General features: G+C 43.5%; 1 protein-coding gene across 1 annotated transcript; it reads right to left on the bottom strand.

Moving 5' to 3' along the window:
• Positions 1-245,877: 245,877 nt before the first annotated feature.
• C5_1H10orf90 (chromosome 5_1 C10orf90 homolog) lies at positions 245,878-1,068,045 on the bottom strand. Its single transcript, XM_078641149.1, has 9 exons — positions 1,067,853-1,068,045; positions 602,529-602,629; positions 558,590-559,706; positions 435,519-435,743; positions 348,311-348,474; positions 282,473-282,662; positions 256,194-256,257; positions 249,731-249,830; positions 245,878-246,537 (listed from the first exon to the last, which is right to left on the bottom strand). The coding sequence occupies exons 1-9, from the start codon at positions 1,068,016-1,068,018 to the stop codon at positions 246,499-246,501; spliced, it is 2,166 nt and encodes a 721-aa protein (XP_078497275.1). The 5' UTR covers positions 1,068,019-1,068,045; the 3' UTR covers positions 245,878-246,498.
• Positions 1,068,046-1,153,433: the final 85,388 nt, after the last annotated feature.

Raw genomic sequence — 1,153,433 nt, 5'->3', positions numbered from 1 at the left:
CTTTAAGCGAAGGCTCCCACCGAAGCCATGCAGCTAACGGTTCCAAGGAAAGTGCAAAAAGCAACGGAGACAAGGGGCAACCCTGACGGGTTCCCCTGCCAAGGGTGAAAGGGGTCGAAACTCTACCGTTTACCACTACTTGTGCTAGGGGTTCAGCATACAATAACTTGACCCAACCAATAAACTCAGGCCCGAAACCAAATTTCTCAAGAGCCGCCCAAAGATAAGGCCATTCCACAGTGTCAAAAGCCATCGAGGCATCCAACGACGCCAAAATGGGCGGCTCCGTCAGAAGCCCCGCCCTCGCAATCGCACCGTGGAGACGACGTAGGTTAAGAGCCGTGTTGCGATGCGGGATAAATCCGGATTGATCTGGATGGACCAAGTCACTAATGACCGTCAGAAGGCGGGTCGCCAGGAGTTTCGCCAATACCTTGGGCTCAACATTCAGCAGGGATATGGGTCTATAGGATGAACAAAGGTCCCGCGGTTTACCATCCTTGGGGATGACAACTATCGTGGCCAGACGCTGATCATATGGGAGAATACCCCGTTTCCGGGACTCCAGAAACATGGCGCGAAGATATGGCGCCACTCTGTCGGGACGTAGCTTGTACAGTTCAATTGGCAACCCGTTCGGGCCCAATGCTTTGCCCGAACGGAGTGAACGGATGGCAGTAGCTATCTCATCAACAGTAAAGGGGGAATCCAACGCTACACGATCCAAATCGGAAACACTGGGCAGAGCTATATCACGCAACAGAAGGCGAGAGTCAGCCACATCCCTCACAGACACAGGGGTATAAACCACGCGAAAATACTCAGCAAAACAGTCAACTATTCCAACCGGGTCCGTTACACTCTCACCACTCGATGACTGAATCACGGGCACCACACGATTAGCTCTCTCCTTCTTATCCAACCATGCCAGCAATTTACCCGCTTTGTCCCCCACATCATACAAACGACCCTGTTGCTCCCGAAACATCAATTTAGCAGCATCCGTGACCATAGATTTATAGGCAAATTGTTTCAGACCCAGGGCGTGGAGTTTCGCAGACGTGACCCCCGATTCCAAAGCAGCCTCCAATGCAGAAACCTCCCCCTCAAGGTCCACCACCTCCCGATTCCTCGCCTTCTTAGCTTCCACAATAAGGGAGAGGGCCTGCCCACGAATCACCGTCTTAAAAGCCTCCCACAGGGACACCGCAGAGGAAACCGACCCCTCGTTATCCAGAAAATATGCGTCCAAAGACTTAAGCAAAAGGCTGCGGGTCTCGGGGGAGGTAAGGTACCACGGGTTGATAGGAGCCACCCGGCCCACCGCCTCCACTCCAACCTCAAAACGCAGCCAGAGTGGAGAGTGGTCAGAAATGCCCCTGGGTAGGTGTACAATCTCACGCACCGCTGGCGACTGAGCCGCAGGCATCAGGAAATAATCCAGTCTAGACAGACTCCCATGGGCCCCAGAGTGAAAGGTGTATTGAAGCTGAGTAGGATGCAAAAGCCTCCAGCAATCCACCAAGCCAAATGTATCCAAAAACCCACCCAACCACTGTTGGGCCGCAGGAGTATCTCTAGGGGGGTGGCGATCGTGTAGACCGGAGAACACCGAATTAAAATCACCAGCCATAAATAGAGTACTATTAGGGAGGTCCAACAACACACGGCCCAAATCGGAAAAGGTAGAAGTCTGCAGGCCGGGGGGCACGTAAACCGTAAATAAGGAGAGGGTACGACCCTCATAGCGACCCACAAGGACAGCATATCGCCCCCGATCATCCAGAATCACATCATCAATAGCTAGGGGGAGGGAAGCCCGAACAAGGATACCCACACCCCTAGAACCCGAGGTAAACCCCGAATGTGCTACGAGGCGATAGCCCCACCTATTCATCGCATGACAGATATTGCCCACCAAATGAGTCTCCTGCAGGAAAACAATATCTGGAGATAAACGTCGTATGCATTTCAACACCACACTCCGTTTGATACGGTCCCCCAGACCGTTAACGTTCCACGAAACAAATCTCAACCCGCTACCCCCATCCCACCCAACAACGCCAAGACCCCCCACCAATGAGCATGACACAAGAAACATCATCAAATACAGGATAAAGTCGCCTTGAGAACAGAACACACAAACAACGAACTTCCCAACCGCCCACCCCCCAACTAACAAGAGAACACCCCCCACCCTGCACCCCTGCAAAAAGCTAAAAAGCCACCCCAACCTGCAGTGTGCCTGTCGCCCAAGAACACCCATTCTACACAAAGACCCCGGAGGAGGAAAGGCTCCGTCCCACCCGCCACCCCGATCAAGACCAATAACGAGAAAAAACATACATCAAATCACATAAGCAGTAGAGGAACGTAGGCATACACTCCTGGAAAAAGTTATTCAAGACAAGGCACCAGGCGAAGACGAAATGTTCAGCTCTCTACACCACCTTCAGCACCGCCCGGGTGGGCATCGGACTCAGTTTCAGGAGGTCGGTCAGGCAAGGAGTCCAGCCAGTCATTCACAGCATCTGGCCGATCAAAGAAAAGAGTTCGGTCATTGTATTCAACCCGCAGCCTGGTCGGAAAAAGCATAGCGTAGCGCATCCCCATGTCCCTAAGACGCTTCTTGGCACCACGAAATCCCATTCGCTGCTTCTGGACCTGTTGGGAAAAGTCCGGATAAAAGTTCACCGTGGCATTCTCAAAGGCCACCGGGCCCTTCACACGTGATGCTTGCAGGATAGCGTCCCGATCCCTATGGTGGAAAAGTTTTGCAACAATAGGTCTCGGCGGGGCACCTGGCTTACCCTGGCCCCCCGGAACACGATGTGCACGCTCCACTGTGAAAAATTTACTCAGTCCAGATGGAGAGAGGTGGTTTTGGATCAGGTCTTCAACCAGGAGATCAACTGAGTGGGGTTCTGGATTCTCCGGAACACCAACCACGCGAACATTACAGCGACGTGCCCTGTTCTCAAAGTCTTCCAAGCGCCGGGTCATGAAATCGTTCACCCTACGGAGATTGCCAATCTCCGTCTGTATCTCAGAGACGTCTGCCGTGAGGCTGGAGGATTTGATGTCCAATGGTTTCACGTTTTCATTGGTTTTTGATAGATCGGCTCGAATTAAGTTCACATCAATGGCCACGGTGTCAATTTTGTGGGCCAAGGTTTCATATTGTTGGCCTATCGACTCCCTCATGCCAGAAATGGCGCCCATGATGTCCTGCAAGGAAGGCTCCGTCGACGCATCCACGATGTGGTCAGACGCGCTGGAACCGGGCAGGGCAGCTCCGGGGGACCCCTTAGAGTGGGTATAACGGTCCATGACGTTAGATTGGACCGGACCCCCGCGCAGAGGTGTCTTCGTCTTCCGAGTCTCCCGTTCCCCTCTGCCGGCCATTTTGGAGATGCGTCACAAGGAGATTCACCAGGGTCAACGGATCGGGCACCAGAAAGGGAGGCCTCGGGACCAAAGGACCGCCACAAGGGTACCGCTAGGATAGGGACAGCCAAATAGGAGAATAGTCCAGCCAAAGGCCCAACAGCCGACTCGTGCCCTGGACCCAGCTCTGGCCCGACTCTCTAGCCGATGTCTCAGCCTGAGGCAGAATCGAAACCGAAACTTAAGAGGGGGACCCACAAGTCCAATCCCCCTGCCGTTGTTGTTCAACTCCAAGACGGCCACTGAACCTCACCCAGTCCCGGGCGCACCTCAAGGGCGGAGCCCAAAAGTTCGAATCACCGTAACTCCGGCACCCGGTGTCAAAATAAATTTCTGAAAGGTCCAGGTAGATCAGCCCAACGTCCTCTATACAAATCCTCGTGGAAAATCAGGATTTGTTCAGGATATTATGCCGGGAGTGGCGGGGGTCCGGGGAGCGCTGTGCTCACGCGGCCATCTTGGATGCCCGCCAAGCTCCTCCCGCTAAAAACATTCTTTATGTGGCTCAATAACCTGGATCAGTGTCTTAAATTCACTTGGCATTACAGCAGGGATGAAGCAGTGTACCTAGACCTTGACATTGTGGCGCAAAACCATCGGCTCACCACACACGTCCATAAAAAACCTACGGACAAGAACTCCTTGCTCCACTATTAATCGTTCCATCCACGAGCACTCTGGGATACTTTGCCGGTAGGACAATTCCTCCGGAATCGGAGGAATTGCAGCACGAAAGAGAAATATGTGGAACAAGCAAGTGACCTGGTTGAGAAATTGGGGAACAGTGCCTACCCCAAGAGGGTTGTTAAGTCAGCTTGGAAGAAAGCACTCAACACTCTGAAAAAAGCTCTACTGGAAAGAACCAATAAGAACAGTAGGGAATGTCTCCCTGTGGTCACCACCTTTGACCCACTATCGACCAGAATTCGCCAGATTATCAGAAAATACTGGCACCTGCTGAGTACCAGCAATTTCAAGATGCCCCCCCCCACGGTTCGCATTCAAGAGGTCACAAAATTTGAAAGACAGACTGGTGCATTCACGCACCAGGCAAGAGGCTCAATCTCTAGACACACTAGCAAGACATTACCCATATGGTGGGTGCTCTGCATGTGTGTTAACAGAAAGAACTAAGAGTGTACAGTTGGTGAATGGAAAAACATGGCATCTGAATAGTTTCACCAATTGTAACACGGCCAATGTGATTTACCGTCTGACATGTCCATGTGGCTTGTATTACATTGGCCTAACAACAAGAAAGGTAAAAATCCGCATACAGGAATACCTGAGCACGATTAAAGCAAGCAGACTGACGACAAGATTGGTTGAGCACTATAAAGAATTCAAACATCAACCCAGAGAAATTCGGTGGGTAGCCCTAGAGAAAATCCGGGGAGATCCAACCAACATTGAGACCAGATTGATAAGCAAGGAAGCCCGTTGGATCTATCAGGAGCAGGCAGATAAGAGAGGCCTGAACGATGTGATTGAATGGAACAAGGTAATCACACGGTAACGATGCCACAATAGGAAGGGCTCTCCCGAATAAATTGTATGGACATGCTGTTGGTCATGGTGGCCCCCCTCAGTAGTACACACAGCAAATAGGCCTAGTACATCCTTACTGTAAGTTCTGATTAGAGACCTGAATGGATGAGGGACATGTATAAACGTTTAATGGATATTAGAGAGGGGCTGGAAATAACAATAAAAGCTGCCCTTGACCTAATAATAAAAACTACCCTAGACTGAATAATAGCGGGAACCAGCTTGCTGCATTATTCTCAGCCAGACAGAATATTGTAATGATTATTCTGTATATCATGTATAAAATGATGTTTATTTGTGACATGGTATTAAGAAGGACATGATCAGTATATATAAAGGTAATAGCGACTGATATTCCACCCGGCCGTGGAGAAGGGTGTCAGCATCAACAATATATGACATATGCTCCAACAGTACCCATCTGCGCCCGTCAGCTGCTGGAGGAGGCTGGGCTGGGCCCCCTATCTTGGATTCATCACATCATGAGTGGTGGTGCTATTTGGGATATTATTTAAACTATATGTTTTTATTACTAATAATAGCTAGTGGACACTGATTCTTGCGGTTATTAAGCAAGTTACTAGTGGAAGGCCACATGCAGTTTGGATATTGAAAATGGCGAAAAGAAAATTACCCAGTACTAAATCAGAGAAACAGCGTAACAAACCAAAAGACGTGAAAATGACCCTGTTAAACTCTCTTACGGGCGCAGTGGGTGCCATTGAAAAACAGATCTCCACAGTAGAAGAATCATTTAGTATAGAATTGCAGAGGTTAACAGGGAATAGTCAAGTAAAAATATACCTGGTTAGGGGACTGTGGAGGGATGCCCATTAGAAAACCTGAGTCCAGGGCAAAGTAGAAATGGTTGCATTCAAGTTGTTTTTGATGATATTGACGATGTCTCTACCAGTGATCAAGATATTGATATCCTTCCCCCCCTAAAAGACCCTGTAACCCAACGTTGTCAAAGAACCCCAAAACTATCCAGACAGAAACACATCAAGATCCCCCCTGTGAATGGTCCGTCTAAGACTAATCTGACTAAACAACAGGGGGAAAAGGGTAGCTTGCAGAACCAAAAGGGGAAAGACACTGTCCCTCTTTTAAAAAACAAATACAACGCACAATCCACAACTAATAGTAATAAAACGCAAAATGTACTTGCAGAGCTAACAAAATATGTTAAACACTCTATAGGCATCCTGGAATCTAGATTAGATCGAATTGAAATGGGACTAGAGAAGGTTATTGAAAACCAGAATACTATACTACATAATGAGAGCTCATGTGAACTGGGCACTATTAATAGCACAGTTCCCATAACTAGATGCCAAAGCCCAAATTCAATTATTAACTCTTTTAAAATGGTCAGAAAACCAGCTGAAAGGGGTGAGGCACAAAAGAATCCTGCTGTAGGCACTTATAGTAGTACTACAAGAGGGGTTGGAGAGGCATGTATGATAGGGAATAGAACTCCAGAGAGACAGCAGAGGGGAAGTGTACCATGCGAAACGCAAACAAGAAAACTTTCAATACACCTAGCTCCCATGAAAGTCTCCGACATGTACATAATTTAGACATTCCCTCGGCTGAAACCCCCTTTACAGTGATCTTGGCAAATGTCCTTGCTCCCCAGTCAGGAGAAGCTGAAACATGGATCACATTGAGGAACAAGACCATTCACTGCCTGGGGAGCAGAGTAGGCCTGACTACGGAAATGTCTAGGGCTTTTAAGATGGTAAGACGTGTACCTTGGGTAGGAAAAAGTAGAAACACTTTTAGAGGGGATTGTGTCGTTCCCTCCTTCGGTTTACCATCCCTGGTTAGGGAAGTGTTGAACAGAGTAGGAGATAAAAACTTCACTGAAACAGGCATAAATGTCCTTCCTTCAGGCTACTTTTATCGACCCAATTGGATTAACAGGCAGAATGAGAGTCATCCTAGAGCACAGCCTACGGTCCAAATGTATTATAATTTGGAGGTTTCAAATAGATTCGGGCCCCTCCAATCACTAAATGAGAAGGGTTGACTACCTGTATACAGTAAACAGATGTTGAGGGATCAAGATATCCTAGTGGATTACGAGGCATGCAGGACCAATCATTAAAAAAAATGAAAATAGGTAGGAGGGAGTACATGGACATAAAGGAAGGGGACACAAGGTCGGGCCTAGAACAAGCGGTCCCCTAAAGTTAAGTCTGGCCAGTGTACCAAATTGGGACGAGAGTACGGGGCCTGAGCTGGCTTGTCAGACTGAACCTCCCCCTGAAATATTCATCCCGAATAAACTGATTGTAAAGAAAGTAATCTAGCGTGGCTTGACTTTATTGATAAATTTGAAATCTTGTGTTTGCAGGAGACCTGGTTGCTAGAGGAAGTCCACATTGATGGATACAAGACATATCACACACCAGCAATACACCCAAATCTGGTAGACACAAGGGCAAATATGGTAGACACAAGGGAGGGCTTTGCCATTACATTTCAAACCTGCTGTAGGTAAAAAAAATACCCGTCAGAAGAGGAAGATCCACTAACACACTTTGATCATTCGGAAAGGGGGGAAACGTTTAATGAATTTCTGTTTTCTCACGACTATGGTTTTGCAAACCGGTTGTGCTCCCCTAGAGTGGACTTTGATTACCTTTATAGGCAGAGGCTTCCAATCTATAATAGATTTTATAATTGTACCAAATTATTACGCAAACTGGGTAGGAAATGATAAAATCCAAACAAATGTTATGAGTGATCACTTGCCCCTAAGTATCGATATAGTACTGCCAGACATCATCGACCGGCAAATAAATAATAAACTGGTTGGGCACAGGGTGTATCCCTTTCCCCCCAAAATGGATACTCCTTGTGTTGGGACAGTCATGATTCGGTCAAGCTGAATAAGCATATCATATCTAAGGCTTATGAATCATCTCAGTATGCTTGCAGGAAGGTACCTTCCATAAAATTACCTTGAATGCCTTTTCACAGATCACCTCGACTATTCAAAATCTGTTGAAAATAAGGGCCCACGAGATTTGAAAAATGGGTGGTTTGACTCAAATTGCTCAAAAGCATATTCTTGATTAAAGGAGGCCCTTCATAGGACAGAGAGAGACCAAGGTGAGATTAGAGAATGTAGGAAGTCTTATAATCTGACACGGCAAACCCGAAAGAAAGAGCTAAAAAATCAAGCATGGGTTGCAATCCACGAAGCATCACTGAGTAAAGATTGCTCTTTATTTTGGTGAGCAGTGAAAACACCGTGCTTTAAAACCAAGGATTTTGCGACAAAAGCGGTCGCAATAGACGAAAAAACATGGGTAGACTTTTTTTCAAAGGTCTATCGCACTCAGGGGAATGAGGAAATCATTCCAGACTCTCTAAAGTTACAGGTGGAAAATCCTATTACTTTCTCACCCATTGACCTCCAAATCACCCATGATGAGGTAATTGGGGCATTAAATGCAAGCAAGGGTGGTAAGGCTCCAGGGCCCGATGGGCTCCCAATCAATCTATTTAAATCTATCCCACTATTGTGGTCACCATTGATAACAAAGGTCCTTCAAGCTAGTTGTGCGAAGGGCTTTATGATGACCTGCTCAGAGTCAATAATAATACCGATTTTTTACAAAAGGGGAACGAGAAAACCCGGCTTGTTATTGCCCGATATCCCTACTTGATTCTTTAATGAAGGTAATGGGAAGGGTCGTCCTGAACAAATTACAAACCTGGGCAGACGAGAATAATATAATAAATGGCGTACAATATGGTTTTAGACAGGGGCTAGGGACTAATGAGCAGGTTTTAAATCTCGAGGGAGAAATAATTATAACAGCCTCCCCCTGGGGGATAAAAGGGTAGACTCCACAAATATCTTCACCTACCTGGGCGTCTTATTTGCAAATACACACTCTTGTGGCCAAGCGGTGAAGAGTAGAAGCCTACTATTTATGAAGTCGACTGCAGCTGTCGTTAACTGCTTCAAAAAAATTGAAAAAGGCCTCCTGGCATACTCCTTAAGATTTACCAGGCAAAGTGTATAAGTATTGTGATCTTTGGGGCGGGAATGTGGGTCTTTTATAATGTATTCTCGATCCAACGGGTGGAAAATGCCCTTTAAGGGTTTATTTTAGCAGTACCAGCAAGTTCCCCAGTTTTTAAATGTCATAGCGAGTTGGGTATCAATTCAATTCAAAAACTTTATTCGATCATTTTTTTAAAATAATCATAAAAGTGCATACAGTACATCACATAACTACATTTGACAAATTAGATTTTTACAGACATTAAGTTACAAAAGACATACTTTTCCTGACAGATACTGATTTTAAAATATATACAGCAGTAAAAAAACACACATCAGGTTCATCAAGTGCAAATAAAAGGCTCATGGCTGATTTCATAGAAAATACCTTATATTTCTTAAAAAGTTGTTTCAAATAGATAATACGAAATTGTAGGTAATAAGGGCAAATCAATAGAAAGTGCTCAGTGCTCTGCTTTGAGGTCCCATCACACGGGCAAGGGGCTACAGTATGTAACTTGATATGCGGGTAAGCAACAAGCAAATAAACAGTCCCCATTCGTAGTCTAGTAAGGACATACTGGTGTGAGCGTAAAGGTACCATTTTTAAATATTCTGCAAAACCAGATTCAGCCAGGTTATATTTGTTGTAAAAACTGTGTGTAGAATACTGGCTGGTGGCAGGACAACGCTTTTGTGCCTTGGCCCTCATATACACATGCTTTAGCTCTTTTTTTGGGATGTCCGATGCACTGAAGGGATTTTTCCGGATATCCAGCTTAAAAACATCTTTAAAAGAAGAAAGAATGTAATTGAGCCAGGGAATCAGGTTACACTTGTCCAAGTGGAGGCAGTCATTAATAATTTTCCTCGTAAAACTGGTTTGTTCTTTGAGCCAGATAGACCTCCATACCAGTAGGGGTCTAAGGCCGATAGGATCTGATAGATGCTCCAGACCAACCTCCTGATGGATCAAACTGGTAGAGGTTGAGGATGGTAGGCAGAGGAGTTTCTTAATGAATTTATTTTCTTCAACTTGGAGCAGGTTATGGTTACAGTGTCCCCATACCCCTGACCCATAAAGGGCCAGAGCTACACATCTGTGACGATAAATATACATCATATCAAATATGCGCCTTGAGCCCAGTTTAGAAGCAAATTTAAAAATACCAAATGCACATTTACCCATTTTTGCCCTAACGTTGGTCATCTCATGAGACCATATACCCCCACTGTTAAAAGTGATACCTAGATAACAGAATTTGTCAACCACTTGAATCGTTTGATCCTTGAATGAAAATGGTCTTAATTTTTTAACTTTTTTTCCACAAGCCAAAATAAAAGTTTTTGAATTGTTAATCTTAAGTTTTCTCCCATTAATAAAATCCAGAAATTTATCCATGAGTCTCTGCTGCCCGACAGGGGTTCTGGATAAGAGAACCGTGTCGTCCGCGTAGAGTAATACCGGGATTGATACACCATCAGCAGACGGGGCATCGGCACTAACTAAATGCAATTCCGACTCTATGGCATTAATAAAAAGGGAGAAAAGAAGGGGGGCGAGAACACATCCTTGCCTAATACCAGACCCTACTCGGACACTAGAAGTACATTCACCCATTTGCCCAAAACGGATCTTAGCAGACAGATTGCTATACAGACGCGCCAAGAAATTAATAATTTCGGGTGGGGCCCCCATATTCAATAAGGTTGTCCATAGTAGGCCATGGTTAACCAGGTCAAATGCGCTTGAAAGATCTGCAAAACAGAGGAACAGCGAACCCTGTTTGGCACGCGTATACTTGCCTATAATAAGGTCTAGGTTGTTGCACTGTTCTATAGTGCCCAGCCCCTTGCGGAATCCAAACTGGGAGTCCGCAAGGATGCCATTGTCTTCGACCCATTCCTCCAAGCGAATCAATAACACCCTACTCATTATTTTCATAGAAGAGTCGAGGAGAGAAATAGGGCGGTAGTTCTTGGCCTCGCCTCTATCTCCCTTTTTATAAATAGGGATTATAATCGACTCTCCCCATGTCTCTGGTGCAGAGACCATTGCAACAGCGTTAAAGACCTTGGTCAGCAAGGGGCTCCAAAGCAATACATCTGCTTTGTATAGATCGATAGGGACCCCATCCGGGCCGGGTGCCTTCCCTCCCTTGCTACACCGGATGGCATTATCTACCTCAACGATTGTAATGTTAAGCGGTGTAGGGGGACCAGAGTCAGCAACCGTATCTCTCTCTGGGGATGTCCCTCCTGGATTAAATATACTAGAAAAGAGGGATACCCAATTTTCCTCGCTTACTTGGGCAGAGAGTACGGGGTGTACCTCGTTATGTAAGAATGGGCTATTTACAGTATTCCAAAATAATTTGGTGTCCCGGAGTTCCACGGCCTTGGACATGTTGTCCCACGCTTCCTCCCTTAATTCCTGCTTCTTTAAATTCAGGTGTATTTTGTATGTGCGCCTTAGGGAACTAACCGCTTCCCTATCCCTGGGTTTATTAGCAAGGGTATTTTTTAAATTTTTTAAAAATTTTGTACATGCCCTGTTGAACCACCCACTAAGAGCTCCAGGTCCCTTTACCTTATTGGAAGTCAGAATCTTTTTCGTGATCCCATTAATTGTGTCAAACCCAGCTAATAAACCTGTCAGGCCTGTGTTGGGATCAAGGCAACATTCCACCTCCAGGAGGCATGCAGACACGATTTCGACCAACTGCTTTTCCTCATTATGCCTCCCCCACTTAATCCTGGGACCGTTCGGTCTATGCGGGATTAAATCCGCCACTGTTCCATGAGACACACCAGCATTTCCCCCCCACATAAAGAAATGTGTTGTAAGGCAATTATGATCGCTAAGAGCCAGGTCTAGTACTTCCGGGGTGTTGCACAAGGTGATTATACTTGAAGAAGCTAAGAGATAATCTATGATAGTGGCGGAATTCCTTCCCACAAAGGTTGGTACCAAATTGCCTTCATTATCTTTCTTGGGCGACAATATCAACAAATCCAGTTTAAGCAGAAGAGTGTTAAGTGAATCACCATAGGTTGTATGTAGGAAATGAGCCTGGTCCTCCCCATCCTCCCAACCAAACCCACACACCCTCAAAAAAGAGTAAGGGCACATATGAATATTAAAATCTCCTCCCCATAAGATGTCAAAGGGTACACAGGTTTGCCCACACAAATTGTCGACTGCCTCCTCAAGTTCATCGACCACTTAAGAGCTGGAATTATTAAACATATTATTATAATGGTTGATTATTAAAACATTCCGGCCACCGTTATGCAGCAACCATAGTACCTGTGACTGTGAACCGACTGTCATGTGGGTTTTAACTCGCACCGGGAGACTCACTGACAACAGAATCACCAGTCCACCTTTAGCTCTGCCCATATTGGAGCTCAGGGCCGGACAATTATAGGCAACAAAACCATCCAGGATGATATCTTCAGTACACCACATCTCCTGGAGGCAAAGAATCTCAAACTTAGTAACAAAATCTGACCAACCAAGGCGGTCCGCCTTATTACACCACCCTGCGATATTCCAACTCATTAACTTATATCCTTTTCCTGGGATACCTCCTTCCTCAACAGTATGTATTCCAATATGGGGAGGGTGCAGGGACCTATTCAGTGGTACAGTTAAAGGCAGGGGGTTGGTAGGTGCCATCCAGGGTACCATGGGGGGTGGATTATCGTATATAGCAGTGACTGACTCCGGGTACACCCCTAAACCCCCCTCTCCATTTACTGGGCAACCTAAGATAAGTCCAGTAGCATGATCACGACAATAACCCGAGGATCCCTGCTCCCCAGAGTAATTAAGCGGTTCCATTTGGGCCTGATTATGTTGGGAGTCGACTTCCTCATGAATAGTAATAGAACCCAAGGGATCAGTGTGCCCCATGGACCTCTGAATATTGACAATCAATCTCGAGGCTTCCGCCTCAGTTATACCCACCAGGCTACTTGGACGTGTTACAATGGTTAGAGTATTGACTCTAGAAATCCCCTTCACATCAACTCCATTACCAGTGCCCTCCATGCTAAGGGTATGTATTCCACTTCCCTCAACCCCTGGACTAAAAAAACTTCAATCGCAGTGATCTAACCCATTAAATATCTCGAACCTATTTGTGGTCTCCAATGGTGTAAATGGTTTTAAATGGTCCATTCTCCTATTGGCGGTTGTATTGAACATGGGAGGTACAAAATTCCACCTGTAGGGATCAGGGACCAATGCAGGATAAGGCATATATGGAGGGTTCCTGACATTCTGTGTGATTGGGGGAAAGAATTAGGGTAAGCTTGTATTTGCGTGTGTTGATGGAGTTGGTGCTGAGGTGGAAATACCACAGATCTTGGGTAAAAATACGTCAATGGTCTAGGAATGATACGGTTGTTAGCATTCCCTATGGGCCAATTTAATATATAATGAACAACGTTTTGGTCTCTAAAATTCACTACCACCACATCACCCTCAATATCCTTGGGTCTACCGACCAACCACTGAAGGCGGCGGACATGTACAATATCGCCGCTGATGTTACTTGCAATTGGTCTGTATAAACTCAGCCAATGCATGATTTTATTCTTCAGCTGGGCGAATCCCTCCCGCTTATTCTCTTCCAGCTCAGGCACCCCTGTAAGGACCACCACGAAAGGCACTGCTTCCGGTGGAAGTTCTGGAAGGGGGGCCCTGTTTTGTATCCCCTGAGTATGCCTGATACTTCCCTCCTCCCTTGTTGGTATCCCCAGGGATACATTACCCGGGCCAATGATGGTCTGCTAACAAAAGTAGCAGGAATCGGGTCAGGTTTGTTTGTCGGCAATCTTGAAGATGGATTAAATTGCTTATTATTTTTATTATGGGGTGGTTTCGGGGTAGCCGGAGTTGTGTTCAATATAGAGTTGGGGACTGATGTAATAGTTTGGGTAGGCAGTGTAATAGTTTGCGCAGCGTTGTTTGCTGAAGCCTTTATGGGGACTTCCTTTCTTCCCAGTTCCCGCTTTATTTTCCCTAGTCTTTCTTCCACCTTGTTTAGTCTCTCTATAATTACTATGGAATAGCTCCTAATTATAGACTCAATGCTATCCAATGTAACATTATTATGTACTACTTGCGGCACAGTGTCAGCAAGGGGAATATCAATATTAACCTCTCTATCCATATGTGTGGGGGGTGAAGATGCTGACATTGGAGCTATTACATCGGGAGCAGCTGTTGGGGCCTTATCACTCCCTGTGGGGGCCTTTATCTTTATAGCAAAGTCGGAATGACTCAACTTTTGCTTATGTGATTCCCCCCTTTTCCTCCTTTTTTTGGTAGGGGGTGGGCCAAAATTTCTTTGCGGCGTAATTTTCTTGGCCCTATTTCGTATAATTTTACATGGTATAGGTGTTGGAGTAATCAGTGCCTTAGTTACAATGAAAGTGCTGGTAGGATTAGAAGGCAACAAATCATTCACAGTTATCTTAGGGCAGGTACTGGGAGTCGGCGTACAATCTCTAAGTACAGGAGGCCCGCTGTCCAATAGGACTACGCTATCATTGCCGTTGTGACTCAGCTCAATAGTGGGAGCAACTGGTAAGGGTGACTCGATCAAGGACCTATTCTTCATACTTTCTACGGAACGACGGTGTTCCGCTCGCCGCTCTGCTAGAGTAATTTCCTTGGGAACATCAGCGGCAGTCTTTGTGAAATAATTGTCCAGAGTTCCATTAAGCAAACCCCCAGACCTGTCCGACATTTCAGTGTCTGAGCTTAATGCTGGCAATGACATTTGTAAGTGAATTGGGGCGCCAGCAAATGATGGTCCAGAGTAGACTTACCCAGAGAGTGTTCAACGGAGTGATGAACAGACAGGGGGTCGGGCCCAGTCCAGTCTCCTTGGGCCTCTGAGGGCCACAGAGGGCCCGCCCTTTGCCCGGGCTTAGCCCCGGGCGCTCCCGCTCGCTCCCGCGCAGCGTAGTTCTCTGTTACCTATATACGTAGTAGTAAGGTTGGGGCGGGGCGGTCAGGGAGAGCGGGCCAGGTGTGTCAGCCTCGGGGTAGCCGGGGCTCCTGGGAGATCGAGTCCTGGTTCCCTGCGCTCGCAGCCCTGCAGCCCTAGCAGTCAGCCAACGCTGGATCCCAGGTCCGCTGCAGACAGCTCCGACGATGTGGGACCCGCGAAGCGGGTTCTGCGAGGCGTGGATGAAATCCCGGTTTTGGCAGCAGCAGAAAGACTCAAAAAGCGTTCCACACGCCAAACAGCAGGCAAAGGTATTTATGTAGTAAGGTTGGGGCGGGGCGGTCAGGGAGAGCGGGCCAGGTGTGTCGGCCTCGGGGTAGCCGGGGCTCCTGGGAGATCGAGTCCCGGTTCCCTGCGCTCGCAGCCCTGCAGCCCTAGCAGTCACCCAACGCTGGATCCCAGGTCCGTTGCAGACAGCTCCGACGATGCGGGACCCGCGAAGCGGGTTCTGCGAGGCGTGGATGAAATCCCGGTTTTGGCAGCAGCAGAAAGACTCAAAAAAGTTGGGTATCTCTTACGTCTCTGATATTATCAAAATGAAACCTGTACTGCATTGGCATCGAATATGGACCTCTAGTGGTACAGGACTAAACAGAGAGATAACGAAGGACTCAATAAATCTGGACCACACTAGCTCGATCGCGTGGTTGAATTATGTTTAAAAATTCATGGTTGATATAGGGTATCCAGCTTTTTACTCTTCCCCAGAGAAATTGAATTCTATTTCCAGGAAGGAGATAAAATTAATCTGCTTGACCCACTTTGAGTCACTTAGAACTGCCCTGGAGATAAACAAAGGGATGGTAGTCCAGAATCAATTGACTTTGATTACGTATGATATCCAACCGTATCTCTTATGCTGTACTGAGGGATACAACAGATACCTTTTAACTCGATCTAGGTTCAATAGTTTCCATCAACTGGTTAGCTATCCAGGGATTAATGATTGGTCCAGAGAAGTTTCTCCATGCCCTTGCGACAATGTGTCACTACAATCTACTATACATGTTACGCTGTTTTGTAAACTTTATGCAAAGGAAAGAGCTAGATGGATCCTACCATTGTTAAAGCAGTCAGGTTGGAGGCAATGTAGACCAGCCTTCTTATATTTACAATTTTTAGATAGTACTTTATCTGTTTGTGCTATGTCTGGATTTTTGAAAAATATATTGAGAGTTAGGAAAAGCATAAACGGATAAATCTACTTTGAACAAAGTCTGGATTGTACTAACCTCATCAGTTAAATGACTTTTCTCGAATGCACTAAACACACTTTGTGAAATTTAATGTATTTTTAAAGTAATTTATATATCAAATGTTTTTATTTGTTTTTATGAATTTGTATGCGTTTGTGATTTTAAATGACTAAAATCGAATAAAGCTTATTTTGACTTTGACTTTTGACAGAAAGTTGGTGAAATCAGTGACAAATTTGGTGATAGACTGAATACGCTCTTTGAACACTGTAAGTTCAATTATTTAAATGATGAGAAAGCTATATGTCTTAAAGTCATTGATGGATGCCTGTCAGATTCATTCAGACAACGAATGCTGAGAGAAACTCTTAGGGGCCCATTAGGATGGCGGGCGGACTTTGCCCGCCCGCCATCCTGACGGTACTAGGGACCACCCGCCATAAGAGCGGGGGTCTCGTGTCTGGAATTAGGATGTACCCGCCACAGTGGCGAGCGCACCCAGCATTCCTGACATTGTGGCGGGCGGTGCACTCAGCACCGCCCACCACAATGGCAGGAAGGCATGCAGTGCACTTCCATGCACAGCATGGCAGGCACTGCGCGGGCCTACCATGCTGTGCATGGAACTGCTGGGGGGTACCATAGGTATTCCCCATGTGCACCCCCCACCCCCCGAAGTCCATGGGGGCAAGCATAGGGCCCCCAATGCAGACTCAGTATGCCTTTCCGTGGCTGCATTGCAGCATCTGAAAAAGGCAATCCTAATATGGCTGGTGGTGTCTGATAGACACCGCCACCATAGAAACCACACAAGGCAACCGGGGCTGAAAAGCGGCGGACGGTCTTTCCGTCCGCCGCACACCCCCCAGCCATACTAATATGGCAGGGGGTCATTCCGGGACGGATGGCGGGCGGTTTGCCCCCGCCAGGCCGGCGGTGGCTACCGCCTGCCTGGGGTGGAGAACCGCCCACCATCCTAATGGGCCCCTATGTCTGGAGTGAGTTCTCATAGCTGCCAGAGCTGGAGAGTGTACCGATCGACTCGCTGTTGAAATGGAGGCAAGAGGTGCCCAGAATGATTCAGTCATGAACATGAAAAGTAAGACAAAGCACAAAGCAGAGAGATGCAGAGTGATGTCTCCACTGAAAAAGAAGTTGTGTTTCAGGAGTGGATTTTCATTTCCTCATGAAGGTAAATGTCTTGCCATTGTACAGGTGTGCAAAGACTGTGGGAAAGAAAACCATTTTGCAACGGGTTGCAAGGTAAAGAACAATAAAGCTGGTCACAGCACGAAGACAAAATGACCACCCGAACATACCAGAACACAATCCCACAAGGCCAAGTGATCGCACTACTTGAGGCAAGTAGCCAACAAATGAAGTAAATCATCATCTAAATCATCATCAAAAAGTTCTTCAGTATCAACGTCAAGTGAAAGTGAAGAAGATGGTTGTGCAATGTTTACCTGAAAAAAACCTGTGCATGTTGGGCTGGCCACACGTGAAGAGACATGCAGGTCAAAGAAAAGTCTACATGAAAAAGTACCAAAGTCATGCAAATATTGTCCGAAGATTACATTAAAAGTAAACGTTTGCTCAGTACCTTTCATTATCGACAATGGTGCACCGATAAACATTATGCCCAAGGAGAAATACAGTGAACTATCTCAATTGCCATGACTTACACCAACCAAAACCAAAGTGTATATATGGGCTGCATCCACGCCATTAAAAAGTCAAGGTTCATTTGTAGCAATGAAGAAATACAAGAAAATAAAGTTCAAGCGGCCATTCATGTATTTCAAGTTATGCATAAAGTACCTATTTGCTTCAGCACAGCTGCTGATATGGGACTGATCTCAGTGAACTATAACATGAATGCTCGCAAAGAAATAGTGTGTCAGTTCCTTTAATTATTTCCTGGGTTAGGAAAATTCAAGCCTAGTACAATTACACATTAATAAGGATGAATCCTTACTCAAACGTGACATCTTTGAGAATTTCACTGGTCCAACCCCATGGGTTTCTCCAATAGTGGTGGCATCCAAGAAGGACAATGAAGGAGCTGTATGCATCTGCATGGATATGCTCAAGAGAACCAATGGTGGCTCCTCCACTATGATGGAGGAGTGTCGCCCCACTGCTTTTAAGCAGTGCAAAGTAACGAAACATAAAATGAAAATAATTTTGAGTTATTATCATTTTATTCTTTGTGCTGCTTTGCAGGAGGACGGCGGACGGGGGGCAGGGATGCTCTGATTGGTCACTGGGGCCTGGCTGTGCTTCCTGTTCCAGGAAGAGGTGAGCAGGACCAGAGACGTGGGACCGGACTGCAAGGTAAGTTTATTTTTTTTATATTGTGCACCTAAAAGCCACCCCCTGTGCAACTCCCCCTCATGTGACTTACTCCCTTGACCTCCCCCACCACCCACAAGCCATGCTGGCTGCCACTCAAGGGAACAAGGCAATTGAAAGAGAACATCATCCAGGCCCACACATTGCCGACATGGAAAGACAATTCAATGGTGCGAAGGTCTTCTCTCACGCAGGTACATTACAACCTTCACCACACATATTGCTTTGTTCCATTATAAAAGACTAGGGGCCATATGTAGGTAATTTAATTTTACCGATTCCTAAATACCGAATCTTACCGATTCGGTATTTAGGAATCGGTAAATTGAATGTAGGTAAAAATTGGGTACATTTTACCAATTCAGTAATATTTGTTATTACCGATTCGGTATTTACCGATTCGGTAATTCCCATTCATTCCTATGGGCCTGGAGGCCCACCGAAATGAATGGGAAGCCATTCACTATTACCGATTCGGTATAGTAAATACCGAATCGGTAATAGGGTGGCAGGGTGTCACATTGACACCCTGTTGCACCCCTGAATCGTGCATGAGTGCACATGTGGCGCACATACATGCCCTAAGGGCATGTATGTCTGCGACATGGCACCTTGAAAAAAGCAAAATACTGCTCTTACAAAGGTATTCGGTATTTATCACCAACTTGTAGTAGGTGGTAAATAACGAATACTGAATGCAAAAATGCACTTGAGTGCCTCCTACATTGATTTTAGGCATTCGGTAATTTACCGATTGCTTAAAATAAGGAAAAGGTAAATTACCGAATCCTTAAAACCTGCGTCCTACATCAGAAAATGCTAAATACCGGTCGTTAATGGGATAATTACCGATTTTCGGCTGTTACCGGCCGGTATTCAGCTACCTACATATGAACTAGGTTTTAATGTGTCATCAGCTGCAGAGCTTTTTCAAGATGTCATTCGAGTATCATGTAACCTGAAATGAACACTTGCAATTGTAGTGATGACATAATGGTTTTCAGAGCTACACATAAGGAGCACCAGAAAGCTCTCACGGAAGTGTGTTGTTTGCTCGCTGATGCAGGTTTAACGTTGAATATTGAGAATTGGATGTTCTATACGACAAAGCAAAAATTCTCCAGTTAAATCTTTTTAGATGGGGGTATTACAGCTGATCCAGCTAAAGTGCAAACAGTCCCCCACAAGATGTTTCCATGTTACATTCATTTCTTGGCATGGCCAGCTACTGTTCTAGATATATACAAGACTTTGCCAAAGTAAGTGCGCTGTTAAGAGACTTGACAAAAAAGTAAGTTTCATCTCATTGGGGTCACATGGATGTGAACAAAGCTTCAAGAAAATCAAACATGCTATTGAGAATTCTACTGAAATGGCATACTTTGATCCAAAGCTTCATACTGAGGTTGTTGTTAAGGCTAGCCCCATTGGGTGAGGTGCAATCCTTACACAGCACCACGGACGCCCAAGTGCTCAAAAACATATTGTGGCATATGCAAGAAGAAATTTGCCCCAAACTGAACGTGCTTATTCACAACTTGAGAAAGAAAGTTTAGCAGTTATTTGGGCGTGTGAACCTTTCCACATATTTTTATATGGAAAGCCTTTCACGCTTGTGACAGATCATCAAGCATTGTTAACCATCTTTGGCAATCGAAAGGCAAAGATGCCTCCTCGCTTTGAATGTTGGGGTCTGCGATTACAAGAATACTACACAATTGTGAGGCGAAAAACCTGCATACTACTTCTCACAAGTGCCTCTACAGTGCCATGGACCGCTTCCAAGACTTCTGAAGCCTGCATAGAATTTCATTGTGAAATCAAGCACACAAGCTTCCGTTTCGCTGGGACAGATTGTCACTGCAGCAAGTCAAGATAGTGACATGTTAAAACTAAGACACTATTATGCATCAGTCTTGGAACCAGCACACTCGACCTCTTACCAGTGACAGTGAGTACCAAATATTTAAAAATGTCAAAGATGAACTGTCTGTTACTCAAAAAGGCATTATCCTTAGAGGGTCCAGAGAGATTGTGAGAACAGATAATTGAAGTGGCCCATGAAGGATATTGTGGAATCATTGCCTCAAAACGATCTCCCTGACACTGAGTCTGGTTTCCTCATCTCGATGAGAGAGTTGAAAGAGAATTGAAGGTTTGTCCTCTCTGCAACTACCTTTCATTGAAAGCCACTCAACATACCTTAAAACATGTCAGAGTTGCCAAAGCAAGTACGGGAAAGAAATGCCATTGACTTCTTCAGTCTTCTTGACAATGAATATCACCTGATGGTGATTGCTCATGAATACTCCTGTTTTTCATTGAGAGAAGATCTCTCATCTGTCACTCAAGAAAGAGTCATTGAGAGATTAGATGGCATCTTCGTTACATGGGATGTTCGTGTGATCTTCAAATCTGACAACGGCTCACATTTCAACGGTTCAGAATTCAGAGACTTTCTCAGTCATCTTAATGTGCGCATTAGAAGAGCACCCATTTTTTGCCATAGGTCAATGGCCTTGTTGAATGTTTCACGAGTACTCTTTAGAAAGCTGTTCTGCTTGCTGTATTGGAAAAACTCAACCTTAAAACTGTCTTTAATTCTACAGTTTAAGATTACTGTTTGACCCCTCACTTGACCACAGGTGAAAGCCCTGCAACCTTGATGTTCCGGAGAGCCATGACCAACAGAAGATTAAGTACAGAGGATGAAGCCTGTATAAAATACTTGGATTGCAAAAGGAAAATGAAGGACTATGCAGACAAATTCAAAGATGCAAAAGATATTACTTTCACTAGAGGAGATCGAAGGCTAGTTTGTTCGTCTAGAAGAGAAAAACTCTGATGCTCCCTTCGATGTTGCGCCATTTCATGTTGTGACCAGCTTAGGACACATGGTGACTGCCGATGTCCTGGGAAGTCCATTATGCTAGATGCCTCACATTTCCAACATGTGGCTCATCACTTGACAGGTACTTCTGTCAATGAAGAGTGGGTCTGATAGGACAATTGAAAACTCCCTGACTTCTGTTGCTCCCACATCACCAATGTAGGTCACGGATACTTCTACTGCCTGTCCCCAGTTTCCGATGACACGATCAGGACGTGTGATCAGAACTCCAAGAAAACTTATGGAAGAGCTATAATTGAATATGTATTTGTAAGAAATTCATTTGTTTTATTTAACAGAGGGGGAGCTGCAATGTTGTGTGAGTTAGCAATGGCGGAACCCATTTGGCTCCTGATGGACTCCATAGAACTGTGACGTAAGCGTATGCCGGTTTAGAATGTTGAGTGTGCGGTTATACGCAGACAAAGATGTGTTCTACTAACCTCCTTGTGTGGTGTAGTCATTAGCAGATACCCAGTCTGGGGAGAACACTACAAATAGTACAGATTTATTTACTAAATTAAGCATAACGAAGCCCTCATTTTACAAAAAAGGTTACTGCAATAAAATCCATCTGGCATAGATTGTGCTACATATCCTTGTACATCCATTGTTATAATGCACAGTTATCATAGCTTTAACCATATTCACCCCACCAAGTGTGAGATCTGGTTGATGGTTAAAATTAAGAGCACAACGGATAGACAAACACAGTATTCATCAAGTCAATGAGCAGCATATGTCACATCAGTTGTGGAAGGAAGATGACAATTCAATTACCAAATTCAGTCCACAGACTCACAGGTTAATTATTCATTACAAATATGACAAAATGCAAATAGGGAGGCCTGCACAGTTAAAAAAATAGTTTGAATAAATTAATAATGATACACTATACAATGGACAGTGTTTGTGCCTTATTCTGCGATTGTCCGTCATGGGTACTGGGCGAGTTAAAATCACTGAGCAGCCTTGGGGGTTCCTTGCATTAGAGAAGGCTTATGAAATGCAAAAATAAAATTACAAAATTGGAGAATCAAGGTAAGCATGCTTCTTGAGAAGTCACAGTCCATCGAGAACACAAGGCTGGTGTAGTTGTGTACCATTAAGTAAGATCCAATCTCATATTGATCCCAGTGGCCAAACAACCAGACAGACAACTAGCTGCATGTACCCGGATGATCCGTGATTACACAAACAATGGAAAAAATGTCTGTGCACAACCACTTAATTAGTATGTCTCTAGAGCAACAAGTCTTCCTTTTCTTAATCAATGCACCTCTTTCTCTAGTCCACTTGGATAGCCATCATTGGGTCCTTTTATTTTCCATGGAACTAGATAGGCATTGATCCTTCTGGTTGTTGTCAATGGTACCTTAAGGTTTCATCCAAAATGAGATTGACAATTGATCAAGAAAATTAAAAGAAATTGAGTATTATTTTATACTAGGTAAACTGGGTGGTCTCAGAAGTACCTAAAGATTATGATCTTAAGTTAACAAATGGACAATCTAGTAAAGTAGCTATCCTGGTGGCTCGTGGAAGGCAACCATTGCTCAAGAATGATCACCAAACATTACATATCAAGTTTAGTTCATGTGTAAGGACCCTCCCAGCCATCACACGAATCATCAACCTTTGGTGTACATTGGTGCAAGTTACCTATTCCAAGTGTGGTGTCCATTGACCTATGTGTCTCTCCTTCCCATGGAAGGCATACACACTACGGTACAGTCTTTTATATCTTCACTGGCAGCCCAGTATGAGTATGAAACAAAGGATAGGGAAAAGAAGCATTTTGTTGTTTTTAGGAAATGGAGTCTTTTATTGCAGACTGATACTATTGCTTATTTCAAAGTCTATTGTTGAATTAGTCTTTCTCACTTCTCAGTAAGCCTCTGCTAAACAATTGTTTTTTGTACAATGGATCCAGTATGGTGGGACAAAGCACACAATCTCTTTTAGCAGCCTTAGATTAGTGTTCAAGCGAAGGATTAAGTTATTCACCAAAACATTTGCTTTTACACTGTTCTCTTATGTGTACTTGTGTACTTGTAAAGCACACTATCACCCTTGAGGTGCACTGGTGTTGAGCTGGCATGGGTGCCTTTCCCTACATATGGTAGGTTGGTTAATTGAAAAGACTGGGCTTCAAGTTTTTGGGGAATTCAAGAGCGTTGGAGGCTCTAATGTGGAGTGAAGTGGGAGGCTCTGCCACTCTTTAGGAGTGATGTAAGAGAATGCCCATCCTCCTGATCAAGTTTTGTGTATGCGTGAGATGTGCGCGAGCAGGAGTCCTGCAGAGCATAGGTGGCTGGTGAAAGGAGATGTCATTCTTCAGGAAAGTGGGGCCTGAGTTATGTAGTGCCTTGAATGTGTGTGTCAGAAGCCAGTGTAGTTCCTTGAGGTGTGGTGTGATGTGAGTTATGTGTGAGAGGTTTAGAATTAGTCTGGCTTCCGAGTTCTGGATGGTTTGTAGCCTTTTAGTTAGTTGCTTGGTGATGCCCCATAACAGGTGTTCCTCTAGTCCAACTTGCTAATGACTAGGGCATGAGTGAGAGTTTGTCTAGTGTTGCTTGGAAGCCATTTGAAGATATTCTTCAGAATCTTCAGTGTGTGGAAGCAGGATGGAGGTATGGCATTGACTTGTGTGGTCGTTGCCAGTATGCTGTTGATGATTATTCTGAGGTTCCTGGGCTGAGTTCTGGGTGTTGGCCCCAGTTCGAATGGCCCCCAGCTGTTTTGTTATGTTATGCAGATTTGTAGAGCATCCTGTCACCTGAGAGGGTATCCTTGTGCTCTGCAGGTGTGAGGCTAGATACTCCAAGTGTCTAGTGGGACTTCTCAAAAACCCATATCTTTACCTTATTGCAGAATTCAAGCAGTGAGGAGGAGGTTCTTATGTCTAGTGGCAGGTCGTTCCTCACTTTAGGAGCGAAGTAGGAGAAGGCTTGACTGCTGGATCTGGTTTTCCATATGCATGGGATTTGTTCGAGTAGTAGTCTGGACAATCAGAGTTGTCTAGAAAGTTTGTGAAATCAGATGCGATTGCTGTGGTATTTTAGCCCAATGTTATGTAGTGTTTTCAAAATGTCGATGAGGAGTTTGAATTGTTCTCTTTTGTGAATGGGGAGTCAGTAAAGCTCCTTCAGGTGTTGTGTGATATGAGTGGAGCGAGGGAGATTGAGAGTGATTTTGCCCGCTGAGTTCCCTATTGTCCACAGTCTTCTGGTGAGTTTTTAGAGAGTTTTTCCATAGTCTAGCTTGCTTGTGACGAGGGCGTGTGTGACAGTTTTCTGGGTGTTGATCTTCTTCAGCATCTTTATGGTATGGAAGCATGAGAGGGTGATGGCATTGACTTGGGTGGTCAAGTCAAATTTGCTGTTGATAGTGATCCAGAGGTTCTTGGGGTAGGTGGTGGGGTGGGTCTCGATTTTAACTCTGTAGGCCACGAGGTGGAGTCCCACAGTGACGTGCTGTTCCCAAAGATCCTGATTTCGGTCTTGTCAATGATCAGGTTTAGACAGTTGGTCTTCATCCAGTGTGTGATTTCAGTCATGCAGCAGTGAACTTGATTGTAGTACTGGGCGTCTTGTCCATGTGGGAGAGTTGGAGTCCATGGTGATGTGTTCTTGCCAAAGATCACTACTTCTGTCTTGTCAGTGTTGAGATAGAGACAGTTGGCATTCATTCAATTAGTGACTTTGGTCATGCAGGTCGTAAACTTGTTTCTTGTGTTGGGGGTCTTGTCCGAGAGGAAGAATGTGAGTTTTTTTTTTTTTTTATAATTTATTTATTAAAGTTTCAATAGCGAAAGTGCCAAGGAACTTGGCCGGACAGTAGTACAGTCACACTTAACCAACATGTCATCAGGTCAGAATTAATATCACAGTGTAACATTACAAAGACAACACCCCCCCACCCTCACGAGCCTGTGGTTCTGCAATTATCTAAATAAATACAAGAAAGCACCGTAATACATAAATGATCAGTATAGGCTATCAGGCACCCGTAATTGCTCCACTGCAGATGTTCGCCTTTCCATTTAGAATTCAACCTCAGTAGTCAGTGTGAGAATGCTCAGTGTCCTCAGTGTGCTCACTGCGAGCCAAAAGATATTCTCTCAGCGGTCCCCAGATGTCCTTAGGTCGGGACAGTCTCGGCAGTTCTTCTTCATAAAGGGTCAGCTGATCCAAACAATACACCATGTCCGTTAGCCACAGCACCACCTTCGGGCAGCGTTTCCCATACCATGTGAAAAGCACTCTCCGTTTAGCCAACAGTAAAGCAATTTTTACAAAACGACCCATAGCCCCTCGTATTCCTGGTACATATCCCAGCAGACAAACCAATGGGTAGCAATCAACCTGGTGTCCAGTCATAGTATAGAGCAGCCCCAACAATTCGTCCCAGTATTTGTGTACCCCACTGCACCGCCATGCCAAATGAATGAAATCGGCTCCTTTTTGGCCACATCTTTTACAACAGCTATCGTCTCTAAGCCCTATTCTCTGGAGCCGTGAGGGAGTGTGGTATGTCTGGTGTATGAACTTGAGGTGTATGATACGTAAATTACTGTTAGCCGACAGTCTCCCGTTCAGGCCGCAAATCTGTTCCCACATGTCTAAAGTTATCTGCGACTCCAGCACTTCATTCCACCTCTCCAAGCCCCTATCCGCCAGTACTGCCGATTCCTCCTGAACTGTTCTATATAATTTGGTGAGTAGATGTTTCCTCGAGGGCGCTGTGATAACCAATTGTAGTGCCTTGGAAGTTACCGGCTCATCAGGGAACATTGGATAATGTTCCCTGATAGCTCTGCGTAAGCGATAGCAAGTATATGTGAACAGCATTGTGGGGTTAGAAATATAGCGCAAGTCCTCAACAGTGACGTATGTCCCGTCTCTGTACAGGTCACCTAACACCGAGATGCCCGCCTCTTTGAGTGCCCGCATCGACCCACGCTCCTGTGCAACCGATAGAGCACTATGCCCTTCAATAGGCATGTTTGGGGCATATAGCGGGAGTCTACAAGTTCTCCTGCCAATACCTTGCCAGGCAGTAACCGTGGCGTCTATAGTGTTGATCTCCGACCTGGGCGTCGATCTATGGACATGTGTAATGATTCCCTGTAGTGGAGTCCCATCCGCGTCTCCTTCTTCAACCGCTACGTGCGGGATGAACTCATGCGGTCGGAACCAGAAAAAAGCATACTGGACCAGTCCGCACAATTAATAGACATAGAATTCTGGGGCACAGACCCGGCCTCTCTCGAAGGGAAGTGTGAGTGTATCCCAACTGATTCTCGGTGGCTTCGCTCCCCAAACCAGACGAAGTAACTGCGACTGCAGGGTTTTGAAAAATTGCACATTCAGGCGGTTCGGAATGTTGGGGAATAAGTAAAGAAATTTGGGCAGCACCATCATTTTGATGACTGCAACGCGATCTGCCAGGGACAGTGGTAAACCTACCCATTTATCCACCAACTGAGTCAGTTCTGTGTATGCCCTACCGTAGTTTTCCCGAATTACTAGTGCAGGATCTCAATGGATCCAGATCCCCAAATATTTCACTGGGTCTACAGATCATAATAGGGGATATTCCAAATGAAACTCTCTGGTTGCCGGGGTGAGAGGGACAATAACAGACTTCTCCCAATTAATAGTCAGGCCGGAAAACAGACCATACTGAATATACTCTCGGATGACCTGCGAGAGGTATTCTTGAGGCTCACGAACATACAACACCATGTCGTCCGCGTACGCCAAGATGCCAACCGGTCTATTATTAAAGTGGAGAGCAGCCTCCTTGTGAGATTGGCGTATTCTACACATGAGAGGTTCCAACACAATAGCGAACAAGAAAGGGGGTGGGGGCACCCCTGCCTAGTACCTCGCTGTATAGTGAACTGCTCAGACGTCAGACCACCCACTCTCACCCGCGCCGACGTATCCGTGTATAGAATCTGAACCCATCGGATAAATACAGGGGGGAATCCCATCCTCTGCAATATGGCTAGTATGTATTTCCACTCAAAAGAATCGAACGCCTTGGCTGCGTCCAACAGCACTGCGGCCACAGGCAATTCAGGGTACAACATGTGGAACATAGCGAAAATTGTCCGTAGGTTCCACGAAGTGGAACGGTCCGGAATGAAGCCAGATTGGTCAGGTAAAACCAATAACGGCATCAAAGGGTGTAGTTTGGTAGATAGTTTTTTGCGAGGACCTTGGCATCGATGTTAATCAGTGACAGGGGGCGATACGATTCACAGCGAGACGGGTCTTTATCCTTTTTCAACAGCGTGATTATGAGAGCCTTTCGTAAGGTCGGCGGCAGGTAGCCAACATCATGTGCCTCAGCGTACATCGCCAGAATGTGAGGAATGAGCAAGTCTGCGTACTGCTTATAGAATTCCACTGTCAGCCTGTCAGGCCCTGGAGCCTTCTTGTTGGGCAGTGAAAGGATCGCATCCCTAACATCCTTCTCGTCAATGGGCAGGCTAAGAAAGTTCCTGTGAACATCAGACAACCAGGCACACGCTGTATCTGAGAGGTAGTCATTCAGAGCGTCCTCTGAAAGATCGCTCCATGACGCATATAGATCTTCATAAAAGGCACAGAATTGATTCAGGATATCTTCAGGAGCAAAATGGTCCCCCCCAGCACTATCCACCACGTGGTCTATCAGGGGAGTGTCTGCACGTTCGTGGAGACGACTTGCCAGGACTCTACCGGGTCTCCCACCCTCCCTGTATGCCCTGGCAACGAATCTCTTAGAGAGATATTTCACCTCGGATGCCGCTAGCGCATTATGTTCCTCAATGCACTCCCTGATGAGGGATAGTGTCTCAGGTGTAGGTTGAGCATTATAGGAGGTCTCTAATTCATGCAGTTTATCCTCAGTGCGCCACAACTGGCCCCGAATATCCCGCAAAATGCCTGCAGATGTCCCAATGCACACACCCCTTATAGTGACTTTAAAAGCCTTCCACACGATGGCTGCACTATCAACTGATCCCACATTGACGTCAAAGTATTGTACTATGGCTTTCCTGTTTGTGTCTTCATAAATGGGGTCAAGCAAAGAGTCTGCTCGAATGCGCCAGGGGAAGGGGCGGCGCATGTTGAGTGGAAGCGAGAGCTGCAGCAGAACCAGGTTGTGGTCCGATAGTGTCCTGGGTATATGTCTTACCCCCGTAACCCAGCTAGTGACCTCACAATCAGTTAGCCAGTAGTCCAGTCTGGACCACGTGTTGTGAGCTGGTGTAATATATGTGCCTTCCCTAACTCCCACATGTCGTGCACGCCAAATGTCAGACAGCCCCATCTCGTCCATGAAATCTCGCACATATTGCGCAACCTCCACCATGCGATGAGCTGCAGATGAGGACCTATCCCACCGTGGGTCCAAGCAAGCATTCAAATCACCTCCCAGCAGTAAAGCCGATTCCGGTCAAGTACGCAGTACCTGAAACAGAGATAGAAAAGATGCTGGTTCATCGACCAACGGTTCGTAGACATTGGCTATAGTTATCATTGTCCTCCCCAGTTTACCCCTCACCGCTGCCCATCGTCCCCCTCCATCTGTCTTAGTGTCAAGCGGTTGGAACGGGGTACCCATCTTCACCAAAATTAGGACCCCTCGGGCATAATTAGAGTACGAGGAGGCCAGACAAAAGGTCGCCCATTTCCTCGCTATCGATCCCTCAGTGTGTCTGGTCAGATGGGTTTCTTGTAGCAGGGCGGTGTGTATATTGTGCCTGTGTAAGTGTGCAAGTACTTGTCTGTTTTTTTTGGGTGTATTTAGGCCTTGCACAGTCCAGGTCATGCAATTATATCCCTCACCGACCACTATCTGTCTTACGGGACCATCGAGTGCCAGCATCCTTCCACAAAGGGGACATCATGTACAGCAACAACAATTCCGGTGCAAAAGGTGTCTCGGTGTATGCAATAGTCCACATCAGAAACCACAAGCAACGTAAAGGCTCAGGCCCCTTTCCCCCCACCCACTTGGGCAACCCCAACCCGCCAAAGACGAGATTCACCCCCCAACATCCAAACTGAACACAAGCACTCCAGAAACTTGTTGGGTCTTTCCCATTGAGGGTCGTGGCGGCTTCTGCCACTCCCGGCACTAGGCGAAAGTGGGCCACCGCGATCAGTATATCTCCCCCTCCTCCCCCCCATCACCACCAACCTATAAACCAAAAAAGGGCAAGAAGGAACAGCATTCAGGAGCGGTCACCCGGTACTCAGACCGACCAAAGGTAAATTCAAAGCATAATGTCACCAAGGGCCCTCCCAACCCCAAGCACCACCATCTGCATAACGCTTCAAGCAACCCCTTTTTTGAAAACATGGCATTAAGGGCAAACATTCCTCCAGCCATTCTTTCAGAACGGGTATACCCACAACAACTACGACAGCATGCACACCAACAAGGGGGAAATCCCACTATGCCACCCAAAATACAGAGTAACATTAGTATGTCACCAAAGCATCAATATACTCAGTCTTCAACGTCGGGCATGTGACCAGGTGATCTGCGCCGTTGCTGCAGAGTCTTAGCATATGCCATTGCCTGCTTCGGTGTCGTAAATATTTTCCCACCGTCTAACTCCCCAATACGTAGCCTGGCGGGATATAGCATAGCGTAGGGAATGTTTTCTGGCTGCAACAGTTTTTTCACATTGTGGAATTCCTTCCTTGCCGTTTGTACCTGCGCCGTGAAGTCCGGGTAAAATGATAATGGGGTATTCTGTTAGATCACTTTACCCTTTTTCCGGGTAATACGTAGCACGGTGTCCCGGTTCCTGTAATTAAGTAGGTGAACAATGATGGGCCTCGGCAGGGTGCCCGGGGGTGGACGTGCCGCCAGCGACCTGTGGGCTCTCTCCGCCGCAAACTTAGGAGACAGTTCATCCGGTCTGCACACTTCATGCAGCATGGTCTCGATAAAGTCCTCTAACCGGCCCACATTTGTCGATTCCGGCAGACCTAGGACGCAAATATTGTTGCGTCGTGACCGGGCTTCAATGTCCTCATTTTTGGCCAGAATGACAGCCAAAAGCTTGGTGATGTCTGACGTTTTTTCGGCTACCTGCTGAAGACCGTCTTCTGCGTCGGCAATCCTCTGCACCGCCTCCCCCAGGCGCGTGGCTTGTTTGTCTAGTTTATTGGAGAAGTGGTCCATACGGCAGTTGAGGGCCTCAATCTTGCCGTCTATGGCTTGTAAGCTAGTTTGGATGGCCGCCAGCGCCTTCTCCAAATTGGTTGACCTCTGAGGCGCAGAGTCGTTGTCAGGGTTCGAGGTCTCCAGTTGGGATGGTTTACCACTCTTGCGGAGTTCAAATGTGAGCTTCGGTTGGGCCCTATCTGGCTTGCCCATGATGATCTCCACAGCTTAGACCCCGCTCTATTGACTATAGTTCTCCCAATCCGGCTCCAGCGAATGACAGGGACGCACCCCTTAGTCATGTATGCCACGTGGCGTTTCTCCTCACCACTCACCGACTCAGAGACCCTCAACAGCCCCGGTCCAGCATCAGGCCATGGCAGCCGCCCTGGTCCCGCAGTAGTGGTGCACCGAGCACGCCGTATCCTTCCTCCGCCTGCGGGGGCACCTCACCGCCTCTCCCCCAGACTTCAGCAATGTTCACACTATCTCAGCACACTCAAGAGTGTGGGTGCGGCGGCGCAGAGCACCAGGGGCTACCGGTCAGCAGGGAGACACCCAGCCCAGGCACCCCGCTCCAGTCAAGTCCTCTCAGCAATTGGGGCCAGTAGTATAGTGGCGTCTGGGGCCTACACAAGGCCTGTGTCACCGCCCAAAGCTGGCCGCTCGCGTGTCACGTTCGTCCCAGCACGGCTACACGAAACTCGAGGACCGCCCCTGGGGCCTCCTGATCCTCGCCGTTGTCTGGTGGGTCAGGCTCCAATATATGTGCAGCGGGGGCACGCGCCTCTTGTCCACCGCGTCACACAGCATTCAGGAGGGGGGGTCGGGATGAAGAGCAGGCACGATACCACCACCCGGGCCCAGGCCAGCCTGCGGGCAGCGGCAACAAGATCCAGCCCCCAGGCGCCTCACCTTTTCAGCGGCGCGAAACTTGAGCTGTGTTCTCAGTCGCCTCCCCGTCGAGCAGCTGGTGACCGTCGTCAGGCTCGCTCCCTTCTGTCAGTCGTGCCCGAGCACCCGTCCACCCCCGCCTGTGTCCTGCGCCCCGGCGATGCTCCAGCCGCTCGCCGCTCGGTCTCGAGTCTGCAGGGCCCCGGGGTCCGGGCGCCACCACTGCCGTCCCAAGGCTCCCCGATTTAGCTCAGCTCCATGCGACACATCAAACAGGAGCCCCTGTTGTCCGCTGACTACTCCGCTTAGTCGTACAGGTAGCGGACACGGGTTGGAGGAGGATATTGAAGGATTGGTCACGGTGGCCAGCGGAGCAGTACTACAACGCTGCCATCTTGCCACGCGCCAAGCCACGCCCCAGGAAGAGTGTGAGTTGCATTTCGTCTGAGTAGGAGAGGATGTTGATGTTATGTGTATGAATGAGATTGGCGTTGAAGAGGGTGGGGCTAAGTGATGAACCTTAAGCACTCCACAGATGTCTTTGAGGGCATGTCAGGTGCAAGGTGCTAGGCTGACAGCTTGTGTTCTATCCATTAAGAAGGAGTAAATTCAGCCCAGAGCAGTTCCTGAAAGTGCCTCATGAGGATAAGGTGCGAGGCCTTGTCAAATGCTGCATAGAGGTCCAGGACAATGAGGGCTGCCATGCTCCTCTGTCAAGGATTGTGTAGATTTAGTCTATAACAGTGTTGAATGCTGTTTCTGTACCTTGGTTGGACCTGAATCTGATCTGCATGGCGTCGAGTACCTAGTGGTTGCTGAGGTGGTCGGTGAGGCATTGATTGATTAGTTTTGCTAAGACCTTTGCTAGATATGGATGGTATGGGTCTGTAGTTGGAAAGAGTGCCTGGGTCAGCAGATGGTTTCTTGAGCAGGGGCATGCTGGTGGCATGTTTTGCAGGTATCCAGGAATGTGGTTGAGCCAATGGAGGCATTGAAGATGGGTGTTAAGTTTTCGCTGATCGATAGGACTACTGTGGTGATAGTGTGGTGGGGGCAAAAGTCAGATGGAGCCCCCGACTGGAAGATTTTCATGGTAGCAGCAATTTCAACAGTGGTGATGGAAGGCCTCGAGGTCAGGGGCCGTTAATCAGCTGTGAAGGGAAGTTGGGTTACGATGGTGATGGAGTCTTTGATGATGGTAAAGATTTACTTGCTGCTGTTAGTGATGATGTCAATGTGACCTACAAAGCTGTGCACTTGGTGTATGTCTCTGCTGGTGGTAGCATCTTAGAGCTGATTTGAAGATGTCTGTATCTACAGTGTCTTGACTTATTCTCCATTTGCGATCAAGTTTCTTTCTTTGGCATTTTATCAACCTGAGCTCCTCTGTGTACCATCTGGCTTGTGGTCACGTTATTGCCATTGGGTTGCACTTGATGGGAGTCTGGGTTTTAGCGCAAATGGCGATGCACCTGTTAAGGTTTTTCTTCTAAGATGCTGTTTCAGCTGTGGCGGGTAGTACCGGTGGTGGTCTGTGATGGTGCCTCATGGGTATGTTGAAACTGACAAGGATGTGATCTGTCCAGTCATAGATGCTGGCATGCCAACTGTGATGTTGCTGATTGAGGAGAAAATCTGATTAAATAACTGTCTGCATTGTCAGTGGGTTGGTAATGTGCTGGGTGAGGCCAATATTTCTGAGGTTTTCTAGAAGGGCCATAGAGATTGGGTTTGTTTAGTCTTCGGGGTGAAAGTTAAAGACTCCATGGAGGATGAAAGTGCTTATGCAACAAAGTTTGTGATGTCACCAGCAAAATTGGGGACATCCTCGTGACCTGTATGTAAGTTCTCCACCCAGGGCAAAGTTGGCTGTGATGCAAATCGTAAACATGAGGTGTTCTTTGTAGTTGACAATTCCATATAGGTGGGGCAGCTGATGGTATCTTTGAATATGATAGCAAGTCCACCTCTAGGCTCATGATAACGGTCTTACCTATTGATCTTGTAGCCAGCAGGGATGGTTGTAACAATATCTCGGGCCAAATTTGAGTGTAATCATAATTCCATGAGAAAGAGCAGGTTCTGTGCGTGGTTGTGCAGAAGGTCTCATAACTTTATGGAATGTTTGGTGAGCAAGTGGGTGTTGAGGAGCATGCATGGCAGTTTGGCATGTTGTTTGGGTGATGTCTGGTCTGTTTGAGCAGGATCGGGTGGCTGGACTGTGTGAGTGTGAGTTGGTTGTTGGGTGTTGTGTGCTGTTAGTGCAGGAATGGTAAGTGTACGGTATGGGAGAGTGCATGACATATTACAAGACGGGCATGTGAAAATCAATAAATTTACATTGCTAAATGTTTGTTCCACCTTTTACAAATGTTCCTACAGGAGGTGCAACATTGTACTTTCCTAATTGTTTGCTTTTGAAGTCATAATCTCAAAAGAACGTGCAATGTGAAGCTGGCACTCAACTAGCCACCTTTTTTACACCTCCATTGTCATAGATTTAGCAGTAGCATCCTCTATCTTTTGAATTGTGCAATCATGAATAGGTCTATAGTGCTCAAACAAGCATTGCAGCATTTAGTAGGGTGAGTTCCCAACATGTTCACACCTCCTGTATGAGAGTTTTTACTGGTACTTTATTCGCACCTGGAATGATCCTCATCTATTTCCTGGGTTTGAACGAATGTCTAAAATGTGCGCACATTCTTTGACTGGTGACCAGTATGTTTTTGACCACATCTTCTTTTGATAAATATCTGCACACTTAGGATTACGCAAAACACTAAACTCAGGACTCTGAAGTATCCTCTGGGATGAATTCACCAATATTATTGGCATTGTCATTGCTAATTAATTCAAAGCGGAGACCTCGGGGTTGGCGCGATTCATAGCTTTTAGTATTAAGTTCGTCAAAATGTTAGTAGCTGTATGCAATTTCTCTATGGCAAACATTGTAATTGTTGCATGCCCCTAAATGCCCTGAAAAGAATCATCAACGGTGAAACCAGCAGTTAGTTGTTGATTCACTCCCTTGTAGGAGATCCTCTGTGAAGTGATGCACATATAATCTGTTGCTTGAAAACTGGTCCACATGCCCATTGTGAGATTGGTATACTGAACAGCGCTCTCCTTCATAGCACCCCCAACCAATTGCAGCACTTGATGGACATTAACAGTGGAAATATATGCCAGGCATTGAGCCTTCTATTTTGGGCACAGGGTCGCACAAATTCTATGTCCTTCCCTTCAGCAAAATAAAAAGGGAGGAGGGTAAGGTCCAAAATTTTTGTGAGCTTACCATTGAATAAATTGACTTTCTTATGGGTTTGATGGTGCGGCGACTCCTTGGTAAACATAGCCTTGATAACCTTATTAGCCTTGATAATTGGGGCTGTTTTCTTTGTGATACTATTATTACCTACGGGGAGCAGATAGCTGCTTCAGTGCTTTCGGGGACCTATATCCCTGTGTTCGTTATGCTATTCAGAGGTTTCTGCAAGGATTAACTGCACACTATGGGCCATATGTAGATAATTTAATTTTACAGATTCCTAAATACCGAATTTTACCAATTCGGTATTTAGGAATCGGTAAATTGAATGTAGGTAAAAATTCTGTAAATTTTACCGATTCGGTAATATTAGTTATTACCGATTCGGTATTCACCGATTCGGTAATTCCCATTCATTGAATGGGAAGCCATTCACTATTACCGATTCGGTAAATACTGAATCGGTAATAGGGGAACATTTTCAAGGGTGGCAGGGTGTCACATTGACACCCTATTGCACCCCTGTATCGTGCATGAGTGCACATGTGGCACACATACATTCCCTAAGGGCATGTATGTCTGCCACATGGCACCTTGAAAAAAGCAAATTATTGCTTTTTCAAAGGTATTCGGTATTTATCACCAACTTGTAGTTGGTGGTAAATAACAAATCCTGAATGCAAAAATGCACTCACTTGAGTGCCTCCTACATAGCTTTTAGGGATTCGGTAATTTACCGATTCCTTAAACTAAGGAATAGGTAAATTACCGAATCCTTAAAACCTGCCTCCTACATCAGAAAATGCTAAATACCGGTCGGTAACGGGATAATTACCAATTTTTGGCCGTTACCGACCGGTATTTAGCTACCTACATATGGCCCTATTGTGTGGCAGTTACAGGGCAACTTCGAAAGAGGCTGACATCCTCTTCTTGTTCCCCACTACAATCTCTTTCTATCAGTTGAACTCCTTCTTCTCTCTCACCATAATCAGCTTTTTTTTTTAGGTGCTCTGCCTATATGATTGTGTGTTGATTTTTTTGATGGGATATTTGGACCTGGTACCATAATGCCCACCTGGTTTAGCACAACAATATTGTTTTTGCAAATTGAGCAGTCTGTGATATGATCCTCATGTGACCTTAGCGTAAAGAAGGCCCAAACTACAGTGGGGAGATTTCCTATGGTGCCAGAACTTGAAGAACTTGTTGAGGTGGAGTTAAATGGTTTTGGCAGTGCATAATCTAGGGTCTGCCTCAACCACAACCACAAACACACCTGCCTCTCGGTCAGGCAGAGTGAAAATCTGCACATTTCTGCCCCCATGCGCTAAAACAAGCTCAGCTAGGGGTTTACCCTATGGGAAAGCTCATGAGACACTGACCTCAACACGTTGGTGGCTGGGCTGTCATTATGGGTCCCTAGAAGGGCACTGATTATATATCTGTGGTGCACTTATGGGGACATACTTTAATAATGACCTACTGTGCCATTATGATGCTCCTTTGTTTATTTGCAGACCACTTTAGTTGCTTTGGACACATTTCCCAGCAACCCTGGAGGACTGCCATCTTGGGTGTGATGGGTGTATAGGAGCAGCCCAGGCCTGGGGTATGCGCTCACTACTTTTTGTATGCTGGCATAGAAAGAGCTTCTGTGTTTTGTTGATTCCATTCAGGGTCCTCCGGCGTGGCAATCGCAGATTCTGTTGTCCGGCAGGCACCGAACTGTCCCCGCTTGGTGTTCACTCATGCAAGTAAGAATGGCCGGGACTTTACAGAAAGATTAACTGATTATTCTTGGGTGAAGCCTTGTAGCTGATTATCTCATATTTCCCCACCAGTTAACCATGCTCTGTGACAACAGGTCTATGAGATTAATAGAGTTTATAATTGAAACATCATCAGTGAGTCGAATGTCATGACTTGGATATTTGGTGATTTCATTGTGGCACAGCTAAGATTACAGCGTCTTGACCTCAGAGTGAGTACAGCATCACAGCAGCAATATTATTATTGAAATATGACCAGCGCAGGATTCGGACAACTGGTTAAAGGGTCTACACATTCAGCTGGGCACTGTCTTGACGGGATATTTTTGGACCATCCCAATTTAGAATGGACCAGATCACTTCCTTTATTGTGGTCTGATCACAGGTCAATTCTGTTTGAAATCACTTTGCCACCTAAACTGCCTGTAAAATCCTTAAAAAAGGCCACTACTTCTCGACCCTGGAACAAGATAGAGGCTGAGCAACTTAACAATGTGCTCACCCATTCTTTACAAATTACTCCCTCTGATCTAGATCATTACCATTCTTGGAAGGAATCCGCAGGTCAGCAGCCGGCCCCACCAGCCTTTCGCCGCCCCTCTAGGCAATCGCCATCGAAACCTTGGTTTAACAACTCATTGAGAGTGCAAAAACAAATCTGTCATAGGCTGGAAAGATGGCAGGGGGAGCTCAGCCCTGATCCTACTAGATCTGGCAGCTGCTTTTGATATGGTCAACCACGATGTTTCTACAGACAACATAACTCTGGTAATCAAGAGTGGTATATCATGCAAAAGATATTATATGATGATTTTACAAGTCCTTATATGATTATTTGAGAGAGTGTGGTGCAGTGTAATTTGCATGGGATTTGTTCTGAAGTATCAAGGGCACAAAATACTTCCTGCAATGTTGCAAGGGACTTAGGGCTGGGTCTGAACTGCGGTGGCGAAGTGAGCTAAAGAACGATGATAGATTCAGCCGGGATCTTGGTTGAGGGGTGAGTGCCTAGAAAGTTTCAGTGCTCCGTCCATCATCTCCTTGTGTTTGCTTTGTTCACCTTAACCTCATCACTGCGGCACGAATTCCACCGCAGTGCTGAACATTCTGACCACAGGCGTGGTCATGACGGCTCCCGGCCGTCATCAGCACACGCCCACTGTGACTCATGACGGCCGGGAGCCGTCATGAGCATGGAAGAGCTTAAGTTGGCAGGGTATGCCCAGATGTGAGTGCCTTGCTCACTTTGCCACTGGATTAAAGCTAGCTTAACTGATGAAGGGCATTACCTCAGAAACCGGTCCCAGGATGCTTGTTTCCGGTCCAGGGAAGACCTGGCATGGCAGTTCGGGCTGGACGGTTCCCATGAGGAACAGGGTCAAGACTGATATGCATATGACTGGGTCTGAACTGGGTTGGCAAAGTGAGCTAAAGAACGATGATGGATTCAACCCAGATCTGTGACTGAGGATGAGTGTCTGGAAAGTTTCAGTGCTCTGTCCATCATCTCCTTGTGTTTGCTTTTTTGCCTTAAGTTTGTAGGGTATGCCCAGATGTGGGTCCATTGCTCACTTTGCCACCGGATTCAAGCTAGCCTGGCTGATGAGGGCTGTTAGCCCGAAACCGGTCCCAGGATGCTTGTTTCCAGACCAGGGAAGACATGGCTTGGCAGTTTGGGCTGGACTGTTCCCATGAAGCACAGGGTCAAGACTGATTTGCATTTAGCTGTGTCTGAACTGGGGTGGCGAAGTAAGTTAAAGAACGATGATGGATTCAGCCCAAATCTGTAACTGGGGGTGAGTGTCTGAAAAGTTTCAGCGCTCTGTCCATCATCTCCTTGTGTTTGATTTGTTGGGTTTAACCATTTTCTTTGCATGTGTCTATCCCCACGTTTACCTTCCCAAACCCTTCCTGCCTGGCCACTCTAATCCTCAATATTATAATAGCATTTCGAGTTGGAGGTGCTTGGTGGTGGATATACATGAAAGGTCATTGTGCTGATTCCGAGGAAAAGGCCACATCTGACAGTTTTGTTGGTCTTTCTCCATGATGGGCTTTGACAGCCATAGGCATGGTGGTTACTATAGATTTTTGGGATTCTTGAAAAGATGACAGCAGGCGGTGTTGGTGTATCTATATGACTAAGAGCATGTTTAATAGAGGTAAGCTGTACTTCCTTGGTGCCACTATCCATACTAAAAATCACTGGCTCATCATCACTTTCCTCGCAGCCTGGTCTTCCTAGAATCTTCCTTTTCCCTACTCTCTCATGGTGGGTGTCAGTTGGGTGCCAATGCATATCCAGAAAATGAGGAGTGCTCTTGTTTTCTATTACTGGGGATCGTCAAGTTAATGTATCCAGTGGAAGGGCATTCTCAACAACATCCTCCTCTTCAGCAAGCTCAATTTCCTGCCCATTTTCTATTTCTGGAAGATCAAGTATTGCAGTCTGTGGTCCTTGTTGTTTTCTTTCCTGTGAAGGTTTGGTTTGCTGTTGCGACAATTTGATTTCAGACTCACTGCTCTAAATGACTGCAGTCACTGTAGCGCTGAGAGGCATGAGCTTAGGTTTTGGTGGTGGTGCCATTGTTCGAGGAGTGATCCTCACCAAGCCTCTTCCTGCCTAGAGGAGGGTGCAGAAGGTACATCACGTTTCCAGGAAAACGAGGAAGGCTTGATGTCATTTGTGACATGGCAACAGACTTCTTATTTTCTTCATTTGCCACTTTCATGGCCTGAATCTCCTTCTTTGGGGACTTTTTCTTCAATGGGTTAGCACTCAAGCAGAGGCACTTAGCAGAGGACTCTGGTGTTGCTGTCAGATAATTTGCAAACTTTTCTCTGTCTCAGTATTGTATGTGACATGAAGTTTTGTGCAACTGCAGGAGATAAAAATGTGAGCAGGATGTCAGTGAAACTTGGGTAATTTAGCCAATGTAATAAATTCATCATCATAATAAGAAATTCTTAAAAGTAGTGCATTCATGCGAAAACAACATTTTTTTGTCTAGACATTATTCAGGAATGGCTAACTTCGTGATACTGACAGGCAAATGAATAACTTATGGGTGACAGAGGGACTGGCAAAAATTGCATAAATGAAATAAATAATTGCTAGTGCTTCTTCAGATTTCAAGAGAATGGTAGGAGGTGGGGGAGGAGGTAAAAATCGAATAAATGAATTAAATAATTGCCGGTTTCCCTCCAGGCATCACAGGGATCTTATAGGTTTTCATATAAGAAACACATCTTTAGAGAAAAGCCACCTTATTTTGCAACCAACTTGACCATGCTAAGAACAGACTTAGGGAGCTCTTCAACTTCATTGAATGACAAACTAACTTTACCTCCCCTCACAAAACAACAGCTACCAACGAACGCTGTGAAGAAATTGCCAACTTCTTCACTGATAAAGTAGCAGAAATTAAGCAATCCATCAGCCAAGTCGAAAATCCGTCTTCCATACCAACCCACCCCACTGACTCACATCCCTCCAAGGTTTCCCCCACTCCAGATTTAAATAATGACCGAATGGCCCCAAGAAAAACTAATGTCAATGTACCCTGGGCGGAGCTGGCGAAGCGGCACTACACTGAGGTCCACGGAGTTGGGGACCAACTCCATGGAAACTCCGCTCTGCTCCGCCACCCGCCCCCACCCCCTTAGGAGAATTACATTAAATATACTAAACAAAGAAACACTTACCTTAACTGCGGTGTACCCGAGCTCCCATCCTCCTCTTCCTCGGTTTCACGATGATCTGCGCATGAACGCGCGCTAGCGCATGCACATTTCTCTCAGGAAATGCTCATGTGGGAGCGCGCGTGCATGCGCAGATCGTCATGAAACTAAGGAAGAGGAGGACGGCAGCCCGGGGACGCCGCAGTTAAGGTAAGTGTTTCTTTTTTTTAACCTTTAGAGTATATTTAATGTAATTCTCCTGGGGAGGTGGAGGCGGGGGCTGGGCAACTCAGCTCCGCTCCACCGCAGAGTGTGCGGAGTTGTGCCTACTCCGCGTTCTCCACGGACCGCGGAGATGGCACAACTCCGCAAACTCCGCAGGCAGAGCCGAGCTCTCCGCTCACGGTTAATGTCAACTATGATCCTCTTCAACTGAAAAATGATGCTAATTAGTCTGACCTCAAACCCATGAGAGAAAGTGAAGTCTTCAGTATAATTGCAAACTTGAAGCACACATCCCACACCAATAATTCCCCTCCCATCCACATTACTACAAAATCTCAACCATATAATCTCTCCATTCTTGACAAAAATAATTAACACATCTCTCTCGTCAGGACATGTACCTGTCTCCCTCCAACTAGACCAAATCACACACATACTAAAAAAAACAGGGGTAGGCCCTAATGATATCAATAACCTCAGACCTCTCACCAGCCTCCCATTCCGATACAAAACAATGGAGAAATGCGTCCTTCTACCTCCATGACACCTTCCAGTCAAGATTCAGGAAAGGCTGTAGCACAGAAACTGCTATGCTCAATATCTCGGATGACATTAGCAGATCCTTGGATGAAGGTGACTCATGCCTCCTAATCTTACCTGACTTACCAGCAGCTTTTTATACTGTAACTCACCCATCATTAATCAAGACACTCAAGAATTGCAGTGGTATCTATGGCATAGTCCTGAGTTGGTTCACAGCGTACTTGCAACATCGCTCATAACAAATAAAAATCAACAACTGTCTCTCAAAACCAAGCTAGCTTAGTTCCTCCTGGTGTACACCAAGGCTCAATTCTCTCCTCATCCCTTTTCAATCTATTCATGGAACCCCGTACTGTTATTCTGAACCAAGCAGGGGTCAAATATGACTTATATGCCGATGACACCCAACTTTACTACAATATTAAATCACCTAGTCGCATCATACATCTGAAAGAAACACTAATTAAGATACAAACTTGGCTCAAAACCAACCACTTAAAGATGAACCCCAACATAACTGAACTACTACTTTTCTCCCTGAAAAACAACCCTCTACCAATCTAAGATTGGCTCACGAACCTGGATGCCCTGAATTGTTCTCTTGTACTATTCAAATCTATAAAGTCCTTGGGCATCACTCTGGACAAAAACGTGTCACTGGAGGACCACATCAACAACTCAGCCTCAAAGAGCTCAAGAAAATCAAACCTTTTATTCCGCCTGATGATTTTAAGATGGTAGTGCAGTCTCTAGTCCTCTCAAAACTGGCCCTCAAGAACCTCAATTGGCTTCCCATTGAATGAAGATGTATCTACAAGATGACTTGCATCACCCACCAAGCCCTTCACACTCACAACCCAAACTACCTAGGTTCAAAACTTTCCAAAGCAGGAAGAGCCATATGTTTGAGAAGCTCCCACTCACTTCTTCTCATACCTCTCAAATTGAAAAAGCAATCCTCACAGACTCGCTCATTCTTTGTATATGCTCCTAGGATCGGGAACTCACTCCCTAGAGATCTCCGCCGTAACCCATCCTTTTCATGCTTCAAACGGGACCTTAAATACCTACCGCTCACCAAATACTTTAATACTCATACAAACTGAGTTATGTTCCCAAAGATCGCACCCAAACCTACTAGACTCTTTAAGGCGGTCATTTGATTGTTTAAGCTTCTGCTATGTCATTCACGCCATTATCATGTGCTATTCTACTGTCCTCATATTTTAACTACCTTGACTGCAAACGCCTTTTTTGGTCTGTATATATGTATGTTCTTCTATTGAATGATCCTGTATTATATGTAAAACGATCTGATACCTTCTGGTCTAGCTATATGAAACCTACAAATAAATAAATAAATAAGATGCGGGGCAGGCAAAAATACAAATCAATGACATAATTGATGGTGTCTCCCCAGGCTGCATAGGGTCCCCATGGGAGATGGTGGGAAAGGCTAAAAAGAGTCACATGGTGCTATGGTACCGCCGGAGACAGGGACTGAACCGTGAGCCCCTCTGGCCACTGCACCACACCTCTCCCACAGAGCCAACACTCCTCATACCTACCTCCATTGCCAGGTTTATCCCATTTGATTTCCTGAGCCTCAGAATTCGTTCATGTCTCCCCTTCTTCTCACACCCTCCATTGCCCTGTTGAGTAGACCGGTGGCACTTTCTCCTAGCTGAGTATGCATCCTCTGCACAGGTGGCTGCCAATGCTTGTTTTGAATAACTGCATCCAACCCTGATCAGCCCAGCCATTTGACTATGGTTACCAATTTTTACTGTATGCAATGATAATTAATTTAAACTTAAGAAATGTAAACAATGTGTTGTCCATCAACCCTTTATTGTCTATCCTTCTTCAGGCAGTTGATGGCAACAAGCTTGTAAAAGGTCAGTCCTAGTTAGACTGAATTCCTATCTACTACTTTGGACTCCTTATAGCAGGAATCTAAGTTTGGCCAAAAACCTTAATGACCTGTACACAACTACCGCTGCAGTTAGAAATCTAAAACTCATCACAGAAACCAAACTTACACTGGGGTCACCTCAGCCATTTGAAACTACATTGCTTCATGCTTGCAACATGCAACGAGGGTACATGCACGACGCATACCTCTACGATAGATTTATAAAGCCTCGCCACGCCAAGCCACTTCTCATTGCTCTGAGTGGCTTCATAAATCTGAAGTAAGGCAACAAAGCACACATTGCTGTGTTGCCTTACTCTGCCCTGGGTAGGCATTCCATGGGATTTGCAGTGGGTGTACCCACGCAACTCCCATGGATATTGATGCATTCGCAGACTTACAAGGATTTGTAAACCTGGGAAACCGCCAAATCTTACATTATCCCAGGGGAAGCAAAATGAGGCGCTATCTCTGTATTTCTGCTCGTTTTTTTTCCTTTTTTCTATGTGTGCTGCATTTTGTAGCACACAGAAAGATGATAAAAGCCTCTCAGTATTATTTATGTGCAGGAAGGTGTCTTTTTCTTTAAAAAACAATGCTGCCTACAAAACAGGCACCCTTGCACCATGGTGCAAGGGTGCCTGTCCTGGCGCTAGGATGCAAAAACACCGTCAGTGCAAGGGAAGAGGACAGGAATGCGCCATATTGGTTAAATGTTCTTACAAAACGGAGTTAGGTCCTGGGGCGTGAAGTTGGCTGGACCATCAATACTTGTAGAAAAAAGATTGCCAACCTCACATTTCTTTTATCCTCACATTTCCGTGTGCCGCAGGGCAGTGTAGCAAGATGGCTTACTGCCCTGCGCCGTAATTTTCATAAATATGTCCGATGTATCACAGCAATTAATACATTTTTAGCCCAGCCTAAGTGACAGGAATGGCATATATCATGGATCATCACTGATAGCTTTTTAATACTGGCATTGAGTCAAAAATGCAACTGAATTGTTTTTATGTAGATTCAGGAAATAGACAAAGATCTTTCCTCACAACAATGGCTGATTTTCATTAAGTTAGACCCATTTGAAGGCCATTTGCTTCATGCAGAAGACAGTCTTCCCTGGATTTTAACATTTTCTTGTCTCAAAATTTCCGTATATCTTTGTTGCAAAACTGCTGGCACCGAAAATAAGCAATCCAGAAGTAACCAAAGGATGTTTTTTGTGTACTGGCTGGAAAGCAGTGGCTGAATGGTCTTGAGCCACAGGTGCTAATGGCTGAAGGAGGCAGTATGCCAAAGCCCAAATTATGCATTATGTATTTACTGTTTTTTGGGGAGGTAGTCTTGGCTCAAACCATGCCCAAAAAATTACACTTCTCTTTAATCCAATACTGACAGCGTTTACTCTAGTTTAACGTGCTTTTAGGTGCTTGAAACAGCCAAGTGTTTTGATGCTATATTACACACTCTGGGTGGTTTGTGAATGTCAGCAGAATCTCAAGCTTGTTTTTCTCTATAATGCACAAAGTGGAATTATGTGTAGATGTTTATCTTGATACAGCCTACGTGAAAAAAAAAATTCACATAGAAAAAATATCTAACAAAGATTCTGATAAATACTGGCCTGCTCTGTTAATCTGTATTTAGAAGAAGAAACACATAATATTACGTTGTTCAGAAGGTGAGGTTTCGATAAAGACATGTTTAGTGCGTTAAGAAGTACATTCGGACTGGAGTGTAGGTTTTAAATTGTTTGACCGCATAGATTTGAAAAAATATTGCCTTGATTGCAATTAAGTTTCTCACATTTAGTTAAACGATAGAGGTGCATGTTAAAGCATGTTCAGAAATTAGATTAGGAACAGTACTTCTCTGTATATAATGATACATTTTTCTTTATAGTCCCATTTGGAAAATTATATGAGTTTTATATAAATCGAATCAATCCCGTTTACTGTTCTCTGGTGGTCATACTTCGTTAATGGTTCCTTATTGTATTTCTTTATGCAGCTACGCCATGCATAATTCCCTTTATTTTTTAAATTTGATGTATGGTAACATCACCAGTTCTTTTAATTGTTTGAACATTTCCATGGTGAGAATAAGCGGGGCATTTAGCAGGCTATGGATAAATAGTAATTCTGCTTATCATTCCATGCGGATTCATCCTGGTGTGACACGGAGGAAACTTGGGGGAATATTATCAAGGGATTTAGCTCTGTTTTTTGGCTTAAAAAGCCAAGAAAGCGGAGATAAAATTAGCTCCCTATCTGCAACAGGGTGCTAACACGCAAATTCGCATGTTAGCACCCTTTTTCTCTACGCTTCCCCTTGCATCTCTAAGAGACAAATAATAGGAGAAATGTTGTTAAGCAATATTTCTCCTATTATCAAGGATATCGCTAACCCTGTTAGTGATATAAAAAGCAGCGCTAACCGCGGTTAGCGCTGCTTTTTTACACCTGGTATTTTCCTGACTTAGCCATGATATCCTATGGAAGGTGGATATCATGGCTAAGTTTGTGAGCCCCTATCATCAAGCTAACGACAAACTTTGAGAGATTATCGTTGGTTTTCCAGCGATAATCTCTCATTTGGCAGTTAGCGCGAGGATTTGTATCGCTTTTGAGATAAAACTTGCTAATAGCAAGTTATCTCAGCGATAATTTCGGGCGATGCTTAGCGTTAAAAAATTAGTTGCTAAGCCTCGTTAGCGATAAATATCGCTAATCGTTGGTAATATGCCCCTTGGTTTTCAGTTTGATAGTGTTTCTGAATTCCAGTTGTTTCAGACTTCTGGCACGATCTAATTTTTCATTTTTAGGGGCATACATTTTATTTGTTCTTTTTCAACATTACAACAATCTTATTGAGAAAATAGAATATTTGAAATCATATTTTTATCACAATACCTTATACATTTCTACGTTGCCTAATGCATTAGTAAGAACCCCCTTCTATACTACCAACTTTGTAAGAGTGCAACATACATTTGCTGGTTCCATCATCAATAAACCCTTGTCCCCGTCCGCACCTTCACATACACAGCCTAGTGGTATACTAGTTCTTCTATTGAATCAGTGGTGGGAATGTTTTCTACTTTTCTATATTGTGCTCAGCCCGATTTACCGCAGATTTTCACATCCCGGTCCCTTGTAGACACCGTTCTCTTCTACCATGCACGGGCACATGTTTCATTCCCACTTGACACAAGGTCATTCAGTTCCTCCCAACTTTTCCTATGTCTTCTCTTGCAACTGCCATTCGTTGATTCACTAATAGCTTTAGACACCTCATTAGCCAGTTGTTTTTTTATCTTCCTAGTAATAGTCTTGGTGCATCCATCTGTACTGGCATCCATACTGTTACATCTAGTCACTCATTTACCTTGTGCGAATCTTGGAGCATTGCTGTGAATTATGGGCACGTCTACATTTATCATCTGTTGTTTTTTCAACTTTATGAGCTTCATTCTTGTATAATATATCCTGTGATGAATCTTTAGGCATTAGTGCAACGCTTGAGTTTATTTTGGCCTCTCTCAGAAGCCTGAGGGCTTCTTCCCAAGAGTCATCTACCAGTCCCATTTCCATTTTCCCATAGGACCCTTGCTTCCTTGGTCCATGTTCCTAATACTGTGGTTGTTGCTGGTGTAGCATTATATGGTAACGTCCGTCATATAAAATATGCATGTTTCCTCCATGGCCCAATATTTGCATATGCAGTTTGAAGTCAAGTTCCTCTGAGGGGGTGCATACCCATTCCTTTACTATACTGAGCTTGGCTGCTTTATAATATTTTTTAATACACTGAAGGGTTTTGCCCTCTGAAATGGGAGCTTTACCCAAGTTGGTGCATCATGTTCGTAATTTGAGTTTCATCGTAGACGAACATCTGTTGATGAAACAACAAGTCGCCAAGGTGTCCTCTACCTGTTTCACTGTTCTAAAATGGCTAGATGATTCCCCTCTCAGCACAAGGAACAGTAGTCCACCCCCTAGTTACTTCTAGACTGGACTACGGCAATGTTCTTTATCTAGACTGATTTGCATATGGCCATGTCTGAACTGGGGTGGCTTGGTGAGCAAAATAACGATGGATTAAACCCAGATCTGTGACTGGGGGTGAATGTTTTGCCATTGTGCCACATTCCGTCTATCATCTTGTGTGTTTTGCTGTTCATCCTGGGAAGTGTATGCCCAGACATGGGTCCCATGCTCACTAAGCCACTGGAGTCAAGCTATCCTGGCTGAAGACGGCTGATAGCCAGAAACCGGTCCTAGGGTGCTTGATTCCGGTCCAGGGAAGACATGGCTTGGCAGTTTGTTCTGGACTGTTCCCATGAGGCACAGGGCCAAGACTGATTTGCATATGGCCATGTCTGAAGTGGGGTGGCTTGGTGAGCAAAATAACGATGGATTAAACCCAGATCTGTGACTGGGGGTGAATGTTTTGCCATTGTGCAACATTCCGCCCATCATCTTGTGTTTTTTGCTTTATCTAGGTTCCAACAAAGCGACGATCCAGAGACTTCAATTGGTGCAAAATGTGCTGCTAGACTGCTTTGTCGTGTGCCTAAGTTTTCCTCTGTCTCTCGCTTTCTTCGTGACCTATACTGCCTGACGGTGGAGAAATGGGTCAAATTTAAAGCTTTGTGCTATATGCTTAAAATTAAAACAGGAGTAGCCCCGTAATATCCTCAAGACCTGGTTCAGCGTTATCGGCCCTTGCATCCCCTGCACTCCACCCAGCAGACTAAGCTTGTTGTCCCAAAAGTCAGACGTATTCGTATGCATGGTTGGTCCCGTATGCATGGTCGGTCCTTCTCCTATTTAGGACCAATACTATGGAATTCTCTACCTGCTTCCCTACGAGAGGAAACCGTGTTTGGTGCTTTCCGCAAAGGTTAAAAGACTTGCTTTTCTAACCTAAAATACTTTTCCTTTCACTCTCTACCTTTCCTTCCATATCAGCATGGCTCCGGAAACCCTCCAGGGTAGCTGTGCAACATACAAATTCAATTTAATAATAATATTAAGGGTGAGCTCCCTAGTTGAGCTCTGTAATGTTATTAATCCTATACATCTGGATCGCCCATACATAGCATTGTCTACTCATTTGGTCTAGTATTTAATTCAAAACATTCAAGATTGGGTACCATTTTTCATCACTTTAGATTGTGGTTCATTATACAATAACCTAGTCCATGAGAGAAAGTATGTCAAAAATACTCCCCAGGAGAGAAACTATTCCATTCTAGAAAAATAACCTCTTGCTATTAATTCAGCTTTCATAGGGTGGAAACATTTTTCACCTGGAGCTCAATTTTTTGTAACTGTCCGTAGCGACCTCTGAAGTCTTTAAGTTCTCCAGCAGGCTGCATGTCAGAGTAATAGGAAAGCCTGCTGGGCATTGTTTTTCAACAATTTGATTTTGTCTTACCTACATTCTCGGCTCAGAAAACGTGATAGTTGATTCTTTGTCCAGAGAATATCTTGGATCAGAGAATTCAAGGACCAAAGAAAAGATCATTGTACTACAAAACTTTATTTCCTCAATTACTTACACATTTATAAGAGTCCAAAGGCATTAATCTCCATGACCTAGCAATTGTTTTCTCTCATTTTCTGACAACGAATAACAATGGTCTGATTTATGATGGGAACGAACTGTGTATTCCTTCAAAACATTCAAAAAATGTAATTCTGCAACTGTGTTATGATTTCTTAATCGCTGGACATAGATGAAGAAGAGTCACAGAAGATCTAAACAATACGAGGTTATGGTGGCCTTCTCTTCACCACAAAAATATACCTGAAACACAAAGACAAAATAGGATTAATATTAACACTGGAAATTCCCTCCAAACTCTCTACAGACTTCTTAGTGGATTTGCCTCATCTCAGAATTGCCCCACAATAATGGTAACTGTGGATTTGTATACTAAAATGGCTCACTTTTCAGCCCTTTTGAAAAATTGCCCCCTGCATCAGAAATGGTTGAAATCTTCTACTCTGACATATTCAGACTTCATGGATTACTTTTAGAAATAATCTCTGGCTGTGGCCCTCGGAACATGTCTACATTTTAGAAATCCTTGCGTCATAGACATGCCATTATAAGGATGTTACCTTCACCCTCAAGCTAATAGGCGAACTGAAATAACTCTTGAAGAATTCCAAAGGTGTTACATTTCTGATGAGCAAGACAACTTGAAGACTCTCCTACCTGCAGCAGAGTTTTCATACAACTCTATTCACACTTCCCCTGGTTTCTCTCCATTTTTTGCCTTAACTTGATTTCAATCCTAACCTTTCCAAATCCATTAGAAAGAGATCACCCTGTACCTGCAGTTCAAATTTCACTCAAAAAGCCAAAGAAGGTCAGAGAAAAATGAATTTAAAAGGTACAGACCACTAATTCAAAACTGAGAATACAAGCCAATCGTCATAGGCGACAAGCTTCTACTTGCAAAATATGAGATAGAGTTTGCTGATCTCTATCAATTTACTTTACTTTATTTGCAGTGTAAGTTTTCTCCTAGATATTATGTCCCTTTTGAACCTTTCAGGATCATAAATCCTATCTCTGTATGACTCAACTTCCCCTTTCTTGGAGGGTTCATCCTGCTGTTCATGTTTCCCATTTAAAACCTTATCTCCAATGTTGAGGTCATCCAGTTGATAAGAAACCAGCTCCCATACTAAGTATGAGGTTCGGGAGATTTGTGATTCTGGGGGGCATATTATCAAGAACGGGCATTACATTATCACCGCTTTTATCGGCAGGAAACTGCAGATAAAGCGAAGACATCTAACATGGGCTTCGATTGGAATTCATAGAGCATATTATCAAGCACATTATCGCCGCTTTTATCCGCTTTATCGGCAGTTTCCTGCCGATAAAAGCGGCGATAATGTAACGCCCGTTCTTGATAATATGCCCCTGGATTCTTTAAGGGGAAGATTCCATTCCTTTATTTATTGAAAAAGGAATAATACTTGTGATCGTTTTGTGAACCAGCAGAACAGGTTCATGCACCCCTTCTGATAAAACAATTCTATTCAAAATTCCCCTATAAATCAGGAGCTTTTAAAGGGAGACACAGTCATATCGTAAAGATGGTCTTTTTTATGGTTACAGTTAACGAGACGTCTTTCCTGGTCACCGGGTCACCGTCATATAGTAGTCTTTCAATATTTATTCTGTTGATTTAGGATGTATTCTTTGTGCAGTTATTTTGGCCGTGTCTGATATATTACCTCAGGGGGGATATCTACAGAAATTATAGCTATTTACATCATATCGAATTGAAGCATATGCCTCAATTATATCTTGACAGCCTTCATTACCACGCAGGAGCTGAATAAAGCGCATTATTTTTGTTGATTCTTAATTATCCTTGGATATATTACTTCGCAAGGTGAGACAGCTTACAGCACATGAGTTGTCTCCTACAGCGTCGGGTCACCGTCTATGTAGTTACTGTCTAATATGAAATATGTCTTGTCATTATTTCTGTAGGGGCTGATTAAATACGCATCTTTATATATATTCTACACGTTACTGGATCTAATTTGTGGCAAGGTGAGAGTAACTTAATCTGACTACATTTATGGGTGAAGGGGCTGGGCATAGCTATCTGGCACTCTTCTGATCTTTTAACTCTTCGGCCTTATATTACACACGGCCTATTGGAATTGGAATTTGTTTGAATTCTTGTGCTGTTTGTTTTTATTAGGATGCTCTCAAATGTTTTTACATATGTGGATAGGATTTTCCCACCTGGCCATTTCTCATGCAATTGGATTGTCCGTCCAACGTTGACTGTTATATTTTACATAGATAGGATTTTTCGATCTGCCCACGTGTATGCAATTGAGAAGTGGAGAAGGGTGGCTCAATGGTTAGAGCGGCAGACCCTGATGCAGAGGTTTAGCCTGGGACCAGGGTTCAATTCCCTGCCTTGGCGGGTCTTGGGCACAAAAAATTCCACAGACCTGATAATTCTCGCCTCAGTGCCTATTCCAATCATGGAGTCCCACTCTGCAACTCTGAGCAAAAGCTTGCTTAATCTCCACAAGGGCCCCCACAACACTAAGGATGCCTGGCCTCCACCTTGGGGGTTCCCGGGAGTGGACACCTCACAGGGAAAGCCAGGATGGGTTCCACAGCGGTATTTGTACAAGTGCCTTGAGACCCTTGCGGGTGAGTAGTGTGCTATACAAGTATCAATTTACATTTACATTGGATTGCCTGTCCATCATTGACAATTGACTGTCATTTTTTAGGGACTCTCACTGAGGTTGTTTCTAATATATGCCTTTTGAATCTTGATTGCAGTTCATTTTCATTTTTCATCGTAAATCGTAGCAGGTGACATCTACCCGTGACTTTCAATTTATTCATTGCTTTACTGGTTCATTGGACGCAGTTGTGTTCATGGTGAGTGGACAATTTATATTCTTTTAGCTAAACCAGCATGACTTATGACTGAGAGTCTTGTCCATTCGGGGTGTCCTTCCTTGTCCAACTTACAATTGACTTTGATATTTGAGGACTGCTAATGTGCTTAGTCATGTATAGTTGGATTTTTGGATTTGTGCAATTTCACTCTGCAGAATACTCTGATTCTGTTCCATTCGTCCTGGCACTTGGGGACTGCTAATGTGTTAAGTTATGTATAGTTAGGTTTTGAATTTGTTCGAATCTCACTCTGCAGAACATTCTGATTTTACTTTATTCGCTCTTCTTCCCTTCCTTTTCTTTTCTTATGTTCTATATTATCAGATTAACTTTTTCTCTCTTCACGTAGGAATTGGCATTTGTCACATCTATTCAGATTTTAATCACAATTATGTATTTTTTTAATGAATACAAGCAAACCACTAGGAAACATGTTGGACTTAATTACATGTATTTTTTGGTTGCCACGTGTTGTTGGAGTACATTTTGCATGTTCTGTTTATTTCCTTAAAATTGTAATGTGTGAGAATTGTACATATAGATGTGTTTTTTGTTTATATATGTTTCTTTATGTATATGAGGTAATAAATGTATATAGATAATAAGTTTTAATATTTCTGCTTCATCTCGATGAGGTCGTGTTTTAAACCCATCCTATGTTGTATATATTGGTCTTTGTTTATGTATGTCTTGTGGAATTGCAGTGTGTAGTTTAAGTATTTTTTTATGGTCATTTCAGCCCTGACGAAGTTCCGTCAAGGAACGAAATGCGTTGGCTGTGTCATTTGCTTGGTATAATTACCGAAAAAAAGAAGTTACTGTTTGGACTAAGAAGATTGTTTTTGTTATATTTCAATGAGTGCGCCTTCCGCCTTGTGTTAAAAAAAAAAAAATATATATATATATATCCAGCTCCAAGTTCCTGCCGTTTCTGAGAAATCCACAAAAACTGCATTAATCCCCCTGGCAGACCTATTATTTCATCTCAAAACAGTCTAACTGAACACTTATCTAATTTTGTTGATCACTTCCTTAATCCGTTGGTTCAACAGTTGAATTCCCACATAAAGGACACAAAAGACTTCTTGTCCAAAATTGAACAAACGAAATGGGATTCGAGTTATACAATGCTAGTATTAGATATAACTAGCTTGTATACTTGTATCAACCACACTAAAGGCATCAAGGCAGTGGAACACTACCTAAAGAAAAGACAACTGCGATTTTTGGAACACAATCAGATGATAGTAAGTTTTGTGGAATTTTGTCTGGAACACAATATTTTTTTGTTTGAGGACGTCTATTATAGACAAACATCTGGTACGGCGATGGGTACCTGCTTTGCCCCCAGCTATGCGAATTTATTCGTAGGCTGGTGGGAGGAGCAGGTGCCCAGGTCGCTGGAGGTGGATGGTGAACAAGGCAGGGTAATCAAGTGGTGTCGCTATATAGACGACTTGTTCATAATTTGGCAGGGATCAGAACACACAGCCAAGGCCTACATTGACGTCCTCAATATGAATGAGCTGAACCTGCATTTTAGTGGAACAATAAGCAATGTCAGTGTGGAATATCTGGACTTGAAGGTATTTATAGTTAACAATGAGATAGAAACAGCTCTTTTCCGCAAAAGTACAGCGGGAAACTCGGTACTATATGCCACAAGTAACCATCCAACAGCACTGATCCAGAGTATTCCCTATGGAGAGCTACTAAGGCTCAAACGGAATAGTTCAAGGGACTCAGATTTTCAACTTGCAGCTTCAGCCTGTATTAGTCGTTTCCAGAAAAGAGGCTACGCGATGTCCACATTACAAAATGCACTGCATAAGGTGAATGCCTTACAGAGGTCTAACTTACTAACTGACAAGAGTTGTAGTTCCACCAAGGCTGACAATGAAGAGGGGAAATTCCGGCTGGTAACTCCCTATTCGGCGGAAGCTAACCATTTGAAAAAGATGCTAAAAAAGAATTGGCACATATTGAAAACCGACAGTTGCATCAAGGATGATATTCCAGATCATCCATTAGTAACATTTAAGAAATCAAGGTCTCTTAGCGACATGTTGGTCCAAAGCCATTTGAAGAGAATTGAGAAAAAGTCTAACACACTGGCAGACCTAAAAGGCTTCCATCCGTGCCATCATTGCAAAGCTTGTGCATACAGCAGAAGAGTGAAAACCTATGAGATCCCTAACACAGGCATAGTGAAAACTATCAATAAGTATCTTTCCTGTGGAACCCCCTACGCGGTGTATTGCCTCAAGTGTCCGTGTGGACTGATGTATATTGGGAGTACGATCAAACCCCTAAAATTACGGATCCTCGAACACATGAGGGCGATTGATAAAAATGATCAATCCTATCCTGTTGCGAGACATTTTCAGGAAAAACACTCCAGCAGCAGGCATCATTTACAATACTTTGGCATTGATTACATACCGGAGAATCCGAGAGGAGGAGACAGGCTACATGGACTTAGAAGGCTTGAGTCTCGATACATCATCGACTTAATGACTAAACAACCGAATGGGCTGAATGCGGGGGAAGAATTGGCTTCTCATATAGGTTTCTGAATTTAGTTTATGAAATGCCCCTAGTGTGTATGTGTATTCTATTGCATGAGATTGTAGGGTAATGTAATTATAATTGCCAATGACTTCTTGATTCTTTATTAATTAATCCTTATGAGAATGTCGCTTATTAGGAGACTTTGAAATTTAATTTCTACTGAAAGGTCACATATGAAGAATGGTGAATATTTGTGCAATGTTAACTCATGTATTCCTTCCTTAGTGTTATAATTTGAATTTTTAACTTAATTTAGTAATTGAAACTAGCATTTAGTGTTCGGGCATAGCAAGTGAAAATCAAGGGAGAATTGCCGATCCACGGCGGTATTAGTCTTTTATTCATCGCGAGGTTTTTGAATTAACACTTTTACCTATGAAAAAGTGGTTGTGATTCTAAAGCCGATACACGGCTAGATTTGGCATTCACATATAGGTTTAGTTACATGAATAGGCGAGAGGAAGAGATAAAAGAGGCATTAATAACTCTTCTTTTTCTGCAAGTAATGAAATTGCATTATTTCTTTTCATGTATTTTTGTAAATATTGCAATGCGCGCGTAAGATCTGTGGGGAATTATACACCCTGGCGCTATGTGATTGTTCAAAAGCCGCGATGATACCTATGAACAACATCCAATATGGAGTTAAAAAATCTTTGGTCCCTTGTTTGTGTTGCCCAGGATCACGTGTACGCTGTTTTAAAACATGGCTCCAACCATCAATGTTTGTAACATTGATAAAGGCGGAGCGCCGAAACGCGTCTGTTGCGAGATTAAAATTTAACGAGCTACCCCGGAGTGCGTGGTTTCTTTGACTTAGACTGTCTCCTTTTTTGGAAACTGCGAGCTGAATATATATATATATATATATATATATATATATATATATATCTATAGTTAGTTGAGCTGACTATAACTCATGCCCCAGCAATGCACTGATGATGACATCACATATTACATCATTCATGACATGGTCAGTGACATCACTGATGACGTCACTGATGACATCTCAAATGACATCACTGATGACATCATCCAGTGACTGTGTGTTTCTGTAAAGTTTGAATATGTTTTATATATATATTGGTCAAGGTATATTGAATAATGAGTGGATGTATAAGCGTCTTGGTTGGAGGATTTACTAGGCGCGTGACTGACTGTATAAGTGAGTGATTAAATGTGTCTTACTGAACGCCTGGGTTAGTGACTAAACTGTGTGAATGTCTGTATCAGTCTGTCTATTGCTGTGTAAGCTGCTGCATTGGTTGGTGAGTAACTACATGAGTGTCTATATGGGTTATTGATTGGTTGCATGAGTATTTGTATGGGTGCCTGAGTGTGTGTGTGTGTGGAGGTGGGTGGGAGGTGTGTGACTCTGTGCATGGATGTGTGAGTGCTTCTTTCAGTGGGTGTATGGGTTAAAGAGTGCATGTGTAAACAGCTGTATGGGTGGGTGAGAGTGGGTATGGGTGTGTTGGTGAGTGAATGGATATCTCAGTGCTACATGTCCAAGAAACTACATATGTAAAATGCAGTGCTTGTGAGAGTTGGAGTATATAAATGACTATACTTGAGAGTCAGTGATTGTGAGAGTGGCTGTATGGATGAGTGTGTACTTGTATCAGTGATTTTATAGGAGAGTAAGTATATGTTAGTATCTGTATGAGTAAGTGAAGTTGTGTGTGTATAACTGTATAGGTGAGTAAATAGAAGTGTTTTTAATTCTTTGCATGACTGACTAGATGTGTGAGTAACTTTGGATGAGTGGCGGTGTGTGTGTGTTTGTATAGGTGTATGAGTGCGTATAATAGTATTGTATTGATGAGTCACTGCATGTATGAGTGACTGTATGGGTGAATGAGTGGATGTATGTGCAGACCTAGGATTCAGTGAATGCGTCCGTAGTAACTGGTATTTGTGTCTCTATTGTTTCGAAAAATGGTAGTCTGTATTTTAGAGTGGGTGTATCAAAGATTTTATTAAGGTGTTAGGAGGTGCATCCGATTTTCACGTGGATGATGTCATCAGTGATGTCATTTGAGATGTCATCATTGATGTCATCAGTGATGTCACTGACCATGTCATGAATGATGTAATATGTGATGTCATCAGCAGTGAATTGAGGGGGCGCGAGTTATATTTAGCTCAACTAACTATGACGGCAGAATTTCTATGGTTTTGTAAGAGTAAAATGTCCAACTAACTATAACGTCCCTGAAATCTATGGTTGTTTCTGTGAATTTCAAAGGTTTTTTGAATGCTAATTTGTAACAATAACGTCCCTGAAATCTATGGTTTTTTCAGTGAATTTCAAAGGTTTTTTTAAATGCTAATTTGTAACTATAACGTCCCTGAAACCTATGTTTTTTTCTGTGAATTTCAAAGGTTTTTAAAATACTAACTACTATTTATAATCTTCATTAAACCTATGGATTTTTCAGTGATTTTCAATAATCATTCCATTCTCAACCTAATGAAAACAGCTGATATCCCCAGTTTTCCAGAAATAGCTTACGCAAAAAAAGAATTGCCACAAATGAGAGCAACAACTAACGGTAATAATATGCCCAGTAAGCTTTCCTGTGCAAAAATAACACAAAAACACTACTTCCCGATATTTTCAATGAGCAGCCAAATATGGGGTGCAATCCAAAAACAGGCAATAAGCTGTGTTAGCAGTAGGAATCTAACATTTGCCTTTTACTGGTGTAAACCAGGACGACTACCTACAGTGTGAAAGGGAGCCAAGCACAGAATCACATCTGAAGACCAACACGTCATAAAGTTACTGATCATGCAGCTCTGATACCCAAGAAGGCCACAACACCCTCTGCCACCAGCCTCAGGACGTCCCCCCGGACCACCCCCCTCCCTACCACCACTGAGGCAGCACAGAACAGGAGAGCGGACCTTCCAAAAACGGTATGGTCCCTCAGCCACACAATACTTGAATGTTGGCAGATGTGGCAACCAAGTATATGTGAAGGACGCAAGTCACCCATCAATAATAATGCACACAATACCAAGTGTAGCAGTGATGTGCTGGACAGACCTCAATATGCAGAGCACAAACCTCTCTATGTGTACATATACTGCTGGTGCTTGTACTGTTGTGGACAATAGACACAATCATGTTACCTCAGGCAGTGGGGAAGATCTTGGTCATGTAGCTGTGTTTTCCCCTCCTGGAAGCGGAAGCGGAGTGGGCTGGTCCAACATATGCCACTCCAATGTAGGAGTAGGAATAAATAGGCTGGAGCTCTGGGTGTGGTTCACTTGTGGGAAAGCCAAAGCGTTTCCAGAGTGGCGGCCCTCACCCTGCCACATGGCTGCTGCCATCACCACGGGCCTCCTCGACACAGACCCCTGCGAACCCAGCGGCACTGCACTGCAGACTTATGTGTGTACAGACTACTTCCTTCGATGTACACTGCAGACAGCAGGGCTCACAATTCATTTCGAGTCTCGATTGCAGATGACGCAGTCCAGTACGCAAGACACATTGCTCCCAGTGCGGTCCCACCGGACCATGCATCATCGCAGGGTGCGCACACGCGGAGCGCCAAAGGTACCACTAACTCAGTGCACCAGAAGTCAATGCCACGTGGCCTTAATAAGGCAGAATGAATTAGACAAAAGACATTGCTCCCACCCGAACCACGCATCATCGCAGGGTACGCACACGCTGAGTGCTTCAGGTGCCACTAACATACTGCACCATAAGTCATAGCCACGTGGCCTTATTAAGGCAGAATTCATTAGACAAAAGACATTGCTGCCAGTACGGCCCGCCCGGACCACACATCATCGCAGGGTACGCACATGCTGAGTGCTTCAGGTGCCACTAACTGAGTGCACCACTGAATTGCCAATAACTGTGCAGCTCAACTCAACGCCACGTGGCTGTGGGCCCTTGCTGACCACTGCCTCTTGCCCACACAGCGATCATCAGGGCTCACAATTAAAATTGAGTCTTCATTCATTAATTACAAAGTGCAGTAGGTAACTAACTACAACGTCACTAAAACCTGCATACTGTCCTTTTAGTATCCTTGCCTCAAGCCCTTTTTTGATATCAATGATAGCATAATCGCAGGGTGCGCACACGCTGAGGCTTCAGGAGCCACTAACTCAGTGCAGCACAACTCATGGACCCTTTATGATACAATATTTTGTTATTTTCAGCAAACTAGAGTACTGCATGCAGTTGATACCTGTGGTCGTTGTTATGAAGTAAAAAATTGCTCTCCAATTGAAAAAGAAAAGATCGTTCCTAGAAATGTTGAACAAGTAATAGCTGAGGAAATCAAGGGAGATGTACCCAGGTTCCAGTGTTTACATGGGATTGTAATAGTATTTGTAGTATACGTCAGCTATTTATTGATATTTTACTAAATTTCTTAAGAGAATGTAGAAGAAAAACTGTGAAACAGAAGTTTAAGATATTACAAGGAGGGATATCGCCAGGGGGAGGGATTCGCCACTTAAGGCACATGTGCTCCCGAACGCGCAGTGGACACGCTGCTGGCGAACCAAAGGCGCGCCCGTCTGTGCCCGTCCGCACCCCGAGAGCAACCAGCGCAAGCCATGGTGGCCGTTCCTCGTTAGCAGACAGGGGTGGAAGGAGGTCCTTCAATCGGGAGGAACTTCTGGCACTTGACAGTACTAATTGCGATGGAGGTAATCAGTGGGCAGTCCTTCATAGCTTTTCTAGGACTTGCCCCTCCTACCAATTCGATTTTCAAATAAGGCTGCCTGCCCCTGCCCCTCGAGCAGATAGGGAGACCAGGATTCAGGCAGCACTTATCAATTCCCGCTCAATGGTCAAACATGCCCTTGACATCCACGAGCTGCTTTCGGACGAACAGCTAGATGTCTTATTTATAACTGAGACCTGGCTAAGTGAGTCCTGTGCGTCGGTGTTTGAGCTGGCGATCCCTTGGGGTTATAAAATTGTCAGAGCTGACCGTGAGACTGAGAGAGGGGGAGGCATTGCAGTGGTGTTCAGGGATACCTGGTCATTTACCAGCGAAGTATCCGAAGAGCTAGAGGATGGAGAGGCCTTGGACTTTACTTTCATCCTGTCACCCCATTATATGCTGGGGGGCACTTTGGTCTACCGCCCTCCTGGCCCGCCAGGAGCTTTTCTGAAAACTCTAGATGACGCCATTGCTCCTCGGGCTCTCCGCTTCTATAAGTTTTTACTTCTGGGCTATTTTAACATCCACCTGGATATCCCTGAGGCTTCAGATCCCAGGGCTCTCAAGGATCTGTTCAATCTGACCCAGCTGACCCAGTGGATCAAGGGGCCTATGCATAAAGGTGACCATCTGATTGACATGGTCTGCTCTAACTTTGATCTATCCGACACGGAGCCCATACCAGTTACTTGGTCAGACCATTATCTGATCAGGTTCTCATGGATCATAGGGAAGCCTCCCTCCTCCCCAACCTTGCTACATGGCTTGCCATTCCAGAATATCAATATCCCGGCTCAGTCCGAGGTCCTGTAACTCGCAAGCCGGGCGTCCGCCCAAGATCTCGACGGGGCTGCAGATAGCTTTGCCTCCTGGATTAGCCGGGGGGTCGGCTCTATCTCAAAACTCCTCACTAGCAGACAATTGTGCCTTACTCTTTCTAAACCTTGGTTCACGGACACCCTTAAAGAGCTTAAACTGGGGTGTAAGAAACTGGTATGTTGTTGGCATCATGGGTACTGTCCCTCGGCTAAGGTGGCTCTTTGCTCAGCTCAGAGGGATTATAATGCAGCCATTAGGAAAGCTAAGAGTGACTCCTATGCAGAGCGGATTGCGAAGGCTAACAATAACAGTAAAGACATTTTCTCCGTTGTTCGTAGTTTTCTGTCCCCCTGTGCCAAACAAACGATCCTTCCAGTCTCATCAAAATGGTGTGAGGAGTTATCTTATTTTTTTATTTATAAGATTCAAAGGATCCAGGACAGCCTAGGGACTTATTCTCGGGTGCAGAGGAATTTTTCTCTGCTCCCTCTTCTTAGCCCCAGTACGTCAACCCCCTTATTCGCACAGTTTCTGCCCGCAGTCGGGCCTGATATATTGGCCATCCTTAAGTCGCTGAAATCAGGTTCTCCCACTGACCCTTGTCCAACCAGAGCCATGGTGGGGGTGGCCGAGGCGGTCTATTTAGAGACAGCATCTATTATCAACCTTTCTCTTCAGACCGCCACCGTCCCTAGGCAATGGAAACAGGCCAAACTTCTACCCCTCCTTAAAAAACCTACTGCAGACCCTTCTTTGCCCACCAACTACCGCCCTATTTCCCTCTTACCGACTTTGGCTAAGGTCTGCGAAAAGGTGGTTTTTCGGCAACTTGAGGCCTTTGTTGAAGCCTCTGGTTATCTTCATCCTGCACAATCCGGGTTTAGGGCCTCCTACAGCACAGAGACAGCGCTGGTCAGGCAATCAGAGAGTGCTTGGATGCAGGTGGCTAGGCGGCCCTGATTTTATTGAACCTTTCTGCCGCCTTTGATACGGTGCCCCACCAGCAACTTCTCGCCCGGCTGTCACCCATTGGCATTGCTAGCCCAGACTGGGATTGGATAAAACCTTTTCTGGAAGACCACACCCAGCAGGTCTGGATGCCTCCTTTCATGTCATCAATCAGGAAATTATCTACTGGGATTCCACAGGGTTCCACGCTGAGCCCTCTGCTCTTCAATATGTATCTGCCCCCCTGATTTTCTAAGCTGGGAGCCAAAATAATAGCCTATGCTGATGACACCCAGCTCCTATTCACCTGGAAGGACTCCGACCTGAGTACTGACACCACCCAAAAATGTCTTTTGGCTGTATTTCACGCGCTTGCACATGCACAATTCAAGTGCAATGAAGACAAGCCAGAGGTACTCCTGTATGGTCAGTTTTCTCCTGCCTCCTGCTTTCAGAGAAACTTTATGGCCCCCTGACTTCCCGGGCCCTAATTAAGAGAGAGGCCTAGCAAAGAACTTAGGGGTCTGGTTTGGGGAAGATCTCTAGTTTCCAGATCAAATCAAGAAACTTACCGGAGTTTGCTTCAGTACCCTCAAACCTCTAAGGATATGTTTTTCCCCTGTTACAGAGGCCAGCCAAGGAAATGGTCGCCCTGCCACTTATTCTCTCTTACGCGCAAAACACTAATCATGAGAAAGGGTCAAAGGGGAACCTTTTATAGACCTGCCAGCATCCTATCCCCCAATTAACTAATCACAAAAGACAAAGAATGCCAGGGTCTCAAAACACTCTAACTATTTTAACACTCATCAAGTAGTGTAAAAAGAGAGATATATAAATGTGTATATGTGTTACAGAGAGAAGAGAAAATAGACCCATCAGCCCACCCATTGGTGGAATCTCGTCATCTGTTTTTTTTTTTGTATAGACTGGTACCATCCAGATGTCCCACTCGGTGGTATTGTGGGTTTACTGGTATGGAGTCAACTAGTGAGAGTAAAAAGAAGATGTCACAGCTGGTGGGTCAGAAGTTACAGTGCATAAGGAGTGTAATAACATAAAGAAAATAGTGATTAAAATTGCCTGTTGTGATGCCAGAAACAACATTTTAATAGGGTGGTCATCATAACGACAAGGTTAAAAACAAACAAAGTGGTGATAGTATAACAACAAATATTACTATCAGAAAGATGTCTATGTGGTCAACATGTTTCAGCCATGATGGCTTTCGTCAGGACCTAAGTTTATATACCACTACTGCAACAGTGAAAAAATAATAATGTGAAATTTTGCACTAACCACACGACAGAACCTACCGAGAGCAGTATACTTAACGGAGGTATGAAGTCATGGTTTTGTGAGGAATCTCTCTCCTGAAACACAAAAAAGATTTGCATCGAGACAAAAATAAACATTTATACTACCAGCAGTGTATAACTGTCTGGTGACATACCAAGCAGCAATGTTAAACTATCAGCCAGATATGAACTCACCCATCAAATGTATGGAGGACACCTCACCTCGCCTGGCGCTCGCTCAGGTAAGTAGAGGCCACGCACTAAGTACATGAAGAAAAGAAATAAAAATACAACTGATAATGTAATATAACATAAATATGTGTTAAGATTCTTATTATATTTTGCCCAGTTATTGGTAATCACTCTGTTGTCAAGGGAAAAAGGGGTAGCAAAAGAATCACCAGCCCATAGCTAGCGATGAAAATTAAAGTATTTAAATACAATCAAAAACTAGGCTAAGCATGGAAAAAGCCTGCACTCATTAAGCAGGATAACAGAGGTAAGGTCAAAATAAATGAATTCTGACCAGACTATGCCTTACTTAGATGACGCTTGGTACACTAGTTTAAAGCCAAAAGAGCCTCCTCACCCACCTGTCCGTCGTTGCCTCGAGCTTCCCACTGAGTCGAGGGGAAGGTAACGAGTCATACGACCTACCCAGGTAAATACGGAGGTGGCGGACCGAAAGGGAAACAGGTCCTTCTTGTCTGTAGATTGGTTGAACTCAACATGTCTATTGATTGGTGCACCAAAACCGAAGGGGAAACCATGTCTGTTAATTGGTTGCGTTTTACATAAACTGAATCGGCCGAAAACCGGAAAGGACGGCAGACCAGTGAGGAAATAGCAATCCCTCCTCCCATTCGTCACCTGATTGGTTGGATAGGTCTAAGCCTAGTTTGCCGGAAACCGGAACCCAAACTACTAAGTGTCACCGCTGTTGCAATTTGGAGCGGCGGACCAAAGAGAAAACAGGAGTTTCTTAAGAGATGATTGGGTTATATGACAACCGGAACCGGAAACCATAGCAAGCGTACACTTTTTAGAAACCTTAATTCTCTTCCTGTGGATCTTCAGCATATCCAGGATTCCAGAATTTTTTTTAAAAAACTCAAAAAACGTCCTTTTTAATCAGTTGCCCTAAACATCTTTGTCCCTCCCTGCCATGGTCCATTTGCACGCCAGGACACTCTAGAGTATTTGTGCGCGATATAAATCCTATATAACATATAACATAACAAGGACTGGATCCTTGCAAAATGAGAAAAAATACAGGGTTGCAAGGTCATTATCTGACTTGTCTTTCTAGTGTTCATCATACATCATTCCGAAATGCGAAAGTTAGTTAGATTATACTACGTGAAAAGTCCTGCGATATGTCTAAATGAAATTAATACAGCTCTTTTGCATGGTTTAGTGTTGGATGTAAAAAGATATTGTGATGATATAGAGTTACGTTTCTTTGCTGGTCAAGAGGAGTGTAGAGAAAGTGAGAGTTTGATAAGTGTAGGTGTTGAAGAAGAGATGGAAGATTATACTGATGTGAAGTTTGAAAAAGAAATAACAACGTTTAAAGTAGTTTCTGGTGAAAATCTCCAACTATGTTTGTATTTGTTGCCGACGGCCTCATGATAAAATTCAAACTAGGAATGTAGATGTGTTTTTAAAAAGTGAAAAGCAAAACAATGATAAATGGTAGGAATTTGCTGCTTATCTGTTGGTGGAAGGTCGTTTTGAGTTAGGTACTGTACAATGTATTTGTAATATTATTACAATAAAGCAGAAGAAAACAAAATGCCAGCTAGAGCTGTCCATAAGGACTTAGAATTAGTAACTATACCTCCTGAACTTAAAGAGTTATATACATATGAGGCATCATTATACAATCTGTGCACCCTTTTCAGGCTAAAATTCACAGAGAGCCTAAAACAAGTAAGCTACCTCCAACAGATCTACAAAGAGGCTTAAAAGGAATAGTTGTGTATTTACATTTAGATTTTAAGAAAAATGTTGAAACTGTTGGTGTAGAAAGAGAGGATACTGAACCTGTAGTCATTCTTGTTAATGGTGTACCCACAAAGAGTCAGAAAATATGGCAAGTTAACAGATGTCACGAAAGTCCAAAAGGCTACATTATATTTGGTGCAAAACAATTTTTACTGTAAGACTGTAAATGTAGAAGAAGAAGAAATGACTTTAAAAGATGAAACACATATTTCAAGTGGACAAATAGAAAAAGTGGAGAACTCAAGAAAAGAAGGCATTTATGAACATTATACTATACACCCCCAACATTCAAAAGAACTGCTAGCAGATACTATTGAATTGTTCCAGATGAAAAAAGCAAAAAACAACTCCTTTGAGTGTGTGGGAAAAAAGTTTGGAAGCTCGTTGTTTTCCACAGCTGTTCCTTACTGGAAAAGGTGGACGATATGATGAACGACCAATTCAGCTTCAGAATATCGTACTTTAAGACTGTACTCAGAAGAACCAAGATTTCGTCAGTGTATTCCAGAAATGTTTCATGTTTTGTTCCATACACCGACACTGCGGTCAGCAGAGTTAACACTTTAAATTGAGATATGATTTATTTATTGCAGAGAGAATTGTACTCTATGTCCTCGAATTACGTCAAGAGGAAGTGACTAAAAGCAATCCTCGATGTCTGTGCTGACTACTGCCGTCGAGGTACACTGTGGCTAGCAGGGCTCACAATTTACATTGAGTCGTGATTGCTGATGACGCAGTCCAGTAGGCAACAGACATTGCTCCCAAGGCGGCTCGCCCGCACCACGCATCATCGCTAGCTGCGCACACGCTAAATGCTTCTGATGCCCCTATTTCAGTGCAGAACAACTCATGGACCCTTTATGATACAATATTTTGTGTATAATTTCACATCTGGTGTCCCTACCTCAGTGTACCACAGGTCATGGACCCTTTACGATAGAACCTTTTGTGTATTATTTCACATCTGGTGCCCCTATCTTAATGCAGCACAAATCATTGATCCTTTATGATTGAATCTCTGTGTCTGATGCAATGATTACTGTTATACTTGTTGCCAGCACCAACCATTCCCGGAGGGCTGGCTTACACTCACCCCACACGCATCCAGCACAGATGCCACTGGACATGTGACCCTGGTAATAAAAAGGAGTTGAGTACACGTGCCCGTACCCAGTTCCACTATCTATCTGTGTCTGTGTGTTCATTATGTATGCAACATGCTGCCCCTGGGCCCTACCACATTACATTGTGCTCTGGACAGTGTATGCACCAACTTACCTTTGACAGTGGCGAAAAACTTTGGTTATGTAACTTTGTCTCGGTCATTGTACAAGTACGTACGTAGAGACTGGATCATTAGAGTACTGCAAGGAGAATGTATAGTGAATTTATAAGTGCGTGGGGATTAGTGGAATGATTGTATAAGTATATATTGTGGCACAGCCTAATTCCGACAACGAGCTTCTTTCAAATTGGCTGCCCTCCAAGTGCCAAAAACTGAAATTTGGGCTTTGCATGGCCCTATATTGCTACAGCTGCAACACTCCACTGACTGTGCAATAAATATTCATATCCACATAGCTGTGTCATGTCCACCATCTTTCTTGTGTGGAACTATGGCTGAATGTAGGGTCAGTGATTCCCCGTACCTTCCATGGTGGCCATGTTGTGGGACTTGGCTCACAGAGTGACACATTGGCGCTTGAGACCCGGGTGAAGGCAGCACTACAACACAGACACCCGCATCCAGTGTTGCCAGATTTTCTAAGCACACTCTAGCCCAAAGCCAACCAAGCAGTAGCCCAAAGTAGCCCAATATTGCTACTTTAAGGAATGAGGGGCAGGGACAGTGTCAAGCAGGCAGTGAATGCTTTGGAATTGATGTTGCAGCAGGCTGCCAAGTAAATATTTGTCTAATAAAGTGCTTTAGCATACTACTTTGCTGGAGCGCTGTATATATATTTATAATCTGCCATATACCACAAACCAAAATTTTACCGCACAACTGGGAAAAATATAAAATATAGCCCAATTGTGCATGATCTAGCTCAATCTGGCAACACTGCCCGCATCAGTTGATTCCTCATACAGCTCACGACGGAGCCACGCCCATAGCTCCAGAATCATTCTTCATAGCTTCATGCAGGACTGGCATACGACAGGCCAGCCCACTCCGCTTTCGCTTACAGAGAAGTACAACAACGCTACATGGCCCAGATTTTCATTGTAGTGATCTTCTGGTCACAGGTCTAGTTGTCAGTATGCCACAGCCACTCCCTCACGGCTGGTATACACCCACACCACACCCATCCAGCACAGGCATTACAGGAAACCTGACCCAACCAATAAAAAAGACCGGGCGCACGTGCTCTATGCCATTTTAGAGTTGCTCGGACCGGATACACTGCGGCCAGCATAGTTACACCGCCAAGGTTATGGCCCGTCCCGTTGGTCCGGACACCTCATGTTTTGTGTGCTCTGCTGAACCGCAGTGTAGGCCTGAGCAATGGAACAGCTGGGTCCTAACGCCATGTGCGTGGCCTCACTGATCACTGAGTTAGTGGCGCTGCAAGGACTGAGCGGGTGTGCAACCCGCGATGATGATGGGTGCACTAGTATGTCCTCTGCCATAGCAAAATCAAGATGCAGCACCAAATGTTAGACTTGTTGGCTTGCAGAGCAGGGCTGCATGATTTGGAGGGTGCCCTGTCTGCGAAAAGGTGAACAGTGAGGCCTGGGTGTGCAGCAGCCTGGATGCACAAAGGCGGTACAGCGACTTAGGCGTACGCAGTCGTATATACTCTGCCATTACTAATTCTGTACTATGTTTCAGATGTGGGAGCTTCAGAGTTCCACTAGGTCCCGGCACGTGGTTGGAGACACAGCAGTGGTGTAAAGGTGAGCTGTGCAGGATTTGTCCACAGTGTGGGCACTCAGTGTCCCTCCTCATCTCTTCCTTTATCTCCCTCACACTCTTTCTCTCTCTCTTTGTCTCACACTGTTTCTCTCTGTGTCTCTTCTTCTCTCTCTTTTTCTCTCTCTCGCTCTTCCTCTGTTTCTCTCTTCCTCTTTCTCACACTCTTTCCCTCTTTCTCTCTCTCACTGTTTCTCTCTCTCTCTTCGTCTTTCTCACTCTTTCTCTCTTTCTCTCTGTCTTCCTCTCACTTTCTTTCTTTTTCTCACTCTCTTCCTGTGACTCTCACTGGTTCTCTCTTTCTCTCTGTCTTCTTCTCAATCTTCCTTTCTTTTTCTTTCTCTCTTCCTCTCTCTCACACTGTTTCTCTTTCTTTCTCTCTTCCTCTCTCTCTCACTCTTTCTCTCTCTCTTACGCTCTTCCTCAGTTTATCTCTTTCTCACACTCTTTCTCTCTTCTTCTCTCTCACTGTTTCTCTCTCTCTTCGTCTCTCCCACTCTTTCTCTCTTTCCCTCTGTCTTCCTCTCACTCTTTCTTTCTTATTCTCTCTTCCTCTCACTCTCACTGTTTCTCTCTTTCTCTCTGTCTTCCTCTCTCTCTCTTTCTTTCTTTTTCTCTCTGTCTTCCTCTCACTCTTTTTTTTTCTCTCTCTCTCTTCCTCTCTCCTTTGATGGATGCATGACGCACAATCTTATCTTGCCTTGGATCTAACAGGCTGTGATTCATGAATCGACGTCCCCCCCAACACCACCAGAGCTGTACACGTGTAGAACCTGCGATAATGCGTGGCCATCCTGACAACGCCTACGAAGTTTGCTTCGGCACATGGTAGACCCTTTTACACACATGCCGTGGCGGAAGGTGAGCAGAAAGGCTTCTTTCCGCAGCAGCGGTCAGTCCCCTCTGGGCAGTGGGAGTGGATAGTGTGCAGCAGCCTGGGCGCACAAGATCGCAGAGGCACTTCCGAGCAGTGGGAGTGGATGGGGCGCAGCAGCGAAACAGAGAATTATGCGTATGCAGTTGTATGTACTCTGCAATTACTAATTTTATACTATCTTTCAGATGACTAAACTTGAGGGTGCACTAGGTCCCGGCACGTGGTTAGATATACACCGGTAGCAGAAAGGTGAGCTGCGAAGATTTTCTCCAGTGTCAACACTCCCTCTCCCTCTCTTCCTTTCTCTCTCTAACACTTTCTCTGTCTCTTCCTCTCTCTCTCATTCTTTCTTTCTCTCTCTCTCTCTTTCACTCTTTCTCTATCTTCCGCTCTCTCACTCTTTCTCTCTCTCTCTCTTCCTCTCTCTCACACTGTTTCTCTCTTTCTCTCTTCCTTGTATCTCATTCTTTCTCTCTTTCTCTCTCTCACTTTTTCTCTCTTTCTCTGTCTTCCTCTCTCACTTTCTCTCTTTCTGTCTTCCTCTCTCACCCTTTCTCTCTCTCCCTTCATCTCTCTCACACTATTTCTCTCTTTCTCTCTTCCTTGTATCTCACTCTTTCTCTCTTTCACTCTTTCTCTTTTTCTCTGGGTTCCTCTCTCTCACTCTTTCTTTCTTTCTCCCTCTCTTCCTATCTCTCACTCTTTCTATCTTTCTCTTTCTCCTTTGCTGGAGGCATGACACACCATCTTATTTTTCTTTTTGTCTTGCAGGTTGTGATTCACAAATGCTCCAGCGATGACACGCCACAGCTGTACATAGTTTTATTTGTTGTTGTTTTCTTTTAATAATTTTTTTATATGTAAATCCATACATGACTAAGATTTGTATTTGTCCAACCTCACAAGCATCTTCTTATTAATAATTGTACAACATTACCCAATTTTTTACGTTCCAGTTTCCCTAACGTGACTGTCACATTTGTTTGTGGGGGGTGGGGGTGAGTGGGGATGGCGGACAAGGAGCTCCTGCTGGGGGATGTCGGAGCAGTGTTGGGTGTCCGACCTGCATTATTGTTGTCTCCATTGCATCTGTTCTCAGAGACTTACGAGCCGGCGGGCTGGCTTGTAGATGAAGAGCTGCGAGCCGACTGGCTGGCTCATAGAGGGAGAACCGCGGCCCATCAGTTTGCAGAGGGAGAGCTGCAGGCCAGCTTGCAGAGGAACTCCACAGGCTGACTGGTATAGCCATCGGCTTTCAAAGGGATAGCTGCGGAACAGTGATGTGGGGAGAGGTAGCGTGAAGAGGGTGTCTCGCAGAGAGAGACCTGCGGTATATTTCCAGTCTTGGCTTCACAGATACAACTGCGAGCCCAAGAATCGCACCCGAAGAGCTGTGAGCCGACAGGTGGTTCGCAGAAGGAGACTTGCGGGCCAATCAGAGGCAAGCTTGTGCTTGAGAGTTAGGCACCGTCCAGATATATATATATTTTTTTACTTTATTATCTCAAAAATTACTGAACAGTTTTACACCATTTCAACTAACCCTGGGCAAAGCAATACGCTACGCTTGCATAGTTTGCAAAGTTTGTGCAACTTCGCACTATGCGAACTGCACGTAGCACAGTGCAAACACGCAAAGCGTAGCATAGCGCAGCAGTAATTTTTTGCTTGCTCGCGGTCCTCAACGTCAAGTTGGTGACCACGAGCAAGCAAAATGACATCCCGGCAAGACTTTTTCCTCGTTCGCGATCAGCAACATCAAGTTGCCAATTGCGAGCGTGGAAAATAAACCTCCCGGCAAGATTCTCAACACGGGAAGGTCAGGTTTCTCATTGCGAGTGGTCGCGTATGCTCGCGACCGCTCGTGGTGAGAAACTACCAGTGCGCGTTGAGAAAGCTGCCGCTCGAGTACAAATCTACTCGAGCGGCAGAAAACTACAGCTTGCACTGTGCCGTTTTCAATGATTGCACAGTGTCGGATGCTTGTCCACACTGTGCAATCATTGAAAATGGCATCTTGCAGAGTGCGAACAGGGTACTACACAGTTCGCGTAGGTCGCGTAGTGCGAAGTGCACTTTGCGTAGCTTCATGTAGCGCTACTTCCCAAACTACACCCAGCCCTAATTTCAACAAAAAGCGCTTTCTGGACCAATACCTTTCTCCCTGCCAAATTTGGAGTAATTCCGATCAGCAGTTTGACCTGTAGCCTTGTCTAAAGTTTCCTATGGAAAATGCATTGAGAAAACACGTTTTCGGACACCCCTTTTTTCTCACCCTCCCCCCCCCCTTGACCAATAACCCCTAACTTTCAAGATAGGAGCTGATCAAAAAAGAGAAAGTTTTTGGGAAATTTCATAAAGTTTGTCAAACAACGCCAAAGTTATAAGCACATGGAGGGCTCCAGGAGGGGGGCCATACAACCCCCTCCCAACATGAGTGAAGCCCCGAGACTGTGGGGACCCCAACACGCACCCGCAGCCACAGCGAGCCCCTGCTATTATTTTTTAAGAAATGCCCCCAGGACCTAGGCCCACCCCGAGGTCTCATTAAAATAAAACGCTGGAAGCAGTGACCCCAGCGCGAATTGCACCAATTTATTTATAAAAATGAATACTTTCTTTGGCTTTGGGGGTCAGAGTGTTTCTACCCTGCCTCCTTCTCTTGTTTTATACCTTTGTTTCTCTATTTTCTGGTGACTCGCTTGTACAGAGTCACAAGATGGCTGCCAACCCTTCCTGGTTTGGAGTGTTGGCAGCCAATCACAGTGAAGCTCGTGCTCTGGACTTAGGCTCCGCCCAGTTATCGAAACTTTTATTTTTCTAATTTCTCAGCAACTACTGAACAGATTTACAACATTTCAAAAAAAGGTCGCTTTCTGATCCAAGCACTGCCTTTTTGCCAAATTTGGGGTAATTCCGTTCAGTAGTTTCGGCTATAGCCTTGCACAAAGTTTCCCATGGGAAATTGATTTTTTGACTCTTATTTTTTTAATTTCTCAAGAACTACTGAACAGATTTACATCATTTAAAAAAAGGGGTCGCTCTCTGAACCAATCTCTACCTTTCGGCTAAATTTGGGGTAATTCCGTTCAGCAGTTCGGGCTGTAGATCATCACAAAACGTCCCATGGAAATTAACATTGGGAAAACGGGTTTCGGGACCCCCTTTTTCCCCAGCTCCCGCTTGACGAATCACCCTCAAACTTTCAGGATAGGAGTTGACCTGGATAGACTTTTTTTGGGAGAATTTCACTAAGATTCATCAAACAAGGCCAAAGTTATTAGCAAATCAAAAAATGCTTTTCCTATGGAAACTAGATTGTAACTATAACTACCTACTGGTGACCGCCAGCAGGTAATATATATATATATATATATATATATAAAAAGAAGAAAGAGTTGCCCCTAGGTGGGATGCTCTATATATATATATATATATATACATATATATATATCTCACATACACACATATTGCACACATATATGTATATTCATATTATATATTCACTGAAAAAAACAGATTTCCGGGACATTATAGTTAGAAATTAGCATTTAAAAACCCTTAGAAATTCACTGAAAAAAACATAGGTGTCAGGGACATTATAGTTAGTTGGACATTTCACTCTTACAAAACTATAGAAATTCCACCGTTATAGTTAGTTCAGCTAACTATAACATGCGCCCCCGCAATGCACTGCTGATGACATCATTCATGACATGGTCAGTGACATCACTGATGCCATCACTAATGACATCTCAAATGACCCTCAGGATTCAAGGGGACTTAATCCCCCAATTTACAATATGCCTTTCCTTTTTTTTTCTTTTGACAGGGCAAGGGGCCCCTGCTCTGGCCACTTCCGGCACCAGGGACCCCATCCCCCGGGGCCTGGTCGCTCTGTTGGGGACCGTGGGGGGAGCCCCAATGCCCCCACAGTCCCTGCCGACTCACCGCCTCCTGCCGGAAATGGCATTGCTTTTCCACAAGGGGAGCTGCTGACATGCACCTCCAGCTCCCCTTGTGGAAAAGCAATTCTGCTTTGCTTCATTAAAGCGATAGCAGTTTTCACTGCTCTCGCTTCAATGAAGCAAAGCAGAGTTTGCTATGCCAGAGTGGGAGACTAACCAACGGGTCTACACCATAGCTGGCTTCCTGAACCATGTTGGGGGCAATTGACTGCACACATGTCCTACTTGTGCCCCCTGCAAACACTGCACACAATAACCCCAACAGAAAGCACACGTATTCCATCAATGTGCAGGCAACAGTGGACTACCGGGGAATCTCCACCAACATCGACGCCAACCACCCAGGCAGTGATTCCTACATCTAACGACAGTCCATCATCAACCAGCGCTACCGGGAAGTCACCTACGGTAATGCACTGCTCATTGGCAAGTACCAAATGAACACACGAAACACCTCAACTCCACAACCATGCAACTCACAACACTGGGAATGCACACGTTACAAAGTCACATACAACATGCCAAACAACATGCCCACCCACCAGACACAAAATCAAAAGAACAGGACACTTGTAACTACGTTACACAAGGTTTGTAACAGACTCCCCTCATAAACGCTATGTTATTATTCGTTGCGGTTTATGTTGTTCTTCCGCCCCACATAGTCGTTGTGGCATTTATCATCGGGTTGTCTGAATGTGCTGTATGCCAGCCTCAAACCTGAGGCAATCTCTGGTGTTGCGTAGTAGTGTCCAGAGAAATGCACTAATACCCCCGTTGGTGAAGGTAGAGGTAAAACACCCATCTACATCCTTAAAAACAATTTAATTGGTGTAGGATGTGATTAGTGATTAAAAGAAAAAATGGATATGCACTATGAACAAGTTACTGGTTCTTTGCATATTACTTTATCGTCAACATGTTTCTGCTCCTTTTTGCCCAGCCGGGTCTATGGAGCATTCGTCAGGACAAGACAATAACACAAAAACAGTACAAAATGCAGTTTTAAAAAATACTCACACAACTTGTGCAGTATGCACTGAGTAATCTTAATTTTCCTCAGTTTTGATAAGGTGGTTTTACCTAGAACATAGAAGACAAAAATCATGCTACTATTTCATAGTATTCAACATTGGGGGCAAGGGACTAGCTAATTGGTGCTAGGGATAAGACAAAACTAACTCTTGTGTTAAGTTGCTATTGTCTATCTGAGGCACTAATGGAAGTAAGGAAGGAGTGGCGAATCTTACTGGAAGAATAGAGTAAGGAGAAAACGACGTCTTAATATGTATTATGATGTGCTAAACACATACCTACATCGTACTGTGTGGTGTTAAGAACACGTCTTCAAATGTTAATTAAAAAATGGCATGGTTATTTTGTGGAGCATGCACATAGAAAGTAATATTCTAATGCTTCTCGAGTTGGTAGCATAATATCGTTTTTAGAAAGGTACCCTCTTCTCAATATTCAGATCGCATATGTTAATCGAAAAAGAGGCAGTCTTAAATATACACGCAAACATTATTTTCACACTGTTTCTTTTTTACCTTATAATTGTAGGTTGCTTTCCTCGTCAGGGGAAATTGGACCATCGGTCCCAGGCTGCAAGCGGAGGAAAGTGAGAGGCATGATATTACCGTTCTCGGCGTAAAAATGCCACGCTTACCCTTCGTTGTCTGCTGAAACTCACCCTCATCGGAAGCGACTTCCGCGTACAGTGCTGGCTCTGCCCCTGGACGCGGAGTCGTAATTTCCGTGCGACTTTGAATGTTCGTCAGGCGGCCATAGACAAAGAGAGGGGACTATTTTCAAACATACAATTCGGTTTCTCCAGTCTTTTGTGTTCTTAATAGAGGACGGACCATTTATAGTTCAATTTCTTCAAAACTATTTTTATCTTGTTTACACCTCTGGTTGGAATTTTTTTTTTTTATTACATCTATAGATCCGAATCCGGCACAAATCCAGTTTTTTTAGAAGTCAGGAAAGTGTCTCTTAACCACAGATGGTGAGGTAATTTCAAATAAACGTTTTAAATTGGGGGTGCCTGAACTTGATCTTGAAAAGAAGCAGTCTTGCGGGCAATCGATATTCCCATTTGGATGTCGCTGATTTCTATAGCTATCATGGTCTGTGTGTTCAAACCACTTACAAGAGTCAGGATGCATATTTCTTAAGAGTGGTTTTGCTGGATGACATCATTGAGCCCCACTTGATTCATTAGTCTCAAAATGCGTAACGACTGCATGCATATTTATGAAAAATGATGCCATTGGATGGCATCATTCAACCCCACTTGATTTGTTTTAAGCCTGTCGACCCACCTTTGTTCTTTTTCATACAGGATTTTTTCAGCATTGGTGGTTTTGTCTGTTAGCATCTCTAGTACTGTCCATGTAAGTTCATCAGCACTATGGCCCTCATCCACAAAATGTGTGCACAATTTGGTGGTGGTCTTTTTTAGCCTTATGTTGCTCCTGTGTTCTCCAACTCTTATTTTAACTCTCCTACATGTCATGCCAATATATCGTTTCTGACATGGGCACGTTATCATGTATACCACATGCGTGGAATTGCAGTTTGTATGTGCTCTTTGCGTCCAATTTAGAGTTTCTGTAAGTTGGATGTTCTTTGTTACTGTGGTGAATTTGCACACATGGCAAGTTCCACATGGGTAATGTCCAGTCACTGGGTTCATACCGATGTCTCTTTGGAGTCCTAGTTGTGGGAGTCTTCTGGGGCGGGTATTTACAAGCATGTCTTTAAGATTTCTTGTTCGTCGGTTCGCAAACCTGGGTTTCGGCCAGTCTAGATTTCCTGTTGATAAGATGCGCCAGTTTTTGTTTATCAGCTTTTTTATTTGATAGGTTGCAGGGCTGAATGTCATGACGCATGTCACCAGGTCTGAGATGGGTTCTTTTGTTATTGTTTTCAAAAGGCACTCTCGTGGTTGGTTATTCGCTCTCTTACGACATTTGGATATAACCGATTTCTTGTAATCTCTTTCTTCAAGTTTGATGGAAAGTTCTTGTGCTAGTTTTTTATAATCGCATTCCAGACTGCAATTTCGTTTTAGCCTCAAGAACTGGCTATAGGGCAAATTGTCTCTCAGTGGTTGTGGATGAAAACTTTTGTAGGATAGTAAACTGTTCTTTGACGTGGGTTTATAAAAAGTTCTAGTTTCCAACTGCCCATTACTGATGAAAATTGTCAAATCTAGGAAATCAATACTCATGTTGTCCTTTGTGAAGGTGAACTTCAGCCACTGGTCCCGTGTATTCAGCCAGTCAATGAACAATTGCACGTCAATTTCATTCTTCCATATCATGAGTATATCATCAATATAACGTTTCCAGTATAATATACTGGAAACGTAAGGGTTGACATCAGTGAGTACATGATTAGTTTCAAAATTACTCACATAAAGGCCTGCTACCGACGGGGCAAATGCACTGCCCATAGAGGTCCCATGGTTCTGTAAGAAGAGGTTGCCTTCAAATTCGAAGAAATTTTCGGTTAGTGCTAACCGGCAGCATTCTAGAATGAAGTGGCGTGGTGTCCTATAGTTCCATTCCTCCTTAAACAGAACATCTTCCAACATTTGAAGTGTCTCTTTTTGCGGTAGGCTAGTGTAGAGAGACTCCACATCTAAACCTACAAGTAGCATTGTGTTTTGATCAAATGACATCCCTGATATTTGGTTAAGAAGATCACGTGTATCCTTGAGGTAAGTTGGTGTCTTTTGTACCAAGGGTTTTAAAAATTGGTCTGCAAATTGAGACAAGGGTTCCAAAAGTGACCCTATTCCAGAGACTATGGGGCGTCCCGGGGGTGGATCCCTGTTCTTATGTGTTTTTGGTAACGAGTAGAAACCAGGTATTTTCGGGTCTTTTGTGATCAGATAATCTGCTTCTTTCTTTGTAATCCAGGCATTAGCCTCGGCTTCAAAAACCATCATAGCTATGGAGTTTTGTAATCTGGGAGTGGGGTCACGGAGAATCCTATTGTAGAACTTGGTATCCGCCAGGAGGTCTAGGCACTGTTGTTGGTAACCTTCCTTACTGAGAATGACAACTCCCCCACCCTTATCTGCGGGTTTTATGATGATCTTGTCATTTCGTCTTACTTCTTCAAGGGCTGTTCGTTCTTTGTTTGTTAGATTCTGAAACGGGGGCTTCACTTCATTTCGTATGCCATCTATGCCTTTCATCAAGGCCTGTTCGAAGGTCTGTATCTCAATTGGAACCAGATTGGTGGAGGATTGTAGTTGGATTTCCTTCTGAGGTTTGTATCTCCTTTATTTTGATTGGATTCTTTCCCAGTGAAAAACGCTTTCAATTTTAATGTCCGGCAAAATTCGGCTATTTCACTCTTCAGTTTGAAAGTATCTAGTGAAGGAGTTGGCACAAAGCCTAGGCCTTTATTCAGGACTTTCGTTTGATCTGGGGATAGTGTGATACCAGTCAAATTCACTATCAGTGATTGTTCTTGCTCGTTCCTGGCTTTTCTGAAGTCATGCTGCGTGTTAGCATGTTTCTTTGTTGGTCCTGCCATGTCAAGGTTTTTCTTCGTCCCCTTTGTTGCTGGCCCCTGGCTAAAAAAGGCTGTTGGTTTTGGTTTTCTGCTCCCAATGGTGGTTGGCCCATCATTTGTGATATTTGTGGTAAACTTTGGTTATAAGGGTTCATCCATCCTCCAAAAGGTTGCATGAATGGTTGAAAAAACGGTACTTGATGTCCCATAAAGTTTTGTCTGGGCCATCTATTCCCCCTTCTTGGTCGTTGAGAGCGGAAGTTGTTTCTACCTCTTCTTGGGGCTGTTCCTTCTGAACCACTTTCAGAAACATCAGAGGAATTCCAACCTCCAGACTCATTATCCGTACCTGGGTCTTGGATTGTAAAATCTTCTTTTGAATATGGGTGCATTTTCTCTTGGCTGAATCTTTTTAAGTCTTTTGCCAGTTTTTGCAATTTGTTCTGCATGAGATTTTCTTGGGTATCTTCCATTTCTTTGTTTAGTTCCTCTAGTCGTTTTTTGTATATTCGAAAATCTATACCTTTTTTCAGTTCTACTTCACATTCTAGAATCTGAACAAGTAATGCTTCTGATAGCCTTTTCGCTGTCTTAATTATCAGTACCAGGTAGTCTAAGGTGCATTTCCAGGAAATGGATGACCAATCTCGTCTAAAGGCCAGATCGTGTAAAAAGATTCTTGGAGCGTTGTTAACCCAGAGTCCTCTCGGAGCTGATTTGGTCCTTAAATACTCAGTCATAATTATACCATGTATTGCAGTTCTTATTTGTTCTCGTTTCTTTTCTGATAAATTTTCCCATTCATCAGTTTGTTCTAGTGCTTGTGTCAAATCTGCATTTTTTTAGAAGTGGTTGTGCTGCCAAGATCTCACTAATGTCATTCTCCGTAAAACTCAAGCCACAGTTACCTTCCATAGTGCAGAGTTAGAGCTGTATGTCACAACAGCTTCAAGTACTCCCGCAGCTGTGCGCTGCTTAAATCATTCACAATCAAAAAGAGGGAGGAGGAATGTAGTGTCCAGTTAATTCCCCTTGTCAGACCACAAAATCAAAAGAACAGGACACTTGTAACTACGTTACACAAGGTTTGTAACAGACTCCCCTCATAAACGCTATGTTATTATTCGTTGCGGTTTATGTTGTTCTTCCGCCCCACATAGTCGTTGTGGCATTTATCATCGGGTTGTCTGAATGTGCTGTATGCCAGCCTCAAACCTGAGGCAACCTCTGGTGTTGCGTAGTAGTGTCCAGAGAAATTCACTAATACCCCCGTTGGTGAAGGTAGAGGTAAAACACCCATCTACATCCTTAAAAACATTTTAATTGGTGTAGGATGTGATTAGTGATTAAAAGAAAAAATGGATATGCACTATGAACAAGTTACTGGTTCTTTGCATATTACTTTATCGTCAACATGTTTCTGCTCCTTTTTGCCCAGCCGGGTCTATGGAGCATTCGTCAGGACAAGACAATAACACAAAAACATTACAAAATGCAGTTTTAAAAAATACTCACACAACTTGTGCAGTATGCACTGAGTAATCTTAATTTTCCTCAGTTTTGATAAGGTGGTTTTACCTAGAACATAGAAGACAAAAATCATGCTACTATTTCATAGTATTCAACCCACCAGACACGACAGCACAACTTACTGTGGGAACCTGGCCCAGCCATGTACATAAGCCATCAATGGCATCCCACCTCAGCAGATTGTGTGAAGAGTTGGGGTGCAGGCATGTGCGAAGGAGGCAAGTGACCGATGAATGAGAATGTACACAATGTCAAGTGTGGCGTGGATGTGATGGCCAGACTGCAGTATGCAAAACACACACATATCCATGTCGACAGACACCGCTGGTGTTTGGAGTGTAGTGGACAGTGAACGCAACCATGTCACCCCAACCAGTGGTGAAGCATGCGGAAATATAGCTTGTTACGTCCCCCTGTAAGTATGAGCGGAGTGGGCTGACCTGGTGTACGTCAGGCCAGTGTAGGGGTGTGAATAAAAAGCACATCACTCTGGGCATGGTTCTCTTTCGGAATACCCAACGTCTCTGCCAGAGCGGTGCCTCTCACCCGCAATGAGGCCAATGCTGTGAGCAGTGTTGCCTGCAATCCTGAGCGCCTGCTGCACCCATGGCCACTGCTCCCCGAACCAGTCTTGCCAGCCCCTGCGCACCCAGGCCTCAATGCTCACCTGCCGACACTGGCGTGTGTAAAAGAGGGCCCACCATGTGCCAGTGCAAGCACCTGGCCTGAGGGCCCGACCCTGGCAGCCTCCTCAGACCATCACGGCCTCTGCGACACAGGCCCGCAGTACTCCTTCCTCATTGACGTACTCCACCGGCATACACAGCAAACTAGTAGGTCACTTATTTGGAACTGAGTCTTGATTACAATATGACAAAGAATATTATTTATGGCAGAGTTTAGTTCACTATACTCCCTTCGATGTAGTGCCACCGAGTCTGTGTATAGCATTCCAACCACACGTGTCTGTAGGCCCACGCGGACTACGGCCCTCTGGCCATACTGTGCTCAAGTAGGTCACACATTTGGAATTGAGTTTTGATTTTTCAATGTCAGAGTACATATTGCACGCAAGGAGAGGTGTCATAGGATGACACATTCCAGTCAGGAGGAAAAAAGGATCATCGTTACGGAGGTGATCGAACACTACCCGGACATCACTTGCCAATAAAGGGGCCGGGCGCCCTTGCCTGTAGCCAGTTGAACAAATTATCTGTGTGTGTCCGTGTGGTCATAATGTATGCATGAGTGCCCCGGGCCCTACAATATTACATTTTGCTGTGGATAGCGGACGCAAACATGACCCGCAGGCAGCGGGTATAACCTTGGACTTGTAGCTTTGTCGTCACCCAGTCATACATAAGAGGAGTGGACTGGGCCGTCGTCCACAGGCCACGCAGGTCCAGCGTGGGTGTGTAAATGCTAATTGTGTGCCTCTGGGCGTGGTTCAGTACAGGAAATGTGCAGATGTATGTGTCTCTGTAGCAGTGTGGGTCTCCTTTGTGGGGTGTAGGTAGTCCCTGATGGGACTTAGACAGACCCTCCAGGATATCGCGATTTCGCGATTTCGCGATTTGCCGCGAAATCGGCAATTTTGAAAAAATGCCGCGATTTTGACAAAAATGCCCGCGAAATCGGCATTTTTCTAAAAATCGCGGCATTTTTACAAAAGCCGCTATATCCTGGTATCCTGGGGGGTCTGCTTTAAGTGATCGCCTGGCCGTCACCACCGCCTGCTGGTTAGCCGTTACCACCGCCTGCTGATTAGCCGTCACCACCGCCTGCTGGTTTGCATATTGGTCAAAGCTAAGGCCGCCTGCTGTTTCTGCACTGATGGCTCCAGCTAAGGCCGCCTGCTGTTTCTGCACTGATGGCTCGAGCTAAGGGCGCCTGCTCTTATCTCCCTGCACTGATGGCCAGGTGCTGGCTCTTTCGACAGGCCTTCCTTCCTTTCTTCGTGATGTTCACAAAGGGTGAGAGGTGCTGATCTCCGAGGCACATATAATACCCGCTAACTCCCTGATGGTTTTAGGAGAAATATATACAGGGCTGTTATGTTTCTCGTTACAAGGTTTCAGAGAGATTAATCAAACATCAAACGGCATTCTTATCACAAGGTTATAAATCAGTGGAGGGGGAGATCTCGAGGGGGCGGGGGCGTTGTGTAAACTACTCAATAAACAAACCCTTTTAGCGCCTCTTGAGCCTTGAGTAGTGATGTACTGTCTGTTATGCCACAGTGCCTCTCTTTGCAGGTGCCCAATTAAAAGCCTCTCTGTTAAACAATTAATTGTGCGGTGCATTTAATGTTAAAACCAAGCATTGAATGGTAAAGAATAACGATCTCATCTTTACGCTTTTGTTGAGGAGCAGCTATTTCTTTTGGGATTCACTTGTTTTTGTTGAATTTTCTCAAACAAAAATATTTAAAACTTTCTCGAGTGGTTTTCCACCGTTCCCTTCGTGACAACACTCTGCGATCTGCTGCACCACCAACAAGCAGTGTCCTCTGGAACAAAAAGTACGCGCTGGAGCCAAAATAATAGTGGCCTCTATTCGCAAATAAAACAGCATAACTGTCAAGGCTTCAGATTGCTATGTGTCACATTTTCATACCTTCAGTGTGACTATGAGTTACATTTCAACGATTATGATTGACACTTTCTCACAAGCAAATCAAGCAATGAAGACGAGGGAAACATAAATATCAGAAATTACACCCATCTAAGCAATGAGAAACTTATGGGCCGATTCCCAAAGGTAATCTTAGACAAAAGGTCTAACTTTATGACTTTTAGTATTTACAAAGATCGTTTGCGAGTCGTATCTTTACATCCGCAGGTGGGCCGGAATCTGCGCACATGGGCCGTACTTTCCGCACCCTGGCCGTACTCTCCGGCGTCACGTTGTAAATACCCCGCACCATGGTGCATCTTTTGCGCCGCCGCTGCGTCACAAAAGTGACGCAACGGCGGCGTAAAAGCAGCGCAAGGGGCTTGTAAATCTGCCCCAAAGTGTCTACATTGTAAAGAAACCAAATATACATAGCTTCATGTTGTTAAATAACTAAAAATACTAAGATATCTGTGTTTGTTGTAGGAAAAATGGCCACATAAAATGCCGCAAAATTGCCGCTAAATTTCCATATTTGTGCCGCTAAATTTCCATTTTTGTGCCGCTAAATTTGCTAATCCATGCCGCTATATCCTGGGGGGTCTGCTTAGACACCTACGTATGTGATGTCGTTCGGCTTCCATAAAATTTGATCCCACCCGCACCTGTTCGGCCACCTCCTTTTGGCATTCTAACACATGGCTTTGGAATGCGATGTGTGCCTCCATGAAATGTTGGGAACCAGCCGTGGTGGCGGGTGCTTCCTGCTGTGTGGTTTGTGCTGGGGGTAGGGTCTCCTCTATGTAGCTTGGCTGACCTGCTCCTGGGGATGGGTTGCCCAAGATGTCCATGAGCTGCTGTCAGACGTGGGTGTCGAAGGTGTGGTGGTCCTCTCCAGCATCACCGATGAGTTGTCTGGTCTGCTCTGCTGGAGGTGTTTTTTGTCCCTCTGCAATGTGAAGGGGAGATGCATGTTGACATTGTGTTGACATGTATGTTGGTGCATTGTTCTTGTTTACATGCAGACTGTATGATAATGTACATTGTGACTGTTTGGGAGGTGCAACATATTTGATGCGGGGCAGTGTACTTTTGGACTACATGATGGATGTGAGATTGTGCACATACATTTCCATCTCACAGTTTTCTTCTATGTTAGATGTGATTGGCCTGTTTCTGCGCATGAGCGGACCCATTTGTGAAACTCTGTTCTGCATTGTCGTTGTTGCACTTTGTAACACACTGTCGTCGGATGTGCTGTTGTTGATATGTGTGTGCTGCAGTGTACCACGGGGATCAGGGACATGTTCCTGGGTAATTGTGGGTGTGTAGTGTGCTACACGTCGGTGTGCATGTGTGCCATTGTGTCCATCTCCCCCGTCCCCCCAGTACCTAGGCTTTACTCACCCAGTTGATGTTGTGTCAGGTCCTATCGAGCTGTGTCCATACTCCCAACTCCTTGCACCATCTCCACACTGATGACTATGGCCTTCATTCCCTCCAACTCCTCCTCTTGCGCAGGACTCCCACCTCCTGTTGCCGTTGCTGTCTTCCTGTTGGCAGCAGGTTTGTGCTTGGTTTGGCTTTTCACTTCATGCCACCTCCTCTTGGCCTCCTACATTGCCCTCCTCGACACTCCAACTGTATTCACGTTTGTTTAATTGACGTTTAGTTGATGGTGGAGTTCTGTCTCCTCCGTGATGCTGATCTTGTTTTTCGGCGGACTGCACCCCGTCTTCCTCTTCTTCTTGGTCTTCCCCGACCCCGAGGTTCCTTGCTGGCGGTCTGCGGGGCTTGTGGGGTTTTCGTTGACCTCTGCACTTGGTGTTACGCAGTTTGATTTGGTTTTGGTATGTTATTTTTTGTTGTTTTTATAGTGCATTTGCCTGCATGACGCATGGGAAATGCAGGCCTGCGGGTGATTTTTGCTGATTTTTGTATCGCGATTGGCCTCATTGCAACTTTTTTGGCGTTCGTGTTTTGCATCTTTGCGGCATCATGTTGACTTTATCGCGGACATTTGACACCTTCTCGTGAGCCTATCGCATGGTACCACAGTGTTGAGAATACAACGTTAACGCAGCGTTATTTTCCAGCCATAGACTGCGATGTGAAGAGTTGCATTAAGCTAATTTTGCGGTACTTATCACACGTTCTTGAGAATATCCCCCTTAGAGTGTTGTTCAGAGTGTTGTCCACAGTTAATATATCAACTTTAATGATATTTTAGCTTAATAATAAAGAGCTTCATTTTAGTATAGGGAATTGGAAACAGAGTATGTCAGCAAATATATCATATACTATGTCAGAAATTAGGTCCAAAAGTCAATACTATAGCCGTACTTTGAGCCTTCGTTTCTCTATAGATATCAACTTTCCTGCAGGGCACTTTAGGGTTCAATGGTTACACAACTCCAAAGGCCGGACAGAGTAAGGGCCAGCAGAGGCTGACTACAATATCCACCTGACTAATTTAGATAGGTGAACATACAGGTCGGTTGTAAGTGTCCATCACCGCCAGGAAAACCATTGCAGTAAGAGGCAGTGAAAAATGTATAATGGCCACTTGCCATGAAAGCTTACTCACATGGTGAGGGAAGGGATCTGTTTTATATTAAAAAAAAAATCTAGTCTCAGAATTTTCATTTTGAAAATGAAAATAAGTTTGACACACATCAACATGACGGAGCATTGAGTCAAACTTAAAAAAGCATTGACAGGGACCGCCATGATAGCAGTTCCTATCAATGCTTTTGAAAAGACTGCCAGCTTGGCGGTCTAATCTAAATTTGGTGGGCAGAGTGGTCTTGACCTGGCGAACATTAAATCATCTGCCAGGCCGGCAAAGAATAATCTGTCTGCAAACATTTAAAACTTGCCCTAAGTCTATCTATACAACCAGGAAGTGTAGTGTTATCCAGTGTCTCTCTCTTTCCTTGGATCGACTTCTAACCTGCTCATTATTAGTGTAAGGATTTCAGTGGGTTTGGAGAAGTGCAAAAGCTCTAAAAACACCATTTGGATATGAACTGCAATGTCAGTGATCATCTTGGCAGTCTCTTGAGTTCACTTTTTTATCATAGGGAGGAAAAGCAAAAATACTCCCGTACCCAAGACTCTATTGAAATTTCTCCCTCTTTTCGTGAAAGTCTTTCATTGCTTTAACTGCATCAGAAATTGTTTCTGTGCTGTTTCTGCTGGTGGCCTGATTCCTCTCTGTAGATATTCTACTGTTGTGCCAGAAACTTCTCAACTAATGCTTTAGACATTGTGATGTTCCCTCAGTATGCACATTATATTCTCTTCCAGAAAGCAAAATGGTATCAATGCTTAAAGATATGTTCTAAGTTGACTAATATCACTGTAATATCCACATAGATCTCTTCTGTTCTGAAATCTACAAAGTTTGCTAGCTCAAAAAGCAAATCTGCAAGGTTATGTGACATTTTGAGATAGGATTGCCTGTGTTATGCTTGCTGGCTTCTGCTTCCAAGCCCACCAGCTTGTAATATTGCAAAGACACCTCAGTTTATAATAATTGCATAATGAAATCAACATTCTTACCCCAGAAATATCCTACACATTTACTGTAATTAATAATGCTTATATTTTCACATGTTATGCATATTTTCTATGACACAATCTCAGTGGCTAAGAAGTGAAAGCTCACAGGCTTAGAACAGGAGACCTGCCTAAGTCAATGATGGTTCGAGGTGGGGCTTCCTGTCTTTAGGTCTCGTGTAAACCAAGACCTCTTGATTTAAAAAAAAAAAAAAAATATATATATATATATATATATATATATATATATATATATATATATATATATATATATATTACCTACTGGCGATAGCCAGTAGGTATATATAGTTAGGATTTTTTCTCTATGGGATTTCTGAAAATTCTATGTCTAATAACTTTGGCGTTTGTGGGCGGAATTGGCTGCAATTTTCAGGAAAATGGCACATTTTGTTTCTGAGCAGCCCCTAAAAATTTGGGGGGGTTTCGTCAAGGGGGGGCCAAGAAAAAAGGGGGTCCCAAAACGCATTTTTCCCATTCATTTTTCCATAGGGCGGTTGGACTCACTTTTAGCTCGAACGGCTGAATGGATTTACATGAAACTTGGCAAAATTGTAGATATGGTTTGCCCGACGTGCCTTTGCTATGTCTCAATATATGTGCTCCAGTGGATTTTGAGAAATTAACGTTTAAAAAAATATGTATATCTGTAACAGCGCTCCGGTTAGCGCCCCGGTTCGCGTACCTGACGCGTAACGGAACTTCGCGAAGCGAAGCTGATTGGCTCTCCGGTGGCTGTCAACATTCTAAACAGTCCGGAGCGGCCGCCATCTTGTTGCTCGGTAGGTTCGAGAGACAAGATGTGGTGAAAAACGAAGGGGGAAATGAAGGAAAGGGGGCAAGGTAAACCCCTCCTGACCCCCTAGGATTGATGAGGGGGATATTAAAGTCCCCCGCGGGGCAAACAAAAAAAAATTGCGATTTTTCGCGGTAGAGGCGCTTCCCGGTACGCGAACCGGGCAGCTAACCGGCAGCGTAACGGGAGTCCGCCATCTTGTGTTTTGGACCGTCCGGTTCGCGTACTGGGTAGCGTCCCGGTAAGCGTAACAAGGGGAAAACCAAGAGAAACAGTAAAAAAAACTTAAGGGAATAGATTTCCAGCAAACTTTGAAAAATTGTAGGGACTGTTTGTTTGATGTGCCTTTGCAAGGCCTCAAGATATGTGCACGTGTGGATTTTGTCTAATTAAGGTTAAAAAAAATATATATATCTGTAAGCGTGCTCCGGCGCGCTTACGTTACGGGTTTTGTTTGCGCTGCAGAGCCGATACGTCACGGTTATGCGACGCGTCATGAGGCGTCTCACGTGGCTACGTGATACGTCACGTAATAAAGAATATATTTTACAGATATAGATATTAGCTTTTAAAAAACCAATGAAATTCACTGAAAAAACCATAGGTTATAGACCATATATAGTTAGGAATTTGCATTTACAAAACCTTGAAAATTCACTGAAAAAACCATAGGTTAGAGACCATATATAGTTAGCTGGACATTTTATTGACATAAAACCAATGAAATTCCATATATAGTTAGTTGCACTAACTATATATCGCGCGCCCGCAATCCACTGCTGATGATGTCACATATTACATCATTCATGACATGGTCAGTGACATCACTGATGACATCACTGATGACATCTCAAATGACATCACTGATGACATCACTGATGACATCTCAAATGACATCACTGATGACATCATGACACACCAATACCAGTTACTACATACGCACTCACTGATTCCTACGTCTACACACACATTCACTCATTCACCCATACAATCACTCATACATACAGTCACTCATTATTACAACACTATCATATGCACTCATACACCTATGCAGACACTCACACACTGCCACTCATCCATGGAGTTACTCACACACCTAGTCAGTCCTGTAAAGAATCAATCACACTTCGATTTCCTCATCTATACAGTTAAACACAGAACACCATACTGTTTCACACATATACTAACACATACTTACTCTCTTATACAATCACTGATACAAGTACACATTGATATGCACAGAGTCACACACCTCCCAGCCAGCCACACACACACTCAGTCTTCCATACATCCACTCATTCTTCAATATGTAAAACATATTTAAACTTTACAAAAACACACAGACACTAGATGATGTCATCAGTGATGTCATCAGTGATGTCATTTGAGATGTCATCAGTGATGTCATCAGTGATGTCACTGACCATGTCATGAATGATGTATTATGTGACATCATCAGCAGTGGATTGCGGGTGCGCGATATATAGTTAGTGCAACTAACTATATATGGAATTTCATTGGTTTTATGTCAATAAAATGTCCAGCTAACTATATATGGTCTCTAACCTATGGTTTTTTCAGTGAATATATATATATATATATATATATATATATATATATATATATATATATATATATATATATTCACTGAAAAAACCATAGGTTATAAACCATATATAGTTAGGAATTAGCATTTAAAAAACCTTACTTTACTCACACAAAACCATTGAAATTCCATATATAGTTAGTTGTACTAACTATATATCGCGCACCCGCAATCCACTGCTGATCATGTCACATATTACATCATTCATGACATGGTCAGTGACATCACTGATGACATCACTGATGACATCACTGATGACATCTCAAATGACATCACTGATGACATCACTGATGACATCTCATTTGGCATTACTGATCACATCACTGATGACATCATTCATGTGATAATACGATGAACCTCTTCAGACTCTAATATAACCTTAGATACACTCAGTTTAAACACAGACTCACAGATTGTCACTCATCCATGAAGTTACACACACACCTAGTCAGTCATGCAAACAATCAATCACACCTCCATTTCCTTAACTATACAGTTAAACACACCTTACTTATTCAAACATATACTAAAACATATTTACTCACTTATACAATCCTGGATACAAGTTCACAATGATCCATACAGCCACTCACACATTCACTGGCTCTTATGCACAGTTATTTATATATGTCAACTCTCACATGTACTGTATTTTACATATGTACTTACTTTGACATGTAGCACTGAGATATCTATTCACTCACCAATACAGTCATGCACACAGTCAACCACCCATACAGCTGTTTCCACATGCACTTTTGAACCCATACATCTATGCAGAGAGTCATACACCTCCCAGCCACCCATACACACTCTCAGTCTCCCATACAAATACTTGGGCAACCAATCAATAACCCATATAGTTAATCATATAGCTACTGATCAACACATGCAGCAGTTTACAGAACAACAGACATAATGATGCACAAATTAAGACAGTTTAGTCACTAACCCATGCACTCAGTGAGACACATTTAATCACTCACTCATACAGTCAGTCATGCACCTACTAAATCCTTTGTTCAGACACTTCTACATCCACTCATTCTTCAATATGTAAGACATATTTTAACTTTACAGAAACATACAGTCACTGGATGTTGTCATCAGTGATGTCATCAGTGATGTCATTTGAGATGTCATCAGTGATGTCATCAGTGATGTCATTTGAGATGTCATCAGTGATGTCATCAGTGATGTCACTGACCATGTCATGAATGATGTAATATGTGACATGATCAGCAGTGGATTGCGGGTGCGCGATATATAGTTAGTACAACTAACTATATATGGAATTTCAATGGTTTTGTGTGAGTAAAGTAAGGTTTTTTAAATGCTAATTCCTAACTATATATGGTTTATAACCTATGGTTTTTTCAGTGAATTTTCAAGGTTTTGTAAATGCTAATTCCTAACTATATATGGTCTATAACCTATGGTTTTTTCAGTGAATATATATATATATATATATATATATATATATATATATATTTATATATATATATATATATATAACATTTCTATGGCAAAATGAAACCCCTTATTTTGTTCCTTTTCAAATTAAATGTATTAAGTGTTACCACTTTATTCCAATCAAGATGACTTCAGGTGTGCCATACTTTTGTCATAAGTAAGACTGTTAGCGTTCTAGTTGTTCTTTAAAACACTCTGGGACATTCTGTCACTGGGCTATAGTTGGGCTACATCTGGCTGATATTTGGGCTACATTTGTTTTTTTTTGTCTCTGGCGGCCATCTTTGGGCTACATTGGGCTTCATTGGGCTTCATTGGGCTACATTGGGCTACATTTGGGCTCCAACATATATATAGCCCAATGTAGCCCAATATATATTTTTCAAAGTTAATTTTCGTAAAAACCACTGGAGCATATATCTTGAGACATAGCAAAGGCACATCGGGCTACCAGTCCCTACAATTTTGCCAAGTTTCGTGGAAATCCATTCAGCCGTTCGAGCTAAAAGTGAGTCCAACCGCCCTATGGAAAACTCAATGTTAAAAACACGTTTTGGGACCCCCTTTTTTTCTCGGCCCCCGCTTGACGAAACCCCCCCAAATTTTCAGGGGCTGCTCAGAAACAAAATGTTCCATTTTCCAGAAAATTTCAGCCAATTCCGTCCTCAAACGCCAAAGTTATTTAACATAGAATTTTCAAAAATCCCACAGGAAAAAAATCCTAACTATATATACCTACTGGCGACCGCCAGTAGGTAATATATATATATTATATATATATATATATATATATATATATATATATAACATTTCTATGGCAAAATGAAACCCCTTACTTTGTTCCTTTTCAAATTAAATGTATTAAGTGTTACCACTTTATTCCAATCAAGATGACTTCAGGTGTGCCATACTTTTGTCATAAGTAAGACTGTTAGCGTTCTAGTTGTTCTTTAAAACACTCTGGGACATTCTGTCACTGGGCTATAGTTGGGCTACATCTGGCTGATATTTGGGCTACATTTGTTTTTTTTTGTCTCTGGCGGCCATCTTTGGGCTACATTGGGCTTCATTGGGCTTCATTGGGCTACATTGGGCTACATTTGGGCTCCAACATATATATAGCCCAATGTAGCCCAATATATATTTTTCAAAGTTAATTTTCGTAAAAACCACTGGAGCATATATCTTGAGACATAGCAAAGGCACATCGGGCTACCAGTCCCTACAATTTTGCCAAGTTTCGTGGAAATCCATTCAGCCGATCGAGCTAAAAGTGAGTCCAACCGCCCTATGGAAAACTCAATGTTAAAAACACGTTTTGGGACCCCCCTTTTTTCTCGGCCCCCGCTTGACGAAACCCCCCCAAATTTTCAGGGGCTGCTCAGAAACAAAATGTTCCATTTTCCAGAAAATTTCAGCCAATTCCGTCCTCAAACGCCAAAGTTATTCAACATAGAATTTTCAAAAATCCCATAGGAAAAAAATCCTAACTATATATACCTACTGGCGACCGCCAGTAGGTAATATATATAAGTACAATTTACTTATTTAAATGCCCTTTCTGCCATCGTTCTTCCTCCTTTGGCATATTGGTGTGTCATTCACATTTTGCTGCCGCCCACTACAGCATACTTCATGGGGTGGGGGACAGCTCACTTCAGGCAATGGATAACTTCACTTTGAGTGAATGCCTTGTGTTCTTTCACAAGAAGCAAGAAGCACGTTCGCACACAAGCTAGTTCCATTCTGTGCCAGTGTTTTAAAAAATAATAATTTATTCATTTGATGTTGCTTTTGCGTTTACAGTCTGATGTGACCGCAGGACAGTACCCAAGCAACAATCCAAGCTTTATAGGTTCCTGTCTCCTGCCAATACTGTTGTAAATTCCTTCTGGAGGGTCTTTTGTTTACTGTTTGACTGCTGGTATTTCACAGCAGAACAGATTGTGTACACTTGAAACAGTTCTGTATTAATATATCGAAAGCTTCAATATTATACATGTGGATTTATAAGTGGGCAATTCTTCAGAACACATTTATGCTGCACTCAATTTCACCAATGGTTGTTTAATAAACATTGCCTAGGAAGAAAACCAGCCTTTCTTGCGTTTAATTACAGAACTTCAAACATACTTTTTATTGTCTTTTTCCCTTTCTTCTTTCCTTCTTCCTCTTTCTTCCTTTCTTTCCTTCTAGTTTACTTTCTTTTTTAATTCTTTCATTCCTCTGTTCTTCTTTCTTCCCTTTTATTTAATTATTCCATATTTCCTTATTTTTTTCATAACTTCTTCCTTTCTTTCCTTTTTTCTTCATTTTTTCTTTTTTGCTTTTCTATTATTTTCACTTCTTGTTTCCTTCTGTTTTGCTTCACCTTTGCATTGTATTCTTTCATTACTTCTCTCTTGCTTTTATTTTTTCTTGCATCCCTGTTTACTTTTCCTTAATTTTGTTATTGTTTCGTCCTTCTTTCCTTCTTTCTTTCTCTCATGGCTTCTCTCTTTCCTTAGTAAAAAACACAAATGGGGTACTCCTGGTCTGAGTGGATAAGAGAGTGTCTGCTTTCTCCTAAAGAGTGTGTGACTGAAGAGTAGTGAGAGCAGATAAGAAAACCCATCAGCCCACCCATTAGCGGAACTTCGTCAGCTGGGATTTTTGAGCAGATAAGCTGGTATCCACTAGTAGGCTCACTAGTTGATTGTGAGTAAATTCTAGTAATGGATCCACCAGCGATAAAGAAAGATGGTATAAAGAGCTGTGGGCAGAGATGTTGCAGTGCTCAAAAGGTATGCGCTAGTGAAAAGGTGAAGTGTTAAAATTGACTAACATGGTGCCTAAGGGTAACTTTTATTCTGGTGGTCACCACGATGACAAGGTTAAAATACAGAGTGTGGATAGAATCTCAGCAAATACTGCTATCCAGGTGGTAAGTTAACTGGTCGACATGTTTCAGCCAAACATGGCTTTCTTCAGGACCTGTGATAACAACACTACTGCAACGATTACGAACTAATTGTAGTGAAAGTTTACGTACCATACGTGGATGACCTACCAACTGCCAAATTAATGAGTGGTAGCTCCAAGAGTCACGGGTATAAAATCACCTCTCCTGGAAAAAACAAACAAACAGTGTATACAGACACACAATATGGCAGATGAAAGTAGCAAAATTAAGACAGACATATAACATCCAACGAGACATTGCTCATGTATTATTTCAATTAATCACTCACCCAGAAATTTACTTGGGAGTGGCCTCACCTCGCCTGGCACTCGCTCAGGTAATGAGGCCCCGCTCTGAAGGAAATGGAAACAAGAGAAATACCAAGAAAGTCACTTGTCTGGTATTAGTTCCACTTCGTGACGGATCCCCTATTGTAGAACAATTGGCATAGACAAGACAACGGTACTCAGCTAGCCTAGTCAGCTGATAATGGATGATGGTAAAATAAATATGTGTATGGTTGTCAAATGGCCAAATAGCCACTGCACATATGCGAAAATCTACGAATTATTACCTTCAATGAAATACTGCACTCGTTTAGCATCATAAAGTACCAGTTATAGTATATCAGTTGGTGGAATCAAGAGGAATACTGAATTGAGAAAACGAGTCTGCAGTTCAAATCCGATTCCCCAGTGAAGATTGAGTACCCAATTGGAGAGACTCTCAAGTCTAAGAAGTATGCGCACAAAGCACTAATTAAACCTATTTGCGACGTGTCTATAACAATGGATAAATGTTAAATACAAAGCAAAACATTGTCACAAAAAAAGCAAGGCAAAATCACTATACATGAGCAAGTAACCAGAGCACCTCGCTAGAAGACACACAATTCCCAGCACTCACCTGTCCGTCGGTACCTCCAAGCCCAACTGAGCTGAGGGGAAGGTGAAGTGACGGACAGGGAGAGCAGCTTACATACGTAATGTGCGGACCGCGGAAGAAGCACACCGGCTGACACTTCCGTTTTCTCTCCGTGTACTAAAGAGGTCTTAGATGTGCGTATGTGGAAATGGGGCGGACCAGCAGGGAAGCTGTGAGAGCCCGTACTGGTGTAAAAGCTGAGGGACGAAACATGCATCACGAGGTGCCATTATAGGTGTTTCCGGTAGAGACAGGAAAAAAGAGAAACTCGCTCTTGTGATTGGGTATGAAATGAACCAATCAGGGCCTAACTGAAAGGCTCGTATCTGTTATAGGATCGGACCAGAATGGACGCTCTGAAAGTTCATTGTGATGTAAAAATTAAAGGACGGCAAATACGTCCAAGTAAAGCCATATTGGTTTTTACGGCGAAAGGTGACCTCGCTCATATGATTGGATATGAAGTCAGCCAATGAGGGCCACGCTTATGCCGATGCGAAGCAGCGGCCAAGTCTTTAGTAAAGGTGTATTAACATTAAGATGATTGGGTCACGAAGTACCCAATCGTAGCCAACCTATTGCCCGTAAAATAACAACAGAAGGGCTGCTGAAAAAGTGGCAGCCGTCTCGCTCTATGTCATACGGGTAAGGCTCGGCAGATGGTGTCAATACAGAGTTTATAAAATAATATAATAAACTAGTACTGGCTTGCAAGATAATGTATGAGGGAAAATGTGTAAATATTTTTACATATTCATCTTGCTGGTGTCACAAAATGAGATGGTACGCCGAGTATTTAGAAAAGGCGGACCAGGCAGAACTCCAGCAAGAGAAAAGTACCCAATAGATCGCAAGTTAATCACGGGGATACATGGCACAAATATATATCAGAAGGTGGCGGAACATGTAGAGGCATGTCATGAAGCGCCTGAAGGGCTGCCTTATCAAGCGGATAAAAATGATCGCGCTAAAAGACAAATTGGAAAGTAGATGGTAGATGGTAATACTAATTACTAATCAGCAGAAACAGACGTCCATGTAAGCACCTGCCCAAGGGTTGAACAGGAAAGGTGCAGGGTAATCAGAGTGAACGAAGGATTTTATTAGTAGTACTCTGATAGAATGAAACAAAGGGTCAAGAGGACCCGAATCATGCTGGGCCAGAAGATCATCAAATTTGAACCCAGGGAATGGCGTCATTCAGCCCCATAGTGTCACACTTCATTCTGAAAATCCATTTTTGTTCTCTGACAAACAAAAAATGGGAAATGTCACTGACATGTTGGGGGATATAAGGTTGTTCGAGTACTATCCACTTCAACTCGTCGGGAGTATGTTTCATGGTCAGGAAATGATTTGTCAGGCGTGTTGCTTGTCGATTACGCCTGATGGTGCTTTTATGCTCATTAATCCTGAGTTTGACCTTTCTAGTAGTCATCCCGATGTAGCGAAGGGAACAAGGGCATGTTATAAGATAAATCACCTTTTCGTTGTTACAGTTGGTATGGTGTTTTAAAATCCATGGGCGCTCTGTGCCAATATCCACAGTGAGAGTTTTTTCAGTCTGAGGGCACACAGAGCAACCACCACATGGATAATGACCCTGGACCGGTGGGAGGTTCCATAGTGTGTTAGGAAGATTTTCAGGAGAAGAGCGAGGTCTAGTATGTACTAGATCATAGCGGAGATTATGGCTCCTCTTGAAGGCAAACAATGGAAATGGAATGTTCATTCCAGCCGTATTCAGAATTCGCCAGTTTTTGCGGACTATCTTTTGGACCTGTGTGGAAGCAGTGCTATATTTGGTGACAAAAGTCAGGTTTTCCAAAGGTGGTTTTGCAACTGGAGGAGCAAGTAAGGCCTCTCAATGGTTATTAGAGGCCCTCTTACGTGCTTTACGTATCAGGGCGTTAGGGTAATCTCGTTCTTTCAGTTTAGTGCTCAAGTCACGGGATAGGTCCTCATAGTCACTGATCTCAGAGCAGTTTCTACGGACCCTCAGGAATTGCCCGAAGGGCAAATTTTCACGAAGGGATCGTGGATGGTGACTATGGAATTGAAGTAATGAATTCCTAGACATAGGCTTGCGATAAAGTTTACTCGCCAAATGGCCGTCCTTAGGAAAGATCAATAAATCTAAGAACAGGAGTTCAGTCTTACTATGCTCAACCGTGAACTTTAAAAATTGGTTTTGAGCGTTAAGCCAATTTTGAAAGGCAAGTATGGATGTAGTATCACCGCGCCAGACAACCAAGACGTCGTCAATGTATCTCTTCCACAGTATCGTCTGATGGAAGAACGGATTACTGCGGTCGAGTACAGATTTAGTCTCAAACAGGTGGACATAGAGGTTCGCCAAACTAGGGGCGAAAACACTCCCCATTGAGGTACCAGATGTCTGTAGGTATAGTGAATCCTCAAATTGAAAAAAGTTTTCCATCATGGCTATTCTGGCGAGTTCCATAATGAAACTGATGGGTGTGATGCTGTCATGTTCTTGAGCTTCTAATAGGCTCCTGACTGCCAGTAAAGTCTCTCCTTGAGGAATACAGGTGTAAAGAGATTCAACATCAAGGCTGACAAGAATGTCAGTCTCAATGTTGAATTCAACCTCAGGTAATAAGCGGAGGACATCCTTTGTATCTTGCAGGTAAGTTGGCATTTGTCGTACCAAAGGCCTTAGAAAAACATCCACGAAGGTGGAGAGAGGCTCTAGAAGTGATACAATACCAGAAATTATAGGTCGACCAGGAGGTGGTCTGACTGGTTTATGGATTTTCGGCAGGGCATAGAAATAAGGGGTCACTGGATGGTTGGTTACCAGAAACCGGGCCTCTTGAGGTGTTATCCAGCCCTCTGCACTAGCTTCTTCTACCAAGGTTTTAATTTCCAAAGACAGTCTTACAGTTGGATCTACTGTAAGTTAAGTGTAAGATTTAGAATCACTCAACTGTCTAAGACATTCTGCTCGGTAAGAGGTGGTGTCAAGATTCACTACGGCACCACCCTTATCGGCAGGTTTTATAGTAATATTGGTATCCTTGGAGAGTGCATCCACCGCCATTCTTTCAGCTCTTGACAAATTTTGGAAGTGGTCTTGATTAGATAAAGACAGAGAGCCAATCTCATGAATAACTGCCTTCTCAAAAGCACCCACCATAGGAGGTACTTGTTGGAGTAGAGGAGTAAAGGTCGATTTATGTTTTAGACCAGTGTTGTCATCTTTTTCAATAGGTTCTTGATCGTTTTTATGATCAGAGAAGAAAAAGTGAAGGCGGACCTTTCTGAAAAACTTTTCAATTTCACTGCGCAATTGAAAAGCATTGCCACCGAAGGTTGGAACAAATCCAAGTCCTTTGTTGAGGACTTGGTGCTCAATAGGGGTCAAACTCCGTGAACTGAGATTGACCACTAGGTCCTCTCTGTTTCCTGGGGCGGTTATTGTTGGCCCCGTCGGCTGCGGGTGTTGGGGGGTTCTTGTTCGTCCTCCCAATGTACTACGGGCTGCCCCCTCCGTCGGCCCCTGCTCCGGCCACGGCCTTGCCCTAAAAAAGCCTGTCCATCAAAGAATTGAGGCTGCGGATGGAATTGTGGCATTGCGTGTGGAAAGTGAGGATATCCCCATGGTGTAGGGGGCCACCAAGGACCTTGTTGGAAATAGTTGCCTTGTCCACCCCTCCTGCGGTTGGACCTGTTGTATTGTCCTCGGCCTCACCATTGGGAGGTGCCACTCGAGCTCGGATCTGATTCAGTAGAGTCAGTATCAGAGGACGATGTAGAATAATTGGAGCCATATCTCTTTCCTTTCTTAGTGAAATCAGGTGGTACATAATTTTCACTAATGTACGGATAGATTTTCTCCATTGCGAATTTTCCTAGATCTTTTTTGAATTTCTCAATCTTCGTAAAGAAGATCGAGTCTCTGTACTCCTTATTTGTTTTATTGGCCTCGTCCTGTTGTTTCTTAAATTGTCTGTCAGTAAGAGTGGTTTGATCTGGCCCTCTAGGACCTGTATTTCAATAAGGATCATATCAGCCACTCTTTTGGCAGTTGTAATGATAAGGATGAGCCAATCGCGGGTACATCGCCACGCAATTAAAGACCAATCCCTGAGGAAGGTCTTGTCTGTAAGAAATAACCTTGGAGTGTTGGTGACTATAAGGCCTGTCGGGGCACATTTCCCATGTAGGTACTCTGCCATGATTTGGCCATGAATGATAGTACGAGTATGGCTTTTTTTCAAGTTAAGACAGGTGTCCCAGTCGCCTAGGGGTACTTGTCCAGTCGTGGGTATTGAATCCAAAATGCTAGGATTGTCATTAAGAATCGTTTGTAAAGTGTCCTCATCAAAGGCCAGGCCTGCGAATTCCGCCATCCTGAAAACCCACTTAGAAATCAATAGGGGAGAGCTTGTGGCAAATATGATGAAAGTAGCCTATAAAAAGAGACCCGCAGCCGTGGCTGCACTATTGTAACAAAAACACAAGGATAAGCGAGGGTCTGAGGGGGAAAAAAGTTTAACGACCAAAGTGCACCCTATCCCCAAAATCTACCTAGTAAAAAGCACAAATGGGGTACTCCTGGTCTGAGTGGATAAGAGAGTGTCTGCTTTCTCCTAAAGAGTGTGTGTAAAGACTGAAGAGTAGTGAGAGCAGATAAGAAAACCCATCAGCCCACCCATTGGCGGAACTTCGTCATCTAGGATTTTTGAGCAGATAAGCTGGTATCCACTAGAAGGCTCACTAGTTGATTGTGAGTAAATTCTAGTGATGGATCCACCAGCGATAAAGAAAGATGGTATAGAGAGCTGTGGGCAGAGATGTTGCAGTGCTCAAAAGGTATGTGCTAGTGAAAAGGTGAAGTGTTAAAATTGACTAACATGGTGCCTAAGGGTAACTTTTATTCTGGTGGTCACCATGATGACAAGGTTAAAATACAGAGTGTGGATAGAATCTCAGCAAATACTGCTATCCAGGTGGTAAATTAACTGGTCGACATGTTTCAGCCAAACATGGCTTTCTTCAGGACCTATGATAACAACACTACTGCAACTATTACGAACTAAGTGTAGTGAAAGTTTACGTACTATACGTGGATGACCTACCAACTGCCAAATTAATAAGTGGTAGCTCCAAGAGTCATGGGTATAAAATCACCTCTCCTGGAAAAAACAAACAAACAGTGTATACAGACACACAATATGGCAGATGAAAGTAGCAAAATTAAGACAGACATATAACATCCAACGAGACATTGCTCAAGTATTATTTCAGTTAATCACTCACCCAGAAATTTACTTGGGAGTGGCCTCACCTCGCCTGGCACTCACTCAGGTAATGAGGCCCCGCTCTGAAGGAAATGGGGATAGATAGATACTTTATTGTGCATGGTTATTTAAAATCTTTACAATATAGAGGAAAGAAGATTCAATTTCTAAATCATAAGTCAAATTTAAACATATTATAACAAAAGATCCGTCCATAAAACAAAAAGCAGAATACTTGGAGTAATATCAAAAACACAGTTAAAAGAAGCTTGAGATCTAGTTAAACAGTCAGTTTGTCATAAAAAAGAAAAATTTAAAAACCAAGAAATGTTCTCATCAATGCCGGCCAAAGGGAGAGAAAAAAGTGCCGATGTTAAGTTATAATAACAGTACAGAGTGTCCCAGTTTATTGTTAATGTTGGTCGATATGTGGGAAAGTCAGGGTGACACTCTGGTGGTTTATCATCAGGGGATCCATGGGGTTCAACCTTTAGACTTTTTACAATGCTAGTGAATTTGTTCGGTTTCCTTGAAAGTTTTAAAGCAGGCCTCAGCTTTTTCAAGAAATTTTACCATTCTGCAGCTCAGCTGGATGTCGTCTCCTTTAAAGCAGGCAAGAACTGCTTGCCTGCAGGTTCGTATATTGCGAATATTAAAAAGTGGTCGCAGGAAGACGCGTCGATCTTGCGCGAGCTTGGTACAAGTAGTGATCAAGTGAACAATATTTTCCTTGCCCTTCCCGCAGAGACGGCATGTTGTTGGTAAGTGTGGCCATACTCATGGAGGTAGGTGGGCCGCTGACGGCATCAGCCTTAGGCGAAATTTCAGGAACTTCTCTTTTATTTTCTTAGTGAAACCGATCTGAAGATAGGTTTGGGGCAAGGACGTAGTATACGATTGGAGCGTGAGCCAGCCGTGAGCCCGCTCTGATAGGGAGGCTTTGTCCTGCGACAGAGATTCCGTCCGAACTGTCTTGTTGACCACCTTATTGAAGACTGCTGTAGAGCATGGAAGATCCCAAATTTGCTGTAGGCCAAGGTCCTCGATAGCAGCCTCCAGGTACCGCCTTGCCAAGCATGTTTCTTTGTTTTGAAGTTCCTTCCACAGAAGAGCGTTTAGAGTATTCGAGTCTCCCCTGCTTATTTTGCGCCAGGTTTTTATGTAAGCTCCCTTGCGTGCCAGCTCTTCTTTTTGTAGCCCGAGCTCTAATCTCATTTGGGCAGGGGATGAATACCTTTGGAGGCCAAAGATCATACGTAGTGCTTTTGCCACTGTTCTGTCTATTAGAGGAGCATCCCTCCCTCTCATAGATTCACTGCCATAAGTTATGGATGGAATTAACTTAGCTTGTATCACCTGAATAAGCGGATGTAAACTTGGGCCAGAGACCATATTTTTTAAATTTCTAAGACTTGCTGCAATGGTTAGTCCTCTCCTTTTTATGGCTTCGCACTGTGGCACGAAATTTCCCTTGTGGTCAATGATAACTCCCAGGTATCGATATTCACGGACCATTTCTAGCTTTCGAGATGACAAAAGCCAGTTTCGTGTTGATTTCTTTTTGGAAAGGTTAATGCACATTACTTTTGATTTTTCGCGGTTGATGGAAAGCATGTTCGCCGCGGAGTATCTTGAGGTGATGTCCAGCAAGCGCTGGAGGCCAACAGGGGTCCTGCTGATGAGTAGTAAGTCATCGGCGTAGAATAAATTAGAGATCTGTGAGCCCCCTAACTTTGGGGCATGCGAGTTGCATTCATTCAGCAATGTAGATAGCTCTCCCATAAAAAGATTAAAGAGTGTTGGGGCCAGTACACAGCCCTGTTTTACTCCTGTGTATGTAGGGATCTTTTTTGTAAGAAAGTCGCCAGTGCCCAGCCTAACTTGCACCCGTGTCTCGCTATGCAGAAGAATTAGTAGGTTTAAAAGCTGCGGAGAAATGTTCAGCTTCTGTAACTTTTCCCACAGTAGGTTCCTATTGACGTGGTCAAAAGCAGAGCTATAGTCGATATAACACAAGAAGAGTGGGTGGTTCGCTTCTAGGGCTGCATCAATTAATAAAGAAAGTGCTAAAATATTACTAGAGGTGCCCATACCTTTGCAGAAACCTGTTTGGTTGTATGGGATTGCTGATACGTCGGCTGCCCAAGATGATAATTCTTCTAGAAGCAGACCCGCAAAATATTTTGCCTCATTGTCGAGCAGGGCTATTAGCCGATAGTTTTTTGGGTCGCTTTTGTCTCCCTTTTTAAAAATAGGAGAGATAATTGCTCCCCTCCACGATGAAGGAATTAGCGATGTCTGTAGAATCTTAACGAACATTGGTTTAAGGGCGGCTGCCCAATAGTCCGGATCTTCCTTGAACAGAATGGGGGGTATCCCGTTTAGTCCCGGTGCCCCTCGCGTCTTCCCTTTGAGATTCTGTTACAGATCAGTGCGCACTTAATTTCAATTGACTGGTCTAGTTGCAAAAGGTCAAGGCATTCATGACGTGGTATTAAACGATCCTCTGAGTCGCTTATAGGTTTAGGCATTACTTGGATGTTGGTGTAAGTGCAATTGAAGTGCGAGCTAAGAAAGGTTACCCAGACATCTTCTAGAATGTGGGAATTGATACCTTGACTCCGCACTGAAGCCAGGTTATTGATCTTTCTCCAGAATTGAGCACTGTTGTTAGATTTGGCGTCATGTAAGAGTTTGGCCCACCGAGCCTCTTCTGCTTCACGCTTGAGTCGCCAGATCAGCCTCCTGCGGTCACGTTTTAGCAACCTCAGTTCATCCTTGGCAGCTGGGTCTATCCTTGCCCTTCGTAACTTTTGACCAATAAGAGTTTTTAGATTTTTTAGATGAACGTTGTTTGTAAAGGTATAATTCTGATATCGCGTTTGATTTGCGGCTGATTTTTCCTCTGTCTTTTTCCCATATTATTGCGTAGTGCTTCTGCAAATATCTCCCAGCTGGCGATTGGGTCGATGGTTTCTTTTTGGGCTTCGGCAAATACTAGCTTGGCATGAAGGAGGAGGCCCGGAGGATCATCTGTTCTGCACTTTAACCGCCTATCGTTTCCTGTGTAAGCTAGTTCGTGCCCAATAGCCCGTTCTGGACTTAATATTGTGAGGGCCTCTAGGGTCACTTCTTGTGGTAAGTGATCACTATAGTCAAGTAATCCGATATGGAAATCAGTTGTTGATTGAAATAAATTACCGGAGAGGAAGGTGAAATCAATTGTTGAACTGGTCGTTGTACTATGAAATGTTGCCGCTTGGGGTCAATCCCCAGGGAATCTCCCATTAAGCACGCGAAGACCTAGTTCTTCAAGCATAGCTAAGAGTCGCTGTGCAGCTTTTGTGCTTCTTCCTCCTGAGGAATTGTCCTGAGAATATTGTTCCAATGCAAATGGGTCTTCGTCGGTACTGACTTCTGTGGCCGTTTTATTGAGCATGTTCTGATTAAAGTCGCCACTGACAATCAAATTATTTGAATTCTCTGCGGTTAATAACTTTATGAGCTCTTTTTTCAATTGCTGGGAACCTTGCTTCTTGCCATGAGGATGTAGATAAAGATTTATTAAAATTATTTCCTCTATCTTTCCCTGTTCTCGAGTGGAGATTCGTAAGGCTTGCATTGCATTTGGGGGATCTAAGTTGTATGGTAGCGGAGTTACTGAGCGGGTGCTTCTTAAGGAACTATAAGTAACCAGGCCTCCTTTTTTGTGCCCATATCTTGCGGACTGGGTCGGTGGAATAAAGTGTTGGGTAAAGCCTGGAAGTGATGGTGGGGAGTTTGACCAAGTTTCTTGCAGTGATATGAGATCAAAGCTTTGCGTATAAAGTTTTAGTTTCGGGTCCCTAAGCTTATTCCCTAGGCCGTTGATGTTCCAGGAGCAGAATTTAAAATATTTTTGTGGTTTCCCAGTTGCGGTTTTGTCATGTCAATGTTTTTCCGGTTTATTGTTTATGGTCCTGGACACCCATGTCCAGTCTAGATTAGATGCCTCTTTCGGAGCGTATTGTTTTCTAACCCCTTGTGTTTTTAATTCTAGACTGTCCGGAGTTTTACTGCGAACCCCTCGCAGTACGGAGAGCGGTTGATGGTCTTGGTTAGCCTGAATTTGAGCATTCCGTTGTAAGAGGTCCAATGCCAAGGGATCTGGGTATCTAGGTTTTATAAATGGGCGAAGTCTTATGCCCCAGTTAGTAAGTTTCGCTTGTTCGTTAAACACGCTCTCCGCCAACTCAATTGAGGCCCATACTGTTTTGGTAACTTCCACCCCTGGATGTTCCGGTGAGACTGTGAGTTCCACTGACTCCAGATCCTTAGTGGATATGTTTGTTAAACTGTCAATGGATTTTAGCCAGCGTAGAATGTTGCCCCTGTTTAAGATATCAAAAGCGCCTCTAGAAGTGTATTCCGGGATCAATAGAATTATGGGATTACCTAAATGCGCCGTATTCCCCTTAGGGGTACTCTGTAAGGTTGTAGGGGTGAGCTCGACCCTAATGGGTTCTTCTACTGGCTTTCTCTGGTCAGGGGCCTTTGGTTCATCTGCTCCTATTAAGGCCTGGTTTAATGAGCTTTCTGTTAGTGTAGGTTCTAGTGGATGATCCAATTGGGTCCCGTTGCCTGTATTGGGAGGAAGTTTTTTATTTCTTGTGTCGCTCGAGTTGGTAGTAACTTCATCCCCATTGTCATTCCGATCCTCGCTGGTGGAAGATATTGTAACTTTTGCAACTTTAGCAACTTTTGCACCACTCTTCGGGCGGGGCCGTCAGCTTTTTTTAGAGTTGTCATGTAGGAAATATTTCATTTTCGATTCTTTTTTCCTCGGATCGTGTGCCACTGATCCTGGTTGGAGAGGGGGCATGGGTCCAAATCCGTGTCTTTTTTAGGGCTCGTTAGAACCAATTTATCAAACATTGGGTTTGGTAACAGAATGGGTATTTGATTGTTTTTGACTTTACTTTCACCTCGGGTGTTTAGTGTTTGCTTACGGCCCTTCCTCCTTTGTTTTCTACCCCGCTTTGGGGAATAGCCATGTTCTGGCAGGACATCCTTTTGATTGGATTCCCGGATGACTCCTAAATCAATATTTGTTGATATTAGGAGATCTCCTTCCCTGGAGTGTCCTTGTGCTCTTGGAAGCTTTGTATTTTCCTTCTCCCTTGCCCACTTTTCTTTTTGTACTTGGGGGAAGAGCACCTCAGTTGGGGACAGAATTCCCTTATCGTTTATTTTCCCTGGGCTGTTATTCTTATCAAGTTTGCCCGTTGGAGGACTGTTTTCTTTTATAGCCTCCCTGATGCCTATAAGGAGGTTATCCATTGTTGCGGGGAGTGTAGCCAACTTATCCACAATTTCTATGCCGGGACAGTTTGATTGTATGAGTGCTGTCTCCTCTTGGGCCCTTTTGACCAGACTATTCAGTTCAGCTAACTTCTTATCAATGTTGGAGACAAAGGTTGATAATGAGTGTAGAACTGTTAGCTGGAGGTCCATTTTGTCCGATTGATATTGGATAGCATTCACGGACAGTTGCATTGTGTGCAGGAGAGATTCCCATATGTCTTCCTTAGCTTGCGGTGATGTAGTCGTGGTGCTAGGATGTGAGGCGTTGTGATTTGGGCCTGTTGCTACTTATTTTGGAACCGTATGAGGCGGTGAAGTATAAAAGGCAACCAATTCCTCCCATTCTTCTTGCGTCGGATACGAGATCTCTGGGTCCCTGGCTTTTCGTGTGATGGGGGCCGAGGTGGCCGGTGCTGGAAGGTGTCCTCGCGGGGGAGTTAGAGGTTGTGCTGAGTAATGAGCTTGAGCTGGAGGCACGTGCGGCTCCAGTGCCACAGAGAGTTCCCCGGCAGTAGACAGCCCCTTTATTTTTTCATCTTCGTTGGACATCGTGCGAATGCGCTTGCTAAGTTTTGATTGCTCTTTCCTAAGATCTTGTAATGGGGATGTTTTTTCCTCAATCTTAGGATCCTGTGGTAGGCCTGGGGTGCCATGTCCTGTAGTTGTTCCTGGACCCAAGATCCATGAATTCAGGTTACTTGGTTTTCTAGGTACTGATACCGGTGTTACAAGGGCATCTGGTACGTCAAGAGTCATGGGTATAAAATCACCTCTCCTGGAAAAAACAAACAAACAGTGTATACAGACACACAATATGGCAGATGAAAGTAGCAAAATTAAGACAGACATATAACATCCAACGAGACATTGCTCATGTATTATTTCAATTAATCACTCACCTAGAAATTTACTTGGGAGTGGCCTCACCTTGCCTGGCACTCGCTCAGGTAATGAGGCCCCGCTCTGAAGGAAATGGAAACAAGAGAAATACCAAGAAAGTCACTTGTCTGGTATTAGTTCCACTTCGTGACGGATCCCCTATTGTAGAACAATGGGCATAGACAGGACAACGGTACTCAGCTAGCCTAGTCAGCTGATAATGGATGATGGTAAAATAAATATGTGTATGGTTGTCAAATGGCCAAATAGCCACTGCACATATGCGAAAATCTACGAATTATTACCTTCAATGAAATACTGCACTCGTTTAGCATCATAAAGTACCAGTTATAGTATATCAGTTGGTGGAATCAAGAGGAATACTGAATTGAGAAAACGAGTCTGCAGTTCAAATCCGATTCCCCAGTGAAGGTCGAGTACCCAATTGGAGAGACTCTCAAGTCCCGCACCCGCCAAGCCAAACACCAGCAGCAACCACCTGAAGTGCATCCTGCTCAACACCCGCTCCATCCACAGACACGCCGTGGAACTCTGGGACCTCCTCGACGCAACATCACCCGACATCGCCTTCCTCACGGAAACCTGGATGAACGTCTCCTCAGCCCCCGACATCGCCATCGCCATCCCGAATGGGTACAAGATCATCAGGAGGGACCGCATCAACCAGACCGGAGGAGGCATCGCCATCGTCCACAAGAACACCATCCGCATCATGACCGACTCCGACGACACCTTCGCCACCGCGGAACACCTCCCCTTCCAGATGCACACCGACCCCAAGACCACCCTCAGAGGCACCCTCATCTACAGACCCCCGGGACCACGCACACAATTCAGCGAAGACATCGCCGACCTCATCAGCCTGCACGCCCTCCCCTCCGCCGACTACATCCTCCTAGGAGACCTCAACTTCCACCTGGAGAACAACAAGGACCGCAACACCGCCGCCCTGCTGGAAAACCTCGCCAACCTCGGACTCAAGCAACTGGTGAACACCCCCACCCACTACGCCGGCCACACGCTTGATCCCGTCTTCTCTTCCAGCAAGTACATCACCTTCAGCCACGCCACCTGACTCCACTGGACCGACCACAGCTGCGTCCACTTCAGCTTCAAAAGAACCACGACCCACCACCACCCGCAACAGGTACCTCACAGGAGCTGGAGCAAGATCACCGCCGACCAGCTCACCACCTCCCTCAGCCAGAGCCCACCCGCCAGCACAACGGACCCCAACGAAGCAGCCCGCAACTTCACACAGTGGCTGACCGCCTGCGCCGACGACCTCGCACCACTGAAGAACCCTCCCAGCAGACCGAGAAGCAAGAAGGCCTCCTGGTTCACCGACGAACTCGAGGACTCCAAGAAGAACTGCCGCACCCTCGAGAAAGCCTGGCTCCTCGACCAGACCACAGACAGCATGACCGCCCTCAAACAAGCCACCCGCAAGCACCACCAGCTCATCCGCACCACCAAGAAGAAATCACTAAAGGATCGACTGGACAACAACGCCCACGACAGCAAGGAACTCTTCAGCATCGTCAAGGAGTTCTCCAACCCCAGCACCGGCAACAACGACATCACTCCCTCACAAGATCTCTGCGACTCTCTCGCCTCGTTCTTCCACTGCAAGATCGCCGACATCCACAACAGTTTCGGCGCACCACCCACGCACCCTACCGTCAAACCAACGCCCCCCACCACCACCCTCCGCACCTGGACCACAGTGACCACCGAAGACACAGCCCGCATGATGAACACCATCCACTCCGGATCACCCACCGACCCGTGCCCCCACCACGTCTTCAACAAGGCCGACTCCACCATCGCACCCCAACTCCGGAACATCATCAACTCCTCCTTCAACACCGCCACCTTCCCGGAGTGCTGGAAGCATGCCGAGCTCAGCGCCCTACTGAAGAAACCAACAGCGGACCCCACCGACCTCAAGAACTTCCGCCCCATCTCGCTCCTCCCTTTTCCTGCTAAAGTCATCGAGAAGATCGTCAACAGACAGCTGACCTCCTTCCTCGAGACGAACGGATCCCTCGACCCCTCGCAGTCTGGTTTCAGAGCCAACCACAGCACCGAAACCGCCCTGATCGCACCCACTGACGACATCCGAGCCCTGCTCGACAACGGGGAGACAGCGGCACTCATCCTCCTGGACCTCTCTGCAGCGTTCGACACTGTCTGCCACCGCACCCTAGTTCAACACCTCAGCAACATCGGCATCCAGTAGAAGGCACTGGAGTGGATCGTCTCGTTCCTCGCCGGAAGAACACAGAGAGTTCGCCTCACCCCGTTTCGATCCGAGGCCACTGAAGTCATCTGCGGCGTACCACAAGGATCATCACTCAGCCCCACCCTCTTCAACGTCTACATGAGACCTCTTGCAGCCATCGCTCGCCAACACAACCTCAACATCATCTCCTACGCCGACGACACCAAGCTGATCGTCTCCCTCACCAGGGACCCCGACACCGCCAGAACCAGCCTACACGAAGGGATGAAAGACGTCGCCAAATGGATGAAGACCAGCCGCCTGAAACTGAACTCAGACAAGACGGAAGTCCTCATCCTGGGACCATCACCCTCCGCCTGGGATGACTCCTGGTGGCCCCCCGCCCTGGGCACCGCTCCCAAACCAACAGACCACGCACGCAACCTGGGCTTCATCCTGGACTCCTCCCTCTCGATGACCAGACAAGTCAACGCCGTCTCATCATCTTGCTTCCACACCCTACGCATGCTCCGCAAGATCTTCCGATGGATCCCGACCGAAACCAGGAAGACGGTCACCCAGGCACTCGTCACCAGCCGACTGGACTACGGAAACACCCTCTACGCCGGAACCACAGCCAAGCTACAGAGAAGACTCCAACGCATCCAGAACGCATCCGCCCGACTCATCCTGCACATCCCCCGACGCTGCCACATCTCCAGCCACCTGAGGGACCTGCACTGGCTCCCCGTCAACAAGAGGATCACGTTCCGACTCCTCACCCACGCACACAAGTCTCTCCACGACCTGGGCCCCAAGTACCTCAACGACCGCCTGACCTTCTACACACCCACCCGCCAGCTACGATCGACCAGCCACGCCCTCACCGCCGTTCCACGCATCCGAAGAGCCACCGCCGGAGGAAGATCCTTCTCCTACCTGGCGGCCAAAACATGGAACTCCCTCCCCATCCACCTTCGACTGACCCAAGACCATCTCACCTTCAGAAGACAACTCAAGACCTGGCTGTTCGAACAGTAGCGGACCCCTTCCCCCAAGCGCCTTGAGACCCTCCCGGGTGAGTAGCGCGCTATACAAGTGTTATGATTGATTGACTGATTATGCGCACAAAGCACTAATTAAACCTATTTGCGACGTGTCTATAACAATGGATAAATGTTAAATACAAAGCGAGACATTGTAAAAAAAAAAGCAAGGCAAAATCACTATACGTGAGCAAGTACCCAGAGCACCTCGCTAGAAGACACACAATCCGCAGCATTCTCTCTTGTATTTCTTTTCCTTCTTTTTTGCTTTCATTCACTCTTTCTTTCCTTTCTTTCTCCATCTTGTCTTTCTTTCTTTCTTGTTCTTTCTCTTTCGTTCCTGCTTTCATTCTTTCTTTCCTTCTTTCTATTCCTTCTTTATCACTTTTTGTCTGTCTATCCCTCTTTTTTCTTTTCTTTCTTTCTTTCTTTACTTACTTCCTTCTTTCTTTCTTTTTTTACCTTCTTTCTTTCCTCTTTTCTCACCTTCCTTATTTCTTGTCTTCTTTTATGCCTTTTTTAGTGTTAATGGATTGCCAATAGTAATTTAGATTGTAAGGGTGCTTCACCTGCCTTCACCGCCATCAGACAATATATTTTATTGTGGCTTGATTAGAAAAGCAATATGTATTGCAAATTATTGTATTGTGTGAGAAATAATTATGCACCGTTTTATTTTGTAATGTTTGTTACGGAGACACTTAATTTAAAAAAAAAAAAATTTTTTTTGAAGACCACGTGGATCTTTGTAGGTGACTATTGCCAAATTTAAAAATAATAATTCCCCCTACTTTTCTCTACATTACTCAAATGGCAAATGGTATAATTTTTATCAACATCCTTAACATTGTGCATACAGTTGTCATAGCAAACATTGACATTTTTCTTACTGGTATTGACAAGTTTATGTTTGCTTAGCTCATAACGTACATTAGCATTGTTCTTACTAGTAACAGTATCGTCATTTGTGCATGGATTATGACATACATTGATATTGTCATTGCTGTATCGGTACTACTGTGCGGGTACAGGTTATGACATACATTGAAATTGTACTGATGGGTATTGGCAAGGCTATGTGGGCATAGGTTATGGCATACACTCGTATTGCATTTATTGGTATTGCCAGTGTCTGGCCTGCACATATCATGGCATTCATTTACATTGTATTCACCCATTCCAACATTCGTACTCCAAATAACAAATAGCATGTATGTGTTTCATATAAAATATCTGTTCTCTTCCTATTGCAGATTTACACAAGGTATGTTCAAGTCACAATTTTGCAAGTGTTGTGAATGTTTCATTGAAATAACTACAACTACCTTGTTTCAGTTTTGTGATAATAATATTGCCATTTAAATTTTATTGTCCTTTTGATGTCGTTAATATCACAAATCAACGTTTGTTGACCTTAAAAATTTCAGGTATGTAAAATTGAATGCTGAAAGTGGCATATGTGAAAACTGAACTCTGCACTTTTTATATGATGACTAATGCTAAACATCTTTCAGGACATCTTCTTACCTGTTTACTTGAAGTATTTGAAGTATTTGAAGTCGTCATGTATGAAACATAAACAGTTTGTGTAATTAATTAATTACATTTTCACTGAAAGTTCTAATCATGATATTCAATTCCTTTTCCGTTTTACTTTGCTACATTATTTTTGCTTAAAACTCTTTGGATGTGTAATACAAACTTAAACTAAATATTATTTTTGTTCCATTCATTATAGGTCCAACAGCCAGAGCATGTGACTAAACATCTGTGTCTCTGGATACTGCCACTCCAGCCCCTGATCAAGCCTCCAGGGAGAACTCCACTCCTAAAAGTCCAGATGAAGAGGAGTGGCCTGGTCCATCTTGTCTGCCTGGGCAGATGGCTCCAGTGAGTCTCCCTCGGTCCACACCTACACCTCCCACCTGAGCTTTTACAATACCTCAGCAGACAGATACCTCCACTTCCTGCGTTCAAAACAACATAACACACCTCTTGTGTCCCCCAGTCCTAACTGGTGGTGAGACACCATCACCACCTGCAGTTCAGTCGGGATATAGTTGGATGGGGCACAGTGGCTCAAGGCCACAGGTTAGTGGGAATATTGAGTCATGGGAGGGATCCTGTGGGCCAGCATAGTGAGGACACTGGGGTCACTGTCACGTAGGCCACCATGGGATCCCCCCACTAGTTCCATGACATGATGGACCAGATATTTACAGAGCTCCAGGATATGAGGCAGTTGCAGAGGGAGAACAATGTTCAGATGGAGAATCTGAACTCCAATTTGGCCTCCATGACTGGGGTGCTGCAGGACATTTACACCCATATGTGCAGGGCTTTTCCTGCTCCATCTTCCCCTTTCTGTGGTCCAACTACATCTGGCCCTACTACATCTGCCTCAGTTACAGAAAGGGAGGCCCTGCCACAAGAAGTAACACTGGCTCAGGCCCTACAACTGTGGATCCACTAGCCCCCCACAGGAGCACATGTTCATTCGGACCACCAGGAGAGGATGGCAAGACCCTCACCACCACAAGCGATGCGTAACCTAAATTCCTCCAGTGTGTGACTACCATTCACTCTGTGGTCTATTTTCTGGTCACAGTTCCCTTTCTGAGGCTAGTTGTATTTTGGACATTGGACTTCAAACAATTTTGACTCAACAATTATGGTTTCATTCACCATGACTAACTTTTTCTTATTTTTCTTTTTTTGTTTAAATCCACTTTTACTTTATTCGCTTTTGTTTAATAAAAGCAACAAAAAAAGTCAAAGACCAGTGTTGTAGTTATTTTCTGTATTAATTCCATTGTTTTTCTTTCTATCATACATTTAAAATGTAAAACAACCAATGGATTGTTTATTCATAAATGAATTGCAATTAGGTAATGTTCATCACTAATTTCTACCATAGCAACAAAATATAAATATCAAAAACTCATCAGCAAGCATTTCATTCAATTTGAAACAGTATTCCGTTAAATTCTATTAAACATAATAAACCGTACATAACACAAATACTCAGTGCCATTTTTACATTTATAGTTCCACACCTTACCACCATGGAAGAAGGGATATGATCAAAATAATACGGTTCAATAGGCAAAATATTATTGGTGGATACAGGGGGCCTTGGCTAAGAGGCCAGGTCAAAAATGGTAACTATACCCCAAGTAAGACAGAGAATCTGTCTGCGACGGTATATCTTGACAGGGTCCCTAAATTGGCTTCTGAGTTTAGGAGACACAAGGACTCCCTATATAATAAGGTAATCTATTGGTTTCGTGAGACAAGACAATGCTATGTAATTATTAGGAGTGACATTATAGGGGTGATAAGGCTTGAAACCTCTGATTGCTTCCATGAGAAAGTACTGGTCTAATCAGCAAACAAAGATTTGGATGAAGGCCTTATGGCAGTTGAAGCCTGCACTATCTCCAGTGCAAATACTAGTACATAGCTAAACTTCATGACCCCATCCTGCTTCAGGAGTCACAGTGTGTAGGGATCAAAAATGGGTTGGATAAAACCAATAGGACAAATGGTGTCCCTCACTGACTGGTGTCCAAGATACCCTTCTGCAGTATTAGGTTTGCCAAAGCCTCTGAGAAGGGTGTTCAGTCAAATTCTACCTCAGCTCAAGTGTTGGCTAGCTCATCCCCTTTGAGTAGGTGGAAAAATCAAGAAGCTACAGGAGATGGGCTTTTGGGCCAGACATTGTGTCTGGCATTAGGCCCCCGTCACCAGCAAAGGAGCAAGAACCATTGCTGAGTGGGCCCTCCCTGTCCATAATGTTGTCAAGCTGCCCCATGAGGCCTGTATTAAAATTCCGTCATGGAATGTAGCAGGATGCTATTGTCTGAGGTTGAGTGGGGTCAATTTATTGAAACGTTCGACATTTGTCTCTTTCAGGAGATGTGGTACTTATCCCCTTTTCATAGGTGTAGTTACACATCTTTCTGAATGTGATAAAATCTGCAAGGGGCAGGCCTTCAGGAGGGCTGAGTACATGGGTTAAAACAACACTCCAGTGTAGAATATCTCCAGTGCCCATTGCCTCTCCTGATATATTAGCTGCTAGGCTGGTGTTTCCATCTGGTTTGTCATTAAAAATTTATAACCTCTAAAATAGAGTGGAGATCTGCAGTGAGGAGACTGAGGAAATTAATATATTAGAGAAAGTACTTTTAGAGAATGTGGGCCAGCATAGGCTCTTGGTAGCTGGAGATTTCAATTCTACCTTTGAAACATTGGTGTCAAATACACTTGATTTACCCAGGAATTGGATAACCAATGGGGCGTACCACAGATCGATATCCCCTTAGCAAAATGGGCAGCTAAAGCTGGCCAAATGTTGGCTCTTACATTAAATTGTGACCTTAGAGCCACAAATGGTAGATGTTCCTCAGACATCCAGGGCAACATGATATACAATAGGCCAAGACATTGTAGTAGAATAGACTAGCTTTTGGCAGATATAAACCTATGGCCGGCCATTTTGGATATGGAAGTTGTTGATTTCACAGATAGTAATCATAATGCCCTTAGATTGTCACTACGTGATGAAGTAGCGCCAGACCATGTGTCTTATGACAATGGAGATAGAGGTACCCTTTCATATACTAATAATCTTAGAACCTTTAGGTGGGATTGGGTGATGAGAAATCCAAAAGTACTTGATGTGATATTGTAATCGCGGATTATGAGTATTTGTCAAAACTCTCTTCCGGGTCTAGGTTTGAGGAATTTGCTACCAGTCACAACAAGCTATTTGCCCATATTAGGGAGGTATTGAGAAATAAAAGGTGTAATGGAGAATCTGTGTCAAGTCCTGACAATTGGTATAATGGGAAATGTAGACTAGCCTGGAGAGAGCTCATTGTGGCAATAAAGTGAAAAAATCACAGCCAGAAATAACTATAAGTATGACTTGCTATCGGCAAGTACTAAACAAAGCAAAAAGGGAATGGGAGAGTTCACTTTGGCTAAACCTGAATAAATCACTCTCTAATGAGAATAAGTATTTTTGGAAGACAGTTGTGTTTTGATTAAATGGTCGTAAATCCACACTTAATTTCTGTATCCTGTCCCATGAATGGATGGCACATTTTGGCCAGCTTTATTCTACCACGTGTGACACTGTCAGGGGTGATGTTTTGGCTCCTGAAACTAGCTCCTTCTCTAACCCTAATAGCTTGACATTTTCATTAAATAAAACTCCTAAATCGATCAATTTGTGTATTCCTGGTTAAGCCACTGGCCCAGACAGATGCCTAATGATCTATATAGGGGAGATCCAGAAACTTGGGGACCATATATCAACCTGCTTTCTAACACTATTCTAGCTGGTATGGAGATTCCTCCTACTTGGAAACTAACTTAAATCATTACTATGTACAAGAAGTGAGATCGGGCAAATTCAGCCCTATAAGCCTGATTGATTCTTTACAAAAAAACTAAAAAAAATTGTAAACAGGTTTTGGCCCACATCAAAGACTGGATAAACAATGGGAGTATGCTCTCAGATTGGCAGGTGGGTGTCAGATCAAATGAGAGCACTGTAGATCAGATGTTTTGCTTGCATTTATTGGGCGGAGGTGATTATCAGCAAAGGCAGATCAGCTTTTGATCTGGTTCCCCAAGCCATGCTACGGAGGGTGCTTAGGAGACTGGGTACCCCCTTATTGGATATCTTAGTGAGGTTGCATGCTGACACCCTTGCACCATGTGAGGTGGGGAGAGGATGGGTCCCTGACTGACCCCATTCATATTGATTGGGGGGGTGAGGCAAGGGTGCATATTGGCGCCTACTCTGTTCATGTCATACATTAATGGTGTAATTGACTTTTTAAACAGGGATGGCTGTGATGCACCCAAGATAGGAGGGTGGAGGGTCCCTGCACTTCTCTTTGCAAACAATAGTGTGGTAATATCTATATCACTACAGGGACTCTTACAGCTCCAAACTCCTTTCAAATGTTTTGTGTTGAGTGGGCCTTGGAGCGTAACAGCTCAAAGGCTAAATGCATGGTTTTAAACAGACAAGAATTCAACACTCTGTAAGAGGAGGATGCTAGTCAGTGAAACTCCCCTAGATGTGGTGTCACATTTTGAGTACTTGGGTATTAAACTCACAAACAATCAATGTTGGGGACCACATGTGTCCCTGGTCCAACACACTGCAAACATAGGGAAAATACACAGGAAAACCACATCTAGAGGGGTGGCTCTGGCATTAGAAATGTATAATGTGAAGGCCCTAGGAGCAGTTTTATATGGAGCAGAGCTCTGTGGTTGTTCACAAACACAAAGCATAGGCTCTTAAGAACTTTATTGAATCTTCTGGCAAGTACACCACTGACTCCACTATATTTAGATTTGGCTCAAAAGAAAATTGGACACAAGATTGAGTGTAGACTCCTCATTTATTGGTATAGGCTATGGACAACACCCGCCCTAGAGTCTTAGCGGGAGGGCATTAAACACCATCTCATTCCACTGTGTGCAAGGAAAATTCTGTGGCTTTGTAATATCAAGGCACTATTTCAAAGGTCGAACCTGGAAAATACTATGTCTCCCGGAGACCATGTGTTCAATTGGCTAAGCCAACATTAAAGCAATCTTTTGGGAGAGTGTTGCAATTGATAATGTTATGTAGTGTAAGGACTTCATATCCTTGGCCTGTACTGACCATAAACCAGTGGCTCTTTATGAAAGTACCATTGATGAAATTGTTTCCCCCTTAACTAGGAAACTCTACTTGCAGTTTAGGTATGAAACTCTATCTGTAAAATCATATACCAGCAAATGGCAACAGGATAGTCGTACAAACGATGATGTGTGTGCAGGTTGCGAAGGATGTCCTGAATCACTTTCACATGTTTATTTTTCTGCCCTCTCTGCAAACAACTGCATGCAAAATGGATTGTTCCCCTTTGCAAAAACCTGGGCATTAAGGAATACCAGAAAACATTTAGATTACTGCAGTCTGACACTAGCTGAGTCGTGTTTTTTTGCCTGGCAAAATTTTTAATGGCAATTTGGATAAAGCACTTGATACATATACAGTCAGTTTTTAATTTATGAAATAGATTATCCGATGCATATGATGTACTGTGGTTGGATGTTCAATATCGCTGTCACCCTTCTATGCACTATAGTTAGTTGTCCTGTGTTAATCAGATGTGTGGTTTTATATTGTTTTTAACTTATATTTTAAAGGAGCTTTTTGCACTTTTTAATAATTATATTTATTGCTATTTATAATTTTATTTCTATGCTTATGTGGGTTGATTGTCTTGTTTGTCTATACTTTTATGATCCAAAGTGATCGAAATAAAGTTCCTTGATGATAATGATGATTAATGGATTATGTCAACAGTTGGAGCCAGATCTTTTGCCTCACAATAGGAATTGCACAACAATAACACCAATAGTCATAAATCCTGGCAGTACTCAAATGCTACAGGCAAATTCTTTCTACTATGATGAGATACCTTTGTTATGCACCTTCACCATGTCATCTTGAATTGGACATTTCAAAGTTGTGACATTTGCAGTTGAATGGTGCTTTTTCAAATTACAAAGAGACCATGGTTTGTTCCTGTGGAAGGCACACACAGACTTTGTGGGTACATATCTTGTACCGAGACAATTTGCACAGGGATTGAATGGAAGTTTTTAGGCTTGCATTTGCCTTGCTTTCTGTCAATGGTGACACCAAGCCAATATGTGATGACTTGCATAGTCATCCCCCTCACATTGGCCAAATGCACCTCTTATGTTAAGTGGATGTTGCTGTGTCTCATCATTGATGATAGAATGTCTTGAAGCATACCACCAAATGTTGGTAGGGACATTCCACCAGAAAGTGCCACAGTGTATTGGAATGATCCTGTGCCACACGTTTGACAATTGGTGTAATAGATATGGGATTTCTGTTTTGAGGCATAAGATCTGGCTCCAACTGATGACATAAATCTAGTATAGTTTGCCCATTCCATGTGACCTTGGTTCTCCCCCACCCTCAAAGAGTCCAGGCACTCCTGCAGATAGCTAAAGATAAGATGGAGGAACAGCAAGATCAGGACAAACCACGCAGCCTTCAAATCCGTCATGACTGTACACCATCACCTCATCAGAACAAATAAAGCAGCCATCCAAGAAAGCATCAATGCCAACATACACAAAAGCAAAGAACTCTTCACAGTGGTCAACGAATTTGCCAAAGCCAGCCAGAGACAGCAGACATTCCCACCCTCTCAAAACCTCTGCGACAACCTTGCCACCTTCTTCACCTGCAAGATCATGGAGATCTATGAAAGCTTTGCAACCCAAGACCCACCTACCCACCTCACCCATAACCACCGTACCCAATGGCTCCAGAACCCAGCAGACCTTGCCCAGCTGGACCACCCTCACCTCTGACAACACCCTCAGGATCATGAAGAGTATCCACTCCATAGCCCCCTCAGATCCCTGCCCTTAACACATCTTCAAGAGAGCCGGCACCTCCATCACACCTGAACTCTGCCGCACCATCAACTGCTGCAACGAGGCCAACACCTTCCCAGAAGACTGGAAGCACGCAGAGATCAACTCTCTGCTGAAGAACCCCCCCCCACTGACCCAACGGACCTTAAGAACTACAGACTCATCTCTCTGCTTCCCCTCCCTGCCATAAGCGGTACAAAAGGGGGTGGTGATGGACGGGGCATCTGAATCAATCAAACACTCACACCCAGTCAAAAGATCTGGGTTTAATCCATCACCGTTCTTTAGCCCACTCTGCCACCCCAGTTCAGACATGGCTATATGCAAATCAGTCTGACCCTGTGCCTCATGGGAACAGTCCAGCCCGAACTGCCAAGCCATGTCTTCACTGGACCGGAGACAAGCTTCCGAGGACCGGTTTCTGGCATTCCAGCCGTCTTCAGCCCGGCTTGCTTGAATCCAGTGACAAAATGAGCAAGGGACTCACGTCTGAGCATACCCTGCCACATTTATGGCGGCCATAAGCGGTACAAAAGGGGGTGGTGATGGGCGGGGCATCTGAATCAATCAAACACACACCCAGTCAAAAGATCTGGGTTTAATCCATCACCGTTCTTTAGCCCACTCTGCCACCCCAGTTCAGACATGGCTATATGCAAATCAGTCTGACCCTGTGCCTCATGGGAACAGTCCAGCCCGAACTGCCAAACCATGTCTTCACTGGACCGGAAACAAGCTTCCGAGGACCGGTTTCTGGCATTCCAGCCGTCTTCAGCCCGGCTTGCTTGAATCCAGTGACAAAATGAGCAAGGCACTCACGTCTGAGCATACCCTGACACACTTATGGCGGACAAAAGGGGGTGGTGGTGGACGGGGCATCTGAATCAATCAAACACTCACACCCAGTCAAAAGATCTGGGTTTAATCCATCACCGTTCTTTAGCCCACTCTGCCACCCCAGTTCAGACATGGCTATATGCAAATCAGTCTGACCCTGTGCCTCATGGGAACAGTCCAGCCCGAACTGCCAAGCCATGTCTTCACTGGACTGGAAACAAGCTTCCGAGGACCGGTTTCTGGAATTCCAGCCGTCTTCAGCCCGGCTTGCTTGAATCCAGTGACAAAATGAGCAAGGAACTCACGTCTGAGCATACCCTGCCACATTTATGGCGGCCAAAAGTGGTACAAAGGGGGGTGGTGATGGACGGGGCATCTGAATCAATCAAACACTCACACCCAGTCAAAAGATCTGGGTTTAATCCATCACCGTTCTTTAGCCCACTCTGCCACCCCACTTCAGACATGGCTATATGCAAATCAGTCTGACCCTGTGCCTCATGGGAACAGTCCAGCCCGAACTGCCAAGCCATGTCTTCACTGGACCGGAAACAAGCTTCCGAGGACCGGTTTCTGGCATTCCAGCCGTCTTCAGCCCGGCTTGCTTGAATGCAGTGACAAAATGAGCAAGGGACTCACGTCTGAGCATACCCTGCCACACTTATGGCGGCCAAAAGCGGTACAAAAGGGGGTGGTGATGGACGGGGCATCTGAATCAATCAAACACTCACACCCAGTCAAAAGATCTGGGTTTAATCCATCACCGTTCTTTAGCCCACTCTGCCACCCCAGTTCAGACATGGCTATATGCAAATCAGTCTGACCGTGTGCCTCATGGGAACAGTCCAGCCCGAACTGCCAAGCCATGTCTTCACTGGACTGGAAACAAGCTTCCCAGGACCGGTTTCTGGCATTCCAGCCGTCTTCAGCCCGGCTTGCTTGAATCCAGTGGCAAAATGAGCAAGGGATTCACGTCTGAGCATACCCTGCCACACTTATGGCGGCCAAAAGCGGTACAAAAGGGGGTGGTGATGGACGGGGCATCTGAATCAATCAAACACACACCCAGTCAAAAGATCTGGGTTTAATCCATCACCGTTCTTTAGCCCACTCTGCCACCCCAGTTCAGACATGGCTATATGCAAATCAGTCTGACCCTGTGCCTCATGGGAACAGTCCAGCCCGAACTGCCAAACCATGTCTTCACTGGACCGGAAACAAGCTTCCGAGGACCGGTTTCTGGCATTCCAGCCGTCTTCAGCCCGGCTTGCTTGAATCCAGTGACAAAATGAGCAAGGCACTCACGTCTGAGCATACCCTGCCACACTTATGGCGGACAAAAGGGGGTGGTGGTGGACGGGGCATCTGAATCAATCAAACACTCACACCCAGTCAAAAGATCTGGGTTTAATCCATCACCGTTCTTTAGCCCACTCTTCCACCCCAGTTCAGACATGGCTATATGCAAATCAGTCTGACCCTGTGCCTCATGGGAACAGTCCAGCCCGAACTGCCAAGCCATGTCTTCACTGGACCGGAAACAAGCTTCCGAGGACCGGTTTCTGGCATTCCAGCCTCCCTACCATAGTCATTGAGAAAGCCTTCATCGCCCAACTCTCAGAGTTCATCGAAACTAACCACATCCTGGACCTCTCCCAATCACCAATTCAGAAGCAACCATAGCACCGAAACCGCTCTCCTCGAGGCTACAGACGACATCCACACTGTCCTCGACTGAGGCGAAACTGCTGCCATCATCCTCCTAGATCTCTCAGCCGCCTTAGACACCATCTCCTACCACATCATCTGTGCAAGACTCCACAACACCGGCATCGGCGACAAAGCCCTAGAATGGATCCGTTCCTTCCTCACCGGCCGAACACAGAGAGTCAGACTTCCGCCGTTCAACTCAAAATCCATAAAAATCATCTGCAAGTGCACCAGGCATCCTCTCTCAGCCCCAACCTCTTCAACATCTACATGGTCCCTCTTGCAGCCATCGTCAGAAAACACAGATTCAACATCGTCTTCTACACCAACGACACCCAACGGATTCTCTCCCTCACAGATGAACTCACAGCCACCAAGAGCAACTTCCACAATGGGATGAAGGCAGTTGCCTCCTGGATGAAGGACAGCTACCTCAAGCTTAACTCAGACAAGACCGAAGTCCTCATCCTGTGGTCCACGCCCTCTGCCTGAATGGCTCCTGGTGGCCCACAGTGCTCGGAAACCCCTACACCCATGAACCACGCATGAAACCTCAACATCGTCCTGAACTCCTCGCTTTCAATGAACCGCCAAATCCATGCTAATTCATCCTCCTGCTTCCACACACTCTGCCTGCTTCATAAGATCTTCAAGTGGATCCCCACTGAGTCCAGGAAAACAGTCACCCTTGCACTCCTCAGCAGCAGACTAGACTATGGCAAACACACTCAATGCCGACTCCACCCAGAAACTCCAAAAGAAACTGCAGAACATCCAGAACACCTCTGCTAGACTCATCCTGACCATGCCACGCCGTTGCCACATCAACGGCCACCTGAGAACCCTTTACTGGCTACCTATCTACAAAAGAATTACCTTCAAGCTCCTCACATATGCACACTAACCCCTCCACAACGCCAGACCTGCATACCTCAACCACCGCCTCTCCTTCTACACTCCCACCAGACATCTCTGCCCAATTGGCCCTGACCACCACCCATGGATTCGCAAGACCACGGCTGGGGAAGATTCTTTTCCTACCTTGCTGCAAAGACCTGGACCTCCCTGCCTCTGCTCCTCAGGCAATCACCATTGCTGCCTCAATTCAGGAAGGACCTCAAGACCTTGCTCTTTGACTGAACCGCAGATCCACCCCCCCATCTCAATGCCTTGAGAACCTCATGGGTGAGTAGTCGTGCATTATAAGAAAACTAATTGATGAAACTTTTTTGATAATATCCCATTCTTCCATGGCGGCCAGCCCTGAAAATTGGCGGTATGCTTGAGGTTGTTGTCTCCTCACTCTCCCAGGTTTCAAATGTCTGCACTGGCAGAATTGTGAACATTTTAAAACATTTTCCACATACATTATTTTTGATTATTAACACCAATGTAATGTTGTGCTACCAATATATATGGTTTCACAACATATTGTAATCTAACTTTTGTTTTGTCATTTTTACTTCACAAATGTAATTTTGTAGCTGTCAATACTTTAAATATGAAAGAATATGCAATAATACATTTCTAATGCATTATTTACACATTCTTTTTTTGTAAAATAAAAATTCAACCAAAATACCCTCAGCGGAGGTGTAAACAACATGAGTGTCCTCCGAAGTTTGAATATGTAAAAGAAATAGCCACCATTTTGAGTGGTGGTGACGCACTTAACATTCGGAAACACCCTATTTGACATTCTAAAATTGAGGCTACCTGACCACGCCATCAGGACATTTGCAATCAGATGTCCACAGCAGAAGTTGACTGCGTAGTGGGTGTTCAACTCTGCGACTGACACAGCCATAGGCTAACGTGGGTGAAAGGAAGGTATAAAAGCCAATGGCTGTGTCAGTTTCCGCTAACGATTACGTATGTCACGTACATGTATGCCACGATTTGATAAAAGTTCACTTGCCTCCTAACACTGCAGCCATCAAGACCTCCTCCACTTTTGGTGCTGTTTGTGACATCTGGGACCAACAATGCTAGGTCGAGCAGCTGAGAAAACCCATGCCTTCTCACCAGAGGAGCTGGAGTTCCTGGCAAAGGAGGCCTTGTCCCTGTATGGCCAGCTCTATCGCTCACCAGAGGAACAGGTACATGTTTGAAATGTATATGTGAATCTGTTTTTTCCATTACCACAAGCTACAATGTTCCTTTGAGTTCCTGAGTGAAGTGTAGTGATTGATGTGAAGTGTCATATATTTTGTTCCTTACATAAGACCAAGATGTTAGTGGTTTGTAAGCACTTTACAACATTAATATATGTTGTGTGTTTAAAGCCCTAGATACTATTTGGTGTGTATGCAACGATATTTCTATGTATATGTTTGAATTACATGTGAAATGTAGAAATCCCAAATCACGTACATCAGAAAACACATTATATATTCTTTACAACTGTACATATATATGTTTTCTGTACAACCAAATGAAAATTATGTTTGCTATGTGTTTTGTCCCACATATTACGCAGCCTAGGTCAGGGGTCTCCAAACAGTTGATTGGGAGCTACCAGTAACTCCCAGACCCCTTCAGAGCAGCACACAGCCTTGAGGCCAGTTTTTAGATGGGCACAAGGTAGTTTTGAAATATGAAAGTTAAGGTAAGGTTGTGTTCATTTGACATCATGATCATCAGGCTGCAGATAGCAGGGCCTGACAATTAGCAGTGCTCAGTCAGAATCATGTACCAGGTTGGTGCTGAGCCAAAGTGGCAAACAACTGAACCACTGAGGTATATCTATCATAAAAATATTTCCTTGTCAACTCAAATTTGGAGGTGTGTGCAAAAATCTACAATTGAAAGGGAAAGTTATCTAACTTCTTGAGCTAACACTTCATTTCATTTTACTCCCATTTCAAAGTGCTTTATTTCCAAACTGAAGGCCTCTCACTCCCAGTGGCCAGTATTCCCAGTGCCATAAATATTTACGCAATATACAGCCCAATTGTACATGTGATGAGATATGTTCCATGATATGAAGTGTTTGGTAGAATATTTCTCTGTATGATTAAATTCCCCCAAATCAATAGGACATACAATTGTATGTTTGTGTCATCCATGTAAGAGTGCCACATAAGGCAAAAGATGTGTCCTGTGCTGCAAGTACATACCACACAGACCTTGTCACACGTACAATTAGATCCCATTCATACATACGCACTTTCATACATCCCCAAGCACGCTCTCACTGACATATATTGCAGCCCTTTCATAGTGCCCTTAGTCATAGTATGTATTTCAAAGTAGGCCTGGGTGGAGTTCTGCTATGCCGAACTCCACAAAGTGCCGGAAAATCTCTGCTGCGCTCTGTGGAGTTCTGCAAGCGGCAGAGTGTGGTAAGACACGCTGCTTGCACTGATTTTTAGCATAGGGAGTTTGTCCCCACGTGCAGCGCAAGAGAGTAATTCTTCTTTCTGCCTCTTAAGTAGATGTTCTACTCAAGCAGCAGCTTCCTCAACACAAGCTGCAGGTTTCTCAACGTGAGCGGTAGCGACCTGCCGCGACCGCCTTCATTGAAAAATCTCACTGGGAGGTGGTCTAGCATCAGATTTTCCTGGCTCACGCTCATCAACTTAACATTGAAGAGCCGCTCAAGAGGAAAAACTCTACACCACTTCGCAGAGTTTTTGGAACTGGCAAAACTCAGCAAATTCTGCCGACGGAGCGGAATTAGTCTCCCACTCCTAATTCACACCTGGCTCTATGGACTTTAGGCATCAGGTCAATGTAGCTGGCGGTCAGGGTGTCTGGTAACAATGTACAAGTTATTTAGCCTTCCATAGTTCACAATGTTTTACACTGATCAAAAGTAGCTCACATCACAGAAAATGTAGGAGCCCCTTGGGCTAGATGATGTCATTGTCCTGGATTAGCGAGTTGAGGACATGACAAGGAATGAGGGTAGTCAACAGGTCACTATAGAAGTGTGTATTCATATATTTGTTTTGGCCAGCATGTGAAAATAAACATGTTGTACGGTAACTTACGAGTCATGCTTGTGATGAATGTGACTGTGTTACATCAATACAGACATACAAAAAGTTACAAACCCATTCTTTTTTTCTTTAATTTCATGTATCAATACAGGTCAACGCCCATCAGAAAAGGGATATCTGGAGGGCCATTGCCAAGAAAGTGGGAATCCTGTGAGTCTACAAGTGGCGGAGCCTCCATTGCAGGAAGAGGTGGGAGAACCCACGACGCTGAACCAGAAAGTCATCTGAAGTCCAGCTCTGGCATCCCTCCCAAGATGGGAAGGGCATGTGACATGCCCTGACCCCCCAATGGCCTGCATTCTTGCGGTGGCCTATCCCCAAGTTGATCGCCAGTTGAGATCCCAACAGCAGCAACAAGGGGGTAAGTTCTTATCTGAGTTTCACATGTTCGTTGACTAACTCTTTGTTACAGCCAGGATTTTTCCCATCAATATTAAGGGTGACCCATGTCCTACGCATAAGAAGAGTTTTAAAGGTATAGGTTTATGCACGATGTTCACTACCAAAGGACTGTTTTGAGCAATCACATGGCTGCCTAAACTACACATATACATCAGGTTATTTGTTGTCATAAGGGACAGTTTCGCCAGTAAGGCCTAGTCTTTATTGTGTCAGGTGTGATGCTCCTTCACTATCGTGTATGATGTAATGCTAGCCCTATTACATGTGACATAGCATAATATGCACTTATGATATAGTGGATGTACCAAACGTCACATTGCTAAGTTGAGATTCTGCACAAACAAGAGTGAGTAAGTGAGCCAAAATGACTAGATACATCAGAATTAATGGCTACATTTTGGATTCAAAACATATCCCTACAGTGGTTTGCATTTGGAATAATGTTTCATATATGTTAAAAGTGACAGATCCCCCGTTGCAGAGGCTCAGGAGTGATATTGCTAACTGGAGGCAGCTCCCTCTTTCGTTGTTGGGTCGGGCAGCCCTCTTCAAAATGACTGCCAAGCAATGTCTTCCCTGGACCGGAATCAAGCTTCCCAGGACCGGTTTCTGGCATTACAGCCGTCTTCAGCCGGGCTTGCCTAACTCAAGTGGCAAAGTGAGCAAGGGACTCACGTCTGAGCATACCCTGCCAACTTAGGGCGAACAAAGAAAAACCAAAGGTGGTGATGGACGGTGCATTGAAAATACAAACACTCACCCCCAGTCAACTGATCTGGGTTTAATCCATCACTGTTCTTTAGCTCACTCCGCCACCCCAGTTCAGACATGGCCATATGCAAATCAGTCTGACTCTGTGTCTCATGGGAACAGTCCAGCCCGAACTGCCAAGCCATGTCTTCCCTGGACCGGAATCAAACTTCCCAGGACCAGTTTCTGGCATTACATCCGTCTTCAGCCGGGCTTGCTTGACTCCAGTGGCAAAGTGAGCAAGGGACTCACGTCTGAGCATACCCTGCCAACTTAGGGCGAACAAAGAAAAACCAAAGGTGGTGATGGACGGTGCGGTGACAATACAAACACTCACCCCCAGTCAACTGATCTGGGTTTAATCCATCACCGTTCTTTAGCTCACTCCGCCACCCCAGTTCAGACATGGCCATATGCAAATCAGTCTGACCCTGTGCCTCATGGGAACAGTCCAGGGCGAACTGCCAAGCCATGTCTTCCCTGGACCGGAATCAAGCTTCCGAGGACCGGTTTCTGGCATTACAGCGGTCTTCAGCCGGGCTTGCTTGACTCCAGTGGCAAAGTGAGCAAGGGACTCACGTCTGAGCATACCCTGCCAACTTAGGGCGAACAAAGAAAAACCAAAGGTGGTGATGGGTGGAGCGTTGACAATACAAACACTCACCCCCAGTCAACTGATCTGGGTTTAATCCATCACCGTTCTTTAGCTCACTCCGCCACCCCAGTTCAGACTTGGCCATATGCAAATAAGTCTGACCATGTGCCTCATGGGAACAGTCCAGCCCGAACTGCCAAGCCATGTCTTCCCTGGACCGGAATCAAGCTTCCCAGGACCGGTTTCTGGCATTACAGCCGTCTTCAGCCGGGCTTGCTTGACTCCAGTGGCAAAGTGAGCAAGTAACTCACGTCTGCGCATACCCTGCCAAATTAGAGCGCACAAAGAAAAACCAAAGGTGGTGATGTACGGAGCGTTGACAATACAAACACTCACCCCCAGTCTACTGATCTGGGTTTAATCCATCACCGTTCTTTAGCTCACTCAGGCACCCCAGTTCAGACATGGCCATATGCAAATCAGTCTGACCCTGTGCCTCATGGGAACAGTCCAGCCCGAACTGCCAAGCCATGTCTTCCCTGGAGCGGAATCAAGCTTCCCAGGAAAAAAAAAAACGTTGGATTCAGGCCCAGATCTCTGTACTGGGGTGAATGTATGACATTGATCTGCATTCTGTCCATCACCTGTTGTTTTTGCATTTGTCACCCCGAGTGGGACGGGTATGCTCAGACGTGAGTCCCGTGCTCTTCATGCCACTGGAATCAAGCTATCCAGGCTGATGAGGGCTGAAAGCCCGAAACCGGTCCTTGGATGCTTGTTTCCAGTCCAGGGAGGACCTGGCTTGGCAGAGTGGGGCTGGACTGTTCCCATGGGGCACAGGGCCAAGACTGATTTGCATATGGCTGGGTTCAAACTGAAATGGCATGGTGAGCAAAAAAACGACGGATTCAGGCCCAGATCTCTGTACTGGGGTGAATGTATGACATTGATCTGCATTCTGTGCATCACCTGTTGTTTTTGCATTTGTCACCCCGAGTGGGACGGGTATGCTCAGACGTGAGTCCCGTGCTCTCCATGCCACTGGAATCAAGCTATCCAGGCTGATGAGGGCTGAAAGCCCGAAACCGGTCCTTGGATTGCTTGTTTCCAGTCCAGGGAGGACCTGGTTTGGCAGTTCGGGCTGGACTGGTCCCATGGGGCACAGGGCCAAGACTGATTTGCATATGGCTGGGTTCAAACTGGAATGGCATGGTGAGCAAAAAAACGATGGATTCAGGCCCAGATCTCTGTACTGGGGTGAATGTATGACATTGATCTGCATTCTGTCCATCACCTGTTGTTTTTACAAATGTATCAAGGCCAATGTATTTACCTATGCTTCATATGTCATTTGTCAATCGACCCAAATATATATATTTTAACGTCTTCAACAGAACAGATATCTACACATTGTGTAATACTATGACAAGCTACTTCAGTCCAGAATCCATTTAATATTTTTTTCATTTGACATATACTTTTGTCACTTGAAGGAAGTTTTACCATTGTAAAATGTCCAAACAAAGGAAACATACTTTCAGTTTATACAAATATTGGTAAAACATTGCAGTACTTGTGGACACACATTGATTCAGATTTTTGGACCTTGTGCACATGCTGTAGAATGGTATTTTTGGTTTATATCCTTTTTGGTGACATAAGTTCACTATTCTAAACAACAAAGCCCAACCATTCAGAGGTGTAAAACAGTTCCTGGAGAGACATAAAAATGGATAAAAGACAAGATCAAGAATGATATAGAAACTATCATGGGGAATGACAAAACTGTGTCCAAACGGTTTCTGAAAATATTGCGTAAATGCATTAGCTTATGCTTATGTAGAACCTAAGTTTGTGAACTTTAAAGCAGGTGAAACATGAAAACTTTGCAAATTGTTTTGTGATCAAAGTTCATGATCAGTTCTGTTTACACAGATTCAATGAATCTATTTTGTATGTCATTTCAGCATCAATCATCAGGAGCAGGCAGAGGAGACATTGGCAATGGAGGTGGGGAGGCAGCAGGCCACAGTGGTTCGGGTGCTTAGACCAATAGACACCAGGAGACCCAGTGGCACTGAGGCTGAGACGAGTGCAACGGAGGCAGCCAGCTTCAGAACATCCTCTTCAGAGGCCTCCACGAACAAACACTCCCTAGTGGTGGTGGACACGGTAGGAACTCCAACAACTGCATCCTTGTCCACCAGCCAGAGTACCATCTCCACTGTCCTCTTGCGTCCCTACCAGTTGGCAAACGCCTGCCCCACAAATTGGATGGCATTTCTTTCATTGCAAGCACCTCACCTCCGCTCCTGTCTGCTCTGGGTGAGGAGGCTATTGACCTCCTCTGGAACATCTCTATAGGCAACACTGCACTACTGAATGCCATCCAGGGGATTAGCTTCCATATGCAACACATGGTAGCATACATGAAAGGCATTCACATTGCTATGTCTAGCCTAAGAGGTCTTCTTAAGGTCTAGCCTCCTCACTAACTGCAGCCTCACAACCATCCCAACCTTGTGCCCCTTCTGCCGACCCTTCGCATCCCAATGCCCTATTCCCAGACCTGTTCCAAGCACACTCACAAATTTGCATGCATCCACTCCAAAAGACACAAGCAGCCAACCCACACAGAAACACAAACACCACAAAAAACACGGGCACACACCAAAACATACAGACACCAAACCCACTTGCACATCCACCAGCACACCCACCGACACTGTACCTACCACCATACCCACATGTACCACCAACAGCAAACCACACCCAACAACACACACCCATGCACAACCCCCACCACCAGCACACCCACAGACACTGCACCCATCAGCATACCCACATGCACCACCACTGTCAGAACAGCCACCACACCAACATGCACCACCACATGCACCACTACCACACCCAGCACCTCCACTGCAAACTCATTCAGACACACACATACATTAGAATACACACCCACAAACACCCATATCCATCCAATTAGACATCTAGCAAGCAAGACACCCAAAACATACACAAGACCCACAGGCATCTGCACCCTCAACACACACATGCACATTAGCCACTCCCACTCCCTCCACCTCCCAAACCCAACTCCCTGACGAACATCCTACCCATTTTCCCCATGAGAGTTTGTTAATTGCCCTTGCCTTAACCCCTCCCAAAGTCCAAACCACCCTTCCCAAATGCAAAGCCACCTCTTCCACACCCCAACCCACCCCTCTCTATACAGGACCAACCCCTATTAAAACCAAAAGTGCCCCTCCCAAACGCAAACCCCCCACTCTCAAACCCAAGAGCACCCTTTCCATACCCAATCCCCCCTCCCAAGTAAGATATTTGAGGTGCCTGCTCTGCCCACTAGATGCCACTAGATTCCTGAGGAGATTCCCCTTGGCAGTGAATTAGGAGACAAGCTTTGTGCTAGTGCACCACAGTGCACAGGACATTGTTGGAACTCTATGGACTGCCATTATCTCATTGTTTGGAATAAATCAATAGTTTAGATTTTACCAAATTAGACCTACCTGACATCAATTTTCCTTCGCAATTTTTTCTTTCATAGCAGTGTTTTTGACTACAATATGAAGTACTTATTTTTCAATGGATAGAGTTGGATGTAGGGGTGGGGGACTGAGAATATTGCATAGGGACTCCTTAAAATGCCGCACTGAGTTTCTTTCCTCTTCCTCGGATTCCTTTCAGGCCATGCTGTTTTCCCTTAAGTCCTCCCCTACTGTTTCCTTTTCTGGCCTTCTGATTTATAGGCCTCCGGGCCCAAGGTCCGCCTTTAGCCTTGATTTACTGAAGATTCTGGAACCTTTTATCGATAGACCTAACCTGACTATACTAGGAGATTTTAATTTTCACCATAATACAAACTCTAGTGATACCTCTCTACTGGTAGACTCCCTGGCTTCTTGTGGGCTTCTGCAATTGGTGGGGAGCCCCACCCATACTGCCGGGCATATACTGGACGGAGTTTTCACAAATGACCAGAGGCTAAAAACAGGCTCCCCTTTCCCTCTCTCATGGTCAGATCATATGGCCGTCCCACTTGAACTCACACTGCATCACTTCTCTGCACCCCCCTTTGATACTAGGAAGTGGGATTTGAAAAGGAACTATAGAGGGATTAAAAATGAGACTCTTGCTCCTTTCATGTCCAGCCTTAGGCCCTCTACGCTGAGGGATACCAACTCATCTGCCCTCGCTCTTTCAAACACCATTGCGAGTGCAGTGGATATTCTGGCTCCTGCTAAACAACACTACTCTGCCAGAAAGAGACCCTCAGCTCCCTGGTTTTCCGACATGCTCAGACTGCTTAGGCAGGGCTGTAGGAAACAAGAGAGACTCTGGCGTTCTCATCTCGATCTGAAGGAGAAGGAAAAACATAAAAGTCTCCTTAAGGAGTACAAAGCAGCAGTGATTGAGGAAAAGAAGGCCCACTTTGAGAAGTTGACGGCCTCCCTCAATTCCCCTAGGGAGCTACTCAGGATTATAGATTCTCTGGCTACCCTCCAGTTACCAGATCCCATAGTGGGGACTCAGGAACTGTGAGACTAGATCTCCACTTTTTTTCACACTAAGATAGTGGATATCTATACTGCACTGGAGTCACTTAATCGAGACCTAGATGCCTCGGCTCCCCCTGTGGCCCCCTTTGCCGAAGGCCAGGCTATGGGATCCTGTAGCAGCCTCTCCAATTTTCCTCCCCTTACTTCTGAACAGCTTAATCTGCTCCTGGACAAAATAAAATCTGGATCCCCTCTGGACCCCTGTCCGCTTAAGATTCTCAAGGAGTGCAGGGAGGTAATGCTGCCCCCGCTGCTGGAGGTAATGAATCTAGCAATATCTGAAGGTACTTTCCCCGCCTCCTGGAAAATGGCGGTGGTTAAGCCCCTGCTAAAAAAGGCCACTCTGGATCCTTGGATCCTCAAGAACTTTCGCCCTATATCCTTGCTCCCCGCCCCTGTCAAGATGTTAGAGGCTCACCTCAACTACCACCTGAGTGCTTTCCTGGATAATTTCTGCCTGCTGGACCCCTCTCAACATGGCTTCCGGAGGGCACACAGTACTGAGTCCGCTCTTACTGTGGTTATCAATAACATCCGCGCCAAGGTCGACCGAGGCCAGACTACTATTCTGGTCCTGCTCGACCTGACAGCTGCTTTTGATACTCTGTCCACCTCCATCTTGGCTATTCGCCTCAGGGAAATGTGAGTGGATGGCCCAGCTTTGCGCCTTTTGACCTCCTTTCTTAACTAACGTGAACAGATGGTCAAGCTGGGTGATTTTCTTTCCCCCGTTAAACCTGTACAGTGTGGGGTTCCTCAAGGCTCATCCTTGAGCCCCACACTTTTTAACATCTATGTGGTCCCCCTTGCCTGGTTAGTAAGATCTTTCGGGTTGGAAGTGCTGTCATACGCTGGCGACACCCAGATTATGGTCTCCTTCTCCCAATCGGGGAGTATCACCGCTCTTAATTTCAGGAACTTGTCGCGTCAAGACTAGACTACTGCAATGCACTTTATCTAGGCATAAACAAAAAGCTGGTTCAGCGCCTTCAGATAATGCAAAAGGTAGTGGCCAGGTTTGTCGCGGATGTCCCTAGATTTGTCTCAGCCACCCTAACCAGGAATAATCTGCATTGGCTTCCTATGCAGTCCAGGACCAACTTTAAGATCATGTGTCTCACCTGCGGCGCCCTACATGGACTGGGCGCAAAAGACATTAGGTCCCTTCTATCTCTGTAAGCTCCTAGCAGAGCCCTAAGCTCCTCTAATAAAAAACTGTTGATCGTCCCCCGAGTTGTTAAAGCTCGATGGGGTGGGAGGGCATTTTCCTCCCTTGCTCCAAGATCGTGGAACACGCTTCCTGTTTAGCTAAGAGGGCAAACTTCGCTCTCGCTTTTTCGTAAGGCACTAAAAACCTGGCTCTTTGTAGAAGCTTACTCGTAGTCTGGCACTATCTCATTTCATAAGCATCTGTACCATCTTTCCTGGCGCCTTGATGCCCTTGGGCTAAGTTGCGCTCGACAAATTCCCCTTCATTCATTCATTCATGAAGGCAGATAATACAACAGAGGCGGTATCACAAATACAGCGTGTTTTCCTTGTTTGTGGCAGGCACGCCTTTTAAAAAGTATGCCCGGCGCTAACAAGGAAAATGCACTGTATTAAGATGAACGCGCTACCCCCTAGGCAGCTGCAAGCTTGTGCTGCCCTGGGGACAGAGCGGCAACTTTGAAGCCACTCCATGCTTCACAGAGCAGATGGGAACCCGTATGCACTTAGAAGAGAGATTAGAGATCCCCTTGCAGGATGGTAAAGTGACTTACTGCACCCGCCTGCTAAGGGATGTCTGGGGGGTCCTTGGGATTCTCCCACTCTCTCCTAAAAGGCTACTATCAGGGTTGCACTGACAGTGAGGCAACCTTTAGGTGGCACACTGTAAATGCACCTCCTGACAGCTTTGTTGCCTCTGCTCCCGCATCAATAATAGGGGCAAATGGATTCCCTCATTTGCATGGGGCCACGCCCCCATGCACAAGAGGGAACGCCCTCTGATGATAGCGCTAGTGCTTTATGTGCACCAGCGCTATCGGTAATACAGAAGGGGATGCACAAGCGCCGGTGGCCCTTTCTGTAATGCCAAAGTGACCCGGAGGTGCACAAAGCAGACAAAAACGCCCGTCACACCTACAGGGCACTTCCGTAATATGGTCCATGTGGTTTCAATATCTAATTTGTTAAGTGTATACATTAGTTAATATAGTTTGTGAGAATTATTTGAATTTAGCTGTAGGCAGGCCTCATAGTAAGGGATACTTGCACCAACTAATTGATGTTAAAAAAAATTGGAATGTGTTACTACAGATGTGTTTGTTACCCCATGATTACTGACCATATGAGCCCATGTGCATTACACTGTATAAAATATTGTGACTATAGAAAATTGATATAGTACAGGACTTGCACTAGACAAGGGGACATGTTACATGGATATATATGTTGAATATATAAAATTTGGGACTGATATTGATTTTACTGGTAATGTATAAGAAAAAGGTTACACCTTGTCTAATGTATTTCTACATCATGTTACATTGCACTTATCCCCATGATGTGTATTGCATATGTTTTTAATGTGACAATTTTCAACATTTATTTAAACACACCTGTTTGTTGACTTTTTGATGTTTGATTTGATGTGCAAGTGTCCATTTCTTTAAAGACAGCTTGCACCAAATGTATACATTAATGTATATATATGTTGAATATATAAAATTTGGGACTGATATTGATTTTACTGGTAATGTATAAGAAAAAGGTTACACCTTGTCTAATGTATTTCTACATCATGTTACATTGCACTTATCCCCATGATGTGTATTGCATATGTTTTTAATGTGACAATTTTCAACATTTATTTAAACACACCTGTTTGTTGACTTTTTGATGTTTGATTTGATGTGCAAGTGTCCATTTCTTTAAAGGCAGCTTGCACCAAATGTATACATTAATGTGATTATACAGTTGTGTTTCTTTAAATGTCTTAATAGTCAACATTACAGGTATATGTTTTGCACATTGGTATGCTATTGCTTGTAAGAGAGATTTAAAAATACAACAGTCCAGTGCAAATGTTAACAGAGAAGTCAAAAGATAACCGTTAAAAGTGGAGTTTACTGTCAATCCTGTCCACAACGGTGTTGATTTTGTTTGTTATCACGCAGCAGGATTTGGACAATCGGGTCCATGGTGGAAAAGGAAGTGTGAAAGTAAGATAAGGTGAGTTTCTGCCTTATATCCCTTCCAATCTGCCAACTCAGGTGTGTAGGTTTTACCACCATAGTCACGTTGGAAGGAAGGCACATCATGATTGGCCCAGCAAAGCCACTGGTGGTCCTCCCTCTGACAGCCGCTTTTGTCTATTGCACCATTGACTCGGTGTACATATCTGGAGGAGTCGTTGGCACTTTGGTGGTCTTTCATCTGTAGAAATGCCAGTATCTAAACAGAGCGGGTGGTCTATCTAGTAGGCAGGCAGGAAGATCATTAAAAAAGCAGCGGCGGGACCGGGTCCACCAAGATCTAAATCTGGACCCAAATTTCAATTACATTGGAGTCAAAGGAGTTCCAGGGATTTTTTTTTACTAAATGAGTAAATCACCAGTGTTCACTATCATTACTAGTAAACCTGTGAACTGCACACAAGTGGATATTCATCAACATTATTGAAGATTCACCAGCACCGTTTGACAAGATGCTTGTAAAATGCTATTCTAAATTTCAAGGATATACAAAAAAAATCCATTCATCGATTCAACTCATAAAATCTGGGATTAGCTTGACATACTAATGAGTGGAAAACAGAAAAAAACTTTCCCCTAATTTTTATAGAAATATCAGCTGCTGTGCCATATCCATAACAATTACAGTTTGATTATCCTATTATATTATATTGTAGACTCTTTATTTAGATTGGTAAATTCATTACTTTTATTATACTCATAATAAACAGTTCAAACCCACCTTTCTAATGTACAGTTGGTGTTGGCCATAACAAGGTCGGGCAAAGCACTGATTGGCTGCTGGGCCTGACCTGACCTTTGTCAGTGCATAGTGTGTGTTAGCTTCATAAACAGGCCTTAGGCTTGGCTCTCTGGCCAATCATCCAAAGGCAAACTACCCATGCTGTGCACAGCTTAGGTTGAGACGCAAATAAACTACCCAATGTCCCTTGTAATCTGGCTATATAAAGTAAATGAACATAACAGCTGTCCCTCTGGGGTCATATATATTGCATTAATATTTGGCAGAACATAAACAAATTGTACCTAGGCAATTGGACATAAATTAAAAAAAAATAACTTTAAGAGTCCCAATCTGAGGAATCAGCATATGTTTGATGTGTGCTTTCAAGTAACAAAAGTCGTACATCAAAATGCTACACATAGGAAAACGTCAATGAAGACACAGTGCTCAAGTGAATCAAATGTTATGGGGGAAGTTCAAGGACAGCATGAAAAGGAAGAAAAGTCAAATGACTGCCACAAATACTGTATTTTAGGAGACCATTGGTGAATTTGAAATTTGAATACTAGGAATGTCCCTAAACTGTTATTGACAGGCAATTCATTTGCGAGTACCTGTCCAAGTTTTGACCTAGGGAGTCATTTATAAAAAGTAATCATTGGGACAGTTTTCACAGACAGTTTGAAAGTAGGAACCGTAGAATAAAAATAGAACTTGATGGATATTCAGAGAAAAAATGATTTATTAGCATGATAGCCCTATGAAGGATGTCATTTTAGTAAAATCGGGTTGTAGAAGAAAATTGGAGAGCCACTAACAATATAATGAATATACGGTGTGGAACCGAGTAACCAAGAGAGACAATAGAATCATCTCCCAAGTGAACTGTGAGGCTTATGTCATAAAGAATAAATTACCTTCAATCTAAGCATTAAAAATAAAAAATAAGCAAACTCTCAATTAGTATAAAATTAATGAGGAATTGGCTTACCACACTAAGGGCCAGATGTAGGTAATCAATATTTACTGATTCTAAAATACCGAATTTTACCGATTTGGTATTTTAGAATCGGTAAATGGGATGTAGGTATTCATTAGGTAAATTTTACCGAATCGGTAAGATTCGGTAAATACCGAATCGGTATTTCCCATTCATCCCTATGGGATTGAATGGGAATTTCCGAATCGGTAAATACTGATTCGGTAAAATGGGGAACACATTCAAGGGTGGCAGGGTGTCACTTTTACACCCTGTTGCACCCCTGAATAGTGCATGGGTGCACATGTGGCACACATACATGCCCTAAGGGCATGTATGTCTGCCACATGGCACTGTTATAATTTGCAAGAATTTGCTTTTTTTAGGGTTTTCGATATTTACCACCAACTTGTAGTTGGTGGTAAATATTGAATCCTGAAATGGGAAAAGCACTCATGCGATGCGATTTCAGGGCTGCAGGGGTGTCCAAAGGACACCCTGTTGCACCCCTGAAATGACATTGGACGCAGGTGTTACGCACACACATGTCCCAAGGACATGTGTGCGTGTAACATACAACTTAGAAAAATGCATTTAAGTGCATTTTTCTAAGTTTCCGCTATTTACGACGAGGTTTGACTTCGCGGTAAATAGCGGCCGAAAATTGCGATTTCGCTATTTTTAAATGTTTCATGAATTGCATTTAAGGAATCTCAAATAGAGATTCCTTAAATGCAATTCATTGCAATTTTGCGATTTTGCTATTACCGATTTTTGCATTTGGGATGATGAATCCCAAATGCAAATATTGCGCTCGCAAAGGGCCAGATTCTTAGAATCTGGCCCTTTGCGAGCGTAATTTTCAATGATGAATCTATCTGCAAATCTGTATTTTAAGGAATCAGTAATTTACCGATTCCTTAAAATACAGATTCTGTAAATTACCGAATCAGTAAAGTGGCCACCTACATCTCAAAAGCCTAATACCGGTCGGTAACGGCCGAAATTCGGTAATTTCGGCAGTTAGCGACCGGTATTGGGCGACCTACATCTGTCCCTAAGTAACACAGGAAAAATAAAAGGTGGGGAGGTCTCTTGGTATCTGAGGATAAAAAGAATCACAGATGTGTAACAGAGTAAACTAGGTAGCCTGAGGAAATCTTAGAAGACACTTGCCTGCTGACAAACATGCAGCAGCTCAAAACTGTCACTGTCTGCTGGAGTGGGATGGTGTGAGGACTGTACCATGCGCATATGGGTTGACCCATCCGAGATTGCATCGCTCAGGGTAGAGCCCACCAAAACCTGAAAAAAGCATTGTTATTTGCTACAAAAATGTACGGCAATAAGCATGGTCATTAAGGACTTAAAACAGCCTTATGATTTATGGTTACAAATACAATTACCACAGAAGGCAGAAATTGTTGCATTGATGAAGAAAGACTATGGGCCTGATTCAGAAAGGTAAAATTACACGTTTGTGTAAGTTTAGATTTGTTTTGGAATTCTCAAAACTGCATTTTAATAGCTTAGAGTGAGGAGACTCCGCAGTTGGGGCAGAATCCTCCACACATAAAAAGATACAACTTGCCTATCTTTTTGCGTGCAGAGGTCTCGCCTGATTGCGGAGTTTCCTCACAATTAAACTTACTTATTAAAATGCACTTTAGTGAATTCCAAAACGAACTGAATGTTACACAAAAGTGTAAGTTTACCTCTGTGAATAAGGCCCTATGTTTAAAAGAAGATTATCTTTACAGAAAATACTGCTGGGGATCAAGCCACAAGGGAGCATGGGTTGAAGGTGGTCTGTGAATGGGGGTGCATGGGGGAGTATTGAATGAATCTATGTAATATAAGCAATATACAGGAAATTATTAGCAATGTTTTGGCTTAATGCAGAACATAAAGTGATGGTTGTAGCTACATAGTCAAGTTAACACCAAGCAAAAAATATTAACGTTACAAATGTAATAAATGATTGAACAGAGAGTAATATAATCTTGAGACACAATGCTTAATAGATTAGCCGAAAGTGTGATCAATGCAAGTGCATTGGACAGTAGTGGTGCAGCATAATTTTCGATACACCTTTATACGTCACAAAGGCATGACATGAATGTGCACTTAGCACAAGTTTCTTGTGTGGTCTCATGATATTAAAATATGTGTTGCACTTGACAATATTACTAAAGTGCATTTATTGTAGGATTAGTGAATGTACTCCTAGTATGTGCCTCAACTGTATTAAATGTTATAATCTTTGAACACTTAGGGAATAAACCATTCTTACTAAGTAAACATGTACTCATTATAAAAACGAAATCTATTTGAAGATTGTGTACTTTAATACATTAAATAAAAAGAAACACATATTATGGACAGAATGCAGAGCAAATCAAACATTCACCCCAGTCAAGAGATCTGGGTTAAATCCATCAATCTTTTGCTCACCATGCCATCACAGTTTAGACCCAGCCATATGCAAATCAGTCTTGACCCTGTTCCTTATGGGAACAGTCCAGCCCGAACTGCCAAGTTAGGTCATCCCTTGACTGGAAACAAGGATCCTGGGACCAGTTTCGGGGCATCACTCCTCATCAGCCAGGCTAGCTTGAATCCAGTGGCAAAGTGGGCAGGGGACCAATGTCTGGGCATGAACTGGGTGTGGCGAAGTGAAGTAAAGAACGATGATGGATTCAACACAGATCTGTGACTGGCTGTGAATGTCTGAAATGTTTCAGCGCTCCATCCATTATCTCCTTGTGTTTGCTTATACATTAAATTACATTTACTGTTTAGATAATTGAATAGAAACCATCCTCACATATGTAGAATGTGAAAACTCTAGAAACGACAACATTTTATGCAATGTATGCAGTAATGTTATGTGTGTATTTCATTTAAATGTAGTTCTTAGCCATACTTACAGCTGATGATCAAACGATTTACTGTGTACCTCATGTAATATGAATCCAATGTACTGACCTTTTGCATTTACTTGTGTTTAAACGTGCACACACATATTAATTGTGCCCCATTGAGTTAATGATTAAATTGACATTAGTAGGCCTGTTCTCCTTGATGCATAAAATATTGTTTTCCATTTTCTGCTAACATTACTTTTCTTGCAGGTATTCACACGCATTGTTAGTTTGAGAATAGATACATTAATGTACTAGTAATAGAAGCCCTTGACGAAAGAACAAGGAGAGCCCGAGCATTAACTGAAGGGTCTATTCAGCAATGTTACTACTTAGCCTGAGTGAGAAATAACAATGTTGTTCCCATGTCCAGTGTGGGATACTTTGAAAAATTTGCAGTTTGCAACGAGAGAATGGTAAAGACAATTGACCCCTGATGATGTATATGGAGGGGTGATACCTGGACAATTTTAGTGTGCATATTTGGAGTCTACACTGTCAGAGGTTACATCACTTTTCCCTGGACTTTGAGAGATTTAGACCTCTGTGCTTCCCTTTGATTTCTCCTTTAAGTGTGATTTAGTCGATTTCAATTTCAATTTATCTTTATTCGGTACTTACAAAGATACCATTAAAGAGCATAAAAATACATACATACAAAACAGTAAAAAAGCAGTTTAAAAGAATTTTTAGAAAATTTTCAATTAAAAAAAAGGTACATCATTCATTCAGTCAGTCAATGGGGGTCTTAAACTGAGTTCGGCTCAGAGTATGCAGTTATTTCCCTGGTGTTCCTTAGTCTTATAGAAACTTTGATGAAGCTTATGACACATAACAAAGTGTGTGGGTCTGATGCTTTTTGCAAAAAAAGGAGGGCTGCTTTGGCATGCTTCAGTTTTTGATTTTTCAGGATCCTAACTAAAAACTTCTTTCTTGGCTCTGAATAAAAAGGGCATAATAAAACAAAGTGAAGGGTATCCTGCGGAGACCTAGTGTCGCAGCCGCAGGAACCCTTCGCCTCTACAGTAGATGTAAAACCTGCAGGAACTGCCAATATATGGTGAAGTAAATTCAAACGGAACCTAGTCATATAAAATCTTTCCTGCGCATTATACATTACCGCTAGGTATGGTTCCATTTTAAGATTTGTAGAGACTACTGACCCATATGCCACCACCGAGGGTTTTGCGTTTTCAATGAGAGCCCTCTTTGCTGATGACCATGCACTGAATGAGTTTTTGACCAGTGCTTTATTCTGTGCGGTCATCGACTCTGGGTCGGTAAACAAATCTTTGCAGTCAATACAGTTCAAGGTATCCCTTACATATTTGAGCCATGTGATTTGCTCCCATTTATCCCGACTCAAACAATCCATAATTATCTGTCTGCTAAAGCAAGCCTCTGGGTTTGTCCATATCCTGATCCAGGCCATAATAGGTCGAATCTTAATTTTATCCGCGATATAGGGCTCGCCCAACTCCAAATGAGTTATATGTGCGGGGGTGCTCTGTGGAACCTTAAGAAGCCTTTTGAAGAATTTGTTTTCCTCAGCCTGTATCTGCTGTACATGGTTGGTTTTGCAGCCCCACACTTCCGCTCCATATACCACCTTAGCACAGGATACAGCTTTATATAAGTTTAGTATCTGTTCCGGGGACCACCTGCCTAACCTCCTTCCGAATGCCATTATAGCACCCGTTGAGGCCACCAGTTTAGATGCATGTTTTTCCACCAAATTCTTAAATTCTAATTTCTCGTCAAAGAGAACGCCAAGGTAGGAGAATGACTTGACTATTCCCAACTTGTGTTTGCCTATGCTATACGAGAAAGTATTTTTTTGGTTCCGGCCTGTAGTCATAACAAAAGACTTTTCCAGGTTTGCTGAAAGGTCCAAAGAGTTCATGAAATTTACAAACCCATCAATTAGCTTTTGTAGTCCCAGTGAGGTGCGGGCTAACAGCACCGCGTCGTCCGCATAAAGGAGGACGGGTACCGAACGCTGGCCGATCTTAGGGCAATCCACGCCCAATTTCATAAGTTCTTTGTCCAGGTTATTTATGTACAAAGAAAACAGAAAAGGTGCTACAATGCAGCCCTGCCGCACTCCGCTTGTGCAGGGAAATGGTTCTGTCTTCATCCCTTCGTTGTTATAGCGAACTGTGGCCGTGGTCTCCCAGTGTAGTGCCTTCAGAATGTCTACTAGTTCTTGATCCACCCCCATGGAGATCATCAAGGCCCATAATTTTTGTCTATTAACACGATCAAAGGCCGCTGAGAGATCCATGAAACCCATATGAATTGTCCCCTTAGCTGCGATGGTATATTTGGCTGTGAGGAGATATAGGTTTAAACATTGATCTGTTGTGGATCTCCCTTCTCTGAATCCATACTGTACATCAGTTAAAATATGGTGTTCCTCTGCCCAGGCTTGTAGGCGATTTAAGATTACACGTCCTAAAACTTTGGCCGTAACGTCTATCAGAGAAATTGGACGATAACATTGGGGATCATCCCGGCTACCCTTCTTGTAGATCGGAACAATGGTTGCAGAGGACCAAGAGCGAGGCAGCCCTGCCACGACTGCCTCGTTCAAGACCCTGGTGAGGACAGGTGCCCATAAATCAATATTACTCAAGTAGAGATCGGGAGGGATACCGTCGGGACCAGGCGCTTTGTTTTTTGACAGCCCTTGAATAGCTGATTCTGTTTCTTTTAGCGAAAACATTAAGCCTACAGGTGTTGGTGGTTTAGACCCATTTTCTTGTGGTATGGCCCCCGTGTAATTGTAAAGACCACAATAATGATTTCGCCAGTGCTCAGGAAGACTGGTGTGTACTATGTCCGGTCCTCTTGGGTCTTTTAAACATGGGTCATTTATGATTTTCCAGAAGGCCGACATATCCCTCCGCTCAGCTGCTTCCCTTAAGTCCTCCCATGCTTGGTTTTGCAGGGATTTTTTACGTGTTTTCAGAGCTTTTTTATACGTGGCTCTCTTTCCTGCAATCTTAACTTTATCTTTCGGTTGATCAGTGAGGCTTTTTTTTAGGTCTTTCAATGCCTTGGTACAATCGTGGTCAAACCAACGTGGGGTCAAGGGCTGTTTGGGTCCTGTTCTTGGTGTTGATTTCAACAAACTATCTACAAGTTTGGCAATTTCCTCAAATGCCCTAACCACAGTAAGACCGCCCATGGTTTCATCCAGGCATATTTGCAATTGTTTTTCACCCCTCGTCACTAGGTCAAGATAAAATTTGTCCCCATTTATCTTGGCCCATTTCAGCCTTCTCCCTTGTGATGTTACCTGTTCTAAGGCCTCAGGTACACCCGCTCCCACTCTGAGATTCATGCGTGTAAAGTCCAACTTCAGTGGGTTATGATCACTGAAGGGGCTTAAAATGATATCAAAGTTTGTGATCCATTTTTTGAGTGTTGGGGATACCATTATAAAGTCTATATAGGAGTGGCAACCTCTTCCTTTGTACGTTGGATTGGGTTCCTTCTTATTGTCTATCTTTATGAGGTCCATTATGGGCAATAAATTATGCCTCTTGATGAAATTCTCCATCTCCTTTCCTTCGATGGTATGGGCAAAATGGGGCCCCTTTCCCTCCGTACACCGAGACCAATCTTTATTTATGGGTCTTAATTTTTCGCACAGGTGACAATTGAAATCCCCTGCTAAGATGGTGTATGGTAAACCCTTAGTATGGTTTACTGAGGATAGGTTTTTAAAATAATTATCCAGTTCTTTTAAGGTTTTATTTCTAGCCCGTGTACCCACCGAGTTGTACCAGTTTATCAGGGTAATTTTAAGACCTTTATGCGAGAAGCCAATTGCTTGCATATTTATAGAGTCGCACTTTAGGTTTGACCACTGTCCCTGGATGCGAAGGTCCACGTATATGATTAGTCCACCCATAGCTCTGCCAGATGGTGTTTTTACTGCAGGGACCCCAAAACTTTTAAACCCCTCTAATGGGAATTGATTGGGGTCGACAGACCAAGTCTCCTGGAGACAGATAATATGGAAATTGGTTACAAACTCTCTCCACTCCTTCACATTATGTTTGGCTGCTATCCCTGCAATGTTCCATGATAAAATTCTAATGCCTTGCTCGGCCTCCGTTTTTTGTTGACCAGCAGCCATGAGGTAATTGACTGGTGCCTCTTCCGATGCCACTGGTGAGCCCATTGTATTGGGTAAAGAACCTTCCCAGGACACAGTGTTCTGCCCAGACTTTGAATTGACATTAGTGTGCACTACTAGAGATTCATTAGTAAATACACTAGGAGCCCTTCTTTGCTCTGCTAAGGTGGTAAAAGGCGAATGACCTAATTTTCGCCTTCTTTTCATGGCGCTCTCCTCCATCAGACTTGGGTTGCATTCCCTGTTTTGTTGAAGTCAATCAACATTGTCCAAAGTGCAGAACCTATTCCAGTGTGCGTGTATTGCGGCTATTGGCTCATAGAAAGGGGGTGCCTGCCAGGGGGTCTGCCAATTTCCTTCTCTATGGAACTGCATGGGTTGTGGTGCCATGTTTACACGTGGTCTATTTATGTATGGCAGTCCATATTTTGGAAGTAAGGGATAGAAATATGATAACGGTAAAGGGTGTATATTTGTCTGTAGTCCCATCGAAGGGGAATTACATATGTGGGTAACTACCGAGGTGTCCCTGAAATTAATTGTGATTACGTCCCCTGCCACCGTTTTTGGTCCATTTCCTATCCATTGCCCCCTTCTTACAGATAATATCTCCCCCGACATGTGTAAAGGCAATGGTTTATTGGTCCTAAGCCATTGAGCACATTTGTTCCTTAGCTCCCCTTCATGTTCTCTTTTACCTTCTTTTAGGGGAGGTACTCCTGTTAGCACCACTACATATGGTAGTGCTTCTGGTGGTAAATTAATGGAGTGAAACCGCACTCCAGGTTTTTCTCTAGGGGTGCCTGTGGGGGCGTTAGTTTTAGATTGGGTGGAATTTCTTGTTGTGACTTTGCTTTCACCGGCCTTAGCTAATGACTTAGGACTTTTCCCATGGTTTTTATTTTCCTGTAATTCTACACTCTTTGTGTTAGTCGTTGGATGTGTATTGGTTTTCGCCGGCATGTTGTCTTGTGGATTATTTGTTAAACTGCCAGTATTAGAGGGAGAGATTGTCTTGCCCTTATTTGTATGCACTTCAGCCCCAGATCCAGAGTTATTATTTGGGTTATTTGAGGCTGTAGTTGATACTTGGGGCGCCTGTCTAGATGGTCCTATCACTCTGTTATTAATGACAGATGTTAATCTGTCCAATTTGGCCATTAAGGGCTTAAGCTGTACCCTGATGGTCTCCTCTAGTTCTGCTTTTAGGTCTGACACCATATTGGCCACCCAACAGGGTATGCCAGATAGGGTGTTAGCCATCGGGGTTATCAGATTATGGTTGGCCTTTAAGTTCTCTTTGCCCCCTTTTTTATTAATCGTCTTGCATGCACTCTTTTTCCTTTTGGGTGGGCTTGCCTGGGTTACTAATTTGTGCGGTTGCCCGAGGGGACTGCTCTAAATTTATAAGATCTGTGACTCCAGCCGTGTTATTTGAAGTATTTAGAATAGGCTGTGCACAGGGAAGCTCTACATACGAGGAGGTTAAAGAGAAACTAGCGTCTGGGTTATCTAATAATGATATCACCTGGCCTCCTCTGTGTAATGGATAGCTACTGTGGGTGCTAACGAGAGTCGCCTTTCTGTATTCTCAATAGCTGTTGCCACTACCCCAATTGTCTGTTGCAGCATTTTATCTATCGCTGTTAAAGTGGGAAGAGGCTGTGATTGTGGGTTGTCGCCTTTCTGTCTGGTGTTTGATCTTAAGGTAGGCATTTTACTTATTTTGGATCCCTTCTTCATATTTTAATCGTGGCGTCCTCTTTATAATGTGAGTCAGGTGTTGGATTGTAAAAATAGGGCAAGAAAGTCCTATACCCCCTAGTGTGCCCAACATACCTTATATGCAGTGGGGCGATGCGGGCCGACGGATGTTAATAATGGTGCCCAGCCCAGCCTTATCTGGCCTTGGAGGGCCGTAGAGGGCCCGCCCTTTGCCCGGGCTTTGCCCGGCGCTCCCGCGACGCGGGTGGGGCGCGTCTGTTTTATGCGCCAGTAGCGCGCTCGCAGGTCCCGCCTTCTCTTCCTGGTCACGTCACGGGGCAGCTGGGAAGGGTAGTTCGTCAACCCTCTCGGTCCCCCCCTCTCAGCGGCTGCAACAGGGACAGCGGCGGAGGGAGACCGGCGCGGTACACCCGCAGGGGCTCCGCCTCCAGCAGCAACACTCCTGGCAACCTGGTCAGTGATTCTGAATACCTCTGGTAAGACCCCCGCTCTGCCGGTGGGGCGCGTCTGTTTTATGCGCCAATAGCGCGCTCGCAGGTCCCGCCTTCTCTTCCTGGTCACGTCACGGGGCAGCTGGGAAGGGTAGTTCGTCAACCCTCTCGGTCCCCCCCTCTCAGCGGCTGCAACAGGGACAGCGGCGGAGGGAGACCGGCGCGGTACACCCGCAGGGGCTCCGCCTCCAGCAGCAACACTCCTGGCAACCTGGTCAGTGATTCTGAATACCTCTGGTAAGACCCCCGCTCTGCCGGTGGGGCGCGTCTGTTTTATGCGCCAATAGCGCGCTCGCAGGTCCCGCCTTCTCTTCCTGGTCACGTCACGGGGCAGCTGGGAAGGGTAGTTCATCAACCCTCTCGGTCCCCCCCTCTCAGCGGCTGCAACAGGGACAGCGGCGGAGGGAGACCGGCGCGGTACACCCGCAGGGGCTCCGCCTCCAGCAGCAACACTCCTGGCAACCTGGTCAGTGATTCTGAATACCTCTGGTAAGACCCCCGCTCTGCCGGTGGGGCGCGTCTGTTTTATGCGCCAGTAGCGCGCTCGCAGGTCCCGCCTTCTCTTCCTGGTCACGTCACGGGGCAGCTGGGAAGGGTAGTTCGTCAACCCTCTCGGTCCCCCCCTCTCAGCGGCTGCAACAGGGACAGCGGCGGAGGGAGACCGGCGCGGTACACCCGCAGGGGCTCCGCCTCCAGCAGCAACACTCCTGGCAACCTGGTCAGTGATTCTGAATAACTCTGGTAAGACCCCCCATTTAGTCTAACACTTACTTCACTGACCCAAGAAGACTCTTGACCGAGCTTCTGCAATGCTGACACTTTCCTATTCAATTTTTCTTGCCCCATTCTTTTTCTCTTTTATGGAATTTCCCAGTTTTTTTTAGATTCTTTAGGCTTTAAAACCATCCTCATAGCTTGGACTCTTATTTAGGTAATTCAGATGTATTCATGTATAGACGAGAAAATCAGAGACTCTTCTCGAAGCATCAGATACCTTTGTTAATCTTTTGTATTTCTGTGACTCAACTTCTTGTTCATTTGATACTGGTATGCCTAAACTTATTTAGAAGTTTGGGATTGCCAGTTTGTATTCTGTATATAGCATGGTGCCAAAACTTGTGTACCTTGATTTGAGTGCTAATTTGTAGTAAATCTTTTTAACCATAGTCACTGATTCCTGTTCCTTATTGTGAAGCCAAATGGGTTACACTGTTAATTAAAATTGATTGATGTAATGTTCACTCCCATCACCTTTAAGTGGGAAAATAAAAGTCCATCTGAGAACGCATGCCAACAAAGTGGGCCAGAGCACTATATAAGTAGTATAACAGTGCCAAATGCAAAATGGTGTGAAGGGACAGAAATGTTTCTGCCCGTGAAGCCAAAATAGTGCAACCATTCGAATCATTAAGTCTAGTGTCCACTGAGTTTATTTGGTCTATCCATCTGTATTCTTTACGGAATAGTTCCTCAAGCAATTGTCACTCCTGTCTGTGTTCTTGAGTTGGTTGATGACGTGTCACCATGTATCTTTTAGTTGATGGTTGGGCTCACAGAGGTGATTTACCAGAGGTCCATTCGCAGTGGCGCTCTGACCTTGGCTGTTATGTTGTAAAAGAGACTTGGGGCCAGATGTACGACTGTTTCTTGCTGTCGCAAATGGAAAATTGCCCAACTTACAAACCCTATTTTGCGAGTCGGTAACCTATTACACAACTTGCAAAATAGGGCTTGCAACTCGCTTTGAGGAAGGCATCCCCTTCCTAATAGCGACTCGCACTTCAATGTAAGATTGTTTTGCAAAATCACTTGCAGTTTACCACCCATTTGAAATGGGTGGTAAGCCATTCGCAAATGGGAAGTGTTCTACAGGGGACCCCTGCTCCTTTGTGACTGGCATTGAACATATTTTTTAAGAGCAGGTAGTGGTCCCACGGACCACTGCCTACTCTTAAAAAATGAAAAGGTAATGTTTCATTTTTCTTTTTTCAAGAAAACGGGCTGCATAAAAAAAATGCTTTAATTGAAAAAGCAGTCACAGACATGGTGGTCTGCTGGCCCCAGTAGACCACCATCCCTGGGAGTGCTATCCATTCCCACTAGGGAAGTAAATTACACTTGTCTCATAAATATAAAAGAGGCAGGCAATTTGCGACCCCATAAGGAAACGCAGACAGTGTCTGTGACACTGTTGTAAATTCCAATTTGTGAGTCACAAATTGCAATTCGCAAAATGAAGCAATTTGCGACTCACAAAATGGAAGGGTTGTACATCTGGCCCTTGATCTTTTGAGAGGTTCTACCGGCATATACCTTTGTACCATTGCTTAAATTGTAAAACAACATAAGTGCCAGGGCCCTCATCAGGAGGCCACTTAAGCTTGCACCACCCAATACCCCCATCAGTGCCAGTAAGTACACAACTATTAATCACCAAGCTCTTACATGTGTGACAAATTAGGCTATTCGAGGCCTCCACAGCTATAAGAACTGCTTGGGCGGCATGTATTAGAGGTTTCTTGATATGTATTAAACTGATAAACTACTACTGTTCTTTTCTCAAAATTGCACAAACAGAGCCACCATATTTCAGATTGTCATAACTGCAGGTGATGACAATGAAGTACTGGTGCTGAACACCAGAAACCGCCAGCTCAAATTAAGCACTACTTTGAACACACATGCCGGATGGCATAAATCACATTAGTGGAATAACAATTAATGTGAGTTGAAAGTGATGTTAAATGTGCCATGTTGAAAGTGTGCACACAGGCTGTGTGAGCAGCATTTGAGATGCCAAATAACAGGTGGTAGACACATTGGGCGAGATTTAAGGTTTTGGCAAACAGAGTATTCTCAGTTGGCATAGCAGAGGACTTAGGGCCAGATGTAGGAGCCCTAATACCGGTCAGAAACGGCCGAATTCGGCTGTTTCCGACCGGTATTAGGGTTTTCAGATGTAGGGGGCTGAAAATTACAGAATCGGCATATTTGCCGATTCGGTAAAATTACCAATTCGGTAAATTACCGAATTGGTATACATACCGATTCTGTAATTCCAAATGTAGGTGGCACAGTTTACAGTGCCACAGGCCCTTAAGTGTCGGTGTTTTACCACACAATCCTATTGTGTGGTAAAATACCGATTTCTGTGCATGCACACCTGTGCAATGTGACACACAGACATGCCCTTAGGGCATGTATGTGTGCCACATGTCACACAAGCCTGTACTTGGGGTGCTAGAGGGTGTCAAAGTGCACCCCCTGCACCCTTGCAGAATTCTGTATTTACCGATTCGGTAAATACCGAATCGGTATTGCCCATTGATTTCTATGGGCTTCAAGGTCCATAGGAATCAATGGACAATACCGATGATGGCTGGGGGGTCCGTGGTGGATGGAAAGACCATCCTCGACCGGCAGAAAACAAGGTTAATATGGTGACGGTGTCTGCAAGACACCGCCATCCATATTACAATGCAGGCAGTCAATTGCATATCCTTGGCGGCATTGCCGCCATGTAATGGCTCACAGTTCTGGATGTTGGGGGCCTGTAGCGGGCACCCAGGGTGTTGGGGGTGCACATGGTGATACCTATGGAACCCCCCTAAATTGGCATGCACAAAGTGGCAGGCGCCGCGCAGTGCCTGTTACCTTTTGCATGCCATTGCACATCGTGCATTTCCAGCATTGTGGCGGGAGGTGCTGTGAGTACCGCCCGCCACAATGCTGGGAATAGGGGATGCCACCGCCACAGTGGCGGTGACATCCTGATTGCAGGTGCGGGACCGCCGCACCCCTTGCGGACGGTCCCGCATACTGCTACGGTGGCGGGCGGACTGTTGCTGCCAGCCATCGTAATCGGCCCCTTAATTATTGTGGTAAAATACAATTGTGGATGGATAGATGGATAGCCGGATGAATGGATGTTTAATGTTTTCATTTGTGGCAATTATCAGGCTTGTTTGGAAGCATCTCAGAGGTAATTCATCCTGATGTGGGCCAGAATAATAATATTTTAATACTAGTCCCATAGTTGCTTCTTGATGTCTGTTTGTTGCATTGTCTTATTTCGTGCTTCCAGCAAGTTATTGTCTGATCTGGTGGCTGTGATCCTAAGAGTATGTTTCCTTGACAGTCATCTGAGTAGTATGTTATTAAATTTAAAAGTTAGTTATTAGATAAAACCGCTGCATCGTTAACAAATATTAAACACCATTCTATAGAGTTGAGATTCCCTTGTACCTTTACCATTTACCAGTATCATGATTCATGAACACAGGTAGCTGTATATTCGATTAGGAAATTATTTCATACTGTCAGAAAATGCTTTGTCAGAGCATTCTGGCTGGACCGAAGATCAATGAGCGCCCCTATAGAACCATACACCGAGACATCTGGTGACCCACCATAGCTGTGTGGGTTTTCTCTCTCCAACTCCTAATGTCCTTTTCACCACCTGCGAGTCCAAACTAACACATTTCTAGTGTGGTGAATGTGCAGGTGGAGAGGGCAGGAAGATCGTACACCACTTGCCATCAACGCAACTCCGGAAGGACAGAGTGTAGAAGATGAACAGTATTAGTCCTCAAAATGTGACAAAAGAGCATTAAAGAAACAAATCAGGTCCATGAAAAACCTTGTAACCTGCAAGTTCCGGCTTTACTCTAGAGAAAATACCATATGCTATGAAAACCAACACAGAAATGCCCTCAAAATATTTAGTTATGAGGCAAACATTTAAAAAACGTAGAAATTCAATTGGTGAACAATGCAACCACATTTACCCGTTGACCTTTCACCCTTTTGTTATAGTCCTCTTCACTTTATTCCTGAGGCAGAAGGAAATTTGAAGAGACAAAATGTCAGTGGATCTGTGCTAGGCCACAGTAGTCAGCATCCATTTTTATTCCCCAACATCAGTTACCGTTTTTCACATAGGAAACCTGAAGTTGAAGTAACTAACCAGGGCCTCCCAGGTTGAGCTACTGGCAGGATTCATTCAGCAGGCAAGACAACAGACCCGCCTAAACTGGAGGAGCTGGAGAATGAGCTGATGGAGTTTGAGAAAGGAACGCTGATCATTAGCTGTTAGATTCTCTCCTGCACACACTTCCTGGTCTGGGGTTATTTCCAGGTCATGGAGGTGGGGGAGTCCTGTTTAGTTATCATAGGAACTGAGTCCTGTGCCTGGCAACAGATTGCATGTTTGCATTGGCTTTCCAATTCTCATTTTAATATGCACATATTTTGCTGCCCCTATACCGGTTGTTATTTTCCTTACAGTTTCCTTGGGTCCCTTATTCACACCCCTGCCTAGTATTGTTGCTTGTGCTGTCTCTTATCCCTTTTCTCATAGAATCTTACCTATGTGTGGTAAGCAGCATCCAGGGCCTCGGACCGGATTCAAGGACAGCTTGTCATAGCACCATCTGCTGCTGAAACCGGAAAATCCTTGTTTCAGTTGTTATTTGTTCTTGTCGTCCAGCTGGTATATTATACTTACTTATGCCCTCCTTCTTCCAGCTGGTCAGATCTACTACCTAGTGTGACATCCAGGCAGTGTGGTGCTGTCCCTTGAAACAGATGAAACCGCAGAGAGTGGGCGCCACTCCGTATATTCTCACTCTCACTCTGATCCCTGTTTCTCTTCAGTTTCTGTGTTCTCATCAGCACAGATATCAAGGGTAAGCAGGTCCACACTATCAAAACCTGATAGCTACCTCTTTTTGTCCTCACAGAGGTATCACAGGAAAGGAAAATATGAATACCATATTACTTGCAAAGTATAAGGAAATCCTCAATTCTTGGTCACATTTCCTTATGACACACTCTTATAAGGTGTATCAAGCCTGGGCCACATTTTACAAGGACTCGTTTAGTGATACAGAGCTTTTCAAGTTTGCATAAAGAAGGAAGATCTCTGGATAGTAGATGATGGCACATATATGGTCACCTTACAATTTCTCTAGATCGGAATACCGTTCCTGAATCCTTACTAGGACTACCTCACGTCTAGAGAATTGGGCCAACTTTCTTTAACAAGCCTGCCCGCTTTGTCCGGGTCACAGACCACATGGTGTGTCTCATTACTGTAATTTGCAGATGTTGTAAAGAGGAAACTTAGGAAACAGCAAGATCTCTATCGCTTTTTTCTGGGCCTTGGGCTGGTTGGCGACAAACAACTGCTGGGGATCCTTGAAGTAACAAACTCTGGGGCATATTAGCAACGGCCAGCGATAATTATCGCTGGCCGTGCTTAGTGATAATTAGATTATCGCAGGCTATCTCTGATTTTTATCGCACGTAATTAACAACGCGTTACTCCAGGGCGATAAAAATTCCAGAGATAGCGAGGTTATCTCCCTTTTGCAGGGAACATCGCAGGTTTTCCAGCGATGTTCCCTGCAAAAGGGCGATAACCTTGCTGATACGACCCACAGGATCGTATCAGCACAATCCACCCCCTATCTTAGGGGTGGCTAAGTCAAGAATTTAGCAGACGTTAGTTTTTAGAGAAAACAGCAGTTTTCTCCAAAAACTAACATCTACTAAAATGCTTAGGGCATCCTTTCTGATAGCGCTATTGATGTCCTGACATGTAGTGTATGTCAGGAATGCCCACTTTGCATCTCATTAGAGATGAAAAGGTAGGTGTAGTGCAAAAGCGTGCTAACATGCGATTATGCATGTTGGCACCCTCTTGTAAATAGGGCGATATTGTTATCTCCGCTTTTTGGGCTTTTTAAGCCAAAAAAGCGGAGATAAAGCCCTTGTAAATATGCCCCAAAGATGGTTAACCTCTGTTTTTAGCATTGCTGCATTCACACGGCCAGCCAGCGGCATGTTTCTCATTTAGTATAAAGTAAACTGCGATCACTGCTCTCCGTGTTACTTGGCTGCTTGCTTCCTACACAGTCTCTAAGGAAACATGATGCAGTAGAAATTCTAATTGCTTGCTAGTGGTTATTGCTGAAAATGAGTCATGGCTTTGGAGTGGGCGCTTAAAAAAACGTTAGCTTTGTGTATTCCCCAATTCATTTTTCTTTAATCTAGAGTTACTGAAAGGTCCATGTTTTGTGAAATACTCTCTAGTTCTGTGATTTACTGCTGGTGCATCCTGTTTCTGATGACTGTTACTAGAATAAATATACTTATGTCTCACAGGTTTGGCAGCCACGTACCTTATCCTAACGCACACTTTAAACTCCTTTGAACCTTTTCCTCTGCATGACTATATTTCTCTCACTGCCTGCCTGCTTGCTACCTTCTGTAGGGTGCTGTTTTTTCTGAGTCTTCTATGTGTTTCTTTTTTTGGATTTCTTTCTTTCTTGCAGCTTACTGGAAGTCACCGTTTGTTATCCTCCTATATAAATTGTAACTTTCATTCTGTCTCAACTTTTTTGATGATTTTTCTGTTTTTCTGTCAACTTTATGACTATGACCTTTGAACTATATCCTTTCTACAAAGTAAACTGTATTCTTTTTCTATAGTGGGCCTTTGATGATCCTTTCCTCTGCCTGCCGTGTGCTATCTTTCCCTTTTTAAGTTTCTCTTCGATGTCCTTGTAGTAGCCCTGTTCTTGAATTTTCCCTAATGATATATGGGTTTCTCAAGTTTGTTTATCCATATAATCAGCCAGTCAGTTTTTCCAGTCAATGTCAGACTTGCCACCAGTTCCATATGAATATTGCCCGGACACTCACAGAGGTAATTTCAGAGATTCCATTCTGCTAATCACTTCTGCCGCTGCAATATGCTGCACTCCATCCATAGCATTTTCTCAAACCATATAGCAAATATTGGGTTGTTCCAGCAGAGTACACTCTTTTTCTAGTAGAATCACCATTTAAAAGTGCCTCCTTTTCCTCTGTCCTCAAGATACATACAGCAAACATAGGCACCTACCTTTACTTTGATTTCCCAATCTTTCACGTTCAACCTAGCACTTTGGGGCATATTATCAAGTCTGTGCGATAAAATTATCGCCGCTTTATCGGCCGAAAACGGCCGATAAAGCGGCGATAATGGGCTTGATAATATGCTCTATGGAATTCCAATCGAAGCCCATGTTAGATGTGAAGACATCTAACATGGGCTTCGATTGGAATTCCATAGAGCATATTATCAAGCCCATTATCGCCGCTTTATCGGCCGTTTTCGGCCGATAAAGCGGCGATAATTTTATCGCACAGGCTTGATAATATGCCCCTTTGTTTCCAAGAGACCACTGTTGTGTCATTCTTTAACCATCCCTATCTCTTAGAATAGGCTGGTAATTTATTTTAATTCAGAAATATGTGGTATTAAATGCATGTTATGTCTTCTGACTACTTTAAAATAGTGGAATAATGGTCATGGTCTTCCAGATAATCAACATTTAGTAAAGTGAGGGTCTTAGAAATATGTTATTTCTTAGAAGGAGATAGGACGTGTTGAAATCTTGAGGGGACATTTAGGAAATGATTGTAGCAAGGAAGAAATTTCCTCGGTGACAATCTTCAGCATCAGTAGTTTATATGTGGTCAGGATTTTTTTCACTTGGGAATGAGGACTTTACGACTTTCCATATTCACAAAGGGCCTTAACGAGTAGTAAATGCCATTTGGGAATACCAAAAGTCTTAAAGTTAGAGTTTCGTCTCACTTTATCTTTATGAATCAGGCCCATGGTACATTCAAAGGAGGGGTGCTCAGTGATCTTTTACAAAAGTTAGAGGAATCACTGTAATTTTATTTAGAATATCAGATGGATGAGTTAGATTGTTGAGAGTGTTTCTATAGCTTGTAGTAGAACCCCACCCCCTTCCATTGATATTGTACTTTCACAGACTGCCTATTTATATGGGGCTGTACTGTGGGTAGCTCAGTAAGATAAGTTAGGAAGAGCCTTGATTTCTTGGTCAATGCTTTGGTCAGAATTGCAAATACTTTGCATTACTTTAGGACTTTGGTCCATTAGAGTTCGGTGGAAAAGGTACTCTGCCATTAATGTTAGACCTGGAATTGTTAAGGTGGTCTTTCCCCAGACCTTTTAGCCACTTATTTCAGCTGATTCTTTTTGCTGGCCTCAGGGCTCTGCTAATGTGCATTTGCTTCCCTCCTAAAACATGATGACATAGGTGTATACCTGATTGGCATATTTGTTGTACTGGTAATACCCAGGGCCTGTACTTCAAATGCTACGCCGCAGCACTGATTGTGCCACCCACAGAAGTAGCCTTTCAAACCTGTCTTAGGCCTGCGACTGCATTGCCTATGTGTGCAGTTTACTGACACTTCAACTTGGCACTTAAAACTACTTGCCAGGTGTGAAACTTACCTTTTATTATATATAAGTCATACTAAGGTGGGACCTAAGTACCCCTAAGGGCAGGTAGCCATGTAAGCAAAAGGTAGGACGGGCACATTTATGTTTTACATGTTCTGGTAGTGACAAAACAGCCTATTTAGTTTCCCATACTGTGAGGCCTACTCCTCTCATAGGCCAGCATTAGGAATTCCTTAATACAGTAAGCTGTAATTCCTGATCGGAGAGGAGTTGCTTTTTCATGTTTCATATCTTTGGAATGCTAATGATAAATCCTCCTTTCTGGTGAAGGTGGATTTACCATTACTGTTTTGGAAATGACACTTTTAGTAAGTGGACATTTCTCTGCGCTTAGTGCTCTGTATGCCTGACAGCTTGTCTCCAATACATGTCTGGAGTGGGTGACAGCTACACTTTGTGCATTCCTCTAGACAGCCACAACCACAGAAAGGTGAGGCTCATCTGAATACTGAGCACTCATCTGCATCCGTCTGCATTTCTGATGGGTCTTCCATGGCAGGGAGAAATCGGAGGGGCTGACACTTGCACTTCAATAGCTTATGTCCTGTCCACATACAAAACACTGATTTACCTCCCACAGATAGCCTGGCAGACAGCACTGGGTTGAAAGATATCACTGTGTACTTCATAGAGCTGCTTTAAACTCCCCCTATATTTAAGGCACTTTTGGGTAAAAGTATTGTGCCTAGGACCCCCTACAGTAGACACTTCTGTATATTGAACTGAATCTCTGTCAGAACGACCTCTGAGATGCTTAAAGGACTCAACTGGACTCCTTTTCTGGAAGCACTGCTTTTCTGCTTGTTTTCTTTTCCGACTGCTGCTCAATGACTCTGCTGAAGGAAAGCTAGACTCTGCCTTCCCTCAAAGGGATCTCTAAGGGCTTGCTGGCTTGTCTCCTGTTTTTTGAAGTATCAAGGGCACAAATGACTTCCTGCAATCCTGCAAGGGACCCACGTCTGGGCATACCCTGCCAACTTAGAGCTGGGTCTGAACAGGGGTGGCAAATTGAGCTAAAGAACGATGATGGATCCAACCCAGATCTTGGTTGTGGGGTGACTGTCTGGAAAGTTTCAGTGCTCAGTCCATCATCTCTTTGTGTTTACTTTGTTTACCTTAAGTTGTCAGAGTAAGCCCAGACGTGGGTCCCTTGCTCACTTTGCCACTGTATTAAAGCTTGTCTGACTGATGAGGGGTGTTACCCCGAAACCGGTCCCAGGATGTTTGTTTCCAGTCCAGAAAAGACCTGGCTTTTCAGTTCGGGCTGGACTGTTCCCATGAGGAACGGGGCCAAGACTGATTTGCATATGACTGGGTCTGAACTGAGATGGCGAAGTGAGCTAAAGAACAATAATGGATTCAACCCTGTGACTGGGAGTGAGTGTCTGGAAAGTTTCAAAACTCTGTCCATCACCTCCTTGTGTTTGCTTTGTTAGCCCTAAGTTGGCAAGGTATGCCCAGACGTGGGTCCCTTGCTCAGTTTGCCACTTGATTCAAGCTAGTCTGGCTGTGAGGTCCCAGAGACAGTTACCACTAACCTGCTGAGGTGTCCAGCGGGGATGATGGAAAGCTGCCAGGTCCTCTATTCCCCTAAACACTACCACCAAGGGGAGTATAAGTAATCATCTTCCTATGCGGGAGCACCACAGGAAAAAGGGGAATAGGGGAAAACAATAAAAGCAGCAAGGGTATAGCAGCACTTATCTGGAAACCCTCGGGGACAGCTTGATTCACAAGAGTACATCGAGGAACTTCAGTAACTTGGGAATGTCCCTGTGTGTAAGAAAAAAGCAAGAGGTGTCATTTCATTCACACATACACACTTTGACTCATCTCCCATCCCCACAATCCTCGCTCTCTCTTATGTCTGTACAACATAACATAAATGAGCTTACCGCCGAGTCCCAAAGGCATGAATGATGTCCAGAACAGGATTCAGGACACCTAGTTGAAATCCACTAGGTCCAGATTCTATATTCTCCTCCTGGAGAACAATAACAACAACTCCAAGAATACAGGGCCAGCAGAAAGTCTCGTAGACAAAACAACAACCAGCAAGGCAACTGGTCCCTGTTCCGTCACAGATGCTAAATTGTGGTAAGGGAGGATAGATCAGTCCTTAGTTCAATCACAGAAAACAGACAAATGTCGCCCCCGTCACCCTGGCAGGCGGGGAACAGGAATCACAACAGAATCTGGGAGCCAGGTAAGAGCCACTCGCAAGGAATAGAGGATGTGACTATAAGGTGCCACTGAAGAAAAGAAATGCATGCAGTACAGTCCGCAGTGGCTGGAGAAATAACGAAACAGGAGAAAGAACGCTGAACACACTCCCCGTGTGCCATGTACTACTCCAACTCCAGTGAGTGCAACAGTAGGGAAAGTGTTGGACATCGGCGAGTTAAAAATTAATATTCCAACTCCAGTGAGTGCAGCAGTAGGAAAGTGTTGGATAACGAAGGGGCAAACATTATTATTCACACTCCTTAGAGTGCAACAGTAGGGAAAGTGTTGGAAAGCGAAGGAGTAAGAAATATTATTCCGACTCCAGTCAGTGCAAAAGTAGGGTAAGTGTTGGATAGCGGAGGAATTAAATTTACTATTCCAACTCTAGTGAATGCAACAGTAGGGAAAATGTTGGATAGCGGAGAGGTAAAAATTACTATTCCCACTCCAGTGAGTGCAAAAGTAGGATAAGTGATGGATAGAGGAGGAATTAAATGTACTATTCCAACTCCAGTGAGTGCAACAGTAGCGAAAGTGCTGGATAGCGGAGGGGTCAAAATTACTATCACCACTCCAGTGAGTGCAACAGTAGGGAAAGTATTGGCTAGAGGAGAGGTACAATTTACTATTCCCACTCCAGTGAGTGAAACAGTAGGGAAAGTATTGGATAGTGGAGGGGTAACAATTACTATTCCTATTAAAATGAGTGTAACAGTAGAGAAAGTGCTGAATAGCGGGGGGGGCAAAAATTACTATTCCCACTCCAGTTAGTGCAACAGTAGGGCAAGTGCTGGATAGCGGAGAGGTAAAAATTACTATTCCCACTACAGTGAGTGCAACAGTCGGGAAAGCATTGGATAGCATTGGGTAAAAATTACCATTCCCACTCCAGTGAGTGCAACAGTAGGGAAAGTGCTGGAAAGCGGAGGGGTAGAAATTACTATTCCCACTCCAGTGAGTGCAACAGTAGGGAGAGTGTTGGATAGCAGAGAAACAAAAATTGCTAATAACATTTAAAAAATCATAAAATGAATAAACAATATTATAAAAATAGCCAATCAAATATATTAAACATATAAAAAGAACACGTATTATAATATAAATTACATATAACAAGCTACAAATATTATATCAAATAAATTAATAAATACATGTATAAACAATAATTATTTAAAATGAGCAAATATTAACAAACAAAAAAATTATTAAAACCTTAAATGTATTTATTTTATTTCCTAACCTATAACACCACACCAATAAAAAAAAGTCAGATGTTTTATTTACATTTATTCTCATAAATTACATAATTAATAACCAATTTAAAAATTATTATTAATAAAAAGACTTTCATTAAATACACATGCTTTAACACTATAATATCCACAACACACACCTAAAATTAATTACACAATTGTCATAATTAATTTCTAAATAATTCATTTAAATTAATTAACAACGAATTATTAATGCATCAATTAAAAGTACATTACTTCGCACCATTTACACCTATAAACACCGCAAAACACACCTAAAACGAATTACACAATGACCATAATTAATTACTAATTAATTATTTTAAATTAATTAACAACTAATTATTAATTCATCAATTAAAAATAAATTACTACCTACCCTTTCCACCCTTTCCACCTATAAACACCACAACACACACCTAAAACTAATTACACAATTACCATCATTAATTGCCAATTAATTAGCATTAACAACACATTATTAATTAATTAATAATAAAATACTTTACACATTTAACACTATAACATCTCAATTAAACATATATATATATATATCAAATTACTTCCCACCCTATTCCCCTATAAACCCACAACCCCACAATGGAACTAAAAACACAAAATTCAAATAAAAAATATTAATAACAACTAAAAATAATCTATACATTTCATATAATTAAATTACAAAACACCCTATTCCTCTATAAACCCACAACCCGCTACGGAACTAAAAACACCAAATTCAAATAAAAAAATTAATAACTACTTTTACACATATAATACAAATACAAACAATTCTTATGCAAAAAAATACATCACATACATATTAAATATATACTAAAATACATAACATTAATAAAAAAACAATATTTTTAACAACTATATGTTTGCAAATGATATTAAACACTGATATTTTAAACATCGATAATACTTACCTAATATCGATATTCTTAACCATGATATTTTGTCTCGATATTTCTCACCCAAGATATTTTTACCTCGATATTTGTGCAAGTCGATATTTTTGCATTGATATTCTGTCTCTGCACCCACCAAAACAGTCTGATTGACAAGCACTGGGTCAAGTCCAAGGAGGGGCTTATATCCTGCACTCCATCAGCAGACACTCACGGATTGGTGTCACTACAACGCGGTTTATAACAACGCATTCCGTTACATCGGAATTTTTACAACGCAGGATCCATTACATCGGATGCCATTACAACGCATGGCATTACATAGCAGATGCTATTACAACGCATGGCATTACATCGTAAGTATAGGTAAGTATACCTTTTTAAAAAAAAGTGTAATTAAGTTAATTTAATTAATTTAATTTAATAAATTTAATTAAAATACATTTTAAAATAGTAATTAATTTTATTTAATAAATTTAAATCTATTTATTTAAATTAATTTTAATAAAAATTGTAATTAATTTTATTTAATTAATATAATTAAATTAATTTAATTTAAATATTTTTTTGATTGTAATTAAATTAAATTATTTAAAATAATGTATTTAATTTAATTATTTTAATTAAGAAATGTAATTAATATAATATAATTAATTTAATTTAACCTAAAAACACCCCTGTACCCCAAAACCCAAACCCTGCCCTGAAACCTAAAAACACCCCTGTACCCCAAAACCCAAACCCTACCCTGAAACCTAAAAACACCCCTGTACCCCAAAACCCAAACCCTACCCTGAAACCTAAAAACACCCCTGTACCCCAAAACCCAAACCCTACCCTGAAACCTAAAAACACCCCTGTACCCCAAAACCCAAACCCTAAAAACACCCCTGTACCCCAAAACCCAAACCCTGCCCTAAAACCTAAAAATAACCAAACACCCCAAAACATATACCTCAGTACCCCAAAACATATACTCCTATAATCATACTTATTTAAAAAATTACTTAAATTAATAAATTTAATTTATAATATTTAAAAACATAAATAAATATTTTTATTTCTTTATATTTATAATTAATAATAATTAAATCAATTATATAATATTAAATAAAATAAATAAAAATTATATACTTACCAATACTTACGATGTAATGGTATGCGTTGTAATACCATCTGCTATGTAATGCCATGCGTTGTAATGGCATCCGATGTAATGGATCCTGCGTTGTAATAGCTGCGTTGTAACAGCATTACGACGTAAAAGTTGCGTTGTAAGTGATACACACCACACTCACGGGATCCACTTCCTGTGTAGCCCCTGAGACTGCTGGGAGATGTGGTTCAACTAGCATACCCGTCTTCCAGTCATTTGGCAATAGCTTAGGGGTGAATACATATGATTATGTGTGTCAATTACTTGTATGACCCGCCCACCTGACACAACCGTACCAAGTACCCCCCGCAAAGACCGTCGTCTCGGCGGTCTGCCAAGTTTAGAAGAAAATCGGTCATGAAAACTTTTAAGCAAGAGAGGGCAATGGAGGTTTTGAGCAGATTCCCAGGATACCTCCTCCGGCCCATATCCCTTCCACTCAATTAAGTAGTGAACCCGACCCCTGACAATGTTGGAATCCAAAATACCCTGTACCTCATACTCTGCTTCACCTTCTAGATCCACGGGGGAGGGAGGTCAGGCAACTGCAATTTAGCCGGCCAAGGACGGAGTAAGGATACATGAAAGACAGGGTGGATTCCCCAAGCAGAAGTCAGAGCCAGCTTCATAGTCACTGGGTTTATGACTTTTGCAATGGAATAGGGGTCCTCATATTTTGGTTTCAGTTTCTTGACCCCTTTTAAATGCAAGTTCTTTGCTGCCAACCACACCTTGTCCCCCACTTGATACTCTGGTTCTTTCGCATGTTTCTTGTCAGCAAAACGTTGGTTACTATTCTGTGCCTTGGACAGTTGTTCGTTGGCATCTTGGGAGGATGGCGCGTAACTGAGCATGATGTTCTTGCACGGATGGATGTGCTGTTGAAATTGGCCATTCAAAGGGAAGGATATTGGGATGACATCCATTTTGGCAAAAGGAGGGAGAACACCCCAACGATGAGTGCTCTGCATTATTGTACGCAGACTCTGCCATCCAGAGTAAGGAGCTCCACTCTTCTCAATTCTGTAGAGTGAAGCAATGCAGATATTGTTAAAGGGTTTGATTTAAGCGTTCTGTTTTCCCATCGGTTTGAAGATGGTAGCTGGTGGACAATCTAGCATCAATCTTCATGGCTGTGCACAAAGCCTTCCAAAATCTAGAGGTGAACTGAGATCCCCTGTCTGTGATTATGACTGCAGGTATTACGTGGAGTCGTACAATGTTTTGTAGGAAGGTCTGTGCTACTTCAGACGATGTGAGTACCTTTGTCATGGGGATGAAATTTCCCATTTTAGTCAAACAGTCCACAACCATGAGGATCTCAGTAAAGCCTTCACTAATAGGTATTTCAAGAATCCATTGAGACAGTATGCCAAGGAGAAGGAAGAATGGGGATATAGCGTAGTAGACCCACTGGTTTGCCATGGTTTGATTTTTCTTGAATGTAGACAGCTCAGTTTTATACATACTGCCCGATGTCATGACGTAGGGTTGGCCACTAAAAATGAAGTGCAGTTAGGGCAATGGTCTTCTGTATTCCCATATGCCCACCGATTGTTGAGTCATGGGTCCAAGACAAGGCCTGGGTTTGTAGAAGTTTATTAGGTAGAAAAAGAGCCTTGGAACAATACAGCAGGTCCTGTTTCTGGGTACGGAGGGCTGGTTCTTCCATAATCCAAGCCTGTTGATCCATCAAGTCCAGATGAGTCAAACTTTACAGGGCAAAGTAGTATAAATAGGTACATTGTGATAATACAGTAGATGTGTTGAAACCATAAAAGTGCAAGTGCTTACAGTAGAGAACGTCTGGTTTGGTTACATAACAATGTTCCTTGAATGAATTGCTATAGATTCTTGATCAGAAAAAGAAGCAAGCATAATAAAAATGGTTAAAATAGTCAATTAAAATTTTAAAAAGTTAAAAAGTATGGTTAGCCAAGGCGTAGGCCATGTTAAAGTGCATTAAGGATTCCACTATAAAATCACAATAAAAAGATCGGACCTAATGTTGCTGGCGTGTTCTCGACTAGTAATTTTAAGAAGGTGGAAAAGAGGAGCGCTAAGACAGCCATTATCACTTCTTGAGAGTGCGCCTTCTAATTATCCACATTTTCCCAAGAAACTTAGCTAGTGCACAAGCAACAAGTATTCTTAAATGTGATTTTAAAATACACAGTGCTTCCTGCTGACATTGTGTTCCCAGCAGCTAACAAATGGGTGCCAACCATTTGCGTCTTGTGGAAATATACAATAGGGAGGCCTCTTGACCACCACAAAGAATCAAAGTGATCTAGAAGCAGCTGGAGGCCACTGGGGGTCTTTGAGACCAACAAAGTGTCATCCGCAAATAGCAGAGTTGTTACTCTGACCTTCCCCAACAAGGGGGCATCAGCTGGGACTTCTGCTAAATAGCGGATCACCCCATTAATGAAGAGCGAGAACAAGGTTGGTGCCAACATGCAACCTTACCTGACCCCTCTATCGACTCTGATCGGATCTGTCAACTGCCCTTGCTCTCCCCAGCCAACCCATGTGAAGCTATCCTCATGTAGGCGGATAACCATCGCAAGGAGTGGTGGTGGCAAGCCCATCTAATGCAGGACTTGCCATAACTTACGTCAGGGGATGAGATCAAAGGCCGACTTCAAGTCAATAAATGCTGTGTAAAGATTACCCCTCTCTATGGTGAATGTCTTCCAGGCCAATAAGGAAAAACGAAAAACCTGATCGATTGTGCTTACTTTCTTTCTGTAACCTGCTTGAAAGGGAGATAAGATGTTGATCCATCAAGGTCAGATGAGTCTTCACCTCATCCAGAAAGGAGTCTGTGGTAATAATCGCCAGCTCCAAGCTTGGGAATACTGTCTTTTAGAGTATTATAGGTGGTGCTTGTTCCTCTTCTCTATCAGGCTCTTGAGCAATCCTTGAGAGGGTATCAGCTTTACCGTTTTGTGGACCAGGCCTGCATTTAGTAACAAAATCGTAGTCTGAAAAGAAGGGGGATGATCTCAACTGCCTCTGTGTAAGGGCTTGAGCTGTTTTTAAGAATAACAAGTTCCTATGATCCGTATCTCTTTCAATTGTGTGGGAGGCTCCTAGTAAGTAATGTCTCCATTCCTCACACACTCTCCTTATGACCATCAGTTCTTTATCAGTGACACTGTAGTTGACCTCACTGGGATTTAGCTTTCTGGAATATTATGCTAATGGGTGTAATTGTCCTGTGTCTGGCTGTCTTTGTGGTAACACTCCCCCCAAGGCATATTGAGAGGCGTCGGTTTCCATGACGAAGGGTAGATGGATGTCCGGATGACGCAGAATAGGGGACTGCGTGAATCCTTCCTTCATTTCATGAAAGGCTTGTTCGGCAATGTCTCCCCAGGCATATGGAGTGCCCTTCTTCAACAGACGAGTGATGGGTTGAACGATGTGAGAGAATTCCTGAATAAACCTCCTATAAAAAAATAGCAAACACAAGGAAGCTCTGCAGCCCTTTCACATTGGTAGGGGTGGTCCACTGAGTGATAGCCAACACCTTCCTGCTATCCATGCGTAACCCTTTCTCATTTATGACGTATCCTAAAAACTCAATTTCGTGTACATGAAACAGACACTTCTCGAGTTTGGCGTATAGAGACTTTTTATGTAAACATTCTAGTACTGCCCTCACATGTCCTGTGTGTTCTTCCACGGTAGCGGAATAAATGAGACTATCATCGATATATACGATACAAAATATAATATCGAGATACTCTCTAAGGACCTCATCCATGACGTATTGGAAGGGCATCACTTCATATTCAGAGAAACCAAACTTTGTCCGAATGCCCGTCTTCCACTCGTCTCCCTGCTTCACTCGCACCAGATGGTAAGCTCCTTGCAGATCAAACTTAGTGAAAACCTGAGCCCCCTTTAGCTGAACCAACAAAACATGTACAAGAGGCAAGGAATATCGGTTCTTATCAGTGATTTGGTTGATTGCTCTATAATCAATGCAGATTCTAAAATTCCCTTCCTTCTTAGAGATGAAGAAGAGGGGGGAAGAGACAGTTAATGTCGAAGGTCGGATGAATCCTGTCTGAAGGTGTTCCTCAATGTATTCTTTCAGATGCTGCGTTTCAGGTTCAGTTAAGGCGTACATTCTGCTACACAGTATGGAGGCCCCAGGATCCAGATCTATTCTGCAGTTGTATTCACGATGAGGAGGCAGTTGGCTAGCCTGTTGTTTACTGAACATTGAGTGGTACTGGTCATAGTCTGGAGGTAAAGAAACAATGGAACAGATCACTGCGGTTTCATAACCTGATGCCAGAAGACTGGACTGGGTCTCTGCCCTCCTAGGCGGAAAGACTTCTTCTTTACGGCAGTGCTCTTTACAAAAGGTTGAATCCATGGCAACTGAACGAGCAGCCCATCGCATCGTTGGGGCGTGTAGAGTCAACCAGTGCCTACCAAGTATAAGGCGGAAATGAGGGGCGTCGATTAAGTCAAACTGGATGTATTTATAATGTTCGTCCCCGAACTGCATTAACAGGGGACATGTGTGATATTTCACAGGTCTTGAGGTCAATGCAATCCCAACCACAGTGTTAACAGGTTCAGAAATCCCTTTTTTAACACAGGGTATGCCTAACTGCTGATCGTAGCTTTGATCTATGAACTTCCCAGTGGCATCAGAATCCAATAATGCTGGTATCCTCTGAAATCGATCAGTGTCAAACCATAGAGAAACCACCACGTTGATATGGACTTCTGACGTTTGCAAAGTGTTGCCAACTACTGGGGAGATCTCGAGTTGCTTTTTCCCCAAAGAAGGGATCTCAGTCGTGTCCGGGTTACTCAGTTTCCTGAGTTCTCACTCAGGCTCCATTCTTGTTGCAGAACTGCTTGCGGTCTTGTCCAGGTGTTTTCTCCACCGCCCTCATCCTGCCTTTGCATTCTTTGAGGAAATGGCCTCCCATGCCACAATACAAACAGAGGCTTAGTTTGCTTCTCTTTTCCTTCTCTTCCAACATCAGTGGTCCACAAACGCCATTAATCTGCATTGGTTCCACGCATCACCATTCCGGGATACCTCTTCCTGCACTGGTTTGGTTCGGGGTAGGCAATACCGTGGTTCTGACTTTGCCTTATCCCCCTTTTTCTCTTGAAGACGGTGGTCCAACTGTACAGTCAGGTTGATTAGCTCATCACAAGACTGAGGCATGTGTATGACTTGTGCTAGCACATCCAGCACCTCTCCTCTTAATCCCTGATAGAATAATGAGGTCCGCTTTTCTACATGCCAATCTGTTTCAATAATTAGTCGGTTAAAGATTGTAATGTAAGTCAGGAGGTCCTGTGTACCTTGGTTCAGTGTAATTAGTTCTCTGTCCATTGAAAGATGATGGGACCTCCTGTCAAACTGTTCTTACAATTCGTTGCAGAATGCCGGATAATTGTACAAGATGGGCTCATCTTTTTCGATTAGTGGAACTGACCAGCTTGCAGGGTTCCCTCCCAAATAGGACATGATGAAGGCTGTCTTTGCTTGATCCTCCCAGAAGATGGCGGGTTTACAGAGAAAATATAACCGGCACTGATTTTGGAATATGCCGAACTTCTTTGAATCCCCAAAGAAACATTGAGGTGGGGCCAGAGGTATTTGTGGTTGCTGTATGAAGTTGATCGGGATAGTGCTTCCTTCACTGTGAGAGGTGGTATTATTAGCAGCAAAAAAAACGTGATAGGTGGGTGGACCTCAGCGACTGACTGGGGACTCTGAGCAGGAGACAACCCTGATGCTTGCAAGGGAGGAGGCAATGTCCATTTCTTAATATAAGGCCCTCTACTACTCTCAGGCTTCTCTTTCCTTGATAGCCCTGCCACCTTTCTACGGACAGTCCCTAGCTCTTTCCTTAATTCCTGGTTCTCAGCCCCTAAGGCCTGTACCTCGATATGCCAGGTAGTCATGGCTTCCAGTACTGATGCCAGCATTTCATGAGTTTCCATCACCCAAGCCGACTAACAACATGGGCTTGTCAATCTGTTAGGTCCCAGAGACAGATATCACTAAGCAGCTGAGGTGCCCGGTGGGGATGATGGAAAGCGGCCAGGTACTATATTCCCCTAAACGGTACCACCATTAGAAGTATAAGCAATCATCCTCCTATGCAGTAGTGCCACGGGAAAAAGGGAAATAGGGGAAAATAAAAAAAGCTGTGAAGGGTAGAGCAGCACTTGTCTGGAAACCCTCGGGACAGCTTGATTCACAAGAGTGCATCAGGAAACTTCGGTAACTTTGGAATGTCCCTGTGTGTAAGAAAAAAGGCAAGAGGTGTCATTTCATTCACACATACACACTCCGACTCATCTCCCTTCTCCCCAACCATCGCTCTCTCATATGTATGTACAATGTAACATAAATGGGCTTACCACCGAGTCCCAAAGGCATGAATGATGCCCAGAACATGATTCAGGCCACCTAGTTGAAATCCATTAGTTTCAGAATCTATATTCTCCTCAAGGAGAACAATAACAGCAACTGCAAGAATAACAGACAAGCAGGAAGTCTTGTAGACAAAAGAACTACCCGCAAAGCAACTGCTCCGTGTTCCGTCACAGGAGCTAAATTGCGGGAAGCGAGGATAGATCGGTCCTTAGGTCAATCACAGAGAACTTACAAATGTCGCTCTCGCCACCCAGGCAAGCAGTGAACAGGAATCACAACGGAATCCAGGAGCCGGATAAGAGCCCCCAGCAAGGAAGAGAGGATGCAGCTAAAAGGCACCGGTAATGAGAAGAAAAGCACGAGGTACAGTGAACCATGGCTGGCAAAATAACGAAACAGGAGAACTAACGCTGAACACACTCCCCATGTGCCAGCGCGTCGCAGGGTTCAATAATGGCAAGATGCTATCTGGAAATCCTCCGCCCAGGCCAGGAACATCAAAACAGTCCTATTGACAAGCACAGAATCAAGGACAAGGAGGGACTTATATCCTGCCCTCTGTCAAAAGCTACTCACGGCTAGATCTGGTGACATAGAAAATAACCCTTCTAGCCTTAACCGTGGAATATGGGAGTGTTTACTCCACACTATGGATTCAATCACAAATGCCCATAATTTCCACTCGGATAAGTTAAATATCCAGGTAAATACTTTAAACACATTGGCTTCCCACGTAGTATGGATAGACGCAAAACTTATCCGATTTACCAAATTGGTAACCAAAGTCTAATCGAATAAAGAGAATCAATTAATAACCTGTACTTGTGGACAACTGATTGACAAAATTTCAGATCTCCCGTCAATCGTTAGCTCTATGGTACTGGAAGTAAAACTGATGTCGGGTAGAACAGCCTAAGGTAAATTAATTATCAATGAAGATAAAATTAATTTAACTGTGGCAAAAAATAATTCAAATTATCCAGTTTAATCGGGATTGACCACCATAGAAAAATCTGTGAATTCACAAGAAAATGTGAATAGCGGAAATAGTAAGATTACCGATACAAATGAACAATCTGCCAATGATGCCATCAATTTGAAAATGTCTAAGCTATCTCAAGATAGTCCTAAAAGTACTGAATCTAAGGATCATTTGATAGAGGATGAGACGAATACGATCTGTCCTGAAGCAAATCAAGCATTATGTGCTACTACAAACTCAGAGATCTGTCCAAACGGGCAAGAAAAAGGTTAAGGAAAACCCACAATAAAATATCACAGGGAAAAAAAACTCACAAGGCGGTTGTAATCAAAGAACTTAATGAGCCTAAAGAGTCCGATATGAATGTCCGATTTTTCGATCTGGGGAAGCTCCTCTGGTCAATTCAAAGGTTAAACAAAATGGACAAACCATCAATATTTCCACCCCCTACGTGTCCAATGTCAGTATATGGTCTAAAATTTCTGTTCCATCGAAGTCAGGGGTCATTAGGCAAGAACAGTTTCCTAAAGAATTGGTTGATCAATGTGGAGAACAAAATACCTTCACTCAGAAAATTGTGAGTAATGTTAACCATCAAAGTCATAATGATATTCATATTGAACAACCATGTATTCATGACCGAAAGACATTAGAAGCCCATGTATCAAGACAGTCGATAGTCCATGTTTTGGCTCCTATCATTGGGAAGAGGGATCCAATTGGTTCAATAAAAAAGGAGGAAACAGAGGCTATAGATTACTTGTATGAACTGAAGAAAGTAGTCTTTTGCCCTCAGTATACTACAAGAGGCCCTTATGGTATCTTGAACCGTGGAAACATTCTGAAATTATTGAATGCAATTGCAGATTTGAAGGATGTAACATTAGATGATTTGGAATCAGTGGAGTTTAAGAAGGATTGTAATAACTTTTATAATGAAATAACTGTTAAAACTTGGCAAAGTGAGGAAATTGGCAGTAAAATAATCACTAACAATAATCAATTTGAGAAATGGGGCATCAAAGTTTGGGGAATTTATGGGTCTCAATATCCGACTCTGTTGATTCCGAGTAGGTCAGCTTGTAGCCCAGACTTAAAGATCTGTAAACAAAAAATAGGTCCGGAACCTCATGTTAGAGTTCTGAAAGGTGCCTCTGATCCATCAACAAAGTTGAATTTGTCATTCGGTATTAAGATCAAGAGTTGTCAACCAGGTCTTCGAATATGTGAAGAGTCAAAGAAAGAAACCAATCCGGTTGAAGATTGGAGTTGGCTTCCGTCGACACTGGCAAATGGAAACCCTGTGAAGAACGATTGAGGCCCGAACTCTCTTGAAAAAGTATTAAAACCTTTTAAAATCTATTCTTGGAACACAAATGCTCTTAAATCACTTCTTGAAGATCTAGATGTAATAAGTTTTCTTAAAACCTTTTTACATATTAATGCTCCAGGGAACTTGGAATATGTTTAGTGAACCCCTTATTTGTTATTTTGAATATTCGAATGTGGCTATTCGTAAGGCCTCTACTGGTCGTCCTAGTGGTGGCCTCTCCATTTATGTTTCTGTGAACTTGGATGTTAAACATTTTGAGATTGACCTTCAGGCAAAATGGATATAGTGTATTACATTAATTTCAAAGCAATCTACTATTTTTTTAAATGTCAATATAAGTTAAAAAAATAAGGTTAAGTCCACTCAACTTTCGTGCTTATGGGAAATAATAAAAGTGTCATATTATGACCATTTAGATTTGATGATAATCATTTCTGGTGATTTCAACATGCACCTTTTTACTTATAAAAAGCTGAATATACATTGAAAAATGTTATCCCAATGGATTAATTCACAATTTATAAAATGTAATTTTAAGATTATGCAAGACGTAGATAATACACCAACATTTAATGAAATGTGTAGTCCCTCTATTATTGATTACTCCATAATTTCTGAGAAACTTTTTAATTCACTACAAAGTTATCATGTATTACCAAGGATTGAGAGTGATCATAATCCACAAGTTATTTCTCTTGCTTTTTCTTTTGATTATTTACCGGAAACAAGAATAATCAAAACTGCTCTATTCCATTTAACCTTAAAAGTGTAATATGGAATGAGAGAACTGAAAAGGATATATTGGAATTCCTTTCCTGTTTAATTTTAAATGTCCAGGATGCTATTGCTGAAGGAAAATCTATTGTTGCTCTTTGGCCTTGTTTGTGTTCCGCTCTTTTGGCTAATTTTCCTAATTCTAAACCATCACAAGGTGTAACTTTGACCTCAAATAATCCAGGGCAGTTTTCTAATCGTTTACTATACCTTAAAAGAAGTCTTAATAAACCAATAAGAGCATTGTATAGGAAAGCGAAAGGAACATCTAATTTTGTTGTATCCCAACAAATTAGACAATTGAAAAAGGGATAAAAGAACTAAATATGGAAGGCTAAACAAGCGTACTATGAAGGAATTTGGTCTAAATTAAATTTTTCATGTAACACTAAAGATTCAAGGTTATTCTGGGGTATTATTAATAATCTTGAACTTGGTAATCATAGAGGCAATAGTACCAATATTGAAGAATTAAGCTGGGTAAACTTTTTTAATAACCTTAAATTCTTTACTCCGGGCCCACAGTATGATTCTAGTAAAATTAATTTTGCCGATCATGGCCAGCAAGAGAACATAAAAAATGGTGGGTCAGACTTAAGTGTCTATGATCCATTAAGTTCCTTTGATAAAGAGTCGTGGTCGGTAGAGAAAGTTAAAAAAGTAATAAATAATATTAGATCAAATGGAGCTCCTGGTCCGAATGGAATCCTGAACATAGTTTTTAAAGCAAATTTAAAACATTGGCCAGAGGTATTAACACTTTTATTTAATGATGTGCTTAAAACAGGTTTTATTCCCGAATCATGGCAGGGGGGTATCATCCAACCAATATACAAAAGTGGTCCTCAAGACAATCCCGCAAATTATCATTTAATTGCCTTAACCCCTTCCATGCTGGTGACGGAACCGCTCCGTCACCAGCCTCGGTCGCGCTGTGCTGGTGACGGAGCGGTTCCGTCACGGCCCGCTCGGCGCGCCGCTGATTTCGTGCCTGCGCGGCGCGTTCTATTGAGCGGGCGGGGCCGTGACAGAACCACTCCGTCACAAGCACAGTGCGCCTGAGGCTCGTGATGGAGCGGTTCTGTCACGAGCATGGGAGCGCCGCGCAGCCCCCCTCCCCCGTAGAGCTGCGGCAGAATTGCCACTGCTGCGAAGGTGTTAACAGATGTGGAAGCAAAAATATTTGTTAGTTGTCTTTTGGAAGAACTGGAAGCATGGGCCCTGAGAGAGGATCTGATTCCAAATTTACAAACTGGTTTTAGAAAGGGAGAATCGACTAAAACGAATTTGATTTTATTGACATTATTGGGCGATAGAGCCAAATATAGGAAACAAAAGTTGTATATGTGTTTCATTGATTTAAAAGCCACCTTTGATTCTGTGCCACAACATGTATTATGGTCGAAGTTAATTAATTGGGGCATATCTAACACTTTATTAAAGATGATCAAATCATTATACTCCAATACATGGGTACAGATCAAAGTCGGTGACAAAAGACACACAACTCGTCGCCTTCAGACCAATATTGGCTTGTAATAAGGTTGTGTCTTGGCACCTTGCCTTTTTAATCTTTTTATGTCTGATCTCCCAGCTCATTTTAAACATGTTAATGCCCGCTCTCCTGCTATTTTGGGCAAGGAGATTAAATATCTACAATATGCCGATGACACCATTTTATTAAGCAAAACTGTTATAGGATTAAAAAGATTAATAGATTCTTTTAACCAATATGTTACTCAAAATGGTCTAAAAATAAATACAAAAAAGACAAAAATAATGACCATGGGAAAAAGTAAACTAGGATTAAAAGAATGGAATATCAATGGTTTGGTCATTGAATGTGTAAAATCGTACAAATATTTATTAATCACATTTGATGATAGTATGTCATTTAGGCAGCACTTTAATAACCGTAAAGCTAAGGGAACATCACTATCATTTGCTTTTAGAAAATTGAGCGATAAGCTATTATGCCCAAATTATGACCACTTGTTAAAGGTTGTGAAAGCAAAGTTAATTCCATCCTTGGATTACGGTTCCATTATTTTTCGCGGCAAAGACATGAAAATTCTTGATGACTTTGAATTAAGGACATATAAATCAGTTTTTAAGATTCCTAGATATATTAGCCGTGCCAATATAAAACTAGAATTTGGTCTAAAAAACAAATATTGGCCAGACAATCCACATTTTTAAAGACCTTATTGTCATTGTCTCATGCTGAAGAGGGTACTCTTGCAAACCAGTGTTGGCATGAGATGATGAGAAGTGAATATGCGAGTAGTTGACAAACATACTTAAATGAGTGTCTACGTAATTTTGATTGTCCAAATTTAGAAGATGAAGTCAGGAGTAAAGTGGTTCGTAAAAAATCAATCAACCAATCAGCTATCTTATTGTCAACTATAAAAGATGAAGATGAACTAAGGAAAAAAAACACATATGGTCAATTGCTAACTCTTTTGGTAAACTGGTTCCCCAACCTTATTTGTTGTTTCATTTAATACCCTTAATTAAGAATATATTTATGTTATTACGGTTCAGGAGATATCCAACTAAAGATGGAATACCAAAATGGGAAAACAAGTGGCCCTTCAGCCTATGTAGGTTATGTGGTTCCTGTGAGGAAACCTTAGTGCATATAGTAACTTTATGCTCAAAATTGTTAGAAGAGCGGAAGACCATCTTAAAGTCTATTTTTAATGAATTGGGAGTAAGATCTTGTAGAAAAGCCATCAATTTATGTTTAAGTGGAGCCAGCACCCGTCTTATTTCCCAATTTGTTAAGTTTATTTTTATAGCTGAAAAGAAACTTTGTAATATAGACAATTTAAGTGAAGATATTTATGCTGCCTAAATATTTTAAAAGCTACAATGATTTTCTTGGGTTATGCATGGTCTTTAAACCATAGTTGTTAGGGTTTGATAGACCAGGTGCGGTTTTTTTATATCGCTATCAAATGTTTTTAGGGATAGTGTGAGCATTCTGAAGTCTGGCTTTAGTCTATTACTATAAATGCACTTTCTAACGCTATTTACTATGGTTGATTGTTTTTCATGTACCATTTATTCTAAAGTTTATTTGGTATATTGACAACTTTAGCTGCTAGCACAAGGAACCTTAGTTTCGTCTGCTAAAAGTGTATTACCTTAATTGTACTTTATTGTCAAATTTGTCTTAAATGTTATTCCTTGTGCCTTTTTTATTTCTATATGTCTTATTGTTTTAAAGTATTGTATATTGTGAATTATAGCTGCTGGCACAATAGATTTTAATTGATTATTTGCAGTCAAACAAACTATGTTAGTGCTTATCTGTAGATTTTGGCTTGGATATAAATGTACACCGTATCTGCATATTTTTAATCTAATTTTGTTTTGGGCATGTACTTTGCTGATTGTAATGATTTTAAGTAATCAACAAATAAATATATATATATACTTACTCACTTACTCATGGTATCCACTTCCTGTGTAGCCCCTGAGACTGCTGGGAGATGTGGTTCAACTAGCATCCTCGCCTCCCAGTCATTCGGCAATAGCTTAGGGGTGGATATATACGATTATCTGTGTCCATTACTTGTATGACCTGCCACAGAACACCACCGTGGCACTGGCTGATGAGGGGTGTTACCCTGAAACCAGTCCCAGGATGCTTGTTCCGGTCCAGGGAAGACCTGGCTTGACAGTTCGGGCTGGACTGTTCCCATGAGGAACAGGGTCAAGGCCTATTTGCATATAACTGGGTATGAACCAGGGTGGCAAAGTGAGCTAAAGAACCAATGTGGATTCAACCCAGATCTGTGACTGGGGGTGAGTGTTTGGAAAGTTTCAGCACTCTGTCAATCAGCTACTTGTGTTTGTCTTACAACTGTAAGCCAGCATGGTATGTTGTTAAGAAGAGAAGACTCATATGAAGATAAGGTCAGCTGCTCTCTTGAGGAAGTGAGCTTTGATTGAGTCAGTAGAGCTCCTAGTGGCTCTCAAAGCCCTAGTAACAACAGAAACGGGCTCTGTCCTACCAATGGAGATGGGAACCTGGGGTAACATGGTATTGTAGCACGATAGTGAATGGTAAAATGCTTGGAGAAGCTGCAGCCAGTGGCATTCGCTCTGGCCACATTCTGGCCATCATTTTGTGCCACTATGTCACTTCAGAATTGGATCAGCTGTATGCAAGACACGCTTGGCCTTGCTCAGATAGAATTAATCCAGCCCAAATTGTCAGGCCAGATCACTTCTGAACGGGAACATAAGCAACCCCAATGCTTGTTGGTCCTCATCATTGAGCTTAGCCATTTCACTTTGGGTGTCACAGCAAACGATAAAGTTGATGGCAGAAATGCTTGCAAAAGTCTCAGCAACTGGCAACTGCTCGTTCCACGTTCTAGTTCATCTTTCTTTGCCCACTATTCCATTACAATTGTAAGTAGTGTTATGTAAATAAAACTCGTTCCTTCTTCAGTAGAAAAGTACGGGCAAACCTGCTATGCCCGGTCTGTTCAAAATAGGACCACAAGTAAAACTCAGACTGGTTTTAGACTTGGGCCTTATCTGTCAATATATTTGCCTCTTTATGATAGCCAAAGTTAAGCATGTATGTCCAGATCTAACAGAATGGGGGAAATAGGAGGATGATAAATTCAGTCAGCCACTATAGTCAGTCCTCTCAGTACATTTTAATGAAACATATCCCAAATACATACCGTTGTATTTCAACAGTCAATGGGGAAACCTTCCTGGATCATTAGCACCTCATGCCCCTGTAGAGACGCCAAGTAGTGAACCCGATAGGTATTGTCGCAGCGGAAGCTCATTTATTTTTGTTCACTGGACCCATAACATACAATTAAACTAGTTCTGTTTATATCAATATATATATATTTTAAACGTCTACTCACACCCACGAGGCGTTGGTCCTCTGATGGACTTTGCTCATTGCATTGAAGGGTGAGGAACCAGGGTGTCTCTAGTTGGCTACCCAATAACGACCAACTGATTGGTAACCAACTCACAAATTGGAAATCAAATTCAAATATATTACTTTCAAGATCGTGCTGTAGATATATAGGAAGTTCAGTTAGGTTAGAATCATAAAAACCAATAGTTCTGTCATAGCAATGCAGAATAATGACAATAAAATCTCGTGTTCTGAGAATAATCTATTGCTATCCCTGTTATGCATTAGAATCTGATATATAGTATGCATGATCTCTGTGGAAAAAAAAATTTGAATTATAATTTAAAGAAGACTCAGACATTGAGGGTCAAATTTAATTGTTGTTTTACACAATTTAGAATTCAAAGCAATAATCACTATCTATGCAATAAGCCATGGGTCTCAATAAGCAATTACAAAAGGGAGTCTAAAACCACACAGTAGAGATTTATCAAAAAGCAATCCTACAAGGAAATTTGCAATCTAGTATTGTCGCCACAGAGTCCGTGAAGTTCGCTAAGCAAAGGGAGGCAGGAGCATGGTTTGGGAAAGTTCTTTAGCATAGGCATATAATTTGGTCAGAGTTAGAATTGGTAAGTCAATAATGTCAGCAAGTCTCATTGACATGAGTTGAAAAGGTTGCTATGAAAAGGAAAGGTTGCTAGGGAAAGGAAAGTCAGCATCAGCAGCTTACGCAGTGGGAGAATGAGGACTGCCAATGGAAAGGCATCTCTGTTCGAGAATCTGAGAGCATATCTCTGAGTGCCAGCATCTGCAAGTGTTTGACAACATTGGAAGAAAGAGTGTCTGAGAAGCTCTGCTCACCCCAAAAAGCTTGTTGCTAAAGGGTCCTTTCAAATGACATATTACTTGCTGCACCTGGAGGTGACATCAGCCATCACCCCACAATGGTCTGTCATCCATGTGACCATCTTCCGTTCACAAGATGCAAACGAAAATACTTTAGGGAATTTTCCCATACCATCCATGGGAAACGATTGTCTTTTCGGGCATACAGGTCAATCCACAAAGAACAATTCAATGTTGCTTTCCATGTACTAGTGTCAATAGTTAAGGTTCCAACACAAGAAACTATTTTGAGGTGTTAAAAGAGTATCCTTTAGGCATCAGGAATGTCGTGTGAAAGGACAGAAAAAGTTACATGGATAGGCAAGCAGCATCCTTTCAAATCAGTCCATGAAGCAGAATGCAGTCCTAAAGGGAAAATCATTTAATGCTATAAAGTAATGCAATCCTTTTTAATAAACAAATGTGCAATTAGAGCCAAGCAAAACAAATTCAATTAAATATTCAAGTCTAAATAAGCAAATATTAAAAGTCATCAACAGTGCTTGTATAGAAATGTTCAATCCTAAGTATGGATTATTACTATGAGACACAAAGTGCCTATATGTAAAATAATTCTATAAATCATATAATCATTGGTGTTTCAATAAATCTAGATTCTTATAAGTGTAAAGCAGCTACATTGAAAGTTTTGTTAATGTAAATTGTATTATGACACTTTTGCCCCAGCTTTTTGATCTCTATGGTGCATTACAATGGAACCAGTAAAAAATGGCTTTTACTTTTTGTTATACACATTGCACAATGGTATTGATACTCATGTAAGCATACATATATGACTTATCAAGTTAAGTTTACATTAGTTTGCATATTATCAGCACATAATTTTATGAATTTTCATTACGGCATTGTTAAGCCATCATGAAAGATGAATATTAGTCATGCTAAACACACAATATATGAATTATTTCTATTTCTACAGCTCAAAGCACTCTTTTACGGTGCTTGTATTCTCGTCTTCACTCAGTATCATTGAAATTCACCTAACATGTGCAAGGTGCACATTTGTTTTCATATGTTGTTTTGTTGTGGAATTCAGTATTAATTGTCATAACCTAGTTACCAGTGTTCGTGCTGCATCAGTATCCTCACACTCCCAAAGTCTCCAACCTGTCAGGAGTCTGAATTGCTACCAGATGAAGTAACCAGTCTTCTCTGGTACTGGCACAGTCACAGGTATGTCTCTTCTGCAGTGAAGGAATTCAGTTCAGTGGAATTCCGGTTTACCTTTTGTGCCACAGCTCTCAAAAGTACCCTGTAAGTGTATCATCCAACCTAGACATTGAGTCTACTATGTGAAGGTAAGCAGTGTAGATTCATATACATTTGGTGAGCTTGTATCTCCCTATTTTAACAACCTTCAGTTCCCCCGCCATAGGTGTATTGACACCTATTTGTAATGTTATGTGAGATGGCTCGAGCATGTGAGTATTTAGTACCAGAGTCTTTGACCCAATTTCTCATAGTGCTTTGCTTTAGGAAGCCTTTTGAGTGCTATGTGCAGGCAAGCTGGTTGCAAAAACACAAACATTTTGACATTGAGTGAGCTATCTTGATATTTTTACAGCATATTAAGTATATGGCAAAACGACAAATATAGTGCGAAAGGCATGATACATCCCACAAAAGGAAAAATGGGGCTAAATGACGCTCACTGTTCTACGTGTATTTTTATGTTTGATCATTGTTGATCTATGTCTTGAGGTAAAGTGGGACTTTCAAATTTTCACCTTCCTACTCTTGGGTCAGCTGGTGGCTAGCTATCTGTCTCATGTCTCATGGAGTAACTCTGTTATATTCAAGACAGAAACTATGACACAGTTTCTCCACCGTCCACTCTCATATAGGAATTCCCACAACAGCAAGCAGGTACGTTACTATGTCTTCTTAAGGTCCAGTCAATTTTTTCTGAGAATGAGAAAATGTCTGTGATTTATGAAGATCAATATGCAAAATAAATTAAAATTTCCATACACTATATCAATTTTCTTTAGGAAAGTGACTCAGTTCCTATTTGAGGTATATGTTTCCATACATAGAGGTCTTAGAGGCTCTTTAGTCATAGAAAAAAGGGCAGCATCCTGGCTTCCTTCTTCTCATCTCTCCATTTCCATAAGCCACTGTCCAGTGCTGGGCAACTTTCTCCTGCCTATTATCAAAAAAGATACCCACCTCCTAGGCTAATCTGTCCTTTTTTTCTCTGCTATATTTAGATACAATATTCTGAGGAAGGGCTTCACCAAGAAACTTGATGATTTTGAGTATCATTCACAGTAGGGATTAGTTGACCTAGATATGTTGGAGTAAGTTTGCCTCATCCCAAATCTTTTTTTGTGTGCTTCCCTTTCAATCCATATTATATGAAACACTAGTCCTGTGTTTTCAGGGATGCTGTTATGTATATATCATCGGTAACCTAAACCATTTAAAGCTTTTATATACCATTAATGTGAATTTCACCCAAAAAATCATAATTAATACTACAAGGGCTACTTCATAGAAAATTGATTGTATGTATTCTCTTTTTTACCATCATTTCTGAAGTGAAGTAAGTGCATAACACAATCAATGACTTCGTGACAATAGTGCAGTAGAAACAATGTGTGATCAAGGCACAAAAAGTGATCATAGGCAGAAAAAAACAACAACTCTTTTTTACTCAGTTCCCTGGTCTTTGGAACAATTCCTTCTAGGACAGGAATCCCATATTAAATAATATATTTTTTGTAATTGATAAGTGAAAAATTAATCATAATCTAATGTTGCTATACATTAAGGGGCCCATTAGCATTGCGGGCAGATCGCCACCGCCTGACCGGCGGTAGTAACCCGCCGCCAAAACCCCCTGCCTGACGGCCATTTACCCCCTGACACGTTAGCATGGCGGGGGTACCGCGGTGGACGGAAAGACCGTCTGCCACTTTTACACCAGTAGGCAATCGTCATGATTGCCTGCCGGGTGGAAAAAGCCCATAATATGATGACGTTGCCTTGGAGACACCGCCATCCATATTGTGATGTGTGCAGAAAAATGCCTTTCCATGGCTGAGATTCCCCCATGGAAAGGCATGCAGTGTTTACTTTGGGGGCCCATTGCGGGCACCTGAGGGGGTGGGGGGCTGCACCTGGGGGGTAACCATGGTACCCCCATACATTGGCATCGGTGGCAAGCATCGCGCGATGCCTGTCACATTGTGCATGCCAATGCACAACATGCATTTTCAACATTGTGGCGGGTGCTGCTTACAGCACTGCCCACCACAATGTTGAAATTGCGGGATGCGACTACCAGGGTAGCGGTCGCATCCTAATTGGCAGTGCGGGACCGCCGCACCAATGGCGGCCGGTCCCAGCACCGCTAGTCACACTTATGTTTCACTTTTTAGTTTAGTGGGAAAATATATTTTCACTCTTCACCCCATAATGGAACTTTGTGCAATGGTTCCACTAAAATATCAATAATGCCTGCTTCATTTCGAAACATTTTTTTCTTTCAAGGAAAAGCCCCTCTAGAGGGAGTATGCCCAACAACCCTCAGGTATTTCAGAGGTTAAACAACAGAAGTACAATGTGAAAGAAAACTGGAGGGCATGTCTAAAAGATGAATAGTCCCAAATTATCCAATGATTGCTAAAAATGAAATGGGCAAAGCTAGATTAATGTTGATTTGTAATTGTGGCTTGTATTTTTATACCACTTGGACCGAGTAGTACGCTATTTTGAACCCATGATTAGAGTTTAGAGTTTCCTTTTGCATCACTTGTGTTAAAGTTGTACTGTTGATGTCTAGTGTGTTTAGAAGAGTTTAGAGTGGGGTTAGAATGATGAGAGTGGATTTGAAAAGAGGAAGTATTACGTTGCTTTGTAAGTAGGGGTTATATGTGCGTATTAGTTGGATGAATTGGCTAAAAAGGAGGGAGACGTTTTAGGAGAATGTTTGGGAGCTCATAAAGATTTTAAATAATTTTTATTAGTTTCAATAAATATACCTTAGTGCAATAGTGACAGGTATATATTATACTGATCATAAATGATGCACACTACATTTACAGTAATTTGCTTTAAAAAGTTATACAGATCATTATAATAAATAGATTAAAATACAGGTTAAAAAGGAGAAATACCCAGATAACTATATTTTACAGAATAGAAGTGATATCAATATATCTCATAGAACATGCATCCACAAGGATTCAACCATACTCCAACTACTGTATATTTCATACATATTTAGGGTCTACTAAAATTAGTACAACAAAACTATAACTTCAATCTCCCCATCCACAGTTACCCCTAATCAAGGAAATCAGTAAATAAATAGTGTCAAAAAATTCCACACGTATATCACACCAATACCCATTATCACCCAATATATCAGTCTTAAATTAGATATCCCTTCCCTTACCAGCAAGAACTCAGTAAGATGTTCGATGAATCTCTGTCTGCTTTGGGACAAACAAACTATCCACCCGGTATTCCCATGCTTTAACCCTTTCAATTTTCCCTCATCCTCTGTTTATCTCATGAAAAAACACAGCACTCTCCAAACTTGCCCATTTAACCATTCCTGTATGCCATTTAGTAATTAGAGGACCATGCACTGATTTCAAGTGCATAGGCAATTCTCATTTTGCCAAAATCCAACTTAAGTCAGTAAATCTAGTAGTAGTTTTCTTATTTTTAGGACGAGGCTATCCCCTAGGAGGCAGACTAAGGGTGTACAAGGGATATCCTGCAAGGCTATTCCATTAATATATTCTATTACTTCCTCCCAGGACCTTACCATGTGGAACATTTCTGCCCCCAACTCCCCACATCTAGAGCATTTCTCAGCAGCAGTTGCATAGAACTTGTTAATCCTGCCAGGTGTAAGGTAAGCTCTAAGCAGAATATAGAAATGAATTAATTTGAACCTAGCATTTCTAGAAACAGCTGGTATATCCGTTAGAGTCCTATCCCAGTCCAAATCATTAATTTGGAACTCTAAATCTCTCTAACTCAGTAAGATTAGAAAGAATATTTGCACGAATCGCATGATATAGATATGAGACTCCTCTTACACACCCTGTTGTTGAACGGAGCTGGTGACATAACTGATGTGTGGCAGGTTCAGCATCTCCATTTAACCAATAACTCCTTGCTTTTGCAAATAATGCCCTGCGTGCTAAAAATTGTCCTCTAGGTATATTAAATTCTTCAGCCAAGTCTTCAACTACGCAATACTCCATCCCCATACAGGTCTCCAACATGGTTAACCCCAAAGGTAGCCCACCTTTCAATCCCTGCTAATGCTCCTACCTGAGCCACTATCTTCATCCATTGTAATGGCATATCAGGCGGATAGGGTACTTGAACTCAGGTTTACTGCAAGCAACTTCGCCAGCACTGCTGTATTACTAGCAGCTCTTGAGAAATTGCAGGCAGTCACCGTCAAGGAAGCAAGAAGACTTTCAAAAAGTCCTGCAAATCAGGCAGTGAGCCATTAACACCAACCCCAGAGTTCATTTGACAGTAACCCCCCCTATTTAACCATTGCAGGTGAGCCGCCAAATAATAGTATTCAAGATCAGGAGCAGTCAACCCTCCCTCCGTTACAGGGCACTGTAGTTTTGTTAGTGCTACTCTACGCCTACCTGATCCTCAAAACAATTTTAGGAGTAATTCTGAATCCCTAAATATTTGGCGGAGCACCACCAATGGCAACGTGTTGTAGAAATAAAGCAAAATTGGTAGCACCACCATCTTAGCTACCGCTATTCTGACAGCCACAGATAATGGCAAGCTCATTTAAAAATTGAACCCAAAAGATTTCTAAAATAATTGAAAAAAAGTGGATCTGTCAATACTATGAGCCAACTAGATATGTCTTCGAAATGGGTGCTTATTACCTGAGAGCTCTTGGGCTCATTCACTTTCCATATCGAAGACTAACCGTCTGACTGTTTACAACTTGTTTGGTGATATCAGTATATTTATTACTTGGTTTTTCATTTAGAATGGAGCTTACTGTGGACTCCCTATTAGCTTAACCAGATACAGTTTTTCACAGACTCTGCCTTTTTATGTAGTCCTTCTAAATCATTTTTCTAGTCTGTAATTTAGTGACACAAATGTTACAGAACATCTTGTTAATACATTACTTTGTATAGTGGAATAATTTACCTGTGGGATCCTTTCTTACAGATCTGAACCAGCAGGGATCCCCTCCAGCTCTCTGGAATGGAGTTAGCCCAGAAGCAATGGTTATAAAGTGGAGACAGCATAATTGCCCTCATGGGTTGGGCTTTCTTAAAAACTGAGACCAGGATTTCATTTGGACCTGGGGTGCCATTACTGCATATTGATTTAAGAACACATTTGACTTCATGACTGTTTGTAAACTGACCTGCAACACACACTTGGTCTTGTTGAGGTCTTGTTATTACCTTACCAGAGAGTGTTGAATTAATAGCGATGTCCACAAAGAACAGTCTAAGCTGGGTCTGGCGGCTCAGTGGACTAATGCAGCCACTGCAGGGGCCTGTGTTTGACCTTAAGGTCACAGGTTGAAATCCCCGCGGGTCCACTCAGCCTTTCATCCATTTGAGGTCGATAAAATGAGTACGATTGAGTTGGGTAACAATAAACATCTGTTATTCAGCGCCGGGACACCTTCGGGTAATCGTGCGCTCTACAAATACACCTGTTATGTTAAAATATGACAACCAGGTTGCGGGTCAATATTTGGTGCGCAGGGCAGTTTATATTGAGGAAAGGACAAAGGGCCATATGTAGGTTAAAATGAATTTGCAATTCTGAAGTAGCGATTTTCCACGAATCGCATTTTGAGAATCGCAAATTCCGATGTAGGTAAAATATTGCAAAATAAATAGCAATTTATAAAAATTCACAGAATTACATAGTGATTACTCAAATTGCAATTCCTTAATTGCGAGAGCGTAATTAAGGAATCATAAAACTGGGAATCTGCAATTCAGGTGCAGAATGATGACATCACAACCAGGAAGTGTGACTGCCCATGCTGCACCTGATTGCCAGAAGCTGAGTGAGAGCCAAAGTTGGGTGAGAGCCTGTGAGGAGGGTTGGAGATTTGTGCTCAGCAACTGAAAGCAGGATAAATGGAGTCCCAGGGGACAGAAAAGTAGCAAGAAGAAAATCCCAGAAAGAGGAAACAAAAATTTAGCGAAAGGGAGCCCAGGAAATAGTCAGCAGCTATGACCTCCGGTTTGGAAAAAGTTCACTACACGTGCCAGAGGCAAGAAAAAGAAAAATATGGACTGACATCCAAGAGAAAGTGAATGCAATTGGCGTTACACACCGCTCAGTCGAAGACCTCAGAAAAAGTGGTACGACATGCAGCAAAGGTCAAAGGAGAGGTTGGCTACAAGATTGGCCGAGGCCAAACAGATCAGAGGTGGAATATCCACAGCACCAGACCCAAAGCCACTGGAGGAGCTGGTGGAGGGCACCCTTCAGCCTGAAAGTGTGAGTGGCATGGCTGATCTGTTCAGATCCCAACACAAAGACACCAGACAAGGTAAGATGCATGCCAAAACCCCCTAATACATACCCAACCCACTCACACCCCTAGACACCCAACCTGAGTGCAACTATAGTACATGTCCACAAGCACACCCAGACATGCATTATGGGAGATGTAGTCACATGCACTGATACCTGGACCAGTGATACATAGCAAGGTGGAATAGGGATGAGTCATTCAGGAAATGAAGAAAACAGACAGATTGTACTCATGGGAATTGAAAATTGTAAACTGTAATGCATTGTAAATGTGAGACAGGACACCAAATTATTGTGTGAATTTAAATTCACAGCACCACCAACAACACAGGAAACCGTGGCAGAAGGGGTGGACACACCAGAAAATGACGATGAGGCAGGGCAGGAGGAGCAGGGCGAAGCGAGACCAGCAAACCCTGCACCATGCAGACGGCGCAACATAGTGCCACCACTACCACTGCTGGAGGCAGAGGCAACAGACACAGCAGGAGAGGCACAGCCAGTCCAGAGGCAGCGTTCAGGACAGCAGACAACACAGTCCCCTGTACAATCCAGAGAAGGGTGTGGGTCTAGACGCTGGGCACGACCCTCCACCAGCACTGCTCTTGTCAACGAAGATACGGTGCTCTCGGGCCTTGAAGGCAGCACGCTGAAAGCACAGCGACTGCAAGTGAAAGGAATAAGATCAATACAGCGCCAATTGGCTGCACACAATCATAACAAGACAGAGTTGCGGCTTGGTGTAATGGCCATGACAAATGCATTGGAAGGACTGTGCAGGGAAATAAGGAGAGACAGGGCAGCCAGACGCAGGGAGAGACATCGTCATCACACCCGGCTGGACTTTTACACAAGAGCTGTCAACCGCCAGTCAACTGCCACATCCCTGCTGGACCAAAGATGTGTCAGTATGCAGCATGAGATGGCCCACTGCTTCCAGGTTGTGGGCAGGGGCCAGGTGCAGGTTACACATGCCATGGACCAGATGCGCGCAGATGCCACAGGTGGCTTAGGGCCACTTAGCACAATGGATACGGATGAACAGTCCTGCAAGAGCAGCATCACTCCACCACTTCCACTAGACAGACCCCGGAGTGCGCGCCAGGGGAGAGTAGATGGTGACTCTAGGGTGGTCAGTGGGCAGCCTGAGCGAGGGGCAACAGGGCGTGCACGTAGAAGGTGAAGAAACATCAGGGACTCATGGCTATGTGTGAAGCAACACATTCCATATGGACTTATTGACTGATGGAAATACTTGCACTGTGACACAAACATGTGCAAGCAACTACAATAATGTCACGCTGTTTGACAGATGTATTCCTGCAGCAAAGTAAATAAACATCACAGTTAAGCACCATTCTGTGGCATTGTGTCCTCATTACTCACTTAGAAGTTGTTCTGTGTGATCTTATCTTGTCTCAGGCACCTGGCAGCCGCCCCGGCACCACCTGCTGGTCTGCGACGTGGAGCCGGTCCCCTCATCTGATGTGTCTGAATCTGTCAGATCCACTGGGGTGCGTTTCTTGGTAGCGATGTTATGCAGCATTGCACAGGCAACCACTATTTTGCAACATGTCTCAGGGCTGTACTGTAGCGCACCTCCACTCTTATGGAGGCAGCGGAAATGGCTCCTAAGGACTCTGAAGGTCCTGTCAATGGCACAGTGTGTGGCTCTGTGGGTGCTGTTGTACCTCCGCTCAGCTGCTGTGGCTGGATTCAGGTATGGTGTGAGGATGTAGTCACGTAAAGCATATGCACTGTCACCTGCAGGGTAGAAGTAGATTTATGTTCAATACTGTCCTGCCAGTTCAAACCTTTACTGGTTGTGTGTTACTGAGCCATGCATTTACCTAGCAGGTAGCCCTCTCCAAACTCGCCATTTGTGAGTCTGCGATTTGATCCACAGTGGCAAACAAGAATGAGTCATGTGTGCTTCCTGGGTATTTTGCCACAATATCAGTAATTATATGTTTGGCGATGCACACTACCTGGATGTTCAGGGAATGATATGACTTTCTGTTCCTAAACACATACTCATTCTGTGATGGGAGTGAGAGTGCGACATGGGTCCCATCTACGCAGCCAATGACGTGGGGAAATTGGGCTATTTGGTAGAATTCCTGCTTGGTCTGATCTAGTGCTTGTTGTGTGCTGGGAAATTGGATGTGGTGATTAAGGAAAGCGTGGAAGAAGCTTTTCTAAACACCCTATTCTGTACAAGCTAGACAAATTCCGAAATTTCCCTCAAAATGTATTTTGTTATTAAAGAGAGGCCTTGAAATATTTCTGTAGCTCTTTTCTAGGCAGAGATAACATTTATTAAACTTAATACTGAATCATAACGCTTTCCTGTAGAACAGTCAACCCTTTTAAAATGAAAATAACTTTGAGATGCTAGTCCCTCTAAGAAAATGTTTAACATTAACCTTTTTGTCCTACTTTTAAATATCATGCATCCTGATGTAATGGATAGCAAGGCTTACTTAGGGATGACATAAAAACAGGGCCACTGGAATTATGCGATTGTGCAGTGATGTTCACATAATTGTAGATTTGCCACATAATTCACCATCTGCCGCATAACATGCTGATTTTAACAGCAACAAACAAAATTGCTCCAGGCTCAAACAGTTCAAAAGGTTATTAAAATGCAGGGACACATGCTGCCGAGCAGTAGAAGGCCTTTTGCAAAAGTTGGCTGGTCACCTTTCGGTAGATTATTGCTATATTTGTGTGTAAACTGGTACTAATGATGTACAACCAATGCTCAGACCGTGTTAAGGTTAAAAATGACAAAATAATGAAGTAAAATTATCACACAATGTGCTGCATAATTTGCGTTTTCTTGTTGCATGATTTACTCAACCCAGCTGCATAAGTTCAATAGCCATGCATGTAAACCCTGTGTTGGGTCTTAGTTATCTGGCGAGCAAGGTTTTTGCCCCCATACTCTTTCTTCCAGCTCTGTTTTCTGCTATTGTGTCTCTCTAAAAATGGCTTCCTGTGCCTTGTTCTCCCTCACTGTCCTCCAACTTCTAGAATGTTTCTGAAGGGAGTTCTGTAATATATCCTCTACCTCCACTCTGATTAATCTCAAACCTCTTTGTATTACTCTCTCTAGTGCTGTCCCAAACAAGCCTTTCTAAACCCTTTAATCCGACTGTTCCCCCTCCACTTCCCCGTTACTCATCTTAAACCCCATCCTACTGCTATAAACTTCCCATAAAGAACTTGGTAGATCCTTCCCTCCTCTATCCCCCCGCTAGTCCTTTTGAATCCAAATAACAGACTAACATGTCTACCGATCAAATTAATTTCATATTTCCCTGTACTAATCCTGTTTGGTTCCAGAGTAGCGTACGAAAAGTGCTTCAACACCTCATCAGGGGTAGCAAGCGCTATATGAATCCAAACTCTTCCCTCTTCCATCCCTCCAGTATCCTTGTCAATCCAAATAACAGACTAACATATCCACTGCTCAAATTGATGTCATATTTCTCTATACGAATTCACCACTAATCCTTTTGGGTTCCGGAGTAGCGTGCTACTTGCCGAAAAAGCACTTTGACGCCTCATCAGGGGTAGTAAGCGCTATACAAAATACATTTACAACACAATACTAACCCTGGGAGAATACTAAAATGCAGTTCCTGCCTCTTTCTACGTTCATTATGTCTTACTTTCTCTGGTAGATGTGACAACCTGTGGTTGATGTACCACATGTTATAGCTTTTCTACCTTTCCATTTGATTTAGAACCTGCCAAAAATGTGTGACCAAGACGGGTTTGACCTTGCTGAGTCTAATATTTATTTGTGATTATAGCAAATGTGGTTCTACTATTCATCACTGTATACCATCACTTAGGGCATTATTAGGATGGCGGGCGGACTTTGCCCGTCCGCCATCCTTTTGTGGAATGGGACCGCCTGCCATTGGTACGGGGTCCCGTTGGTGATATTAGGATGCACCCGCCACACTGGTGGGCGCATCCTGCATTCTTGACATTGTGGTGGGCGGTGCTCTCAGCACCGCCCGCCGCAATGCCAAGAAGGCATGTTGTGCACTTCCATGGACAATGTGGCAGGCACCACGTGGTGCCTGCTATATTGTGCATGGAACTGCAGGGGGTACTATAGGTACCCTCCATGTGCACCCCCCACACCCGAGAATCTCTGGGGGGCCGTTACAGGCCCCCAATTGCATCTGCCATGCAAAGGCATGTCCCCGCAGACATCCTAATATGCATGGCGGATCCTCCCAGACACCGCCACCATGTTAGCAGCTTTTCTGCCCGGTCGACTCTTTGACCGGGCGGAAAATCGGCGGATGATCTTTCTGTCCGCTGGGGCCCCCCCGCCATGTTAATGTGGCGGGGGAAATTTGAGAGCAGACGGTGGTTTTTAGGGGGCAGATCGCCACCGTTATACTGGGCGGTGGCGATCCGCCCGCTATCTTAATGGGGCCCTTAGAATCTTATAAGTAAGGATTGGTGTTTTTTTAACACATCCTTCATATTTAATGAAAGCTATGTTCTTTCCTTTTCCTGACCCTATCCATTTTTGATTATTGGACTATTCTAGCTAGACACAGCTCTTTGGCCTCCAAAACAATTTTCTAACAAGAACTATTAATGTAGCTTGCTGTTGACGACTAATTGAATCCTGTTATATTCTGTATACTCTCTTTTCTTGAGGTGGGTTATTGACTTACACCTTGAGCTTATGTCCACTTATATTATCGAGACTCTTCCGTATGGGTCCACACCATTTTAATCCCTTTTCCACTCATGGTTTTTTGACATGTCAGGGTGAAGGTTCCTTACTGAGTGTCTTGCGTATAATAGTAGAGAACACTTAGGTATCTGATTCGCTTTTGAGGTTTCTCAACTTCTCACAGAACAGTACTTTGTGGGCTTTTCTCTTTTTCAATTTTTTTTAGAAATCTTTTGGGTTCCAGCACCTAACATGGTTTCCTATTCACAAAATCTTGGGCCATCTGTCAATATTTCTTTCCATATACCTACTGTGTCTGTCTATTACATCCATTACTTATGTTTTGTTTAATTATTCTTCTGTAAATAATCTACAGCCTTGAAAAAGTCACGAGGTGACAAAACACGTATTGGCTGTGCTTCATCTGAAGTTTACAAGTTCACTAACCATATGTCATAATTACATGTATTCATTAACCACACCTTTACATATGTGTCAAAATAAATAAGAAACTGTTGTTAAGAAGTCCATATTGTCTTGACATTACTTTTCCTATTCAAATATGCTTGAGAGTGCTTTGGTTTTATGTATGACTTATTGTCAAACACGTATGGGCAGTCCTTGCGCAAGACACACACTCTGGCAAAGCACTACTTCTCTATAGCCGCCCACTTCTGTTTCCTGGGCAATAATCACCTACTAATAAGGGCTTCCAGGAACTCTCTACCTTTGTCATCAAGTTGAGCTAACTCCACTCTAACTCCTTGCCAGTGGCTTTTGACAACCACGGAACATGACAACCCTGTTCCCTCAGGGCGTGTAGTAACAGATCTAGAAACCTTTTGCTCAGTCACTCGTGCACCGTTGTTCTCAGAGAAATGTACAGAAGATACACAATGGAACATTTTCAATATATTTATTGAACCAATATTATTCTTGTATAATATACATATTCTGTGATAATCAGTAGACAGAAGGATATGAAAGTGATTTCAAGCACCAAAATAGTGAATAGAAGGTACAGTTCCACCATGGTGCTAAAACAGTGCATATTTCCAGGCATATAAGACAAGGTGGTAATCGGGCCTACTCCTACTATACAATCCCTACTCTATGCTTGTCTGGAACGAGTGTAGGTGTGTGTATCTAGAGCCACAAATCCCCTCACAGGATGATCTAACCCCATTACCTGGTGGGAAAGAATGTAGGGCTCCGTCTTCGTAATGAACAGGAAACCCCTCAAGGAGATGTTAGGCAGCTGCTTGGCAAAGCCTCAGCATGCAAGGACCCCTCGATGTCAGCTGAAGTGTCTCCTCTGCAAACCCCCGGAAATGCTTCTTTACTTATAATAAAAAGCAACCTTGCAATGTATATGCAGATTAGTGTTGTTATGGGTATGAATAGAGAGCCATGTCGTCCTATGGATAAAGATAGAATGACATTTGCACAACATGCACAAAGGCCTTGTATTCAGCGTTTGAGGCATCCTGACAGTGTTGCATGAATCCAGATGTGTAAGCAAAGCAGTTTCAGAGAACCTTATCCAACATTGTCACGCATGCAAATATGCGAGAAAGGTCACAGTAAAATATTATTGTGCCGAAAGAGGACAATGTAAGAAAATGTGCAGCGTTGCTACATGGGCCTAACCCGGGCACATAACATCATCAGTAAAATGAAAGGCTGATTGTAGTCAGGTGCTTTCAGTACCGGTGCAGTGCTAGGTGCCCTCTTCAGTTCCTCAAATACCTTTTGACACTCTGGAGTCCATATCACCTTCCTGGGCTGCTTCCTAGAGGCCAAAGAAGTCAATAGGAAACTATGCTTCCATTGTTCGGCAACATTTCCTGCAATACCCGGTGAGTCCTTAAAGGCCCTCACTTTAATCTGAGTAGTAGGTACCTCCCACTCCATCACTGACTGAATCTTGACATCCAATGGGCGTATGTTCGGGTTTCCTTCCTCATGCTGAAGGTAGGCTATGGAGTACTGCCCCATCTGGCACTTAGTTGCCTTGATGGTCAGTTTTGCCTTATGTATCCTTGCCAACGCCGTTCCAGGTGCCTTAGGTGTTCCTTCCATGAATTGCTGAACACTGCAATATCATCCAAGCAGGCCACACCGAAATCTTCCAACCATGCATGAATATGGTTTACTAGGTGCTGAAAAGTGGCAGGAGTATTCTTCAGCCCAAAGGGCATCACTTTAAACTGATATAGCCCCTCTGGTGTAGAAAATGTAGTCTTCTCCTTAGCATTTGATGCCAAAGCGATCTGGTCAGATTCAAGGTGTTCAAATACTTTGCAGCAACTAACCGATCCACAAGCTCATCCACTTTGGGAATTGGATGAGCATTTGATCTTGGTTACCTCATTGAAGGCTTGATTGTCCACACAGAACTGTGAGTCAGTACACCCTTGCTTTGGTACTAGAACCATAGGACTAGAACAAGGACTATGAGATCTCTCAATACCTCCAACCTCTTGTCAATTTCCACCTTAAAGCATCCCTGAACCCAGTCAGATATTCTGTACATTCTGCACTTCACTGGCAGGATATCACCGTATCTAAGTCATGCACACAGACAGATTTCAACCCTGGAGTCAGAGAGAAGAAGTTAGAAAACAGTTCCACATCCCATCTGCTGCTCAGGCATTAACTCAGGAGCTAACTGAACCCCTTCTACAGAGCCATCCTTTATGTCACTGAGCAGTAAGTCAGGAAGAGGCTACTGCCTTCCTCACTTCCTGTGCTACAGCCATGACATTCATTGTTTCTCCAGAAGTAAAGTGTCAGCATGATTACATGGAACATCCTCTTGGGTTCACTTCTGGCACCTGTGTCCATCAAGGAGTTTATCTCTGACACTTTCTGAACTATGTTCAATAGCCCACACCGTTTGTCCTCCAAAGCCCTGGGACAAACAGGCTATGGCACCAACTCCTCCTGTCTTTCCTGATACCCCCTCAGTGTAGCTTTCTGGTCATAACATTCCTTTATCAGCACTTGGCTAGGCTGAAGATTGTTCTTTGAATGACTCATGTATTGCGCCATTGACTTTCTGATTCCAATCACATAGTCTACCACATCCTTCTGTGGAGACTCTGAGGTTCCTTTCCACCCTTCTCCTACCAAGGCGAGTGAACCCCACACCAGGTGTCCATACAGAAGTTCAAATGCACCAAACCCTACTTCCTTTTATGCAATCTCTCTGTAGGCAAACACTAGACATAGCAGCAGAAGATCACACTTCCTCCTGAGGTTCTCTAACAGAGTTCCAATCATGTTCTATAGTGTTGTGTTAAGCCGTTTCACTAAACCATTGGTTTGTGGGTGGTATTCTGTGAAGAAATAGTATGTCATACCAGCTTGTTCCCACATTACTATTACAACTCCATTGAGTGCAACAGTAGGGTAAGTGTTGGATTGCGGAGGAATTAAATTTACTAATCCAACTGCAGTGTGTGCAACAGTAGAGAAAGTGTTGGATAGCAGAGGGGTACAAATTACTGTTCCCAATCCAGTGAGAGCAACCGTAGGGAAAATGTTAGCTGGATAGCGGAGGGGTAAAAATGACTATTTCCACTCCACTGAATGCAACAGTAGGATAAGTGTTGGATAGCGGAGGGGTAAAATTAACTATTCCCAGTCCAGTGAGTGCAACATTAGGGAAAGTTTTGGATAGCGGAGAGTCAAAAATTCCTATTCTCTCTCAAATAGTTAAAAAATATATATATATTTTAAATAAAAAACTATAAAAAAAGTATATTGAAAAAATCAAATATATTAAATATATAAAAAGAAAACATATAATATTGATTACATATAACAAAAACCTACAAATATCATATAAAAATAAATAAATAAATAAAAATCAACTATAGAACATTGAAAAAGAAAAAAATTATTGAATACATAAATGTATTTATTTTATTTCCTACCCTATAAAATGACACAAAAAACACTCCTATGTTTTAATTAAATTTACTTCCATAATTAACCTAATTAATAATAAATTAAAAATATTATTAATTAAAAAAACAAATAAATATTAATTGACTACACACACTTCAACACTATAATATCCACAACACACACCTAAATAAAAAAATAAGAAAACACAATTCAAACGTATCTTTAAATTAAAAATTAGTACTATTAACAACTAATAATAGAGTAATTAAAAATTATTTAATACCCAGCCTTTACCCATTTAAACGTAATAACAAACACAAAAATAAACAAATACCCAAAATAAATATCAAATAATTAACATTATTTAACAACTATATATTAATGAATTAAACACAAATTACTTCCCACCCTTTACTTCTATAAACACCACAACACACACCTAAAATAATTACACAATTACCATAATAACATTTTAATTAATGGAATTAATATCAATTAACAAATAATTAATAATAAAAAATAAATAAACTACTTAACACCCTTTACCCCTATAAACCCCTAAACACACACCTAAAATTAATTACACAAATACCATAATGAATTACCAATTAATAATTAAAATTAATGAACAGCCAATTCTTAATTCAACAATTCAAAATAAATTACTTCTCACCCTTTACACCTATAACCATCACACATAAATGTAATTATGCAATTACCATCATAAAGTACCAATTAATTATTCAAAATTAATTAACAATCAATTAATATTTAATTAATAATAAATTACTTAACGCATTTAAAACATCTCAATTAAACAAATATTAATAAATAAAAAATAATCAATTAATGTAATATAATTAAATTACTTCGCACCCTATTCCCGTATAAACCCACAACCTGATACAGAACTAAAAACGCAGAATTCAAATAAAAATGTTTTAATAACTACTAAAAATTAAACACATATATTAAAAATACAAACAATTCTTCTACAAAAAACATACATCACATACATATAAAATATATACTAAAATACATAACATTAATTAAAAAAACAATATTTTTAACAACTATATTTTTGCAAACGATATTAAACACTAATATTTTTAAAATCAATATTACTTACCTTAAGTCAATATTCTTGACCACGATATTCTTGCTGTTGATATATTTCTGAACCACAGCATTATTTACTCGATATTTTTGCAACTCGATATTTTTCAGTCTTAGCTTTCTGAAGTGCCAACTGCAAGCTCAGGCTTTTTGCTGGACCCTCCCAAGGGAGTTTCTTCTGGAATTGGTGATAGTGACACCCTAGATATGCGAGATGATGTGCATACGTGATATATTTTAGAAACTACAGATGGACAGTGTTTTGGTGAAACTCTGGAAAAAGCATTAGGAGATACAATTGCATGTGTCTGGGATATATCTGTGCTAGGTGATTGTTAGAGCCTGAAATCACAGCGCTCTCTTCCTGAGTTCCTGCCATGGATCCCTCCCCGGAGTCAGCTACAGCCACATCCCGTCCCTAATGAAATTACCAAGGACCTCTCTGACCCTACTACTAGGAATCCTCCACACTCTGTCACTACATAAATCCTTCGTCTGATATATGGACATGGTGCTAAGATCAATTCCTAAACCTTTGTTCTTGACTACCTATGCCTGTTGCCTTTGTGCATAGTAGAAACCTAAACTGGACCTATTGCAGTACTAGTTTAGATTGGAAGTGGCCAATGTCACCTCTGTATATTTGGCTACTAAACTTTAGGTGCTCCACCTCTTGCCACCTCTTTCCTACTATGGATCATAAGAAACTGGGCCAAGTGTTCCCTCTGCACTTGTCTCTCAGTGGCAGCTGTGGTCGAGCAGTCAAGGCTCCCTCAGGGGGATAAAGATACAGATCAGTGAACAAGACTCATAACTCAAAGGTTACACAGTACGAACAATGAATCAATGTCCGGTCAAAGAAGTATTTTATTTCTAACTCTACGCATGCAGAGGTATATGGCATTCAGAAGCCACAACACAATCCTCCTTGAGGTTGGGGTTCTAGTAGTTGTCAGGCTAATCCCTGTCCCACCCTCCTTCATGTTCCATGTTCCGGGTTATTCTCCAGTCATAGGTGCTGCATCCAGGGAATGCACACTATTAGGCTGTACTCAAGAATTCTAATTGATTATTCAGGAGTTTAGTCAAAAGTGTTTATGGTGCCCCAACACCAATAGCAGCAAGTTCCTTACGGCCCAATTGGCCCAGTTCACAGGAGTTTGGCGGAGCAGCAAGTGCCCTCGGAGCAAGCACCCCCAAGTCCGGCTTAATTTGGAGAAGATGACCCACGTGGCAGCACCCAGCTGCACAGGCTTTCCCTCCTGAGTAGTACTGCCGGAGTCCTTCTCAGTTGTCGGAGCAGCTCCTAGTTTGTGAAGATGGGGTAAGTTGGCTTTACTAAAAAATCAGTATTAGGGATCTAGACACAGAACTTGTCTGTCACAACAGCTGCTATTTTGAGTGATGTATTCAATGTTGGCACTATTGGAATACAGCAATGGAACACCTCATACCACAGGCATACCCCCAACACAAATACTCACTAGCTTAGTTTGCCACAAACATTATGTAAGTTAAGGATAGGAACTCTGGGTAGTTCTCACTATTTTCATAAGTTGGAGAGCTGATCCTGTTGGAGCGCGTCTACAACACAGCAGTAATCTAAATCTGCCCATTTTAAATGTCTGTTTTTGTAGCAGAATTGTTAAGCATAGGAGTGCCACCGTGCTATCCATGCCACACTGAAAAATGACAAAAAGTAAGGGAGGAGCTTCGCGCGTAACCAAGATGGCCGCGTGAGCACAGGGCTCCCGGGACCCTCGCAACCTCCCGCATCTATCCTGTATATTATCCTGATCACATTGACGGGTTATTGAAGACGAGCCATAGCTGAGGCGGATACCATTGTTCAAATTTGAATCGGATTTCAGGAACCGGAATAATATTGAATTCATTATTGCGGCCTGCCCCTCGGAGTTGCCCGGAGCTCGAGTTGGTGAGATGTCCGGGCAGTAGTGGAACAACAGCAGCCTGAGGAGACAATGATCTGACTTTCGTTTTCGTTTTCGGGGCATCAGTCTGATCCTACTTGAGAGCCAACCTACTACTAGCGGAAGCTATTTGACTGCTAAGGATTGTAGGCGCTGCTCTGGTTGTGTATTCTGTGCCCAGACGAACCGTGCCTCCTGGTCGCGGCTGCCGGTTGGATTGCAGTACCCTGTGCAGTCATTTCTTTCGTCGCCCACTACTTTGGAGAGTCTCCTTGTCCAAGATGGCGACTAAGCCTGATGGCGACAAGCAAAAGCCCAAGAACACTCAGCGAGGCGGCTACACCCAGACGAACAATATGGATCGGAATGCTCAAACTAAAGGATCCCCTGGTGGACCGATTAGATCCGTGGATGGCACTAAGGAGGGTCTGGCCTCGTCGACAGAATTGACCCTGCAAGATGTCATGGGTGCCATTGACGGGATGAAGGCTTCCATCGGCCAAAATTTAAGACTCTCGCCCACAAGCTGGACACTGTAGCGATCGATGTTAATTTGATCCATACAGATCTATCAAAAACCAACGAAAAGGTCAAATCATTGGATTTGAAAACTTCCAGCCTCACATGTGATGTGTCTGATTTGCAGACAGAGGTCCGTAATCTGAGGTCCTCTAATGACTCTTTTGCCCGCCGGTTGGAGGACTTTGAAAGTAGGGCCCGGCGTAACAACGTACGCATCATAGGGGTCCTGGAAAAATCGGAGGACCCGCCAGCTTATCTATTCGTGGAAGATCTTATCACCTAGCACCTGGCTCCTAAAGGGTTGAGCAATTTCTTTGCGGTAGAGCGAGCCCACAGAGTACCGGGTGGTAAACCAAAGGTGGGCGCACTGCCGCGACCTCTCATCGCCAGAATCTTTAATTTCAGGGATAGAGACGCTATCCTGCAGGCATCGCGGATAAATGGACCCACAAAATATGAAAATACCACTGTAAGTTTCTATCCGGACTTTACGCAGACTGTTCAAAAGCAGAGACTTGGGTTTCTGGGCGTCAATTGCCGACTGAGAGACATGGAACTGAGGTACGCAATGCTGTTTCCAGCCAGGCTGCGCGTTGAATTCGAGGAACGAACATACTTTTTCGATCGTCCGGAGGTGGTGGGGGATTGGCTTGACAATTTGCACCACCGGCGTAGCGAGGAGGAACATTCTGGAGGAGCGGAGGGTGGCCCGATGGAGCAGGAATAGGAGTGTGATTTCCGGTCTCTGAACTTTATTAAACACCCTGACTATGGTTCGATAACTTTTATGGTCTGATTTGATATTCATACCTGGGAGTAGCGGGGGACTGGATGGAGCTCTTTCCTCCTCTGGGTTTCTATTTGTAGATTAGTTTGATGTTAGGGCGACAGGCACTCTGCAAGTTGGGGTGGCTATTTAGTCTTACGCAGGGGTGCAGGGTGGGGGGGTTTGTACCGGGGTTTCTGTCGGTGGGTGGGGGGTTGTTTGCATGGGTGTTTTTTGGTTTATTGCAAGGCAACATATGGTTCTGTCTATCGATTTGGATGTTGAGCTCCGAGGGGGGTTGGATCCGCTTTCACTTCTGGGATGGGGGTACGGGATTGAGACTAATGAGTTGTAATGTAAATGGGTTGGGGGACAGGATAAAGCTAGGGGTTGTGTTGCAACTGTTGAAGCGACTTTCTCCTGATGTGGTGTTGTTACAGGAAACGCATTTGATTGGTAACATGTGTCATGCCATGAACCGGAGAGGGTACTGCCTAGTCGCCCATGCGGGGTTCTCCTCCGGATCTAGGGGGGTGGGTATTCTGATTAGGAATTCTCTTCCCTTAGCAATCGATGCCACACTTTTAGATGACAGGGGTCGCTATGTAGCCATTACTGGACGTTTGGAGGGAAGAATTATCTCCTTACTCTCAGTTTATGTCCCCCCGGGTCTACAGTCGACAACCTTTGCGGACCTGGGACGGGTGTTATTGGGGCTTCCTGAAGGGATTCTGATTGTGGGCGGAGATTTTAATTCATTCGTTTCTGGTAGGGATGATCGACATCCACCCAGAGACCTCGCTGGGTCACAGAATTGGCTTAATGGCTTCCTAGACACTCTGGGGTTGATGGACTGCTGGAGATTGCAACACCCGGCACAGAACCAATACACTTTCCACTCAGGTGCACACGGTAGCCTTTCCAGAATCGATTACATTTTAATGCCAGCAGCGCATGCCCCCTCTGTTACTGAGGTTCGACATCTAGCTCGGAGAATATCCGACCACTCCCCTTTGTGGCTTCGGATGGAGTTGCGTATAGGGGCAGCTGGGCGGGTGGCCCCAATTAATCCGTGGTATCTCAGTACTCCTAAGACCCGCGGGGCATTGATTAAATTCCTCAATCACTATTTTGTCGAAAATCAGGGATCGTGGCTTCTGCAGTGTCTGTTTGGTCGCAATTGGTGGTATTGGTTCTAGAATAATATTGACAAAAATACAACCAACTAAAACAAACTATAATATACGAATGACTAAATTATAAATGGCCGCAATAGGTAGTTAAGCACATTATTAAACTCGGGATAATTACAAAAATATACATAGACGACAGGATAAGATGGCCGCCACCGATTTCAATACAAACCTGGTAAAACTTCATCTACTTGCTAACCCGGTAAACCGGAAGTGCACCTGATCACGTGGTACGGCACCAAAACCCTATGTTACTTATAGTACATTACTACTGATGGCAGGGACTGCTTCATACATACAGCAGAGGGGACGGAGTTAAATAAACAGGAATAACAGCGAAAGGTAAGAAAGCGCGCAATTTGATATAAGCACGAAATAAGACTTGAAACGCGGGCAATGTAACGCGCAATTTTGTATAGGCACGAAAAAAGACTCCAAACTCTGCTAATGCAACGCGCCACCGCCGCCAACAATCCCCCTTCTTTTCTCCGACAAGATTATGTAATTTACTTCTAAGACGGTAGATAAACATGAGGCAAATCACGAAAATATAATGTCCCACTATATGGCTGTAACGTGTTTTGCCACATAGAATTAAGCGAGACAACGTGGCGAAGCTATCTTAATAGATATGAACAACGTGAATGTACAGTCTGGAGGCTATTAACTCCCTGAAAGTTGACAATTAGACTAATGCACATACGTTTTTAATAAATATAAAAACAGAATATTTACTAAACATATACATCCCCAATTACGAACAATAAATATGATTAAATACGGATAAGAAAAACTTTGACGGATTTATAATTGGATGTATTAATTGAATTACAGCTGCACATTTGAAAACCACAATACTGAGTACTTCAATAAGAATCACGAGATACGAATAAGGTCCCCAAACAGAACCCCTTGAGGGTTGGAATTATCACCTCAACTACTGTGAGTATATTGGATGCAGATCAAACGAAAGAACTAAAACTGTAAAGACGCCTATTTTTAATTTAGGTCGGCGTCTAATTTCTTTCCCCTTTCTTTTAATACAGAAACAACAATATAAGGAGGACTAGGTACCCTTAGCATTTCTTATACTATGCATGGCATCACAAGTAGAATTAAGACTTAGGAGCACTATCCTTTTGAAACTGACCATTCTGCATGTTGATACCCGTACTGCACGGTGACAGATAAAAACACTGGTTTCTCCATATTTTCGAAATGGGCCATAGACCTTCTGTATTTACAGGAGAACACCATGTTAATCACGAGTTGAACATTATCTAAAAATGCATCGGTATTAACAACAGTCAATGTACCTAATATTGAAACTGCACAATTTTGAACACCACCTTATCACATCAACATAGTTAATACGTCAATTGTATCTAAATGTATGTTAATGTTCATAATATCATATGATTATCAGAATTATAAGTTACAATGCTCGTTTTCTTTACCTAACAGCCTTGAGAAAGTCGTGGGTTACATTCCCCTAACGACGAAACACGTGTTGGCTGTGACATCTCCTGAAATTAAACAACACCAAAGAATACCTTGACTAATAAGGATCTAATTATTTAAGAATGCATTTTTGTTGTATGGTGAAACACATGTATATCATTTGAATTATCAAACGTGTGCTAAGGAGTTTATAACTATGGCTTCTGCAGTGTCGCTCTGGGAGGCCTTTAAGACGGTCATCCAAGGTCAGGCGTTGTCCTTGATAGCTGGTGCGAAGAAAAGTAGGAATGAGGAGGTGGTGAGGCTAGAGACAGAGATCACCGAATTGGAGCATACTCTGGAACAGGGACTCACCCATGAGAAGATGCATATCTTGCGTTTTAAACAACTTGACTACCGGGCATTGGTCACAGATGCCGCGAAAGTCATGGGCAGGGAGCAGCAGGGTCGCCTGTATGATGTCGGGAATAAAGCTGGCAAGTTGATAGCATGGTTGGATAAAAAAGAGAGGGCTAGTCGCGTGGTTCCTGTGATTGAGAGAGTGAATGGTATGCGTGTGACTGATCCCGATGTGAATGTCCAGAGTTTTGCGGAGCATTACCAGGAAGTGTACTCCCCCGTATCTGATAGACCGGAGGAAGACTCCCATTTCTTCTTGCGGGATATGGCACTACCCAGTTTATCTGACTCCGACAAAGAGTCGCTGGATTCTGTAATAACCGCGGATGAAGTAGGTCTGGCTATTAGCTCCGTTAGTTCCGGAAAAGCAATGGGCCCTAATGGTCTCCCCATTGAACTCTATAAGTTGCGCCCTGATAAAGTAGCGCCGTATCTTCTTGATATGTTTTTGGAATCGCGAGATATGGGCTCCCTTCCTCGTGATCAGCATCTTGCGACCATAGTGGTGATTCACAAGGAAGGAAAGCCAAGGGACCGTTGTGCCTCTTATAGGCCGATATCACTCCTTAATGCAGAACCTAAGATTCTTGCTAAATTGTTAGCTAACCGTATAATAAAGGTGATCGGTGACTTGGTTCATCCGGACCAATCCGGTTTCATCCCTCATCGGAATACGGCTTTGAATCTGCGGCGGTTACACCGCGTTCTCCCGAAGGCTTCGTCGCTGCGTGAGCCGGCCATCTTGGCCTCCTTGGATGCCACGATGGTTTTTGATACTGTTGAGTGGCCATATTTGTGGGCCGTACTGACCAAGTTCGGTTTCGGTCCTGGCTTTATTAGCTGGGTCATGCTCCTTTATGAAGATCCCTTGGCGCAAGTTGTGGTGAATGGTCGGGTCTCTAAGCCTTTTGTTCTTGAAAGAGGTACAAGACAGGGTTGTCCACTGTCTTCACTTTTATTTGCCCTTGCCCATGACCCCCTAGCTGCATGGATTAGATGGGAACCGTCGATGAGGGGTATTCGGTGAGCCCCAGACTTTGAGGACCGCATCTCGCTATATGCAGACGATATACTGTTGTACCTTACGTCGCCCCGGAAGTCTTTAATAGTTTTGTTTTATGTCCTTACCTCCTTTGGTAAAAATTCTGGCTTAGTTATTAATTGGACTAAATCTTACTTATATGTCCTTTCGGGTGAAGTCCTTCTGTTGCCGCGCGATTGCCCCATCCAGGTTGCACACGCGGGTTTTAAGTATCTTGGGATATACGTGTCATTGGACCCGAATGTCCGTTACGAACAGAATTTGCTCTCTCCTCTGAACCGGTTGAAGCTGGATGTGGTGCGCTGGCGCTCGTGCGGCGCTTTTTAAGATGATGACATTGCCACGCTTTCTATATGCTCTTCATAACACCTTTGATGTGGTCCCTGCGAGTTATTTTCGGGCTATTGAGGGTCTCCAGAGGAAGCTGATTTGGAACGGACGTTCGTGTATCGCCCTTGCTAAGCTGACGCTACCTTGGTACGATGGCGGTATTGCTCTCCCCGACATCAAGCGGTATTACTGGGCGGCCCAATTAGGGGCCATTAATCATAGTATGTACGGCCCGATCTTAACCCCGCTTTTGCAATGGATAGGTGGCTGTTGCCGGGGGTGATTATTATAGAGCGCTTTATTCTAGACTGGACAGCGGGAGGCTCTCGGGGCCCACACAGATTGCAGTGTGGATATGGAATTGCGCAAACAGTGCGATGGGTTGGAAAGATCGACTGACCCGGGCGACCCTGCTTTTTGCTTCCGAGAAGCTGGTTAGCTTGTGGAACACGAAAGGATTTGAGAAATGGGATATGATAGGGATCAGTAAGGTGAGCGACCTCTGGGTTAAAGGCAAGTTTAAAACTTTTGAGGAATTGCAAGTCGAGTTCCAACTTAGTCAGAGGGAATATTTTTGATATGCCCAGGTCCATCATGCTTTGCGGTCGGTTTTTCCCAAGAGTGCGAATATTCCGGAATCCTCTCCGCTCGAGGATAGAGTACTGGACGGTCATGTGCCAGATAGCACTATCTCCTTAATATACAAAAAACTAATCAACGGTAGAACTGACCTGTTGGTGCTCCTCCGGGACACATGGACCCGCGATGGTCTCGAATTAGACGACGAGGACTGGCAGTCCGCGATCTCCTCTCCTAAGGAGGTAGCGATTCCAGCCCGTCTGCGGTTGGTGCAACTTAAAATCCTACACAGAGTCTACGTGACTGGTCCCTGCTTGATTAGAATGGGTTATTCGGAATATGGTCTTTGTAAGCGTGGTTGTGGGATGCTCTGGACTTTTTTACATTTAATTTGGGAGTGTCCCGTTGTTGTTGCCTTCTGGACTGGGGTGCACAATAAGATGAAAGAGGCTACTGGTGTTGCTCCACTACCCGAGGCTAGACGTTGTCTCTTGAATGTCTGGGGACTAACTGATTATAATGTCTCACAAACGCAATGGGCAACTCTGGGGAATATGGTGGCTAGGAGAGACATAGCACAGTTGTGGGGTTCCCAGAGGCCACCCACGGTCGAGGCTTGGATGGAAAACATGGATTGGTGCATGTTTAGGGAAAAGACTGTTTATGTGGCACGGGGGCGACCCAGAAAGTGGGGGAAGGTCTGGGGTCACTGGAATACTTATCGTGGGGATATCTGCACTCCCCCTCTTCTGGATATCCCTGAAGTTCAACTTTCCCCCTGACCCACCGTTCCCGTATTGTAGAACAAATAATTGCTCTGGAACTTGTCTCTCCCCTGTGTCCGTTCCCTGATATAACGTATAAACTTTACTGTGTTATTTTTTGCCCCCTTCCTCGCTTGGACTATATCCTAATGTACTGTGTTTCTTGCCTTGTATGTTATTTATTTTCAATAAAAAGATTTACAAAAAAAACCAAAAAAATATAACAAAAAGTGTTTTAAGTTTGGATAAGTAAAATACCTTTCAAGCCAGCCTGAAATAAATAATGGCAGCTTGAGACAAAGTGATACTTTCTTATTAGAGATCGTCGGAGAACCCTGGTTTTGTCTCGACACAAGGTGGCACCCTGTATAGGTCAAACACAAATACTCACAAGCTCAGAGTGCTGCATAAATTATGGGAAAGAAAGATAAGAACACCAAATATTTCCCAAGTTTAGGTGGAGATCTCCTCCATTTTGGAGCACACATACAATGTCAGCAAAACTCTATCCTTGTTTTACATACTCCCTTAACATGCAGCAATACAGCCTCAGGCAACGGAAAACTGTCACAGTACTACATAGAAAGCACTCTCCTCTAGTGCCTCACACTTTTACACTGTCTATTCCACACGTCAACAAAGTTCAAGGTAACACTATCCCATTACTTAATCCTCAAAAGCATCTCTTGCTACTGCCTTCTGGGTCATGTCAACAGTTTTTTAACCATTTCTCCAACCTCATGGCAGATTTGCTCCTCATCTCCAACTACAGCCCTAATGGGCAGTGGCTCCAATTTCTGACTTGAAGATAGCACAGTATCCCCAAAGGAATTCAGTCAGTGAAAGTGTACAATACTCTCCATACTTCTCCTACATTACAAGGACCAGTGCTTGGCTAATGTACATCAACTTGACATACAACGTACTACTAATCAATTCCCCAACCTACTTCATGATCTGATCATTTCATTATCCCATTCAACATCCCCTTCCCAACTGCCTGCCCCACAAACATACCCACTAACACCTTGCACATTTTCCCACAAACAAAAATAGTTCTCCAACACCTATCAAGCCACCCTGGAGGGAATCCTACGAGGTATCACAAAGAGCTCCCCAACAACATCCAAACTGCATTCAAATGGAGCATCACCCAATCCACAGAGACAAACACCCTTCTACAAAATGGACAACAGACTCCACATCATGCTATAATTTACAGACAAATTAAAGACCTCTAAATCAATTACTGCAAATGTGGAACAACAAGGCACAAACAGAAATGACAGATTCACTTCTTTTTTATCTTCTTTATCAAAGAAGCTTTTGCACTGTTTTAATTCTGGGCAATAATGTATCAAACTGCTAGAATATGGAGTATTGGTTGAGGATGTGACAATCCACCTTGAATAATAATAATAATTCTTATCGTAGTGAATCACTAAAGTCACTAAATAAACCTGAGCTCAGCCCCCTTGTAGCTAAGGCACAGAGCAGACAGGATAAACATAGGTATATGCAACCCTAAAAAATTAATAATGTGAAAACACATCACAAGAAATATTAAAACCAATTTAGTAAAATAAGAATATTTTATTTAATAAAATGACACAAAAACCAAAAAAATCAAATAAGTAGAACCAGACATATAAATGTTTATAGTTTGAATTAAAAATAGCGCCAACAATTAGAAAGCGACAACCTTGGGTATCACGTCACGCTATACCCGGTGATAAAGCATGGGTTGGATACAGGGACTGGGTTCAGTCTGGTGCAGTGTTTACCATCTGACTTTGAAACTTTTGTGGAGAAAGTGTTCATTGATGAGTTTGTGGTGAGGCAAATTTCAAGCGAAATTCAAGGCGAGCTGGATGACGGCAGGTTTCTGAAGACAAGGTTCCTGGTGTTGTCATTGCCAAAGGCGGGAAAGCTCTAAGCAGGGGAAGTCTGGGCTTAGGAAAGTCTAAATGTGGATTAGATGCTGATTGGCATCATTCCCAGTGAAGCCCTCTATGTTTGGACTTAGAAACTTGTCTGGAAGTCAGATCTCGTTCAGTGAAGCTGACTAGCAAGTTGAGGCCAATGGGTGATTTGACGTTTGTAAGAAATTGGGTGATTGGTTGAACGGGATGTGAGCCCTGGTCAAGCTGCAACCACAATCACGGTCAGGGTGAGGCACCAGTCAACACTCACAACCTGTGCTCAAGCCTCTGGTAGCTTGGCACAGAGCCGTTAGGCGTAACTTAGAAGCAATGTACCAACTGTGAATATGTGGTCATGCTGGACTAGGAGAAAGTCACAACTCCAGGGTACCGTGATGGAGCATGGGCCGGCTACAGGGAACCAGTTAGGCCTGCTGAACAAAGTACATCAATACTGATTTGTGGAGCTGTGCTGAGGATGCATCTCGCAGCAGCAGTTCCAAAGAAGCTGTGGGGCGATGCGGTCTTTGTGCTGGGCCCATTAAACACAGCAGTGGCAATGCGTCAGATCTGCTCGGAGTTGCGCTGTGCAGCAGAGGAGATGCGTCGGTTCCACTGGAGCCACAGAAGCTAGCAGAGTACCTTAGGCCCACTTCCTAGGGTCCAGGAATAGGGCAGTACCACTTGCCAGGGTAGAGTCACAAATGGTACCATTTAGGGGCTGGGGTAGAGGTTGTTTGAGCCTTCTGTTTCTAAGGCTTACGTCAGGAGGCCAGCCAACTAGCCCTTGCAGTCCCTCTGGCAGTGCTGGGATCAGATGCAGGCCCTGTCCTTCTCACCATTCAAGAACCAGCAGGGCAGCTGTCCAGCAGAATGGCAGTCGTTTCAGCATCACAGCAGTTCTCCTTCCTGGCAGAGTAACCACAGGTCCAGAAGTGTACTGAAGAGTTGCTGTCTGAGATCCAGTATTTACATGCAGTTGTGCATTTCAAGTGGAGTGTAACTTCTAGAGGCAGGCCTTTGAAGTGCACCGGTGCCCTGCCATCCTGGCCCTGGCTCCAGGCAAACTACACAGCATATGCAGCCCTTTGTGTGGCGGCAGGCCACAGCCTATTCAGGTGGAAGTGGGGTTGTGCCCAGCTTCTCCCACACATCCTGCTAGTGATTGCCCATCCAGGAACACCTATGTGTCTGTCTGGGAGGATTACACAAATCCCACTGTCAAATACACTCAGTCATGTGACCCAGAGACAGGCTGCAGGCACCAAATGGCTGATGCAGGAAAATGGCAACTTTCTAAAAGTGGTATTTTCAAAATTGGAATTGATAAACCAACTTCACCATCAGTTAGGATTTCTCATTACAATTCCAAACACACCAAACATGATCTGGGTACTTGTTCCCATTTATACTTTACAGCTTATTAAATGTAATAAGGTAACCCCAATGCTATCCTATGGGAGAGGTAGGCCTTGCAGTAGTGAATAATTAATTGAAGAGATTTTTCATTACCAGGAAAGGTAAAACTTAAAAGCAAATGTCCAACTTTTTAAATACACTGCACCCTCCCAACAGGGCTGTCCAGGTCCTACCCAAGGGGTGATATATATATATATATATATATATATATATATATTAACAAGCATTTGCAATGCAATAGGTCTCGGATTTATCAGAGTTTAAGCTATTGGCATTTTAAATGACAATGCCTTTTATTTATGTTTTTTTTTAATTAACACATAAATAAAAAGCATTTTCATTTACAATGCCGATAGGCCAAACTCTTGTAAATGCGAGACCTATTTCCTTTCAATGAAGTGGCCACCATTTACCCAGGCTGATTGGAAAGTAAAAGCATGCATGGCACATTGAATGTTGTGGGAAAGCATGTCATGCAACGTGTTGACAACGGAGTTTTAATATAAGGAGTGAAATGTGAAAAGGTTCCTGCCCAAGGGTTATCATGTGTTTTGTGCCAGCGTCGCCTTTAGGGCCTTATAAGTGTTTAGCCAGAGCTTTAGCTCTGCGAATGCACAATTGTGGTCATTGAAAGGTTCTGTTCCAACAACAGAGATCTATTCCATTTGGAGAACCTGCATCACATAGATCACATCATGACCTTATAAATGGCAAAATAATTGGATAATACTATGCTATTCAAAATATGTATAGCATAATGTAGCTAAACTCTAAAGACCTAGGAAGCTGACCATTTTTTTTATAAAAACGAATATTGAAAGATTTGCTTCCTTTAACACAAAAAAAGGAATTTAAATTTTTTTTAAATTAAAGAAATAATGTAGCACAAACTAAGGGGTAGAGAGATATCTAGCGTGTCTGAAAAATCTAATAATCTAAAATGCCTAGATGTACAAAATTGAATCTTGCACTAGCCTTCTCCACCAATTCGCAGGTTACACCTTAAGGCGAGAAACTCACATTGTTTTGCATCTTATGCAAAGCACAATTTGAATTCCTAACTGGAAGCACTGTGTAGAACTGTAGCGTCACTAAAATTCAAACAGGATTAGATTCATTATCAAAAACTTTTCAAGACGACTAGTGCATATCTTATTTACCCACCTGTACATTAATATATGCACAAACTAGCAAATTACAGTTAAACCTTACTATGAATAGTTTTATAAACGTGTTTTCTCTCCGTAAAGAAGCTGACTTGAGCACTCCCCTGCTTCTTGAGGCACAGCTACTCAGTGACGTCACCTTTAATGACTAACACATCGCCATGCTTCTCCTTAATCACAGAATAGAAAGTTCAAAGTGCCAAGTGTTTGGCTCTGCATTCCATTATAATAATAACTTCTCCACTGATCAAAGATGGCAATGTCTACATATTGATCATTCTACTGATAGGGGAACAACAGGTCATAAAAAACTATCTGAGTAAATGACCAAGGAAATAAACTTTCACCAGGCAGTTAGATTGATCCTCTCCCCACTGTAGAAACTTGATAATTTTTTTGGCACTATACTGGTTCTGCTCAGAGCGTTGGGTATCAACATGCCATCCAATAATTACCTAAAAACCATGAAATATGTTTTACTAGTTTTTGGGTAGATCAATGTGTATAAAGAGACATTTGAACGGAACAGCCCTAATTTGAATTTCATCTGTCTAAGATGGGCTTTCTAATATCTATAGTCGGCCAATGTATTATAATCGAGATTATAAACAGTAATGCCTACTATGTACAGAACATTTAATTAATACAAATCTTCCCAAATGTATGGCACATTATAATATGAAGGTAAAGTTGCATGGAAATAAAACATAGACCTGCTGTGGCCCTTTATCATAGAATTTAAGGCAATTGTGAAAGCATGAATGCATCATCACTGACCAAAATAATCTCACAGCACTACTTCTACTGTTTTGTTTGTTAATGTTTTTATTGGCTACACAGTTTTCACGTTACAGCAAACGTCAGTGGAGCTCCCAGCCTATGAAGCAAGTGCACAATTTGGCTACAGGGTAAACTATTGGCATTAGCATGTTATGCATCATTGCACAGTTCGTAAGGATAGTTACAGGATTTACTGTGCAGCCTTCAACTACGTGAAGAAATTATGGAGGGGAAAGAGATGGGAGAAAAAGGAAAAAAAAGATTTGCAATCTAATAAGAAGCATTTTGAGTCCACAATTTGAGAGCTCTTAGTCCATGAGAGACAGATAGTAGGATATGGAGTCAGAACGTGTTCTCCTCACATTCACAGAAGGAACCGGTGCAGCATACAAGCAAGTGTGTGTGCAACTACGTAGGGGTGCCGAGTTTGCAGGCCTGGTATTTGCCGTGCATGCTGCGGGAATGAGAGGGGAAGGGGGACAGGGTCAATGGAGACGACCCCTTTGGGAGGACGGCTCTACACAGGGTGGGCTGAGTCAGAAGATGTGTGAAAGGGCCACAAGGATGAGGGGTAACTGTGGAGCACTCACTATGCCATCTATTGATGTGCCTTGGGTGGGTGTGAGTGATATGTCATGTGTTCATGGTGGACGTTTATCTGTTTTGGCTCCCACTTGAATCAGAAAAGTCTCCGAGCATTCACACTGGGCGGGATACGCCCCTCATGAGGAGTGGTCTGAGGGTGTGTGTCTCTGCCAAAGTCCATGGCAGCAAAATGCGAACCCAGCCTCCTAGCGTTGAACTTCCAATCCATGGCTATGTTACATTTGAACAAGACAAAGGCCAGGTCTATGAAGCGGCGCAGGTGTTTATCTCCCTTTGCCCAGGGTCGTAGTCCCAGTAAGCAACATTCCAGAGTGGGAGTGAACGGGTGTGCTGTCAGTTCAGTCACTTTTGTTTTGATTTTTGTCCATGTCAGTGGAAGTGGTGTGCATGCCCACACCATGTGGACAAACTCTGCAGTCCGCAGTTTGCATCTCAGGCATTCCGGGGAACCATCGGATGCATCTTGGAGAGAGGTAGGTATGGTGAATGTAATTAAACTGTGAAATCGAACTTGCGGTTTGAGACACACTTTACCATCTGTAGGGAGGGAGCCAAGGCCACATTAGAGAGTAGCTGTTCGTTCCATCTGATGCGCGCCCTCGTTGCGTGATCAGGAGTGGGTGTATAAAGGGCCGTGTATAAGGATTTGATGGCATGCCGCCTGCTAGTAGCTGTCAGCAGTATGTTTAAGGTCTGTGATACAGGTGGCTCAACCTCCCTGATGCCCCATGTCTCAAGAACCACACGTTGAAGAGTACTATATGTTAAGAACTGACCGGCGCTCAGTCCATACGTCTCAACCAATCCCTGGAATGACAAACGTGCCCTTCTTGTAAAGATCACCTATTTGTGTGACGGCCTCATCCTTCCACTGTGTCAGGTCAATGCGCTGTGGTGCCCGATGTAGCAGCAGAAGATCCCAGATAGAAACTGATGGAGAGTATGGGAGTTTTGGGCCTTTGGGTTGCCCTCATTTGTCTAAATTGAAGCGCTGGGCAGACAGTGGGATCAGACAGCCAGGTGTAAATGTTAGTTCCCTGTAGCTCAGCGTGCACAAGCAATGTTTTGAGGTGGTGTGGCATACTCAGACAGGGCTGGGGATGTGGTGGCTGATGTACATCATCATGGTTTGGGCTGGTTTGTTTCCTCACATGATACGCTGTTTGCAGAGTATTCACAACCGATTTGCGTCTGCCTTGAGAGGCAATCCGCTGCTCTATTCTGTCATTTGTCACTTTCACCCCTCCACCCCCACCTCGCTTACCAGCACGGGTCCCCAGAGCCTGTGTTTAATAACAAGGGCACTAACAGAGGCTCTCCCCTCCATGGTTTCTGCAGCGGTCTTCGCCCTACAGCCCTAGTCAGCAGTGGTTGTACCCAGCCCTTCTAGCCCGATGTACATTGGGCACAGGTGTTAATTAAGTTGATCCTTCAACTTAGTCACCTTCCGCCTGCTCAGTCAGTCCTCCTTCCCTTCCCCGACACCTCTGAGATGCTTAAACCGGACGTTGACCAAACAGCAACTTCTTCAGCGCCCGTGACGTCGAGAGTTGCCTCTGTTTGTGTAAGGCAGGCTTGGCCCCTTGTGACGTCACTAGTCTGTCCCTGAGGTGTAGACTGGTGCTCAGCTAGGGATTCTTCTCAAAGTTGTAGATTTTAAGCAAGTATTACAGATAATGTTTGAGAGAACATTGCACTCGCTAAGTTGCTCAGAACCCAATATTAAACGTAGTGCTTCAAATCCTTATCAATGCACAGGAGGGTCTGTTTAGCATCTGCTGGACGATGCATGCACAATCTAGCCGGCTGGACAGGTCAGGCAAAATAAAGTGCGCGACTCAGCCAGCCAATCAGACAAGAATAAAATCATTTCTAAATGCAATAGGACTCGTATTACGCGAGCCCTATTGCATTTGCATTATAAACAAAAGTGTGCGACTCCAAGACAGCATGATCGGAAGTGGGGAGGTGGGATGGGGTTGGCTAGAGAAGTTACAGACTGCGGGAGGGAAAGGGGGGGTCAGAGGAACAAAAGAGTTTGCAAAGTAAAGGGGCTGATAGCCATGTAAGGATTACAATGACGACATGTCCATCAGGAGGAGGGACAAACAAGCCAGAAACAAATCAGAATGCAGCATTTCTGATTAAAGCCAATGGCAAACATGGACGGAAAGTGGGCAGAGCTTCCCCCACTATACTTAATACAGTATCTCTCTGACGAGACAGCGCATGCGCTGTGTGGTAAGTAATAAATCTCTCCAACCACATTCTCGTATAAGCAGTGAATTACTTTATTCATAGAGCTAAGACAAATGATACATCTCGCCAGCTGACCAGACTCGAACTGGCATGTCTGGAATGCTAGTTGGTTGATGTCAGGCATTGGAACAATATAACATTCTGAAAGGACAGGAAAGGGGCAACATAAAGAAAGGGCTAAATAGAATTGTCACTAATACAAGATTATATTTACAACACATATCCTTCCCTTGGAGTGAAAGAAAACATAGTACAGTTATAATATTAATTAGCATATATAATCATTCAAATAAACAGGTGGTCGACGAGATCTTGAACTTCTAATATTATCAGAAGCTGAAGCATCTCGTGCATGCATGTTATGAGTAGGTGAAACATTGCTATTAAGATGATGAAAAGCATCACCATCACCTTCCTCCCTCCTACACCTATTTGAAGTAGGTGATCTAATATCTTCTTGAGTGGAAAGCATATAACCACTATTGTATGAAGAATTCTCAGACTTCTCTGCACATTTTTGAGTTAATGATTTTCCTGTGATTCAATTTCTCTCCATTTTCCAAAACCACATAAAGTGGATAGACATGTTCAACTAAAAAAGGACCTCTATATTTAGAGAGTCCTTTAGTAACCCTTCCTGGTTTGACCTTTACCAGGTCACAACCAGATATGGAACCAGAGAAAACACTTTGAGCACTCTTACTAGAATTGTCAGTGTTACAATTTTTTAACCACGAGGGAACTCGTTTTGTACCAGGGCTTCTACCTCGCATGAGTTCAAAGGGAGATTTTACATCTAGTTTGTGCGTGGTGGTGCGATAAGCCCAAACTATCTCCTGAACAGCCTCATTTGAGAAACAACCAGAAGAACTAGTCATTTGTATAATACCCTTTATCACACTATTGTCCCTCTCTCAAAGACCATTTCCTTGAGTATAGTAGAGAGTCGTGCGATGGTGTGTTATTCCACAACTAGTCAAAAATACTTGCATTTTTTTGGATGTAAGTTGTGTTCTATTGTCTGTTATTAGTACAGAAGGAACCCCTTCATCATGAAAAACATTTTTTTTAAAACCTTTTGTACACTCAGTGGTATTTTGTTTTACAATATTTACTGTTAGCCACTTTGAAAACACATCAACTATGACAATAGCAAAACGATGACTAGATGGTAATTCATCCATAGGTCCAATAAAATCTAAAGACACACTGTGCCAAGGCTGATTTACTGAGACGATATGACCCATGCTTTGGCCAGAACCTATTTTGAGCCTTTTTTCACCTTCCTTGCAACACACACAATTTTCTACCCATATTGTTGTTTGTGCATCTATGGAGGGCCACCAGAAATTTGCTTTTAATCTACGTTGAGTGAGGGTCTGCCCTAAATGTCCCTCATGGGCAAGTTTCAATAACTTTCGTCTTAAAGAATATGGTGGAATAAATCTGTCACCTCTCATCAAAATCACCTTTTTAAAAACGGTCAACTCATCTAAGATTTTGATAAATGGTCGAACAGATGGTATGACACAACTTACACGTCTAGTGCCCAATTTAACAAGATGTATGACTTTTGAAAGCACCAAATCCTCTTCCATCGCAGAACACCATTTCTCTTTAGAAAAAGTACCTTCACCTAAAGTTAAAACATCCTGAATGTATGCCACAGCAGCTTCTTCCTGATCTTCATTAAATCACACCCTGAAATTAAGCAACTTACTGGGAGTCTGGAAAGGCAATCCGCCTGCACGTTACGCCAACCCTGAATATAAATCAACTCAAATTGGTACTCATGTAGTCTTGACGCTAGTCTTGCCAATCTAGGTGAACTTTTCCCAACAACCCCAGGAGCCAATACACTAACCAGGGGCTTGTGATCAGTATTTATTTTAAACTTGGTACCCCACAAATATGCTCTGAAATAGTGTACGCCCCAAGCAGCAGCTAAAGCTTCTTTTTCTATAACTGAATAGTCACGCTCTGAGAGTGACAAAGGTCAAGAAGCAAAAACAACTGTTTTCTCTCCATCTGAATGTTTTTGTAATAAAACAGCACTTAGACCAATGTTACTAGCATCCACCATCAAGATTGAAGGCCGTTTAATGTCAAAGGGAGTTAATAGTTTTGCCTCACACAATTCTTTTTTAATGGCTTTAAAGCAAGTGGTATGTCCTTCGTTCCATGTAAATTTTACTCCTTTTTTTAATAGACTTCTTAGAATAGATGTCTTGTCTGAAACATTTCTTACAAATTTCGCGTAAAAGTCTATTAGACCCATGAAGGATCATAATTGATCCTTGTCAGAGGGGCAGGGAGCTGATTCTATGGCTTCTAAAAGATTTCTCTTTGGCTTAATACTCTCAGCTGATATTTCATATCCTAGATATTCTATCTCTTGAACCAAAAATGTAAAATTTTCCTTGCGCAAAGTTAGACCTGCCTCCTCAGTTCTATTTAAAACACCCTTCAATATCTCATTGTGTTCAGAAATAGTGTCTCCAAAAACAAGTATGTCATCTTGGAAAAATATTGCTTATTAATGCCCTTGAAGATTTCCGTTACCATCCGCTGAAATACACTAGCAGCAGATATAAGCCCAAAAGGTAGCATAGTAAACTGAAAAGTACCTTCACTTGTAATGAATGCTGTAAGGTGTTTTGACTCACCATGAAGGCGTATCAGATGGTATGCGCTCTTCAGATCCAGTTTAGTGAAATATTTTGCGCCCTGTAAAGTTGAAACTAACTCTCCAATGTTTGGAAGCGGAAAAACATCTGCTACTACATTTTTGTTCAAGGATCTGAGATCCACATAGAATCTTATTTTTTTATCCGCTTTCTGCGCGATCACAACCGGAGACACCCAATTTGAGGCTTCTACTGTCTCAATTATACCTCCTTGCAACATTTCATCTATAACGTTTTTAACTTCTTCCCTGATCACAAATGGTACTCTTCTCACTTTATGTTGTACAAGAATGACATTTTTTTAACAAAATCTTGTGCATATAACCTTTTAACTTACCTAATTCATCTTTAAAACACGCTTTGCATCATCTAGAATGTCATTAATTGTATAATCATCCACCACCATGACTTGAACATTTGCTCTTGGATTGACCCTAATGTTCAAGTCATACTGATGCATCCATCCTAAAATAGGTGGTCCATCGACTGAAACATAAACCTTTCCAATTGTGTATCGATGCATAAAACATATTTCAGTATCGAAATACCCTATTATTTCTATGGTTTCTTCTTGGTAACTGGACTTATGTCACTATTTGAGAGTGGCTTGTTACCCCATATTCCTCTAAACATATATTCAGGGGGCCTTATTTATGAAGGACTTGCGCCACCGGTGCGTCACTTTTTCCCATGTTAAAAGTGATGCATCGGCGACGCAAGTCCTTCATAAATAAGGCCCAGGGTTTATAGTCCACCTTGATCCAGTATCAACCATGAGAGTTACTATCTGACCATCAACTTTAAACTCTGCTTTTGGTCTTTTCTCTCTCTTTTCATTACACATACTGATATCTGGATCATACACAACTAAAATTTTGTTTAAGTCTCTCTTAATTTCAATGTTTCCATCTTCAACAAAAGCCTCTTTTCCTCTTGCTTTGCTTCTACACATCTTTGAGAAATGCCCTTGTTGTTGACATTATTGACATTATTTGTTATTAGCAAAACAAAATTCTGCATCAGACATATGTGTATTGCTCCCGCTTCTTGTACAAAACTTATTTTGTCCTTTACTGACATATGACTTTCTCTGGAAACTATTTCCTTTTTGTTTAACAAAACCTCTTGCACCATCCTCACTAGCGCCACCCTCATAGATGTTTTTTTCGGAAATTTCTGAAATCTCTTGTTGTGGACTGCATCTTTGTAATTCCTTCATGCATTTTTCTGACTCTTCTACAACTTTTACTAAGTCTATTGCTAGTTTAAGAGGTGGATTTTTGCACAGTCTCTCTTGTATTTTCCTGTTGTTGCATTGCACTATAAGCTGATCGCGGATTACCTCATCTGCCATTTGCCCAAAATTAAATTTTACTGAAAGTTCATGTAAACGTGCTACAAAATCATCTATAAGTGTACAACAAGGGGGTGATTCAATTTAGGAAGTTCAGAGGCTGGAATCAAATACTACTACGTACATAAACATGGGAACCTCTGAGCACCATCAATCACACTATTCTTTTTAGCCTCAAACAGTCCTTTTTATTGACCTTGGGCAACAAAATATTTTTGGTTTTTTACTTCAAAACCTTTTTTTGTTTGACATTTCATACATTTACTATTTTTTTCTCTTTTCAAAACATAGAAAACAATTATGTACAATTACACTTATATACACATGTACTTATATATACAACATATACATCATTGTCACATTTAAACCTACACCACAATTAATTGGACAAAAAATATTTTTCCACAAATTTTTAACACAGCTGACTCAACATTTACATTTCGCTACCAATCTTTTTGACACAGAGTAAATATATATATATTTTTTTAGAGTCCTATGTTTTTCAATATTGTTTTGCTGGGACCGAGGCTGAAAAGGTCCTCAGGGTATCCTAATCATAAGGTCCTGTATAGGGTCGGAGATTTAATTATACCAGTTGTTAAGAAGGGACATAGAAGTTTCCACTCTGCTGCCCTCGTGGGGTCAGTGTTTCTTTACCTTGGTTTCCTCCAAGACTCTATTTATTCTATGCCGACGCGTTTCGACCTTATCTGTGTGGGACCAAACACGCTGCTTGAAATGGTGACCGCAGATGATTACATTAGTTGCTATGGTAGCAACACTACGCTGCAAATTCAATTTTAAAATGGCCGCTTGCGTAATTCAGAGTTACATCATCACGCAGTGCATGAGTAGTGTCCAGTCACTTTGTCGAAGATGATTTCCATGGAAGCACGTCTGCGCTTAGCAACGCGGTTGCTAAATAACTGGTGACACAACGAAGGATAAATCTGAAGATGGCTCACCGTTGAAGCAATGACGTCACGGCTTCACTGCGGCTCGTCTCTCAATCTCCACAACTGCATTCCAGCAATTCAGATTGATAACGCTTGCTTCCTGAAACAATCACGTTACGCTTTGTGGGTTCTTTTTATGGGAGATGTCATCTGTCTTTCCGTTTCTTCACTCTTTGTACGAAGAAGCTTTATTCCATATCTTCCTGCTCAGCCTGGTCAGCGCTCTGCTCAATCGTCGCCAAATTGTGGTAGGTAATAAATCTCTCCAACCACCTTCTCGTATAAGCAGTGAATTACTTTATTCATAGAGATAAGACAAATAATACATCTCGCCAGCTGACCAGACTCCAACTGGCAAGTCTGGAATGCTAGTTGGCTGATGTCAGGCAGTGGAACAATATAACATTCTGAAAGGACAGGAAAGGGGCAACATAAAGAAAGAGATAAATAGAATTGTCACTAATACAAGATTATATTTACATCACGCTGCCTAGTCCGAGACCTAAAAAGGAAGGTGTGGGCCTGGCATAAGGTTTATTTTGCCAGGTTGAAATGAAAGTTTAAAACTGCACCCACAGGCTGCAATGGCAGGCCTGAGACTTGTTTAATGTGCTACTTAAGTGGATTGCACAATCAGTGGTGCAGGCCCACTAACAACATTTTATTCATAGGCCCTGGGCACAGGTAGTGCTGCCTTACTAGGGACCTATAAATACATTTAATACGACAATTGGGTATAGGTCAATCTTGCAATGTTTTAAAGAGAAACAAAAGCCCTTTAGCATTGGTTAGCAGTGGTAAATGTGAGCAGAGTCCTAAAGCCAGCAAAAACAAAATCAGCAAAGCAGGAGGTCTGAAGGCAAAATGTTCAGGGAAAGACCATGCCCAGGATACCAGGTCTAACAATGTTGCTAGGTGCGTCTCCAATGGTGACCTGGTCTCCCGTAGTTCTTCAGGCAAAAAGTTGGCAAAACTAATTCTAAGTCCTACCTCTTGCAGTTTGAGGAAAGGAGGATTACCCTCTAACACTAGCTAAGGATCCAAGAACTGGGGTGGGGGACCACTTGGGGTGGGAGCTCATTCCAAAATAGGAAATAAGCATGCTCCAGGGCAGATCAAGATAGAACTGGTCAGCTGAGCAGTTGCAGGGAGAGATGTCTCTGGAAGCTTGTTGAGTCTCTGTAGCTCTAACAGAAGGTCAGTCAACTGACCCGTGGAGACATTTCTGGAATCTTGAGTTCAAGACAAGCAGGTCCAGTCTCTCTTTTGATTCCTCAGACAGCAGGGCAGTTAATCTAATTCTGCATAGACCAGAGTGTTCTGAAGAGAGGTTTGTGGGGTCCACATGTATGCCCAGTGCCAGCCTGTGGGTGGAGGGCAATCCTTCATCCACCCTCAAAAACACTTCTGTACAGTACCTCCCCTTCCACTGGGTTTGGGGCCAGTCTGGAAAGATAGACAAAAGATTTAGGTATGAGCACAATTTGCCAGTGATAAGGGAGGCATTCTTAGAAGCTATGGCTGGCCATCCTGCCCCAATCCAGAACCCTTTGTCCACTGGGAGCAATACACATCTCACCACAAGGGAGCACCATCAGTGGACAGGTAACAGCTGGACACTGGCAGGAAAGCCTTTTGGTTTTAGGTAGGAAAATGACAACTTTTTAAAAGTGCCATTAACAAAATAGGAATATAAAATCCGAATTTCCCATTTAGTTGGATTTTAAACCACTAATAAAATGAGTCCTTGAAACATTTTTCTAGCTGTTCCCAAACTGAAACAGCACTTTTAAAAAGTAATAGTGTAAATCAGTGTTAAACTATGGGAGAGCCAGATTTTCCACAGTGAAAAACAACTTTGGAGGATTTTCACTGCCAGGTCATGCAAACATTAAATATACATGTCCTACTTTTAAATGCCACATAACCTACCCTATGGGATTTTGGGGCCTGCTTATGGATGGCTTGTAAAATTCAAAATGCAAGTTTAGGCGTGGCAAACGGTTTCTTTTTCCTGGTCGAAATATCAATTTAAACTGGATGCCAAGGCTACGATGGCCAGCCTGGAGACATTTTATAGTGCTGCTTTAGTGGGCGGCACAAACCGTTCTGCAGCCCACTAGTGCATTTATTGTGCAGGTACAGGTAGTACCATATACCAGAGAATTACAAGCGAATGAATGGTGCCAATCAGGTGTATACTAATTTTAACATGTTTGAAAGAGATGTCACAAGCACTTTACGTCTGGTTAGTAGGAGCAGAGTGCATATAGCCCTGTGGCTAACAAAAATGGGTTCAGCAAAAGAAGGTAAATAATTGGGATGATCCTGCAGAAAGGACGTATTTCCAATACAGATGAAATCTGACAAAATGTGCACATTTTCGGGCACCTATTTCATGTAATGTTCAGCAGCAGGAGTCTCATTTGAGCTGGAAAATGTCTTGTAGAAACATTAAAACCTTGGCTAAGAAATGTTTTCACCTTGAACAAGTCTCCTGTAAGCTTCTTGTGTGCGTTTTGAATGTAGGCATGCACTTCTTTCAATTATGACAAAAGATACCAGCCACGCGCATTTCACATTTTATGCATCCTTTAAAGTGTTTCACAGAATACTCACCCCATCAAATATGACGAAGTTAGATTCAAAGCAAAAAATCCTTAATGCTAGAACTAAATATTAGAGAATGTAAACACTCCACTGCAACTTCTCAAGATTGTGTAAAAATAAATCACTCCATCATGCACAACCTCATCTATTACACTGCTCAAGGAATTATGCTAATCAGATATATGCTTCCTTGAAAAATTTCAAATGATCAAGGCTACTAATAATGCTAAAACATTTCCTAGTTCCCACTCATCCAACCACTACACAACACCAAGGAATTCTACTTCAACTCACTTACAACTAACAAAATGTTCTCTCCTAACTTAGACTATCCCTGCCCCACAGGTATTGCTGTGGGCCACAAAGACACTCTTGCTACATATAGCACCAATTGTATTAGTAGCAGTCTCACTGAAGATCCGTATCTCCTTATGCACTCCCAAATCATGCCCTTCCTCATAAAAGACAGCCCTAGATGCCATAAATCTACCCTATTGCTGGTCTTCAATGGATCTAAAAAATACTCCAAACATAGTTAGCAAACAACTCCAAGATCCCATTGAATCAAAGAACATTCTCAACATCAGTCTGATTTCAAACTCAAAAACAGGAGGCTGAGATCATAGTAGTAAATGTGTGGGATGGTATACTTCGGTTTACAGGCAAGGTGTCACTCACCATGATTCGTTTACTAGACCTCTCAGCCGGATTCAAAACAGTAAATCACAGAATCATCATCCATAAACTCCAACAGTATTTAGCACCTCAAACAAGAATGCCTGTTGTTTAAATCCTTTCAGTGGAAATGCTCAAAGCAAGAGAATGGTGCTATTTCCACAGAGATCCTTCTTTGTGCTTCCCTATTCAACTAATATATAATATATACATAAATCCTCTACTATAATAGACCTGATCCAATTATTGAAGTCATAGGGCTTTCTAAATAATTTGAATCCCTAAGAAAAGTCCTGAGGATTGGGGACACGGGTGATATGGCCTACCAAATCAGAAGACTTTAGAAGGCAACAGATGATGCTGAGAGATCGATTCTTGTTCTGGAGAAATATGAGCTAATAAAAGTTCATTTGAAATGCGTACTTTGAAGCCAAATATAGAATCATCTTCAATAAGTTCTGTCATTTCTTAGTAACAGCTCCTAAGCACCTACAAGAACAATGCATACCATATCCCACAACATACATTCTTTGCTCAGCAGCTGAATGACTCCTATTCAGCCCCACAACCAGATGCAAACACAGTGATGACCCATGATTCTAAAGACAGGACCCCATATCTGGAACAACAAACCAACTGAATCTGCCAATCCCAATGTCTGATGAAGATCTCCTTCTAATATAACACCTAGCATTCAATCTTTCCACCTCTTTCCTCCCTAACTTTGTCATTAGAATTTGGAAGTTTAATGTACACCTTCCCTGTCTACCTAGGCATCACTGTTATGGTGCTTGTTAAGTCTGATAAATGCATCAATAATGCCCAGATTCAGTTTAACATACCCAGAACTATGCACCTACTATGCAACCTAATCAAATATTCAAGCCATATATGTATTCTATACCTCTGTGTAACAAGTTACATGAATATTGCCTTTAAAATACGTTTCTTCTGTAAGATCCACCAATTTTTCTAGAGAAACTAATATGAACTCCTAATTACAGTCACTATAGAGCTATGCATTCCATTCCTTTTGGCTCCTCTCCGATAAGCAATTGTGTTTTACAATGTATACAACATGAACAACACAATCAGTCATATGCTCTTTTCCCATACTCGTCTGTTTATTTAGCAAGGCTCTTTTTTGGTAATAAAACTAAGCTAATACCAATAAAAATCTAGAAAAACATACGCCTTTCCTATTTCTTTTTTGTTTGCTTTCATCAAGCAAACACATTTTTATAAATCATTTTATCGTAATGTTTTTCATCACCTTTGTTAGAAATGGGGGTCTCTAGTTGGTAAGGGCTTGCACCTTTGTCCAAGTAGGCACCCTTCTTCCTAGTCAGGATAAGGGAGTTACACTCCTAAAATAACCCCTGCTCACCCCCTTGGTAGCTTGGCACGAGCAGTGAGGCTTATCTTAGAGGCAGTGTGTAAAGCATTTGCACATTACCAACAGTAATACAGAGAAAGCACTACAAAAGGACACTACAAAAGGACACCACACCAGTTTAGAACAATAGCCAATATTTTCATATAGAAGACCAAAAACGATAAGAATCCACAATATAGTACTTAAAAATCTACAGTTATCAAAATAAGCTTTAAAAACAGTTCCTTGATTTCGATAGCTCTGTCCCAGTCTATCACGACGTTATGAGCAAACAAATCCAAACAGTTCAGGCTGGTTGCAGGTCAGCTATGGTGTCGGGAAGACCCGCAAACAGTATCTGTTAGAGATGCAGGGTGCCGAGGCCTTTGGTATCACTCGAATTGCAGGTAGAGCTCCTTTATGTTTGGATCAGGAGCGCTGGGGTCGGCAGGCGTCATGTGCTGTGGTGCGAAGTGCAGCGGTGCGGCTTTGGTGCCATGAGGTCGCGGTGTGAGCAGCGGCTCGCTGGGGGCATCAGATGGCGGCGTCCGTGAGACCAGGGTTGCGGTGCGAGGTGAAGGCGGTGCTCGTCACAGTGCTGGCAGGTCACGGTGCAAGCAGCGTCATTGCTGAAGTGCTGTCGTCAGCTAACGGGAGTCGATGGTGCCAGCGTCGGTAGGCCAAGCCTGTGGTGTGGAACGAGGACAGTGCGTTGTGTAACTTTACGAGCGGCGAACCACGGTGCAAGCAGCGTCGTAGATTTCTGCATGGAGCAGCGTCGTCGGGGAGGACAAGGCATCTTCGTGAAGCGGGGCGGTGCGGAGTGCTGTGCCCATAGGTCATGGTGCGAGCAACGGCTCAGTGGCGGTGTCAGCAGGCATTGTCGGTGAGACCAGGGTCGTGGTGTGGCAGTGCTCTCTGCGGTGCCCAAGCTTCAGCTGGAAGTGAGGTGGTGCGGAGTGCGGTACCCACAGGTCGCGGTGCGAGCAGCAGCTCGGTGGCGGCGTTAGCAGGTGTCGTCGGTGACATCAGGGTTGCATCGTTGTGGCAGTACCCTCTGCGGTGCCATCAGGACACGGAGTAGGCAGCGGCATCATAGATGTCGCCGAGTTACTTTTCCTCGGTTGTAGCACAAAACACACAGTCTCCAGGGTTGCGGGCAGAAGAGCTTGAAGTCTTTGTGGTTCCTGAGACTTCGTTAACAGTGGGAAAGCTCTACCTCAAGCCCTTAGAGAGACTGACTAATTAGGTTACAGAAAGTCCGGTCCAAGACTTTCACTACCCAAGACAGAAGCAGCCACTGCAGGTCAGCCCAGCAAAGCACTCAGCAAAGTGGTTGTTCCTCCTTACAGCTTTTCCGGCTCTTCTTCATGGCAGTCGTCTTGATCCAGATGAGTTCTAAAGTTTAGGGGTCGGGCCCCAGTATTTGTATCCAAAATCCTTTGATCCTCTAGGCAGAGGGTGTCTGTGCCCAGCCAGAACCTGCTCTGCCTTCTCTGGTGTGATTTCCTGGCAGGGGGTAGAGACGGCATTGTCAGAGGCAGACCAGGCCCTTTGGGGTGCAAGGAAATCTCCTCCCTCTTCCCCCATCGCAGCCCAGATCTATTCAGCCCTTTCCTGACCTACCTAGACTATTGGGAGCCACCCTTGCTTCCTAGCCACCTGTCGTTCAAAACCCAGACAGGCAGTCCACATTCCCGCAGAGGCACATAGAATGACTGAGCAGGAAAATACCTACTTCCTAAAAGTGGTATATTCAAACACAGAATGTAAAAATCACCTTTAATAAAGGATGCATCGTTGTTTCTGAGTTCAGGCATACTACATTTTATTTTCCCACCTAGTTCCCCTGGCCAGTTATGTTTATAATATGTTATGAACAAACAACCCATTCTGTCCTATGGGGAACAGTTAGCCTTGCAATAGTGAATAACGAAATGGGCAGTGATTCACTATCAGGACATGCCACACACACCAGGGCATGTCCAACTTTTCACATACACTGCACCCAGCCCACAGGGGTACTTTGGGTCTACCTTAGGGGTGCGTGACATGTAAGAAAAGGGAAGGTTAGGAACTGGCCAGTGTGTGAATGGGCCAAGTCGACATGACAGTTACAAATTGCGCGCAGGTCTGAGGTACCTTTTCCGGGCTACTCACGTGGGTGACACAATCTGTGCTGCAGACCCACGCGCAGCATTTGATTCCCAGGCCATGGCACACACTTAGTGCACTTTACTAGGGTCTGACAAGAAACTCAAACAGGCAATCAGGGACACACCAATCCATAACATACTTCACCACAGGAGCACTTGCACTTTACCACTGATCAGCAGTGCAAACAGAGCGCAGAAACACTACGCCAGCAAAAACAGAGTCAAAACTAGGAGGGCAGAAAGCAAAAACTCTGGGCAAACACGCCAAAAGATGCGAAGTCTAACAACCTTCATATAATTACAATTGATGGTCTAACACACAAAGATAAAAGTTTACAATGCTATTTTGTCTCTTTCATGTAGCATTCCAACTTCATTAGAAAAATATAAATACAATTGTATCTAATATATTTATTTCTAAAGTTAATCTACAAATATAGGATGGGCTCTGCCTAGGGGCAGGCCCCCTAATAATTTAGGCTTCATCCCACGTGGTAGCTATTAAACAGTCTGCTTTGTGAGAACATTTCATTGCCACGCATCTCACCTGATGCTCCCATATACACACAATAGCTGTCCTACATGACCCGATATTTGATGATTAGGTTTTCAGCTGCTGTAATAATCTGAGTGAGAATTCACTTGTTCTTACTTCACCCCACGAACACCAATAAATGTATGTAATTTGAATAAAGATGTTTTCAGTGGCAGTTGTCTGATTAACACCTTAATAAAAAATTCAAAATATTTATCTCGAATCTCGAATCTCCTATTTGGGGTCTTTACAGAGTATGTGTTAGATTAGAGGTTTTCAAACTTGTTGATGCCGAGATCCCCCTATCAATATTTTTCACGTTTAAGGAACCCCTCCTGAAAAAACTTTCTAGAACCTGGTCCTCCTCATCATCGACAACCATCAACAACCATAAACACCCCCAATTCCCACCACAAATCACTTTTATGGTAGGGAAATAATATTAATCAGTGTTTAGCAAACCAAAGGTTTGTGGGTAACTGTGGTGTGGCATGAGAGGCTTACCACACAGTGCAAACAAAAAGTATCCAAAAAGAATTACCCCCAAATGCACAATGGTACTTGATTTTTCACACAAAAAACATAATTGTCAAAACTTAGGGTGATGACACCTTTCTGAACTAATGTGTTGGGTGTGCCTGCTTTTCTCCAAAGAACCGGTCAACCTATGGTTGCACCTCATTAGTACTAGTTTAATAACCAAATATAGCAATAGGCAAAAAAAAGATGATCAGTCTATCTTTGCAAAGGACCTTTTACTGTGCGGTAACCTTTGAACCGTTTGAGTAATAAAAAATTTTGGGGTTGAAATCAGCAGATTATGCGGCAGATGATGGATTATATGGCAAATACAAAAATGTAGAATCATGCTAAAATCGCTGTGGCCTCACAATCACATAATTCCAATGGCCCTGGGTATAATGGCTGTAAGGCATGGGCTGCAACTTTAGTGTATGGCATCAGAGGAGAACCGTACAATACTTCACTGGATGCTGATTGCTTGACTTTTACAGCTGCATGGAACTAGAGGTTGCTGAGCATCATTCATCCTAATTAAAACATACAATTTACAATCATTAATGATGAACTGCAAGCTCCAAGGAGGATGCTGTATTTAATTCCAGAGGAAGAAGCGGTCCCTTAATCTTTTTTCATATTGTTTTTCTAAAAAGTTTTTATTTTTAACATTATGAAAACAGACACTTCAATTTTAGTAAAAACTGATCCTAGTTATATTAGTGTTCTGCTGTTGTTGACTTCAGTCATGTTTGAGATGGGCTGAACGGCTTTGAGAGTGTGTATATGGGGGGGGGGGTTAAAGATGTGGCTAAAAACTAAATATTCTGTAAGTTTTTTAAGTCTTTCACCATCAAGTAGATTCTTATAAAATAATGGGTAGCTTAACCCCTTGCATGCGGCGCGAATTTTCGCGCTGTGCGGCCGTTTTAAAGAGTAGGCGGGATCATGACAGCCCTCAGCCGTCATCAGCACACGCCCACCGTGATACATGACGGCCGGGGGCCGTCATCAGCATGGAAGGGGTTAAATGAAACATAAACAAATAAACACAGTTGTTACTCAGGGGGAAATGCACTATAGTCCCTTATGAAGCCTCTATTAGTTAATGTACTGCAAAGGTCAGTGTGTAACCAGAAGCTACAGCAATTAAATCTTGGTTGGTGCAGTAGAGAATAGTGGCTTGTGTATTTTTAGTGCTAAGAGGTGACAGCCTGTGACAGAAAGCACTGTGAATATGTATGCTTGTATTACACACAGTATAAGATAGCCTGCTACAAAATGTACAAACCTTTTTATGATAAAATGTTGCTTCCAAAAGAAAGATTTTAGTAATACCCAGACAGTATGTAATGCAATTTTTTTACATAACTGTCCCTTCTACACCTCCTCAGGGAAAGTAAGCGCTATGTAAATGCAATGACAATTATAAGCATGTGCTTCACATCTCATTTGTTAACTCTTTGCATTACCACTAAAAAAGAATACATCTTTGTCATCACAAAGCTTCCAGTGATTCATCAATTAATGTCAGTATGTGTTTCCAAGCATCCTTTACATTTGCAGATTACCCTTTACATTTGCAGATGAACTTGTTGCAAACATTTGCATTTCTTTCAGGCAAGTAGCACACTGTCAGAAAGGCATGTTTAGCTTTCTGGCCGGCTATGGTTTTTCAGCACAGGAGAGTCCCTGAATGGCACTCCATCTGAAGCACTTTAACTATCGGAATTAACCATCTGGGGACAGTTGTCCTTTTCCAAAACGAAGATCAAACATTTTGGATTTCAGGCAGAAGTGAGGCTGAGGAATGTGTGCCCCCTTCCCATGACTCCACGGCCCCTCTGGGGGTTGAGCCTCACAGATTGAAGACCTCTGTGTTAGATGTACAGAATAACACAAATGTGTGATAGAATGTAATGAGTAATGATAAATGCCTGCCGGGGAGGATGACCTGGAAGAATCACAGATTGCAGTGCATGAACAATTTACAGATGTTTGACTACTAAAGGTATGATGCCAATGCTCACACTACCCTCTTGCCTCCCATTCCCTTCCCTTCTCTCCTGCTCCGTACCCTCTAACCTTCTCTGCCTTCTTTCCATTCAGGACCTTTTTTCATCCCCTCCCCCCCCTCCTTGTGCACCCTTCCCTGAGGATCTCAGACCTGACAAACACCAGTTCCAAGAACATCAGCTGACTGTATTGTAACAGCAAATGGGTTACTTGTTCAGTTTGGGGGGTGGTATGGGTGGGATACCTTGGGTGGGAGTTTAAAGGAGTACTGTGACCAGACGTTCATAATTGGGTCATTATTCGGTATGCAAGTATACAGTCCGTATTAATATACTGCGATTATTGTTGTACATTATGCTGAGTGGGTTCACTCAATATATGCTTGGCTTTAGAACACATGTAAGATTAATTTTAACTTAATCTTGAAAATGTAACCAAAAGCATGCTATCGACTGTGCACATATTCATAATGTGCATTACTCAATAATATATATTTTTTTAAATTAGTAATAATATATGGGATAATGCACCCCTAGCGTATATTACAAGGTTATTGCTAGTCACCGAGGAATTTGTGACCATATAGAGGAATGATACATAGAGAGAGGGGTCCCAGTACGCAATATCAAAATCACAAAAAAACTTACTATATACAGTGAAATAAAATTGCATGAGAGAAACAAGTTAGCACACTGTTATTTAATCACAATGTGTTTTTTAGGCTGCATATGTTATTTGCGACAATACAATTGCATTAGTGCCCCAGGAATTGGAAGGGTGGGTGGGGGTGTTAAGTGAGAGAAGAAGGATGTGCAGAATCGGTCATAGTGCAGGAAATATAATCAAAACATGAAAATGCATAAGCACAACATCATTCTGGCTTCAACAAAGAGCCAGTGTAAGAAATAAAGCAATCAATGCTCTGCAAATTGTCAGGCAACCATGCTGTCAGCGCATATATTAATAGTCTGAATGCTGGTTGTATCTGTCGACGTTTCGACCCCAAAGCAAAGGGTTAGGTACACATGGGACCTTAGAACGGGGTCTTCATCAGGACAAAGGGAATGAAACGGGGCAGGTGATTCTGTAAAAATGGAGTGCAATGAGTCTACAGCAGTGAGAAAACTAAAAAAATTCAATTAAAACCGCGCTTGAGGCGCTATATTACAAAATACTAATTACCATGGAAGTTGGGCCTGCCGGCTCCAAAATCGAAAAGGAGAATAAGGAAAGACCTGTGGACAACAGGGTAAGATTATAGTTAACTCACGAAGGCCAAGGAAGTGCAATTCATGGCAACCTAAACTAGGTACAGGGCGAACAATGACTCACTTGGAAATGTGCTCAATATATCGTCAAAGACGTTGAGATTGCTTCGTGTCAAATGCCTTTACGGTCATCACATTACTGAAAGGGATACAGAATAACGAGTAATTCAGTGATAAGGGAATGATTAAAAAGGGATTTTAAAAAAAAAGAGAGAATGGAGGGAATGCAACATCTGTAAATGTGCATAGAAGTGAACTCACATGCACGAGCGGTTCAATCTAAGTCGTGCCTCAGAGAAACGAGCCGCCGCCGCGGTCTCCGTGTTCTACAAAGCAAAAGGAAAAAGGAAATAGAATGAAATCTACTGCCACCCGCGTGTGTTGCCTCATTAACACACTGCTGAGCGCACGCAGATGTGGGTTGCCAAAGTGCCTACCTCTTGAGAAAGGGGAAACGGTTCCACCGGAGTCCTCCGTGGAAGCCTGTCTTTGCAGCAGACCACAAGCGCCACTTTACAGAATTCCTCCTGAGGCGGAAGCCGGGAGTGGTGATAGCGAACCTTTAATACTTTTTAAGAATCTTTTTAAAACATTTGAATTGAATTGTGATACTTGTGTGTAGACCTACCTTTCTTTGGGCACATAACGCTGCAACCTAAGCACCCTCGCACAGCCGAATAAGCGCTGCAGCGGGTGAGTGTTTGTTTGTTTCTGCCGCCATTCCCTGACCCACCAGACACGCCCACTCACGCTGGCCACACCCCTCCCAACACCCTTTCCGCTCCCATATAACATGTGTCCCCATCGGAAGCGCAGCGGACGCAACGATTGCGCGCCGAAGGCGCGCTTAAGGCAAGCTTGTCTGCGTTCGTCCGCGCCGAGGCCGGGCCAAGGGCCCCCCCTCTTGATCTTGGTGTGTCTCACACCTCTCATAAATCAAGCACATTCATATATACTTCCGAACAACTCCGAAAACTGAACACCTTAGCAGACTCGCCACATCCCTTACCACATCTGCTATACACGAATCCTATCATAGGCCCTTACAAATGCCCTGCTTGCACTCCCCCCAGCCCCCAGTTTTTAGCAGCACTTATCAATGTACGCTCTCTCCCTAAGCACAAAACGGAAATTTCAGACTTCATTGAGTCGCACAATCTAGACCTACTATTCATTACCGAAACCTGGGGCGATGACTCCTCAGGTCCAGATTTCAAAGCAGCTACCCCTGAAAATTACTGTGTAAGCAGGCTAGACAGAACCAAAAGAAAGGGTGGGGGAATAGCTATCATATATAAGAACCATATTAAAATCAAGGTTACAGACTCTAAATATAGTGAGTGTGAGGCTTTCTCCTATACCATCAGCCTCTCTGGCAATCAATCATTTATAGGTATTCTACTCTACCGCCCCCAAGGATCCAGGCACAAATTTCTCAATAACCTCAATAACCTAATAGAGGTCTCAGCAGGAGTTCCTCATTTTACCATACTGGGGGATTTCAATTTCCACCTCGAAGCCTCATGTGACCCTGATACTGCGGCGTTAATCAACGATCTAGCAGCAGTCGGCCTACAGCAAATTGTCAATCAGCATACTCACAAAGCTGGACATACCCTAGATGGGTTATTCACCAGCAACCCCCATATTTCGGTCACTAAGGTGATCCCCCTTATTTGGACTGATCACTCAGCAGTTTGCTTTTCCATAAAACCTAATTCCCTTCCATTCGCCTCCTCATCCTCGTCTTCCATCACTTTTAGAGACTGGAAAAATATTAACCCTCCCCACCTAGCTGCTTTGCTGCTCGACAGCATTACCACTACTCATCAGGACCCTTCACTAGCTTCCATTAACTATCTTCATATAGCCTAAATACGGCTTGCCACAACCTAGCTCCCCTCAAAATCTCCCACCGTACCAGAAAACTCCCCCCGGCCTCTTGGTTTACGGAATCCCTTCGACTGCAGAGACAACACTGCAGAAATTTGGAAAGACACTGGCGCCGCTACTACAACCCTACGGACAAAGTTGTGTACAGAAGCGCCCTTTCCAAATATAAAGATCTTATTACTGCAGAAAAGACATCCTATTACACTTGCCAGATCAACCAGGCAAAAAATTCATCTAAAGAACTGTTTCAGGTGGTCACTCACCTCTCTAACCCCCCTGCTCCTCGCTTTGACGGAACACAATCCCTCTGCGACTCTCTAGCCAATTTTTTCAAAGACAAAGTCACGGCTATTTTCTCAGCCTTCACCCCCGCCCCCCCTACTACCAGAATGAATCCCTCACCCCACAACAATACTCCTAGCTTCGCGGCCTTCGAAGCTGTCACGGAGGAACAAGTCTATCGACTTGTCTTGGGCACTAAATCAGGATCACCTTCAGACCCTTGCCCTCCTGCCATTCTCAATCTTATCCCTGAAGCCATTTCCCCTGCTTTGACGAGCATCTGTAACGCTATGTTCTCAACGGGCACCTACCCCTCAGTCTGGAAGGAGGCCATCATTAAGCCTCTTCTAAAAAAACTAATCTAGATCCCCTTCTGCCTGCCAGTTACCGTCCCATTGCATGTCTTCCTTTCCCAGCAAAAATTTTCGAGAAAACAATGAACATACAACTATCGAAATTCATTGACAATAACAACCTGCTGGATGATACCCAATTTGGGTTTAGACAGGGTCACGGAACAGAGACTGCGTTACTAAAATCAGCCGATGAAATAAGGATGACTCTGGACAAAGGAGGAGCAGCTGTATTAATACTACTAGATCTCTCCGCAGCCTTCGACACGGTCTATCATGTCATCTTGATCGACCGTGTCTCAGCCTTAGGAATTCAAAATAAAGCAAAAGACCTTCTCGCATCCTTTTTAGCCGACCGTCCACAAACAGTAAAAATGGGCCATTTCACCTCCCACACCTTCTCTCTCCCCTGCGGCGTCCCACAGGGCTCCTCGCTAAGTACGACACTGTTTAACATTTATGTTTCGGACTTAGCGAGGGTAATAAAATCCTACGGAATTGCCCTAACAACTTACGCTGACGACACACAACTGGTGCTATCTGTACACACTGATCGTACATCAGTTGCGGCAAACTTCACAGAGGGAATGCGGGCTATCAGTTCCTGGATGTCATCAAATTGTCTTAAATTAAACTCTGACAAAACAGAGGTGATGACATTTGTTAAACTGGAGCCTACTTGGTCCCCTCAATGGTGGCCACCTGAGATGGGAGCTCCACCTCAACCAGTTACTAAGGTTCGTAACCTTGGAGTTGTATTTGATGATAAAATGACTTTTCATCATCATGTCAACTCAGTGGTCTCCTCATCCTTTTTTGTCCTAAAAAGGATCAAGAAATTGCTGCCATACCTCCCCTCGTCAGCTGGCAAAACTCTAATCAGCACTTTGGTCTTTTCCAAAACTGATTATTGCAATGCCCTTCTTTTGAATGCCCAGGAAAAAGTCATCAACAGACTGCAGCTAGTCTAGAACGCCTCGGCCAGAATCCTTCTGGGCGTTCCTAAGTTCACATCCATCTCCCCATATATCCGGCAACTGCACTGGCTCCCAGTCAGGAGCCGGACAAAATTCAAGGCACTATGCATTGCCTATAAAGCAGTCAACAACATGGGCCCACAGTTCCTTAGAATGGCTCTTTGCCCGCTTGAGCATTCAAGAACACTTCGCTCCTCCTCTGCTCATTTGCTCAAAGTCCCGCGAACAAAAAGGGCTAACTGGGGTGATAGGTGTTTCACAATCTATACAGCCAAACTTTGGAACACACTGCCCCTACACATCAAAACTGCCCCCACTCTCATCAGTTTTAGAAAAAAACTAAAAACATGGTTCTTTTCATCATAATTCTAGCCGCTGTCTATGGGTCTGTATTCTGAGCGCCGAGACACCCCCAGGTATTTGCGCGCTATAAAAATTGCATAAACATAAACATAAACAGCAGTAACCCGAGCCACCGTGTACTAGCGTTTATAAACTAGCGCGCACTAACGTAATCTGGTGCCAGATGCGTGAGGGGCCATAGAGGAAAGACTAAGTGTTTCTCAAGGGATATAGCATAAAGTTAAAAGGTGTATCCCACTCTAAAGAGGATACCAGATAGCCCAAATTCAAATGTAAACCGTTTATATATTCATTCCATAATTATAAGAAATGAGAAACGCGCACCTCTCTTGCATGAGGGTGAAGGCGTTCTCAGTGTAAGTACGTATAGGTTGAGCCACCTGTTGGCATGATGGTCATGACTGCATACAAATATGAAAACAGACCTAGTACATGAGCATATCAGTAAACATATCGAGCACCTCTCAGACAAGAGGGTGCAGGCGAAGAATCGCTAGTAAGAGCACATATTGGGTAAAGCCATTATTGAAAACAAGAAAGTCTCACAAAAGGCTGTTGTTGTAATGAGAAGTGCCTCAGATCTGCTAATGGAGCTAATGCTAGTGGGGATGATTTATAATTAGGTTGGGCCCCCTGTTGGCATGATGATCATGGCTATATTAACACAAACCTAAAGTGATGAGTGAAGTATATCGCGCACCTCTCAAACAGGAGGGTGAAGGTGACAAATCGTAAGTGGAGCAAACAATGGATAAAGCCATTATGGAAAAAGTACATGAAAGGCACAAAGAAGGTTATTGTTGTGATTGGGATTCCCTCAAAACTAGGAGCCTATGCTGGTGGGGAAGGCTATAATCAGGTGGTCTTAATGCCCCAAAGAAACCTCCCTCATTCGGATGTATCGAAAGGTAGTTCTCATGTTTGAATTAGTGTCCCAATACTCCCAATTGTACGTGACTGCTGTCTAACTCATTAAGGCCATTGTTGATCGTGTCCAAAATTGCCATCCATTTGGACTCACGAGTGTTCAGAATCGAGGTTGTCACCACCCCTAGGGCCGAGTACAACCTTTTCAAGGACGATCCATTTCAGAACATCAGGAGTGTGACCAAGTCTTTTACAGTAATCCACCAGCGGTGCACCAGGTACCTCACAGCGGATCCTGATCCCATGTTGCAAAATCCTGGCTTTTACTTTTTGTTGCGTCTGTCCAACGTACAACTGGTCACATGGACAACGGATCACATAAATCACATTAGTCGTATTACAGTTCGTGTACGATTTCAATGTGTAGGTTCGTTCATTATGGGTGAATAACTTTGTTTGTATTGTCGTTGCGCATGCTGCACAAGACCCGCATCTGTGATGCCCCAGGATAGGGGGAAGATTCCACATGGATAAGATAGTCGGTGGTTTGGCTGAATCAAGAAAAGATTGAACTACCATGGGGTCCATTACGATGTCAGGTGGCGGTGGCGATCCGCCCGACATTAATGGCCGCCCGCCCGCCACCCATTTCCCCCCACCAGGACTGCAGTGGACGTAAATACCGTCCGCCGCTTTTCCGCCCCGGTCGCCTTGCGGCCGGGGCGGAAAATGTTTAATATGGTGGTGGTGCCTAATAGACACCGCCAGCCATATTAGGATGGGCCTGCAGACATGCCTTTCTGTGGCGGCATTGCATGCGGAGACTCCCTGCGGGGGTCTGCTGCGGGCCCCCTGGGACTCCGGATGCGCAGAACTGCCCTATAGGTAAATTGTCTCTCAACCCCCTGGGGTGGTGGCTGTCATACTGTACGTTCAGCTGGCTTTCTGTATAGTGTAGTTTGAAGCGAGTTGTTGTCTGCAAAGATCGTATAGAGGAATGAGGCAAAAGACCGAGTTTCTTCATAAGTTCATGAAATCCAAGGTGACTTGCTATATCCCTATTATGTATGGTTCAGGGTACTTTTTTCCCTTATAATACATGGTCACACCATCACCATACTCACAAACCACTTAAATCTTTGGTGCATTGCTCATCAAAATGAAAGAGATAGCATGCTTGCAAACTAGAATAATTATAATAAAAAAAGTCCTACTGCAAATTAAACACGCCAAAAAAGAAATTAGATATTTGTTGCAAAAAGATATCAGAATTAATCTAATACAAGTCAGGTGTTTCTTTTTTTAAAAAGAGCTGTCGCTGGGTATCTGAAGTAACATGCAGGGATCGTCTGAATTTTCTATCATTACCTTGTGTGCAAAATATAAACACGTTACCATATATAATCTTCTTTTTGCATATCACTGTTCATCTAAATAAAACAAAGCTGAAAAAGGGAAAGCCATCTTTGTTTTTGTTTTTAAAGTGCAGCTTTAAATATGCTTCTGGTCCCGCTTTTCACTTTGGTTGCTGGCTTTGGCATCAGGCATTGTGAAATAAAAACTCATCTGCAATAAGTTATTACAGTCGAGCAGTGTTAGAAATTGGGTTGTGTTAGACCTGGCACCTTGGCGTGGGTCTCCCTTCTATTTTTTGCTGTTGCCTCATGTGCTTTTGCTGGTGTTAGATCCTTTGGGCACTGTGCCACTGCTATCCAGTGCCACAGTGCAAGTGCTCCCTATTGTAAATTGATGTATGGATTAGTGATTCCATGATTGGCTGATTTGGTTTACTTGTCAGACCCTAGGACAGTGCACTGAGTGTGCCCAGGGCTTGTAAACCAAATGCTGGTGGTGGACTTGCAGCACTGGTTGTACAACCCACAAAAGCAGCCTGTAAAAGTGTGTCTCAAGTCTGCCATTGCAGAGCCTGTGTGCAGTCTGGTACTGCCATGCTGACTGGGAAAGTGCACCCACTTGCCAGTCCCTAAACCTTCCCTTTTCTTCATATCAGACACCCCTATGGTAGGCCCAAGGGCAGGGTGCATTGCAAGTATAAGGTAGGACAAGCCCTGATGTATGTGGCATGTCCCAATAGTGAATTACAGCCATTTTCGTTTTTCACTATTGGAAGGCTACCTATTCCCCATAGTCCAGAATGGGCAGTTTGATTATTACATCTTATAATCCTAACTGACTCAGGAAACTAGGTAGAAATTCAAGTTTAGTATGCCTGAACTCAGAATGATACAATACATATTTTAGTGAAGTTGGTTTTAACATTCTGTGTTTTAAAATACCACTTTTAAAAGTAGGTATTTTCTTGTCTAACTATCTAAGCCTGCTTCTGCTAGGTTGTGTATTCATTGTCTGGAGTTTGAGTGACAGGGTTGGGGGATTCCAGGAGACAGAGTGAGTCAGCCCAGTGGTGAATCGAGAGATCTGCATCTAGATGGGAAGGAGGAGTTGCACCTGGCACCTGAATAGAACTGTGCCTTCCCTCCACAATGCTGACTCCACCTCCTGTGGTGTGTCTGATGTCTCTGTCCTGCACTGTGAAAGGAAAGAAGGAGTCATGTAAACAGAGTGCTCCAGGACTGCCCAGAACTGGTTTGGACTAGCCAAAGGCCTCTCTGCCTTCAGAGAACAAAGAGAAACTGTGTATAAAAGAAGGGACCCAGACCCCAGAGAATTAGATCCCTTTGGACAACAAGCAGAAACCTTTGCTGAGGAGTGGAACCAGAGAGACTGAGGACAGACTATCCCTAAGCTGAAGTGCTGCTTGGGGGATTGGCCTGCAGTGGTTGCCTGACTGCCAAAGAAAGGAGAGAGGAACTTTGTGTACTTTCATCAACTTGTAAGGATCTCCAAGGGCTTGAGAAAAGAGCTTGCCTCCTGCTGAAGTCTCAGGGACAACAAACTTCACCCACCAGCTCCCCAAGTGTTCTTTGGAAGTGCCTGCAGCTGTGCCAGAGCTGGAAGTGCGACTCACAAGCAAGAAGCGTGACGCCAAACTACTGCTGCAACTTCACAACACGATAGCGCCTTGCATCGCTGGAGAAGAGGATCGATGTCGCAGCAGATGCCAACGCATCACCGGAAAGCGTGTCGCAGGGCCTGTCGCGCCCCCCAAGTACCGGTGAGTCATCGCAGGGCCCCCAAAGCGCCTCGCCAGAGAAGAGGATCGACGGCGCAGCAGACACCCCTGCATCACCGGGAAGCGTGTCGCAGGGCCTGTCGCGATTCGCTTCATTGTCATGGCAACGCGCATCGCCGGAGAAGTGGATTGACGTTGCAGCAGATGCGCCGCATCACCGGAAAGCATGTTGCAGGGCCTGTCACGGCCCGCATCAAGAAGAAGACGGCATCTTTATTTCTTTGCACCAAAACTTCATCGCATCACGGCGTTGCTCGCCGCTTCACCACAGAAGCGCAGTAAGAAACCGATGCATCACCGTCCCCTATGCAGCAGTAGGGAGCCGACGCATCACCTTCCCTGCAACACATTCGTTGTATCGCATTACGCATTTTCAGGTGCATTGACTCAAAGTGTCGCAATTTAAGATCTAAAGAGAACTAAGCTAATTCTACCATTTTAAGTACAGTATTGTGGATTGTTGTTTGTGGTCTTGTGTTAAAGCTATATAACAGATACTTATTTTTAATATACAACTTGTGTGGTGTCCATCTGTAGTGTTGTCACTTGATTACTGTATGTGTTCACAAATGCTTTACACACTGCCTCTGAGATATGCCTATCTGCTCGTGCCAAGCTACCAAGGTGGTGAGCAGGGGTTATTTTAGGAGTGTACCCCCTTACCCCGACAAGAGGCAAGGGTCCCTATTTGTCACAACCACCGACATGTGCCAACTAGAGACCCCCAAATCTAACAGGTTGCTCATTGAGGGGGATGAAGGTCTACTCAAGCAACAACCACAATCTCTGTCAGGGTGAAACAGAAGCAAACCCCAAATCAGCATCTGCTTAACCCTCTGGAAGCTTGGCACAAAAGCAGTTAGGCCTAATTTAGAGGCAATGTGTGAAGTATTTATTCAGCACTTCAAACAGTAATACAGTGAAACACAACACAAGAAACAAAGCCCATACCAAATTTAGAAAAATGTAGTAAAATGTAATTGTGGTTCTGAAAATTCTGGACTTGTGTAATTATTCTGGACTCGAGAATAAAAACTTTATCATAACATGACGAATTTAGTATCAAAAGACCGAGAATGACGAGTACACTGTGTACAAGCATTTTCAGCATATTCGAGTGACGATTTCACCTCGAATTCGTCATTTTCGTTCAGAACCCTCAACTTGCATTTTGTGTATGGAAGCCATTTTGTGAGTTGCCCTTTACATAGGCTTATAATCCAGCTGAATTCGATTCCACAAGGACACGTACACCTTAATCGACTTTCCTATGACCTGTGCAAGTTGGAACCATTGCCCCAGGCCGAACTCGTTAGGTCAGTTCCCCTCCCAGTGGCCGAACAAGATTGCATCAAGGCTCAACAAGCCATAAACCCATTTTCAGCGCACACACCTGCCGTATCTTGCCCGTATCTGCCTCTGCTCTCTTTGCTTCACTTGCTTTATGGTGGGGAGGTGCCCGTTTTATTAGGGGTCCACCGATATCTGATGAAATGTTGGGCCTTGCCGGGTGATTTGTTGTAGGCAGCACAAAGTGAAATATGGACATGTCATCATGACTCTGCTTTTTCTTTGTATTAAAATATGTCAATGATCTACTGTAAAACCAAGAATGTTTGCCTGAAGCTTAAAATTCTGTATAAGAAGAGAAGCCTGTCTTTGTAAATTCGAGCAGTCTCCTGAGAATATACTTCCCGTGTGTTGTACTTCTAGGACACTTGTTACCTTGGTTGCAGCCAATAAAATCGATCCTTGACTTCACCTAGAAGACTCTGAGTTTCTGTGGTCTGAATCAGGAAGGACTCAAGGTCTCTGGGTGTACCCTGACACCGCTGGGTTGCCGGTTCTGTGCCGGTTCTTAAAAACCCAGTACCTCAGCTGGCGCCCAACATTTGGGGCGATTCCAGTGGTACCAGCCCAGCCAGAGGTTCGTGAGGAGCTTCGTGTGAAAATTCCGGAGGACGGCCAACCACTTCATCGACCCCTGCATGTTGACGTGGTCCGAAGGTCTTTGCTGCGAGGTTCCCCGCTTCCCAACGGCTACAGAGGACTGCTGCCCTGGCTATCGCCCTGATTTGGACCCTTGAAGTTTGGTAGAGCGAAACACTAAGACGAGTCTTCTGGTGACGTCATCGATATCTCAGTTAAGTATAAGTGGAGCGTCTCCCAGTCCTTAGTTGGCTTTGATTTGGAGCTTGCAAGCGCCAAAGCCGAAGGACTTGTGTATTCACGAGAAATATCGTAATCGATAATCCTTTGAAGTTTGGAGCTAGACTAGAGAGCGAAGATGCCTGGTCTTAGACTTGGAAATTTGTTTTGTCTTGGTTGTAATAATAGGGACTCCCGATTGGAGGACTCATGTCCGGTTCCTCCGGTTGGAACTCCAACTTACGAGTTATATGTGAAACATGGGGTAGGCCCCATCACATACAATGAAGTGTGGATCAAATACACAAGAAAAGATGGTGTTTTAAAATGGCCCCAATATGGTAGCTTTGATACCAAAATCTTAGATAACCTTGAAGTTAAACTGTTCAAAAAGAAAGCCCAGCCGGCGATGTTTGACTCTTTTCGCCTATGGCGTAAGGAGACCAAACAAAAAGAAATTAAATTAGCTAAGAAAAATAAGAGAGAAGGGGGAATTTCAGTAATGCAAGCTGCTATGCAGTTTAAAGACAATGAAGAAGAGCAGATGAGTGAGCAGTTGCACAGGCAACGTAAAATGGCAATGGATAAATGCTATCCAGTTTTGCCGTCTCTTCAGCAAGAGGCAGCAAAAGAGCGTGAAAAAGATCCATTAATGTCACATTTATTAAGTTCGCCACCCCCCTATGCGCAAAATGCCACAGCACCCCCGCAACCTTTAGTTGTGCAACATGTGCCTCCTGTTCCTCCGCAGCACCCACCAGCTGTTCTTCAGCTGGCTCCTGTCCCTATGGTGCAGTCTCCTCAAGGCCCACCGATCACATATGTTTCACCTGTGCTTTCTACGATTTTGCCTAGTGTACTTTCTACTTCTCCTAATGCTCCCTCTACGATTTTGCCTAGTGCTCCTTCTATTTCTCCTGATGCCTCCTCTGCTATTGTCTCTGCCCCTGCCCTATCTCACCCTGTTTTTTCACCCGTTCTTCCTTCAGTTTCACCTTCCATTCGGCAGAAAATGGCCAGCACTGTTACTAACCTTTTTTCACCTCTTTTCGGGTCGCCTACTACGACCCCTAACATGGGACGCAGACAGTTGCGAAGTCGATTGCCTGACTATCAAGAGAGAGATTCACTGAATCGTTTAGCGCGTAAATGGGTTATGGATACTGTAAAGTATGAAGTAGAGTCTGTCATGGAAGTCGTCCATCAATGGGAAGCACCGACGCAGAGATATGTTTTTGAACAGATGTGTGTTTTCCTTTGTGAGGATTTGGAAGACAACGATCTGGAATGCAACCCGCAAGAGTTGTTTCGTGTGCGGGTCAAGTTTGGAGAGGGCATGATCGTAGGTCCCGATGTCGAGAGAGCGGTTGAAATATTGTTATCATATCGGAGTAAGGGGAGCAGTTCTGGGTCACAATCTGATCCTGGTGCATCTAGTAGGAAAAAGGCGCGACAATACCCCATGAGGGAAGTTCCCCCACAATGGAGAGAGGGCGACACAACTGTTGACCCACCTATTCTGCCCCACTTTCAGCGTGTATGGGTACATGTCCCATGGAAGCGAGCTGAAGTTTTAGCACTTAAACAGACATTACCTGACCCGCGTAAAAATCCTGCAGGGTATTACAAAGAGTTGTCACAGACTGCTGGATCATGTATAATGAATTTAGCCGATATCGATATGTTGTTTGGGAATGTTGTTCCACAGCCTTTATGGGGTAAAATTTGTCATACAGATCATGATCAGGAGTTAGGTGACTCATGGGCTAATATTGCTGCTGCCAATGCCCGACAAGTTGGTGGTGCTAAACCTGAGCCTTTAATAGCAGAACTCCCTGGTAAAATAGTTGATTACATGAAAACGATAATGCCTGCAATACGCGTAAATTGGGATAAGTTGTCTGCATGCAAGCAGAAGAAAGAAGAAATGGTCTCAGATTTCTTCACCAGGTTTGAAGAAACATTTGTCGACCACAGCGGTCAAGATATGACCACAGAAGGTGGTCAGAGATTGTTTATTGATAAATTCGTGCACAATCTGCCTCCAGAATTGTGTAAAAAATTAAAGGATTCAGAAAGTTCTTGGGCTGTGTCATCTTCAGCCCAGATATTGGCTACTGCACAATATTACGAAAATAGAGACAAGGACGAGAAAGATAGAGCAGAAAAGAAAACTAAGGAGTTGAAAACGAAGGTTTTGTTACAGCAAGCATATCCGCCACGTGTTGGTGGTGGTCAAAACAATAGTGGTCAGAATAACTATCAGAATAATTTTCAGCAGCCTCAACAGTATCAGAGGAACTCGCAAAGAGTCGAGTACCCTCAGCCACGTGTCCCTGTAGGCGCCAACCAGTGTTCATATTGCAAGGAAGAGGGTCATTTCAAGTACAGTTGTCCTATTTTGTTACAGCGTGCAAATGGTGGTTCTAGTGCAAGAGGTCGTGGTGTTCAGCAAGCGCCTAGAGGTAGAGGACGTGGAAACGTCCCCAGAACGCACGTCCCCTTCCACCCCAAAATTCTATGAATAGGTTCGATCAGCAGAACAACGCATCTGACAGGACAGCTCAATACTATGTTGACAATTACTATACAGAAGATGAGTATTTGGAGGGTAATGATTGCTAGGACAGCCATAGACATAGAGAGGGAGTTGTTTCAGTTCCAGTAGATCAGAGTGGACCTTACGTTGAGGTGATTACATCAGGTGTGTCAGAGCCTTTTCTGTTGGATACTGGTGCTACAAAGAGTTCTATTATGCACTCCAAACTCCCTGGCGCACCTTTGTCTGGCGAAATGAACGTTTCTGTAGGTTTTTCTGGCGCCCCAGTTAGAAATCCGATTTCTGACCCTTTGTCTCTTTCTGTTGGTCCTTGCGAATTCGAAGCACCCCTTATTCTGACAACAGGTAGTGGCGAAAACTTGCTAGGATTGGATTTGTTGAAAAGATTGTATGCGACTTTGTACTGTTCTCCTTCAGGAGTACAGCTTACGTTAGGTAAAAAAGTGGTTTCTCCAATGTATCTGTCAAGGGATAAACTTCCAGCAGAATTGTCGCTTCTTCCAGATATTCTTTGGGCTGCTGGTCCTAATGATGTGGGTCTTTTAGAAATACCACCATATGTTGTAACATTGAAAGCCAATGTTGAAATGCCACGAATTCCCCAATATAGGATATCTAGTGAAGGTGAAAAAGCTTTGCTAGCGAACGTTTACGAATTGATTGAAAAGGATGTGATTGAAGAAACACGAGGCAACGTTTGCAATAGTCCTGTTCTGCCTGTTTTAAAACGAACTGATCCCTCTCAGCCACCTGTGTACAGATTCGTGATTGATCTTAGAGAGGTGAATAAAATAGTTGTGCCACAATTCCCAGTTGTCCCTGACATTACGACATTATTGACTATGATTCCAGCTTCTGCCACTTGGTTTTCGGTGATTGACCTGAAGAATGCTTTCTTCAGCATTCCAATTGCTGAAGAAAGCAGGGATATTTTTTCCTTCAGTTTAGGAGGTCGCAGCTTCCGCTTTAAACGCGCTCCTCAGGGCTACTGTGAAAGTCCATCAATATACAGTCAAGCTCTAAAAACACAGCTTGATACAATTGTTTTACCTGAAGGTGCTGCCCTTATTCAGTATGTGGATGATTTGCTCATTGCTGCAGACACCGAGGAAATTTGTAAAAAGGCCACGCTGTCATTGTTGCGTCATCTGTGTGATTTTCATCACAAGGTGTCACTTTCCAAACTGCAATATTGCCGACAAGAAGTGACCTACTTAGGTCACCTCTTATCGAAGGAGGGAAGGAAACTGACCCCAGAAAGAATTCAGGCAATAGCGAAATTGAGTGTGCCAAAAACACAGAGAGAAGTGCGTGCTTTCTTGGGCATTACATCGTACTGTAGACAGTGGATTCCGAATTTTTCGTTACTAGCCAAATCCTTGGTGGCATTAACGTGTAAAAATACACCCAATCCCATTCCTTGGTCTGAAGAGTGTCAGAAAAGTTTTCTCGAATTGCGCACAGCATTATGTTCGGCTCCTGTGTTAGGTACCCACAACTACAGTAAGCCTTTCACATTGTATGTCCACGAGAAAGAGAGCTGTGCATTGTCAGTGTTGACTCAGTTGTTTGGAGGTAGGCAGTGTCCTTGTGCCTATTTTTCGTCGACTTTGGATCTGGTAGCTAGAGCATTGCCAAGTTGTTTAAGAGCCACAGCAGCAGCAGCTGTTTCTATTTGACAGTCTGCTGGTTTAGTAATGAATAATACACTAGTCGTGATGGTCCCACATACAGTAGACACGTTGTTAAATAGAACCAAGACACAGCACTTAACTAGTGCTCGATTGTCAGGTTACGAATTAACATTGTTAGCGAGTCATGTGCACATAAAAAGGTGCAATACTTTAAACCTAGCCACATTGTTGCCAATTGTAGAAGAATCAGGTGTTTCAGAACAGCACGATTGTTTTCTTAGAACAGAGGAAGAGACGAAAGGGAGAGTAGATCTATCCGATACTCCTCTTGCTGAATGTGATGGTACGTTGTGGGTGGATGGTTCATGCTTCAAGCTCCCGAATGGTGACACGACTGCAGCATATGCTGTCACGACTTTGCATACAATTGTTGAGGCTGCACGTGTCCCGCATAACTCAGCTCAAGCAGCAGAATTAATTGCACTCACGAGAGAATGCGTGTTGTCTAAAGGGATGAAAGTGACTATCTACACTGATAGTCAGTATGCATTTGGAGTGGCTCACAGTTTTGGACGATTGTGGAGAGAACGTGGGTTCCTGACTTCGCATGGAGCTAAGATTCAGCATGGTCAGTTGGTGAATGAGCTTCTTGAATCACTGACCTTGCCTCTGCAAATGGCGATTGTGAAATGTAGTGCTCACAAGAAGGTGACTGATGATGTTGGTCATGGAAATGCATTTGCTGATGAGATCGCGAAAGAAACGGCAAGGAATGTAATGAGCCGAATGTATGTTGCAGGCCCTGCAAGATGGACTGGTGATGTTGGAATGTGTGAAGACACGATAGAGAGTGTGAAGTCCATCCAAGCTGAGGCCACAGAGAAAGAGTTGAGCACGTGGAGAGAAAGTACTGGTAGAATGGATGCAAATGGTTGCTGGATTGAATTGTCAGAGCATCAGAGATGGTTGTTACCCGATGCATATGTACTGGCAGTGGTTACAATGGCTCATGGAATGGCTCACATCAGCGCGAAAGGAATTTGCAAATTGTTGGCTCCAGTATGGCAGAATCCAGGGATTCCCAAGTGTGCAGAGAATGTCGTCAAGAACTGCATGGTGTGTCTGAAACACAATCCTGGGAGGGGAACCCCAACTCCAGCTGGTCATTTTGCACCTCCTACGTATCCGTTCGAGGTTTTGCAGCTAGATTTCATTCACATGGAGAGGTGCAACAATTTAAAATACGTACTCGTTGTTGTTTGTGCCTTCTCAAGATGGGTAGAGGCCTATCCCTTAAAAGACAACACTGCCTTGTCCACAGCAAAAGCCCTTGTGAAAGAGTACTTCCCCAGGTTTGGAATGCCTAGAATGGTCTGGTCTGATAATGGAAGTGAATTTGTGGGTCGTGTGATGAAGAGAGTGTGTGAAGGGCTAGGTATTCGGTGAAGTTCCACGCTGCAAATCACCCCCAATCAGCTGGATTAGTAGAATGCTACAACGGCACTTTAAAACTTAAATTGGCCAAAATCCAAGCGAGCACAGGTCTTAAATGGCCTGATGCTTTACCCCTAGCAGTCCTGTCCACTAGAATGACTGTGCATTCACGAGTGAAACTTAGCCCTTATGAGATCGTTTTTGGCCGGCCAGCCAACATATGGGGAGTGCCTAGACCCACTAAGTTCAGCGAGCTTGAACACCCTGTTTTGCTTGATTATCTTTATGAATTGACGGCTAAATTGCGTGTTTTGCATCAACAGGTTCACGACACCCTGCCTCCGGTCTCTGAGACTCCAGGTCACTCCATCGACCCTGGCTCCTGGATTCTTGTTAAAAACTTCCGGAGAACTAAGAACGACCAGCCCAGGTGGACCGGACCGCACCTCTTCCTTCTTTCCACAAGATCGGCTGTTCGAGTGGAGGGGAAGGCCAACTGGATCCACGGGGTCCACTGCAAAAGAATCCCTTCACCTCTGCCATATGACCAGTGGGTTCAGAAGGGTGTCGCTGACCCAGAACCTAAGACCGTGCCACGTGTCATACCTTTCAGTGATGCACGTGTAAAAGGAACTAACTCTGAACGTGAAAGCGAGAACATTTTGCACAAGGCTGTGCCACCATCCAAGCGATTGAACACTACAGAGCCTGAACTCTTGTTCCAGGATCAAACAGTACCCGGAAGAGAACGTTACAATTTGAGGCCAAGACCCATGGACAAATAAAATAATTCTTTTTTCCTTCCAAGTACTACTTTTTTAAGTGCAGCTCTCCTATCTTAAGAAAACTTGCTTATTTTTGTTTTTCGAACCGCCATCCGGGTTCCGCTGCTAGGGCCGCGATTGCCTAAAGTCTTTTGAGTGCAGCTGACGACGTTAGGTCGGCAGTTCTGGTTGGTCTAAGGGAGTTGCCCTGGACTGACAGAAGCATTCCTTAGCAGAATCAACCTGCCGTCGCGGGCAGCACTTTAGAGAGGATGGAGTTTTCCGAGATGGAGAGACCTGCCAGACCAACGAACTTTAAACGCAAATTATGTAAAGTGATGACAAAGAAAAGCTTTTTAATATTGTGCATTTGTATGTTATTCAGTATGATGATATTTTTAATAAGTTACGTTTTATTCTCTTTTCGTGTAACATTTGCACCCACTGCATCACCCATACCTCCTCCTACTGTTTCCTCTCACTCTTTCCACCCTCTTCCTGACCATGAATCCAATAGGAGATTGGAGTTCATTAATAACTCCTTTGTTCAGCTCTTGCACCAACACCAACTCGTAATGATCACAACTAACTGTTGGGTGTGCGGTCTTATGCCTCACACAATGAATAAAGGTATCCCTTATCTGGTCCTGCCTTTCAGCCACAATGGTTCTGTATGGGCATATAGGACAATGTTCATATATGCACACAAAATCAACCCCTACGTTCTGTAACAGACAATCCTAGGAAAAGTGCTCTAGTCAAGGGTATAGTAGACATGATTAAGGAAGGTGTTTCTTATGAGACTATCCCGAGCAATGAGACACTGGTATACATTGGATGGAACATGACTGGATATGGAGCTGCTCTAAGTGAGAAACAACAAGCTAAGAGATCTTCCCCGATTTGGATTGTACCCCATCAGGGTCATCTGTGTCTGCAAGGTAATGGCACGAATCCCAGAGCTCAGTTAGGGAGGAGTATCTGCACTAAAACGTATGTTTTTGCAGCCCAGACTTCCCCCGCGTTTTTAGCAGCTAAGGGCACTTATTTCATCTGCCATGATAGAGCCTATACATGGTTGCCCCCTGACTTTTCGGGCTCATGTTTTGTTTAATTTCTGTTGCCTCCCACCTACACAGCAGCGGCAGATTACCACAGGACAAGGATAGTTAGAGGTGTCTTGAGTACAGAAGACACTGCAGGTCAAGAATTTGGGGACTTTGCAATGGGTTTTCTGCCGTTCTGGGGATCCATGGCTAACAGCAGGAACATAAGGCAATTGACAAGGGTAGTTGAGTCCACCGTGATTGAAACTGCTGGTGCCCTTAGTAACTTGACTGCTGAACTCCAGTCGGATCGACTTATGACCCTTCAGAACAGGGTCGCGTTAGATGTCATACTTGCAGACCGAGATGGGTATGCAGATTGATCCAATCGAGTTGCTGTGTTTTCATCCCAGATAACGCTCCAACAGTGTACCAGGCCATCTCCAAACTACATAAGATTTCCAAATCTATTCATGTGGATAAAGGAGATTGGTCGTTAATGGGATGGTTCTGGGAACTGATATCCGCCTGGGGATGGAAAATTCTGATGGTCATTGGGATGGTCTTAGCCATTCTTTTCCTGTTCTGCCTATGCGTACAGTGTGCTCCTGCAATATGTGGCCTCTGTGTTACATCATGTGTAAGGAAGCCTGTATCAAGAGATGAACTAAGTACTAGAATGATGTTACAGCAACATCTCAATGACTTTAGGAATATAGATCTGGACTCAGATTAGCATGAGGATAGATTAATTGCCTATGTAAGGGCAAAAGGAGGGTTTGTGGTTCTGAAAATTCTGGTCTCGTGTAATTATTCTGGACTCGAGAATAAAAACTTTATCGTAACATGACGAATTTAGTATCAAAAGACCGAGAATGACGAGTACACTGTGTACAAGCATTTTCAGCATATTCGAGTGACGATTTCACCTCGAATTCGTCATTTTCGTTCAGAACCCTCAACTTCCATTTTGTGTATGGAAGCCATTTTGTGAGTTGCCCTTTACATAGGCTTATAATCCAGCTGAATTCGATTCCACAAGGACACGTACACCTTAATCGACTTTCCTATGACCAGTGCAAGTTGGAACCATTGCCCCAGGCCGAACTCGTTAGGTCAGTTCCCCTCCCAGTGGCCGAACAAGATAGCATCAAGGCTCAACAAGCCATAAACCCATTTTCAGCGCACACACCTGCCGTATCTTGCCCGCATCTGCCTCTGCTCTCTTTGCTTCACTTGCTTTATGGTGGGGAGGTGCCCGTTTTATTAGGGGTCCACCGATATCTGATGAAATGTTGGGACTTGCCGGGTGTTTTGTTGTAGGCAGCACGAAGTGAAATATGGACATGTCATTATGACTCTGCTTTTTCTTTGTATTAAAATATGTCAATGATCTACTGTAAAACCAAGAATGTTTGCCTGAAGCTTAAAATTCTGTATAAGAAGAGAAGCCTGTCTTTGTAAATTCGAGCAGTCTCCTGAGAATATACTTCCCGTGTGTTGTACTTCTAGGACACTTGTTACCTTGGTTGCAGCCAATAAAATCGATCCTTGACTTCACCTAGAAGACTCTGAGTTTCTGTGGTCTGAATCAGGAAGGACTCGAGGTCTCTGGGTGTACCCTGACACCGATGGGTTGCCGGTTCTGTGCCGGTTCTTAAAAACCCAGTACCTCATAATGAGTAATTTGACCCCCACAACCAGCCGCGGCCCGTGGAGGGAGTTCCGTGGGGTAGCAACATCAGCAACATCAAGTTGCCGATAGCGAGCGTGGAAAATAAACCTCCCGGCGAGTAAAAATGTACTCGAGCGGCAGAAAACTACAGCTCGCACTGTGCAAGATGCCGTTTTCAATGATTGCACAGTGCCGGATGCTTGTCCGCACTGTGCAATCATTGAAAACGGCATCTTGCACAGTGCAAACAGGCTACCTCGCAGTTCGTGTAGTGATACGCGTAGCTCGCGTAGTGCAAAGTGCACTTCACGTAGCTACGCGTAGCGCTACTTCGCGAACTACGCCCAGGGTTAATAAAAGGCACAAGTTCAGGCTGACCGCGCTAGAGCAACCATGTTAGTCCAGCTGAAAGAGTTACCAAAGTCTAGTGCAAAGAGTTCTGTTCTTAGTGAAAGGGGCGGTGAGGAGTAGGGAGAGCACTGTGGATGGTCGTTGACATAACACGAAGGCCAAGCAGGGCATCGCAGACAGTCATCGTTGAAGTGCGAAGTTCCTCTTGGCATTGCTGATGGTCATTACTGCAGGTTCGCAATGGTGGTCACCTTGAACTATCTATGCTGCAGCACAAAGGGAAGATCTAGAGCTGCCAGGCATCGTTGGTTGTCGCTGTATGAAGAAGATTTGGGCTTGCTGGGACTTTGAGTTGGCTGGCTGTATGGATAGTAAGATCTTAGTGTGAAGTGGGTCAGCTGGTCAGTTGCAGGGGACCTCTGGAGCTTGTTGTAGCCCTCTAGCTTAGAACAGGAGCTCAGCGGACAGACCTTTGAGTCACATTAGCCTGAGATGAAGGATCCAGGTCCAATCTTCCTTCTCAGCATGCAGGGCATCAGAGCAGCAGTGCAGCAGAGTGCAAGTCCTTCTGGCAGCAAAGCAGCACAGCAGTCCTTCTTCTGTAGTATTTAGAGTCCTTTTGTGTACTTTTGGACTTGGGATCCAAGGTCCCAAATGTATACCTGGTGAAAACTGAAAAGCCAGGTCCTCTGTGGACTTGAAACAAGCATCCAGATACTGGTTTCGGGGATTACCCCTCATCAGCCAGAATAGCTTAAATCCAGGGGCACAGCGAGCAAGAGACCCTCGTCTGGGCATACCCATCCAACTTAGGGTGGAAAATGCTGCACAAATGATGGACGGAATGCTGAACTAATCAAATATTCACCCCCAGTCAAGAGATCTGGGTTAAATCCATCATTCTTTTGCTCACCATGCCACCCAGGTTTGGACCAAGTCGTATGCAAATCAGTCCTGACTCTGCAACTCATGGGAACAGTCCAGGATGTACTGCCAAACCAGGTCCTTCCTTCACCGGTTTTGGGGTAGCAACCCTCAAGGCCAGGATAGCTTGAATCCAGTGGCACAGGGAGCAAGGGACCTATGTCTGGGCATACCCATTCCACTTAGGGTGAAAAATGCTAGGCAAAGAAATGGTGGACGGAATGCTGAATCAAGCATTCCGTCCATCATCTACTCTTTTTACTTTTGTCGCCCTAAGTTGGAAGGGTATGCCCAGACATGGGTCCTGTGCTCACTGTGCCACTGGATTCAAGCTGTAGGGGTACCCTGAAACAAGTCCCAGGATGCTTGTTTCCAATTCAAACTGATTTGCATATGGGTGGGTCCAAACTGGGGTGGCGTATTAAGCTAAAAAACAATGGATTAAACCCAGCTCTGTGACTGGGGTGAATATTTGAATTGTTCGGCATTCCGTCCATCATCTGTTCTCTTTGCCTGAGACATGTTTAAAGGGCTACTTAACAGGGTGCCACAATCAGCACTGCAGGCCCACTAGTAGCACTTAATTTACAGGCCCTGGGCACAGGTAGTACCACCTTATGAGGGACTTACAAGTAAATTACATTTGTCCAATTGGGTGTAAGCCAATTCTACCATGTTTAGAGGAGAAAGCACAGCACTTTAGCAATCATTTGGCAGCAGTAAAGTGCACAGAACCCTAAGGCCAGCTAAAACCAGATCAGCAAAAATGGAAGAGGAAGACTAAAGGTTTGGGGGGAAGACTAGCCTTAGGCTAAGGTCTAACAAGCAGCTATGACATTTCTTTATTATAAGGAACTAGGGACTGGAAGTATGAACAATACAAACAGCGATTACCAAATAGCGATTTTTTGAGAATCACTATTTGGTAATCGCTCTCCCTAATCTACAAAGGGGTTATTTATCCCCTATTATTCAAATAGTAATTTGTAGTGAGTCGCAATTTTCACAAATAAGGCTACCTCATGAATATTGATTCGGTAGGTCGCAATTTGTGACCCACAATGACTCGCTGCCATCACAGGGACCACCATGTCTGTGATCGCTTTTAAATAAGCAAAGATTTTTTTTAAATGCAGCCCATTTTCCTCAAAGGAAAAAAAAATGAAAAGTTTCATTTTTTAAGAGCAGGCAGTGTGGTGTGTGTGTGTGTGTGTGTAAAGGAGATAGTGTTAATTCGGGTATATTTCCTTTGCTAGATGAGAACATACTGTTACAAGACTAGAGTAGTTTTTCTGTGAAAGTGCAGAAATCGGAGCACTTGCCTGCTCAGCAAGGCGTTTTATTCCGTTTAATTGTAGAAAAAGAAACTGGAGCCGCTGGAAAATATAGTTACATTTTTAATTCCCTAACAACTATTTACTCTAAGCAACAGTGCATCTAATTCTTAAGCAAATGCACAATTTTAAGCATTATTATGCTACAAAACATTGTCTAAAGTCATTATATTGGACAGTAAATGGAACACAGCCTTTGCATTACTTCCAAATCTCACGTTGCTTCCTAAATTAGTGGATTTTTGAGAATGAAAATTGGGACTTTTATGTTTTACATCTGCTTTGGTGAGGTCTTTCTTCAGCTGTTTATAATTAAAATACGTTTTCTCAAGGAAACCCTCTGCACCCCACCGCAAATTATCTTCTGTAATAGCTGGGCGTGCTTATTGAGAGGAACTCAAATTACTATTTTCTCTTAGAAGTGCAATAAATTACAGAAAGAAACGCGAATGCCAGGGTTTTATTTGGTATCCTTGTGCTTTAGCTTTTAGATCTAAGAGTTGTCAAAATCAATTTTTAAGAGACTTTTCCATTATGGGAGCGTGTTCCTAATATCCTTCATACTTAAACAGATCCAACTTTAATTCCAGTTATTTATACTATTCAGGTTAAATAAGCAATAGAATTGATAGCACACAGTACACGTTTATACATTGGTAGACGCGGTCCTGGTATTGCTTTAAGTGGTCTGACATAGTTTAATATTGGGTGCACATATTTGCTATGGAGTGCTATAGCTGCCTTGGGAGGCACCGGGTAGCAAGTAGCCTAATCATGTTTATGACAACTGAAAATTGCAATAAAAAATGTTCAACATTTTCCACATTTTTCTGGCGAAGAAAGAAGCCCTCCTGCATATATGAATTAGTCATGAACCTCTGGTATTTTCTGTATATGAAAGAAAAGGATTTCTTGGCAGAATTGTAGCAGAGGCAAGTGTTGGCACAGTAAGGGATCATTAGGAAGAGCTTGAATATAAAGCCGCAGACCATGATGCTACATCTATACAGTAAGAAGATACATGATGGGCGGTGGCAGCCGACACAGGTAAACGTAGTGGGAGGGAGTGGATTGGTGGAAGGGGGGGGGGGTAGTCGACAGACGATGTAAAAGGTATAAATAAAAAAATAATACCTGTTGGGTTCCCTCCTTGCCGTGCCCATCTCCGCCCACCGAACTTACCTAAGCTGGCCGCCGCTGATGATGGGAGAACTATATAAAATGGTTGTATGCTGTCTTTGAGGGGTTCTGGTACCATAAACCACTACGTCTGGTTTGTAAATTTCAAAAGAACTCCAAGATGAAGAATATAGGAATATATTACACATTTGCATGTTTATTTTCATGCAGTTACAATGAAACACTGTTATTATCAAATAGAGACATGTTTTTTGAAAACAGGAAGTGTAATATTGGACACAACTCTTTGTCTTTAATAAAAAGAGAAATTATTTATTTAAAATGCAGTTGAAACAAAAGAAAGATAACCTACTTTGTTAAAAAGCGCATTCTATCTGTAGAAGTCTGAAACTTTTGAAGATGCTTCCCCCAGAAAGGTACAGCTAACAATGTGCCCTGATTGCAGTTAGAGTGTTCGGATTTTTTCATGATTTTGTGAATATGGCTTTGATTAAACGGTGGGCGATCGAGACTTTTGAAACATATCCTACAATGTTCAGCTATCAATGGGTTATAACTGCAATTACAATATTCATGTTTTGCTTAGGGTGAATGAATAGACAATGGCCAATGGTGAAGCTACGTAGAGTGATTTGGGGGTGTCATTATTATCCACAGACAATTTAGACGGAAGGAGAGAAACTAAGACTTAATATAGGCTGGCCTTTGATTTAAGTCAGTATTTCAGAGGATTTTTAACATTTGAAAAATAACATCTTAGGTACTTACAAACACTTCTTTTGTGAAATAAATATTGTACGAAGATCATGATTGAAAAGTATTCCAATAATAATGATAGCAATTAACTACATTACAGATCAAACTATGCATTACAAATGCCAAACAGCAATTTGAAAAACATTTCCGCTCTGTGTCAGTCTACGTTGCGGTGAAGAATTCGGTTCAGGAGTTTCTAGGAACAAAAAAATGAGTGTTAGAAACTTACTTAACAAATAGATTAATTCACGGTTTAAACAGATGCTCATATAATATAAAGCACAGATTAATGCACCTCAATGTTCAGTATGTAAGCAGCAATCAAAAAGATATCACAGTGTGTCCTATCAAATACTTTCATACATCATGAATTACAGAATATTAACATATTAATCATGTTTACAATGCATTTACTTATATTACAAAGGTTAAGCATTGGAATTACAAAAACGTCTTTAGTCGCATATTTCATGAGGGAATGTATCACATCCTCTGTTAAAGGTATACTAGAATGGTTAAAGTGGGGGTAAACATTGTTATAACAAGTGGCGGCTGGTAATTTTGGCAGGGAGGGGTTTGGGTGAAGCCACATATGCCCACATATTCACACTCTCACCCACACCCATGGATTCACACAGGCACACACACATTCACAACACTCACAACAAATTCATACTTTTATTCATACACACACGCACCAAACATTCAAAAACATAACACCTGTCCTGCAAGCTCCTAGAGCTGAAAGCCTTGGAGGTCCCAGGAAGGTTGGGATTGCTGCCTTCACTCACTGCCAGACATTATGTCACCCAATGCTGGAAGGCAGAAGTCCCTCACTTGTCACACAGTGGGATGTGGTCAGTGAGACTTCTGATCCCACAGCACTCTGTGACAAGGTGTCACTAATTGACACTCTGCCCTGAACACTTCAGGGTTTAAAACTGAAGCACCCAGGTCCAAGGCAATCAGTGACGCTCCCCCTCTTCATGACGGGGAGCCTCTATGCAATTTTGCCAGACTGAGGAGGTCATGCCCACAGGGTTTTAAAATCCTCAGCATCGCAAAGTTCAGCTCAGGCAGTCTGAAGGCTGCACAGTTAATGTGTGTCTAGCTCCTGGCTGCCTGACTTGAACAAGAAGAGTGTCTGTCAGGGTAACCTTTGCTCATCCTGACAGACACTATTTTTCTCAGAAAAAGTTGAGGGGGTCTAGACTCTTCACCCATATGAAAGGGCCGTGGCTCGTTCTAACTAATTTTATATTCCTATACGTACGTACCGGTAGACAACTGCCTACAATGCCTTCACAGTATGTGGGCCACAATCTCGAATTCACACTTACCCAAGCTACATCTCAACATACTCAACGTCTCCATCCAATGCAAACGCATTTATTGTAATAATTGCAGAAAAAATCTCCATCACTTTGCCAGCCACCTCACCTTTTTATTAGGTTTGCTTAGTGGGTGTGCATAAATCAAAAATATGTGCAGACTGAGAACAATAGCATTGCAAGTGTCTGCAGGAAACTCTATATTATGGCTGAATTCCCTCCATATTATTATCATTTTGATGGAAGAAATCTGGCCATTGGATCCTACTCTCTATTTAAATTACCTCCAGAATTTGGGCCCTTATTTACAAGAAAGTGTCACAGCGCAGCACCGCAAGCCCTTTGGCTGCGCCACGCTGCAGCACCTTCAAAGCACAGGGATGCATCATATCTACAAGGATATGACAGATTCCTTTGCTCTCTCCTGCACTGGTGCACAATTAGCTGCCATGCGCTGTCTCAGGCAACCTTACATCATGGTGCAAGGATGCCTGCGTCATGGGTTGATTGTTTATGTGCAGGAAGGTGTCCCTTTCTGTACATAAACAATCATTAGAGGTGGTTTCCACATTCTATGTGTGCTGCAGATTGCAGAATACATGGAAAGAGGGGAAAAAACGAGGAGAAAGGAACACATTTCTCCTTGCTTTGCCTCCCTAAGCCTCCCCTGGGTCGGCACATCATTCAGATACATTTCCAGGTTTACGATCTCTCGTAAATCTGGAAATGTGTCTGGTGCCTTGGGTGTTGCACGGGAGCACCCACAGCAACACCCATGGAACGCCCCTTTCACGCAAAGTGCTGCGTGTAAAGGGGCTGTATATACAGGGTGGCTTTTCTTGACCTTGTAAATATGGGGCAGACAAATGCGCTGCCGGTGCATCACAAAATGTGACGCAGTGGCGGCGCAAGAGGCTTGTGAATACGCCCCACAATAGTGTGTATGTTTACAATTCACAAAGTGTGGAGTCTCTGTACATACCAAATCCGAATGTCCTATTGTTTTATGTGCAGAGGCTCTGCAGTTGCAAAGATGCTGCTCGTAAATCCTTTTGTGAGTAGCAAACAATTGTAAACATACAAAAAGGTGTATGATTACCTTTGTGAATCAGGCCATAAATGAGGCCTTCAGATATTAAGGGCCTCATTTGGGTTTACTTGGTCAGTGAAGGCAATGGCCTCCGCTCTCCTGGTGGAGGACCGACTGTCATATTTAGGGATCTCTATCAGGCAGGTGGGGATCAGATGCCTTCAACTGCTCCGCTGAAGGCACTGAAGCTTTTCTAAGCAGGTAACATGTTTGATGCATCCACTCTGCTAAGTTTTTATTGTTTTCTGAAAAGAAACACCCAAGATTTTTCTTTAGAAAACAAAAACATGGCACTCATGCAAATTGACTTTCTTTTTGAGCATGTAGATCATTGTGTGTTTTCCCTACCATGGATCTCTGTACCTTACCTGGTAGTCCAAATGTGGATAATGAGTGATACTTGCCATGCCCTAAATGGGGTGGAACAACTGTCTTTGTGACCTACCATCCATGTGCCGTGACCTACCATCCAGGCCATCAAATTTTTTGAAGGTGCAACCAGTGGAGAGCCACCGTCCGATACCCAGAATTGTCCCTGTTTACCCAGTTTTATGGAGTGAGACTCTAAATGATCCGCAAATTGTTGAGGAGCTCAAGAGCACATAAGAGAAGCCACATTTTATTGTGAATGGAAGGTGGTAGAAATGCTAGGTAATCGCATGTCTGAGCACTTAACAACAAACGTTTCAAATCATCAGATTTGAAACCATCTGTGTACAAAGTTGTGGAACACACTTAAATGGGGAACATATTTGGAAAGTACATTAGGTGCTGCCTATGTGATCAAAACAGGAGCACACTACTTCCATTTTCAATATGATGGGCCACTATCGGTAGGAAGTAACCGCACAGCTAGAAATTCTTAGTTCTGCAATGTCTTACAAAAACTGCATTAACAGAAAATATTTGTATCCTAGTATTATGAACTTAGCTACATAGATTGGAGTGAAAGTAGCTTGTCTTTTTACCTTTTTGAAGAGATCAACTCGCTGCCTGTTACTCTGTAAGAGCACCTTTTTCTGTTTATCTTCTTGTTTTTTTTTCACCTCAGGCAAACTGTTGTAAATTCTGAAACAGAGTTATGAATTCACATTAGACAGCTGTTAAAACAAGAGGGGCGTCGCTTAGGTACAGGGTCTGACTCATTTATGGCAATTGTCCCTTTCTCGTCAGTTGCATCCTCACAAATTCACCAATTTGGACGCAATGAAGTGTCTAGGTTCAACACACCTGTACAAGTTCAAAATGTCTGAAAAAGTTATGAATTGGCATACAAATGGGTTTCCAAGAAATAAAAGTTAAACTGGATGAACTAAGTAAGTTAGACTGTGATTAAAAAGAATTGTAAACCTTTATATATTATACCATTAATTTTAAATGTAGTTTCATTTTCTGATTTTTTTCACAGTATAATAAATGTATATGCACAGTAAGAAAAATCATGTACAAAGGCAACTGTTCTGGCTTAATGTGCTAACATATGCTTACTTAAGCGTGCACATGGGCTATTTGGATTTCTTAGCACGTTAAGGCCATACTTATTGGCTTTGTTGGTGTTCGTCATCCCATTAATGACAAGGTTTTTCAGTCTCCCATGTTAAATTATATTTTAACATTTGGTCACTGCTTTTCCTCTAGCAACAAGGTTTTTTAAGGGATTTCTTTCAATGTGGTACCATTTTGGTGGTACCGGTAGACAACTGCCTACAATGCCTTCAAGATAGCACTTGTCCAGGCTTGCTTTGTGAAGCAGTGAAGTGCAGATGCTTCTCTCTTTAAAGTCTACTCCACATGCATCAACATGTACAATTATTGGTGACCATAACAGCCTACTCCCAGGCTCACCCCAAGCTCACCCACACTCTGGGGTGCCTAAGCATTCAGAGGCGGCCTTCATGAGCTGAAAGCTAACTGCCTAAACAGTAACACACATACCAGGTTGCTGACTATTTGGTCCGCCTTTACAACATTATACTATTGTGGTGGAAGCTTCCATTTCTTTTTTTTGCTGTACTCGTGGTGTGTCTGTGTGTGGGTTTGCATTTGTGTGTATATATAAAGTATGGACTGATGTGGAATGTGCTGACTGATTCGGTGAAAACAATAATTGCTTCTGCTTACAATGAATATATGAGATAAAGAATGTAATGGGTGATGCTTTTGAGATGTAAAATAGCCCTTGATGCATTGCAAAGCATGCACTCCATGGGAAGCAGAATACACAGCCGAGAGTATGAGATGGGAGAAAAATAGGTCTCTGAGCCAAAGACCATTCTGGGTAACATTAAATATTGCAAACAGCTGTGCATTCGAGCCAAAGATAAAGGTATGATAATCAGTTATTAATATTGACATTTTGAAGATTAAACCAGATGCATCTTGGTTCTATAATATGGATCTTTGGGCCGCCCTTGAAAATATATCTTGCAGACTTAAAGTTAAGCAAGAAAGCATTGGTGCAATTTTCTCTCTGGAAATCTGTGAACATGGCTGAAGGGGAAGGTAACATTTCTAGGTCAATATTTATGGTTCTGTGCAGTCTGCGTAGTGAGAGACAGAGGGCTGTTGGCGGAATACACCAAAAATCATCTTAAATGTACACATTCCTCTTATCTGTTTTATGTAATGTTCTCCTTGTTATTGTAAACTAAAACTAAACACGACAAATGAAGAACAAGCTGAAAAGATTAGCTGCATTTAGGTGTTAGTTGATAGTGGAGTGTGTGCAACAATGGCACAGGTGCTTGAGGGAAGGTATTATCATACAATAAATATTTAGGGCCCAATTTATGAAAGAAAATGTGAACGAAACTGGTGGAGAGGTATTCATTTGCCTGGGTGTGTTTTTAATTGGTTCCTATTTACCAACAGGTAATATGTCTGCACTAGGTACAGCTTTTCAGCTTTACTACTGGAGTCCTATTGATATTGTGTTGAGTTCCTACTAGCAGACAAGTCAACAGGGGGCAAGCAGCTCTTCTGCATTTTTTTCTCCATAAGGACAAATGTTTTCCCTTTGAATAACATGCTCCTCTATACTACCACCAAACCTGGGGTTGAGCTATTTCCTTTCCCATGCTGAAAGTTGAGTCACTCCGGACTTTAGCTGGGGTATATCTCCAACCATGTTTAGGGTAGAAAGAGGGTGGACAGTAGTTCGAGGAAGGCCACAAAAATAGGTTTATGATGTTCACAAACTTCCAAGGTAGCCCGCACTTGCAAATGCCCATTTCCCATCCTTCGAGTGAGATCTACTACTGTGAATTTCTCCACATTTGGGGAAAGTAATCTGCAGTGTCTACTAATAATAATTATTAATAATAAATATTAATAATAATAATTATATTGAACAGTTAACAGAAAATATTTCAATAGTAAAAACCACAGATTAACTAGCAAATACATTTGTTTTAAATGCAAAACCATTTTTATTGCAGAATAAGCAATTTAGAAATTTAGATAACCACTGAGAGAACATCAACTATTATCTCCAACACTAAAAAAACATATTATTTTAAATGGTGTTTCTCACTGCTTGAACTCATTGGAAACATTGGCCTCACTATTTGCTTACAGCTTTCGTAATGTTTTTTTCATTTCATCAGCTTATTAAGGCACCACTGCCTAGTAATGGACTAAGAAAAATTTGTAAATATTAACCCCTTCGAGGCTGATGACGAGCTTAGCTCGTCATGAGTTTTACCTGCCGTGCGCTCATGACGAGCTGAGCTCGTCATGTACCGCGGGGTATTTAAAACTTCAGCGCGCAGCGGGAAAAACCGCCGCGCGCATGAGGTTAAGAAATCTAACATCTTAAAAAAATCTTCCTTTGAACATATTAAGCTAAGCAATATCTGTACACAGGTTTGATGAATAAACAGTGATATCAATAGAAATGAATTAAAACAGGAATTTGAGCCACCCATAATCACACTAAAAAATAAAATAAGAACAATTGATCTCTTATGCGTAAAATGTAAGTTAATCAAATTTGGCAAATCTCACTGTCAGGCACATTAACCTTATCTAATTGGTTGAGTACAGAATTCATGAAGGGCACCCACATCCCTAATTATTATCTCTACTTCTCATGACTACTTCACATCCATTATCCCTACTTCTCATCAATTATCCATACTTCTCATTCCTATTTCTTATCCATCATCCCTACTTCTCATATATTTCCCTACTTCTCATCCCCATTTCTCACCCATCATCCAAACTTCTCATCTATAGTTTATCATCCCTTTTTCTCATCCATCATCCCTACTTCTCATCCCGTGTCTCATCCATCATTGCTACTCTTCATCCATCATCCCTACTTCTCATCCATCATCCCATTTCTCATCTATCATTCCTACTTCTCATTCATTATTCCTACTTCTCATCCCAATTTCTGATCTGTCATCCTTACTTCTGATCCATAATCCTTACATTTCTTCCCTAATTGTCATTCATCATCCCTACTTTTCAAATGTCATCCATTATCCCTGCTTCCCATCCCCTATTCTCATCCGTGAGCCATCATTCCTACCTCTCCTTTTTAATCCCTCAGTCATACCAACACTTTTGAAAAGAATAGGTTTGAGTCAGCAGTATTTCATATTGTTGGTAGTAAGTGCTGTTTTAGTATTTTCAAAAGTTCTTTATTGAAACACTATTGGTAACACTTCACAAGTGTGAGAAAATTCCTCTTTTTACATGCTCACATCCATTTTGTGTTGACTGGTATTGCTGGTCTTTGGACTCTGCACTCTCGAGCAGTGCTGTCCAGTCCCCAGTCTATGTGGCCTGACCCCTAAACAGGGTATCATTGGCTAATCCCGAATTGGCATATTTAAGTTTCCAGTAAGGCTAAAGCACATGGTGCAAGGAAATACCCCAATGACATGGGAAGTCATATGTCATTTGTGGACTGAAGCAACTATTGTGCCATCCATTAGACTGACAGAGAAACCAAAGCTTCAGAACTACCTGTATAGCCTGACTGGTGCGAACGAACATGTGCTTCATGTTTTATATAACCTGACTGGTGCAGCATTGAAACCTGTAGGTGAACTTATCAAAATAACAGTTCTTAACAGGAAATTACCTTACTTTAAAACATTAAATAACACACCTTAAATAGTCCTTGTAGCCATTTCCATTTTGGTGCCCTTCAGCTTCTGTGAGCCCTGAGCAACTCGGTGAGCTAGCCACAGCAAAGTTGGTAAGAGTAGGAAGCTATTGCTGTGCAATTTCACATTTGAATCTGCTGTTTGTATTTGCACACCTCCTTATGGGTTTCCTTTTAATAACTGTACTAAAGTGCCAAAAGGTCAAACTAACCACCTACAAAATTAAACAGAATAAAAACAAAATTGATTCATCGACTGCGATGAAGCGTCAATCAGATAAAAAAATGAATTGTGCCCAGTTGGTGCTTACCTTTGGACTTAGAAGAAATTTAGAAGAAAGTGTTCTCAGAAGGCGGTGTCCAAGGAGCGAGCGTCATCAATGGGGAGACGCTAGATGATGTTGCAGTAAAGATTTCTATGTTTGGACTTAGCCACCTTTTTGGAAGTCGAAAATCTCCAGCGGGATGAGGCAGGAGGCTGTCGCCTACAAGAGTTCCACTAGGGCAGATACCCCTTTGGGGAAGGACTGCTGAACAGGATTGGCTGCTGCGGAGAACATAGTGGGAGGTGCCATGTAGTCAGGCCACTGGCGAAGCACCTTGGTAAGATGAGCAGGATGGCCCGGATCTTCCCTCAGTTCTCAGAGCAGTTTATAGCCAAATATTTGCCCCAAGTTTGGGATTTTGTATATCTGGGCCCCTTTAGCACTACCACCAAGGGCCAAGGAATGGAGGGACACCACTTGGGTCGGACTCACTCAGGCTGGGTCCAGGTGGGAGCTTATGATGAAGTGAGCCTTTTCTGTCCCTGAGCTTGGAACAGAAGAGGCCAATAAACTAGCCCTTGGAGTCACTTTGGCAGTTGTGGGTGCAGGTGATGAAGTAGGGCTCAAGCAGCAGGGCAGGCCTTTGTGGATTCAAGGTAGGCTCCAGGTAGCAAAGCAGTAATTCCAGATTCAGCAAAGCAGTATTGTGATCTACACAGCAGGCCACAGAAGCAGGCAGTCCTCTGCGAGTCCTTCCGCAGGCCCACAAAGTAAACTGAAGAGTGTGTCTGATGGTCCCTTTTATATACATGGTACCTTCTTTGAAGTAGGAGGCGTTTCTAGAGAATTCCCTTTGAAGTGCTTGATGTTTCCTGGCTCCCATGCCCTGACTGCAATCTGGATGCATGGACAATGTAGAGATGACATGTCCTTTGTGTGAAGGTAGAGAACAGCTTGTTCAGTTGCAAGTGGAACTGCAGCGAGTTCCGCACCCCTAGCCTTACAGTTGATGGCTCATCCAGGCACACCTAAACCCTCTATTGTGTGGCTATCTGGGAGGAATAAACAAAGTCCAACTTATATCTGTAACCAGTCATGTGACCCAGGGGAGGCTATAGATACCAAATTGTTTAAGGCAGGAAATTGCCATCTTTCTAAATGTGACATTTTTGAAATTGTAACTTAAAATCTGGCTTTACCATTAAAAAGGATTTTCAATTACAATTTCTCAGACACCAAACAGGAAAGGCATCGCAGAAATGAAAAATGAATTTTGACGTGTTTCACTTCTAGGACTGGTAAACCTTAAAAATACATGTTCAACTCTTTAATTACAATGCGCACAGCCTTATGGACCACTTACAGTCTACTTCATGGGTGACTTATATACAACAAAAGGGGAGCTTGCGGCTTGGCAATGGGTTATAATGCCAGGTCGAATTGCATTCAGGCTGCAATTAAAGACCTGGGACATGTTTTAAGGGGCTACGTAAGAGGGTGGCCCACTAGTAGCATTTAGTTTACAGGCGCTGGGTATATGGTATACCACTCTACAAGGGTCTTTAAGTAAATTAAATATGCCAATCAGGTGTAAGCCAATTTTGCCATGTTGAAAGGAAAGAGCACAAGCATTTTAGCACTGGTTAGCAGTGGTAACGTGCACAGGGTCTTAGAGCCACCAAAAACGAATTTCAGCAAAGAGTGGAGTGTAAAAGCAAAACGTTTGGGGTGACCTTGCTGAGAGGACCAATTCCAACAAATCCCATATCAGCCAAAAGGGGCACCTAGATGAAGAAGGCCAACAATACTATAATAATGATGGTAAACACTGTAGAAATGTCAATAACATAACAAATCAAATGAGCACATACAAAGCCAATATATGTTAAGCAGGAACTTTGTGACACAGAGTCAGGTTTCTGCATGAAAACTTTCTCCTTATCAATTGACACACTACTTTTACTATTGGACTAAAAGTGCAATTAATATATAAATAAGTAACTGATGGCAAGTGACTGAAAATGCAAATAATGACCGCTATTCCATTACCTTTTAGACCGTAGCTGCATCTCTTTCTCTGAAATGGTCCTTTCCTTTGGTTTAAAGAGGTTGTCTAAAAAACAGAAATAATATGTTTTAGGCACGCTGTTCTGTATATTTAACAATGTATTCCTAGAAATGTTTACACAGGGTTAGAGAAAAGACAATACTTTAAACCTGTGATAGAAGCCAGTGGTGACTGGTGGAATTTGAAATTGGAGGGGCATAAGACTAGTTAGCCATGCAAGCAAGTGTAATTAACAATGTTGGCATTTCCCAGAGAGTTCGAGGGAGTGGGTTCTCCCCCTGAGAAAAGTTTTAAAAGTTGGTGGACAATGGTGCATTTTTGAGTATACTTTCTTCAATCAATTGACCAAAAACACAAGAGTGTGTATTACATAATAAGGGGACCCCTTTCAATAGAACCTGGGGCCTCAGATAGTTTTTATAATAAACAATGGTCCATACAAGGCCGATTGGTCGATGTGAAGATAAATATTTTCAAAGACGGGAGATGAATCAATCAGTATTCTTTTGACACAAGTCAGTTTTGGAGAAACCATGTATAGGAAGGCACCCAGATGAACATTGTAAAACAGTTAATTAATTAACAATATTCACTATATCAATAGATGCAGAATGTAGATACAGTGCTCACAGTTTAGTGAAAAAGAACATGATGAGGTGAGAGAAGAAGGACTTTAAAAACATACATCGCATTGACAACAAGAGCAAAACTCTTTATAAAATTAATTCAAGAAATTAAGGAGTTTGGTTGTGGCAGGGTCAACGGCGTTTCGATCTGAAAAATTTGAGATCTTCATCAGGACAGAATTGTGAGCATGTGGTAACTACAGGGTAAAAACAATACATGTTTCAAAATCATGAAAACCTCCCGAAATATGTCAATAATTTGCATTTAACATTTGTGTAAACTATTTAGCAAATTCAGCTCTAATGGACACTTATACCAAAAAGGACAGAGAAAGATGTTTTTGAATTGTGAATGAAGGAATCGTTAGAGGCAAAAAGGATATGAGATTGAGGAATTATAAAATAATAGAAAGGAGGGTTTGAGTAGCATGATTAAGTGCCAAATAAAAATGACGTCAATCAAATAAACATAACATGTGTATTTGTAAAGCGCACGTATCACCCAAGGATCTCAAGGCGCTGAATAACAGATGTATATTGTTACCCAACTCAATGGTACTCATTTTATCGACCTCAGATGGATGAAAGGCTGAGTGGGCCCGCCAGGATTAGAACCTGTGACCATGAGGTCGAACACAGGCCCCAACAGTGGATGCATTAGTCCACTGCGCAACCAGACCAGGCTAAATGAGAACAAGGAAAGGGGTCTCATCGGCGGGATCAGAGTATCGCTTAATCAAGTTGCGGTAACCTAATGAACACAAGAATTCAGCATGAATCATGCAAGGGTAGAAGTGTAAAAGAGCCAAAGTAACAAAGGAGGATGAGGTAGAGCAGGAGATGGGATCTAGCAAGCTGTTGATAAGGACATTTTAGGGTCAGGTTATCCTAATGTGTAAACACAAAACAGAAAGTAGGTTCACACTCCAGTCCTGAGATAGCAGTGACAACATTTCTTCGATTCATCTCTTCTGTGAAAAATATGACTAGTCTTTAGAATCCCTGGTGTGGTGTTGTGGGCCCTAGGCCCATGTATATACAACAGAACGACATGGACACTAGTGTATGGTGCACATAACTGGCCCAGGGCACGTGCACCCGGACCCTTTTATTGTCAGGCCAAAGTCACTCGTGGGGCCTATGTTGCATGGGTGTGGGGTGTGGGTCAAAGGCAGCCCTCAAGGGAGTGGCTGGTACATGCTGGGACACTAAAACGAGTACAGCAGGACTCTACACATGACTGACATAAAGGACTGAGTGCAAGAGAAAGTGTTTAGTTTTGTGGTTTAAAATAGTTCCTCAGACACTGCAATAAAACACTCAATAACAGTGGGGATAATACACAAAACAACCAATAGCATATGGAAGGTGAGTAACATGCCTCTGATATATATACTGTTTATATTTCTTTAAAAGAGTTGTCACAGAATCTCTGACAGACAGCTGCACTCAGAAACCAGACCTTAGATTAGCACGTAACAAGACACACACAATTAGCACGCGGAATGACACATTAAATAACCAATAGCATATGGTGAAAGAGTCATTATGCTTCTGAAGCCTACTCTGTGTATAATTTATTAGAACAGTATTTACACATGCTCCTGACAGACAGCTGCACTGTAAAGCCAGACCTTAAAAGAACACACAGCAAGACTTCCTTATAACATGGTCTGTAGTTTGAGATCACTGGACTAAACGAGGAATTAATCAGCATAACTGTGAAATACACAATGGTGTGAACTAGTCAATATAACCAATAAGAAAATAAATGCAAGGGCAGTCAACAAAAAATGCAGCATATTGCAGTTTAAAGGTGATGACCTTTTGAGTGCCCTGCAGGCAGAAATCTGTTAATGTCAATTGTGATTAATGCATTGCTTTCCCTTCTGATCCAAGGCACAGCTTCCTATTAAATTCTCCCTTACTTTGCTAATTATGAACGAAATGCAGGAGTTCTAACGTACTCTAAAAGTAAGAGACTACTCAGCAGACCTGCTTTATTCAGTGGTACAAGGAAAAGGTACTATTATTTCTCTTTTATCTATTACATTCTCCCACATACTCTTTATTTATTAAATTGCTGAAATTCCATAAATATATGCTTTCTAGACATCCTTGGACGCTGACAGGGCTGTATTTTGTATTGATGAGACAATTTAATTTAAAAGAGGCAAAATGTAGCTCTTTGGGTGCGTGTTTTAGTGGGAACGGGAGTTTGAGTGAGTTATTTACATGGGGCAGTGAGTGTTCCAGTGAGCCACGTGAAGGTCATGGAGTATCCCACTGGGGGCCATGATGCACCCTGTGACATCAGTTTACGGCCACAGGCCACAAAATGGCTAGTGACGAAATAGGCCCTCCCTTTTGCTTCCTGGTGCTTGGCCAGGAAAACCATCTCACCATCTACTTGAGCAATTCAGCAGCAGTGGCTAACTAAGGGAACAGTCGCAATTGCTGAGAGGATCTGCGGTGGTCTAGTCTTGGTAATAGCCGAACACCTGGTAGCATTAACTATTCCACAATCATACGTTCAACCACATTATATCCTGACCAAAGTTTAGATGTGACCACAGGGGGTGTTTGGGTAACTTACTGTCAGATTGAAGGTGTGTGTGAGGGTGTGGGAGTGCATGTTTGAGAAGAGTGGCTTGACAAGTCCCAAGCAGAGAAGTGCGGCATGCATCTTGTCCCAAATGAAGGAAACTTCACAAACAAAATAGCACACATGCTCTCTTGTGATGAGGTTCCCTACCAGATAAATAATAGGAATGATGGGAGAAGGCATGTAAAATTCATCCTCAGTTGTAACTGCACTACCTGAGGTGTTTAATGGATTTGGTAAAGCATTTTTCCGCTTAGCAAGGTGACCTCTTTCCTTTTTAAAAAAAAAAATTTTTATTGCAGGAAAAAGAAAAAAGCATCGCATTGCGTACAAATTTCAGAGGCAAAAATATCCAAACAAACAAAGAATTTAACCATTAAATAGATTGTTGAATAAATACAGAGGATAGCAAAGTACATTCCCAGAGAAAAAATAAAATAAAAAAATAGATCATTTTAGTTGCTGCCGGTACATATAGATCAAATAAAAGTATCCCAAATTTTTTGCCTGGCTTTCAATGACTTAATACCCCTTAGTTTGGCCAACGAAAGTTCCATCGTGTGAATTTCATTGATAAGATTCCACCAGTCCATGATTTTAGGTGGTTCCTTAAAGATCCAAGTCCGTGCAATAACCAACCTAGCACATGCAATAGCAATAGTAATCAAGTCTTTATGTTTGTAATTTGTATCTTGTATATCTAGCAATACTAAATGTGCCGAAAGTGTTGGAAATACAATTTGTCTACTGTTTAAAGCCACGGTTAGTTCTTTCCAAAAGGATATGAGTGCCGGGCACTGATAAAGCATGTGTTCTATACCAGCAGCTTCTAGGTTGCATTTGGGACATTTAGTTCGCTCGCTAAGAACATTTCCAGAGGTCCAACTAGCAATTCTTTGTGGAGTATAATATATTTGAGTCGCTGTTCTATATAGTTGAAGCCTCAGGCTGGACGATTGAACAACTAAGTTTATTTGTTTAAGCGAGCGTGCAATCTGACTAGGGTTGATGTTCAGACGCAGCTAGCAAGGTGACCTCTTTCCATCACCTTAATTTTTAGTTTTGATGCAGTTTTGTGCATTTAACCCAGCAGCAACAACAAAACCTGCCAAAATACTAGGGCTACAACATCGTTTCCCACAATTATCATGGAGGTAGATACACCTAGGTAAATGCAGGTTCACTATTATTACTTCCACCTCTACCCAACTTGATCTTTTTATAATTCTTCAAGGTACATAGATGTGGTGTTAGGAATAGCATATCTCTTGATACCTACTTCAAATGCTCATCTTCACAATATAGTGACAGCCAACAATATTTTGACAGATATTTTTGACCCCGATACTCTGACATACAACCATTTCACGTCCTTTAATCTACCACAGCAATTGTAAATTAATTTCAGCATAGTAGGATTGCAAAAACTATGGATGCTTGGGAAACCCTTATATTCCAAAAGGCTACTTGAGTTATTAAAATGCGTCCTTGTTGACCGAAGAGAGTATGTCAAAGGAAAATGACTTAAAGGGCCAGTAAATAGGCACTAACCCTCCAACTGCAGCCATGCTACAACAAGAAGAGCTGCAGAAATTCCGAACTCTGAGGAAGAACGAACACGAAAATAGGGAATGGGTTGGAAGGCATTTAACACTTGTGGGAGCTGCAAGGTGGATAGAAAGATAATGGAGGGGGTTTGTGGGAGTGCCCACCTCAACGTTCTGCATCATATATTGCATTTCAAATCACTGCCAGCATGGTGCCCAGAAAAAAGCTTGGACACATATGTCCTCTACAGCAGAAGAGCGGAAGGGCTGTAAATGGAGGTACTGAGGCTACGACAGATGCACCCTTGTCACACCAAAGTGATGCAGTCTGTGAAACAGTCCCACAAAAAACAGAGCTTCTAAATAAAGCGATGCCATGTGCCACCAAAGAAATCACATAACGTTTCCTCAATTTGAACAATCTCAGAAGGGTCTTAAAGAAGCTCTTGATCTTCGGTGTTTGACCTGTATTATCCAGGCCGCATTCCAGTCCATCGTTATTTTGCTCACCATGCCACCTCAGTTGGGACCCAATCATATGCAAATCAGCCTTGACCCTACTCCAACAGGAACAGTCCTGCCCAAACTGTCAGGCCAGGTCCTCCCTGGTTTGCATATGTCTGGGTCCAAACTGACTGTGTTCAAACTGGGTGCAAAAAACAATGACTGGGTGCAGCCCGATTAATTACCAGTGGCTGAGAATAATTCAAGCATTCCATCCATCACTTTTCTGTATACTTTGGTGCCACATCAACCGTGTCATGTCCATGACCATGGTTGACAATTAGCCCTGTAAAAGATCATTATAGAAAATGGAAAACCATATAAATTAGAGATTTTGTAAAACTGGATTTTATTGATATTTTTCAAGCTTTAACACCGCAAAAAAATCCCTTCAATACTTTATTACCATCAGCTGGCAATGATATCACATCTTTAGGAACATGTCTGTGATCAACATCCCTTCCTGTCCAGCTAGGGCTTTACGTTTGTTGGAAGGAAACAAAAAAACTCCTGCTTGCTACCCGAGGATCTATATGTAGTTCATAGTGTCGTGTTGTAAGGTATTCATGTATTCACTGCCCTCAGATTCCGAGATCCTGTATCAGGTACTGGGGAACCAGGCAGGCCTGTCTGTAAGGGCCAATGAACTTCCCCTGTGCTCGTCATGCCTTAGTCTGTCACATTCCAGCTCCTTCTTCAGTGCCCATGCTCAGGAAGGCCGTCAGCTCTGTCTGCCAGAGGTGTGCTGTTGTTGTGTTCCTGAGTACCTGCTGCTCTTCCCTTCTCAGGGCTGCCCCTTCAGCTACAGCCCACGTTTTCCACTGCTTTTTTCTACCTGCAATGAGTTGGACTGTTAGTCAATCTCCAATGGAGGGCTATGTCTCTTCAGGCCACAGCAAGAGCCAGAACCAAGAATTTACAACCAACTTTCTTCTCTGGCCTGTGCGGGTATAAGCCCAGTAAACATATTTCTCTTTTGAAGCACATTTTGTCTCTCAATTGTGTGCTTCATGTCCTCCACCACTCTCGTCCAAAACTCTCTATAACGCAGAAATTCTATATCATGTATGAAGTCTGCATCCAGATCTGCACTGCAGGACGTCGCATAGTGTCAGTGTGTTTTTTTATGATGTTCAGTCTTTGGGGGATGAGGTATGTCATAAGTAAATTATTGAACTGTGTTTCTGTATCTAGGGCTTCGGGAAACTTTGTGTACTTGCTCCAGTGTTTGTTCCCACTCCTTGCCTCCGAATCTCCTGCCAAGCTGTATCTCCCACCTATCACAAAGGGGAACATCCTTGTCAACGCAACTTTTACCATGCAGTGCTTTTACATCGCAGGCTTTACCACGAAAACCATTACAATGCATTGCACTGGGGGGCGCTCTAGGATAAGTAATAGTTTAGTAAATTAAACTCTTCACTATCCAGCACCCCCCAAAGCAATGCGTTGTAATGGCTTGCGTGGTAAAACTTGCGTTGTAACAGCATGCGTGGTAAAAGTATGCGTTGTAACAACGTACATCCATCACAAAGCTTGGTCAACTTGGGCAGGGCCATGGATAGGATCATTTTGGAAAGCTAGGATATCAGTTTATTTCTCAACCAGACGTAAGAAGTGTCTGTAATAGATGGTGTGTCTGCGGTTCAGAGGGAGATCCTCCCCAGAGCTGAGTCATTGTTCTGTGCCAGTAGCATAGGTCAGAAATTGCAAATGGGGTAAGCTGTCGTCCTCTATCATGGCATCCATACTATGGAACCACCCCTCTGCATAACAATCTCCCACTGTTCCAAGCCCCACCCCTTCCATTCCTGCATCTGTCGTTCGGTGAGGAAGCACCTTCCAAGCACGGAAAGGCCTACCTATGGGAGAGCAGCACGGAAAGGCCTACCAGTGGGAGAGCAAGTGCATAAAGCTTACGCCCCCTTTTTTTCAAACATCTGCTTTCCAGGAGCGATAATCTATTGTGAGCAATGTGGACCACCATGTCTGTGTCCTCTTTTCACCCAATAACAGCTCAACAATGGCTCCCTGGTGTTGGAGACCCACTGTGTTTCCCAGCACCTCCCTGTTAAGGCCTGCAAGCCAGTATGTCAGCCACTACATCTGGGGTGTAAAGATAATAGATAGTGAAGGCTGGGGCTCCCAAGTCCCCCAACTAGATTTTGCCATTGCAGTGTCTCTTGGGAGACCCTGTGTCACTCACCATTCCATAGTAGCTCTCACAGCAGTATGTTTAATTCCTTAAATCACGCCCTGGGAACCTAGATCGGCAGGTTCACAAAACAATCGCAACATTATCATTTTTGTTAGGACCACACATGCCAGAATTGTACATTTTTGTGATTGCCAACATTGGATATTTCCTTTCAGGGGTCTTAGTGCAGTACCTAAGTTCTCTTCACGCATATCCGTTACATTGTAATATACTTAAACATGCATGTACCAGAGAACTCTGGGTTCCCAGCACATGCCAGAGTGGGCAATTGCGAATGGTGAGACCTGATTCTCTGAAGAGATTAGGAATGCAAACGTCTTGCACCAGTTTGTGTGCAAGTTGGAGGCTTGCCCTAGGTTTGCAACAGTTTCGCTCTCCAGGAGATCCCTGTCTCTGCTTCCTTTAAGTATTAAAGCATATCCTCTGCATATAATGAGATGATGTGTTCCCTGTCTCCCAAGGGACTACCCTCACCCACCCCTTCTCTCCTAGCCACACTGGCAAATGGTTCTGCTGCTAAAGCGAAGAACATGGGGGACTGGGGACATCCCCGTCTTGTGTCCTTGTGGACCTCAAAAGCTTCCGATATGCATTTCCCAGTGTGGACTCTGGCCTAAGCTCCTGTATACAGCAATGTAACCCATTTGTCTCATCCTCGCCTCAGGTTCATTCATAGCATATCCTCTCAGAAGAATTCAGAACTTATGTTGTCAAACCCTCCATGTATGTCAATCAAGATCACTATTGCTATATCACGGTACTGTGGTGGGGTTTCCCCCATCATTTTAAACATTTGTCAAATGTTGTGGGATGTGTTGCACTGAGGTATGAATCGGCATTGATCTGGATGAATTAGTGTCATTGAAGGAGGTTGTAGGATTTTGGCCAGTATTTTAGTCAAGATCTTATAATCTAAGTTGAACATGGAAAGGGTCCTGTAAGCAGTTACGTCAAGAGTGTCGTCCGTGGGCTTAGGGATGGATTCTATCAGTGCCTCCCTGGTGGTTTTATGTTGCATTCCACTGTCTAGTGCTCCTGCAAACAGGTCCACAAGTTGCAGAGGCCAAGTGGTATGAGTATGTCTGGTAAAATTCTGCTGGCAAGTAGTCCATTTCCGGAATCTTTACACATGTGTAAATGTAAATGTATTGCGATTTATATAGCGCACGTATCACCCGAAGGCATCAAGGCGCTTGCCTTGGGAACCCATCCTGGTATTCCCCTGTGAGATAACCCCAGCAGGGTATCCACAAGGTGAAAGCCAGGCATCCCGCCGCGAGGGGCCGTAGTGGAGATTAAGCAAGCTATTGCCCAGAGTCGCAGAGTGTGAACCCGTAAGTCGAGTAGGCACCGGAACGAGAATTATCGAGTCCGTGGAATTTTTGAGCCCAAGACCCGGCGAGGCGGGGAATTGAACCCTGGTCCAGGACCGATCTCAGCTTCCGGGTCTGCCGCCTCTAACCCCTGAGCCACACTTCTCCTGCTAACTCTTTAATGGCCCCCTTGCTCTCCTCTTCAGAGATCCGCCCACCCAGCTCCTCTGCTGCCTTAGGGTCCAATCTGGGAAGCCTTGCCCAATTCAAGAATGTCTCGCTAGTACGGCTAGAGATTTGTGGTTGCTTTGGGTATCATGTACTAGCATCTCACCCACTTCATTATGAATGTCTTCTGGCATTATCAATCACACTGACAGTCTGCCTACTCTACCGACCCTTGGCACAGCTAGTGGCCAGTTAGTCTCGATATGTCACAGCTCTCAATTTCTCCTGCGTCACTGCATGTGTTTTTGCGATTCAAACACCCATTTGTGCTGTAGGAAGTGGTCAGTCAGGAGGCCAATTTCCAACCCAAGGTTGTTTACCAGGTTCAATATTTCTGCTTCTAATGTCTTCTTAACTCCTACCATTTTACCCATACAATACTCTTGCATTACAACTTTGAACGTCTCTCATTCCCTGGAAACATGTTGAGATCTTCCACAATGATGCTGTAAATATTCAGCTATCACTGCGCCCAATGGGATTCGGAAGGAGTACTCTTGATTGCTGCCATTTTGCAATTGCCACACATTGGTTAGGTCTGTTGGAACTCCCACACAGTAGAACCAGCTCTACGGCACTCCCTTGTTAGGGCAACTCATGCATGTAGTCAGCCAGGTCTTTCCACTCACCGCTCAATGGAGACGCAGCCGGGACTAGGCCAGCCTGCACCCCAATTTCTAGCAGCTGTGGACTGTAGTGTGTAGCTTGTTGGTATTGGCCCAGAAAAGGGCATTTTCTACACAATGAGGGTGGGGGGCAGGATTGCCTGTGCTGCACCAGCAGCGCTGTGTCCCAATTAAGGCCCTGGTCTCCGCTGCAGCTCTGCCGCACTAGTTAATCCCAGGTGACTATTTTTGCACAGGACCAGCCGGGAGCCTAGGCTCTCTCCTATCCCGAGTGCCTTGCCATTGCTTGATTGGCACCATGTGATAGATAGGAGTCCCTTCAAGTGGGGCACTTGTCATGCGACCCCAACAGTGCTCAAAGTCCGGCGCAGCCAGTGGCTATCTATGTCTTACAGCAGTCACTCCTCCTCTTCTGTCTTCGTAGCGAGCACTTCTCTGCTCGATGCCAGTCACGGGTCCCCGCTGCCACTCGGCATCCACACATTCAAGCCACTGATAGTGGCGGCAAGCCTCAGGTATTAGGGAGGACCTCCTTGGGTGGGCATTGTGTGCCTGTTCCTTCCAGCAGTGTTTACGGTATGCAACCTTTACCACGCATTTTTTACCACACACTACCATTACAACGCGGTTTTTACCACGCATACCATTACAACGCATTGCGCTGGGGGGCGCTCTAGGATAGGGAATAGGTTAATTTACTATCCAATAACCTTCCCTAGTGTCCACGGGGACTGGAGTTGGAATAGTAAATTAAACTATTCACTATCCAGCACCCCAAAGCGCTATGCGTTGTAATGGTATGCGTGGTAAAAACCGCGTTGTAATGGTATGCGTGGTAAAAGTATGCGTTGTAACGTCATACATCCGTGTTTACAGTTGGGGTGGGCAGCGGTCACAGTCTGCTTTTCTCAACAGCCGTTCCCTGCCCCCTAGTCCACAATGAGCACCACACAACCCCGCTCCAACCTCAGTGCTGTCTGTGGGTCACCTCCTCATTTGGTCCTGGGCCCATTCGGTAGGCATGTCAGGTCAATCCCAGTGTGCTTTAGAGCAGCAGCCGCTTGTGGGTTTCAGTCCACAGAGGGCACTGGTTTCATCCTCTTCATTACTTGGGCGTCTTGGGGATAAATACATGTTTCTGGTGGGTTAATTAGCCACTGTTGTCTCAGGTTTCAATATGACAAGGTGAGGAAGATGGCATTCTAGTGCTTCACGTCTGTCAGCCATCTTGGCCAGATCAAAATTATGAAATCAATGAGAAAACGGTTATTAACTCCAGAGTTTGAATACAAGAACATATGATATTACTTAGAACTTTGCAGAGTGGGAGTAGCTCTGAGGTGCTCCTGCCTCACCAAACTTAGGGTTCCCTATGTCATTTAGAGGTGGAAAAGCTGTGGGGTTTCTGACAATGGAGCTTCAGTTTGCTGCACTGTGGTAAACCTTCAAACTAGCTTTACCCCTAACCAATGGGCTGGCGGATCATTGTGATGTTCACCCTGCCATGAGGCCCTCACAAAGAAGCAGATGAGTGCAGCATCTTATAGGCATTTTTACTTTGCAATTGTTGCACAGTAACCCTGACCAGCACTTTCCTTTGTACAGAGAGATGCCTGGAGGACTACGCAGTTTCGCTCTCAGACTTTGAATATACAGTCCTCTGATGCCTGGTACTCAGGAACAGAGTAATGTTTGGAACAGGCAGGCAGACATATTAACTAAGCAACACCCCTTGTTTTTTCATGCATTAAAAAAATCTTTCGCTGTTTCGTAGTAGCAGCATATTGACAGTGCTAAGTAGCCCTAAGTGCATCCTCTATTTGACTTTTTGGTCGGTGGCTGACTATAGAGAGCAAGAAACACATGCAATGATCTAAACAAGAAAAGAAATTTAAATCCAGCAGTTAGTTTGGCCAAATAATGTTTTACACAGGTCAATAATTCTGAAATATTTTGTCACAGTAACTACTAAGGTTGCCCCAATGGCTAACAATAGCCCCCGCAGCCCCAGCGGTGCAGGGGGATGAGCTCCAGGGGGCCCCTCTAGCACTGTGTACAGGCAGCAGGCCCCTAGCCTAAGAGGACCTGACTGGGTCTTTCGTGTGGGAGACCCTCAATGTACTTTGGATCCCTCAAGTTTTTTTCTGCCACTGGGCTGCCCAAACTATCTCAACCATGATCTTCTAGGAGCCTTTCGTTCAAAGACATAGTTGAGGAAATTGGGGATAATATGAATTGCACTGAAGTTTGGTGAACAGCCAATAGTACACGGAGGAGCCATTTGACGACTAGGTGCATTATGAAGTTTTGTGCACTCACAGGTTTGAGTTAAGACTATTACAGATGAAGTAGGAGTTGAAGACTCTTTTTTTAACTACCACCACCCATGATGTTTCCAGAATTTGGAGTTCTCCTTTACCCGCATTGTTCTATGCTGATGATGCTGTGTTAATGGCCCATACCCCAAATGCCCTCTCTCTTCTTGTGAGTGTCTTTGTTTAATTCATGGCATCACTAGATCTCAAAACTATTTTTAACAAGTCTTTTATTATGACCTGTGGTCCCAAGAAATATAAACACATCATCCTTGAAAGTAGGTGATTTTAGCCTACTCAGCATGAGCACTTTCTCCTATTTGGAATGACCTTCAGTGATAGCGGCTCTTGGAAAGTGCACAGAGCAAATTGTGGGAACAGGCTCCACAGAGCAATAGGCTCAGTAATTAGTTTACCCTGTCCTAGGACAGGGGGTGCCTTAGTCCCCCTAATTCCGATCTATAGAACACAGCGCCTTCAGGCTGCTACCTAAAGGGGCTGAAGTTTAGTTAATAGAGAACTGTCACCAAATTCAAGTTGAAGAACATAGATTCTTCAGGAAAATCCTGGGAGCGCTGCTTTCTAGCTCCGGTAAGAAAAAGTGGGGAACCCAATTAACCCTTGGAGGCTCGGGTAATGTATGAACTGATAGGTAAATGTGCCTACAAGGGATTCATTTAGGCGCACTCAGTTAAACAATTTAAACATACACATACATGACAGAGGTTTACCAAAGATTTCAATATTACTGATACCTCAGGGTCATTAATGCGAACATATATTCCAAACAAAAATACAGGTTGACAACCTCATCTATTTCCTCACTGATTGATTTTCCTTTAGGACGTTATTTCTGTTTTGATCAGACTAACTGTTCTATTTATGTATTTTTGTTTGTAGTAGATGTTCGCATTAATGACCCTGAGGTTTCAGTAATATTGAAATCTTTTGTAAACCTCAGTCATTTATGTGTTGCTTCTAACTTTTGTACTCTTTTTATCTCACACTATATAAATTTGATTTCTGAAGAATTCACACCCATTTCATGAGTATCTTTTATAGATCTCTTGGGAAGAAAATAACAAATTGTACTGTTGATTATTTAACTGTAGATTACCGGAAGGAACCTCTGTACATTGCTGTATGTTTAAATTGTTTAACTGAGTGCGCCTAAATGAATCCCTTGTAGGCACATTTACCTGTCAGATTTCTAGCTCCAGCTTCATTTGTCATAGTGAATTAGTCAGCCCCTATGTCGAGGGCTATCTCAGTGTCCGCCCATTGCTTTTCTGGTACACAACCTAGCAAAACACAGAGGGAGCTCTCACAAAAGATGTTATAAAAGACTGTCTTGCATTTGATAAAGGCAGAAAAATCCCCTGGTTAAAGTATATTGAATCCAGCTTGCACAAGATGGGTTATAACCAGTTATTTGAAAATCCAGTGGGCCGGTTTACCATTAATAAAAAACAATTGCACACATGCTAGTCTATACTTGTGCAGGCAGAGAGATTGAGGAGGGAATCCGAAAAACCCAGAGTTACAGCCTCCGTTAGTAGAAACCAGGTATGGAATGTTCTACTCCAAACATATCTGACCAGCCCCATGAATTATTGGGAACATAGCCTGCTGTTCTGCTTCAGGAAAGGCTCAATAAAATATCTGTTAAATGTCCCATTAGGCTTTCAAGCTAATCTAGATTCTTGCCCTCGCCCATGTAATGGGAAGACTGGTCAATCCATGCTACACTTTTTATTCTTCTGTGATTTTTATTCAATATACACCAAAAGTATCCTGCTACCCTTAATTAAGAAGCTACACATCAGCGACTTTAGAGAAGCATATAAGGCACTATTTCTACTGAATAATGAGGATATTTTTAACTGTGTCAGGCTGTTTCTAAAAGTCACAGTGCGATCACAGACGTCTATGTTTTAGAATTTTAGCATTTTTTTTAAGGTTTTTAATAGTTGCGTTTTTAGCTGTTGGTTCATATCTATGATGAACTATTCACTTCTATTTATTGCATTGCACACTGCGTTGTTTTTATCATGTACTTTTATGGTTTAAATGTACAAACCGAAGAAAGAAAGAAAGTAAGAAAGAAAGAAAGAAAGAAAGATGAGTTGAAGACTATTGCAAAACTCTTTGTAATAAGTCATGTCTTAATAAGTAAATCACAAAATTGAACATGCAAGTTACCAGGCTTCATCCATTAGTACTCTATGAGCTGTTTTCTCCACATACCTCGCAAGTTGCAGGATGATGTTTTTGTAATTGTGGGCAATTCATCGATAATAACTAATACAGGTAATAATAGCTAATATATAATTAATCCATTTGATGATGTAAAGGGGAATCCGTCAGTGCCTAATTTGTAAAATAAAAAATGCGGATGCCCAAAAATCTCCTCTACAGTGCTATTAAAAATCTGTATGCCGACTACAAGGTTGCGCTGTGTTGAATTCACCTCAGGCCACTTTAATCCACTACCAGACACAGTTGCCCTTTTTAGGTCGAGCCTAGCGCAGTGCGCATGCGCTGCTCTGTGGGATGCTTCTTGTGAGCACTCCAAACTTCTCCGTGTGGGTCTGACTACCCCCATGCATTAGGTTGGTTGTTGCCTGTGTCATTTACTTTTCGTAGGCTGCAAATGGCTAAAGGCGGACGCATGTCCCACCTCTTTAGCAAAGGTTCACTCCCACAGTGTTTTGCTTGTGAGAGCGAGCAGCGGCGCGCAGGGTGGCAGCTGCATTCCTTGCAGGGCGCATGCACCACTCGTGGGCTAGCAGATTACCCTTTCCTGAAATGAAGTCTCTTGCATGGCTTTGTTGTTGCTTTCGGTATCACTCCCCTGTAACAAATAACCATATTTTTTTCAAGTTTTAATCTGCATGCCTCCCCCGCCTCCTCCACCCCTGGGGCCCCGTGTAATCAATGTGATAACACTTGTTGTCACTGGTGTATGGTATCTTCGCTTTTGTGTCTTCTCGCATGCTTTCTCGCTACACTCCTGACACGTCCCGGCAAAACCACATTGAGTTGTGCATGGTGTTTTCTCAGACCCTCGCTGAAGATGTGTGTGGCCAGGGTCGGCATCTACACTAACTTTCTGTGACCGGTAATTTTTTTGGGCAAACCGACCTAAGTACTAATAAGTCAGTTCACAAAATATGGAAACCGGGGGGGTCACAGAATGACCTGCATAATATGAAAATTAAGTTGGAATTATGTTCTTGGTGTGGATCAACAGCCCCACCAATTCAGAAAACCACTGATTGTTTATGTCGATCATTTCTTCACTGAGGGTGTTGGTAGGCGTCACCACTTAGGCCATTACTACATGGTTCCTTTATTTTGGTGCAGGCCTATTGCAGCTAGGAATCATAAGTTCCAACATAATCTCCTCTCCATGGTTCAGGGGCTGCAAGTTATTTTCATCAGAATAGGGAATGCGCACCTGGGGCTATCAGAAATCATTCTATGTGGTTTCCCCATTTCAATGGAACAACATGGGCCTAATATTATCTAGGGCTCGTTGTATTTCACAGATTAGTTATATGACCAGGAAAATAATTTTCTCTGTGGAGGAACCTCTTCCTAAATTAAGCATGAAGAAGGTCTGCTGTCATCCCTACCCTGGAAAAAAAACTAATTTGACAAAAATATATTTGTCTTAGTTACCTTGCTGAGGAGCTAACAGCAAGGGTTCTGGGAATATTTACAAGTTCACGAGTTTGTGGGCCTGCCGCTACTTTTGCATGGGGTTGAACTCAGAACTGCACATAAACATGCTTTTCACCCTACGTTTACAAATGTAGAAATTCTGACATAACATACTGGTAGAATTTTCACTTCCAAGAGAAGTGCACAGAAATTTCTGGGAAACAGGCTGCTTGCACTTGACTTCCTTGCACCCAGGGCGATGATGTTACGTACCGCAACAGGAGGCTGACACCACTTCAGACCAGCAGGACAAACATGTAGGGACCTGGAAAAGGTATGCCGCAGTATACCGGGCGCTGAGAGCCTGGTGGGCGGGAAGACGAGGCGACCAAAACCCAGAAACGAAGGGCAGGAACTACAGTCCCCAGAATCCTGTGCGGCGCGAACGCGCACACAGAAAATTACGTCAACCCACAATGACAAGAGCTATGAAAGGTGGGCCTTGGGAAGACACCGGCGCAGATTATTGTTGCTGGAGACGCTGAGGACATGTGATTTGGTGTTGCTGATTGTCTAGTGCGGTAAGGGTGTCACTGACACCACCTCCCCTGTTCCTTCCTGTGTGGCCGATAGATGGGGCAAAACCTCTTTTTTCCACGATGCAACAAACCTAACCTGTGTTTAAAAGGAGAGCGCTCATATTCCTTCAAATCTTGACTTGAGGCTAAGCCATGAGGAGACATTCATTCTAGTATCTGCAAGTAGAATAACAACAATTGATGCGGAGAACTTTGAATATACCAGGTGGTATATTAGCTGCTTGCTCCTTAACGTATACCAAAATACTTATCATTGAAGTAATTGCTGTGACTAATGTTTCGGTGCATTATGATCCAAATAATTCTCACAAGACTATCCTCAGACTAAACAATTATTGACAATATTTTATGTTACATGTTGTGTGTTTTTGTTCGTCCTATTTAGAAGGGGGTCAGTGAGAGGATGAAATGAGAAACCATCCTTCCTCCCTTGTGACGTGACGTCGGGCTTTACACCAACATTCGTGGGTTATCACAGAATGATAAAAGTGTCCATCGTGTATTGTTTATGGTTTATGGTTTACTGTATTTGGCCTAATCCTCTGGTTTATGTTCACAGTACTGTCTGACATAAAAGGCTTTAGCCACTAGGAAGAGTTTTGATGTCTTTCAATCATCCTTCTTGAAGCTACTACCAGAAGCGTGTTTATTTTCCTTTACAGGTATACAGGGAGATTGCATACTGAATTAATGTACAAACTGTTCTTCTTTATGTGTCACAAAAAGTGTTACAATAAGGTGGTCTTCTTTCCTCAGATCTCCCTCCCCGCTTTTCCCTTCCTTTCCTTCCCCGACTGACCACCTTAAACTTCTGTGCTATAATAGCAGTTCGGAATTGAGGGTGTCAATAGGTGGACCCGTTTGAGCAACGAACCGATCCTGAGAGGCCTCGAAGGGACACGTGACAGATGACACAGATGGTTGCCTGTCTCGTAAGGCTTTGACCTTGTCTTCTCACATGGACTGTAGGTCGATGTTTACTCATAAACAGGTCTTTTTCTACTGTTCTAAATGTACATGAAATTTCTTGCCAATGTGTCTTCCACAAATAACATATCAGTAGTAGTAGACTATATACACTGTGTCCAGAGGTTGACTTTATTTGGAGACGATCGTTCCACTAATTCCATATAAAAATACATCCATCTGCTAGGCCATCTAAAGGGCTTATACTGCGATCCCCACCACAATGGCAGCAGCCATGTCTGAATGAATTGACCTAACTTGCAGAATGCGCGCATTGTACCAATACCTCGTCTTCTAAACTTTGTGGGAAGTAAACTGTGCTTTTAAAAAGCGCTGCTCTTCCCTTCCAGCCTTCTCTCTGAAGTGTGCGCGCTAACTAATTCAGGATGTTAGCAACACATCTGTATTTGTGTGGTTAACGCTGTGTCAGCAGGAACTGGGAGGAAAGTGCTTATTGTGTACTTGCTTAATGAGGCCTAAAATGTGATTTTCTTCAGGGTGAAATTATCTAACCTAATAAATAAACCAGAAAATGAAAAATTGAACAGAATCATGGCTAATATAAAAATTATACAGCATGCACTAATGTGATTGCAGCTCCTAAGTCATGTAAACGGAAATCTGCAGCTCTAATGTTGCTATTATCTGTCTTTCTATTTATGTATCCCTATGTGGGCTAATTGCAGCGTTCCCATTAATCTCGCTGCTTAAGTATGTCACTTCCTTCCTAACACTCAATTCCTTTTTAGAGGCTCGTATAATCCCCGTCATATACCTCATATTAGGAAGTCTTCACCGCGGTGCATCCGTTCTTCGCTAAAGCACCCTGTGGATTCCTGGACCAGTGGCTCGGTGAGTGGACACAGATTTCCGGAAGCTGCTATCTCATCACTGATGCCTACAGCAATGACCACACGTCCTTTTTAGGCTGCGTATACACCCCTCTCTGCATGAACCTTAAAGCATTACAACGCCAGAGATAATAGCAATTATATTACACATGTTTTGATGTCACAGCATTGACTACTTGCCTCGTTCTTATCTCCAGCACCTTCCCATTTCCTGCAGAGGGGCCGGTGGAATGGCGTAGAGTGGGAAGTAAAGAGGGCCACCATGCCTGCAAGAGCCTCATTGAGACCTGGGGGTGGCACAGGTGTATACATACCAAACCCAGCCAGCTACCCCTGCTTCATGCCCACCAGTCAACAGTGCCCTTGATTACACTGGCACCTGGTCTTGGCTGAAGGATGCAGGGCAGTGGCAGACATCAATATAGTGCTTCCAACACCACCATGCTGATGTGCCTGTGTCCACCGGTGGGGCGGCAGGACCAGCTCTTGAGAATGGCATCTTTAAAAGAAACCTGGGCCTTCAAGAGTCCTTGGGGGATCCCTTACTGGAGCCACACATGTATAGAGCATGTGCAAGAGCAACTTTGGGGGTTTTAGGGTCAAAGGGTCCGAAGGCACTGGTAACCACTAAGTTTACCTTCCCTAGGGTGCATGTGCACCCCCTGACAAAAGGGGCATCCATGGAATTCCTCTACGCCAGCACAATTGCCTGACACTCCATGCCATGTCAGATTCGGGGTGTGAATGCTGTCACCCCATCCTGACATTGCAGGGGTTTGATGGGCTCCTTGGGAGGGCAGAGCTCAGTATACTGAAACTGACAGCTAGCAGGTGGACCTTAACAGAGGCAGTCTACAGCCCCCTTCAAGGAATAATGCCTTAGACACGTGCTCACCTTCTCGTCCTGCCACACTCGCATTAGCCTGGAGACCATGGTTAGCAAAAGCAATGTCCAGGGTTACACAAGACAAAACAGGAGTAGCATCACTTACTCCTTGCTACCCTGAATTGTCGTCCAAGCACCCACTGATTCAAGAAATATTGTGATTGGCCCATTGCACTGCTGCACTGCTAGTCCTCGATAGCAAGCAGCTCTAAACCACATTAACCAGAAAGGTGTGCAAAATAACGACTGATTCTGGAGCAACTTTCCCCAACGCAACCAAAATGAACGAACATAAACAATTCCACTAGGGAATTTGTTGTGCTTATTACAAGTAACAAGTTTAATGCTATTATGCGTAAAGAAGTGAGGAAAGCACATAAACTCTACTCTATACCCACACAACATGTCTGGACCCTCCCAGTCACATTCGTAGGGTCGTAAAAAGTTTCTAGCCCGAATCAATGCTACGTAACACGTTTTTTTAGATATATATTTAACAAGCGTGCGTAATTTAGTTATTGACCCCTAAGGAGGTGCTCACCCCCGCCCCCTCCCCCACGCCTTGAGCCGCAGGGGAGGGGGCTCTTATTGATTGATTGATTGCTGTTTACTATAATTCCGTCATATCACTGCTGCGCTTCTTCACAGCTCTATATTATACTATACATGAAGGACAAATAAAATACTGTGTTAACGAAGTGGTCGAGAGATATGCAAATATGGGCTGATTAGTTTATCTGCCCTCTCAAGGGGGATGTAACAGGCTTCCAGGTTCTCACGCTCTGCGCCCGGCGCCATGTTTTTACCGCTTCTGGTCGATGATGTGCAAATGGTGGATGGTGGTTAATAATGTACACAGGAGTCGTTACTTTCGTAGTGGCCAGCTCTCAACTGACACGCCCAGGGCCTCTGGGCTATTTATTCATTTTACACACATCGTGCTTGCATATGCTCATCCGACACATTCTGTTAGGTTGGCGGTGGGAGGTGGTCAACAGGACCACCCCCAACACTAAAGGAGACGTGGACTCTTCCAGTCTCCACAACATTACATTCCTCCTTTACCAGGAGAGACATGTCAAGCGAACACAAACATAGGTCCAGATGCAAGATAGCAAATTAAGGGAAACAGTTCCGAAAAAAAAAAACATCACCTCTTAGGCGAGGTGCCAACAGAACAGTCTTACTTGGTATTCTTTTCTTAACTGCCCCAGCCGGCTGCGTCTCGGTCTATTGTCACCGACTAGCCACAGGATACGTAGTCTTTCTATTTCTGGGATTGCTTCGGACACGACCTCAGGTGGTATCTGCTTTGGCTGTTCCGCCACTGAGGTGTCAGTGACTCTTCCAGTGGGTTGCTGCAGGCTGATGGACTCTCGTCATAGCTGGGATCTTGGTCTTGTGCCGTTGCGGTTTTTGGACCGGGGCTCCGTTCTTCTGTGGCTGGTTGGTCGGGTTCGGGCCCTTCATTGCTAGAGCTGGGTAGCCCGCTGGGAGAGGTCTCATGGGGCTTATCGGGCACTAGGAAGTCACAGTCATCATCAAGAGGGACCCATTTGAAGAAGGACACATTGCATGTTACTTTCTCGTGCGCTCTTTGGGCTGTCACCATAGTGCCCTTTACTGCCGTGACAATCCAGGGGTGAAGTTCAAAGGGTAGACGGAACTTTTCACCAGGGTGGCGATCCCGCACCAGCACTCGGTCGCCTACAGCAATCAGGCTCTCTTTAGCATTTCTCTTCAAGGACGCTGCTTTATTGTTCTTCTCACGTTGGTTCGTGGGGTTGGGTGTTTCTGCCCACATCGGGTGATGCGTATGGAGTCAGTCATTACCCGGCCAAAGCACAGCCGACTCAGGGAGATACCTGTGGTGCAGTGGGGCGTGAGCCGGTATTCACGGAGGAACTGCTACACTGCTTGCTCAAGGTTGATCCCATCGGCTAGGGCAATTTGTATTGTCTTGTTCAGAGTCCGCATCAGCCGTTCCACTTCACCATTGGCCTGTGGCCATCTTGGTGTGATGTTGCGGTGCTTCTCTTTCTGAGATGATTATTCCTAACAATAGTTCAGGAAGCACAAAACAAATTACAAATTTAGAAAGAGCCAGTGCCTTTCTTCTTCTAAATAATAAAAGATAAAGAAAAGAAGAAAAAATAAAAAAATTCCCCCCCCCCCTCCTTTTCACCTCTCCCTCCCTCCCCCTCCCCCTTTCTCTTTCTTTTAAGGGAGTCCAAATACTAAAAGATTTTGTATTTTATTCATTTACAGACTTTTTAACGCTCATTCCAATTGTTTCTGTCCTGATGATGACCGCAACTTCTGACAGCGGTTGAAACGCCGTCGACGCTTATGTGGCTGATGAACTTTAGGGGGCACATAATCACTGTATATGTTGTATCCCTTCTTTTTAGAACACAAACTCTGTTTGCCACCTGTCTGGTTTTTTGTATATATGGTTTGCATTTCTATGAACCAGCAAATATTTATTGAGCGTACTATTTTATAATAAATTTTGTGATATCTTTTCAAATTTGATGAATGATAGTTTCTTTGATTTTCATATCTTTCTAAACAAATTCTTGCACTCCTTCCCCACAACTCTCCCTTTCCCCCCACTTTTTCTTTTTTCTTCTTTTCTTTATCTTTTATTATTTAGAAGAAGAAAGGCACTGGCTCTTTCTAAATTTGTGATTTGTTTTGTGCTTCCTGAACTATTGTTAGGAATAATCATTTACTACCCCTGGTTCAGGTTGGTGGGTTGCCTCTGTTGATATCAAGTGTCACTTTCTGAGATGTGAGGTATTCGGTTAGTTCTGCGCTGGTGAATGGTGAACCGTTGTCTGTGCAGATTTCACCAAAGAGTCCATGGGTTGCGATTAGTTTCTCAAGCTTAGGGATTACTTCCACAGTGGACGTTGATGTGACAAACTCAACTTCATGGTATCGGGAGAAATCATCTACCACCACAAACATATACTTTCCTCCTGGTAGACTGCCAAAATCAGTACTCACTCTCTCCCACGGGGAGCTTGGAGCGGGTTCAGTGATGACGGGCGCTGGTTTGTTCGGCAGGCTCGTTGCGAGGCACACTGGACAGTGCTGAACTACCGCTTCTATCTGTTGATCCAGGCCCGGGAACCAGACTTTGCTGCAAAGTCTGTTCTTCAACTTCACAATCCCTTGGTGAGCACCATGTGCTAGAAACACTGCTAATCTAGTCAGGCTCTACGGTAGGACAAGGCGCGGGCCTCGTAGCAGGCAGCCGTCGGCGGATACAGACAGTTTGTGCCAGACTTGGTGGAGGGCTTTCAGTGTTGCTTGAGCTGACACTGTTCTTCGAGGTGAAGGGATATGCAGGAGCCTCCAGTCGCCGGAGTTGAATGCTTGGATGGCAATTTGGAGGCACTCATCGTCCTTTGTGGCTAAGATAACCTCTTGTAGGGACATCGGGAGAGGTCAGGACGGTTCTACCACTAGTCACACATAGTCCTCCGTGGCGGCCGCAAGTGTGGCTGGCCGGGAATGCCGCGACAGAAACTCGTCTGGATTCCGGGTGCCTGGTCTGTACTCCATGTGAGTTGGAATTCTTGCAGCTGCAGGATCCATTTCTCGATTCGCGGGGGAGGACGAGATGATGAGCCTTGTAACAGCAGGATCAGTTGTTTGTGATCTGTGATGACGGTGAATGGGTGGCCATACAAGTATATGTGGAAGTGGCGGCACCCCAACAGTATCGCAATGGCTTCCTTCTCGATTTGAGAATACCGCTGCTCGGTAAGTGTGAGGGTCCGGCTTGCATAAGCGACAGGTGCCCATTCGCCACAGTCTTGTTGTTGCACTAGAACAGCACCCAGGCCTGTGGGGATGGCGTCGACCACTAGCTGTGAGTCGTGCTGCGGGTCAAAGTAGATGAGCGTGGTGTCAGAGGACAGTCCTGCCTTCGTTTGCTGAAATGCTGTCTCTTGCTCCGGGCCCCATGTCCAGGGGGCAGTAGCCTTGGTGACGTCACGCAGAGGGCCAGTCAGATCTGAGAGGTTCCTGATGAAGCGTCCACAGTACGTGACCATGCCCAAGAAGCTGCAGACGCCAGACACCGATGTGGGGGCTGGCGCATCCTGGACATCTTTCACTTTGGCTGGGTCGGGGCCGATGCCTTGGTCCGAGAAACGGTACCCAAAGACACTGATGTCTCGTCGCAGAAACTCCCACTTATCTCTGTGCAGGGTCAGCCCACAGTCGCAAAGGCGGGTGAATGCTGCTGTCAGGCGGAGGATATGTTCTTCCAAAGATGGAGCTTGTACCAAGATATCATCGCTCACGTTGAGCACTACCTCTAGCCCTTGCAGGACGGTCTTGATGATGTTTTGGAACACCTCGGCTGCGCTCGAGATTTCGAAGTTGAGGTGTGTATAACGCCAGAGACCAGCGTGGGTAGAGAAGGTGGTGATTGGGCGAGACTCCGGGTGCAGGGGGATCTGGTGGCACCCTGAGCAGAGGTCCATCTTTGAGAACCACTTGGACCCTGCGAGTTCGCCAATGATGTCGTCTACTGTGGGTGTCAGGTGGCGCTCCCACTTGATGGCGAGTTTCGGGATTCGCATGTCCACACAGATGCGGACTGCGTCAGGCTGCTTCGGCTTTCTCGCGACTACGATGGGGGACACCGACGGGGTGGAGCCGTGCACTCACTTGATGATTCCAGCCGCTTCCAGCAGACGGAGTTCAGCCTCGACCTTAGGGCGGAGATGGAAGGCGATCCTCCTATGCCTGAGGGCAATCGGGGCTACAGAATTGTCTACATGCAGCTTGATGGCTGGGCCTTTGAGGCATCCAATCCCATGGAAGAGGGGTGTGAACTCGGTCAGCAGGTGTTCCAGACCGTGGGCCATCATGGTAAATGCAAAGTGGATGAGACGAAGGTCTTGTACTGTACGGCAGCTGAGTAAGAATCCGGATCCCTCCTGGGAGACGTAGACCTTGGACCGTTGGTGAATCTGGTCGTGAGTTAGATCGGCTTGAAAAACACCACATATCCTGAGCGGGGTGTGTGTCCCGAAGGCGTACACTTGGACGTTAGTGTTGCGGAGGGCTGGCAGGTTGGGCAAGAGTCTGCAGACGCTGGCAGCCATGAGGTTGATGGTTGCACCAGTCGATGAGCGCTGCTACTGGGTGGTCCTGCACCTTGATAGTGCACATGGGCGCTGCCTGTGGGGAGCTCGAGGGGGCATGTAGCATGTGTACCACATGCACAGTGGCAGCCTCGTCTTTGTCCGTGTCGCCGCTTGAGGAGTCATCTGGGATTGGTTTGAGCGCACGCATGTGACGAGGTGGGCCTTGAGGTTTCCGTTGTGGCTTTGAGCGGAAAACTTTGGAAAAATGGTTGAGTTTTCCGCATGCACTGCAGGGATTTCCTTGGGCTGGGCAGGTGCCGTCGTGTGGCAGAGGGCCGCCACACCATCCACAGAGGCGAGTCTTTGGGCTCTGTCTGGAGTTTTGGGTTGAGGGCCTCCTGGGTCTTTGTCGGGAGTCACGGATGTCAGTGTGGACGGAGCAGACTGGTTCCTCTTTGACGGTCGCTTTGAGGACCATGTGGGCTGCTCTGGCCTTAGATAGTTCCTTGGAGCGTCCTAGAGTAGGATATCCCTCATTGGCATGTTGTGTTCTTGTAGGACGCGCATACGTAACTTAGTGGAACCGCAGACCTGAATGAATTACAACCGGATCTGGTCATCCTCATCAGGAAGGGTGCAGGTGCTAGCTAGGTCTTTGATGCGGGCGTAGAATACATCTACGGATTCGTCCGGGAGTTGTTTTGCTTGGCGAAGGGGGAAGCGTTCGTAATCCGGGCTGGCGTAGGGCTTACAATGTGCAGTGATGGCGTCGCGCATCAAGGCATAATTCCTAGGGGGCCCAGCTTTGCGGAGTCTTCGCAATTTTGTGGATCTCCGCACCACGCAGATGGAGGAGCAAGGGTCTTTGCCGCGGGGCAGGGATGTCAGCAGCGTCAAAGAAAGTCTCCAACCGCTCCTCCCATGCCTTTCATCGCACGGCTTGGGATGGTGGCGGTCCGGTAAAGGGCTCCAATGGCGGGATAGACGACATGCCTGCCAGCAGGGGGGTGGTGCCGAGGAGCCACTGGCATGTGTGACAGACAGGTGTAGGATGGCGCAGTAACCAGCGGCGGCTCCCTCGTGAGGGAAGTGCTGGTGGAGTGGGCCAGGTCAGGCAGCAATGGGCTGGTGGCTGGGCCCCAGCGCCGGAGAGATCGTGCAGGCAGTGGAAGTAGGGTGCCTGGGTGGGGGGAAAGCACCACAGCAGGCGTAGAGAGGCTCCAGGAGTAGTGAGCCACGTGGGCAGCGAGCAACATCAGTGCCACCGGTGGAGCGCGAATGCACAACGCTCTGACTGGGGCACCGGAACTGAGGCAGACAGCCCGTGGGCCGGGAGGTAGCAGGGCCAAGGTGCGCACCTTACCAGAGGTCCGCGGTGGTGACATCGGGCCCACGCTGTTGGGGTGAGCACTGCAGGCACACGCGGGCAGGATACCGGGACTCATGTTGTGCCAGCGAGGGGCTCAAGGCATCAAGCAGGCTCACGTTGCAGAGGTCCGGGCTGGAAGCAAGGCCATTAGCAGGCCGCCAGGACATCAACTCTCTGGTCGGGCCGACCACACGGCAGGGGGGGCGTGCCGGGCCACAGGCGTGTGAGTCGCAGCAGGGACGCTCACACCAGGTGATAGAGCTGTGCACGGTGAGTGAGAGGGGAGGCAGGGCAGCAGGCAGACACACCACCTCGTCGCCAGTGTAGAGTCCTGGCTGGGGGCCTAAAAGGAGCCGTTCATAATGCACACAGGAGTCGTTACTGTCGTAGTCGCCAGCTCTCAACTGCCACGCCCAGGGCCTCTGGGCTATTTATTCATTTTACACACGTCGTGCTGGCGTACGCTCAGCCGACACATTCTGTTATGTTGGCAGGGGGGAGGTGGTCAACAGGACCACCCCCAACACTAAAGGAGACGTGGACTCTTCCAGTCTCCGCAACATTACATGCACCTGCTGATAGCTAGGTCCTTCCTAGTCTAACATGTGAGACTTGTGTACTTGTTCAAGAATGCTTTCTGCAAAGAGTGACATTTACTAGGAGTAAAAGAGTGCTTTTAAGGCTTTAATACTGTGCTTACTCTCAATAGCATTTCTATATTTGGAGTATGTCGTTTAATGACGGAATCTAATAGCTATTGACTTGACCTGAGAGCTACACTTCCGGTATCTTGGCTTCACGAGAAGCAGGTAAAATCGCTGCCAACTTACCACTGAGAGGGTCGGGCACTGTGTAGAGCTTCTTCTTGTTGAAGGCCGATGAAAGGAGGCTGCTTTGCCTGCCGTCTGAAGCCAGGCTTTCGTTGGATTGTGCTTTCCTTAGCTGCACCTTCCGCTCCAGTTTTCGAATGCGTTTTCTTGAATGAGAAATAAAGCCAGGTCGGTGGCGTTCTAGCGCTTCCTGTTTTAAAAACAAACAGTGCAGTTAATTTCTCAGTTGCAAAAAGACCGTTTCTGTGATCGTTCTTTTGTCCTATGCATGAATAAGTTAATCTAGTTCTTTTACTAATACACAGCTTTCTGTACTTTCTACATCATACCACATCCAAGCCCGCTGCTATGCGGTGCATTAAAGACAAAGCTAAATATGCATCAGAATATTTTGTTCTTCTATTCTCCCACTAAACTGTGCAGAGGGGCTACCTTTTGCAATGGAAAGTTAATGATGGCATGTAAAAATGCCCTTATGGGATCTCTCCGAAGAGCCTTCTTTTGACAAGACAAGGGGATATCACTCATCAATGAGATTCAAGGAAGAAGAGAGTCCTGAGTGTTAACACATGCGCATCAAGCTGAGCCTCTAACGTACTTTGGAGTTTCGATGTGATGTGATGTAAGAAGAATGGACTTTATTACACAATTCTTTCCCTGCATATTGTTGAAATATTTTGTTACTGGATGTTGGTTCCTCGCACGGTTTCTTCCTTTTGGGTCCTGCCTCCGTTGTTTGCTTTCGCTTCCCATTTTTTGTATTGGTGTGGAATCAACATACAGTAACATGATGGGTGAGAAGCAGGTCCAAACGCTTGATGATCAACCATCAACTAGTGTAGACATGAACCATCCTCCCTGGGCACTTAATCTCCTGACTGATCTGAGGTCCCAATTTAGTGCCATTGTAAGAGAAGAACATACCCCCCTACTTAACTGGCTAGACAAATTGGTATCTCTTGGGGAAAGAAGACAATCAAATCCTGACATAATCCTAACCCAGTCAAAAGCTAGCTGGATCGATTTAGGCTGCCAGGTGGATTTTCCAAAGCCATCATCTCCGGACCCGTGGGGTGCAGTGACCACTGATGGTCCCACCACAACTCATGAGATGAGGGAACTGAATAATGAAAACCACCAGGCACACACGAATCCTAATCAAGCACATCCATTTTAAAGGGGTAGGGACGAGAAAAGCTTTCCCCCACATGAACCTAGTGGGAATGTGAGCAAACATATAAGGCCAGTTCGTACTGTGGAGGGGCTGGATCCAGTAACCCTCCATACCATAGGTTTACCCCCTGCCTGCTCCCCGTATGTAATTATATTTTTTGGAGTCCCTGGTCTTAGAACAAAGCAAAGGGAATAGCAACATGATCTTAGAAATAAATGCCTGTACTGGCTAGCAACGCATAAGCAGTTCTATTGTGGTAGGGCAGGCAAAATCCTTATTGTTCGCAGAGTGGGCTGGGTGGAAAAACATGAAAATACAGGGCCAGGGGACTGTATAATTATAAACTTTAAAAACTCAGCATCTGTGAGAGATTTACTTGAACAGAACCTATCCCACCAGAACCCTTCAACTGAAATTAGGCTCTAGCCATTGGATTTTTTTATACTCATCATCAAACACTGACCAGGGACCATATTACTCCTAACATCCACAGACGGCTAGAAAATCCCCCACTTAATGTTAGATGGGATGCCCCTGAGGCCCCTATTGCCCTATACATCAGCAAACAACAGATCTGAGGGTAGATGGGACGCTCCACCTAGGCCTTTACTGTATAACATACCAGTAAATAACAGATTTACAACTCTTGAGGAAATAGATTGACAAGAGGGGAGTTTGATGCCTGATGGGGATACTGGAGGGCACGGGAAGGATAACAAGCTGGATGAGTGCAGGGGAGTTGGGCTAATGGGCAAATACCTCATACCAGAGGCACCACAAAACACAAGTCTGGAAATTGCGGGACGAAAACAAGGGGACCCCCTGACATCACACTACTGGCACCTCTGAGTATAGCCTACAGTAAAGGGGGGGACACGAGGGTAACAGACAACAATCCCACACTGCCATCAAGGGACGTGCAATGCACTGGTGTGAATATAGCGCAAGGCCATCCGCTCAGGGTGCTGTCCTGGAATCTTGCTGGGCTCAAAAGCAAACTTGCTTGCACAGATTGGGGGCTATTCATGGATAGGCAGGACATCTGTATGTTCCAGGAAACCTAGGCTAGGGAAGACCATCAAAGGGTAGGCTTTGCAACATTTAACATTCCAGCTAGCTCAGGTGGGAGGGGTAGACCAAATGGGGGCCTGTCTATCTGGGTAGCCACTCATTTGGGTTGTAGAGCTGAACCATTGTCCACTGCCCTGACTGATATCCAGTGTGTTGTAATTACCTTTCCCCCAAATAGAAAAATCGCCCTTGTCAATATCTACTCGCGACTAACCCTGGGCGAAGAACTACGCTCCGTTCGCGGAGCTTGCGGAGTTTTGGCAACTCCGCGTTCTACGGAGAACGCGAAGCTGTCGATTACTCCGCGATCCGGTGCGTAGCGTAGTTCTCGCGCGCTGAATAACATTATCGCGTGCGCCGGGGGTAAGTTCGCGCGATATTTGACGCGATCACGCACTTTGGAAATAAGGGAACGCAAGCGGGCGGGACAAACCTCTTGAGTAACTTAGCGCGCTAGCTATCTCGAGCATGCAGGCAGCGCCCCGAACACGCGCACCGCGCTCCCGAAGACGAAAAACGGCGCGCGAACGGGTCTAGCAAGCTACTACGCATGTCCGCGGAGCTACGCGAAGGTCGCGGAGTGCAACTGCGTCTTCGCGTAGCTCCGCGGAGTGCGGCTCCGCGAACTACGCCCAGGGTTACTCGCGACCTGTACCCAACAGCCAAGAATCTACCACTGTAGACCAATTGGCTCATTTTATTCCCACAATTGGTCCAGCTACATGGTTGATTATAGGGGTTGACTTCAACTGTCAGTTTGGACCCCTTATTGAATCATGCAATACCACTCCCTCTGAAGAAGATATGCAATAGCTAATTCCAGACACGCATATCCAACCTATTAAAGAATGGAACCCACTGGCACTTCAGATAAACTCATTCACACTAGGGTACTCATTAGGAGCTTGTAATGGTCGGACAAAATCAGACACCCAGGGTCAACTGACATTTAATATATCTGGCCAGGAATCTCTGCTGGACTATATTCTAGTGGAAACCAGACTCTGGCAAAGGGTACACGACTTCTCTGTGATAGCGAGGCAGGATAGCGACCATAACGCCCTAATCTTAGAATTGAGCCTGTCGAATTGGGGTATTCCCAACCCCAAACATACGTCTACAACCAAGAATAGTGGCCTAATTCTCACAAACAACAGAATGAAAATTAGGTGGGGGCAATTTCAAAAGTCACCTAAAAAAATGGCTGCACTCTATCAGACCTTAATCCTAATACTTATAAAAATGCAGGGATTCGCATCTGCCGAGGATTCCCCTCTTGATCCTAAAATGGTAGCAGAAATACATTCGGAGCTAACCTCAAAACTTACAGATCTATTTTACCCAGCTATGGTTCACAAGTCAAAGGCAGGGGCTGAAAGCACATGGTTGAACAAAAAATGCCGCAAGGCGAAGCAGGCCCTTCTGGATGCCGTTAAAACTAAGGACAAGCAACAGATTAGACAAAACAGGGTAGAGTACAAGCAGACCATCCAAGTTGCAAAAAAAGACTGGGAACTGGATAGATGGGAAACCCTCACAACTGCATCTAGCCAATAAAGATCTGAAGACCTTCTGGACAATAGTTGCCTCTGGCGATAAGGATGGGAAACCAGCCATTGAGGCAAATATAGCATCCGAAGTCTGGGAGAACCATTTCCAGTCCTTTTACTCAGACAAGGAAGCTCCTATTCCAAATCTCAAAACCCCATCAATAGACCCCGACCTCCCCCAGGTACTGGCCACAGGGCTCACCTTGCCCGAGGTGCTAAATGCCATCAAGAAGCTCCCCTCTAACAAAGTGCCAGGCCTAAATAAACTACCAGGAGATCTCTTTAGGGAGGAGCCAAACATCTGGGGACCATATTTGTGGGCTTTATTCAATGCCATCTTTGGTGGTATGAACCCTCCTGACACTTGGCTCGGGGCAGAATTTGTCCCAGTCTTTAAAAAAGGATGTCCCCTCCTGCCTATGAACTATAGGGAGATTAGTTTAATTGATGTGAGCCAGAAACTTTACCCGGGTTCTTCTTGACCGCCTCCAAAAATGGATCGATGAGGAAGAGATCCTGAGTCCCTACCAGGCCGGCTTCAGAAAAAACACCTCTACCGTTGACCAGATATTTAGACTCCAACTTCTTTTCTGGAAAACAGTTACAATAGAGGGAGGCAGCCTCTAGTTAATATTCGCAGATCTGAAGTCGGCCTTCGATCTTGTACCAAGGGACAAACTCTGGGATGTACTTAGAGAGCTGGAACCCCCACCCTATCTCCTTAATATTCTAGAGATTCTACATGTAAACAACTTTGCCCAAGTGAGATATGGGAAATATGGTGAACTAACCCCCCGACTTCCTGTCAAGAAAGGGGTATGGCAGGGCTGCGTTCTTGCACCCACTTTATTTTGCTTATTCATAAATGGACTCATAGAACAACTCAGAAAGGTACAGGACAGCGATGCCCCTAGGCTTGCCTCTGGTTGGGTTCCCTCGATGATGTTCGCAGATGACACCCTTTAACTCTCAAAGACACCAATGGGAATTCAACGCATTCTCAACAGTTCTGAACTCTTTTCTAAGAATCGGGGCCTGGAGATCAATTGCCCAAATCCATCTTTGAATGGCATCCAGCTCAAAAGAGTGTCGGTCTTTGACTACCTGGGTGTCACCTTGTCAGAACATCTTGAATGGGGTCCGCAGATCACCAAGGCAAGTCTTAAGTTAGTCCAGACAGTGGGAGGCCTCATACAACTATATAGATTGTCCACTTTTAAACCAGCAGGCCCAATAAATGAAATTTACAAAATCCAAGCAAGGGGTGCTACACTATATGGGGCAGAATTGTGGGGGCACTGCCCGACCGCTAGTCGGAGTAAAATTGAGAACAAATTTATGAGGCAACCCATATCACTCCCCCCTAGTACCCCTCTCACCCCATTATGCCTGGATCTGGGCATGAGGACAATTAGCAAGGAGACCGCCCTCAGACCTGTAACCTTCTGGTGGCGGATATGGGCAACCCCGGAGCTGATCCCTATCGATCTGAACTCAGAGATCTCCTGAACATACCGGGCATTGCAAACATACCTTCGCTTAAGCATATGAGGGATCCTTGTATTAAGTTGGGTAAAACTGAGCTGTGGACCTCCCCTGAAGTCTCGTGTCCCCTGATCCCGCAGGTGGAATTGGTGAGATCCTACAGATCACACAAACTTTCTGGCACCCAGGAAAGCATGACCTGCGGTCGTTTGACAGCTGACTTTTTGGATGTCCTGCTTGTAACTGCAAAGAAGAAACGGAATTACATGTCCTCTTCTTTTGCCCCACATATAAAATACCCAGGCAGCGCTGGCTTATCCAGCTATGCAGGAAACTAGGCTTTGTCCATTGCACAGAGGCATTAAGAATATTAAAGTATGATACTCATCTTCCTATTGTTTTCGCCGTATCCCGTTTTTTACATTCAATGTGGCATGCACGGCGTACCTATTCAAAATAACACTCATGATCGCATTATCTTTTGATTCTGTTTTATTCTCTTATTTGTTTTTTTTTAATACATTATGTATACTGCTCTGTAGAGTGGATCCTGACCATTTACACACAAATGCATTGTATCGTATTTCTGGATCAGGATAAGCCCTGAGTAGACCAAGTAATTCACTTTATTTCATTCTGATGATTTTTGTACAGTTTTGTGCCGATACTTACAGATGAACTAGTACAAGATTATGTATCAGTCTGTAATGAATTTTATATATCTCTTGTGTTGTTTATGATAATGCACTTTTTATGGTCCCCTTGATCGAAATAAAGTTTTTTAATGGAAATGGAATTTTTTTGTATTTTTATGTGCCCTTAATGAATGGAAGCTTGTCAAGGCCAGGTTAGGTAAGACTTTTGTGTGGCTGTTTGCAGCATTCTACTTCGGCACTCTTGTTTTCTTAATCCACCTGGTTTGTCATTTTACAACATATTGGCATTTGACGGAGTATTATCTAGAACAAGCCTGTGTTTTTAATTCCAAGCTGAAACCGGGGCGGGTGGTTGAACACTTAGCGCTGGTCACACATACGCCTCCCCGCCCCACCTCTGAGGGGAGAAACAATTTAACATTAAAAATCGTGGAACTCTAACGGCCCGGGCGTCGTGATAGGAACCTAAAAGTTGTTTGCTTTATTCAAAATCGACCTATGCAGTGCGTTAGTAGGTTTACCATTTTTAAATGTTTTTGTACTTTACTCAAAACTGTGTTTCCTTAACTCAAAGATGAACAAGTATGTATAGCGCTGCTGTGATATCAGTTCTCTTGCACTTGCACTTTTCTAATTTATTTGCAACTAGATGATTGACACATATGTATAACTCCATCAGTTCGAATTTGTGTCGCAATAGATACAATTTATAAAAAAGACTCATATTGTAAGCTATTGATATTTTATACGAAACTTTAATCAATTTTAACCTAATAGTTTTAATTGCAATGCTTCCAGTAGTTCACCTGAGGAATTTCAACCGTAAGAGGCATTAACACTGACTGCAACACAGGGCCTGATTTAGATATCTGCAGATGGGTTACTCTGTCACAATGGGGATGGATATCCCATCCGCCAAAATCTAAATCCGACAATATCCTATCGGATTTAGATTATGGCAGAGGGATACTGGTCCCTGTTTTGATGGAGGGACCTGTCCACCAATATGAAAATCAGTCCCTTAGTTTTAATTCTAAGAGGAGGCCAGGAGTACTCCAGAGGAGAAGGTACCCTACTGACAGCAAATCCTTTATCAGTTAGACCAAGGAAGAAGGGGGTGAGGACACTGGAATAGGAATCTTGCAACAATGGGATAGTGAGACATGGATACTAAGTTAGAGAAAGGCTGAACGTGGGACCACAAGAAATGGATGCTGGTTTTATCAGCAAACTGCCCCTTTTTTGGAAATGTCCTTGTGCCTTCCCCTCACTACACATCTCCATCCCTGTGGAACCTAGCCACCCCCTTCAGCTCCAGTCAGATTGTATCCAAACCCCGTTACCTGGTCCACTGGATATGATGTAGTGATTATTTCAGTGATTTACTGAGAACTTATTGGTATTGTGCAATCATGTCATATCTGTGAACTGATATATACAAACAGTCTCCATGATTGGCAGCAACACTCAGGCGATTGTAAGTGTAAAAAGATACACATTACTTGCTAGAAATACTATTTTGAGACTTCCAATTTATAATTAGCTGTGCTATGTGATTTAGAAAAATAATTCTACATTTAGAATGAGAGATTTTGGGAGAAAAGAAGAAGGTTTGCAAAGCAGATCATGTGTTGCAAATGCATATTATATCCTTTCAACCAGAGCTGCATGGTGTAATTACTTCTGTGCTATCATACAATCAGCTTGTAAGGTGAATATAACATCCATTCATCCACCACTTAACAGTCACTATGGATGATCCATGTAGTTAGAGAGCTGCTGCAAGGCCACATAGGGACCAACAATCTATTTTTTACAGGCCCTTTAGTGCCATTTGGGCACTTCCCCACCCCCCTCCTAATGTCGGGACTCAGGGAGAAGTCCCCCAACCGAGGCGCACTACGCGCGTCACTTCCGGCGTGCCGTGGAGGTGGGGAGGTTATTTAGGCCTCCCCCCCTCACTCTTGGGTCCTCTTTGACGCCAGACATGCTGTCTCCTACCCTACCGCTTACCCGGCGTGGGGCTGACAGGCGAAGTACAGAGGACGTTGTAATGTTTTCTTTGTCGTTGCAGGAGGAGTTACAGGGCGATCTGGAAGCATATGGGTACAGAAGGGTACCTCTGCAAGAGCACAATAGGGGTGCCAGAGCTAACTCCCAGGAGTCTCATGGAAGGGTCCTGGAACAATTACGTTGGTGCCCCGTTAGTCCTTTGGGTGGTTGTGGGCCTGAACAACCGGGGCTTGCCTTGCTACGCTACGCCCTGAAAGGGGTGTGAGTAATAATGGACCAATATGTCACGTGATCCAGTAAGGGGATCACCCCCATAAGGGTAGCGCTGATTGGGTTCTCCACAGTGCATGGCCCATCAGATGGGCAAGGCGGCATAGGTTGGTTACAGCTGCCGGCCCTTGGATCGCCCATAAGATAACCCACCATATTGCATACTTGTGTATGGAATAAACCTGCAGCAATATTTTTCTCAAAAAAAAGTTGTGTTGTGTATATTTATGCATGCATACTCTGTTGTGGTGTGGGTGGGGTTTGTTGCCAATGGGACTATGAGCGGGTGACTGCAGCATTAGCCCCGAGAGCCCCTGAGTAGGGCTCTGGGCAACCCATGTAGCTACCAGCTTTGGCAGAGAGGTAGCTTCAGTCGGCCATTAGTTAGCTCGGAAACGCCGAACGCCGCCTCTCATCTTAGCGACCATTATGGTGGAGGAGATGGCATTCCTTCCAGCCTCCCTGCTCCTCTTTTCTGCTGGATTGTTGGTGGCAAGACAGCGGCAGGAGAGTTTTACAGAGGGGGAGGGGGTAACTTGCCCAGAGCTCCTAGCTCTGCTTTTCTGATGGATTGCTTCACTGTTGCCGTTTCGTTCTTCACACTGTACGGCAGGAGGCAGGAGACACTAGAACAGTAACATAAGGTAACCATAGTCGGACAGCTGGGGCCTGTGATTTTGTGTTTCAGAAGACAACGGTGTGCAGGAAGAGGCTTAGGTTGTAGACTCCTTCGGGGGCTCAGAGGCAGCCAGCATTAGGCCGGGGTGGCTCCCGGAGGAGCTCCTGCTCTCTGCACATACATTTATTTACTGTTCACATATACTGTTCACCTACACACTTGTCATTTGTATGTTTGAATTTAACTTCTGGCTGATGCCTGCTGCTTTGCCGCATGTTAACACTGCTTGCTGTTTCTTACTTCATCTGAAGGCAAGCTCAGATCCACAGAAAGCAACCCAGCAAGGATGTGCAGTGCATTTTGCAGTGGTATAGCTGATGCAGGTTTTTTTCTGAGTTTATTGGTGTTTCCTGAATGTTCTCTGAGTTTCTGACCAGTACCTGTCAGCAAATGTTTTGGCCTGTTCAGCTGCCTATAAGATTGTGGGAGGTTCTACTAGAAAATGAGGAGATGGAAGAAACTGGGTTCTGGGTGAGTAATTTCTTCCTCCCTGAGTCAAAAGCCAATAGGAAAGAAATTCATCCATGGGAATAGAAGCTGCCAACAACTTTTTTCAAATTTCATCCAGCTATTACTGTTTTTTTCTGGAAAATGCCTTGTGTTACCTCCGAGGCAGTGATGGAAGTCTCCATTTCTTGTCCTTCCATGCCTCCACTTTTAGCCATGTCTTCTTCTCTGGCCTATGGATGTCCGAAGAGGGTCAGTGATGAGAGTGGGTCGTTGATGGTGGCGGTGTAAAGGAGGGTCGGGTGCATCTGCCTCTGACTTTGTCTTCCGAAGACCCATCTGCAGCTGTCCAGCTAATGTTTGGTAACACCTCTGATAACTTTATAAAAGACTATTGTTCTTTAAGTTTATCACTGGAGGGAGGCAATCCTGGGGGCTATGCGCAGCCTCTGGAGTATCTCAGAGAAGTGAATTTTGTGATGAAGCTACTATAGTTGATAGCAAAGAGGTGGGGCTTGGTAAAGAGTTTACTCTCCCTATTATTAACATTGGCTTACATGTGGGGGGTCACTCCGACTGTGGTCCCTCCCTGAAAATGCTGGATGAAGGGGTCTATTTAATCTAATTCCCCCTTCTTGCTGTCTGTGTCCATCACTGCCTACACTGTATTCTAGTTATTCTCCTTTGGGAGGGTCCCTTTGAGAATTAGGCCATCTCGTCTTCCTCCTGAGTACCCAACTGAACACTGAAAGTGGAAGAGAGGGTGCTTTACCCGATATTTTATTTTGTATCGAAAATATCTTATTTCCAATTGTGTCTTTATTGGATAAAATTGTGCTAAGTGCCAGGCTCAACCCTGCGATACTGTGCTAGGGGCCAGGAGCCCTCTCTCCAGTGATTGGACCAGGTTAGAAGAGCACCCTGTGATTACCCGAACAGCAGGCACCAAAAGGAACTTCAGTGATGTATACTTGATGATATGAAGAATATGAAGAATACACATAGTGTTAGAGGGGCACCAGACTTACCCTGAGGATGTCTGCTGCTACAACTACATTGTAAGATGAAAAATGTGTTGGCAAGGGCAGGATTATTGAGAGACATTGTGAACATAAAGACTGTTGATACCACAAACTCAACGTTGACTCATTTTGGAGTGCTCAAAGACTTCATTCTAAGCTCTGACATTGTATTGGAATTTTTTTTCGCAATTTTGTTTGAAGTACAGAATGAAAACAAGTGTGGGTCTTCCAAGTCAAAGTCAGTTGTATTTAAATCCTTTTAAGTATAACACTGTGAAACAAAAGCCTAAAATGTTTGCACCCATTGGAGGGTTAAAACATGCTACTGCTCAGGCCAGTACACCACTGCGTTATGTGGTGCGTCCCCCCCAAAAAATGATTGAATTCTTGATAATGAAGAGCTATGTTTAACCCCTTCCACGCTCATGACGAGCTGGGCTCGTCATGCAGTAGCCTCTTCGCACGCTCATGACGAGCCCAGCTCGTCATAAACCAATGAGGATCACGAAATCCCAGCACAGCAGGGGAATTCCCATAGCATCCAAGAGGTTAAGTATGTTGCTTGTGGACCCGTATTAGTGCTTCTCTTTGCGCACAGCTAAGGTAAAAGTATTTCCAAAATTTAAAAAGGGTTAAAAAAGGCATAAAAAAGCCTGGAAGGTAAACGAATCAGCATCACAGTAAGGTGTTGGGCAAGAAGATGAGTTGGCAACTGCCAGTACATCGACTGCATTGCATCATATCGAGCCAGAGTCAAGTGGTATGCTAAGCAGGGTTCCAATGAAAGGTAAGGTGAAGTCTTCTGTAAGGAGTCAGACGGGTATGACAAAGACACGGAACAATTAAAAACAGGAAGAACTCTTAAATGGAAAACAAAAAAATTGCATTTTCTTAAGGATTTTGTTGTGAAGAATATGAGGGTGGGTTGAGGGGTTGACGAAATTCCTTCTTGAAGGCAGTGCCTTGACTGCGTCTATTACGCAGAATATTCCATATGATGATCCTATTGGGATAGAGGTGAGAACTGGAGCACAGCTGGCTGGTTCCATGTGCCCTCTGTCTGACATCAGGGGGCCACGATTCCTATTTTGAAGCTCCGCTTGAGCCTCCAGGAGTGGGAGGGAAATGGGAAGTGGGGTCTCTTTTCCCTTGTCAGAGACAGGTTCTAGTGATGTTAGCCATCTGGGTGGGTGGTCTCGAATATTAAGTTCCCACTTAGGAGGGTCAAATAATGGGTACCATGTGTCTCACTCATCAAGTATGAGAAATGTAGATCATGGCACTACAGTAGCCTCTGTCTCGTACACCCATCCTACGCTCAACTATGGGCATGATGGGGGGCCTTTTGTCCGTGGGGTGGGGAATCTCTATGGATGCCCCCGATAGGCCTGTCACAAAGGACTTGTGTGGAGCAGAGTGCTATGTCGTCTGTTCTGGATTTTATCCTGTTAATTGGTAATGAGTCTCTCCCAGTAAACAGAAGCTCATTCCTAATTTCCTTCATGGTGATTGACACCTTGAAGTTGGTGAAAAGTGACAACATTACAAATAAGACTATTCATTTGTTTTGCTTGTCCCCTTATTCTAGAGTCACCTTTGGTTCCCTGGTTATAACAAATTTGGTTGATCTGAATTGTGAATATTTTCTAAAGCGAGGGATTGATGTTTTCCATGTTGTTGAGTATTTGGAATCTCCTACTCAACAATCAAATGGTCCAAAAGTATTCAAGTCACTGGTGATGGATGCGGTGGGGACTTGCTCTGATTTGTGACATGGGAATTCCAAAGAGATAGGAATTTCACTAGGGGATGGGGGTCGTGTAATTAATGTGATGGAAGGGCCCGCAATCCATCCTCGGGTTACTGACTCAAAATACAATGGGCCCGATTCACATAACTAACTTAAGACAAAATCCTAAACTTACTACCATTTTGGTATTCACAGAAGGCACTTACTCATTTCGGTATTCACAGAAGTTAGGAGTCCTAACTTTAGGACTCCTAAATGCCTTCTGTGAATACAGAAAGTCTTAACGTTAGGATTTTTATCAGTTTAGGAGTGGTAAAGTTAGGACTCCTAACTTTAGGACTCCTAAATGCCCTCTGTGAATACCGAAAGTCTTAAAGTTAGAATTTTTACTCAGTTTAATAGTAGCAAAGTTAGGACTCCTAACTCTAGGATTCCTAAATGCCCTCTGTGAATACCGACAGTCTTAAAGTTAGGATTTAGCAGTAAAAGTAGGACTCCTAACTTTACTACACCTAAACTGAGAAAAATCCTAACTTTAAGACTTTTGGTATTCACAGAAGGCTTTTAGGAGTCCTAAAGTTAGGACTCCTAACTTTACTACTCCTAAACTGAGAAAAATCCTAACTTTAAGACTTTCAGTATTCAAAGAAGGCATTTAGGATTTTTTCTCAGTTTAAGAGTAGTAAAAGTAGGACTCCTAACTTTACTACACCTAAACTGAGAAAAATCCTAACTTTAAGACTTTCGGTATTCACAGAAGGCATTTAGGAATCCTAAAGTTAGGACTCCTAACTTCTGTGGATACCGAAATGAGTAAGTGCCTTCTGTGAATACCAAAGTGAGTAAGTGCCTTCTGTGAATACCAAAATGGTAGTAAGTTTAGGATGTTGTCTTAAGTTAGTACTGTGAATCGGGCCCAATCTCTCTCAGTGGAGTTGGGTGATGGGTCCTTTGTATAACACTCTCCCTTTATCTAGCAACAATGAGACTTTGAGGTAGCCTGGGTGGGTTATTTATGTGCAAGGAATATGTCTGGACTAGGTCAAGAAGAGGAAAAATTAAATCTATTGAAATCTTTTAATCCCCTAATCATGTGTTTACAAGAAACCTGGTCATGTACAGAGTTTGATTGAAATGATTATTTTGTATTTTCCTATAAAGAAAGGAGTTCAGAAAGGGGTCATGCCAGTGGGGGTAGGGGGGGGCAATATTACTGAAGAACACAGTTAACTGAAATCATGTAGTTCATATACACCCTTCGAATTTGTGTCTATGCTTGAAGTTGTCCTCCCAGGTTGATAATGGCTGTCCATCCTGCTCTCAGGCATTGAGAAATGTCGTGTGTGCACTGTGTGGGTAACTCAAGGATTCTTCCTTAGTAAAGAAGAGCTGTAGCCTGTATAAACAAAAACTGAAGAGACGCAAGACCATCTTAAAGGAAGAAGCCTGGTCAGATATGATCAAGGCTAGTTCATTGAGAAGTAGTTCTACATTTTGGAGTATCATTAATAGTTCCTTTCTCTCAGCTGATGCTGCTTCCCCCCTTAGAGGCGCAGATCTCTGAAGACTGTTGGGAGGACCACTTCGAGAAAATCTACAACCCCCTATCACCCGCATCCTGTACAGGTTTCGGTGTGGTAGAAGAGAAACCCACTCTCACATTTTCTGTTGCGGATATTAGGAAGAGTATTCCGGAACTGTCTAAGAATAAAGCCCTTGGCCCAGATGGGATACCACCCGACCTCTTTGTGCAAGATATGGACAGCTTTCCCTGGAAGCCCAGGTTACAAAAACAACAGTCTCCTGTTTTGCGATCATTAAGTCCCTTCGCAAAACGTTTCCGCTATTACCTTCTTAGGCGCGCCCCCTAGTGGCAAGGTGTACCATCCTCAGTAGGCTTGACTACTGTAACGCCCTCCTGCTGGACTCCCCCAACTTCCTGCTGGACAGATTACAAAGGATCCAGTCAGCAACAGCCAGACTAGTTTTAGGGCTGCCTAGAAGGTCGTCAGCTTCTGCAGCTTTGGCAAAACTTCACTGGCTCCCATTGAGAGAGAGGGTGCATTTTAAATCTCTCTGCCTGGTTTTTAAAGCCCTTCATGGGGTAGGACCCGTGTCCTGCACCAAAAATTTGACTGGTAGACCCCTTCAAGACTGCTCCGTTCGTCTTCGGCCAGACTGGTGAAGGTACCAAGATTTAGGAAAGTCAGGTCAGGGGGTAGATCCTTCGAAGTGGCAGCAGCAAGACTGTGGACCAAACTTCCCTGGGCGATCAGGCAAATCAGGGAACTTCTCCCCTTCAGGAGATGTGTAAAAACCTGGCTGTTCCCCAAGAAGTAGCCGGCCGATTTCTGTCTCTGACTCACTTCTGCTTTTGAGCTGCTTAGCGCCAGGATGCCGGCAAGGTGATAGTGAGCTCTATAAATTGAATAAATAAATACATGGAAGTTTGGGCTCCAAACTTGACCACCCTCAGCAATGCAGCAGTGATGGTTGTCGCCCCGCCTCTTGGGCAACATCCAATTGGTCCAGTGTTTAAGAAGGGGACTAGGCACTACACCCACTGTTACAATCCCATCTCATTGCTTGTTTCGGTGGTCAAGGTGGTGGGGCATAGTCTCTTGGAAAGGCTTCCTAATTGGGTAGATTTAAAAAAATGTTTATCTGAATTCCAGTATGGATTTCATTCTGGGCGGTCAACAGTAGATCTATGCCTGAACCTATAAGCAGTCCTTAGTAAATACACTATTGCCCATACTGGTTTCACTCACTTGGCATTTATGGACCTTTCATCAGCATGTGATTGTGTCAATAGATCTAAGCTCTGGCAGATAATGCAATCTGTGGGGGTGGATCGGGATTTTGTTTTATTTTTGAGAGATCTTTATTGAGGTACTGTGGCTAGGGTGCGTTATTCCAGAGACTTAAAGGTCACACAAGGTTTCAAAATTAAAAGAGGAGTGCGGCAGGGGTGTATTCTAGACCCCTTTCTTTTTAACCTACATATTAACAAACAGGGGCAGGTTTTAGCAAATCTTAAGCTAGATTCCCACAGGAGGTAAGTATTGTCTACCAGGCAGACGATGCGGTTCTGATGGCGACAACTGCTAGGGGTCTGCAGTCTTTGTTGAACTCCTTTATCCACTTCAGGGAGGAGTTAGATATTTCATGAATAATAAAAAATCGTATGTGATGGTTTTTGGCCTACTATCTACTACTTGATCTACATTTAAAGGTGGGCCTTCTCCTGTTCAAAAGACTAGTGTGTTCTCTTATCTGGGATTGTTGTTCGATTCTGCCTTAAGTTGGCGCCCTTTGGTTAACAGGAAGAGGGAGGATTTTGTTAGGCAAAGTGCTGCTGTTTTTAACGTTGCATCATAGCTGGGCAGCACTGGGCTCTTTTACAGATGTATAGGGCTAAATGTATCTCTAATGCAGTATAGGGGAGTGAGATCTGGTAATTCATTAACGTGGATGAACTGCAAACGGTTGAGAACACCTTTTTGAGATTCTTTTTGTGTGTTCCACAAAGTGTCCTTACATTCTCTGTAAATGAAGAAATGGAAGGGCCCTATTTATCTGACATCATGCCCTTTTGTCCTCTTTACCATTGGATGATTATTTGGTCCTGGCCTGGAATACAATTGAGTAAGGACAATATAAAAGATTGCCTGTCTCTTAACTATTTCCTTCATATCACCTGGTTTAAAAATATTCAAGACTCCTCCCTGAATCTAAGAATTGTGAAACTATTTAGTAATCCAGACGGGATCGATAAGAAGGACCATAATCTTTAAACAGAGATTATTGCTTAGGGAAGAGGGCGCTTTATTGAAGCATAGTGTTCATCGATATATCATGTTGAAAACTTTGCCCGCCACTGAGGCCTACCTTTTGTGTGTTAAATGTAAGTATGACCGTTTTTTTATTAATGAGGTTTCGGCTGGACCTATTGCCTTTTTTATTAGCTTACCCTTGCTGTGGAAATTGGGGCCAAGCGTTTTTGTCCTGCAGCTGCGACAATAGATCTTCGCAGGACATTTCAAATTTTCCCATGTTTTGTAGTTTTTATGCCATTACCAGGAAATTATATCTTCTCCCCGTATTGAAAAGGGCAAATTGTACCCAGGATCAGCATGCCCTGATTTATTTGGAGATGCTTACAGGAGTCATCATTCTTGAAGTTCTTAGTTTTTTATAAGTCACTGAGGGTTGAGGAAAAGCGGTGATTACATTTTTTGTACAGGTCTGTTTTTAATGATTGTGGCTTTTATAAGTATTTATCTATTTATTATGTCTTTAGGCTGGATTTTATTTGATGTGCTATTTTATGTCTGTACTGCTTTTGTGGTTTCTGTTCTTATCACCGAATAAAACTTATATTAATTGATTGATTTATTAATTTCCTTGAGAGTTCACTCTGCTTTTGTTTATGACATTTGTATTACTGAAGATTGCCCCTGTCTTATAATCATGGGAGGCTTAAATGCAAAGGTGTCTAACTCTGCCTCTACAACCTTTGCCAATGTTGATAAAGAAGATATTTGTTCTATTCCGGATATTCTGTTCCCTGACAAAATTAGAACAAACAAGCGTGGATTTCTACTGTTTGAGACTCAGAAATATTGACCTGATTATATTAAACAGGAGAGCTTTGTATACCTTTCATGCTTCCTCCACTCCACCTGATATGAGTAATCGTTACTTAGTTGGTACATCTGTGGCCTTTAGTCTCCAGCATTTAGATTCTGGGAACCCTTAGTTGGGTGTGATTGGTTTTAACAGGTCAAATGGTTGTTCTTTTTGGACAGTTAAGAATACGGCTGCCGTAAGTGCTAAGATCAAGGGAGTTTTTGCCGACCTTGTGGGATCGACTTATGGTGAGCCTATTCATATTTTTTTTACCTCATATGGAAGAGTTTCATAAATTAAGCACTAGGGCTGATGGTCCTCGGTTATCGAAAAAGAGCAAATCCCCACTTAAGGTAATAAATCAGGAAATACATTTCCTAATAAGAAATCAGCATTTGCTGTTTTCTTTGGCCCAACTGCATGAAATTGACTGCCTCAAATGGTTAGGAACCTGACGCAAACTCCAAGAAAGTAGGAGGAAACATGATCTAGAACGGATTAATTTAAGAGAGGCTGCAGATGCTAAAGAGTCTAGGAAGTACTTACATTTAATTGCCGAATATAGTGACTCTAGGGTGAAGGGGCAGACAATCCCAATTCCTGAAAATGCTTGGGTGGAATATATTTCCCAGTTGTACTCGAGTAACACCGAGTTAGATAGTCCCGTTCCTCTCCCTGGGGATGAGGTGTCATATTTGAAGTATAGTGCTCCAGCTGTTGATGAGATCTTTGGAGTTATAAAGAACGCCAGAACCTCTGGCGCTTTGGGGCCTGACGAGGTTTCCACTGTGGTCATTAAAAAAGAGGCTGTAGCTTGGGGAATCTTCCTTACCCCGTTATTTAATCATTGTTATCGTTTTGGGGGAAATCCCCCAATTATGGAAGGGTAGTGTCATTGTACCGCTGTATAAGAAGGGCCTTAAATCCTCCACAGCTAATTTTAGACCGATAGCATTGCTGGATGCTTTTGGCAAACATTTTGCCAAGAGTGTACTTTGTCATTTACAGCAGCGGGCTCAAGATCAGAATATTATCCCCTGAAACAAGCTGGTTTTAGGAGGAATCGTAGTACATTGGATATTATAGCAGTCCTTTAAATGGTGGTGGAAAATTATGTAATTTCCCCGGGTATGCCTGTATACACAGCATTTATTGATTTCTCCACAGTATTTGATAGAGATGATCACCAAATGCTGTGGGAAAAGCTTTTTTTGGGGATGTTCCGCCTCATCTTTTGGGTCTTATTGTTGAGCTACACACGGATATGGGGTGTCAAATTTTGATGGGTGGGACGCAAGGTTTATTCAGTAAGGTTAAAATCCAAAAAGGTCTTAAGCAAAGCTGCCTGTTGGCTCACCTTTAGTTCTCTCTATATATTTATGATCTTCCAGGCACCTTAAATCAAGCGAGGGGTGATCCTTCCAGAATCAGAGCCATGTCCATTGGCTCTGTATTATTTGCCGATGATGTAGCTATTATGGACCTAACGCCTATTGGCCTGTAGCGTCGTCTTGTAGCGGTGTCGAAGTATGCAGAAGTCAACTTTTTTGAAGATTAATATTTCCAAAAGCAAAGTCTTGATCTTTCGTAGGAATGAATCAAGACCAAAGAGGAACTTTAATGACTACCTGGGTACTGATAAATTAGAAATAGTGGACTCATATCTTGGGAGGGATATTGATCACATGAAGCTCTGTTCGTACAGGGCTTTTTCTCAGGCCAAAACCCTGTACAGATTTGACAAAACTTGTGGGAGACGTCATTTCATTTTATAAGGTTAAACTCCCCCTCTCCTTGTTCTATGCGCGAGAAGTGTTATATATGAGTTATGGGCACTCTTTTGAGTGGATTGAAGGTTGAATCTTTTGTCAGATGTGGAATTTAATATATTTGCAACCACGCATGCTGTGCGCTGGGAGTTTGGTTTATTATTCTCTTATTCCTTTTCCCTGGCTGCTGTGTTGAGGTGGGGAGATGCACTCCGATGTGGAGAGGAGGGAACACTGTGGGCAGTCTTGAAGTCTGAGATTTTCTCCCTTCAGAAAGAACGGACCTCAATTTTTAGGTCTTTTGAGAGGGCTAATGAAATTGTTAGGCTTGACTTAAGTATTGATTCCTTTATGCCCAAGTTCACTCTGAAGAGTTTAATAAAGGGCTCTGGGTTTAAAATAGGTTTGGCCAGAGATATTGCCCGTAGCCAGTCAAATCTGCATAATTTGATGGTTCAGGAGAGCAATTTGGGCAACAAACCTCAGTTTAATTTAATATGAAATCTGCCCCATAGGATCGGAAAGCTGACCCTATTGCTGAGACTGGATCTGCTCCCTTTACATATGATTACTGGCATCTGGGATAAAATCCCAAAAAAGGATAGAATATGTGAGTTGTGTTAGCTACATATTCAAGATCTGAACCTCGTATTATTTGTGTGTGCTGTGTTACAAAATGTCAGTCGTGATTTTTAAAGGCCTTTGCGTATTAATTACAGCATCCATTCTGCTCTGGAGGCTCGTAAATTCATATTGTTTCCTATGAATGAAATGATATGTAATAAGATTTATCAATTTTAGATCCTTTTTGAACATCTATTAGGGCCTTGGTGTATGACTGGTGGGCGTTTAAAAAAACTCCAGATCCTTTTAGCACATCTATTAGGGCCTTGGTGTATTACTGGTGGATGTTCAAAATGAATACATCATATATATTCCTTAAGATTGCATTCACAAGAATGTATAACGCAATATTTGCACTTCCCAAGTTGCACTATGCACGTCACACTTGAATTTATTGATCACATTTTTATGATGTATATTCTTTCCTATTTATTATGGTGCACAATAGCCCTGTCTGGAGGTTGGGAACTCATGATTTGTTTAAAGTTGGCTGGTACAGTAGACATTATAAATAGTTTTTAGGTTCTCATATATTGTTAGCTGATGTTTACACATTTTTTATTGTGCCGTGCATAATGCTGTGTTAAAAGATTGGTTGCACCTATAAAACTGCAGTCATATAATATAATATATTGCTTGTGATGCCATGCACGTTGTCACTTTATAAAGGACAGCAATTGATACTTCTATATGATGTATGTAAAAGACTGGAGATTTTATATTTTCCAATTGTTGATTTTAATATGTATTATGTATCATTGTATTATTGTTATGCCACGCTATGTGGACCTCGGTAGGAGTGCTGTATCATAATAAATTAATCTGAGAATGAAGCTGAACCAGTACCTTGAGTACAGGATTCTCTTAGTAGCCATCTTTGTGTTGGAGGCAACAAGCAAGCCACTCTATACCACACCTTGCGCCTTATTTAGGACCCGATTAGGATGGCGTCCGTCCGTCACCCCAAAGGTGGAGGGACCGTCCGCAGGGGCAGCGGTGGTCCCTCCATGCAAATTAGGATGTGACCGCCACCCTGGCGGTCACATCCTGTATGTTTAACATTGCGGCTTGAAGCAGCACCCGCCGCAATGTTAAAAATGCAAGTGTAACATTTACATGCACAAAGCGGCAGGCTTCGCGCGGTGCCTGCCGCTTTATGCATGTAAATGCTGGGGGTTACCATAGGTACCCCCCATGTGCACCCCCCACCCCCAACACCCTGGGGGCCCGCAACGGGCCCCCAAATGCCAAAGTCCACATGCTTTTCTACTGATGGACACCGCTGTCATATTAGAGCTTTTCCGCCGCGGTCGCCTTCCGAAAAGCGGCGGACGGAAACATGAGCCCCCAGCCATCCTAATCTGGCGGGGGGTCATTTATGTGTCCGCAGTGGTGAATCCGCATCCTCCGCCGGCCCGGAGGATGCGCAGGGCCGGACTGGGAAATGAAACCGGCCCTGGCAAACTGCTGGGGTAAAGGGGAGTGCAGCTGAGCAGTTTGTTAGGGCCGGGTTGGGACGATTTTGTTACAGGGGGCCGACATTGCCGACCCCGGTAACAAAATCAGCCCCCCAGGGTCCCAAAACTGGCCCCCACCCTAGCGGCCCACCGGGGAAACGCCCGGTGCCCGCTACGGCTAGTCCGGCCCTGTGGATGCGGATTCACCGCGATCCTAATCGGACCCTTAGTTTGGTAGAAGGAGAGACTGAGGAAAAGAACAAAATATTGATGTGTTGCTGACACCTATTGCAGCTCAAATGAGCTATTGCTTTTTGAATTTTGAGACGGAGAATATAGAAGGGATTCACTATCAAAACAGATTGATGAACAGACAAATATTGGCACGTATTTATAGTAAGAAGAAATGCTTCTAGGTCATTGTATATTTAGGCAAAGTAAAGTGACACACCAGTAAATGCGGCAGCAAAATGGGATGATTTAATGATATATTGATTTCTTCCTCAACAGAGAAAATGAGAAAATGTGTTTAGGCGTTGTTAAGACATTCCGCATGAATAAACCATTGATGTGGGTCGGATGTACAGCACAATGTTTATTTGCAAGTAAAGTAGGAGGCATTATTCTATCCGTTAAATGATTGCACTGTGGTGAATTCATATTTGTAAATGTTGACTTTTTGCTTCTTATAAAATATCGACCACATGCTTTACTTTGTTCTTGCATTACAATGTCACGAGGAGACAAAAATATTAAAGCTGGAGTTCACAATCATTGCTGAGTTTTACAAAATGTGTTAGAATAAGGTTCTGAACGTTTTCCCTGAAATTAAGAAAAGTGTCAGTGTACTCTCATCAGATAGTTCTCTCCAGATTTGCACTTTAACTGCATATCAAACAATTCGTAATCTATAGTAGTGGCAGGCTTTGCTGTCAATATTTAGGCACTGACAGTGAGTCCTCACGGTGTGACAACAGGTTAAAGCCAGGGCTCACCTCTTCTTGTGAGCTTAAGAGTACTAATGGCTGACACTGTCCCTAGCTGGGTTAGCTTGACGATTTGTGAAAAATTGAAGAGGAGCGCTATGCTCATGGTGGTTTGTCCTTCAATAATTTTACATTGTGACTGATTAATAATTTATGATTTGCAGATTTCACATTTGTTCCACCCACAGGAACTGGCATCAGTCTGCAACCCAGAATTGAAAAAGAGGTGCCAGACAGTAACTGCTGTTTTTAAGTGTTTTTAAGTGTTGGTACTTTCCCTGCACTGATCTGGAATAACATCAGGTGACTTTGCCATGAAATCAGTTATTGAAGGCTGTTATCTAATTATTAGACGCTTGTGATGATGCACTTCTGTGGTTGAAGTAAATGTGTGGCTAGTTCCCATTTCACCTTGATTTCCTATGACTTGAAGGTCCAGCACGTCATCAGTGCTCGAGTCTATGACTCTAAGCCAAGTAAAACAATACTGGCATACACAAATATCACCAAACAAATATTGAAACCATAATATCACAACCCTATACTTAAACAGGAAAGACACTAATATTGATGGCAAAATAATGTGGAAAAAATATCTAAAATGTAAAAACATCATAACAAAAATAAAGAGATAACATATATCACCTACTCATTAAAAAAGGAAAAAGTAGAAATCATGAAAACAAGAATCTTGAACTCCGGAAAATTGACCTAATTCTAAATAAAACAAACAATATTATACTACATTTGTATAACTATATAGAATAAGTCAAACTTAATTTTTTACATAAAATGCTAATAGTGTTTAGCATAAACGGTGCAAAAAAACAAATTCAAACTGGTCACCAACAAATCTGTCAAATTAAACTGAAAAACTGTTAAAAATTGAAAAGCTTTTCCATAAAAAAAAACCAGTATAAAATGGGCACAGGCAGGATTGCAAACTTATATAACAAGACTTCAAAGCTTCAACGAAACACTAAATACTACAGACAAAGTAAATTAATAACGGTTAAAACTTTTTAGATTGTTTTCATGCAGTATCATGCATTCTGCAATGTTCTTCTTACCTAGATTTATTGTGCAATTCTTTGTACATGAAGTATAAAACAGTTATATTCTTTGAGTTAAAAAGGATGATTCACTTCCTTAATGTCTTTGACATTAATATAGATGCTACAGTTGTTATCTGCTTCTCCACAAGTTATTATGCCATTTGTGAGTAGTTCTTCACATCATTAACTGTGGTAATAGATTATATAAAAACATTGCAACATTGCCAGTTATAAATATGGAGCATGGTGTTAGAAAATCGTGGTCTAAATACTGTCTGACAGAAATATTGTGTCCTAAATACTGTATACAAAAATATCACGCCTTTGGGGGTAATCATTTAAAATCGACTATCAATGGAAAAATATTTTTTGTAAACAAATTTCCGGCCATTATATATTTGTCAGATAATAATATAGTTACTGCTATTCTGACATACAATGAAATATGGGCCCTCATTACAATGGGGGGCAGACCACCCTTGTCATGTCGTTGGTGGTGGTCTGCAGCCATTCAGGGCATATGTCCGACCGCTGCATTACAATACAGCCGGATGGACCGCAGAGGTCTGGGTTTAGGACTTTGGAAGCTCAAGCAGGGCACCCGGTCCCTGTGGGCATTGATTAGGGACCTTGGGGGTATATGTAGTGCCCACCCCACACATCTATGCATCGTGTGCCAGGCACCACAAGGTGCCTGGCACAATTTGCATGGATGTGCACAATGTGCCTTTTTCTACTGCGACTTGAGATGCTGCCCTTTTCCTGGGCCGCAGCACAAACCGCAGTATAAAAAACATTTTATGACCACGTATAAAGCAGCCCTATCCGAATCAGGCAGGTGGGACCGCAAACACATTGTTGGACAATCCGAAACGATGGCACTGGTGGTACAGCTGAACGCCATCGTACTAAGGGCAATGGTTGTTTCAAGTTAAAGGAACTCGTGTTTAGTTGGATTCTTGTTATTATGAAAGTAGGAATATTCATTCATGCAGTAATTGAGTTGTAGATTATGTTTAGTATGAATGGCTAGCAGGCATCATGTAGATTAGGCATGCAATGATAATGTGAATTGTACAGTCATGCAATACGGATTCACAGTTTATTCAGTTGGCTACAGAACAATATATTGTAGTAGGTAGTTAATTGTATGCTCTGGCCCCTTAAAGGAACTTCTATTTCCTGTTGTTTAATTGTTCCTAAATTGACAGCCCGAGCTATTGCATTTTTGCACTGTTGTTGAACTGGGGTTGAGATATGTATTCTTGTCACCTCTTCTGCTGTGTGCAGTGGATGTTAATGGGTAGACAATTCTGTTTAGTCATATGTATTGGATATTTCTCACCATCACTTTTTCAGGAGTTTTGTTGTACATGCTCCCTGTCCAAGCAGTAAGTGTATCCATTCTCTCCCTGAAGTAATTGCTAATTTGGCTAACACTAGAACCAGTTTCACCCTTATAGCAGATTTCAACCTTCATCTGGCGGAGCAGGCGGGAATGCAAGCCGCTGGTCTTGTAGAGAATCTTTTGGCCATTCAGTTTTCCCAAAGGGTCTCAGGACTCACACATGAGAAAGGCTATTTACTTGACATTGTCTTCTCCAATGATAAACGTTTAAAGGCTCAAGACCCCTTACTGATAATCTGGAAAGATCATTTTATGATTCCGCTAAACATTGACACCCACCATCTATCTTTAAATTGTAAACTAGCCACCTGGAAAGAACGTGCCTGATCTAAACTACCTATTAATTCTTGGAAACAAGCTCTCTATGATTCAGTTTTATGCCCAGACACTATGAAAAAGAGAAAATGGACGACATAGGGTGTAATTATTGGTGCACTCTGAGGGACAATTTCACCAATTTATTCCCTTGTTTCGCACATCTACCAGCTACTAGGGCACCGTCCAACCCTAAACTGACTAATAAATACTAGAAAAATGAGCTGGGAGTGCTAAATTTTAGAAAGTACAATTATTTAATTGCATTTGGCACAACAAAATTATATCCGAACCAACAATCATGAAACACCAGTTCTCCAAATAAAAAGTATTATTATTCTTTGGTTCTCGATGTATTTCTTATACTGCCAACAGCCGACGCGTTTCGTCCCGGAGATGGGACGTCAACAGGGCTGTAAATGTAAGAACAAAATGTATACATACATGAGTACACATTTTACATCCAAATGTATTTTTACAAACAATTTTTCCTTTCCCCAAAACATAAATATTCTGTGTTATTGTCACACAGTGCAACCTGGTACCATATGGTAATTGAAGTATTCATTAACATTGCTATAACGTCTGCTAGAAACCAAAGAGAAAATTTGCGGGATTCTTTTCGTACAAAATTACCTGTGCAATCAGTACCAATTCTTGCATACAAATTATTTTTTCTATATATTAACAAACTGGGATAAAATACGGGCAACCTGGTCACTGTTGGCAAAAGTTCTGCCTTATATATTTTATGTTATTAACTCATGTAGGTAGGCTCACCTTAAGTCACACTAATAGTTCGATACTTCCACATCTGCGATATTGCGATTCCTTACAAGTAGGAGGCTCCCAAGGACAACTGTAGACCTTCATAAATCTAAAAGCATAATACCGTATTCTATTAGTAATGGATATTAGTCATCCATTAGAAGTCTTCCTTCTCCCTGACTTCTTACTACTGAGTACCATAGCCTTTCATTAGAGGGTTCTCCTCAGTGGAATCCCATTTACTTATTAAGTTACCCAATTTCTTATTGCCTTAATATATTCATTCTAGTCACTCCCATTAAATTACTACGGCCTTCTTATTAGTTTGTTCAGTCCCAATGTAAGTAGATATACCTGTAGTCAAACCATCCGATTTTCTCAACACCCAATATATCCTTTCATGATATGTTTCAATTCTTCGGGAATGCTTCTCCAAACGTCACGCCTATTGTAATCAAACAAATCTTCCTTTAGACTCCCCATTCACTTGTCAGTTTAGAACCAAAGCCCTGGCACTACTTGCTATAAGAAACTTGTGTCACCAAAAGTAACTCACCCAAACATCCAAAGAAATGATTCTCCCTTTTCCTCAACAATCCACGTTCCAAACCTTATTTCTTCACTACCAAATCCGTGTTCTAATTGGGGCACAAGAAACAAATATATCCAACTATTAGTATTGCTCTAAATTATCTCAAGGCTGTTTCTCCATAAACCCCTCGTGTTCTAAGCACTCACCGTTAGACTAGACTAGGAGCCTTGTTTCTTCCCGTGGTTTGTTGACACATGTGTTTCACTTTCGAATTTTCCCGGGAATTTAGCAGTTTCTGATTGTATATTCGGCTCTTTATATTGTGAGGGGTTTTCACAGGGAGGTTGCTCACGGGATTTATCGAACCCGGGCGGAGACGAATAAACAAGGCTCCTAGTCTAGTCTAACGGTGAGTGCTTAGAACACGAGGGGTTTATGGAGAAACAGTCTTGAGATAATTTAGAGCAATACTAATAGTTGGATATATTTGTTTCTTGTGCCCCAATTAGAACACAGATTTTGTAGTGAAGAAATAAGGTTTGGAACGTGGATTGTTGAGGAAAAGAGAGAATTATTTCTTTGGATGTTTGGATGAGTTACTTTTGGTGACACAAGTTTCGTATAGCAAGTGGTGCCAGGGCTTTGGTTCTAAACTGACAAGTGAATGGGGAGTCTAAAGGAAGATTTGTTTGATTACAATAGGTGTGACGTTTGGAGAAGCATTCCCGAAGAATTGAAACATATCATGAAAGGATATATTGGGTGTTGAGAAAATCGGATGGTTTGACTACAGGTATATCTACTTACATTGGGACTGAACAAACTAATAAGAAGGCCATAGTAATTTAATGGGAGTGACTAGAATGAATATATTAAGGCAATAAGAAATTGGGTAACTTAATAAGTAAATGGGATTCCACTGAGGAGAACCCTCTAATGAAAGGCTATGGTACTCAGTAGTAAGAAGTCAGGGAGAAGGAATACTTCTAATGGATGACTAATATCCATTACTAATAGAATACGGTATTATGCTTTTAGATTTATGAAGGTCTACAGTTGTCCTTGGGAGCCTCCTACTTTTAAGGAATCGCAATATCGCAGATGTGGAAGTATCGAACTATTAGTGTGACTTAAGGTGAGCCTACCTACATGAGTTGATAACATAAAATATATAAGGCAGAACTTTTGCCAACAGTGACCAGGTTGCCCGTATTTTATCCCAGTTTGTCAATATATAGAAAAAATAATTTGTATGCAAGAATTGGTACTGATTGTACAGGTAATTTTGTACGAAAAGAATCCCGCAAATTTTCTCTTTGGTTTCTAGCAGACGCTATAGCAATGTTAATGAATACTTCAATTACCATATGGTACCAGGTTGCACTGTGTGACAATAACACAGAATATTTATGTTTGGGAAAAGGAAAAATTGTTTGTAAAAATACATTTGGATGTAAAATGTGTACTCATGTATGTATACATTTTGTTCTTACATTTACAGCCCTGATGACGTCCCATCTCCGGGACGAAACGCGTCGGCTGTTGGCAGTATAAGAAATACATCGAGAACCAAAGAATAATAATACTTCTTTATTTGGAGAACTGGTGTTTCATGATTGTTGGTTCGGATATAATTTTGTTGTGCCAAATGCAATTAAATAATTGTACTTTCTAAAATTTAGCACTCCCAGCTCATTTTTCTAGTATTTATATGCCCAGACACTACCCTGGCAAACAACTACATCTCACAGTGGATTACATCCACTCTTGACCAAGTTATCCATCCATAAAACATATGCTGGAAGAGCGAAAAATAAATCCTTACCCTGCTATACACTGAAACTCCATAAACTCAAACAAGAATGTAATGTAGTGTAGTTCCTATCATCCCAATAGGCTCTGCGCATTGGAATAATACCTTCAATAGTATAGGCCTAGACCAGACGTTAACTAGGTCTACTACTGTCGATATTAGACTTAAAGTTTTGGGTTTGCCAGCTTAGCTCAGAGTTCACTAGAAACTTTCTCGAATGTTCAGGAAGGAATTAACTTCCCTGATTAGACAAGAAGGGATTTAGTTTCTGACAACCATAGAACATGACAACTTTGCTCTCCCCTAATCAAAAGTGTATCTCGAGAGTCGTGTGAACAAAAGGCAATTTATTTTACTCAGTCAGTACGTGCATTCTTAGTCTCATCAGATTGTAGAGAAAAGGAAGAGACGGGCGTGTTCAATAAAAGATGTTATTTATTGATCAGTCTCTTTTCTCATACAAGAGAAATGGATCGATATTATTGCAATACTTATAGTTAAGTAAAGTGCATACATTAAAAGCAGAAGTATAAAATAATACTGTAAAAACATTGATATGGTTTCTAAGCCATATGAAGGTTTAAAATGAATAAAATAGATACATACATATATACATTTGACTAATCGTACTCAACTGGTGTTTCTAGCTACGCCTACCCCGTGTACCTGACCTAAGCCTAATACGTGGGCAGGAATAGAAAGTTACAGTTTAAGTTAAGTTTGTTTTGCCAAGTGACTGACTAAAGAATTCTCTGTGAGGGGTTATTCAGTTCTGTACCTGGAAGTTAGGATGAATGAGGGATGGTATCTCTCTTCTCTGGTCTCGATATTCCAGGCTGCCTGCGAGGGCTACCCGGAAGCGCCGGTGCTGGATCTCTCGGCAGGAGAAAAGGCAGCGTGTTGTTCTCAGCGCGTCAGGAAGGCGGGGCTGCGCCAGCGGGTCTGCTCTGCTCTGGGCTTCGGCAAGTCTGGCTGCTCCGATCTCGTCACCACCGCGTGTGTTTGCATAGGGCAATATCGGTAATATTTATACCTTTAAGGTGCCGAGATTGACGTAAGGATGGACATAGATACGTCAATAAGGATGTCATACGACTTGGTCGTTAGCACATTCTTTTGCTGAAGTTCTCGATGAAATCAAAACAATGGCCGCAGGGTTTTTCCAGGTTGACATAGGTTTGATTTGTTTTGAGAACTCCGTATGCCTTATCAGGGGCTGGAGGATTATCGCTTGTCTAATTAGATGGCAAGCGTTATGACCTAATCAGATACCACGTTCCTGTGCCGTAGTGTGGCTTTATCAGATAACGGTTTCTGCATCATGGGGGTTTTCTGCCTCATGGGCTGACTGCTAGTTAACTTGTTAACCAGAATAGGGTCAGGAATAGGGGGATCGATCCAGAACCTATAGGAATACATCACACCCACTCCACGCTAACTATGGACATATTTACTAATCTATGCATAGTAAAACATACTGTAGAGTATCGTGTATACCTTACCACCCCAAAATACATAAATGCATTTTGAAATTATCAAATATACGGAAAAATGCAGTCATATGTATAGTATGCACTCAAACTGTAGAATAATGCTAAAGTAAGCACGCATTTGTATACATTATTGCTATTTGGTATATGAAAATTTACACATGAAATGGCTCTTAATACAGAAAAAAAGGTTCGAAACCATTTCATCACATAATATAATAATAATGACAATACCAGCGGGCAGCTAATGTCTATAAAGTATCTAAAATAGAAATTTTAGTTCTCTAAGAATAGTTCTTACTTTAAGCAGAAGATAAGTGTCCCGAAAAATATGCAAAAATATTTTGGGGCTGCTGAAAAAGATTGCTGTCCGTGAACTGGAGGGAAACTTGTTCATGTGACTCTATTATTAAAGTTGAAGGCCAAATTCAGGGAACGCCGTGTGCGAGCTTGCTCAAAAGTCTCTATTTCTGCTCTGGTGAGAACATCATATCATTTAGACTCTCGAAAAAGTTGTCAACAGCTTCCTGGGAGAGTTCCACTAACTCGGAAATAGGTGTAACCATGCATTCGTGCGCATGATTGTCTCCATTGACATTCTGAATAGGATTGCTGACAGAAGGTCGTACCTGATCGATGCTGCTTTCATCTTGAACTTCACTACCCCTTAATCGTAGTGGTGAAGCTTCCACGAATGCCGTCATCAGGATTGGTAGCCGCTGAGGGCAGCACAAAGCATGAGCCTTTGTTGGACTCAACAATGTTTCTGCATCCATTGGCGCATCCGATTGTAGCGTCAGACAGGTGTCTAACACGCATTCTTCTCCGCATAGCAGGCACCTTAATACAGGTAAAACACATCGTTGCCACATTGGTCGAAATGATAGAAACCAAGTCATGTTCAGGTCTCTAAGCCGGGATAGTCCCAGGATTTTTGATATCCGGTCCCGGTATCCAATGGCTAGGATTGTTTCTTCCCTTGTCGCAGGTGTTCTGTCTGTGACATGGTTTGCCATAACGAAATATAAGGACTAGGAATAGGATTCCTGCAATCAGTCCTAAAATGAGGGGAAGTCCGCCAAAAATCGAGTGGACGAAATCTGGAAAAATACCCAGTATGGCTTTGAATGGTGTTAATGCCATCGAAAATACTGTCTTAAATACTTTTGAGACTCCACTGGTATCAGAAATATTTAAGATTTCATTCAGGATTTCTGCGAAATGTATGGGGGAATTAGTTGATAACAATGAATGTATCTCTGCAGTCGTCCTTGCGACTTGGAGATCATACGTTTCTTTTGATGACGTGAGCCTGGTCGGCATCTGAAGAAGCACTGTTTTCATTCTGCTTAAAGTATCTATTCGAATAGAAGTAATTTTCAAGTTGGGCCATGCCCTTGCCTCCCTGTCTGGAAAGGAGCTGGGGAACAATGAGTGTCCACAGCACTTGACCTTCGCAGTCGTAGTTACGAGATAAGGAGTCCCGGGCATAAGACTACAACATCTGCGATCTACAATTAGAATGTAACTCCCATTATAGAGTCTTTGAAAGAATGGTTCAATCTCTGTTGCAGGTGCGCCTTGCTGGTGACATGAAAGGTTATTTGAGTTCCCTTCACAGGCTCCATGCAAACTAATTCCGTTACACAGAAGTGTACCGCTTAGTGACATTGCACAATTATTGCCACTAAGAAACACTTTCTGTCCTTTATTACTGACACATGCATGTGAATAGGGCAAGTTCCATGTTGTTTTAATGTACCCTTTTCCCAATTTTTCGTACATGCCAGCCTGTATATATTTTTGGCAGTATTGAAACCTGAAGGTTGATATAGGAATATTTATTATCCCATGTATTATCCATTCACTGACAGGTCGTTCTGACATTGTCACTGGTATTCTCTCGAGTTTCTCAATGCTCAGGATTGTATAATCAGCACCCTTTTGTGCCATACTGATTTGTCTATCAGTAAGGTTAAAGATATGGAATAGAGACGTTGTGTTGATTAAACGCCAAGGCACATAGCCTGAACGCAGATTTTGTAACGTCCAGCCAAGCTGTACAATAGAACGCAATTGAGACTGACCGTGTTGTAACAACAGTAAGTCCTGCGATAATATGTCGATTGCTGAAGACACAATGCTGTCCAGAGAAAAAATTCTGGAGGACAGAGTCATTAACCCATTGTCCACTACAGAAAGTGATTTTTCCAAATTAATACGGTCAATTTCCCGTATTCTTTCTGCTGTTTCAATTTGAGTAACCTTCCAGGCCTCATTGTATGCTGCATATACAGAGGCTGCTATGAAACGCTTTTGACGCTGTTTGCGCGGTCCCATAATGAAATCACGCAAGTCAGCACCATCAGTAAGTAAAGTAAGGTGTTGCTTAATTTCTGCCAGTGTGGAAGTTTGTAGCCATTGAAGGCATAATTTGCCCACACTGTAGGTGGTTATTATACCTGGGTGTTGTCTTTGAGGTCATCTAGGGTCTGGCCTGGTCATTTTGAACCCCTGTGTTTTGTTCAGGAATCTGTCTTGACAGTTATTAGTATCTGTGGGCCAGATCAACCACTGTTTCCAATCAGGATGTGTTCTGTTTTGGTTTAATACATAATTTACGTCTATCTCCTCATCTGTAGAGGTATTGCTGTACATTGTTGGCTTTGGAATAGACGGTTTATTTAAGTCTTTGATTTTGGCTTAGCCAAGACAGGTAGTTTGTTGAACAGTGTCATTTAAAAATATAATTTGTTCTGGGATCATGCAGGCTCTAAAAAAGATTCTATACCCTGTACTTGCCATTCTTTTGTGCCCCAAACACTTTTCAATTCAACATTTTTGTCCCAATAATCAAAACCAAAAGTATTCATTTGTTCAAAGAATGAGTCTGAATATATCAATTTTGTGTTGGTTATCATGGTCTTTGTCCCTGTCTTATTTGACAATTTGAAATAAAATGTTTCAGCATTACTTGTGTTAAAACCTGAAAAGTATGAGTATTTGTCGTAAACGGTTCTTGAGCTTCCTTTTGGAGGGGTTGCACAATGTTCCCATTGATTATAATTTAAAACATTTCTAGGTTGTGCAGATTTATGTAAAAAATGGTTACCATAGTGGTTGTAGCAATACATACTATCATAATTTGTAGAACCCTGCAAATAATCATGTTTGGTAAATTTAGCAGACATTACTAAGTCAGACATCATATTATTAATGCTTTCGAAGTCCCAATCATCAGCAAATGTGCTTGTTTTTACAAAGTCACTCAATGAGATCTTAATTTGGTGTGGATATTTCAGGATTTCAACCGGACCATAGATTTCCTAGTCTGTGTTGTCCCATGCTACCCCACCCGGTATAGGATTGGCTGTGAAGTTGACTGAAGAAAGTTCTCTTTTCTCGACGTGTGAAGATGTGTGTGGTTTGAGGATCAAGTTGATTTTCTGACTTGCTGTGTCCATTTTAGCATATTTTCCCTCAATGAAGCGTCCCAAAGTAAGTACCATGATGAGCCAAAGTATGAGGATAAATGCACCAAAACCCACCCAAAATTCGATCCATGGAGAAATCAGATATGTTTCTTTCAGTTGTTTCAAAAGTTCTTTAGTTTTATCTTTAAAGGTTTTTGATGATGGCTGTGTCTTTGATTCACTGAAGCCTTCAGAGGAATCATCGAAGTTTATGAAGTAGCCGGATGCAGTTCTGTCAATTGTTCCAATTGGTTCACGATTACTGTTTCTTGCATTTGCACTTGGTACTTCATTATAGATTGGTGTGTCTCTGCTAAATGTTTTTATTTGGGTTTTCAGAGGTCTAAGTTCCATTGCATTGTTGCATAGTCCTTGTTGTTCTTCTGTAGGCGTTTCGAATGTGATGAGCCTCTTAGTTAGGACCTCTGTACTGGTAGCAAACCTTGGTGTTCTGCTACTTATTGGGAGTCCACTTGGCCTACTATTTGTTATCGGCCACATGATTGTGGTTTTACCAGGTCGATTGATACAACTCGGTTCTCCTTTTTACCAGCAAGCGGCGGTAGTACAACTGATCTTGTCCCGTTGACAGACAAGAGAGGAACTGCTTTTCTGTAAGAAGGCCCAAATTCCTTCTTTACCGCGATCTTTTCTCTGACTAGATCCCCGACTTTTGGAATCCAGACAGGTCTTGCTGGGACAGGTGGTGGTTCTTCAGTGGTTGTTGGCTGTTGTTTCAACTTTATGTTGCTCAGGTCTTTTCTTGTTTCATTTAAGTCCTGCAAAATAGCCAAACGGTCTTTGATATCAAAGCTTTTTTCCTTCACCACTGAAGTCTGACTGTCAAGGTCAGAGATTAACATCCTAGTTCCAAATAATAGTTCGTACGGACTGAATCCCTTCAGAGAATTTCTTGGCAAGTTATTTAGACTACGTTGGACACTTATTAGATGTTTGACCCACCCAGCTCCCGAACCTAATATCCTTTGCCGTTATAGATTGCTTTATGTCACGGTTTTTTCTTTCAACAATTCCGTTCCCCTCAGGGTGAAATGGACAAGAGTACCGCAATGCCACGCCCATGCTGACCATGGCCTCCTTATAAGCCCGAGAGCTAAAAGCAGGACCGTGGTCTGAATGCAGCATGCCAATTGCGTATGTGCCGATAAAGACTCGCAAATCTTTTATAACAGTTCTGGCGTCAGCCGTTCGCTGGGGCCACATCCATATGAATCTCGTACATGAGTCCACTGCAACCAAGATATATTTATAGTTACCATCCCTTTGTAAGGGACCACAGTGGTCTAGGTAAACACAGGCTAATGGTTTATCCGAGATTAGAAGGGGCGTCTGCGCTGGACGTCTCACCGTTGATACTTTCATTTTTTGACATTTCTCACATTCTAAAACATAATTCCTTGTTTGTCTTCTCATTTGTGGCCACCAGTATCTCTGTTTTAATAATGATACTGTGGCTGAGACGCCAGCATGTATAGAAGCAAGCCCTTCGTGTGCCGCTATTATCAGTCCTAACCTATGTTCCATGTTTGGAATTGCCCTATCCCCCACTCCAGGGATTCGAGCAAAAGGAACATTGTTTGCATCAGTTATGTATGAGTATTTTATAGGAAAGCCTTTCGGGAGTGTTTCTATCGATTCCTTTTCTGTAGCGCTGACAGCCTGTAATATTTCGCTGTCTATTTTTGTTTTTGACCGTGTGATGGCAGCTACGGAAGCCGTTTGCACAGCTGCCTTCGCGGCCTCATCAGCCAATGAATTCCCTGCAACGTGAACGCCATCACGTTGATGACTCAGTGTATGTATCACGTGAGTCTTTGGTAGTTCTTTTTGTAAAAGAACTACTTGTTCCCAGAGCATTTTATGCTTGATTGTGCCTCCTTTTGCATCTTTAAAACCATTCTGAAGCCAGATCTGCAAGTATTCATTGTAAGACTGAACGCAATAATACGAATCGCACACTATGAGTGTGGGGAATTCTCGATCGGTATTTTCAAGCGCCATCTTGAATGCCAGTAGTTCAGCTCGCTGAGCTGTACAATCTCCTAGAGATTGTGTTTTAGTGACTGCTGGTTTAAATTTCCCTTCGTGCCAGCGACCTTTAACAATCGCGCACGCAGCACTGTAAGCTTGTTTACCCCCCACTGCGGGTTGTGCTGATCCGTCTGTATATATTATACAGCCGTAATGTTCTAGAGGCAGAATTTCGGTCGGCGGAGGACATTCAAATTCATATTGGAGAAATTCTTGTGTTTTTAGGTTAGGATCAAATTCGTATGCCACGTCTGTTGCAGCAAGAGAGTTAGCCCATTGTATCCATCTCGGATGGAGCGCTTTAGCATTTGGAATGCTTGCTTTTGTTACAGCCTCTAGGGCTGGTATCGGTGTCACGATTATTATTTGTTTACCTTGTGCCAGGGCTCGTTCTTTTGCTATAGCTGTCTGTGTTGCAGTTAGAATTTTTTCCGTTGGGCTAAATTTCATTTCAGCCTTAGTGTACAAGTGTGATTTGAATGCAATTGGTACCTTTTCTCCCTCATTAGAGGTCAGGTATGTGAATCCGCATCTTCCTGGGATGACTCGAATCACAAGATTGCGTGTGTTATCACGTGTTTCTAATTTTGCTTTAATTAGCATGTCTGTTTGTAAGGATCTCAGAATTTCTGTGTGTATTTGAGTCCAATTGGTTCTTTTAAAATCTGGTTTAATTAGATCATAAAGGTGTTTGACCCTTTCTGCGTAATTTGCAATGTATGTTCTTCCGAAATGTAGGAAGCCTAGAATTGACTGTAGGTTTTTTAGTGTTCTAGGTGCTTGGAGTACGGCACATTTCTCTAGGAAATTGTCAGCCAGGCTTTTGCCTTCACTTGATAATTCATATCCTAAGAACAGGACTGTCAGATGGGCAATTCTGGATTTTTTGAAGTTGAATTTGTAACCCTCTGCTGCGAACCCAAGTATTATGGTGTTCACTCTTTTCAAGTGAGTCTCCAAGTCATCATCTGTTAAGTATATGTCGTCGACATAAGATAATGCTTCGTCATCATATGTTTGTAGTAATTCTGTTACTCTCGCTGAGAATACCCCCGGGCTGTTCTTGTACCCCTGGGCTAACCGACAGAATTGTTTTTGAGTGCCATTTATTGAGAACGCAGAAAAATATCTGCTCTCTGGTGATATGTTTTGACAAAAGAATCCATTAGAGATGTCTAATGTTGTTTTGTATTTTTTGCGCACTATGTTATTCATTAGTGCAGCACTATGCGAATTTTGCACTGCAAAAGTTTTGCAACATGAGTTGAGGTGTCGGTAATCCAAAACTAGACGGTATGAATTGTCTGGTTTGGAGACCGGAAACAAAGGGTTGTTCATTTGTGAGGTGCAAGTTTCAATCACCCCCTGGTATTCTAGCGGATCTAGTATTTCTTTTACCTGTTTTTTAGCTTCTTGCTTAATTGGGTACTGTCTTTGTGCAGTAGGTTGTGATTTTAACTGGATTTTGTGAGGAGGAGAGTCCTCATCCCATCCTACATGATTTTTATATAAAGCAGGAGCTTGAGCCACTGCCCACTTTCTAGCAAGTGTGTATTTTTTATGAATTGGGATATGATTTGAGAAGGCAGGCATAATTATTTCTTCGCCATGAGGTCAGTCCCTGACAAACTCTGTTGGCCAGTCTTTTTCAGCTAGAAGGATGTCATAGCCCTTGGAGAGATTATACCAAAATAGTCCCCTTATTTTTCTAGTCTTATCTCCCTCTATACGTAATGTTATTTCATATATTTTGTGAGGTTTGCTAACTCTGGTGTCTGCAGTTTCCAATTGAAGATATTCATTCGTGTCCACTGTCTCCAGATGATTCATAAGGACTTTGCGAGCTATGCTCACTTCTGCTGCGCTGTCTAGCATTGTCTGAGCCCATTCCCCGTTTTTCAGTTGTGTCCTCAGTATTCTCGGCATTGTTAACTACCTTGATACTGGCTACCTTCTTTTTGGAAATTGTAATTTCTTTTTTAGATGAGCAGGTTCCTTGTCTTTGGACTTGGCATGCTCTTCTCTTTGTTCTGATCGTCCTCTTCTTTCCGATTTCTGCGAGGAAGTCTGAAAAGATTGAGAGGGACGTGTATCAATGTCTTGATATCTATCAGGCTTTTTTATATTATCCCTATTTCTAAGGTTATATCTTTTCCCTGAGGGGTCACTCTGGGGTGACCTGTGTCTTTGGTTCGGAGATTTCTCTCTTCGCCTAGGAGACCTTCCTCTGGACTGGAATTTCTTTTCTTTAGGATTGGATTGTTTGTTTCCATCCCAGCTCTTTTTCTGTGATGTTGAATTATTATTAAAAAATATTTTTTCAGGACTTTCAATCAGTTGTGGTTTTACTGGTATTCCACCTAAACTATCTCTACCTAGTTCCTCATAGGATTTTTCTATGATTCTGGCAATTTCAGCTGGTTGGTCTGCTATATCTGTCTCCTTTAACCTCTGGCGGATCGCCACGTTTGCTGCTTCTCCCTTGATGTTGGCTAATAATATAGCCGAGACCTGCTTGAAGTCTTTTAGTAATTTCATACCAAGAGTTAAAGCGGGTTCTGGACCATATTCGTCTTGAATTTGTTTTAGCACATCTGGTATTACCGAGATGGACGGAACACCGTGCGTTTTTGTGTAAATGGAAGCAAAGACTGTACCCCAAGTGTCACAGTCCTCAATGTGTGGTGCGATTCCCATTGGAAGACAGATAGTCAGAATCCTGTGTTTTTCTAGCGGGGTGGTGTCTGGAAACACCGCCTCTATTTGGGTGATTTTCTGTGCCGACCAGAATGGTATTTGTTCCCGTTTAGCCGGTACTTTGCCTAGGCAGGACTGTATGTTCTGTGGTGTAATTTTATTTGTGTTCCCCTGGTGAGGGGTCAGCTGTGGAATTTTAATTGCTGGTTGAATTGTTGAAGTCCGCATCACATACTGGACTAATTGTCTGTGTATTTTTATTAGTTGTTTTAGCTGTGTTAAAAGGTTTGCTGCAGACATCCCGTCGATGTCTGGATGTGGTGTGTATCCGGCTAGGACCGGCCACGTTGCTCCTGGTCTACCTAAAGGACCGAGCCTGGTGATGTGATTATTATGTTTTAGGGCGCCATCAAATAAGAGCAGGTGCTCTTGAAATTTGAGTGGTACTTCCACCTCCTCGAAAGGAGTGTACGTTTCAGGAGGTTCCTCTATTTTGTAATAGTGGAAGTACTTTGTTACAGCATTTGCTGCTGGAAAATGTATCCATGAATAGTATACCTCTGTCTGCCGATATTCGTGTGCCTCAATTACGAATATGACTGTACCACCTCTAGGTGTCAGTCCATTTTCTATAAGTTTTAAGGTTATAGATTTCCTTTTGATGACCGGGATGAGTATTATATCCTGGTCTGCATCTTGTATAGCAGCATCAGCTGCTGCGAGTTCAGTTGCTAATCTAACTGCCTCTCTTTCATCATCACTGTCTACCATTTTACCGACAGGATGGTTATTTTGTTTGTTTGCAGATCAGATTTCTTATGGAAACAAAGATTAGATGCACAATATTTTGGAACAGTGTATCCTTCAACGTTGACTATACCAAGTACCATACATAGGAGTTTCCTCCTGCGAGGTTTTGGAGGATATTACCTTTCACCCACTCCAGACGTCTTTGGAGTATTTTGGGAAAAGGGGGTCTGAGTGAGAAAGCACGACTGAGTTACTCTAAATGTCTTACGTTAGTTTTATCGCCCTTTCCAAACGCGTTGGGCGCCATGTAGTGTAGTTCCTATCATCCCAATAGGCTCTGCGCATTGGAATAATACCTTCAATAGTATAGGCCTAGACCAGACATTAACTAGGTCTACTACTGTCGATATTAGACTTAAAGTTTTGGGTTTGCCAGCTTAGCTCAGAGTTCACTAGAAACGTTATCGAATGTTCAGGAAGGAATTAACTTCCCTGATTAGACAAGAAGGGATTTAGTTTCTGACAACCATAGAACATGACAACTTTGCTCTCCCCTAATCAAGAGTGTATCTCGAGAGTCGTGTGAACAAAAGGCAATTTATTTTACTCAGTCAGTACGTGCATTCTTAGTCTCATCAGATTGTAGAGAAAAGGAAGAGACGGGCGTGTTCAATAAAAGATGTTATTTATTGATCAGTCTCTTTTCTCATACAAGAGAAATGGATCGATATTATTGCAATACTTATAGTTAAGTAAAGTGCATACATTAAAAGCAGAAGTATAAAATAATACTGTAAAAACATTGATATGGTTTCTAAGCCATATTAAGGTTTAAAATGAATAAAATAGATACATACATATATACATTTGACTAATCGTACTCAACTGGTGTTTCTAGCTACGCCTACCCCGTGTACCTGACCTAAGCCTAATACGTGGGCGGGAATAGAAAGTTACAGTTTAAGTTAAGTTTGTTTTGCCAAGTGACTGACTAAAGAATTCTCTGTGAGGGGTTATTCAGTTCTGTACCTGGAAGTTAGGATGAATGAGGGATGGTATCTCTCTTCTCTGGTCTCGATATTCCAGGCTGCCTGCGAGGGCTACCCGGAAGCGCCGGTGCTGGATCTCTCGGCAGGAGAAAAGGCAGCGTGTTGTTCTCAGCGCGTCAGGAAGGCGGGGCTGCACCAGCGGGGTCTGCTCTGCTCTGGGCTTCGGCAAGTCTGGCTGCTCCGATCTCGTCACCACCGCGTGTGTTTGCATAGGGCAATATCGGTAATATTTATACCTTTAAGGTGCCGAGATTGACGTAAGGATGGATATAGATACGTCAATAAGGATGTCATACGACTTGGTCGTTAGCACATTCTTTTGCTGAAGTTCTCGATGAAATCAAAACAATGGCCGCAGGGTTTTTCCAGGTTGACATAGGTTTGATTTGTTTTGAGAACTCCGTATGCCTTGTCAGGGGCTGGAGGATTATCGCTTGTCTAATTAGATGGCAAGCGTTATGACCTAATCAGATACCACGTTCCTGTGCCGTAGTGTGGCTTTATCAGATAACGGTTTCTGCATCATGGGGGTTTTCTGCCTCATGGGCTGACTGCTAGTTAACTTGTTAACCAGAATAGGGTCAGGAATAGGGGGATCGATCCAGAACCTATAGGAATACATCACTAAGCATGGGCGTAAAATCCGCTCTGCTCGCGGATTTTTCGGATTTTCGGCAAATCCGCAATCCGCGAACGCTCGCGAATTTGTCGAAAATCCGTGAATCCGCTCGCGGCGGATTTTTTGCTTGGTTGCGGCGCGCGGCGTGGTGCACGGCGTTCACTTTCCGTCATTTTAGCGTTTGCCGAGTTGTTTTTCTTTGCGAGTGACGCGCCATTTTAGATCTTGCTGCGTGTTCCCGCGGGAGTTTGTCGCCCGCGAATACGTACTCGCGGCTTGCCACCTTGCACAGCACACCTCGCGAGAGTTCGCAATTGCGAACACGTAGTTGCGGCGGAAAGGAACAATCTCGCACTTGCGAAATAGAGATTTTGCAATTTCGCACAAGAAAATCACCAGCAAACAGGATAAACCTTCAGAAAATTATGATTTTTATCAGAATCACTCCTCAGGTTGACATTTGCATGGCCTTTTTTTTTTTGCAAGGAGTCCATTTTGGGGGGGGGGGGAGGAAGGAAGTGCCCCACAGTCTCCAACTTCCTGTTCCTGTCCAGCAGGCTCCTCCCAGTGCTTTGTCCATCTCCTGGTCACTTTCATTTGGATCTGGAGCTGGAAGGATTACTTTTTGTGGGTGCTGCTGGATATTTGGATTTGAGGCCTTTTTGACTGTCTTTGGATCACTTTTGGATTAGAAATCAACTTTCACAAGTAAGTTTGTTTGGGGCATTACAGTTGCTGCAAGTAAAATTTTGGAACTTTTTCAGAACATTAAATAAATTATATTGTGGGTAGCCACAGTATCCAGTAGGACCAGGGTTGGTTAGGGGTGCATGATACAACTGTTTTGTTGAATTTAAACACCATTTAGGCCATGGATGGGCTGGGATTGTGCTGATTTTTGTCCTTTTTTTGGGACTGCTGGTGGGGCCCTTTGCCCAGGGGTGGTGAGTGTTGCATGGGCCTAGTCTTTCTGTGGGGTGTCTTCTTGAATTTAAACATAATTCATGTCATGGATTGGCTGGGATTGTGCTTATTTTATTGTTTTTTGTCGTTTTTGGGGGGCTGCTGGTGTGGCCTTTTGCCCAGGGGTGGTGGGTGGTGCATGGACTGAGTGTGCCTGTGGTGTGGTCTCACTCTCTTTAATGTAAACATCATGGATGGCATTGGATTGTGGTGATTTCTGGCTGTTTTTCTGTTTTTTGGGGGTGTACTGTTGATGTGGACTGGTCATGTGGGTGGTGGTGGTGGCCATCTTGAGTGCTGGCTGCTACAGGCAACATGTGCTTGGGGTGTAAGAAGGGGCCATTTTGAGGAGAGGCAGTGTCTGAGGCCTGCACTTATTTTGCCTACTTTTCATCCATTATGCCCAGGGGTAGAGAGTGTTGCATGGGCCTAGTGTTTCTGAGGGGTGTCTTCTTGAATTTAAACACCATTGAGGCCATGGATGGGCTGGGATTGTGCTGATTTTATTGTTTTTTGTCGTTTTTTTGGGCCTGCTGGTGGGGCCCTTTGCCCAGGGGTGGTGAGTGTTGCATGGGCCTAGTCTTTCTGTGGGGTGTCTTCTTGAATTTAAACATAATAGAGGCCATGGATGGGCTGGGATTGTGCTTATTTTATTGTTTTTTGTCGTTTTTGGGGGGCTGCTGGTGTGGCCTTTTGCCCAGGGGTGGTGGTGCATGGACTGAGTGTGCCTGTGGTGTGGTCTCACTCTCTTTAATGTAAACATCATGGATGGCATTGGATTGTGGTGATTTCTGGCTGTTTTTCTGTTTTTTGGGGGTGTACTGTTGATGTGGACTGGTCATGTGGGGGGTGGTGGTGGCCATCTTGAGTGCTGGCTGCTACAGGCAACATGTGCTTGGGGTGTAAGAAGGGGCCATTTTGAGGAGAGGCAGTGTCTGAGGCCTGCACTTATTTTGCCTACTTTTCATCCATTATGCCCAGGGGTAGTGAGTGTTGCATGGGCCTAGTGTTTCTGAGGGGTGTCTTCTTGAATTTAAACACCATTGAGGCCATGGATGGGCTGGGATTGTGCTGATTTTATTGTTTTTTGTCGTTTTTTTGGGCCTGCTGGTGGGGCCCTTTGCCCAGGGGTGGTGAGTGTTGCATGGGCCTAGTCTTTCTGTGGGGTGTCTTCTTGAATTTAAACATAATTGAGGCCATGGATGGGCTGGGATTGGGCTTATTTTATTGTTTGTTGTCGTTTTTGGGGGGCTGCTGGTGTGGCCTTTTGCCCAGGGGTGGTGGGTGGTGCATGGACTGAGTGTGCCTGTGGTGTGGTCTCACTCTCTTTAATGTAAACATCATGGATGGCGTTGGATTGTGGTGATTTCTGGCTGTTTTTCTGTTTTTTGGGGGTGTACTGTTGATGTGGACTGGCCATGTGGGTGGTGGTGGTGGCCATCTTGAGTGCTGGCTGGTACAGGCAACATGTGCCTGGGGTGTAAGGGGCCATTTTGAGGAGAGGCAGTGTCTGAGGCCTGCACTTATTTTGCCTACTTTTCATCCATTATGCCCAGGGGTAGTGAGTGTTGCATGGGCCTAGTGTTTCTGAGGGGTGTCTTCTTGAATTTAAACACCATTGAGGCCATGGATGGGCTGGGATTGTGCTGATTTTATTGTTTTTTGTCGTTTTTTTGGGCCTGCTGGTGGGGCCCTTTGCCCAGGGGTGGTGAGTGTTGCATGGGCCTAGTCTTTCTGTGGGGTGTCTTCTTGAATTTAAACATAATTGAGGCCATGGATGGGCTGGGATTGGGCTTATTTTATTGTTTTTTGTCGTTTTTGGGGGGCTGCTGGTGTGGCCTTTTGCCCAGGGGTGGTGGGTGGTGCATGGACTGAGTGTGCCTGTGGTGTGGTCTCACTCTCTTTAATGTAAACATCATGGATGGCGTTGGATTGTGGTGATTTCTGGCTGTTTTTCTGTTTTTTGGGGGTGTACTGTTGATGTGGACTGGCCATGTGGGTGGTGGTGGTGGCCATCTTGAGTGCTGGCTGGTACAGGCAACATGTGCCTGGGGTGTAAGGGGCCATTTTGAGGAGAGGCAGTGTCTGAGGCCTGCACTTATTTTGCCTACTTTTCATCCATTATGCCCAGGGGTAGTGAGTGTTGCATGGGCCTAGTGTTTCTGAGGGGTGTCTTCTTGAATTTAAACACCATTGAGGCCATGGATGGGCTGGGATTGTGCTGATTTTATTGTTTTTTGTCGTTTTTTTGGGCCTGCTGGTGGGGCCCTTTGCCCAGGGGTGGTGAGTGTTGCATGGGCCTAGTCTTTCTGTGGGGTGTCTTCTTGAATTTAAACATAATTGAGGCCATGGATGGGCTGGGATTGGGCTTATTTTATTGTTTTTTGTCGTTTTTGGGGGGCTGCTGGTGTGGCCTTTTGCCCAGGGGTGGTGGGTGGTGCATGGACTGAGTGTGCCTGTGGTGTGGTCTCACTCTCTTTAATGTAAACATCATGGATGGCGTTGGATTGTGGTGATTTCTGGCTGTTTTTCTGTTTTTTGGGGGTGTACTGTTGATGTGGACTGGCCATGTGGGTGGTGGTGGTGGCCATCTTGAGTGCTGGCTGGTACAGGCAACATGTGCCTGGGGTGTAAGGGGCCATTTTGAGGAGAGGCAGTGTCTGAGGCCTGCACTTATTTTGCCTACTTTTCATCCATTATGCCCAGGGGTAGTGAGTGTTGCATACTTGCATGTCCGTAGTCTTTCTGTGGGGTGTCTTCAATGTAAACATCAAGGATGGCATGGGATTGTGCTCATTTTTCTGTGTTTTGTCGAATTTTTGGGGTGTATAACTGAACTGATGTTCCTCTGTCTTCCATTGCTTTTAGGTGCACAAGAAGACTCGAGAACCACCAGTGCCAGGAAGAAGTCCTGCAGCGGTGTGTGCAGCATAACGTCACGCGACGTCACGTCTGGACACAGAACCCTCTGCAACTCGTGCAACTGCTGCCTGCTGACCTGCTCTGAAGAGGATGGCCCCAAAAAAAGTAACCCGTAGCTCCTCTAGCAAGAAAGGTGCCAGTAAGGAGCAGAAGAAGCAAGTTACCAAGGAGACTGGTGTGCCGCCCGCCCCTTTTTTTGGGAGTAAAAAAAAAAGTATGCCTGCAGCAGCAGCAGCGGGATCTGCTGGGGACCAAGCTGGCAGCACCCCCCCCGCTCCATTGGGCTCAGTGCCACCACCACCACCACGCCAACTTAAGTCCAAGCCCTTGAGTGCTGCAGAGGCAGCCAGTATAGTTCTTCAATCACCATCGACCAGTGATGTTGGCTCATCGCAAGAAAGCAGCAGCAATGTCCCTCAATCAACACAGGTTGTTGTAGCTCATCTGACGAGTGTTGAACAACCACAGCCGCAACAACAATCACATGTGCAAGTACAAGCCCAAGTACATGTGGAAGGAGAGGCAGCGCAAGGAGATGCGCAAGCAGAGGTGCATGGAGGGTCACAAGTGCCCACAATAGTTGTTCCTCCCGAAGTAGGGGCACATCAGGAAATCGACAATCAAGGCGAGGTATCATTTGAGGAAGCCACTCCTCCTGCTGATCCTTCATTGTCTTCCACAACCCTAGCAAGGAAGAGATCAAGGGTGGTGTCTACATCCTCTTCAAGCACACCTCCTTCTGATGATACGGATCAAACTTGGGAACCAGCACCACAGCCGTCTGAGAGTGAGGCACACCATGATCCAACAAAGGTACTTAAGCGTAAAAGGAAGCTCGTCCAAAGTCTCAGACTTATGGAGTGTGATGAGGCTCAACAAGAAGTGGCGGATACTGCTGCTGATGAAGACTCTGCCAACGACGACCCAGTCATCATAAAGGTCACTGCAGCCCCAGCGGGCATGCAGCAAACAGACATTTTGACCCTAGCCCGAAGAGCTGCTGCACGTGATGATGATGATGATGATGTTGTCGATGAGGAGGCAGTGGAAACACCACAATCATTGGAGTTAAGTAGTACACCAACTCGTCCCGCTTCCATATTTCTTTCTGGCAAGAAGAGACCTTCGTCAACCTCGACCTTAATTAGTGGCGGTGAAAGTGGAAAACGTACAAAAGTTGGGCAATCCAGATCCTCCACTTCATCTGGCATTAGCTTCATGACCACCACCACCAGTATCGCCGCCTCCTCCAGGTCCCACAGACACTTCAAGTCCCCAGTTTGGGACTTCTTTACTGTTTGTCCCAAAAATCAAAAGTTTGCCATTTGTACCCTTTGTAAGCTTGCAGTTAGTCGTGGTAAGTCAGGTACCAACTATGGTACCGGCGGCCAGAGTGGTCATCTTGAGAGAAAGCACGCTGTCAAATGGTTTGCGCACCTAGCTGCGATCAAGAAAGGCCAAAATCAAGGAAACGTTGATGTTTCATCTGATGTTGACGAGCAGGAAGAAGACGTGTCAAACACTTCCCTTACACCCAGTACCCCTGTCAGCAGCACACCCAATGTGAGGCACACTAAGAGTGTTGGAGCGAGTGAGACACCAACGCACAAAAGTTCACCAGCGAGCAAAATTGGGTCAACGAAGTCATTATCAGCCCGTAAATGCTTGGTCCAGGGCAACATTAGAACAATGCTTACTTCAGACGTGCCATATGAACGCAACCACCCACTGACGCGTCTGTATAACACTAAGCTGGCTAAAATGCTAGCTGTGGACCTTCTACCTTTTTCTTTTGTAGAAGCGGTAGGTTTTCTTGAATTAGTTGCAACGCTCTGCCCTAAATGGAAGGTTCCGAGCCGGTTCTATTTTGCCAGAGTTGCGGTTTCAGCACTACATGAAGATGTGCTGCAGGCGATTGGGGCAGCTTTGCAGAAGAGTGCTGTTCACACAATACATCTGACAACAGACATGTGGACCAGTGGCCCAGGCGATGATTACATGTGCATCACTGCACACTGGGTCTCTTTTTCAGGTGTTAAAGCAAAGCTAAACGCAGGTGTTGACCCGGACCAAGTTTTCAAAGCTGCTCGGAAACATGCAACACTAGCCATGTTTGGCTTGGAGAAAAGTCACACAGCAGAAAACCTTTTGGAAGAGTTTGACAAAAAGGTCTTGACAATGCTATCCCCCCTAAAACGCAAGATTGGTTATGTTTCCACGGATAATGGCGCCAATGTAGTTAAGGCCATGTTCCTTGGTGACCATGTTAGAGTGCCGTGTTTGGCGCACTGTATCAACCTGGTAGTTCAAAAATTCTTGAGTGATAAAGAGAGTCCAGCGTTCGAGGTAATGGCCACCTGCCGCAAAATGTGCAACCATTTCAGCCATTCTTTTAAGGCCCGGAAGCATCTGCGGAGACTGCTACTTCAACGTGGAATGCCAGTGAAAGCACTCATCCAGGAGGTGGCAACACGTTGGAACTCAACCTTCTACATGCTTGAGCGTCTGCATGAGCAGTATACGGTACTCGATCACTATTTCTTGACAGAGGCTACATCTCAGAAGGAGGACCTGCGGATGAGTAAGGCGCAATGGGACATAGTTAAAAGCCTGACAGACATGCTTCGTCCTTTTGAGTTCTTCACGCGTGCAGTCAGCCAGGAGGACTGTAATTTGGGAAAAGCTATCCCATTGTTGTGCATACTGGAGCACCAACTGATGGCGGTTTCTTCTGAGTTTGAAAAAGATGAAAAAAACCATTTCATTTTGTCTGAGAAATTATTACATCGCCTACGTGGTGATGAACGTCTTCAAAACATCAACTCAGATCAGCATTACATTTGTGCTACTATTCTGGATCCACGCTACAAAAAGGCGCTGGCAGACAACGCATTCTTTCCTTTCGCTGATGCAGATGTTCAAAAGTACAAACATTGGTTAGCCTGGTCAGCCAAGAGGTTTGAAAAAGAACGGCAGGTTATTGAAGGAGAAGCCAGTACATCAGCATCAGCATCAGCAGGCCATCCGCAGTCACAAGAATCCACTTCTGCACCTGTGGCTGGGGCACAAGTGACCTCTCAGCCGTTAAAGACACCGGCAACTGGATCATCTGCACCACACACAATGACAACACTAACAGTGGCTGGGGAGGAGGATTGGCTAAGTTTGATGGGGTATGGTTCTCGAAAAAATGTCACAGGCACAGCAAAAAGTAAGCAAAGTGGAGGAACAGTTGATGACCTTGAGTCGATGGTGCAGGACTATCTGAATGACTCAACAGAGGTCTTCCTTAATGATGAGCCATTGCAGTATTGGCATGGCAAAAAACAATTGTGGCCACAGCTCTTCAACCTGGCTATAAACTATTTGTCTTGCCCACTCGCAAGTGTGTCTTCTGAACGTGTTTTCAGTGCTGCTGGTGGCATTGTAACTCCCAAACGGAGCCGCCTCTCGCCCAAAAATGTGGAGCGGCTGACAATGATCAAGATGAATCAGCACCTCATACCACCAGATTACAAAGTACGAGAAAGCACGCCGCATGAAGACGAGGAGGACAGCAACGTAGATGATGGGATTTTTTCTCTGTTCGGTGCCACTGACCTCATCCAGCCTGAATTCGCAGAGTATGATGACGAAATCTTGTTCTTATTCCCTGACACCGAGCCCTGAAAATGAGACAATCAATCAAGAACTTTCTTTTTCGTCCTTATTCACTTTTATTCCTGTGTGCTTTGTGTCTCTCTTTCTTTGTTTTGCACAGTTAATTTAATTCAAACTTTAATCACCTAATCCCAAAAACAAGACCATCATCAGAACTGTCTTCACTTGTTTGCTTATTGATTTGAAGGTGCCGCAGTCTACATTCCTCAGGTTCACAAGTTCTGAAGAACATGCTCCTCTATCCTCCTCCTCCAGACTGCGATTTCCCTCCAAGCAGAGTGCTGGATTACGCACAATGAAGAAAGACTCAGCACTTGTGGGGGTGTTGTACTTCTTTGCGGGTGAGTTGACGGTTTTGGGCCCATTGCTGTGAAGCTCTAATAATGGACAAAAGTGTTTTGGACCAAATATGAGGTGGAAATTTCTTGCCGTTTTTGCTGACTTGCTTGCCTTTGAGGTGCTCTTTGGCGGGGTTCCGGGGGTTTGTGTGTAATTTTTGGTGTCTGTCGAAGCACTGCTGCGACAGTCTAATCTTGATTGCATTTGCTTTTCAGGAAATCCGTGGTGGAAAACAGGAGTTATGATGATTGATGATGACGACCTAGCTGCACAGCGCCGCGTTTGGACCGAAGGCCGAGAGACATTGTAAGTATGAGATTTAGCTTTTTCGCTGTTTGGGGGTGTTGTTTCGGGTGTTTTTTTGCGGGTGGGTTGGCGGGTCTTGCCTGGGGCATTCCTGGGAAGGTCTAATACCGGATACAAGTGTTTTGGACAAAATCCATAAGGAACAGCCTTTTTTTTGCCATTTCTTCAGACATCTTGCTCAATGTAGCGTTTTGGGGGGCTTCCTGCTGTTCGTGGGTGGGTTGCGGCCGGGGTCTCTGTCGAAGCACTGCTGCGACAGTCTAATCTTGATTGCATTTGCTTTTCAGGAAATCCGTGGTGGAAAACAGGAGTTATGATGATTGATGATGATGACCTAGCTGAACAGCGCCGCATTTGGAACGAAGGCCGAGAGATATTGTAAGTATGAGATTTAGCTTTTTCGCTGTTTGGGGGTGTTGTCGGGTGTTTTTTTGCGGGTGGGTTGGCGCCGGCGGGTCTTGCCTGGGGCATTCCTGGGAAGGTCTAATACCGGATAGAAGTGTTTTGGACAAAATCCATAAGGAACAGCCTTTTTTTTGCCATTTCTTCAGACATCTTGCTCAATGTAGCGTTTTGGGGGGCTTCCTGCTGTTCGTGGGTGGGTTGCGGCCGGGGTCTCTGTCGAAGCACTGCTGCGACAGTCTAATCTTGATTGCATTTGCTTTTCAGGAAATCCGTGGTGGAAAACAGGAGTTATGATGATTGATGATGACGACCTAGCTGCACAGCGCCGCGTTTGGACCGAAGGCCGAGAGACATTGTAAGTATGAGATTTAGCTTTTTCGCTGTTTGGGGGTGTTGTGTCGGGTGTTTTTTTGCGGGTGGGTTGGCGGGTCTTGTCTGGGGCATTCCTGGGAAGGTCTAATACCGGATACAAGTGTTTTGGACAAAATCCATAAGGAACAGCCTTTTTTTTGCCATTTCTTCAGACATCTTGCTCAATGTAGCGTTTTGGGGGGCTTCCTGCTGTTCGTGGGTGGGTTGCGGCCGGGGTCTCTGTCGAAGCACTGCTGCGACAGTCTAATCTTGATTGCATTTGCTTTTCAGGAAATCCGTGGTGGAAAACAGGAGTTATGATGATTGATGATGATGACGACCTAGCTGCACAGCGCCGCGTTTGGACCGAAGGCCGAGAGACATTGTAAGTATGAGATTTAGCTTTTTCGCTGTTTGGGGGTGTTGTGTCGGGTGTTTTTTTGCGGGTGGGTTGGCGGGTCTTGCCTGGGGCATTCCTGGGAAGGTCTAATACCGGATACAAGTGTTTTGGACAAAATCCATAAGGAACAGCCTTTTTTTTGCCATTTCTTCAGACATCTTGCTCAATGTAGCGTTTTGGGGGGCTTCCTGCTGTTCGTGGGTGGGTTGCGGCCGGGGTCTCTGTCGAAGCACTGCTGCGACAGTCTAATCTTGATTGCATTTGCTTTTCAGGAAATCCGTGGTGGAAAACAGGAGTTATGATGATTGATGATGATGACGACCTAGCTGCACAGCGCCGCGTTTGGACCGAAGGCCGAGAGACATTGTAAGTATGAGATTTAGCTTTTTCGCTGTTTGGTGGTGTTGTGTCGGGTGTTTTTTTGCGGGTGGGTTGGCGGGTCTTGCCTGGGGCATTCCTGGGAAGGTCTAATACCGGCTAGAAGTTTGTTGGACAAAATCCATAAGGAAACACCAGTTTTGGCACTTTTTGTAAGTTAGGGTTCGTTAGGGTTAGCCCTAGCAGCAGGATTGCATGTGTTTAGGGGGGTTCTATTGCAACGCGGTTCTGTTGTTGTAGAGCACTGTTGGAGCGATGCTGGCTATGGATACTTTTGCTTGCAGGCAAGTGGTTTGAATACAATCCACGGTCTGTATTTGGGCCTACTGTTACTTTCAAAGTACGTTTTGTAACCATTTTTCTGCTAGGCATCGTTTTTGGAGATATGATTGGGTTCTTCTACATTTTTGCGACTGGCTTTAGTAAGGGTCTTGGTGGGAGCATTGCTGGGAAGGTCAAATTTTGTTCTAAAACACAGTAGTACACCCACCTTGAGGGGAAAGATCCGCTATAATATTTTGGCCATACTTATTGATCCTTAAAAAGGTGACTCAGACAGAGCACGCAATTTCAAAAATATTGTACTGTCTATTAGGGAAATCAAAGTGTCACTTTTTGAACCACACAGCGTACATACCTTTTATTTATTTATCAGTGGTATTGTAATAGCACTTCCTGTTTTCCGTTCAATAATTACAGGCCGGGTTTCAGTCAACATCCGCCAGGCAGGCAGTGGACAGGGTGTCTCTTCTGTCAGTGGTCACCACCACATTGATGGACGAAGCGTCAGCTGGAATGGAGGAGTGCCGCCAATAAGAGGAATTGTTTGCTGCATGCAACTTACTTACCAATTTCAACAGGACAACTCCAACAACATACGCAATACAGATACAGTATCCATTGTTGTCTTTTATTCTATGAGTGTGACTGCATGTGCTTACCTTTAGTTTGTAACCAAAGATTGTCTGTAAACTCTGTATCTTCAATTATTGTTTGTCCATGCTCTGCTTTTTTTTTCTTCTCTCAACAAAACCTACCCAAAAAGAAACCCCCATTCCCATCCATTTTACAAACCCTAACCCTCTTCCCCCGGGCTGTGTTGTTTTGCTTGATGTCTGACTAAAATGACATCAATAATTCCACACACTTGCTGGGGAGGATAAGGTGATAGCAGCAACAGGCTGGTGAAGGAATACGAGGATATCTTCTAGACTTACTCAGCTTCAGTACTATATCTTCTAGTAGTAGTAGCCAATGTCAAATAAATTCAACGCAAGTACTAGTTATACTTGCAAGCAAATACTTTACCATTTGTTAGGCTACATTATGGCACTGTTCTAGTGTACTGTCACCTGCTATTTTCTCGATCGTACCGTAACCGTTGTAATGCTACAGTAAGGAGGACAAACAAGGTTTCGTTTTCTTTTTTTCCATAGGCATGCAACTGCCACTGTGTCACACCACTAGTACCACCGCAATGAGGAAATGTCACCCGCCCAGGATTGACAACGTTAATCCCCATTTCACCTGGAGCCAGCCCTGGGCCTAGCCCTAATTTCTAACACAAATTACAGGTAAGATAAGCGTTTGGTGGGAGGTAGTATAATGGAGTATTATTTCGGAGTAGACAAGAGATTGACGGTTGTACTACTAAAGTCCTACGACTGTTCAGGAAAACAAAGTTACTGTTACACCCCCGCCCCCCACCCACCAGACTGAAAAGCAGTAAAAAACAGGTATGGTCAGATAAAGTTGAAAAATATATTTATTTAGCCCTAACAAAATAATCTCCCTCACCCACCCTAACCCCAACGATTGTCTCTGAAACGTCCCAAAACGATCCCAACTCCCAAATCCCACCCCCCAAAAGTCTATAAAAAAAGGGCAAGGGACACTCCACTACTGGAGGGTGCTGGTGCTGGTGCATGATGCGGCATGGGCATCATACTCCTTGCGGAGGGTGGCAAGCTCGGAGCGGAGGCCCTTAACCAAGTTCTTATACCTCAGGACCTCCTGCTCCAGGTTGGACATGCGGACTCGTAGGCGGCGTTGGCGTTCCTTGCAGCTCCTGTGGGGGGCAGCTGGTATTTCGGTTGCTTGGCGGTGGCGGTCGGCTTTCTTAGCCCGGCTCGGTCCCGCTGGCTTAGTCACGGAGGAGGATGCAGTGGTCACAGTCGAGGATGTTGCCCCGCTCGACTGCGTGTCCTCCTCCTCCTCCAGGGCCACCAGCCGCCGATACTCGGCGACTGTGGCCTCCAGCCTCCATTGCCGGGCCAATCTAGCCTGCTCCCTCCTTGTTGTTGATTTGGAAGGAGCAACTATATGAAGAAAGAAAGACATAGTCTGTAACCAATGCTCCTTATTAATAACACAAAGTGATTGAGCCGAAAGTTGGGTCACAGAGTACAAGTAGCAAATTGAAAGCACAGTACATAACTATTGAGGACAGTATCTATGTAACCTCCCACTTCTGCATCCTTGCTCTAACAGTAGTGGTAGTTTAATGAACTAATTCTACGACCACTATGGACTTCCATTACAGTCGACTATGACAGTACACCAGTCTTATTCTTCTTCTTCTCTCTTGTTTAGGGAAATGGGTACGTTATCTTATGCAAGCCGGCAGAATGACATGGACACAGCACAGTGAAGTTGCACCCGAGAAAAAAAGTTGCACACCATGATGATTGAGACAGACTTGCGTTACTGTACCGGTCCAGTACATGCAGGTGGTGAAGCTATTACTTTTCTATTACGGGTGGCACTGAGAATACTCTGTTACAAGGGCTACTGCTTAATTAATTTACCTTTCACCCTACAGTGCAAATGAGTACTAGAAAAGGAAACTGAAGAAGCTAACTAATTTGATTATCTATCACTTCACATGGGACGTATTTAATGACAGATGAGATGACTTTAGGTGCTTTGCTTAATATTGAGTGAACAGTGATACACCCACACATGAATGACGTACTACAAGTAAACTAAAGTTATTAAGAGAGGTACGGAGTGTCCACCGTAATAACCAGATATATGCTGTGAATGCAAACGCAATACAAAGTACTGCTACTATTCATGGTAGTATTGGACACATTTACAATTTCTTTTCCTTGCCTTCCCTGCACTGGGACGGACGTGCGGGTGCGGTGGTACATGCTCTTCAAGGTAACACTTACTTCACCTGGCGACCATCTACTCTCTCTAGATACACATGTGCTATGTAAGAGTCAGAGAATACCATGCTCCAGGCATCCATTCAGTCAAAGTATACGCACACATACAGTTTCTGTTTCACCCACCCAGGCTGCTGTCCTTCCACCCATCCTTGCTTCATCATTGACCCAGCCATGCACCATACCATATTCTTTCCTTCCCAGCCACCTCGGGGGCCAAGCAAACACATATCGTTCTTCTTTGCCAGCCATCATACAAGTTCGCGTCCCACTTACTTACACCCTTCTTTCGCTTTTCGTTCATCCCATCCATCACGTTCGTCTAAGAACTTATTGGGATTCTTCTCACCAAAAACTTCACAGCTAAGTCGAAGTACATTTCGAGGAGGCTACTACCTGGTTGATTTGTAATTGTAATACACCCGTGCAGAAAGCACACTATGCAGTCTTCAATCTCAATAAGTAAGGAATATATAGCTTACCTGTTTCCGCCACCACCGTTTGATCCCCCACAGGAACGGCCACCAGCTCTTCTACCGCCGCCTCCTCCCCAGAGGCCTCCGAGTCCAAGTCCAACACAGCCACCTCCGCGCTGGCCCCGTCACCAGATGTTACACCTACAAAGTACATTTAAGAATGTTAATACACCACTCACTACTATATAATATTTGGTCTAGGAGAAATGTTAAAAAAACAGAATACAATGTAATAATTTGTGACTGTCTACTCCATAGTAAAAATGTCCCATTTTCCAGGGAAGGCTGTTGTCTTGCTGCACTTTTATGCACAACTGATGAATGCTTGCTTTTGATTTTTAACACGCACCACTTTTTCTCCTAACAGACAGAAGCTTGACTCCTGAGTCCTAAGAACACGACCAGGATCAAGTTCAAACTAGGTGAGAGTTCGGCTCGACCACAAGAAATGTGTCCAATTAATCGTCAGCACTAACCACTTTTCCGTTTACAGTTAAATAGTTTTATGACAAAGTAGATTTTAATAAATGTGTTTACTTTTAATAAAGCTTTTACACTTAAATAGACTCTGTGGTTTTTGTTCCTCTAGACTAGAGTGGATGAGCTAAAGGTTTTGGAATTTTTGCAAGCATGAGTGCCTCTGACACTTCTTGACTGTGCTGTGACTCCGTACTACTCTCTTGTCCTGCGTACGATAATCTAGAGATCATTGGGGATCTATAATCGGTGACTTCGGGAGCTGAATGACTCTGCCACACTATCTAGTCAGTAAGGAGACAGTGCATAGAGGTATTGCTGAATATAATGGGAGTCCAATGGAATTGCCAAATGTCCAATCTTAGTTAGCTACACAGACAGACTAATAAGAATAGTCTAGTAATACCACAGGGAGTCATATTCGAGGCAGGATAAGAATTTATATCCAGTCTACAAGAAGATCAAAGACGATTTAGAAAAAATCGAATGAGGAACGCTAGGAAAAAATAGGTACTGTTTATTAAAATGTAAACTTACTGGGGCCAGCAAAGGAGCCCTCGCCTGCCCGATCCTGGCCTGCATCCTCAGCACCCTCCTCCTGTGTCCTCTTGCCCTTGGGGGGAGCTGATGTACAACATGAAAGAAAGAAAAACCAGAAAACATGGATGAGATTTTTCAACCAAATCAAACATTTCAAAAGAACAATAACAACATATTTTGGAAAAATAGCAAATAGATAGACAACTATTCCACGGGATCTATCTCATGTGGTATACTACGTTATTCGTATTGCCTGATTTGCGGAACGTTGACTTAGAAAGTTCCTATGTAACTCAATAAACAGACTACTAAAGAGGTTTGCCTAGGCCTGGCACTGCAGGCAGCAGTGCGCAACACGTGACAGACAAAGTCCATCCTGCTTGCAGATCAGTGAATACTCAAACTATCAATCCACCCGCCACCACCGCCACTATTTCTTCTGATAGCCATGTGACTGTCTAAAGGAAGGACTGGACTTCAGTCTGTTGGGGCTGATTTATAAGTCCCTTGCGGAAGTTGCGGCTGATTTTCCTCCATTGTTGCGTGCCTTTTCTGACGCAGCGGCAGAACAAAAGACTCGCCATGGTGTTGGTGCGGCGTATATATTAAAAAAAAAAACACATATGGGCATATGGGCGATGCATCACGTTGTAAAGCCCTGCGCCATCAGGGGGCGTTCCGGCGCAAGGGAGGGCGTACCTGCGCAGGAACGAATCCTAAAAGTGGCTGAGGGAAATCTACAAGATGTCAATCAGTCACTTTTAGGACAATGATGCATGACTCAAACCCTGCGCGCTTGAAGCCGACGTACGGCTTGATGCAGCATTGGGGAGATAGGGTACCCCAGAGCATTGCTGGAGCTGCGCCATCGTTGGCACGCAACTCCAGCAATGCGCTGCCTTTACGGCACAGATGCGTAAGGCTTCTGTGACGTTTTGGGCCAATGGGTGGTGGTGGCATGGCACACAATTACTGCCGCATCCCTGCTACTTTGCAGGGATGCGCCGGTAATTGAAAATATGACCCTTACTGTCTAGCATTACGCAGTTCTTTTCTTTACAGTACACTCATACATAATTTCTCAGGCCAATGAAATGCTTCTGAACACAACATACAAAACAAAGAAGCATAGTAGCAAGCAAGGCTACTGAGAAGGAGAGCAGTGCACCTGAAATGCATAGAAGATTTTGAAATATAATTTACCTCAATGTAATCGGCAGCATTATTGCTCTTGGTAAAGAACAAAGATTTGCAAATAACAGAGCAGGATAAAACAGAGTAGTAAATGTACTACTACTACTACTCACCAAGCCCGGGGACCTCTACGCCGAGCGCGTCCAGCAAGTCCCGCTCCCGGTCCATGACATCGGTCCAGCGGTGGGTGGCCTGGTTATATGTGCGCCGGACCCCAGAGATCTTGTACATGGCCCGGCACACCTTCTCCCACCGCTTGCGACGCTCCCGGATGCCATAGCCGGTCGCGATCTTGCCGCCTCCCAGGATCGTCTTGGGGAGGCGGCGCTGGACGTGGAAGATCAGTGCCGCCACTTCCTCCGCGCTGAAGATCTCCCTCGGGACCACTTGCTCCCCCCTTAAACGCCCGCACGGGAGCCGGGCACGGGGAGCGGGACCCTTCCCCTTCTCAGGGTGCTTCCCGGCTCCCTTTACCATGGTCTGGGCAGAAATAAACTTAAATGATAAAGAAGAAATAGAATAGTGAAGAAGAAAAGAAAAGAGTTTAAAAAAGTAGTTTAAAAGTAACTAAAAGCTGCAGAAAACACAAAAATATAGAGCTAGAAAAATAGAGGGTTAGATAATAAGTAAAATTAGATCAAAAAAACTTCAAACAAGCAAAGGATGGCAGAGATTGAGAGAGGATAGAGAAAGCATGCCCAGAACCATAGCAATGAATGAGAAACAAGATGGCCGCGCCCGTTCACGACCGCGTGGGTAAGTTCGCGCGAGATTTTCCTTGCGAGTACGCGCGAAATTGTACTAGCGAGCAGCACACTTTGCGAGATTACACATAGCGGGCGGAAACGGAATTACGTCACGCCAACAAGATGGCCGCGCCCGTGTACGACCGATAGGGTAACTTGGCAAACGTATAGCTAGAAGCGCCTCGCGAACACGCGCAAGATCACGCGAACATACACGTCGCAACAAAAACAATTTTGTATTCGCACGTATTCGCGGCTTCCGAAATCGATCTCGCACGGATTCGCGCCCCAAAAAACGCGCGAAATTGCAGAAAAAACGATTTTAGCTAAACTGAAAGCAATGAGCAGGTGCAAAAGTTCAAACTTAACATTAGTAACATTCAAGGTAGTGCTTCCTGATGGGCCCCTCCAGAGTTTGCAACTATTCTATGACCCTGCTATGACCCAAACAGCAGGCTCATAGAATAGCACCATAAAGGTCCTGTGAAAAAAAAATTTCACTGCAACAAAAAGCAAATTACAGATAAGGAAGGAAGCAGGTGCCAGCCAGACTGGAACTTTCAAAATTACTGACACATTAATGAAACACAAATTAATTGATGGCAGTTGAAGAAGGGCAGGTGTGCTTGCTTTTTTCAACCACCATAATCTACAGTGATAAATAAACCTAATAGGTGCCAGTGAGGATGTACTAGAGGGTGGTATGGGTGTCCCAGAGGGTGGCAGTGGTGAAACAGAGGGTGCTGTGAACCTGTGATGATAAACCAGACGTAGAAACAACATAGTCGCGGCCGTTGCATGCCGAAAAGTAAGTTCGCAATTGCGAACTTGTCCCAAAATCGGCGCGAACACGCGCCAACACAAAAAACGGAAAAATCCGCAAATCCGCTAGAGTTCGCGGATCTTCGCGGATTGCGAATCCGTAAATACGCAAGTTCGCGGATTGCCAATCCGCAAAATCCGCCCATGCTTATACATCACAGTAACATAGCTAAAAAGGCTTGGAGAAGAGACTATGGGGAGATAAGCAAACAAAAATACAAAGAAACAATCAGAGTTTACCATGGGAAATAAAAAAAGACCAAGCCTCCCTTTGTGGAAAAAATCAATTGTGCTGCAAATTCCTCATGCGAAATCTTCTGCATAGTCAAAACTCTATCAGAACCTTCCTCTGCTGGCCCTCCCCTGAACCCTCGTCATCTCGATGTAATGTTTTTACAAGATTCTTTCAGGATAAAATTCTTAAAATTTACAGGGATTTCCAACCATCCATGGATTCCAGCAATATGAGTCATAAAGAAGCCATGCTGGGCCCACACCAGCCTAGGCTCAGTGCATTCCCCCTCTTAATCCTGATAGTCTCATAGACATACTTAGTAGAGTCAATTCTGGTTCCCCTAGAGACCCAGCCCCTCCATTGACCCTAGCTAAAGTAGCTGACCAGATACGCCCTACCTTGTTAGAAATGGCTAACTTATCCCTGGCGGTGGGAACAGTCCTGTTAGCAGGGAAACTTGCCATGATCAAAGCATTATTTGGACCCCCTTGACCTAGGCAAATATTGACCGATTTTCTTGCTTCCTGGGATAAGTAAAACTCTAGAAAAACATGTTAATCTTGCGCCATCAAAATATTTAGAAAACAACAATATTTTGCACCCCACACAGCCCGGTTTTCGACCATACCATGACAAAGAGACTGCTCTTCCAGCAGTGGTAGAAGCCAAAAAAATGTTTGATCGAGGAGGCTCAGCAGCCATAATCCTTCTAGATCTCAGGTAAGCATTCGATTCGGTGGACCACAACATCCTTGCTGAAAGATTGCAGAATGCGGGTTTCTCGGGACTAGGGTTTTCTTGGCTGAAGTCCTTCTTTGAAAGCAGGTCTTTCCAGGTCTTTGACAGAGCTTGTTCATCAGATATTTTCCCCTTAGAATGCGGAGGACCTCAGGACTCGACTCTGATCCCTCCTCTATTTAATGCTTATATGAGACCACTTGCAGAGATCGTTCATCCCTTTGAGATATCGATAGTGTCTTATGCTGATGAGACTCAACTGGTATTTTCTCTCACACAAAGCCAGAACTCTCCCTCCTTCGCAGTAGGAAATTGGCTAGAGAAATTTGCAGGCTGGATAAACAACGCCTGCCTTACATTGAATGGAGGAAAGACAGAGCTCATGATGCTAGGAAACAACTTATCACCCTCATGTAATCTGAATTGGCCAAGTTGTCTAGGCCTCCCTCCTGACTCAAAACTGCTATAAAGTGTCTTGGAATGTGGCTGGACAAATCTCTGAACTTTAATACCGAAGCAGTAAAGCTCTCAGCCATCTGTTTTTGTTTACTAAGGATGCTTTGAAATGTTCTCCTCCTCCTTCCTCCGAATGCGAAGAGGATATTGGTTCAGGCTATTAGTCTTTCTCACCTGGACTACAGTAACTCTTTATTCTTGGGTACCCCAAAGACGACAATAGGAAAACAGCAGGTGATCCAGAACTCTCCTGCCTGGCTTTGTGCACTCTGCTGCCTGGATTCTGTGCAATCTACCTATTTATTTATTTTATTTATAAGTTTTATATAGCACTAGCTAGACCTGAGGCTATCAGAGCGCTTTACTTAAAAGAAATAGCATAGTGTAGCATAATATAGGATGCATAAAATAACAAGCATAACTTTCAAGACAGCTCACATTAAAGGAGTGAATGATATGTTAGATAATTGAAACAATAAAATAACCAGCTATCACAGATGGCCAATTCATGAGGAGAGTGGGCTATTGAAGCCTAGTTCAATTGGCTTGAGAGGTAAAATATTTGTTGAGGAGAAGACATTTCAGGCCCCTTTTTAAACAGGAGAAGGAGGAGTTACTTCAAAGGTCTCTAGGGGGTGCGTTCAAAATCCTGGCTACATTACCAGAAAAAGATCGAGTTTGGGTGATTTTCCCTTTCAGTTGAGGAAGAAAGAGAAGAAGTGAGTTGGAGCTTCTCAGAGTTCTGGATTTTCCTGCTTTCATATTGTTGTTTAGATAGATGTGGGAATGTATGTAAAGGGCTTTGTGTTGAGTCAGGCAGTCTTTTAAATACATCGTCCTTCAATGGGTAGCTAGTTGAGGGACTTGAGGGCTGGTGTGATGTGTTCAAAACATTTAACACCTGTTATGAGCCTGGCTGCCATGTTTAGGACTGACATTGGGGGGGCTAGGTGAATCTTTGGCATCCCTGTGAACATGGCATTCCCATTGTCGTTTAGAGAGGACTAGGGATTGTACTACTGTCTTGAACTCATCAGGGGGGACGAAAGGTTTAATTTTCTTGAGGTATTTTAGTGAGTAAAGTGCTCCTTTGGCAGAGTTTTTCATGTGATCTTTCATAGACATCAAGCCGCCCGACAAGCCCTGGATTCCCTTTTTTGGCTGCTAGGTGTGGACAGGATTATGTTCAAATCACTGTGTATCGCCCATAGGGCACTCCTCAATAAAGGGCCCATGATCTCCCATACTTTAGTAGCACCCTATCTTCCCAGTGTAATCCTCCGCTCATCCATGGCCCGTCTAGCCATAGATCCTAGGATCAGATTTGCAAAAGTTGGAGGTCGCTCTTTTGCCTACAATGCAACTAAACTATAGAATGGTTCTCTTAGATTAGCCAAAATGGAACATCCCATCCGAAAACTTCTTAAGACTTGGCTCTTCCAGACCAGATCCCTTTAACCCTCTCTAACCCAGTTGTGACGCACTACCAGCACTGGGAAGCCTAAGATAAGCCATGCGCTCTATAAGTGCAGTACAGAATAGAATTTCTACTCCTACCAACTAGGAAAGAATAGATGTTAGTTTGCCAGAGTGGTAGTAAAGTAAGACTGGTCTGTTGATTTCCAGCAGATTCAGGTAGGAAAATGGCAAGTGTTCACCATTCTCCTGAAAGTCAAGTGATTTTTAGTAGCTCGTAGCCTCGCTGGAAGTGAGTTTAGTAGCTTGGACCGAGAAGGAGGTGTGACTCATGGTTTTCTTCTTGTAAGGAATGCAGAGTACTTTACTGAGAATACCCTTTATGTTTTACTAGCAGGAATATTGGGGCTGTGCTGTCGAAAATGTACTTCTATTTAACTTCTATTGTGTAGTGCACCACCATATTTTTGCTTTGACTGTTTTTGCTGACTGTAGAACTCCGTGCCCTTTCCCCCAGCAACCAGGTTGTGAAATGCCTATGCTTTCCCTTCAGCATGATAAAATTCATACCCCTGATTGGCATATATAACTTACCTATAAATTACTAGTACACAGTACAGATGTTACACAGGGTCTATAATGTAAATATAACCAGGGGGCTGCAGCCATTGTGCAACCCACTACAGTGACGGTACAAACATGATTGCACACCTACCATTTGTTATGTGCAAAAATCGTTTAGGAAATGAATAGCCAAGTGGACATAGATAGACATACAGAAAGACCAAATATAAGAAAGAATATTTTAGAAAAATATATATTTTTATTGTTTTGTTTTATAAAGGATGCATTGAAAAAAAGAGAAAGATGTACACAATTTGGCATCATCTAGTTGCTTATTGATTGCCTATGTATCATGCGGCTAATGATAATGCAGCTGTTTTCAAGGGCTAATCATGCCCCCATGTTCATTCACACATGGCCTATGTTCTTTTTAATAAGTCAAAACATGATATTGTTCGATATAGAACTTAGATATGTGTGCCAGCAATAGATGGCCTATAGCAATCAAATTAAACCTAAAGAAATGAAAAAGACATAATAATGGCTATCATAATTCATGTCTATGCACATTTCGGCTTAACGCCTTCATCATGACCTAATAAATACAGACTGCAGTGCGACCGCACAGAGTAGGCACCTAGGCACCCAGTGAGCCTTAGCTTACATGTTCCTCTGCCTGGAATAGTTCCTGGGCCAGCTTTGTCTACGTCTGCCTGGTTCCAGCTGCTACCTGCTTGCTGCCTGCACTACCGATTCCCAGCTCCTGCCATTCCAGTTCCCGCCAATTCCTAGGCCAGCCCACCCAGGACATACTTAATGCAGGCTGCAGCGCAACGGCAATGAGCGACAGCTTCCCTCTGCTTGGACTAATTCCTGGGCTAGCTTCGACTAGTTCTGCCTGGTTCTAGCTGTTACCTGCTTGTTGCTTGCTTCCTGCACTGCTGCTGTTCCAACCCTCCCCGTTTCTGCAGATTCCTAGCCTGCCGACCCCAGGACTTACTTAATGCATGTCACAGCACAACTGCGCAGTGGACGTGCTGCTGGTGTGCCAAAGGCAAGCCCGCCTGCACCCATGCTCACCTGGACCACGCCCAACGCTAGAAAACTTGGTCCACCGGCTGCCCACAGATATGCCCCAAGGAACTCCTTCGTCTCAACCACAGACACCAAAAAGACCACTGCTGCCTCCCTGCAGCCCACTTTGCGGTTAGTTCTTTCACATGCTTACACTGTCGCTTCAACTGCCAATCAGCCACATCCACTAACACAGCATCACTCCTGACTCCACCACACTGACCCACACTTCGCACAATTCCTCGCCTGCTCACCAACGTCACCTGCATGCATGGTCCTCAAAATCCGCTCTCTCAACAGGCATGCAACTGTGGTCTGGGACTTCATCCACTGGCTAATCCCTCCAACTGCCTCTGACATCCCCAACACCATCCCACCAGGATACAAGATCCTACACCAGGAACAAACCACAAAACCTCATCATCCACAGAGACACCATTACATGCCCGCCACCCATGACCCAGAAAATACATTCTTAGAACACCTAAATTTCAAGCTCCAGATGAACAGTAAAACCGCCATCAGGGGAATCCTCTCATACCAGCCACCTCAGCACCACATTAGCAATAAACTTCAAAGACATCTTACTCTAAGGCAACCTCAACTTTCACCTCAACTACCCCACTGATTCCAAAACCACTGATCTACTAGACAGCCTACAAAACATTGGTCTCCCTCAGCTCGTGAAAGGGTCTACGCATACCCTGGACCCCATCTTTACCTCCAGTGACAAAATCATGGTCAGTTACATCTCCCCACTCACAGGGACAGACCACTTCATCATTAACTTCAACATCTTGACCCCACACTCCGCAACTGGAAGAAGGTGACAGATTTTGCATTGCTCAACACCTTCCAACTCCACTTCCCATCTTCTCCAACAACACCAACAGAAATACAGACTGTTTCAATAACTAGATCTCCATTAGCGCCAACATCTTTGCACCCCCTCATATACGCCAATCCAAAGAGGACAAAAAACATGCAAGCTGGTACACCGATGCACTCAGAGATTCTAAGAGGAGATGAACACAGTTAGAAAGAAAGTGGAGAACCTCAACTTCCAGGAGGGCCCTCAAGACCTCACTCAGGAGCTACCACCATGAACTGAAAGAGGCCAAGAAGAAAGCGCTGACCTAGAAGATTGAAGTCAGCAACAATAACTACAAAGAACTCTTCCCCTTCGTGAAGTAATTCACCAATCCGGCAGCCACCTGCAACCCCATTACCCCATCACAAGGATTCTGCAACCAATTCTCTGACTTCTTTCAATTCAAGATAGCTAAAATCTTCAAGAAGTTCAACCCTCATCCACACTCTACCTCATTTCTGGCCTCCACCACTAAGTCCATCCCATTCATAGAGTGTATCCCTATGACTAACAAAGACACAGCAGCTATAAAGGCATCCATCCACTCTTCAACCTAGGGAGTCCCATGATAAGCAATGCACTGACAACTGCTATCAACACCTCCTTCATTACAGCCACTGTCCCGGTTGCCTTAAAACATGCAGAGTTTACCCCGCTCCTCAAGAAACAATCTACGGGCCCTAAAGTCCTCATTAACTACCGACCTATCTCCTTGCTGTCATTCCCAGGCAAAGTCATAGAAAAGGCCATCAACCATTAGCTCTCCCACTACTGTGAACACCACAAACTTTTGGACAACTCACAAACAGGTTTCCACAGCAACCACAGCACTGAGATGGCTTTCATGGTATCTTCAGGCAACATTCGTACCATGCTAGATTGAGGTCACACTGCTGCACTCATCCTCCTGGACTTCTCCTCTACCTCCGACACAGTCTCCCACAACACACTTATCTCCAGACTCCAAGAAACCAGAATCCAAGACCCTGCTCTCAAGTTAATAGCCTCCTTTCTGACCGGAAGAACACAGCAGGTCAAGCTTCCGCCATTCAAGGACCTCATCTGCGGAGTTCAACAAGGCTGTTCACTCAGTCCAACTCTTTTCAAGGTATTCACGAATCCTCTATGAAGTATCATTCAGACCCATAGACTCAACATCCTCCTTTACGCTGACGACACCCAACTCCTCCTCTCCTTTTCAGAAGACACCAACACCACCAAAAGTAATTTCAAAATGTGCATGGCCAACATGGCCAACTGGATGAAAGACAACTACCTCAAACACAATGCGGACAAGCCAGAAGTACAGGTATTTAGCAACAATAACTCACCTGGGATTACAACTTGTAGCTCACAGAAGTAGGCCCCACCCCCTCACCATCCGACCACGGCAGAAACCTGTGCATCATTATGGTCACCACCCTCATCATGAAACATCAAACCAAAGCGCCACCTCCGCCTATTTTCCATGGCAATGCCCTCCACTACAGGATCTCTGCACACCTGCTAGACAAGCTGCAAACCATCCAAAATGTCACCATCAGACTAAAGCTCAATATTCTTTGCCAATAGCACAACACACCTCACCTCCGTAAACTATACTGGCTCCCCATGCAGAATCACTGCAAGTTCAAGATGCTCACCCACGCCTACAGGGCACTTCACAACCAGGGTACCACCTACCTGAACCACCGTCTACACATCCACCAACCGACCAGGAACGCCCACTCTGCATCGCTCCTGCTTTCCCCCTCCACTCGTATCCACAGAAGCAAGACTGGAGATAGGGCCTTCTCTTACCTGGCAGCCAAATCCTGGAACAACCTCCCCCAGCACATCAGGAAAGCCTTATCACTTATGGATTTCCACAAGAAACCGTAAACCTGGCTCTTCAACTAATCCTTCTTGCAGAATCTGCATTTACTCAGTGCCTGGATAACCTCACAGGTCACGAGTTGTGTGCTCTACAAACCTGTGTTACATTACATACATTACCTCCAGTTCCAGCTAAAGGACACAACAAGCTACAAGGGGCTTTTCCTGTGACTGCCCACTTAACCAATTACAACTTGACCTAGCCTGGGCCCTGCTGCTGGAGTGAGTCTTGACATCCAGGTGCTGGGCCCAATCTCCTCGACCCTTGGCTGGAGTAAACGTGTACTACTGCTAACATATCCTGAAAGCTGGGATTTAGAAACTTTTTGACTCCAAGAACCTCCAGCGGCCCCAGACGGATCAACGAAGGTTCATTGCTGCTGGGCCAAAGACATACAGGTTGCTCCCACTCTGAGCTTTTCTGTAGCGCAAATCCGATTCAGCAGGACCTTGTGAAGCAGGTATCTGGCCTTGTGGAGCCTATCTTGCTACAGCCTGCGGCCTTGCCCCAATGAAATAATCCAAGCTCCAAAAAAGTTACTGAGAATGAAGCTAGAAATCTTTACCCAGTGAAGATGACAAAAATATATGGCCGGATAGTGACCTTACATGGGCGCGAAATTCAAACTTCTCCAGCTCTGAACTTTCTGGCCAAAAGTCAATGGCTTCACTGAGATATTGTCCAGTGCCTATCCATAACGTGGAGCCCACAACCTGCTGCCTTGCCCCACTCTGAGGATTCTTGACATTCATTCCAGAGACTAATGGGCCTATTACGATTGCAGAAGGCCCGTCACCACCAGCGGTCCTTCTGCAATCAGACCGCGATATTTCCCCGCCACATTACAATGGCAGAGGGAATCACACTCGGATTGTGGTCGATGCAAAAACCATCCGCCACTGGACCACCATAAGCAATCATACAGATTGCCTGGGGGATGGTCCAGATAGCCTAAAATGGTGGCGGTGCCTAGCAGGCACCATCCACCAAATTAGGATGCTGGCTACAGTCGGCCTTTCAAAGGCTGGTGGGGATTTGTTACGGGGGCCTGTTGCGGGCCCCCCTTTTGTTGGGAGGAGGTGTGGGTGCACTGGGGGGTACCCATGGTAGCCCCTACATTTCACAGCACTACGTGGCAGGCACTGTGTGGTGTCTGCCACGTAGTGCAATTAAATGCACATCCTGCCTTTTTGGCAATGCGTCAGGTGCTGCAGTCAGCAGCACCCGCCGCAATGTTAAATGGCAAGATTCTAATTTGGTGTGCAGGACCACCAGGATGGCGGACGGACTCTAGTCCATCCACCATCCTAATGACCCCCTTAGTTCAGAGGGGGGTGCACTAAGGGTGTGTCTTGGCCCCTTTTCTTTTACATTTGTATAGGAACAATCTGGAGCACGTTCTCTTGAACCTAAATACTTATTGCCCCCAGGTGGGTAACCAAAGTTTGACGGTCGTCTTGTACGCTGAAGACGCTGTCCTCATGGCGAGGACAGCAAGAGGTTTACCACTTTTGTTGAATTCCTTTGTACAATTTATGGGGGGCCGGAACTTGTTGGTCAGTCACAGAAAATCATTAAAAACATCTTATTTGTATACCCACCTGGCCATAGCTATCTTAGTATTGTTCTCCTAAGCATTTGAATTACGGTGTGAATGACTTGAAATTATAGCACATGCCTTAGTACAACTACCTAATACAATGGTAATTTTCACAAGTCTGAAATCATGTTCAATAGCAGAAGCACTACTCCCGAGGGAGAAAGTGAAGAAGGGATGTCCATGGTGAAGTACAATTAATGATATACACAAGCTCACACATTTCTTCAATGAAATACTAGTTTTATTTTACCCTTAGAGTCAGTTGCCTCGACTTCAGGATTACCGGGCCCAATGATGTGTGAAATGGTTTGCATTCTCTTTGCCTCTCCAAGGTAATAGCTGGAAGATGTTTGGCTGATTTGTTTTGCTGGTCATCGTCTTTATCTTTATTGTAATGCCATAGGGAGATGTTTCCTATAGATATTAAAAGTACACATTTTGCTTTTGGTTAACAGATTAATAGAGTGGCTAACTGGCACATATCAAATATGGCTGTGATGTTAAACTCCTACATGTGTTTGCAATAAAAATACTCAGAGTTTATACTGTTGAAAACACACAGAGTAGGGAGAAAAATATAACAAAAGTTTTTATCATAATTACCAAACAAAAACCACCTCAAGTGAAATAAGCGCTGACAAATACAATAGGTTAGCTTTTAAACGGGCTAACAGTATATGAGTGCACACACATTCTTTAAGAATGTACACAAGCCGCAAAACAACACACCAACCAACACCTGCTTTCAGAAAGTCTTCCAATCATTCCGACACCCAGGGAAACCCAACAACAAAAATATAAGAATCAATGCACACTGAACAACAGTCACATAGAGCTGTGGAATCACGGTGATGTACATGATCAGCAAAGCACAGGATGGTGTGAAACAAAGGACACATAGTGATATGCATCAAAGCAACAAGAGGTAATACTCACCAAAGAACACTAATAATGCATGTCACAAGAGTATTAAAAGATGTGCTACAGGGAAGCTTTGGATGGTGTGCCTTTTGAAGCAAAGGTTGGTGTGCATGTTGTGCATTCTGGTCGCAGAGCCCATTTAGGCTCATAGAAGTATTTTTGTATCATGCAGAGGCATTTTAAATGAATTCTCAAGGGTGCTATTTGGTTTTAAATCGATTGTGTATGCCATCTAGGAAGGATGCAAATCCATCTAGGGCCATGCCACCAACACAAACTTCCCTCCGACATTTAAACAAGAAACAGTGTTTCACAATACCAAAAGCAGCAGTGTATAAAGGGATCACTCCTGCAGTATTTAGTTCAGCTATAATAAACTTCAGCTCATCTGCGCCTAGCAGGAAAGTCATTTGAGTCCTTTTCCTGGGAGGTTTTGTGAGTTCCCTATAGGGCCCACTGTAGTTCTCCCCAACTGTTGTTTGTAGGCCGCTTCTGCTTTGCACATGTTACAAAGTTACACGTTTATTTTTGTGTCACATTATAATTCTAGAAATAGGCTGAATGTTTTTTTTTGCTAGTTTGCTTTTCTGCTGGGACTCGAACATTGGGAACAAGGTTGAATAACAATGTGTCCTGTTTTTCAGTGCGGTTGGTCAATAACACACCTAACACATAGACATAACAAAGAGACCCAGCTGCTGTTTTCTAGAACAGCAGTTCTTATAAGCAGATACTTGCCATTTTGAAACTAGAGAGATGAATTTCTTGCGGATGAAGGACCCTGGAACGAGCTTGTTAACCTTGCACAATCTGAGATGCAGATCAGCTGACTGCAAATGCCAGGTATGGGGCCCGGCAATAATCCCAGAGATCCATGATGTATCATTTGTGCTCAAGTAGTGAGGTTAGGCTTTGGAAAATATATCATTTGCCATGGTAGGGCTTTTCATTGTGTACAGTCTACTGATAATGCTAATCATGTTACTAACAGCCTGATTCATCATTCTCCCGTTTTGCGAGCCCCTAATAGCGATTCATAACGAATCGCTATTAAGGACTTGCAAAACGGGATTCATGTAGGAATTGCAATAAATATTGCGATTCCTACATGTTGCTTATTTGCGATTAGCTAATTGCTAATCGCTAATAAGGAATAACTCCCCATGCATTCCTATGGGCCTACAGGCCCATAGGAATGCATGGGGAGTTATTCCTTATTTGCGATTAGCAATTAGCAATTAGCTAATCGTAAATAAGGATGCGATTTCAAGGGTGCAGGGGTGTCCAAAGGACACCCTGTCGCACCCCTGAAATGTAATCTACATTGGTGTTGCGCACACACATGTCCAAAGGACATGTGTGTGTGTAACATGCAACTTAGAAAAATGCATTTAAATGCATTTTTCTAAGTTTTTGCTATTTACCGAGAGGTCTGACCTCTCGGTAAATAGCGGCCCAAAATTGCAATTTCGCAATTTTAAAATGCTTCATGAATTGCATTTAAGGAATCTCAAATAGAGATTCCTTAAATTCAATTCTTCGCAAATGTGCGAGTTCTTAAATAGCGAATTTTGCATTTGGGATGATTAATCCCAAATGCAAAAATTGCACTCGCAAAAGGCCAGATTCTGAGAATCTTGCCCTTTGCGAGTGCAATTTAGCTTGATGAATCAGGCGGTTAGTTGCCTATGTTTCCTAATTGCAGCACAGTTGCTTCATGATAGAGCACAATAGTTTCAATAAATATTGCTTAAGATTTGGGCTTATCAGTACTGATGTGGTATGGTGACTCAACCGTACATACTGAAATTCTGTGATCTCAGTCATTGATCTGTTTCTAAACCAATTCCCCCAACTCCACCCGTTGGTGGAGTTGGGGGAAGTGAGCCATTGGGACAAAGAGTTTCCCAATTGCTGCCAGACAGGGGTCATCAGTACAACTCCACACTTCCACCCTAGTTTCTAAATAAAACAAAAAAGACACACAAGCAGGGCTCTTGCCTACCGTATGGGACAACATAAAGGAGAGGTTCAGTGAAAACCTGGGCAGACGTGATGTCAATATAAGTGCTCTCAATCTTAGTATGAAAACACCAATATATTTTCAAAAGGCCTGGAATGGTTACCCTCGATTAAAAAGACAGTTGTAATTATGAACAGATGTTAATAGAGTAAACTGTGACAGGGGGACATTTTGTGCTTTTGCAGTGCAGGTACTAAGGCACCTAGACTTCTCCTTGACAACTACATACCCATAGACATTTAGGTGAGTTTTATACCTGTTTGGGTCCTCATCTGGATAACTCTTACTACACTGATATTTTAACTGCCTTGCTAGGGCATACAATTCCTCATCACCAGATGCCTTTATGGGTCTTGTTGAATGAAGCCCTACTGATGTAATGGGGATAGGTTTGTAAGAAAAAATGACAAATATTTTGTAACATCCTATGGTCAAATACAATAAACCAATGTAAAGACGTGAAAAATAACAAATGGCCACACTGTCCTAGTCAAAATGTTTCAGAGGCAATGCTTTGCTTTTCCGCCAACTCCAAGCCAATAGATACAGCAACTGCTTTTAAAAGAGTATAGTGAAGAAGAATACCATTCCTGAACCACAGCAATTACAGCTCAACCAATGGCAAAGCCAGCATTTACAATTCTCCCACTGCAGCCCACATATGATATTACATGTATTACGTTTTGAATCATTTGAAATGCCAGGCCCACACCCGGCTCATTAAAACACTCCAAAAATGCTTTTATTTAAATGACAAAGTGTTACATCTAAAGAAACACTAAGGACCTCATTCAGAGCATGGAGTCTTAGGAATGATTACAATGTAGGGCGGATTGCCACCGCCCGCATGGCGGTGGCAATCCGCCCTACATTTCCCTCCGCCCGCCATACATTGTCTCCCGCCATATTAGTATGTCGGGGGGATCCCGGTGGATGGAGAGACCGTCCGCCATCCATATTAGCATGGGTGTGGGAAGCAGCCGTTCCGTGGGTGCGATGCCGCCACAGAACGGCATGCAGATTTTGCTGTTGGGGTCCGTTGCGGGCCCCCAGGCTATTGGGGGGTGGGGGGTGCACATGGGTACCTCCCTACATTGTCATGGAAAAGGTGGCAGGCACCTCGCAGTGCCTGTCACCTTGTGCATGACAATGCACACAGTGCATTCCCAGCATTGTGGTGGGCAGGGCTGTGAGCATCGCCCGTCACAATGGTGGGAATGGAGGATGCCACTGCCACGGTGGCGGTGGCATCCTAATTGCAGGTGCAGGACCGCCACACCACTGGTGGCCAGTCCCAGCACTGCTAGGGTGGCTATACGAATCGAGCCCTTAGTATTGTGTACACAGTAATACTGCTTGTGTGAAAGATTACATCATAGTAAAAAAGCTACATAAATAAGTACACCAACTGCACACAAGAGCAGGCACTCTTAGTAGTAATTTCAGCAACAGTGTCACAGAAAGTGTTAAACCAGTTCAAACTAAAAATATTTCCATAAACAAATCATGATAAAGATGATGGATGCTACCACTGCACAACACAGGAGGGCAACGACAACCCAATGGCTATGCTGGATGAAAACGTACTCAACATCTATGAAGTGGATATGACTGCAAACATGAGTGTAGTGATGGTGGTGGAACCCTCAGAGAACTACATGTAAGCACCTCAACTGCTTCGCCCCACTATGAAGTGTTGATAGTCTTGCAATTTAGTGCCCCTAGCTTCTCCCACACCACTGACAACAAGGCCAGTTGAAGATAGCAGACACGTCCAGTATGCTATTACAGTAAGTTAGTGTTCAAAGTAATGATTCAGAGCAGGCACATGTGCATGTGATTTTTGTGTCAAAACCACAGTCAAATTGAGGGTCAATTGAGATTCTATGCAATAACTGAGTTTCCAAATATACTAGGTGCAATTTATTGAAGCCATGTCCAAAGATACAGCACTGAATGAAAGTGCAGGTCATGCAGATCAAGCATTGCTCTAAGTGTGGTGGACAGTCCGCTGCCACGGAAGAGGCCAATGCTGACGTGGTGAAGTCTAATGATCCATTAAAACAATGAGGGTATACATTACTGTATCGTTTCAAATATGCTCAGTTCCAATCAAATACATAAGTGCAATAAATAACGTTCAGTTAAGAAACAAGCATTGGCAATATCAATATGTCTGATTAAACATTCAAACAGATGCTGAAACATACACAAATGCATACAAACTATTTGTGGTGTCAACGTGCACCTAGTCATTTCTGTGCTTCGTAAACCTGTGGCCTCTTTTTAATTCCCTAAGTATTTGGGGCTGATGCTCATTCCAAAGCACAATGTTCACAGCTAACCCAGTCCCATGTTACTACAAGTAAAGAAGTAGAAAATTATAGGGCAAGATGTACAACATCATTTTGTAGTCACAAGCCCTCCAATTTGCTAAATCAAAGGGTTTGTGACCACAAAATAGTATTCGGTCATGTATTAAACCAATTTGTGATTTGTTAAAGATTTCCCAAAATGTAAAATCGTTTTAATGACATTCCAAACCGCAAATAAGCAGGGTGTGAAAGCGGCACTACATCCTATTTGTGAGCCGCAGTGAGATGTACCAACGACTTGCGACTGCATTTGCAGTTGCGTACCATTGAAATTTTACAGCTTCCTCAAAGAGGGTGGTAACAGATTCACAAAGGGGGAGTTGTCTACCTTGAACAGTTTACCCTTTATTTAATCGTGTTAGGCGGCCTTGGGGGCAGCAAGCTGTGGTTGAGGGGACCACTGTCTGCTCCTTCCAATGTCTTCCCAAAAGGGATTTTTTTAAAGTACCATATGTTTCGTTTAAATAACAAAGTTTGTTTAAAAAACAAAAAGTTTACTTTTTGGGAATGCAAGCACAGGGATTGTGGTCTGCTCTTCTGTGCAGGCCACCATCTATGTGCGTGTAACCAATCGCATAGGGTCACAAATAGAAATCTGCCATACTAATATTTCTTAGGCAGGTAGCTCAGGGTTCCCCTGAAACTGGAGATTTAATGATGCAACTTATTAGTACTTAGATCGCATCTATAAATTAAATACTTATGGTTAAAAGTTGGTGCTATGATGATCCATGAATGAAACAGCCTTTACAACGCGGGCTGAGCCATGCATGCCGTTTCCCCGCAAGCTGAACCACAATTGCCATAACCACGCATATGCCTTAACCACAGGCGGTGCACCACCTAGATGCGCAGATAGGCAGGCACAGGAAGAGGAAGGATTGGGAGAGGACACAGTCTGGTAAATGGGTCTTGGGGGTAGTTTTTAGGGCACAGGGGGAGTCAGTTTGTTTATATGGCACGGGGCCGGGATTTAGGGCTCAGTGTGGGGGGGTAGGGTAGTTTTCAGGGGTGTGGGTCAGCTTTTAGGGCTCATGGAGAGGGGGCTGGGGTCGGGGTCGTTTTTAGGACGTGGGGTAAGTTTTTAGGGATCACATTGAGGCAGGGTAAAGGGTCAATTTGCAGGGCTGGGTCAGTTTTAGGGTGGGGGCCTCGTCAGGGAAGTTTTTAAGATTTGGAGGTGAGTTTTAGGGTTTAGGAAGTGGGGGACGGGACAGTTTTCAGGGCTGGGGCAGTTTTGGGTTCAAGGGCGGGTCTGTGGTCGGGTAGTTTTTAGTACCTGGGGCTGGGTTTTGGAGCTCTGGGCGGGGGCTGGGGTGTGATCTTTACCACGCATAGCCCTTTACCAATCATGCCTTTAAAGCAAAATTGCATGGTAAAGTAATGTGTTAAGACGCATTCGTTCTTGGGGCAGCGTGGTAGAGACACAAATGGTCTAGCCACACGTGCTTCTGTCATACAACTGATCCATGATGGTGTGCTGCACACTTTTCTATTCAGAGACACACTTAAATGAATTAGAAGATGAGGGCTTTGCATAGCCCTTCTGAAGCAAGTAGGAGCAGACCGTGTCCTGCACAGCGCTACTTAGCACGGTCACACGAGTACTCTTTGTAGATGCTGGACAGAAAAGCCATATTTTAGTACAGAAATTCCATATTTCATTGCTGTGCACCTACGAATACTTTAATTGTCGCTATCTTGGACAAAAGGGAATATGCCTAGACTCTTTGAAAAAAAAAAGGTGGCCATTGTGCTCTTATACAAATTTGTTATTGCGGTTAGAATGAGCCTAGACATTTACTTCAGTTGATATGAACAAGAACGGCAACTCCCAGAAGCCATCTGTTTGTAGACAAAGGCTGGAACATATTGTGGACACTTACACATATTTAAGGCTTGATATTTTGTTAGCAATGTTGCATAGAAAACGCGCTTATACGGATTCATTCTCTCACAATTGAACAAGGTGTCTGTTGTATATTCTCATCTCTGGTAGATTCTGATGGTGGCAATGAGCCGTTCAAACTAAATTCAGAGCATTATAAATAATAAAACTCTCGATGCAATGTGATGTAAGTAGAAAGAATTGGTTTTAGTTCGTTTTCTCACATAGCTTCAAATCCACCGTCTTATTGCATGTGACAACTTCTCAAGCCACTTGTAGTTCACTGTGTGTCACAAAATTAAACATGAAACCGGATCCCGTGCTCGGGGCGCGGGTTGGATATGGCATACAAAAGACACCACCTGCAGATTCTGCTTAAGTCTGCAGTGATACAAAGCACAGTTTCGTTTTTTAAAACATTCTTTCTACAGTATTCTTGCTTATAAATCAACCCTCCTATCAAAGGTTGATGGCTGCCTGATGATAACATTCTGACAAGTCATCTATCCCTAGGTCAATGCCTCATTTGCAGAATAATGACTTTTTCACAAAAAACAGGTACGTTATTTAATGTGTAATTTAGGTGAATAGCTGCTTTGGCTTTGAGATATGCTATCAAGGATGTGAAAAATAGTGTACCAATTTTATAGTTTTCTAAAAAAAAGAAAGTTGAATTCATCACATATTACTGAAAGAGCCATTACTAAAGAGGCGAACAAAAAAGACGCAAACCTATTGGACCACAGAGGCTGCAGGTGCTGCAAATAATCAAACGTGTCGTGCCATTGGGTAGGCGACTAGAAATAAACATTGTTTTGCCTGTTAAAAGACAAACATTTCAAATTTGAATACAGAAGCAGATTTTTGTTAGATACTTCTCATACACGCCCTGTTTTGAATACACATTCTTTCACCCTTTGCCCGTGTCACATATTCTTGACTGTAGTACATATACACCATCCTTAGCAGTGACAGCTCCTCCACTAAGGCGTCGCCCCACTGTTTTCTGCATATGAAATAAAGGAAAACTAAAATGATAGTAACTGGTTGTTATTATCGTTTTATCTTTTCCTGCTGCGGCTTGGTGGGCGGGGCGAGTCTGCTAAGTTCTTGGAGCAGGGGAGGAGTAGAGGCACCCTCCTAAGGGCACAATGACTGTTTGGCTGGCCCTCTCAGCCGACCAAACAGTCATGCACAATTTGCATATTCTCCATTCCGACTGTATTACATTCTGTATGGAGAGCATGCCCAACTCCCTATTCCCTGGCTGAGGGCCAAACCACGGCGCTCAGACCAATCACAACGCTGCATTGCAGCATTGAGTTTGGTCAGGGGAGCCTGGGTGCTTACCAATCACAACACTTCATTGCAGCATTGTGATTGGTTAGGGGCTGGGTGCTTACCAATCACAACACTGCATTGCAGCGTCGTGTCACGATTGCTGGTCCCAGGGGGACCAGCGGTTTACAAATGCGTCCAGCACACGCAAGTACACATGCGCGGTGGTAGCCCCAACAGTCTAAAAGGGAGCTGCCCCCGTGCAACAACGCTTCGTGTTCCTGCTTCGGGAGAGTGTTGTTTATCTTCCAGGTCACATTCCTTCACTTCCGGGTCGTCGGGCTCCGCGTCAGCGTCCTGCTTCATAGCGGCGTTGCTCCTGCCCGGATCTCATTGTTTCAGTGTTCCAGCTCCCTACTGCATTTTCTGAGTCGTAGACCCCATTTCTCCTGCCTCCTGCAACCTAAAAAGAGATAACAAAGCTGCATTACTGAAAACTTTGGTAACAGTGCTTTTGCGCTGACACTATTCTTATTTCTTTGTCCCTGTATATACTTATCTGATTCAGTGTTTCTGACGTCATGGACATCAGCTCAAAGTTTCTTAGAAAATAGTATCCTAATACAAAAATGAAAAAAGGACGTTGATTAGTTCTGCCTGAATATTAAGGTGAAACCTCATTTAGTTTTTTGAGAATTATGTTACGAACACAGAATACATCTTTCTAGGTGGGTTCCTTGGCTTAAGACCTCCTCTACTGTTTCACTTCTTTTACTTAGACTCCCCCCAACTAAGCAGTGTTTTGTTTTCCCTATAGACCCAAACACATACCTTACAACCCCAGTTACATGCATAACTTGGAAGAAGAGAAACCCTAAGGTACGGCATAGCATCATGAGAGAGAATAAGATGTAGAAGGTGACCTTTCCATATACTTACCAGTTCTCTGTTCTCCTCATTTTGTCTACAGTTCTGCTGTGCCTTGTTATTGACTGGTCCTGTTGCAGCCTGGGGTTATACGTGGCACTTCCAATCTCTCTTCTTGTTTTGTTTCCCTTCTTCCGCGGGTTACCAATGTCAGTTTGACCTGGTTGGGTGCAATAGGTGATTTAGGGAAGTTGCAGACCTTGCTTCATGTTTATGACGTTCCTGCGGAAATATTGTTGAAACTTGACACGTTGTGATTGGTCAGGGGAGGATGGGTGTGCTTCCTGGTTCCTGCGGAGGGATGACGACGAGGGATGACGAGGAGCGGTGAGGAGGTAAGGTAAGTTATTTTTTCTTAACTTTACCCCCTTCCCCCTTCTCGCCCCGTCCTCCACCCTGCCACCCCAATCAGTGCCAGCATCACTGCTAATTAGAAACGTGCCATATGTAAGTTGCCGTCCACCTACTGTTCTGAATAATCTTTTGCCACCGAAGAAAAGACAGGGGACAGGAGATGCCACCGTAGTCTGTTGTTTATATAAAAGTCGGGCTGTTTATGAGTTGCCATAGTTTTAATATTTCTTGCTCAGGAGTGCCCTCCAACTGGCTTGCAATGTTGCAGGCCCTAGACCCACATGCTAATAAATAAATGACACAGACCCGATTAGTGAGGTACTGCAAACTGCCCCCGAGCATGTGCACTAGGTCCTTTTATTGCCAGGGTCACCTGACCATTGACACCTGTGTTGGTTGGGTGGGGGGTAGGTATAAAGGCCAGCCCTCAGGGATTGTCTGGTAAACTAGTGCCTGCCTGAATTCTAGAACGTGTCCAGCAGGGCACTACATTCCTCCAAAACTTTATTGAAAACAATAACAAGCCCAACCTGTGGACATAAACAAAAGACACAAACATCGTCTCTCAGGTTTTGGAGGCAGTCTGAAGGACAGCAGTGGGCAAGTGCCACTGGGAGCACCCTAGCATCTCTGCACACATCCATGGTTTAACCAGCTACCACTAAGCATGAACACTGTGTAGATGGAGTTCGAATTCTTTGACAGCATGTCAGTTGGGTCAATGTCCACTAACACACTGTTGGTCAGTCATGCTTGTTCTTGTGGCGATGCAGTAGGTGTCATACAGTTCAAAACCAGGTGGTGAGTTGTTCCTTTGTTGGATTGGATGATGCACGTGGCAATATGGTGTGGTTGCCTTTAGATGACCTGGATTACAAGTGGTAATGATTTGCTTGGAGTGAGGGTAACTGGAGGGGCTTCGCAGCTACCCAGCACAGTATCTTTGCTGGTGCTGTTCCTCTCCCTTGGCATGTGTGGTTGCAAGCAGGGATGCATTCTGTCTCAAGCAACTGATGCTTGGGAGCTGACAGTTGCACTGGGAAGCATGGGGGTAGAGATGAGGTTTGCACTTCCTGGTGGCTTATGATTGGTGCTCCCATTGAGTTGTCACCAGGGAGGTCGCTCCACCTCAGTGGCAGGTTACTGTCTGGGGCGCACTTTCGGGTAGTGGCATGAGTCTCTTCACCCTGTGATCTTGTGCTCTTGCTCATCTGTGGTCATCCAGTCCTGCAGTGTGACAAGCCAGGTCACTTGCTTTTCTTCTTCCTCGGTTCTTGCTTGCAGTGTGGCATTCTGCCACAAGTTGTTAGTTCTCCTCACTGGTGCCTCCTGCAAGCTCCGTCACGTTCATTGGACTGCGCATCCTCTCCCATCTCGGACAACTCGCTGGTCTGGTCATGTCTGCAGGACTGGGCATCTTCTTGCATGTGCGTCAGCCATTTTGTGGATGCCAGTGGAGGTAGGTGTGCTTTGATGGATCCGGTCTGCAGCCTCTTTCATACCTTTCATCTCCTCAAGGTAACCTGGCTGCAACTACGGATGGCTGTGGGAGGTGAGGGTCTCCTTTCTTTTGCAGTGGTGGCAGCCTGCCACTTGGGAATGTGTGACTCTCCTCATGCCTGTAATGGGCCGATGTGAGACGCAGTGTTAAGGCAGTGTTGGGGAGAACACTCCCTGTTCATTCTCTGGCCCTGGCTGCAGTGCTGTTGCAGTTGAGGTGTGTAGATGCTCTCTTCCTGTATTTGGGCAATGCTAGGCCTTTACTCCCCTCTTTTCTCTAGAAAGTGTTAGTGGCACTGGGGTTGCATTATTGGTGTCCCTCTTATACCACTGTAATGCAGTGCCCTGATTCTCTGCTTTCGAACACTTGTTGTTCCTCCATGAATGTGTGCTGTAAGTTCATACTTCCGCCTCTGATGTGGACTGAGGTTGGAGGCAACTCTTGTTCCCTAGACTAATCAACTGTATTCTTTATGGAGAACATGATACATGCTAAAAATAGAAAAATACTTATGTGGAAAAAAGAATCCTACAATTTTTACTGTTCGTGCATTTTTCAAAACAGGAGGCAACCAAAATAAGCATGCTGAATTTTACCGATAAAATATTGTCCAGTGGAATAGCTTAGATCAATTGCCTCTAAGACAGTTTCGATGACACAACATTTTTTTTATTGTGTGCAAGAGCACCAATCAAAACAGTGTAATACCAAAAATACAATGGACATTATTGTAAATTACATCATAGCATTGACATATCACGTATGACATTGGTATGTTACAAACAAAGAAACATTGAACGAAGATGCTGTGGCTACTTAGCAATGAGCGTAATCCGAAAGAGAAACAGTAATAAATGATAAACAGAGTTGGTAATACTTATTGCTAACTAAGGAACGACAACAGCAGAAAAGATGGTTAAACTGTAAAAAATGACCAATGAATGGCATTCATATTATTGTTTTAAGTCCTCAGTATGTGTCTTTGTTAATTTAAGTCTTTAATTGTCTTCAGTTTAAATCTGATGCACAACAGGGTAGTTTTGGTGCCTCATCTCTCAGGACAAATGCAAAAAGAATAATTGATGGCCAGATGCAGAATAATGTCATACATTCACCCTGGTACAGAGATCTGGGCCTAAATCCATCATTTTTCTGCTCCCCATGAAATTCCAGTTTGAACCGAGCCATATGCAAATCATTCTTGACCCTGCGCCCAATGGGATCAGTCCAGCCTGAACTGCCAGGCCAGGTCCTCCCTGGACTGGAAAGAAGCATCCTAGGACCAGTTTCAGGGTTTCACCCCTCATCAGCCAGGATAGCTTGACTCCAGTACCATGGAGAGCACGGGTCCCACGTCTGGGCATACCCGTCTCAATCGGGTGAAAAATGCAAAAAGAACAATTGACGGACAAAATGCAGAACAATGTCATGCATTCACCCCAGTACAGAGATCTGGGCCTAAATCCATAGTGTTTTGCTCCCCATGAAATTCCAGTTTGAACTCAGCCATATGCAAATCAGTCTTGACCCTGCGCCCAATGGACACAGTCCAGCCCGAACTGCTAAGCGGGTCCTCCCTGGACTGAAAACAAGCATCCAAGAATTGGTTTTGGGGTTTCACCTCTTAGGACCTGCATGTTCTTGACCGCCAAGCCATATCTTCTAGCTTGTGCTTTATTGTCGAAAACGAACAACTTATGGAGTATTTTCAGTTTGCCTTCTCACTTAGCTCTTGTGTTTGGTAATCTGTACCTTAAGGTTCTGTGAGCTTTGCAAGACGTGCAATACTATACATTGACATTTCATTGCATGTGCAGTGTTGGTGCTGTTACAGACGGTAAATACGGAGAGTTTTAGAAAAAGTGCAACACCTTTGACATGCCATACAACTGCTGCAACTATTTTGTTCTCTCACTGCAGGTAATAAACAGGCCTACAGTGATACTGAAAGAAATTTCAGAATGGATGCCAAATGTTATGGACCAGTCAATGACAAAAAACACAAAACACGAGAGTCTCACTTAGGCAAGGTCAGTGTTTACTTTCTGTTAAGGTTCATGTGCATTTGTACAACTCACCACAGTTTGGGTGCCCCAAATATATTACTCGTCTGCAGCTCCAAAAATAAATGTGAACTCTCTCAGCTTTCAGGAATAATGTGTTATGGTTAAAAATACCACAAACATTGAGGTTCCAGATAAAATGACAGGCATAGCCTGCCACAGAACAATGCTCCACAGAAGTGTGGGCTCAAATCTTGCCCATAGATGACTTGGATGGAATATCATTTAGTACATTAACTCTTCATCACAGTTATCTGTTGGGCATTTAACAACAGCCCTCGTCACATTAATATCAAACAGATTGCACAATAATAGTTAACCCTTAATTTTTGTGGTATGGTGTTTATCATTGGCAATTTATGTTATGTTATGTTACGTTATGTTATGTCTCTTATGCTATGTTATGTATATTTGTATACCAAACAACTCACCCTGAGGGAATCCTGGTGCTGAAGCAGGAGCTTTATGGTCCATGCCAAGATAGGGGCAAGGTAAAGAGCCAAGTCTTCAGTTTTTTGCAGAATTCAAGCACTGAGAAGGAGGCTCTGATGAGCTGGTGATGGTCATTCCAGTCTCTAGGAGCGAGCTAGGAAAATACACAATAACTGGATCTGGTTCTGCATATGTGGGGGTGTCTGCAAGAAGAAGGCCGGCTTAGCAGTGTGTCTGGTAGGTTTGTGGATGTTTATGCATTTGTTGAAGTACGTGGGGCCAATGTTGTTTAAAACTTTGTATTTGTGCGTGAGCTGTTCGAAGAGTGTTTGTTTGTGGAGTGGGAGCCAGCGGAGCACTTTGAGGTGTGGAATGATGTGAGTGTGTGGAGTGGAAGATTTAGAGTGCCACTTGCCACATAGTTTTGCATGATCTGGAGTCTATTGGTCAGCTGAGCATTGATTTCAGCATAGAGTGTGTTGCCGTAGTTCGACTTGCTGATGACGAGGACTTGGGTAGTGGTTCTGTGAGTTTTGGTGGGGAGCCATTTGAAGAACGTCTTATACAACTTGAGTGTGTGGAATAAGGAGACAGAGACTGCATTCACTTAGTCAATCATGGTGAGTTGGTTGTCGATTACTATTCTGAAGTTCTTTGCATGGGTTGATGGGAGGGGTGTGGGTCCGAGTTTAAAAGGCCACCAGGTGGAGTCCCAGTGCAAGATGTCTTTGCCGAAGATTACTACTTCTGTCTTGGCTCATTTTGCCTGAACTTCAGGTCCCCATTTACAAAGTGATTATTTTCCATTTTCTGTTTAAAGTGGAAGTTAAAAAGTGGTATTGTGGCATTGTAGCTGCTTGCCATTTAAGAGCTTGGTAAGGTGGTGAATAAATCCTCGCTCCTTCACAAATAATAATAAAATATGTGCAGTCTATGCTCCAAACACAGATGACCCCGAGATTTTGAATTACTTAAGTTTAGAATTAGCGGATTGGCCATCCTCTGTTGTTTTCTGTGGAGATCTGAACATGCATCTTGAAGGGGGAATAGATATATCCAGTGACACTATATATTCAGGTTTAAAAAAGAAGACATACAATGCAGTTAAAGGTTTAGTAACTGAATATGGTTTAAGAGATGTGGGGTATGCAAAAAACCCTCTCTCACCCGGTTTTACTTTTTTTTCAAATCCCCATCAAAAATTTGTACGACTAGATTATTTTTATGTGAATTCCGGATTAATTAACAGTATTGTATTTGAAATCTTCCCCCGTATAATTTCTGATCATAATCCAATAGTAATAGAGGTAGCGACAGAAAACGGCTTTGCCCCATTGCGTAGGTCCTGGTCATTTGATCAGAAACTACTAGCAGATCCTCTGTATATAGAAATCATGACGAAATGGATCAAAGAGTTTTTTCTCTTTAATAGAAGGACTACCTCCATTCAAAATGTATGGGATGCTTTTAAAACTGGGATCCGGGGGGAAACACTTTCCTACTCAATTAAGAAACAAAAAAATATTAAAGAGAAAACAGATCACAATTTTAACTTAGTACGAGAATGGGAGGAAAATTAGCTACAGCTATCTCTAAACATCAAGATACTGAACAAATTAAGACTACATTGGATATCTACAAGGCTAAGCTTTATGAGACATTTGCAGCTAAACAAGGGGAACAACTTGCGATATTTAGATCTTAGCTTCATGAAATGGGAGAAAACTCAGGAAAGATATTAGCAAAAAGAACTAGAGAGAAAGAAACTCTAAACTCTATAAATGAGATACAAGATGAGGCAGGTCAGGTCCACAATCACCCAAACCAAATTTTGGAGGTATTTCGGCAATTCTATTCCCAGCTTTACAAAAACGATAATGGCGCTTATTTCTCGGATTTGATGTTAAACTTCATTGGAGAAAACAATATTACAAAACTGAATGATTTCCAATCACAATTCCTGGAAGCTGATATTACTTGGGAGGAGATTGAATCAGCTTTGCTCACACTGGCTACGGGGAAAGCCATGGGTCCTGATGGCATCCCTCTCGAGTTTTTCAGGATTTTTAGAAATTTTATGAAAGAAGACTTACTAATTACATTCCAGGAAGCTCAGAGAGGGTTCCCGCCAGTATCATGGAGTCAATCTATACTGATGGCGTTTCTTAAAAAGGATAAGCCCCCTCTAAATCCGGCGTCATTTAGACCAATATCCTTGATAAATGCTGATAGCAAGGTTTTTTCAAAAATACTTGCTACCCGCATGTCAACAGTAATATCCTCTATCGTTTCACGATGGCAATACAGGGGAAACATCCTTTACAACGAAACTTTTACAACGCAGTGCTATTACAACGCAGGTTTTACAACGAAAACCATTACAACGCATTGCACTGGGGGGCGCTCTAGGATAGGGAATAGATTTAATTTACTATCCAACACCTTCCCTACTATCCACGGGGACTGGAGTTGGAATAGTAAATTAAACTATTCACTATCCAGCACCCCAAAGCGCTATGCGTTGTAACAGCATGCGTTGTAAAAACTGCGTTGTAACAGCATGCGTGGTAAAAGCATGCGTTGTAGTGTCATACATCCGCAATACAGGCTTATACCTAACAGGGATACTGCGGATCATGTCCGAAGAGTTATTGCTATGATGGATTGGGCGCAGGCTACTAATACATCCATTGGAATCACCCTGTTGGATGCCGAGAAGGCATTCGACAGGGTGGCATGGCCTTATCTTTGGGATGTTTTGGCTTTGAAAGGCTTTGGACCAAAAATGGTTGTTGCACTGAAAGCCTTATATCAATCACCAACGTCATGTGTCAAACTTGGATCCTGCAACTCTAGCCCGTTTTCTATCTTTCGGGGTCAAGGGTGCCCGTCATCTCCACTGCTCTTCTCTATTTATATAGATATTTATCTAAATCAACTAAATCCAGAAGAGGAAATCAACCCGGTGGAACTTGCGGGGGTTTCATATAGGGCATTGGCGTATGCTGATGATGTGGTGGTTGTTACCACAGATATTACAAGGGCAATGCCAAAGATTGAAAGCGTAGCGGAGGAGTTTGGTGCTTTCTCAGGTTATAAATTAAATTCTTCAAAAACCTAAATTCTCTTGGTAGGTCAAAACCCACCTACACATCTAAATATAGTCTCAACGGCAACATATTTGGGAATCAAGATTACAATCCCGATCTCTGATATTCCCATACTTAATTTTATCCCCATACTTAAGAAAGCAAACTCTACTTTGGAACGCATTAATCATTTACATTTGTCTTTATATGGTAGAAATAATGTTTTAAAAATGCTTATAGTTCCGCGATTTTTGTATCTTTTTCGTACCATACCACTTGAATTCCCAATAGAATTTTTTAAACAACTTGAGAGAATGGCCGGAAGCTTCCTATGGGGATACAAACGCCACCGTAGAGCTTTCGAAAAGCTGACTCTCCCAAAAGATAGAGGAGGATGGAGTACACCACATTTTTTGCTTTATTACTTAGCATCAATACTGCAGTTTATCAATCCGTTAATTATTGGTATCAAAGCCCCAATTTATGAAGCACATTCCCCCTCCATTTATGAATTTTCTTTAGGGGTAGAGGCTCGTGGATGTTTTCTAAAAAATATAGAACCGAGCTATTACAAGAAATTTAAATTTAAGATTGTATTAGCAGCATATCGAGCATGGAAGACTATCAAACGACATATGAGGATTCCAAAAATGTTGAGATATACCCCCCTGTCATCTAAGTACATTCTCCCTGCTATTTGTAGGTATTATACTATGATAAAAATGGAGTAAACAAGGAATTAACTGTATTGGTGATTTATGGAGTAATGATGACATGATCTCCTTTCAGTCTCTTCAGACTAAGTTCAATATCTCAACTTTGGATTATTTTAAATATTTCCAATTACATAGTTATTTTAATACTATATCATCTGATCAACGTTTAGGGCTCTTGAAAGTTCCTTTGATTGAATCTTTATACACTAAAAGAAGGATTGGTTTTCTCTATAATTTATTGATTTCATCTTACTCAGATGATCTATCATTAGTACAAGAGCGATGGGCAATGAAGTTGGGGAAGGCAAATGTATTGATAGAAGATTCTATTTTGATGGCTAACTCCATTTTATTAACGGGTAGATCTCGTACTCAGCACTATATGGTCCTTTTTGATCTATATGATACTCCGGAAAAAAATTCGAAATGGGGATCATTTTCAGGCACCACTTGTAAGAGATGTTTGCTGGAAGCCGCGGATGCAATCCACGTGTTTTTTTATGCCCGCAGTTATCAATAGTACTTACCAAAATACAGACTTTTTTACATCAATGCTTGCTGCACTGTTACCTTAACAGCAGAGATGGTTCTGTTAGGTACAACCTCTGATAACATTCCTGAGGATAAGAAAAAGTTAATATTTATATGTATGTCTGTTTTTCGAGCTTGTGTTACTCAGGAATGGATAAGCCCAGATCCGCCATTATTTCATTCTTGGAGGGCTCGGCTGTTAGCTAAGTACAATTTAGAACATGCTATCTATGCTGTAAAAGGTAGTGCTAGAAGATTAGCGGGGGGAAAAATATGGGCTCCAATCCAGCAATAGATCCAGGGAGAAGTGGGAGGTTAGATGAGGATATATATCAAACGTCTACTAATAAGATTTTGTGTTATCCTATGAGCACCTATAATGATTCGTTCTTCTTTTTTCTCTGTTTTCTTTTCTGTGTATTTTCTATTATGAAGGAATTTTGTATCTGACTTGCTTGCAATAAAAAATAAAATCTTTAAAATAAACAACAACAAAAAACAAATAATAATAAAATGAATGGTGCAATTAAAGGCTTGTTATGTTTAAAAAAAAACAGCACCGATAAAATAGCCACATCAGTGAATATTTTTTTAATCTAAAATTTGTCTTACAAGCATATGGCTAATTGCTAATTGGGCGATAATTTACAGGTTCAATGGGGACCCTTTTTTATAAATAGGGATTATCTCTGCACCAGCCCAAGTCCGAGGGGCTGGTGCGCTGTTAAGAATTGCATTAAATAGTGTTAAAAGGTATGGAGCTCACACTGCTTGTTCACTTCGTACAAATCCCCAGGGATTCGATCTAGCCCTGGTGCTTTTTTTTGGGCAGTAACTTGGCTGTGGCAGATAATACCTCAGCCATAGTACATGGGGGTATGTCTCATAGGGGGTCAGTGGATAAACAACACAGTGTGGTGTCACTCGCATTCGGTCCATTGAATGGGCTTGAATATAAATCCCTAAAATGAAGGTGCCAGGCTTCCTCTCCAATGTTAGGCTCTACGGTAGTCCTACCCTCAGCTTTTCCTGTGTGGACTAAATTCCAAAAGCCTCTAATATCTTTTAGGTCCAGGGCCTTCTTATTAGCCTGCCATCTATCAAATTCCCATTCTGATTTTGGTTGTAAAATATTTTTTTTTAAAGAAACCCTAGCTTCCCTTATGCGCGTGCTATTACCCGCCTTAAGACAAGACAGCAGGGCTCTCTTAGCATCCCTGCACTTCCTATTGTACCAGGGGTTGTTGTTGCTGTGGTGATTACTCTTAACAGTCTTACTACTATAGAAAAAATCCCCCAGTATTGTTACCATGTCATGGTGGATTTTCCCTATGTCATTACCAGGTTCTGGATTAGCATTGGTTCCGGTAACAAAACTTGCCTTTTCTAGGAGGGGAATAATACTATCAGGAACCAAACCTCCATTCCAGTGATAGACAGCATGGCGGCGTCCAAATCCCAAAGTGATGACTTTGCCAGCTTTTTCAACAAAAAGATTTCCAAAATTGATCGATCATTCAGCGCTATGCCCTCCTCCCACACAGAGTCCCACCCCACTGCAACTACCCACATCAGGCCAGCAACCACAGCTATTCGCTGGTCTTCTTTCCAGCCTATCCAGGTTGAAGTGATAAGCAATCTCATAGCCACTGCAAAACCCTCGTCACACTTCCTTGACCAGCTTCCCACGAGACTGACCAAAGACTTGAAGCTCACTCTAGCCCCTATTTGGACCAAGATCATCAACAGCTCTTTGAGCGAGGGCTCCATCCCTGACTGCCTTAAACTAGGTCAAGTCACGCCACTCCTAAAAAAAACAGCCTTGACCCCAAGGACATGAATAACTTCAGACCAGTTTCGAACCTTCCGCGCTTATCAAAAATTCTGGAAAGATGAGTGCTATCTCAGCTAACCTATCACCTAGAGAACACGAATCTTCTCGACCCACACCAATCAGGGTTCAGAAAAGGCTGCAGCACAGAAACCGCAATCCTAAATGTCCTGGATGATCTACACATGTCGCTCGACTCTAACCAATGTAGCCTTCTCATCCTCTTAGACCTCTCGGCTGCGTTTGACACAGTTGATCATACCCTGCTACTCAATGTCCTCCAAGAGAGAGTGGGTTTGGAAAAGACGGTTCTAAAAGGGTTCTCCTCCTTTCTCAACAACCGCACACAAAGAATCAAAATTAAAAGCTTCGAATCGGACCCCCTCCCCATTAGTAGAGGAGTCCCACAGGGGTCAGTACTCTCGCCACAACTTTTCAACATCTACATGGAGCCCCTCACATCAATTCTAAGGAAGTCCAACATCCCCTTCCACCTCTATGTGGATGACACACAACTCTATCTGGAAACCACTTCGATCGCAGACATCCACAGACTGAACGGCACACTCACTGAGGTTCAACATTTGCTCTCATCCGACCACCTCAAACTCAATGAAGAAAAACCAGAAGTTCTCCTCATCTCGAATAAAGATGAAAACCCCCTAATACTAGAATGGCTCAAAGCCTTAAACGCCCTTAATGTTCCTCTTGTTCCTACAAACTCTGTAAAATCCCTAGGGATCACTCTTAACCCCAAACTGGACATGAAAGAACACATCTCAAAAACTGCCAAAAGTGCTTTCATTAACCTGAAACTTCTCTACAAACTGAAACCCTTCCTCCCCACGAAAGACCTGAAACAGGCCACTGAGGCTCTGGTACTCTCCAGAATTGACTATGGCATTGCTACTCTGACTGGAACAGCCAAATCACACCTGGGACCTCTGACCTCTACCCTCAACGCTGCTGCAAGAATGGTCACGGGAACAAAGAAATATGAGCACATCTCCCCGGGTCTCAAGAATCTGAAGTGGCTCCATATTGACCAACGAGCCAGCTTCCATACAGCTTGCCTCACTCACAAAGCCCTGCATACAGGCAAACCAGAATATCTGGCCAACAAACTCAAAAGGGCCGGTCAGTCTAGGAACCGCAGAAGCTCCAACACGCTCCTACTCATTCCTCTCAAATCACAGAAACACAAAACATCTAGCAAGTCCTTTGCGGGTAATGCTCCCAAGATATGGAAATCCATCCCCCCATCTCAGAATGACCGCCTCCTTCCCGAAATTCAAGATGCTACTCAAAGCCCTCTTCCTTGAGCGTTCTGGATCATAACGAGAACTCCACGTTTGACTTTGAAAGACCATGATCTCTATGAACCCAGAGCCGGATGACTCGCTCTCGATCTCCGCCCTGGAGTGCGCTCATGTTGTTATTGTACAGACTTTTACTTCCCCCCTGTGCTCCCTGCCCTGTTTTCCACCCTCACTGTCTTTTTGATGCTTATTTGTATTTGTTGTGAAGCGCTCTGATACCCTAGGGTCCAGCTAGCGCTATACAAAACTTCAATAAATAAATAAATAAAAATATTGTATAGATCTGACATTATTTCCGGAGATTGGCTTATAGTGCCCCAGCGGATACAACTCCCACCTTCAGCCACAACTAAGTTATCTAATTCACAGTTAGCAGGGCCTTGTTCTATTTCTGCTAGGTGGAAATCCAGCAATACGATCAGGGGATTGTGGTCACTTTCTTCTTGCAAATTAACGTGAAACTTCGCGACATTATGCCAAGTTTCAACACTTAGTAGAATATAATCAATAATAGATGCCTGGCAAAATCTCTCAAAGGTGGAGTGCCCAGGGTTATCACCGGGGAACCGACCATTGCAAGCCCTTAAAGAATAAGTGAGGTTAAAAGAGGTCAATTGCAAAACAAGTGGGGTCCACCCCTTTATAGGATAGGCATTGGACGCGGGGATTAGCCAAGCTGAATCCTCGTCACTACTGATAGGTGTTGTTAGACCATTGATGGGTTCAAAATGGCAGTCTTATACAACTTGAGTGTGTGGAATCAGGAGATAGAGACTGCATTCACTTAGTCAATCATGGTGAGTTGGTTGTCGATTACAATTCTGGAGTTCTTTGCGTGGGTTGACGGGAGGGGTGTGGGTCCGAGTTTAAAAGGCCACCAGGTGGAGTCCCAGTGCAAGATGTCTTTGCTGAAGATTACTACTTCTGTCTTGGCTCATTTTGCTTGAACTTCAGGTCCCCATTTACAAAGTGACTATTTTCCTTTTTTTTTTTTAAGCGGAAGATAAAAAGTGGTATTGTGGCATTGTAGCTGCTTGCCATTTAAGAGCTTGGTAAGGTGGTGAATAATTCCTCGCTCCTTCACAAATAATAATAAAATACATGGTGCAATTAAAGGCTTGTTATGTTTTAAAAAAACAGCACCGATAAAATAGCCACATCAGTGAATATTTTTCAAATCTAAAATTTATATTACAAGCATATGACAGCCACATTTAGTTGGCTGCATATTATTTTTTGGTGGCTAATAATTGCAATAAAAAATAAAAGTATTAGCAATTAACCCATGCACCAGATGAAAAGGCCAGAAATATTGATTTAGCCAATGTTTGTTTTAGATGGGCATGTTTATTATTTGTTTGCTGAGATAAAATGCTCAGTCTGAAGGGTATTCACTGTGAAACTATGCTGTACAACTGTTATCTTTTCTGTTATACTTTACAATTTTTCTAAGTCATGACAATACCTAGATACACTTATAGTTCTGTTCATGATCCTATTGAGGCACACGCAAAGCTTTCCCCACATGTAGAGATGCATTGACAACCCTTCAGACCTAATAAGTGTCAATAGTAACTTTATTGCTTCTCGACGTAGTAACAACTCTTTATAACAACTAGACTGGGGTGCAATTAAGTGTTGAAAGACAACATGGTATCGTTGATGACTGTGTGACTACAGGGGCATGTACCACTCTTCTTATGTTTTACGACAGTTTAACAGAAAAGGAAACATTCAATTATGCAAGAAATTGAGGGAGAGTGGATCCATTGTATGTTATAGATTGTATGTTGTTCACACAGAGACAAAAGGAAAAGGAAGATAGACTATTTATTCCTAAAAAAGCAATACTATTCCCAGGCAGTTTTTCTATTCCTGATGAAAGCCTGGGACCCTTAGTGGCCTATAAAAAGGGCTGAAACATAACAACAATAGAAATGGTGTAGAGTCATCATATACTTGTTGGCATACCGCATCTGTTTTTTCCTATACAGTGGACACCCATTATTAGAGGGATACCTGGGTGCTCATAAGGTATTTTTATTTCCGAGTAGACCCCAGCTGTAATAATATCATAAGGGTTCTGTGAAACATGGTTAAGTCCATCCTCGTTTGTAGCAAATGAGATCCAATGATGAAGCATGCTTCTAATAGAGTGGGTGAGGGTGTTATACAAAACCTAAACAGGTTTCCCTTCCATTGTTTTTACTCTCAATTCCAATTAGAAATCTTCTTGAATGTAGGTTGCCGGTTACTTTGTGGTGATAAGCATTTGTAGATTTCAACACTAATATTCATAATTCAAATGGGTCAGGACTTGCAAAATATGAACTAAATGTGATACCACGCAGTAGCAGACGTGTTGTAAAGACTAACTAGTTTGCAGCCATCTAAATTGTGCACATGTAATCAGACCCCACAGGATTCTGTAGGTATCAACATCTGAAATAAGGCTTGTAAGAAATTGGGTTTTTGATTGAGGGGATGAAAACCCTTTACAAATAACAACCGTAATCCTTGCCAGGGCAAACCACAAAAGACACTAAATTAACCTGTGTTTAACCCTCTGGTAGCTTGGCACAAAGGCTGTCAGGCTTAACCTAGAGGTACTCGGCTCAGAATGTATGCAACACACAAACAATAATTAAGTGAAAACACAACACACGATATATCCCACACCAATTTAGACACATAGTATAACATGTAATAAATAAAATAAGAGTAAAAATACAAAACTCTAATCATTAGAACCTGAGATATGCAATTTTAAAAGTTTAAGGAAAAATAGCGCTCAAAAGCAGAAATCACTAACTGTGGTTATCTGGTTGCACTAGACCGGGATAAAGTCACACGTTCAGGCTGGCTGCTATAACATGTAGTCTGGATACAGGGACCAGGATAGTCTTGATGAAAAAGTTACTTTCTCATTGTCTGGCGTGAAGAGTTTAAAATGTCAGAATTTCACAAGAGGAACTCTAACAATGCCAGCCTAGGGTTCAGGACCTGGGGAGACACCGATTGGGGATCAGGAACTCACTCTAGCAGAGGCCAGTAAGGCACAGTAAGGTCTGGTTTCACGTCCAGGCAGCCCCAGTTGCCACGGGTCAGCTGGGCAGTTGCATTGAGGCCTCTGGAGCTTGTTGTATTCCTGTATCTCAAAACAGAAGGTCAGCCAACTGAACCTTGGAGACACACAGGTTAGGTGGGGATGAAGGAAGCCAGACCAGTCCTAATTCTCAGAGAACAGGGCAGACCTCATGCAGCAGGGTAGTACTCTTAAGTGCAAGGCAGGCCTCAAGCGGCAAGGCAGTCCCCTGGTAGCAGCCGGGCAGTCCTCTAAAGAACAAGGCAGGCCTCAATCAGCAGGGCACTGCTTTGGAGAACAAATCATGCCTTCTTCTGCAATATCCAGAGGTCCATAAGTGTACTGATGAGTGGCTAAGGAGGCCCAAAATGTATACCTTGTCCCTCTCTTTAAAGTTTACCCTCACATCTGGATCTGGACAGTACCCTCCTTCACCTTTCATCCCTTGCCCTGACGTCAGTAGGTGTAGGGTGACAAAAGTCTGGCATCAAATTCATTTGTGAGTGTGCCGGAGGCACCCCCTATGATATGCAAATAGGCCTTGGAACAACTCCACCCCTCCCATCCTGGAAGCATGGCCCTCTCCCAGCTACACTCAGGTCCCATTGTTCACTGTCTGGGCCCAATACACATTCTTCATGGGGGAGCATTTAAAGGACCCAGTCAGCTGGAAACCTCTAGAAGCCATCAGAAAGCTTAGTGCATGAAAATACCAACTCCCTAAAACTGGCATTTTCAAAATTGTCGTCTAAAAGCCTATCTTACCATTAAAAAAGTTAAATTAAAATTCACATTCCTACCTGTTCCCAATCAACGGGAGAGGTAGGCCTCACAGTAATGAGAAACAAATATGGGAGTTTTTCACTACCAGGACATATAAAAATTAAAAGTCTAACTTTTTAAATAGACTTCACACTGCCCTATGTGCTGCATAGGCCTGCCTGGGTGGTATCTTATATGTGTTAAAAGTTTAGGGCTGGCAAAAAGGTTTATTTTCCCAGGTCAAATTCATAGGTTTAAACTCCACACAGGCTGCAGCGTCTGGTCTGAGACAGGTTTAAAAGGGCTACTTATGTAGATGGTACAATAAGTGCTGCAGGCCCGAGTAGCATTCACAGGCCCTGGGTATAAGTAGTACCTCTTTCCCAGAGACTTATAAGTAAATTAAATGTGTCAATTGGGTGTAAGCCAATTTTGCAAAGTTTCAAAGAGAGTTATGCAAAAGAAATAATTGATGGATGGAATGCTGGACAAAGCAAACATTTACTCCCAGTCACAAGGATCTGGGTTTAATCCATCATACATTTGCTCACCACACCACCCCAGTTTGGACCCATCTATATGCAAATCAGTCTTGACCCTGTTCATTGAGGGAACAGTCCAGCCCGAACTGCCAAGCCAGGTCCTCCCTGGACTGGAAGCAAGCATCCTGGGACCGGTTTCAGGGCATCACCCTTCATCAGCCAGCTTGAATACCCTTCCCACTTAGGGCGACATATGCAAAAGATGCTGGTTGAAAGCCCGAAACCGGTCAGGAGGACCTTTCCTGGCAGTTCGGGCTGGACTGTTCCCATTGGGCACAGCGTCAAGACTGATTTGCCTATGGCTGGGTCCAAACTAGAATGGCATGGTGAGCAAACAAACGATGGTTTAGGCCCAGATCTCTGTACTGGGGGGAATGTATGACATTGTTTTGCATTCTGTCCATCAATTGTTCTTTTTGCATGTTCAAAGAGAGAGCACAAGCACCTTAGCACTAATTAGCAGTGGTAAAGTGCACAGAGGCCTACTTCTAGCAACCAGGAGGGGAGAAAGCAAAATGTTTGGGGTAGACTACACAAAGGCACTCAGGACTTACAAGGCTCACCATCGGTTGCAACTGCGCAATTCCACAATTCCTTGGTTTGATGAACCTCATCTAGGTTATAGGCTCTCATGTGAAAATCATCTGGAGATTGGCAAATCATATTTTACGTTTTTTGTGAGGTCTGAGCCTGTTATAATCATGTATGCATTGGGAAATATGTTTTGTTTGAATTACTTTTAAGAGCTACACGCCTATTGGTCTCATAGACAAGGTTGGAAACTCGGGCTTCATTATCTACTGACACAGTTCTCTAGGAGCTCATGTTTATGGGTCTTAACCAGTCCTGCACTCAATTTGGCCTTTCATAGAAAAGACCAATGGCAACTCTTATCAAGGCTATGATGGGTAAAGTAATGCTTTACTCACAGACTCACAAAGGACTTCCTTCAAGTAAGTTTGTCCATGTCCTCGTGGACCCCGCATGAGATTTTTCTTATTCACTCACCCATTCAGTCTTGCCAACAGTGAAAGTAGTTACAAAGAAAGATGAGATAACAAGACCAGAAGCAAACGTCTAACCTGTAGTCAAGTGTAATTTAATCCTGTAGTGGTTTGGCAAAACTTACATGGAAGATGAAAAACCTAACATAACACCTAGATATGCCTATGATGTCCCAAGTACACTTATCTGTTGATCTGCTCCATGTCAATAGCAACAGACACGTTAGGTATTTAAAAAAGAGAAATATTAAATCAGATTGGTTTTAGACACTTGTGTACAGTACACAGTGTAAAATCTATATATAATACATTACTACTGCTGCAATGTGACAGTGGGGGCACCCCAGTGTTCATCTTTTTTGGGACTCGATGCTGGTAATTCTGAACTCTAACAGCGGGACGCTGCTGTCAAATGCCCAGTGCATGTGCTCTGACCCTTAAAATTCAGGAGAAATTACCTCAAACACACATTAGCATAATTAATTGTACTATAAGACATTTGTAAATGGTGTAAAAACTACCCCATGTCATGTAAAATTGAATGTCACAAATATTCTCAAGCAGTATATTGTGCTATTCACTTTGTGAACCTGAAAACATTGCACAGTCCTCCATTGTGGCCTGGTTCCCTGATGTCTGCAAGCTCTTATAGTTGCAAACAGACAAACCATAAAAACCTACCTCTTCTGCTAAATGTTGTTATGTTAATTGCAAGTTCCATCTGCAGTGGTCCTCTCTCCGTCTCTGGTAGAAAGCGCCAGGACGCCGCTTTGCTGGGGCAGCCGTGCGCTATAGAAAAATATATAACATAACATAACATAACGTAACAAAACAAACTATTTTGCCAGACTAAAATCTCGCTTTTAAGTGCTAATAAGTCTCCCCTAAAATGACCTTGCTGCCCATAAGGCAGGATGCATAGTGCTTAGAAGTGGTTAATACCTCATCTGAAATGTAAGAATACTGTTACTCAAATGACACCGCTTTGGTCGTCACGTCGACTGGGCAAACTCTGTAATACCAAGCGCTTTAAGGCGTGGGGCCTGATTGGAATTTCCACGGTGGGAGACCTATGGAAACGGGGAACCGTCCTTCCATTTGAGCAGCTCAGGACTCAGTATGACTTGGCGCCTAGAAAGTGGTTCAGATACTTACAGGTGCAACACGCACTAAGGTTGCTTATTCGGCCTGGGGAGGACATACCTGAATCCACTCCGCTAGAGGACAGGCTCTTAACAGAGCATATGTCCAGGAAGGCGACCTCGTTCGTGTATCGTAAACTCATTAAATAATCTCCCTGATCCCACCTTGAAATTGAAAGACGCTTGGACCAAGGACGAAGGAGAGTTTGATGAATCAGACTGGCAGACTGCGCTCTCATCTCCTCGAGAGGTGGCTATATCATCAAGGCTTAGACTTATTCAGTTGAAAATACTACATAGAGTGTATTACACTAGGACCACACTATACAGGATCGGGAGAGCCGGGCACAAATATTGTCTGCGAGGGTGTGGGGCAGAAGGTACGTCCTTTCACACCATTTGGGAATGTCCCCAATTGGCCGCCTATTGGGCTAAGGTGATGAGGACTATGTCGCAGGTGGTGAAGGACTCCGTGGCCCTGGAGCCACGTCGCTGCATACTGAATGTCTGGAAACCAAATGATCTGTCACACTCGGCACAGGATTGGATAACATTAGGTATAATGTATGCTAAAAGAAATATAGCCAGATTTTGGGGATCTCGAGAGGTGCAGGTGCTTAAGGATTGGTGTAGCGATCTAGACTTTGCGATGTTGGCAGAGAGGACAGTGTACTTAAACCGAAAATGTCCTCGCAAATGGGACAGACTCTGGGGTGCCTGGAATGAATATAGGGGATATCTGTGCGAACCACCGATGCTAGATAGTGAAGAGGACTCTGTGTGAGGGGGAGGGGGGCAGGGGAACCATTTGGGCTGTAATGTGTACTTTCACTGAAAAGATTGTATTCTCTCCAATCATGTGTATTGTCGCTTGATTATTTGACTAGCCACTCTCAATGTTTGCACCCTTTATTTGACTAATGCCCTGTGTTTGCTGTATAAAATAATAAAAACTTTTCACAAAAAAAAGAAGTGGTTCATACCTAAATTTATGTTAGTGTATACCTACAGAGAATAAAACACCAAAAGCTATTTTCATTGTATTGTATTGTTGTTAGCTAGACTCTCACGCAGCCTTGCTCAGAACACTGACGGACTTGGGAAAAGGATATTAAGTAAGCTGAACCTGCTGCACTTGCCATATGTGACCTGCAAGAATGCCGTGAGGAGGCTAGATCTTCTTCTACATGAAAATCAAAGAAAGAAAGAGCTCCAAGAATCATAAGGATAATCCCCCGGGTGGCTCCAGGAACATAAAAAAGCTGAAGAGGACATTCTTGTGAAGGATCCCAATGGAACAGTGGAAACAGGACTTGATGTTGCTATTGGCCTCTGCCTGACAGCCTGAGAGTCTCTAAGTGTATTCCCCTGAGATCCGGGGGGAGTGTACTCCTGTAGTTTTGGAAGCTTTGGAAAACCTTTCCTCCAGAGCTTCAGCAGCATTTGTCAGAAAAAGTATCCATCCAGCAGTTCCACATGGATGTACTGGATTTCAGCTTCAGCATGCTCAGATAACTCCTCACCTTTAAAAAAAACAAATGACATTCTAAGTTGTGACTAGGAAGATTTTCAGCAAGAAATCTAAAAACCTCCAGAGCACTAGCGGGACCATCCTGCTCCTGGTATCTGACCTATTGTTCCATGGCTGCAGCTACAGTTTTAGCAGTGTTCCATAAGGGAAGGAGTTTTCAGCTCAAAAAATGAAAAGGTCCCATTCTGCATTGGAATTAGAAGAAATGTTTACTTTTTTCTTCAAGAAAGTGACAAAGTTTATTCTGAAGTGGGACTTAGAATCTTTCACAAATACTTTTTGTACTTATGTACCATGGTTGGCCTGTAATTGCACCTTGGTCTAATGTAATTTTTGACTTACAATAACCACTTTATTGCTCTTGGCACTTTTTCATTTGAATTCTTTAAAATTTCATATTATATCTCTGGGTCTTCCTATTGTATTTTTGTATTAGTGGTCTTATTTTACTCTCTATTTTAAATCTGCTTGTAGGGTCATATTGTGTATGATGTGACTGTTTCTTCTGTTTATGCACTACTTAATCCTTTGGTCATTGCCTTTGATTTAAGCCTAACTGGTTTCTGTCATGTTACCAGGGATTGAGCACAAGTTTATTTTATTTAAATTGTTTGACATCTAGTAGATGGTGGGCTTAGCCTCAGAGAACGTCACTTGCCCACCCTAAATAATTATTCACTTTTCTACATTTGTATTTAGTTGTGGGATAAGCACTTGAGTGTTCACTGTACAGCAACAATTCCTATATTGATTTTAGAGCAACAATTGCATTCTTAGGCTTTAAATTGGCATTTAGGTTTTGATTTTATTGCAGAAGGATCTCAAGTATTTCTATCCATAATATTTAAAAATTGATAGCATGGGATTTTGTCATATTGTACATAACCATATCACTTGTAATTGACCCCGAACTCTAAATAATACACTCTTTAATGTTCTAATCACTGTAAGCAACAGTTGATATCAATTAGAGTCAAATATGCCTACAATGTAGATGGTGGCAGGAGTTATGGTGAACAGGGAACGTAAGCAGAAAGCTAAGAAGCATATACAACTTGGGGCCAGATGTAGGACCCATTTTTGCATGAGCAAACGGGTTTGCGCTCCTTTTGAGCATCAAAAAATACCAATGGGCAATGTACAAACCATATTTAGCGAGTCACAATTTATTTTCGCCTCTCTAAATAGCATTTGCGACTTGTTATTAGGAAGGGACTTTCCAAGGGTGTCCATTCCTAATAGCAAATCGCTACCCTATGTAAGAATGTTTTGCAACCTCAATTGCGGTCGCAAAACATTCACAATTTACCGCCCTCTTCAAGAGGGTGGTAAAGCACTCAATTCAATTCAATTCAAGAGTACTTTATTCGGTTTACTTATAAGAAACCATAAAAGTGCAGTTTACAAAATACAATTCTGACATTAAGTTAAAAATACACAGAATACAGGTTACCCAGATTAAAACAGATGATGATGATTTTTGCTTCAGCGGGTACACAATAAGAAGGGCATCAAAAGGAATTCCATAAAAATACTAAAACAAGTTAAAAATCCAAGCTTTTTTTGTACTTCATTGAACATTTCAGAAAACCGTCCCCAAACGGAATACAATCAGTTTTTAACAGTTGCAAGTAATGTAAAGCGGGACGTACTTGCACAAAGTTTAGCTTTTTTAAAATAGGTTTTAAATAAAAAGCCCTTGGGAATTCATAATATTTACAAAAAAACATAAAGTGCAGCGAATCCTGAGGAGACATGTTGTCGCAGCCACAGGGTGCTAACACCTTCCCTTTGTGACAACCCCTAGGGACTGCTAATAAAAGATGTAGAAGATTAAGCCTAAACCTGATTAATAAGAATCGCTCATAAGCTGATAACGACCAGAGTAAATATGGTTCCAGTTCAGACGATGTTATAAGCATCATATGTAAGCGCACACTGGGCTTCAGCAGTTTTTTTTTCTCCCTTTCCATTGTTTTTCGCAGGGTGAAGGAATGTTTTATGAGCGCCAATCTTTTCTAGTGATACCTTCTGGTTTTAGAAACAAGTACAAGCGGCCCTCCTTGCTAAAGTTAGATTCTAAATATTTTATCCAAGGGATGATGGTCATGTTATCTAGACTCAAAATCTCTCTTAAAAGGCTATGTGTGAGGCCAAGATGTTTATTAAGCCAACATTGTAGCCAAAATGTGAGGGGGTGCAAGGACAAGGTATCACTGATAAAAGGCATGCCGGTTTCTTCATGCACGGACAAGTTCGGGGTCCCCTTTGGGACACTCAGTAACTGCTTTAAAAAGTCCTTTTCAGTCACCTGAAGACCCTCAAGGCCAGAGTATCCCCATAAATCACTCCCGTAGCTGGCTATCAATATGCTCTTTGCTCGATAGATCTTTAACAAGGCCGCCACGGGTCGGTTGCCCATTTTAGAGGCAAAACCGAATAGCGCTGCATTGGCCCTGGTGACCTCACCGCTTTTCTTATTTAAAAGTGCGGCGCAATTGAGCCGATGATCTAATAGGACGCCAAGATACGAAAAGGATGTGTATGTGGGCACCCTAACTCCGTTAACTTTGAAAGCATACTGTCTTTTTGAGCACTGCCCTACCTGCATCACATAAGATTTCGAATAGTTTTTGGATAGGTCTCGCCTGGCCATAAACCCATGGAAAACATCAAGTAGGGTTTGTAGCCCTTTCGGGACTGCAGGCCAAGAGGACAGCATCGTCTGCATAGAGCAAGACGGGCAGTCCTCGTCGTTCCACATAAGGGTAGTCAGCCCCTGTTTCTAACAGTAGTCCTTCCAAATCGTTTATGTAAAGATTAAAAAGGAAGGGAGCCAATATGCACCCCTGTCGGACCCCCCTTCCGGTGCTAAAGTTCCTAGGTAAAGCACTCACCAAAAGGGAAGGAGTCACCAGGGGACAATATACTTTTTAGGGGGAGGTAGTGGTCCCAGGGACCACTAGCTGCCCTTAAAAAATGGAACAAAAGCTTTTAATTTTTCTATTTTTTAATGCATCATGTTTTCCTTTAAGAAAAACGGGCTGCATAAAAAAAACTGCTTTATCTAAAAGCAGTCCCAGACATGGAGGTCTGCTGAGTCCAGCAGGCCACCATACATGGGAGGGCCAGCCATTCCCAATGGGGTCACAAATTGCGAGTGTCTCATGAATATTGATGAGGCATGCAATTTGCAACCCCATTGGGAATCCTAAACATTGTCTTTGTCACTGTTGTACATTGACATTAGAGACTCACAAATTGCGACTCACAATTTTTTGCAATTTGCGAGTTGCTAATGCCAATGGTCGTACATCTGGCCCTTGGACTCTTAAAGCTTTGGCATCTACATTTATCTCTCAAAAATGAATCTGGAACTAATATTAGCCTACCCTGGTCTTCTACCACCAATACAAAGAGAAGAGAATCAAGAGAAGGGTGTTCGATCCAGGATTTAGGTCTGCTACTTGAGCTCTTTCAGAATTCCGACCTTAAACTGAATTGCTTCCATAAATATGATGCTCCTTCAGCAGTACTGTATTATGCTACAGTTGGTTATAGGTGTTATGTGAATAGGGTTAGTGATCTTGTTATGGTGATATTAATCTTTCATATATAGATTCTTGTTCATTATTTTGGCATTGGCATTGTGGCATTGTAAAATACTGCTGCAAAACCTGTTTCCATATTAAAATCTGGATCTGAAAGTTCAGCCATTATGTTAAATATTTACAATGATTGGCATGGTGATTCAAGCAGTGCTAGTTTTCAGTTATGACATATAGATTATAGGATTTGATTTGGGGGGATACACTCATAAAACACTCTTACTATTCATACTGTAATGAGAAATATTGCCCATAATATCTTGTCATTGATTTAGACGTTGGTATATACAAGAATAACGTTTCATAATCATTTTTATGAGTAATGATACTTTGAAGAACCTAATGATGCACTCATTCTAATTTTATTATGTGAAATATTTTTTCAAAGGACTGTATTTACTAGTGATACATCATTTTTAATTTGCTGCAGCCTTGACAAAAATGTTCACTTAAAATGAAACACATGCTGAATGTCTCTTTTCATATTTACAACAAGGGGTGGTGAGGGACAGAGTCTCTGAATTAAGCAGAATACTCTCACCCAGTCAAGAGATCAGGGCTAGATCCAACACCGTTTTTTAGCTCATTGCACCATCCCAGTTTCAGAACCTGGCTGTATGCAAATTAGTCTGTCCCTTGCCCAGTGCATCATGGGAACAGGGCAGACCAGACTACAAAAGCCAATTCTTACACTGGGAAGGAAACAAGCTTCCGGGGACCGGTTTCTGGCATTACAGCCGTCTTCGGCCCGGCTTGCTTGAATCCTGATGGTGCAATGAGCAAGGGACTCATGTCTGAGTATGCCCTTCCACGCTTAGGGTGGACAAAAATATTTACAACAAGGGGTGGTGAGGGACAGAGTCTCTGAATTAAGCAGAATACTCTCACCCAGTCAAGAGATCAGGGCTAGATCCAACACCGTTTTTTAGCTCATTGCACCATCCCAGTTTCAGAACCTGGCTGTATGCAAATTAGTCTGTCCCTTGCCCAGTGCATCATGGGAACAGGGCAGACCAGACTACAAAAGCCAATTCTTACACTGGGAAGGAAACAAGCTTCCGGGGACCGGTTTCTGGCATTACAGCCGTCTTCGGCCCGGCTTGCTTGAATCCTGATGGTGCAATGAGCAAGGGACTCATGTCTGAGTATGCCCTTCCACGCTTAGGGTGGACAAAAATATTTACAACAAGGGGTGGTGAGGGACAGAGTCTCTGAATTAAGCAGAATACTCTCACCCAGTCAAGAGATCAGGGCTAGATCCAACACCGTTTTTTAGCTCATTGCACCATCCCAGTTTCAGAACCTGGCTGTATGCAAATTAGTCTGTCCCTTGCCCAGTGCATCATGGGAACAGGACAGACCAGACTACAAAAGCCAATTCTTACACTGGGAAGGAAACAAGCTTCTGGGGACTGGTTTCTGGCATTACAGCCGTCTTCGGCCCGGCTTGCTTGAATCCTGATGGTGCAATGAGCAAGGGACTCATGTCTGAGTATGCCCTTCCACGCTTAGGGTGGACAAAAATATTTACAACAAGGGGTGGTGAGGGACAGAGTCTCTGAATTAAGCAGAATACTCTCACCCAGTCAAGAGATCAGGGCTAGATCCAACACCGTTTTTTAGCTCATTGCACCATCCCAGTTTCAGAACCTGGCTGTATGCAAATTAGTCTGTCCCTTGCCCAGTGCATCATGGGAACAGGGCAGACCAGACTACAAAAGCCAATTCTTACACTGGGAAGGAAACAAGCTTCCAGGGACCGGTTTCTGGCATTACAGCCGTCTTCGGCCCGGCTTGCTTGAATCTTGATGGTGCAATGAGCAAGGGACTCATGTCTGAGTATGCCCTTCCACGCTTAGGGTGGACAAAAATATTTACAACAAGGGGTGGTGAGGGACAGAGTCTCTGAATTAAGCAGAATACTCTCACCCAGTCAAGAGATCAGGGCTAGATCCAACACCGTTTTTTAGCTCATTGCACCATCCCAGTTTCAGAACCTGGCTGTATGCAAATTAGTCTGTCCCTTGCCCAGTGCATCATGGGAACAGGGCAGACCAGACTACAAAAGCCAATTCTTACACTGGGAAGGAAACAAGCTTCCGGGGACCGGTTTCTGGCATTACAGCCGTCTTCGGCCCGGCTTGCTTGAATCCTGATGGTGCAATGAGCAAGGGACTCATGTCTGAGTATGCCCTTCCACGCTTAGGGTGGACAAAAATATTTACAACAAGGGGTGGTGAGGGACAGAGTCTCTGAATTAAGCAGAATACTCTCACCCAGTCAAGAGATCAGGGCTAGATCCAACACCGTTTTTTAGCTCATTGTACCATCCCAGTTTCAGAACCTGGCTGTATGCAAATTAGTCTGTCCCTTGCCCAGTGCATCATGGGAACAGGGCAGACCAGACTACAAAAGCCAATTCTTACACTGGGAAGGAAACAAGCTTCCGGGGACCGGTTTCTGGCATTACAGCCGTCTTCGGCCCGGCTTGCTTGAATCCTGATGGTGCAATGAGCAAGGGACTCATGTCTGAGTATGCCCTTCCACGCTTAGGGTGGACAAAAATATTTACAACAAGGGGTGGTGAGGGACAGAGTCTCTGAATTAAGCAGTGCAGTGAGCTAAAAAACGGTGATGGATCCAGCCCTGATCTTTTGACTGGGTAGGAGTGTTCTGCTTAATTAAGATACTCTGTCCATCACCACCCCCTCTTGAATCGTTTTGGCCACCACAAGTGTGGAAGGGAATGCTCAGATGTGAGTCCCTTGCTCACTGCACCATCAGGATTCAAGCAAGCCGGGCCGAAGACGGCTGTAATGCCAGAAACCGGTCCCCGGAAGCTTGTTTCCTTTCCAGTAAAGAATTGGCTTGGTAGTTTGGTCTGCCCTGTTCCCATGATGCACTGGGCCAGGGTCAGACTAATTTGCATGTAGCCAGGTTCTGAACTGGGATGGTGCAGTGAGCTAAAAAACGGTGATGGATCAAGCCCTGATCTTTTGACTGGGTAGGAGTGTTCTGCTTAATTCAGATACTCTGTCCATCACCACCCCCTCTTGAATCGTTTTGGCCACCACAAGTGTGGAAGGGTATGCTCAGATGTGAGTCCCTTGCTCACTGCACCATCAGGATTCAAGCAAGCCGGGCCGAAGACGGCTGTAATGCCAGAAACCGGTCCCCGGAAGCTTGTTTCCTTTCCAGTAAAGAATTGGCTTGGTAGTTTGGTCTGCCCTGTTCCCATGATGCACTGGGCCAGGGTCAGACTAATTTGCATGTAGCCAGGTTCTGAACTGGTATGGTGCAGTGAGCTAAAAAACGGTGATGGATCAAGCCCTGATCTTTTGACTGGGTAGGAGTGTTCTGCTTAATTCAGATACTCTGTCCATCACCACCCCCTCTTGAATCGTTTTGGCCACCACAAGTGTGGAAGGGTATGCTCAGATGTGAGTCCCTTGCTCACTGCACCATCAGGATTCAAGCAAGCCGGGCCGAAGACGGCTGTAATGCCAGAAACCGGTCCCCGGAAGCTTGTTTCCTTTCCAGTAAAGAATTGGCTTGGTAGTTTGGTCTGCCCTGTTCCCATGACGCACTGGGCCAGGGTCAGACTAATTTGCATGTAGCCAGGTTCTGAACTGGGATGGTGCAGTGAGCTAAAAAACGGTGATGGATCAAGCCCTGATCTTTTGACTGGGTAGGAGTGTTCTGCTTAATTCAGATACTCTGTCCATCACCACCCCCTCTTGAATCGAATGTCTCTTTTCATGCACAAAGATTTGATGCTTTACCAAGAAAATAAAAAAAATGTAAATGCCACTCAAAGTAAATGTCTTGCAAAAGAAAGGTTGTTCTAGGGTTACAATGAATAAAGTTGAGATAGCTGTGTAGTACCCAACCCCAGAATCTTCTATTGGTGGGAACCCCTGATTCTCCAGGAGCCCACAGATTTTCTACAGATAGTTGATGGACTACTGTCACATTCCCCATCTCCTGTATTTGCCAATAATTAGTAGATCATCACTCTACTCCGACTGAGTGTATGCTATACAGTGCCGTTTAAAAATAATAAATTGCAATAATGTGTAGGTGAAAAAGTTGTAGTTAACAGCTATATCATTTGGAAATACAAAAATGAGGAGGTAAAACTCCATTTTTTATTACTGCATTTGTGAATTCTATGTATACATTAACTGTTACTTCCTCCTTAACCATAGCCTTTCACCCCATTTGCTCTGTTGTCTTTGCCATTAAAGGGAATCACACAAGCAACTATACCACTGATTGTGACACCCTTCACACAGCTTAACCGTAAATCTAACCCTCACTCAACCCATTGCCCTAATCTACCCTTACCCCGAGTCTTTACCCAGATGCTAATCAATACCAAAATCGGAAACTAATTCCTACCTCAAGACTAACCATAACCTTACCCCTTGCCTGTCCCCTAATCCCAAACGACTTTACACAATTTCCTACATTATACCCCGTACATAATTTGAAATGCTGGTTGCCGGTGAACACCACTGGCACTTATTTTTAGGGACCACAACAGTTTATATTTGTTCAAAGGCCCCACTGGCACTTATTTTAAGAAACTGGGATAATTCATAATAAATCCACACCCCTGCTGTCAAACAGTATAACTAAACAGAACTGGAAGATATGGTTCTGGTAGTCAGTGGCACCACCTCGTGCTGAATTTACAATTTGTAGCCAGAGGAAGAATTGACCATTCAGCTTTCATAAGAAATTTCAAGAACTGTGGCAGAATTTGTATTGTGGCTGATTGTAATAGTTCCCTGAAGTCAGCCACAAACAAAGTACTGCTTCAGTCTCTATATATGAATGTTTCTATGAATAAACAACTCGTACCAGTAATGGTGGTGGCAAAAGACACACAGTTGATGGACGGAATGCAGAACAAATCAAAACATCCACCCCAGTCAAGAGATCTGGGTTAAATCCATCATTCTTTTTCTCATAATACCACCCCAGTTTAGAACTGTCCATATGCAAATCAGTGTTAACCCTGTGCCTCATGGGAGGAGTTCAGCCCGAGCTGCCAAGCCAGTCCCTCCCTGGACCAGAAACAAGCATCCTAAGACTGGTTTCGAGGTCTCAGCCCTCACCAGCCAGGACAGATAGAATTGAGTGGCACAGTAAGCCCGAGACCCACGTCTCGGCATACCCGGTGCACTTAGAGAGAGAAAGCAAACGACACAGTTGATGGACAGAATGCAGAACACATCAAATCATTCACCCCCAGTGAAGAGATCTAGGTTAAATCCATCATTTTTTTGCTCACCTTGCCACCCCACTTTAAACATTGCCATTTGCAAATCAGTCTTGACCCTGTGCCTCGAGGTGGTGGGACATGCCAGTATAGGAGTATTCCTATTTTGTTTTTCAGAAATCAATCACTAATACAAGTTGAACCTTAATGCTGACCACTATACATAACTTAACTCTACATAACCCTAGCCCGTGTATGTTTTCATTATTTTTTCAATTTAATGTATATTCTACTTTTTTAAATTACTTTTTTTACTTTTCTACATTTTTGTTGCTCTACTAATAAATATTTCTACATTTTCACAACAGACTGCCTGGTCCCTTCATCTTGAAAGAACGTCTCATGCCGACACAAGCACAACAGATTGAAGTATGGTGCACCACCTGGGTGGATCATGTACTCCTCAAGCCCAAGGTGTTCAAATGCTCCTTAAATCTACTGCAAAAGGTGATTTACACCTCTTGTTGTATCTTAAATCATTTGTAAGTTCCATAATTTATTCCCCTTCTAGGGGGTTTAAAAATATATATTGCCTTGACATTTCCTTGAAACTCCCCTTTCCTATGAGTAAACCTCAATTTACCCCGATGTATTTTACATCCAGGAGCCCTTACATTTTGCTCATATGTGAGATGATTAACTGTATGTAAAGTGCACAGGTGCACAGGGCTGGCATTAGATCTTGTTGTGCCTGGCGCAACAATCATTTTTGGTGCCCCCATGACCTGATTCCTTCACTACCACCCTCCAACAGTGCCCCTCATCTCTCCATAGCACCTCTCTCACGTGCATTTACTTTGTTTTATAGTGCTACTCATGCCAGTGCAGGTTGTCAGGGCCCTTTACATCACACATACATTATACAGAGACAATGATTCATACTTGTGTAAATCAGGCTATAGGGAATGGTACATAAAACAAAGAGGATTGTAATTTATAATCCTCTTTTATAAGGTTTAGGAATTATGTCATCCATAATAGAAAGCGGTATATTTTAGGGGTATTTAGTCTGGAGAAGTACAAATTCTGGATTTAAAACGTAACACATTGTTTGGTGTTGGTTATACTAATAAGTATCTATTTCTACACAAACTACACATTTTAGCAACATTAGGATAATGAAAGACTGGGGAAAAACATAAGTTTGCAAACCTATGCCTTGTAGTTTGCGTGCAACTCTTTGATGACAGTTCATATGTCAATGTGCTATATTAGGGTTCTAGAAGGATCTCAGTGACAAACGAAGTAACCCACTGAGCTATCCATATAAACTACAGTTCTGTGATCTCTATAGTAGTACACGTTCTTTCCAGCAGGCAAACTAACAGTCTGCACTAATTTATAATGCGTCAAAACTGCCACCAGATAAAACTCGATCTCTCTCCAGCATTAATCACTAGAGCCATCTTAAAATTTTTACCAATGCCTGAAAATTGTCCGACACACAAGCAACTCTGCAGCGGATGTCTAGAATATATGCCCCCAAGGTCACGTCAGGGATGGTTGCACCACCCTAGAGCCGTCCTGCAAGTGCAGCAATCTTTTTTTTTTTTACTTTAGCATGCATAACTGTGATAAGCATGCAAGCTGTTTTGAGTGCTGAGATCATGCATACATCCTACCTGTAAAAAAAAACTTTCTGCAGGTCAAGCTGGTCTCTTGCCCATCAGAATCCCATAAAGACTGCCACTGCCTTCATCTCCTTTATCTCCTTACTCAGTTCATCACATAACCTTGCAAGCCTCATCTTGGGCTACAATAAATATACTTTCCACAACAAAGTGACAATGGAGCCAATAGTGAACACACAAGAACCTTCATAACTACCATTACACTGGCCATAATAAATGGCTTCCAACTCAGATGCATATTGAAAAATATGTGGAATCTGGAACTCAAGCTTAGTACCAGCTCTCGCATATAAGATCAACCAAATCTGTAAGGCCCAGATATGCAATACTTTCGTAACGCATTTTCTGCACAAAATGTTGTGTTGGGATTTACTATCCAACACCAATCAGAATTGGTGTTGGATAGTTTCTCAAATTAATGCAAAGTCATGCAATCTTCTGCCTTGCATGAAAATGCACCAAGGGGGCATTCCGTGGGTGGTGCATGGGGTTTGATACAAATCCTTATGTACAAACAATTGTAGACAGGGATTTGCACCCAAATCCTACACCTCTTCAAGCCAGTGGCAACAAGAGAAATATTTAAATTTCTCCATGTGTTTCCTAGCTTGTATGCATGCTGCATTGTGCAGGACATGTAGAAATCAGGAAAAGTGTCAAAGGGTCGTTTTTGTACTGGATGAGTTCCCCTCCCAGTACAATTACTATTCTTTGCAGAACTCTCACACCCTTGCACTATAGCAGAACCATGAATGCTTTGGTGCATGGCAGCCATAAGTGTGCCAGCACGGGGAGAGGAAAACAGTCCCTTATCATAGTAAATATGACGCTAGTCTGCACTCTCCCTTTCATGCAGTACAGCACAGTAATGTTAATTGCTACACAGCATTGAGTTACTTTTTTGTAACTCTGGGCCTAAATAGGCATTGTTTCACTAATTTCTTACACAATGGAATATTTATTTTACATTTCCTACCACTTACCACTAGTCCTATTCTTATGAAGGACTTCCACTTAAGATGATGATTAAAACTACAAAAGATTTATAAGCATAAGCCCCACTTGATCCTTGGCTTGCCATAATGGACAACTGATACAGACCATACAGCACTGGCTTCCAACCAATAAAAAGGTACATTTCAAGGTGACTAACATACAATTAAGTATCTGTTTAGATGGTTTCCCCACCACCTTAATAAGGTGCAGTTACCCAGCTAGCTAGACTCTTAAGGTGTCCTACCAAACATGGATTTGCCACCATTGTGACCCAATCCTTGAATGACAGAAAAACACAGCCCACACACTCCTCTTTTTGAAACCTCAATGAATGACTTAATATGCTCACATTCCAGAAGAGGTAGCATCAGAATCCCAAAAAAAGAGCTCTGTCTTTCAGGGCTAACCGCCACAGATGTCACTATCATCAGTTGCTCCTGTTAGTGTTCCACCTTCTCTATTATCCCTCCCACAGCAATCTGTAGCAACCGCGAGGCAGCCAAAACGCTATATTAAAGCAACAGAAAAAATAAAATACAATAAATAAAATACATTATGCCAAGTCCAACATTATTTGACCATGGAAATTCTTACGTGTCCAGGTCACAACTTGCAGAATATAGTACAGCCTCCACTCCCTACATAAAGCATCATTGGAACCTCTAAAGCATGATAAGGCATATTATAGCCTCATATTCACGGACACAGCATCTGCTCTTTCTGTACAACCTCTGATGCCAATGCTGAGCCTCACTGAGCCAGGTACAGTCTAATCTATCAAAGTGCTGCCACTACTACTCATACAGAGACCTACATCTATAATTTGCCCAGATCCAGCCAATGAGTCCGCCGCTAACTCACAATGTATGAAAGAGGAACCTAGAGCAAAATTGCAAAAAGTGTGCCTGCTGGTAGTAAATACTATTTGAAGTCACCAATGTTCCTTTGTGGTGTTTTATCTAGGGCTGGCCAAACGTTTGTGTATATTAGCTGTAGGAAAATACCTATTTTTGAGTGGTCACCCCCACTTTCTGCTAGACTTTTCTGCTCATAAGTTGACTGTGCACACAACTCTTGGATGACCAAATGAGAAAATTGATCATTACAATACTTTGATGGAAATCCATTGACTATGCTTATGAGTCTCACCAACAATCACTTGTATCTTTGTTTTTGTCTACTGTTGTTTCTCTGTTTGTAGGCTGAATAGGAATTCGAGTCCTGACTTACTTAGTAAGGAGTCCTGGTCTTTGAGCCCACTGATTTGGCTTCTTCTTTTTTAGACCCCCGGTTTTTAGTGTTATAAGTATTGAATGGTAGGGTATGCAAACCTGGGCAGGTCTTTAAATATCCCTTAGACCCCTTTTTTTCTCTGTGGTGTTTTTTGGTTATCTTCAAAAATGCCTACCATGTCACTGGCAGAGCTGCTTATTTCTGTGGCCACAATTCTATGGTGAGCACATGAGCTCTGAACAGGGAAAGAATGGTTCTGCTGTGTTGGATTTAGGTTAGTGGGGCACTCTGGGATTGTTTACAGTAGAGCACACAGGAACTGCTACATAAGTGTGTAAGATTACCCCTCAGTACTTTTTCCTTAGTGTTTAGGCAGGAAACATGAGTCACCTCCACCCGTATGCTAGTGCCAGTCATAAATGTGGCACCCCGAGCACCTTCTTCAGATCACTAGTGGATCTGTGGAAGGTAAAAAAAGGACTGCATCTGTTGTTGAGACCTGTGAGGACAACCCTGATCACTGGAACTGCTCTCACTTGTGTTCATGACAAAAAGTGTACTCCAAGGGTCAGTTGGCTGACCTGTTAAGCTTAAGCTACAGGGACTCAAAAGCTGTAAGAAGTTTACTTTCCTTAAAACTGCCCAGCTAACTAGTTTCAACTTGACCTGCACTGGATCCTGCTGGTGGCTTCCGTTGGAGTGAGTCCTGAGCAGGAAGTGCTATGCCTGAGAACCCGAACCCCTGGCTGGTATCAGAGTGTACTTATCCTGCCTAACACTAAAATCTTGAAATTAGAAACCTTTTGTTGAATTTCTGCCTGGAGGACCATTGTGGGACTAGGATCAATATGCCAGCCAAATCACAAGGGGTGCATCGCTGGTCAGCCTGACTTCATTGCAGCTCCACTACGTTCTTCTCAACAGCAGCAAATCTGATTCAACAGGCTTGATGCCGACTGTCATCCGACGAAATCAAACCCTCTTTGGTTACAGCCTGAAGCCTTGCCCAGCTGAGGATATCCAACTTACAAAAAAGAGTCTGAAGGTAGAAATCTTTACCTGGCACCAAGCAGCATCCGATTGGTGTCAGAGATCCCCTGAGTGCTGGGCTTTTCCAGCTTGGAGTTTTTGCTGCCTTCATCGACGGCTTCTCCGAGACTTTATCCTTTGTTAACCCATTGTCAACGAGCCACCTTAGGATTTAGATTGCAGCCTTGCCCCGCTGAGGGTAACTCTTTGGTGAGGACCAACCTGGTCCTCATATACACCTGAACTCCATTGAATCAGATTCAACCATTACCCCTGTCCAAATCAAGTGCAACCAGTTGCCTGCAGTTGGTGATTTGCAACTGTTGGCTCTATTTTTAATTAAAAAACTAAATTCATATTTCCAATTCTCCTTATTGGATTTTTGATGTTTTTATATCATTATGTTCATCAAACTTTTAACTATTTTCATAAAATGGATTGGCATTTTTATTGTGCTGTGCTTTTACTTTTTTAATAGTTTTGGTACTTCTAAATGTTTTGTACATTTTCTTAACTTTAAGCCTGTCTGCTCTGTTCCATAGCTACCAGGGGTTGAGCTCAGGTTTAAATTACTAAAAGCTTTACTGATCTAATAGGACTTGTGCAATTATTACTTGTGGTGGACTAATATCCACACCAACTAATAATTTACTTTCACACACCTGCTTAATCTCACATCATTTTCAAGATTTCACATCACGCTTGTTATGCAAAATGCCCAAGATTACATACACCATGTCCCCTAATTGACATTTAATTTAGGCAAAAATGCTATCTGGGATCACTGAACCAACAAGTGTGTGTTTGCACCGAATGCAGTTTGCACTATATTTTTAATATGAATGCGTCCTGATGTCCAAAATGGAATCGTGGATGAATTTTGCGCCACAAAAATAACGGAAAATGCTGGACCGAAATTTTGCATAATAGCACTTTGGTGTCATTGTTGATGCATTTCACTTAATTTCTGTATAGGAAGTTATGCAGATTTCACCCCGGCCTTGTTTTATCCTCTTTCTGTAGTTTCTTTAAAAAATAATCTAATTTACCAGTTTTAATGAGCAGTATATTTGGCGTATTTAACACTTTTTAGAAGGAAAAAGAGTTGCAGCAGTAACAAAATGTGCAATTCCAGCATGCTGAGTTTTGTATGAACTAAAACCCCAATGCCTTTCACATCTGCCCAGTCGGCCCTTTAATTGGGTTATAAACTTTGTTTTTCCCGACCATTATCACACTCCACTGCTCTCTCATGATCAATGTTTGCTGAATAATTTCGTCTGGAGATGAGTCTCACTTCGGTGAATCCTGATAGAGGAGAGTGTTTGGAAAACAGAGAGCTCACATTCTCAATGCATAGCTGACCCTGATCAGTCATTTTTTTATCGGTCTTTCCTCAAGCCTCAACAGAAAAAAAATGCTCTCAACTGGCACAAACCATGAAATAGGATTTATATATGAATTCGTAGGACACATTAGCGAATATAATTATTTTCTATTTATTCCAGTTAATCGTTTGGTGTTAATTGCGAATGTGTTTCTGGGCATAATACTGCAGTTTACTTTTTCTAAATAATTATCTCGTTTGGTAGGAAACATAATTGTCATGATTAAATGAAATGAGATGCAGGTAACAATTGTATCTAATGCTAAGTGCTTCTCTAAAACGTCACAGTGCACCTGTGGAATGCTAAACAAACAGAGTTAAAATAAACAAGCAGCTATTTTATTCGTTATGCCTTTTTTAGACACTGAGTACTAATAAAATGTTTACTCGATTTGTGTAAATGCTACCAAATATTAAATACCATATTCAATGTTGTGTAATGTTTGTATAGCAACATGTTCTACCAGTGTTGTCTCTTGAGGCTTTAGGTTCTGATGGGTAAATTAATGTCTGTGATATGGATGTATGACGTTACAACGCATGCTTTTACAACACATGCCATTACGACGCAGGTTTTACAACGCAAGTCGTTACAACGACTTGCGTTGGGGGGCGCTGGATAGTGAATAGTTTAATTTACTATTCCAACTCCAGTCTCCGTGGATAGTAGGGAAGGTGTTGGATAGTAATTAAACTATTTCCTATCCTAGAGCGCCCTCCAGCGCAATTCGTTGTAATGACTTGCGTTGTAAAAGTTGCGTCGTAATGGTAGTGCGTTGTAAAAGTTGCGTTGTAAAGGATGTTTCCCCTGTGATAATAGGTTTATCTGATAGAAGGTTTAATGGGGGTGCAATTCTCAAGAACATCCAGTCTAGTTTCTGTGAGAGTTATGTCTGGAGGTATCCCTGTGTGTTTTTTGCAGTAGGGAAGTTTGGTTTTATGGCCCTCCCGACAAAGACGTTTCCAGGCATGGACTCCCACCTTCCCAGTGGCCCTGTGGGCAAGTGAACGTTCTTACCGCCTAGCTCACTCCATCTATTTCCGTATTTCAACCTCTCTCCTTTCTGCCTACCTCTACCACTGAGTCTGTTTCTCCTTGCCCCGTGACATCTTAAGGCTCTTTTGCGCCCTCTAAAGACATATTGCACCTTTGCTTTGCAAATCCTGTTTCTGAAAGTTTGTTTAGTATCATGCAGGCTTCAATTAGCAGAAAATGGGTAATCAAATATAAAGTTGTTATGGACAGGGGGCCCCAAAATATGCCTTGCTCGAATTCCCCAAAAATTCTTAAGACAACACTGCATTCAGCTAAACTGTGGCAACTATGTCAATGTTGTTGGGAAAGAGGAAAGATATTTTGCTCTTCCAAATGACGTAAGGAGTTGTTTGTCACAGTCTTTGTAGTTTACTGTTTTAGACTCTTCTGCTTTATTTCAGGGATATATTTCCTCTGATTTAGGTTCCACTGATCTGATATGTTTTAATGTATGGCCTGGCGCTGCAATTTATTCACATTTGTCCATATCAAATTTGCAAAAGGTGAACTGTGGGCATGTGTTAAAACCTCTGAGTTGCCATTTCCACAAATTGCAATTATTGATGGATGCAGTAATTTGTATTCTGAGGAACACATAAGTAATTTGATATAGGGCATCACATGAATGTAATTGATGCGTTTTCTACACATTATTGTCTGAGAAAGCGAATCTGTGCGGAGTATTCACCAATGTTTATTGAATGTACCTCTGACATGATGGTGAGCTTCCAAACAAATGGTCTTGAAGTCAATATGTTCATGTGTTACTACTATCAGTTTGGGTTTATTCAGCAGGGGTTTTTGTAAACTTTGTTGGCAAATGTTAAGCGTAGTTGCTAATTTGATAGCTTAATAGACACTTTAAAAAAAAACTTTCCATTGACTCATTTGCTTTTTGATGGAAGACGCTATAATCTGTACCATTTCCTGAATTGCAAGAATTTCTACCCTAGTAATGTTGTAGATTTGATGAGAAAGATGATTGCTAATAAAGTGTATATGTGCATTGCATGCCGTTACTTTTAAAAGAGGTATGAACATAATGTCCCACTTATTATATAAAAGCTGAGGTGCTGATATTGGTTGTCAGAGTGTGCCATGATCATTACCATTCCAAAGGGCCAACCAATTGTTCAATGTTATATTATTGCTAGATTATCATGATATCATTCATGTTCCCACTCTAAAATATTATGCAGGCCTAGTACTTGGTATATTCCTTATGCCTGTGACAGAATACTTTGGAGTAGGTCCATTAGATTTTCATACATCAACACAGATTTCACTCCCATGGGCACCACTCTAAGATGCGTAAAGTGGTTTTCATGAGAGGTACAGAACTTATAATAGAATCAGGGGCATTAGCTGAATGAGTCACTAAGAAATAGTCAATAGCTTGTAATCTATTATTGTACCTGATAGAAGTATGTAGGCGGACAACATTGAATGACAGACATGCAAGACAGACAACCATTAAGGGCTTTCTTGAACGTGCTGTGGGGGTAATAGCAAAAGCAATTGAATTTGCAGAACGGCAGCTTTCTCTTACAAACAAGGCTCCAGTATTTTCCCTTGGCTTGCCCCATAGCTCTATATCACAAGGTATAACCATGGTAGAGGCTCAAGTCCACCCAAGTGGTGAGTCTGGTATGTCACTGGACTCCACGGGGATTACATTTTCGCCAGCACACCTTTGTCTTACATGGGGCCAGTGGCAAAGGGATTGATAGGATAACCCAAATCCCATTATAAACAGGCCCAGGAGAAAAGTCTATTACAACAAGTTTCTCTCAAACTGCAAGCAATTCTTGATAGGAGTGAGATCATGTGCCATAATTAAATCTCCTGTGGACCTTAGACAGAAATATGATACTTACAGACTCTGAACTTAAATTAATTAGCTGGAGTCTAGCAAGAGTTGAACCGAAATTAAACCCGGAGAACTGGATACAATAGATTATTCAATTGATGTAGTCATGCTGCAAGAAACTTGGGCACCAAAGAATATATTTTCTGATGGCTTTATTTGCTTTAGTAAACCCACAATCCATTCACGACATGGGTTAAGATGAGATCAGAAACGGTCAAACACAACTTATGGACTGGCAATATGCTCCCTTCTGTTATAGCAGTCATCCCAAACTGATATGAGTTCGAGACTATACTTCAATAAAATAGAAGGGCCCCATTAGTTCAATATATTTAAGATAGTGTATTCTTCTTCTTATAATTCATGAAATAATTGGTTAACAAGTGTTTTGCAAATTTGTTCACTTCCTCAGGGCCTCTTTCTTCAAATCATTTGCCCTACAGATGTGAATATATACATTTATAATTACAAACCTTATACAGACGAAAATATACTCACTCACTAAATTTCAGCAATCGATAAAAATCCAACTTCCTCAATACATCTCGCTTAAAAATTATACCCCTTTGACAAATTTGAAAGTCTAAAAAGTATATTCACTGCCAGTATATTTGAAATCAAAAAGGTCTTTTCACAAACAATATAACTGTCATATTCTAGCTCCTAACATCCATTTGCTTATTGAATGCAAACAACTTTCATTAAACTCATTACAACCACATTACCTTGAATGTTCTCTCATTATAATCTTATACTTCTGTAACATTTTAGCATCTAGTATAGAAAGCATTTTTTTTAAACGAAGCCATATCAGCAAAGCCTCTGTTGTATACATTACTACGAAGGTTCAGAAACAATCACTATAATTCCTACCCATCATACTATCTGTTATTTAAGTAAGACTTCTAATTCCAATTTTCCTTGTCATTTCTGTAACTCTTAACTTACATTATCCATACTTTTATATCAACATCCTAGGGTAGCCCCCGTTTATGAATTTCTTCAGCAGTTCAATTTGGAGCAGTATCCCATAAAATTTGAAAATACACAGCATCACTCTATTTTATAGTATGTGCAGTGCAACTATCTCTTACAATCCCTAATTGCTTAATATCAACATGCCTCATAAAGCGTTCTTCCTCAGGCTTAGTGGTGTCTACAAAATGCGTACGTAAAAACTGCCATTCAGGATGACCATTCCATTTATGCTGGCATTCAAAAACGGCTGCTCTCACCTGTATGCTCTTGTGGACTGTTCCAGAAATCTATCGCATTTCTCACCCTCATATTTCTCTGCTTGAAAAAAGTGTAGTTTCCCCAGTATGATTGCTCTACTCTGCTTAAAGTATTAACATTCTAAATACCCCACTAATATCAGAGCTATTTATCCTAAAACTCATCCCATAAGTTAGATAATTTAACTAAAGTTGAAAGAAAATCATTGAAAACACTTCAGGATGATAAACCTATAATTGTGGGAAAAGCTGATAGAGGTGGGAATGTAGTTACTTTCAACTTTACAGATTACCACAAGGATGTTTTAAAGCAATTGCAAGATACACTTTGGTAGGAGGAAGTCAAGAGGGATCTATATGAAAGTGTAATGGAAAATATGGTACTACTTCACAAAAAGCGGTTCGATGAAGGAATGATTACTGATGATGAAAATACATTTATGAGAGTATACTCATCAACCCTAACGGGTCTTTACTTTTTATCCTATCATTTCACAAATGGGTTCATTGGGAGAACATCTTTTAGAATACGTGGATATATTTTTTGAGCCTTTAGTAAGCTCACTTCTTTCTCACATTTAGGATTATCAATGATTTCCTTACGATAATTTATGATATTCCTTTGGAACCGTGTGTTATTATGGTTACAATAGATAAAAAAATCCTTATATACTAGTATTGATTATTAGGTAGGCTTAATAGCAAGACCATCTTTTCTTGGGTTACGCAACCAGCTAATTGTTTACTCCTCATTGAGATGCTACTGGAATTTGCAGATTTTATCTTGAATAATATTTTTTCTTACATCAAGACAGCCTGCATAAACAAAAGAGGGGGGCCGTAGCGCATTTCGCATGACACAACCGTCATATGTATATCTATTTATGGGTATGTTTAAAAGAGAGTCTATGTTGAAATCTGAAATGTTGGGGTTTGAGTAAAACATTACTTTATGCTGACCGAGCTTCCTCTTGTCAATTTGGAAAGGATCAGAGGAGGATTTTAAAACATTTTTCTTTTGAATCATAATGCTGATAATGAGGTGTTGAGTTTAGACTACAGCAGGCATATGATAACATTCTTGGATTTGGGACTATTTGTGAAGGATGATGTGATATGTATATGACTGTTAAAGAAAGAGACTGCAACAAACAGCTTTTTACATGCCTCCTCCTCATATCTAAGGTACCATATTAGTAATATACCCTACAGGGAATCATTGAGAGCAAGGAGACTTTGTAGTAGGGAGGATGCTTTTGTAAAGAAGATTCAATAAAAGAGAATTGAGGCAAGATGTTATAATAGGACTACAATTCAGAAAGCTGTGAGTGCAGAATTTAAAAAGGGATGACTTTTTGATAAATAACAGAAAACTAGGAGGTAAAGATAAATTTAGAGAGGATGAGATTTGTATGATTATGCAATATACTAATGTGAATTTGAAAGTCTATAACAGCTTGAAAAAAACATTGACGTTACTGAATTGAGACATGCATACTAATAAATATGTATCTAGCAAACTGCAGATTAAAACAAGTCACTAGAAGAAATGTTATGTCGGACTGACTATTGATTACAAAAGAAACAAAAGAAACAATCAGTGGATACTGATGGAAAAGGGCTTCTATAAATATGGACACTGGATGTGCTGTGAGAGTGAGCCTTTGAAGATAATATCAATAAGAAAGCGTATGAGAGACTTGTATTTATTAATTGCAACTGGATGTTTTGTATTTACATTTGTGTGTAAAAACCTGCATGTGGGCTCTACCATAAGAAAATAAATTAAAAGTAAGATGATAGGAACACTTGAGAGCAATAAAAAAGGATTCCAAGTATCCCTTAGCTGTGCCCTTTGCAAATGAACATGAGGTATCTGAAATATCAAATATCCAGTTCACTGGATTATTAACAGTAAGACCACATAGGACATGGGAGGAGATATAATTTTGAAACTTCGAAAGTAAGAGACATTTTGGATATATAAGTTGAAATCTGTAGAGAAAGGTCTTAATAATGAAGAAGAATGTCAAGTGTATCTTTAATAGTTTGTATCTTGAATGATGTGAAGGGATCCGTGTAATAGGTTCAAATAAATGAGAAAGGGAGGTTGATAAGTATAGTATCAAATACATTGGTTAATATGTATGCTTAAGACAGAGGACAATAGCCCAAAATGAGTCCAGAGATAGTAGGGTGGTATTATCCACCATAACTTTGATAACATTTCATGGAGTTTCGACTCCTAGTGGCGTACTGATTAATAATTGTGTGAGAACTTTGGTAAATCCCCAGTATTGTTGTTTGGGATTTTGCTGTTCTGTATGTAAATATGGGATTCAGTGTTAAATACTTTGTGAGAGATTACATATACGAGACAATTGTAATAAATCAAGATTGTGAAACTGTGGAGTATTAATAGTAATCAGTGCTATGACCTTGGGAAATAGTTGAGTGCCACTGTGGACTAGTGTATGGAAGGCAATGTTCAGGGTTCGATCTGTTGAATGCCTTAACACAAAGTGCCCTATTAAGAGTCTGGCGGTCTGATGACTGCCAGACTTGTGGTGGTGCGGTGGTGGTGGATCCAGCCACCGCTGCACCGGCGGTCCTACCACCCCATTAGGAGCTGGCCGCTCAGACCGTCCTGGGACTATGGGCTCTGCCAGGGAACTGCTGTTTCTTGGAGTCGGAGCGGCACTCAGAAGCCGCAACATGCTTTGCGGGACCGCCGTGGTCCCATGAAGCATATTACGAGTTTCCTCTCCTCATGGATTTACATGGAAGTTCGTCATCCATGTAACTCTTGGTTGAGATCAAACAACCCTGTGCCTCACCTGCATGTGGATGCACATAGGGGTCATAACATGTGCCACCCTGACTTTTGAGTCAATGCCGTGCAGGAACATTGTATTGCGGTCCCATTTCGGTGCCCCTTTCAAAGGCACTGCGGCCTTTAAAAGAGGCACTAACACGGGACCGGCTGGCCGCCCGACTGCCAGACTACTGAAAAGTCGTAATCTGATCGGGCGGGTGGCGGTGACCTTTGGCGAGCGGCGACATGGCGGTTTGCACCGCTGCACCATTGCTCCTCCAAAAGTTGTAATCGGACCCTAAGTGATCTTTTCACTAAGAGATACGGATTGAGTTTTTAGATAAATTGCTCTTATTTTAGGTGGATATTTAGAATGTTAATACTATATATTTTTTGCAGCATACAGGTATGAGGTTGAGAAATACCATAGTGTTCTTAAACTTTACACTAGAGCGTACACTTGGTATGCAGCCATTTTTAGAGGCCAGCATAAATACAACAGCCATCTTGAATTGCATTTTTCAGCAATGGATACTGCATACGGCACAAAGCCGAAGGAAGAAAACTTTTTGAAGTATGTTGCTAGTAAGCAATAGGGGATTTCAGAGACACTTGTGTTTCATATATTATAAAAGTGCAGTAATGAGATGTATTTTCAAACTTTATAGGAGACTGCTCCAAATTCAACTGGTGAAGAATTTCAGAAATGAGGGTATTGACAGAAAGGAATGAATAATGTATGTTAAAAGTTACAGAAATGCCTTAGAAAAGTTGAATTAGAAGTCTTACTTAAATAAGAGGTAGTATGATGAGTAGGAAGTATAGAAAGTATAGTGATTGTCTTTGTACATCAGTAGTTATTCATAGAAAATAAGTTTTGCTGATATGGCTCTGGTTTCAAAAAATAGTTTACATCCTAGGTGGTAGAATCTCACAGGAGAATGTAATTGTGGGGTACAGGAACATAACGAAAGAACATTCAAGGTAATATGGTTTTAATGAGATTTAATGAGATTAAAAACAATTGCTTACATTCAAGGACCACATGGAAGTTAGCACACAGAATACAATAGGTATATTGTATGTGGAAATAATTTTTGTCTTAGAATACACTGGCAATGAGCACAATTTTAAGACTTTTGTAGTGGTCAATAGGATGTCATTTTTAAACCTGATGGATTGAGTAATTTAGATTTTTGGGGGATTGGTGCATATATGTTCATTTGTATAAGGTTTCTAATTGTAAGTATAAATGTCCACATTGTAGCACAAATGATTTGAAACAAGAGTCCCTGAGGAGGCTTAAAAATGCTGCAAAACAAGTGTTGATCAATTAGTTCATGAATAATGATAATAATAATAACATTTGATCTTGAAAATATTGGATGATTATTGCCTTTTGATATTGTTTGATATGGTTTAAAGTCACCCTACAATGTACTATCTCACCAATAACTGCTAATAGCGGATTGGTTTAGGTTTTCAATCTTCAGTGGTTATATCATTTTAATGTTGTATTAATTGATGATTTTACTACCAGAGATGATCAAAATATTAGCGTATTATTTGAGGTTAACGGTGAACTGAGTAATAACTATCTCACTGCATGCAGGTCATTCAGTGTGTTGCTGGGAAATGATTTCAACACAAAGTTGCGGATTTGAAAAATCATAAATACAACTAATTCCTTTAACCTGAAGGACCACGTAGATGATGTACATGATAAGGATCCAAGCGGTAACCTTTTGTACAATTTCTTGCTAGCTCATGATTTATGTAATCTCATTGACTATGCAAGATCCTCCACCTATGATCTACCAACCTTTACTGGAAGGGTTTGCAGCACAACTATTGATTATTTTTTCCCCACAAGGAAGCTGGTTAATAGTGTTTTAGAGGCTTCCATCAATCCAAGCTTGTTTAGCGATCATAATCCTCTGGAGATCATGCTAGCAATTGCCAAAGGTATTAGAAGATTCAGATGGGGAGATTTACAAAGATTTCCACCAAAGACAAAGGGTATAGGCTAGTGTCGGAAAATGTAGATCTTGGGAAAATGTTGGGCAGCCTCATTAAAGGTTATATGGGTCTGTTTTTATCTGGGAACAACACCCCGTCAGAAATCATTGAGATGTATGTAACCCCGTGGATTAACTTGAGGAACTTATTGATGAAACCCATTAGGAAGTTAACTAGGAACTCTCCAGGACAGTTTGACAGAGGATAAAGATCTGCTAAGGATAATACTCACACTGCACTAAAATGAGTACCAAGAAAAAGGAATGGGATAGCATGTTGTAGAAGTGAATAGAAAAAGGCACTGGAAAAGGAAAATGTAATTTCAAAAGGAGGTATGGGAAGAGTTGGTTGTTTCTTGTAAGCGTAAATTCCCCCAAGCCTTCTGGAAGGCAGCCAACACCAATAAGTGTTCTTAGACCCCGGTTCAGGATCTGGACCTGATGTATGGGTAGCTTATTTTGAAATGATCTACCATCTCTTACCAACCAATATTAATGCCCACAGAAAGGATTTGCTAACATATCCTTTAAATATAGTTTTTGAACTGCAGGAGTTGGTAGTTGCGATTAATAAGAGACCAAGCAACAAAGAACCTGCCCCAATGAGGCCCTTATGTCTAAATTGAAATTGAATTGAAATTGAAATGGTATTTATATAGCGCATGGCTACCCGAAGGCATCCCAGCGCTTGTTGACCCCTAGGCAGATGATAAAAGAGAGATTTCCGGGAATAGTCACGTCTTGAGGGATCTGCGGAAGGAAAGATGGTTGGGTTCGGCCCGAAGGGGAAGCGGAAGAGAATTCCACAGTTTTGCGGCATTTAGAGTAAATAGTCGACCTCCACTTCTGGTTTTCTTGATTTTCGGAACGGAAGCCAGGAGTAACGATTTAGAGCGGAGGGTTCTATTAGGCTAAAGACAATATAGAGTTATGTCTTCCACTATTGACAAACGTTATGAATACAGCATGCAATACAGAACTTTCCTGATCTTGGTGTACTGCAATAATCTTCTGTTCTTAAAAGGGGATGCTATAGGGATCTGCACTGCTTTCGACCAATATTTATATTGGACTCAACAGTAAAAATCATTGGTAGAGTATTCCTGGAGAGGCTTTTGTCATTGACCTCAGAGTGCAACATAATCACAGGAGTCCAGTATGATTTTAACACCAGCTTAGGGAAGCAGTGGTTAAATCTCCTGATAATCAAATATACAGTTGCTAAATGTAGCTCACTAGATTTGGCTTTATGGACCTCTCCTATGCATTTGATAGTGGCAAAAGGTTCACATTAGTTTTATTACTGTTTTTTATTACTGTTTTTCACTTATTGATTAACGCCATGCTTGTGATTTTGGATTGATTTATATGACATTTGTATCTAGTATTTTTTGAAGGGCCAGGTTGGCTGATTTTAATTGCTTGTGACTCCCTTAGGTTATTAATCATAAGTGTTAGGCACTTGATTTTGGCCGACATTTAAGACAACTAGGGCCAGATGTAGGAAGCGTAATTCCGGTCGGTAACGTCCGAAATTACCGAATTTCGGCCATTACCGACCGGAATTAGGCTTTTCATATGTAGGTGGCTTCATTTCAGATTTGGTAATTTACCGAAGCGGTATGTAAGAATTCGGTAAATGACCGATTCTTAAAAAGACAGAATTGGTAAATTACCGAATCTGAAATGTAGGGAGCACTCAAATGAGTGCTTTTCCCATATTAGGATTCGTTATTTACCACCAACTAAAAGTTGACGGTAAATAATGAAAACCTTAGAAAACCTTTTTTTTTGCTTTTCCAACAGTGCAATGTTGCAGACATACATGCCCTTAGGGCATGTATGTCTTCAATATGTGCACCAATACACATTTGAGGGGTGCAACAGGGTGTCAAAGTGACACCCTGCCACCTTTTAATGTTTCAATGTTTTAATGTTTCCCCCATTCGGTAATTACCGAATCGGTAAATACCGATTCGGTAATTACCGAAACTTACCGATTCGGTAATTATTTAAGAAAAATTACCTACATCCCATTTGCCTATTCTTAAATACAGAATCGGTATGATTCGGTATTTAAGAATCTGTAATCTGGGATTACCTACATCGGGCCCTTAGTTTGGGATTTTTGTTATGAGTTGTATGATTGTCCCTCCTAATGCTGAGAACTGTTTGGCCTTTTTTGTGTTTTCTTTTTCCCTTTTTCTACATTATTGTACGAGGAAATGACTTTGTGCCACTTTAGGCTATCGAAATTGTCAGAGATGCCCCATTTGTCTCAAGTCTAGGATTTTATGTAATGAGGTGTTTTGACTGTTGTTGAGAGCTTCTTGGCACTGTTGTGTTCTTTTATTTTTTGCTTTCTCTTGTCTCTCCATTTATAAATGTATGATGAAATGATTTAAATATTTGTGTTAAGGTTATTAATTTCTAAATGTTGTTGTTTATGTATATTTTCGTGGCTGTTATTTTTTTGAATTTTTTTTTGTTGTTATGTATTTTCTAATGCATATGTTTCAAGTTTTTGGGTTGCCTCAGTGTTCCCCTTTCCCTATGTTCAAATTTCAAATGTAATTTTTTGTCTGACCATCCCTTTCGTGAATATTTATGTCTTTATTCTATTTGTTTCCAGCCCTGACAATTTCTCTTGGAGAAATCTTTTTTTCTGTGAACCTCATATAAAATTTGATCAATAAAGGATTTTGAAAAATGTCACTGCTCATTCTCGGACATTTCTTTCATTCCTGCGCACACCATTCAAGTATCGGTTAAAGGATCTGGAACACAGTGGCATCATAGGATGGTTGATGTCTGGGCTTGTAGCGCGGGATCAACACAGAAGATGAAACTGGTATAAAGGTGCAGGAAGGACAGTCCACCTTCTTTTGTCTTGTTGTTTGTATATTGGACTTTTCTGCACTTTTAATCCTTTCACTATTCATTTTATTGGTATCTTATTATGGCCCGCTTTAACAATAGAAGGGAGTATTGGCACATGACCTTTTTGTTATGTTAATGTTAATGTTAAAGGAAATTTATTGAGCGCACTGTCACCATGAGTTTCCTGGCGCTGATAGGACACTGGGCCAAGCGAGAGGAGTTAGTGGGGGTGTGAGAAAAGCAGAGTTTTTAAAGATTTCCTAAAGGATAAGAGAGAGCATGAGGTCTTAAGTGAGAGTGGAAGAGAATTCCATAGCTTAGGAGCCAGGTGAGAGAAACTGCGGCTGCCTAGTTTAGTGAGTTTGAAACGGGGGATAACTAGAAGCTGAAGATGGGTGGACCTCAGGGTACGGGAAGGACAGTAGGGGATGATAAGAGACTGCAGGAAGGCAGGGGAGGGGCTAGTCAAGGCTTTGAAGACCAGACAGCAGACCTTGAAGGCTGTTCTTTCGCTGACTGGTAGCCAGTGTAATTGATGTAATAAAGGTTTGGCCGACTGCCATCTAGGGATTTTGAATGCCAGTCTGGCAGCCTGGTTTTGGATGATCTGTAGCCTAGACAGCAGGGATTTGGAGAGGCCATGGTACAAGGAATTGGAGAAGTCCAGACGGGACATCACCAATGCTATTAGGACTTGTAGCAAAGCTTCAGGAGTCAGGAGGTGGGCAACTTTCCGTATCCTGTGTAGCTGGAACATACAGGAAGATGTTACGGCACTCACCTGGGCCTTGAGAGTAAGCTCAGAGTCGATAATGACCCTGAGGCTCTTTACACAGCCAGCAGGAGAAGGTGGTGAACCAAGCTCAATTGGCCAATACTGAGGGCCCCAGTGGGAAGCACTTCTCCCAGGAAGGAGATGCTCAGTTTTCCCAGGGTTGAGCTTTAATTGATTTTGATTCATCCAGTGCTGGATGTGTATCATGACCGCCTGAAAGTTGGTAACGGCGTCAGGGGAGGTGAGGGGGAAAATAATTTGTAAATCGTCAGCATAGTTAAACACGGTGACGTCCCACCTACCCAGGGAGTAAATAAGAGGTTGAAGATACAAATTAAAAAGAAGAGGGGACAGAGATGATCCCTGAGGGACCCCGCAGGATGAAGGAGCACTGGTGGCACTAAAGGGGCCCAAGCTGACTGCTTGAGATCTACCCTCTAGAAAGGACTTGACCCAGGATAGGGCAAGCCCACGGACTCCGGCGGACTCGACACTATGGAGTAAGATGTTGTGATCCACCGTGTCGAATGCCGCCGACAGATCCAGTAGGACCAATGCCTGGGAGAGTCCTCTGTCGGCGTTGCTTCTGAGGTTGTCCAACACGGCGAGGATCACAGCCTCGGTAGAATGGGCTGGTCTGAAGCCGGCCTGGTTTATTTCCAGGAAGTTGGACTCCTCAATGAATTGCGAGAGGCAAGTAGTAACATGTGCCTCCAGGATTTTAGACAGGTAAGGCAAGAGGGAGATGGGCCGGTAATTGGCGAGGACAGCTGGGTCCGCGCCAGGTTTTTTTAACAAAGGCACCAGTACGGCCTCCTTAAACGACCTAGGGACTGTGCCGGAGTTGAGGGAGGTATTAAGTAAGGGTAAAATGCAATGCGGAAAAGTATGGCAGATGTCACGAAGCACTGAAGGAGGACAGCAGTCCTTGGGGGAGCCAGATTTCACTCGGGTAGCCAGCTTGGCTAGGGACTCGGGATCAAGTGTGGGGAAACAGGTCAAAGTAGAGGTGTTAATAGGGGAGGCTGCAGCTATAGGCGATAAAGGGGAATGAGGGATGGAATTTTTAATAACCACGATCTTATCAATAAAGAAGGTGTTTAAGGCATTGCATGACTCAGCGGAGGGGGGCAGAATCGGAAGTGTCCTGGTGTCCGATGTTAATTAGCCCAGGACCTTAAAAATCTCTTTAGATTTGTTAGGGGCGATTAGTATTCTCTCAGAGACAAAAGCGGACTTAGTAGTAGTAATAGCTTTTTTTATATTCTTTACGTGCAAGCACGTACGCCTCCCTGTCGGTACTAAGATAATTACGCCTCCACCTGCGCTCCAGTTGGCGCAGTTCGAGATGTTGTAATTTCAGAGCTGAATTGAACCATTTGTGGGATTTACTATGGCGTGAACGAGGGAAACGGGACAGGGGGGCAAATTGGTCACTAGCCGTCGTGAGCCAGTGAGCGATATTAGCGTCCAATGTATTGACGCCTGGAGTGTTACTGGGTAAGGGCTGAGTCTCCGCGAGAAAAGAGAGGAAGGCAGAGGAATCAAGTGCATTCCATTTATGAGCAATCCCACCCTCCAAAGGGGGGAGCCTAACCAGGCCCTTTACAGAGATGGAGGACTCAATCAGCGAGTGATCAGACCAGACGCAGGGGGAGATGGTCGGGCAGGAGAGCGATACCCCCTGCGTCCAGATGTGATCAAGGATGTGACCTCCGATGTGAGTAGGGGTGGTGACATGCTGGGTCAGATTTAAACTGAGGAGTGCCTCAAACAGTTCGGTGGCGTGAGGACCGGCATCGGCATGATTAAACCAGTAATTAAAGTCGCCGAACATGGCAATACGGGCCGAAGAGGTCATCAGAGCGGCGAGCTGTTCGCTAAGGGCAGCAGGGAACAGGGGCATAGGGGTGGGGGGGCGATATAAGACAATGAGGGTCAAGGCACCAGCTTCCGTTGCCAGGCTGATGACAAGATTCTCAGCCTCAGGGAGGCATAGCGAAGAGGACGCGATAAATGTCAGATCTTTACGTATGATTGCCGCCACCCCACCGCCACGACGAGCAGTAGGCCGGTTGGCATTCAACATGTAGTAATTAGGGGGTAAGGCAGCCAGGATATCAAGGAGGGAGAGATCAGACAGCCAGGTCTCGGTAAGCAACAGGATATCGGGGTTCTCAGCTGTCAGTAAAAGAAAAATATCGACGTGGTGTTGGGGAAGGGAGCGTGTATTGAGATAGAGTATACGAATACAGGTCTCGGGCGGGGTGGGGGCCGACGGGGGTTTATGGGTAAGTCTGGGAGAGAGCAGATCAGCCGAGATGCCAAGGGACACAATCCGATCCCAGGTTGTAGACAGAAGGGCGCAAGGAGGGTGCTGCAAACCTCTAAGTGTAGCAGGAGAGTAAGTGATGGAGGGAGCAGCATCCCAAGGCCCTGGGCCCGTCTGGCCGCGGACGGGCGCAGACGGGCTGGACTTTGGCGCGACTTCGGCGCACTGACGGCGTGCCCGCTGCGCTCCCTGTGAAGGAGCGCCATTTTATAGGGCTGAGGGCGTGAGGGGCCGAGCGCTAGACCGCTCACCTAGTCACCCTCCTCACCCAAGATGGCGGCCAGCTACGAGTCCCGGCAGGACTTTAATCTCCTGCAAGGGACGAGTAGTGGTAAAAGGAGAGCAGATGCGGCGCTATTAATGCCCAGCGCGCATCGAGGGGAGTACCTGCACAACAAAAAAGTTATTAAGAATCACAAGAAGTAAAACATTAATAAAATGCACGGAAAGCGCAGAACAAGTCAGGCGAGTGGCTAAAATCCCACTGAGCAGCTCGGGTGAGCCACGAGCGTCCAATCAATTGGGGGACTGAATTACAATGGTTTTTATAGGGCTGATGGCGTGAGGGGCCGAGCGCTAGACCGCTCACCTAGTCACCCTCCTCACCCAAGATGGCGGCCAGCTACGAGTCCCGGCAGGACTTTAATCTCCTGCAAGGGACGAGTAGTGGTAAAAGGAGAGCAGATGCGGCGCTATTATTGCCCAGCGCGCATCGAGGGGAGTACCTGCACAACAAAAAAGTTATTAAAAACACAAGAAGTAAAACATTAATAAAATGCGCGGATAGCGCAGAACAAGTCAGGCGAGTGGCTAAAATCCCACTGAGCAGCTCGGGTGAGCCACGAGCGTCCAATCTTTGGTAGCAATGCATCTATACAACCACCAGGTAAAAACATTGAGAGCAATTTGAGCCTCCGGGCTCTCTTTCTTAAGTTAGAATAACTAAAAAAACAAGAACTAGCCCGCTGGTGGGATGGGGTCACACTCCAGCAATATATAGAACACAAGAAGACCCCACGAGGCCTTCGCATCCTCATCTTCCCCACTTTTGAGGATCTCAATGATAACCTCCTCAAGGAATGGGAGAGCAACCTTGAGGGGACATCACTGGTAATGATGCAAATTCTTATTCGCCTTGCTATTGAGAAAGTGACTAAACTTTTGACCGAGATTAGAAGAGGTCGAACGTGAAATTGAAGCAGTTGATAACAAGGATCTCATAGAAAAACACTATGAAATACTTAAGAAAGTGATTGAAGAGCACCAGAGTTATTTGAAAGAAAAGAAAATGCGCAAAATAAGGCACGACGACCGTGATTATAGAGACGGTCGAATTTATACTTTCGCAAAAAAAATTTACTGCATTGTGGTTCCAGAGGATAGAAAGAGACTGAGAGAAGAGAGTAAAGAGGTCAGGACAGCGAGCAGTGTTTCTATTTCATCAACTAGTAGCACAGCTTCTAGTAACGTTACCAATGACCACCCTTTAGAAGAAGGAACCTCTTTTCAAAGGGAACTAGCGAAGTTAAGAATCAGCGGGAGACAAAAGAAAAAAGACCCAAAAAAACAAGGAGAGGAGGGCGGAGACAAAACAGGAGGCGCAGGGGGGACGACAAAAGAGGATCTCAGAATGTTAATCTGCTTGAAGAAGGGCCAGAGATAGGAAATGATGAAAGTAATGATCAAAATGTATTGCCTGTTGATGATTTAAAGATTGTTAATCTCTCCAGCGGACCTCTTGATGCTGAAGAGAATAGATTATTATGTAAGGGTCTGACCTTTTGCCCGACCCAGGGCGGCGATATAACTAACATATTTGTTGATTTGTTCAAATGTATTAGATTTGTGAAATTAAAGGACTTCTTTCATGAAAAACCTCTAGAAATGTCTATGCATAGGAACACCACTAGATTATCACCATACTCTATAGCGGACATTAGCGGTATCCAATGTCTATCGTCCCTGGAGAGGGAGGAGGAGGTGGGACTTCAAACGATTCTTGAAGAACTTAACATTACCGAGAATTTGAATATATTGATAGTGGCCTGAAGCCTAAATCAAACTTCACCCCTTCCACTTCTTACCACCCTAACATTGATCTATTTTATGAAAAAGTGACTCAGGGGCTGTACAGAATGGAAACAACAAATAAGTTCAGAACAAGACCATCTGTGAATCTTACTTACAGAGAAAGAAAAGCGCTCATAAGACTACAGAATGACACTGGTATAGTAATCAGAGAGCCGGATAAGGGTGGCAACGTTGTAGTTATGAATACACAGGACTATATGGGTGAGATCATACGACAATTGAGTGACAACCATTGCTATCAACGTGTTGGGACAAATCCTATGACCAAGTTCACTAGAGATATCAATCTAAGACTCACAAATGGAAAGACACTTGTCTGTTATCTGAAAATGAATATCGATACTTGAGAGTGGAGAATCCCCCAAGCCCCTGTATCTATATTCTCCCGAAGATACACAAAGAGGGGGGGCGTTCCCCCCCAAGGAGGGCAATCATTTCGGGCATGGGTGCCCCCACGGAGGGGATCTCCGAATATGTTGACTTGAAGTTATAACCTTTAGTACAAAATTTACCATCTTACATCCACGATAGCAAGGACGTTTTGACCAAACTTAAAGATTTCATCTGGTCAAATGATTTACTTGTTGTAACATTCGATGTTGTGAGCCTCTATATATGTATTGATTCGGTATAACAGCCATCATATCTTTTCTTGACCAGGGTGGTGCTGACCATCTGGAACATCATCAAATGATCATTGAAATGATTGAATTGATCCTTACTAGGAACTATTTTCTACATGACGGGGTTTGGTACAATCAGAAACGTGGAACGTCGATGGGGTCCAGGTTTGCTCCCTCTTATGCCTGCCATTTCATGGGTTAATTTGAGATGGAGCATGCCTGGGGTAGATGTGCCTCCCCCTGGATTGAACATATTGTGTTCTGGGGGAGGTACATCGATGACATCATTTGTTTGTGGTCAGGTTCAGAAACCTCCCTACAGAATTACTTTGAATATCTCAACACTAATCCTTTTAATGTGAGCTTCACTATGCAGTATAACCATGACACTATCAACTTTCTTGATTTACATTTTTACCTTAAGGAACGGGTCATACAAAGCACTTTGCATCGTAAAAGCACTGCATGCAACAGTGTCTTGCACGCGAGTAGTGCGCATGCGTGTTCTGTTATCCAGAACATACCTTTTGGTGAACTGGTAAGAATTAGGTTCAATTGTAGCAAATAAGAGACCTTCACTAGAAACATCAAGGAGGCCAAAAAACGATTCGAAACCAGGGGCTATGCGCATAAAGATTTAGAGAAAGCAGAACAGAGAGTGCTCACCCTTGAAAGAGATATGACACTATCTGAAAATACCCAAAAAGGAAAGGATAGCAAAGAAAAGGGGAGGGTGTGCTTTATTACACAGTACAACACAAACAGTAGCGAGATTTTCAGACTATTTAAGTGTAATTGGCACGTGTTACAGGCAATACCTAGTCTACAGGGATCCATAAGCAATAATCCCTCTATTACTTCTAGATGAGGCACCACTCAAATTAGATCTGAGACGTGGTTACAGGAAAAGCCAAATGGATTTTACACTTGCAGTTCTTGTAATATCTGTAAATTTGGGGTTAATAAGACCAAAAGCTTCTGTCATAATGGAGCACCATCATACATAATTAGGCAATTTATCAACTGTAATACAACCCATGTCTTGTACATCATTGGATGCCCTTGTGATATGATATATGTTGGAAGCACAAAGAGGAAGCTTAACTCCGAATACAAGAACATAGTGAAGAACATAGAAACCTTCTCAGGGGTCTCACTGATACTTGGTTCTTTTAAACCAACAAAGAAGAAATTGGCACAGAAGCTGTAATATAAAAGTAACATCTTTAATAACCTCAAATGAGGGAGACTACGTCACACAGAAGCCTTAGCAAATAAATGAGGCAGTCTAAGGAGTACAGAAAACAGAGGCCTTATATATGCTTAGGGTTACATAGTCAGCATAAGACCAAGGGGAGGTCCTGGCACATGTAAGCGTGCAAAATGCTTAATATGGGCATGCAACATCTGCTTGCTCAACAAAGTGGGAGGAGAGTTACTACCCCATACAGCAGCAAAAATAGCCTGACAGTTGTATGAGAGAAGCAGGGGCATTCTACTAGCTCGGCCCTTCTGAGCATGTGCAAGGCTCTGAAGAGGGAAACAGCACATGGCGAGCACATGGCTACCTAAAATGGCTGCCAAAATACAAAATGGCTTTCAGCTCATGCTAACAAATCCCTCCAATCTTTAACTGATAGTCCTTTTAGCATGAGCTAAAGACATTCCTATGATCCAGTAGGACCACAGAAAATATTTGCACATTAATTTTCATAAATTTATCAATATCCTAATTCATTGCTAGGTGGGCATTTTCCATTCTAAACATTTCATTAAGCGCGTATATATGAGGTATAAGCACGAATACAAAGGGAACAAAGCATCGGGTCATAATTAACATTCAGATTGCAGGAGAGAGTAATGACCACTATTACAAACAGAATTATCATTTTTCACAACCCTAAGCAAATCCTAAAACCGTCTAGTAAAAACATTTTCAGAGCTCCTATGCATTTCAGTGACCATCCATTTCAGTTTCAGAATAGCTAACAGGACATATCTAATAAAAACATTTTTAGTAAACGTTTCTATTGTTCCCTTTATGAGGGCTAGAACATCAATCATATTTGGGACCAGGAGTACCATGCCAGGACCCTTACACCTCAAGTGTCCACTGTGACGCACACGAGGTCGTGGAAGAAGAGAATAACGCCAGCGCAGGTTTCCTGGTCAAGGCTGATGCAAATTCGGCACTCTAAGATGGCGGCCTGCTGCGCATTCAGCCCAGTGGTCTAGTCTTCCACCTAGTTGCTGCTGTAGTTCAGGTGAAGCGCGCGCTGATTGTCATCTGTGCACTTCACCGAGTCGGTGAGTCGGAGCAGACATGGAGTTCGAGTGAGGAGAGATTTGTAGCGCAAAAGTATTTAAAAATCTAAGTTTCTAGTCAGAAGACTAGTTTGTTGAAGCTTACTATCTTCGGTGAGCATTTTCGTCCGATTTCAAGCAGTTCTAGAAGATGCCGTTGGAGTCAGTAATTCTGCAGCGAGTTATAGACTTAGTCAGCCTTGTCGTGTACCTGAGGAGAAGAAACACGAACCAACAGAGATAAGTGACATTAAGAAATTCGTACAGAGCATTTGCAAATAACTAAAGACTTGTACAAAATATAAGGTGTTGTTAATTCGTACTTACCCCAAGACCATCTTGACTTCACTGCAATCTACAAAGAAAGAAAAAGAATAGGAAGTTAGTCTAAAGAATAAAGGAAGAGGAAACACGCATACACAGATAGTATAAGTAAGTATAGAGTTATCGGTCATTAAGAATAGTGAGTTAGAATAGAGAAGTGGACAACTAATAATCTTTCTATGATTAAATACACAGGAGACGCACACCAAGAAGAGAGAGCATTTGGGAAGATAACAGACTACAGAGTTCCTGAAGAAAATAGAGGAACAGAATAGTTATCATACTCCTAACAAGCAGCACAGAAGAGAGGCACTATCTTGGAAGCAGACTGGTAGGTGTAGTGATAAGAAATCGAGCATTTAGTAAGGTAGAGTAGGAACACAACAGGTATTAATGTTTCCTTTCCCTACAGGTTTCACCATAACTAAAGGTCTGCGGGTCGCACAGGTTAAAAGGAGCCAGCCAGGACAGTCTCTTCTTCTCTCTCTCAGTTTGTTATTTTATCAAATATCCCCCTTCCCCCTAGGGTAACAATTGAGAGACTCGTGCCAATTGAGCTCTGGGTTGTTGTTCGTGGTGGTTTGAGGAATAGGCATCTCTGTTCCTGTGCAGCCAAAATAGAAAAAGTTTTCTCGGATCCTGATAGACCACACAGGGCCATAGGAATTAGGACAAAGAGCTGCAAAGGGCTGCTCCTCCTTAAAAACGGGAAATCGAAAGGGGTACATTATTGACAAAAGAAGAAGTCCTTGGGGAAATTGAAGCCGCTGTACAACCAACCAGAGGAGAGTCTTCTCCCTGTGTCTGTTTGAGCCTCATAGGCAGGCTCTTGATCTTTCCACGGTGGAGCTGCACAACTCGCAACTCAAGAATCACATCCCAGTTTCAAGGAAAAAGTCTCTTTTTTCAGGATAGGGCAGTCACCCACCAGGGCAAATGCTCTCAACGATCCTGTCCAGTGTCTCAGGCAGTGCACCAGTTTTCTTCACTTCAATCTAACAGGTACCAGACACACAGCACCTGTACCCTGAACTCAAGTCCTTCCCGAAATCCTGTATTGCTCTGCTGGCGCACTACTCATTCGTTGGGGCCACACATTGCATCCAGTGTACCGAGGTATCTCTTGACCAACAAACAAAGGAGGAAACTTGCATTCACTTTGGGACCAGGATTCAGAGGCCTGATGCTATGATCTCTGAAGCAACACTTGTTTCAAAAGGGGTCACCTCAAGCAAAGCCTCCTCGCCATTCTGGTTGTTCTGTGATGCTCAGCTGGGCCTCAAATACTTGATCCACAATTTCTCCTTTCTGGTTTGTGACCCCGTCTTTTGCCCAAGACAGTGGCAGTGGTACCCACTTTATCACAAGGCTTCCGCCTTCACTGAGGTCCTAGTTGCCAGCAATGCCTGTGCTGGTTACCTTCTCCTTGGCTTCAAGCTGGACTGGTGCTAACGCTGACTCCCCGAGCTGAATCTGATGTCCGGGCCCCTCTGGCAATGGTTGTAAGGCAGCAAATATCTATTGTGAACAGAACAAATGGTCTTTAGACAAGGCACACAAACAACCTATCAATAGAGAGGATAGTCTCAGAATATTTCCTAGTCTTGGGACGCCCCATATATTAGCAAGGCACCCAAGAACCACTTCATGTATCTATGTGCAAGAAAAAAAAAAACAACAGCCTGGACCTATTGGCAAGTATAAAAGGAACTCTTGGTGAACTGACAAGAGTAATACATCACCCAATCCCAAGCAGCCAAAGAAGTCTGTGTTCCTTTATTAAAATGTGAGGAAAAGAGAAAAACAACACAGACATACCCTAAATCCTTACATTGGTGTATTCCTGTTTACTAATCTGAAAACCTCAAGGTAAAAAAAAAGGAAATGTTCTACACTTTTACTTATAGATTTTAAACTACTTGTACAGGACTGCAGACACTTCTAAAATGATTCTTCTTAATAAAAGCACCTACATTGTACGCTTAGGACCATGCTCTCATGTTATAGGAGCAACATGAAAATCTAAAACTGCTAATTTAACAGGGTTTCTTATCTAAAAAACAACATTTCCTTCAAAACATTTTTTTGTTAAGGATCACATGGGCACCTTCCCTGCGTTCTACTTTTCATGATCCAAACTATGCAACATCAGCTCTAATAAGGACTGTCAGTTTATTTACACGGACTAGCTTATAAAAGACTAGCAATGCCCTTGCAAAACTATGTGGCATGAGAATACCATACAATAATGGTGTTATCACCTAAGACTTGTAGAACAAAAACTACCAACAATCTGGATTACTGATCCTGTCATAATTTCATCAAACAGGATGAGCAGTAACATAACATATACATTTATTCATTTTCTTAATGCTAACAATGTTTAAAACAGCATTACTGAATAGACAATTAAATGTCTCATTGCTATTTCACAGACAACTTAGACAGGCTAAAACAAAATTGAGAAAAAGAGAGAAAAATACATTTTACCTCCCCTTAATTTGTAGAGGAGCCAGCCTCCTTCCCCCATTTTGACAGGAGGAAACCTGAAACAGGTTTCACTTCTGTCAACACTATCAACCCCTATGTGTAGCAACTGGGCATAAACAAAGTTATAGAAGGTACATAACACTTTTGAGAGGGCTTAAAAACATGAATACCCAAACCCCAAATCTCTTTAGTAAGTATACTAGTTGTAATTTAAGGGCAAATGAAGTCAAACTAAATCCCATTGGCTCAGCCCTAGTAAGCGCCAAACTAAAAGCATTAGTGCTGTATATATGGACAAGCTCACATATACAATTGTATTGTGGTATATTCATATGAGTGCATAAAAACTTGCTTTTGCCAACAAAAAATAAGCACAACCCCTCCTTCTTTCCCTGCGCTGCCATCTTGTCTTTCAAAAAGTTTCAGATGTCAAAATGGCAAAGCAGACCTTGCTCTGGGAGACCTGCCAGGCTTCTAAATATAGAATTGACTTTTAAGTCTTCCCAGCTGTCCTATTCTGTGTGCAAATTTTCCATGTGGCTTGCCCAATTCAAAGTCACCCTAGAGACAGAAAGCTGGAAAACACTTATCCCCCTGTTTGTCAGTTTAGAGTTAAAAGAATAACTTTTGCTTTTTTTTATATTTATTTTCAATTTTAAGCAGTGTGCAGTATACTTGTCTAACAATATAGAGGTCAGCTATTGGTTTTATACCTCAATGTATGCATTTAGTGAAGCCTAAGGCACTTTAAAAGCTGCTCAGAATGGCAGAATTTGTTTTAAAATTAGTGAATTTTGCCCAATTTTGACTTTGATATTTGGGGCACTTAAAAATGAATATCCTATAATGTATTTGCATAATAGTCATCCTCAGAATGTTCTCTACAAATTCCAGAGATTGGACATTAGAAATATATCATTTATACCCTTATAAAAATGAGTTTTTTTATGCCTGCGCAGAGTGATATTTCATATGCAAATGTCCTCATTACGCGGTACAACACTCCTTAAATGTAACAGTATGAGTATTAAGCTTTATAAATATTAAAAAACGAATTTAAAAACACTTATTTTTTAAATATTTTTGTCATAATTATTATTATTATGTTTTTTTAATAAAACCAATCATTTTGATAATTTCACATAGGAAAAGCAAGCTTCATTCCTTGCCTATCATATTTAGACGCATTAATTCATAAGCCTAAGCACAGAAGCCTAACTTGAAACATGAAAAGTTTTGCGCTACTTTTTAAAAGGACAATCATTATTTCACATCAGAACCAAGAATGTGCTTATGTAAAAAGGCCTTAAGAAAGGAAATCCCTACTTTAAATGTGTTCCTGTTATCCAAAATAATGAACCTGACTTTTGTAACTTTTTAAAACAGCAGTCTGAAATGCAGGATTTTACCCCGTGTTTAACTGACAAAATACTAGCTGAGTCAACATTCCTGTCTCTCCATGGCCTACAATCAAACCAACAGCTGCTGCTCAGCTGCAGTTAAAACACAGCTGTTGGAAAGCTTTTTTAGTGTTGAAATGTAAGAATGGTGGCAGTCTATTTAAAACTGAGGCACTTCAATGCATGTTCTATAATATGTGTTTAGTTCAGTAACATCCAATTTACTCAGATGATGTGTTTGCCTGTTTATATCTGATACAATGTATCTAAGAAAAATGTTGTAACATTTTATATTTGTTTATTTATTGGCCTATTTTATTCCTATTCAATGTGAATTCTAATTTTATCTATCTATTTTATCTTTTAAGCATTGGCAGTTTGTACATGTGCATAGTTGCTTGCTCTATAAATTTATTAGTAACATGCAGTTATTTAGCATAACATATGGTTCATTTCTGGATTTTTATTATTTTTATTTAATATTAATTAAATGACATTTTGCATAACAGACTGATGACAGCAAAAAAACACAAACAACCACATTGAGCTCATTCCATACATATACAGAAGGGGGGTTATACACTCAGACACATAATACAGCACGCTTAGGGCTAGCCATTATTTCACAAAGAGCACAATCGCTATTTACTCACAGAAGTACCACTAATGGGAAAACCACGAACCACATAGACATTTAAACACACGATTAACCCACAGGTCAACACTTAGGACAGAATCAAAGGACAGCCCACAGATTACTTAAACCAAACCATTTGTAAATACTAGTTGTAAGTCATATTTACAAGAAGAGCTTCTCAATAGTATTTCAAAAGACTGCAAAAAAAACTGCCCAACAGACTGTTTCATTTTCAAGTACCCAAAATATTCTCAATTCACTATCTTTGGCTGGCAGAACACCAAAAAATCACTCTGCATAACTCCATTTATAAAAGTGCGCAGAAAAGGATCCTTGTTTGTATTATTGTCATATTTTAATTCCATGGGATACAGAGTCACCAAGGAAGAAATATGTTTTTATACCTAAACCTATTTAGGTATTCCCTCTAGGGGAGCCAGCTAATTCACTTCACATCTCACTATGGTACCTCCAAAAAGCAACACATTCTTCGATGTGTGCTTGAAACAGGTATGTCAAAAATATTGCAATATATGCAAATATTATAACCAAAGTAGCACTTAAGGTACTCGTGTACTGTGTGCCGTTCAAATCAATTCAAAACAGAGAAAATTCTCCTCATTACCTGCCTATACAAATTGAAATTTATATATTACAAATTCCAAATACAAATATTGGCCAATCATCCAAAGCCAAAGGCTTACTGTTGGTGAGAGCGGCTGCTGAGGCCACGCGCTCCCCAGGCTTCTAGTTTTAATAACTTTTAAATTTTGATATATTGCGCTATGTGCTAATATTTATGTGTATTTGCATTGCTGGGTGAATTGTTGAGTCGATAACAATCCTCCTACCTGCCTCAGATCGCCGCTCCTCGGCGCAACGCGTTCCTTTGTTTTTCTTTGCTCTTTGGCTCCAGGCACCGATCCGCCACGGCTTGTGCCGATTGCAGCGGCGGTGGCCACACGAGCACGAAACCCCTCCTCCGCCCCCTCATCCTCACTTCCGCCCTGCTGGCCGATTGGCAGGTCAGCGGGCTAGTGGTTGGAATAGGCATTTAAAGCACTGCGCAGCCGGCACTCGGTGCTTACTGTTGGTGAGAGCGGCTGCTGAGGCCACGCGCTCCCCAGGCTTCTAATTTTAATAACTTTTAAATTTTGATATATTGCGCTATGTGCTAATATTTATGTGTATTTGCATTGCTGGGTGAATTGTTGAGTCGATAACAATCCTCCTACCTGCCTCAGATCGCCGCTCCTCGGCGCAACGCGTTCCTTTGTTTTTCTTTGCTCTTTGGCTCCAGGCACCGATCCGCCACGGCTTGTGCCGATTGCAGCGGCGGTGGCCACACGAGCACGAAACCCCTCCTCCGCCCCCTCATCCTCACTTCCGCCCTGCTGGCCGATTGGCAGGTCAGCGGGCTAGTGGTTGGAATAGGCATTTAAAGCACTGCGCAGCCGGCACTCGGTGCTTACTGTTGGTGAGAGCGGCTGCTGAGGCCACGCGCTCCCCAGGCTTCTAATTTTAATAACTTTTCAATTTTGATATATTGCGCTATGTGCTAATATTTATGTGTATTTGCATTGCTGGGTGAATTGTTGAGTCGATAACAATCCTCCTACCTGCCTCAGATCGCCGCTCCTCGGCGCAACGCGTTCCTTTGTTTTTCTTTGCTCTTTGGCTCCAGGCACCGATCCGCCACGGCTTGTGCCGATTGCAGCGGCGGTGGCCACACGAGCACGAAACCCCTCCTCCGCCCCCTCATCCTCACTTCCGCCCTGCTGGCCGATTGGCAGGTCAGCGGGCTAGTGGCTTTCTTTTCTGCACTTAATGACGCAATGGCGGAAGCGCAGCGGACGAGCGCAGCGGGAGCGCCGACTTCGCGCCGAAGTCGTGCCAAAGTCCTGCCCATCTGCGCCCGTCCGCGCCAGGCCGGGACCAGGGCCATACCATCATGCCCATGCCTGTACTTACTCTTCGCAGGTACTACATTCTTTAAATGCTGGCTATGTACTTGACCCTGCCATACTTGCATGTATTACAGCACACGGCATTGCTCGCCCTGGTGCTTGCCTGCCTGGGCTCAGGCCTGATCCCTCGCTCACCATACTACCCACCCCCAGCCCATGTGTCCCTGTCCCTATCCCCAGTATTTCCGCTGTCATGCTGAACACTAGATCTGCAGTGCGACATCAAACTGAAATTTTCCACTTGTTGGAAACGGAGAGCCCTGATTTGCTCTTCCTAACGGAAACCTGGTACCGCCAGGACTCTCTCCCTGACGTCCTGGCGGCCCTCCCCCCCTCGTACTCCGCCCTCCGTGCCGACCGATCAAACGGAAAGATGGGTGGTGGGGTTGCTCTAATATCGCGCGAGGGGCTACACTTTCAGACACTGGCTTCCTCTCCCCTGCCAACATCTGACTGTCTAGTAGTACGGTCCACTTCTTTTAAAACTCCTCTTACCTGTGTATTGGTTTATCGCCCTCCCCAACCCTCGCCCGGTTTTATTACTGCACTGCAGGAACTCCTTGGCACTCTGTCCATTAATAACGCTTCAGTGATGGTTCTCGGAGATTTTAATTTTTGGCCCGGTGATCCTGCTGAGGATGCATTATCTAAGGAATTTACTGCCCTACTCCTCAGCCTGAACTTCTCACAACACGTCTACACTCCTACACATAGGCAGGGGCACATACTCGACCAGATATGGTCCCTTAACATCCCCATTTCGGCGCCCTCGGTATTACCATGCGCTTGGTCGGACCATCACCTCCTGTCCTTTTCGCTGGCCCTTAACATCCCAGCCCCTTTACGTAAACCTAAAAACATTTGGACCCGGAACTGGAGTCGAGTTGACATCTCCATCTTGTGCAGCTCACTCCGTGCTTCCCTTCCGACCTTTGAGGGTCTGACCCTACATTCTCATGCTACCACACTAGATGATTGGCTTGTTACAACTTGTGATCATATAGCCCCCCTCAAACGGGTAACCATTAACCGTGTTCACAACGCTAATAAGTGGTTTGGCCCAGCTTTAAAAGCCAAGAAACTCACAGTGCGACAAGCCGAACGCACCTGGCGCCGTGCCTACTGTCCACTAGCCAGGCAGCGCTATGTTTTAGTCCTGTCTGAATACAAACGAGACATTGTAGCCGCAAAAAAAGACTATTACACTGGACGCATCCTGGCGGCAGAGAATCAGCCTCGAGAGATTTTCGCGATGGTCCACGAGCTAGCGGCTTCCGACAGGACTCAGTCAAAAATCCCTCCCTCACAGATTTTATGCAACTCTCTTAACGAGTTTTTTGTAGAAAAAGTGGCCATCATTAAGGCAAATATTCCCCCCCCTTCACCTTCTTTCTGCGAGGGCTCTATTTCCATCAATAGCCAGTCCCTGGCCTATATTCCCCCCCTGACTTTGGACTCACTTCCCCCTCTTCTCAGACGGGTGAAATCTGGTTCCCCTGCTGATGTTTGCCCAGTTCACATATTAAGCCAGATCTTTTTAGACTGTCCCTCCCCTGCCCTTACCCTGCTAAACAAATCATTTGAACAGGGCACTGTTCCGCCTTCCTTCAAGGCCGCCACAATCATCCCGATACTGAAGAAACCCGGGGCGGATCCCGGCGTCCCGGCTAACTACCGACCAATCTCCCTCCTCCCTTTTTTGGGGAAGATTGCCGAGTCCCATCTTACGCAGGTCTTAAGCTCCTTTATCGAGGATAGCAATTATCTCGCCCCCTGCCAAGCGGGCTTCCGCCCCCGTCATTCCACAGAGAAGGTGGTCATTTCAGTTCTGGACCGACTCAGGGAGGGATTGGACTCCAACGTACCCCAGGCCCTCGTTTTATTAGATCTGTCCGCCGCCTTTGACACGGTGGACCACTCCATCCTCTTACGCCGTGTCAGGTTGGCGGGCATCGAGGGCCCCCCTTTGGCCTGGTTGGAGTCCTTTCTGTCTGATCGTTCCCAGGCTGTCCATCTGGCAGAATTTGCTGCCCCTTCTCGTGAAATCACGTGCGGGGTCCCTCAGGGCTCTTCCCTCTCCCCTTTACTTTTTAATTTATACATTTTCCCTCTCATTTTTGCTTTACAGCATATGGAGGTCGCGGTGTACAATTATGCCGACAACCTCCAACTTATTTTTGATTTATCCCCGGCCTCGCCAGGTCAAACCAGCTTCCAGTCCGTGATGTTATTTATCCGTGATTGGATGAACACAAACCATCTCAAATTAAATCCGGACAAAACGGAGCTGGTTTTGACGGGCGGGGTCGCAAATCCATGGTCCCCTCTTTTTTGGCCCCCATCTTTAGGTACCCCCCCTACTCCTTCCCCTTCAGTCAAAACGCTGGGCATTACTCTTAATCACCAACTCACTCTCCACTCACATATTAGTTCAGTTGTTTCTTCTTGTTTTTTTTCCCTACGGACTACTAGGAAAATTTCCCGTTTTTTTTCTGTTTCCGCCCTCAAACTGATTGTCTTGGCCATGGTATTGTCAAAAATTGACTATGGGAACATCGTTTTCAATGGTGCCCCCGCATATGCCCTTCATCGTCTTCAGCTGGTCCAGAACCAGGCGGCCCGCCTGGTTTATGGCCTGGCTAAGTCGCACCATTCCTCCCCCCTTTTAAAAAACCTTCACTGGCTCCCTATTAAGCAACGGGCACTGTTTAAATTAGGATGTCTCACATTTCAAGCCCGAGCGGGCACTGCCCCGGCATTTATCAACTCTGCCGTTACAAACTATTGCCCGCCGAGAGCCCTTCGTTCCTCTTCTCTGGGCTTGCTAGTAGTACCACGCTTTAAGAAGAAAAGAGTTGGTGGTCAGAAATTTTCAGTTCTGGCCCCCACCTTTTGGAACGCCCTTCCCCCTTCAATAAGACTCCTATCGTCCTATATGGAATACCGTAGGGCCTTAAAAACCCTCTTGTTCCAGCAAGCGTTTACTGGTTAGCCGTGTCCCCCTGTTTGCTTGTTTTTACCACTGTAGCTCCCAGCGCCAAGAAACTGTTTTAGTATATGAGCGCTTTATAAATGTTTTTAAATTCAAATTCAAATTCAAAGTAAGCGTTACTAAACTACCTTACCAATCCCAGGCATCAAAAACCAACAGCAAGTGTTGCATCAAAACAACCCTTACCAATCACTTGGTGACCAAATTCTAACTGCCAAGTTCTGAATGACCAAACAGTCGTTTTTAGAATACTCACGCCAAAAAGGTTCTCAGTCAGGAGTGGTAAACGTGGAAGATCAAAATCAGGAAGACCAGAAATATACTGGGCTGCAGAGACAGAGAATCCCCAGAACCTCCGTGAACAGAGGACCTCCTTAGTAGAGTCCTGTCCTGTCCTTCCCAGTAGATTTCTGTATCCTGACAAGATCACTCCCTTAGAGGGCCACTTCTCTGATGAGGTCCTCGTTGGAGCGCCATTTGAAGAACATAGAAACCTTCTTAGGGGTCTCACTGATACTTAGTCCTTTTAAACCAACAAAGAAGAAATTAGCACAGAAGCTGTAATATAAAAGTAACATCTTTAATAACCTCAAATGAGGGAGACTACGTCACACAGAAGCCTTAGCAAATGAATGAGGCAGTCTAAGGAGTACAGAAAACAGAGGCCTTATATATGCTTAGGGTTACATAGTCAGCATAAGACCAAGGGGACATGTAAGCATTCAAAATGCTTAATATGGGCATGCAAGATCTGCTTGCCCAACAAAGTGGGAGGAGAGTTATTTCTCCATACAGCAGCAAAAATAGCCTGACAGTTGTATGAGAGAAGCTGGTGCATTCTACTAGCTAGGCCCTTGTGAGCATGTGCCAGGCTCTGAAGAGGGAATCAGCACATGGCGAGCACATGGCTACCTAAAATGGCTGCCAAAATACAAAATGGCTTTCAACTCATGCTAACAAATCCCTCCAATCTTTAACAAAAGGAGGGCCTAATTGAGTGGGGATAGTAAATACCTCTTGGCCGAACATTATGTGAAATTCCACCAAGATAACAGCAACTTCTGGTTTTATGGCATTGACCATGTGGTACTAAACAAGAGGGGTGGCAAAACAGAACTTAGCCTTAGACAGAATGAGGCAACATGGATTTACAGGTTAATGGCAACGCACATGGCCACAATACTGAAGATGAGATGCACTTTTTTCTAAAGAACTGATTTATCCCGCTTTTAGTTTTGTGTATTTGGATTTCCTTTGAACTGATGGGATCTAGAGAAGACGATGCACATCTTGCTTACATGTTCTTTAAACTCTTGTTTAGTGTTCTTATCTTTCCCTGAGGGTCGTGATAGCCAAGCTGTATTCTGTTGATAGGCTGTTGTTAACTACAATCCCATTGGGCTGAGGATGCCCAGAGATAATTATTTACATCTTTTTATTAGGTCCTCTTAGACTGTGTTTTTTTAATTATTATCCATCTATGAGGACTTGATTAGTTGAGTTTTATTCCATTTTAGGCTGCCTTATGGATCACACGCAATTGCTTTTACTTATGTGTGTTTAAACTCGATTTATAGTATGCTTTGTTACCCTGAAACATAATTGGCTTTAACCATCTCGCCTTTTAATCCTTGATTAGGTCTATTTGTGTTATATATTCCTATATATTCATTCATTTATTCTTGACTCCTTACAATACTTTTCCACTCTAAGATTTCTTATTGCTATATCATTTCCCTTTGTTTCTTTTTTAATAACTTGGCTTTAGATATACCCTCTATCCTGTGGGATGCAATATATTTATTTGTATCTCTCGGATACGATTGAGCAAGGACTTCGTTTTGACATAACCTTCCCTTGGCTCTATTTTTCTTTTACTGATTTGACATTGGAAATACTCCTTCTCTGGTACGTTGCATTCTAATTATTCGCAGCTTTTGGGGTGTTTTATGAGCACTGATTTCGCTTTGACATTTCCCCTCTTAGAAACATGTACACTCTTATTTTGAGCTAATCTTGCACCAGTCTTTCACTTATGATATATTCATCTGCCTTTGACTTAACTCAAATCTTTTTTCATGGCCATGGCTACGCTTCCACAGCCAGGCCCATACAGGATACAAACACCTTTGGGTTTTGCAGACTCACTCTAGACTTTTTCTCGACATGAACGTGGCCACGTTTCTATGGCCATGCCCATGCCGGAAGCTGGTACGCTATTTGAAGGTCAACACTGGAGATCTGTCCCTTCGGCATTATTGACGCTGGCTTGCGGTTCCTCAGGTAAGCGCGGGGAGGTTTTCCCGTTCACATTTCTTTCTTAATGATTTAGAAAGTTTTTGGTAGGTTGCCTGAACCTTGGACTTTGATTGCAGCACAGATGGAATGTACTCCCTATCTTTAACTCACCGGTTTTCTCTTTTATGGATGCCAGAGATGTGGCATGATATTTCATCTCCCTTCTAACTTTAACTTGCTGTGTTTTTGTTTTATGAATGAGTGGCGTGATATTTCATCTCCTTTCTTGATTCCTGGTGCCTTATCTTTAACCACTTTAGCACACTAAGCAGTGCTTCCTGATTTGGTGTTTGTTCTGATTCTTCCGTCCCGAACATGCGAAATGACTATCATGACTTATTAGTTGCACTTTTTAACATATTTCTAAACTAGAAGCAGTGGAGAAGACTACATTAACTTTTGTCTTTTTTCCCGATTTAGGCCCAATCTTGGCCATGGGTTAGTTCCCCCTTTTCACTCCAGAGTTATTGCCTGGAGTCTCCACGACGGAATTTGGTTCTACTAATTGACCTTTCAGTAAAATCTTGTGACTTTGGGGTCTATTACTAATATATATATTTTTGTGCATGCCCTTTGATACTGTGACAACCTTGTCTCTTTGATTTAGATTTATTGCACACCCACAAAGAGCCTCATTTGGATGCCTTTTATTAAGAAGGTGTGTCTGTTACAGTAGGACACAGGTATATTTCATGACTTTTTAATATTTTTGGCTATTACCTCTTCGATTTAATTTTTTAAGTAATCTTGCATGACACTATGACATTCCTTATTATAGCCTGTTTTTAAACTAATGATCCTTTTACCTTTCCTTAAGAGCTTCATGTCTTTTTAATGAAAATGGGACCGTGACTGCTATATAAAATTCTTCACATTAAGGTCAGACATATACTTTTCAAATTTGTTTTTCTCATGCTGCTTCATTGATATTATGATAACTCTGACTTTGATTCACCCAGACTCATTAGACCACTCCCCTTCGGAGGAGCCCTTTTTGGATTCCCTTTTTGGATTCCCTGTGGAGCGTTACCACCCTTTGAATCCTATTATTTTAAGATCAGATGCTCTCTTTTTCGTGAAATTTTGGCTGATCTTGACTGGCTTTTAGAATTACCATCGGTTACTCAGTTCCCTCTGGACATATACTATACGCTTTCACTTACAGCGCATGCAAATTTATGCTTTCTCGCCTTCAAGAGGGGTGGTACCCTGAGAAGGTGAGCCTATTTTTATATTTTTATATATATTAACGCAGATATATATATATATATATATATATATATATATGAAGTTTCTATATACAAATTCTTGTTTAGTTATATTTTTCATGATTTTTCAATTTTTGTGCTTTTATTAGTGCATCAACTAGTATACATATTTCACATTCGGTTTATTTGTGTTTTTCACTTATTGATTAACGCCATGCTTGTGTTTTTGGATTGATTTATATGACATTTGTATCTAGTAATTTTTGGAGGGCCAGGTTGCCCAATATTAATTGCTTGTGACTCCCTTAGGATATTAATCATAAGTGTTAGGCACTTGATTTTGGCAGTCATTTAAGACAATTAGTTTGGGATTTGTGTAATGAGTTGTATGATTGTCCTTCCTAATGCTGAGAACTGTTTGGCCTTTTTCATGTTTTCTTTTTTCCTTTTTCTCCATTATTGTACGAGGAAATGACTTTGTGCCACTTTAGGCTATCAACATTTTCAGAGATGTCCCATTTGTCTCAAGTCTAGGATTTTATGTAATGAGATGTTTTGACTGTTTCTTTTGTTGTTGAGACCTTCTTGGCATTGTTGTGCTCTTTTATTTTTTGTTTTTTGCTTTCTCTTGTCTCTCCATATATAAATGTATGATGAAATGATTTAAATATGTGTGTTATGGTTATTAGTTTCTAAATGTTGTATTTTTGTGGTTGTTATGTATTTTCATATTTTTTGTGGTTGTTATGTATTTCCATATGTATATTTTCCAAGTTTTTGTGTTACCTCAGTGTTCCCCTTTCCCTATGTTCAAATTTCAAATGTATTTTCTTGTCTCACCTTCCCTTTTGTGAATATTTATGTCTTTATTCTATTTGTTGATATACTGTAAATGGGCTAGGTCAACTTCAATCAAATAAACAGCTCAACAGTAGAAGAACAATACATACATAAAAAAATGAAAAATAGTGACACTAATATATAGAAAAATACAAAAATAATTTTATTTGTTATACATGGTAGTACATTTTAAAAAGAGGTAATCTAATGATTATACATCTATAGGCGGAAATTGACTTGAGCAATGTATTGAACTTCAGTCATTTATCAGGCCTTTCAAAAATGATTATTCATAACATATTATTCTTCAGATAAAAATCTAATTCATAGATCAGCAATTTATTTTATTGTAAACAATGTCCATTTAACAACCATTTATCGGGTGGTTTCCAAGTTGTGTCTCAAACACATATTCTATTTGCTTCCAGCCCTGGCAAAGTTCTCTTGGAGAACGAAATGCGTTGGCTGAACTTTTTTATTCTATGAACCTCATATACAATTTGATCAATAAAGGATTTTGAAAAATGTACGGCTAATTTCCGGACATTTCTTTCATTCCTACGCACTCCATACAAATGTATCAACTTGTGGGAAAGTTTGCTTAAATTCTGAAGAGAGGGAGGGCTATTGAACAACATGTGTGCCTTGAATTATGCTAGCTTTAGTGCACTTTGGGGATTGAGGGGAACACATTAACTCTTTTGGGCAAGCACATGGGATCGGACAGGGCTGTATTTTAGCCCCACTTGTGTTTTTATTATATATCAATGGTCCTGCAGCTGCCATGTTGGAAACGGGTTAGAGAAAAACACAATCAGTAGAAAGAAGCCTGTTCTTGTCCTGCTATATACTGATGAAGCAGTTATTATTTCAAGAGCCCCTAATGGTCTAAAGAAGCTACTTGAAACCTTTGAGCTGTTCATGAAGCAACTGTGTTTAAAAATTTACCCACCAAAACATCTGTGATGGCAGGAGGTCCAAGGAATCTAAAGTCTCATTGTTATGCAATCAAAGGCAAACTCATTGTGAGGATTTTTTATTTCCCATGCGTGGTGATGACCATTTTATTCCTATTGTTCATGGGAAGTGGTTTCCTCTCCTCTAATACATTTTGCACAATCTGTAGTTTTGTTTATAAAACTTGGCTACAAACATATAAAAAATATATTGCCCTGCTCTTGTAAAGTTATAAACGGAAATGTATCAGAATTTTGATGTTTGGGGCAGAAATCTGGAGTATAGCAACATAAGCATTTTAGAGGTGGAAGAAAACTTAGAGGCCCATTAGGATGGCGGGCGGATCGCCCCCACCGGGCCGGCGGAAACCACCGCTGGCCCGGCGGGGCCGATCCACCCGCCACCCTACCATGAATGACCCCGCCACTTTTCCGCCGGTCGACTCATCGACCGGGCGGAAAACCTGTATAATATGGTGGCAGTGTTTGCAAGACACCGCCATCCATATTATGATGCGGGCGGTGAGCAGCCTTTCCATGGCGGCGTTACCGCCATGGAAAGGCTTGCGGTCTTTGCTGTTGGGGGCCCATAGCGGGCCGGTAGCGGTCCCCCAGGGTGTTGGGGGGGCGGTTGGGCCAGTGCACAAGGGGGTACCTATGGTACCCCCCTGCCTTTGCATGCACAAGGTGGCAGGCACCGCGGGATGCCAGTCACAATGTGCATGCAAATGCACGACATGCATTTTTAACATTGCGGCGGGTGCTGCTTACAGCACCGTCCTCCTGCCATCGTAATAGGCCCCTTAATATGGTGCCTTATTCTGGCCCTTCCCATGAGCAGCTCCTATTATGCAATTCATGGCTAGTTACGACTAGACTTTGTAGAGGAACAAATCAATATTGCACATTAGCTCTAGTGGATCTCTATTTTCCATAATGAGCATGCCATACTCAATGAAGAAATGACAGAGGACTGTCTCTCCGGTGATAACGAGCATACATCCCTGGCTTCATTACATATTTTATTTATTTATTTATTTATTTTATGTTCTTGTATAGCGCAAGAATCGACCCCTTGCGAGGTATCTCCGCGCTTTGCTCGCAGGATGGAGTAGTTGCTATAGAACAAAGAATGTGGATGAACACTGATGTTTAGAAGTATTTAGTCTTCCTGGAATAATACAGTTTTTAATTTCTTCCTGAAAGAGAAGTGATTGTCGGTTTGTCTGAGGTCAGCTGGGAGGTTGTTCCAGAGCTTGGGCCCTACCAAAGAGAATGCTCTGCCCCCTTGTCTGGTTTTTTTAACAAGGGGGGTTTTGAGTAGCAGTTGATTGCTTGACCGCAAGGCTCTTTCAGGTTTATAGACAGGTAGCTTTTGGGCCAGGTAGTCAGGACCTTTCCCGAACAAGCACTTGTGGACAAGGCAGCAGATCTTGAATTTGGTGCGTTGTCTTATTGGCAGCCAGTGCAGTTCACGCAGCAGGGGTTTGGAGGGAGTTCTGGGGGGGGCATTCAGAACCAGTCTAGCTGCAGTGTTTTGGACTACTTGGAGGCGATTTATGGCACTCTCATTTGCTTGAATAAGGAGTCCGTTACAGTAATCAATTTTACTGATCACCATGGTCTGCACTAGGGTCTTTCTGTAGCTGTCAGAAAGGTAGGGGAAGACTCTTCTTAATAGGCCGATGGTGTGAAAGCAAGACCCAGCAACTGCATTCACGTGTTCCTTCATGGTAAGGCCCCACATAAAGCCCCACATGCAAGAAGGGGTAATGGTCCTGGGACTGCGCTAACCTAAATCGCCTAATATGTGATTCTAACTGTTTACCCTAGTTAGAGGGCAGAACACCTAGGCCCACAAGTGCAAATTTAGATTATATAGGCTAGAGTAAGCAGTAAGTAATGTTTTATATACAGTTTCAATGAAGTATGTTCCTTACATTTATAAAAACAATTAAAGTGACAATTTTACATTGTAATCACAGTGATTGATTTTGAAACAAGTGAGAGATTGGTCCAGTCAATACATGTTTCATCCCCTCCGCAGCATACCAGGCGAAACATTTCTCCATTATGAAACAATTGATTTAAATAATGTTTCCATTCACTTTAATGTATAAAAAGTTTTTTATTTCCATTTTGCTGCCATTTGTTTTTTAATGTTTACTGTATTATTTAGCAAATTTTTATTCTCAGCCTACAACTGCACTCAATGAGGATGACAGGTCTGGGGATGCACCTCTGTATTTCAGATAAGGCTGTCTTTTTTTATTGTTAGGTTGTGGTACTACATTGGGTGAGCCTACAGGAAGGTCGGTGAAAGGCTAGTGTGGTTAGTTATAGTGGTTTGGGTAGTCATGTAAATATTTTTTTTTATTAAGTCTTGTAAGTAGTTGTTTAAAATAGGTTGCTGGTTGAAGTCATTGTGGTGACCCCAATTCAAGCAACAGCCACAATCCCAATCAGGGTGAACCACAAAAAGTCCTAATTTAACCTGTGATTAACCCTCTGGTATCCTGGCACAAAAGTAGTCAGGTGTAGCTTGGAGGCAATGTGTAAAGTATTTATGCAGCACACTAACACTAATAAAGTAAAAATACAACACAAGAAAAATCCCACATCAATTTAGAAAAAAGTGTGAAAAATGTTAATAAATTTTACAACAAAACAGCGAACAACGATGGTTATGAATTTTAAAGTTTAAGGAAAAATCTAGCGCCTAAAAGATCAAAGCTTCAACTGCGGACAGCTAGTTCAGCGTAAATGTTCAAAGTCGAACAATAAGGCCAATCGCGATGGAGCATGAGTCGGATACCGATTGGGCCTGGTTGGTGATTGATTGGCCTGGTTGTTGTTTACCTTTAGACTTAGAAGAAATGTTATAAAAAATTATCTCATAAGGAAGGAAGATCGATGTCGGGGACCTACTGGATGAAGTCGAGGGGAAGATGTCTATGTTCAGACTTAGTAACTTTTTTTTATTTGAATATCTCAAGTGGGATGAGGCAGGAGGCTGGATCTGACAGGAGGTTAATGAGGGCAGATACCCCTTTGGTGATGGACTGCTAAACAAGATTTGCTGCTGAGAAGAACCTAGCTGGAGCTTTTGCAAATTCAGCCTGACAGGCGATGCACTTTGGCAGATAGGCAAACAGTTTGGTCCTGATCTTCCCTCGGTTCTCAAATCAGTTTTTTTCAAAACTTTGCAATGTCCCAAGAGTTAGAGTTTGGCTATCTTGGCACATTTGGCCCTTCCACTAAGGATCTAGGACTGAAGGGCACCACTTATGGTGGGGTGGGGGGGGGGGTAAGACTCACTCAGGCTGGGTCCAGGTGCGGTTCAAGATGGAGGGAGCTTTTTTGTCCCAGAGGCTCTGAACAGGAGGTCAGGAAACTAGCCCGTCGAGGCACTCTGGAAGACCTGGGTGCACGTGATGAAAAAGGGCTTAAGCTGCAGAGCAAGGTAGGGTCAAGGCAGTAAAGCAGGCATTCTGGGTGCACAAATCAGTCTTGTGGAGTACACAGCAGGCTACAGCAGCAGGCAGTCATCTGAGACTCCTTCCACAGATCCAGAAGGAAAACTGAAGAGTGGGTCTGAAGATCCTCTTTTTATACACAGTCCTTTCTTTGAAGTAGGAAACGTTTCTAGAGAATTCCCTATGAAGTGCTTTAAGTTCTTTTACTCCCCTGCCCTAGCCCCAAGCTGGCCACATAAACAAGTCCTTTGTATGCAAGTGGGGCTGTGCCCAGCTTCACCTGCATCCAGCCAGTTGATGGCCCATCCATGCATAGCTAATCCCTCTACTGTGGGGCTTTCTGTGAGCAAGAAACAAAGTCCAACTGCCAATTACCCAGGATAGTCTGCATGCACCAAAGCAGGAAAATGCCAACTCTCTAATAGTGGCATTTCCAAATTTAAACTCAAGATCCTAATTTACCAATAAAGAGAATTTGTAATTACAATTTCTCAGACAGCAAACATGAAATGCTTAACTGTTCCCAATCAAAGTTAGCTCTTATTGAATGTAACAAGGGAACCTAATCTCACCCCATGGGAGAGGTAGGCCTCACAGTAGTGAAAAAGGAATTTAAGTATTTTTCACTACCAGGACATGTAATACTTAAAAATGCATGTCCAGGCTTTTAATTAGAATGCACCCGGGCCTATGGGCAACTTGCACCTACCCTAAGGGTGACTTAAATGGAATAAGAGGGGAATTTAAGGCTTGGCTAGGGCGCTATATTGGCAAGTGGAATTGGCAGTTTAAAACTGCAATCAGGCTGCAATGGCAAGCATGGGGCATGCTTTAAGGGGCTACTTAAGTGGGTGTGTGAATTAAATGCTACAGCAGGCTCATTATTAGCATTTCATTTTGAGTCCCGGGGTACATGCTCTTCCACTCTACAAGGGATGTTGAAGTAAATTAAATATGCCATTCAGGTGCAAGCCAATTGTATCATGTTTAAAGGAGAGAGCACAAGCACTTTAGCACTGTTCAGAAGTGGTAAAGCACTCATTTTCCTAAGACTAACAAAAACAAATTTAGCAAAAATAGGAGGGGTGAAGGCAAAATGTGTGGGGAAGACCACCATAAGGCTGACAGGTCTAAAATCCAGTGTATAGTGTAGTTTTTTTTAGGTATAGTTTTGTATTTAGATTATATTGGTTATGTAGGATGTACATGCAGCTGTATTTCTAAATTTCAGTTTTTTTTGTTTTGTGATTAGAATATTTATTTTTTGTTTTGTGAATATTTTTCTTAGATTTCTGAGCTCAAAGGTATTTGTAGGATAATCTCTTGACTGGCACTGGAGGAACACACATCTTGTGTAACGGCACTCATAGAACCCAGGCTTGATTAGGTGATGCGTCTACTTGGGCCTCTCCAAGCATATAACACAGTGGATGCAACACATCCACAGTGTATGCAGCTAGGAAGGCATTCCTTTTACTTTTGTTGCAACACTTGCTCCCTGGCATAAAGAGAGTTCTGTTTAGGTCGTGGCACTGGTAGTGGAGGAAAAGTGGTGGGGCAGCACAGGGATAAATACATTGAAATGAAAACGTACCTGCTGTCTTGCCACCTGCTGCCTTGGTGCTCTTCTTCCGATCACAGTCTCCCAGACTCCCCTCCCCAATCCAGATGCTGCCCTCATGCTGGTAATACCATTACCCAGCACAAGAGCAGCACTGGGATTAGGCGGAGCGGGCTGGTTTTACGCTCCCAGAAGGATTGGGTGTCTCTGCCTGCTGTTCTCCAGCAATAGCCTGAGACATCTAAGTGCTACTGCTGGAGACATCTAAGTGTGCATGATGGTTTGGCCCTCCTAAGACAGCCGGACAAACTGCCATGTGACCTTGCAGTGTCCACGATTGCAAGTGCCCTTCATTCTTGCCTCGGCCCGCCCCCAAGACTCGACTTAGATCTGACCATGAAAAATAAAATTATAATATAACTGCTTTATTATCAGTTTATTTTACATGCTTGTATGCTGCTGAGGCAGTAGGGCGATGCTCATCCGCCATAACAGAGGAGCTGCCACTCACTATGGGTCAGGTCTGGAGGTTTTCTTGCTTTTTTACCCATAAATGTAACCTTTATTTTCCGTAAAATGTTCTTTGGCTTCACTATAATTCTCCTTTTCATCCCTAATTTTCACATACAAGTGATCAGTGGTGCAGGTTTTTTGATTTTGTTCCATTCTGCTTTGAACAGATGTCCTTTGTACTTGCATACCTTTACAACATATTAACAATTTTGTAAGAAGTCTAAACCTGTTTTTTCACAAAGCTGGTCGTTTAATTCTTTTTCATGTGTAGGCTGTATATTTATACATTTTTTGTTACAGGAATACCTTTCTGCTGTCACAGCAATATAGACGATAGTACATAACAAAGTCCCAACTTTAGAGCTAGGATGTCCAATTGCAAGATAGAAGTTGCATACCAATAGATCTTTGAGGCAAGATATTGGAGAAAATTAAGTTATGAATAAGGGAAGTAGTACTATTTTATGTTCGTTTGAATATCTCTGTGACTCGGGCCAAAATGTCCAACTTCCTGTTACTAAAGTGCAAAGAGGGCACAGTACTTTCTGTTTGAACGACCTAAATAATATTATTCCCTGAATGCACCCATTTTATTCCCATTTTAGATAATTTGAGGCCAATTCACAAACACATAAGATGATGTAACAATTTACTAGAGGACAATCCTTTTATGCACTCTTAAATGCCTTTGTGAATCGGCCACAATGTGGTCATTTCCTGAGGAGGTAATAAAATGCCATTAGCTTTGTCTCATCTGGGGTTCACATGGCTCATCTTTCACCATATGGTAATAACTTTAAAGTATTGCACAGGTCATACAGGTTCTGTGCTTCAACCCTAGCCCTCCCTCCCCCGCAAGATCCCTCATTCAGTTTCTGGAAATGATTTCACCATTTGATGAAAAAAATATGATTGTCCCTTCCCGCACTTCTCACATTCTTCTCACTTCAGATTCAGGCAGTGCTTCTGACACCGGCAGAAACATTCTTGTATGGTCACACTCCGAGCAGCACTATGTCAGAGACGCTTCCTGGTTCATATTGTTGCTCCCACAATATCACCTTACTCTCTGCCCTCCGCCCCTGCACTGAGGTCCAGCCCAACCCTAGAGGCTCCTACTATATTCTGAGCGTTACTTTTTGGATTCTGGTACCAATAACTTGGTGCTCCCCTGCTGTTAGGGGCATGATGGTCATGGTTCGATGTATGACATTACAACGCATGCTTTTACCACGCATGCCTTTACAACGCGGTATTTACAATGAATACCTTTACAATGCATAGTGCTTTGGGGCGCTGGATAGTGAATAGTTTAATTTACTATTCCAACTCCAGTCCCCGTGGATAGTAGGGAAGGTGTTGGATAGTAAATTAAATCTATTCCCTATCCTAGAGGTCCCCCCAGCGCAATGCGTTGTAATGGTTTGCGTTGTGAAAGTTGCATCGTAAAGGCACTGCGTGGTAAAAGTTGCGTTGTAAAGGATGTTTCCTGTCATGGTTTAATAAAGCCCATTTATAGACTCCCATTTGGACCACACAGATCACTTTTAAATTACTTCACCACTTACTACAGTGAGATCTAATCACATCCGTCAGTCATCAGAAAATAACAAGTGTCCCGAATGGCAGGATGCCTATGGGCACAGAAGCAGAACCAGTGAATACTGGACCTGGCTTCTAAATGTGAAGTCAGATAAGGATCATTCTATCATTGTATGTGATCCCAGATCATGATGCCTTGGTGTCCTGAAGAGGAATGACTCCTTGTCTCTTGAGAGAGCAGTAACTTAAAGTGTGGTCTAACTAAGGAGTGAATATATCAACCTCAGTGCATCTGGCACGTATGATAAATTCATTTGGCTGAGGCAGAACCGCAAACATTGTTAAATATGCACACTCTGAAAATGAGGGAAATCACAACATATATAAAGCATCTCACCCATTTCACATAGGTAAACTAAATCTGGACAGCTGCATAAGAGTTTTTTTTCTTTTACTTTCAATGTACATTGCTTAAACTCAACACTGCAGTATCACAATACAAACCACAGACTTCAAAAGCATTTCTGGATAGTATAATAGTGGGAAGGATCAAGGAAGCGCCTACAGAGATTTCGTAATACACGTGATTTTAAAGAAGACCAACTTATTAGTATGCAACTACACTGGTATGGTAAACTGAGATGCAGAAACTGAAGTAGCTGTGTGTCTCACAGCTATTATAAGAGAAAACATCCTGCAAAGTTTAGAGTTTGAATTTCAGGGGAGCAGACCAATATTGCATTCCTAGTTATGTTAGGCTCTCATTTGATTATCAAGCAGTAATGGTTACCTGATGTGGTGAGGATGCCTACTTGTGCATGATTTTCAGCAAGGGCGTCGCATTCTTCTGTTTCTTCTTTTAGTGGAGGAAAATAAGACTCCAAAGACTGATGAAGGACTGTTGAGGAACGGTTCCTGCAAGGAAAGCTTTCTTCCACTGAGGCACCAGATGCTACCAAAGTCAATGGATTATATGTGTCCTGCTTTTTTGATGAACCAAAGAGAGACCACAGTCCTGTCGAAAAGAAAAGTGCATTTTTGAAGCAAGAAGGCACATTTTAAAAAAAAATTACACCTAAAATATTATTTGGAAATATTTTTTTCACGATTCTGCTCATCAGATAATTGCAACATTTTTTATTTGAAAAAAATGCTATAAATCATAGTGGTTATGGAGGCTTTATAGTTTCAATTGTAAGCAAATACCTTAGAGAGGTTAGTTTCACAATTTAGAGGAAAATTTGCCAGGACGTGGTTAGCAAAGGAGAACATAGTAACAAGGATTGGTCATAGAGCCTAATTAGTTTCACCTACCAAGCACCCTTCCAAGACAGCAGATTTAAACTGAAGCAGAGAGGACGGGGGCTGAAGGAGATGGGGAGTAGAGGAAGCAGGTAGGGTGAACACCCGAAATATCGATTCCAAAATATAGACTGTCCAAAATATCGAAATAAAAATAAAGACTGCCCGGAATATCGAATTACCAAAATATAGTAAGTCAGAATATCGAATTTGGGGTATGAAATATCGAATTCCATAATATCGAATTTAAAATATCGATTTCCATAATATCCATTTTTTTTAGTGTTATGTATGGTAGTATATGTATTAAAATTAAATATTAATTTTATTATGTCTGTTTAATTTAAAGTAATGAATGTTATGTTATTCAATTTTTGTGTAATTTAATTCCGTTATGGGTTGTGGGTTTATAGGGGAATAGGGTGGGAAGTAATTTAATTATAGTAAATTAAATATAATTTTTATTTATATGTATTGATAATTAATTGATATTTCAATATTATCTGGTAATGACTTTTATTTAATTGGTCATTATTTTTAAATTTGTAATTAATTTTCATCAATTTGTAATCATTTTTTTAATTGATAATTCATTTTTATTATTTGGTAAATAATTTTTATTACTTGATTAACTGATATTTATGTTAATTATATTATTTATTTAGAGCGGGTTGTGGGTTTATACGGGAATAGGGTGGGAAGTAATGTACTTGCAATAAAGGTATTATTTATTTTTATTTATATGTATTGATAATTAATTGCTTGATAAATAATTATTATTGGTAATTACATTTATGAATTCGTAAATATTGTTTATGAATTGGTAATTAATTTTTATTAATTGATCATAATGTTAATCGTATTATTTATTATTTGGAGCGGGTTGTGGGTTTATAGGGGAATAGGGTGGGAAGTAATTTAATTGTAATAAAGTAAATACTTATTTTTATTTATATATATTGATAGTTAATTGATAATTAATTATTCATTGGCAACTATCTTTTATTAATTTATAATTAATTTTTTGAATGGTAATTAGTTTTTATTAATTGGTAATTACTTGAATTAATTTTTTATTGGTATTGATAATCAATTTAATTTAATTTTAATATTAAATCATTACTTTCCCTACTGTTGCACTCTCTGGAGTGTGAATAGTAATTTTTACCCCTACGCTATCCAACGCTTTCCCTACTGTTGCACTCTCTGGAGTGTGAATAGTAATTTTTACCCCAACGCTATCCAACGCTTTCCTACTGTTGTACTCACTGGAGTGGGAATAGTAATTTTTACGCCTACGCTATCCAACGCTTTCCCTACTGTTGCACTCACTGGAGTGGGAATAGTAATTTTTACCCTGCCTCTATCCAATGCTTTCCCTACTGTTGCACTCTCTGGAGTTGGAATAGTAATTTTTACACCTATGCTATCCAACGCTTTCCCTAGTGTTGCACTCTTTGTAGTGGGAATAGTAATTTTTACCCTCCCGCTATCCAACGCTTTCCCTACTGTTGCACTCTCTGGAGTGGGAATAGTACATTTTAGCCATACACTATCCAACGCTTTCCCTACTGTTGCACTCACTGGAGTGGGAATAGTCATTTTTAGCCTCCCGCTATCCAACGCTTTCCCTACTATTGCACTCTCTGGAGTGGGAATAGTCATTTGTACACCCACTATCCAACGCTTTCCCCACTGTTGCACTCTTTGGAGTGGGAATTGTAATTTTTACCCCTACGCTATCCAACGCTTTCCCTACTGTTGCACTCACTGGAGTGGGAATAGTAATTTTTACCCTCCCTCTATCTAATGCTTTCCCTACTGTTGCAATCTCTGGAGTTGGAATAGTAATTTTTACCCCTACACTATCCAACGCTTTCCCTACTGTTGCACTCTTTGGAGTAGGAATAGTAATTTTTACCCTCCCGCTATCCAAAGCTTTCCCTACTGTTGCACTCTCTGGAGTGGGAATAGTACATTTTAGCCCTTCGCTATCCAACGCTTTCCCTACTGTTGCACTCACTGGAGTGGAAATAGTAATTTTCAGCCTCCCGCTATCCAACGCTTTCCCTACTGTTTCACTCTCTGGAGTGAGAATAATAATTTTTACCCCCCGCTATCCAACGCTTTCCCTATTGTTGCACTCTTTGGAGTGGGAATAGTAATTTTTACCCCTACGCTATCCAACGCTTTCCCTACTGTTGCACTCACTGGAGTGGGAATAGTAATTATTACCCCTACACTATCCAACGCTTTCCCTACTGTTACACTCACTGGTGTGGCAGTAACTTTTTCTCTCTCACTATCCAACAAGTTCTCTACTTTGTTTTACATTACATTTATTCTTTTTACATATTAAGATTTTTTTACATTATTTTAAGTATGTTTTGCTAAATTGATTTTAATATTTAATTAATTTTATATTATTTTTAAAACTTTTAAAAAAATTCGATATTTTAGTTAACTATATTTTTAACATTCTATATTTTGGATTCAATATTTTGGTACTTACCTGTTTGTAGATAGGGATTCGATATTCTGTACTTCGATATTTTGGAGTCGATATTTTGGGCATTCTATATTATGTCCCTCAATTTTATGTCACTGAACCACAGGGAGAACACATTCCCTCCCTCCCATGCACTGCACATCAACATCTAACATAAGCAGTGGAAGGACACATCATCTACCCATTGGGAGGCAAGATGGCGTCCATGGCGTGGGCTGTGTGAACAGCTCAGTCCTCGCTCCCAGTGGCGGATGGTATACAGCATTTTTGACCCTGGGCAGACACGGAAAATATTTGTAAAAAGCAGAGTGTGGAGAATTAGTGTGGGTACGAAGTGAGTACTCGGCGAGAAGTGGAGTAATTAAAAAACGCCTCAAGTAGCAGCAGGCTGTAAGAAGCAGAAGCGCTTACCTGATTACCCGTTTATCCTGCTATTCCGCGTTTGCTGTGCTACCTCATACACACCGGTCGACGGCATCCAGATACCGGTGGGACTCCTTCTTTGTCGGCAGAGGTTATCGGCATGGCGCCTACCATTTTTTGGGGCTTCCAGCTTGGTGTGGTGCGCGGGCGTGGAGGTCCCCGAAAGGCAAAGAAAGCTATGCTGCCGCAAGTTGTGACCAGCAGCGAAAAAGGTAAAGAGCAGCCCGCTACCGAGGACGCTTTCGCAGATGAGCTGTCAGTGGGTGAGTCCCGTAAACAACAGCAGCAGGGAGCTATACCAAAAGTTAAAAAGGGGGGTGACCCTGTGGACAAGCCGGTTATGCGAGCTGCGAAAAAAGGGGCAAATACAATACGCTGTTTGAACGGCAAATTGTGAAGGGGGCAGCACAGTTGTCTGTGGAGGGCTCTGCAGAGGGGGTCACAAGTGAAATACCTGATGGAATACCTAATGTTGAAAATACCCTTCCCAGAATACATGGAGAAGTGGGGGAAGAATATGCAGCTGAAGGTGGCGCTAATCCAGGTCATTCTTCACCTTTGCAGAGATCAATAGTGGCGGAGTCTTTAAGACTTGAGAAAGGCATTATGGATGATGTAGTTCCTAGCTCTAAGCAAGCAGTATCCGGCAGTCTGGACAATCTTGTGTCTGAAATAGATTATTTGGCACTAAGTGGTGGTAACTCTGAACAAGATCTTAGGGGATCACAGGAAGCGATTGATAATTTTTATTCACTTTCTGACCCCTCCTCGGACGAGAGTACAAATATTAGTAAGGATTGGCAGGACTATAGGGAGGGGAGTAGCTCGGAGATTGAAATAACATCAAATACTGCTTCCCCAAATGCGAGTGATGTCACAGTAAAAAGAGTAAGGAAGAGGGGGAGCCAACGCAAAAAATCCCATATTGAGCAGACAAATTCAGGGAATAATGAAAGCCCCCCAGAAGTTGTATTACCCGAAATATCACAATCTCAACAGGAGGAGACATTGAATCCACCTCAGGAGATTACCCTTGCTACAATTTATGAAACGATGATGAAACATAGAGCGGAGATAAAAGCTGAAAATACTAGGACTCAAGCGACATGTAGTAAAGTGAAAAATGCAGTGCGCCGGGTGATCAAAATTTGTTCAGACACCACGGTTAGAGTCACGGAAGCCAAAGCCAGAATTGCGGTTATTAGAGGATGAGGCAGTAGTCCGGAAAACTGAACTTGAGGCCATTAAAGCTCACCGGGACGATATTAGTAACAAGTTGTCTGAGCTTGAGAATAAAGCATGCCGGAACAATCTGCGTTTTTTAGGCATTCCGGAGAAAAAAGAAGGGACTGACGTGCGGAAATTTATTGCGGACCTTTTGACAGAGGCTTTTCCTGAGCTGACCTCATGGGACTGGTTAAGAGAAATACAAAGGGCTCATAGGTTTCCATTCTCAGTGAAGAAACCGAGGCAAGGAGAAGAAGAACGTCCGAGAGCGATTTTAGTCTGCTTCAACAACTTTCTAGCCAGAGAGGATATATTCTCACTTGCCAGGCCTGACAAGAAGGGTGTAGCTAAAGAGTGTAATTTTTTTGTGAGACCAGATTTTTGTCAGGCTACAGTATCTAAACGCTGGCATCTTCGGCAGCTTATCCCTGGCTTTCAGAGCAAAGGGGCTATTGTTTTTCTGCAGAATCCAGCTAAACTTAAAGTAATTGTAAAGGGTCAGACTAGATTCTTTTTTTCAGAAATTGAGGCTAAGGAATATTTGGGTTCATTGTAGAAATAAGCTGAGCTTAGCTGGTGGATATGGTAATAATTGGCCGCCGCTAAAACCTGTAGAAAGGAATAGTTAACGCTGCCCTATATATAGTATTCTGGGGTCCTCAATATAGAGATTAGGCGATTGTTTTTGTTTTCTATTTTCCATCTGCCCTGGGGGGGAGCACGGTACTCCATGTAATGCAGGGACTGAGAGCCCCATGGCCTCATGTGGTGGGAAGGGCGGGTGGGGAGGGAGGGGTGGGAACTGGGATGGTGGTGGGGGGAAGGAGGATTGAGGTGGTGGGGGCATGGTGGAGGTGTGTAGGGGGTGTAAATTCGGCAACAGTTAAGGCACAGGCTAAAAGGCTCAAGAGTATACAAGAGATCTTATATAAGAGAGGAGTATGTTTAAAGTCATGTGTTAAAGGTTTTTTGAGTATATTCCAGTTTTACCTGTGTTATACTTATGTTTTGATCTGTATTTTTTGTACCAATGAAAATGAATAAGAAACTAAAGATTTGTACTCTGAATGTATGTGGTCTTAACGATCCTAAGAGGAGGCGGGTATTGGCTAGGATTGTACAGTTGCTACATATTGATCTGCTATGCTTACAGGAAATGCATATCTCATGGATCAATAGGGGGTATCTAAAAACTTTGGGGCTGGAATTAATAGTGTGTTCTAAACAAACAGGGGTCAAAAGGGGGGTAGCGATTTTCTTGAAACGTGGTCTGGGTGTTTGTATTAAATCAGCATCAGATAAATGGGGACGTTGGGCAACCAGCGAATTCAGAATTAATCAAAGTAGGTTCACTGTGTGTAATGTATATAGTCCCAATTTGGACGATGTCGAATTGATTTATTTGAATGTAGAATTGGCCCAATGGACTCAGCCAGTCGTCATGTGTGGCGATTTTAATATTCATATTGATGCTCAGATGGATATGAGGTCAAGCAATGTATATAAAGGTAGAAAGAAACAAGTTTTTAAGTCATTGAGGGGGTTGATTTTAGAACGTGGGCTACATGACGTCTGGAATATTTTACACCCCGGTGACCCTGGATTCACTTTTTTTTCTGCCCCTCATTTAAAATTTGTTAGGTTAGACTATTTTTTTGTATCCTCTATATTGTTAGGGAGAGCTAGTATTGAGATTCATCCTAAGCTGGTTTCAGATCACAATCCTGTGAGTGTGCAGATCACTCTGGGATCTGACCTGAAAGAAGGCAATCAAACATGGTCTTTAGAGAGGAAGTTATTAATGGATGAAGAGTATCGCCAATTTATGATTAAGGAAATTCGTGAGTTCTGGGAATTTAATAAAGGAACAGCTGACGTGAGAATAGTATGAGATACTTTAAAATCTGTTGTCAGAGGGGAAACATTGAGTTTTGCCAATGCTAAACGTAAAAAGGCATGGCCTAAACATAAAAAGGACTTTGACTCTCAGTTATATTGGCAGGAAGAGAATTGGCTGCTGCTATTGGCTCCGGTTTAGATCCGATCAGGGCTCAGAGGGATCTTACTAAGAAAAGGACAGCTACATATGCCAACATAGCGGACCATATTGCGGAAGTGTATGCACAGCACAAGAAGGAGGCATACGAATTTAGTGAGAAAACTGGCCGAACCCTGGCTAAACGGTTCAGGGAAAAAGCTGCCTATAACGAGATTACTAAGATTATAGACCTAGATGGAACACTGCAGGAAACGAAGGAGGGTGTTCTTGTAGCATTTCAAGGGTTTTATCAATCTTTATATAGCAAAGAAGCAACAGACTTACAACTAAATGATGAGGGAGAATATTCGAAAGATCTGCTCCCTTGGTATGGGCAGAAGTTGAGTCTGCTTTATTAGGATTAGCGCAGGGGAAGGCGATGGGCCCTGATAAAATTTCATTGGAGTTTTACCAAACTTTCAGGAATTAATTGAAGAACGAACTACAAGAGGTTTGTCAGCAAGCATTTTTTGGTATTGCTCCGGACTCTTGGTCTAAAGCGACGATAGTGGTTTTTAGGAAAAAAGGGGAAAAGGATACCGATTTGGGGTCCTATAGACCAATTTCACTGCTCAATTCAGAAGGCAACATATACTCAAAGGTAATTGCAAATAGGCTGAATGAGCTGATGCCAGGGTTGGTGTCTCTTAGACAACATGGCTTCATTCAACGCAGAGACACTACGCATCATGTTAAGAGGATCGTCTCCATGCTGGACTGGTCAAAGGGTACTAATGCCCCGTTTGGAGTGGCCCTGTTGGATGCTGAAAAAGCATTCGACAGGGTCTCGTGGAGGTTCCTGTGGTCAGTCTTAGCATGAAAGGGGTTCCCCGCTGAGATTATTACAGCCATAAAAACGCTATATCTTAATCCGTCAGCTACTATCCGTATCTCGGGTATGCTGTCAGGGGACATAGCGATAGGGAGGGGGACAAGACAGGGTTGTCCTTGTTCCCCCCTGTTATTCGCTTTATATATTGAGCCTTTTATACTTACCATGGAGAGTAATGAAATAATTAAACCGGTCGTGATAAATAATGAGGCATATCAAATATTTGCATACGCAGATGACATTGCAGTCGCAACATCAGATATTAGTAATGCTTTACCGGAGATCATCGAAGCAGCCAAGGTCTTTGGACGGGCTTCGGGTTATAAACTAAATGTGTCCAAAACACAATTGATTCATTCAGTGGCCGGTCGCCCAGTAGATATTAATTTTGAACCCGTGGTAACCTATCTAGGGATTAAAATATCTCCAACAGTGGAGGATATTCTCTCTTTGAATTTGGATCCAATCATTGCTTCCTCTTGTGGAAAAGTAAATTTTGCCATGTTATATGTGCCTACGTGTTCCCCATCTTATGTTATATGTGCATGATCAATATGCATGTATTCCCCTCTGATCGATTAAAGACGCAATTACAGTTGTGTCCATCTCTAGTATGCCAGTTTCCAGTCTTCGTGAAAGCAACGAATATCAGGCCTATGTAAACCTACGTTGTCACATTTTCACAGTGTGCACGTTAATTCATTGAATTGTCCCCGTTTCTAGGCCTCAAAAGGGCCTGGACTCAGATTCAGCTCCTGTCTCCTGAACCCTCTCCGAGGAGCGATACAGCCCCCACCTGCATCCCTGACCCTTCGCTTACTTCATGCCTCGCAGTGCCCGGCCCGGCCTGGCTCTGCCTCCCAGTCTGCCAAGAATATGTTATGTTTCTAGTTATCAGTTCAGCCCTCCTTCTCTGCATTCCTAAGCTACTGAATCGCATCAATAGTTTCCATCACGGTCTAGCCTCTATGTCTCCATGTAAGAGAAATACTGTATTAATATTCATAGAATATTCCCCGCACACGCACTACATGTAGAATAATGCATGCACCAGTCTTAGTGTCTGTTAGCCTTTACCCTGATAACTTTTGGATTCTATCAACATGTACTCTAAACACCAGATACTAGATATGCCTGGGTACATGTCGCTCTGACACTCCAGACTTTAGTCTCCTCTTCTAGCGCAGAAGTCATAGCCCCAGTTTTCCCTGGTAACACGTCATTGCCAGTTTGCGCGCACCACTAGGTTAGAGGTCCCAGCTGCTCAGGTAGCCCCCTCCATGTTTCCGCCCCGTTTATGACATATTCTGTTACGTTTACATCACATGTCTATGTATACGCCCTGTACACGCCTTCTTGTTACATCATTTTGCCTTTATCTTTCGCGACTGCCACGAAGTCACGCCCACTGCTACGCCTACTGTATTGAATGTAATGTATTTGTTTAAGTATATATACTGTACTCCCATTATTAAAAGTGTGCCTATTCCTTTTGTCCAGATCCTGCCCCCGACAGCTGTCTTCATTCCCTTCCCATACAGGCTGTCCTGTTCCTGTCCTTTATGCCTATTAAAGCCTGTAGACTCCAGCTACCTCGAATCCTGACTCTTATTTATTGAGCTACCTGTTTATTGAGTATCCTGAAAAATAGAACCGGTAATTAATTATTTATTTACCACATAATGGCGCCCGAATAGGGACTTGCCCTTTCCCCACGCGCCGGAGAAGCCACGCAGGCCCCCTGATCCTCTGCAGCCGTGACGGAACCATACCGTGCACGTGCAGATATTTCTGCTTCAAGTATCCCTCAGGCCCACGGAGGAGACGGAGGTTGCGGTCCAGCGTCCAGACGAGGCGGTGAGGAACGCGGCGAGTCCCGACCAGAGCCCAAGCCGAGAGTCCAAGGTCCGAGGTATCCAGAGGCCCACCTGTAACTGAAGTCCGAAGTTCGTCCGTCCGTCGTCGTAGCAGTCCAGTCCAGTCCGAGGCCTTCCGTTCTTGCTGCCCGGTGAGTACCGTTGCTGGGGTAGTATCTAGACAGGGTCAATTAATTTGTCTCTGGTCCGTGGGTTTGGGTACGCAGATCCAACACGAAGTGTTCACCTAGGTGGACGCGGGTCCTGACGTGTCTCTTTATGGGACCGGTAAGTTTCGTGCTGTTTTAGCAGTGCATCTAGTCAGTCCAGTAAGTTCTGTTCTCAAGAAATTCATGTGTTCTGTCCAAACTGTTATTATAAATGTTATTTCATGTGTTTTCAATGTCGTGGTATGAGTGATTTGTTTTCTTAGTTATTATTGTGTTTATCGTGTATTGTATTGTGTCCAGACTCCAACCCAAATTATGCCTCTGTTCTCGAAATTACGTCAGTTAAAAACTAGAAAAGGTCTGCTAGAGGAAGCAGTTCCTGTCCCGCCTAGGGACAGTCCAGGTCATTTTATGTATCATAAGCATGGCATAAGTGCCATATTATATCTAGACTTATGGGTGGAGTACACCAAGGAATTAGAAGAGAAATATAGATGGCCCGTATCAGGTACGTGGGATGCCGAGTGCATCATGCGAGTAGAAGAAGCTTTATGGAAAAAGAAAGCCAGACAGTCCCAGAAAGATGCCATCGAGTTATGGCGCAAAGAATCTCATAAAAGAACCGAAAAAGAAATCAGAAAAACAGAATTAAGTAGGGAATCCTCAGAAAGAGCCCAAGAAAGGGAATTAATCGAAGTAGGTGAACGAGTTAAAGCCGAACAGTCAGACAGACAGAGAAATGCCCTTATTAAGGGTATGTATCCTCTTCTTGCCGAGGGCTTGCCGAAAGCAACCTCGGAAGCACCATGTAATGAAGTGCAGTTCTGAAACACAACATAGCTACTGGTAAGACTAAAGAAAGACCACGTCCGCCTAGACAAGAACAAGTTTCACAGACTTCACAGTCACCACAGAATGCACAACAGACAGTTCCAGCACCGCAGCCTATCGCTGCAACACAGCATGTTACACAGCAGATGTACCAGTATGCCCAGACAGAATATCCAGAGTATCAACAGTATTCATGAAACAGCCTAGAGAGGGAGGTAGGCTTGCCTCTCATCGAGATACCTGTAGATCAAGAGGGTCCCTATGTACACAGTCAAGTATTAGGGAAAGACAGAAAGTTTTTGATTGATACAGGGGCAAGTAGGACTACTATCAGTCATGACGAGGTTCCAGGGGCTCCGCTCTCAGGCTCTAAAAATGTTTCCCTTGGATTTTCAGGAAAGCCTATTGTGAACGAAATTTCAAAACCAGTTTCTCTAGAAGTTGGTCCATTGTCCCGAACTACTGATTTGTTACTTACGAAATCATGTCCAGAAAATTTGTTAGGCATTAAAACATTAAAAGAATTAGGTGCAGTAATTTGTTGTTCTCCAGAAGGAGTCCGATTGTTTTTACGTGACTTTAAAGGTCACTATGTATTACGTGATTTTGATCCAAGACTATTGAATGTACCGCAGCATTTATGGGCGCAAGGTCCAACTGATGTAGGATGTATGGATATCACACCCCATCGTGTATCCCTCAAACAAGGTATAGTTTTGCCACGAATCAGACAGTACAGATTGCCACCTGAGGCTGTAGCAGCCTTGTCCAAAATTATTGACGAGCTCATTGCTCAGGGAGTGGTTGTAGAAACTGACTCCAATGTATGTAATTCTCCTATCATTCCAGTCTTGAAACGTACAGATCCAAATGCACCTCCAGTATATCGATTAGTGATTGACCTTCGAGAGCTTAATAAATGTATCATACCCCAGTATCCAGTAGTCCCAGATATTTCTTCCCTATTGACAGCCATTGATTCTGAAGCCACATTTTTCACTGTTATCGACCTCAAGAACGCATTTTTCAGTGTCCCCATTCATCCAGACAGCCAGTACCTTTTCGGTTTTTGTTTAAATGGAAGGAGCTATAAATTTACACGAGCTCCTCAAGGTTTCACAGAAAGTCCTAGTATTTACAGTCAAGCACTTAAGAGACAACTAGACAATATTCACATGCCAACTGACACTGCCCTGCTCCAGTATGTCGATGATCTACTGATCACAGCCCGTTCTGAGCGTGATTGCGAGCGTGCGTCACTTACAGTTCTGTATTTTCTGGCCGAGCAGGGGCACAAGGTGTCCCCTTCCAAATTACAATTCTGTGTCCAGCAAGTGATCTACTTAGGCCACTTACTGTCCAAGTGGGGTAGGCAGTTGACACCAGACCGTATCCAGTTAATAGCGAGTCTTCCACAGCCCAAGACACAGAAGGAGGTGCGAGCTTTTATTGGCCTCACTTCTTATTGCAGACAATGGATTCCTCAGTATGCATTTCTAGCCAAACCACTGATACAGTTAACGACACAGGAGGCAGCCGTATCGACTGTCCTCCCTTGGACCCAGGAACATACACTTGTTTTCAATGAATTAAAGAAAGCCTTATGCCAAGCACCTGTTCTAGCTACACCGAACTACAGTAAGCCTTTTACACTTTTTGTCACAGAACGTGATGGTACTGCATTATCTGTTCTCACACAAGATCAAGCAGGACAGTACAAGCCCTGTGCTTATTTTTCGAGCACATTAGATCCAGTAGCTCAGGCTCTGCCTGCGTGCCTCAAGTCAGTTGCAGCCACAGCTCTAGCTATCAGACAACGTGATTCCATAGTGTTAGGACACTCCTTGACAGTACAAGTTCCACATTCCGTGGAGGTTCTTTTAAACCGAACACAGACTCAGCACTTGACAATTGCACGTTTAACAGGTTATGAACTGACACTGTTCCAGCCACACATAGAAATCAGACGCTGCAACATTCTAAATCCTGCTACACTGTTACCGTCAGTTACATCAAATCCTGCCACACATGACTGTGTGGAAGTTGTTAACACCATGACAAAGCCAAGACAAGACTTGACAGACATTGCGTTACCTGATCCCGACCTGACACTTTATGTGGATGGTTCATGTATGAGAACTAGTACAGGAGATCTAGTAGCCGCGTATGCAGTGACTACTGAAACCGAAGTTATAGAAACACATCGTATTGACACCCTGTCTGCTCAAGCAGCAGAGCTAGTGGCTCTGACCCAAGCCTGCATACGTGCTAAGGACCTGAAAGTAAACATATACACAGATTCACGTTACGCATTCGGAGTTGTACACGACTTTGGAGTGCTCTGGCAGGAGAGAGGTTTCATGACTTCTCATGGAACCAAGATTCAGCATGGTCTCCTCATTCAAGCTCTGTTAGATGCAATACATTTACCGACAGCTGTTGCTATCATGAAGTGCAAGGCACATACGAAAGTTACTGACATCATTTCCCAAGGTAACAATCTAGCAGATCGAACAGCCAAGCTTACAGCTCAGACTCCAGACATTCCAGTTAACACAACACAGACATTCACTCTAGATCAGACTACTTGTATGACAGTTAAGGACCCTACACAAGATGTCATAGACATACAGTTACATGCTACTCCCGAAGAAATCAAGAAATGGTCTGAACAAGGAGGGGTCCAGACAGGTCAGGGATGGTTGACGAAGGGAAAAGCCACATGGTTTCTCCCCGACTCTATGGTTCAAGTCATTATTAATACCGCACATAGTCCAGCACATCTGGGAGAAAAAGCTATGTTCGACAGTATTCAGAACCTTTGGTTCAACAAGCATTTACGAGCTGCAGCCAAGCAGAAAGTCCGTACCTGTATGATATGTTGTCAATTCAATCCAGGTAAAAGTGTCCCGGTGGAACAAGGTGGATTCCAACCTCCTGACCACCCTTTTGAAGTCCTCCAGATGGATTATATTCAGTTGGAGCGATGTCGAGGTTTCAAGTATGTCCTCGTAGTTGTATGCGCTTTGTCCAGGTGGACAGAAGCATATCCAGTTCCAGATTACACAGCCGCGACCACTGCCAGGCAGTTGGTTCGTGAATTCTTTCCCCGCTATGGACTCCCTAGGGTCGTGTATTCTGATAACGGCCAGCCATTCTCATCTGAGCTTATGAAACATGTTTCCCTTCTGTTAGGGTACCAGTGGAAGTTCCATTGTGTGCGCCATCCTGAAGCAGCCGGTCTCGTAGAGAGACATAATCAGACCCTGAAAATCCGTATTGCCAAGACATGTAAAGAAAAAGGTGTAGACTGGCTAGTTGCCTTGCCAGTTGCTCTATTCTACATGAGGATGGTTGCACATTCCAGATCAGGTCTGTCCCCGTATGAGGTCGTGTTCGGCCGCCCCCCAAGCATGTGGGGTACACCTAGACCCCGCAGTATTACAGATGTTTCCAGTAATATGCTGACAGATTACCTAGCTTCCTTGATGTCTGCCCTACACTCTTGTCGTTCACAGGTTGCCGCCGCATTTCCAGACAATACCGAGGTAAAACCGCATGAAGTCATTCCAGGGGACCTTGTGTTGGTGCGGAATTTTGATCGTTCAAGTCCGCTGGAGCCCCGTTGGAAGGAGCCTTGTCTTGTCTTGTTAACAACAAGGACAGCAGTCAAGCTCGAGGGCCGGAAAGGATGGGTCCATCTGTCCCACATCAAGAAGTTCCATGGATTACCAGTAAAGACTTTTGCTAATGACTGCCTCATTCCTACAGACTGCCTAAAAACAGACTCTGAACTTAAAGTTCCTCTGTTAGAGAAAACTCCGCAACAGGAGTATAAACTGAAACTCAGGTCTAGTAAAATAAGTCAGCCAGTTTAATTGTCTAAGTCCCTCTCGGGTGAAACGGTTAGACAGGTCCCTGACATGTATGAGATAGACCCCCATAGTGAGAGAGTTAGTCAAAACTCTATACGATGTATCATTATTCTAAGCTTTTTATTATATTTGAGTCTTATGGTTACCTGCACAAGTTATGCTTTACATTTATGTTTTCCAAGTTCACATGTAAATAAGTTTTCTAATGCTACAGTAGAGCACACATTTAGTGATCTGCCTCCTCACGAGCTATCCTATCGTCTTGCTATGCGAAATAATACATTTATCAGAATGTTACACTATTCACACCAGACCAGCAATGCCACTAATTGTTGGGTGTGTGGTCGACTCCCCCCTTTTCAGACACCGAAGGGAGTTCTACCACTCTTTCCTTATCCATTTTCACATAATGGTTCGTGTGGAGCATGGTCCACTTTAACGTCCTCCTCCAATGATATGTCCCTTCTGAATAGAACATGTTTTCCAGACAAGCAAGGTCTCTCCCATAGAACAGGGTTAGATCTAGAAAATGAAGTATATGATTTGGGTAATTATTCTTCGAATTTTATGGTCCTGAATGTTCAGTCCGATACTACTCCAGATTTGCCTGCTATTTCAGTACTACCAGTCAAAGGCGAATTATGTGTCAGAAAGAATGGTTCCGCACATGTAGGACATAGTGATTGTACTACTATTGTCGAGTATAGTGACAGTGGGAAATCTATTTTCAAAGCCTCACGTCATTCTTATTTTGTTTGTGGTCAGACCGCATATGTTCGTCTGCCCCTCGATTGGGATGGAACATGTTACATTGCCTTCCTACTGCCACCAGTTTTTCTAGCCCCATCTGATTATCACAGAAACACACATCTAGTACACGTCAGACCTAGAAGGGAGATCGAGTCCCCAATTGTCGATCAAACTGAAACTACTCTAGAACAGTATCAAGACTTCAATAAAGGTTTCTTCTTCTTTATAGGACCTGTCCAGAATAGTAAGTTAATACGTAGACTAACCAGAACCCTCGAAGCAGTAGTGAATGAGACTACTTCTGCTCTAGGTAACTTAACTGAAGAGCAATCTGCTATGAGATTTGTTGTGCTCCAAAATCGTCTCGTTCTTGACGTCATACTGGCCGATAGAGGAGGAGCATGTAGAGTCATCGGATCTAGTTGCTGCATTTTCATTCCTAATAACGCGCCGTCTGTTTATTCAGCTATAACCAGACTTCATAAAATTGCCCATCAGTTACACCAGAATCCAGGCACACATGGTCCGGTTGGCTCTGGAGTATTATATCAGCCTGGGGATGGAAAGTATTGTCATTCCTAGGTATTGCAGTAATGATCATATTCAGTTGCTGCCTTTGTATACAATGTGGCCCTGCGATTTGCGGCATTTGTGCTACCTCTTGTATTCCTAGTCCTAAATCCCGTTCCAAGACAATTCGAGACGAGCAAATGATGCTATATGAAATGATAGATGGTATCATGAATATTGATGTTTCCTGATGGAAACGTAGGGCACAAGGAGGGAATGTGGAAAAGTAAATTTTGCCATGTTATATGTGCCTACGTGTTCCCCATCTTATGTTATATGTGCATGATCAATATGCATGTATTCCCCTCTGATCGATTAAAGACGCAATTACAGTTGTGTCCATCTCTAGTATGCCAGTTTCCAGTCTTCGTGAAAGCAACGAATATCAGGCCTATGTAAACCTACGTTGTCACATTTTCACAGTGTGCACGTTAATTCATTGAATTGTCCCCGTTTCTAGGCCTCAAAAGGGCCCGGACTCAGATTCAGCTCCTGTCTCCTGAACCCTCTCCGAGGAGCGATACAGCCCCCACCTGCATCCCTGACCCTTCGCTTACTTCATGCCTCGCAGTGCCCGGCCCGGCCTGGCTCTGCCTCCCAGTCTGCCAAGAATATGTTATGTTTCTAGTTATCAGTTCAGCCCTCCTTCTCTGCATTCCTAAGCTACGGAATCGCATCAATAGTTTCCGTCACGGTCTAGCCTCTATGTCTCCATGTAAGAGAAATACTGTATTAATATTCATAGAATATTCCCCGCACACGCACTACATGTAGAATAATGCATGCACCAGTCTTAGTGTCTGTTAGCCTTTACCCTGATAACTTTTGGATTCTATCAACATGTACTCTAAACACCAGATACTAGATATGCCTGGGTACATGTCGCTCTGACACTCCAGACTTTAGTCTCCTCTTCTAGCGCAGAAGTCATAGCCCCAGTTTTCCCTGGTAACACGTCATTGCCAGTTTGCGCGCACCACTAGGTTAGAGGTCCCAGCTGCTCAGGTAGCCCCCTCCATGTTTCCGCCCCGTTTATGACATATTCTGTTACGTTTACATCACATGTCTATGTATACGCCCTGTACACGCCTTCTTGTTACATCATTTTGCCTTTATCTTTCGCGACTGCCACGAAGTCACGCCCACTGCTACGCCTACTGTATTGAATGTAATGTATTTGTTTAAGTATATATACTGTACTCCCATTATTAAAAGTGTGCCTATTCCTTTTGTCCAGATCCTGCCCCCGACAGCTGTCTTCATTCCCTTCCCATACAGGCTGTCCTGTTCCTGTCCTTTATGCCTATTAAAGCCTGTAGACTCCAGCTACCTCGAATCCTGACTCTTATTTATTGAGCTACCTGTTTATTGAGTATCCTGAAAAATAGAACCGGTAATTAATTATTTATTTACCACACTCTAACAAGACGTTGGAACGGATTAACAATTTACATCTATCTTTGTATGGGCGTAGTAATGTCCTGAAAATGTTAATCTTTCCTAAATTTTTGTATATCTTTCGGACCATCCCTCTACTTATTTCTTCTACGTTTTTTTCCTGTATTGAGAGAATGTGTGCGAGGTTTTTGTGGGGCTATCGGCGCTCTAGGAGAGCTTTGAAGTGGTGTATGCTGTCAAGAGCCCAAGGAGGTTGGGGAGTGCCTAACTTTCGATTATATCATTGGATCGCTATACTACAACATATGGGGGTGCTAATATTACAGGAAGATCCAACGGAAGACTTTGCTGCCCCGTCTATCTATGAGATATTATTAGGGGGGGAGGCCAGGCAATGTCTTAATCGTATAATAGAACCTAGCTACTACAAGAAAACTAAATTTAAGGTAGTATGGTCCGCATTTGTAATTTCGAGGAATGTGAAGAATAAATTGGGTATCGGGGTTAACCTAAATTTAGGTACACCACTTCATAATTGCCCGCTTCTGCCCGAAATATTTAATGACCATGTAATGAATAGATGGCATAATGCTGGGATTTCTATCTTGGGAGATTTTTTTCAGGGGGATCAACTTGTTTCTTTTGAGTTTTTACAGAGGAATTACAAACTAGCCCGAAACTATTTTTTTAAATATCTTCAACTACGTAGTTTTTTTGAAGTGATAATTAAGCAAAAACTATTTTTTTTAATAAGGTAGAGATTATAGAAGCAATTAGATCACGAGTAAGAATGGGACCACTTTATCAGATATTTATGAAAGGGGCGGAGGATGATATTGAGGGCTGGGAAATAAAATGGCAAAATAGACTTGGGGTGGAGCGAATTAACTTAGAAAAGATACTTGACTTAGCCATGATAGTTTTATTTAACGGCCCCCTGAACAGTCAAAATGATATGTCAATTTATGATCTATACTATACACCAAAGAAATTGGCTAAATGGAAATCTAGTCGGGAGATAGCTGCAGTCGTTGCGGGTTGTATGCTGCAGATGCACTCCATATGTTTTTTTATTGTCCTAAGTTTACTCAGTTTGTTAAAGATGTTGAGCAATTTTTTCAGGCTTTAGGTATCTCTCAACAGCTTTCTGCTGAGTTGGTGATTATGGGCTGGTTAGACGGGGGAGTCAATTTTCGACCGGTAATGGAGGAAGGATTTATATTTTTATGTATGTCTATTTTTTGTTTATGTATCACATCCCAGTGGCTTGATCCTGAGCCACCAACCTTCACTAGTTGGCAATCTAGATTATTAACAACATATTATCTTGAGATTGCGGCCTATAAAACAAAGGGTATGAGGAGGAAAGCTCAGGGGTTACAATTGTGGTCCCCGATTATTGACTGGCTATGAATTTAAGACTTGATTGTATAATGATATAATGTCTCAACCTTGTTTTGATATGTTGAAATATTTATTTTGCCCTTTATGTGCGTACTGTGTCTTACCTGGTTGCTGATACAAAATTCAATAAAAAAATAAAAAGGAAGGACACATCATCTTATAATAACATTGTGAGAAGAAATGCCCCGGCAAGGGACAAACATAAGAACAGTGAATTAGGAGCAGGGTAGTGAGAAATGCAACAAAGTCATCCTGGCATGAGCAAGGGACTGACCCAAAGCCCATTCTAGGTATGTAGTGTATTGGAAACAATAGAAATTGTCAACAACTGAGACCTAAAAATGAGTCTACACTCAACATAAGAGGCAGAGGCTCTTTGGTTGAGTTATGTGCAGGCATTAACACATAGCAAAGCAATATAGGAAATATATAAATTATATAAAAACTGTTATTTAACCCTGGAGGACGTGACCGTGAGAACTTCTCACAGGACCGTGTGTCCTTCTATGCCATTGTTTGAAGTACCCTGCGGCTCAAGATAACGTGGTGAATAAAATATAGCGAGACGTTGTACATAATAGAAAGAACCTCATTAGCATCATTTAGAAACTCAGTGAGAGGTTTTGTCATATGATTTGGGGGCATCTTAAATAGGAGGTTTAATCTGTGCTGGCGCAGTTCTCATGTCTGCTCACTCGCCGATGCACATTTGACGTGTACATCATTGAATCACAGGAGAGAATCTACAGAGTGCATCACATTCTAATGGAATATGTCTATTACTCTGGTCACGGCTGCTAAGAACACTGATGTTCCTATTAACCAAATGCTGACTTTTCTGCTCACACCACCTTAGCAAAATGGAAAGATGTTTTCCTATTAAATAAACCAGGCCAAGATAACTCTGTAGAGACTCACCTTTGCCTCCGGCAAAAATAACAGAATGCATTAAATGTTCAGCCAAGCTTTTTATCACGGTGGCTGCACTTTCAGTCCACAAAGCATTGCAGTTACCTTTCATTGAATTTTAACATGAGCTCACCACAATCTTTTTTCATTGAATTCTAACATGAACTAACCATCATCTTTTATTATTTCTCTCTGCTCTCTTTGTGGCACCTGGTATACAGACAACACTTAGGGCTCGATTACGAGTTCGGTAGTATGACAGAGGGACCGCCCCGCCAAACCCGCGTAAAACTGCATGCCGTATTATGACTTTTTTAGTCACTGACGTGCGGTTCCTTTGGCGTTCCCACTGCGGTGCCTATAAAATAGACGCCACAATGGGAACATCAAAGGAAGTTCCAGCATGGCATGGACTGTGAAGTCCATGCTGTGCTAGAACTGAGGGTGCATGCACACAGTGGAGTACATGTTGTGCCCCCTGTGGGCATCTACATGGACACAGAGGGGCCTATAGGGCCAACTTTCTCTCCTCACCACCACAGTTTTCATGGAGGAAAGACCTCCATGAAATCAGTGGTGGTGAGGAAAGTCATAATATGCGTGGCGCGACCATGGTGGTCCTGCCAATTATATTATTACCTCAAGACCACTGCACCACCGCCAGGGAATCGCGGTTCCCTGGCAGAGTTGGTGGTCTCAGGGAAGCTTGACCGCCAAGTTCGTAATGTGGCAGTCAGAAGACCACCACTGCCGCCCCACCTCAAGTCTGGCGCTCAAAGGACCACCAGACTCATGATTAGGCCTTTAATGGTATTGAAGATTGTCCCTTTATTACGTCTGTATTATTATTCAAAACAAGGATACAGACTTATGCTTTCTATGTGTCATGTATGCTACTCATCATGACAATTTATGTTAGTCGTCATGACCCACATATGTCATGCATGTTAGTTGTCATGATGGCTTGGAAATATTAGATATACATTTGGTCCAAAGTAACATCCGCAAAGTTATGACAATCATGTACAAATCCCTGGACCTGCACATGCACAGCCCTTAGAATCATTTCTCTTCTTTCCTACCCAAGGATTACAAAACATGCCAATTACATTGTTTAGAGATTACTTAGATACTGGTGTCAAATCAGTATTAAAAACAAAACGACAGCACCAACGTTTTTCACCTTATTTATGTATTTTGGTAAATCATGGAAAATGCCGGACACAAACGTTTTTATGTTTGTTGTGGATTATTTGCACACATTTAGCACTGGCAAATGCCACCAGGTAAAATGTAAGGGTTAGTATGTAGCCTACAGCTGGAGTTAGTGCAATTCAAACTTAACTTCTACTAGCACAACTGCTTAAAAGTGGTTGCTTGCATTTGCACCTGCTTTAGCTCCACCATCAGGGCTGGATAGGGACAGAATATAGGCCTGGCACCAAAATAAAAGCGATAGCTGAAAAATTGGCCAGTCTTTGCAAGCAGGGGCAGGTTTGAACTTGCAAAGACATGTCGTATATGTATTTTGCAAGGTATGGAAGACAGCATGGATTTGAGTTTGCTGCAAGAAATGTCTGTTTTAATATCAGGGAAATTAACAGTAAACCCCCCCCCAAAAAAACGACCGTTGGGCAATGCCAGATTGCCCTATAGCCTAGGCCGGTTGTAAATGCCATACAGCTCTAAATGAACCCTAAAATGTCATATCAAGAGAGTCCCTTGTTAAATATGTAAATGTCATGTGCACTGAATTCCAATGTGCAAACATGGTAGGTGCTTTCATTCTAGCAAAGTCCACTGTCTGACCTTCTAAAGTGGTTGAGTCAAATGAGCTCCAGTTTGCAACAACAAGACTTTCTTCATGCCACCAACTAAAGAATAACTGTTGGACCTGGCCCTTTTTGGCAGGTTCACCCCGAAACTTTTTGCTTTTTCCTAGCCTGTTTCTGTGACCTGGTGTTGGTGATTTTAGGCCTCTGCGCACTTTTTCACTGTGGTACAGTGTAAAGTGCGTGAGTTCTCTGTGTATGTGTGGTGAGTGACCTGCCCTCCCATAGGAATGCATGGGGAATCTGTGTGACCATGGTAGTTCCTGATGTGTGGGGAGTGCAGGGTCGAGTTTGTTATGTGCGAGCTCGTGAGATTAAATGCTGCGTAATGATGTATCTGGCATGAAAGTGTCTAGTGCGGAAGTGCCACTTCTAGACATGGGTGTGCGTGTGTAGTGAGTCTGTTGGCACGTGATTGGCTGGCGCCTGGCTATAGGAGTGCCTGGGCCTGCTTGTGGATTGACTGTCTGGTTTGAGGGTGACAGGGGCTGGGGAGCCCCCAGGAGGTTGTCTGAGTCAGCCCTTGGTTGTATGACTGCATCTGCAACTAGAGTGGTGGGAGGAGAGAGCACCTGGGAGTGAATAGGGCTGTGCCTGCCTGCCACAATGCTGGCTCCACCTCCTGCTGGGTGGCTGTCGCCTCTGCCCCTCACAATGAAAGGAGTTCCCTATAACCAGTTGGAGCTGGTTCTCACACTGCATCCACCCTGCTAGACAAAGGATTTTATAGTATAAAAAGGGGCTGTGTCCCCTTACAAAATGTTCTTGTTTCTGACTTGAATCCTGCCAGGGGTGTGCTGCTGCTTGGGCCCTGGGGAAGGTTTGCCTCCCTGGGCCCTGCCCAGCCCCTGGATACTTGATGAACTTGTCCTGGACCCCTGAAGGACTTTTTACTGGGACCCCTTTGCTATGGGAGTCTTTGCCTTGGGGGCTTGATGGACTCTGCCCCCTTAGCGCCTGGGAGCGCTTTATGTTTACTTGGACCTTCTTTTTGCCTGCTAGCTCTTGGGAGCGCTTGATTTGTATTTATAGGGCCTGGAAGCGCTGTATTTCCCCCCTGAGCGCCTGGGAGCACTCTATCTGTTTTCTAGCGCTAGGAGTGCTGTGGATTGTCCTTTAGCGCTTGGGAGCGCATCATGTGCTATAGCCGGTGCCCACCCGGCATTTTTGCCCGCTTTTAATGCCCAGTTAAACCCCTGGCAGGTGCCCTCCCTGCCGGGGGCCTTGCTGCTATATTTTTACTTTCACGAGGGAGCCAACCCCTCGAAATCGCCGCCGCCAGCTGGGACTTTGCCTCAAGGGAGCTGGGCCCGCCTCCCGACCGAGGGCCGCGCTGCCATTGGCGGCCCCCAGTCACAGGAAGCCAGGCAAGCAGTGGCGCGACATGGGCGGGGCCTTGAGGCGGTCACTTCCGCTTCCCCCTGCCCGGGGGAAGCCTGCCTTTTCTTCGTTGCCGGTCTCCCGTGTGGAGAGGGAGACCGGAAATGCTGGCCGCGAGAGGGAGGATGTCGGCGTCTTCCATTGTGGAGCGCTGCCGGTCCCGCAGCCCAGGAGGAAGAGACCGGCGCCAGAGACGGCAGCGCAATGCTGCTGCCCCTCTGAGCGGAGACTGCTCCCTGCACCTGGAGAGCCCGGTAAGTGTGGGGCTCTCCGTGGTAGTGGTGCCGGGGGTAGATGAAATCAGAGCGGCCCAGTGTGCTCAGAGGGCCGCTCCAACGTGGTGAGTAAGTGCAAAGGCCCCCCTGCGTGGTGGGGGGACGCGAGAACGAGGCTCTCGGGCACCATTCTTCTTAGAGCCTGCGAGGCTCACAGGGGCCGTTGGTTCATTAGAGCCTGCGAAGCCCAAAGTGTCATTGGGTGTTGATGCTTTCATCCGGCACCGCTGCCTTGGCCTACCGATCCGGTGCAATCGACTCCAGTTTGTCAGCCGACGACAGAGCTTCAGCAACGACGACGCTGCTGCTTAACGAATGCTATTCGGGGCCTGCCCTCCCACAGAAGCTGCCTCTGAAGTGACTCAATCTGCCTGAAATAGGAGGCCTGTACCGGGTCTATCGAATTCTGCAGGGCATAGAGGAATCGGGGCAGAGCCATAATTTTAAAAAGGGCGGTGTCCATCGCAAGCCTTGTATCGATCTATCCCATCTGACCCAGGCCGCCAACGGCTCCATGACAAGGGCAAAGAGCAACGGGGACAGCGGGCATCCCTGTCTTGTGCCCCTCTCCAACGTAAAATCATTCCACCTACAATTAGTGACGACCACCCAGGCCAGGGGGTTCGCATACAATAATCGCACCCAGCCAATAAACTCACAGCCGAAACCCAATTTTGCTAATACTGTGAACAGATAATTCAATTCAACCCTGTCAAACGCCATTGAGGCGTCCAAGGACACCAAGACTGTTGGCTCATGTATTTTCGAGGAGCCCCCAAGGATACCATGCAGCCTCCGCAAATTCAGCGCCGTGTTCCGACGCGGCATAAAACCAGATTGATCCGGGTGTATCAAGTTCGTGATTACTTTTACCAGCCGAGTAGCAAGCAGCTTCGCCAGAATTTTGGGCTCAGCATTAAGGAGCGAAATAGGCCTATAAGAGGTGCATTGTGTCTTAGGCTTACCCGCTTTATGTATGACAATTATATGTGCCAGTCGTTGATCATATGGGAGATGGCCCTTTTCTTTGCTGTCCAGAAACATGGCTCGTACATGCGGGGCGATCCTACGGCCATTTAATTTATACAGCTCAATCAGTATCCCATTAGGGCCAGTCGCCTTACCGGACTTTATTTGTGTAATAGCCTGCGCCACTTCATCATTAGAGAATAGAGAGTCAAAATAGGACCTATCGTCCTCCCACAACCCAGGCATAGCAATATCCCTAATCATTGCGCTGTTTTCAGCCTCGGTAAACTCACTGTCAGCGGTATAGACCTTCTTATAATACTCAGAGAATGCGTCTGCCACAGCTTGTGGTTCAGTAACTTTATCTGACTCTGGTCCCTCCAACTCTGGTACCAGCCTCGATGCCCACTCCCCATGCTCGAGCCACGCAATCAACTTACCGGATTTATCGCCATGCTCATATATGCGGCTCTGTACGGCATTATTTTAAGCAATCGCTCTGTCTCTCGCTAGCGCTTTGTACTCTTCCTGCCGGAGTCTCAATAAGTGGAGGTCCGCCGTCGGGTACGACCTAGCTACTCCCTCCTCTAAAGCTATGACTTCGGCCTCCTTCTGAGTTAACTTCGCCTGTCTTTTCTTCTTTTTCCCCGCTACCAGAGACAAGACCTCCCCTCTTGCGACCGTTTTGTAAGCTTCCCAGAGGTACTGCGCTGAATCAAAAGTCCCCTCATTTTCCAGCAAGTAGCGTTCCGACATTTGGAGCACCCCTTTCTTAATGGCCGGATCTCTCAATTGCCAAGTACTAATGGGAGCTACCCTATCAGCCGTCTGCCGTCCGAGAGTGAGCTGCAACCATAACGGAGAATGATCAGAGATACCCCTGCCCAGGTATCGTGCGTCTTGAATCATGGTGGCCATCGCTGCCGGCAACAGTATGTAGTCCAGCCTTGACAAACTATTGTGTGCTGCCGATATGTGAGTGAAATGTGTCTGCGTTGGATTACTGACTCGCCAGATATCAACCAACCCCAGCATCTCCAGGAAGTCTGAGAGCCATCTCTAAAATAAAAATAAAATTGTAAATTGATACTTGTATAGCGCACTACTCACCCGCAAGGGTCTCAAGGCGCTTGTACGAATACCGCTGTGGAACCCATCCTGGCTTTCCCTGTGAGGTGTCCACTCCTGGGCACCCCCAAGGTGAAGCCAGGCATCCTTAGCGTTGTGGGGGCCGTTGTGGAGATTAAGCAAGCTATTGCCCAGAGTTGCAGAGTGGGACCCATGATTAGAATAGGCACCGAGGTGAGAATTATCAGGTCCGTGGAATTTTTGAGCTCAAGACCCGCCGAGGTGGGGAATTGAACCCTGGTCCCGGGCTAGACCTCTGCATCAGGGTCAGCCGCTCTAACCATTGAGCCACACTTCTCCACTCCACACTTCTGCGACTGTCTAAGCACTCATGGCGGGCTACGGTCAACCTCCCCATCCAGTACGGCATTAAAGTCGCCTCCCAAAACTAGACTACCAAGAGGCAGTGTAAGGAAGACTGGCGGCATGTACATAGATAAAAAGGTGACCGTCTTACCCCCCGTTGCCCCGACGCCCCGGCATATCTGCCCCTCTGGTCAATCCACGTGGCCTGCACTGACATTGGAAAGGAATTTTTAACCAAAGTCCCCACCCCCCTAGATCCAGTATTGAATCCCGCGTGCGCCACCAATTTAAACCCCCCTTTATGGCGGGCCATTCACCTATTTCCCACAAGGTGAGTCTCCTGCAGCGATACAACGTCTGGGTAGTGTCTCCTGATAAGCTGACTAACCATCCCTCTCTTGATTTTATCACCCAAACCATTCACATTCCAACTCAGCACTTTCATCCCCGATCCGTGACTATATTGAGCCATTTAACCCATGTGAAGAGCACAGAGCTACATTCTCATCACCTGACGTAAAAAAATGTGAAAAGAAAAAAACACAATCATTCAACAACAAATCAAAAAATCAACATACTCCCAGCCCCTCTCCCCCCACCCTGCACCCCTGCACTCGGCTTCCGCCTGTCCCCAACTTGCAGTGTGCCTGTCGCCTCATAATCTAACTAACCAACTATCTAAAGGAAGAAATGAGGAGAAAGGCAGCTCCAATAGACCCCCCCTCACCCCGTAGCATCGATTGCTGCACCTAGCCAGTCCAAGGCAATGTCCGGATTGTCGAAAAAACAGGTTTTACCGTTGGCCTCAATCCTCAGCCGGGCCGGGAACAACATGGCATATTTCAGGCCCCTTTCTCTGAGTTTTTTCTTGATCCCTAGGAATCCCTGGTGCTGTTTCTGTACCGCCTGCGTGAAATCCGGGAAAAAGGAGAGGCTAGTATTCTCAAATCTCAAAGGGCCTCCCAACCTGGAGGCCTGCAGGATAGCGTCTCGATCTCGGAAATTAAGCACCTTCGCAATCATTGGACGGGGAGCCCCGGGTCTTGGCCTACCACCCGGGACTCTGTGTGCCCGTTCGATAGTAAAGAAATTACTCAAGCCTTTGGGCTTAAGGTGCTTGAGAACCAGGCCCTCCACAAACAGGTCTGGAGCTGGGCCCTCCGCCTTCTCCGGTACACCAACAATTCGGACATTATATCTCCCGGCCCTTCCCTCGTAGTCGTCCAGCTTCTGGCTTGTGAGATCCCCAACCAGCTGAAGTTTCCACACCTCCTGCTGCAGCAACACCACATCATCTATTAAGCTAGCAGTTTTAATGTCTAGGGATTTGACCTTTTCACTTGTTTTGGTAAGATCCGCATGGATAAGGTTGACCTCAATGGTCACCGCATCCAGTTTATGATCAAGCGATTCCATTTTCTGTCCCAAAGACGTTTTCACCCCCTCTATGGCCGCCATCACATCCAGTCGAATCACTTCCTGGGTCTTGTGTCTTCTTTGATTCAGGCGGGGAACCTCTGGGCAGTGTGTACCAGTCCAGTTTATTGGCTTGAACAACCTTTAGTAGACCGAGACTGCAACTTCTCGCTTTTGGGCTTAGCCGCCATCTTTGACCCACACCAGGGCTTCCCCCTGCCAGCAACCCCGGCTTCACTGATCCGAACCACGAAGAAGTCCAATTCCCAAAAGGGAGATTACTCCGAGACCGTCTGTTGCACTACTGCTGGGCCCGCAGTCTGATTGACCCTGTCCTCATCAGCCGATGCCCCACTTCTCACTCCAGGGCAGCAAGCAAAGGTGACCCAACTCCTTCACCGCGGGCCACTCACCTCCACTCGGGTCCAACCACGGGCGCAATACATTTTGGAACGGGGTAGCCGCCACTGATGCGCCTCGATTCTCCCACAGCAGGAGGTCTCATCCAGTCATTCACCGCTCCAGTCCCTGAATACAACTTGCCACCAAAGACCTGTCCGAGGGGCTCTGATGTCCACAGGCCCATGGGCCCACTCGCCCGCACTCAAGGCCGTCTCGCCCCTGCCTCCAGCGGATTTCGGCAGCTCACCGGCTCCACGGCACTCTTGAATCCCTCCGCCATCTCTCCACATGTGGGCACCGTCGGGTAGGCCGTCAGGTCCTCCGCCGCGGGCTCCACTCCTTTGTTTCCGGGCCCATCTCCCACTAGTAGCATTTAATTGTCACGTCACAACCTGGGCACATATTGTGCCCATTACTAGGGACTTGAAAGTAAATAAATATAAGCACTTTAGCACTGATTAGTAGTGGTAGAGTCCAACAAAAAAAAATAAGATAAAAAATAGGAGGACTAATCAAATAAAGTAAAAAATATAATCTACTGTGTTTATTTATTTCGGATTGCAATCTTAGAAAAGAGTATTAAAAACAGCCTATGATTTTCTGTGTTTGAGTTTGTGATGTAGTCTTTAATTCTACTATAAAAGCCAAATACTTTTTGTTATGAAGATTCTTGGAGAGGCATGAGCTTTAGATTTTTGATGAAAATCAGGTGGCAAAATCAACGAAAAGCAAATCTATTACCACAGCACAGATCTTAAGGCAATACCTTTCCTTCATTTCTTATTGAAAAGCACAATATACTTTACACAGATAATACTGATCAATATCCAGGGATGAATTTTCTATGTAGGCAAATCATGGAATGCCTTCAAATATACATGGGATGCTAAATCAAATAAGATAAAAATCAAATTAAAAGATATACAAATTTATAAAATTGGGTGGCTCAGATTTCATGGTTTTCCTACAGTATAGTTGCTAGTAGCTAGCCTAAGGCACACATGCAGAAGATTAGATTCTTATCTCTAGCAGTCCAATCGTGGAACTTGTGCTCTCCATAATGTGGCAGTCGGGAGCATCTCATTATTGCACTTCCTGGTGACAGTTCAATGTCTACGGGAAGCATGTGCATGATGTACAGAGTTGACAGAGTTTGAGCTCTGTAGTGCTCTCAGGGCCAAAGTGGGAACCCAAAGCAGCCCTGGCAATTTTGTTGGACCAGCACCCCGCACAGCGGGAAGCAGGTGGGGTGCAATTGTGAAGCACTTCAGCTTTTGTTACTGGGGGCAGATATTGCAGCACTGCTGCAAAACAGGCCCCCATTACCAAAACCGGCGCCCACTCTTCCAGCCTCCTGGGGAATCGCCCTATGCCCACTATGGTCTGTCCTGCTCTGGGTGCTCTTATAGTAATATATGCATATGATGCTGGGCTCCTGATCTGTCCTCTCTAAATTGATTTGATGCAGAGGCTTCTTGTTTCTCAGAGCTGTATATCATATGGCAATCATCAGGGTTGATGCACCTGAAGCAGTGCAGGGCCGGACTGGGAACCAAAACCGGCCCTGGCAAAGTGCTCGGCTGGCCCCCCCCTCCCCACTAGGGGGGGTTGGAGGTGCCGCCGAGCGCTTTGCTAGGGCCGGTTTTCAGCCGATTTTGTTGCAGGGCCGATTTTGCAGCTATGCTGCAAAAACGGCCCTCTAACAAAATCGGCCCCCAGGGGCTCAAAACCGGCCCCCACCCTTGCGGCGCACAGGGGGATTGCCCGGTGCCCGCTATGGCCAGTCCGGGCCTGAAGCAGTGATGTGGCAAAGGTGCTTAGGCCCGAATGTAACTGAGGAGGGCAGGCCTTCTTGTTTACCACCAAGTTGGATATAAAGTCACCCATACATCTGGTGCACTGGATCCCTTACTCTCCTGCAGTCCAGTGGCATAAAAATATCCCCTGCACTCTCCGTGGTGTGGGGGGGCCGAGCTCCAGGGGTCCCTTCCTGGCACTGTGAATGGGCAACAGCCCCCTGGCACGAGAGCTCCTAACTGGGCCCAAAGCATGGGGGCCCCCCCTCCATGTACTTTGCAGGGGGGTCCCCCTCAAGTTTCGTTACATCACAGCCAGTGCCTGGTGCCTGATTCATTGGTGATAGATAGTCTCCTCCTGATTGTAGGCCACATTCAAAGGCACCCACAGAGTATCACTATTGATGGTGACTGCCCTCTCACAAAATGATAGTACTAGTTATAATGTCTCCGGGGGGAATCTTACAGACATTACCATTACACAATTTTCAGTAGCTGCTGCAAGACTGGCATATATGACAGTTTCTTGAGCATGACAAGAGAAAGCAGATATAAGTGATTTTCAGCTTAGTGAAATAATCGCATTTAGTATGTCTTTTGCAATAACACTGCCTAAGATTAATTTATTTTGCATTTTACTCTTAGCATTGGAGATTAACCTGTAAACAGCACCCTGCTGCAGAAAACAATTTTTTTTCCATCAGGATCTGCATCCCAGTCACTGATCTGCCAACATTTAGATAAATCTCAGTGGGGCTATTGAGAGCGCAGACCCTGGATAAGAGGGCGGGAGGTAGGGTCCATCAATGCTTAGCAGCATGGTAGTAGGTCAAAATAGTGAGAGGAGTACAGGGCTCTGCCCCGGGCACAGTATCGGCCAGGACCAGCCTTTAGCATGGGGAGCAATGTCCAGACTCAGGGCGCCAATTTTCTGAGGGGGGCATGGAGCTGTGTGCATTAAGGTTATGCCAGCAGCACCATCCTTCTCATCTTGCTCCATGCTTGTGCTTGCCCCTGCCTGTTTGTTTCTGTCTGGTTTGCCAGTTTAAAGTGGTTTTTGTCCTTCATGATCATACAGACGGCAATTTTTTTAACGCCTTCCTTGTCCACCGTTCACCCTCTGACCCCTGCTGGCACACATCAACAACCCGTCATCTGCGTGCGGTAGCTAAGCTATAAAGGGTGGCCGGCATGGCAAGCGGGTTGGGGGGGGCAGGGGTGCGGGGTGGGGGTGTTGGTCGCAGGTTGCATTAAAAAAATAACTCTTACCTTGCGGCCGCCAGGTCCCCCATCTTCTCTCCTGCTCACCTGTGTCCAACTCTATGTCAGGACAGAAAGCAGGCAGCCAGACTCCCACCCCTAAGCCATTCACAACGCTATAATGCAGCGTTGTGAATGGTCCGAGCACTGTGACAGAATATATGACCATACAACGCATACAATTACAACGTATGCTTTTACAGCACAGTCTTTACATTGCAACTACATTACATTGCATGATTTTACAACGCATGCCAGTACAACGCATTTTTAAATACTACCATAACAGCGTATTCCATTACAACGCATATCATTACAAAGCATACCATTACAATGCATAATCCTTTAAGGGCAACAGTAAGGTAAGTGTTGGATATTTTAGGGGTAAAGATTATTATTCCCACTCCAGTGAGTGCAACAGTAGGGTAAATGTTGGATAATGTAGGGGTAAAAATTACTATTCCCATGTACCCCAAAACCCATACCAGCCCTAATAACAAAGAATATCTCAATTACTTACATTAAAATGTGTTGTCATGGCATGCATTGAAATGGTATGCATTGTAATGGCATGCATTGTAGTGACATGCGATGTAATGGCATGCATTGTAATGGCATGTGATGTAAAGGCAGTTGCGTTGTAACAGCTACATTGTAAAGGTAGGTTGTTGTAATCACTGCATTTTAATGGATGTTTCCCGCCGTGACACGGCGCTCAGCCAGGGGCTGGAGGGGTGGGCATGTTCTCCGTGCAGGCTGCAATGCAGTGCAATGCAGCCTGCATGGAGAAAGGGAACGTGCGCAAGACTGGTTTGGGCAGCCCGAGAGGGCCGACCAAACAGTCATTGCCCACTCAGGAGTAGGCAAACCACTCCTCCCCTGCTATGATCCGTAAGAGGAGCAGCCCCGCCTATCTGCCCGTCTGCAAAAAAAATAAACATAAAATGCTAGCAACTAAAAGTTATTACCATTTTATATTTTTGCTTCACGCACTGCGAGAAAGCAGTGGTGGCGACGCTCCTCCGCCATAGCAGAGGGGCCTCCACTGTAAGCTATCGGTGATTTGGGGGAGTTCCTGGGATGTATCTGTTGAGGGCCCAGTCCCTGCTCATCCAGGTACTGACCAGTGAACACAAAAAAGGGACCCCATGCTGCCTCCTTAAATTCACTGCCATCAGGAAAGGTGCAAATCTCTCTCCGCCCACGCCCAGTGTGCTATCTTAGCAAAGACCGGCTCTGGTATCAGGTACCTTGGCACCATGTGAACTGGAAGGTCTGCAGACAGGGTATTTGGCACGCAAAGTGTAAGCTTCAAATCTTGTTAAATACAAACTAACGCCACAGGTTCTTGTGAGTCACCTGGCACTTGCCAACTGCCAATGTGAAATGAGCCGCAATAAAATGTGCAGTCCGTCTGAAAGCCCTTTGATGTCCCTCGCTCATGGAAAGCGCCAGAACTGCACCGAGTTATTAATTTGGAGTTTGCCAGTAGTGCCTTTCTTGTGGCCAAGTCAGCATTTTTACTCTAAGGCATATTATGTGCTATTTTTAATATCCTGTTCATTATAAATCAAATGTCATAAAAGTTATTATGGAAATTGTCATCAAGGCTGCATATAATTCTTTGGCTCGGCTTCAGTTATTGAGTGCCGGCATCTCACTTCTTCCCAGTGACAGACATTCTTCAGACAATCTGAGGCCAGCTTGAGATCTTTAAAAGAACTTCGAGGCAGAGATATCTCTTCCAATGAAGTGTTTAGAAGAAATGCTGAGACATTTCCATTGTAATAAGAGATTACACTTGCAAAATGGTCTCGAAGCAAGCCTACCGAGACCCCTTGACAATACCATTTAACAGCGAGATTAAATTGCAGTGTGATTTATGTTCACGTTGATGGATATTTTGCAAGGATGTCATTATGATAAGAGATGAGGATGATAAAAATTCTTTCATGCCTCATCCATTGTGACCCTGGTATCCTGTAAAAGAAATTATTCCGATCAAGTTATTTTACTTTTAAAATATCAAGACAAAATTAAAACTAAATGCATCCGCTAAGGAAATAACTAAGCCCAACATGAAAATGTTTTTTTTTCAAGCAGGAATTTCAATGTGTAATACACTCCAGTGCATTGTTCCAGGAATCAAAAAGCGCTGATGGACCAAAATTGTATTTGTAAAACGTGCAAGTGCTTGGTTTAAGAGTTTAGAAAAATGCCTATATTGTATATACTTTTTCTTGACTTTCTTTAAAGGAACGCTTAAGTCAGGCTGTCAAAAAGCTATATGTGGCAGTGCTGGTTAAGACATGCCTACCCAAGAATGACATGCCCTGACATTTCCATCCTTCATATAAAACAAGCATTTGCAATGCAATAGGTATCGCATTAATTAAGTTTGCGCTATTGGCATTGCTAAGTATTGCAACACCAATTACAACAAAAGTCTATAAATTGTAGGCCAAAAAAAGTGTATTTATTTTTGTAGCAATGGTGGCATGCTGCGCTTTAGATGAATATGTTTAAAAGTAAAATGTGCCATACTGGGATTGCTACAATAGTTAATTGTGGATGCATTAACAATTGATTTGTGCACTGATGGCTGGTGGTGTGTGTGCCTGTAGAAAATGTGCACTGATGGCTGGTGGTGTGTGTGCCTGGTGGAAGTGTGCACTGTCGGCTAGTGGTGTGTGTGCCTGGTGGAAGTGTGCACTGACGGCTGGTGGTGTGTGCCTGGTGAAAGCGTGCACTGACGGCTGGTGATGTGTGTGTGCCTGGTGAAAGCATGCAGTGACGGCTGGTAGTGTGTGTGTGCCTGGGGAAAGCATGCACTGACGACTGGTGGTGTGTGCCTGGTGAAAGTGTACACTGACGTCTGGTGGTGTGCGCCTGGTGGTAGCATGCATTGACAGTTGGTAGAGTGTGCCTGGTGAAAGCGTGCACTGATGGCTGGTGGTGTGTGTGTGCCAGGTGAAAGCATGCACTGACGGCTGGTAGTGTGTGTGTGCTTGGTGAAAGAATGCACTGATGGCTGGTGGTGTGTGTGTGCCTGGTGAAAGTGTGCACTGACACCTGGTGGTGTGTGTGTGCCTGGTGAAAGCGTGCAATGATGGCTGGTGGTGTTTGTGCCCGGTGAAAGCGTGCACTTACGGCTGGTGGTGTTTGTGCCCGGTGAAAGGGTGCACTGACGACTGATGGTGTCTGTGTCTGGTGAAAGTGTGCACTGACGGTGTGGTTGTGTGTGTGGTTGTGTGTGTGGTTGTATGTGTGGTTGTATGTGTGGTTGTATGTGTGGTTGTGTGTGTGGTTGTGTGTGTGTGGTTGTGTGTGTGTGGTTGTGTGTGTGTGTGGTTGTATGTATGTGGTTGTGTGTGTGTGTGTGTGTGGTATTGTGTGTGTGGTTGTGTGTGGTTGAGTGTGGTTGTGTGTGTGGTTGTGTGTGTGGTTGTGTGTGTGGTAGTGTGTGTGTGTGGTTGTGTGTGTGTGGTTGTGTGTGTGTTTGTGGTTGATTGTGTGTGTGTGTGTGTGGTTGTATGTGTGTGTGTCCATCCCTTACATAAGTATATAATTGCCCCCGGTGGTATTCACTGGAGTGGATACCCCTCAGTGCTCCTAAATAATTATGTACGGGCACCGAGGGGTATGCACTGCACATTGTGGTGTCCAGTCCGCTCCATGATGGAATTCAGTGGAATTAACTCCGCCAGTTCCGCCCATCCCTAGTACTGACCTGTTATCCTCACAGCTAGCACACAGGAATATTGAATGTCTGGCCTATGAGATGTGAGATTAGCAACCAACACTTGCTGGAAACTGCACAAGCCTTGCCACAGCAATGTAAACACTCAGACCCTTCAAGAGATGCTCTTGTAAAACCATAACTTTTTGTCCACCAGGGTAGTAATGACAGGGGACTAAAAACACTGAAGAAAAACAGGAAATGCTTCCATTACATCGAGGTCATAGAAACAGTTACATAATTTGTTCTGAACTTGAATAATATGCATATTATTAATAAAAAACAAATACATTCATGACACCCATTCAAGTCTAAGGAATACAAGGTTGAGTGAGTGGAGTCGGAAGGAGTGACCAGACATGATTTGCAGACTGTGTTGGTGGGCTTGACGACCATTTACCGGTATCCCATTCAGTCCATCTTTCCAAAGTAGGCCTGGCCGATAAATGTAATCCTAACAGGCATCTTTTTCCTTAAAGCTTTTTAAAAATAGGTTGACAGCCCTCAACTATGCGCTGTTTTTAGCTCTTTTTTACTTTAACCTAAATTGACAATATACACAATCATTGATTTTTTGCCCAAGGAATGCTGAAGTGTCACCACAGATAATAACACATGCTCTAAAAAAACGAACACATGTATGAAATACAAATAAATATTTTAAAAACTGCGAGCAAAAGGGAAAAAATCACACGAAGTCTATTAAAGTAATGAAAACAAAAAACAACACCTGATAAGGTCTCATTTTCAGGGGGCGCTCAAGTGTGAGGTATTCTGGCACATTGTTGCCGGGGGTAGACGGGCTCGAGGCAGCTGCTTTGCTCGGAGCAGGGTTCCGAGCAGGTCTTGTGCAGACAGCTGCCGGGACTCGGGTACCTGAGCCAGCTAATTGGCTCAGGTTTCATGGTTCACACAAAAGGCCCACTGTTCTGCACCCCGCAATTACAAAGTTCCCGTGGGCGCCTGGAGCGGGTGAGCGCTGCCTTGACGAAGCCTTTCTAAGGCGTGTTAACTTGCCCGTCACTGTCACTTGCCTTGGAAAGACAGCTTGCCAAACGATACCTTAATTACACCTCAAAAGGAGACAAGCGGCATTTCCAAGCCAGCCTTCACAGATTATTACAGTCTGAAGGAACGGCCGGCACTCATGGAGGGAATGCCAGGGTCTCGGGGTCAGTCATGCGTCAATGCCGGCCCATCTGTCCGGGCGGACAGGTGCTTTTAGAGCCCTCTCCTGCTTAATATCCAACATGAAAGATATGAACGGTCCGGTTGGTTCAGTAGATAAAGTGCTCCCAGTTCCCCCTTCAACTATGACAGGGTTTGAAATTCTTAAACGAAGGGGCTATGACAGGCACTGCTCGGCTTTTGTAGTCTGGTCTGCCCTGTTCCCATGATGCACTGGGCCAGGGACAGACTAATTTGCATACAGCCAGGTTCTGAAACTGGGATGGTGCAATGAGCTAAAAAACGGTGTTGGATCTAGCCCTGATCTCTTGACTGGGTGAGAGTACTCTGCTTAATTCAGAGACTCTGTCCATCACCACCCCTTGTTGTAAATATTTTTGTCCACCCTAAGCGTGGAAGGGTATACTCAGATGTGAGTCCCTTGCTCATTGCACCATCAGGATTCAAGCAAGCCGGGCCGAAGACGGCTGTAATGCCAGAAACCGGTCCCCGGAAGCTTGTTTCCTTCTCAGTGTAAGAATTGGCTTTTGTAGTCTGGTCTGCCCTGTTCCCATGATGCACTGGGCCAGGGACAGACTAATTTGCATACAGCCAGGTTCTGAAACTGGGATGGTGCAATGAGCTAAAAAACGGTGTTGGATCTAGCCCTGATCTCTTGACTGGGTGAGAGTACTCTGCTTAATTCAGAGACTCTGTCCTTCACCACCCCTTGTTGTAAATATTTTTGTCCAACCTAAGCGTGGAAGGGTATACTCAGATGTGAGTCCCTTGCTCATTGCACCATCAGGATTCAAGCAAGCCGGGCCGAAGACGGCTGTAATGCCAGAAACCGGTCCCCGGAAGCTTGTTTCCTTCTCAGTGTAAGAATTGGCTTTTGTAGTCTGGTCTGCCCTGTTCCCATGATGCACTGGGCCAGGGACAGACTAATTTGCATACAGCCAGGTTCTGAAACTGGGATGGTGCAATGAGCTAAAAAACGGTGTTGGATCTAGCCCTGATCTCTTGACTGGGTGAGAGTACTCTGCTTAATTCAGAGACTCTGTCCATCACCACCCCTTGTTGTAAATATTTTTGTCCACCCTAAGCGTGGAAGGGTATACTCAGATGTGAGTCCCTTGCTCATTGCACCATCAGGATTCAAGCAAGCCGGGCCGAAGACGGCTGTAATGCCAGAAACCGGTCCCCGGAAGCTTGTTTCCTTCTCAGTGTAAGAATTGGCTTTTGTAGTCTGGTCTGCCCTGTTCCCATGATGCACTGGGCCAGGGACAGACTAATTTGCATACAGCCAGGTTCTGAAACTGGGATGGTGCAATGAGCTAAAAAACGGTGTTGGATCTAGCCCTGATCTCTTGACTGGGTGAGAGTACTCTGCTTAATTCAGAGACTCTGTCCATCACCACCCCTTGTTGTAAATATTTTTGTCCACCCTAAGCGTGGAAGGGTATACTCAGATGTGAGTCCCTTGCTCATTGCACCATCAGGATTCAAGCAAGCCGGGCCGAAGACGGCTGTAATGCCAGAAACCGGTCCCCGGAAGCTTGTTTCCTTCTCAGTGTAAGAATTGGCTTTTGTAGTCTGGTCTGCCCTGTTCCCATGATGCACTGGGCCAGGGACAGACTAATTTGCATACAGCCAGGTTCTGAAACTGGGATGGTGCAATGAGCTAAAAAACGGTGTTGGATCTAGCCCTGATCACTTGACTGGGTGAGAGTACTCTGCTTAATTCAGAGACTCTGTCCATCACCACCCCTTGTTGTAAATACGGCCTCCACTGAGGGCAGACGAGATCTTGTCACAAATTAAATCAGACATTTGTAAGAAATGGTCACCTGCGACGGGACCTGCAATATGGCGACCACTGAGGAAGTTATCCATGCAGAGTTCGAGCTCCCCTACCACCTAAAAGCATTAGGCCATGTTGAATAAAACACCTCTCCTTTCTTTCCCACAGAGAGCCCAGATCTTCCTTTTATTGTGACTGCACAGGTTAGCTCCAGTTTTCTTGATTTATAAGCATATTGGAATGTCGTGACACGCCTGACAAGTAGATTAGGGATCATTTTTAATTATGCTGGCAAAAATTCGTGAAATTGGGGAAATGTGTCCACAGGTTTTGAATCACGTCCCCGCATAAAAAAATGAAAAAACAAGCAGCACTGAAAGCGATCGCGAAAGCTATTGTAAAAAGAAAAAGAAACACGCCCGAGTGGTGCGTGCGCCACTGCGAAACATATGTTTTCAATTATCGCGCCAGTGTCTGGGCACGATAATTGAAAACATATGGGCTTTGGTGTGCGTAACAGACACCAATAGGCCATGGGCGGAGCTACGCGACCGCCTATGGCCTATTACGTGTTCTGTTAAAAAACAACACGCACTAAAAGTCCAATCAAAATGGACCTTAGGAAATGAAGATGCACAAGCGTGTGCATTTCCTAGGTCCATTTTGGAAACCCGGACAAAAGGACTCTCGCTGCGCGAACACTGCTGGGCAGTGTATCGGTAGGCGCGAGACCTAAAAATGTGGTCTTAATTTTAGCACAACTACAAAAATCGTGTTCTTTATTGTACCCAATCAACTTCTGTGATATTCTCCTTCAAGATCTGTATGTGACCCACACATTGGCAGGAATGACCATCATGCATTGCAGGCAGTAATCTCAAATCCAATACCATGATGTGCTTCTATTTTGATTGCATGAATGCATTCGAGAGAGGGCACAGGAATTCACCCTGCTTTGTTATATCTGTGACCACGTGTTACTCAACGGGCAACGTCTATAAAGCAAAAGTATCTGGAATTTTATCCTAGGTTCAAACCTTGCTTACAATGTTGCTGTTCCATCTCAATGTATAGCTTGAGCACCAATTCTCAAAAACAGTAGTGGTAGATCAAGCGGTATCACACTCTTTGGCCCCCGGTGACATCTCATAGTTGTCCACTCTATCCCCTCATAACCTGTCAATAGCTTTCTATTTGCTGCTGAGGAGATGATGAAAGGCAAAGAGGCAACCCTAAAGAAAGTACAGCCCCATTTACTCTTCCTGCCACAGCGTCAAGACCATTGAGACCAAAGTAGCAAAGGCAGTGCCAATTGTACCAAGGCAAACTACTGCTCCAGGATACCGCTAATTGATGCCCATGATGTGAAGGCTCCTGCCTTGCCCCTTTCACTCTATCCTGGGATTCAGGAGTTACAATAAAGTCAAAGCTTTCTGTCAAATCTAGTATTATTGAGTCACAACTGCATCTATAACTCCGATATTTGAGCTACATAATAGATAATTAGACAAGACCTCGGATAGGTCCAGAATATATCTGTGCAACTTATCAAAGTTTGATTTGCCAGTTAAATGTACTTTCTTGCTATTATAATCACGCTAGCCAGGATTTCGATTAGCATCAACCACAGAAAACATACAGACCCTAGAATGCTGCCATTGACACTCATTGTCAGTGTACATGTATGCTTATTGCTGCTTGGCTTGGTTATAGAATATTATCTGATGCAAGCCTTCCTATCACACTGTCTGGAAGCTAACAGTGGTAAGTGAATTAAAATGATCTCCTATCCTGTAATTAAATTCACTCCCCCGTCTTTGTCAGAGCACACTTTGCTTGAGGTGAAACATGGTTACAGGCACCGTCTTTTGGCTAATAACTCAAGCAGGATTTTAGAGCAGAGGTTTTAGCTTGGCTTAGAACCGTCATTCGCAGTGCTACTGCATGTCTTTCTCCAGCCAGATATTTGAGAGAGACATGCAGCAGCACTGCGAAGGAAGGTTCTAAGCCTAGCTAAAACCTATGTCCTAAACATCCTCCATGCCATGAAGCATTTGAAATACCCCCTAGAGTTCTAGGCCAAAAGAGGGTGCCTATAACCACGTTCTGTCTTGAGCAAAGTACGCTCTGAGAAAGACCGATGATTGACTCCACCCATCAATACAACTCCAGAAAGCCCTAAAGTGTAAGACCTACATATTTTTAGTCCTAACCAAGTCCATAGACTCAGAATGGCTGTTCCAGGCTGAAACATGTCGACCCAATCATTAGGTGTCGTGTATCAGTGACTCATTCACTATGCATTGTTTTGTTTTTAGTCTTTCTTCGCTCAATAAACACTTACCCACAGGATAGGAGATCATTTTAATTCACTTACACCTGTTGGCATCCAGACAGTCTTGTCACCTTTCTGATGAGGGGTGTTAACCCGAACCCGGTTCTAGGATGCTTGTTTCTGGACCAGGGAAGACCTGGCTTTGCAGTTTGGTCTGGACTGTTCCCGTAAGACACAGGGTCAAGACTGATTTGCATATGGCTGGGTCTGAACTGGGGTGGCGAAGTGAGCTAAAGAACGATGATGGATTCAACCCAGTTCTGTGACTGGGGGTGAGTGTCTGAAAAGTTTCAGTGCTCCGTCCATTATCTCCTTGTAATTGCTCAATTGAGATGCTGGGCAGTTTTAAGATGGTGCCACTTCATCAATAATTATTGACATGCCACTGCATTTACAGGTCTCGATTCAATTCTAATTTCAGGGCTAACATTGGAAAAGAATTTCATGACTCTAGAATTTCTTTTCAGTTGGAATCTACATTGAACTTGTCAAAACCACCCAATGGAATGCTCTTATGTAATAAGGGGAACACGTTGCACACAATATGCACGTTTTAAATAACAAAGAGAAAGTCCCCATACCTTCTAATAAAATACTATTAAATCATCAAAACGGCTCTTCATTTCGAGGCTAATATCAATATTGACACCTTGGTATTCATAAAGGTGGACTAGTTCTAAGAATCTTCCATGAAAGTAGCTAACACAATAATTCCTCCTGGTCATAAAATACATAACTATTGTTTTACAGGAGTTAGCAAACATTCATTGGATCTAGAAAATGTTGATATCATATATAAAATCCACAAATTCTACCTGCATACCACGAGGAGGATGATTAATAATAATGTGACTTTGAATGTTGAGGTTTGACTAATAAAGTCATTGTATCCTTGATTTATTCCACCAATTAGAGGACATTATTCGGCCTAAACCTCCTATTAGTCAGTGTCTATATTTTCACCCAGATGTTCGATTACAATGGCTGAAAACCATCTACATGGACAGCTTACTTTTAAGGAGCATTTATTGGCTTCAAAATAAATGTCTAATACGAAAAACAACTGACACTCTGATTTCAAAGGGCATGTTAAGCTCTATGACTAAAATCATTATTACTTCTATAACCTGAGATCAACGGGAAATGAATGTATTGTGTCAAACCAATTCACAAATACATTTGAAGACAATTATGCCAATAAACCTCGACCTGTCACCCTCGATTGACCTGTGAGGTTTATTTAAGACAATGGAATTGTCAGAACCATCAGGAACCGAGGGTTCATGAGTATTCAATTATTAGGTATTGAATGCATGGAGTTTCTTAGTTGGACCTGTATGCAAAACAGGCTTATTCTCTGAGGCCACTTCCAACATCTGGAAGAATTCTACCTTTATCCCTGCCTGTAAGTGAAAACTATAAGAAGATCTGTTAAATTAAAATTACTCCTGAAGCTATCATCAAGAGCAAATTCTAATCCAAAGCTTTGAGTGCACAATGAGTGTCCTGGTTTAAGAATTTGCTTCCACTGACCCAATCAAAATCAGGCTGAACCATTCAATTACTTACACTTTAATGGTCATTGATTAGGAGATTGCAGCATTCTGTACTATATATTCAAGACTCCAACAAGCGAGAGTCTGAGTATTCAGCACAGCACTTTCCGAGGTGGCATAAACTGTGATATGAAGCACTAACAAATTGTAATATGTTGATTAATTTCCATGTATTTCTCTGTTGTATAAAATAGGACTATGGTCACATTTGACAAGAAGAAACCTATCCTGAAATTCAGGAACTCCTACACAAACAAACATATGAATCTTTCCCCTGAGTATTTGAACTCTGAGTTATTTCTGGAGGAAGATATCTATCTTTGTTAATATTCATTAATTTCCTCTAAGATGTGAAATATATTAATTCTGGAGTAAATACAAACTCAGTCTCCAAAGATACAAGTCAGGAATTATTATATATTGTTAATGAGGTGCTACCTTTACCTTTACCTTCAAGTGGAAAATATATGAAAGCACATAGTTCACAAATGTGTTGGAGACCATAAAATGGTGGACTCACTTAAATGTGCTTTACAGCTGATATTTAAAAAAAAAAGCTTTATTTAGGCCCTCTAATTGACATCTTTTTCCACTGTTCATTTATGATTCTCCCTTGTGGACTTAGTGAAGGGTTTAAATCATACATGTCATGAAAAGAAAAAAATGGAGAAAGAATGTCATTATTTTCCCCAGATCTAAAGCCCCATTCATTGCCAAGCCCTGTAATGATCCTATTTCCTGTTCCGGCTCCTCCTAGTTCTTTGCTGCTCAATCACATTTGAGTCATGTTCTCTTTTACAGTCCATACTGAGAATCCCTGAGGAACTAGAGCATCCCTTAGAGGTTTGAAGTACATGCTAGTTGTCCTCATGAGCAGGATTATCAGTATTGTGTGTTGATAGCGATCATGACTGGCTGGTTGCAGAATTATGATTGAGCTTGTGGTCCACCCTAACACTGTCTGTGCCATCAATTCCAAAAGGATCGCTGGTGTGTTAGTGGATGGCACTGGACCTAAGGCAGTTTCAAAGGGTCTTGCTTTTACCAAAGTTAACCAAGGCTGATTGTGAAAATACGCCCAAGATTGCATCTCATCAGGAGACAGTTGAATCTGGAGTTGCCAGGCACAGAAGTATCCACAACGGGTACTAGACAAATAACTCATATGATGATGTGCTCTCAATTCATGCAAGGGTGGAAAGTGTATCTCCCAGCCTATAACTCACTGCTTAAGGATCCTTTTGAAAAACTCAGATAAGCTTTTTTTAAGACTGACCAGCTCCAATGAGAGCGCTCTTCAGCTAGGTCGTAAAACAATATGGTGACAGATATTGCTCTGGTATAGCATCCAACAGTGACATTGAATGCACGAGTTTACACCTCAATTGACCTAGACTTGTACAGCAACATTCAGAGTCATGAGGGCAGTTTTAAAGGAGTGTAAACTGGAGACCTTTTATTTTCCTTCAGGCAATCACACCTCAGGAAATGATGGGAGGGCACTATTTTTTATTTCTACTAATTAAGTTGAACCTCACCTGGTAAGATGTCAGGTTACATACAGGAAGAACTCAACAATTCTTTGGATATGGATATTTTCATTCGCCCAACTCCAAGTCCTATGATTTTCCTTCAGTCTGTCACACCTCTGGAAATAATGATGGGAGGGCACTATTTCCTCCCAGTGAGATTTTACATTTCTACTCACCAAACCTTTTCTGGCAAGGAGTCTTACTACATCCAGAAAGGACTCAACATATTTTTGGATAAGGAAATATTCACCCAACAGCAAATTCAGTACAATTCACAAGAAGATGCCTAGGGCCCCTAACGCCAGTATAACAAAAAACAGTGATAACATTAGGGATGTTCGAAGGACCAAACTTTGCCTGTAAGTAAGACTCTGGAGTGCTTGAGAATATAGCCAAATATCCACAGGGAATACCCCAGAATAGAGTCACTGCACATACAGAACAAACTGCCAGTAGAGTAAATAAGGCCACAACGAACGACCGACTCACATTAATGAATCCCGCCTGTATGCTTCACCCACCTGAGCCGCCAAACTTACGCAGGAGTAGAAGGGATACTTGAGAGGGCCCTCCATACGAATCTCCTTTAGGAATGGAAGGGAAATACTATTAGGCCTGGGCGGTAAATTCCGTTCCGCTCGCGGAATTTGGGTAATTTCGCATTCTACGGAGAACGCGAACATTCCCAAAATTCTGCGTTCCGTGACTTCACGAAATGTTTGCTTGTTCACGTTCTCAAAATGCATGTTCGCGAGATATTTACCCCCGAGCACGCAATCAGCAATTGCGAATAGTAAAAAAGCTTCGCGAACAAGCAAATCAGCATGTTTGTGGAATTTCTGCTTGTTTGCGGAGATTTTTTACAGTTTTGCGGAGATTTGCGTAACGCAAATACGCCAATTCTGCCCACCCCTATATGCCAACAAAGGAATGACAGGGCAGGGTCCTGGGCACCTGTCACAGACACCCTACATTTGCCTTCCAATGCCACCCCCTATGTCATCGTCCTGAAGGGTGTTCCTAAACTGGACCACGTGCTAAAGAGAATTGGTCCAACCTGAAAAACAAAGTTTCTCACTGGATGTTGGACCACAGTTGTAACATCAACTTCCTATATCAAGAAATAATCACAGTCAGAAGGGTAAACTGGGATGGGTATGTGCGAAAAACAAGTTATGTTGACTGTGTTAATCGCAAACTTTTGACATCCAGCTGTGGTAAAGTCTCTCGTATTTAATCTTTATCACAGACAGCAGAATTAGAACTGCTTGAGGAGAAAATTGTTGCTGTACCCTTGCGATTCTTTTATAAACCCCCAATAGCCATTACCATACTACAGAGTCCCCCGACAACACTTCATTGTGGCATTGGAAGGACTGTGGGGCAATGAAGGAAACTAGAGGGCTGGGGAATGCAGGAACTGAAAATGTGGATTGGGGACAAAAAGCAAGAGAGATACACCCCAATAGCACATTAATAATCAGATCCTGGAACATTGTGGGAATCTAAAATAAAATGGACAACAAAGACTGGCAAAGTCACATAAACACAACACAGTTGCTATGTTTCCAGGAAACATGGCACCCACAAACATTCACTATTGATGCCTTTGGTATTATTGTCACACCTGCAACTCCATCGGGCGTAGGGAGGCCTGGCGACTTTCATATCAACTACAGCACCAGCTGGTTCTCTTACAGACTGATATGAAGCAATCCTTTGTACTGATAATTCTTTATGATAATGCCTTTAGTAGTACAAGTTATAAAGTAGTGGAGGACCTTGATAAAGAACTGGAAGAATCTGTAAAGGAATCAGAGGCAGTGTGTGTATACATTTGGGTGGGGGACTTTATTATCCACAAGTACCAGTACACAATTCTAGATGTATGTGGATACACCAATGCCTTAGGGAGCAACCAGACTCACTTTCCCCACAACAGATAAGGAGACTCTATAAATGAAGTGCTCTGTAAAGACAGCTTAGAACTATTGGAACAAGGCAGTGATAAGGATAAGGAAAATGTCCCCCTGGCCACCTTTCAAGGGAATAGGAGATGTTTGTGCATCCATGACATAATGTTTTCAATGTATGGTGCCGAGCTATTTTACTCCCTTACCCTACAATCCAACAGTTTTAGCGAACACCTACCACTTAGTTTAACCCTGAAAATAAAATCTAATCATTGCATAGCTTCTCAGCTAGAAGCTATGCAATGATTAGATTTTATTTAGAATATCTACCTAGCAAGAAAAAATGGGATCAGCCTTAAGTGGATGGAGATTAACAAAATAGCTTTCCTGAAAAAGTTTGTTGAAGACAAAAAGGAGAACTTTATAGTTTGTACTGAAATGGAGGCACCTCAGACAAGATCGTGGCAGCCTTTATCAAGATTACATCTGTAATAGCAACTAACTTAAAAGTAGCCAATAAGGTCTCCAAGCAACAGAATATTGGATGGTTTGACCATCAATGCACACTTGCCAATCGGAACCTAAAAAAGCTATGCAACAATTAGATTTTATTTAGAATATCTACGTAGCAAGAAAAAATGGGATCAGCCTTAAGTGAATGGAGATAAACAAAATAGCCTTCCTGAAAAAGTTTGTTAAAGACAAAAAGGAGAACTTTATAGTTTGTACTGAAATGGAGGCCCCTCAGACAAGATCGTGGCAGCCTTTATCAAGATTACATTTGCGATAGCAACTAACTTAAAAGTAGCCAATAAGGTCTCCAAGAAACAATATATTGGCTGGTTTGACCATCAATGCACACTTGCCAATCGGAACCTAAAAAAGGCCCTAAAGCTAACTCACAGCAATAGAGAGGAAGTTAAATCTCTTAGATACATTTACAAACAAGCTATAGGCCAGAGGAAGTGAGAACTACCTGGACCTGTTTAGAACAGGTAGCGGGAAACAGAGACTCCATATTGTTTTGGATAATAATAAGTTCTCTGTTTCTTAGATGGTCATGTTGCAGAAAAGGGAAAGAGGGGTTAGAGGAAAGAATAAGCAAGCTGCACAGGGGCATGTTATCGGCCCAGCCCCTGCGTGCAGTGGATTTTAGGGAAGTATACCAGCAGTGGGAAAACAAGGGTGCCGAGATAGAGATGGGGGAGCAGCAGACAGGTGGCCAGGTTTTATTAGAAGGAGATCTCCAGGATATTTATTGGGGTAAGGACTCATGGCTGTCCAGGGCCCCTGCTGGGGCCAGGGCCATTCCGAGCACGGAAGTGATGGAGGGGTCAGCAGGGTCCCCTGGGAATCCCACTGGGGAGCAAAAGAGGGCACGGGAACGTGCAGGTGGCAAACCCTACTGGATAGCTGCATTGTGGAGCTTAGTATGGAGTGCCGGGGAAGTGGAGAAGCAGTGGGAGGGGGACAGTAGAAGGGAAACCCAGATTGGGGAGTGCAGTCAGCGTTTGGACTGTGAAGCCACCAGGCAAGCTTTATTAGATGTCAGGTCATACGGGGCTAGAGAGGGGGTACCTAGAAGTGCCTCAGCAGAGAGCGGGGCCAGGTTGGTAGGCTGGGATATGTCTCAGGGCCATAGAGCCCCATCAAGTAGCAGGTCAAGGGAAGGGTTAGAGGAGTCCACAGTTGAGCGGGTTCCATTTACCAGCACACCGGATCACGGTTCTATTTTCCAGGTTGGTGCATGGGCTGGGGGTCAGACTTGGGCGAGCTATGTGAGGCTCAGCGGCCCGAGGGTAAGAGACAGGGCAACCTCGTGCAGCTATCTGGAATTCAGCACTAAACATTAAGATCACGGCCACAGGAGGGTTCAGCACGACTTCGGTGGTACAACCAGTGGACAGATTCAGGGCATACTCCGCTAGGCTGAATTACAGCACTAAGAGTCCTGCATCAGTAGGAAGATGGGGAGGGTAAGGTACTTCCCCCCAAAGAGGCTCGCAGGTGAGCAGTAGGGGTTAACAACAAAAGCCAGAGTAACCAGGGCAGGCCTGCTGGGACTACAACAAAGACCTGTGCACAAGGGAACTTTGCGGATTTCAACATAAGTGCTTGAAGTGCTCTGGCCAGCATCCATTGATCACCTGCTTAAGCACAGATGGAACTAATTTTGCAAGGGGCACCAGGTGGATTTTAAGGAGCAAATCAAGGGCAGTGCTACAGTCAAGCTGCGGGCTTCAGGTCAGGTAGGGGGGCACAGGGATCTGAAGGGAAGGGCTTGCACGCCCATTAAATTGGACAGACTCGCTTTTTGGCTTTCCCGTTATGAAAAGATTGAGGATGCTGGGTTACTATTAGGAGGCTTTTCTGATGGGTTTACACTTGGTTACAATGGCCCGAGTGTGCACCACTGGCCTTCTAACTTCAAATCTGTGACTGAACATACACAGGTGGTCAAGGAGAAATTACGCAAGGAGGTATGGGAGGGTAGGATGGTGGGTCCCTTTGATGACTGGCGAAAGTAGCGTCTCATTGTGGACCCGACCCTATTGGAGTGGTACCTAAGAAGGAACCGGGGCACTACTGGCTGACAAACCTCTCATGGCCGGAGAGTCAGACTGTGAATTACTTCATTTCGACAGAGCAAGTATCAGTGACATATTCATCTGTGGGCCTGGCATTAGCTTTAGTGGAGAAGGCTGGACGGGGGCACTGATGACTGAGCGCAAAATTATGTCTGTCTTCGGTTTGTTACTGGTACTCCCTAATGACTTTCAGTTGTTGGGTATCAAATTTGAGGGTCAATGGTTTACGGACAAGGCACTCTCAATGGGATGTTCCATTTCGTGTGCTTTGTTTGAGTGTTTTAGAACATTTCTTCAGTTGCTAGTCATCTGGCACACAGAACATGAATACCCTATGTGGATGACCTTTTCTTTGTCACCCCGAGTTCTGAAGGCTGCCAGCTCATGCTGGATAGCTTTCCGAATTTCATGATTGACTTAAGTGTCCCCAGAGAAGACAGTGGGTCCCAATACTGTACTGTCCTTTCTGGGTATTGAGATTGATTCCATAGCAATGGAGGTCTAGGTGCCTGAGGACAAAAAGATTAACAGGCTGACCCTGTTGAACGCAATGCTGAGTAAACAGAAGGTGACGGTTAAAGAAGTACAGGTATTGCTGGGCCATCTGGACTTCACCTGCAAAGTAGTGAGAGCGGGGAGGACGTTTTGTAGATGGCTAGGTTTGTCTCTCTTGGGTTTGCCATTACCTCACCATTATGTCAGGCTGTCGGCGGGTGTAAAAGAGGATTTGAGAATGTGGAGAGCCTTCTTACAGTCATTTAACAGGATTCCATTGGCATCCTTAGCAGACATTGAGGGGATGCACAAATATTTTCAGATGCAGCTGGAGGTTGCGGCTTCAGTCTGTATTGGCTAGGACAGTGGTGCACCAAGGAATTGACAAAACAAGGAAGGAGGGGAAGCATAGCATTGCTTTCTTGGAATTTGTTTCCCTGGTCATAGCAGTTACGGTCGGGGGGGAACAGCTGGCTTACAAGAGAGTTCTTTTTCACGTTGGCAATATGTTGTGGGATAAGTGGTCAACAGACAGTCCGCCAGGGAGCCTCAGTTGTGGCAGCTGCTACATGTATTTTCAGTGTACTGTTTGAGACTTGATATAACTTTTAGAGCCCGACAAGTCCCAGGTGTGGACAATAACATTGCCGATGCCATGTCTCGTTCACAGTGAAAGAGGTTTCATGGGCTGGTCATGGAGGCGGACCGGACGAAGACACAAATTCTGCAGGAACTGTGGTCAGTAAGAGAGAGAGGATGCTACACTTGGTAGCTGATTCTTTAGCCATTTCTAGTAGGCAGGCTCCAAGCCTGGGAAGATTTTTTAGCAGGGGAGCAATGAAGAGATTTCGGGAATGGGATAGGGTGGAGGATGTCGGAAGGTGGATACCTGACTATGGTTACCCCAGATTCTTTGCCTTGTGTTTAGCTGGTTTTCGACTTAGTTGGCCTGGGATCCTGCTAATCAGGGCCACAGGCTATCTGCTCTCTCTGTAAAATGGACTCCATGTACTTTAGGTACATACCTAATTGGATGTTGGGTCACTCTTATGAGTCCCTGTACAGTGTACCATAGGTACCCAGGGCATAGGTGCACCCAAGGCCTACCAGGGGCTGCAGCAATCCTTTTGCCACCCGTGGCTGGCCATCAAAACTGACACAACTGGCTGATCACTCAGCTGGGGCAAGGTCGTGTAATCACCCCTTGCTTAGGTATAGTATTCCTATACCTACCATTATATATAGACACATATGTACCTATAAGTCACTCCTATGGCAGGCCTTAACAATCCTGAAGGCAGAGTGTTTGGTTTTATGTGAGATGAGGCTCTAGCATGAGCTGAGCCTGTCTGCAGCTTTTGGAACCATGTCCTTATAGCTGTTCTATGATATAGCCATACCATATACTCTTAAGTGCATTATAATCCTCGCGGTTGAATGCTAACTTTGGTTTGGCTTCATCAAAACATGTCGTGTAAGGTGTCATACGCTTTGGAATACTACCCCCTCGCCAGTTCTGGCGACAGGGGTAGCATTTCACGCTTCTAGAGGGAGAAGACATGGTGTTCCTACTAATCCCGGTTAAAGTTAACCAGAGCCTCAGCATCACAAAATGGATGCTGCTGCCACAGACACAAGTCTGACCTCCTGCTGCTGGGAGTCCTTCCAGCGAGGGAGGCTTGGACAATAGGTTTCCTGTATTGGGAGGTGCCAGCACCACCCCAGACAGGCCATAGTGTATTGGGGCAGGGAGGGCTGAATGAAATGAGAAACTGCCTGGGGCACACAAGGTGTCCCATGCATAGTCCGGTTCAAACCAGTGCTGGGGCACTCCAGCCCCAGCTCTGGCGCAAAACTGGACAAAGGGAAAGGGGTGTAACCACCCCCTTCCCTGGTCCCACCCATAGGAGGGACCTAGCAGGTAATCCAGCCCCTCAGATTGGTATAAAGGTAGGAGCTGAGTCAAGAGAATTTAGATTCATCCTGAACTGAAACTTGAAACGAAACTCTGGACTTTCGCCGATCTACTTCACAGAAGACGACTGAAGAATCTCCCTTGTGGTCATGGAGTGACCACCCTGTACGTACAGGCACCATCCAGCAATCTGCGGTTTACTTTGTCGACGCTCCCGCCGGAGCCCGAGCACAGAGTCCGACAAGAGCCAGACTTCCAGACTTCTCTGACCCCGATCCACAGTCCGTGCAAAGCTGAGACCCTGTGGAGGCGACGAGAGACGTGGGACCGGCCATCTTGAAAAGCCTGCTCCTTGCTATTTGTGCAGCTTCTGAGGCACCCTCGAAGTTGTGCATTGGGGTTTGAGAAGCCCCAGCCCCGAGCATCAACTGCACCGAAGATCAGCCCTCCACGAGTTCTGCGTGGGGCCCTTCTGCATTTTCCTGCTCGACGCGTCTGTCCGTTTACTTGCCCGTTGGCTAGTGGCCTCTGGGACGACAAACCTTTGAATCTACACCACCTGCCTGGTTGCTCCAGGTGGGCCCCTGCTTCCCTGCAAAGGAGAAGCCCCATAGACCTTGCTGGTCTATCCCGAAGAGAATATTCGATTCCTGCGTGGGTTGCATTTGCCAAGGCCTGTTGACTCCAATCCCGAAGCGAACGCCGACAACAGCGAGATCCGTCGTGGGACAGTCCGTATCCAGCTCCTGGGCGTCGTCGACACCTCCTGGTCCACGTGGCTGCAGAGTCAAGCTTCACGACATCACTTGATTGCGTCGCGACATCGCCTGGTTCCTTCCTGGTTCCTTCCTGGTCACTGGCTAGTGACCCAGACTCTGACCCCTTTGCTTTCAGGTACTCTTCATCCTCGATCCGCCCTTGCATCCACCCGGACACTTCTCTCCTGGTCGCCTGCAGCATCTTTCTTCACGGCTCCATAGGATTCAGCGACGAAACCCGACACACTTTGACACCTATGCACCCGCTTCCTGTGGGTGAGGTAACACGAGTATTTCGGTACTCCTGTGGGTATTGACTATCCTAGTGTCTAAGTTTCAAGTAGCTTTCTCCTAGTCCATCCGGAAGTGTCCTAAAAGAACTAGTTTCTATTGCATTTGTTCCCATTCTAACTCTATGGTAACTCGCATGTGTGTTAAAACACTGCACACGCCTCCCGTGGGTCTCCTGCTTCCTAACTCTTGGTAGTACAGTGTAGCCCCAGCGATTCCCTAGGCCCTAGGCCTATCCTTTGTTCGTGACGTGGTCCTTATACCACTATTTTAGTATATGGTTTTACGTGCCCCTAGGGCTCTACTGTATTTTGTGCAACTTATTGTATGATAATTGAGTATCTTGTTATGTGCTTATGCCTCTGACCTCATAAAGAGTTCAGAGGGTTGTGTTAGTAATAAATACATATATATGTTTACAAATAACCTGTGTGGTGTCCTTTCACTTGGTATTAAAGGGGTTACATATGGTAAAACAGCTGGCTTCACATGCCCTCTTGATTTTAGCCTAAGACTGCTTTGTCCATACTACCACTAGGATAGCTGGTCTATAAGGTTGACTTTACAACCATCACCATAAGGGTTGTTTGGACTGATACAGGGTGCCCACTAGAATAGTGGACATCACATAACAGGCGAACTTTTCACAGAGGACAATATACAATTCATACTCTCCCTCATAGAGAAGGGTCAGTCGAGGCTGACCATTTCAGGAAAACTGTCGGACATTGCCTTCATAGGCAAGCTACAATGGGCTACGCCCCCTCAGTGATGGAACTAGGGAAGAGAAATTTGGAGGGATGATGGAGAGAATCGGGGCCCGGGGATGGATACATCGGCCCCTGACATTGGAGAGTTTGGGTAAAATGATTAAGTCACTTAGGACGGTATACTCAGGAAGTGGGGAGACGATGCTGTGTTTGACCATTATGTCCTAGATGGTCTTTTGGGCTTTTCGAGTATCGGAGCTACTTGGTGGTAGGGGGAGTAGCGGATTACTCTGGGAGTAAGTGCTTTTCAGGGAAGACGGGATACATGTTTGGTTGTACAATTCGAAAACCGACCAAAGGAGAGAATGAAAATCCGTTCTCTTGAAATATTATCCATCGGCGGGTATTTGTCCGGCCTGTTGGGCGAAGGATTTGCGGCTTGGGGTGGACAGTAGGAGGAGGGTTTTTAGACCCGGTGTTGGCAAGCCTGTTATGGCTTTTCAGTTGCTGGAAGTTTTGGGCAAAGCACTGGGGTCGATTGGCTTGGATCCTAGGGGGTTTGGGACTCACTCATTCAGGATTGGGGTAGTGACAGAAGAGAGCCATCGGGGTTGGAGCCAAAGGAGTATCATTGAAGTAGGTAGATGGACATCAGTTTGGTTTTGTGGATATGTCAGGGGAAGGTAGACGGGAGAAAGTAATGTCCAGGTTGTCAACTTTGTTTCTTTTTCAGATTCTGTTCGAGGTCCGCAGGTGGCGGGGTGCAAATATTGATTAAGGGCCACTCCTTCTTGAAGTTGGTGGAGTGGCAAGCTAGGGCATGCAGCCATGGCCTGAATCTAGGGTTCATCAAGGATTTATACTTTATCACTTGGGTAGGAAGAGGGGGTATGCGGTAGAGAGACCTCATTCCGTATCAGTACAAGCTTTTAGTGGGCAGGAATGTCCAGATGTGCTCATTCTTCATTTAGGGGAAAATGCATTGCAGCATTATTTGGTCACGGGAACCTGGGTGATAATCAATCACAACACTGCATTGCAGCGTTGTGGTTGGTCAGGGGAGCCTGGCTGTGCTTTCTGAAGTTCGAGGCGGAGGAGAGCAGGAACGAAGACGTGGAACCCAGCTGCAAGGGAAGTGTATTTTTTTTATTTACTTTGTGCCAGCGCTCTCCACCCGGCCCCATGAGCTGTGCTGGCCGCCACTGTGCTTATTATTGCACATATTTGTTTGTATATTCCTACAAGAGTTGTTAGTTTATTCTTCAACCGACGAGAGCCTTTCAGCCTGGAGGCTAGCAATTCTAACACTAATTATGGGATAGTCCCAGAATTGCTTCCGCTAAGCATTGTGTTCTATCTTTAATAGCAAATGCGGCAACTGTCCTGAAAACAAGTAATGCACCCAACACCTTTACCGAGCACTATGCATGCCACACCTTTGGTATCACTTTGGCAAGGAGCATGTAAATTCATGTAGGATGAATTTCCCCCAGTCTAAGCCATTATCTTTAGAGGTGGTATTTCCTAATAGGCATTGCCAAGATATCAACAAATATTTAAAGTATACAATCTAGCCATAAATAATGGTAACCAATATTCCTTCGAAGTTTGTTTTCAGATTTATTTGTTTATGGTTGTATTTATTTGTAAGCATTTCCACGAAGCATTGCTCAAAAATGTCCCGGGGATGTCAATTGTATTTAGAGAAATCAACTCGAAAACACATTTTGTAAGATATATTATTCCTCAATCGTCACAGTCACTTTAAGTATAATTTTAATGCTGTATGTTTCACAGTCTTGGACACTTCACTTGAAACCGTCTTCCCCTGGACAGAATGTTCCGTGCAATCTCTACAGACTAGCTTGGGGCGATTTTCTCTGAAAACATTTACTTCAAAATGTTATTGCTGTAATGCATTTTCTCTTGAGGGTCATGAGAGTTAATTGGAATTATCATGTTAGATAACTATGAGGCAGCATACGCCATGCAGCATCATCTGAATACCATTGTGTGTAGGAATGAAACGCATTTTAAAGATAAAAAACATTCTGTACTGAAACTACGTTCAAGGTTCTCCAAAGCAGCAGCCTTGAGGCCGCACTCTAGGGGTTCAAGTATGTGGGTGTTTCCATAAGCGATTAATATTTGCTTGATAATATAACCGTATTTACAACAAGGGGTGGTGATGGACAGAGTCTCTGAATTAAGCAGAATACTCTCACCCAGTCAAGAGATCAGGGCTAGATCCAACACCGTTTTTTAGCTCATTGCACCATCCCAGTTTCAGAACCTGGCTGTATGCAAATTAGTCTGTCCCTGGCCCAGTGCATCATGGGAACAGGGCAGACCAGACTACAAAAGCCAATTCTTACACTGGGAAGGAAACAAGCTTCCGGGGACCGGTTTCTGGCATTTCAGCCGTCTTCGGCCCGGCTTGCTTGAATCCTGATGGTGCAATGAGCAAGGGACTCACATCTGAGTATACCCTTCCACGCTTAGGGTGGACAAAAATATTTACAACAAGGGGTGGTGATGGACAGAGTCTCTGAATTAAGCAGAATACTCTCACCCAGTCAAGAGATCAGGGCTAGATCCAACACCGTTTTTTAGCTCATTGCACCATCCCAGTTTCAGAACCTGGCTGTATGCAAATTAGTCTGTCCCTGGCCCAGTGCATCATGGGAACAGGGCAGACCAGACTACAAAAGCCAATTCTTACACTGGGAAGGAAACAAGCTTCCGGGAACCGGTTTCTGGCATTTCAGCCGTCTTCGGCCCGGCTTGCTTGAATCCTGATGGTGCAATGAGCAAGGGACTCACATCTGAGTATACCCTTCCACGCTTAGGGTGGACAAAAATAATATAACCGTTCAACAGTATTCACGTTTCGAAATGTACTTACCCTCTATAAGACTCTTTAGTTTGAACATTTATGTCTCTTCGTTTGTGTTTATTTGTTTCATCTTGTAGACCTTCTTCAGTGTGTCACCTAGGCGCATCACATTCTTTTCAGTTGGCTGCTTTGTCTTCCATTGCAGGAAGAGCATTTTAAAATGGGCAGGTGTGTAATACCAAGAAGTTTGATTTTCTGTTGACATTGGGACATATAGCCAGAAACAGAAATGAACTTCCTGGACAACACATACCAATCACAACACCTTAACTGCACAACACCGGTCTCAAAAAATATATCACTGTAAACTGAATGAACTAACTGACTGACTGAAGTGACTGCCAGTTCTGCTGAGAAAATATATCTTCTCCTGAACTTGTGAAGTTACATGAAATTTGCTCTCATCCGTTGCTTTTCAACCAATCTCCCTACATTCCATGAAAAAAAGTAAAAATAGTAAATACTAGTAAACAGCAATTCATAGCATCACTGTATAAGCGATTATAAATAGTTTAACGTTTGCCTGAAAGCCATTAACAAGGTTATTAACATGCCCCATTTTCACTATGAACATCAACATTAGCTATCAGCTGAATCTTTTTAATGAAAAAGTTCACGCTGCACCAGCTTTTCAATGTGAGTGTTACCTTGAAAATCACGAGGTTTATAGTGGCTTCTAATCACCTTAAACAAATGAGAACATGCACTATTTATGCAATCATTTTCACAACTACTATTAAGAAATAGTACAACATACTATAATAAATATGGCGAATTACAACTAAAATGGCAGGGGTCGGATCATGACAAATATTTTTCTAGTGGAAGGCCAATCTCAGTTACTTATTGACAGGGAGATGGAATAGGACCCACAACTTTGTTTCTGACCCTGCGACTTCATTCCCGGTTTAAAGGTTCCTGGAAGTGCCTTTCGCGTTGCTTGGATACTCCTTTTTTTTATTTCCATTGCGAGTGAATGTCACTTTCCAAATATCATTGATTTATCTGGGCTCAAATTTCGATTTAGTGGATTTTGATTGACACACTATGGCGCTTTTTTGGGGAACTGTTAGGGATATTACCAAGCAATAGCGATAATAATCGCTATTGCTTGGTTAGAGACAACATTTTACCGCTGAGCTGCGGCGATTTTTATCGCAGATAAACCTTGGTATTACCAAGGTTTATCGCAAATGTGATAAAAAACGGCTGCAATGCATGAATATTGCTGAAAAGTCAGCGATATTCATGCATTACCGAGCTAATGTTCTTAGCCAGGTTATCCACCTCCCATTGGATAACATGGCTAAGAACTTCTCAGGGCAGGTGTTAGCTTTTGGAGATATTCGCGCTTAGCGCGAATATCTCCAAAAGTTGGTAATAGGAGATAGCGATGTTAGCTAGATCCCTAGCCTATGACTGCACCGAGCAAGTACCGCAATTACATTGTTTAATATGGCTAGATATTTGCTTTCAAGGTACAGAATGTGAAATGAAAAATGACAAATCTAATAATCTAGCACTTTTACATTAAGAGCTACCTATTAGAGTACACAAAAAGTAAAAGTTCAGACATCAGGTATCTCCATTAGGTTACATTGAATTTAGTCTCTCTTGGCTCCGACACCAGTTATCCATAGTGATACTTATTTTGGTGAAAAAAAGACGACTAAAAGAGAATGAAAAATGCTCCACAAAAGATGGAAACATGAATCCAGGTCTGCCACCCAGGCTAAGAAGGCAACCAACAGGAAATTATTCCCAATCTTAATTTAAAATCCGACTTGCAAAGATAGGTCAAGAACATAAGGGGTACATTTACCCCTAACAAACCAGGAGGAAGGAACTGCAATCATGGGCTAGCAAGACACTATAAACCATCATATGGTCAGGGGCTGCCCCACAACGAGAAACATGTTGCAGACGTCTACAGTTTCCAAATGCAGCTCCAAGGGCAGTGTCACTAAGTAAGCACAACCTACAAGAAACCAAAGCAAAACAAACTGATACAAACTGGGGGAGTAATAAGGCAGCATTCGCTGGGATCAGTGTGATATAACTGCATTCTATTACTCAATCAGCTCAAAAAGAAGGTATGGCCACCCCAACACTGCTCCAACCATCACTGAGCAAGCCAATTGGCAACACATTTCTTTTCATCTTTCAATACATATCCAGTGGGCCTCACGATGTTCTAATTTATCAGATAGCCTATTGGTAGCATTTTTAAAACCTAGAGAAGTTCAATTGTCAGAACCCTCTTTGGTAACCCTTGCAACTCTGAAATTTGCCCAGAAAAGTGCCTAGTGAAAAAGCTAAGTTTTGGTACTGGGGAATCAAGATTTCGCCCTTCAATGAAAATCTCTATCTAACACTTCTTGCAGCCAACATCACACCCACCACTCCCAGGTATTAGCTCCTGCATGCCAAATGAGATGTTAGCAGTTGCCACTAACAATCACAGAACATTTGATTACAGGTAACAAAAATAAGCAGGGAACAGTTACACAAGTCCCATTCAATGAAAGGAAGTCGAAAATCTGTATTCCTTTTTCAATTTTCAAAAACAACATTGGTAAAGCAATTTACCTCATTTAACTCCAAGAAAGCAAAAGAGAAAAGACCTGATCATGGCTACCACCACTCCAGACTGGACATGGCTTCCTTTGGCTCGGACAGGTAGCTAGGCTTTATGAATAGGGGATGCAGTACAACTGCCCCCACTCTCTACTCCGGTAATAAGCACCACTGATAGAACCGGATTAACCTTTGTATCACTCAGTATTTGCTCTTGGAATATATCAGCCATTCAAAGCTAGGCCATGGATCTAGAAGCTTCAGTTGAGTCCCTAAGGGATTTCCAAATAATTCTCCTACAGGAGACTTGGGTGCAGCATTTGATGCCCTTCAAGGGGTACCTAGAACACAACAAGATCGCAACAAGAAAGTCCAATTGGTCGCACACTGCTTGTCCTATCAGCGTGTTGCCCCAAAGCATTGTGGTCCATGAAGTAAGCATCAGCGGGTGCGCCTCTGCCAGGGTCTTGAGCAAAAAATCACTGTCGCGTTGGCCATCCCATGACACGTTTTTCGAGGTTGTTACCTCTCGTCAGCAGGGAATAGGCATATATGTAGGGGTGCTGCATTGGCTGCCAAAAAATATCCTCAGGTCCGGTACCACTCATGGCACGCAGGTGCGTAACCCGGGCTCATCAGCCCCACCAGCTCAAGGGAGCTTGAATATAAAAGAAAGTCCAATTGGTCGCACACTGCTTGTCCTATCAGCGTGTTGCCCCAAAGCATTGTGGTCCATGAAGAGGCAGAGGCGCACCCGCTGATGCTTACTTCATGGACCACAATGCTTTGGGGCAATACGCTGATAAGACAAGCAGTGTGCGACCAATTGGACTTTTTTTTGTATTCAAGCTCCCTTGAGCTGGTGGGGCTGACGAGCCCGGGTTACGCACCTGTGTGCCACGAGTGGTACCGGACCTGAGGATATTTTTTGGCAGCCTACGCAGCACCCCTACATACATGCCTATTCCCTGCTGACGAGAGGTAACAACCTCGAAACACGTTTCCAGGGATGGCCAACGCGACAGTGATTTTTGGCTCAAGACCCTGGCAGAGGGAGGAGCTTGACGGGCATCCGTGATGGCCGCGTGAGCACAGCGCTCTCCGGACCCCCGCCACTCCCGACATGATATCCTGAAAATATCCTGATTTCGTACAAGGGTTATTGAAGAGGAACCTGGGCTGATCCTAATATTGTTTTTGGATTTCGAATTGGACCAGGGGCACCGAAGCTACGTCGACTCAAACTTTCGGGGCCCACCTTGGTGGCGCGCCCGGGTCTTGGTGAGGCTCTGTGGCCGTGTCTGAGTTGAACAACAGCGGCAGGGGGACTCGACCCATAGGCCCCCCTCTTAACTTTCGGTTTCGATTCTGACTCAGACTACGTTTTCCACCGGAGGTGTCTGGTCGGTGCTGAGTACAGCGGCGCGAGGCTACAGTTGCCCCTTTTGCCTGCTCCGTATCCTTCTGGGCCGGTTAACACCTTGATTTGCCCTCGCTGCTGACTTTTTTGGCTCAGACGCCCTGTCTCCCTGAGGCCATTTTCACCAGGTCGTGTGGGTCCCTCGGGGACGTGGTCTCCACTATGACGGGCAAGGGGGACCAGGAGAGGCGAAGGACCAAGACGCCCCTTCGCGGGGGCCCGGTCCAGTCTAACATCATGGACCGGTACACACAACCGAAGGTGTCCCCCGGTGCCGCCTTGCCTGGCCCGAGTGCAGTGGGGCCCCCTTTGGAGGCTTCGGCGGAGCCGTCCCTGCAAGATATCATGGGCGCCATCTCTGGCATGAGAGAAACTATCGGCCAACAGTATGAAGCGCTGGCCCACAAAATCGATACCGTGGCTATCGATGTGAACCTTATTCGGGCCGACTTATCTAAAACCAATGAGAAGGTGAAGTCATTGGACCTCAAGTCATCTAGCCTCACGGCCAACGTCTCGGAGATGCAGACGGAGATCGGCAACCTCAGAAAGGTAAACGATTTCATGACTCAGCGCCTGGAGGATTTTGAAAACAGGGCACGGCGTTGTAACGTGCGTGTGATCGGTGTTCCGGAAAATCCTGATCCGCATTCTGTTGATCTCCTGGTTGAGGACTTGATACAAAACTACCTTTCTCCATCCGGATTGAGCAAATTCTTTGCGGTGGAACGTGCCCATCGTGTTCCGGGTGGCCAGGGTAAGCCGGGCGCCCCGCCGAGGCCCATTGTCGCTAAACTTTTTCATTATAGGGACCGAGACGCTATCCTGCAGGCCTCGAGAGTTAAGGGCCCGGTGGCCTTCGAAAATGCCACGGTGAACTTTTACCCGGATTTCTCACAGCTTGTGCAGAGACAGCGAATGGGTTTCCGTGGAGTTAAGAAGCGTCTTCGGGACCTGGGTCTGAGATACGCCATGCTTTTTCCTACCAGGCTACGAGTGGAGTACAATGAACGGACCCTTTTCTTTGACCGACCTGATTCGGTAAACGACTGGCTGGACTCTCTGCCGGACAGGGCTAATTTGACTGATCCCACCGAGTACCCGGGTGGTGCTGAGGGTGGCGTGGAGAGCTGAACTTGATACCTGGGCCCCTGATTCGTATCATGATATCCCTTCCTGGGTTGTGTATTTGAGCGCATCTTTTTCTATGTATTCCCCTCTCCCTTTCTTCTGTCGGGGTGGCGGGTGGGACAGAGCCTTTTCCTCCTCCGGGGTCTTTTTGTAGAACGGGGTTTTTTGGGCGACAGGCACACTGCATGTTGGGGTGGCTTCTTTGTCTATTGCAGGGGTGCAGGGTGGGGGGTGTTTCCTTGGGTGTTGGGGGGTGGGTTGTTTGGGGGTTTGTAGTTTGTGTTTTGTTTTTTCAAGGCGATTCTAATTTGATGAAGGTATTTTCAGTGTCATGCTCATTGGGGGAGGGTTCCTGCATTACTTCGTGGGATGGGGGGTAGCGGGTTGAGGTTTATTTCATGGAATGTCAATGGTCTAGGGGATCGTATAAAGCGGGGGGTGGTGTTGCGATGCCTGGGAGGTTTGTCTCCCGATATTGTCTTTCTGCAGGAGACGCACCTAGTGGGCAATACCTGTCATGCGATGAATAGGTGGGGTTATCGTCTTGTTGCGCACTCAGGGTTTACGACGGGTTCCAGGGGGGTGGGCATCCTAGTTCGGGCTTCCCTTCCCCTTGCGATAGATGATGTAATCCTTGATGATCGGGGGCGCTATGCCGTCCTCGTGGGTCGATATGAGGGCAAACCCCTTTCCCTGTTTACCGTCTATGTGCCCCCCGGCTTGCAGACCGCTACCTTTTCTGATTTGGGCCGAGTTCTGTTGGGCCTCCCTGAAGGTGCTCTCTTTCTGGCTGGTGACTTTAATTCTGTTCTCTCCGGTCTCAGTGATCGTTACCCCCCTAGGGATACTCCTTCGACCCAACTATGGATGGGTGGCTTTTTGGATACTTTTGGTTTGGTTGACTGCTGGAGACTTCTGCACCCCACTCAACTTCAATATACTTTCCACTCTGGGGCCCATGGGAGCTTGTCGAGACTAGATTACTTCCTCATGCCAGCTGAACAGTCATCGGCTGTCCGCGAGATTAGACACCTCCCCCGGGGTATCTCAGATCATTCTCCGCTCTGGCTCTGGTTTGATGTGGGGGTGGAGGCGGCGGGCCGGGTGGCTCCTATCAACCCTTGGTACCTGACCTCCCCTGAGACCCGTGGGCAATTGATTACGTCCTTGGACAACTACTTTCTGGAGAACGAGGGGTCTGTCTCTTCTGCGGTGTCCCTGTGGGAGGCTTTTAAGACTGTGATTCGTGGGCAGGCCCTGTCTCTTATTGCTGAAACCAAAAAGGCAAGAAATCGGGAGGTGGTGGAGCTTGAGATGGAAATACTTGAGATGGAGGCCGACCTGGAATCGAGTGTCACTCGTGACAAACTCCATGCCCTGGGTCTGAAGCAATTGGCCTATAAGTCTCTGGTCACGGATGCGGCCAAAATGATGTTTAGAGAGCAACAGGGTCGTCTGTATGATGTTGGAGACAAAGCGGGGAAATTGCTTGCCTGGTTGGACAAGAAGGAGAGGGCGAATCGAGTGGTGCCTGTGATTCAGACTTTGAATTGTGTGAAAGTGACGGACCCGGTTCAAATAGTGGAATGTTTTGCGGACTATTTTCGTGCGGTTTACTCCCCAGTGTCGGAAAGGGATGAAGACGACTCTCGCCTCACGCTGCGCGACATAGCTTTACCCTGCCTTTCCGATTTGGAGCGGTCCTTTATGGAGGCCCCGTTCTCTACGGACAAAATCGCGACTGCAATTCGCTCTCTCCGTTCGGGCAAGGCTTTGGGCCCGAACGGTTTGCCAATCGAGTTATACAAACTGCGTCCTGATAAAATTGTGCCCTATCTTCGGACAATGTTTTCGGAGTCCCGGGAGCGGGGTGTTCTCCCTTATGACCAGCGCCTGGCTACGATTGTGGTAATTCCTAAAGATGGTAAGCCCCGGGATCTTTGTTCGTCTTATAGACCCATCTCCCTGTTAAATGTTGAGCCTAAGGTTCTTGCCAAGCTCTTGGCTACCTGCCTCCTCACGGTTGTTAGTGACCTGATTCATCCGGACCAATCCGGATTTATCCCACACCGTAACACTGCCCTTAATCTACGTCGCCTTCATGGAGCCATTGCGAGGGCGGGGCTTCTGACGGAGCCGGCCATTTTGGCCTCGTTGGACGCCTCGATGGCCTTCGACACGATAGAGTGACCCTACCTTTGGGCGGCTCTTGAGAAGTTTGGTTTTGGCCCGGGGTTCATCGGATGGGTGAAGCTACTGTATACTGACCCCCTGGCACAGGTTGTGGTTAATGGTCGAGTGTCGGCTCCCTTTCCCCTTGGCAGGGGGACCAGACAGGGGTGCCCCTTGTCTCCACTACTTTTTGCTCTCGCATTGGAGCCGCTGGCTGCGTGGATTCGCTGGGAGCCTTCCCTGAAGGGTATACATTGGTCCCCAGATTTCGAGGACCGTGTTTCGCTTTACGCGGACGACATTCTTCTTTATCTTACTTCCCCGCGTAAATCTTTGAATGTCTTATTTGACGTTCTTGCCTCGTTTGGTAAGAATTCTGGTTTGACTATAAACTGGGCTAAATCCTGTGTCTATGCTATTTCGGGTGACCTACCCCCATTGCCGAATAGATTTCCGGTCCAGGTTGTTCAGTCCGGTTTTAAATATTTAGGGGTTTTTATTACATTGGATTCGTCGCTCCGGTTCGAACGTAATCTCCTTCCCCCGCTTCATAGATTGCGGCTGGACGTGGCTCGCTGGCGTAAATTACCCTTGTCGCCGCTGGGCAGGGCTGCCCTTTTCAAGATGATGTCCTTGCCGCGAATCCTTTACGCACTCCAGAATTCCTATGATGATATCCCAGCTACTTATTTCCGAGAGATCGAGAGTCTACAAAGGCAACTGATTTGGGACGGGCGCCCACGTATCGCACTTGCGAAGCTCACCATCCCTTGGTATGACGGGGGCATAGCGCTTCCTGATATCAGGAGATATTATTGGGCTACGCAGCTGTCTGCCGTTAACCACTCGATGTACTCCCCGGGTCCGGATCCGGCCTTTGCAATGGACAGACTTCAACTGCCGGGTGGTAACTTTAATAGAGCGCTTTACTCCAGGTCGGCTGGGCTCCGCCTTACGGGACCAACTAGGATTGCTGTTGGTGTGTGGCGCGCTGCGAATGTGAGCCTGGGGTGGGATGACCGAGTGACGCTGGCTACTCTGCTTTTTGCATCTGAGCGTCTGGGATGTCTTTGGACTTCGAAAGGGTTTGACGGTGCTCTCTTTCTGGCTGGTGACATGATTGGAATTTGTAGAGTGGGTGACGTGTTTGCGAATGGGGCGGTGAAGTCCTTCGAGGCCCTTCGAAATGATTATGACCTGAGTGATAGGGAATTTTTTAGATATTTACAGGTTCGTCGTGCCCTCACTTCGGTTCTGGCTTCCGGTGCCGCCGTCCCTGAGTCCTCCCCCCTCGAAGACCGTATACTGGATGGCTATCTCCCTGATAGCACCATCTCCTTGATTTATGAGAAGCTGATTCATAATCGCGCTGACTTGCTCGTTCGACTTAGAGAAGCGTGGGTCGGCGACGGGCTGGAATTAGATGATGAGGATTGGCAATCGGCGTTATCTTCTCCGAAAGAGGTTGCCATTCCTGCCCGTCTCCGTCTGGTTCAGCTCAAGATCCTCCACCGGGTGTATGTTACTGGTCCTCGTTTGGTTGCGATGGGTTTTTCTCCGGATGGCCTATGTAAGCGTGGGTGTGGGATGAGTGCTACGTTCCTTCACATTATTTGGGAGTGTCCGAGGGTGGCGGCCTATTGGAGTGCGGTGCTTGCGGTGATGGCTGACGTGACTGGAGTTGCACTGGTGCCGGAGGCCCGGAGATGCTTGTTGAACGTGTGGGAACCTACCGACTGTTCGGTGGCCCAAACTAGATGGGCGACGCTGGGGTATATGGTTGCGAAGCGAGACATAGCGCAACTTTGGGGCTCCCACAGGCCCCCCACTGTCTCTGTGTGGGAAGAGAACATGGACTGGTCTATATTCCGTGAAAAAACCGTCTACACGGCTAGGGGCAGACCTAGGGCATGGACGAAGATCTGGTGTCAGTGGAACGCCTATCGCGGAGACATTTGTGCTCCTCCCTTGGTGGAGGCCTCTGATGTTCTCTTATCACCCTAGGTTGATGTTCCTGAAATTTCACGTATTGTCCTTTGGCTTGATTGACCTCCCCGCTGTCCCCCCGCCTTAACTTGTCCTACTGATTGTGACTTCGTGTTCCTGATTAGTGGGTTTCCCACCCCTCCAGGGCTGACTCTCTGTGTATTATTCCTCCGCCTTGGTGTTTATGTTTGCCGTTTTGGTGTGTTTTAAAATAAGAAAATTAACTTCTCCTGTTCCATATTGTGGGCGACATTTTGTGTCCAGTTTGGGCCTGACCGCCGGAGTGGCGACCACTGTTTTGTCTCATATTATGCTCCGATCTTAGCGGCCGGCCCGTGCGGTTGTGGGCCCATCTCTGTACACACGATTTTGTTGCTCAATAAAAGTTTTTAACCAAAAAAAAAAAAAAAAAAAAGACCCTGGCAGAGGCGCACCCACTGATGCTTACTTCATGGACCACAATGCTTTGGGGCAACATGCTGATAGGATAAGAAGTGTGCGACCAATTGGACTTTTTTTGTATTCAAGCTCCCTTGAGCTGGTGGGGCTGACGAGCCCGGGTTACGCACGTGTGTGCCACGAGTGGTACTGGACCTGAGGATATTTCTTGGCAGCCTACGCAGCACCCCTACATACATGCCTATTCCCTGCTGACGAGAGGTAACAACCTTGAAACACGTGTCCAGGGATGGCCAACGCGACAGTGATTTTTGGCTCAAGACCCTGGCAGAGGCGCACCCGCTGATGCTTACTTCATGGACCACAATGCTTTGGGGCAACACGCTGATAGAACAAGCAGTGTGCAACCAATTGGACCTTTTTTGTATTCAAGCTCCCTTGAGCTGGGTTACGCACCTGTGTGCCACGAGTGGTACCGGACCTCAGGATATTTTTTGGCAGCCTACGCAGCACCCCTACATACATGCCTATTCCCTGCTGACGAGAGGTAACAACCTCGAAACACGTGTCCAGGGATGGCCAACGCGACAGTGATTTTTGGATCAAGACCCTGGCAGAGGCGCACCCGCTGATGCTTACTTCATGGACCACAATGCTTTGGGGCAACACGCTGATAGGACAAGCAGTGTGCGACCAATTGGACTTTTTTTTGTATTCAAGCTCCCTTGAGCTGGTGGGGCTGACGAGCCCGGGTTATGGACCTGTGTGCCACGAGTGGTACCGGACCTGAGGATATTTTTTGGCAGCCTACGCAGCACCCCTACATACATGCCTATTCCCTGCTGACGAGAGGTAACAACCTCGAAACACGTGTCCAGGGATGGCCAACGCGACAGTGATTTTTGGCTCAAGACCCTGGCAGAGGCGCACCCGCTGATGTTTACTTCATGGACCACAATGCTTTGGGGCAACACGCTGATAGGACAAGCAGTGTGCGACCAATTGGACTTTTTTTTGTATTCAAGCTCCCTTGAGCTGGTGGGGCTGACGAGCCCGGGTTACGCACCTGTGTGCCACGAGTGGTACCGGACCTGAGGATATTTTTTGGCAGCCTACGCAGCACCCCTACATACATGCCTATTCCCTGCTGACGAGAGGTAACAACCTCGAAACACGTGTCCAGGGATGGCCAACGCGACAGTGATTTGTGGCTCAAGACCCTGGCAGAGGCGCACCCGCTGATGCTTACTTCATGGACCACAATGCTTTGGGGCAACGCGCTGATAGGACAAGCAGTGTGCGACCAATTGGACTTTTTTTTTTATTCAAGCTCCCTTGAGCTGGTGGGGCTGACGACCCGGGTTACGCACCTGTGTGCCACGAGTGGTACCGGACCTGAGGATATTTTTTAGCAGCCTACGCAGCACACCTACATACATGCCTATTCCCTGCTGACGAGACCCTGCTGACGAGAGGTAACAACCTCGAAACACGTGCCCAGGGATGGCCAACGCGACAGTGATTTTTAGCTCAAGACCCTGGCAGAGGCGCACCCGCTAATGCTTACTTCATGGACCACAATGCTTTGGGGCAACACGCTGATAGGACAAGCAGTGTGCGACCAATTGGACTTTTTTAAGATCGCAACAAGAACAAGGTCCGTGGGCCGGCCTAGAGGTGGCCTTGCGATATACATCTCAGTGCACCTTAAAACAAATGTAGAACTGTAAAAATTCCTCGAGAAATAGTTCCAGGCCGTAAAAACTGAGAACGGTGATAAGGGGACAAAGCATCCACTAGTGTTAATCAAAGTATATATCAAAAAGGAAAATTCAGCAGCAATAATGAAATTGGAAACAAAACTAAACATCATGCTAACATAATATGACCCACAATATATAATGTAAGGAGACTGTAACTCAAATTTGTTTAACACACAAAACTACAATGAAACCATAAGACTCCAAAACGCAGTTTGGAATATTCCAGAACGAGGCAGTCTTGACTGTAAGATTAAAAGACACCCAAGGAATTCAGCTTGCGCCCTTGTTAGCAGCGTCAGGGCTACAAATTCTGAATGGAAGATTCCCAGGGGATAAACCCCCCAGCCTGGACGCATTTCTCTCAATACTCGGCTGCCAATTTAAAGATGCCTGAAAGTCTATTTATTTTATGATCATTTGTAGTAACTTATTTTACTGCAAAATACGTTTAATGAGTTCTCAGTTTTTATGAGCGTTGTATTGTGGAAAAATGTGATGGTTTTATTTAGCTATGAACACTGGTAATAACATTGTAATTGTAATTGCAGTAAAAAAAAAAGTACAAAGATAGATCATGAGATGCCTTTGTGTGCCATGACATAAACAACAGGGATGGCATGCACAGCATGGCAGTGCCGGTCAGCAAATACTAGAAGCTGCCACTGTAGACTGGATGTGGTGACTTGAAGGACCAATACAGTCACTGCAGTGCCTTCACCAAACTGCAACAGGGTTTAATCCCAGTGAGTAAACTTGTCCTTTCATCTTTTCATAATCTATTAAGGGCGTATCATTAATTTGTGTACATTTATATATTTATTACTTATCAGTTGCTCAAAGATATCCCCTGAGGGGGGGCTTGCTTCTTTTTCTATATGTTATGCCAGGAAGGCCCATGGGATAACTGCTAGAGATTTCCAATGTATGCAAGAGAAGATCATATACATATCAGGAAGGGCCACTGGGTGCCCGGGAGGGACTATAGATGGCAGCTATATGTCAAAGATTCCCAGCAAATTGCCAATGATGGTCAGCAGGTGTATGAGATAGGTTGACATGACTGAAATGGCAGGCAAAGTACAAGGGGTGGACACATCAATCCATTGATGCCTATTGGATCCCAGGAAGGGTCACTGCAAGCTAGGCAGGGTCGGCACATGCTAGGCAGGACCATAATATGTTGGTCACTTCATGTTTAGAACAGTCTCCCTGATCAGGGGAGGGCTTTAGGTTGCAATGGATGGGCAACTCATGCAGGGGATAGTCATCAGATTCCAGAGAGAGCCATCAATTGCAAAATAATTACAGCATATGGCAATGATGCTCAACATGCTTGGGAATAAAAATCAAAAGTGTGGGGAAGGCATCATTTCACACATATCCAGGAAAACACACCTCCAATCACAAAAATAGTGACAAAAACATTCATTCTCTTGGCATAGATCACTCTTTTCATGGCAGAAATCCTCTAAAACGTATGTTGGGGTGCAGAGGCTAATTAGCATTCGCAATGCACAGCCATTAGATATGTCTTGTGACAGACAATCCAAGCCAGACCTATTAGCTTTCACATTGTTATTTGATATTGCCCACTCAGTTCCACTATTTAGTATTTGGCACTGCCTGCCAAAGCCACAAGTTTAAAATATATGGAAAACCCAACAAACCCTGAAAGGGGCATTCTTATGCCCCATGAGGTTAGAAAAGCTGCAACGGGCCATTTCCTGATGTAACCAGCAGTACATCAGTGCACTACGGAAGATGCCTTAAGTGGGAAATAAATCCTTTCTGTGGCAGACAGCAGTACCTCAACCCAATACTAGAGGCCCCGTAAGGGATACGTAAGCATTTACTGATGCAGGCTGATATACCATATGCTATTATGCAATTGCTAGAGGTCCATGGAGTGTGATCCAGGTATTTGTTGTTGGATGCTGCAGCACCTTAGGTGTTTGCTTGAGGTCCCTTGAGCCACACACTAATGTTTGCGCAGCAGGTTGTTGTACCTCAAGCAGTCACTAGAGGTCCTGGTAGTCACAATTCCTTGCTATGGCAGGCCGATGAACCATATGCCATTAGTAGAGGTTCCTGGAGTGTGCCCCAAGTGTCTGCTATTGCAGGTAGCAATAATGTAAGACGTTACTAGAGGCCACTGGAGCTAGATACAGGTGAAAGTGAGGGACATACTTAAAATACGTTATTTATTGATATGAGAAGTATAGGTTGTGTGAGTGGTGTACATGATGCCAGTGATATAGGCTGTGTTGGAAATTACCATGTCTTGTGAGATATTATCCCATATTTTTGCTCTGCACACTTTGCCCTTTGCTAACAAGTGGTAACGTGCTTGTGCTCTCTGTTGCAAACATTTTAAAATTGGTATACACCTTGTTGGCCATTTAATTTAATTGTAAGTTCCTAGTATATGATACTATATGTACCAAGGGCCTGTAAATTAAATACTAACAGAGGGCTGCAGCACTCATTGTGCCATCGACTAAAGCGGCACTGTACAAAACTATTCCCAGGCCTAACACTGCAGCCTGAGTGTGCAGTTTTAAAATTCCCTTTCGAATTAGACCTTACTCTTAGTATTTTTTCTCTAAAGCCATAAACCTATATTTATTGACCCATGTAAACACACATGTAATATTATTTACAAAGGGAAACATGTATGTTGTGCATAAATCTACCTGGACTGTTATAGCAAAGTTTGTATTTTAGCTTTCAAAGTAAAATAGCCCACCTCCTGTTCCCAAGCATAGCTCTCAATGTAACCGGGACCATGCATAAACAGGGCATGCAATCCACATGCTTGCTTTTCATTCTGGCACTAGTTGCCTGGCCATCCCATTACAAATTAGAGACTACAAATCCCAGAATGGAAAACGAAAGCATGATTGGTTGAGCTAGTCCGGAATTAACCTGGAAACCTGAGAACTCCTTTGTTGTGAGGGGTAGGAACCACTTGCTTCATCATTTACTGCGAGGAATCACTTCTCATGTCGTCTTCTTGCATTGCCTAGACTAATCCGAACCCATGTTTTTTAATTGTTGTGTGTGACTACTGAAAGTTATTAAGGAAAGTCAACCAGGAGTCGACGCTTTATTCATAGATTGCTTACAATGCTGCACACTGGTGCTGGGAGGGGCTGGTCATTCATGCCTTTCTTCTATGCTCCTCTCCTCTTGTGCAGTGCCCTGAACTCTGAGTGGGTGGAGCCCTCTGTGCAGCTGCTTGTCCCACTTCGGCTCCTCTATGGGGACATGTGTTAGCTTTGGATAGTGTTAGGCTAATAAGGGTGCTAGAACAAGTTTACAAAATGCACATGTTTAAAAACACATGTGACTGGGTTGATATGAAAACTAAATATACCTAGAAAAACCTCCTTTATATATTACATCAGGACATGCTGAACACAACATTTTATATTATGATTTGAGAGTCGTGGGAAGCAAGTGTGGTATGACTCTGGACCTCATGTGAAGGAGTGGATTGGACCTTGACCTGTGGGGGAGCGAGCAAAGGGTCTACTGGGATATTTAATGCTAAAGGAGAGTGGCAGTCCAATTCCTGATCATCTAGTATTCAATAATCCAGCGACCCATGCTCGTCTCTCCAGTTCCTCTCTTTGGGGTAGAAAAAGAAGCATTGCTCGGTAGTAATAGTAAACTATGCTCAATAGTGTTAGGGCAGAGGGAGTGCAAGGAGCTGTGTTGATTGTTAATGGAAGGGGCTATGCAGGGGCCGGTTCACAGCAGTGGCGCAGGTCTAGGGCAGTTGCAATTAACACTTCACAGTAGATAAGACACCAGTGAAATGAGCACACAGCATGTCTGGGTAGTTTACAAAAATGCTCTAATTTGTATTCAGTGGACCAGGTTAGCAAGAGTAGGACTACTTCTTTATGCTCCATCACCACCTATTGGAACAGTAATAGACAATATCACCTTACACGAAATGCCATGGGCTTGAAGGATAGCACCACCAGCCAATAGCAAACTATGATAAACACATGGGAGCCAATGGCTGAAGGAAGACTGCCCCAGAGTCCATTCTCTCTGTACTACTTCCAAACCTGCTTGTTTTTTCTTGCCACCATCAGCTAAAGCCCTCTGTAGGTTAGATCGATAAAGGGCTCAAACTCAACACCAGGCTGCACCCTTTCACGCACAAATTAAATATATAATCCACATCCAGGGGGGTAACGCACACTCTGGCAGCCCCTGTTGTGTGCGGGAGCCCACAGGCTCCTCATTCTTAGGGAGCATTCTAGGGTACTTATGATCATTCCGATCTCTGAAGTGCTGCTGCACTCTCCTGCAGCTTGTTTGCCCAATGCTCCTCTGAAATAAAAAGAAAAGCAACACAACTAACAACTTGCATGTGTGAGCCCCCACTATTTATGACCATTTGGGGGAGAAGTGGGCCCCTCCTTAAGGGTTAAGGTTAATGGCTTTAAACAGGTTCCAACTCAAAGGGGGACCCACTGCCTATAAGGAGGGACCTCCCTCTCCCAGCCTTGAAACCAGATTCTTTGGACAGAGTGAATACCAGTGGCAGGAGCCCCACAGTCCGCCTCTCTCCGCCCCAGCCCAATCCCTCTCTTGCATTTGAACGCAGAGCACAGAGTTAAGGAGAGTGCTCAGCCATTCGGTTGGAGTTTGCCTCTGCCCACCCATCCCTTTATACTTTTTGTGACAATTGAGATTTGTGCACTGCTGATTTGCTTTATGGGCCTCTTCCAGTCTCTCTGGGACTAATCTGCAGCCAAGATCTCACAACGCTCAGAGTCTCTGCACCTGGGATAGGACGACTCCATAAAACACTCTCTGTTGTAAGCTCTAAATTCTCATGTGAGTGCACGAAAAGATAGCAAAGACTGCCACTGCGAACAAGAAGATAACAGTAAATAAACACTAAAATATCTGGGGCATAGGAGGAGCACAAGAGTACAGTAAAGCAAGGAAAGGGAAAAACTGGAGACTACATAAGATGTTTGTGTCTATGCAGAGCAGCAAAGGAATCAGTAGGCTGGAGGGCCTGGTAGTCGTTATCTACTGTTAAACTCTATGATGCAAATCATGCAATAATAAAAAACGAACATGCCTGATCAATGAAGCCACTGTCCATCCCTGCCAGAGTACTAAGTCTGAAATGCACAGAAAACCTGCCTTTTGCAGAGGTCCTTGGTTATTGGCCTTCTGGCATGCCTGGGCCACTTCCCTGACGGGAAACGGCCTTTACAACGAAGCCGTTTCCACGAAATCTTTAACCACGCATGCAGTACAACGCATGCGTGGTTACCACTAAAACCTTTACCACGCATACCTTTACTACGAGGTTTGTAGTAAAGGCATATGTAGTAAAGGTAAAAAGTAAAACAGGGGGGCTTGGGGGGGTCTCCCCCCCAAATAAAAAAACTCAACAGAAGTCACGTCGGGATCTGCACATAATCAGCGTCGTTTAAGAGAAATCGGAAAAAATATTCTGTTTCCTCTTAACGACGTATGACGTCACCACGCAATTAGTCGAGGTAAAGGTTATGCGTGGTAAACGAATTCCATTGTAAAGCATGCGTGGTAAAGGCATGCGTTGCAACGGAATTCGTTGTAACGTCATACATTCTTCCCTGACAGTTTTAAAATGGCCATCCAGGATAGAGAAGGCTAAACAGTTCTTCTTACCTAGCCCTGTAATGATAGCAATCAATTACAATAGGCTTTTCAGAATGTTCCTTTACTTGATGATATCAAATTGGGTTTAGAAATCTATTGTGACATCATTCGGCGGATGACCTGCTTAAACACATGAAGCCTGTATTGTCTTTAGCTCTAAGTTCAATGTAACTCTGACATCATTTCTGGGTTGAATGTGAGACTCATTTGGTGTAATGCAACTTTCCTGGTGTCCTATACTTTATTGAGTTTGGAGGCCTTAGGCTTTTATCGTATCGTATCGTATATTTTATTAGTTTGATAACATAGCAATTAGGCAATAAAAACACAGAACATATAATTAAAAAGATGATATTCAATAGAGAGCATAAAGCACCAATAAAACAACCAATGTTCACATCCAGAATCAATAACTGCAATTATGGAGTTGCGGAACAGTATGCCAGATAAAAGAGAGCACACATGTAAAACTTGAAAAGAGAATTGCAATACAGACTCCAGCCCCAGTATCGGGCACATGGTTATTTAAGCAACACAGACCGGGTATATACTATATAGATAAGTTTCACTATAGCAAAATGTTGACTTTTAGAGACAAATTGTGCAATAGAGGCAAAGAGAGCAAACCTGCATAAAAGTTCACGCTCGTAAATAAAAAAAAAATAGCAACAGCATTAAATATTTACACACCCACAGTCAACAGGAATGTGCAAAGAGCAGATAACATAATTATTTTTTTTTAATATGTTTATTAGATTTTTTTGCAAACAATACATGGTGCTCAACAACACACCAGGAACTACAATTGCATTGAAGTGAAAGTACATTTGTTCGAATTTTCCAGTAGTTCAGTGCATTTTCAATTTATTTGCGGCGATCATGGTGTGTTACACGGTATTCTACCGTATATTATTGGGACTGTATCGCATTGTGAATTTCCACACTTTCCGCCCTATCTATGCCGTAGTGATTCATCCAGAGACCCCATATCTTATGGAACTTCTTTGGGCACCCTCTGGCCTTATAGGTGATCTTTTCAGCGGCCAAGTAGAGATCCATCCATTACTGGAGGGTTGTCTGCTCTGGAGCTCCCCAATGCTTAGTCACATCCCTCTTTGCCACTACTAGGCCCAAATTACAAAAAAGGAACTTGGCTTGAGGGACGTCCACTTGTGTGGGTATACAGGACGTATGTGTGATCTGCCAGGATGTTTTCCCTCACCATCATACTTCTTAGTATATCAATCTAATAAGATTTTATTCTAAGGTAATCCTACAGCATATGTAGGAATGACCCCCTTTGTGAACCACATCATAGACAGTTGGGCGACTCTGACCTTCCAAATCTATGCAGGCGAGCTCTCTCATAATATATCCCGTGGGAGGATCTTAAATTGAAACAGCCTTAGCCGGGATTTGATTGCCACATCCCTAGGGTGCATTATGGTTGACATCCAGTCTGTGTCTTCCAGTTCTCCCACCTTATTTTCCCATCTATCTCTCAATTTCTCTAAAGAGTAAGAGATGTTATTGATTATTGTCTTCTAAGTCCAGGAGACTGCTTTCTATCTCTTCCTGGAGCAGTCTCCCCTCTGGTGGTGTGTAGTAGGGCATGTCTGCTGTGTCTAGTCTCTCTGCCATCTAGGAGTGTTTAAGTTGTATATATTTAACGTATTGTGTCTTGTTCAGCTGGTAGTCTGGCTGGAGGGAGCTGAAGGAGACCAGGTCTCCTCCCTCTAAAAGATTACCCAGCTTGGAGATCCCATTAGTGTCCCATGCCCGAACACTTTTATTTTCCCGATTTCCTTCAGGTGTGATCCTATCAATAAGGTGGTTTCTTGGTTGACCCTTGCATCCCATCTCATACACTTCTCTGCCCCTTTCTAGGCTTCTATTGTCATCTGATTTGCCAGCATCATCTTTCTTAATCCCTTCTATCGATAAAGGTAGTGAAGATAGGAGCTAGATTTGAACAAGGTTCTCCATAGTGCGTAAGTAGGGTGATCTATGGGTGTGTGGCCACAATCATTTCCCACTATTAAGTGTGTCACCCAGTAGTGTGCTCATATATCTGGAAGGGTTGGTCTCCCATTGTATTGGTTGTACTGCAGTGGCCACAGTACCACTCTTGGGTGTCCCCCATTCCATAACAGCTTCTTGCCCTCTCCCTCTATTCTGACCAAGATCTCCTCTAGGATCTTGTGATATGTGTTCTGGAGGATGTACAGTAGTTTTGGTAGAGTTATCAACGTGTACATAGTGGCCCTCCCTAATAGTTTCAGTGGCAAAGTTCTCCATCTTTACACATCTTTGTGGAGGTCTGTCAATATTCCCTGAATATTTCACAACATATTTCAAAACATTTTTAATCAAGGTCATAGTAGTTAGCTTTTCGGTTACAATGTATAGGAATTTTGCCAGTGCCCAGCATACCGACATCTCATTACATTGCAGAATTTTCCCCACCAGATTCCTAATATGAGGAACCTGCAGGTGTATGAAAGCCGGCAATAGCAGGCTGTTTCTTGCTTCAGCAAGGGAAACACAAAAGACAATAACGTGTGAAAGTGACAGTGCATCAAGCTTAGAAAACCAACAGGGATCCTTGTCCAACCCCGCCTGACTAATCCCCTTTCACCTAATATAGAGGAGGACCTGACACAGCCTGACCTTCAGTGCCCACCACCTAACAGAGATACTCTTAGTATCCCTTAAGTTGGGCTGCATTAGACCCCTATAATCTGCCTCCAATAGATGCTGCAAGTTGATTCTCTTACGACATCAGCAAAGTCACTATTTGGTAAACACTCTTTTATTAAGCGTGTTAATGCGTGTTTCTGTTGGAGCGCAGTCATGTTTAAGGGGGAATACCATGCAAGAAAATTCAGGGAAACCTATATGTTATTTACTCATTGGCCTAAGTGCTTCCCTTGTAAGTGGAGTTTTATGACATGTCTCAAGGAATCTTCTTCCACGTTTAAAAGACCAGCCCAATAGTTGAGCAACCTCTGTCTATATTTAAGAAGAATGTTAGCAAGTCCCATCTCTAGCCTCAGGGCACTACTCACACACCCTGTGGGGAATCCCAACCATTTTTTGCCACATGGTTGTTTCAATGATTTACAAGCGCTTAACATGTTTTTCTAACAAAACCTCCCAACCATAGAGTAACAGAGTAACTATTTTTGCATTATACTCCTCTCTCAGCACTTCTACAAACTTATGGCCCAAGGCAGAATAGGCTTTTATGTTTACTAATGCAACTCTGTTTGTATTATACAGTAGGGGAGGAGAACATCACATTTTCAGAAGGGACAAACTCGGAGGAGCCAGAACAACGCTATCATTTGGATTTACATTGCTTCCTTTTCTGCCCACGTATTATAATATTTGTAACTGTACAGAAGAGTCAAAGGTCTAAAGTACACAAGTCTATCAAATCACTGTAAATTACATGAATTGTCATTACCCTATTCAATCGTCTTCATTTTAATGGTCTTGAAAGGATGACAAACTGGGTCGACTTTCTTGTGACACCAATGTGTAACACAGATTTCTACATCTGTGAATATCTACAAATACCCCATGACTTGTTTGAGCTGCACATCCGGTACTGATACTTCCTTTGACCTGTAATATTGCAGTGGTGTCCTGCTTTATTAACAGGCAAACCCAAACTACATGCAATGGGTATTTTAAATGAATGAGGTATTCATTATATTTAGTGCGTGATTTAGATTCTGGAGGAACAAAAACACTAGGGGCCCGATGTAGGTAACCAAATACCGGTCGGTAATGGACGATTTCGGCCGTTACCGACCGGTATTTGTTTTTTGATATGTAGGGGGCCTAAAATTTACAGAATCGGTAAAATTACCGATTCGGTAAATTTACCGATTCGGTAAAATACAGAATCGGTAAATTTACTAAATCGGTAAATCTAGATGTAGGTGGCACTGAAAACAGTGCCACAGGCCCTTAAGAATTCGTTATTTACCACAAAATACTATTTGGTGGTAAATAACAAATTCCTGTGTACATGCACATCTGTGCATGCACACCTGTGCCATGTGGCACAATTACATGCCCCTTATTTGATGGTACCAATCAATACCAAACAGGAAAACATTATTGGTCAAAATCAACAAACACATTTCCACCAACATATCTGAGTGATCCCTTAGACTAGCACTGCGAGTTCCTAGAAAGTGATTTAAGGCTTGTACCCCTCTCTCGTGTTTTTCATGCAAGTATAGAGTCCAACCACATCTAAGGTGACAAGAATCAGCCCTTCCTCCCAAATCATATCTTGCAACTTATTGAGCACGTCCATTGTGACACGCATACATGCCCTAAGGGCATGTATGCGTGTCACATGGCACACAAGCCAGAATCAGAGGTGCAACAGGGTGTCAAAGTGACACCCTGTCCCCCTTGACAATTCGGTAATTTTACCGAACCGGTATTTACTGATTGGTAATTGACATTTATTCATAAATCAAGAACCAATCCCCCGGGAAGACCTATTGTCTCGGGCATTGGAGGAATGACAGAGCACTTATCAGAGTTTGTCGATTTGCATCTTAAACCCTTAGTATTGAATTTGCTGTCCTATATCAAGGACACAATGGACATGCTCAATAAGTTGCAAGATGTGATTTGGGAGGAAGGGCTGATTCTTGTCACCTTAGATGTGGTTGGACTCTATACTTGCATAAAAAACGAGAAAGGGGTACAAGCCTTAAATCACTTTCTAGGAACTCGCAGTGCTAGTCTAAGGGATCACTCAGATATGTTGGTGGAAATGTGTTTGTTGATTTTGACCAATAATTTTTTCCTGATTGGTATTGATTGGTACCATCAAATAAGGGGCACAGCGATGGGCTCCAGGTTTGCTCCCTCTTACGCCAACCTGTTTATGGGTTGGTTTGAGAGGGAGCATGCCTGGAGTCGTGGGGCCAGCGTGTGGACGGATCACATTTTATTTTGTGTCCGATTCATAGATAATATATTTATGATTTGGAGAGGTACACAGGAAGAGCTTACTGAATACTTCAATTACTTAAATATGAATGATTTCAATGTGGAATTGACTTTGGAGCAAAGCAGTAAAAATATAAATTTTTTAGATGTGGAACTTTTTGTGGAAGGCAACACAATTTTGAGCAAATTGCTTAGGAAGAGCACTGCGACAAACTCAATACTTCGAGCAGATAGCTCACATCCTAAGTCAGTGATGCGGGGGATCCCGTACGGAGAAATGATACGAATCAGGAGAAACTGAAGCAAAGATTCGGATTTTAATGCTGAACTAGATCAATTACAAAATCGACTGCACCAGAGAGGTTACAATGAGTCCTCATTGCGTAAAGCTAGAGGACGTATTATGAACGTAAAGAGGGAGTCCACCCTTGTAAAAAAACAGAAGACGGTATCTAAGGATCGATTAGCTTTTGTCACAACATATTGGGTTCAGAAGGACAACATTTTCAGAGACTTAAAAAAGAACTGGAACATGTTGAAAGGGGTACCAGGCTTGACGCATTTATTAGGAGACAAACCAGAAACTGGCTTCCACAACCACCAGCAGGTTTCTATGTGTGTGGGGGATGTAATATATGTGACTTGGGACTGAATAAGATGAAAACTTTTTCGTACAATACCCAACATACACATGTTATCAAAGAATTTATTAATTGCAATAGTACAGGTGTTGCCTATGCTATTATTTGCTATTGTAATAAGGTATATATTGGAAGCACTAAACGTGCATTGAAGTTGAGAATTCAGGAGCATAGTAGATGCATCAGGAACAAAGATGAGAAATCGCCACTGTGCAGACATATTAGGGATAACCATGAAATGCAGAATAAAATCAGGTTTCATGGTATACAAAAAATAGTTCCCAATAAATGAGGTGGAGATTGGGAATTAAATATTAGAAAACAGGAGGCTAGGTGGATCAGCAAATGTAGGACGGTACATGTAGGATTGAATTTTGATAATGAGCTGCATTACTTTCTATAATCTATGGAGATTTGAAACCTAGAGAACTATGATCAAGTTATGACTCCACAATAGGAATGGCTCTACTGAAGATAGTTTCAATACTTTTGTCTGGAGCTTTACTCTTTTGTTTTCCCCTTTTCAAGATGTGAGATTGAAAATTTTTTTTAGAGGTATTGTATTTATTATAGGATTAGAAATTGTAATTTACTATGAAATTTGTATACTGGGGGTGGTGTTGTATTAGTATTTGACACAAACACATAGACAGACTTTTTCTCAATGTCTGCTTCAATACATGGATGGTTTTTACGAATATGTTTATATTAATAGAAGTCGTTTGAGTCTCTTTAGACAATGAATGTCTGTCAGAATGCTCTGCGAAATACTTAAACATAACGGGGTTTCACTAACACATTTTTGGGGATGTAATGAGAGTCACCTAATCCCACATGCTTAGCGACATAAATTTTGACCAACAACATAAAAGAGAAGTTAGAACTGAGCTTTGAATATTAGCCAGACGAACGGGAGAGTGCAGTAAAATAATTAGGCTTGATGGGGTTGAAAGATGTTGAACTAATATTTTGAATAGTGGAGTGTTGAAAATATCCCTTGCTGATAAGTTAAAGCAAGTGCTCTTACAATGGGATGAATAAATAGTTTAAACACTTCGATAATTGTGTTCGTAGGGAAGTGAAATACTTTGAAATTCTATTAGTGGGTCAAAATTAAAGGATTGGATTGGCCGCTTGTATTATTTACGGTTTGTAGCGGAAAGCCACTACAATTCGTGTGGGAGATGAAATGGATAATAAGTACTTTTTCTGGCCTAAGACATACAGCATCTACGGCGGGTAATCAGTGGAAGAGTAATAACGATTGGCTAACCGGAACACTTCCGGTCTTTAGCGGCGAGGAAGGTGAATTTACCAGTGGACCAGAGAGGGAACCGCATGCGCTGAATAGATACCGCGGGTTATATGGTGTTAATTAAAGGCCTGCTGAGGTGCGATTCGGTAGAAATGAAGGGTTGAAATCCGATTGGTGAGCGGGGAAAGAGGACCAGAGAGGAAGCTTTAATGTCAAACTTAGCGGCTCAAATGAGGCTCGTTGTTAATTGGTGAGGGTATATATACCCATAGTTGACAAACACCAGCACACTGCTGATTTATCATGGTCGGGCGTGTCGCTACAACAGGATGACGTGATCCACATTTATTGAATAGTAGCAAGGTGAGAGACTGGTATTAGTACCCAGGGGAGACAGGATGTTTTATAGATAACAGGTCGTGTATACTAAGGTTGGGGAAATGAGCCTTTGGCTTTTGTATTTTTCCTGCAGATTATTGATGCGTTTTGAATTGACGAAAGACAGTTACCCTGTGAAGCAAGAACTTGGAGACTAAATTGTGGTCAGTATTAGGGTGATCTTGTAGATTTGTTTAGAACTTTTTTGGGCTAAGGAATAAGAGGAGAGAAATAATTAAAAGAAAAATAGAGAGTGTAATTGTCCTTTTTGGAATATTATCTGCTAAAACTTGCGGTTTTGTGAGAAATTAATGGGGACATTGAGAACAAGGGAAATCATTAGGGGAGGTGTATGACCTCATGAAAGTGAGTGATAGAGAACTGCATAGTGAATTCGTTTTTGTTCACACACAACAAATAATGATATTGTCCTGTAGAAAGGATACAATCTATTTTTTTTTAATTCTTTACAGACTTTGGGACAAGCTGGAAATTAAATTGATTATCGGAAGTACTTTGAATGATACACACGCCATTGAGAACTGATTGGCGCTAATCAAATGGTGAGCATTAGGGACCAAGGGGAAGGCGGAATGTCAAATATACTCACATGTTTTGAATACATAATAATGGGGTGTATCCACACCTATCTGATTTTATCAGGTGAGGGTGACTGAATTGTGCATACGTAGAATAATTTCACGTATCAATTTGGATATTATGACAATGAAGGTATGGTTCCATTCAATTATATGCATATTTTGGGTGGTACCTAGTTGTGGGCTCTGTAGTAAATGAAGTGATTGACTCATGGTGGATCTTAGATTTTTAACTGTAAAGGCACATTTTCACTTGTATAAAACAAGTTTAGAATGGAATATAGGCAGGTATCACACAATAGCTGTGATTTAAACTATTATTTCTTTAGATCCATGATAAGAGTATATTGTTACTATTAAGATGGATGATGATTGTAAATCTTTTCTTTTGTTTATCATTTCGCAGCCCTGATGATGTCCGACTAGGACGAAACGCGTAGGCTGTGTCAAATGTGATTATCATTTCAAGAACTATGAAACGCTGAAATTTTGACTTTGAATATTCTACATTGGACTGTATACATTTGGTCTGTTGAACAACCTTGAAAATTGGAATAAGCAGAAAATAAAGAATTGATGGACTGCAGCATTGGACTGAAAAACCCTTTTTTCTGATTTTGGGCACCCCTTCTCTGTTTATTTAAAGTTAATGATTATAGGAATCAATGGCAAATACCGAATCAGTAAATACCGATTCGGTAATTACCGAATCATACCGATTCGGTAAAAATTACCGAATTATTTCCTACATCTCATTTACCGAATCTAGAATACCGAATCGGTAAAATTCGGTATTCTAGAGTCGTTAAATGAGATTTACCTACATCGGGCCCTAGATGTCCCACCCACCGTGGCTGGATTGGCCATGCAACTCAACTGGTCTTTACCCTGAGACATTAAATCCATTGGAGGGTGATTTGTGAGGGCTCCAGACTGCCACTTAGCCTTGAAAACAACTCTCCAGCCCGCTGGTGTTTCTTACAGCAGGCTCAGTGGGATTGAGAGACACAGATGTAGAAAGAAAATAAGAAAAAAGAGATAGGGAAAGAAAAGAAGGTTGGGAGGGAAGACGATAGAAAAGAGGGAAGGAGCAAAGGAAAGAACGACTGGTTTAAAAATGTTGGTCAAGGATTTTGGTTTATCTTTTGGCACTTCCACCCAGCCTACTTAGGAGCAAATGTACCACATGGAATTTTTCTCTTCATGATTCACAGTGGGAAGGTTTTTCCATAATTGTTTTTTCTGGGTTTGGGGGAACCATATGGGGTTTTGTGGTTAAAATTAAGGAGACGTTTGTTGCAGTAGCATCCAAGCCTCATTCGCATTTTTTCTTTGACAGTGCTCCCACTGCCCGAAAAAAACCTTCCACTTCCATCCCTGTTGACCAGCACTCTCCCTCACCCCTACCCCACCAACAGATCCCCATAAATTTACCTTTTGATAAAAGCAGGTGGTAAATGTATGCAGTAATAGAATCGAAATGTGGTTTTATGACCAGAACAAATGGTCCTACATGGTAATTCCCAATTCCATGGGTTTTACTCATAGGTGCTTGGTGCTGGCGCTCATTTACCACACAGTAGTGGTAAAATCACTTTAGATTTTAACTTTAGCATGCAAATTGTAATATTAATCTTAGAGTTTATTGAAATCTCTGCAATCTGCCTTTAGGTGTGTGTCCTGCATTCATCATTAACTCTTGGCTGAGATTAACTCAAGCATTACATCCATCACTGTTTTGTATAGTTTAGTGTGTCGCCCTAAGTAGGAGAGGTTTGCTAAGATAGGGGTCATGCGCTCACTGTGTCACTGGGACCAAGCTATCCCAGGATGATGAACCCTAAGTAGGGGGAAACCAGTCCTCAGGTACGTGTGTTCTGGTTCAGGGAGGACCTGGCCTAGCAGCTTAGGCTGGACTTTTCAAGCGTCAAGGCTGATTTGTATGGCTGGGTTCAAACTGAGGTAGCGTGGTGTACAAAATTACGATGAACTGGAATGTGGCCTGAGTAATTACCAGTTGCTAAGATGAACTCAAACACTCTTTCCATCACTTTTTTTGTACACTTTTATGTACGTAAAAACCCTAGCAGACCTGTCTGGCAGGTTGTGACATTCAAGCAGGATTTGACACTGTAATGCCAAAAATGATGCTCACTGTCCCACCCTGCATATTCAGACAGGTCCAGAGTTCAGGTCAGCCTGCTGTTTGCTCCTGGGATGAATTTCACACATGTTCAAATGCTAATTACTGGTTGGTATAATTGAGACAGTAAATGCAAAAGAACCTCCAGAGACTTTAGGCAGGGAATGGCAACATTCTAAAAGTACATTTTCCTGAATAGTTAGACTTGGAGTTTCAATAACTATTAAGATAGTTAGTTGTTTAATTATTTTTCTGGCTGCTTTGTAATCAAAATTAGCATTATTAAATGTAATAATGCAACCCAGTAATTTCCTCTGAAATAGCGAGCCTTGCTACAGTGAAAATACATTTGGGGCTTTTTCACTGTAAACACATGTTTAACATTAAATTCCTATAGATCATACTTTTAAATACTATGCCTCATGCCTTATGGGCAATTAAGGCCCAAATAAGGGCCACTTATAAATATTTAAAAATATTGTTTTGACCTGTCAAAATGGGTTTTTGACAGGTGGAATTTGCAGGTTAACACTGCAAGAGTCAGGTAACAAATGGTAGCCCTGCAGTCCTGTCTGCACTGTCACTGTAGTGCCTGGCACAATAGGTGCTGTACTCCACTAGTGAGATTTAACTTGCGTACTCTTTGTACCATATACCCGGGACTTATAGGTAAGATAAGTATGCCAATTAAGGGTATGCCAATTTCACCCTGTTGAAAGGGGTAGCACAGGCATTTTATCCCTGGTTAGTTGGGATAAAGTGCAGTGTTGTCCAGCCATCAAAGTATAGCCTCCAGTAAAAGGTGAAAAATCCAAGGAGACCCTGAGAAAGGACAATTTCCCTCCAGCTTAGATAATTTTTATCCCTCTTTCAAAACAAATTGTGGACCACTGTGCCAGAGTATGTCATGTGACAGAGCCTGCGGCGTCTACATTCCTCATTCTTTTAGAGCTTTATTAGCTTCAGACTTCAGTATTTGAAATGTGCCAAATTAATTATTTAACACAGCTAATTGGGTTTCCAAATAACACTCAGAAATAATTAGTTAATGAGTGATGTAGGCTTCGAAGAGTCATTTAAAACAAATGCTTATGTATGGAGGTTCCCATGATATGTTGCCAACAGGAAGGCACTGAAGCAGGCCAAACATACTTTTGTAGTTTCTATCTCAATAGAATGGTCAGTTCATGGTATTGTAAATGTTTCCTCATGTGACCATTCACAGAACCAGCATCGGAAGATACATATGCCTAACTAAGGGAGTTGAATGGCTACTGCAGAGAGCTCTGTAATGTCTACATCAGCCAATTATTTGTTCACATGCGTCATTAGTATTTACTACTAAATTGAGAATGAATAATCAGTTTGTTATGTGCACTGTGTAAATAGAAAATATCTACAGAATAACAGAAAAAAATTAAGATATTTGAGCATACAATTATGAAGCATGCCACAGGAGAGCTTTTAGTACCTGTGAACTAGGTGCCTGTTATGAAAGGACCACTCCTTGGATTGTATATTTCTCTTGCCTCCGTCAGAAAGACTCACATAGCAATGCAGGACAGTAGGATTAAGAATGAAATTGTCCTAGCTTTCAATTCTATTATGGACCCGGAGGTGAGGATTATGCTCAACTTTCTCCCTTTTATTACTTCCAGCAGACTTCAACTTTAACAAACTACCTTTCCCAAATGGACTACAAATAAAGTTAATCCAATCACAGACAGTTCAGTAAGCATACATCCCTTAGTCCACTTCCTCTCTCTTCAGTGCGAGAGAAGAAATACAAACATTTTCTTTATTCGCCCTTGGTTGAATCAGAACCTGGGAAAAACACAAAGGTTATAAATATGATGTCACATTGGATAGACTTACATTGTAATTAGAGACAAATACATGTCATGTAACTATATTTACATCACCTTAGAAATAAAACATTCTTGATTTGAACATATACCATCAACAATTACCAAATCCGTCAAACATATGCATCAAAGAAAAAATATAGATATACCTGTAAGAGTAACCTGAACCAATAATCCTGTCTTTTGAACCATACAGGATTGGGAATTACACAGAAACCTGGGAGGGAAAAATCCTCGCCTCCATGTCCTTAATAGAATTGAAACTTTCCGTTACGAAAGCTAGGAAATGTTTCATACTATGTTAGGACCAGACGCAAGGATTATGCATGATCAAAGCTTGTCCACCCCAAAGACGCCCTATGTATTACCTGTTTTAAATAAAAAACATTTAAACATGGAGTCTGAAGACCAAACAGCCGCATTAATGATATCCTATAGAGAAAAGGCTCTACAGGCAATTGCCCCTCTCACAGAGTGATCTCCAAATTGTGACACGTTAATGCTCGCTTCCTGCATGACCCAGCGGATCCAGCGAGCAATGGTGGGAGAAGAGACTGCTTTGAAAGGTTTCTTGAGAGATATTAACATTTGTCTTTGACCCAGGAGACGGACTTCTACTGTCATATTTTTGTGTGCCTTAAGACATCTTAGCACACATAATTTGCCATGCATGATGGCACCTGGACTTGGTTCTCCTTGAAATGTGGAATGTGATACCTTGTGGAGTAGAGGCTCAACATGTGATATCCAGTGCCCGAATGTCCAAAACTCTGTGGCAAGAGAGCAGACAGAGCAGCATTGCAAGTTTCTCTGCTAGTTCTTTTCGAGACTGATACTCGATCTGCTGCCATGATTGGAAGAGATGTAGGACTTTACTGATGTCCCATAGGCTGGAATTCCTGGGTTCTGGGGGCAAAACCAGGTGAATTCCTCTCATAAGTTTATATACCAACATGTTACTCCACTGGAGAAACCTGTACTGGCATGTGAACAGCAGAAATGGCTGACCTGTAGGAACTGACCACCCAATAAGCTAAATCTTGTGATGCCAAGGAGGCCAAAACGTTCATTATTTGCACCCCTTGGGATATTCACTGTGTTGAACACATTGACAAACCCATTTTGACCATGCAGACTTGTATTGTTTCATGATTTAATCTGCCCCTGCTGTGGATAGCATTCTATCAGCCTTTTGGGAAAGTCCTGGGGCCCTCCATCTCTTCCTGTAATCCTCCTTGCTACTATGGGCATTCATCCCTGTAGAATTAACAGGTGATAATTGCCTGAGGATTCCAAAGGAGATCAGGAGGATGGGGTAGAAGGATAGGAAAATCCCAACTAAGTTCCACAACCTGGGAAACCAAACTTGAGACCTCCAGAGTGGTGTGATCAGGACCATACTCACCTTTGTCTTCTCACCTGTGTCGACAACCTCATAATCATTGTGAAAGGGGAGAATGAGTAACCCCAACTGAAGAACCGGGTCAGAACCCAGCGGTGCAAGGGACACGCCTGAAATCTTCGAGTCCCACCTGTCTTGGTATACAGAGACACGGAATACTTCTGGGTGGCGTCAGAGACCAAGTTTATTAGCTGCAGCTAGTAACAGAAATCCCAACAATACATCACAATGTATATTCCTAGGAGACTGTTCAAATTACTAAGGCAAGACATCTCCTTTTATACACCATATTCTCATTATAAATGTACACCCACTGCGCAAAATTCTAACCAATAGGGCACATTTTCTAACTGAGTATCACAATAACAAAAACACAATTTACAGTAACCCAACCCAAAAGTTAATTATTAGGAATGTCCCAAATTCAATCTTTGCAAGCCGGATAAATTTATAATTGAAAAGCACAACCCATGTAATGTCAGAACATAAAGGAAACGGTAATAGATGCTGAACAAGATAAAACATGTGCAAGGAAACTAAAGGTTAACGAGGTCCTGAACATTAAGTGGCAATCTTAGACAAGGATCAAACCAAGGGAAATTAGCTTTGCGAGGTCAGTTTCAGGTGAAGAGGTCAGTTTCCCTGCAGTTCATTCAGAGTCGAAAGAAACCGAGTTAATGTTTACATGTACTCAAAAGGCCAGGCCACTTGTTCGCCGGGCCTCTTTCACAGGCCTACGTGAGGGCAACACAAAATGGAGTCAGCTCGAGAATTACAGAACCTCACAATCCCACAGACCAATCCTGCAGGAAGGCATTGGCCACCATTGCTGCGGGTCTGACTTCCAACTAAAGTATCTGGCCACTTGATGGTCCAGATTGGAGGTGAAAAGGTCCGCCGAGAAGGGACACCACCGATTCTTCTGTTTTCTGAAAATCTGTGGGTCCAAATGCCACAGACTCATGTCAGATCACTCAGTTGAGCAACAATCTGCTATCTCATTGAAGACTCCTGGATGATACTCTGCCGTGACTGATACATGTTTGGTCAGTCAATACATCCAAAGTTCTTTGGCCAGATCCGCGAAGACTTTCAATCTGGTGCTTTCAAGTAATTTATATACTGGAACGCTGAAATATTGTCCATTTCTAGGAGGACACAGCAACTCACCTTTTCCTTGGCCCAGCAATGGACAAGGAAAGAGCCTGCCATCAACTTGAGACAATTGATATGAAGTGATTGTACTTCTGTGGACCATTTTCCTCCTGTGAAGGTGATTACACAGCGTGCCCCCATCATGATTTGCTGGCATCGGACTCAATAACCATATCTGGATCTGAGCCGAACATGGCCCGACCGCTTCAAGCCTTCATGTGAGCCAATTACCATCTCATCTCGATCTTAATTTCTTCCATCAAATGGATTTGCTCCAAATACTGGAGGCCTCTGTGCAGGTAGAAGGCCCTGAGCCTTTTGGAGGGGCCCGTAATGCAAAAAGCCCGGAAATATTGCCTGGATGAAGGAGGACAGGAGGCCCTCTATACAAGCTACTTGATGCAGTGAGGTTGTGAGTCTGGACAGAGTCTTTCTGAATTTCCTCTGAATGTTTGCCACTTTACTGGAAGGCAGACAGAGAGTTGATGACAAACCCTAATAAGGCTGTCTGTTTGAATGGAATTTGCAGCAACTTCTTGATGTTGATGACAATCCCAAGCCTTCCGACAGGTGGATTTTCATATCCAACTGATCCTGCAGCCTAAACAGGCATTGGTCCCTGAGTAGGAGATTGTCAAGGTAAATTAACCCTGAGGGATCCCATCATTTGCTTCAATACCTTGGTGAAGCACCGATGGGCCGAGAAGAGGCCGAAAGGCAGCCTCTTTAATTCTTACACTTGGCCCTGCCACCGAAACTGTAAGAGCCTGCGGTGAGGTGGGAAGATAGGAACGGGCAGGTAGGCATCTTGGAGATCGAGGCGTACCATTCAATCTTCTGACTGCCACATCATGCAGGAGATGGATACCTTCCATATTGAAATGGCGGTAGACCAACCACCTATTGAACTGTCTTAGATTGATCACGGGTCATTGACCTCCATCTCATTTCTCCACCCAGAATTCATTTCTGAGAAAGCCTCGAGGGTGGAGCTGTGCAGGGGCAATCACATATTTGAGGAGCAGATCTTCTAATTCTTGATTTATCAGGGACGTCTAGTACTCTGAAACCACCAGTGGGCATGGACGCTAGTGTTGAACAGGGAACCATAGAACTCGATTTAAAAACATTGGACTGTTTACAAAACCCATGCGTCTGAGGTAATTGCCTCCCAGTTGTGCAGAAATGATGCCAAGCAACCACCCACCTTTTGCTGGGACGGTAAACAAACACTACCCGGACTGAACTCCATGGTACTACCCTCTGGAGGAGCCCCATGCTTTTCATCCTCTCTGTCCTCTGGTGGGCAAGAACGCCCCTGAGCAGGATTGGTCCTGGCCTCTATGGTAGCCTTAACCCCTGGGTGGGCCTCGGGTATGGAAACGGCCCATCAAGTGCCCTCTGCCACGACCGGCCCCGACAAAAAGTTGGAGATGGAAAATCTTTTTTATGGAAGCCTATGCCTTATCCAACGATGTAAAAGTGGCAACAAACTTGCTCAGCTCTTTAACAAAGGAATCCAAAAAGCCCTCCCTGAGCCACCATTCTGGGTTCCGTAGAAGTTAAGTCTCCCAGCTTGGGGATCACCTTGGTCAGAAGAGAGTGGCGTCTCTCTGAGGACAAGGCACTACTAGTGTTACCTGTTGCACCTACCCAAACAGTACTTCAGGGGAAATCGTGGGACCCAAGACCTTGGCATCCTCTACTATTTCTAATATTTTAGTCAGGGATCCTATGACATCCACAAGTTTTTCTCTGTAGGATTTCCAGGACCTGTTCATACTCTTTCTGGGGTCACAAATGTACTTCTGAAACAACGTGGCAATTCGGGTGTCTATTTCTGGAGTAATGGCTACATTGCCTGACATAGATGGACGCGGACTCTCTACACTGAGTTTTTCCCGCACTTCCTTCTCTAGGAGCTTCCAGAGGTGGCTTACGACATACTTGCTCACATTCGTGGAGGGAAACCAATCTGCGACCAACGGTGCATAAGGTTGTCGTGGTCTACCATGTCAGAGGGGTCCTATGACCGTTGGGCATCAAAGGGCACTGACGGAGTAGGAACCGGGCACCAAGGTCTGTAAGGGCCTGCCTCATCATTGGAATCCGCATTGGGATTCCTCATCATCCACATCAGATAAAGAAGGGAGAGCAGACAAATGTTCTGGAGCAGATAAGGCTTCCCAGGTCAGATGAGATAAGACATGCAAGAAAGGCCTTCTTTATTCAATCAAAGGTCCATACCCGAGTCCATTTTGCGCTTGGTAGACAGTTGCATGGGTTGATCAGACCCAATGAGGGCACCCCAGGAGTGAGGCTGGCCCAGAGAAAGGTCAAGAGGGACTGGACAAGTGTATGTCAGTTATATCAGGTGTCTCTTAAGCAACTCTATGGCAGATGCCACCACTTGGTAGATTGAGGCATCCATCGCCTCACAAAACTCCTCGTCCAGGGGAAGGACAGAGAAGGACTCCTCCTCTAGGTAGTCACCATCCATAGTGGCCTGCATCTTATGATGGGTGTTGCCCAGGTACTGCGCAATTGTTCTGGCAGTGCAAGATAAGGCAGGGCAATGCAGTAAATATTTAAAGCTCTGCAGGTCGTTTGTGTATTGCAGGTGATGCCATGTAAATCAGGGGTGTGCTAGCAGCAAAACAGAATGGCAGTCAAACTAGTTTGGTAGCCCCAAGGGCAGTATGTGGCACCAGTTAGGTGTTTAAATGTGCTGGAAGCATGAAATTTGGGTCAAAGCTCTGCGTTTGCACACACCCTTTGATTGCTGAGGGTACACATAATACCACTTGTGCCCAGCCCCCAAGCAGTACAGCAGAGCATTAACATGCTATTTATGAACCAAGTTTCAAAAATACTGAATTTATACAGAAGCATACACCAAACGTCAGCCACTTGTCAATTTATAAAGAATACCAAACTCAGAGGGCGTCAGAGGCTTCCATGGCGGCTCTGGGGAGGCACAGGCTCTGCAGGGACACATGTTCGCCAGGATCATCTGACAGACTTGCGCAATTCCCCTGCGGAGCAACAAGACGCATGAAGCACATCTTAGCTGTTGTGATGCCCACTAGTGGGCTGAACGCCTCATCGCACTCTTGCGATCCCGAGAAACAGATCAAAGGCAGCTGCAAAAGGAGTGATAACTTGCAGTCCCGCGGCGGGAATCTAAAAACCATAAAGAGTATTTATTTATTTATTTATTTATTTTAAAATTTCTAGAGCGCGCAAATACCTTCCGGTGTCTCGGCGCTAATGTGTACAGATTGCAGGGGTTGTGAGAAGATGTTACTGGTTAAAAAGCCATGTCTTAAGATGTTTTCGAAAGGAAAACAGCGAGGTATGTTCCTTGATCTGGGAAGGAATCTGATTCCACAGTTTGGATGCAGCCACTACAAACCGTCTGTCTCCCCAAGTTGCCTTTTTTGTTGGGGGAATTTGAAGCTTTTGGGCCGTGGATGAACGCAGGGTTCGACTGGGTTTGTAAATTTTAAAGGCATTTTTAAAGAAGTCGGGACCATTATTGTTCAAGGCTTTGTAGGTAATACACATGGCCTTGAACTTTATCCTGCTTCTTATGGGTAGCCAGTGAAGCTCTCTAATTATAGGAGAGATAGAGGCATATTTTGGTATCCCCAAGAGGACCCTTGCAGCAGCGTTTTGAACAAGCTGTAGCTTTTTCACCACTTGTTCCTGTGCATTAAGCAGAAGGCCATTGCAGTAGTCCACCTTGGATAATACCAAAGAGGACATTAGAGTTTTACCAGCAGTGGGAGGAAGAAACGGGAGCAGTTTCTTCACCATTCTCAAGGTGAAAAAGGAGGCCGAGACCACGGCGTTAGCGTGACCAAGGAACGTAAGCTTACTGTCGAAAAGTACGCCCACGTTTTTCACCTTGGCAACTGGCAGTGGAGGCATACCCAGTTCCGAAGGCCACCAGACCGGAGACCAAGACGGAGTTAGTTCGCCAAAAACCAATACCTCCGTCTTGTCGGAATTTAGCTTTAAGCAGTTCCGGTTCATCCATGTACTGATAGCCTTCATGCCTGCCTGAAAATTGGCTGCCACAGCTTCTCCGTTTTTATGTATCTCCAGGATCAGCTGTGTGTCATCGGCGTACGATGTAAGCCCTATGCCGAATGACTTTATTACCCTCGCCAAGTCCGACACATAGATGTTGAAAAGTGTCGGACTTAGCGAGGAGCCTTGGGGGACACCGCAAGGAAGAGAGAAGTCGGGGGAACTGAAGTTTCCCATCTTCACGGACTGTATCCTGTTGGCCAGGAAGGATGCAAGCGTTGCTCTGGCCCTGCCCTGGATGCCAAGGGCAGCGACACGGTCGATCAGAATAGAATGATCGACCGTGTCGAAGGCAGCGGATAAATCCAGTAGTATTAAGATAGCAGTGCCACCCCTGTCCATGATAATCCTGACCTCCTCAGCCGCTTTAATCAGGGCCGTCTCCGTCCCATGGCCCTTCCGGAACCCGAACTGCGTGTTGTCCAGCAGGTCATTCTGGTCAATAAAGGTCGACAGCTGTTGGTTCATCACCTTTTCAATAATTTTTGAAGGGTAGGGGAGAGAGGCAATTGGACGGTAGTTTTTGGGCTCGAAGGGATTTAGTGCGGGTTTTTTCAAGAGGGGTGTTACAGTTGACTTTTTCCAAATTACGGGAAATACACCTGTCTGAAATATGGCTTTACAAATGTTGGTGAGTACTGGGGCTATTAGGTCGGGGACTGATTTAATGATGCGTGGGGGGCAGGGGTCCAGAAGGGATCCTGACTTAACAGTATTTATGAGCTCCATCATGGATACCGGTGGTATGAAAGCCTCTAGGATTGGTTTTGATGAGCAAAGGGGAGTCTCCAGAGGGACTATATTTGTAGTCGATGTTGTGGTAAATTTATTGAAAGTGTCAATGACCTTGGCCTGAAAGAAATCTGCCACCTTGTTGCAGAATGATTGAGATGGTTCGACAGAGGGTGGGGCAGGAGGATTGGCTAGGTCTTTTACCACCTGATACAGCTGTTTGTTTGAATTAAGAGCGTTTGCTATTTGTGTGCTGTAGAAGGCGCATTTCTCCGCAGTGATCATCTTTCTATAACTAGTCAACGCGTTCTTATATATCTCTTTGTCGAGGTCTGCATAATTCCTACGCCAGCGCCGCTCCAAGTTTCTGCAGCGTTGCCTCTCGAGCCGTAATGACTCCGAGAACCAAGCCGCGAAGGTTTGATGCGGTTAGGCTTCATTTTTTTTTTGGGAGCTAGGCGATCTAGTGCCTTAAGTAGCCAGCATTGATAGTTCAGAGAAGCTTCGTGAGGGTCGGACCTATCTTCGGGTATCGAGGATTCCAAGATGTTATGTAGGGTAGTAACATCAATATTTTTCCAGTCACGACATAAGATCGGCGGGCAGGTGCTAGTGGAGATGTGTTTGTGAGGTTTAACTAAGATCGTGAATTTGACAGCTAAGTGATCTGTCCAGGTAAGAGGAAGCACTGTGGGAATAGTAATGTGGGTATTGTTAGTAAATAAGGCATCTAAAGTGTGCCCTGCTTGGTGGGTGGCTGAGCTGACCTGCTGTTCTAAGCCAGCGGCCAAAAAGTCAGAAATCAGCGTGTGCGAGTCCTTGTCTTTCTCATTCTCCAAGTGGAAGTTAAAATCTCCCAAAATAGTGTAAACTTGATTGGCAGCTACTGGTTCTAGTAGCGGGTTAAGTGATTTTAGGAAGAGCGTGCGTGAAGTGGGTGGTCGGTAAAGGAGAACTCCTTTGAAAGTTTGTATGGGAGAGAGAAAAATAGTAAAGGCGAGGGCTTCTGCACAGTTGTAAACAAGTGGTTTGGTTTTTATGGAGAGCTTAGTTCGATGTATGATAGCTTGCCCCCCCCCTCTTTTCCCTGACGATCTGTCTAGTCTTATTACTTGATAGCCAGCTGGAGTGGCGATGTTAAAGTCTGGGCCAGATGCAGGGTCTGCCCAGGTCTCAGTAATAAACATGATGTCAGTATTTTGACTGGTTATCAAATCTGCAACGTCGTTCCTATGTTTTATAAGAGATCGTGCATTTATCAGAATGCAATTTATATAGGTAGCGCTATCATCTCCTAAGGGTGCAACCGAGGGGTGCTGGGAAATGGATGATGTGATTGTGAAATCGCAATTTGGGCAGACGGAATGTGAAAAGTTGTACAGTGAGCAAAAATCAAAGTGGGAGCAGTCCCTGTTCTGCGTTCTGTTTCCTATGGTCAGGAGCTGAGACCTGGAGTAATTGAATACCTTAGATGTATGTTGGGCAGAGGGGGCATACAGCACGGACCCAGCGTGGACTGGCGCAGACTGGCACCCCTTTGGCGCGGCTTCGGCGCGGAGACGGCGCTCCCGCTGCGCTCTACCGCTGCGCTTTCGGCCGACCATTTTAAATCCTGAGCCCCGCCCCCAGCTGAGACACTAGCTCCCTTGTGATTGGAGAGCCAGCGCTGAGGCGCGATGGAGCTGACCCTGCCCTCCACGCAAACGGCACAGAGCCGCGATGGAACGGGGCTAAGGGTGGGCACAATAATACAACACAAGGTGAGTTTAAGCGAGTGGTTTTAAAAGAATACAATTATTACATCAATTGCATGGGTGACAGAACGTTTTTTAAAAAAGCTAATACAATTATTAGATCAATTGCATGGGCGACAGAACGTTTTTTAAAAAGCTTTCAAGCATTCAAGCGTTTTTACAATGGCCGATCACATACAGAGGAGGATCCCCTCGCAATCTGTAGTAGCACAACAGACCAGACAGAGAGCTGCCACCACCCTGCTAGTTAGTCGAGCGGCTCGATGTTGCTTCGACTTAAATCCTGAGCCCCGCCCCCAGCTGAGACACTAGCTCCCTTGTGATTGGAGAGCCAGCGCTGAGGCGCGATGGAGCTGACCCTGCCCTCCACGCAAACGGCACAGAGCCGCGATGGAACGGGGCTAAGGGTGGGCACAATAATGCAACACAAGGTGAGTTTAAGCGAGTGGTTTTAAAAGAATACAATTATTACATCAATTGCATGGGTGACAGAACGTTTTTTAAAAAAGCTAATACAATTATTAGATCAATTGCATGGGCGACAGAACGTTTTTTAAAAAGCTTTCAAGCATTCAAGCGTTTTTACAATGGCCGATCACATACAGAGGAGGATCCCCTCGCAATCTGTAGTAGCACAACAGACCAGACAGAGAGCTGCCACCACCCTGCTAGTTAGTATCTGTTAGGCTCAGTATAACAGAACAGTAAGCAAAGAAGAGACATCACACTTATCTTTGCTGGAAGCAGGAAAGAAAGAGGAAGTGGACTAAGGGATGTGTGCTTTTGAGGGTCTGAACTGTCTGTGATTGGTTGAACTCTAATTGTAGTCCTTTCCTGAGCTGGACGTAATAAAAGGAAGAAAGTTGTGCATAATCCTCACCTCCTGTCCAGACTTGGAATCCCTTAGTCAATATTTTTTATTGCATAAAGCATATGAAATACATTGTTTTTTTAATGTTAGGGGATTAACAATCAATGCTGCTCACTGTTTTAGAAACATGTTAAATATATGTATTTTTTCATTTGTTCTTGAAGCTAGCAATGGATATATAGCCATTTAATGAAACATCAGGTTTTATTTGTACTATATAGGGTGTGGTCATAAGACGTGGAAAAAGATTAGGGCTCAAATTTACTAATGCTTAGTGCCGGGTTTGTTTTATTTTTTTAAGCCAAACCCAGTGCAAAGTGTTATGCTGGGATTTACTATCCAAAGCACATCAGGATTTCCATTGGGAAAAGTTGAGCTATGTTCTGCTTTGCATTACTTTGCATCAAGAGGGCGTTCCGGGGGTGGTATATGGGGATTCCCATGCACCTGCCCATGAGTTTTGAAGCAAATCCCTATCAACAAACATTTAAAAACAAGGATTTGTGCAAAAATCGTATCCCTCCCAGAGGCAGGCACAACAAGGAGAAAAGTTTAAATTTCCCCTTGGTTTTCCTACTTTGTGTGTGTGTGCTGCATTGCAGAACACACATACACAGCAGGAAAAGTGTTAAACGATCGTTTATGTACTGGAAGGATCCCCATCCACTACAAAGACCATTCCTTACCGAATAAACGCATCTTTGCAAGAGTGTGTGCGTTGGCTCATGGCAGCATAAAGTGTGTCAGCACAGGGAGGGAGGAGAACAGCGCCATATATTAGCAGATAAGGTGCTGTTCTGCTTTCTCCCTTTCAAGCAATGCAGTGACCTTATTTGCGGTGCTGCGTTGCATGAATTATTTGAAAATCTGGGCTAAGCTGTAGAAGGGTCCCCTCTGCATTATCTTGCAGGGGGCCCTCAGCTTTCCTTACACCACTGCGCACAATTCGAATGCAGCCAGAGATGACCTATGGATTCTGGTCACATACCACTGAGACTTTAGCTGACTGCAGGAAGGCTCTGCCATTTTATTTTACATTTCTTATAGTTGTCTGTGCTGAGGTCGGTTCCTTTAATTAAATCAGTCACTATCTCCACAGCTGAGAGGCTCTGAGTGTGTAGAAATTATCGAGTGAAACCAATCAATGGCTTCCGATCAGCGAACAATCAAGCGTTCCTCTTCTTTTCAAAGTTACTCGTCTGTTAGACTTGTTTATCACGACCTTGCGTTTGATACCTGAATCTGAAAGCTTTTCAGGAGAAAAGATTTTTTAAACAAACGCCGGGCGTCAAAGCATCAATGTTTGATTATCCAGCGCTCCAGGAATACATTCTATAATATGTTAAGGAGACATTATAATTTCTAAGTGGCTCTAGTTTAAATCTCGTCTTCAGCCGACTATGCCATTTAATATGGGTAAATTATTCTGTGCCCCATGATCTGTTTTGAAGTAACACCACAACCTTAACTTTCTTAACCTTTGCAAAGACATTTAGGATATATGCACCAAGAACATTAGAAAATATACACCTTCCACTTAAACTATTCCCTCTATTTCAGATCATACAGACACTATTACATTTCATACAGCAATATTCCTAAACAGAGATTTATATTTTAATTAAAACACACTTTGGAATGGGAATCATAAACTTCCCTTTTTAGTTGGACACAGAGTCAGTTAATAATTCTAGTATGGTTCTTGGCTTACAGAAAGAGTGCAGAAACAGTTGAATTATGTAAAGCCTCATGCTTACTCCTGTAAAGTGACTGATGGCAGAGAAGGTCTGATGCCAAGAACGGTTTAAACTCCACTGGGTCTTTTCCTACTACACCTGCAAAAATGGCATGCTGACATTATTAAACAGCAGCTGGTGCTGGCTTGAGCAGAACATGGATTTATTATGCCTGAGCGTTTGCCTGTCAATGTTTGTTCATCTGGTTAACATAAAAGTCATTTCGATTTTTTGTTTTCTATAACCGTAACTGTAAACATGATCATGTGTTTGTGGATAAGACAGGGCAATAGTATGGTGGTAGGCAGAGAACAGACACTGTGTGCCTGATTTACAAAGGTTAATTTTACTTCTACTCTTAGGGATAACCGGGAGTAAATCTATACTGTTTTGCACAGGTAAATAAAGGTCTCCATCACCCAGAGGTCTCTGTAAGAAATTGGGTTATTAAGAAGGATGTGAATCCTTGACAGTTAATATGAATGCAATTGTCTTTGTACTGGGAACTAAGTAGTTCATTGTAGCACTTGACTCTCTCAGGGTAGAGAAAGAAGGCCTATTAAGGGGAGGGGTGTGGTCTAGTGACCTCGCTAGTATGCAACAGCAACACTTAATAAATCATTGTCCAGACAGTGTTTTTACTTTTGAAAAGGAAAAGTAGTTTTATCACACGCACGCACACCCACACACACACTCACACTATCAGAACCCCTTTCAGAAGACCACGGGGCACGCAGGGGCAACTGGCCACAGCTGTGATGGTTGAGGTCTTTTACTCCTGATGTCCCAGGGCCTGACCTACTATGGACTCCGCTTTACTGGGTCAAGTACCCCTTCTGCACTTGACTCTCAGTGGTAGCTGTGGTCGAGCAGTCAAGATTCCCTCGTTGGGGGGGGGGGGGGGTGTAGATACAGGTCAGTGAACATGATTCTGCAGCATCTTCCTAGCTGAGGTACTCGTAAATGACTATGGCACACACAAGCTTGTTATCACCTCTTTATTCATCTGCGTGTAACTTTGAACGCCACATTCTAAAGCAACCTTCACTGGCAATACACTCTATTACTTCATAGCTCTGTGGAATTCATCAGGAGACAAAAGGGTTTTGTCATTGTTAACTCGCAAGGCACTACAGATTTATAAATGAAAGTGTAAACAGTTCAAACAATAATTCAATGTACAGCCAAAGCTGTGGTTTTATAAGAAACGGTTGTTTTTTATTTCTAATTCTACATAGGCAATGAAATGTGACATTCAAATGCAACAACAAAATCTCCTTGAGGCCGGGGGTCTAATAGTTGTCAAGTGAATATCTTTCCCACCCTCCCTTGTGTAATGTGATCAGGGTTATGCCATATTCACCCTTTTGGCTCTTGATGAACTCTTTAGGGCTATGATGTAATAAAGTGTATTGCAGTGAAGGTTGCTTTAGAATGTGGAGTTTGCAGTTACATGCAGACATGTGATACCAAGCGTAATGTGTGGCGTAGTCATTTACTGGTACTGCAGCTGGGAAGACGCTTCAAATGGTGACGAGATAGGGGCTAATTAACCCAAATATTGACTGTGCTCTCTCAGAGAGTTTGCTGTGGTCCAGGCAAACTGCTTGTGCCTGTTACGTGTGCTGTCGTGGAATTACAGAATCAACATTTAATGCATGTGGAGTCAAAGCACAGTTGCAGTCACTGTGAAGCAGTTGAAAAGTAAAGCATTTACAGAGAATCTACACCTGTTGTTCAGGCTATACGTAAAGTACTCTGCTACTGCGCAACATCAAGCCATATCTAGTACCGAGTCATTAACACTGTGATTACAAGTGCTGCTAGGTAGAGCTTAACCAGGTGACAAGAAAAGTACAAAGTGACTGCCAAGTGCTTGAGAACACTGTGCTTGGAAGCAGACAATCAAATAATAAAGGAACAAAAAGGAGAGCAAGGGTTATGTTCACCGAGGTGAACGGGGAGTACTCCTGTACCCCTGGGTGTAACTGTAGAAAAACAAAAAAAGGAGTACCACCAGCAAGAAATCACAGATTCCTATTGGGGTGAATGGTTTAGACAAAAGGCAAAAGGTCTCCTTTTGTTAAAAACCCCTCACTCATCACCTAGTCATGACATGCTTCATCATCGGGGTCCACCCTAATGACCTAGCGTCATCAGGGTGTGCTACAACACCTGATTACAGTGGAGCAGGTTGTGAGTGAAGGTGCGTGAAAAAAGAAAAAAGTAGGTGTGTTAAAAATTGTCCTGGTTTGAACTTGAGGAAAATAAAAATTTTATTAGCAAGCAACTGGACAATGTTAAAATCGTGGCGAGATAAAGTGAGGGCAGCAATGAGCCCGTGTATCTCTGTATGTGTTTGGTCTACATGTTTCAACCATGAAGGTTATAATTAACCAGGTTTTCTTCAGGACCACAAAACCAGGAGGGTGGACGGTCTACGTCCCCTAAAAGACGAACCCAATCCTACACTCTGGGACCACTGGATGGCAAAAGTGTGCCCGTGGTATCAGCTAGCACCTCGGTGGGTGAGCTCCAAAAATCAAAATACCTGTAAAGGAAGATGCGGACAATAGTCAAATATTGGACATTGTACATGCCTGTTACGTAGTGCAGTGCTTCAACATTGTGCCTGCATGCTGTCACTCCCAATGAGACTGTGAATTGTTTTGTAACACCAATCAATGTGGCGCGACAGGGGTAATATTTAGCTCCGACCTTAGTTCGTGGAAAGAAGGATGTGAATGTGACCAATGGGGGGCGGTGGATTTTAACCGCTACTTGCACACTATATAACTAAAAGTGCTGTGTGTTCGTATAAATCTATACAACTTCCACGAGTCTCAGCAATTTTGGTGGCGTGGTACTATCTCGCATACCGACTAGTTTGTGCGAAAACCTATCAATTTGATGATGCATGCACTGCCTTGCTAGTTTGCTAAACATAAAACAAACACACTAACAATACAAACAACAAACATAGACCAAGGCTCACTCTCAATGGAGCGATTGTAGACTTCATGGGGCAGGGGAGGTTACCCTCGCATAGAAACGTATTCTGAAAAAGAAGGTGTTTCCAAAATGAAGCGTTAGTGCGAGGGAGACCGGCTTTGAATGGCCGTGTCCTGAAGGCGCGTGATGGCGCTCAATGCGTTAGTAATGCCCTACTGTTACGGGCATGGTTAGCTGGATTCTTACTTACAGTTAAGCTGCGAGGTCTCTGGCCGTTAACCTACTTCCATCCTCAGCCCCGTTAGTATTGAGCTGGGCGTCAGAGGTAACAGTTATTGCCAGCGCGCTTCCGTGATGGGCGGGGTTTTCCTCCCGATCACGTGAGCAGTATCTAGGAGACCGGGTGAGCCACAGGTACGGTGGCTGTACTGGGACACGGTAGTATTCACCACTGTGTACTAAGAAAGGGTGAATAAAAATAGGAAAACGGAACAAAGTCCCTGACATGAATTACATTAAGTAATAGGGAACTGTTGAATAAAAAGGATGTAATTACATATAATGGTGTCTAGTAGACATCATACAGGCATAATCAAAATAGTCGAAAAGTGACCTGATATTGTCAGAAAAGGAGAGTGCCAGAATCGGAATGGGAAATTGTATTCTCAGAACCTTATGAATTAAAGGGACTAGTGTAATAATGGCATGATTTCTGAGTACCCATAAAGATTACTATAGACAATATACAGGGGGCACTGGGAGGGACTGTAGATATTCCCAATCGGGATTAGGGATATTTCATCATATGACTCTCGTGTTGGGCGTTTGGTGGACTGCCCTGTAGGGAGGCCATATGCTGGGATAATGGTACTAGAGAGGAATCAAATGGTATTATTTTAGTACTGAAGCCCACGGAATATTATCATTGAGGCCTGTTATGTGAGTAGATAGTCTGTAGACCCAACGTTGTTCTTTTTCATACAGGCGTTGTTGCGAGTTAGGTCCTGTTGGGATCTGTTCAATGATGGTCCACCTCATGTCATTGGGAGTGTGGTTTACATCTAAAAAATGGTCCGTCAGTTTTGTTGCATTTTTCTTGCAGCGTATGGTGCTGCGGTGCTCACAGATACGTTGCTTGACCTTCCTGGTAGTCATGCCGATATAGATCTTTCCGCAGGAGACCTTTTGCCTTTTGTCTAAACCATTCACCCCAATAGGAATCTGTGATTTCTTGCTGGTGGTACTCCTTTTTTTGTTTTTCGACAATCAAATAATGTCAATGTACTTACCAGAGCCTTGAAAGAGCACAAGCTGTACAACCTCAGAACCTGCAAAGAGACCGTAGAAGAAGCACAGGGGTTGTGCCTTCTGAGCTGTCCAATACTGGCACACCAACAAAGCTGATGGGTGGCGGCTCAGAACAATGACAAAGGCCTCCAAGAAAGTGAAGGGTTATAATAGAGACCAAGAGAGAGGTCAACATTCCACAGACTGACCATGATGACCCAGAAGCCAGCACATCACAGGACCTCAGAGATAGTATGGATGATCCAGGTCCTAATGGATAGTATCAGGGAGAACTCCACCCTCAGTGTCAGCCACTCCCACAAATGGTTACATTGCTGCTGTTTTCATGAAACTACCATCATTATTCTATGTGATGGACTATGTGGATAGAGACATATGAAGATTTCATTGATGCACTTGAAGAGGCTGATAACGGAAAGATGATCAAATACCTCTAAATTCTTGCTGGTGATGGCGTAAAGGAATTCATAAAGCAAATGTCATGAACTGACAAAGAAATCACATACCCTCACATTAAAGAAACCTTCTAGCTCAAGTTCAATCCTTTGCCCAATGTTGACTATGAAAGATGTATTTTCAGTCAATAACGACAGAAAGTTGGTTAAACCATCAATTACTTTGTAGAAAGGCTTGACACACTCATCGATCTCTGTGAGTTCATTTATTGATGAAGAAGCCATGCATCTCAAGGTCACTGATGAAGGCTTGTCTGATTCATTTAGACAGTGAATGCTGAGAGAAACTCTGTGGCTGGGAAAGTGGTAATGGCTGTTAGAGCTGAAGAGTGTGGCGATCGACAAGCTGTATCAGTCATGAGTGTGAAAAGTACGCCAAAGCAAAAGACTGAAGGACACTAAGTGATGTCTACACGTAAAAAGAAGTTATATTTTAGATGTGGATTTTCGCTTCCACATGAAGACAAATGTCCCACCATTGGACAGATATGTAAAGGGATGTGGGAAGGAGAACCATTTTGTGATAGTTTGCAAAGGAAAGGGAAAATTACAAGTGTGTCACAGTGCGAAGACAAAATGGCTACTGGAAAATTCCAGAAGCAACGTTCGACCCGCATTCACAAGGCCCTGCAGGGATGTCAGGTGTGACAAATCAACACTGAACAAAGTCGATTGTCATCTAAATCATTGTCAAACAGTTCGTCTGTATCAGTATTAAGTAAAAGTGAAGAAGATGGGTGTTGCATGTCGATGTTTACTTCAGAAAAGCATGCACAGGTTGGACTGGCCGCATGTGAAGAAAAATGTCAGTCAAAGAAAAGTCGACATGCAAAAGCACCAAAGTCATTCAAACATTGTCAGAAAATAACACTCAAAGTACATGGTTGTTCGATACCTTTCATCATCCACAGTGGTACATCAATAAACATTATGCCTGAGATTAAATATAATAAATTGCACACCTTACCACAACGTATGCCATTGACAACCAAAAATGTATACATAGACTGGATCAACACCCCTAAAAAGACAAGAGTAATTTGTAGCAATAATGAAACACAAGAAAACAAAGGTGCAAGCACCCATCCATGTGCTTCAAGGGACAGCGTCTAGTGCCTGTCTACTCAACTTTAGCACAGCTGCTGATATGGGACTGATTTTTGTGAACTACAACATGAGTGCTCACCATGAAATAGCAAGTCAGTTCCCTTAGTTGTTTAATGGTTTGGGAAAGCTTAAGACTATGAAAGTAAAGTTGCATATCAATGAGGATGTCTGTCCTGTTGGTCAAAGACATAGAAGAATTGCTTTTCATGTTCAAGAGGCTTTGAAAAAGAAGTTGAATTGTCACTTAAGCATGATATCATTGAGCGTTCTACTGGTCCAATGCAATGGGCTTCTCCCCTCATGGTGGTGCCCAAAAAGGACAGTGAAGGAGTGATACGCATATGCGTTGACATGCGTCAGGCAAACAAGGCAATTGAAGGAGGACGACATCCAAGTCCAGACATTGCTGATATGATAACACAATTAAATGGTGCAAGTATTTTCTTTCGCCTAGATGTGAATACAGATTATCATCAGTTGGAAATCAAAGCAAACTGCAGGTACATTACAACCTTTTCTACTCATGTTGATCTGATTCGATACAAAAGGCTAAGCTTCGTGTGTCATCAGCTGCAGAACTTTTTCAAGACTTTATTCGATGTATCATAGAGTCTGTCATGAATGCTTTCAATTATAGTGATGACATATTGGTTTTCTGAGCTACACAAAAAGAACATGATAAGGCTCTCATAAAAGCATGCCGTTCACTGGCTGATGCAGGTTTGACTTTGAATGCAGGTAAATGTGAGTTCCATAAGGCAAAATTAAAATCCTTTTCCATATGTTTTCTGATGGGGGTTTGATATCCGATCCTGTTAAATTACAAGCAGAGTCAAATGCTGATCCCCCACAAGATGTTTCAATAATGCGTTCATTTATTGGCATGGCCAGCTACTGTTCTAGATATATACAAGACTTTGCTACTGTAAGTGCTTCATTAGGAGAGCTGAAGACAAATAATGTTTCATTTCAGTGGTCACATGAATGTGAGAACAGTTTTAAGAAAATAAAATAACCCATTGACAATGCTACCAAAGCGGCTTATTTCATTCTGAAACCTCATATAGAGGATGTTGTTGATGCTAGCCCAGTTGGGTTAGGTGCGATCCTTGCACAGCCCAGCGGGCACCCAAATTCTCGAAGGCATATTGCGGCGTATGCAAGTAGGAGTTTGTCCCAACCAGAACGTGCTTACTCACAACCTGAAAACAAAAGTTTAGTTGTGGTATAAGCATGTGATGACTCCCATGTATTCCTGTGTGGAAAGCCTTTTACGCTGGTATCTGATCAACAAGCTTTACTAACAATATTTGGCAAAATGCCTCCTGATTGAAGATTGTGACTATGGCTATAAGAGTACAATTATAACATTGTGCATTATCCAGGAAAGGATCAGAACTCTGCTACTTTTCCATAGTGCCCATTCAAGTTCATGGCACTCCATCCAAGTCCGCTGAAGCTTACATCAACTTCATCATAAACTCAAACACACCAGCTTGTAGTGTAGTTCCTATATTCCCAATAGGCTCTGTGCATTGGAATAATATATACTATAGATTTGACATAGGACTGAGGTCTACTAGGTCTCTATCGAATATATTAGACGTAATTGTGAGTGCCAGCTAGGTCAGAGGTCGCTAGAAACTTTCTCGAATGAACAAGTAGGGTTTAGTTTCTGACAACCGCATAAACATGACAACTTTGTTTCTCAAGAATAAGAAATGTATCTCTAGAGGAACGGAAACAATAGATAGATATTTCACTCAGTCAATCGTGCATGCTTCGTTTCACCAGAGGTGCAGAGAAATAGAGAGACAGCGTTTTCAATAAAAAGTCTGTCTTGCTTTTAGGAAACAATACTTGCATACAACAAGTGACCCTGGCTGACACACTAACTAGATAGGCTATGCCTGGCATCATTCTACAACAGCTGTGCTCACTCAACATTATGTAGCTACCATTGGATAGCTCCCCAAAAACTGGGTCTATCACTGCTGCTGGAGAACCGTGCAGGTGGCAAGAAAGGTAATTCGAAGAACCCTTGCAGGCTCCGTGTAAATTAATACCTTGACACAAAAGTGTACCGCTTAGCGAGTTCTTACAATTTTTTCCACTAAGAAATACCTCCTTTCCCCCACTCCAACATCAGTGTGTGTATGGTAAATTCCAGGTCGACTTAATGTATTCTTTACCCAACCTTTCATACAGACCCGCTGCTATGTGTTTTAAGCAATACTGAAACTGAAAAATTGTCACTGGTATCGTGATAGTGCCATGTATTATCCATTCCACGACTGGTTTCTCAGAAACAGTTAGTGGTAATCTTTCCAGTTTTTCTATGCTCAGCACCGTATAGTCTGCTCCTCTTGCCAAAGAGATTTGTTTATCTGTAAGGTTAAAGACAGTAAACAATGACGTAGTGTTGATTAGATGCCATGGCACGTAGCCTGAACAGAGATTTTGTAATGTCCAGCCTAGCAGCATTATAGAACATAATTGAGACTGGCCATGTTGTAACATTAGCAAGTACTACTCTATTATGGCAATGGCAGAGGATACAATACTGTCCAAAGAATACATTCTGGAGGACAGAGTCGTTAACTCATTGTCCACTACAGAGAGAGCTTTCTCTAAATTAATACGATCAATTTCTCGTATTCTTTCTGCAGTTTCAATTTGCGTGACTTTCCATGCTTCATTGTAAGCAGAGTATATACCGGCATATATGAAATGTTTTTGACGTGGTTTACAAGGTCCAGGTAGGAAGTCTTGTAAATCAACGCCTTCTTTAAGTAAAGTGAAGTGTTGTTTAATTTCTGGAAGTGTGGATTTCTGTAGCCACTCAAGGCATAGTTTTCCTACACTGTATGTTGTAACTATCGCTGGGTGTTGTCTCTGGGAATATCTTGGATCTGGCCTAGTTACTGTCAACCCTTGTGTTTTGTTCAGGAATCTATCTTGACAGTTATTCGTGTCTGTGGGCCAGATTAACCATTTTTTGCAATCAGGATTAGTTCTGTTCTGTTGTAGAATCTGTTTTATGTCTACCTCCTCATCTGCCGTGCTATTACTGTCAGTTGTGGGCTTAGGTATGGACGGTTTGTTTAACTCTTTTATCTTAGCCAAGCCAAGACAAGATGTTTGTTGAATAGTATCATTTAAAAACATTATTTGTTCTGGGATAATGCAGGCTCTGAATAAGGCTTCTAAACCTTGTACCTGCAAGTCTTGTGTGCCCCAGTCAGTTTTTGTCTCAATGTTGTCGTTCCAAAAGTTAAACCCTAATGTAGACAGTTGAGCATAAAAGTTCGCAGAATAAATTTGTTTAGTATTGGTCAACATGTTTTTCATTCCTGTCTTATTCATATTTTTGAAATAAAACGTTTCTGGATTTGTGACATTAAAACTTGAGAAGTATGGAAACTTTTCATAAAATGTTTTAGAGCTGCCCTTTGGCGGCGTTGGACAATGTTCCCATTGATTGTAAGTAAAAACATTTCTGGGATTTGCCAATTTGTGCAAATAATGGTGACCATAATGATTAAAACAATACATTTGTTCATAATCTGATGAACCTTCTAAGTATTCCTGTTTAGTGAATTTAGCTGACATTTCTAAATCTGTCATCATATTATTAACAGTTTCAAAGTCCCAATCATCAGACAATGTGCTGGGTGAAACAAAGTCACTCAAAGAAACCTTAAACTGGTGTGGAATCTTCAACAGTTCCACTGGGCCATAAATGTCATAATCAGTTGCGTCCCATGCTATACAACCAGGTTTAGGAACGGCTGTGATGTTCACTGATGACAGGCCTCTTCGCTCACAATGAGATCATTTGTGAGGTTTCAGGAGCAAGTTGATGTTCTTACTTGCTGTGTCCATTGTACTGTATTTTCTATCTATCATCTTTCCCAAACTTAAAACAAGAATGAACCAAAGTAGGAGAAAAAGTACACCTAACACAATCCAAAATTCAACCCATTGTGAAACCAGATATGTATTTTTAAGCTGATGAATGAGCTCTGTGATTTTTTCTTTGAAAGTTTTATTTGCTGGCGTTGTTTCAGGTTCACTTGGATCCTCAGAAAATGTATCAAAGTTGATGAAATAGCCAGAGGCAGTTCTGTCAATTTTTTTAATTGCATCAGGATTGTTTGGAATCATTGGAGCTGATTCTTCCTTTGTCATATTTGTATAGTCAGAGGCTATATCATTGTAGACGGGATTTTTGGGACGAACTGCTGTTTGGGTCTCAAGAGGCACAAGTTCCATGGGTTTGTTGCATAGCCCTTCTTTTCTTACTGCAGGCTTATCAAAGGTGATGAGTCTTTCAGTTTGAACCTCTTGTATTGTATCACGATTTGGTCGTCTGCTACATCTCGTGAGTCCACTGGGCCCACTACTTATTATCGGCCAAATTATGTGGTTTTACCAGGTAGATGGATATGGACCTGTTCTCCTTTCCTCCAGCAAGGGGCGGCAGTAACCCTATTCTTGATCCGTGGATTGCTATTACAGGTACTGGTTTTCTGAAAGAAGGCCCAAATTCCTTCTTATCCGTGATCTTTTCTCTGACTAGATCCCCAATCTTTGGAATCCAGACAGGCCTTGCTGTGACAGGTGGTTTCTCTTCAGTGGTCGTTGGCTTTTGTGTTGTGTTGCTCATACTTCTTGTTTCATTTAAGTCCTGTAAAACAGCCAAACGGTCTTTGATATCAAAGGGTTTTTGTTCCACCACTGAAGTTTGACGATCAAGATCCTGGATGATCATTCTAATACCAAATAGTAATTCATATGGAGTGATTCCACCCAGAAAATTTCTTGGCAGATTATTAAGACTATGTTGGACACTTATTAGTTGTTTGAACCACCCGTCACCCGAACCTAATACCCTAGCTGTTATAGATTGCTTTATCAAACAAATCAGAATGGGTTTGGGTCTCAGGGATAAATTTTAATGACCACTCAGCACTACACTCCCCGTAAGTAACTAGACACAATACAAATAATAGTGGAGGGTCAAAAGGTATGGAATTCACAAGGGACGACTATGTGATGGAACTAGTGATACTAGTTCACTAGACAGGGTACATCATTCATAGTTTTTGAAAAATACCCATCAGTAGCTCTTCCTGGGCGCCCTTTTCATCATGTGGGTTCCTTCTAACCATGAAGGATAGGAAAAGAGTTTAGTCATGAATGACAACATGGGAACCAGTGATGATATATCTGGGTCGCAGGGGGCTACTGAAAAGCAGTGCGAGGAAAAGTGAAATAGTGCAAAGGTGCAAGGTAGTGATATTTAAAATTAGATGGCTCTGAGGAAAGTACTTATTTATTGGAGACCTCAGAGTCTCTAAGACTTAAAAAGAGCGAAATTGGTAGTTTTAACTAATAGCTACCAACAGGTTGGTCGACATGTTTCAGCAGGAATTACGGATCACACTGGTATCCACTGCATTCTTCAGGACCTGTGTCGCTACTGCTAATGTTGTGTAAAGAAAATATAAAAAAAGGAAAAGGTATCACCTGGGTATTAGTGAAGGATCATTCTCCCAGCTGTGAAGTCCGAAGGAGAACACACATAGTCGAAAACAAGGGAAAAACATATAGTTAGTATATCTACGGTATCCAAAACACTTACATGGTATACCATATCTAAAAAGAGAATTTATGAAGCAATCCTCTTGGTAGTGCTTTAATTACTACATATAACTACAATACCTACATGTGATATGTAGTAGGACTCCCACTTACCATATTGTGCAGGAGAGTACTGCCTCACCTCACCTGGCAAACAGCTCAGGTAATTGAAGCACCGCTCTAGTGGAAAGAGAGAGACATACAGAGACACGTCAGCGAGCAGCTGACTTCACACTTAATCACAACTTGTACTGGTGTTAATAGTAGGTCAAAAAAGCCAAAAAGCCCTGGCTTAGGCTATGGCCGCAGTTAAACAAATGGCAAGGATCAGACCCTTGATGGCCTGAAAATGTGTTTAATGACAATTAATCCAGTGCAAAGAACAAGCATATCTGTTCCCAAAAAGTGAGGCAAGAGATTCGCCTGCGCCTCATTTTGAATTTCTCATGCATGTATCACTACGTCATTAGAGAACTGCCACTAGTAGACATCGTGACAGGATCCCTGCTTGTGAGGCTGTATTTTAATCATGAGAGTTTTAGCATGAACACTCCAGCATTTGTACTAGAGCGCATTTAGTTAGCAATACCATCGTCTGGGCGGTATCTCGTTAAAGTGTAAACACATAAAAAGAGCGCCGGTACAGAACACCCGCAATGACGCTTTTTAAACACTGCTCGCGTGTGGGTTTTAACCAGCAGCCCAACGCGAGAGAGCAAACAAATAATGCACATAAACGATGCGCCGTGAGTCAGATGTCTATTACCGCGCTGTGGGTTTAAACTTCACAAAGGCAGCAGCGCTCGATTGATAATGCAAAGCTCTGGTGCGCCGGGAGTCAATTAACTCTTACCGCGTTGTGGGCTTAATCTCTACAGAGGCAGCAGCGCTCGATGTAAACACAGTCAAAGCACTCTGGATAAACAGTGCGCACACTGGTGGCGAGCGCGCACAATGGCATCCTGCTACTAGGATTGCTGACAGACAGGCAAGAAGAGCGTGTCTCTCACCTGTCCGTCGGTACTTCCAGCGTCCCTCTGGCTGTAAGGGGAGGTAACGCGCGGAGTCAAACAGTGCAGTTTTACTTCCTCAACTGGGCGTGTCAATTGTCATCACATGACCACCAAGGATTCTGGGATATGTAGTCCTATTGAGAGAATGGACGCTCCCAAGTAAATTAGAGGTTATGAAAGCTCACATATTTATTAATTTATTTATTAATACTCAAACACCAGAAACATAGACATGTGTATGTATGTTTAAAGCAGGGGCATCCAATAGAATTGGTTTTTTGGAAGTACTGTTGTTTGAAAAAACTCAGGTAAAGTGCACTGGCAGATCTACATATTATTATGGCTTCCAATGTTACAAGGCTCGATTATGTAAAGTCAGCCAAGCAATACCGCACCGAAAAGTGGGACGGTAAAAATAAAAATAAAGGTCCACTGAAATATTTTAGGCAAGTGAGCACTTTTTGGTCAGGCAGAGGGGCTCCAATATCTGTTAGATATAAGTTGACGATGGCAAAGGGGTGTTTGTGCCCGACATTGGCATCAAAATCACATGTGAGGCTACACCATCAAAAGGAATGGAAGATTATAGTGAATCCTAGATTGGACCTCACAAGAAGTGGCGAAGTATGGAGAAAAGCAACCGTAGTCTGTTGACTGGTCAGAATCAGTGCCAGACCCCATATAAATGTTTAGATGACTAGAGAGCACACCAATGCGCTAGAGGAGTGCATCTCACAGAGACATCCACGGGATGTCATCGTTCAACCCGTCCTTGTCTGAGTTGAGAGTGTACACCCATTTTTGTTCTTTTTTGAACAAAAACTTGCTGATGTCTGTCACATGGTTGGGTATCAGGGGCTGTTCTAGAATGGTCCAACGAAATTCATCAGGGCCATGTCCCACCTCCAAAAAGTGATTAATCATTTTGGTGGACTGTTTGTGAATTCCATACCTTTTGACCCTCCACTATTATTTGTATTGTGTATAGATTGCTTTATGTCACGTTTTTTTCTTTTCACTACCGCAATTCCCTCAGTATGGAATGTACTTGAGTACCGCAATACAACGCCCAAACTAGCCATGGCCTCTTTGTAAGCTCTAGAGCTAAACGCAGGACCCTGGTCAGAATGCAGCGTGCAGATTGCGTATGTGCTGATAAAGACTCGCAAATCTTTTATAACAGTTCGGGCGTCAGCCGAGCGCTGAGGCCACATCCAAATGAATCTTGTCCTAATAGTTGTGGGACTGCATTCGTCCATGGTGACGTTTGCGTGTAGATAGTCTAATGGTTTCTGAACTGAGCTGGCTACACTGTAGTCAGGTATCTGGTGGTTTTCAAAGCTATGATCTCTGTAACAGACATCGCAATTAATTCCGAATTCGTAAACTTGGACGCTCATTCCCGGCCACCAGTACATCTCTTCTAATTCTATTGGAGATTTTAAGATCTCTTGATGTGTCAGACCCTCTCCCATATATGCTTCATGAACCAAAGCACCTCTCCAGTTCCTGTTTGGAATTACTCTATCCCCCACTCCAGGGATTCGAGCAAAAGGAACAGAGTTTGCATCAATTATGTATGTATATCCGAGTGGATAATTTAGAGATAACGCTGCATAGCTGCCTTCATTGAAGCATTGACCGCTAGCATTTTTTCACGGTCTGCCGATATTCATGTGCCTCTATAACAAATATTACTTTACCACCTCTTGATGATACTCTATTATTTATATGCTTTATAGTGATTGTTTTCCTTATATTTACCGGGATGAGTATAGCATTCGGGTCATTTTGTTGGAGACTTGTGTCGTCTAAAACTGCCTGAGCTACTGATGCAGCTCTCTCCCTTTCGTCGTCACTCTCTGACATTTTGTTGACCGAAAGTTTGCAGAGCAAGTTTCAAGGAAACAAAGATAAGGTGCACAATATTTTGGAACACTGTATCCTTCAACGTTGAACAAACCAAAAAACTAATACATAGGATTTTCGTCCTACTCAGTTAAGGCGGATATTATATCCTTTTACCCACTCCAGACGTCTATTGGAGTATTTTATGGGAAAAAGAAGTCTGTGTGAAAAGCACGACTTAGTTACACTAGTATCTAGCATTAAATTATCCCTTTACCAAACGTTGGGCACCATGTAGTGTAGTTCCTATATTCCCAATAGGCTCTGCGCATTGGAATAATATATACTATAGATTTGACGTAGGACTGAGGTCTACTAGGTCTCTATCGAATATATTAGACTTAATTGTGAGTGCCAGCTAGCTCGGAGGTCAATAGAAACTTTCCTCGAATGAACAAGAAGGGATTAGTTTCTGACAACCGCATAAACATGACAACTTTGTTTCACAAGAATAAGAAATGTATCTCTAGAGTCCCGGAAACAATAGATAGATATTTCACTCAGTCAATTGTGCATGCTTCATTTCACCAGTGGTTCAGAAAAATAGAGAGACGGGCGTTTTCAATAAAAAGTATTTATGGAACAGTCTTCTTTCTCATGCAGAGGAAATGAACTGCTACAATCGTAATACTGGTTGCAAAGTACAATGCCTACAGTACGAAGAGTATTATAAAAAATTCTATAAAAGCATGATATGGTTTCTAAGCCATAAAATACATGGAATACATACATTAATAAATAAAGATTTAAAGTACTCAACTGGTGCTTCTAAAATACGCCTACCCCAGTGTACCTAACCTTGGTCTAGTACAAGGAAAGAAGTAAGTGAGATGTAGCTTAGTTTCAGTATTCTTTTGCCAAGAACCTATCCAAGAACTCTCTAAGGGTCTAATCAGCTCCGAATCTTGGTTTAGAATGAAGGAGGTCTGGTATCTCTCTCTCAGGACTTGATTTCCCAACAACACGCAAGGGTAGCTTGGAAACACTGGAGCTGGATTTCTCGGCAAGAGAAAGGACAGCGTCTCTCTCAGCGTGTCTGCTCGAGGGTCGGTTTCCTTCGGCACTTGCTTCGGCGAGCTGTGTCGTGTAGGTAGATAGTCGAACTGCTCCAAACCACTGTGTGTTTGCCTGGGCAAGTGTGGGCATATTTATACCTTGAAGGTGCCGACTTTGACGTAAGGTTGGACATAATAACATCATCAAAGACTCAGTTCTTTGAAAACTCCATGAGTTCTTGGTTAAATCAATATTCAAGCAAGACGAAGTCCCTGACTGCTGAAGGCGGGTTTTTCCAAGAAATCGTTGTGGATTTTTGGAACTAGTGGACGTAGCCATGCCGTATTTGGACTGCATAGGCTAAGTCTAAATATGGTTATGATTTCGATGCCTACATAAGGATAGGGGGATTTATACCTATATATGGGCATGAATCGGTAAAATTACACTAGTGTCCTAAATTCATATACAACAAGCTGCCATTTCGTTTCCCCAGAGTATCACTGCCACATGCCACGACAGTGATATGCTAAAGTTGAAAGATATATTTACACATCAGTCATGGAAGTGATGTAAAATGTGAGGTCATAAGCAGTGTTTTGTGGGGGTACAAGTTATGGTTAGCTCAGCTAACTATAACAGCTTTAATATCTCTGGTTTTGTACGAGCGAAATGTCAGCCTAACTATAACGTCCCTGTAACCTTTGGTTTTTTCAGTGAATTTCTAAGGTTTTTTTAATTGTATTTGCTACTATAATGTCCCTGTAAACTTTGTTTTTTTCAGTGAATTTCTATGTTTTTTTAACTAGTGATTGCGTTTGCAGAGTGGTGGAGAAAGGATGCTGGGCCTCCAACCACCTTTAAGGAATCCCACTGTGTAGGACTTACAGAAGGTAGCAGGAGGGCTTCTTGGCGCCTAAGGTCCCTGAGGAGTAAAGTGGACTTTATCCCCCTACCAGTAGTGTACAACAAGATGAGACTCATTTAGAGTGGTGGAGAAATGGGGCATGGCGGGGGGCTCTAGGTGGCGCCAGACCGGAATGGACGCCATGGTGTAGAGCTCCCGCCGAGTCGGGCGTTTTAAAAAACAATATCCTCATCCTGCCGGCAAATAATTCACCTTCACCAGCATAAATATCTTTGGACAGGTGAGGGGCGACGGCGGAACGAGGCTGGCCCTGCTGCGCGGACCGAGTCGTGAGATAACGGCTGGGAAAGGCGGAGCGCACTGCTGGCGACGTCACGGCTGGAGACCCGCAGCAGCTGCCACATCCACGTGAGGCTGGGGATTCCAGCCCTATATCACCTCCGAGGCGGCAGTGGCGAGCGGAATAGCGGAGCGCACTGGAACCCTCCCACTCTGGCTTGCCTGCTCGCACCGGCTGAACGTTTATCTATCGGCGAAGGATCTCCGGGCTGCACACGGGGCAGAGGAGGCTGCGACAAGGGGCGGAGGACAAACGACACTGGACGTGGCCATTGCGTGCCTAATGAGGTGAAGAGAGGAGCCGAGCAGCGTCTGGCTGGAGGAGGTGAAGGAGGAGGTGGGAGCGAGGTGAGGGCAAGACTACTAGACATTTTCACACTGGCACAGTACTCAAAGGACATTCTCCCCTGAGGCACAGGGGTGGGCTGAATGGGCCAGTCCCCCATTTTAGGGGCCTGCGACCACGAGGAGGCATTGAGAGCCTGGGCCTTACCTTACGACCATAGTGAGGCAGACGGCTGCACAACTGCCCTGCCAACACATACTGTGTGAAGCCGCCTTGACCCGCGCAAACTGAGACTCTGGGCGCGTTGAAGGGGGAGCTGCACCACGTCAGGGACCTGACCTAGGCGCTGAAAAGCTGCCGCCATTTTGGGAGCGACGCCGAAGCCTAGCGCGGCACACACACAGCGGCAGAGCGACGGACTGGGAGGGATCTCTTTATCTAGCCCGCATCGACCCTTCTGCTGAGGTCACTACTTACCTGGCCACAGGGAGGCATTTTGAACCACAGACCAGCTAGGGGCATATCTGCGGTTACTCTGGGGGGGCGGACTGCTGCCTTATTTTCCCCTGTAGACTGGACATTAAGATATATTGGTGTTGCTGTTAGTGCCCGCATCCCCCCCTTCTTTCGCCATACTGACAGTGGTCATAGGACTGTGCACGACCTACCGCCATGGGCAAGACAGAACCAAAGCAGTCAAAGCTGCCTTTCGACACTCGCAAGACGCCTAGCTCTGCATCGAGAGGCCAGGGCGAGGTTGACCCCCCTGAAACGAGGGACCCTAGCTGGAAAGATATGCTGGTGAGCATGCAACAGAGTCTGACGACTATAGATTCCAAAATAGACACCATGTCACTCCGCCTGGACAATGTCGTAGCAAAACTGGATGGCCATGAGGAACGATTGAAGGAGGTAGAGCAAAGAGTGTCAGACCTCGAAGATGGGGCGAGTAACAGCAGGAAGCATTGGTCGCAAATGGACAAACTCCTGAAAGTTATATCGGAGAAGAATGAGGAATTGGAATCGCGCTCGAGCCGGAACAACGTCCGTATGCTAGATCTGGCAGAAACGACCAACACCGGGAGGTTGGAGGACTTCCTGGAGACATTATTGGCAGATATCTTTGGCAGGGACTCCTTCTCCACGAAATTAGTTATTGAGAGGGCTCATCCCTCCTTGGCGGCCAAACTCCTCTTTGGACACCGCCACGCCCGATCATCATGCGATTCCTCAACTACCGCGACCGGGACACGCTGCTACGTCTGGCGAGGGAAAAAGGTGAAGTGAAGTACGGAAACACCACGCTTTCCTTCTACCCCGATTTTACACAAGCAGTGCAGGAGGCCAGAAGAAAGTTTATTGGTGTGAAGAAGCAACTCCAATCCCGCAGCATTCATTACGCCATGTTATACCCTGCCCGGCTGCGGATCCACCATAGAGGCCGACAGCACATCTTCACCACGCCTCAACAAGCAGAAGATTTTCTTAAACAGGATCGACGCTTTGCTTCCCGGGAAGCAGCGGCAGGACACAGATCGCGCTCGCACTCACCATTATCAGACCCCTCCTGAACACAGAAGATTATGCATGAATGCATAAAGACATTCCAAAGACTTCCTACGGACTGGTGATGTATGATTGTTGAAACTTACAATGATGGCAAAATAGGTCACCCGGCCACTTGCCCTCATCCCGTCCGATCGACCCCTGTAGTTAGGGGGTTGTGGATGGGTGAAACAAGAGAGGCGAAGTGGTAATGGCGAGAGCCCCTAGCGGCCCCTATTGAGAGCATTCACCCTAATTTGATTTTTTCCTAATGGTACCCGCATTGTGGGTTTGGGCACCAGGTTATATGAGTGTTTACGGTGGGAGGAGGGTTGTTTTTTCCTTGCACATTGGGGCAGCCGGTGTGGGTGGGAGAGGGAGGGCTGGGGCACAAGGGGAAATGTTGCTAATATATGGTGAGTCACAGCAATGGGCTTGGACTACTTGGCTGAAGTATCAATATTGTTTCTATAGCTGTGGGTGAGCGGGGTGGAAACAGTGCAAGCCTCAACGTCATGTCATGGAATGTGCGGGGGCTCAATGACCCTCGGAAGCAGCGACAGGTTCTGGGCTACCTGGATAGGCACCACGTTAGCATTGCTTTCCTCCAGGAAACGCATTTGTCGAAAGGACACACTCCTCAATTTGCAACCCGCTGGGCTTCTCATGGGTGCTTTGCCTCATATTCTTCTTATGCCAGGGGGGTGGCTATATTGATTAAACGTGGGGTCCGCTTTGTGGAGGGAGGGCGGGAGACGGACTCAGAGGGACAGTACTGTCTGTTGTGGGGATCATTGCAATCGCATGAAATTGTATTTGGGAATTACTATGGACCAAACGTCGATGACCCCCACTATCTACAACTGATCAGAGGCAAAATAAGAACTTTGGGGTGCAGATATCTTGTATGGGGGGATTTTAATACAGTTGTAAACCCCATTTGGGACAGATCGCACGCTACATCGACGCACTACACCACTTCCCAATGCACCTTACAGGATATTGACACAGAGGAGAGTCTCGTGGACGAATGGGGTTTCTCTCACCCCTTACAGAAGGAGGTCACACACCACTCTTCTGTACACAACACCTGGGCCAGATTGGACTATGTGCTACTAGCAAAGGGCATGACTCATTGGGTGGAAGGGGCGCACCATATGGCCACGACCTTTTCGGACCACTCCCCAGTGAAAGTCTCTTTGCTGCCACCCGTGGACCTAGCACCTTTCCTCGGCTGGAGACTGAACCCCTCGCACCTACAGGATGCCGTCTTCAAGGCGGAGTTGGAACAGGAGATGCTAGAACACCGGCTCTGTGGCGAGTCTCACAACTGTCTGGGAAGCCTTTAAAGTAACTGTTAGGGGGTGGTGCATCTCTAAGGGGGCGGGATCCTACGGTATCTTCGTGGGAACCTACACACTCTGGAGGTCGAATTGAAGGCTCTACATCGGGAGGCTGCGGGCAGTGAAGACTCCAATTCCCTGAAGGCGCAAATACGGGAGAAACTGTCGAAATATACTGAGGAGGCTGAACGGGAGTGTAGATTTCGCGGGATGCAGGGGGTAGCTAGACGATATGGGGAGGGCGACAGTCCGGGGCGCTCCCTAGCTGGGGTGGTACGGCCTCCGCGCTTTCTTAATTATGTCACTGAACTGAGAGACACCCAAGGGGAGACATGCAGGTCCCTACCAGGGCAGCTTGACATCCTGACTGACTATTATAAGGCACTGTACACCTCGCGGAGGCAAGCTGAACTAAAATTGAGGGACTATTTTGAGGACGTGGCCCTTGCTTGGCTGGGACCCGTGCAACAAAAATTTTTTGCATCAGACCTTGAAGTGGACGAGATTAAAGAGGCGATAATGAGCATGAAATCGGGAAAATGCCCTCGTTTGGATGGGATTCCCATTGATTTTTATAAAACTTATATCCACATTCTAGTCCCTGTCCTCAAGACAGTATATTATGAAGCGCTGGAAGAGGGCGTACTCCCTGATACTATGAGAGAAGCGCACATACTGTCCTTGCTTAAGCCCGGGAAAGCTCCAGATCAATGCGACTCCTTTCGGCCCCTTTCTCTCCTTAATACCGACACTAAAATACTGGCCAAGGTGCTGGCCATTAGGCTGAACCTCCCCCTCAAAAAGTTAGTGCTGCCGGACCAGGCGGGCTTTGTCCCTAACCGGGCTACGTCCCACAACCTTCGTACACTACTGGCGATCCTTCAGGACATAGACCCCAAATGCGCGGCGGTGGCCACCAAAGCGTTCGATTCCCTGGAGTGGGACTACATGTTTGGGACCCTGTCATATATGGGAATGCCGGAACAGTTCATACGATGGGTCAAACTCCTCTACGAAGCGCCCGTAGCCAGAGTGCTGCTTAACGGGTCTCGTTCCTATCCCTTCCGCATTAACAGGGGGACAAGGCAAGGCTGCCCCCTGTCCCCAGTTTTATTTACTTTTGCCATTGAACCCTTGGCGGCCAAGCTGCGCCAGCACCACAACCACAGGGGCCTCCTCTATTTATCTTGACCAGTCCTAGTCTCCCTTTATGCGGACGACATCACCCTGTACATCCGTAACCCGGGCGACAACCTAAATACTGTACTGCTGGAGGTCACCAAATTTGCAGCGTTTGCCGGAGTACAGATTAATTGGGGAAAGTCAGCAGTGTTTCCATTGACTGACCAAACCCCCCCTCAACCCCTGGACTACCCACTGCAATGGGAGGAATCTGACTTAAAGTACTTTGGGATTTATGTCTCCAGGGATAAGGAAACGCTCATGAGAACAAACTACGGACGATCCATGTCTACAGTGACAGATAACATCACATCCTGGCTTAAACTCCCCCTATCAATGGTCGGCCGTATATCGTTAATTAAGATGGTGATAGTTCCCAAATTTCTATATTTGTTTATTAATATTCCTTATCACCCTGGGGCACATTTCTTTGCTACCTTGAAGACACAACTTATCCGACTGATCTGGGGCGGGAAGCACGCACGACTGAAGCTGGATTCCCTAACACTACCATATAGGTACGGCGGGTTTGACGTCCCAGACTTGGAACAGTATTACAGGTGCACTTTGCGGTGTACTGGTCCCCCCCTACATGCCCCATCTAGCAGTAGAGGATGGGCACATGGCACCAGTCCCCCCGACTGAGTACGTATTTGCCCCATATAAGGAAAGAGATAGGGACCCTACTACCGTGGACTACACGGTAAAAGCACTGCACTGGCTGGCGAAAGCGGAGGGCGCCACACAGCTCTACTCCCCTAAAATCCCATTGTGTAACTGTCCGTTTTTACAGGTGACCACTGAGAAAATCTGCCAAAACCTACTAACCAGACTGAAACATTTCACGTGTGGGGATCTCTTTCTAGATGGGACGTTCCGGTCGAAGGAACAATTTTTCGGAGATACCCCCCCCCCACATTCATGGAGTTGTTTCTCTATACTAGGATCAGACAGAGTGTGAGGGCCATATGTCCTGACTTCCCAGCTGAGCCGGAAGTGTTTCACTCCCTTCACCTAATGTTGCAAGGAGATGCACTGAAACACGCCACGTCGGTCCTGTATGCGAGAGTCAGATCTGTGCCGCACCCGCTGCATGCTAGAGCCAAGGCTGACTGGGACAGCGACCTACCTGAACCACTCACTGATGATCAGTGGGAGATGGCATGTATGCAGACGGAACGCGTCTCTGGCAGCAGCAGGCTCCGCTTGCTGCACTTCAAATTCTTGCACAGACTCTACCACACACCTGCTCGATTACACAAGATAGTCTTACGGGAAGATGAAAGATGCCTCCGCTGCAGGCAGAGTCCCACAGATTTCATGCACCTGGCTTGGAACTGCCCCAAAGTCGCTGAATACTGGGCAGAGGTATTCGCAGGGCTCGCTGATATGCTAGGACTCACCATTGAACCTCTCCCTACAACGGCTTTACTGTGTCGAATCGCAGACATTAACACCCCACACGGGAAATTTCTTCTAATGAGCATACTATTAGCACGACGCCAAGTGGCGTGTCGATGGGGCAGTGGAAGGGCACCCAAGTTCAAGGGATGGTTACACGACATGGTTACATGGCAGGAAAACGTACACGCTTATACGGAACAGATGCCATTGAAGTCTAGGCCTAAGGACATTTGGGGCCCACTACTGGCCTATCTCAGAGCGCATCCAGGGGAGGAGGAAGTGAATCTACTGGAGACGGATGGGGTGGCGCAGGTTTAGACCGCTGAGTAGCCACAGCCGTCTCGGGGGCTCATATAATGTTTGTTTATCTTGCTCCCTCCTGCCACAGGACACTTGCATTCTATAGTATGTCCAAGATTTGATTGTGAATGATGGTGATATCTCAATTTGCATAATCTGGCTCTATGCTTGACTCATGATGACACTATGAATAGTAGGATTGTTTGGGAAAGTTGGGGGGGAGGGTGGGAGGGGTATTGTGGGAAGGGGACGGCTGTGGTTTGGGAGTTTTGATAATGTATGACACTGCAGACTGATTTCTCTTTGAGATGTATGTAATTTGTGATAAATGGGAAAGTTTGAATAAATAAAATAAAAAAATAAAAAGAATTGGGGCATGGCCTCCAAAGACTTCTTGGGGGCCAACTACCCCTCTTGTTATCTCAAGTAAGTCCCACACAGCAGGATTGCTGAGAGGTTGTCGGATGCCATGCCCCCTTTCTCCACCACTGTGCAAACGCAGCTCCTGGTTCACTACTAGTAGAGGGATGAAGTCCCCTTGGCTCCAGAGGATCCTTGAGGGACAACTACCCCTCCTGTTAACTCCAGTAAGATCCACACTGTTGGTTTGCTGAGCGATGTTCGGTGGCACCCCCTTTCTTCACCACTATGCAAATGCACCTCCTGGTGCACTACTAGTTGGGGGATGCAGTCCCCTTGGCTCTTGAGGGTCCTTGGTGGCCAACTATACCTCCTGCTACATCCAGTAACACAAACACAGCTGGATTGCTGAGAGGTTGTCCTAGGCCATGCCCAATTTCTCCACCACTCTGCAAACACGCCTCCTGATGCACTACTGGTTGGGGCAAGTAGTCCACTTTAGTCCTGAGGCCCTCAGGCATAAAGTGGAATTCATTTCCCAACCAGAAGCACGCCTTGAGGCGCGTTTGCAGAGTGGTGGAGAAAGGAGGTATGGTCTTCAAGTCATCTCAGCAATCCCGCTGTCTGGGACTTTTGGAGGTAACAAGAGGTTTTGTTGGAACCCAAACACCCTCAGCATTCAAAGGGATTTCATTCCCCAACCACCTTTGCACCAGGAGGCGCATATGCAGAGTGGTGGTGAAGTTAGCTTGCCGTTATAGGGAAGGGGGCTGCATAGCCCCCCTTCAGCCCCCCTTCCCTCTGCCAATTTTGGCCCCAGGGACCCCATCTCCTGATGCCAGTCTTTTTTTTTTAGATGGGGAGGGGGCCGTGCGTCCTGGCTCCTCGGCTCCGCGGGCCGATTACAGCCCCAGGGCCCCATCCAGCAATTTTTTAAAGAAAATAAAGGATGTGGGCCAAGTAGCCCCCTACACTGGGCCAATTTTGGCCCTGGGTCCTGCCCTTTATTTTATTGTTATTTTTTAAATGGAAGGAGGACTGGCAGCCTCCCTCCTGAAGCCAATATGGCTGTGGGGACCCCATACCTAGGGGCCCAACCATATCTTTTTAAATGTGTTTTTAAACAAAGGAATCGGAGCCACCCTCCTGAGGCCAATTTTGGCACCGGGGGCCCCATTCCTCGAGGACAGGCCCTTATTTATTTTTTTTAAAGGGGAGGGAGTGGCACAGCCCCCTCTCCCAAGACCTACTTCGTGCCCGGGGACCCCATCCCTCTGGGCCAGGCATTCATCTTTTTTTTTTAAATGGGAAGGGGGCCTGAAAGGCCCTTCTTTCATGGGCGATTTTGGCTCCCAGGGACCCCATCCTCCGGGGAGTGCCCTTTATTCATTTGGTTTTTTTTTTAAATGGGAGGGGAGACGTGTGACTTCCTCCTGGGGCCAATTTTGGCCCTGGGGACCCCATTCCCCAGGGCCTGTCCTTTATTTAAGTTTTCTTCTAAATGAGGAGGGGGCAGCGCGGCCCCCCTCCCCAAGCCTATTTTGGCTTTGCGGACCCCATCCCCCGGGCCAGCCTTCATCTTTTTTGTTTTTAAATGGGGAGGGGGCCTGCACAGCCTGCCTCCCTGGGCCGATATTGCCCCAGGGACTCCATCCCCTGGGGCTCAGCCACCTTGTTGGGGACCGCGGCAGGAGGCTGAAGGCCCCTGCAGTCCCTGCCGTCTCCCTGACTCCTGCAGGAGCCGGAATTGCTTTTGGACAGAGGGAGCTGCAGCTCCCTCTGTCCAAAATCAATTCTGCCCCGCTTCATGGAAGATTCGCTTACATGAAGACGAGCAGTGTTGGCTATGGCTTGACGGGATCGGTGCTCCCGCCACGCCACACCAAACTGCAATGTCCCGGGGGTGGGCACCATGGGACATTCTGGAGCTGGCCCTGGGGGGTGGCAGTCCCCAGGGCCATTTATGGCTCCGATGGGGGGCGGTGCGCCCCCCTCTGACATTAGTTAAGCCCCGGGGAGGTTCTGGTCCCCGGGGCTGCCCGGCCCCCATATGTAATTATATATACAGTTGCCTTGGAGAGGTGGCGGTCCCCGAGGTGCGGGGGGGCCCATGCAGGAAACCTTATTTTTAATTGCCCCCATAACCTGGCTCACCCGGTTGCCTAAATTAAACAAAGCGTGTGGGCCAGGCTAAGCTTTTTTTCTTTGTTTTAGGACGGAGTTGTGACTCAAATGCGACTCCTGACAAAAATGTTAAAATATATATTTTTGGGGGCATTTTTCTATTATGTCCCCTTTTCTTTTTTTACATCTTTTTTTCTTGTGAACCTGTGGCCAACCCTTTACTGAGTATGGGCAAAGGCTGTGCACAGTGTGGAGTTGGCTGCATGTTGGGGGGTTTCCCAAGTGCCAGGCCACAGCGGCAGGGGATTGGCTTTGTGTATGACAATAAAATATTACTTTACATTAAAAAAGTCATAGAAATTCACTGAAAAAGCAAAGGTTAAAGTAAGGTTACAGTATGATAAATGGATCTGTTTTTGTTTTTAAAAAAACTTAGAAATTCACTGAAATAAATCAACGGTTAAATATATAGCCCTGCGCACGGCTGAAACGCTGTACACGGTGGGGGCCTGGTTATAATGATAAGATCTTACTTGATGTTTAAAAAAAAACAAGAAATTCACTGAAGAAAACAAACGTTAAAGTGACATTATAGTTTGAAATGGTAATATCGGACTTTACATTAAAATAAGTCTAAAAAATTCATTGGAAAAACTAAGGCAAAAATGACGTTCTAGGTAGGTGAATCTGTCCATTAAAAGGTAACATTTGCAACTCAAAAATACTGAAATCCACCATTTATAGTTTACTTAGCTAACTTATAGAGTGGAAACTCTTACTCAAGGGAAATTTTAAGCTAAGAATTGGAAGACCCGCCACGTGCTGCCGTGCTGCAACCTAGGAATAGACACAAGGAGATGAATAGCAGAAAAGGAAAACTTAAAATCCCTTCAGAACTGTAAGTGGTCTTCTGTTGTGTAGATGAATTGCTGAAGATTGTTTCCGAGTTTGGGCCTCAGGACCTTGAAAGCTCACAAGCTGCAGCAAGCACGCTTGACTGAGATTACTAAATAGCCCCAATTAGGTTGATATGAACACACCATACTAGTATTATGATAGTTATGGTGGACCATGCAGCAGGCCTTGAAAGGGATCTGTTGCTTTACTGAAAGTCAGCGGAGCACATTTTCGCTCCATAGATGTGCTCATACCTCCCCATTTACCTACTTGTTTGCTATGTTTTGGATTACTTGAAGTGTAGTGATGATGGCCTCAGGTAGCATAGATACACACGAATGATATAGTGCGTCTGTGACATACTGCAGGTCCCTATAGGCAGAGGGTAAAATTCGGAGGGAGTGAATATTGCCATATTTCTCAGTAGACACAGCTGTAAGTAGTAAGTAGCAAAAGATCCAGACCTTCTGGATCTGGGCATATACATTAAAGTCAATCTCAAAGAAGACTTCCAAACTCATGGCTTTAGAAACTGGCATGGGCAAAGAGCCTAGACACTCAGTCAAAAGATTGCTGGACCACCAAGGACAGTCATTCCAAAGATCAGGACTTCAGTCTTATTGTTGTACATCTTTAAGAAATTGGCAGGCACCCATATATGTTTCCAGCAGAAACTCAACTGACCGACTGACTGAACTTGTCTTGTTAAAACTTATCAGTAGTTGGAGAGGAGTTTGAAGCCAAAATCCCAGAGCAATTTCCCTTAGGGTTGCTTGTACAAAATGAACAAGATTGGCAAAAGAGCCATGTCCTGGGGACCTTATGGTAGTACCTTCCTCTAAGTGGCGAAAAGGAGGCAGAGACATATATCATGAGTCCATTCAGTGAGAAAGGGCTCCTAACACATCAGAGGCATGCCTGTGACCACAGAATATGAAACACACGCACCCAGAGTGATCTGACAAAAAGTATCTGAGAGGCTGAGAAGCTAAGCTGTAACAGGCCTCCTTTAGTACCATTGTATGTAATTATGAAAAGTTCCTCTATGGTGGCCAAAACTACCATGTCAGGGGTAGCACCCCATCAGAGACCTATCTATGTTCCTATGATTTAGCAGACACACTATAAATCATTTTGCAAGATTCCTTCCTGTGTTTTTGAAGATTGTAGGGAGAAGTATGACTGGGAAATACCTTCTTAAATCCTCAAGGTCCAATAGGTGTTCTTTGTTAGTAACGTAACCATAGTGATCGCCACCTTATTTTGAAAGAAGGCCTCCAATTCCGTTTACACAGATGAGGTTATCCAGAGTGGGGCACAGAGATGACAAAAGGGAAAACTCTGCAAGGCCCTACCTAAATATGCTGTTTTTTAGATTTCTTCTTTTTTAATCAACTCTTAATCATGCTATGATTGGTTCTCCTAATCTTGCTCTTTTAATGGTAATGATTTTTCTGATACACTCTTCCATTTCTATTTACTTATTTTAATGAATTGATCAAATGGTTTGTCTTAAATTATTTCTGTAATTGTATGCTTGTATGATATTTTTTGAAATATCGAATAAAGCTTATTTGATTTGATTTGATTTGACAAAAGGGATAAAGGAGCAGGTTACACCTCAATTGTTGTAAAAATAATGATAAATGAACTGAAAATGTATATAATTGAAAGTATCTGATTTGATGCTTAATATTAAATGCCAAAAATGTAAATCTCTCAACTTGACTGTACACAATGTCAAATTAAATAAAACCTTACTCAGTTTTGTTTTAGGGTGATAAAAATAGAATGAGGAAGTCATTGTCTACAGAGTAAAGTAAAGTAAAGTCCACATTTGTAAAGCGCACAATCACCCGTAAGGGTCTCTAGGCGCTGGGGGGCCGTCGGGAAGATTAAGCGAGCTATTGCCCAGAGTCACATGGTGCTGGGCTAACCTGCCGCCGGAGCCGGGGATCGAACCGTGGTCCCCAGATTCCAGCGTCAGTCGCCCTGGCCGCGAGTGCATATCTGTAGGTATCACTGTGAAATGACTACACATCATTCATGCAGAATACCAAATGCAATTTTGCGATTTGTCAGAACAGCCTATACAATAACATGGCATTAATAAATCACACACTAAGGCAGTGTTGCACCTATACATGTGTTTTTCTTAAATAATGTTATAAAATAATGGAATAAGTATTTTCTTTGATTAAAGAATAAGATCATTTGATCTGTTTGGCAGAGTTAGGCCTGAATTGACAGCCTGTTTCTGAGAAATTGATAACATAATTTATTGTGCTTAAGACATGGCTTGCACTCTTGTGATAATAAGAGCCAGTCACATGTACCACAATGGAAGGACAAAGGAAAGTTACTAGTTATTGAAATTAAAAATTTTCACAATAATAACTACAAACTAAACATTGTGCTAAAACTGAACAGAGAACAATAGGGATATACATCTAAAAAAATGAGGACTCGTGAAAGGGGTCCTAGTATGACATTGCTAAATCAAGACAGTCTCAGTCGGTTTCAGAGTCTGCTTACCTTTTTGACCCGGCAAATCAGATAGCTGGTGAAGTTCTTCATTGGAATTCTCCTTCAGTTGTTTATTAAACCTGCTTTGGCTTGTTCTCTCTTGAACAATGAAAGAATGTTTTCCATTTGTAAAACCAGTCAATGGATGTGACTCACTTACTGCGGGAGGTCTGCCGTCATTGGCATGCTGTCTCTCCATACTTCTTTTTAGCGGTGGTTGGGTTTTATCAGAATGCATTTCAATTACATCTGTCTTTCCTCTGTCCTCTGGGGCCATTGGCTGTGGAACGTTTGCGTTGGGCTCTTTTCTGGGTGTGCCCAGTACTCCATCTGCTGTTGACCTGGTGGAACAGCAGTTCACGTTGAACGAGAGCACTGATCTCTGAATACATTGGTCTTTGGAGGCAGGTCGAAAGAGAGGGATAGACAGAGACTTGTCCAAGTAATGAATGACATTAGGACACCGCTGAGAAACTGCATGGTAAACAAACGAACGAAATAAGCATTGTTCCTTCTTTTTAAAATTACTCTTAAGTGGCACTTCCATGTTCTCTGTCTTGCCATCAGTGCATGCCCATGCAGTCTTTCCAACAAGCACAGGTGGATGGAAGCTAAAGACTTTTACCTCAGCGGACAATGAATGTTTGAATGATTTTTGGCAATGCGCTGTATTGCATCGCGCACGAGCCTCCAGGTTGTTGAAAGCACCGGAAGCGCTCTCGCGCGTGCCACTTCCACTGCACCGCAAGCGTATCTGGTCACAGGCCACAACCTCCGCCCTCTGATTAGAAGGTAGATACATTCTTCTTGAAGTAATCGTTATTGACGTAAAGCCCTTCATAAGTTGCTGGCATTGTTTGCTCTCGTTGCGAGACAGGTTGGTTCTCGCGACATTTCCAACCGGAGCGGCTTCAATTCCTAATCTGCTAGGAAAGGATCTGAATGCGCTATTAATGTTGACTGAACTGTGATTAGACAGAGATTGCTTTATGTTGTAAGCATTAGGCTCGGTGATCACAGACCGCAGAGGGAATGCGGGCCCATTTTCTTCTGATTTATTCTCATCAATCATGTGTGAAATGACTGCAGATGAAATCAGTTTAGAATTGTATGATCCAGCAGCATCCTGCAAAGGAAAAAACACCAAAGTTATTCAAATATTCAATTGTAATGCAATCTTGTGTTTTGCCTTCCTGGGCCATAATAATGTCAGATTGCTTAGCTTTAGCATTCTCGTTAGTGTTCTTTCTATTCCTGCTACTTCTTGACTTTAGTTCAAAAAGAATACTGTTTTCTCAAGAGCAGGCCACCTGTTACATACATTTGTAAAAAAAAAAAAAAAAGGTTGCAGTCTTTAAATCCTGGCGCATGTTTTTCAGATGTGATTGGCAGAATTTGCAACTATGTTGTTAAAATTAGAGCTGTTATTATTTATGTCAGACTTAAGGGCGATTATCAATGTAGGACTGACATATACCCCCAAAAGCTGTTTTACGCTTGTAAGTTGCAATCGAAAAATATCTATGCAGGGGAGATGACATCATCAGATTCAGGTTCATCCCTTTCTATCAAAAGAAACCGTGAACCGATTTATTAAAATATGTTTTGTGATGTGCATTGGCTGCTCTCTCCATTACAGGTTTTTAATTCCCAAACTTAATAAAATGGCACAAAAAATGAATCCTTCCAGGAGCCATTGGATATGGTGTCTATGGCAGCGATGGGCCATGAGCAAGAAGGTTGGAGACTTTTGGCAAGCAGGACCCTATCCTATCAAAACCTATCATTTAACTATCCACATTTTGTAACATGGTATGTAATTGGAGATAAGAAGAGCTGGAAGAGTGAGGGTCACCAAAGTTGTTGGCTATGAACAGTGCCTCAGGCAAATCCCGGATACATTGTGAGGTGATAATTAAGTCAACAATTAGTTAGAAAAACAGAAAACACATGTAGCATATCGCCTATTTAGGGATAAAAAAAAACCTCAAAGAGAAAGGAATTGAAAAAAAGGGTGAGACAATGTAAAAGGGTCGTGGTAACGTTCGATCCTTCATGCAAATTTTATTTTGTTTACATTGTAACAAAACCATATGTTCTGTAACTGTACTTAACAGCTTTTAATCTGATTGTATTTTTTTTGGTATAGTGCTGTATGTCACTTGTAATGAGTTAAAAAAATAGAAAGTTTGATTAGAGGTAGGTTTTCTGTAATGTCTATGTTTCAGAAACAACATACAGAATTATACATGAGTAATGCATTATGTGGATGTTTTTTACCAAAGGGTAAAGAGTGACATCAAATAGACAACAAGAGGTGTCATGTATTCCTATCGGTTCTGAATCGATCCCCCTATTCCTGACCCTATTCTAGTTAAACAAACCAACAAGTTAACTAGCAGTCAGCCCATGAGGCAGAAAACCCCCATGATGCAGATACCGTTATCTGACGCAGTCACACTACGGCACAGGAACGTGTTATCTGATTAGGTCATAACGCTTGCGATCTAATTAGACAAGCGATATTCCTCCAGCCTCTGATAAGGCATACGGAGTTCTCATAACAAATCAAACCTATGACAACCTGGGCAAAACCCTGCGGCCATTGTTTTGATTTCACCGAGAACTTTAGTAAAAGAATGTGCTAACGAGCAAGTCGTATGACATCTTTATTGACGTATCTATGTCCATCCTTACGTCAATCTCGGCACCTTAAAGGTATAAATATTACCGATCTTGCCCTATGCAAACACACGCGTGGTGACGAGACGGAGCAGCCATACTTGCCGAAGCCGAGAGCAGAGCAGACCCCGCTGGCAGCAGCCCCGCCTTTCTGACGCGCTGAGAGAAGCTGCTTTCTCCTGCCGAGAGACCCAGCACCGGCGCTTCCGGGTAGCCCTCGCAGGCAGCCTGGAATATCGAGACCAGAGAAAGAGATACCATTCCTCATTCATCCTAACTTCCAGGTACAGAACTGAATAACCCCTCACAGAGAATTCTTTAGTTATTCACTTGGCAAAAACAAACTTAACTTAAACTGTAACTTTCTATTCCTGCCCACGTATTAGGCTTAGGTCAGGTACACGGGGTAGGCGTATTTAGAAACACCAGTTGAGTACGTTTAGTCAAGTGTATATGTGTATGTAAATATATTTTATTCATTTTAAACATCTTATGGCTTAGAAACCATATCAATGTTTTTACAGTATTACTTTATACTATTGCTTTTAATGTATGCACTTTACTTAGCTATAAGTATTGCAATAATATCGATCCATTTCTCTTGTATGAGAAAAGAGACTGATCAATAAATAACATCTTTTTATTGAACACGCCCGTCTCTTCCTTTTCTCTACATTCTGATGAGACTAAGAATGCACGTACTGACTGAGTAAAATAATTTGCCTTTTGTTCACACGACTCTCGAGATTGACTCTTGATTAGGGGAGAGCAAAGTTGTCATGTTCTATGGTTGTCAGAAACTAAATCCCTTCTTGTCTAATCAGGGAAGTTAATTCCTCCTTGAACATTCGAGAAAGTTTCTAGCGAACTCTGAGCTATGCTGGCAAACCCAAAACTTAAGTCTAGTATCGACAGTAGTAGACCTAGTTAACGTCTGGCCTAGGCCTTTACTGCTGTAGGTATTATTCCAATGCGCAGAGCCTATTGGGAAGATAGGAACTACACTACATGGCGCCCAACGCGTTTGGAAAGGGCGATAAAACTAACGTAAGACATTTAGAGTAACTCAGTCGTGCTTTCTCACTCAGACCCCTTTTCCCATTATACTCCAAAGACGTCTGGAGTGGGTGAAAGGTAATATCCTCCAAAACCTTGCAGGAGGTAACTCCTATGTATGGTTCTTGGTATAGTCAACGTTGAAGGATACACTGTTCCAAAATATTGTGCATCTAATCTCTGTTTCCATAAGAAACCTGATCTGCAAACAAACAGAATAACCATCCTGTCGGTAAAATGGACAGTGATGAAGAAAGAGAGACAGTTAGAATAGCAACTGAACTCGCAGCAGCTGATGCTACTTTGCAAGACGCAGACCCGGAGATAATACTCATCCCGGTCATCAAAAGGAAATCTATAACCTTAAAACTTATAGAAAATGGACTGACACCTAGAGGTGGCACAGTCATATTCGTAATTGAGGCACACGAATATCGGCAGACAGAGGTATATTATTCATGGATACATTTTCCAGCAGCTAATGCTGTAACAAAGTACTTCCACTATTACAAAATAGAGGAACCTCCTAATGAGTACACTCCTTTCGAGGAGGTGGAAGTACCACTCAAATTCCAAGAGCATTTGCTCTTATTTGATGGCGCCCTAAAACACAATAATCACATCACCAGGCTCGGTCCTTTAGGTAGACCAGGAGCAACGTGGCCGGTCCTAGCCGGATACACACCACATCCAGACATCAACGAGATGCCTGCACCACAGCTTTTAACACAGCTAAAACAATTAATAAAAATTCATAGACAATTAGTTCAGTATGTGATGCGGACTTCAACAATTCAGCCAGCTATTAAACTTCCACAGCTGACCCCTCACCAGGGGAACACAAATAAAATTACACCACAGAACATCCAGTCCTGCCTAGGTAAAGTACCGGCTAAACGGGAACAGATACCATTCTGGTTGGCACAAAAAATCACCCAAATAGAGGCGGTGTTTCCTGACACCACCCCATTAGAAAAACACAGGATTCTGACTATCTGTCTCCCAATGGGAATCGCACCACACATTGAGGACTGTGACACTTGGGGTACAGTCTTTGCTTCCATCTACACAAAAACGCACGCTGTTCCATCCATTTCGGTAATACCAGATGTGTTAAAACAAATTCAAGATGAATACGGTCCAGAACCCGCTTTAACTCTTGGTATGAAATTACTAAAAGACTTCAAGCAGGTCTCGGCTATACTATTAGCCAACATAAAAGGTGAAGCAGCAAACGTGGCGATCCGCCAGAGGTTAAAAGAGACAGATATAGCAGACCAACCAGCTGAAATTGCCAGAATCATAGAAAAATCCTATGAGGAACTAGGTAGAGACAGTTTAGGTGGAATACCAGTAAAAACTGACTGAAAGTCCAGAAGAAATATTTTTTAATAATAATACACCAAAAAAGAACTGGGATGGAAACAAACAATCCAATCCTAAAGAAAAGAAATTCCAGTCCAGAGGAAGGTCTCCTAGGCGAAGAGAAAAATCTCCAAACCAAAGACAAAGGTCACCCCAGAGTGACCCCTCTGGGAAAAGATATAACCTTAGAAATAGGGATAATATAAAAAAACCTGATAGATATCAAGACATTGATACACGTCCCTCTCAATCTTTTCAGACTTCCTCGCAGAAATCGGAAAGAAGAGGACGATCAGAACAAAGAGAAGAGCACGCCAAGTCCAAAGACAAGGAACCTGCTCAGCTAAAAAAGAAATTACAATTTCCAAAAAAGAAGGTAGCCAGTATCAAGGTAGTTAACAATGCCGAGAATACTGAGGACACAACTGAAAAACGGAGAGTGGGCTCAGACAATGCTAGACAGCGCAGCAGAAGTGAGCATAGCTCGCAAAGTCCTTATGAATCATCTGGAGACAGTGGACACGAATGAATATCTTCAAGTGGAAACTGCAGACACCAGGGTTAGCAAACCTCACAAGATATACGAGATAACATTACTTATAGAGGGAGATAAGACTAGAAAAATAAGGGGACTATTTTGGGATAACCTCTCCAAGGGTTATGACATCCTTCTAGCTGAAAAAGACTGGCCACCAGAGTTTGTCAGGGAGTGCCCTCATGGCGAAGAAATAATTATGCCTGCCTTCTCGAATCATATCCCGATTCATAAAAAATATACACTTGCTAGGAAGTGGGCAGTAGCTCTAGCTCCTGCTTTATATAAAAATCATGTAGGATGGGATGAGGATTCTCCTCCTCACAAAATTCAGTTAAAATCACAACCTACTGCACAAAGGCAGTACCCAATTAAGCAAGAAGCTAAAAAACAGGTAAATGAAATACTAGATCAGCTAGAATACCAGGGGGTGATTGAAACTTGCACCTCACAAATGAACAATCCTTTGTTTCCGGTCTCCAAACCAGACAATTCATATCGTCTAGTTTTGGATTACCGACACCTTAACACATGTTGCAAAACTTTTGCAGTGCAAAACTCACACAGTGCTGCACTAATGAATAACATAGTGCGCAAAAAATACAAAACAACCTTGGACATCTCCAATGGATTCTTTTGTCAAAACATAGCACCAGAGAGCAGATATTTAACTGCATTCTCAGTAAATGGCACTCAAAAACAATTCTGTCTGTTAGCCCAGGGGTACAAGAACAGCCCGGGGGTATTCTCAGCGAGAGTAACAGAATTACTACAACTATATGATGATGAAGCATTATCTTATGTCGATGACATTTACTTAACAGATGATGACTTGGATACTCACTTGAAGAGAGTGAACACCATAATACTTGGGTTTGCTGCAGAGGGTTACAAATTCAACTTTAAAAAGTCCAGAATTGCCCATCTGACAGTCCTGTTCTTAGGATATGAATTATCAAGTGAAGGCAAAAGCCTGGCTGACAATTTCCTAGAGAAATGCGCCGTAATCCAAGCACCTAGAACACTAAAAAATCTTCAGTCGATTCTAGGCTTCCTAAATTTCGGAAGAACATACATTGCAAATTACGCAGAAAGGGTCAAACCCCTTTATGATCTAATTAAACCAGATTTTAAAAGATCCAATTGGACTCAAATACACACAGAAATTTTGAGATCCTTACAAACAGACATGCTAATTAAAACAAAATTAGAAACACGTGATAACACACGCAATCTTGTGATTCGAGTCATCCCAGGGAGATGCGGATTCACATACCTGACCTCTAATGAGGGAGAAAAGGTACCAATTGCATTCAAATCACACTTGTACACAAAAGCTGAACAGAGATTCAGCAACAAAGAAAAAATTGTTCATGCAGTTCAAACCGCAATAGCTAGAGAAAAAGATCAAGCGGACGGTAGACACATTACAGTCAGAACAGCAGAATCAGCCTTTGAGGCACTAACAACACCGTGTAATTTACCAACAACAACATTGAATCCGGAATGGATACAATGGGTGAATTCTATCACAACGGACAAAGTATACTACTACTTTGATCCAGAACTAGAAGAATTGAAAAATCTAGAATATGAAGAAACATATCCTCTGCCAATCGACATTCTGCCTTTACGACATTACGCCTGTGTAATCTATACAGACGGACATGCTCAACCGTCCGTTTGGGGAGAACAAGCATACAACCCCACATGTGAGATTACAAAAGAAGTGTGGCGCGGAGGTAAACTAAAACCTCTATTAACAAAATCACACTCAGTAAAAACTAATTCAGAAAAACAAACTGAAATAATAGCATTGAAGATGGCGCTAGATAATGCGGATCACGAATTCCCGACACTTATAGTGTCAGATTCATATTACTGCGTCAAATCATATAACAGCGATTTGCAGGCATGGATTCAAAACGGTTACAAAGATGACACAGATGCACCAATAAAGCAGAAACTGCTCTGGGAACAAATAGCTCTTTTACAAAAAGAACTACCAAAGACTCACGTGACTCACTCACTGAGTCATCAGCGTGATGGCGTTCACGTTGTAGGGAATTCATTGGCTGAAACAGCCGCAGCGGCAGCCACTAAATCGGCTCCCGTAGTTCGAAAAAAGCGTACATTAAAATACATTGACGGTGAAACAGTGCTGGCGGTGAAAACGTCATCAAAAGGCGACAGCTCAGCGTTACCGATCAACTATCCACTCAATTATACATACATAATCGATGCAAACTCCGTCCCTTTTGCTCGAATCCCTGGAGTGGGGGATAGAGTGATTCCAAACATGGACAGGAGAAACTTGTTAATCGCAGACGCACACATGGGCAAGGGTCTCAGACACCTTAAATTAAAAGATTCTCTGGAAGAATTACAATCACGGTACTGGTGGCCAGGCATGAGCCTGCGTCACACCATGTTTGTAAAACGCTGCCCAAACTGCAATAGAGATCGCAGTGGGGAGAGAAACAGTTTGATACCTCGTCATATTACGGCAGATAATATTACCAGTAAAAAGAATGGCTTGCGATTAACATATACAGGCTAGTTTCCACTTATAATGTAAATCACCAGCACTCGGCTGACGTCCGGACTGTTATACAAAGATTTGCGAGTCTAAATGGCATATACTCTAAGAGCATGCTACGTTCGACCATTGTTTTCACTCAAGCCCACCAGCCTGGGGGGAAACATGGCCGAATGAGCACAGTCCAGCGGGAATCTTCTCACTTCCTTCCTGAGGGTACGGGATGGTGTAAAGAAAAAACCAAGGCATAAAGCAATCTATAGCAGAAAGGATATTAGGTTCGGGAGCTGGGTGGGTCAAACATTTAATAAGTGTCCAACGTAGTCTAAATAACTTGCCAAGAAATTCTCTGAAGGGATTCAGTCCGTACGAATTATTATTTGGAACTAGGATGTTGATCTCTGACCTTGATAGTCAGACTTCAGTGGTGAAAGAAAAAAGCTTTGATATCAAAGACCGTTTGGCTATTTTGCAGGACTTAAACACAACAAGAAAAGACCTGAGCAACATAAAGTTGAAACAACAGCCAACAACCACTGAAGAACCACCACCTGTCCCAGCAAGACCTGTCTGGATTCCAAAAGTCGGGGATCTAGTCAGGGAAAAGATCGCGGTAAAGAAGGAATTTGGGCCTTCTTACAGAAAAGCAGTTCCTGTCTTGTCTGTCAACGGGACAAGATCAGTTGTACTACCGCCACTTGCTGGTAAAAAGGAGAACCGAGTTGTATCCATCGACCTGGTAAAACCACAACATGTGGCCGATAACAAACAGTAGGCCAAGTGGACTCCCAATAAGTAGCAGAACACCAAGGTTTGCTACCAGTACAGAGGTCCTAACGAAGAGGCTCATCACATTTGAAACGCCTACAGAAGAACAACAAGTACTATGCAACAATGCAATAGAACTCAGACCTCTGAAAACCCAAATAAAAACATTTAGCAGAGACACACCAATCTATACTGAAGTACCAAGTGAAAATGCAAGAAACAGAAATCCTGAACCAATTGGGACAATTGACAGAACTGCATCCGGCTACTTCATAAACTTCGATGATTCCTCTGAAGACTTCAGTGAATCAAAGACACAGCCTTCATCAAAAACCTTTAAAGATAAAGCTAAAGAACTTTTGAAACAACTGAAAGAAACATACCTGATTTCTCCATGGATTGAATTTTGGGTGGGTTTTGGTGCATTTATCCTCATACTTTGGCTCATCATGATACTAACTTTGGGACGCTTCATTGAGGGAAAATATGCTAGAATGGACACAGCAAGTCAGAAAATCAACTTGATCCTCAAACCACACACATCTTCACACGTCGAGAAAAGAGAACTTTCTTCAGCCAACTTCACAGCCAATCCGATACCGGGTGGGGTAGCCTGGGACAACACTGACTATGAAATTTATGGTCCGGTCGAGATCCTGAAATATCCACACCAAATTAAGATCTCCTTGAGTGACTTTGTAAAACCAAACTCATTTGCTGATGATTGGGACTTTGAAAGTATTAATAACATGATGTCTGATTTAGTAATGTCTGCTAAATTTACCAAACATGATTATTTGCAGGGTTCTACAAATTATGATAGTATGTATTGCTATAACCACTATGGTAACCATTTTCTACATAGATCTGCACAGCCTAGAAATGTTTTAAATTATAATCAATGGGAACATTGTGCAACTCCTCCAAAAGGGAGCTCAAGAACCGTATACAACAAATATTCATACTTTTCAGGTTTAAACACAAGTAATGCTGAAACATTTTATTTTAAATTGTCGAACAAGACAGGAACCAAGACCATGATAACCAACACAAAATTGATATATTCAGACTCATTTTTTGAACAAATGAATACTTTTGGATTTGATTATTGGGACAAAAATGTTGAATTGAAAAGTGTTTGGGGTACAAAAGAATGGCAAGTACAGGGTATAGAATCACTGTTTAGAGCCTGCATGATCCCAGAACAAATTATATTTTTAAATGACACTGTCCAACAAACCACCTGTCTTGGCCTAGCCAAAATCAAAGACCTAAATAAACCGTCTATTCCAAAGCCAACAATGTTTAACAATAGCTCTGATACAGATGAAGAGATAGACGTAAACCATATATTAAACCAAAACAGAACGCATCCTGATTGGAAACAGTGGTTGATCTGGCCCACAGATACTAATAACTGTCAAGACAGATTCCTGAACAAAACACAGGGGTTCAAAATGACCAGGCCAGACCCTAGATATCCTCAAAGACATCACCCAGGGATAATAACCACCTACAGTGTGGGCAAATTATGCCTTCAATGGCTACAAACCTCCACACTGACAGAAATTAAGCAACACCTAACTTTACTTACTGATGGTGCTGACTTGCGTGATTTCATAATGGGACCACGCAAACAGCGTCAAAAGCGTTTCATAGCAGCCTCTGTATATGCAGCATACAATGAGGCCTGGAAGGTTACTCAAATTGAAACATCAGAGAGAATACGGGAAATTGACCGTATTAATTTGGAAAAATCACTTTCTGTAGTGGACAATGGGTTAATGACTCTGTCCTCCAGAATTTTTTCTTTGGACAGCATTGTGTCTTCAGCAATCGATATATTATCGCAAGACTTACTGTTATTACAACACGGTCAGTCACAATTGCGCTCTATTGTACAGCTTGGCTGGACGTTACAAAATCTGCGTTCAGGCTATGTGCCTTGGCGTTTAATCAACACAACGTCACTATTCCAAATCTTTAACCTTACTGATAGACAAATCAGTATGGCGCAAAAGGGTGCTGATTATACAATCTTGAGCATTGAAAAACTTGAAAGATTACCAATGACAATGTCAGAACGACCTGTCAGTGAATGGATAATACATGGAATCATAAATATTCCAATCTCAACCTTCAGGTTTCAATACTGCCAAAAATATATACAGGCTGGCATGTACGAGAAATTGGGAAAGGGGTACCTTAAAACAACATGGAACCTGCCCTATTCACATGCATGTGTCAGTAATAAAGGACAGAAAGTGTTTCTTAGTGGCAACAATTGTGCGATGTCACTAAGCGGCACGCTTCTGTGTAACGGAATTAGTTTGCATGGAGCCTGTGAAGGGAATTCATACAACCTTTCATGTCACCAGCAAGGCGCACCTGCAACTGAGATAGAACCATTCTTTCAAAGACTCTATAATGGGAGTTACATTCTTATTGTAGACCGCAGATGTTGTAGTCTTATGCCCGGGACTCCTTATCTAGTAACTACGACTGCGAAGGTCAAGTGCTGTGGATGCTCATTGTTCCCCAGCTCCTTTCCAGACAGGGAGGCAAGGGCATGGCCCGATTTGAAAATTACTTCTATTCGAATAGATACTTTAAGCAGAATGAAAACAGTCCTTCTTCAGACGCCTACCAGGCTCTCGTCATCAAAAGAAATGTATGATCTACAAGTCGCAAGGACGACTGCAGAGATACATACATTATTATCAACTAATTCCCCCGTACATTTCGCGGAAATCCTGAATGAAATCTTAAATATTTCTGATACCAATGGGGTCTCAAAGGTATTTAAGACAGTATTTTCGATGGCATTAACACCATTCAAAGCCATACTGGGTATTTTTCCAGATTTCGTCCATTAGATTTTTGGCGGACTTCCCCTGATCCTGGGACTAATTGCAGGAATCCTATTCTTAGTCCTTATTTTTCGTTATGGCAACCCATGTCACAGACAAAACTCTTGCGACAAGGGAAGAAACAATCCTAGCCATTGGATACCGGGACCGGATATCAAAAATCCTGGGACTCTCCCGGCTTAGAGACCTGAACATGACCTGGTTTCTATCATTTCGACCAATGTGGCAAAGATGTGTTTTTCCTGTACTAAGGTGTCTGCTATGCGGAGAAGAATGCTTGTTAGACACCTGTCTGACGCTACAATCGGATGCGCCAATGGATTCAGAGACATTGTTGAGCCCGATCAAGGTTCATGCATTGTGCTGCCCTCAAAGGCTACCAATCCTGATGACGGCATTCGTGGAAGCTTCACCACTACGATTGATGGGTAGTGAAGTTCAAGATGAAAGCAGCATCGAACAGGTACGACCTTCTGTCAGCAATGCGAATCAGAATGTCAATGGAGACAATCATGCGCAAGAATGCATGATTACACCTATTTCCAAGTTAATGGAACTTTCCCAGGAAGCTGTTGACAGTTTTTTCGAAAGCCTAAATGATATGATGTTCTCACCCGAACAGAAATAGAGACTTTTGAGCAAGCTCGCACACGGCGTTCCCTGAATTCGGCCTTCAACTTTAAAAATAAAGTCACATGAACATTTTCGCTCCAGTTCACGGACAGCAGTTTTTTCAGCAGCCCCAAATATTTTTGCATATTTTTCGGGACACTATCTTCTGCTTAAAGTAAGAACTATTCTTAGAGAACTAAGGTTTCTAAAAATTAGATAGCTTATAGACATTAGCTGCCCGCTGGCATGTTCATAAAGATATTTTATTCTGTGATGGAATGGTCTCGAAACTTTTTTCTGTCAGAAACCATTTCATGTGTAATTCTCATATACCAAATAAGCAATAATGTATACAAATGCAATTACTTTGGCATTTTTCTACAGCTTGAGTGCATACCATATATATATGTCTGCAATTTTTTTCAGTATATTTGAAAATTTCAAAATGCATTTATGTATTTTGGGGTGGTAAGGTATACACACTACTCTATAGTATGTTGTCCTATGTTATACTATGCCTAGATTAGTAAATATGTCCATAGTTAGCGTGGAGTGGGTGTCATGTATTCCTATCGGTTCTGAATCGATCCCCCTATTCCTGACCCTATTCTAGTTAAACAAACCAACAAGTTAACTAGCAGTCAGCCCATGAGGCAGAAAACCCCCATGATGCAGATACCGTTATCTGACGCAGTCACACTACGGCACAGGAACGTGTTATCTGATTAGGTCATAACGCTTGCGATCTAATTAGACAAGCGATATTCCTCCAGCCCCTGATAAGGCATACGGAGTTCTCATAACAAATCAAACCTATGACAACCTGGGCAAAACCCTGCGGCCATTGTTTTGATTTCACCGAGAACTTTAGTAAAAGAATGTGCTAACGAGCAAGTCGTATGACATCTTTATTGACGTATCTATGTCCATCCTTACGTCAATCTCGGCACCTTAAAGGTATAAATATTACCGATCTTGCCCTATGCAAACACACGCGTGGTGACGAGACGGAGCAGCCATACTTGCCGAAGCCGAGAGCAGAGCAGACCCCGCTGGCAGCAGCCCCGCCTTTCTGACGCGCTGAGAGAAGCTGCTTTCTCCTGCCGAGAGACCCAGCACCGGCGCTTCCGGGTAGCCCTCGCAGGCAGCCTGGAATATCGAGACCAGAGAAAGAGATACCATTCCTCATTCATCCTAACTTCCAGGTACAGAACTGAATAACCCCTCACAGAGAATTCTTTAGTTATTCACTTGGCAAAAACAAACTTAACTTAAACTGTAACTTTCTATTCCCGCCCACGTATTAGGCTTAGGTCAGGTACACGGGGTAGGCGTATTTAGAAACACCACTTGAGTACGTTTAGTCAAGTGTATATGTGTATGTAAATATATTTTATTCATTTTAAACATCTTATGGCTTAGAAACCATATCAATGTTTTTACAGTATTACTTTATACTATTGCTTTTAATGTATGCACTTTACTTAGCTATAAGTATTGCAATAATATCGATCCATTTCTCTTGTATGAGAAAAGAGACTGATCAATAAATAACATCTTTTTATTGAACACGCCCGTCTCTTCCTTTTCTCTACATTCTGATGAGACTAAGAATGCACGTACTGACTGAGTAAAATAATTTGCCTTTTGTTCACACGACTCTCGAGATTAACTCTTGATTAGGGGAGAGCAAAGTTGTCATGTTCTATGGTTGTCAGAAACTAAATCCCTTCTTGTCTAATCAGGGAAGTTAATTCCTCCTTGAACATTCGAGAAAGTTTCTAGCGAACTCTGAGCTATGCTGGCAAACCCAAAACTTAAGTCTAGTATCGACAGTAGTAGACCTAGTTAACGTCTGGCCTAGGCCTTTACTGCTGTAGGTATTATTCCAATGCGCAGAGCCTATTGGGAAGATAGGAACTACACTACAGAGGGAAGCTCGAATGGTCTGTGATGTCTATAACAATACACCACTTTCCCTGTTTTCCTTTCCCCTCCTGCAGGTTTGTTTTCTGCTTTCAGTCAAAGCAGACAAGGAGTGCTGCACTGACAGGCTGTCAGAGATCCCTGTCAGCCTGGCCTGGAAAGCTTTTATGACGCAGCTACAGTGTGTATCGAGTTTTGTTATCAACTTTTGCTACGTCATAACAGTTAATTACCAGACTAAAATCTGGTGTAAAGGATAGAGGCTTTCCAAGGAAGCCATGCATAATAATCCTGTTCCAGACTGAGCTTTCCAAATTATAAAGAAACCACAGGGTGGAGCCTATGCTGAAAATTCGCTGAGAATAAGGAGAAGTGGGTTTTTAGAATCGGCGCTCCGGGTCCTAACAACATTCTGCTGGCGCTGTATAAACATAACCCCATTTTCTGGGCCGACATAATGTCCTCGGTCTTTAGTAGTGTTCTACAGTCCCAAAAATTTCATGATTCATGGGGGAGCTCTGTTATTACCTCCATCTTTTTTTATTTATGGTTTTATTTTAAATTATTGTATTCATAAGTTGACAATACAAAGTGCACCATACAGCAACATCAACTCAACATAGCTTATATATGGTATATCCAACACATTTGCTACAGCAATTTATGTTCAGTTTTACTTGACCTGCGCATATAAGAGAATCATAGTATAGAGTGATTGAGTTAACTCCACTTAGTCCATTGATGAGTTTGCTAGTAGGTATGTTGTGAACGGTTCCCATATATTCTTAAGATACGATGCCACTGGTAGCTCTTCTGCATGCAGTTCTAGTTGACCCTTACAATACGCCATGTCAAACAGCCAATTTTCAAATTTAGGCACCATTTCTGCCCCCCAGTGTAAGGATACTCTCCTTTTTGCCAACAGTAGAGCAATCGCTACAAGCATACGATTGCACAGTTGCATATATTTGACAAACCCCAAAAGACATAGGTGTGGAATGCAAGCCAACAGCTCCATTGCCATGCTTGACAAGGCCTGAGTAACCCATGTCCAATAGTGAAGTACTGCATTGCATGACCAGGACACGTTTATAAAAGTCTGCGTCATGCCTACCACATTGCTTGCATTGAGCGGACTCACATAGCCCATATCTATGTAATTATAGTGGGGTGTAATATAACAGCTGTAAATATTTGAAATGTATAATTCTTAAGTTGCAGTTGGTCATTAAGTGGCCTGTAAGATTACAACCAAACGCCAAGTCCTCCGGAGCGAGCTGGGGATCAAGTACAGCATTCCATTTTCTACTGATCTGGCCTGATTGAGGGGTGCATCTAATTGTGCAGTGATGTATAGGCTGGTTGTTAGCCTTTTGCTTGTGTTACTAGTGAGCATATTTTGTAATGGTCCTAGTGTGGGGGTGCATCCGGAAATTGTGGACATAAGGTTTTCAGAGCTTCCCGGAGTCAGTGATAAATAAACATTAGAAGAGGGGTTGTATGTTGTGTGAGTAAAATAGTTTCTAGCGATATGAACTTTCCTTCGGGGAAGGCATGCCCAAATGTTACTAATTTTGCTTCTGCCAGTAAGATAAGTGCTTTAGGTTCCTGTGTGACTGAAATGGCTGGGTGATGTAATTATGGTACTGACAGAGCGTACAGCAGAGGTTTCCCTGCTTATTTACACAATTGCTGCAATACCCTTATGGTGCTATTTATTGTGTTAGTACCAGAAGTGGGTTAAATGTGAATGTGCACATAACTAGTATAAATATATATCTGAGGCGCAAAATCCACCTCACTCATAAGGGCTGGTGAGCATTTCCCAGATATATCTAGGTTGTTTCCCTGCCCAAGCAAGAGTTATCAAATGAGATCTCAGAGTTAAAGAAGACTTTGGTAAAACATTATAGGGGTATTAATAAATAGTTATCGACAACAGAGCAGTATTATCATTTTCATAATTGCTATTCTGTCAGCCAGTGACAGAGGGAGACAAATCTATTGTTCCACTTGCTCTTCCAATTTAGAGAGAGCATGACCACAATTGTGTCTGATTACAGTGTCAGGATCTCTGTCGATCCAAATTTTTTAATATTTGACTGGTTTCATGCTCTAAACAGGGAGGGAGATCTAGAGCGTGCGACTCCGTGCACTGTGTCAGTGGGACTATAGTCAATTTGTCCCAGTTTATATTCAGACCCGAATATCTCTTAAATCGTATATATTCATGTATAAGGGGAGCTACCTTTGTAGCAGGGTCGCTTACATACAGAAACAAGTTGTCTGCATAGAGAGAGATGGAGAGCAGAGGTTGACGGAATCCCAATGCCGCTTTTGCATGTTTTTGTCTGATCCAACATGCTAGGGGTTCTAGGGCTATAGCAAATAATATCAGCGACCTCTATAGATCGCTATAGATCTTCACCATGGATGAAATATTACCATTGATACATATTGGTCTGTATACAGCAGATGTATCCACTGCACAAAAGCACTCAGCATCCAGTATGCAATGCAGCACGGTAAACATATGTTCCCACTGTATAGAATCACCTCTCCCAAAGTCTTTAAAAATGTAAAAGAAGCCACTTACCTGTTGTCTGCCGCCTGGCTGCTCTATGTCCTGTTCCTCGCGTCCTTCTGTAATTAAGAAACAACTACGTTGTACGTCTAATGTGCGTGCGCACGCGTGTCAGACATACAACGTAGTGTTTTTTTAATTACAGAAGAGGGTGTGAGGACCAATGAGCAGGACAGAGAGCGACCAGGCAGGGGAGGTGGCAGATAACAGGTAAGTGGCTTCTTGAACATTTTTTAAGACTTTGGGAGGGGGGAGGGAGCGTAGCATAGTGGAGCGTATTTCCACAGAGCTTTTCTAAACTCAGTGGAAATACGAGTAGAGGCACAACGCCCGCTACGCCCAAGGTTACTCAGATGGAGTGGTCTTCACTAAGGCACAAAACCCTGGAGAGATCATCAGCAGTGATGTGGTCTTTTCCAGGACGGTGTTCCACACTAAGTCCATTCCCTATAACGAGTTACAGAACCTCAACAGTTTGGGATTCTCATCCAGTAGCGGCCCGTGGAGGGAGTTCCGTGGGGTGGAAAGGCGGGGCGGGGGAGAGACAGGGTGGGGGGTAGTAAACACCGGAATATGGATGATCGGAGGTAAGTAAACGATTAAATAAATAAAATGAATTTCGTAGTGTGCGCTGCATCACATTTTGCGATGCAGGGCGCGCAAAGAAATTAGTTTTATTTACTTAATTGTTTACTTACCTCCGATCATCCATATTCCGGTGTTTACTACCCCCCCACCCTGCCCCTCCCCTGCCCCGCCTTTGCGCCCCATGGAACTCCCTCCATGGGCCGCTACTGCTCTCATCCCTCATCTGCATTAGACATCTGAGAGGTTTTTGGTCTGTCTGAAACCGAAGTGAACACCAGACAGGTATGATCTCAGCTTCTTCAGTGCCTAGACCACTGTAAACTTGTAACCTAAGGAAGGCTTGGGTCCTAAGCTAACCAGAATAGACCACTAATAATGATATACTTGAAAGTATCCAGTAGCTACTATTTAAAGTTTAATCAAGAAAAGAGTCAATGGAATAAATACAGAGGCTCTTGTGATTTATTTCACAATTTTTCTAGGTTATTCCGTAAATGCAACAACATTCAATTCATGTCAAACATTAAGGACAACACAAACTGATAAAATTTTTCAACATAGGAAATACAAAAACAATTAACAAATATGAAACAGTATTTGCAAATGTGTATAATACATTGTTAAGTTGGTGTAATCAAAGGACAATAACAAAAACGCAAAAAGGGTACATAAAGCACCAGTCCAGAGATCAAAAACAGCATCAAGGTGGAGTAGCAAGTCACAGCTTACTAACACTATTCATACTCCTGCCTATATGCACAGCTCTGGGTATCCCATGAATTTGGTTGATAGTGGCTTATGGAGGGAATGAATTAAGCCTTCTCCGAAGCCAATAGGGTTTGCTTTTCCCAGATGCTGTTGTTTTCTTGATTAAACTTTAAATTGTAGCTACTGGATACTTTCAAGTAGACCACTGTAAAGGCATTTCTTTCTATTGCATTCTACCTCTGTTCCCTGAGAATTAGCTTCCTACTGATGAAGGCTAAAGATTCATCCAGGTCTTGTTCATTTAGCTGTGAGAGCATGGCCCACATGCCTTGGTCAGAGAATTCTGCCTGCACAATGAATTCTCTAGAAAAATCAGGGCCCTTGAGCATGGGTACTGAGTATATGGCCTTCTTCAGAGTATCAAAAGCGTTCTGGCGTGCTTCCTTCCAGACCACCTGTCTAAGCTGCTTCTTAGAAGTCAGCAGACAAGGGAGCAACATTGGTGCCATACCTCTTGATGAATCTCCTGTCATATCCAGTAATGCCTAGCTAGGCTTTCACCTCTGTTTGGGTCTCAGGGGGTTACCCAAGCCAGAATTGTTTCATTCTTGGCCTAGAGGCGACACACCTTGCCTCCTCCTACTTTGTTTCCCAAGTAGAACACTGAACCCTGCCCTATCTTACATTTACGGGCCTTGATAGTCAGACCTTGTCCTCTCCAGAGCCTGAAGCACTTCCCTGAGGTGTTTCAAATGGTCCTCCCAGCTGGGACTGAAGAACACAAATGTCATCTAGGTGGGCAGCACTGCAGTTCTCCAACCCAGCCAAGACCTGGTTGACCAACCTCTAGAAGGTGGTGTGGAAATCGAAAATAATTGCCCTTAGCATAAGCTGAAGCCATCTTGTTTGTGGCATCCATTTTGTTAGCTATGTAATTCTTCAGTTTTCACTGTTGCTTGCCTTTTCGGTTCTGCTTGTGTCATCAGCTTTATTTAACTCCTTCTGTACTGAGCCAAAGACATGCTTAGAAAAGGCCTGTAGCTGCTAGAATGCACCTGGCTAAAGATGTAACTGTCAATCACTCTTTGCTGCTGTAAGCAGTTCTGTTCCCCCTCCCACTTTGCTGACTAAGTGATCTCCCATCTGCCCATGATTGTCAGTAGTTATTCCTGTGTATGATCGTACCTTCTATTTATAACTACATGCTTACTCTGCAACAAAGTCTGTATAAAAGCACCATGGTCTGTGTATTCAATGTACTACCTCAGGCAGCACTGGAGAGTGTTGTATTGACGTAGTTCCACTCACAAGTGATTAATAAACTTGTTATTTGAATTCCAGCTTCAGTGCCAATCACTATTTTGTTGGTCTATGGACCCGTGGACAGAGAAGGGTGAACCCTGTACCGGCGTGCTTAATAGAAGTCACATTTCCACAGTGGCAGGGGCATTCTTCAACTCAAAGGGAATGACCCAGAACTGCTAGTGTCCTTCTGGGGTAGAGAACGCAGGCCATTCTGTTTGCCCCCTCGGTCAAGGCAATCTGCCAGTACCCAGATGTTAAGTCAAATGTGCTGAGGAACTTAGCAGCTCCCAAATCTTCTATGAGCTCATTAGCTTGGGGATGGCATCTGCATCTGTTTTGGTGATTGCACTGTGCCATTGGAAAGCCATGCATAGCCTAGGTTCTAGGGTGGTATCTGGAGGGGCAACCTTGGGGTCCAACACCACTGACTGGAACAAGAACTGTTTTGAGGGCTCAATTACCCCATATTCCATCATTTTAGAAACTCCCTTGTTTATGCTGGCTCTCACATTATCAGATAGCTTGTAGATTTTACTCTTCACAGGCATACTGTCCCCATTATCAATATTATGGGTGCACCATGTTGTGAATCCTTGGTCAAGGACAAAGAGAGAAACACACTGCCTCAGCAACTGGCAGCAGTCTCTCTGTTGCTCTAGGATCAGGGGCTGACACCCTCCATTGACCCATCTTACTCCTTGGAAGAAAAGAGGTCTGGGAGAGGTTCACTGTCCTCCTCCACTCCAACATTTGTTGCCAAGGGCATGGTCACTTCAGACCTCTCAAAGTTGGGTTTGAGGTGATTGATGTGCAGAACCCTTTAAGGGTTCCTGGAAGTCTTGAGGTCTACCAGGTAGGAGATCTCACTTGTACTTTCACCTCATATGTCCCAGGCCCTGGACTTCACCATTTCCATCACTCACACTTCTTGGCCAGGTTGAAACTCGATCAGAGTAGTCTTCTGGTCATACCACTGTTTTGTGACCTCCTGGGTGGGTTCTAGATTCTCCTTGGCCTGCTTCCAGAAGCGCTTCATGCCAGCATGGAGCTAACCACATCCTGGGGGACTTTTCTGGGCACCTGCTCCCAACACTTCGGCACCAGTCTAACAGGTCTTCACAAAGGGTGCCTATATAGAAGCGCGAAAGGGCTGAATCCAACCCCTGTCTGTGGTACCTCCTTGTACACAAACAACAGGCATGGCAAGAGGAAATGCCACTTACACCTCAAGGGCCGACAGGCTCATGATCATGCCTTTTAGGGTATTGTTGTACCTTCCAACAAGGACATTAGTTTGGGGGTGGTAAGAAGTGCCAAACATTGTAGGTCACTCCACAATCCTTGAACATGGAAGTCATGTACACTGATATGAAGTTGGTACCACTGTTGGATACTACCATACGGGTAAAGATTTGCAGGAGTGCACTGGCCACTGTGGGTGTGATCACTGTTCTTAGAGGTAGTGCCTCCAGGTACTCGGTGGCATGGTCCACCAAGACCAGGATAAACCTGTTGCCAAGAGCTGTGTTGGGGTCCAGAGGCCCAACAATGTCGATGCCCATCCATTCAAAGGGAGTGCCATTGACAAGGAATGGCAGCAGGGGAGCCTTCCGTTTCCCTCGCAACTTCCCGCTGGCCTGGCAGGTAGGTCATGACCTGCAGAATGCATTTGAGGTCATCCTCATCCAGAGCCTTCCAAAGGTCTTCTTCTGCCTGGGTGACCTGCCAGGAATACTTTATGAGCCAGTTCGAGTAGAAAGGTTCTGTTGCACTGGGAGACCACATACATGGGTTGCACCAGGCTCAGAACCTTAGGCTCTCTTATACAGGAGACCATTCTCCCAAAGGACCAGATGATCACCTAAGGTTTCTCTAGCTGCCCGGGCCTCAGCCTGCTGCCATAGGACCTTGTTCATTATGGCAGTTGGTCGGGTCAGTTAGGTTCCTCAGGCTGGCAATGTCCTCCCCTGAAGGTTCCGGGCTTTAGGTCATTGCTAAGCAGACAATTCACAGGCATGGATGGACTCACAGCTAACCTCAAGGAACCAGAGAATTCCCCCTACTCAAAAGGAACCAAAGCCACTGGGTAGTGAATCTCAGGGATGTCAGCTGCAAGAACGTGGTGAAATGCATTAGGGACTACCTCTCTGAGGTCAACAGATGACATCTGACAGTTGTCATTCTGGCTCCAGTGTGTCTCAGAGCCTCCACCCTATGCCAATTGATTGTGACCCACTGGCTGTATTTCCTATGACCCCGGGCGGAGACCTCCACTCCGCCCGCGAGTGTGCAGAGATTTGCCTTCTCCGCATTTTACAGAGAAAAAAATCCCTGCATACTCCACAGTGGAGCGGAGTTGGCCAGCCCCCAGCTCCACCCCCTATTAAGAAGTAAGTTAACATTAATTAAAAATAAACTTAAAACCACTTACCTCTGTACTGCGGCATCCCTGGGCTGCCCTCTTCCTCTTCCTCCCTGTACATATAATGCTTGAGAAAACTGTGCATGCGCGCACACCCGCGCATGTGCATTTCTTACAAGAAATGCGCATGTGAGAAACCCGCGAGTGCGACACATGCCCAGTTTTCTCAAGCATTACTGGTAGGGCGAGGAAGAGGAGGAGGGCAGCCCTGGGCACCGCAGTACAGAGGTAAGTGGTTTTAAGTTTATTTTTAATTAATGTTACCTTACTTCTTAATAGGGGGTAGAGGCATGTGGCTTAGCGGTCTTCTACAGAGTTTGTTTGCAACTCCATGGACCTCCGTGTAGCCCGCTATGTCCACTATGCTCAGGGTTTATTTCCTAGTGTTGCTAGGCATGTGAGTTCTCTTCAACATCATCCTGGAATACCATGGTAACTTCTACCCTACCCCCGGTACTATCTAGGGCAATCTCCCCAAGCAAAATATTAGGGAACCTCGTTGTCTGCCCACCAGTGGGGGGCTGTGCCTGCTTGGGACACTTGGTACCCCCCTTGTAATGCCCAAGCTTTTGGCACTCATAGCACTTAGGAGTTGCCTTCCCTTAGGGAACCACTTTTTTCTGTTCAGGTTGGGTTGGGAGCCCTGAACTAGTTTGGGGATCTTTAGGGAACTCCCTTTTGTATGTTTCTCTCCTCCTCCTTCCTTTTATGGGGACCCTGTCCACCCTAGGGGTGATCCTTCCCAGATTCCTTCCTGTGAACCCTGTGCTGAGCCTGCAATCTGCCTTCTTAGCAAGCTCCGTGGGGTCAGTGAGTTTACTATCAATAAGGTGTTGGCGCAGATCTGTAAAACAATCACTGAACATGTGCTCTTTTGCAATCAAGTTATACAGCCCCTTGTAATCCGTTTTTCAATGCCCTTCACTCAACCATCCAGTACCTTGAAAATGGAATCCTCACAATCCACCCAGGACTCCTGGTCCTGCTTCTGCTTGTCCTTAAACTTCTGCCTGTACTTCTCAGGTGTGAAGTCACATTTTCTTACAAGGGTTTCATTCATGTGTGTATACCTCATCCCATCACCCATTCTCTATTGCCAGTAGGGTGTCCCTCCCCTCACTAAGTATATGCTTCCAGAGGCTACCCCCAATCCTCTTCAGGGATCCTATACATCTGCAAAGCTACCTCATAAGGTTGAAACTACTTGTCAATGTCATCCCCCACAACGAGTTCAGGCACCAGACCTTCAGGAATATGGATGCTTTTGTCTCCAGAGGACACTGTAGGTATGCTGCCATCATCACTGCTGGACCTGACCTTGATGGCCAGCTACTTCAGACTCAGATCATGAGCCAGTTTAATTTCCTCCAAGGCCAGTTTCATTTGCTTTTTCTCCATGGCCAGTTTCTTTTGTTCTGGTTCAATTTTTAATCCAGCCATCTGCAGCCTAAACTTCCTCACTGCCTTCCTGTCTACCGGCTCCTCCTTGGACAGGCCTTTAGAAGACACACTGCTTTCTACTCTGTCAGAGAGTTCCAACTTGGGGGTCAAGTTATCCCCTCAGCTGTCTGCTGCATCTCCTGGCCCTCTACATCATCTTGTAAACTCTGGGCCTCTGTCATGACCAGCAACTGATGGGCCCCTGCTCTGAAAGACTTTTCAAGCTTCTTCGTGCTCCTTTTGGTGGGCACACCCCTTTCCTTGCAAAACTCCTTGAGCTCCACCACAGTGTACCTCTCCTGATTGAGGAGTTAAAATTCCATATTTTCAGATGTAGCCACTTACACCAACAGTCAGGTAGAGTAAGGGTGAATTTAGAAAAGAGAAAAAGGTCCATTAGGAAAAATCTAATCAATGGGTAAATATTTTTTTAAAAAATTTGAGAAAACAGTACGAATTAGTTGTAGTGAGGATAGTTCTTGTTATTTTTATTTGTATTTTTCACTTCATTTCATCCATTTCACTCATTTGTCATTTTTCATAGTAAGTATTCTTAACAAGAACAAAGAAGAACAGCCAACACGTGTTTCGCCCTGTGTGGCGGATAGACCCAGGGCTTTCTCAAGGCTAGTTATATTCTTCCAATTGGACAGTGTATCAACATCAATTTCTTACATTTTCACAGATTGTGGCGAAATATTGTCAGAGAGTATCCAAATTTGAAACACGATCAAAGTAGAGTGTCACGTCTTGTCACCGGGTAAATCCGCAATGATTATACTGCTTCCTCTTTAGGTTGAAAAGGTCCAGAGCCTTGAGCAAAACTCCTCCAAAACACCAGGTATTCATATCCAGACTCAGGATCTCTGGGCCCTTTTCTCTTCTTCCACAACAAGTCCATATACTCAGCGCTGATCACCAATGTGAGAAATTGGGTTACTGGTTGGAAGGGGGGCTACTCAAACAGCAACCTCAATCCTTGTCTGGGTGAAGCATAAGCAAACCCCCAATTAACCTGCTAAACCCTCTGGTAGCTTGGCACAGAGCAGGCAGGCTTATTTTAGAGGCAATGTGTACAGTATTCGTGCAACACTTCAAACAGTATTTAAATGAAAACATTAAGCAAACAACTATTACACACTAAATTAGAAAGGTAGAGTACATTTTAATATATAAAACGAGCCCCATACAAAAATAATACAATCAGTAGATCTGGAGACATGCAATTTTAAAGATTTAAGTGAGAAAAGCAAGTGCCCAAACATAATCCTGGTACTGAAATTTCTTTTCAATGTCACTGCATATCATAATGTCATATATAATCAATTCATACATGATTGTTGAGGTGAAGACGACCATATGTCCTAGAATGGACCTTCCATGTTGGTAGAAATGTAATAAAAGTAATATTAAAATAAAACTTAAAACATAATTGCAATCAGAGGGCAAGGGGCCAAACATGTATGAACTGATTATATATGACATTATAATATGCAGTGACATTGATTTTTTTTCCCAGTACCAGGAATATGTTTGGGCACTTGCCATTTAATGGCAATCACATTACATTCTTTTGTAGTTCTTATTTTTATGTAAATCATATCCGTTAGATTCAATTCCACAAAAGGACTTACATGTAGAGTCACTTCTCGAGGTCAATATTGGACATAAGATCACAATACGATCTGTTAACAGTGTTTGGTTTGAACCTTTCTTAACATTTCTTCACCATTGGGTATTAACAAACACACCTAACTGTGCATGATGATTATTTTCCTTATTTCTCTTTACATTGACAGTTCTCAATACAAAGATTAAATAGTAAGTGGATAGTACATTGGACTGTTATAAATGATGGAGTCGATCTATGCCCAATCAATATGAGGATTTACATTTACAGTATGTATTTATTTCATGTCTGTGATTCTTTGTTGCAACTATACGGGTATGACAGCATATGACGCATACTAGGCATTGGATTATTTTTCCTTCTATTGCGAACACAACTCAGTAGTATTACTACGTCTCTATTCTTAAATCCATGAATTATCAAATACAAAACATGAGTTGAATGTATTGAAGAACCGGGTTTTCTTAGAACCCAGCGGTGCCAGGGACACACCCGAAGTCTTCGAATTCTCCTGTCTTGGAATACAGAGACACGGAATACTTCTGGGTGGCGTCAAAGATCAAGTTTATTAGCTGCAGCTAGTAACAGTAATCCCAGCAATACAACACGGTGTACAACTCAGGAAACTGCTCAATTTCATAGAACAAGACACCACCTTTTATACATCATATTCTCATTACAAATGTACACCCACTGCGCAAAATTCTGACCAATAGGACACATTTTCTAACTGAGTATCACATTAACAAAAACCCAATTTACAGTAACCCAACCCAAAAGTTAATTATTAGGACTGTCCCAAATTCAATTTCCACAAGCCGGACAAACCCATTATTGAAAGCACTATCCATGTAATGAAAAGTCGTAAGGAAAGAAACAATTCAGATGTTGAGTAGGATAAGATATGTGCAAAAAACTAAAAGTTAACGATATCCTGAACATTGATTGGCAATTTTAGACAACGATCAGCCAGAGAAATTGGCTTCGTGAAAGGGTCAGTTTCAGTTGACGGGGTCAGCGTCTTTGCAATTCACTCACAAGTCAGAAAAGGGCCTGTTAATGCATACATGAACAATGAGGCCCATGCAACTATGTTCGTTCGGTTACCTCCACGGCCTACGTGAGGGCAACACAAAAATGGCGTCACGAACTACTTAAATAAAATGGAGTCTGGTTCGAAATCACGGAACCTCAGTATGACAATTGTACTTCAATAATTAATTATTCTGTCTGTACAAAAGCAAGTTATGATTGCAGTCTGTTCACTATGTTCATAAATTCAAAGACATATTTCTCGAGCTCATTATGTAAAGTTCACAAAGGCTAGGCAAGCCGAAATGCTTCGTTTTTGCACAACAAATGGGTGTGCAACAATTTGGTGTGCTACGTCTGCTCTACCCTATCTTGGATTGAAGGTCTACAAAACATTATTTGACTGTTGCCCTTCACTGTCATTGGCACCGGCATCGCAAGGCAGTACGACATCTGAACAACAGTGTAAGGACCATATATATGTAGGACCTGGTTTCTATTCAAAAAGCATTTATTCTTTTGCCAATATCTTAGGTGCCGTTTGACGAATTGTCTCAAAATTAATGGCTCACTCACTTTAGCTGCTGTCTTGAAAATTTCGGGGTGATCCATCAAGCGTGGGCCGAGAAAAAGGGGGAGTCCCAAAACGCCATCTCTCCATGTTAATTTCCATAGGAAACTGTTGAAGCAGCTACAGCCTGAACTGCTGAACGGAATAATACCAAATTTGACAGAAAGGTAGCTTTTGGTCCAGAGTGCCCTCTTCTTGCTAAGTGGTGTAAATTCGTTCAGTAGTGCCTGAGAAATGTAAACATTTTTCAGATATACAAATATGGCTGCGGAGGATCCGCAAACCCTCTGGATCTCGTGACTGAGATCTGATGGGCTGCCAACACTTCAAACCAGGAAGTGTTGACAGCCATCTTGTGACTCTGTTGAAACGAGTCACCAGAACAATGGTGAAAAAAGGTTAAAAAACAAGAAAAGGGGGCAGGGTAGAAATGCCCGGATCCCTAAGCCTGCTCAGGGGGCCCACAAAAAACCCCAGGGCCAAAAAAAGCATTAAAAAAGAACCAGGCAAAAAAAAAACATAGAGCGGGCTCTCACGCTGCGCTTAATTAGGTCCCCGGGTGGGCCAGGTCCTGGGGCAATCTACAAAATACATGCTGGGGACCACCAATTGCCCTGGGCTTATTTATTCATTACTAGGAGGGCTGCGTAGCCCTGGGACGCCACATCCCAGGGGATACATTCAAATGATGCGTGGGGGGCTCTAGCCCCCTCACAGAGCCCGAGGACTGCCACCTCCCTGGTGTTAATTTAATGTAAGGTGGGGGGCCAAGCGCCCCCCCCCCCGCATCCCCGGGGATCACCACCTCCACTGGGCTACAATATAGATGGGTGGGGGCATGTGGCCTCCCTCCAGGAGCTCTCCAAGGCCCTGGGAACCACCCGGACCAGCTCCAGCAGAGTCCTGGATTGCCCACACCTGGGACATTGCAGTTTGCTATGGCATGGCGGTAGCACTGCTCCCACCATGCCATAGCAAACTTTGGTCCATTTCATGGAAGAGAGAGCAGGAGAAATGCTCTTGCTTCCATGAAGGGGAGCTGAAATGCTTTTGGGCTGAGGGAGCAGTATGTTTGAGCTCCCTCTGCCCAAAAGCAATGCCGGCTCCCGCAGGAGGTGGGGTACCAGCAGGGACCGCAGGCCTTGAGGCTTCCCCATGGTCCCCAACGAAGTGGCTATGCCATGGGGGATGGGGTCCTTGGGGCCAAAAATGGCCCAGGTAGGGGGACAAGTAGGCCCCCCCTAACCATTTTTTTTATTTAAAGAAAGGATGTGGCCATGACCTGGGGGATGGGGTCACCGCGGCAATATCAGCCTCAGGATGGGGGCCCCACGGCCCCCCTCCAAAAGTAAAAAAAGAGTATAGAGGGCTGACCCCAGGGAATGTGGTACCCGGGGCCAATAAAAATGGCCCAGCCCTGGGGAATGGGGTCCCCGGGCAAAAATCAGCCTCCGCCCATTTTATTTTTATAAAAAAATAAAAAAATGGGTCAGGGTCCGGGGGATGGAGTCCCTGGGGCCCAAAAGGGTAAAGGGAAGGGGGGCCACATAGCCCTCCTTCCTAAAATAAAAAAAACAGAAGCCGGCTACTCGCCAGAGGCCCCGCCTCCTTTCTCCACAACTCTTCAAGCACGCCTCCTGGCACACTCTTGGTTGGGGGATGAATTCCCCTTCGCTGCTGAGGATCCATAGGGTCAACCAGCCCACCAATTACCTCCAGTAAGCCCCACACAGTGGGATTGCTGAGAGGTGGTCAGAAGCCACGACCCTTTTTATGCCACTCTGCAAACGCGCCTATTGGCGCACCGCTGGTGGGGCGATGAGGTCCCCTTGTGTCCTGAGTACTTCAGTACTAAAATGGACTTCATCCCCCAAGCAGCAGTGTGCCAGGAGGCGCGTTTGCAGAGTGGTGTAGAAAGGGGGTGTGGCCTCTGACCACATCTCAGCAATCTAGCTGTGCGGGCTTTACTGGAGGTAACATTAGGGTTAGTTGGCCCCCAGGGACCCACAAGAGGCAAGGGGACTTCATGCCCCAACCAAGAGTGTAGCAGGGGGTGCGTTTTCAGAGTAGTGGAGAAAGGGGCATGGCATGTGACCACTTCTCAGCAATCCCACTGTATGGGGCTTACTGGAGGTAACAGGTGTGCTAGTTTCCCCCTTAGGACCCTCAGCATACTTCATCTCCTAACTAAGGCACACCAGGAGGTGCGTTTGCAGACTGGTGGTGAAAGAGGGCGTGGCCTGCTAGCAGACATCAGCAATCCTGCTATATGGGACTTACTGGAGGTAATCAGAGGAGTAGTTGACCTCCAAGGACATCCTTGGGGGACAACTACTCCTCCTGTTGCCTCCAGTAAGGCCCACACAGTGGGATTGCTAAGAGGTCTTCAGAAGCCATTCCCCCTTTGTCCACCATTCTGCAAACATGCGTCCTGGCACACTCCTGGTTGGGGGAGGAAGTCCACTTTACTCCAGAGGGACCTTGAGGGCCAAGAAGCCCGCCTGGGGCCTTCTGTAAGTCCTACGCATTGGAACTCCTGAGAGCTTGTCCGAGGCACAGACTTCTTTCTCTACCACTCTGCAAATGTAGTTAAAAAAAACCTTAGAAATTTACTGAAAAAACCACAGGTTTCAGGGATGTTATAGTTAGAAACTAGCATTTAACATACCTTAGAAATTCACTGAAAAAACACAGGTTTCAGGGACGCTATAGTTAGAAATTAGTCATAAAAAAACGTGGAAATTCACAGAAAAAAACAAAGGTTAGAGGGACGTTATAGTTAGTCTGACATTTCACTCGTACAAAACCAGAGAAATTCAGCCATTATACTTAGCTGATCTAACTATAATGCGCGCCCCCGCAATGCACTGCTTATTGCCTCACATATTACATCAGTCATGGCATGGTCAGTGACATCACTGATGGCATCTCAAATGACATCACTGATGACATCATCCACAGCATCTCTGACGTACCCACTCACACCCTTATAGAATCTTTATACACCCACTGCCACTCCCACACAACCATTCACAAACCCATTCACAGAGCCATACCAGTACTTATACACCCACTCACTGATTCATTGATCGATGCACACATCCACTCACACACCCATACTGCCACTCATAGACACACTCGCTGACTAATACGGCCATTGACATATCTACTCATAAAGCCATAAAGGTACTCACATACTGAGTGAGTCACCCATAGAACTACTCACATGCCTAGACACTCACTCATATCATACAGTCACCCAAACAGTTACACAACCACCCACTTACTTACTTATGCAAATAGTAACACATACTCACTCAGCTCTACAGTCACTGACAGAAGCATGCGCTCATCTATGTAGCCACTCTCAGATTCACTCACTCACACATACAGTTACTCATATACCCCGTCACTCACTCATACTGCCTTTCACATACACATTTACTCACCCATACTGACACATGCACTTAATCACTGACACAGCCATTCAGACACTCACTCACCCATACAACGTCTCATACATGTTAGTACCCCATATAGCCACTCACTCACTGATCCATACAGGCAGTCACACACCTCCTCACCTACAAACAGACAACCATAGACGTAGTCAAGCAATACATCACCCATATAGCCATTCACATACCCACTAACACACTCATATAACCACTTAGACATCAACTGACAGACGGATGCACACATTCACACAACCAGTCACCTAGTCACTCACCTATACAGTCAGTCACACACCCACTGAGTCATCCATACAGTCACTGATACACCCACTGCTTCACCAATACAACTTGGTGTATATATTTAACACTCATAATCTTTTAAAAAACACTCACAGTCACAGGATGATGTCATCACTGATCTCATCAGTGATGTAATTTGAGATGTCACCTGTGATATCACTGACCATGTCATGAGGGATGTAATATGTTAGGTCATAAGCAGTGCATTGCGTGGGCGCAAGTTATAGTTAGCTCAGCTGATTATAACAGCTGAATTTCTCTGGTTTTGTGCGAGTGAATTGTCAGACTAACTATAACGTCCCTCTAACCTTTGTTTTTTTCTGTGAATTTCTAAGGTTTTTTAAATGCTAATTTCTAACTATAACGTCCCTGAAAGCTGTGGTTTTTTGAGTGAATATATATATATGTATTACATACTGGCATTCACCAGTAGGTAGATATAGTTAGGACCTACTTTCCATAGACAAAGCATTTTTGTTTTGCTGATAACTTTGGCGCCGTTAGATAAATCTTCACAAACTTTTCAAAACTAGTACACCACTGACTTCTGCTGGTGGCTTAAACATTTAAGGGTGATTTTTCAAGTTGGGATGGGAAAAATGTGGGGGAGTCCCAAAAAACCGTTTTCCCTATGCAATACATGGGTATTTTAGACACAACCAAAGCCTGAACCGTTGAACGGAATTACTCCAAATTTGGCAGAAAGCTAAATCTTGTCCCAGAAAGAACTCTTTTTGTGAATCGGTGCAAATTCGTTCAGTAGGTTTGGACTCATTAAAGAAAATAGATGTATAGATATCTAGGAATGTGAACCATCTGCCGATCCAACAGATCTCTTAGTTGGCAGCCAACACTTCAACCAGGAAGTTTTGGCATCTGTCCTCAGACTTGTGACTTAGCCTGAGTCCAACAAAAAGACCCACACAAAACCCAAAAGGGGGCAGGGTAGTATTATCCAACCATGGATTTACACGGCTGCCCTGCCGTGAGGAGCAGCACCATCCTAAGTATGTTAAGGAGGCCGCGTGAGTGGAACTATTTCCAGACTCAATACGCAGCGCAGCAAATGGGGTAAATTGAACTTGAACATTACTCTGGAAAGTTTTGTGGAGATTCGTTAAATGATGCCAATGTTATTAGCAACACAAAAAATCTTTTCCTATGGAACAGCTGACCTAACTATAACTACCCAGTAGCGACTGCCACTGTTTTTATAATGAGTATATTTATATTTATATATAAATATATATAAGTTAAAGTATTTTCCTTTGTAAAGAAAAACACTCATTGAGTGTTTTTGTTGCAATGTTGAATTCTGAGGCTCTGCCAGCAGCACCTGCTCCTGTGAGTTATGGGCTGCTCTGCTTCACTAACCTTAGAGTCAAGTTCCAAAAACATTATTTGGTTCACAATTTGGGGAGCTTCAGTACAGGAGTCCCAGGACATCAACAGCTAAAGATCCCTGTTGTCACACAACACAAGAGACCACTGGCTCAAGACCCCTGTTGTCACAAGTGGGGCTAAGTAATTTCTGGTTACAAAGAGTCTGCCCAAGCCAGAATTATTCTCACAGTGCTTCACTTAGTAGTTTTATTTAAAGCATAAAAAGTGGCTAGACCATCGAGCGAGTATCACATACATGGTGAAATAGACAACATTAGGATATTAACTAGGACAGTAATGGTAATTTAAATATATATATATATTATATGTCAATGCGTTGATGAACACCAGATTCAAATAAAATGATTGAAAACGTTTTCAACACATTAGATAAGAATATGTATTAGAACCCCATATCACTTCGCAAGACTCAGCCCAAGTGTTTAATTGGTGCTGGAGTGATAATTTCTGTACTTGAAAGATTCTATCGTGATTCATGGTGAATGCAACAGTAAAAACCCCAATATAACTGAAACTAATGACTGGAAAGGGAATTTAACTCAAGGACTGAATTTTCTGTCTGGAGTAAGCAAGATTGACACATTATAACCCAAACATACTGGTGAAACTGGATCCACAATACCCAAAGAAGAGCTTATTTGGGGATGCAAAACTGATCCATTGGAGGCAATACAAGTGAACAACATAAAGGTAGCTATGAAATTTGGGAAGACAACTATATAAATGATTTTGCTATATTTGATCACTGCATTGATATTCTTAGACCTGGCTTTTCCTGCCGGTTTATCCCCAGACCTTTTGCTTTTTGGCCTCCTGTTTTTGACCCTGTTCCTGTTGGTTTTATGTCTCTGGGCACTCTACAACTGCTGATCAGTGCTAAAGTGCATACCCTCTCCCTATAAATTGTGTTTATGGATTGGTGATTCCATGATTGACATATTTGATTTCTGGTAAGACCTTAGTACAGTGCACTGTGTGTGCCCAGGACCTGTAAATCAAATGCTGCTAGCCTGGCTGATGAAGGGTGACGCCCTGAAACCGGTCCCAGGATGCTTATTTCGGGTCCAGGAAGGACCTGGCTTGGCAGTTCGGGCTGGACTGCTCCCATAAGGACCAGGGTCAAGACTGAGTTGCATATGGCTAGGTCCAAACTGGGGTGGTGTGGTGAGCAAAAGAATGATGGATTAAACTCTGATCCTTGTGACTGAGGTGAATGTTTGCATTGTCCAGCGTTCCGTCCATCAATTGTTTCTTTTGCATATGTCTGCCGAAGTGGGAAGGGTGTGCCCAGACGTGGGTCGTGTGCTCACTACACCACTGGATTCAAGCTGCATGGCTGAGGAAGGGTGAGGGCCTGAAACCGGTCCCAGGATGCTTGTTTCCGGTCCAGGGAAGACCTGGCTTGGCAGTTCGGGCTGGACTGTTCCCATAGGGAACAGGGTCAAGAATGATTTGCACAAGGCTGGGTCCAAACTGGGGTGGTGTGGTGAGCAAAACAATGATGAATTAAACCCAGATTGTTGTGACTGGGGTGAATGTTTGCATTGTCCAGCATTCCGTTCATCAATTATTTATTTTGCACTTGTGGGCCTGCAGCACTGATTGTGCCACCCACATGACCAGTCTGTAAATGTAACTCAGACCTGCCACTGCAGTGTCTGTGCTCAGTTTGGTACTGCTATGTCAACCTGGCAAGTGTATCTACTTGTCAGGCCCTATCCTTCCCTTTTCTTACATGTGATTCACCCCTCAGGTAGGCCCAAGGTACCCCTGTTAGCAGGGTGCACTGTATGAGGAAGGTAGGACATGTTCTGATGTGTGTGGCATATCCTGATAGTTAACTTCTGCCAATATCATTTTTCACTATTGAGAGGCTATCTGTCCCGTAGGATAGAATGGGAGTTCATGTATTAACATCTTATAAATTTAACTTCCCATTGGGACAAGATAAGGAGGTAAAGTTTAGTATGCCTGAGCTCTAAATATAAAGATGCATCTTTATGTAAGGAGGATGTTTACATTCTGTGTTTGAAAATACCACTTTTAGAAAGTGGGTATTTTCTTGTTGGCCATCCAGTGTGCCTCTGCTAGGGATGTGTATTGACTATCTGGCTTTGGAGTGACATGTGCTAGGGATGTGCATTCTCTCAGAGAGCCACTGGGGGTTGGGTGTCCTGCCTTTCCTGAATGAGTCAGGGCTAGGCTAAATAGACGTGGGCTGCATTTAGTAGGGGGAGGAGATATCCTTGCACCTGAATGAGTCTGATCTGCTTTGGACAATGCTGTCTCCACCTCCTGCTGGGACACTGCACCAGAGAGGACAGAACTGGTTTTGGCTGTGCACAGATACTCTTGGCCTCCAGAGAACAAAGGATTTTGTACTGTACAAAGTGGGGCCCAGAACCAAGACTTTTAGATTACTTTCGGGATTCAAGGAACCTTGCCAAGGTGAAGAGCTGGAGAAACTGAGGAGAAGTACTGCCACTTTGCTGTGTGCTGTCTGGGGTTGACCTGCAGTGGCTGTTTCTGCCAAGGAAAGGACAAGGACTTGCTGTGTCCCCTGCTGGAGGAAGATCTCCAAGGGCTTGAAGTAGAGCTTGCATCCTGTTCTGAAGTCTCAGGGACACAACGACTTCACCGCCAGTCCTCCCTGGACTCTTTTGATGGGAGTTCTGACCTGCCAAGAGGTGTCTGCCATTTTTTATGGGCCTCTGAAAGTTGTTTCTGGAAACTGCAAAACACTAAAGAACTGTGAAAATCGATGCATCACCTGGTTTGAATGCATCGCAATGGTGTGAGAATTATTTCCGACGCATTGCCACAGCCGAATGATCTACTCAGCACCTGCCTGCGGCTGAAGTGTCTACCCTTCGATGAGTCCTGTGCACCGATCTCCAAACTCCGAGATCACCGCACCGACTCTGATGCCGGCCCTGCTGTGTATTAACCAACGCATCGAGGGGGCGCGGCTGGAATCATTGTAGTGCATCCTGGATCTTCACGCATCGCACCGATTTGGCTATACTCTCAGCCAAATCGGAATATTTTTCCCAGAAGATTCAGCAGGCGGTCAATAAACCCAAAGAGATCTTTACGATCGTACATGAGCTTGCAGCTTCTGATAGAGTCGCCCTTAAGCCCATTCCCTCCCAATCCCTTTGCAATGCCCTCAACGACTACTTCATTGAGAAGATTGCCACGATTAAGCGCAACATTCCCCGGCCTCCTTCTTCCTTCTCCTGTCCCTCACTGCCGCCGACCCTTCCTACCCTTGACCACTTCCCCTTGATTTCCAAGGAGGCCTTCCTGGCTCTGCTGGGGAAAGTCAAGACGGGCTCTCCCACTGACCTTTGCCCTGCCTATATTTTGAGGGAGATTTTCTCCAGCTGCCCGAAATCCCCCCTCACTCTGCTTAACTCTTCCATCACTCAGGGAACTGTTCCAGACCTGTTTAAAGTGGCCACGGTTATCCCCATTCTCAAAAAATTGGGCGCTGACCCCACTCTTCTGTTGAACTTTAGACCCATTTCTTTGCTCCCACTCCTGGGCAAAATCTTAGAGAGCTATATCACTTCCTGTCTTTCCACCTTTATCGAAGCTAATCACCTCCTGGCCGCTAACCAGGCCGGTTTCCGCCCTGCTCACTCCACGGAGTCCGTTGTTCTCTCCATGGTGGATGAGCTCAGGAGGAGTGCCGACATCAATTCTCCTCAGGCCCTGGTCCTCCTCGATCTGTCTGCCACCTTCGACACGGTCGACCATTCCATCCTCCTTGACCGTGTCGGGGGCGCCGGCGTTCGGGGATCGGCTCTGGCTTGGCTTACCTCCATTTTGGCGGACCCCACCCAGGCCGTTAGACTGGAGGATTTTTCCGCCCCCACTTGCTCAGTCTCTTGCGGGGTGACCCAGGGCTCGTCTCTCTCTCCTTTCCTTTTTAACCTCTATATACACCCCCTCATTGCTGCTCTGCAGGAAATGGAGGTCACGGTGTACAATTATGCCGATGACCTTCAGCTAATTTTTAACCTTTCCTCCTCCCCTGATTCTATTCTCAAGTTCCGTCCAACCCTGACATTCATCTATGACTGGATGAACCTCAATCAATTAAAACTGAACCCTGATAAGACGGAGTTGGTCCTGATCGGTGGCCCTTCTAACCCTTGGACTCCTGCCTTCTGGCCCCCTGCCCTTGGCTCCCCCCTTTTACCCTCCGCCTCTGTGAAAACCCTGGGCATTAAAGTCAGTCAAGACCTCTCTATGCATCCCCAGATCAGCTCAGTAGTCTCATCTTGCTTCCTGACCCTCAGAATCATCCGCAAAATTTCCCGTCTCTTCTCTGCTGAAGCCCTCAAACTTATCATCTTGGCCATGATTTTATCTCGCCTGGACTATGACAACGGCCTGTATGTCGGTATTCCCGCATACGAGCGCCGCCGCTTGCAGCTTATCCAAAACCAGACAGCCCGCCTCATTTACAGACTTACGAAATTCCATCACATCTCTCCCCTGCTTAAGGCCCTTCGCTGGCTTCCCATCTTGGAACGCTCCCTTTTCAAGATGGGCTGCCTGATCTTTTTGTCATTGGCCGGTACGGCTCCTGACTTCATTAGATCAAAGATCAGGGCCTATGTCCCTAGAAGAAGTCTTCGCTCCTCTACCCAGCTCCTCCTTAGGGTACCTCACTACCGCAGGAAAAAACTTGGCGGTTCTAGCTTTTCTACCCTCGCCCCCCTTTCCTGGAACACACTTCCCTTCACCATTAGATCCATTTCCATCTACATGGACTTTCGTAAAGCTCTCAAAACCCACCTCTTCACTCTAGCTTACCCACTGTAGTTCCTCCCCTGCTACCCTCAGGTTAGTTTTTCTGCAGCGCCAAGAAACCGTTTGGTAGTAGAGCGCTTTACAAAACCCTTCGACTTCAACTTCATCGTCCCAGATCGTCACTCATCGCATCGAGGTGCCAGGTCTGTCGCATCAAAGGGGGGATGCAGTAAGAAACCGACACATCACCTCCCCATGCATTAAGAAACCGAGGCATCACCTCCTCTTCGGGAGGGAACCGACGCATCACCTCCCCCGGAGCAAGTAACCAACACATCACATTCCCTGCAACCCTTTTGCTTGTGTTTTTGACGCATCCAAGGAACTTTGTGTTGAAAGTGTCGCATCCATCATTTTCTATGAACAGAACTCTTTCTACATTCTAAAAGTCACATTTTGATTACAGTATTGTGGATTTTTTTCATTTTTGTCTTCCTGGATTAGATACAGATTACTTATTTTCTTAACTAGTGTGGTATCCATTTGTAGTTTCACTGTATTACTGTATGTATGCACAAATTCTTTATACACTGCCTCTGAGATAAGCCTGCCTGCTCGTGCCAAGCTACCAAGGGGTTGAGCAGGGGTTATTTTACAAGTGTATCCCCCTTACCCTGACTAGGAAGAAGGTTCCCTACTTGCCAACTAGAGTCCCCCATTTCTAACAGATATACAGTACACAATAAAAATATTCACATAGACCTCAAATGCTGTTGAGCTCTAAGTAGTAGGACATGGAGGGCAATACTCGGTGATCCATGATGTCAGGAATAAGTATTGGAAATATAGAGGACTAATACACGGGCAGCCAGCACATGATCGACTAATGCTATCAAATTCCGACGTAAATGAAGGATCAATATAACTCTACTCAAGAAGAACACTAAAAAGTAAAGTTCATAATAGAAAGTCCCTTAAAAAATAGGCACAGTTTAAACTTTTACAGAACTTGTGTTGGGCCACCAAGGAACATAAACTGGAATTTCCAGAAATGGCCACATAATCCCACAAAATGCATTTCGATAAGACAAGGTTGGGTATTGGACTGGGCTTGATAATTCTTTATAGAAAGATAATGCATATATTATTGCACTTTCAGGGACAAAAATTAAGATAGGCACATGGAAATATGATTGACAACATTGAGAGCAGTGATACAGAAAAGGAAATGGCACAGAAGTATGGTCCTCACATATTTAGAATGAGCACATGAAATCATAAGGGGCAAGATAAAGGATATACCAGGACACAGACTATTCAAACATTGAAAGCAGGAGAATAAATGAGGAAGGTGATAAAAAAAGCCTGGTTAGATTAGAAGAGAAATGTATGGAATAAGTGTGACATGCCATACTCAGAGAGTAGTATCAGTTTAAGCGGTAGTAGGGTGAGATTCTCTCACTATTTATGTTCTCCATGAATTAAATGTATACATAATCAAAGACGGAGGTGAAAACAAACATCTTCAAAATGGAATTACTGTCTGCTTTCACATTGTTCTGAACAGTAAAGTTTGCTTTTGTTAGTCTTTCTAAGGTGGCTGACATCCAAATTAGCCAACAAGAGCCAACCAAGGTTGAGGTGCTGTCTGTGCCATGACACTCCAGAAGCGGTAAAATTGAAACATAAGGGGGCATATTCTCAATGAGTTATCGGTACTTTATCGCAGACAAAGTGGTGATAAATGTATCACCCCATTCACAAGCTGGTGCTAACAGCCCATATCACCAGTTTACCTGCGATAGCAGCCGCAAAAAACATCGCCACAGATGACCCCGGCAACTAACACTAATGAGATGCAGAGTAGGCGTTCCCGTGCAAAAAGCAGCGAAAACACCACTCCGCAACATTCTCAACGACCAGCCAGATAGGCAATAAGATTCCAATAAATGTGAGAAGGCACGTTAGCAGCAGGAAATTAACACCTGCTCTGACCTGGTGCAAAGCCGGACGGCAGCCTGCACCACAAAAAGGAGCCCAGCCCAGACCCACACCAGAAGAACAACAGGTGCCATGGAGCCAATGATCATGCAGCTCTGAACCCCAACAGGGCCACAACACCCACCGCTCCCCCGCCCCCAGACAGACCCCGTCCCCTCTTACCACCACAGAGGCAGCGCAGACAACCAACCTCACAGATCCAATACCAGAGAATGTCATTACCCACTACAGGCTCAAAGGGACAACCATCCTTCGCATCCTGACCACCAATGTCCACAGGCTGACGGTACCAACACAGCGGACAACCAACATCCCACCTCAGACAAAGCTGCTGGCCGTGCTGCCAGCGTTCGCCTCTGGTACCCTCCAACCAACAACCACCTGAGTTGGAGGAGTCACACAGGCAGCCCAATCCAAGTCCCTCACAACGGTCATGGATGACACCATTAGCTTGGTACCCCACTCTCTATACTTCCCCCACACTGTGTAGGAACAGCTGGAGACCAAGCAAGGCATCTACGCCACTGCTGGCTTCCTGCACATGTGAGGGGGCAATTGACTGCACACATGTCCTACTTGTGCCCCCTGGCAACACTGCACACAATATCCGCAACAGAAAGCGCACGTATCCCATCAATGTGCAGGCAGTAGCGGACCTCTGGGAAATCGCCACACATTTCAACGCCAATCACCCAGGCAGTGTGCATGATCCCTAAGTCTACCAACAGTCCATCATCAACCAGCGCTACCAGGATGGCACCCACGGAAATGTACTGCTCGTTGGAAAATACCACATGAACACACCACACAGCTCAACTCCCCAATCATGCAACTCACAACACTGAGAATGCACACGTCACAAGCTCACATACAACATGCCAAACAACAAGCACACCCACTAGACACAACAGCACAACTTACTGTGGGAACCTGGGCCAGCCATGTACATTAGCCATCAACGGCATGGCACCTCAGCCACACAATAGCAGAATGTGGGAAGAGGGGGGCACCAGGTATGTGCGAAGGAGGCAAATGACCATTGAGGTAGACTATACACAATGTCAAGTGTAGCGTGGATGTGAGGGCCAGACTGCAGTATGCAGATCACACACATTTCCATGGTGACACACACCGCTGGTGTTTGGAGTGTAGTGGACAGTGGACGCAACCATGTTACCCCAGCCAGTGGGGAAGATCATGGCAATGTAGCTTGTTACGTCACTCCCTTAAGCGTGAGCAGAGTTGGCCGGCCCGGCATATGCCAGGCCAGCATAAGGGTGTGAATAAAAGACATGTAACTCTGGCCGTTGTCCTCTTCCGGAATGCCCAACGTGCCTGCCAGGGCAGCACCTCCCACCCCACCACGAGACTGACACCGTAGCCGTGGGCGGTGGTGCCTGCGATCCTGTGCACCTGCTGCACCCTAGGCCACTGGTCCCCAAACCAGTCTTGCCCGCCCCTGCGCACCCAGGCCTCAATGCCCACCTGCCGACACTGGCATTTGTCAAAGATGGACCACCACGTGCCGGTGCTAGCTCCAAGCCCGAGGGCCGCGACCCAGGCAGCCTCCACAGACCATCACGGCCTCTGCGACATAGGCCCGCAGTACTCCTTTCTCATTGACGTACTCCACCGGCATGCCCAACGGACTAGTAGGTCACACATTTGGAACTGAGTTTTGATTACACTATGGCAGAGAACATTATTCATGGCAGAGTTTATATCACTATACTCCCTTCGATGTGGTGCCACCAAGTCTGTGTATGGAACTCCAACCAAACATGTCTGTGGGCCCACGCTGACAACTGCCCTCGGGCCACACTGCGCTGGAGTAGGACACACATTTGGAACTGAGTCTTGATTTAGCACTGCCGAGTTCATATCATTGTACCGGCATCATCGCAGACTGCATCCCCCCTCTCAGCCCCGGTGCCACTAAGTTTGTTCCCGACATTCATTGACACTCTCTGGTTGAACTTTGGTGGCGTCTGAGTCTATGAACTGGGGGTTCTCTTCATCCTCATGTAGCTGATACCGAATTGGTGGTGAAAACAAGGCTGTAACATTCTACTACTCCATTTGCTGCTTCCGGACGACTTCTGCCCTCTGCATCATGCCCTGGAGGACACCTTCCACTGTCCCTGTAACCCTCCACCACAATCTGCTCGGACATCGATGAGGACCCGCTCAGCTCGCATGGCCCATCTCACTGCACCGCAAGTCATCGTCCCGTGGCAATGTGCCTGTGCCAGCCGCTATGCATCCAGGGCCACTCCACTAACTCTGTGCAGCTCAAGTGAGGGACCCTGTCTTCTGAGATTTTGGATGGCCTCTGAGACGATGGCCTTGGGGTCATCGACGCCATGTGTATGTGGCCCTGCACTGTCTGCTGCTTCCAGCTGCAACTGCGGTCCACCAGGGCTCACACATCAAATTGAGTCCTGACTGACCCGACCGTCGCATCACCGCAGGAGGCACACAGCACCACCGCCAGGACCACCTTCAACCGCCAACTGCCTGAGTCGAAATAGTGGTCCTGACAGACTAACGGAGTTGCTCACACCTGTAGTGGATGCAATCATCTGCCTGATACCCGGCTCAGCATTACAGGTGCCACTAACTCAATGCACCGCAAGCCATGGACCTTTACTGTTTTCCTTTTTATGCTGTGGAGAGGTAACACAGCAATGTCACCTCAGACAGTGTGGTAGACCTGGGACGATGATGAGAAAGATGATACAGGTGTAACACACCCCACTGCAGCTGCATCAGGTATATCCCGAAGAGACACAATCCTAGACAATTCATTTACATGTGCACGCTCAGCTCTAATGCCCCAACCTCAGTGCACTGCAACTCACGGACACTTATGTCTGCATTTTGGGGGACCTCTGTACTTGCTCCGGCTACCACGATGATGCTTTGCAGTTGTTTATGTTATGTTGGTGTTTTCTGTTTCCGTTTTAATGGTGATCTCTGTTCAAGTTGTTGCAAGCACCAACCACTCCTTGTGAGCTGGCTTACACTCACCCCACACCCATCCAGCACAGGCATCACTGTACATGTGACCCTGGCAATAAAGGGGGCGGGCGCACGTGCCCGTAGCCAGTTCCACATACTATCTGCATGTGTCCGTGTCATCATAATGTATGCATAAGGGCTCCGGGCCCTACAACATTACATTGTGCTGTGTACAGCGGATGCAACTATGTCACCGCAGGCAACGGGGTAGAGCTTGGACACGTAGCTTTGTCGTCACCCATGCAAAATGTAAGAGTAGTGGGCTGGGCCGTCGAACGCAGGTCCAGCGCGGGTGTGTGACTGATAATAGCGGGGCTCTGGGCGTGGTTAAGTACAGGAAATGTGCAAATGCATGTGTCTTTGTTGCAGTGTGGGTCTCCTTTGTGGTGTGTTGGTGGTCCCTGAAGGCAATTAGACACCCACGTATGTGATCTAGTTCATCTTCCATGTGTTTGGACCCCACCTCCACATATTCAGCCGCCTCCTTTTGGAATACTGACACCTGGCATTGGGATGCCATGTGTGGGTCGGGGAAAGTGTTGGGTGCCAGCAGTGCTGGCGGGTGCTTCCTGCTGTGTGGTCTGTGCAGGGGGTGGGGTCTCCTCTATGTAGCTTGGCTGCCCTGCTCCTGGGAGTGGGTAACTTAGGATGTCCATGAGCTGTTGTAGGGCGTCTGTGTCGAAGGTGTGGTGGTCCACTCCAGCATCACTGATGAGCTGTCTGGTCTGCTCTGCTGGAGGTGTTGTGTGTCCCTCTGCAATGTGAAGGGGAGATGCATGTTGACATTGTGTTGACATGTATGTTGGCGCACTGTACTTTTTTACATGCAGACTGTATGACAAAGTACATTGTGACTGTTTGGGAGGTACTGGATTTTGATGCGGGACAGTGGACATTTGGACTACATGACGGATGTGGGGTTGTACCTTTCCATCTCACAGTGTCTATCTCTGTCAGATGTAGTTGGCATGTTTCTGTGCATGTATGGAGCCAGTTGTGTCCTCTGTTCTGAAATGTCGGGGTTGCACATTGTACCACATTGTCGTCAATGTGTGTGTGCTGCAGGGTGCTACAGGGATCAGGGACATGATCCAGGGTCATTGTGGGTGTGCAGTGTGCTACACATTGTTGTGATTCTGTGCCATTGTGTCCGTCTCCCCCGTCCCCCCAGTCCCTGGTCGTTACTCGCCCTGTAGATGTTGTGTCAGGTCCTCTGGAGCTGTGTTCGGACTCCCAGCTCCTTGTACCGTCTCCACACTGATGACTGTGGCCCCGGTTTCCTCCAGCTCCTCCTATGGCGCAGGATTCCCGCCTCCTATCGCCATTGCTGCCTTCCTGTTGGCAGCAGGTTTGTCCATGGTTTGGTTTGGTTTTCACATCATGCCAGCGCCTCTTAGCCTCCTCCATTGACCTCCTCAACACTCCGACTGCATTCACGGTAGTTCATTTGTGGGTCATTTGATGGTAGTGTTCTGTCACCTCCGTGACGCTGATCTGGTTTTCCTGTGGACTGCACCCCGTCTTCCTCTTCTTCTTCTCGTTGGTCTTCCCCCGACACCGTTGTTCCTTGCAGCTGGTCTTTGGGGCTTGTGGGGTTTGCGTTGGCCTCTGCACTTGGTCCAGGTGCATCCATGTTGCTACGAACTTTAGATTGTTTTTGGTGTGTTCTTTTTGTTGTTTTTATAGTGCAGTTTCCGATTCCGATTCGCAAATAAGGAATAGGTGGGATTCGCAAAATATTTTGCTAATCCTACCTGCATTGCGTTTTGCGATTCTCAAATTGCAATTCCCTAAAAATCGCAATTTGAGAATCGCAAAACATGTATTACCTACAGATGGCCCTAAATCTTTAAATAGTTAAATTATAGGCATCGAAGTTTAAGGACCGACATTTCTTACCTTTTTTGAAAAAGAATTTACATTAATTACATACAAAATTGAAATTATACAATTATAAATGTCGTGATTGTGCTAAAAATACTGTGTGCTTTTTAATACACATGATCCGATTGAGCTTTCTTGGGTTTCATGTCTGAAACTGAAGAAGATCTCTGCAGCTGAGAACATTAATCTGATCACAGCTCACAATTTAGACAAAATAGATATGGAAGTGGATGTGTTGAGTTTCTTAATTGGGCCCTTAATCAACAAAACAAGAAAAATATGTGGAAATGAGTCTATTTTTTTAATTTCGAAAAGTACATCCCAGAGCATAGATAATCTGAGATTCAATCAGGAAATGTTGATGCTCTGGATTGATTGCTGTCTTAGGCTGTGTGTCTGATTAGCAGAGAGCTTGCTCACAGCATGAAGCCAAGGGCTCGTTTCACAGTTAGACTCAGCTGGCACATGGGTATCAAATGGTCTTACCTTGGCACACTTTGATTTGTTCGCAGCATCCTTATCAGTAAGGGAAACTGACAGAAACCTTTCACTGTTGATCGCACCGTCACACTTTTCTTTTCCAAGCTCTAGAAATAGAAACGCAAAGCATCTATTAGTGAATACTGAACACATCTTTCTAGAATGCCACAGATTTTTAGCCAGAAGTGGAGAATAATATGATTAACAGAAGAACACGTTCCACCAATGGAACATTGTCCAGGCCTGCAGGGGTTAATTTCAAAACTTCTCTGCCCCTCAGGCCTGATGTATCGCTACGCAGGCTGCATATAGTGGGTGGAAATTCCAAACTGATATTTTGCAACTTGCTCATCATTTTTGCGCCATGGCATACCTTAAAACTGGTGCACTGGGCACAAACAGGGAAAGCGCGCCCTATTATATGACTTTGTGGCTGCCCTGGGGCAGTGCATTCAAGTGAAAAATTGAGTGGCTTTGGAGCAGCCGCTCCGTGTTTCACTGTGCAGGCAGCAACCCGCCTTTACTGTTAAGAGGGGAAAGAGATCCCCTTGCAGGCGGATGCAGTGATCCAGAGTGCTGCCATCAGGTGGTGCACTGACAGTGCACCACCTTTTAAGTGGTGCACTGTCAGTGCGCCTCCTGACAGCTTCTTTGCCTCTACACCGTGTCTATCATACTGCATGGGTGCAAATGCAAAGGGATTCTCTCATTTGCATGGGGATCTGCCCCGAGGCAAATGAGGGAACACCCCATCATGATAACGCTGGCACTATATGTGTGCATGCCCTATCTATATTACAGAAAGGGCCGCACAAGCGTCTGTGGCCCTTTCTGTAATACCAAAGTTCCCCGGGGATGTGCAAAGTGTGAACACATGTGCTTTGTGCCCCTGGGGCACTTTCCATAATAACTGCCCCTAGTGTACAAAATCAGTTGCATTGCAAAGTGTACATTTGTAGAGGTTTACAAATCCTCATGACTCATGAATATCAATGAAGCAAATGTTATGTTATGAAAATTTGCTATCACATTACACTACACATCATAAGGTATAAATGCTGGCATGTAGCATGTAGCATGAGAGAGACAGCAAGCCTCCATCACTGTAGTTGCATTCCAGGCATTAGAGGTCAGCAAGTCAAGCAAATCTCAAATTTGGCTCTACCTGCAGGGATGGACCTGGCTCTGTTCTTTTGATATGAAGACTGGGGGGCAAATTAGAGGAGGACCAGTGTCTTAGACACTGTCCTTTCCTGTCCAAAGGCAGTTTTAAAATACAAAGCCTGCTGAATACATGACAGAAGAGCACATGACCTCTAAAACTGGCCTTTTCTGCTGTGTGTGTATATCTGCAGCTGAGCTGCAATTTGCTTATTTTTCGATTAAGATATGCAAGGAAGGCAACGTTTGAAGGATGGCAAAGTCCTCTTTCTTTTACTAACAGATGTAGTTGCCGTCATTGAGGGGCAAACTCTCTCACTCTTTACTGTTTAAGTAAGGGGATTAGCATAGAAATAGTCTCCTGTCTTCCTATATGTTTAACTTTGCTCTTTTCTCAAAGAAGACGTTCTGATATGTTATGCAAATATCACGTCACATTGAATTAGCAAGTGAAACTTGTATTTATTGACCGTAGTATACTAATTTAGATCATGGAATAATTACACAAATATCATTGCCTTTTATGGTAAATTGGAGGAAAAAAATATGTATCCAGTGAATGAAATACATATTATGTAACTAGGAACTTTGGTTCAAATCCTAAGATTCCACACTTGAGCCAACGGTGTAATTCTACATGTCACGTTACCATAATATTACTAATTTTGACTTATTGTCAGATCAGACAACGCCTTGAAGGATTTCAGGTCTGGATGGGCGCCATACAAAAGACTTACTTATGTACAATTTACTACACTGTAATCTTGCTCCATACATAACAACATCTGAGTCAACATCTTTTGTTAAAGCAGCAGTGCCACTAAAGGGACAGGGGTTGATTTTAAAAAACACTGCAGTGCAGGAAGCCGCCTGAGAGAGCGTCCACTGGACCAATGACGACTCTCCCTGACACAACCCAATTCAATTACCTTGGAGATAGCTTGCCTTTTGCAAATGAGTTATTCAGGGGTCAGTAAGCGATCAATGGTTTGCAACACAATTGAGGTCATAATCCATTGATACATGCAATTGCAGAATAGGAGTGGAGTGCCCCTTTCATGCTCTTTCCTCTTTGCAATATAGAAAAAGGCTGCTAAAGCCACTTTTTGTGTCGGAAAGACTTTTCTTATTCATAAAAGGGCTTTTGTACAGTGTAAAAAAGTACTTTGTAAGTCCCAAACCCTGTGATGTTATAAATCACAACATTTGTGACTGCAAAATACCTTTTTACATCGGGTGTCTTGGTTCTAAGATGAACTAGGTGGTTTATACCAATAATAGATGACATTTGTCAAATGATCTTAAACTCTCTGAATACAGTTGTCTAAAGGTTTCCCCCGCTAGCCTCATGAACAGGAAATTCAAGCTGGTAGATTGATAAAAGCAGGCAATAAGGTGCAGCCTATTTAAGACAGGGGTTTAATGAAGGCGCACATGACTCAAGTCCTATTTATTCTGTCTGCCTAGATGTATTTACAAAAATGTCTGCAAAAATGTCATATCCAGATGACAATATACGGCAGTCATCCATAACCAAGAAAATACCTCTTTTACCACCCCTAGATGCGACAAACAGCAAAGGTACTGCGCTTCATTTGCTTTCAATTTGCCCTTCCCTTTGGGCCAGATGTACAACCCTTTTTTGCGGCTGCAAACAGGAGATCCTCCCATTTGCGGCCACAAAAAAGGGTAATAGCATGTACAAATGCTAGTTTGTGAGTCACAAACTCGCAAAATAGCATTTGAGACTTTTGCTATTAGGAAGGGGCGTCCCTCCCTAATAGCGAGTCAACATGCTATGTACCGATGTTTTGCGGCCGCATTTGCCTCTGCAAAACACTCGCTGTTTACCACCTACATCAAGTAAGTGGTAAACACCTCGCAATTGGGAAGGGGTCCCCAGGTGAACCCTTCCCCTTTGTGAGTATGTGGGAAATTATTTTTTAGGAGCAGGCAGTGGTCCCAAAGACCACTGCCTGACCCTAAAAAAAAAATGAAACTGAAAAGTTTCATTTTTCTTTTTTAAATGCATCCCGTTTTCCTTTAGGAAAAACAGGCTGCATTAAAAAAGCAGTCACAGACATGGTGGTCTGCTGATCCCAGCAGGCCACCATCCCTGTGAATGCTAACCAAATTCCTCCTGCAACGCAATTTGCTACTCGCACATCTGGCCCCTAGTTTATTGACAAACATACAATTACTACTTACGCTAAATAATTTGGGTATTCTAATATCTAGTGTACTAAAATCATGCAGATTTGGAATCTGCAGTTATATTCATAACACTGATCCACATGTGGAAAGTGTGAGAGATCGGAAGGAAACACTGAACGAATTGCAGATTTTACCTGTGCTTGTGATCAAGCAGGCACATGCATCATTGTTGGCTTTTGCGATTTTTTAATTGCGATTTTTAAGAAATCGCAATTAAGTAATTGCAAAAGCCTATGCATGAAGAAATCTCTGACAATTTTGCGATTTCTAAACATTCCTTAATTGCGACTCGCAAATTGCGAGTCGCAATTAAGGAATACCTCCCCATTCATTCCTATGGGCCTAAGGCCGATAGGAATGAATTGGAAGACATTCTCAATTTGTGATTAGCAATTAGCGAATCGCAAATTGAGAATGTGATTTTAAGGGTGCAGGGGTGTACAAAGGACACCCTGTTGCACCCCTGAAATCAATCTGTGCACATATGTTGTGCACACAGTGTGCACAACATGAAACTTTGAAAAATGCACAAAAGTGCATTTTTCAAAGTTTCCGCAAATTACCATGAGGTCCAACCTCATGGTAATTTGCTCCCCCTAATTGCGAAATCGCTATTTTTTAAACTTTCATGCGTTGCATTTAAGGAATCGCAAAATGCGATTCCTTAAATACAATCGCAATTTGAGAATTCGCAAATATTTGCGAATTCTCAAATTGCGAGGACCTTCACCCTTCATGCATCCCAAAAGCTGATTTTGCGATCGCAAATCGCCCATTTTTGCGATTTGCACCGTTTGCGATCGCAAAAAGCTTTGATGCATGTGCCTGAAGATGTTTTACACACAATTACATTTTTACAATTGTGTCCTTTGTACTCCTTTTTTAGTTATTGTGTTTTTGTGCATTCATTTTTGGTATTCGTTTTTTATTTGTTGGTTTCGTAAGTGTCTGGGATGTTATTTTAACAATAAACGTAATCTGAACTGAGATGAGCATTTTTGAAATATACAACGCTTCATGAAGTGATTTTATCAACATATGAGATGGCGGGGAATTTTAGAAATGCAGTGAAGCAAAAAGAGTTAACTTAGATCACATACATTGTAAAGATTCCCTGAAAATAACCTAACATAACATAACATAACTCAAGTGCAATGAACATATTTTTAATGTTTTTTTTTTTTTTTAAATACCATTCATATGCTCCATTTCCTCTTGACTTCTGGCATCTAGCACTGAGACGTCAGAACTCAATTATAAAACGTTACTATAGTAGAGCGAGTATGTAATTTCTTTATTAAAGGCAATTAACCTGGCTGTAATAAGGAAGTTAGTAACATGTTTTTATATAGAGATTGCAGAAGCCTATGTAACATTTATATATATAAGTAATTTATATATATATATGTATATACACACACACGTATATATCAATCAAGCATCTTACTATCATGCCTATTATCATGAAAACAACACTTGATCCACAGATTCCAATACCTATCAGTCTCCATCTAATATGTCCCTGATATCAGAAGCCCAGGTGAACTTGCTTAGCATCACAGAGAATTTTGGTCCACCCAGAGCATAAAAGGCTTTCACAGACGTGGACTGTGAGGACAATAATTAAAGCATTCACCTGCCTACTTGTAAATGGTTTGCGAAAAGCTACAGAAAAGTCATTTAAAAAGATATAGATTATTGAGGCTAATAGGGTCTTTATTATACAGAAGAACTGTTTTTACTGACCCCCAGAGGTATTAATGCTGAGTAATTAGGTCGAGCATTCAAGACCTCTTGTATATACTTTAGTATATACGTATATGGGTATGTACTTTGTGGGCACTGGAGGTCAGCCCTAGGACTTGTCTGTTTCCGGTTAGGGACTTTTTTTCCTGTTCAACTGCCTCTATTTAACTGTCTTGATAGAAAACTACCAGCAGAGGTCAGTAAAATACCAGAATTGCTTTCTGCTGAGGGAATTTCTTTTTATTATTTTTCTGGCAACTGCCTCTATTTCTCTTACTTGAAAGAAAACGACCAGCAGAAGACAATTAAATACCAGAATCACTTTAGCATTCTCTAGGTTCCAGTCCATAGAAATTGTCTTCCACAAGCACTCGTAGACAATAATATATTTTTCAAATCTTTTATTTTCAGTGATATGACCACCGAAGGCCCTGATTTGATATTAAAGACAGAGCTTTGGATTATACGTTTCCCGCTGAAAGGAAATATTTCTCTCCATGTGTTCCCATGTTTTGTGCTTACTTTCCCTCCAAGTTAAAGAACAGTAGATGTTTCAGCAGTCAGGCTAATGGGCTGCATAGCTAAATACATATAAGGTCCCAAAGGCGGGACCAATGCATTGCAAATGCTTGTTTTGACAGGATTCAAACAGCTGACTTAATTGGAGGCACCAAGACTTCTATCCGCTGAACTAGCCACTAAACAACTTGCAATGATTCAAGCCCGTATGATTGCTCAGACACCTATGACAGGTTTTCTGACCCTCAAACCCTTTGATTTGAGGCTAGACTGAAAGACAATGCCCTTATCATCTCTCAAAGGCTGTTTGGACAAGTATATTCCATTTCTAGCCAATCTCAAGCTACACTGTTAAGGTTCACTTTGAACCTTACTGCCTCAGAGGTCATTCAAACCACCGCCTCATATGCAGATTCTGTTCAAGGGTGTAGGAAAGGGCATGTGTTGCATGTGTCATCCACTTCTATAGTTAGCTGGTATCTCACTGTAATAAGTTCAATTAATAGTTGAAGGGGGCATTAACCTCACTCAGGCAACAACCCCAAACCTTGTCAGGGTAAACCATAAAAGTCACTAGTTTAACTTGTGGATAACCCTCCGGTATCTTGGCACAAACACAGTTAGGGTTAACTTAGAGGCAATGTGAAAAGTATTTATGCAACACACAAGCCATAATTAAGAAAATACACAGCACAAGAAATATCCCACACCAATTTAGAAAAATAGAATACATTTTAATAAATAAAATGATACCAGAATGACAAAAATATAATCACTATAACCAGAGATATTTTTTGTAGGGAAAATAGCTCCAAGAAGCAGAAAGTGCCACTTGCCTTTATCCGTCACGCTAGCCTGGGGGAAAGGCACATGTTTAGGGCAAGTGCGATGGAGCGCGGGTCAGATTCAGGGATCAGGTTAGTCCTGGTGAAGATTTACCTTCTCAACTCCACTGTGAAGAGTTCTGTTTGCGTTAGAGGAGGCTTTCAGCACGAAGGGAAGGTAGGGCTTTGGGGATGGTCATTGCTGTAGCACAAAGAGCCAGTCGTTGCTGGTACCTCTTGTTGGTGGATTGTCATGGACCGTCGCTATCAGCATGAAGTGCAAGTCTTGTGTTGCCAGTAGTTGTGTACAGGTGCAGTTGGAGGGACTAGCAGGTACCACTGGAACGCCTTGTAATCTGTCCTATGTGAGGGGCACAGAGTCGGCAGGAATGCACGCATTTGCGGTTTAAAAAGGAGACAACCCTTCAGAATTTTTACCCTTTTCTTTAAGATGAGCCCTCAGTCATTCCAGCCAATGGGGCCAGAACCTGATGGTACCTCATGGGGATCAGGACTCATTCCAGTAGAGGCTAGCAGCCAGTGTTAGCAATTGACTTTTCAAAGTGCTGTAGCAAAAAAGTTGGAGGTGTGTTGGACTTATTGATTGAGAAAAGCCAGCGAGCCAAACTGATATATCCCAGAGGCAATTTGTAAAGCGTTTGCACAACACAAACTAGCACCAGTGACACACTAGGCACACTACAAAAAGATACTCCACACAAGGTTTTATAGAAATATCCTTTGTGTTGTACATAGACCATAATCACATAAATCACTGTACCACTAGGCACTTGTCATGACGTTACTTAGACCATATAAATCACTTTGCCAACCAGGCAATTGTCATAAGATTACAAGTTAGTGCAATCCAGTAAATCCTTATAGGTTGCACACGTTATAAAACCACCATCAGTACGCATATAATGTATACCTTAAACTAATGCTCATTATCCTTTCCTGGTAAAACATAAAACGACCTATACGCGGGAACTTGAAACGTAGCATGTAAGGGAACATGAACATGAATCACCACTACAATCTGCAACATTACCTCAGGGCATAAAATGCAGGTTATGGAAAAAAATGATACATACACCAACATTAGGGCGTGCAGTGCAGCAGAAACCTATGACAGTGCTCCTGCGCTTGCCTTACATGTTTCACGGTACTCCTCACAGGGAGACCGGGCACAGTAGCATCTGTGCATCTATAACTGGGATTACAGTACTCTGAGTAATGTTTTTCTCAAGGCAGCAAGTTCCTAATCGGGAGCCCGTCCAGGTTCTTGCCCAGCGAGCGTCATCAGCAATAGTAGGGGGAGGGACACCCTCACCTCAGGGGAACCCTCCCTTGAGCCTCCAGGCTAGGAGAATGGCCGAAATTGAGCTTATCGAGTAGGTGAAGCCCCTCTCATAGAATACGTGCCCCCCCATATGGCCCATCGAGGGGCACTTGCACACTGCAGGGTCTGCCTTTGCATTAATCAACAGTAGCTATCTGCATACATGTGGCGCAACTATTACCCAAGTAGTGGCCCGGTACCAGGAGGCCGATATGCATAGCGGGGGTAAGCCTCCATCTTTCCCTGGGGCCCACTGGCCGCCCTGAAAATTGCAGAGCCACCCGCAAAGGAGCACGGGACAGCTACCACTCCACAGAGCCCGACTCACCCGCTTGGCTTCTGGAATAACAATAGCTGTCCTCAGATCCATGGGATCCCGCTCTTGCAGCTCGTGGATCACTGTGCCGGATTTCTACGGCCATGCTCTGTCGGCAGGGCAGGACTAAATGGGCTTTGAGGGCCTGGCCAGCCCCTGGTTACAACACACTGCGTCTCGCAGCAGGAAGGAGGCACTGACATCACTGGTGGCTCCTCGGTGGTCTAAGTAACGTGTTTGCTGTGGCTACATCTATGTAGGAGGCTACCACCTGCTGCCACAGCCGTTCTACTCCCCGGCCACATTCCACATGGGAGAAGAAGGCAGCCCTCCACATGCTCATGGCCTCCATGAAGCACTTACACACACTGACTGTGGACAAAGTAGAAAGTGCTCTCCACGCTCTCAGGTAAAATACCACCAGCAGCCTCTCTCAGAGGGGAAAGTTCACCACCCACACTTTTCTTGCCACAGCTCTCCTCGCTCCGCTTTGCCGGCAAAATAATGAAGTCCCAGCTAGAGGGAAACAATTAGGAGCAGTCCACTGCGTGCAGCTCGCGCTGAGCTCCTTTTATAGCACTGGGGGTGCACAGGTTCAGCAAAGCTGGGAATAGGCCAGCACACCCCTGTAGCCACAGGCCAGCAAATAGGCAGTCCTTCCAGCAGGTCAGCACGGCATAGCAAAGCTTAAGTGCCAGTTTATCCTGGCAGCATAAAAACGTCTCCTCTGGTGCAGTTTATAGTGCCAGCAGCATCTGGTTACAAGTCCCACGCAGTGTCTTAAAATATGGGGTCACAGCCCCTGTACTTATATTCCAAAAGTTCTGTTCTGGGAGCACTTAAAACAACTTTCAGAAGTACACGACACCCCCATTCAATCCCAAGCCATGGGTCCAGACACACTATAAGTGTTGAAGACAGCATTGTGAAACTCAGGCACAGCCCTATTCAGGTGCAGCTGCAACTCCTCCCACCACTCTTTAAATGTCGACCAGGCATATTCAGGCCAGCACTGACTCACCCAGGAACGGCAGGACACAGCTCAACCCCCCTCTAGTGACTGTCTAGAGTAAATGCACAACCCCTTCTCCTGTCAGGCTAAACCAGACAGTGAATACACCACCAGGCAGGACACAAAGAGTCATAAGCACACATAAATGCCCACTTCTAAAAGTGGTATTTCTAAAATAGTAATGACAAAACCGCTCTCACCAATAGGCAGGATTTATCTCAAATTTTTCAAACATACCAAACATGGCCACACTATCCCTTTCACATCAGAAATTAATACTGAAGCACATATAAGGGAATTCCCAATTCAAACCTATGAGAGGGCAGCTTCACAACAGTGAGAAACCAAATAGGCTGTTTGTCACTACCAGGACATGCCACACAACAAAGGCACGTGTCCTACATTTTACCTACACAGCACCCAGGCCCTTGGAGCTGCCTAGGGCCTACCTTAGGGCTGACATATGTAGAAAAAGGGGAGTTTCAGACATGGCAAAAACCTTAAGTGCCACGTCACTGCAGCTGAAAACTGCACATGCAGGCACTGCACAGGCAGAGGCCTGAGACAGGTTTGAAAGGCTACTTCGGTAGGTGGCACAAGCAGCGCTGTAGGCATTCTAGTAGCATTTAATTTACATGTCTTGTGCATATAGGATACCACTGTACAAGGGACTTACAGGTAAATTCAATATGCCAAACAGGTGTATACCAATCTTACCAAGTTTACTAGAGAGAGCACATGCACTTTAGCACTGATCAGCAGTGGTAAAGTACCCAGAGTTTAAAACCACTAAAAACAGGTCAGAAAAAAGACAGGAGGAAGGCAAAATTTTTGGGGATAGCCCTGCAAAAAGGGCTAGTTCCAACACCCCCTTAAAATGTAGTTAAAAAGGTTGCAAATAATTCATTTTAAAGCAAATGTTGGTAAAGGATTTTTTGGGAAAGCAGTAAGGTTAATAGTATGGGCTCAATGTGCAAGGGCATGGGATACCTCTGTTCCCCGTAACCTTAATGGAACACGCTGTACTGGAATAGCACCCGAGTATAGGACAAGTGACATCACAAATGCATCATATCATTAAACTGGGTAGAAATGTTCCTAAAAAGGTAAAACTAATGGAAAAAACCCGCGTGATAGTGACACACTCTGCCCCAGCCTCCTTATGTCATCAGCTGTCCTTACCCAGAGAATTTAAAAGCACAGCATTTTTAAAACTCACTTGCGGGCAATAAAATGAGGATAAGTTCATGCAAGCAACTTTGACGTGAGTAAAGCATACATATATTAAACATCCTGCACTTACACATATATTCTATGTCTGGATTACCTGCACAGATCAATGAAAAGTACCACTGTTTTATAGATGGGTAAGACAGGTTTGGATTGGAGCCATAAGAAGACATAGCTCTTCAAGCATCCCAAATGTAAATAATTTAGAAGAGCAACCTTAGTCTTTAAATGTCAGTTCCATTCACAGCCTCTGCAGGCCAGCATTCTTAGGAAAAACAATACATGCAAACCAGACAGTCCCGGACAACACGTCACCCACACTCCCATGATGTGAAGCAGGCCTACTTGTTCCATCCCAGGGCTCACGTGGATCCAAAGCACAGAATGGAAAACTAACTAGACTTGTGCACACTGTGCAACTGGTCCTTAACTGCACTTGCTACATGCCACACAATGCAGGAACGGGGGTGTAATTACCGTGGGGCACAACATGCACCCCCCACATGCACCCCAAGGCCTAGATCCAGCAGGAGGCTGTTGCCTCTCTGCCACCCTTTTCATAGTGGTCTCACTGCCGTGAAAAGGGTGAGATAAAGGCAATTCGGAATATGCGGTGTCAACAGTGGCACCATCAACACATTCAAGCCGGTTTCAAACCACCAGCCCAGCAGGGTCCTTGATTTCAGTAGAGCCGGTGGTCGCGTGGTGGTTTGCCTGCCACACTAAGAATACTGCGAGTGGACCCACAGTGTGGCAGTGGTCAAACTGCTACCATGATTATGGCGGTCCGCAGGACCGCGGTACTCAAAATAAGGCCCTTAAGGGCACATACTTCAAGCCTTTTTCCATTCGCAAACGGGCTGATTCGCAGAATCGTCCCATTTGCAAATGGAAAAAGACCTTTTCCAATGCATGAACCTTTTGTCGTTCGCAATTTAGGTAATCAAAATTTTTGCCGATTACATAATTGCGAATGCATTTAGGGAATAGCAATTTGCGATTCCCTAAAGGCGATGCATGTAGCCTTACTTAAATGTGAACTGTGCATTTAGGAAACAATAATAATTGCCATCAACTTCAAGTTGATGGTCTTTGTGCATGGTATGAAAAATCCACAAACATGCATTTTTCAAAGTACCCACCATGTAGGGCACACATGCCCTTATGGCATGTGCATGCTTTACAGGTGCACACCTACCTTTTTTAAGGGTGTGCTTTAGGAGGGCCTTAGGCCCATGGGCACCCTAGTATTTGCATTGTCAATTTGCGATTACCAATTTGGTAATCGCAATTTGTGAATGCATTACTATGCATTCCTAGGGGCATGTAGGCCCATAGGAATGAATGGAGTCACATTAGCTAATAGCGATTCACAATTTCTGAATCGCGATTAGCTAATGTTAAGGAATTTCAATTTGCGATTCCTACATGCATTGCATTTTGCGAATCCAAAAAAACGATTCAGTAAAAATCGCTATTTTAGGATCACAAAATTTATGCCTGATACATGTGCTCCTTAGCCTGCTTCCAGCTGGCGGGAGTATGAAAAATGCTCTTTCCTGTTGGGAGCGGACTTTTCATCTGTTTCCCTGCCTCTGTTAAGCAGGCAGGGAAACAGATGAAAAAATTACTCGCACCCACAGGGAGCAGCATTTTTGCTGCTCCCTGAGGGCGGGAGCACTGCCATCGCCTGCTGGTGGCTTTGAGGCTATCCACACAGCCCCCAACAAACATAAAGTGGGTATCCAGGGCCCTCACCCTTTATTGGCCAGGCCCCGTAAGATGGCACCCTTGGGGTCATTATTGGCCTGGGGATGAGGGCTGAATGCCCCCTCCCCCTTGTTAATATGGCCAGGACTCTGAGAGATGGGGTCTCAGAGGCTAAAATCAGCTCGGGGAGGGAGCTGCATGCTCCCTCCCGCATTAATTAATAAATGGGCTCTTGGTGATAGAGGATGGGGTCTCTGGGACCAAATACGGCCCCGGGAGGGGAGCTATGTACCACACTCCATTAAAAATGTGGAGGGCCCGAGGGATGTGGTCACCTGGGTTAAAACCAGCCCGGGAAGGGGGGCTGCATGCTCCCCTCCAGGGTTGGCTACCTCTGGGGGGTTGGCCACCTCTGGGGGGTTTGGCCACCGGGCCAGACTGCCGGAGCCTGTGTGCAGCATGGGGTTGGCTGCATGCATGAAGTTGGTTCAGGGCTTGGCTGCAGGCCGTGCGTGGTGTGGGGTTCACTACATGTGGGGGTTTAGCATCAGGCCATGTCCTGCAGCCAACCTCCTGCGACGCGCGGCCAAAAGCTCTGCGCAGCAGCAGATTTGATGCATGCGGAGGGTTGGCTGCATGTGTGTGGCGTCAGTTTGATTAATGTATGGAAATTAAATATTACTGTACGTTAAAAAAATATTGACCTTCAATTAAAAAAACAGACGTTACAGGGACATTATAGTTCGGAAATAGAATTAAAAAACATTAGAAATTCACTGAAGAAAACAAAGGTTACAAAGACGCTATAGTTAGGTTTTCATTTTATACATACAAAACAATAACATTTCAGCAGTTATAGTATAACTTATCTGAAGAAACTATAACTTGTGCTGTAAAGTACTTTAAAACAAAATAACTTGAGAAGATAAGAACAACTACTTACATTTTATTCAAATTAATAAAAACCAGATATAAAAACGTCCATGAAAGTCAAATAAACAATTTAAAAAGAAACCTATTCGCACTCACCATGCAGGCATGTAACTACGTTTGGCGGGTAGGTGGGATGCTGGCAGCCAAGCATGCTGCCATTACATACAGTCAGGTGACAAGTAGGAAATCGCATGCTCAGGGAATATTTAATTAGTGCTACTATAGTTCACTACAGAAAAAATATAAATTTGTTTTTCCTTCAGATTTTAGGCTTGATGTTCACAATTTCAATATTTCTCACTACCTTTTTCAATAGTTCATTTTCCAAGTTGTAGCCAATCATGTCAGTGACTGCTTTCTTTATCTGTAAAAACATTTGATGCATGTTGTGTTGCATCAGTTAATGTGTAGCAAGTGGTGAGCTCATGTTGCAAGCACGAACATTGCTCCTGTGTATTGACCATCTGACTTTGGCTTTGCATTTCTTCCCAATTATAGTAAACTGGAGAAGAACTGAACACAATACATGAAATATGAAGTTTAAAAGTGCGGAAACTAATAGCTTTTTCCTGTCAATTTTTAACTAATTTATCTTTATTGACATTATTATAATGAACACATTTAGAACAGAGAAACCTGCCAAGTCTCTCATTTTTCTGTTGTGTTTCAATAAAGCTTGTTTGGGCAGAGTGTGCAGTAAATAATCCCTTACTATTAAATCCCTTAATGTTAGATGATCTCAGAAGAAAATATTGTTCAAACAGAGATTTATTTTGTACAGTATGTTGAAACGTATTCCAATACTTTTCGGATAATGTTTTGATTGCAAAATTATTGCATGGAGTTTTTCGAGACAAATACAATTCAATCACATGGAGTTTTTGAAATTTGTTATGAACAAATCTGCTGTTTACTTGTGCCTCCCTGCTGCATGTGCTTATTAATACATTTTGAGTGTAGCTTTGTTCCTTATACTTACGGGCTTATTTAGATTCTTGAGAATTCCTTGCTAGATACGGAAAATATAGCATAACATTTAACTGATTTGGCAAGGAAATATCATTCAATCATTCTTTTACAACAGTACATCTCAAGCATAAATGAGAATGCTTAAACATCAAAACTTACATCATGCATTTCTCGAAACCAAGTGGAATTTTTAGTTTGGACAACTTAGCTTAATTACAACAAACCACAAACACATTTACACAGGAAATCAACAATAACAAATTCTTTTCTCAAAGCTGACAGATAGCATTCTCAAACAGTTAATAAAAATATTTGAGAAGGCGAACTCAAAAGGGCCAGACTTAACTATAGTGAAGAGACCGTTGTTGTAATCCACTTGGTTCATTCCTGCCTGGGCCTTTTCCTCTCTCCTCCTCTGTCCCTTAGAATGTTCCTTTGTCTGTTGAATGAAGATTCCACAGCTGACTCCAGCTGACTGGAACCTGTTGGTAGTATAGATCTAATAAAGACTACTCATCTTTATTCAACGCTTTGTCTTTTATAACAACAGTATATGAAACTAAAAACCAACAATTTCTGGATTGTATACATAGCAGAGGCTATGGCTTGAACAACATGAAAACACTGCTGAAGAAATTAAGTCCATCAACAGATCTACTCTTCAAACCAACAAAGGAGAATGGAAACCCAATACAGAACCCATTTTATGTCTCAAAAAATGGCACGAAGGAAATCAACACATACAAAAAATATTTTTAAATAATGCTGTCACTTCTTATGAAACAACCTATCATCTCTGCTATTCCACAGATTCAAAATGAGGATTCCGAAGTACCACCAGCTTCAAATATTTATCATGGCAATCAGAATTTATCGACTAAAGAAACCAACAAAAAGTTGCTTTTATCAAACTTTTTGGATTTTACACAATTCAAGCACTGTACACAATAGAAATTACTTTTTCCTTATTTCAATAGGGAAAAATATTTGTAATGGTGCTACCTCTTGTCCGACACAAAACCTTTGCAGTTTTGTGGTGTACATATACACCACTGAAGGACACACTGGTGAATGTGGTTAGTGTGTTAAGGCTCTAGTCTAGGACAATATCTGTACATGAACCGGATGTGAAGTAATTTACAGTCGTCCACCCCAATCCTCCTGACTTCGGTGCCTGTGAAGGTTGTAAATTCATGCACATGTGTACATGTTCTCTGCAGATGCACAATAGAAAATTTTTCAGAGACATCACCTCGCCATTCTGCTGATTTTCACTTATGCGTGCTTGCACTTATTACATTTTTCCTATAGACACTAGGTTGGTAAATTTCTTGTCAATATGGCGGTCAGGCACTATTAGAAGGTTTACACCTCACCACTTCCAAATGTCTCCAGCCGCCATTGCAATGTGCCCTGATCACCTCTGCGGAACACATTCAGTTCTGAAACCTATTGCAAGTAAATAAACATAATCTTAACTGTGTTGTGTCTTCAGGAGCACATGTTCAGCTGCAAAGACTTGCACAATAAACTCACTGGAGATTAAATCCTCCCACCTTGAGTGCTGTCTGACTGTAAAAGATGTACATTTTAAGCACTAGCTAATTCAAGCACTGCTCTCATGCTGCTAAAAATACCAAACAGCATAGGAGCAGTGCGAGGATTGGCTGGGATGGGGAAACACAGTGCTCAGTCAGAGACTGATGGGGCTGAGATTATTTTCTCTTAGCTCTTTCATAGCCTTGATTCTGTAAGCTTTAGCTCTGCATTGCAGGCTGGCCAGAATGAAAACACCGGTCAATCTGACATGTGCAGTTTGGATAACATAGTCTCTGCTGGTCCTTCCATTAACCATGTCACAGTGTTAGAGCCATAACAGACAGCAGCCCTCTGTGTTGGCTGGAGAGAAAGCTCTGTGTCCCTGCACTTAAAGTGAGCAAAATGAATGGTGCTACAGGGGAAAGGAATTTCACAGGAAAATATGTAAGTAATGTGACTGTCTGGGACGTAATTACTCACAGTGGGAGGATCAACTGCAGAAAGTCAGAAAAGAGATAGAGGACTAACTATGACCAACAGTTGAAAGACAAATCTAAATCCTCCCTGGCCATCTACAAAAAAAATAATATTAGAAGAAAAAAGCAAATATTTCATACGAAAAATAAACGAGGCAAATAATTCTAGTAAAGAACTCTTTACCACTGTGAAAAAACTAACACAAATTCATAGCAACAAACAGGTAGTAATTAGCTCTGAATTTTGTAATAATTTGGGCCAATTTTTTGTGGATAAAGTGACCTCAGTTTATGAGTCCTTCAAAATGACAGACACGCATCTTCCCACACTGCCTAACACAGAACTTAAAGAGGAATCGTCTCCACTAAAGCAGAATCCCTTGTTTCACTTTTTGCCACCTTCAGTGGAACAGATTCTTCACGTGGTTATGACAACTAAGTACGGGGGTTTAACAGACCCTTGCCCACCGAATGTGATGCATCTATTTCCTGAGCAGTGAGCGAGCAATTAGGAAGGCTATTTACACAAAGAGTGATATCGGGCCGCTTCTCAGATGAATGGAAAACAGCCTCAGTGCTGCCACTACTCAAGAAACCACATCTAGACCCACAGGAACCCAGGAACTACAAATATATTGCGAGAATCCCGTTTGCCTCAAGAGTTCTGGAGAAACTATTGAATAAACAGCTGGCCCAATTCCTCTTGGCGGCAAATGCCTTAGACCACTCGCAATTTGGGTTCAGAGAGGGACTTGGAACGGAAACAGCCCTATTCATGGCGGAAGAGAAACTCAGCAGTGTACTGGATACTGGAGGAAAGGCTGGCTTGATCCTTTTGGATCTCTCTGTGGCCTTCGACACAGTAAACCATGATACACTCCTGATCTGACTAGCCAAAGCCGGAGTCCACACGATGGCACAAACCCTGTTAGCACCGTATTTGTCTAACAGAATGTTCACAGTGGAGCTGGGAGAGGCAAAATCTAAACCATTCAACTCTCCGTGTGGTGTACCCCAGGTGTGTTATTTAAGTCCCACTCTCTTTAGCTCGTATGTGGCACCTTTAGCAGCAATTATAGGGAATTGTGGCCTCCTACCGGTCTCCTATGCTGACGACACCTAAATAGTGGTATCAATCGCAAATAATGCCAAAGAGACGGCAGATAAATTTAAAAACTGCATGAGGTAAGTCATTCAATGGATGCAGGGTAATTGCCTAAAGTTAAACAGAGATAAAAGTGAAGTCATGCTGTTGGGGACAGAAAAGAATATCTGGTCTCCGGAGTGTTGGCCAGAGAGGTTAGGCGATTGCCCATACCCAGTCAATAAAGTGAAAAATCTGGGAGTGATACTGGACAACAAATTGTCATTTGACGCCCAGTCAAACAAATCAGCATCCACTATTTGGTACATCCTGAAAATGATAAGGAAGCTCCTGCCATATATCTCCTTTGAGTCACGTAAAATGGTGGTAACAGCTCTGGCCTTATCAAGGCAAGACTATGGGAACGCTCTTTATGCTGGGATACAGGTCAAGCACCTAGCAAAATTGCAGCGCTTGCAAAACGCAGCGGCTAGGCTGGTGCTGGACATTCCCAGGTCCAAGCCGATTGCACACAGATTAAGATCCCTCCATTGGCTTCCAATGGAAAAAAGAATAACATTTAAGTCTGTGTGTCTGGCCTATAAAACCCTTCATGGGATGGGTTCTCAGTTTCTAAAAACTCATTTGAAATTGTATGAGCCATCCAGGAGTCTACGATCTAGCCAAGCAAAACTGATTCAGGAGCCAAAATACAAACAGGTCAGGTGGGGGGGAGAAGCTTTCTGATGCATGCAGCCAAGGCTTGGAATCTCCTCCCAATTGCAATTAAAAATAGCCCTTCTCTGCTTTTGTTTAGGAAAGAGGTAAAAACCTGGCTGTTTACTTTCGGGTAGATCCTAGTCTTGGAAGATCCCTGGTCTCTTTGCATCTACCCAGCGTCAAGACGCTTTATAAATTCATAAATAAAAAAATAAATAAATAAATTCATAAATAAATAATGCTCCTCAAGCTCCTGATCCAGCGCCCCTATAGAAAATATGTCATAACAACGCTACCCAACTCCACAATACACACCATTAATCATAAAACTCTCACAAGCCCCATAAAATAACAAAGCGATACAAAAGGGGATGATGGACGGAGCATTTGAACAAATCAAACACTCACCCCCAGTCAACTGATCTGGGTTTAATCCATCACCATTCTTTAGTTCACTCAGCCACCCCAGTTCAGATATGGCTATATGCAAATCAGTCTGACCCTGTGCCTCATGGGAACAGTCCAGCCCGAACCGCCAAGCCATGTCTTCCCTGGACCGGAAACAAGCATCCTGGGACCGGTTTCGGATTTATAATCCTCATCAGCCAGGCTATCTTGAATCCAGTGGCCAAGTGAACAAGAGACTCATGTCTGAGCATACCCTGCCACACTTAGGGTGAACAATAAAATAACAAGACATATTTTTGAGCGACTGAATCATGTGACCTAATTAATAAAACCTATTCACAAAAAAAATATATACATTTATATACAACTGCAGTATGATAATTTCACCATGGTTTTCATAAACTTTACATTTAATTAAGTCACTTAGGCAAATGGATCTGCTGATGGTAAAAGACCAAGAAATAACAAGGCCAGCTTGTCTTTTCAAAAATCTTATTTATTAACTATTTATTCAAAGAAAGTGCATTTTATTTAGAAACTTTTTATTCAAGCAGCATTGTTTGAAGAATTGCAAATTAGTCTGTCAATTTCAAGCAAAATCAAATAGTATGTTAAAAGAAGAATAAACAATTGTTTCATCACCTAAGCCCTATTTACCCTGTCTAAAACTCACAATGCCTAAAAGAATGAAAGTAAAGTCATTTAACCCTATTGATCCTTACGTGCTCCAAAGAGTCCGTCAGCACGTCACGCCTAACTGGATTCGGGAGAAGATGAGCAGCAGAGCCCCTTCCCTCTCATGGGGACAGTTTTTATACCTTTTCTAACTAACTGAAGTATCTTTATCGCACGTTTCTTCTGAAAATCCAAACTTTAAATTGGCTGAGCCATATCAGTCCACTGTTAGGTCACGCTCTCCTGACCAAGTCCGGGGCCTCATCATAGCCCTTATTGTTCTTAGTTTCACCATCCTTCTTGCTTCCTCAAAAAGATACTTTTACCGGGGAGAATCATTTCACTTCCTAATCTTGGCAGGCCATTCAGCATCCTGTCCTTGGCTATGACTTCAAGAACATATCCGACTCGACCATAATTATTTCTGCACAAAACGTTGTTAGTTCAGCAAAATACTCTGTGCATGAGTGAAGACTTCACTGCAGCTCTGCCAGTCATTTTCTTTAGGCCCGTTCGTAAAACTAATGTATAAACAAACACAAAACATCAATTAATGAAAGAAATAAAATTTGTTCTGTTACCCACCCACCTTTGCTAATTATTAACCCATTAATCTATGTTACCTAGCAGAAGCAAATAAAGTATCAAACAGATTTATACAACATAAAGACGAAAAGACAAAACATGTGCACACAGAAATAAGCACATGCCATTAATAAAACAGCCACATTTAATTCTGACAAAACAATAGACAAGATTAATTTAATATTTCTCACAAACATGCATTTGCAACATAAAGCACATAAATGAGCACATATATTAGTTCCCGCGTGTCTTGAACTGCAATTTAATCTAGGTTGGTTAATAATATTCACTCCATTCACATTAGTACAATTATTTTATTATGGAAGTTTAACTTTGCGAGTTGAAATAAATATATTTCAAGATCTCGCTCCATCAACTCCCTCATCTGGTGATTTCAAAATCACCAAACCACACCCAAAAATTTTGCAAAATTTTATCCCAAAGAAGAACATGTTTTGATTTTCACTGTGTTAGTATTTCTAAAGACTTGTCTCAGCTGTTTGTTTGCAACTCTCATATTGAGTTCTACGAAACTCTCCCAGTTCTATTTCTCTTTCCTGTTCCTTTCTGATCTTGTATATTCTCTTCTTTTCCCTCAGATATTTCTTTCTCTTGTGTAACATGCAACTGATCTTTAACAACAGTATCACAAAAACTATAACTAATAAAGGTGTCAGTATTTTGCCAAGAATTGAACCACCAATCTCTTGAAACCAGGTTTTGATTGCTTCCAATCTCTTGCTCAGACGTTCTGAAAAATCATCTTCTTCTAAAGGTACAATTTCTGATTGCAATTCAGTAATATTTTTAATATACATCTCAATATTCTGACTCTTATCAGGAATATAGGTACAGCAGTGTTGGACATGCAAAATGCCACAAACTCCTCCCTCTTTTGCTAGCAGAATGTCCAAAGCAAGACGATTCTGTATTACCATAGACCGTATAGCAATGAGCTCAGTATCCACTAATTGGAATCCACTAGCTGTATCAGTTGACAACCTGTCAACAATTGTAGACAATTTTCTAATTCTTCCTGCATTCAGGGTTATACCTACTAAAGGTATTACTGCTTCAAAGATGTCTCCCAAAATTTCTGAGAAACTTTCTCTTTTGAATCTATTTAGATGATTGCTGATTTCAAATGATCCTTCTGCATTTCTGTCAACATGAAATATCTTTGGAAAAACTAATCCAACAAAGCACGTCCCATACCAAATGATCTGGGAGGTTGTAGTAAGCTTTGTCTCCACATACAAAATAAATTCCAGGGAAAATGGAATCCTTGCCACCTTTGAATCCCCAACCCCCCATGATTTGATAAGTGTCCTCACAATGACTTGCACCCACAAAATAGTTATTGAACAATGTGTTGTCTCTCCCAACACAAAATTTACCACTCATTGGTTTGTCTATGTGTATAGCAACATTTTCAAATGATTTACCATTAAGTTTTTCGTCCTCCAACTGCCAAAATTTAGATTTGGTCTGCTTGAGCATCTCATTTCTCTTATAAATTGCTCTTCTCTCCTCAACTAAATTCAGGAAAGATTTTTCCTCAGTTCTCAATTTACATGTCAAATTATTTCTAAAAGCATACTCATAGGTGAGTTCATTTGTCACAATGAAGAATTCCCTCATCTGTTTGGCTTGCTTGTGCTTATTTAAACTTTTCTAAATTTTTAGGTTTGCAAAAATCTCGTCATGATTAGAATAATAATACTCCAAACGACCAGTCTGATAAAATAAGCTAGCTATTACACTACAGGTTATGCCATAAGTAAGAGGAAGCATATTATAAGTCACTCCCTCTGAAACAGAAGCAGGCAATTTCACACAAATATAACAGTCTTTGACTTCCATGACCTTTACATATTCAGCCAGGAGTCTTGAAAAAGTATTGCTAGAAAAATCACCAACAGATCTATCTTGATGAATCTCTGGTCTATGATCAATAACTCTGTTAGTTTTGCCTGTTGCACTATGTTTATCTTGTTTAACTGAAGCTTTACTCGTCATATAAGCCTTATACAACTCCTTATCTCTTCCAAAAGGGAAAACAACAGCTAAAACTAACCAAAGCAGGATTATTAGGACCACACATATTAAAGACATCTTATAGCATCCCCTAAAAATGGAACACTTTGAACTGTTATTAACAAAAACGTAAGGCATTTTCACTCTTTTAACAAAGTCTTGCAAAGAAAAAAAAACTAAAAATCAAAAATGTAAATTGTCTAAATCTAAATTTTGAAATTTTAAAAATTTCTAATACCCCCTATTTGATTACTAGTTTTGTTTTTTTAAAACCTCACCTTCTAACAACTTTTCTTCGACCTTGTGTCAACATTTGTTTTCCAGCTAAAACAAATACTTCGACCTTGTGTCACCTAACACAATTTCTTCAGCCTTATGCCAAAAATAAGAACTCTAAATCTTAACAGAAAAATACTTCAATCGTTGTCACTATTTTCTCCAATCTCTTCCTGACTACTGCTGTTGACTTCCACTAGAGGTGAAATAATTATATAAGTCCACTCAGGTGACTTATATTTTTGGTTTGGCTTCACAACTCTCTTTGCCCTATTACTAATGACTTCTATTTTCTTTCCTGCTTCACTTTTCTTTTCAGGATCCTTTTGACTTGATATTTCATTAATTTGCTCCTTTGATTTCTTTATCAATTTGTATTTTAGACCTCCATTTTCTCTTGGCCAGTTATCACCTTTTCTTGGTAATTTCCTCTTTGGCTCAGTCACATTACACTCTGTTCTCCAAGCTCTTTTTCTGAAATTTCTTATCTGAGAATCTTCATCACTCTCTTCAGTTTCACTGTCAGAAATTTGAATTCCGGACTCAGGTACTTCTTTACTCAGCAATTTCATTCCGTTAGGAACTCTATCTTTATAGCTGGTACTCGGTAATTCGTCTTCTTCTTCTACAATTACCTTCAACTTCCCAGTTTCAGATTTTCTGTTCCTGCTTTCAGAGCTTCTTTTCTGCTTTTCAATACTTTCCTGGTCTTGAATCACAACTTGATCAGACTCTTTTTCTATTTCTTTTTCTAGCACATCTTCATCATTTTCAGAGTCAAGTATCACAATTTCTAAATCTTTTTCATTCAATGTATCATTCACAGTTGAATTGTCCAGATGTGAATCCGCCTGTCGATCTTCAAGAACTGGATTTCTCTCAGGTTCTTCTTCAGAATCCGAATCAGCAGTGGTGTCACTTTCTTCATCAGAATTTTCAGGTGTAGGTATACGAATAGTTTGGCTTGCGTGGATCCACCTCTTCAGACCCTTACACTTCACTGCATTAGTTGTGACTAGAATGACTTGTCTTGCTTTCTGCCACCTGGGTACCAGACAGTTTCTTCTTCAATGAACTTTTGTCCTTACCCAGTCACCTGGTAACAAATCATGTGCTTGCTCTTTTTCTTTTGTTTGCCCTTCAGTTCCCACCTGATGGAACACAGAAGTCACGACGTCAGACAAATTCCTGCAGTACTCCAAAATGACGCTATCATTAATAGTCATCAATTTCCCTACTGGAATAAATGCCTGTCTCATGACCCTGCCCATGAGTATATCATGTGGACTTAAACCAGTCTTTTTATCAGGTGTACTTCTCAGAGACATCAAAACAAGTGGAAGTGCATCAGTCCACTTCATACCTGTAGCTAGACACATTTTGCTAATTCTATTTTTAATAGTTCCATTTATTTGCTCAACAACACCTGATGCTTCTGGTCTGTATGCACAATGTAGCTTATGCTCTATATGTAAAGCTTCACAAATCATTTGTAATAATCTGTTTTCAAAATGTGTTCCACGATCACTTTCCACAGTCACCGGAAAACCGTACCTTGGTATGATCTCCCTTAAAAGTAATTTTGCAACTGTAACTGAATCATTGTGACGTGTAGGGAACGCTTCAACCCATCTTGAAAACAAACAGACTATTACGAGGACATAACGCAATTTGTTGTGTGGAGGCATGTCAATGAAATCCATTTGTAACCTTGTGAATGGACCACCCTCCCGTCCTATTGTTCCCATGCTCACAACTGTTTTTCTGTTGGGGTTCATTTGTTGGCAAACCAAACACCTCTGACAAAAAGATTCTGCTATCATCCTGAACTTTGGATTGAACCAAGTCTGTCTGAAAAGCCTGATCATAGAATCTCTTCCAATAAGTCCCTGACCATGATACATCCTAGCCATGTCAGCAATCATGCTATTTGGTAAAACTGGTCTGCCATCTTTGTAAGTCCAAAGTCCATCCTCTTCTCGCTGTCTACATTCTGCTTTTAACCATGTGTTTTTCTCCTCATCACTTGCTTCATCTTGTAAATCCTTTACTCCCTGCCATGTTTCAACTACTGATGTTAGCATAAGTGAGCTCAAGACATGTTCATCATTCTTTTCCCAATTAATTGAACAATTGTTTTTCGCACAGTACCTAGCAATCTCATCTGCATAGGCATTTCCTTTAGTGATAAAATGCTCACCTTTTTTGTGAGCTGCACATTTCACAACAGCAATCTTTTTTGGTAATTGAATGCCATCGATCAATCTCTTAATCAATTTTGCATTTCTGATGGGAGAACCTGCAGAGGTTAAATAACCTCTTTGAGACCAGAGCTGTCCATAATCATGCACAACTCCATAGCCATATTGACTGTCAGTCACTACAGTAATTTTTAAATCTTTTGCTCTTTCACATGCACGAATCAAATCAATCAATTCTGCTACTTGAGCCGAACGCATTCCTTCGAGACATGATGCTTCAATTACATCAGCAACTGTGCATACCGAATATGCAGCTCTCAGAAAACCCTCTTCTGTTCTTAAGCAAGAACCATCAACAAAATAAACAAAATCTGACACAGGCAAAGGAACATCTTTAATGTCCTGCCTAGGCTTGGTACAATATTCCAAAACATCGAAGCACTCATGATCAATATCGTTTTCTTTCCTGATTTCTGTTACTAAACCATCAGGCAATAATGTGGAAGGATTTAAATTCACACACCTTGCTATCGAGACATTATCTGATCCCAGTATAACTTTCTCGTATTTTGTAAGCCTGTTACTGGTTAAATGTTGCGTTTTGCTTCTGGTAAGGAGAATTTCAACTGAATGGGGTACATAGACTTTTACAGGAAATCCCATTATGATTCCCTCACTTTGCTCAAGGCTCACACTAGTTGCAGCTACTGCCTTTAAGCAGCCTGGTAATGCTTTTGCAACAGGATCAAGCACTGCTGAGAAATACGCTATTGGCTTTCTCAGTTTTCCATGTCTCTGAATTAAAACAGACAATGCACATCCTTCTCTTTCACTGCAATATAACTCAATTTCCTTTTCATAGTCTGGCATACCTAGAGCAGGTGCTTCACACAAACTTCTTTTTAATTTCTCAAAAGCTTCCATTTCAATTTCTGTCAGAACAATTAGATCTTTTATATCTGATTTTGTTAATTTCTGCAGTGGTTTCGCAATTACTGAAAATCCACTAATCCATTGACGACAATAGCCAACCATCCCTAGAAACATTCTGACTTGTCTTTGTGTTTTTGGAGGTTGCATTCCCTGAATCATTTTAATTCTCTCAATTGTCACTTGTCTGATTCCCTTTGCAATTCTGTGACCAAGATATTTTACCTCTTGTTTGCAAAACTGTAATTTTGCAGGTGATACTTTATGTCCCTCATCTGCTAGATGATTCAAAAGATAATAGTATCTGTAACACAATTATCTCGAGTTTCTGCTGCAACAAGTAGGTCATCTATATACTGGACTAATGTCGATTTTCCAGGTAACTTTAGATTCTCCAAAGATTTCTTTAGCAACTGATTAAAGATTGATGGACTCTCTGTATACCCTTGAGGAATACGACACCATGCTAATATACGACCTTGGAACCGGAACGCAAAAATTTGCTGACTATCTGGATGCAATGGGACAGTAAAGAACGCATTGCAAAGATCAATGACTGTATACCATTCTGCATCATGCGGAATTTGGTAAAGAATCACTGCTAGGTTTGGAACAACTGGGCAACATGGAACAACTATCTGGTTAATCTTTCTCAGATCTTGAACTATCCTGTACGTTACATTTGGCTTTTTGATCCCCATGATCGGTGAATTACAAGGACTGCTTTCAATTTCTTTTAATACACCTTGTTTAATGAATTTGTCAATTACAGGAATGACACCTTCAATTGTCTCTGCTTTCATTTTGTACTGTGGAATGTTTGGAAAATCTATTCCCTTTTTCACTATAATTTTAACTGGATCAACATTTTTCATTAAGCCCATTTCACTCCTTGTCAAGTCCCAAATTTCAGCTTTGACCGTCTTTTTCAATTCTTCAGGTAAATTGTCTTTATCAAATATAGGAAATAATTGACTTTCCTCTGCTTCAACCATTAGCATTGTCAATTTGTAAAGGCCATCTTCTTCTAGTGTCTGAAGTTCAATACCCTCCGGTGAGCAATATATTTTGCAGTTCATCTTGCAAAGAATGTCTCTCCCTAGCAAGTTTACCGGACTGCTGTTACAAACTACAAATCTGTGTTTGTCTTTAAATTTGCCAATTTCAATTTTTACAGGCTCTGTTAAATCTGTTTTAATCTGTTGATTAGCTACACCAACTAGTTGGATGCTTTCACCAGAGAGAGGCAGGTTTTCTATTTCCACTGATCTAACAGTAGAACGGGTAGCACCAGTGTCCACAAGAAAAGTGATTTCTACATCATTCACTTTGCCATTTACAAATGGACCTGACTGGTCAACCTCAAGAGTGGCTCCAAGCACACACTCTTCCCCCTCTCTCAGGCACCGTCATAAGTAATCTTCAGAATCACTTCCACCATTTTCTGTCATCAAAAATTGTCGAGAAACATTTGGCATATTCACTCTTTGCGGTCTAATTACCTGATCACCTCCGCTAAATCCTGTTTCCGAATTATACCTCTGACCATTCATACAGTTTGGAAGAGGAGGTTGTGGAATCTGACTCTGCTGATTCACTGTCGCTGTAGCTGTTGCTGAAGATTTAGCTCATTTAATTGTCGCTGTAGCTGTTGCTGCAGATTTACATCATTTTGCATCTGTGGATTTAATGATGCATTTTTAACATTTCTGGGCGGATTTTTACATTCACGCTTCCAGTGTCCAATTTCGCCGCAATTAAAACAAGGCAATTTCTGTTTTAGCTCTTCAATATTAACATTAAATTTCGGTTTATTAAAATTACCCTTAAATATTCCTTAACCCTGATTCTGATTAACATTAACATTTTTGTTTTCCAAATTTGCAATCTGCTGTTCAGCTACTTTGACCTGTGCCCACATTGCTTTCTCTTTTAATTTCTTTTGCTTTGCGTCTATCTCATCACTGCAGTATTTAGCCTTTCTCAAAATGTCATCAACTGTGAGTGATTGCCAGCCGACAATTCCGTTTCTAATCATCTCTCCAATTTCAGGTCTTAAGCCATAAACAAATCTGTATATAAAGTGGCTCATGTCCTTTTCATTTAATTTTTCATAGCCACTGTACTGTTTAAAAACCAACAGTAGTCTTTAATAAAATGAATGCACTGATTCTTTTGGCTCCTGATTTGTTCTGTCAATTTTAACCCAGTCTACTTATTTAGGGGCAATTTTGTTTTTCAACCAGACAATTACTTTATCATATAAATCCATAACAATTGGTGATGGAGCACCTGTTACTTCATCTCGAGCAGGTTCTACCTTAGGCCAACTTACAGAAACTTTACATTCTATCCAACGATCTGATGGGACAACAATGTCAAAGAATCCATCCAGATCAATCCACAGAACTTTCGAAACTTTTATGAATCTGTCTACCTGTCGATACCATTCCACTGGCTTTTCTCTCAATCGAGGAAAATCATTTGTGAACAACATAATGTCCTGTCTAGACCAGGGAACATGCACGTAACCACCTCCTGCTATTTTTCTCATTGGATACTGATTAGCCACCATGTCCCTTTCTCTCCTTTCTTCCTCTCTTTTCTTTGTCCATTTCACTCTCCATTTGCTCAAGTCACCCAATTTTTTGATGTACACAATCAAATCTTTTATATGCAGAATTCTTCCCATCGCATTAAAATTTCCAATGTCTTTTTCAGTAAAATCTAATCTGTAATGTTTTCCCAAATGTTTTTGTTTGCTCAAGTCAATCTCTAATTCTGCAGCTAATTCTTCTACCTGTTCATATTTATTTTTCGTTTTCCACTGTATGCTTTTACAAATAAATAACAATTCATCATCTTGATAATGCTTTAAACTGTCAGGACCAATTGTACCAATGATTAATTCCTCCAAATCTGCTTTAAGTTTCGCGACATCAAGCTTTGATGTTGAATTTGTTTTCTCAACACTCTTTTCTGGAGATTCAGTATCTGACTCTGCACTCAAATTTTTCAGCCACTTTCTGAATTTCTGCATTTAATGGAATAGTCAAACCTGGGTGTTTAATTTCTTCCTGATCAAAAACAGGCTGAACAGGACCAATCGTTACTGGAACTGTTACTGCTTCCATGCCTTTGGTCAATTGTCGAATTAATTCTTCTTTTGATCGTAAATATTCTGAAGTACTTGGAGTTTTCTCATCTCTTCCAGCACTCATTTGACCTCTGAAAGGAGTCTCATTTCATGAAACTGGAGTTTCAGGAAAATTTCTACTTTCACCATATGCACTAGAATTAGTTCTGATTTCTAATCTTTCAGGAGTTTCTATATTATTCGGGTAAAATCTGGGTGATTCCTCTTTAAATGGAGGTGCACTTGGTGTGGTTCGTGTAGAAACCATCGGAGTAGACCATGAACAAGCTGGTTTTAAAGGAGTCTGTTTCCTTTTTGTAAGATATATTTCTTCCAGAACTAGATCTTCTAAATCATTTTCTTCAATATTATTTTTCTTTTGGGTATTCTTTTGACCTGGTATTTCAGTAATCATTACTCTTACTGGGTAGAGACCATCACACATGACTGCCTGTCTCCATCGACACATTCTATCCTCATGAGTTTCTCTTTTAAAATTTGATTTTGGACATCTTATTATACCACAGCTTTCCCGTTGAAGTTGAAACATCTCATCCTCCCATTCAACTAAAGCCTCAAATTGAGTAGGTCTAGGCTTTGGCACAAGGGCCGTCATCTTTTCTCTCATATTTTTCAATATTCTCATATTAAATGAACCATCTTCTGGCCAAGCTAAAACACTATCATTCTTGGTATAATCCATCCAATTATCAAACCAAAGGCAAGTATGATAACCATATTCACCTTTCATATAGGCTGCAGGTGTTTTATACTTATGAAGTAATTTTCCACCTCGCATTTCAATTTTCTTATAGGGTGAAAATATATTTTTCAATTTCTGAAGCCACGTAAGCTTCTTTTCCTCTTTTCTGTAATAATAACTCATGTTTTTAATCAAATCTGTTTAATTTAAAATGATCGTAAATGTTTCCTGGTTGTTCCTCAAAACCAACCAATCCGTGCGCAAATCACACCAACAAGCCAATCAGGTTAAGCTACGTCACCACTTACTCAACCAATAGATTTGTTGTTTTCAGGATGAGCCAATCAGCTTACAGCTTGACTCAGTCACGTGAACCAATCAGTGCGCTAGCTGTGACATATGTTAGCCAATCACAGCGCGGACCCTGTGACGTACACAGCCGCTGCAGCTTCTCGTCTCTCACTCCTAGCGCTTACCCCTCCTTCACAAAATATTTTCACAGCGCCATTTTAAGAAAACTTTTTCAATGAATTTCAATTAATAACAACAAATAAACAAACCATTTGTCTGTTTCGCTAAAATAAGGTGATAGTTGTACAGTCATTCAAGTATTCTTTTGCGTGGAATAGACGACGCTACTCTCACAGAATATACAATCGTTAATAAAGTAAACTTTTACTCTACCCTTCTAACAAGTAATAACGAACTCATTTCCCTCTGAATGTACATAAAGTAACAATTCAAAGTTTGACTCGAACAAAATTACAAAATCATTTACACACTTTCAAATGGAAAGTTTCCCTAACCATACATAAATGAAATCTTGGTAGGACTTTAACCAACCATTAGAAATCCACTTTTGCCAGTAAGAATAGACGACGCTGTCTTACCCTTCACACAAGCTCGGATAAAATTCTACTATTCTTTTTGCAGTAAGTTTTAAAACAGGCTCTAAATCCCTATACTCGAAAGCTACAATTTCATAGACAATCCTCACTATACATTCTGCCTAACACACCTAAAATCCCTAAATTCGTGCTGTACGTCCACAACACTAGTGATATATGACAATACCACTATTTTAAAACAGGACAAATGCACTGTGTAACTTCACTTGTCACACTACTCATATGCCGGCACAACTAGGAATTTTCACACTGCTGGAAAAAACCTTTTGACTACATGTAACAAGTGAACAAACTCAACATATGTTAAATATCAATCCTATGTAATTACCATGTAGCATGTCAGTTACCATAGCAACCGTAAGTCTGCTACCAGAGAATTGATCCAGCGCCCCTATAGAAAATATGTCATAACAGCGCTACCCAACTCCACAATACACACCATTATTCATAAAACTCACACAAGGCCATAAACTAACAAGACATATTTTTGAGCGACTGAATCATGTGACCTAATTAATAAAACCTATTCACAAAAAAATATATATACATTTATATACAACTGCAGTATGATAATTTCACCATGGTTTTCGTAAACTTTACATTTAATTAAGTCACTTAGGCAAATGGATCTGCTGATGGTAAAAGACCAAGAAATAACAAGGCCAGCTTGTCTTTTAAAAAATCTTATTTATTAACTATTTATTCAAAGAAAGTGGATTTTATTTAGAAACTTTTTATTTAAGCAGCATTGTTTGAAGAATTGCAAATTAGTCTGTCAATTTCAAGCAAAATCAAATAGTATGTTAAAAGAAGAATAAACAATTTTCCATCACCTAAGCCCTATTTACCCTGTCTAAAACTCACAATGCCTAAAAGAATGAAAGTAAAGTCATTTAACCCTATTGATCCTTACGTGCTCCAAAGAGTCCGTCAGCACGTCACGCCTAATTGGATTTGGGAGAAGATGAGCAGCAAGAGCCCCCTCCCTCTCATGGGGACAGTTTTTATACCTTTTCTAACTAACTACAGTATCTTTATCGCACGTTTCTTTTAAAATTCAAAACTTTCAATTGGCTGAGCCATGTCAGTCCACTGTTAGGTCACGCTCTCCTGACCAAGTCCGGGGCCTCATCACAGCCCTTATTGTTCTTTAGTTTCACCATCCTTCTTGCTTCCGCAAAAAGATACTTTTACCGGGGAGAATCATTTCACTTCCTAATCTTGGCAGGCAATTCAGCATCCTGTCCTTGGCTATGACTTCAAGAACATATCCGACTCGACCATAATTATTTCTGCACAAAACGTTGTTAGTTCAGCAAAATACTCTGCGCATGAGTGAAGACTTCACTATGGTCAAGTCTTGAAAACTGCAGGACTGCCAGTCATTTTCTTTAAGCCCATTCGTAAAACTAATGTATAAACAAACACAAAACATCAATTAATGAAAGAAATAGAATTCGTTCTGTTACCCACCCACCTTTGCTAATTATTAACCCATTAATCTATGTTACCTAGCAGAAGCAAATAAAGCATTAAACAGATTTATACAACATAAAGACGAAAAGACAAAACATGTGCACACAGAAATAAGCATATGCCATTAATAAAACAGCCGCATTTAATTCTGACAAAACAATAGACAAGATTAATTTATTATTTCTCACAAACATGCATTTGCAACATAAAGCACATAAATGAGCACATATATTAGTTCCGCGTGTCTTGAACTGCAATTTAATCTAGGTTGGTTAATAATATTCACTCCATTCACATTAGTATAATTATTTTGTTATGGAAGTTTAACTTTGCGAGTTGAAATAAATATATTTCAAGATCTCGCTCCATCACTCCAATGGAAGACCTGCACCTGGACGTGACCTTTAATATATTAAATCCGACTGTTCTCTTGTCCTCTGCTGTCACTTTGTATTCTACTATATTCTGATCTATATTAGGTACTCATTACCTAGTTTTGAAGCAATTTACCTTTCCTGGATATTTGATTAATGAGCCTTTGACCAAAAATAGTTTCAATACACAACTGAAGGTGTGTCACATTTGCACCAATTTATTGTAATTATATCCCCTTAATGTTTCTGGTTTGCAGTGTTTCAGCAGAGTGTCAGTGACAAGCAGTCAGAATTATTTGTATGTTTGCCATTTCCAACTATCTTAACTTTACAGGTGCTAATTGTCATATTCCATATCATTTCCAGACTTGAATAAGGTCTTGGCTTGCTTGTCTTCACATGGGCAAACAGGTATTTACTGAGTGATCACATAAAAATATGCAATGCCGTTTGTGATCAAAGAGAACAAACGAAAAACTGTCAATTGAAAATAGGGGAACAAACAAAAAATGTATTTGATAAAGTTCTTTGAGCAAAAATTGTTTTCTGCTCTTTAATTTGCTATATATTTAATTCTGCGATTATCATCCCCAACGCTGGTACTTATCACTCTATCTAATAATGTATCCATGAACATCTCAACATGATTCTCAGTCCTGGACAATAAACTAACTATTGATGAATGGAACTGCACCAAACTTAGTGGGAAATCAATAAACATCACGGTAGCAACATTATTGAATCAGCTGCTCCTGCACATTTGCTTAAATTTTATATTGTAGAGTTTAACATGAAGATAAAGGTCAATTTTCATGTGTTTCCCCCTTAAATAAGCTGTCACTGTGGAGGGATTACCATTCAAATAACCTTAGTTGCGGGCGAGTGACCTTTCAGCCATGTAGAAAATCTGATTTCATGTCTTACATATTGCGCAGCGTTTTATTCTGATTTTACCTTTATTGTTGATCTTGTTAGTTATTAACTTTTTTAATGTATATTGTAGTGGTTTGATGTGATATGTCGACATATCAATTATTCTCATGTTTGTGTTGGTCTTTGAAGCTTGATTGCTATCCAGCACTGCAATGAAATACAAATAAATACAGAAACATCTTGGTAGCAAAGGCGTAAGTATAGAACAGTCTCTTGAGACAATGTACAAAGTGCTATGTGTAATAACTAAGCAAAAAATAGTACCATTGAACAACTATAAAATTCTAAGGTGTAAACCAAATTCAGGTAAAAAAGTGAGTAAGTAAAACTGAATGAAAATGAAATGGAGCAGAGATTGAAAATTGTAGCAAAACCAAAACCATTTGATGAAACACTGGGACAAAGTCAATATCACTATACGCCTTTGGGGTGATAGACCAGTACTTTGAGAAAGAATTGAGTTTGCAAAACCATCCTACAATTATTGGTTCAATCTAGGTAAAGTTTTTACCTTCGGATTCCAATGTTTTCTGTAGAAAATATACATCTAAACTGTACTTAACTAAAGGCTTTATCAGAAGAGGGATTTGGGAGGTAGATTATGCTTAAACAGCCCCACGTTAATCTCACACGTGGTGAAAATACACTTGGTAAGGTCTCAGGTTATCTGATAAATATCGACAAAACAGAGGTAATGAGCTGGAACACTACCTTAAACACACCTCTTTTAAAGGATAAAATAAAATATTTAGGCATCACTATAACAAAAGAACTCGGAAAAATATCGGAAACAAACCTAAACATAGTGGTGAAAGAAACAAGAAGACTACTTAAAATCTGGTCAGGTCTGCCGCTAAGTTTTTTAGGCAAATCTAATGCAATAAAAATGTCAATCATTCCCAAATTCACTTATCTCTTTAATACCATTCCGTTAGAATTTAAAAAAGAAGCCTTAAAAAAATACAAGGAGAATTATCTAGCTTTATTTGGTCAGCAAAAAGTACAGGAATCTCATGGAACAAACTCAGGAGAAAGAAGTAACAAGGTGGAATAGCAAGCCCTGACATATATGAATATTATAGATCTTTCCAATTCAAAAATTTCAGAGTCTTGTTAAAGGTACATCAAGCCTATCCAATCTACTTACAACATCTAACAAACAGTAAAGATTATTTCCTATTCAAATTTGGCCACCCAAAATTCTTTAAAAAAGTAAAACTGAAGGTTCTGAATAACGCTGTTAAGCTTTGGAATCAGATAAGAATTGCCACAAAGATCCCCTACTATAGTAGTATGGCTCCAATATGGGACTCGTCAGGCACCCCAGAATGCTTAAAGGACTTACTATCAAGCCCACTCAGACAATCTGGAATTGAAAAATGGGGACAACTACTGGTTGAAAATGCTTTAATATCCTGGGAACATTTACAAATAATAACAGAACGAAAAATCTCAAAGTTTAAATATTATCAACTATGCAGTTGGGCAAATACTATTCCGAAAGGACTAACAGATACGAATAATTTGGAACCAGAAATGACGAAAGAGGTGGTAATAAAGAAAGAAGTTTCAAAGTGGTACTGGACTCTAATTGAATCCGGCGAAGAAAATATTACTACACTTCAAAAGGTATGGAGGAAAGATCTACCAAATGAAGCCTTAGATCTAAGTCAAATCTGGAAAAAATCAGTAGAGAAATGCTGGTTGTGTGTAAAGCCCGCACCCTTAAAAAGAAACCACCTTTTCTCTATACATAGAGCGTATTGGACACCCAAAAGACTATCAAAGTTTAAAGGCTCGGCAGTAAAATCGTGCGCCAAATGTGGTGAAGAAAAGGTGGATGATATCCACATGTTTGGTGGCTGTCCAGCACTTACGCAATATTGGCAAGAGATCGGTAAGACACTAACTGCAGTACTGGGAACACCTATAACTTTTAATTATTTTTGGGATCCATTGTAATACTCAACCAAATCTGATGAGGCTAAGTAAGCATCAAGAAAATCTACTGTTCGTTATGGTCCTGTTAGCACGCAGAGAGATTTGTATTAACTGGATAAAACCAGCTCCACCAACCCATGAAAATTGGCTAAACGCTATAATAAGAACTAGCAGATTGGATAGAAAAGGGAAACAACCCAAGAGAATGAAATACTGGGAAATCTGGGACAATTATGTCACTTCCAGATGATAAACTAGAGCCCCTTCTCAATTGGAGTTTGTCTTTACCCTTTTGGCTCCTTTTCCTTTTTCCTTTTCCTTTTTTTTTTCTTTTCTTTTTGGATTCCAATGATTAAGCGGAACAATAATTCCAGGCACGATATGAAATCGGCCAAACATCTCAAGGGCCAGATACGAACAGAAACAAAGGAATTATTGAGCAAGATTAAGGTGTACGGAAGGAAACTGACTGGGTAGATCAAAGAAATTGAGAAACTCCCCTTGTATCCATCGTTAGACGACAAGGGGCAGTATGGTGGAACAACTACTCAAACACGGTCGAACTCCCAAACACCTTTATTCTTTCTTTGCATAAACCGCAATATGAGAAAAAAAAATTTAAAAAAAGAAAATACACTCCTAGCAGAACAAAGTAATGTCAAGTGTCCAGATTTAGATGCAAGAGTATCTTTCATGTGTTCTGGTTAGCTATTCAGAGATTACATGTTATACATATGTTTCAAGCCAAAAGGGTGAGTCACAAACAGGTACCTGGTGAGGTTCCACCAGCCCAAGAACTCATGAAATGCAGCAGAAGCCTTAATTTTGATGGAGAAGAACCTTGAAGCAAGAAAACAATAAAGGTGAGATACCCATAGGGTGAATATTTCAGATCATGTCAACATGTTACTCCTGCACTCTGAGGGAAGATTTTTCAAACATCATCGACCCAAAGTAAGTTTCGGTAATGGAACTACCACGAGGTACACGCTCTCATTTTCCATTACTGGACCCAATTACTTTCTCTAATTTGCAAGGTGTCCATAAGGAATGTAATTGGTTAATAAACGTTCTTCAAGCAGCCACCAGTGTGCTGTTCCAGAATACTTTTCATCCTCCAGTCACAGAAGAGAATTTCTACACTGATTTAAAGAACTTTCTTGCAGAAGCATGACCCAATTTTTTATCTATTTTTTTTTATAAACAATTTAATGCGGAGGAAATTCCAGGGGGTCTAGCTTCCAAGCATCGGAAACATAGTTTTGTAGGAAAATAACCATTCAAGTTTGAAACTATAAAGGATGCATTCTAATATGAAAATACAATACAGACTGAAGGAGAGCATGTCCGCTGTAGGGGAGGAAAACATAATGCTATATAAGAATGAGAAGACTGAGATAGGGAAGGTTAATTAATGATGGGGAGAGAAAGGTGTAGAGACAGGAACCCTGGGAAAGAACTGTGGGTCCACAGAAGACTGCCACCAGGACTTTCAACAAGTCTTAAAGTAAAAATTCAAGCTGAAGTATTCTTGTTTTTCTCAGTTGGCTGATTCTGAAATCTTCTTCAGCAGAGGAGGGTTATTCCTTCTTCCAGGTCTAAGAAGGGTTTGAAGAAAAGTGGGATTTTATTGAGTTGAAGTGTCCATTCGCCTCACAGTTATTAGCAGATACCCCTGATCCAACCTTTAGACCATAGACTTGCAAAAATTCCTACTTTGAGTTTAAAATCAACATAGTGCAATTAGGGTATGTCATGACTACTGCTTCTGGATTCTAGATAATTAAGGGATGTGGACATAACTCAGTTCGCAGACTGACTGTGACTAGAGCCATAGGACACATTTTCATAGGTAGCGAGCTACACTGCACTCCAATAAACCCCTATAACTGGAGACCTGTACTGTTTAATAATGGGGTTCCTCAATTGACCATCTTTCTGGGCCATCGAAAATCATGTTGCTGATTTGGGCTCTGTTCTGGAGGTCAAGCTCAGCGCATTTTAGTTGACTGCAAAAGCTTAGAGCCTTTCATAGCAAACCCAGGACCACTGCAATGGTCAGAAAAAGAGGTTCAGAAGAAACAATTAATCTGAGCACATAAAGCACATGTATTTCTAACCAATTGTAGTAAGGCTTGTTGGATAAATAAATGAAGAGAATCCAGGGTGTTGTCTTCAATATAGGTTTAATCCTTAGTAAGTAAAACCCACGACCAGCAAGGATGAATAACCGCCTTGTAATGGTCATGACAAAGCACATAACACATTCTGAGAACCATCAAAATAGAACACCTATCTAACATTCCTTAAAGAGGACAAGTGTATTAAAATACCATACATATTACACATCCTTCCCCTAATAAATAAACTTGAACAAAAATATAAATTATACTCATATAAGTTAAAAAGGAACTAATTCAAAACATAATCATGAAGTCTCACAGGGACAGATCTGATTCTGCGACCTACCCCCCTTCCATCCCCCGCACCAATGGTATTCGAAACAGGTTGTAAAGCAGGGAGAACAGTAAGATTATTTGAATCACCCTTAGCTAATAATGAAGAATCAAGAACATTATTTGCAGAACGATTGACGGGAAGAGATGCACTCATTGAAGATTCACTAACTCCAAACCAATCAGCAGTAGAACAATCAGACAAATCCGAAGTCTGCTTGTTAGATGAAATAATTTTTGCTTGCTGATCAGAAATCTTAATGAGAGCATTCTTGTTCCACCAACCTCTCTCAAATAAAAGAGCTGCAGTTCTAGAAACTTTTAGTACTTTCACAGGTGCTGAAAATTTGGATTGACCCTTAGTGATTTTCACAGGTTTCTTAATAATGACCCAATCACCTGAAACAAGAGGTTTTTCTGTAACATTCATGCGTTTGTCATAATTACCTTTGTAACTCTCCTGTTTCATTTTAACACGTTCACGAATCTTGGCTAAATCAACATTTACAAGAGAACTTTTCATTAACCAAGAAGGATTCAATTTAGATGTAGGAATCCTACCACGAAGTAAAACAAAAGGAGAGACTCCTGTGGTACTGTGCGGGGTACAATTATAGTTCCATATTTTCTCATGAAGAAATTCCGAAATATCAAGATTATTTGCACAAGCTGTTTGAACAGCTTCCTTCAACAAACGGTTTGCCCTCTCCACAAGACCATTTGATGCAGGACTGTAAAGAGGAACTAAAGTATGCTTGACATCTAAATTGTTTAAAAACATATTCACTTCCTGTGAAACAAAGTGTGAACCATTATCGGAAACAATTTCATGTGGAGTACCATCAATAACAAATAATCGCTTTAGAAAAGAAATCACAGCTCCAGAATTCGGATTCTTAACAAAAGAAAAATAAATCCATTTTGAAAAGTAATCAATGGCTACAATCAAGAATTTATATTCATCATTGAAAACAGAAAATGGACCCGAAAAATCCAGAGCAATTTTCTGCCAAGGAGCTTCAGGCCATTGTACCGGAACCAGTGGTGAATTGGACAACTTCCAATGTTTATCGGAGCATAAACATTGTGGACATTGGTTGACAAATAATCTAACCTGGTTGTCAATACCAGGCCACCAATAAGTGGTTTTAATTTTATTTGTGGTACCAGTAATCCCGGGATGAGTCTCATGGGCCACAGAAATAATTGATTGTCTAATACCAACTGGTGGGACAAATTTGTCTTGCCTAAACAAAATGTCACCAGACACAGACAATTCAGATGCAACTTGTGCATAATGTTTCTCCTCCATGGACATGCTTCTATCCCTAGGCCAACCTTTTATCAAAAATTTCTTAACATTCAGTAGGCAAGAATCATTATCCATGCTACTTAACCAATCCTGTTTGGTGATCTTACTACCTTGAAGGGCATCATCAACTGCAAAAACACACTCTAGATCAGAATTAATTGACTCATGTGTGGATAAAGGAATGCGTGATAAACAATCCGCACGGATGTTTTTACCTCCCGGTAAATATTTTATCTCAAAATTAAACTCTTGGAGTCGAGCCAATAATCTAACTAAACGAGAAGAAGCTCTATTGGAAGAACTTTCGCCTAGCATGTAAATCAATGGTTTATGGTCCGTGTACAAAAGAAACCTAGTTCCCCAGATATACATTCTGAATTTTTCCACAGACCATGAACACGCTAAAGCTTCTCGCTCTATAGTACTATAATTGACTTCAGCCGAAGTCAAAGAACGTGAAGCAAATGCAATGGTGCATTCTTCACCTTTAATCATTTGACTAAGGACAGCACCCAGACCACGAGAACTAGCATCCACCGTAATGATGCTCTGGACACCATGGGAAAAAGGCTTGATAGCAGGAGCAGAGAGAATCATATTCTTGACGGAGTCAAACGCAGTTTGGGATTCCGTAGACCATATATATTTGGCATGCTTTTTTAACAGATCTCTAAGGGGTTGGACCACTATTGCATAGTTCCTGACAAAACGGGCGTAATATTCACTTAATCCCAAGAATGCCCTCAATGAGTCTCTATCTAAAGGAGAGGGCGCATTTTTAATAGCTTCTAACAAAGATGATTTGGGTTTAATACCTTCTTTTGAGAGGTTGTGGCCTAAATAATCAACTTCATCTGTTAGGAATTTGCATTTCTTTTTGTTGATGGTAAGACCATGACTTTGTAATGATTTCAAAACATATTCCATCAGTATATAATGTTGATCTAAAGATTCAGAATGTACCAAAAGGTCATCTTGGAAAGCTTGAATTCCAGGACAATTATTAAAAATTGTATCCATTAACCTTTGAAATATACTTGCCGCTGAAGCAAGCCCGAAAGGTAATCTTTTATACATATACACTCCAAAAGGTGTTACAAATGTTGTAAGAGGCTGAGATTCTATTGATAATGGAATTTGATGATACGCTGAGCGCAAATCAATAGTAGAAAAATATTTGCTACTACCAATATTGGCCAGCATATCATGGATTTTTGGTAGAGGATGCACGTTAATAACAATGTTGCGATTAAGTACCCGAAGGTCTGCACATAAACGAATTTCCCCAGAATGTTTTCGTGTTACGACGGCAGCAGAAACCCATTCCGAAGATTCGACTGGACAAATAATGTCCTGAGCAACAAGAGATTCAATGTGCTTCCTTAAATCTTGTCTAACAGATAGAGGCACTGGACGTACCTTCTGGACAACAGGATAAGCCTTATCTTTTAATTTAATATTATGCTCGAAATTTTTAACTAAACCAATTCTGTCCTCAAATACAGTTTTGTATTTTTCTAAAACATTGCAGAGAATAGCATCATTACAATAATCAAAAACGGACAGAATAGGTAAATCTCCCAAGGCAACGGGTTCAGGATGACCAGGTTTTAAAATAATACCTAACTTGGCCTGATCTTGCCAACCCAAAATATCCCTGCCATTCAGTGCGACATAAATCTTGGTATATATTACTCGCCCTTTAAATTCGATGTTATCAGGGAAATAACCACGCATGGTTATATCAAATCCCCCAAAGGCTTTGGGATTAACATCTGTGGCAAGTAATTTTTTGTCATTCCAAGAACATTGAAAAGTACTTTCATCTAAAATGGTAATGGGAGATCCTGAATCCGCCATAACTTGTATAGTTTGTATACCAATAGAAATTTTACAAATAGGACCCTTGATGCTGAAGTCACATAAAGCATTAATTTGAACAAAAGATATAGAAGAAACATTTAGAGCATCACAAATTTCTTCTTCAGAATAAACCATATTAACTTTAGTTTTATCTCTAGGTAAACGACATGACGCAGCAAAATGACCTATACGTTTACAATTTGAACATCTTTTACCTTGTGCTGGACATTTAGGATTGTTTCCCACATGAAATTTCGAACCGCACCTGTAACAAAATACATTAGATTTTTGTTCATAAACTTTTTTGCCAGTATTGCGACTAGAAATAGCATTAACACTAGTATCATCACTAGATATCTGTGCAACATTACAAACGTTTGAAGAGGAGGCATGTTCAGCTAAAATCTTTGAGGAGACTTCAGAACATTCGATGCTTTTCGCAATTACAACAACTTCATCCAATGTTGGGTTTTTACATGTCAAAATTCGCTCCTGGATCTTTTTGTTGAAACAATTAAAGACCAACTGATCACGCAGAGCAGTTTCTAAATAAGTACTGAACTCGCATTTTGATGCAAGAACACGTAAAGTTGCTAAGTAGTCTTCAATGGACTCTTCTTGTAATTGTTTCCTTTTGAAGAACACATGTCTCTCTACCATAACTGATGGATCATCTTTAAATTGTTTGCCAAGGCGAGTTAATGCCTCAGTATAAACATTCCAAGTGTCATCATCAGGCGGAGCTTGAACAACTGATAAATTATCAAATAATTTTTAACCTGCATCTCCAAGATGATTGAAGAGAATAGCTCTTTTTCTTGAGGCAGAATAATCCAAAGCGTCTATAGCTTCCAAATAATTTGTGAATACTCTTAACCATTTGTGCCATGGTGTTGGAGGTTTTCCAGGCACTATTAAAAATGATGGAGGTGCCACAATCCCACTGTTGTTATTATTAGAAGTTGCCATTATGAAATTAAAATTACAATAACAATATTAAAAAATTATATTTTCTCTTACTTGTCTGAAAATGGTGTTTATAAATACCAAATTCCGTGTTGTATGTTGTTTAGTAATTTTAATTGAGCAGCTTCGTGTAAAACCGATGAAATCACCCGTTTCCTTAAGTTAATGGGTGAATCACGTTGTGACACAGCGAGCGCGATCATAGAAAACAATGCGCGTTGCTTTGGAGGGCGTTCAGTTGTGACGTGTTATTATACAACGTGCTGCGCGAGTACAGGCAGCGAGTGTGACGTGCTGCGCTATTCCAGGAAGCGCGTGTGCACTCTGTAAGTTGGCTTTGTTCGCGAGCATGGAATACAGCTCGCGTTTGAATTAACGTTGAGGCAGAGCTACGCCTTTGACGAGGTAAAATACCAAAACTTTAAAAACTTACAGTTTTTGTAGTAATTGTCCCATAAGTTGAAGCGGTAACAGGAAATGTTCTTTTTGACTCATTTCAATGAGAACAGACGCTGTCAATCGGCTCTGTTGTTGAATTTGAAATAAAATATTTTTTTCGATCTGCTCACGTCGGTGGGTTTGTTATCACAAGCTCCAAATCGTCGCCAATAAATGTAGTAAGGCTTGTTGGATAAATAAATGAAGAGAATCCAGGGTGTTGTCTTCAATATAGGTTTAATCCTTAGTAAGTAAAACCCACGACCAGCAAGGATGAATAACCGCCTTGTAATGGTCATGACAAAGCACATAACACATTCTGAGAACCATCAAAATAGAACACCTATCTAACATTCCTTAAAGAGGACAAGTGTATTAAAATACCATACATATTACACCAATAAGGCACATATTTATCTCCAACACGTTTGTTGAAATGTAACCATGTATTATGTAGTCTGAGAGTTGCAAAGTTTTATTTAATGTCAACTGTACATATAGCAATGCCTTTTGTTAATTTGTGTCTGGTTCTTTGGATCTTTCAGTCACGTCATCCCAACCCTCTACCAGTATTTAAAATGACCAATCCACTCCCCATTATCTTCTGGGAGGTAAACTAAGCTCAGTGAACAGTCCCATGTTAATCTCAAATGTGGTGCCAATAACGTCCAAACAGGAACAAGCAAATTCAAGAGGCCAGATTTCGATGCACGATAATCATTCATGTGTTCTGGATTGCTATTCGGAGATTAAGGGCCAGATGTAGGTAGAACTTATTTACCGATTCTTAATTACCGAATTTTACCGATTCGGTAATTAAGAATCGGTAAATAAGAAGGGGGGTATGTAGGAACATCCAGGTGTTCCATTTACCGAATCGGTAAATATCTGTATTTACCGATTCGGTAAATACCGAACGGTAATGCTCCATTCATTCCTATGGGCTTTGAAGCCCATAGGAATGAATGGGGCATTACCGGTCGGTATTTACCGAATCGGTAAATACCGATTTTGACAAGGGTGCAGGGGGTGTCACTTTGACACCCTCTAGCACCCCCAAAAAAGGTTCGGGGGCCATGTGGCAGGCATACCTGCCCTAAGGGCAGGTCTGCCTGTCATATGGCACAGGTGTGTATGCACACATGTGCATGCACACCTGAATCGGTATTTTACCATCAAATTGAATTTGATGGTAAAATACCGAATTTGTAGGGCTTGTGGGACTCAGAAGAGTCCCACCTACATCTCAATTTTACCGATTCTGTAAAAATACCGGTCGGTAAATTTACCGACCGGTATATTTACCGAATCGGTGAAATTACCGAAATGCCCTGTTGCAATCCCCCTACATGTCGAAAGCCAAATACTGGTCGGTAACGGCCGAATTCGGCCGTTACCGACCGGTATTTGGCTACCTACATCTGGCCCCAAATGTCCTAGATATCTTTAAAGTGAAAAGGTTAAGTGCCACACAGATACATGGTAAGGTTCCAAAGCTCCAAGTTCCAATGAAATGACTCAAAAGAACCTTGAAGCAGGAGAAAAGCATAGATGAGGTATACCATAGGGTAAATTTTTCAGATCAGGTCCACAGGTTACTCTTGTGTTCTGAGGGGGGATTTTTTCAAACATCAAACATCAACGACCTAAACTAAGTTTCTGAACAATACTACCATGAGGTACAAATTAAAATTTTCTAGACTGGACCCATGGACTTTCTCTACCATACTTAGGGGGTCATTAAGATGGCGGGCGGACTTTGTCCGCCCGCCATCCTCGTGGTAATAGGGAGCAGCCGCCGTAAGGGCGGGGGTCCCATCACCAGCATTAGGATGCGCCCGCCACAGTGGCGGGCGCATCCTGCATTCCTACCATTTTGGCGGGCGGTGCACTCAGCATCGCCCGCCACAATGGCAGGAGAGCATGTTGTGCATGGAACTGCTGGGGGGTACCATAGGTACCCCCCATGTGCACCCCCCCGGAGTCCCTGGGGGCCCGAAACGGGCCCCCGCAGGGATTCTCCGCATGCCTTTAGGCTTTGAAACATGCCCATCATAATATGGCTGGCGGTGTCTGATAGACACCGCCACCATATTATTCCTTTTCCGTCCCGGCCGCAAGGCGACCGGGGCGGAAAAGCGGCGGACGGTCTTTCCGTCCATCGAGGTCCCCCCCCACCATACTAATATGGCGGGGGGGGAAACTAGTGTGGTTGTCGGGCGGATTGCCTCCGCCAGGCCGGCGGTGGCTACCGCCAGCCTGGCGGAGGCAATCCGCCCGACATCGTAATGGGCCCCAAGGTGTCTACAAGGAATGCCATTGCCTACTGGGCAGAGGGTGTTATTTATGCAGCCATCAACATTCTCTGTTCCAATTAAGTAGAAAAATAAACATTCACGTTTGAAAAGAGCTGTACACTACACACACTGCTGCTCATTACTCCGAGTTCTTCACAAACTCAGCAAAAAGAAACCAAGTGACCTGTTTTGGTATGGCTATTACAACTTTTCCAAAAGATTAGCAATGCTATTTTAGTAATCAAGTTATAGTGTGTGTGAACCTACTTTTTTCACAACAAATGGTGATACTTTCTCAAATGGGCTTTTTTTCCCTTTTGGTGTTACACCTCTATGTGTCCTAGCCAAATTCGTTAATTAGTAAAAGCTAATTTAGCATATTGTTTCTACTGTGATTTGGCTCTCAACAGTTTCACACATACAGTAATCGCTGAAATGTCCTAGCTTGTCCCAATTTATATTTCTGGCTAATGTTATTTTTGTTCGTGTGCCGTAGTGAGAGTGGAGTTATTTGTTAAGCATGTGATATTTGCATTCACGTTAAGACATTTGTAATGAAAATAATTAATGACAAAATGTGCAATTGTGAAATGTTCAATTGACTCATTTCGATTATGATACCATGTGTTATAATTTCAGGGTTTTGCAGAACTCTCCACAGCATGACTGAGAAGAAAAAAGGTGTGAAAATGGAGGGTGTATTTGTGAAAAATAACATGAAATGACAAATGCCTTTGAGTCGCCTGCTGCTTTTGGCACACTTCCACGCTTGTCAAACAGATTGCTTGCAAAACATCAGTTTCTCCTGGATATTCCAAAGTATAAATTAATCTTGAATAGAAACCATTTGGTGGAACAGTTATATTTTAAATACATAGACACATACATTTACTTCTCGACAGGCTTCGTCTAGCTATATTTTAAGCAAACCATCGCCTGCTGGGACGAGTTAGGGTAGGGTGAACCTGTCGTATTGTAAGAGATGCTGCTGTGGACCGTTTGCTGAGCAAGTATGATATTTGTGTACGAGGTACAAATATTTTATACTGTTGTTCTACTTTCATTAGAACGTCCCATCCCTTGATACAGGGATGTATCCAGGGTCAAAGTGATACAGAAAATAGGGACACTGAAATAAAAGGGCCCCCATTAGTGAATTAAAAACCTAAAAAAGTTGCCCATGTTTACAACTTGGGGCTGTTTTGAGCTTGTAAAGACATACTGTATGTGTGTTTTGCCAGCTATGGAAGAGTGCATGGGTTTGACCTTGCTGCAGGCAATGTTTGTTTTAATAGCAGGGAAATCATCAGTAATAACTGGTCCAGCAGACCATAAAAGAGGCCCACAAAGAGCCAAAAAAACAGCACACACACTTACCTTTCATACCAGCCCCTCGGGCACTGCCTGACTGCCGACCCTAGCTGTCTAAAGAGAGATCTTGTATTTATAACGAAACATCAAATATTCATTATGGAACATTGACACTGTGGCAAACTAATGTTGGTGACCGTTGCTATCATCAAGACAACCCTAATACCAACCAGGATAATAACAGTAGGCATGGTGTTGTGTTTAAAAAGGTAAATACTGGGGTGGCTCCACCACTACTTTCTCGCAGTACGAGAAGCAGAAAAATAAAATGGTAATAACTTTCAGTTATTACCATTTTATGTTTTGTTTCGGGCGGGCAGTGGGGGCGGGGCTGCTCTGCAAGCAGGCAGGGAAGGAGTGGTGTGCCCACTCCTGAGGGCACATTGACTGTTTGGTCGGCCCTCTGGGGCAGCCCAAACCAGTCATGCGTACTCTGATCTACTCCTTGCAGGCCGTAATTGGCTTTGGGGAGGGAGCCTGGCTGCCTGCTTCCAGTTCCTGCCGGAGTCAGGAGAGCAGGAGCAGCAACCGAGAAGACGAGGGACCTGGCCTGTTCAAGTAACCCCCCCCCCCCGCCCCCCACGGATACCCCCGCCCTTGAGAAATGCCTGCTGCGACTGGGTAATCAAATGTCAATGGGACTCGTTTTGACTTTTGTATAGGACAAGTTTGAGGGGTGCAAGGATGAATGCAGGGTTCCAGGGTGAGCACAGGTTTAATAGTTAGCACAGGGCGCAGGACATTGCTGGATAAAGTAGCAAGCTTCGAGAGTTAGTGCATGGTGTAAGGTCAGTGTGCAAAATGTAACAGAGATGAAGTGGGGAGAGCAAGTTGCAAGGGACATAGGCGTTTAGCAGCAAAAATAGATTGTGTTTACAAATATAGCTCTTCCATGTTTCACAACAAATAAACAGTGATTTACTATGGTTCGCAATCAGACAGGGATCTCCAATGATCTGCAAATGAAATATGCTAACCTTGTATTCTTGCAGGTTAAAAACGTGTAAACATCTTTGACCCTGACAGCAAGTTGGCTGGATAGAGGTGTAGTATTTAATGCACTTGGTAAATATGATTACCCAGGGAGATGTATTCACCATGTACTGTGAATTAGCTCCTTTTGCAATTTTTGTTTTTGGAGATTAGGCAGAACATATAGAATCAGTATTTAACACACTGAATTCTACAAGTTTTATGTTTTTCAGTTTATTCCCAAAGCTACATTTTCAAAGGTTTAATTTGACGAGTCCTGTCATAGAAAACAGTAAGGGTGTTATAATTTTGGACAGCTTAAAATCCCAAACCCTGCACAGAAATACATTTGCAAAGGCATTGTCATTCAACTCTGTTGTTGATCATTTATCTTTATATTCACACTTTCATTTTTTACCTCTTCTCCTATTATGAGGGGGTCCAATTTTAGAGACTCCTGCTCAAAATGTGTATAGTCATCTCAGCAATCAGATACGTGTAGAGTGGTCTTGCCCCCCTCCAACCTCCACCTTCTCCCCATGACGGTCATTTATTCTTTTGTAAACTTTGTTTCCCCCCTCAGTCTAGATCCCTCATGCTCTCTCCTTGGGAGGTACACTCTGTGATCCTGTCTCCACTGTCTCAGAACAATTACAATTAGATTTTTTTGTCTGGGTCAAGGGATGCTTTCACCTAGCTTTGCATGTTAGATCTTTTAGGCCAAACCTGAATTGCAAAAGCAAAATTATTAACTCCTGAATACTAAGTGCTGTTGGTGTGATTGCGGAATTTACATGTGATTCCGTAATGTAATGTCCTGTTCTGTCCTATAAAAGCTTTTGGTTCTTTCCTGGTCTCTAAGTCCATTGATCCAAGTGGTCTCATCTTGTGTGACAATTTCATCCTGCCTTAGTTTTTTAGCTAAGGGAGTTTGCTTTCAGTTACATATAGTCAGGTTCATGTAGTGAGGTAGTTAGAGCAGGAAATGTAAAATGGCCATCCTACCCCCACAGCATCCACTGAAGGAGTGACAACTGCCAGTTGGTAGTTCACAAAACCAGAGCCAACATACAACTCACTTCGAGCAGAAACTTTCCAGATAGGCTGGTAGAATGTGTTCAGAAGCAACAGCAAACTCAAAGGACAGCAATACAGATGGGACTTTAAATGGTCCACCAGGAGTTCCATGTCCAGACGCTGAACCTATTGTGTTTCTAGGCATAAGTCCAAGGCACACTTGAAAGTGCACAGTAGTTAACGGAATACAGGCTGAATGCAGTGAAGCCACACAGGCCGAAAGGATAAGAACCAATGCTCATTTAATTCCTGTAGCAAGGGTGCACTGAAACATAGTACCATCCATTCACAGCACAGTTGCACATGTGGTAGTGGCAGTTCCCTTCAATCTTAAAATGGGACATCCGTTGGGGAGCAGAAAAAATAAAATCACAATCCTGACAATCAGGAACAGGACCAGAAGAAGACCTCTGAGCACGGAATAAATAAATGATGGACTGAGTCTGAACACTATCGGGACGATACTAACCAAACCAGAGCCTAAGCTTTTAAAAAAGGGTGTTACCCCTGCACTATGAGACATGTTAAAAATGCGGTGCACCAATTCTCCAAAATGTTGTGGGAAATTAGTGCGGAGTAGCGACTGTATCTCTGAAGAGGACCTTGCAATTTGAAGATCAAATGTCTCCTTCACAGATGTTAAGGCCACATCTTTCTCAAACAGTAACCCTTTCAGTCTGCTCAGGCCATCAAAGTGCAAGTTTGAAAGCTTTGTTGAAGGCCAAAGCATCGCTTCCCTAACTGTACGGACAGGTGGTAACAATACTTGTGTACAGCAAGTGACCATGAAGAAGCCATGACAAGATAGGCTATACCCAGTCTCATACCAGAGCACCCCTGATCGTTCAACATCAAATAACTTCCATTTGAGAGTAATCTGAATGCCGGAAGAATCATGGCCACTGGGGAACCTTTCAAGTAGCAAGACAAGTTTTATATGGACACATTACAAGCATCATGGAGCAAAACTTCCTTGCACACCAAGCAACCACTTAAAGTTTTTTTTATTATACCACTTAAAGATTTCTCGCAGCTGGATCCGTTGAGTTTCATTATTTCAACATCAGAATTTAAAAGGTAATTCTCAATACTCATGTACATACACTTCCCTTAACACTTCATATCTGCCCACTTGATGGTGTTCTAAGCAGTTTTAGAAATAAAACATCAAGATTGGCAGAGTAATAAACCTGTGGATTATTGAACCTGCGGAAGGCGTGTCAGCAACAGTGAAAGGTAGCTTCTCTAATTTCAATGTGAGGAACATAGTGTATGTCACATCTTTGTATGCTGTGAGTGTTTGCTGTTTCGTAAGATGGTATGGTGAAAACAGGCTTGTGGCATTAATATGTCACCAAAGTACACAACCAGAACGAAGTGTCTGAAGTGTCCAACTCAATAGCAGGATGGATCTAAGTTGCGACTGCCCTTGTTGTAATGCGGATATGTCATGTTGTATATTGTCTATTTACAACAACAATATGTTACCCTGGGAGTACATTCTAGAGGACAAGGTTGTCATGCCATTGTCAACTATTGCTAAAGCCTCTTCCAGATTAGCCCTGTCAATTTAGCACTGTTTTTCAGCAGTTTCCAGCTGAGAAACTACTCTCCATATTTCATTGTATATTGCATAGAAGAAGCATTTTTCATGTGGTTTTCGAGGACCTAGCAAGAACTCACATAGTTCCAGGTCATCAGAAAAAAGGGATAAGGGCTGTTTCACCAGGGACAATGTTGAAGTTTTTAGCCAACCAAGGCAAAACTTCCCAACACTGTAAGTTGTTACCACCCCTGAATGTTCTGTCTGCCCGTAACGCTGGTCAGGCCTGCTGATCTTAAAGGCCTCAGTGTTTCCAAGGAACTATGTCTGACATCTGTCAGTATCTAACGGCCAAACTAACCATCCCCTACAATTGGACTCTGATTAATTTTATGTGCCATTGCGTAGCATGATGTATTTTGTGAACTGCTGCCAGTTTTCAAAACGTGCAAATATGTGAAAGTGTTGTATATTCAAATTCTTTATCTTAGTTAAAACAAGACACACTGTTTTGTTCAGGAATATCATCTGTTGTGGCATAAGGCATGTTTTAAACAGAAAGCCTCATTCCACTGAACATGCCATTCTTTTGTCCCCCAAATACATTTTACATCAATAGTGTCCCTCCAAAAATCAAACCTTTGTGTGTACAGCTGAGAAAGAAAAAAGCAGTATAATATTTTTTATCATACTTTTTTTCACAGGCATTGGTGCAAGTTTAAAATATTAAGACACTGGGTCTACTGTATCATAACCAGAAAAATAAGCAAACTTCTACACAAATGTTTTTGAACAATCGCGTGGTGGTGTAGAGCAATGTTTCCATTGTTTGTAGTTAAAAACAGCATGTTGAGTACTTGCTTAATGCAAAAAATAATGACTGTAATGTTGGAAACAGAAAAATGCCATCATAATTAGATGTGCCTTCACAAAGTTCATCAGACGAAAAACAGTAGAATGCGCTCGATCTTCTAGTATTTCAAGCACTGTATCAATATTCCAATCATCAGAGATGGCAATGGGGTGTTGATATCATTCAATGATAATTTATGGTTTAAATCTTTTTATTGAATTTTGGTTGCAAACAGTAAACACCACACCCACCTACAACCACTGGCCGGTGGGCAATAGCATGGCTTATATGCAGATTTTAAAAAGAGAGGAATAGAAGAGAGAAAGAAAAAGAGAGAAGGAGGGAAACTGAAGGACAGAGAGGGAGAAGAAAGACAGGGCCTACCCATTGCCCAGTACTCAACATAGTGGGGGTCTAGCCCTCGTGTGGCGTTGCCTCATTTCAGAAGGATGGATTTTCAATGAGGGTAGTAGTGGGAAACCTCAGGACCCTTAAGTAACATGGGCAGGTGTGCTCAACGAACTCAGAAGACATGTAAGCCACAGTGGATCCCCAGGTCTTATCAATCTTGGGCAGCGTGTGATTAATCCCCACTGTAATCCTTCCATCCCCACTACCTTCCAGACTCCATGAAGCCAATCTAGTTTTGTTGGGATGTCTTCAGTGCCCCACTTTGCTAGTAGCACCTGTTTATCCACCCCACAGGACTTAAGAGGGTATGTAAGAGGATTGGGGAGTCCCAACAAGGTGTAGCTAGGGAATCTGGAAAGCTCCGTCTGATATATGGTCAACAACAGATAGGATAGTGTCCCAGAAGGCTTGTATCTTAGGACATTGCCATAGTATGTGGGCCAGTGTGCCTGCCTGTCCACATCTACACCAGCAGAGATCATTGCTACGGGGTCTCCACCGAATACGTGCCAGGGTATAGTACCAATAATACACAATTTTTTGTAGCATTTCCTTACCCGAGGTACTGCATGAGGAAGCCCGGGCCCTGTGGATGATATCTGCCCACTCCTCTGGGGAGAATTCCTGTTCCAGCTCCGATTCCCACCTGCGCTGTGCTGGGGACTTAGCGGGGTTCTTGACCTTGTTGAGAAAATTATAGATATCTGATAAGAGACATTTGTTTGAAGGTGATAAACCAAAGCTCGAATTTGGTAAGGGGCCACCTGCATGTGCGCACATCTGTGGTTTTGTGACCCAGTGGCGTAGCGCCAGGTACTGCCAGTACGCTTCCTTGGGAATCCCATAGGCCGTCTCCAGTTGGGGGAAGTCCCTGCATGTCACATAGGTCGCCTATGCGTTTATAGTTAGCTTCCTGCCATTTCAAATACACGTTCTCTACGTGAGCCGGAGGGAAGTCTGGGTTCCCTATAAAGCGAGTCAAGGGCAACATGACAGCAGAGAGCCCACACCTTTCCTGCACCTTGTCCCACACCTTCATAGTGGATCTCAAAACCGGGGAAATTTACACACCCTTTGGACAGGGGCATTTGGGAAACCAGAGGACCTTCCAGATGTGGATACCAGCAACCCCTTTGTCTATGAAACACCAATGTTTTTCAGATTCTTGTTGGTACCGCTCTAGCATACAGCATAATTGCGCTGCCTCGTAATATCACCCCAAATGCGGTACCTCGAATGCCCCATCCTCCTGCCTCAGATACGTGAGGTGGCGAGCAATACGTGCTTTCTTCCCACCCCATATGAAGCAATCGACTAGTTGCTATAGTTGGACCAATATCTTAGGCGGCGGACATAATGTAATGAAGACGGGGCATAATCATCATCTTGATGGTAGCCACTTTGCCCAGCCATGAGAGGACGTGCTTCTTCCAACTGTGCGGCTCTTGTCGAACCTTAGCCAATATCTCAGAGTAATTCACCTGGGCAATCTTCGCAGTGGTCGGAAAGACCCAGATCCCCAGATAAGTGTTGCAGCTAAAGGCCCATGAGAATGGGAACTGCGCAGCTATCTGGTGTTGATCTGTGGTAGACAATGTTAAGCTAAGAGCCTGAGTCTTTTTCAGGTTGTATTTAAATACCGATGCTGCGCTAAATGTACCAATCTCTGCCATCAGGGGGCGAGAGAGAGCAATTGACGAGTCAAAAAGAGCACCACGTCATCCGCATAGAATGAAATCTTGTGCTCTCTAGCTCCAATCCAGATTCTGGTGACAGTGGGTAGTTGTTGAACTCGTTCAGTGAAAGGCTCCATATAGAGCGCGAATAAGAGAGGGGAGAGTGGGAACTCCTGCCTCGTACCCCGCCCGATCTGAAAGGGACGGGAGGCCACTCTGTTCACTCTGATGCGAGCCTGCGTTCCATGAAGTACACAATTCACCCACTTCATGAATCTCTCCCCCATACAAACCTGCATAGAACCTGTCGAAGGTAAGGCCAGTGGACCCGGGCAAATGCCTTCTCGGCATCCACCGATAAATGTATCGCTGAGGTCTGGGTGCATTGCACCTTATCCAAGAGGTGACATAGTCGCCGGGTCCTGTCGCTGCAATTACGCTCTGGGATAAAGCCCGACTGATCCGGTCCGACCAGGCACTGCATGTGTGGGGCGAGCCTCAACGCTAAAATGCTTGCAAATAGCTTCAGGTTGACATTGAGCAGAGGTATAGGGCGGTATGATGCGCATTCCCGGGGATCCTTCCCCAGCTTGGGGATAACTGCCACCCCGGCCTTGGACATCGATGGGGCTAGCCTCCTAGTCATGCTAAAAGTGTTAAACAGGCATGTCAGAAGGAGGGCAGGATCCGAAGCAAAGATTTTATAGAAGCCGGCTGGGAAGCCATCCTCGCCCGGGGCTTTCCTGGTGGGGAGTCCCTGAATGGCTCGTAGGACCTCTTTGGGTCTAATGTCCGCTTCTAAGTGGGCCGCCTCTGATGCCGGTAGAGGAGTCACCGGCGCTGAACGTGTGCATTCCTTGGCTGCCACAGGGTCTAGGCATTCCGCCGAGTAGAGGGCGGTGTAGAAGGCCTCGACCTCAGCCGCAATGTCCCTATCCGACCTCAGGATCTCTCCTTGGTTGTTCGTAACCTCTGTAACCCGTTGTGCCACCATCTCGGCCCGGAGTGCGTGTGCCAGAAACTTCCTAGCCTTGTTCCCCCCTCATAGTAGCACTGCCTAGTGCAAGGCAGAGCATATTTAGCCTAGTCAAGATCAAGGGCCCTCAACTGCTTCCTTGCCTTAGTAAGTAACCACCATGTTTGAACCGCCCCAGGGCAGTGGTGGACTCCCTCCAGCTCCTTAATTTGGTCTTCTAGTTCCTCCTTTTTGGCTCAACGGTCTTTGTTCAGGCACAACGAGATAGCTATACAGCGTCCTCGGAGGACCGCCTTCAGGGCATCCTAGAGCATGTCTATACCGACAGAGCCCATGTCATTCACCTCCAAATATGCTTTGATAGCTCCCCATATCTCTGCTATATTAGCGTCGTATGTAAGCAGTGTGTGGTTCAATCTCCATGAGCTCTGCCGAGGGAAAGCTCCAGGGAAGAGCAGTGTTAAAACAATCGGGGAGTGGTCCGATAACACTACCACCCGATAGACAAATCTGTGGCCACCGTGACCCTGGGCGAGGTCGAAAATAGATCTATACGGCTATATGTTTGATGCGCCGCCGAGAAGTAGATGTATTCCCAAGCGTTCGGGTAGCGGTGTCACCAAGAATCCTTGAGCCCAGCCTCACCCAACCGCTGCAGCAATGTGCCAGAGTTGGATCCAGAGTGTCCCACCCTGAGCGCCGATCTGTCCAGTGGGGCATCCGGAACCAAACTGAAATATCCCCCTATTACCAAGTCCTCGCTTGGGGGCTCCAGGATTGTTTGTATCGTATCTCGGAGAGAGGCTTCGTGCTGCTCGTTGGGGCTATAAACAGAGGCTATTGTTTGTATGCGCGTCCCCATCAATACTCTCAATGCCAATCGTCTATCCGCTACATCCCCTTGTACCCCCATGACTGTCCCTTGGAATTGTGTGGATATGAGTATTGCCACCTGGCCCTTTTCCCTATTCCCGATGAAAAATATTGTCTGTCAAACCATTTTGACCAGAGCCTTTTCCAGTCATCCCGCAGGAGATGGGTCCCTTGTAAGAGACAGATATTACATTTGGCATCTCTCAACAAAGCAGGAAGTGCTCGTCTCTTAACATGAGAGTTAAAGCCCAAACTTTATAGCTCATAATAACCACTTTAAGTCCTGTTATGAGTATATGTTTTGAGTGTACGCCTGAGCAGCAGATGGACATTGGCCACCAACCTGACTGCACATAGTCTTCTGTTTCCCTCCGCCGGTCCTCATTCTCCCTATCCCCCACCCGAAGTACCACGCGCCTCCAGCCTAATGGAGTATAGTTATCCCTCAGTGTGTGATTGTAGGAGAGTAGGATCTGCTTACTATGGTTACCCCCACTTTTTGCTGGTGTTTCACTGTTTTTCGACTTTAGTCTGGCTTGGGCCCTGCTATCCCTATATCTACCTTTAATCACTGATACACATACATCTATAAGTCACTCCAATGACAGGCCTTATCAATCCTGAAGGCAGAGTCCTTGGTTTTGTGTGAGAGGGTGCCCATGCATGAGCAGGACCCCTCTGCAGCTTTCGGAATCTATTCTCTGATGCTGTTTTGTGATGCAGCCAGACTATATACTCTTAAGTGCATTATAACCTTGCGGTAAATGCTAACTTTGGAATGGCTGCATGGAAACATGTCGTGTTTGGTGTCAAACACTTTGGAATCCAACCCCCACCTGCCAGTTCTGGCGGCGGGGTAGAATTCCACCCTTCCAGAGGGAGAAGACATGTACACACTAACCTAACCAGTAACAGTTCAAAAGAGTCCCAGCATCACAAAATGGATGCTGCAGCCACAGACACGAGTCTGACCTCCTGCTGCTGGATGAAACTCCGGCAGGGAAATCCTGGAAAATAGGTTTCCTGTCACAGGGAGGTGTAACCACCTCCCAGACAGGCTTTAGTGTATTGGGGCTGGGTGCATTCATAGAATGCTTTTCAGACAGTGCTGGGGGCACACTTGGTGTCCCTGTGCATACTCCAGTTCAAACCGGTTGCAGGGGCATTCAGCCCCTGCTCTGGTGCCAAACTTGACAAAGGGAATGGGTGTAACCACCCCTCTTACCTTACCCTCCCATAGGTGGGTCCCCAGATTATGTCTAACCCCCTTTCTTAGTATAAGTATGGGAACCCAGTCCCTAGGACTTCAGATTACACCTGGACGAAACTCTGCAACATATATCCTGGAATTTTGACATTCTACTCGACTAGAAGACGGAAGAATCTCCCTTGAGGTCAAGGAGTGACTCCCCTGTTCAAACAGGCACCAAAGAAGCATCTTGCCGGTCTGCATTTCCAAGGCTCCCACTGGATGCTGAAGGATTTGTGACTCATGACATGGACTTCCAGACTTCTCAGACGCCGACACGAGATCCCAGCAAAGCTGAGACCCGCAGCCCTGACGTGGAACCGGAACTCCTTGACAACGGGCACATTTGTAAGCAATTGCATCAACTTCCTGAGCTTTTCGGAAGTTGTGCATTGGGCTACTTGTAGTCCAAGCACCTAACACCATTTGCACCGAAGATTGTGGGCCTACACTCCAAGAGTGTTCCGTGGGCCCGCTTCTAGCATTTCCGCTCAAGGCTCCTTTGCGATCCCTGGTCCATCGACTGGTGGGTCCCCATGAAGGTAATTCTTCTGTTTATTAGGCTTTCCTGGTTGCTCCAGATGTGCCCTGACTCCCCACGGAGTGTTGTGTCCCTCAGACCTTCCTGGTCTGCCTAAAGGCAATCTTTGCTTTCTGCATGGGTTGCTGTTGCCAAGGCTTGTTGGGTCCAATCCGGTTACCGACACCGCAGCACTCGACATCCTTTGTGTGACAGTTTGAATCCACCTCTTGGTTGTCGTCAACACCTCCTGGTCCTCGTGGCTGAAGAGTCAAGCTTCACCTTCTTCATCTGAAAGCACCCGACATCGGTGGGCAACCGCTCATCGCCTTCCTGGTCACTGGCAACTGACCCAGACTCTGTCCCTTCTGCTTTCAGGTTCTTCAGATCTCTGATCCACCCTCGGATCCACCGAACACTTTTGTCTTGGTCGCCAGCAGAACTTTGCAGCAGATTGCCATTGAAAACGACAACGAAACCCGACATCAAAAGACACCTATGCACCCGGCTTCTCTGGGTTAGGTAACTCAAGTACTCCAGTGCTTCCGTGGGTATTGACTCTAGAACTGCCTAGTTCTAAAGGGGTTTGCTCCAAGTCCTCTTCTAAGTGTCCTTAATCTTTAAAATTCCAACCACGACTTTCCCCATAGAAGTTAATGGTGATTTGCGGCTGTGTTTAGACACTGCACGCATCCCCTGTGGGTCCCCTGTGTCACTACCTTGGGTGGTTCCTGGTGGCCCCAGCAGTTCTTAAGGCTCTAGGCCTTGTATCTATGTCAGTCGTGGTTCTTATGCCAATTACTTAATATATGGTTTGGTACGCCCCTAGAGCTCAACGTATATTGTGCTAATTTACTGTGTGCTAAATAAGTTTACTGTATGTACTTTTGCCTCTAGCCTCATAAAGAGGATAGAGGGATGTGTTTAGAATAAATACATATATTTTATAATGATACCTGGTGTGGTTCTCCTTTCACTTGGTCATTCATGAGATTATAGACTGGTAAAACAAGCTGCTTTACATTCCTTCAAGACTGAGCCTGAAGGCTGCTCTCCACAGCTACCACTAGGATAGCTTTCTATATAGGTTGTCTTTAAACCTACCATCAATAAGGGTCATTTTGACTAGAATAGTGGACATCATATGCCAGGTCAACTGGTCACAGTGGTGTTATGTGGGACATCATCGCATGTCCGGAATCCCTGTGTTTCCCACCAGGGAGATTACAGCCAGGGACCACAGATAGTGCAATATTAACATCCGTGGTACTCCCGCCCCTCGCATAAGCGACACCCAGCCTCCCCTAACTCTGCTTGCCACCCATGGGTTCTGATATCGAAGGGTTACCCTACCTGTCTGTGTGAGGACTTCAGATCTCTTATGGGTAGGAAGAAGAAAAAGGAATAAGAATAGAGGAGAGTAAGAGAGAGCAAATAAACCTCCATTGCGTCCTCCAACAACGATGAGTCGCACATTCGTGCAAGGGTCCATGTATCCGATGGACGGTCATCACCCCTCCAGATGTGGGACCCCCACCGAGACCAACAACTCCGGCTACTGGACTTGGACCATCTTCACCACCACTGGGTCTCAGGTCAGCAACTGTTAAGCTCAGTCATTGGCCTGGTCGCTGGTACCCACCCGGTCCTGGATTTGATGCAGAAGGGCTTCCCTTTCCTTCTGATGTTCTTCCTCTGATGGCTTTGTGTTGTTTCCTTTCCTGAGGCCTCCTCTCTGGGTCGATTTAGCTGGCTTCACAGAGGATGGGCCACGCTCTGTCGCCTCCAAGTTGCCTGCCACTGCCAAGGCCCTCCCAAGGACTTCCCCCGCCTCCTTTAGGTTCTGCTCCCCTTGCGTCTCCTTGTTCCAGATGGACAATCGAAACAGATGTCCCAACCTGTAAAAAATTCCTTGCTCTCGTAGGAAGACTGTTACCTTTCGCAGCGCTTTACGCCTCTGAAGGGTGAGGGACGAGAGCTCCCTGAATCCCCTCAAACTCCACCGTCAATTGGTCCCGTGTGGAAGCCATGATGATCTCCTTCTGACGGTAGGAGTGTAGGCAGGTGAGAATGTCCTGAGGCTGGCCGGAACCGGAGGCAGGCCTCCCAGCGCAGTGGGTGCAGTCCAGCATGATTTCCTTGTCCCTCAGCTCTGGCACTACGTGTTTAAAGAAGTGAAGTACCCAATCCTCCAGCTTGCCTCCGTCCGCTTGAAGTGACACACCTTTGATGTGGATATTGGAGCACCTCAAGCAGTTCTCCAAATCTTCCAGCTTGAGAAAAAGCTCCTCGTTCCGTTTGCGTAGGTCAACCAGTTCCCGGGCTTATTCAGTGAGTTCTTCCTCTATGCGGTCTCCATTGTATTCCAGGGAGTCCACCCTGTCTCCCTCTTCCTGGAGTTCTGTTCACAAATGTTTAATATCGGAATCCACTTCTTGCCGCAGTCCCGCAAAGTCATCCCGGAGCGAGCTAAAAAGCTTCTCCATAACACCCTTAATGATCGGGTCCTCTGCTCGCCCGGTGTCTGGGTCTATCTCTCTCTCGCTTGGCTGAGACTCCTGTGGGTCGGGTCGTGCCCCCCTGCTTTCTCCACGCTTGGTTTTTGGAGTAAGTCTTTAATCAATGTGTCCTTCTTGGACCGCAGTATGTTCATTGCCGTGTTTTGGTGTGGCGCGGACCCACAAACCTTCCTCCCAGCGTTGTTTCAAATGGGGATTAGTGCTCCGCCGGTGGTCCACTGGTACTGGTCACAGGGAGCCAAGCAGCCCCACGCATGGGGTGCGTACATGGCCTCCTCCGGGCACTCACGATCAGAATTCTGCGATCCCCTTCGGTTTTTCCCTTCTGGGCTGTTGCCTCTGGACCGTTCAGGGTGAGCCTAGGCACGGTAGTCACAATGGCCTTGTCGCAAAGAGGGGGCAGGGTCCCCTACAGCTGTGCTCCAGGCTCCCTGTCACCGCCCCTGGGGAATGCGCCACTGGTCACGAGGCATAGCTTAGCTCAGTAGTGGGCCCTTAGGACTAAGCTCTGAATGTGCACCTGTAGTGACCCGTACAATCAGCCCACAACCTGGATAGGGTCAAATCCTGGCTTTGCCACCCGGATTTGCATTGTATGGAGAAGGTTAGTAGGCCCAATCTGTTGTCATGTCACGTTAAATTCGTTTTACCCCACCCACTATAGGCACAGCAGATAGTGGGGTCAGGAAGCTGCTTCTATGTCCCTTAGACCTCTAGGCGTGCTCAGGGGCCGATGCCACCAGAGGCCTGCTAGGCCTCGCCTTTCGTGCCACTCACTGCGGCTCCTACTCTGTCCTGGCATCTCTCTGTTTCGTTGTGACTTCTTTGCTCGAATCTGGCCGGGATTTCTCTGGTGGTGCATTGTTCCTCAGGGTTGTCTCCTCTTTGCCTGGGATCGGGCCGTCAGACCTGGCACTAGAGTTAGCGCTGTAGTGTCTCCCCACGCTCCCTCACTCATGCAGGTGATTGTGAAATATGGTGGTGGCAGGGCTGCTGAGCACCGCCGGCCTCTCTTTAGAGCATTCCCTGCTAATCTGGATTCGGAGGAGTGTCTATGCTTGTTTCGTCGGGGATCAGGCCTCGGGCCGCTTCACTCCTACCCGTCGCTGACTCTAGGCCTCCCCTCAGGTCTCTGCCTCGTGGTCTCAGGCTCCGATGCTATCTCACTGCGGCGCCTGGAAGTGCAGCTCTTCAGCCAGGCCAGGGCCCCTCGCTTGCGCCTCCTCACCTCTCTTGGTTGCCAAGGCTCCGATGGCAGCTTTGGCAGCCCATAGTGCAGACGTTGTGCCCCTACCCGAACAATGGGCTCCTCGCGGTGGCATCCACGCAAGATGGCCTCGATGTTGCCACCGGACGGGGTGAGCTGCACCAAAGTGGGGCCTCCAAATCTTGTTTTGTTGGCTCAGGGAAGTAGCGCTGCCTGCCCCTTATGACCGTGCCTCAGGGGATCGCGCCACAGCTGCTCAGCATCATCACTGGGTCTCACCCAGGGCCATCTCCTCGTGGTCCTGAGCTCCAAGAAGACCTCTCCCAGCTCCGCTTAGGTCTGCACCCCCACCTGGACGGGCACGTTCCGATCCACTGTCTCACCCCCTGGGCTCTCAGAGGCCCCGCCGGCACCTCTGTCAGCATGTATCGCAGCTCCCATGCCTCTCTACTATGAACAAACTCCTCGGGCGGCCTCAGCGCCGTCCTCGTCTCCGCTGCAGCTCGCAGCACTTGGATCGCAGCAGGCGGGTACCACTGGGTTCGACAGTCACCCTCGGATTTGCGCTGTACCCAAACATTTAGCAGACCCTGAGACTATTTTTGGCTGCCTCTCGGGTCTCCAGGCTGCAATTTGATGCCCTTTGCTACTCCTCCGCCAACTTGGCCAAGCCCCCATTCAATGATAATTTAAACAAATAATGAATTTGCTAAAGTTCTGTAGGACCGTACACATCATACAATACTGTAATAATTGAAGAAACGTCTCTCTTTTAAATCCAAGTGATTTATTCAGTAAACAAGAGCACAGCCCACTCCAAATTCATGCCAGGGGCAGCCACATCAAACCGTCAACTCACGTAACCTCGAGCTCTCATGAGCTCACTGAGCTCGGGAGCGTCATGCATGGCTCATGGTAAACAAGTGAATTACACTTTCCCCTCTTATAAAACAATAAGCAAATACAAAACAATACATAATGCCCCCTCCCCTTAGAGCCTACCTCTGACCAAGAATATATAACAACACCTTGGGTTAGGGGGACACACAAAAATGACATAGTGCCCATGGCCTGTGGCAATGTAACTACAAGCATTCTTACATGTACAATTTAACTACAAACATACTCCTGTAGGTTACTAGGTGGCTTTCTCATTCTTCCCCTACTCTCTTCAAGTAATTCATCTGCAGGTGCAGAATCAACTGATAACTGGATCTTTAGTGAAACGGTTGCAGGCTTGGAACACCCAGCTTCCTTCTCGGAATGATCCACTTGACTTTGAATGTGCAACTCACCCACGTTTTTTTGTGCACCACCAAACTCAATCACACTCCGGTCAGTTTCCTTTCAACAACCTCTTTCATACAATGCCGCCCGTCTAAGGTTCCATGTCTGTCCGTTTTCTATCTTGACCATATTACCACCAAGAGCAGTCACCTTGAAAGGCCTTCTAAATTTGGTCATACTGCTCCTCACGCCACCAGGTCGTACTTTGAACCAAGCACCCACCTTGATGAATCTTTCCCTCCGTGTGTCTTCTATGCTACTTTTACTTGGTTGCTTAGCCATAGTCATGCCTCTCCACATTCATGAAGGAACCAGTTTTGTACCAGTTTTCCTGCCACACATCATTTCGAATGGGGACAAACCAAAGCTAGAATTCACTGTGGTCCGATAAGCATTTAACTATACTTTGAATAGACTGCCCTGCACTTGTTGCTAACTTCATGGTCCCTTTCACTAATTCCACCAACTTGTTTCCTTGATGGATTATACAGAGAAGAACACAAATGCCTAATCTCCAAATATTCCAGGAATATTTCAATCTCCAGCGAAACGAGCTGGGTTCCATTGTCTGTAAGTAATATGGAGGGTATCCTCTCCCGCCTGAAAAGTTCACTTAGCATCTGAATCATGTGGAAAGCCAAAATATTCCTCATAAAAACCGCTTTCAACCATTTGGACTTGGCATCAACCAAAATTGCAGCAAATTTGTCATGATCAGAAAGCATCCCAAATGGCCCAACAAAATCCAGACAACCTTTTTCTCCCACACAATTTACTTCAGCCACATGCTGCTCTTCCGCACCTGTCCCAAACCAACCCTTAATCGTTTCTCAAACCCCTTGCATGCCTCACACTTCTCAACTCTTTCTTTAACCTGACTGTCTATGAGGGGCCACGAGAATTTCTCATGCAATCTCTAATGGTCCTGGTTTGCCCCAGATGTCCTTCATGTGCTAACTCTGAAAGCACAAAGTGGTAGAAACCTATCCCTTCTTAACAACAAATGATCATCTTGTGTGGCTAGCTCATCCATAACTTTTATGAATGGCTTCACACCTTCAGGCACAGAACTCTCCCTCCTCAATCCTCTTGTGATCATCCCCCTCACCGCAGCAAGTGTGGAATCTTGTTTCATGGCAACTATCCACTCCTTTTTTAGAAATGGACCACAAGGATACTTCCATGACATCTTCTAAACTCACCACCACTTCCTCACTTTCCTCTTCCTCAACTTCATCTGTTTTGTCAGGCAACCTGGACAGGCTATCAGCCACTTTGTTCTTCTACTGAGGCACATACTCTAATTTACAGTTACACTCTTGTACTCTAACCGCTAACTTGGCCAGTCTCCCTGAACAATTCTTAGCACCACCTGGTCTCATGACCTTAAGCAAAGGTATGTGGTCTGTTATTACAAGAAACACAGTGCCCCACAAATATACTCTGAAATAGTTAATTGCCCACACAACCGCCAACACTTCATGCTCCATAACGGAATAGTTCAGTTCCGTTTCTGTCAACGAACGTGACGCAAATGCCACGGTGCTTCCTTCTTTCCGTGCACTTGTACGAGGACAGCTCCAGTTCCCTCAGCACTCACATCCACACTAATTATAGTACTCAAACCTGAATGATAGGGGACATCACATCAGCATGAGCAATATCATTTCTGATCTCAGGAAACACTTTTTGCTACACATCACACCACTCAAACATTCCCCCCTTCCTTAGTAACTCCCTTAGCGGTTCCTTCTTGTGTGCAAAATCTCTGATAAATTTGGAATAATATTTGACTAGCTCCATGAAAGACCTGAGGGAATCTCTATCATGTGGAATTTGGGAGTTAGCAATGGCACTTAGTAGATTTGCTTTTGGCTTTACTCCCTCACCCAAAATGAGATGCCCCAAATACTCAATCTTCTTGACCAGACACATATATTTATCCTTGCGAAGAGTCAGCCCAGCACAACCAATGTGTGTTATTACCTCTTCCAAGATTCAATTATGCTCACTGACATCATCCGCAAACAATAGGATGTCACCTTGAAAGACGGTCACCTTAACCATCCCAGAAATCACCATGATCATAAGTCTTTGAAATACACTAGCTGCTGAACATAATCCAAATGGTAATTGTGTAAGCTGAAACATATCTTTGGCTGTAATAAACAAAGTAAGATGTTTAGATTCAGGTGGGAGTGTTAATCTGCCCAGCTACTTGGAAAAGGCTGAGAACTACCACCTACATGAGCATTATGGACTAGACACAAAAGAGCAATCAGCATCTTACTTGGTAGCACCTTTCAGGTGAAGAGAGATGCAAGTCACCTCACCCTTGTGGGTGAACTTTGATTCCATTTAGAGACTTCAGCTGCCTTTGTGCAGGCTGATGTGTAGTGTGCATCAACACCCTAATATTATTTAAAATAGCCATTCACGTCATGGAGACGGACCAGGGATATTGTTGACATGCTACAAGCTATATAAGAGTGCACTGATTCCTTGGACTTATGAAGAAAGACAATATTCTTGACATTTCAATTGAACATTAAAGTGAGCTCTGTAATATAAATATGTCTGTCACAATAAGATGGGTTGTAATGGAGTACAAGTACCTTGAATCTGTTCATTGGAATTTCAATAGGATTGCGATATTTATAATGACCAACTGGAAACTGTAGGAATTATTACATGAATTCCATACATCAAATTTGGAAGCTAAGAACCAGATTGCAATATAACCGAGCCCCATATCATGTTATTTGGGAGTACGCACAGATGTAGAATGAAGCTAAATATTGCTTTGCTCAAAGTTGGGCTTGGATAGAAAATAGGTCCAATCACCAAAGTAAAAGTGCCCAGCTTCCCATTACTGAATTTGATAGCTATAAAAGTGTCCATGTTTGCAAATTAGGGTAGTCTTGAACTTGTAGAGACAAGCTATGCAAGTGTTTTATAAGGTACTGAAGACTGCATGCCCAGGCGTCTCCTCCGCAATGGCGGAGGAGCATCCCCCCACTGGTTCAGAGGCAGCAGCTAAAAAATAAAACAATATTTCATTATTGTTTTACACATGGAGCGCAGGTGTGCACAACTGTATATTTCTGCCTGCCTGTATTTTCATGTCTTTGCATAGCCACGCCAATTGTTTTTCAGTCAGTCTGGGTTTTCACTGTGTGTACAAAATGAGAAAAGTGTTGCATTGATACTTGTGGATTACCAAATGTGAATTTATTTAGCTTACTCTTACACAATTGAACTACTGTCATTACCAAATGTATAAAACTTTTGGGAAATACAGAGCAAAACATCACAAGGAATTAAGACCAGCTTTTGCCCTGTAATAAAAGGTAAGTATGGTTATCGCTTGTTGCACACTAATTTGTCATAATATGGATTTAGAATCCAGGAGCATAGTTGTTAATATTGCAACAGGTGCAGTGACATCAGGGCACAGGGCTGTGAGGGCCCCGGGGCTGCAGCATTGCTGAAAGTTAATAAAAATTGTTATGATGCAGCCATGAACCTGAGGCTTTATACCTCAACTTTCACCAAATGTCAAGACATGTGAATTCAAACTGGCCACCAATCTCACGTGTATGCAAAATATTGCCAGAAGAAGAAACCAAAATACACCATTTCTTCCAGAAATCAACTTCAGAATTGCTGTTTAAGCCCTTGTACTCTTGCATCTGGTTAGTGGCAATGGCCTGCTCCATGGCCTTCCAAACTCCACACTGGCACCCTCTTAAGAGCGAATGTCTGACAAAACATAGAAAGACATAATATCGAGGTACAAAAATTTCGGAGCATTAATATCAAAGTCAACAATATCCACATCCTACCTACAACAAGGTAAGTACAAAAATATTGAACAAAAAAATATTGTTGTCAAAAATATTGTTTTTAAAAAAAGAATCGTTTTTTTTTAATTATAAAAATATGTAAAATAAATAAAATAATACATGAAAATATAATAACCATAGTTAAAAGTATTTTATAATATTTAAAATTAATAAGTAATATACATAATTTAATAAGAAATTAAATAAACATATACATATAATATATAATATATATATACTTACTTAATAATCCGTTTTAATAATTATTTTAATAAATTATAAATAATTAAAAATATTATAAATTACAAATTCATCTATACACATAAAATATTAACATAAACATTAAAAATTGAATAATTATGCAAAACAAATAAAAAAGTTACATTTACTTTTAATAATTTTTAAATTAATTATATACTACATTAGCTAAAACTATACAAAATATATTAAATAACAGAGGGAATAAAATACTATTATAACTCCAAAAAAAATCAGTAAGTAAAATGTTGAATAGCGTAGAGGTAAAATTTACTGTTCCCACTCCAAAGAGTGCAACAGTAGGGAAAGTGTTGGATAGCGTAGGGGTAAAAATTACTATTCCCACTCCAGAGAGTGCAACAGTAGGGAAAGTGTTGGATAGCATAGAAGTTGAAAATAGCATACTTATAAATAAATTAATATTTTAAAATATTTAATAAATTAATTATTAAACAAATCTAAACTATAAAAAAATACCAATACATAATTATTCAAAACATAATTACCAATGAATAATTAAGTAAAAATAAATTTATAAAAAATACCAATTCATAATTGGTCACAAATAATATAATGAACAAAATCAATTAATTAAAATAAATTATTACCTAATTACATTTAAATTACTTTCCACCCTACTCCCCTATAAACTGGTAACCTGCTACTGAACATAATTATCAATTAATCAAATAATAAAAATTAATTACCAATTAATAATTAATTAACAATAATATAAATAAAAACAATTAATTAAAATGAATTATTACTTAATTACATTTAAATTCTTTCCCACCCTACTCCCCTATAAACCCATAACCCACTACAGAACATAATTATCAATTAATTTAATTTAATTACCAATTAATAAAAATTGATTACCAATTAATTAAGCTTAATTTATAATTCATAAAAATGTATAATTAATGTAGTATAATTAAATTACTTCCCACCCTATTCCCCTATAAAACCACAACCCGCTACAGAACATAATTACCAATTAATCAATTAATTTAAATTAATTACCAGTTAATAAAAATTAATAACCAATCAATTAAAATTAATTTATCAGTCCTAAAAATTAATAATTAATTTAGTATAATTAAATTACTTCCCACCCTATTCCCCTATAAACCCACAACACGCTACGGTAGTAAAATACAACATTTTATTAAATTACATTAAAAAAAAAACATATTAAATACATAATAATATACATAAAAATCATATACAAATCAATATTAGTAACATCAATATTACTAACATCGATATTAGTAACATCGATATTACTAACATCGATATTAACAAAATCGATATTTCTTACCTTCAAAATTCTGTCCCATCAATATTAAAAATATCGATTTTACTTATCTTCTATGTTCTGTTTCTTCGATATTTAAACATCAACATTATTGTATGTTGATATTTAAAATCCGATTTTTTGTCTGCCTACCCTTAAGAGCATCCTACTTGCCTCAGAACATCCCAAACAGGGCCTAAAGAAATATGATCACATCACTCTCACCCTAAAGTATCTCCTTTGGCTATCTTTACCAGACAGTGCCATCTTGAAAACCAGCTGCATCATTTTCAAAGGCATTACCATCAGCACTCCGCTTATCTCACAGACTAGATTGGCATATTTGATATTTCTTCTTCTTTTATATTTGTATATCAATTCTGCCCGTGTAGCATGTACCCTGTAATTTATGCTGCATTCTAGAAAATAACTGATGCATTCATATGATAAGGATTCCACCAGAGTTGGATAGATTAGTGGAAGGACCGTGATGGATCATTAAAGCTTGTCCGGATTGTACATTGGTATGCTGTCATCCCTAAAACCTGTTAAAACAAGCTCACCATTTCTGATAGTTCTCAGCACATCTGCAGCCATGACAACATCTGACTGCAAACACAACAATGATGGACAGAATGTGGAACAATGTCACACATTCACCCCAGTCCAAAGATCTGGGCCCAAATCCATTGTTTTTCCACTCCACACCACCCTGGGTTAGACAATGGCGATATGCAAATCAGCGCTGACCCTGTGCCCCATGGGAACAGTCCAGTCCGAACTACAAAAGCCATGTCCTTACCAGAACGGAAACAAGCATCCGAGGACCGGCCCGGTTTCGAGGTAACACCTCTCTTCAGCCCGGCTAGCTTGATTCCAGTGGTGTGGAGTGCCTGGGACTCACGTCTGAGCATCCCCAGTACACTTAGAGCGGTAACTGCAAACACAACAATGATGGACAGAATGTGGATCAATGTCACACATTCACCCCAGTCCAAAGATCTGGGCCCAAATCCATCGTTTTTCCACTCCACACCACCCTGGGTTACACAATGGCGATATGCAAATCAGCGCTGACCCTGTGCCCCATGGGAACAGTCCAGTCCGAACTACAAAAGCCATGTCCTTCCCAGAACGGAAACAAGCATCCGAGGACCGGCCCCGTTTCGAGGTAACACCTCTCTTCAGCCCGGCTAGCTTGATTCCAGTGGTGTGGATTGCCTGGGACTCACGTCTGAGCATCCCCAGTACACTTAGAGCGGTAACTGCAAACACAACAATGATGGACAGAATGTGGATCAATGTCACACATTCACCCCAGTCCAAAGATCTGGGCCCAAATCCATTGTTTTTCCACTCCACACCACCCTGGGTTAGACAATGGCGATATGCAAATCAGCGCTGACCCTGTGCCCCATGGGAACAGTCCAGTCCGAACTACAAAAGCCATGTCCTTCCCAGAACGGAAACAAGCATCCGAGGACCGGCCCGGTTTCGAGGTAACACCTCTCTTCAGCCATGGCTTTTGTAGTTCGGACTGGACTGTTCCCATGGGGCACAGGGTCAGCGCTGATTTGCATATCGCCATTGTCTAACCCAGGGTGGTGTGGAGTGGAAAAACGATGGATTTGGGCCCAGATCTTTGGACTGGGGTGAATGTGTGACATTGATCCACATTCTGTCCATCACTGTTGTGTTTGCAATTACCGCTCTAAGTGTACTGGGGATGCTCAGACGTGAGTCCCAGGCACTCCACACCACTGGAATCAAGCTAGCCGGGCTGATGAAAGGTGTTACCTCGAAACCGGGCCGGTCCTCGGATGCTTGTTTCCGTTCTGGGAAGGACATGGCTTTTGTAGTTCGGACTGGACTGTTCCCATGGGGCACAGGGTCAGCGCTGATTTGCATATCGCCATTGTCTAACCCAGGGTGGTGTGGAGTGGAAAAACGATGGATTTGGGCCCAGATCTTTGGACTGGGGTGAATGTGTGACATTGATCCACATTCTGTCCATCACTGTTGTGTTTGCAATTACTGCTCTAAGTGTACTGGGGATGCTCAGACGTGAGTCCCAGGCACTCCACACCACTGGAATCAAGCTAGCCGGGCTGATGAGAGGTGTTACCTCGAAACCGGGCCGGTCCTCGGATGCTTGTTTCCGTTCTGGGAAGGACATGGCTTTTGTAGTTCGGACTGGACTGTTCCCATGGGGCACAGGGTCAGCGCTGATTTGCATATCGCCATTGTCTAACCCAGGGTGGTGTGGAGTGGAAAAACGATGGATTTGGGCCCAGATCTTTGGACTGGGGTGAATGTGTGACATTGATCCACATTCTGTCCATCACTGTTGTGTTTGCAATTACTGCTCTAAGTGTACTGGGGATGCTCAGACGTGAGTCCCAGGCACTCCACACCACTGGAATCAAGCTAGCCGGGCTGATGAGAGGTGTTACCTCGAAACCGGGCCGGTCCTCGGATGCTTGTTTCCGTTCTGGGAAGGACATGGCTTTTGTAGTTCGGACTGGACTGTTCTCATGGGGCACAGGGTCAGCGCTGATTTGCATATCGCCATTGTCTAACCCAGGGTGGTGTGGAGTGGAAAAACGATGGATTTGGGCCCAGATCTTTGGACTGGGGTGAATGTGTGACATTGATCCACATTCTGTCCATCACTGTTGTGTTTGCAATTACCGCTCTAAGTGTACTGGGGATGCTCAGACGTGAGTCCCAGGCACTCCACACCACTGGAATCAAGCTAGCCGGGCTGATGAGAGGTGTTACCTCGAAACCGGGCCGGTCCTCGGATGCTTGTTTTCGTTCTGGGAAGGACATGGCTTTTGTAGTTCGGACTGGACTGTTCCCATGGGGCACAGGGTCAGCGCTGATTTGCATATCGCCATTGTCTAACCCAGGGTGGTGTGGAGTGGAAAAACGATGGATTTGGGCCCAGATCTTTGGACTGGGGTGAATGTGTGACATTGATCCACATTCTGTCCATCACTGTTGTGTTTGCAATTACCGCTCTAAGTGTACTGGGGATGCTCAGACGTGAGTCCCAGGCACTCCACACCACTGGAATCAAGCTAGCCGGGCTGATGAGAGGTGTTACCTCGAAACCGGGCCGGTCCTCGGATGCTTGTTTCCGTTCTGGGAAGGACATGGCTTTTGTAGTTCGGACTGGACTGTTCCCATGGGGCACAGGGTCAGCGCTGATTTGCATATCGCCATTGTCTAACCCAGGGTGGTGTGGAGTGGAAAAACGATGGATTTGGGCCCAGATCTTTGGACTGGGGTGAATGTGTGACATTGATCCACATTCTGTCCATCACTGTTGTGTTTGCAATTACCGCTCTAAGTGTACTGGGGATGCTCAGACGTGAGTCCCAGGCACTCCACACCACTGGAATCAAGCTAGCCGGGCTGATGAGAGGCGTTACCTCGAAACCGGGTCGGTCATCGGATGCTTGTTTCCGTTCTGGGAAGGACATGGCTTTTGTAGTTCGGACTGGACTGTTCCCATGGGGCACAGGGTCAGCGGTGATTTGCATATCGCCATTGTCTAACCCAGGGTGGTGTGGAGTGGAAAAGCGATGGATTTGGGCCCAGATCTTTGGACTGGGGTGAATGTGTGACATTGATCCACATTCTGTCCATCACTGTTGTGTTTGCAATTACCGCTCTAAGTGTACTGGGGATGCTCAGACGTGAGTCCCAGGCACTCCACACCACTGGAATCAAGCTAGCCGGGCTGATGAGAGGTGTTACCTCGAAACCGGGCCGGTCCTCGGATGCTTGTTTCCGTTCTGGGAAGGACATGGCTTTTGTAGTTCGGACTGGACTGTTCCCATGGGGCACAGGGTCAGCACTGATTTGCATATCGCCATTGTCTAACCCAGGGTGGTGTGGAGTGGAAAAACGATGGATTTGGGCCCAGATCTTTGGACTGGGGTGAATGTGTGACATTGATCCACATTCTGTCCATCACTGTTGTGTTTGCAATTACCGCTCTAAGTGTACTGGGGATGCTCAGACGTGAGTCCCAGGCACTCCACACCACTGGAATCAAGCTAGCCGGGCTGATGAGAGGTGTTACCTCGAAACCGGGCCGGTCCTCGGATGCTTGTTTCCGTTCTGGGAAGGACATGGCTTTTGTAGTTCGGACTGGACTGTTCCCATGGGGCACAGGGTCAGCGCTGATTTGCATATCGCCATTGTCTAACCCAGGGTGGTGTGGAGTGGAAAAACGATGGATTTGGGCCCAGATCTTTGGACTGGGGTGAATGTGTGACATTGATCCACATTCTGTCCATCACTGTTGTGTTTGCAATTACCGCTCTAAGTGTACTGGGGATGCTCAGACGTGAGTCCCAGGCACTCCACACCACTGGAATCAAGCTAGCCGGGCTGATGAGAGGTGTTACCTCGAAACCGGGCCGGTCCTCGGATGCTTGTTTCCGTTCTGGGAAGGACATGGCTTTTGTAGTTCGGACTGGACTGTTCCCATGGGGCACAGGGTCAGCGCTGATTTGCATATCGCCATTGTCTAACCCAGGGTGGTGTGGAGTGGAAAAACGATGGATTTGGGCCCAGATCTTTGGACTGGGGTGAATGTGTGACATTGATCCACATTCTGTCCATCACTGTTGTGTTTGCAATGACAACATCTGACTGCAGACTAAGAAATGTAAAAAATGAAAAAGCAAGGCAGCAGGCCTTTCCCATCTATGTATTCAGGATCTGGAACAACATTCCTGTATCCATCAGAACTACACCACCACTACTCCACTTTAGGAAATAATTGAAGACTCATCTCTTTAAAGAACACTACATTACAATGCATGATCTATTCATAACTCAGCTTACCTCTCCTATTTACCATTGACTGTATGCTTGTTATTGACCCTGTATAGCAGTCCTTAGCTTTTTGGCTAGGTCCTTGCAATAGAAATACCATATACATATATGCATACATTTGAAATCTAGTTAAAATGCAATATGTGTAGATCAGGGAAGAAAAATACTTGGGTGGAATATATCCCCAAATGTGTGACATTACATGTCTGGAAAGGGTGAATAACTAACTAAAATACATTTAAAAAAATGAATTTGACATTTTAGGGCTACCTGCCTTAACAGCACATAATAAAATCAAGACATATACCACAGAAGCATCACAATATGATTAATGGTTCCACTCAGTAATATAATGTATCGTCTGTAGGTGTAAAATGCTTGATTTTGTGAATCCAATCATCTCCTGGTGGAACCACCTTGGATCTACATTTGTGGGCAATACATGAACAAACAACCAGGATACCAAAAAAATAGGTTTCTCAGTAGACAGCTTTCCCCCAGGAGGAAATGATTCCAGTAGTCCTACATATCTTTTTAGAAAACTGGTCTTCCAGCTGTAGAGCAGCTTAAAATTGTAGATCGGCCCTCTAATTGCTTGGAGATAGTAGTGCTATTCATTGGCAGATGGCAGGTAGACTGCACAGACCAACTTCTCTCACCCATGTATTATGGAATGTGAGAAATTACATACTCTTCAGCCCTGGCGTTAATTTCAATAGGATGTAAGTGATAATATATTTTCTTTTCCTCATCATTTTAAAATATAGTTAATATTCAAATGTTGTCTTATTAGTAATGTCAATACAATTTGAAAAAAATCCCACAAATCAAAAAAGTACATATTTCTGACTTTAAGACTTCAATTTGTTCATCATATTCATTTGATAGTTTTACATAGCGTAAACATGATTCTTGAGCGTATCAGAACACTTTATATATATATACTAATAGCAGAACAATAATAATGATATCATCTTTGGGAAAAAATACAGGATGAAGTAGTGACTAGAGAGGACTGGGTAAGCTTTACATTGTTCATAGAGAAGACGAGATAAACCAATAAAAACAGACATACCGACAAACCAATAAGAACAGAATTATCATAGTCAAGAAAAACTGCAGGATCATGTAGTGTCAAGAAAAGGGCTGTAGTGTCAGGACTGAGAGGTCAAAAACACTAGATCATCAGTATGCTGTAGTCATGAGGAAAATTGGGTAATCAAGATGGGTTTCTTAGGTTCAAGGTATAAATCTGTTCAGAAGGATTGCTTTGAGTTCCTTCCTGAAGGATGCCGTAGAGGGAATCAATCTGATTTCAGGGGGCAAGGAGTTCCAGTGTCTTGGAGCAATCCCAGAGAAGATCTGTTGTAGGTTTACATGAATAAAATGTAACATCAAATAGGTATAACCCTTAAACACAGCACAGTTCATCAACATAATTATCTGAACAACTTGAATTTGGCTTTACTATCATAGTAAGATGTGTATGAATTACAGGGAAACTAAGATCTTTAAAATTAAGTTTATATACTAATGTAATGCTACTGTTAAGTTAGTCTCAGCATAGTATGATTTCTCCGGACACACTGTTAAGTTCACCACAAAACTAAACTCAGGAAGGATTTAAGGTAATCAATGAATATTCATGAGAAGGATATGTAAATAATGCACATCTAAGTGTGTTCTACATATTCAGACTATCTTAGACATCTCGTCACAACCTGAACCTACAACATAAAAATACTAACAATTAAAATGTTACTATTCTACAACAGAAAATGCACAATGATATTCTCGACAATCTTTGTTATTTGGTCCAAAACTCAATGTTTTGGTTCCAATTTAAGAAATGTGACAGGGATTGTGTAATCCCGGAATCTCTGTGCACATGAATACCAACATTTTCAAAATATGCCTATAATTTTCCTAATTTTCAGAAGATTTCCATGAGTATGCGCTGAAATGTTTGTAAATCACATATCTTTATACCCTTTGACCTTACTCTTGATTATTGCCCACAGAACAGACAATTCACTTAAATTCATCATATTTGTGTTTTATTTCACTGGTTTTCTTTCTCATTCTCCCTAGTTTCTCTACATAAAAGGAAATATGGTGATTTCCCTTTTTTTCTCCAACCTGTGAACTGACTTGCATCTGTGTTTTCAATGAATAATGTTATGTGTTTCCTCTGTAACAAATGCCACACAAAATAATTGTTGAAACCCTTAATGTTCTAAGTACAGGTTTCTGAACGTTCAAAGCCTTTTCCATCAACAGTCCACATCATTCCAATGTTTAATTCCCTAACCCTCAATTCAGTATTGCAAACAATCTGCTATGTTGTTTACTGAAGCTGCAAGTTACATCTTTGGTCGTAAAGCCCTGCAGATCTTGAATATGCCAGCTAGGATTGTGAATGTCCATTGCTATAGAACCACTTGGACTCTCAAGACCCCACCAACTACAGACCAATTCCCAATGTGCGTTTCATTAGGAAACTCATGGAAAGTGCAGTCTTTTGCCAGTTCTCTGAATACATAGAAGAAAATGAACTCCTGTCAAACTGGCAAACCGTATTTCTCTCAGGGAGAGAGACCAAACCTGCCCTATTCACATTTGAGTTGAACTCAAAAACATAGTAAAAAAAAGGTGTTGTTGCATACTAACCCTGGACCTGTCAGCAGCTTTTGACATAGTACACTGTGACACATTACTTCTTAGACTAAAAGAAGATGGTATAGACATATAGACAACATTTTTTCTTACCCGAGCAAAAGATCATACCTGATTTACACACCACCATTCTCTTCAGATCCTTACTGAGTAAAAAGTTCCACAAAGATCTATCACATTACCTCTACCCTTTAATAAATGAATAGAATACTATGAAATATTAGCAATAGTTTAAAACGAATGTATGATGTCCCTATGCTTACATTCACCACACATGGCTTTACAACGCAGTTGTTACAATGACCTCGTTGTTACCCGCGTGCCATTACATCGCAAGTTGTAACAACGACTTGCTGTAGGGGGTGCGCTGGACTTAGGAATAGTATTAATGACTATGCCTACTCCAGTTTGTATTGTATTGTATTGTATCGTATGCAGTATTTGTAGAGCGCAGCTATCACCCAACGGGTATCTTGGCGCTATAGTACATGAACCTCATCAAGTAGTGGGGAAAGAGCAATGTGAGCTAAATGGCAGTTCCAGCCCGCCAGGCACGAGAAGTGGCCATGTGCGATTTTAAGCTATCCAGCCTATTAAGCACTGGGAAACAGCCATGTTTTGATCATCTTCCTAAACTATAGAAGATCCTGTAGCTGTCTAAGTTCTAAAGGAAGGTTGTTCCAGAGCTTGGCGGCGACCGAGCTGAAAGCCCTGCCTCCTGACCTGGCTCTTCGGATGTTCGGAACTTTCACCAGACAGGCGGTGGCAGAGCATAGGCACCTTGTCGGAGTGTACCATACAAAGGTCTCTCGAAGAGGTGTAGGCCCAAGGCCATGACGGGCTTTAAAGACCAGACACAGAGACTTAAATTTGACTCTATGCATTATAGGCAGCCAGTGAAGTTCTGCAAGGGCCAGTGAGCCTGACGAACGTCGTGGCTTCATCAATGCCAGTTTGGCCGCCACATTTTGGACTCTTTGGAGGCGATCGATAAGGAATTTGGGAGCCTCTAGCAGTAGAGCATTACAGTAATCAAGTCTACTGAGAATGATGCCACCAACAATCAGTGCTCTTGCCATCTGTGGCAGCAGCGGAAGAATCTTCCTTAATGCTCTGATCAAAGAAAAGCAATTCCCCACCACTTTGTTTACATGTGTTTACATGGTTAAATTCATGTCAAACATCACTCCCAGATTCCGTACTGCTTTGCCGGAACCGAAATGGACGTGTTAGAGGGGGGCCAAAAATAACCCGGGAAAGGGGAAGGAATCCTCCCCACAGTGCAGTATAAGACTTCAGTCTTATCTGAATTAAATTGGAGTGAGTTCATTCTTAGCCAATGGGCAGTATCCTGCATACAATCGTGAAAAGTTGCCAGAGAGATCGACTGATTACCCTCTAGAGAGAAAAAAAGTTGGGTGTCGTCGGAATAATTCACCACTTTCACACCATACGCCTTTATGATTCTAATCAAGGGTCTCATGTAGATGATGAAAAGAATAGGGCTTATCGCCGAGCCCGGAGGAACGCCATGGTGGATATTGGAGAATTTAGACTGATGCGGCGGGAGAGAGACCGCCTGACATCTGTCAGATAGATACGAGCGAAACCACTCTAGGGCCGTCCCTGACACCCCAGCTTCTTCCAGCCTGGTCAGCAGAATGCAGTGGTTGACCGTATCGAAAGCGGCCGACAGGTCAAGCAATATAAGAATGCCTGATTGTCCCCTGTCTGCCCGCATACGGAGATCGTCTAGCACGGGCACCAAAGCAGCCTCAGTTCCATGGGCAGGTCGAAAGCCGAACTGAACGTCATCCAGCCTGGAATTAGATTCCAGAAACTGTGCCAAGGTATTGCTGACCAGCCGCTCACTGATTTTAATCGGGTAAGGTAAGAGTGAGATTGGTCTATAGCTGCCAGCGCAGGACGGGTCAAGTGTTGTTGTTTTCAAAAGTGGAGTAACCACCGCCCGTTTCCAGCATGCTGGCACTACGCCAGGGGATAGAGAGCTGTTGCAGATCAGATGCAAGATAGGAAAGAGCTCTGGGCCCAGCTCCTTCCCAATTTTGTGGGGCAAGAGGTCTAAAAGGGACACTGAGGACACACTCATGGCAGTTCTGTAGAAAATCTCCTCCGAGAATGGCTCAAAGTGACTCAGGGAGGTCAAGCAGTCTGATACTGCTATTTTATCCTTCCCTAGACCTTGTGACTCCTTGAATTAATCAATAAGATTTCCTTTCATGGAGAGATTGTTCCTATTCAGTCCATCAATGATGTTATTTATCTTTTCCATGAAGAAGAATTGACAGACTATCACACAGCGCTTGAGTAGGCAGAATTTTAGACTATGTACAGTCTGGGGTCGTCATGTCTTTTACTATTTTAAAAATTGTTCTAGAATTGTTTTTTGAGTTTAGGATAATATTAGCAAAGTATTCAGAGTTGGACAAATTAATTCCCTTCTTATATTCCATTATGGCAGCCTTACAGGATGCTTTATCCTGATCTGAATAGATCTTCCTCCATTTACGCTCGCCCTGTCTACAAATTAAATTGAGAGATTTTAGGTGATCATTAAACCAGCATGCTGACGGCTTGCCAGTCTTTTTACACTTTTTAATAGGGGCAATCTGGTCAAGTTGGCTCTGAATTCGATCACAAAAGTCCATATAATTATCTTCCACTGTTCTGTGATTATCAAAATAATTTGCAAAAGAGAAGTCAGACTTTTTTTTTAAGCAATCCTCTCCAATCTCTACTCCTGAATGTCCTTGTTTCTCTAGTAGCAGGCAAGGCCCTTCTAGAGTCAAATATCTGAAACTTAATCAGATGATGATCGGACCAGCCAACCAGGAGGATCTCTACTGCGCCCAAGAACTGTTCTTTAGAGAAAACCAAATCCAATTTGTTCCCCCCCTTATGGGTAGCTTCGTTAATCCACTGGTGGAGACACAAGCTCTCACAAGCCTGGATAAGATTACTATATCCACAATCTAAATTTCCATTACACCAGAGGTTAAAGTCACCCAAAAGAAACAGACTGGAGTAGGTAAGAGCCATATTACAGAGGATGTCTATTAATCTCTGTAAATGAGGCAAGCTCATCGCACCTGGGGGTCTGTAGCAAATAATGCCCGCCAATAAACAGCCTTTAGGATCTTTGAGTGAAAAACCAAGAAGTTTGAAGCCTTCAACTTCATCCATCTCTAATTGGCCAAGATCCAGTATTTCCTTGAAAATGACCCCTACCCCACCTTCTCGTCCTCTAGCTCGAGGTTTGTGTAAAATTTTATAACCCGGAGGGCAGGCAAACCTAGTTCTACCTCCAATTCCAACTGAGTCCAAGTTTCGGTCATGAAGAGAACGTCTAGGCAGTGGGCATCCAGAAGCAGTTGGATCTCCACATGATGGTTAGGCAGGGACCTAACAATAAGTAACCCTCCCCCTATTACCTCCTTCCTGACAAAGTCAGCCTTTATACCAGCTGTTTCCTCAAAGCGGGGTATGGCAGCCTTATTACTTGCTGACTTACCTATCTGTTTTAGCTCTTCACTAGAGTAGCAAGTCTTCTTGCTGAAATCGCCCCCACATCAGGTCGAGCAGCATGGCTGGCGCTGGACGCAGCCGGTGCGCGGACGGGCGCAGACGGGCTTGCCTTAGGCCCACCTTTGGCGGTGCAACTTATGTAGGTCTATGGCGTGAAAAAGACTAGACTGCCGACCTCAAAATGGCGGGTCGCTCTCACAGACGGACACCGCGAGGACGGTCCAAAATCTAGGTATTTCAGGCAGGGTAGTCAGAGCACTAATTTCTTGTGCCTGCCTCTGTTCTGAGCTTTTACCGGACACAAATGCAGTGTTTAAAAATATTGTCAGCACCTACACAATTTAATATTTCCCCCCACAATTCAGTTCCCACTTTAGTTTAAAAAGTACAATCACGAATTTAAAAGAGCGAGTGTGCAAATATGCAGAGTAACGATTTCCCCACCACACAAAGATTCACGTAGCTTAGCTGCGCATCCACGCCAGGTGCAGCTTATGTAGGTCCATGGCGTGAAAAAGACTAGGCCGCCAACCTCAAAATGGCGGTGGTCCGCTCTGTTTGTGAAACATCAGAGAAGGTGTTAGATTTAAAATCTAACACATTCCCTGGTGTTGCACGCCTCCTACAGCAAGTCGTTGTTATGACTTGCGATGTAATGGCACGCGTGGTAAGAACTTGGTCGATGTAACAGCATTGTAAACACTGTTTCCTGTTTCAAACTCACCTGATACAGCTATGCAGATAACGCACAGATAATTCTCAAAGTAGAAAACCTTAATAACCCAGGGGCATTAAAATGTAAGACCTACCTCATGGCCTTACAAAAAGGATGACATGGAATCACCTCAATCTAAATGTTTCATGAACTGAATTATTGACCCTTCGTGATTGAAAAAACTATGACTGTATATCTTGCTGGCTAGATGAACTGGGACTCTTACCAAAAACGAGGCATAAACCTGACCCTGTCACAGTCTACCCTCTACAAAATGAAAACACTTAGCTGCATGTCTCCTCAGCTCGTATTTATTTTTTAAAAGGTACAAGCATCAACACATCTCATCCTTTCAAAACTTTAGTATGCTAATGGGCTATAGCACAGCACTACACACTCAACTATTAGAACCCCTGGACCCCGCGCCCCCCGCTACGCCAGACTGCACTACGACTCCAGCACCCTCCGCACACTCAACATCGGACGAGCCCATCCCTGCTACCGGGCCACCCCAAAGCGCACCCAAGGACCCTTCGCCTGCCGGAACTGCAGATACACCAGCATCCAGCCCACCAAACCACCAGCCAAAGAACCCAACCACCTCCGCTGCATCCTCCTCAACACCCGCTCCGCTCGCAAGCACGCCATCAAACTCTGGGACCTCCTAGACTCCACCGCCCCCGACGTTGCCTTCCTGATGGAGACATGGCTGACCGCCACCTCAGAACCAGACATCGCCATAGCCATCCCACAGGGCTACTAGATCTCCCGCACAGATCGCACCAACGGAGTGGGAGGTGGAATCGCCACCATCCACAAAGACTCCATCAGAATCTCAACGAACACCGACGACACCCTCACCACCGATGAGCACATGCACTTCCAGATCCACACCGACCCCAACACGACCCTCAGAGGAACACCCATCTACAGATCTCCCGGACCCCGACCACAGTTCAGCGACACCATCGCCGACCTCATCAGCACCCACGCCCTCGCCTCCATGGATTACATCCTCCTCGGGGACCTGAACTTCCACCTGGAGAACAACAACGACACCAACTCCACTGCCCTGATCGCCAACCTCGCCAACCTCGGACTAAACAGCTCGTGACGACACCCACCCACGCCGCTGGACACACACTTGACCCCATCTTCTCCGCAAGCCCCCACGTCTCCTTCAACCACACCACCCAACCCCACTGGACCGACCACAGAGGCGTCCACTTCACCTTCAGGAAACCCACCACACCACCACCGCACCCGACAGCTGCCGCGCCGCTGCTGGGGCAAGGTCACCGAGAACCAACTGACTACCACCCTCTCCCTGAGACCGCCCACCGACCCCACCAACCCAGACACCGCTGCAACCAACCTCACACAGTGGATCAACAACTGCGCCAACACCCTCACCCCTCTCAAGACCTCCACAACCAACCACACCAACAAGAAAACCGCCTGGTTCACCGAAGACCTCCGGATCTCCTAGCACACCTGTCGGAAGCTGGAGAAGAAATGGCTCCACGACCGAACACCAGACAGCCACACAGCCCTCAAGAGCGCCACCCGCAGACACCACCAACTCATCAGGACCGCCAAGAGGACCGCCTACAAGGACCACCTAGACAACAACACACACAACTCCAAAGAATTCTTCAGCATCGTGAAATACCTCTTCAACCCCAGCTCCAACACCAATAACATCCCACCATCACAAGACCTGTTTGACTCCCTGACTACCTTCTTTCACCGCAAGATCACCGACATCTACGACAGCTTCAACTCCGACCCCCCCCGCACCCACCACCGAGTCCACCACCCCTGCGACTACCAAACGCACCAGTCGCCTGACCACCTGGTCCAGCGTCAGCGACGAAGACACCATCAAAACCATGAAGTCCACCCACTCCGGATCCCCATCGGACCCCTGCCCTCACCACGTCTTCAACAAAGCCAGCACAACCATCGCGCCCCACCTCCGGAAAGCTATCAACTGCTCCTTCGAGACAGCCACCTTCCTGGAAAGCTGGAAGCACGCCGAGATCAACGCCCTTCTGAAGAAGCCCAAGGCGGACCCCAAGGACCTCAAGAACTTCCGACCCATCTCTCTACTCCTATTCCCGGCAAAAGTAACTGAGAAAATTATCAACAAACAGCTAACCCTCTACGTCGAAGACAACAATATCCTGGACCCTTCCCAATCCGGCTTTCGCAGCAACCACAGCACCGAGATCGCCCGCATCGCCGCCACTGACGACATCAGGACCCTGATTGACAGAGGAGAAACAGCCGCCCTCATCCTCCTGGACCTATCAGCAGCCTTTGACACAGTCTACCGCCGCACCCTATCAGCACGCCTCCATGACGCCGGTATTCAAGAGAAGGCCCTGGCCTGGACCTCATCCTTCCTCTCCAGCAAAACCTAGAGCGTCCACCTCCCACACTTTCGCTCACAAACCACCGAGATCATCTGCAGCGTCCCACAGGGATCCTCCCTCAGCCCGACGCTGTTCAATATCTACATGGCACCTCTCGCCCACGTCGCACGACAAACATAACCTCAACATCATCTCCTACGCCGACGACACCCAGCTGATCATATCCCTCACCGAAGAACCCCACACCGCCAAAGCCAACCTCCACAGAGGAATAAGGGCCGTAGCCGACTGGATGAAGGACAGCAGACTAAAGCTGAACTCCGACAAGACGGAAGTCCTCATTCTCGGACCCACCCCATCAGCCTGGGACGACTCCTGGTGGCCCACATTGCTAGGCACAGCCCCGGAACCCACGGCCCACGCACGCAACCTGGGGGTCATCCTCGACTCCACCCTCTCCATGACCAGGCAAGTCAACGCCGTCTCCGCATCCTGCTTCAACACATTCCGTTTGCTCCGCAGAATCTTCAAATGGATCCCTACCGACACTAGAAAAACCGTCACCCAGGCCCTCATCACCAGCAGACTCGACTACGGGAACGCCCTCTACTCAGGAACAACAAACAAGCTCCTGAGACGACTACAACGAATCCAGGACACCTCGGCCCGTCTGATCCTCGACGTCCCCCGCCGCAGCCACATCACACCCCACCTGCACTGGCTCCCCGTCAACAAGAGGATCACCTTCAAAATCTTCCTCCACGCACACAAAGCACTACACAACACCGGACCTACCTACCTCAAAACCGACTCAGCTTCCACACCCCCACCCAAAGCCTCCGCTCAGCCAACCTCGCCCTCTCCACAGTCCCTCGTATCCGGAAAACCACAGCCGGCGGAAGATCCTTCTCCTACCTCGCCGCCAAGACCTGGAACACTCTTCCAAACAGCCTACGACAGACCCAGGACCTGCTGCCCTTCAGAAGACTCCTCAAGACCTGGCTCTTCGATCAGTAGTGGCCCCCCTCCCCAGCGCCTTGAGACCCTCACGGGTATGTAGCGCGCTTTAGAAATGCAATGATTGATTGATTGATTGATTAGAAGGGTACAAAGAAACCAGAACACAGCCACAACATGGATTCTAAATGTAAACATATGAACAGCAGCAGTTCCTCCGCTATGAAGGAGCGTTGCCCTCCCAAAAATGGTAGCAAAGGAAATAAAAAGACACTTGTGTTATTTCTCCTTTCCTATTGAGTCTTGGTTTTGGGGCTTGGAGGGAGTAAGGCACTGAGGGGAGTGGAAGTGCACTCTCTTCGCTGCGCGTGATGGTTTTGCCAGCCATCTCGGGGCGGCCAAATCATCATGTACAGTGGACCTCTCTCAAATCCCAGCTGCATTGCTAGGGTTGGAGAAAACAGACACAGACTCCCAATCTGTCCTGCAGTGCTAATCGAGAGCACTCAGGCCAATCCTGAAGCTACTCTAATTTAAGAGCAGCTTTAGATTGGCCTCAGGGCTTTCTGGGAGACTTTGCTTGAAGCAGATGAACAGAGGAACGCAACGTGGGATGCGGCCGGCTGAAGTTAAGGTTTGTTTTATTATTGTTTTTTATATTTGCCCCCTCCCTTCATGACCTCTGTGCCTAGCCTCACAGCCCTGCTGTTTGTTCCAAACACAGGCCGCTACTGCATAAGAACCCACATTTTTCTGGTCTTGAGGACTCTACAATGGCTACCAATAAGTCGTATTTCAAACTACTGTGCATCACTCACACAGGAAATAATGTAAAATTACCAAAATTCATTGAGGCACAAACTCCAAAATATTCCCAACCCAAGAACCTATGTTGAAGATTGTCACCACGCCTATTAATTCCTGCTTATAGGAAGAAAACCACAGGTGGCATAACCTTCTCAATGCAAGCAACAAACTTTGGGATTCTCTACCTGCAAAGATCAGAGCTACCGAGAATCAGCGTTCAGAAGGTGGGTTAGGACCTGGTGTTTCCCAATATGATAAAAATATAAATATGATAAAAATAAAATCCATGCATTCTCTTTTCCTGCCCACTGTCAGATACCACCCAGGTCTCTTTAATATCAAGGAAGTGCTACATCAGCAGATTCTCTTAACAAACAACCCATATAATTGGGAGAAACATGTCCATATAGCAACTTAAGACTCATGCATATTTCTCTAACAACCACATAAAAGTATGATAAATGCAAACCCCAATAATTGTCCCCACCTCAAAATCTAAACAGACATACCTAATAACCACTATCGAGACATAGCCCATATGTTTGGATGTATGACAGAATATTAACAACATCAAAAAAGTATGAATATCCATGTATTAATATATATAGCATGATAAGTATTGTTTTTAAATGTTAAAGTACTAAATCATGATATAATTTAAAATAGTTTTATTTAAGACAAAATATTTAATACACCTTATAAAGTATAAAAATAAAAGTTAAACATGGCTTTAAATACAGTAACTTAAACATTTTAACAAAATATAAAAGCAAAAAGTAAAAAACACACACATATATACACATATATAAAACCATCTCACATATATAATGTAATGTAAATATTATTATTACTATTTGAAATAGTAATTACGTAATAATGAAAACATAAAATGTAAACTAAAAAGCATATATTACCAAGCATACATCACGATCAAAATAATTTCACATAAAAAATGCGAACTTTAAATAAAACAGCAATCAAAAATAATTAATATTTAACAAAAGTAGAGGAGTACTATTCCCTTTCCAACACCAGGGAACATGTTCAACTTTGGAGGAGTTAGATTTACAATCCCCACTTCAATCTATGCAATTGCAGAGAAAATGTAGTACTTCAGAGGGCTGAGATTTACTATTCCCACTCCTGTCTATGTAACAGTGGGAAAGTGTTGGACTTTGGAAGGGGTTAGATTTAATAATTCCTACTCCAACACGAGATAAAATGTAGAAAATGTTGGACTTAGGAAGAGTTGCATGTACTATTTAACTTCAAAATATTTTTTCTGACATATTTAAATAACTAACAAAACAACATTTTAAAAACATATTGAAAATAAAAAAAAATTCAACAAATAAAGTGTATCATAAATAAATAAAACTGTAAGAATAATATACCAATATAAAACAAAATAAATACATTTAAAATAAATACACTACCCAGAAATAGCCAAAATGCCCTAAACAATAATAAAACAAAAATATTAAAATATGAATTTAAACAAAGCAAATAAAAATAACACCAATAATAACTTTTCACAAACGTAATCATTACATACTTTTATCAAACAAAAATGTAACAATTAATTAAAATACATATAACCACATACCATCTAATAAATTAAACAATTTTCACAATTAATTACCAAGTAAAATAATAATAAGAGTTACCATATAAATGTAATTGTAGTAACAGATATCATTCAAACAATTTCCCACCACATTACCCTACAGATCCAAAAACTCACTACTAAAATATAAAGTAGTAATTAAACTAAACAAGAATAGATTATACATAAAAAACACAAGATACACTTCATTAAACTATTGCCCATGTTTAAGCTGAAACATACAACTGTGATCTGTTTGCATAAAAACATATGTGACTGTTCTAACTAGAAGAGGGTGTGTAAAGAGAGACAAGCCCCTAACCACACCCAACTTCAGCTTATGTAAATGTAAATGAGCTTATATAGCGCACAGCTACCCGCAGTGGGTTTCCCGGCGCTTGCTTAGGGAACCCTTCCTGGTATTCCCCTGTGAGATAGCAGGGTATCCACAAGGTGAAAGTCAGGCATCCCGCCGCGAGGGGCCGTTGTGGAGATTAAGCAAGCTATTGCCCAGAGTCACAGAGTGTGAATCCGTGAGTCGAGGAGGCACCGGGGCGAGAATTATCGAGTCCGTGGAATTTTTAGCCCAAGACCCGCCGAGGCGGGGAATTGAACCCTGGTCCAGGACCGATCTCAGCTTCCGGGTCTGCTGCCTCTAACCCCTGAGCCACACTTCTCCATGTGGAAGGATACACCATCCAATGGTAGTAAAACCCAGTTTAAAAACACAGATTTCTTCACTAATATGCCATTGCTGCCTAACATATTAATTCAAAACAATAAATAATACAAGATGCAACAACACTGACCTTGAAACTACTCTTACAAATCAAATGCCCATTAATCTACTATGTTCCTAGTCTACCCCTAGATCTGCAAATATAACTCAATATTTGGTTTATTCATGCACAATTAGCATACCTACAACTCTGCACTGTTGCCAACTTCACCTGCCCAGTCTAGCTCCGCCTGTTAGTTGATTCCTAACAATATTGAGTACCTTCTTCTGGGAAATATCATTGTCCTAGGGTACTTGCAAACATTCTGCTCCCATGCTATTGTGATTTTATGGTATTTCCTCCGATTGATGTACATTGGAGTGTTTCATAGGGGAATTCATCATGACTGAAACCCTTAACTATGGGCCTGATTAGGATGGCGGGGGGACTCAAGTTCGACCCCCACCCTATCAGACAATGGGACCGGCTGACATGATATCAGCGGTCCCATCAATCAAATTACAACGCGACTGCCTCCAAGGCGGTTGCACTGTCCATTATTTGTATTGCGGCGGGTGCTGGGCGCTGCAGAGCAAAACAATACAAAACATGGACAGGAAACATATCCCTGCCCTCTTAATCCACTGGACTGCCATTAGGGCATTCAAAAGTTTCCACTGCCCACTGCAGAATACGACATGGCACAATTGGTCAGTCCACTTCAGCCATTGGCTAACTTCATTATGAGTGAAGGCATTCTGCTCTTGCTCAAGGATCATGTCCACATACAAAGTAGTTCCATTCATTGTCAGAGACTACTATGGCAATGTTTGCTTTTGTGATACTCAAAAATATTTTTGCTTTAAGCCAATGTTTTCATTTTTTTAGATAGTGGGAGGCCTTGCAGCTTCCCCAAAAACAAATATTTGCAAACATCATGACAAAACAAGCATGACAAAGCCAAAATGCTGGTAGCCAACATCAGGACTATTGTGGTTTTATTGGTTTATTGAAGATGAAAAATACTCTGGCCCCATGACTTTGTGTCACATTCCATGCCCTCTTTTGCCATAATAGAGTTTAGAAAAACGTATAAATATTCCCCACTTGCTAGCGCTTTCACCTCCCATTCTCTCCTTCTTCTCAGTACGTGACAATAATTCATTAACATTAGTTATAAAAGGTTTTCAGACTACGGCAGGTCAAGTGATATAAAATAGGCTTCTTTACCTCAGATTTTATGTTTGCGAATTATAGAACAGAGTTACAACGAGCCAGACTAGTTTTGTTCCCAAAGAAAGTAGCATGGAGAGGTTCGTTAAGTGCATTTTCTTTGAGCGCCAGCACATCTTGAATGTTAGCTGACGGCCTGCAGAGATGATTATATGATTCTCCATTAAAAAGAATAAACGCATTCTGATTTTCTTGTAAAGAGCCGCATGTCATAAATCTCTCATTATTCCTGCCGCGAGAGGCACAAACACCATCAAGAGACATTCAGAGTACCTGCAGCACTGCACCCCCACTTTACACATCTTGCTCAGAAGGAATCCGTGTCCTGTGTGCTGCCGCCTTGCTGCAGTCTCCCTCGTGTATGCCCTGCGGATTGAAATGTCCTCTCAGTGGGTTCCCTTCTTAAAGGCAAAAGCCTATTGTGTGCAGAGAGGAACAGCATTTCAAAACACAGCTATGCAAATCCTGATTATTCCAACTGGGTTACACGTTATTTCGATTCCTTTTGTGCCTCGCATCAATTTGTTGGGTTTTTGCCCACAGCATAACAGTCTACATTGTCAGGAAAGAGAGCACGCTTATCCTGTGCCTTAAAAAGAACTAGATATGTGAACAATGTTTTCCATCTTAGGTCAAATTTGCGAATTGTGAATACAACTGCAGGTGATTGTACTGCTGCGTCATTATTTTCATAGACATTTGTATGACCACGTTTACAATCATCAAACAGTAAACCGTATAACAGTTGGTGCATGGTCCTGAAATATTTAGTCACACTGTTGTGAAGTCACACTAAAGACAGCTTAAACTGCCAGAGAGGTCTCATGTGACCAATACATTTAAAAACTTCCAAAACTCTGGGGCTGATTAGGATGGCGGGCAGACATCCGCCCGCTTGCCACCCTATCAGAAACTGGATTGCCCAACAGGTTGCCGTCAGTCTCAACAGAGGCATTACGATGCAACCACCACCACGCCGGTTGAAATGCCTATGTTTTGCTTTGAGGTGGGCGCTGCTGGCTGCAGCACCTGCTGCGATGCAAAAAGGGGACACCTGACACTAAGTGGCAAGCACCATGCGGTGCCTGCAACATGATGCAGGGATAAGTAGGGGGACACCATAGGTGCCCCCCAGTGCCCACTTCAGAGGGCCAGGTGAGAAGGGGGCCCATGGCCCTTTCAGCCTGCCTTTTCATTGGGTTTAACACGCCATGAAAAGGCGGGTGGAAAGGGACATCATAATCCCTACAGCAGTGCCTGGTAGGCACTGCCACTGTTATGATTACCCTCCGATGCACCAATGGGCTCAAGGAGCCTGTCGGTTGCGTGGTGGTCTGTCTTACCAACCATCCGCCCGCCGTTAAAATATGGTGGGCAGATAAGATGCTTCCAATGGCGGTCCCATCGTCATCATAATCCGCCCCTTTGTGTGGTCTGAATGCAATAGGTGATAGTTTCTCAATTGTTTGCAGCGCTCGGGCCCTCAAGCTCAATATCAACAAAACTACATTCATGGTGTTTAACCCCTACAAATCAACAAATCAGGCAGGGCAAACATTTTGGTATAGGGCGTGCCCCTTGAACAGGTCCAGGAGGTTGTGTACCTGGGGGTCTGTCTAACACACAGACTGAGTTGGACCAAGCACATTAGTAAGAGCACATTGAAACTCCAACAAGAATCTGGTGCTCTGTCTAAAATGTGCAAGAAAGCTTATGCATACTCTCTAACACCAGCATTGGAGATCTACAACCTTAAAATGAAAAGTTCAGCTATGTATGGTGCAGAGCTCTGGGGTCACGCAATGTTTGATGATCTTTGCAAAGTAGAAAACAGGTTTGTTAGGAGTCTTCTTAACCTTCCACAGAGTGACCCCATCTTCCCCAATGTGTGGACATTGGCATCTATCTGATTAACTACTGGCATATACTATGCTCCACCGATGAACTGGAATCCTTTAGAGTCTCGATTCTGGGTTGTGAGAAGATCCCATGGTTTGCCTATATTAAATCTATGCTCTATCAGAAAGGCTTGCCTGCTTTTTGGGATACCCCAGATACAGTTATGCTAGTTCCTCACTCCTTAATCAAAGACAGCTTATAGAAGTATCTGTGGCTGAAGGAGTGCAAATGTGTAAAGATGGGGAACCTAACAGTCTCGTTTTCAGATATTGCTTACAATCAGTTATTTGACACCCTCCAAGGACGTACCTCTCTGCAACTTTATCTAAAATGGAGGTATGGGGTTTTGCCTGTGAACAGTTTCAGTGCAATTTGGGGTATGATATATTGTAGTTTTGACAAGTGCACTTTTGTAACTCAGCCGAAGAAACTCTGCATCACTTTGCCTTTTTCTGCCCTGTGCGGTGTAGAATCGTATGTGATGATGTCACTATTAGAACTGCTCTGAGGCTATCTTTTGTGAGAGTTATAAGTGGTGACAGTTGTTACGCCACCGCTCTTGGATGAGGTTCTAGGAATAAACTGAGCTTACCTCCACCTTCTTTGTGTCATTGTTATTTACAGACACCAGAATTTTGGCGACACGTGATGGGATCCCATGTTGCATGTTTATTTTCACCTTTATACGTCAACAAGGCGAGTGGAGTTTTTTGTTCGCACATAGTGGATGCAATGTTGATCACTTTCTTCACTTGGAGACTCGCCGTGTTATGGTCTTCAGATCTCCTTGATTCAGGAGTTGCGGCACTCAACGACTTCAGTTGCTGCTTCAGTTGAGAGCCAGCTTTGCAGTGATCTGCAGTTTAGGCGCTGCCGGTGGCGCTGTTGTGGCATTCTTCGACTTCACATGTCACTTCTGTGATGAGCTTGCACAGCATAGTCCGTTGAAACCTTCACAGAGATTAATTGAGTGAATAATGCTGCTGGTGTCTCTTTAGTGAGTCTACGCAACAGAGGCCTTGTGGAAATCAGCTGCGTGAACACTTCCGGTGATGTCCCTGTGGCGAGTCTGCGCAGCAGAGGTCCTTTGAGGATCGGTTCTATAAATACTGCCGGTGTCTTGGTAGTGAGTCTGCGCGGCAGAAACTGACGAAAGAAAAGGGGGGGCCAATCGGCCCCCACGCAGGCATGGCGGGGCCCGGCCCCTCCCATATCCCGGTCCCCTTCGTGGTGGCTAGCCCCCCGCCCTCGCCCCGGAAGTAGTTGTGCACTTCCGGGGCGAGGGGGTGGGGCCGCGGCAGCGAAAGGGTTAAGAGCCTGGGGAGCGCGGGAAGCGGCCTCTTTGTGCCCGCGCTCCCAGGCTCGTTCCTCGCCCCACCGTGGGGCTGTGTAATTTTCTCTTTCTTGTTTTTTCAGGTGTGCTTCGTGGTAGAGGACAGCGGGGGTTTCCTGATCTGAGGCCGACGCGTTGTGGCGGAGCAGGAGAGATTTTTGCCGTGATCGAGCGGGCGTGGCGATCTGAAGAGCCCGACCTACGGAGGACTGCGGTGTGTTTTGTCGCGGACGTCTTTGCTGTCGGGACACCACTGAGTGCGGAGCAGGGAGAATTTGGCCGGGACCAAGCGAGCGAGGAGATCCAGCGGGCGCACCGCCGAGCAGAGGTTACCGGATCGAGCGTCGGGACACGAGGTATTTTGCGGGGCGGTTGGGCGGCCAGACAGCGGCTTAGCAGACGAGAAAAGCCGGTGTGTAAAGTGCCCGCAGCGGTTATTCACCGAATTTAAGCGAGCTGCTTACTTTGCTCTAATGTTCCTGTGTTTAGCAGTTTAAATACGGTATAAGCGAGTCGTTCGAGCGCTGCCTTTTGTGGGGGAGTTTTAGATTCGTTTGCTGTTTTACATTCCACAAACGCGGGGCAGGCTCGGCTCAGTTTTTCTAAGTGTTCCTGTGTTTAGCATTTTAAAATACAGTATAAGCGAGTCATGTGAGCGCTGCCTTTTGTGGGGGGGTTTTAGATTCGTTTACTGTTTAAGTTCCACAAACGCGGGGCAGGCTCGGCTCGGTGTTTCTGCACACCTATTGGCAGAGCGCAAACGAGGTTAAGCAGGGACAGCTGGGGCGGAGGGCAGATGGGAGACCAAAGAAGGGTTTTTCAATGAAAGCGAGTTGTGACATAACAAAGTGCTAGAGTTTAATTTACAGAGCGAAGGTGCCCTTCCTGTTTATCTTAAGAAGTGTAACTTAACTTAGAGGCTGATTTTGTTTTATTTTCTCATGTGGAAGTGTCTCCATGTTATGCAACTGGTGATATGTAAAGTGCTCTGATACTATTTATAAACAAGTTTAAGACCGGTTGTGTTCCTTACAAAAGTGGTTTGATTTAGTCAGACTTATTTGTCTCTTCGCATATAAGGGCTTGACTTAGTTGCAATTGAAAAGCACACAAGGAATTGTTAAAAATTTAGTTTGAATTTATTAAGGGCTTGATTTACAATTTAATAAGTACGTGATCTGTAGTGTGTCTTCCTAAAAACGTCAACAGTGCGTGGACTGTCCAGTCAATAAGTTCGGTTACAGCTGGGAAGAGAAGTTTCCCATGCATAAATAGCCACAATTGTATTTTAACGTATTTTCTATTTTCAGGTAATCAAGTCTAGGATCTTGGTCCGTGTATTCCAGCTCGGGCGCCTTCAACTGGGTCAGGTACGGAGCACGGTGTGCTCATAAGTATGTCTGCAAGAAGGGGGCATGGGAATGCGAACGTGGGTTTAATGTTTCAAAAAATGATGCGCAGAATGTCTGCAATGGATAAGCGACTGGGGAAGTTTGACAAACTGGGTAAGACCGTAGCGGAATTGGGAGCGAAGGTAGATGCGCAGGCCGGGCCATCTGGAAGACCTAAGCGGACGATAGTACCGCCCAAACCAAGGGGCGTATTTGAGACACCACCCAAGCGGGCAAAAACTAGGAGGGTGGGGGGTCGTCCACGGAGTCCAACTCCCAATGTACCTCCAGCTGCACCTATCCCTCCACCTCAGGCCCCGTTGGGTGTCCCGGCACCGGTACCCCAGCTGCCAGTGGCAATGCCAGTAGTGCCAGCCATTCCAGTGGCGGCACCAGTGGCGCCAGTGGCGCCACCGCCCACTCCGGTGCCCTTGGGGGGCCCGGTACCGAGTGCTGTCCCAAATTCTCTCCCCGCGTCGGGTCCAATTCCAACAGAACTGGCAGCCCAGGTAGCAGCTGTCCTCCCATGGCTAGGTGGGGGAGCGCTGCCGGCCAACACGACCCTCACAGCAGAGCAACAAACAATGATTACTCAGATATTATTGGCTAGTGGTCGGGGCAGCACGCCGCCTGCACCAGTTTCTCCCCAAACAGGTCCAACGAACGATGGAGGTGCTGCCAAGACCGTGGAGGCGACGTTACCCAGCGACAATGGTAAGGAGATTGCCCTGCCACTGCTGGGCGAGGGCGCAATGCCCTCCAGGGGGGAGTGCCTAGCGCAACATGTATCACAAAGCGTGAAAGAGATGATTTGGGCTGACAAATATGTTAATATTTTTTCATTACTGATAGACAACAGGGAATGGGAATATGCAAAATCACAGAAGGATATGATGTTGCCTAGTGAATGGAGAACAAAATTGTACAAATTTAGGGTGGAAGAAACCATCATCAATTGGGTAAGGGCCTTTGCGGTGTACAGTGCAGTAATTGGTGAACGTTTTCCAGGAATGCAATCTGTTATGAGCTGCTATCAGAGTAGGATCACAATGTACCATGAGAATCATGTGGGGGATGTTTGGAAAGAATATGATATAGCTTTCAGAAAGTCTAGGGAGTTCGATAAGTCTTTGGCATGGGACAAGGTGGATTCTATTTCTTGGCATTCGCAATTTGAGAAGGGGCAGGGCGCAAGCACTAGCACTGCCTGGAGCAAAAGTTATTCTCCCAGGCCACAACAGCCATTCCAGCAGCCCTTTCGAGCAGCGCAGGGTGGGGAGACAACCCAGAAAACCAGAGGCAATGGAGGTACGAAGGGGGTATGCTGGGACTTCAACAGAAGGACATGCAACAGGGCACAGGGCACTTGTAAGTTCAGGCACGCGTGCAATCTATGCGGCCACCCTTCCCACCCAGAGGCGACATGCCGGAATAAAGGCAATGGGTCTGGTAATAAGGGAAGGAAGAAACCAGAATAACAAGATCCATCCCATTATAGCACATTCACCTATTCTTTTGGCGGCAATGATCGCTTGGCTTAATAGGTACCCTAACCACACTTCTGCGAGACTGTTGCAAGAGGGTTTCACCCACGGTTTCCGAATTCCAGCTGGGGGTTATGTTGGGACAGTGCAGAAATCAGCTGTCAGTACTTTCCAATCCCACGCTGGTGGCGACAAAAATAGAAAAAGAGTTGCGTTTAGGTAGGGTAGCGGGACCTTTTCATGTCATTCCTACTCAGAATTTTGTATGCTCGCCTTTGGGGGTGGTACCAAAGAAGGAGAAGGGAGAGTATAGGCTCATCCACAACCTGTCTGCACCTAAGGGCCTGTCCTTGAATGATGCTATTGATGAATCAATCTGCAGCATTAAATATGCGTCTTTTGATCAGGCAGCGGACATGCTGAGGGGCTTGGGCGCGGGGGCACTGATGGCCAAATCAGATATTGAGTCAGCCTTTAGACTGCTCCCTGTCCACCCGGAGGACCAGCGCCTCTTGGGCTTTTCCTTTGAAGGGAAGTACTACATGGACAAGTGTATGCCCATGGGCTGCTCCATTTCATGTGCATATTTCGAACAGTTCAGCTCTTTCCTGGAATGGACTCTAAGGCAATGTACGGGTCACCAGTGGGTAATGCACTACCTGGACGATTTTCTTTTTCTGGGTCTGGCGGGCTCACGGGAGTGTGTGTCAGCATTGCAGGAATTTTGCGTGCTCATGCGCTCTTTCGGGGTCCCTTTGGCACAGGGAAAGACGGTCGGGCCAGTAACATGCTTAGAATTTTTAGGAATTGAGCTGGATTCAGTGGAGGGCTGTTTTAGACTACCAATGGAGAAGATACAAAGATTCAAGAATACCCTAGGACTATGCATACAGTCTAAGAAAGTTACTCTACAAATGTTGCAACAGACAGTGGGTCAGTTAAACTTTGCATTGCGGGTAATACCCATGGCACGCCCTTTTTCACGCTCAATTTCACAGGCCATGAGGGGTCTTCGGGAAAAACATCACCGGACACGGCTATCTGCTGAGGTTCGCCAGGATATGCGCATATGGATCGCATTCCTGGAGGACTTCAATGGCAGAGTGCTGTGGGGTGCACCCACGCTGTCCTCAGAAGACCTGGGCTTGTGGACTGATGCGGCAGGCAGTGTAGGGTTTGGTGCAATCCTTGGTAGGAAATGGGTGGCACAGAAGTGGCCCGCCTGGTGGGAGGAGAGCGGGCTGACGGTGAACATTGGTTTCCTCGAGCTCTTCCCAATCTGGGTGGCATTGAAAGTGTGGCCCAAGGATTTGGCCAACCGATCTGTAATCTTCTGGTCAGATAATATGACAGTGGTGGAATGCATCAACAATCAAGCGGCGAGGTGTCCATTCATACTGCGCCTGATGAAGGAGATTGTGCTGTGTTGCATGTCATTGAATATACTTTTCAGGGCGAAACATGTCCCGGGGGTGTTGAACAATGCAGCTGATGCCCTTTCTCGTTTTAAGATGCAGGTGTTCAGGGATCACTTGCCGGAGGCGGAGGCAGCCCCGGCCCATTTCCCGTCGAGTCTCTGGCAGATTGGTGCCCCCAACTTCATGACCTCGTGGCAGCCAGCCTAGCACCCAAGACAAGGACAGCTTACGAAGGGGCGTTCAGGTCTTACTGTCACTTTCTGGGCCAAGACTGGGAGAGTGGGTGGACTATGGAAGCTAGCTTCAATAGGTACATGACCGCCCTACACAAAGAAGGGCGCACGGCGGCAGCAGCCAGCAGGCACAAGGCGGCAATCTCCTTTTTCGCACGTGCAAAAGGGGTGAGGGATCCTACAAACAGCTTCCTAGCTCAGGAGGCATTGAAGGGATGGCGGCGCCTGCAGGCACCTTCCACAGATTCTAGGAAACCAATAGGTTTTGAACGCTTGTCTGCAGTTCTCCTCGCTCTGCCGGACACATGTAGCTCTGCGTCCGAGGTGGGCCTCTTTAAAGCGGCATTTTCGTTAGCCTTTTATGGGGCCTTCAGGGTAGGCGAACTGGTGGCGGCCAACAAATGTGATAGGGTAGGCGGCCTCCAGCTGCATGATGTCAGCATAAGGAGTGACACAATGTGGATTATAATCAGGAAATCAAAAACTGACCAGGAAGCTAGGGGTCAAAGCTTGGTGTTACACCGGGCACGGAGCAATCTCTGCTGTCCGGTGACACACGTGGAGGAACTGATAAGACAGCGGCCGCAAGGGTGTGGGGGGCCTCTACTGATGCATAGGGATGGCACACCATTGACCAGATTTCAGTTTCAGAGGGTACTAGCCATGAGTATGGCCGGGGCTGGTTATAACCACAAAGACTTTGGTACACACTCCTTCCGGATAGGGGCAGCCACAGAAGCAACGGCCAGGGGGTTGAACACAGCTAGTGTGCAAAAGATTGGGAGGTGGTCCTCGAATGCCTATAAACGGTATGTGCGGTTGCACATGTTGTGAGAGCTGTCGCCATTTGGAGTTTTTCTAACACCTGCTGTTTTTTGTCTGGTTATTTACAGTTTCTCGGGCCTGCGACGCAGGACGGAAACTATCCATGGATCATCACATCAACTCATCAACATCACGGAAATGCTAGGAAGACAAACAGAAGACAGTGGTAGTGTGGGTTGTGGGTCATTCGTATGTCAAGCGTGCTAATCCTATTTTCCTTGCAGGATCGGGTAGACGGAGGGTGGAGAGCGGGGGGTGCACGGTCTCCTTCCATGGCAGGGGGGGCTCCGCCTCAGTCAATACAGGGAATATATGTAGGATTTATTAAGAAGACATACTGCACCTCCTTCGGCGGTGATCCTTCATCTGGGGGGGAATGATCTGACAGGTCTGGGTAGAAGGGTCCTCCTGGAAGAGATCATATCAGCAGCAGGGTGGCTGGCCAAGCGGTTACCGGGGTGCGTGATTGTATGGTCACAGCTGATACCGAGAATGCAATGGAGAGGAGGGGACTCAGTCAGCGCGTTGAATAACTCGGTAAAGAGGGTCAACAACAAGCTGGACAAGTTATTTTGAACTCCGGTCCTACAGACCATACCCCATGGTTGCATCTGGGGAGAGCACTTCTACCTGCGGGACGGGGTCCATTTAACAGAGGCAGGGAATGCCCTTTTTATAAGGAATATCTTGGCATGGGTTGAGGTCTTTGCAGGGAGGTTATGACCTTTCTATAGGATGGTTTGGGAGGGGGGGCCAGATAGTCGGTCAACTACACTGGCCTGTGGCGGTAAGGTCATAATCGGTGAGCAGCATTTTTAAGGTCCTTGGGGGGGGGCGGGCCCATTCACGAAAGGGGCCGCCCGTCGGGTGGGGCCATTGGTCTCTCCCAGAACTTCAGGGGCAGGTTGTGATATCCATTACTTAGAAGGGTGCGGGGGAGGGAGTCTACGCTTTCCTCAGGCTGGTAGCCACCCCTCACAGACACTATGACGTCATCAAGGTGCGCAAGTGTCAGGGCCCTCCTGTTATGGTTAAATGGAGTTCAGGGAGCGCACGTGGGTGAAACGTGCCCTGGGTTGCGCATGCGCATCTCGAACGTGAGAGCGTAGCTGTAAAAGGATCTGACACCGGTTAGCGACCTTGCCGTACGACTTAATTATTAGAATGCATTTTTAATTTTCAGGATGTTAGATTCGGTTAGGAAACACGCTGTACTAGATATTTGTTAAGGTTAGCCCATCATACCATGTCAAAATGGATGTTAATCTAATGTTCTGAAATGTGCATTTAATAATTGGAAAATGTTTATTTTATTAAAATTTTTAATTTTGTTTTTATATTTTAATAAATACGGCCAGGGGGGGCCCTGACCCCCTGACTTCCAAAGACCCATGTGTTGAATGGTTGAATTACGTAATGCAGTCAGTGTGTTAAGGAGGGGGGTGGCCGGTAGTCCCAGACCATGAGAAAAGGGGGGGCCAATCGGCCCCCACGCAGGCATGGCGGGGCCCGGCCCCTCCCATATCCCGGTCCCCTTCGTGGTGGCTAGCCCCCCGCCCTCGCCCCGGAAGTAGTTGTGCACTTCCGGGGCGAGGGGGCGGGGCCGCGGCAGCGAAAGGGTTAAGAGCCTGGGGAGCGCGGGAAGCGGCCTCTTTGTGCCCGCGCTCCCAGGCTCGCTCCTCGCCCCACCGTGGGGCTGTGTAATTTTCCCCACCCTCCATCCCCTTGATTAGCGGAACTTGGGTACAGTCAATGGTAAGTATACTATCTAGCGATGTGCAGGATCATAGGAATAACATGCTTGCTTCATTAGGCCTTTTTTCCCGTTTTCAGGAGGAATGTACAGATGTAGACGTGTTGTGCTTTGCTGTGGTTTTAACTAATTTCTCCTTAGACCTTTTTCCCGTTTACAGGAAATGTACATATATTATGTTTTGTGCTTTGCTGAGTGTTAAACTACTTTTCTCCTTAGGCCTTTTTTCCCTCTTAGTATAGCAATGTCGTATTTATTACGTGGGTCTGGCGGTAAGGTCATAATCGGTGAGCAGCATTTTTAAGGTCCTTGGGGGGGCGGGCCCATTCACGAAAGGGGCTGCCCGTCGGGAGGGGCCATTGGTCTCTCCCAGAACTTCAGGGGCAGGATATGATATCCATTACTTAGAAGGGTGCGGGGGAGGGAGTCTACGCTTTCCTCAGGCTGGTAGCCACCGCTCACAGACACTATGACGTCATCAAGGTGTGCAAGTGTCAGGGCCCTCCTGTTATGGTTAAATGGAGTTCAGGGAGCGCACGTGGGTGAAACGTGCCCTGGGTTGCGCATGCGCATCTCGAACGTGAGAGCGTAGCTGTAAAAGGATCTGACACCGGTTAGCGACCTTGCCGTACGACTTAATTATTAGAATGCATTTTTAATTTTCAGGATGTTAGATTCGGTTAGGAAACACGCTGTACTAGATATTTGTTAAGGTTAGCCCATCATACCATGTCAAAATGGATGTTAATCTAATGTTCTGAAATGTGCATTTAATAATTGGAAAATGTTTATTTTATTAAAATTTTTAATTTTGTTTTTATATTTTAATAAATACGGCCAGGGGGGGCCCTGACCCCCTGACTTCCAAAGACCCATGTGTTGAATGGTTGAATTACGTAATGCAGTCAGTGTGTTAAGGAGGGGGGTGGCCGGTAGTCCCAGACCATGGTTCAACTGCGTTAGCTCTGCTATTAATGTCTTTGTAGAGAGTGTGCGCATTGTATCTGATGTCTTCAACCCCGTCTCTGTGGTGAGCCTGTGCTCCATGAGTGATTTTACGGAGCATATGTTATGAGGACACCTCAAGTTACGTGCATTGGACTCAGAGGAACGTCTCTTCGCCCTCTAGTCCATTTGTACCCTGACAAAGTAATTTAGGGAATGTTTAACTCTCTCCCATGCTGTAGCCACTTTATCTGTTGTGCATTTAGGCAGCCTTTAGAGCAACATTCACTATATGAACTGCAGCTAAATACTCCTAGTTTGTTCAGAGGAACTACGTTTCGCCCTCCAACACTTATCTTGTCTGTCTCTGCTTAAAGTACATTTACAGATACTTTTGGACAAGTTTAGAAATGTAAGCGTGAAGGAACATCAAGTTTTCTCCTCAGCTTTTCAAGAACATGAAGTCTATACTAAATTTTCAAGTGTCAGATTTGCCATTGTTTATTTTGATTTATTATTGTGATATTTAGTGAAAATGCAGAATGTAACTCCACCTCCCTTTTTCCTCCCTTCTCCTAGTGAACCATCTATAGAGTGGCGAGCAAATGTAAAAAAGTGCTTGTCAACTATGCACGAGTGTGTGGTACTAATCTAAGTGCAGAACGCAAACATGCCTTATTGTTACACTGTTTCGGGGCAGAGGGGCAAGACAATCCAGAAAACTTACCTTATCTTGCTCATGCTGATGCACGTGACTTAAATGAATATGAGATTGCGATTACAAAGTTGGATCGTCATTATTTGCCACATGTTAGCACAATTCTAGAAAGATATCATTTTGGGTTAAGAAGTCCAGTTAAGGCTGAATCAGTGGAGGGGTTTGTTACTGCCCTAAGGAAAATAGAATCTAAGTGCAAATTTGGGGGTGCCACAGAAGAAAGGATCAGAGATCAGTTTGTGCTACTTTGTAATAGTGACAAAATATGTGAAGAACTTTGGATGAAGGATGAGCCACCTCTTGAGGAAGTTCTTATTGTTGCAAAACAAGTTGAGCATATGTTGAAGTGTGTTGGTGAACTTAAGACAGGGAATGTGATGCATACTTATAGTAGTACTGTCATATTGACATTACCTATATACTGTGTTAAGTTAGCATGAGCTTATTAAATGCTTTAAAAGCCATTTTTCCTTTTGCTGCTTCTGCACACAACACATAATTGTTGTTTTAGCTTTCAGCCCAGTAGAGCGGTGTTATTTACTCGAGAATAATATGTTATTGCTCTGATATCAGCTTTGCTTGGTAAACTGTGTCTGTACAGTGAGTGCTGAAGCCTTCAAGGATAACTCGACACAGTGTTGTTGTGAGGTCTGATCTTCGCACCTTCCTAGACATAACATCCATGCAAGCGGCAGCCAAATTCTTGCTTTAGGCACGTTTTATATTGCTGCACACAGGGCACACGATACACTTGATGCTGTTTCACATGCAGAGAGCTGGTGGAAGATGATGTGATCCCTTCACACTAGGATCTTGAGGTATGGGGTCGCCCTGCTAAAACCCAATGAGACCTTCTTAGATATAATATATTATGCTAGTTAGGGAGGGTGAGAAATAGGTGTTGTTAACCCTATTCATTTCAGCATATTTAGTATGTTGTCACCTTTTGTATTCTATGGACTAGTAACTATGCTGATAACTTTGCTTCTTAAAATATGTTTGCTTGTATTATCTAAGATAATGCGTTTGAGAACACTGCATTAGTAAATAAATATTTCAAATATGCACGCGTCCTCATTTACTCCACGTTCTGGTTTGAAATGATTGTATAACGAAAGAGTGCTCATGTATTCCACGTGACCTGAGGTATTCTAAGTTCATGTTCTGGTTTGTCTAAAACATTGGGAGTTTGTAAAGACCAATGAGACACTGTAGCTAGCTCGGTAAGGGGATTTTGGGTACTGAGGTGAGTTTTGGCACACCCTAATTCACTGAGGTTTCAAGTCTCTATGCACAGTTCTGTAGCAGAACGGAATCCCTGCTACATGGCGCCCATACGTTGGTGGTCTTATTTCATGGCACTTGAGTAGTATATCATTCAATCCTTAACCCCTTCACTGTCGTTTCTGGAAAACGGTGGTGTCAGAAAAAACCTACCTGTTTGTGAAATAGGTCTTTTCAAGCTTGAATCTTTCTAAACGGTTTCCTTGACTTACATACCCAGTTGTGCTACAAAGTTTCCTTTGTCTTTTTTCTTCTGTATTATCATGGCCGCTGCCGTGGACATTCCGCAACATAGTCGAATTGCGGTGCGCAATCATTTGCAGAATTATAATGTCCCAGTGGATGGCATGGCCGTGATAATGGTGGTGAGTGCGGAGATAGCTTACCCATACGAAATCTTTTATTCGTGGGTGACATTCCTGTCGGTGAACGGTACTTCAGGTGCGTTCCACACATACACTCCCACCCCTGTGCCGAATGAGTACACACCGTACCGGGCACAGGAAGTACCTATAGATACTTGGCAGCATCGCGTTTGGTTTGGTGGCGCCCTCCCCCATTCTTTAACAGCTCCGAGGTTAGGTCCTTTGTCCATTCCAGGTGCAAATTGGCCTGTTTTGGCTGGATTTACTCCCCATCCTCAACACGGCAATTGTACCGTAGTTGAACTTCGTAGACTACATGTAGTCTCCATTAGCGTTATTCGAGCGTTGGTACAATACATAACCCGTAACCTTCCGGGTGGGGCCCCGGGAGGTGTAGCACTTCCTGCGGGACAGGGTGGTATGAAGCTCAGTCCCGTGATGGTCAATGCTGTAATGGGCAAGCGTCCCCAAGATAAGGATGAATTTCCTTTCTGGCTTGCTGAGAAATTTGACCAGCTGGAAGCAGTATTTCCTAACACGACTCCTGGTGAGAAACACAGATTTCTGACAATTAGTTTAGCCAAAGACTTGGCCCCTGAAATCGGTGACTGTGAGACCTGGGGTAGAACATTTGCGGCAGTCTATGCGAGGTGCTACGGCACTCCGTCTATGACTGTCCTGCCTGCGGTCCTTAAACGTGTTCAAGACAAGCACGGACCTGAGGCTGCGGTTGAATTGGGTATGCGCCTGTGTGGCACCTTTGATGTGGTTTGCGATCTCATCCTTGCTAATGTCAAGGGGGATGCATTGAACTTTCAGGTAGCCAATGCTTTGCAGGCGCTCCCCGATGCCGAAAAACCTCGTCAGTTAGCGAGGATTATTGTGGCAGCTTATAAGATCTTGGGCCGCAATAGTAGGGGTCTCAAGCCTTTTTCTACTAAAGTGAAAACGCAAACCCAAGGGCAGAAGTCTGACACGGACGTTCAGCCCAAGTCCAAGAAACAAAATTGGCCTAAAAAACAAAAACTGGGAAAGCAACAGCAACAGGATACGGAAGAAACTGCAGAGGTTAATTTAGTCAAATCTAATGCTGTAAAACTCATGGTGTTCCAGAAGTGAAACAGTCCTCTCAAGTCAGTGGTTCCAGAACCAAAGAGCAAAGTTTCAATGTCACTTGTTTCAGATGTGGGTATAGTGGTCACAGAGCCAATGAGAGATTCTGTCCTGCTTTGTTCCAGGTTTGTAATTCTTGTGGTATTAAGGGTCATTTTAGCAAGAGTTGTAGGAATCGAAATAAGAAAAAGAACAAAGAAGGAACAAGGAATCATGCCAGGAGATTGTGTTACAGGTTAATGAGTAAAAAAAAACGTTTCCTTCAGAGATAGTCACTATTGATGGGAAAGACACTCTAATGAAGTGTGATTCTTGTTCCCGCTTCACCATCATCTCTAAGCAGACGCCGTTGAGTTTGTTCCTAGTTGATAAGTATCTGAATGAAATGGATATACAACCGGGAGGGTATGGCGGGAACAAGATTGACATGTTGGGTTATTTTGTGGCAACTATTTGTGTGTGTGGCAAGAGCACAACAGGGAAAATGTATGTATCCTGCAAAGGTGATGATCTTTTGGGCTGGGGTCATCAGAAAAAATTGGGTGTTAGCTTGCATCCAAGTAAAAATCCTCAGGTACAAGTTGACCAGATTGATCGCAATAATAACATGTTTGTTGAGGAATTTGATGATTTGTTCAAAAATAAACTTGGGAAGTTGATTGATTACAATCACAGAATTAATCTAAGAGACCATGCTACCCCGGTTGTTGCTAAGGTTAGAAGGATTCCTATGCATTTGCAAGCGGCTGTAGTTAATGAACTCAACAAGCTAGTAGTGAGTGGAGTTATTGAAGAAGTTGAAGCAACGGACTGGTTGGCTCCCATTGTCGTTGCACGCAAAGGGAATGGGGACATCCATCTTTGTGTGGACTTCAGGGCATTGAACAAAGAGGTTGTTGTAGATAAATTCCAGCTACCCAACATAGAAGAGATGATCACAACATTTGAGGATTTTCTGATGCAAAGGTATTCAGCACATTAGATTTAATGTCAGCATACCATTAATTCGAATTACATGAAAGCTCAGAGGATCTCACGGCCTTCACAACTCCATTTGGCATCTTTCGTTTTAAGGGGATGCCATTTGGACTTGTTTCTGCCGCTGCTGTCTTTCAGAGGATTATGTCTCATATTTTGAAAGATCAGCCTGTGGTGAAATGTTACCAGGACGATATTATTATTCATGGTTCTAATTATGAAGAGCATGATCAACGTGCCTGCCAGGTGTTACAGAAGCTTCAGGATGCTGGTTTAACACTCAAAGCAGAAAAGTGCAGATTTGGTGTCAATGAAGTAAGTTATTTAGGCTACAAAATTACTTTTACAGGGATGTGACCTAGGAAAGAACTTGTGGATACGATAAAAGCTCTGAAGGAACCCAAGACCAAAGAGGAACTTTCATCCTTTCTCGGAATGGTTGAATATTATAGTTGGTTCATAAAAAACTTTGCAAGTAGAACTTTTCACATGAGGCAACTATTAAAAAAGAGTACTGATTTTGCTTGGAGTGAAGAGTGTAACCAAAAGTTTGCAAATGTAAAACAGGATTTAAGCAATGCTCCTTCATTACAATCCTTTATGACTTCATCTGATACTAAGATTGTGTGTGATGCAAGTGGTAAAATGTTAGGAGCCCTACTCATTCAGACTAGGAATAGCAAGGAAAATCTCATTGCATGCATATCACGCACTCTTAGAGATGCAGAACACAACTATTCAGTAATTGAACGATAATCTTTAGCTGTGTTCTTGTCTATAATGAGATTTAAACAACTTCTCTGGGGCAGTAAATTTGGTGGGCAAACAGATCATGAACCTTTAGTGGAGATATTTACAAAAAAAGCACTTGATTCCATCTCATCCTGCATACGAAGATAGGTGGTAGGTTTGCAGGATTTTTCTTTCACAGTACAATATGTACCTGGTGTAAGCAACTTCTCCGATGACTTTTTGTCTAGACTTGTTGACATGGAAGTTGCTCAAACTGATGTATGTGATGATCTAGATCTTGAGGAAGAAGTTAGTTTTTGTGAAGTGACTGAAAAATCAATTAGTGAAGAGGAATGGTTAGAGGAACTTCAGAAGGATGTGACTTTGTGCAAGATTAGAGGTATTGTCAGTTCAGGCACAAGGTCATATGGGGATTGTTAAAACCAAAGGAAGACTTTGCAGAGATTTTTGGTGGTCTTCACTCAATCATGATGTTGAATGTCTGATCAGAGATTGCATTGCGTGTGCCGTAGCTGACAAAGGGCTAAAAACTAATCAATTATCCATGGTTTGCAGAACACTTCCCAAGTATCCTTGGGAAGAGGTTGCAATGGATATTCTTGGGCCAATAAGGGGTGAACATGCCACACCGTATGTCATTGTCCTTATGGATCTATATTCTAGGTGGGTGGAGGTTGCATGTGACATGACATTTCTTCCTCAGCGGTTATCAAGTTTCTAGAGGGTGTATTCAAAAGAGAGAGTTTTCCCAAATATTTACTTACGGACAATGGTGTGCAATTTTGTTCTCGCAAGACTGAGTTGTTTTTAAAACAAATGTGGTGTTGTTCATAAGAAATCGGCACTTTATCATCCTGAAACCAATGGTGCCAATGAGAGAGTCATCAAAACATTTAAGGAAGGCATACAACTAGCAAGAGTGAATGGATTGGATTGGAAGAATAAATTGTCTAATAGACTTCAGGGTTATCGGCTTTCACCTCATGGCTCAACCGGTAAGACTCCTTTTGAATTATTCAAAGGTAGATATCCGTCTACGTCTGTATGTTCAGGATGGATGTGCTGGAGCAAAGGATGTGTTGACAATATGCCTGGTTTACGGAGAGAAAAAGAGATAGCTCTTCAATACAAGAGAAAAGTGGACTTTGATTCTCGCAAGAGTGTAAAAAATGTTGATTTCAGGGTTGGTAATTTTGTTAGAATCAAAGCTCCCAAATGATGTGCTAATTGGTCAAAGTTTACTAGAGAACTACAAGTAATCAAATGTTTTAGGAATGCTGTTAAGACACATGATGGTCGCATTTGGAATAAGAATAGAGTTTCTGTAATACGTCATAAGACTAATTATTCTGACAACTCCGTTTTCATGTCACATTCAGGTGTAAATAGAGCCTGTTATTCAGGCTCACAAGGTTCTTCTGTAATTCCTTGCCAAAGTTCTCTTCCAATTCAAAGGAGAAGTTTTAGGGAAATAAGGAAACCTGCTTACCTTAAAGATTTTGTGGTGTGATGCATTCTTCTTTGTTTATTGAACTATTTAGGACCAGCTCTTCTCTCTCTCTTTCTATTGTGTTTTTGTTTTTAGATGATTTTTCCCTGTGTTTCTTCAAGCAATTATCCATTATTTCCCCTTGCTCTTTGTTGTAAGGGAGGGGGGAAGTGGGGTGTAGAATCTTATGTGAAGACGTCACTATTAGAACTGCTCTGAGGCGAACTTTTGTGAGAGTTCTAAGTGGTGACAGTTGCTAAGGCCACCGCTGTTGGATGAGGTACTAAGAATGAACTGAGCTTACCTCCACCTTCTTTGTGTCATCGTTATTTACAGACACCACACCTTGCTTATGCCAGGCCACGAAAATAGACACAAGAGAAGTGATTGTCATTTCAATAACAACATTTCTGCATGCTGCTTGGCTTACCCACATTCATAGCTCTAAATGTTGAAGTGCTGATATGTTTTCATTGCACTTTCCTAATTGATATGCGGTCTTAACTATAGTTCTATTGGACTCAGACTTTGCTTTTTAGCTGAATGCTGTTTTTGCATCATCACTGTCGTTTTGTATTGTATCCTAGGATTTTAGAATCTTTTTGCTGCAATTTTAAGGGTATTACAAAATCCATAGACAATCTTATTATTCTGGGCCAATCTATATTATATCAATCATGCGTTATTCTTATGACTGTGGCGCTGGCACTATGTGATTGTTTATACTAATGTTTTTTCTAAATTATTGTATGTGCTACAATTTTTAATTCCCTTCATTTTTGATGCATTGTGTTTTATGGATCCGAAATAAACAGACTAAGGACGATCTCAGCCCACTTCAGCAATTGACTTTCATGTTGTCTCTTGATATACCATTGCTAGGATGGGCTGTGTGTTGAGGTCATGGCTTATTGAGGATAGTTACATTGTTGCACTTGCTTTCCACTGGTGATGGTGGTCAAGTACCCCTTTTGTTAGACTATGGACTTGAATCAGTTTATGTTCTTTGATGTATTTACTTCAGTGAAAATGTGAACTTTTATTTGCAGGTTTACAGTGTTTTTGTTTACGAAGAATGTCCTGTTATATTTCATGCCAGACTATGGTAAGTCATTAATCACCTTTGCAAGTTAATTTGTTTTACTTTGTTGTTGTAATAACATATAATTGCATTTGCAGGGTTTTTTTGTTCGGAAAGCAAAGATGCACTGTACATTGACATCTTTTTGAAAGCTGCAATAAAAATTCTGACCTATTGTCAACAGTATCTACTATGCAATATGTTTCTCCTTGTGCCTTTTAGAATCACCACTTACAATGAAAACTCATCTTTGCACTCCTTTATTTTAACACTATTCCTTGAGGGCACAGCTGTGTCTGCTAATGCAGTCTTTTCAGTAAATGTGTCCTATTCTCAGCTTCCATAGTCTTGGAGCCCAAAAGGTTGTTGTATCATGGTATTCATCTTTATAGGACAACTGGGACCAACACACAAAAAAATTCCCAACTATTGCCGCACACTTACCTGATTTGCCATTGAATGATTGAGACAAGCGAGTCATGTTGACTTTCCAATGCTTGTTTTAAAGTAGGATATATTCAGCACCTATCTGCACAGAATAAAGGGGCCGGTTCCGATGGGGTCGCAAACGACAGTCGGTCGGAGCCGTTCCGACCACATCGGAATCGGCTGTTTGGATTCCCTTCTGACCGACGCATTTTGATGGGGTCGGTCGGAAAGGAATCTGAACCGAATTTCCGAATGGCTTGCGATGGACTCAGAGAGCCCGGCTGCCATTCGGAAATCCTCCATCAATCCCTCGGGCACCGCTTTCTGGCTGAGGGATTCCGATGGAAGATTCCCACAGTCTTACTGTGCCGGCCTTTCTGACACAGAAAGGCTATCGGAATCAACTTTGTGGGACCCAGGTCCTCAGCAGGGCCCCCATCGGTGCAAGGCCTCCAAATGCATGTTCCCATTCGGAATGCATGCTCCCTTTGTGAAGTATAGGATTGCAACCAAACAGGGTTTGGTCACATCCTACTTTCGGGGCTGGGACAGATAACAGGAGGTAATTTGGTTCTAGTTCCCAACCAATGTTGGACATACTCCAGTCCTTCTGACATCAGAATCGGCCCCAAAGTTCTGGGCAAAAAATCAATGGGTTGGTATATGATCTTATCAAATTCATATTTTTCTATTGGCATGTCCTGTGTCCCTTAACACTTTTATGTTCAGAATTTTTTTTTCATTTAATGGTGTCTTAATGTTACAGGATTTATTGCTTATAACATCAATAGTTTGCTGTTTATCAGTAAGTGAACAACTCATTCTCAGATGTTACATTTTCTTGTCAAGTGAAACTTTTTCTCCATTTTTAGCATTTTAAACTTTTTTTTAATCATACAGTTTTACTTTGATTCTGAAGATCTAATTTCCTACTACATGCATATTTTTTGGATCAGGGTTTCTGTTGGTCATTCTGTATCATCAATGACTAGTACACTCCCCTCTACTGTCTAGTGTATAAGCATCTTATGGGAGAAGCTGAAAATCATTTTCCACATTGGATAAAAGGGATATCATATCCAGATATACGACAAATCCTGAATCATTGCCAGCTTCCTTTTTTCTTCAAGAGTGAGTTGTGGGCCACCTGACATTAGTGGTGAATGCATTATTTGGTTTGAAGTACGTAAATCAGAATATGGTGTTTTTTTGCATTCCAATTTAAATGGTGACAAACATATTAAGACCTTTAAAACTAAATGATCAGGACAGTACTTTCCGCATAGACTCCAGAAGGTTATGCATAGAGCATATCATACTGTACGCTCAATAATAGAATAATAGGGCTAATCATATCTGAAAACACCAACTTGAGACAGATATGCTTCTGGGAGTTGCAAGGCCCTTACCTATATATTTATGGCAAGCTTCATCATTGGGCATTCTCATATCTAAACTCATATACCTTCAAGGTGTTGTAATTTATTGTTTTGACTTGATCCATTTGACTTCCCCAGGTGTCTGTAAGTCACCTACATTTGCTCAGTCTATATTATAGACTAATGAGAATAATACCTGTAAGAACAGTGTGAAGGTTTATCAATAAGTTGATGATATTTAGATTCATAGATAGGTGCGAGGAAACCCATAAGATTCTAGATAATTATGCTACAACATGCCAGTGGTATATTCATTATCTATTAATCTTTCAATGTACAGAGGTTCCACATGCCCTCCATCACCCAATGTAGCATCATTTTCCCCACAGCCTACCTCCAAAAATCTTTTATTTGCTTTCTGCCACCATTCTCAAAAGCAAGCAGAGTCAAAAAGGGGAAATAGATGCTGGCCACGTATAGCCTCATTCGTAGTTTGCTGGAGCGCGAGCAACTCAGTAAACTTGTGGTTCCACCATTCTTTGTAGGGTCAGGTAAAGCACCAGATTTACACCGACAGAGCCTCAACTGGGTCCACCAGTGACAGACCTGGCATCTTTGGCATGGTTTCCCCCTAGGTTTTCTTTTTGCCTTTAGAGCTCCTGTTTTTTTATGACTTTGTTTTTGCTGGTATTATGACTCTGCTCACTTTACCATTGCTAACCAGTGCTAAAGTGCTTGTGCTCTTTCCCTAAAGCATGGTAATATTGGCTTCTACCCATTTGGCATATTTAATTTACTTGTAAGTCCCAAGTAAAGTGGCTCTACCCGAGCCAAGGGCCTATAAGGTAAATGCTACTAGTGGGCCTGCAGCACTGGTTGTGCCATCCACTTAAGTAGCACTTAAAACATGTCTCAGGACTGCCATTGCAGTACTGCATGTGCAGTTTTAATATGATCATTTGAATCTGGCAAACTAAACTTTTTGCCAGGTGCACACCTTCCTTCTTAATACATAAAATCAGCCCTTGGGTAGGCCTTGAAAAGCCCAGAGGGCAGGGTGCAATGTATCCAAAACTTAAGACATGTATTAATAAGTTTTACATGCCGTGATAGTGACAAACTCTCAGAATAATTTTTCACCACTCCAAGGCTTACCTCTCCCACAGGATAACATTGAAGTTACCTTTTTACATTTTTATGTGTAATTTCCAAATGTGAATAGGTAACAGTTCATGTTTGGTGTCTCTGAAATCACAATTTGAAATTCTAACTGGTGGTGGTCGGATTTTAAATTGCAATCCTGAAAATGCCTCTTTTAGAAAGTTGCAAAAAGAATAATTGATGGACAGAATGTAGAACAATGTCATACATTCACCCCGGTACAGAGATCTGTGCATAAATCCATCGTTTTATTTGCTCACCATGCCATTCCAGTTTGGACCCAGCCATATGCAAATCAGTCTTGACCCTGCGCCCAATGGGAACAGTCCAGCCCAAACTGCCAGGCCAGGTCCTCCCTGGACTGGAAACAAGCATCTTAGGACCTGTTTCAGGGTTTCACCCCTCATCAGCCAGGATGGCTTGACTCCAGTGGCATGGAGAGCACAGGACCCACGCCCGGGCATACCTGTCCCACTCAGGATGACAAATGCAAAAAGAACAATTGAATGACAGAATGAAGAACAATGTCATACATTCACTCCAGTACAGAGATCTGGGCCTAAATCAATTGTTTCTTTGCTCACCATGCCATTCCAGTTGGGACCCAGCCATATGCAAATCAGTCTTGACCCTGCACCCAATGGGAACAGTCCAGCCCAAACTGCCAGGCCAGGTCCTCCCTGGACTGGAAACAAGCATCCTGGGACTGGTTTCGGGGTCTCACCCCTCATTGGCCAGGATAGATTGAGTCCAGTGGCATGGAGAGCATGAGACTGTTCCCATGGGGCACAGGGTCAAGACTGATTTGCATATAGCTGGGTCTGAACTGAGACGGCGAAGTGAGCTAAAGAATGATGATGGATTCAACCCAGATATGTGACTGGGGGTGAGTGTCTGAAAAGTTTCAGCGCTCCCTCCATCATCTCCTTGTATTTGTTTTGTTCACCCTAGGTTGGCAGGGTATGCCCAGACGTGGGTCTTGCTTACTTTGCCACTGGATTCAAGCTAGCCTGGCTGAGGAAGGGTGTTACCCAGAAACCGGTCCCAGGATGCTCGTTTCTGGTTCTGGGAAGACCTGGATTGACAGTTCGGGCTAGACTGTCCCCATGAGGCACAGGGTCAAGACTGATTTCCATATAGCCGTGTCTGAACTGAGGTGCCGAAGTGAGCTAAAGAATGATGATGGATTCAACCTAGATCTATGACTGGGGGTGAGTGTCTAAAAAGTTTCAGCGCTCCATCCATCATCGCCTTGTGTTTACTTTTAGAAAGTTGGCATCCTCTTGCCTTAGCCATTTGTTGCCTGCAGCCTGTCTCTGGGTCACTTGACTGGGTGTAGTTGACAGTTGGGCTTTGTGTATTCCTCCTAGACAGCCACACACAATGGGAGCTTAGATGTGACTGGATGGGCCATCACTGACATGATGGTTTGGAGGAGCTTGGTCTAGCCTCACAAAGGGCTGTATACCCCATGTAGTTAGTCTGGAGCAAAGGGTTGAAAGGCAGAGCACTTGTGCACTTCAATAGCACACATCTAGAAGCTTCTCTCCACTTCAAAGGCATAACTGTGTATAAATGCTGGACCTCAGACACCAACTCTTCAGTGCACTTCTGGACCTGTGTATAGTCTGGCAGGAAGAAGGACAGCTGTGCTGCTATCAGGACTACCAATCTTCTAGACTGATGCTCTACAGGAACTGCTGAGCTGACTTGCTGCCTGCTGCCCTCTTGCCTGGGAAAGAAGAAATGGACCTGCAACCTCATCTTGACCCCACAGTGACTCCTAGAACTAGTCTGCTGGCCTCCTGATCTGACCCTCAGGTATGTAAAAGGCTCACCAACTAGCCCCTGGTCTCCGCTGGCAGTGAATCCCTAACCCCCAAGTGGTGCCCCTCAGGTCTTGGACCCTTGGTGTGGCTCAGTGAGCTTAAATCAAGTTTTTCACACCGAGACCACGCCACTAGCAGCAAAAATCAGCACAGAGCTCCTCCAGCACATTTATTCGCACTGCAGCATCAACAGCTCACAGGGGACTGACAATGCGAAGCTCCAGCGTGCTAGTCCTTGATACCCGGCCTGCTCTTCATGACACGCCGACAGCCTCCTGTAATGCTCTCCTTGCTCCTCGTGGCCCTCTCTAACGTGTAAGGAACTCTAGGCACCAAGCTTCAGAAAGTAAACCTTCAGCTGGACTAATCTGTGACGGTATCCAAACTACACTCCATTGCGGTCAGCCTGACCCTTTGACTTTGACCCGGTCCAGATCGACCAGATAGCTCCAATTGGCACTTTGTGCCTAAAGGCGCTATTTTACACTTTACTTCTTTATTTTTATTCTGGTTCTACTGATTGGATTTTTGTCATTTTGGTCTTGTTTTATTTATTCATTTCAGCCCAATATTTCGAACTGGGTGTGAGATCCTTTTTGTGTGGCGTTTTCACTGTTTTATTGTTTGAAGCATTTCACAGATACTTTACACATTGCCTCTAAGTTAAGCCTTAGTGCTCTGTGCCAAGCTACCAGGGGGCTGAGCACATGTTAATTTGGGTTGTGCTTGTGCCTTACCTTGATAAGGATTGTGGTGGCTGCTTGACCAGGACTCACACCCAAGTCAACCAGCAACCCAATTTTTCACAACAGAACCTTTGACATGATGACCAGACTGCCAAAGGGCCACCAAGTCATAGTGATGGTCATCTCACCAAATTGAGGGCAGTATGACCATCATTTTCTCTGCCCATGTTCACCATGATAAACAAGAGGAACGTGGGCATGAAAAATGTAGAATGACCCACATGCTCAGGGAGAAATCTCCCTGTCATTCAAGGTCATTTACTTTGTTTTCAGAGAAATCTAATTCCTTTTTGTAAGTTTGATTCTCTTAACAAAAAAAGTTTGCTGATCAGGCACTTTAACAATGGCGCCCACTCAGTAAACCATCCATACTGTGGCGGCTCCTTTTACAGCGCACAGATGGCTGCCAGCCTGATGGGGATCTCTAAATAAGCTGGACAGTCCTCCCCCAGTCTGGCCGAGGCCATGGCATCCGCCTTCTGGTGGACTGGCAGGAAATTCACCAGGTTTAAATAAGAATCTTAGTCTTACAAGTGAATCACTACTCTGGAACAAAGCATGGATTGGCTCGGTGGTTTGAATCCGAAGTGTGATCCACCTTCCTTTGCTCAGGGTGAGTATTTTTCTGCTCGTCTACCCTAACCATGACTTTGTGTTTTTTTTACAGGGGTGCCCTTCTTTGTGTCCCAGCTTCACCAATTGTTTTAGTTTTTTCTAGGTTTTCACTTGTACTGTGGCTTTTTTCCTCCGCTTACTCGTCTGTGTTTTTCACTGTGCCACCTCTTCTACATTATCTGACATTCGGACCATCATATTTGCCTCCTGATCAAGGTCATTACACCTATTTTTGCAACTGTGCCAATTAGGCATTACATGTTAAATTGCATTGATCTCTCAGGCAAACCTTTACTATATTAAGTGCATCAGTATAAGTGACTGCAGGCATAAAGTTCTGTAGGTCTGTTATATATTTAACTGTGTCTTTAGGCGTGAAATTGCATTACTCTGCTGAAAATATCCCCTTATATTTTCTTCTCCTTTGGCTGTGTAGATCCACATGTTTTTCTTCAAGTGCCCACAATACACTCTTCATCACCAGTGCATGGCTGGGCGCTGTCACTGTAGCTTAGGGAATGCCTCACACGTTGGCCTTCTTTCTAGGTAAACTCTGGTAATGATGCCCAAGGATGCTGTGTCTGGAAGTGATTTCAGAACCTAAAGGTGCAGGATGTGTGTTTCTGGTTCCAATACAGTGACTGTTCTCCGGTCTATGTATGAATCAGATTTTTCACTACCGAAAAAATATGGTCAAAGGGAAATTCTGTCATGCACAGAGAAATGTGTACATGGCATTCTTTTTGCATTTTACTGAGGTTGATGGACCAAAAGCTGTCTCTTCAGTGAACACCGTTATACTTTTGAGTTACTCATTTTTGGGGGAAATATATTATATTTGCATGGAAATTCACTTGCAGTGGTATTCAATAATCTGCACAGCTTTCTTTTCCTGTGCCGGCTAGCTGTCAACCTTGCTGTATCTTTGGTGTATTGAGTTCTAGCAGCAATGGACTGGATGGTCTATAAAAAGTATTTGACGTTATCTTCAATGAATTCCCTACTGTGTCTCTCAATTCCTACAAAAATGACTTGAAACAAAAAAAAGCTAAATAATCTGTTGTTGGCAGTGAGAGGACACCCCAGACTCTGAGGGAATACTAGTAACGCAGTTGTTGTCCCGCCTCAAGAAAACTTGCAAGGTCTGAAGAAGTGAAAATGCATGGTCAAATACACAAGAGAGGATACTATTGGAGCATAGTTTTCCTATTTAATGTAAGGGTCTTACTGTGTATTTAAACTGGTCATGTGCAGGGTCCCCAGCAATGTGCTGAGAAATATATGGCTAGATTCCTAGATAAAGGGGCACATGCATGACTTTTGCCAATTCACAAAACATCCCAGTAGTATATTTGGAAAGCTGCGCCAGTCACAACACACCGGACATACTCCTCATAGTGTCCTTTGAATACCTAGCAGTATGTTTGCTTATGAACAAAAAGGGGTTTGTGAACCAGGCCGGGTTTAAGACTGTCATAAGCACGGTGGACCAGGTCTTACAATTTCTGACCATAAAGTGGAAAACAGTCGCTATTGATCGGGGGTTGTTATTAGTTGCTCTTGTCGATTTGCATGCAGCACTTGACCTTGTCCCAGGGCTAAATTTTGGAAGGTCCTTGGAAAAACTGAGGTTCCCCATGTCCTGTTGTACCTGATCCAACAATTATACGCAGGGAATTTTGCATGGGTCAGTTGGGGTCTTGGAGAACAGACAAGTACTGACATCCCAATCAGGCAAAGTGTCTGCCATGGATGCGTTCTGGCACCCACCTTATTTCTGCTATTTATTAATGGATGCATCTCCTATCTCTTTGACTGCCAGAACAACTCCCCTAAAATGGCTGGGTCTAAAATGCTGTGTTTGCTCTTTGCAGATGACAGCAGATGACATGCTTCTCCTTTCTAAAACTTTCTGGGGTTTAAAAACCCTTATGGGTAAGTTCAGCTCATTCTGCAAGTACTACGGCCTCAAAATAAACAACAATAAAATCAAATTCATGGTATTCAGCCACCACAAGAAAAATAGGGGTAGTTTTGCCTTAGATGTTGTCAATTTAGAAAGGGTAGCTGAATTTGATTACCTCGGTGTAAGACTCAATGACTTGCATAAATGTTCGGCCCAGATCGATAAAAGTGTATTGATTCTCAAACATAGAGCTGAGTCCATATCAAGATGCAGGGCAGCTACATATCCAATTTCACCAGTTCTAGAGCTTTATAAGGCCCAAGCCTGTGGGGCAGCACTATATGGTGCTTGTTAGAAATGGCGGTCTCTAGTTGGCAGAGGTAGGTAGCTTTGTCCAAATACGGACCCTTGCTTCTATTCAGGGTAAAGGGGATTCTTACTTTAGCTAACTCCTACTTACCCCCTGGGTAGCTTGGCACGAGCACAGAGGCTTATCCCAAAGACAATGTGTAAAGTATTTGTACTCAAAACAAACAGTAATACAGTGATAGCTCCACAAATGGACACCACACCAGTTTAGAAAAATAAATTATCTTTATCTAAACTCAACAAGACCAAAACGACAAAAATCCAACATACAGGTAATACGATATGACTTTAGACCAGCCATTGCCAAAGTAAAGCTTGTAGAAAACAAGGAGCTCCGCCTGGGGCTATTTAGACAGTGTGACAGCAATAAACCCAAAGTACGGCACTGACCACGAGGAGTGTGGCGTTGGGCACGGAGTCACACGGATCCCCAAACATAGTACCTTGGAACCGAAGTCTCTGATGATGCACGCGTCGTGGAGGTGAGGCCTCGATGCCGAGGTCGAGGCCGGCTCCCTTGCTGCCACCAGGAGGGGATTTGTCAAGTCCAGGACAGGGGAAGACAGTTGCGTGCTGTGAGGCATCGGTTCTAGTGACGATGGAAAGTTTGCAAGTTCATGGAGTCACCCTCAGTGGTTATCGGCACCGAAATAACAGGATGCAGGCGCTGGTGATGATGGAATCCGTGAGAACGCTGGCGACGGAAAATTCTGAGACCTGCAGGCATCAGCATACGTCAAAGGGCGTCAGAGCTGCAGTGCAAGCTGGGAGATGCGTTGTGCACTTCGCAAGCGGTGCCCCTGGCCTCAGTGCAGGTCAAGGCATCATAGCGGCATCACTGACATCACCAGACACAGGTTTTCTTGTTTCTCTTAGGTTTCTTCCAGCTCCCAACAGCAGGAACAACTTCCAGAGGCCCACATCTAGATAGGCACCTCCTGGCAGGTCAGAACTCTCAGCAAGAGAGTTCAGGGGAGCAGAGGGTGAAGTCTTTGAGGCCCTAAGACTTCAGAAGAGGAGGTTCTTCTTCAAGCAGGTTCACAGAAAAGTTCCAGTCTTTGTCCTTTCCTTGGCAGAAACAGCAACTGCAGGCTAACCCCACACAGTACACAGCAAAGGGGCAGTACTCCTCCTCACAGCTCTTCAGGCCCTCTCCTTGGCGGAGGTTCCTCTTGAGTGCAGAAGTGATTAATAATTCTGGGGTTTAAGGTCTACTACTTATACCCCATTTTGTCTTTGTTCTCTTTGTGCAAGGGTCTCTGAGTACAGTCCAAACCAATTCTGTCCTCACAGGTGCAGTATGACCACAGGGGGTGGGGACAACATTGTGCAAGGCAGACATCCCTATTCAGGTGCACGGAAATCTCCTCCCACTACTCTAAATGCTGCCAAGCCCCATTCAGCTCAGCTCTGAATCATCCAGGAAGGGCAAGGCACACCTCAACCCCCCAGTGACTGTCAGCAGTGAATGCGCATCTCCAGCCCCTGTCACTCCAAAATCAGACAGTCAATCCATAAACAGGCAGGGGCACACAGAATACTTAAACAAGAAAATGCCTACTTTCTAAAAGTGCCATTTTCAAAAACACAATTTAAAAACCATCTTTCCTAAAATATGTTTTATTACATTATGAGTTCAGAGAGCCTAAACTTTATTTCTCTATCCAGTTCCAATGGTAAGTTATACTTTACTTTTAAGCTGCTACAGAGTATCTCCCATTCCATCCTATGGAGCAGATAATCTTTCTATAGAGAAAAATAAAATTGGCAGTATTTCACTATCAGGACATGTCACACACACCAGTACATGTCTTACCTTTCACCTACACTGCACCCTGCCCGTGGGGGCACCATGGGCCTACCAAAGGGGTAACTTACATGTGAGAAAAGGGAAGTTTAGGGCCTCACAAGTGGATGCACTTGTAAGGTCGACATGGCAGTTTAAAACTGCACAGAGACACTGCAGTGGCAGGTCTGAGATACATTTTCAGGGCCACTCATGTGGGTGGTACAATCAGTGCTGCAGGCCCACTAGCAGCATTTAATTTACAGGCCCTGGCACACTCAGTGTACTTTACTAGAGACTTACCAGTAAATAAAATATGCCAATCAGGGAGAACCAATTTTAATAATAATTTACACAGGGAGCACTTGCACATTGACACTGGAAAAGTGCTCAAAGCATCTAAGCTAGCAAAAGCGAAATCCAGCACAGCATCAAAAATGCTGAAGGTAGAGGCAAAAAGACAGGGAAAATCGCGCCAAAAATGCCAACTCTAAAGGGACTGACTTGTGGGGCTATTGTAATCTTGATCCACTTGACAGAGGTCTCGGTTGAGGCTACCAAAAAGTGCCTCCCTATCACCTCTGAAGTTTAATCTAAATCTCAGACAATTTTCTGACATAGCCTACTTAAAACCTATTCTTTATTGGATCAGACTCTGGACGTCAGATTAACTGGCCCCGTACTATGAGCACCTCCGGAAGATAGTAGATAATCGCCTGGCATCTTCGATTCCTTGGTCTACCATGTAAAAACCTGGTTGTTCAAGCTTGGTCTGTCCAAATATTTGTTGAATCCTTCCTGTATAAACCAAGAGTGCCTGAGAGATTGTCAAATTCAGTTATTGGAATACTGTTTTTGTGGCAGAATCATGGCTGTAGCCTCGGGCAGTCTGACTGATTCTTACTTGTCCTTCAAATGTGTTTTCTCAGTTTCAAGAATTTATGGACTATGTCAGTGACCCACTGGCGAGATCCTGGTTTATTAATTTTAGGCTAGGTAGTTTGCTGGTAGCTGCATTCACTTGTACGCGGAGCAAAGGCAACAGCAGTTCCAGCAATCTATGCCTCTTCAGGTGCCAAACTGTTGAAAGCAAAGATCACATTTTATTTTTCTGTTGCTCACTGGATTGCTCCTCTTCGTTGACTCTTCAAGCTCGAAAAATGGCACACAGCTCTGAGAGTCTGCAAGTCAGATAATAGGTCTAGCACTTTATATTCAGGCTCCAATTTCTTACGTTCATTCTGACACATGAGATTAAAGGCTGTTGGGACAAGTATGACTTTGTGAGGGCGACTTGTAATTAAGGTATCATTGTTTTATTACACTTTTAGCATATTCCTAATAGTTAGCACTCTGTGGGATCCCCTAATTCAGATTATAATGCTAGGAAGGCATAGCAGACCCTTTTAGAGTTTATTCTTAGGTTTCTATCTGAGTTTTTTTCCCACTGGGAAATAATCTAGCTCGGAGGAACCCCGTTGCGTCTTTTACTGTAGGCACAAACAACATTGATTCGAATTGCCTTTTTTAAGTAAGTATTTCTGTATATCCTTTGTATTTTTATCCTAACCATAACAGCCACTTGGAGGTGCCCTATTGTGCTTCTTACTATAAACAGAGGCAATGTAATTTTAACCTATTTTAACTTTTGTATTTTTTGTGATCATGTTTCTTTTAATCTACCATGAGATGTGTTTCTGTGTACTTTTATGGTTCTCTTGAACCGAAGTAATGTTGATGATGATGATAATGATTTGTGAACTGGGCTCATAGCTTTTAGTGCTGTCATAAATGTTGTGTTTGCAGTCTTTCCAGACTCATGATTTCCAAAAATTGATAAATATATACATTTATGCACATATAAGTGGGCTACCGGTCAGCAGTCTTCATCCAAAGGTCAGTTAATTTGTCTTTCACATTTTGGTTCTGCACACAACAGCATACAGTTTGGGCCAGTCATTCAACTCACTTCAGCTATTGGATTTCTTCATGCAGTTTTCTTGTAATATCTGCCAACAAAGTAGTTCTCCTTAATGCCAAGGGTCATGGGCCAATCTCTCTTTTAATTTACCTTTTTTAATATTGCCTTTGATACATTTTTTTATTTGCTTAGCAAATGTTTTCTGGTGAGTCATCACCAACTCTTCACAAAGAGCTACCACTCGATTTCATCGGTACTGCTTACCATGCATTCAGTGTCGGCTCCTGTGTTAAGGTGGAGGAGCATCACCCCATTGCTCTCTGAGCAGTGCAAAAAGGAAAAAATAAACTGATAACACAATGTTATTATCATTTCATTTTTCTGTCCTGAATCTGAGCCAGTGTAGGGTGGGCCTGGGCTGATGTGACGAGCAGGGAGGAGAAGTGTTTTGCCGGCCTTCTTAGGATGGTCAAACCATCAAACGTACTTAGCATTTCTCGTGTGTGTGGTGCACAGTGTGTGGAGAACAGTCCCAGGCTCCCAGGCACTGTCGGAGTAGCAAACCAGGCCACTCATACCAATCACAATTCTGCTATCATGCTGGTAATACTAATACCAAGTCAAGCTATCCTGGCTGAAGACGGCTGATACCCAGAAACCGGTCCTAGGATGCTTGATTCTGGTCCAAGGAAGACATGGCTTGGCAGTTCGGGCTGGACTGTTCCCATGAGGCACAGGGTCAAGACTGATTTGTATATGGCCATGTCTGAACTGAGGTGGCTTGTTGAGCAAAATAACGATGGATTAAACCCAGATCTGTGACTGGGGGTGAATGTTTTGCCATTGTGCAACATTCCGTCCATCATCTTGTTTGTTTTGCTGTTCACCCTGTGTGGAAAGGGTATGCCCAGATGTGGGTCCCTTGCTCACTAGGCCACTGGAGTCAAGCTATCCTGGCTGAAGACGGCTGATAGCCAGAAACCGGTCCTAGGATGCTTGATTCCGGTCCAAGGAAGACATGGCTTGGCAGTTCGGGCTGGACTGTTCCCAAGAGGCACAGGGTCAAGACTGATTTGCATTTGGCCATGTCTGAACTGGAGTGGCTTGGTGAGCAAAATAACGATGGATTAAAACCAGATCTGTGACTGGGGGTGAATGTTTTTCCATTGTGCAACATTCCGTCCATCATCTTGTTTGTTTTGCTGTTCACCCTGTGTGGAAAGGGTATGCCCAGATGTGGGTCCCTTGCTCACTAGGCCACTGGAGTCAAACTATCCTGGCTGAAGACGGCTGATAGCCAGAAACCGGTCCTAGGATGCTTGATTCCGGTCCAAGGAAGACATGGCTTGGCAGTTCGGGCTGGGCTGTTCCCAAGAGGCACAGGGTCAAGACTGATTTGCATTTGGCCATGTCTGAACTGGAGTGGCTTGGTGAGCAAAATAACGATGGATTAAAAGCAGATCTGTGACTGGGGGGTGAATGTTTTTCCATTGTGCAACATTCCGTCCATCATCTTGTTTGTTTTGCTGTTCACCCTTTGTGGGAAGGGTATGCCCAGACGTGGATTTCTTGCTCACTATGCCACAGGAGTCAAGCTATCCTGGCTGAAGACGGCTGATAGCCAGAAACCGGTCCTAGGATGCTTGATTCCGGTCCAAGGAAGACATGGCTTGGCAGTTCGGGCTGGACTGTTCCCATGAGGCACAGGGTCAAGACTGATTTGCATATGGCCATGTCTGAACTGGGGTGGCTTGGTGAGCAAAATAATGATGGATTAGACACAGATCTGTGACTGGGGGTGAATGTTTTTCCATTGTGCAACATTCCGTCCATCATCTTGTTTGTTTTGCTGTTCACCCTTTGTGGGAAGGGTATGCCCAGACGTGGATTTCTTGCTCACTATGCCACAGGAGTCAAGCTATCCTGGCTGAAGACGGCTGATAGCCAGAAACCGGTCCTAGGATGCTTGATTCCGGTCCAAGGAAGACATGGCTTGGCAGTTCGGGCTGGACTGTTCCCATGAGGCACAGGGTCAAGACTGATTTGCATATGGCCATGTCTGAACTGGGGTGGCTTGGTGAGCAAAATAATGATGGATTAGACACAGATCTGTGACTGGGGGTGAATGTTTTTCCATTGTGCAACATTCAGTCCATCATCTTGTTTGTTTTGCTGGTAATACTAATACTAGCATAACAGAAGCTTTGTGATTGGCTATGGGGAGACTGGCAGCCTGTGTGCTGCCGGGAGTCAGAAGAGTACAGAGGAGAGGTGGCAGCAGGCAGGTAGGTCATGTTTTCTTTTTCTTTTTCAGTCTGTTGCCCCTGCACCCCACCCACGCCCTGCAGTCACACCACTTCCATGCTGCAGCTGCTGACACTTCATGCACTCCATCCTAAGTGGGCACTGTTGCAATGGGCATACTCCAGTGGTTTACCAATTATCTATCACTGGTTTTCCATTTCAAAACTGGCAATCCTTTGCTCTAAAACACCTAAGCCATTTTGGAATGATGAAGCAATTCCAAAGCATAGCAAAACCATTCAGTCGCGGCCGGCATGGCTCGCGGGTGGGCACCTGGGGGGGGTAATTTAATAACATTGAAATTAAAATTAAACTTACTGTTCCACCATCTGGGTCCTGCATCTTCTCTGCTCCTGCTTTCCTGCTCCCCTGCCTCCAACAGGAACAGGAAGCTGAAGTAGGCAGCCAGGCACCCTCCCCAAACCTAATCACAACGCTGCGAGCGGGGCTTATGGGGTGGCCATGCAGCCTGCATGGAGAAGCAGTATGTATGACTGTTTTGGGCGGAGGCAGGGAGCTGACCAAACAGTCTATGTGCACTCCGGAGTTGGCAGGCACACCACTCCTCCCCTGCCCTGCTCACAGAGTAGAAACCCGCAACCAAGCATACATTTGTAATAACTGAAAGTTATTACCATTTTATGTTTCGGCTTCTCACACTGGGAGAAAGCAGTGGGGTGACTCTCCTCCGCCCTAGTGGAGGAGCCGCCCCTGAAACCATAGAAAGATGGTCGACTGTGCTTGCACATACACAGTTGGCCACCTTTCAATGTTTTTTTGGCATACTTTATCATGGGTTTACTCATCCAACATGGTAAGCATATTTAGTTTGACTGCATCTGCATATTTTACTGTTGGTGTATCTTTCCAACATGGTCAACGTACTGCTTTTAAATAAATCTTCATATTTAACCATTGGTTTACTATTCCAAAATGGCCAACTCATTGGTTTTAAATTTGTCCACCACCTTAGAATGTTAAACCAATGATGAATGATGCCAAAGCTAGCACAGGCAACCATTTTTTAATCACTTTGGCATATATTACTGTTGGTTTAGCCTTCCAACATGGCTGACATGTGACTTCTAAATGGATCTTGAGCTGGCAGACTAATAATAGAGAACGCTAAAACTGTAAAAAAATGGCAGTCCATGCTTCTACAAGCATCGCCAAAGTCAACAGCTTAGCCTTGTGTTAATGCATTAAAATACAGACCTAACTTATACCTCTACTACTGCTTCATTATATAAAATGCACAACCATGAGCATTAAAATAGGGTAACCAGTGACTGAGGCTAGTTTTACATCGTAATTCTGTACACAACTTATCTTCATAAATACTCCACAGCACGTCAACTAAACTTGAGATAAAAGAGAATGAGAAAAACGTGTTTAGAACATGATGATGGGGAGTACATGATGGTAAACTGAAATTACATCAGGGGAAGAGCACAACAAATGTCTTTCGGTTAAATTTAAACCAGGATTAGAATTTCTCAATGTAACAATACCACATATTTTGGGTATTTTGAATGTCTGTAAGTAAAATTTTACCAGGGCACTAAAATAGGGTATCACATTGATAGCAAAGACAGTATTTGAGAACATCCAACTGTCATCAAGGACGGTGGTAACTAAAATTAAATACAGACACGTACAAAATCACATCTTTTGAATCATAAAGCTCACAGATAGTTTACGCATTGGGCTATTTTTAACAAAATTTAACACTGGAAAGAAAACAATTTATAATTGTGTATAATTTAAATGTGAACAAACTTTATGTCACCCCTAGAATTAGTAACATGTTAGGATGCAAAGAGTAAGGCTTTATAAGCAGAAACACGAAATTGTGTCAATAGCAATGGACAATACGTATGTTCACAACACCGGTTAAAAAGTTGGTATGGCTCTAAGCCACATACAAACTTCAGTTCAGGAAAAGGGACGAAAAATGAATCTTTGTATACGATTTGTTGTATTATAGGTACACATTTCAAAATGTCTGAAAAATACATACAACTGCCACCTGACGGGGGTATGGTAGTGCATTGTATTGCAATGCATCCTTTATATTGTATTTCATGACACCTGACAGTGGAAAAAACCCGGTCATGCATGCACTTTCAAATGGTCAAAAATATGTAAAGCGTGGTATGGCTGGGGTGCAAACAGAGACTACAAGAAAGGCGCGGGGACGAAGACGAGTATACTATGTGATAAAGGTTTGTCTTAACTGCTGTTAAACACAGGTATCAGAAAGTCTTTCTGTCTAAATTTTTGCATTCACTGTCCCAAATGTATACATGGTCATGAAGTCTTTTAATAAGAAAGTAGGGGAAAGTCTAGGAAAGAGACATTTAGGAATATAGGAAGTTATGCACGTATTTATCGTTTAGGACACCTAACGTCATTGGTAACAATGTGCATTTTTGTCAATATTTGTTTCTTACCTTGATTCATATGAAGTAAGAATGAATGTTAACTTTGAGACATTCTTTTTCTGATCTCATCTACTAAGGTATCTGTCAACTCTTTCAAAATGCCACAGATGCCAGTGCCTACTTTGTTGTATGTCTTAAAGTACTACTGCTGTAAACATTTCCGTGTCCACTGATACACGTCCAAATAAAATGTGCAGAAGATACATCTAATCCAACAAATATTTGCTGAACCTGCTCTTTGTTTGTCTGAGCTTGTTTGCAAAGTTCTTTCTTTTCTCCTGGTATTTTTTCAGCATATTTGACATTCATCGACCTTAGATATTAGTCAAGTAGCCATCTGTGGAACAGACATCAAGTTTAGAACAAATTATTTCTCAAAAGCCAATAACTTCATGATTCCAAGAATTGAAATAAAGTGAACATGGGCATTCGACTTTTTGATATTAGCAGTCCTATTTTATGCTCAGAACTAAATCTAGTTTTCATTTTCAGCTAAGCAGTCTGTTGAACTAGTCAATGCTTTTAAGCAATGCCTGTCTTCGAATGAAATGTGCGTCTCCAATCTCAAACTGATCCTAATAAATTGAAACTGTTGCAGAGTTGCGAATGATGGGTAAACATTGGCGACAGATGGGAAAACAGTGCTTGAAGAGATTTACAACAAAAAACTATCTGGTAGGAGTGTTACTAATGAGAACACACATCCGCGTGTACAGTCTTGATCCAGTTCCCCAACAAAGAAATGAAAACATGAGGGATAGTCTGAAGGAAACCTGCGTATAGGCTCCTAAAGTAGAACTGAAACAGGCTTTTGCCTCCTGCAGCAACTGAAGTTTAGCCTACCTTTGAATCCTTTCACTATCCTTCATATTATGGCTTTCTCTTGAGTACCTCCAAGTTGCCTCTTGCTAAAGCCATCTGATATCAACTTCCTGATTACCAGCTGAACTGCTGTCAAGTGATGCAAAACGTTGCTGGCTGTGTAATAATTTCTCTTAAACATAGAGGTCTGGGAACATATCAGGTTTCTTGTGAATTCATGAAGGGACTGCAGATATTTGTATAAACTTTACATAACACACATTGTCGGGGGACACTTTGCAGGTGTTCCCTCATTTGAATAGGAGAAAACCTTTGCTCGTGCTCATGCCCTATATTACCCACATAAGTACTTGTACTAAAAAGACCCTCAGCAGATGTGCAAACTGTTCTCTACACACATACCCTTTCACTAATCACTGTTGCTAATGTGTATAGCAATCTCCATCTTGCAACTGTACCTCTCACTATTAAATCAGTAGTGTTCCATTAAAAATGTTGGCAGAAAGGAGTGAAAAGACAACTTTTTAAAGATATTTCTCACCAAAAGGTGCAAACAAGAAAAAAGATACAATGCTGTAGCAGAGGTGAGTGCTAAATTACCATTAACAATTAAGAAAAATTGTTATATAAAACAATGAGGCAACATTTCAATGCAATTTGTCAAACTGCTAGTTTTACAACCGTCCTTTTACAGAACACTTAGATTTACCAACTATGGCCCTCATTATGATCAGACCGCCAGATTACAATACCAGCGGTTGGAGCACATAGGGCAGGAGAAAGACTGCCACCTCTGACAGGCTCAAGGAGCCCGTCGGAGAAGCATTAGGACAGTAGTGCCTACAATTAAGGTGGTGCCTGCACAGGCATAGCTGTAGGGATTACGATGACCATTTCCGACTGCCTTTTCATGGCAGTCCCACTGCCATTGAAAGGTTGTCGAAAAGGGAGTTTAGGAGCCCCTAGCAGGGCCCCGTGGGCCACCATTATGTGGTGCCCCCTAAATATCCATGCACTGTGTGCCAGGCACCACATGGTGCCTAGCACATGGTGCATGTATGTTTACAAACATGACTTTATCTACTGCGACTTATGCTGCAACCCTTTTTTGGGCCACAGCAGAACCCACAATAGAAAAAGCCATGTTTCCGACCCCCTAAACGGGGTGGGTGGGACCACCACTTGTCCGGGGTCCCAATCCCACTGCGCTGCCATCGTAATAAGGCTCTATGTTCTTAAACTCTGATTCAATATCTTTATTAAATATTGATGTAGATCTTCCCACATTTATTTGGACCACTGCATGTAAAGACTTATAAAGAGCCTTATAAACAAACACTTCTATCAGACCTGTAGAGATTATGGCTGAAGGACAACATCCCTGGGGAGGTAATAGGTCTTGTTGCAGAAAATCCATCTGGCAACGTGTTCTAGGAGAGCCTTTTCTTGATAATGGAAAGAATGAACCTAGGTGAGGTACTAACTTCTAGTGTTCATAAAAGGGCTGCAAAGCAAAAGTGTTAGCTAATGTCATCTTGTCTTTGGTCATTCCAGTAGAGAAAGGAACAAAACAAAGCTGCACTTCCTGCACTTTTCGTTTTATTACAGCAATTGAAGTTTTAACTGAGACACTTAGAAGAGAAGACAACTATAATGTTCTCAAATTCTTCTCAAAGGAATATGAAGTAATTTAATATGCTCATGCTATGCCCTTATTAGAGACTAATGTTATTGTTTCCCAACCCAAAATGTTTTAATGTGGTCAGTGATTTAGGTAGTTTTTCATGATATAGAGTTAACAAGAGCAGATATAAATTAAGTTGATATTTGGAGTTAGAAAAGACAGCTAAAACGAATAGTGGCAAGAAGGTAATGAAATATTCAATGTGCAATCTTGGCACGCAAATTTGGACAAAACAATAAAATCTGATCTAATTAAAATTAAAACCCTTAATGTGCCAGATGAAAGGACATAAGACAGGTGAAAAACACTAACTCTGGGGATTTGATGAGACAATAAGAATTATAAAGATGAATATGATGTCTAAGCTACTTCACACTTAAAGCAATAGCCACATTTAAATTTCAAAAGGACTATTTACAGAAATTAATGAAATATTGAAAGAGTTCATGTGGAATGAAAAAAACTAAGTTTTCTGTTCAAAAACTGGATATCCAAATAATGATTGGTGGATATGGTTTACAAAATATAAGGAGTCAATGGAGATCCCAAATATTAGTCCAAGCAGGAATCATTCTTGACAAAAAAAACTAATCATTCAAAATGGGTACATCTGCAATTACACTCTACAGAAGAGAATAATACAGAAATGGTAATCAAAGCCAAAGTAGTTGGTAAAACTAAAATATGGTCTGGAAGTTTGTAAAGATAAGAATTTTGAAATGGAGGCACACGATAACACATATGGAGCAAAAATGTATAAACATTCCAAAAGGAAAACTGGACATTGGCACACATTATGACAGTACATTGAATAATGTGTGGAGGATACTTAATGTCATTCAAAGATATTAGATTCAGAGATAACCCTTCTCACTCGAGATATGGAATTATTTGACTGTCTGGAAGTTTTTGGCAGACTTTCAAGAGTAAAACGGTGAAGACAACCTCTGAAAGTGGACATTTGAAAGTATCTTGTTTCTTAATGCACCTACAGAAGACAAACTACTTATATTTAAGTATTAGTAATGTCCTCTACATTGCCCAAATAAAATGCAAACAGATATTCTAGAATGTACTTTGTCCGATTTCCTGAAAGACATTACTAGAGTAATTACTAGAGTTAATATTGATGTTCAATACTAACTAAAACCGCAAAAAATACATGCCCAGTACTTATGTATAATTTGCAGATATCATTACATTTATACTGGTATTTTGTAAAAAAAAATTACATCTCAATAAGTCATAAGTTACGTGCTTGCCCTAACATAAATACATTCTGTATTAACATTCTGCTGCAAATCTGAATGGTCACTGGTAAGCAACTGACCAGAAACAAGATCCTAATAATATAATCATGTTACCAAGAATTTAGAAATTATTATATCACAAAAACTTTGGATACAAAAATTTCTAGCAATTGAAAAGAGACTGATCCTAATTTAGTAGTTGGTGGTCATGGGACTACAGTAGCTTTTTGGCAGTCTTACCGCCGAATTAGGTTGTGGGTGGTGAGACCGCCGTAACACTGCCGCAAACCGCCACCAAAGCCAAGATCTTGGGTCTTGTGGGAGCAGGGGTGGGCAAAACGGCAGTTGATGGATTGCGATCTTCCTTCCCGCCAACCTTTTCATGGTGGGGACTCTGCCATGAAAAGGTAGGTGGGAAGGAAGGTAAGGAGCCCTAAACAGGACTCCAGGGTGATTCAACCCAGTGGGTATAGCGGCTGGGGGCACATGTTGACCCCCCCTATGCTTCCAGTGTTGTGCGTGCATTGTGCACCATGCAGAACATGGTGCATGGCAGCAGTGCGCACATGACATTGGAGGAGCTACAGTGCCGTGGTATTACCCTCTACCTCTGTAGATGAGCCAAAGCATGCCACTGCCGTAAGACCACAGCAGGCACACCACCAGTCTGGCGATGAAGTCATAATCCAGCGGTTTAAATGCCACCTGTTTGTCTGAGGTTTCCCAACCAACTGCTGTGGGCTGGGTTGTGCCCGCCAACTCCTATTTCACATAAGTGTCAATAAATGTGTAATGATTTTATTACCTCGTACACGGAATAGGTTTTCATAGAAACATGTTTGTAGTCTTTGACACTTAGCTGTCTAAATCGAAATCTCATATTTGCAAAGCGCAACCTATCACCCCTAAGGGTACCTAGCCGCTGGGGCCCTTTGGAAGATCAATTGAGCTATTGCCCAGATTCACATGATGCTGAGCTGAGCTGCTGCCGGCACTGCGGATCAAACCATGAGCCCCGCCCTCTGGAGTCAGTCGCTTTAGCCGCTATGCTACACCTCACCCTCTTTCGTGAGCTAGATGCACACTTAATCTACTTGAAGAGATATAGTAGAATAATGGATGTACAATTTCTAAGCTTGTAAGCCTGTAAAAAGATTGGTATGATTTTTGTGATGGATAGCTGCAGTACAAATTGAAACTTAGGGACTTTAAATATTCTTCTAAACTTAGAGAGAAATGCTTATTGTTATTACACCAATAGTTGTGCGTATATACTTGTTATTGCATATTGTATGGATTGCATATTACTAAATATAAGAATAAGATATTCAAGCATTTATCTAACCATATGAGACATCTGTTTCTACATTCAAGTTGTTGTTGTTCATTTGTGTGATCATCAAAATAAAAGTATAAAAACTAATTACATACATACTTACAATTGTATTTTAGTAGTTCAGTTCAGTTCAAAGTATTTATTCAGTCTAATTGAGAATAGATCATAAAAGTACCTAAAATACATTGCGAATCCATGATGATACAAAAATATTTAGAGTTTTACGCATAGTTAAAATAATGTAAACTATAAACATTAGCATGATTTACAGCTCCATAGTTTGACAAGTGTCCAAATTTGTAAACAACCGAAGGATGCAATTCATGTATCTTAGTAGTTTGCTTGCTAAATTCAGGCAAATAAAGCCTATGCTAGTTCATAAGATTCAGTGACTACTTCAAGGATTTTTTGTAAAGTGTATGTCAGAGTCTAATTTGCTCAAAGTGTTTATAAATGTAGCTAATAATGTTATCCAACTCAATGGCACTACATGTATGCACTGAATTGAGAGGTTCAGTTGCCCTTGCCAGATAGGAAAATGAAAGATGTGTAAATAATTGTTAAAAATATAGACTTAAGGGTGATTCTTAACAGAATTTTTGAGTACGATAAGTGCTAATACAAGAGTACTTTTTTAGGTACTAATACATAATACATAACACTGTTAATCAGCCCCAAAACGTCCAACTCCCTCTTAGTAAAAGTGCAAAGAGGACACAGTCCATATTATTTGTACTAACTGTAAATGAATATTCCCTTTTTTATTCCCATTGTAGATGTGTATGGGAAAAACTACAAAGAGTATGCAACAGAATAGGCCGCATAATGTGTACAACATTTACCAATTTAACTACTTCTTTTTATATTAGTTCTGAATGCACTTTATAATGTAATGCTTTTATTTTGAATTAGAATGTAATACAAATCTTACACAGCTCTTCACTTGCCATTTCTAATTATCATAAAAGTAATTTGTTAAATGTATCAATTAGTCACAATGAAAACACCCAAAAACCTTTCATGCGCTTTCATGCACACATCTCTGAGGCCGCCTCTCTATCTAAAATGCACACTTCGTTTTCCCTGAAATTTAGAGTTTATATTTAAAACATGAATGCAGCCTATTGTAAATGGTCCTGACTGACATTTAATGAAGCTTTTTTACAACCCAGACAAGCTGAAATCCTACTTGCTGCATTGAAATTGTACATAGTGGTGGATATTATTATTTTTTTCGTGGAAGAAGGAAATTAATTACAGACTTTGTATCCAGTGCACCAAGGTCTGATTCCTAATTCTCTTTCCAAGGTATAAACTAATCAATGAAATTGAGGGCATTTCAAAAGCAAGTAACACCTACTCACAGTAAAATCGTTTTAAATCAATTGATCTACAATTGTCTTTGGTATTTGGTGGTGCATGTTGGGAAGGAAAGGTTACAATACAAATGCAAGAGTGATGTGACCGACTTACATTTCTGTCCTTGAATCATGCATAAGCATTCAAATAATGTTAAACTTTTTTAGCAAAATAGTTAGATGGGATGAAGAGATATTTTTTATTTTGGTTTTCCTTGTATTTGGTCTCTAAGCAAGACTTAAAAAAATATTATTGAAACATTACCAGCAAGTTCTCATTAATTAGCCATATTATTGTTGCAACAGTCTTATAAAAAGGCATTGTAAAGGATAAACATGCAATCTTGACCTATTATCAAAATATAAAATTGGAATTCTTCCTCTTAATTCCTGTCTGGAATAAATACAATATTTAATAGTCTCACTTCAACTAGGATCAATAAAAAAAAGCCTTATAACCTCAACTACTCCAATTCAGATAATGACAATTTTATTGTGAGTGCCTCAGTGGACATAATTACTTGCAATTCAACAAATGAGGGTTAGATAGAGGGAGAAGGAGGTCTAAGAGACTAGGTCATCCTCCAACAGATTCAATACAAAAGTGAGAACACCTACGTGGGTTCTCGGGACCTAGCTCGGATGTAGGTATCTGACCCACTTAATCAGTTATACCCTTTAAGAAAGAAAAATTTCTTTCTAGTGTCCCCTCACTCACCGGGGTTGCCCCACGGTGACATGCTTCATCATTGGGGCCATCCCAGTTCTCTACGAAAAGGGGCGTGCTGCGACACACGACTACGTGGGAGCACTGAAGTGTGAGAGACTATGTGTAATGTAAAGAAAGTGTGTGGTGGAGTGGGTGTGAGTGAATTAAAAATACCGTGCTTAGTGGGCCTCAACAAATGTATTATTGCTCCTAGGCAGGCATATTAAAAATGGGGTTGATTTCACTGTCAAGCAACCTTGAGTTGGGTTGATTCAGTGAACTAAAAGGTCGACATGTTTCATGCTACCCCTAGCATTTCTTCAGGACCATGCAGGGACCAGCCCTGCATTTGCCACTCCTAAATACCCTGATGGGTGTTTAAATGAAATACTTAATAAACAAAACGTGCATTCATATTAGAAATACATACGTCTTTATCAAGTTGATGGTGCTGAAAAAGAAAACATATCATTAATAACATTCAGACCTCTCATTGGAGCTTCAGGGGAGGGACACATAGTACATTCTCGTGCTGCACACATGCGGAGCTATGGTTGAAGGTTGCCCCATATTGGTGCGTGCAGGCTGCCATGCTTGGTGTTTCTCCAAACCAAACAGTGCTGTGTTTTGTGAATTCACACATAAAAACAAGACGGGACTTAATGTGACCAGGACGTGAGACACATAAAAACATATATTTGGTACATAACCATAATAATATCAATAGTTACTTTGTTAAGTGTATATTAACACCTCATGATCTCACAGGGGGTCGCTTTTGCTTAGCGGAAACACTGCTGTTGGGTAATGCAGAAAGAGGGAAAGAGTAAGTACCCTGCGATTAAAAGTCAGCCGATCGTATAATCGGACTTTCATTATTTGGAGACGAGAAAGTGTAGCGTTTTCCATAATAGCCAGAGCTTTACTTACTTCCTATTTTGCAAAAACGCTCAGTCTAACCTGACATTCGCCTCCCTGGGACCGCATCTTGCATGTCCGGTGGCTCGTGTGAGGTTAAGAAGCTTGGCGGGCTTCCGGGTTCATCCCTGGAGACCGCTAGACCGTGTGGTACAAGCGGCCATCTTGGAAGTATGCTTTTGTTGTGTACAATAAAGGATATTGAGACCGGGTGAAGATTAGAGATTTTTGAGAGATGTGAGTTAGCGTTTATGTCCCCGAAGGTGCTGACTCGTTATGGCTCTTTGCTTGTCATAGATTATGCCAGGACAAGCATTGCTCAAATATAATTTGGGTCAAATAAGAAGCACTGTCTTCATGGTATACCAGAAGGAAGTACACTTTGGTGGTGGTACATTGCGGGACCGCTACAGTTATGAGCCGTCTCCTTAAAGATGAGACGCTGGTGATGCCTAAATTACAGAATGATGTGCTGGAATTGAAATAACAACGTTTACAGATGATAGCATTGTTCAACTACAAACTAATATTATCCTAATCAGCAAAAAAACTTTTATCAGATTTTGTGATTACTGGAAACGTTATTAATACAGATGTATTTGTTTTTAGGACAATTTCTTGTAAGAAAGACTTTTCCCATCGAATGATTATTTTTTAAAAATTGTTAATTAATCACAATAGATGTTATTTCAAAATTGTGATTCATATAAACAGAAGGCAAAGGTCAATGTAAGGAGACCATCTTAGTTACTAAAGGCCCCCCACGGAATATCATCATTCAATCCCTGGGAATCAGTATGGAGTTTGAACACCCATCTTTGTTCGCGTTCATGGAGTGTTCTTTCCAGATTCTCCTTGGTTTTGATGACTTCGAGAACCACCCACCTCATGTCATTTGTTGTGTGGTTCATTTCTATGAAATGGTTCGTCATCCGTGTTGTCGCTCTCTTGCACCTGATGTTACTCCGATGTTCGACTATTCTGGTGCTGACTTTCCGGGTTGTCATCCCGATGTAATGGAGGTTGCAACTACAAGTGATTAAGTATACTACTCCACTGGTGTTACAGTTAGACATCTGTCTCAGTTCCCATGTATCATTGTTATTAAAAGTGACCGTCTTTGTTGTGGATGTTAAATGGCACACACTACAGTTGTTACATGGGTAGTGACCTTTAGGAAGGGGTTGCAGTCTGTTCGTTGTGTCAGTCACTTTTGGACGGGTGTGGACCAATTGGTCTCTCAGATTTCTCCCCCGTCGATGACTGAACATAGGGATGGGTATGTTGAGATCGCCGCTATTGACGATAGGCCAGTGTTTTTTCACTATTTTTGTTACCCGATCGGATACTTTATTGAATGTGGTGATGCAGATAGGTTGTTTGTTCTCCTTTGCTTGTTGCACCTTGGGTTCTAACAGTGCATCTCTGTGATTATTACCTGCCCGCTTTTTTGCATCTTTTACAAGTTTTTTTGGGTATTGCCTTGCTGTTAGTTTCTTACTTAGATCCTCAGCTTGTAGCAGATAGTCGTGTTTGGTGGTGCAATTTCTCCTTAACCTTAGGAATTGTCCAAAAGGAAGGTTTTGATTCAGGTGTCGCGGATGAAAACTATCGTAAGTCAACAAACAGTTTCTCGCGGTGGGTTTAAAGTGTGTAGTGGTTTTTAGAAGCCCACTCTCAGCCAGTATGTTCAGATCCAGAAATACCAGATGTGATCTGCTCATGGTGTTCATGAATTTCAAGAAACTGTCTTGATGGTTTAGCCAATCAAAGAATTCCTGTGCCTCATTTTCATCACCTTCCCAGAGCACCAACACATCATCGATGTAACGTTTCCATAACTTGATGTGGTGTCTGTAGGGGTTATCATCGTGTAGGATCTTTATCTTCTCTAGATGGTGCACATATAGACCTGCTACGCTCGGCGCAAATGTGCTGCCCATACTCGTCCCGTGCTGTTGACGATACAATGTTTCTTCGAATCTGAAGACATTTTCAGTAAGTGCCAGTCGGCTGCATTCCAGTACTACATGTCTTGGTGTTTTGTAATCCCATTCTGAATCAAAAAGGACTTCCTCTAAGATTTCTAGAGTTTCCTTGTGGGGGAGGCTGGTGTATAGACTCTCAACATCCAGACTTATCAAAATGCTGGATGTGGGGTCATAAGATTGTTCTTTCAATAAACAGAGGACAGCTTTGGTGTCTTGCAAGTAGGTGTCTGGTTTCTGTACTAATGGTCTCAGGAAGGCGTCCGCATATTTGGAAAGCGGTTCGAGAATAGATCCAATACCTGAAACAATAGGTCTCCCTGGCGGTTTAGTCAGGCATTTGTGAATCTTGGGGATTGTATAGAAGTAAGGGGTGACTGGTTTGTTGTTTATTAGAAATTCAGTCTCTTTCTTGCTTATCCAGTCATTCGCCAATGATTCCTCAATCAAGTGTCCAATGGAGATTCTTAGCCGTTCAGTCGGGTCTTCTTTGATAATTACATAATTCCTTGTGTCAGATAAGAGTCGTAGACATTGCTCTCTGTATTCAGAGGTATCTTGTAGTACAATAGCTCCTCCCTTGTCAGCTGGTTTGATATTAAGGGTATTGTTATTCGATAATTCTTGTATTGCTTTAAGTTCCAGATTGCTCGTGTTTTGGAATACTTTGATTGTGTGCGGATCTAGCTCTTTGACCTCCTTCATGATAGCCTTTTCAAAGGTCAAGATTTCCACTGGTAAATTGCCAGGTGGTGGTACGAAAGTCGATTTCTTCTTCAGTCCGGTGTCAGATGTAGTTTGGTCACTGTTCGGTTTGTCTTTGAAAAAGACTTGGAGTTTCAGTTTTCTCACGAACTCCTTGAGCTCGCAACATAATTTAAATTTGTCTGTATTTGGGGTAGGTACAAAACCTAAGCCTTTGTTCAGGATTTTTGTTTGCTCTGTTGTGAGTACGGTATTGGAGAGATTAACTACTAAATTGTGAGCTCGCTCGTCGATGGCTCTGGTGGGCCCTTGCTGCGAGTATGACGCCCCTCTGTTACTAGCGGTTGTGCCCATTGTAGTTGTTGTCCTGTTCTGTTTTTTGCCCTTTGTTGGGTTTTGCCCCAGCCTAAAAAAGGACGGCCTGGGTTGTTTTGATGCCCTTGGTTTCCACCCCAATTTGGAAAGGGTTGTTGAGGGTACATCGGCAGGCCGTAATAGAAAGGTCCTGGTGGAGGGGGACCATACCCTGGACCAAATGGTTGAGCACCATGAAATTGGTGCCATGGGTTGGGAGGTTGATTACCTCGGTTTCTTCCCGAATTACCCCGTTCTGGTCACATTAAGTCCTGTCTTGTTTTTATGTGTGAATTCACAAAACACAGCACTGTTTGGTTTGGAGAAACACCAAGCATGGCAGCCTGCACGCACCAATATGGGGCAACCTTCAACCATAGCTCCGCATGTGTGCAGCACGATAATGTACTATGTGTCCCTCCCCTGAAGCTCCAACGAGAGTTCTGAATATTATTAATGATATGTTTTCTTTTTCAGCACCATCAACTTGATAAAGACGTATGTATTTCTAATATGAATGCACGTTTTGTTTATTAAGTATTTCATTTAAACACCCATCAGGGTATTTAGGAGTGGCAAATGCAGGGCTGGTCCCTGCATGGTCCTGAAGAAATGCTAGGGGTAGCATGAAACATGTCGACCTTTTAGTTCACTGAATCAACCCAACTCAAGGTTGCTCGACAGTGAAATCAACCCCATTTTTAATATGCCTGCCACGAAATCCTGTTGCGGCGGTTAGAGGAAGCTGGGGTCAGGGGTCTGGCTCTAGGGTGGTTCCGCTCCTTCCTTTCTAATAGATCTTTTCAGGTTGCGATACCACCCGGTAAATCTACCTCTCACCCGCTCACCTTGGGGGTCCCACAGGGATCATCTTTGAGCCCCACTCTTTTCAATCTATATGTGAGACCGCTGGCTGCGGTAGTCAAATGCTGGGGCCTGACAATGGTGTCCTATGCGGATGACACGCAGCTGGCGGTCACATTAAGTGGGGACTCAGCCATGGACGCCCTCAACTTTTGTGAGGGGTTACGTGCGGTGGCCAATTGGATGAGTCAGAACTGTCTCCAATTGAACACAAAGAAGACAGAGGTGATGCTGGTTGGGAAGCAACCTGGATGGTGGAATGACAACTGGTGGCCCCCCGAGCTAGGACTGATCCCTTCTCCTGCTATGGAGTTAAAAAACCTCGGGGTCTGGCTGGACCCTACACTTAGTTTTACCTGCCAGACTAAGAGGGTGGCGGCCTCCTGTTTTGGCATCATCAGGGGTATCAGGCCGGTGCTCAAATTCTTCGATGCCCCCTATAGACAGCTTGTGGTCCAGGCCTCTGTACTATCCAGGATAGATTATGCCAGCGCTCTGCTAGCAGGCACGAATAAGGCAGAACTTCTGCGACTGCAACGAGTGCAGAATGCCGCCGCAAGAGCGATATTTGGGTTGCCCAAACGTTGCTCAGCGTCCAGAGCATTGCAAACGCTCCATAGGTTGCCTGTTGCTCGGCGGATTGAGTTTAAGGTGCTCTGCCTGGCTTTCAAAATTTTGAAGGGCACGGCCCCACCTATTCTCATGAACCTATTGACCCCATATGTCCCCTCTCGCTCTTTGAGATCGATGGGTCAGAATTTGGCTGTTGTTCCACGCTTTTTGCTGAGCAGGATTGGAGGCCGCTCCTTCCGAGTAGTAGCCGCTAAGCTTTGGAACGCTCTTCCCAATGAAATCCGTGCTCTGGAAGATTTAGCCCGGTTCAGACGTGTTATCAAAACTTTTCTTTTTAACAAAACTCCCTGATTCTGTTGCATTTTGTGATGTTGTGTGTACCTTTCTTGGCGCCAGGACGCCCCTTTGCTGGGGTAGCTGTGCGCGGTATAAAAACCGTTAACATAACATAACATAACATAACATAACATAACAGGAGCAATAATAAATTTGTTGAGGCCCACTAAGCACGGTATTTTTAATTCACTCACACCCACTCCACCACACACTTTCTTTACATTACACATAGTCTCTCACACTTCAGTGCTCCCACGTAGTCGTGTGTCCCAGCACGCCCCTTTTCGTAGAGAACTGGGATGGCCCCAATGATGAAGCATGTCACCGTGGGGCAACCCCAGTGAGTGAGGGGACACTAGAAAGAAATTTTTCTTTCTTAAAGAGTATAACTGATTAAGTGGGTCAGATACCTACATCCGAGCTAGGTCCCGAGAACCCACGTAGGTGTTCTCACTTTTGTATAGTAATTCAACAAATGCAACATGAACAGACTGCTATAAGGGCATATCGAAAAGTCTTGTTGTTAGCCCAACGATATGAAGGATATTTTCTATAAATTACTGATACTTTAAAAGGAACATACTGAAATGTTCTGGGATTAACCCAAGTTTTACCTTGTAGGATACCTCAAATCGTTCATCAAATATTTACATGAGTGTGTTACATATTACTAGGCCTCTTGGCCTTCTAGTTTTATATTAATATACACACAAATACAGACAGACAGATGATGCACTCCTATTTATATTTATTTGTAAAAAGATAAGAAAAATTGCAAAATGGATAGATGGTCAGTGTTGCTTGCTACCTTGTAACAGACACAACTAATGGCAGAGACCTACAAGGCCTTGAGCAATGGGAGGTCACTAAGCCTCGGGAGAAAGTTGAAAAATTCTGAATGCTGGAAATAATCCCATCAACTGTTACTTACTCTAGGGCACATTGCAGTCTATCCATTTAAGCTTACTGCTTACTGGTCCTCTACAGACTAACCATGTGCAAACGTCTCTTGGCGCCAGCCAAATATGGACATTCAAGCCCAAACTGCCAGGACCCTTATCTTATGCAGGAGAACAAAAACAACATCAGGAAGATAATTCAAAAAAGGGAAATGGCCCTGCGCTAGTCTCACCCACACGTCAGTTTATCCAAATGACAAATGTTACATGATGTTAATAATGGATCGTGTAAGTTATTAAAACACAAACAATTAAATTAATCTAGTATTATTGTATTTACTTGTTTCAGCAAATGAACATCACATTCATGGAATAGTTACAACCTATCAGATAATATGCCTTAGTTTTCAGGCAAAATTCATTTTTGAAAAACTTCATTTCGAGGTAATAAATTATAAATCAGTTTCTAAAAACCAAAGTATCATGTTGGTAACCAAGTTGTTAAATACATCATCATCGAAAGTAGCCATAACACTGAAGTAGCCAACACGTGTATTGCAGGAATTCAGTTTTTTCAGGGCTACAAAAATAAAGGAAAAGCAAAAAGAATAAGAAATCACAGTTACAAAAGATACAAAGATTATGAAGTATTACATTGTTCTTTATACTTTAAAATCTTTGCATCTTTTGTATCTGTCAAGGCTTTAATTTAGAATTTTCTGATATGTAATGAAAAATGTTTGGGTAACTTATGGGAAGTTTTTTTCTTTTCCTTTCTTTGTAGCCCTGAAGAAGCGGATATCCTGCAAAACACGTGTAGGCTATTTCAGTGTTATGGCTACTTTCTATGTTGTATTTAACGACTAGGGAGAGGTGTGGTGCAGCTCCCAGTGTGGCTGACTCCAGAGCGTGGGGCTCACGGTTCGATATCTGGCAGCAGCTCAGCTCAGTATCATGTGACTCTGGGCAATAGCTCACTTAATCTCCCTGATGACCCCCAGCACCTTGAAACTCTTTGGGGTGATATGTTTGTATTAGAATTGGTATTATGGTCTCTAGTACATAATTGATCTTTCCCCTGCCTGGGGGCTGAACAGGAGGAAAGTCTCAAGCTGCCCCAAAGTTGGATGGAACTATATGGCCCAACGAGGCAGAGGGTGCAGTCCCATGCCAGGAGAATATGGCCCTCACTTCATATATATTTCAACTCATAAATAGATTTCCTGGTTTTCTTATTGGATACACCCACTAATTTTCCCTCCTCAGGGCGGGTGATGGAGCCTAATATATAGGGGTGGGCGTAAAATCCGTTCCGCTCGCGTATTTTGCGGATTTTCGGTAAATTCGCGATCCGCAAACTCCCGTGAATTTACCAAAAATCCGCAAATCCGCGAGCGGCGGATCCGGGGGGCAAAAGTTCAAGCCTTCAAGTTTGAAGAAGTTGTAACTATTTTAGGATGGCGCCGGCAAACTGCCAGCGCCATCCTGAAATAGTTACTAAGTTAGCTTCAACAGGAAGCACAAATAGATAAAATATTTTATCTATTAGTGCTTCCTGTTGAAGCTAACTTAGTAACTATTTCAGGATGGCACTGGCAGCTTGCCGGCGCCATCCTAAAATAGTTACAGGATAGAAGGGCAGGGTTCATTCTGGCACGATGGTCCTGTCACAAAAATTAAACCTCAACAGGAAGCCCTTACAGATATCAATAAAGCATGTGCCCTAGTTGAAGCTCATATTCAGTGACGCATTCATCAGCCCAAAAACAATCGTGAGCATTGTCGAGGCTGGGCAGGTGTGCTTTCTTCCCAAATCTACCGTCGAAAATCAGCTGTGATGCTGGATAGAGGCCTTTGCATCCTTGACTTTCACGAGCGCAATCTCCTGGCTGTTCCTGCGACCAGGAGCTTCTTTCTCTTCATCTGCTGCTCTGATCGGTCTCTGACCTTTTATACACACCAGAGGCATGTGTGCTTGCATGGAATCCCTGCCCGTTTGGCCCCGCCCACACACTTGCGGTGTTAACCGTCTTCCCGCCATTTACCCACTATGATGGACAGTTGAAGCTCAAATTCAGTGATGCATAAATCAGCCCAAAAACAATCGTGAGCATTGTCGAGGCTGGGCAGGTGTGCTTTCTTCCCAAATCTACCGTCGAAAATCAGCTGTGATGCTGGATAGAGGCCTTTGCATCCTTGACTTTCACGAGCGCAATCCCGAAAAAAAAAAAAATCTGCAAATCCGCGGATTTTGCGGATCAACAATACGCAAATCCGCAAAATCCGCGGATCGTGGATCCGTGAAATCCGCCCATGCTTACTAATATACAACATACGGAGTGGGGCCAAAATTCACATGGCATGGGACTGTACCCTAACTCCTTGGGCCAGCTACTTTCAGCTCTGATGGGGAGCATATTGTCTGAAGTTAAATGCAGAGAAGTCTGAGATACTACTCTTTGGGGGAGCACACCTAGGGGGATATTTACAAGCACTCATCTCTGATTTATACCCACCTCAAAGCATCAAAAGTGGAGATCGATTTAACACCCCATTCACAAGCTGGTGCAAAATGCAGACATTGCGAGTATCTCCGCGATAACTGCCCCAAAATGTATCTCCCCGGTGGACACCACCAACTAACCCTAATGAGATGCAGAGTAGACGAAAAAAACACAATACCACTTTCAGAACGAACTGCCATATCTGCGATGCGAACCAAAAATAGGCGATAAGCCACTGTAGCAGCAGGGAATTAACACTTGCCTTTTGCTGGTGTCAAGCAGGATGACTACCTGCAGCCTAAAAGGGAGCCCAGCCAAGAGCCACACCTGAAGACCCACAGATGCCATGGAGACAATGATCATGCAACGCGGATACCCATGAGGGCTACACCACCCACCGCAACCATCCCAGGCCAGCCACCACTCCCAGGACCCATTCCGCCCCCCTACAGGAATACCACAGAGGCAGCGTACACAAAGACATCGGACCCACCTGAAACGCACCTGCCGCCCAGAGTCATGCAACTCACGACACTGCCAATGGGCAAGCATCACAACTACATCCAACATGACACACAACATGCCAACCGACCAGACACGACAACACAACTTCATTGGGAATCCGCCCTTGCCATGCCCACAACCCAGCCACGGCATGGCACCACAGACACAATAGCAGGATGTGAGGAGAGGCATGGAACAGGCAGGTGCGAGAGCGACAAGTGACTAAGGAATGAAAACCTACTAAATGCCAGGTGTGGTGTGGGAAGGTGCCGGACAGGCCACAGAGTTCAAATAACGGAAATGGGCATGTGGCGATCAACTGCTGGTGCATGGAGTGTAGTGGCCAGTGGACGCTAAAATGTCCCCACAGGCTGTGGGGCAGAACATGGAAATATTGCACGTTACATCCCCCCTGCATGCTCGTGCATAGTGGGTTGGACCTGTGTAAGCCAGGCCTGCGTAGGGGTGTGAACAAAAAGCCTGTTGCACTGGTCGTGGTTCTCATTCAGAATGGACAATGCGTCTGCCAGGGCGGTGCCTCTCAGCTCACCACGAGTCCTGCGCCAGCGCGCTGGGGCCTGCGTCACTGTGCACCTGCTGCACCCCAGGCCGCTGGTCCACAGACCCATCATGCCTGCCCCAGCGCACCAACAAGGCTATGCTCACATGCCTACACCGTCGTGTGCCAAAGAGGGCCCACCACGTGCTGGTGCAAGCTCCAAGCACCAGTCCCGTGAACTCTGCAGCCTACGCAGACCATTGCTGGCCCCCAACGCTGGCCCACATTACTTCTTTCTCATTGACATACTCCACCGGTGTCCTCTTCGGCCCAGTAGGTCCCACATGTGGAACTATGTCCTGAGTCCTGACTGGCAGTGACTCCAAGTCCGTGGCAGTGGCCACAGCAGCAGACTCCCTTCGATCAGTGAGGCATAAATCCATATCGCAGGCCTCATACTTGTTTAAGGTTTTTTTAACCAAATATGCTGCTATTAATCCTAGCTTATGAGACTTTTAAATAACTCTCTGTATTACATGATCTTTTTCTCTTTTTATTGTGCATATTCTATTTTATTGTATATATGTTATTCAATGCTTTTATGACACATGCTGTCAAATAAAGCTATTTTGAATTTGAATATCACAGGCCTGTGATATGTGGTGCCACTACCTCTGTTCAACGCAAGCCTGTGACACGAGGTGCCACTAACCCTGTTCAACGCAAGCCTGCGATACGAGGTGCCACTAACCCTGTTCAACACAAGCCTACGACATGAGGTGCCACTAACCCTGTTCAGTGCAAGCCGGCGACACGTGGTGCCACTAACCCTGTTCAAAACAAGCCCACAACACGTGGATGAGGGCTAAGGTCTACCCTGCGGACGAGTAGGTCCCACATCCAGCACTTAGTCGCGAATCATGAATGGCAGAGTCCACACCAGTGAACGCACTGAGAAGTGTAAGAGGAAGCTGCGGCTCAGTCCGGGCGAAAGCTGGATCAGTGTCACAGAGGTGATCGAACACTATCAACAACTGACCTGGTGCCATCAACCCTGTTCACCCCAAATCAGCGGCCCGTGGCGGTAGGCCCGTACAGGACGCGGTGCATCCGTGGCCACTAACTCAGTGTAGAACAAGTCATGGGGCCTTTATGGTTGAATGGTTGTGTCCTTTACGATGTACACTGTTGTCCATTTCTGACTGCACCAGGCAGCCCTTGCCAGCTGGTGTGCACACACCCCACACACATCCAACACAGGTGTCACTCAGTATGTGTGCCTGCTAATAAATGTGACCATGCGCACGTGCCCGTAGCCATTCACACCATCTGAGCAAGTGTGTACGTGTGGTCATTGTGTCAGCATGATGGGCACGGGCCCTGCAACATCACAGTGTGCTGTCTTTAGCGAACGGTACCATGTCACCTCAGCATTGGCAGTGACCCTCGACATATAGCTTCGCACACACCCCCCTGCATTCACAAGCGGCGTATGCTGATTCAGCAGGGGGAGCAGGGCCTGGCTCGGACCTGGCCTTGGGCAGGAAGTGCGGTAAGTGTGTCTTTGTTATGGGATGTAGTCGCCACCAGGGCCACAGCAGTCGATGTTGCAATGTAGCATGCACCAGGAGGGCAGGCCCGCACGTATGGGGACATGTAGGAGTGCAAGACCGCTTGGGGTCTTGGCAAATGCATGCCAAGTGTTATGTGTATCAGTCCTGCGGATGCATGAGTCAGTTGCCTGGCCTCATTCGCAGCGCGATCACAGCCAGCTATGGGCTGTACACCTGTGTCCGCCCTGTCCGGACCATTGGCCTACACTCACGTGGCCGCACACCTTCAAAGTCCAGCATCATGGTATTCCCTGGGTCGCAATTTGTGTGAATAAAATACCCAGGCAAATATTCAATGAACACTAGCACATGAACAGTGGCATTTGCCAAACAAAATTTGGAAAAAATGATCAAAAAACGTTTTTGCACATTTGGTACATTTTAATTACTATTATAAAACATAATTAAATGATAAAAAGTTTTTGGTACATTAATATACATACATGATAAAATATTTCAGCATTATAGCATATGCATAAGTATAAACATTCATCAAGTACATTTACGATACATTAAAAAGATGGTTTCCTGTCTACGCGTTTCAACACAACTGTGTCTTCCTCAGGACTGTACCATCGTATTTCTGTAAAAGATATATTAAAATTATTAACAAATCTATATTTACAGTGCAAAAAACCGTTTGTGGTTTAAGTTTTGTCATTTCATATACAGGGCTAGTGTTACTCATCTCATAGGTCTGATAATACCGCTAGGCACTAATGTGCAAATTTACTAATATGTAGAAACATCATATATATACATATATACAAATCTGTATACTATTCTACAGATAACTATTTACATCACTAAAATAAAAGATTACTAGACACACGCATTTCTGATAAAGAGTAGAAAACCACATAGGTGGATAGAAAAGAGAGATAAAGATAGTAAGAGGTGCATGAAATTCTACGCATCTTAGTCATCCGTCAGATTTAAATATCCTGAAATGTCCATATTAATCTTATATGGCATGTGCCATATAGAATGATACAGTTTGGTTTATTACATATTACTTAAAGCCATATCAAACAGTCTATAGTAAGCTCAGCATTTTATTTTATTATCTGCTTACCTAATGGTACCAACTAGTAGTACCGGAATTTAAACCGTTATAGGGGCGGATACAGCTGATCAAACTTCCCAGAATTGGATGAGGAGTATTAGGTTCTGCAAAAAAAGGATCAAAGTTCATTGCAGTGGTCCAACCCCACAATGGACACTTTTTAGTCTGTTCTATGCTACCCTACATGTATTTATTGTTTTATTTCGCTATTTAAAAGTGGTTATAAATGTGGGCAGATATGGACAGCAGCTGATGATTCATGATGAACCAGTAGTACGCTCATAGGCTACCTATCTACTTTAGTATTTCACATATTTCATGGAAGTTTGTTATATAATGGCACTCTTACCAGGATTAAAACCAACGGTGTAGCGGCCACGTTTCACTAAATTGGTGGTAGCCTCACGGATGTTTACGTCTTTTACTAAGGTTGCAAAAGAAAAAAGAGTTGCAACTATTATTGTTCTATGTTAGCCATCTTTAAAAAGGCCTAAACCTACTATACCTATAACCACGAGTCATAATTTTTACCTGCAATGTTGTCATTATAGATACATCGGCTACCAACGTTTTTCGGCGACTTTCTGCCTGCAAAAGAGGGAAGGCAAACGGAACTGCCGTCATCATTGAAAGGATCTACCAAATATAGGCCACCTCTTTGCTGGGATCAATTATATTTACCTGTTTAAGTGACGATTTACGTGAACCGGCTGCACGCGGTTCCCGGCGTCTTTGTTTCTACAAAGGGAACACAGACACGGCTAGTATCCTTTTAACGGAAAAGTGAAAATGACTTCTAGCGCGCTTCCACAATTCCAAACATTTCTAACGCGCTCAAACCGGTAAACGGCTTACCAAGATTTGCACCCTCTCACAGAGTCGAGTGACGTAGCCTGACTTTCAGAGTCGAATGGCGTAACCTGGCTGCACGCGGTTCCCAGCGTCTTTGTTGCTACAAAGGGAACACATGCACGACTTTCATTATTCAATTGCGGGTGTGAAATAACTTCTAGCGCATTTGTCTGGTGTACAACTTACCGTGAGTTGAAGAACAAAACGCGGACCGGTGGCATGAAGATCCCGGCGGTTTCTAGTTTTTCGGCAAGAATCTAAGCTATGCACATGCATTGGCTTATATATCGACTGTATCTATTGGTTAAATTGCGGTCACGTGCCTCTTAAAGGGAAAGCTTTACATTTTTTGCATTTTATATTGAGATATGGCTAGGCAATATTGTAAAACTTTCTAAAGGAATTTTTTTTTCATATAGCCTGTATTTATATGCCGTACGGAGATTAATTGTTTAATCATTTCTTGTATTAAACCTCATTTAAAGTAACATGTATGTCCTATTTAATTATTACAGTATTGCATTAGTCCATGGTAAATCGTTATTTAAACCGTGGGTAAATGTATTCAAAGAGAAAATCCAATATACCTCTCTCTTTTTTCTGATTCTTTCTCCGCCATTACTGTTAGGTGTATGGATCTTTTCTAAAATCCTCCATCGAATCTGCGATGGGGAGTGGTGAAACTCAGAGAAGTGTAAAGCCAGAGGGGCTGCCAATTTTCGTGTTTTTATGGCAGATCTATGTTCAGTAAGACGAAGTTTCATAGTTCTTGACGTCTCTCCGACATAGCCTAAATTGCACGGACATAACAAAAGGTAAACAACGTTACTGGTATTGCATGTCCATAGTTCCTTGGCTTGTATTTTAATTTGATTGAATGTAAAGATTTCACCTGGAATGATACCTTCACATGATTGGCATGTGCCACATCGCGAGGTTCCTTTGATCGCATTTCCGCCTTCAAAGGATTTCTGTATGTATGAGGTCTTAATACTGGAGCCCTCGAAACGTGATCTTACCACTAGATCTTTTAAATTTTTGTTGCGACGGTGCGCAAACAGTGGCTTTGGTAGTTTAGATTGGGTGGGTTCTACATTTAACAGATGCCAATTCGAATTTATAATTTGCTTAACTGTGGCATTCAAAGGAGAGTGTTTGGTGATGCATACTAATTTTTGTTCTTTTTGTTGTTTGTTAGAATTGAGTAACACATCTCGGTCAAAGTATCGTGCTCGTTTGTATTCCCTGGGTCGCAGACATCCCACCTCACCCACGCCAGGCCTCTGTACATCTCCTGTAGTCATGTAGATGGTGAAGTTACTGTAGGGATGAAAGGTCCTTTGTCTGAACTATCAAGCGGTAGTACATCTGCAGCTCCGAGCAGGAGTTGGCATGTGGTCAGCACCCCCTGACAGATACGATGGCATTTGCTTGTGACTCCCATGCTATGCACTGCCTGAAGTGAGACTAACGTGTACACATCCCACACGCAGAAGTCGTAGTTAGCGTGCGTGAAATGGCCTTCACACATACTCCCACCCCACCCCAGGCCTGCACCCATTGCACACAGACACTGCTCATTGCACTGAGCTGTGTCATGTCATCCACAGGACTGGCGCAGGGTAAGCCAGTGCTGCTTCAAGCAGAGCCACCAGTCTCGTGGACCTGTACTGTGCACGTCTGCTGCTTGTACTGGGGGCACTGCCATTGGCAGTGCTGCGGATCAGTTACTGGCAGAGCTTCCGCCTTGGGGACGTCACCTGCATTCAGCCTGTGTTGCATTGTCGATCATGCTTTTTTTTTTCTTTCAAAGCTTTATTTGACAGCATTGTCATAAAAGCATTTTCACCCTAATCTAAACATGAATAAATACTATACTAAGTTACAACAATTAAAATACACATTAAATACAAAATGCTGGCGAATTCATGTTTTTAAAAGAGAATTTTACAGCTAAAAGTACAAAGTCATTGTACCTAGATCACAGATAGTAAGTCCAGCTAAAAACATAATACTGTTCATTAATCACTTTTCATTAAAGTTAAAGTGCGGGTGCGTATGATCCATGCCCAGCACAAATATTTAGCTAGGGCAATTGCAAAACAAGGGGAGCAGTTTGATCTTAAGATTCTAAGTGCTTCTTGGTATCTTCTTATCCCCAGATTCTTGCACACTGGTTTTAGCCATCTACTTCTTAGTGCGGCATAAAGGGGGCAAGCAAACAAGAAGTGTGGGATATCCTCAGCATGGACCTTGCAATGGCAACACGTATTAACATTATTAGGTGACCATTTTAAAGTGAAAGCATTTAGAGGTAGGCAACTAACTCTGAACTGAAAATACAGCTTTCTGTCCAAGGGTTTTGTAATCAAGTCCCAGTATTGTTCGCAAGTTGGGGATAATTTAGTCTCCCGATACTGGAATGTCAACATAGAGGGCTGATTGGAAGTCAAAACAGAGTGGTGTACCATGTCCCAATACATTTTCTTTAACAACATCTTGGATGGAAAAGCTGTAGGGTCAGTGATAGACCATAGGTGGTCTAGATGCAGTTTTTGCAGCAAGTTCCTGATTTCATTGAGCCAGGTTATTTTGTGGAACCGGTCTGAACTGATAATGTCCATGAGTGCGGATGCATATTGGCCCGGTGTTGTCTTTATGCGCCTCCAGAATAGCAATGGTCGCAACCGAGCCAGATCCTCTATCTTTTTCCTCCCTAGGTCATATAGGAGTGGGGTCAATGGAGTGCTCTGCGGGACTCCTATAAGCAGACGTAAAAATTTATTCTCCGCAGTTGACAACGCACTAACATTAGCAAAACCCCACAGTTCTGCTCCATAAAGGCATGCACCCAGCACTTTCAAACCATAAATCTCCATCACGGGATGGATAGTTAGAGAAGATTTATGTTTCAGTGCTATGGCCCCAGAGAGCTGGTGGAACTTTAAGACCACAGAATCAATATGAGATTTCCACTTCATGTTGCCCTGCAAGGAAATACCAAGGTACGTGAAAGCATCCACCTCTTCTAAAGCTGCCCCATTAAAATTTATTGTGCCCTTAAATTGTTTAGCAGGATTCATATTCATGAACTTGGTCTTTGTCGTGTTTAGTTCTAAGCCCCGAATCCGACAGAAATCCCCAAATGCATCAATTGTCTTTTGTAAGCCACTAGGGGTTCGCGAGACCAGAAGCGTGTCGTCAGCAAACATTAATACTGGGACCCGCACCCCACCAAGTATTGGGGCATCAGTTGGTGATTTCTTGAGATAGCCCACTACTCCATTTATATAGAGAGAAAATAAGGTGGGAGCCAGGACACATCCCTGTCTCACCCCACGCTCTATGGGGAAAGAATCAGTGACCTCGCCCTGGGTCCCCCATCGAATCCTGGTGTAGTTGCTTTCGTGCATTCGGACTAACAATGTCAGGAATTCTGGTCTGATACCAAGCTCACTAAGGACAGTCCATAGTTTTTGTCGAGGCACTAGGTCAAATGCTGACCGTAGGTCGACAAAAACGGCATACAATGGGCCATTTGCCAAGGTCACATTTTTCCAATAAAGAGTTAAAAAGTGAAATACCTGGTCAATAGAGCTAGTTAGGGGGCGGAAACCAGCTTGGTACGGGGAAAGAACATCCTTATCATCTATCCAAGCTTGTATTTTATTTTGTAACATTCTGCCCATCAGTTTTTGTGCCGAATCGATAAGGCTGATGGGTCTATAATTACTTGGTAAAGCCTTATGCCCTTTTTTGAAAACTGGGATGATCTCCGCTCCCTTCCATGAGACAGGTATTATGGCTCCTTGTGCTATGGAATTTGCAAGCCATACGAAATATTGGCACCAGTTATCCCGGTCAGATAAAAATACATCGGCCGGTATTCCATCAATACCTGGGGCCCTCCCTCTTGTCACCCCATCCAGTGCTACGTTTACATCCCCTATTGTGAAAACTTCTTCTTTATAAAATACCATAGGGGTGGGGGGGTGAAACCCGAGGGGAAGGCTGCAAGAATATTGCGGCTTGAAAAAATCAATCCAAGATTCCTTTGCCACGTGGTTTTTTGGGCATTCCGCTATTCCACCCCTATCCCATTTTATGATTGCCCAAAACTCCTTTTGCTTCTTAGCTGCACAGGCATTTTTTAGATCCAGCCACTGATTTTCATCCCACAACCTTTTTGCCCTAGCTTGTGCTTTTCTATAATCATCCCTGGCCTTCTGGACTTCTTCTCTGTTTTTACTCCTCAGCACCAAGCTTAATTTCTGTTGTGCTCTTCTACAGGATTGATCATACCATCCTTTCTTTGTTGGGGGATGTGCACCCTTTTTTGCTTAACTTGCTTTAAGAAAAACCCCTGTAATTTTGAAAAAAACTTGGGGTGTGACTCTTCAATTAGTTTATTAAAATTGGGCTCATTACAATGATCCTGCAAACTACTAACCTCGCTCGCCACTGCCACCATTAAATCTTGCATTTGCTCTGGCTTATCTAGCAGTGTTGCCCACTTAACATGGAGTTGGTTATTAGAAGAGACAATGTCCAGGGGTGTAATACCCTTTCCCGATCTTGACGCTATTACTCCTTGGTTTAGTTGGAAGAGCAAGCACAACGGGTTGTGATCACTCTCCAATCTGGATGTAACCCTCATGTCCACTAACATATGCCAGTCTCTGACATCTAGAAGGATGTAATCTATCCGACTACTTGCCCTTATATTGTCAAAAGTATGGGCCCCCCGTTGGTCAGATGGGGTACGTCCATTTGCTGCCCTCAGACCCCTGGCCAGACACATGCTCTTTAACTGTACTGCCACCTCGGTCCATTTCTTTACCGGGGGCAAGTCTAGTTGAGGAACTCCCCATTTTACATCCTCCTCTTGGGACATTTCACTATCCTCCTGGCCCAATAGTTCGAATGTGGTATTCATGTCTCCCCCCACCAAAATTGTAATGTGCGGTGAGAGGAGTTCCAGATCATTATCTAGTGCAGCTACCACCTCTGAAGCTTTACCCCCCGCTACTCCCCTAGCATATATAATGAAAAGGGCCATCTCGTGGCCATCAGCCCAAGTGATCACAATTGGCAATATATCACAGCTGTTAACTGATCTCGCTCTTATAGTACATTGCAATGATTGGCGTACCCATATAATTAACCCCCCCCGAGGGCCGCCCATTAGGATTCTTTTTTGCGGGGGTAAAGAAATTTAGGAACCCTTGCCGATAGACAGGGAGCACTGCCCAAGTTTCCTGCAGCATGATTACATCATGGAGCTCAATAAATTCGCACCATTCTGGAGACTCTAATATGTTCAAAATTCCAGCCAGATTCCATGATAGGAGTTTAAGACCCTCCTTGACTGGACCCACCCTCTCTTGAGATAGCAGTATTTTTTGACTGTGGTGAGGTTGGGTCAGATTTGGTGAGGGGCTGGTTGCCCAACTATTATCAAAGTAACAAATAGTAGGAGCCGAATACCCTGTAGTGCTAAGCTCAATCCTATTCCGTGGATATATACTCCCATCATGGGGTTTGATGACAGCGAACGAACTATGTTTAGTTACTCTCTTCTTAATAGTGTCAATCTCACCAGATAGCGTACCGCCTATTCGATCTTGGGGAGCACCCTCCATCCCATTCAGTCAGTCACACTCATTTAGATCCGATAGGGCAGAAAATCTGTTTTTCAAGGGCATACCCCAGTTACTTTTTATACCAAAGGACTTTCCCCTCCTTACCACAGTATTCCATTTTGTTCTCAATACTGTAGGATTTAGGGTATTATCTTTCCTAGCATAAAAAAGTCTAATGTTAAGGGAACTATCTCAGTGGTTCTGCGCTGGGGAGGATATATGTTAGCCAAAATATTTGGCAACACTTCGGGGTCTGAGAGATGTAACACCACACAGTCCCCTCTGAATTTTTTATTACCACCCCCGATCCATTCTACTCTTCTTGGCTTTACTACCTCATGTGCCAACTGGTCCATGCCCCCTGTAGAAAGGGCCATGTTACGTGAAAGCCAATGCAATGATTTGTTTATCAGAGAAGTTGAATTCTCTCCTTGCCCAGGTTCCAAATGAGGGACATTAGCAAGAACCAATACTAGGGGAGAGGCCTCTACAATTAATTCTACTGATCCCTTCTCTATGTTGCAGTCTATGAGCCTATCCCTTTGCCCTAGCTCTTCATAAGCCCCGCTGTTTACACCCAGTCCCCCAGTAGCCCCCCCTCCCAGGTCATTGCTCAACGTGGAAATAGGGGGTGTATTAACCATGGGATCTAACCTACGCGCTGTCTGAGTTTCTTTTGTCTCAACTCTAAGCGTCTCTTGTTTGGAGATATTTGCCACTTCCTGTAGCGTTTTTTGCACAAGTCCCCCTAACCTGTTCACCTCTACAGTGAGATGGTCGATTTTGGTCAAAAGAGGTTTAGTTATGTTCTTAATTTTGGTGTCTAGGGCATTTACTAATCTCTTAAATTGATCTTCGTCCAGTAATAACTTCCCTCCAGAAATACCCCTCTCATCCTCTCCAACCCTTTTAGGTGGAGAGGTATCCGGGCATTTTTTACCTGAACGGAGCCCATCTCGTTTTGGGAGACTCTTATCCCCCCCCCTTAGCAGCTCTAGGGGCTGGAACTGGTGCTGGGTGCTCATCTTCTAGTAATACTATTTCTTCGTCGGGTATATTATCAGCATCTGACTCAGCTAAGGCTACTATTAGCTGGGTTAATGAATTACTCTCATGGGTGGACTGCTGAATAACCTCATTGCTGGTATCAAGATCAGGTATGTCAAAAGGCATATTTTCTAATGATGGAAATAAAGGGGAGGCGCTCAAGCCCAAGGAGGATCTCCTATCATTATTTATTTTCGCTACAACCTGAACTAGGTAATTATCAAGAGTATTAACAGCCTAGGGTGTTTTAGATTTAGACATTTTGAGTGATTATAAGACTAGTTTCCCACAAGTGGCACCGTACAATATAACAAGTAGGTAGCGTGTTATAAGTGAGGTTGGACAGAAATAAATATCAATAATTGCAGCGGAGGGTGTAATCAAAGGTGGGAACTCACAAATAATATGTTGGGCAGTATTCCTGGCTCAGTCCAGTACCGGCCAGTCCCGGACTGTCACAGACTGTCCGCCCTTTGTCCGGGCTTCGTCCGGGCGTCCCGCTCGCGTCCCGCGGTACGCGGCGCTGGTGCCGAATTTCACCCAGCTGAGGGGGGCGTGGCGGGGAGGTGCTCCTGGCCCAGGTGTCCTGTGGGGGTTGTAGTTTCCTGCCTCCTGTGTTGCAGCCTGGCCCCCTGCTACGAGCGTTTCCCGCGAAGCGGGAAACGCGAGAGGTGGTGTGAAGCGCTACCAACTAGCGCTACGGGGCTCCAGGCACTCAGGGACACAAAGCGCTTCTCCTCTTTAAATTGGCAGCAAAACGGCAGAACGGACCTCTCCTCCAGGCAGGTAGTTGTCAGAAGTGTTCCGCAGTCCCCCGCGCTGGTGCCGAATTTCACCCAGCTGAGGGGGGCGTGGCGGGGAGGTGCTCCTGGCCCAGGTGTCCTGTGGGGGTTGTAGTTTCCTGCCTCCTGTGTTGCAGCCTGGCCCCATGTTACGAGCGTTTCCCGCAAAGCGGGAAACGCGAGAGGTGGTGTGAAGCGCTACCAACTAGCACTACGGGGCTCCAGGCACTCAGGGACACAAAGTGCTTCTCCTCTTTAAATTGGCAGCAAAACGGCAGAACGGACCTCTCCTCCAGGCAGGTAGTTGTCAGAAGTGTTGTCGCTCATGCATATTTGAGTGGTCAATGGATGACTGCTTCTCCAAAATACCGGTAGCTGACCTGTATTTCAACATGTGTGTGCGCCTCCTGTTGGCCAACGACCAGGAGTGTCACCATGATGCCCGTTTATGGCATGGATGGATGTTTGGAATGCAGTCTGGAAACTGGACTGGGGAGATTGCACGGGTCGTCGTGTGCAGTGAGTACATTGAGCCACTACCCAATTGGGCTTTGGTGCACATTGGGTACAGTGGTTGGAGTCAGCACAACTGTCCAAGTCAGCTGATGGATTACGTCGACGACATGTCAGACGTGGTGGACAACGATCGCTCATTGGAGATGTTGGCCTACGCTGCTGCACTCGCGTTCATGGACGAGTGACAAGGTACCTTGAGCCACAACTGGATGTGACCCATTGCACGTGTCCCGACGCCTGGTTGCATGTTGTGAATCTGGTCACATGCCCCAAGACGACAGTGGACATGGCTGCATTGGCCTGGAATCTTGATCCAGGTGTGGACAACAAACGCGAGTTGGCACTGACTTGTGTTGGTTATTGACTCCCCCGAGGTGGTCATGGGCGCTTTCCTATGTTCCTCATTCAAGCATGCTGCTGCATTGGTCTGCATATCGTGGCACTTCTCTTGGCCGTACTGACACGCACTTGTTGATAAACTTTCCGCACTTTCACTTGTCTCCAACTGTGTTGTGTCTTGATTTGTATGCCAATGTGTGTGTCACGGACTCTCTGGCTCCCTGCCATTCGTGCATTGTTACCCCATCAGGACAGTGGGTTTGTACTTGTGCATTATCATGTCCCTGTTTCGTGCTTTCTAGATGCATATGGCTGTTTATCGGCCACAGGTGGGTGCACTTGTGTCCTGTGTTCGGTTGTGCACATGTTGGTGTTTGTATCACATTGTGTTCGATGTTCGATGCTCTGCTTCCCCTGTGTGTGTGCTGCATTGTGTGTGAGATGCCCCTTCAGCTCTGATTTGGCTCACCCATCTCCCTTTCAGGCAGTGTGGTTTTCACTTCTGTGCTTGTTCAGTGGTGTGATATTGCCGGGTTGTGTGACTTGTGCTCTTGGTTGGTGTTGTTACTCTTGGGCATGGTTTGTCTGCTGTTGTGCTGTGCTTAATTATGCATGTGTGCCATGGTGCCCTTCTCCCCCATCCCCCCAGTCCCTGCTGGTTCTTCTCCCTGTTGCTGTTGTGTCTGTTGTTTTGGGCAGTTTCCGGTCCCCTCGTCCTGCCACCATCTCCAGACTGATGTGGTGGACTCCAGTTCCTCCATGTCAACCAGCTCCTGGTGTGGCGCTGGACCTCCACCTCCGGTGTGCATTGCTGCCTTCTTGTTGTTGGCGAGTTTCAGCTTTTTTGTGCATTTCGCATCATTCCGGATGTTCTGTTTTTCTTCCATTATCCTCCTCCGCTCTCAGGCTGCATTCACCTTGTGCGAGATGGCCTGCCATCCGCAATGTTTTGGTGCCAATGGGGCTTGTGGGGTTGTATACTGGCTCGGATTGCCTCCATTGTGCTTGGTTGTTGTTTTCTGTTTGGTTTGTCTTTCTCCTTCAGGCTTTTGTTGTTATTCCCACCTGCTGTGTGTGTCGTGGGCTTGGCGGTGCTTATCCCTGCTTTCCTCATAGCGAATGGGCTCATCCCACGTTTTTTGGTGTTGTGGTTTGTGTATTTATTTCCGTCGAGGTGGTTGTATCGCGGACATTGGCTGCGGGTATGGGAGACTAACGCATGGTACCGCCTTGTTGTGAATTTGACGTTGACACAGGGTTATTTTCCTCTGATAGGCTGCGATGTGTAAAGTTGCGTTATCATTTTTTGGTGATGTTCAGCATACGTTCTTGTGAATATACCCCCTAGTCTTTGACGCATCCTGGTGGCCCCAGTCACTAGGTACTGTGCCAGAACCCAAGCGGGTTATAAATAATCTAGGCATCTTGGTAGACAATGCACTACCCATACATGACCAAGCTTGCGCCAAATGTTTTGCCATGCTAAAATTACCAAGGAGACATTTTGAATGGATCCCGGACAATTGGGGCAAAAATATTGTTCAGGCTTTGATAACTAGTAGACTGGACTATGGGAATGTGTTATATGTTGGTATGGCAGACTACTTGTTTTCACAATTGCAGGTGACCCAAAATGCAGCATCCAAGTTGGTTTTTAAGAAGATCAAGTTTAGCTCGGCATCAGAATATTTGCACTGCATTGGTTGCCTATGCGCCAAAGAGCTAAGTTTAAATTACTGTGCAATGCACACAGAGCTTTATACAAGCTTAGCCCCACAATCCTGCAGGACAAAGTTGAATTTTATTTCCCTCCGTGAGAATTCTTGCAATCTCGCTCTGGTTAAAACTAAACATATAAAGAAAGTTAGAGCTCGTTTCCGCTTCTTCTCATACCAGGCAGCTGCACACTGGAATAAAATCCCATTATACCTACGCTTCACTGACAACCATTTGGGGTTTAGGAAGAAACTGAAAACATGGCTGTTCAGGACCTAATTGCTGGTGCCTCTGTGACAAATGTCTTTACAATGTGGGTGAGCCACAACTAGCGCTGTGATATCCCTTTGTACAACAAAATAAATAAACACATTATTAGGCTTTCTCAGTCTGTCCCACAGGGTGGCTAAAAGTTCCTTTGGACATGCTGTAGAGTTTAGTGTAGGATAATGAAACTATTTTTGCAAAGTTGTAACAAAGTAGGACTTACTGAGTTTCAGGATCAGTAATGCAGAGGAAGAATAATCAGCTCTTATTATATTGGTAAATTCCTTTGTGCCAGGGACTATAATGGTTGGGCAAGGGCAGGGAGAAGATCTGTATGTGTCTGTATCCACAGATGGTTTCTGAGCACCCACATGTGTGTCTGTTTGTGTGTCTGGCTGTTTTCCAATAGTATCTGATTTCCTTCATTGTATAGCACCTGGCACTACACGGCCTCAAAAATCTACACTGGCATAAGGTACAATTTCCTTGCTTACTGTGAGACTTTTATTCCTAGCCATTTTACTTTCCTGGTATATTCTGTCTTCTCACAGCTTTAAGGTTATGTTGGCACAGAGCATGCCTGACTTTCCTTTCCCCATCATCTGCATTTTGTTTTAGGGGAAGATTTATGGGATATTGGGCCAGATGTAAGAAGCCGTTTGCGATTCGCAAACACCAGAATTCGCAGAATTCCTGCATTTGCGAATCGCAAACTGTGTTTTGGTATGTATGAGCCAAATCGCAAAATAAGGAATTGCTAAATTTCCGATTCCTTATTTTGCTCAAGCATTTAAGGAATCGCAATTTTGCGATTCCTTAAATGCTATGCATCAAGCATTTTCTTTTTGCGAATCCTCATTAAGAAATCGCAAATTACCACCAACTTGTAGTTGGTGGTAATTTGCGATTTCTTTTACAAATGCACTTTTTGGCATTTGTAAAGGTGCCAAATTTCAGGGGTGCAGCAGGGTGTACTTAAGACACCCTTGCACCTTTGAAATTATTCTCAATTTGCGATTAGCAAATTGCGAATTGCAAATTGAGAATAACTTCCCATTCCTTCCTATGGGCCTCCTGGCACATAGAAATTAATGGGAAATTATTCTTTAATTGCGATTAGCAATTTGCTAATCGCAATTAAGGAATTTTAAGAAATCGCTCAAAAATAGCGATTTTCTACAGACATCCCAAATTGCAATTCTCAAATAGCGATTTCTAAAAAATCTCTATTTGGGAATCGCAAATGATGGTGAAGAAACATCTGCCCCATTAACCCATGATCTATCCCTCAAAGGTGACCTGAAATGCAACCTGAACATCAGGGAGCATTTTACTATGTAAAGAAGCAATAGAAATAGAATGAGTAGCGAGGTATTCAGGCATGGTGCTGGAATTGTCCATACCCTATGTAACATCCCCATCCCATCTTCCCCAGGGCAGAGACTTAGTAGTCTTACCACCCGACTTACCCCTTTTAGGGACCTGATATGCCCTCTGAATATCAGAGATGATTTACTGAGACCAAAAAATGAAATAGTGAATTGGGCATCCTGGCTCAAGAATTTTCTATCCGTAGTCTCTTTCCACATTTTCTACATTTTAATTCCCCTGTAAAGAGTAGTGTCGGGGTGTTACATCTCAATCTGCCTTCTTAGAGGAAATGAAATGCCCTCTACCAAGAATACTGCAGCACGCTTGCAAGACAGCAGAACACAAAAACAAACCATTCTTTATATAAAAGCACCCAAGGGATCTTCACAATCCGACTCATCTAAAAAAGACCTGGCCATAAAGTTTAACAACAATCAGGACTATATCAGTTCATACGTCTTTATTTCAGAATATTTCATCTTAAAAAGACAGACATAAAATGCTCTACACTAAGCAAGATACAGTAAATATCCATATTAAAACTGTCAAGCGTTACATTAAAAGAAATTTTTATGATTGTTTTTTTATTTTTACACCAGAAAATGTTATCCTAGACACAGTACATCACTAAATCGATCTACTAAGAGTGTCATTCAAAACGGGTAATATAACATGGATAAAACATAATTAAATCAGTAGACGTAATAAGAAATATATACACAATTATAAAACAATTAAAACAATTGATCAAATGTCCGTTAGGTGCTTAGCTCTAATAATCCATGACCACCCCCAAAAACTTTGCTACAGCAATGGCCACAGGATCTGTAGTATTTGTCCTCAGTAGGCATAGAGCCACCACCCCAATCCGTGCTCTCATGTTAGTACAAATTGGTTTTAACCATTTTCTCCGGGGGGCTAGATATGCGGGGCAAACAAAGAAAACATGGCCTATTGACTCTTTTTGGTCCCTACACCATGGGCAAAACTCGTTAGAATTACCACGCCATTTAGAGGTGAATGACCTCAGAGGAAGCGACCCGACCCTAAACTGATGATATAACTTCCTATCTCCACTCTTGGTAATGATGTCCCAATAATCCTCAAAAGAGGGGTCAAGCTTATGTACCAAAAATCTACCAGTCAAAGAGGTGGAATCTGTCTGTGTAATAAGTTCTTGTCTTATTGTAGCCCAATAAAGTGCTTTAAAATCCCTTGAGGGAAAGACACTTTTTTCCGGGGACGTCCACAACTGTCCTAGGCCCATATTTTCCAGTAGTGTTCTTACTTGTCTAAACCAAGGAAGGTTGCCTGACCCCACTATGGATCTAAGATCCGAGATTTCATTTGCAAAGAGTGCCAATTCCGGAGTTGTCCATATCCTCCTCCACAGAGCTACTGTTCTAAAACGGGCAACGTCGTCTATAGAATTACAACCTAGGTCAAGTAACAGGGGCTTCATTGGGCTCGATTGGGGAAGACCAATGAGGAAAGGTCCGAAGAAGCCCATAAGTCTGCACCGTACAGGATCGCTGAACTTATTTTTGCATTATATATTTTAAACGCAGGACCTATCCTTTTGGTCATGGAAGATCTCTGTTCCTTAATTAGGCACCCTGTCAGCTGGGCAAACTTTAAGGAAAGTATGTCAAGCTGGGGTTTCCAACTAAGCCTATTTTCCAATACCACCCCAAGATATGTCATAACTTTCACCTGCTCTAACCCATAACCATTCATGCTAACATGACCAGATTGCAACCTATTTTTAGATAACACCATGAATTGTGTCTTGGTGACATTGACTTGTAGGTCCTTATGTTGACAAAATTCCTCAAACTTGTTTAGAGCTGTCTGAAGGCCCTTCTGAGTTTTAGAAAGTATGAGGGTGTCATCCGCAAAGATAAGAAGCGGAAACTTTGTACCACCTAGGGCTGGGGCGTCTGTGGGTGTTTCATCAAAGTACTGCACGACCCTGTTAATGAATAGCAGAAACAGTGTCGGTGCAAGTACGCAGCCCTGGCGTACACCTCGGGTGACAGAAAATCTCTCAGTAACCTGCCCCTGAGTACCCCACCTAACCTGTGCAAAATTTGCATCATGAAGTCTTATCACTATTTCCAAAAGATCACGTGGCATTCCTAGAATTCCTAATGCCTCCCATAGCTTAGCTCTTGGAACTAAATCAAATGCAGACTTTAAGTCTACAAACGCTGCATAAATAGTACCTCCACCCAAAGTAACCACCTTCCAATAAATTAAAAGGAATCTGAACCCCTGGTCGATCGTACTGACACAGGATCTAAAGCCTGCTTGTAAAGGGGACAGAATGTTCTCAAGGTCTATCCAATCCTGAATTTTAGCTAACACCATCCTAGCTATAATTTTCTGGATGGCGTCTATTAAACTGATGGGGTGGTAATTTCCCGGGGCCGAACGATCCCCCTTTTTGAATATTGGTAGGATCTTGGCCCCCCGCCAAGAGTCTGGGATTGGAGCCCCTTTCGCTATTGCATTAGCTAATAAAGTGATATATGGCACCCAGTTCAAAGAGTCGTATTTGAATAGGTCAGCCGGAATGCAGTCCATTCCTGCCGCTTTTCCGGCTTGTACCAACCTAAGTGCATTCTCTTCATCTTTGCACATGAACACTAGGGAGGGACACATGGTTGAAGACTTTATAAAAGAGTCGCCAGAGACACAAGCTGTTTCTGATTCATGGCCCCTAAACTGCGACTCAAAATATTCGACCCAGTCAGCTGCGGACACATGATTTGAGGGAGCTGGCAATTCCGCAGTACTTCCCCATTTAATGATCTGCCCGAACTTAGTCTGGTTTCTTAATCTACTTGCCTCTAGTAGGTCCTGCCAATGTTTATCTTCCCACTCTTTCTTGGCCTGCCTTTGTGTTTTTTTTATACTCAAGCCTTGCTATCCTGGTATTTTCAATAACTCGTGATTTTAAGGCTTGAACCAGGGAACTATATGCCAGATGGCACAATTTATTGTACCATTTATTCCCCGATTTTTTTAATATAGGTTTGCCAGGTTTAGCACTTTTGGAGAAAAGAGTTTCCAAAAGAGTTGGAATACTCCTGAGGCGGAAGCCGGGAGCATCGTGTGTCTGCTCTATTTTTAAAACTGTTCGTAATTTTTAAAATTGTGTGTTTGTAATGTGACTTAGCATTTGCACTCTGGGCACTCACCCTCCCTGTTCCTTATCACGACCTGCTTTCCCCGTGCAGACGATTGAGCGCTGACACCGGGTTTGGCAGGGGATCCGCCATCTTGGGGGTAGCCCAGGGTTGGCGCTGCAGCTCTCACCACGCCGGCCCCATTAGCATAAATGTGCAACCCTTCCCGGACGCGCAGCACCGAAGGCGCGCCAAAAGCAAGCCCGTCTGCGCCCGTCCGCGACCGGCCGGGACCCGGGCCCACACCCTCTGCCGGTCTCAACCAGCTTGCTTCCCCCTCTATTCACTACACACGATGCGAGTTACTGGCCTATGCAAGCAATGCAGATAATGTTGGCAGGGCTTGCTTTCTCGCAGAACCCGGGCTATCCTATGGCCCCTTTTCCTGCCGCGCGTGTCATTGGTGTAGTATGGGTTCTCTCCCATCGGGCCTTCACTCAACTTATATTTCTAATAATGCGAATCTCAGCTGCCTATACCTTAATGCTAGATCCCTACCCAGACATGCTCTGGATGTTTGGGATTTACTTACCTCAAAATCCCCAGAACTGGTTTTCATTACCGAAATCTGACTATCAGATATTAACACCCCCGACCTAGCTAACGCCCTCCCCTGTAACTACAAGATCATTACACAAGACAGATCTGTTAAAAGAGGAGGAGGTGTAGCTGTGATATTTAGGGAGCACTTGACATGTCAGGTGGAACCAATAGTCATTTACAGTGAACATCAGACCCTAGCCTTCAGAGTTTGCCATGAGGGCTCTACCATATTAGCAGGAGCCGTAGTTTACAACCCCCCTGGACTACAAACAAACTTTGGTGCTAAACTACTCAATCAGCTGCTACCTCTCTGCCTAAAATTTAAGAACTACCTCATTGTGGGCGATTTCATTATATATTTTGAGAAAATAAATACTCTGGCTACCTCCCAACTAAAAGACGACATGGAGATATTAAATCTCAGACAGTGGGTAGTTGGCCCTACTCATATAGCGGGCCACACATTGGACCTACTTTTCACCAACATAGAGTCAACATATATATCTGAGGTCCAGCCCTTGTCTTGGTCGGATCATTTTCTTATTTCTTTTTCATTTGACCTCCCTTATAAAATTAAGAAACTAAGTATCACTCATAGAATATCGAAACGAGCTTGGAGATTAGTTGAGGAATCTAACTTTGCTAAACACTTCCAGGAGGCCATACCTGAAATCCTGCCGGACTTTTCTGCCTGTTCAGATGTCACATCTTTAGACGCAGGTATTCTGCAAAGTTTAGATAAGTTAGCCCCAATGCGGGTATCCAGGAAAAGGGCTCCAACGGAGAAATGGTATACTCCCCATTTAAAAAATCTTAAACGAGAATGCCAAATGCTTGAACACCTTTGGAGACAGTCTAAGGACCATGTTGCCAAATTAAACTATGTCCAGAACCGGAAACAATATACCCTGGCCATCAAACACACTAAGAAAGATCATTTTACTCAACGTATCCAAGAGAATAGTAACTCTGCGAAAGAACTGTTTAAGATAGTGAAGGAATTGAGCAAACCCACCAGTATTTCACAAACGCTTAACACCACGACTGAGGCTTGCAATCGTATTAGCACCTTTTTTTCGGAGAAAATTAAGAAAATCTATTCAACTTTCTCTCCTCAGCCTGTCAATAGTTACTCTGACAAACCTTCTGATAGTTTGCTAGACACGGAAACCTCTGCAGTTATGTCTGCCGAGGGTATTGTACCCTGTCTAGCTGACTTTGAACCACTCTCAGCTGAAGATGTTCGAACAGCCATGCTATCAGTTAAATCTGGCTCCCCTTTGGACCCCTGCCCTCATTTTGTGTTCTCTAAGATTGCATCTACAATCTGCCCTTTAATTACACAACTTTTTAATAAATCGCTCAGTACTGCTACCTTCCCCGACGCTTGGAAGCATGCTGCTGTGATCCCCCTCCTGAAGAAAGCGGGATCCGATATCCTCAATCCAGAGAATTACAGACCCATTTCTCAGCTTCCTTATCTATCTAAGGTCCTGGAGAAATTGGTCAATGCCCACCTAACAAAATACCTGGAAGATAATCTTCTCTTGGATCCCTCCCAAACGGGCTTCAGAGCCAACAATAGCACCGAGGCAACGTTGCTGGCAGTGTCGGACAGTATCAGATCCTCCATTGATCAGGGAGGAGCAGTGGTACTGATACTGCTTGACCTGTCAGCGGCGTTTGACACGGTGTCCCACCACTGTCTGCTGAAAATACTTCGGCAGAAAGGAGTCTATTCCAACGCCCTGAAATGGCTTTACTCTTTTTTGAGTAATCGCACCCAGGCGGTCCATATGTGTCAGGTCCAATCTAGGCCTACTCCCATCGACTGCGGAGTACCCCAGGGCACCTCGCTGAGCCCCACCCTTTTCAATGTATACATGTCATCTTTAGCCGACATTGGAAGGAAGTGGGGCATCGGCATTTGCTTATATGCGGATGACACGCAGTTGACAGTGGCCCTGAATGAGAAGCCGGACATTATCAAAACCAAACTTCATGGCTGCCTTTCAGAAATGGCCCAATGGATGCACGCCCACTGTTTAAAACTGAATGCGGGGACGTCCGAGATCCTTTTATTCGGTGGTGCCAAGCGAGTGTGGGACATCTCATGGTGGCCGCCCTCATTGGGTTCAGCCCTTATCCCTAAACAACATGCTAAGAACTTGGGGATTATCATGGACGATGATTTATCCATGAAAGATCATGTGCGATCCCTCTGTGGTAAGGGCTTTACCACTTTGAAATTGTTAGCCAGGCTTTTTCCCTGGATACCCCTGGACTGCAGACGTTCAGTAACACAGGCCCTACTGGTTAGCCGCCTGGACTACGGCAATGCACTGTTTGTGGGGATGAATGAACATCTATTCTCTCGACTACAGGTATTGCAGAATTCGGCCGCAAGACTGATTTGCGACAAGGGCAGGCTAGACTCGGCATCGGAATGTCTGAATACACTTCATTGGCTTCCAGTGCATCAGAGGGCTGCCTTCAAACTACTTTGCCATGCCCATAGGGTCCTGCATAGGACGGGCCCTACCATTCTCTCAGGGAAGATTGAATTTTATGTCCCCACTAGGAACCTACGATCAGCTCAATCAGCATTAGCCAGGATGAAACGCATTTATAAAGTTAGAACAGGTGGCCGCTGCTTTTCCTATCTGGCAGCCAGGAGGTGGAATGAGCTTCCGGATGATCTTAGACACACTACAAATTATCTCCAGTTTCGGAAAAAGCTGAAGACCCACCTCTTTCCTATTTACCGTTAGGTCCTATCACCTCAGTCCTCAGCAGTGTTCATTTGGTATAAGCGCTGTGATATCCCTTGGGATTAGTGTCGCGCTCTACAAAAACCATAAATAAATAAATAAAGAGCTGCTCGTGGAGTACACTGACATTCGCAAATTGATCCTCTTGTTCTACCAGTGCCTGTAGGGCACAGAAGGTGGTAGAGACCTCATGGGAGACCCTACCTAGGATTAAGGGATCATCTACTACCCTATTCCACCTAACCCTATGCTTATCATTTGTAAGAAGGGTCTCAGCGGTTGCAATCTCGGTGGCTCCAATACTCTCCCAGCAGTCGTCAATTTTTAAGCTGAGAAGGAGCGGGTTGTGGTCACTCTCGGGGCGAGCAATAATTATCATGTCCGCAAGAAGGGACCACTGCTCCGCCTTAATAAGAATATAATCAATTCGACTTGAGTTAATACCATTGTCGAATGTTGCCCTGCCAATTTTATCAGAACATTATCGACCATTGAAGGCTCTCAACCCCCACTCAAGGCAGAGACCTAGCCACTGTAAGGCGGCCACGGACCACTTCTTAATGGGTTGTACTTCTAAGTGGGGGATATTCCAGAGTGCATCTTCCTCTGCAAAGATATCTTCCCCCTCAATAGAAAGTGGTTTGAATGTACCATTTAGGTCGCCTGTCATAACCACAAACAAGTCCCTCCCAATGGAGTTAAGGAGGAGATCTAACTCTTTAATAATACCCGGGCTCCATCCACCAGGCAGTCCACGAGCATAAATATTAACAATAATTAACTACTGTTGGTTGGGCCGAGACAGCTTTATCACTAAAATGTCCGAGTTGTGTACTATTACCTTAGTTGGCCTATAGCCAAGCGACTGCCTCACCCATATAGCTAAACCACCTGACGGTCTGCCCCTTAGGCCTCTGGTAGCAGGTTTATAAAAATTAATGTACCCCAAGCGGAAAATTGGTTCCGAAGCCCAGCTTTCTTGAAAGATTAAAATATCATGGTCGTCCAAAAAATCGGCCCATTCGCTTATAACAATTTTACTCTTTAGCCCCGCGATATTCCACGAGACAATTTTAAGCGAGGAGTCCTGGTTTATTTGCTGGGTTTCCATAGGCTCCCTTGGGAAAAACCCCAGTTGCCTACCTCCCACTAAAGTATTCTCTCAAACTGAGGAGCCCAAGTACGACGTATCCACACATTTACCGACCATCCGGCCAACACTGGCCGTATCCAGAACATTCGCTACCAGAAGTGCATTCTCCTCCCCGAGACATGCACTTGGTGCTATATCACTGTCCTCAATAACAACACGAACCACTGCTCTGACATTCTCTAAAATATCCCTCGCCCTACAGAGTTGGTTTCCATATGGGGCCCTACCCAATGAATTGGTCACAGTATTTCCACCAGTAGGGTTGGTAAGTCCGGCCACCCTCTAAGCCTATAAGCGGATCAAATTGATTTATCAAAGGGAGATAGTGCTCCACCCTATCAGAGGGATTATCAACATATAGTCTCCCTCTGTGAGGATAGTGTAGTGGATGGGATGGACCACAACTCTCGTGGGCATAAAAGTAGTTTAGGCCTAGGGACTGAATGTCTCCCACTCTCCCATATCTTGGTTCTCTACGAACATACTCAACTACCCAGGGGTCTCTAAAATTCACAATAACACAATCACCCTGTAGATCCTTAATACTTCGACCCACCCAACTCACTCTCCTCACATTTAATATCTCTGTGTTAGATGAGGGAGGGAGAGTTCTGTTCTTGTTAAGCCAATAAATTACTTTGTTTTTTAACTCCCTGTATGATTCTACTTTCTCAGCCCCAATTCCTGGTACTCCCACCAGTATAATCGTGTATGGTACTGACTCAGGGGGAAGGTTTACACAGAGGAGCCGCTGTTTAATACACTCGCTACCCAGGGGAATATGCCCATTAGGCTGAGTTACTTCTGTTTGTACATGCGGTGCAGACTGCGTACTAGCCGCCACCCCTGCCCCTGTGCCCCTATTCCTAGTGGAACCTGGAGAGTTACTCGCTGTAAGGCGCTTCTCCACGCATGGTTGTACAAGTCGATTAACTGGCCTATCAATAATACCCGGTATAACAGCCCTAGTACAATCACTAGACCCCTGGCCTTTGGAAACAGGAACATTGGCCTTTTTAACTTCCATAGCTTTCGCGAGCATGTCAAGCTTGCCGGTGTTTGCAGTAACTAGCTTTTCAAGCTGTTCTAGTTTGGAGTTATTCATTTTCGTTCTCTCCAATAGAGGTAACATCAGAGATTTAACTAATTTCTCAATTTTTCCTAAAAACCCCTCATTAAGGCTGCATTGGAGAGATAATTGGGAAGGGCCTGGGGACGCTGTATGCGGGCTGGGGGCCAGAATCGTGGAGTATGGAGAAGGATTTGTGTTAGTATTTTTTTAAATTTTAGCAGGGCCACCCTTCTGTGAACCACCCCCTCTCTTCCTTTTGCTAGTGTTAGTGTTAACATTGCTTTTAAGATTTTTGCTAACTGGTAACGCCAGATTTTGACCTTTGGGAGGGGAACTATGTGGCGTTGGAGGTTTGGAAGCTCTACAACTCAAACCACTAGCGACTGAACTAGTAGTTGATGAACATAGTATAGGGCCAACCATTGAATTTTCAAGCTCCACCGGCAGGGAACTAGGTATTGGACTCTGGGTGACAAGGGGATCTATAGATCCGAGTTGTTCGGGAGTAACCGCTGACCCAATAGTACCCAATGAGGAGCGCTTCCCAGTTAAAAGATCTAGGGACAACTGTTTCTCAGTAAGTGCTATTTCTTTTTCTAACACCACTGTTGCCCGTTTAATGAATTGATCAATAGTACCGGTAACCGCCCCACTAGTAGTAGAAATAGTAACATTTCTACCCTTCCTAGGACGTTGTGCCATTATAACTGAGAACCAAAGAACACTGACACGATGGAAATTACAGGAAGTATACACAAGAAAATTGGTAGAATACAATTATAAGGCATAAAGGCCCAACATACAAGCAACAAAAATTTACCCCAACTCAAAACTAAGGGGGGGGGGGGGGCCCAGCCCGGCCGCGTTGGTCCTCGGACGGCCTCAGACGGTCCCGCATTTGTCCCGGGCTTCGCCCGGGCACATCCCGCGTGCGTCCCGCATTGCGTAAAAGAGGCTTGATTAAATAGAATAGGTGGTTGGCTAATCACGGGAAGAGGCACCAGCTGAAAACTAACTGGGAATGCTGGTCCTCGCAGTTCCTTGAGCCCGTGTCCGCACAAAAGCAGAAGCAGTCCAGGTAAGATCGCACTCCTCTGGCAATGATGAAAATAAGGTGTCCCAGCAGAAACCAGGGGTCATGTAACAGGATGCAGGCAGGATACAAGCAGCGAGCGACTATATACAAACCACAACCTTTTAGGTTTTGTGGAGGCCTCACGGTAGTAGAGAGAGAACTGGAACAGAAAGAAAAAAAACTCAGATTTCCCGTGGGGGGTTGTCATTAGCTGCGGGGGCCCCATGAGAGTACAGTAGTACACTCTTGGAAACGCAAAACACAAACAGCAAAGAAAATGCACACCAAGAACACCCACGTGATTCTCATGTGTCCCATTTAGATCACCTCTTGCCTCAATGTTAAACAGCAAGTATTTTTTACTAAACACAACTTTTTAGATTTTGCAGCAGTCTCAATATTCTACAGCGAGAAACGAAACAGGAAGTACACAACCTCGGAGTTCCTGTGGGGCTTGCTATTGACTGGGACAGCCACATGAGAGTACAACTGTACCATGGAAAGGGAAAACACTAGACTTCAAAACATTTATCACATTTGAATAATATTGTAAATTAATTGAAAATTATAAAATTAAAAATTAACATCACTGTTAATTTTGAAAATTATATTTTACTTCACGGTTAAAAAACAACTAGAAATTGACTGAAAAAAACAAAGTTTTAAATCATATTATAGTTAGGTAAACAGTAAAGACTATAACTTACATTTATTTTTAACATATAAATTCACTGAAAAAAAAACTGAAGGTTATAGTAATGTTAAAATGTTACAGTTCGGTAAAAATACGGTTATTTTGTTACAATTTAAGCACAAAAAAGCACTGACATTCACCTGTAAAGTTTACTCAGCTAACTATAACTTGTGTCCTACAATGCAGTGACCTCACATATGACATGTTCAATTACATCATTGATTACATCACTGATGCCATCTCAAATTACATCACAGATGGCATCATCCACCCAACTGTTGTTCAATTTACTCTATAAACCATTACAGCCTTTGAAATGTGTAAATGAGTATAAAATGCTGCAGAAATATGCAAATCATACATTACATAAACATACACGGTTATAGAAACTAATAAAACTATATTCCAATCCTTCTAGGCACTCAACCCCCTTAGGTTGGCCGAGCCACAACAGTGCACTTCATTTGAAATGTGCACAAAGTTTCACAGACAGAGTACTACCTTTAAACCCCGTTAGGCACATAGGAACCAACCACATACAGCCATCATCCTCAGTGAAACGCAGCATGGACAGATCAAATTTCCAGACACTTATTGCACATCAGGTGGACGAATCTCAACTACGGATATAGCAATTGCTGTGTCCAGAGCTCTTCACAGACAGTACGCTCACTATATGCAGTAAAGCTCTCTTAGGTGGTCAAGAGTCCATTAGACACAGCCTTCACCCTGTGCACAACTCTTCAGAGAGAGCTCACTCCATCCAATCAAGCTCCATTAGATTGCCAACCAGTATTTTGAACAGCTGCAACCGTGTGCACAACTCTTCATGGAGACACTACTACTTAACACTGTCAAACTGTATTATGTGGATTAACCCCTACTACATACAATCTTTGCCCTGTGCAGAACTGATCATGGGTAGACCAATCCCTCCACACACCTAAGCCCTTTTAGATGGCTACACCTTCACGACACATAGCCTGACGTGTGCAGAACTCTTCCTGGAAAAGCATCCCTCCAGATACTCAAGTCCCATTATGTGCTTAAGCCATTACTGCACACGGTCTTCACCCTTTGCATGCGCAAGTTCATAGAGAAGTCACTTTGTCCACACATTCAAGCGCGGTTAGGTGGAAAAACACCTAGTACACCAAGCCTTTCTCCTGTGCACAACTCTTTATGGAGAGCTCACACCCTCCAAAGATGCAAGCTCCATTAGAAGGTAAAACATGTTGTAAACACTTACACCCAGCAGTACAGAAGCTACAGACACATTTCATTTAAATGTAACTTACTAAATACTTTTCAATGTGAGAATGTATAAGAACCTGTAACAATAATTGGATGATGTCATCAGTGATGTCATCAACAATGTAATTTGAGATGTCATCAGTGATGTCATTCAACATCTCATGAGCGATGTAATATGTAAAGTCATAAGCAGTGAATGACGGGGTGTAAGTTATAATTAGCTGAGTAAACTGTAGCAGGTGAATTTCAGTGGTTTTCTTTTATTTTAAATTGTTTCTACATAACTGTTGTTTTTACCCAACCCATCCCTATCCCTTACCAACCCAAATGGCATCCGAAATAGGGAGACATGAATTTGCAGATGCTGTGCTGACAGCCTCATTTTCTGTTGAACAAGCAGATACCTCCACTCTGCGCACCTGTACAGACCCATAGCTGGTTCAAAATATGATCCATATTAATTTTAAAAAGCCATACATCATAGAAATGTACAAAAGTTAAGGAAATTGAACATGTAAAATACAGAGCACCAAGAAATGAAGGACATCGGTTAAGGTCAGGATACACCGAACGTGGACAGAAGAAAATCATTTATAGGGAAACAGAAATTCATCTATTATGATATATAATGCATAAAATAATGTCCCAGCACTGACATAGCCAATTGGCTTGATTTCCAAATGCTGATATGGCCTTTGCCAAGGCTTTACCAGCACACTCATTTTTTAATTAAGCAGTATCATGCAATAATCTCAGAATTCTATTTTCTACCATAGTCATAACATTCACAGATGGTCACCATGTTTCATCATGTTCTGTGTAGGCACAATGACTTGGCCATCTTAGAACAGTAATAAACAACAGAAAAAAACTGAATTGCAGATGGCCTCTATGTTGTATCACACTGAATGCAAACGTCGGTCTTGGAATTTTATTTGACCACCATGTTGTAAGGGGGGGGGGGGCAGGGAAAACGAAAAGGGCTAAGTACTTCTATCAAGTAAAAAAAGTACCTTAATTTTAGCGTACGAAGGATGCAACTCAGTCATTCAAAATTCAGCCAACCTAACCCTGTTTTGCGGGGGATATATTTTTGCTTTTACATTTAGAGGTATGCTTTAAAATGACCAAGCATTTATTTATCTGTTTAGGAACTGTAAAGGAGCTTCCATCATGGTCAATCAATGAAAGTTTTTGTCACGTTTAACCATGGGCGCAGTAGACACACAAAGGCGTAAATGGGGAGTGAATGTGGTAAACTACATCTCCCAGAATGCTGAGGGAGGCAGTAGTCCTGTCTCTTCCTTTCCTTCCTGCTCTACATAAGCTTCTCCCGAACTGCTATCAGGTGCTTGTCACCTGAAGTTGGAGTTTACTGTATCCGGATTGCTGAACTGCATGTCAGCACTTTCCTGCTGCTCTGTGACAGTCTGAGACGAAGGGGCTAAGACGGCCGTGGGAGGGCCATCTTTCGCTCCTGCAGTGTCCTAGTGAAGACCAGGGATGCCATTCCTGAAAGCGCACCGCCACGCTTAAACTTGCACGACCTTCCCGCTAAGGCACGCCCTTTAATTCTTGAAAGCGCGCGGACGCGCTTTAACCTTCAAAAGTACCTTTGCGCTTGGAGCGCGACATCTGCCATATTACGCGCACAGAAGCTCTTCTTAAAGGCTTTGAAGAAAGAGCCTCATATTCCCTGAAAGCGCATGGAAGTGCTTTTTTGATCTCTTAACCCTTCGCACTTGAAACGCGACATTTGTTACAGTAAGCACGTGAATGCGCTTTTTGGAGTACAGAAACCGGAGGAGTTACTCTGGGTGAAATTAGAGCTGTTGAAAGGCTCGGAGTTTGGATTTTGTTGCTTTTTTATTTGTTGGTTTGATTCTGCAAGCTGTATTTCTGGATAAGAATAATTTTACTTTGGATACTTAAAGACACAGTCACCATTTACCTGCCTACCTGGTTGCAGATAGGTACTTGGTATTATCTGAATGCTGAACATCTACTGTGTCTGTATTACAGAGGGTAGTATATCACTGAGGAATAGTAATGAAAACACTGCTTGATTTCTTTTCTTCATTTTTACCTTTTGTGCTCTTTTTCTTGTGGAATACCTGCAGCAGCTTTAAATGTAAGTGTAGTGCATCACATATTTAACATTGATAAGTGGAATGTCTCTGTGTGTAAACCTATATGTGATGTGTTGTGTCTCTTATACAGGAAACACGGGCTACCATGGGAGTGAGGTCTACACAACTCCACACCAGCGCTCCTTGAGTTTTTTCACTGTTGCAACTTTATTGTTTTGTTTCTCCCTTTTTTCCCCTTCCCCTGTTGTGGTGCAATCTGCTGAGTGTTCATAGAACTCAGAGGTGGTTCCATATAAGGGGAAGAGGAAGCATATCATCTTCCATCGCTCCCGCTAAATCCGACTGACCAGGTTAGTGTTAACCTATATCCGAGCACTGACAGACTAACAAGCCCACGGTTTCATACAGCCTGACCGATGGATACCAACACTGTACTTACTTCAGTGCTGGAAATATTGACTGCTTTACGGATGGAAGTGGATGCCTTTCGGGGGAAGAACTTAGAACTGAGGAACGAGATGGGCACAATGAGAAGGGAGGTAGCAGGCCTGGCCCGCAGTAGCCCTACGAGTACGAGGGGGGCCTCTTATATAAGGAATTGGACTCTCCATCTTCCAGCAACCCATAACAAGACACAGGGCCAAGGAGGGGGAGCAGAACCCTCCACGATTCAAGTGATCGAACCCCTACAGTTACCACTTGCTCCACCCGATAGATTCTTTGGGGATCCAAAAAAGTTTGGAATATTTTTAGGGCAGTGTAAGTTACACTTTATGTGCAAACCTGCTGTGTTTCCTGACGATCAGTCAAAACAGCCTTAGTCATGTCTTATTTGGGAGGGAACGCAGCTAGTTGGTCCTTCCCTTTATTAGAGCGGAATGATCCTATGTTACTTGACTTTCCTCTTTTTTGTGAAAAAATGTGCAAACTCTTTGATAGAAAGGCAAACCAGTTGTCTCTAGACAGAGAATTCATTACACTTAAGCAGGGCACGCAAGGCCTATTAACATACATAACCACGTTCAACAGGCTCGTTATAGAAACAGAGTGGCCTGTAGAAAAAAGAACATCCTTATTTTTACCAAGGGCTGCGAGGCGAACTAAAGACTGTTTTGGCTCAAGTAGTCCATATGCCAGCTACATGTGATGAATTGATTGACAGTTCAACTAGATAATCGTCTTCAGGAAAGCTAGGGTGATAAACAGCGTCCTGACTCAAGAATTCTGCTTTCCAGACCCAGGGCTCTAACAGACGAGCACCCACAATCCACAGACGGGACAGAACCAATGCAAATAAGTGGCATATGTGGTACACTGAGTCAAGAAGAGAGGAATAGAAGACGTAGCCAGAGGTTGTGTATGTACTGCGGAAAGCCTGGACATTACATCAAGGACTGCAAGTCTAAGACCAAGGCGATGTATAAAGACAACAAAGGATCTAGGAACGTGCCTGTGGTAGAATGCCTGTTGGTAGAATGCGGGAAACTAATATGCTCAGACAAGACAGAGACCCCTTGTTTGAGGCAAGAAAGTGAAGAGGTCTTTCCTGCTGTGGCCAATACCGTACAAACTTCTGTGGCCCATATGAATGTGTGTGTGACGTTGGAGCTTCCAGGAAAATAACCCATACTGGTACACGCTCTATTGGATTCTGCGGTTACAGGCAATTTTATTGATCAGTGTTATGTGCAAGAACTAGGCATACCCTGTATAGGAAAAAAGACACCGGAACCCGTGAAGGCAGTGGACGGAACAGCTTTGACGTCAGGACCGGTGCGTTTTCACACCCACCTTTTTCCCATGCACGTTGGCATGACCCATTACGAGACCATACAATTTGATCTCATTGATGCCTCGAACTTCAAACTTATATTAGGGATGCCTTGGCTTACACTACATGATCTTCTAGTGCAATGGGCAGCCCGCACTGTTACCATGAATTCCTTATTCTGTGCGGAACATTGTCACAGAGAAAAAAAACCTTCGCCTTCCCTCACAGCAACCTCAACTGCTCTACTTGCTTGTGGTTGCAGTAAACCGAGTGCCTTATCTCCACGTTACCAGAGTAATATACGCAGTATAAGAATGTGTTCAATGAACAAGAAGTAAGCAAACTGCCTCCCCATAGGGAATATGATTGCGTGATAGACCTGGAGCCTGGTGCCAGCATACCATGCAGCCGTATACATGCACTAACAGAGGCGGAAACCACCTATCTGAGACAATACCTGAAGAAATTGCTATCCTCAGGTTTCATACATCCTTCGTCCTCCCCTCCTTCCTCTCCTCTGTTTTTTATACCAAAACGTGAAGGAGGCTAAGGGCGTGCATCGATTATAGGGCGATCAACAGAGTGACTAAGAAAAATAGATATCCTCTGCCCTTGATACCTCTGTTATTGGATCAGCTGAAAGGATCTAAGATATTCACCAAGTTGGATCTCAGGGGAGCCTCCCATCTGATGCGAGTGCGGCAAGGGGATGAATGGAAAACAGCCTTTCGCACCAAATGTGGGCTGTATGAATACCAGGTGATGGCCTTTGTAACGCCCCCGCCGCATTCCAATATTTCATGTCATGTCAGTCCTCATTGCCAGTAGAGGTACCCAATTCACTTCAAGGTTTTGGAAGGCTCTATTTGATGTCATGAAAATCGATGCCAGACGAGTTATCATTCTCAGACCGACGGCAAAACTGAGAGGTTGAACCAGACCCTAGAGCAATACCTCAGATGCTTCACATTGCAACAGGGAGAAGAGTTGAAAACACTCTTATGGACTGCAGAGTTCGCATATAATAACGCAAACCATTTCTCGTTAGGATGTTCTCCCTTCTTCTGTCTCAAGGGATACCATCCTAATATGATGCCAATATGATGCCATTTGAACAGCCAGTCGCTTCCACACATCTCACCATACAAGAACATCATGGACATCTCAAATCAGTGTTACAAAATGCTAAAACACACCTAGAAGCATCCAGAGCCCGTGATAAGCAAAACACAGATAAGAAAAGAACACCAGAGCCATCCTATAAGTTGGGGGATGAAGTATGGCTTAACACAAAACATCTGAAGTTCAAGGGAAACACTCGGCTGCAACCCTAGTTTGTAGGTCCCTATCCCATCCACAGTATAATCATTCCTGTAGCCATGAAGCTTACTCTCCCTTCCACTTGGCACATCCACCCTGTGTTGCATGTTTCATTTCTGAAACCTTGTCTCCCTGGTGCCAGATTGTCTAAAATGACCTGTGGAGATAGACAGGGAGGAGGAGTACGAGGTCCAAAACATACTGGATTCCAAATGTATCAGGGGGCGGGTGCACTATCTCATTGAATGGAAAGGGTATGGTCCCGAGGATCGCTCTTGGAAGCCAAGTAACAATCTACATTGCCCTGGCCTTCTGCGGCGTTTCCACACACGGTTTCCTTGTAAACCTGGTGAACCGCCGAGACGTCGGTCGTGCAGAGGGGGTTCTGTCACGTTTAACCATGGGCGCAGTAGACACATGAAGGCGTGAATGGGGAGTGAATGTGGTAAAGTACATCTCCCAGAATGCTGAGGGAGGCAGTAGTCCTATCTCTTCCTCTCCTTTCTGCTCTATATAAGCTCCTCCCGAACTGCTATCAGGTGCTTGTCACCTGAAGTCGGAGTTTCCTGTATCCGGATCGCTGTACTGCTTGTCAGCACTTTCCAGCTGCTCTGTGACACTCTGAGATGAAGGGGCTGAGATGCCCGTCTCCCAGTCCTCATGGGAGGACCATCATTCGCTCCTGTGGTGTCCTAGTTAAGACCAGGGACCCCATTCCTGAAAGCGCACTGCCACGCTTAAACGTGCACTACCTTCGCAATGAGGCGCTACCTTTAATTCTAGAAAGCGTGCAGACACGCTTTAACCTTCAAAAGTACCTTCGCGCTTGGAGCGCGACATCTGCCACATTACGCGCACATAAGCACTTCTTAGAGGCTTTGAAGAAAGAGCCTCATATTCCCTGAAAGCACATGGAAGCGCTTTTTTGATCTCTTAACCCTTTGCTCTTGAAACACGACATTTGTTACAGTAAGTGCGAGAATGAGCATTTTGGAGTACTGAAACCGGAGGAGTTACTCTGGGTGAAGTTAGAGCTGTTGAGAGGCTCGGAGTTCGGATTTTGGTGCTTTATTATTTGTTGGTTTGATTCTGCAAGCTCTATTTCTGGATAAGAAGAATCTTACTTCGGATACTTAAAGACACAGTGACCATTTACCAGTGGACTACTGTGGTAAATAAACAATGATGCGTAGTCCAGGTGTAGTAGAAGATCCTTCTTTATTAGCAGATAGTTAGGTGGCAGATTACAGGATAGGAAGATACAAGGAGAAAACCCCACCAGGAGAGAGCTTCCAGCTCCTCAGCCTGAGATGACCAACTGACTCTCTAGCCACAGTCAGGCACTTAAACATTCCATGATGTCACAGGACATTCTGATGCAGTGGTAGAGGGGAAAAGATATAGAAAGCATTTACCACACATCCTCTTCCGTTAGCAAACAACAACAAGTAAGAAGTTAAGACGGAGTAGAAGAATTCAGAGGAGACTGTAGACACAAGAGTTAGTCAAAGAGACAATTTGAAAAGCAGGAAACTCAAGAGTGAAAGCAGAAACAAAGGACAATTAAAAGAGGCATGTAGAAAGATAATCATTAGATGCACAAATGGTCATGATTGGACAAAACTCAAGAATGCAAATTATATAACATGCCCATCCACCCTCCTTAATAAAACAAGGTAGCGATCCCGATAAACTAAGTAGGGTGTAACAACTGAATGACAAAATGTGTGCAGATGGAAGAAAGCACAATATAATGAACTAGTAATCTACACAAAAAAAAGTATGTCTTGTAATAAAGATTATTACATGACGTGTACTAACAACCTCCCCTCTAAGGGTACACCAAGAAAGACAACTTTTAAACTGTGGAACAAAACCACTCCCCAGTAAAGGGTACACCAGGGAATACTAACGCCTCTGGAATAAAGTATACAGAAGCCACACTCTGACAACTGTGATGCAACTACACCAAGAGGTAGCGCTGACCACGCCCCTGTCTACTCAAATAGAGTGATGTAACTTGGACAATCACAGACAACCTCTCCTATGCAGGGTAAACCACAGGACAATACCTGGGAACCAAAAATGGGGCATGGATTACCCACAAACACACAACCTCCCCTGTGTAGGGTACACCGCAGGATAATACCTGGGAATCAAAATTGGGGCATGGTCTACCCACAAACACATAACCTCCCCTGTGTAGGGTACACTGCAGGACAATACCTGGGAGCCAAAAAAAATGGGGCATGGAATGCCCACAAATACACAACCTCCCCTGTGTAGGGTACACCGCAGGACAATGCCTGGGAATTAAAATGGGGCATGGATTACCCACAAACACCTCTACCTCAGAAAATTAATTGAAATGGGCATGGACTACCCACACTCACACACAACTTCCCTTATGTAGGATACACCGCACAAAACTAATTATGAGAAGATGATTGGGGTACTGACTACCCTCAAACACTACAACGTCACTAAACAGGAGTATAAAACAAATTTCTTCACTCTCCCTTGAAATCCAAAACTACATCTTTAACGCATGGTACACTGAAAGGTTCGATATCATACTAGGAGACAAAATTTAACTTAGGATATCTACGGGCACACAACTTCACCAATGAAGGGTATAGCGTAGGGTGTAATAGATTTTGCTCTAGGAAACACCTCAACTACTTTCCAATGGTAGTGTAACTATAACAAGAGACTGTGCTCAAATTGCGCTCACTCACAACATGTACTGAGAGACTAAGCATTTTGAAAAATAAATAAATAAACAAAAGACTTTAGCTCCGGTGAGCGGCTTCTCACCCGGGGTCTTGACGTTCGGGATCTGCGTCCCGCAAGAAACACTGGAACAGAGATGACTTCCGCAAAATTGTTTATCTTGTAATTTCTTTATTCAGGTTCCACTCTTGTTCTTCTCGGTGCATAGAGGCTTATACACAAGACATAAAGCATCGATATATAAAAATCGTAACTCCGCAAAAATGCTTCTGTCAGGAAGACGTAATTCGCATTTTCAATCATGTTTGTAGACATTACTGGAACAGCACTGAAGTAATCTAAGATGGCGGCACGCTGGTACGTTTGTGCCGGATGGTTCACGACGAGGACGTCTAGAGCAAGGCGTATACTGCACAGAGACAGCGTGATGATGCAGTTGACGTATCTTTGTAGGAAAATATCGTCAGAAGAAAGAATCAGGACATCGCTAACTCCTACGAACATTCTAGAGACGTCATCACTCGGACAGTAGCAGAGCAACACAGAAGATCGCAGCGGACCAACCGTCGGCCAACCGTCAACAGCGTCATATGAGGTAAGAAAAGAAGATTAACAAACTGCGCTGCATTTACAACCAATAAGCGTAATAGTTTGTTTACCTCTGCACACTTCAGACAACTCACTAGGGTGTTTTTCGGTGTACCCACAACAGTTAGTTGTTGGTAAATCCTGAACACCAAAACAAGTCAGCACCTTTGGTAATACTTCACAAATGTCGGCGCTGATGTCCTACGGGTGCCAACTGTTGCCAGTTGGTGGTTGAAGTGTCACTCAAACATCGGTAAGATGTAGTCTGTTTTCTTCTGAAATGTAAATTAGCTCACCTGTAGAGTTATATTTAAAAGTACGTTGTAAACACCAGGATTTTTGATGAAACACATATGGATGGTAGTTGTTGTGAAGGATACAGCTAGAGTTGGGCAAATTCGTGATAGTAGGTAGATCACTAGGGATATGCCCATATCGCGAACTGTCAAGGTTCAAAATCTGAAAGACACAGAAGGGTGATCAGGCCAGCTGAGTTTCAAACGCTTTTGTTGCTGGAGAAAATCCAGATGACTGTAAGATGATAATAGATTGCTTGAAAGCAGTTGCTTCCTTCGCAAACAAACACCCAGGTGCAGGCTGTCCAAGATGAAACAGTACGCTGGTGGGGTTAGCCGGGCGTTACTTTTCTACTTATGTATAATTCTAAAATGTCTTTAGTTCCTTTACTTGTAGAAGCTTCCTTAGTTCATACGTAGGTTCATCCTCTTCAATACGTCGCCAAGTTGTGGTAAATAAACAATGATGCGTAGTCCAGGTGTAGTAGAAGATCCTTCTTTATTAGCAGATAGTTAGGTGGCAGATTACAGGATAGGAAGATACAAGGAGAAAACCCCACCAGGAGAGAGCCACCAGTTCCTCAGCCTGAGATGACCAACTGACTCTCTAGCCACAGTCAGGCACTTAAACATTCCATGATGTCACAGGACATTCTGATGCAGTGGTAGAGGGGAAAAGATATAGAAAGCATTTACCACAACAACCTGGTTGCAGATGAGTACCTGGTATTATCTGAATGCTGAACATCTGCTGTCTCTGTATTACAGAGGGTACTATATCACTGAGGAATATTGAAGAAAACACTGCTTGATTTCTTTTCTTTATTTTTACCTTTTGTGCTCTTTTTCTTGTGGAATATGTGCAGCAGCTTTAAATGTAAGTGTAGTACATCACACATTTAACATTAATAGAGAATGGATCTATGTGGAAACTTATATGTGATGTGTTTTTTCTATTAGACATGAAACACGGGGCTACCATAGGAGTGAGGTCTACAGAACTCCACATCAGCGCTCCTCGAGTGTTTTCACTGCTGCAACTTTATAGTTTCCTTTGTCCCTTTTATTCCCTTCCCCTGTTGTGGTGTAATCTGCTGAGTGTTAATAGTTCTCGCAGGTGGTTCCATATAAGGGGAAGAGGAAGCATAGCATCTCCCAACACTCCCTCTGTATCCGGTTGACCAGGTTAGTGTTCACCTATATACGAGTCCTGACAGTTTTTACTACTGGTAAAGTGAGCCATCTTGTCTTCTTGTAAACTTGTTACTGATACCAAGTGATCTAAAGTACTGGTGGTGTCCTAAGAATTAGCACAAGTTGTGGTGTTAAGCTTTTCCAATTACTGATGATCACTAGCTATTGGTTGATGCATTAGAGGGATCTCAGTAATCTAAAATGGAAGTTCAGAGGTAGTGATACACTGTTCAATGGCCTAGATTCCAATGCAAAACAATCTCATTCACTGCTAAATTCACTGTTGGAAGATATTTTAGAAGGCTGATTTTTTGTGTGTTTTATTACCAGAACATATCAATAAAGTGACTAGATTTAGAAGCACCTCTCCTGACTGAAAATATAACAGGGAACCAGGAAGTTATGCAGTCAAAAGTTGTTTGTGTATGCCATGAAAGTTTCTGTGACGGGGAACCATATGCCACCGTACAAGGCAGTACAATAGCGCTGCTCCAAATCATAAACTCCTTCAGTCAGCCCAAACCTTTGCCAGAGGCTGAGCCTAAAATTAGCGCTTCAAGCACATTTTGTGATACGACCCTAGTCTTCCACACAATCAATGTCTGTTCTTGCTAGGTACTTACACTCCAGCGCTAGAATTATGATTTAATTCCTATTTGACCTGTCTGACATGCTACAATTGCTGCTCCCTTATAAAAGATGATCTACTCTACTGCATTTCATGCACTAGCTGCATTGATGCCCTTCATATCATTTTATTTGGACTAATTGTACAATTTACTTTGAATTATTTTATAGCATTTTGTGTAAACACAAACAAAATGCTAATGAATGATTTGGAGGCTCGGTCAGCAATCAGGTAGTGCTTTATTTGTAAATATACCAATAATTAAATGTAGGGGCTTAAAGCTAATCAAAGACGATCGCAGCCTCCACAGCAGATTTCTGAGGTTGCCAATACCAACAATACCCAACCTCGATTCTACTGCATGCCTGTCTTTCACCAACCTACACATCCTGTTGCTATATTTCACTGAAAGGTTCGATTCCTCTTACTCTGTGTCTTTTTTCTTTTTTTTAACTCTTTATTTATTTTAGAATTAACACAGGTCATGATAATCGCAATATACAGAGAAAAAGAAAAAAGGAAACAGCCGGAGCATAAGATAAATTAGAATGACCATGATTACAAGGAGACCTGGAAGACCAGCCGGGGGTGACAGGCAGACACTTATACAGCAACTAAAAAAACAAATGAGCAGAATAAATACAAAGAAAAAATGAAAAAAACAAGACACACATCTGTGAAGCAATACAGTCGATAGTTAGTCCAATTCTGGTATGCCCATCAACCATTGGACCACTCCTTAATGGGAACCCATATTCTATTACCCAACTCCCGCCTCTTCTTTCCCCTTAAAAGATAAACAGATGACTCCAAATTATACAATGCAAGCATCCTAGCTCTCCAATTAAAGAACGTGGGAGCTTCCGGGCTGATCCATTGTGATGTAATACATAATCGAATCATTGCCATTGCTACAAAGAGGAAGGCGGCAATATGTCTAGGTCCGCCGGCCGGCCCTGTACAGTCACAGCCCATTATCACAAATTCAGGGGATATTTTAACCGGAATTTTTAACACTTCATTGATAAAATACTCAACTTCATGGATAAATTCCCCAAACCTTGGACACAAAAAACATGTGGACAGCATCGGCAGCTTGGAGCCCACACCTGGTACAACTATCGCCCTTCCGTGCCCCCCCCCCCCCATTTTGCAATCTTTGCAGGTGTATAATACAAATCAAACATTACCATATAGCATTGTGTCTGTAAGCTGCCAGAAACAGAAGTCTGATTTGCATGTTCTAATGCAGACCTAATATCCACCCCTGTCTTGCCGAACTTCCCCTCCCACTTAATGTTCTGGGCATCCAAATGATCCAGTGAGCACGATAAAAAATACTAATATACTACTCCTATTCTTGCTTTCCTTTGGGCCATTTCTATTATAGGCACCTTACCAAACTCAATGGCCATCTTGTTTTGGGGTTTGTCGAAAAAGCTTCTGATGAGGAGGTATTTAAAAAAAACATGAGTCTGTAAATTAAACTTCTCCTTGAGATAGGAAAAGGAAGCCAATTGCCCCCTGAACACAAATCACCAATAACCTGGAGACCCAATAACTGCCATCTGAAAATGACCTGATCCTAAAGGATCAGTGACAACATTCCAGCAGCAGAAAAAGGCTTGTAAATATTGATGTTTGAGATTTGACACTTGCGACGAATCTTCCGCCAAATCGGGAATACAGCCTGAATTACTTTGAACCTTGTCTTTTTAAAATACCTCAGCTCGAGTATTCTGACTAAGATGCCCTTAGCCACATCACCCAGACCAATTTCATAGATAGTGGATCTATTAGCCAGTGGGACCTCTGCCCTATCTCCTACTAAAAGTATTCCAAAATGTTGTAGCATAGCCGACCAGTGATACGCTATAATGTTGGGGACCGCACACCCCCCACAATCTCTAGGGAGACACATCCATTTAGCCGCTCTGCGTGATCGACGATACCCCCAGAGAATTCTAGAGCAGGCCCTCTCAGCGCTACTCAAAGATGCTTAAGAAAATTCTAATGGGATTCTTCTAAACAAGTACATTAATTTCGGGAGGACTAGCATTTTAGGAATGTTACATCGGCCATACAGAGAGAGATGCAGATGATCTAGTCTTTCAAGTTTGGTATTAATAGGTTTGACAGCTGGGAGAATATTCAAATCAGGGATACTAGCTACAGAAGCAGTGATTTTGACCCCCAAATACGTTGCTTCCGGAATAAGAGGAACGTCAAGGGGACGCATAAAGGCTGAATGTAAAATTTGTATCTTGTCAACGTTCAGCTTGCACCCTGATGAACTCCGAATTGCTCTGCAAGGCTCTTTAAGGTCGTGAAAGCCACAGCAACATCGCTAATTAAAACCACAATGTCGTCTGCATAAGCCAGCGTCTTATAGTCTGTACCTTTGACCCTAACCGGCAGGATATTTGAATCATCTTCAATTTTGCTAAGGAAAGGGTCAATGTACAGAGCAAAGAGCAAAGGCGAACACGGACAGCCTTGGCTAGTGCCACTACCAATGTTAAGTAGCCCACTTTCCTGACCAGAAATGCAAATTGTTGCCACTGGAGAAATGTACAATGCTTGGAGTGCCTATATAAATTCCGCACTGAATCCCGTCCAGCACAGCACTGCCCACAGAAAACCCCAGGAGACCCTGTTGAACGCCTTCTCGGCGTCCAACAAGATCACCCAAAGGGCAGACTCCGTGGCCTCCACCCAGTCCAACAGGGCGATGACCCACCTTACATGGTCGGCCGTATCCCTGCCAGGGATAAATCCATGTTGCCGTATAGAGACTAATGGGGTAATAACTTCAGCAAGCCTGGAGGCTAAAATGTTCAAATATATTTTACTGTCTGTATTGATTAATGATATAGGCCGATACGATGACGGATTAAGCTCAGGTTTATCTTTCTTTTTAAAGAGCACAATGGTTGTTTGCCTCCATGATTCAGGTATGATACCCCTCTGGGCATCCCTGCAGATCGATAGGATATCCTGTCGAATTTCTTGGAGGAAGGCCCTATAAAATTCTAGCGGAATAGCATCCGGACCAGCAGCCTTCCCACTAGCCAGAAATGTTATGGCCAGTTCGACCTCTTCCCATATAATTGGGGCTGACAGAACTTCATTCTGGTCCATTGTAACTTTGGAGGTATCCAGACCCTGCACAAATCCTCCAGACAAAGACTCAATACATGTCATATCCGTCTCTTCCCTATATAGCAGAGTATAGAACTTTCGAAAGACATCCATAACCCCATCCTGAGTGTTCTGAACCTGTCCCTGCTGGTCTATCACCCTGATGATTCTATTGGCCATACGTCTCTGCTGAAGCCGTTTGGCGAGAACTCTGCCACAGTTTTTTTGCCAAATTCATACATCATCACAAGATATTGGGTGTATTTTGTAGCTAAGTCCTTCCCAAAATATTCTAATAAATTAAATTTGACCAAAGCCACCGTCTGTTGGCTTTGATCATTGTTGAGACCATCCTTAATATTCTGCCTCAGTTCCATCTCCGCGACGCGTAACTGTTCTACACGCCCTTTAATCTGTTCCTGGATGGACCTCCATCGATAGGCTGCGAAGCTCTTGGTCTCCCCCGCGTCACGGCTTTAAATATGTCCCACACTATGCTGTCTGATGCGCTCTTTCTATTAATACTGAGAAAAAACCCTATTCATTTGGTCATATGGTCCTGATAGGACTGATCTAAAAGAAGTTTTCTTTCGAATGTCCATGATCTAGGGGCTCTGACCGAACTCCCCCACAAGTATTCCACAATCACCGCATTGTGGTCGGATAGTATTCTCAGGTAAACTTTGACCGAGGCCTCACCTACCAGCTGATCAGGCATGAAAAGATTATCCAGCCGCACCATTTTATTGTGCGGGGCGGAGTAATGCATAAAGCCGTCCTCCTCTTTTTTATGCCTATACCAGACATCAACAAGTCCATGCTCAGAAACTAAAGTCTGGAGGGCCTTGAAGACCCTTGGCTTCCTCCCATGATACTTTTGATTACTTAGCAAATTAAAGTTACCTGGCAGATGAATATTCATATCACCACAAACAATCATTGGGTGCGGCCATAATGCTAATTCCACATTTAAGCATTTCAGAGTTTCGGGGTCGTCTAAGTTAGATCCGTAGATCAAGCAGATTGACATAGATCTATTGTTAATCAAGATTTCAGCTATCGCCCATCTTCCTGCTCTATCCACTTTTACCCTTTTACCGACCCCGACCCCCGCCTTAGCAGTATGGCCAAACCTCTAATCATTGAGGACTGTCTTGTGCAAGCTACTAAATCAAACCCCAAGATTTTCAGACACTCCCGCTCCCCCATGGCACATGTGTTTCTTGTAGGCATAGTATGTCCGTTTGCATTGTATGTAACATTTTAGATAAGAGCTCCCGCTTCTGGCCATCATTTAGACCACAGAGGTTCCACGTACTTATACAGAGCCTACCCTGTGCCATTTAAATGGAATATAAATCCTAATCTCAATTCAACATGAAATACTACTAAACAAATGCCACCCCTTTTATTCATAAACTCTGAAGCACCTCCATCACAGATATTGCGGTTGTCAAAAGTATATTTAGAAGCCAACGCCAAAACATCAGTGACCCCACCCCTTCCTCCCCCTTGACAGCAATCCAAGCCCCCCCAACCCCACCCAACCACTCCCCCACCCCTGCACTACACCCCCCTTACAAAGCATCAGGACCTAGGTCCTTGTGATGGTTAATAAGCTGGCTACCCACCGCTCCCCCTGGATCCTTCCTCCCATCTTAGCCACAAAAAAAACAACGGGGGGAGATCAAAATAATACAGGCCAGAGAGATATCACCAGAACCCCTCCCCACCCTTATACCTACAAAAGATAGTGACCCCTGTGAAGAAGAGCAGAAGAAAGGAGAACAATAAATAAACCTAAATAGAATTCAAGAATTCCTTTGCCTTCATTTCAGATAGGAAAAATCTTGTCTGACCCTGGTAGATTATTTTCAGCTTCTATGGGAAAAACAGATAGGCTTGCGCACACTTTGCTTGAAATGGAGCTAATAGCTGGCGGAGCTGCCCCCTCCGCTCAACTGTTGCCTGACAGAAGTCTGGTGTGACAAAGAACTCACAGTCTTTCCCTACTTTCTTCCTATCCGGTCTTGCTAGGTCGTATACTCCCTCCCTAGCCAAGGAATTATTTAGGCAAATCAGTATAGCCCTAGGCTTATTCGTAAATGAGTCAGACTTCTGTTTTAGCTTGAAGGGAAAGCGATGAGCTGGTAGAACCTCCACCTGCCAGTCCCTCTGTTTTAAGTCTGGAAATGCTTCCGAGAAAGTTACACGACAAACTGCCTGACGTCAGACCCCTCTCTGCCCTCCGGAATTCCTAAAATTCTTAAGTTATTCCTCCTGGCTCTATTTTCCAGGTCCGTCAGCTTCCAGATCATATCATCCCTCTGTGCCTTAACCATATCCGTGAGACCCTTCTGTATTGCCAGGTCGTCCTCCAAGGCAGAGATCCTTTCCTCAGCCTCTACAATTATAGAAGCTATATCCGAACATGTTTTGGTGACTCTCCGGATTGAGTTCTGCATCTTTCGACACGCCCTTTGTGTCCGAGAGCTCTCCTGGCGCGTCTCTTCCCGATGGGCCATGATAATCTGGTAGATGGTTGACAGCGTTATTTCTGCAGGTGGCCCTTGAGTACCATTGATAGCTTTAGAAACATCGGCAGATCCGGACTGGGTAGAGAACAAGTAATCCCAAACCATTGATCCTGCAGAGCCTGTTAATCCGGATACCTTATTTGAAGCAAGCCCCTATTGATCGTTTGACTTAGAATTTATAGATCTGAGAACAGTTCCCTCCCCTCGGGCAAAAAGTTTGGCCTTTTGAGCTTCACCGAGCTGCCAATCAGTTAAATCACTATCGTCATCCGTCCATTCTTTATCTGGGTCTTCATCCTCTGAGGATCCTGTATGTTCCGACAAAGAGTAGAATTTTTCAGCACCCTCAGTCTCTTTGCCAGAGCCACTGCCATCAACTGGGGCCTGTAAACTATGCTCTTGAGCTTCTGCGCTTGCCAAATCAATGTCTTCACTGGGTGCTTCCTGATTCCGTTAGTTTGGTTGATCAGCCATAGACACAGCAGGAGAATACAGAACTACATCTCCCATAGTTCCATTATTCGGAAAAGAAACCCGGTATGGAGTTCACTTTCCCCTTTAGAGACTGTTGCAAGAGTGCTGCCACTTTCACCTGGAGGTAACAAGTCGCTGTTTGGGCAGACCGATACTTGGACCGATAGGCCCCCCCTGCCCGTGGAAGATGCGGGGACCCGCTGTACTCAGGGGCCGTAACACACATGTTCTCCTCAAGGACAACAGGCAAGTCTGCCTTTAGAACAGCCCCGTCCAGTTCATTGCGGTTTGCCGCTTTTCCCGCAACCGCTTGCCCCGCTTACCGGTACCTCTACTCACTGGAGTATCTACCTTCTTTGACTTCTCCGCTTGCAGCTTGAAAAGCGAGGGAAGCGTCTGCTTCGTTTTGCCGACGCCCGCCACGTCTCCTCTGTACCGCGGATGGTTTGTAAGTCTTTTCCCCCGCTGAGGACTTTCCCGGGGGTAGCTGACTGCGTTATAGCAATGTGGGTCTTTGAAGTCTTCGGCGGCGCTTTAGGGGCCATTACGCCAGAGACACACCAGGATGCCCAAGAGAGACCGGACCGCACTGAAATATATCCAAGCAGGGGTATTTTAATAGATAATTCATGCCGTGGCAGAGTCAGACGCTAAAACATAGCCTCAGAGCTGCCTGCTGCTTGCTTCGTCACAGCGGTAGCCTCACATGTATGGAATTGGCCAGGAGAGCTCGGAGTGACCGGCCGCCATCTTGCCCCTGTGTCAAAGAGTAAATAAGGGTAAATAAGTCCAGGCCCCGACATGGCTCGTTTAGAATGCATTGTTAATTTTTTTTTTTTTAAATATATTTTTATTGAGTCAACAATTGTCAGATCAGCAGGTTACCATCGCATGCCGTAAAGACTTGTGTAAAATTCAGTATTCATTGTCAAAAAACAGTATTAACCAGGACTTTTTTCCCCCCTAACACTCCCTTCCCCTCCCCCACCGCCCCCACCCCCCGTCAGTGCGCCCTCGAGTGTCTTCGTGCTACACAGTGCCTATAATTCTGGTTGCTACCATTGTGAACACAAATCAGTGTAAAATAACATCCCCATGATTCTCAATAGATAGTAGATAGTAGATTTCGTCCGGTTGCCCAGGTGCGCTCCGACTCTCCCTCCTGAACTGTAAATATTTCTGGATGTGTCGTGTAGTGCTTAGCTCCTCCCTATATGTGATCAGGTGTCCCCGTCTAAAGCATTCCCCTCTGCGTCCCCGGGGTCCCCTGCTCTGATACTCGCTCCCTGATCTACCACTGCCTGTACCTTGTCACCCCCGTCCGGCTCAACCGGTGGACGAAGGTTCGTTACTAACGCTCCCCAGGCCCTTGCAACTTCCAGCGCCTTGTCATTAGAGGAACGTCTAGCCAGCTGGAGCCGAAGTGTAGCCTCGCTCCCCGCCCAGTGCTGGAAGCTCGCCTTCCATCTCCCAAAGCTAGGGCCCGTCCTAGTCTTCCAGTGTATGGTAAGCTCCCTCTTAGCCATGATTAAACCCAAATCATAAAATTTGCTTGTCACTTTAGTGTTAGGGGTATGCGTAAACCACAACAGGAGGCAGGTTCCCATCTCAGCTTCCAACTCACGCTCCGTCACTCGATTCAAGCATGCTATCACATCCATCCAATAAGAGCCTAATCCCGTACAGGACCAAAACATGTGACCAAAATCAGCGTCTTCTGCCTGGCACCGAGGACACAGCGACTGGGTCCCTCCAAAATACTGCTGGATCTTGACCGGGGTTAAATAGGCCCTGTGGAGGGTATAAAATTGGACCAATTGAAACCTGGCATTGCGGGTGCCCTTCCAAGCGCGCCTCAACAACTGTGGCCACGTCGTCTCAGGAATAAGCCTACCAAGATCTTGCTCCCATTTACCCTTCAAGTTGTCCAGAGGGGAAAGGTGTTCCATGGACAATCGCCAATACAAACAGGTGATGGCCTTAAACGTACCCGCCGCCATGGTGATGTATTGGCACCCCATCGATGTCGAGGGCTCCGACAATCCCATTTTCCAGTGTTTCTGGATTCCCGCCACTAGGGCAGCGTGCAATAAGTAGTCCCCCCTTGGTAGGTCAAAGGCCTCCCGCAACGCCGGGAAAGGCATCAAGACACCATCTCTATATAGATCCCCAACCATGTGGAGACCGCGCTCCTCCCAGCCAGCCAACGCTGACCAGTCTCCGCCATGAGGGAGGGCCGTGCACATACCCAAGGGGATTTCCGGGGCATAGGGGCTCGCAAACACTGCACGCCTCTGACTTCGCAGCCAGCATGACCGGAGGGTGCGCTCTTCAAGGGTGAGCTGGCCCAATTGAAGCTTCTGCCGGAGAATAACGAACGACAGTACGTGCCTAGGGATGACTCTGCCCTGCGGACCGTCTGGCCCCCTGAACTCTTGTGCCAGAGCCTGTGTAAGCCACTGTAGCTGTGCCGCCAGATAGTACCACTCTAAGTCCGGAGCCGCCAGCCCCCCCTCTTCCCTCGGTCTCATCAGGGTGGCCAACGCTATCCGTCGTCTGCCAGATCCCCAAATAAACCCTGTCATCATCACCCGGAGCGTCCGAAAAAAGGAAGCAGGGATCCAGATCGGCAAAGTACGAAAAAAATAGAGCAGCCGTGGGAGAGCCACCATCTTCAAGAGTGCTATGCGCCCAGCTACTGATATGGGGAGAGTACGCCAGAACGCTATACTGCCTCTGAGCCCTCTCAGCGCGCCACCCACATTCCCGTCAAAGAGGTCGGCAGGAGCGTGATATATGCGGACACCCAAATACGGTAGGCAGGCAGGTTCCCACCTCAGGCCATCCAGCGCCGGGGGCGGCCGACCCTCAGGGGAGAGGGGAAACAAACAGGTCTTGTTCCAATTCACCCGTAAACCGGACAAGCGGCCGAAGTCCCCAAGCAAGTGCCTAGCGCCCTGCAAGGCGTCCCTTGTGTCAGCCAAATATAAAAGGAGATCGTCCGCATATAACGATATGTGATGAAGCTCCCCACCATTTTATTGTGCGGGGCGGAGTAATGCATAAAGCCGTCCTCCTCTTTTTTATGCCTATACCAGACATCAACAAGTCCATGCTCAGAAACTAAAGTCTGGAGGGCCTTGAAGACCCTTGGCTTCCTCCCATGATACTTTTGATTACTTAGCAAATTAAAGTTACCTGGCAGATGAATATTCATATCACCACAAACAATCATTGGGTGCGGCCATAATGCTAATTCCACATTTAAGCATTTCAGAGTTTCGGGGTCGTCTAAGTTAGATCCGTAGATCAAGCAGATTGACATAGATCTATTGTTAATCAAGATTTCAGCTATCGCCCATCTTCCTGCTCTATCCACTTTTACCCTTTTACCGACCCCGACCCCCGCCTTAGCAGTATGGCCAAACCTCTAATCATTGAGGACTGTCTTGTGCAAGCTACTAAATCAAACCCCAAGATTTTCAGACACTCCCGCTCCCCCATGGCACATGTGTTTCTTGTAGGCATAGTATGTCCGTTTGCATTGTATGTAACATTTTAGATAAGAGCTCCCGCTTCTGGCCATCATTTAGACCACAGAGGTTCCACGTACTTATACAGAGCCTACCCTGTGCCATTTAAATGGAATATAAATCCTAATCTCAATTCAACATGAAATACTACTAAACAAATGCCACCCCTTTTATTCATAAACTCTGAAGCACCTCCATCAGAGATATTGCGGTTGTCAAAAGTATATTTAGAAGCCAACGCCAAAACATCAGTGACCCCACCCCTTCCTCCCCCTTGACAGCAATCCAAGCCCCCCCCAACCCCACCCAACCACTCCCCCACCCCTGCACTACACCCCCCTTACAAAGCATCAGGACCTAGGTCCTTGTGATGGTTAATAAGCTGGCTACCCACCGCTCCCCCTGGATCCTTCCTCCCATCTTAGCCAAAAAAAAAACAACGGGGGAGATCAAAATAATACAGGCCAGAGAGATATCACCAGAACCCCTCCCCACCCTTATACCTACAAAAGATAGTGACCCCTGTGAAGAAGAGCAGAAGAAAGGAGAACAATAAATAAACCTAAATAGAATTCAAGAATTCCTTTGCCTGCATTTCAGATAGGAAAAATCTTGTCTGACCCTGGTAGATTATTTTCAGCTTCTATGGGAAAAACAGATAGGCTTGCGCACACTTTGCTTGAAATGGAGCTAATAGCTGGCGGAGCTGCCCCCTCCGCTCAACTGTTGCCTGACAGAAGTCTGGTGTGACAAAGAACTCACAGTCTTTCCCTACTTTCTTCCTATCCGGTCTTGCTAGGTCGTATACTCCCTCCCTAGCCAAGGAATTATTTAGGCAAATCAGTATAGCCCTAGGCTTATTCGTAAATGAGTCAGACTTCTGTTTTAGCTTGAAGGGAAAGCGATGAGCTGGTAGAACCTCCACCTGCCAGTCCCTCTGTTTTAAGTCTGGAAATGCTTCCGAGAAAGTTACACGACAAACTGCCTGACGTCAGACCCCTCTCTGCCCTCCGGAATTCCTAAAATTCTTAAGTTATTCCTCCTGGCTCTATTTTCCAGGTCCGTCAGCTTCCAGATCATATCATCCCTCTGTGCCTTAACCATATCCGTGAGACCCTTCTGTATTGCCAGGTCGTCCTCCAAGGCAGAGATCCTTTCCTCAGCCTCTACAATTATAGAAGCTATATCCGAACATGTTTTGGTGACTCTCCGGATTGAGTTCTGCATCTTTCGACACGCCCTTTGTGTCCGAGAGCTCTCCTGGCGCGTCTCTTCCCGATGGGCCATGATAATCTGGTAGATGGTTGACAGCGTTATTTCTGCAGGTGGCCCTTGAGTACCATTGATAGCTTTAGAAACATCGGCAGATCCGGACTGGGTAGAGAACAAGTAATCCCAAACCATTGATCCTGCAGAGCCTGTTAATCCGGATACCTTATTTGAAGCAAGCCCCTATTGATCGTTTGACTTAGAATTTATAGATCTGAGAACAGTTCCCTCCCCTCGGGCAAAAAGTTTGGCCTTTTGAGCTTCACCGAGCTGCCAATCAGTTAAATCACTATCGTCATCCGTCCATTCTTTATCTGGGTCTTCATCCTCTGAGGATCCTGTATGTTCCGACAAAGAGTAGAATTTTTCAGCACCCTCAGTCTCTTTGCCAGAGCCACTGCCATCAACTGGGGCCTGTAAACTATGCTCTTGAGCTTCTGCGCTTGCCAAATCAATGTCTTCACTGGGTGCTTCCTGATTCCGTTAGTTTGGTTGATCAGCCATAGACACAGCAGGAGAATACAGAACTACATCTCCCATAGTTCCATTATTCGGAAAAGAAACCCGGTATGGAGTTCACTTTCCCCTTTAGAGACTGTTGCAAGAGTGCTGCCACTTTCACCTGGAGGTAACAAGTCGCTGTTTGGGCAGACCGATACTTGGACCGATAGGCCCCCCCTGCCTGTGGAAGATGCGGGGACCCGCTGTACTCAGGGGCCGTAACACACATGTTCTCCTCAAGGACAACAGGCAAGTCTGCCTTTAGAACAGCCCCGTCCAGTTCATTGCGGTTTGCCGCTTTTCCCGCAACCGCTTGCCCCGCTTACCGGTACCTCTACTCACTGGAGTATCTACCTTCTTTGACTTCTCCGCTTGCAGCTTGAAAAGCGAGGGAAGCGTCTGCTTCGTTTTACCGACGCCCGCCACGTCTCCTCTGTACCGCGGATGGTTTGTAAGTCTTTTCCCCCGCTGAGGACTTTCCCGGGGGTAGCTGACTGCGTTATAGCAATGTGGGTCTTTGAAGTCTTCGGCGGCGCTTTAGGGGCCATTACGCCAGAGACACACCAGGATGCCCAAGAGAGACCGGACCGCACTGAAATATATCCAAGCAGGGGTATTTTAATAGATAATTCATGCCGTGGCAGAGTCAGACGCTAAAACATAGCCTCAGAGCTGCCTGCTGCTTGCTTCGTCACAGCGGTAGCCTCACATGTATGGAATTGGCCAGGAGAGCTCGGAGTGACCGGCCGCCATCTTGCCCCTGTGTCAAAGAGTAAATAAGGGTAAATAAGTCCAGGCCCCGACATGGCTCGTTTAGAATGCATTGTTAATTTTTTTTTTTTTTAATATATTTTTATTGAGTCAACAATTGTCAGATCAGCAGGTTACCATCGCATGCCGTAAAGACTTGTGTAAAATTCAGTATTCATTGTCAAAAAACAGTATTAACCAGGACTTTTTTCCCCCCTAACACTCCCTTCCCCTCCCCCACCGCCCCCACCCCCCGTCAGTGCGCCCTCGAGTGTCTTCGTGCTACACAGTGCCTATAATTCTGGTTGCTACCATTGTGAACACAAATCAGTGTAAAATAACATCCCCATGATTCTCAATAGATAGTAGATAGTAGATTTCGTCCGGTTGCCCAGGTGCGCTCCGACTCTCCCTCCTGAACTGTAAATATTTCTGGATGTGTCGTGTAGTGCTTAGCTCCTCCCTATATGTGATCAGGTGTCCCCGTCTAAAGCATTCCCCTCTGCGTCCCCGGGGTCCCCTGCTCTGATACTCGCTCCCTGATCTACCACTGCCTGTACCTTGTCACCCCCGTCCGGCTCAACCGGTGGACGAAGGTTCGTTACTAACGCTCCCCAGGCCCTTGCAACTTCCAGCGCCTTGTCATTAGAGGAACGTCTAGCCAGCTGGAGCCGAAGTGTAGCCTCGCTCCCCGCCCAGTGCTGGAAGCTCGCCTTCCATCTCCCAAAGCTAGGGCCCGTCCTAGTCTTCCAGTGTATGGTAAGCTCCCTCTTAGCCATGATTAAACCCAAATCATAAAATTTGCTTGTCACTTTAGTGTTAGGGGTATGCGTAAACCACAACAGGAGGCAGGTTCCCATCTCAGCTTCCAACTCACGCTCCGTCACTCGATTCAAGCATGCTATCACATCCATCCAATAAGAGCCTAATCCCGTACAGGACCAAAACATGTGACCAAAATCAGCGTCTTCTGCCTGGCACCGAGGACACAGCGACTGGGTCCCTCCAAAATACTGCTGGATCTTGACCGGGGTTAAATAGGCCCTGTGGAGGGTATAAAATTGGACCAATTGAAACCTGGCATTGCGGGTGCCCTTCCAAGCGCGCCTCAACAACTGTGGCCACGTCGTCTCAGGAATAAGCCTACCAAGATCTTGCTCCCATTTACCCTTCAAGTTGTCCAGAGGGGAAAGGTGTTCCATGGACAATCGCCAATACAAACAGGTGATGGCCTTAAACGTACCCGCCGCCATGGTGATGTATTGGCACCCCATCGATGTCGAGGGCTCCGACAATCCCATTTTCCAGTGTTTCTGGATTCCCGCCACTAGGGCAGCGTGCAATAAGTAGTCCCCCCTTGGTAGGTCAAAGGCCTCCCGCAACGCCGGGAAAGGCATCAAGACACCATCTCTATATAGATCCCCAACCATGTGGAGACCGCGCTCCTCCCAGCCAGCCAACGCTGACCAGTCTCCGCCATGAGGGAGGGCCGTGCACATACCCAAGGGGATTTCCGGGGCATAGGGGCTCGCAAACACTGCACGCCTCTGACTTCGCAGCCAGCATGACCGGAGGGTGCGCTCTTCAAGGGTGAGCTGGCCCAATTGAAGCTTCTGCCGGAGAATAACGAACGACAGTACGTGCCTAGGGATGACTCTGCCCTGCGGACCGTCTGGCCCCCTGAACTCTTGTGCCAGAGCCTGTGTAAGCCACTGTAGCTGTGCCGCCAGATAGTACCACTCTAAGTCCGGAGCCGCCAGCCCCCCCTCTTCCCTCGGTCTCATCAGGGTGGCCAACGCTATCCGTCGTCTGCCAGATCCCCAAATAAACCCTGTCATCATCACCCGGAGCGTCCGAAAAAAGGAAGCAGGGATCCAGATCGGCAAAGTACGAAAAAAATAGAGCAGCCGTGGGAGAGCCACCATCTTCAAGAGTGCTATGCGCCCAGCTACTGATATGGGGAGAGTACGCCAGAACGCTATACTGCCTCTGAGCCCTCTCAGCGCGCCACCCACATTCCCGTCAAAGAGGTCGGCAGGAGCGTGATATATGCGGACACCCAAATACGGTAGGCAGGCAGGTTCCCACCTCAGGCCATCCAGCGCCGGGGGCGGCCGACCCTCAGGGGAGAGGGGAAACAAACAGGTCTTGTTCCAATTCACCCGTAAACCGGACAAGCGGCCGAAGTCCCCAAGCAAGTGCCTAGCGCCCTGCAAGGCGTCCCTTGTGTCAGCCAAATATAAAAGGAGATCGTCCGCATATAACGATATGTGATGAAGCTCCCCACGCAGCGAGACCCCCTCGTACAATCGTCCCTGACGGGCATGGGCAGCTAGCGGTTCAATTGCGAGCGCAAACAGCAGTGGGGACAGAGAGCAGCCCTGACGGGTACCTCTCTCCACCTGGCAGGCCGCTGAGACAGTACGTCCCGTGCGAACCCGTGCAGTGGCAGAATTGTATAACAGGCTGGTCCAACGTATGAAATGATCCCCCAGACCAAAGCCCTTCAACACTCGAAACAAATACGACCACTCTACACTATCAAACGCCTTTTCGATATCCACCGACAGCACTGCTGCCCTCGCCGAGCCGTGTCCTCCATCCCCCATGATCCGGATCAATCGCCGAATACATGTCGCAGTATTCCCAGCAGGGATAAACCCCGCTTGGTCTGGATGTACCAGTGTGCCCATGTGATCTAAAAGGCACGTGGCCAGAATCTTACTGAGGATCTTATAGTCCACTGTGAGCATGGAGAGTGGGCGGTACGCGGCCCCCGACTCGGGGTCCCCACCCTTCTTCAGCAGCGGCACTATGATCGCTTCTCTCATGGTGGGCGGCAGCCTGCCCAGGGTCCATGCTTCCTGATAAACCGACTGCAAGTGTGGCACCAGTATATCCAAATACGCTGCGTAGAACTCCACCGGGAGGCCATCGGCTCCCGGCGTCTTTCCCCGAGCCATGTGTTTAACCGCTGCCCTAATTTCTCCCGGCGAGATAGGCTCCCCCAGCTTGGTGCCTTGTTCCGGGTCCAAATGTGTTAGCCCCGCGGCCTCTAGATAGTCGTCCAGATCCTCAGGGGGTTCCCTCATCTTGCTCTGATATAGCAGCATGTAATATTCCAAAAATCGGTTGTTCACTTCCGTTTGTGAGAAGACCAGGTCCCCTGCAGGCGTGGCCAGAGACATTATAGGGGAGCCCCGAACTGCCGGGTTAGCCAACCAGGCCAACAATGTCCCTACCTTGTCCCGTTCAGCATGAGCGCGGACTATATATTCCCTATAATCATAGCAGCGGAGACGCTCGACCTGCGTAGCCACTTCCTCGCGCGCTGTCGTCATCGCACTGGGCCGTTCCTATTTGCGTGGCTATCTATTTCTGCTTGACGCAGATTAGCCTCTTCCCGGTCGATATCCCGCAACAGTACCTTACGCGTCCCAGCGACTGATGAGATACATGTCCCTCTCACCACTGTTTTAAAAGCGTCTCATTCATGAGCTCTGCTCGACGCCGTCCCCGTGTTGTCTAAGAAGTAGCGCTCTATGCCCTCCCCTAGCTCCGCTGCAAACACGGAGTCCTCCAGCGTTGCCGGATTCAATCGCCACGTCGGGATCACCTGTCGCTGCCGCGACCAGAGCACGGCTATCAAGCAGGGGTTGTGGTCTGAGAGTGTCCTCGCTAAATACTCACTCTGGTACGTGAGCGCCAGTGCCCCCGGAGTACATAAAATGCCATCGAGCCGCACATGTAAATCATGCAGCACCGAGTAAAAAGAATAGTCCCTGTCCGAGGGATGCTGCGCCCGCCAAGCATCCACAAGACCCCACGCTTCCTGCCATTCCCTGCGTGCCTTGGCCACTCGTCGTACAGCCGACCGAGCCAGCGGAGGGTGAGAGCGGTCAGTGATGGAATTGAAGTCCCCCCCATAAACACCGTCCCAACCAAGAATGGCGCCAACTTCCCAGAGAGCCGCGCAAAGAATGCGGCATGGTCAGAGTTTGGAGCATAGATGCTGCTGAAGGTCACATCTCTGCCGTCCAAGCGGCCCAAAACCAGCACGTATCTCCCCTCTGGGTCTATAACAGTGGTCATAGGTTGGAAGGGGACCCCTGATCTCACCCAGACTAAAGTCCCCCTGGAGAAGGCAGAGTAAGTGGTATAAAACAACTATCCCCGCCATCTCTTTTGTAATGCCCGCCCCTCTGTCTGATCAATGTGTGTTTCTTGTAAAAAGGCCACCTGGATCCCCCTGCAAACTAAATATGCATGTACTTTATAACGTTTTCTCATGGAGTTCAGCCCTCGCACATTCCACGTGATACACTTTAATTCAAGTCGGGTCGCCATAGGAGAGGAAGACACAAAGCACAACCCAGCACAGTCTAACGGGCACATTGACAATCCCCTCTTGATCAGAACTTCCCCAACAACCCCCCACCCTAACTTTCCCCAGAACAGGCTCTAAACCGTAGGTACCCATCCAAACACAAACCCACTAAGGGAAATACCCTGGTAGCAACCAGAGTCTCACAGTAAGTATGAGGTAGAGGGGGTGGTCCAACACCAGCACGGGCCGGACAGCAACCTCACTTGTCCATTCTAATGGTCAGGCCTCGTATATGATATTCCCCCCCTCCCAGCAGTGCCCCGCCCCGAGGGCCCCCCCCAGGCAAATCTCTCCCCCCCCAGAAGACGCCCCCGCTCAATTCGGAGATCCAGCCCCCGACCTCTTCCGCTGAACCATGTCCACCCCTCCCAGTGGGGCGGCCCTGCTTCCTGGACGTGCCCCCTTACTGTGCACAGGTCGGAGTCCGGGATCAACACTCGTCCAGCACGCTGTCAGCAGTCCGTGGAGTAACCTCAGGCAGATGGTCATTGTCCTCCTCAGAACCCTCCGACCCCACCTCCTCCGACCCCTGGTGGGATGTAGTGTCCGCCAGGGACGACGCATTCGTCACTCCGGAAACGATAGCCACCGCCTGTAGCGCCGCTTGCCGCTCCAGTCCCGTCTGGGAATTTGTTGGCGATTTTCCATTCGCCCCACATTTCCAGGCGCGTCGGCTTCTTCGGGGTCTTGGCTGTATCTCGGCCTCCGATTCCCGTTGTCGTGGACCATCCTTGCCCGCGCGATAATGTTCGAGCCAGTGCCAAGCATCGTCGGGATTATCAAAAAAGGTCGCAGTCCCATCTACCATCACCTTCAGGCGTGCGGGGAAGAACAAAGCGTACTGTATACCCTCCGAGCGGAGTGCCCTCTTAACAGTCATAAAGGAAAAACGGCTGCGTAGGACCTCCTGGGAATAATCAGGGTAGAGGGAGACTGATGCATTGTCCACTTTATAGGGACCAGACGTCCGGGCATTCCACAGTATGAAATTGCGGTCCTTGAAATGGAGCAGACGTGCGACCACTGGCCTGGGGGGACGGCCCTGGGCCGGGGGCCGGGCCGGCCCACAATGGGCCCTCTCCAGGGTATAGAACTGCGACAGGCCTTCAGGAGCGACCACCTCGCGCAGCCACTTTTCCAGAAAGTCAACCATATTGCCCCCTTCGCATTTTTTCAGAAAGGCCCACCACCCTTATGTTGTTGCATCTGTTACGCCCTTCCGCGTCTTCGGCCCTCCTTTCCAGCAATTGCACTCTACGCGATAGGTCATTCAGCGACGCATCCGTCGCCTTCTGCGCAGGTTCCAACGTTGCAAGCGCAATTTCCGTGCCCTTTACGCGCATCCGCCAGCTTGCCGTGGTCAGCCCGCAGCAGTCCAAGGCTGGTTGAGATTCGCGTTATATCGTGGTGCAAGGATTCTTTTGTGTCCGCTATGGCCTTAAGAATTTGGTCCATTTGCTGTTGCTGTAACCCCACAGCCGGACCCCCAGCTGGGTTGTGGTCTTGAGGGTCATGCGAGTCGTCAACCGGGTCAATCTGCGGTGTCTCCGGGACGCGCCTCGGCTTCCCCATGATCCGCTCTCGATATCAGCGGCTCAACGCAAAGACCCCCCAGGCCAGGTGCTCCCAACCGTGCACCGCCAGAAGGGCTAGGGTGTGCGCCGGCGGGTCTCCCCTATGCTCGTGGTCCACGTCGCCCAGCCTCACCACAATGGTAGTCCTCTGTGCTTCGTGCACCAATCAGGGGTCAAGCACCAGCAGCTGCCTGTCCGGGACAGACCTCCACCCGGCCCCTCCGCCAGAACCGGCAGGAGATGGACTCTCTCCGCCTCGCCGGCACCCCTCTCTCCACGGCGGCGTTCCTCTCCACCAGGATGTGGCCCCTGCAGGCACTGCCCCCACGACTCCAGACGCCACTCCGGGCACATCACCATCCTCCTCACACGGTGTGTACTCCCAGTAGATTACCGCACCCGGGGCGCCGAGGCAGGCCGATCAGAAGACTGGAGCAGACACTCCAGTGAGTCGTCCTTGCGATCACCCTCTAGGCACGCAGGCAGGCCACCAAATTGCAGGGCAGGGAGTCGGCATGAATACCTGCGCTTGCCGTCGCCCGCCGATGAAGCCAGCTCTCCCCCAGGACGAGGTGCAGGGAAGCAAGCACCGGAAGAAGGGGGACTTCACAACATTAAGGCTTTGACACCCTTACAGTCGCAGGGAACTCCCGCCGTATCACCACGGCAGCACCGTCCTCAGAAATGCATCCCGGGGCCCCGAGCGGGAGTTCAGGCGTACCTCCGACCCCCTGCCGTCGCCGACGTGGCCCCAGGTTCGCTCCGACAGCACTGCTTTTCCAGGCCCCGCCCTCTGTCTTGATGCTGCAATCCACGCACTCTGCTGCGGCGTCCCCGCCAAGCCGCAGTCCACCACCGGCGGGCACAGGATCACTCGGGGCCGGGGATGCCAGGCTCCGGACAGGCCGTAGGCAAAATGGCCGGGCCACTTCAAAGGCGGCAGCCGCAGACGCCGCGCCGGCGGCCCTCGCCGTCGGAATCGGGGCCCAACCTGGACGCAGGCACCCCACCTCCCCGGGAGGCCCCCGCCGAGGGCTCCGACACCGCCGAGGGAGTCACAGGACAGGATAAATGCTGAGGCTGACACGGAGCATGGGGCTCACACGTCCATTCCCGGTAATGCCTAAACCACGCCCCCCTAGAATGCATTGTTAATGTTTACACATGTAACATTTTACCTCAGCAGTTAAGGAGCTCACTTTGTAATGTCCAAGTAGGAAATGGTTCTTCCAGGGTGATTTTATTGAGAACAATTTTAGCATTTATTTGGTGCCCCCAAGAGCAGAGAATGGTTATCCTTTGGTTTTGCTCCCTCTGTTCTCTGTTCTGCCGACAAAAAAACACAGCCCACTGAAAGAGCCACTTCATTTGGACATCTGAATCTATAGAACTACTTTCGAGGATCGCGCAAATCCTAGTCTCCACACTAACCGGTAACAGCAAAGAAAAACGGATGACTTCCCATATGAAAGAAAACACAATATTATAAAAATAAAGCCGAATGTAAGTAGATGTGGTGCTTATCTCCAAATTCAACAAAAGATAACTGGTAATTGCTTTTTTATCGCAAAGGCTATAATTTGAAAGTGGTGGCTGCTGAAAAGCTTCCTATCTTGGGTTTAAATGTTAGGGTTTATAGATCTTTAACTTGGGGGGTTCTTTAGAAAGTGCAGGTAGTCAAATTACTTCAACAGAAGGCTACTTTCCAAGGCTTCAGAAAAGAAATGATGAGAATTTGGATCGCAACATAAATGGCTACGGCTGAGAAAAAGAAGAAATATTTTAAAGGGAAGTCCTACCATTACGTTTTACTTGGGGTATTATGACCAATAATACTCAGTTACAAGACGCATACACACAAAGTTCCGTGTCGCTCTTCCACCTGAAACGTGTCAAGGAGAGAGAAAGATGGCGGCTGCCAAGTGTTAATTTTGGCAAAAAGTGTGAAAAGTTACAGTAGCAAATAGAAAGGGACTGTATGATTCTGGGTTATTATTGTACTGTGTCCATGTCAGTTTCTAAATAGGTTTTGGACAGAACTTCACCTCCAGTCATAAAAGTAAAAGCTTACTTTAAATCGGTATACTGTGCTGATGTGAATATATCCAATTAAACCCTCCATGAAAAATACCATTACTGTAACTTGTGATTCGCCCCTGGGCATTTTCTGCTTCCCGATTCTGCACTCCAGAGTTAAGAATGGGGGATAACATACAGGATTTGTATTAATGACACTGCTGTAAAATCGCATGCTTTCCCTCCATCTGACCTTCTGTTCCTGTCAAAATTCCTCCGGGTATTGCTAACAGGGATTTGCTCAGGGAAATACCCCTGGTCAAAATTAACTTTGTAACCAACTCGGAATTTGTGGAATGTGAATTTGGGCAGCAACAGTGTTTGCACCAGATTTCAGATTATTTACTGCAATTATGCTATTGTTCTTGGGCACTGCGGCCTCATTTACAGATAAATCATGCAACACAGCAAGTGGAGTTGCTACACTGCACTGCGTAAACTGGAGAATGCAGAACTGCACCATATCTACAAAGAGGTGGCACAGTTTTGCGTCCTCCCTGTCCTGGCACTCTTCAAGCAGTCATGCACCAACACAGACACTATTGTGCCAAATGTAAGACCCTGCGTTGTGTTCAGCATAGTTTTTGTGCAGGAAACGAAGAAGAAAAAATAAGGGGAAATAAAAATACTTGTCCTTGTTATGCCAGACTCAGGGAAGAGCAGGAATTTGGCACAATTCCATGTCTCCAATTCTTGGTGGATATGGTTTTGAGCCTGTTAGACCGAACCCTTTTTGCAGGCTTATCCCCAAACGTTTAGCCTTTTGCCTCCTGTTGATCTATCCCTGTTTTCATAGGATTCTGAGCAATTTGCCACTGCTGATCAGTGCTAACATGGATATGCTCTCTGTGTAAATTGTGAATATGGTTGATTATCTTTGATTGGCATATTTGATTTACTGGTAAGTCCTAAGTAGAGTGCACGGTGTATGCCAGGGTGTGTAAATCAAATGCTACTAGTGGGCTTACAATAAAGGCTTTGGGGTAACCCATCCACGTGCAGAACCTGGGGATAGAAATGTTATATGGACAGTCGTTCTGCCACGAAAGAAACCGTCAAGTTTAGTAATGTGCCCACACAGTTGTAGGACCATCAAATAACAATTCAACAAACCGCAACACAGACCATATATACAAACAAAAACACAGCTAAATTGGAAAGTGTTAATCAATATATTAAAAACGCCATACATCTATATATATATATATATAATATTTCAATTTAGTTGAGTTTTATGTTTGTATATATGATCAGTGTTGTGGTTTGTTGAATCATTAATTGATGGTCCTTCCTCAGTGAGGACACATTACTAAACTTTACACTTGTGGGTTTGCAGCACTAGTTGTGCCACACACATGAGTAGCCCTTTAAATGTGACTCAGCCCTACAACTGTAGTGTCTGCGCATGCAGTTGTTAACTGACATGTCAAGTTGGCAAGGGCACCCACTTGCCATTCCCAAACCTTCCCTTTTCTTACATGTCAGCCACTCCTAATGTAGACCCACGGTACCCTCATGGGCAGGCTGCAGTATATGTGAAAGGTAGGACATGTGGTGTGTGTGTGTGACATGTCCTGATAGTGAAATACAGAGTATTTTGTTTTTCACTGTTGAAAGGCTGTCTGGCCCATAGGCTAATATTGGGGCTGTACTGTAACATTTTACATGTATAACTTTCAATTGGGGCAAGATGGAAAAAGAGAGTTTAGGCTCTCTGAACACAGAATTTATTAACGCACCTTTTGATAAAGGTGTTTTTTGGCATAGTGCATTTGAAAGAGGACCTTTTCTTACTGGAAAATTACGTGTGCCTCTGCTTGCTTCTGTGTTCAGTGTCTGGTTTTGGAGTGACAGGAGCTGGGGTGTGCATTCACTCTACACAGTCACAAGGAGGGTTGAGGTGTGTCCTGCCTTATCTAGGTGACTCATAGCTGGGCTGAATAGACCTGGTCTGCATTAAGAGTGTAAGGAGGAGTTTCACTAGCCCTTGAATAGGCTGTGTCTCCTTTGAACAATGCTGTCTCCACCCCCAGTGGTCATGTTGGACCTGGTAGGACAGAACTGGTTTGGAGTGAGCTCAGAGACTCTGAAGCCAAGAGAACAATGGGATGAAATGGGATATAAGTTTCGGACCTTAAACCCCAGGAGATTAGATTACTTCAAGAAACAAGAGGACCCTGCCAAGAATAAGAGCGGAGGACTGTGTGAGGATCGCTGCCTTTTGTGTGTGGGGTGGGTTGGCCTGCAGTTGCAGCTTCTGTCTGTGGTGGAGAAAATGTACTGACTCTTTTTGCGCTGCTGTGGTATTCTACTTGTGAAGAAAATCTCAGCCTGTTTGTGCTGGCCTCCTGCCTTGGAAGAACCAGGAACAACAAAGTCTTCCTACTGTGTGCTTTTACTTAGATTTTAGACAGTTCTAGTGCTTGCACTCTATTTTACCAGGTTCTGGTGCTTGCACTCTGGTTTGCACCGTCATGGTGCTGTAACTCTTTTCTTGGCAAACATCCTGGTGCCCCTTTCCTCCTGCTACCCCTCGCCTGCTGTTTGAAAGCCACACTGCTCTTTCTGTGACAAAGGATCTCTTGAGGATCTCTTGTGCAGAGCTGTAAGGTTTCCAACCTCAAAGAAGGGAAGTGTCGCCACTCCCCAGCTGGGTGAGTGTAACAGGATTGTGTGGTGTTGCATAGCAGCAGGGACAGAGGAAGACTCCCTCGGCACCCAGCAATCCCTTTAAAGGCCTCCAGAGGCTCCCAAAGCAAGTGTGGGAAAAACGGTCTACGCAGCAGCACGGCCCAGCTCCAGCCCATGCCCTGCCATTGCCAGATGGAGCCTGGCAAGCTCGGCTGAGCTGGGGTCCACAGGGAAATGAGCAGAAGGACTGCAGGAGCATTCAGCCGCCAGTGAGCCGGGGAAAATCATAAACAAATATCCTGCTCGCCCCCCTTGTTCAAAAGTACCTCACAGGCAGCCACGCAACTAGAGCAGTGGTAGCACACCGGGTATGGTGTGCTCTGAAAATGGTTAGCACCGCCATGCTAACCCCAAGGTGGGGATCTGAGCAAGTTCTCCCCCACAATTCTGTCAAATCCTAATGTAGGCTATTTGACCTGTGTCTGCTGAACCTGGTAGAACATGGCTCTCTGTAGCAGGAGTATTTTCTGAATATAGGCAACATACCAAAGTGTTCTCTGCCTTACCGTGACTATCGTGTTCAGGCGCTCAATGATATTCCCAGTAATGGTCTTTCTCATGATGGGTTCTTTTTGACATGTGCAACTGATAATTATTGATTTACTACACTAAATGTTATGTTCATGACAATTGCCTACTCAGCAAACTGCTTAGGAGTTATATGATGTGGTCTATGATTTATGTGGTGATGGTGAAATGTTTTGCTCTAATACAAAGCGATATTTTTAAATACTATTGTGTGGAGTCTCTTTTGTGGTGTATTTTGTGTGTCACTGGTGTGTGTGTTTCAAAAACGCTTTTATACATTGCCTCCTGGATAAGCCTGACTGCTCTGGCGATGCAACCGAGGGAGTGAGCAGGGGTTATCTTGAATGTGTAACTCCCTTACCCTCACTAGAGTGGTGGGTTCTGCCTGACTGAGGTGCGTACCCTAGCCAACCAGGAACCCCATTTCTAACAGCGTCAAAATCAATGGGTGGATGCTTGGGAACTCCCATGTACCACCCATGGAACACCCTGATGATGCTAAGTAATGCAAAGCAGTGTATTGCACTGCTTGTATTACTTATGGTTTCAAACCAACACACATATCCAGTCGCTTTGGTTTGTAAATTCCAACTTGGATTTTTCAACGGTCTGTGTTAAAAAAAGTAACCCGATGATAAAGCATTGTAACTCTGGGCCTATATTCCATCTACCTTTTCCATGGAAGCATTAGGACAATGAAAAAAAAATGATTGTGTGTGTGCTAGCCAAATATGCATGGTTTTTATTTTACAACACAAGAAGACTGAACAGCATATAACGTAGTTACATTTCTCAATTGTTATGTAAGGGAATGCATTTATTCCATCTATGCCTTTCATCGTAACCCTAGCCATCCACTCAGTCTCATGAATTATGCATCAGCATGAACTGCTGCTTACTGTACAGGGCGGTGACACAAATGTTAGGAGCAGAAATCATGAGAAATGATAGCAATAATCTCGAAGGGGGTTCAGACTCCCACTGTATTAGATTAAAACTATTTATAATAGTAGCGTACATTAGGCCTTTCATTTTCAAACCAATTAGTCAGAAGTGCTTGTACATATCTTAGTGATATCTATCTGTTCGGAACGTTTGCCAATAATGGCTTTCATTTCTAATGTCATAGTGTTCTACAGTGTGGATTTGCCTGTAGAATAAAAGTCTCTTTTGAATAACATTAGTCACATACACAGCACCGAGGTAAATGTCGATGAGTTCTTTGTGCTGCCAACTGCCTATGGTGTTATGAATGAAAAACATTTTCACTGAAGAAATGCAGTTTTATTTTTAATTCAATAATAATTAATTCAATATGTGAAAATCACAGTCTTAAATATCTCCAGAATGGGTAAAGCACTGAGGGGCATATCAACAAGGCAGCGATAAAAAATTATCGCCGCTCTTGCGGCCATTTTCAGCCGAAAAGCGGCAATAATTTTATCGCAATATTAGCAAGGTCACGCTACCGCGTAAATCCTTGCTTTAGCGCCCTTTCCTGTAATGCCCACCATTGCATCTCTAATGAGATGCGAAGTGGGCGTTCCAGCTCAAAATAACTGGAGAAATATCGCTAACCGACATTTCTCCATTTATCAATGGGCACGCTAACAAGCATAGCGATAAGAAAAGTAGCGCTTGGTTATCGCTACTTTCCTTACGCCTGCTTTTCCTTTGACTAAACAATGTTAGTCAATGGGTGGTGGATTATAGGGCTGAGACCTCCCAGTCCTATCAACAAGGATATTGCCCTTTTCCATGGAACATCGCAGGAAAACCAGCGATGTTCCATCTCAGGAATAATTATCGCCATAGCGCTATGCGTTGGTAATACGGCGCTAGCATCGCGATAATTATCTGAGATAGCAGGCAATAAAATTCCTCACGCTAAGGGCGGCCAGCGATAATTAGCGCTGCAGCTTGTTGATATGCTCCTGAGTTCTAATTGATTGAAAAAACGATGCAATACCGCAATTGCAGTTCAAAGAAACAACAGAGGAAGGTTTAACATATCTAAACCAGAGGGAACTGAACACTTCCAAAGTTTTGAATCTGATTGCAACAACCTCATCCATTAAACGCTGCTGGAAATAAATTGATCCTTTATCATAGCAGATGCCGGCAAAGAAACTCTGAATACGTAGACAAAGAAAGATGCAAAAGCAAAAGGCAGAAATAGGCAATATAGGGAATCAGGGAAATAAAAAAAAAGAAAGGAAACCGTAGCTTTCGGATGCATTTTAATTGACACTAAACTGCAACAGCTCAACACAGATGCATAGTTCCGTGTTCAGTCATTCAAAGGAGCACCATTGCAATGGCGGGAAACTCGGAATCACACTCTCAATGGGTCAAACAGTCCAGAGGCCCAGAGGATGATTTTTTCAATAAAGTTCCTCTCTACCAGCCCTTATCACTCATGTAAGAAAATGATCTGCCGTAGTTATATTTATATAATGATCGGAAGCTCTGACGCGGAGTGAGCTATATCTGCATCATTGGTTGGACCCAACTATGTGGCTCAACCTTGCCTGTGTGCTCACAAAATTAGTGTTAGACTGTAAGATTTGCACAAAGTGCAGTTTTTGAAAAGCACAGCTGTACGCTTCCCTTGTCTGTCTGTGTGCAGTTTTCATCTCGGGTATGGAAATGTATGTGATGGTGCAATTGTTTGTGTCCAAACCGTTGTCTGACAAACGTTCCCTGTCAAAACATTTTAACAAATTATGGGTCAGATGTACTAGCACTGGTCCCAAAATAATGTTCACAATCTGCGTCCGTTATTTGTGCCACCAATAAATATTTTAACCAACCAATGTATGTACCATTAGGTTTGTACATAAAAAACAGAATCTAATTGAGTCACAATGCGCCCTGCCTAATTAATAGCCATTAAGTACCTTTCTAATAATATCAGGGAGAATGGCCTGTAAGGGTCTTCAGGCCACCATGTCTGTGATTGATTTTCAATAAAGTAAACATATATTTTTTTAATACAGCCATTTTTTCTTGAACAAAATGGGGCTCAGTTTAAAACAAAAGCTTTTTTTCCCAGTGTTTTAAAGTTTGTTTTAATCAGCAGTGGTCCCTTGGACCACTGATTACTCTTCAACTAACTTTTTTTTAAAGATTCATAAAGCAGAAGTGGGTTAACTTGCGAATGGGTTGCCACCTCCTTTGAGATGTCAGTACGTTTTCATTGATTTGTAACTGAATTTTGGTTGCAAAACATTTTGACATAAAATACCAACTTGGTATTTAGAAGGGACACCTTCAACACACCCTTGAGGATGCCAAATCATTATCCATTCAGAATCCATTTTAGGAGTCAGAAAAACATTTTTCTAATTTTTTGGATTCTTAAAATTGGATAAATTACGTAGGGAAAAGCATTTCAGGCTTTTGCAACTGTTAAAATGCAAAAGTAAATCTGGCCCTTTTCTCCTTTTATGAATCTCTTCGTCTTGTCATCTGTTTCAAAACTCCTCCATGCCCCTTTTGTCATATTGGACCTTCTTTGCCTCCTACTCTTTTCATGATGATCCTGCATTTTGTTTGTGAATTTTTACCCAATTCATTTTTTTAGTTATAACCCTATGACTCCTTTTTAACATACCATCTTCACAGCTATACTCTGCTCAGCATCAGGAAAGGTAGCAGGACCAGATGGGGCACCAGTGGAGTTTTTTAAACACAATATAGATCTATGGACCCCGCTGCTAATAAATGTTTTTAGGTCCATAATAATTGGGAGCAAATTGAGTCATGGAGGCAGTCAGTTACAGTTACCATATATAAAAAAGGTTATAAGAATGTTCCATCCAACTAAAGCCCGATTACACTGCTTGAATCTTTGGTAGGGCCACGGGGTTCTCCTCGGAAAGGGAACTACAGAGCAAGCTCTAAATCTCTCCCTAATCATTTGTAAATATGTCAAGGCCAGGAGAGGGGCCTTACCTATGGACTTTATGGACCTCTCCTCTGCCATTGACTTCATGGATAGATATAAAATGTGGGGCATCATGGGCTTGCAGGAGTTGATTCATCCTTATTGCATTTGTTAAAAAGGCGAACAGACTCACTGTATTAAAGTTACCCGTGGGGTGAGACAAGGCTGCATCCTGGTGCCCTTTTAATTTCTTTTTTATATTAATGCCCTTGACTCCTTTTTAACATACTTTTCCCCTGATGGCCCCAAAATTGGACACCTAGGGCCCTATTAGGATGTCGGGTGGATCGCCACCGACATCCTTCCCCGCCCGCCACTCATTTCCCCCGCCATATTACTATGGCGGGGGGAGTGTGGCGGACGGTAATACCGTCCGCCGACTTTTTAACCTGATGCGTGCGGGCGGAATTCCGCTCGTATGCTGAGAATTTGTAAAGTGCACTTTACATGACGAGCTGGGCTCGTCATGAGCGTGCGAGGAGGCTACCTCATGACGAGCCCAGCTCGTCATCAGCGTCGAAGGGGTTAAAAGGGAGAGTCCTAGGATACTGGAAAAACTCGTATTAATTGAATTGATAAATTGATCCCACCTAAAACCTCCAAGTATGTTCTAATTAACAACTGTTCGGTTTTCTATTAGTCACTGTATAATATGTCACTGTTGGTTTTGTTTACTATCCTGGTGCACAAAAGTTACTTGGATCACGTTTTACCTATTATATAGTGTGAATACACAGTAATTGCCTATACCCCTTTTCTTCTTATGATTTTTGTTTATAAATGAAAAGTTACGCCTATTTTCGGCTGAAGAGGGCTTGAGAGAAATGCATTGTTTGTGGGCTTCAATTCTTGAAATTTAGATTGATTCTATGTTTATTTAATGGAAAAACAGAGTTAGACGGGTGTAATTTCCATTCAGTTGTTATAAGAAAGGAACACTCCTTATCATAGCCTTCACATCTAATGTTGTAATGAGTTCCTTGTGAACATTGTTTATTGGCTTACTAGCTTTACCCACTCCAAAAGGGCCCATGGGTTGCTCTTGTTTTTTGTTTGAATACATTCCAATGAAACGTTTTAGGAAAATCCTTAAAGTGGGTTTAGAAATACATGTACGACTTTTTACAATCGTTATTTATAATTTGGGGCTTTACTTCACAGTGTCAAAAATGTGAAAGGGAAGATTTGTGTTAACTCCAGTATTAGGGGCCTTGTTAGAAACTGCACATTGTAGTAAATGTTGTAGTAATACAACAATACTGGGAAATGCTATTCACAAACTACTTGTGGAGGTATATGCCTCTGCCTGTCCTACCATTTTCTGTCCTGTGATCTCTGTTCAAACTGTGAAGTCGCCTACCACATAGGTACACATGTTTAGCAGTAAATGAGAGAAGGACAGGTGGAAATGGCTCGGAAATAACGAATATTAACCACTAAAAGTCAAGAGTTCAGCAAGAAGTAAGGGTGAGTAAGGAAGGGGTAGGGTGGGGAATGTTAAAGGACAAAAAGGGCCCATAACAGCAGTAAATGTGTTCCACCTCAGAGCTGGAGTAAGTCCACCACCATACAAGGAATCTTACAAGAACTGTAATACACTCCTATAGAGTACAATAGAGGTACGGACTTGAACTAGACCCCATAGGAAATAATATAAATACATGTATCCTATTTTTTTTTAAATGATTGAAATTACCTAAAAATAAAACATTTATTTTATTTTAACATGTTTAAATAACATTTTTTAATTAAATATTAATGTAACATTATGTTTTATTTAAATATAATTTAATTATGTTTAATTCATTTTATACGTCACTTTTTATAATTATTAATACATAATAAAAACGGTTATTTACTCTAGATGGGAATTTGTTTATTAATTTAAATCTTTCAAAAAACGTTTTTATTTAATTTAATACATTTAAACAAACCAAATATGTAAAGCAAAATAAAGTTTATAGTACTGTAGCATTTGTTTGACTTTTGTTAATCCTTTATCATTTAAATAAATATATACAACTATTTACATTAGTATTTAACATAAAAGCATTTTACTATATTTTTAACATGTTTAATAAACTTTTTTTTAATTTTACCTTTAAAGACTATACTTTACCATATGGAAAATCCAGAGTGGGGCAGACAGCACCTTATGGTAAAGTATAGGGGAAAAAAAGTTTCTTGAACTTGAAAACAAATAGTACAAATATTTTTTATATGTTAAATATTTTTGTGCAATAATTCTCTAAGTGCCTCCTCAGGGGTTCTGAAGAGCTTCATGAGTCCTCCTGTGGTTGTTTGGTTGTCAGACAAAAGTTTGGAAACTTTTGAAAACTTTTTCCCAGACTTTCACTGGGAACAATCCTTTTAGTGTATATCACCCAGGCTCCAGCGCCATTGGCTTGAAATTCCAACTTGGTCCTGGTCTCCCACAACCATTGACTTGGTGCTTTATCTTTTATTGGTTCTATTTCTACTTCAAATGTTAAAAATTCATATCTCTGATTCATCCTATTGGATTTTTGTCATTTTGTTGTCATTTTGTTTAATTGTACTCTATTTTAATAATTTTGTTTGGGATTTTTATTGTTTTGCATTTTGACATTGTTACTGATTTGGTACTGCACACTTTACACATGAAATTAAGCCTGTCTGCTCTATTACATCACTACCAGGAGGTTGAGCACATGTTACTTTAGTGACTTTAGGGAGCCATGTTTATTCCTTGAAGTGGGCAGTTGCCCACTCCAAATATTAATTCAGTTCTTTCATCAATGAAGAGGTTTCCATTGCCTACATTAATAAACTAATAATATTGGTGACAGTAGAACACTTGATTGATGCCTCTATCCACTAGGTTCCAAGGTCGTTTATTTTAATGGTATCCTAAAAAAATATTATATCATGTTTGAAGTACCCCGCCTCCAATTCCTTTCTTCCAGTATGAAAGCTATTATTTTCCTTTTTTATTCCTTGATGAACCATTTACAGTGTTCACATTTAGGAGAGATCAGGAATGTTTTGCAAAGGGTCAAAGGCATGAAAGATAATAATATGATGGAGCAACCAATTACATTGGCCCTTGTGATGGGTATTTGACCCAATCCGTGTTGCTCTTTCTCTTCTTTTTTTCAAATTGTATATATTCAAATCCTTTATAACCCTTGCATGCTCATGACAGCTCACGGCTATCATACTTCACGGTAAGCGTGTGCTCACGACAGCCGGGGGCAATCCGAATCTCGCCAACTATGTAAATGACCCCCACAGCACGAAAATTCGCCACGGATGCAAGGGGTTAACAACTTTGCTGAGGTGACCTATATTTAGGCAATGCAGACCTCCCTTATTTTTTCTGCAGCTGCTAATTCTAATTTTAGAATAGCCAAGAAAAGTTTTAACAGGTAGGATCTGTAAGACCAAAAGCGGAAGTGGAATGATAAAATCATCAGACCATAAAACAACACTGGAACTGTCAACTGCAGTTAACATATGAGGATGAAAGCCAATGCAGCACGAGTAACGTGAATATCCCAATGAACTGTGCAGAGACATGTAACATGCACATTCTATGAATGGTAACCCTTTAAACTGTTGTGCCATCAGAAAACACCTGAGACAATGCTCTAAGTCCGGATTCAATCATTCATCTTGCAATTGGTTTGGGGATGATAACTAGTAGAAGCCTGAGTAGCTGTTACCAACTGTCTTAGTAGTTCCTTCCAGAACCTAGGCTCAAACTTGTCTCCTCTATAAGAAATTAGGATATTAGACAGGTCATGCAACATATATTCTTTAAAATGAGTTTTGCTAATTTGAAGCATTAGGTAGTTTTCTCAGAGGAATGAAAAGCTAGAGTTTTGTGAAGAAGTGAATAAGGTCTAGAGTCTTGTTATGTTGTTGAAATTCAGGGAGTTCTACAAAGAACTCTGTCGATATCATAGACATGGAATATTTAGTGGTGGCATTGGTTATAAAAGGCCAAGCAGTCATTGTCTTTCAGTCTTGGAAGGAGCACAGCATTGCATTTCTTCCTCTATTCCCAACCAGCCTTTTACTTCCCAGGCCACCACGAAGGTTTTTTTTACCAGATCTACAGTCTTGTGTCTCCCATGATAATCACCTTAAGATGAATCATTGCATCGGACCAATATCTTTAGTTGTAAAGTTTTAGTTGGAACAGTTTTGCCTTGTTACATAGGCAACCCTGGTTCACAGTTCTATGTTGTATACTTTCTTGTATCCAGTTTGGTTTATTTCTGCGTTATTGTTACTTTTGTAACGTCATTCAAAAACCTTGTAAATTAGTGAAGTCATACTTTATAGTGGAAAGAATAGAATGCAAAGAAATGTTAGTAGTTGCAACATCTTTTTTGGAATAAAGATATTTACTTTGCCATGTCTATTTCCTGGATGATAACAGATATTATAATTCTATTCTATTCTATTCTATTTTTAGGGGAGAGTGGTGTTGCTCGCTCGCTGCTATCTCTGGCTCCCTATTTCCGTGAGATTTGCCGTTTTGTATACTATTCTGTTTTAAGACTGCATTTGTTTTAAGACTGCATTTATCTTTTAGAAGTGTTGGGATTACTTTTAAATAACATTGCCTGCTGCTTCAGTTTAAAGGGGAATTTTAGCATTTCACTGCCCACACTCACCCATCCTGCACTTCCAGATTCCCGGGGTGACATTCCAGGCCGCCATCTTGTGCAGGGCGTGCTCTAGTTGTCGGGGGCAGAGGGCTTGAAAGCATGTGTGCTGTGCGGACGCGCCGCTGGTGTGCTGAAGGCAAACCTAAGGCAAGCCTGTCTGTGCCCGTCAGCGCCCCGAAAGCAGCCAGCACTAGCCATGCTGCCCGTTGCCAACCAGATTCAGACGTGGTCCGTTTGGTGAGGAGCCGCTCCGAAATATTGGCAATAGGGGAACACATGGCTCGGTGTGGCCAGGATTGGAGGGTCTCGGACAGCATGGAAAGGATCTGCCAGATTTGTAGCTTCCACTTTAACCATACACTGGGTGATACTTTCCACTCTATTCATGACCCGGGTGCCCCGCTGAATTCATGGTGCATTGAGATGGCTTTAATTAATGCTCGGTCCCTGGTGAAACATGCTCTGGACATTTTCGAGCTGCTGGCTGATAGTCAGCTAGACCTGCTGTTCTTAACAGAGACATGGCTGAATGAGTTTTCGGCCCCTGTTATTACACTGGCCATTCCAGCAGGCTATAAAATAGCCAGGATGGATCGGAAAACAGGTAGAGGTGGTGGGATGGCGGTGGTATTCAGGGAGAACTGGACTTTTACACAGAGAGAATCTCTGGATTTTAAAGAATGGGGAAGCTTTGGACTTCGTCCTCACCATCTCACCGCACTTTCTTTTAGGGGCTACACTAATATAACCTCCACCCGGCCCCGCGAGTTCCTTCCTAAAATCTCTGGACGCAGACATTGTTCCAAGGTCCTTGCATTTTGCTAACTTTCTGCTGCTTGGTGACCTCCATATCCATGTGGATTGCAAAGAGACAGCGGATACTTGTGAACTGAGCGATTCCTTAGATCTGGCCCAGCTAACGAAATGGGTTCATTCCCCCTCTCATTGCGGGGGTCATACTCTTGATGTGGTCTGTTCCAATTTTCCTATAGTGGCACAGGATCCCCTTCCGGTCAGCAGGTCTGACCATTTTTTAATTAATTTCTCCTGGTCCATTAATCACTCTCTTCCGCCTACAAGGGGTCCCAGTGCAGACTGCCCCCACGCCTGGAGCCAGCTGTCTTTGGCAGTGTCCTGTCGAACACACGTATGGTTGTTGCCGGGGGATTGTCAGAGGCAGTAGGAAGTCTGCATAGTTGGATTTTTAGTACAGTTGAACAATTGACTACTCTGTTGGGACACAAGAGAGCAAGATTGACACTGTCTTAACCCTGGTTCTCTATCAACAAAAAAACCCAGAAAATAGCGTGTAAAAAGCTTGAACGCAGTTGGCGTCAAACCTATTGCCCACTGGCCAAATTAGCACTCAGGAAAGGCCAGAATAGCTACTACGCTGTGGTCAAGATCGCCAGGGGTTTGTTTTATGTGGAGCGCATTTCTCAATCTAAGAACAACTCTAAGGAAATCTTTTCGATTGTCCACAGTTTTCTGAAGCCGTGTGCGGAACGCAAGGGCGCTCCGGCCTCCAACTCTTGGTGCAAGCAGCTTTCGGATTTCTCTATTGATAAAATACAAGCCATCCAGGATAGCTTTGGGCTGGATAGCTCTGGGCTGGCGGAACACTCGGCCCGGTCAGTTTGTGCGCTAGATCCTGCCCACGCTTCTTTGACAGTGTTTACACCTATCCCTCTGCTGGACACTCTGGCCATTCTGAAATCGCTTACATTTGAGTCTCCAGCAGATCCCTGTCGTGCTAGGCAGCTGGCTGCCGTGGCGGAGGTAGTTAACCCAGAAGTCAAAAATATAAACAATTTGTCTCTGCAATCTGCCACGTTGCCCAATGTATGGAAGCAGGCTAAATTACTCTCCCTGCTCACAAAACCGTCTTCTAACCCAGACATTTTGGCCACCTACCGGCCAATCTCATTCCTCCCGGCGGTGGCTAAGGTATGTGAGAAACAACTGTTTGCGTTTGTGGAAATTTCTGGTGCCCTGCACCCTGCTCAGTCCAGTTTCAGGGCCTCATACAGTACAGAGACTGCTCTGGTCGAGATGACGGAGGTGATCAGGGAATGCCGTGACTCTGGGGCAGAGCGACCCTGGTTTTACTGGACCTCTCTGCCGCATTTAATAACGTTCTCCAATGTCACCTTCTTGCCCGTCTGTCCGACATTGGAATTTCAGGTCAGGTGTGGAATTGGATTGAATCCTTTTTGGTTAATAGAACACAGCAAGTGTGGTTGCCGCCTTTTTCATTTTCTCCTAGAAGAATTACTATGGGTGTTCCTCAGGGCTCAACATTGAGCCCACTATTCTTCAATGTTTATGTGACACCACTGATTTACTTGGCGGAACGGCTGGGCCCTAAAATCATAGCCTACGCCGACGATACCCAGCTGCTCTTTACCTGGGAAAAAGATGAGGTATCTCTTGACACCTCAAAAAACTGCCTGACGGAGGTTTTTAAATGGTTAGTGCAGGCACAACTCAAATGTAACGAGGCAAAGACTGAGGTTCTCCTCTACAGGTCTTTCCGGCAAAGTGTTAGGGATGACCTGTGGCCCGAGGGATACCATATGCCAAAAACCATGGGTAACCCAGCAAAAAATCTGGGGGTATGGTTTGGCGAGGACCTCAGATTCCTTACTCAGATTAATAAACTGGTGTGAGTGTGCTTTGGCACTCTGAAACTCCTTAAGACATTTTTGCCGCTACTGCCGAAAGCAGCTAAAGAAAGGGTGACCTGCGCACTTATCCTCTTGCAGCTGGATTATGCCAATTCTCTTTACATTGGCCTTCCCTGTTACCAGCTAAAAAAGCTTCAGATAATTCAAAATGCAGCCGCTAGAATGCTAATGGGTATTCCTGGTTGATCCAGTATTAAGCATTTTTTTCGGGATTTGCACGGGCTCCCGGTTGACCAACGCATTCTGTTTAAGGTACTGACCATTGCCCATTCTGCTCTCTACAAAACAGGACCTCTATACCTCAGGAAGTGCTTCGAGTTCTATGTCCCATCGAGACATCTAAGGTCCTGGGGACAATGCCTGGTGGCTGTTCCTCGCTACTGCCTCACCAGAAGGGGAGGTAGCTCCCTCTCTGTAAAGGCAGCTTTGGCCTGGAACAGCCTGCCTTTTGAGCTCAGGAACATCCATGACCTTAGAGTGTTCAAACGGCAGTTAAAGACTTGGCTTTTTTAAGTTCTCCAGTCGCGTCTCTCACTTCCGCTCTCCCCTGCCCAGGTTTTTGCGCTGGGACACTTCTGAGTAGCCGCGCGCGTTATAAATGCCGGTTAACATAACATAATATATTCTTTGCAAGTGCATGGCTACTCCACCGGCCTCCAAGCACTGAAAGATCGTAACATTCTCAGAATTGATATATTTCAGGGGAAAAGATATGTCTTAAGCTGTTTTGTATGGCCTGACGCTTATAATAAATGTTACCAAAGATTGAATAATTCATTACTGACACTCAATCTGGAGAATAGTCCACAACACTAGTTCTATACCCTTCAGAAACTCTGCAAAATCAGCCCTTTAACATGATTTTGCAGACAACACAACTACCCATTAGTATAGATGGATATCAGTGACCTTAATGGTGGGCGAGACCTAAATTATGTGACACTGGCACACCTCACACACACCCACACATCAAGAGTGGTTTGGTGAATTGTACCATTTGGCTACCTGTGAGACATGCATAGACCAGCTCCATTGTCAAATGCACCTATTTGAGGATACATTATAATGTTGTGGGTCCCATTCTTCCCTTCCTACCCTCCTTCCACACCCAGACTGTATTTTGAGATCGTAGGATTGTCCTTATATTGTATCTGGAAGACTGATGAGTCGGAAAATGAACAAGAGGGCCCTGTGTAGTGGTATGCTTAACCAATCTAACCTTGCTCCAACCATACCCCTTACCTACCTACTGGAATTGGACATAGGGGATGGTGATACCATTCAAGTCACTCATATGGGGAGATACCCTAGCCGTGGTAATGGTTCTTAACGGCATACTAAACCTCATACCTTGCTATAGTGATCTAAAACATTGTGATACATTTCGTATACCCTTGTAGAGCACTTGAGTGCTGATTATTTGATATGTTTGCTTATTTTACATATATTTATATTTCAGCAATACTTTCAGATGCAACTGACCATGATTAGTGTGAAATGCCAGTAAAGAAATATTTAAAAAATAGAAAGATACTGGTGTGGCATTGCATCCTCTTCATCCTCTTTCTTAGTTAACAGCGCAAAATGACCATGTAGAATCTTGATCCCTGGAATAAATTCAATGCCACAGTTGTTTTCTATTTGTGGTGGTAGTTCATTTCTAACTTCAATGCTGAACACATCAAGCAATACTCAGTGTCTCTCAAGAATGTCATTTCTGCAATAGAAAACTTATAATTGCAATATCTCAGGGTCTGGATTACTTGAACAAGGACCTTGTTTAGAGTTTGGCAGATGAGACACTCCATCACAAATATGGCAGATGTCACTGATTGCTTTAGTGGATTCCACTTCCACTTATTTTCTTATTCTGGATGGTTGTCATTTTCTCAAAGGTCAAAACCACAAAACATACAGATGTTCCTGAATTAGTAAGGCCAGCCATGGAGCAGTGTGCAGTAGTGATGGCAAACTTAACCTTCATCTGACAATGTACTTGACTAATGACAGACTCTTGTACAGGGTTAGTGTACAAACATGGTCTGTCATTGCCAAGCAATAGCAATCCTCAAAAATTAAGGACACTTCCTGACAACGTGCACCCCTTTCAATAAGTATAAACATAAATTATGTTTGCAAAGCCGGCTTTTTCTTTCTGTGAGAGTGACTTTCTATGGTTACCGCCATGCATTGGTTCCTTTGCTGTAGCAGGAACTTCTGAAGATTCTGGAACAGCTTTAAATTTTGATTTGTGGAATCTTCGTAGGGTTTTCTGCTGGACATCTTTATTTTGTGTGCCAATTACTTGATTGAATGAGGCTACTGGTCGGTTTACTACTGGAGATAACACAACTTTTAGAAGTAGAATATAATCCCATTATCGCCATTTTATAGTTGGAAGACTGATTTAAGCATCATGGGCCATCTGTATTTTGCAAAAACTCATTGAATTAAGACACACAGGCTTCTAGGCTGGGTAGGGATGGACTTAGATACATTTTTCCTTCTTTGTTTAAATGAGACAGAATAAATGAGGTCTTTGATCTGTCATGCAGAAAACAATGTTGTGTCATCATAAAGTATAAACTACACTGTGCTAAGAAAACTTCAAAGCTTTTGGGATCATCAAAGGACCTTTCAGGAGGAGTGAAAGTAGCGTTAGTTGAAAGCTACATAGAAACGAGCATCTGATTAATCCTTGCCACTGTTCTTGTAGCAGAACCAGAAGTCTACTGTCTGTCATCCCTACTAGTTTTAGAAGACTCATTTGTGGATGCCATGGTTTGAGTATGAATCTGATTCAGCATATCTAATATTAAGGCTCTCTCATGCCCTGCTATTTCTAATTCTTCCTCAATCTTAGTAATCGCATTATCCATATTGTTGGGTCAGAAAAGCCCTCAGATGGTAATGGATGAGCACCCCTGCCCAGAGTGCCCAACTCTACTGATGTTTGGATCCCCAATACTGATTTTTGTTGTCATAGATGCACACAGATCATGCATGTGAGCCATGACATAGGCCTGTCTCACTGATCACGGTCTTGTTGGACTGGGAGGGGCAACCAAACGCTACACTCATAGTGGATAAAGGCTACTGCCTTTATGAGGAGTTAAGCCGCATGAGCGAGGTGGTGATCAATTGGAGTAAAAAGGTGCTTTTTAACCTGTCACTGGAATGAGGCCTACAGGATCACTAATTTAAAATGCTTCCCCTGTGTGCTTACCTCACCCCTTTGCCTACATCTGTTTGGTGTGGAGTGCTGCGCCACTGATCAGTGGTGTACCTGTGCTGGGTGTATGTGCCTGGGAAGGGTACATGTTAGACATGGGGTCTCTAGTTGGCAGAGGTTTGCACACACAAGGAAATACCACCCTAGTCTGGATAAGTAAGATACACACCCTAAATAAACCTGTGCTCACCCTCTGGTAGCTTGGCACAGAGCAGTCAAGCTTAACTTAAGAGGCAATGTAAAAACTATTTGTGCAACACTTAAATTACAGTAACTCAATGAAACACCACAAAAAGGCTCCACAAAGGTTTAGGAGCAGAGAGAATATTTATTTTTAGTAAAACAAGATGACAAAAATCCAATTAGTAGTAGTTGAGATCTGAATTTTTAATGATTAAGGGTCACATGCATGCAGTATGTTTTAGTCGCAAATGGCCCAATTCACAGAATTGGGCCTTTTGAGATAAAAAAAAAAGCATTTCCCTATGTACAAACCCCTATTTTGCAATTCGGTAACCTATTACTGAATTGGAAATGGGTTAGCGATTCAGGATTAGGAAGTTCCTAATAGCGACTCGCTGTGAATTTATGAATGTTAAGCGATGGCAAAACATTTGCTTTTAAGCAACAAATTCAATTTGGTGGGAGCCCATTCACCAGGGACCCCTTCCCCTTTGTGAATGTATGCGAAAACATTTTTAGGAGCAGGCAGTGGTCATAAAACTGAAACATTTCATTTTTCTTTTTTCTTTTTTCAAGGCATCCCTTTTCCTTTAAGGAAAGAGGACTGCATTAAAAAAAAAAGTTGCTTTATTTAAAAGCAAACACAGACATGGTGGTCTGCTGTCCTCAGTAGCCCACCATCACTGCGTTTTTGGAGATTCCCAATAGGTCGCAAATTGCGACCTACCTCATGAATAATAATGAGGTAAGCCTATTTGCGACCCACTGGGAGTCGCAAATGAAACTCTAAAGAATTTCATACATTTGAAATTGAGATTTCCATGTGAATCACAATTAGGTACTCACACTTTAAAACGTTCATACATGTGGCTCTAAATGTGAAAACAGAGCTTAAAAGTGACTAGCAGTCTAAAGATTATTTGAGGTCACGAGGTACTTGTGCAAATTCAAAGTTCAGGCTGACCACTATGGTGGGCAGGGCGGCTACAGGACAGAGGCAGATCCTGCTGAAGAAATACCTTGGATGGAGCTCATGTCGAAGTCGAGAGCCCAGAGGGTCCAAGACCACTTGTCTCAGAGTCTGAAGCACTAGTGCCTACCTTCTTGCCAAGACCAGGGTGCTCTGGATGTATGACTGAATCCCACAGGCATTTACCTCACACGCCTTTACCAAGTAGTCAGTAGCCCGCAGGCGACGTTACCACATGTTACTTTAGCATGCAAGTTGTTATTAGGACTTGATTTAAGGACCGCTGGACTGGGGAATAGTATAATTTACAATTTCAACTCCAGTCTACGCAACAGTAGGGAAGGCGTTGGACTTTAAAATCCAACACCAGTCCAACAATGCGCTCCTACAGCAAGTCATTGTAACGACTTGCATACTAAAGTAATGTGTGCTAGCTTCGCATGCAGGGTACCAACCTCGTTATAAAGGCTGGTTGTTTTAAAGACTGCATGGTAAATGATGTTTCCTGTGTGCTCTGTGAGGAAGAGGAGACAGTTGGAGGAATCAAGGTCCAGAGGGGAATCCTGTCAAGTTGAATTTCTTTTTGAGTTGTGATGAGGTGACTTTTGCACCGATTGGGTTGTTGCCTGTGTGCAGGAAAATTCGGATGACCCTTGTATGCCAGAGGAAGGCAGCTATGAAATGAGACGTGGACATCACTTTATCAAGCAGGGCCCATGTAAAGTGCGAAGTTGGCAATCCTATATGCCAGGAGAGGCTGCAGCGAAGTTTACTGCGATTTTTATTGTGCCAATCGAGCCGGATCCTGTGCACAGTGGGGGACCAGCCACCTCATATGCCAGGATGGGCTGCCATGGACAGATTACCATGTGGAGTGGGCTGTAGCCTTTGTGTGATGATAAACTGCTGACCTCGCAATCCAGGAGGGGTCTCTGTGAAGGAACCTATGGGGAATAACCACTGTCACTAGAGCGAGGAGGGAATGAGATACCAGGAACTGTCTATGAAACACTATAGCCCTGACCTCAGATGGATCATGGAGTGTTATGTGAAGGTCATATTTCCTTATGTGCTGGTAACCGTAAAATAAAACACATCTTTTGTCATAAGAATAGGTATTTGGCTGGACAATAATTTGATGTTGCTACTCCATGTATTTTGAGTTATGAGCTGTGGTCACTCCCTCATAGCCATCTTCCCCCGAGGTAGCCTTTCATAGGCCGGACCACGCTATTCCTGAAAGTCAAGCGTTGAAGGGGTGCTTAGCCCAGTTGCTCAGGGTCATAATAGGTCTGGCCCTAGGACATCAGTAATAAAAGTCCTCCACCCAAACGGTTCGGCCCAGTAGCTCCTGTTTTCCCTGTGGCCTTCTTGAATGGGGTTCTGCTACATAGCTACATATGATTGGTTTCTGTGTATTCAGAAAGGAATGAAAATGGAGCCAGAAAAAGTACCAAGAAATTGGTGTTCTGACACTTGATGTAAATCCAATGCCTAACCCAAAAAGCCTAAGACTAACCTGTGAGTCAAAATCTCAACCTAGAACACCAGGGAATAGGAGAGAGAGCGAGAAAGAGAGAAAACTGGTTCGGAGTTCCAAGATGACATGGCTCGGGACCCAGTAATCTCTTGGTAGAATTTGTGAAAGGCAACACCAGTATAGTAAGAGAGGAACAAACTACAGCCATTACAGGAGACTATCAGTAGAACGGTTATGAAATCAAGATGAGAGCATCAAGAATCTCTTATTTGCAAAATATGCCTGTCAGATAAGTAGTCATGAGAAGAGACAAAAAATAATACAACTCCCTAAAATGGACTAACCTGCCAACTGACATTTATAATTTCATCAAATGACTTCAAAGTATGAATGAAATCAACAAAGTATCTTAAAGCAATAATAACATTACTTGAGATGAGATGTCTCAGCTCACAATGGCAGCCATTCTTTTGGCTTTTTCAGATACACCAGCATTAGCCTCTAAGTAGCCACAGAATTGACTGGGGTTCATACAGAACTGACATCATAGCTCCATATTTATCAAGCTAAGAATGTTAATCCTCAAATTCGTTGCATCATTTTCACCAATTAAATTATATTTGTCACAGTGGACCATCACACTGATTATGCCTTGCTCATTTTGAATTAAAACCATCCACGATCATTCAGAAGTAAAAAATTACTATGAGCATCCAAAAGGAAGATACTGGTTTTTGGTTCACACGCTCTGCAGCGTTTACTCTCAGATATCAATTGGGAATCTTCTTCATCTGTGGTATGGGATTCTCAGTGGCGTAACAAAGGCCCCCGCAGCCCACATGGTGCAGGGCGGCCCGAGCTCTGGGGGCCCACACTGCCATTGGCGGGCTCCTGACCTGAGAGCTTCGGACTGGGTCCGGAGCATGGGGGAGGTCCCTGCATGTACTTTGCAAGGGTGTCCTCAAGTTCTGTTATAGCACAGGGGATTCTACCACTACAATGGGATGCTGTAGGATAGAATAAGTTACTGCAGCCTTCTAATGGTGAATAAAGAAGACATACAGTGACTGGAACTTAGCTCAATGCTTTATTTATCTAATTTGCATCATGATCCTTGAAACAAACACCACAGGAACACCAGAACCATCGGTGAAAGGTTCTTGACCTGCGGTAGGAAATTGCCTCAAGGCCTAACTGGACAAGAAGTATGTTTTACACAGGACTGTGATGTACGGCAAACGATCTCCCCAAATATAATTTCCCTGACCATGTAAATGTTGAAACCCTGGCTTTTGTGTCATAATGTCATTAATGCGCCCACTTTGTCCCTGACTGTACAAACAAAGGTTATCCTCTTAACAAATTGTCAAGGGTTATCGAGCAACTCAAAGGGCAAGGAAGACTTAAAACGCAATTGTCACAATTGTTCTATAAACAAAGTTCACAATCTTAGGCACTAGGTAAGGGCAAATTCTTCTAAAATGTAATAACTGATATAGCTGATTTACCATTGCACATATGCTCGCTTTGCTGGCTGGACTTGAACACCCAAACCTTCTGCGTGATGAGGCTAGCACTGATAATTTGACAGCATCTTGATAAAAATTAAAAAAACGAAAGTAAAGCCAACCCTGATACAGTCATAGTCTAGCCATACTATGGTTTACGATTATAATTATGGTTACCCTAAGTTCTTAACCTAATTCAACATTTAAATGATACTGAATTGATTCAGATAGCATACTTTTATGTAGTCTATCCTGTTCTTGGATGTGCTTTATTTTACTCCAATCAGTCTTAGCCTATTCTTAACTGTTGATTTGTTTGTATCATGCATATTTTTGCTGGTTGATCAGAACAAGTGCTAATCATGTTATCCCCATCTAAAGTGCTCTGATACCCTCGAGGGTCAGGTTCGCGCTATACAAAACTTTCTGAATAAATTAAAGGAGATCTGACATTAAATCATTTCTTTTTCATTGGTTATAAGTCACAGACATTTTACAACCATCTCTGTGTGGAATGTATCCCATCAAGATTGATAAATACGCACAAGCATGTATACCAACTTAACTCGGTATAAGCAGCCAATGCTAGCAACATGTACTATCCATTTATGACTATCAAACCAGATGAGCCAAACGTAATGCAGATGCCCTGCTCAGGAGACTGAGACTCCATCCTTTTACTCTTTCAGGTTCTGAATGGCCTGTGGTATATCTTTTGCTTTTGACATCCTTGGTGGAATCCTATGGCATTCTGATAATCTACGCCGACAATACGCAGTTGATCCTGACGTAGGATGGGGATATCTCATGTGACAAGTTTGGATTCAAATCTTGCCTGTTAGCAGTGTTCCAGTGGATGTCCCAGAGTAGCCTCCAATGTAACAAAAGCACGATGGAGGTTCTGTTTTTTGGCTCCCCACCACCACAGTGGGGAGGTGAGATTTGGCCCAGTTCCTGTCCTTCCCTACCATCGCTTTCCTCAGTGGTTAAGAATTTAGGTGTGAAATTTGACAGCAACCTCTCCTTTAAACCGCAAATGGAGACCATAGTCGGGACATGCTTTGGCCTTCTGTGGATGTTGAGGACGTTTTTGTTTATCCTACCTACTGTTTGCCAAAAGTTGATTATCAATGCCCTTATAACATCATGGCTGTATTATGCCAATGCTCTCTATGGGTCTCCCGGAATACCTCCTAAAGCAGGGGTATTCATAGTACGGCCCGCGGGCCTCCAGCGGCCCGGCAAGCCTTCCTTGGCGGCCCGCGGACCTTGCAGACATCGCACATGTCTTCTCTTATTTTTAGATGTTTTGGCTGGGTGTTTTACACTAGTGATCTCTTCGTGCCCGGTTCATTTCTCCCCTGGTGCCCCTCCGGCGGCCTGTGCAGCGCTGATCCATCAGGGGACGCCGCATCCTTCTTATCTTCCGAGGATTATGGCCCTGGGGGCTCCCCGACGGATTCCCCACGCCACCTGAGCCGCATCGATGGGGGGTGGGGGTGATGTATGCACGAGCCAGGGGGCTGTGACATAACAGCTGTGCTGGTGGTGGGCTACCATGCTCATTACCATGAGAGAGATTACAGGCTGTCACCAGGGGGAAGGGACTTTGTGATGGGGTTCATAGCTCGAGACCAGCAAACCGTGCAAGTGTCAGCACCGACGCCTCGACGTTGACAGGGCGTCACACCGATCACTTAACGACTCCCAGAGGCCAGGGGAGTAATACGCTTTGTCCATCACACATATTAGTACGCTTATAGGTGGGGGTGGTGCACAAATAACAAGTAATGCAGTGTATATATCCAAAGATCGTTACAACGTTGCAGTATTTCGTGCATACAAGTATTATGGGTGATAAAGCCAAGATCGCTTTGTCCAAGATCACACAATTTGAGACAACCGGTATCAAAACTTGTTCTGACAACCTAAATTATAGCCACTCAGTCTTATCTCAACCCTGAGACACAGGACAGACAGGGACAGGGACAGACGGGGACAGGGACAGACGGAGACAGGGACAGACGGGGACAGGGACAGACAGGTACAGGGACAGACGGGGACAGGGACAGATGGGGACATGGACAGAGATGGGGACATGGACAGAGACGGGGACAGGGACAGAGATGGAAAACAGGGACAGCGACAGATGAAGACAGGGACAGCTGGGGACAGGGACAGCCGGGGACAGGGACAGACAGAGACAGGGACAGACAGAGACAGGGACAGATGGGGACAGGGACAGACAGAGACAGGGACAGACGGGGACAGGGACAGACAGGGACAGGGACAGACGGAGACAGGGACAGACAGAGACAGGGAGAGACAGGGACAGACTGGGACAGGGACAGGGACAGACTGGGACAGGGACAGACAGACAGGGACAGACGGGGACAGGGACAGACAGGGACAGGGACAGACAGGGACAGAGAGAGACAGACAGAGACAGGGACAGGGACAGACGGGGACAGAGACAGACAGGGACAGGGACAGGGACAGATGAAGACAGGGACAGACAGGGACAGACAGGGATAGGGACAGATGGGGACAGGGACAGACGGGGACAGGGACAGGTGGGACAGGGACAGAAATGGACAGATGGGGACAGGGACAGATGGGGACAGGGACAGACAGGTACAGGCAGGGACAGACAGGGACAGATGGAGACAGGGACAGACAGACAAGCACAGACAGGTAGAGAGACAGCGAGATGGAAAGGGAGAAAGAAGGGGGAGGGAGACAGAGGGAGACAGAGAGAGAGGGAGAGAGACAGAGGGAGTCAGAAGGAGAGGGAGGCAGAGGGAGGGAGACAGACAGAGGGAGGGAGACAGACAGAGGGAGACAGAGGGAGGGAGACAGACAGGGAGGCAGACAGACAGAGGGAGGGAGGGAGACAGACAGACAGAGGGAGGGAGACAGACAGAGGGAGACAGACGGAGGGAGACAGAGGGCAGAGGGAGGGAGACAGAGGGAGGGAGACAGAGGCAGAGGGAGGGAGACAGAAGGAGCAGAGGGAGGGAGACAGAGGGAGCAGAGGGAGGGAGTCATAGGGAGGGAGACAGAGGTAGGGAGACGGACAGATGGAGGGAGATGGACAGAGGGAGGGAGATGGACAGAGGGAGAGAAACGGACAGAGGGAGCAGAGGGAGGGAGACAGAGGGAGCAGAGGGAGGGAGACAGAGGTAGGGAGACGTACAGAGGGAGGGAGATGGACAGAGGGAGGGAGATGGACAGAGGGAGAGAGACGGACAGAGGGAGGGAGACAGACAGAGGGAGGGAGACAGACAGAGGGAGGGAGACAGACAGAGGGAGAGAGACAGATAGAGAGAGGAGACAGGCAGAGGGAGGAGACAGACAGAGGGAGGAGAGAGAGTGTGGGAGACAGAGGGAGACAGTCAGAGGGAGGGATACAGTCAAAGGGAGGGAGACAGTCAGAGGGAGGGAGACAGTCAGAGGGAGGGAGGGAGACAGAGAGAGAAAGAGAGAGAGAGAGAGAGAGAGATGTGTGTATGCCGGGTCTGGTGGCTCAGTGGAGGAAGGCGTCCGCTGCAGGGGCCTGTGTTCAACCTCATGGTCACAGTTTTTTTTTGCTCTAGCCCTGCCCCCTCCCCCACTGACCCCGCCCCCACAGGTGCGGCCCTCGGCCACAAACCACACTGTAAATTTGGCCCCCGAGAGAAAGTTTGTGAGTACCCATGTCCTAAAGAGACCCCAGCGGGTACAGAATGCTGCAGCTCAGCTCCTGCTTAGGATTCCTAAATATACTTCTATTCAAAGTCGTCTTAAGAAATTGCACTGGCTGCCCATCAAGGTGATAGTACAGTTTAAAGGATTTCTTGGAATAGTTTTATGAGGTCCAAGAAGCACCTACTATTTATGTGTTTCTCACATTACCGTAAACTGTTTGTATATGAGTTGCCCTTTTCTAGAAAATGTAGAATGAACAAATATAGGTTACAAAATCAGAGTCTTAAAATACATGCTGCATAAAGAACAGCCATGCAGAAATATCCACCAACAAAAATGTTAACTTTACTACTAATCCATCATTACACAGTTGCGGTGGCGGCCGATAATTTTACAAAGGAGGGGGGCGGGCAGGCACATGTATGCACTCACACCCATGCATTTACAAACGCGCGCACACAACTAAACCCATTAACAACAATCACAGCAACTTTATGCACACACAGCTACACACCAAACATTCATAAAACATACCTGCTCTGCAGCTCCTGAAGAGGGAATTCTCAGAGGTGCCAGGAGGGTTGGGACTGCTGCCTTTTCCAAGGTCAGCCAATGTGAAGAGGCAGCAGTCCCTCACTCGTCACAGAGTGGGAGGGGGTCAGTGAGACTGCTAGCCCCACTCCACTCTGTGACGAGGTGTCATTGTTTTACACTGCGCCCTGGGCACTTCAGGGCTTAAAACTGAAGCACCCAGGTCCGAGGCAATCAGTGACGCTCTTCTTCGTCAAGAGAGGGAGAGCCTTAAGGCACATTTGCAACGCTGAGGAGGCCTCATCCACAAGGCTGTGCAATCCTCAGCCTGGCAAAGTTCAGCTTGTGCCGCCATTGGCCTGCACATTTAAGGGCATATTTACGTCTTCTGGCGCATCTCTGCAAATCAGCAGGGATGTACCAGAACAGATGCGTCACGTAACCCCCCCCCTTGCGCCACCACAGATGCGTCGCATTTACAATGCGGCGCACCATGGTGCAAGGAGGGGCAGATGCGTGACGCATCTTGAGGCGCACGGGCGGCGCATTGCTGGAGTCGCGTCGCAAGTGCGACGCAACTCCTGCAATGCACAGGGGCTGCCCATACTCAACATGGTGCTTCAAGCAGGCGTAAGGATTTGACGCAGCAGCATCGTAAAACGGACTCAGTGAAATCTTGTAGATTTCACTGCATCAGTTTTACGGGGCTTTCCTGCGAGGGAACCCCCACCCTGTGACAGAACGCCCACATGAAACCTGATGCAGGTTTCATGTGGTGCAGGGCTTTACAACGTGACGCATCTGCCTAGATGCGTCACGTTGTAAATAAGTCGCAACATGGTGCATGGTTTACGCCGCCGCTGCGTCACAAAAGTGACGCAACGGCGGCGTAAAAGTGTCGCAAGGGGCTTGTAAATCTGCCCCTTAGTACATGTCTAGCACCTGGCTCCCTTACCTGAACAAGAAGAGTGTCTGTCAAGCTGACCTTTGCTCAGCCTGACAGACACTCTTCTTGTCAGGGTAAAACGTAGAGGGTCATGGCCCCTCCACCTGTATCGACGGGCCAAGGCTGGTCATCACAGCTCTTCACAATATGGCCCCTGGCTTGGATTAGCATCACACTCTGCAGTTTACAGTGATGCGCCTCACACAGTGCTGCCAAGCTGAAGCAGTCCTTCTGAAAGGACTGGGCAGCTCCAGATGTGGCAATAGGGAGCGTTGAAGAACCAGCGCGCTCAGACTGAGAGAGCTACGCACATGGCAGCATTTATTAAAAAGACAACTTCAACCCTTTTTTATTGCAATTGCCCTATGTCCTGCGTGCAGCTTTATTAGTAATTACGCCGCTTCTCCCAGTGGGACGAGGATTACCATCCTGTAATCACCACTGGGGCAGCTATGTGTCCAGAGAAGAACAAGAGTGTACAAAGCAATCGATGGTTATTAGGGAACGGCAATTCCCATCACAGTAGAGATTTGGCTCACATTAAATGATGCAATGGTTCTTATGTGTGTAATTGTTTTAAATAGTCAGACAGCAGCTGCAGCCGCTGGAACGCGCTGCTTTCCTGAAGATAATGGCTACACTGACAAAGCTTGTTTGACCATTGTTAATAATGCAACCACTTGTCACCAGAGAAGAAAAGGGCCTAACAGTGCTTGGTACAATAACCGAAGCTGGACAAATGACTGGGCTTTCTCATACTTACAGCTCCTGGGGGACCCTTAGGCACGTCTGTGTAAAATATTTCTTTACAGACGAAAAAGTGAGATCTCAGAGTGCGAAGATCCTTAATGAAACGTCCCCATTAAAAAGATAAGAATTTTTTCTTTTTATTATCATTATTTTTAAATTGCATTTCATATTCATGTCGTTTTACTCCTCGTGACAGAAGAATGTTTTTTTTACTTAAACATTTGAGCTGAGAAAGTCAATTTAATGTCGGTGAATATGTAATTTTAAAGTAAGAGTTTTAAACCATTTATATTACATTATTTTTAATATGGACGAGAAAAAAAGAATAAAGGGGTTTAGGGTTGGGTGCACTGCGGATGACAAGAGACATTAGGACTTCTCTTCCTCAGCATCTGTCCACACCTGTAGTGACGCGGTTTGGAGAGGACACAGTGGCAGATGAGAACCTTCAAGAAACTTGGAAGGTAACTTTCTTAGCTGACTTCTTGTGGTAATAGCTGAGACTGCTTTACTCATGAAATACGAACAGCTTCACTCTGAATCTTCAGTCTAAATTTTAAATCACGCGCAAATGGTGTTTGCCATCAAATTGAATCACAGGGTTGATATAAATTGTTCTCGGTTCCAGATTTTTTATGTGCTGCTATATGGCGAGGAAAATGTGCTTGCAAAGCATTGCAGTAATGCGGATATTGTGTGAAATACCTGTGACACAAACTGATTCAATACATTGGGCCAAATGTACGACCGGAAATTGGCCCATTGCGACCGCAAAATAGGTCTGCCCTATGTACAAACCCTATTTTGCGAGTCGGTAACCTATTACCGACTCGCAAAATAGGGTTTGCAACTTGCTATTTGAAAGTGACAAGCCAAGGGCGTCACTTCCTTACAGCGAGACACACTTCAATGTATGAGTATTTTGCTACTGCAATTGAGGTCGCAAAACACTCGCAGTTTACCACCCATTTCAAAAAGGTGGTAAACCAATAGGAAACGGGAAGGGGTCCCCAGGGGACCCTTTCCCCTTTGTGACTGGTAGCAAAAATATTTTTTAAGATCAGGGCAGTGGTCCCACGGACCACTGGCAACTCTTAAAAATTAAAACAGAAACTTTTAATTCTTTTTTAAATGCATCCCGTTTTCCTTTAAGGAAAACCGGCTACATTTTTTTAAAAAACTGCTTTAGTTAAAAAGCAGTCACAGACATGGTGGTCTGCTGACCCCAGCAGGCCACCACCCCTGTGAGTGCTGGCCATTACCAATGGGGTCGCAAATTACGACCTGCCTCATGAATATTAACGAGGCAGGTCGTTTGCGACCCCATTGGGAATCGTAAACAGTGTCTGTGAGTCGCAAAACGATGCAATTTACGAGTCGCAATATGGAAAGGTCGCACATCTGGCCCATTATTTCCTATTACTAGGAGGAAAAGACAAAATGTGCACAAAGAAAGGCCCAATATCTGGCTGTAACAATATTTCCTTAGCAGCATTTGTCCCAGGTATTATTGCACCATTCAGAATGAGGCCATAACGAGAAAAAGTGTTTGAAATTTTGGGACACATATACATTGCTTTGAATCCCGTATTGTAGATTTCTTAGGCATATGTCCTGGGCAAGTTCCTTCATAGTGTCAAGAGCTGCCTGAGGTCGATTTAGAAGCTTGTAGAATAGAGCTGGCTAATGACACTGCAGATGTGCTTCCTGAAGTGAGGGGACAATGCAGTAACTCATGAAGTGACCCACAAAAGTCACATCTTTCTCATAAAAGGAAATTGATTGCGTTGGGCATTGGTATGCATTTATTAGATACCCCAATATATCTTTGCAATTCTCGAATGATTCATTGGTTTATTTCTAGAAATCAATATTTAATTAAAGGAAAACAATTGCTCAAATGGCCAAAAAGCCACAGAAGCCACAACCAATGTCCCAGTGTGCATCTCACTGGTCACCTAACCTGCTTCAACGACATCACTAAATGTGCGATGTGTGCAAGGGGGTTGGAATAGTTAGGGTGAAATGAAAGTGACGAGTGAAGCAATAATAAAATTAAACTTAAAAGTAACAACTTATTCTAAGAGTTTCACTTGACAGTCTTTTTAGCGGTGTAACAAATGAAAGCTTGTCTTGTCGGCAATATGCTCACAAAAATAATAAATACAACCAAAAACGGGAATCATGTGTTGGACTCCATATGGAGGCATGTAACGCATTGCTTCGGGGTAGACTGGGATAATAACACTGGTGCTCGGTTTTTTTTCTCTTGAGAATACATAAATACAGGGCAGATTTTCAATCGATTTAATGCAAATTCATTTAAATTCAAATGCAGTGATTTCATTCAAATGCCAGTGTTCCCAGATGAGGTGCATCCCCAAGTTAACGATTTGTTTAGAATTAAAATATTATGTCCTATCAGGTGTGCTGTATAAACCAATTACATCTTAAGTCTCCAATCAATTGAAATTCTATAATTGATTGGAAACAGTTTGTTTTCACTTAACCTTGGAAGTACTGAATTGGTAGTGGCAGGATATGAGCAAATGCCCCTATTGGATATTCAGCGCAAATATGTACCCAACAAGGTCATGCCTTGCACTCTTGTTTGACTACTAAGCCCTGGAAATGTTCATTACCATACTGCAGATGTGCATATATTTTGATCGAACGAACACAAAATTGAGTATTTTGGATCAGATCTGGTCGTGATCATCATACACTTAAAATAATGTAATGTTTTAGATGCTTGTATTTATTGTACAAGCTTAATAGGATAACCACAGGCAACTGTAAGGATTTGAATGAATAAAAATATTAACACGATCAAAGTTAGAAATAGTTAAAATCACGCTATACAAGTTCCATTTCTAGGAGCTAACTCAATCTATTTGGGGTGTTTTAAAAGTGCTCCATGTGAATATTGTAATGGTTTGTTTAGTACGTACTAATGTTTTTTTTATCCTTACCAATGCATAGTTTTGCTTATAGGTGTCATATGAGCTGGGACTGCATTTCTTTTTAATATTAAGCATTATGTTGGCGGCATGCGCACTGTCCATTGATTAGATAAAAGTCGTGCTCAAAATTATAAATATACACAACACGGAAATAGTGAGAAATGTAGTATTATTTGACCTTCGGGTCAAATTTTCGATTGAGGAGCCACATAAAAAGGAATTTTGTTGAACAACTGTAAAGGCTGAGGGTAATGCAACCCCTGTCACATTAAATATTGAGCATGAAAGCAATCAAGGCATTAAAACGCAGCTCGCAGAGGCCCTGCGTTGTGCAATTTAATTTTGTGAGGTACTTACCGGTTTTAGTTTCCTCGGAAGGATTTCATATTCCCTGCATCATTTGTTTTGTGCTGAAGACAATAATATGGCAAAAGAACAGCCTGAGCTATAATTTTAGACAATTTATATATTATCTGCCTGGCTGTAAACCCAGATCCACAGATGAAAGGGAGTGGGCAAGACAATCACGCCATATGCTCAAGTTGTACTAATTTGTATTCCACTCCTAAACTCTGTGTGACATGACCCCAGGCTGACCTTGGGTGGCTGCAAATCGAAAACAAACCGAATTAAAGAGGTGTTACAATGATGTAAGGCTAAAACATGTTATATGACAACCATGCTAGCCTGGATATTTAAACATTCGAAATATTCTGAGTCATAGACTGGAGAATATCTAGCCATCTCAGATTAGTTTGATGGGGAGTGATATGAACCAAAAAGCAGACTAACTGCTGGAACATGATTGATGCAGATTTTAACACACTTGAATCTATGCACCTCACACTAGGTGATCCTTTTCAGTAATACAGAATCTTTACCAAAATATATTTTGAATTGACCTGTATAATATAGCCTTAGAGCCTGCTGTGTGGGCTCTACCAGCCATTAAAGGCCCGCTCCAGTGTTAAAGGACCGAGCCGAAGCCGAGGGCCTTTAACAAGGGAGTGGGCCTTTAATAGCCGGTCGAGCCCACAATGGAGGGCTCTAAGGCTATTAGAACATTCAACCTCTAGAGGGCAGAATGGAATGATTTGTAAAATAAGGCCTCATGGAGCCCGAGGGGACTGAAATCCCCTCGAGCTCCATGAGGCCTTTTGTTCACAGCAACAGCTGTGAACAAACATTAGAATGTTGGGGCTCCGGTCTTCCACCGGCCATAACAAGCCTGGACTGCTCCATTGTTTTCAATGGAGCTACCAACATTCCAATGTTCTAATAAAACTTGTAGGAATAGTTATGAGGTGCTGGAAATGTGCCTTTTCTGCAGAGTCACTCAGGTTGTTTTTCCTTGTTGCTGAACCTTATTTTTGCTTACTATAGAACTCTGTACATTTTACCCCAGCTAACCTGTGCCAAAGTGTTTGTGCTCCTTCTTTCAACATGATGAAATTGACACAAGTAGTTTATTTAATATGCCTAAAACTGTAGTATATGGTATCACAAGTACACAGGACCGGTAAATTAAATGCTACTAACGGACTGCAGCACTCATTGGGGCATTCATTTTAGTAGCACTGTAAAGCATGTCTCCAGGTCTCCAGTAGCCTGACTATGCAGGTTTTAACAGCCAATTCAACCTGTTAAAACAACCCTTTTTTGATAAGCCTAAATCTTTCATTTAAATACTTATAAGCGAGCGCTAAATTGGCCTTACTGCCAAAGGACCGGGTGCATGATATTTAAAAGTAGGACATGCAAACATTTTAAGTTAACTATCCGTATAGTAAAAATGATCTCAAACCTATTTTCACTTTAGTAGGGTAGGCTGTTCAGTAATAAATCATTGGGATACCATATTGAGTTGAATACATCTTTTTTCATTTAGGACTGCTACTGATCTAATTTTCACTTTTTGAAATATTTATTACAAGCCAAATTTACTAGTGAAGTTTTTTTTTAAAATAAATATTTTGGAAGATAGACTTTTTGAAAGTCACTTTTGCCCTGTCTGAAGTCCCTGGAAGCTAAATCTGCAATTTGCTCTCTCTCTTCTGGCAGCTAGTAATTCAAAAAATCCAATGGGTGTGCAATTTCTCTAAGGACAGGAACAAAAGGCCTTAGGTGTGCGGAGTTGTCTTTGTCCCTTTGATAGGATGGTCTGTGGGTGGGGTCAAGGAATTAATTAACTTCAAAGAAGCCAGCAATGTTATTTGAAGGGGTAGAAAAGCATCCAGGTCTGCACCTTTTCATTGTCCCCCCCAGCCAGACAGGCCTCCATCACAGTGAGTGTCTTAGTCACAGCACAGTGTCAGTTCCTGCTGGAGTGTCATGACCTACTTGACAGGTCTGCTCAGGTTTTTCATATGCCACATGGGGCGCACTTTAAAGGCTGGGAAATGGGATGCCACAACGATTTGCTTGTATGCACTATCTTGCTGCTGAAACCTCAGCTTTTGTTCTACCAGACATTTGTCTCTGAATTTAATGGGGGTATAGGGACTGCCTAAAACTAGATATTAGTGATCGATGTGAGAAGACAGTATTAGTTAGAACTGTCAGCTGAGGCTGTGTTCAACGTATCCTTTTTAATATTGCACTTCTCGTTTTTAAACCAATTTTTACTCTATTGCTTTTTGCACAGTTTTTGCCTACCTGCACATCTCTGACGCCCTCTTTTAGTTACCGCGCGATCTTCGGTCCATCGCGGGTTTTCCCGTTCGTTGTTAAGGGAGCGGCGGTTAGGTTCACTTCCAGGCTAGAGGTGGGGGAAGGCAGAGTATAAATTTACATGCTTATCGCTTCGCGCAGCAGACGCACGCATCGGGTGTGCCAAAGGCACCCCAAAGGCAAGCCTGTCTGCGCCCTTTCGTGGCCGGATGGGGCCTAGGGGCATAACCCCTGCTCCAATTTTTAATGGCCAGAGAACCTACTTTCAAAAATGACTTCATGTTCTTCGGCCTAAGCCGGGTCCTAACTGCATGCCTCTTACTCCCGGTAAATTTATTTCTAACTGTCACTGCTGTGGTTCCTCTTTGACCACACTACCCTGCAGGGAATCCACCCGCAGCAAACATAAAATTACGCTCCTTTCAGCTAATAAGGATGCTGATCCCCGAACCGAAATTGCTTTTTTCAGCATTAACTGTAGATCACTCTCTAAGCATAAGGAATACATTCATGACCTCTTGCTGAATTCACAACCGGATGCCATTTTCCTAATGGAGACTTGGCTAGATGGGAGCTCGGGACTTGACATTGCTATTGCTCTACAACCTAACTATACGATCCTTAGGAAAGATCGGGCGGTCAAGATTGGAGGGGGTATAGCAATAATTTTTAAAACCACGTACACCTGCAAATAGGAGGACTCATCCTTTAAGGGCTGTGTAGCCAGTCTTTTTAAACTTTCACTTTCCCCCAATTTCAGCCTTTCGGGGATCCTGATCTATCGCCACCCGAGACTGGCTGGGGCATGGGCAGCTGCACTTCCAGATCTTATTGTCCCATTACTGTTGGAAGCCACTAATTTTACTATTTTAGGTGATTTTAACATACATTTTAATGAAGCCACCTGCACTATTAGCTCCACTCTCATTACTGACCTGACTGCAATGAATGTCTCTTTATGCAACTCTGATCCAACCCATAAGGCAGGGCATCTATTAGACCTCATTTTTTCTAACTTAGCCAATATCGCATGCCCGGCAGCCATCTATATTCTATGGTCTGACCACGTTCTGGTTGGATTTAAGGTGAAACAGGACATGTGGCATGATAGCTCCTCTATCCCCTCCGTCAAATCGGAGTCCAGGAATTGGAGAAATTCGAAAAAGCTAGATGTTGATTATTTAAATCTTCATCTTAAAAACACCATGCCTGTTACCACCACAACCCATTTAGATGTTGCTGACATTATTCAAAACTGGCTGACATCGTCTATTGATGCATGCCTACCGCTGTCCAATAAAAAATCGAGCCACCATCGCCCTCCTGCCCCCTGGTTTTCAGAAAAACTAAAGACAGAAAAAACTAGATGTAAAACCTTAGTGAGACGCTGGAGAAAAAAATATGCGCCGGCAGCAAAACCTACGTATAAACTAGCTTTAAAAGGCTATCATGCCTTGTGTAATGCCGCTCGGGCTGAGCACGCAAATTACACTATTTTAATGTCACAAAATAGCCCTAAAGTTCTGTTTAAAGTAGTGAGAGAACTGTCAGGCACTACTTGCCAACCAGAGCCACCTGTGCTAGATGATACGCAATGCAAAGATCTGCCTGACTTTTTTGTTGACAAAATCGATAAAATGTATGCAGAATTTAATAACACTACAACAAACGTGGAGTTGCTACCTAAGACCTTCGCCTCACCATGTGATTGTGCCATCTTGGTCCTGTCGCAGAACACCAATGATAGACTAGGAAACGCGTACGATAACTGGATACCCTTCGACATTTCTTCTTTTTGTCGTATTTTAGCCAGCATCAAATCTGTTTTACCTAAGGATCACCTACCCATCTCCATTTTGCAAAAGCTGGACTTACCAATACTTAATATCATTATGGAACTTCTCAATGCATCGCTTGGAAGCATGCCATGGTCCTTCCCTTACTAAAAAAAGCTAACTCTGATCCAGAAGTTCTATCCAACTTTCGCCCAATCTCCCTACTTCCAGCTTTCTCCAAAATTCTGGAAAAACACATCAACCTTTAGCTGACGAAGTTTGTTGACTCCCAGAACATTCTTCACCCATCTCAATCGGTATTTAGAGCTGGCTTCTTTACGGAATCCACGCTCTTGGGAGTCACTGAAACTATTCACCAATGTGTTGATAAGGGAGACACTGTGGCACTCATTTTACTTGACGAGTGCTGCGTTCGACATTGAATCCCACACTACTCTTTTACAAGTCTTACATTCTAGGGGCATTGTTGGACCAGCTCTCAAGTGGTTGTCTAGCTTCTTGTCTAGCAGGACCTTCCAGGTCTTTTACCCTACTGCAAGTTCTCTGACCCATGCTTCCCCGTATGGAGTACCTCAGTGCTCTATACTCAGCCCATTACTTTTTAACATCTATGTAAGCCCCCTGGACACTATAGCAGGGGAGGCTGGTCTGACCATATATTCATATGCAGATGAAACCCAGCTTAGTTTCTCCCTGTCTTCCAATGAAACTTCGAACGTGTCCTCTCTCCAGGTTGGGCTGAAAAAGATAGCTGGCTGGATGCACACAAACAGGTTGAAACTTAATGGTGGAAAAACTGAACTCCTTATCTTCGGTGGAAACAAAACTCTTTGGGGTCCCCAACATTGGCCACCTCAGATCGGTGATCCTCCCTTCCCCTCACAATCTGCTCGCAACCTCAGTATAATCATTGACGACCAGCTGTCTATGAAGCAGCAAGTGGTCAAGGTTGCCTCAACCAGTTTTACTATTTTAAAATGGCTCAAAAAAATTCACTTGATGCTTCTGCCTTCCACGCAAAAAAAACGTTATCCAGGCTCTGATCGTGTCCAGACTGGACTACAGCAACGTGTTGTATCTGGGCGCAAGTAAGGAGGTGATCTGGAAGCTGCAAGTGGTCCAGAATTTTGCAGCCAGACTTTTATGCCAGCTACCCAGAATGGCCTCTATTACAGGACCACTCCATGACCTTCACTGGCTTAGGATGATAAATCGCTCCAAATTCAAAGCCCTCTGCTACATGCATAGGATCAAAATGGGTTCAGCACCGCATTATCTTGGTGCCTTGGTACACCCATACCTCCCCTTATGTCTCCTGCAATCCTCTAATCAGTTAAAATTCTAAGTCCACAGGATCAAACAAGCACATATGGGTGGACGGTCCTTTGCCTACTTAACTCCTTCTCTATGGAACTTACTCCTGTTTCAACTACATAAGGAAATGATCTACCACAAATTTCGTAAAGACTTAAAAACGTGGCTATTCAATCACTAGAGTTTTTTGCCCTCTTCTTTCTAGTGTGGGTCTGTAGGCACCGGGAAACCTCTGGGTAGCTGTGCACCATATACATTTAAAAATAATAATAATAATTATATGATTACCAAAATACACTCGCCACACTCATCCCATCCTTAAGAGCCAAGATTTAGTGTAGCCTAACAGTTCAGCTATCTTGAAAATGCTAAAAGTGGGTAGGGTTAGCCCCAGAAACCTTTACCCCATTGATTAGGTCATACCCAAGGGTCATTACCACCCACTTACTTGTGCCAGGCATAACTGTGGCATCTCCAGACACCCACTTCAGAACACTCTTTGACTTGCAGCAGATTAGAAGAGGACTGAACCTGCTGAGACCCGAGAACAGTCTAGAATACTGGACCAGTACTCCCTCTTGTAGCCAGGATAAAGAAGTGTACTCCAAAGGTACTACATCTGACCTGCTGATAAAGCTACAGGGGTACAACAAGCTACAAGAGCCCTTTTCCTGAAACTGCCCAGCTGACCAGTGGCAACTAGATCCAGAATGGATGTAACTGTTGGCCTCTGCATGCCACCCTGGGAGGATTAAAGTGCCTCCCCTGAGGTCCTGGGGCTTTGTAACAGTCCTCTTGTGGAAGATTGGAACTTTAGGGACAAAAGCCAGCATGTAAAATCTTTGACCCAGGCGAATCTAGTTAGTGTATTCAACTTGCGCTCCATAGTGAACAGTGTCAAATTAGGCCTAGGTCCTATTCTATGCGACCATTGACAAGTGATGACAGTTTGTACTTCTTAGCGCTATTTTTATTTAAAGCTTTAAAAATGCATATACTTTGTTCCCCATATTGTATTTACTACTCACCCATTGCAACTTTTCCCCCATTCCACCTTTTAATTCATTTCTGTATGAAAATGACTGTGACATGGAAATGGCGCCTGTGGCAAATCTGACTGTCAGATTATGGGGGAAAGAGGCCAGCTTCTTGATGTGAGTAGTAACTTAGCTCACATACCACCTGAGTAGATAGACCCAAACAAGTTGCCCCTATTAGTATCATTGCATCAAGTATAGGACATTGGCTTGAGCAGGAAATACTACCATAAACCCCTTTTTAACTGAGTTTGATCTAAGGAGAAAAAAAGAAGACACCTCAAAGGAACACTAATTGGGGGTTCGTGAGGCCACAAAACACCTTTCAGAGTTCAAGTCATTGGTTTACCCTTCATACTCTGTAAGGAGAAGAGCTGGGAATAAACCATCCCCACATACTACTTTCCCTGAAAAATGTAGAGTCACGGTGGTGTGCCATCTCCGCATTGTCACTCCAAGGTAGCATATCCCTGACAGAGAATTGTATGATGGAACCATGACTGCCTGAACAACTAATGCCTTTACCTCGAAGCCTTAACAAAGAAAGTGCCTTTACAATAAATGTCTTTACCGGGACTGTTTTTACAAGGCATACACCTTAGGGAGACCAGAATTGTAAAGCCAAAAACCGGGACATTTCCCAAAAATAGAAGTACTAATATTTTAATTCAACCCAGTGCACAAAACTCCTCAGCAGAGAATTACAGAAGAGGCAGTAAGAACATTCATAAAAAGCCATCTTTAAACCCAGCACGAAAATGTTACTGCTTTACATGTAAGTATATGTAAGTATTTATATCAACTAAACTAAAGAGTGCAGAGGCAAAATCTTTGGATTTACTCCATTTTAATCCACAAAGTGCTAGTGGCAAAGTACAGTTCACTGCATTATCTTCATTATCCTTACGCGTTTCGGCTCAATACCCGAGCCTTGATCACAGGAAGACGAAATTACCCAGGTAAGTAATCACATGCCTATATGCACACTTTCGAATTGCCCCCGCAGTCCTGCAATACTACGACTCTCAGCATGCATTGTAAAATACGGGAAACATCATTTACTACGAAGGCATCCCCACGCATAACGTTTACCACGGTACACTTACCACGCAAACGTTTTTTCAACGTGGGTGCCTTCCACGACCGTCTATACCACGAAATTACGTTCAGCGTGGGTTGGGGGGAGACGTGGTATTCCGTCCAGTCGTGCTGGGGGGGGGCTGGGGGAGGGTTGGGAGGGGGGCTAGGGGGGCTGGGGGGGCTGGGGGGGTCTCCCCCCCAAAAAATAACAACAATTAAGGAGCGAGTTAGATTTAAAAAAAAAACGCTCTGTGGTATTAATGAAGTAAAAGGAAAGAGCCTCCCCCAAAGACGTGCAGTGTACGTCAAAAAAGAAGTCCTTTATTTATTTTGGAAGACGTGTTTTGACGCTTGTTTCCATGGTAGATGGAAGTAAGGGCTGCTGGAGAAAGACGTGCAGGTAAGACGTGGTACAATCCTTCGTTGTAAATTCCAGCGTGGTAAAGCCACTTGCGATGTAAAATTCGCGTGGTTATGCCATGCGTGGAACTTGAAATCGTTGAAAAATCATATATTCGTAAAATACACAGTACATTACGTAATCGCAGCTTTTTTATGTCCCGATAACATTTCATCCCGATAAAATGTCATCCAAACTGCTGTAATTACAATGTTCATATGCAAATATGCTGCCGATAAAATGACTGCGAGTATTTGCTTAAATATAAAACACGTCATTATGTACTTTTGCGACTGTAAAATAATATTGCAAACAGAGGGCTTTCAAGACCGGGAAAGAGGTTGTGACTCCTCTTTCCCCCCTTACTCATATCTCGCTGCAGAATCTCAGGAAAATCCTCGTGGTGGAGTGGAATCGAGCAGGTTGTGCCCCCCAGTCCAAATGAATCTCAGATTTGACAAACATATACAATGTCTTACACCTGTCTGCTTTTGCATTCTGTCATTTATCAGGAAGATCCTTCCTCTTCTTCCAGGACCCTCCACTAGGAATGTGGTCTAAGCCCTCATACCATCGAGACTGGACTATTGTAATTCTCTACAGGTGGGACCTTCCATCCACCTTCTACAGAAAGTACAGCTTGTGTAAAATGCTGCAGCCTTGATCATTCTACAACTAAAAAGAAGTGCATATATCTCGAATCTCCTGCGACAATTACATTGGCTACCCACCATGCAGACAAGCATTTTTAAGCACTTTGTTTCTGCGATAAAACATTGTATAGAACAGCATCTGAATCTTAGATGGCGACCATGCTCTCTTCCTCCTCCCCCATGAGTTCCCTACGATCAAAGTTCCAACATCTGTTCAACATTCATAAAATCAAAAGAACTAGACAGGGAGATTGATCTATGCTGGTAATGATGATCAAAGCTTGTCACGAGATACCGATCTCTTTCCATGCTCAAGCTAATTATGAACACTTCAGTAAAGGGTATATATCTCATCTTTTCACTAAATAAATACATCTCCTTGCAGGTTCCCTGTTGCTCCACTTTTTCGGGAAAAGTCGTTTAAGAAACACTTGACATCTCTTTTTGCAGCTTAGTGCACTGAATAAATCAACTATACATTAGTTAATTAATTAATTAATTCAATAGTTCATTCAATGCACAGACGTCATCTTGTCAAAAGAGTCCGCTTAACTAATCATTCAAATATAATATAGATATATATAAAAAATAAACCAGATATTAGGATACCGATTATTTGGTTGTAAATGAAATATTGATCATTCTTCTGTACAGACAACTGCCCAATGATATTTTCCCAAATGAATCCTTGCAAATAATATTTTACTGAAAAGGACTTATGGATTGTGATACCGGTGAAAATAAATATTCAATATTTAGGAAACTGAATGGTTACATGTGCAGTGTAGTTCAATTTTGGTCCTAATCTGGCCATTTAATTTGCACAGCTACTGAATAATTGGTATGGTGTTTCCCTGGAGTATTCAGTGCCACCGCACTAAGAATATAATACATTAAGCATTTGTTTCCAAGTGACATGGCAAAACAATACCCAGGTACCCCAATAAGGCTGGTGTTTCAGATACAATTAATATTAAGAGTAAATGAAAGACAACAAGTGCAGATATATGATCTCATTAACATCAATAGTGAGAGACAACTGGGCCCTTTTAGAAAAGCATTTTTGAGTCAATAAAGTTGTACTACACTAGTACTACTGTTAGACCTGTCAGCCTTATGGTGGTCTTCCCCCAACATCTTTTTGATTTTTGCCTCCATGTTTTGCTGAACCCTTTGGTTGGCCTTGGGACTCTGATCACTTTACCACTGCTAAAGTGCATGCACTTCTTGCCTAAAAATGTGTGTAATTGGTGTATACCTGATTGATATAGTTAATTTACTTGTAAGTGTCTTGTAATTTGGTATATCATATACCCAGGGATTGTAAGTTAAATGCTACTAGTTGGCTGCAGCGCTGATTGTGCCACCTACAGTCGTAGCCTTTAAAATCTGTCTCAGGCTTGCCACTCCACTGCCTGGGTGTGCAGTTTATTACCACTTCGACTTGGCATTTAAAATTACTTGCAGTTTTTCATTGAAAGTGAAAAGCATGCCTCGGCACGCAATGAAATATGAATGCGTTGTTATGGAACTCGGTATGCTGTTTAAAAAGAAATGGGCATCTTGCAATTTCGTTTTTACAATAAAGGACGCATTTCATCATATGTCACGATGCCCCTGAAGAAAGGATTTTTATCCCGAAATGCATTGGGTTACTTTTAATAAAATTGTGACATGTGGAACTCAATGGTGCTCCCATGCTTGTGTGAATATCGTCGCAAAGAACTGGAATGAGTAAAACTAATTGAATAAACATTGAAATAAAGAAGGATCAAACCTAAAAGAGGAAAATGTGGATGAACAGAGTATGAAACTATTTGAATTTAATTCATTTGATTCATTCAGTCATGTGGCTGTGCAGCCTGGTGGAATCAAAGGACGTTTCCTCGTGTTTTTTTTCTTAATTACTTGCCAAGCGCTAAACTCATCTTTTATTACCTATAAGCCACCCCTAAGGTAGACCCGAGGTAGCCCTAAGGACATGTACTCTTATGTTTAGCATGTCCTGGTAGTCACACACAGCCTATTTTATTTTTCACTACTGTGAGCCCTAGTCCTCTCATAGTTTAGCATTGAGAATTCCTTAATACACTTTTAAGCTGTACTTCCTGTTCTGAGAGGAGTGGCCCTTTCATGTTTCATTTGTTTGAAACGGTAATGATAAATCCTCCATACTGGTGAAGTTGGATTTAATACTATATTCTTAGATATGCCACTTTTAAAAAGTGGACATTTCTCTGTACTTACTGTTCTGTGTACCCGACAGTCTGTCTCCAATACAAGTCCAGGGTGGGTGACTGCTACACTTTCTGCATTCCTTCTAGAAAGCTACAACACAGGAAGGATAGGTGTCTGAGTACACATCTACACACATCTTCATTCTGATGGCCTCACCTGGGCAGGATGGAAGGGAGGGACTCACACTTCACTGTGTCAATGTCGAGTCCCCACAAAAAGGGCTGATTACCCCCCATAGATAGCCTGGCAGACAGGACTGAGCTATCTATCTATCACTTCAGGGAGCTGCTTTGAAGTCACCAACCACATCAAAAGCACTTTTGGATATAAGTACTGGGTCTCTGACCCCGTAAAATCAGTTACTTCTGTATCTTGAACTTAACATCTGTGGGAAGGACTGCTGTGCTGCCTAGAAGACTCGTCTTTGGACTGCAGACTTGGAAGACCTGCTTTTATCTTGTGTGGCCCTGCTGCTATCTGACTCTGCTGAAGGAGAGCTGGACTCTGCCTTCCCTCCAAGTGATCTCCGAGGGCTTGTTGGCTTGCCTCCTGTTGCTTGAGATTAGGGAAATCAAAGTTTTATTCCTGCTCCTGTGTCTGGCTCACTGGAAGTGGCCCACATACTTGCAACATGGATTTAAACACATCTTCTGTCTGTTTGTAACAGAACTGGCACATTGACCCAGTTGCAGAACTAAAATCGTTGAATCACATCAGAACCAGCGATTTGCCTCCAGAGATTGAACATCGGACAGCATATCACCACCACTTGGTGAGTTCAACGCAACCGGCTGACTGCATGGCAAAGTCCAGTGCATTGCTTGATGACTCTTGACTCCAGCACCCGACTTGGAACTGACGCATCGCCTTCATTGCATGGAGAAGATTGGCGCATCTCGTTGCTTGCCACCAGGAAAGGTACTTTGTTCACCAGGGCCCGTGTGGGTCCTGGAGCCAGCCTGTGCTTCCACAAGGTCGGCCTGAACTTTGACTTTGCCCCAGTCCAGCGCGACCTAAAGTAATCTTAGAGTGCTAATTGATTTTAAGCGCTTTACTGCATTTATTCTTTAAACATTCAATATCTCAACATCTATACATTAAACTTTTGTCATTGAAGTCGTGTTTTGTTTTTAATATAATAATATAATTTTGTAAACCTGTGTGTGGTTATTTTGTGGTGTATTCCTTGTGTTACTGTGCATGTGTGTTACACAAATACTTTCTACATTGCCTCTTTAGTTAAGGCTGACTGCTCTGTGCCAAGCTACCAGAGGGTGAGCACAGGTTATCTTTTAGTGTGTATCTAGCTTACCCTGACTAGGATTTTGGCTTCTGCTTGTGTGGAGTGCATATCTTTGCCAATCAGAAACCAATTTCTAACAACTACTTTATATACGCCCCCATGCTATTCATAAATATTTAGCTGGAGAACCCCACCTGACGTTGCCTCTAATGTGTGGAGTTTTCTGACATCAGAGCCGAGAGCTTCACACATGGAGGTCTACATTACAGTAGAAGGACATCACAAATATAGTTACTTGCAACGTTACCCCATCACAACATATTGATTTTGAATTAATGTTTGTATACAATATCTGAAACTTTTTAAAATACTCCACATTAGAAATAGTATCACTTGCCCAGCATCATTACCATGACTCACTTAAACAGGTTAGTGGAGTTCTTTAGCAGAGATTGAAATTAACAAAAACAGTGAGTCCATATACAACTCAAGTAAGATGTCCTTTATATAATTGTTTGCAAAGTACAAAGTGTATTTTCATATCACAGCATTCATGAATAATGGTAAAAGCCTGATAAAATCATGGAATGAAATAAAAATACAATTACATAGTAGTTATGTACACCTTAAGATTTCAAATCCACACAGGTACAACTAACGTCCTTATAAGTGTACCAGGTCCAGTGAGGAGCCCACTATTTCGCCACAATAAAATGTCTCATTAATCCACCCCCTCAAAAGTTAAAGCACCGTCGTATTCAACAGGCAACACTATTTCAAAATCTTGATAGTAACTGACTTACAAATTCTTCTGCTTCTTTCACACTGTAACAGGTATTTGGACAAAATATTGAGTTGTAAATATTGGGATACAGAAATATCTGAACAAATATTGTAATATAAAAATATTGTGATGCAGAAGTATTGTTGTCAAGAATATCTATTTCTTCAGTGAAGTAATATCATTGTCAAGAATATCATTTTCAATAATAAAGTTGTACAAAATATTGTTTTTTAATTATTCTTAATGGGTTTTAGTTCATATATTAATAGTTAATATAGTCTGTAATTTTAGGTGATTTATAATTTCTTATTTAATTGATAATAGTAATTTATAGTTTCGTAGTGGGCTGCTATTTTTTTAGGGTCAAAGGGTGGTAAGGTAATTAAGTAATAATTAATTAACAATTAATTATTAATGCATCGTTAATTATTTAATTGATTATTAATGTAAGCAATTTGTGTAAACATATATTTTAGTTATACATTAGGTGCAGACTGCTGGCTTTGTAGCGGTAAAGAGGGGGAAGTTAAGTAAGTAATAATTAATTAACAATTAATGTATTATTAATTATTTAATGTGTTATTAATTATTTAATTGATTATTAATTATGTATATTGTGTAATAATTATATATATTAGTTCAACTTTAGGTGTAGGCTAGTGGGAGTGTAGGGATATAGAGTGAGACGTTAATTAAGTAATAAACAAATAATTATTAATTGTCAATTAAATAGTTATTGATTATCAATTGTGTACATTTGTTATAGTTATCTATTTTAGTTATTTTATTTTATCTGTGGGCTGCTAAGTTTGTGGGGTATAGGGTGGGAAGTTAATAAATAAATAAAAGTGTTTTTTAAATTGATAATTCATTTAATAAATTTTAAATAATCAAAGAGTTTTTTTTATTTGTTATATATAATATGTTTGGGGGTTAATTAATAATGTTCATATTAAGAGTTTTACATTTGTTCTAAACTAATAGGGTTATTCAAATATGTCGTTTGTTTGAAGTGAAGAACTTCCCCCTTCTGCTGCACAGACTGGAGTGGATTTCGTAAATATTACCCCTCCGAAGTTCAACGCTTTCCTTACTGCTGCGCAGACTGGAAACAGAATAGGGAATCTTACCCTCCCAAAGTCCAATGTTGTCCCTACTTTTGCACAGACTGGTGTGGGAATAGTAATAAATCTTACCCTCTGAAGTCCAATGCTTTTCCTACTGATGCACAGACTGGAGTTGGAATAGTAAATCTTACCCCTGCGAAGTCCTAATCTTTCCCTACTATTGCACAGACTTGAGTGGGAATAGTAAGCATGACCCCTTTAAAGTTCAGCATGTTCCCTAATGTTGCACAGACTGGAGTGGGAACAGTACAACTTACCCCTCCGAAATCCAACGCTTTCCCCACTGCTGCACAGACTGGAGTGAGACTAGTAGATCTTACCCATCCCTTCTGCTGTTCAGACTAGAGTGGGAATAGTAAATCTTACACTTCTGATATTCAACACTTTCCCCACTGTTGCACAGATTGGAGTGGGAATAGTAAGTCTTATCCTTCTGGCATCCAACGCTTTCCCTGCTGTTGCACAGACTGGAGTGGGAGTAGTATATCTATGATTCCCAGATTTCCATACTTTTCTTAATATTGTTGGAATATATCTATTATTAATATTTGTTTATTGTTTCAATTTTATATTATTGGGTTATATTTATATATTTGTTTAACATTTTAGAATAATTTTAGTCACTGTATTTTTTGAGAGTTTTATATATAAGTAATTTAATCATGTATTTAATGTTTTACAGTTGTTTGGTTAATTCTGTTATGTATCATATATATATTCATATATATATGAATGTTACATTATATAAATATGTGTATATAAACATACACACACATTTATATGTGTGTGTTTGTATAAGTATGTTTAAATATAGTAATACATTTTTATTTACATTTATTTATATTGCATATTAATGTTATATATTAAATTATTTACGATTTACTATTTTAAACTCTATTTTTATTAAAAAGCTATATTGTTGTATGTTCTTTAACTATATTAGTGTGAAACGGTAGGGAAATTAAATTTTTGTAATCCATATTTTGACACAATATTTGTTTACCACGATGTGGTTTTCAATATTCTAATGTGTGAAGCTAGGAAATAGAGTAAATACTATGGCAATAAGGGCACACATATAACTGATGCATCTTTTAAAATGGCAGATTTCATTTAAAAGTTTTCCATTTCCAACCGAGTCAGTCAACATTTTTCTTAAATTTGCAACCATCAGTGTTAACAAATATGTTACCTGTAGCAGTCATTTTCTGTGTTTTTAGTCTCTCGAGTCATTCCCACAACATTGCAGTGAAAAAGAAAACTTGGTTTTGTAGAAATATGCTTCTAAAGTATCCCTAAGTTTGCACCTCAAAACCGAACTTCACTTTCATTTTTGTGTTTTCTTGGTGCTTTTAACTGATTTGCAATCATGCTCAAGAGGGGATTTAACAGTGTTATTCTCATGTGGGTAAAGGTCAATCCTTGTAATAGATGAGCCAGCTTAGGTGTAGTTCAGCATGCAAGTGTTCAGATACATTTTATATTGGTATGAGCCCTCAGAGTTGATGGTTGATGCAGGTCGGTCACAAAAGAGGGGCAAAAGAGGCACTCTTCCACAGGTTTGTGCTTTTCAAGGCCTTGTGTTTTTACCAACTGCAAAATGTGTTTATACATTTTGAAAACAAAGCCTGCCCTAATGATTGCCACTGTAGATGGTGTCAGATGCTGGAGGTATTTCTTTTAATACTTAGAAACAGATGCCCCTGCCTCCTGCATAAATGAGAGCTGTCCAATATGGCTCCGCTTGATATTTTTACCAAGTGCCTAGCACTGCTTGATTTAATGGTTAAATCCAAACGAAAAGATGCCCACTCTTAAAAACCAATCCCATACTTTTTGTCGAGAGACTGCACTTCGGAACCAAGGTCATTGAGGAAACTGTGGGCAATTATGAATTGAGACTTTTGATTAGCTGCTGCCCTTCGGGGTCGAAGGAGGTCAATCATTGGCAGATCATTTTTGTAAGGTGCAGATGGATTTGACAACTGGAAAGCACAACAATGGTCAGAAAGGGATTTGAACAAATAATGACATTTACTAAGAAGCAGTTGTGCTTTCTGATCTATTCCCTTCTCCTATCTGAATGCTTTATTGTTAAAATAAAACAATGTGTATGCATCATGAGTAATGCACCTTGCCGCAGCGCTGTAATATTTCCTGAACATTGTCAGTTCTACAGCCTGGCGTGTCCCTGTAGTGTTCGCTTTTATTGATTCATTCAGTGATGTTTTTCAAAGAACTCCGAGGTACGCTGGGCACAGAGACCGTCGGATTCTCTCTTAATGGCTTTTTTATCCAAGAGTTTCAGAATTAGTTCTCTTTCTAAGGTCACTTGAAGGTTTGAAATATCCAGGCAAGCAGCTGGGCCCTTATTTTCAACACAAAAGTGTATTTATTATTAATTACCGGGGTAACAAGAATGTTATTTAAATGAAAACACCTGTCACATTGAGTCCACTAAACTTCGGAGACAGTGGACACTGAATGCATATAATGCTATTACATTCTGACAAGTTGAATCATAAGTAAATATGTTTGGGTTGGGATATGATAACATGAACCTTGTAGTAGTATGGAACTAAGGTTTGCAAGTGGAAGCCCAGGGAGTGAAGCATTCATTCTCATGCTGTTATATCTCCAAGGGGAGTATTAGAGAAGAGGCTGCGGGTCCTTCTAGCGCCCTGTCTCCAAAAACTTGTTAAGCAGATTCAGACTTTGAGCCTTGACATTGAAAGGTGTTAATGTCCTCATTTGTAGATGTAGCACATTAAAGGAGGGACTACCATTGGTCTTGTGCTAGCGCCATATTACAAACAAAGGTACATGGGCAATTGGATCTAGAGATGTATTTATTGGGTGCTATCAAACAAGTAATGTACTTTTTGATTGTCACCTATGGTACCATTTAGATGAAGGGGTGAGGGACCACCCTAGGCCCCTAACAGATGGATGCTGTCACCTCCGGCAGCCTCCTACTCCCTAAAAGGGTATTCTGCATGGTTGTTTCTGAAGAAAACTCTGCTGGCCAAGCAAGGAGGTCTTCAGGCTGTGACTGCGGGGCAGATGTATAGAGCGTTTTTTTTGTCGCAAACGCTGCAAATCGCAAAATAGCAGCGTTTGCGACAAAAAAACGGGAAATGCGATGTATTAAAAAAATCGCATTGCGATTCCTTAATCTTGCGCTACCATTTAAGGAATCGCGAAAAGCAATTCCTTAAATGGTATGTAAGAAAGAAGATAGTTTTGCGATTTCACTCTAAGAAATCGCTAATTACCACCAACTTGTGGTTGGTGGTAATGTGCGAATTCTTTTACAAATGCATTTTTTGCAATTTGTAAAGGTGGCATGTGACGCTCATACATGCCCTTAGGGCATGTATGTACGCCATATGCGCACACATGTCAATTTCAGGGGGGGTGCAGCAGGGTGTCCTTAAGACACCCTTGCACCCTTGAAATTGTTCTCAATTTGCGATTAGCAAATTGCGAATCGCAAATTGAGAATAATTTCACATTCATTCCTATGGGCCTCCTGGCCTATAGAAATGAATGGGAAATTATTCCTTAATTGCGATTAGCAATTTGCTAATCGCAATTAAGGAATTTTAAGAAATCGCTAAAAAATAGCGAATTTCTACATACATACCATTTTGCAATTCTCAAATAGCGATTCCTTAAAAATCGCTATTTGAGAATCGCAAAAGGGCATCTTGATACATCTAGCCCTGCGTTCCCCATGTGGTGTTCACCCTGTAGGACTGACCGCCCTACATAGAAACATGGAAGGATGAGTGAACCATCCCCCCACGTTTCTTTGCTTCAGTCACCAGTGCATGCACCAACCCTTGCAGCAAGCAATTGTGATGCATATACTGCATTTTCTGGTCTAAACCAGCGTACCCAAAAGGGCCACGCACTGGCACACACTAGGGCTGCATATGCAATGCATGATCCAGTCTCTGGATGATAATGTTAACTTTATGGTTCGTGTTTGATCACCCATTAGGAAACACCTTAAAAAATCACAAAGATTTAATATTTTTCCATGGATATTTACCCACTTTCAAAAACAGAGTTTGGAGTGTGCCACATTTACCTTCAGTTTACAAGGGTTTGCAAACTTGAAACGCTTTGTTCTTTCCAAATATCGCAAAATGGGTCAGCTTTTTAAGTCGTTGCCTGAAAGTGTAAATTCTCAACAAAAAATGGGTTTATTTGCAAAACGTTTGTGAGACATTTGTACTGTAAAAAGTGTATTTTTTGCAGAGATACTTTGTGGCAAAACCTGTTTTTTCAGAATTGTTTCTGGTAAATGTTTAAGACGTTTGTGCAAAAAAATGTACATACCATCCACTAGTTCTTTATACCTCTTTCCTTGCTGACCGAGAAACTGTAAACAAATATACAACTGTGCCCCTGCGTGTCCCTGTGCTCAACTCAAGTAAACTTTTTCCAGATCTCCCAAAAGACTTAAGCTCGAATGAAGACCGAGGAATACCTCCCTCTGGATAGTTGCACCAAAGACAATCACATACAGGTTCAGAAAACAACCTCAAAACACGCTTTTTACAAAATACTTGTGCACTTAAATGGCCTACCTAAAAAGGGGCATGAGACAATTCGTTCACTTTTACATGTATGTATTCATTTATTCAAACTATATCATATCTTGCATATCTCTGTTTCCCATTTCCACCCCCCACAAAGGAATTGTGATTGAAACTAGGCCTCAACTAGTAGCTGAATCGGGCCTGTTTGCAATTTGTGTTCAACGTTGTCAAGAAGTTGCCGTTTGAAGGTGAAATTTCGGTAAATGAGACTTTATTAAAGGTTTGCATAGTAGTCATGCCCCTCCCTATGCATGCAGCATTCTTCTTTTCGCCGACGGTCATATGTAATTCCTATTTGTGATTCCTATTTGTAAAGCGCAAACATCACCCCTATGGTTTCAAGGCACTAGGGGCCGTCGGGGAGATTAAGTGAACTATTGCCCAGAGCCACATGGTGCTGAGCTGAGCTTCTGCCAGCGATCGAACCTGTGAGCCCTGCCCTCCGGAGTCAGCCGCTCTGGTCACTGTGCCACACCTCCCAATAGACCTAATTGTCTTGTGACCATTACAGCTCCAAAAACCCTTCTGTCTGTTCGTATATAGGGACTTCTTTTCTTCCAATAGTGATCCTTCAGGTTCTGTACCCTAAATGCACAATATTGTTCTTGGCTGCATGAAACAGGGGTTTCAACCTAATACATTACACCTCCAGTTTTATTAGGTCTCTCCTAGAAATCGCTTTTAGCTGACTGCTTTTTAAAGACCCCTTGTGAACCATACTAAAAATGTACATGGGCTTAGAACCTGCTCATTGCTTACCGGTGGGCTTTATTGTCATTGTCATTTGCTTGCTTCTAATTCGCTGTCTACCATGTAGCGTAGTTTCTTTACCACCCTTTTGATTGGCTGACTTGTATCCTTCCAGAGCTTACATTTAGAAAACTACTTTTTTCTTTTTCTTTAAACACTCCTTGAAAGTATGTTTTTTCATGCGCTCTTTCGTGTACTGCTCTCCCCAAACATCCACCCCACTCATTCCCAGTGTTGCTTTCAAACCCCCACTTCTCTCTCATGTGTGTGCTCATTTTCATTTCATACCCCCTACCCCATGTGCTCCGAGTGCATCCTGCTACCTGTTTATTGCTTTCACATACATGACCTTTAAAAAAAAAAAATGCTGCCCCTGCCCACTCTGTGTTACTTCCCTCAAATATGTCCATTATTGACAATTTTTGGACTGTAGGACATCGGCAGGAAGCAAATATATAATTTCATTTTTTGCCAATGCCTGCATCACCAAAAAGCATGTCACCTTGTGCTGATGTTGCACAGCATCACCGAAAAGCATTAACAAGTCTATACGTCAAAAGGGCGAAACCTATTGCCATTGTCAATGCTTGTTTTAAATGCCTCTTTTTTCTCTTTAATGTATAATCCATATGTCATATCTTGGAATCAAATTTCAATACATCTGCCTTCCCTTCCTGCCCTTCTGCAGTATCACCTGTGATTGTATGAAAGATCATGATTTAAATATCTGACCCCTGTGGCAAGATAGTGACTGCCACTCCCTCACAATATACTGCTTTTATTGGAACTCTCTGTCTGATCATCAAACCCTTTACCAGCATAGATGCATAGATTTGTGACTGCCATCGAAGGCTATTAATCTTTAAAACCTTAACTGGAACATATCTAGTTTCCATCCTCTGTTCTGGATTCTATTTTTCAGCTGCCAACCAAGTCACATATCCAATAACATGTCTGCCAGGAACTACCACTTCTAAATCATACTCCTGTAAATTGCGCTCACTATATTAAAGGCATTTGACTATCTGTTCCTTTTGAGAGTGGTTTAATGTTGACGCCGCTAATTGCAGGCTTACTGAGCTGTCATTAACAGCCGCCACACTAATTCTACTTTTTGAGTTGAATTGCATCACTCAGAACCCTGACACATGATAAGTGCTTTTTTAAAACACTCATGATCGCACATCGATACAAATACTTAATAGCGTCCCTTATTCATCCGCAGCACTACATGCTTCCTACTTTCATTTTGTGAGCTACACTTTCCCTCTTACTGTCATTTGAAAAATTGTAATTTCAACACTCCTCATCGCTCACGCACATTGTCATAATTTCCTAAGCCACTCAGTAATTAAAATACTCTATCAGCCACGCTCAGACTAATTCGTACTGGTAACATCGCAAGAGAAAAAGTAATGTAAGCATTCATCTCACCCCACATATAGTCATTCCCAGTCTGATGTACACCATGAAACCAACATTTTTGCAATTTAAATACATTTTATGGGAAATAATCTGATTTGTGGTTCCAAGAGCCTTATACCCATTCTGGCAGCCCCCCCCCCTCCATCCAATCCCTGCTACTGTTATTCTAAATGGGGGAAACCTGTTACCCCTCACCATGTTTCCCCACACACTGTGCTTTTATTGCTCACAGGCTGCCCCCATGGATGACCCCATTACACCTCTCCCTCCAACTCCTCCCAGTACTTCCGATCTCCTTCAACCGCATTGTCTTTTCTAAAATGGAGCAAATCCCATCACTTCCCCTCAGTTTTTTCACCCTCCCGGCACACTTCTGTAACCTGTAGTTTTACAGACCGTTTGAGGCTTTGGGTTTATGCAATAATAAATAAACCCCAAAAGGTTATCAAACTGCCCTTAGTCCTTCTTAGAAGTCTTCCAGACAGATCATGGCTAGCTACACCTCTATGATTTATACTTTTACACCACTGCTCACTAATATCCCATAGCCATCATCTCACTAATATCTCATAGTTATCATCATTACCCTGGGCTCTTCCATTAATCAATAGTCTTACCAGGACGAACCTCCCACAAACCTTCAATCTCCAATCACTTCTTACTCCTCCGCGCATGCTTTTCAATTCTATGAATGTATCCATCAATCACCCTGTGTCACTCAAATAGACTTACCATCAGTGCTTAATTTGTAAAAAAAGAAGTGCAGGTGCTGAAAATTTTGCCAAGGAGGCCACAGCTCACTTCTTCCTTCGGTGAGCCCCACTTTCAACACTCTCACTGCCTCAGTCTCTATCTTCTAACCTTGATCTGTTGTTGAATGCAAGACATAGTTTGTCGATGACTTCTTGGATTTGTGATCGGCGTGATTACATCATCACTAACGTGGTGAAACACAATAATGCCTGCCTGGACAGGCGTATGCTGGCCTGTCAATGAACATTTACAAGCCAGTCACCATGCAATGTATATTATTCTTTTTATTTTGAATTTGAACAATTAATATTGAGACCACCACCTGCAGGGTCAGAAATTGTAGCCCCGGTCCTGTGACAGAAGTGCCGGTGCTGAGCACCTGAAAGCACCTGCTCAAATTAAGCACTGCTTACCATCCGAACCACATAGCCACATTTCCTCATGCTACCCACTCTCTATAACTCGCCTTGAACTTGACCATCTCTCATTGATCCTTCGGATAGCTAACACATGCCATAATCAGTCTCTGTACTGAGCATACAATGTAATGTTTACTTTTCTTGTATCATATTGCAAGATTGTACTACTCCAGGGATACATGGATGTATTCATGGATCTATCAGTATTCATTTCTTCCAAAGCTCAGAAGATTTAAAATTCAAAGAGATAGGGACAATTATTACAGGGCAAGGTGGTTATGGCATGTATGTGTAACACACAATTAGCAGATAATTCATGCTATTTCACCTTGTAAGCTCTCTTATTGTCTTTCAAAACAATAACGCCTTCAAGACTAACAAAAAGTTAGATCTACATTCCTCTTCGGAACTCTGAATGGGAGATCCGCCACTGAAAGATTTTAACGCTGTTTCTGAAGGCGTCTGTACCACCAAGTCACAGTGTGAGAAGTGGAGGGTACTACATTTTCAATGACATAAAATGACATTCATTCCTTCATCCACACTCAAGTGACCATTGGCTTGCTTGAGCAAGAAAAAAGCTTTATTTATCTCTCAGTACTCTTTACATTCTAGATAGAGACCCTCCTTTTGTTGTCGGGCAGACTGCCACTGACAGGCCATCAGTGGCGGTCCGCCCGACATCCAGGGCATCGGTCTGAGAACCAGATTATAATACCATCAGTCAGAACCATTATGTCAGGGGGGAAGACCGCCGCCTCCGACAGGCTCAAGCAGCCCACCGGTCGGCGGTTGGACACTGATCGCTACAATGGAGACGTGCCTGCGCAGGCACCGCCATGGGATGAGGATTTCCCTTTCCGACTGTCTTTTCATGGTGGTCCCACTGCCATGAAAAGGCGCCAGAAAGGGACATCCCATGGGCCGCTGCTAGGTGGCCGGGGGGCACATTTGGTGCCCCCCAAACATCCATGCACTGTGTGCCAGACACCACATGGACTCTGGCACATGCTGCATGCATGATTGAAATGTGCCTTTTTTTACTGCGGCTTGTGCTGCAGCCCTTTTCTGGTCTGCAGCAGAAGCCGCAGTAGAAAAATATGTTTTATGACTGCCTGCACGCTGGTCTTATCGTAATAGGGCAGGTGGGACCGCCAAATAATTGTTAGACAGTCTCCTGCCCGCAGCGATGGCAGTTGGACGCTCGTCCGACCACAATCATAATGAGGCCCTGAGTCCCAGAATTCAGGATTGAATTTTGTTAAGGCCAACTATGTTTTCCATTCCCCAAAGGTAAATAATGAGTAGCATTGACATCACTTAAAGAAAAATCTGCTATAAGCAGGATTCACCACAATCACCACAGCACATGCTATTTAAAAATGGCACCCTTTATCTTTGATATTCTGCCATCTTTCACCACCATTAGGAAATTACCTGTATGATTTCCCAAACAGTCTTATGTTATTAACCACAGTGATAATGTCTATCCTCCCTGCCCTGACATCTTTCCTGATGTTTGGGGCACTTAACCGCATAGACCTTCATAACTTTTTTCCAGGAACGGTACTCAGGCCAAACCTGCATGCTTTTGCTCTATGTTGGGGATTCTAAAGGTACCCATAGTTTGTGGATTTCCCTACAAGGATCAACATTGCCAAAATATATTGTGCTGAGCAAAAAAGCAAAGGTTTTTTTCTAAGAATGGCACCAACAAACGGTTGCCCTTCTAAGCTCAAGTCTTCCCAGCAGTTATGAACAAGATTTTCCATTTTACAAGCATTAGTCAAGTTTTCCTGTTTTTTATATTCATGCAGCTTATGGTGGAATCAAATGAGTAGCTCATGGAAGCACCTAGACATCTATACATTTCTGAAAAGAAGACAAAATGCAGAATTCAGCAGGGGTCACTTCTTTTTTTAATCATTAATGGATTTTCCAAAGAAACTAATTGCTAAAATAAAGCTAAGAAGCTAGGAAGATAATATCGAGATAGCTGACAATATTTTAATCTGCTTGTCCTAAAACGCACAATATCTAGAGCCATCAACAGAGCTGTGGCTTATATTTATCATGGTGTTTCAACACGGCATTAATTTACAAGGTAAAATCTAATGACTGGAAAATGGTATTAAGGCAACGTATAGATTTTTTAAATGTGGCAAAGAATCTAAGTTAAAGAATATTGGTTATTTGTATGACACTTTTGTGTTACTCATAATATCATGTGACTCTTAGGGCAGTTTCAAAGATGTGTCCTTTCTTCCCCACTAAAATACATTTGGAAGCCAACAATGGATTGAATTCAATAGATGATAACATTGTTCTACTATTCTGTGTTCACACCCTTCTCCTGATTAAATCTGTAGCTCACTTATGAGGGTGGACCTATCATCAACAACAGGAAAGGCCCCCATTGCAAATTGGAGCCATCAACACTTTTCCTTGGAATTTCATACTATCTGGTTATGTGGGTATCTGCAATATTTGGACCCTGGACTGGCTGCATCCAGGGAACATTTCTATAAACTAGTTAAAGGAGCTCCGGTTTATATGGATTCCACCCCATTTTCTAACCCAGAAGGTGATGGAAGTGTAAATATTTGGCTAAAATTACAGAATAATTGAATGTTTTTGAAAGAGAACATTTTAGAATCTGTGAGGATCCACAAAGGTTCTGCCACCCAGCGTTCCCACGCACCTATCACCTGCAAGAGAAACTTGGATGATGTGAAGTCAGTATGGTGTCAATGTTGTTACAGTTTTGGCCTGTTGAGATGATATACTTTAGATCCATTCACACTTTTGGGGGTGGGCAACATTTGAATCTCGAGAACTGTGGAATGCAGGGTGGTAAAGCTATTGGCTGGAGGTGTCGCGGTTTTCAGTCACATAAATATTAGTAAATAGCATTTTTTTGGCCCAGACTTTGATGTTCAAAGACCCTTTATGGTAAGAAAACATGTGGATATCCACAGAAGTCACACCACCTGGGCTCCCCAGGGTCTCTGGGTTAAGAATTGCCAGGGTTGGTAGGGTTCCCTGGTTGCAGCCTGACCCAGAGCTTGAAAACTGAAACTATTCCCTATGGCAAGTAAGATAAAATTGGGATCGAAAGAGCAGGGGCTAAATCCCCCATTAAGCCTCCCCTTGTGACCAGAAATACTGTATGTTGTCCGTTGGTGGGGGCAGGTGCCAAATAGTCAAGTGCCTCCCACATTCCATTTCTCACTTTTTTTCCTGGCCGTCCCATTGGCTTTCAGCCTCCCTGGGTGGGTAGATTAGGTGCTTTACCCCCTACATTCCCATGTCGGGGGTGTGAAGGGAACCAGACTAAATCACCGTTAAGCAATATCAGATGGCTAATGAGGTGGATCCTTGCTTGAAGACCACCCTACTAGGGCGATTCACGAGCCAAAATCCACTAATTCTCCCCTCTACAGTTTTACCTCTCCCTTGGTTATTGGTGGTCGGGGGCTGAGATATGACCGAAGCATAGATCACAGTCAAACCCACCACAGCCTTTCACTTTTGCAATCTGCACAGATGGCACAGACATTAAAAAAAATATCTAGATGTGAAGGAAACTCTTCTTTTGCTGCTCACGTTATTACAAAGTGGTACAAAAGGGGGTGGTGATGGACGGAGCATCTGAACCAATCAAACACTCACCCCCAGTCAACAGATCTGGATTTAATCCATCACCGTTCTTTAGCCCACTCTGCCACCCTAGTTCAGATATGGCCATATGTAAATCAGTCTGACCCTGTGCCTCATGGGAACAGTCCAGCCCGAACTGCCAAGCCATGCCTTCCCTGGACCGGAAACAAGCTTCCGAGGACCGGTTTCTGGCATTTCAGCCGCCTTCAGCCCGGCTTGCTTGAATCCAGTGGCAAAGTGAGCAAGGGACTCACGTCTGAGCATACCCTGCCAAGTTATGGTGAACAAAGTGGTACAAAAGGGGGTGTTGATGGACGGAGCATCTGAACCAATCAAACACTCACACCCCGTCAACAGATCTCGGTTTAATCTATCACCGTTCTTTAGCCCACTCTGCCACCCCAGTTCAGACATAGCCATATGCAAATCAGTCTGACCCTGTACCTCATGGGAACAGTCCAGCCCGAACTGCCAAGCCATGCCTTCCCTGGACTGGAAACAAGCTTCCGAGGACCGGTTTCTGGCATTTCAGCCGTCTTCAGCCCGGCTTGCTTGAATCCAGTGGCAAAGTGAGCAAGGGACTCACGTCTGAGCATGCCCTGCCAACTTATGGCGAACAAAGTGGTACAAAAGGGGGGGGGTGATGGACGGAGCATCTGAACCAATCAAACACTCACACCCAGTCAACAGATCTGGGTTTAATCCATCACCGTTCTTTAGCCCACTCTGCCACGCCAGTTCAGACATGGCCATATGCAAATCAGTCTGACCCTGTGCCTCATGGGAACAGTCCAGCCCGAACTGCCAAGCCATGCCTTCCCTGGACCGGAAACAAGTTTCCGAGGACCGGTTTCTGGCATTTCAGCCGTCTTCAGCTCGGCTTGCTTGAATCCAGTGTTGTTTAGTAGCTAGGTTACCCTATAACTTAGCTCATACATAGAGAAAATTAAAAATATAATACAATATACCCAGTGGATGGCAAAACACCTTTTTCACTAACGAGGTGTAGCATGTAAACCATATTCCACATGGCCTTTCAGATTGCCCAACTGTGCATGTTCTCAACCTCACAGACAGCTTAGGACTTACCTCCATTATTTTCACAACCCCACGGTCCACGAGCTCCCCCTAAGGCTACATCTCTCTGGGCAGCACAATTCATCATGAATACCAGGCCACCGACATATTCATGCAGACATTTACCTGCAGTAGAGACAGTGGGGCTGCAGTAGAGTTGGAGGCAGTGCAGAGTATCAACTTCCACACTCAATATATATCACCTGTCTATTTCTAGGAGTTTGACTGGCCAACAATTGAGAAAAATCCTGAGAGGAGATGAGATACTTATTTTTAAGTAAGGGTGGGCGTAGTGGGCGTAGTGAGGCTTCGCAAAGCTTCGTGAAGTGGGCAGGAAACTACGCGTAGCCCTACTACTCGCAGGCCTCCCTCCCGCCCTCCCCTGAATAAGGTGCTAGCTGGGTGTGGTAAATACCTCCTTTGAGGATTATTGGAATAGGAAATGAGGCATAACTTGCAGAGTTGGCTTTTCATACACTGAATTTTGGATGATTCGCATTTTGTGACCATTTTCCCAGATAAAGTTCGGCAGGTTGGATCTCTTGAAGCATGTCAGACGAGAGTAGGGCGTTGTGGGGAGGTGGAGTTAATAATTACAGAATTAGGAATTCCTATTCCAGCACAAACTGTTGTTTGGAGAGGGATTGGAGTTTAACCTCAGTTCATAATCAGGGCAAATGGAAGAAAGATCTTTGGAATACTGTCCCATTTTGGCATACGCCTTGAGAAGCACACATTATTCTAAAGTGTCCCTCACTCGTACTCAGGGCCGAACTGGCTACCGGGCAGTTTGGAATGCTGCTGAGCTGGGGTCTGATTTAATTGCAGTGGGGGCTGATTTCGTTCATGGAGACCTGCGTGTGCTTCGAAATAATGAAAGCAAAATTAATTTCGTTTAGTACACGCAGGTCCCCATGAATGAAATCAGACCCCAGATCAACAGCATTCCAAACTGCCCGGTAGCTAGTCCGGCCCTGCTCGTACTGCTTCAGGTATTGTCAGACAGAGTCTCATGGCAGCAATACCAAAGAGGAAACCTGACCATATATACTGAGCTAGTAAAGGTAATAGACTTTTAAGTTCATATTCCGTCACAAGCTCTGTATAGAAATTCAAAGCCTACCATGTATTGACACAAATTACAACGTTAACAGCCCCCTTTGTGTCTACAGACTGTATATTCTAACTTATAGAAAATCACACCTACATTGCACATATGGCTTATTACTTACTGCGTGGGTTTCTGAATGTCTTAAAACAAATTTTTTAATCTTTCAGTGAAAGTGTATCATTTTTAGATCTATATCTGACACTGGTATAACAATACAGGGATATGGGTGGAAATGTGAATAGCTGTTCATCGGAAAGGAGACTTATAGACAACCCATGAATCTCAAGCTGTAGAGAATCCTAGATAAAATTTGTTTTAAATGTGAATCAATTAAAATTTACACAAAAACATCTTTCATAGAGGACGATGGATGTAGTTCATCAGCTTAGTATTGAAGTATTGGGTATATCTACTAGCACTAAACAGTACAATATGGGGGGCGGTATACCCTGAATATTGACACTAGAATATTGATGGGACACAATATTGAGGACAGTATATAAAAAATCTGCAGGTAAGTAAGTATACCGAACTCCACATATATCTCCACATCTATGTATTTATGCAATATCTATTTGTATATCTATAAATATATATGTATATATATATATATACACACACACACACACACATATATATATATATATTCACTGAAAAAACCATAGGTTATAGACCATATATAGTTAGGAATTAGCATTTACAAAACCTTGAAAATTCACTGAAAAAACCATAGGTTATAGACCATATATAGTTAGGAAATAGCATTTAAAAAACCTTATTTTACTCACACAAAACCATTGAAATTCCATATATAGTTAGTTGTACTAACTATATATCGCGCACCCGCAATCCACTGCTGATCATGTCACATATTACATCATTCATGACATGGTCAGTGACATCACTGATGACATCACTGATGACATCTCAAATGACATCACTGATGACATCACTGATGACAACATCCAGTGACTGTATGTTTCTGTAAAGTTAAAATATGTCTTACATATTGAAGAATGAGTGGATGTATAAGTGTCTGAATGAAGGTTTTAGTAGGTGCGTGACTGACTGTATGAGTGAGTGATTAAATGTGTCTCACTGAATGCATAGGTTAGTGACTAAACTGTCTTAATTTGTGCATCATTATGTCTGGTATTCTGTAAACTGCTGCATGTGTTGATCAGTAGCTATATGAGTAACTATATGGGTTATTGATTGATTGTCCAAGTATTTGTATGGGAGACTGAGTGTGTGTGTGGCTGGCTGGGAGATGTGTGACTCTGTGCAGATCAATGTGTTCTTGTATCAATGATTTATAAGAGAGTAAGTATGTGTTAGAATATGTTTGAAAATGTAAGGTACTCTATGTTTAACTGTATAGATTAGAAAATGGAAGTGTGATTGATTCTTTACAGGACTGACTAGGTGTGTGAGTAACTCCAAGGATGAGTGGCAGAGTGTGAGTGTCTGTATAGGGTGTATGAGTGCATATGATAGTGTTGTAAAGATGAGTGATTGTATGTATGAATGATTGTATGGGTGAATGAGTGAATGTGTGTGTAGACGTAGGAATCAGTGAGTGCGTATGTAGTAACTAGTATTGGTGTGTCAATTGTTTAAAAAAATATATTCTGTATTTAACACTGGGTGTAACAGAGGTTATATTAAAGTGTGAGGAGATGCATTGTATTGTCACATGAATGATATCATCAGTGATGTGACCATTGATGTCAAATGAGATGTCATCAGTGATGTCATCAGTGATGTCATTTGAGATGTTATCAGTGATGTCATTTGAGATGTTATCAGTGATGTCATTTGAGATGTCATCAGTGATGTCATCAGTGATGTCATTTGAGATGTCATCAGTGATGTCATCAGTGATGTCATTTGAGATGTCATCAGTGATGTCATCAGTGATGTCACTGACCATGTCATGAATGATGTAATATGTGACATGATCAGCAGTGGATTGCGGGTGCGCGATATATAGTTAGTACAACTAACTATATATGGAATTTCAATGGTTTTGTGTGAGTAAAATAAGGTTTTTTAAATGCTATTTCCTAACTATATATGGTCTATAACCTATGGTTTTTTCAGTGAATTTTCAAGGTTTTGTAAATGCTAATTCCTAACTATATATGGTCTATAACCTATGGTTTTTTCAGTGAATTTCATTGGTTTTTTAAAAGCTAATATCTATAGCTGTAAAATGTATTCTTCTTTAAATCCAAAAATATATTTTATATGTTTATTAATAATTTTTTTTAAATATTTTTTTTGTTTCGCTCCCGGTCCGCGAACCGGGAAGCTTCCCGTTAGCTCAATTTGATTCCGCGACCCGGTCCGCGAACCGGTAAGAAATCAACATAGTGACGGTATCGCGTTGCCGCGTAATGCGTCTTATGACGTACTGCGTTAGCGCACCCGGAAGTGCCCCGGGGCGCGGACCGAGGCGCGAAACGCAGCTCCCCAGAAGCGATCCGCGGCGCGAAAGCGCGACGTATCGCGTTGCCGCGAAATGCGTCTTGTGACGTATCGCGTTAGCGCACCCGGAAGTGTCCCGGGGCGCGGACCGGGGCGCGAAGCTTAGCGACCCGGAAGCTAACCGGGGAGCGTTCCACAGCGCGTAACATGAGCGTGAGAGGTCATGTGACTTGTTAATAAAACTTTTCATTGGTTCATTTCACTTTTGGTTTCATAATGATGGAAGGCTAGGTCAGGTGACTTAAAAATAACACTTTTCATTGGTTGAGAAGTATTGTTTTTTCCCAAATGATGAAAACCCCTCCTTCTTTCCTCACTCTGACTTTCATCATTGTGAGAGGAAGACCTATTTTGCTTGTTGGAAAATGGCTTCATTGGTAGCTTCAGCTGGTGGACCCCCACCACCACCACCACCTCCTCATGGGAAGAGAGGACCACCTCCCCAGATCCTGACCAACACTGAGGAGGAAGAGGAAGAAATGGATGAGGAGGGAGAAGAACCACAATTTTTAGAAGAGTTGCCCCGGGTTTCCAGAAAGAAAGCCAGTTTCATCTGGCAGTTTTTTTCAATACCTCGTGGCCAAAAAAAAGTCAACGCGAGGTATGTCACCTGCCTGATATGCAAGGAACAATTGTCCAGAGGGACGGACAAAAAATATAGCTTTGGAAATCATACAATGCACAGGCACATGACGAGGAAACATCCCCTAAATTACAGCCGGGCGGAATTAAGGGATATGCACGACAATCCAAGACCAACTCCTGTGGCCAGACCAACAATACCGGTTTCTCTAACACCAGAAGAGGCACGGGAAACTGTGCCAAATATTCAAGAACATTTTGGGCACATGATTCACTTATGTATGCACTGTCGTGCATTATTAGCTTGTGGCAACATGAGCATCAATGCACTCAACCTGGCGTATGAACACCATGATTGCCCTAACCGCCCCCAGTAATTTTTTTTTGCTCCTGTTGAGCCCTTTTCAACGCCTGTTTTTTGTTGTTTCCCCCCCCCCAAAAAAACCAAAAAATATATAAAATCGTTCAAAAAATACAAAAAAAACAACAAAAAAAAAAAAAAATATATATATATATAAAACAACAAAAATATTTAAAAAAAAGTTCTTTTCAGAACTACCTTCCCTTTCCCAAAAAATTGCTAGAATGTTTAGCACTCTGGCAAGCTCTATTTCTTTTGGTTCGCTTCCGGGTTAGCTTCCCGGTACGCAGACCGGGAGCTAACCAAAAAATGTTTCAAAAAAAAAAAGTGTAAGTATAAGGAAAGGAAACAGAGAGTGATGTTAAAAGAAAGACAGCTATAGGGAGTAAAGAAGAGATACTGTTTAATAGATCTATTTACCGAAGAAAAGACAGAAGAGGATATAATTGTGAAAAACAAAATAGATAACGAAGTGAAAGAAAAAAAAAGAGAGTATAACATTAACAAAGAAGAGTTTCTTGGAGAATGTGAGTGAATGTTCAAAATAAGATTAAAACATGAGGAATAACAGAGAGAAAAAATAGAAAACAGAAAACAAAAAATAACAGAAAAAGATTAATTGAAACAGCAAAGAAATGTAATTAACATAGAGCCATATCATCAACATAGGCAATAAAAGTTTTGCAGCTTTTATTGGCAGAAATGTGTCGCTAAAGCTGCTTTTGTGGCAGAAAACTGCCACTAAAACCACTTTTGCACCAGTTTTCTGCCAATAAAAAGAGCAATAATTTTATTGGCTGTGTTCATAATATTCCCCTTAGTGTGCTTCAACTACACAGAGAAAGCATTATGAACAAGTAGTGATAGAGTGATCAGTCAAAGACACTAAGAGTAATAGAGACGCAGTGAGTGAACAAGAGTGAGGAACTATGAGAAGAGAGGGACTGAGAAAAAGAGTGGAAGGAGTTGAGTAAGTAGGTAATAGAGAAAGGAATGAGGGAAGTAGCAAAGGCAGGAAACTGAGGGTTAAAGAAATGAAGCAGTGGAACTAATAGTAGTTAAATGTGATAGAAATGTAACGAAAACAGTACAAAATATTTACCTTATAATTGTCGTTAAATTACTCACTTTTTGTTTTTATACTTTCAATCTGTGAAAGAGAGAACAAACATTTGAAAAATATTAAAAAATGTATTTAAAAATTAGAAAAGACAAGGGAAAAGATTGAAGGACAAACAGTTTTTCAACAACTTTGACACTTACAGAAGCTTCTGCTTCTCCAGGCCCCCTACACAGTCCTAAAGATATACATTTTAAACTAACAGTATCTTGATGCAGATGAAGTGAGGCCTATCTTAAAACATGGTGCATCTTTTGCATTGCTGTTGTTTCAGAAAAGTGTCGCAAGACACTAAAATTTTAAATAATTGCTTCAGGATGCCAATAAGATGTCTACTATCCAGAGGTTTGTTTCAGGTGAGGCCTACTCAGGGTTGCAGATGAGATTTACACTTGTTGAAGAGCACAGAGGAGATAATACATGTGAAGGTCTACCAATGAAGTGAGTCATGTCCACTGCACTCTTCAACAAAGTTCAAACCTCCTATGTTTCCCTGGACAGACCTAAACTTGATCTGCACAATGTGATTCGTAATGATAGGAAACACAGGTGATGTAAATGAAATACGTGCAATTTATTTTGCTCATTTCACAATCACATCACTTGTGTTTCCTTTGCTTAGGTATCTCATTGTGCAGATGTAGTCCAGCATATGAAAGAATACGCAGAAGTGCAGCACTGCATGCAACAACTTTGACACTTACAGAAGCCTCACCTTCTCCATGCCTCCTACACAGTTCTACATATACATCATAAATGCAAATAGTACAGAATTAATTATACATGTTAAATGGTTTATTTTTGCTGTTCTCAGAATGTATCAAAATTCACTAAAAACAGTGACTTGAAGGTATTCATCATATAACAGCGGGGAAAAAAAAACACAATCAAAATGATTGTGTTTAAAAAAACCCATACAACATAAGAAATGAAAATTCAGAACTCCTTAAAGTTAACTTACTTTCCATGACGTCCAAGGATGTCCTATGAACAGCTTACACTCTTTTGTGCTGTTATTACTTTCAGCCCGCCACTTTCTGAAAGAAAATCTCCATCGTTTTTAAAAACACGTTACATGCAATAAATGACTTCTTGCTCTCTACCACAAGTTTCCACAAGGCCAAATCTGGTCAGAGCCATTTATAACTCTTGGATTTCTTGTAAGCCAATCCCGTCATTTGGCATTTCCGCAACTTTCAGAATTAAAATGTTGAAGATCATTTTCACAATCCTGGAATAGTAATATCTTCCCCTTCTTGCTCAGTCATGTTCTACATTTCCTATGACACTGATACTGCTTACTATGAAGCAGACTTACACTACCTCTATGACTACTACAATTATTTAATTCTCTACATCACTTTTAATCACAAAGCAATGTAAAACAGTAGACAGCATTGCAGACTTACATTCCCTCTACTCCATGTTTTGATTGGCTGCTTCAATTAGCTTATAAAAAGAAACAGTTTTTCTGAACTCATTCAAAGTGCACGTATTTCTCCATGATGTCCAGTCCTATGGTTAGAAGTTATGTCTCTGAACTACACTTATCCTCAAGGCCAAATTGTGTAGGAGCCATTAGAACTTCTTGAAATTCCACAGAGCACATCCCGAGATTATTTCCCTAAAATTTTGGTTTTAAAAACACCAGGTAAGAGTTTTTAAGGTCATACGGCAATTTTTTTTTGAAAATTAAAACAGAATCATTGCAGAATGACCAGCCATTTCTAGACTTTAAATAAGCTGTGTAATGTCCTGATGTTATTGAAGGGCCGTCATGATATATAATTGCTGCAGTTACAAAAGTCCTTCCTGATATTGACAACTGCGAAGCTACAAAATTTTTAATTAAAGTTGTCAATTTTGTTCCATCAGGCCTACATCGTTGGAACATTAAAATGACATACTGGCCATATGTTCGTATAAATAATGTGGACATCATTTCAGATTTACATTGGCTACACTCCATGTTGTGATCAGCTGCTTTTACTAGCTTATTAAAGGAGACTGATTTACTGTCTGGCAAAGTTAAATATATAAATCTTTCTGAGTCTACACTAGTAGTACTTGATACCATACAGTTCTCGCAGTCATGCTGCCATTGATAAGAAAGCCCAAACAGCTGATCTACATCTACACCTTCAGCATGTAATACATCAAGCATATACATTAAAAACTCCTGACACTCTTGCTGAATATTTTGAGAGAATTGTGTTTGGCCTGAACATCTGTCTAACAGATTTCGAATTTCAGACACACTTTCTATGTTTCTTCTATCAGTGCTACATTTCTCTAACACAGAATTTAACAAACTGCAAAATCTTTGATCAGAATTGACCACAATCTCTTCTTTTACATTTTCTAGAGAAAACAAAACATTAACCACTACATTAGCATAGCAGTTGACACCAGAACCGTTTTCAAATTGAAAACCAACAACATCTTCAACAGAATCCTTTTTGTTTCTGCTTGTAATTTTAGGTTCATCGACTTTTCGTCTTTTTGCTACAACCTCCCCAGTATTGGTCACATTTCTTCGTTTCCGGCCTACCACACGTTTCTCAAACAAAGGATACTGAGGCAAATGTGGCGCATACTCTCTTCTTAACCTATTGTATTCCTTAACACAATCTAGATCAGCACAAATGTTTGTGACATCACACTCAATCAAGTACAATCCCGATAAAGTTCTAACTCGTGACAATGCCACATATGCCATACCCTCCTTGAACACAGAACTGCCAATATTCACCAATGCACTGTCTACACTTAAACCTTGCGAATTATGGATTGTCACCGCATATGCCAAGCAAACAGGAAACTGCTTACGGCGAACATATAAGTCTTTTACAAGCAAAAATCTAGCAGAGCAACGACCAATTAGCTGTACTTCCTCAATGCCATCAAATTAAATTTTTAAAAATTCAATTCCATCTCTATTTCTGTATTTTACAAAATCAACAACATTACCCATTGATCCATTTACCAGACCTCTTTCAACATGTAAATTCCTTCTTAAAATTATACGGCAGTTCAAGCACACATTCAGAGTCTTTTCAAAACCTGCAGTTTTAGATATACTCTTCTCTAATGAATCCAATTTTGTTTTCAGATTCTCAGACAAAATAATTGTTGATCCCATATGCTCTACTCTGTCAATAGCTTCCAGTCTCACAATCTCTTGCTTTTCTAAATGCAACATTTTGTTGTTGAATTTGGCACATTCTGCAAGAGTTGGCATCAAACATATTCCAGATTTCTTATCAGTAATTTTCTGAAAAATATTCTCAGGCACAACATCTTGTTCTGGATATAAATTTGACAGTAATCGTGCATGTAAAGCTTCTTTCCCATGCTCGGTCACTTTTCCAATTCTAACATCTTGTAGAATAGTCTTGTAAACTTCATCCTTCGCCTGACGCATATTTTCATGCAGTTCAGCATAATTGAAGTTTAACCATATATTGACGTTGCCAATGCTGCCTAGGCACTTCCTGGTATCTTCATGCGTGAGCATTTTGAACACAGGTTGCCCTTTCACTGGTGTCAGCTGCAGAAGATCTCCGAAAACAATGATGTGTTTGCCACCAAATAACACATCATACTCTGTTTTGAGAACTTCTTGCATCCTCAAATGCACAAAGGCAAGCATGACATTGGAAACCATGCTTACTTCGTCAATGATAAGAAGTTTCATTTTCCATAAGATTCTTGAAACTTCAAAACAAGCATCTCCAGATAGCTTGTGATATTGTAATTTGTTGTCATGCTCCACTGGCAGCATCAGTAAACGATGTAAAGTAATCCCTTTAATGTTATGTGCTTCCAGTCCAGTTGGAGCGGTGACAACACAAGACAGCGATGACTCTGTCCTTTCCTGCAAATAGCATGAAATTGCTTTAATGAGGAAACTTTTTCCAGTTCCCGCTTCTCCACTCACGTACAGTCGGACAGGCTTCAACGACATACATGAGCACTCTTTCTTGTCATGACTTAATCCATGATCAATTTGCATGGTAACTTCGTCATATATTTTCCTCTGCTCAACGTTGAGTTGTCTTTCCAACTCTTCTAAGTTAACCGCATCCTCCTGAGCATGTGCCATGGCTCTTTCCACTTCATTCATGGCAGTGGCAGCTTCATTTTCGATAACAGGTCCTCCTAGTGGATCCTGACTCAATGAAGCAGAACTCTGACTGTCCTGAGAACTGTCTCTGGCAATCTCGGCTGCAATCGTTGCTTCCTGCTCAATTTCCGCATTCAACATTTCTACATATTTGGGAAAAGCAGGACATTCTATGGTCTCCTTGGCGGCATTGAAAGAGTCTTCGTAACAGAGGAAATCTCCAAGCAGTTCCTCTTCTGCACGCCAAGGCTTGAAAAGTTGCAAAAGTGCTAAATAGAAAAACTCCTTTTTTTCAGGAGATTCGCCACTCAATTTTCGATGGTTTACCAAGTGGCATTTTCTTTGCTTGACCAGACATCCCTCACTTCCTATTACAGCATACACTCCTTTCTCAGTATCTTCTTTGATGTTCCTCTTGAATATGTAATTTTGAAGAACCTCATACAGACAAACATTGTCGAGGTGACTGCTTCTATTTGGATAATATGTATCCAACATGTTGGTCTTCAAAATGTCGGTACTGTTTGGCTCCTTTTCCGCCAAATACTCAATTTCCCGCACAGGTTTCAGAACTCGATTACGCGTTGCAGCAAGACCAAGACTCGCCCAAACGATACTCCTGGACTTGGCATAGAGACTTGCTGAAGACAACCGGTCAGAGCATTCGTAAGCTCCGATTTCTCGATGCGACAACATCTTCAGACTGAAACTGTACAACTTGTTGCTGAGGCTCTTTTCATGGGAAATGTCCTCCCACATATCCTTCAATTCTGTCTTCTCTTTTTTGGTGATGTAAGACGTCACATACCGAGCCACAGCCATACAGTTATCAGCCACAAACTGTATATCCATGTTAGCATTCCACATGGACAAAATCACCGGGTTGTAGTCGTTGATGTACTTGGACTCTTCGTTCCTCTTCAAATTGTATGTGTTTTTAGGTGATTTCTTCATGACATTATGTCGCAGCGAAGACATCAAACTGTTTACTCTTCCTTTAGAAATCACCGGTCGTGGAAAACCGAAACGACATTTGGTGTAGAACTTGTCCTTGTTTCGGAATTTACGACGGCAGTACTTTCCACATCGATGGCTTTGGAAACGCAGAACTTTTTCTCTTAGGCTTTTCTTCTCCTTTGTGTTTGGAACAGCACACGTAGAATACTGTTGGATGAAACTCATCACTGAGTCTTCTGGATCCGTTCCAAATTTAGGTGCATCCTTGATCCACAGCAACATATGTATATGAGGAGCACCTCTTGCTTGGTACTCCTTTCTCCAGAAGAAATCCAACACCTCTCCAAGAGGTGGATTCTTCTTATTCATGATGAAAGACATCATAGCTTCAAATCTATGATTGAAGTACCTACATACATTGACTGGATCCAAAGAGCACAGTTCTCCGGGTGTCTTGAATTCGATGTTATCTACGTTAGCATTTGCCTCTCGTAGAAATTCAAGTAAGTCTTCCCAGCCATACTCGGCACAGCTCAGAGTGAGGAACCATGTGGGAGTACCTAAGTTCCTCAGCATACATTTTAAATCACCATGACGACGGTACCAGTACTCATTAGTACCACGCTGACACGCCATGAGATTAATCAGGTGAGAATCCAAAATACTGTCTTGGACATTGACTTTATCCATAAAGTCACTTGCCGAGATGTTTTGCATGTGTATACCACTTTTCAAGATGTGGTTCACTGCATATGACAGTCCAGACAGATCGCTTTCAAACAGGAGATGAAACAAATAGGGAATGCATTGTCGAAACCTAGCATCTCCTGCATACAATCGCAAAGTCCGGTATTCAGAAGCAGGAATTTGATGAGGTCGCTCATCATATCTTCCTCCCTGACCTGTTGGAAAAAGCTGTGGGAAACACCGAGCTTCCAAACTTTCCTCCCAAACACTAATGGGACTCCCTTTGGCTTGTTTCATTTGAAACAACTCAATAGCATTCCCCATGACTTCCTTGGAATGCAAAGGATGAACACTATAATGTTCATATATTTCTTCACTAGTAGAGGGTTCTACTTTCTCAATTTGACCAGCACACAAATCGCTATCCTCTTCCTCACTTACTTCCTCTTCTGCAACATATACATTCTTATAGTATTTATTATTTTTTTTCAAATACAATGTTGCCTTTTTAACTTTCCTAACATCTACTAAATCTTGCCATATTTTCTTATTCTTTGTCGGAACCCCATTAACTAAGATAACCAGAGGTTCCTCTTCCACTTTTTCTACTCCAATTGTGTTAATGTTTTTCTTCAAATCTAGAGGCAAATAAACAACTCTTCCCTTTAATCCTCTCTGTAAATCTGATGGAGGCAATTTCCCTGTCTTTGGCTCCATTCTTACAATAGCCATAAGTATTTAAATCCTTCAATTCAGAAGGAATCTCAACCAACTCCAGATTATTATGAACTGCTCTAGCAGGCATCTGGTTTTGATTTAATTTGCAACAACAATAAGTACACACACGTTGATCCAATCCCAAATCAAAACAATTTTCTACCATCAAGTATGTTGCGAAATCCTTCCATTCACTATTATCTTCCCTTTCACTTTTTGCATATAAATCCACTAACTTAGTCTGATTCTTATAATAAGTGCGTCGACAACACACACAAGTGAAATTAGGCCTCTCACTTGATTTCACCTCAAACGTCGCAATTTCCCTCTGGAAATTATCTGTACTGGAAACCTGTACACTATCTTCCACATGACCCTCTTCTTCTTGCTCAATTTCAACATTCTCCTCTTTACTTCCAAAGTAACAAAACTCAATTTCTTCACATATATTCTTCACATCTATTTCAGAACCATGCAAAAGAGCAGCGCATAATTGTTTAAGCATAATTGCTGGACTCTTAGCATAATACAACATTCTAACTAATTTCCTCACTTTATTATGATGCACTGCTAGCATCCTGAAATGATGAAAAACACTCTGGCATACTCTCCTGGAAAGACAAGCCAGTGAATGACCATGCAAACCTGTCACTTCTCTTACTCTGCAAGGATCTAATTCTTGCAACAACCTTATTTTCTGCTTCAAACTTTTCTTATTAAATGACCGTACAAAATCACAAAGCAAATTGATGGAATCCTGTCGCACACTGCAAATACTACTACACTTCCAGGTGTACACAGGACCCTTAGCACGTCTTCCTAAAACCTCATTACCTAACACCTCTTCTGCCTCTGTTGTCACAAGTTTTTCTTTTTCAACTGGACGACCATCTTTCACTTCATAAGCACGACCACTGGTGTCAACTGCATGCACCAAATCATTATCCTGGAAATAACTCTCCTCATTAAAAAATGCCTCACAGCTTGAACTATGCATCCATTCTCCAGAAAAAACTTCACAAAAATTACTACGATTAACTATTCTCTTCCATCTACTATTTCTTTTGAAATCATAAATTACCTTGTTTAGCTTCCTAATTCTATTGATTATCAAAATAAATAACTTACGTTTAATTTCAAATGCCTGATCAATAACTTTCTCAACTTTTTTTTTCTCTTATAAAAAACCAGTTTATGTTGACCTTTCTTAATATTTTTTAACAAATTGCCAATTATCCTGTTGCGGAACATTCGTTTACGAATCTCCCTAAACTGTTGTTTCCTTCTACTATCATGCACAGAGTTATCTCTTGCTCTAGCAGTAACATTTTTGATTGGCCTTTCCTTTCCATTTGAATTCCTTCTCGTTTTATGGACTGAAACATTTTCTGTAGTAATATTTTTTTTACTACACATATTTCTTATGAAATATTTTGTGCTCTTACCCGGTGCTTTCTTCGTGACTTGACAAATCTTTTTGTTAGAGGACTGCTGCTTATTTTCTTTCACCTGCTGTCTTTGACGTTTTGCAGCCTTTCTCTGTCTTTCTATTGTTGGCATGGTGAAATCTTGAAATGATCTGCAGTTGAATCTGTGGTAAAATATAATAAAAAATGTTATTAACCATTATTACCAAACAGTAAAACAATAACAGTGATCAAAAACTTAACACACTACTTGACATTTTAAATAGAAGATTTTTTAGTCCTTGCAAATTTACAATACAGAAATAGCAGAAAAGAAATGACATTTATATTTATGTTACCTGTGCTATTTTATATGTGAATCTGATCTAATTTTATGAGCATATTTTAATATTTTATTGAAGACACTACACATAACCTGCTTTTGAAGGTGTCTTTATTTTTAAATTAAACGGTTTACCTTTTTACTTTTTATTAATTATAAATTTTAAAAATAAATGTTTATATTTCCATAGGCTCAAGCAGGTCAGCTTCCCATCCTATGTCATATAATTCGGACAAATCTGCATCCTCATCACGCTCTTCTTCATCCTCAGGATTTAAATCATCCAAGGGATCAACATCCACTGATGTTTCAATTACAAGTTCAATGATGAGGTCAAAATCAACTGATTGCAGATTGTCGCTCATGTTGAGGTTGTCTTTATCTTTAAAGAAAGATAACAACAATGAGATGTTGCAGAGTAAGAGACAAATCTCAGAGATTATAATAGTAAAATTGTTTAACAAGAGTAACATTTTGCAGCTATTATTTAGCCATGTCCAGCGATGCTGAGCAGGTGAAGCATATGTCTAAATTTTCAGTGAACAGGACTCATCTCTTCTTAACCTTGGATAAGCCTCACCGACTCTGTGTCCCCTGCACATACTTAAATGTAAAGGGGCAGATTTATGTTAAATGGCACATCCCCAGGCATGCACCAGTTAACGTGCACCACTACTCTGCCACCCATGGTGTGCCGTATTTACAATCAGATAGGAGAAAGCTTCATCAAAACCCTGCGCCTGCTTTAAGCAGGCATAGGTCTTGACACAACATTGTGGAGATGGGGCACCCCTGAGCCTTGCTTGAGCTGCATCGCACTTGCGATACAACTCCAGCAATCACTACCTTTACAGCACAGATACGTCACGCATCTGTGCCATTTTTGCCCCATGATGCCCCGTATTCTAAATGCAGCACACCATGGGTGGCGGAACAGCGGCGCAGGATGACTGACACATCCCTGGTGATGCACCAGTCATCATAAATCTATCCCTAAGCTTCTTATCTTGTTACAGATGAACCGCCATATGTAGCATGAAACTATTTTGCATTTCCTAAATAGCGAATTTTAAGGAATAAATAGCAATTCTTTACCATTCCTAATTTGCAATGAGCAAATTGCTAATTGCAAGTTACCCATTCATTTCCATGGGCTAGGAGGCTCATAGGAATGAAGGTTTAATTTGCGATTAGCAATTTGCTCATCACAAATTAGGAATTTTTCCAAGGGTGCAGGGGTGTCTCAAGAACACCCTGCTGCACCCCTGAAAAAGAAATTTGGGGGCATATGGCACACATACATGCCCTAAGGGCATGTGTTGGCGTCATATGGCACCTTTTGTTTTTTTGAAAAAAAGCTTTTTGAAAAGAATTCACAAATTACCACCAATTTACCACAATAGTTTCCAAATCCTTAATGTCATTTTTTACATATTTTTTGTTTGATACATTTCATTTAAGTAGTCACAAAATTTGCAAATCCTTCAGTGCAATTGCAAAATAAGGAATAGCACATTTTGCTACTCCTTATTTTGCATCAAACTTGTTTGATACATACCATTTGTCTAATTAACATTCGCAAAGGCCGAAATTCGTAGAATTTTGATCTTTGCGAATGCTAATTAGCTTGATACATATGGCCCCAAGTGAGGCCTGTCTTGCGACATGGTGCATCTTTTGCATCACAGCTGCATCGGTTTCATGTGGTACGTTTTTTTTACACCATGACATATCTGCCTAAATGCATCAATTTGTAATGTTGTCGCCTCATAGCAAATCTTTTGCACCGCCGCTGCATCATAAAAGTGACGCACAGTGGCACAAAAGAGGCATACACCTATCATAAATCTGTCCCTAGCATTTTAAATGATTAATCCAGGATGACGATAAAGTGTTGCCTATCCAGAGGTTTGTTTAAGGTGAGGCCTACTCAGGATTGCAGATTAAAGTTACGCTTAATGAAGAATACAGAGGAGATAATACATGTATAGGCCTACCAATGAAGTAAGTAATGTCCACTTTATTGCGCCAGTCATCATAAATGTATCCCTAAGCTTCTTATCTTGTTACAGATGAACCACCATGTGTACCATCAAACTATTTTGCATTTCCTAAATAGCAAATTTTAAGGAATAAATAGCAATTCTTTACCATTCCTAATTTGCAATGAGCAAATTGCTAATTGCAAATTAGCACCGCCGCTGCATCATAAAAGTGACGCACAGTGGCACAAAAGAGGCATACACCTATCATAAATCTGTCCCTAGCATTTTAAATGATTAATCCAGGATGACAATAAGGTGTGGCCTATCCAAAGGTTTGTTTAAGGTGAGGCCTACTCAGGATTGCAGATTAAAGTTACGCTTGATGAAGAATACAGAGGAGATAATACATGTAAAGGCCTACCAATGAAGTAAGTAATGTCCACTTTATTGCGCCAGTCATCATAAATGTATCCCTAAGCTTCTTATCTTGTTACAGATGAACCACCATATGTACCATCAAACTATTTTGCATTTCCTAAATAGCAAATTTTAAGGAATAAATAGCAATTCTTTACCATTCCTAATTTGCAATGAGCAAATTGCTAATTGCAAATTACCCATTCACTTCCATGGGCTAGGAGGCTCATAGGAATGAAGGTTGCAATTTGCGATTAGCAATTAGCTCATCACAAAATAGGAATTTTTTCAAGCGTGCAGGGGTATCTCAAGAACACCCTGCTACACCCCTGAAAAAGAAATTTGGGGGCATATGGCAAACATACATGTCCTAAGGACATGTATAGGCGTCATATGGCACCTTTTGTTTTTTGGAAAAAAATGCTTTTTGAAAAGAATTCGCAAATTACCACACACTAGAAGTTGGTGGTAGTTTCCAAATCCTTAATATCATTTTTTACATATTTTTTGTTTGATACATTGCATTTAAGGAATCGCAAAATTTGCAAATCCTTCAGTGCAATCGCAAAATAAGGAATAGCAAATTTTGAATTAAGGACATTTTAAGTAATTTCCACATGTGCAGTGTTTTCAAATTATGATTTGAAAATCGTTTTTGGGGAAAAGTAATGGTTTGCAAATTTATGACAAGGACATAATGGTGTATGCTTCTCTATAAGGCATTTCAGTGTCTCTGATGTCATTTTTCCCATATTACATTATAAGACCTTTCCCCATGGAGCACATTCCTTGTAAATATGCTCCCACCTGTGCATGGTGAATTTAGATTTTGACTGTTTGAGTCACATAGCCATGTTAAAAGTCACCCCAAAAAATTGCAAACGCTTTAAAAAAACACATTCATGTGTCTTAAGGACATTTTAAGTCATTTCCCCGTGGACAGTGTTTTGTAAGTGGCGCAAAAGAGGCATACACCTATCATAAATCTGTCCCTAGCATTTTAAATGATTAATTCAGGATGACGATAAGGTGTGGCCTATCCAGAGGTTTGTTTAAGGTGAGGCCTACTCAGGGTTGCAGATTAAAGTTACGCTTGATGAAGAATACAGAGGACATAATACATGTAAAGCTCTACCAATGAAGTAAGTAATGTCCACTTCATTGCGCCAGTCATCATAAATGTTTCCCTAAGCTTCTTATCTTGTTAGACATCAACCGCCATATGTATCATATAACTATTTTGCATTTCCAAAATAGCGAATTTTAAGGAATAAATAGCGATTCTTTACCATTCCTAATTTGCGATGAGCAAATTGCTAATTGCAAATTACCCATTCATTTCCATGGAGCAGGAGGCCCATAAGAATGAAGGTGCAATTTGCGATTAGCAATTAGCTCATCGCAAATTAGGAATTTTTCCAAAGGTGCAGGGGTGTCTCAAGAACACCCTGCTGCACCCCTGAAAACGAAATTTGTGGACATATGGCGCACATAAATTTTAACAACATTCCTTTACCTCAAAAACGATTTTCAATTCATAATTTGAAAACACTACCCACAGGGAAATTACTTAAAATGTCCTTAAGACACATGAAAGTGTTTTTTTATTGCCTTTCCAGCATGGTTGGGTCACTTTTAACATGGCTATGTAACACAAACATTTAAAATCTAAATTTCCCATGCACAGGTCGGAGCATATTTACAAGCAACTTGCGCCACAGAGAAAGGTCTTACATTAAAATGGGAAAAATAACATCAGGGACAGTCAATTGCCGTATAAAGAAGCATACACCATTATGTCCTTGTCATAAATTTAAAAACAATTCCTTTTCCCCAAAAACGATTTTCAAATCATAATTTCAAAACACTGCACATGGGAAAATTACTTAAAATGTCCTTAAAACACATAAAAGCGTTTTTTGATTGCCTTTGCAGCATGTTTGTATCACTTTTAACATGGCTATGTAACACAAACATTCAAAATCTAAATTTTCCATGCACATGTGGGAGCATATTTACAAGCAATTTGCGCCACATAATTCATAATTTTCTCCTAAAAGCACACTATTCTCTATCTAAATTAAAGAAATATTTTCTCACCTTAGCAAATACTTTGAGTTTGAAAACAGTCTCAGAAACACACCAATTTGTCTTCAGCAGAGCAAAAGGTATGCACTCCAGAGTCTGCAGCTATCAAAAGCACAGAAATGCTGTAATTCTTCACACATATCTCTCATGTCACCCAATCAAAACTCTTCCCTCACTTTTTTTCAAATGAAAACCCTTCCCCCCTCTGCCATTTCATGCCTTTTCTGCATGGCAACCACCTCTTGGAAGACTTCTGGTGTTTGCAAGTTCACACAACTTTGTTGCAATTGAACTCTGAACTCTCAGTGCACCTGCATATCCAGTGCATTCTTTCATTTAATGATTTTTTATTGACCATTCAAAATACATCTTTCAAAGAACACATCCGTGCACCCTAACATTCTGTTTTCAGCAATCAAAATCCACCAATCACTGTTACTGCTTCATGAACACAGAAACTCCACATTTTTTTTCATTTTAAACTCTCATTTTTTCAACTGCCATTTCATTGCCACACTTCATCTGACTGCAGGAGAACCTTCTCTCACCATGTTTTCTGTCTGGATTGTTGGACATAGTTATATTCACTGGGCTCAAAGGTACGTTGAAAACAGGAAATTACCTAACCTCAATTTACAAGATGTGGAAATTAAGTGGTTTGGCCACAGAGGATTAAAATGTCACCAATTGATACCATTGGTGAAAACCTTTATGCATTTGCCCAAACCTGACCTGTTAATTGTGCACTGTGGAGGTAATGACTTGGGCACTTTGACTGGTGTAGGTCTGGAAATGCTTTTAAAGGACACCTTTGAGCAATTAATGGCACTTTTTCCTCAGACTGCCTTGGTATATTCAAATATATGCCAAAGACAGAAATGGAGGTGGTCAAACCAATTTTGTCCACAAATTGAGAAGTCGAGGAAGCATGTAAACAAATCTGTTTCAGCTTACATGAGAGACCATGGAATGGGCTCCCTGTACAACAATAACTTGCGTTACTACATGCAAGATATCTACAGAGGAGATGGAGTTCACTTCTCAGATGAGGGCAACAGAGTTTTCACTCTGAATTTAAGAATGTGCATTGGTACCTACTTATAAGTACCTAAATGTACCATAAACCCAAAAGCTCTTCTCAGAGCTACCCTACATCTGATCACTCACAATTATTATTTTACTCTAACATTTTTCACTAATTTCCAACAAAGTACGCTCCCTGGGGCGCTACCCGGTACGCGAACCGGGAGCTAACCTCGCGAAATTTTTTTTAAAAATGTTTTTTTTTTCGCACATATAAGCCTCCTCAGCCACCCTCAGAAAACCTAGGGGGTCAAGATAACTCTACCGTGCCCCCTTCTACCCATTCTGAACATTATTTGCCCTCCATCTTGTATCTTAATTCGACCGAAACACAAAATTGTGGACTCCCGGAACGCTTAAGGTTCGCGAACCGGGGCGCTCAACGGTACGCGTACCGGGTCGCTCCCTGGGAAGCGCACCATCAAAAAAGGTGGGAAAGTAGTTCACAGAAAAGCCACTGGAGACAATTTCACCAAATATAGATTAGCTCATACTACATACCAATCCCTACCATTTTCACAAATTTGATTGGAATTCCATTTAGTCATTTAGCCTGTAGACCTCTCTAAATACCCTGAGGTAAATTACTTCACAAAACACATCTGAAGTGTTGGAATTGACAACCAATGAAAATGTTACTTTCATTTTCTACTTTTTTTACCTGACATTTCATTGGTTATATACCTGAATATATATAAAGGAAGAGAAGAAAACACAGCCATTTTGACTACTACTTCTTGCTGTACATTTCAATAGTATTTTCACTAATTCCTTCAACTTCTTTCTAAAGGTAAGTTTTTATTTTTAAAACTGAAGTATATTGTGCACTATAAGTTAATATGGTAAACTTTTTCTGATAGATATATACTATCCCTCTGTAGTAGTTATAGATTTAGAGAGACTTCTCTGTTATAGTTATGGATGGAGTTAGGCTTCTCTTGTATAATTATGAATTTACTTACGTTAAATCACATACACTTTTTTATATTCCTACTTCCACTCTGATACTATACACTGCCCAAAGATAAATTCACTGATAAAAAATGCCTATCTAAAAATATTCCCAACATTGCCCTATCTCTACTAATATATATTTTCTTAATCCAAATTTCAGGCAAAATGGAAGGCGAAAACCAAGTTTCTTTTGAAATGGACCTGCAAGAGAGCAGCCAAGAATTGATTGATACAATTGATCAAATTGACATTGAATTTTTCGATGAAACTTGGGACAATGAACTACTGCAATGTGTACAAGCAGTAGATAACCTCCTTGCAAATGAGGACATTTTACACCCTCAGAGACTACAATGTATATTCCATGATAATTATGAAATTTCTGACAATGAAATGTTAGAAAGTTTAATAAATTATGAAACACAATCACAATAAAAAAAAATGCTTAAAAAATAAAAAAATAAAAAAATAATCAACAAAAACAACAATCAATTAACATACAGCATTTGAAAAGTCTATCATTCATTTTTCATTGCAGTACGCTGCCCAGAACGCTTCCCGGTTCGCGGACCGGGCGCTCCCCACGAAAAAAAAAAATAAAAAAAATTTTTGTTTTTTTTGCCCCGCGGGGCCCTTTTAAAACCTCCACATTAAACCTAGGGGGTCAGGGAGGATCTAGTATGCCCCCTTATGGTCATTTTCGCCTTTGTTTTGGCCTCCTCTTGTCTCTCAATCCTACCGAGAGACAAGATGGCGGCCGCTCCGGACTGTTTAGAATGTTGACAGACACCGGAGAGCCAATCAGCTTAGCTACGCGAAGTTCCGGTACGCTTAAGGTCCGCGGACCGGAGCGCTGCCCGGAGCTCGCTTACAGATATATATCTTTTTTTAAACGTTAATTTCTCAAAATCCACTGGAGCACATATATTGAGACCTAGAAAAGGCACATCGGGCTACCAGTCCCTACAATTTTGCCAAGTTTCATGCAAATCCATTCAGCCGTTCGGGCTAAAAGTGAGGCCAACCGCCCTATGGAAAACTCAATGTTAAAAACACGTTTTGGGACCCCCCTTTTTTCTCGGCCCCCCCTTGACGAACCCCCCCCAAATTTTCAGGGGCTGCTCAGAAACAAAATGTTCCATTTTCCTGAAAATTTCAGCCAATTCCGTCCACAAACGCCAAAGTTATTGGACATAGAATTTTCAAAAATCCCATAGGGAAAAAATCCTAACTATATATACCTACTGGCGACCGCCAGTAGGTAATATATATATATATATATAGATCATTTCACAAAAATAAACAAAGGTTAAAGGAACGCGAACAACCACAGAAATTCACCAGTTATAGTTATCTCAAGTAACTATAACTCGGGCCCTTAGGTAACTATAACTCACACTCTGCCAAGCACAATTATCTCATCATTAATTTTATTGCAAATGTTGCAGTGATATTATCGATAAATCATAGAAGATGTCATGAGTGATGTGATATGTGGGGTAAGTAGGAGTGCATAAAAGGGTGTGAGTTATAGTTACCTTAGGGCATGAGTTACTGTTACTAGAAATAACTATAACTGGTGAATGTGTGTGGTTTGTAGAGTTTAAGAAGTTACATTGTGACTGAACATGTCTCCTATCTATAACGTTACTTTAACCTTTCTTTTTTTCAGTGAATATCTAGTTTTTTATATAAAGTAATATTTTATTATTGTATGTAAATCCAATCCCTGCAGGCAGCTAACCCCACGCTGCGCACAGTCTTTGGTGGTGTGTAGTGGGGGTTAAACACAAGGCCTGTGGCCATCTCCCCCCTCCAAAGTCAGTCAATCCCACTCTGTGCAGGGCCTTAGGCCATGCATAGTAGGGTGCTGGGCACAGGGCCTGGCTTGCAGCAAGGCCCTGTGGCCAACCCTCTGCAGGCAGCCAACCACACATCATGCATTGCCTTCGGCCAAGTCCAGCCAACAACATGCTGTGCAGGGTGTGCACCAGGGCCAAATATAATAAAAAAGTGGTGGGGCCATGAGGCCCCTCCCTGAACTTTATTAGGCCCCAAGGCCCCATCCACCAGAGCAGTAAATTATTTTAAAAGAGAAGTGGCAACACAGCCTCCTCACCATGGTCCCCCAAGTAATTAATAAAGTGTGGGGGCATACAGCCCCCCTCCCTGAGCCTAAATACTCCCCTGGGACCGCATCCCTGCTTCCAAAATATAAATAATGGCATGCAGCTCCTTGCTCTATCCTTTGTAGGTCCTGGGACCCATTCATTTAGGCCATATCTTTTTTAAAAGGCAAAAGGGTGCCCCCTAGTCAAGCCTCTTTAGGCCCTGGGTACCCCATCCCCCAGGGCAGTATCTATTTTGAAGGGGAGGGAGCCCTATATATATATATATTACCTACTGGCGGTCAACAGTAGGTAGTTATAGTTAGGACCTAGTTTTCATAGGAAAAGCATTTTTTGACTTGGCTATAACTTTGATGTTGTTTGACCAATCTGTATGAAATTTTCCCTCAAAAAGTGTCACGGTGGGTATTATTGTTATAGAAAGTTTGGGGGTGATCCATTCAGTGAGGACCGAGAAGGTTTGCATGAAATAAGGTTGCGTTTGTAATGTTAATTCCTATAGGGACCTTTAGCTACACCTACAGGCTGAACCGCTAAACAGACTTACACCAAATTTGGCAGGGAGGTAGATGTCGGTTCATGGAAGTGCCTTTTGCTTTTTAGGTGTAAATCCATTCTGTCGTTGTTGAGAAATGTAAGTTTAAAATTATATTGATAATTCTGTCCGTGTATATTTTGCAGTGGTTTCGCGATTAATCATGAATGCACGCGCCAATGGGAATGCTCAGATTGGCTGGACGCAATCTGAATAGAAAGTTGCGGCCAATATCTATCAGGAAAAGTTCCCGGGGCTGAAAATCTGTGTGAAAACCCACATAAGGGGTGAGGGTGATGATATTCTGACACCATGGTTGAGAAATGAAGGTGTTAGTGACACAAGTTATGTGTTCAGAATAGATTTTTAAAATTGGGCGCGATATTCGCATCAATGCCACGACCACCAGTGTGGCCCCCATGTACCATTGTGTGGCCATTGCGACTATCAATGTGAAAATATTGAAAAAAAATATCAATGAAGCATGAATACATTTTTAGAGAGATATTGAGATATTGATAAATGTTTTTATAAAGTTATTTATATACTGAGTTATCTACTGTGAAAGTTGGAATTATTTATATAGTTAGAATTTTTTTATATGGTGGTGGCTATTGAATTCCTGCTTTTGCTTTCGCGATGTAACCATGGGGATCACGATTACCAACGTCATTACGATTCCCGGCCTCAGTGCAAAAACGGAAAATAGGTTTTAGAGACTTCTGTTCTAGAAATACACCAGAAAAACATGTGTTTGAAGTGTACAGTAATAAACCCCTAGTGTGTAAAATACTGTAATGTATGCATATATCTGTTTTCACTTTTTGTGAAAGGCGCGACTGTCGCGGTTAACGACGGTGTCACAATGTCCCAAATAAACACGAAAATGGTAAGTAGGTCTGAAAGATGATTTTTAAAGAAACTTAGTAGAAAAATATAAATTTAAACATGCTTTGAAAGAATTAGGTATATAGTAATATGTGTAGGGCAGTGTTTAGAATGTTTTTTTTTTTACATACTATTTTTGAATGTGTTGGTCGCCATTGAATGTCTGCTTTTGTTTTCTGTTTTCATGAAGTGTCTATGGGGATTGTGACATTGTTGTGAAGATTGTAAAAAACAAAAGAAAATATCTTTTAGGAAAAAAATCACAATATTTTGGGTACTAGTGTGGCTCTGACAAGAGCCGTTCCGTCATAAGCCTGCTATTCATAAGATAGTATGCAGAGTTTTAGGTTATTTATAAACACCCAATTGCCTTCATCTATAAAGTGCACTCCAGCATTCCTATAAATTCCATGCATGTCAAAACGCAGATTGTTGTTATAGATCCAGCCCATGCGATGGTCTCTGAGGAATGCAGAAACAGTTTTATTAACATGTTTCCTGACTTTGTCAATCGGTGGACAGAATTGATTTGACCACTTCAATTTCTGTCTTTGGCATATATTAGAGTACCCCAAGACAGTGTGAGGGAGAAGTGACATCAGTTCTGCAAAGGTTCCTTTAATTTGGATTTCCAGCTCTACTCCAGTCAATGTGCCTAGGTCATTGCCACCACAGTACACAATCATAAGGTGAGGAGTTTGGAAATTCACTTTGGATTTAACCAAAGCCAGCAACTGATGAAACTTTAACCCTCTCTGGCCAAACCAAGTAATCTGTACATTTGGCAATCCCAAGTCCCTGTCAATATACCTCTCTTTTTTTGTAACCTCTTTAGCCTAATAGATATAGATGTGGCCCACAATCCATGCTCTAAGCATTTGAAGTGAAGGAGCAATAGTCGTCAGGAGAAGGCTGAAGCTGAATGAAGTAGTTTTCCAAAGGAAAAGCAGTTAAAATAGAGGTTTTTAAAAAAAAGATATGTATATCTATATTTGATTTGATGCTGTCAGTATGAAAGTGAATATCATTAGGTAGTGTGTTGGATGCCTTAGCAAGAAGTCTTATTTTTGGCTGCTGTTTAAGAAAAGAAATGAACAACAGACATGGATTATACTTTTGAATCTGTGTAGTAAAGCACACCTGCTCGATACTATTTGGAAACGGCATGTTCCTTCTAGAATGTTGTGCTGTGAACTTGTGACCTACTGGTTCCACTGGGCTGCAAGGAATACTGAGCTAAGACTCTATTGGGGAGAAGGGTGTTAAAGAGACAGAATTTTTTTTTAAGTTGAGGAGTGATGACTCAATGTAAGTAATGGCAAGTTTTAATTTCCAACTAAGGACTATGTAATACACTGATGTGTAGTATTTAAAAATTAGAAAAATGAAGCTGGATATAGGTTTGAACTCCCTTTCTTTTGCGATTATTCCGCGATAATCACGAAAACATCGCGAGAAAGCACCAACAGGAACCTCGTTTTGATAGAGAGGGAAAGGGTTAACAGATGCTAACCATTCACAAGTGGAGATTCAGTAGCCTAAAATGATAGTCATGATTTCATTTGCTGCCTTTCTCAAGATGATAGAGTGGAAAGTTGAAGAGGTTTCCATTTTAGAGTTCTTTTGTATGAGAGTGGTGTACCAGTCTTGTGCTTAGTTTTTACAAATCTTAACAGTGTCAAAACTATCCAGAAAGAGCTAAAACAATAATCTACACACTCAATTCACTGGTATGTATATAAATTTGTAATTATTTTAAAAATGTACATTATAAATGAAGATGTATATGGGAGTTTGATTAAAAGGAGTATTACAGTGATGAGAACAAATATATAAGATGAATGAACTGTATCTTTTAGTGGTGAATGTTTTGGAAAGTAAGACAAAAATGCATTACTGCCTCTTGATTACATTGTGCACTTTATTAAAAAATAACAGTGTAGACTTGTGGAAAGTTGCAATGTTATAAATGTTTAAACATCATGTGCAGAATAGATACATCTGTTATTTGCATTCTGGGAGTTGTAGTACTTTTAGTAACATTATTAAACAGGATTAGTGTAGTGAGAAAGAAAAGATGAGAACATGCTGTCCGCCTGTAATTGAATTAGAAAGAAGTAATACTTGTTAGGTATGTGCATGTATGTATGTGTTTCTCAATGTGGTTTAGGTCGAGCCTAGAGTCAGTGCGCATGCACTGCTCTGCAAGACTTGTAGTGGAGTATGGAATAGAAGCCACACCCACTTTCCGCCCATATTTGTCATTGGCTTGTGTTATTATCCTTCATAAATGCTGGCTTCTGATTCGTAAATAGGCTTGTTAGTCCCTCTTTAGGACCGCCTTGTCTTCATCTGTAACCTCCCATGGCGACTGGCCCTTTTATTTCGGTTATTCCCCATTACATGTTCTTAAGTCTGTAAGCACTGGTTTCTTTATTAAGTTTCTCTTACTGAAGGCACGACGTGCTTTGCTTACATTCAGCGCGCCATGCAGCAGCCGTGACAATGGCGGTCACTTCATTCCAATGCCACAGGTCTCGCAATTCAATGCCAGACCTATTGCATTGCAAATATTTTTTTATTTTCTGCATGCAGTGAGCGCTTTCACTTTTTTTATTTGATTCGCAATGGCTGCCGACACACACAACACTCCCAGGATCTTGCCCCTGAGCAATGGTGGGCGCTATTTGTTTTTATTTTCTGCGCATGCTCACTTATGTTTCACAATGCTTTCCTGACACAATATGATCCAGGTCTTAGGCTCACATTGAATCACATTGGGGGAGGTACAACATGCAGTAAGATAAAGTGCCCATGGGTCGGGTGCACAGAGCTGCACAGTGCCGCACAGTGTTGGAGTTGTTTTGCCTTAAATTTTGCGCTTTTCTACACTAAGGGGTCCTGTTAGCAGGATTCCTCTGTGCCTCCTCCTTTTCCCACATGGTATCCCACTCTCGACACTTGCAGTAAACCTCTCCTGTCTCTCAGTGGGTAACAAGGAGGCTTCCTATTGGCATAAACCTTCCCCAACAATGGGGAGAAGGGGAAAACACTCCATGCAAGTGTTATCATTCGTCACTTCATTTCCCACCCCTCCCCTGTTAGTCCCCTCCACCTTCCCCAGCACCCACGAAATGATGGCCACTGCACACACCACCCGTGGGACGTTGCCCTTGAGCAATGGTGGCCCCTTTTTGTTTTTATTTTCTGCACGTGTTCACTTATGTTTTACAATGCCCTTTTTAATCACATTGGGGGAGGTGCAACATGCGGTAAGACAAAGTGCCTGGGGGTCGGGTGCACTGAGCTGCACAGTGCCGGTGTTGTTTTGCCCTAAATGCTAGCACTTTTCTACACTAACGGGTCCTGTCAGCAAGCCCTACAGGAAAACATGCTGTTCTCAGTTTTAATTCATTCCTTTATTGGATGTGTTTAGTTTAATATAATCATTTCTAATTGTATTGTACAGCGATTACTACCCACGCAGAGGAGTTAAAGTGCTTTTCGGCGATTTGCATAATACACAAGTACCCCCAGAGACTTATGGGCTCAAGGCAACTTTTAAAAGGGGCTCATATGAGAACAGGTGCAAAGTGAGTACTCAGCAGAGAGAGAGTTGTGGTTGCCCAAGGTCACACAAGTGGGTCAAAACTAGCCGGGATTGTGTCTCGCTGGTGTCCTAGACCACAATTCAACTCTTAAAGGCATTTTGGATTATGGTACTGTTTGCAGGTGCCATCTCGCTTCATGGAAAGTAATAACCTGATGAATCTTTTCAAATTTCATGGCAGCCTTGTTTGTCTTGTAGTGTCTACATCATTTCCCTCGAGTGGGGGTTGAGTCATGATAAGTGCATGGGTGTATTCAATGTAAAAAAAAAGAGAATAGAGCTACCAGTTTAAAGAAAAGTTAAACATTCTTCGAAATGCAGACCGCATGAGCCTCTCCAAATGAGAAAGGATACAAATCACATTAAATTGTCGAGATTTTAAATGATTTATATGATCTCTCCAGAGCATACTTTATAAAATTCTTCCTAGAGAAAAGTAACGTTCTTGGAATAGGTGATTTTTACCAGATGTCTTTGTAATACAAGGTTTACAATGATGGTACTCGGTGTTTGGTATATTTTTATTTTAATCAACAGAACTTCACATTTTTACTCTCCATTTTATTGAATCATTATTCCATTTAGAAATATAAATGTATCTTTTTGATTATGCTCAACAGCTCTAACTTGTTTTGATTTTCTTACACACAATAATTAGTAATATGACCTGCTTGTTAGGTTGAGCCTAGCACCACCTCTTCACCAGTGCAGCACCACCTCAACATCAGCAAAGCATCAACTCAACATCAGCAAAGCGCCATCTCAGCATCAGCACATCACCACCTCCGTATCACTGCACCACCAGTGCAGCACAAACGTAGCACACCACCAAGTCAGCATCACTCAGCACCACCTGAGCAACAGCAAAGCACCACCACCTCAGCATCATATCAGCAGCACCACAGCACCACTTCAGCATTGGCACAACACCATCTCAGCATAAGCACAACCACCAGTGCACAACCACCTCAGCACCAATGTAGCACCATCTCAGCATCAGCACAGCACAACGTCCGTATCAATGCACCACAACCAGCACAGCCCCATCTCAGCACCAGTGCGGCACCAGTACAACACCACCGAAGCAGCAATTCAGCAGCAACACAGCACTTCAGCATCAGTGCAGCACCACCTCAGCTGCATTGCTTAGCGCCACCTGAGCACCAGCACAGCACCACCTGAGGACCAGTGCAGCACCACCACCTCTGCTTGATTCACCCCCTTTTCTGAATCATTTTGTCCACCATAAGCGTGGAAGGGTATACTCAGATGTGAGTCCCTTGCTCATTGCACCATCAGGATTCAAGCAAGCCGGGCCGACGAGGCTGAAATGCCAGAAACCGGCCCCTGGTAGCTTGTTTCCTTCCCAGTATAAGAATTGGCTTGGTAGTTTGGTTTGCCCTGTTCCCATCATGCACTGGGACAGGAACAGACTAATTTGCATATAGCCAAGTTCTGAGCTGGGATGGTGCAGTGAGCTAAAAAATGGTGATGGATCAAGCCCTGATCTTTGGACTGGGTAAGAGTGGTCTGCTTAATTCAGGCACTCTGTTCATCACTACCCCCTTTTCTGAATCATTTTGTCCACCATAAGCGTGGAAGGGTATACTCAGATGTGAGTCCCTTGCTCATTGCACCATCAGGATTCAAGCAAGCCGGGCCGACGAGGCTGAAATGCCAGAAACCGGTCCCCGGTAGCTTGTTTCCTTCCCAGTATAAGAATTGGCTTGGTAGTTTGGTCTGCCCTGTTCCCATCATGCACTGGGACAGGAACAGACTAATTTGCATATAGCCAAGTTCTGAGCTGGGATGGTGCAGTGAGCTAAAAAACGGTGATGGATCAAGCCCTGATCTTTGGACTGGGTAAGAGTGGTCTGCTTAATTCAGGCACTCTGTTCATCACCACCCCCTTTTCTGAATGATTCAGCACCACAGCATGACTCCGCATCACCCGAGCATAACCCCATCACCAGCACACCATCACCTCAACACCACCTCAGTCTGCCCTTGGAATCTGGCATCCGTTTATTCTCCCATGGTGTCTGTCTGCTGCTCATGTTTTTAATTCAGGTACTATTTCCCAACATCCACCCTCCAGTGTTTTCGTATCCTTCCATAATAAAAAAACAACATATATATAAGAAGCAAGTATTAGAACAGGCCAGAAGAAGCTGCCAGCACTACAAGAACAAAACACTAGAAGATATTTGTTATGTTCTTTTTTTAATAGGGTCGTTCAGTTGAATACATAATGACTTCTTGGTTTTATATCAGACTAGCTTACCCGTCGCGCATTGCTGCGATCTCCGAAGAAAGTAAATTCAAGAAAACTCAAGAAAACTCGTTATGATAACATTCAGTTTAAATTGTGTCATTTTTATTGATCGTTTTAATTCTATTTATTTATTCGAGTGGGGGGGGAGTCCTGGGGGGACGATATTTAAAAACATTTTATGCCAGAAACCTTTGCGGGAGTGTACTCAACAACTTCCCAAAGTTTCCTGGTGATCGGATGAATGCTGTTTTAATTCTATTTATTTATTCGAGTGCTTGTGGATACACGATTTTTTGTTTTTCCGTCTGGTGCGTACATCAGTATTCGAAAGATTATGAGGGCCCTGGGGGCCGATATTTAAAAAATGTTTATGCCAAAAACATTCGCAGGAGTGTACTCAACAACTTCCCAAAGTTTCCTGGCGATCGGATGAATGCTGTTTTAATTCTATTTATTTATTCGAGTGCTTGTGGATACACAATTTTTTGTTTTTCCATTTTGTGCGTACATCAGTATTCGAAAGATTATGAGGGCCCTGGGGGCCGATATCTAACAAAATGTTATGCCAGAAACCTTCACGGGAGTATACTCAACAACTTCCCAAAGTTTCAAGGCAATCGGATGAATGGTGTTTTAATTCTATTTATTTATTCAAGTGCTTGTGGATACACGATTTGTTGTTTTTCCGTCTGGTGCGTACATCAGTATTCGAAAGATTATGAGGGCCCTGGGGGGCCGATATTTAACAAAGTGTTATACTAGAAACGTTCGCGGCAGTGTACTCAACAACTTCCCAAAGTTTCATGGCGATCGGATGAATGGTGTAGTAATGCATAAAGGACAAACAGACAGACAGACAGACAGACAGATTGACAGACAGACATTCGTTTTTATATATATAGATAACAAAAATGCTCATAACACTTTTTTATTATAACATTTATAAATGCTGCACAGTGGCAACACTGAACTACAATGTAGTTTAAATACATTGACAAAGCCAATATCTCTGGCTAAACACTTATACAGGCCCAAAGGTGAGACCTATTGGCTATGCCAATGCTTGTTAACTTATATGACTGCTTTGCATATGCTTAGATAGTGAGATATGTTTTTTGTGCTTGCATAGAGCTGTGCATATGGTGGGACTTTTGAGCTTACTTAAAGATGCAGAGAGGAATATATTTTTAGAAAGATGGCTTGAAGGTGTACAACCATTAAGAAATCGCATATATGTTTACATGATGATCTATGTTCAGTAAGGCTGATGAAAACTTCATGTATATGGTGTGGGTAGTGTCTTTCTTTAAACATGGTTTGTTTAAAATTTAGCAGGCTTAATAGTGCAGAACGCCTCATGGGTTCTTGTGCTAGCTTCATTTCAACTGTAACATTTGTTTGAGATATGCAGAATATATGTTTTAGGAGCAGAAGTATTTGAGAAATGATGTAGGTACGCCATTCGCAAAAGGTTTTGTGCTTTGAAAAATGTCAAAATGTTGTTTTCCATTTGAGAAACTTACTGATACATGTGCACGCTCAGTAACAAAGCAATGTATGTTTCTAGAGAGCCATATATGAAAATATATATCGATTGTGAGACCTAGATTTCACTCACACATAGCTCAGAAGAAAAGCATGTATACAGTAAAACAGGTAGTTTGATCCTGACAGAAGGAGATAACCAATGAATCAGAGATATAGTGACAACTGGTATGTGTCTAACAGTCATGCACTCATCCGATTAGCCAGGCACTACTGATGCACTTATTCAATTCTTCAAGCACTACCCATGAAGTTATGTCACCATGCCGGCATTACCTGTTCAGTTAACCAAAAAGAAATGAGCAGTATCCAATCGCTAAATCACTATTCATCCACTCATCCAATAGGCCAGGTGCTATGCATGGGCTTAAACAATCATGTATGCACTATCCATGCACTGCATAAATCATCTACATACTATGGGCCTAATTTATGAGGCCCTACCAGTACTTTTGTGCCACAGGAACGTCACTATTATGTCTTTGTGGTGGTGCAATGTGCCACTGCATGTTTATAAGGCCACGTAAAGTCACTTTACGTGGCTTTTAATGCCCCTTTCACGCAGAAAGTAAAACAGCCAAATGATCATCGATGTCAAATGGTTTTTCATCCGCCACTGTGCTGCCACATTCTAATCCTGAAGAGCACTTCGTATGTAATATGGCCCCCCATAGAACTTCTTGGCATGTTAAGTTCCCTCTGGACCCCATATAGGTGATTGACCCAACTGCTACCCCAGCCTAATACCCTAGCTGGTAAGGATTGCTTTAATTCCTGGTTCTTCCTCTCCACAATCGAATTCCCCTCGGGATGATACAGAGAGGAGTACCGCAATAATAGACCCAAACTATTCATGGCTTCTTTGTAATCCTGTGATCTAAACGCGCGGCTACGGTCAGAATGTAATGTGCCAATTGCACATGTCCTTGTGCAGACTCTCAAATCGTTTGTAATAGTTCAGACCTCAGCTGAACTCTGAGGCCAAAACTACAGGAATCTCAAGCATGAATCCACTACCACCAGGATGTACCTGTAAGCCCTGTGAGGTTGTAAAGGGGCACAGTGGTCCAAATAGACACATGCAATAGATCTGCCTGATATTAATAGTGGTGTGTGGTGGACGTGCTACGATGGAACCTTTCATCTGCTGACAGATGACGCACTTAAGGACATAGCTCTTGGTCTCTTTTGTAAAACCTGGCCACCATTAACGCTGCTTCAGTAGTGAAATCGTTGCAGCAATACCTGCGTGTGCTGAACCCAGGCCCTCGTGTGCAGCTAGATTTAAACCTAATCTACGATCCATGTTTGATGTTACTCTATCCCCCATTCCTGAAATTTGAGCATACAGAATGTATAGCACATCTAACTTGTGGGAGTACTTGAGTGGAAAACCTTTTGGCCAGGCTGAGCTATTGTTACACGTAGTGTTCACAGCTTTCATTAACTGTCCGTCTATCCTCGTGCCAGAACAAGTGATTACAGCAACGGCAGCAGTTTGCACTGTTGCCTCGGTGTTTCAACAGCCAGTGAATTCCCTTCAACATGCAGGCCAACACACTGATGATTCAATGTGTGAATTACAGGAGCCCGTGGCAAGCATTTTTTCAGCTCTGCCACCCATTCCCCAAGCATTTTGTGCTTAGAGTGCAACCTTTGGAATCTCTGGTGCCAATAGTGAAGATATTCGTTGTATGACTAGACACAGTAAAACTAATCGCACACACGTGTGGGAGATTCCCGATCCATATTTTTTAGTGCCAGCATCACGGCTTTAAATTTTGTATTGTTAGGACTGAACTTGCCGCCCCGCATACATTCCGTTACAATCGCACATGCCGCCAGGGCCGTATTTAGCACTGGTGGCGCCATGTGCAACATTGTTTCTTGGCGCCCCCCATTGACCACCACCGCCACGGATTCCCTCACTATCACCATTTGACAGTGCCCCTCAAATCTCCATAACCACTGTCTCTCAGATTCATTTAGTTTTATAGCGCCACTCATACCAGTTTAAGGTGTCAGAACACTTTACATCACACACGCATTGTATTGTATTGTATTACGTTCTTATATGGCGCGAACTGTCACCGTATGCGTATCCTGGCGCTGTAACCTAGACAGATGGTATCAACAACAGCGAGCACAGAGACAACCAATGATCATTGTGTAAATCAGTATATAGTAAATGTTACATAAGACAAAGGCTTACAAGGAGTAGGAGTCACATGTCATCCATACTGGTAGGCACTATAGTTTAAGAGTCCTTCAACTGGAAAAGCAGAAATTCAGAATTCAAAATATAACACCATTGTTATGGGTTTTTCTTAATAATAAGAATTGATTCCTACTCAAATTAACCCATTTTGTAATATTAGGACAACGAAAGACTGGGAAAAACATATGTAGCTCTAACATTTTCCTTGCAGTTGGCATGCAGCTCTTTGATGGTAGTTAATAGCTCACTGCTCTATATTAGGATTTAACTTATAAACTGCAAGTAACAAAAGGATCTCTGACAAAAGTGGTAAACCATTGACCAATTTATATTATATGCACTCTATGTTGTGAATGGGACACGTTCTTTGCAGCAGGCATATTAACCCTCTGTGCTATGATGAGTCAAAACGTTCACTGGACAAAGCTCATGTCTCTCTCTAGGAAGAACATTAGTCATCGAAGTTGTCATTTTTATTGATGCCTGAAAATTGCTGGGCCAATGTGTGTGGCATCAGGTGCTTTTAAAATGATGAACAAGGCGCTCCCACCCCAAGTCAGCTCCAGGTGCGGTGGCACAGATCACACTGCCCTGCATGCCACGCTATACTGCTATTTTTCTTCCTACGGCAGGCTGGGCAGATTAGTCAGTGTAAATGATGCATTCATACTAATCCAGAGGCATTATTACATTCGGAAGAGGATATTCTTGTTCGTACTGCAGGAATATTGGGATTTTTAATGTAGAATCAAATTTGTACTCTACATCTGTTGCAGTGAGAGAATTAGGCCATTGTATCCATTGTGGATGCACTGCTTTTGCGTTTGGAATGTTTGCTTTGATAACAGCCTCTGAGGTTGGTACTGGAGTCGCAAAAATTATGCGTTTCCCTTGTGCTAGTGCTCTTTCTCTCACTACAGCAGCCTGTACTGCTGTCTGTATCTTTTCAGTGGATGCAAAGTGTATCTCAGCATTTGGTACAAATGTGATTTGTATGCTATGGCTACCAGTTCACCTTCATTGAAGGTGAGGTAAGTGTTTCCTGATTGACCCGCGCCTACACGGATCACCAAGTTAGTAGTATATACATGTGTGTGTAAGTGTTTGGAAGCTATCATGCCAGCTTGTACGGAACAGAGAATTTCTGCATGTTCCTGTGTCCAATGTTGAACTGAAAAATCTGGTCCTATTAGGTCATAGAAAGGTTTTAACTTTTCTGCCTAATCCAAAATGTATGTTCTGCCAAAATTTAGAAATCATAAAATGGATTATAAACCTTTCAGAGTCTATGGAGGTTGAAGCTAGGCCTGGGTGGTCAATTGCGTTCCGCTTGCGGAATTTGCGGAATTTCGCATTCTGCGGAGAACGGGGAATTGCCAAAACTTCTGCGATCCGCGGCTTTTCACAATTTCTTGCTTGTTCGCGCTTTCAAAATGCGTGCTCGCAAGATATTTCTCCCCGTGCGCGCAAACAGCATTTGCGAATAGGAAAAAAGCCTTGCGAATGGGCGGAACAAGCAATTCCGCACATTCACGGTACTTTTACGTGCTCGTGAAGATTTTTTACCAGTTCGTGGAGCTTTGCATAGCGCGACTATGCAAATTCCAACCACCCCTAGTTGCAGCATCGCACATTTTTCAAGAAAATTAGCTGCCAGGCTTTTTCCTTCACTTGATAACTCATATACCAAAAATTGCACATTGAGGTGGGCAATTTTAGATTTTTTAAAGTTACATATGTAGCACGCAGTGGCGATCCTCAAGATTAGGTTATTCACCCTGTGCAAGTGATCCAATAACTCATCGTCCATCAGATAAATATCATTTTCATCATAATTTTGAAGTAACTCTGTTACTGTTGCTGAGAACAACACAGGCCTATTCTTATACCCTTGGGACAGTCTACAGAATTGGCGTTAAAAGCCTACGACCGAGAATACTGTCAAATGTCTGCTTTCAGGCACTATATTTTGGCAGAAGAATCAATTTGATATATCTAGTGTTGTTTTGTATGCCTTCCGCACAATGTTATTCATTAATGCGGCACTGTATGCCTTTTGTATTGTAAGTCTTTGTGTGCATGTGTTCAAATGCCTGTAGTCTAGACCTAGACGGTTTGAATTGTTGGGTTTCAATACAGGAAATAAAGCAGTATTCATGGAAGAGGTGCAATTCTCAATCACACCTTGGTATTCAAGTTGATCCAAGATCTCCCTGACTTGTTTCTTTGCATCATATTTTATTGGGTACTGCCTCTGTGGAGTAGGAATATTTTTTAATGGAATTTCATTGAGAGGTGACTCAGCATCCCACCCTACATGATTACGGTAAAGTGTGGGAGCTACCGCTAACACCCACTCCTGCGAATATGAATATGTGTGAGTCACCCAGGAAAGAGGTCGGAGGAAGCCAGTAAAATTACATCTTCCACCTTTGTACACTCCATGATAAACTCAGCGGGCAAACTTTTTCAGCCAAAAGGATATCGTATCCATATGTCAGGTTCTCCCTAAAGACCCCTTTCTCTCTCCTGGGTGTGTCCCCCTCTATTTGGAGGGTAATTTCATATAAACGATGTGGAACACTTACGCTTGTAACCAGTGTTTCCATCGTGATATGTTCATTCAACGCTGCTGTCACTAGAAAGTCCATGAGGTTCAGGCGAGCTATTGTTACTTCTGCTGCACTGTCAAGCATTGTCAGACCCCTTTCCCCATTCCGCAGTAAAGTCCTCAGTAGCCTGGGTATTTCCTTCTTTAAGGCCAGCTACCTTCTTCTTTTTCAATTGAGGTTTAGTTTTGGGTTTATCTTCTTGTTTGATAATGTAGTCTGAAGTGCGATGTGTGTCTCTTGGCTTGACTCACTCTTCTTATCTGTGTTTTGACCGTTCTTCCCTCTTCGAGTTTTTGATGAACCCTGAAAGGAATGGGAGGAACGTGTATCAGTATTCTGATACCTGTCAGGTTTTTTAATATTACCACGGTTCCTAAGATTGTATTTTCTATCGGAGGGCTCCTGTTGAGGAGACCCACCCCGTGATCATGATGCATTCTGCTTATTATGTTTGATTGCTTGTCATCCTATTTCTTTTTAGACAAATAGTGTGCTTGCTTTGAGTTATCCTTTTCAGGATTGCTCGTTATTTGGGGTTTCCCAGGTATAGCTCCCAAGTATTCTCCACCTAGGGAAGCATAGGTTTCTTCAATAATCTTAGGTAGTTCACCCTCCCGTTGTGCATGAGTAACTTTTTTCAGGCGCTGCTGCTGCCTCCCCTTTTATGTTACATAACATAATTGTTGATACCTGGGCAAAATTGCCTATCAATTTCATACTTAAGTCGAGGGCAGGTTTTGCCCCGCACTCATTCTGTATTTGTTTCATTACTTCTCATATGAGGGGGTACCATGAGTTCTGGGGTAAACGACGGTGAAAACTGTACCCCAAGTGGTACAATCCTCTATCAGGGGAGCTATCACAATTGGCAAGGAAACTGCTAATAGTCTGTGTTTTTCCAGCTGACCCATATGGGAAAACACTGTTTCGAGCTGTGCTAATTTCTGTGCTATCCAGAATGGCATTTGCTCATGTGTAGTTGGCCTTCTTCCCATAATCACGTTTAGCATTTGTGGGCTAATTTTTGTTGAAGTCACTTGAGGTTGACCTGCTTGAGTGACCCTTGTAGGTTGAATTGTAAGTGTTCGCATTACAAACAGTGTAAGGTTTCTGAACAGTTATAGTATGTCTCTGTAAAGTGTACATAATTCTGCTGCTGGCAGTGTAACAATCTCTGGATTTTGCGTGTAAGCAGCTAGGACCATCCAGGTAGCTCCTTCTTTGCTGAGCAGACCTAGTCTCACATTTTCTGTAGTGTGGGGGAGGGCGCCTTTAAACCAATTAATATGCTCTTAGTAAGTTAATGGGACTTCTAAGTCAAAGTATGGAGAGTATTCTTCATGGTATCTCATCTGGAATGAAAGTATGAAATAACTTTGCATCTGCATCTGCAGGGGGTAATCTAACCCAAGAATAGAATACCTCTGTTCTGAATGCCACGTGTGCCTCAATCATGATGGTTATGCTACCACCTATTCCTGGGAGGCCGTAGCCTACTTAATTTCAAAGTAACTGCATGTCTGCAATTTTCTATAATATTAAGAGCTCCTTCAAGCTCTTCTTCCCCTGTATTCGCAGCGCTGTCTTGGACGGACATTGTGAAAAGAAGTTGTAATGAAAAGAAGTAAGGTTTTGCACAATGTGGGGAAATATAGCCCTTCTAGCTTGAACAGACCAACAGCTAATTCATAGGACATTCCTACTCAGCTGTGGCAGATTTTTCCCTTCCCACTTCAGATGCATCTGGGTAAATGTTAATAGGGGTCTCTGAGAAAGCATGACTGAACTACTCAGATTTGATCGTTAAATAAGAACCAAGCCCTACGTTGGGCTCCATGTCGTGTAGTTCCTAAAAATGCAGAGGATCTGTGCATTTAGATAACATAAGCTAAAGGATTTATGTCCAGACTGATTCCAGACACCCCCCAAAGGATATGTAATCCTTTAGACCAGCTAGCTCACAGTGCCACCGTAAGCCTCCTAACCTTACCAAGGAGTGAATAGTTTCTGACAACTACTGAACATGACAACCCTTGATCCTTCAGGGATCGTGGAAACAGCACACTACTTTTTGCTCAGTCAATCATGCTCACTTAGACTCAGAGAGATACACATAATAAGCAATGGGGACATTTTCAATAAGTATTTGTTTGCTGCGAAAATCATTAGACAGAAACAGATGTATGAGATTACAAGCACCAACAGAATACATAAAAGGTAGAAGTCTACCATGGTGCTAAGACAGTGAGTATAAGTAGGCATACAAACATGACTCTGGGTTCCGAACACAATCGATACGTTGTGAGTACCATTATGCAAATGAACCTAAAACAATACCTGCAATTATGCAAAGTAATTATTTCACCCTAGTATGAAGATGACCATGACTTTTATACAGAGTATGTTAATCCTGTTATGTAAGTCATGTGCAGGGGACTTTTCCAAGAATCATCATGCATAATAAGTCAGGCTAGTTTCAAGGAAACCGATCAACATTTACTCAGCATATAGCTGGGTGAAAGGTCAGTGTTAGAACTGCTATACAGAGCAAGGTAGGACAAATGTAGGTGAAAGGTCATTTAGCTATTTAGGCCTATATTGGGGTACATAACAAAACCATTTCATCCCATTGGCTGCATGTGACATAGTCATATAGTGATCCACCAGTGGAGCATTGAAAACATTGCAACAAATCTGCGATTGATGTTGTATGATATGTTTTCTCACTTTTTGTGTAGTCTTCCTAATGTAGTTTAATGTACATGGGCACCCAATACAATAAACAATGTTTTTTTGTTGCACAAGTGCAGAAATGTTTCACCTCCCATGATCTTTCATTCAATACAGATGATTTTACAACACTTGAGGTCGAACATGCTGTGCAATTGCCACATCGGTAGTATCCGCAAGAAGGAGTCAAACCCTACATCTGGCTCAATGTCAGAGGTTCCAGTTCAATATAAGCTCAAACCAATAGATCTTTAAGGTTTCTCCCTCTCTTAGAGGAGAACAGAGGTTTGTCCCACTATGCATGTATGTAGTCTATCTTACAGATGCTAGTTCTTGAGAAAGATCTTTCTGATCTTGTTGGATTCTGTACCAAAGGTCAACACACATGCTAGCCAAGACTGATTTTCCCTGTCCCTAAAACTTGTAACAAGGTCTCCCGATCATACTACCAGGCCCGTTTGAGTGATCTGTTGACCAAACGATAGGGATAGCCTGTGCTAACTAATTTAGAAAGCAAGACGTTTTCCTCTGCAAAATAATCCTCATTTTTGGGGCAGTTACATATTAATCTTATGAACCGCCCAAAAGCAAGATTGCCCCGCAAATTTCGAAGATGATGGCTTGTGTATTTTAGCAAAGTATTTCTTGCCATAGGTTTTATATCAAGGCCTATATAGAGGAAACCATCATCATCAATGATTTTCAAATCAAGAAAATTAATCGGATGGTTGTTGTATTCAAGGGTGAACTGTAAATTGGAATTCTGTTTATTCAATCACTAATGAAACTCAAGTAATTCAACTGCAGAACCATTCCAGATTAACAACACATCCTCTATATATCTTAGCCATCTTTTTATATTCCTTTCCTAAGGGTTGGTACTGCTATAGATGTTTTTGATTTCAAATGCAGCAACATACAGATTAGCTATGTCAGGGGCTAAATTGCCCCCACCGCAACTCCTTTTATCTGAGTATAAAAATGTCCATCAAAGATAAAGTAGTTCTATTCCAAAGTTACCTTGGCACAATTCTTGATAAATCTGGTTGGAACATTTAGGCCTGGATCTAGAGTCAAGAATAGTTTCTATAACGTCCAATGCTTCAGATTGTGGGATGCTTCTGTAGAGACTTGTGGGCAAGGCAGTCCTCAAGCAGCACGTCAGCCCTCTGAGGACAAGGTAGTCCTTCTGAAATTGTCCACAGGTCCACAAGTGTACTAAAGAGTTGGTATGAGAGTCCAATATGTATTCCTGGTGTCATCCTTTGAAGAGGAAGATGCATCTAGGTCTTTCTACATCTGTTTCTGGAATTCCCCCCTTCCTCTACCCAGTCTCCAAGAGGTTTAGGGTGACAGAAGACCAGTGTTGAGTTATTTGTGAGTGTACTGGAGTTAGTTCCTTTGAAATGTAAGTAGGGAGGAGAACAGCTCTGACCCTCCCATCCTGGTAGGACGGCCCATCTTGCCATCATCTAGTGCCTCTTTGTTTCACTGTCTAGACGGATTACCCAAAGGCCAACTGCCAACTATAACCAGTCATGTGACCCCCGACATAGGGTGCAGGCACCAAATTGTTAGGACAAGAAAATGGCAACTTTCTCAAAGTCGCATTTTCAGAATTGTGACTTAAAATCCATATTTACCATTAGAAGGTTTTAAAATACAATTCATTTGAGTGCAAACACGACATTCCTACCTGTACCCAATCAACAGTTATCAGATATTAAATGTAATCAGGGAACCCAATGTTATGCAATGGAGGAGATAGGCTATACAGTGGTGAAAATACACATTTAGCAGTTTTTCACCACCAAGACATGTAAAATTAAAAAAATACATGTCCTACTTTTTTAATACAGTGCACCATGCCCAATGGGCTGTTTGTGGCCTACCCTGAGGATGACATATGTGTAAGAAAGGTTTAGGTCTAGCTTATGTTGTATTTTGCCACACAGAATTGGCAGGTCAAAACTACACACAGGCTGCAATGGCAAGCTTGAGGCATTTTTAAAGGGCTACTTAAGTGAGTGCACAATAAGACCTGTAGGCCATCCAGTAGCATTTCATTTACAGGCCTTGGATATATGTAGTTCCATATACTAGGGACATAAAAGTAAATTAAATGTGCCAAGTAGGTGTAAGCTAATTTTACCATCTTTAAATGAGAGATCACGAACACCGTAGCAATGGTTAGCAGTAGTAAAGTTATAGAGTCCAACGAAAATGGGTTCAGAAAACAGTAGGAGTGAAAGCAAAATGTCTGGGTTATAACCCTGCAGAGAAGGCCAACTCGAACACACTGATTGCTTCTTTTTGACCAATCACTTACATATGTTTGAAAGATTGTCTAAACAATTTCTTCAGGAGCTTTGTAAAGAAGCATTCATCCCTGGTTTCCTGTAAAAAAAAGTACAACCACAGGCAATAAATAACGCAGTTGTCTCAAGTCCTCTGCAACTCATGAAAAGGGAATAGACCAGTCACTGCATGACTATTTAGAGTAACAGCTCTGAGGGAACCAGAAGCAGCCTTGACCAGTATCTAGGAGGACATCATCATCATGCTAACATAAGGGAAGCAATGCAGTTCTGATGTTCTTTGACACTGAAGCTTTCAAGGCTTCAGTGTCATACTATTTTGAAACAAACTTCGAAAGAAGGAATGAGAATTCAATGGCTGTTTTGGAAAGGATACATTAATTTCTCCAGTCTATTAAAAAAAATTATCATAAAACTAAAGTGAGTGTAAAACCAGGTAACTAGACTGAGACTAAATATTGAAAGGATATTCTAGACAAAATCAGAACAGTGAGGCAGATACTTTTGTCAGAACATCTAGCCGTAGAAGAATACTTCACAGAGGTTCAGCTGAAGACACAAAGACATAGATATCCAACTAGCAGTAACAGGTACAGCCACACACTACATTTCCATGTCACACAAGCCACAACCTGCACAGAGACAACCCTCATGACTCACAGAGGATCACCTGATAACAAAATACTAACAAACTGTCAGATGTAATGGATGCCTGTGCTCTTACATGAGGTGAGATTTCAGCATCACAAAAAACTATTTAACTAGAAAAATAAAATACTGTAGTTTCAAATTTGAATTAACACAAGTAGAATTCTGATTTTTGCACAGGAAATATGAAAAACAGCATAGAAATAAAGTTTGTTGTAAAATGTAGGGTTATCCTGAAAGGAAAAGTACTTCGAGTATGAGAAAGACATTATTTCTGGTAAACAGGGTTTGCTTGAGTGGATACTATTTTCAACATTATGAAAAAGCATTGTTTTCAAAGCAGAACAATAATATGTCTAATAGTAAACACCGCCTGGTGATTCCGCAGTGTTCAATGAGTGAAGCTGGGCTTGAATATGGACTTTAAACTGAGTGATAAAGGACACTTTTTGGAAAAAACTAGTGGGCCTGCCTGTAAGCTGCTCCAACTTTATTACTCACACAGAATTGGATGTCCCAATTTGATTAATACAATCTCTTTGGCTCCAATTATAATGTGGTACTCCATATGGAGAAGGGAGTCTATCCACATTACCCAAAAGCAAAAATTGAAGACTGTTTATCGATGGAAAATGTCCAAAGGATCCCATGGATTTCGTATTTCAAATCCACCCTCTCCTCTTCAGGCTAAGAGCTTTTATTTGCTTCCCTCAGGCACTGCCGCGCATTTAAAAAAAGGGAGATAAATTCCAGTTTTCTTAAACAAAGGGCAGACACTAGATTGCAAACAAATTGCACAAAGGTATCAGTAAAATTATACCTTGAAGGCCCGAAGGTTCAGGAAGGGACAATGTCATATTTATTTACTGTGACAAACTCACGCCATATATTCTTTTTATTCAAATTCCAATTGAACTCTATCCCTTGTATGTTAGCACATCCTTTTGGAATCTATTACATAAATGAATTACCATTTTTTCCCTGTGATGGTGTCTCTGCACAATCAAATTTACATATTTTTTTTCTTCTGCAAATTTTACATGGAACCTCGCAAAAGATTTATTTTGCCCCTGATGTGCACATTTTATTTTAAACAATGTCGTATAGCAATGTTTTTTTTACAATCCCTGGCTAATCTTATGGTTTGCTACTCAGTGGCGTCTTTTTTAATTCACTCATGGAAGATGAGGCGGCTGTATAATACTAGCGAATTAATTTCAAACGGTCTTTATTAAATATCTCCTAATTGTGAATCCTTTAATTCTGATAATTTTTATACTGATATGTATATAATTTTCGTTCTTTCATTGATGTTTTAATTTGTATTCATCTGTACTTTTACTACCTTATATTATAAGTATTGAATAAAGTAAATTGACTGACTGACTCTAAACTGTATGCAAAATCAATGAAGTCACTGGCTTCAATATATCAGAATTATATGCATAATAGAAGTGATAACCGATGCTTTTGTACCCTCTGCTCTGTGATCCAATATTGTCCAATAATCTTACATTTATTTGCACAAAATTAAAGCTCACTGAGTTCTTCTCGCCATGAAAGTTGCAGGCTTTGTGGTAAAAATCAGTATGTATCAGGATATGTGGAATACTCTATCATCCCCTTAGAAAATGCATGATATGAAAGATAAGCAGTGGCCTTGCAGTTAAATAAATGCGGATTTCCGTTTTGTGATAAATTATCAACACAACGTCCATAGTATGCCTACCAAGCGCAGAGTAAGTCAAGGCAGCGTTTTTCCCTGCCTTGTCTTACTCCATATCTATGAGCCATTCAAAGCCACGCTCAGTAGTTTTACATCGCCTCATCAATATGATTTTCTAGTTTGTCCCGTCAACGCTACAGCGGTACAAGGGGGTCTTAAACATGCCCCTTAATCTTTTATAACGCTGCATGTGCTCATATTGTACGCACCACAGCTTTCTATCTACTTATAAGACTACTATTACTGTGGTTAAATCTGAATAATGAGTAAGGAAGTTTGAGGAAAAATAAAAGCCTGGCCACTTCCTAGCTTTAAGATTTTATCGTTTTATTGTAACATTACTGGAACATTTTGATCACCTAAAGGCACATATGATCCAGAAATATATTTCCAAAGTCTTATAATTTTCTTTAGAAATATGTCAATGGAAACCATGAGTACTTGTTGACTTTAGAGTTCCTTTCTAAAGGCAAAACAAAATATGAAACAATTTTCTGCACCCTTTTCATAAAGATAGTTATTAAGGCTTGAATTCACAGATGTGAAAATGTCAGGCAAAAAGACTCAGCATGGACTTTAAACCCTTTGGCAGGTTAAGAGCTATGATGATATGTGGTGTGACATTTGTGCTGCACAACAAGGCTTTCAGGCTACTTATGAGCTCTTGGTTCCAATCATTTCAAGAAATCCAAGCCATAGAGTAGACAACAGCCTAACAAGAGCGAGAAAGCACAATTGTGCTGAAAAGCTTTTTGAAACAAATATTCTTTTGAAAGATTTTATCTTCCTTGGTCCTAATAACTTTACAATGCACTGTTAATTGTGTTAGAGGAAGTTGCAGCCAAATGCGCTGCCTCACATGGAATCTATCGATCGTGGAGACGAATGAAATCAAGCAAAAGAAGCACGTCAAAGCCAATGGGGCAGGCAGTCGCAAGTTAGTGAGGTGCTTATTTTTCGTTTTTTTATTGCAAGCATATGTTACAAAAATAAAAGGGAGAAACAAAAGACTAGACTACAAGGCACTGCCTAAAACATGTTGAGAATATGCTTAAGCATGGTATATAATTTAAGACGGGCGGGGTAATGTTTGTTTTGCTGTCCATCACTACCAGGAAAAGCCTGGTAGAGATGAACAATAAAAAATAATGAACCCCACACTCTAGGAGTAAAATTTATTTTTAATTTTTCAGAAACAAAATTCCACTTTGGAGTTTGTTTCTAAAAACAAAAATTTTGAAAACATTTGGTGAACAGCTGTCAAAGCAAAAGGCCGATGTCCACCCAACTTGTTTTTACATTGGTATAATGACGGTTCCTCTCAATGTACAGATATGACCGAAGGACCGATGGGTATCTCTGAATGGCGGATGTAAAGTCCTCCGTCACCCTGATGGATGGAATATAATCCCCCAAACCATAAATTAGGACTGAATGAGAGAGCAAATGCACAGTGAAGCAAGGAAGTCTTGCACTGTGATGCACATAGTGTAGGCACTATTGAATCAAACATGTGCAATGCGATTCCTTCCATTTTGTCTGGACGGGCTTTCCTCAGCCTGAACCACCTTATTATCATCTTTCTGGTGAGAATCCTGTTTGCGGTTTGCCCCTATTCCTCGTTTTAGCCACATAGCCCAACTCTGCCATCCTTGGAACCCCACACAATCGGGGGCATATTATCAAGGACAGGCGATACATTATTGCCGCTTTTATCGGCAGGAAACTGCCGATAAAGCGGCGATAATGGCCTTGATAATATGCTTTATGAATTCCAATCGAAGCCCATGTTAGATGTGTTCACATCTAACATGGGCTTCGATTGGAATTCATAGAGCATATTATCAAGGCCATTATCGCCACTTTATCGGCAGTTTCCTGCCGATAAAAGCGGCGATAATGTATCGCCTGTCCTTGATAATATGCCCCTCTGTTCTTAATAGTGTTGCCCCACCTGATGAATTGTACGATATTGTCTTCAGGGAGCCACTGTTTTGGGGATCTCTACTACTTTGAACCAAGTCCTGTTGTTGTCCATACTGACCTTATACTTACCCTTTGTCTGCTTCATAAGGTAGGTACAGCACCAGTTGATTCAATTGTGGTTGCATACATCCTAATGATCTAGAAGGAAAGAAGTAATTTCTTTCACATCTGGCACCAGCTTCTGAAACGTTGAAGTTGCCACGAAACAAAGCATCTACAATTACATTTTTGCAGCTTTCCACGAAATGCACAGTAACTGATATGCTCAGCCTCAAGCACTGCAGTGTTAGCACCCTCGGTGCATTGTGTTTGTATATTTAGCAGAATGGCTTTTCAAGACCTGGATTACTGACCAACTGTCTGACCAAATGACTATGTTCCTTTTTCTCAATTGCTCACCCCATACTACCACTGAAATGGGAACTAACTCCGGAAAATTTATGTTGTTTGTGAGACCCTTTCACCGACATGTTTCTAGGCCACTGTATCTCACACAATTTGTTCCCAGCAATGCCCCAAAGCCAATGGTACCTGCTGCATCTCTATACAGAGCCAGGCCATCACTAGAAACTCTCTCCTTTCTCCACAGTGAAACACTAATAAAGTCAGCCAGAAGCAGGTCCCACACTTTTTTTTACATTTTTTATCCTCATATGACCTCCCTAGCTATAGCAACCTCTTGGCCTGATCCGCCACTGATGCTTATAATTTGGAAATTACAATCTGAGCTGATGTTCTTATGGGGTCTACAAGCAGCACACATCGTGAACTGACCAAGAGGTATAATCATTGGACCCTATAAAGTAGACTAATCAGAGTCTATATCATCTAACTAATTCCAGATTAACCCATGTTCTGTTCTTTCTCTATATACATTAACCTTCTGGTCTAAGTCTATATAGTATCTTACTGAGTACCACCAGGCTCTCCATGTTGGGGGTACCACCTGACGCCATAACTTACAGATCTCCTTCCTTGCCAAAAGGATCAAATAAGACACCAATTTATTCTGGATCCGCAAGAAACCTAATGCCCCTTCGGGCGTCAATACAGTGCCAAACAAGATAAGAGTAGGGCTTACCTCAACCTCAATGCCCAAGGCATCGGACAGAGTCTTACCCACGTTGCCCCAGAATTCTTGAATCATGGGACAGGAATCAAACACATAGGTATCATCCGCCTTCTGGGCACCACATCTCATACATCTGGCTTCTCCACTGCCCTTTATTCTGGATATTTTGAGTGGGGACCAGTATATCCTGTGGAGCGTAAAAAAGTGGTTTCTCCTGAGTGAGGCAGATTTAATCACTGGATAAAGTTTGTCTACAGATAGTTACCAAAGATTTTTCAGCTCCTCGCTCGGCAAGCACTTCTCCCGGACCATGTATGGGTGTTCCAGCTTCCTATCTGCTGCGGCAAGGAGATGCGTATACCACTGTTCTATTTCCTTCTTTTTTGGAGTCAGATCTTGTAACTCATCTTCCATGGAATTGCCTCTGAGGATGGCCAATGTTGGCTCTTACACCATGATGAAATTTGGTAATACTTAAACCTGGAGAGAACTCCACTGGTGAGATTCCTCCAAACGTCCAAGGGGAGACATTTGTTGTCCACCACAATGTCCTTCCAGTGTGTGACTCCAGCGTCTTTTAATGGCTGAACTAAAGAATCCAAGAGACTTTCCAGTGTTCCAGGGGAGTCCCACACCTGGGCCCAATCACTATAATAGGACAATCCCAGACATCCCGGACAGTCCAACAAAAGTTTGGCCGCCGCACACAACGTCTTCAGCTGGACTTTTTAAAGAAATGTTGGAGTGCCAAACGTATACATAAAACCTACCTCTTCTACGTCTGATAGCATGGCTGAAACATGCTGCCAATTAGCGAGGTATCTGGCGTGAGAAGTAGCATCCTTCAATTTTTCAGTTGATACGCCCAACAGTACAACTGGAGATCTGGTAAGCTCATACCCCGGTGTGAGAGTTTACATCTTAATTTCTTCCAGGACAACCTGATCCCTTTGCCTGCCCAAATGAAGGAAGAAATCTTGCCCTGAATTCGAAGCAGATCACCTTTACCAAACTCCAGGGAGATGTTATTAAAAAGATAGGCATATTTTGGGAGAACGCACATTTTAATAAAAATTAATCCTCCCATAATGGGATAGCAGGATATTCTGTCTCCTTTTTAATACAACATCTACCTCCTTGAAGACTCTCTCCTAATTAATTTTAGGAATACATCTGAGATCTTGGGTTATTATTACTCCAAGGTATCTTAGCTCCTTGGCAAGCTTCACCCCTTGATCTATGATCTTCCAGGCCATGATCTCTGTTTTGTCACTGTTGACTTCATAGCCAGAAAGCTTCCCAAAAACTTGAACTTCAGTGAGTAACTCCGATAGAGCAATGTTGACATTTGATGACAATAAAATTAAATCATCAGCATATAATGCTGGTTTCCTTGTATACCCATTTGCTGTGAAGAGGGTAATATTTTCATTCTGCCTTAAACTCTGGGCCAGAGGCTCGATGTCTAAGTCAAAGAGTATGGGGGACAGCGGGCACCCCTGCCTTGTACCACCCTCAATTGTAACTGCTGTGGTGAGGCTGCCATCAACCAAAATCTGAGCCAGAGGAGTTTTATATATTTTCTTAAGGATCTCCCTTAAACCATCGCCAAAACCAAAAGCCTTCAAGGTCCTTTTCAAATAGTGCCAATTGACTCAGTGGAAGGCTTTTGCTGCGTCAACAGTAATTATTGAATGAGGGAGGCCCTGTGCAGTTGCCAAATCAGCCGCACCAATGAAGGTGTACACCAAATCCGACATCTGCCTGCCCGCGAGGAAACCCTTTTGATCTTCATTAATTATGGGCCTATTATGATCTTACAAAGCTGGGCATTCAGAATCCCTGCAAAGATCTTGTAGTCACAATTAAGTAATGAAATTGGCCGGTAAGACTGGCACTGGGTTGGATCCTTCCCCTGCTTCAGAATCAGTGTAATGACAGCCTTGCTCCATGAGTCAGGTGAAAGGGGAAATGCCTCCTAGGATTTCATTAAACAATTTCAGCCAGACCAGGATAACTTCTTAAATCATTAAAACATAGACCTCAATTGGGATTGCATCGGGTCCTGCCGCTTTCCCTTTCTTTGCTTTATTTAGAAAAGCCAGTATCTCACTTCCTGTCATATCTTGGGTAAGATTTTCTTGGCTATCCGGATTTAGCTTTGGAAGTTGTTTCCCCTTAAGCCAACTATCAATGGCCTCTTCCTCGACCAATAGATCTTCATGATATAGACCTTGGAAAATTTCCATAAAAGCCTGCTCATTATCCCCTTTATCCTCTGCAACTTGCCTGCCCACCTTAATCCTGCTGATATAATTGCATGATCTATCTACTCTTCTCTTCATGGCGAGAAATTTGCCACAGTTCTCACCCTGATCACAATCCCTCATTTTGCTTACCTCCCACATCTGAAGCAATATCTCTTCAGTTTTAAGTCTAAACTTCAACTGGAGATCTTCAACCCACCCTAGTAGGCTTTCTTTCTCTTCGTCAGAGGCCTGCCCTGCCTTTAAATCTGCCTCGGCCCCTGCTAGCTGCACCTCCAAATCTGCCAATTATTATAGAAAAAATCGCGACAATCAAATCTAACATCCCCCCTCCCCTCTCTTCGTTGACCCCCAACCACCCCCTGCCCCAGCCTCTCTCAATTCTTTTCCCCCCCTCTCTGAGGAACTTTTCCTCTCTCTTCTCCCCAAAATCAAATCCGGTTTCCCCTCAGACATCTGCCCGGCACACATCTTACGGCAGATTTATTCCGTCTGTACCCTGCCTCCTCTTAGTTTCCTTAATGACTCGCTGGCTCAAGGGGTTGTGACTCCGTCACTAAAATCCGCCTCTATCGTTCCCATTTAAAATAAAACAGGAGCCGATCCTTCTGTGTTGGCTAACTATCGCCCCATCTCCTTGCTACCCTTTTTAGGAAAGGTCCTTCCAGTATGTCACCTCTGCGCTCAGCTCCTTTGTCGACGAAAATGGGATGTTGGCCCCTTGCCAGGCAGGGTTTCGATCTAAGCACTCGACAGAGTCAGTGGTGGTGTCAGTGCTCGACACCCTCAGAGAAGGTATGGACGTAGGTCAACCTCAGGCGCTGGTCCTCCTTGATTTGTCCGCCGTTTTTGACACGGTGGACCATTCCATCTTACTCTCCCGTGTCAGGGCGGCGGGCATTGGAGGCTCAGCACTCATCTGGCTCTCTTCCTTCCTGAGGGACCGGACCCAGGCGGTCCATCTTGGGGAGTTTTCAGCTACCCCCTGCCAGGTCCAGTGCGGAGTACCCCAGGGCTCTTCTCTGTCTCCCTTATTGTTTAATCTCTACATCTCCCCTCTTATCTTTGCTCTCCAGCAGCTGGAGGTCACGGTATATAACTATGCCGATGACCTCCAGCTCATCTTTAATCTGTCCTCTTCTTCTGACTCTATTTCTAACTTTCAATCTACTCTTTCCTTCATCAGGGACTGGATGAACTTCAACCACCTGAAGCTCAATCCCGATAAGACGGAGCTTCTGGTTACGGGTGGTTGCTCCAGTCCCTGGAACTCTCTATTTTGGCCCCCTTCCTTTGGTCCTCCCCCCACCCCAGTCCATTCTGTTAAGACCCTTGGCATCAAGCTAAATGACAAACTCACTATTCACTCCCAGATAGGTTCGGTGGTTTCTTCTTGTTTTCTCACTCTTCGTACTATCCGCTCTATTTCCCGCTTTTTTTCTTTCTCTGCACTCAAATTAATCATGTCCGCACTGGTCCTGTCCCGCCTGGACTACGGGAACATTCTGTTCAATGGCATCCCTCAGTACAGCTTGCGCAAACTACAACTGGTGCAGAACCAGGCGGCCCGCCTTGCCTTCGGTCTCCTCAAATTCCATCATACCTCTCCCCTCCTGAAAACCCTTCACTGGCTCCCCGTCCGGGAACGCGCCTTGTTCAAACTAGGCTGCATGGCTTTTCAAGCCAGGACTGGTCTGGCCCCTCTCTTCATATCTTCAGCCATCAAATCTTACGTCCCCGGCAGAGACCTTCGTTCCTCGGCCCAACATCTTTTAGCAGTCCCTCGGTACAGGAAAAAAAAACAGGGCGGCTCCAAATTTTCTACCCTCGCCCCTGTGTTCTGGAATTCCCTTCCCTTCCACCTTAGGTCTCTCACCCAGTATTCCATCTTCCGCAAATCCTTGAAAACATTCTTATTCTCTCAGGCCTTTCTGTCTTAAACCTCTTGTCCCCTTCCTCAGCTTATGTCTTAGCGATTGACTCCGCCTAGTAGGCTGTTTGCTATCTCAGCGCCAAGAAACCGTACAGGTGTATGTTGCGCTCTACAAATATTTTAAACTTAAACTTAATTATTCTTTTTCCGATCTGACCCAAGCCACAGCTGCACCCTTTAGAGTCCCTCTCAACCAGGCCTTTAAGGTATCCTACACTATATATAAGAGGACCGACTCCAGAATATGCTGACAAAAGATGGCTGTTTCCCTCTTTATCAGGCCTGGTGAGGTTCCGTGATTTTCGACTTTGCTTCGTAGCCAGCCGCCATTTTGTGACAGCCGCCATTTTGTGTTGCCCTCACTCAGGCGACACGGCGAACATAATGTTTTTGCTTTTTCAGCTGCTCGCCTCTCCTGTTAAAGAGTAACCCTTTGTCCTTGTTTAAGAAACCGATGTCAGGAACTGGCCGAGTTAGTTAACCAATGTCTAGACAGATTGATCCTTGTCTTAGTTGGCTGTGTGGGTCTCACCATTCTTCCTTTATCCTATCCTATTTAACTGGCCTTCACTATTCTTTCTGTGTACTCTCTTGTTGCACAACTGTCCCTTGAAGCTCGCAAATACGTCCTGCCACCTGCAAATTGAATTACATGCACTAGCATTGATTAACTTGAGGGGAGGGGAGAACACGGGGTCTGAAAGAAGGGCGTATACAAGATACCCGATAGCTTGTTTTCGAACTTTCCAATTTGTCAGTTCTGTATGTTTTGGGAGTGAATATTGTAAATGTGTACTGTATAAAAGACTGTACGCCACGGAATGAAGTGGCAGTCTCCTGAGAACTTACCATTGGTGTACTTCTAGGACCACTGTGCTTAGCTGCAGCTAATAAACCTGATTTTCTACGCATAACAGAGTGTCTCGTGTCTCTGTCTGATAAGGCAGGTGAACCCGGAGATATCAGGCGTGCCCTGCGCCGCTAGGCCCATAAGGCCCAGTTCTCCAATAGGCGCCCAATGTGGGGCAACATCAGTGGTAGTGGTTCAGCCCGAAGATCGTGAAGAGCTTCGCAAGAAAATTCTGGAGGATTCGCGAACCACGAGAGCGACCCCTGTATGTCGAAGTGGACCGAAGGTCTTTTACAGCGCGGCTACTCCTTTCCGACGGCTGCTGACGACTGCTGCCCTGACTGTCGCCCTGCCTTGGCCCTCTGGTGATGATTGGTACAGCGAGACGTTAGACGGACATCTGTTGGCGTGAGAAAACACTTAGTTAAGTATTCGTGGGTAGCACCCACTCTTTGTTTTGGTTTTTGTTATTCGATCAGTGCACTTATCAAAGCCGAGGGGTAAGTACGTTTGTGCTGTGACTATATTGTCTTACAAGCCCCTTGACGTTTGTAAAAGTCCAGTTCGTTACGAAATGCCTGGATTTAGTAAGTTCAAGAAATGTTGCTGTTTGGGTTGTTCTAGGGATTCCCGGCTAGAGGACTCTTGTCCGATTCCTCCGGTTGGAACTCCCACTTACGAGCTCTATTCGAAACATGGCCTTGGTCCTATTATTTTCAATGAAACATGGATTCGATACACAAAAAAAGATGGTGTTTTACAGTGGCCACACAATGGTAGCTTTGAGCCGGATATATTAAATAATTTAGAAGCAATATTGTTTAAGAAAAAAACCCGGCTGGCAATGTTTGACTCTTTCCGCCTATGGGGTAAGGAAGCCAAACAGAAAGAAATTAAACAAGCAAAAAAAGATAAAAACCGCTAGACATGACAATATTACAGGCTGCCCAACAATTTAAAAATGATGAGGCTGATCAGATTATCGAAATTTCAGAAAGACAGCATCGTATGACAATAGATAGATGTTATCCTGTGTTTCCTGCTTCCTCAAAGAATAAGGATCTTGACGAAGATCCTTTTATGTCCCATTTGTTGAGATTACCTCCACCTTATGTATTGGGTGCTAATGCACCCCCATTGCAACTTGTTGTCCAGCAACCACTGCTAATCTGGCTGTTCCGGTTCTTTCTCAATTGCCTCTTCCAGTGATTCCACCTCCGCCACCTTTGCCACCGACGTCTTTACCTCAGTCTTCTATGCCTCAGCCTTCTTTACCTTTAGTTTCTTTTGCTACTAGCTCTTCTCCTGCTGTACAGAATACATTGTCTCCTGTTCTAGTGTCGGATTCTCCTACAGCTCGTCAACGATTTCTTAACACTGTTTCCGGTCTTTTGTCACCTTTTCTTGGACCGCTTCATTTTTCTCCTGCTTCGCCTCGAAGGCAATCTCGCAGCCAGATTCCGGACTTGGAAGAGCAGATTAAGTTAGATTATCTCGCTCGTAATTTGATCATGAGTGGTCCACAGTATAGTGTACGTGATATTTTAGACACTTTTCTTCAATGGAATGCGCCTACGCAGAGGTATGTTTTTAATGTAATGTGTAATACTCTTATCAAAGCATGGGGAGATATGAATTTGGATTTACCTCCTCAGGGGTTGTTTGAGATACAGGAGCAGTTTGAGAAGGGATTTATTGTGGATTCTGATGTAGAGCATGTTGTCCATAAACTTGTTTATTTCCGGTCTTCCTTTTTCTCTCAAACTCCTCTTGAACCTGATCCTGCGGTTCGACGTAAAATGAAACAATATCCTATGTGAGAAGTTCCTCCAGTATGGAGAGAAACGGTTGCACAAGTAGGTAATGTTCCAGGTGTCCCTGCTCATTTCCAGCGTAAATGGGTACATGATCCTTGGAAAAGATCGGAAGTTCTGGCGCTTAAACAGTCTTTACCGGACCCTTGTAAGAATCCTGCTGGGTATTATAAAGAGCTGTCCCAGACTGTTGATGCGTGTATTATGAATTTTGCAGATATTGATCTGCTGATGGGAAATGTAGTCCCACAAGCATTATGGGCTAAGATTCGTAGGGAAGACCACGATCAAGCTTTGGGTGGTGACTGGGCTGCTATAGCAGCCGCTGATGCAGGACAAATAGGTGGTGCTAAACCCGATGATATGATTATAGAATTACCTGGTAAAATAATAGCTCTCATGAAAAGGATGATGCCTGCTGTACGAGTTAATTGGGATAAGTTAGCGGCATGTAAACAAAAGGCAGATGAAAGTGTCTCCGATTTCTTTACTCGTTTCGAAGAAACTTTCATCGACCATAGTGGTCAAGATATGAGTACTGAAGGTGGACAGCGATTATTCGTGGACAAATTTGTCTTTAATTTACTTCCGGAATTATTGCACAAATTGAAACAATCAGAGAGTTCATGGGCCGTTTCAACGACTGCCCAGATATTAGCTACTGCTCAGTATTATGAGAACAGGGATAAGGAAGAAAAGGATAAAGCAGAGAAAAAGACTAAAGAATTGAAAACGAAGATTCTTTTGCAACAGGCTTATCCTCCTCGTTCCGGTCAGCCCCAATCTCAACAGCCTCCACAGTTTCAGAAATTGTTACAAAAACCTATGCCTTTTGTTTCGCGACCTCTGTTGGGTCCTAATCAATGCGCCTATTGTAAAGAGGAAGGTCATTTTAAAATTAACTGTCCGGTCTTACTACAACGTACTGGTGGACAATCTGTGCCACGAGGTCGTGGTGGTTTCCAGTCAACCCCTAGAGGTAGAGGGCAAGGTGCGTTGTCTCAAGAACAGCGTTCCTTACCCCCGCAGAATACTATGAATTATTTTGATCAACAGAATTCTCAGTCTGCACAATATTATAATGACGATTATTATGCAGAGGGCAAAAGTCCTGATTTTCACACTAGCTAGGACAGCCATAGACAGAGCAAGGGAGTCGTATCAGTTCCAGTGGATCAGAATGGACCTTATGTTGATGTTGTAGCATTGGGTGTTACAGAGACGTTTCTTTTGGATACTGGTGCAATGAGAAGTTCTATTATTTACTCCAAACTCCCTGGGGCACCTTTGTCTGGCTTAAGGAATGTTTCTGTAGGATTCTCTGGCGCCCCAGTTAGCAACCCAGTTTCATGTCCTTTACCCATTTCTGTTGGTCCGTACGATTTGGAAGCCCCGCTCATTTTAACGACTGGTTGCGGTGAGAATTTGTTGGGCTTGGATTTATTGAAACGTCTACATGCAACGTTGTATTGTTCCCCCTCTGGTGTACATCTTACGTTGGGAGACAAATTGATTTCTCCTATGTATCTGTCTAAAGATCAACTACCACTTGAATTGCATTCACTTCCTACTACGCTTTGGGCCACGGGGCCGAATGATGTTGGTTTGCTCAGAATACCACCTTATGTGATTACTGTCAAGCCAGATGTTCAGTTGCCACGTATTCCTCAATACAAGATTTCTAGTGATGGTGAAAGAGCTCTGCTGGCTATTGTGCATGATTTAGTTCAGAAGGATGTCATTGAAGAAACGAGAGGAAACGTTTGCAACAGTCATGTTTTGCCTGTTCTTAAACGTACCGATCCTTCTAAGCCACCTGTGTATCGTTTTGTAATTGATCTTCGAGAGGTCAACAAAATTGTTGTTCCTCAGTTTCCTGTTGTCCTAGATATTACTGCTTTGCTCACAATGGTACCTGCTTCGGCTGCTTGGTTCTCGGTTATCGATCTTAAGAATGCTTTCTTTAGTATTCCTATTGCTGAGGAAAGTAGAGATCTCTTTGGTTTCTCTCTCGGAGGCCGAAGCTTTAGATTTAAACATGCACCTCAAGGCTATTGTGAGAGTCCTTCCATTTATAGCCAAGCTTTGAAATCCCAATTGGATTTCTTCTCTTTGCCTTCCGGTGCTACTTTAATCCAGTATGTGGATGATTTGTTGGTGGCTGCCGATTCGGAAGATGTCTGTAAAGATGCGACTATTTTACTTTTGCGCCACTTGTCTGATTTACATCATAAGGTGTCACCCTCTAAGTTACAATATTGCCGACAAGAGGTTACCTATTTAGGTAATCTCTTGTCAAAGGAGGGAAGGCGATTGACTCCAGAACGTATTCATGCAATTTCACGAATGTCTGTACCATCCACGCAAAAGGAAGTGCGTGCCTTTTTGGGTATTACCTCCTATTGCAGACAGTGGATACCAAATTTTTCCCTACTAGTTAAACCTTTGTTGGCACTCTGAAAGACACACCTCAACCTCTTCCTTGGACTGACGAATGTCAGAAGAGTTTTTCTGACTTACGTACTGCTTTGTGTTCTGCTCCTGTGTTGGATACTCCAGACTATAGTAAGCCTTTTACACTCTATGTGCATGAACGAGAAGGTTGTGCATTGTCTGTTTTAACACAACAATTTGGAGACAAACAAAGGCCATGCACCTATTTTTCGGCTACTTTGGATCCAGTAGCCAAGGCGTTACCTAGCTGTCTCAGAGCAACAGCAGCAGCGGTGATCTCTATTCACCAATCTGCTGGATTGGTATTGGATCACACTCTTGTTGTTATGGTACCACATGCAGTAGATACTCTTTTGAACAGAACGAAAACGGAATGTCTGACGAGTGCTCGTTTGTCTGGGTATGAGTTGACACTTTTAGCAAGTCATATACACATCAAACTATGCAATGTTTTGAACCCAGCAACGTTGTTACCTACTCCAGAAGAGGAGGGTACACAAAATCAGCATGATTGTCTTCTCCGAACGGAGGAGGAAACTAAAGGCAGAATAGATCTAAAAGATACACCACTCGTGGATCCGGATGGGATCCTATGGGTAGATGGTTCGTGTTTTAAGCTTCCTAATGGTGATACGACTGCAGCCTATGCTGTTACCACTTTGCATACAGTAGTAGAAACTGCACGTATTACACACAATTCAGCACAATCAGCTGAGTTGATCGCCCTGACGAGAGCATGCGTGTTAGCGAAAGGAAAGAGAGTGACTGTTTACACCGATAGCCAATACGCCTTTGGCGTGGCTCATAGTTTTGGTCGCTTGTGGAAGGAAAGAGGATTCTTTACTTCCCATAGGACTAAAATACAGCATGGTCAGTTGGTTACTGACCTTCTTGAATCACTTTCTTTGCCTACCCAAATAGCGATTGTAAAGTGCAGTGCGCATAAGAGGATCACTGATGATGTAGGTCGAGGGAATGCATTCGCAGATGAAGTAGCGAAGGAAACAGCTAGGAATGTTAAGAGCCATATGTATGTTGCAGGCCCTGCAAATTGGGTTAGAGAAGGAGGTATGTGTGAGGACACAGTGGAAAGTGTGAAAATGATTCAAGCTGAAGCGACTGAGAAGGAATTGAGCAAGTTGAGAGAAAGTACGGGAATGTTGGATGAGACAGGATGTTGGACGGAATTGTCAGAGCATCAACGATGGTTGTTACCAGGTGCCTATGTACTACCTGTAGTTACTATGGCGCATGGTCCAGCTCATATCAGTGTGAAAGGAATATGCAAGCTTTTGGCTCCAGTATGGCAGAATGAAGGTATTCCTAAATATGCGGAAAATGTAGTGAAGCATTGTATTGTTTGTATAATGCATAATCCAGGAAAGGGAACCCCAACTCCGGCAGGTCATTTTTCTCCCCCTACGTATCATTTGATGTTTTACAAATAGATTACATCCATATGGAACGTTCCAACAACCTCAAGTATTTCCTTGTGGTGGTTTTTGCCTTTTCCAGATGGATAGAGGCTTACCCCCTAAAGGATAATACTGCCTTGTCCACTGCCAAAGTCCTTTTGAAGGAATTCTTCCCGAGGTTTGGTTTGCCGCGCATTGTCTGGAGTGACAATGGAAGTGAATTTGTGGGTCAAATTATGCAGAAGGTGTGTGCGGGTCTTGGCATTAGACAGAAATTCCATGCAGCAAACCATCCTCAGTCAGCGGGTTTGGTAGAATGCTATAATGGCACCCTCAAGCTCAAATTAGCGAAGATTCAGGCCAGCACAGGCCTCGCTTGGTAGCAGTTGTCGAAGAGGCCAGAAAGATCATCGACGCAGGAGGATCAGTGGCAGTGATCCTTCTGGACCTCAGCGCGGCATTCAACACCGTTAACCACAGCATCTTGGCTCAGCGGCTCAGAGACCTGGGTATCTCAGGGCCAGCCCTGTTGTGGCTAAAATCCTATCTCCACAACCGAACTTTCCAAGTGGCGGAGGGTGACTTCACTTCCAGGGAGACCCTATACGTTGCGGAGTGCCTCAGGGCTCATCTTTGAGCCCGACGCTCTTCAACGTGTATATGTCACCCCTGGAAAGGATTGTCATCCCGTATGGTATTAAACTCCTGACCTACGCGGATGACACCCAGTTGGTTGTCTCCCTCAGCCGGCTGGACAATCCCACCATCGATCTGTACTCCTGCCTGGGGGACATAGTCAGCTGGATGAACTCATCCCACTTAAAACTCAACAGCGACAAAACAGAGATAATGGTGATGGGCAACCAGTCCCATTTCCGCCCAGAGTCTCTGTGGCCCCCATGCATGGGCCCGCCCCCAAAGCCGAAATCAAAAGCTTGGGGATTTGGCTCGATCACAACCTCACCCTAAACACCCAGGCAAGAAAAACGGCTGGAACCTGCCTTGGTCTACTTCGCACCACCCGCAAGATCCTCCCCCTGCTCCCTTTTCAGTCAAGAAAGCTTCTCTTACAGGGTCTTATCCTGTCCAGACTGGAATACGGAAATGCCCTATATCTTGGCGCACCAAAGAAAGTCAGAGCCAGGCTACAGGTTGTGCAAAACGCTGGTGCTAGGATTCTTACTGACACCAAGAACCGCTGTTCAGCTAAACCAGCGATTAGAACATTACATTGGTTGCCCGTGGTGCAAAGGGTGCATTTCAAGGCCCTGTGCCTCACCCACAAAATCCTTCATGGAAAAGCCCCGTCAATCCGTCAGGTCCTGGTTGTCCCGCATACCACGTCCAGAACTCTCCGTTCCTCGAACGCTCATCTAACTCAAATACCCAGGATCAAGAAAGCTCGCTCCGGAGGCCGGCGTTTCTCCTATCAAGCGTCCAAATTGTGGAACGCCCTCCCGCTTGACCTTCGTGCCCAACACAATCTGCTGCCTTTCCGAAGGCTTCTAAAGACCTGGCTGTTCCCGTAACCATCTGCTCCGCACTCGCCTAATCCATCTGATGCATCTATTAGCGCTGGGACGCTCACGGGCAGCCATGCGCTCTAGAAATCTCATTACAATTACAATTACAATTACAATTACAAAGCAAGACAGAGACTATTCAGAGGAGTAATATCATCCTCGTTGGGGCCATAGTAGCTGGCAAAAGTATATTTGGCACCCTGACACCTAACCTCAGCTATTACCCAGCGTCCTCTATCATCCACCTGTGTCTTAATAAGCTCAAAGTACTTTAAGAATTATTGCCACCCCCTTCGAGCAGCATTGTTGGTCATAGGCTACTATCTTAGCAACCCATCTTTGTTTGCCAAGCAATGCTTTGCATTCTGACTGTAACAGGTGTGTCTCTTGGCTTCAAGGCGCGACCTCCCCCAAGAGTAGGTCTATCCCCCATCATAGTCCTGATTCCACCCCCAGCTATATCTACAGGAGGTTGTTAAATCACATGAGGTCCCTATTGCAGATGTATTTCCAATGCTCCCCACCCACACACGAGCAACACCCACCCAACCCCACCATCCCACCCATGGGAACCCTCCCTGAACACTTATTGGCAATTAACAATTGCCAATTCAGGCCAAAACCCTCTAACCTATAAGGAAAAAGGCAAACGCAATATCATCGTCGCATAAACTGAACACCTTTCAAACGTTTAAATAAAAACCTCAACTAGCTAAGGTTTATTGTGTGCCAGAAAACTATTCACTTCCTCAGGAGATCTGAAATTATACATCTTGTTGGCCCACATTACTTTTAAGAAGACAAGGAACCTTTACTGTACTTGAGCCCCAAGCTCTCTCAACGCGTCCATCCGCTTTCCCAACTCCCACCTTTCATCCTCTGTAATACGTGAGATGTCTGACCTTATTCTGAAAGATGCGTCTAGAACCTGTATACTCAAGTTTCAGAGCAGCCCCGAGTAGCTGTTCCTGAAGAAGGTAAGATTGAATATATACCAGGATTTTCCTGGGCTTGCTCCATTCGGGGTTCAATGTAAAGGGGTCCCTAGGAACTCACTGGATCTCAGCTTCCCAAACCGATCCCGGGAAGGCTTTAGGAAAAATCTCTATGACAAAGGTTTTAATATTATCTCCTTCCAGCCCTTCTCTCAAGTCCAGAATACTGGTACTATTCCTTCTTGAATTATTTTCAAGTCTCCCCAGTCTTTCCGATAGATTCCTTTTCCTTTCCTTCAACCTGACCACTTCCTGAGTATTACCCTTCACCTCCAACACCAGCTCCCCCACCTTGTTTTCAAGACCCTCCATCTGATGCTTCAACACGGAAAGATTTTCCTCTAGGCTGGTGCAAGTGTCTTGGATCTCCTTTTGATTTATTTCTGAGGTTGAGAATCGCTCTTTGATCTCCAAAGATAACTGGCTCAACATCCCTTGTATTGTGTAGCCTGTGCTACCACCTCCGGGGACGCATCAACTAACTGATCTCCTTCTTTCTGACTGTGATGGCTGAATTCGATGGCAGGGGGTCACCTGGTACCAATATACCCTGCTTAGTATTTTCCACAGTGCCCTGTGTATTAAGTTTAAAACTTCAAGTGGAAGCTAAGTTAGTTTTTTTCTGTCTCTTCTTTACAGGGGTGGCTTTCCCTACTTTGACTGGCAGCTTCATATATTTATGTTTGTTCAATGAGGGCCCTAAAGGTTGGGTAGGCTGCGTGTCTTGTTGAGGAGGAGGCTCCCTCCCGAGAAATGTGCTGGATCATAGGGGCAGATTTATGAGGCACTTGCGCCACGTTTACGCCGCTGTTGCGTCACGCAAGGCGGCGTAAACGTGGCGCATCCCTACGAACGATTTACAACGTGACGCATCTAGGCAGATGCGTCACGTTGTAAAGCCCTGCGCCGCTTGTGGGCGTTCCGGCGCAGGGTGGGCGTTCCGGGGCAGGTGCGCCTCGCAAAAGTGGCTGAGTGAAATCTATAAGATTTCACTCAGTCACTTTCAGGCCAATGCTGCGTCAAAAGCCTGCGCCTGCTTGAAGCAGGCGTAGGTCTTGACGCAGCATTGTGGAGATGGGGCACCCCATAGCCTTGCTGGAGCTGCGTCGCGCTTGCGACGCAACTCCAGCAATGCGTCACCTTTACGGCACAGATGCGTCACGCATCTGTGCCGTTTTTGCCCCATGGTGCGCCGCATCATAAATGCGGCGCACCATGGGTGGCGAAGCTGTGGCGCACTGTGGCGCATGTTAACTGGCGCATCCCTGGGGATGCGCCAGTTGACATAAATCTGCCCCTTAGTTTTTACCTTTTGCCGAATAATACCTCTCTATCCGTAGTAAGGCTGGTAGGGAGGACAGAGATTGGCTTATGTAGTGTTGGAATATTCCCCTTAGAAAACAGTTTTTCCCCCACCTTGCTGAGCAGCCAACTCCATAGACTTAGGGACTGTATCATACCTGATATTATCCCTTTTTATCTTGTTTAAACCTGTAAAAGGGCAAACTTCTAAGAGGTGACCTTTCGAAGTACCCAGTTGGAAAGTACCCACCTCAGATTGGGACCAGCAAGGACTCTGGGCTCTCACTAAGAAGCAACATATACAGCGGGTGCTGGTTCTGTCAGAATCAACCCAATGGCAAGGGGACAACTCAAAAAAATGGCACCGGGCGCAACGGGACTCACCGAGTGCACCGGCTGCCCTCAATAGCAGGAAAACAGACCCACCACACATGCATCATCAAGTCCGCTAGCAGTCACAACAGGGAAAAACTCGTCAATGCCGCAGCTTCCCCCTTTACCACAATGGTGGTCTCTGCCAAAATCAAACCCAATAACAAGGGGACAAACTCAAGAAAACTGCACCGGGCACAGCGGGACTCACTGGGCACTCCGATAGCCCTCAATGGCAAGAAGACCAAGGGAAAAGCTCACCAATTTCACTGCTTCCCCCTATACCACAATAACAGCTTCTCCCGCGTATTACCTTCACTCACCTTCACTCTTCCCACTCACTGCTCCAGAGCGGGCAACCCCGGTTTTCGGAAGCGGAAGGTGCTCACGGGCTGCTCAGAGCACGCTCCCAGCTGCTTAACCCCCTCAGCGCCTCAGGTTCGCAGCCGGGAGACAAGAATGCAGAAGGGGGCTGGCGGACAGTGGTCCGAATACCGCAGCCAAAGTCGCGAAAGCCGCAGGGTCCACAACGGCAGAGTACACCATGGAGTACACCACAGAGACACTGAGAAACAGCCGCAACCCGGACGAGGAAGCGGCAAGAAGCATCGTCAGGCACACCTACAAAACATCATCGGGAGTCCATTTCAGAAGGTTAGTGGAAAACGGCTCGCGACCGGCTTCCTAGCTGGCCGCCATGTTCCCTACTACCCCCACAATTTTAAAAATGTCTTCACTCCTTTGTGCAGCCTGGTAAATTGTGTTCTGTGTCTCAATCCTGTTGAAGCCATTGTCAACTACCTCACCAGTGGTATCACTTGTGCCTCAAAATTCAATGACCCAATTAATGTCTGCAGATGCAGCAACACTATCTTTTTTTCTAACAAAAGGCCCTGTAAGCTTGAGCTTTCTTTGTTGGAAGCCTTGACTCATGCTTAACCGTGGCAAGTTCGATTTCCAAAAATGACAACTTTGTATCTGGCCCTTTGCGCTTCTCAGGGGCTAAGAGTACCCCCAGCCTCATTGTAATGCTTATGAACCATTCCACAAATGTTTGCTATTCTCCTGTCTACACTCTACTCACAAACAAGAGTCCTTCGAGGTAATGTACCACTCCCCCCTGGTCGGTCTGCTTACATCTTCAGTCGAAGAAGGTGTTGAATCTCTAAAGGTCCCCTTCTCTTTCTTTGCCACCAGCACTAATGGGGGAATTATGAAATTGTGATATAGAGGCTACTGGAAGAATCCGCCAACACTCCCCAAAACGAGTTACATGTCAATTTTTATCTTAAAATGGCAGGCCTGTCCCTTGCTGATTTTGGCCCTGCGAAACTCACCAGTGACCCCTGATATGGAATTGTGAAACCTTGCATAAACCCTTGAATTAAGAAACTGACTCCCATCCCATGCTATAACCTATCAATTCCTTTGTTAGCTCTTCAGTCCTCAGTCAGTAACCACTCATTCTGTTTTCGCTTATCATTTTTCTTACTCTGCCGTTCCTCCCTTTTTCCATCTCCTGAAACCCCTGATTGTCCTTCTTTGTTCTCTGTTCTGCCCACAAATACCAAGCTGCTCTTCCTTGATATTGTATTCTATGATAAGTTCCCGCACTCTCTGCATTTGTGAAAGAACCTCATAATGCCTCGTTGTACCAACACACCTGCTGTTATTGTCAGCAGAACCCTTTTCCCTTAATTCTATCTTCACTCCTATCCCTTGCCCCCTCCCACCCTCTTTGCATAGAGGTTGAATGAAAAGGCCTCATGTCCCTCTCCAGTACATCCATCCAATATTCAGCATGCCTCCTCATCCAACTAAACTCTGGATGCTCTCTCTTGCACCTTCTGAATTGCTCATCCTAATAAGATCATGCGTCACTGATACTTTAACCCTCCTACATTCTGAGTATATCTTCCTCCATATTTTGGCAACCCTGTTACTTCATAAGACCTCTTCTCCCAAAATATGTGTATCTTGATCTCCAGCTAGCAAATGTCCTACGTACCTGCTGTTTATGCACTTGCTTCTCCTGATAGACCCGCACATACCCATACTGTGCCATTACATTTTCTGCCACAACTCCTGATAGGGATTCAAACATGGTAAAATACTACAACTTGAGCACTTTCTCCCAGAACTCCTTAGAAACGTATTCTGGTATATAGACTTCCTCCGCCCTATTTAGCATGGTGGTTACCACCTTCCTGCAGAGGTAAATGTAAATATCATACTGCACCTTTCCCAAAATGGCCTGGTTCCGATATCTTAGTCTTTTCTCTTCCCACCATCTTACCTCGTGCTGCCTCATATTCCTTTGCACCTCCTCTGCTCTGCCTTTTGCACTTCTCCTTGCAACATGCCCTACACCTCCAAGCAATCCCCTCTTTTCAAGGTCAGACTGGGAAAGAAAATATGCACTAAAATAAAAGTGGCCCCCATTAGTGAATTGCCTACAGGCAATGTTTGTTGCTAATAACAGGGAAATCAACAGTAAAAACACACCCACCAGACCATAAAACAGGTCCACAAACAGCCTAATAAACAGCCCACGCACAGACACCATACTAGCCAGTAGAGGTCTGACTGATTGTCCTATAGATCACTCCGGCCCTGCCTCCGTCCACTTCCAGCTGCTTCCACATTGGATTTTTCCTGTACATATGTTTAGCCCCAGACTCACCCTTTGTGGGTGTCCGATGACACTCCGGGAGTGCCTAGGAGCTGTACGCCTCCCCCCAGCACCTTGCGACCCTTCTGGGTGAGTAGCAGCACTTAACAAACCCTTGTTTGATTGATTGTGAGTCCTTCTTTCATCCCTCCTTCCAGCCTCCATCGTTTACTTTTCTCTTTGATTTTTAAAATGACAATGTTGTAGCTGACCTTCTCACTTCTCAGGGGCTGAGTATCCCCAGCCTCATTGTTATGCTTATGAAATATTCCACCAATCTTTGCTAATCTCCTGTCTGCACCCTACCCACAAACAAGAGGTCTTCGAGGCAAGGTTCCACTAGCACCAGACTGGTCTGCTTACATCTTCAGTCTAAGAACCTCTCAAGGTTCACTTCTGTTTCTTAACCACCAATTCCAATGGAGAAATAATGAAATTGTGAAATAGAGGCTCCTGAAAGCATCTTTCTATGCTCACCAACATTAGGTATGTTTCAATTTTTATCTTCAAATGACAGGTATGTCCACTGCTGATTTTGGCTCTTTGAAACTCAACAGCGGGCCCTGATGTGCATTGTAAAACCTTTCATAAGCCCTCGAACTAAGAAATATGCCTCCATGTCCATTCTATTACCTATCAATGCCTTGTTTAGCTATTCAGTACTCAGTCTGTAACCACTCATTCAGTTTTGGCTTTTCATTTTTTCTTACACTGCAACTCCTCCCTTTTAATATCCTTGATTGTCCTTCTTCACTCTCCGATCTGCCAACAAATACCCAGATGCTCTGCATTGACATTGTATTCTTGGATGAGTGCCCCCACATTTGTGCATTTGTCAAGAACTTCATGATTCCCCTGTCTGACAATGCCCCTGGTGATACTTCTGGCACCCTTTTCCCCCTTGGTGTACTTCAGCCCTCCCACCACCCACACTCGTCTCATGCCATGAAGCTCCTTTATTTCAACCTCCCCCTGACATTCTCAATACTCTGGTACCATCTCCTCCATTCCTATATCCTGTACCCCTTGCCCTCTCCTGATGCCTTTGTCAATTCCACACCCTTTTGCACTTGGAGCTCTGGGAATTGTTCCCCACCCTTCTGTCTTTGCCCAAACTGTCCAACCTAAACACCTGCTTATGGCTGCCCATCATTTCTGCCGGTAAACAACCATCACTTCGCATCTTTTACTTCCCACTTCTTTTACTTAGCATCTTTTACTTAGCATTGTCTTTTACTTCGCATGCTTTTACTTAGCATGCCTTTACTTCGCATATGCCTTTACTTAGCATATGCCGTTACTTTGCAGGAGAAGAGTGGATCCATGGTTGAAGGTGATGAGAGGGACTACGGGCAGAGAGAGGTAAGTGGGGCAGTGTAGTTAGGGTAGTGTAGTAGTGTCTGTGTAGTGTAGTGTTTTAGTATTTAGGGTAGTGTTGTAGTGTATGTGTAGTGTAGGGGGTAGTGTTTTAGGGTTTAGGATAGTATTGTAGTGTATGTGTAGAGTAGGGGGTAGTGTTTTAGGGTTTAGGGTAGTGTTGTAGTGTATGTGTAGTGTAGGGTAGTGTTTTAGGGTTTAGGGCAGTGTTGTAGTATATGTGTAGTGTAGGGGTAGTGTTTTAGGGTTTAGGGTAGTGTTGTAGTGTATGTGTAGTGTAGGTTAGTGTTTTAGGGTTTATGGTAGTGTTGTAGTGTATGTGTAGAGTAGGGGGCAGTGTTTAGGGTTTAGGGTAGTGTTGTAGTGTATGTGTAGTGTAGGGTAGTGTTTTAGGGTTTAGGGTAGTGTTGTAGTATATGTGTAGTGTAGGGGGTAGTGTTTTAGGGTTTAGGGTAGTGTTGTAGTGCATGTGTAGTGTAGGTTAGTGTTTTAGGGTTTAGGTAGTGTTGTAGTGTATGTGTAGTGTATATTGTAGTGTTTTAGGGTTTAGGGTAGTGTTGTAGTGTATGTGTAGTGTAGGGGGTCGTGTTTTAGGGTTTAGGGAAGTTTTGTAGTGTATGTGTAGTGTAGGGGGTAGGGGTTTAGGGTTTAGGGTAGTGTTGTAGTGTATGTGTAGTGTAGGGTAGTGTTTTAGGGTAGTTTTGTAGTGTATGTGTAGTGTAGGGGGCAGTGTTTTAGGGTTTAGGGTAGTGATGTAGTGTATGTGTAGTGTAGGGTAGTGTTTTAGGGTAGTGTTGTAGTGTATGTGTAGTGTAGGGGGTAGTGTTTTAGGGTAGTGTTGTAGTGTATGTGTAGTGTAGGGTAGTATTTTAGGGTTTAGGGTAGTGTTGTAGTGTATGTGTAGTGTAGGGGGTAGTGTTTTAGGGTTTAGGGTAGCTTTGTAGTGTATGTGTAGTGTAGGGTAGTGTTTTAGGGTTTAGGGTTGTAGTGTATGTGTAGTGTAGGGGGTAGTATTTTATTGTTTAAGGTAGTGTTGTAGTGTATATGTAGTGTAGGGGGTAGTGTTTTAGGGTTTAGGGTAGAGTTGTAGTGTATGTGTAGTGTAGGATAGTGTTTTAGGGTTTAGGGTAGTGTTGTAGTGTATGTGAAGTGTAGGGGGTAGTGTTTTAGGGTTTAGGGTAGTGGTGTATGTGTAGTGTAGGGTAGTGTTTTAGGGCTTAGGGTAGTGTTGTAGTGTATGTGTAGTGTAGGGTAGTGTTTTAGGGTTTAGGGTAGTGTTGTAGTGTATGTGTAGTGTAGGGGGTAGTGTTTTAGGGTTTAGGGTAGTGTTGTAGTGTATGTGTAGTGTAGGGTAGTGTTTTAGGGGTTAGGGTTGTGTTGTAGTGTATGTGTAGTGTAGGGGGTAGTGTTTTTTGGGTTTAGGGTAGAGTTTTAGTGTGTGTGTAGTGTAGGGGGTAGTGTTTTAGGGTTTAGGGTAGTGGTGTAGTGTATGTGTAGTGTAGGGGGTAGTGTTTTAGGGTTTAGTTTAGAGTTTTAGTGTATGTGTAGTGTAGGGGGTAGTGTTTTAGGGTTTAGGGTAGAGTTTTAGTGTATGTGTAGTGTAGGGGGTAGTGTTTTCGGGTTTAGGGTAGTTTTGTAGTGTTTGTGTAGTATAGGGGAAGTGTTTTAGGGTTTAGGGTAGTGTTGTAGTGTATGTGTAGTGTAGGGGAAGTGTTTTAGGGTTTAGGGTAGTGATGTAGTGTATGTGTAGTATAGGGTAGTGTTTTAGGGTTTTGGGAAGTGTAGGGGGCCTGGAGGGTAGTGTTGGTGTGTAGGGAAAAATATAAAAAAAAAATCTTTTAGCGTAGTACAATCCTGCGAAGTAATGTACTGCTAAGTAATGCCAATTTAATGCTTTTAATTCATTTTGCAAAGTAATGGTATGTGTAATAAAATACTGCTAAGTAAAGGCATTTGCAAAGTAAAAACTTCGTAGAAAAGGCTTGCTAAGTAATAGCATGCTAAGTAACGTCATACATTCATTCCTGCCTGCACCTCCTATATTCTCTGCAATGGTCACTGTGAGTAATGATGTCAGTTGTTTCAAGACCTTCAAATTAACTTATCTTTTGCCCCTTCATCAATTTCTTCACTCTCCCCGCCATTATCTCTCCCATACCCCTTTAATCACCCCTCCTGGTCTCCATATATTCTCCTACTCCTCCCCACACCACCTGCCTTAGTAGCCAGAATCTACTTATTTACCACGCTTACTCTCCTGTTTCCTCTGCTGACTTATCCCTGGTGGCCTTGTGCCCCCCTACCTACAGCTTTGAGTTTTTTTACTACCCTATTAGAGCTACCAGATTGACCAGTGGCTCTCTCTTCCTCCCCTAACCTCTGCTTTGACTAATCACCCCACCACTCTTCAGGCTACCTGATGGTCCAGTGCCCGCTGGTTCAATTTTTCAAGTAATCTTAGTGGCCCCATCCCCCTCCTTGACTACCCTCTACTTGCCCATTAACTCTCACCCCCAAATGCTTTGTCGCATCTCCCAGAAAATGCAGGACCATCTGGCCAGCCAGGGGGACCCTGTGCTGCTCACCACTTCTGATGGCCTCCTATGGAAGCGAAGTTCTGCTATGCCCCAAGGTGTTCTTTAATTTTAGTCCTTGTGCTGCTTCTTCTTTGGTAGTGCACAGGAACAAAGAGGGTCTATTGTGGACCTTTGATCACATTCCTGCTCATAACATGAATGCGATCACTTGATCCAGCGCTTCTTCATATTTGATGACAAACCAGTCACCCGATCCTGCAGACAGGTGACATGCCTGGCTACTGCCGTTCACCCCATCTGTACAAACTCCCCACTACGCTAGAAGCCTGCCCATTGGAGAGCATCCCTTAATACTAGTGATGAGGAAGCATCAAATGGGAAGAACAAATCTTGATATGTATATCAGGTGGGTGTCTGTACTTCCATGTAAAATGAAACTTGAATACGAATTTCAAGCGGTTCATTGGTTTTACAGCCTACTTTTGCTTAGAATTCATTACTGCAGCCATTTTATGGGACTATGGGCCTGATTTATATTTTAGCAAAGAGGGTACTCCATCGCAAATGGGACAGAGTTCCCTCCCTGCCAGTATCGTGGTCTGCCCACTTGTGTTTCATTGCAAGCGGACCATTAGTTGGCCAAGGTGGAGACTACTCTGCCTCCGCCACTGGCAAACTTCTCCAACGACCCTGCAGGGTATGGCAGTCGAAAAAGGGCTACATGTCTGCCTACCCATTTTTAGATGGGCTGACATGAAGTCATTTTTTATTGTTCCTTATTACCTGGTAAAACATGGCGTTAAGGAACAGTAAAACCATTATAATGCTCTCCTCATCATGGAAGAAGCCACCTATTGTGAGGCTAGCACTACTTTCTTTTTCTTTTCAAAAAGAAAATCCTGTTTCAAAATTTTGATTTTGAAAAGAAAAAAAGAATTCTGTTTGTTACAGGGCTGCTTCCTTTCAACGCAACCCTGTAGCAAACAGTAAAATGCATTGACAGGAAACCTGAGACGGAGGTTCCTGACACTGCCTTTAAGAATGACCACCTGCTAGGCAGTCACTTTATAAATTTAGTGGGCCGAGTATTCTTGGCCTGGCAGATTTATATTCCTCCGTCATGCCAATGGTGAATACTCTATCCATTTGTTTTCATAATGTGCTTTGATGCTCATAATATGCTCTTGTTATGCCTGGATGCAATTGATATTCAGACCAAATGCTTACTTGACAGTTTAGTGTGGGTGGATGAAGAATTCATTAGTTTGCCAGCATGAGTGGAAAACCTTCTTCGAATGGTGCATTTGGAGACCATACTTGACCGCATGAGGTAGAAGGAAGAGGTTTTTGTGGTACATAAATGATGATGCGTAGTCCAAGTATAGTAGTAGATCCTTCTTTATTAGTAGGTAGATAGTTGGCAAGTTATAAGATAGGAATATACAAGGAGAAAACCCCACCAGGAGCGAGCTACCAGCTGCTCAGCCTGAGATGGCTAACTGACAATCTAGTCACAGAAAGGCACTCACATGTGTGTGATCAGGCCATCGAAGCAGCTCTTACCGGGCAGTGTTCCTGAATATCCGTCAAAGTGGTTGTTTTGAAGTCATGAAATCCGCATTCTAAAATATATGTTACGGTCCCACAGGGTCACCACAGTCGACCGCACCTTTATTGATCATTCGACTCCTCTTCCGGGAAAGCCGCCACTCCCTCCGAGGTACTTTTGATGTGACTATTAGGTGTTGAGAACTTAGCCTGGCCTCTAAAAAGTGGTACTAATACTCCTCCTCCTTTCATTTCCCACTCTCCATTGCATGTAGGAGCTACTACTACCTTCTAAATAACCTCTGTCGGCGCACTTGACGGGTAAGCTGTATTTGGATTTTGTGGTGTAGCAGCACTTGCGAGGTTGTTTTGGTTATTTAAAGAATTGAATCAGATACTTAGATGTGGTCTTTGTCCCCCCCTCTTGTCTCCTTTGCAGAGCGCCCAATGGTTCTGATGAGAATCCTTGGATTATTTAGGATTCGAAGCGCGTAGACCGTTTAGGGTTAACTTGTGCCATCCTGGTGCTTAAAGTACATGGCACTTGGTGGTCTGTAGATACACCCATTGATTGTGATATAATCGTGTGATAACAAGAAAATTTAAAATGAAACGTTAATGGTGTATATATTATGCTTGTAATTTCTAACAACTGCATTAGAATTGTATAGTTGACCCTTAATTTCCATCCATGTTTTCTACTTTTTTCTACTACTTCCTTACTATCGCACTTTTTGTGTATTTTATAACCGTTTGAATGAAAGTGGTGTGAATGTGACATGCCTGAAAAATGATGATATGATTTACGAATTTGATATTGTTTTTTGTGTCCTAATTCTATATGTTTGCAAATAATACCTGTGAAGGCATATGAAATCAGAAATAGTGCTTTATCTCTGAATAATTTTGAAATAAATAGCTATTCTATAGCCACCCCAAGTATTGAACTGGTGTCTGTACTTTGGTTCAATTAACTGTTTTTAAAAGGATATATCAGTATTGGCATTTCCTCTCTGTTGTTGTATTTACAAGGCTCAGCCTTACTGATCAGAGCCAGCCCTATATTGTTATTAGTAGTAGATGCACATGACAGCTCACACAATTGTATGTCATATTATGTGGCGATAATTGTGATGATGTCTGGTTTAAGACACTTGCTTTAACTGCTGAATTCAAAAAATCCATTCCTGACTCGCACATTTATCAGACAGGATTCCTGTACCTTATATTTGTGAAAAGACTGGAACAAGACCAAACTAATAATGACTCAGTCAATCTAATTAAGCTCTCTCTATTCCAATGAACAACCACAAAGATAGGTAAAAAATATGAGGGATGCTGCAGCAAATATGGCTGGAACACTCTCAGAAGTCAAGGCCAGTACTGCAGCTTCTGCTCCCTATGTATCTAATGTGAGGGCTGGTTAATCAATCTTTGTAGTGCTACAGTGAAGATTGCGTAAATGAAAATAGTGAACTATTTCGGGCCCGATTACGATGTCAGATGGAAAGCCGCCAACCAGGGCTTTCAAGCCCACCATCATAATTTTTATTCCGACCACCATATTAGGATGACAGTGGTCAGAATGAAACCATGTAGGGGATTCCAACACAGTTCCGACGGGCTCAAGGAACCCGTCAGTGCGTCAGAAGCCACCATAATCCCCTAATGAGGGCCGAGCCAGGCTTGGCTCCGCTGTCGGGATTATGATGGCACTTTCTGACAGCCATTTTATGTTGGCCTTTCCAACATGAAAAGGCTATTGGAAAGTGTCTTATGCCCTCCGCAAAGGGGCCTGGGGGGCACAAAATCCCTACACCATGTGGCAGTCACTGTGAGGTGCCCATGGTGCCTGCCACACGGTGCAGGGATAGTTACAAACATCCATTTGTCAATGGAGGTTGTGCTGCAGGCCTTTCCCCACAGCACAAGCTTCCATTGACAAATGGATGTTTGTGACCGCGCTATGGGAGGTCGCATCGTAATCCTGCAGTCAGAGCCGCCAACCTAAGGTCGGGTGGTTAATTTCCGCAACGGTGTTGTCCGACATCGTAATTGGGCCCTTAGTTGTTAATGCCTTTAGGCATCTTCTAAAACTAACAGTTTACAACTGCACACTTTTATCCAGTGCCTTTGTTTCTGCCATGGAATCTCTTTCAGGACCACTTCTCTTCAAAATGACCCTCTCCGATAGTAGCAAGATGTACAGACCGCTGAATTTAAGGTGGACCAAAGTGAGCCTCAGGAGTTTAAAAAGATAATGTAGTTGGCTCATTTTTCAATGGAAACATTGATGGAACTAACGGTTTTTCTATAAGAAAAAAACGAACACTCTCGGTTCCAGTACATGGTATATCACAATCGGAACAAACTCATTTTGGGCCACCTCTGCTCCAAGGAGTTCATAGCACCTACATGTACAGGTCATCACTGGTATAATAGTTAGAGAAGCTTATGCACTTGTGTCTCCTGGGCACTACCAGCAGTTAAAAAAACTAGAGAAAAGGAATAGTTTATGCTGCGCTTTTAGGAATTAACATGCCTCCATACAGAACTCTAAGCTGACAAGTATTCAGACAGAAGAGTTTAAGAGTTTTAAATATCGGGAGACAAGAATATTGAGTCAAAAATATCGTGACATGGAAATATCAACAGCAAGAATATCGATATCCAGAATATACATTAAAAGGTAAGTAATATGCATTTTTAATATATCAAAGTCTTTAATATTGTTTGAAAAAATATAGGGGGCAGATTATGATGCGGGCTGAAAAGGCTCTGACCGACAGTTGGAGCATTTCTGGACCTCATCTCGGTTCACTTTCGCATAACAATGCTGGTGGACGGAAATTAAACTGGCCTGTCATTCCAGTTGGAAGCCGGCCCGAAATCACAAAGGGCGATCTTTACACCCTTGGTATTATGATGCATGGTTTCCGGCAGGGTTTCCATGCTGGCCTTTCTGACATGGAAACCCTATAGGAAATCATCTTTGGGGGCCCTGTGTGCGTGGCCTCCATTTGGGGTGCCTTCTACAGGGTGCAGGGATTAACACCACCTCCCATTTCCCTATTGGAGCATGTCCTACGGCTGGTTTACGGCTGTAATATATGCTTCCATAGGGAAATGTCAGAATGCGACCAAACAGTGGGGGCAATTACAATGGCGGATGGAAAAGCACTCCGACCACCGTGGTTGCGGAAAAAAAACTTCTGCATGTACCGCGAAAAAATCGGCGCTCAAATTAGGATGCTCTGCACGAAAATTCCGACCTCGTCAGTTGTATTCCACAAAACTTGACCGGGAAAATCCAGAAAATCAGTTATCTGACTGCAGCGGATGGTAAGGCTGTGGAACAAACCAAAAAGGCCAATCCACCAGCAGAATGACCCCAAGTGAAATTAGAATAAGATGGTGGAGGGATCAGTTGTTTCTGACCACCGCGGTCGGGCAAAAAGATGAATGGCAGAGCTGGCGGAAGAATTATTGCATTCAGACCACTGCGGCCATGAGGAAAAAGGGATGGCGATTGAAACCAACCACAAAACAAGGCTTCCAAGTGTGGCTGGTTGTTTTGCGCTGGCTCCAAAAACACTTCACACCAAAAAATACAAACCCACGTAGCTGAGCATAAAACAAACCCCTTCCCCGCCCAGCATCCTTTGCACAACTCCAGAAGTAAAGGGACAAACACTACAGCACAAAGAAGTGGCAAATCATCACACATCACATCATCACAACCACCCACACCAAGACACACCTCACACATCTCCACCACCACATTTCCACCTGCACTTGTCACCCATTTGCACATCACACACCATGGCACACCAAAACAATGCCAAAATTCACAGACAATGAGTTGTCAGCCATGGTAGATGAGATAATCAGAGTAGAACCAAATTTGTTTGGAAGCATGGTCCAACAGACACCAGTAGTAAGAAACTCAAATGTGGGAAAGGATAGTCAACAAAGTCAATGCAGTAAGGACCACACTGTGCACCCAGCATGACATCAAGAGGAGGTGGCATGACCTCAAGAGCAGGGTAAAAGAGAGTGCCAACAAGAACCATGAGCTGGCTCAAACGACTGGCGGTGGCCCTCCCATTCCACCACTAACATTCACCGCATGGGAGGAGAAGGTGCTTTCCATAATGCATCCAGAGAGTTTTGCAGGAATACCCGGGGAGGGGAGGTTGGTAAGTACCAACAAATGTCTCCCATTACACTGCTATGTACTGTCTTGCACAACTAGAAAGCTACACTTCCTAGACATAAATGCACTTATGTACAATTCCCAATTCATGTCTCACAGATCTAACATTCCCTTCCTCTGAATCAACCCAAAGGTAGCTAGCAATATTTCCATGGGGACGTATGTACAGGCAGCCAGCACTACAACTCCCACCAGGCACCCTTGTCCCACAGCTGAGCAAGATGGAGCACTCTCCACTCCCACAACCATGTGGAAGCCATTTCATTGCTCTCCTCAAACGTCCAGGTAGGTAGCCATCTTAACAAGGAGGGGGGTTTGTGGAATGGCAGCCAGCACAAAAACTCCCACCAGGCCCCCTTGTCCCACAGCTGAGCAAGATGGAGCACTCCCCACACCCATATCCATGTGGCAGCCATTTGATTGCTCTCCTCAAATTACAGGTAGGTATCCGCATTAACAGGGAGGGGGGTTTGTGGCTAGGCAGCCAGCACTACAACTCCCACCTGGCCCCCTGGTCCCACAGCTTAGTAAGACAGATCACTCCCAAGTCCCACATTCATGTGGCCGCCATTTCATTCCTCTCTTCAAACTTACAGGTAGATAGCCATCTTAACAGGGAGGGGAGTTTGTGGATAGGCAGCCAGCACTACAACTCCCACCAGGCACCCTTGTCCCACAGCTAAGCAAGATGGAGCACTCCCCACACCCACAACCATGTGGCAGCCATTTCATTGTTCACCTTAAACTTATGGGTAGGTAGCCATCTTAACAAGGAGGGAGGTTTGTGGATAGGCAGCCAGCACTACAACTCCCACCAAGCACACTTGTCCCACAGCTGAGCAAGATGGAGCACTCTCCACAACCATGTGGCAGCCATTTCCCTCCACTGTGTTTCCTAACAGGTAGGTAGTCAGTGCATGCACTCTGTAATTCTCCTCAAAATGCATGGAGCCATATGACCACACCATCCCTCACATGTCAGACAACTTGTCATAGATTCGAAAGTTACATCCAGTGTGCAGCCAGCTAAGCGTATTTCACTGTCACAGAAATTACACTTTGACTCACCAAGTCACATGTGAAGAAAATTCAGGTCTCAATCATGCACAGTACAGTATGCAATGTGTAAGTGCCATGGTGTCAGATCATGAAGGCCCATATGAACACAAAACATGCACGGTGAATCTGTCAAGCAAATCAAAGCACATGATATGAAAGAGCATTCAAAAAATTACAATGGCTAGTTTTTGCATAGCTGAAACTGATTCAATGAAGAGTATTTATTTATTTATTTATTTTTGACACTTATAAAGCGCACTGTTACCGTACGGTGTCCTGGCGCTATCTTGATGACTCCTGAAACTACATCCCCAGGTTAATTTACAAAAAGCCATGTTTTTAGCTTTCGCCGAAAGGTCATCAGCTCGGGGGACAGTCGTAGTGCCGCTGGAAGGGCATTCCAGGCCACTGCCACCCCTCAGCTAAAACTCCTGCCTCCCCAACACACTTTCCTGATGCGTGGGGTCTTGATCAGTCCCAGAGTAGCTGACCTCAAAAGTCTACCAGGTTGAGTTGATGTGCACCAAGTTGGTAGATGAAGACATCCTTGTAAACACACCATCTGTACGTGTCAAGTGGTTGCAATTTACATGTCACACTAATGACAAGTAATGTATGTACCTACACATCATGTCATGATGCACATCATCTTGCAGCCATACCAAGTGATTGCAATGTAAAATGTTTGGTGTATCAAATTTAACATCCAAAAGTATGACACCAAGCTTGTGGAGTGCACTTAACTGATAATCTAACCTCTGTTCAACAGGAGATCCACAAGCAACTGCTGCTGAAAACACCAACAACCAGTAGAGCCAGTCTCCCCCACCGGAACGTGAACTCTCTGATGCAGATTCTCTGCATTTCTCGGATGAGGAGCAACAACCTGGCCCCTCAGGACTGCCAGGGCGCACTCCGTCCTGGGCCTCATTGTCCCCACCACCACCACAGCGACAACCACAGCTCTGACCCCAGCTACATCAACCTGTGCGGCAGCCACCTCCTCCATCACCACGGCTGCCTGCAATACTGTCCCTGCCTCAGTGGTTAACAACAACACCACAAAATTCGAGGATGCCAGAGAGAGTGTGCGGGTGCGTCGAGTCCCAATGCCACAGGTCTGTGTCAGTAGGGCAGGTGGGAGGTCAACTGGGAACAATTACAGGAGGACACTGAGACCGAAGCCCGGGCCACAGTTGCAAGAGTCCTTGGTGAATACCATCAGAACCAGTGACAGATGGGCCAGATTGTCAAAGAAGTGCATGAGCTCCACCTGCTGCTGAGGTCCATGCACACAAGTATGGGCCTATTTGTAGATCTTATGGGCCAGATTGTGGGTGTACTGAGGGACAGACATGCTGCTCAAATGACGGCTCAACCCCCCTCCAGTGGCCAGCCTTCTGATACTCCAACAACCTCAGCTGCGGCCACAGAGATGGGTGAGCTGCAAGACAATGACTCCGCAGACACCCCTGACCCTGCAGCAGAGGCCCCCGCCAAACGCAGGAGGGGACGTCCGAGAAACACCATGGGAGGATCAGGTGGCAAAGCACATACCAAAGGCAATTCGCTGAGCCAGCCATGATGACACTTGTGTTGCCCTTGACATTGACTTTGTTAATTATCCTAACCCACATTGCCATGTTGATGGCAGGAGTTTGTTGGACTGTGTGATTACATCAATGTGGTGACTACTCTATTTGTCTCATTTACCATCGCTGACAAACCATACACTCACTTTGCTTAATTTTACAATCACTTTTCTTTAACGAAACCTTATTGAAAATAAACACTCTTTCCACACCTATGCCTTTGTGTCAGTTCCATGTTTATCACAGTATGTACAATGTCAACTCAGATTCGAATGTACCACAAACTCTGAATGTGATGAGGTTTTGATAGGGTAAAGGAGCCTAGAAAGACACAATAGAATAACATTTTGTTGTTAGGTGATGCCATTACAGCAATAACACACCACTAGTCAACACCGTACATTACCCACCACACATAATAATGACCAACACCATCAACATAGACCTCAGATACGTGGAAAACAATGCAATGTGCCAAACACATCAGCCATTAGCAGTGAGCCAACAACAGCCAGCAGCCAAAACCTCATATATGCCTTGCCACTTCCATCAAAGACAGCAGACAGTGTCACTGCTGTACAATGTTACTTACTCTCAAGAGAAGTAGTTGTCGATGAGATGTTGAACAGGTCAACACCTTCCTCTTCTCCACTATCATCGTCACTGGGCATGTGTGGGTTTGCAGCGGGGGGCATCTGCTGCTCATCATCCTCCACGAGCAGGGGTATCTCTTAGCGCAAGGCTAGGTTGTGGAGCATGCAGCATGCAACTATGATCTGACACACCTTTTGGGGAGAGTAGAGTAGTGCACCACCGCTCTTGTCCAGACACCGAAATCTAGACTTCAGAAGCATAAAAGCATGCTCTACTACACAAAGTGTCCTCCCATGTGCATCATTGTAGTGGACTTCCCCCGAGGTCCTTGGATTCAGTGGGCTCAGCAACCAAGGCCAGTTGGGATATGCAGAGTCACCTAGGTGTGAGATTCACAGACCAATCTTGTAATACAGTTGACGAGAACAGCATGTCACACATAGAGCACACTACTTGACTCAGCGTACTCACCAACAAGCCAGGCACACTCCGGATGCAGATATTCCCTCAATTGTGGGAGGATGCTGTTACGCAGTATGTAGCAGTCATGTGCTGAACCTAAAAATTTGGCACAGACATGGGAGACAATCATTGGCACACCACTTGCACATAAATGGAATGGTAATGCTTCCTGTTCAAGTAAATGTGCTCACATGCCTGTGGTGTAACTAGGCTGTGTGTGCAGTCAATGGCTCCAAGAACATTAGGTATATGTCCAAGGTCATAAAAATCACCCTTTAGATCTGCCAATTCATGTCTCCATGGAAAGTGGATGTAGCGGTCCTTGTAGGTCAACTTTGTGGACAAGACATCATGTAGCACCAAGCTGAACATAGTTTGAGACATTCCACCGGTGATGGCCACCGTGTACTGAAACGAACCAGTGGCAAAGAAATGCAGTGCGGCCATCACCTTAACTGATGGCATCAAAGCTGCGGATAGGTTCTGTGAGGCCTCAGATGGGGTTCAAACTGAGCACATAACTCTTGAAGGATAAGGCAATTCAGATGGAACTTCCTTATGATGTCCTCATCCTCCATGCTTGCCAGCACTGGGAAAGGCTGATGCACATTTGGTCATTGCCAACGTATAATGAAAGAGGACACATCTAAATCCAATACACAGATAAGATATGGCAACAATCAAAAGAAATGACTAACACACCAACAACATTGACAGGACTGTAACAGCTTCATGCACAAGTCACATGCACAGACACCTTGATCTCATTTATATATGTGGTCAGTATGTACATACTAACTACTTCCAATTCAGATACAGACTATGTAAATGTTAAATGGTACACTCCTACATCTTGTGTCACCCGCCATAGGTGTAGCTGACACAGCACATGTGGCAAACAGCAACACTGTTGACTTCTACATAGCTGCTGTACCTGCAACACCTCCTTGCTTTAGTCCCATTAAGCACAACATTTTTACACAATGAGCACAGTGTGTGTAGCTGGTCAACTATCAAGACAAATACAGCACTGTGCACAGTGATATAGGCACATTATGTGGTCAGTCCATTATTGCTGTGGGTTTAGTAGCCATTTAACACATTGACATGTTCACAAATATGAAACTCCATTAGATATCAAATCTGTGTACATGCACACAAATATCATAGTTGACGTGTGAGGGAGTACATGCCAATGCACGTACTCATGTGTACTGAAATGACGTGTGGGCATCATTGAGTTAAATGTCACACTCTCATTTTACTTTACAACCAGCTGCAACATGATTGTGTAAATGCATAGTGATCAGTGCTGGAATTTGTCAAGTGGCAATGTAATAGCACAATGTGCCCATAGGTGCAGTAGAAGTGCTCCGCCATCACGGTAGTGCAATACATTTTTTTAACTTGCTGTAGGCATGCTCCGCCACCACGGACCTCATCATTGGATACAATTGAAAGATGCAGTATTGTGGTAGTGACCACTTGGCCCCCACGGTGTGACACCACCTATGCCAATGCAGCCAATAAGAACCGCCATTGCGGTAGTGGAAGACATTTTTTAAACTCGCGGTAGGCGTGCTCTGTTGCTGCAGTCCCAGTCGATGAATACAATTGAAAGATGCAGGATTGCGGTAGTGACCACCTGACCCCCACGGTGTGACACCACCAATGCCATTGCAGCCAATCGGAACTGCCATCGCGGTAGTGCAATACCTTTTTGAAACTTGCGGTAGGTGTGCTCCGCTGCCACAGTCCTGGTCATTGGATACAATTGAAAGATGCAGAATTGGGGTAGTGACCACCTGGCCCCTGCGGTGTGACACAGCCTATGCCAATGCCATTGCAGCCAACGGGAACCCCCATCGCGGTAGTGCAATGCATTTTTGAAACTCGCAGTAGGCAAGCTCCACTACCGCGTCCTGGTCATTGGATACAATTGAACGATGCAGGATTGCTGTAGTGACCACCTGGCCCCGCGGTGTGACAACGCCTATGCCAATGCCATTGCAGCAAATGGGAACTGCCATCGCGGTAGTGCAATACATTTTTGAAACTCACGGTAGGTGTGCTCCGCTACCGCGGTCCCGGTTATTGGAGTCAATTGAAAAATGCAAACCAGGCAGACCAATTGCATCAGCAGAGTACCACTGAAACAACCCCAGGGCGCTATAAATGTCTGAGAGAGAGCCACACATGTCACTTGCATTCAGACACTGCTCCCTGCCATTCATCACCACCAACTGCTGCTGTACCTGTATTCTGTACCCAGTGATAGCGAGAACAGAGAACATCAGGGCCTGTCCCTTCACCACAGAGGAGCTGGAGGTCATGGTGGATGAGGTCCTTTCACAGTATGGGAGCTATATGGTGCTCCAGATGTACTGGTAAATGTTTGAGTAAATGAGTGCTCATATTGCTCACATGATGTTACTGTGCAGAAGTATGTGCCTGTGAGTGCAAGCCAATGTGCATGAATCAATATTTTGCCTATAGCATGCTCCATACATGGCCTATTACAAATTGTGTTTGGGTATGTGGGGAGGATGGCAACCTGGACACTTGTACATCTCTTCTTAAGCCAAAATAAACACAAGTTGTTCTGAGACTGGGTGATGTAAATGTGTGATACACTGCCTAGCATGCTGACTTCATGTCAATGGGATGTGTAGCATTTTTTCCACAGATCCCTGAATGCATTGAAGGATGGAAATGACATACTGTGTTTTGGCAGTTATACAGTTACACTGCTGGTTTGAGACACTCGAAGTCTGAACACACATTCCCTGTGCTATGTGATGTAATAGTTCATTAAGTGTTCATATGTTAATTTGTGACATTTCACATGTATTTTGGCCAAAGGGTACTGAATAATGTGTGTACAGTTTTCAAATTGACCCTATGGAGATGTGTCCATTATGCACAAGAGTACAATGCCTGAGTGTAACACTCTTGGTGGTAATTCACCTATCACACATCATATAAATGTGAGGTGGACATGTCACCCTACTATTGATTCCATAATGTGTTGAGACTCACATGTGTAGGCACTGTTTCTCCATTCATATTGTACATGCAAGTGAGTTCCATATTGTGCATCACAGATGAGGGCCATTTTTACATTGATTTCTGTCCTAGCACTCTGAATGTGTATGAGATGGCCATGTAGTGTGTCCATCATCATACATGTATACATTGCTATGATAATATTTGATCCAAGTGTACTGTGTCATGCTGTATGGGCTCTGCTCTCCATTGATGTATTAGTGTGATATGTATTTTCATGCTCCTACACTGACACACAGTGGTACGCAACACAGTGTCACATACACTTCCTCTTCTTGTCACCCATGCCTGCAGCTTAAAGTCCATCAGCGTAAGGCCATATGGAGGGCCATTGCACGCAAGGTGCAGTTCTGGGTGTCTCCAACCGTCGGCATACACACTGCCACAAGAGGTGGGATGACATCTGCAGGCTGAGCAAAGATGTGGCAGAGATGACGCTGGGGGTGCTCCCTCGAAGTGGCAGGTTGGTGCGCAGGAGCATCACACCCGTAATGGCCCGCATCTTGGCAGTGACACAGCCAGAGCTGGATGGACGCTTGAGGGCTCATCAGCAGCAAGTTGGGGGTGAGTATTGTGCAAAGTGTGACTTTGCGTGTGAGTGACTGCATAAAACCCAACCCTGAGCCAGTGCGGAGCTCTGTGATGTCTCTAGTGTGATTCAATGGCTTCTAAGTGGCCTCAATGTTGAGTGCAGCTGTTCTGAATTTGTATGACATTTTGTTTCTCATGTGTCAACAACCCATGAATTTTGTCACATTTAACCATCTTGAAATTTTTAAAACTCACATTGTAGGAATGTTGTCTGAACTGAGATCCCCCTACACAGGATAATTCATTGTGTAAAGTGGATAGCCCAGGACACTCGTCATGCATGTGTGTGCTGTGTGGCTAGCTCAATAGTATGCTCATGTGATGATGTGTTAGTGGCTTCCGACATGCACAGATGTAGACTCAGTGAGCAGTGAGTTGGTGAGGGTCACACCTGTCCCATGGGTCCCTTGTTCTACAATGATAGAGAGGACAGTGCTATTTAAAAGTATATTAGTCCAATATCCGCTGCATGGCAAGTGCACACAGGCGCTGAAAGAGTAGAAGGTGATGATTGTGGTGATGCATTGGCTAATTTACCTTTGCCATGTGTACACATGGCAACATGACTGGTATGGTTAGATTCTGTGATTTAAATGCAATGTAGCAGAACCTGGCTATTGCAAAATTGTTTTGCCACTATGCGTGTCAGTCCTCAGTATGTGTGCATTGTGGAGGGGTGTCCTTGTGCATCAGTGCATGGTGAAGTTGTGGCTAATGTTTTTAAACAGTGTGTGACTTATTGGCACATTGATGCGTCCGCAATGTCATCAGTCAGCACACAATAGGGATGTCATATGCCAGACCCTAGGTATTGCCACACATTAGCTGTCGTTATGGAGTCCACCAACTTCATCATCAACAGCAGACACAATCCTGCCTTTGATCAATGAGGGACTGTCAGGGACTTGTGGACATGTTGGTATGTGACATGTCACAAGCAATGAAGACCTTGCATTAACTTCCCATTCTCATGGTATAGTGCATTGTGTTTGTGACTACATTGTGCAATGGTGCTCATTGGCACTTCATTGGCAGATACGATGTGGCCTTGTGACATATACTGTAGTATGAATGTCATAGACATCAACTGGCAGTGAACAGCAGTGAGCATAATGTTAGTATGCATTCATAGATGTGTGCTGTGCACAACAGCTAAATTGTAACATCTACACAGCTGACACCAATGGACAACTGTAGTTGTGATTCGAAGCCCAAAATGGTGGATATAAGGAGCTAGTAGCCCTTGCAAAAGGACATATTGGAATTTGTATTGGTGGTGTTCCCTTTAATAGACTCCATATGTGACTGCGACAACATGTTTTGATGTATAGCTATCTTACCTACAGGCACATAGGTATGCATACAGACAATTATATGTGTGGCTGCAGGGAGGAACATGCCCAGCTATTTGGCTGTGTCAATGCAACATGGAGCATTACTATCAACTATGCATGTTTCCATGCATCATCTGATGATTGCATAAATGCAGCATATGCTGAAAGTACATGGAGTAGTTAACATGGGAGTCTCTTTTTAACGTTTGGTGTTTTGCTTGCATATTATGTTTGTGAGTATGGCATTATACTGAACTTATGTCTCTGTCTCTTGCAGTATCTACAGAGGGCAGGGAAGGATGAGGGCCCAGCACCGTTGGGGAAACTACTGGCACAACTGCTACAGAGGAGTTCAGTGACATTGAGGGGACCAGCACCTCGGAGGGGGACAGGAGTGGCCTGAATGATTCCATGCCCGTAAACACCAACCTCCACATCTTCCAACTCCAGCGGTGACTCCTCGGTGTTGGAGGGCACAGGAAGTTCAAGATCTGCATCTTCTTCAGCCACATCTTGTCCAACGCCCACCCTCCCAGATGCTCCCCCAAGTGCTGTACTTGTACACAGCCCTAGGAAGGGTAGAGTCTCCTTCCCCCTGTCTCCCCTGCTGACCTCAGTGTGGAGGCAATAGACATTTTGCACCAGCTGTGTGTGGGTCAGACTTCTCACCTGAATGCCCTCCAGGATCATGGCAACAAGTTGTCACAGATTGTTGTGTTCATGGAGGGCATTCCTTCTGGCGTGGGTGGCCTACACCAAAGTGTCTAGTCTGTGTCCTCCACAGTGACGGCAGCCATTCAGAAGTTCCAAATTCCCAGTCCAGCTCCTGTCCCTTCAGCAACCACCTTGCCAGAGGCACCACCTGATGAGAGTACACACACACCAGAGCCCTCAGGCACCCAATCATCCACACGCAGCACACAACAGCAGCACTCTAAGTGTACCAGACCACAGATACCATCACCACAACACAAAACGGGTACCCATGACCGCAAATCAAAAAGCCCATCACAGGACACTTAGGGGCATCAGGCAAAAAAGCAGGCATCCACATTACATTCCTCCAAATCATCACCATCCATGGGCACTCCCATCCCCACACCTGATCCCAAAGACCCACAAACACTTGTCCTGTCTGCTGTGAACCTGGTGCCTGCCACAACTAAGCCCAAACACATTCCGAAGGCAAATTCAACCAAAACATTGACTCCCACCCACACCTCTGTGAAGTAGGGACAAGAGAGCAAAGTGGGGGGTTTCATTTGGCAAAAGGATGCAGGGGAAGAGGCAAGGCCACCCCCAGCGTATCACCAGGTCCAGCAAATCCACACCGGGAGAGCCACCTGCACCTGCTACACCTCGGGAGAAGAGTGAGGCTGTTGTGCCCACCTCACTTCTCACTCCGGCAAAGACACTTGTGGGCTATCGGATCCCCAAACAGTTGAGACCCAGCCTTCAACATTCACCCTCAGCCACTGTGCCTCCACACAGCATGTTTCTAGCTCCTCTTACCACCACTCCACCCGGTCCAAGCAGCCCTCAGGCTCCCATAGCCATGGATTCATCTTCCTCAGCCAGTTCTCTCCCTCCCAGGTCCAGTCCTCCAACTGGCCCCGACAAACAGCCCCCTCCCAGTTCAACTAAAAGCCAAAGTTGAAGCCAAGTCCCCCTCCCCACACCATTTTTCCCACAGCAGTGCCTGGACTGCCCATTTGAAGCCCGTGAGCAGTGGTGATTCCCATGGCAGAGAACCGTGGGTTACCCATTTGATGTGCAAGTTCTCATGCACACATGTGCGGACTAGAAATTTAGACTGGCCAATGGCCTTGATGTTTAGCACTTTTGATGCCTATCCAGAGATTATGTAATAAAGACTGTTACTCATGTTGTGTGCTTTGTCAATGCCCTTGCTAATGGAAAAATGCAATGTAAGTGTATATGTGTTCATGTGACACATGCTCTGTATGCCACATTCACATTGAAAAGTTCTTCATTTTCTTTTTCAGAGGTTGGCAGAGGTTACATGCCCTTTTGTGCTTCTTGTCTCAGGGGCTTCAGAGTGCAATGATGGTTGTCTGTGATGATCTACTCCTAGCCTAATCATTCTATTGTCAGGTCTCCAATTTTGGACACGTCATATTCGGATGCAGTACCACAACAGAAGTGAATTCTATCCACAAAATAACTTGTGGGGTGGACAGGGTCTATCATATCTTTGGTATTTAGCTTGATGTGTGAACAACAGTGTAAATGTGTAGTCATCTTGTGTAGGCCTGGCTTCATAGTCACATGGGTACATTTGAATGTGTGCACTTGAGTAGTCATACAGTGTGATTGGCATGTCATTGTCAGAAGTGTTGAGGTGTATGTACCCCTAAACATTACACCTACACACATGTATGATCCAGGTAATGAGTGTCTGTTTGTTTACATTATCAGACATGTGCTTCATTGTGGGCACATGTAGGAGTTGTTGGTTGACCACTGTGCAGTGAGTTGGTGTGACCTTGCAATCCTGGGGTACACCTACTTGTTGTCACTGTCAGCTGTGAGTATGCAGAGTGTGTCACTGCAATGTCTGTGTTGTGTTTTTGTTGATCAGCCATGTCTCTTGTTTATGCTCACTGTGCTGACCTGCTCATGCAAACTGACATACTATGTGAGTTTCCTCATACATTGCTGTTATTTGACACATTTGTGGGACAAGTATGGGGTATGAAGAGTCATACCATCCCCTATAGGGGCTTCTGATACCTACACATTGTGAGTTACTCCTCTATGTGTTGTTTTGCACAGTACACTCCTCACCTATCCAATACTGATGTACACACCACTTCAGCCTAATATCTTCCACACCATGCCTTGCCAGTGTGTGTCCCTCCCCACCACTTCATAGTGTGACACTATACTGTGGGATGATGATCTGCGTAGAGGACCAATGTGCCACTCAGTACAGTTTCACAATTTGTTATGTGGGATTTTCTTATATTTGATTGCAGTCATGGTTGCTCATGTGCAGTGCATATGTTTTACCAATACACTCCTCTACTCATGTTCGATGCATCTGTGTTTTCCTGAGTTGTGAAGATGTAGGTGATAGCTAAGGTATATGTATGTTTGCTGAGGTACTGCTACCCTTCCTGAGTGTGATGTGATCTGTGGCCTGTGATGATTTGTGGTGTGGAAGTTCATGGTGGAGCACTCAGATATTTGTGATACTTGTTTTGTTGGTGTTCACACACTGCTTACTGTGAATGCACTGCAGTCACTGTATGTTGCTTTGTACTTGCCTGGTGTACATTCCCGTGATGTTTAGCTGAGTTTGCTATGTGATTATTTGGTATATGCATATGTTGTGTATTTTATGTTGATGGATGCAGTGTTTGGCTGAGTTGGCTCTTTCTACTGACAGGTCCACTTGTGTGTGATGTTCTATTTGCATTACATTGTGTGTGAGTAGTTTGTGCATTGTAATACATTCAGATGTGTGTTGTATTTGTAGTGTGCATTTCTTGTGTGAATGTCACATGCAGCAATGTGGAGTCTTCTCCATGAGCTTCTTTTGACTGCACAATTGTGCTGTGTACTCCTATATTTGACCTGTCACTTGTCGGTAGTGTGCATGTACTTGCTTGTGCTACACATTGACACCCTGCTCACTTGGTAACTGGTATTGCCTTTATGTCTCTGTTAGCAGATTTGTCCTATTGATCACTGTTAATGTTCAGTATTGGCATTTGATGGCACATTTTTTATTTGGGTTGGGGTATGGTGTCTGTGCATTTGGCCAGAGTGAAAATGTTGTGTATTCTAGTGCTGTCTAGGGTCACATTGCCTATCCACTTTTTACCTGCACATGGCTGAGCTTGTCAGACTTCTTTGGATGTTGTTTGTGAGAATTGTGTTTGGCTATTGGTTTTTGATCAGCCTTGGTTCAGGCATCTCTGCATTGGAATCTGACATTTGTAGATACACACCAGGGTGTGTCATTGGTTATCAGGAAACTCACAGGACCTTATTTGCACCTTTATCTGTGTTTCTCACAGGTGTTGTGTAGTGTAGGTGTGAGATGGGTAGATGAGATGTGAAGGTCATACTTGGTTTGACAGCCAGGGAATGTGACAGTGAGCCATGTGTGTTGTGCTGGTGGTATTTACATGTCAAGGTAGTTGACACAGATGTGAGTCTGCTCACTGTATGGCTTCTGACACTTCCTATCATTCCTGGGACAATGCATAGCTTGCATTGCTGTATCCCAGAGGTATTGCACAGATGTTACTTTAGTTCTATTTCAATCACTGTGACAACCATGTCTGATTTGATAGTCTAAGTGTAGTGTGATATTTTCCTACTCTTGCATGTCACGTACAAATGCTATGTGGCTTTCTCTATGTCTTTCCTGCACTGTGCACTCCACTTTAGTCTAGTCTATTTATTGTCAAACATTACTGCTGACTTATGGTATGTGTATGTGTCTAAGTTTCAGTGTGTGAGCTGTCTAAGAGACTTGACATGTGATGTGAAGTTTCATTGTTGTTAATCTGCAGAGTGACTCTTAATTTCTTAATTTACTCACTTTGATTCACATGAGTGGAAGGCAGGTGTGAGAAGGAGGGTTGTCCTGAGTGTCAGGTCAGAGTTACCTGCTGTCAAGATAGATGGACTCTTCCTGACACTTTTGCATTTATTCACTACTTAGTAGTTGGTGTTCTCTTTGTTGAGGTGGATTGATAGTGTGTGGGTGTTCTGTGACTTGGCAGTGTAGTCAGTGTTGTTGATGTACTAAACATACTCACATGGTGTCATTTATTTCAGCAGTACAATTGTATGTGAAATGCACAGTGATGCCTACTTTAAGTTTTCTGTTTGAGTCAGAAATGTTGTTCTGTGTTGCATGGTATGGGCTGTCAATATGTGATATGGTCTACCATTGTATGTATGGGCCTATCAATGTCTACTTGCGGGCTGTGGTGATCTGTGATTGTGTGGCAGTGGTGTGTAATGTGCTGTGTCATCTACCTGGGCTCACTGACTCATTCCAACACCTTGTTGACCTACTGTGAAGTTCGCATACACACACTACTTGGTCTGTCCTCCTCTGTTCCACATAGTATGTAGACTGACCCTTATTTGTGTGCCATGATGACTTTAGTCATTTTGGAGAGACTCTTGCCTCACCCCACACTCATGTTCCTATTTAATTGGTGATGATCTTAAGGAGATGTCACTGTAGACAGTGTATCTGTACATGACTTCTTGCTGCAGATATGTTGTGCTAAGTGGTGCTTCTTTTATCCTAAATGCTGGATATTGTGATGTTGGTCTTGCTTGTGTGGGATTATGTACTGGACTAAGGGCTGGTTATAGGATTTCATGGGCCCTGGTCCTAAAGGAAATGTGCGAGGACCCTCTAATTGACATACTTGACCCCTTGCAGGGAGACCATTCAGAGACATTGTGGGACACCCAGTGTCCAGCATTTTAGCACCCCCACATTTTTTACTTTCAGCCCACAAGCAATTCTCACACTTTCAGTGGATAGGTGTGAGAATTGCTTGTCGGCTAAGAGTTAAAAATATGTTGGCGCTAAAATGCTGGACACTGGGCATCTCGCAATGTCTCTGAATGATCTCCTTGCAATTGGGACAGGAGGAAGCGTCTCCCTCCCCTATGATTTCATGCACCATCCCTGGGAGGCCTGGGGAGGGAACCCCTCCCATGGAACCTAATTGCAAGGAGAAACCTTTCTTGTAGTTGGATGGGCAGGGAAATGATAGGACACATGATCAGTGCAGGCCCTGCCTGGACTCCTACTACATTGTGGGCAGGTTTTTCGACGGCTTCACCGCTGCGTTGACATGACCTGTACGACTGGGCTAGTTGCAGTGATTTCTATGGTGATGGATGACCCCGATGCAGAGGTGTCAATTTCTGACAAGCAGGACATGAGTAAGTACACTGGGGGATATGGTCCTGTCTCCACCAGGGTGTCTGATGTAGACATGAAACTTATTTAAGCAGTTGTGTGTTGTGGTTGTATGCGGAGATGGGTTATTTACTTACCTGCGTTGTTGACCGTGACGGCGTCTTATCTGTTGGTAGTGGATCAGGTACAGCAGCTGAAGGGCTTGTAGAGCTGGATCCATGGTGGCTAGGAACATGTGGAGGTGCCCCGGATTCGAGTTCCTATCTCCGTAGTTGCTATTCTGCCGTCTCCGAGTGGCTGGTTTCTCGGCTGCGTTCTGATGGGCTGTTTGAGGCTGCATGATTTGACCGGTAGTCGTAACGTCATTCTGCACGGCAGTCTTTCTCTATTGGCTCCCTCCGCCATCGTTGTGGAAGAAAAATTCGGGCAGATCTCGAAACTTCGCGACGGGCAGGAAATGGGTGATCTTTGCCCATTGTAATATGGCGGAGGCAAGGACAGCCGCAGGAGTGAGTAAATGGACGTTTTCCGCCACCGCCAGCACCGCAGAGGTGTCTAAGACCGCCATCGTAATGAGCCCCAGTGTTCGGTTGGTCCAAGTTCCAAGATACGTCCACCCGACATCACAATAAGACCCGTAGTTGTTTAAAATATCATTTTTTTCATTATTCTTATGTATTTTAGCTTATATTTTAAATGCATATGATGTCATTTTTGGTATAATTATTGTTTATGTTTTTTAAATACATTTTTAAATTTTTTAGTAGTTACTAAATTTAATTTAATTACATGTTGTGTTGTTTAGTACTGTAGTGTGTTGTGGGTTTTATAGGGTGGGCAGTTATATAATAATAGTAAATTTATGATTATTATTTATTTGAAATTATTTATTTTGCTGATTTTTAATTATGTAAATTGTGTTATGTTTTGAAAGTACATTTTATGCTTGGGTTGTGGGGTTTATGGGGTAAAGGCTGGGTAGTAATTTATTTTTAATTAATTATTAATTAATTGTTGATTAATATTAATTAATGAATCCAAAATTAAATATATTAATTGTGTAATTTTATTTTTGGTGCAGGTTGTGAGGTTATAGGGGTAAAGGGTGGGAAGTAATTTAATTTGAATCAACTAGTAATTACTTGTTAATTAAAATTAACTAATTTATTGATAATTAATTATGTTAATTGTTTAATTAATTTTTGGATTGCGGGTTGTGGAGTTATATGGGTAAAGAGTGGGTCGTAATATATTTTTAATAAATTAATAATTAAATTTTAATTTATATCAATTAATTAATTAATTATAAACATTTAATTTTTTTGTTTTTTAGATGTGGACTGTGGGCTTTATACGGTAAAGGGTGGGGAGCAAATCAATTTTAATTAATTGATAATTAGGGCCTGATCTGGATGTCAGTTGAAGTTGCCTCCGACTGACATTGCTGCGCATGTGGAACACACATGGGGGCCGATTACAATGTCGGGCAGAAACTTTCTGTCCGACTCGGAATCGGGACAGACCTCTGTAGCTATTCCAAGGTCCCCAGATCTGTGACCACTTCCGAGGGCGTCCCCTAGCAATATATGTAGTCTTTTCCCTGAACATACACCAATCTAAGTTTTCTTCCCACCCCTCAAGAATGGGGGTCTGTTCAGCTCCCCACAACTAAGCTATATTACGTTTGGCAATCATATAGCCTAAAGTGACCCATTGCATCTGAGAGCTATTTAAGTCAGTGGGCTCCCATATGTTAAGTAGGCATCTCCTCGCCTCCGGAATAAGGGAGACTCCGAGCACTGCCCCAATCGTGTTATGGATACTACGCCAACATGCACTGACAAACTCACACACCCAGATGATATGCGTAAAGGTACCAACTAGGCCACAATTCCGCTTACAAAGCCCTAATTCTGAAACACCCATATGTACCAGCCTAGGACCCGTTAAATAAATTTGGTGTAAACTTTTTAGTTGAACCAGTCGGAGGCGAGCCGAGATTACGACCTCTCGAGGAGAGGACACCGCTACCTGCCAGTCTTCGTCATCTAATTCGACTCCGTCTTGTAGCCATTTGTCTCTAAGCCCCCTAAAGAGTCAGTCCTCTGATTAATTAACTTTTTATATATAAGAGAAATTGTCTTGTCGGGCAAATGTCCATCCAATATTCTATCTTCCAAGGGGGAGGGCTCCGAGGGTTGGGCACCACCTGACAATAGTGAAAGCAGAGAATGTTGAACCTGTCCATACCGAAAGTATTCAGAGGGTGCGAGTTAATATTCCTCCTGCATTTTCACAAATGATTTAATCTCCCCTTTCTCCCAAATATTTTTAACCAAGGAGATACCAATGAGTTCCCACCTATCAAAGCCTTTCGTCTTCCATAGCTTACCAAGTCTCTCAGAGTCCCAAAGCTGAGTGGCCATAGTCAATCTAATATTCCAGCCCAATGCGTTTGTGGCCCGATGCCACACGTGTACGGGATGTTTAGTAGGCCCTGTCAACTTAACCCTGTTAGGTCGAGAATATAAGGCTCTATTATAATTATTACCGGGAAGCAGCCACTAGCCCATTGCATAGCCCGGATCATCGATCCGGCCATACGTACAGTGATTAATTGCAGCCAAATGGGCCGCCCAATAATACCGTTTAACATCTGGGAGGGCAATGCCTCCATCATACCAGGAAAGGGTCAGCTTATGCAGTGCAATACCAGGCCTCCCCTCCCAAAGCAGAACCCGCTGTAGACTCTCAATTTCACGAAAATAGCTCGAAGGCACCACATGTAAAGAATTTTGTAAAGCGTATATAAAACGTGGGAGGGCCATCATCTTAAACATTGCAGCCCTGCCCAATAATGAGAGAGGGAGCCACTTCCAATTGGATATATCACTCCTGAGTCGATGAAGCGGGGGAAGAAGATTGCGAGAAAATCTAACCGATGGATCCAAAGCCACAATGATCCCCAAATATTTAAATCCCTCTACACTCAACTGTACAGGACAATTCTTAGGGGGTACAGGTGGATCACCCTTTAAAACAAATAAGACAGATTTACTCCAATTGATAGGAAGACCAGAATTTCGCCTGAAAGAGGCAAGGACATCAAAATCCGCTATGAGAGACTTACGCAAGGAGGCCAGATACAACAAAATGTCATCCGCATATAAAGATATTCGGTTCTCCCAGTCAGGGGACCACCGCAGCCCCTTTATCGAGGGCTCCCAGCGTATCCAAGCGGCCAGAGGCTCTATAGCCAGCGCAAAAAGTAGGGGAGACAGCAAGCAACCTTGCCGGGTACCGCCCCCCAACAAAAAGGAGGACGAGACTTTATTATTCACTACAACTTGTGCCAGGGGCTCCGAGTACAACAAGCGTACCCAGCCAATGAAGTCGGGGCCAAACCCAAATTTGGCCAACCCCGCCCACAAATATGGCCTTTCGATCATATCAAAAGCCATTGTGGTATTTAGTGATGCAATTATAGCCGGTTCGTGCAGCGTATGAGCCCTAGCCAAAACTCCATGAAGTCTACGCAGATTCAAAGCCGTATTTCTGTGTGGCATAAAGCCAGACTGGTCAGGATGAACCAACTCCGTAATACCCTTGATAAGCCTATTTGCCAATAATTTGGCCAAAATCTTTGGCTCGGCATTAAGTAGAGAAATAGGCATATAAGAGGCACAGTTAGTCCTAACCTTTCCCTCTTTGTGTATCACCACTATTGATGCAACCCTCTGGTCTCTCGGAAGAGTCCCCCTCTCTCTAGACTCCAAAAACATACTTTTTAAATAAGGCGCTAAGCGATCCGGCCTAAGCTTGTAAAGTTCTATAGTGAGACCGTATGGGCCCAGCGCCTTACCAGAGTTCAAAGAACAGATAGCCGAGGCAATCTCGTCCGCCGTCAGTTCACTATCCATAAAGGTTTTATCTTCAACAGAAAGATGAGGAAGCTGTATATCACGGAGTAAAAGATAGGAGTCAGTCTCCGGGCAAGACGAGGCTGAGGCATAAACAGTCTGAAAATGCCTGGCAAACTCATCAACTATAATCTGAGGGTCAGTAAGACTTTCCCCCTCCTCCGTATTAAGTTCAGTGACCAATCGGCTAACCACTTCCTTCTTATCCAACCAGGCGATACGTTTTCCTGCCTTGTCTCCCAAATCATATCATTTTCCCTGTTTTTCCCTGCCAAGTGTTTTTGCCCTGTCCATAACTAGCGCCTTATAGTCATGTTGTTTAAGGCTTAGATGATGAAGCCTACTCTGCATCACTCCTAGTTCCAGCTCTCTTTCCAAATTATTTTTGTATTTTATTTATAATAATATTTGTAGGTATTTGTGTTATGTATTTAAGATTTTAATTTTTTTGTTTAAAATTTTAATAGTAAATATATTTGTATTTGTTTTCAACATGTCTATATATTTTAAAATTTAATTTGTTTATGAAATAGTTTTATTTTGTGGAAGATATTCTGTTGCCTTTTATTGTTGCACTGATTGAAGTGGGAATAGTAAATTATATTCCTCCACAATCCAACACTTTCCCTACTGTTGTACTGACTAGAGTGGGAATAGTAAATTGTACCCCTCCGATATCCAACACTTTCCCTAAAGTTGGACTTATTGGAGTGGGAATAGTAAATTGTACCCCTTTAGAATCCAACAGTTTCCCTACTATTGTACTGAGTGGAGTAGGAATAGTAAATTTTACTATTGCACAATCCAACACTTTCCCTACTGTTGTTCTGATTGGAGTGTCAGTAGTAAATTTTACCTCTTTGTATTGCATCAGTTTCCCCACTGTTTTAGTGACTGGAATGGGCTTAGTAAATAAAATGTATGTGCAATTAAATATTTTTACTACTATTGTATCTACTGGAGGGAGATATTGTAAATTTGATCAAGTATTTTTTTTTGCATTGCGTTAAGTGGAATTGTAAGATTTTTATATATTTATTATAATAGTTTGTGTTGTTTTTAATAAACTGTAGTGGGAATAGTATTCGTAATCAATTGTATAGTTGATATATTTATATGTGAAATATTTTATACTAAATGTTAAAAATTTCAAATTGTTTGGTTTCTATTTTAATTAGAATTGTTTGTTTCATGTAGATTTTATTTTCTAATTATATGATATATATAAAGTCAAAAGAAATGCATCTGCAGATGTGCAAATAAATCCGGGTGAGGATTTAACCCCCCATGAGTGCTGGTGCTTTTCTTTTGACTTTGGTGTTAAACGCGAGACTGCCCTAGCCTGACTGTGCACCCGCTAGAGAGTGCGGAAGTACAGGCTGACTTTAGAGTGAAAATAAATAAATATATATACACCGCCAACCCTCACATACAGCCAGTTTGTGAGGGTTGGCCACAGGCCCTGCAGCCAATCCCTAACTCTGCAGGGGGTTGCATTTACTTCAATAGATATTACCTTACATTAAAAAATTCACTGAAAAAAACAAATGCTAAGTAACATTATAGTTACGTGTGATAAAAAGATCTGTTTTCATTTAAAGAAAAGCTTAGAAGTTCCATGAAAAAAACAAAGGTTAAAGTAATGTTATAGATGGTGAATTCAAGAACTTCAAGGGAACTTCTCTAGAAATGTCTCTTACTTCTAATAAGGCACCAGGTAAATAGGACTCTCAGACACACTCTTCAGTACACTCCTGGACCTGTGGTTACTACAGAAGAAGGACTGCTGTGCTGCCAGAAGGGGAGCCACTCTGCACCCCTGCTACTCTGCTGCTCTGTTTCCTGCTACCCTTGTTGCTGAGAAAGGAACACTGGATCTGCACCTCTCATCCCGGGCTGAAGTGACTGCAAGAGTTAGCTAATTTTATTGAAGATTTTGAGCTACAGGGTTATAACAAGCTCCAGGAGCAGCCTACAACTGCTTAACTGACCTGCTGCCTGGACCTTCCTGAGCTATGCTGGCCTCTGTTGTAGTGAGATACTGACCCCCAAGAGCTGTCCCTCAGGTCCTGGAACCATTGGTGTGGCAGCAGTTGGCCTTAGTCTCCAAAGTTAAGGAGATATCCTGAAGTGTTGGGCTCTTCACGAGTGTGAATAGGCCTGTGCATGTCGAGATCTTACTGCCCACGCCGCTTGAGGACAAATGCGAAGTTCCAGCGAACTCAAGCCTCTATGCCACAGCGACTGCCAACAACGCCCAGCAGCGTGAGATCTGCACTTCACAATACAGTATTGACAGCTTGCGATAACTGCCAATGTGAAGCTACAGTACCGACCATCTGCGATGCCCAACAGGATCTTCGCACTACAACGATGACCATGCGCGAAGCCCTGCCTACTCTTTGCTCTACATCATTGACCATCCACAACTCTCTCCATTCTCCTTGCAGCCCCTTCTACTGTGAACTGATTAAGTGATTTGCCCAGAATCACAGGATGTTAAGCGTCGTTGCTCAGACTCGAACCTGGTTCCCCAGCTTCAACGTCGACCACTCTAGCCATAAAGCTACATCCTCTCCCCAACAGCAACCCATTTTCCAACATTGGTGTTCAGTAGTGGGATTAGGACTTGTGTTTGTGCAGTATCATATAGTGATTTTTGTTACATTAAAATCCCAGATAAACACCTTTATACCAATTCGAGCCTTTTTTGGAAATTCTCTTTCTTTTCTCTCAATTGGTCATTTTACCAAATGTAATTCCTGCCTTCACCTTCACACACTTGGGACTTTTTGTGTGTCGCACCGGTGATATGTTCGCAGAATAATACTGGATCTTTACTACCTATCAAACTACAACATATGGGAGCTGAGGGAATTTCACTCCCCACAACCAGTAACCCATTTTCCAACAATTTAATTATAATAGTGTGTTCATTCATTGCCTGTGGGAGCGCGGGCTTGATAAACAGGCGAGGAGGCTGTATATAGTGTCCAAAAGAGTGTGGTTTATTTGCAGTAATTAGGATATTCAATGATACAGAGTGTCTCTCCTCTTTGTCTTCTTCAGAACTATTCGTTGGGGAGCTGAAAGTAGAAGATGATCCCAGCTCCTCTTCGGTCTTGGTGGGGTCTCCCCGGAGGCTCATAGAAGGAGAGATAGAAATGGAGCCGTCAAGCAATCTGTTTTGAGTATTGTGCTTAAGCCTTTACCAGTCACCGCACCGCAAGTGAGGGAAAGAGAATCAGGAAGAATGTGCTCGGGAGGGGGGGGTTTATCCTTCCAAGTCCCCGGAGGCGGCACCACTCACGGGCTCCGCAGCAACTCTCCTGAGTTGCGGCCGCTCTCCAGCCTCCTCCGGCGAACACCACCAATCCTCGGTCCACCGTTCCTCCGCCTCCTCGTCATCCTCTTGATCAGCTTCAGGTCCCGCGTTCTTCTGGAATCCCGCGTTGTCCTCCTCAGGTTCTCTTCGGTGTTCGGCGTCTCCTCTCTCTCTTTGTCCTTCCTCTGCCTCGTTGGTCAAAGACCCTCATTCCTGTTTGCTCCCGTTTTCATTGGTCTCTCACAACCACTTCCTGGTTCCTCTCCGTCTGCTTCCGGGTTGTGTATTGTGCCTTGCTGTGGAGAAACAGTATACGGGGACAATGATTGACATGCACGCAATTCCTTCAAGTCCCAGGATGCATTGTGTAGTTGCGGAATCACGGAGTGTTCGTTCCAGGTGAAATCCCTAAAGGTAAGGCGGCCGTCCTCTTCCTCACATCCCCTTTCCCTTGCTGTCTTTTTACTGGGGATCTGACTGGGGATCTGACTGTGGGGAAATCTAGATAAGTAGTCCACATTTCCTTGGTCAATACCTTTCCTATGTTTGGTTTGGAATTTATAGGGTTGAAGTGACAAAAACCACCGGAGTACCCTCTCGTTATTGCCTTTGTTCCGAGCTAACCATTCTAAGGGGGCATGATCAGTAGTAAACTCCCGCCCCTCAAGATAATATCTTAATGTATCTACAGCCCATTTAATGGCTAAGGCCTCTTTCTCTATGGTGGCATAGTTTCTTTCTCGGGGAAACAGTTTACAGCTTATGTAAAGAATAGGTCTTTCTCCCTGTGGTGTTTCTTGTGATAGAACCGCTCTGATGCGTCAGTTTGAAGGATATATGGGAGAGAGTAGTCTGGACTTATAAGAACAGTATCGGTAGTGAGGGATGTTTTCAAGGACTCAAAGGCCTGTATTATCTCAGCTGTTGGACATTTCAGCCTCTCTTCTGTTTTAACAGACTTTTGGAGTAAGTCAGTCAAAGGGGCTGCGATTTGGGAAAACCTTGGAATAAACCGACGGTAGAATCTGAGTAATCCCAGGAAGGCCCGTAGATCCTTTTTGGTTTGAGGCAAAGGTATTTCTGAAATAGCTCTCAGTTTAGACCTTTGTGGTCTTATTACCCCTTCACCTAACAGATACCCAAGGTATCGTATGGTTTGTGCTGCGAGATGACTCTTGGCAGGATTGATTTTTAAACCGTATTGCCCTAAGGATTTTATTACCTGATATAGATGTAGCATATGTTGTTCCCATGAATCACTATAGATTATAATGTCATCAATATATGCCCCTGCATATCTCTCATGGGGTTGTAATACTACGTTCATGGCTCTCTGAAATGTCGCCGGAGCACCATGTAACCCAAAGGGTAACACTTTATATTGGTACAATCCATCTGGTGTAGAGAAAGCTGTTTTTTCCCTATTGTGTTTTCGTAGTGGTATTTGCCAGTATCCTTCACATAAATCTAGAGTACTGATATAGTTAGCCGTCTCTGTTACTGTGCGGTGGGTGGATATTGCCGAAATGTAACCAAAAAGGGGGGGAAGGCAACAATAATAAGTTGTGCACTGAGTTATCGCTTCACTAACAACATGCAGGCATGTAAAAATGCAGCAAGACAAGATACTTCAATGGTGCTTCAATTGTAGCCGGGCCGGCATTTAAACGTGCAAACAGGGTCAGGTATTCAAAGGTACAACAGAGCAAGATATTCCTATCCCACTCTTTTACTTTCCACCGCCTCCCCTTAACGCACCTCCCGCCTCCCGTTTATCCTTCCAAGTCCCCAGAGCCGGCACCACTCACTGGCTCTGCCGCAATTCTCCTGAGTTGCGGCCGCTCTCCAGCCTCCTCCGGCAGACACAACCAATCCTTGGTCCACCGTTCCTCCGCCTCTTCGTCGTCCTCTTGATCAGCTTCAAGGTCCCGCGTTCTTCTGGAATCCTGCGTTGTCCTCCTCAGGTTCTCTTCGGTGTTCGGCGTCTCCTCTCTCTCCTAATCCTTCCTCTGCCTCGTTGGTCAAAGACCCCTCCTTCCTGTTTCCTCCCGTTTTCATTGGTCTCTCACAACCACTTCCTGGTTCCTCTTCCTCTGCTTCCGGGTTGTGTATTGTGCCATGCTGTGGAGAAACAGTATACGGGGACAATGATTGACATACGCGCAATTCCTTCAAGTCCCAGGATGCATTGTGTAGATGCGGATTCACGGAAGGTTGTTCCAGGTGAAATCCCTAAAGGTAAGGCGGCCGTCGTCTTCCTCACCTCGCCAGTTTGTTTGCCCTATATGGTTACATATATGTTGCTGTGGGTACTATGTTAAAGTTGTTGGCTCTGAAGTTCACAGTTTTTTCTGTTGATCAATAAAATATTCACAGTAGAATATTTACAAAGTTTGAAAAGATCTTTCTGCAAACAAAAGTCATCTAAAATGTATGTATTTTTAACTTTTATTTTCTCATTTTGTGTCAGGATCCAATAGTTATGAGTGTGCCATAAGAACACAGCTCGAAAACATATGCTTCATGATAACAAACTCTCCATTTCTGGTCCTCATGCCAGCAGCAGAGCCACAGGGGGCACTCTAAGCCCCACAAGGCAAGCGCCAGGAGGTGCTGATGTCACCGTGTTTGCACCCGGAGGCGCATAAAAGCACATTGTGGCTTCCAAAGCGCGGGAGCTGCCAGCAGCAGAACGCAGCACCGGAGCCACAGAGAGGACTCCAAGCCCCACAAGCCAAGCACCTGGAGGCCCTGATGTCACCATGTTTGTGCCCGCAGGTGCGTAAAAGCAAATTGTGGCTACCACAGAGCTGGAGCCGCCAGCAGCAGAATGCAGCACCAGAACCTCAGGGGGGACTCCAATCCCAGCAAGCCAAGCTCCAGGAGGCGCTGACATCACCTTGTTTGTGCCCGGAGGCGCGTAAAAGCACATCGCGGCTCCCGCAGCACAGAACCCACCAGCAGCAGAAAGCTGCACCGGACCGACAGAGGGGACTCCAAGCCCCACAAGCCAAGCACCATGAGGCGCTGACATCACCGTGTTTGCGCCCGGAGGCACGTGAAAGCAGCACAGGAGCCACAGGGGGACTCCAAGCCCCACAAGCCAAGCGCCAGGAGACGCTAACATCACCGTGTATGCGCCCGGAGGCACGTAAAAGCACACGCGGCTCCCACAGCATCTGCACACGTCAGCAGCCGGAGAAGGCAGAGTTGGGCCAGGTCCCTTAGTTAGCTCCTTCTGGATCCTGCCTGGCTGTATGGAGATTACAGTGTGAAAAACCTCGCCACCATTACTTAGGTACTTTCTTCTTTTCTGCTCTTCTGTTTTCCCCTGTTTTGTCCTCTATTTTGTTCTTAAGTAGCAAAAAGTGCGCCATTTCTCCTTTATGGTCATTTGCCGAGGTGGAGCCTGTATTGATAGGGCCTAAAAAAAAGGGTATAAAGATACAAATGGGTCCAGTTTTTAAATCCTGCAAAATGGGCAAAAGGAAAATGCCAGGTTGGAAGAATTGACTCTTTTTTAACTAAAGAAGCCCACACGATTAAACAGGAGATAGCATTGACAGAGAGAAGGTTATCATTGGAGACCGGAAAGCGCTCCCACGCCACGGACAGGGATGAGGCACAAGCAAAATCTGCGGGCACTGTGGGCCTCTTAGATGACTTATTAAGCACCCTTGATCCTGTGTCTATAGCCCCGATGGCCCGCCCTGAAAATGTTCTCCAAAACTCAGACAGCTACACTAACAGAGGGAGATGATTTGGTATTAGACTTCCCCCCGCCCAAGAGAAAACGAGCAGTCTGTAACAAGTCAACAAGAAAGTCTCCATGGGCAAAAACCTCATTACCGATTTTTTCAAATCTTGTACAGTTATTGGACGCTTTATTTGCAAGACTGGAATCAATGACAAAAGCCCTTTTAGCCCCAATAATATTGAAGGGGGAAGAGGTCGAGAAATTAATTCATGATTCAATTGCTACATGTAATAAATCTATAGGGATGTCTGAGCCAAAGTTAATGAGGCAGAGGCTTCACCCTTAAGGTCTTTGAATTCGAAGCAAACCTTACCTGGCCGATGTCTATATGGCCCACTGACCGAGGAAGCTCATACTGGTAAAAGGCAGTCAAATCTGACTGAGGAGCCAAGTATTGCGGATTCGAAGACCCGGGCAGCCCAGTTGAGTAGACTTCCTAACTCTGAGAAAGGCCTGCTAATTACACGCACTTTGCCTCAACCCGTCCTGCCCAAAGCTGAGAATCAATATATTCTAGATTTGCCCTCCGCTTCTGCCCCCTCGTTGCAGTTTTATTGGAAGTCCCCTCTCTTTCTAAAGCAACCAGAGAAATTTCCTTGGCTCTAATACATTGGAGTAATACAAAGTTTGTAAATGGCCCGAACATATCCTCCGATATTATTATTGCAAGAAAAGTGGGGTGGATAGGCCATCGAACAAAAAAGGCTGGTGAGTGAGCTTGTATAGTCGTGAATTTTAAGAACTCTGTGAAAGCTAAGCTGCTAACGTGCTGCGCTTACAAGAGTAGCTCGACTTCCACAATTAAAGTAGTACCGCTACAATATTTTTAACCTCCCAACCAGTGTACACGTCCCACCAATGGCAGCTACCTTCAAACCCAGGCAGGCCTGACAACATAACCAACACTGGCACAATTTTACCATTGAGTAACTGCTTCCAACCCCTAGCTAGTCCCCATGGCTTGGATGAAAACAACTGACTAAGGTGTGAGCATAAAACAGGCCAGGGCACAAATTCAGCTAACATGGATCAACACAAATCAATTTTTCTAGCCCAGGAACCTATTGGAAACAATTGATAATCACCCCTCTATTTTTCCTACCTCAACCCCTCTTCCAGCTGTTTACGAAAAAGTCCTCTCGTGGAACATAGATGGACTAAGGACAAAAAAGGGCACTCCAAATTGGAAAAATGTTCTCTCTACATACCATATCATTGTCTTTCAAGAAACATGGGAGGCCAACGATTGTTTTTACCTATATGGTTTTAAATCGTTTTGTAAACAGTCTATTTCATCGAGTATGTGAAGAGCAAGAGGGGGCTTGCTTCTAATGTTTTCACCTAAACTTTCTTGTAAAGCTCGAATGATGGAATGTAAATCACATCACATGTTAGCAGTAGAATTATCTTTTAAGAGTCGTGCTACTCTGTTAGTGGTGAATTTTTATAATTCTTCTTCTAGAGGACTTGAGTTAGAACACCTGTTGGATTTAGAGGAGTTCCTTGAACACTATGAGGAGGGTAAGTCATCTTATTATGATTTAATGATTTTAGGGGATTTTAACATTCATCAGTGCTATTCAAATTGTAATATAAAGCCAGATCAGGGGGAGTCCTTCCCTTTATCCATTCATTTTGAGCATACACCCCCTGGTATCTTTTTGGAAGGCACTCTTTCAATTTATAATCTATATTGCCTTCAGCAAATAGATAGCCTAGCGTCCGTACCTACTTTCATAGGGAATGGAAGGCCCAGTACTATTTACTATATCTTATTGTCTGCACCATTATGTTAAAATCTAGATTGCGACGTAAACATTATCGGCGCCATCTTGTCCCCTTTTAGCTCGAATGTGCGCGTAAGTAGCAGCCATTTTGAACGCCATGGCCTCTCTGCCCACTGCCGATAGCCAGCGCGTCTCTCTCTCTCCCCCTCTGACCCCGCCAGCATCTCCCGGGCGCTGACAGCCCACGTTCTCACATGCTTGGGCCATAAACCACCCCTTCAGCGCGGCCCTGCCTCGGAGCCACATCCCGTACCCGACTAACACCTCCCTCCGTCCCTCTAATGATCACGCATCCTTTGATGAACCCCCTTCCTCTGTGCCCGATTGTCCCGCCCGATCCCAGGCCATCACCTAGCCCTGCGGATACAGTTTATTGCCCCTTACAGTAGGAAGCTGTCCCTCTTCAAAGAATCTATGACTGATAAATGCCCCCACCCCATGAGATCCGATCAGCCGCACACATTCCGGGAGCCGGCGGGATATCCAGCTGCGCGATAGTCATCACCTACTGAGATCGGGGTGGGGACTTTTACTGTAAATATGTGTGGGAACGGGTTTGGAGCGGGGATTCCGAGGATGCCTTTCCGTACATCAAAGTATTGACAAGAATGTGTTTTATGTAATAAGGCAATAAACCTGTGTATAAGAGGCCAGGCCTCAAGGATGCGTGTAGAGCACCTCGAGAAGATACCCTGTTATCTGATTTGACGTGTTCTGCTCCGTCGGAATAAACTCCTGTTTCCTGCCTTCTGTCTCCAGCGCCTGCCTCTTTGTTTGGTAATCTCGAATGGTATGAGAGGCGGCTAACGCCGGGCAAATACTGAAGGGTTCTTGGTCGAATTCGGCCCTACCTTTCTACAATTAGTTTCGACCATTGAGGAACTAACTGTTTCCTGGTCATGTTTTAGTGACCATAACCCCCTCACACTTATAATTCCACTTTCTGCCATTGAAACTAAGGAGACCACTACTTGTATTACAAATAAGGTATTAGCATTAAAGATCAAGCTCACAGGTTAAAGTGGGAAAGGATCATCCCAAATAGCTTCCTGGATAATTTATATATTGCTTGTGCCCCTGAAATTCAACTCTGCCTAGACTCGTCCACATATGGCCAATCTATCTCAGAAGCCTTTGAAATATTAACTAAACAAATATCACCTGACCTTACTGTCGTGAGTAAGGTTAGATGCTCGAAGGCCGAAAAATGGTTTGATGGTACATGTTCAAAGACCCATAGGGAGCTTTTACACTCCATAAAATCCATCCCTAGAGATGAAGGACGGAACCCGATCACCTCCGCTTCAGGAAATTGCTGAAATCTCACCTTTTCCCGTAATACTCCCTTTTTTCCCGGGCTTTCCCCTGTTCGAGTGTCGTGGTTTCAGCGCTGGGATACTCACGGGTTACTACGCGCTCTACAAAACCCAATTAATAATAATAATAATAATAAAAGAAAGGCTTATAAATTAGCATTCCAGAATAGAAAGATGCAGCTAAGAGAGCAGGCATGGGAGGCTCTGGGTCAAGCCAGTGTGTTGAAAGATAGTTCTAATTTTTGGTCGGTAGTAAACAGTCCTTTTTTCTTTGATTCTCCAAATTCAAACATTGACTGTTTAATTTTGGCCGACCAATGCGTACAGCATTTTGGTCACATTTTTAGTGACCCTATCTTGGGAGAAATTGAGGAGTACAGGGAAGGTGAGCAAACCAGCACATCTCTCCATTTTAATATAGAAGAGGTCTACAACACAATCATATCTACATTGGGAGGAAAGGCTCTGGGCCCTGACGGGGTCCCAGCCGACTTATTCATGGCTGAACCCTGTGTCTGGGCTGAAATCCTAGCACGTGTTTAATGCTGTGTGTACACATGGTCTCCCACTATCCTGGGGAAAGGCAATCATTGTTCCCATTTCTAAAAAGGGAGCATGGGATGAGCCTGCTTGCTACAGGCCGATCTCACTGCTAGATTCTGCCTCCAAAATAATGGGTAAAGTCATATTAGATCGCCTAATGGCATGGTTGGACCATTTAAATGTCAACTCCAATCTACAATATGGCTTTAGGCCGGGTAAAGGGACTTTGGACCAATGCCTAAATTTACATCTAGTGATAGGAAAGTACACCATCGCCAACAAGGGAATAATACATTTGGCCTTTATGGACTTGACATAAGCATTTGACTGTGTAAATAGATCAAAACTATGGTCAATTTTAAGTGACATGGGTCTGGAACCGGAGTTGGTGTCCTTTTAACATATCATTCACGAAAATACCATGGCTGCAGTGAGATACAACAAAAATTGAGATTTGACAAATTCTTGGGAGGTGAAGAGAGGGGTACGTCAGGGTTGTTTTCCGGCCCCCCACCTATTTACACTCTCTATAAATAAGCTAGGGCTTTCCATAATAGCTAGCTGTACAGATATGACAAGAGGATCCCTACATTACTATATGCAGACGATACAGTCCTGCTAGCCAGAACCTCAGTGGACCTCCAACGATTTTTAGACGGTTTTATAGTTTTTATAAACTCTTTAGATCTTTCTACTAATTTAAAAAAGTGCACACAATGTCCATTGGCCCACGAAAGCTCTTAAAGACCAAATTCTATTGTAAAGGGATTGAATTAACTAAAGTCCCAACATTCCCTTCCTTTGGGGTACTTTTTTCGATGACCACAGGACGTCAAGTCCACAAATTATGCAAAAAAAGTCCAAACCTTTCCCTGATGAAGATATACAAAGAAAAGTGCAAGGAAAGGATATCCAGAGAGCTGAAGATAAATTCTTAAGTAACCTTTTGGCAGTTTCACCCACCACCTGAGCATTTATACTACAAGAAGAAGTAGGTGTGAGTTACATCTCGGATGAGTTAGTGGTAGCCCCCTTGTTGCGCTGACTGAGAGTATGGGCAAGTCCTACTGTTAACTTAAACAAATTAATAATTACTGACTGTGTAGCATTGGACAGAGCCGTGCATATCCCTTGGATAAAGCATATAATGGACTCGACTAAATGGCTTGGTTGCCCAGACTTATATTATAGCCCCAAACCTTTGTGCTAATCTAAAATCAGGGCCATTAAACTACAGTTTTTGGGCAAGCGCCAGGGACTTAGGGAAGAAAAGGAGTTAGCAAAACCGACAGTGAGAAAATATATCACATTACCTTTGTGCAAACAAGTTCAATCCTACCTACTCTTCGTTAGTAATGCCTTTCATCGCTTCGTGCTAACCAGATTTTGTTTAGATTTGGTTCCCTGGCTTCTAGCTGTACCCCAAGGATTTACAAAACCTGGCACCTTAAAACCCTGTCCTTGCGACAAGTTCTCTGAGCAAGATATCTTACATTTTATTTTCTTCTGTGATTATTATACTTTGTTGCGAAAAAAGTTTATATTCTCATTACTCAGAGATGGTCACTTTACTCAAGTTAGGCCCGCTTTGTTGTACCTCCAAATGTTATCCTCCCCTATGGTCTGTTTTGGGGTTGCAAGTTTTTTAACAGGAGCCATTAGGTGCAGGAAAAAGTTTTCATTTTAGTCACTATTAGTTTTCAGCTGTTTTTTATTCTAGTGCACATTCTATGTAAATATTGATACTTATATGCACATTGTTTATTGCATCTTGAGCTCAGCACCTTGCACTTTATATGATGGCCTCCGCCTTACTTTCTAATTCGAACTCTGTTCCCTGATCGACGCAAAAAAAAATCTTATTTTCATTTTTTGAAAATTTTAAAGTTTTGTAGATGAAATGTACTTTCTTAACATGTTCACTTTTATGGTATTGAGTTGCCCAATAAAGTAGCTGTGACTGACTGACTGGTCCTCATGGAGTTTGTTTCGTATTAATTCTCTTAAAGACTGGAGCCTCAGGGAGCACACTTCTTGACTGCATTGTGTATTTGGAAGGTGCGATTTAATGTGGTGTAGTTGTTGGAGCGAAGTCTCATTTAATTTGTAGGGGTGCATCATAATCACGTGTAGTTCTAACCCGCATATAGTCTTGTATTAGGTAAATATGAAGTGTTAGAATTGTGAAATGTATTAACGTAACTACGGGACATATTTTGGAACTGACAAGTAATATGGAAAATTAACATAGGAAATTAATGTAACTAGCAGAAAACGTTAACGTGAAGAATGTCTGTTGTGAAGTTGACACTACTCATATACTAAATGTGATTAACAATGATATTTCTATATTTTGGTCAAATGTATTTGTTGAAATGCAATACAGTTATGTCAATTTGTAATGATTAAAGTGAAACTGCCTTGTGTTAGCTAAAAGTTGTAGGTCTGAAATGCAAGCCCCTAACAAACTCTCACTTTAGGATCCATAGTTTGAATTTCATGTGCACTGTGGAATCTGCTCTTTCTGAAGTTTGCATTGCAGGTTGAGAAGCATTTGTTAGGCAAAATAATGTATTTGCTTTAGTAGCTAGGCCAGAAGAACATAAGTTACAGTTACATGGTTTGGAAGTGATAACGGCAAAGTCAGATTCACATGGGAGAAGACACGGGAACGAAGGACGAATTGTTGCAAAGGATGTACATGGAGAACACTGTGGAAAAGTGCGCTCATGACTGTACCCATTGTGGACTATGCGCACGCTGTGCATTATGGGAAAGCTACCTGTGGATAACTGGTTGTTGGAATTAGGGACAGTGCCCACTTATTTCTTGCCCTGGGAGAGAGAGCATCACAGAATGAGCTCTTTCACTTGCGATAGGGGCTTTATGCTCCTTGACCCATTTGATGGTGGAGAGGCTTCTTAGGAGGACTCCTCGTACTGACACCTTTCCTTTTCAATTGAAATGCTTGCTTAGGGATGTCATCTTAGTGATAGAGTAGGGATAGATTTAATGCTCTTCATTCATCAACCCTCGATGCAGGAAAATATGGAATTATGCTTACTGATTCTCTGTATCCTACTTGAATTCATAGTTTTGTTCATGCTGCACCATTTAAATTAGATGGGTAAATTTGGCTTCCTGCTGATTCCTTTGTAATTCTTTACCCTGATGTTTAGGTGTCTCTATGTCCAGCTATTCTTGGCTTTGTAATAAGTTAACAAACCTTATATAGTTGTCTGTGGTTTATTATGTATCAAGGAGAGGTATTGGCTAATTGACGGTGCACTAATTGACTAAGTATTAATGATTTTTCACCCCTTTACACTTAAAAAAGGTTTATTGACCAATTTGAAGTGCCTGGCTATGGGGTAGGTGGGGTCAGAGTTGAATATCACCCTCAAATGTTGCAGAACTCTTGCATGCACTTGTAACTTAGTAATACCGACATAATGCAGTCAGTACGTAAACTGCAAATTCCATTCTGGAGTTGTAGATTCCCTTAAGGAAATTAATTTTGGGTCCAAAAGCAGATGTGTATTGAAATGTATTGCTACCAAATTTTCCAGCTCTGCAGTAACTGCATTTATAGAAGCCATTTTTTAAAGAAAGCCAGTTGGTCTTGGATTTCAAATTGCTTGATGCTAACTCTGGGCTACTTCTTACCAGCATAGTATTCATGGATGGGGCTCATCTAAATGTGCGATATGGCTGTTGATCCAGATCCCCCTTTTGGCTATTTTCTTGCTGTAAAGTGTCTATGCGGAAGTTTGGCACCCTGCAAAAAAACTATGTGAAATATTGCCTTCTCACCCGCTGAGAAGCTTCCTCTCCTAAGACGCTTTTCCTTGCCTGCCTTCTCATTGCCCCCCCATCCCCTCTTTATTAGTATTGTTTCTTTGATCCATGGATTGTGATACTAGTGATTTGCATTTGTTTTCTATTGTTTTATTGTTTGTCTATTCCTTTCAGATATGTATTGATTTGTGTCTTTATTCCTATGTTTTGTACTTGAAAGTTCAATAAACACAAATTTAAAAAAGAAGAGTTCAGAGTAGGTTTAGATGGTAACGATTCACCCAAGATCATATCTGTCATTACTATTGAGCACCGATTATTAATAATTGATCTTATTTGTTTGTGTTGTTTACTATAAGTTGTTATAAGGCAAGTCTCATGCTCAACATTGTCTACCACTTTATCTTGAATGGAAGTGTCAGCATAACTGAAAGCTTTCTGGACCAATATATTATCTTGAGTGATTTTGGTGACTTTATCTAAGGCTTGCTGCACATTTTGGTTGTTGTAGCCCCTATCTGAAAATCTGCATTTGGCTTTGTTCACACATCGATGGAATTCCTGATCAGTACTGCAAACCCTATGTGTTCTTAAAAATTCACAATAGGGAATACTTTTTATGAGATGGTGCGGATGAAAACTCGAAGCATGCAAGGTTGAGTTGAATGCAGTGCTCTTACGATGTAGGGTCGATTCTAGTGGGTTGTTGAACCTGAATGTACACATTTAAAAAATCAATAGCATACTTGTTCATGTGTGCATTAAATTGTAAATTAAGAACATTGTCATTGATGCTAGTGGCACTCTCATGTGAGCCTTTCCAAACAATAAATATGTCATCAACAAATCGCATCCAACTCATAACATGAGTACCCCAATCATCTTTGTGGACTAACCTGAGAAATCTGCTCCTCCCAGCGCCCAACATGTAAACATGGGTAGCTCGGGTAGAAGCAGGCTCCCATGGCCACTCCTCTGAGTTGCTCATAAACACCTTTGTTAAATAGGAAGTAATTGTTGTGCCGACAAAAAATAATATTTTCCAAAATCATAGCATTGAGTTGATACATATTAATTGCTCTCTTGTTCACATAATGCTCTACTGCTTTTAGCCCATCCGAGTGACTGATGCTGATATAAAGTGCACTGATGTCAAAAGTGATCAAAATGCATACATATATATATATATATTTTTTTTAAAAGTATTTTTATTGTCATTTCTCATTTTAACATATCACATCACAGCTGTGTGTCACTTAATATGAAATCATTGCATAATGTCGTTCTCGACATCTATCACTCCATCAAAGCAATGTTGAGTATTACTATTATTGCACACCGGTATTGATCTGGTGAACTAACCTCTTCCTTTTACAAAGGGGGGGAATGTGAACTCCACATCAGTGCAATAGATCTATACTAAAGGGGAAACGATGTGCCATATACATAACAAATTATCAAGAACAAGAAAATAGATAAAGGAAAAAACAAAAGAACACAGCAAACCTCACACATGGGAATGAGTCAGTCAGCATCGGATCTCCAGCCCTCAATATGAGTGCGCAGTGACCTCAAATTGGGGTGTAGGTTTGTGGAGTAGGCGCTGGGGGGCTCTCTCTTACTGTTAATACAGATACTCTTTGTAGCTCAGATGTTTCCTTTGTCAAGAGTACAATGTAAGGTGGACTAGTTGTCTCTCGCCACTTCGTCCAAAGAGTAATACTAAGTCAGGGTGCTAGTGGTGTACCTTGAGTCATCTCAAAGCCAACTCTTCCCTCTGGTCTCCCAAGGACCCATCTTCCCCGCCCCTAAGTGAGTCATCGCAGTGCCAGTCTCCGGGAGTTCCCATACCACCAGTACCTCGGCCCATAAATCTGCAATAAGGCAAGTCCTCATATATACAAAAATGGATAAAAGAGAAGCTAAAAGAACTGAAGAACTAGATTCTTTATTTGATCAAGAAGTGTACAAACAAAAACAATCAAGTGACACAAACATTCCATCTACAAAAATGGACCTAAGGAGTAAACTGAAAAATTGGAAAAGACTGAGTAAAAAAGAAATAAACAAATGGTGGGAGTTGACGACATTAAGGAATATTTAGAAGTACAGAGAGTACCAAAAGGGTTAAGGATTTCACTTATGCCAAGCCAACAGGATTCAACAAATGATCTTCTACAGGAGTGGGGTGAATTTGTGTAAAACTCAGCGCTTGGCCTAATGAAAATTCTGGTGAAACATATAGAGCTGGCTTTGGAGAAAATCAAACAGGAATTGCAGGAATTAGAGAAAGAGCTAGCAACCGCCGACATGAACCCGGAAATGAAAAAATTAAAGGAAGATCTTGAAAAATATGTGGAAAAACATGAGGAAACAGTCAAGCTATGAAAACAAACAAAGTTTCAGAGGGACAAGCAGGATTATGCGCAGGGCCGCATATTTACACATGCTAAGAAATTCGACATGTTCGCACAATACGGAGCAACACCGGGAACAGCCCAAAGTTCGGGTAGTGCAATGTCATTAACATCTACAGAAGCCAGTGAAGGCGAGCAGGAAGTCAATTTGGACCAAGGAGCCTGAAATGTTTTAGGGGATATACGGCTCGTCCTACAGCAAAGACAGTGGGAGCAGAGCCGCAATCAACACTATACCCCAAAAGGAAGAGGAAGGGGAAGAGGCCGCAAATGGGAGCCATTAGTAACAACCAAAAACTAACCAGGAGGGGACAAAGGAGGAAGTGGTTTGGAGGAAAGAACTGGACCAAAAACAAGTAGTATGCGACAAACCTTTGCCAAGTAATAAATTCTTCCTTACAAGAGGAAAATACAAGGGTGGATAACAATGAATTGGCTGTGATCAACCTATCTAAACGGAAGATAACAGAAAGTGAAACCACACTGTTGAAACATGGTATAAACTTTGTCCCAAACAACCAATGAATATGGCACAAATGTGGATTGATATATATAGGTATATAAGGAAAATCAAGCTAGCCAAAACCTTCCAGGAAAACAAAAACATGGAAAACTATGCAAAAGTGAGGAAAAAGAAGAATGAGGCTCGGGCCACAGATCAAACTTTGACATCTTGGGACATGAATGCACTACTGACATTGGTAAACATATATACTCCAAACGAACAGGAGGAAATAAGTGAACAAATGGCTTGTCCCCAAAAAGGAGCGGGTTTAAGCGGCAAAAAATCGACATCACGCTTTTACCATCAACGCCCACAAGGGAACAAAATAGACATATTTCAAGAGGCCCTGATTTAAGATCTCTACAAAATCAGGAAAAATAATTACTCTGACATTCTCTCCAAATGGGCCTAAAAAATCTAACTGAGGACAAGAATATAACTATTAAAATGGCGGATAAAGGCGGTAACATCGTCATCCTGAACAAATCAGATTATGAAATTGAGGCACATTCACAACTCAAAAATCGTGAATACTACCGGAGGTTGGAAAAGAATCCTACTCAACTATATAAAGAACAGGTAGACAGAAAAATTCTGGATTGGCTCTCGCAAAATCTGATTGATGAAGATGAGAAAGAATTTCTAACGACAGACCATCCGATTACTGCCACAATCTATTTCCTGCCTAAACTACACAAAACCCCACTCAAACCACCAGGGAGACCCATTGTGTCAGCTAAAGGGTCGCTTTTGGAACCTATGGCAAGTTACATCGACTTCTTCCTCATGCCATTTGTGATTAATTTGAATTCGTACTTGAAAGATACCACAGACCTCCTGAGGCATCTCCAAGAACTAACGTGGCAACCAACATTCCTGCTAATAACAATGGATGTAATATCCTTATACACAAACATCGAAAATGCAATTGGTTTATTAGCTTGTAGCTTCTTTTTGAGAGAAAGAAACATCCAATATACTCGACATAATCAAATGCTGACAGACATGATCGAGATATGCCTTACACAGAACGTGTTCCTTTTTGGTAATGAAATCTACCAACAAACAAAAGGGTGTGCGATGGGGTTTTCCTTTAGCCCAGCATACGCATGTCTTGTCATGGGGTGATGGGAGCAACAAATAGCTTGGCACCCCAATAAGGACAAACATGTGAACAAGATCACCAAATGGGTATGCTTTATTGATGACCTACTAATTGTATGGGATGGCACAGCTGCAGAATTCCAAGAATACTTTATAATTCTGAATTCCACTGAAGCCAAGATCAAATGCACGTATGATATCAGTAATGAACGTGTGACATTCCTTGATACAGAGATCTACATAAGCAACAATAAAGTTCAGACTACCCTACATCGAAAGGTGACATCTACGAATGCGACACTCCAAGCCACCAGTTTTCACAAATATTGAAAATATTCCATACGGAGAATTTCTGAGAATACGCAGAATATGCTCAGAGGAAACTGAGTGGCAAAATAACAGCAAAAAAACAGCAACACGATTTTAACAAAGAGGCTATAAAGATCATAGCATCAAAAGAGGATGGATGAAAGCCGATCAGAAATCAAGATCAGATATCCTCAAAGCTCAAACTAAACCACATTCAAGTAATCAAGGAAAATCTGAACCCGTGAGATGTGGACTAATGGACTATTGTTGTGAAACCAAAGAAATAAATCAGATTCTGAGAAAAAAACTGGAAACTGCTACAAACGGATCCAACAATTGGGAAATTAATGGGAAACCATCCTAACATAACTTATCGTAGAGCACCAAACCTGAGGGATAAATTGGTCCATAGTCACCACCAAAGTAGCAATAAATCCACAGGAACTCAATGGTTAAAAACAAAGGGGTTCAGAAAATGTACTAACTGCAAAGTATGTCAGATTGCCAAGAACATCAATCAAGTGGAACTCCCCAAAAAAAAGATTTGGCAAATCAGAGAACTAATCACTTGTAAAAGCCAATTTGTGGTTTGTATGATCGAATGCGCGTGCTCACTTAAATACATAGGGAGCACGATTTGTGAATTAAAGAAGAGGATTCTAGAACACGTAAGTGCGACAGTCAACAATGACCGCAGCAATGCAGTCGCAAAGCATATGGAGATGGACCATGGAGGGGATTTGAAATTATTTTCATTCTGGGCTCTCGAAACAGTCCCGCCCAGTGAGAGAGGGGGGAACCGTGAAAAGAAACTGAGACAGAGGGAGTCCAGACAAATCCTACATTTCAGAGCATTAACTCCCTTTGGGTTGAACCAAAGTGAAGAATTATATGTACACTTATGATTGTAAATTATGTTTATTTTTGGATCATGAACAAAAGGGATAAATAGACTTAAATGAACAATACATAACAAATATTAAGATCTGAGTGGCAAACAAACGGAGAAAAAATCTAAATAGGTATACACAAGTATCATTCAAACAGTGTATGATGAGGTATCCAGGCAGAAATCTGTAGCCCACTAGAGGGCAAAATGTCAAAAGACAGCAAATAGGTCGTGTCACGATTATAATGTGTAACGAAACAACACGAGATAAACATGTTGCTGTGTTGTTAATGCAGTAAACAGTGTGCACTGTCTTTAAAAATAAATCGCAAGATTTACCAATACAAAAGAGAGACTATCTCCATAAAAGAACTCAAGTTCCTCTCATTCCTCGGGAGACAGTATAAAATATCACTTATGTAGAATTTTTAGTTGCCACAAATCAAACACTATAGAATAACAATTGTGATGTATTCCTATAGGTTCTGAATCGATCCCCCTATTCCTGACCCTATTCTGGTTAAACAAACCAACAAGTTAACTAACAGTCAGCCCATGAGGCAGAAAACCCCCATGATGCAGATACCGTTATCTGACGCAGTCACACTACGGCACAGGAACGTGTTATCTGATTAGGTCATAACGCTTGCGATCTAATTAGACAAGCGATATTCCTCCAGCCCCTGATAAGGCATACGGAGTTCTCATAACAAATCAAACCTATGACAACCTGGGCAAAACCCTGCGGCCATTGTTTTGATTTCACCGAGAACTTCAGCAAAAGAATGTGCTAACGAGCAAGTCGTATGACATCCTTATTGACGTATCTATGTCCATCCTTACGTCAATCTCGGCACCTTAAAGGTATAAATATTACCGATATTGCCCTATGCAAACACACGCGGTGGTGACGAGACAGAGCAGCCATACTTGCCGAAGCCCAGAGCAGAGCAGACCCCGCTGGCGCAGCCCCGCCTTCCTGACGCGCTGAGAGAAGCTGCTTTCTCCAGCCGAGAAATCCAGCACCGGCGTTTCTGGGTAGCCCTCGCAGGCAGCCTGGAATATCGAGACCAGAGACGAGAGATACCATCCCTCATTCAACCTAGATTCCAGGTACAGAACTGAATAACCCCTCACAGAGAATTCTTTAGTTATTCACTTGGCAAAAAACAAACTTAACTTAAACTGTAACTTTCTATTCCCGCCCACGTATTAGGCTTAGGTCAGGTACACGGGGTAGGCGTATTTAGAAACACCAGTTGAGTACGTTTAGTCAAATGTATATGTGTATCTAATATATTTTATTCATTTTAAAACATCTTATGGCTTAGAAACCATATCAATGTTTTTACAGTATTATTTTATACTATTGCTTTTAATGTATGCACTTTACTTAGCTATAAGTATTGCAATAATATCGATCCATTTCTCTTGTATGAGAAAAGAGACTGATCAATAAATAACACCTATTTATTGAACACGCCCGTCTCTTCCTTTTCTCTACAATCTGATGAGACTAAGAATGCACGTACTGACTGAGTAAAATAAATTGCCTTTTGTTCACACGACTCTCGAGATATACTCTTGATTAGGGGAGAGCAAAGTTGTCATGTTCTATGGTTGTCAGAAACTAAATCCCTTCTTGTCTAATCAGGGAAGTTAAGTCCTCCCTGAACATTCGAGAAAGTTTCTAGTGAACTCTGAGCTAGCTGGCAAACCCAAAACTTTAAGTCTAGTATCGACAGTAGTAGACCTAGTTAACGTCTGGTCTAGGCCGTTACTGCTGTAGGTATTATTCCAATGCGCAGAGCCTATTGGGATGATAGGAACTACACTACATGGCGCCCAACGCGTTTGGAAAGGGCGATAAAACTAACGTAAGACATTTAGAGTAACTCAGTCGTGCTTTCTCACTCAGACCCCTTTTCCCATAATACTCCAAAGACGTCTGGAGTGGGTGAAAGGTTATATCCGCCAGACCTCGCAGGAGGGAACTCCTATGTATGGTTCTTGGTATAAGTCAACGTTGAAGGATACACTGTTCCAAAATATTGTGCATCTAATCTTTGTTTCCATAAGAAACCTGATCTGCAAACAAACAGAATAACCATCCTGTCGGTAAAATGGTAGACAGTGATGAAGAAAGAGAGGCAGTTAGATTAGCAACTGAACTCGCAGAAGCTGATGCTACCATGCAGGAAGCAGACCCGAATATAATACTCATTCCGGTCATCAAAAGGAAATCTATAACCATAAAACTTATAGAAAATGGACTGACACCTAGAGGTGGTACAGTCATATTCGTAATTGAGGCACACGAATATCGGCAGACAGAGGTATACTATTCATGGATAAATTTTCCAGCAGCAAATCCTGTAACAAAGTACTTCCACTATTACAAAATAGAGGAACCTCCTGAAACGTACACTCCTTTCGAGGAGGTGGAAGTACCACTCAAATTTCAAGAGCATTTGCTGTTATTTGATGGCGCCCTAAAACATAATAATCACATCACCAGGCTCGGTCCTTTAGGTAGACCAGGAGCAACGTGGCCGGTCCTAGCCGGATACACACCACATCCAGACATCGACGGGATGTCTGCAGCTAACCTGTTAACACAGATAAAGCAATTAATAAAAATACATAGACAATTAGTCCAGTATGTGATGCGGACTTCAACAATTCAGCCAGCGATTAAACTCCCACAGCTGACCCCTCACCAGGGGAACACAAATAAAATTACACCACAGAACATCCAGTCCTGCCTAGGTAAAGTACCGGCTAAACGGGAACAAATACCATTCTGGCTAGCGCAGAAAATCACCCAAATAGAGGCGGTGTTTCCAGACACTACCCCGCTAGAAAAGCACAGGATTCTGACTATCTGTCTTCCAATGGGAATCGCACCACACATTGAGGACTGTGACACTTGGGGTACAGTCTTTGCTTCGGTCTACACAAAAACGCACGGTGTTCCATCCATTTCGGTAATACCAGATGTGCTAAAACAAATTCAAGATGAATATGGTCCAGAACGCGCCTTAACTCTTGGTATGAAATTACTGAAAGACTTCAATCAGGTCTCGGCTATATTATTAGCCAACATAAAAGGTGAAGCAGCAAACGTGGCGATCCGCCAGAGGTTAAAAGAGACAGATATAGCAGACCAACCAGCTGAAATTGCCAGAATCATAGAAAAATCCTATGAGGAACTAGGTAGAGATAGTTTAGGTGGAATACCAGTAAAACCGCAACTAATTGAAAGTCCTGAAAAAATATTTTTTAATAATAATTCTACATCACCAAAAAAGAACTGGGATGGAAACAAACAATCCAATCCTAAAGAAAAGAAATTCCAGTCCCGAGGAAGGTCTCCTAGGCGAAGAGAAAAATCTCCGAACCAAAGACACAGGTCACCTCAGAGTGACCCCTCTGGGAAAAGATATAACATTAGAAATAGGGATAATATTAAAAAAACTTGATAGATATCAAGACATTGATACACGTCCCTCTCAATCTTTTCAGACTTCCTCGCAGAAATCGGAAAGAAGAGGACGATCAGAACAAAGAGAAGAGCACGCCAAGTCCAAAGACAAGGAACCTGCTCAGCTAAAAAAGAAATTACAATTTCCAAAAAAGAAGGTAGCCAGTATCAAGGTAGTTAACAATGCCGAGAATACTGAGGACACAACTGAAAAACGGAGAATGGGCTCAGACAATGCTAGACAGCGCAGCAGAAGTGAGCATAGCTCGCAAAGTCCTTATGAATCATCTGGAGACAGTGGACACGAATGAATATCTTCAAATGGAAACTGCGGACACCAGAGTTAGCAAACCTCACAAAATATACGAAATAACATTGCGTATAGAGGGGGATAAGACTAGAAAAATAAGGGGACTATTTTGGGATAATCTCTCCAAGGGCTATGATATCCTTCTAGCTGAAAAAGACTGGCCACCAGAGTTTGTCAGGGAGTGCCCTCATGGCGAAGAAATAATTATGCCCGCCTTCTCAAATCAAATTCCAATTCATAAAAAATACACACTTGCTATAAAGTGGGCAGTGGCTCTAGCTCCTGCTTTATATAAAAATCACGTGGGATGGGATGAGGACTCTCCTCCTCACAAAATCCAGTTAAAATCACAACCAACTGCACAAAGGCAGTACCCAATTAAGCAAGAAGCTAAAAAACAGGTAAATGAAATACTAGATCAGCTAGAATACCAGGGGGTGATTGAAACTTGCACCTCACAAATGAACAACCCTTTGTTTCCGGTCTCCAAACCAGACAATTCATACCGTCTAGTTTTGGATTACCGACACCTTAACACATGTTGCAAAACTTTTGCAGTGCAAAACTCACATAGTGCTGCACTAATGAATAACATAGTGCGCAAAAAATACAAAACAACATTAGACATCTCTAATGGATTCTTTTGTCAAAACATAGCACCAGAGAGCAGATATTTAACTGCATTCTCAATAAATGGCACTCAAAAACAATTCTGTCGGTTAGCCCAGGGGTACAAGAACAGCCCGGGGGTATTCTCAGCGAGAGTAACAGAATTACTACAACTATATGATGATGAAGCATTATCTTATGTCGATGACATATACTTAACAGATGATGACTTGGAGACTCACTTGAAAAGAGTGAACACCATAATACTTGGGTTCGCAGCAGAGGGTTACAAATTCAACTTTAAAAAATCCAGAATTGCCCATCTGACAGTCCTGTTCTTAGGATATGAATTATCAAGCGAAGGCAAAAGCCTGGCTGACAATTTCCTAGAGAAATGTGCCATACTCCAAGCACCTAGAACACTAAAAAACTTACAGTCAATTCTAGGCTTCCTAAATTTCGGAAGAACATACATTGCAAATTACGCAGAAAGGGTCAAACCCCTTTATGATCTGATAAAACCCGATTTTAAAAGATCCAATTGGACTCAAATACACACAGAAATTTTGAGATCCCTACAAACAGACATGCTAATTAAAACAAAATTAGAAACACGTGATAACACACGCAATCTTGTGATTCGAGTCATCCCAGGGAGATGCGGATTCACATACCTGACCTCTAATGAGGGAGAAAAGGTACCAATTGCATTCAAATCACACTTGTACACAGAAGCTGAACAGAATTTCAGCAACAAAGAAAAAATTGTTCATGCAGTTCAAACCGCAATAGCTAGAGAAAAAGATCAAGCTGACGGTAGACATATCACAGTCAGAACAGCTGAATCAGCCTTCGAGGCACTAACAACACCGTGTAATTTACCAACAACAACATTAAATCCAGAATGGATACAATGGGTGAATTCAATCACAACGGACAAAGTATACTACTACTTTGATCCAGAACTAGGAGACATGGAAAATTTAGAATATGAAAAAACATATCCTCTGCCAGCCGACATTCTGCCTTTACGACATTACGCCTGTGTAATTTATACAGACGGACATGCTCAACCCCCCGTTTGGGGAGAACAGGCATACAACCCCACATGTGGGATTACAAAAGAAGTGTGGCGAGGAGGTAAACTAAAACCTCTATTAACAAAAACACACTCAGTAGAAACTAATTCAGAACAACAGACTGAAATAATGGCATTGAAAATGGCGCTAGATAATGCGGATCGCGAATTCCCGACACTTATAGTGTCAGATTCCTATTACTGCGTCAAAGCATATAACAAGGATTTGCAGACATGGATTCAAAACGGTTACAAAGATGACACAGATGCAACAATAAAGCAGAAAATGCTCTGGGAACAAATAGCTCTTTTACAAAAAGAGCTACCAAAGACTCACGTGACACACTCACTGAGTCATCAGCGTGATGGCGTTCACGTTGCAGGGAATTCATTGGCTGAGACAGCCACAGCGGCAGCCACTAAATCGGCTCCCGTAGTTCGAAAAAAGCGTACATTAAAATACATTGACGGTGAAACAGTACTGGCGGTGAAAACGTCATCAAAAGGCGACTGCTCAGCGTTACCGGTCAACTATCCACTCAATTATACATACATAATCGATGCAAACTCCGTCCCTTTTGCTCGAATCCCTGGAGTGGGGGATAGAGTGATTCCAAACATGGACAGGAGAAACTTGTTAATCGCAGACGCACATATGGGCGAGGGTCTCAGACACCTAAAACTAAAAGATTCTCTGGAAGAATTACAATCACGGTACTGGTGGCCAGGCATGAGCCTGCGTCACACCATGTTTGTAAAAAACTGCCCAAACTGCAACAGAGATCGCAGTGGGGAGAGAAACAGTTTAATACCTCGTCATTTTAATCAAGAAAAAATCAAGAGTATAAAGGAAGGCTTGCGATTAACATATACAGGCTAGTTTACACTTATAATGTAGATCACCAGCACTCGGCTGACGTCTGGACTGTTATACAAAGATTTGCGAGTCTAAATGGCATATACGCTAAGAGCATGCTACGTTTGACCATTGTTTTCACTCTAGCCCTCCAGCCTGAGGGGAAACATGACCAAATGAGCATAGCCCAGCGGGAATCTTCTCACTTCCTTCCTGAGGGTACGGGATGGTGTAAAGAAAAAACCAAGGCATAAAGCAATCTATAACGGAAAAGATATTAGGTTCGGGAGCTGGGTGGGTCAAACATCTAATAAGTGTCCAACGTAGTCTAAATAACTTGCCAAGAATTTCTCTGAAGGGATTCAGTGCGTACGAATTATTATTTGGAACTAGGATGTTGATCTCTGACATTGATAGTCAGACTTCAGTGGTGAAAGAAAAAAGCTTTGATATCAAAGACCGTTTGGCCATTTTGCAGGACTTAAACAAAACAAGAAAAGACCTGAGCAACATAAAATTGAAACAACAGCCAACAACCACTGAAGAACCACCACCTGTCCCAGCAAGACCTGTCTGGATTCCAAAAGTCGGGGATCTAGTCAGGGAAAAGATCGTGGTAAAGAAGGAATTTGGGCCTTCTTACAGAAAAGCAGTTCCTGTCTTGTCTGTCAACGGGACAAGATCAGTTGTACTACCGCCACTTGCTGGTAAAAAGGAGAACCGAGTTGTATCCATCGACCTGGTAAAACCACAACATGTGGCCGATAACAAACAGTAGGCCAAATGGACTCCCAATAAGTAGCAGAACACCAAGGTTTGCTACCAGTACAGAGGTCCTAACGAAGAGGCTCATCACATTCGAAACGCCTACAGAAGAACAACAAGGACTATGCAACAATGCAATAGAACTCAGACCTCTGAAAACCCAAATAAAAACATTTAGCAGAGACACACCAATCTATAATGAAGTACCAAGTGAAAATGCAAGAAACAGAAATCCTGAACCAATTGGAACAATTGACAGAACTGCATCCGGCTACTTCATAAACTTCGATGATTCCTCTGAAGGCTTCAGTGAATCAAAGACACAGCCATCATCAAAAACCTTTAAAGATAAAGCTAAAGAACTTTTGAAACAACTGAAAGAAACATATCTGATTCTCCATGGATTGAATTTTGGGTGGGTTTTGGTGCATTTATCCTCATACTTTGGCTCATCATGATACTAACTTTGGGACGCTTCATTGAGGGAAAATATGCAAAAATGGACACAGCAAGTCAGAAAATCAACTTGATCCTCAAACCACACACATCTTCACACATCGGGAAAAGAGAACTTTCTTCAGTCAACTTCACAGCCAATCCGATACCTGGTGGGGTAGCCTGGGACAACACTGACTATGAAATTTATGGTCCGGTCGAAATCCTGAAATATCCACACCAAATTAAGATCTCATTGAGTGACTTTGCAAAACCAAGCTCATTTGCTGATGATTGGGACTTCGAAAGCATTAATAATATGATGTCTGACTTAGTAATGTCTGCTAAATTTACCAAACACGATTATTTGCAGGGTTCTACAAATTATGATAGTATGTACTGTTATAACCACTATGGTAACCATTTTTTACATAGATCTGCACAACCTAGAAATGTTTTAAATTATAATCAATGGGAACATTGTGCAACCCCTCCAAAAGGAAGCTCAAGGACCTTCTATGACAAATATTCATACTTTTCAGGTTTTAACACAAGTAATGCTGAAGCATTCTATTTTAAATTGTCAAACAAGACAGGGACAAAGACCATGATAACCAACACAAAATTGATATATTCAGACTCATTCTTTGAACAAATGAATACTTTTGGTTTTGATTATTGGGACAAAAATGTTGAATTGAAAAGTGTTTGGGGCACAAAAGAATGGCAAGTGCAGGGCATAGAATCTATGTTTAGAGCCTGCATGATCCCAGAACAAATGATATTTTTAAATGACACTGTTCAACAAACCACCTGTCTTGGCCTAGCCAAAATCAAAGACTTAAATAAACCGTCTATTCCAAAGCCAACAGTGTTCAGCAATAGCTCTACAGATGAAGAGATAGACGTAAATTATGTATTAAACCAAAACAGAACACATCCTGATTGGAAACAGTGGTTGATCTGGCCCACAGATACTAATAACTGTCAAGACAGATTCCTGAACAAAACACAGGGGTTCAAAATGACCAGGCCAGACCCTAGATATCCCCAAAGACATCACCCAGGGATAATAACCACCTACAGTGTGGGCAAATTATGCCTTCAATGGCTACAAACTTCCACACTGGCAGAAATTAAACAACACCTAACTTTACTTACTGATGGTGCTGACTTGCGTGATTTCATTATGGGACCGCGCAAACAGCGTCAAAAACGTTTCATAGCAGCCTCTGTATATGCAGCATACAATGAGGCCTGGAAGGTTACTCAAATTGAAACAGCAGAGAGAATACGGGAAATTGACCGTATTAATTTGGAAAAATCACTTTCTGTAGTGTACAATGGGTTAATGACTCTGTCCTCCAGAATTTTTTCTTTGGACAACATTGTGTCTTCAGCAATCGACATATTGTCGCAAGACTTACTGTTATTACAACACGGTCAGTCCCAATTGCGCTCTATTGTACAGCTTGGCTGGACGTTACAAAATCTGCGTTCAGGCTATGTGCCTTGGCGTTTAATCAACACAACGTCACTATTCCAAATCTTTAACCTTACTGATAGACAAATCAGTATGGCACAAAAGGGTGCTGATTATACAATCTTGAGCATTGAAAAACTCGAAAGATTACCAGTGACAATGTCAGAACGACCTGTCAGTGAATGGATAATACATGGGATAATAAATATTCCAATCTCAACCTTCAGGTTTCAATACTGCCAAAAATATATACAGGCTGGCATGTACGAGAAATTGGGAAAGGGGTACATTAAAACATCATGGAACCTGCCCTATTCACATGCATGTGTCAGTAATAAAGGACAGAAAGTGTTTCTTAGTGGCAATAATTGTGCGATGTCACTAAGTGGCACGCTTCTGTGTAACGGAATTAGTTTGCATGGAGCCTGTGAAGGGAATTCATACAACCTTTCATGTCACCAGCAAGGCGCACCTGCAACAGAAATAGAACCATTCTTTCAAAGACTCTATAATGGGAGTTACATTCTAATTGTAGACCGCAGATGTTGTAGTCTTATGCCCGGGACTCCTTATCTAGTCACTACGACTGCGAAGGTCAAGTGCTGTGGACGCTCATTGTTCCCCAGCTCCTTTCCAGACAGGGAGGCAAGGGCATGGCCCAATTTGAAAATTACTTCTATTCGAATAGATACTTTAAGCAGAATGAAAACAGTGCTTCTTCAGACGCCTACAAGGCTCACGTCATCAAAAGAAACGTATGATCTACAAGTCGCAAGGACGACTGCAGAGATACATTCATTGTTATCAACTAATTCCCCCATACATTTCGCAGAAATACTAAACGAAATCTTAAATATTTCTGATACCAATGGGGTCTCAAAGGTATTTAAGACAGTATTTTCGATGGCATTAACACCATTCAAAGCCATACTGGGTATTTTTCCAGATTTCGTCCATTCGACTTTTGGCAGACTTCCCCTGATCTTGGGACTAATTGCAGGAATCCTATTCTTGGTCCTTATTTTTCGGTATGGCAACCCATGTCACAGACAAAACTCTTGCGACAAGGGAAGAAACAATCCTAGCCATTGGATACCGGGACCGGATATCAAAAATCCTGGGACTCTCCCGGCTTAGAGACCTGAACATGACTTGGTTTCTATCATTTCGACCAATGTGGCAAAGATGTGTTTTACCTGTATTAAGGTGTCTGCTATGTGGAGAAGAATGCGTGTTAGACACCTGTCTGACGCTACAATCGGATGCGCCAATGGATGCAGAAACATTGTTGAGCCCGATCAAGGTTCATGCTTTGTGCTGCCCTCAAAGGCTACCAATCCTGATGACGGCATTCGTAGAAGCTTCACCACTACGATTGATGGGTAGTGAAGTTCAAGATGAAAGCAGCATCGATCAGGTACGACCTTCTGTCAGCAATGCAAATCAGAATGTCAATGGAAACAATCATGCGCACGAATGCATGATTACACCTATTTCCGAGTTAGTGGAACTTTCCCAGGAAGCTGTTGACAGTTTTTTTTCGAAAGCCTAAATGATATGATGTTCTCACCAGAGCAGAAATAGAGACTTTTGAACAAGCTCGCACACAGCAATTTTTCAGTAGCCCCAAAATATTTTTTCATATTTTTCGGGACACTATCTTCTGCTTAAAGTAAGAACTATTCTTAAAGAACTAAGGTTTCTAAATTTTAGATAGCTTATAGACATTAGCTGCCCGCTGGTATGTTCATAAATATTTTATTCTGTGATGGAATGGTCTCGAACTTTTTTTCTGTATTAAGAGCCATTTCATGTGTAAATTCTCATATACCAAATAGCAATAATGTATACAATTGCGTGATTACCTTAGCATTATTATACAGCTTGAGTGCATACCATACATATGATTGCAACTTTTCCGTATATTTGAAAATTTCAAAATGCATTTATGTATTTTGGGGTGGTAAGGTATACACAATACTCTATAGTATGTTGTACTATGTTTTACTATGCATAGATTAGTAAATATGACCATAGTTAGCGTGGAGTGGGTGTGATGTATTCCTATAGGTTCTGAATCGATCCCCCTATTCCTGACCCTATTCTGGTTAAACAAACCGACAAGTTAACTAACAGTCAGCCCATGAGGCAGAAAACCCCCATGATGCAGATACCGTTATCTGACGCAGTCACACTACGGCACAGGAACGTGTTATCTGATTAGGTCATAACGCTTGCGATCTAATTAGACAAGCGATATTCCTCCAGCCCCTGATAAGGCATACGGAGTTCTCATAACAAATCAAACCTATGACAACCTGGGCAAAACCCTGCAGCCATTGTTTTGATTTCACCGAGAACTTCAGCAAAAGAATGTGCTAACGAGCAAGTCGTATGACATCCTTATTGACGTATCTATGTCCATCCTTACGTCAATCTCGGCACCTTAAAGGTATAAATATTACCGATATTGCCCTATGCAAACACACGCGGTGGTGACGAGACGGAGCAGCCATACTTGCCGAAGCCCAGAGCAGAGCAGACCCCGCTGGCGCAGCCCCGCCTTCCTGACGCGCTGAGAGAAGCTGCTTTCTCCTGCCGAGAAATCCAGCACCGGCGTTTCTGGGTAGCCCTCGCAGGCAGCCTGGAATATCGAGACCAGAGACGAGAGATACCATCCCTCATTCAACCTAGATTCCAGGTACAGAACTGAATAACCCCTCACAGAGAATTCTTTAGTTATTCACTTGGCAAAAAACAAACTTAACTTAAACTGTAACTTTCTATTCCCGCCCACGTATTAGGCTTAGGTCAGGTACACGGGGTAGGCGTATTTAGAAACACCAGTTGAGTACGTTTAGTCAAATGTATATGTGTATGTAATATATTTTATTCATTTTAAAACATCTTATGGCTTAGAAACCATATCAATGTTTTTACAGTATTATTTTATACTATTGCTTTTAATGTATGCACTTTACTTAGCTATAAGTATTGCAATAATATCGATCCATTTCTCTTGTATGAGAAAAGAGACTGATCAATAAATAACACCTTTTTATTGAACACGCCCGTCTCTTCCTTTTCTCTACAATCTGATGAGACTAAGAATGCACGTACTGACTGAGTAAAATAAATTGCCTTTTGTTCACACGACTCTCGAGATATACTCTTGATTAGGGGAGAGCAAAGTTGTCATGTTCTATGGTTGTCAGAAACTAAATCCCTTCTTGTCTAATCAGGGAAGTTAAGTCCTCCCTGAACATTCGAGAAAGTTTCTAGTGAACTCTGAGCTAGCTGGCAAACCCAAAACTTTAAGTCTAGTATCGACAGTAGTAGACCTAGTTAACGTCTGGTCTAGGCCGTTACTGCTGTAGGTATTATTCCAATGCGCAGAGCCTATTGGGATGATAGGAACTACACTACACAATAAACACACCTGAAAAACCCCTTCAATCATGAAAAAGAAAAACAAATATTCCACCAATCTACTACATTTCCCAAAATGCATCAGAGAGGGAATCTGAAGTTTTAGTGAACACGTGATGTATTGTGTACTGTTTTATTGGCTAATTTGAAAGCAACCATCTAACCGTGATCAAGCTATTTGTTATAGCGAAACACGTTGGTTGTCTCCGTTACCTTATGCCAAATGAATTAAAATTTGAAGTCTGCGGGATACAAACAACCTGTGAATGCGTATTCATTTGATCTCCAACCGGAGATTCTTCTGAAAAAAAAAAAATATATATATATATATTTTCTTACACAACGAACACCTCTTCTGGTTCACAGATGAAAGGCACACACAAAGTTTTGCCAAAGCAAAGATGCTTTATTTGGTGCTTAGCCTCACACCCCCATCGACAGACGGGTTTCGCCTCGCGGCTTTTTCAATGAAAAAAAATAATATATATATATATATATATATATATATCGCCAGTCTTTCTCGTTCGTATAATCTTGAAGCAAGAAGGAAGACCCAGAGATAGTGCAAAGTCGGGTTTATTCAGAAAACGCCCGCACCACCGCCATTACGCGTTTCAGCCTCCTCTGCGGCCTTTATCACATGACACGTATATGTACATATAGATCGCCTGTAGGTATAGTTGCCTATAGGTAGTTATCGTTAGGACCTAGTTTCCATAGGAAAAGCATTTTGTTGACTTGCCTATAACTTTGAAGTTGTTTGACCAATCTTCATAAAACACTCCAAAGAAAATGTCAAGGTAGGTTCTGGATGTCATGGAAAATTTGGGGGTGATCCGTGCAGTGGGAACCGGCAATTTGGGACATGAAATAAGGGTGCGTTTGTAATATTAATTCCCATAGGAATTTTTAGCCACAGCTACAGCCTGAACTACTGAATGGACTGACACCAAATTTGGCAGAGAGGTAGATGTTGGTTAAAGGAAGTGCTTTTTGCCTATGTAGTGTAAATCCGTGACCAAGTTTTTGTGAAATTTAAGCTGAAAATTATGGTGATATCTCTGTTGGCAGCCATCTTGTAACTCGGTTCGACCAAGTCAAAGAAAAAATGAAAGGAAGAAAAGAAAATGGGGCAGGGTAGAAACACCCTGACCCCCTAGGCCTCTCAGAGGATCCCACAAGGACCTTCTAGGGACAAAAAATCATTTAAAAAAAATAATTCGGCCAGAGTCGCATTGGATCCGCAACTCCTGCCAAAAATGAAAAAAAAACAACTAAGTGCGGGCTCCGGTGCTGAGTTAATTTAGGCCCCGAGTAGGTCAGATCCCAGGGGCATTATTAAAACAATGAGGAGGGTCTGCATGGGGCTGTGCCGCCCCGGGACTGCCACCTCTCTGGGATTATGTAAAAAAAATTATATGTAGGGGGTTCCAGCCCTGGGGACCGCCACCTCCCCGGGTCATATTAACACAAATGCGGAAGCCCTGCAGCCTACCCCGCAGCCCGGGGACCTCCACCTCCCCGAGGCTATGTTAAAAAATAATGCGTGGGGGGCTTCAGCCCCCCACGCAGCCTCGGGACTGCGACTTCACCGGAGCCCTCCTGGGACCCTAGTTGGCTCTGGGGACCGCCACCCCCAGGCACGGCTCCAACAATGTCCCAAGTTGCTCACCCCTTTGACACTCCAGTTTGCTATGGCTAAGCAAACATTGCTCTGCTTCATAGAAGTGAGAGCATTGAAAATGCTCTTGCTTCCATTAAGCGGAGCAAAATTGCTTTTGGACAGAGGGAGCTGCATGTTTGCAGCTCCCTTTGTCTAAAAGCAATTCTGTCTCCTGCTGGAGGCCTAAGTGTGGCAGGGTATGCTCAGACGTGAGTCCCTTGCTCACTTGGCCACTGGATTCAAGATAGCCTGGCTGATGAGGATTATGAATCCGAAACCGGTCCCAGGATGCTTGTTTCCGGTCCATGGAAGACATGGCTTGGCAGTTCGGGCTGGACTGTTCCCATGAGGCACAGGGTCAGACTGATTTGCATATAGCCATGTCTGAAATGGGGTGGCTGAGTGGGATAAAAAATTTAAAAAATAAATGGTGATGGATTAAACCCAGATCAGTTGACTGGGGGTGAGTATTTAATTTGCTCAAACGCTCCGTCCATCATCCCCTTTTGTATCGCTTTGTTCGCCCTAAGTGTGGCAGGGTATGCTCAGACGTGAGTCCCTTGCTCACTTGGCCACTGGATTCAAGATAGCCTGGCTGATGAGGATTATGAATCCGAAACCGGTCCCAGGATGCTTGTTTCCGGTCCATGGAAGACATGGCTTGGCAGTTCGGGCTGGACTGTTCCCATGAGGCACAGGGTCAGACTGATTTGCATATAGCCATGTCTGAAATGGGGAGGCTGAGTGGGCTAAAAAATGGTGATGGATTAAACCCAGATCAGTTGACTGGGGGTGAGTATTTGATTTGCTCAAACGCTCCGTCCATCATCCCCTTTTGTATCGCTTTGTTCGCCCTAAGTGTGGCAGGGTATGCTCAGACGTGAGTCCCTTGCTCACATGGCCACTGGATTCAAGATAGCCTGGCTGATGAGGATTATGAATCCGAAACCGGTCCCAGGATGCTTGTTTCCGGTCCATGGAAGACATGGCTTGGCAGTTCGGGCTGGACTGTTCCCTTGAGGCACAGGGTCAGACTGATTTGCATATAGCCATGTCTGAAATGGGGTGGCTGAGTGGGCTAAAAAATGGTGATGGATTAAACCCAGATCAGTTGACTGGGGGTGAGTATTTGATTTGCTCAAACGCTCCGTCCATCATCCCCTTTTGTATCGCTTTGTTTGCCCTAAGTGTGGCAGGATATGCTCAGACGTGAGTCCCTTGCTCACTTGGCCACTGGATCCAAGATAGCCTGGCCGATGAGGATTATGAATCCGAAACCGGTCCCAGGATTCTTGTTTCCGGTCCATGGAAGACATGGCTTGGCAGTTCGGGCTGGACTGTTCCCATGAGGCACATGGTCAGACTGATTTGCATATAGCCATGTCTGAAATGGGGTGGCTGATTGGGCTAAAAAATGGTGATGGAGTAAACCCAGATCAGTTGACTGGGGGTGAGTATTTGATTTGCTCAAACGCTCCGTCCATCATCCCCTTTTGTATCGTTTTGTTCGCTCTAAGTGTGGCAGGGTATGCTCAGACGTGAGTCCCTTGCTCACTTGGCCACTGGATTCAAGATAGCCTGGCTGATGAGGATTATGAATCCGAAACCGGTCCCAGGATGCTTGTTTCCGGTCCATGGAAGACATGGCTTGGCAGTTCGGGCTGGACTGTTCCCATGAGGCACAGAGTCAGACTGATTTGCATATAGCCATGTCTGAAATGGGGTGGCTGAGTGGGCTAAAAAATGGTGATGGATTAAACCCAGATCAGTTGACTGGGGGTGAGTATTTGATTTGCTCAAACGCTCCGTCCATCATCCCCTTTTGTATCGCTTTGTTCGCCCTAAGTGTGGCAGGGTATGCTCAGATGTGAGTCCCTTGCTCACTTGGCCACTGGATTCAAGATTGCCTGGCTGATGAGGATTATGAATCCGAAACCGGTCCCAGGATGCTTGCTTCCGGTCCATGGAAGACATGGCTTGGCAGTTCGGGCTGGACTGTTCCCATGAGGCACAGGGTCAGACTGATTTGCATATAGCCATGTCTGAAATGGGGTGGCTGAGTGGGCTAAAAAATGGTGATGGATTAAACCCAGATCAGTTGACTGGGGGTGAGTATTTGATTTGCTCAAACGCTCCGTCCATCATCCCCTTTTGTATCGCTTTGGAGGCGGAAAGCTGGCAGGGACAGCGGGGACTGCAGGTACCTTGAGGCCCCCCCGCAGTTCCCAACTAGAAGCGATGCCACGCAGGCCCCCTTCCCATTTTATTTTATAAAAGGTGAAGGACCTGCCCCAGGGGAGGGGGTCCATGGGCCGAAATAGGCCCTGGTGATGGGGGCTGCAAAGCCTCCCTTCCTGTTAAAAAAAAATATCATAAATAAAGACCAGGCCCTGGGGGATGGGGTCCCCGGGCCAAAATAGGTCTGGGGAGGGGAGACATGCAGCCCCCCTCTACTTTTTTATAAATATATAAATAGGGCAAGGTCCGGGGGATGGGGTCCCTGGGGCCAAAATTGGCCCAGGGAAGGAGGGACACACTGCACCCCTTCCTTTAGTTAAAAAAGGAAATGAAAGGAAAAGGCTGGGCCCCAGGGTCATAATAGGCCCAGGGAGGGAGGCCGCGTGGCCCCTTCCCCATTAAATTAAAAAATATTGAGTGCTGAGGGTCTTTGGGGGCCAACAAGCCCTCTTGTTACCTTTAGTAAGTCCCAGACAGCGAGATTGCAGAGAGGACTTGAAGGCCAAGCCCCCTTCATGAAAAATAGGAACAAAACCAGGATTTTTACTTGATTTCTTGCATAAAATTGTACTCATATTGATGCCTCTTTGAAGTCTGAAGAATACAATCCTCTAATCAGCTTAATTGCTAAACATTACTTTTCATTAATTATGTACAAATGAACATAACTCCTTCTAGGAAACGTGATACCAGCCACAAGCCCTTCAAAAACCATACCTAATTATTCATGCTGGGACTGAAAACACACCTGCATATTAACCAAGTGCAGAATCACTGAACCAATTTCATGTCATTCTTCATTAGGCGTCCATCCTTTTTTCCACATCTTTGCAGATACAAATTTTTTAAAAAGCGTATGATCATTATTAGAATTTTTTGTAACTGAATAATTATTGAAACAGACCGCCAGCAAACGACTTCGAGTGAAAGAAAGAGGAAACTCATATCTGATAAATTCTTCCCTTTGGGGTGGAGAGCTTTTGCACTATAAACGGTCTGTCACTGTCCCAGTCGATTTATTCTTTCACAAACATGCTCTACTACCTGCTCTGGGGGAGGGTTGTCTCTCACACCACTCTTAATCATTAAAGCTGATTAATTATCCCTTGTTTGCAATTCCTATTGTAATTTGACAAAAGCCAAGCTACTAGATGTAATTTGAGCGCTCCAGAGCACAGCTTTGTTAGCTATCATTGGTATTATTAATTGCTTTATTAATATAAACAGGTTGTTCACATACCGCTTCACGTAGTCAGTATTAATTGGTAACTGTTGATTTTAAAGGAAAGCACAGGTGGTAAGCAAGGCACTTGATTAGCAGGACGCGCGAGGCACTGCCATGCTGTGCTCACCCTGGAGGACAGACATAGATAAAAGACTTTTTTTTCTTAAAGCAAACATTGCACACATTTTCCAATACACAATGAAGTCAACGTGCGTGGGATGTTGACACTTACGCTGAAGACTGTATGATTGGATTTTCCTAGGCTGGGGACTGGAGATGAAGTCTTAAAGCAGGAAGAAATTGCTGTGCCTGCAGGTCGCATAGTATGAAGAGGCTTGGGAAAGTAAGTGTTTTCTCTTTAATAGGCACACTCCCCACGAAGGCAACGATGCATGAGACATAGGCGCACACTTTCAGTTAGAGATGGACCAAGTCTAAATAGAAGTTGAAAAAGTTTCACTATGGCTGCTGCTCCGAAGGATTTGCAGTTACAATCTGAAGCAGTTAAGCAGGCCATGGAGAACTTTTGAAGTGCAAATGGCTGATTCTATAGGATTGCAGATCAAAATGTGGACTGGATTTAAGAAATTAGAGAATTACCTTATGTGGTTTTGAATTATGATGGTGCACGTACTGTCCAGCCTGAGTAAAGTAAGGTAGTTTGTAGCAGATCTATCACCAGGGTACTGGACATGTGTGAGAAACTGTAAAATGAGGATGTTATTGTTGTAAAAATGTCTATGTGGGAGGAGAACAAGATGAGGATGCATGATGGAAACATTAAAAGACTTAGGGCCTCATTACAGTGTCATGCGAAATCTTTCTGCCCGACTCGGAATTGGGACCGACCAACTCGCGGTCGGCAGTTCCGCCCGCCACATTATGATGCGACCGAACACTGTTCGGTCAGATTCCCATTGTTTCCTATGGGAGCTTGTGTTCTGCCTTACAACCAGCTGTAACACAGGCTCCTATGAGGAAATGGGGTGTGTGTGTGTAAAACCCTGCAGCCTGTCACAGGAACCCCATGGTGCCTGCCACACAGTGCATGGTTTTACAGGGGGTCCGTTAGGTACCCCCTTTGGCCCTCAACTGGAGGCTGCAGGATGTAGGGTGCCCTGATACGCCCCCCAAAGTCACTTTCTGGCAGCCTTTTCGTGTCGGACAGGCCGACACGGAAAGGTTGTTGAAAATCAACATTGTAATCCCGAGGTCGGAAATGCTGTCCGTAGGGGTGTACAATGTGGTTCTGACAGACACAAATATGCAGAGTGCTGGTTGGATTCGATTCAGAATGACAGCTCGGTTTACCTTCCGACCGTGGACATCATAATTAGTCAGGCGGATTGTAAACCAAACAAGTTGGTCGGAAGGGCTCCAATACGGTTGAGGAAAACTCGACTTTTGGGTGGAGGCTTTCTGACTGACATCGTAATCGGCCCCTTAATCTATTTACATACCATGTGAGCACTAATAATACAAAAAAACATAGACAACTTTGCTTCCAATTAGAGAGAGCATGTCGTGAAAAAGGTCTTGATGAACAGCTAAAATTCAAGGATGCAAGATAGCATCTAGTGAGCTTTAGGACATATCCATTTGAAAGAAAATTAAAGACCCTATCTGTCCAAAAGACAGACAAAATGTGCAGTGTCTTTTAAATATCATTTGGAATATTCCTGTATTAAGCCGTTCACAAGCAAATAACTCGTGTAGGTGGAAAAGGAGGTCAAGACCTAAAAATAAAGTAATTTTTACATCAAAACGGACCACATCCATAGCTAAAAAATATGTGAAAAACTGGGAAACTATGGATATGAAGAGTGTTGAATAGGTTTTGTTTGTTTGTTTTTAGTATGATAAATATGATAGACAGGGTGATGAATGTACAAATTATGTCCCACCAGCGAGTACGTTTAGGACTAGAGGAAAGCCAAACAATTAATTCCAGAAAAAGCTTGCATAAGCATTATATATATATACATACAGCCATGCCACCAAAATCGAGGTATAAACTTATCTCGGAATTATTGTTAATTTCAAGAATTAAGGAGGAAAACTAACTCTCTTAGGGCGACTTACCAGGGACAGGGAAAAAAGTTCCCTCCGATTGCGAATTGGATATGACACCTTCCATCTCCAAAGATACAGAGCCACATAAACCAGTCTTAAGCACAATACCTTTCCCATAGTTTTCATAATCCACAACACAAAAATGTTTTTTTTAAGAGCCGTCTTTCTAAGTCTCCATAGGTCGAAACAGCATACGTAAAAGCGTGTGTCACATCGCTGCTGCAGAAACTTACATAAAAGAAAGTAATAGCAGGTAAAAGCCTACACTTCCAGAGGAACAAGATCGCATGCAGCAATCAAAGGTACAATGTGCTTCCCAAATGTCTGAAAAAACGAAACCCAAAATTGGTTAATAACAGTTGAAACTCTTGCAAACACCATATCTCTCAATTTCTGAACATGCGTACAGCTTCCCGTTATTTTACCAAGCACTTGAGTTCAATATTCCCTTCAATGATTGGCAACCACAAGGAATCCAATTGATCTTGTCTGCTATCTTTATAGCGGCATGCTACAAGCCATTTTATGGTCCGGCTCCCAAAACTCTAGACTGTATAACACTCAATGTGGCATTCCAATGGGAGCCATCTTATGTCTAGCATGTAATATCTATATTCTTCCAAATATTCACCTGTTTGTGATAAATTGCTAACTTTACATTACACTAGCTGAGTTCAGAATGGTATTACCTGAGGGCAGAATCTGACACCTGCGGTACTAAGTAATTCAACTGAACACAAAAATACCAATGTAAGTGCCATAAGAAGCGCTGTTTTGCAGTAAAGAAACTTTAGATGTGTTCTATAGTTTGGCTCAAATGAAGGCAACATGAGCTGGCTCAGGACAGTATTACACTCCCAGGGTACTGGTAGGCACAGTACAGGGGGAAATGCTTTGTAAAGTCTATTCATAGGTTTTACCACCCTTGAAAGTGCTGAAGCAGGGCAGAGGTTCTGTTAAGGAATACTTGGCTGTAACCGCTAAACCAATTTGTCTTGTAAAAATCACTTTACCATAATTTTATGGACTTGACTGAAATAAAAAAAATTACAAATATTGTTTAGTTATGCACAGATAGGAACTAACCCTTTACAGTTAACAAAGATACGTGCTGTATTCGGAAGTCATAAGAAAACAGAGCCTGTGGACTCTTGAGAATAAAATTATTGATAAGTCAAGCTGCAAGTCAAAGTAGCTAAACAAAGAGGTAGGGATTTGCCTGCCCCAACTTACCCAATTCCAACAAAGCTTGAAAACTATTCAGCAAAGTAAAGTAACAGAAATGGAGAGCGGAGTCTCTTAGATCTTCAATAATTCTAATGGGTATATGTAAGAAATGGAACCCCCCGGCCGGCCAGGGCTTGCGCCACAGCCAGTCAGAGACCGCCACTCCTATATAAAGTCGACCCCTGCTCGCCCTCTAGGTAACGCGGCGCGGGCAGTCAGGCCTATCTCGGAGGACATGTGTGAAGCATTTGCGCACGCACCCACCAACAGCAACATCCCAGGCCTCCCACAAAAGGAACTCCACACGAAGTATATATGAAAATAGTCTTTGTATTAGACAGGACACATAGGAACATACACTTTACAAGGGGTTCAAGGCACGGCAGGGGTTACCAGGGAAAAGGTACAGGGCAGGGCCAAGGGACCACTGCCAGTGGTACGCATCTGATGGAACTGGCATTAGAACACATATCTCCTGGGAGCTTCCTAGAACTAGCAGTAGACTCACTCTGACCAGGGATCACATACATGAGACATTGGGTACTCAGGCTGGAAGGGACAAGGTACATAACACAACAGAGGCCCCCATCAGCAGGGCTACACATAGTCAATCAGCAGGGCAACACATAGTAATCCTCAGCATCACATGCATATTAGTCCGTAGCACCCCCTAGGCCAGATGTCCATCCTGGGGCAGGGGCGCCTTAGAGTCTCGGTGTCCAAAGGGGCCTGAAAGGGCCCGGGCAAACCTAAACGTGGCAGCGGCCCACGAAGTGCTGGGCCGCTGAGGGACTTGGCGGAGCCTTGCCGGCTCAGGGGGACAGGAGGGCGATGGTGGAGCCTCTCGGGGCTCAGAGAAACAGGGGAGCACGTGGTGGAGCCTCTCGGGGCTCAGGGAAACAGGGGGGCACGTGGTGGAGCCTCGCGGGGCTCAGGGAGACAACTGTGGGCAGGCGGGGCCCCCCTCGGGGGACCCGACATCAATGGCGGCCCCTCGGGCCATGAGGGAGCCTCTCGGGGCCCAGGCAGGGTCAGGGGCACGTGGTGGAGCCTCCTCGGGCTCAGGGGCTATCTGGGTGGAGCCTCGCGGGCTCGGGGGACCAAACAGGTAGAGGGAGCCTCTCGGGGCTCAGGGGGGGCAAGGTATGGCCAGGCGGGGTCCCCCCTCGGGGGACCCGGCGTTACTGGGGGCCCCGGGGGCCTCTGAGCACACTCGGGCTCGCGCTGGAGGGGAGGGGCGGCCACCGGCAATGTGGCCCGATGCCCCGCCTCCCCTCCGGCATTACTCACCGGTCGCCGGGCGCGCCGGTCTCTCTCCGCTCTCCGGGGCTCCCTCTCGCTCCTGGGGGCCCCGGGGGGAAGTCGCGGCGGTCCTGGGGTCAAGCAGGGGCGCGGAGTAGGCTCCCGCTGCCCCCTGCATTACTCGGCTCTTCGTTCCTCGCCTCCACAGCTTCCCGGGCCGGCGTCCAATCACAGCGCGGCCCGGGGAGACGTCAGGAGCCAAGCCCGGGCCGCCACCCAATCACAGCGCGGCCCGGGGGAGGGCTTCACGGAGGGGTCCCGGGCCGGCGGCGGTGACTTGGGGGGAATTGACGAGGGTCAGGCCCCCTCGGGAATGGGGCAGTAGCGAGGTAGGCACTCGCTGGGGGTGTAGAACCCCGCAGAACAGGGCAAAGGCCGGGTAGCACCGGCGGGTGGAAGGAAGCGCTCCCAGCGCTAGAAACACGGGCAAAGCGCTCCAAAGCGCTAGGAGACAGAGTGAAGCGCTCCAAGCGCTAGGGGTCGGAGGAAAGCGCTCCCAAGCGCTAGATGAGGGATAGCAAAGTCCATGGGAGAGTCCAGGACCTCAGGAGGAGTACAGCAGCTCCTAGGAGGGGCAGAGGCCCAACAGCAGTTCAGGAGCAGGGCAGGGCCCAGGGAGGCCAGCCAACCCTGAGCCCACGCAGCAGCAGCCCCTGGCAGGGTTCCAGTCAGGAGAAGCAGGAAGAGAGAAGAGAGAGAGAAAAGGGCCCACCCTCCTTTTATACAGGAGCTCCCTTTGTCTCCAAAAGGGGCAGGCAGGGAGAGAACCAGCTGGAACTGGTTATAAGGAATTTCTTGGTGCTGGCCAGGCCAGGGACACTGGACGCACCCCCGGGGGGTGGGGCCAGCCTGGTGGGGGAAGGCCCAGCCGGCTTCAGCCAATCACGCGCCAGCACACCTACTGCACACACACACCAAGGTCTAGAAGGGGCCCTTCCCTTCTAGCCACACGCATGCCACATATGTCATCTTGTAGCATTCAACCTCACGAGCGCACACATACCAAACACGGCCCGGCCCGCCCCACGCATCGGGAACTGCCAGAGCCACATACATCCCCCATGCATTCCTATGGGCGGCAGGTCTCTCTCACCACGCACACACTCAGGAGGGGACTCACCATCCCCCGGTCACATATACTAAGCACAACTTCAGGGATGGACCTGCCAGACGGGCCAAGTCCAACACATGCCCCCCCCAGCCCAAACGCAGGGGAGACCAATCACTACCGGGATGGACTTCCCTGCTGCAGGGCGGTAGGACGTGGACGCGGCCCGCAGTGCCGGACCAATAAACATATCCATATTAAAAATAATAAAAGTTAAAACAAAAACAAACAAAAAAAATAAAAAATGAAGACATAGGTCCAACCAGGCTACCCACCTGGTACTCCTTAGTTGCCCATGACTAGGACCAGGCCCTAAGCCATCCAGATACCACTGGTCCCTGCTAATCCGAAGTGGGGGGGGCGGTACCCCTGGCCCCCAACAGCCATTCTCCACTCCCTTTCTCAGTGTAGCCACGACTACCACGGTTCCTTCCACCTAGGGTCCGCACCCTCAGGTTTACCAGAGGTCACGGGCAAGAATGCCCCACCCTACCTCTACTTCTGAGGTTCCGCGTTCTCCCAGGAGAAACACCCTCAGAACACACCTTCCTACCAGTCTTGGAACTTCCTCCCTCCACTGGTCTTCCACCTGGGAACTAAGCGTTCAGCTCTCCCCAAGGCAAGCCGCGGCCGAGCCAGCAGGTCTTCCTTGTCCGGGATACAACTTAACATGAATTCCGCCAGGGCGACACCTGACACCTAAAACACCACAAGATGAGCCGCGGCAGCGCCAGCAGGTCTCAGTACAACACAACACAAGATGAGCCGCGGCAGCGCCAGCAGGTCTCAGTACAATGAACACAACAAGATGAGCCGCGGCAGCGCCAGCAGGTCTCAGTACAACGCAACCTAAATTCAGCCAGGGCGACACCTGACACCTAGAACACAACACGATGAGCCGCGGCAGCGCCAGCAGGTCTCAGTACAACGAACACAGCAAGATGAGCCGCGGCAGCGCCAGCAGGTCTCAGTACAACGCAACCTAAATTCAGCCAGGGCGACACCTGACACCTAGAACACAACAAGATGAGCCGCGGCAGCGCCAGCAGGTCTCAGTACAACGCAACCTAAATTCAGCCAGGGAGACACCTGACACCTAGAACACAACACGATGAGCCGCGGCAGCGCCAGCAGGTCTCAGTACAACGAACACAACAAGATGAGCCGCGGCAGCGCCAGCAGGTCTCAGTACAACGCAACCTAAATTCAGCCAGGGCGACACCTGACACCTAGAACACAACAAGATGAGCCGCGGCAGCGCCAGCAGGTCTCAGTGCAACGAACACAACAAGATGAGCCGCGGCAGCGCCAGCAGGTCTCAGTACAACGCAACCTAAATTCAGCCAGGGCGACACCTGACGCCTAAAACACAACCAGCGGGGTAAGGGGACTTGATGCATCCAACACATTCAGCGGGGTAAGGAAGGACATTATTATCGTTGATTCAGCAAGCTCCCCCTCCCAGGGAACTTACACCCCATTACTCAGCACACCTCAACATTCATCCACACATCGTCCCTTAGACTGGTAAGACAGTTTTCTACCGCCCAGATTCCTCAACCTGACCCTGGTGGCACAGGTACCATTACTCTAGGGGAGGGACAAGGATCATACACATTTGAACACAGCTACGCAGACACCACTGGATCCCACCCTTCTGGGGAATCCAGAAAACCATATTGTACTAGGGAGAGGATTTACCCTCCCAAGCTAGGGGCAACTAACTAACAGGGTACACAGACACTGTTTCTACAGAACAGACATTTCCATTGATCATTAAACATTTCCATAGGGTAGACATTTTTAGCAACCTGACCTGACCCCATGTGGGGCATGTATCATTACTCCAGGGAAGGAACAGGGACCATACACATTGAACACAATTACGCTGCCACCACTGGATCCCACCCTTCTGGTGAATCCAGAAAACACATCGCACTAGGGGGTTGATCTACCCTCCCGGGCTAGGGTCACCTAACCAGAACACATTTTTCACAGAACGGACATTTAAGTAACCTCCTAAAAACAATAATCTCCTTTCTTTGCGACCAGTTACAATACAGAGTTTTTGTAGGGAGGCCAGTTATCGTTGTGGTACTTGCGCAAACACCAGTCCGGATCCCACCGCTAGCCGCCAGTGTAAGAAATGGAACCCCCCGGCCGGCCAGGGCTTGCGCCACAGCCAGTCAGAGACCGCCACTCCTATATAAAGTCGACCCCTGCTCGCCCTCTAGGTAACGCGGCGCGGGCAGTCAGGCCTATCTCGGAGGACATGTGTGAAGCATTTGCGCACGCACCCACCAACAGCAACATCCCAGGCCTCCCACAAAAGGAACTCCACACGAAGTATATATGAAAATAGTCTTTGTATTAGACAGGACACATAGGAACATACACTTTACAAGGGGTTCAAGGCACGGCAGGGGTTACCAGGGAAAAGGTACAGGGCAGGGCCAAGGGACCACTGCCAGTGGTACGCATCTGATGGAACTGGCATTAGAACACATATCTCCTGGGAGCTTCCTAGAACTAGCAGTAGACTCACTCTGACCAGGGATCACATACATGAGACATTGGGTACTCAGGCTGGAAGGGACAAGGTACATAACACAACAGAGGCCCCCATCAGCAGGGCTACACATAGTCAATCAGCAGGGCAACACATAGTAATCCTCAGCATCACATGCATATTAGTCCGTAGCACCCCCTAGGCCAGATGTCCATCCTGGGGCAGGGGCGCCTTAGAGTCTCGGTGTCCAAAGGGGCCTGAAAGGGCCCGGGCAAACCTAAACGTGGCAGCGGCCCACGAAGTGCTGGGCCGCTGAGGGACTTGGCGGAGCCTTGCCGGCTCAGGGGGACAGGAGGGCGATGGTGGAGCCTCTCGGGGCTCAGAGAAACAGGGGAGCACGTGGTGGAGCCTCTCGGGGCTCAGGGAAACAGGGGGGCACGTGGTGGAGCCTCGCGGGGCTCAGGGAGACAACTGTGGGCAGGCGGGGCCCCCCTCGGGGGACCCGACATCAATGGCGGCCCCTCGGGCCATGAGGGAGCCTCTCGGGGCCCAGGCAGGGTCAGGGGCACGTGGTGGAGCCTCCTCGGGCTCAGGGGCTATCTGGGTGGAGCCTCGCGGGCTCGGGGGACCAAACAGGTAGAGGGAGCCTCTCGGGGCTCAGGGGGGGCAAGGTATGGCCAGGCGGGGTCCCCCCTCGGGGGACCCGGCGTTACTGGGGGCCCCGGGGGCCTCTGAGCACACTCGGGCTCGCGCTGGAGGGGAGGGGCGGCCACCGGCAATGTGGCCCGATGCCCCGCCTCCCCTCCGGCATTACTCACCGGTCGCCGGGCGCGCCGGTCTCTCTCCGCTCTCCGGGGCTCCCTCTCGCTCCTGGGGGCCCCGGGGGGAAGTCGCGGCGGTCCTGGGGTCAAGCAGGGGCGCGGAGTAGGCTCCCGCTGCCCCCTGCATTACTCGGCTCTTCGTTCCTCGCCTCCACAGCTTCCCGGGCCGGCGTCCAATCACAGCGCGGCCCGGGGAGACGTCAGGAGCCAAGCCCGGGCCGCCACCCAATCACAGCGCGGCCCGGGGGAGGGCTTCACGGAGGGGTCCCGAGCCGGCGGCGGTGACTTGGGGGGAATTGACGAGGGTCAGGCCCCCTCGGGAATGGGGCAGTAGCGAGGTAGGCACTCGCTGGGGGTGTAGAACCCCGCAGAACAGGGCAAAGGCCGGGTAGCACCGGCGGGTGGAAGGAAGCGCTCCCAGCGCTAGAAACACGGGCAAAGCGCTCCAAAGCGCTAGGAGACAGAGTGAAGCGCTCCAAGCGCTAGGGGTCGGAGGAAAGCGCTCCCAAGCGCTAGATGAGGGATAGCAAAGTCCATGGGAGAGTCCAGGACCTCAGGAGGAGTACAGCAGCTCCTAGGAGGGGCAGAGGCCCAACAGCAGTTCAGGAGCAGGGCAGGGCCCAGGGAGGCCAGCCAACCCTGAGCCCACGCAGCAGCAGCCCCTGGCAGGGTTCCAGTCAGGAGAAGCAGGAAGAGAGAAGAGAGAGAGAAAAGGGCCCACCCTCCTTTTATACAGGAGCTCCCTTTGTCTCCAAAAGGGGCAGGCAGGGAGAGAACCAGCTGGAACTGGTTATAAGGAATTTCTTGGTGCTGGCCAGGCCAGGGACACTGGACGCACCCCCGGGGGGTGGGGCCAGCCTGGTGGGGGAAGGCCCAGCCGGCTTCAGCCAATCACGCGCCAGCACACCTACTGCACACACACACCAAGGTCTAGAAGGGGCCCTTCCCTTCTAGCCACACGCATGCCACATATGTCATCTTGTAGCATTCAACCTCACGAGCGCACACATACCAAACACGGCCCGGCCCGCCCCACGCATCGGGAACTGCCAGAGCCACATACATCCCCCATGCATTCCTATGGGCGGCAGGTCTCTCTCACCACGCACACACTCAGGAGGGGACTCACCATCCCCCGGTCACATATACTAAGCACAACTTCAGGGATGGACCTGCCAGACGGGCCAAGTCCAACAGTATACCTACAAAGCCACTATCAAGTACACCAAAATCTTTACTGCACTACAGCGAGCCGAAGTACTCAAGCTTGAATACTTTATTAACATGAGCCAATCCTGTTTCTAGTTTGGCACTTTAAAATGTATATATCCACTTCTGACCGTAGCTCCTTCTTAGAAAGTTTTCAGGCTGATCTGTGAAGCGGGGTCCAAGAAAAATGGGGGGTCCCAAGTCATGTTTTTCCCATAGCAAAATTAAACAGCAATACACAAAAACTGCTGAATGGAATTACACCAAATTTGGAAGCGAACTTCACTTTGTTCATGGAGTTTGTAGAGTTTTCTGCAGTCCGCAGTGCGGAAAACTTCGCTTTGCGATGTGCATCGGAGTTTTTTTCCCAGCTCGCGATTGCGAAGTTCGCGAGCGCGAGCTGACGTTTGGTTAGAATTTCTATCTGAGCGGCAGGAATACCAGCATAAACTGCAGTTCGCACTTCACTCCGCCACTCATGGAACTTAACAGAGTATTTTTGTAACTTCGCGGAGTTCAGCATAGCAAAACTCCGCGAACTAAGCCCAGGCCTAGTCATAGCCTGGTGGGCAACGCATATGTTTATTTTGGGGAGAGGCTCATGGCCCCCCTCCCGGAACCTCTACGTGGTTGTGGGCACCTCATCCCCTGGGGGATGATGTAATGTTAAGAGGGGCAAGCAGCCCCCCTCCCGTGCTTCACTGAGGCCTCTGAGACCTCATCCCATGGGACTGAAAATGAAATAAAGGGGAGGAGGCATGCATACTCCCTCCCTGAGCTACTCTAGAGCACCGGCATTCCAACATCGGCGTTGATTTTTCAAGAAGCAGTGGCACAGCCCTCATCTCTGAGCCTGTTCAGACTCCGGTGTATTCCATGGAGTAATGCTATCCTCTAATGGTGCCCTGCTTCTCATGTAGATGTTCCCTCTGATTTCTGGATTAGTGTATTTTTTCCCCTAAACTGGCTAGCTTAAGGGTTTTCCCATGGATGTAAACACCCCCCCTTTTTTCATATATCTCCTTTTCCCTCTTTGACCCCCCTTTTTAAATACCTTTAGACGGGGTTAGGGACTTTTTCTGGGTTTATTCAGCACCATGAATACGCGATGCATTTTGGAATTGACACGTTACTGAGCCTGATCTTATCTCTTGTAACTTATTTCTTGTTTGGAATTCACTGTCTGGGATTGGTTCTTCTAGACGTGGTCATATTCGCCACACCCTATTTCTTTTGGCATATATACGCCTAATAGACTACTATATAGCACTAATATGCTTTTGGCTCCGCCCACTTCTCGGGGGTCCCCACCCCGATGGGCGTCGCATCTTCTATTTTGTGACCCGTAGCAATAAATATACCGATAGGAACGCTTTATTCCTGTGTTTCTAAATACTTTCTCTGGGGCTGACTCTCTTGACCATTTTAAGATGGCGCCCGAGTCTGAGTTTCTGTTGTACCCTCTCCATCTTTAGTCTCCCGCGCTGTGAGACCAGGTGCGCGGTGTTAAGCCTGTAGAGTGGCAGTATATTAGAGCCCTCTCTGCGGCTTAGGACGGCTCCATCTATTTGCCGTCGAGTGTTTGGACGAGAACCCCAGACGTTACGCTGAACTTCGCACAGGTACGAGCATAGTCCCGCTTCTGTGATTTAATACCCTGGCCCCCGCTAATAACCTCCCCCTCTCGCCGGGGTTTGGACCAGTTTTATGTACGGCGAAGTGCCTGGGCTAGCAGGCGATTATGAGGGAGCCCATACTTAGCAATGGGCTATCGGTCTATTTGTGGAGTCCTAGCAGGCTGATCTCACTTTTGATCATGCCATTTACTTTTCTCCACAGCAATGCCGGAACTAGAGTGATTCTTCCTTATCTGCCCTGCACATTACCGTTACAACGCAAGGAGTCACTCATTTATAGGTATGACCTGATCTATACTGTCGTCCCTATGCTATTGACGGCCCGCTGTTTACAGTACCCGGAATTGCAATCTTACACTAGGTTGTTTCTTGTTCCCCTTCTCCAGATTTCGCTATTAGAAAACCTGTCTGTGGTGGTGCACCCTGGAGCGGCTTTTTGGGAATTTTTCCACGCCTTTATCCTTATGAGCCTTGGGCCTGCCCTGGTAAGTTAATGCCCGCCGGTGTGCCCTTACCGGTGATTTGTACCTGCATTTATTGTTTCGTACATTTTAGCGGCCCAGTTCCTCTATCCACGCTCTAGGTACCAGGATTTAGGCTGTGGCATTGGAGCATTAGGATTCCATACCTTAAATTGTGACCGAGAATAACAGCTGTATTCCTTACTGTGCTAGCTAATTCAGTTGATCGTCGGACTTGATCCGTTTGTATCTTCATTTCCTCTTGCAGACGTCCCTACGCAGTGGTGTCTGTGGACCAACGTTACATTCTGCCGAGAAACGTTCTTGCGTTTCTCTCACAACTGTCTCGGAACATTGCTGAGACTAATGGTATGTCGGGTCTGTCCATCTAGACCCTGTGTGGATATAGAGTCCAATTCTGTTTTTTAATATGCTACTTGGGGATGTGGTTTCTTGACTTCTTGGCTGAGTACACTATCTTGGGATTTATTTGGTTATTCTTTTGTTTTTTCTGGTCTTGTATCTCACTTAAGGCACCTAAATTCTGTCTTTTGTGCACTTTTGGTCACTTTATCTTTGGATTATTCGGTACTCTACCTCGGTGAAGGCTCCCACAGCTTAAGCATTAATTGCATAATTGTACTATGGATGTGTAATTATTGTTTCATTGTCCTGTACAGAGAAATGTGTCAGCAATTCATTTCTGACTCCAGTTATAGCCCCCGTGCTATTATTTAGTTGGATTGGAACCATCTTATTATAGACGCACGAAAAATATTATGAATCATGAAAATTTTCATTCAAATGCACCCTGACGGAGGAACTTAGGACATGATTCCTTTTCCAAAACGCGCGTCGGCGCTCCACTTCTGTTGTGTTGTATATATTGTATATATGGTATATGTTTTTATGAAGTCTCCCTATTGTTGTTTCCTGTGATTCGATTCATATGTAGAGAGTCTGTGAGATTGGTAAGACTGTGGGTTTGGATGATATGTGTGGTTGTTTTCATTTGGTTGTTTTGTGCGTGAAATTCTCTTTTGTTGGGGGTTGTGTTTATAATATAAATAGATGTATATAGAATGTATATACAAAATTGGTATCACAATGATACAATGTGAATGTGATGTTCTTACTTATCAGAAAAATCTTTAAATAAAAAAGAAATTATGTTTGTTCAATAACTTCTGTTCTGGGACAATGTTATTATTTGAATTGATGTAGGATTTATTACCTAGATAGAATTGAATACTAGTGAGAGGTTTTGTTCTTGTTATTGCCCTTCTCCCTCCCTCTCCGAGTATTAGTCTTCAGGGACCCTCTGTTGTATTTTGTCAGACTCCGGTGTACCCAGCCCCCAGGGCCCAATACTTAATAGTGTCCAAGCAAATGGGAGCAAAGGAAAGGTGCTGGCTCTTACTAGTGCCCAGGATGGTGATGGCCAAGGAGCTGGCTGGGGCCATTCACTTATTATTTACTGTTCCAGCAAGGAGTGCCCTATAATGCCCTAGAGTTTTTTAAAAATAAATATTTTCTTGCTGGTGTCGCACCTAAAAGAGGCAGAGTCACCACCAAACTTTTGTTTAATGTTGTGGGGCTGCTGGAAATGCAACAACCCCCAAGTAACATTAAAAAAACAGCAAGTCTCCTGGGTCATTAGATCCATGATTCCATGGGAACTTGTGATATTTTTCAAAATCACTTCTAGACGGAGAACTATGCTCTTCAGCTAGCATGCAATGCCTTCTTGTGTTGTTTGTTGATTTTTTAATTGCATTTTGTGGGCTGGAAAATGTTAAAGATTCATAGAAATATTGCTTTTTTTTGCATTAAAAAATAAACATGTTTTTCTTTTTGCATTTTGCAGCCCTGCCCCTTTTTGCAGGGTTATATCCAAACGTTTTGCTTTCTTCCCTTTATTTTTTCTCACCTCTTTTTGTTGGCTTTAGGATTCTGGGCACTTTACCACTGCTAATCAGTGCTAAAGTGCCTATGCTCTCTACTAAATTTTATTGGTGATTGGTTTATTCATGATTTGCATATTTGATTTACTAATTAGCCCTACGTAAAGTGCACTGTGTGTGCCAAGGGCCTGTAAATCAAATGCTATTAGTGGGCCTGCAGCATTGGTTGTGCCACCCACATGAGTAGCCCTGCAATCGTGTCTCAGACCTGCTACTGCAGTATCTGTAAGAGTAGTTTTAAACTGCCATATCAACCTGCAAGGGCACCCACTTGCCAGGCCAAAACCTTCCCTTTTTCACATGTAAGGCAACTTAAAGTAGGACCATAGTAGCCCATGAGCAGGGTGCGGTATATGTGTAAGGAAAAACATGTACTGGTGTGCTGTACATGTCCTGATAGTGAAATACTGCTAATTTAATTTTTCACTATTGCACTGTCTATCTCTCCTGAAGGTTATCATTGGAACTGTCTTGTAACATCTTACAAGTGAAACTTTAAATTTGGAAGAGATCAAGATTTGTAGTTTGAATTTCCTAATTTAAAAATACATCAGTCTGTGAATGTGTTTTTTACATTTTGTGTTTGAAAATGCCACGTTTAGAAAGTGGCTGTTTTCTTGTTTTACCACCCTGTACCTCTGCCTGCCCGTGGAATCCACGTCTGGTTTAGATTGAGGGTTGTGCTGTTTGTGCATTAACTCTAGACAGTCACACAAAGGAAGCTGAGGTGGTCCCTGCATATCCTGATGGCCCATCACCAGGCTGATAGGTCTTACTGGCTGAACTAGAGTGGGGGGAGGATTTGTCACTGGCAGCAGAATAGGGTTGTGTCAGACCTCTCACAGTGCTGTCTCCACCCCCTGTAGTATGTTTGGAGCTATGGCAGGGTAAGGAAGAATCTTGTGGACAACAAAGACTTTCCTTGAAGTATGCCTACTTCAAAAGCCAAAATAGGTATGAGTAGTGGACCAGTAACCCCACATTTTTAGAACACTTCTGGATCAAGAGGGGACTCTGCCAAGAGGAAGAGCTGGAGTGTTCTCCAGAGGAGTACTGTCCCTTTGATGTGTTGCTTTGCTGTTAAGAGGTTAATGGCTTCACTTGTAGCATCACTGGACTACACTGATGGGAGTTCCAACCTGCCAAGTGGTGCCAATAATAGTTATGGGACCTTGGAGGTGGATCCTGCTGCAAAAGACTCAAGAATTGACCCATCATCCTTCCAGCACCTGTTTTTCTGACGCAGCACTGCCGTGCAGGAGAAGTTTGCATGCACTGATGCCATGCGGCCGGAGAAACTGATGCAGCGCCTGTCTGCAGCTGAAAGAACTGTCACAGCCTAAGTCTGGTGCACTGCGACTGACGTCCTCGACCACAGCACTGACTCTGACACAGGCCCTGCTGTAAAGCTGAATGCATCGACGCATCGCTGGTCCGCGGCTGAAAGAATTGACACAGCACATATGTTTGCCGCTGCCGCATTGACCTCCAGCAAGGCTGGATCTCAATGCATCGCACATGTGCACTCAAGTTTCCAACACATCACCCTCAGAAAGGAGTCGCCTCTGAAAATTGACGCGCCGCTTATCCCCGCAGTCTGGAATCGATGAAACACTTCTCCTGCGTGCAGCAGATCTGACTTATCCTTTCCCAAGGACTCCAGAACCAATGCATCGCTGTGTTTTCTGACACTCTTCTCCTTTGCAGACTTGGATTTTGATGCATTAAAGGTAGTTTGTGCTAAAATCACTGTGTCTATAGAGTTCTATAGACAGAATTGCTTAAATATTTTACAAGTAATGTTTTCAGTTGTGTATGTTGGATTTTTGTCATTTTGGTCTTGTTTGGTTTAGATGAAGATTCTTTCTTATTCTACACTGGTGTGGTGTCCATTTGTAGTGTTTTCACTGTGTTACTGTGTGTGTTAAATGACAAATACTTTATACACTGCCTCTGGGAGAAGCCTGATTGCTCGTGCCAAGCTACGAAGTTGGTGAGCACGGGTTGTCTTGGATGTGTTACTCCCTTACCCTGACTTGAAGGAAGGGTCCCTAAATGGACAGGGTGCAAGCCACTGCCAAGGAGAGACCCACATTTTAACAGCAATCATAAAAATAATGTCAAAACAAAGACTCAGTAACATGTTGATTTTATTATTTTAATAGAACTTTATTAAACATTTGGTAACAATATGTAGTGGGGTGGTCCCACGTGGACAAGGGACATAGTAGATGAGACTGAGATGGATTTCATGTAGTTTATTAAGTCCTTCAGAAGTAGTTACAGCGAGTCTCACCAGGAGCAGCCTGCTCAGACCATCTTCCAACTGACAACACTCCCACCAGACACCCAAGCATTCCATACATGTCAATCACGCTAACATTCTACACAGAACACTCACACTGGCTGAGCAGCTAGGAAAAGGTGAAAGGGAACATTACAGCATAACATGAGAATACTACACAATAATTGTAATTAAACATTGCATTGTGTAAATAAGTGAAAATTTAATTTGATTAAAATTATTGGTGATTTTTGGAGAAGATTGTTAGATCTGCTTTATATATGTTTATATGCTCACCCCTTGACAAACCTAATAGACCTACGTATTATATTTAGGTGTTGTGATTCTTTGAGAAAATCAGTTAATCTGCCTGAGTGTATTCAGGTAGGCTTACGTATGGTAATAAAATAATACTTACATTCAAAAACTCTAGAAATTCAATGGAAAAAACAAAGGTTAAGGTTATGTTATAGTTATGTATGGTAATAGTAACTTAATTTGCATTAAAAAATACCTTAGAAATTCACAGAAAGAACAAAGGTTAAAAGGGCATTATGGTTAAGTGGAAATGTCAGTTAAAACATACCATTTTAAATGAACAACCCCTGCGATTCACCAGTTATAGTTATCTTATTTAACCATAACTCATGACCTAAGTAACTATAACTCGCGCTCATGCCATGCACAGCTTATGACCTCAAACATTACAACATTACATCACCCACAACATACTTTATGACATTATTGATAACTTCACTTCAACATCTGGAATGACATCAGTGATGACAAAACTATGCATAAATGTCATGTTCCTTTAACCTTTCATTTTTTCAGTATATGCATATGTTATATATAGGGCTCCTGGTTTTATGGTATTCATTTTTTAACAATTCCATCTGTATTTATCCATATTTATTTTTCAGACATCTTATTTGTATTAATCCATATTTATTTTGTGGTTTAATAATAAATGGAGTCATAACGTGGTGCATTTCCACATTTATTTTAGTGTTAAATATGCACACATATTTTTTATTTATTTTATTTTTATTTGAGGAGTTTTGTATAGCGCTGAGCTGACCGGTGGGTATCGGAGCGCTTTACTTCAGTTACAGAGCATGATAAACACAAAATACAGTGATGAGGACAGTCCCGAATACAAAGACTGATAGGTCACAATGGCAAAGAGATCAGGTTCGAGGTCTAGCTGGCATAGAGTCTGGGAGGAGTGAGGAGTCGATTTCTGCGCTGTAACTGCTCCTATCGGTTCACTAGGGATCAATCAAGGAACAGGATTTTGAGCTGGCGTTTGAATTTCGCAAAGGAGGAAATAGTTCTTATGTGGGGAGGAATAGAGTTCCAGATTTTGGGCGCGTTTCCGGCAAAGGACCTGGCCATGGTTTTTTATTTTTGAGCTTTCAGTGGTATGAGTAGTAGGGTGTTTGAGCTTCTGAGGTTCCTGTCTGGCCTGCTTTTTTGAGTTTGGCTGCCAGGTATTCAGGTTTGCCGGTGTATAGGGCTTTGTGTGTGAGGCAGGTTGTTCTGAAGTTAACCCGCATTTCCACTGGGAGCCATTTGAGTTCTCTGAGTGCCGGTGAGATGTGCTCATATTTCTTGACTCTGGTGACCATTCTGGCAGCCGCATTGAGAGTAGTTTTCAGGGGAGTAAGATGTGATTTTGGAATTCCTGTGAGGACTGTGTTTCCATAATCTAATCTTGACAGCACCAATGATTGAGTGGCTTGTATGAGATCTTTGGGCAGGATGAAAGGTTTTATTTTGTTCAATAACTTCAAGTTGAGGAAGGCGCGTTTGGCTGAGTTCTTAATGTGGTTGGTCATGTCAAGTTTCGGGTCTAGCGTGATGCCTAGTGATTTTGTAAGTCAGCCAGGGTGAGGTTTCCATTGAGCGCATCAATAGCTTTTAGCCAACCCACCATTTAGGGGTTCTCTTCTTTGTTCGATATGAGGAGTAATTCAGTTTTGTCAGGATTCAATTTTAAGTGATTGCTTGACAACCAGAGTTGCACTTCCTTCATTATGCCGTTGAGTCTTTGAATGTCATTAACAGTGGAGATTTCGAAGTAGATCTCAGTATCGTCAGCATACAGGTGGAAGGGTGGGGGGCATGGCTTGGAGCTCGGTGAAAATGGCTGCACTGTAGTGCCGCTCCGCCAGCCATTGAACTAAATTTGCTCAAATCCTGCCTGATATCCCGAGGAGCACCGAGTGGGGACCATCGGAATGCATACGTGAGATAACGGGACCTCTGCCGTGAACTTCTGATCAGTATGGAGAGAGCTGCGGTGTAGTAACGGGCCGGAAGAGCTGGAGACCATACGAGCACAAAATGGAGGTGGTGCGCTAATCACTGAAGCAGACGGGTCGAGCGGAGCTGCGACGAGACTCCAGACAGCGAAGGGAACCTGCGGACCGCCCGTCAGGAACCCCGCACAGTGCTTGATAAAGACGGGACTGTGCGCCGCCCGGGGAGCTGCCTGAGGGCGAGACGAGGGAGCAACCCTGCTGGCCCCGACGAAGCACAGACACCGGAGTGGGAGGTACACGAGGCACCGGCTTCGGCAGGGAGGAAAGGCCGTGGACGTGTCTGAAGGCGCGAGCTGGTGAGATCAATAGCGAGGACCTACTGCGGGCCGCAGATGCGCGCTGAGACCCAGTGCTGAGCGAGGGACCAGATATCCTCGGGCACGAGTTTCTTCGTGAAGGTGTGCGAGACCGATACCGCAGTGGGACCCAAGACGGCGATAGGGACGCTACGACGCCTGGCTGAGGAGCTACGCGATACGCACCACAGGCCTGGAGAGGCCGGAGCCGGAGCTCGGACACGCCATAGCTTGCGACGCCACTGAGAATAGCGCGCAGACACACTACACGGGGCCACATAGGGTCAATTGATTGAGATGCTGTGACTGCGAGACACTCTGGGAGAAGAAACCGGCTGTAGAGGTGAAAGCAGGCCGCGAACGACCGTTAGAGACACTGCAGGGAGAAAATAACGCGCCATTTTTTAAGGCAGAGAGAACGAGACGGGAGTGAGGTACGGAGGGACTGCCCCTGGGACAATTGCTCTATGTAGACCGTGCTGTAGGGACCACTTTGCTGGCATTACATGCTGTAGAAGGTAACAAGGGGCACGAGCGCTGAGAAGCTGTGCTGCCCCGAGAGGGCGGAAATGAGCGCAATCCACTTGCAGCTGGGGCCTGAGACCTGAAGGCTGTAAGGGCCGATAGTGAACTGTGGACAGTGTGCGAAGGCGGCCACCTGATATAACAAATACAGACCAAGAACAGTACAAACAGCCCAGCGATAATACAGCATTGGTGTAATATCAAGCCCGAGCAAGGCGAAAGCAGAGACCGCCGAGTACAGGCGACACCGGAAGCGACGTGCACGGACCCTGAAGGGGCCGCCATGGGTAAGCCGGATAAGGCCCAGCCAAAGCTGACCTTCGAAGTGAGGAAGGGGGGAAGGTCGCAACGCACGACTGGGTCAGACACGGAGCAGGACACAGCACCCACGACGGCCTTAGAAAAGACACTGGCGGCCATACAGAACAGCCTGCAGACCATAGATGGGAAGATTGAGGTGCTGACGGGACGCATGGACCAGTTTTCCTCCAAACTGGACAAACACACTGCAAGATTGAATGAAGCGGAACAGCGGATTTCGGACGCAGAAGATGGGATTCAACAGATAGCAGAAAAAAACAGGGGAATTCGCGAAACTGCTGGAGGTCATACAAGCGAGGAGCGAGGACAGTGAAGCAAGGTCCCGAAGGAACAACATTCGCTTAATAGGCCTTCCGGAATCAACAAATGTGGGGAAAATGGAGGATTACATGGAAACGCTACGGCTGGACATATGTGGTAAGGACGAACTCTCCCCCCTATTTGCTGTGGAAAGGGCACACAGATCTTTGGCGGCGCGGCCCCCTCCAGGAGCGCAGCCGCGGCCGATAGTTGCACGACTGCTATACTTTAGGGATAGAGACACAATATTGCGCATTGCTCGACAAAAAGGCACCATCAATCACCAGGGAAACATTTTGTCCTTCTACCCGGATTTTACACCCGCGGTACAAGCGGCACGCAAGGAATACTCGAATGTTAAGAAGTTACTCCAGAAAGAACAAATTGCTTATGCGATGCTATACCCCGCCAAACTGCGCATAGGAACTTTTGAAAAAGGTAAAATATGCACAACTCTGATACAGGCGATGGACTATGCGAAGGTGTTGCTGCGCAACAAGAAAGACTCTGCAGAGTGCCAGACATCGGACGTTGATGAATGATAAGTAAGGTGGTTTGTGCATATAAATGGAAAGCGGGGTGGTCATAAGACAGGGGGATGAGTTGAGATACACTGTGAGCAGGCCGGAATGCAGCAGACAGACATATGTGCAGCAAAGGGGGTGGACACCCCCGGAGGTGTAGGAAGGGATATTGGACTCTGAGACTGACTCAATGGCTCCCCTCCCATACATTACAAGGGAGTGGTGGTAGCTGTCACGAGCCCCGATGGGTATTCCCCAACCTATTGTTCATCTGTTTGAATTGTTATCACAGAGGGAGTTCATGAGGGAAAATGTCTTTGGCAATTGGGGTATGCTGAAGTGGGTGGAGGGAGGGGGGGTGTTATGTTCTTTTGTTGCACTGAGGGCTACTACATTCTATTGTGAGTTGCTATGGGTAAAGGTAGACCTGGAACACACGTTGTTGGAACAGAGATGCAGGGACTGCCTAGATGGGTGAACAGATTAGAACAGTGACATGGAACGTCAGAGGTCTCAACACTCCACAGAAAATTAGAAGGGTATTAGCGTGGCTAGATAGATACAGCGTTGGAATAGCACTTCTGCAGGAAACGCAGAAAATCTGAAGAAAACGTAGCTAAGAGATGGGCAAGCCACAGGGTTGCATCCTCATACTCCACATACGCTAGGGGTGTTCTAATTCTGATAAAAAAGGGGTAAATTTCAAGCTGCTAGATATGGCCAAGGACACAGAGAGCAGATGGGTGATGGTACTGGGTAAACTGGGCCATAGTACGATTACGATAATAAATATGTATGGGCCGGTGGTAGACGATTCTTCAGCTTATGAACGCCTATACAGCGTACTAAGGACATGGCCCGACACTCCGATCATGTGGGGGGGAGATTTGAACACACAGCTGGACCCGGGTGTCGATAGGTCCAATCCACAAGGTGCCAGAATGCTCAAAGTAGCGGCGTGCATCACGAAGGCCATGGTAGAATTCGGGCTGGTAGATGCGTGGAGACGTAGACACCCACAGACACTACTGGGTACACACAAAACTCCGGCGACCAACGGCTGGTCTAGACTAGATTATTGGCTTGTAAGCGAGGAGATAAACGCCTGGGTTGAGGACGTGCATATATTGCCAAGAACCTTGTCTGATCACAACCCTGTTATGGTAATATGCACATTGCCAAAGACACAGAGACCCCCCTTCACATGGCGATTTAGGGCGGAGGCACTGCTAGACACTTCATATGCGGAGACTGTAAGAGTGGCCATAGAACACTATTTTGAAGACAATGTGGGAACTGTAGATACCATGGAGATCCAGTGTGGGAAGCCTTTAAGGTCACAATTAGGGGCACATGCATTGCTACCTCAGCAGGGATACTAAAGGGTATACGATCTCAACTACGAACTATAGAGAGCAAGCTGAGAGACTTGGAGACGCAATATGATAGAGTACCGAACAGGGAGATACTGGCAGAGATACATGAGAGCATAGACAAATATAATGAGTTAGCAGAAACTGAAATTAAATATGTTTCCAAAAGACATGTAGCCAGGAGATATGGAGAAGGTGGGAGGCCTGGTAGGTCTTTGGCTTTCCGGGTAACATCACGAGCTATGCAACCTCCCATAGAGCGGATCATTTACAGCACCGGTCAGGCACACCACACGAACAGGGACATTCTAGAGCAATTTTGTTCCTTCTACAGTACACTTTATGCTTCTGGGGAGGCACGGAGGGTAGAACATTGGACGCATACTTGGAGGATATAGCCTGCACTTGGCTGTCGGATGCGCATAGAGCGTACCTAAGTCTCCCTATAGATGTGGAGGAGGTAGAGGACGCCATCCGTTCACTCTCCTATAAGCATGGGCGGCAAATCCGTTACGTCCGCGGATTTTTCGGATTTTTGGTGAATACGCAATCCGTGTATTTTATGTATTTTTCACAAAATCCGAAAAATCCGCGGATGTAACGGGTTCAAAAGTTGAACCCCCACCCACTCATGTAATGGCGCCAGCAAGCTGCCAGCGCCGTTGTAAAATAGTTACAAAGTTAGCTTGCACAGGAACCACTAGATAAAACGAAGCAGGTGCTGCTTTATTTTATCTAAGTGCTTCCTGTGCAAGCTAACTTTGTAACTATTTTACAACGGCGCTGGCAGCTTGCTGGCGCCATTGTAAACACACACATGGTCACTGGAACTAGTTGAAGCTCAAATGCAGTGACTCATTCATCAGCCCAGAAACAATCGAGAGCGTCGTCGAGGCTGGGCAATGTGCCTTCTTTATCGAAAGTCAGCTGTGATGCTGGATAGAGGCCTTTGCATCCTTGACTTTCACGAGCACAATCCCTGTGCTGTTCCTGTGACCTGGAGTCTCTGTATCTTCATCTGCTGCTCTAATCGGCCTCTGACCTTTTATACACACAAGAGGCATGTGCAGCACAATCACTGTGCTGTTCCTGTGACCAGGAGTCTCTGTATCTTCATCTGCTGCTCTGATCGGCCTCTGACCTTTTATACACACAAGAGGCATGTGCACTCGCATGGAAGCCCCGTCCGTTTGGCCATGAGTAGGCACATTGTGTTCGCACGGGTTTCTGCACGTTCGCGAGCGTTTTGTACAATAAAACCCTTGCGAACTTGCGGAAACCCGTGCGAACACGCAAAAAAAAAAATACGCTAGGATCCGCGGATTTTGCGTATTGTCGCAATCCGCAAATCCGCAAATCCGCAGATCCGCGGATTGCCAATACGCAAAATCCGCTCATGCTTACTCTCCTATGGGAAAGCGCCTGGGCCGGATGGCCTAACGGCAGAGTTCTATAAAGCCTATGCGAAGATGCTTGCACCCCATTTGTTGGGTATGTATGCGGAGGCTTATGAGACGGGCAAGTTGCCACCTTCCCTCCGGCAAGCTATGATCATAACATTGCTCAAGAAGGACAAACCTCCGGAGGAATGCGAATCGTACAGACCTCTCTCCCTTATAAATATAGATGCGAAAATATTGGCAAAAATTCTGGCGGTGAGACTCCAGCCACTGATGCCACTGGTGGTCCTACCGGATCAAGCTGGTTTCATACCGGATGGCTCAACAGCCATGAATCTGCGCACTTTCTTCTTACTACTCCATGTACTGAACCCCGAGATGCAGGCGGCTGCGGTGTTACTTGATGCCGCGAAGACATTCGACTCGATAGAGTGGGGATACATGATACATATTTTGCACAGAATGGGATTCCCTCCCAATTCATAAATTGGATTAAAATATTATACAACGAACCATCGGCAAGAGTGCGAATAGGGGGGGACACATCAGACCCAGTGCGCATTGAACGAGGTACAAGACAAGGGTGCCCATTGTCCCCGCTACTATTTGCCATAGTGCTGGAGCCCCTAGCATGCAAAATTAGGCAACTCCACAGACCCGCAACGCTGAACTTCGAACTGCGGCCGATCGGGATTTCACTGTATGCAGACGACATGGTGCTGTATGTGAAAGACCCTGCCACCAAGTTATCCCCTATACTGCGTGAATATGTCCGCTTCAGTCTGTATTCGGGCCTTCACATTAATTGGAAAAAATCGGTGATCATCCCGCTGACGGAAAGCACTGGAGCTCTGCCAGTGGAATATCCATTGGTGTGGTCTACTGAACCAGTCAAATATTTAGGAGTGTGGGTGCATAGGGATCCGGCATTAGTAATAACTGAGAACTATGGGGCAGCATACACGGCGCTGGTCACACAGGTAGATAAGTGGTTATGCCTGCCACTATCATTGGCGGACCGGATAGCAGTCATAAAAATGGTGATACTGCCTAAATTTCTGTATTTATTTTGCAACGTCCCGGTTCCATTAACTAAACATTTTTTTCAAACAATACAAACGCAGCTATTACGTTTGGTGTGGGGTAAAAAGCAGCCACGGATCAGCTGGCACACGCTCACTCTCCCCTTTGAGAGAGGAGGGTTTAAAGCTCCGGACATGTATTTATACTATTTGTGTTGTCAGGCACAATATGCTTACTACTGGTACAAACCGCATGCCTACGTGCCCCATGTAGCGGTGGAACGGGCTGAGGCTGATCCTATACCTCTAAAGGGAGTTATTTCACATTCTGCTAGACAGACGCCTAAGGCGGAGATTAATACGATTAATGTTACAACGGCTGCCTGGCAGGCGATAAGACGCATAACGAAAAAACTGCCACTATATACCCCAATGCTGCCTATAGAGGGTCATGCAGCGTTATCAGTAGCGCAAGATAAGGGGACTATCAAACTACTGAGGGACGTTGGTCTAACACACATGGGGGATCTATATGTCGAGGGACAGTACATTACGGGGGAGGAACTGGCATACATAGCCAATCCGACAACGTTGTTCACTTTTACCTGTTATAGGCTGAGGAGAGCGATGCAGGCCCATTACACCACATTCCCGACAGAGCTGGAGACTTCATTACCATTACAGACTGTCATAACGGCCCCCACCAAAAAGAAAATGATCACTAAACTGTACAAAGCGACACAGGCTGACACACCGTGCATTGAGGACACTAGTTTGGAGAGATGGAACAGGGTATTGGATACTCAACTGACTGCTGCAGATTGGGAAAGAATTTGCACGACAACTGGAAGGCTGACCCCTAACAGTAATTTGAGAATTATACACCTAAAGTTCATACACCAGACATACCACACGCCCCATAGACTCTGGAAGATAGGACTGCGGGAAGATGACACATGCAAGAGATGTAGACGGGGGCGGGCGGGATTCCTCCACTTAGCATGGGAGTGTGGCACTGTGCATGAGTATTGGGAAAACGTACTGAAATGCATAGCGAAGATGACTGGTGTTGAGCTACAGAATGTCCCAGAACTGTGTTTGTTGGGCGTTGGGCCGCGCGGGAAGGGGGTAATGGGCAGGTTGATACAAGTGGCACTCCTGTTGGCTAAAAGGCGCACTTTATTCACATGGGACAGCAAACGTCAGTCAAAAGTAGAGGCATGGCTTAAAGACATGGTGTACTGCAGGGATCAGTTGGAACAATACGCGGAGGAACTGCCTACCAAATCCAAACCCAGAGACATATGGGCCCCTCTCCGTGAATATTTACTGAGCTGTAGTGAAACCCAATCAGGGGGGGGTCCCCTACTCAGGCGGAATGAGCGTGTGGCCCTAAGGGAGAGACGATAAAGATTACAGGAGTGTTGGTCACCCACCTGGGAGAAGGGATGAAGTTATAGATGAACGATCTACATATGTGTATAGTACTGGTCGTATTGATACCCTGTTCTTTTATGCCCTTGGTCTGTTGAGGTCAAGTTTTGAGTTAGTAATGTTGTATTTAGTTATATAATATACGTTTAAGACATAAAGAGAGTGGACCACTGGATTAGGTCATGCACAACAACAGCATATTGCATGGAACTGTAATGAAAAACTGGCACCAAATATGTTGCGCTTGCTCTCAATGCTATACTGGTAATTATGCACAGGTGGCACACAAGCAACCCGAGGTCATTCTAACAGAACGTATACCCGATTTCTGAAGTCGGATTTTGTGAGAGTGCTATGTATTGTGACAACTGTGGAAATGCCGGCCAGTGTATTGGTTGTAGGCGCACGTCTGTAATGCACATGTTTTGTTAATAAAGGTGCTTCAAAAATAAAAAAAATAAAATAAAAAAATACATGTGGAAGGGTATGTTAGCTTTTTTTGAGTAAGGTGGTGAGGGGTTCCATGTAGATGTTGAATAGTCGAGGGGAGAGCACTGACCCTTGAGGAACTCCCCTGTAGACTGGGTGAATGCCTGTTGCGTTTTATTAAATTAAGCAGCCAATATAGAAAAACACTACACCCCCATGTAAATATTAGCAATATATACAAATATATGTTAACAAATGCCTACATTTAGGGCAATCCCATCCTGTTTTTTAACTCGCCATGCTGTTTCTCTGTTCAGATGTTGGCTTGGAATTCACTCACAAAAAGCACAATTTTCTGTATTTGTATTTTTTTCCTGCTTTTAAAAATAAATACAGGGGGGGGGGCATGGTCTGGCCACGCAGGAAGATGGCCGCCTGCTAGAGGAGCTCCGCCGAGGGACGGACCCCTGACGAGCTTTCCTACCTCATCTGCTCGAATGGGTTATCCCTTTAGTGCTTGGAGGACGCCGGAGATCAAGATAACTGCAGCGGTGGTTTCCTTTTGTGACTAGCGGCACCTGCTCCTGTCCCCTGGCATGTTGGTGAGATAGCCGGATCCTCTGGTGCACGACTCGGCGTTCGCGCGCTTTCGAAGCCGCGCCTCTCCTCACCAAAGGCGGCGCCCTCGCTAATACAGGGCCGCGCCTCTACAGCCTTTAGGCCGCACCCCCTCAGACGGTGAGGGCGTGTTTCATCGCGGCTGAGGAATGCTCTTTCCCTGACATTGTACGCTTGTATCATTAGTATACGGCGCCCTCTCCAGGCTCATTTCGGAGGGACTTTCCTCAGCATTTTTTGATGATATATTTGGAGGCATTTTCCCACACGGATTTCTACACGGCTTACTACTGCCTTACTACTGTTTGAAATCTCATGGGCAGGATTATAAGCCCTCTGACTTTCTACAATTGATTCTTCAGCTTTTATTTTGCCGTTTTTTGTGACATTTAGTGCAGAATCAATTCACCCCACCATATCTGTCACTTTATCCTTCACTTCCAATCTTTTAGACTGTTTTGCCTTTCTGCCAGTTATGCCTTCAAGGAACGTTTGCATTTCACTCACAGTCACTGCTTTCTATACCAGTGCTATCAGTTCATATTTCTCTTTGAGGCAGTCCTGAGTGGATGGTTCTTATACTCTCTCATATGCCGCCTTCATATTTGGGAAGTACTTTATCTTCAGATTAAGTGACGCACTTTCTCAATGTATACAAATACTCTATCACCATTGCATTGCTGACCTATTGTCACTCCCAATTACTACACTCACATGCTTTGTTTTTGAGGTAGTTTTGGCACGCAAGTTTTGTTACCCCAGTATTGCACTGGTTTAGTGAAATACTACTTGTTACTTTGTGAAAATAATGTCGTGATTTTTCCAATTTCACGCATCAATTGTATGCTGTTAGTATTGGTCATTTACTTGCTGCACACATTTCATTACCCCTCTGTTATTTGATGCGTCATTGGTTTCATCATTGCCTCATATTCCAATATTTCCTCTATTCGCTATTGTAGACCACCACTACAACGGTGCACGAAAATGTCTAATAATAGAAATGGTGGTCATGGACCTAAACAGACTCTTTTCACTGATGTGGTCAAACAACCCTCTACTTCGACAGTCAAAGGTAATGGCTCTGCGTCGCCTCCTTCATCGCAAGCTGCATCACCTCAGAGTGACAAATCCCTATCTGATACTATGCAACGCATTTTGCAAGAACTTTCTGGGGTTAATCGTCAACTGGAGGGTCTGGATATTGCCGCTGCAGAGACTAAGTCTATCAGGGCAGAACTTACTACTTTTCATACAAGGATTGACGTTATTGACTCTAAAATAACGGATATGGAAAGCCGACTGGATTCTGTTCAGGGTTCAGATCAAGACCTACTCTTTCTACACAGTAAGATTATTGATTTGGAAGATCGCAGTCGTAGAGATAATATCCGTTTTTTTGATTTTCCAGAAAATATTGAAAAGCAAGATATGAAGTCATTTCTCTGTGATGCCCTTCCTATCTTGACTGGTATTTCTTTTACTCCTCCTCTTGAGCTCCAACCCGCTCATAGACTGGGCCCCCCACGCTCTGGTGCCTCTGCAAGACCCAGACCAATTATTGCCTGTTTTCTTTGGCATGAGCAAACCAGACAGATTTTATCAATGGCTCGTACACATGGCTCCTTTCTGTTTCAAGGTCATACCATCCATATGGCTGCAGACTTTTCTAAAGAAACGAATGAGCGGCGGAAGGCGGTTCTTTCCATGCGACCTCAGCTACGTCAAATGGACATCAAATATGGATTATTCGAATCTGCACGCTTTCGTATTACCAGAAATGGAGAGACCAAAGACTTTTATGAGCCTGCACTTCTCCAGCAGTTTCTGGATGCTATCAAATCCGACGATATGGAAACTCAATCCTCTTCCTATGCCCAACCTTCACCATTCAGGGCCTCGTCTACAAATTTACCAACGTCTCATTCAGATACCTCTACTGACTCTAGACACCGTGGTAGAGATCTCACCCGTTTGCCTCCCTCTCAGGATGACAGGGATTCAGCACTAGATTCTGTCTCTTCCCTTACTAGTACACAGCAAAGAGACAAGTCTAGATCGCCTCTCAAGAAGCCTTCTGATGCTGACTGAATTCTTTTTTATGTTCTAATGTTTTCTTTTCTCTTATTCTATAAGCTTATAGCAGTACTTGTTGTTCATAAAGCTTGTTGCTGCTTGCTTCGCCAGTTAAGACTTCAATACATAGTATAATATGGTCACTTTTACTTCATGTTTTATATAGTGCCCTATGCCTTACTGTTATTCTATATTTTCTACTTGTACGCTATTTTCAGTTTTGAAGTTATTTCTCCATTTTCAGGTTTTGCTTATTATATACTATACGGCTATTGCCTTTCCTACGGGGGTTTTTTCTTTCTCCCTATTCACCCCCCTTGCTATGGTGATGTTATTGTTGTTAAGCTTATCACTCTTTACTTCCATTATTAGCTATTCCGCTTTTGCATGATGTATATTTGTTTCATTGTTCTCTGTGTTTAGATTGCGCCTTCTCATTTTCTTCTGTTTCTCTTCTCCTGCATAACTTTGTTTCCCCACCTCTTCTTCTACCTTCTATTTCTTTCCTTCCTTTTATGTGACATTGTTGGTTTGTTTCCTTTTCGTGTCTTTCTTTTATGCTTCTTTCACTCTATTTTTCACAATCTCTTTTGTGATGTATCATGTTTTTCTTTTATTTCATTAGCTTTGATTTCTTTTCTTCTTGTCCTATTATCCTCGTCTAGTTTTTGCTCTAATGACGCACATTTTGTGTGCTATGGTTGCTTTTGATTTCTGTTTCATATTGTGGTTTATGCCTCATTGTTATTTTATGTTTTTAAACTGGGCATTTGGCCTCCTAAGAATCTTTATCTATCTGCAGGCTTTGCTCAAAGATGTTACCTCTCCTATGGGGGTCCTTTTTTCCTATTTATTTCTCCCCCCTATGATGATGTTCTTGTTGTTAAACTTGACATTATATATTTACTTCATTGGCATTTCCGCTTTGTACGGTATATATTTCGTTGTTTCATATATTCCTTAAAATAGGTTCTGATATTTTCTTATATTTCTACTCTCATGCATTATCACCTATGTTTTCTCTCCTTTCTTTTCTACTTTTTATTTCTTTTTCTCCCCCCTTTTTATGATGGTATTGGATTTATCTCTTACTCTATTTTATCTTCTATATTTCTTTCACGCCTCCTCTATTATATATCATGAATCTCTTATTTCCTCTCTCTTGCTTTTATTTCTTCTCCTCATGTTATTCTCTTATTGTATGGCTCTCATATCACGTTTGTAATGATTTTTTCTACTTTCCTGATTATATTTCCTGACAGTATTTTATGATTTCTTATGATCTTGCTGCTGTAATTTTATTCCATTGCGTTTCATATGTTCCGTATTATCATTCGTTCCCCAAATCCCCATTCTTCTTTACTCGGAGGGGGTCCGGCCTCCCTTGGCGCTGCTGTAGGTGCGCCCAGACCCATAGTTAAAAGTCTAGGTTTCTTTTCTCTTTTCTTTCTCTTTCTATCTTTTTCTCTTTTCTCCATCTTTAATACTTCTATTCACTTTGTCTGGTCCAGATTTTCACTCTGCTTTTCTAACTTACTTTTCTTTTTCTTTTTCTCTTCTCTTTTCCTTCCTTACCCAGAGTAACTTCTTTCTTCTCTTCTCTCTGTTTCTTTATTTCTTCTTATTCTATTGTCATGTCTTCTACTCATCCGCTATCGGTGATTTCCTGGAATGTTAATGGCCTCACCCATTATATAAAACGCAAGAAACTTCTTTCTTATTTGCATTCTAAGCATGTAGACGTTGCTTTACTACAGGAAACTCATTTGGACGATGTTGAATCTAGTAAACTCAGCCGAGATTGGGTTGGTAAAGTCATTCATAGCCGTGTTTCTAAACCTGACCCCACCAATCCTACCCCTGTTCGTAAATGTGGGGTAGCCATCCTTTTTCGAAAATCACTCCCTTTTACAATTACCAAGACATGGTCTGGTCCGGATGGTCGGTATGTATTTGTTAAGTTGAAACTTGGGAACTCTTTCATCTGTCTTGGTTCTGTATATGCTCCATTAGGTCCCAAAAAGCAATTTTTCCTTTGAATGAATCGTCTCCTCACAGAAATAAATGCTTCTCAATTTCTCATTGGAGGTGATTGGAATTTGGCTCCAGACCCTGCCCTTGACAGAACAGGTTGCCTTGATATCGTCAATGCCTTCGATAGAGCCATTTTGCGTGACATTCTTACTGATACTGGTCTTGTTGATCACTGGAGACTCAGGCACCCACAAGATAAAGAATACACATTCTTCTCCTCTACTCACGGTACATTTTCCCGTCTCGACTATTTTCTTATTTCGCAACACGCAGTTCGGTTAGTTACAGAATCGAAAATTCTAGAAGCAGCCATAGTTCATCACTCTCCTGTTCTCTTGTCTCTTGATTTGGGTCTTTCTAGTCCGGGGCGCAAGTCATGGCGTTTAAACATCAATAAATATAAAACACCAACAGGTAAACTTCTTCTCCAGTCACACCTGCGTGATTACCTTACAAATAGCTACTGTATATCTTTATAATGTGTTAAGTTAGCATAGGCTCATTAAATGTTTAAACGCCATTTTTCCTTTTGCTGCTTCTGCACACGACACTTAATTGTTGATTTAGCTTTCAACCTAGTAGTTTGTTGTGGTTTACATGAGAATAACATGTTATTACTCTGATATCAGCTTTGCTTAATAAACTATGTCTGCACATAGAGTGCTGAAGCCTCAGGAACAACACGATACAGAATTGTTATGAGGTCTGATCTTCGCGCCTTTATAGACATAACATAAGTGCAGCTTCTGCCAACTTTGGGCTTGAGGCGGGTTTTTTATATTGCTTTGCTGGAGGCACAAAGACACTTGATGCTGTTCGCATGCAGAGAGAGCTGGTGTATGCTGATGTGATCCCTTCATACTAGGACACTGAGGTATGGGCCCGCCCTAATTCAACCCAAAGAGACCTTCTTAGCTATTAATATAATATGCGAGTTAGGGAGGGTGATAAATAAGTGTTGTTAAACCCTTATTGATTTACAGCATGGTAACATGCTGTCACCATTCGCTTTCTATGGACTAGTAACTATGCTTGTAGCTTTGTTGTTGATAATATGCTTACTTGTATTATCTAAGATACTGCGCCTGAGAAGACGGCATTAGTAAATAAACATTTCAAATGCTCACGTGTTCTTCTTTACTCCATGTTCTGGTTTGTAATGATTGTATAACGAAAGAGTGCTCATGTGTTCCACGTAACCTGAGGTTGGTGAGTTCATGTTCTGGTTTGTCTAAACATTGGGAGTTGGTTATGACCAATGAGACACTGTAGCTAGCTCGGTAAGGGGTTTGTTGGGTACTAAGGTGAGTTTTGGGTCACCCTAATTCGCTGAGGTTCCAATCCTATGTGCACAGTTCTGTGGGAGAACAGAAACCCTGCTACACCAACAGGTAAACTTCTTCTCCAGTCACACCTGCGTGATTACCTTACAAATAATGAGGACTCAATCTCCTCTAAAAGAATGGTTTGGGCAGCTGCTAAGGCAACTATAAGAGGTCAACTTATGCGGGACGCTGCTCTTTATAACAAGAAAAACGCTGTCAAACAAGCTGATCTGGAGAAAGACATTTGCCGCCTTTCTCAATTATATATTTCGAAACCAACTCTTCAAAATCGTAAATTATTGGAGCAGGCGCGCATGTCTCTTAATAGTCTTTTTACTTCTAAGGCCGAATATGCCTTACAAAAGATGAAAGGTCGTCACTATGAGCAGGGGGAAAAGGCTGGCCGGCTATTGGCTGCGCAACTGCGTCAGAGAGAGGCCGCTATGGCAATTCCAGCTATCAAATCAAGTTCTGGCGATATACTTACTCGGCCGCAAGAAATTGTTGAAGAATTTGCCTCATTTTACAGATCTCTCTACTCCCCAAGCACTCACGTAGCTACACTAGAGATGTCAACATTTTTGGATGCTGTACATCTTCCGCGACTATCAGATGATGGTAGAGCCCTCCTTGAGGGTGTTATTACAAAGGAAGAAATTTCCTCAGCTATCACTGCCTTGCCGTACCATAAAGCACCAGGTGATGATGGTTTTCCCCCTGAATTTTTTAAGTGGACTGGTCAGAGTATGGTTGATACTCTACATGCTGCATTTGCAGAAGCCACGGAGGAGTCTTCTCTTGGTTCTATTTCCAACAAGGCCATAATAGCTGTTTTTCCAAAACCTGGTAAAGATCCTTTGTTGTGTGGTAGTTACCGCCCCATATCTCTCTTAAATTCTGACGTTAAGATCCTTGCTAGCATTCTCGGATCATGTCTTCGTAAGGTTCTACCTTCTCTAATCCATAATTTACAAGTAGGTTTTGTTCCCGGTCGTTCATCTCTAAATCATCTACCTACTCTCTCTCATGCTTTATGGTCAGCTAAACATCTTACTGATGATGCCCTACTTCTTTCTTTGGATGCTGAAAAAGCATTTGATCGCATTGAATGGGAGTATCTTTTTACCATAATGCAACGTTTTGGTTTAGGCGATCAATTTATTGCCAAAGTGCGACTGCTATATGACAGTCCATCAGCTCAAGTTAACTGCGGTGGTTTCCTTTCTACTCCAATTCCAATTAGACGAGGTACTCGTCAAGGTTGTCCACTTTCCCCTCTTCTTTTCCTTCTGGCAATGGAACCTTTGGCTGCTGCAATACGTCAATCGGCTGCAGTGGTTGGCGTCCCTCTTCCAATTGGTCATTCAAAAATTAATTTGTATGCGGATGATATTCTTCTCACACTTACTGATCTTCCCCGCTCTCTCCCTGCTCTCCTTCGCATCATCAATGATTTCTCTTCCTTCTCCGGCTATAAGATAAACTGGGATAAGAGTGAAGCACTGCCCATGTCCATTGGTACTACCAAAACTGCAATATCTGGTTTTCCATTTCATTGGCAATCATCCCGGCTTAAATATTTAGGGATATTGATTAACAGAGGATTGGATAATATAATTGTGGACAATTTAACGCCTCTAATCACGCAAATGCAAAGAGATTTCGGTAAATGGAAGGTCCTCGGTTTATCCCTCTGGGGACGAGTTCAGGCGGTTAAGATGGTTACCCTACCGCAATTTCTTTATGTTCTAGGTATGCTCCCTCTAACCATTCCCTTAACTACTCTTCGGTCCATTGACTCTAAAATTAAACTTTATTATTTGGGGTACGGCTAAACCGCGTCTTACCTTGGCCAAATTAAAATCTCCCCAACTACACGGCAGTTTGGGTCTTCCCTCTATCGAGCATTACTCACTTGCCCTTCATCTTTCACAACTTTCCTTCTTTTTACCTAAGTCTAAAGACATCCCTCAATGGGTCCCACTTGATATCCATTTATTAGCTTCCGGTCTTGGCTTGTCCCTTTTATATGGCAAGGGTTCCAGTTCTTTTGATCCTAAAAATCCTATCCTATCTGCTATGTATAAATCTTGGCAAAGAAGCAGGCCCGCACTGGCCATAGCGGGCACTGGGCAATCCCCCGGTGCGCCGCAAGGGTGGGGGCCGGTTTTGAGCCACTGGGGGCCGATATTGTTACAGGGCCGTTTTTGCAGCATAGCTGCAAAATTGGCCCTGCAACAAAATCGTCCGAAAACCGGCCCTAGCGAAGCGCTCGACGACACCTCCAGCCCCCCCGAGTGGGGAGGGGGGCGACCGAGCACTTTGCCAGGGCCGGTTTTAGTTCTCAGTCCGGCCCTGCAAAGAAGTCATCGTATACTTAATTCTAATTCGCGGCTACATATCAAAGCTCCTTTATGGTTCAACTCGGCTATTCATGTTCGTGGTCGCATGTTATCCTGGCCTCTGTGGCAGGAAGCCGGTGTTCATTCTCTAGAACAACTGTTTCATGATGACAACTTTAAATCTTTTTCCCAACTTAGAGAGGAATTCCATTTACCACCCACACAATCCTGTAAATACACCCAACTTCAACAAGCTATCACAAAGCATTTAGGTTCCCCACCTGAATTGTTGTCGGCGTCTCCTATTTTGTCTTATTTGCATTTGTGGGGGAATTTTAAAGGTGTGACTTCTGGTCTTTATAAAACTTTCTTTCATCCTCTTTTTTCGCAACCCCTCTCAAATGCTCTTCAATTGAAATGGCAATCTCGCTTATCATTTACATATTCCAATACTCAATGGGATCAAATTTTGGAAGGATTGCATAAAGGTATCCGAGAGGCTCGTCTCAAGTTTTGCATTTTCAAAACCATCCATGAGTGGCACTGGTCTCCAGTTAAACTGCATCATGCTAAATTGATATCACACTCTTTGTGTTGGAGATGTTCTGCTTCCGGTTGTGATATTACGCATATTATTTGTGAATGCCCCCGTACCAGATCATTTTGGCTTTTTATCAGAAAGACTTTGGCTAATACTATGTCATTACCTCTACCCTTTACTTCTGCAAATATTATTCTACATGACTTTCGGGGCCTTCCGACACTGTCTAAACCACAGATTCGTCTTCTTCATACTGCTCTGGCTACAGCCAAATTTGTATCTTACGTCATTGGAAGTCTTCCTTATCTCCTTCTCAGGAGGAGTGGCTGGTGGCTATGATACAAACAGCCTCCTATGAACGTGTAATCTATAATTTGCAGGATCAGGCTTCTGCGTTTCTTCAAACATGGTCCCCATTCCTGGAAACCACGGTGGATAGTGACTCTGTCTCCCCTCCTTCCTCTCCAACGTCTGCTCTTTCTTCTTAATTTTATTCTTTGTATGGTTCACTTCTCCTGTTATTCTGCTCCTCATCTCTTTTCATCTTTCTTCGTTCTATCTCCTTTCCTCTTTACTCTTGTTACTCTGGGGTTCCTCTTTCTTTTCTTTTCTTTTTCTTTTTCGTTCTCTCTCTTTCTTCCTTTTTTTTCTATACATCCTTCTCTTTTCTTTCTTTTCTTCTCTTTTATCATATATCTCTTTGTATCCTCCTATAACCTTTGCTTTATAGATCATGGAATATTTGCTACTTTTGCTCCCTCACATTTATCATTTCTTATATAAAACACAAGCATATTCTCATTTGTATTTTGTTCATTTATCAATATCTTATTCTTTTTTCTCTTTGCATATGTATATGTATTTGTATTTCCATCTAAAACTTTTTAATAAAAAATGTCAACAAAAAAAAAATACAGACAAGAAACACATTGTGTTCTGTCTGTATTTGACCCTAAAAATCAGTAAAAACGTAAAAAAATGGGAGATTTGGTTATATTTTATATATATATATATATATATATATATATATATGTATATATATATATATATATATACATAAATATATTTCAGATACGATCCAAGGAGATTTGACACAAAGGGATACTGACATTAACGAAGGTCAGGTGGCCGAAACATGTTTGTCGGTAGTGGTTGTACTTATGTATTATCAATAAATCTTAATTTAAATTTAAATGCCCGCGAGTGCCCCGTTTTGTCCTTGGACCGTATCTGAAATAATTGCACATGTCCGTCCTCGCGAACTGTGGCACCCGCAGCATGGAGAGCGGCGATATAGGATGGAGAATGCCATGGAAGATATATATATATATATATATATTCACTGAAAAAACCATAGGTTATAGACCATATATAGTTAGGAATTAGCATTTACAAAACCTTGAAAATTCACTGAAAAAACCATAGGTTATAGACCATATATAGTTAGGAATTAGCATTTAAAAAACCTTATTTTACTCACACAAAACCATTGAAATTCCATATATAGTTAGTTGCACTAACTATATATCGCGCACCCGCAATCCACTGCTGATCATGTCACATATTACATCATTCATGACATGGTCAGTGACATCACTGATGACATCACTGATGACATCTCAAATGACATCACTGATGACATCTCAAATGACATCACTGATGACATCATCTAGTGTCTGTGTGTTTTTGTAAAGTTTAAATATGTTTTACATATTGAAGAATGAGTGGATGTATAAGTGTCTGGATGAAGGATTTAGTAGGTGTGTGACTGACTGTATGAGTGAGTGATTAAATGTGTCTCACTGAATGCATGGGTTAGTGACTAAACTGTCTTAATTTGTGCATCATTATGTCTGTTGTTCTGTAAACTGCTGCATGTGTTGATCATTAGCTATACGAGAGGCTATATGTGTTATTAATTGGTTGCCCAAGTATTTCTATGGGAGATTGAGTTTGTGTAGGGGTGGCTGGAAGGTGTGTGACTCTATGCATAGATGTGTGAGCAGTTTATTCACTAGGTGTATGAGTTCAAGAGTGCATGTGGAAACAGCTACATGGGCAGTTGACTGTGTGCATGAGTGTATTGATGAGTGAATGGATATCTCAATGCTACATGTCATAGTAAGTACATATGTAAAACACAGTACATGTGAGAGTTGGCATATATAAATAACTGTGCATGAGAGCCACTGAATGAGTGAGTAGTTGTATCGATCATTGTGAACTTGTATCAGGGATTGTATAAGAGAGTAAATATGTGTTAGTATATGTTTCAATAAGTAAGGTGTGTTTAACTGTATAGTTGAAGAAATGGAGGTGAGATTGTTTCTTTGCATGACTGACTGGGTGTGTGAGTAACTCCATGGATGAGTGGCAGTGTGTGAGTGTCTGTATACACTGAGTGTATCTAAGGTTATATTAGAGTCTGAAGAGGTTTATCGTATTAGCACAAGAATGATGTCAAATGAGATGTCATCAGTGATGTCATCAGTGATGTCATTTGAGATGTCATCAGTGATGTCATCAGTGATGTCACTGACCATGTCATGAATGATGTAATATGTGACATGATCAGCAGTGGATTGCGGGTGCGCGATATATAGTTAGTGCAACTAACTATATATGGAATTTCAATGGTTTTGTGTGAGTAAAATAAGGTTTTTTAAATGCTAATTCCTAACTATATATGGTCTATAACCTATGGTTTTTTCAGTGAATTTTCAAGGTTTTGTAAATGCTAATTCCTAACTATATATGGTCTATAACCTATGGTTTTTTCAGTGAATTTCAATGGTTTTTTAATAGCAAATATCATAAGCTGTCGAATGTCAAGTACGTGGTAAGTGAAAACATTTTCGTGTTTATGCACACTGATCTGCTTTGAATGGTGCCCCCCCCCTCATTTCTATTAGGAGTACTCTCTCTTTGCAGATAGTGAAAGGTAGTTAACGCAGGCCTTTGCCCCCATTGTAATCCGTCGTGCCTGCTTCTCTTTCCATTTGATTGATTGTTATCCAAGTATTTACTGTTTTAGAATTAGTTCTCTTTGGTTCATTCTCTATTTACAAACAAACACAGAGTCGCAATACTCTGTTTAGTCTTTGCAGATAACGAAAAATCGTGTAAAAAAAAAGAAAAGGAATCAAGCAAAATCAGTAGGCCACTAATGGGATCTCTTTTTGACCTCGCTAAAATAGAAACATTAGGAACAACCCCTCATGACAAATACAAAACTAGTGAGATGAACTGAACTCCACACAATGATGGCTGCAAAACAGCTCGGCTCCGCCACCCACCCCGCCCAAAATAACGATAAAGAACGGCTGCCATGATTGGTTGCGGAATGACCACGACGGAGCTACGAAATGGTGCTGCTCTCATGCTAACCCCAGCTTCAGTCTGAAACATCCAGAAACACTGTAGACTACCAATTCGATCAGTTCCGGTAGCGTCCCAATGTAACCCGGTAGAGAAGAACTAGCCCTCCCCTCTTTGACTGATGGTTCTTGTTGCCTGTCCCTTCTGTTGTCATTTAACAGAACTATTTAGCCTGCTGAAAGGGGTTGTGTTCCGACCGCTGGTTGGTGGAGACATTTTGACTATATTCTGTACCTGCGTTGTCGCGTAATGCGTCATATGACGCGCCGCGTTAGCGCATCCGGAAGTCATCCGGGGCGCGCAGCGCGTAACGTAAGCATAACAAGTCATGTGACTTGTTAATAAAACTTTTCATTGGTTCATTTTACTTTTCTTATTGTAATGATGAAAGGCTTGGTCATATGACCTAAAAATTACGCTTTTCATTACTTCCGAACATTATTTTTTCTTAAATATATGTTATAATGTTCCAGGCTAATGTACTTTCCCGGAAATTTTACAACTGTCCTGCAAGTAAAATATATTCTTTTTTCGAGAAAAAGAGCGTTTCTTCGTCCCATGACGGAGCCGTTGAGCAAAAGAGGGTCGACCTGCTGTCTTAGTCGCCGATACGCCTGAATATGAGATTCTTATTGATCACTTTATGTTGCAGGAATAGAAAACACAACAGCCCTTGACCATTTATCTTTACTGCGTTCCTTCGTATTATACCTTTTACCCTTCATGTAATTGGTCTGCTTTATTTCACTTGCCTTTTAATGATTCTAAAACAGTCACTATTATTAAAAACTTTACCAATGTATATACTACTACCATGTTTTCTTTTAAAAACCTTTATTGTGAAAATTTCATTATACAAATACGAGCCTATAACCACGTGGGCCTGCCACAGAGCAAACTGTAATCGTATATGATGAATAGACATTTACACTGTAGAGGAACGTAACGGGCGGGCCATTAGGTTGCAAGAACTAAGGTGTCTAACAGTTACGGAATCGGTGGACGTACATTTTATAATTAAAATACGACAGGGCCAGTTACAATAAAATTATCTAGATATACATTTGCGGGCAAGTACCATGGGTGACGTTAATTCGAACTTTCAACAGTACAGTAATCAATAACACATCAGAACTTAATATCAATAGGGATGTCGAAATATTCAATCAATTCTCGTCCCCGCCCGCCATGTGCTTCAAAACTGCATACGTATCTCGTGATTTCAAGGTTCTGCAACCAGTACACAACAAGGAGTTACGAGTCCCATTTATTCCGGCGCCATTTTGGGCGAGGACGGGCAGGTCCAGGATATAGTCAAAATGTCTCTACCAACCATCGACTATGATGATGTTCATATGCTGTATTTATTAGAGTAACACTCATCTGTCCACATGAAATTAATTTGCCACAATCTAAACATGTCATTTTAATCTTTCCAAAGTTCTTCTAAATATTTGGGACCGTTTCCCTTGCCTCTGAAGCTCTCAGTGCCACTTCTTTGATGAATGTACTAGCAGGTCAGGGGTTCTCCTCCAAATCTCTCTTTTATGCAGCACTATAATTAATTGGTGCCACCTCTCCATATGACGATGCATGGTATAGTTACCACAACTATATTTTTTTTCGGTTCCTCTGGAGAGTTCATCGTGGCAGATGAAGCGTGTAACGTACCGGGCATTTACCTTTTTTTGCATGTACAGGAAAGGAAAAAAAAATCGAGCGTCCGAGTTCTAAGGTGTCCCAGGGCCATTTTAGTGGACCAGGCCCAAATCCAAAGAACAGGCCGCCATTTTGAGAGTCCTCTTGCAGCCGCCTGTCGCTGTAGCATCAAGAGCAGCCGAAACTCAGCTGAATGGCAACTGAAACGGTAAAGGGGCGCCCCACTACAGCAGACGAGCCTCCACCTAGGAAGGCCCATTCACGCCGGCTCCCCCCCCCTTCGGGCACCCCACGCCGTTATTCGGAGCAGTATTGTAGGATGGCCACACCAGTGCGGCAACTTGCTAGACATCACCTCGGTGGTAACCGAATCTCAACGCCTTGTGGTGTCTCCTATTCAGAAAACATTGTTATGCTGCCTTCGACCTATTCGCCGCAAGTGCGCACACAACTCAACTGCATAGCTTGCTAGACACCACCTCGGTGCCATCCGGATCTTGGAATGTCAGCACCTTTTGGTGTCTTCTCTTCAGAAAATATTGTTGCGCTGCCTTTGGCCCCATTCGCACATCGGTCCGCTACTGACGCCATCTCACAGGCTAATGGGGCGCCCCACGCCGAGTTTCAGCATTGTAGAATAACCACACCAGTACAGCAACTTGCTAGACATCACCTCGGTGCCATCCGGATCTCGGCGCCCCACTGCAGATGAAGTGCCTCTCAACTATGAAACCACCACGGTGACATCCGGATCTTGGCGCGTTGTGCTGCCTTCGGCCTATTCGCACATCGGTCCGCTACTGACGCCATCTCACAGGCTAATGGGGCGACCCACGCCGAGTTTCAGCATTGTAGGATGACCACACCAGTACAGCAACTTGCTAGACATCACCTCGGTGCCATCCGGATCTCGGCGCCCCACTGCAGATGAAGTGCCTCTCAACTATGAAACCACCACGGTGACATCCGGATCTTGGCGCGTTGTGCTGCCTTCGGCCTATTCGCACATCGGTCCGCTACTGACGCCATCTCACAGGCTAATGGGGCGACCCACGCCGAGTTTCAGCATTGTAGGATGACCACACCAACTTGCTAGACATCACCTCAGTGCCATCCGAATCTTGGCATCTCAACGCCTAGTGGTATCTTCCATACAAAAAATATTGTTACGCTGCCTTTGGCCCCATTCGCACATCAGTCCGCAACTTAGACATCACCTCGGTGCCATCCGGATCTTGGCATCTCAGCGCCTTGTGGTGTCAGTCAGAAAATATTGTTGCGCTGCCTTTGGCCCCATTCGCACATCGGTCCGCTACTGACGCCATCTCACAGGCCAACGGGGCGCCCCACGCCGACTTTCAACATTGTAGGATGGCCACAGAAGTGCGACAACTTACTAGACACCACCTCGGTGCCATCCGGATCTTGGCGCGTTGTGCTGCCTTCGGCCTATTCGCACATCGGTCCGCTACTGACGCAAACTCACAGGCCAACGGGGCGCCCCACGCCGACTTTCAGCATTGTAGGATGGCCACACCAGTGCTGCAACTTGCTGGACACCACCTGGGTGCCATCCGGATCTTGGCGCGTTGTATTGCCTTCGGCCTATTCGCACATCGGTCCGCTACTGACGCCGCCTCACGTGCCAACGTATTTTCTCCGCATTTTATACCCTATGCCGCATAACAGGTCATGTGACTTGTTTATAAAACTTTTCATTGGTTCATTTTACTTTTGGTTTCCTAATGATGGAAGGCTTGATCATATGACCTAAAAACAACACTTTTCATTGGATGAAAACTTTTTTTTTCCCCCAAACGATGAAAGCCCCACCTTGTTTCTGGATGTTTCAGACTAAACTGGCGTCAGCATGAGAGCACCTCCATCTCGTAGCTCCGTCGTGGTCATTCCGCGAGCAATCATGGCAGCCGCTCCCCACCAGAAGCCTGCAGGAGTCGGGGCCCCCAAAACTTTTGATGAATTCTCAAGGCGGAGGGGACGCTTTCGAGAATGGGGTCCAAGACCTAGCAGACAAGCGTCCGATTTCCAAGGTGTCCCAGGGCCATTTCAGTGGACCACGCCCAAAAAGGAAAGAGCCTGCCGCCATTTTGAGAGTCCTGTGGCAGCCGCCTATCGCTGCACCGCAAGAGTGGGCGCAACTCAGCTGAATGGCGGATTTTGACACAGTGGACCAAAAGCGGACGGAATGGCAACTGAAACGGTAAAGGGGCGCCCCACTAAAACAGATGAGACTCCACCTGGAGAGGCCCGTTCACGCCGCCTCCCCCGGGGCGCCCCACGCCGTTATTCGGAGCAGCATTGTAGGATACCAAAACCAGTGCGGCAACTTACTGGACATCACCTTGGTGCCATCGTTCTGCTGCCTTGGAACTATTCGCACAACAGTTTGCTACTGATGACCCACCCCCCGCGACGCCCCACGCCGTTATTTGCTGGGTGGCAACTTACTAGACATCACTTTCGTGTCATCTAGATTTCGGCGCGTTCTGCTGCCTTGGAACTATTCGCACAACAGTTTGCTACTGATGACCCACCCCCCGCGACGCCCCACGCCGGAAATCTGGACGTTGTGCTGCGTTGGGACTATTCGCACAGCCGACCGCTACTTCGTTGTTTTTCCCTAAAAATGTTTATATGTTATTACTATTTTTGTTTTCTTGTATATATTTATAAATTATTAAAGTTTTATAATCTTACTACTTTGTCGGAGTGCTATATATTTTTAATGTGACACATAATTGTAAAAACTTTGATGTACAAAGAGTCATCCCTGGAATCTTCCGCTTCACGCTCGGTCCCCTCCCCAATCACAATACAGGATGGTTTTCAGATAATAGCAACGCTTCTGCTGTGACGGATCTCATCGAGTGTGGGCCTTGATCTACTATAACTCCTTTGAAGAGGGGTGATTCTTTACAGCTGTGGCCATAAACTACATCTGCAGGGCTAGCTGATAGCCTAGGACCGGCCTGGACAATCGGACACAGAGGAAAAGGAGTGTCAGAGGGTGCGGTAGTGAATAGGGCGAAAGGGAGGTGTCGGGCGGGCACAGGGTGTGATTCTCAGGGAAGAGCAGCGCAGATGGGGGGAGGTTTATTACCCATGCATAAGACAGAGAGCGGGGGTGACCACTGCCTGGGTGAGATGCTTGCGAGGGTGGGGAGCCATGCTAAGGATCGACAGCGTGCACAGAGTGGGTCTGGTCAAGGCATCTAAAATGGCTGCCGTGCACGACAAAAGTGTGGCATTTGAAAAAAGACAAGATGGCGCACACAATGTTTTTCAACAATTCCTGATTTCCTTCGAATCGAACGTTAACAGACGTTGGGGTATATTACCAAAGTTAAGCGATATTTATCCCTAACGATGCATTGCAAAGATTTTTTTACCGTCAGAAATTATCGCAGATAAACCTTGCTATTATCAAGGTTTATCGCAAATACGATAAAAAAACGACCGCAATGCATTAATATCGCTGAAAACTCAGCGATATTCATGCATTACCGAGCTAATGCTCTTAGCCATGTTATCCACCTCCCATTGGATAACATGGCTAAGAACTGCTCAGGGCAGCTGTTACTTTTTGGAGATATTCGCGCTTATCTCGAATATTTCCAAAAGTTGATAATAGGAGATAGCGATGTTAGCGACTGTTTCCAGTCGCTAACATCTTGGCATGCCCACTTTGCATGTCATTAGTGATAAATATCACTCACATGCAAAGTGGGACCCAAGATGGTCGCTATCTCCTACTAGCCGTCGCTAACTGGTGTTAGCAACAGCTAGGTAATACAGATATAATTTTATCTCCGCGAAGCGGAGCGCTGTTACAGATATATATCTTGTTTTTGAACGTTAATTTCTCAAAATGCACTGAAGCACATATATTGAGACATAGCAAAGGCACATCGGGCTACCAGTCCCTAGGAGATAGCGATGTTAGCGACTGTTTCCAGTCGCTAACATCTTGGCATGCCCACTTTGCATGTCATTAGTGATAAATATCACTCACATGCAAAGTGGGACCCAAGATGGTCGCTATCTCCTACTAGCCGTCGCTAACTGGTGTTAGCAACAGCTAGGTAATACAGATATAATTTTATCTCCGCGAAGCGGAGCGCTGTTACAGATATATATCTTGTTTTTGAACGTTAATTTCTCAAAATGCACTGAAGCACATATATTGAGACATAGCAAAGGCACATCGGGCTACCAGTCCCTAATATTTTACCAAGTTTCGTGCAAATCCATTCAGCCGTTCAATTATTATTATTATTTTTTTTTTTTGCCCCGCGGGGCCCTTTTAAAACCTCCACATCAAACCTAGGGGGTCAGCGAGGATCTACTATGCCCCCTTATGGTCATTTGCCCCTTCGCTTTGGCCTCCTCTTGTCTCTCGATCCTACCGAGAGACAAGATGGCGGCCGCTACGTACTGTTTGGAATGTTTACAGACACCGGAGAGCCAATCAGCTTCGCTTCGCAAAGCTCCGTAACGCGAAAAGTACGCGAAGCGGTGCGCTGTTACAGATATATATCTTTTTTTGAACGTTAATTTCTCAAAATGCACTGAAGCACATATATTGAGACATAGCAAAGGCACATCGGGCTACCAGTCCCTAATATTTTACCAAGTTTCGTGCAAATCCATTCAGCCGTTCGATTATTATTATTATTTTTTTTTTTTGCCCCGCGGGGCCCTTTTAAAACCTCCACATCAAACCTAGGGGGTCAGCGAGGATCTACTATGCCCCCTTATGGTCATTTGCCCCTTCGCTTTGGCCTCCTCTTGTCTCTCGATCCTACCGAGAGACAAGATGGCGGCCGCTACGTACTGTTTGGAATGTTTACAGACACCGGAGAGCCAATCAGCTTCGCTTCGCAAAGCTCCGTAACGCGAAAAGTACGCGAAGCGGTGCGCTGTTACAGATATATATCTTTTTTTGAACGTTAATTTCTCAAAATCCACTGAAGCACATATATTGAGACCTAGCAAAGGCACATCGGGCTACCAGTCCCTACAATTTTGCCAAGTTTCGTGCAAATCCATTCAGCCGTTCGATTATTATTATTATTTTTTTTTTTTGCCCCGCGGGGCCCTTTTAAAACCTCCACATCAAACCTAGGGGGTCAGCGAGGATCTACTATTCCCCCTTATGGTCATTTGCCCCTTCGCTTTGGCCTCCTCTTGTCTCTCGATCCTACCGAGAGACAAGATGGCGGCCGCTACGGACTGTTTGGAATGTTGATAGACGCCAGAGAACCAATCAGCTTCGCTTCACAAAGCTCCGTTGCGCGAAAAGTACGCGTCCTGGGCCGCTGCCCGGTCCGCTGTTACAGATATATATCTTTTTTTAAACGTTAATTTCTCAAAATCCACTGGAGCACATATATTGAGACCTACAAAAGGCACATCGGGCTACCAGTCCCTACAATTTTGCCAAGTTTCGTGCAAATCCATTCAGCCGTTCGGGCTAAAAGTGAGGCCAACCGCCCTATGGAAAACTCAATGTTAAAAACACGTTTTGGGACCCCCCTTTTTTCTCGGCCCCCACTGGACGAACCCCCCCCAAATTGTAAAGGGCTGCTCAGAAACAAAATGTGCCATTTTCCTGAAAATTTCAGCCAATTCCGTCCACAAACGCCAAAGTTATTAGACATAGAATTTTCAAAAAACCCATAGAGAAAAAATCCTAACTATATATACCTACTGGCGACCGCCAGTAGGTAATATACATATATATATATATATATATATATATATATATATATATATATATATGTATATATATATGTATATAAAGAATTTGAAATGTTTTCATTGATCCAATTTTCAAGATTGGTTTTAATCACTACTTTATGACACTAGGGAATGCAGCTTTGGCTTATTAAATCCGGCTGCATTGGGATCATTCACTACACCATGGAAGTTATTTCTTGCCCCCTTTTTTTTAAACAACATTTAGCCACATTCCCTAAGGCTGAGCCATAGGTCTAGAACATAGTGGGGTCGCCATCTATATTTGATGTCCCCAATGGAAATTAAGTCAATTTTCAATATTTTAGCCATAGTTAAAACAGTACTTGAATTATTTGCGTATGTTGCACTAATCAGTATGTTTACATTGCGAAAATTTGCACATTCCACAAGGAAAAAAGTTTTTATCAGGAAATATTATGTTTCCGGTATGGTTTTAAGTATACAAAATATTACTTTTAACATGCGAGAAATCTTTGCACAATTTTCATTGTTTACAATTGCGATATTTTGCACATTTACATCATGCTGCTAAACGCACTTTGGATCACCAGTACTGTATTTACTTAGCTTGTTAAAAAATGTCTTCCTGCATTTATGCAGGTATACATTTCCATTTATGAATTTACTCAGTAATACGTTTTTTGAATTATCAATGTGGCTATATAAAATTTTATGTGTTAACTTTGAAAGAAAGGGATCTGACAAAGTTCTATTCATGGAGTTCTGTTCACCTTATAGTATGTTGTTTATGTTTATATGTCACATGATGTGCACAACAGCATATAAAAATAAGGCATTTCAAACTGCATTTCACTGTGATCAAGGGCATCCGCCCGAAACGCGTCAGTCCGCTGCGCTTTTGAACTTGGTGCAATAAAAATCATCTTGCCTTATTCTTGGGATTCGTCTGGTCTCTGTTCGCCGAAGCCGGAGGTTCGAGATCGTTTGTTTGAACATATTCACTGAAAAAACCATGGGTTATAGACCATATATAGTTAGGAATTAGCATTTACAAAACCTTATTTTACTCACACAAAACCATTGAAATTCCATATATAGTTACTTGCACTAACTATATACCGCGCACCCGCAATCCACTGCTGATGATGTCACATATTACATCATTCATGACATGGTCAGTGACATCACTGATGACATCACTGATGACATCTCAAATGACATCACTGATGACATCACTGATGACATCTCAAATGACATCACTGATGACATCACTGATGACATCATCCAGTGACTGTGTGTTTCTGTAAAGTTTAAATATGTTTTACATATTGAAGAATGAGTAGATGTAGAAGTGTCTGGATGAAGGATTTAGTAGGTGCGTGACTGACTATGAGTGAGTGATTAAATGTGTCTCACTGAATGCATGGGTTAGTGACTAAACTGTCTTAATTTGTGCATCATTATGTCTGTTGTTCTGTAAACTGCTGCATGTGTTGATCAGTAGCTATATGAGTAACTATATGGGTTATTGATTGATTGTCCAAGTATATGTATGGGAGACTGAGTGTGTGTGTGGCTGGCTGGGAGATGTGTGACTCTGTGCAGATCAATGTGTTCTTGTATCAATGATTGTATAAGAGAGTAAGTATGTGTTAGTATATGTTTGAAAATGTAAGGTACTCTATGTTTAACTGTATAGATTAGAAAATGGAAGTGTGATTGATTCTTTACAGGACTGACTAGGTGTGTGAGTAAATCCATGGATGAGTGGCAGAGTGTGAGTGTCTGTATAGGTGTATGAGTGCATATGATAGTGTTGTAAAGATGAGTGATTGTATGTATGAATGATTGTATGGGTGAATGAGTGAATGTGTGTGTAGACGTAGGAATCAGTGAGTGCGTATGTAGTAACTAGTATTGGTGTGTCAATGGTTTAAAAAATTATATTCTGTATTTAACACTGGGTGTAACAGAGGTTATATTAAAGTGTGAGGAGATGCATTGTATTGTCACATGAATGATATCATCAGTGATGTGACCATTGATGTCAAATGAGATGTCATCAGTGATGTCATTTGAGATGTCATCAGTGATGTCATCAGTGATGTCATTTGAGATGTTATCAGTGATGTCATTTGAGATGTCATCAGTGATGTCATTTGTGATGTCATCAGTGATGTCATTTGAGATGTCATCAGTGATGTCATCAGTGATGTCACTGACCATGTCATGAATGATGTAATATGTGACATCATCAGCAGTGGATTGCGGGTGCGCGATATATAGTTAGTGCAACTAACTATATATGGAATTTCAATGGTTTTGTGTGAGTAAAATAAGGTTTTGTAAATGCTAATTCCTAACTATATATGGTCTATAACCCATGGTTTTTTCAGTGAATTTTCAAGGTTTTGTAAATGCTAATTCCTAACTATATATGGTCTATAACCTATGGTTTTTTCAGTGAATTTCAATGGTTTTTTATTAGCAAATATCAAAAGCTTTAAAATGTCAAGTACGTGGTAGGTAAAAACATTTTCGTGTTTATGCACGCTGATGTGCTTTCAACGCTGCCCCCCCCTCTTTTCTTTTAGGAGTATTCTCTCTTTGCAGATAGTGAAGGGTAGGTAACGCAGGCCTTTGCCCCCGTTGTAATCCGTCGTGCCTGCTTCCCTCTCCATTTGATTGATTGTTATCCAAGCATTTACTGTTTTGGAATTGGTTCTCTTTGGTTCATTCTCTATTTACAAACAAGCACAGAGTCGCAATGCTCTGTTTAGTCTTTGCAGATAGTGAAAAATCGTTAGAAAAAACAAAAGGAATCAAGCAAAATCAGTAGGCCACTAATGGGATCTCTTTTTGACCTCGCTAAAATAGAAACATTAGGAACAACCCCTCATGAGAAATATGAAACTAATGAGAGGAACCGAGCTCGACGCCATGATGGCTGCAAGACAGCTCGGCTCCGCCGCCCACCCCGCCCAAAATAACGACAAACCCTATGCAAATATTAAAAATATATACAACACACCAGCAAAGTAACAGGGTAAAACGTTTTATTAAATAACTATTTACATGGCAGCCTGCTGCAACATCGATCCAAATGCATGCCGCCGTTCCCGGGATTTCTCCCCGACTACTCTGCGGCCTACGAGATGGAGAGGCCGGGGCGTTGACTAGGCGGGGCCTCCGGCCGCAACCACAGCGCCAACGATCGCTGCTGACGGAGGGGAGCCTTGCCGGTGAGACCACTGATCTGAAGAACCGCTGCCTGCGGTGCCTCCCTGAGCCGCTTGACGGAGGTCCCCGAGGGGCGGTGTGGTAGCGCGGACTCGGAGGGGGCGCTTGGCTCCTGCCCCCTCCCCAAGTCTTGTTGCCCTGGTGTGGCTTGAGATCTCCCCCGACATAGGCGGCCGGCTCCTGGGGTCCGGCGGAACTTTTTGCCTTTTGGTGACTCTTCCATTCTGGACCTTGTCCCACAATCCGTTTGACCTGAAGACACGTCCTGCGGTGCCCTGGTCCGACCATCACATATACCTGCGCCAGGAGACGGCGTGGGGTGCACTGGAAGGGAGAGGCGGCGCGAACGAGCCTCCCCCACCTCCCCAGGTGGAGGTTTCACAGCTGCACCCCAGCGCTTCACTCGACGTAGGCGGCCGGCTCCCGGGGTCCGGCGGAACTTTTAGCCTTTTGGTGACTCTTCCATTCTGGACCTTGTCCCACAATCCGTTTGACCTGAAGACACGTCCTGCGGTGCCCTGGTCCGACCATCACATATACCTGCGCCAGGAGACGGCGTGGGGTGCACTGGAAGGGAGAGGCGGCGCGAACGAGCCTCCCCCACCTCCCCAGGTGGAGGTTTCTCAGCTGCACCCCAGCGCTTCACTCGGCAGCTGAGTTACGCCCACTCTTGCGGCACAGTGCCTCTCTCGGCCACCTGAGTTGCGCCTGCTCTTGCTATTACAGCGTCTCACCCGCCATCCGGCTGAATTGAACCCACTCTTGCGGTACAGCGACAGGCGGCTGCCACGGAGCTCACAAAATGGCGGTCGGCTCCACAGACTTGGGCCTGGCCTGCAAGGATGGCTCTGGGCAACCCTGGAACTCGGACGCTTGACTGCTAGGGCATGGGCCCCATTCCCAAAAGCATCCCCTCAGCCTTGAAGATTCTACAAGAGTCACCGGGGCCCCCGACTCCCGCAGACTTCCGGTGGGGAGCGACTGCCATGATTGCTCGCGGAACGGTCACGACGTAGCCACGGGGTGCTCTCATGCTGACGCCAGCTTCAGTCTGAAACATCCAGAAACACTGTAGTATCGCGTTGTCGCGTAATGCGTCATATGACGCGCGGCGTTAGCGCACCCGATGCGCGAAGCGAGGCGCGAAGCACAGCTTCCCGGAAGCGATCCGGGGCGCGGCGCGGGGCGCGGCGCGGAGCGCGTAACGTAAGCATAACAGGTCATGTGACTTGTTAATAAAAATTTTCATTGCTTCATTTCACTTTTGGTTTTCTAATGATGTAAGGCTAGGTCATGTGACCTAAAAATTACACTTTTCATTGGTTTAGAACTATTTTTTTGTCCCAAATGATGAAAACCCCTCCTTGTTTCCTCACTCTGACTTTCATCTTTGTGAGAGGAAGACCTACAGTGCCTCGCTCGGCCACCTGAGTTACGCCCGCTCTTGCGGCACAGTGCCTCGCTCGGCCAGCTGAGTTCCGCCCACTCTTGCAGCACAGTGCCTCGCTCGGCCAGCTGAGTTCCGCCCGCTCTTGCGGCACAGTGCCTCACTCGGCCAGCTGAGTTCCGCCCACTCTTGCGGCACAGTGCCTCGCTCGGCCAGCTGAGTTCCGCCCGCTCTTGAGGCACAGTGCCTCACTCGGCCGGTTGAGTTTTGCCTACTCTTGCGGCTACAGCGTCTCACCCGCCATCCAGCTGAGTTGCGCCCACTCTTGCGGCCTACGATATGGAGAGGCCGGGGCGTTGACTAGGCGGGGCCTCCGGCCGCAACCACAGCGCCAACGATCACTGCTGACGAAGGGGAGCCTTGCCGGTGAGAGCCACTGATCTGAAGAACCGCTGCCTGTGGTGCCTCCCTGAACCGCTTGACGGAGGCCCCCGAGGGGCGGTGTGGTGGCGCGGACTCAGAGGGGGCGCTTGGCTCCTGCCCCCTCCCCAAGTCTTGTTGCCCTGGTGTGGCCTGAGATCGCCCCCGACATAGGCGGCCGGCTCCCGGGGTCCGGCGGAACTTTTTGCCTTTTGGTGACTCTTCATTCTGGACCTTGTCCCACAATCCGTTTGACCTGAAGACACGTCTTGCGGTGCCCTCGCAATGCGGCCTGGTCCCTGAATGTGTGCAGGGGGACGGTATTGATTGGATCAAGATGGCGGCTTCACACAAAGCTGACTCAAGTGTTGCTGCTGATGCTATGCAGACAAAAACTGGTTTTCAGTTTGTACATTCTTCAGGATTTTTCCATCCAAGGCTGGTTGAGAGTTTGTAGAACGATGGCTTCAGATTTTCAGCATACTACTCTTCAACATTCTTCATAAATGTAACAATGTGAGACTCACTAGGAGAACGGCCGATATCTTTCCTTTCAAAATGCTGCCAACAATATTTTCTGAATGGAAGACACCATCTTGTAGCATAAAGGGCTGCGTCAAGGGTGGTATTGCCCAGAATGTCTTGTTTTCTAGTGCTCGTAATGACGAAGCCAGAACTGCCGAAAGGGATTCTGGTCCTGCCGCTACTTATTGGAGACATTGAACTATACTCTGGACCTGCCTGGCCTCGACCAAAATGGCGCCATTATGGGAGCGACTTGCAACTCCTTATGACGTTCTAGTTACTTAGCCTTGACGTTATGGGGGATGTATGCGGTCTTTGTGCACATGGCGGGCGGGGAAGGGTACTGACTGGGAATACGGACAACCCTATTGATGTCGATTTTTCATTATTGATTATTGTATTAATAAAGCTTCGAAGTAATGTTACCCATGATACTCGCCCATGGTGTGCGTATGGACGTTTTTATTGTAACTGATCCTGATATACTTTCAATTAAAAAATCAACCTTCACTGATTCTGCAACCGTTTGTCACGTTTAGTTTTTTCAATTAAATGGCTCGCTTGTTACATACTCCTATACCCCTGGCTTTTGAAAGACACCATCTTGTAGAATAAAGGGCTGCGTCAAGGGTGGTATTGCCCAGAATGTCTTGTTTTCTAGTGCTCGTAATGACGAAGCCAGAACTGCCGAAAGGGATTCTGGTCCTGCCGCTACTTATTAGAGACATTCAACTATACTCTGGACCTGCCTGGCCTCGACCAAAATGGCGCCAGTATGGGAGCGACTTGCAACTCCTTATGACGTTCTAGTTACTTAGCCTTGACGTTATGGGGGATGTATGCGGTCTTTGTGCACATGGCGGGCGGGGAAGGGTACTGACTGGGAATACGGACAACCCTATTGATGCCGATTTTTCATTATTGATTATTGTATTAATAAAGCTAGAGATAAGTCAAGTACGTGGTAGATAAAAACATTTTCGTGTTATGCACGCTGATGTGCTTTGAACGCTGCCCCCCTCTCCCTCATCATTTAGATTACCACCGCCCATTGCACAAAAGCGTACCGGGCGCTCCCCATGCAAAAAAAACGATTTTTTTTTTTTCCCCCGCGGGGCCCATTTAAAGCCTCCACATCAAACCTAGAGGGTGAGGGAGGATCTACTATGCCCCCTTATGGTCATTTCCCCCTTTTTTTTGGCCTCCTCTTGTCTCTCGATCCTACCGACTGTTTAGAATGTTGACAGACACCGGAGAGCCAATCAGCTTCGCTTCGCGAAGTTCCGTTATGCGTCAAGTACGCGAACCGGAGCGCTACCCGGAGCGCTGTTACAGATATATATATTTTTTTGAACGTTAATTTATCAAAATCCACTGGAGCACATATATTGAGACCTAGCAAAGGCACATCGGGCTAACAGTCCCTACAATTTTGCCAAGTTTCATGCAAATCCATTCAGCCGTTCGGGCTAAAAGTGAGGCCAACCGCCCTATGGAAATTAACATGGGAAAAACGCGTTTTGGGACCCCCCTTTTTTCTCGGCCCCCCCTTGACGAACCCCCCCAAATTTTCAGGGGCTGCTCAGAAACAAAATGTTCCATTTTCCTGAAAATTTCAGCCAATTCCGTCCACAAACGCCAAAGTTATTAGACATAGAATTTTCAAAAATCCCATAGAGAAAAAATCCTAACTATATATACCTACTGGCGACCGCCAGTAGGTAGTATATATATATATATATATATATATATATATAAATATATATATATATATATATATATATATATATATATATATATATATATATATATATATACACATATTTATATATATTAATATATACACACATGCATATATGTCAGCTTCCGGTTCCACCGAGAACTCGCTGGACTCTTTCTGGGTGGGTGCTTCCATGTGAGAGGATGTAACTCTCATAATATATACGCTGCAACTTCCAAGAGAAAGCAAGAGCATTCACAGTGTTTAAAGATTCATGACTTGAATCCAAAGAGCAGGCACATTTCGGCGGTTGTCTTTCTCAATGCTCATACAGCTACAAAAGCGGATTTCATGCAAAGTCACTTTTCTAGGGTGTTTAATCACCCTATTAGTTAGAATGGCAGTTCCGGTCTACAAAGGGGAGGACTGTATTGCCCCACTCTGATATTCCGGGTGCCATCTTGCGTAGATTAATAAATTCTTATTTGCATTCAGTTGTAACATAAGTCCAATGCGTCACCCAAAAGTCCACAAAAAATTAAACCCTAAATGGGAATAACTCGACAAGAGGTTGGTTATCTATTGCAAACAACTGTTGTTTTTTTTATTATTATTTTTTTTTAGTCCTCATATGCCAAAGATATTCTCGAAGTTCGTTCAGCCATTGCCATCCACTGATAGCAATTGTACCCCGAAGAGCTTACAAACCTCGAAGATCTTATTGAAAGCACTTTTTGTAGATACCCAACTGACATAATAATCAATTCAGTTCATCTAACTGACCACCATGGAACTGATCTTAGGGTACGTCAATCCACAAAAAGGCATAATCATTGGACCTTGTACTTAAAGTTTATCCAGCTAAGAAATGCACGGTGTCCAGAAATGTTTTTTGCTCTTCCAATTTGTGCTATCTAATTTCAGGGTGTACTTAATTGAATTAATCCAGTCTAAATATGTTGGTGCGGTATCTTTTATTCACCATTTACAGATTTCTCTTCGAGCTAAGATAATTAAGTAGAACAACAATTTATTAACATCTCGAGAGACTGATTCAAAGTTCAAGGAAATACCAAAAAATATAAGTGAAGTACTAACCTGTATGTTTAGATTCAACATACTTCCCATACCTTCAGATACCGCACACCAGTAATTATGCAAGACCGGACATGTTAAAAACATGTGAATATCATCTGCCTTTTCCATCTTACATTTTGGGCAACAGGGAATACTGTTCTTCGCAAATTTAGCAAGCTTAGCAGGGGACCAATAGACTCTATGAAGAGAAAAGAAATGATTGCGTTTTAAATTGGCGGGAGAAACTGTAGTATTTAGTATGTCAAAAGATACTTGCCATGACTTCTCCAAATCGGCGTCTGAAACCTGTTCTCGCCCACAGATGAACTGGCAAGGTGAAGTTGCCGTCTTCTGCTTCTAAAATGGCCCAGTAAAGGATTGCTGTCTTTATCTTCCTGTTCTTCCCTTGAAGCAAATCTTCTAAGACGCTTGTTGTTCCTACTTGTGATCCTACAGCCTGGCTCCAGCTCCTTATTTGAAAGTATTTAAACTTAGATAAGCTATATTTAGTCGCATTAGAAATTTCTTCCCAAGATATAATCGACCCTTCAGGCATTAACTCATATCAGTACTTAACCACGTCTGCCAGCGGCTTTGCGAGACTGTCTGTAGTCCACTCCGGAGAACCAGGAGAATCCCATATAGGAGACTTGGCAGTATAATATGTGAGTTTCAGGGCCTTCCTTACCCTAGCCTAAGTAAGAGCCATGTCTCTCAGCATCTTCAATCACACTTTTTTAAAGAAGCGTGGGCCCCCATATTTGTATAGGAAACCACTAGATCCCCCTTGGATTCCTACCAGAATTTCCTTAAACATTATGCCTACTTCTGATCTGTCTGGGCAATTAAAAAGCAGAATCCCTGCTTTAAGTAGAAGAGTCCATGCATAGATCTTCATATCCGGCGCGCACAAGCCACCTTTGCTTTTTTCATGCTCAATTTCCTCCACGAAATCCTAATTCCCTTTGAAGGCCATACAAAGGAGTTAAATTTAGCTTGAATTTGTCTAAGCTTCGCTTCATTAAAGGCTAGGGATATATACTGAAACAGAAAAATCAATTTGGGAAGAAGCATCATCTTTATAATGTTCACTCTTCCAATTAGTGTAAGGGGAAGCAGAGACCAACCCTTTAATGACTCGGTGATTTCTTTATTCACTTTATCTAGATTTCTTTCCGTTAATTTTGCGATATCCTGGGTGACTTGAACTCCTAGATATCTTATCTCCTGTTTTAATATAGGGAGCTGAGATTCCACATTCCAGAGCATACATTCTGTTTTAGTCTGGTTAATCTGATATCCAGAGAGCTGACCAAACTGAATTGCTGCAGTGTATATTAACAGAATTTCCCGTACTGGATCTGACGTGTATATCATCATATCGTCCGCATATAATGACACTTTTTTTACCCAGTTCCTACATTTAAAAGGCGCAATGCTCGTATCTTGCCTGATCTTCTCGGCCAGAGACTCAATATATAAATTAAAAAGCATGGGAGAAAGAGGACATCCCTGTCTTGTCCCTCTCTTAATACAAATGGGTGCTGATAGATTCCCGTTAATCAATACTCTGGCTGTGGGGTGCTGATATATTGAAGATATGGCTCTACAGAAATTTTTTCCCAGATTACACTTTTCCAGTACTCTACTTAGATTCACCCAATTAACGCGGTCAAATGCCTTGGAGGCATTGAGCGTGATAATAGCCAAAGGCAATTTATATATAGATGTTGTATCTATAGCTCCCACTAATGCTTGGATCAGATTCTGAATAGAACGGCCTCTAACAAACCCCTTCTGATCCTCATGCACCAATTTATCCGCAACACCATTCAGTCTCTCTGCTTAAATCCCAGCGAAGATTTTGTAATCGAGATTCAGCAGAGAGACTGGCCTATAAGATTTGCATAGTGCCCTAGGTTTAGACGATTTAAGAATTAGCACCACAGTTGCCCCATTTCATGACAAGGGGATATTTCCCTCGTCATAGATAGAGGAAAACAGTCTGCAGAGGATTGGGGCGATGACTGGGGACAGAACTTTATAAATCTCTGCTGGCAGCCCATCAGGATCTGGAGCCTTACCCTTCTTGCTTGTATTAACTGCCGCAACTACTTGCCTCTGCTCTATCTTACCATCTAGATTTTTAGCTGCTTCATCCTCAATTCTCTGAACTGCATACTTCTCCAGCCACGCTTGAATTGAGGCATCATGAGGAAACAGATCCTCACGATACACTTGTTCAAAGTGGTTAAAAAAAGCTTCTTCTGTGTCAGAAACGTTTTCTGTGATCTGGCCCGTGATATCTGACAGCACCTCTTTAATTTTCTTCCTAGATTGATCTTTTTTTGTTTTCCAAGCCAACAGCTTGCCACTCGCTTCCCCATATTCGAAATGGGCCAGAGAGCTAGCTTGCCACCGCTTCCTGAGCCTAGGATCCAAAACTTCTTCCAATTGAGATTTACATAGTGCTAATTTTTGTATAAGAGATGATTCGGACGTATGTTTCTGAGCTAGTAGATCTTGTTCTAACCTGGCTTTTTCTACTTCTATTTCAGATGCTTTAGCACTAAATCTTTTTTGCCTCGTAGATTGAATAGCCAGGATCACCCCCCTCAAGAAGGCCTTATAAGCGTCCCAAACAACTTCAATTGGGGTGGTGCCTACATTCATCTCAAAGAAGCTCTCTGACTCCTCTATCAATTTTTTTGTCACATTGTCCTCTAACATGATAGTTCGGTCCAAAGTCCACCTCTTCCTATGTTGCTGTCCCGAGAACTTTAACACTAAAGAGACAGCAGAATGGTCTGAGAGGTGGCCACCTAGATGCTTAACCTCCTTGACCTTGTCCTCGAGCTCCTCTGTAATTAAGAAAAAGTCTAGTCTTGATTTGTGGTCTAACCTCTTGTTATGAAATGTATACTCTTTTTTGATCCCCATTTTTTTCTCCAGATATCTATCCACCATAGCTGACGCATAGCGTCTACCAAAAAATTCCTTGTTTTGGAGTTGTACATAAAACTATCTCTGTATGTTCTATCCGTTTGGGGATCCAGGTCCAGATTGAAGTCTCCCGCTAAAATTAGGCGATCCTTAAACTCTAGCAGCTCTTCCACCATTTCTCTAAGTGAGTGAGGGTCGTCTGAATTCGGGCCGTAGTACCCCGCGACAGTAAATTTATGAGAATGGAATTTGATCGTAGCTATAGCCCATCTACCCTTTTTGTCGACTCTAGTTTTCTCTACTGCTATGACTGGGTTCGCTTCGACCAGAATAGCTACCCCTCTTATGGTTAGTTGCTGAGAGGTACAAACCACCTCTTGGATCCATTTTTTCTTGCTACAGACTTCCCTCAACTCTTCCTCTGTGAGATGGGTTTCCTGGAGTATAAAGACCTGCTCTGGTGCATCTTTCAGATATTGAAAGATCCTCTCTCGTCTATGAACTACCCTTAAATCATTTATATTCCACGTTAAAACCTTTAAATATGTATCCTGGGTTAGCTTAGACGGGGCCATTTCTTCTTTCGAGATGGAAAATGTGATATAATACAACAATTAGGTTAATCTGACATTTTTGTGTGATTTTTTCCCATATGCTCCCCACCCAGTGCATATCTTACCCCCAACCCTCCCCTTTACCCTCCCTAGTGCTCCCCTGGAGAACCCCCCCTTCTTCTTCTTGGCCCTACTCTGGCCTTGAGGCTCCCCTCCTGACTTCAGACGACTATTTACATATTTATATAATATATTTTGTCTCTCTTATATATGATTTAATTTCCCTTCTCTTATCCACCTGTATACCTATATGACATCTACGCTTCAGCTGCAGGGAAAATAGAGTGAAAGAATTATTTAGGCGCTCAGGAACTCCAAAATAAACTGATGTTTAAAACCCCACCAGCATCCTGCGCAGAATCTGAGATTAATTGTAGAAAATGTTCTGCTTCCTCCACTCTTTTGAATACTCTCATCTTATTTTTATGTATAATCTTTAAAGATGCCGGGAACTGCAACTGTGCCGTTGCGCCCTGCTGTCTAAATGGGTCAAGTAACTTCCCCAGCTCCCACTGTCTGGACACCGTGATTGAGGAGACGTCTGATCTAATTTGAAAAGTGATCCCCTCTGCTGAAAGGGAATTGCTCTTTAAAGCCCTGTTGAGAATCTCATCTTTCAGAGAGTATGTTAGAAAATGGATCAGAATCTTTCTTGGCCTTGTTTTATTTGGTCTTAATCTATATGGGTCTCTGTGTACTCTGTGTATGTCTTTGATTATATCCTGCTCTGACATTTCAATTGCTGTGGCTTGTTTGATTAATTTAGCTGCAAACTCTGCGATGTTTTCCCCCTCTGCCCCTTCTGGTACTTTTAGCAAACGAAGATTATTTCTCCTTTGAGCATTTTCTATTGATTCCAGTTTTTCCTGGTAACCCTGCTCTCGTTGTCTGATATCGTCTATTTTCTTTGTGTGTTGCAAGGTCAACTTTTTCAGGTCTGTGACTGTGGCTTCAAGGTCAGTCGTTTTAGCGGCTAATGTCTCAAATGTTTCCTCTAATTTTTTGCATGTGCATGCAATATCCTAGGAGAGAACATGGCGGCTAGCAGCAGTAGCTAGTCGGGAGGCTCCGCGACTCTGACGGCATTTCTTGCAGCGTCTCTCGGCGTTTCCTGTGGCAGAACATTTCCCAGAGCGACGGATAATGTTTAAAACAATTCGGACCTTTCCGTTGTAAAAACGAGGCTTTTTACTGGTTTTGATACGGCGTTTGGTACACCGTGCTACTGGGAGAGATCTGACAGCCTGTCCCTCGCCAGCCTCTGTCAGAACGTGGGGCTCCGCGGCGCTCCGCAGGTCAAGTTACACACTCATTGGAGTTTTTTGTGTTTCTCGTTTCTTTTTGGATTGGCAAGCTCCCGGGGCAAGTTCCTGGTGGATAGGAGGACCTGGCTGGAGCAGGCAGCAACACCGGGGCGGAGGTCGCCATTCTCGGCGAGGGTCCACCAGCCCCGCACGCAGAAAAGGAGGTGAGGAGGCTTCAGGATTTTAGTGTGGAAGGTGGGGGGACCCAATGGTTTAGTGCTGCGGTAGAGGTCAGGAGAGGGCGTAGTGCAGTTTCCAGAATCTCACATGCAGGTAGAGGCAGAGGGGTAAAATGCACATATGGACTACAACCCCCAGAATCCACCAGGGTAGAGCGTCAAAAACCAAATCAGCTTGATAGTACTTCATCGACTGGAGCAACAGAGGAAACACTTGATTTAAGAATTGATTTACAAGGTCCACACGGTTTAAGATATTGTTTAAGAAGCAGGAAGCAAGACGCGGCGATTCCCCAATGCTCAAAATTTTCAGCTCAGGTGAAAAAGGATATAACACTCCCAAAAAATAAGGTGCCGCTCTCCATAAATAAACCACCCCTCTCCACTAAAGCTAAGGGAAAATCGAAGAAGAGGAAAGATGGTTTAAAAAATTCACCCCTTGAAGTTGTTCAAAATAAAATAAACCCCTTCTGTCACTCAAACAGTACTTTAAGGTAATACCTCCTATTCTGGAGCTAAAACCATTAACCGAGGGTCTTACTTGCGCGGACTCTAATTTCCTAGAAGGCTTTCTGAGCCTGAACAGATATCAGCCCTTAGTAGTCCAGGAAGACATAACGGATATGCAGAGCGCAGGGATAAGTGACAACCTCCCTAGTACACAAAGCGGCTCAGTAGCAGCTAGCGATGAAGACTTATTTTCTAAGGAAAGCAAAGACTCCCAGTTAATCATGGGAGATAAGATCCAGGTCTGTCCAGATTTAATGCCGGATAGCTTGGGTGTTGAATTATCGGAAGAAGATGAAGGTGATAAGATCCCGAATGATCAGTCGGTGTTGCTAATTCTGCAGTCATTAAGTCAAGAAATGAGGAATGGGTTCAAGGTCTCTCAAACAACTGTTGTTACTGCTTTGTCATGGTGTGTGAAAATGGTAGTCCATTATTGTGCGCATTAATAAAAAGATAAATAACGTTTTTTTTAAACTATTGCAAGGACTCAGTTCAACACATCAATACGAATTAGAAATCAAGTTGGACTGCGAACCATACATAACACAATGACCATTACTCAATAGGAAGCGTCTTCTTGTCAAGATCAGTCCCGCTAAATGAGTTCAAGGAGATAGTAGAAATCAAAACCCTATTTTGTAAATGAGTAACACATTGCTAACAAAAGCACAAAGAAACAGGAGATGACTTAACTCTGGGATATAAAATGTGAAAGGTAATCACACAGAGTGAGCAAATAAATGTAGCAATGCATGTAATGGCTAGTGAAAACAATATAAACATGCCTAGTTTTAGGAAGTTTCTTACGTCCTAACTCCCTATCGATACTTCTATGTGCTATGCCAAATTTTAGCAGAAGCAGAAAATAAACCTATACACTGAGTTTCTTAACAGCTAATCTTCTCTCAGAAAAAATATCTGTTTAGCTACTATTGCATAAAGCCTATTGGTGCGTATTTCAACTGTTCTGTCACATAGTTAACACATACCACAGATTATTACTCGAGGTGAAGGTCAAAGTTATCAGTAATTCTGCAATCTAATTACAAATACTAGAGGGGTACTTCATTCTGTTATGTGGAATTACAGGGACATTGCCAGTTTTAGCTTATGAATGGAATTAGCTATGTGACGCAATGCCATTCAATAAGTCGAGAAGTTTTCACAATGTCTTGAGACTATTTGGTGTCATTATCTGTGCTTTTAGCTCTTAGACACACAGTGCTATCAGACCCTGGGTTTACTTTTTACCCCAATACCATTGTAATTGTTCATTTAGACACGTGGACTAAACCTAGAGGAAATCTTCAGATGCAACAAAACAAACAAGAGTTGAACAATCATCCCCACACCCGAATATATGGTTTACCACACAATTCCACCCATTGTTGGAGGGAAAGTTGCCACCAATTTACACTGGTGATTACTGCCACGGTTTTTCCATTCTATAATGCAGTATTACCATATTGGTGATGCAGTATTTCTTCCTTACGAATGTTTAAATGCTCCTTATTCTTAAAATGTCTCAGATTCCGTTAAAGTCACTAATTAATTCCTATGCATTTCCTGGCTCCCTTTGTCCATGTTTCCTTAGGTATGTAGTGGACTGTATCACACACAGGTACTTTTTCTGTAACCTGGCTCTGGGATGTCAATAGTAGAGGTGGACGGGCCTCACAGAGCTTCACTCAATGGAATCCAACGGAGTTACATAAAATGTTTCGGAGATTCCATAGAGTTCAGCGAGCGGGTGGAATATGGCACGTCGCACTGCTGATTTTTAGCGATGGGAGCTTGTACCATGCTGTAAAATCAGTGTGAATAGCGCCACACGACATGTCAGAGGGCGCTGTTTCTTTTTACCACTTGAGATGCTGTTTTCTCAGTGCAAATGGTCACAACCTGCTGCGACTGCCCATATTGAAAAATCTTGCTTGTAGGCGTTATCGTGCCCGAAAATCATGCAAGAGTATGCAAATTCTCACTTGTGCTCTCCGACTTAACATTGGTGAGCTGTACATGAGAAAAAACTACACCATGCGGCGGTTGTCGGAGTATTTACCGCGTTCCAATTGAAATGCGGAGTGGGCAAAACTCTACGAACTCTGCCGGCGGAATGCTGTTTATTGCCCACCCCAGTCAACAGTCAGGGTCTTTATTGTCTTTCTCTGTGAATTCCCCATCTCTCTGAGTGTTAACAGCAGAATGTGGGTTATGTTCATGGACGTCTCAAGAGGGGGACCAGGCTTGATACTTTTCAACAACTTGTGAGTATAATGAGTCGTGGTGTATGCTTGGTAGCCCTGACCCTTTACCAGGGCTGAATATAGGCACATATCATGCTGCCCCAAATACATGTTGTAAATACACAATCAGCAACAGGAAACGCTGAAGTGTTATATCAAATGTGTAAAGTATTATGTTGAAATTCCGAATTGAAAGTTGACACAATTTAGAAATAAATCTCCGCTGAAAAGTGCTTAAAAAAAAACGAAATTACCACTAATGCGGAATGAAAAGTGCCTCGCTGTGCCACTGCATAAAGATGCTCCAGACATGGGAAAGAACCTAAAGGTAATCCATGCAGGCTCAACTCGAAGCTGCAGGCTTCGAAGAAATGTGACAGACTGAAGAGGAAATCAGCTGAAAACTGCCACCGTGACAAGACAGGCAAAGAAAGAATACTATTGAAGAGTGTGAAATGGATGCGGATTGTAAGCACTTTATACGATTCTGCACTCACACCATCAAGCATTAAGATAAGGGTTTCAGATATTTAACTGGAACCATAAAAGCCATTTTCAAATCACAGAAGCCGTACTTCTTCGAAGTCACACTGACTGCAGGGTGTGAACACAGATATGAAAATAACCTTTATTTTGTAACTAGCAGCCCGCCACAGCGTTGCCGGGGGCAGAAGGGGGCTGGGAGCAGCATTTCAGGCTTGCGTGCACCTTACCTCAGCGCTTGCTCCCAGTCGCACAAACCCAGACCCCCGCTCCAGTCCGCCTCACTTCACCGCCCCCCCACTACTCTCACTTAAATGTCTGCACAAAATGTGAAAGCCGTTTTAAAACCTATCATTTATTTTGCTATCCCGCTCCAGTCCGCCTCACTTCACCGCCCTCCACTACACCAAGCCAGTCTACACGCCCCGCTGCAGTCCGCTATCCCGCTCCATTCCGCCTCACTTACCGCTCCTCCCCGCGTTCTTCACCGCTCCTCCCCGCGCTTCACATACCTCATGGCGCTGCAGTCTTGCTACGTTCTCCGCTCCTCCATGCGCTGTTGTCCTCCATTCCGCTCCATTCCGCCTTACTTCACCGCTCTTCCCCGCGGTTCACGTACCTCATTCCCTCCAGTCTGGCTAAGTTTTCCGCTCCTCCCCGCGCTGTTGTCCGCTCCTCCTCGCGTTCCTGTCCTCCGATGATGTCAGCACGCATGTTGTTAGCACACACGGCCGGCGCTACTTCTTAGGGACTACTTTTTTTCATTGTTTATTTTTGAAATAACGTTTTTTTTTATAGCCTATGTCCATCTACTGGACCCCCCCCTTTCCAACGCTGTTTTGGGTGTTGCGATTGGTGGTGTAGTTTTCAAGTTTACCTGGCTCAAAAGACACAGTTCTCTCTTTATAATAGTAGTATAGATGAGTGTATTGATGGTGTTGGCAAAGTGAGGCCACATTTCCTTAGACGTGGATTATTCCAAAAGGGCAGGAGCAGAAGGGGTCTTATAAGTGGCACGGGCGCAAAATGCGAAATAGTCACTTCCAGTCCATATTTAGAAGAGATTAATTGCACATGTTATCATGAATGTCATTAAAAGCAACGTCAATGACATAAAAGAGAAAACATATGGGTACATGAAGACATGTCTGGTTTAAGCTGCTCTCCAGATTATTAAAATTACCAATCAGACGCCACACAAGAGTGCGCTAGTAGCAAAGCACTTCGAAGTCCTACTTTAACTTCCAGAGAGCACTCCAGAGGTAGCAAATCTTTGCAATGGCGAACAGAAGTATGAAGTCAGAGGGCCAAAGAAGGGAAGCCATAGCAACCTCTCATCCCCCATTCAGGAGTAAAGGGCAAACAAAGCATTCTGTCGAACTAGTAGGCACCCATTCTCGATCTTGTTTTATTGATGCGACGCCACCGCGCAGTGTAGGAGCACACAAATGTTATTGAAGGCGAGGTGAAGAGATTGCCCTGGGAATGCTGTAAAAGGAGAGAGGAATGCGTGCCCTTTTTCTTTGTGCCAGAGATCATGTCCCACCATGGCGCCAAACATACTGAAGACACATTCTCTGCTGTAGCACATGACGCCAATGACTGGACTGAAACACACATTTCTAATTTATCTTATATAGTGCATACTTGACCTAAAGCAGGATTCATAGCACTGTACTGATAAATTCGAGGTTAATAATCGCAGCAGTTGTGCAAACAATAAATTAGCAATAGATTTAGGTAATGAGGAAATAACAGGGCCTCAATATGAAAGTGTAGAGAGCTTGCGCGTAAGAAGAGCAGACATTGTTTATACAAGTCAAAGAAACAAATAAAGATCACAAATTAAATAAATGCACAGGTGTAGGTCAAGCAGCGGCATCATGAAATTACATTTGTACAGAGTTAGCTGGGAGTGTGGCAGAGCAACATGGCGCTGGTGGGGAAGCGTATATTTAATGCCGGTCTGACAGTTTAACAAAAAGTGCAACAATCGGTCATAACAAGAGGCAGTTGTAGATGATCAAAGAAATGTACAAAAAAAGTGAACAGTAAGTGCAGGAAGAGGGCAAAAATAGCAGCATCTTGAAAATATACTTGGACAAGGTTAGCTGAGCACCTGGCACGGAAATGAAGAAATGACCAGATAGTAAAAAACGTCAATGACGTTCTGACAGGTTAATAGTGCAGTAGTAGTCTGCTATGCAAGGGACTAAACAAAAACAACATTCTAGGTTGGAATGATATAAAGATTGTTTATTTTACCACACATTGCACTTTATGATGATCACATTCAATGCTGTTATTTGTTGGAATATTTAGTTCCTTCCCTTGACACAGCTTCTACATAATCTGTCAATTCTGTATGATGGTAAAGGGTAAATAATGCAGCCTTTTTTCTATAACAGCTAGTGGCAGAGCTACGCTGCCATTGGCCCTGGTGCAGTCGCAGATGGTAGTGGGAGTACCTGTCGGGCGGTGAAGTGGGGAGGGGGAGGGGCAGGGTGGGGGGTAGTAAACTATGGATTACGGAGGTTTACAGGTAAGTAAACATATAAATAAAGAAAATAAATTTTGTTGCATGCACTGCATCCCCAAATGCGATGCAGTGCGCGCAATAAAATTCTTTTTATTTATTTATTTGTTTACTTACCTGTAAACCTCTGTTATCCATAGTTAACTACCCCCCACCATGCCCCTCCCCCTCCCCAGGTCACCACCAGGCAGGTACACCCACTATCAACCGCGGCTGCCCTAGTGCAGGCAAAGTACCTGGATCCCTTCACAAGGGTGACATCTTAGTCTGTCATCTGCCCCAACACCCCTCCTCCTCATCCTCCAACTTAGTCTGACTCTGCCCCAGCAAAGTTCACTACCATTCTCATAAACCAGCAGCTGCCCCGCGGAGCAGAGACAAACATTAGCAGCTACACAATTGACTGATGTGGGATAGTCCACTGCCTAACTGTATGTTCTAAGGGGCTGAACCAGTATGTGAATGCCCTGGTGTCTGATGAATAACTAGAGTGGGCTTACCCAAAGCTAATTTTCTCTAAGCAAAATAGTGTATTGTTTGGGAGAACAAAAAGGCTGGTGAGACATATATTACAGTCTTTTGGTCAGACCTATAACACACACAGATAGAGCACAGGGAGCAGGATCTCAGGAGATCTTTGGCTCACACAACAAATAAGACAAACAGCACTGGCCAAGAGCATCCCAATGTTCCCTGAAAGACATGGAGCTAGTGTGGTACTGCACGACCAGTGCATGTTTCATTCAAAGACATGGAGAAACAAGGGTGGTACTGAACAACAGCCAGACCAAGCTCCCTTCAAAGACATAGGACAAATGAGGCACTGCAGGGCCAGTCAGTGCAATTTTCATTCTAAGACATCGAACAAGTGTGGCACTGAAGGGCCAGTGCAAGCTTTCTTCAAAGACATGGAACAAGTGTGATACGGGGCAGGGCCATTTATCGCCTCCCTTACTTACAACAAATAAGCAGCATTTCGGATTGAGTGTAAATAACATCACTGTGGTGTACGAATGCAAGCCAGCTCAAAGGCATAGCATTATTGCCACACATAAAACAGGTACAGCACTAGGAGGAAGTACACACATCACTCACACCCATCAAATACATACCAACATGGCCAGATACAATGCAAGTTTCCATTGCATACACAGAACAAGGACATCATCTGCAGCAGCAGCCCAAGCCTGTATGTAAACACACCCACCCACTATGTGCAGCATTTGGCAGCAGTGCAATTTGCCCCCACACACACACAGCACAGGTACAAGATGGTCAGCAGCAGTGCAGGTTAAGATATTCTCACATACAAAACAGAGATGACACAGGCAGCAGCATCTAAGCTTATTTCAGGCACTGAATATTAAGAGTAAAATTAATAGGGAATCTGGAAAATCCAAGCCTCACACAAAGGAGAAGTGTCACACATGAGCCATGTCCATTCAGTAGGAGAGTGGTAAGGGTGTAGTATGTATCTAGTGTATTTTGGAGCAAACTGTGACAAATATATTAATAAAGCACAGTGTGATACAACACTGTCATTTACAGAACAGTTTCCGATTAAACAGCCACTACATATGCACAGACATACAGTTTTACTGAAAAAACTATGCAGCACACAATACATTTCTGTGTGAAAACTGGGTTTTAGTGAATACTTGCCAAATGCCCATCATCAAGTAAAGTGTCTTGATTTTTTCTGATCCTATTAAAATCGTTGTTATAATTACACTTGTACTTTCCTGTTATTTAGTTTGAAATATTTGCACAGCTCATTTATACATATTTAAACGTGTTTGTTAGAAGAAAACAACATCTTACAGCCTTTCCTCTCACACCAGCAAGATTGCCACTTAGTTCACTTTACATAATCCTCGCACTTTGCAGTAAGAGAAAGTAAACATCAGTTTCCATTTTAAAAGAATAAGCAGCAATTTGTCAGAAGACTAGACTGACATTTACCCTCTTTCTCTGAATGCACAGAAAATGTGACAAGATAAAACCAAAACTTCAAATCACCTTTAATGCATATTCATTTTCAGAACTCCAGTGCCTATGTTGGTTGGTGCCCTCTCAGGGCTCAATGGGCTATTGCAGGTGGGACCCCTTCCATCTCTGGGCCCTGGTGCATTGAACCAGCTGCACCACAGATAGCTACATCCCTGAGTCCAGTGAACAAAATAAGTTTGTCGTGATGGTGGATCCCAGCATACAGGTTAGTCCACACCTGAAGAAGGACCTTCAATGACCATTGACACTGCTGCTTGGAAATTTAGCGTGTGTAGAGGCAAAAGCACAGGAAACCTCAGTTCAAGAACATTTACTGCTAGGTTACTGTCTGGTAGCCTTGGGGCACAGTAGAGGCCAGTAAAATGGTCATATAAGATTGGAGGGTCTCTAACTGCTTCTTAGCATCCACACTGCTGTTTTCCCACACCCATCCCTAAAATTGCGGGTGGGGGTCTCGGATTTGTTTTCACTGTTTGATATGTTCTGAAGGTTATTATGTTTTCTTGCTTTAATTAACACTCATACTAATGTTTGTTATTGCAATTTGCAGGGGTGGAATTGTGTTTGGCCACAAAGCAGATCACACCTTGACATCATACACTGAAAATCAGACGAGCTGTGGTCTGATTTGGCTTTAAATATTATCTAAAATTGGGACAGTCGTTTTATGGTGTGTAGATTAGCGCTGAGTACGTGGGCTACAGCGGTTGTCTTTGGCCTTCCAGGGTACTCTATCGGACTGTCCTAGGGATGTTTGGAGTTTGTGCTTGTGGCCAGGTCCATCTCTTGAAGGGTCCCAGAGGGAATCCTCTTTCAGGGAGGATCTGGCATGGTAGGTTAAGGGCTCAGCTTAAATGCTGACCTTGGTTCCTTTGGTGTGAGGGAGCGAATGGATTCGTCCTGTGAAAGTTACATCCAGACTAGATAATGTGAATTCCTTGTATCTCGGCTTGCCGGAATATCTTTTGGGCCGGCTACAAGTGATTCAGAATGCAGCAGCTAGAGCCATATTTCTGGTAGGCTCTAGAACTCATACCACCCTGCTCTTGTCGTCACTACACTGGCTTCCTGTATGGAAAAGAATCCAGTTCAAAGCTCTGGTCCTGGTTTTTAAAGCCTTTCATAAGATTGGAGCACTCTATCTAAGGGATAGATTTCAGCCCTATTTCCCGAAGCGCAATTTGAGATCCTCATCACAGCTTCTGATTATCACTCCTAGGGTGAGATTGTCTCGGATGGGTGGGAGATCTTTTCATGTGGTTGCTTCACGGCTGTGGAACAGCCTCCCCCTCCCCATTAGACAGAGTTCAGACCTCCTGACTTTTAGGAAAAGTCCTAAAACATGGGTCTTTCAGCAGTAGGCCCTTCGATTGTGGTCGGTGTGCTTGATGTTAGGTGGCGTATGACTAGCTTTCAGCGCCGGGACACTCCAGAGCGTAGCCATGCGCTTTATAAATATGCACTAACATAACATAACATAACATCTAGCAGGGCTAGGGAGTTCACTTGCGACCAAGTCAATTAACCGGTGCTATAAGGGTCAGCCGGGTGGCCAATCAATGCTCCATAGAAATGTCAGTTAGAAGCTTCAGAGTTTAGCCTACAGTATGTCACTGATAACTGTGGTCATGCTGTGCATTTTAGAAAAGTATATGGAAAATAATGTGAGTTATGATTTGTGCTGATTGAGTTTGTAATAAATACTGCCTGAGAACTGTTTATTGTCTAATGCAATACCCAACTTGTCTCCAGTCGATTAATCACGCTTGGGGGGATTACATTGAATTTCAAAGGTTATTAAATTCTATATATGTCCACCCTTTGGGCCTTCCTCACTGCGAGCCTAGGTGAGGGGGTCCCATCTGTAACTATTCACCTCCTGGAAAACTCTTCGTTAAACTCTTTGTTTTTCCTTCTCATGCACCCTAGCCGTGCCAGATTGCTTGATAATTTATCAAAAGGTGCTACTTTAATTGAACAGGGACACTGCAGCTACATTCCTAGATATCGGTGGATGTTAAATAAAAGCTTAAACTAAGGTGCAATGAGTAAAAACACAGCATAAAATGGCACAACATTTCCTTCTACACGCAACTAAAATGTCCCGATAAAAATGGTATTTTTAGGAAACAGATGATGGGAGTACAAGCCTGCAAGTAGGGACCCTTGAACTCCCAGTGCGGACAGCTACATCTCTGAAATGAGACACAGCATGCAGAGGGAGAGCCTGCAGAAAGACAGGAAGGGAGTCAGGGAAGCTAAAGAACCCCCCTGCTAGAAGCCAATATTAGAGTAGTTGTTTAGTAATTAAAGGATGAAATATTATGAAGACCATATTTTCTGTAAGCTTGCTCCCACCACTTAACAGAGACACAAGAAGCATGCCACCCTGACAGTTGTCTTTAGCTCCAAATCCTGCATTTAAGTTAATGTAATGCTTTCTTAAGCATAGACTGAGTAATCTATGCAAACAACCTAATCATTAGATGGTAATTGCTCAGCAGCACACCATCTGAATTTGAAAAGTGAAATGCCTAATTTCCTACAGTTCAGCCTATGGAGTACGAGCACCAAGCAAAGCTCGGATGCTTAGTCAACACGGATACAATTACCATGGAAGATGTGACCCTCTTCGCATTGGTGCAGCAGAGAGCAGGCAATTGACAACGCACAGTAAGCAAATTCATATTTGCAGGTGGTGGTCACTGTGAGCATCACATTTCATGTTTGCTGAATATCGGAAACAGTAAACCACGTGCTTAATGAATGTGTAATATTTTAAAGATTCAATTAGTAAATTATAATAACGTAGCAGGTTGCTGGATTTGTAGGTGAATACGATGTGAAGTTAATTGAATTAATAATTGATGTTAATGTTAATTTTTTATGTCCATTTAATAGTTAATTGATTATTAGTATGTAAATTGTTTAATTTTTTAACTGCTAGTTCATGTGTTTCATTTAGTTGAATTTTTTTATGTATTTTGAATTTTTATTTATGTTAGTAATTTATATTTTAGTAGTGCATTTTTTAGTTTGTAGGAGAGCATGGTTGGAAGTTAATTACATTATAATCAATTAAGTTAAATGTTAATTCATTGTTATTGTAAATTAAATATTTAATTGAGCAATATTTGTTTAAAGTGTTTATGTATCTGCCATTTTTTTATTTAAGTTTAATTTGTAAAATGCAATAATTGTTTTAGTTGTTATACCATTATTAGTCATTTATATTTTGGCAGCTGGTTGTTGGGTTTTTAAGGAATAAGATGGGAAGTAATGAAAATATATTTTTACCTAAATGTTAATCACAATTCATTTTGCTTTGAAAATTAATTATGTATTTTTACAAATGTTTTATTATTTAAATGATGTGCTTCATTTAAGTTATTAAATCATGTATTATTGATTGTTTTAATTTTGTTTATTTTATTTTGGTATTTAATTATTTTTGGGGATGTTTATGAGTTTTGCTTGGGTTGTAGGGAGGGAAGTAAATATAAATGTATTTAGGTTTTTTTATTATATAAAAACACATTGATTAAAATTACTGTTTAAAACTTCACATAAAATATTATTCTGAGCAATGCCATCTCCTTCGTCAGTACCGCATTTCAATAACAGTTCAGCAATGATAGGTAACCCAAATGTGCAGTAATCAAGTACACACAACAGTATCAACAGTTTCGGAAACATTCACCAGATAGAACATGTGCAAAATGAGCAAAAGCAGCAGCCAGTAGGAGCATCATATTTTTATAATTCCCATTGAGTGGTCTGTTTTATATCGGTAATATAAACTCCATGCTGGTCCACCCCCTACAAACCATACAAGTGCTTGGTTTATCAGCCAGCATGGTAATATTCCCGCTATCGCCAAAAACAATGCCTGCTCAGACCAGTTCTTAGCCATGTTATCCAAAGGGAGGTGGATAACATGGCTAAGAGCATTTTGTCGCTAATGCGTGAATATCGCTGTATTCCCAGCGATATTCACGCATTTCACCGCTATCGATGGATATTTTAGCACAATGGAGAAAAACGTTGCTAATAGCATGTTTTCTCCGCTAACATATCCAGCGATAGGCAGCGATAATAAAATCGTCGCTAAGCCTATTTAGCGATAATTATCGCTACTTGTTGGTAATATGCCCCATAGTTATTATATGCAACTAGTAGCCTCCACTTCTATAACAAGAAACCGAGGTTGAAAATGGCCTTCAGGGTGCGTACAATGATTTTGATCAAATTAGGATTATTTTCCCAACTGCTGCTGCAATAAATCTATAAACTGTTAGGCACACTGCATTGGATTGCAACAGTTGTAGATAATATAAAGATGCTCTGCAAAATCTAATATTGACGTTTCTAAGTAAAGGTTTTAGGATGCTTGTCCTATTGACCCTGTCTAGATCTCAAAAAAAGAGAAAATGCAGCTGCGACTGGATAGATCCTGAGTCTCAAGGGTGAGGCAAAATAACTTATTTGCAGTATGCCTTGGATGAGTAAGAAACCAGTATGAGTGACATATTAAGGCGTAATCTTACCAAATATTATCTCTGATAGGTTGGAACAATGTATAAATAAGGCTCCAGACAAATAGTTATAATTAATGAGGTATAGTCCTCCACCATCCTCTTACTGCACTCTCCTGCTGCTCTTTTCCTTCTCAGTTGAGCCAGTATTTCAATTTCAACAGCAGCTCTAAGTGGCAGATTAAGGTTTTTGTGGATTGTCAAAAAGTGATGGGCAGCAGATTGAGTAAAGTTGGTCCTTCACATAAGGCAGCCACCTAGTATTAAAGACTTTGGGCCTTATTACGACTTTGGTGGTCCTCCAGCGGCGCCACCACTGCACCTTCCGCTGCAGGACCGCCAAGACTGTGGTGCGCCCGCCTGCCGGATTATAAGTGTAATACATGGCGGGTGAGCATTTCAGTGTCGGTCTGACAGTAGTGGTCTGTTAGGCTCATGGGAGAGCCTAACATGCAGACCTCCACCGTGAGAGTGTCGTCTGTACTTTCCTACATGATATGGCATGCGTACCACACTGTACAAGACCTTGGGGGTGCGAATCCTGGGGAGGCACATGTTGTACCCCCGTAAAAGCACCTTCAGGAGCAGCACCCTTTTGTTGCCTCTCCGCCACCCTTTTAATGGGAAGCTCACCATCATGAATGGGACGGCAAAAAGGTAACTCGTAATATGCTCAGCTGTGCCGCAGCAGCACAGCCAGCATATTGAAGCTCCCTGACCACTGTACGACTACAGCGGCATCCTGGCTCCCGGGCGAATGCAGCGGTCCTGTGGCTGTCTGACCCAGACACTCGTAATACTGCTGGCAGGCCCGCAGTGTGGCGGTGGTCAGAGGTTCTATGGACAGTGTAATTGTAATAATGTCCTTAGTCTAAGCTCAAACAATTGTCAATTACCATTTGGTTAAGAGGCGCTTCAGGCCTAGACAAGATCGATAACCACAGAAAGGACGGTGCTATCTTAATGAGGTTCTCTAGGCATTGTAGACCCACTTCATCATGGCATATGAAGGCAGGTACAGACCTAGTAAGTCAAAGCAATTAGCCTAAAAAGTTATTTTCAGCAATCTGCAGCTGTGCTGAGTCATAAAACCCCATACACCAGTGCCATAAGAGTGGACCACATGATATCTGGCCTTGTAACTTTTAGTTATTGTCTCCATAGGTGCTGAATCCAATTTCACAACAGACTTGAATAATGAAGTCATGGTCATCTTAAATTGTGCACATTTCACTCTTAGCAGCTGTTTCCCGGAGCTCTTAGAATCAAATAGTATCTCCAAGTAAGTAAAAGACTAGACTGACTGTAATCTAGTGTCACTGATTAAGTACGGGCTCAGTTTCAGAGACCATAGTAAACAACTTTGATTTGGTAGTGGACAGCCCCAAATCATCCATAAACTTAACAAATCGGTCTAACAACTTTTGTAGGCCCAACCCGATTCCAGACATTAGGACAAAATCATCAGCATACATAAGTACTTGAAGACGTTTTGTTCCTGCCCTGGGTAGATCTGCCTCTGATGTCAAGAAGGTATCAAGATCGATGATGTAGAGGTTGAATAAAAAAGCGGACAGGTCACAGCCTTGTCTGACTCCTTGTCAGATTTTAATAGGGGTGTGCATTCTCCCCTTTGAATCATACCTGTCACAGCCCTCTACAGCCACATGGAGTTGGGACAGCAAATGCGCAATATCCGGAGCTGCACCTTTAGTCAACATCACCCTCCATAGTTTTCCCTTGTTGACATTGTCAAATGACAAATTGAGGTCCCTGAAGGTGAGATGTAGGCATCTCCCCTTGGCTTGAATATATTTACAATTCAAGAGATGTAGGTTCAGGCATTGATCTGATGTTCCTAATCCTGGCCTGAACTCATACTGCACAGTCATTAAAATGCCATTCTCAGTAGCCCAGTCCTCCCGACGGTCTAACAATATCCTGATTATCACTTTGGCCATGGAGTCGATGAGGGAAATAGGACGGTAGAAATATGGATCCCCTCGAGCTCCTTTCTTAAATATGGGGATAATAATTGCACTTGACTACTTCTTGGGTGGGGGGGGCGAAAAGAATGGAACTGTGCAGGAAATTTACTAGAAGAGCGGCCCAGAGTTCAAGATTTCTTTTTGAAAGATCAATGGGTACCCTATCTGGGCCTGAGGCTTTATTGCTTGGGCATCATTCCACTGCTGAAATAATCTCCTTTAGTGATATCGGGGGTAGAATTCACGCCCAGAAGTTGGTATGTTTTCCTCTATACTACTGGTCACCTTCTCTGACTTTTTGTTTCATTAAGTTTGATAAAATGAGACAATCAGGAGTGAGATGGTATTGTAACATCGGTGTTAGTATTGTGGCTATTCTCAAAGAAGGGGGTGTTTACTGTTCTCCAGAACAGAGCAACATCGTTGGTGACACTTGCCTGCCATAGCTGTTCCCAGGTCTTGCCTCTGATAGTGTCCTTTCAAGCCTTGAGTGTATCCTCATAAATCTTTCTGCAAGTTCTTACTTCTTCACTATCGCTGGGTGTCCTTTTATAGCCTGTAAAAGGTTACTATGCGCTTGTGAAACTTTGCCAGTAAAACCATTTCTTTTGCCCAAGGAGGCCCTGTGGTTGTGGTGCTGTCAAAAAATCTGCTGCATATTTGCAGTTTTCACTATAAGCCCCCAGTACACCTAGTGTACAGGCCGAGAAGTGTTCCATACTTTCCGCAGCTGAAGATGTAATTAATTCCCCAGTGTCCCCCACACCGCCAAAGCCAACCTCCACAGAGGAATGAAGGCCAGCACCGACTGGATGAAGGACAGCAGACTGAAGCTGAACTCAGACAAGACGGAGGTCTGCATTCTTGGACCCACCCCATCAGCCTGGGATGACTCTTGGTGGCCCACATCGCTAGGCACGCCCCCGGAACCCACAGACCACGCGTGCAACCTGAGGGTCATCCTCGACTCCACCCTCTCCATGACCAGGCAAGTTATCGCCGTCTTCGCGTCCTGCTTCAATACCCTCCGCATGCTCTGCAGGATCTTCAAATGGATCCCTCCCGACACGAGAAAGACCGTCACCCAGGCCCTCATCACCAGCAGACTCGACTACGGGAATGCCCTTTACTAAGGAACAACAACCAAGTTCCTGAGACGACTACAATGAATCCAGAACGCCTCGGCACGACAACGTCCCCCGACGCAGCCAAATCACACCTTACCTGAGAGGCCTGCACTGGATCCCCGTCAACAAGAGGATCACCTTCAAACTCCTCATCCACGCACACAAAGCCCTACACAACACCGGACCTACATACCTCAACAACCGACTCAGCTTCCACACCCCCACCCGAAACCTCCGCTCAGCCACCTCGCCCTCGCCACAGTTCCACGCATCAGGAAAACAACCGCTCTCCCCACCAGCCTACGACAGACTCAGGACCTGCTGGCCTTCAGAAAACTCTTCAAGACCTGGCTCTTCGATCAGTAGCGGCCCCCGCTCCCCCCCAGCGCCTTGAGACCCTCATTTGTATGTAGCGCGCTTTATAAATGCACTGATTGATTGATTGAGTGTCAATGTTCTGCCATTTGCAGAGGATACCCCTGTACCTCTAGTACTCATTTGGGGGATACTGTGGGTATGTTGCAGAGGAGACAAGCCCATGTGTAAATTCAGTATGAACAGATTATGATCACTCATGCACCATTGGACAATGGAGAAATTAACTACATGTTTACCCCATTCCTGGGAAATGGCAATAAAGTTGATCATGCTGCCGTTGCCCTGCCCCGTAAAGGTCACTTGTATTGTATCTACCAGCCAGACTAGGTCCATACTCAGAACAAGGCTTTGGCTCAACAACACCCTATTTAGCATGTTACCACATGAATTATGCTTGAAATAAGAGAAATCCACAGACTCATGATCCCCCTGGCCACACACTGCATTTTTGGAGATAGGGCATAACCAGCAATTGCAATTTCCACTCCACAAAATAACATAGTCCCCATTGAGTCTATCTAGAACTCTAGCTAGTTCTAGATAAGAGGACTCCACTATTGCGGGGTTCCTCCCATTGAAGTTACTATGATAAAAGTTAATCAATACACAAAGGGCCCTATTACATGTCTGGTCGCCCGAGGACCGCCAAAATCGTGGTGGCGGATCCAGCCAACGCCACACGGCAGGTCTGACTGCCCGATTATGACTCAGGCAGTCGGACAGCCCTGGCAACGCTGGCTCAAACAGGGATCCGCAGTTCCCTGGCATAGGAGCGGCAGTCAGAGGCTGCAATATGGTTGGTGGGACCGCCCAGTGCCACCAAGCATATTACAAGTTTCCCCTCCGCCAGGCTTTTCATGTTGGTTCAACCACCATCAAAATCCTGGTGGAGAGGAAACACCCTGTGCCTCAAACATATGCTGATGCACACCGGGCTGCATGCACATAGGTTCCTGCACAGCATAGACTTTCGAGTCCAAACCATGCAGGAATCTTGTGAGCCATTCCCATTGCAGTGATTTTTTAAAAGGCACCGCCACCTTTGAAAGGGCACCACAGGGGCAACCGCAAAAGCTGGTGGGCTGTGGCACCCTTGGCCAGAGTGGTGGCATGGCAGTGCTACTGCTCTGCTGAAATGTTTTAATAGGGCCCTTAGTGGGGACATGGCAAGTCACATATATATTATTTGGAAATGGGGTGAATTCAAAAAGGTGCTGATTATCTTGCCTGCAAGGCCAAAGCAACTAGGGTTAACAAACCACCACTATGTTGTCCATGCACAGATGGACAAACCAGTGTTATCACAGAGTGGATCATGTTGGCGTGGTGGTTGCTGCAGGATCATTTGACCTGCAAGCAAACAATCTGATACTCTGAAATTATGATAAACTAATTAATATCATTGGAAATGCTGGCGATGTTCCAATAAAGTAAATTCAGGTCAGGGACGACTGGGGTAATACATGAGCTGATGCTCGTGGCAGCACCTGCTGCCAGATGTTAAGAAGGAGTTATCACTTCCTTGTCTAGTGAGTTAATAAGAGACCTCAATTCGGCCAGATTATCAATATGACTAGTGCATTGTTCCAGTGGAAAAAGGGCTTGGACTCGAACAATAGTACTAGGTGCAGAGTGAAAACAGGTAGACCAAGGACTTGGGCCATATGCATTAAGCAATGGCTTATTACATCCCAGTCAATCAACATCTGCTAGAGGTAAAAAAAGGTTTTGAGTCAGAATCAAAAATGGCCTGGGGGGCTGGAGATCTCACAAGACAGGAGTTGGCAACATAGTTGCAGGTGGCCTGTAAAGATAACCCATGGGAACATGCTGCATATTGCATTTGGAGCTCTTAAAGCCAGACAGTCTATATCATATTGTTCCTACCAATTTGGGGTTGCTGCGCACCAACTTGAGGTTGCGGAAATTAATACCCAAAAAATCCCCATCCTCTCCTTTAGGGATGGTACCTACCCATGATGTTGTTAGGTATTGTTTAAAATTTTCTAGAACATATTTATGTTAAGTTTGATTGGTGCATGTAATTCCTACATAGTTCTACTTTTTCACTGCTGTTGCATACATTGCAGTGTTAATAGGAAATGTAACAGCTCTACAGTCAAACACTTTCCCTACTGTTGTAAAGCCTGGAATGGGAATAATAAATCTAACCCCTCAGAAGTCAATCCCTTTCCCTAATGTTGCTTAGACTGAATTAGGAATAGCAATTCTATCCCTCCGCAGACCTACACTTTCCCTACTATTGGTTAGACTGGAATAGGAATAGTAAAACTAACCCCTCCAAAGTTTGCATTTTACCTACTGTTGTTTAGACTGGATAGGGAGAAGTAAACCCATACAAAGTCCAACACTTTCACTACTGCTGCTTAGACTGGAGTGGGTATAATACATCTAACCCCTGGAAAGTCTAACACTTTCCCTTCAGTTGCTTAGACTAGAGTGGAAATAATCAATTGAACCACTCTGAAGACCAAAACGTTAGCTACTGTTGCATACATTGGAGTGGGTTTAGTAAGCCTAACTCTCTGAAATCCAGTGCTTTCCTTACTGTTGCTAGGACAGGAGAAGGAATAGTAAATCTAACCCCTCCTAAGTACATCACTTTCTCTGTTGATCCTTAAACCGGAGTGGGAATACCAAATACCCCTCCACAGTCCAACAACTTCCCTACTGTGCGTAAACTGCAGTGCGAATAGTAAATCAAACCATGCGAACTACAACAGTTTCCCTAATGTTGATTACAGTGGATTTATATTAGTTTATCATTGTTAGTCAATTTGATCTTGTTTTTTTATATTTTGAATTTTTTTAAGTTAATGAGGATTTTACACAATTATATATTTTTAATATATGTATTATATTTGCTTAATTAATGTTTTTCAAATATATACTTTTTTAATTTTTAACATTTTTTAAAATTGTTAAAGCATTGTTATTTTTTTTAATTATCTGTAAATCACTTCTATATTTAGTGTACAGTATTAAAGCAAACTATTTTTCTGTCTTTACTTTAATATATTACATTGGGTTGTTGTTTTTATTTTTACTGACTGTATATATGTTTGTTGCTTTCTAAGTTTTCTTTACCATTAATAGTTACAATAAAATGTACTTAAAAAAAATTATTATTCTTTTAAATAAATAAGTTTGAGTTTGATATTTATTAAAAAAATATTGATATATATATATTTATATATCCAAAACCACAGTTGCCTGGAATGAGGAAGCCCAACACAGGTGAGTAGAAATAGCCACATTTTAATGGAAAAAACGGCTTGGAAACAGCACGGAAGTGTCTCGCTAAAAGTAAGTCCTATGATTATGCTCAACGTGTTTCATTCTGTTAAGCATTTCTTCAGGAGCTCGCAGGTAAACAAAGTCTCTGGTAGCAAACGTTTAAAAGGCACCCTCGTAACTAGGTCCCCGCCCCAATGGGCGTGGCCACGACTGTGGCCTACTGGATCCTGTAGTGCCTCACGTTTATTTGCTCAAGTGAGCCACTGTAACCAGGCTCCAGATATCATTTGACTCAATCCCCAAGTGGGTGGCGATGACTGCCTCATGCCGCTTGCATGCTCAAAGTGTTGAATCCATTGAGGCACACCTGCCCTCTGGTTGCGGTGTCGGTTGATGTCGCAACAGGACTGTAAAACCAGCGGGGCTCCACTCGCGGCTCAGGCTGCGCCGCTGTTTTTACAGTCCTGTTGCGACGTCAACCGACGCCGCAACCAGAGGGCAGTTGTGCATAAGTTAATTGCGATCTTTATTTTAAAATACATTTCCTAATTCCATGTGTATGGGTATAAGCTGTACACTTATGATTTTATGCGAAGGTTCACGTTTAAACACAACTCTCTCCCCCCATAAATAATTAGGTTGGGTTTTTCAATGTGCTCGAGATGCTATGGGGAGGCTTTTTTGAAACACGTCTAAAAATCTTATGTGAGATCTGGAAATGTATTGATCCAGTTCAATTATCTTGCTATCTGTCCACTGAAATGTATCATCAGCTTGAAGTGAGTGGCATACAGATGTACTTCTGTGAACAACCCACTCATGAAATGAGCATGTGCTAACATATAATAAACTGTTGTTGTCAATTCTCAAATGAGATTTAAAGAGGTCTGGTTATATGCCCTAAAATGGGTATGGCTTTGTATAATACACAAGAAATTGAAACTTTGATTAGCGCTCTATTTTCTGGAGTAGAACTGCTTTTAGCGAGTTTCTTGCATCGTTATATCCTGATACTAATATGGCATTGGTCAAGGTATTTGCAAATACCACAACTGCTGGGGACAGCAAGTGTGAAAATGGTAAAACCTGGACAACAGCCCTTACTTAGCCATAGAGATTTAGGGCCAAAAGTATGACCCTTTTTTGCGGCGGCAAACAGGAGATCCTCCCGTTTGCTGCCGCAAAAAAGGGTAATAGCATGTACAAATGCTATTTTGCGAGTCTGCAACTCTCTCTATTAGGAAGGGGCGTCCCTTCTTAATGGTGAGTCAACATGCTATGTACTAATATTGTGTGCCACATTTGCGGCCGCAAAACACTTGCAGTTTACCTTGCAGTTCCTAAAGTGCCAGCTGCACCCATAAATGAAATATTCTAATTTAAAGAATCGATGTCAGCAGAGATTGCTGGGCAGAGATGGACCTTACAAAAGTAAACAAGCCCCGCCCACTCCTTAATAAAATATTGTATTTTATAAGAATGTATTTGTGGAATTGTTGCTCTCTGAATAGGAAACTTGTTATACCTGCTTCTCAGCCAGTGTGACTGTGGAGTGGAATGTTGATGTGAAAGGTGGCAGTGGAATGTTGGTGAGTGAGAGAGTCAGTTGGTGGAAGGGCTGAGCAGCAGGAAGACTGCCCCTGGTGGGGCTCAACTTAACATCATATCCTGAATAAATATACTTGGAAGAAACTACATGGATTGGACTTTCTTTTATTCACTACAAAACTATCCTATATTCCATGACATTCACTTTTGGTTCATGCAAAATATACCCATATTGGAGATTTGAATGTATCAAGAATGGGAAAATACAATGCATTAAAAAACACTAAAGCCATATTTGTGTATCCTCACGCACCTTGGAGAAGCATCGTTTGGCTGCTTCTTGTTCCTTAAATATAGCAGCAACACAGATTTCAGTAATACCCTCTGCCTAAATATTGAGAAAAAGTTTTAAATATTTATACATTTTACAGCTGTGGTGGCTTCCCGAGCGGGAAACACAGCGGCGAGCTCAATTATATGGTCCTCTCATGTTGTGGTCAGCAGAACCGTTTTGTCTTATGCCCTGCAAGAATCATAAATGTTTTGTGCATTCAGTGCTAGTAACAGCACAGCGAAAGAGGTAAAGAGTTTAAGAGTATCGAGATGGGATGAAATGAAGCAAGGTATCCGGCAACCATTAAAGTAAAACTAATTCACCATTATCTCTTTAACAAATACAATTTCCTCTGGCCTCCTAGTCATCCTTCACTCTTATACTAAGGCTGTTTTACTATATTATCTTTTATTTGCTTTCCACATCAACAATGCGGAACTAAACACAGAGTGACTGCCACGGAAGTAAAAGTAAACGACCCTGTGTGGAAGAGGAAGACATATCCGTATGTTCTAAAACACATCACTGAAGGGGGCTTTAAGCACCACTCAAAGAATTGTGCGCGACTAACAAGTATAAGCAGAAACGTTTACGTTTACGTGAATACGTCAAAGCGCCCACCTTACTAACTTCAGAAATGTTCTTCTTACAACCGAAAATGTGCACAATAATTTCGGTGAAGTACTGTACTTGCAAATTTGAAAAGTTTTCAAAAGTATGTGTGGGCTGCTTAAAATGATGTATGCAGACGCCGATATTGATAACAACGTGTAAACACTGAAACCAGAGTGTATTTTCCACGGTCACCAACTCACTAATTATTAAACTTACCTGTGGAAGCTCTTTTTCCGCCGGAGGCCGAGTTTAGGCTGAAGTACAGGTAAGTAGTGAAAGACCTGTTGTGCTGGGACCAGTGTGCTTCGTTTACAGATTTTAAGTTCATGTGTGCGTGTCGCGCACACTTGAGGAAGACGGGCGTCCTTTCCCGGGAAGGCATGTTTCAAAGCGTTCTTTAATTAAAAGGCGTTCGGGGCCGTGTGTTCGCCTGGCTCTGCAGGCCAGCATCCACTTGTTGCAATGGTAACGGCGGGGAAGGCACGGCCTGCCCTCTCCGAGAGCTCGCGCCACTGGCATGAATAATTAATGCACATCCACCTCCCGCCATTAGCATTCCACCCAAGCAGCACAAATGAAGCAATTCATTTCTTCTTCCTCCCATCAAAAGAGCGGGCAGAATTAACGAGGTTTATCGCAGGAGATAAGACGTAGGCCCGCCTCATTTTTTTAGTCGGATTGGTTAGAATGAGTGTCAGTAACTGACGGTTTTATTATTAGAGGATGAGTACTGTCTGTGAATTTACAGCCTGTTAGGGGCATTGTTATTTCCTCCATGTGCGGAGATATCAGGGAACAGCACATTAATCTTTCATTTTTCGCTTTAATATTTAAGGATGTTCTTTGTTTTTTCTTTTCCATCCTGAGCTATAGTGAAAGCAGATCTAGGAGCATATAAATGCCTTGCCATGTCTTCATTGGATGCTTTTTGCTCTTTTAACCTCCTCGCACGCTGAATTTTCAGGATTTTTCGAAAACAGAATGCACAGAACTTTCATAGAGAAACTGCAGTTAACGCAGTTGGGGATGTTTCAGCATTGTGAGTCAAATGTTTTTGCTGGGCCAGGGCCGATGCTACATGTAGCATCCTGCTACAAATAACCACAAACACAATTTTTCTTGTACTGGAGCTTTATTCTCTTGCAACCAGCCTCTCTCCTGTCCCTACTCTATCTGACCTTCCCTTGTCCGTCCCCTCCTCTTCCTGTCCTCCCCTGGGCTCCACCCCACAACCACTAGCCTGCTAACTTCATAACATCTACCCCTTTTGTAACAAAACAAACAAACACACTGACTTCTCAGTCCATTTCTTCAATAAGTCTTTTGGGTGGACGTGTGTCGCGATGAGGTCGTGGCGACCTGGCTCTCGGACTATTATTGTTCAGTGTCTCATTGACCGGACCAGTGTTCTCGCGACCAACTGAATGTGGTTCTTCTGAACTGGGAATGTTCACTTCACTCATCATGGTTCCGGTGGTATCTCGTGACAATTTCTTAAAGTGCGAGATATTTCTCGTGACTCGCCGCTGCTCCGATTCCGCGGTCAGCATGGTTCCTTTCCTTTTTGTGATCAGCAAAGGTTCATCCTTGAACAGGCAGTCAGTCTTTCTCTGCTGCTCTTGCTTGACGAGAACATGGTCCCCTTCATGTAATGACAGTGACCTCGCTCTACTGCGCTTGTCTGTTATCATCATCTCTTGATGGTCTCGTGCGGATGATGGTGCTCGCAAAGCCCCTTCCCACGTTGGAATGCGATTCCTCATGGGACGTCCCAGCATGAGTGTCGCCGGGCACTGCCCAGTCGTTGCGTGAGGAGTTGTCCTGTAAGCTCGGAGGACCTCATTGAGTGCCATTTGTAAATCTTTTCCTTCCGCGGTAGCATGTTGAAAAGTCTTTTTGAGTGTGGCCATAAATCTTTCGATTGTTCCATTTGCCTGTGGCCAGAGGGGTGTAATCCTGCGATGATGAAAATCTAGGTTTTTCGCAAATGCTGCAAAGTCTTGCCCATTGAAAGGGGGTCCGTTGTCCGTTTTCACCTTTGTGGGAACTCCCCATGTTGCAAAGACTTCATCAAGTACTTTGAGAGTACTAGAGGCGTTTGTAGACGGTACGAAGTATGCAATGGGATATCGAGAATGTTCATCAATGATGGCCAGCACATATTTGCCCGATGACAGGGGTCCATAGAAATCAATGGCGATCTCTTGCCACACTCCAGGTGGCAGGGTGGTCATGTGCAATGGTGCTGGAGGATCACTTTTGCTTGTGAGCTGACAGAGGTGACAGTCCTTCAAAGTGGCTTCCACCAGTTGGTCGAGATACGGAAACCATACTCGTTCCCTTAGCGCACGTTTAGTTGACACAATCCCCCGATGCCCTTCATGTGCAAGTGCAACCACTCCTTGCCTCAGTTGAGTGGGGATCACGATCCGCTGGTCTCGCAGTAGTATGCCATCAGTGGTGGCTGACAGTTCACCACATACATGACGGAAGGCTTGCAGTTCTTGTTTGATAATGGGATCAGTCTCTTCATCCTGAGGATCATGTCTCCACCTGTTGTTTCGAACCCTACGAAGGACTTTCTGCAGGATGACGTCTTGGGCCGTGCTCTCTCGGATAGTATCCATGGGGATAGCTGGAGGTAGGGCTTGGTCGGTCACAAAATGTATGTACTCTTCCGCGATGGATGAATTAGAGACTGACGATGCAAGTGGGTGCCGGGACATGTAATCAGCCGGGTTTTCCGACTTCCCAGGCTTGTGAATAATGGTGAATGTATATTCCTGTAGCCTCAGGCCCCACCTTTCAATCCTCGGGGGCATCTTGGATCGTGGGTTTCCATAAATGGTGACGAGAGCTTGATGGTCTGTGATTAAAGTGAAATGTTTACCGTATATGAAGACATGAAAATGTTCACATGCCCACACTACGGCAAGACTTTCTTTCTCGGGCTGCGAGTATGCCCGTTCCGGGTCAGTCAGGCTGCGACTCGCATATGCAATGATGCGACGTTGATCTGAGTCGTTGTCATACTGTGCTAGGATGGCTCCAAGCCCGACGGGGCTGGCACCACAGTTATCTCAGTCTTTCTTTTTGTGTTAAAATATGACAGGTGATCCGCAGATTCCACCGCCCTCTTGATCTCCTTGAAAGATTGCTCGCATTGAGGAGTCCACTCAAACGGTTGACCTTGTTTGGTCAAGATGCGGAGGGGATGACTGATTGTCGCGTAGTCTCTGATATAGCGAGCACAGTAACTGGTCATTCCGAGGAACGATCTGAGTTCACTGACGTCCAGGGGACTCTTGGTGTTGTTCAGAGTCACAATCTTGTCAGGTTCAGGTTTCATGCCAGCGCCTGAGAAAATATGGCCAAAGAATTTCAGTGTGTCCTGGTGGAACTCGCACTTCTCTTTGTTTAGAGTCAGGTTTGCCTCCAATAAGGCATGGCAGACATGATTGAGTGCGATATCGTGCTCTCGTAGATCAGAACCATATACGAGGATGTCATCGCTATAGTTGAGCGTGTTGGGAATGTTTTGGATGACTTGCCGAATTGCTTCCTGAAATATTTCAGCCGCTGAGGACACTCCAAAACTCAGTCTCTTATATCTGAACAACCCCAGATGGGTTGCGAAAGCGGTGATGTATCTTGACCTTACGTCTAGTTCTAGCTGATGGTAACCTTTATTTAAATCCAACTTGGAAAACACCGTTGCACCATTGAGAGCTGAGATCATATCGCTCAAATGTGGTCCCGGATGTCGTTCTCTTTCGATTGCAGTATTGGGCAGGCGCATGTCCACACAGAGTCTGACTTTGTTGGCCGTGCCCTTCTTGGGTACTATAACTACTGGTGACACCCACGGTGTTGGACCATCTGTGCGCTCGATGATATCAGCAGCTAGCAGATCCTGGCGTTCTTCCTCAACAGCGGTCTGGAGATGGAACGGTACCCGTCGAGGGTGTTGAGCGACGGGTCTGACTTGTTCATTGATATGTAACCGCACCTGGCAGTCTTTCAATTTGCCTAATCCTTGAAATAGTCTGGGAAACTGACGGGTCACATCTTGGTTGCCGCTGACCTTGAAAAGGATCTCCACCAGGTGAAGACGTTCAGCTGTCGGTAGGCTCAGTAGACAGTCCGCTTCTGGGCCCTTGATAACATGGATGACCGCTGATATGGTTGTGTTGTCATGTTTGAGGGTCGTCGAGAACTTCCCAAGGCAGGGAAGTGGCTTCTTAGCCATCCACGTGAAAACTCTAACTGGTGCAAATGTCAGAGGAGGACGCGGACTCATTCTTTCATATTCGGTGACCGGAATATAGTTCAGGGATGCACCGGAGTCTAACACGAACTTTGTGTCATGATTGCCAACTTTGATGTCCAGCCGAGGATATGTCTTAAGTTGGTCCGGATCTGCCGCTAGGTTCAGGTATTCAATGGTGTATGTTGAGTCTCTGGATGACGGTCTAGATTCCTTGGATGGTGACCTCCGTTCCCACCTGGACCGACGTGACTCTCTGCTAGAGTGTGACGATCCAGAGGACTGCTCAGTCTGTTCTTGGACAGCTCGTGCATAGTGTCTTCGGGTGTCGGACCGGGACATTCTCGGGGTACCACTTCGTGTGTCAGACTGGGGTGTCCTCGTGGCACCACTTCGTCTCTCCTTATTATAGTCCCCACACATCACTTTGAAGTGATTGGTTCGACCGCACTTCCGACATCTCTGACCCATGGCAGGGCAGCTATCCACATGGGGGTAATCATACCCACATCGGTAACATTTCCTCACTCTCTCAGGTTTTTTCTCCTTCTTCCACGGCTCTCGCGGCTGATATTTTGACTGTTCTTGACGAGAGGACTGGCGTGACCTCCATTGTCTGTCTCTCGAACTCCTTCTACTGTCACTTTTGGCGTGCACACGTCGCACGTGTTCGCGACTTCCTTTGTGCCCCGTTTCGATATCAGCTGCATACTCCTCTGCTTGATCATAGACTCGTGTCATCTCTTCTATATCGTCTAGGCTATGTTCTTTTCTCAATAGTCGCCTCCTTAGTTGGTCGGAGTGACATCCATCTATTATTTGTGACTTTATTGCAGCATCTGTTGAGAAAATATCAAATTCACAATGCTTGGCTAGTCTCCGCAGGCGCATCATGAAGGCACTCATGGGTTCTTCCTTCCCTTGACGAGCCGAGTGGAATGTATGACGTTCGTAGTCTACGTTTTTCTTGTGAAGAAATCTTTTATTCAATGCGTCACGCACTTTGTCATAGGTATCCGCCTCCGTAGCAGGAAGGTCCTTGATTATTTTGACTATCTCCCGCCCCGCCAGGTTGCGCAGGGCAATCAACTTCTTTTTGTCCACAGTCACTTCCGATCCTTCGATGTAGTCTTCAAACTCTTCTAGCCATTCTTGCCATCTGGGACCCATGCTTCCCCCAGTGGTCACTTTGAGAGGTTCGGGTGCTCGCAGGTGCGACCCACCTGCAGCCTTGGGCTTGGCATCGTCCAGTGGCGGCGGATTACCTTCGTCGTCGGACACCATTTTGCAGTATGTGTCTCCCGCTTCCTCTTTGCCTCTATGTAATGTTTGTTTAGACGTTGAGTCCAGTGCTTGTGTGTTTGCCAATGCTTGTTTATTTTCTGGTGCCAATGCTTGTTTCTTTGCCAATGCTTGTTTCTTTGCCAATGCTTGTTTATTTGCCAATGCTTGTTTATTTTCTGGTGCCAATGCTTGTTTCTTTGCCCAGTGCCTGACTTCAAAAATGGCCGCCTTCACACTACACAGGGATGTCCTTCCCAGATGCCTGACTTCAAAATGGCCGCCACCAGTCATCCACGAGGCTTGCTCTCCTCAGTCACAGCTCTTCACCAGGCACTTTCTGGGGACAGCACTCACCAGGATTCTCTTTCCTCTGCTTGCCACGGCCACCAGGTGAGGTTTGAGTGGGCTCCCGCCTTACTCTGCACTCTTCGCGCGCCTCGGCACCGACACCATGCCAAATCTCACACATCGGGTGTGAGGTTTTTTTCCGATCACGGGCATTCGAGCCCCGGTTCTCCGGCGCTCAGTCGCGCTCCTCAGCCGGTCCTTCAGGGATCGATTCTCCCACCGCTGGGCACTTATTCCAGGTCTCTGGGGGCATAGCAGGGTCGGATTGGGCTCCCGACTCCTGTCTTCATGAGGGCCACTCACTTCACACGCTTCCGACGTGTTTCGCGTTTTGAGCGCGAAGGACTCTTATTTTGCACCGAGCGTTTCAGCGCTCTTCTCAGCCACTCTTCTCGGCTCCCTCACAGTCTGCAGAGGGGCCGGGTCGCCTGCAGATGGCCTCTTCATTCAGTTTGGGCGGCAGCTCGATCTCGACTGCTGCTCGGGACAGGGTGCTTTCACGAGGTGCTGTGGGTTGTGTTTTTTTTTTTTTTTTTGCTTATCCCACCCTCGTCGCCAGTTGTAGCATCCTGCTACAAATAACCACAGACACAATTCTTCTTGTACTGGAGCTTTATTCTCTTGCAATCAGCCTCTCTCCTGTCCCTACTCTATCTGCCCTTCCCTTGTCCGTCCCCTCCTCTTCCTGTCCTCCCCTGGGCTCCACCCCACAACCACTAGCCTGCTAACTTCATAACACTACATTAAGGCCACTGTAAGCTATTGGGTGTACGCCAACAAGGGGGCACCAGATTACTACAAAACATATCTTGATGGTCTTCTCCTTAGCGAATCTAGAGCACTCAAAGACAAAATATTTGACCTGACTCGTTGCAAATGCATGTAGAATAAACGTTCGCACATAGCAAAGCAGAGCAGTACAATTCAATCCAAACATTAATATATCATGTTCTTTGTTTGTATGTGCTGTTTTGCACTTAAATAGGAATTAACACAAGCTATTTGATACATTGATGCACCCAATCTGTGAATGTGCACTTACGTTGCTGTTATCTGCTTGCATTCGAAGCTCCATGATGGTGTAGAGCAGCAACAGAGAGAAAGCATACTAAAGTCAGGACCACTTGAATTATGGGCGGAGAGGGCCAAGTTATGAGACAGGGCTGAGTAAATTATGCAGCAAGAAAATGCGATTATGTAGCACAATGCGACACATTTTGTAGTAGTATTACTTCTATATTTCATAATTTTTAGGTTGAGCCCAGGGAGCACGCTTGCGCTGTCTGCAAGACCTGCTGTAAGCAGTATACAGAGTGTAACCCCGCCTGCTGCTTGCCATTCGTGAACTCCTCTGTCTTCCTTTCTTTCCTGGCTCCTTATTGGTTGACACTCCTGATAGATCACTTCCGTTTTATTGCAAGGAGTACCGGCTAACCACACTTTAATTACGCTGTAAGTGTTTGTGTGTTTGATTTAGGGCCAAAGGGGCATATTATCAAAGAGTAGCGATAAACATTGCTAAGCGCACTTAGCGCGTTTCTGTTCATCGCCGTCTATCGCTGAATTACATCGCCGTGTTAGTGAGGTATTATCAATGCTTTGCTAACAGGCGTTGTAATTCCAGCGATAGACAGCGAGAAACAGAAATAGCACGTGAAATCCAGCAATGATTTCACAGCGCTATGGAGAAGCTTGCTGATTGTGGAGTGTGGACCTAAGCAGTCAATCCACCTCCCATTATCAGTATAACTAAGTCAATTCAAAAGCAGACGTTTAATACCTGCGATAACCGCGGGCAGCGCAGCTTTTTTAATCGCTTCACGGTTCTGGGGCTGTGTTGATAATAGAGCGAAGTTGTGTCTGAGAGTGTTTCAATGATGTGTTTGTCAGGAATGCCTACTTTGCATGTCATAAGCGAAATATATCACTGACATGCAAAATGGAAAAAAACAACAGCTAACACCTGTAATCCTGCGCAGGCTTGTTAATAGGGCGATAAAAATATTGCTGTTTTGTCGGCAAAAAGTGCCACAAAAGTGGCGATATTGCCCTTGATATTATGCCTCTATTTCTTTTATTTTGTGATAGTGATATTCTAACACCACAGTGCCTTGGTTTCATGTTTTTTTTTATCACTATAGTGCCACTTTACAGTCGCCATGCACATAACTTAAATACACACGGGTGCCACGCTTTATATCTAGCACAGCGCCCGATTTCATCACTATTTTTGCATTGCGAATGCTTTTTCCCCTTTATGTTCGTGCGGCCCGAGACAGCCTGACATATTTTACGTGAACGGGTAAAAGTGCCTTCAAGGGATTTATTGACAATATTTAATTATATAGCTTTAGCGTGTTATTCTGTGCAAGCGTTTTATATCAACTTGCCAATTAATTTCTTTTCAAAAACTTTTTGCAGAATATAATTCTAAGATTACCAGTTCCTTATGCATAATAAGAACCCATGACCAAACCACAACGCGGAAAGAAATACAAAAACACGGGTGTATAAAGAAAAGAAGAATGTTATCTTTTAAAATTCATGTAGGGTACCACAATGTAACAAAAGATAAACAAATACAGTTATTCAGTCCTTCAATGTCACAATTGTATACACTTTTTCTATCATAGATTGTGTTCCAGAAAAAAGTGTAAAAGTCAACGTTTCGGTCTCTAAGCATTCATCCATGAGACCATCTTCAGGACTATTGTACATAATCAAGTTGACCCCTGAAATATATTTTAAGCGATCCAGAAATCCAACACAGTTTTTGTTGTCGACTTCTATATATGTACTAAAACAGTCAATGTCCAGTAGTTCTGTTTTGTATTTTATCTAGGAGATCGCCACAAATTAGAATGTAGGAATCCTAGTGCCCCTCGAGTGGAGTCACTTAGTTATTTCTCCAGCGAGCCTTCTCAGTTACAAATGCTCAATATGGTATTACACCATATACGAAGAGAGTTAGCAATCTTCCTTCGAATCTGCATGCATGTGTGTGTGTGTCTGTATGTGCGTGCTTCTGATTGTGGGTTTGGTGGGAAAATGACGTGTCACAGCCTGGTAGATACCATACTACATGTGTAGCCACAAAAGCTGAGATTTTGTATTTGACAGTTGTAGGTCTTTCAACTAAATGTCTCCCTTTGTTAGTTTGAACATCCATTCACTGTTTATTTTTCATCTACTACCTACACTGGCCATTGTGGCGTAAATTGTTGTATGGCTGGCTTAGATCAAGAAGCTGTGTGGTGGGGAAGTGACAATTTCTTTCTATTCACCCAATGGCTGGTGCATTTTTGAGCAAAGTAGCCTGGCATATGGAAGAAGCAACATCAAATAAAGAAAGAGGTCAAGGGCAAGGTCATTTTCTCCTACCTGTGAGGAATGGATGTTCTCTTAGGTCATCCATATATCCAATATTTTGGTATGGCAAGAGAAATTAATCCCATGTAACAACCTCTTTCTGGCTGCGGTTAGTCTGAAGACAGTTCATATTCAAAGCAACTAATGTGGGATGTATTTCATAGCCACAGGTTCTCAGAGAGCATGTTCATTACTAGATACCTAGTAATCAGTGGAAGGGACTTGGGATCAAGTAGGATGCATATGAACTTTGCATAATCCCTGCAAGTCCAGCACACAGTGTGGGTGTTGGATGGCCAAGCACCAACTGTCACTGGTATTGTATGTAAGTTAGCCTAGTAAACAAGTCCAACTGAATACTTCAGTGAATCTCTTTGTACCAGTAAAAAGACACCTCACGATGAAGACTCAGGTGCATCCCTCCTTAAAGGGTTAGATAGACTGCAAAGCTGAATACTGCCTCTTGCTGTGACCTCAGAAGAAGGATGTGGATTTCCCTGTGAACTCACAGTTTCACACACTAAAGACCTGCGAGGGCTCTGTTTCTGGGCTTTTTTGTGTGGTCCTTCTGCCTCATAATTAAAACCACCCAAAGTCTGCCATCCTGATCCAAGATGCATTGCACCAAGATGAAGATGAGCACTCAGTTTTTCTTTCACAATTTTCTCTATGAAAAAAAGTTACCGCTCCTATGCTTGTGATGTTAATGAGTGCTGAAAGGAATGTATGATTTTACTATGCATACTAAATCCATGTGTGCTATTACAATGTGGCTATTACTATGCTAGTACACTTACAATGACCTACCATTAAAATGCATTCTTTTACCACGCATATGCCTTTGCCACGCATGCATTACAATGCAAAGGCATGCGTGGTAAAGGCATACACTTGGCAAAAGTGTGTATGGTAAGCAACACTACCCTGCCCTACCCTACCCTAAACCCTAAATCACAACCCCCAGCCTTGCCCTTTCCTAAACCCCTACCCCTGCACAACTCACTGACCCCATTACTTTCTCTACCCTAAACCTTAAATCACTACCACTGCACGACCCCTCACCCCTAAACCTCTCCCTACCCTAAACCCTAAAACACAACCCCTGTTCGGCCCACATGACCCCCAGTCCTTTCCCTATCCTAATCCCTTATACAATACCCCTGCATGACCCAACCCCCAATCCCCAGTGCTCTCCCTACCATAAAACACTACCCTGCACAACCTCCAGACCCCCAGTCCTCTCCCTATACTAAATCCTAAAACACTACCCTGCACAACCTCCAGACCCCCAGTCCTCTCCCTATACTAAATCCTAAAACACTATCCCTGCACGACCCCCGACCCCCAGTCCTCTCCCTACCCTAAAACACTACCCCTACACGACCCCCTGACCACCAATCCTTTGCCTACTCTAAACCACTACCCCTACACAACCCCCAATCCCCCTTACCTCTCTCTGCCCGTGGTTTCTCTCTCTCTTTGTGGTTCCTGCAGTCATTTGAGGGGTGGTGCACGTCGTTGTGAGGAGGCGGAAGAGCCTCTGTTTCCTCACAACGAAGTGGATCACCTATATTTTTTACAACATATGTGCTTTTACCATACATACCTTTACAACAAAAGTTGTTGTGAAGGCATGCGTGGTAAAAGCTCATGCATTGTAAAAAAATGCGTACTAAATACTACGCGTTGTTACAGTGCATTTGTGATAACGCTTGTGTTGTAATGGCATGCAGGGTAACAGCCGCAATGTGGAAAGAGTAAAATAGCTTCCAAGATGAAACATCACTTTTAAGGTATTGTTCAACCTGGACTTCCCTTTAAGGGTTATCTCCCTTTGTGTCTGTTAGTGTGCTGTTTGCAAAATATACAGGCTTCCTCTGCTGCTTGTCCACCGCTGCCAGCCCAATTTGACCTTCCCATCACCCCAGCATCTTCCCCCTTTGTTGTTAACCCTACAGGAGTAGAAGCCTTCAACAAAGGGACTTCCAAGTACTTCAGGTGTTCCATTTCAACACTACTGCATCTATCCCAGTCATGTCCTTCCAAATCCAGCATACACCTTTGAATGACAGTTTTTCCATGAGTATCAAACGTCCAACTTCATGACTAAGGGGACACACAAAAATGGCCGACACTGTGGACTGCCTACACAGAAGTAGTACTCAAAATTATATGCTTTCAGAACATTCTGAACTGATCACACAACATACAACAACAAAGCTGCATTTGTGTTCCTGGTATTCGGCGAGTCCGTATCGGAGGCCGTTCTTTTAGACGCCTAGCGCCTCAATTGTGGAATTCCTTGCCGGTCACTCTGAGAAAGACTGTCACCCTGCTAGCTTTTAGGAAAGACCTGAAGTCCTGGCTTTTCGTTCAGTAGAACCGGCCATCCTCTGCCTGCCCTGCTCCTCATCGGGTTTGAAGCGCCGGGACACTCCTTGGAGTAGCTGAGCGCTATACAAAGCATACAATAACATAACATAACATAACAATATACGGTGGTTCCAAGTAATATTTTTAAAACTTCAGGCCGAGACCTGCAACTGCTGAAGAAAAGGTTGTCCCACAGCCCGGTAAATACATATTTTACTGTGGGCTATTGCTGCAAGCATTTACTGGACTATGCAATACCAAAGTCAATATCACACTTTTATTTTGTAACAAAGTTGAAATGCTTACACATTCAATTCATCATGCATTATTTAAGTGTTAAAGGGGTCTCGGTTAACACCCCTTCCTGATCCTCCAAGTGAAACCCCTGAACATCTATTCTCTCTACCTTTTTAAAGTCGCACTCAAAAATAGAGTTCTTTGCATTGCAGTAAGCTGTGCAGCTGTATATGAAAGGAGTTAAAGGGGAAGTTTGTCACAACGATTGCCCAACACATGAATCTTCCAGCTCTAAAAAGAACTGACCTGGTAGAATACATGTCCAAGTTCACTAAACTCGACACTAATCATGCATGTTGTGTAAGGCTGTTCTTTAGGAGAACAATTGTGCAGATGTTTAGTGAAGTTACAGTGCTCCAGGAGTACACAGAGTGTGCCAAGCTAGCCACAATAATTTGACAGTTAGCCAGTAAATGTCAGGGTGCTGGTAGAGTACCGTGTTCCACACAGGGGGCCAAAAGCCATGGGTCTTGGTGCAAAGAGAGTACATAGGTTGTTTTTAACCAATATCCTTCAAGTCAAGGGTTTATTCGTAAGACAAGAGTGTTGCAGGTTTGAATGTACAAGGGCTAAAAATGACTCAAGGTTCTCTTTTATGAAGGATTCTCGTCCAGGTGTCGGTGAATAGTCAATTGATGAGGTCCATTCAGAATGCATACTCAATACACACACCTGCACAAGCCTTTGTTAGGGATGCATTGCTAGCAATACACATATGAGATGAGTCCAAACTTGTTTTTTTGAGAATGAGGAAACTATATTGATGCTTCATTGCATCAATGCCTTGAGATCAATATGACCACAGCAGAGAGGACTACTAAATGGTTATAATAATTGAACATCAGTTTAATTCAGATTGATTAAGCTTTAAGAATTGAGGTGGCATAAGGGTGAGTTTAACATGGATTAACCATTGAATGAGTTGAAAAATAATTTTTAATTAAATTAAATTTAAATTAAGGTTTCATGTTAGTATCAGAGCTAGGATATAGTTTTTAATTCAATCTAGTTTCTATTAATTGATGGTTAGGGTTAGTTTTAGGGTTGGACTAAGGGCAATTATTGCATTTAGTTTTATAAATAATTATATTTAATTCATTTTATTATGTTTTAAGTCTAGGCATAGAGCTATGGTTATAATTAGTTTAATAAAAAAATATATGTAGATGTAAATTACTTTAAATTTACTTTAAAAAAATCATTGCAGTAGCATGATTAGCAAAGTAGGGTCAAATTGGTGGCAATCTTATTTTTTTAATCTTTCGAGGAATTGGCATTGATTTAATTGTACCTCAAAGTATTGATAATTGGGTAGTAATATACAGCTGAAGAGGAATGCTGTCAGTAATGCCATAAGTGAGATTACAGGTAATGCATGTGACTAGAAATTATAGCTGGGTAGCTTACTGTAAGTGGGACTGTCAGTGTGCTATGTTGTAATTATAACAACCGTTTAACTGTAAATCTTTAAGAGAATTTCTAGAGCTAGCAGGCACCATTTTCCATCTAAATGCAGAATCAAAAGTTTCCTTTAAAACATTTCTTTGATTTTTTAAATAATATAACCTGACTCTCACGAAGATAAGAACCCAATGCACATGGCCTTCGGCTCTCCTTAGTGAAGTTTAGCCATGCAGTGTGCTCTCGCCACAGGTATGGTCTTCAATCGTGGGCTCGGCTCTGTCCCCTTTGGCCTCAGAAATGATGTGCATGGCTTGTGGAAATGCTCAGTGGTCTCTGCTCACAGAAAATGGCTTTTGGGTCTACATCTGGGCCTTTGGTCCCCAGAACTTGTCAATTTACCTTTGTCCATACATGGCTGACTGTGACTGCTTACCCCTTTTGATAAAGACAGAAAATAGAGAGAAAGAAGAAAAGTTTGGAACAGATATATATATTTTGATAGAACCTCAATTATTTATATTACATACATACATATATATGTGCCAATGAATTGCTTCAGAGACTCAAGGTTCTTGGCTACACTGATAACATGCTAAAATTAGCTATGTCAGAGGCTGCTACAAGACCTAGGGACAGTTTGTTACCTGATGTGTCGGAATACAATGTTCAGTCCCAAGAGCCTCTGTCCATTGAACCGGTTTCTTGTAAAGACCAATGTCCAAGGTTGATAACTGCCTATAGTGAAAACGAACGGAAGATCAGGTCCATAGTAAACAAAAACTGGGCAATTGTACTGATGGATCCAGTCCTGAAGATGAGTTTAGCAGCGACTCCCACTATGACATTTAGCAGAGCTAAAACATGGGCTCTATTCTGGACCAACCTAGTCCAGAAATTAGAACAAATTCCATCTGGTTGAAACCTACTCCAGGTTTCCACAAATGTTCTTCGTGCAGAGCATGCAAATTTGGTGTAAATAAGAGCGAGTATTTTACACCTTTTAGCTCTGTAGCTAACAAAATAGTAGGGAGTTATAACTGCAAAACGGAGTTCGTAGTTCATGTCCTCACGTGCTCCTGTGGCTTGAATTATTGGGAGTACCAAGCTACAGGCGCATGTGAGGATTTTACAGCATCTGCGTGCAATTTTACAAAGCGACCCTGCTTATCCAGTGGCTCGCCACTTTAAACAGGTTCATGATAACAACTTAAACTGTTTGCATTACTATGTTGTGGCTTCTGTGCCTAAACAGCGCAGAGGAGGCAACAGAGGCAACAGAGAATTACAGTTAAGACGGTTGGAAACTAAATTCATCTTAGAATTCGATAGCAAATGCCCCTATGGATTAAATAATTCAGAGGATATGTGTACAGTGGAGTGGTGTGGCTCACTGGTTAGAGGCGGCAGACCCGGAAGCAGAGAACGGCCCGGGACCAGGGTTCAATTCCCGACGCGGCAGGGCCGTGGAACAGGGTCAGCGGACTCGATAATTCTCGCCTCAGTGCCTACTCTAAGCAGGGATCACACTCGGCAACTCTGGGCATTAGCTTGCCTCATCTCTACAACGGCCCCCCACATTCGCCGGCGATGCCTGGTTTCACCTTGGAGATACCCAGTAGGGACCATCTCACCGGGAAAGCCAGGACGGATTCCTCAGCGGTCTACAGCGCCACGACGCCTCAGGGCAGCAGTGCGCTTTACAAGACACATACATTACTTTCCTCTGATAGTCCAGTCACTGTGTAAATTTAGCTTTACTTCTGAGATCAATTTTGGTCATGGATCTATTCCCATTTGGTTTTTTGTATTGTTACCAACCTAGGCATTGTTCTACTCTGTTGTATCTATGTCATGGAATAGATGCATTCCTTGCAAGCTGCAAAATATTTTCTCGTCAGTTTTAGATTTAGAAGTTATGCTATTTTGATCCAATTTTAAGATTCAGTAAATGAATACTTTTTTTGCACTATGTTAAAAGTATGATTGATTAGTGTTTTTAAACAACTTCTTAAACATTTTTTTTATAAAGTGAACTTTATAATGTTGCACTGTTTGTAGCACATATTCATATTAGTTCATACTTTGTCATTTCAAATTCTCAAGAGTTGAGATCCTATTAGCACTATTTTGCACATTTCCTTTAAGCTGCTATGCATTGCTTTGCACATCCCAAGTTACACCAGATAATCATGTATTCTGTAACCAAATCGAATGAAATTAGCCTACCTAAATTTTGCTAAACGGATTGAACCGGTTATAATTGCAGCAGCCAAAATATGGGCATGTTCACAATTGAAGTTATGCTTGATTTGATGGTATTCCCATGACTCTATTTTATACGAATTAGAGAATAATTACCAAATATAATGCATTGCATTGTGCAGTAATACGGATTCTTAGGTAGATATATCTCTAATTTTAACATTTATATTGTCTACATAGTTTATAACATATGTTTTTTACAATATAAGACTGCTAAAGTTGTAAATATAATGAAATTACAAAAGGAACAGACAAAAGTACGCAAAAAGTTTGCTAAGTCTGTTTTTTAGGTTGGCTACAGCTCACTAAATCACGTGTTATGGGCGGGATGTCAAGTAGCATTTAAAAATGGCTAAAATTCAGTCAGCCTTTATGTGATCAAGGGCTCTCGAGCCCGAAACGCGTCATCTGTCCATGCTCGACTGGATATAAAAGGTTGAATAAATCATCTTGCCTGCAAAAGTGGTCCGTTTCTCTGTCTTCGTCGCTGCGTTGTGGTGGAAGTAGCTGGAGAGTTTTGTTCAAGATATATATATATATATATATATATATATATATATATATATATATATATATATATATATATATATATATATATCATCTCAGAATCACAGCAATAAGAAAGACAAAAAACCACAAGCACCAGAATGCACAGCGGCTCATTGAGGGCGTTCCATCGAGGACGACATAATAAATCAAGACACCTGAACAAGGTTAAAGATCAGCAGCAGTGGTGACCGATATCCGTGAAGCACAACCTTTGAAAAAGTTCTGAGAGAGAACGAAACATGTCGGATTGCTAACGGAATAAAAGTGAAATGGATGCAAGCTTCGTTGTGATGTGCGACTCATTCCTTCCTTGCAGGGGGAGTTTGATGTAATAATAACGGTTGTGGTTCTACCGGAGGACGCACTTCCAGCAAGTGCGCAACTGTTCGCCCGCCAGGAACCGACGTTATATACCGCGAAAAGCGACTTAGGGTGGACAAGCGCCTCCAAAGACTGGCTTTGGCATGGAACACAGCAAACCTCAAAAGTAGGTAATTGCAAGCGGCACAACGAACTTTTCATCTCAGAATCACAGCAATAAGAAAGACAAAAAACCACAAGCACCAGAATGCACAGCGGCTCATTGAGGGCGTTCCATCGAGGACGACATAATAAATCAAGACACCTGAACAAGGTTAAAGATCAGCAGCAGTGGTGACCGATATCCGTGAAGCACAACCTTTGAAAAAGTTCTGAGAGAGAACGAAACATGTCGGATTGCTAACGGAATAAAAGTGAAATGGATGCAAGCTTCGTTGTGATGTGCGACTCATTCCTTCCTTGCAGGGGGAGTTTGATGTAATAATAACGGTTGTGGTTCTACCGGAGGACGCACTTCCAGCAAGTGCGCAACTGTTCGCCCGCCAGGAACCGACGTTATATACCGCGAAAAGCGACTTAGGGTGGACAAGCGCCTCCAAAGACTGGCTTTGGCATGGAACACAGCAAACCTCAAAAGTAGGTAATTGCAAGTGGCACAACGAACTTTTCATCTCAGAATCACAGCAATAAGAAAGACAAAAAACCACAAGCACCAGAATGCACAGCGGCTCATTGAGGGCGTTCCATCGAGGACGACATAATAAATCAAGACACCTGAACAAGGTTAAAGATCAGCAGCAGTGGTGACCGATATCCGTGAAGCACAACCTTTGAAAAAGTTCTGAGAGAGAACGAAACATGTCGGATTGCTAACGGAATAAAAGTGAAATGGATGCAAGCTTCGTTGTGATGTGCGACTCATTCCTTCCTTGCAGGGGGAGTTTGATGTAATAATAACGGTTGTGGTTCTACCGGAGGACGCACTTCCAGCAAGTGCGCAACTGTTCGCCCGCCAGGAACCGACGTTATATACCGCGAAAAGCGACTTAGGGTGGACAAGCGCCTCCAAAGACTGGCTTTGGCATGGAACACAGCAAACCTCAAAAGTAGGTAATTGCAAGTGGCACAACGAACTTTTCATCTCAGAATCACAGCAATAAGAAAGACAAAAAACCACAAGCACCAGAATGCACAGCGGCTCATTGAGGGCGTTCCATCGAGGACGACATAATAAATCAAGACACCTGAACAAGGCTAAAGATCAGCAGCAGCGGTGACCGATATCCGTGAAGCACAACCTTTGAAAAAGTTCTGAGAGAGAACGAAACATGTCGGATTGCTAACGGAATAAAAGTGAAATGGATGCAAGCTTCGTTGTGATGTGCGACTCATTCCTTCCTTGCAGGGGGAGTTTGATGTAATATATATATATATATATATATATATATATATCCAAGAACAGCGTCTCTCCACGCGCTCAGGAATCCTCCCAGCAAGGGATCACGCAGACACGGACCAGTTAAGTGCTAACGTTTTTTATTTAGTGCAAGTTAGCCACATGACATATATATATATATGCAGCAGAAAATCGTCACACATCCGACTTGCAGAAAGACTACAGCGGACCCGAACTCAGAAGTGCTAAATGTTTATTGTGCTAGACCCCGCACCATGACGCGTTTCGAGGCTCAAGGGCTCTTGATCACATGACACGCTATGGAGTGTGCACAGGCTATTTAAAGTGACAGTGCATGTTTTGTGCTGATTACCACAACGAGAGTCATCGAGAGTCATCATAGACATAAAAGTTACAAAATGTTGGTTGTCGCCTTCAATTTTAAAATAAATATTGTTTTAAAACCAGGTAGCATATTTACAAATGATTCATAATGTTCATAAGTAATCAATACATAGCTAAAAAACGGGAATTAATACTAAAATAGTACTTTAAAACCACTGCATCATCAATAGTGCAAAATTGCAATAGTTTTGTTGTGCATAACTGTAAAATACATGAAGCGTTGGCAAATATTTAAATTACCATACCATATGCACAGTTTATGATGTGTAAGTATATACACTGACTTCCAGTAACTGAACAACGTTTCAGCCCAAATGGGCAGTCAAACAATGAGACTCCAGATAAAGTGCAACATGTGCATATTTTGTAGTGCAAACCAACCTGTGCAAAAGTATCAATAATGTGCAAAATATACAATATTTTGTTAAACATTAACAAATATATACATAGACGGGAAAGGCATAGGTATTAAAGTATCATAGTTCAGATTTCAGACCAGTTGAAAATGTCAGACCTAAAACCCCTGTAAAATGAGTAATATTGTTAAAAGGGCAATAATGTACATAAACCTCGCCATTTATAGACACGTATAGAAATCCTCGCTAGCATTAAAACCTGCCGGATATTTACTATCTAGATTTAAAATATAATGCGTTTCAAGTTTGCGTAGGATCCCCTCTCTATTGCCTCCCCTTCTGAGAGGCATGACTGCATCAATCACGTAAAACTTCAAAAATGTCAGGTCCCTCTGATAACAGTCATTAAAGTGTCTGGCGACTGGATATGCTTCATCGCAGTTGGTGATTGCCCTCATGTGCTGAAGCACCCTTTTATGCACTGGAAGCTTAGTGCACCCTACATATCTGAGGGCACAAGGGCACTCCAGTACATATATGGCATACTCAGTTTTACATGTGAGATATTTAGAGATAGGAATGGCCTTATCCTGAAAAGGTGTGGAGTAAGATAGCATATTGACTCCATGTTTGCATGCCTTACAGGATGTGCATTTAAAAAATCCTGTACGTGAGCTGAGACAGTTTGTCTTAGCCAAGACTTCTGGACTGCTGCTGACCAGGCTATTTTGCATCGAAGCTGCTTTTCTATATGTTATGGTGGGAGATGTGCAAAATCCCAACTTGAGACTGGGATAATTTTTTATCCGAGCCCAATGCTTACTCATGATGTTGCGGATGGCAAAATGCTGTTTACTATATGTAACAATTAACCTAGTTGGTTCTGAATCAGATAAAGGACTAGTGACTTTCTTCATTGTTTTAGTAGTAAGTGCCTCATCTCTGGTTAGGGCATCTGTACATTTCATGGTTGCTTTAATTGTCTTATCTGAATAACCTCTAGCTAAGAAGCGCAATCAGCATGCTGCCTGAGCTTCTTTAACATCCGCCTTCTTGCCGCATATTCTCTTAATGCGCAGCATTTCCCCATAGGGGATGCTCTGGATTAGATGTTTGGGATGATGGCTAGAGGCGTGCAGCACAGTGTTGCCCGCAGTGGCCTTACGACGTAGTTTGGTTTGAATAATGTTGTTGTCAATATAAACCTCTACATCTAGAAAATTCACAGACGTGGTACTCAAATTTGAGGTAAACTGCAAATTCAATGAGTTGCAGTTTAACTCCTCAATAAAAGAACATGCCAGACTTTCCTCTCCCTTCCAGATAATAAACAGATCATCTATATATCTGTACAGGCATACTTAGGCTGTGGGGTTTTAGGTTTAAACCTATAATAACTTATAAAACCCCACTAAAAGAAAAATAGCCCTCACCGGTGAACACATATAAACACTGAAAAAACACCTAGACAAGCACAAACTAAATGGCATTCAAAGAAAGGAAAAAGAGAGTGAAAGTCATTTTTTTCTTCCTCAAGGGGTCAATACAATGTAACTTTGTTATACAAGTAGCAGTAAGAAAGACTGGCTAACATTATTCTGCTTGAGTTTTGTTCTTTAGGGATGCCACTAAAATATTGTTTCTTCTTCCTTTTACTTTTTCAGTTTTGTGGCCTTTGGTCTAAAGATGCAGGGTTTAGTTTCATGTTTTAGGTCTAGTTTAATTATTTTATAAACTATAGAAAATCAGGAAATATCAAACTCATATTTGATATTTTGGCTGCATTTGATTCTTTCACCGATAGGTAAAATGGCTGGTTTCATAAATATATTTTCTAATATGTGTCATCACATTTACCCACAGTGAATGGATAAAAACCCTTAATACATCAGATCATAGTTTTTAGTGGGTCAGTATTGGTAGTAGGTGAATTGCCAACAGCTCATGCTTTAAACATTCAATGCAAGTTATAGTGAGAAGTATATATATCACCAACCATCTGGGATAGTGGTGACAACATGACACCAGACTTTTGGAAAACATGGAACACAGTGTCACTTGTAATGCTCTGCAAAAAAGGTTCTTACCAAGTTCAACAAAGGTTGGAGTGATATTGTTTGTATTTGCGGTGATTCAGCTACCTATATAAAAAAGTTGTGTGATGACCTGTCAAAATTGATACCCGAGCTGAATTGATTCCCTGTAGTAGATCCTTGCCACTTGTTAGATTGTACGTTGAAAGCATCTTTACAATCTTAAGAGTTAATGAGGGATGCTATTGACTTTTTAGTCCATACTGATGCACTGGTTTCTTATGCACAGGAACTAAAACTCAAATATTTATCATTTTGTGCTTTATGTGGCATCAAAGAAAGAGTCATCCCAACTGTGTCCCTTAGCTGATGGTTCTCAGCCCAATGGGCTAAGAATGCTGAGAGGGCCTTTTCACTGAAGTTTACATGGGAAGGAAAGAGCGAGCGCACATGACCCAAAAACTCACTGAAGAAGTATTGTATGGTGTACTACAATAAGATTAATTTGCAAAAATCTATTTGGACCTCATATACACTATAAGTACACTGTCTATATACCATGTTCTTTCAGTGCAGAAAGCAAGCAATAATAAAAGCAAAACGTTTCATAAACACCGGAAAAACACTTTTTCTGTTGTTTTTAGTGGGGCAAAAATGTATAACCACTGATAACAACTGTTTTTTAAGATATTGAAAATACTGAAAAAACCCCATCAGAATTTACTAAAAATAGAAACTGAAAACAGGAAAGCCTAGGCATACTACATGATCACGCAAAGTTTCAGCGTGTAGGACTCTGAGAACCTGCTTCTCCCACAGTCCCATATGCAGGCAAGCATAACTAGGGGAGAAGCAGGATCCCATCGCCACCCCTCTAGTTTGCTGAAAACACATTTGCTGGAACATGAAAAAGTTATTCTGTAAACATATTTCAATCATGCTCAACAGCATCTTATTGTGTGTGTAACAGTGTAGTGGCCTGCTGTCTAGAAAGTGCTGAATGGCTTTAAGACCATCAAGATGATTAATGCTCGTATTAAGCGAAGTTACATCTAATGTGATAAGTATTAGATCATCTTGCCATTTTGTTCCCTTCAATTTCCGTAGAAAATCTCCCGTATCCTGTACATAGGAGGGTAGGTTGGTCACATGTTCTTGCAGGAAAAAAACAATGTACTTAGATGTGTTTTCCAAGAGGCTATTGCAGGCTGAAATAATAGGTCTGCCTGGTGGCTGAGATAAGTGCTTATGTATTTTTGGTATAAAATAAATACACGGAATGACCGGGTTGGCATTCTTTAAAAATTTAAATTCATAATAATAATAATAATAAGGTAGTTTGTAGAGCGCTTGGTTACGCCATCCCGGCGTGTCCCCGCGCTGTGGAGAACAGAAAAAGACCCGCCAGAAGCATTAGCAAACCACCCATCCGCACCTACGTTCCTATATAATGTACAAGTGAGTTTTGAGAAGACTCCTGAACTTGGCCTCCGACCTTTCCAGCCTAAGGCCCACCGGGAGTTTATTCCAACTTTGAGCCACTAGGACTCTGAAAGAGCGTCCACCCATTCTGGCTTTTTTGATGCGGGGGATAGCAAGCCGCCCTGTCCCACCTGAGCATAAGGCTCTACTTGGTTCATACCTGGAGACCAATTCTCCCAGATAAGGTAGAGCCTTATGCCAGAGAATGCGATGGCATATAAGGAGGGATTTGAACAGGACTCTCTTTTTGACCGGTAGCCAATGTAGTGCCGCAAGTGCCGGCCTAGAAGCAGCTCTTCTTGGAAGTCTCAATACCAACCGAGCGGCCGCATTTTGTAGGACTTGCAGGCTCCCCAAACTTTTTCCTAGCTCCTAGAAATAGGACATTCCCGTAATCCATGTGGGACGTCACGAGAGCCTGCGTCATAGTGCGTCTGGCTTCTAGAGGGAGCAGATCCAATGTTTTGTTTAGTGTTTTTAGCACACCGAAACACTTTCCCACTAGACGGCGAATGTGCCCCTCATAGGATAGGGTAGGATCCACCCATAACCCCAGATTCTTAGCCTCCTTACAGGGGGTGGGAGTGGGGCCCAAACATCGTGGCCACCAATCCACTGTCCAGCTAAGATTATCTTCACCGACCACCAACACCTCAGTCTTGGCTCCATTTAGCTTCAAGCAATGCGTGTTCATCCAAGAGGCCAGAGCCTGCATACAGGCCTTAAAATTGGATGCCGCGACCGAGGGTGTTTGGGAGAGGGAGATCAGCAGTTGGGTGTCATCAGCATAGGAGACTAACTCTACCCCAAACGCTTGCACCACCTCAGCCAGGGGGGCCATATATAAATTTAAAAAAGTCGGACTCAGGGCCGAGCCCTGGGGCACCCCCCTGTTCCAGCGCCACCTCCGTGGATTGAAAAGAGCCCCGTTGAACCTGAAAGCGGCGGCCCGTAAGGAAGGATTTCAGCCACCCTAGTGCGGATCCTGTGAAACCACCTCTGTTAAGACACTGCAGCAAGATGAAATGGGCTACAGTGTCAAACGCCGCACTGAGGTCTAACATCACCAGTGCCATGGTGTGTCCAGCACCGCACCTTGTCTTAAGGTCTCCGTAGCTCTTAGTAGGGCGGTTTCGGTTGAATACCCTGACCGGAAACCTGATTGGGAGGGATGTAGGAGATTGGCATTCTCTAAGTGTGCCATCAGCTGAGTATTTGCCACCTTCTCGGCCACCTTAGCTATGTACGGTAGCAGAGAAATCGGCCTAAGGTTCTCCAGGACTTCATGGCTCATATTGGATTTCTTCCTAATGGGTAGAACTACTGCTTTCTTCCAATCTGCCGGAAGTGTATGGGAGGCAAAGGAGATCTGCAGCACATGTCTGATGTAAGGCTCCAGGACCAGCAGGCTGTCTCACAACACCTTGGGGGGTGCTGGGTCCCGAGGGGAGCCGGACTTAACACTCAGACAAATACTCCGTAGAACATCCGGGGGGAACAATAAATTGCTCCAAACGCCTTTCCGCATTACTTGTCCCAGACATTTCCTCAAAGGTCAGCCCGCTTTCAGGATTGCTAGAAAAGGAGGCATATATGTCCCTGACCTTACTGGCTACTCGGTTAACCTCGGTCACTGAGTCATTGTCTGGGGCATTTGAGCTGGCCACTAATGAGATCTCTTTAAAGATCTTAAAGAGTTCTTTTGAGGAGTTCTCTGCATCCCCAATTCTATTATTGTAATGGGTGGCCTTGGCTCTTCGTAACATAACTTGATATTTTCTCTGCGCCGCCCTATAATTGCTCTTCTTCTGCGAGCAAAAATCAGTGCGCCAGCTTCTCTCTATTCTCTTGCAGTCAGATCTAGCCATCTGCAGAGCTGGCGTATACCAAGGAGCGGATTTTCTGGCTCTGCTACCCGATTTAGTCAGACATAGCGGAGCCACTATATTAAGGGCACTAAGAATGCGTTTGTCTAACTTTTTATTAGCGCTGTCGCTGTCACCGCCTCCCGGCGGACCCCCTTCCTGCAACAGTTTACTAAAGATGTCCTGAGAGAAATGTTTCCATTTGCGATGGGGATAGCTTTGGTTTCCTCCCCTTTGTGTGTCTTCCGCTAAGATGTTAATACTGAAGGGAACCAAGAAGTGATCCGACCAGGGGACTGGTAAAGGAGTGTCCGTCTCCACCCCGTCCCAGCTGGCAAACACCGGATCTAATAAATGGCCATGCTTATGGGTAGGGGTAGTGTTTTTCAGCTCCAGTTGCATAGCCTGCAGCTCATGCCTTAAGTCTACCGCCTCCTTTAGCAGGCCGTCCTCGCGGTGTATGTTAAGGTCCCCTAGCACAAGAAACCTGCTCTTCCTAATAGCCAAATGAACAATACCCTCCATCAGACTTGTCCTGAACTCATCGAGCCCTCCTGGGGGACGATAGAGAAGGATCCCCGTAATAGAATACTGAGGGCCTAATTTTAGACTGAAATATCCTGCCTCACAGCCTTCCATTTTTAGGGGCTCTAAGGTGCATTCGTACGGTGCTTGGATGACCATTGCAATCCCCCCCACCCCTTCCCGTATCTCTATCAATTCTGGCTATAGTATAGTCTGGGGGGAGAGCTTCTATAATATCATGATCAGGGTTGTCCCCCAACCAGGTCTTTTTAAAAAAAAAAATATATTTTTTATTGGAGTTCATGGTACAATGAGAAAATACATAATTATCCGCAAGCAAGGTATGAGAGCATCTAATACAGTTACATAATCACTTAGATATAAACAGTTAAAAGCACTTTATTTAACGTGGGGATAAAAATACTTCAGAAAATCTATCAATAAATATAACAATACAGTACATTTCAAATTCTTATTCTGTCCTCCAGCCATTTCTTAACCGGGGCCTATAATCGTCTTCCCATCTCTCTTTTTTTAACACCTTTAAATTCAAAGAGACAAGACTCAATGTTATAAATACCCAAAAATCTGGAGACCCACATTTGAAAAGAGGGGGCTGTAACATCCTTCCATCCGGCCGCGATTAAGATTCTAAGCACAGCGACTGACATAAAAACCAAAGCAGCCTCATCCTCTGTTAAAACCAGTTTAGAATCTGAGCCAAATAGCATCAGTGTTGGGGATAGATCGATCTTATGACAGAGCAGCCCCTCCCAAAATTTTGTTATTCTTTCCAGGACAGGGGTCAATCGCTCACAAGTAAAAAACATATGTAATAAATCTGCTTGCCCCTTATTGCATCTCGGGCAGCAATCATCATTCCTAAGACCCCAGGCAAATAGTTTGGCTGGTGTGTAATACAGGTTGAAAACTGTTTTAAAATGTTGTGCCCGTAAGTTGGATGCCCGAAAGATCTTTTTATTTAACCATAATGCTAGGTCCAAATCTACATCCGGGTTTCCCAGTTTATTTGCCCAATCACTTTCTACTTTTCCTACATCATCCTGTAATCTGGACGCCAGCATATTATAAACCTCTTTTATCTTCCTACAACCTCTTCCAATGCCCTCAACCACAGGGAAGTCTACCAGAGGTTTACGTTTTGGCCTACAAGCCTGGCCCAACCAGGTCTCCGTTAGGAAGAGAACATCCAGTTTCTCATCCAAAAGGAGGTCCCAAATCTGATTACTGTCCTTACTCAAAGATCTGCAGTTCAGCAGGCCTCCCTGGAGTTTCCTGGTAGCTGTCCCACTAGCCGGCCCTCTCCTGCCCTTAAATGAGCAATGCATGCAGTCCCTGAGTTTTAATGCCTCCTTGGTGTGCCAGCATGGCTCCGTAATGGGTGGACACAGATGTAACAGTTCCTGTTTCCCATAATGTATGGGACGCCGATTCAATTGGACAGGGATCATGGCCCCGGCCCCTGGTCGGCCGCGGACGGGCGCAGACGGGCTTGCCTTTGGCGCGCTGGCGGCGCACCCACTGTGTGCGTCCGTTGTGTGGCCGCTGTCCCACACACATTGAATAGGGAGTAGGGCGGGGGATGGGCAACTAGAGCGCTAACCTGTCTGCAATGTGCCCGGAAGTGCTGGGCTCCTCCTCACCCTCCGTATCAATCGCCCACAATAGGCGCTGCGGACCAGGGCGGGAGTGCAGCAGGTGAGTGACCCCCCCGGACTCTTAATCAGCCCCAAATAGAGTGCACTTTATTTGTAAAAATGTCAGCTCAATACAGTGCAAATCATTAAAACCTGCTAGCAGTACTCCCTAGCGCTATGTAAAAAACAGCAATACTATCGCTTTTATATCAAAACGCTCTAAATCAGCGCCCACAGTAAAATGCTTGCAGCGCACAAGCGGATAGAGCCTGCCTCTGCCACCGGCTTGCTCGTCTCCACAGCGTGGCCGCGTTCCTCCCCACTCTTTATAGAGGTCGTGTACAGCGCAACTAGAGCACTAACCTGTCTGCAATGTGCCGGGAAGTGCTGGGCTCCTCCTCACCCTCCGCATCAATCGCCCACAATGGGCGCAGCGGACTGGGGCGGGAGTGCAGCAGGTGAGTGACCCCCCCCCCCCCGGACTCTTAATCAGCCCCAAATAGAGTGCACGTTACTTTTTAAAAATGTCAGCTCAATACAGTGCAAATCATTAAAACCTGCTAGCAGTACTCGCTAACACTATGTAAAAAACAGCAATACTATCGCTTTTACATCAAAACGCTCTAAATCAGCGCCCACAGTAAAATGCTTGCAGCGCACAAGCGGATAGAGCCTGCCTCTGCCACCGGCTTGCTCGTCTCCACAACGTGGCTGCGTTCCTCCCCACTCTTTATAGAGGTCGTGTACAGCGCAACTAGAGCGCTAACCTGTCTGCAATGTGCCCGGAAGTGCTGGGCTCCTCCTCACCCTCCGCATCAATTGCCCACAATGGGCACGGCGGACCGGGGCGGAAGTGCAGCAGGTGAGTGACCCCCCGGACTCTTAATCAGCCCCAAATAGAGTGCACGTTATTTTTAAAAATGTCAGCTCAATACGGTGCAAATCATTAAAACCTGCTAGCAGTAGTCCCTAACGCTATGTAAAAAACAGCAATACTATCGCTCTTACATCAAAACGCTCTAAATCAGCGCCCACAGTAAAATGCTTGCAGCGCACAAGCGGATAGAGCCTGCCTCTGCCACCGGCTTGCTCGTCTCCACAGCGTGGCCGCGTTCCTCCCCACTCTTTATAGAGGTCGTGTACAGCGCAACTAGAGCACTAACCTGTCTGCAATGTGCCGGGAAGTGCTGGGCTCCTCCTCACCCTCCGCATCAATCGCCCACAATGGGCGCGGCGGACCGGGGCGGGAGTGCAGCAGGTGAGTGACCCCCCCCGGACTCTTAATCAACCCCAAATAGAGTGCACGTTACTTTTTAAAAATGTCAGCTCAATACAGTGCAAATCATTAAAACCTGCTAGCAGTACACGCTAACACTATGTAAAAAACAGCAATACTATCGCTTTTACATCAAAAGCTCTAAATCAGCGCCCACAGGAAAATGCTTGCAGCGCACAAGCGGATAGAGCCTGCCTCTGCCACCGGCTTGCTCATCTCCACAACGTGGCTGCGTTCCTCCCCACTCTTTATAGAGGTCGTGTACAGCGCAACTAAAGCGCTAACCTGTCTGCAATGTGCCCGGAAGTGCTGGGCTCCTCCTCACCCTCCGCATCAATCGCCCACAATGGGCGCGGCGGACCGGGGCGGGAGTGCAGCAGGTGAGTGACCCCCCCCGGACTCTTAATCAACCCCAAATAGAGTGCACGTTATTTTTAAAAATGTCAGCTCAATGCAGTGCAAATCATTAAAACCTGCTAGCAGTACTCGCTAACACTATGTAAAAAACAGCAATACTATTGCTTTTACATCAAAACGCTTTAAATCTGCGCCCACAGTAAAATGCTTGCAGCGCACAAGCGGATAGAGCCTGCCTCTGCCACCGGCTTGCTCGTCTCCACTTAACAGCCCCAGACTTTTCCAAGCCACTAATTTCAAGTAGTAGTTGTTCCAAGATGACTTGACAGTAGGCAAATCAACCCTTTTGTAGCATTTTTTATCATTAAGATGTTGCCAAGCTTCTTCTAAGTACATGTCCCTGGGCCAAATAACTATATTCCCACCTTTGTCAGATTGACGATTAATCACTGATTTATCATTTTGCAACTTTTTAATCAACTCATGGTACAATTTGTCTTGCTTCGAGTACTTGAACTTACAACGTGCACCTTGTGGTGTAACACTTTCACATCCGCAATTACCAATTCATGATAATAATCAATATTGTCCTTGATCATTAATGGGCAAAAAGTCGATTTTGCTTTGAATTGAGAGAATGCGCTTCCTGTTTCAGAGCCCACCAGATTGCTGTCATCAGGAGCCAACTGGGTGCTTTCACCTTGTAGCCCAAGAAGATCTTTCCATAATTCCATATATATATATATATATATATATATATATATATATATATATATATATATATATATATATATATATATATATATATATATTCACTGAAAAAACCATAGGTTATAGACCATATATAGTTAGGAATTAGCATTTAAAAAACCTTATTTTACTCACACAAAACCATTGAAATTCCATATATAGTTAGTTGCACTAACTATATATCGCGCACCCGCAATCCACTGCTGATGATGTCACATATTACATCATTCATGACATGGTCAGTGACATCACTGATGACATCACTGATGACATCTCAAATGACATCACTGATGACATCACTGATGACATCATCCAGTGACTGTGTGTTTCTGTAAAGTTTAAATATGTTTTACATATTGAAGAATGAGTAGATGTATAAGTGTCTGGACGAAGGATTTAGTAGGTGCGTGACTGAATGTATGAGTGAGTGATTAAATGTGTCTCACTGAGTGCATGGGTTAGTGACTAAACTGTCTTAATTTGTGCATCATTATGTCTGTTGTTCTGTAAACTGCTGCATGTGTTGATCAGTAGCTATATGATTAACTATATGGGTTATTGATTGATTGTCCAAGTATTTGTATGGGAGACTCAGTGTGTGTGTGGCTGGCTGGGAGGTGTGTGACTCTGTGCAGATCAATGTGTACTTGTATCAATGATTGTATAAGAAAGTAAGTATGTGTTAGTATATGTTTGAAAATGTAAGGTGCTCTATGTTTAACTGTATAGACAAGAAAATGGAAGTGTGATTGATTCTTTACAGGACTGACTAGGTGTGTGAGTAACTCCATGGATGAGTGGCAGAGTGTGAGTGTCTGTATAGGTGTATGAGTGCATATGATAGTGTTATAAAGATGAGTGATTGTATGTATGAATGATTGTATGGGTGAATGAGTGAATGTGTGTGTAGACGTAGGAATCAGTGAGTGCGTATGTAGTAACTAGTATTGGTGTGTCAATGGTTTCAAAAATTATACTCTGTATTTAACACTGGGTGAAACAGAGGTTATATTAAAATGTGAGGAGATGCATTGTATTGTCACATGAATGATATCATCAGTGATGTGGTCATTGATGTCAAATGAGATGTCATCAGTGATGTCATCAGTGATGTCATTTGAGATGTCATCAGTGATGTCATCAGTGATGTCACTGACCATGTCATGAATGATGTAATATGTGACATCATCAGCAGTGGATTGCGGGTGCGCGATATATAGTTAGTGCAACTAACTATATATGGAATTTCAATGGTTTTGTGTGAGTAAAATAAGGTTTTTTAAATGCTAATTCCTAACTATATATGGTCTATAACCTATGGTTTTTTCAGTGAATTTTCAAGGTTTTGTAAATGCTAATTCCTAACTATATATGGTCTATAACCTATGGTTTTTTCAGTGAATTTCAATGGTTTTTTAATAGCAAATATCATAAGCTGTCGAATGTCAAGTACGTGGTAAGTGAAAACATTTTCGTGTTTATGCACACTGATCTGCTTTGAATGGTGCCCCCCCCCCTCATTTCTATTAGGAGTACTCTCTCTTTGCAGATAGTGAAAGGTAGTTAACGCAGGCCTTTGCCCCCGTTGTAATACGTCGTGCCTGCTTCTCTCTCCATTTGATTGATTGTTATCCAAGCATTTACTGTTTTAGAATTGGTTCTCTTTGGTTCACTCTCTATTTACAAACAAACACAGAGTCGCAATACTCTGTTTAGTCTTTGCAGATAACGAAAAATCGTGTAAAAAAAAAAGAAAAGGAATCGAGCAAAATCAGTAGGCCACTAATGGGATCTCTTTTTGACCTCGCTAAAATAGAAACATTAGGAACAACCCCTCATGACAAATACGAAACTAGTGAGATGAACTGAACTCCACACAATGATGGCTGCAAAACAGCTCGGCTCCGCCACCCACCCCGCCCAAAATAACGATAAAGAGCGGCTGCCATGATTGGTTGCGGAATGGCCACGACGGAGCTACAAAATGGTGGTGCTCTCATGCTAACCCCAGCTTCAGTCTGAAACATCCAGAAACACTGTAGACTACCAATTCGATCAGTTCCGGTAGCGCCCCAATGTAACCCGGTAGAGAAGAACTAGCCCTCCCCTCTTTGACTGATGGTTCTTGTTGCCTGTCCCTTCTGTTGTCATTTAACAGAACTATTTAGCCTGCTGAAAGGGGTTGTGTTCCGACCGCTGGTTGGTGGAGACATTTTGACTATATTCTGGACCTGCGTTGTCGCGTAATGCGTCATATGACGCGCCGCGTTAGCGCATCCGGAAGTCATCCGGGGCGCGACGCGCAGTGCGTAACGTAAGCATAACAAGTCATGTGACTTGTTAATAAAACTTTTCATTGGTTCATTTTACTTTTCTTATTCTAATGATGAAAGGCTTGGTCATATGACCTAAAAATTACGCTTTTTATTACTTCCGAACATTATTTTTTCTTAAATATATGTTATAATGTTCCAGGCTAATGTACTTTCCCGGAAAATTTACAACTGTCCTGCAAGTAAAATATATTCTTTTTTCGAGAAAAAGAGCGTTTCTTCGTCCCATGACGGAGCCGTTGAGCAAAAGAGGGTCGACCTGCTGTCTTAGTCGCCGATACGCCTGAATATGAGATTCTTATCGATCACTTTATGTTGCAGGAGTAGAAAACACAACAGCCCTTGACCATTTATCTTTACTGCGTTCCTGCGTATTATACCTTTTACCCTTCATGTAATTGGTCTGCTTTATTTCACTTGCCTTTTAATGATTCTAAAACAGTGACTATTATTAAAAACTTTACCAATGTATATACTACTACCATGTTTTCTTTTAAAAACCTTTATTGTGAAAATTTCATTATACAAATACGAGCCTATAACCACGTGGGCCGGCCACGGAGCAAACTGTAATCGTATATGATGAGTAGACATTTACACTGTAGAGGAACGTAACGGGCGGGCCATTAGGTTGCAAGAACTAAGGTGTCTAACAGTTGCGGAATCGGTGGACGTACATTTTATAATTAAAATACGACAGGGCCAGTTACAATAAAATTATCTAGATATACATTTGCGGGCAAGTACCATGGGTGACGTTAATTCGAACTTTCAATAGTACAGTAATCAATAACACATCAGAACTTAATATCAATAGGGATGTCGAAATATTCAATCAATTCTCGTCCCCGCCCGCCATATGCTTCAAAACTGCATACGTATCTCGTGATTTCAAGGTTCTGCAACCAGTACACAACAAGGAGTTACGAGTCCCATTTATTCCGGCGCCATTTTGGGCGAGGACGGGCAGGTCCAGGATATAGCCAAAATGTCTCTACCAACCATCGACTATGATGATGTTCATATGCTGTATTTATTAGAGTAACACTCATCTGTCCACATGAAATTAATTTGCCCAAATCTAAACATGTCATTTTAATCTTTCCAAAGTTGTAAATATTTGGGACCATTTCCCTTGCTTCTGATGCTGTCAGTGCCACTTCTTTGATGAATGTACTGGCAGGTCGGGGGTTCTCCTCCAAATCTCTCTTTTATGCAGCACTATAATTAATTGGTGCCACCTCTCCATATGACGATGCATGGTATAGTTACCATAACTATATTTTTTTTCGGTTCCTCTGGAGAGTACATCGTGGCAGATGAAGCGTGTAACGTACCGGGAATTTACCTTTTTTTGCATGTACAGGAAAGGAAAAAAAAAATCGAGCGTCCGAGTTCTAAAGTGTCCCAGGGCCATTTTAGTAGACCAGGCCCAAATCCAAAGAACAAGCCGCCATTTTGAGAGTCCTGTTGCAGCCGCCTGTCGCTGTAGCATCAAGAGCAGCCGAAACTCAGCTGAATGGCAACTGAAACGGTAAAGGGGCGCCCCACTACAGCAGACGAGCCTCCACCTAGGAAGGCCCGTTCACGCCGCCTCCCCCCCCCCCCTTCGGGCACCCCACGCCGTTATTCGGAGCAGCATTGTAGGATGGCCACACCAGTGCGGCAACTTGCTAGACATCACCTCGGTGCCAACCGAATCTCAGCGCCTTGTGGTGTCTTCTATTCAGAAAATATTGTTGCGCTGCCTTTGGCCCCATTCGCACATCGGTCCGCTACTGACGCCATCTCACAGGCTAATGGGGCGCCCCACGCCGACTTTTAGCATTGTAGGATGGCCACACCAGTACAGCAACTTGCTAGACATCACCTCGGTGCCATCCGGATTTCGGCGCCCCACTGCAGATGAAGTGCCTCTCAACTATGAAACCACCACGGTGCCATCCGGATCTTGGCGCCTTGTGCTGGTTCCGGCCTATTCACACATCGGTCCGCTACTGACGCCATCTCACAGGCTAATGGGGCGCCCCACGCCGAGTTTCAGCATTGTAGGATGACCACACCAGTACAGCAACTTGCTAGACATCACCTCGGTGCCATCCGGATCTTCGCATCTCAACGCCTAGTGGTATCTTCCATACAGAAAATATTGTTGCGCTGCCTTTGGCCCCATTTGCACATCGGTCCGCTACTGACACCATCTCACAGGCCAACAGGGCGCCCCACGCCGACTTTTACCATTGTAGGATGGCCACACCAGTGCCACAACTTGCTAGACACCACCTCGGTGCCATCCGGATCTTGGCATCTCAGCGCCTTGTGGTGTCTTCTATTCAGAAAATATTGTTGCGCTGCCTTTGGCCCCATTCGCACATCGGTCCGCTACTGACGCCATCTCACAGGCCAACGGGGCGCCCCACGCCGACTTTCAACATTGTAGGATGGCCACACCAGTGCGACAACTTGCTAGACACCACCTCGGTGCCATCCGGATCTTGGCGCGTTGTGCTGCCTTCGGCCTATTCGCACATCGGTCCGCTACTGACGCGAACTCACAGGCCAACAGGGCGCCCCACGCCGACTTTCAGCATTGTAGGATGGCCACACCAGTGCTGCAACTTGCTGGACACCACCTCGGTGCCATCCGGATCTTGGCGCGTTGTGTTGCCTTCGGCCTATTCGCACATCGGTCCGCTACTGACGCCGCCTCACGTGCCAACGTATTTTCTCCGCATTTTATACCCTATGCCGCATAACAGGTCATGTGACTTGTTTATAAAACTTTTCATTGGTTCATTTTACTTTTGGTTTCCTAATGATGGAAGGCTTGATCATATGACCTAAAAACAACACTTTTCATTGGATGAAAACTTTTTTTTTCCCCAAACGATGAAAGCCCCACCTTGTTTCTGGATGTTTCAGACTGAAGCTGGCGTCACCATGAAAGCACCACCATCTCGTGGCTCCGTCGTAGTCATTCCGCGAGCAATCATGGCAGCCGCTCCCCACCAGAAGCCTGCAGGAGTCGGGGGCCCCCAAAACTTTTGATGAATCCTCAAGGCGGAGGGGACGCTTTCGAGAATGGGGTCCAAGACCTAGCAGACAAGCGTCCGATTTCCAAGGTGTCCCAGGGCCATTTCAGTGGACCAGGCCCAAAAAGGAAACAGCCTGCCGCCATTTTGAGAGTCCTGTGACAGCCGCCTATCGCTGCACCGCAAGAGTGGGCGCAACTCAGCTGAATTGCGGCTTTTGACACAGTGGACCAAAAGCGGACGGAATGGCAACTGAAACGGTAAAGGGGCGCCTCACTACAACAGACGAGACTCCACCTGGAGAGGCCCGTTCACGCCGCCTCCCCCGGGGCGCCCCACGCCGTTATTCGGAGCAGCATTGTAGGATACCAAAACCAGTGCGGCAACTTACTGGACATCACCTTGGTGCCATCGTTCTGCTGCCTTGGAACTATTCGCACAACAGTTTGCTACTGATGACCCACCCCCCGCGACGCCCCACGCCGGATGCCGAAATCAGTGAAATCTGGACGTTGTGCTGCGTTGGGACTATTCGCACAGCCGACCGCTACTTCGTTGTTTTTCCCTAAAAATGTTTATATGTTATTACTGTTTTTGTTTTCATGTATATATTTATAAGTTATTAAAGTTTTATAATCTTACTACTTTGTTGGAGTGCTATATATTTTTAATGTGACACATAATTGTAAAAACTTTGATGTACAAAGAGTCATCCCTGGAATCTTCCGATTCAGGCTCGGTCCCCTCCCCAATCACAATACAGGATGGTTTTCAGATAATAGGAACGCGTCTGCTGTGACGGATCTCATCGAGTGTGGGCCTTGATCTACTATAACTCCTTTGAAGAGGGGTGATTCTTTACAGCTGGGGCCATAAACTACATCTGCAGGGCTAGCTGATACCCTAGGACCGGCCTGGACAATCGGACACAGAGGAAAAGGAGTGTCAGAGGGTGCGGTAGTGAATAGGGCGAAAGGGAGGTGTCGGGCGGGCACAGGGTGTGATTCTCAGTGAAGAGCAGCGCAGATGGGGGGTGGTTTATTACCCATGCATAAGACAGAGAGCGGGGGTGACCACTGCCTGGGGGAGATGCTTGCGAGGGTGGGGAGCCATGCTAAGGATCGACAGCGTGCAGAGAGTGGGTCTGGTCAAGGCATCTAAAATGACTGCCGTGCACGACAAAAGTGTGGCATTTGAAAAAAGGCAAGATGGCGCAGACAATGTTTTTCAACACTTCCTGATTTCCTTCGAATCGAACGTTAACAGACGTTGGGGCATATTACCAAAGTTAAGCGATATTTATCCCTAACGATGCTTAGCAACGAATTTTTTACCGCTAAGCATCTTCAGAAATTATCGCAGATAAACCTTGCTATTATCAAGGTTTATCGCAAATACGATAAAAAACGACCGCAATGCATTAATATCGCTGAAAACTCAGCGATATTCATGCATTACCGAGCTAATGCTCTTAGCCATGTTATCCACCTCCCATTGGATAACATGGCTAAGAACTGCTCAGGGCAGGTGGTAGCTTTTGGAGATATTCGCGCTTATCGCGAATATTTCCAAAAGTTGGTAATAGGAGATAGCGATGTTAGCGACTGTTTCCAGTCGCTAACATCTTGGCATGCCCACTTTGCATGTCATTAGTGATAAATATCACTCACATGCAAAGTGGGGCCCAAGATGGTCGCTATCTCCTACTAGCCGTCGCTAACTGGTGTTAGCAACAGCTAGGTAATACAGAGATAATTTTATCTCCGCGAAGCGGAGCGCTGTTACAGATATATATCTTGTTTTTGAACGTTAATTTCTCAAAATCCACTGAAGCACATATATTGAGACCTAGCAAAGGCACATCGAGCTACCAGTCCCTACAATTTTGCCAAGTTTCGTGCAAATCCATTCAGCCGTTCGATTATTATTATTATTTTTTTTTTTGCCCCGCGGGGCCCTTTTAAAACCTCCACATCAAACCTAAGAGGTCAAGGAGGATCTACTATGCCCCCTTATGGTCATTTGCCCCTTCGCTTTGGCCTCCTCTTGTCTCTCGATCCTACCGAGAGACAAGATGGCGGCCGCTACGGACTGTTTGCAATGTTTACAGACGCCGGAGAACCAATCAGCTTCGCAAACCTCCGTTACGCGAAGCGGAGCGCTGTTACAGATATATATCTTTTTTTGAACGTTAATTTCTCAAAATCCACTGGAGCACATATATTGAGACCTAGCAAAGGCACATCGGGCTACCAGTCCCTAATATTTTACCAAGTTTCGTGCAAATCCATTCAGCCGTTCGATTATTATTATTATTATGTTTTTTTTGCCCCGCGGGGCCCTTTTAAAACCTCCACATCAAACCTAGGGGGTCAGCGAGGATCTACTATGCCCCCTTATGGTCATTTGCCCCTTCGCTTTGGCCTCCTCTTGTCTCTCGATCCTACCGAGAGACAAGATGGCGGCCGCTACGGACTGTTTGGATTGTTCACAGACGCCGGAGAACCAATCAGCTTCGCTTCACAAAGCTCCGTACCGCGTAAAGTCCGCGAACCGGAGCGCTGCCCGGTCCGCTGTTACAGATATATATCTTTTTTTGAACGTTAATTTCTCAAAATCCACTGAAGCACATATATTGAGACCTAGCAAAGGCACATCGGGCTACTAGTCCCTACAATTTTGCCAAGTTTCGTGCAAATCCATTCAGCCGTTCGGGCTAAAAGTGAGGCCAACCGCCCTATGGAAAACTCAATGTTAAAAACACGTTTTGGGACCCCCCTTTTTTCTCGGCCCCCCCCTTGACGAACCCCCCCCAAATTTTCAAGGGCTGCTCAGAAACAAAATGTGCCATTTTCCTGAAAATTTCAGCCAATTCCGTCCACAAACGCCAAAGTTATTAGACATAGAACTTTCAAAAATCCCATAGAGAAAAAATCCTAACTATATATACCTACTGGCGACCGCCAGTAGGTAATATTTATTTTCCTACTTCTCCAGACAGAAGAAACTTTAAGGCAACAAATGAAAGCGTGCCTCATCAACTACAAAGAGGGGATCAAGCAGTGCAAGCAAAACAAATTTGCCAGGGATCCACAAGATTATGAATCCTGCCCAGTTTTGACATTTGCCAGGAAATTTGATGGTTCAAGAAAATTAATACAGGAAGCCAGTAATCAAATAATGACCACAAAAAGAGAAACTTCAGAATCTGATGAAGCAGAGGGGGGCGAGTGGATCCTCAAGGAAAGAAATGGGGGGTGAGGTAAATTTACCCCGAGAATCAGGCCTGGGAATAGTTCACGGAGTTTTGCTACGCGGAACTCTGCAAAGTTACAAAAAAACTCTGCGAAATTGCTCGAGTGGCTGAGTGCAGTGCAAACTGCAGTTTGTGCTGGTATTTCTGGCGCTCGGGTAGAAATTCTACCCGAGCGGCAGTTCGCGCTCACACACTTACTGTTCGCGATCGCGAGCTGGGAAAAAACTCTGCTGTACATCGCAAAGCTGAGATTTCTGCACTCTGCGGAGTGCGGAGTGCAGACAACTCCGCGAACAGAGCGAAGTTCACCGCCCAGGCCTACCGAGAATATCAGATTTTTCAAGAATTGTGGTGAAAGTTTCCGCCAAGGCAAAAACCTCTAGAACTAGCAGATCAAAGATCAGACAAGGCACTAAAAGGAGCAAAGCAATCGGTCCAGCAAAGAGTCACCAGGAGCAAGACAGGGAGTTATCAGAAATAGAACAAGTTCTCACCATAATCAATTTATCAGATCTAGTGTTACCATCTAAGGAAATAGAGGTATTGCGGAAAGGATTAACTTTTTGTCCTACAGTTGGATGTGATTATACACAAACCAGAATTAATTTGTATCAGGAAGTGTGTGAGCGTGAACTGCCGCTCGGTTATAATTTTGGGAAATGGAGGGCAACTATTCCTCTGAAATTATGTTGATATGTAATATTGAATAAACAAAGATAAGAAATTTCGTATTCATCTCATCCTGGCCCATACAGGGTGTAGTAGTATTGGCAAAGGTGGAAGGTGAAGTTCAAAGTGGTACCAAAGTTAGAGACCTCGTTACAGTCAAAATAAGAATATATAAAACAAAGAATAAGAAATTTCGTATGTACAAAGTCACTTTATGAAAGATTATTTGTAAGATTGCACATGAACATATAAACACATTTTAGCATGTGAATAATAATGCCTTTCTAAAATCGCCATCATTTTGTATTTATTGGAAATAAATATATGTGATGAATGCCTGCATAAAATATTTATGTAATACCAAATGTTAGATATGATCAAAATGTAAACAAATGGTTATGTGCACAAAGTTACCTTACTAAAATGTACTGTTAGAATAGTACTGTAGCACATAACACTTTATTGAACCCATTAAAAGGCATAATGAAGGACCATATTAGGCAATTATAAAATTATATATTGTTCAGTGTAATTTATTCCTGTGTTGGACAATGACAGTAAATGGAAATTTAAAATTGATTGCGGTCTATTTATAGAACTATATAATAAGAAACATTGAGGATTAAACAACATTGCTTCAAAATGGCCGCCCTGATTACATCCTATGATAGAGATGTCCATTTTTGCCTCCTATTGCATACTCTGTGCTGGAAGTAATGAGTGGAATAATGTTAAATTGATGGGAGATTTTAAAGAGACTGACATTGACAAAGGCACTTGTCAGGAATGGTGGTTGTTCATTAAAGTATCACAATAATACCTCCTGAGTGCACCACATCTTCCTTTTGGATGTTTCATTGAATATATATATATTACCTAGCAGCCTAATTTTAACCTTGTGAAAAATGTACAAAAATAAATATGTTGTGTGAGAAAAATAGTTAGGACACTTTTGCTTTACTCTCTACTTGCCAATAATATGGGACAAATTCTGACATCTTTGGAATTTTGGTGTGGGAATCCAGATACGACTGGATTCAGTACTTACCAGGTGCAGATTTATAGAATCATTCTGAGTGCCACACCTCAGATTATGGAATAACACATTAACACTGCAAGCTCTTTTCTGTCCACAGTTCAACATTTGGAATGTGGGGTGTATTGTCCGTATGCATACTACAAGAGTTTACTTGGTTAAAAGAAAATTGAGTTCACCCTAGTGAGTTATGTTAATTTCAGGAAAACTTAGAAACCCAATGTAGGCACAAACTCCTGATTGCACTAAATTGTAAAGTTCATGGAAGAGAGAATTAGGCCATTAGTTTCCCTGATACTGATGATATCATCTGAAATGTTGCTGTGGAAGCCCAGGTTTTTTAGGTTCTCTGTGCAGACAACTAGGACACAACCCAGGAATTAACAGTGTGGATAGCTGATGTAGGAAGAATCACACGTTAATTAATTCTTCCAGCTCATAACCATACACAGTGGAGATGACTGCAACAAATAGCAATTCTAGGGTAGTGCTCTCATGGAGCAGTAGAGCACAGCGAAAGTCCTTTTTCAGTTGTTCTCCAGAAACTAAGAGCCTGATTTCGAGTCTGGCGGTCTTACGACCACCAGACTCGCAGTGGCGGTGGTCCATCTGCCGCATTACAACTTGAAAAGTCGTTGTGGCGGAGGACCATTGGCTGCGCCAGTGAACAGTCATTCCGTGGTGGTGGCGGAGGTGCGCCACAATGTAAAATGCTCAGCGGGACTGGAGAAGTCCTACTGAGCAGATTACAAGTTCCATGAAAAGGATGGTGGTGGAGGAACAAAGGTGAACTTACAGGGCCCTCATGCCCCCCACCATGGAGATACATGCAGGGAGGCACAACATATGTCCCCCTGTCTGTATACACCCAAAGTTCCTGCCCGGCATGGACATCACCATCCATGCCATGCTGGAACTTTTTTGCCATTCCCATTGCGGTGTCTGTTTTCCAGGCACCGCCATGGGGAGGCGAAGGACTGTCCACCGTACACCAGTGGCGACTCGCAAAGGGTATGCTGCGGGGTGGTGGAGCCGGGGAGGGAAGGGTGGGTGGTAGTAAACTTGGCCATACGACTGAACGGAGGAAATTCGTTCTTACGTTCCTCCGTTCTGTCATATGTCTGAGTTTACTCTCCACCCACCCTGCCCCTCCCCAGCCCCACCCCACGACCCCCAGCACACCCTATGCAAGCCATCACTGCCATACACAAGTTCAACTCGTAATATGGAGGGCGGTCATTGTGCAGGTTTGGCGCAACTTTGCTGGCAGAGAGCCAGTGCAACCGTGCCAAACTCATAATCAGGCCCTAAGATGCTAGGGAGCAGCATATCGACAGAGCTACACTCCTGAATAAAATATGGACTGAATCTGGATCATCTTTGTGTTTAATGATGAATAGTATGAGCCGTAGAGAAGCACTGTGATAGGCATCTGTTTCGCTCCCAACTATGGGAATTTGGATATGGGCTGGTGGGAGTAGCAGTAGGTCCAAGTTCCAGATATGGATAAGTAGACCTACAATAAAATGGTGTTTTGACAAAATATCACAAATTGTGATACAACCATATTGTGTCAAGAATATCGGGATGTCAAAATTATTTTTGAGAGGGAATATCAAAGGTATGAATATCGTTTTAAATGTTGTTTGTAATAACATTGTAAAAATATTATTTACGATGTTTGAACAACCAGTTATGGTGAAATGAAACTGTTCGGGCTGTCTGAATCGGTTTAATTTGGCATTCAGGCACACCAAGTCATTTGGAGCCGAATCCTACAGCTCTATGGACACTGTTTCGGACCGAGCGATTGCCATCAGTTTGTCTGACACAAAACGGTGTTGACTTTGAAGCCAGTAGCAGGCCCCCCTTCACCCGTAGGCCCCCGGTTGGGGCCTGTGGGGTACCTATGAGACCCCTCTTTACAACCATGCACAGTGTGGCAGGCACCATGGGGTGCCCATCACAAGGTGAAAGGTTTTCCCCAACCACCCCTTTTTTCAATGGGAGCCTATGTTCTCGTTCGGAACAAAGGCTCCCATTTAAGTCAATGTGAGTCAGACCGAACAATGTTCGGAAGCATCGTAATCGGTTGGTCGGACTCGCACAAACTGATTCGGTTGGAAACTATTCCGAAACCGATTCGGTCCGAAGAGTTTACGAACAACACCATAATCGGCCCCTTAGTTGGAATATTATGTAAAAAGAATGTATATAAAAAATGTTTTTAGTGACAGGATGTTGTGTTTTTAAGGGATAATGGTGAAGTGAATAAAAAAAAATCATGGTATACAAATTAATATTGCACAATTTATTAATTCATTTTGTTACATTAATAATTATTCTAAATAATAATTTATAATTATTTTGAATATATATTTAAATTATATTAAAAGTAACGGGATTGCAAATATGAAAATAATTATTTAAATTGGCAATATATAAAATATTTCAAAATTGCATTAAAAATGTCATATGTGTAAATCTATTTTTTATTAAAAAAAATCCTGTATCTGATTTTTTTTTACATTCACATTTTCTTTTAAATTGTAAAATATTTTAAGGATTTTTTTAAATGTTAAAAAATAGAATGATATAAATAAATACATTATTTATGATATCTAACTTAATATTTTGTTGTATATGTATGTGTTATCAGTTTATTTATTAAAAATGATTTAAGACAATTTTAATGATGACATTTTTATATGTTTACTATTGAAATACATTCTTTTCAAAACATACTTTATTTAGACAATCAAGTCCATTAAAGTGATGGCAATATAAATGGAGAGTAAAATCAAATGCATAAAAAGCAGTGTTACTATGTGCAATTCTTTAAAAGTAAGAGCATCTGTGATATATAACAAACAGTTCTAAGAAAACAGAAATCAGGTGTCAAGACGATTTATAGTAGATTTGCTTCAAATTCTAAAATCAGTCAAAGCCCACTAAGTATACATGTAACAGATTCCAGATAATGTGATGAGTGATCTACTAGCTGTGGATTATGGGACAACTGTTATTAGTTTAAAGTGACTTGGTGGAATTTCATTACTGAGTAATATGTAAAAAAAGAAAGATTTGATCAAACACCAAAAGTAATACTAAAATGCAGAGTCATAAAATGCCTTGTGCAATTTGATAGAAATCCAGAGATCACAAACAGCTGTACTAGAAAGGTTTTCTGAAAGAGCGAGATGGTTGAAGTTCCACAAAGGCCGAACAAAAGATAATGAGGCAGGCAGACAGTTCATTACCAGCAGTTGAGATACAGTAGTTAAAAAGGTTATTGAATTAAACATTATAACTTTTCAGTGCTGTGCATACATTCTAAAAGAAACAGGTCATGGCCCCAAAAATTATTCTATAGTGCTCATTCATAAAGTCCAATGTGCTAATTATTGCTCTGAATTCGGATGTATGCAAGAGTTGTAACCTTAAGACCCTGAAGGGGTTGGACGTGTAACTAAATTCCTTTTTGTTTTATCCAATCTGTGTAAAAATTTTATCAAGTTGGCTATTACTTGCAGATGGGCATCATTCAACAAGAAATTCACAGTGTCTTGTATAGTCCGAGTCTCTTGTTTGATCATGTATTGGCGAAGACCCCTTCTACATTCATGAATTAATGCAGGACATATACAGAGAAGGTGAGGTAGTGACTCCAGAGATAAGTCATAGAGGTGGCACATGTTGCTGATAGGATGGCACATCAATGAGGGCAGAAAGTCTAACATAGAGAAACAACAAAAGCAAAGGAGGCAAAGCTTGACCTTCTAATGGAATGAAAGTGATTGAGTGATGTACTTTTGCACCCGTCTTTTGGTACAGCTCCTGATGACAAAGTCTGCATGTTTGTTTCTCATGAGGGTTCATCTTTCAGAGACAAAAGATGCCTTGCAAACCTCTTTATTGAGAGATATTTGAATTGCTGGTGAGGCAGGTTCGAATTCCTGTGGGGTGGTGCACCTTTAAGCTCCAAGAGAGAATGTTCTTCTAAGCATTAAGGGAAAACGAACAATTTGCGGATATCACTTCCTACCAGATTAAGTTCTTCAGTGAGCCTTCTTTTGCAGCCCAAGCTGAATGCATGTATTTCAAGCAACTGGCCTTCTGTACAAGGAGTTGGAGGCTCAGTATAAACTCTATCCTGATCTGGACTGGTGAGGTGCGTTGGGGAAGCTTACATATTGACCTGAAAACGGCGCTCTGAGCATTGTTCAGAAAGACACCCAAATTTCCTGGAAAGGTTTCTGTGCTGTACCCCAGTGTGGGAATGTGTTTGGCCTTTACTATCTTCAGCAGTGGTTCAATGGTGAGCTGTATTTTGCATTTGTGAATAGCTTGAAAAGCAAATTGAAGTGGTGCAGATTTCGGCTTTAATAAATTTAGATGAATTAAATTGCCTATTTGGTCATCCAGCCAACAACACAAGTATTTCTTTTTATTTGATTTTATCAGGCCGCTGTAACTCGGGTACCAGGTACCCATTTCCTTCCTTTTTCTACAGAAAATCGCAAATTGAAGCTGCTATACATGTATAAGGCTTTTATCAGCCTTTGTAACGTTTGTTGTTGGGAATTTATATTTTCTAAAATGTATTAATATTACAAATATTTTTAATATTTAATCTTTTTCATATGTGTTTTTTAACTTTTATGATTTTCATTTGTGGAATATGACTTTATTTGTAGGCTGTTTCAAACGTTAGAAACATTAGTTAATATTAATAAAATATGTTAAATAGTAATAGTGCTAAACACATTATTTTATATGTTAATATTTAATTATAATTATATAGTTTTTAGTTTGCACTATTGTGTTTTTAAGTAATTTTTTTATTATTTTATAGTTCAAAAAGTGTGAGCATAGAGTATTGATTGTGTTAATATTTTTTTTAGCATCCAGCACCTTGCACAAAACATTTTGGACTGTAGTCAAAATTGTAAATGTCACTCCTTTAATTTCCAACACCTTCCCAAACTTGGTTTATCTTAGAGTGGGAATAGTAAATAGAATAAAAATGACACAAATAGACTTCAAAATAGAATATAGCAGTAAAAACAAAACGGTGTAGGAGTGTGATTGTTTAATTTAACCAGTTTAGAGTGAAATTCCTTTGTTAAATTGTATTGCTTTGTAGTAGGAGTAGTTTGTCATTCAATTAGTATTGTTGTTGTTTAGAAAGATAATTAAAAAAAATAGTTCGCTGTATAATTGTAATAAAAAACAATATTATTGACATATTTTCATGGAATAAAGAAGCAACTTATTTTTTTAAGTTTTTTTTTTACAAAGTTTATTTAATGTATATATTTATATTTTTTGACGTATATATTTCTAGTTAAGAACATTTATATGTTGATAAATAAAAACAATTGTAATACATTTTTATTATTACATAAATCATGTAAATTATATTTAGATAACATTTTATGGTGTCTATTATCCAGGTTTTTTTCTATAGTTTAACATTTCTAAAATTGTCTCATATACATAGTTTTTATGTCATTTTAACATAAGTTTTTTCCGTATACATTACATAATTGTACAGTTTTAAGCTTTTATTTAATTTATACTCACAATTTTTGTAAGATTTTGTACTACATTCTTGACATGTTTTACTTATTTCATAATTGTTTTACATTTTTAATGCATTTTTAACATGTTTTACTTGTTTTCCCATTTCTATGAAGTTTCATGCAGTAGGCACTTTTTTACTACTGCCTTTTATTTTGCAGTATATTTGTGTCATATTTAGTCCAGGAAGCAGGTTGCAGTAAGAAGCTGCTGTTTGTTGGAACAGGTAAGTTCTTTTAAAAGGCTTTGTAGGATTTAGAGGGTAGAGGGAATGTATGGGGAAGTCTAGAGGTTACCTATAGTGTTGATTGTGGGGATTATGTGTATTTAGCTGCATTAATTGTAGTGTTTTCCACTAGAGTTTTGGTTTGGGTTTTCATACACTGTTTTAGTAATGTATAGATATGTTATGTTATATTGTGTTAGAAATTGCTTCATGATGATGAAGAATAATGTATATGTACTTTCAGGAATGTAATGTTTTTTGTGGGTGGGTTTTCTTTTTTAATTTGCAGGTTTTACTTTACAAATGTATCCTATAAGCATTTGGACTTACCAATTTTGTTTTAACGAAAATCTCTTTTGGGTCAAATAAACAAATATATTATACTTTGATTTCCATTTTTTCTGGTTTCTTTTTTATAAAACTTTTTTATGATCACTAAATACTTTGGATTGCTTTGAGGTATCTCTGTTGGATTGGTTTTATTTTTTGCATTTTGGGAAATATTTTTCCTGTTTTTGGTGGATTATACTTTTTGACTATGTTGATATAGAGGATGATCTGCCGCTACAGAAGAGTAAGAATTATTTAATTTATTTGTTTGGGTGCGAAACCTTATATTTCATCATTTGTGTAAGTATTATGTGATTGTTATTTGGAAATGTTTATTGTATGTGTTGTAATTATTTTATGTAATTGATTTAGTTTTTCTTTGAGATTTTTGTTAGGTGAGGTTTGGATTTTTAATATTTATAATTTATATAATGTTTTATTATATTAGTCTTATTTAAGATTGGATGTTTATTTAATGTTTTGACTGATGTAATAAAAAAGTATGTTTATTATTTATATAAAAATTGATTTACCAGGTTGGTTAAGAGCATGTTATAGCTATTTGGGAGTTTTGTTGGTTAGTATTTACTTTATAGTATGCTTTTGGCTATTATTTCTAAGTAATCTCTGCCCTCTGTTATTTATGAAGAGTTTGACTGTGAATTGTATCTTGTTAGCCTATCGTACATTTTTGTGGTTTGTTTGGTAAGTTTAGATGCAATTTGGATTAAAGATTCCTCCATTTGTAGTTGTATTGTAGTGGTTATCTACTTCAGTGACAGAGACAAAGGCAAATTGACTTTTTGTAGCATAGTCTACACTTAGGGCCTGATTACGAATTTGGTGGCGTGGGAGCAGGACTGCCAAGCTGCCACCCCCCTCCCACACCATGCACTGCCCACCAGATTATGACTTTAACAGTCACTGGCGGGTGGTTCTTTGGCGATCTATGAAAGAGACACTGAAATGGGAACGTCAAAGGCAATACCTGCGCGGCATGGACTGGTGCAGTTACTGGGGTTCCCTGGTGCAGGTACTGAGGTGCATGAACACAGGGAGGCACAACATGTGCCCCCCCCCAGTATGCACCCCATGGCTCTGAGGCAATTGGGAGCGCAGAAGGGCCCCTTTGCTTCCCCTCTGCCATGTTTTTCATGGAGTAGGAACCACGGTGAAAACAGTGGCGGAGATGAAACTTGTGATATGCTTGGCGGTACCGCAGCAGTTCCGCCAAGCATATTGTGGCCTCAAGACCACTGTGCCACCATCAGGGATCTCAGATCCCTGGTGGCTGCGGATGTGCAATGGTGGTCTGACTGCTCAAGTTGTGATACGGTTGTCAGATTGCTGGTATGCCAGTACTCTAACCACCTTCATATGACCCCTGTAGTTGTAATTGGGCCCTTAGTGCAGTTTGTTGGAGGTGTCTCCACATGGTTGGATTGAAATGATAGTAACAGCCTCATATGGCTGTGTGGGGGTACATTTTTAAAATGGATTGAATCATGGGTGGTGTAAAGTCTATCATTATGTTTTGTGGGTAGCAGTTATTGTTTTATATTTAATGTGGGTTAAATGTTCATAGTGAGTGCTACTTTGTTTATTTGTTTGTAGGTCATATATAAAAGGTATATTTGTATGTTGATATTCACCATGTATGGTGTATATCTGAGTGAATAGCTGGGAGACATTAGGAAAGCCTAACATGCAGCCCGCCACCATGACAGCACATGCAGCACATTCCTGCACGGTGTGACATGCATGCCAAACTGTGCAGGAAAGGGGATGCAAGTACACAGAGCACAACATGTACCACCCGCATGCACCCTCAGGCCCAGAGCTGGCAGGGGTCCCTGTTAGGACCTCTTTAGTTACCTCACTGCCACCCTTTTCAAGCAGGGCGCAACGTCATGAAAAAGGTGGTGAAAATGCAACTCGTAACATGCTCGGCCGTGCCGATAGCGGCACCGGCAGTATGTTTTCAGGCTGGTTACAGAGCTGGCAATCTTGTTGCAGTCAGATAGCCACACTCAGAATACTGCTGGTGGACCCACAGTGTGGCGGTGGTCGGACAACCACTGCGAGTAAGGCGGTCTTGAGGACCGCCTTACTAGTAATAAGGCTCTTGGATTTATTGCTTTCCTTTCTGGGATATTTAGTATCTTGATTTCTGTTATTGTATCTGAAAGTAGTGTAATAGTATAAATAACTACAATTTTAAAATGTTCATATGTTTGTTATGTACATATACAATTGTGCAACTACTTTTCTTATTTATACTTACATGTATGTTCTTTTTAGATGTTTCACACTTTCTTTGCAACGTTTCAGTTAAGGGTATTGTAATGTGGAGCAGGTGCTTTCTTTTCTGTGGAAAAAAGAGCATCAGTTTAATTCTAAATGTTTATTTGTTGGTAGCTTGTAGAGGTTGAGGTCATAAGGTTTTATCTTAATCAGTTTTGAAGTGAGTTCTATTTTATAGTAATCTACTTATACTAGTTTTTTATGTCTTTGTTCTGGTACGTGATTGGTCTTTTTCCTCAGGTTTGCTCTTTTCAAAGTTGTAGTATTTTCTTTTAGTAAGTGCAGGTAAAAAGTGAGAAGTGGGAGAGTGTTTTGTTAGTTATTTGCTATTTTACAATTTACATTTTTATTACTAGTAAGTTTTAGTTTAAATATAAGTGTTACTTACTTTGTAAGGTAGCTATCACAATGCATATATTTCTATTTTCAGGGTCCGGTCAGAGAATCTGGCAGAATGTCCTCATCTTGCAGCTTTTGTCATTTTTGCAGTATTATGTTGATAACAAACAGTGGCGTCACTAGGGTTGGTGTCACCCGGTGCTGGTAACTCATGGTGTCACCCCCTCACGACTTACCGCATGGACCTCCTCCGCTCCAGAAGGTAGGCCGACACAGTCATGCGTCAGATCTTCCAAATACACAGTGCTGCCTTGAGCCCACCATCTTTTTTTCATTCTATATCTGATTTATCCGAAGGGATTCCCTAAGCAGAAGAAACCCTGGAGCACATATGATAATAGATTAGATACAAAGCTAGGTGCTGCTCCAGACACAGATGCTTCATATAGCGATAACGAACACCAGCCAGCTCTGAAAATAAATCGCTCCTTGACACGTCTTTAAAGCTTCCTTCCTTTTTTATAGCACTGTGACTCTCTTGGGTCGGCCTTGGGGACTGGGAGTCTAATGTGATTGCGATGCAATCTGATTGTGTTTGTGTGCCACATTCAGCCATGCCAAGTGTCACACATCTCGCGTCACACTATCGCATTTTAAGTCACAATACCGCATAACGGCATGTAAAAATATTGTCACGCAAATCAGCGAACTAAAAGACTGAGTGTATTACCTGAATTCTTGCTTTGTTGAGTAGAATATTTTGCGAGGTTCCAGGTGGCACACAGCAGCCAATGCGAGTTCTGTTATTTTTGGTGGGACCGGGCTTTTTCACCCGGATTGAACTGTTTCGTTTGCGTAACGTAGCGCACGCTGAGCTGGCTACCACCCCCGGCACTAATTGGTCAGTAGCAGTGCGCACGTGCGTTCAGCTCTAGGCCTGCCCACACAACGACGTTTACTACTGACAGGCAGTGTTAATGCTGCTAAAGGAAGAAGTTCAGCGGTGCCTCGTGCATAGCTGCCAAGGTTTCAGGTTGCCCATGTGTGACATTTTCATAATTTCAGTGAAATTATGAGTGACATTCAATGACTATGAGTGACACTTTCTCACGAGCAAAATCGAGAAATGAAGGCGAGTGAAAAACATAAGAAATTGCACACATATTAGCAGTAGATTATGAATTAGTAACTAGCTATGAGGGAACAGCATGCTTTTTTTCAAAGCAGGGACAAAGGATTTCTACATCTGTTTCAATGTCTAGCGCATTCACGCTGGTTAAGCATTACTCTGCTTGTTTGGACCTGAGAATTAGGGAGAATGGTAAACTGCCCCATTTATGCTGTGTTTCTTTACTGTTCAACATTTTTTTTTACATCTGCCTAACGGTACAACTTCTGATCTCACTCAGTCAGAGTGATCTCATTTTCTAATAACTATAGTTAGCGGATTACAGCTCCTTTAGGCCTATGTAATAGGAAGTGATTGTGTTGACTGGGAATGTGTTCTGATCATTTAGGAGAATCTTCGTTATCGATTGCTTTTTAAACCAGAACCCCATTTTATAAGAGACTGTAATAAATCAATGCAGGATCGATCATTTTAACTTCGAATGCCTCTTCATTTAGGCAAATTTACACAAGTGATGGGAAGCACTGCATTATAGCGCTACATTTTAGCACTTCATCTCCAAAAACGTGATGATAAATCAAACGTGGAATACTCACCACCTTTGAAAAGGGCATGGCGCGCAGTCTAGAAAGCCTTTAGGCCCTAGTCGGCACCTCCTAAGAACATGCACACGAGCCCATGGATCAAGACACAACCGCGAAATAAAGAATCGCGCCCCCATACCTGACTGCCGTGTGTCCTGTGCTCTACCCAATGCCTGGACCTCACGCTTGCCAGTCTGGGCCACTGAAGTTATTTGAGTGTGCTAAAGTTTACTGGCCCACTTACAATATCCAGGCATAAAAATGTGAGTGGCTTTCCCAGATCTTGTTAATATCGTCAAAGGATGAATTCGGGATAGGCTTGTCTTTTGCTGGGAACAAAATCCTTACATATTTAAATGCAATTTATAGTGAAAAGTAGGAGTCCATCTTTCTCAAATGAAATGTTACAACTTTTGTCTTCGCTTCTCATTGAAATTCATGATTGCATCATAGACAATGTTCTCAGAGTATCAGTTGTTTCGAGAGGATCCTGCGCGTTTTGAAGAATCTCAAATATGTTATACCTTTTTATATCCCATGTCTTGAATTTCAAAGTGTCACCTAGTGAGACACATGCATAATAAATAAGTAATTAATGTACAGTTCGCTCTGCAGGATTGTTTCTTATTGGACACAGATGCGCTCAGTGGCCTCAGTGGGGGGGGGGGCACAGAATAAAGCCCTATTTGGGGACAAACTCCTTTGTGCAGATAAAGAGGGCCGCCTCTTTTATTAAAAGAAGGGTGTGCATTATGGGTCTTCTGTTATGTTTAACAGAAACTGTTGGTGGTAGAAAAAGCATTGTTAATAACGTAGTATCCTTGTGCTTTGTGCCTTGTGCAAGTTAAAATAATTAATGTTTGGTGAATGCTGTTTTGAATTAATGTGCTGAATATGTATAGTTATCCATCTTAGGCAACCTTTTTTCTACAGTGCTAAGGAACTTTCAGCATCAGTGAAATTTACAAAGTGAAAATAATGATGTCACAAGAATTGACGTGTCTTTTACTTTTCATCAATAACAGGTAGCAGAATGATTACATCATAAAACGTGTCCTGATTACATAATAATTGGCACGAGGTGCAATGATAACATCATAACTAATGGCGGACAGGTTCCTGATTGCCTCACAGTTGACCAGTGGTATTGGTAACATGATTATTTCATACATGATGACAGAAATTGCATCACAATAAATTACAGTGTCGTTATTGCATCATAATTAGTAATAGCTAGCACCATGATCACATCAGACCTAATGACAACGTTTCCTAATTATATAATATTTCATGGCAGTAGGTGTCATGATTCCATTAATTGATAGGGGGAGACTTATTAATAATAGGCAGACCACTAACACACAGAACACTGAATTGCTCATGAGTAAAGACCGAAAGTGCCATGATTACGTCATAACTAATGACAGTCACAGAAAGTGATCTTATTACATCAGAATTAATGACAGAATGTACCAGGATTACATTACTTAAGAAAGGAAGTGCACTAGTGCAACAACGTAAGCAATGCCAACAGGTGAATGCCTTCGAAGAGAACTGAATGAAAAGTTAGCGAGCTTCCAAATCTTTTGGAAGCAACTCTGTCTCACCGTTACTGAACACAGCCCGGAACACCGCCCCCACACACAAGCTTGGGAAGGCAGCACGTGCCGAGGCGGACACTCTTTTCCCTTTAATTTACGGCCGCAGCAATTTTAGGTGGCCTGGGCTGGCTGAAGCTGGCATTTGAAATTGAAAACATCCAGACACAACATTTTTAAGAGCAGAGATCAGGCTGCACTGTCTGTCTGCAGTGCAGAGCTGTAGCTGTGTTTGTGCTACACAGCGAGCAGGCGTAATCAGATTGGTGTCACCCCATGATGGGGTGACAGGGGTGACACCCGGTGCGGTCCGCACCCCCCGCACCCCCCTAGTGACGCCACTGATAACAAATATGTGTCTTTTCCATTGTTGATTTAATTGTATGTGTGATTTTATTGGTTTAGTTTATTTATAGTTTGATTTTATAGGTTAGTTTAATTTTAGATTCAATTTTTTTCAGTTATGTCCTTCTATGGTAAATGTAATTTAGGTTTTATTTATAATGCATAACATTTATATTTTATGTAAACAGTTTCCCAAAGAATCGCTGTTCACAAATCACCAAGTACAAAATTTCCAGATGAAAAAAAGGAAGTTAGTGAGTTGTATGATCTGTGATGTGTTACACTTTTGTCATTTACAACGTTTTAATGCCACTCCAGGATGGCAAACATGAATTTTCTTTAGTCTGGTATGATACAATCCCATGTCCCTCTTTTATGTTTTTTCCACTGTGTATGGGTGTTTCATACAGGCGGAGTCACGTGTTCAAAGGCCTAACTGTCATGTGGTGGATTGAATATACTTCCTTTTTTTCATCTTGAAATTCTGCAGTTTGTGATTTGTGAAAGGCGATTCTTTGGGGAGCTGTTGATGTCTATGCCAAGTACGCTTCCTCCGCTGCTGTTCCACCTCCTCTGAGGTCGGGGTTTCTCCATGTGGGGGGGAGGAGCTTTGGATCTGGGTACATACATGTATTTATTCACTCATAAAACAAAGGTAAGTAACTATAACTCGTGCCCTAAGGTGACTATAACTCTCGCCCCACCTTGAACAGTTTTCTCATTAATACTTTCACTCCAAATGTTGCAGTGATATTATCAATGATGAGGGCGCAAGTCATAGTTACTGAGGGCACAGGTTATAGTTACTTGAGATAGCTATAACTGCTGAATTTCAATGGTTTTGTGTGTTTTAAATCTGTAGCTAACTATAATGGCACTCTAACCTTTGGCTTTTAAGTGAATTTCCAAAGTTATTTTTTATTCTAATTCCTAACTCTGACCTCCTTGTAACCTTCAGTTTTTTCAGTGAATTTCTGTGTTTTTTAATGATATTTCCTCACTATACCATCCCTGTAACCTTTGTTTTTTTCATGTGAATGTCTATGGTATTTTAATGCTATTTCTTAATTATAACGTCTCTGTAGCCTGGGTGTGTGTGTGGGGAATATATGACATTACAACACAAACAATTACAATGCATGCTTTTACAACACAGTTTTTACATCGCAACTCCCATTACAGTGCGTGATTTTACAACGCATGCCATTACAACACATTTTTTTAAAACTACCATTACAATGCATTCCATTACAACACATACCATTACAATGCATACTGTTACAACACATAATACTTTTAGGGCAACAGTAGGGTAAGTGTTGGATAGTGTAGGGGTATAGCTTACTATACCCACTCCAGTGAGTGCAACAGTAGGGAAAGTGTTGGATAGTGTAGGGGTAAAAATGACTATACCCATGTACCCTAATACCCATGCCCACCCTAAAACTAAAAAATCTCCATTACTTAACTTATAATGTGTTGTAATGGCATGTGTTGTAATGGTATACGTTGTAATGGCATGTGTTGTAGTGACATGCGTTGTAATGACATGCGTTGTAATGGCGTGCGTTTTAATGGCATGCAATGTAAAGGCAGTTGCGTTCTAACAGTTGCGTTGTAAAGGTAGTGCCTTGTAATAACTGCATTGTAATAGATGTTTCCTGTGTGTGGGTGTGTGAGGGGCTGTGTGGGTGTGTAAGTGGGTGTGTGAGTGTGTAGTGGGTGTTTTAGTGTGTGTGCGACTGGCTGTGTGACTGTGTGAGTGGCTTTGTAGGTCTGTGAGTAGGTGTATGAGTTACTGTATGGGTGTATATGTGAGTATGTGAGCGAGTGTGTGACTGCCTCTCTGGGTCTGTTAATAGGTATGTAAGTGGTTCTCTTGGTCTTTGAGTGGATGTGTTAGTGGCTGTATGAGTGTGTGAGTTGAAGTGTGAGTGTGTAAGTGGATGTGTGAGTGTGTGTGAGTGAGTGCATGTGTTACTGGCTGTTTTCGTTTTGAGTGGGTGTGTTAGTGGTTTTGCCGGTATCTGAGTGGATGTGGGAGTGCCTGTGTGTGTCTGTGAGTACCAGTGTGAGTCAGTTCCGAGTCTCTGAGTAGGCGTGTGAGTGGCTATATGGTTGTGAGAGTGGGTGTGTGAGTGGTTGTGTGGGTGTGTAATTGGGTGTGTGAGTGGGTGTACTTTTATTATTGCACTCTGGATCCGTGTAGATGCTATGGGTCCACACAGGGGTCATGCTGGGTGCTGCTGTGTCCCCCAGAAACACATTTGGGACAATGACTTGCCTATGAGTGGCCCCTCACAGACCCCTCCATCAGTCCCCTAGGGTCAGGATACCTCTATCGTGACCGTATCCTATTTACACTGTGTCTCGATTAACGAAATGGCAGCTGCAACTTTTCTCTCAGGTTGCGGCCAACCAATCACAGCATTGCTGATGGCACCAAATTACAAAAAGCACTCTTTCTTGATCAAGATCTAGGGGCTGATTATGAGTTTGACAGTCTGTGCTCCAAAGGAACTGGGAACTCTGCGGGCGCACGTGCATTCGCAGTTTCCCAGAAGAAGACGTGATGGAGACAGAGGGAAGCCCAGGGACGCTGCCTATAAGGTAAGGTGATTAATATTTTTATTTATACTGTTTTGTTAAGTTTTAATACTGCGGGCGAGAGGCGGGCGGGCGGGAGGGAGGGCGGCGCGCAATGGAGCTATGCAGAGAGTGCGGAGATTGATTCCATCTCCTTGCCTCTCTGCGTAGACCCCTTACGCAACTTACTCCCACACTTACTGCAAACACCTAAAACAATTCAACACAGAGACATCAGAACAGCATACATACAATTGACTTATTGCACATTTAGCAATGATGGTGGACCCAGCACAACACAATAGTATCAAGTGCCTTGGTGGATACTTCAATAAAATATTCTGCCATATGTCCCAAAACCCACATAGTCACTCACTACACACTAGACATACCTCGTCACATCAGCACATCAGTGCTCCGTTTGTCACATCATCACATCATCACATCTCACAACATACCTGCTATTGGGAGAAGTAGGTCTGGATCAGGTACTGTCGGACATCTTCACCGTCTCCATCATTGTCATTGTCTTCACTTGGCATTCCACGGTCCCAACCTGGTGGTGCTACGTGGCCTGCATCCTCATCAAGAAGAGGGATGTTGCATCATAGGGCTATGTTGTGCAGTATGCAGTATGCCACGGTGATCTGACACACCTTCCTGGAGGAGTAGAGGAGGGTTCCTCCACTCTGGTCCCGGCATCGAAATCTGGCTTTCAGGAGCCCAAAAGCCCACTTCACTGGCCGATGTGTCCTGCCAGGGGCATCTTAGTAGCACACTTCCCCTGGCGTTGTAGGATTCCTCAGCTGGGTCAACAGCCCTGGCCGGTTGGGATACGCTAAATCACCTAGATGTGACAAAGATAGAAGGCCAACATGTAATCACATGCACTCAGAACACCTTACTTCACATTTTACAAGACAGAGCTTACATACTTCACACTTACTTAAAAGCCAGGCCCTCTCCGGTCGGAGTTTGACATAAGCTGTGGAATTCTGCTGTTCCACAGTATGAAGCCATCATGTGCTGATCCTGGGAACTTGACACAGACATTGGAGATGTGCAAATTCGCCAGACAGACAACTTGCACTTTTATTGAATGTTAGTGCTTCCTGTTTCGTTACCTGTGCTCACGGTTGTGTGGTGGTACCAAGCCAATATGTTGCCATCAATGGATCCAAGAACATTTGGGATGTGACCAAGCCTAAAGAAATCCCCCTTCACAGTGTCCAAATCCTCACGTTTTTGAAACTGGATGTAGCTGGCTACATGTTTCAACAAAGCTGCTAACACCTCTGCGAGGACAATACTGAACATTGGTTGTGACATCCCACCAGATGTGGCAACTGTGAATTGGAAAGAACATGTGTTCAAATGCCAAATGCAAGACAGCCATGACCTTAACAAGTGGGGTCATATTGTCTGGATTGTTGAGTTCCTGTAAGAGGTCATGCTTTAGCTAACTAGTCAGGTCCCTTATTGTCTGCCAATCCAATCGGTACTTCTGTATGATGTGTCATTCCTGCATTGTCTATAGGTCTGGGAATGGACTGAACAGCAGAGGCAGACGTCTTCTTCTAGGGTAACTAGGTGAGAGACAGAAGCAACATGAATAGTGATATGTGTCAGCTGTGAGGGAAATGTCCTGTGACAATACAGTTGTAGCTACAAGAAGGACAACAAAGGACATCATGACAGAACAACTTAATTCTACCATTAGTGACTCACAGGCTGACATTCACAGGCATGTGACCTGAGTCTGGGCACCTGCATATCCAAGTAAATACACAGAACCCTATAGAGCCTTCGATTACATGTATCAGTGTACAAGTTCTGCCACATATTGCTGAACACATCTAACAGATGTGCACAAGACAGGTGCATACAGAAGTCGATTTGCAGTGGTCATGATATATGTATGCTGCCTGTACATTGTAAAGGTCTCATTGATCACATGTTGCTGTGATGGTGCAGACCATTTAGCATCACACAGTCTAAGAAGCACATGAAGGTCTATTTGGAATACACTTCACACAACCGCAAACATGCCGGCTGCTTTACATGGCGATAATGACAACTATAGCCTTCTACGGCCGGCAGTCGATGACCGCATGACTGGCGGTTGATTCTACAGCAGTCTTTCCCATAGGCTAACGTTGGGGAATGTGACCACGGCGGTCCAATTGCTGTGTGCATATACTTGCATGACCACGTCTGCGCTGTACAAGTACACCGCGGTTTGAATTCAAACACACTTCCCTACTTACACTGCTGCCGTGAATACCTCCTGCTCATCATCTGCTATGTGCCACCTCTGGGAGCAAAAATGCCAGGCCAAACATGTGCCAGAACCCCTGCCTTTGCTATGGAGAAGCTAGAAATCCTATTTGGAGAGGTCCTTCCCCTTTATAGGCCTATCTATGGCTCACCAAAGGAGCAGGTAAGATTTGAATGAGGCATGAAGGATAGCGCAATCTGTCAATGAATATGTCTCTTGCAAAACTTGTTCCCATTAATATCTACAGCAAAGGAAAGTGGCTCTGTCGGGCAGGACAACTAATTTGTACACAGTAATCAATACTCTGGAAACATTTGTAAACAACACACCAAAGAACAGAAATAAACATGGCTCTTAATCAGCAGTGCTTAGTATTTTTACTTTACATGCTAAAATGGCTGTCAAGTGACCAGCTACACAAACAAGAACAGTACAACGCTCAAGTGTATCCCACACAGAACTCAGGCACCCATACAGGTTCTCAGACAGCCAATCATACTTCAATAAACCTTGGCATATATAGATATAACGTTCTTGAAATTTTGAGAAACACTCAGTCACTGGATGATGTCATCAGTGATGTCATCACTGATGTCATTTGAGATGTCATCTGTGATGTCATCAGAGATGTGACTGAGCATGTCATGAGTGATATAATATGTGATGTCATCAGCAGTGCATTGCGGGGGCCCGTGTTATAGTTAGTTCTACTAACTATAACAGCCGAATTTCTCTGGTTTTATACGAGTGAAATATCCAACTAACTATAACGTCCCTGAAACCTATGTTTTTTTCAGTTAATTTCTAAAGTTTTTTAAATGCTAATTTCTAACTATATAGTCCCTGACAAAAAAGAAATATATATATATGTGTTCGTGTGTGAAAAGCACATGTATGAAAGGGGGATGAACATTGACTGCCCGCCATTGAGCAGTGATTGCCTTGGTCTCAGCACTGTAAAATGCTGTAATTGACCTGCATTTTGATTATCAAAATGGGTGTAGGGAGTAAACCTAACTGGACGGGAGTACTACTTAGGCCCATGTGGTATCTGCACAGTTTATTTATTTATTTATTTTTTATTTTGAAGGTTTTATATAGTAGGAACAAGACTCTTGCGGCTATTAGAGCGCTTCACATGTGTATATAGAAAACAAGTATAACCATAAAAAACCTACAGTTTGAAGTGATTTAGATATAAGGCGCTCAACAGTACAAAACTAGTAAATACAATACAGTGCTCAATAAAACAGAGAAATATGTAGAATACAGTAAAAAGTAAGTAATTCATGTGAATTTAGTCATGAGAATCGCTTTCACTTCTTTTTTGCAGGAGGACGTGGAGGGGTTTAGTCTTGTTTCTGTGGGTAAAGCATTCCAGGTCCTGGGGGCCATTCCAGAGAAAGATCGGTTGTAAGTGTTTTTCTTGGCAAAATGTTGTGGTTTCAGTAGAAGATTCTTGGCACTTCTAGAGGCTCTATTCCCAGCAGAAAGTACCAGCTTCTGAGCTAGATAGCTCGGAGAATTGTAGTGTAAGGCCTTGTGCTTCATACAGATGAATTCTAGCTTCAAACAGGAGCCATTTGAGGGCTCTAAGGTCTGGAGAGATGTGAGTGGTTCTTTTGAACCTGTGATGAGGCTCGCAGCTGAGTTGATAGCGGCTCTTAGCGGGGCTGTCGTCGACCTGGGGAGGCCGCATAGAGTTACGGTCCCATATTCCACTCTAGGGATTACTAGGGCTTGAACTGCATGTTTGAAGTCGTTTGCTGCCAGGAAGGGTTTCAATTTTCTCAGGGTGTTAACGTAGAAATGTGCTCCTTTTGATGCTGTGCTGATATGGTTCTGCATCTTTAAGTTACTGTCCAGTGTCACACCTAATGATTTTGCTGATTCAACAATGAGAGGTTGCCCTTTGAGTGCTGTTAGGTGCTTCATCCATTCCAAGATGGTGGATGATTTGTTGGGTGGGATAGATGTAAGTGTTGAATTGGGATAAATCTGTAAACCACATTGTCTATAAGGACAACTGGTGTGAGACACATCTTACATACCTACATTATCCATGCTCATCAGCACATAGTTGCATAGTGACAGTGAACATCTGATGAAGTGGATGAAATTTCAATGCTACAGGTCTGAATTGGCCTCAACTCATGATCTATTTCCTTGGGACAAGCCATCTGCTTTGTATTTTATGTCCCATGCTCACATACGTGCAAATGCAAGATCAGCACATTCATTCAGCAGTTTCATGTACCTGGGATTTTGCATGCCCTTCAGTGTAAAGTTTACAACAGTGGTATGTATGCCCATGCTTGTTGAAATCACATTGTATATTTTGCATGTTATGGAGTTTAAAGGTGTTAGCAGAAGTAATACTCACAAACTTTCTTTAAAATTAATTTGATACAGGTAAACTCATCCTATAGTGGCAAACTGTGGCACATAAGTCATTGAGTGCATCTGGTTCTGACTCATGGGGTCTACATGCCTGATGAGCATGTTGTTAATGATTATTCAAGTAGTTCTAGGGATACATGCAAGTATTTATGTAAAATGTTTGCTAAGGTTTACCACCTGTGTGCCCACTATATTGTATCTAACCAGGTTCTCTTGTCTTTTCAGCATCCACCCGGGCAAGCGGAGGAGACAGGACCCAGGATTGTGGAGAAACAGCTGGTCCAGGTGGGTCTGTTTAGGACTCTGACACAGACTGAACCAGCGCCCAGGAGGGCGAGGTGAGTGCCACGGAGGACACAGATGACACCTCTACATCCGTCGTTTTGGAGTCCAATGGCCATTCTCTGGTGTTGGCAGATTCCACCCACCTTGGTGCGGAAACCTGATTGTCCGCCAGCCCCCATATCATCTCCGCCCTCCCTGCTGCTCCCCATCCAGTGCCCCGGGCCCACTACCTTAAGAGGGGAGGCATCTCCTCATCTCCAGGCACCTCTGGCCCTGCCCCTGTGCCTATAAACAAGGAAGAGACCAATGAAGGTAAGGGAGTACGTCCTCTTCCCCGCACTATAATTGAATATAACAATTTGGACGGCCCTGTAGGTTTATCCTTGAAAAACCTCCGACTTAATATTACATACTGGAGTGCAGGAAACCATTCAGGTTATTGAAAGAACCCTCACCCACCATCCTAGTTGGTGGCATGCTTCATCATAGAGTTCCCAGCTAGGAAACCAGCTGTGCTGCAACACCTGATTACAGTGGAGCGGGATTTTTGGTGAAAATGTGAGTGTGAAAAAGTGTCTTCCAAAGAAGTGGTGTAGTTAAAAATGTCTCTAAGGTGCCCAGACGAGTAGTGATTTATTTAGAGGGCCTTAGGACACATTAACAACAAGGTGAGATATCGTAAAGATAACAATGATCTTCGATATCTCTGTCTTAAAAAAGGTCGACATGTTTCAGCCTCTCGATAGTTAAACAAGGCTTTCTTTAGGACCGTGAGAGTATGTACCGTGATATGGCAGAAAAAAATATTTTGGTGCCACGTGAATGAATGGGTGATCTTGAGCACACATGCTAAGGTGTGCTTTGTATGTGGTGTGATGACCGTACTTACGGACCCACCGGCTGGTAACAATCTGTAAGGAGAAAGGGGACATACAACACAAAGTGACAAACATTACAAATAGAGAGGCGTGCCATACCATTTGCTTGGCTGTACCAATCATTTGTATATCCCGTGTTCACAGAAGCACTCCAATGTTCGTACATGATCGAAACAGTGATATGAGGTGTCTCGATATACCGTCATATATTCACAGGTATACCGTGGACATCCCAGTAAATCCAATTTCGTGCATGGTAAAGTGATAGCATGCAAGACAATTGGTGCATGAACACCTTGCATATGTGCATTGGTGACACCATGTGAACTAGGTAAGCTTTTACTGTCATGTGTCGATAACCAATGTGTGCAGAAAGTTGTATTAATCTTATATGACGCTATCTACAAAAGTGATACTTATTAGTATAGTTTGTAGGCATAATCAAAATAGGTAGCTCACTAACAACTACTTATGGGCGCTGTTCTAATCACATTACATCGTAGGTCCTGATGCCACAGGGGATTCATAAACATGGGCAGAATACAGGATGGTTAAAAAAATAAAAGGAAACACAGTTTCTTACGTTGTTCGTTGCCAAAGTAAGATCAAATGGATCCCTGAGGCGGGAGGCTCCTGTAGTCAAACACTACAAAACATAAGTGAAAGAAGCGGTATAGTATACCATTACGTACCGCTGGAAGTTAACTGCTGGCTATTGCGTGCTCTGACATGTATGAAGATATTTAATACCTTATAAAAAATGACGTACGGTTGCACTCTTTTTTAACAGGGTGTATCAGAAGAATATGAATATTATTTCCAATACAGACCTCACTGTTTTGCTATGAGGTGAATTTATTACTACAAGTAACAAGTACAACAAGGCACCAGCAACTAATGTCAGCATGTGCAATGTGATATTTTATATATACTATCCTCCTAATATCGTTATTATCAGAAGATGTGATCAGTACTACTTCAATATCTTGTTTTGCAGGTCATCTGTACATTAGTAGTCAATGATCATTTAGCAGGTCATCTGTACATTAGTAATCGATGATTATCCCTGTGGAATCTATGCAAGGAATGACTCTAAGGTGGTCTATTTAGCAGGTTCTAGTGGATATCATTATTAACACCTTCATTATGTGTGTTGAGGCGATATGCCCAACGTTGTTCTTAGTCATGTAGGTGATGCTGGAGGTTGTTTAGGCCTGTGTCTAGCTGTTCAACTTACCACCCATTTCATGTTGTTGGTGGTGTGGCCCATTTCCAAATAAGGATTTATCATTTTGGTGGTGTTTTTCTTGCAACGGATGTTGCTCCTATGCTCGCATATTCGTACCTTTATTCGTACCTTTATTTTGCGGCCTGTCATCCCACATATCTAAGATTGCAGGGGCAGGTGATAAGGTAGATAACGTTACTGAAGTTGCAGTTAGTATGTCGCCTGATTTGCCATGTCTTGCCTGTTTCTAAATCAAGAGTTTCAGCTGATTTTGTGAGGTGGCACAAGCTACAGTTGCTACCGGGGAATTGGCTTCTCACATCTGGATGCCCCGAAGCATGTAACACCATGTTTGTAGGGCATATTGTAGGGGTTTGACATGTGGACACAAAGCTGTCTTTAAGGCTTTTGGAACGTTTATATGAGAAAAGAGGTTTGTCCCAGCTTAATTTGCCACTTGTAAGTATCCTCCATTTTTTAAAATAATGCTCGCCACTCTATTGGAGATATTGTTATAAGAGGTCACGCAAGTGAGTGGTATATTGGAGGATGTCCGCTGAGTTGGTTCAAGCAGCTCTTCTAATTTTCATTTCTTGCTCGTTTCTGTACTTTACTTGTGATTCAAGTAGGATATCCTCTGGCTTGAAGTTTTGTAGGCAAGCCGCCTGTTCTCCGTAATCAGCTGTTTTACTGCAATTTCTGCATAATCTTAGATATTTACCATATGGTAGATTTTCACGTAGTGGTCTAGGGTGAAAACACTCATATCGTAGGAGAGAGTTTCTCGCGTTGGTTTGAAGTGTGTTTTAGTAGTAAAATGGCCTTCCTCTGCAACTATGTCCAGGTCAAGAAATATGATTGAATTTTACTGATAGTATGGGTGAATTTGAGATTGAGGTCTTGATTTTTAATCCACCATAGAAAGGCATGTAAGGTCTCTGCAGTGCCTTCCCATATTAGAAACACGTCATCAATATATCTCTTGTAAAATTTGATGTATGTTATATAAGGTGTGCCAGGTCTCAAGAGGTGGATTTGTTCAAAATTGTAGACGTACAGGCCAGGCACACTAGGGGCAAAGGTACTGTCCATCAAATTCTTGTACGCCTGTAGAAACAATACTCCCTCGAACTCAAAATGATTGTTCCTCAAGGCTAGTTCTGTACATTGAAGTACAAAAGATTTTGGGGTGTTGTAATCCCAGGGGCTTGAGTCCAATGATGTTTTGAGGACTCGTAGAGTGTCATCTTGCGGCAGGCTGCCATAGAGTCTCTCATTATCCAGACTAACCAGAAAGAGGTGTCTGAGTTTAAATCCACATTCTGTAATAGTCTCAATAGGTCTTTGGTATCGTTAAGGTATGTAGGTGTAGACTGTACAATTGGTTTTAGATAGAAATCACAAAAACGTGAAAGCGGTTCCAACAATGAGCCTACACCCAAAATAATCGGGCGGCCTGGTGGAGGGTGCCTGTTTTTGGGAATTTGGGGATGGTGTAGAAGTATGGAATCTTTGCTCCATTTGAAATCAGGAAAGCTGCTTAATGTCTACTGATATTGCCTCTAGATTCAGCATCATCGCCTAGGGTTTTGATTCTGTTTTTCGGCTCCTCACTAGGATCAGTGTCTAATTTACTGTAGTTTTTTGTGTCGCCAAGAAGTTTTCTGCACTCTGTTTGCTAGTCCTCCTTATTTTGTACAACAATGCCTCCTCCTTTGTCTGCCAGTTTGATTATGATGATGTCGTTAGATCTGAGTGCCTGTATTGCTTCAAATTCTACACTACTTGTGTTTTTTAATGTTGTACACTCACTAATATCTTCAATTTCCTTGAAGATGGCTTGTTCAGAAGTTACCACTTCAACCGGAGCAGTGTGAGGAGGAGGCATAAAAGATGATTTAGGTTTCAGTTTAGTGTCCCCCTCACGCTGGAGCATAAGGGTAGGTACATTTTTTAAGGTCCTTCCAGAATTTCAGGATCTTAGATTGGGTTAGGTCTTCTTAGTAAATGGCCATTTCTTTATTTACTTTGTCTAGTCGTTTCTTAAAAGACGCCAATGTTGTTTTTAAATGGTTTTCGTGGCCTGAACATCAATGAGGATTGCATCCGATAGACGTTTTGCTGTCCGGATTATAAGAATAATCCAGTCTCTCGTACAATACCAGGCTATTTGTGCCCAACCTTTGCAGAACGCCGCATTGTCTAGGAATATGCGGGGAGCATTGGTGACAGTCAATCCTTTGGGCGCTGTATTATTCCTAACATATTCTGTCAGGATCACGCCATGTAAGATGGTTCTAATACGTTTTCTTTTCTTTTCAGTAAGATTCTCCCAGTCGGCACTCTGTGCCACTGTTTGTGCAATATTTAGATCTGCCATCAGAGGGGGGCGTAGACAAGACGGCATTTACATCATCTTCAGTGAAGGTTAGTCCTGGGTTTTCTGCCATGTTCATGAAAGTGTAACACTGTGTGCCCCCAGCTGCCCTTAGTGAGGAGGCCATTGACCTCATGAAACAGATCTCTGTTAGGCAGACTGCACTTTTGAATGCCATCCAGGTCTGTGCAGCCAATGTGCTCAGATGGCTGCTTACCTGGGTGGCATTCAAAGCGGTATGTGTGCCCTACAGGGATCTTTTCATGCTCTGTCCTCAACAACGGCAGCATTACATCCACACCAGTCTTCACCCACACAGCTTTCCTCTTACCCATCCCAAAAACCTATGCCGGTACTTGTCCAAAGCACACACATACTTGTCCATGCATACACACAACAACCATCTCCACCCCATCCAGAACCCACCACACCTGCACCCAGGCAGCCATCTCTACCCTCGTCCCTGATGCACCACACATGCACCCAGCCAGCCATCCCCACCCCATCCCCCAGCCCACCACACACGCACCCAGCCAGCCATCTCCACCCCATTCCCCCAACATACCACACATGCACCCAGCCAGCCATCTCTACCCCCATCCCCCAACACATGCACCCAGCCAGCCATCTCCACCCCCGTCACCAACCCACCACACATGTATCCAACCAGCCGTCTCCACCCCGTCCCCAACCCATGACACATGCAGCCAGCCGGCCATCTCCATCCTGTCCCCCAACCCACCAGACATGCATCAAGCCTACCATCTCCACCCACCGTCTCCCAACCCACCATACATGCACCCAGCCAGCCATCTCCACCCCATCCCCCCACCCACCACACATGCACCCAACCACCCATCTCCACCCACTGTTCCCGACCCATCACACATGTATCCACATCACATTCCAGCATTGCAGACGCTTTGACTCCCTCTACCTCCCAGCCTGATCCCAACCTTGCTTTTCCTGGACCCTCTGCCAAAGCCCATTTCCTCTTGTGTGCTGGACTTTGCACTGTTGTAAACCTCCCATTCACGCCCCTACCCAGGCCTGCCTTCAGCATCCCCATCCAATATACTACCACATCCAGACCCACCTCTAAAAAATCTGCTACCAGAAACAGAAGAAGGAAAGCCCATTCCAGGAAGAAAAAGTCCCCTTCCAAGGCAAAGCCACCACTCCCAAACCTAAACCCCCACCGCTCAAGCCTCCACCCCCCTCTGCCAAACCCTAATTCGTCACTCCCATACGTGAGCCTTGAGGTGCCTGACTTGATACCTAATGCCCCTCCTGAGAAGGTAATCCCTGTCAGTGTTTAGTAGCCAAGATTGTTGGCAGACCTGAAAGTCAAATGCCATCACACATGTGAATGTATGGACTGGCCAAAGGCCTACCGACTTGTATACGGTTCAGGCACTGTCACCTAAATAAATATTTTTAGATTTCGAAATACATTTTTCCTGCAGTTGTTTATGTTATTCATGTGTAGGTGTAATGTGCTTGACATGTACTGATTCTACATGTAAAGTGATGTTGTGTTAGGTGAGGTAGTTGTGTTGCAGTTCGTGTCACAGGATGTTGGATGGCACTGGGGATGGTCAACAGTACTAAGGTTTTACCTGTTTGCTAGACATTGACTGAACTGAAAAGTCTCATGGTGGAAATGTATAATGTTCATTAACTATATTGAGCACTTCAAGCTAGGATTATTTTCACATCGTCGTGTAGTTGACATGTTGCAGATGTGTATTATGACTAACTTGCATCCCCTCACTTGGATGTATGTAGTGGGTTGGTTGATAGGGCACATGTGTAAATGTCTACACATATGTTTTGCCATTTCTACTGATCACGCTCCATGTTCCACAGAGGCAATTCCTGCAGTGTTTGCTGAGCCTAATCACAGTTCCTAATTACCTTTAAGTGCATGTATGTAGATGATGGTTAGATGTGTCCATTCTGAATGAGCAACCCACTACTACAGGGCACATGGTGTCTTTTAGCAATGCGCAATGTTGATGGTGGAACTAGCCCTCAAGGCTCTCAGTGACCCAAATGTTGCAATAAGTGACATAATGACATGGAAATCATGTGTATTGGCGTCATGTAGGTTGACATGAGTCACTTACTTGAGGAGGCTGTCAGTAATTGAGATGGAGGGTGGGACGTACAGTCTAGTCAATGATCAAGGCTTACCATATGTCTGCACGACAAATGTTAAGTCATTGATATGAGTGTCAGCTGTGACATCAGTGCTGCAAGAGTCAAATATACGTAGTGTGCACAGATGGTCCAGCAATATGCAATTACATACATGCAGCCATAAATGTTCATGGCTGACACCATTACAGTAGAATACATTCCCTATCTGACCTCCGGCTGTGTGGATCTCATTGTGGTACGTGGAGCAAATGTGCACTGCATCGATCAACACAGACATATCTTATGTATGTAGGTGTGGACACTATACATTTCGTCAGCACAGTGTGTCTACTTACGGCCGAGTTAATGGGGGCCTCAATTGCATTGGAATGGACATCAGTGCGTGGAACAGCTTTTCAAAAGGAACTCATTCAACACCATCTGTGGACATATCTGAACATGGCTGAGGGCATTGTGTCATTGTAGGTCTCATGAGGTTCACTCTGTAAACGAACGACAAGATGGTGCTTGCCTGGCCTCACTTTTGTACAATTGTTTTGAAAATCCCGCCAGCGGTAGGTGGTCTTGACTGTGGAAACCACTGCCTTTGAATGTCATTCGTGGAATTGAATCTCGTGGCCCAATGGCAGTGTCCGTGCATGGCGTAGGGTGACTATGTGGCGTACATATGAGTAAATGTGCCTTAACCTGTTCACTTGCCTACTGAGACTGCTGCAATCAAGACCTCCTCAACTGAAGCTGCTGTTTTCCTTCTCTGTGAGTCATCATGCCCTGTGCGTAAGGGTTGAGGGCCTGAGCCTTCTTCCTGAAGAACTGGAGAAGCTGGTAGAAGAAGTCCTTCCCATGTATGGACAACTCTAAGGCTCAGCAGAGGAGCAGGTAGGAATTGAACATCGGCCAGTACATTTTTTGGTATGCATGACTTCCTATGTCTGGGTCTACGACGTTGTTCGTGTGTACTGTGTGTCATGTGATATGTGAGATGGTGTACATACTTGTGACATATCTGAGTTTGAGAGTGCATGTTAAAAGTCTGATTAAAATGAAACTTAACAGCCCTTTGTCTTTGAACAGGGCAATGCTGGTTGGCATGCACAATGTCTTGCCTGGGAAAGGTTGCAGCAGAACTTTTGAAATTGACTTAGGTGGTCATAGTTGAGAATAGTTGGTGTTCATTACCTCAGTGTCTGTGCTTTGTATGTGTCCTGTGATGTTAAGGGGGGATGAAGTGAGGCATGTGTAGAGATAAAATGCTAATTCATGAGTGAGCAGTGCTCGTAACACCATGTAAATGAGACCACCTACATGGCAATAGTTCCCTTAGAGTACCTTATTAGGCTCCAGAAACATATGAGGTGACACATGCACGTCTATGGAACCTGTGCACTCACAAAGCATTGGGTATCTGTTTTTCTGGTGTACACTGAGTGAATGTGGCAAGGAATGCTGCATGTTGATGCACATCGTTTCACATGACAGAGAGAGGGAGACACCATCGCTGTGGCCTGATCATGTCATCCATTGTAAATCCATGGTTTCTGTATTTGTTCGGCATGTCCCCGATCTGACTACCTTCTCACACTACTCCTTCCATACCTTGTGTACATGTTGAAAAATGGGTTGGTTTTCTGATTGCTGCCCCTGATCATGGACTAGTCTCTGTTGTCCCACACTGTAGTAATATGTTTTGGGAGTGCTTCCACCTATGATCTTCCTATTATGTGTTTTTTCTGTTATTATGGCAGGGGAATTACTGGTTGATTGCTCATGTCACTTGTCTGACAGCATATTCATATATTTGTCTTCCATGTGACAGTGGTAGTGGGTATGTCCTCTGCAAGTATTGGTAAGCACACAGATTCTAACACACTTTTCTTTTATACTCTTTAAGTAGTCCACATGGTCAGAGCATATCAGAGTGTCTGCTGAAAATGTGACATATGTGAGTCCTCACATTGTGGCTTTTGTTCTAGACAAGACTGTCCTCACCACTGTCAGGCTCTGTGTGGCATGTGCATGTTGTATATAATCTAGATGGTAACATGTTGTGTAGAGGCATGTCCAAGTGGCTTCCTCATAATGGGATCTCTATGGTATGGTGTGCCTCTGTAACTCGCAGCAGACTATATCTGTGCACAGGCTGGGTTGTTAGATGGTATTGATTAGTATCAGAGTCCAGATGCCTCATGCAATGGTGATATTCATGTGAGGCCTACTTGTGTAGATTGTGCTGAGTTGCCACATCCTTGTGCTCTGTGTCAGCAATAGTTGTGTGTGATTCCAACATTGTACCAGTCAACAAGCATTGGCCATGTCTTGCTTGATGCATTGTCTCCGTTCAGGTCAATGCCAATCAAAAGCATTCATTGTGGAAAGCCATTGCCCTGAAAGTGTGGGCCCTGGGAGTCTATCACCGGAGCAGCGTCCACTGTCTTACGAGGTGGAAGGAATTCTGATGGAGCTGTTACAAAATCGCAGAAACCCAGTTGGAAAGGTCCTCCCCACATCTTAGGGGGGCACGCTCCCCTGTTGGACTGTGTCCTAGCAGTGGCCTACCCGGAGCTTGATGGGCAGTTGAGAGCCTAACAGCATCTAGGAGTGGGTGAGTATTGTGCATGTTCTGCCATTGTTCTCTCACATTTTCCTCCCTCAACAGGTGGAAATTCCTACACAAAGAATAAGGGTGACTCAAATCTTGAAGCTGATGGGTGTTGTATCATGGGTAGTTGGTGTGAGAGGTATATGCATCTTGCCCATGACATTTGTGTTGTGCTTCTGGATTCAGAACTGATGAAGAGACATCTAGGTTTAACAGACACTTGGCATGGTGATGTAGCATGACGCCTAGACATGTGTGAACCTGTGTGTGACTGATGTCTCACTAAGGACACTTTACTCCTTTGTGTAACGAGAGTTGTTCCTCAAATGATGTGTGCCTTTTCCAGTGAAGTTCTTACATGCGCCATGGTTGACAATGCTCAGTGGAGACAAACATATTTCGATTTGTGCATGTCATGGTGGTTATGTTTGACAGTGCTAGATGTGCATCCCCACTAGTGCCATGTGTATTGCTGTTTACCCGATGGCATGTTTACCATGTGATGTTATGTTTGCTTTCTTCTGGTCACGGACATGTTCAACAATAAGCACATGTACATGTGTGTTGATAATGACAGTGATTAGCCTTGGTATTTGTTGGCAAATGCGCAAGGGGTAATGCTAATATATTGTGTATATGTGGACTGTTGTGTGCACCCAAATAGTGTGTGACATGCATGAGTTTGTGTGACCAACATTCTCATGATGTCCTAATGGCCTACTGTTGGGCTGTGTTTGTCATGGGATGTGGAGTCACAGTTGTGTCCCACATCCAAGTCCTCAATGCCAAAGATGTCGTAGAGTGTAGTTATGCAGAGTACACATGTCCAATGTAGAGGGTGCACTCACATGAAGCTGATATTCATGTGGGGTGTGACATGAAAATGTGGTGTGGTTATCTGTGGGTTTTTGTACACTAATTTTGCCTAGTTTTAGAGGGTGGTCATTTGCCTTCTATGTTGGTCACAGATGTTCCTCAGTTTCAATGAATTGTGCAAAGATGTACATCCTAGGCCTTGCTATACTGGACAGTGATGTGGACCTTCAATGTAGTGATGGTGTTGCTAAAACAGATCAATGTGTAGTGGAGATGTCATGGCTGTGTTAGGGGTCTCTTACCATAGATTTACGTTAATCATCTGGCAGTACAAGTTCAGTCCCCTTGTGCACATACGCATTGCAGTGTCCCATGTAGGTTCAGTTGTGTATGCCAAATGGATGTTGTTATTGTTGAGATGTGTGTGAGATGATTGTGGACAGTAGTCTCACACCTGTTTCCACTGTCTCTTCAGCATCAACCAATCAAGTCACAGGAGACAGTGTGGACGACGTTGGGGAGGCATCTGAACAGAGTGGCTCCGGTCAGGAGACTGACAGTCTTATAGGATATGGTATAATAAACAAACAGTGAGCAACCCAATCAACCCTTGAGGGCTTGGGTAATTAGATAAGAGGGTAAATGTGCTCTCAAGGGAATTTGTTTAGGCAAAATTTAGTGAATTGAAAACTTAATTAGTAGGATTAACCAATATATCCAATGTGAATTCAAATCATCAGCATTAAATCAAACAAACAATATAAATATAAATATAACACATAAAACACAAAGCACAAACACAAAGGTGTAATGAAAAAGAAATTTATCAAATTCAATGGTCAAAACTTATGATATACAGGTAGGGTTCATTCAGGAATGTTTTAGGTTTTGGAGGTACACAGACAAATTAATTGAAAAAAGAAGACTCAGCAAAACCTAAAAACACCTATCTAAAATCAATATGAAACAAAACAAGATATAGATGAGGTGAAAAGTCGACGTTTCGGTCTCTTAGAAGCTACTTGAGGAGACCATCTTCAGGACAGAAGTCATATATATACTGTATAAAAAGACCAGCGTAATCTGAAAATAGAAATATTTACAGTTACACATCATGACTATGTACAAATTAGTAACACCTTTGTGAACAGACAATTCAATACCAACTCACGACAAAACTATCACAAACATAAACACATACATATTGCATAAAATACATTATACAAATAGTATTTCAAACCGTTAGGGCAAAGCCTAACATTGTGGTTCTGTCACATCCTTAGGACAAATTCCATTTATGTAGGGGAATGTGTAATCAATCAGAAGATGACAAGTCTTTCTATTTACTGAGAGGATTATGTTTCAACATTTTATACACGCAATTTGGCATATGTAATCCAAGCATCTACATAAAGAACATTATCACAGTTATTATCTTACTGGCGTCTTACATCCAACAATGTAACCCACTAAGTATTGGCATCTCTATAGGTGGAAACATTACTCAAGGGCCAAAGAGTGAATCAATGCGCAAGCCTTAGAAGAAGATATTTTGATTTACCTCATTCAATTCAAGAACGCTTTCTCTTGAAAGAGTGGCGCCTAGCGCAAGGAAGACGGTTGATTTTATACCGCTCCTAAGGGAACAAAAATGACGAGGTTCACAATCATCTGTGTCAACTATTTTTCATATTAATAAAGTTTTGGTCCCACAGGCAATCAGTAGCCTACTACAAGTGAGAGGCAGTTCAATTCGTCAGAGGTTATCAATACTCGCGACTTTTTAAGGGCCAAAACATACCTACTTATTCTGATAGGGTAGATTATTCAGTGTGTCCGGTAGTTAAGTATGTTGAAGTGCCTCCGCACGACGAGTAAAACACGGTGAGCACCACGAATCTATAATAAATTGTATACATGTAGACACTTTAAGCATACAGCATTTAATTAGTTAGAAGGTAAATGCTTAAAGATTTTATAACCATAACGTACCAAGTGCTACACAGCGTCGGACAGTCCAATAGTAATGCGATGTCCACAGCAAGTACCGGCGGACTAATAGTCGTACTCGAACAGAGAGTTACACCGTAGTCACAGCGAGAGTCACAGACCCAGGGATTCAGAAATAATATATACTCTGCAAACAAAGAGACGAGCAGAGTCACTTAGCGGTCTACAGCGCTATCGACAACCCATAAAAGTGGTAGCCTCAGGATCCTAGCGCCCAGGCAGCTTACCTGGAGTGTTAAAGCACAGCGGTCATAGGGAGTAACTTATTTTTAAAAACACGAAATGTACACCAAAGTCACAGCAAGAGTCACGGACCCGGGAATTCAGAAGTGATGTGCACTCTGCAAAAGTAAAAATGAGCAGAGTCAGTTAAGCGTCTCGCCGTTCCCACCATCAGAGAAATTAATAGCCCCAGTCTCCTAACGTCAGGACAGCTTGCCTGAGGTATCTACGCACAGTGGTCATAGAGCGAGGGTCGAGTGCAGCAAGTAAGCACCCGCCTCCCTTCGTTCTTTTTAAAGCCGGTGTGGAAAGCGAAAACGGACTATCGTAGGGCCGCTTCATAACAATAAAATTACGAAGCTATCAGAACAAGTTATATTTTATTATTAACTGCGAGGAACGTTCGATCATAATGCATGCTTTCATATAGACATGCGCCAGACTACGCAGCAAACCTGTAATTAGTACAAGACGACCCGAATGATTTCAAACTTAGTATGCTTCGGTCGCGCCATTTTGAAATGGGTTAGGACGAGTCTCAACCATATTTAAATCATAGATTGGTTGACATCGACTCGCCATCTTAGACAGGGAGTTAAATGTATGAGGCAAACCAACTTAATCGACCTTGTGCCATTGATTCAGTCCACTCTTAAAAAAACAGCATCATAATTTGCAATTACATATACACATTTTTTTAAGCAAAAAATGACGTTGTTCAGATATTACATAAACATATCAGATGGTTAACAAACAACAAATGCATCATCAGACAAATTAATCTTGACTGCATAATAGTGGGAATGTATATATGTGATCAAACATTCAGTTTATCACAAAAAGATAGCAGACATCGTATGCAAGGCCCACTTGTCCTACAAAGAACAGCATATATTGTAGGATCAGTTTAGGTAATGCATGCAAGCGCATGCCACTCACTTGCCGAATTCAGGCCAAATTTAACAGTGTTGGTCAGACAGATGAGTTTACCCTCCCTCAAGGAGAGGACTTTATCAACATTATTCTGGCGCTTATTCGGTTTGATGACCTCGAGGACCCACCATACCATTTCAGTCTCTTTATGACCTAATCGGATATAGTGTTCAACAAGGGGTGCATTCTCCTTTTTACACCTAATACGCGATTGGTGTTGTAGGATCCGTTTCTTTACAGGTTGGATCGTTTTACCCAAATAGTGCAGCAAGCATGGGCATTGAATGCAATAAACAACATTTGAAGTGTTGCAATTTGAAAAGGTCTTAGCTGTGAATGTGAAATTATTGATCCTACAAGTTTTTACAGTCTTCGTAGTTGCACACGCCGCACAGTTATTACATTTGTGATGGCCTATGAGCGGAATATTTTGCTTCATGCTATCCACCGTATTAACAGTGGAAGTGTCCTGATAAGCATGAATCAGCCTGTCCTGCAGGTTTGTGCCCCTTTTAAAAGCAAACATGGGTTTTTGCATGAATTCTGGGATGGCTTGCAATAATTTCCATTGTCTGGATATGATTTGTTTAATCGCGTTTGACTGAGTACCAAAGGTGGATACACATACAATGTTCGGTTTGTTCTTGCGTTCTTTTTTGTTTAGTAGGGCTTCACGATCATTATACCAGGCCCTCTTCATGGATTTTCTGAGGAGTCTGGACGGATAGCCTCGACTCTGTAACTTGTCCTTTAGTTTTTTAGCCTCACAAAAATAGTCATCCTTAAACGTACAATTACGGCGGAGGCGGAGGAACTGCCCAAATGGTAGTCCATCCTTCAACGCCTGCGTCAAATTATTATCTTAACAAAAGAAATAGAGTCTTTAGAGAAGAAAATCTCAGAAGATAGCACAATAAGTAACAGTAAACTTCTTCTGGATAAAATCCAACAAACAGTAAAGGAGTTCGAGGAGTTTAATTGTAATAAAAAAACTGAGAAACTCCAGAGTGACATTAAGAGATATAATAAGGAGAGAACCTACCCGTACTTAAGGAAGGATTTTTATACCTCTCAAGGTCCTAATCAGCAACAAACAAAACGAACAACCTTCTCTGATACAGGCTCAGGCTCTGACTCTGGCAGTGAAAGATCGTTCAACTCTAACCGTCGGCAGAACGATCAACAACCATCTACTTCCCACCAATCTTTTTTAGGTCAGGACTCACGAGGAACCCGACCACCAGGGAGACCTCAACAGAAGCGAGGATGGTTTCACAAACAGTACACCCCGGGGTGTTTTTTTAAGAGTGGACTGAATCAATGGCACAAGGTCGATTAAGTTGGTTTGCCTCATACATTTAACTCCCTGTCTAAGATGGCGAGTCGATGTCAACCAATCTATGATTTAAATATGGTTGAGACTCGTCCTAACCCATTTCAAAATGGCGCGACCGAAGCATACTAAGTTTGAAATCATTCGGGTCGTCTTGTACTAATTACAGGTTTGCTGCGTAGTCTGGCGCATGTCTATATGAAAGCATGCATTATGATCGAACGTTCCTCGCAGTTAATAATAAAATATAACTTGTTCTGATAGCTTCGTAATTTTATTGTTATGAAGCGGCCCTACGATAGTCCGTTTTCGCTTTCCACACCGGCTTTAAAAAGAACGAAGGGAGGCGGGTGCTTACTTGCTGCACTCGACCCTCGCTCTATTACCACTGTGCGTAGATACCTCAGGTAAGCTGTCCTGACGTTAGGAGACTGGGGCTATTAATTTCTCTGATGGTGGGAACGGCGAGACGCTTAACTGACTCTGCTCATTTTTACTTTTGCAGAGTGCACATCACTTCTGAATTCCCGGGTCCGTGACTCTTGCTGTGACTTTGGTGTACATTTCGTGTTTTTAAAAATAAGTTACTCCCTATGACCGCTGTGCTTTAACACTCCAGGTAAGCTGCCTGGGCGCTAGGATCCTGAGGCTACCACTTTTATGGGTTGACGATAGCGCTGTAGACCGCTAAGTGACTCTGCTCGTCTCTTTGTTTGCAGAGTATATATTATTTCTGAATCCCTGGGTCTGTGACTCTCGCTGTGACTACGGTGTAACTCTCTGTTCGAGTACGACTATTAGTCCGCCGGTACTTGCTGTGGACATCGCATTACTATTGGACTGTCCGACGCTGTGTAGCACTTGGTACGTTATGGTTATAAAATCTTTAAGCATTTACCTTCTAACTAATTAAATGCTGTATGCTTAAAGTGTCTACATGTATACAATTTATTATAGATTCGTGGTGCTCACCGTGTTTTACTCGTCGTGCGGAGGCACTTCAACATACTTAACTACCGGACACACTGAATAATCTACCCTATCAGAATAAGTAGGTATGTTTTGGCCCTTAAAAAGTCGCGAGTATTGATAACCTCTGACGAATTGAACTGCCTCTCACTTGTAGTAGGCTACTGATTGCCTGTGGGACCAAAACTTTATTAATATGAAAAATAGTTGACACAGATGATTGTGAACCTCGTCATTTTTGTTCCCTAGGAGCGGTATAAAATCAACCGTCTTCCTTGCGCTAGGCGCCACTCTTTCAAGAGAAAGCGTTCTTGAATTGAATGAGGTAAATCAAAATATCTTCTTCTAAGGCTTGCGCATTGATTCACTCTTTGGCCCTTGAGTAATGTTTCCACCTATAGAGATGCCAATACTTAGTGGGTTACATTGTTGGATGTAAGACGCCAGTAAGATAATAACTGTGATAATGTTCTTTATGTAGATGCTTGGATTACATATGCCAAATTGCGTGTATAAAATGTTGAAACATAATCCTCTCAGTAAATAGAAAGACTTGTCATCTTCTGATTGATTACACATTCCCCTACATAAATGGAATTTGTCCTAAGGATGTGACAGAACCACAATGTTAGGCTTTGCCCTAACGGTTTGAAATACTATTTGTATAATGTATTTTATGCAATATGTATGTGTTTATGTTTGTGATAGTTTTGTCGTGAGTTGGTATTGAATTGTCTGTTCACAAAGGTGTTACTAATTTGTACATAGTCATGATGTGTAACTGTAAATATTTCTATTTTCAGATTACGCTGGTCTTTTTATACAGTATATATATGACTTCTGTCCTGAAGATGGTCTCCTCAAGTAGCTTCTAAGAGACCGAAACGTCGACTTTTCACCTCATCTATATCTTGTTTTGTTTCATATTGATTTTAGATAGGTGTTTTTAGGTTTTGCTGAGTCTTCTTTTTTCAATTAATTTGTCTGTGTACCTCCAAAACCTAAAACATTCCTGAATGAACCCTACCTGTATATCATAAGTTTTGACCATTGAATTTGATAAATTTCTTTTTCATTACACCTTTGTGTTTGTGCTTTGTGTTTTATGTGTTATATTTATATTTATATTGTTTGTTTGATTTAATGCTGATGATTTGAATTCACATTGGATATATTGGTTAATCCTACTAATTAAGTTTTCAATTCACTAAATTTTGCCTAAACAAATTCCCTTGAGAGCACATTTACCCTCTTATAGGATATGGGACGCACCCTGGAGGATAAAGACTCATCGTCTTCATCTTGGGGAGATTCAGGCTCCCGGGGCAACTCTGTGGTGGTGATAGACCCTACAGGACCTGTGTCTACACTACCCTTGTCCACCACCTCCTGTTCAAGATCCACCCACCCTGCTGCTCATCACCAACTTTTCTGCATCCACTCCCTTAAGGGGTGTGATGTCTCCTTTGCCCCAGGTACCGCATCCCCAGCCCTGGTGCTTCCAGCAGCCCTTGGTGAGGAGGCTATTTACCTCCTAAGGCAGATCTCTGTAGGACAGACTGCACTGCTAGGTCAATATAATATTAAGACACAGTGTTGGAGTTCCTGGACGGCATTCATAGTAGCCTGTGTGACCTACATAGATTTGTCCAGGCAATGGCCTCCTCACAAATGGCAGCCTTCCACCAAGGCCATACTTCCACCCCTCCACATCTCACTTCCCTTTACACTTACCTGTCCCAACAAAACGCAAACATAGGCACTACAGACATCCACATGCACCAACCCAGAACCAAAACGAAAAAAACTCCAATGCATGCACCCACCGAAAAGACTCTTACCTTCATCAGCAGCATCACAACACACATACCAACAAAGCACCCACCATCAGACACAGCCTAATCATACCCATCTTCAGACCCACAGATACCAACAACAGGCACACTCATGGCACAAGCAGACGCTACCTCTACCTCCCTAGGTCCACTCCTTCTCATCCACTCTTCCCAGGCTCCTGTGGAAGTCCCTTGGGTTCCCCTTGTATTTTCTTCTGCCCCAACCACTGCCCCTCCTTCCATGTTTCAGCCAGCTCCTCCCAATACTGACTCCAATCTTCCCTGATTTGTATTTCTGAAGTGCCTGAACTCCCTACCTGGTTCCCATTCCTGGGGAGGTTTGCCTGGCACTGAAATGGTGGGTAAGTTAAGTGGTGCAGCAATGTGCTGGCCACATTCACAATTTGGACTTACCATTGCCCTTCTTTGATTTGTTATTTTGTTACAATAAAGTTTGGAAATTGAATGGTACATTAGTTGAGGCATTGTTTATCATGCAAACTGATGATGTGATGCTTAACTTCAATTGGTTCTATTACATTAGTGTACTTTTGGAGGAAGAATCGGTGGTCCTTTATCAATGATATATGTGATCTGATCTTTGCACCTCTTCAGGAGATGTCATGAATTAGGGGACATGTTTATGGACTCAATGTGTGGGATCTACACCTTCCTAGTTCTCTCCTGTTAGATTTACAGAAAGTAACTGGAAATAGCACCCCTCAGCCTCCCAACTTAAACTTCTCCGTCAGTCCAGAAATACTTACAACAGGAACATCCTCTAATCCTAAAAAGAGTTCTTCAGATCAGAACTGCAAAACCCCAAGATCAGACCCCGCAAGATCTTTGAAATAGTCAAACACCAACCAAACAAACTAGCTAAATCATCCAACGAAACTACAAAATCCCTAATAACCTGTGAGGAGTTCTCCTCCTTCTTTACAACCAAAATTAACTCTCTAGGAAATTAACTTAATTCCGCCTCTAACTTCCCACCTCCTCTTACCGAGACCCATCTCTCCTCTCTTCCCCCAGGCAACACCCAAAGATAAAGCTCCCTGGTCCAACTTCGAACTATATGATGACCACTCCATCTCAAAAATTGTATCCTCCTTAAAACCGAATACCCACTTCAATGACCCTCTCCCCTCCAACAGTCTGGCAGCGACCTCCCTATTCATGGTACCCATTTGGACTACAATTATCAATGCCTCCCTTCTTCAAGGGTCCATACTTGAGTCCCTGAAAACTGAGCAAGTCATCACCATCTTAAAAAACCCACACTGAATCCTGCAATTCCAGACAGCTTCAGACCAATTTCCAATATTCCTCTTCTTGCGAAAGTGTTGGAGAAATGTGTGCAGGTTCAACTAAGCCAACATATCGGTAAATTCAACTTGCTTGACGAATTCCAATCTGGGTTAAGGCCTGGGCATAGCACAGAAACCACTATTCTTCACATTGTAGATGACACTCTCCAAGCTCTTGACCAAGGCAAAACCTGTCTCTTGATCCTACTGGATCTTTCTTTGGCATTCGACACAGTCAACCACGAGTGACTACTTGAACGCCTCAAACACAGGATGGGTCTAGAAGGTACCATCATCAAATGGTTTGGTTCCTTCCATCGGAACTGCTCCCAGAGATTCTTAGTCAACGGTAACCTATCTGCTCCTTCCCTGATAACAATCGGTGTCCCTCAAGGCTCTACTCTGTCCCCTACCGTCTTCAATCTCTATCTTGAACTGTTAGCTGAAATACTCCGCACTGCCAACATCTCCTTCGCCGTGTATGCTGATGATACTCAGATCTACATCAAAATCTCTTCTCTAGAGGAGATTACCTATCTGAATGATGCCCTGAAACTGACTGTTCAATAGCTCACCAACAAACAAAGAAACTGAATGCCCAAAAAACGGAGTTCCTTCTCATCTCCCCCCCTAAAAACACCAATGACATCCTGGAATGGACTAACGCAATCACAGCACTTAACTGCACACCGACCATAGTGGATTCTGCCAAATCTCTTGGTATAACCTTGGACAGCAACCTGAATATGCGTGAACACATCAACTCAATGGCCAAAACTGCCAGGTACCACCTAAACGATTTAAGAAAACTAAAATCCTTCCTTGAAGCTGAGGCCCTAAAAACTGCAGTTCAGACGTTAGTTATCTCCAGAATTGAATGCGGCTGCTCAATCCTATTTGGCCTACCAAAGACATCCATGGCCCCTCTAAAAGCTTGCCTCAACGCAGCAGCTAGACTGTTATCAGGCTCTAAATTTGACCACATCTCACTACATCTGAAGGCCTTGAACTGGCTTCCTTTTGAAGCCAGAATCCAGCTCAAACTTGCCTGTATCACATATAAAGCACTATACACGAACTCCCGGCATATCTCACTCAGAAAACTGTGGTATCTGTGGGATTCAGAAACTCCTGGTCCACCAGAGACCATGTGCTCCAGCCACCTCACTTCCGTAAGGAAAAATCGTATAACCGGGCCTTCTCTGGGGCTGCACCAAGAATGTGGAACTCGCTACCGTCCTTCCTCCATCAGAAGAATACCTTCTCTGTCGATCTTTAAAAAGGAAGCTAAAGCCTTCCTAATGAGCAAATTCCTCCCAAGCCTCTCTTTTGTCACGCATACCGCCTTGTGTCATGGCTTTTGTTATTATGCATAATTTCCTGTTCTGCTTGGTTGTTCTTTCTTGTACCAATTTCTTACTCCTTCAAATGTTTTGCTGGTTCTCTCTGCCTTTTGCTATCATATCTCCCCTCATATATATTTGCTGGTTTTCTCTATATATCACTGACATGTCGATCCGCTGATTATTGCATTGTATTGATTATTGTATTTAACCCTGGTTTTTGTCCTCATGTAGTCAATTCCCTTATCCCTATCCATGTGTGTTACCTGTGTCTAACCTGTATGCAAAGTGTTAGCCCTGGAAATCGCTCTGATACCTAACGGGTCACATTTGCGCTCTATAAAACCTCAAATAAATCAATTAAATAAATAAATCTCTTTTGCTGCCAATGCTTATGTCATACATTTATATGAGGTAACTTGATCCTGTAATGGAATGTAAGAATGCTGGGAATCATTTCTATCTAGGCAATTGGTGCTGTTGGATGGTACTATGCTGCAAGCAATAAAGCTACTATTTCAGACCCACATCGCCCTTTCATTTTGGATTTATCAAGTGGCAACGAGTTGGAGCATCATCTGCTACCCTTTACTTATGCAGCACAGTAGCAGTTTGTTTTGGCTAATTTCACTAAGATTTGCACCTTTGATGCACATTTCTGAGTCACAGCCCATAAATCTGTTGTGAGCTAACTAAGCTCACACGATGCCACACAATGCCTCTCATCTGTGTGTCTCTGTGTGTCCTTATTGTTCGAAGGCTCCATTATTGCTCTACACTTGCTGGACATTCTGCTTGATGAAGGAGGTGATGTCATCACGCTCTGGTTACGCTCCGTACCAAGACTAGAGTGCACACTACATTGTTCTTCTTTCCCTGATTTCAGTCACACCCACATTCTGATTTCTCTTGAGTGCGTTCGGCGTGGAATTGACTGCACAGCTGTGACATTTTCATCATAAGGGAAAAAAGAAAAACAACACACCCTAGCCGTGCATTTGCTATAATTTTGTGGTACATTTTAATGTGCATTCCGTCTCTGTGATTTGCACACTTACCAAATGCAGATTGTTGCTGTATTTGCACACATATTCAGGGCAAGCTGTTTCAGTGATTTGCACAGGTTTCCATTGCAAGTTTTTTTCAGTGATTTGCACACTATTATTGGTGCGGATTGGTGCATATTGTTACAGTGATTTCCACACTTGTCCTGTGCAAATTGTTTCAGTGATTTGCACACTTTTCCAGTGCAGAATTGTTACAGTGATTTGCACACTTGTCCAGTGCAAAATTGTTTCAGTGATTTGCACACTTTTTTGGCTGCAGATTTCTACTCTACTTGTTCACTATTTCAAAGGAAGTTTACAATTTGCATTGACCTACGTTTGTGGCTTGGAATTGTTTATCTTCAGCAATGCAATTTTAGCCTCCCACTAAGTTTCTACAAAATAAAGGGGATCCACCTATTCCCTGGATGCACCGGAAGGAAGAGTTCTTGACATATTAGAAGGCTATGGTGATGATGATATGTCAAATGAATGCAAGAAAAACATTCTTTTACATTGTTTAGGTTCTGAAGGACAATTGACTTTTCGCACTTTACCACAGATTCCTTTGGAACAAGAGGATGTCGCTGATGAAATTGATGTTTTTCACGAAGCGCTATTAAGATTAGAGAATAGATTTAAACTGACAGTTAGCATAGCTTTGAACCGGTTTAAATTTTACACCAGAGCACAGGGAAGTGAGGAAAGTTTTGATGAGTTTGTAACTGCTTTGAGGGGATTATGTTTACATTGCAATTTTGGGGCGATAACTGATGAGATGATCAGGGATCAAATTATAGTACATGTGAAAAGTAGAAAAGTGCAAGAACAATTTGGGTTATGGGGGATCCAAAGTTGCAAGATGTGATCTCCATAGCCAAGGCGTTAGAACAATCTGAAAAGTGGATGAAATATGTACATGCATCAGAGAAGGTTAACATGGATAATGGATAATGTTGATGTTGTTGGTGCGGTTGGTGGAGAAGGTGTTTTTAAAACTAGGGGAGTTGTTAAGAAAAAGTACGAAGAGTTTAATAAGAATGCAGCTGACAGAGGTAACACGTTTGAAAGGGAGACATACGTTAAGGAAGACAAGTTTGTATGTTATCACTGTAGTGCGTCCCCCATTGCTTACTCACCTCATTGTCCTGCTGTTGGAAAAAAATATATGAAGAGGGTCACAATAGGACATTTCACCAGATATGTTGTGATTTGAGGAGGAGTGGTAATTTTGGCAACAAGAATAAGGTATCATATCTTGATAGTGGAACTGTGTGTGATGAAGGAAGCTTGGGACGTGGTTGTGGCTCTGCGAAGGATTCTGAGGGAGTTAGGGGAGTGGTTGTATCTATCTCAGAAGGGAAAAAGGAAAATGTGGAGCAAGAGGTTACAAATTCTCCCAAGTGTTTTGTGACTAGTAAGGGGATTGATTTAGAGCTTATAGCAGATTCTGGATCACCATGGACGATTGTCACTACAGAATACTTCCTTCATAAATGTGGACATGCATGGAGTCTGGGAAGCCTTAATACTTCAGACATCATTGCTGAGAGTTTTAATGGAAGTGTCATTGACATCGTAGGATATGTTTATACTGATATTCTATTTAAAGGTAGGAAAGCAATTATAAAATTGTATGTGGCACCTAAGGGAGTGAATGTTCTTGGTTGGTAAGATTAGTGGAAGCTAGGTATCATTCTCAATCCTAGGAGCCGGGAACCAGTTTTGATAATAGAAGAAGGGGAGATGGATAAAGGAATTGTGGGACAGTTTCCTGAAGTGTTCACAGAAAGTTGGGAAAACTGGAAGGATATTCCCACAAACTCAAACTTAAATCGAATGCCACACCTGTCTTACAAAATTTACATAATGTGCCTATCAATGTAAGAGATGAGCTAAAAAACATATTGCTGGAAATGGTGAAGGATGTTGTTATTGAAGAGATAGAGTCCTCAGAATAGGTATCTCCAATCGTTTTGGCATACAAACCTGATAATTCTCTGAGACTCTGTGTGGACTTGAGAGTTGTGAATGCCAACATTATTGTGAACTGTCATCCTTTGCCCAACATCAATGAGGTGATCTGCATGCTTGATGGGGAGTGTTTTCCACTTTGGATTTGAGGTCAGCCTACCATCAAACTGAGCTGACTGAAGATTCTCGTCATTTAACAGCGTTTATTATACCACAGGGGCTATTCCAATTTAGACGTATTTCTTTTGGATTAGCCAATGCAGCGCCTGTTTTTCAGATAACTATGTTCTATCTGTTTAAGGATATGGAAAAATGTGTTAAATGTTATCAAGACAATACCTTGATATTTTCAAAAAATGAGGTGGAACATGAGAAGCATCTTAGAGAAGTGTGTGATGTTTTGAAGAACAGTGGTTTGACATTAAAAGGGGAGAAATGTCTTTTTTTTTGTGCAAATCTGTTAAGTATCTGGGTCACACAGTATCCAAAGATGATGTTATTCCAAAAACATCTCTGGTATATCCCATTATTAAAGCTCCTGCTCCTGATAATAGAGAAAAGTTCTTATCGTTTAGAGGACTTTGTGAATATTGTAGTAAGTTTATTGAAACTGTTGCTACAAAGATAGAACCACTCTGGGAACTCACTAGGAAGAATGTGGAATATCTATGGACTGACAGACAAAAATCTGCTTTTGAAAAAATTAAGAAGGAAATTGCCCATGCACCTACTTTGAAACCCTTAAGGATGGGTGCACAATGCATTGTGACTGTAGATACAAGTATGTACGGCATTGGTGGGGTATTGTCACAAAGGTGTGGTAAGGAACAGAAGAACATCACGTTTGCATCGTGCACGTTGTCTGATGCTGAAAGAAGGTATGCAGTCATTGAGAAAGATCTTTTGACATGTGTTTGGGCCATTAAAAACGTTTGCAATTTTATCTGGTGCACACGTTTTATTCTCAAAACGGATCACAAACCTCTTGTAGGGATTCTTTCTCTGAGTGGTGGTTGGAATGCCACTGCTCAGATTGCAAGGCTTGTCTCCAAACTTCAAGAGTATTGTTTTGGAGTGGAATATGTGCCAGGATGCAGTAATGTGATGGATGAATACAAGGGAATACAAAAGGACAAGTGGATGAGAGATGATGACGAAGATAAAGTTTTGTCTTAAGTTAAAAACTATATAGAAGTGGGATGGCCAAAAAGGTGCAGGAAGAACGTGTACCATTTTTTAGAATAGCTGAGGATTGATTATGGAAAATGGTCTTGTTTTCAAAAGTGGAAAATGTATTCCTCCTAAAGGTATGCAAGTTGATATTCTGAAATTAGCTCATGAAGGACATCCAGGTATGTCATCTATAAAAAGGCTCATACGCACTACATTTTGGTGGCCTGGTTTGGATAGAATGGCGGGAAAAGTTGTCAGAGAATGTGATAACTGTCAACAGTGAGAAAATGTTGAGGCTTGTTCTGTCTCCCCTTTAACCTATATCTTGGCCTACATCTCCTTGTTTGAATGTGGGTTTTGATATTTCTGGACCGTTCCAAGGGCTTCCTTCTGATTGTCGTTATGCTCTAGTACTGGTTGATTACCAATCTAAATGGCCTGAGGTAAAACTAGGGCCTCATGCTACTTCAAGAGCTATTATTGAATTCTTCAAAGACATTTTTGCTAAGGAGGGTTTTCCTAGTTGTGATATCTGATAACGGTACTCAACATGTGTCCAGAGAAATGCAAAGTTTTTTCACTTACAGTAATATTAAGCATGTGACTACTGCTTTATACCAACCACAAGGAAATGGACAGGTCCAAAGATTCAATAGAGTTCTTAAGGAGTGCATTAATTGGGCACATGGTTTTGGTGGTTTGTGGAAGGACAAATTGAGAGAGAAACGGTGGTGGTTTTGCATTACTCCTCAGACTACTACTGAGGTCAGGCCTTTTAGATTGTTGAGAGGTAGATCACCAATATCTAAATTGTGTCCTTGATGGTTCAGTAGGGAACAGACGAAGGGGCCCATTAAGATCACGGGCGGATCGCCGCCGCCCGCATGGCGGTGGCGATCCGCCCTTGATCCGACCCCGCCTGCCACTCATCCCCCCGCCATATTACTATAACCGGGTAGAAAGGGGTTTAATATGGTGTCGGTGTCTGTTAGACACCACCAGCCATATTAACATGCGTGCGGAAAGATGCCTTTACATGGTAGCATTACCGCCACATAAAGGCATGCCGGAATCAACCGCGGTGCCCATTGCGGGCCCCCAGGTACTTTGGGGGTGCCCATGGGGGGTACCTATGGTACCCCCAGTAGTTCCAGCAGTACCCCCAGCAGTACCCCCAGCAGTTCCATGCACAACATGGCAGTCACCACGCGGTGCCTGCCATGTTATGCATGGAAGTGCACAACATGCCTTCCTGGCATTGTGGTGGGCGGTGCTGAGTGTACCGGCCCCCACAATGCCAAGAATGCAGGATGTGCCCGCCACTGTGGCAGGCACATTCTAATTGCGCCACAGAACCAGAGGAAGCAAGATAAGGTCAAGAAGTTGTATGATGAAAAATGAAAGACCAAATGTCATTCTTTTGAGGTGGGTGATTGGGTGAGAGTGAGGAAACCCAGAGTGTTCATGAAGCGTATGAAAAAGTTTGGTAGGGCTATGAGGATCATCAAGGTTTATGGCAAGAGTGTGGTGACTCAGGATGGGAAGGTCTGGAATGTGAGATATGTGGCTAAATATAACCCAGATTTCCATGAAGAATTTAATGATGGGTCTTTCCTGAAAATGAATTTGGGAGAACAAGTCAGCTCTGAATTGCAAGCTGGTGATCAAGCACAAAATGACTCCTCTTTGGATTTGCACATGTCTGAAGAGAGAAGCTCTAGAGAAAATCTTGCTGAAGAATCTGTGGCGTCTAGAGTTAAGATGGGAACACGTGTAAGGTGTTTTCCAACCAGATTAGCTGATTTTGTTTAACTCATTGTTTTACTTTTATCTTTTATGATCATATCTGCATACTCATATTTACTTTGTATATACTTTTATTTTTATTTTTATTTGTTAAATCTTTAATAGGGAAAGGTGTGTTAGATTTACATCTGCATTATACTGCCAATGCGTATGTCATACATTTATGTGAGGTAACTTGATTCTCTAATAGAATGTAAGAATGCTGGAAATCTTTTCTATCTAGGCGGTTGCTGCTGTTGGATGGTACTGTGCTGCAAGAAATGAAGCTACTATTTCAGACCCCATCTCCATTTCATTTTGTCTTTAACATCTTCCTTGAGTGCTGTCACTTGATTAAGGAGCACAGAAACAAGTCCTAAACTGATTTCGGTAGAATATTGCAATATCCCCATTATTGCATTGTATGTCATCCCAGGTGGTCTTGTGGTAGAGTGTCACTGCTCTGCTGCTTGCAGGCCCTTCTGTCTCTCTTTCTGCTTTTCTCTCTCTCTTTACTTTATCCTGCCTCTGCCTTTTATGCTTCTGCTTTTCTTTCCTTTTTTATTTTTCCTGCATTTCCTCCTTCCTCGCCACCAGTGTTCCCTCATGACCGCGATCCCTTCAGTGAACCTTCCTGTGTTTTCCCACCTCCCAGCTGTCCAGCCCCCCTGCAACACTACTTAATGGTTGCCACTGCCCATTGAAAGTGCAGTCCACTAACCTTTTTGTGGACTTGTTCCTTTCATGGTACAACTCAGTCTGGTAGTTGCTGTTGTTCCCGTTGCTGACCCCTGGTAAGAGGTTTGAGGCCCTCCTCCACCCTTCAGGCTCCTGCCTGCACCTCATCACTGGTGGTCTAGTGATAGAGCATCACTTCTCTGCAATTTGACTGTTCTTCTGTCTTTCTTTCTGC

This window comes from Lissotriton helveticus, chromosome 5_1 (assembly GCF_964261635.1).
Source record: "Lissotriton helveticus chromosome 5_1, aLisHel1.1, whole genome shotgun sequence".
Lineage (NCBI taxonomy): Eukaryota > Metazoa > Chordata > Amphibia > Caudata > Salamandridae > Lissotriton > Lissotriton helveticus.
The sequence above is the reverse complement of the archived record's forward strand: the minus strand, read 5'-3'. Positions and strand labels throughout refer to the sequence as shown.

What these genes read in the sequence shown, in the direction of transcription:
- C5_1H10orf90 (XM_078641149.1), bottom strand. Translation starts at nt 1,068,018, where the DNA reads ATGCCTTCCCGGGAAAGGACGCCCGTCTTCCTCAAGTGTGCGCGACAC. An exon ending in AGTGCCCGACCCTCTCAGTG is followed by an intron (nt 256,258 to 282,472) that starts GTAAGTTGGCAG and finishes TCTGTTTTTTAG; the next exon opens with ACAACCTCTTTAAACCAAAG. An exon ending in ATGCAGCTACGGTCTAAAAG is followed by an intron (nt 249,831 to 256,193) that starts GTAATGGAATAG and finishes ACTCTGTTTCAG; the next exon opens with AATTTACAACAGTTTGCCTG.